The sequence below is a fragment of the Narcine bancroftii genome, chromosome 3, assembly GCF_036971445.1.
Source record: "Narcine bancroftii isolate sNarBan1 chromosome 3, sNarBan1.hap1, whole genome shotgun sequence".
In the NCBI taxonomy this organism is placed as follows: domain Eukaryota; kingdom Metazoa; phylum Chordata; class Chondrichthyes; order Torpediniformes; family Narcinidae; genus Narcine; species Narcine bancroftii.
Window position 1 is genome coordinate 114,849,540 of NC_091471.1, and position 1,153,433 is coordinate 116,002,972.

A 1,153,433-nucleotide genomic window follows, 5' to 3' on the forward strand; every position below is an offset into this window, starting at 1 on the left:
TAAAGATTTGTATAAACTGAAGTGCTCTCGGCGTGCGTCTCTTTTCTTTCGGTTGCTCAAACACTGTGAGCAATCTTAAACAAACAAAGTGAGAGGTACAAGTTTACCCAGGACAATGTCCTCACCAGTATGGAGCACATTCTGAGGTAATATATACCATGTGTGCTTCAAATGCCACCTTAAAACTAATCTGCATCTGTGGCACTCAGGCATTGTGCAAATATAGCCAATTCTCCTGTTTGGAGTAATCATGGCACAATGCAAAATCTTCCATCATAAAAAAAAACTTCATGCAACTTTACAGGAATTGCTGAATACTAAATTATGGTAATGAAGAAAATTTGATTCAAAAGACCACAGGGGGTACAGAAGGCAGAACCACTGTTGGAGGTTCAGTGTTGTCACATCCTGCAGAGCTGGCAATTTATTTTTCACGCTGGTTCTGTTGAGCTCAGGTCATTCAAGGTTGATGAAATTAAGTTTATCAAACACAACTGCATGGAGTGGAAGCTGTGCGACGTGCTTTGGTTCATATGCTCATATATTTGCCAGTTGATTTTACCAGTTAGCCTCTCAGTATAACTCATTATACTGGAGCTGAAATGATGGGCTGAAGATGATAGAAAAGTTCTAAGCATGCAATCACTTGGTGCAATATTTAATCATCATCCTGCCCCACTTCACTAACTCTTTTTCTCTCCACTACTGAAATTATCATCTCACCTTTCTACCACTTCATACTTGTTCCTGCTCACTTCACTGGCTTAGCATACCAGAAACACATCTTGCTCTCATCCCCAACTCCATTGCCTGTCTGTTGCCACACACTTCCCTCACCTCTCCAGCACTTCCCATAACTGCCTATTCCTTTGGCCATTGACACCGCACTGTTCCTGATTCTTCAACTCATTGTTGAAACTAAGGATAAATTGTATTCAATGTCAGTTTCTCGGATTAATATAATTGACTTTGGCCGTAGCGATCTTACTCAGCCTTTTAGGGCTATGGGATAGGATTATTTTAATTAGGATGATAATGCAATTCAGTTTTATTTGTTCAACAGTATGATCAGTGTTTTCAACAATAAAATTCAGAGTAAATTCATTCCCATCATCAATTCATATAGATGCAATTTGACATCCTTTTAGAACTATAGAATTAAAAAACAGTACTGCACAGAAACAAGTCCTTTGGACCATCTAGTCAGAACCAAACTATGTTTTCTACAAAATCACATCCACCAGCACCCCAGACAATTGCCCTCCGTACCCCTCCCATCCATGCACCTATCCAATCTTCTCTTCAATGTCAAAATTGAACCCGTATTCACCACCTCTGCTACCAGCTCATTCCACTTTCTCTGAGTGAATAAGTTCACCCTAATGTTCCCCTTAAACATTTCATCTTTCACTTTTCACCCATGTCCATAGGAAAAAGCATGTCTGCATTTACCCTATTTATAAATATATACCCTCATAAATATTGTATACCTCTAACAAATCTCTGCTTATTCTCTGACATTCAAGGGAATAAAGTCATAACCTATTAAACCTTTCCCTCTAACTCGGATCCTCAAGTTTCGGGAACATCCTTGTAAGGTTTCTCTACAATCTTTCAATCTTGTTTCTTTTTTGTGTGTTAGTGGCCAAAACTACATAAAACTCCACATTTGGTCTCACGAATGTCTTGTACAACTTCAACATAACACCCAATTCCCACATGCAATATTTTCATTTATGAAGGCTTATATGCCAAAAGATTTCTTTATGACTCTTTACGTGATGCCACTTTCAAAGAAGTATGTATCTATATTCACAAATCCGACTGTCCTACTGCATTCCACCATGCCCTACTGCTAACCATATATGTCCGACCTTGGTTTTTCCTTCTAAGGTGCAATGCCTCACAGTGTCCATATTAAATTTCATCTACCATTTTACACCCCAATCTTGGGGTTATCTGTAAATTTGTTGATCCAATTTACTACATCATCATCCAGATCATTGATATAGATGGCAGACAGAAATGGACCCAGCACCAATCCCTGAGGCACACCATGCATCACAGGCCTCCAGTCAGAGAGGAAATAATCTATTACCAATCTCTGTCTTTTTCCAAAAGATCAATTTTTAATCCAATTTAATACCTCATCCTGGATAGAGAGCAACTGAACCTTCTTGACCAATACCCAGCAGGACCTTGGCAAAGGCCTTGCTAAAGACCACGAAGACAATACCCACTGCTTTTCCTTCATCAGCTTCCTGGTAACCTCTTTGAAAATCTCTGCAAAGTTGGTTAGTCATGACCTACCATCCATAAAGGCATGTTGACTATTCCTAATCAGTCCCTGTCTATCCAAATATTTGTACATCTGTCTCTTAGGATACTTTCCAATCACTTGCTCATTACTGATGCCAGGCTCACTGGCCTATAATTTTCTGGATTATTCTTAGGACATAAAACAATACAGCACAGTACAGGCCCTTCGGCCATGATGTTGTGCCAACCCATATATTCCTTCCTAAAAAAAAAATACTAAACCTCCCCTACCCTCTATTTTTCTTTCATCCATGTTTCAGCCTCCACCACCATCCCTGGTAACAATGGAACAACATTATCAATCCTCTGGCACTTCATCTCTTTAAAATACCTCTGCTAGGCCCCCAATTTCTGCATGAGCCTCCTTCAAGGTTTGAGGAAATAACTTGTTCGGCCCTGGTGAATTATCCATTCTTATTTGCCTCGACAGCAAGCCCCAGTTCCTCTGTCATTTATAAAAGCTTCATAACATCACTACTGTTTGGTCTCACTTCTATTCTCTGTGTCTGCCTCCCAATTAACTATAGATGCAAAAAAAAAACTATTGAAGATATCTTTTGGTTCCATACACAGATCATTAAGAGGACAGATTTTGTCCCTTGCTATCCTTTTACTCTTAATATATCTGAAGAAATTCTTTGAATGTTCATTCACCTCATGTTTTTTTTATTTGCCCTTCTGATTTCCTTGAATATTTTCTTGGACTCCTCAATGCCTTGTTTGTTCCTTGCTGCTTTTACCTGCTGTGCACCTCCTTCTTCATCTTAACCAGTGCCTCAATATCTTCAAAAATCAAAGTTCCCTGTACCTGTTAGTCTTACCTTTAATTTTGACAGGAACATACAAATTCTGTTCTCACAAAATTTCATATTTGGAGGTCTCCAACTTACCAAGCACATCTTTGCCAGAAAACAATCTGTCCCAATACACATTGATTTCATCAAAGTTGGCCTTTCCCCAATTTAGAATTTCAACCAGAGGACCAGAACTCACCTTTTTCCATAATTACGTAGAAACTAATGGTATTATGATCACTGGATCCAAAGTGTCTCCTTACTCACACTTAAAACCTTCCTTAAACAATGGAACAACATTAACAATCCACACTCCTTCCACCTCCCCTTTCTTGTTCCCTAATAGGAGATCCAGTATTGATCTCACATCAGTTGGGACCTCTATATATCGATTATAGAAACTTTCCTGAACATATTTGACAAATTCTAACCCATCTAGCCCTTTTACGTTATGGGAGTCTCAGTCATTATGTGGAAAGCTGAAATCATCTACGATCACAACCATGTGTTTCTTGCAGTTACTTGCTATCTCAACAAATTTGCTTTTTTAATTCCTGCTGACTATTGTGTGGTCTTTAATATCCCATTAATGTGGTCACTTCACTCTCAATCCTCAGGTCCACCCACACATCCCTCAGCAGATGAGCCCTCCAGTCTGTCCAGCAGGGTATGGACAGGCGAGCCATCCAGCAAGGTATGAGCCCTGCTATGATATTGTCCCTGACTTGCAGCATCACCACTCTTCCCTCATCCCTCCCTCTCTAGCATGTCCAAAGCACTGGTACTCCGAACATTGATCAGGATTGTTCTTCTAAAAGCACACCAGACATCATAAATTATTGTTTTAATACATTTTAATCCAGGCGCCTTCATGGTTCTTGCTGTTTTAAAGAATCAGTAATATTGGGGGGGGAAAGAATGATAAGGCCAAGCAACATTGCCTGGTGTCATTTAATAAATGAAAGGACTCAGAAAGCATCCTCATCTGAACATCTGCCAGAGTCTGGAATGAGTTATTATCACTTTCACTGTTACAAGACATAATCAATTAACTGGAGGAAGACAGCTTCAAAGCTAATAAGCAAAATCAGTCAACCAAATATGGATGAAGACAATTAATTTTAAGGACTTAAAACTGACAATAACAAACTCCTATTAGCTAATCTGCAAACTCTAATGTGTGCATGTCAAAAAGATGTATGACACTCTTCTTAATCAAAAGGATATTTGTAAGAACTTGAAATGACTGCCCTGATCCATGTCTGCCATTTCAACATTACAAATAACATGCATGCTGTCATCTCAATGGAAAACACATCCAATGCTTTGGAAAATAGATTTGTAGTCGAGTAAAAATGATAAAGTAATATAATTAAGATTATAAGACAACATTTAGATTAATTTAATACTTTGAGTATGAGTAAAATAAAACTCTTACGTTCAGTGCACAGTTAAAGTGAACTGACAGTTTGTGTGACACTGGCTTAATAGTTCCACCATTGGTGAAATGTTTTCAAGTACCCCCCATTATCCTCCTTCAAGGTCATCCTTTAAACTCAACTTCTCCAGTTTTATATTCAAACCTCTTAATTCTGTTTTTCTTTCAGCTTGATTCAATTTTCCTTATACACAAAGCAGTAGCATGAACCCTTTTTTGGTTCAGTAACATGCTCAAATGTTACAAAACACTCAGAAAGTATATCAAATTAAATCTAAAAATGCTCTAAAGTAGTCGATTTGTGAAAAACAGGAATTATTTTATTCAAATCAATACCTTCCCTCTTTAAGACAACAATTTGTTAGCGAAAATCATGTCCAGCCTGCTGCACACCAGCATTAATCGATAATGAGAAATGTACATGCGAATGACTGACTAACAGATAATGGAATGATTTGTGATCATTTAAGTCTTGAGAGATGAATTCAAGATCCATACTGCATTAATCACTAAGGTTATTTCTTTTGATGCTTAGCTTTCTTCTTGTTAAAAAATTTTCCTATGCATTTGTCACCATCAAATACAGAATTTTGGTTTCTGTTCAGATTTCAGATTTATTGTCAGAGTACATACATGACAACACATACAACCCTAAGATTCTTTTTCCTGTGGGTGAGGCAGAAATACCACTTAATGTTAGTGCAAAAAATCTGAACACAAAGTATATAAGTAAATAAATAAGGAACTGTAAACAGATAACGAATGTAAATAAACTGTGCAGTAGAGAATTTTAAAAAAATCAATAAAGTTCTTAAATGAGTCCCTGATTGAATTTTTTGTTGAGGATTTTGATGGTGGAGGGGCAACAGCTGTTTCTGAACCTGGTGGTGTGAGTCTTGTGCCACCTATACCTCTTTCCTGATGGCAGAAGTGAGAACAGAGCATGTGCTGGCGGTGTGGACCCTTGATTATTTGCTATGGCTCTCCAACAGTAGCGTTCCCTGCAGATGTTCTCAATAGTAGGAAAGGTTTTGTCTGTGATGCCCTGGGCTGTGCCCACTACTCTTTTGGAGAGCTTTAGTACACTCAAGGGTATTGGTGTCCCCATATCAGTCCGTGATGCAGCCGGTCAGCTCACTGTCCACCACACATTTGAATAAATTTGTCAGGGTTTCTGGTGTCATACTAAACCTCTGCTAACTCCTGAGGAAGTAAAGGCGCTGACGTGCTTCCTTCATGATACCATTGGTGTGTTCGGTTCAGGAAAGATCCTCTGAGATAGTGACTCCTAAGAACTTAAATTTGCTCCACCTCTGATTCCTCAATGATCACTGGATCCTATACCTCGGGCTTTGAAGTCAACAAGCAGCACCTTAGATTTGGTGAGTATGTGTGCAAGGTTACTGATGGTGCACCATTCAGCCAGGTTTTTAATCTCCCTCCTGTACGCTGACTCATCACCTTTCTTTATACAAACCACTACTACGATATCGTCGGCAAATTTCTCGCAAATCCTCGTACCTGTTTTCCAAAATGCAGTTTCCTGCGAGAATTCTCAAATAGATTTCACTTGCACATTAGCATTTGTCTTACTCAGATCTTGATTCTTCATACAAAATATAAAATCAATATCATAATTTTCAGGTCCTTCTCATTGAGGATGTTACTGAGATCAAATGCTTAACCATCAAGACTAACCAGATGCCATGGTTGGATGCAGAGATCCAGGCCCTTAAAACTCATGATGCTGCCTTCAGGACAGGGTTTAGGATGGCACAAATATCACCCAGGGCTGAACTCTCTCGCGCAATCCAGAAGGCAAAGCAGGGGTACACACGGAAGATCCACAGTCAGGTGACACCGGAGACACGAGGCGCAAGCAGCAAGGGATCACAAGTCAACCTTATGAGTTAAGAACAATGACACCTTCCTTCCGGACAGATCAAACATCTTTTTTGCATGGTTTGATGAGAAGAACAGGATGATGCTAAATAAAGCTCTGTGTCCTCCTGATGAATGGGAGCCCAGGATAGCCGCAGCTGAGATGAGGATAACCGTATCCAAGGTGATCAGACAACATACCTGATTGGATATTGAAGGACTGTGCAGGCCAATTGATGTAGGTCTTCAAGGACATCTTCAACACCTCACTGCAGCAGTCCATTGTTCCCATAGGTTTCAAGACTGCCACCATCATCCCAGTACCCAAGAGGGTGACAAAAACAGGCCTCAATGACTGCTGCCCTTTCACACTGAGCTCTATAATTATGAAATGGTTTGAGTGTATGGTGATGGAACATATCAAATCACACCTCCATGAGATGCTGGAACCATTTTAATTCACCTATTGAAGAAACCATTCTATCACCAATATTATAGTCTTTCCGCTTCACTCCAACCTGGCTGGAGAACGATGTCTCATATGTCAGGTTGCTGTTTATTAACTTCAGCTCAGCACTTAATGAGATAATTCCCTAGAGGCTGGTAGAGAAGCTGGGACTCAGCATCCATCTCTGTAACTGGATTCTGGACTTCTTAATGGAAAGACCACTGTCTGTCCAGGTTGGTAGCAGAACTTTGAGCATTGGTGCACCTCAGGGCTGTATGTGCAGCCTGGTCCTGTTCATGCCACTGATCCATGAATGCAACACTGGATTCAGCTCCAACAGTATCAAGTTTGCAGATGCACAACAGAAGTTGGCCTCATCAGCAACATCGATGAGTCACACTACACAGAAAAGATGGAAAACTCGAGGAAACTTCGTGTAATGGTACAAGAGTAACAATTTTGAAATCTACAATTTCAATGTGGACAAGATGAAGGTGATGAACATAGGCTTCAGGAGGTCAAGGAATGACCATGAACTACACATTAGCAACTTAGTAGGGAGAGTGGAGAGCACCAAGTTCCTTGGAGTTCATTTAACTAGTGACCTATCATGGACACCCAAAAACTCCTCACTTGTCAGGATGGGGCAACAGTGATTGCACTTCCTGAGAGACTGAAAGTGGCAAGACAACCAGCCAACATTATGTGAACCTCTGCAGGAACTTTATCGAGAGCATCCTGGCCAGCTGCATAACAATGTACTATGGTTACTGCAGAGAAATGGATTGGAGGTCAATCCACAGGACCATAAGAATGACAGAGTGTGTCTCTAAAGTCTTCCTCTCCCCCCCCACCCCCCCATCAATGCAGTGGCAGATTAACCATAGGCCGAGTAGGCTAAAGCCAAGGGAGGTCCAACAGTAAAAAGGTTTAATTGAGTGTACACGCGAGTACATGTTTTACCACTCCTTACAAATGGCAAGAAAATCAAAAGTTGTCTGTGCTATTCTGCAAGCACAGGTAAGGGATTCTGTTTTAACTGTAAACTGTTTTCAAGCGAAGACCATGATGGATTACTCGACAATACCAGTCAGAACATGATTTCATGAATGCACTTCTAGAAAGGGTTGTTGCTACAATTAAATTTCTTGCTTATACATGTAGTCATTGGATAGAGTATAATGATACAAGTTATTTAACATAACTTAATATTATTTTATTCAATGAAGGGTGGAGCAGGAGAACAAAGTCAGGCAGAGCTTTACTAAAACTCAGCCTAGGGTCCCAGGTGGTAGTTAATCAACCACTCCATTGACATGATCTACCAGGATCGTTGTCTGAAGAGGACCCTCTTCCACCCTGAACACAGCATCTTTCAGCTGCTCCCATAAGGGAAGAGACACAGGAGTATCAGAGCCAACACCTCCAGGCTGAGGAACAGCTTCTTTCCACAGGCAGTGAGGATGCTGAACAATCAAAGGAACTCCTCATACTAACCATCTGAAACTCTCATTTGTACAAAGCAATATTTATTTATATAGATAAAATACTTGATGTCCTGCATATGTATTATAGGTCTGTATGTGGGTTATGTCTGGATATGTATCTGTAGGTTTTGCACCAAAGACTGGAGAAAGCTATCTTGTCCAGTCGTAATTGAAAAATAAGATGGCAATAAACTTGACTCGAGTTGCCTTGACTTTAGAACATTCTCCATTTTTTTCCCTGGAAACTAATTTACTTTGCCTTCCAGATTCTTTACTTAACTGAGGGTTTCAATACATCCATTCTATTCCTTACTGAAGTTATATCCCGAATTGGACTGTATATTTGATGTGACTGCATTGTGTTGCCATTCCTTTCCTTTTTTCTGATAACCAGCAAGCCTCTTGTTAAATGATCATGTGGCCCTTTCTCCTATCATGAACCTCCATTATCAGCAATAGTCTCAGAATCATTCCCCTGTGACTGGTTGCAGCAATTTATAAAGTCCTTCTGTCTGGAATGTGTATAGCACATATGATTTCCCTGTATGCTCCCAGTTCCATCCCCTTCCCTCAAAGGACTCAGTACACGAAGGCATCAAACCCAATATCATACCCAATTTCATACCTAAAACAGAGGGAGCAACTTCTGGGCTAGAGTGTCTTATCTCATTTCTCCTTAACTCATTTTGTATTTAAGCAATTATACTTCCCAATTTTCACCTATGTTTTCCAAAATGAGTTTGACAACTTGTCAAAGAGAGATTCATCCAATTTATGGAGTACCTTGTGTGTATACTGGTTCTAGGAAGATTTCCAACTCATTAAATACAGGTTAGCCTAAGATCAAGTACAGTTTACATCTGATGTGTGATTTATGTGCCATTTGAAGCACAAATGTGAACATTAATAATTCCTACTGTACAAGATCAAAGCAACAACCACAAAGGCAGCATATCACACAGGGGTAAAGATGAACAATTACTTTATTAACAAAAATTCACCTTCAGACCTCCCCCACTTTTTGTAACAATGGAGAGAGAGAGAGAGAGAGAGAGAGAGAGAGAAAAAAAAACAAAATTTGAAGTTTTCTTCTTATGCTGCTTGCAGAGAGAGGAACAATGGCTTGGTCCGGATTCTTCTGGCTGCCTTCTTAATGTTCATCCTTTTTGAAATCCCAACATTCTAAACTGTCCTCCAGACCATGACTCATGCTCTGGGCCTTCTTCCACGCCACAGCACCCCCAGTGGTGGTTTATCATCCAAGTCCAGAAATCTTTAGATGATTTTCTGCATATGCCCAGTCTGCCTCCCACTCTCTCAGCAGTCCATCTTCACCTTGGCTCTCTAAGGCAAACTGTCACTTTTTAAACATAAAACCACACAACACATAGGCCAATACACAACACAGAACTCTGTAACACTACTAAAAATGGTAAATCAGTTGATGAATAGTTATGTCTGCCTTAAAATTATGGCAGATCTCTTTTCTTGAAAGAAAATCAGTCAGTGAAAGATCAATTAAGGTGGACAAGAATGCCAGTTATTAACAATATGGAATATTTGACAACATTTGATCTCATTAAGATGATGAGGCAAGAGAGAGAGAACATGGTTCGAGAAAGAGGGGGAATGGAAATGGAACATTTTGTTGGAGCGCATGGAAGGATCTTTCTAGCATTGTTAAGGGGAGAACTGGAATTAGTTATGGTGAAAACTTTCAGACTGGTTTTTTAGGCTGCCACATTCTAATGCACACTCTAATGCAGCATTGAACTAGAATTCTGGCATTTATTGTAAGAATTTCAGCATGGAATTTGATTGGATATAAGGTTTATTTTGTAACTAATACTCCAATCATAAGCCCTCTTGCATGTGCTATTTCCCAGAACCATCATTATGCCCCTTCCCTCATCTTAGAACGAGTTCACAACCATGCTCTAAATCTCCACATACTCAATGCAACATTGTGGGAGATCGATTAGTAAATCAATAAACTGATAACAAGTAGAGATCAATAATAATAGATATTAATAATAACAAGCCACTCCAAGTCAAATTTAAGTTTTAAAAAGTTGATTTTTGCTCAACTTTTACTTTAATTATTCATTCATCCATAGTCATTGATGAAGATCTCGACACCATCAGTCACTTTAAAATTGCATGCAGCATATTCGATGATGACTGATCGAGCTAATGCAGGCACAGACTGTCCTGGCACATGTTGGGCAGACATGTGTAGCCACTGCAGTTGTTATGCTGTTGGCTCTGGACTTGCACAGCTTGTGCTTATGTTGTGCTTATCAGTGCACCTTGCTTTGCAAGCTTGACAGCCCATTTTGAGAAGGCCACACCAGGTAGGGCGATTTTCATCCAATGTTTCCCAGATGATCGTGACTATGTCAAGCGACTTCAGGAAGACCTTTTGTGTGGTTTTGTAACATTCTTCTGCCTTCCATACGAATGTCTGCCAGCAGAGGGTTCCCAAAAAAGTAGCTGCTGGGGCATGTGATCATCTGGCATATGGATGCCATGACTTGCCCACCAGGCAGGTGCTCTCATCAGCAGTGTGTGGACTGATGGTAGACTTTCTCCAGAGAGAACTTCAGTGTCTGGTACTTTGTCTTGCCATCTGATACCTAATATTTTGTGAAGGCAAGTCACATGAGATGGCATACTACATTGAATATTGGTTGTGGAATTAAACATTGTGACTAATATAATACACAGGTTGGTAATATTCCGTATTCCAACAGTCAGTAGCAAAATAAACTTGGAGGAAACTGCTCACAATTTGTCAATCATATCAGCCAATTTAAGAGAAGGATGAGTATTTGCATAGTACCTCATCAGATCTCAGGATATCTCAAAACCCTTGAAGGCAACAAACAAATGTAGCCACTGATGGGAAAAGATAATGGTAACCACTTTATGGACAGTAAGCTCATGCAAACTTTATAATGATATTAATAATTTTTTTTAGTTATTAATTGAGGGTTACGAATTGAAAAAGCCTCAGATTATTCTGGTGCCATGGATGTTTATATTTATCTAAGAGCATATTTAACTTCATAGAAAAGTACAACATTGGAATAGACCCTTGTGTTTGCTTTGAACATGATGCCAAATTAAACTCTGCTTGCACATAATACATATCCTTCTACTATCTGTATACTTATGAGTCCATCTAGAAGCCTCTAAGATGATACTATTGCATCTGCTTCCACCACGACACCTATCAGCTTGTTCCAAGCATTGACCACTCTCTGTGTGGAAAAAAAATCCTTCCCAGTATATTTCTTTTAAACTTTACACAGCCCCCCTCCCCCTTGAAATACATGTCCTCCAGTACTTGATCATTTTACCTTGGGGGAAGAGCCTACCTGTCAATGCCTCATAAACTTCTATTCATTTGAATATTATAATTTGAAAGATAGCATTCCCTCAATACTCTAACAAAGTACCAATCTAAAATTGTGTACAGAAGCCTCTGGAGTGAGACTTAAACCCACAACCTTTTGATTAAAAGGCAAGGATGCCACAAAGGAAATCTTTGATACATCAATGCGAATGTTATTAACAAGAAACTGGTCGTGCCCAGGTCTGAGTGCTCCAGGAGCTCCTGGTAAAGAATAAAAAGAGATGTCATAGATAGTCATGATCCTATAAATCTGCAAGTAACAAGCTAAACATACCAATTTCCCATTACTTCTACTCTCACGGTCCTGTATTAGTTCCCAATTAAGCAAGTCTCAATTTTAGAATTCTCATCCTTGTTTTTAATTTTCCTCTGCATATCACACTGATGCTCTCCAGTACCACACCTCTATTATAACTATGCTCCTCCATTTTAATTTTAATTGCTTCACCTTTGACTTCTGTGGCTTCCATGGCCATTATCCTAAGAATTGGAATAAGTTCCTTAAATCTCTTCTCCTTTTCCAAACCCTGCTTCTTTAACTAGGCCTTCTTAATTCTTCTTAGCATGTGGGTTTATATACTTTTTTTCTAATGATCTTCTGGTGCTTTTCTTTATTGAAGCTGCTATAAATTACATTTAAAATTAGATTACTATCGTCACGTGAACTGAAATCCAGTTAAAAAGCATTTTTTGTGCTATTCCGAGGCAAGCAAACACTTTATAAGCTGCAATTACTAAGGAGGGGAGGCAGCCATGAGCTAAGGATGGAGTTGGGCATATAATATAGAGCTCAGGCTTGGATGCAGGAATTCCTACCCAGTCTTCTATACCTGCAAATTTTCCTCAGCTGCTTGGAAGGATAATGCTTTAGGAGGCCATCATGGCATGGTAAATGTTTGCTGGCCTTTGCCATTCTCTCTGTCATCAGGACCTCATGAAATCTGCTGTAATGAGAGCAATTAAATGAACTACACCCATGGATTTTCTCACCTGTTCAAGCATTGCCTCAATGCTTCAGGCATATGATTGTTCGACTGTTTCCCAAGCACCATTTTATTTGCACAATGAAAAAAGTCAGAGAGGGTGAACATTTCAATTTGCATCCTGGACAGTTGTACACTGGATTGCATAAACTATAAAGACATGGCAAATAGTCACTCCCAACTGGCCAGGAGCATTTGTGTTCAGCACATAACCATCCATTCCATCCATTAAAGCATGGCCCATTCGGGTATACATAGGATTTCTTTGGAATTACCACGATGACTTAATATTCAAGTTGACATAGATCCTGTACTACCTGGAAGTAAACTAATTGGATGGAAATTTGGGGACTGGGGATAACTTCAATCATGGCTCACTGGTGGTCTGTGAATGCTTTCATTCTACCTGAGAAGAGTTTCTTGACCAATGCCATTATAATGAAATGCATTATGAAAAAAGACAGACAGATGTTTAAGCCCTGTTATTTTATCTATAATATTGACTATAGACAGTGATTGTTCCATGCTGAATACTACATAACATGATGCAGTTGAAAAATCTGAAGGGTTAGCATCATTTCTCATGAAATGATGAAAACAATGGAGATGACAGGGACACTTAGATGACTAATGCATTTCAAACCATGATAGGAAAAAATGTCTCAATGCCTCAAGGTCTTACCACAATCATTACCCCTTCACACCAATGGTCATGCAATTTTTAAACCACTTTCCCCACATTGATACATTTCTGAGATTCAAATCATCCCCATTAAAATCTGATTAGTCTGCAGTCAAATAAATTATGAGAGGGTGGAAGTGAAAAAAACATTTAACAGTGATGGAAGTAATTACAATATAAAATCTAAATGTGACATGCTCTGTGGTCATTTCCCTGCACCTGGAGGGTGCTATCCACTGGCACCAACATAGCAGTTTTTAAAAAAATATTTTATTTTGAGAATTTTCAATCAACATGCAGTCAAAATGAAGAATAATCCATAAGTAAAACATTAATAGCCATAATATTAACAAAAAAATACAAATATCGGGCCACAGGTCGATATTAATGAAAGTGAGATAAAAGAGTCAACATGTGATTCAATTATTATAAAGAAAAAAAATTTACAAAAATGCAAATTCAATTTCCATGTTGAACCAAAGGGAGAAGAGAGAAGAAAGAATACAGAGAGAAGGAAGAACAAAAGAGGACCACCCCAAAAAACAGTAAGAAAAGAAAAAGAATAAGAAAAAGAAAAGATCATCTTCACTGAGGATAAACCCCACTCCCATCAAGGAACAAATAACCTGACTTATCTAGGGTCCTCAGTGCTGTGAGCACCAGGGGGGAAGAGGCAGGAGGGGGGAATCGTTAAAGATTTACCCCAATGTACCTTACGTATGAATTCCATATTCTTAAAAATATATCATACCTGTTTTTAAGGTTATAGGTGATCACCAGGGGAATTCAATTATGTATCGCTATCTCCCAATGGACTAAACCTAATAGGGAATCAGATTTCTAAGTAATTGCTATGTATTTCCTGCCCACTGTTAAAGTGAGCTTAAAGAATTTTAATTGATATTTCGACAGCCCTATTTTAGGTCTTGCGTCTTCCAAATTCCTCAAGTAATTCGGGTGCCTGAAAGTATCAAATTCCAGTAATTTTTTTTCAAGGAGATTGCATAAATGTTCCCAGAAAGGCCTTGCTTTAGGACACGACCAGGTTGAATGCAAGAAAGTACCTATTTCTTGACCAAATCAAAAACATTGGTTTGATATTTGCGATTTGAATTTATGCAACTTTTGTTGAGTAAAATACAGCTGATTCGAAAAGTTATATTGCCCCAGCCAATAATTTACATTAATCATGTTAATTATGCTGTACTGACACAAGTCAGACCAGCAAAATGTATCAATTTCTCTACCCAAATCTGACTGCCACCTTCATCTATTTATTTATTAAGCCCTTGATTAGGGGTTCCTACCTGAAGTAAGGAACACATTTTTGAACTAAATACATTTTGAAAGGGGGACACCAACATAACAGGAGAGGGCTGTGATGGAACTTGTTCAAGCTCCTTAATTTCCCTCAACTGATTACCTCTGCCCCTTTAAACCTGTGTAATCCTGTCTTAGATTGTAGATTGCACGTTTGGGTGGGAACTGCAAGACTATTGTTGGGAACATTAATCAACTAGGTATCAATCTGATCAACATTCATTGTAAAGGTTAAAACCTGTTGTTTTTTTTAAATCTTAGTTAATTTTGTGCCTATTGAGCCTATTAGTGACTATAATGTAATATGCCATAATGTCCACCCAGACTAACGGCTTGCTCATTATTCTTCAGGATGTGGGGAAGCGTGAGCTCAAGAATGTTTTCTTTGAATTTTATCTTTTAAAATACTTATTGCATCTCTTTAATATCATTATACATCTCCTTAAAGTTTGAATTTCTTTATATACATTTTATATCTATCATTATACTGTAAATGCTTTGTTTTTAATTATTAAAATCTTCATATCAAAGTTATGCAAAATGTTTATCCATTTTATCAATGAATTAAAGCTACATAAATCAGCAATCACCGAATTAGATTTATTGGATTAAAGAGATCAAAATTTGGAATATCATAGCTCATGATTTTGGAAGATGATAGTTTGAAATGAGGATATTTTGGAAGAAGGAAAATGTCATTTATATTTTGATTCAAAGAAAAATTTAATTGTAAACTTTGTTTGGAAGAAAGGCTCGTAAAATTTGTCTAAAAGAATTTACAGCCAGATTCAAGGAGCATCTACACTGAAATAATAGAATATTCCAGAAGACCATGAGAACCTGTCTGTGAATTGCAGAGTTTGAAATTGAGCCAATGTCTGGCCAGATACCTGCAACCTTGAAAAGCCAGAGCTGACAGCAGAATTGGCAGGTAGCCTAGAAGAATGTTATTATAAACATAAGATAACAAAGCTTGTGTGCATATCCACAGAGAAATTCAGCCAAGCACCAATTCTCTTAAAGGGACCACGCAAGATACAAAATTGTTTATATTTCCTAAGAACCAAGAGAAGGCAGGTTGCAGTGTGAAGATCCCAAGATGGATAAGAAGTCTCATTGGGCTAAAGACCTCGAGCAAACAGCTTCTATCAAATAACTGTTTCGTTTTGAGTTGAGCCAGCAAGGCAGACTGACAATGCTTGGCAGGACGTTGAAGCTAGTAGTCAAAGAAGAAACAGCTTCAACTACCAAGCAAGAAGAGGACACTGCAGGACTCATTAGCTAGCTTAAAGTTTAGTGGAAATGAAACGGATGACTGTATGTTGCACAGTCTCACTAGTGGTGCACCAAGCAAAATGCAGAAGATAGAGATACAATCAGTGGTATTTGAAAGTTTAGATGTGAATCCTGAAGATAGTATTTCCAAGGTTATGAATGCAGGAAGATCATCAAAGTCTTCAAAGGCATCTAGGGCAAGTGCAGCTTTGCGTGCTTCAAGCATATCAGCTATGCATGTTAAGGTACAAGCAGACTTGGCTACTCTTCGTGCACAACAGTGGTTGGAGAATAGATATGCTTTAGAGGACAGGGAAGTTCAAATGAAGAATCAGCAACTGAAGTTGTAAATGGCTAGTGAAGAACAAAATAGATTAATGAATAGACAAAAAAAATAGAGCTTAAGGAACAAAGTGCTATGAATATGGCCCAAGTCAAAGCATTAGCTCCAGCCTCTGCAAAATTTGTCACTCAGAGTGACGTACCCAAAGGGTACCTAACATTCCAGCAGGTCAATGGGTACTGCAGACACAAACAAATGTATTTGAGCAAGGATCTACAGGTGTCACTGCTAGTGCTCAAATGACAATGACCAATCCTATGGAAAGAACTAGTAACATTCAATCTCTCCAGTGTGCACAATATAAGGATCTCCCCGAAAGGAGAGTTTTTCAAAAAAGTTAAACCTTGTGAGTTGATCATACTCAACCATTGATGTCTCTTCATGTTGCTGGAGAACCAACTACAAGTCAAGGATCTCCAGCAATGCCATCACATACAAGGTCCTACACCTATGGTATCAGTTCGATTAATTTTCTCCATTCACCTCAAGACAACCAGTCGCAAACCATGGCAGACAAGACAATATATCACTCATAGCAAAACAAAATGAAATTTCTGCTATGTTCACACAGCAACAAGGTTCACCCAAGGAGGAAATTCCAGTTTTAATAAAGATCCATTACAATATCTGATATTCATGAAATCTTTTGAACATCACATTGAAAATAATACTAAGAATGCTAAAGATCATCTTTATTACTTGGAACAGTATACTGAAAGACAGGTGAAGGAGTTAGTCAAAAGTTGCCAATATATGAATCCAGATCAAGGTTTTAAAAAGGCAAAAGATATAGTACATTGTCAAAAGATATAGTACATCGTCATTATAGCAATGAACTTAAGGGCCCACAGATGATTTTTTTCTTGGTCAGCAATAAGATCAGAGGCTTTACAAGCATATACTCTCTTTCTGAGAGGATGTGCAATGCAATGGGAAGTAATGTTTATTTGCAAGAGCTGAATTTTCTTGCTAATTTGTCAATTATTATAAACAAATTATTTTATAAGCTGAAGCATTTATGGAGTAGCAAAGTTGCAGAGCTTAAGATTCTTCCTGGAAGGGACTCCATTTTTGAGGATGTTGTACAATTTTTGGAATTGTGTTTTCATGTTAACACTGTACTAGTATTTGGAAATATTAAGGATACTTCAATAGTTCCTAAAGGTATAAAAAGTCCAAGTTATTGTCTCAACAGAAACTAAAGGGGAATAGCTTTGTTACTGCTGTATCAGATTCAAGCACAAGAAAGAACAAGGAAACAAAGGAAAAGGAAGATCAGACAGTTCTGGAAAGCTGTTTGTATTGCAAAGATAAGCAAGCTTTAGAAAGATGCTCTCGATTGGAGAAAAAGTCACATGATGAGAAATTAACCTTTTTAAAGAAGAATGGAATATATTTTGGCTGCTCGTATAAAGGACACATCAGCAAACTTGTAATAAGTGACTCAGTTGTGATATATGCAATTTAAAGCATCCCAAGTTACTGCAAACTCAATGAAGTAAAGTTGAGAAGAAAGTCAAACAATCTGAAACCAAGACTAAAGACACAGTCAGAGAGGTCTCTTCAGCTTCGGTTCAAACAAACAGTCTTATTGGGGCCAGTGACAAAGCCCTCTCAGTAGTGCAAGGTAAGGTTAAAAATAGAAGCTTCATCCTGAAGACCTACACATTTCTTGATTCAGGGAGCACCACATCATTTTGTACTGTTGAATTAATGAATAAACATAATCTTTGAAAAAGGTCACAGATCTTAGTGAAGACAATGATGGATGAAAAAACATTGAAACTAATATAGTTTCAGTTTTAGAGATTGCTGGATTGAATAGCAATGAATTTTGCAATCTTCCAAGTGTATATACTCAGAAGACTATCCCTATAAATAAGGAAAATATTCCATATCAGAATGATGTCAGCTAGTAGATGTTTACTTACTTAAGATTGATACCAAGATTGAGATGTTAATTCGATTAGATGTACCAAAAGCTCTAGAACCTCTAGAAGTAATAAGGAGTCAAAATGACGGACCTTATGCTGTGAGAATATTGCTTGGATAGATGATTAATGGACTATTAGGACGAAAAATGAATAATGATCAGGAGACGTCAAACATAAGTCTCAACAGAATTTCAGTTATGAAACTGAATGATCTGTGGGAACACCAGTTTAAAATTGATTTTCATGAATGTCTCCTAGATATTCAAGTGCCTTCAAAGGAGGACAAACAGTTTCTGGATTTAGTTTCAAATTCTGTTAAACATATTGATGGTCATTACTGATTAGCATTACCTTTGAAGAAGAGGTTTGCAGGCCAGATAATAAAATAATTGCAGAACAGCATATGCTGAATTTGAAGAGAAAATTTGAGAAATTCTTCCTTTCATCTGGAATGTACAACAGTCATGTTGGATATGATAGCCAAGGGTTACATAGAAAAGGTATCAGAAGATAGCTTGAAATGTAAAGATGGTAAAAACTGGCATTTACATCATCATGGAGTTATACATCCACAAAATAAGAAATTTTGCTGTAGTATTTGTTTGCAGAGCATCATTTCAAGGCATTTCATTGAATTCTCAACTTCTACAAGGTCCAGACTTAACCAATACTTTAATAGATAATATTTTGTCAAGAGCCTATTGTAATTGCTGCAGATATTGAAGCGATGTTTCATCAAGTAAAAATACCATCAGAAGATTGTGATTTTTTTTTTTTTTTTTTTACAATTATTATGGTGGCCTCATGGAGTTTACCGTAAAGATATGATTGAATACAGAATGACAGCTCATCTATTTGGAGCAAGTTCATCACCAAGTTGTGCAAATTCTGCTCTCAGGAAATGTGCTGAAAATAGTGAAGACTCATTTAGTTCTCAAGCTATAAGCATCATCAGAAATAAATACTATGTTGATTATTGTCTTTATTGATTTTAGAAAAAGAAGCAATAGATCTTCATCATGAGTTAAAGGATCTGTTTCTTCCTTACAAAATGGATTAGCAACAGTCGAGATGTGTTGGCTGCTATTTCTGAAATTTCAATGGAGGATCCTGAAATCCAAAACATTAACATAAATAATATTCAAATATCTAATGAAAATGATCCCATCACTCAAATAATTTGCTATCACTCTTCATGATTTCATTTGAAAAAAGGCAGTGGCGTGGTTTATTAGATTAAATCATATCAAGAAAGAGAATCTGAAGACTCAAAAAAAGCTGATACCTAATAGTTGATGAGTTGGCAAATGCTGAATTGGAAATAATTCATTTTTGTCAGAAAAAGTCATTTAATAATGAGATATGAAAATTGAAGAATAAACTGAATGTCACAAAAAACAAGTCGTGTTTACAAGCTAAATCCTATTCTGGTAAATGATGTATTGAGAGTAGGAAGAAGATTGGAAAAAGTAATAATTCTAGAAGAATTGAAACATCCAATTATATTAGCTAAGGAATTTCATATTTCTGATTTGATTGTTTGACATATACATGAGAAAACAGGTCATGGTGGTTGTAATCACATTATCAGTACTGCGCCAGAAATATTGGACACTTGGCGCTTCAACATTGATTGAAGTTTCTGGATTTAGTTTCAAATTCTGTTACTGTATAGCATTACCTTTGAATAAAAGAGAAACTTCATTAGGCCACCATAATAATTGTAAAAAAAAAAACAAATGACAATCTTCTGATGGTATTTTTACTTGATGAAACATCGCTTCAATACCTGCAGCAATTACAATAGGCTCTTGACAAAATCTTATCTATTAAAGTATTGGTTAAGTCTGGACCTTGTAGAAGTTGAGAATTCAATGAAACGACTTGAAATGATGCTGTCCAATCAACAGTGGGAGTTGATTATTTTGGTCCTTTGCAAGTAAAATGAAGTAGTATTGAAAGACCATACAGAGCTATTTTTACTTGTTTGACTATGAGAGCAATTCATATTGAAGTAGTATCATTTCTTGATACAGACTTATCAAAGTTTTTTACGTTTTATAGCTGGATGTGGTCAAGTAAAACAACTACGTTCTGATAATGGATCTAACTTTATGGGAGCTCAACTAAAATTATGAAAAGCAATTCAAAATTGGAATCAACATCAAATTCATGATTCATTAGTTCATAAAGAAATTAATTAGATATTTAATCCACCCACAGGATCGCATCATGGATGTGTATGGGAAAGTATGATTAGATCAATCAGAAACATTCTTAATTCCATTTTGAATAGTCAAATACTTAATGATGACAATCTTCAGACAGTTTTGTGTGAAATCGAAGCTATTTTAAATAGTCATCCAATAAGAAAAATATGTCGATTCAAATGACGTTGAGGCCCTTACACCAAACAATCTCCTACTTCTTAAATCGAAACCTTTGATGCCTCCAGGTCAATTTCAGAAAGAAGATATTTCTACAAGATGCAGATGGAAACAAGTCCAATTTATTGCAGATTTACTTTGGAAAAGATGGATTAAAGAATATCTTTTGTTATTACAAGATTTACAAAAATGGTTTAATGTTAAATGCAATATTGTATGTGGGGATGCTGTAACTATCATGGACGATTCTTCACCAAGAAATTCTTGGTTGCTGAGGAAAATCGTGGATACAGTTCCAGACAGGAAAGGTTTCATTTGACAAATGTGGATTAAAACCAAGACTGGTTACTTAAATAGACCTATTACTAAAATCTGTCTTTTACAGGAAACTGAAGGTTTTGATTTCTAATCTCATACTTACTATATTTACTTTGTATATCTATAATGTTAATTATAGATCAGCCATTAACGTCTATTATAATAATTAGGGCCTGGAATGTAAAGGTTAAAACCTTTGCGTTTTTTTTTTAAACTCTTAATTAATTTTGTGCCCATCTCTTTAAAAGAGCTTTTGTTTGTAGTGACTATGATGTAATATGTTGCAATATCTGCACAGACTAATGGCTTGCTCATTACTCTTCAGGACGTGAGGAGGCGTGAGCATGAGAAATTTTTCTTGAATTATGCTTCTCTTTAAATACTTTTTTGTATCTATTTAAATATTGTAATGTATCTCTAAAGTTTGAACTTCTTTATACATGTTTTATATCTCTATCATTATACAGTAAATGCTTTGTTATTCATCATTATGAAAGTCTTAATGCGATATTATACAAAGCTACATAAAGCAGCAGTCACAGATTTGAATTTATTGGATTAAAAAGATTGAAATTCAGAATATTGTAGCATTTAGAAGATGATACTTTGAAATTAGGAAATAAGGAAAGTATCATCTATATTCAGGTTTCCTTCACTCATTCTGCCACCCCCACCCCCCCACCCACCCTTCCCCACCACTGGGCCATTGTACAGTGGCAGATACTGGAAATCTGAAATTAAAAAAAAACAAAGACATTTGGAAGTGCTCCCTAGGTTAGAGAGAGAAATATTGGGATTTTACCTCTCTCCATTGAACGTTAGACCAGCCAGTCAATGGAAGAATTGGGAGGCAGTTGATAATGTTGAAATCCAGCTCTGGTGTCTGTACAACTTTGTTTAAACCATTTGAGGTGCTTATTGCTAGTCTGTACATCTGTTGTCTGAGACTACATTTTGGCATGGTCAGCTGGTAATCTTGACTCATTTGGTCTATTTTACTTGTGAATTTAAAATGCGTTGTGTTAACATCTCATGTATATTCAGTTTGATCTCTTGCATCTTTCCTTCTGTACCTGGTATATTTGGGAATATCTGAGCTAGTTGCTGCTCTGCAACCATTCATTTACCTTCTATTGATGGTCACAGGGATATGAATCTCAGTGCTAATCATCAGTCCTTGGAGTCAGCACAAAACCTGGCATATAAAATCATTACATTTCTCTTACACAATTTTCTAATTTTACTCACCAGTCCATTTGTCTTCTGCAGGGATCAGACAAGGTGCTACTATTGCCCCTAGTGCCCAGCAACACTTCTGTCATGTGATGATACATCTTTAGTTCATCTTGGCTCCTCTGAGGAGATTGGATCTCTCCTATTAGTTATCCTATGTCTTTCATTTGATTTTAAACAAAGGAAGGGATAATATGAAGAAACACTACTACGGGAACGTTGACTACAGGAACATTGACTTGCAAATAGGGCATTTCAAACCCCTAACGTCGAGGTACTCGAGATGGCAGAGGTCGACAGCATCGAGTCCACGCTGCTGAAGATCCAGCTGCGCTGGATGGGTCACGTCTCCAGAATGGAGGACCATCGCCTTCCCAAGATCGTATTATATGGCGAGCTCTCCACTGGCCACCGTGACAGAGGTGCACCAAAGAAAAGGTACAAGGACTGCCTAAAGAAATCTCTTGGTGCCTGCCACATTGACCACCGCCAGTGGGCTGATAACGCCTCAAACCGTGCATCTTGGCGCCTCACAGTTTGGCGGGCAGCAGCCTCCTTTGAAGAAGACCGCAGAGCCCACCTCACTGACAAAAGGCAAAGGAGGAAAAACCCAACACCCAACCCCAACCAACCAATTTTCCCTTGCAACCGCTGCAATCGTGTCTGCCTGTCCCGCATCGGACTGGTCAGCCACAAACGAGCCTGCAGCTGACGTGGACTTTTTACCCCCTCCATAAATCTTCGTCCGCGAAGCCAAGCCAAAGAAAGAAAAATAGCCTGATGTCCACTGAAAGCCAACCTTATTGAGAGATGCAGATATGAAGCAAACTTTATCCCTGATGGGCAATTAACATTAACATTATTAAAGAAATATGATACTCCATTCAAACCTTGAGCTTCTATTGCAAGAATCTTGGCAATTTCTTGGGATTTCCAAATCGTCCTCATCTTCTCCTGAGGGCTTAATCCCTAAATTGGGCTCATAAATTGTCAAGGGTTTCAGTAATGGATTTTGAAGACATACCACCTGAAAATAAATTGATCATTAAGCATCAAATTAAAGTTAATCACAGCTGTGCATTCTCATTTTTCTTGAAATCTGATTTACTTTTTTCAAATTTGAATGAAAATATATGTAATGCTTTAGATAGGTTTTATTTTTAAGAAACTCTGAATGGTTGAGAATAAATAGTGCAGCCAGAAACTTAATTACTTCTGCTACCCTTTAGGTCACTGTGTGGCATTTCTACAGGGGGCAGTTATTTCTGTCAATTTACTGCAGACAGCTTGCGTCATTCTCCTGTGGGGATCGTGATTGGGAAGGAAGTATGATGATTAGCAGACTCTGGGGTGGGGAGGGAAAGTATGTAACAGTTTGAAGCAAAATTTGTCATTTACGAGTTTCATTTTATTAACTGCATCCATCTAGAATTATGCATGACAGTGAAGTTTAAATGAAATTGCATTTTGTAGTAAATTATTCTGGCTTTGTATAAGAATGTATGCTAATTTTAATGGTAGTAACAACCCATGTTTTGAGTTACCCATGTTATAGCCTAACAGTTATCCTTGAGTTTGGGATTTACTTAAAATCATTGCTAATGTCAACACAGGAAATGCAGGTCAGGCAGCATCTGTGGAGGGAGGAAAGCAGTGTTAAAATTACAGGCTGACCATTAATCTGAGCTACCCAGGTAGGGAAGGCTGCCACTTTGAAATTGTTGAATTTGATGGTGATCCTGGAGGGCTGTTTTTGGAAGATCATATGTATGGGAAAGAGGTCAGAGAAGCAATGGAATAAAGAATTTGCATACTGCCAATAAGGGGGTTACCCTTTCAGATTGAAAGCTAATGTATAGGTGCACCAAATGGTTGGGAAAACAAATGGTATAGTATGTTTTTTTAAATATATATAGATATATATATATATATATATATATATATATCTATATATATTTATATATATATCTATATAGATATATATAGATATATATATTGATATATATATATATATATAGATATATATATATAGATATATATATATATAGATATATATATATTGATATATATATATTGATATATATATATAGATATATATATATTGATATATATATTGATATATATATATTGATATATATATATATCTATATATATCTATATAGATATATATATATCTATCTATAGATATATATATCTATCTATCTATATATATATATATATATATATATATATATATATATATATATATAAATGAATATAGGTGTGAAGATTTATTGCAATGACATATTGCCTTGATGAGATTACACATAGGTTATTAGGAACAGTTTTAATGTCTTTACCTGGAAGAGGATGAAGCTGCTGGAGATGGAGTGCAGGGTGGATGGTTTTTCTATAGGAGGAGAGATTGACTGGAGTGGGACTGTATTCTGTATTGTTCAGAAGAATAAGAAGAGTTCTTAAAACTTTATTGAATTGTTTATTGAACATAATTGAATTTTTTGGTCACATGCACCAAGATGCAGTGAATAGTTTTAAGTGTTTTCTAGGCAAGTCGGTCCATTCTTAAGTAAAGCAGCGTAATAAAGCAAAAGTGCAGTTTGTTGTGTTACAATAAGTCAAAGTGTGCTCGGAATAATGTTGCAAAGACAAAGTGCAGGGCACAGAGAGAAGTAAAGTTAAAACCGTGCAAGGGCATTATATTTTACCAATGAGGTTCATATAAGAGTTTGATAACAGCAGTAAATAAACTGGGCTTGAATCTGGAGATAAGTATTTTCAAACCTGTGTGTCTTCTGCCCAACAGAAGAGAAGGTTTTGTAACAGGAATGGATTGATCTTCTTGGATGTCGGCAGCTTTTCTTGAATAATGGGAGATCTAGATGGAGTCAATGGAAGGTTAGACAGCTTGATGGCCTAAGCTGGGATTCATAACTCTCTGCAGTTTCTATTTGTATTCAGCAAAGTAGTTCCTGTGCCATGCAGTGATCCATCTGGACTGGATACTATGGTGTGTCTATAAAATTTAGTAAGGAACCTCAGGGATATACCAAATTTCCTTAGGCTTTTGAAGAACTAGAGTCATTGGTTCACTTTCTAGGTCCTAGCATTTTTAAAAAAATTAAAATTTTTCACACTATGAACCATATTAATCAAAATACACACAAACATTTACCTCTTGAGTATACACAGTGTCATTTTCTCCACTTTATTCCCCCCTCCCTTCCCTCCCTCCCTCCCACCCCCCTCCAAACCCATTAAATGTTCAACAAATACAATACAATAAACCCATTAAACAATGTCATCACACAATGAAAATAAACAAGAAAATTGTGTCATCTACTTTTACACACTAGGTCAGTTCATTTCGTCTTCTTCTCATTCTATCATTTTAGGGGGTGGAGGTCCATGGTAGGCTCTCTCTGTTGTGTTCCATGTACGGTTCCCAAATTTGTTCAAATAATGTGACTTTATTTTTTCCAATGGAATACATTTATTCATTTCCATGTGCCATTGGTGTACTCTCAGGCTGTCTTCCTTTTTCCAAGTTGACATTATACATTTTTTTGCTACAGCTAAGGCTATCAAAATAAATCTTTTTTGTGCTTCCTCCAGTTTGAGGCCTAATTCTTCTTATATTACTTAGAAGAAAGAACTCTGGATTTTTAGTAAGGAAAAAAACAAATTACCAACTACCAAAATTATTATTGACGCAAAATCAACTAATCCCTTTTACAATAGATAACCTTTCCTTTAGAGAATGGGAGAGAAAAGGAATTAAAAGAATAGAGAATTGTTTTTTGGGAAATAATTTATTATTATTTGAACAAATGAAGTACAAATATGGAATAACTCATGGTACAATGTTTACATACCACCAACTGAAAACCTACTTGAAGGACAAATTGGGAAGCAGACTGAGATTACCAGAAGGAAGCAGCTTTGAATATGTGATTACAGACACAATGATAATTAAAAGATTTATAACAAACATGTACATCAAGCTGCAAGAGAAAGAGAATGATGAAATAAGCTGTAAACCCAAACAAAAGTGGGAACAAGATCTAAGCATAAAGATAAAAAAATGAAATATGGGAAAAGCTATGCTCCAGAACTATGAGAAATATAATAAATATGAGGATATGCTTGATACAATTTAATTGGTTACACAGGCTATATATCACACCCCAAAAGTTAAATAAATGGGATCCAACAGTATCGGATAGATGTTTTTGCTGTAAGAAGGAAACGGGAACAACAGTACATGCAATTTGGGCATGTGAGAAAGTGAAAAAATTTTGGGAAGATTTAAATCAGATATTAAATGAAATCACAAAAAGGTCCTAACATTCTTGGACATTTAAGTCAGGTGGAGCTGAAGTGTGGGAAGTTCTCAATGCCAGTGACTGGGAATCAAGGATCTAGCATTCATGATCCAGATGAAGGTCTGAGGAGATGCCAGAATCTTTTACCAGAAGAAAGGTGCAAAGAGGACAAGGTAAATTCTGTAGATTCTGTGGATCATTTTTCCTTTGTTAAATTTTGTTTTGTGAAAATTAATGCAAAGTATTACCATACATCCCCATAATGATTATTTTACTTGCATTCATTAATAACATTGTAAAATCAGATGCATGCTAATAAGTGTGAACCTTTCACCAATATAGTATATTGGTTCTTCATTTACTGGCTTTTAAGAGGTCACATCTACCTGTGCTTGATGACAGTGTGGAGGTGAAAATTGCATGCAAATAAAAGATGTAATTTTACCTGTTGCTTTTAGGCAAAGCCACTGCAGATCTAGGATTAACAAATTTTGTAAAAATCTGCCCTAGCTGTTTCTTGAATCATCTTGATATTCTTGATTTTAAAATAATATGTCTATATTATCAAGAAATGTCATCTTTTTTTTGCAATAGAAATAGCAACACAGTCTCAGAAGTGAATGGTGTGGGAGCAGGAATTCTGAACTAAAAAATGCAAAAATGGGTCAATAGCAAAGGAGAACCATGGGTGTTAACCCTATCCTGTGGCCTTAGTGCATGAGTTGTAGAGGAATAGATGTGTCCAGTTTTTCTCTCAGAGACTGAGATTGAAGTGGATTTCATTCTGGAGTGAATCAATAGACTCTTTCAAACTGCCATGTAAAATGAGGTTAACCAGACAATTTGCCCAGTTAGTGCACTGTAGTGAACTGGGAGTTCACTACTGGTGTGATGTTCTAAGGACTGGCTCCTCCCCCACACATTCTGATATAAACCCTGGATCCCCACCAAAATCCCAGTTCAGTCCAAAGACCATGTGTGCTATTCTTACTGAATAAAAGCGAGTGGTACTCTCTCTGGTCTTGAGTGCTCTCAGTCGCACTACAATTTTATTCAGTACGATAAAGGATGGAAGCCCTGTTGAAGCCTGCGATGCTCCTAATTGACCCCCTGTCCCCAGAGACCCCAGAAGAGTTTGCGTACTGACTGGAGTGCTTCCAAATGTACCTGACGGTCACACAAACAGCCTACTCAACGGATGAGCTCAAGAGGTCAACACTCCTCTCCCACACTGGACCTAAATGATTCCCAATCATCAGGGACTGTACAACTTACACTGAGCATTTGAAAAGCTGAAGGCTCACTACATGAAGCCCCAGAATGTCATCCTACTGAGGCATCAGCTCTCGCAATGGAAGCAGCGGCCTGGTGAGTCCACTGAAGATTTTTTCCTCATCCTACGAGCACTTGCAAGGGACTGCGTGTACGAGGGCAGCTTGGCCTGAGAACGGAAGATGAGCAGACCTGGGATGGTCTTGTTGCTGGCGTGCAATCCAAGTGCATGAGGCAGTGGTTGCTGAAGCAAGGCAATGTGGTGCTGTCTGACAATGTAATGCTGGCAAAGTCACTGGAGATGGTCCAACTGGGAGCTGATAACTTGGAAGGCGATGGTAGCAGCACTTTCCAGGAGGATTTGGTTCCTGGAGTGGCTCCACATGCTGAATTAGCCCTGATGGCGGCAGCCTCCGGTGCTAAGGGCTGCTTCTTATGCAGTCAGCAGTAGCACCCAAGAACTCTGTCCTGCTAAAGACTCCATCTCCTCCAGTTGTGGTAAGAAGGGGCTCTGGGTGAAGGTCTGCAGGGTGAGGGAGAGCACTGAGAGGTCCAACGCATGCACAACCCCTGACAGGTCAACTGAGGTGACACTTAAACCCAAACCTATGGCCTCTCTGTGCCAATGTTGTATGCTATGACATTCCTGTGGGGCCACGTGGCGAGAGCAGCGACGTGGGAAACCCCAGCGGCTATCCTGCCATGTTTTGAAACTGGCACCATCTTCATCAGATGAGGAGGGAGAGTGGCCATCTTGCTGCACCTTGTGGTCTCTACCATCTTACCTGCACAAGAATCTGAAAGGGGGAGCGACACCAGCGAAGGGAATGATGGAGTCTCCAGAGTCCTGGCTGCGATGGTGTTGGACCAGGAGATCTCACACCAACTGAACAATTCCATGACAAAGGTATGGGTTAATGGGTAAGAACTGAAGTGTCTAATTGACTTTGGCTTGACTGAATGGTTTATAGATGCAGAGATAGTCCAAAAACTCAATCTTATAGTGTATCCCTCTAATTATCGTATTTTTTTTTAGCATGCCACACGCAGTCTGTAAATATTCAAAAACATTTTATGGTTCATTTATATTTGCAAGTGGTGGAATTCTGTAAGTTCAGAATGAATGTACTTGAGAATTTGTGTGTGCCGGTTCTGTTGGGTCTTGACTTCTTGTGTCAGTTTAAAAGCGTGACCCTTGAGTATTCTGGTCCTCTCCCTTCCATTATGGTTCAGTATAGAAAGTCCCAAAACTCTGATGCCATTTGCTGTCTCTCCACACTGAGTATAGATTCACACCCTTTGATCCTGAATCCGAGTGCTGATTGCAGACCAATTACTACAAAAAGCAGGCACTAAAGTGCAGAGGACCAGGCATTCATCAAGGTTGAGACACAATGACTGCTCAATGAGAACATTATCAAGCAGAGTACCAGCCCATGGAGAGCACAAGTGATTGTTGTAAAGGGGAAAGAAAAGTCCAGGCTAGTAATTGACTATAGCCAAACTATTAATTGTTTTACACTCCTGGATGGAAACCCCCTCCCTTGTATTTCGGACATGGTGAATGAAATTGTGCAGTATAAGGTTTATTTGACCATCGACCTTAAAGCTACTTACCTCCAGTTGCCAATCCGTTCTGAAGACTGTCCCTACACTGCTTTTGAGGCTAACGGAAGACTATCAGTTCTAGAGGGTTCTCTTTGATATCATAAATGTGGTCTTAGTCTTCCAGAGACAGATGGACTAAATGGTGGATGAATTTAAGTTGAAGGCCACCTTCCCCCTACCTTGACAACATTACCATTTGTGGCCACTCTCTGGAGGAACATGACACCAACCTCCAGAATTTTCTCCATGTAGCTAAGGTCTGGAATCTCACATACAACACGAGTAAGCGTGCATTCAGGTCTAAACACTTAGCCATCTTGGGCTACATGTTGGCATCATCAGCCCTGAGCCCGACAGGATGTACTCCCTGTTAGAACTCCCAAACCCGAGAATCATTCAAGCTTTGAGGAGGTGCATGTGCTTCTTCTCATATTACGCCTAATGGGTCCCTCAATATGCAGACAAGGTTCGTCCCCTCTTAAAAAACCACTTCCTTCGCACTGACAGCTGAAGCTCAAATGGCTTTCAATTATGTCCAAAGCCACATTGTGAAAGCCACCATGCATGCGGTGGATGAGAATGTATCTTTCCAGGTGGAAAGTGACGCTTCAGATGTAACTTTGGCTGCAACCCTTAATCAGAGGGAAGAGGTCAGTTGCATTTTTTTCCAGGATCATACAAGGCCATGAGCTTTGGAATCCATCAGTGGAGAAAGAGGCCCAAGCCATTGTGGAGGCCATCAGGCACTGGAGGCACTACCTGGTGGGCACACTCCTCACAGACCAGCAATCGGTGGCATTTATGTTCAACAATACAAAATGTAGTAAAATTAAAAATGATAAAATTGCTTGGTGGAGGATCGAACTCTCCACCTACAACTACAATATAGTCTACTGACCTGGTTTCCTCAACGAGCCTCCAGATGCTCTGTCCAGAGGAAGCTGTGCCTCTGCCAGTTGCAGTTACTGCACAATGAACTCTGCCACCCAGGCATTATACGAATGGCCCATTTTGTCAAGGCACACAATTTACCCTTTTCAATTGAGAATGTCAGTGAAATCACCAGGTCCTGCCAGGTCTGCACGGAGTGCAAGCTGCACTTCTACTACCCCAGTGAAGCACACCTGATAAAGGCATCCTGGCCCTTTGTTGATTTCAAGGGACCCATCCCCTCCATGAGCAGGAACGTATACCTTCTCACGAGTACTCTCGCTTCCCGTTCGCAATTCTCTGCTCAGACACATCCACACTGTCTGTCTGTCATTAAGGCCCTAAACTCTATTTTCATCCCGTTTGGATATCCTGGCTATATCCATAGCAATGTGAGCTCGACATTTATCAGCGAGGAGCTACGTCAGTTCCTGCTGGTAAGAGGCATTTACATCCAGAAGGACGACCAGCTAAAACTCCGGGGGAGCAGACTGTAAGAGGAAATTTAGGGAATTTCTGCAGATGGCAAATCTGTCTTACAGCAGGCAAAAGCAATTTCATGTAATAAAACAGTATCATATTACAATGACAATAAATTGAATCTTGAATCATAATAGCTCATGCATAAAAAATCGGCAAATGCAGTGGGAAACTAGAAGATTGGGGAAAACTTTAAAAAGCAACAAAGAACTGTGGATCAATAAAGAGCAGGAAGGTAGATTATGAAAAAAGAGGAGCACAAAATATTAAAAAGTTTTTATATAAAGTAGAAAAAGAAGGATAAAGTGAAGGTTGATCCCTTAGAGCACACATGTCAAACTCTGGCCCGCGGATATAATTATATTTGGCCCGCAAGATCATTTCAAAAATGTATTAGAGGTGGCCCGCCCTGCAGCGAGAGCCAATGCTGTTTTTTGGTAATATCACCCCCACCATCTTCCCCCTTCATTGGACATCCTTCCCCACCCCCTAACTATCCCCTCCCCACTAAAACCACCCCCCTTAAAAGATGGCCAGAATATTCTCAAAAAGGAATCCAGAATGGTAAAGTTCCACAAACCTTCTGCTGGGAATCCTAACAACATCCGGGCATCAGATCCACGGGACGTGGAGGGAGCAAGAGTGTTGCAGGTTGACCGTGCAAACTTTGAGAACGGGGAAAACAAAATTGTAACACGAGAAGTCTGTCGATGTCATCAGCCGGCAAGCCAGTTGGAAGGCTCCCCGCACAACCAGTCACTTCTCCCACCTGTCGAGCGGTGCAGCGGATTGGCGAGCGCCTGTGATTTCCTGTCGGCGTGACAGATATGGCAGGCTGAACACGGGCCCCGCTGTTCCGCAAAGGCTGATCGGCAGTGCGCTGGGCCTGAGTGGGTGGGTAAGCAGGGGTGGGCAGAGGGTGTAGGTGAGGAGTAATGGGCAGGGGAAGTTATGGTGGTGCTAGGGGCAGTTAGAGGGAGGGATGAGTAGAAGGAGGGGTGGATAGGGAAGAGGTAAAAGGGGAGGGGCAGGGCGAGTAGGGGAGGGGTGATTAGAGGGTGAGAGATGGGTAGAGGGAGGAACAGGTTGAGGGGAGAGGCAGTAGAGGGGCGTGTATAGGATGGGGTGGGTAGAGGCAGAGCGAGTGGAGTGAGGGGTGAGTAGAGGTTGGGTAAAGGACTGGTCAGGTAGAGGGATGGTGGGTCGAGGGTGAATAGAGGCCTAGAGCCTGAGGAGTGAGCAGGAAATGCTGAGTCCTGATGCAGGCCAAAATGGACATAGCCTGTGAATGCTGACAACATCTCCACAGGGACCAAATATGTTTCCCTCAGGTCAAGCAAAGGGTGAACTTGAGCTACCTACTCCTGACCTGTAACATTATCCTCCTAAAGTTATATCCTAAAGTTTAACATTACATATGTTGAAGGAAGAGAAAACATGCAGATGTTGTTGAAAATTTTCAATAAATATTTAGTTCGGCCCTCGACTAAGTCCAAGTTTTTAATTTTGGCCCTCCGTGAATTTGAGTTTGACACCCCTGCCTTAGAGGATGAGAAGAGAGAATTGATATTGGGTAATGAGGATTTGGCTGAGGCTTTGAATGACTATTTTATGTCAGTCTTTATGGTGGAGGACATGCCTAGCATGCCAAAGACAGATGTTATGGATGTGAGGGGAGGTGAGGACCTAGATGTAATAGCTATCACTAAACTTGTGGGTCTAAAGTTAGAAAAGTCCCCTGGCCTTGATGAAATGTATCCCAGGGTACTGAAAGAAATGGCAGATGTAATAGTAGAGGCTTTGGTGATTATTTACCAAAATTCTCTGGACTCTGGGCAGGCTCTGGCAGATTCAAAGACGGCAAATGTTGTGCCACTATTTAAAAAAACAGATCTAGGCAAAAAGCTGGGAACAATAGGACCATTAGTTTAACATCAGTGGTTGGGAAGATACTTGAAACTATCATTAAAGAAGAAATAGGGAGGCATCTGCAGCATGGTCCTGTTTAACAAACTTTGGAATTCTTTGAGAATATAATGAGCACAGTATAGAGGCATTCAATAAGATGTCGCATAAAAGACTTACATAAGATTAGGATACATAGAGATGGGGGGCGATGTATTAACATGGATAGCAGATTAGTTAAACAATAGAAAGCAGAGAGTTGGGATATAGGGATGTTTCTCTGGTTGGCAATCAGTGGTGATCAAGGTGCCGCAGGGGTCAGTGCTGGGCCCGCAATTGTTCACCATATTTATCAATAATTTGGAAGAGATAAAGAGTGTAGTATATCTAAGCTTCCTAATGGCACTAAATTGAGTGGAAAAACCAATTGTGCAGAGTGTACGGAGAGTCGGCAGAGAGATATAGATAGGCTAAGTAAGTGAGTCAGTTTTCGCAGATGGAATACCATGTTGGTAAATGTGAGGTGATCCACTTTGGAAGGAAAGATGGAAGATCAGATTATAGTGGGGAAAGAAAAGAAACTGTAAAGACAGATATTCTCTGTTTTTAAATCATTTCACTTACCTCCATAAAAGGTCTGAAGGTGTATTGACTGGTTGAACTCATTCCATCTTCCATCCACCTGGGGGGTGGACTCAGAGGTGGAATGAAGTTGCTCCACCTCCTCTAAAAGGAATGCTGCTGAATGCAGCTATAAAGGTGTGGGGGGGGGGGGGCTGATGACGTCACTATGACACCATCTGCCCATGACCCAGGAGTGCAAATTTTACAAAAAACCTCATGGTTAATAGAGACTATTACATTGCACACAAGATCTGCCTGAGTCCTAAGATTGCTTGCACAGATCTCCACTAACGATCTTACCTGCTCTTCAGCTGCAATTTTTGAGTATAATCTGCTATCCCTTCTTGACATGTATGTTGAGGTCACGGTGGTGGGCAACGCTACTGCACAACTCGCCCTACCTCCTTCAGATCTGGAAGCTGGCTCCTGACTCAGCTCTGTATAAAGGCACTGTGGGATCTGCCTTATAGATCATTACCATCAAAGGAAACTTGGCCTTTTTTAAAACTTGAGCCGGCTATAATGCAGGGTTTCAGCATAAAAAGGGCTTAAATGGCAAGCTATTGCAGCCGAAGATCTTGGGAGAGGTTGTGCATGAATTGCAAAAGGTTGCATTGCAGCAGGGCATCAAGAAGGCAAATGGAATGTTGGACTTCATTGATATAGGGATTGAAGGAGCAGGGAGGTTATTCTGCAACTGTACAAGGTAATGGTAAGGCTGCAGTCTGGTGTACTGCGTGTAGTTCTGGTCTCCTTACTTGAGGAAGGATGTACTGGCTTTGGAGGCAGTGCAGAGGAATTTAACCAAGAGATGAGGGGGTAAGCCTATAAGGACAGATTGAGTCATCGAGGTCTGTACTCTCGCATGAATTTAGAAGAATGAGAGGGGATTGTATAGAAGCATATAGATTATGAAAGGCATGGATAGGATAGAGGTAGGTAAGTTGTTCCGATTGGAAAGGGAGACCAGAACTAGGGGACATAGCCTCAAGATCCAGGGTAGTAGATTTAGGACAGATATAAGGAGGAATTGCTTTTCCCAGAGGGTGGGAAATCTATGGAATTCACTACCCATTCAGCAATGGAGGCTACATCAGTAAATATATTTAAGAAAAGGTTGGATAATTTTTTACAATGTAGGGGAATTAAGGGAAAAGGCAGTTAGCTGGAGATGAGCCTTTCATCAGATCAGCCATGATCTCAGTGAATGGTGGGCAGGATAGCCTATTCCTGCTGCTATTTCTTATGATGCTCTGTGGTTTAATGGAACTTGAGGCTTTATCATTCCATTCACATATATTCTTCCCTTATTTGAGTATCCTAAGTTTATCACTTTAGATTTATTCAGATTGTTTTGTCTGCCATTGCGCTGCCCAGTTTACTGGGCAATCATTATCATTCTATAGTCTGAGATGATCCTCTTTGTTATGCACATCACTACCAAACTGCTGTTTTATCTTGTTGTATATGTACAGTTAGATGATGATAAACTTGAACTTGTTTGGGCAGCAGGGTTAGCCTAGCAGTTAGCGCCACACCGTTAATACTTTGGATATGCCTTTGCCCTTCTCAATTCTTTCTTTAGCATTCTACTTCAATCTGCTCTCCTGAAGGACTTCCCCATTTTCAGTACTCTGTACCTACCATTTTATTTTTGATTTTATTCTTAATCAAATCTTTGAAGTCCATTGATATCCAGGGTTCTTTTGACTTTTTGTTTTTGTCTTTCACTATCAGATTTTAAAACCACTCCTGCTTGTCAGATGTAGATTTATCTGAAAGCAGCTGCTCCCAGTCTAGTTTGTCAGGTCCTTACTCTTGATGTTGAAATTGGCCTTTCTTCAATCCTGAGCCCAATTTTCTGAACCATCCCTCTTCCTTTCCATAATTACCTTGAAACGGAGTTCTCAGCATGTCCAAAATGCTCACTGTCTGCCACTTTAATGACCTGCCCAGCTTTAGTTCCTACGATTGGGACCAGAATTGCTCCATCCTTAGTTTGTTCATCTATTAATGGCACACAATTCTCTCCTGAAGATATTTTAAAAATTCCACCCCATCTAATTTTTCACATCAAGGCAATCCCAGTTAATATGGAGGAGTAACTTGATTTCTGTGGTATCTCTCTGTGATTTACATACATCTGCTCCTATATCTCCTGCTGAGTGTTGGGAAGCTTGTAATATAATTGAAACAAAATAATTGCCAACACCCTGCTCCACACTCATTTTTACCTCTAATAAGGTAATAATTGAGACTCTTTGAGGAGATCCTCCTCATGATTGCAGTGATGGACTCCTTAATCATCATTGCAATTCCACTTCTTTTGTGCAATCTAGTGTTATATCTGATGATTCTACAACCTGGAATATTAACATGCCAGTCCTGCCCTTCCTTTAACCATGTCTCCATGACATCCACAATATTGTAATCCACTGTGTCCAGTGATCAGCATGCACCAGTAAAACTTGGAAGTGTGACAGATAATGTTGTGCTTTATGTTGTATATAGATATGATTTTGGGAGATAGTGTAGGTCACATACAAACACTTCAAACCAGTTCTCATTTAAAATACTGGCGCTCTTCTCAAGCTAGACAGGCCTGCTCCGAGTACCTTTGCAAAAGCTTTGGGGAGTGCCCAAAAGCAACAGATGAAAGAATTCAGAGGATTCCGCAGGCTGTCGGAAGGCAGGTTGCTATTCTAAGAGGGTCATGTGGTTTTGCAAGCAGAGAGAGTAAAACAGGCTTTTCTGTGAGATAGAGAGAGAATTCAGTTCAGCAGCAGCAGTGGGGACTGGAATCTGACAAGTTGGCAAGCTGTGGAAAAACCCCATTTGGAAGACGGGTTGTGAGTGATTAGTTCAGCCTGGTCAAAGCCCTTGTGATCCATACAAGAGGAGCGGACTGGCTATATAATGTTTCACTTGAAATAAAGGAAACAAAAAGGAATTCTATGGTGACCTGAAAGAAAATGGTTATCATCTGGAAAAACCATTATGGGGTAAGTTTCTTCGGCAAGACACTGACATGGCTGATTAAAAGGCATCAGCTGGTGTCCAAGAATAACAAATCTCTTGCTGAAAACTGATAAGAACTTTCCTGAGCAGTAACCATTTACCTTTTATGCACCAAAGCCTAGTGAAATTCATAAAAGTTAAATTCTGTGCACAGTATAAGAATTGCCTGCAACCAGTGAACTTGAAGGAATGAGAAGTGAGATTGGAATGTGAATTAAAGAACTTTTCTGAACTTACGCACACATTACATACACGTGTGCTTAGAATTAGAAGGGGGTTAAGTTAATAATAGATAAGTTAAAGTTTGATCCTATTTTCTTGTTTAAAGATAATTAAAAGCCACTTTTGTTTAAGTAACCATTTGTCTTGGTGAATATCTCTTGCTGCCGGGTTCATGGGTCCTATGGCTTCGTAACACTATCAAAACCTTCATTTGGTATTTGATTATACATAGTTGAACATGCTGATCTGTGCTTGGCATGCTGGCCGTCTTCTCTCCCTTTCAGCTTGCTAGAGGACTAGCATAAATCAAGCAGCTACTGGGCAAAGATGGTGCACTGCTGACAACATGGCTGATGTCTTCGTGGTCAGCAAGCTTAAAATAAAATATTTACAGCCAAGCAATACATGATACAGAAGACAGCTGGCATATTGAAATGTTGCTTAGCTACCAGGAGACCACCAGTTCCTTGGTAGAGCACATGCCATTATTCCTAGTGGTCTACTGCACATTATACAACCTTGCATTATGCTGCCTTGGCTACGAGGTGAAAGGCACGAATGAAAGGATGTAGATGGGGTAAGTAGAGGGAGAAGAAATGTTGAATTTGAGAAGAAAGTCTCCCAAAAGTCTCCCAAAATAAAAGCAATTTATCTTACCCTTCCTCCTCCATTTTACTTTCATATTTGAATATGCCTCACTCCTAGTTGTTCATCTACTGTGACCCACATTCTTTCAAATTATTTTAAAACCACCCCAACAACACAAGTGAACATCCCTGCAAAGTTATTGGATCTGCTCTGATTTTTCTTTATCACAATCCATTTAAATAAACCAGACACAAAACGTTCCCATATTTTAAATATTTTTATGGTAGGACCCTTTGTCTATGTAACTAAATGGGCTGGATTTTTACCACAGAGAAAGGGTGAGATGAACAGCACTTGGGGTTATTATGGCACAAATCAGATAGAAATGTCCTGAAGTCATAACGCTGCTCTGTGAGACTCATGAGACACTACAGGTGCTGGAATCTGGAGCAACAAGTAATCAGCTGGAGGAACCTGGTGGTTTGAACAGCATCAGTGAGAGAAAAAGAATTGTCAATGTTTTTGGCTGGAATGTATACCTTTTATTTTCCCACTAATGCTTCTCAACTCGCTGAACTCCTCCTGCAGATTGTTTGAAGCTACTCTGTAAATTCTTGTGCACCTTCAGAACCTGCTCTGCAACCCTATTAAGTGCAATTATTAAAATGCATGCAAATGTGAAGTTTCCCACTTCAAGGTTATCCCCTTTCCAACTATTAGTGAACGCCTAATGTCAAAAAAGCTTGGGTATGAGCTTTTAATAATATATATTAATAATAAACATTTATATCTGAAATAATGCAAATCCATGTATAGAAATTTACGTTCAGTGGCACGAAACAGTTACTGGTGCTGAACATTAACTTCTGTTACATTCCTTTAAATCTGAATTCTGCCCCTTTAACTCTCTAAAATGCAATACTTTTCCTCTTTGTTTCCTTCACATAATTTAGTTTGGAATTAGTTAAAAATGTAGCAATAGTAACTAGACATTGGTGAGTTAACAAATTTGTAATATTGATTTCAAATCGTACATTTGGAATTACCATTTCATGTGCATCTGGTGAGACTGTGAGAATGTCCTCTGGAAAATATTGAGAAGCTTTTGGGATATTTGCAAAAGCTTCACTAACATTGTAATAATTATTACAGATATTCTGAGGATTTCAACTAACAGGGAGCAAAATTTATCTTTGTGCTTTATCATTATTGGTCCTCAGCTGCAATAATTTCAATGTAATTAGTTCCATTGATCCAGGTGGTTTCAAATGGTCAGGAGATGGCTGCTCACTTATTGTTGATGCCTTGCACAGAAGCCCCTGATTTGGACAGGTAAAATAGATGGGGGAGAGCCAATGGATGTGGTGTACCTGGACTTCCAAAAGGCTTTCGATAAGGTCCCACATAAACGACTGGCTTATAAAATCAAGGCTCATGGGATTGGGGGCAGAGTATTGATGTGGATTGAGAACTGGCTGGCAGGTAGAAGACAGAGAGTTGGGATAAACGGCTCATTTTCTGAGTGGAAGGCAGTGACCAGTGGGGTGCCACAGGGATCTGTACTGGGACCCCAGCTGTTCACAATTTACATTAATGATCTGGATGAAGGAATTGGATGTATATCTCCAAATTTGCAGATGACACTAAGCTAGGAGGGGTTGTTTGCACGGAAGAGGGGGTCAGGAAGCTCCAGTGTGATTTGGATAAATTGAAGGACTGGGCAGATACATGGCATATGCACTACAATGTGGATAAATGTGAGGTTATCCACTTTGGTAATACAAACCAGAGGGCAGATTACTATTTGAATGGCAATAGATTAAGAGATGGGGAAGTGCAAAGAGACCTAGGGGTACTTGTACACCAGTCTCTGAAGGCAAGCATGCAGGTACAGCAGGTGGTTAAAAAGGCAAATGGTATGTTGGCCTTCATATCAAGAGGGTTTGAGTAGAGGAACAAGGATACCTTACTGCAGCTGTACAGGGCCTTGGTGAGACCCCACCTGGAGTATTGTGTGCAGTTTTGGTCACCTTATCGAAGGAAGCATGTTCTTGCAATGGAGGGAGTGCAGAGGCGATTCACCAGGCTGATACCTGGAATGGCAGGAATGACTTATGAGGAAAGATTGCGCAAATTGGCATTGTACTCGCTGGAGTTTAGAAGATTGAGAGGGGATCTCATAGAGACATATAAAATTCTGGCAGGACTGGACAGGATGGATGCAGATGGGATGTTTCCAATGATGGGAAAATCCAGAACCCGGGGCCATGGTTTGAGGATAATAGGCAAACCATTTAGGACCGAGATGAGGAGGAATTTCTTGACCCAGAGGGTGGTGAATCTGTGGAATTCATTGCCACAGAGGGAAGTAGAGGCAGGTTGATTAAATCTATTTAAGAGGGAATTAGATCTATTTCTTCAGTATAAGGGTATTAAAGGTTACGGAGAGAAGGCGGGGACGGGGTACTGAACTTTAAGATCAGCCATGATCTCGTTGAATGGCGGAGCAGGCTCGAAGGGCCGAATGACCTACTCCTGCTCCTATCTTCTATGTTTCTCTGACTTCATCATTTCAATATCAGAGGCAGTAGTTCAGACTGACAAACAGGAAAGAAAAAAGGCAATGATAGACAGGCTCACAATTGCTGCCTCCTGAGAGAGGACAACTCTCTGCTTGAGGAGAGTTGCTCTTTGTTCATGATTCAGCATCTGCAGTCTTTGCGTCTTAACTAGACACCAGATATGTTCCCTAAAAAGCTGCTGCCACAGTTCTGAAGTGGCAGCACACCATTTTTTGGAGACTAAATGGAGCAAAGGTAGCTGGCTTGCTTTATACGCTGCATGGCCCTTTCAACACAGTCATTCACAGTAATAATGGCAGTAATCTGAATAACTCTGGATACACTCAGATTCTGGATTGTCCCAGTTGGGAAAATAGCTGCCAAGTGGCTTCTGAGTAAACAGGACTGACGTGTTGAGAAGCCAAGATTCCCAGTCAATTTTTGTTCTCTTTGTTTATTTCTATAAATTGAATTTTTCTGCAGGTATGGAAACAGGGATCCAGAGGTTTAGAGTCTTTTTTTTCAACATGGAGACGGGGCCTTTAGGCAAATCTTTCCATGTTGACCATCTTGTCAACCTAAGCTACTTCCATTTGCCTGCACTTGGTTCCTAAGACTGAATCTTTCCTATATACCGACCTGTCTAGATGTCTGTTAATTGTATCGGTTTCTACTACTTCTCCTGCTGCTCAGTCCATAAACCTCTCACCATTTATCTAGGGAGGAACGATTACTTGAGTATTATGGCATCTGATCTCTGTTCCTCATTGATACCAATATACTGTATGAGCAAAGCAGCAATTCCACTTTTTTTGCAAATGCATTCCAGGTCGGGTAAGCAAAAATAAAATTGTGCTCATTGATCTTAACATTTAATGATATACAAAATAGACAGCCATAATTAATTATTTAGTTTATGGACCACTATTTATCACAGAATGCAAGTGGCAGAAAGGAAACAATAAACTGAAACCTTTCTCACAAAATCAACAATGGGGGCCTGCAATCACCAAAATATCACTCAGTGAATTATCCAAAGCACTTCTTAATTATTTCTTCATTCAAATTTATTGTTAGAGTACATACATGACATCACATACAACCCTGAGATTATATTTCCTGCAGGTGAGGCAGAATCACCATTAATTGATAGTGATTGTATCAATAATTTACCCATTTATCATGTAAATGATTAATATTTAAACATTTCTATTTTCACCTTCTTGTGCCAAAAGTTTGTATTCTGTTAAAGTTTCAAATGTTGAAAATTTAAATCAGCCCTTGGGAAAATGTACGCCCTTTAGGAATTTTGTCCCCTTGTGCACACAGTCCCTTATTCCCATAATCATTGTGGCCTCAGATTGCCCAATGTACAAAACACTCAAATTATTGAAATAAGATGGGGAAATATGGCAGGTAAATTGCACACAGTAATATAGTTCACAAAACAATGATTTATACAGAGTCTTAATGAATGGTCTGAACCTGAACTGTCAACTCCCCATTTTTCTCCACAGATGTTGCCTGACCGGATGAATTCCTCCTGCAGTCTTTTCTCCGATTTATAATTCCACTTTGAATTCTCTCTTTAAGATATGACTGTTATGAGCCCAGAGGACCCAAAATCCCAGCAGCAATAGATATTCACAAAGACAAATGGTTGCTTAAACAAAAGTTGCTTTTAAGTATCTTTAAACATGAAATAAAATCACACTTTAACTTATCACTATTGACTTAGCTAACCTAACTTAATCCCCTTCTAATTCTAAGTGCACGTGTGTGTAATGTGTGTGTAAGTTCAGAAAAGTTTTTTAGTTCACAGTCCAATCTCACTTCTCATTCCTCCAAGTTCACTGGTTGCAGGCAATTCATATACTGTCCACAGAATTTAACATTTATAAAGTTCACCAGGCTTTGTGCTTAAAAGGTAAATGGTTACCACTCAGGAAGGTTATTGTTGGTCTTCAGAGAGAGATTTGTTGTTCCAGGACATCCACAACTGATTCCCTTTTAATCAGCCATGTCAGTGTCTTGCCGAAGAAACCTGCCCCATCAGGCTTCTCCAGATGATAACCTCTTTCTTTCAGGTCACCACAGAGTTCGATTTTGTTTTTTTATTCCAAGTGAAACATCAGACAGCCAGTCCTCTCCTCTTGCATGAACCACAAGGGCTTTGACCAGGCCATCTTAACAAATGGGCTTTCCATAAGCTTGCCAGCTTGTCCTGTTCCAGTCCCAGCTGCTTCTGCTGGCTGTAACAATGTACAAGTGACCCCTCTCTCTCTCTCTCTCTCTCTCTCTCTCTCTCTCTCTCTCTCTTTCTCTCTCTCTCTCTCTCTCTCTCTCTCTCTCACACACACACGCACACAGACACAGAAAAGCCTGTTTGACTTTCTCTGCTTGCAAAACCTCATGACCCTCCTAGAACAACAAATTCTGTTCCAGAAAATCTGCGGCTCCTGCAAGATCTTTCATCTGTTGACTTTTGTAAACAACAATCCATTCATTAAGTCTCTTAAGCACTCTTAAAAGCTCTGAGGCCCCAATATGTCTAGCATGGGGCAGAGCTCCAGTATTTCAAATAAGATCTGTTTTAAAATGTTTGTATGTAACCTACTTTAACAAACCTTTCCCAATTTATCTCCAAAAAACATATCTATATACTCTGTCACATGACCACTTTGACTATTTCCTCCTCAACTCTTGACTCAAAACGCTCTATATTACTCTTCACAGATGCAGCCTGACCTCCTGAGTTTCCTCCAGCAGCTCCTATTTTTAATCTAGATTTCAACACTTGCAGTCACTTGTGTCTCTAATGAAATACAGAAATTAACATATCGTTCAGGGGATAAATACTGGCAACAAAATTGGGAACTCCCATTCTCTTCCTCAAATACCATTGTGATGTAGTCACACTGTGTCGCAGCGAGAGAGAGGAGTCTGACTCGTGTGGTGTCCAGCTAAAAAACTGTCTACTTGTTCATGCACATGCACGTTTTAAACATACCTCCTAGGAACCCCCATGCGCCACAAGGCAGAAATAATGTCATCTCTGGTCCGCGGTTCACCCTGCAGTCAGAGCCCTCCCAGTTGATGACATCAACGGTTCATCCATACTTTCTCAGCTGGTTTGAACTACGCTGAGGTGAGCTGCCACAGTGAAATCTTTAACCTGCCTTTCAGAAAACAAATAGGCCTTTGATTACTCTCTTGTCTAAATGTCAGCAGCTTTAACAGTGCAGTAACTCCTCAGTAGTGCATTCAATGGTCAAAATATGGATTCATATTACTCGAGATGGACTTGAACCTACAGTGACCCATCTCAGAGGGTGATGTGGGTCCTTTGAACCGAGGCTGACCTTTATGACAATAAAGAAGAATATTTTGAATTAAACATAAGAATATGCACCTCAGCATCAAAATAAAATAGTTTGTATTGGCATTTTGCACAGTTTTAGACAATTGACTATTTGGGTTAACAGTGTATTTTTTTCAGAAATGCTAATGCTAGTCTGCGGCCAGAGGAAGGGATGTAGCTGAAGGAATCTGGTGCTAAGCTCTGTGAAGGTATCAGTCAAATGCACTCATATTGACAGAACTGCTCTATTCAGTACAGAGGGAGTTAACAGACTGGATAGCCTGGGACTTTTTACCTGAAATGTAGGAGACTGAGAAATTACCTTTATTTAGTTGCCAGGTCAAGGATAAAGTGAAAGCTTACAGTTTTTCTCCTCAGGTGGGGGAATCCAAAACTAAGGTTGTAAGATTAAGGTGAAGGGGAGGTGGACAAAATTTAAAAGGAGCTTGAGGGGTATATAAACAGTATAGAGTGTTGCTAGTGGAGGCTGCAGAGGTGGGTACATTGTAATCTTGAAAAACCATTTTGTATGATAATAAGACAATAAGACATAGGAGCAGAAATAGACTATTCAGCCCATTGAGTCGCCCTGCCATTCAATTATGAACTGATCCATTTTCCCATTCATCCCCACTCCCTGGGCTTCTGCCTATAACTTTTGAAACCCTGGCTAATCAAGAACTCTGCCCTAAATACATCCAATAATTTGGCCTCCACACTGGCCTGTGGCAACCCATTCTACAGATCCATCATCTTCTGGTTAAAGAAATTCCAATGAGTACAGGCCAAGTGCCATTAAATGTTCCTCATATGATAACCCTTTCATTCCTTGAATCACCCTTTTGTACCTTGTTTGAACCTCTCTTGCCTTAAATGAAGAGCAAAACTGCTCACAATACTCTGAATGAGGTCTTACCAGCACCTTATAAAACCTCAATGTTCCTTTCCTGTCTTTGCATTCTATTCCTCTTGAAATGAATGCCAGCATTAAATTGGTAAGGTTTGGAGAAATTGGGGCCTAAAGAGGGAAAAGGGACTTGTGCAGATAGACAAAATGATTAGCATGGGAGGGTTGAATTGAAGGGCCTGTTTCTGACTGTGTAGATTGATGACTCCATAACTCTAACACAGAGTGAAACCCTATTAATAAAGTGGTACACCAGTGGTAACTTACAAAAATGAACTGGAAAATACAAACCGGTGTCAACTCATCCTAAAGTACATCATATGAATTTCCTGCACAGCCTTATATTTTTCTCAAATTTACTGAAAACTATAGAACTATCACCTCCCATTTATTGTGTTGTTGCCTTGTTATTTAGAATTTTACCTCATCTACATTATCCTCCTCTCTATCTATTTTCCTACATTATTTTATTGCATACTGTGAATGGCCTATTACAATACATTGGGCTACTTTCCAACAGCCTTTAGTCAAGCTGTGCAAATGTCTGCCACCAGACGCTTCTCATGAATAGTTAATGAAGGTAATCTCAGTAAACCCCACATCAACCACACTTCATTTCATGTACTATTTAATATTAAATGTTTCATAGACCAATCTGTTCCTTCTCCGGAGACGGATTTAATCTCCTCCACAATACTTTTGGAAAACTTCACCACTCATACCATTGAGATTGGTGATTAAATAGTGTGTCATGGCAATCAAAGCCCATTGTTCTCTTTGAAGTGGCATTGAACATATATTCACCAACAGATCAGATCCATTTGCACAAGTTTGGAAGTGAAAGTTATGTAAGAATGTGGTTTGAACTGAAGTAAATCTTGCTGGATATCTCTTCCAGATGATATCATGCCTATCAGGAAATGAATCAGTTAGTTCTGTGCTCAGATCTTCATAGTATGGCAGCAGTTGCTCATCTAATAACATTTCCCAACACATATTTCCTCTTCTGCCAGCCAAAAGTGGAATTTTTTGTGGACAACCTACAATCTTTGCTGTTCACTCACCAACAACTAGGATAATGTCCTGCGGGGATCAGAAATGAGGTAGAAGTTAAGGGGTCAATACTGTCACATCAATCTCCTGAACTCAGCAACAAACAGCTGTTTGATTGCCAGCATGGGGTTCCCTAATCAAAGCTTCTTTATGCAGAGCTAAACAAAGAAGCTGCAATCACTGGTTTGGCAAATGTAAGTCTCACATGCATCTTCTAACTGGTGCTAATCAGATTCATGCTTCTAACAAATTATTGCCCTATTCATAAACTTCTTCAGGTAAGTCTGAATGGCCATTATTGCTATACACATATTTAATACACCAAATGAGAGTTGGGTACAGTTTCTGAGCAAGCATTGTAACAAACCATCCAACTGAGGATAAAAACCATTAATCAGCTTGTTTTAAGAAATAAAGTTTTGCAAAAGAAAAACGTTGAAGCCGCAGTTAAAATGATGCCACAAATGATTAATTTTTGGTATCATTGATACATTCACTGCAGGAAGTTAGGCTGAGCAATAGAGACCCCAAGTACCCATTTAACTGCATGATAATTATTATTGTAATGGTATCAATATCTCTGGTCCGGAAAGAAAACAGATTTTGGCAAATGCTAAATTTCTCATTGAAATTGAAATTTTAAAATGTTTGCTTTTTGAAAATATATTTCATTTCTGTCTTTTGTCATATTCTCACAATTTAATTTTTATTTATTTTTCTTGGCATATTTCTGTTCACATAGTTTCCTCAAGACAAACCACTGACCATAATAAGTAAATCTTCAATGAACTTTTTCCAATGAAAGAGTATCTTTCCTTGAATAAGATCAACACTGCACATAGAACTCCAGATGTACAAATGTAACCTCCCCGTGTTGGTATTCAATTCCCTTAACAATGAAAATTCTAGAGCAAAACAAAAACAAATTCATGGAAAAGTCAGTGGATCAAGCAGCATCTGTGGAAACAGATAAATGTTGATGTTTCGGACCAAGATCCTGTATCAGGCTTTCACCATTTGACTCACTCCACAAATGCTCCTGACCCAATGAGCTCCTGCAGCAGTTTGTTTTTTTGTACAAGATTTCAGAATCTGAAGTGCCTTGTGACTCAGTAATAACTTTCTACTTACTTACATAATTACTTGTTTTACCTACCTACTAGCATTTTGCGACATCTGGTTCAGTCCACATCAGAGTTCTGCAAACTCTCACCATTCCTTTCTCAATCATTGAATCTCTTTGAGTGAGGAGAGAGAATGTTGGTCTCATATTTTACCACGTTTTCACATACACTTGGCCTTCCTTTAAACAACTCATTATTTGCAAGTTAAAAAAAAGAGGTCTAGGATGCAGGAGAAATACCAAAGTAGGATCAAATAAACCAGGCTTACTAAAAATATAAAAATATAATTTGAACTAATTCCTTGCAAATGTGGCCATTTCTAAGCAGCCAATAGAATTGTGAAACAAGAAAGATTACAGATGCTCTGATTGTAGAAAGTGCAGGAGAAACTCAGCAGGTCCCACAGTGTCAAGTAGAGATAAGTGTCTATTTAGTTTCTGAAAAACTAGGAATTCCAAATGCAATGAAGTAAGTATAAGAAAACCTACATGTTCCTTAAGCTTTAAATGAAAGCCTGATTTCACATTTAATTAAATGCCATTAGGTTCTTCTTTCATCATAAACTAAAAAATCTAGCAACACAATATTTTGATTGCACATTTTCTTTGGCTTGGCTTCGCGGACGAAGATTTATGGAGGGGGTAAAAAGTCCACGTCAGCTGCAGGCTCGTTTGTGGCTGACAAGTCCGATGCGGGACAGGCAGACACGGTTGCAGCGGTTGCAGGGGAAAATTGGTTGGTTGGGGTTGGGTGTTGGGTTTTTCCTCCTTTGCCTTTTGTCAGTGAGGTGGGCTCTGCGGTCTTCTTCAAAGGAGGTTGCTGCCCACCAAACTGTGAGGCGCCAAGATGCACGGTTTGAGGCGTTATCAGCCCACTGGCGGTGGTCAATGTGGCAGGCACCAAGAGATTTCTTTAGGCAGTCCTTGTACCTTTTCTTTGGTGCACCTCTGTCACGGTGGCCAGTGGAGAGCTCGCCATATAACACGATCTTGGGAAGGCGATGGTCCTCCGTTCTGGAGACGTGACCCATTCAGCGCAGCTGGATCTTCAGCAGCGTGGACTCGATGCTGTCGACCTCTACCATCTCGAGTACTTCGACGTTAGGGATGAAAGCGCTCCAATGGATGTTGAGGATGGAGCGGAGACAACGCTGGTGGAAGCGTTCTAGGAGCCGTAGGTGGTGCCGGTAGAGGACCCATGATTCGGAGCCGAACAGGAGTGTGGGTATGACAACGGCTCTGCATACGTTTATCTTTGTGAGGTTTTTCAGTTGGTTGTTTTTCCAGACTCTTTTGTGTAGTCTTCCAAAGGCGCTATTTGCCTTGGCGAGTCTGTTGTCTATCTCATTGTCGATCCTTGCATCTGATGAAATGGTGCAGCCGAGATAGGTAAACTGGTTGACCGTTTTGAGTTTTGTGTGCCCGATGGAGATGTGGGGGGGCTGGTAGTCATGGTGGGGAGCTGGCTGATGGAGGACCTCAGTTTTCTTCAGGCTGACTTCCAGGCCAAACATTTTGGCAGTTTCCGCAAAGCAGGACGTCAAGCGCTGAAGAGCTGGCTCTGAATGGGCAACTAAAGCGGCATCGTCTGCAAAGAGTAGTTGCACATTTAACACAGAGACAAATCACAAGAGGACAAAATATCTCATCACATGGCAGCCTCTCTGACATTTGCTCAGGCAAGAAAGCCTCGAGTGTGCTGCAATCACAAGTTGGCCTAACATTGTGATACTTTCACATGGAGTATTTGGTCATGTGCAAAAAAATAAAGATCTTGAAGTTGCCTATTTTAAATAAAGGAAGGGTGTATCAAAGGAAACACAGCAGAAATATACCAGAATGGAATTGAGACTCTAAAGATTAGGTGACAAGGTGAGATTATGAACAATTTAGTTAAAGTTCCTTTTAAATTTTGTTTACATTAGTGAGATGAGATTGAAGTTTTTAAGATATTGGGGAAGCCTATTAGACCAGTTAGAGAGAAGAATCATTTTGACTGGATGACCAGTCAAGAAGTAATTAATTAAAACCAGAGCTTGCAGGAATGAACTCTGAAAATGTGACTACCTGCAGATGCTCATTGAAAATTGGAGTACATAGAAATTTTGCAAAAACATTTGAATAGATGTTAAACACGATTCAGATTTCAAGATTCCTTTATGTCATGTAATAGTACAGAAGATGTAATATTACACAAAATAGCCTTCTGCCTGCTGTAAGTTAGACAAAGAGTTGCCATTTGTGTTACCTGGCACCCCTTGAAGTATGAGAAAAAGAGAAGCAAAACAGAGTCACTGAGGACCCATGGATTTTCCATCAGTGCTCCCGTAGCCTGTACAACTGCTCAGACTCCTATCCATCAGCAATCTGAGTTCCATATCCAAACCTCCAACGTGATCAGGAATCCTTCTGCACCTGAGGCCTTTCAGGAGTCCTTCTTCCCTTCCCTTCAGACTTCTGGGTCTGATACCTAATTCCCGTGAGCATGATTCCAGCAGCCTGTGTGGGTCTCTCAGCCACTTAGCCCTTCACAGGTCCACTGCCATGGTCACTGAAATATAAGGTTTTCTCCTGTGCTTCTCCTTCTCAAGAGGGGGGAGGGATGTTCTTCCTGTTTCTGGTAACTGCACCTGGCAGCTGCTCTCTGGAATCTGCAACCCCTCGTGGTTGCTGCCGAACACAAGTTCTGCAACCTTGGACGCAGACACGTGGCTGCAGGATTTTAGTTTAAAAACACCATTGTCTCCTCTAACCATTTAATGCCTGTATGGAGCCGTTGGCATTAGATCCGGGCACTTGAACCCTTCGGAGCAGCACTGTGCCCTTGCTCTCCCAAGTCCACACCAGTGGCAATGGTGCCATTACAACAGGTTTGGCAGTGCCAAAGAAGAAATGTATAGTTCTCCACCATTTTCAATCCAAAAGATGATTGTGTTGAATTATTTTGTTGCATGTTGCACTTCAGAGAACACGACTTATTAATGGCATTATATTTATCTTATCAAAGGAGAGCAATCACTGACAGTGCAAATGCTTGAGAAAATTGAGTATATCATGGAGAAATACAGTGCCTTCACCTCTAATCACATTCATAATTGTCTTGCAAAGAGCAAAGCTTAAGGGAAATGGAAATCTATGTGTAATTTAATGCACACTTTATGCTTCCCTGTGAATGATAAAGTACGATCAAGCTATCTGGAGACATCTGCCTACTTTGGAAACTGAGACTTGTCATAGTAAAGGCAAATTTTCATTCATTAATTACAGTTAATGTAAAAAAGTACTGACTTTTGAAAAACATTATCTTGCTTTGCTTCACATTGGAAAATTAAAATTTAAAAAACACATCACAAACTTCTACATTGTAATTAGTAATTACATTTATTGTTTTTTCTGCACTTGGTGACAATAAATTCAAAGATTATATTTTCAGATGCAGCTTAAAAAAGGCACTAACAGTTTACATGTTAAAAAGTTATCACGCCAAATACATTTTGAAGGTTTTTGGGGTTGATTGCGTCTGAGATACTGGGGAAACATGAAGAGTGAGAGGTGCCTCAGAATTTTGATTGTATTGTGACAGAATATAGATATGTTTTTGGGAGATAAATTTGGGCATGTTTGTTAGTGTAGGTCACATACAAATACTTTAAAACAGATCTTAATTAAAATACCGGAGCTCTGCTCATGCTAGTCATGTCAGGGCCAACATTATTTCCAAAAGTTTTGGAGAGTGCCAAAGAGACTTCATGAATGGATTGTTGTTTACAAAAAGGCAACAGATGAAAGAACTTGTCAGAGCTACCTTCTGTCCGGAGGGGAACTTGTTGTTCTAAAAGGGTCATGTGGTTTTGCAAGCAGAGAGAGTCAAACAGGCTTTCTCTCACAGAGAGAGAGAGAGATATCACATCTACAGTGTTACAGTCAGCAGCAGCAGCTGGGACAGGAACAGGACAAGCTGGCAAGCTTGTGGAAAACCCTATATGGAAGACAGGGTGTGAGTGCTTGGTTCAGCCTGGTCAAAGCCCTTGTGGTTCATGCAAGAGGAGAGGACTGGCTGTCTAATGTTTCACTTGGAATAAGGGAAACAAAAATGGACTCTGTGGTGACCTGAAAGAAAAAAAGTTATCATCTGGAGAACCATGAGGGGGAAAGTTTCATCAGCAAGACATTGAAGTGGCTGATGGAAGTAAATCAGTTGTGGCTGTCCTGGAACAACAAATCTCTCTCTGAAAACCGACAAGAACCTTCCTGAGCAGTAACCATTTACCTTTCAAGCACCAAAGCCTGGTGAACTTTATAAATGTTAAATTCTATGCACAGTATAAGAATTGCCTGAAACCAGTGAACTTGGAGAAATGAGAAGTAAGATTGGACTGTGAATCAAAGAACTTTTTTTGAACTTACACATGCATTATATACATGTACACTTAGAATTAGAAAGGGGGTTAAGTTAGGTTAGTTCAGTCAATCGTGATAAGTTAAAGTGTGATTCTGTTTTCATGTTTAAAGATAATTAAAAGCAACTTTTGTTTAAGTAACCATTTGTCTTGGTGAATATCTATTGCTGCTGGGTTTTGTGGTCCTCTGTGCTCGTAACATGGTACTGTGCGATTTGATTGATCATGTCGAAAATTCACAGAAGCGGGTATGCATTCAATTGATATATCTATTGATGGCCTGACTGTAGTCGATGACCATTCTATTCTTTTCCTCATTCTGCACTACCACGAACTGCACTATCCAAGGGCTATTGCTGGCTTCAATAACCCCTTCCTTAAGTAAGTGATGTACCTCTGCCCAGATGAAAGGCCTGTCCCTGATGCTATACCATCTGCTTTTAGTGGTGACGGTTTTTCAGTCGAGGGTGAGAATAGTGACAGAGGGGGGATTTTAATGGTAGAGAGCCCACAAGTTTTGCCTGATGAGTGGTTTGGTTGTTAGATGTGTATGGTGGGGGGGGTTGGCTATCGAATTACCGGTTATGAATGGTGAGGGATGGATGGGGCCCATCAAGCTCCATTGTCATGGTTTTAAGGTGTCATTGAAAATCAAGCCCCAACAGTACAGCAGTGCAGAGCTGCGACATTATCAACAGTCTAAAGTTGTCATATACAGTACTCCACAATGCTAAAGTCACAATACAGAGGCCCAAACGTCAATTGTGTATGACTTGGATGCCAAGGAGAAATTCTGGTTCACTGGCATTACTGTAAAGGAGAGGTGCCGTACTGTGTCCAGATCTACAAAACTCTCCGTATTCCCACTATCGAACAAGCAACTCGTCATGTGGCTGTTTACTTTGATGTCCATCATCTACGTGGTGAGTTGGTGTGGACTGTTTTGGTTGAAGGTGATGGAGGCAAGAGTTGGGTTGCTGCACATCGCTGCTGTAGAAGATAGCGGTGTCTAAGATGGTGGCCCCCAGGGCCCATACACAGTGTTAGTGGATCCAGAAGATGGTGCCCAAGATGGTGGCCTCCGTGGCCTGCACATGGCGCAGCAGGGTCTTGAAGACGGCATCCAAGATGGAAGGCGTCACAGATCCCACATGGCTTTGCTGGCTCCAGATGATGGCGGTATTGCCATCTGCTTGTGGCACAGCTACGAAGGGGTTTGGATTTGCACACATTGGTGAAGTGGCCCTTCTTCCCACAGCTGGAGCAAGTTGAATCCTTTGATGCGAAGCGTTTCCTTTGATGCTTGCCCAGGCTGCAGAAATAGCACTTTAGATGCTCCCGTAGCACCATGGCTGTGGTTGGGTCATCACTGGAGTTAGGTGAAAGTGATGGGAAGTGGTCGCAGAGCATTGCTGCCAGGGTTGAATCATTAATGGAGTGAAGGGGTGGTGGCATGTCCCAAGATGGCAGCACCTGCGGTAACCATGACGCAGCTATGTTGTCAGTTGTGTAGACCTTTATGTCCTGGAGAGCCACCTCCAGCTTACCTGCCAGCTCAACTGCTCTCTGTGGATTTAACTTCCCTTGCTTCAAGAGTCTATGTCAGATGCAATTCAATCTGATTCCTGCAGTGTAGGCATCCTTGATCAGGTCCTCTGTGTACTCAGTGGTGGACAAGACCTTGCATTCACAGGCTCTGCGAGTGCTTGTAGGGCCCAAAGATATTCAGTGGGTTGTTGTTTGTGGGTCACTAGAAGGTATCTGGCATAGATGATATTGATCTTATGCAGGTACTGTCCTTTGAATATATCCATGGCTTCCTGTTATGATGTAGCATCCCTGATCATGGAATACACCAGAGTGCTGACCCGGGAGATCAACTCTTGTAGTTTGTGGGTCTCCGATCGCACAATGATGGAGGAAGCCTGCAGGAATGCTTCAAAATGGCATAGTCAGAACTCAAAGTTGGTGGATGCCTGAGGCGATTGAGGGTTGATCTCCAGCTTTTCTGGCTTCAGGATTTGCTCCATTGTAAACAAATTTTAAGTGGTGCACCATAAATTACTTGTGGTCTCTGGTTAGCCCTGATTGGGAAGCATTTGATCTCGGTGACATTCTCAACCCCAGTCATGGAGCCTGTGTACTCCTTTATGTTTACATGGCCAATTTAGGTGGCCTCCTTCATGAAACAGCTCCAGTCTGTGGTCCCATAAGAGCCTTGCAGCGCTGCTATGCCCCCCCCCCCCTCGCCGGTCATGTCCTGATCTCCCTGTCAATTGACCTGGTTTGCTTTGCCACCGGTCTGTACGCCAGGGTTAGCAGGACAGATATGTGATAGGAATAAGTTGGGGGGAAGGTGCAGCCTTGTACGCAACAGGGACATCAGTGTACACACAATCCAAGGTGTTCTCTCCTCTGGTGGCGAAATTCACATGCAATATAGTTCATTAGCTGATCAGCCAGACAAGTTTGAAGCAAGGTACATCAAAACAATATCAAGCTGGATATCGTCAGAATACTTCAGGAAGATGACATCACCTTTACCTGATAATTAATGTCAGTGAATCTCAGTTTATGATTGAAAGCAAACTATTTCAATTTTGTTTTCATGTTGTATGCTGTGTTTTAAGAGCAAGCAGACATCAAACACATGAATTGCTTCAGATGTTCTGCATGCCAACATTTCCTAATCTTTTAAAAACTTAACTCAAATTAAATTGAGAATATGTAGTTAATAGGTAAGGCAAAGAAGAAATAATTGCAATGTTTTGATGAGCACAACATTTTTGAACGGAAATCTCATCATTCCTACTTCTTTGGCAGTCATCAAGATCATGGATCATTTCATTCCTCTCTGGTTTTGTGGTGTTCTGATGTGACTGAATGAGAGAACAAATGGGAAGAAAAAGGCTGATAAGGAGTTTGTGAGGATGAAATGCACCTTCCAAGTTCAAGTTTATTACAATCTGATACCCAAGCAAAACAGTGTTTCTTCATACCATGGGTGCACACACAATACATAGTACATTATAAAGATAGTCTTTAAAATAAATATCTATATTTTGGAATGATTTACCCAGTTACAGGATAGAATGCATCAATCTCACAGCATGCGGGAAGTTCCCAGTCTGGCAGTCCTGATTTTGATACTCCTGAACTTCTTTGCAGATAGTGATTGGTCAAAGATACCGTGTATTGTCTGCAGACTTTGGGGAGCAGTGGACCAGCATATAATTCAAGAAACGGGGAGAACACCCCCTCCCTTGAGAAGCAGGAGATGACCCTACAGAACAGTGGCCACGACAGAGGACTCGTGAAGGCCTCAGCAGCTGAAGGACCCACACAGGGAAGGTGACCATGGCAGCAGGCCAACAAGGATCTCAGTGACTGAGGGACCCACACAGGCTGCAGGTGACTTGCGGTCAGTGGACCCACACCGGCTGTAGGTTTCTGGACACTGGCTTATGGGAACAAGGTATCCGAGCTGGGATTTGAGAGGGTACTGAAGTCAAGAAGGGCTCCCGAAGTTCCTGATCATGTTGTGAGGAGTGCTGGACAAAGTGGCGACTCTCTGTCTTCCTTACAATAGACAAAGTTAAAGAATTTCATGTATGTTGCATTCTAAATGTAGTATTACTTGACAACAATGGAACCTTTACTTTTATATTGTCATCTTATTGCACAAGTACAAACTGATGAAACAACGTTCTCTAGTCCTCGATGCAAAACATATAAACACAACCAGACATAAAGCACATACAGACAAACAACACACATGCAGGACAAGGCTTCAGATTAACAAATCAATCAATAAATATAGTTTTGTGAATATGGGAGACTCATATGGTTAATGTGAGCAGTTTAATGCATTATTACATGACAATAAAAGGAATCTTGACTTGAATCTTGGATGGAAAGGATCCTCAATAATTTTTTGAGCCCTATTTAAGCAATGTTTGTGGTGAATATTATCAAAAGAGGAAAGTGAGACCTTGTAGCGAGCGATATAACAGAGAATGGAAGAACACTACACGTACAATGTGACTGCTGTCAAGACTGGTTTTATTGCCCTCCCTGCCCTTGCCTATATAGGCCCAGCTTCCCATCACTTGGCCTGTTTTCCCACCATTGTTGGCAGAAATGACATCACTGGCATAACTGCTGCTGATTGGTTGGCGTTTCCATCAATGTTCGCTGGTTCCCGCTGTGCAGGCTGTTGGCCAGGAAGAAAGGCCATTAGCCCATGCGGGCTTTGTGAGATTGCCATGTTCGTCCATTATTTTGTGTATTGGGTCACAATTGTAGCTGGTTGCTACAATCTCAGTGATATTCTTGGCTGTTTTGATGATCCTCTGTATTGACTTCCATGGATTACACAGGACTTCTGTGTGCTTTCAGTTCATAGCCTAAAAGTTTTCAATGTCATCCTTATTTGTCCTCTTTCACTTTGAACAGTCATAGGTCACATATTCCCAAAAATCTGTGGGAATTTCACATTTTCTCAAGGAGGCATTGAGTACTTCCTTTAAACATTTGCTCATCTGCCTCTCCATGACAGAGCTTGTGGCGAGGTACATATTTGATGGGCAGGTGAACGGATCCTTGTGTTACGCACGCATCATTGGAGCAGCCACATCAAAGATGGCATCACGCAGCCTTCTCTTCCGGTAGAAGCTCTGGGCTTGCATGCGCGTAGGTAGTGCACTTACGTCACAATGATGCGGTTTCCAGTGCATTAGGGAAGGAGCTTCGAATGCCTTAAAAGCAGCCGCAAGCAATTCAAAATAAAGTTCGTGTGTTCTGATGAGCCCACCGACTGCTGGTCTCATTAATTCGCATGGTTAGCTCACTTGCTACATTGGGGAACCTGACGAGTTCAAACGTTTTTTTGGACTGCTCAACATGGACGCCACAGCAGTAAGCACCATTGCACTAAAATTGCCCACCTCTAGACAGTGCAACTCCACACATAGTTTAGACAAGCAGAGGCATAGTTCCAAATTAAACAAATCTCTTCCGCCTCTACCAAGTATTACCATGTGGTCAGCTCTTTGTACCAGGAGACCACAGCCAATGTAGACAATCTCATTCAGACCCCACCGGAGGAAAGTAAATAAAATGCACTGAAAGCATTACTCATCAGCACGTACAGGCTCTCCAGATGTGAGAGGGCAGCCAGGCTCATGCACCTGCTTGGCCAGTGGGACAAAGTGCCACCCAGTCTCATGGATGAGATGCTTACGCTGGCAGAGGTTACAAACTATGCATCATGTTCGAGTGGGCATTCCTAGAGCAGCTGCCTGACGAAATTCAGTGGATGCAGACTTCAGTGAGCCCAGAAAGGTAGTTGGCAAAGCAAACATCCTCTGATGTACCAAACGAGAAAATGGGTCCACTGTCAGTCAGCTTACCCGATCTCAGGCAGAGCTGCAGACAAACCCTACTCATCCTGAGACCAACAACACCCCCACAAAATGACCGAGGGAGCAGACAGCAAATGGTGTTTCTACCACCAAAGGTGGGGAGCAGATGGCCATAAATGCAGACAACCATGAACGTTTCTGGGAAATCCCATGGCCAGCCGTCGCTGATGGCTTTGATGGCTGGCCACCAAGACAGCCTACATCATGTTTGTGAAAAGATCTTGGGCTGCAGGTTTCTCATTGACACAGGTGCAAAATTCAGCATTATCCTGTCAACGGCACTTGAAACCCATACAAGACACTGAGGCCCCACCCTGCGAGCTGCTAACAACAGCTCGATAAAGATGTTCAGAAAATTATGGGTGGCGGTGCGGTTAGGAAATGAGACTTTCAACTGGGTTTTCACACTTGCCTCAGTGGAAAAGCCACTCCTAGGGGTGAATTTCTTGAGGACGCACAGCCAGCTGGTCAACCTAAATGCAAAAAGCCAAACTTTTCAAACTTTCCCTCTCGGAGAGGCCAGAATGCCAGCCCCTCAACTTGCCTTGGTTGAGTCTTTCACCGACAAATATGGCTGCATCCTGGCTGAGTTCCCATCCATCCTCAGGCTGCAATTCACCTCTATCATGAAAAAGCACAGAGTTCAACACCATATAACCACCCAGGGCCACCCTCCTGATGGCTTCCACCAGATAAATTGCACTTGGTGAAGGTGCATGGAAGGACTGGGCATCGTGCGCAGATCCAACTGCCCATGGCTCACCATTATGCATAGTCCCGAAGGCCACTACATGGAGCTCATATTTTCTCCAGGTCGACCTGATGCGCAGTTACCACCAGATCCCCGTACAGCTGATGACATTCAGAAGACAGCCATAATCACCCCTTTTGATCTATTTGAGTTCCTGCGGATGGCCTTTGGTCTCTAGAACGCAGCACAAATGTTCCAGTGCCTCATGGATGTGATCGGTAGGGTCTTGGACTTCCTGTTCATCTACTGGGATGACGTCTTCATTTCAAGCAGAGATTTCCCATTTATGCCAGCTGTACACCTGCCTCAGCAAGTTCAGCCTCACCGTCAACCCTGCCAAGTGCCAGATTGAATTGGAGGTCATTGACTTCCTGGGCCATAGGATCACCAAGGATGATGCAACACCCCTACTGAGCAAAGTACAAGCCATTTGCCAATTCACCATGGTAAAAAGCCTGCAGGACTTCGAGGGGATGGTTAACTTTTATAACCATTTCATCCCAGCAGGCGCCAGCATTATGCACCTGCTCTTCATCATGATGGCCACAGTGAAGAAAGATTTGGCATGGGACAAAAAAAACTGCAGCAGCTTTCTAACAAACTAAGGAGGCCCTAGCCAATGCCACATTGCTTGTACACCCAAGAACAGATGTCCCTACTGCACTAACTCTTGATGGACCAATCACCGTAATTGGAGGAGTACTCGAGCAGCAGATGGACGGCAACTGGAGACTCCAGGCATTTTTCAGCAGACACTTATGACCATCAGAAATGAAATACAGTGCTTTCAACAGGAAGATGCCAGCACTCTACCTCACCATACAACATTTTGGATACTTCCTGGAGGGCAGGTCATTTACAGTTTTTACAGACCATAAACATTTAACTTTTGCTTTTTCAAATGTTTCAGAACCCTGGTCAGCTCACCAACAGTGCAACCTCTCCTACATCTCCGAGTTCACAACAACCATCCGACACCTCTCGGGGAGTGACAACGTATTGGCATTCGCCCTGTCTAGGCCCACACTTCTGACGTTGTCACAGGGTGTTGATTACTGGAGCTGGCATAGACCCAACAGGTAGATGTGGAGGCTCACAGTTTCCACACTGCAGTCATCAGCTTACAGCTGCAGGACATACCACTAGGCCAAAACGAAAAGACGCTGCTCTGTGACATGTCCAAGGGCCACCACTGCCCTGTTGTTCCAGCACATTGGAGAAAGATGGCATTCAACTCAGTTCATGGCCTTTCGCATCCCTCCATCAGAACCACGGTCTACATAGTTTCCTTTCATTTCGTATGACACAACTTGTGAAAACAGGTCAGTGAATGGGCATGGACATGCACGCATTGTCAGACTGCCAAGGTCTACAGGCACCCTAAAGCTCCCCTCCAGCAGTTTAAAACACCAACCTACAGGTTCGTCCATATACACATCAACATCATGGGGCCCCTGCCAGTCTCGCATTGCCACCAGTATCTCCTTTCCATCATAGACTGGTTCACTAGATGACCTGAGGCTATCCTGATCACTGAAACCATGGCTGACTCCTGCGCCAGAGCATGCTGTCTACATGGGTATCCTGTTTCAAGATCCCGGCACATTTAACCACAGACCAGGGAGTCCAGTTCACTTCTGTCCTTTGGACTGAATTAGCCAGCCTCCTTGGCAAGCACCTACACCACACCACAATCTACCACCCCCAATCCAATGACCTGGTTGAGCATTTCCACAGGCACTTCAAGTCAGCGCTCATGGCCAGGCTGATGAGCCCCAACTGGGTGGATGAGCACCCCGGGTTCTTCTCGGAATCCACTCAGCCCCAAAGAAAGACCTATAGGTGTCATCAGCTGAGATGATCTACGATGTACCTCTGACCGTGCCTGGCAAATTCCTGCTGGTGACACATGACCAGGATCCAGAAAACATCACAGTGCTATAGCAACTCCACAAAAAACTAAACAACCTCATACCCAGACCACCGAGCCTCACGAACAAACCCCCTCCTCCATCCTTAAAGATGTAAAATATTGCAAGACTTTGTTCGTCTTCTGGGGTACGCATCATTTGACCCTCCAACAACCGTACGAAGGCCCTTACAAAGTGATATGGAACAATGGTTCAACTTTCACTCTGGACATTGGGGGAAAGGAGGAGTTTTTCACTGCTTGACTGCTTAAAACCAGCTCATCTGGACTGAAGTGCCTGTCCCACTACAGCCAGCTAGACCTCCTAATCAAAAAACTTTGGACAATGCAGGCACTAGTGCCAGTTTTTAGGGGGGGTGGGGGTTATGTGGTGACACAGATATTTGATGACTAGGCAAAATGGCTCTATGTGTTACGCACGCATCATCGGAGCAGCCTCATCAACGATGGCATTGTGTGGCCTTCTCTTCTCGCAGAAGCTTGGGGCCCACATGCACGCAGGTAGCACGCTTATGTCATGATGATGTGTTTTCCGGTGTGCAAGGGTGGGAGCTTCGAATCAAAGCAGCAGTGCGCCAGTCAAAATAAAGTTCATGAGCTCTGACAAGCCCATCGACAGCTGGTCTCGTTCATTCACTTGGTTAGTTCTCTCACTACAAACTCACAATAGAGTGACTGTTTTAAGGGTCTGGGATCAGGTATCTGGACAATGTGCCTACTCAATGTAGCTGAGTGCAATTAGTGCTTCAATCTTATGGAAGGTCAGGAGAAGACTTTGAGCTAAACAGATGCTGTGAATTGTCACACAATACACAAAAGTGCTGGAGAAACAGCAGGTTATGCAGTACTCTATTATGAGCTCTTCTTCCCCACTGCCATCAGCTTCCTGAATAATCAATGCACCTTTATGTGCGCTATTATTTTACATTTTTATAGTAATGTTGTATGCTTATAATATGAATGTTTACATTAGGACACACTGCTGCAAAACACCGAACTTCATGACTTGGTCATGACAATAATTTCTGATTCTGATCTATAAGATGTAAAGAGTAATCAATGCTTCGGACCTGAGCCCTCCATCAAAGCAGGAGCAAAAAGCAGAAATGCACCTAAATAAAAAAAAGTTGGGGGTGGGGAGATTTGGAGAGGAGAGAGAAAGCAGCATGGGGAGGAGAACAGGCTATCTGGTGGACACAGGTGATTTATTATTATTCTCTGAATGGAGAGAGAAGGGAAGGGGGTGGGGATTGTAAGGTAAAAACATCATGAGTTGGGACTGGAGAAGGAGTCACCCAGTACTAAGGAGTAACAGGATGCCGGTGTGACCTTGTATGCTCAAGATAAGTGTGGCAATAACAAGATGATGTGCAGCAGACTAACAGAGAAGGGTAGTAACAGCTTATTCATTGGACAATGTAATGGTATGATAATTTACTAAGTGCGTGTCCTGAGGTATTAAAAAAATACCACTTGCTGATATCGGGAGAATGCGCCTTCTCCAACTAACACTGTTAGTTGCAAGTGTTACAATCCGGTAATAAAGAACCTTGATTTCGACTCAGTCTGGTGTCTAACTCACTCATTCTCGAACAACGCAGACCTAACAGGAGTCATAGGAAATGAGAGAGGATAGGGTAAGAGAGAGACTCAGAGGAGGATCTTGATTAGCATGACTTCCCAGTGAATTTGCAGAAACAAAATTGCTGGGGTTTTTCCATGTCTTTGAGATACCTGCTGAAGGTAGCCCATGTTTCTGAAGTATAAAGGAGGACAGAGGTCATTGCTGACTGGTAGACCTTGGTTTTTTTTCCAGACCCCAGGTGATTACCTTTAAGTCCCCATTTTGTCAATCAACAAAGGTACAGACAACACAATTTGTGGACATATGGTTTGCTTTGAGGAAACCACGTATTGCTCCCTGAGTATGAATGACACAATAGAAATATTATCAAATGGTCAATGGATTTGCAACAATAGGACTGGCATTTTTTCCCCAAAAAATATAATTTCCAGTAATATTTCTATCTTTTCATCCACTTTCTTCAATGGCAATTTTTAAAAAATCCTTGAGACATGATGCTGTTAATCTTCATTACAATGCATTTCACAGTTAATTGCCTTTCGTCAATTGTAATTATTTCAACTTGGTTAAGGTTCCAATTACATATACAGTTCTGTAGACAGTAGCCAATGGTATATTTCTAAAGCTTACTGAAAGTTATATGGGCAGTTATAACCTCTCACAATCTTTAGCTCTAGAGTGATAATTGTCAATTCCAGCTTTATTTAATGAACAGAATTGCCTGGTCAAATATGAATGTTTTGGATCATTGCTTCAGATCTATATAAGTCCAGTGACACCACTCCCATGCTGTCATATTTACGATGTATCTTGTAGGTTTCTGCTTGTAATTACCTAGTACTGACCTGTACTATTCATTTGTTTCTTCATTGAACTTCCAGTCCAGAGTCTGTGGCTATTGATATGATGCATTCCCAAAACTTGGCAAGGCAGGGTAATAAATTGCAGGCAAAGGAGACTGCAGATGCTGGCATTGAAAACAAAAACGATGCTGGAAGGATTCAATGGGTCAGGCTGCAGGAGTAAAAGGAAGTTAATTGTCATTTCTGGCTGAGACCCTCACTCAGGAATGAGGGGGAATAGGAAAGATTGCCAAAAGTGAGGTTCTTTTAATTGCGGGCCTCAAAGCATAGAGGTGGGAAGCTGATGGGTTGAAATGGTTGGGAATGGCAGGATGGGCAGGAAGTGGCCTAATGGGAAGGGGATGATGGATAGATGACCAGAGCACAAAAAGTGCAGGAGAAACATGATCTACTATCCTGTTTAGCTAGGACATGGTCACCATTGCTTTGTCTCTTTTCCACATATTTCTTTGCCTCACAAGAGCTTCTAGTATATAGGTCTGCAGACTTAGAAACAATAAAGAAAATAAAAATGGTTACACATCATCATTAACAAATTAGTCCAGTTGGTACATGGATATTGTATGCAATGTTTCTCAAGATAAATCTCATTTGTTTGTGATTATTATATGGTCATAAGAATTCTCTATAAAATATGACTACTGGTTTGATAAGAAACTGTATTCTGATTAAAATTATTATTCGATTGCAGTCAGTAACTTGAGAATAATTGTAATGACTACCCACAGTAATAAGGGCCTAAGTCCAGTTACTGCACTCATGACAGAGTAAAACCTGGCTACCAGTTAAAGCAGAGACAAGGTGGTATTCTGCTTTTGTTACTTAATTGATTTCAAATCCCAGGCAATATCCTACTCCAATTAAATTGGTGAACATGCCACTTTGTGACTGAGTGTGTCATTATTCTGTGGTGGAAGTCTGGCAGCATGATGAATAGCTGCAAAATCATTTGATATTTGATAACATAAACATCATCAACAAGTCAGAAGGGTTGGTTTCAATCCTGAACACACATAGATCTCAATTGAAAAGTTTTCACCTTCTGGGAGTTTAAAGAAATTACAAAACTGATCATTCTTTTGGCTAATGATTTTATAATTTACATACATTTGCATGTTGAAGAAACTCCACTATCTTCCATTTACAGGATAGCAGATGATTGAATTGAATAATTAATTTAAGACACAATGCACAGAAGAGTTTATATTTTTAATATTAATGAACATATCTACACTAAAATGACAAGGAACTGTGATTTCTTAGAACCTAAGACCATAATCATTTATGTTTCAAATTTGGCTTCCCCATCCCTCTAAGAAATTACACTATCCATTGTAGATTTCTGTAGAAATTCAAAGTTCAAATTTATTGTCAGAGTACATACATCACATCACATACAGAGATTCTTTTAATTGCGGGCCAGGCAGAATATTCATTTCTTGTAAACTGCACTTGAGAAGAAAGGTATGCATACAAAAGAGAGAAATGTAAACAAACTGACTGAAAATAGAGAAAAATAAATATTCAGTCATAAATAATAAGTAAAGTTAAGAGTCCTTAAAAGAGTCTGCAATGACTTTTACACAGCAGTTGAGAAGTGTGAAATTGGAGCAAATTTCCTTCAATGCAGGCTGTGTAAAAAGGTTGGGACGAAAATTAGTAGCTGACTTCCATCCTGATATTTTTCCTGTAGGAGCCCTAGACATTTTTTATATGCTGTCTAAATTGAACTGCAGGCAGACCACAAAAATGGGCTAATGACTATGTTCTGGATGACACGTGATGACAGGTTCAGTTCATGATGGCCAATGCGGGAGTTTGAAATCTGCAGCAAGCCAAGGAGACTTCTGTTTCACATAACCCTAAACATACACACTGCCACCTTTAACGTGATCTCCGGATCAAGAACCATTTTCCTCTTCTTTCTGGAGGCTTTTTTGTACACAGGTTAATGACGTCAACGTAGTGACGCTGTAGGTCGGATCAACGTTGTACGTCCGAGTTGACATCAACCCCTGTCCACCCCCTGATAATTATCACAACAGAGTAAGTCAGTGTAAACGTGCATCCTGTATGAACAGCCGCTCCAGTATGCAAATTTATTATGGTGAATTATCAGAACTTGTGTATTAAAACCATATCTGATTGAGTTTGTTGTTTAGCTGTTTGATGGCAGAGAGGTAGCAACTGTTTTTGAACCTGGTTGTACAAGAACTATGGCACCTATTCCTCTATCCTGATGGCAGCAGTAAGAACTGAGCATGTCCTAGGTGATGTTGATCCTTGATGATTGGTGCTACTCTCCGATGGTAACGTTCCATGGAGATATTCTTGATGGTGAGGAGAGTTTTGCCTGTGATGTACTGAGCTATGTCCACTATCTTTTGCAAGTCTATCTGCTTAGAGGCATAGGTTCCCCCATAACACGTCATGATGCAGTCGGTCAGCACACGTTCCACTATATATCTGTAGAAATTTGCCAAGATTTTCAATTTCATGCCAAACTTCTCTCTATATCTTTCAGCATTTGAAATGTTTCAATGAGATACCCCCCACATTTTCCTGAATTCCTACGAGGACAGACCAAGAAGTGTCAAATGCTTCTAATATGATAATCCTTTCATTCCCAGAATCATCCTTGTCAACATCTTCTAAACCTCTCCAATGGCAGCATATCCTTTCTTAAATGAGCAGCCCAAAACTCCATGAGGTATCACCAGGGCCTGATAAAACCTCAACATCACATCCCATCTCTCATATTTTATTCCTCTTGAAACGAATACCAGCATTGTATTTTCCTTCTTCACCATTGACTCAACCTACAAGTTTACCTTCAGGCTATCCTGCATGAGGATTCCCAGGTCCCTTTGCATCTGGGTATTTTCAATTTTCTCTCTATTTAAAAAATATTCTGAAGGAATGTTTACAGATTTGGACAGCTTTGGAAATCCATGGGACTGTATATTTTCTGTACCATCCTCTGCTGAAGAGTCGGCTTCAGAATCTTGGTACAGATTCCTTCAGAACTCCACTGATCCCTTGTCAAGAGCTAGTTTATATTAATAGTGGAAGTGTTGCCTTCCTTTTTCAGTTGTCTTTGCTGAAGGTGTTCTTCAAGCGTCTGACGAAGAGCAGTGTTGGTCTAAATGATTCTCTCCAGCTGAATTCAAAGGCAATGGATCTCAGCCATGAGTTCATTCATATCGATGGATCCCTGAAAATATTTCATCACTCCGTGGCTCACATGCTTTGCAGGCCCTTTTGTGTTTTCCTTCAACTGCTCATATACTCGAAGTTCAACCCACAACGATTCTCAGTGAAGAGCTGATGCTGCAGTTTAACCTCTCGTTGCAGCCTGTTTATTTCTTCATGCATGCAGGGTAACTCATCTTTTAGCTTCCTTCTTTCTTCAAGGCCATGATTATCCGTGACCCGAAGTTGTGCACTTTCCCTCTTTACACACTCACATTCACTACGCATGCAGTCAATGCCGGCAGTCTTCTTCAACAGGAATTCCCTTAATCTTTCAGCTTCATTCTGTTTGTCTTGGAAGCTTCTCACCATTTTTTGATTTTGGATTTCCAACACTGTCCAATCTGCAAATATCCCTGCAGCAACTGACAGATCATTGTTCAGAATCCCAGGAATCAAGGCACTGCCATTGGAGGAGTGTGATATCTCCTCATATCACAGGGAGAGTTTAGACCTGTTGCACAAACCATTCAAGCTGGTGCCAGCACGTCGGATGTGGGCAGACCAGGAGGGACAGTATGTACTTGGTTTGCTGGAAGATTACAATGCACTCTGCAGACAAATCTCTGAGGACCGCTCTCTGCTCCAGGCAATGGACTCGAGACTTGGAGGTGCAGTATATCAGAGTACTGCTGCAATGGAACTTGATGAACCTTTGCTAAAGGACTTGTCTTCAAGTGTAAGTAGCATGCAGCAAGTTCTTGAGGAAGTGGGATGCTTGCTAACTTTCTTCTAGAGGGTGTCTTTGCCTATCCCCACTGCCAGCTCCAGTAGTCAGCATCAGCAGGGAAAAAATGTGAAGGATGAGATCTCTCGGCTGCACAAGAAGAAGAGAAGCTCCTATATGACACAGTTAAACATCTTTGTATAACTAACCAGCTAAAGGAGGGCAAGGAGAAAGTTATCATTGGGCCAAATGTCACTAACACATGATGTATTGAAGAAAGCTAAAGGAAATCTGGAGACTCAGCCCACTGAGGTTCTGTCACTCGATGGGAACTAATCAAATTGTTTTGATAACAACAATAAGAAGTTCTTGTGAAGATGCTTAATTCTGGAGTTTCAGAAAATCTTAAAGAACCCTCAGTTTACAGGTTAAATTTTTACGTTAAAAAAAGCCTGAAACTAGCTTTATAGCACAAAGTTCTCCCCTCCCTTCACCCTCTATTCACTCAGCCATTCCTCCTCCCCTGATCACTGCTGTCCCCTCCCTCCTTTCTCCACCGATCATCTCCAGCCTTTACCCTTTACCCCCCCCCCCCCATCCTTTTGTTCGAATGTCCACCAACACTCTTTCATACCTTGATGAAAGGTTCAAGCCCGAGATGTTGGTTATGTATTTTTAACTTTGCTACATAAAGGACACTCTTTAACTAGGATCTCCAGCATTTTGTGTTTTTACATGCTCTGTTCTCACTGCTACCATCAGGAAGGAGGTACAGGTGCCACAGGACTTGCACCATGAGATTCAGGAATGGTTACTATCCTTCCACTCTCTCAGACTCTTGAACAATAGGGGATAATGATACTCATTTAGATACTCATTAATGACCCATATGCTCATTATTAATGACTGTATATTTATATTGACATTCACATTTGCACGGTTTGTTCACAGTTAACAGTTACTGGGATAGAAATTGTTAAGATCAGCAGAAGAAAATGAATCTCAGGGTTGTATGTATGTACACTATTAATAAATCTGAACTTTGTACTTTGAAGCCAGTCAGTTCAAGAATAATTGGGATGGGCAACAAATACTGACTTTGCTAATAAGGCTTGTAAGGTGAAGTACGAATTAAAAAAAACTCTGCATCCTCTCTGTTCTTTCTTGTCTGGTTTCCATCCATCCTTCACAGACACCATGTTTACTCATTTATAATCCTCAATAGTAAGAAAAGAAATCTCTGTAACACAGTGGAAAGAGAATAAACGAATGAAGTCATGATGATAGAATTTTATTATTAACAATTGATCTGTCTGGAGAAAACCTAAAAAAAGGGAGATGGGTAGAAACAGATGAGAGATAAATATGCTGGAACTGACTGAAATTAAAAAAAACGGCAAGTGCTGGAAATCTGAAATACAGAAAGAAATACTCAACAGGTCTGACAGCATCTGTGAAGAGAGAAAAACTCCACAGCGTACAGGAGGGAGATAGATCAGCTCATTGCATAGTGTAACAACATCAACCTTGCACTCAATGTCAGCAAAACCAAAGAGATGAGTGTGGACTTCAAGAGGAAGTCAGGGGAACATGATCCAGTCGTCATCGAGGTTAGTAGTGGAGAGGGTCAAGAACTTAAAATTCCTGCTTGTCAACATCTCTGAGGATCTGTCCTGGAACTTCCATGTTGATGCAATCACAAAGAAGACTCACCAGAGTCTATACTTTCTGAGGTGTCTGAGGAGATTCGGTATATTATCGAAGACTCTGGTAAATTTCGACAGGTGTACCGTGGAGAGCATTCTGGCTGGTAGCATCACTGCCTGGTATGGAAGCACCAACTCTCAGGACAAGAATAAACTCTAGAGGGTTGTTAACTCAGCCTGTGACATCACAGGCACCAGTCTTCACTCCATCGAGGACATGAGGCGGTGTCATAAAAAAGCAGCCTCTTTTCTCAAGACCCCCACCACCCAGACCATGTCTCTTCACTCCGCTACCATTGGGGGAAAGGTACAAGAACCTAAAGATAAGGACTCAATGGCACAAGGACAGCTTCTTTACCACTGTCATTAAATTCATGAATACCTGTAATCAATGAACCAAAGACACTGCCTTACTTTTCGTGCAGTTATTTTTTTTATAGCAATGTTGTTAGATGGTTTATAATATGAATGTTTGCTCTATGATGCTGCAGCAAAACACGGAATTTCATGACTTGTCCATGACAATAAATTCTGATTCTGATTCTGAATGAGTGTTACAGATCAACGACCTTTCAGAGGAACTGGAAAAATTATCAACCCAAAATTGTTGATTTGAACTGTGTCCTGTGAGTTGTAACATGTCCAATCAGAAGTTTCCTGAATTGTATTGCCCTTTATTTTTTAAAAAAAAACTTTATTTATTTGAAAAATTGTTAGTAATAATGTAAAATTCAAACAATAACAACATATATTTATATATATATATATATATATATATATATATATAAAATAAAAAGAAAGAAAAAAAATATCAAAATTAAATCCCCACCCACCCTCCCACCCCTTCAGCCAGCTCTCTTAAGGAGAGTCAAAAATATATGAAGAAAAACTAAAAATAAGATAAATCAAAATACATCTAAATGCATATACTCTAAATATGGTAAGCACTTATTAACAAAAAAGAATAATTATCATGCAAAACATATGTAAATTTTTCCATAATAATACAAGCTTTAAATTCATTATGCCATCGCATTATGTTAATCACTATATTATCTTTCCATGTACTTGCTACACATTTTCGAGCTATGGACAATACCAAATATACAAATGTAATTTGGAATTTATCTAACCCAAATCCCTTTAAAGGAATCACATAACCCAATAAAAAAATGGATGGATCTAATGGTAATTTAAACGTACAATTTTTCTAAAGTTAGCTTAATTTCTTCCCAAAATGGTTGTACATACATACAGGACCAACAGATGTAAAAATGTTCCAACACATATACCACATCTAAAACAAGAATCTGAATTACTAAAATCATATTTTTTCAATTTCTCAGAAGTTAAATATAACTGATGTAAAAAAATTATAATTAACCATTCCATACCGTGCGTTCGTCACGCTAGTAACACATGCCATCTCAACTTTAGCCCAACTTGGAGGCCAATCCAGATCCATCAAACCACTAATAAATTTAAATTGGGCTGCTTCATAATAGTTCTGAAAATGAGGTAATTGTAATCCACCTAATGTATACTTCTAAGTAAGTTTACTTAATGCTACTCTTGGTAATTTACCTTTCCATAAAAATTCCCTAGTGACTTTATTTAAGTCCTGAAAAAAAGTTCTTTGTAAGAAAACATGGTATTGATTGAAACAAATATTGAATATGTGGAAAAATATTCATTTTAATGCAATTAACCCAACCAATTAGAGTTAACGGAAGGTCCTTCCACTTAATTAAGTCTGCTTTAATATTTTTCAATAATGGAACATATTTTAATTTATATAAAGATTGATACTCAGTATTTACAATTATTCCTAAATACTTAATTTTATACGACCATTTCAAATTAATAATATTTATATATACTGTATAATCTCCTTCACCAACTGGTAGAATTTCACTTTTATCCCAATTAACTTTATATCCAGATAATAATCTGTACTGTAATAAACATTCCCATAAATATGTCAAAGATTGTTCTGGATTTGTTAAATATATCAAAACATCATCAGCAAATAAATTAATCTTATACTCTTCATCCATAACTCTCATCCCTTGTATCTGTTCATTTTTTTTTGCCTAATGAATAACGGTTCAATAGCCAATGCAAATAGGGCTGGTGACAATGGACAACCTTGTCTGGTAGAACATGTCAATTTAAACGACGATGAAACTTGTCCATTTGTCACCACCCTAGCAGTCGAGTTTGTATATAAAACTTTAACCCAACCAATAAAAGAAGGGCCAAATTTAAACTGAAACCTTAAATTAAAAAATCCCATTCGGCCCTATCAAAAGCTTTTTCTGCATCATGCAACCACCATTGGATGGCTGAGTTGCTGCCGATATGCATTGACCAAACTAATTAATTGAAGAATATTATCTGAAGCATGTCTATGTTTAATAAAACCTGCTTGGTCTACATATATCAATTTAGGCAAATATTTAGCAAGTCGATTTGCTAACATTTTAGCTATTATTTTATAATCCACATTCAATAAAGAAATAGTTCTATACGAAGACACCTTTAACGGATCTCTATCTTTCTTTGGAATTACAGTAATTAGAGCACTAGAACAAGATTCTGGTAACTCATAATGTTCAGTCACTTGTTGTAATACCTCCCCAAATGCTGAAGATAAATCTTCATAAAAAACTTTATAAAATTCCCCCACCAAAAACCCGTCATCGCCTGGTGACTTGCCATTAGGCATTTCCAACATAGCTGTCTTAATTTCTAAATCGGTAAACGAAGCTTCCAAATCTATAATATCCTCTTCTTCTAATGCTGATAACATTATTGTAGATAAAAAAGAATCAAAAGATCCATTGTCCCATCTCCCCTCAGAAGTATATAATTTTTTATAAAATGAATAAAACTGGTCATTAATTTCCTGAGGTTTATAGGTAACTGTTGAATTCCGTGAGGTCTGTTCCTTCTTTAACTGCCATGCAAGTACTTTATGTGCCTATCCACCCAACTCATAGTATGTTTGCTTAGAATGATTAAGTAAACATTCAAATTGATAAGTCTGTAATGTATTATATCTCAGTTTCAATTTAATTAAAGCTATTTTCTGATCTTCTGTCACTCTCTTCTGAAATTCCTTCTCCAGTTCATTAATTTCCTTCTCTAATTTAAGACTTTCAGCCATATACCTAATTATTTGCCCTCTTAAGTAAGCTTTTAATGCATCCCATAACACAAAATGACTTTTAACTGAATTAGCATTTTCAGTTAAGAAAAAAACCAATCTGTTTCTTAACAAAAGTAACAAACTCAGGTTTTTTGCATTAAATCTCCATCTATAGGATAAACATACTACCTCTGAACTTTCATAGGAAAAAAATAATAAAGAATGATCTGATATAACACTACTCATATTCTGCCTGCAATATCTTTCCTTGTAAATGTGCTGATATTAAAAAAATCTATTCTTAATAGATTTACCGAGGAAAAGAAATCATTTAAAATTTCCCCCATCTCCTCTGACTTCTCACTCAGCCTACCCTCCCTATCTATAAGGGGTCCAATTTTATTTCTCACTAATCTTTTACTTTTAATGTACCTATAGAAACCCTTTGGATTTATTCTTACTCTGCCTGCCTGCCAAAGCCTCTTTGTGCCTCTTTTTGGCCTTTCTACTTTCTTTCTTAAGATTTTTTCTACACTTCTTGTAGTCCTGAATGAATCATGTCGAGAAGAATGAAAAGAAAAATCTTTCTCTGTAGGATTAACCCTTCTCCAAATATCTACCAAATTTAAATCTTTCATTAAAGCCCCAATTTGTATCATCATCTTTGATTTCCTAATACATTTTGGGGATTTATCCATCAAAGGATCCAAAACACAATTGAAATTCCCCCCCAACTAAAATATTTTCATTAGCTTGACTTAATGACAAAAAAGCATCTGAAATAAAACATTAGGTGCATAGGTATTAAGTAAAGTCCAAAGTTCGTTAAGATTTTACAATCCACTTTTAAAACCCTCCCAGCATTCCCATCCATAATATGCAACTCAAAAGATAAATTCTTATAAACTAAAATCACTACACCTTTTGCCTTGGAGTTAAATGAAGAAACAAACACATGACCAACTCAATCTCTTTTCAATTTCAAATGCTCTTTTTCGGTCAATATCAATTTTCATTTTCTTAATATAAGCTAAAACTCACTTTCACTTAATTGGATTATTTAATTCCTGAATATTAAAAGTTGTAAATTTCAAACTAGACATCTTAACAAACTAACAATGTAATCACTTAATACAAAAAAATCTCTCACCTGCTAATAAACAAAATTCACTCTCCCTCCCCTAATATTATAAAAATAGTTTATATAAAAAGGAATATAATTAATTCCCCAAAAAAACCACCCAAAGGTAGTAACGCCCTAAAAAACTGGGTGTGGTAAACCCCAATAGTGGCAGATGACTATCAAAGATTTCAGTGCCATCCACCTCTCCCCAGCCAGAAATACAATACATATAATAATACAATTCAATGTCATAAAAATATTCAGCCCAACGACTCCAGTCCCAATGACTAGTTTGGATCTGCAACGTCAATAAGATTATGTGTCAAAACCTCTTTCTTTCCATCTTTCCCATTTTTCCCATTCTTTCCATTCGGTCCATTTCCATTTCCATTGGCCCTTCTTTGAGGTGATGACGGTGAAATTCTTCCCTGACCATGTAGATCCGGTAACGAATTAGCAAAAACCAATGCATCATGATCATTCTCAAAAAATTGAGACTGATAATTGCCATAAAAAACCTTCAACATAGCAGGGTATCGAAAAGCAAATTTATATAATTTCCACCACAACACATCTTTAGCCGAATTAAATTCTCGTTGACGTCTAATAATTTCTTAACTCAAATCAAGAAATTGATCTGCATAAAAGAAAACTCTATTGTTCTGACTCATCATCGGAGCTTGACTTTGTTTTCCCTTCTGTACCGCCAACCGTAAAATCATTTCTCTATCTTGATAATTCAGGCACCGAATTAAAACTGCTCGTGATGGCTGTCCCGGTAATGGTTTTTTCCTTAGCACTCTATGTGCCCTCTCCAATACTAAACCACCCGGAAAGAACCCTTTACCCAACATCTCGGGGATCCAGTACTTAAAAAAATTATTGGATCTGCTCCTTCAATATCTTCTGGAAGGCCCACAATTTTTACATTATTTCTCCGACTTTGATTTTCCAGTGAGTCGATCTTTTTCAATAAATCTCTCTTCTGGATTCTCCAATCCACAAACGAATCTTCCACTTTCTCTATTTTATCCTTATTACTCAGAACTTGCACTTTACATTCAGAAAAAGCTGTCTCAATTTAAAAAAATATATATTTTAAGTTTGTTTTCACGTAAGAAGACACAGAAAACCTGCAGAGAGGCCCAAGTCAAGGTTGGACCTGTTAACAAACATTTCTACGACTGATTCCACCTGCATTGAATTCGTCCATCGTTATTGAATGAAGATCTACCGGGACCTGAAGAGGGCGCACAAAATCAGTGAACCGGTGCGGACTTGAAAGGCCAACATGGCCTGTTTCTGCTCCGTAAATGGTTATATGGTTACATCCACTGAAGTAAGGCATTTATTAACATCTCTGTTAAGTGTAGATATATCTTCAGACATTATTATTAAACATTGTAGTTGTCACTTGAGTCATTTGTTGAGACATATTATCCATATGAAAGGCAATCACTTCCAGAACAGTAAAAATAGATTTCAATCTAGATTCCAGTGCCACATCCTGAGGTCTACCTTCTACAAACTCCTCCTCCAATTGTTCCTGTGAACTGGCCATTATAGGTAAGTCTTCTTCTTGTTTCACTGTTGTCAGGCCTTTTCCTGTGCGGCTGTGGGTCTGCACACCTGACGACGGCACCCCGACCACTTTGGGGCACCACTGTTCTGGCCCACCCACAGACCACACACGTTCCAGCAAATTGCGGACCCTGGAGGCACCGCGCATGCCCGGCAAGACCAGGGGCTCCACAGGTGCGGTCTCCAATGGCATCCTGCGCGCCCTGACTCCCACAACAGCAGCGCGGGCTCAAGGACTCTCTTCTCAGTTGGGTCGCCTGTGCGCCTGACATCGCGAATGCACGGGTCAACGTCGGCCAATCTCATCATCAAGCCGGCGCCATCTTACGGAGACAAGACCGGCACCGGCATAATACTCAACCTAGCTGGAGTTCTCTGTGGCTTGGAGGTTTCAGACGGAAACTCCGTGGTTCCAACTCAACAGATAGGCCTCAGTTCTTCAACACTTTTAAAAAGTAGTTTTTTCTGTAATTGAGTCTTAAGTTTTTTAATATTAGCTGCCATTATAGACCAATAATGTTCTTAGAAGTAAAAATAAAACATTTATATACATAAATTAAAGTTTAAAAATGGGTGTTTAAAAAAACTGGCTGGGGAGGATTAGGACCGCACATCTGCCCTCTACACCATCTTGCCACGCCCCCCCCCCCCTTATTCCCCTTTATTGTTACAGATTAAAAGGCCAAAGATAGGTCAGAGAGGCAGTAGAGTGGATCATTGAAGTGAAATGTGACTGGAAGCTTAGGATTACTCCTGCATGCTGAACAGAGGAGTTCCTCAAAGAGGACACTAAGTTGTGTTTGTTACCTCAAAAGCAGAAGAGACCACATTGGCCTGGACTGAATTCCAGTGTTTGAATTGAATTTTTTCTACACAATAATCACATAATCGCTTCACCATTTGCAAATGTATTCATTTTTTTTAACATTTAAGTTTAAACCAATAATACATGCCACAATGCCAAAAATGTGGTCTCACCCTTTGTGGAACTCTAGTGTTTACCAAAAGATACCTATCAACCAGAATCAGAATCAGAATTTATTGTCAGGAACATGTGTCACGAAATTTGTTGCTTTGCTTACATTACTGATACAAAATTGCTATCAATTACATTTTCATAGATGCACTATTTAAAAAAAAATAAATTAATGCAAAAAAAGAGAAAAAGTGAGGTTGTGTCTGTGCTCATTGTCCATTCAGAAATCTGATGGAAGGTGGGGGGAAGAAGCTGTTTATGTGCTGGTGAGTGTTTGTCTTCAGGCTCCTGGACGTCCTTCCTGATGGTACGAGTGAGAAGAGGGCATGGCCTGTGTGGGGAGGGTTGTTGAGGTTAGAGGCTGCTTTCTTGAAACACCACCTCTTGTTGATGTGGTTAATGGAGTGAAGATTATTGCCCACGATTGCACTGGGTGAGTTCACATCTCTCTGTAGCCTTTTTCTGTCCTATGCACTGGCACTTCCATACCATACAGTGATGCAATCATTCACATTGTTCTCTATGTACACCTGTAGAATTTTGCAAGAGGTTTCAGAATCAAAATTTATTGTCACGAACATGTCACAAAATTCGTTGTTTTGCGGCAATTTCACAGTGCAAACATTTATATAAACCACCTTACAAAATAAATAAAAATAGTGCAAGCAAACATCAAAGTCAGGCAGTGTCTGTGGTTCATTGTTCATTCAGGAATCTGATGGCAGTGGGGAAGAAGCTGACCTTGTGCCGCTGAGGGATTGTCTTCAGGCTCCTGTACCTTTTTCCTGATGGGAGCAGAATGAAGAGGGAATGGCCTGGGTGGTGGTAGTCCTTGAGGTTGAGGTTGCTTTCTTAAAATATTTCCTCTTGTAAATGTCCTCGATGGAGTAAAGACTAGTGCATGTGATGTCGCAAGCTGAGTTAACAAGCCTCTGGATTTTTTTCTTGTCTTGATCGTTAGCCCTTCTGTACCAGACAGTGATGCAAGAGGCCAAAATGCTCTCCCCATGATTCACCTTTGAAGTTTTTGAGAGTCTTCAGTAACATCTTGAATCTCCTCAAACTTCCCACTAAACATAGCTACTGGCAAGCCTTCATCATATTGCATTGACATGGTGGCTCCAGGACAGATCCTCAGAGATATTGACATGTGGGAATTTGATGTTCTTGACCCTTTCCATGACTGTCCCCTCTATGAGGACTGGTTCATGTTCTCCTGATTTCCTCCTGAAGTCCACAATCATCTTCTTGCTTTTTCTAAATGTTGAGAGCAAGGTGGTTGGTGTGACACCACTCAACTAGCTGATCTATCTCCCTCCTGTACACTTCCTCATTATCATCTGTAAATCTGCCAACAACTGTGCTGTTAACGGCAAATTTGAGGATAGTATGGGAATTGTGTCTGGCCACACAGTCATGGGTGTATAATGAGCAGAGCAGTGGGCTAAGCACGCATCCTTGGGGTGCCCCTGTGTTGATGATCAGTGAGGAGGAAACGTTGTTTTCAATTTGTACGGACAGTGGTCTTCTGATGGAGAAGTGAAAGATCCATTTGTAGAGGTAGGTGCAAAGACCCAGGGATTGGAGCTTGTTGAACCAGCACTGAGGGGAAAATGGTGTTGATGGCTGAGCTGAAGTCAATGAAGTGCAGCCCCATGTAAGTGTTGCTATTTTTGAAGAGATCCAGAGCTGAATGAATTAGCCTATGATATTGTGTCTGCTGTGGAGTGATTGTGATAATAGGTGAATTGCAATGAGTCCATTCCTTTGCTTTGGTAAATGTTAATTCTGGCCATGACCAACCTCTCAAAGCATTTCAACCCAGAAGATATCAGTGCAAATGGGCGAAAGCCATTGAGACAGCTCACTCTGCTCTTCTTGGGCACCGGGATGATTGATGTTCTTTTGAAGCTGGTGAGAACCTCCAACTCTATCACTGAGAGATTAAAATTGTGTGTGAACTCCGGCTTGTTGGTTGGCACAGATTTTCAGTACCTTCAGTCTTTGTTGATGTAACAACTTTTCTCAAACTTCTAATGAAATACAGCCACTGGAGAATCTTCTTCATGATTGTCTTGATCCAAAGGCCTCAGGATAGATCTTCAGGGATGTTGACAGCCAGGAATTTGAAATTCTTTACACTTTCCACTGCTGACCTCCTTGATGTGGACTGGTTTATGTTCTCCTTCTTGGTCCACAATCAGTTCCTTGGTTTTGCTAACTTTGAATGCAAGGTTGTTGTTGTGACACCACTCAACTAGCTGATATATCTCATTCCTGTTACAATTTTTTGACTCTGAGCCAATTCCAGATCCAGTTAGCTACTCTCCATCGGATCTGGTGAGGTTTCATTTTGACCAGAGGAAGGAAGCAACATGTCTTGCAGTCTAGATAAGGAGGAAGTACAGGAAGGATCAGATCATTGGAAAGAAGTAAGACTGTGAAGAGAATTTTCATTGAGATACATGTTAAAGTTAGTGTGCCAAACATCGGGAAGTAATAAAAGCCAACAGCTACAGAAAGAGAGTTGAATGCAATTGATGTATGTTAGTTTGAGACTTGAGGACCACTGGACGAGTTGACATTTTTGGAGATGCTCTTTAAGAGTTTAAAAAAATCAGGAGGATGTAAATAAAGAGGGACAGATTTGGATTAAAAAAATTACCATCAAGGAAGTGAGAAATAAAGTCATTATTTTTGGTGGCAGAAGTAAACCCTTGTGCAGCCAGTTGAATTTAGACTTTGATGCCCAGTTTGGACAAAGAGGTTCTAGTCATTGTATGATGCTGAACACATGGCCTGACAGCTCAGTGACAGAAATGAGTATCGGATAATGAGGAAGAGGTATTATTGTAATAAAAAGGAAGGATGTTTGTGTGCTTGAGGATAATGACAGAGAGGGACAAAATTATAGATGAGAAAAATGAAGAAGTCAAAGCAGCATCTTAAAGGGTAATAGAGGTGAATATGAGGCCATAGGAAGAAATATCTTTTCAGGAGATGAATTGACTGGGCTAGGGAGAAATGGAGCCACATAAGGAGTTGGATATTAAGGTTAAAGCACAGCAGGAGTTTGCTATGCTTAATCGCATCTAATAACATGTTTGAGACAGATAAACACCATGATCATATTCACACAGAATGTCATTGGTGAATCACAAGGGCAGTTTCAGTTCAATCGGAAGATAATCCAGACTGGAATAATTAAATAAGAGATACTGAGAGGTAGCCTTCAAGTAAAGCACTATTTCGAAAACCAAGGGAAGAAGAAGTTGGTGAGTTGTGATAGCAGAGAATACAAATTTCAAGAGTATGCTTTTGCAGGATTGAACAGTTGTAACTGTTTTGAAGAAATTGGGCAGTTGATGACGGAGAGAAGCTTTGTTGCTAAAGGACAAATGAGTCAGGGAGGGAAGAGCAAACTGAATCAAATTAAGATGTCCAATTGACCCTCATGTTTTTGAGTGATATTGGGATGATAGAATAATCAAAATCAAAATCGAAACCACATTCTTACTGTTCCCTTGAACTTTAACATTGAGGCCCATGTCTCAGTTCCTGAATTGACATCTAAATTTCCAAGTTAGTATTTAAAGGCCTGTGCTGCAAATTTAGCTGTTGTTATTTGGAGTTCCTGGAATGGAAACAAAGACTGCAAAAATGCAGAATTCAACTTTCTAGTTGCTACTGTTGTTCTCAGTTTTTACGAAAAAATAAAAGTGAATGAGAAAGTAGAACCTCACAGATTTATGTATAGATAAAGTATAGATATCACAGATATATAGATATCACAGATACACACAAGCTATGGCAGGGAGTGCATACCATTACAGCCTACAAAGCAAAGGTTAACACTGTAGATGGCTGTGATGCTTCCCTGCCCGATGAGCTGAACACCTTCTATGCCCATTTTGAGAAGAAGTACCAAACAGTGCCTACTAGAATCCCTGAAAAGGTTGAGAACCCTGTGATATCTGTCTCTGATGTCAGAACATCATTCAAGAGGGTGAACCCTCGCAAGGCGTCAGGCCCTGACAGCGTACCTGGCAAAGTACTGAAAATCTGCGCCAAACAATTAGCTGGAATGTTCACGGACATTTTCAACCTTTCATTGAATCAGTCAGAGGTTCCCACTTGCTTCAAAAGAGCATCAATTATCCCAGTACCTAAGAAGAGTATTATGAGCCACCTCAATGACTATCACCCAGTAGCATTATGAAATGCTTTGAGAGGCTGTTTGTTCATGGCCAGAATTAACATATACCTAAGCATAGATCTGGACCCAATGCAATTCACCTATTGCCACAATCACTGCACAGCCAATGCAATATTGCTGGCTGGATCAGCTCTGGATCACCTTGAAAACAGCAATTCATACGTACAGCAGCACTTCATCAACTACAGCTTGGCCTTCAATACCATTATTCCCTCAGTGCTGGTCAAGAAGCTTCAAACTCTAGGCCTCTGTACCCCTCTCTGCAACTAGATCCTTGGCTTCCTCATCAGAAGACCACTGACAGTGTGAATTGGAACAATTCCTCCTCACTGATTGTCCACACAGGTGTACCCCATGGATACGTGCTTAGCCCACTATACACCCAGGCACATATGTGACCAGGCACAATTCCAATGCCATCTACAAGTTTGCTTTTAAATTCATCCAAAATGTTTTATTTGATTTTTTGTAATTTATTTGATCCAAAAATCAGCATGAATTGTTGCCTTTTATATTGTTGCAATGGCCATGAAGGTTTGGGGCACAAACATGTGCCTGTGCTGTCCATCGGTCCCAACCAGGAGTAAGTTTGAAAAATTGACACTGGAGCGTTTGAATGTACCCAGATTATGAAGGCCTTGGAATTTCTTCTCCCTGTATTTACTATTTTCAGTGCTATCAAACAGAAATTGGTCCATTGAGACAAAGTGATTGAGGAATCTTGAGAGCAAATAAATCCAGGGGAAAAATAGGTCAGCAATCTCTTGAGCTGATTCAAAGCATTCTGGTAGAATCTGGATCCTCCCACAAAATACCTGTCATCCCTCAACCAAATTGATCACCATGATGTCATCGAAATATTGTGTTCAAATGAGGAGTCTCAATTCAGTACGTCGACTGTTCATTTTCCTCCACACATGCTGCTGGACACTCTGAGATCGTCCAATAGTTTGCTTTAAGTTACAAAGATGATGGGGAGGGGTGGATGGAACAAAAGGAACATCTTTAAGGGGGGGTCAGACCAGGTATGTACAGATGATCCTGTTGACTGTGGAGCTGTGTAGTTAATAATTTAATGGGACAAAGTCTGTTAGAGATGAAGAAAATAAGGCAGAGGCATCTTTCTTCTCTTTGGCTTTGCTTCGCAGACGAAGATTTATGGAGGGGTAAATGTCTACGTCAGCTGCAGGCTCGTTGGTGGCTGACAAGTCTGACACGGGACAGGCAGACACGGTTGCAGCGGTTGCAAGGGAAAATTGGTTGGTTGGAGTTGGGTGTTGGGTTTTTCCTCCTTTGTCTTTTGTCAGTGAGATGGGCTCTGCGGTCTTCTTCAAAGGAAGAACTGTGAGGTGCCAAGATGCCCGGTTTGAGGCGATATCAGCCCACTGGCGGTGGTCAATGTGGCAGGCACCAAGAGATTTCTTTAGGCAGTCCTTCTTTGGTGCACCTCTGTCTCGGTGGCCAGTGGAGAGCTCGCCGTATAACACGACCTTGGGGAGGCGATGGTCCTCCATTCTGGAGACGTGACCTACCCAGTGCAGTTGGATCTTCAGCAGTGTGGATTCGATGCTGTCGGCCTCTGCCATCTCGAGTACTTCGATGTTAGGGATGAAGTCATTCCAATGAATGTTGAGGATGGAGCGGAGACAACGCTGGTGGAAGTGTTCTAGGAGCCGTAGGTGATGCCGGTAGAGGACCCATGATTCGGAGCCGAACAGGAGTGTGGGTATGACAACGGCTCTGTATATGCTAATCTTTGTGAGGTTTTTCAGTTGGTTGTTTTTCCAGACTCTTTTGTGTAGTCTTCCAAAGGCGCTATTTGCCTTGGCGAGTCTGTTGTCTATCTCATTGTCGATCCTTGCATCCAATGAAATATAAAAGCAGTGAAATGGAGGTCAGAGCTGTTGCTGGTAGATCAGAATCATCCTGTGGTCTCTAAACTCATGATTACTTTATGGAGCACATCCATTCAGTTTGCAGAGATAAATATTTGAACTTTCAGTTGCTTATCCCGCTCCAAATCTGACCTCATGTCTGTGGCCCTGTGGTGGAATGTGGTACTACAGGCATGACCTTGCTAGACTGCCTTCTGTACCTGTAGCTCCTCCCCGTAACATCCTAATAAAGACAGATAGCCCTAGTCTCTTCCCTCCATACCTGTCTTAGACATGAACCAGCAGCATGTAGAGACATGCTGAGGTTCCCTGGTTAATAAAGCCTTTGACTTCTTGCAGGTGGTCATTGATTGTGCCACAAGCCCAATGAGTCAATGAGACGCACTGCACACATATCCCGGGCAAGTTGACGAGAGAGTCCACAAAAAAGCCCATAAAGAAGCCAAATGTAAGTTTGGGGAACAGACTTACATCTTCCAAGTGGGCACACCGCAGTATTTTGAAATTAGTCTCAAATTCAACTTTTTTTTCCCTCTGCTTGTATCAGAAATGGCTAGTTTTACAAAGAGAGTATCCATCCACAATATGAACTGTTTTTTTATCTTTCTGCTGAGCATTTCCCTTTGGTCAAATGTCAACAAAAGCCCTGACTCACATTCTACAGCTGTTTTATGCCCCTTTGTTTTTTATTCTCTGATTACCTTCAATGAGGCAGCTCTGTAAACATCAGGATCACCTCAGCAAGCTTAGTCTCCCCATGCCAGAGATATTCCCTTTCACCCTTGAACCAATCAATCTCTCCCTTATGTTCTCACATTCCCAGTTCCGACAAAGGATTTCCTGCATTTGGAATGGTTTTTATTTATTTTTAATTCTTTATAATTGCATGCTGCTTTCTCCAATTTGTGAAGGTTTATATTTCACTTACATGGATGCTCAATCGCAAATTAATCATGGAAGTGGAAGAACATTCAACTCATTAATTCAGCAAGAATTCCAATTTTTTTGTAGATATTCCTTTAACTGCTGTGAATCCAAAGGCTTACGACATTTGCAAAGTGCTATGTTCTACAAATAGCAATAAGCTATGTGCCCAGCTATTTTGGCCTAAACTGTGCTTTATCAGGTGCTAATAAAACAAAAGGCCATTTACCTCACTGCTGTTGTGCATCTCGTCTCCATGAAATTGATTGACACATTTGCCTGTCTATCAAGTGCAACTACTATGTCCTCCATAATATTTGGGACAAAGCTCTTTTTTTCTTTTATTTGCCTGTGCTTCACAGTTTTACATTTGTAATTAAACAATTCATGTGATTAAAGTGCCCATTCCAAATTTTATTAAAGGGTATTTATCTACATTTTGATTTGACCAAGTAGAAATTACAGCACTTTTTATATATAGTTCCTTCATTTCAGGGCACTATAATATTTGGGGCATAGCAATGGAATCTATATTAGTCATGTTTAGTACTTCATTGATTGTAATGACTTGATTGTAATGACTGCTTGAAGTCTGATATTCATAAATATCACCAGGTGCTGAGTAGCTTCTCTGTAGATACTCTGCCAGGCCTCAACTCCAGCCATCTTTAGCTCCTGTTTGTTTTGGTGACTTGTCCCCTTAAGATTTCTCTTCAGCACATGCAAAGCCTGCTCAATTGGATTTATATTGTAGGACTGAAGACCATTCAAGAAATTTCCAGTGTGATTGGGTTGTACTGTGCTTGTATGAGTGTAAGCAGTTACTATTATTGGCAGTGTTAACTAGTGTTGTGTGACTGAGGTACAAGTGTATGTTATCCCTGTTGATATTCCCTTATGTGTGTTTTAATTAAAAATCCTTCCTGTGTTCAGCCTGTGTCTAGACTCTATGCTATCTGAACTCACCAAACTTATTTCCCTTTCCACATAACAGCAGCGTAGCCTGTGTATTTCTGTTCATTAAGTCTTCTGTGGACAGTAGTAATGAACCATTCATACCTGCCATCTGAAAAGTGTTTCTGATTTGTTGGAATGGTGTTTGGGGATATATTCCTTGCTTACCAGTCTCTTTGTGATTACACTATTTCTTCTTAAAAATGTTCTAAACTATTGATTTTTGTAATCCTAAGGTTTAGACAATGTGTTTTACTGTTTTTTCTTGTTGTTCAGCCTCATAATGGGTTCTTTGACTTATATTGGCACAACTCTGGTCCTCATGTTGAAAATTGACAACTACAGACTCCAAAGGTGATTAAATGCTTAGAAGCAAGCCTAGCTCACTTATACCTGCACCAATGATAAATTAAACATACCTAAGTAATTACAATGTGATAGATCTATCACCAATGTATATAGTGTATATAGTTACAGTATCTAGACTGTGCTTACAGCGATTGGCTGAGAGCTAAGCCACACCTACTGTCTGGGCCTTAAAGGGTTGTGTCCCTAGCCAGGTCAGATCATTCTGGACTGGTCGGCCACCTGTGAAGAGCTCCTGTCTTTTGCTAATAAAAGCCTTGGTTTGGATCAACAAGTCCTTGGTTCTTTCGATGAGCTCTACACACAAATACCTGTGAAGCCAAATGTCCCAAACAATATGATGCCCTGAAATGAGGGAACTATGTATAGAAAGTGCTGTAATTTCTACATGGTCAAACTAAAATGTATAAAGTATGGAATGTGCACTTTAATCACATGTGAACTGTTTGATTACAAATGTAAAATTGTGGAGCACAGGGGCAAATAAAGGAAAAAAGTGAATTTGTCCCAAACATTATGGAGGGCACTGTGCATCTCAAAAGCAATATCTCAACTATGAAGTATCTTAGAATATTCTGAGAATAGGAAGATTGGCACCCAAGAAACAATGCTTTCTTCCAGATTTATTTTCCCTTTCCATTTACTTTGACGTGGACATGGCCAGGATGGCCTCTTGGCATGCACTAAATTTCGGCATTTCATAATTTGCTCAAAAATTTTGTTTTTAAAATGTTTTTTTCCATTCATAGATTAATCCTCCAAATTTGAGATCAGTTCCTCTTTTATCTTTTCCAAATCTCTTAAACATTTTAGTGATATCTCAATTGCTAAAGCCAAGCATTCCACTCAAACTTTATTCTGAAGGAAACAAATAAAGTTTAACTTGAGACTTGTATTGTAGTTTTTTTTAAAGTATGAGGTACAACATGGTTGCAGGCCCCCCCCCCCCCAATCCTTGACCCTGCACTGCCCACATACACCCATGTAACCAATTAACCTACAAACCTTACATGTCTTTTGAAAGTGGGAGGATACCAGAGCACCCGGAGGAAAGGTGCAGAGCGAACATAAAAAGATTTTACTGATAGCAGCAGATTCAAACCGGGGTTTCTGGAACTGTAATAATCACTCTGCTATGCTGTCCTATTGTTGTATATATATATAGTTCAGAATTCTTTTTTACTGTTACAATGCTGAGATCATGTATCATTTCTGCTGATACTTTTGATACTCAGACAATTCAATGTCATTGAAAAACCAGAAACAAAAGGTGAAGATACTGAAGTGAAAGGCAATTTTCATTTGCATATTTGTTAAGTTCTGTTTGGGCACATTGGCTCAGGTTCACTCCATGGGCTGCACTAGAATTAAAAGTATGCCTTGGCTGCTATCCTGTTGCCGACTCATCTCTCTGGAGACACACTGTTCTAACGAAGAAACACATTTTCTCCTTTTGCCACACAGGAAGTTTATTTACATACCAGTATACTTAAATCATTTTATTTATTGGTGATGAATTAGATGCCAAATTATTTAACTATTCACTTTCCGGCTCGTTTCCTTGTAGAATTGCTAAAAATAACCTCAAGCTCATACACCCACACACCCACATACATTCACACAGACACACACATTCACATACATGCGCGCACACATGCACACAGAGACACACACACACACACACACACACACACACACACACACACACACACACACACACACACACACACACACACACACACACACGCACATGCACACACACACCCCTGTTATCCAGAATTATAAAAGCTACTGGCAACCATAAGCAACTGCCAATACGAAAATTTAAAATTGGCGAACCTTGTCATTATTTCCCCACTCACACAATACCCAATTTCAAGCAACCATAAAACTTGCTTGTCCAGCATCTACTGATCTCCGCAAGTGCTGGATACAGGGTGTTTTACTGCATTTTCTGAAATGGAATTGTACTAACCCCCTGTATTTTAAATACACTCTTTATAGCTGTTCAGCATTAAATACCATTTATATTTTCACACTTCTACAATTTATCAGAGTTATGTAAATATATTGAAAATGAGTATTCAAGCCAGTTATTCATAACATTTATATTAATTTTAATTTAATTTCCTGCTTACTAATGGAGTTAGCACCTTGTTGGCTTTCATGCACTGTTGCCCTGCAAGAGGCCTAATACCCCGGCATAATTCTGTTAGTTTTAGGGAAGAGCAAGGAGAGGCCTAAAGTTGAGGTTCTGGATTGGAAAAAAGCAAATTTCGAAGGAATAAGAAGGGATTTGGGGAGTATTGAGTGGGACAGGATATTTTCAGGTAAGGATGTTAATGAAAAATGAGGGATATTCAAAAAAGAAATTTTGAGGGTACAGAGTAGTTATGTCCCAGTGTGGATAAAAGGAACGGCTGGAAGTCATAGGGAGGCTTGGTTTTCGAGGAATATTGGAAATTTGGTTAGAAGAAAAAGGGAGGTGTACAAGAGGTATAAAGAGCAGGGAGCTGAGAAGTTGAAGGAGGACTACAAGGAGTGTAGAAGGAATCTTAAGAAAGAAATTAGAAAGGCCAAAAAAAGGCATGAAGAGGCTTTGGCAGACAGAGTAAAAATAAATCCAAAGGGTTTCTATAAGTACATTAAAAGTGAAAGATTAGTGATAGATAAAATTGGGCCCCTTGTAGATAGCGAGGGTAGGCTGAGTGAGAAGTCTGAGGAAATGGGGGAAATTTTGAATGATTTCTTTGCCTCGGTATTCACTAGGGAAAAAAAATGTTGAACCAGTTGAAGTAAAGAAAAATAGTGGGGAGGTCATGAAGCATATAAGAATAACCGAGGAGGTAGTGATGGCTGTGTTAAAAAAGATAAAGGTGGATAAATTTCCTGGACCGGACAAAATATTCCCTAGCACACTCAGGGAGGCTAGTGGACAGTTAGTGGGGCCATTAACAGAGATATTTAGGATGTCACTGGCCACGGGGGTGGTGCCAAAGGATTGGAGGGTGGCACATGTGGTTCCTCTGTTTAAGAAAGGGTTCAAATGCAAACCTGGGAATTATAGGCCTGTAAGTCTGACGTCTGTGGTGGGCAAGTTGATGGAAAGTGTTCTAAGAAATGCTATTTACAAATTTTTGGAGGTACAGGGATTGATAGGGAATAATCAGCATGGTTTTGTCAGGGGTAGATCATGCTTGACAAACCTGATTGAGTTCTTCGAGGGGGTTACAAAAAAGGTTGATGAAGGGAAAGCTGTGGATGTTGTCTATTTGGACTTTAGTAAAGCTTTTGACAAAGTTCCCCACAGGAGGTTAGGAAAAAAGGTGGAGGCATTAGGTATAAATAAAGAGGTAGTGAAATGATTCAGCAGTGGTTGGATGGGAGGTGTCAGAGAGTAGTGGTAGAAAATTGTTTGTCCAATTGGAGGCCGGTGACTAGTGGAGTTCCTCAGGGTTCGGTACTGGGTCCACTATTAATTGTTATATATATTAACGATCTGGATATAGGGGTGGAGAATTGGATAAGCAAGTTTGCAGATGACACAAAGATTGGTGGTGTTGTGGACAGTGAGGTAGATTACCGTAGATTAAAAGGTGATTTAGGAAGGCTGGAGGTGTGGGCTGAGAAATGGCTGATGGAATTTAATACAGATAAATGTGAGGTGCTACATTTTGGAAAGGCAAATTTAAATAGGTCATATACATTGAATGGTAGACAATTGAGGAGTGCAGAGCAACAAAGGGATTTAGGAGTTGTGGTAAATAGTACCCTCAAGGCTGATACTCAGGTAGATGGTGTGGTGAAGAAGGCATTTGGAATGTTGGCCTTCATAAATCGGAGTATTGAATTCAAGAGTAGGGAGGTTATGATGAAATTGTACAAGGCATTGGTGAGGCCAAATTTAGAGTACTGTGTACAGTTTTGGTCACCAAATTATAGGAAAGATATAAACAAAATAGAGAGAGTGCAGAGAAGGTTCACGAGAATGTTGACAGGATTTCAGGGTCTGAGTTACAGGGAAAGGTTGTGCAGACTGGGGCTTTTTTCTCTGGAGCGTAGAAGATTGAGATGGGACTTGATAGAGGTGTTTAAGATTTTAAAAGGGACAGACAGGGTAAATGTGGATAGGCTTTTTCAATTAAGAAAGGGGAAGATTCAAACTAGAGGGCATGGTTTAAGATTGAAGGGGGAAAATTATAAGGGGAGCAGGAGGGGAAATTTCTTTACGCAGAGGGTGGTGGGGATGTGGAATGAGCTTCCGGCAGACATGGTCGAGGCGGGATCATTGGTTACTTTTAAGGAAAGACTGGATCGTTACATGGATAGAAGGGAACTAGAGGGGTATGGACCAGGTGCTGGTCAGTGGGACTAGGAGGGTGGGTATTTGCTACGGCCGAACTGGCCTGTTCTGTGCTGTAAGTGGTTATATGGTTATATGGTTATATGGTGCCTGTGTTGATTGCTACAGTCAACTGCAGCAGTGCTCTTGATAGCTCTGCTTCATAGTCATGTGTAGATGCAGGTTGTGCTTTTTTTTAAACCAGCTATGCTATCCAAAAAATGAGAAAACTCTTAGTCCTCAAAGATAGCGCTGCTCACACAACTTCTGATAGCATATCCCTCCCCAAAGTTAGAAGCTCTAAAGTATTAACAGACATTAGTCATGTGTAGCTTGAATACATCCTCATCTGTTTGACATTTCCTTTTCTTCCCTTTTTCCTCCAAAAACTTAAAAGTTAAAATTCAAAAAAATTAGATCAAAGCATGAATTGAAGTGGTTGAACTGGATGTACCAATTCTAAAACATTTGCTTCAGCTATGGAAAGAAATCCATATGGACAGAGGAATAAAGAATTATCAAATAGCCAAAATGATATTAAAGCAGAACCCACTTATTCCTTTTACATTAAATAATCCTTTTTTTGGTATCTGACATAATCATGGGGTAAAGAGGATAAAAGATTGTTTTTTAGGTACTTTTTTTGACCTTTGAGTAAATGAAAGAGAAATATAATATACCAAATAACACAATTTTTTTCATACTTTCAGCTCGAATCATATTTATAAAAGAAGCTCGGTAAAAATTTTAGACTTCTGAAACATAGCCAATTTGAATATTTAATTGATACATTTATAAAGAAACATTACTAATATGTATATAAAATTACAAGACAATGCCAAAAAAGGATTTATATGAGTCAAAACAAAAGTGGGAAAAGGATCTAAACATACAAATTCAAGATGAGATATGGTCAAGAATGTGTCAAGAGAGTGTAACTATACAATTAATGTTACATATCAAATGGTACAATATAATTTTCTGCACCAGTTATTCTATACTCCATATAAATTACATAGACTTAATTCAAATTGCTCTGACAAGTGTTTCAGATTTAATAAGGTAATAGGTACTTTACTGCATGCAGTTTGGATGTTTGAAAAAGTTGGAAAGTTTTGGGAAGATTTGTGTGTATTATTGGGATGAATTATGAAGATATGAATACCAAAAGATCCTGGGATATTTGGTGAATGATTTGAAACAGATACTAAGTTGAAGCTGGACCAGTATCAATGAAAGTTTCTGAGTGTAGCAATAGCGGTGGCTAAGAAGAGTATGGCGGTAACGTGGAAGTCAGACAATATTGTAGGGTTGGATAAATGGCAGGTGGAAATAGAAAATTGTATCCCATTAGAAAAAATTACTTATAATTTATGGAACCAACCAGAAAAAAATTAAAGGATTTGGAAATCATATATGGATTTTGATGATAAAAGTCCATCCCTATTGTCTGCAACACCTGCTCCTCCCAAATTAATATGTTCATGATAGAATTAATATGTTAGAAAATATAAATATTGATTGATGTAAAATTATTTAGGTGTTTTTCTCCTCTTTTCTTTCTTCTTTCTTTTGAGGGGAGGGGGAGGGATGGGGGGATAAAAATTAAACTATGTATCATTTTGCATCATTTTTATTATAATGCATTATTCAAGCTGAAGAAACATTATGTTTGTATTTGATGTAAATGGAAAAATAGAATTTTCAAAAAACAGTAATGGTTGTACAAAACTCTTTATACATTTAATAGAAAAAGAAAGTGCAGCCAATAAGGTATTCTGCACCAAGCCTCCCAAAGCCTCCTAAATACCTGCAGTACTCTCCAACCAAAGCATTTATGTTTTAGAATTCATAATCAGTATTACAAAACTGAATAGCCATTGAACAATGGAATAAACATTGGTTAGATGAATTCATGTCACATTTCCAGACTGATGTGGAAAACTGCATAAACTTTTCCCTTTTCCAATACAAGTGATTCTGCAGCAGATTCTACCTGATAGCTAAATATGAGCAAGTTCTCCATTCACACTTATGTCCCTACAAAGCGAGTGATGGGGAATCCTTCACAGTGTAAAACCTCCACAGGTCACGTAGCATCCATGGAATGCAAAAGGCTTTGGGCTTGAACCCTTCTTCAGGTGTGCCAAATTCAGGAGAATCTATCACTCTGGCCATTTTAGCACTGCTGTCAAGATTTTATTGCATGGTGCTATCAGAAGTAACATCTAGAATTGTTATTTATTTTTATTGGCTGAATATTACTCAAAACTTAGCCATGTCTTTTCAGTGGAAGAAAAGAGGAAATAACACTCTCATTCTTGAATAATAATGACCTCAGCTGCTTCAGTCATTATTTAATAAGCCCTAATACAAACATTGTAGCACAGTTTTATAATTGATTATGAATGCCACAAATATATTTCTGAAAGATTTATTAGATCTTCCAAACACTCATGCCATAGGTTAAATTCTAAGCAATGTATAATACTCTGTCTAGCTCACCATAATGCAGTAAGGATGTCCACACAATTCATGGAGCTGATTTTCTACACCTGAATTATACAGGAGCGATTTGCACAGAGCTTAGCAAAAATGCTCTCTCCTAAGCCAAGGCAAATCTTATTATCAATTCTATTTACAATGAAGCACTCGCAGCCAGCACACAACACACGCTTACAAAAATGCATGAGGACTACTTATGCCTTTAAGATCGGCTGAGCCTTAAGAGACAATAATTTGAGAGAAAATCAGAAATACTTTCAATATAATAATTGAGAGAAATTAGCCTTTGATTGTGGCATGTTCTGGGGAAGAATAGTAATATTTATTTTAAATCTTTGTCCCCCTTGTCCCTCAACAAGGTTTACAAGAGCACTATCAAAAGCATACTTGCTTTAAGTATCACAGTCCGATATGGGAGTTGCTCTACTCAAGATCAAAACAGGCTACAGAAGGCATCCCCTGCTGCCTAGAAATAGCAGCCAACACACTGAAAGACTCATTATGTTAAGGACTCACTATCTTCTCCCTCTTTCTATTGGGAGAATGCTTAAGAGTATGAAAGCATCAACAGGTTTAAACACAGTTTCTCCCCTGCAGCCATCAGGCTCCTGAATGACCCCCAAAACTGTACACACATACAGCCCTTGCTTGGTCTTAAATGGTCTTCCATTTCATTGTCATCCATATCCAATAAATTGTTCTCTATACACTTGTATGGATGGGAGAGATAATGTGTCAAATAAACTTAATTCATGCTTTTCCAAATGAATTTTGGGGATCTTTAGCCTCACTTAAGAGTTCTTTCCCTCTTTGAAGATGTGGATTGGCAGCAGAACCCCAAAGATCTGTAGCAATGCTCTATTCTACGTCAAACAGAGATAAAAGAAAGAGACATCATGGTGCTCAGCATTTGGATGGGGAAACAAAGGTGGGCATGAAGAATGATTGGGCAGGGAAGCGAAGGGAACTTTGGTGCTACTTTGATGGTGAGTCTTCTCTATTTACTCAGAGCTGGTGAGTGGTAAAGGGGAAAACAATTCCTACTGACTGTGTGGTTCACAGTTCAGGAGAGGGTGGGTCTAGACCACCATTCTTTTTAAAGGACCTTTTGATGTTGCTCCATGTTCCAGCTGAGACATCTCATAAAATGGGGTGGTGGCGAGTGGTTGGTGAGTTGGGATTATGCACTGAGCTCTGAAATCCTTTAAGTGAGGGAAAACAGCAGCTAACTGGTAAAAAAAAGTACTGAAGCATTAAAACCAATTTTATTTGAGATGCGACAACAATGGAATCAGCCCAGGTCCATGAGACAGACTGTGTGTCTCAGCTTGTCTGGCAGGCTGTGACGGGGAGCTGCAGCTGCAGAGGAATTCTGAGTGTAAAGCTCACATTTATTCCCTCGCAGTTTTTCTTTTTACACATTCCTCACACATAGTTAGGTGCAGACACTGAAAAATTTAAAGATAGTGTTTGCATGCAGAGCTATTTGGAAGGAGGATGAAGAAAATAATTAGAGAGCATTTTTCTTCTTCATTGCACCCATGGACCCATTTTTGAGAATGACATATGGTAATAAAATAAATCCATGGGATGCATTATTATTTTTTAGGCTTGATTTTAAACCAGGCAAGGGGAGCCACATTCGGTTAGAACTATCTTTTGTTTTAATCAGTAATCAGCTGTTTTCACTACTGCCTTCTATCCACATCAATGGATCTGGTAAACTTGCTAATAACTCTGAGGGAGGTTTGGGGATACTTGGGAAAATGTTTTCTTTGTATTCCTTGTGGGGTGGAAAATGGAGCAATATTAGGTGAAAAAACTCAGTAGAAGAACTGACAGTAAGCATCGGAACAAATTCAATCGATAATATTACCTTTGGATACTGAATGTTGACAGCAGGTGAGATTTAAACCTACATGACACATTCACAGTTGGATTAATTTCATATTTCTGATTTATTATCAGGGTACATACACAACATCCCATACAACCCTAAGATTCTTTTTTACTTGCAGGCATGGCAGAAATACCATTAATTGGTAGTACAACAATAAACTGTACATAGTGTGAACATGTAAATAAATAAAAGAACTGTAAACTGACTACAGAAAGAACAAAAGAAAATCAATAAAGTGCACAAGAGTCCTTAAATGAGTCTCTGATTGAGTTTGTCATTGAGGAGTCTGATGGAGGAGGGGTAGCAGCTGTTCCTGATCCTGGTGGTGTGAGACTTATGGCACCTATACCTCTTTCCTGATGACAGCAGTGAGAACAGACCCCATGTGCTAGATGGTGAGGGTCTTTGATGATTGCTGCTGCCCTCCAATAGCAGTGTTCTCTGTAAATGTACTTAATGGTGGAGAGGGTTTTGCCTGTGACATCCTGGGCTATGTCCACTACCTTTTGGAGGACTTTAAGCTCAGGGCTATTGGTGTTCCCAATCCAGACTGTGATGCAACCGTTCAGCACACTTTCCACCACACCTGTGTAGAAATTTGCCAGGGTTTCTGGTGTCCTACCAAATCTCTGCAAACTCCTGAAGAAGAAGAGGTGCTGATGTGCTTTCTTCACCAAACCATTTGTGTGATGAGTCGAGGAAAAATCCAGGAAAGACTGACACTTTAGTACTCCTTTCTTATTTTTCGTTTGTTGATTTTCTTGGATATTTGGTATCTTCGAATATTGAAAGCTTGGTCTAGAACAATCACATTATTTGTTGCATTTTGTTTCTGTAAATTAACTGATGCATCAGTGGATGTTGAGGTATTTAATACATATTTCATCACTTTTGCCATTGTTCTTTGTCGTTCACCAATATAGTAAAAACAAACAGAAATGCTGGAGGAACTCAGCTGGTCTCGCAGCATCCATAAGAGTTAAAGATATGTTACTGATGTTTTGGCTCTAAGCCCTTCTTCAAGGTAACTATAACTTAGCATCTGCAAACTATTGTACTTTTCTCACCAATACAGACCTTTCTTTTGACATCAGCTATCTTAGATCACTGCTGCAATAAAAGAGTGTAAATTAGTGATTTAATATTAAGGTATCACTCTGTGTAAAGAGATCACAACTTTTAAATATAATAGGGAATAAATTCAATCAGAAACATAAATTTCAAATTTAACTGAATTCAATTACATTAGGTTTAATGGATACATTTTCTAAGGCAGATGGCCAAATCTGGTTGAAAGATTTGGCAGTGGATATGAAAGGTAAGTACCATATATTTCAGCATATAAGACAACCTTCAGATAAGACGGGTCCCCATTTTCAGCCTGAATTTCATGGCTTTATTATTTATTGACATATAAGATGACCTGCCAATTTTCTGCTTGACACCTCCAAGCGGCTGGCTGCAAGGAACATGCCGGAGACTAGTGTCCGGGCCTTTCATCAACAACTTAAATTTGGTTACAACACCTCAATCGCCAAGCAATAAATCTGTAAATTAACCAAGCAAATGATTACAATAAGAGTAAAACATACCTTTGCTTCTGGCCGGGAAGATGTCAAAAGGTGCTGGGTCCAATTCTTCAGCATGGGCTGCAGCCCGAGTTGGTGAAGGCGACTCCATTCTCAACATCGGGTGCAGTACCGTTCGCATTGAAGAAGTTGCCTCGCTGCCCAAATGTGCTTGGTGCAGGAACCAATGCTGCATGTTGACTTGGGGGGCTCCATTTCTCGGGCCAGGATCCCAGGCAAGGGCAGGGACCTTGGGCTTCTGGGTAGGATCATGGACCTCAGGCTCCCTGGCAGGGACTGGGACCTTGGGCTCTACAATTGTAAAATATCTGGCTGGGTTATGGCGACGGAGTTGGTGGGGAGGTGTCAGGACTGGCAGCAGCAGTGGTGGGGAGGTGTTGGGACCAGTGGCGGTGGTGGTGGGGTGGTGGGGGTTCCAGCAGGGGTGGCGGTGGGAGGTGATCGGGACCAGTCTGCTTTTCAGGCCAGAAATTTAAGGTCATGTTTTTTGTGTCTGGCCTATAAGACGACTCCTGGGATTTTTTTGGGTGCTTCAATGGTTGTCTTATATTTAAAGAAATGTTTCATAATAATCAATGTACATTTTGGAACTTTCTGTGCATGCTCAATACAAAAACTCTGTCGAAAGGTTATCAGTCTTAAGCCCCTTTTCCATTGGCACCTTGTTCCAAGAATTCACTTTGGATAGGGATCAGTGGAAAAAGAAATCTGTCAGCACATCAATGTCAAAGACATCATTTCACATTGGGGATTAACCACCTCGACCACTATTCATATTCCTGGTGTTAGCTGATGCCAATAAAACCAGTGGAAAAGGGACAGCAGAAAGTTACCCATTTCCAGGCAGAATACTCCGATCCTCAGGGATGAGTTGTGTCCCAGTTAAGGATGGCCCAGTGCAAATGGCACAAAGGGCTTCCTATCTCAGGACTCTGCACAGCCGATTAACTGGAATGCCAGTGAAAAAGGGGATTCAAGCTATCTGAACAGGTATTGGATGTTTCATCTTGTATTCGTATGTGTGAGTTCTTAAGACAACACATGTATGAAGGAAAAGGTTCTTTAATTTAAAGTTGATATAAACGGCACTAGGCATGCCATGAGGCTGCAAGCCTCCATACAGATAACATATGGTGTGTCAGCCCCCTGCTGGCAGCCAAGTCTAATTAAACAGTAAGGCATGGCTAGTTGCCTTGCAACCATGATCACTATCATCACAACTCCCTTTCTTAAAATAAAAGTAGCTTACTTTTAACTAACATGTTTTCTTTGTATATCACTGTAATCTTTACTTTAACACCAAGAACTTTCAGTTTCATTATTATCAACATTGTTAACATATTTTAAACTCGTTTTGTATGTTCACATTTATATACATTAAAACTTGAAGAGTGAATAATATAGTGCGACAGAATATCTAGAGGTGGTTTGGGGGGAATTGTTAGAGCAGTTTGCACACACACATTTTAAAACAGAATATTTGCAGGACTTTTGCAGAATGCTTTTTGCAGGAGGAAACAAAGTATCGACAGCAGCTTGCCTGGGGGAGCATGTGATCTTTGCAGGCAGAGGAGAAGAGCTTTGGTCTCAGAGGGGGAGGGTGTTAAACATAGAAGAGAGAGACAGAAATCCATTCCAGAGGGACAAGCTGGCAAACTTTGGAAGGCTGCCTGGTCAAAGGAGAAGACTTGCGGTGTGAAAGGTGACCTGAAAGAAAGAAGATCATCTGGAGAACCTTGAAGGGGGCAAGTTTTGTCAGCAAAACTGATTGAGAAAGAATCAGTTGTGGATGTCCTGGAAAAGGAATCTCTCTCTCTGAAAACCAGCAAGAACCCTCCTGAGTGGTAACCATTTGCCTGTTAAGCACCAAAGACTGATGAACTTTGTTAACGCTAACTTCTATGCACAGTACAAGAATTGCCTGCAACCAGTGAGATTGGACTGTGATCCAAAGAACTTTTCTAATCTTAAATATATATAACATTCACCTGCACTTACTATTAGATGGGGGATTAAGTAGTTAGGTAAGTTAAGTAATGTTAAATTTCAATTCTGTTTTCTTGTTCCAATATAATTAAAAACTCCTTTTGTTTAAGTAACCCTGTGTTGTGGTGCATATTTATTGCTGCTGGTTTTTGGTGTCCTCTGGACTTCATAACAATAGAACTACTTCATTCTATAACAGGAGTCTTTAAATTTGCTCAATGAATCTCTTAGGAGGATACACATGTCTTGACGATCTCCTGGTTGTTTGTCCTTGAATCTGAGTTGCCTCAGATGATGTCTTCTCAGCCGTGCACTCAGGTTGTTGAACAGCATCCGTCTTTTGTGGTTTGTCCCATTTGAAGGCCTTGACAATTTCTTCGCAGAACAGCACCTTCATCTGACTGAATGGTGTATGATCTTGGTTGGACTTCACGAAGGACAGTTCCCTCCTGAGTTCATAAGTTAATTTTGTCTTTTAGCCTTACTTGGTCACCAGTGTAGAGTTCTGGTAGGTTTTTTTGTTCCTCTGTCAAAGTAAGTATTTCTGCTTTTCTTTCTGTTATTCTTTGAATTTCCTCACTTTCTCCCCCTCTATGCTTTTAGGAGGTTCTCCTGAATGGGTAGGTTTGATATTAGCCTAAGTCCCATAAGGAGTTTGTGCTGGTGACATACCACACTCGAGCTGTGTTGTGTGATATACTAGCATTCTCTGTTAGAAGTCTGTTCCACTGTATTTTGCCTTGTTCATCAGTCGTTTCACTGTCTGTACTGGTTTTTCCACTCGACCATTGGACTTTGGAAAATGAGGACTTGACATGGTGTGCACAAAGACCCACTCTTTGGCAAACTGTCGGAACTTTAAATTGCAAAACTGGGGTCCATTGTCTGTGAAGAACTCGCTTGCCACGCCATGTCTGGAGAATGGCTTTCATACCTGTTATTACAGCATCTGCAGTGGTGATGTTCAGTTTACATACAACTGGATACAGGGAGTAATAGTCTGTGACTACAAGATAGTCCTTCGCTTGACAGTCGAATAGGTTAGCGCCTACCTTCTGGTAAAATCTGTATGGTGCTGGGTGTGGCTTTAGTGGTTCTGCAGGATTTCTTGCTTGATATTTCCGGTATATTGTACAGTTTAACATTTCATTTGTTATATCATTGTTGATTCTTGGCCAGTACATCGCCTCTCGTGCTCTTTTCTTACACTTTATAATTCTGAGATGTCCTCCATGGATCCTTTTTAGTATCTCTTTTCTCAGACTCTTTGGGATAAGGATTTTACTTCCATCGTAGATGATGTCTTCAACCATTGATAGTTCCGCCCTGCAGTTCCAGTACTCTGCAATGTCAAGTGAGCAGTCCTCCTTCATGTTGGGCCATCCATCCAAGATATTTTTTAAATCTTTGTTTGTCTCTGACTTTATGAGCTCCATTTTTGCATTTGATATGGACAGTGCACGTGTGATCATGTCCACAAAAGCATTCATGTCTTCATCCATTTTGGTGTTTGTGGGCTCTCTCGTGTCAATAGCTCTAGACAACGTGTCTGCTGTGTACATTAGCTTACCCGGAGTGTACGCTACATTCAGTGTATAACATTGTAGCCTAATCATCATTCTTTGTATTCTAAGTGGACATTCCTTTAATGGATTTTTGATCAATGCCATCAAGGGCTTATGGACAGTCTCTACACTGATTGCTTGTCCTGACACAAACTGATGAAATCTTTCACAGGCGTATGTGATGCTGAGCAGCTCCTTTTCAGTTTGAGAGTATCGTGTCTCTGCGTCTGTTATTGAGCGTGATGTATATGCAATGGGTTTCCACTCATCATATTTTTGCAGAAGAACTGCACCAAGCCCACTATGTGATGCATCTGATGATATCTTGATGGGTCTCGCTGGGTCGTAAAACCTCAGAACTAGTTCCTCTGTGAGCAGTTTCTTTAGATCCCTCCATGACTTTTCATGCTCATGAATCCACTCCCATTCAATGTACTTTTCTGTTCATCTTCTCAATGGAGCCATCTTTCCTGAGAGGTTGGATATGAATTTGCCCGTATAGTTGACCATTCCATTAAACCTCTGAACGTCCTTTTTGCATTGTGGACTTGGCATGTTCCTAGTGGTGGACGCTTCTCTGGGATCTGGTCTGATGCCCTCACTGCCAATAATATCTTCAATAAATGTTAGTTTCTGTCACCCTCAGCTGGAATTTATCCCTATTCAGCTTCAGGTTTGCTTTCCTTGTTGCTTCCATAATTTTCCTTAGTCTCTCATCATGCTCCATTCTCATGGTTCCTCATACTATGATATCATCCATTGAGGTATCAACTCTGTCCTGGTGCTCATAGACCATATGGATAGTTTTGTGATACACTTCAGGAGCTGAGGCAATGGTAACCTTAGGAATCTGCATCTGCCAAATGGACTATTGAACATGCACAGTCTGGAACTTGCTTCATCAAATTTTAACTGCCAAAATCCTGATAATGCATCGAACTTGCTGAAAAAAATTGGATTTGCAAACTGTGACATGATTTCTTCATGCATTGGAAGCTTAAAAGTGTTCTTTCTTTATTGCTTTGTTTAGATCTCTTGGATCCAAACAAATTCTAAGCTTTCCATACTTTTTGTGCACAACAGCGAGAGAATTCATCCACTCCATTGGCTCATCTATCTTTTGAATCATGTTCAGACTTTCCATCCTGTCGAACTCTTCCTTTAGTTGCTTGTCAAGCATAAATGGAACTTTTTTGCATGGATGTATTAGTGGTGGCACATGTTTATCCACTCTGATCATGTGTTCTCCTGGAAGGCAGCCTAGACCTTGAAATAGGTCATTGTACTCTTTCATGAGTTCATCATAGACTGTCTCACCTTCGCTTTCTACAACGAGGAATCTTTTTACCAGGTTCAGCTTCTCACAGGCTGTTAAACCTAGTATGACCTGAACATCCTTTGGTACCACGATGAATGCTAGCATGTGCTCTTTGCCCCTGTGCTTCACTTTGACTATGCATTCTCCTTGCACTGGTATATTGGTTCCTGAATATCCTGTCACCTTCACTTTTGTTCCATGCATCTTTTGTCTGGGTTTAATTTTCTTAAAATCAGTCTTTGATATTACATTAATTTGTGCTCCAGTATCCAATTTAACTGAAATGTATATCTCATTCACTTTTAATCTCAATATCCATTCTCTGTTTTCTTTCTTGTTTTCAGTCACAATGTCTACATAGAATTCCTCTATCTCCTTTTCATCTATTGCAGGGGTGAGCAACCTTAATTTTAAAAACTCACATTCTACCTTAACTAATCCCTAAGCCATGTGTTCTGTAATTAGTAAGGAATTGCTTAAGGTGGTATGTGAGTGGGAGGGAAGGTTGAGATTCTCTGCTCTAGACCCAATTGCTACTGAAATGTTTTGCTTGAGAAAAATTGTCATTGGTCCATTTCACTTGAAGTTATGAAACTGTGCATATAACAAGTCAATTAGGTACAATTAAAACAGAATTTTCAAACTTTTTCTTTCCACTCACAAACCACCATAAGCACATGGCTTAGGGATTAGTTAAGGTGAAATGAGAGTTTTTAAAAATAAGGTTGCCCACCCCTGATCTACTGCATGAATCTTGCTTTGTTGCACTTGGTTCCTACAGGAATAGGCATAATGGTTACTTTTGTTGCACATATAGCATGTTTTACCATATGCCGGACACTTTTGTGGTAGGTTTTGTGCACCGCATTGACAACATGGCTTTCAATTGTCTCTTTTATTTTTGATTGCTGACGTCACCTCTCTTTCCACTTTGGCACGCATTTTGTTAAACCATTCACGCCTGTTCTTGCTCTCTGCATCCACGTTGCAGCTAGTTTTACTGAACAGCTCTTTTGCCTGCAATTTTAAGGTTTATGAGGCTCTGCAGAGTGCTATGGCTTTTTCCAGGTCTAGATTTTTTTCTCTTCAGTATTTCCCTTAGACTATTATCTGGAATACCACATACAAGTTTGTCTTTTATCAGCGAGTCGGTCAGTCCACCAAATTCACCCGTTTTGCTTCTGTTTCTCAATTCAGTCACATACTGATCAATACTTTCTTCCTTTTTCTGAATACATGTGAAAAATCTGTGCCTTTCAAATGTCACATTATGCCTCAAACTGTTCCATTATTTTTTTCCAGTTTCATTTTGTCTCCTTCAGCAGAAAATGTGAAGTTATTATACACCTCCTGGGCTTCATCACCTACAACATGACAGAAAACCAATGCTTTCACTTCACCACTTTTTTTGTCAGCTCCAACTGCCACTAAATACAATCCAAAATGCTGTTTAAATCTATTCCAATTTTCAGCCACATTACCTGTCAGCTGAAGTTCTGCTGGTGGATGTAATCCTTCCATTTTTCTCTTTGTTAGCTTCCGTTCACTGATCAATTGCTGACTTTAAAGTATTTCCTTTTAATTTCCTTCATCCCACTTCTGACACCATGTATCATCTTGTATTCGTATGTATGAGTTCTTAGACAACACATGGATGAAGGAAAAGGTTCTTTACTTTAAAGTTGTTATAAATAGCACATGTGGCAGGCCACAAGGCTGCATACTGTGTGTCAGCTCCCTGCTGGCAGCCAAGTCTAATCAAACAGTAAGGCATTGCTAGTTGCATTGTAAGCATGATCACTATCATTACATTGAAGACTGCTATCTTGAAATGTTGCCTGGATGAGTAACAAACATGAAAAATGGCCAATCATTAGCAGCCAATGAACAAAAGAAAGAATAAAGGAAAAGTAAGACTATGAGAATGTTTTGTGCTATTTATCATGTCCTCTTGATATTGATGGAGCTAATTTAATGCATGGGGTCAACACTGGTTAAGAAACATTTCATCAATCCTATCGATATACTTGAAATCTCAAATACCCATAAACAGCAACCCACCCACCCCTGAAATTCTGACCATCCACCTATACTAGCCAATTAGCACTCAGGAAACCCCATGTAGTGACAAGAAGAATACAGAAACTGCACAAACAACTTGGCTTACTTGAACAATGAGACAAAATGTGTGAGAAAAATTATATTTATAGAATATTTACAAAGCTAAAATGAAGATAGCAATATAAGTGTAAGTGGACTGCTTCAAGATTGAGGCTGAAGGAATTTTAATGAGCTGTAATGAAATAGTTGAGGCATAAGAACATGGAAAAGTTTCAGGATATAAAATAAATTGGGACAAAAGTGAGGTAATGGAATTGGTACGGGTTGGGGGGGGTGGTTACTCACAATGTCAAAAAGATATTAAATTTAAATGGATAGATAAGATTAAATATTTAGGTATATGTATTAATAGTAATTTTAAAAATTTATACAAATTAAATTATATTCCATTATTTAAGAATATAGATGAAGATTTAAAGAAATGGGTAAATTTACCTATCACTTTAATTGGAAGAGTCAATTGTATTAAAATGAATATTTATTTCAAACTTTACCTATTTCCATACCTCAACATTCTTTTCAGGATTTGAATAAACAAATCAGGATATTTCTTTGGAAAGGGAAAATTGCAAGAAAATCTTTAGAAAAATTAACATGGAAATATGAAATAGGAGGATTACACTTCTTAATTTTAGGAATTATTTTAAAAAGCAGCACAATTAAAATTTATTGTTTCTTTATTAGGGATAACTAAACCATCATGGGTCAAAATTGAATTAAATAAGATCAGAGAAACTATACTTGAAAAAATGGGGAACGACGTTGATGACAACTGATAGAGACACTCCAATATTGAAACATTTGCTTAATATTTGGAATAAAATTAAATTAGATATTGATGAGAATCTTTTATCATTAAAAATGCCATTGATTAATCCCCTTTTAAGTTTTTCAAAAGATAATCCTTTTTTGAATATTTGGAATAATAAAGGAATTTCTAAATTAGGAGATTGTTATGATAATGGTAGGCTGACGTCAATTGATCGATTAAAAGTTAAATATGATATCCCTTGCAATACACTTTTTTGTTATTTTAAATTAAGAGCCTATTTAAGAGAGAAATTAGGATCTGATATGATTTTAAAAGATCTTACAGATTTAGAACAATTCATTGTTGATGGAATGGTTAAAAAATTTATTTCAATAGCATACATGATGCTACAATAAAAATACCTCAATTAAGTTTGTTTAAGCCAAAGGAAAGATGGGAACAAGATCTAAATATATTTTTAGATCGGGAAGTTTGGTGAGATTTATGTAAGGAAGCTATGTCTAATACTATTAACGTAAGATATAGATTACTTCATTATAAGATTTTAAACCGATAGTATATTACGCCTCAGAAATTGAATAGATGTAAATCGGACACATCGGATCAATGTTTTAGGTGTGGAAAGGATGTTGGAACTTCTGTTCATTCTAATGGTCTTGGTCAAAGGTTAAACCTTTTTGTATTTCCATTAGTACATTCTTGCAATGAATTACAAGTGTTGTTTTTCCATTAAATCCTGAATTATTGTTGATGGGATATTTTGACAATATAATTCCTAAACTATCAGATGTTCAATTGAAATTTGTCAAATTAGTTTTGGTAATAGCAAGGAAGTGCATTGCTGTTACTTGTAAATCAGACATTTCATTAGCACTAGGAAGATGGCATACAGAGTTTCAAAGTTGTATCCCTTTAGAAAAAGTTATATAATTTGAGAGGTAAATTTTCTGTATTTTTACCAGTTTGGAGCCCATATGCTTGAATAATAGGACTAAAATTATAAATAGTTTCTTTGAATCCTCCAAACGGGTAGAATCTTCCATGAAAATGGGTAAGGGTCTTATTAGAAAAATGTTTTCTTTTTGATCCTAGAACATCTACTGAAGCAATCCAAATCAATACATGGCAATGTTATCATGTATTTTAGATTTAAGTTTTAGTTTAGTAGGAGTTAGTAAGGGTTAGGGAGGGGGGAGGGGGAGGGATTAGTTGTTTTTTTTAGGGTTTTTTTCTTATATATTAATCAACATATATTTGTAAACTCTATTATTGTGATTTGTGATTTATTAATTGCTGTTATATATGTGTTGATTTAAAATAAAATATTCAATGAAAAGAAATTGTTGAGGCATTAAAAACATTTCTTTACTCTTCTAACTGCAGTAAATGCAATAATGTAACAGAGATGGAGAAGAATAAAATGTCCAATAAACAGTCAAGAATATAATGTAAGTAATATCATTATAGAAATGAAACTGTAGAAGCTAAGCAGAGAATAAGCCAAGATATCCTCTGGATCTAATGTCCTGTATCCCAGGTTCCAAAAGGTGGCTTAAGAGATAGTAAATTTAATAGTGAAGAACTTCCAATTGCAATCAATTTTAAAATGGTTCCAGCAGATAGGAAGGGAGAAAAAGTGACAATGTTTGTCTGTAGTGGGTAAATTATTGGAAGGGGTTCTGAGAGACAGGATATATAGGTCGTTGGACAGTCATGGGCTGATTAAGGACAGTCAGCATGGTTTTATGTGTGGTAGATTGTGTTTAACAAATCTTAGATTTTTTCGAGAAGGTAAATGAAGATAGATGAAATAAATGTTGTGGATGTTGTCTACATGGACCTTAGTAAAGCCTTTGATAAGGTTGCACGGGAGGTTAGATCAAAATGGAGGGGTTGTAAACTGGATTTGTAATTGGCTATGTGGGTGAAAACAGAGAGTGGCAGTGGATGGTTGCTTCTCAGACTGGAGGCCTGTGACTAGGGATCCATATTGGGATCATTGTTGTTTTTTGTCTATCAATGATCTGGATGACAACATGGTATATTGGATCAGCAAGTTTTCTGATGACATAAAGATAGGAGGCATTGTGAACAGCAAGGAAGATTTTTAAAGCTTGCAGAGAGATGTGGACCAACTGGAAAAATAGGGAAAAAATGGCAAAGTTTAATGCAGACAAGTGTGAAGTGATGCATTTTGGAAGGGCAAACCAAGAGAGGACATACACAGTAAAAGGTAGTACCCTGAGGAGTGAGGAGGAGCAGAAAGATCTTGGAATACAAATACATTGTTTCTGAAGGTGGCATCACAGGTAGACAGGGTTGTAAAGAAAGCTTTTGGCATCTTCACCTTTACAAATCAAAGTATTGATTCTAGGATTTGGGATGTAATGTTGAAGTTGTTTAAGACAACAGTGAGGCTCAATTTGGAATATTGTGTGCAATTCTGATCACCTAACTACAGGAAAGATGTCAATAAGATTGAAAGAGTGCAGAGAAGATCTACTAAGATGTTGCCAGCTCTTCAGGAATTGAGTTATAGGGAAAGATTAAATAGGTTAGAACTTTTATTCCTTGGAGCAAAGAAGAATGAGGTTTGATAGAGGTTTACAAGATTATGAGAGGTATAGACAGAGTGGATGCAAAATGGCTTTTTACATTTAGATTGGGGGAGATAAATATGAGAGGTCATAGATTTAAGCTGAAAGGGGAAATATTTAGGGGAACATTAGGGGTAAATTCTTCACTCAGAGAGTGGTGGGAAGTTGAATGAGCTGCCATCTGATGTGGTGAATGCAGGCTCAATCTTGTTTTACAAATAAATTGAATAGATACATACATGGGTGAGGTTTTGAGGGTTATGGAATGAGGCCAGGTGAGTGGATTGGTGAAATGATGGTCACCACAGACAAGAAAGGCTGAATGGCCTGTTTTCTGTGCTGTAGTGTTCTATGTGTGTTATGTCTGCATGTTTTGCACCAAGGACCAGAGAAATATATAGAGAATGACATAACAATTATTCTGACTCCAATTGTTGGGAAAAAGCTGGGATCAATTATTAAGGATAAAAAAAAGAGTTATTAGCATTGTAATATTATTATGAACATTATAATATGGTTTATGGGAAATAATGTTGGACAAATTTAATAACTATTTGAGATATAACTAACTGAAAGGTTAAGGAGGAAATAATGCATGAATTTTATCTGGATTTTCAAAATTCATCTGCTAGAACATTCTAAAAGGATAGTTAAGACCATAAGACCATGAGACATAGGAGCAGAAATAAGTTATTCAGCCCATTGACCTGCTATTTAATCATGAGCTGATGAATTTTCTCCCGGTCTTCTCCCCATAACCTCTGATGCCATGGCTAATCAAGAACCTATTAATCCAATTAATGAATGTTGACCAAAATTGAAACTTTTGTAAAACTTTAAACAAATAGTTCCATTCTAATCTATCAAAAGCCTTTTCTGCATCTAAAGACAAAACTAATGCCAGCTCTGTTTGGTTTTGAGGACTATATATTAAACTAATCAGTTTTCCTATATTATCAGCTGAATATCTATTCTTAATAAATCCAGATTGATCTGAATGAACCAATTTAGGTAAATATTAATTAATTCTATTTGACAGAACTTTATCCACAATTTTGTAATCAACATTTAGTAATGATATAGGTCTATAAGATTTTGGCTTTAGTACGCCTTTATCTTTCTTAGTTTTCACTGTTATCACTGCATTTGAAAAAGATTCATGTAAAGAGCATGTTACAGTAGCTTGTTTCATACTTCTATTAATAAAGGCATTAATACATTTTTAATTTTTTTATAAAATGTGAATCCATCTTCTCCAGGGGATTTCCCATTTTGCATAGAATTCAAAGGTTTGATAACTTCTTTCAACATAAATGAAGAATCTAAATCTTTTCATGCTTGACATTTCAAAGATGGCAATTGAAGCTTATGTAAAAAATCCTCAATTTTATCTTCGTTATTTATTGATTCAGACAAATAGTATATTATTTAAAAGAATCATTTATATCTTGTGATTTATAAGTAATTCTAGTTTTTTTAACAGCAGTAAAAAAATCCTCAATGTTTGTTCTGCTTTCAACTGCCAACCTTGTGAGCTCTTTCTCCCAATTCATAATATTTTTGTTTAGTCTTGTCAATTAATCTTTCTGTCCTAGAATTATGAATTAAGTTATAATGCATTTTCTTATTTTCTGATTCTAACCTCTCTTTCTCTGATGAGGTTTCTGAAAGTTACAATTTCTTTCTCTAATTTATCTGCTCCTGTAAGTACTTCTTCTTAACCTGAGCTGAAAAACTTATTATCTGTCCCCTAAAATAAGCTTTTGATGCATTTCATATAACAAATTTATTATCAACTGAATTAAGTTTAGTTCCTAAATATATCTGTATTTGATTCCGTATAAAATCACAAAATTCGACATTTCTTAACAACGATGAATTAAATCTCCATCTATAAATAGATTCAATTTTTTCCAAATGTAAACATGACATCAGCAATGATGAATGATCAGATATAATTCTAGATTTATATTGTATATTTTCAATCCTTCCTTGCAAATGAGGCAAGATTAAGCAAATATCAATTCTAGAATATGGATCAAATGGATAAGAATAAAATGAATAATCTCTTTCTCTAGGATTCAATAATCTCCAGATATCAACCAAATTCAGTTATTCCATCAATATCAATAATGTTTTTGCAATTTTAGTTTTAACCAGAGATTTCGTAGATCTATCTAAGATCGGGCCTAAACAACAAATAAAATTTCCACCTACTAACACATTTCCATCTGTTTGTGCTATATTAAGAAACACATCTGAAATAAATGTTTCAACATTAACATTATGAGCATAAATATTCATAAAGATCGAAGATTCTGAATAAATTTGACAATTCACTAATACAAATCTGCCAAAAGGATCAGTGACTACCGATTGTAATTTAAACGGTAAATTTCTATTAATTAAAATAGCTATGCCTCGAGCTTTAGAATTAAACGATAAAGCTAGAACCTGACCTAGCCATTCCCTTTTCAGATTTTGATGTTCTTTCTCTGTTAAATGAGTTTCTTGTAAAAAAAAGCAATATTCGCCTTCAACTTTTTAATATGAGCCAAACTCTCTTCCTTTTAATTTGATTATTGAGCCAATTCACATTAAAAGTTACATAATTTAGACTTTCTTTTGACATATTATAATTACTTTAAAAGATATGGAGCTCTTGTCTCTACTCCAGGATGCCCCAATTCCATAGCCAAACTTTAGAACTTAACATCTCCAAGGAAGAAAGCAAGAAAACCCAAATAATAAAAAAAAGAGAAAAAGAAAAAAATAACCCCTCAAAAGCACCAATTAGGTCAGCACTATCTCCCTTGTTTAACAAGAAGTGGCCCTTAACATTAGTGGCACAAAGCCTCAGAAGAGTAAAGCAGAAACAAAAAGAAATCACCCGCACCAAACAGAATATCATAATCCAATGGCTAAAGTGATTACTAACAGACAACTTTCTTTGCCTTTCCCTTTAACAAGGTCAGCAAGGCAAAGTTGTCCCTTATCTCCTGCATTGTTTGTTTTAGCAATTGAGCCAATAGTGCAATTGATAAGATAAGAAGATGAAATTAAGGGAATTATAGTAAATAAAGAGGAATCAGTCTTTTCACACATGATGAACTAATTTATATATCAGATCCACAGAATTCTTTAGCCATATTGCATAAAAAAGTTGCAAGATTATGGCAATATCATGTTATAAAATTAATTGGGATAAATTGGGATCAAAACTTGCCATTGGTAGAAGGGAATTATAATTAATATAAAGAGGTTGCACAATTTAGGTGGACAAATAATCCAATTAAATATCTAGGTATTATAATTGATTAAAAATTAGAAATTTTATAAGCTAAATTATTAGTTGAAAAATTTTTAAAAAAAGATTTAAATAAATGGAATGGCTTACCTATTACTTTGATGGGGAGAGTGAATTGTATCAAAATGAATATTCTTCCAAGGGTACAATATCTTTTTCAGTCTATTCCTTATTGTTATGTCATCTTCAAACTTGATGATACTGTTGGACCTGGATTTGGCAATATAGTGCTGTGGATAAATGCCATGTTGACCTAGTTTGTTTTCCCAGCGGGATTTGCAGGATGGATATGTGATCCGGGTAACCAAGGTGCTTGTATGCACTGGTGTACTTGATCAGGGTATTCTCTCCTCTGGTGGTGGAGTTGACATGCTGTTGAAAGACTGTTTTCAGGTTGGCATGATTGAAGTCACCAGCAACAATCATGGCAATGTCAGGGTGGGATGTCTGGGCTTGGTAGCTGGCACCATAATACTCCTTCAAGTCTTCACTCTCATTAGTCATAGGCAAATGTAGACTGTGGCAATCAGCATGGCTGAGAATTCCCTGGGCAGGTAAAGGGGCTACATTTCACCAGCAGATACTCTATGTCTGCTGAGCAGAAGGTCTTCACAACAGAGACATTGGTGCACCAGTTCTCATTGATATAAATGTGCAGAGACCCTCTCCTCGAGTCTTGCCAGAGGCAGCAGTGTCTCTGTCTGCCCTGAAGGAGATAAGGCCATCCAGCTGGATCACTGAGTCTGGAATGGAGTCCCGGAGCTGCGTTTCTCTAATCAACAAGAGCACAGTAGCCTTGCAGTTCGCTCAGTTCTCTCTAAAGACTCTTGTAATTGGGTTTAATATAGTGCTGTGGATAAATGCCATGTTGAAGATCAGAAAACAGAAAGCAGGAAAAAGCAGGGCAGTTAATGGTGGAAACTCAGCTGTTAACAAATTGGCATTAATAATGTATCCAGAATAATAGAGGCTAGTGTGTCAGAATTTGCTGATATAGGATTTATAAAGGTTAAGTATATTGTCAAGGAGTTGGGAGATAGATCATAATATGGGGGAAAATATTCACTTTGAAATAATTAATAGAAAGTACAGGATATTTTAAAAAATTATGATGCACTAAAGATAATGGTGGGCAGAAGAATGTAGACATAGATGTCCATGAAAAGTGGAAACTTTAGATAGAATTAGAGCGGATAACTATGAAGGTCATTTTTGTTTTGGTTTTATTCCACAGGCTTGATGTATAAGAGTAATAAAGTCTTTCTGCATCTGTTTAGGGGTTTGCTGAGATAAGACCTGAAGTCCTTAGTGGGGTTTTTGTCTGAAAGGTCAAAGGAGGACATGCTTGCCTTGAAAGCTGAACAATATAGATTCCCCATGTAAATGCCTGTGATGCAGGTATTAGGAGAGGAGAGATTGGACATGATGGATTTATATTTGGAAGTTAAAAGAATGAAAAATTACATTCTGAAAAGGATTGAGAGATTTGATGCTGAAAGGACATTTCACCTGGTTAAATGTAGAGCCAGATAATACAATTTGAGAATAAGATGGGAGAAAAATATAGAGACCCCAATGGCTGTAAGTTAGGAATATTTGTCAGAAATCAATGGTATTTGGAAGACCAATGGAATTTGGTGATATGCAAAGCCCATTGGGTTGAGGTAGAGGATTAGCCACGACCAGAATGAAATGTGCTTGGAGGTGCTGCAGATAAATGCAGCTGTTACAGTGTCAGCAAATTGAGTTCAAATCAGACCTCCAGTGCTGTTTGCAGGCAGTCTGCACGTCCTCTTTGCGATGGCATGGATTTCTCACATGTGCTCTAGTTTCTTTCCACATCGCAAAGGTGTTCTGGCTGGTAGGTTAAGTGTCCATTGTAAGTTGTTCCTGGTGTAGGTGAGTGGTATAAGAATCAAAGGGCATGTGTGAGACAGAGTCACAGGGACATAAGTGGCTGAATGGGATTGTGCTGAGTGTTGGCATGGACTACATAGGCTGAGTAGCCTCCTGCACTGTTGTGAAGCACAGAGGAAGCAGGACAAGCACGTGGTGCCTTCTGGGCAATTGTCGTTTTTGTTTTTAGTGCCCTGTGTTCTAAATTGATGCAATCTGATCAGCTGTCTGATTTTATTTTGAATACTTATCAAATAGAATGAGAGATGAAATACTGGAAGATGCTACAGATTAGATAGCAAGAATTGGCTTTATATGTGTATTGTTGTTGGGAGTGAGATAGTGAAAGAAATTGAATTAATCAGAATTCAGTATGAGCATGTTTGCCAGCATAACTGAACTTACAGATCCAGCAAGCCAGAATTAACTTAATTAAAGGAACCCAGCTGTCTCCAGGGAAAAAAAAATACTGGTTAGTCTAGGACAATGACTCATAATTAGAAATCTTGCTTGAGGGGAGCTTCAAAAATTGACTCCTGGTTTGGTGTCTGAAACATGGTTCAAATAAATGGAAGAACAAAGGAGCAGGAATTAGCCATTCAGTATTTTGAGTCAGTTGTGGCAGTCAAATAAATCATAGCTGATCTATATCTTTATTTAATTTGTATATCTATGTTCCATATCCTTAAATGCCACTATTAAACTAACATCTATTAATCTCAGTCCTGATAATTTGAACAGTGAAACTGAATGAGAGATAGTAAGAGAAAGAAAGAGAGACAGAAATATAAATTAACTCTACACTTAATTCATCAATATGTGGAAAAGGGATTTCTTCAGTTCCCTCCTAATAGGGGTAATTTCAATTTTAAGTATTTGCTTATGCATTTTTTCTTATTTATTAAAGTTTTAACCATTCATTTCTTATTTTGTGTTCTGATCAGACTTCTGACCTGCCACTTATTTTTGCAAGATTACATTTTTTAAGCTTCTTTCTTTGGCTTGGCTTCGCGGACGAAGATTTATGGAGGGGGTAAAAAGTCCACGTCAGCTGCAGGCTCGTTTGTGGCTGACCAGTCCGATGCGGGACAGGCAGACATGATTGCAGCGGTTGCAAGGGAAAATTGGTTGGTTGGGGTTGGGTGTTGGGTTTTTCCTCCTTTGCCTTTTGTCAGTGAGGTGGGCTCTGCGGTCTTCTTCAAAGGAGGCTGCTGCCCGCCAAACTGTGAGGCGCCAAGATGCACGGTTTGAGGCGTTATCAGCCCACTGGCGGTGGTCAATGTGGCAGGCACCAAGAGATTTCTTTAGGCAGTCCTTGTACCTTTTAATGTTTTACCTTTTGAGTTAACCGTGGGTGCTGGGTCCTCCCATTGGAATATTTATTTCTCATCAGAATATCCTGTATATTCCAAAGGATCAAAAAAACCTAATGGTTATCTTAACCTAATTTGCCAGGATCAAGAGGTCATACTATCTCCAATGCTTTTCAAGCTGAGGCCATCAGCAGCCCCATACTTTTGCTCTCATGGAAAACTGCCACTCCAGTTTCATCGAGCCTCGTTTTTATATGCCAAGACATTTATGTCAAGGTTGTGACTTTTCATTCGTTCTATAAAGAGAGGGTATTGTCTTCACCGTGGGCAGCATTTTAACAGTATATATATTTTGTCTTTTTTTCCATTAGAATTAGCAGTCAACTTTTACAGACACACTGTGGGACATTTAATGACTGGGTGCATCACAGTCTGGTTTGGTAGTGCAAGAGCCCAAGAACCCAGAAGGCACAGGAGGTAGAAAACATAGCTAGGTCCACGGCAGGGTCTGATCTCCCCTCCATTGCAGACATCTATGTGAGGCACTTCCTCAAGAAGGCAGTTGACATCACAAAGGACCTCCGTCATCGTGGACACAACCTCTTCTCACTGCTACCTTCGGGTCGAACATACGGTAGCCTGAAAACCAGCACCTCTAGGTTCAAGAGCAGTTCCTTTCCAGACCCTTGAATTTTCCCTTGGTATATTAATGTTTGTACACTAATGTTTGTAGTACATCGTCACTTTTATTATCCATCTTATGAATTTATATCTCTATTAATTTAATTCAATCAATATTCCTTATAAGTATCTGTTAGGCTGTAGCATGTAAGCATTTTGGACATATTTACATTGTACAAAGTGTATGGCAATAAGCTCATTATCAACTCGCAAACAATGAGTCCTTAGCAAGTTTTTTAAAATTTTCATTCTCATGACTTTAGACCTCAGACATTATCTCGAACAGCAGTTCTAGTTTTAATTGGTTACTGTTCTTTGTGTCTGCAGTAGCATTTGACTGCAATTTCTCATTGAAAACTGTCACTATTGAATGTCAGCTTCTTGTGTTTGATTATCATTTTTAAAATTTTTAGTGGATCCATTCCATTTAAAATATGCATTTAAATAATGTTAACCCACTCTGAGCTTAATGCGAAACAGCTTGGTGCAAACTTTTAGAAGGATGGAATGCATCCAATAACACTAAGAGAGAATAATTTATCATGAAGTTAATGTCAGTGAAGACAAATCAAGTAATGATGAGATAATGCGAGTGAATGAGCTCATTATAGTAATGCACGATCACAAAGCAGACACAAATGCTTAATTTAAAAAAATACATTTTTAACAAATACAAAATGCTTTTGTCAATTCTAAGGTAAGAAATAGGGTGTAAAGTGGAGAGGAAATCTATTAGAAAAAAGACTGCAGGCAGTAAATACTGTTATATTGCAATATTGACAAATTAATGAAATAATTCACAAATTTGTAAAAAAATGCATAGATCCATGATTATTATTGCATAACACACTGAGCATCTAATGATCAGCTCCAGTACTGTGAATGAGTTGATTTTAACTGAATGGTCAAAGTTGCTGAAATCCTATGAACATCCTGTAACCTGCAATTGTAAAAGATAAGTGAGTTTCATAAAAGGTGCTGTTATAGTTTTCAAGCACAATTCTAAAACAAATGCTTTCTAATTTTGTCGCACATTTAAGTACGAGTGGTTAACTTTTAAATAGAAAAAAACATTTTGAAACAAAAGCAGCTCACACAGACAAATTAGAAATGTGTTCCTTCACTAAAGCTCCCATGTATTAAAGTGCTTACATTAGCTTCACTCGGAATTTTACATTATCAATGAATTTTAAAGAACAACTGGGTGAGGGTGCAGGATCTCTTCTGCATTGCAACAATAATGTTGAATGTAACTCGGTTTGGTCCTGCTTGCAAAAATCAGCCGCTCGTCCAGGTTCTCCTGCCAACAGTTGTCAAATGCAGAACATCTACCAGAAAGAATGACAAGCAAGCAGTTGAAAATCCTGATGCACTTTTTACAATAAACTTGAAGGTCATCATGTGCTGTGACCCAGGCTTTCTGGGGAGGGGTTATGGTGTTGGAGCCTTTACATAGGGTCAAAAGGGAGGAGCCGCGGGTACAGTCACATGACGGGGCTGAGCCAGATTAATGAGTGTACAGCAGTTCACCACATTCACCCCTCGTTTTTTTTAATTAAATTTTGGGGTAACGGAGCAAATGTCTTACAGGTTAAGTCTGTCTAGTGGCCTGGTCTTCCATTGTGACCAGAGGAGAATCAGTTGCTGTGTAGTAGCTGGGATTGTTGGTGAGTCCTGGGCCTCCAGTGCTGTGTTGACCTGCAGGGAGCGTGGCGGCTTGACTGGAGTGACTGGGGAAGGGATGGGATTGGGGTACAATGGTATGCAGTGTGTGTCCGTTAAAGGTGGTGCTATTTGGTGGGTATGCTCCTTGGGTCCCCTGCATGGATGAGATCCTGGATGGAGATAGTTTCCTTGTGCCCATCCAGGTAGGCCACGTATGCATATTGGGGGGTTCGCATAGAGGAGATGGATCCTTTCGACCAGTGGGTTGGTTTTATGGACCCTCACATGCTTCCATAGCAGAATTGGTCCTGGGCATGTCAACCAGGATGGTAGGGTGGTCCCCGATGTGGACTTCCTGGAGAATGAGAAAATTCATTCGTGAAGGGTGGCAATACATAATAGCAACCTGATTGCATGGAGCACCTTGGAAAGGACTTCCTGCCAGTGAGATACTGGCAGCCCCCTGGACTTAAAGGCAAGGAGGATGGCCTTCCACATGGTGGCATTCTCCCTCGCCACCTGGCCGTTCCCTCAGGGATTATAAATAGTGGTTCTGCTGGAGGCGATACCTCTGGCCAGCAGGAATTGGTGCAGCTTGTCGCTCATGAATGAGGACCCCTGGTTGCTGTAGCTGTATGATGGGTACCCAAATAGGATGAACAAATTGTGCAGTGCCCTGACGACCATGCTGGTGGTCATGTCAGGCCAGGGGATGGCAAAGTGAAATATAAATATTCATCAATGACCGTGAGGAAATACACATAGGAGTTAGGGGAGGGAAGGGGGTCCTTGAAATCCATACTCAAGCATTCGAAAGACCAAGTAGCTTTTACCAGGTGTGTGCTATCTAGTTGGTAAGCGCAGATTGCACTCTGCGCAGACCTGGTGGTCTCTGACCACCCTGACGGAGTATGGCAGGTTATGAAATTTGATGAAATGGAAAACTCTCGTGACACCAGGGTGGTAGAGGTCATTGAGGAGGGTTTTGAGGTGGTCTATCTGGGCATTGGCACATGTCCCTTGGTACTGGGCATCTGGGGGCTTGTTGAGCTCTCCCAACCGATACAGGATATCGTAGTCATAAGTGGAGAGTTCGATCCTCCACCTCAAAATTTGATCATCCTTTATCTTACTCTGCTGTTTGTTGCTAAACATGAATGCCACGGCCCGTTGATCCATTAGCAGGGTAAAACGTCTGCCAGCCGGGTAATGCCTCCAATGCCACATCATCTCAACTATCTCAATGGAGGAATGTCAGACTTCAGGGCCTTGGGGGGAATGGGGGAAGAAGGCCACGGACCGACCTGCCTAATTAAGGGTAGCGGCCATGGTGAAATCTGATGCGTCGCTCTCCACCTGAAATGGGGAAGATTCCTCCACCAAATATGTTGTGGCTTTAGCGATGTCTGTCTTCTTTTATGGGTCAGAATGCTTCCCGGGCCTCTCTTGTCAGGGGGAAGGATGTGGACTTGTTAAGGGGGTAGGCTTTGTAAGCATAATTAGAGATTCACTGGGAATAGTAGGAAAAGAACCCCAAGCACTTTTTCAGGGCATTGAGGCTGTGGGGGAGGGGGAGCTCTAACAGTGGGAGCATGCAGTCGAGGTCAGGGCCATTGACTCAATACTCCACAACACAGCCAAGGATTGCCAGGTGGGTGATGCATAAAGCACATTTATTTTTGTTGAAGGTAAGGTTTAGGCGTTTGGCTGTTGTGAGGAACTTCAGGGGGTTGGCGTCATGATCTTGCAGGTCATGGCTGTAGATCATGATGTTATCCAGGTAGGAGAAGTTGGCGTGCAGGTCATTTTGTTTGACCATCCGGTCCATATCCCGTTGGAAGATAGAGACACCATTGGTAACACCGAAGGAGGCCCTGAGGAAGTGGTAGAGGTGGCCATCTGACTCGAAGGATAGATGGGACCTGGTGGTAGGCAGCTTTCAGGTCAATCATGGAGAACACAATATATTGGGCAATTTGATTGAGCAGGTCTGCAATACAAGGGAGGGTGTATGCATCCATCTGTGTATAGCTGTTAATCGTCTGGGTATAATCAATTACCATTCTGTGCCTATCCCCACTCTTGACTACCAGCACTTGGGCTCTCCACGGACTGGTATTGGGGTCCATGATCTCCTCATTCAGGAGTTGCCGAACCTCTGCTTTATTAAACACCCTGACCCCTTCATTGAATCGCCTGCTTTTTGTAGCGACTGATTTACATTTGGGGGTGAGGTTCGCGAACAGTGGTGGTGGATCAATATATTGAGTAGAGAAGACCTCATGTTGGTTTGGCTGGCTAAGTATGCAATGGTGGCGGGGGCGGGTAGCAGGGCGGCCAACTGATGATCTGTGGGTTGCTGACTGTGACAGGGGTGGGGGCGTGGGGGAGAGGACCATCATATTGCTTCGTAGCACTCTTGAGCTGGCACTGAAATTCCAACACCAGAAGCAATGACGAGCAGAGCTGCAATTTGGTGAAGAGTTTAAAGTTCCTGTAATTCGTGCCTCTCACGGTCAGCGTCATGGTGGTGTAGATGCAGATGTCGGTCAAATGTGACTTGGAGGCCAGGGAGACTTTATAGCTTACTGGCCTTGCTTTAAGGGTGTAACACAACACCGTATTGGGGTGGATAAAGCTCTCAGTGCTCCCACCATTGAAATGGTATCTTGTCACCTGATTGTCGATCAAGATGTCCACCAGGAGAATTGATGCGGGCTGCTTTGAATCAATACCACCGTGTCAGTTCATGGTCTGGCCCTTGCTGATTTGTAGTCTAGGAGCATAATGGTGGTGCCCATGCGGTGGCGTGATTATCTCCAGAAGTTGGCTGCATCCAAGATGGCAGCCCCCATGTTGCGGTGTGGTCATCTCTGGAAGATGACAGCGGCCAAGATGGCAGCTCCCATGCGCTGGAACTGAAAGGTGGTTGTGATAAGTATACCTTTGCGCAGTGTCCCTTCCTTCTGCACTTCGAGCATGTTGCATCTTTTGCCGGGCAGTGTTTCCGGAGTTGCTTTGGTTGGCTGCAAAAGTAGCACTTCAGATGCTCCTGGAAGACCACAGCTGTGGTGGGCTTGCTCATTGGACGTGGTAGTGGACTACTGGCCTGTAAATCTGTGGCCAATGATGGCGGCCCCTGTGTGGAGCCCGCACCATTCGCCGAGTAAGATTCTATGTTATTGAGGGTGGTCTCCAGTGATTTCACAGTGTTGATTTCCCCTTTTAACTCCAACTTATTTTGTTTGAGTAGCCTCTGGTGCATGTAGTCCAACCTGATGCCTACGACATAGATGTCCCAGATCATGTCCTCTGTGTTTTGGGTGGCCAATATTTGCTGAAGGTTGCATGCAGGGCATGAAAGAACTCGTCATTCGATTCACCCAGTCACTGTCTGCAGGTAGCCAGCATGTGCCTGGCAAATACTTTGTTGACTTTCTCCCTGTACTGGTCCTTGATTATGTCATTGCCTCCCCATATATTGAGGCGTCCCTGATCATCGGGAACAAGCAATATCAGAAGCAGGAGAAGAGTAGATGCAGCTTGTTTGCCTCCATGGCCGTGATTCTGGAGGAACTTTGCAGAAAGACCTCAGAACAGCGTAGCTAGAGTTCAAAGCAGTTTGAGGCTTCTGGCAATTGTAGGTTGATCTCCAGCTTATCAGGCTTCAAGAGATGTGGCATCATTGGAAAAAAAATTATCGTAAATAAAATTGATGTGCTGTCAATAACTCAAAAAACAGAACAATGGGCTTTTATTTACAATAAACTTGAAGGACATCTGTGCTGTGACCCAAGCATTCTCAAGAGGGTATGGTGTTGGAGCCTTTAGAAGGAGGAGCCACAGGTACAGTAACAGGATGGGGCGGAGCCAGATAAATGAGTGTACAGCAGTTCACCATAAGTCCTTTATTTCATAGAGAATCTTATGCACCGACCACTGCAGTAGATCACAAAGTGGATCATCACCACCTTCTCAAAGGAATTTAGAAATGAACAATAAATGTGAGCTGCAATGATCCTGAAAAAGTGATAATTGCAAAAACTGATCAGAAGAAACCAATGATTTAGAGAGAGAAGTAAATGATAAATCCAGATCTAAGTTAATTTAATAATGCTGATATTGACTAGATGCAAGTTGGAATAGACCCAAATAGTGGCTGAATAAATCTTTTGTTTCTCCCAACTATTTCATGATGATTGATTAAAGCAAGATGTTGGAGTGGTTTCGAGCCCAGCCATCCAGTGAAGATAGATGGGTGAAGAAGTATTGTTTGTTAAATAATGATTCCAGCGATGTGAGGAACATGGAGATTTTAAGTGTTGAACACATTTGTAAATGAGAACAATATTCTTCATTCCAGCAGATGACAGAAAGAAAACAGCCACCATTTGGATTTCTCTTGTACTTTAATGCAGAATTCAATTGAGGGAGAACAGTGAATAATTGAGGATGAACTATAAAGATGATCAAAATATCAATAAAGTTATAGAGGCCAAGTGGAAATGTTAGGGTGTGCTGAGGTAATAGAAGGACTCACCTCTAATAGTAGGAGGGCAGTATCCAAAGGTGATACAATGATGTATCTGGTTGATCACCAGTACTATCTGCATGGGATTCTCCCAAGCTTCCTCAGGTCAGTTGGTTAATTAGCTTTTGTAAATTGCCCTGAGTTTATAGGTGACAAGTGAAGGTAGTTGATGGGAATAAAATAAAGGATAAATGTAGGATTATTATAAATGTATTGCTGATGGTCAGTATAGCTCAGTGAGCCATGGATCCTGTTTCCATGCTGTATCTCCAAATAACTCTTTGTCTCTTTTGGGCCAGAGTCAGAAAATTATAGTGTGGTAAAGGTTATGCAAGGCAAGATGTGGAAATAGTATGGATCAACAGCATGGAGTGGTTGGGAAACATGAGCATGGATTTTAGATTCGTAACAATGGTCCACATTTAAATACAGAGGGGCATAACAGATAGGGTGGATAATCAAAATCTTTTTCCAATAGTGGGGATATCAAACACAAGAGTTTTTTGGGAAAAGTTGATGAAGGGAAGGCTGTGAATGTTATATACATGGGTTTCTGACAAAGTCCCCACATGGGAGGTGAGGCAAGAAATTTCACAGTAAGATAGTAAACTGGATTCAACATTCCCTATATGGGAGAAGCCAAAGAGTGGTGGTGGATGATTGCTTCTCAGACTGAAGGCCAATGACTAGGGGGGGTGTCTCACGGATTGGTGCTGGGACCATTGTTTGTGATCTATATCAATAATCTGGATGATAATGTGGTAAACTGGATCAGCAAGATTGCAGATGACATAAAGATTGGATGTGCTATGGACAGTGAGAAAAGCTTTCAAATTTAAAGGGATCTGGACCAACTGGACTGAAAAATGGTAGATGGAATTTAATGCAGACAAGTGTGAGGTGTTGCATTTTGGAAGGACAGCCAAGAAAGGATATATATGGTAAATGGTAGGGCACTGAAGAGTGTGGAAGAACAGAGGCATCTGTGAATTCATATACATAATTCCATGAAAGTGGTGCCACAGGTAGATACAATGGTAAAGAGAGCTTTTGACATATTGGCCTTCATAAATCAAGGTTTTAAATATAGAAGTTGGGATGTTATGGTAAAGTTGTATAAGATACTGGTGAGGCCAAATTTAGAGTATTGTGTGCAGGGAAGATATTAATAAGATTGAAAGAGTGCATAGAAAATTTACTAGGATGTTGCTTCAACTTCAGGAACTGAGTTAAAGAGCTTTATCTCTGGAGTGCAGAAGAACAAGTGGAGATATGATAGAGTTATTTAAAATTATGAGGGTTTTTGACAAAATAAATGAAGGTAGGCCTTTTCCACTGAGGGTAGGTGAGATACAAACCAGAGGACATGGGTTAATGGTGAAAGGGGAAAAGTTTAGCGAAAACATTATAGGGGACTCTTAACACAGAGAGTGTGGAATAAGCTGCCAGGTGAAGTAGTAAATACCGGCACAATTTTAACAGTTAAGAATAATTTGGACAGGTATATTGGAGGCCTATGGACTGGGTGCAGGCCAGTGGGACTAGGCAGAATAATCATTTAGCACAGACAAGAAGGGCCAAAAGGCCTGTTTTTCTGCTGTAATGTTGTATGATGTATGTTTAAGGTGAGAAGAAGGAGCTTTAGAAGAGATTTGAAGACAAAGATTTTTGCTTTTACACAGAGGGTGGTTGATATCTGGAAGAGGTAGTGGTCAAATTCTATGTTTAAGGGATTTTGAGGCAGGGATTTAAATTGGCAAAACAGAGAAGGATACACACTTACTGCAGCACCTGGGATTAATGTAGATGGGCAAAATGGTTAGGTTTATGATGGCTTGAATGGTCTGTTCTGGTCTGTATAACTCTAGGACTTGATGATACATAGAGCGCTGCGGTTTAATGAGGAAAGGTGTGTCAGGCCATCAAAGAAACATAGAAACATAGAAGATAGGAGCAGGAGTAGGTCATTCGACCCTTCGAGCCTGCTCCGCCATTCAACGAGATCATGGCTGATCTTAAAGTTCAGTACCCCATCCCCGCCTTCTCTCCGTAACCTTTAATACCCTTATACTGAAGAAATATATCTAATTCCCTCTTAAATATATTTAATGAACCTGCCTCTACTGCCCTCTGTGGCAATGAATTCCACAGATTCACCACCCTCTGGGTCAAGAAATTCCTCCTCATCTCGGTCCTAAATGGTTTGCCTATTATCCTCAAACCATGGCCCCGGGTTCTGGATTTTCCTATCATTGGAAACATCCCATCTGCATCCATTCTGTACAGTCCTTCCAGAATTTTATATGTCTCTATGAGATCCCCTCTCAATCTTCTAAACTCTAGCGAGTACAATCGCAATTTGTGCAATCTTTCCTCATAAGTCATTCCTGCCATTCCAGGTATCAGCCTGGTGAATCGCCTCTGCACTCCCTCCATTGCAAGAACATCCTTCCTTAGATAAGGTGACCAAAACTGCACACAATACTCCAGGTGTGGTCTCACCAAGGCCCTGTACAGCTGCAGTAAGGTATCCTTGTTCCTATACTCAAACCCTCTGGATATGAAGGCCAACATACCATTTGCCTTTTTAACCGCCTGCTCTACCTGCATGCTCGCCTTCAGAGACTGGTGTACAAGTACCCCTAGGACTCTCTGCACTTCCCCATCTCTTAATCTATTGCCAATCAAATAGTAATCTGCCCTCCGGTTTGTATTACCAAAGTGGATTTATCCACATTGTAGTGCATTTGCCATGTATCTGCCCAGTCCCTCAATTTATCCAAATCACACTGGAGCTTCCTGACCCCCTCTTCCGTGCACACAACCCCTCCTAGCTTAGTGTCATCTGAAAATTTGGAGATATTACATCCAATCCCCTCATCCAGATCATTAATGTAAATTGTGAACAGTTGGGGTCCCAGTACAGATCCCTGTGGCACCCCACTGGTCACCGCCTGCCACTCAGAAATTGAGCCATTTATCCCAACTCTCTGTCTTCTACCTGCCAGCTAGTTCTCAATCCACATCAATACTTTGCCCCCAATCCCATGAGCCTTGATTTTGGAAGCCAGTCGTTTATGCGGAACCTTATCGAAGGCCTTTTGGAAGTCCAGGTACACCACATCCACTGGCTCTCCCCCATCTATTTTACCTGTCACCATCTCAAAGAATTCCAATAGATTTGTCAAGCATGATTTACCTTTTGTAAATCCATGTTGACTCCGTCCGATCCCTTCTCTGCTAGTCATATGCTCCACTATTACATCCTTAATAATGGATTCCATCATTTTGCCCACTACTGATGTAAGGCTCAGCGGCCTATAATTCCCCGCTTTTTCTTTACCCCCCCTTTTTAAAGTGGGGTAACATTAGCTACCCTCCAATCCATGGGTACTGATCCTGAGTCTATCGAGTTCTGGAAAATAATTCTTAAAGCATCTGCTATCTGAATGGCCACTTCCTTAAGTACCCTAGGATGTAGATCTGTCTTCAATCCCATCAATTTCACAGATTTCTTTCAGTTCCTCCCTTGCATTGGTCTCTTTGTTTCCCAACATTCTTGGGAGGTTATTTATATCCTCTCTTGTAAAAACAGAACTAAAGTAAGAATTTAATTGGTCTGCCATTTCATTATTCCCCATTATATATTCCCCTGATTCCGACTGCAAGGGACCTACTCTGGATTTCACCAATCTTTTCCTCTTGACATATTTATAAAAGCTTTTGCAGTCGGTTTTTATATTTGCCGCAAGCTTACTTTCGTAATTTATTTTTGCTCTCTTGATTAATCCCTTTGTCCTCCTTTGGTGCATCTTGAACTGCTCCCAGTCTTCGGTTGTGGTACTTTTTTTGGCCAATTGATATGCTCTCTCTTTGGACCTAATGCTGTCTCTAATTTCCCTTGTTATCCACGGTTGAGTCACCTTTTTTGGTTTATTTTTATGCCAAACCGGTATAAACGATTTTTGCAATTTCTCCATTAGATCTGTGAATGCTTTCCATTGTCTATCCACAGTCAACTCCCCCATAAACACCACGCAATCAATCTTACTCAACTCCCGTCTCATACCATCATAATTCCTTTTATTTAAATTCAGGACCTTAGTCTCGGTTTTAATTTCATCACTCTCCATGTCGAGTGAGAATTTGATCATATTGTGATCGCTCCTACCCAAAGGGCCTCGTACAACAAGATTGTTGATTATCCCCTTATCATTGCATAATACCCAATCTAAAATGGCCTGCTCCCGAGATGGTTCCTCGACATATTGGTCTAGATAACCGTCCTGTAAACATTCAAGGAATTCCTCCTCCTCAGAATTTTTACTAATTTGGCTAGTCCAATCTATATGCAAATTAAAGTCTCCCATGATGACAGCTGTTCCGTTATTGCACGCTTTTATAATTTCTCTTTTAATGCCTTCCCTCACCTCTACACTACTATTTGGAGGCCTATATATCACCCCCACTAATGTTTTCCGCCCCTTTCTATTCCTCAGTTCTACCCATATAGATTCTGCATCTTCCGAGTTGATATCCTTTCTGTCAATCGTGTCGGTCCCTTCTCTCACCATCAATACTACCCCACCCCCTTTGCTTTCTTGCCGATCCCTCCTAAATATCATATACCCCGGGATGTTAAGTTCCCAGGCTTGCCCACCCTGCAGCCATGTTTCTGTAATCCCAAACAAATCATATTTGTTTATCTCAATTTCCACAGCTAATTCATCTACCTTGTTCCGAATGCTTCTTGCATTAAGATATAAAGCCTTCAGATTTGCTTTTTTCACCCTCCTTGCTCTTTCTGATTTTTTGCTTTCGCTGCCTTACCTAACTTTTCCTGTTTTATCTTTTCTGTCCTTTGCCCTATCATACAGGTTCCCACCCCCCTGTCAAATTAGTTTAAACTGCACCCGATGGGTGTCCCAAACCTAGCTGCCATTATATTGACCCCTTTAGGGTTTAGGTGTAACCCATCCTTTTTGTAGAGGTCATGCCTTCCCCAAAAGAGATCCCAATGATCCAAGAAGCCAAAACCCTGTCCTTTACACCAGCCCCTCAGCCACACATTCATTTTTCTTAACCTTCCATTTTTGTCCTTCATTGCACTTGGCACAGGTAGCAAACCAGAGATCACCACCCTAGCTGTCCTATTTTTTAGTTTCTGTCCTAGCTCTCTGTAATCCTTTTTCAGTACTTCCTCCTTTTTATCTATGTCATTGGTACCCACATGTACCAAGACATCAGGCTGTTCGCCTTCCCCTTTTAGAATACCCTGGACCCGATTTGAGATATCCCGCACCCTTGCACCAGGGAGGCAGCACACCATGCGGGCATACCTATCTGGCTCACAGAATCTCCTGTCTGTATTTCTGACAATGGAGTCCCCAATGACCACTGCATTCCTCTTTACCTTTTGGTCCACCATGCCAGGCTCAGTGCCAGCGACCTGGTCACTGCTGCCAGCTTCTGTCAGGTCATCTCCCTCAACAGCATCCAACAAAATATACCTGTTACTGAGAGGGATATTCACAGGTGTGCTCTCCATTTTCCTGGTATTTTTCTTCCCTCCCCTGACAGTTACCCACTTACCTGACACATCTGGTCTTGGGGTAACTATGTCCCTGAAAGTTGAATCTATCAACTCCTCACTCTCCCTTACCAGCCGTAGGTCCTCAAGTTGCAGCTCCAGTTCCCCACCTCGGTCCTTAAGGGACTGCATCTCGGTGCACCTGACGCAGATGTGGCTATTTGGGAGGGTGGGACTCACCCATGGTTCCCACATCTGACATCCAGTACAAAGCACTAACCCCATAGGCATGACTGAGCTAAAATAATGCCACTTACCTTTCTCCTCGCCTGCTTTTGCCTAAGCCTGTTGAGCCAAAGGCTGGAAGTCCCACTCCTTCAGTGCCCCACTCACTCAGTGCGCCGCTCCTCGCTGGCCGCTCCCTCCCCTTTTACTCCTTTTACTGGCCCCTTGACCAATTAACCTTGACCAATTAACCCAGTCACTCTCTCCAAGTTCCTGCTCCTCTGACTCACAACTCAAACTCCAACTGCTGCCTCCTCAGACTCCCAGCCCGATTTGAGTAGGCCCAAGCCCCAGTAAGCCCTTGTATTTAACTGCTTACCTCCACGTCACTCTCTCCGAGTTTCTCCTCCTTCGACTCCCAGCTCGAATTTACATACAGATTGGACTAGCCAAATTAGCAAGTCCAGCTATTTATTCTACTCACCCTCTGATGCTGTCTCTTGGCTCCTTCTCCTCTCACCCGACACCAGGCACTGACTCACTGTCTCCTCCGACCCCGTGTCTGACCTTTCAGGTAGATGGGACAGAGTTTTGGAAAGAAATATCAGACACAATGTCAGGTTGCTGCTCCAAGAGAGAGGACCTGGAGGCAAGCTATTGAGGAGGACTCATCCATTTTGATTGTTCATTGAACCATTATGCTTATTTATGGACAGTAGCCTAGACGAATGTGTGAGCAATGCACACACACAAGAACACACATGCACATACACATGCATGCAAATGTGTGTGTGCACACACATACACAAGCACAGCACACACATGCACAAACACATACACACAAATATACAAATACACAGACACACCTACATACATATATACACACACACATATATATATATATATATATATATATTAACATATATATACATATTTACATATATATATATTTACATATATATATTTACACACATATATATATATGTATACTTACATATATATATATTTACATATATATACATATATATTTACACACACACACACACACACACACACACACACACATATATATATATATTTTTATATTTACATATCGATATATAATTTTCTTAAATACAATTATTTTATTTGCTCTACCACTATTCCTTGCAGTTCATTTCAGGCACCCATCACTCTGTGTGAAACATTTGCACCACATATCTCCTATAAGCTCTCTCTCACCCTTGATATTAAATGCATATCATCAAGTATGGGACATTTTTACCTTGAGAATAAAGATTCTGGCCATCTTCCCTATTCTCCTTGCTTTCTGTCTTTCTGAACATTCCCATTTTTTTCTGTTTTATTTCAGACTTCTTGCATCTCCAGTTTTTTTTTAAATTTATTTTCATCATCTGATAGGAAATTACAAAAAGATGACAAAATCATGGTAATATTGCCAGGTCCTGATGGGCTTAAATTTTAAGGAGAGGGCTGGATAGACCCTGAGACTTTTCTCCCTGGAGCTCAGGAAGCAGATGCAGGATCTTTGAAAAGTTTATAAAATCATGAGAGGGAAAAGTTAAAGGGGACCTCAGGAGGAACCTTTTCACATAGAGGGTGATGGATATATGGAAGAAGCTGCTAGTAGAGTGGTAGAAGTAGGTGGAATTGGGGTGAGAACCAGAATGAGAAGGCAGTGAATAGGGCAGATGATAAACAAGTAGATGCACTGTCTGGTGAGATTGTGAAGAAGGACAGGTTGTCTATAGGGCAAAATTGTAGATGTAAGATTAAGGATGAAACTTGCGGTTACTTTGAAAACAAAAAATGAAAAATGTGATGATAAGCACAGAAGGTCTTTTATTAAATTTGCATGGTGTAGGAAATAAAGTTGATAATCTTGTAGTGCATCTGGAAATCAGCAGGTATGACACTGTGGGCATCACAGAGTCATGGCTGAAAGAAGATCTTAGCTAGGACCTAAATATGCAAGGATAATCAGTGTATTGGAAGGACAGGCAGGTAAGGCAGGGAGTGTGGGGTGGTCTGTTGGTTAAAAAAAAAAATTGAATCAAATATTTGGGAAAGAGGAGACATTGGATCAAAAGATATTGAATCCCTGTGGGTAGAATTAAGAATGTAAGGGTAACAAGACCCTGGTGGGAGTTGCATGCAGGCCTCCAAACAATAGCCAGGAGGTGATGTGCAAATGGCAGTGGGAGAAAGCAAAGGCATGCCAAAGGACAATGTTACAATAGTCATAAGGGATTTCAATCTGCAGGTTGATTAGGAAAACTAATCTTGTACTGGATCTCAAGAGAAATAATTTATGGAATTCCTTTGGGATGTTTTTTTTCTTCAATGGCTGGTGGCTGAGCTGACCAAGGAAATGGCAATTCTGTATTGGGCGTTGTGTAATGAACCAAAGTTGATAAGGGTGCTGAAGGTAAAGGAACCCCAAGGAGGAAGTACTGTATATCCTGAAACTTAAAAATCTCACCTTAAAATCACGGTCATATCATGCAAAAAGTATGAAATTCTTACCTTGACGATGAAGTTGCAACACCACCGCTGTCTTACTGTCGGCTCTGACGCAATCTCCTTCATTCCCCGTTAGTTATTTAGGAAGTCTCTGCACTATGTGATCCATCTGCCCGGTCCGCTGTTAGCTCTGTACAGGCTTTAAATGGACTATTAGAGGAGCTGACAGTGGTTTATTTTAAAATATCCAAATAAAATTAAAACCTTTAAATAATAATTTGTTATTAAAATATTGTGATTTGGCTTTTAACAGCATCCAAGTATCAGTGGTAAGTGCCAAATTTGTGTGTTGTCTTATACAAAGGGTATTGCTCGAAACCAACATTTTTTAGGTGGAGGTTCTGGGGCTGTCCTATACACGATTTATCCTATACAACAGCATATATGGTTAATCACGATATAATTCACCCTGCAGTTCCAAAGGGCAAAACTAAAATCAGATGTGTCAAAAAAGGGGACGACAGAGGTATGAGAGAGGAGCTGGCCAAAGTTGACTGGGAGCAGACACCAGCAGGGAGGACTAGAACAGCAGTGGCTGTAGTTTCTGAGAATAATTCAGAAGGCACAGGACAACTTCATCCCAAGGATGAATAAGTGTTCTGAAGGTGGATGAGGCAACTATGGCTGACAAGGGAAATCAAAGACAGCATTAAAGCAAAAGAGAAGGTATATACTATGGCAAACATTAGTGGGAAGTATTAAAAAACAATAAGGAGAACAAAGATGGCTTAAATGGTAGGGTAACCAGCAACATAAGAGCGGATGTGGAACATTTATTCATGTACATAGAGAGGTGAGGGGGGCATAGGACCGCTGGAAAAATTTACTGGAGAGATCGTGATGGTGGACAAAGAAATGGCAAAGAAACTAAATTATTTTGCATCTGGCTTCACTGTGGAAGACACCAGCAGTGTGCCAGAAGATCAAATATGTCAAGGGGCAGAAGTGCATTGTTGGTATTACCAAGGAGAAGGTGCTGGGAAAGGTGAAAGGTCTGAAGGTGGAAATATCACCTGGAGCAGATGATCTGCACCCTAGGGTTTTGAAATAGGTAGCTGAAGAAATTGTGAAGGCATTAGTCCTGATCTTTCTGGGAATTGCTAGATTCTGGAATGGTTCCAGATGATTGGAAAATTGCATATGTCACTCCAATCTGTAAGGGAGGCAAAAGACAGGAAATTATATGCCAGTTAGCTTGACTTCAGTGGTTATTAAGATGTTAGAATCTATATTCTCCTCATGTCTACGTGGGTTTCTTCTGGGCACTCAGTTTTCCTCCCACTGTTCAAAACATACCAGATTTGTAGGTTAATTGGGAGTAATTGGGTGGCATGAGCTTGTGGCTCGAAAGGGCCTGTCACCATGCTAGATGTCTAAATTTAAATTTCAAATTAAAATTAAAATTAAAAAAATTACATTCAGCATGGCTTGCTGAAGGGGAAAATATTCCCTAATAAATCTGTTGGAGGAATAACGGGGAGGACAGATAAAGGAAACTCAGTGGACATGCTTGACCTGGATTTTGACAGGGTCCCACATACAAGGATGCTTAGCAAGATGAGAGCTCATGATATTATGGGAAAGATACTAAAATGGATAGAGGATTGGCTGACCAGCAGGATACAGAGAAGGGGATAAAAGGGATATTTACTGGTTTGCTGCCGGTGACCATTGGTGTTCCGCAGGGCTCAGAATTGGGGCCACTTCTTTTCACTTGATATGTCAATGATTTAGATGATGGATTAGATAATGATGTGATAGTCTGTGGATGATACAAAGATCGGAGAAGGGGAAAGTCGTTTTTAAGGAAGCACTGAGACTGCAAAAGAACTTAGAGAAACACCATAGGCTAAAATTGAGGTAAAAATACTGAAATGCCAGAGCAACTCAACTGGTCTATTCAGCATCTATAGGAGACAAAGATATATTAGAGAGGAATCCAGACCAAAAAAAAGATTTTAATTGGATGCAATAAGAGTCTAGGTAGAATTTATCATGACTGTGCAAAAGAAGGCAGGGAATGGAGAGACGACAGGGGAATTGGGCAAAGAAATAGCAGAGGAAAACAGGCTAGAGAAGTGTATAATCATGAATTTTGGTGGAAGGAATGAAGGTGTAGATGATTTTCTAATTAGGCAATGAGTTCAGAAACAGAGGCATGCAGGATCTTGGGAGTCATCATGTAAAATTCCCTGAAGGTAAACTTGCATATCGAGTCAGTGGTAAAAAAGGACAAATGGAATGCAAGCATTTATTTTAAGAGGGGATATATAAAAAAAATCAGGGATGTGGAAATTGTAAATTAGAAAGTGATAGACCAAATTGCTTTTGTGCTGCATGTCAGTTATGAAAGAGTAAAACAAGCCTCTCAGTGTCATAATATAGCTTCACATTAGCAGAACAGGCCGTAGAATAGAAAAACTGAAGAATTTTTAAAAATGACTTAAATTTTACATCTACAAATGGAGCTGTTGGCAACAACACAGATATCTTCTTAAATAAATGTGACAATGAACAACAATTGTATTTCTGACTGTTCCAGGCCCTTACAAGCAAATAGACAATGATCGCCTTCCCAAGATCGTGTTATATGGCGAGCTCTCCACTGGCCACCGTGACAGAGGTGCACCAAAGAAAAGGTACAAGGACTGCCTAAAGAAATCTCTTGGTGCCTGCCACATTGACCACCGCCAGTGGGCTGATATCGCCTCAAACCGGGCATCTTGGCGCCTCACAGTTTGGCAGGCAGCAACCTCCTTTGAAGAAGACCGCAGAGCCCACCTCACTGACAAAAGACAAAGGAAGAAAAACCCAACCCCCAACCCCAACCAACCAATTTTCCCCTGCAACCGCTGCAACCGTGTCTGCCTGTCCCGCATCGGACTTGTCAGCCACAAACGAGCCTGCAGCTGACGTGGACATTTACCCCCTCCATAAATCTTCATCCGCGAAGCCAAGCCAAAGACATAAATAAATAAATATTGTTAAATAAATAGTAGAGAGTCAGAAGGATTGTGTGAGCAGTTCATTCAGTCATTCAGCAATCTAATTTTTTTTAAGGAATATGTGGGTTGGCACAACATTGAGGGCTGAAGGGCCAGTACTCTGCTATAGAGTCCTATGTTCTACATTCTAACTGACTGTGGGAAGAAGCTGTTTCCCATTCTGGTGGTTCTGCCTCTGTTCTTCTGTATCAGTTTTCCAGCCGGAGTAGCTGGAAGATGCTATGTGAGGGATGGTTGGGGTCCATAATGGTTTTCTGATCCCACTTCAGACCATGATCCAAGTAGATCACATTGAGGAGAGGACAACTCCAGTGATCCTCTCTGCCACTCTTATGGTCCTCCAGATTGACCCTGATCCACTACTCTACAGCAACCATACCACACTGTGATGCAGCCAGCCAGGAAGCTGGAGTATGTCTGGGAATGGGTGGTGGATCATTTTTCAGTTAGAACCAGAGATTCTGTGACCAGATACAATAATATTTTGACTGCCTCCATTCCACTTAGCACAGAGGTTAAAACCAGTGCAACTAAGTAACACAGCAGAAGCTATGCTACACTGAGATCACTCAGCAATCTTGCAAGCTGCCTAATTATAGACACAGAATCACTTCAATTTTAATTCCTTACCTGCATTAATGAGCATTGATTTTTGTATTACTGGCAATTCTTTGCTTATTGATTGATGTAATGGAGTTGATGCAATGGAAATAGATTTTAGAATTGCATGCTCAGATTTAATCTTTCACCTCCTTCCCATTATTTTTTGAGTGATCTGGTGTTTACACCATCTGAGATCACCTGAAGTAGTTTTCAAAACAAGCTGTTCTTTGTCCCCTTTCTTTGTTGAGCAACAATTCAATTTCATGCATAAATAATCCTGGGTTGACATCTTCGTGGCAATTTTCTAATTGTCTCCTCTCTGGATGTTCAAACAGACATGGTTACAGACACAACACCCATCCTCTCACACTACTGATCATCCATGGCTCATCATTCAGATAATGGCTGAAAATATGAAGGTTCTTCTCCTGATTTTCTTTAGAAATTACAAAAAAATATCGTGGATTTATGACCTTGAGGGAGTCGGAAATGGAATGGGTCGGGGCACCTTGCCTCTGTCCACTCAATAGTGAGGATTTCCCAGTGGCCAACCATTTCAATTCCCTGCCCCATTCCCTTGCCGACATGTCTGCTCATGGTCTCATGCACTACTAGACAGAGACCACCTGCAAATTGGAGGAATGACACCTCATCTCCCATCTGGGCACTCTCCAGCCGGACAGCATTAACATTGATCTCCCTGGTTTCTGTTAGCACCTCCCATCCCATCTATCTCTGTCTCCTTTCCTCTAGCTCTATCTCTCTCTTTTCCCTCTTTCCTTTGTCTCCTTTCTCCTGGCTCTTCATTCACAGAGCCAAACGCCCTCCCCCAATCAATTCTCATCTTTCCTCCTTCCTGCTCTTTTATCCATGTCCAATTTACATCTTTTGTCTGCTGCTTTGTACTCCTTCTCTTGCCCTTTCTTCCCTTCTCCCCAACCTTTTAATTTAGATGACTGCCTGCTTTTAACTTGTACCTTGAAGAAGGGTTCAGGCCAGAAATGTTGGTAATATATCTTTACCCCCTATATACACTTCAAGACCTGGTGAGTTGCTCCAGCATTTCTGTGTTTTAATGCTTTCATGGGGACAGTGGGAGTGAAAAAAAAACACAAATGAATGGAATAAGATGGTAATTAGAGGGTTACAATATAATGCAGACAAAGGAAGTTGAAAAAGTGTGAAAAGCAGGGCTGGAAGATATGCCAGCAGACAATGGAGGAGGAAAAACTGAGCCAACAGCCCCTTTTTCTAGTTAAAACAAAGCAAATGTAAAGATAGCTATTTTCTCCATCTTTACGTCACTTCACTTCACATACCTTCATAAAAGTTTCAAGGATGATTCAACAGGTGGAATCCAATCCGTCCAGGAGGGTACACTCAGAGGTGGAGCGACGTACTCCACCTCCTCCATATAGTCAATGCTGCTGAAAGCGGCTGCAATGACGTCGTGATGACATCATCAGCCCGCGACCCAGGAGCGCAAATTGTGCTCATTGTGTTCAGGTACTTATTACACATCAATCACATCATTACCCTGTTCATGTTAGTGATGGCTGAAGTTTTTTGTTCCATTGGGTGGGAGGGAATGTCTATATTAATTTTTTACTTGCCGGCGCATATAGATGACATCACAGCAATGGATGGCACTACTGCACTACTTACCCCAGTCCTTCAGCTCCTGACGCTGGTCCATTGAAGGCATTGCTGGATCATAGGTCTTTTCCATAAAAAAGTAAATTTACCTTTTATTTCATTGAGCCAGCTTTAATGCAGGGTTGCACCACAAAAAGGCCCATTACACCAGAGATGGGCAGCTCTCCTGCAGACAGTCAAATGGGATTACCTACAATTGTGGAGATTGATGTTGAGTCTGGAATGCAGAAGGTGAGGTACTGTTCATCAAATTACACTTGACATTGTCATAAGTGTGCAGGAGGCAGAGACAGATGGGTTCAGGATGGGAGTGGGATGGAGAATTAAAGCGACTGACAACAGAGTACTCAGGGATGGTCTGCTGACTCAATGCAGGGACTTTGCTAAATGGTCCCCCATTGTGTGCTTGTTTTCTCCAATGAAGAGGAGACTGCACAGTGAGCATTGAAAACAGTACACTGGAATGGGAGCAGTGCATGTGAATTGTTTCATCTGCTGGGAAGGGAAGAGGGAAAATGTATCACTTACTGCTCAAATCTACAGTAGTCTAGCAACATTTGGGTAGGTCTGATGTTTGGGTTGATGCAATTAGGAGGTTAGGAGTCTTTCTGATTAAATTAAGATCCCTGGACCCTTTGTATCACAAGAAACATTATGGGAAATAAGTTATTTCTTCAACAGATGAGGCATTATTAATTTAGAAGTGGCAATCCCCTGCACACCAATTCCATTTCCTGTGTCATTGAGACTCAATTTGTACCTGTAAAGGACCTAATATCAGTTTTATCTGGACAACATTATTCCTGTTTTACTGGTGCATGTGTCCCATCATGCTGTTGATTAGGTATCTGTTTTGCTTCTGATTAACAGGTACAGCCAACAACTAGCTTCAGAGCCTTTGTACAAAGAACTCTCTGATCTGTGGCATAGAAACAACAGCTCGAAACATGCCCCTCTGTATTTTGAACCCTGAAATAGCCAATATTGGTACCATCTTATTTGCAGCATTTGCCAGTGTCATTGAACAGGTGACATGAGAATTATGGATGATATAAACATTCTTCATATTCATTTGCCACATCCTGAAATATCCAGACCCAACTGCAAACAGGCACATGAATTATGAGCAGGAGTAGCTCTCGTGACCCCAGAAGCCTTCTCCATTATTTAATAAGAACATCGCTGATCGGATTATAACCTGAACCCCACCAACCCTTGGTAAGTTTTCAACTTTTGCTATCAAAACTCAATCTCTGTTTTAAAATTATATAAATGACACCACCCTTTGTGCAGAAGATTCTAAAGCAGTAGTTTTCAAACTGCTCCCCTAAACTCACATTCCACCTTAAGCAATCCCTATGCCATTGGTGCTCTGTGATTAGTATGGGATTGCCTAAGGTGATATGTGGGTGGAAAGAAAGTCTGAAAACCACTGTTTTAATCGTATCTAATTGACTTGTTATGTGCTCGATTTCATAACTCCAAAGGAAATGGACCAATGACAATTTTTCTCAAGCCAAATATTTCTGTAACATTTGGACTCAATCTCCCCTTCCCACTCAAATACCACTTTAAGCAATCTCTTATTAATCACAGAGCACCGATGGCATAGGGATTCCCTAAGATGGTATATGAGTTTAGGGGGCAGTTTGAAAACCACTGTTCTAAAGAAACACAACATTCAGAGAAAAAAAAAATATTGCTTCATTTCTGGGTGACTGTTAATTATAAGTAACAAATTTGCCAACGACATGACCGTTGGCTGCCTAATCGCAGATAGCAATGAGGAATCGTACAGTAGTGACATAGATCAGCTCATTGAGTAGTGTCACAGCAACAACCTTGCACTCAAACTTAGCAAAACTAAGGTACTGATTGTAGACATCAGGCGGAGGAAGTCAGGAGAAAAACAAAGCAGTCCTCATCAAAGAGTCATCAGTGGAAAGAGTAAGGAACTTCAAATTCCTAGATGTCAACATCTCTGAAGATTTATCCTGGGGCCTTCATGTTGATGCAATCACAAAGGATGCTCACCAGCAACTATACTTCATAGATGTTTGAGGTGATTGGCTCTATCATCAAATACTCTTACAAATTTTTACAGGTGTACCATGAAGAATATTCTGACCAGTTGCATTACTGTCTGGTATAGAGGTGTCAATGCACAGGACAGGAAAAAGCTGCAGAGAGTTATAAAATTAGCCAGTCCATTGTGGGCCTTTGTCTTCACTCCATTAAGGACATCTATGTGTGGTGGTATCTCAAGAAAGCAGCCTCTATCATCAAGGACCCTCACTGCCCATGCCATTCTCATTGAATGAAGAAGGGCTGAGGCCCAAAATGTCAGTAATATATTTTTATCTCCTATGGACGCTGCGAGACTTGCTGAGCTCCTCCAGCACTTTTGTGTTTTTACCTCTTCTACCATCAGGAAAGAGGCACAGAAGCCTGAAGACAAACACCCAATGGTAGAAAAACAGTTTTTTCCCCACTGCCATCAGACTTCTAAATGGACAGACACCACTTCACTTTTCTTTTGCAATTTATTTTATTTTTTTAATTGCTAATTTATTTTTAAATATGTCAATGTATTTATGTCAATGTTAACAAAGCATGGTATTCTGCAGTCACCTTGAGCCTAATAATGAACAAACAGGTTAATATTTTAATGATGTTGTTCTTTATCAGAACAGAGAATGAGTAAGAACATATATTTTAACACCATTTGAACGCTGGAGTCAAGAAGAAACAGAAAGCACTGATGGACTGATTTGAAGACTATTTGATGGAAGCAGAGCAATAGATAAATGACTGACATCTTTACATTCAACTAAAGAATGATGTATGGAAGAGATTTGTGGAATTATATTCTTGGGGATGATATAAAAGAGAAATATGAAATAGGTCAAGCAGAAATTAAACCAACGGAAGATTGGATGCAGCGTATTGGTCCACAAAGCAGGCCAACAGCAGATTAATTGGAATCATCTCCTTGGGGTTCAAGCCCATGATAGAAACCATGGCACTTTAGTGTGGGCAGCTAATTTACCCACAGTAATCATAATCCAATTGGCTGTGAAAAACATACTCCAACTGTGGTATTCAAAGACCCTGCTGCTGTCCCCACCCCCTCTTCCAAGGTTGAAGAGAAACCTTGCCCTCATTGGGTTTTCTGAGAATGTTAAACACTCACTATTAATATGTCCAAACCTGATTCTTCCTGTACTGACACATTTTTGATGAAATTTCAAAATGAGGACACAAACAACAAGATTAAGGTATTTTCAGACATCGACTTTCATGCTGTTTTACCACTGTAAATTGGTACAATTTCTGATTTAAAAAAAAAGCTATTGTTCACAGTCATCTCCAGTCAGTTTGCCATGAGGACAATCTACATTTCTTCATCCAAACAATAGAATCCATTACTCACGCAGTGGCGTTTTGAAAGGAGCTATGATATAGATTGAGGATATAATTTTGTAAAAATATGCTAGCAAGAATTTAGGGATCCTGTATTGACCTTCATTGTTGTCTATCAATGTGCGTTAAATCAGCAATGAGCTTACCTTCTGCCATTACCAGTGGCATGTATAATCTTAGGAACCTCAAGTACCACTATTCATCTTTCAATTGAAAACACATTGCAAAAAAAAAAATTAGTAAGATTTAGCTTTGCTTACACTTATCGACTGATGAAATGCTCTACTGCATTGGCATATAATTAAGCATTTTCAGTGTGGTTTCTGATTGGATGGTCTTCAAATGTAGCTTTATCTCACCAGAAGATGCAGAAAACTGCAAACAGCACATCCACCTTTTTGACTATTTGGCATAATTTTGATTGCTTCAATTGCTAAATCATAGATTAGATAACTCCATCCCAAAGAATTATGCGAAGTGAGCAAGCTTTTCACTTTATCTATGTAAAAATTTCTTGGAGTCTTTCAGAAATGAGATTTTCATTGACAAACCTGCAAACTTGCTGATAGTAGCTTCTCACTGAATGTTTATTCAGCAAAACACAAAATGTGCAGGAAATCTTTCAGAATATTAGTTTTTTTCTCATATCTGCTATATCATCAAGACCATGTAATTAAAACCATAATTAACTGGGACAAACCATTTAACTGAAGTGCTATCAGACATTTATCAAAATGAGAAAAAGAAAGTAAATTGATTTAAGAAAGGATAATTAAGGGCTTATTGGAATATTTCCACATGATTCTTGAAATCAATGTGAAAGACTTGTTAAAAAATTAATGTGGCATATTTTAATTCCCTATATATTAATGATCTAGAAGAGTGTAGTGTATCTAAGTTTGCCGATGACATTAAATGGAGTGGAAAAGCAAATTATGCAGAGGATAGAGATTCTGCATTGAGGTAAAGATAGGTTAAGTGAATGGGCAAGGGTCTGACAGATGGAGCACAATGTTGGCATGTGTGAGGTGATCTACTTTGGAAGGGAAAATGGAAGACTAGATTATTATTTAAATGGAAAGTGATTGCAGCATGCTGCCTTGCAGAAGTTCTTAGGAAGGCTTGTGCATGAATCACAATAGGTTGGGTTGCAGGTACAACGGGCTATCAAGAAAGCAAATGTTGGTCTTCTTTGCTGGAGGGATTGAATTTAGCAGCAGGAAAGTTATACTGCAGTTGTACAAGGTACTGGTGAGACCTCATCTGGTGTACTGTGTGTAGTTCTGGTCTCCTTACTTCAGCAGGATGTACTGGCTTTGGAGGCAGTGCAGAAGAGGTTCATCAGGTTGATTCCAGAGAGGAAGGGTTACCTTATGAGGAGATATTGAGTCATTTGGGACTGTACATGCTGGAATTTAGAAGAATGAGAGGGGATCATATAGAAATGTATAAAATTATGAAAGGCATTATGGTATTCTCTGCCCTTGTAGACAGTGGAGGGCACCCCAGTAAATATATTTAAAACAAGGTCAGATATGTTTTCATAGTAGGAGAATGAAGAGATATGGTGAAAAGGCAGGTAGGTGGAGATGAGTCTACCATCAGATCAGCTATAATCTCTCTGAATTATGGAAAAGGCCTATGGCCTACTCCTGCTCCAATTTCTAATGTGGTCATGTCTTATATTTTTCAATCTTTTGCATGTCATTATCCCCATAAGAAATTAAGAAAGTAACATCTGATGCCTCACAGGTTTTGTGCTTATCACAACCAGTGAATGTGTCTAATACATTTCTGCAGATTAATAAAGCCACTACAGGTAGGAAATATCTTGATTGTAATTGCTTATTATTGCGATTTAGATCTCTTCCTGAAGCGTAATTAAGCATAGAATATCTTGATTCAAAGCAAGTATTTTGAAATATTAATTTTCTCAAGGGGGGTACAACTTTGCATTTCCATATTTCAACAATCAATATGTAAGAGGGAATTGGATTTCCATATTGACACGATACATTTCCTCGGTATTGCCAAAGCAATTTTAATCAATCTGGATTTACTTTTGAGGAAGTTAGCATTCATGACAGCCAAATTCCCTCAAAGGAAAAAATTGCAGATCAAGAGGGAAGTCCACCTCATAATTTTCATTCATATTTCCCCCAAATTTATCCCAAAATGTCTTAATTTCATGCATAACTAAGTAAAATGTAGAAAAGCACCTAAAACACATATTTGAGATTTCCGATTTACTGTTGTGTAACATTTGAGGTTAATGGAAAAAAATTGAATTGTATCATTCTATATTTTGAATTAAGAAGAGCTGTCACACTATCTAAGGATAAATTTGTCCATTATTGTTGATCAATTACATTTCCCAAATCTGATTTCCCAGCCTTCCCGAGATCTATGTAACCCAAATTCTGGGCTTAGACCTTAGATCAGGAAATACATAATAGAAATAAATTTAGTTGCATTCCCCTTTCGAATTTGAACCTCCATGTCTGTGCACGTTGGTGGGGTCAATGATGGTCCCAATTTATCCCTTAAAAAAGATGGTAATTGGAGATGGCAGAAAAATATTCTATTAGTCAAATTATGTTTACTTTTTAGTTTCTCTGTGCAGATAAATAATAACTTTTTTGAAGAAAAAAGTTTATTATCCACAAGAATATACAGATAAAGTGTAGAATTTATTTTAAAAAGGATTACAAGATTTGATAATCAGAGACTAATTTGAAGTTAATTATTCTAATACATATTTAATATACTGTATTTTCCATTAATATCACTATTACAAGGCACTTCAATAAAATGGAGTCTTATCTTGGAATAAAACAATAACATTTAACACAAGGTTATTCAAGAGAAATTTAATATATTTCAATGTATACGTTTTCAAAACATTAAAGAAACATTTATACTTTGAATTTGATATTAAGTCCTGTACAATTCTGATTCATACATATATACTTCTCTATTTTAAGTAGATATCTTTAGCTTTTTTGAATATTTTTTATAAATTTTAAACCACAATATCAAACATTATATTAAATTTAAAAATGATTCAAAAAATTATACGTGTGGTAAATATAAAAGAACCACTCCCCCGCTCCCCTCCCACCTCCGTCCCCTCCCCTAAAACCCCTTTAAAATAAAAGAAGAAAGCTAAGAAAAAAAGATAGAAGAAAGATAGAAGGACCGGAAAATGCCAAGGGAATAAAACATTTATAACATAATTTCTAATATTGGAGGTTACCAAGAAGAGAGGTTATCAGAGAGTTTATCAAACATTCAAACCCACATTGTGCAAATATGGGCACCATATTTTTCAAAACAAGTGATATTTATTTTGAAAACTATAATTAATCTTTGCTAACAGTGTACAACTACGAAGTTCTGCATGCCATCTTTCCATACCTAAATCTATATCAGACTTCCATGATATTGGTATGCATTACCTAGAAACTGCTAAAGCAATTTGCATAAATTCAATTTGATACATAGTTCATTTTAATTTAGGTCTCATATCCTAATATTACTCAATAAAAATAAAATCAGGCCCTATAGAAACTTAAACACCGTAATCCATTCCAAAAAAAAATTACCTAGTTCCAACCAAAAATATCTGACTTTAGGACATTGCCAAGTAGAATGCAAAAAAGTTCCAATTCCATGTCCACACCTAAGACATAAATCTGATAAAGCAGGATGTAATATAATTGATGCAAAAAAGTTGTGTTGAACTAATGTGTATCTTACATTTATAATTCTTGTCATGTCATTTTTACATAATTCCAATCTTTTTCATTTATATGTCTATTTAAATCTACTTCCCATCTTAATCTCAATTTATGCACCCCTATTTTAAAGGATTTCCTTTGAAGTAAATTATACACTACAGAAATAAATTTATTTACATTACTATTACAAATCAATAATTCCAAATCACTTTAACTAGGTAATATCTAGGATAACTTTTACGAGACAAAAAAGCTTTAACTTGATAATAACAAAATAAAGTGTTATTAGATACATTAAATTGATTCTTCATTCAAATTTTATAAGTTTCCCATTCTCAAAACATCCTCAATTTTCTTAATACCCATTTGTATTCATCTTCAAAAATTGATTATCCATTGAAAAAGGAATGTCTATTTTGACAGAAGGGCATTTTTTGAGATATTAAACCTTTCATATCTATTTCATTATCAATCAAATGTTTCAAAATAGGCATTTATCTATTTTCCACTAAATATTTAGAATTCTGTTTATACATAAAATCCTGTAAATTTATCTTTCCTATCCTACTAAATTCTATATTAACTCAAGCAGGAATTTTATCTTCACTAAGCATTAATAAATCTCAATTGAGAAGTTTCATAATAATTCTGAAAGTGGGGAAGTTGTAAGCCAATTCAAACTTCCAAGTCAGTTTTTCCAAAGAAATCCTTGCCATTTTTCCTTTCCATAAAAACTTCCTAACCATCGTGTTTAGAACCTTATTTTTTTTTCTCAGAAAATGGGATAGAGATCAATTGAAAAAGATATTTAATTCTAGGAAACATATTCATTTTAACACAATTTACCATACCTACTAAAGTAATAGGTAGGGTATTCCATCTTTTAAAATCTTCAACAATTTTATTAAATAAAGGCAAATAATTTAATTTATATAAATTTCTTAGATCATTATCAACCCAAATACCTAAATATTTAATACCAGCATCTGGCCATTAGTATAATCATCCCTAACTAAATGCATAATTTCACTTTTCTCCCAATTAATTTTATATCCAGAAATTTCCCCTATTCATCCAACCTTGCATATAATTGGGACACATAATTTATAGGATCAGTTAAATAAACTAAAACATTATTAGCAAATAAATTAATTTTATATTCCTCCTGATTAACCTTTATATCTTAGGATTTTGTCTAATGAGCTCTGCTAGAGTACAATTGCTAAAGAAAACAAAGCTGATGATAAAGGTCAACCTTAATGACTTGATCTAGTTAATTAAAAAGAAAATATTTGTCCATTACTAACCACCTTTGCACAAGGATTTTTATAAAGAGATTTTGTTGTGTCTGAGCTCACACAATTAAGACTCGGAGACGTGATGCTTTCTCATCCTTTACTTCTATTAGATTAACCTGGCAACTGACACACAGGGTTATATATATGGAAGGGTGACATCATGATGTCCAGCAGAGGGTGGGCTTATACTCCACACTCTTTCCACCCCCCCACCCACCATGTGATAAATGCTAACTGGGCCCCTTTGAACTTATAAGATTACATTGGGCCCAGGACTACAAGTGAGAATTGGAATATATCTCATGAGCAATTATAATTATAAAAGGGAAAGTATTTAATAATAATCAGGGCACGTAGTCCTTAAAGCATTCGGGTGGTGTTCTTTCTCTTTTTGGACCATTTGGCGTGGTTTGCTATGCCAGTCTTTGCTTGGGATGGGTCGGCAGATGAGTTGGTGGTGACTGCTTACCTTTGCTGACCTTTGGCGGCGACTGCCCATCTTTGCTGCCCTCCTAGCTGTGTGTCTCAGTTACTGGACTCCTCAATGGACTGCTCGGCTCTGTGACAGTCCCTGTCCCCCACCTCACTAGGTCTGAGGGGTGGGATGGTCGGGGCAGGCCAAGGCAAGTCTGGTTCCACCTCCTCCAGTTCATGAGGCAGTTCATGAACCTTAGTGTCAGTCAATGCTCTTAATTGGTCAATGTGTCACTTCCACAATCTGTCTCCCACTCAAATAGAGTATGAGCAGGGGCTCAATTTTTGTAAGATTACTCCTACCACCCATGGGTCTTTACATTGTCTATAATCTTGTACCAGAACACTCTCTCCCACTTCCAATGTTCAAGGTGAGGTCTGTGGTGATGCTGTTTTTTGAAATCGGAGACCCAGATCTGGATGAATTGTGGACAGTCTGGTCTGCAGTTTGCGGCCCAACATTAGTTCTGCTGGGGTGCGTTTTGTGGTAGAATGTAGCGTGTTTCTATACCCCAATAGGAAATCTGTGATTTTGTGTGTCCAGGAGGCATTCAGAAGTTTCATGGTTTTCATTGCTTTTTTGAATGTTTGTACAAAACATTCTGCCTCCCTATTAGTACTTGGGTGATAAGGTGTGGACAAAATATGTCTGATATTGTTGCCACACATAAATTTAAGAAAATGTTCTGATGTAAATTGAAGCCCATTGTCCACAATTAATTCATGAGGCAATCTGTAAGTGGCAAAGATAGCTCATAGACAGTCAATCATGGGATCTGCTTTGGTGTTTTTCAGCTGTGAAACTACTGGCCATTTGGAGTGTGCGTCCACAGCTATTAGGAAAGTCTCACCCATGAATGGTCCATAATAGACATATTAGGGATATGTTTTCGGTAGTGATTAACAAGTCCTAGGAAGGACTGTAATTCCAATTTGTTGGTTGGGTATGGGACCTTGTGAATGACTTCTGTTCATGCTTGATTCATTCGCACCCCTTGTTGTTACTGAGGGACACATGAAGACACGTTGGTCCTTTTGTAATTGTATATTAGCCTGTTGTAGTCTGATCAAAACATTTTCAAGGTTTTGTAAGTGTTCACTGTCATTTCAGCCCTTGATGATGTCATCTAGGTAACACCTAACTGAGAGTCCATGTAGTAATTTGTCCATTGATGCTTGAAAAGTCGCAGGTGCCGCTGAAATTCTGTAAGGCATGTGTGTATAGGTGAATAGTCCCAGATGGGTATTGATTGTCACATATTGCCTTGAGTTTTTTTTTGTCCAATTCTATCTGCTGATGTGCTTGTGACAAATCTAATTTTGTGAATTTTTGCCCTCCGTTTAGTGTTTGGAACGATTCTTCTGCCTTGGGCATTGGGTGTTCGGGTATTTTGAGTGATGGATTGATGGTGACTTTGTAATTGCCGCAAATACGAATTTCACCGTTTGCTTCTTGTACGGGTATGATGGGCACAGCCCAATCGCTGTATTGTATTGGTTCTAATATGCCTTCATGCTTTAGTCTGTTTAATTCAGCCTCAATTTTCCCTTTCATAGCAAATGGAACTGTTCTGGTTTTGAAGAATTTTGACTCTGCATTATCTTTTAATTGCAGTTTGGTTTGAACACTTTTGATTTTCCCCAATTCTTGTGGAAAACCACTGCGTGTTTGTTGAGGATTTGGTACAGTTCTGGCTGGGAGGTGTCCATGTGGTGTACATTTAGTATGAACCAATTTTCAGTCAGTCTTGGGGAATGTGTTGTAGCCAGTTTCTTCCAAAGAGTGCTGGTCTCTGGGTATCTATGATGTTGAGAGAGAGTGTTTTTGATTGCTGTTGTTTGTATTGTACTAGGACCGTATCTTTTCTAAACACTTGTAACAGATCTTAGTTATTTCAGTTGTTTTTACCAGAAGGCATGGTAGCAAGCGTTCCTTTACATGTCACGGCATTATGGATACCTCTGCCCCTGTGTCCAACTCCAGCTTCAGGGGGTGTCCATTTAGTTTTAGCTGTATAAAGATTGTTGTGTTTCCTCCGTTTATTCCTCAGATGTGTAATATCTCAGGATTCAAAATTTCAGAAGCTTGAAGGTCAGCCGTTGGACTGTTATTATCATAATTGCTAGGTTGCCTCTCTCTCTCTCTCTCTCTCTCTCTCTCTCTCTCTCTGTCTCTCTCTGTCTCTCTGTCTCTCTCTGTCTCTCTCTCTCTCTCTGTCTCTCTCTCTCTCTGTCTCTCTCTCTGTCTCTCTCTCTGTCTCTCTCTCTGTCTCTCTCCTGTCTCTCTCTGTCTCTCTCTGTCTCTGTCTCTCTCTGTCTCTGTCTCTCTCTGTCTCTCTCTCTGTCTCTCTGTCTCTCTGTCTCTCTGTCTCTCTGTCTCTCTGTCTCTCTGACCTGTTTATTTGCAGGCCACCTGTGCTTTAGAAGCAGTCACTTAACTTTGATATGTTCTTCTTTTTTGAAATGGTTGCATTTAGAATTTTTGAGGAAACAATTTTCTGATCAGTGGTTGTATTTCCCACAACGGAAGCATTGTTGGCGGGAAGTCCTCCCGACCAGTAGCTTTTATCTGCCATTCAGAGCTGTAGGCAGATCTGTATGCAATCTGTAATGTAACATCTTGATCTATTCCTAATAATTTTTGCTTTTATCTGCCATTCAGAGCTGTAGGCAGATCTGTATCCAATCTGTAATGTAACGTCTTGATCTATTCCTAATAATTTTTGCCTTGCTTGGCGATTTGCCAGCCCCATCACTAATCTGTCTCGCAATGCTTGATTTAGACACTGCTCAAAATGACAGTGCTCGGCCAGTTTGCGCAACGATGCCAGGTATTCACTTATTGTTTCTCCTTGTACTTCTCTCCTTTCTGCCATAATTGGTCGCCACTGTTTTGTATGCACTCACACAATTAAGACTCGGAGACGTGATGCTTTCACATCCTTTACTTCTATTGGACTAACCTGGCTACTGACACTCAGGGTTTTATATATATATATGGAAGGGTGACATCATGACACCCGCGTCATGATGTCCAGCAGAGGGTGAGTTCATAACCAACAGATTTAATCCAATTTATAAATGTCAACTCAAAAACAAACTTCTCTTACACTTTAAACAGAAAGTCCAATTCTAATTTATTAAAAGATTTTTCTGCATCCAAAGTTACTGCCACACTTAAATCACCTCTTTTTTGATTCAAAAGGATTAAACTAATTAACCTTGCAACATTGTTAACAGATTGTTGCTTTTTAACAAATACTATTTTGTCCATTTGGATGAAATTAGGTAAACACTTAGCTAATCTATTTGCTAAAATTTTATAATCTACATTTAATAATGATATTGGATGATAAGACATTGGTTTTAATGAAACCTTATCCTTCTTTGGTATAACTCTAATTATGGCAGTTGAAATAGATTTCAGTAAGGAATGAAATTATGCTGCTTGCTTTAACACCTCCATAAAAGGAGGTATTAAAATATCCTTAAACTTTTTATAAAACTCAGGCAGAAAACCATCCTCTCCCAGAGACTTACCATTTTGCAATGAACTAAGTACTTCACTAACTTCTCTTGCTGTAAAGGAGCATCTAAATTTCTTTGATCTTGATGCTTTAAACAAGGTAAATTTATCTGTGATTTTAAAAAAAATATTAATTTTAACTTCCTCTCAAGTAGACTCAGACTTGTATAAATTGGAATGAAATGTTTTAAATGTATCATTTTTTTGGGGTTTATAAGTAATCTCCTTTGAGCTTTTCCTAACAGTATTAATTATTCTATAAGTTTGCTCTGTTTTAACTGCCAAGCTAAAACCTTATGGGCCCTCTCTCCTAATTCATAATTGTTTAGTTTTCTCAATTAATTTTTCCATTCTACATGTCCAGATTGTACTGTAATACAGTTTTTTCTTTATTAATATCAAATTCAAATCTTACATTCAAAGTTACCTTTGCTGCTTTAGCTCGAATAACTGATTTTGCTGATTTGTCTAAAACTGGAACAAGCCAACAAATAAAATACGTAATATTTCTTAAAATTATGTATGTTTACTTTCCCACTTTATAATCCCAGTTCAAATTTTCCATGGAGATTCTAAATATCTTGCCTGACCATTAAAATAAACGAATATATCCATTTAATTTTTTTAAAATTTAGTAGGTAATGGGATAGGTAACAATTGAAAAAGTTAATAAATCTCAGCATTATTTTCATTTTAATACAATTTACTCTGCCTAACAGTGTGATAGACAGATTCATCCATTTATGTAGATCCTCCTCAATTTTCCACAGCAAGGGGAGATAATTAGATTTGTACAAAGCCTTATAATTACTATTGAATTTGATCCACAATATTTCATTTCTGTTTTAATCCAATTAAAGTGACTGCAATGTTGATATTGAGAATAGTCTATGTTAGCTGAAGATAAAATTTCATTCTTGTCTCTATTTATTTTATTGCTAGAGACTATACTATAATTATCCAAGTCAGTCTTGACACTAACCAACGAACTGGCTGTATCATCCAAATATATTAGAATATCATCTGCAGATAAATTAATTTTATATTCTTCTTTGTCCACTTTAAATCCATTTATGTCTGGATCCAATTTAATAAGCTCAGCTAATGGCTCTATTGACAAAACAAATAGAGCTGGAGACAGTGTGCAAACTTGTCTAGTGGATCTATACAATGTCCATTTTCAGGATATAATTATTTTTGGATATCTAAATATTTTTGTGCATACATCATTCACTGAGTTATACTTTGCGCGTGCGCGTGTGTGTGTTATATTCTTAAAAATGTATTTTGAAATATTGTATCTATATTAGAAATCAAAATTTTATCTTAATATAGAAGTAACATATTTTGAAAACCAAAAATCAGGTGTAAGCATAGTGTAATGTGCAGCATAACAAACATTTTTCCTCTTGAAGTGGGATCATATCAGAGATCACCTTAAACTTCATGAAATGAAAACTTATTCTGCTGAAATACAAATGTACGTAAAGGGGGGAAAAAACCCCAGCAGATTGATTCATATTGGAATTCGTATCATCATCTTGGCCTCAGCTGTGTTTGAGGTTAGTGTAATTGATCATGCATTTTTCTAATTCCACTGTGTAATTTTTGCAGGGAGTATTTTTTGTTTATCAAACCATTTATTCTAGTCTGCAATGAATCGTGCTTTGTCAAACTTAAAGTGTTGAATTTATTTGAATTAATTGTATATTGCTTCCACTTCCTTGATCAAGTCCAACTTGTTTTCAAATTCCTAAATACAATACAAGGGAAAGAGACTTAAAATTGTATTCAACAGTTCTGATGATAAAGTCAATGACCTGTAATTTAATTTCTCTTTCCACAAATGCTGCCTGACACTAAGTATTTTCAGCAGTTTGTTGTTTTTTATGCATTTACTGCTCTGCACAGTAGTGAGATCCCAAGAAGCACTGAAAAAATATGCCATTCTCTGAGATTCTTGGCAACATTAAATATATATTACAATACCATCAAGAAATTACAGATAATCAAACAAATAATTGGACTGGCCAATGGCTGACATGTATTAAAGCTATATTAGAGAAACAAAAGGTATTAGAAACTAAACAATATTTTAAAAATGTATTTACATTAAGTAGTGCAAGTTGTAAGGCATCTACCATTGCAAGGACAATGGATAAGATTCTGTGCTTCTGTCCTTGCATGCATTTTTGTTTTATAATAGTAATATCCCCAAAATGATGTAAGTTACTGAAGAATTGTGTTACTGTCAGTGCCTCAAGATATTCATTAGGAGCTTGTATTACATTTGTGGCATATTTTGAAATTAATCAGAAAGGTGGAAATTTCAAATAGCTAGATTTGATACACTCATAAAAAGCAGAGGGAAGACTGTGGCTTTAGGTGTCGCATTATCTTCAACTGAAACTCAAAGTGCTTCCAGCAGGTCTTTTAACTCAAAGCTTCCTGCAGGCCCAGTAAAGAAACTAGAAGCATTGAAAGAACATAGCAAGGATTTTCTCTGGCATGTGCATTTGAGCTGCAAGAGTTAGGTAAGGCCAGATGGAAAATGTTACTGGGCCTAGTTCTCTTTTGGTCGAATAATCTTATCTATTATTATTCATCCTATTTGATCTCTTCATCAATGACATGTTGAACATTGTAAAGACAGGCTTCAAATGTATTTTAAATAGTATGAGTTGTGATGTGGTGCACCTTTTCACAAATTATAATTGTGCAATTGATGAACTCACCTCAGAATTGCTTGGCATTGTTTACAGCAGTTGATGAGAAGAGTTTCTCTTCCCCATTTACACTAATCCTGCACAAATCTTATTTTTCATTCTCTTCACATTCTCATAAACTCTCCTCAGATTCTGTCACTTACCCACACCCTGGGCAATTCACAGTGATCAATTAACCTATCAACCTACATGTCTTTGAGCTATAGATGGAAAACTGGAATACCCAGAGGAAACTCAAAAGGTCACAGGGAGAATGTGAGAACTGAATACAGACAATTCTTGAGGTCTGGTTCGAGCAATGTTACTGTGCCTCCTGTAATAGGTCCTTTGACACTTAGGCTCCATACCATTGATCAAGAACCCATCCACATCAATCCCAGAACATCCCATTTTATTCCCCCCACAGAAACTACCACTCACTAGGAGAAATGTACTGTGGCCAATTAACCTTCTAACTTGTATGACTTTAAGATGTCAGAGGAAACTGGAGCACGCTGTTGATATTTGGCATTCGGAATTAAGATAGTGACAATTGCTTTTGCACTGACAATTAACCAGTAATGATGATGGCATTCCATAATTCACCCAATGCAAAATTAGCTATTTAAGTACTGTATAGATTAAATATTCCCAGAATATTCAGCAGAAAAGAACAAGTTCTACACCGACCTGCTCAACCTCATCCAGCGTACCCCTACAGCCGACAAGGTTGTCATCCTGGGCGACTTCAACGCTCGTGTCGGCAAAGACTCAGAAACCTGGCCAGGAATCCTGGGCAAGCATGGCGTCGGCAAGTGCAACGACAATGGGCGCCTCCTGTTGGAGCTCTGCGCAGAACAGCGACTTGTCATTACAAACACCCTTTTTCAGCAGAGGGACAGCCTTAAGACCACCTGGATGCATCCCCGATCCAAACACTGGCACCTCCTGGACTACATCCTGGTGCGAGAAAGTGACAAACAAGATGTGCTCCACACCAGGGTCATGCCTAGCGCGGAATGCCACACTGACCACCGGCTGGTTCGCTGCAAGCTCAACCTTCACTTCAAGCCAAAGCCCAGGAACAATAAAGCCCCCAGAAAGAGGTTCAATGTTGGAAACCTGCAGTCAGACGAAGCGAGAGGAAACTTCCAGGCAAACCTCAAAGCAAAGCTCGACGTTGCAACCCGCCTCACGGACCCGTCCCCTGAAACCCTCTGGGATCAGTTGAAGACTACCATACTGCAATCCACTGAAGAGGTACTGGGCTTCTCCTCCAGGAAAAACAAGGACTGGTTTGACGAAAACAGCCAGGAAATCCAGAAGCTGCTGGCAAAGAAGCGAGCTGCCCACCAGGCTCACCTTACAAAGCTGTCCTGTCCAGAGAAGAAACAAGCCTTCCGTCGCGCATGCAGCCATCTTCAGCGCAAACTCCGGGAGATCCAAAATGAGTGGTGGACTAGCTTCGCCAAACGAACCCAGCTCAGCGCGGACATTGGCGACTTCAGGGGTTTCTACGAGGCTCTAAAGGCTGTGTACGGCCCCTCACCCCAAGTCCAAAGCCCGCTGCGCAGCTCAGACGGCAAAGACCTCCTCAGCGACAAGGTCTCCATCCTCAACCGATGGTCAGAACACTTCCAATCTCTTTTCAGTGCCAACCGCTCAGTCCAAGATTCCGCCCTGCTCCAGCTCCCTCAACAGCCCCTAAGGCTAGAGCTGGATGAGGTTCCCACCCTGGATGAGACATATAAGGCAATCGAACAACTGAAAAGTGGCAAAGCAGCAGGTATGGATGGAATCCCCCCAGAAGTCTGGAAGGCTGGCGGCAAAACTTTGCATGCCAAACTGCATGAGTTTTTCAAGCTTTGTTGGGACCAAGGTAAACTGCCTCAGGATCTTCGTGATGCCACCATCATCACCCTGTACAAAAACAAAGGCGAGAAATCAGACTGCTCAAACTACAGGGGAATCACGTTGCTCTCCATTGCAGGCAAAATCTTCGCTAGGATTCTACTAAATAGAATAATACCTAGTGTCGCCGAGAATATTCTCCCAGAATCACAGTGCGGCTTTCGCACAAACAGAGGAACCACTGACATGGTCTTTGCCCTCAGACAGCTCCAAGAAAAGTGCAGAGAACAAAACAAAGGACTCTACATCACCTTTGTTGACCTCACCAAAGCCTTCGACACCGTGAGCAGGAAAGGGCTTTGGCAAATACTAGAGCGCATCGGATGTCCCCCAAAGTTCCTCAACATGATTATCCAACTGCACGAAAACCAACAAGGTCGGGTCAGATACAGCAATGAGCTCTCTGAACCCTTCTCCATTAACAATGGCGTGAAGCAAGGCTGTGTTCTCGCACCAACCCTCTTTTCAATCTTCTTCAGCATGATGCTGAACCAAGCCATGAAAGACCCCAACAATGAAGACGCTGTTTACATCCGGTACCGCACGGATGGCAGTCTCTTCAATCTGAGGCGCCTGCAAGCTCACACCAAGACACAAGAGAAACTTGCCCGTGAACTACTCTTTGCAGATGATGCCGCTTTAGTTGCCCATTCAGAGCCAGCTCTTCAGCGCTTGACGTCCTGCTTTGCGGAAACTGCCAAAATGTTTGGCCTGGAAGTCAGCCTGAAGAAAACTGAGGTCCTCCATCAGCCAGCTCCCCACCATGACTACCAGCCCCCCCACATCTCCATCGGGCACACAAAACTCAAAATGGTCAACCAGTTTACCTATCTCGGCTGCACCATTTCATCAGATGCAAGGATCGACAAAGAGATAGACAACAGACTCGCCAAGGCAAATAGCGCCTTTGGAAGACTACACAAAAGAGTCTGGAAAAACAACCAACTGAAAAACCTCACAAAGATAAGCGTATACAGAGCCGTTGTCATACCCACACTCCTGTTCGGCTCCGAATCATGGGTCCTCTACCGGCACCACCTACGGCTCCTAGAACGCTTCCACCAGCGTTGTCTCCGCTCCATCCTCAACATCCATTGGAGCGCTTACACCCCTAACGTCGAAGTACTCGAGATGGCAGAGGTCGACAGCATCGAGTCCACGCTGCTGAAGATCCAGCTGCGCTGGATGGGTCACGTCTCCAGAATGGAGGACCATCGCCTTCCCAAGATCGTGTTATATGGCGAGCTCTCCACTGGCCACCGTGACAGAGGTGCACCAAAGAAAAGGTACAAGGACTGCCTAAAGAAATCTCTTGTTGCCTGCCACATTGACCACCGCCAGTGGGCTGATAACGCCTCAAACCGTGCATCTTGGCACCTCACAGTTTGGCGGGCAGCAACCTCCTTTGAAGAAGACCGCAGAGCCCACCTCACTGACAAAAGGCAAAGGAGGAAAAACCCAACACCCAACCCCAACCAACCAATTTTCCCTTGCAACCACTGCAATCGTGTCTGCCTGTCCCGCATCGGACTTGTCAGCCACAAACGAGCCTGCAGCTGACGTGGACTTTTTTACCCCCTCCATAAATCTTCGTCCGCGAAGCCAAGCCAAAGAAGAGATTAAATATTGAAAAATGAATCTACAAATTCAATAAAAATAACTGAATAGTGTAAAGTGGTGCAGTTCAATTCAAAACTGGGATCCTAAGTCAAGCAAAAGAAATAACGAAAGACCATAACATCATAATGCATAACAGCAGAAATTGGCTATTCAGCCCATCGAATCTTGCCCGCTATTTAATCAAGAGCTGATCCATTTTCCCACTCAGCTCCACTGCCCGGCCTTCCCATGGCTAATCAAGAACCTCGGAATCTCTGTCTTTTAAAGACACTCAATGAGTGCCCATGGCAAAAAATTCCACAGATTTACCATCTTCTAGCTAAGGAAATTCCTCTGCATCTGTTCTAAGCGGACACCCTTCAATCCTGAAGGTTTGAAGTATGAGTTGGTATGGTTGATTAGTCATAGAGCTAGAGAGCTATATAGAACAAAGACAAACCTTTTGACCAAAGTTGTCTACCTGAACTTGTGTTTGGCACTTTACATATCCATACCCCTGTCTAAATGTCTTTTAAACATCAAATTATACCTTCCTTTACACCTTCATCTGCATTCAAGAACTTAGTTGAAAGGCATAACTGTAGATACGCAGTAGCTAATATTTAAAGGAACAAATGCAAGAATTACCAGCTATAAATTCCCATCCACACAAAAATGAAAAGATGAAATAACCCAACAATAACTAACATTAGAAGTTTAGGACAGCATTACAATAAAGAGTCATACAGGGTTGCCAGAGAAAGTAACTATTCTAAGGATTGTGATCAATTTAGAATTCACCAAGAGATTGATTACAAAACCAAAAATTAAAATATGACATAAAGCAGGCTATAACATTTCCCATAGGAAGGTAAATTAAAATGTGGATGAAGACACGTGTGGATAATTTATTAAACAAGTACTTTGATTTTGTCTTTATAGAGGAGGATACAAAAACATACACAGAATTGCAAAGGAACCAACAGCCTAATGAAAAGGACACATTGAAGGGAACTACCAAAAGTAAAGATGTAGTGGGGGGAACAAAAATATTGGGATTGAAAGCCAATAAATTTCCAGGAGCTGGTAATATACACTCCGGAGTATTGAAAGAGTTGGCAATTTTCCAAAACTCTCTCAATTATTAAAATGTTTTTGCAGGTTGGAAGCCTGGTAACATAGCACCATTTTTTTTAAAAAACGGAAGGTGGTAGGAAGCAAGGAGCAAAGACTGATTGGGGAAATTGCTGGATGTTTTTATAAATGTGGTAACAAGACACCTAAAACATATCAACAGGATTAGACAAAATTAACATGGAATTGAGAGGGAAATTGTATTTGAAGATGAAAATAGTAAAGTAGGGAAGGGAGAACCAGTGGGTGAAGGGCATTTGGATTTTCAGAATAATTTTGATAAAGTCACAGAAGAGAGGGCAAAATTAAAGCACATGGGATCGGGTACCAATATGGAGGCACAGAATGAAACTTAGATGACAGAAGGGAAATAGAGAACATGAATAAATGGGCCTTTTCATGATAGCAGGTGCTGACTACTGGTGTATTTGGGGTACAGTCCTTGCAATATTCTGCAGTCAGTCAACAAATGGAATTATGAGTTGTGGGAAGGAAACAAAATGATTTCAGAACTATCGAGGCAAATTGACTGTGGGAACAATTACATGACAGATGCAATATTACAGAGATAAATGTGAAGCTAAAAGAGAATGCAGATAGTGGAATCTAGTACAAAAAACAGAATGTTGGAAGAACCCAATGAGTAAAGAAACATCTGTGGTGGCAAAGGTTATTAGTGATCTATTCTGGTCGAGACCCCATGTCAGACCTGGGAAAATTTGTAGGAGTTTGGCAGGTGATATGTGGAACCAGCTGGGGAGGGGATGATGGGCAGATGAAGAAGGTTGGGGAGTGTAGAGCTCATCGAAAGAACCAAAGACTTGTTGATCCAAACCAAGGCTTTTATTAGCAAAAGACAAGAGCTGGCCGACCAGTCTGGAATGATCCGACCTGGTTAGGGATACAACCCTTTAAGGCCCAGACAATAGGTGTGGCTTAGCTCTCAGCCAATCGCTGTAAGTACAGTCTAGATACAGTAACTATATACACTATGTACATTGGTGACAGATCTGTACTATCACAGGGAGGGGCTCGGTTGGGACAGGACTGGGAGGTGAAAGATCGAACCAGATAGGGAGGGGATGATGGGCAGATGGACTAGATGGGGGCAATCATTGAGAGAGATGAACCAAAGAAGAAGGCTAAGAGGAGAGATGAGTGTGTGTGGGAGGAGAGCACAGGGGTGGAAGTTCTGTGAAATTGGAAAATTCAATGTTCCTATCATTGCCATAAGCTAGCTATATGGCATTGAATATGATAGGAAGAAGATGGTTTCTTAGCACAGGAGGCATCAAAATGGGGGAGAGGAAAATTATGATTTTCTGATAATACCAAAAGGCATTACAGGATTGAAGGATCAAATGATCAACTCTTGCTCTGCATTTTCCATGTTTCTAAATTGAAAAGCGACTGATCACCCTATTGGATCAGTATTGGATGCAAGGTAAACTTTGTCTCCTTGAGGAGTTAGATGATCCTGCACAATTTTGTGCTAAGGCTTTTCAACATCCTTGGGTTAGACATGTTTTCAGTGATCTTGAGATTTATCCAACCCCAATTCTTGAAAGTGTTGAGGTTGAACATCCATGGAGGTAAATGACTCACTTAGTTATATTGAGAGCACAATGCTAATAAAAGCCTGACACATATCTCTGGCCAATAGATGATGAGATGATTGTGATGATTCTTGTATTGTCATAAAGAAACTTGGGTTCTTTTAAAACAACTATATTTTATCACATGAAGTCCACACATTACTGTGTGGAGACATCTGTCTTGAATCCAACCGATCTGCCACAAACTAGTCTCCGACTCCATCTAGTTGTCAGGAGGATCACTCGCACTCTATAATTACATCCCTTTTCCTTGCAATGTTTAACACAGCATCAGCAGCACAACATTTTTAATTGCACAGATCTTTTTCATTTAAAGATTCAGTCTGTCAGGTGCTTTGATAACAAGTGTGGATCTTCTTAATACAGGTGCTTGTGTTGGCTCTGCTGGTCCACTACTGTCCAGCACTGGTGGTGTTTTCTCTGTTGCTGTACAGGCTGGATCTTCTGCATTTATCTGTACTTGCGTTTTCAGCAGGCTCTTTTGATTCCTTCTCAGTATTTTACCATACTCTGTTCTGACAGTATAGGATATTGGATTTACTTCATCCTGAACAGTAGCTTTTTTGTCCCAAGTGTGGATCTCTGAGTCTCACTGTGTCATGTAGGGCCAGTGGCCCAAAGCTTCTTCCTGACTTGTCATAGTTTTCTTTTTGTCTCCATTGCAGATTCTTTTGTTTCTGTTTGATATCTTTAGCACTTTAGTTTGGGCCTGTAGAGTAGGGAAGTGTGGTGTGTAGTCTACATCCCATCAGAAGCTCAGCAGTGACATGCCATGCTCAAGAGGTGAAGCTCTGTAACTCAAATTAGAGCTAGATATGGATCTGAGCCACTGCTTTGTGTTTTCAAGAGGAACTGTTTAATTAAATGAACTCCTTTCTCTGCTTTACCATTAGATGTGGATGCAGAGGACTTAAAGTCACATGTCAAAAATCATACTCTTCTGCAAAGTTCTGGAATTCTCTACAGTTGTAGCAGACCATTGTCACTGTAGACAATTTGCACTTGAATGTCTCTCCATCTTTTTGTTGTTTCCAATATCTCATTTTTGTTTGTTTGTGTCCAGACAGTATGGCTATGACTATGCCATCATTTTCACTGGCTTTTGCACTATCAGTGAGCTTTTTTTGTCTGCTGCAAAGATTCACTGGTGTGGCATATCTTCACAGCTCCAGCTGAGATAAGTCTGTCTCTTTCTTATCAATAATCCTGAACACAATTTATTCACGGATAATTGAATCTTGCAATGATCCAAATTGCATGTTCTTGCTTTTAATTTTAAATCTGTTAAGAAAGTATCGAAGCTCTCTCCCTGCAGCTGTATGCATGAGCAAAACGCATACCTCTCAAATGTTTCATTTTTCTTTGGTGAACAGTGTTAATCAAATATACCGATAACCTTGTTGAACTTGCGCTGGTTATCTGCCTCAGAAAAAACAAATACATTGAAAACCCTCTAGTGTTTGAGGCCCTGCCATGGTAAGTAGCAGGTGCATCAGGTCTGCTAATGAGTCCAATAGCTTGCAGGTAAAGCATGAATTCTTGAACAATCTCTACTCATTGTTGACATTTCCAGTCCAATTTATAGCATCAGGAGTCTTTACACATTCTATTTTTCAGGTCCTATCAACTGATACACACTCTGCATAATTCTGGTGTTTATTCCACTCCTGGTATCATGTGATATTTCTTTTATTGTAATGAAGAAACGGGTTCTTTTAAAACAATTATACGTTATCAGCTAAAGTACACACACGATCGTGTGGAGGCATCCATCTTGAATCCAATTGAGCTGCCATATACTAGTCTGACATTTCTCCAACATTTTTATATATATTGCACTACAATCACAGCATCTACCGACTTTCCTGTTTAACAGCAACAAAAGACCAACCAAAACAGAGAGGGCTACCACTGATTCATAACTAATCCTGTGATGGGTAAAAAGCATAGAAACGTGGCTCCAGGACTCAATTCCAGACTCAGTGATTCAGCTGGATGGCCCTGTATCCTTCAGGGCAGTCAAAGACACTGCTGTTTCAAGCAAGGCTCGAGGACGGGTCTGTGCATTTGCATCAATGAGAACTGGTGCACCAATGTCTATTGTGAAGACCTTATGCTCAGAAGAGCTGGAGTACCTCCTGATAAAATCCAGACCCTTCTACATCCTCAGGGAAATCTTGATCACATTTATTGTAACAGTCTATGATCCACCTTTGGCTAATAAGGGGGAAGCTGTGCAGGATCGTTACGGTACCATCTGCGAAGCCCAAACTTCCCACTTTGACAGTGCCATGATCATTACTGGTGACTTTAATCTTGCCAACCTGAAAATGGCCTTACCACAGTTTCTTTCAACAGCATGTGAACTTTACCACCAGAGGAGAGAACAAACTGGATTGGGTGTACTGCAATGTCTCTGGTGATTACAAGGCTGCATCTGGCCCCCACCTTGGTTACTCAGATCACATATCTGTCCTGCTAACCCTGGTGTGCAGACCACTGGCAAAACAAATTATGTCAGTTCATAGGGAGATCAGGATTAGGCTGGGGGGAGGAGGAACTGGAGTGCAGCAAGGCTGCTTTAAGACCACGGACTTGAGATGTTTCAGGGAGGTGGCCACCTACAATGGTCATGTAAACATAGAGTACACGATCTCATTAACTGGCTACATCAGCAAGTGCAGTGAGCATGTCACCGAGATCCAATTCTTAACAACCAGGGCTAACCAGAGACAATGGTTGGATGCAGAGGTCCGGGCCCTTCTCAGAGCTCATGATGCTGCCTTCAGGTCATGGTGTAGGATGGCACTAAGATCAGCCAGGGTTGAAATCTCCCACGCAAACTGGAAGCCAAAGCAGGGGTACACATGGAAGATCCACAGACAGCTGTGCAACACTGACAACAAGAGGTGCATGTGGCAAGGGATCAATACTATAACAAATGACAAGTCAGCCTTGTGAATTAAGGACAATGAATCCTCCCTTCTGAACAGACTTAACACCAGCTATGCATGGTTTGATGAGAAGAATAAGGTGACAATAACAGGCCTGAATGACTACTGGCCTGTGGCACTGATCTCCACCATTAAGAAATACTTCAAGCGTCTGCAGATGGAACACATCAAAGCACATCTCCCAGAAATGATGGATCCATTTCAATTCACCTATAGAAGAAACTGTTCCACAGAAGATGGTACAGCCTTGTCACTTCACTCTATCCTGCCCCACCTGGAGAATGACACCTCATACACCAGGCAACAGTTTATTGACTTCAGCTTGGCACTTAATACGATCATTCCCCAGAAGCTGGTGGAGAAGCTGTCCTTGCTGGGACTCAAACACCCTCTATGTCATTAGATCCTGGACTTCCTGATGGACAGACCACAGCCTGTCCGGCTCAGTAGCAGAATTTTGAGCACCATTACTCTGAGCAGTGGTGCACTTCAGGGCTCAATGCTCAGCCCACTCCTGTTCACGCCGTTGATCCACGACTGATCACCAGATCCAATTCCAACAATGTCTTCAAGTTTGCAGCTGACACAACAGTAAATGGCCTCATCAGCAACAACAATGAGTCTTGTGAAAAGGTGAGAGAGGAACAACTTGAGTCACAATGTGGACAAGACGAAGTAGAAAATCATGAACTTCAGGACCAGTAATGACCACCCTCCACTACATATCAATAATTCTGTAGTAGAGAGAATGCAGAGCACCATGTTCTTGGAGTTCACCTAACTAGTGACCTATTGTGGACATTCAACATCTCCTTACTTGTCAGGAAGGCACAATATTGACTGCTCTTCCTGAGAAGAATGAAGCAGGCAAGGCCACCAGCCATCATTATGTCAATCTTCTATAGGAGCTCTGTCTAAAGCATCCTGGCTGGTTGTATTTCATGGTGGTATGGTGGCTGCAGACAAATGGATTGGAGTTCAATCCACAGGACTATAAGAATGATCACAGGATTCTCCCTTCCTCTCATTGATTTGATCTATTGGGATCCTTGTCTGAAGAGGGATGGATAATCATTGAGGACCCCTTCCATCCTGTACACAGCATCTTTCAGCTGTTCTCATTGGGGAAGGAATCCAGGAGTACCTCAGCCACTAGGCTGAGGACCATTATCTTCCCACAGGCAGTGACAATACTGAACAACCAAGGGAACTGCTCACATTAACCGTCCAAGACTCATTTGTACAAAACAAAAATTATTTATTTAATTTTATAGATAAAACACTTGTCCTGCATATGTATTATTTTTATGTGTGTTATATCTGGTTGCGTGTCTGTATATTTTGCTCTGAGGACCAGAGAACACTGTTTTGTCAAGTTGTACTTGTAGAATCAGATCACAATAAACTTGACTTGGCTTGACAACCTCCACCTTCATGGAGATAGAATAGGATGTGTCTGTGCTTGTGAGGTGGGGATATGTTGATACAATCACTCTCACAAAGTGGGTCTTTTAATTATGTGTTTTTTAACAAGATTCAGTCTCCATTTTTACTGCCTTATTGTTTTAACAAAAGACATTAAAACTTGCATTTTCAGAGATTAAAAATATGTGGAGACAATAAATACATATTCTGTATGGAGTTTGTAGTAGTCAGCCAATCATGTTCCTTTATTTGAGCTTCCTGTAAAAGAAATCTCAGAAACTGACCTTTACAATCGCACCAAGGTTTTCAAGAGGAGAAAAACTCCTATTTTTTTTCAGCTGAGAAGCCTGGTCATTTATTTCAACATTTCTAAATAATAACGATTTATAAATATGTCCTGAAATGTTCTGATAAGGTTGTTAGTGTTTCCTAGACTTCAAACTCTGAGTTACTGGTTTTAATTTCACACATTCTAAGTTGATTCTTTGTCCTCGATCATATTATGCCTAGACATGAGAACGATCTAAGAACCCTGCAGATTCTGTGCTTGAAACCAACAATTGTTTCAAAGCTTAGAGGAAACTCTTGGGAAAAGCCACAGTCTGCTCATTCGGTTCTTTGTGAACAAGAGTTCAATTCTGCTTTGTTTCTGTTGGAATTGAAAACTCTATGCTCTGGATCATTAAGTACAGTCTTTTCCTCCATTGGACCTACTTTTCAAAGTTTGAATTTTGATATTTGAATTACTTTTGATAAAGATGATGGAGATGTAAACTGCAGACACCTAAAAATCTTATATGAAAATTTTTAAAAATGCTGGAAATACTCACAGACAGGGCTGAATTTGTGGAGAAAGAAACAGAGAACCACTGTTGTTCAGGACTGATTTCCAGACGTCCATGATTCATTCATCTTGCACCAACCATCTTGCAGCCTTTTATCTTTTTTTAAATTTTATTTAATTGTTTGCATCATTATAGGAAAAAATATGAATAAAACATTAATCAAATATCCATATCCAATGATGCAAAAAAAAACTTCTATATTTTTCTCCCCATCCCTTCTCCCACTCAAAAGTAAGAAAAGGAAACACCTACCACTTAATATACAATAATATTAGCATATACAATCATTAATTGTTATTAAAAATTACTAATTAAGAGGAGTGGATAAGATGAAAGAGGTGGACGAAAATTATCCATAAAATCCATATATGGTTTCCAAATACTATTAAAAAAATTTCAACTTGATTCCTTAAACTATATGTAATTTTTTCCAAAGGTATACAATTTTGCATCTCATTATTCCATCTACTTAATAACACTTTTCTATAATCTTTCCATGATACCGTTATACATTTCATTGCAGTTTCTATTGCAATACTTAAACATTATTTCTTGGTATTTTTCCAATTCCAATTTTATATCCTTTTCCTAAATATCTCCAAGTAAAAATATTCTTGGGTCCTTTGGTATCTTAATCTTCATAATTTGCCCTAATAATAAACTCAGTTCATTCCAAATCCTTTCCACTTTTTCACAAGACCACACTGAAAGCAAAAAAAAAACTCCCTATTTCGTTCGCACATTTGAATAATTAGGATAAAGTCCATTTCACTTATGTGAAGTAATAATACAATTGATGAAGAAAGTTATATTAAATTTATGTCTAACATTTACTGTATTCGTAACACTTACATAACATAATTTTGACCAAATCTCCTCCTGAATTTGTATATTTAAATCTTTCTCCCATTGGATTTTTGATTTATATAAATGTTTTTTCTTTAGTCTCTTGTAATTTTATATACATATTAGTAATAAATTTCTTAACAACAAATGTATCTGTTATTATATCTTCAAATTGACTTTGTTTAGGAAGACTCAAATCTGCTCCGTCTCTTTTACAAATATAAATAATATGCAGGCTTTCGGATTCTAGCTGGCTTTTGATTGTCAACCCATTTGAATGCTGTTTTGGACATTTTTTTTTAAATATCTTTTTTGAGTTTAATTTTTAAAAAATACACACATATAGATCTACCTATAATATGTAAGCTGGAATATAAGAATGGACAAATTATTTGTCCATTTCAAATAAAACCTTGATCATACATAACATAAATTGTGTGCACCCTTTCCTATCAAATCCATTATATCAAAATATTTAAAAAGAAAAATAAATGCTAATAATCAAACCTCTCCCTCTAAACAAGGCAAACTTGCATATCTATATATATATATCTATATATATATAGATATATATAGATATATCTATATATATAGATATATAGATATCTATATATATAGATATATATAGATATATATATCTATATATATATCTATATATATATCTATCTATATATCTATATATATCTATATCTATATCTATATATCTATATCTATAGATCTATATCTATAGATCTATATCTATATATATCTAGATCTAGATCTAGATATATATAGATCTAGATCTAGATATAGATCTAGATATATATATATAGGAAACAAAGGAAGACACTCGGAGACCAGGCATCGCTGTTCAGAAGCATTCCAAACACCCTAATTTGTTAAATTTGTTTACTCCATGAATGGGCCTCACATCTTGTAAAAATTCACCTTTACATCTTTGATATTACATCTATTTTTTTTAAACTTAGGAAGGACATAACCTCCTGTAACCATTGAGTATGGGTAGGTGGAGTGCTGATTTTCCAGTTCATCAGAATTGCCCATCTCGCTATCAATGAGGTAAAAGCTAAAATTCGCTTCTGAGAAGAAGTCAGTTATATTTCCTTTTCTTGAGAAAAAAACAAATAGAGCAAATAAGAGACAAGGTTCTAATCTGACCTTAAAAATGGATGATTAAGTTTGAAATTAATTTTTCTAAACTGGGGCAAAACCTGAACGTGTATCAATGGAGCCTCAAAAAGTTTACATTTATCATATAATGGATCAATATCAAAATAGAAGTGAGATAACAACTTTTGAACTATGTGCTCAGTGTACAACCTTAAATTGCAACAATGTCATGCACAAAATGATGATTCATTAATCAAATTTTGAGCAATATTCCAGTCTTCATCTGGAAGTGACAAATCTAAATAATTTTAAAGATCTTTTTATTCAAGACAATTTTACTTCTCTTGAACAATTGAGGGCAAAATTTAAATTACCCAATAGTAATTTTTCCCAATATTTACAAGTTAGACATTTTGTTCAGTCCAAACTTCATGATTTTCCATGGATTTCTGAAACAAACATTCTCGATTCACTTTTTGACTTTCAATTTTCTCATAGAGGCTCAATATCAATTATTTATAGTGATTTGATGGATTTGAGAACAGTCTCGCTAGTTAAGATCAAGAGTTATTGGGAGTTATTTGGGACTTTTGTTGGGCATTCAGGCACAGCTATCAAGATGGCTGACAACTAAAGCCTGTTATCAATCAAATTGTCCTCCAGACATCTGCTTGGACCCATGGTTGGTCTGCATCTATAACCAACTTGAAATCACCTTGGGGTCCAGAGTCAACTGCAGCAAGAATGAGGCCATGCCCATTGACAATTGGTATTACTGATCCTTAAGGTGCTGAGAATTGGGTTATAAACCAGGTATGTGGCAATGATTGGTGGAAGTGCATATCCAGGGTAAAATATTCAGTAGCAGTCAAGAAGCTGCTCATTTGGTGCAGGATGCTCTAAGCTTGGCTATATGCAATAATCTGTCTCTTTCTCTGCACCTGCACTTGGGCAGCCTTTTCCATTTCATCTTAAGATGCAGATGGATTGCTTACAGAGAATGTGATCTTCAGGTCTCCAGGCAAAGTGAAAGCATATCAATGAACCCATGTGCCAATGGTCACCTTTGTGTGTAGATGTATCAGGCTGTTTGTGGAGCAAGAGCTTTCAAACACTAAGTGTCACTGGGTGCTAAGGTTCTATTTGTACCCTGTATTCAAAAGAATGAGCCTGGATTTGTTGCCATGCAATGCTCCATTCAGATGGACTTCAACACACTAACTGTCCAAATGCTTTTGACCAGAAATGCACTTTTTGCCTTACTGTTGCACGATATCCTGCACTTTTGCTTTAATATTGCACCATCTGTAATATTTAAGTCTGAGTTGATTTGACTGGATAGAGAGCAAATCAAAATTTTTCACTGTATCTTTGTACATGTGACAATCAACAATTCAATTGAATTAAATTCTCAAAATTCTATTGCAAATAAGGCAGCACGGTTAGTGTCAGAGTTAATGAAATGCTGTTACAGTATTAGCAACTGAGGTTTGAATTCAGCGCTGGCTGTAAGGAGCTTGTACGTTCTCCTTGTGTCTGCATGTGTATTCTCCAGGTGCTCCAGTTTCCTCCCATCACTCAAAATGTACCTGTGTTGTAGGTTAATTGGGTGCAATTGGGCACTATGGGCTCATGGGCTGATAGGGCCTTTTTACCATGCTGTATGTCTATTTTTAAAAATTGTAATGTAAAATTTAAATTTAAATAATTTCTAAACATAACTTGGTCTCTTTAAATCCACGTCTGATGTCAACATCTGACTATATACTTCTATTAAGCAATATCGTTCCATTGGAAAGGATACAAAAATGAAACATGCCATCATGGTAGGAATCATTTTAATCCCAGGAAGTAAGTTAGGAATATAAGCAGTACTAAAAATTAACAAATGCAAACTTGATTATATTGGAGGTTATTATCTGGAGCTTGGAACGCCAATGGTTTGAACTGGAGCTTGTGCGGCTGCAGATGTTGCAAGAGTGCTGGAGGTGAAAGCACGGATACTTGGTGCCTCCAAAGTTATTCTCTTTTGCTTCTCTTTTTCATATTGTTAGGGACAATGGTATGGATGTGGTGATATGTAATTACACCACTAGGTCACCAGGGGTCATCCCGGTGACCTTGTACATAAAGCAGTCCAGAGCTACAGTCTAGCCTTCCAGGTTTGTCTTGCAGAGAGTCAAGACCTCTTAGTGTACATATTAGTTTATTAAAGCTATCTTATACTCACACTGCTGTTGTGGTTATTGTCAGTACAATGGATATTCTCAATGTATAATTACTTGACAATAAAAGGAGGCTTTGAACATTTGAATCTTTTATCTCAATTCTGCTTCACAGTTCCAACATTTAAATATTACAGACAGTAGAGGATCCTTGCCTTTGAAATGCTTTTAATCCTGGCTGCAGACCTGGGTTCCCAAACTTTAGGAAACTTCGCAACTAAAAGTATGTAAAGTGCCTTGTGGCAAAGCCACACGGTACCCTGACATCACAGTTGGTGGACCAGTAAAAAGGAATGATGCTCTTTAAGAAAATGGTTCATGCTAAAAGATTTAAACATTGTTGAGACATGGATTCATAAATGTCAAGTAATGTTTATGATACAAAATACCCCCTGGTGATAGACCAGGGGGTAAAAAAGGAGGAGGAGTTGCTCTGCTTGTTAAGGAGAACATTACTGCCGTGAGGTGGCAGGATGGTATGGAGGGATCGACCAGTGAGGCTGTTTGGGTGGAATTGAGGGGTGGAGGAGGCAAGAGGGTGAAAATAGGGGTGTATTATGGACCACAAAATGGGCCAAGAAAATTAGAGGAACAAATTTGTAGGGAGATAACGTATATGTGTGAAAATCATAAGGTAGTGACCATGGGAGATTTTAACTTCCCACACATTGATTGGGATACCCATACGGTTAGAGGGCTGGATGGGCTGGAGTTCGTTAAATGTGCTCAGGATTGTTTTCTAAATCAGTTAGTAGAAGAACCGACTCGGGACGGTGTAATACTGGATCTCCTGTTAGGGAACGAGCTAGGTCAGGTAGCGGACATTAATGTTGGAGAACCAATTGGGTCGAGTGATCATAATTCTGTTAGTTTTAGGGTAGTTTTAGGGAAGAGCAAGGAGAGGCCTAAAGTTGAGGTTCTGGATTGGAAAAGAGCACATTTCGAAGGAATAAGAAGGGATTTGGGGAGTATTGAGTGGGACAGGATATTTTCAGGTAAGGATATTAATGAAAAATGGAGGATATTCAAAAAAGAAATTTTGAGGGTACAGAGTAGTTATGTCCCAGTCTGGATCAAAGGAAAGGCTGGAAGTCAGAGGGAGGCTTGGTTTTCGAGGAATATTGGAAATTTGGTTAGGAGAAAAAGGGAGGTGTACAAGAGGTATAAAGAGCAGGGAGCTGAGAAGTTGAAGGGGGACTACAAGGAGTGTAGAAGGAATCTTAAGAAAGAAATTAGAAAGGCCAAAAAAAGACATGAAGAGGCTTTGGCTGACAGAGTAAAAATAAATCCAAAGGGTTTCTATAAGTACATTAAAAGTAAAAGATTAGTGAGAGATAAAATTGGACCCCTTGTAGATAGCGAGGGTAGGCTGAGTGAGAAGTCTGAGGAAATTTTGAATGATTTCTTTGCCTCGGTATTCACTAGGGAAAAAAAATGTTGAACCAGTTGAAGTAAAGAAAAATAGTGGGGAGGTCATGAAGCATATAAGAATAACCGAGGAGGTAGTGATGGCTGTGTTAAAAAAGATAAAGGTGGATAAATCTCCTGGACCGGACAAAATATTCCTTAGGACACTCAGGGAGGCTAGTGGACAGTTAGTGGGGCCATTAACAGAGATATTTAGGATATCACTGGCCACGGAGGTGGTGCCAAAGGATTGGAGGGTGGCGCATGTGGTTCCTCTGTTTAAGAAAGGGTCCAAATGCAAACCTGGGAATTATAGGCCTGTAAGTCTGATGTCTGTGGTGGGCAAATTGATGGAAAGTGTTCTGAGGGGTGCTATTTACAAATTTTTGGAGGTACAGTGATTGATAGGGAGTAATCAGCATGGTTTTGTCAGGGGTAGATCATGCTTGACAAACCTGATTGAGTTCTTCGAGGGAGTTAAAAAAAAGGTTGATGAAGGGAAAGCTGTGGATGTTGTCTATTTGGACTTTGGTAAAGCTTTTGACAAAGTTCCCCACAGGATGTTAGGAAAAAAGGTGGAGGCATTAGGTATAAATAAAGAGGTAGTGAAATGATTCAGCAGTGGTTGGATGGGAGGTGTCAGAGAGTAGTGGTAGATAATTGTTTGTCCAATTAGAGGCCGGTGACTAGTGGAGTTCCTCAAGGCTCGGTCCTGGGTCCACTATTATTTGTTATATATATTAACGATCTGGATGTAGGGGTGGAGAATTGGATAAGCAAGTTTGCGGATGACACAAAGATTGGTGGTGTTGTGGACAGTGAGGTAGATTACCGTAGATTAAAAGGTGATTTAGGAAGGCTGGAGGTGTGGGCTGAGAAATGGCTGATGGAATTTAATACAGATAAATATGAGGTGCTACATTTTGGAAAGGCAAATTTAAATAGGTCATATACATTGAATGGTAGACAATTGAGAGCAACAAAGGGATTTAGGAGTTATGGTAAATAGTACCCTCAAGGCTGATACTCAGGTAGATGGTGTGGTGAAGAAGGCATTTGGAATGTTGACCTTCATAAATCGGAGTATTGAATTCAAGAGTAGGAAGGTTATGATGAAATTGTACAAGGCATTTGTGAGGCCAAATTTGGAGTACTGTGTACAGTTTTGGTCACCAAATTATAGGAAAGATATAAACAAAATAGAGAGAGTGCAGAGAAGGTTCACGAGAATGTTGACAGGATTTCAGGGTCTGAGTTACAGGGAAAGGTTGTGCAGACTGGGGCTTTTTTCTCTGGAGCGTAGAAGATTGAGAGGGGACTTGATAGAGGTGTTTAAGATTTTAAAAGGGACAGAGAGAGTAAATGTGGATAGGCTTTTTCAATTAAGAAAGGGGGAGATTCAAACTAGAGGGCATGTTTTAAGATTGAAGGGGAAAATTATAAGGGGAACATGAGGGGAAATTTCTTTACGCAGAAGGTGGTGGGGATGTGGAATGAGCTTCCGGCAGATGTGGTCGAGGCGGGATCATTGGTTACATTTAAGGAAAGACTGGATCGTTACATGGATAGGAGGGGACTAGAGGGGTATGGACCGGGTGCTGGTCAGTAGGACTAGGAGAGTGGCTATTTGCTACGGCATGGACTAGTAGGGCCGAACTGGCCTGTTCTGTGCTGTAAGTGGTTATATGGTTATATGGTTATCACTGCACATTCGGTATTGTGGTTAGTGTGGCATTCTTTCAGCACCAACAATCGGAACTGGGGTTTGAATCCCACGCCATGTGCAAAGAGTTTATATTTTCTCCCCGTGTCTGCATGAGTTTTCCCCAGGGGCTCTTGTTTCCTCCTACCATTCAAAATGTAACAGGGGTTGCAGGTCAATTTGGTGTAATTGGGTGGCTTCAGCTCTTGGAATCAAAGGGCCTGTTTCTGTGCTGTATATATAAATTTAAAGTGAAAAATTTTAAACATTACCAGGGTCTCACCACCTCCCTGTGCTATTCAAAGGCGCTGCGTCACTGAATCTCACATTATTAACATCCTCGGCATCACCACTCGCCAGAATCTCAACTGCATCAACCATATAAATTCCAGGTAATGCAGTGACTATTATTCAAGAAGCTTGATAAAATTTATAATGAAGCAACCCACTTTATTGGCCTGTTCACCATTCCAAACATTCAGTTCCTTCACAACCTGAAATGAAGGAACTTGTACATTTGTCAACATAAATTTGAACTTATAAACTTGCATATTTGAAATGTGTACTATTTAAAAAAAAAAATGCACTGGCTACTCTGGTTGTACCTTCTAAAGCTGAAGAAGAATTCTAAGTGTGTAGGAAGACCACCATCACATATACCCGGAAATGTGTTGCTGTTCAGTCTAAATCCTGCCAACCATTGGACCAGCTTCATCAGAGTGACTTCAGTCATTTAAGAATGGTGTCTAACCACCATCTTCACAAAAGCAATTAGCTATAGGAAATAAGCGTTTTGCTTGCATCAACTGATCTCCAAAGAAATTAATACATTAATAAAAATTTCAGAACTAAAATAAAAACACAATTTGACTGATGCATCTGGAAGTAACATCAATATGCAATGTTCGATGGTAAAGGTAGTAAAATAGCTCTTAATTCTATTACTCTTTACATGGAAAATGTGTAATAGGCCAAAGTATCGGTGTATTTTTGCAAGAGAAAATAATTGGATTTAGAGAGAACAAAATGAAGAAATTTCAAGGAAAATTTAAATAATAGTCGACATTTGACATTTTTAAATGATAATTTTCAGTGTCAGAGAGGTTGATTTGTCCAAAAGGTTAATGCTAATTGAGAGACTAACAAGATTTTGAGATGTATAACTGAACATCTTCTACCCACCTGAAGATCATGTAAGAGCAAGTGTGATTAGCCTTCCAGTTACTGTGATAAAATAATCTGCAAAAGTAATATTTAAATGTGACAAATACTTGAATGTTCATTAATAGCAAAAGAAATAATGAGCAAATTTACAATTTGTCATTACTTTCATCTTAAGTTTTTGGTGCATTACATTTGAATTGTTAGTTTTGATTGATGGTACCTGAATGATATCTGTGCCTATGGAAAGGTTTCACATGAGATTTAAATTTAGGTAATTTCCTCTCTCTCCTCTCTTGCTTTTATGCTGTATTGACTCAAGTTAGAAATTGGAGGAGGTCACTCAAGGCTGCTCCAATTTTTTATAAAATCACACACAGCTAATCTGATTGTCATCTCAGCTCGCAATGATTACATATTCTACTTTCAAAGACTCACAACCCTCTGCTTGAAAAAAATATCATCTCATTTTTATATAGATGAACCCCAATTTTAAAGACTAACCTTTAATTCTAAGTTCTGTTACATTAGTGGACATCCATTCTTAAATCCATGTCAAGGCTTCTCAGGATCTATATGTTATAAACAAGACACCTATTGCTTTTCTAAGTTCCAGAAGATACATCCCTAACCTGTCCAGCCTTTCCTTAAAAGACAACTCATCCAGTTGTTAGTCTATATTCATTGTTTTCCAGTTCAGCAGTAGGTGGGATTGGAACATGACAATCTGGCAAGCTTGTGGTAAAACCTTATTTTGCAGATGGGTTGAGAGTTCTTAGTTTAGCCTGGTCAAAGCCCTTGTGGTCCGTACAGGAGGAGAAGACTGGCTGCCTAATGTTTCACTTGAATTAAGGGAAACAAAAAGGAACTCTGTGGTGACCTGAAAGAAAGAGGTTAACATCTGGAAAACCCTGACGAGGCATGCTGATGTGCTGATTAAAAGGATACAGTTTGTTTCCAGGAGCAACAAATCTCTCTTTGAAAACTGACAAGAACATTCCTGAGTGGTAACCATTTACCTTTTAAGCACTAAAGCCTGGTGAAATTCAGAAATGTTAAATACTGTGCACAGTATAAGAATTGCCTGCAACCAGTGAACTTGGTGGAATGAGAAGTGAGATTGGACTGTGAATCAAAGAACTTTTCTGAACTTACATACACATGCGCTTAGAATTAGAAGGGGGGTTAAGTTAGATTAGTTAAGTCAATAGTGATAAGTTAAAGTTTGATCCTGTTTTCATATTTAAAGATAATTAAAAGCAATCTCTGTTTAAGTAACCATTTGCCTTGGTGACTATCTATTGCTGCTGGGTTTTGTGGTCCTCTGGGCTCGTAACAATATAGTATCCAATGACATGCCAAAATTCTCTCAGACTCCTTAGAAAGTAGAGACATTGGTGTGCCTTCTTCATGTTTACCAGATGTGCTGGCTCCAGGAAAGTTTTTCTGAAATATGAACCCAAGGAACTTGAAGGTTCTGATTCTTTGCATCTCTTTCCCATCAATAGATTGATGTGTAATCCCTCAGCCACTCCTTCCAGAACTAAACAATAAGCTCCTTGGTCTTCATGTTATTAGAACATGATTATTATTGTGGCACTGCTAAACAATTCTGTATTTTTACCTTCCAAGATGGAGACAAGGGAATGACCATCTGAGATGGAAGAGGCATTCTAGTCAAAACTTCATGCGCATAGACATAGAATAAATAAAAGATAAATAAATAAATAAACAAATAAACAAACCTAATGGAGAATCAAAAATACCTTATGTACTTGTGCAAAAAAATCTGGAATTTCCATATGCAGGTGGTCCCAACTTAAAACCATAATGGGGACTGAAGGATTGTTTGTAACTTGGGCTGGTCATAAGTCAGATTCGCTACACACGCATACCCGAGGTCATGCAACATTCAGCAAATGAACCTTTAATGGGGACCTCAGGCAGCCACGGGGAACGGGGACCACTGTATACAGTATTTTTAGTACAAAATATGTACTTGAGCATTTGTTTTAATAAAAATTTTTAAAAATATTTTTGGTTGTTTGTGCAAGTGTATGTAACTCACATAGGATGGAAGTCGAGGACTACCTGTATCTCATGTAAAATCTACACTAGCCTTTCACCTTCATCCCGGATACTTGCAGGCCAGAGCTCCTGATCCCTCAATTACAAGATTAGGTCTCAGCTACTCACAGATACTTACAGCGGTCCCGACCTCCCCCTTAGTAGGACAAGTGTTTTGATGCACAGACTCTGCATTGTTATCTTAATTTGTTGTGTTTTTGTTCTTGTTTAGAGATCATTTGGACTTCTGCTACTGATATGGTATTTTAGATTCCAGTGTGAATTTCAGCCCTTCTAAAGTAGTATCCATGAAATAGTCAACCCCATACATTTAACATTAAAAATGGTCCAGAAAATTTGACTTTTACATGAATATATATGGTAAATCTAGTTTAGACCAGTACTTTTAAGACACCTTTTTTTTGCTTTCTTCTAGGCAAAAAGACAGAACATTGCACTGCCCATTCCTAATGATGGTGGCTCTGAACAGGCTTTAATCAGCCTGTTAAAGGAGACAACAGTGTTTTTAATTAAAATCCTGCAATTGTAGGGGCTGTTCCTAAGATGTCAGGGCCTATGCTCAGCGGCAGCCGCAAGGGGTAGCTAGAGGAGCAGCGGAGTGGGGCATGGCAGCAGAAACAGGGAGAACAATCGCCCATTGAAAAGGAGAAGCTGAGGTGACAACCCGTCAGGGCAGTGACCATGACAGCAGACCAGCGAGGGGCTCACAGGCTGAAGGATCCTACAGAATGATACCATGGCAGGAGACCAGTGACAGGTTCAGCGAATGAAGGCTGCAGGTGGTCAGTGACCCTCTTGCAGAGAGTCATGAGAATGTATAAAGTGTTTCCAGATGATTTAATGAATGCATGCTTAATTTAGACATTTAAGAAATAATTGATTAGCATATCCTTCATGTAGTGATCAACAAATACAGTATTGTACTCCATAAATCCATCCTCACCAATATCTCTGTTAAATTTGTGTGTCCAGTTGTTATGTTGATTCATACCCCTCATGATTGTTGTCACATGTACCTTTAATATCTAAACTTCATTTTCCATTACAGTGTCCCTATGCAACAACTTCCAATGTTTTCTACTCCCTTTTTGTCTTAGTTTGACAAAAAAATTATGGAATCATGGGAATCTCTGGTCTCTGATCACATAAAATGATGAAAGAACATTTAGAAAGGCAATGAGCACCTCAACTCATTACCAGAAGTATGTGGAAGCTTTGGAGAGGAAGCACAGGAGATTTACTAGGACATTGCCTGGAATGGAAAACAGTTCTTATGAGGTAAGGTTAACAGAACTTGAGCTTTTCTCTTGGGAGCAAAGAAGGATGAGGTGTGACTTCATCAATTAAGATTATGAAAGGCATAGATAGGGTGGACAGAACCTTTTCTCCCTGGGGCAACAATACTAAATACCAGAGGACATCTGTGTAAGATGAGGGGAGAAAAGTTTAGGGGAGACATCAGGAGCAGGTTTTTTTTTAACAGTGCATACCTAGAATGCATTGCCTGGTTAGTGGTGGAGGCTCACTCATAATATTTAAAATACTCTTTGACAGGCTCATGGATGCATGAAAAATAGGTTTTGGGTGTAGGGTAAGGAAGGTTTAGATTATTGTTTGGGTCTGTTTAGGTCAGCACATCATGGGCTGAAGGACGATACTGTGATGTTTATGTTCTCTAAGTCCCCTCAATAAGATCATGCAAAGGTAAAAGAAAATGACAGAAAGAGTACAGAACCTTCAACATCACAGCACAATCTCAGAGGCTGGAGATGTCATTTAGTTTCATCAGATATCCCAGAAGCTAGTACAACATGAACATTACAGTACAATTCAAGCCTTTCAGCCCATGATGTTGTGGTGACCTATGTAAAACTGATCCACAACAATTTAATTTTTTCCTTCCTAACTCCCATCATATTCATGTGCCAATCTAAGAGCTTTGGAATGTTCCTATTGTACAAGCTGGCTGCCCCCTCCCCTCCCCCCGCCACACTGTAAAAATCTTACCTTTGACATCTTTCCTAAACTTTCCTCCTTTCACCTTAAGCAGATGTTGTGCCCTAGGCAAAAGGTGCTGGCTGTCCACACTATCTATGCTCCTCATAATCTTATATACCTCTATTAAGTCACTTCTCATCCTTAGGTGCTCCAAAGAGAAAACCCCTAGCTCTTTCAACATTGCTTCATAAGACATGTTTTCTAATCCAGGCAACATTCTGTAATATCTCCTTTGCACATTCTCTAAATGTTAACATCCTTCCTATAAAAAGGTGACCAGAACTGAATACAATACTCCAAGTGTGGTCGAACTGGAGTTTTATAGAGCTGCAACATTACTTTATGGCTGTTAAACTCAAATCATACTTGACCAAAGAAGAAGAACATGTCAACTATGCCCTGTACCTGAATCAAGTAAAATTAATCTTGCTCGGTGTACGGTTAATGTTTGGCTAAAGTCAATGGCTCATCAAGAACAATAATTTATCTGCAAGGTAGTTTGAAACTGATCAACTGGACAGATTATTCACACATTGCTCTGCAATCATCAATTCAATTTCAACCCATCATCTGTGAGTAACTCAATTTGCAATTACAATATTCTAGTTTAATTGGATTAGAAAGGGAACATCTATAGTGAGTGAAAGCATAAAATTCATGGAAAATCTGTCACAACATTTTTGTTACTGTCCTTGAGCTTTCCTGTTGCATTACTGAATACCCCCAGTGGTCCAATTCACCCTGGACCATAATCAAATTTGTGGACAGGTTTCACTGAGCTGCATTTTCAAAACTGAATCTGCAGTATTGACCATAACTATGGACTAGCTCCATCTGGTTAATTTGAGTGTAATTGGGCGACACAGGTTTAAATGGCGAGAATCCTCTTCTACCAGTCATGAGATAGTTCTACCTGCTGCTTCCTAGTGTGATACACTGAAATGCTCTCAGCAATTTGAGCATCGGTTAATCTCTAGATTCCTGTTAAGGATCATGAAACATGAAATGTTAATGCCTTGATTACTTTAATAGTAGTAAAACATGAAAGAAAGCTCGCAGACACTGTGGTTGAAGTAAAACACAATGAGAGCTTAAGCCCGAAATGTTGCGATATGAAGTGTACTGTTTGATCTGCTAATTTTCTCCAGCATTGTGACCTGAATAGTCACTGACAAAGTGCATGTTACTGTGCTTCAAGATGTGGCTGCAACAATTTGCATATTTTATTAAAAGTATAGCATATTTCAGGATTGCAAAATCCAACAAAATATGATGTATTTTATAGCTTTTGATGAACGCCAAGGCACCAGGTCATAAGTCTTTCAATATCAATGCAGTTGGTTTTCTTGAAATACTCCATAATCTCCATGAGGCTACTATGTGTTCCACACATCATGCATGAGAAATGAAATGGGCCAGTAATATTTTGATTTGTCCTTTGGATCTTGCAATATACTGGAACAGAGAATTCTCTGATACATCCTAGGTCTCATCATTCATCCTCAAGAACTACTTCTCAAGTTACTTTGAGGCCCAATAGAGGCAAATAGAACAAGGGAGGTAACCATTCCAGAGGTGAAATATTGATGTCCTTCACCTGAAATGTTAAGAAGAGACATACCAATATTTTTATGGCACAAGACCCTCTTCCTCATAGATAGGTGGAGGTAGGTCAATCTTTGCCTTGCTCTATCCTGCAGATTTCCAATATGCTATGGTTGCAGTGGCACCATCTCCCTAATTACCACTATCCAACCATCTGAATGTCCCAAGGAAAGAGAAGCAGCTACCAATTGACATTGAGGAATCTGAAGTGTTACCCAAATCCTCATAGGATTTGTTTTCTTACCCTATATTGCCACTTAAATAACTTGGAAAAAAGTACAATATTTTTTTCAGGGACAGGAAGAAATAAACCTGGATATTATTAAATTACTTCCCCTTTTCACCTTACCTAGATAAATAAACACCCCTTCCAGCATGAAGAAATCTTTGTGTGGAATTTGGCCCATTTCAAACTTACAATGCAAAATAATTAAGATGAATGCTATAATTATCTCTCTGCATGCATCTGCAGACTCTTTCTCTGAAGTAAAAAATAGGATTAGTGTTTACCCATCTGACCAACTAAAAAAAAAAGTCATGATCTGGATTATTTTATTTTAAATGTTTACAAAAACAAATGTATAAGTATTGCTATAGTCAGAAGAAAGTCAACACTGAGATAATTATACAATCAATTCAAAGTTGCAAGTGACGAAAATAGAATATCAAGCACAAACAGATTCTAACATGTGTCAACATTGAACTTCTGCTCTTAATACAAAAATTATGAATTTTTAAAATTTAAAGTTGTGGGTTTAAAATCTATGTTTAATAAATATGGAAGTGTAGTGTGGATTGTGGAGGGTCATGTGACCTCTCTTGTGACTCAAAAATCAGAAGTGATCTCGTCTGTCAATCAAAGGTTAGATCTGCCTACCTGTGAGTCTGATGTGAGATTGGCTCTTGCAAGTGATGTGTGATTGGTCCTTTGGATTTCAATCAATTGTTAGATCTTCCCACAGGTGAGGCTGATGAGCAATTGGTCTGAGCAGGTCACATGAAAGGGCCCTCCATTGAAAAGCCATGCATGGAGCTTGTTTGGTCCTTTTATTGCTGCTGCCTCAATACCAGCACTGAAGTTCAGGCATCAGAGGGCCAATGGCAATGGGCCCATCCTGTGGTAAATGCTGGAAACCAGGTTCATTTGACATATTTATTAGTTGTAATTAATGCTGTTCATTAGTGTGCTCTGCCTGTGAGTGGATGGGCATTGTGTGCTTAGCCCTTGCATTCTCAATTGAGAGTTCAGAATGTTTAGCAGCAATTTATATGTACCCGACATGTAGTTATTTGTGTATTATTCCAAGTTTGTCTGTGGCAGTGTGTGAATGCTTGTGAATTCCCCTGTGTAAATAAAACCCACTGTTTGTTGATAACACATGTCCAGCCTTGATTCTCTTTGAACCTATTCTGAACACAACAGGAGGTTAATAAATCAGCTGAAACTTGAAAGAGATACGGATTTGGGCATTATACAATCACAGATGTCTAGATATAATGTTATTTCAATTATTGATGAATCAATTAAAATAATCAAGGCTAGTAATTTTTAACTGAAATTTGACTTTTGTTTTGGAAGGCATTCTAAAGAATCTGTTGTATGGATAGAATATTCAAGGATGCACTAGAATCCATCTCTTACATCATCTTCAAAAAACATGTTGTTTGAATGCAGACCCAAGAGTAATGTAAATGTGCCCCATCCACCTTAAAGAAATTATTTGCTCTGGAGAAACCTTAATACTGCCACTTCTGACCTCGTCCTGATTGCCAACCCAGTCACCCTCTGATCTCAACTAAACACATATCCCAAATCCATGAACACCACCAGCATGCCCCATCCCAATCTGGATGCATGCTTGATCCATGATTGCAATCTATTTCCCATTTAACAGTTGTTGATGTCATGTTGGTCCTTGTTTGAGGATGGGATCCTGCCAAAACCAAAGATCTCTGTACAATACACAAACATGCTGGAGAAACTTAGTGAAGCACCTAGTATCCATAGGAAGTAAAGGCTTGGGCCTTTCATCAGGTCCCATACCTTCATCAGAAATCATACCTGATGAAGGACTCAATCCCGAAAAGTTGGTTAGCTTTTACTTCCTGCTGAGTTTCTCCAGCATGTTTGTGTATTATACTCAACCCTTACATCTGTAGTCTTTCTTGCTTAACACCCAAGATCTCTGACCTGAGCCCCTCAGATCATTTACCTGTGGCTGTTTAGGGGGGGGGGGGGGTGATGGTTGGAGGTGTCAATGTGCTGCACATTTCCACCTGGCTTTATTTCCATTATGGTGTGGTCTGAGGTTCTATACTAGGAGAGTCCAGAGCAACTCTGTTATATCATATCCATGATATGAAAGAAAATGCCTGCCTGCCTTAATATCCATACTCTCGTTTGCTACACAGAAACCAAATATAAATTGAAAGAACAGCACCTTGTATTCTGCTTGGGTAACCTATAACCCAATGGTATGAGCAATGAATGTTCCAATTTCACATCCAACCCACACTCCTAGTGTAAATGCATGGGAGCTTGCCTCAGTCCTGGAGAACAGAAATGTAGTTAATTGAGGAGTATAAAGCCTGGTAGAGGTATTTTTGGATGTGACATTGAACCCAATATGTTCCACCTGGTTAACATGAAATACTCAATAGCATTATTTGGAAGAAGTGCTGGTGAGATTTTCTCAGGATTCTGGTCAATATTTACCGGTATTCTTCAATTACAACTATAAAAAAATTGATACAATAATTCTCTGATTTGTACTTTGGTGAACTTGTGTACATATTGTCTACACCATTTCTTATATTCCAGCAGTATTTTGTTACTTCCGGAGGTCCACTGCTGTTCACTCTGCTGAACCACGACTGTGCAGCTAAACACAGCTCGAACCACCACGACTTGCATTTATTAGTAAGAATTATGTGTTAGCATATATTGATGAGGTACATTTGGTAACTGGTACAGAGCCAACAACATGTACCTGAACGTTAATAAAACAAAAGAGATGGTTGTCGATATCAGGAGGGCCTGGGGGTGGGGGGAGGACCATTGATGGCTCGACTGTTAAGCTTAGCATGAGTATCAAGTTCTTTGGAGTGCACTTGGCAGAGAAATTCATCTGGTCCCTTTACACCAGCTCCATAGCCAAGAAAGGCCAGAAGCGCCTATACTTCCTGTGAAGGCTGAGGAAAGTTCATCTCCCACACTCCATCCTCACAGCATTGTACAGAGGATGTGTACTGTGTCACCACCTGGTGTGGAAGCTGTATCACCTCGGACTGCAAGACCCTGCAGAGGATAGTGAAGTCAACAGAAAAGATCATTGAGGGCGCTCTTCCTTCCACAAAGGACATCTACAACACTTGATTCAGGTGAAAGGCAATAAACATTGTGAAGAACTCCACACACCCCTCATGAAAACTGTTCTCCCTGCTGTCATCTGGTATGAGGTACTTAGCACTCAGGCCCTTGCATCTAGATTGGCAAATGCTTTTTCCCCCAAGCCATCAGGCTCCTGAATTCCCAGAACATATGGACTTCTGCTGTATATGTCAGTGGCTTTCCACCTTTTTCTTTCCACTCACATATCACTTTAAGTATTCCCTATGCAATTGGTGCTCTGTGATTAGTAAGGGATTGCTTAAAGTGGTATGTGGTGGAAATAAAAATTTTGAAAACTACTGTATTAATCGTACCTAATTGACTCATTATGTGGAAGGTTTCATAACTCCAAATGAAATAGGCCAATGACAAATTTTTCTCAAGCAAAATATTTTGGTAACCATTGGGTTTAGAGCAGTGATTCTCAACCTTCCCTTCCCACTCACATCTCACCTTAAACAATCCCTTCCTAATCACAGAGCACTGATGGCATAGGGATTGCTTAAAGTGGTATGTGAGTGGAAAGAAAATGGTTGAGGACGATTGGTATATGTCTTAATATTTTAACGTGTTTAACTTCAATTCTAACTTGTATTTATGTAAATATGCTCCAAGGTCCTGGAGAAATGCTATCATAGTCTTTATTACCCAAGCATTGTATGAATGATAAATAAAGGTGATTTGACTTGAGGTGAAGAAAAAGATTAGCATTGACATTGTCTACTTATCACTCAGTGTTTAAGGACAGGGGGCAGGATAAAATCTAATCATTCTTTGGCCAAAATTTTTTCAGACAAGTAAGGTTACTAAGTAATTTAATTTGGGCAGTTTTCACTTGGAAGGCCTGCCCAAAGTTATGCCTGAGGACTCATTAGAATTGATTTGATTCAGCTGCTTGTCCACCAGCCTCCAGAGGCAGCACATCTGTCACCAGTGCAACAATATAGGAAATGGACTCAGCTATAACAGCATGCGAGTAAGTCCAATGTGGTTGAAGTGGAAGATAAAGGAGTGAAAAGTAGGGTTGGTTGTGATTTGTCTGTACAATTCTACGAAGTCAGAAGGAATAATCCAACAAATCAAGCAGTATATAAATGTTTATAACATTTGATTGAAATCTTCTTGTTACAATTTGTTTACAAAGCAAAAATTTAACTGGTTATGACTTTTATGTTCTATGAATTTAAAAGATTGGATTAATATTGGTCCTGGCGTAAATGGGTAGTCGATAGTTGGTGTGGTCTCACTGAACTAAAAGGTCTGTTCCCGAGCTGCTTTTCTCCATGAATTTACATTTGTTTTTGTAGCTTCCAAGATATCTGAAAACTGTCAGAGAAAATGAATGATACGCTATCAATAACACCAAAGGACTGGAGTTACTGGATGACAGGCTTTTATTACCATAAGACTGGACATGTGCTCCTGTTGCTGGCCTGATTCCAAGATTTGTACTGAGGGCGGGTCTCGGCGTAATTGCTTTTATTGGGGAATTCCAGGGGGAGGAGTTGCAGGGGGAGAAGGTGGGCCAGCCAAACACAGAGATACAGTACCAATGACATAATAGCATCACAATGAGAGTATAAGACATAGGAGCAGAAGCAGGCTATTCACCCCATTGAGTCTGATGAGGTCATACCTACTCTGAATGTTGCTGCACATTGGCATTGTTGACTCTTAAGCTTTATTACGTTGATTCTAAATTTTGCAGAGGTGGAGTTAAAATGGAATCACTTCACTCCTGATCTTCCATGGCTTAGTGCAAACATAATAATGCTCTTGTGCTACTTAATTTGGACCAGCCACAGCATCTGGAGTAGCTGACAGTCTCTATCTATTGTATTAATTCAAACAAAGCCACTAGGAGTGGCAGCTTACTGGTGCAGTTGTACACATAACTTTCCCACCAAGTTTGGAGTAGGGCAGGATTTTGCACTGTCCTATTTTGCTTGTGTGCTTCTTAGGACCCTTTGCTAAATCAATCAGAAAGAATATGGGCATGAGCAGTGATGGTGCTAGTCATTCAGGACACCCAGATCAAAATGACATCATTGTCTTCCGATCATTTCTAGAGGTAATCCCTAGTCTGACCAGCATCTGCAAGTAGTTTGATCTGGCATCAAGGGCCAGAGACAAATACAGAAATTCTTCTTCATCAACTAGTGCGTCTGGACCAAAGTCCCTCTCACTGTCAAGTCTGATTACCTGCAGATGCTGGGGATTGTTAGGTCTGCTTTGTTCATGAATGAGTGAGACAAACACCAGGCTGAGTCGAAATCAGGGTTCTTTGTTCTTTATTACCGGATTGTAACACTTGCGACTAACAAAGTTAGTCGGAGAATGCATTCTGCCGTTATCAGCAAAATGGTGATTTTTTATACCCTTGGATATGTGCTTAGAACATCATCATATCATTACTTGTCCAATGACTAAAACTGTTGCTATCCTTTCCCTGCTAGCTTCCTGCCTCTCAATCCATCAATGTCTCTCTTATCTTGTAAGTACAAGGATGCATTTACATCTTGTTACAGCCCTGTACATTCCCATCTCATGATGTTTTACCTAACAGGAGTACAAGGACACCTCCCCTTCTTGTTACTGCCCTGTACAGGGTAACTCCCTACACATTCCCATCTCATGATGTTTTACCTTACAGGATTTGGTCAGAAGGTGAATGACAAGAATTGTCTGCAGCAGGCAGACAATATGAAATAAAAACTCTGTCTCTGGGAGTGGCACTCCCTCTCAATAACAGGTAAAAACCTGATCATCAGATGGGAGGTGCTCTCGATGATGCTGTATTTGGTATAGACATGGCCCTTCCTTATTTTTTTGCCCTGACAGTTACCCGAGCAGTTTTTCAGTGCACCTGAAGGCCTATGATGGAATGGGTTTCATGGATCATAAAGCACAATTCGCTGGACAATGGAGACAAACATGAACTCAACGTTGTCCTTAATGCAACAGCTGCAGACCTGAGCCCTGACGGAGCTTCCAACTCCATGGCTGCCCACTCCAACCCACACCCCACCTCTGACTCAACGTGATCCTGATGCCACGGTTGCCCATTCCAGCCTGGGGCTCAAACTCCTACTCACTGATGCTCCTGACTTCTCGACTGCCAACTCCCAACATAGACAGCTACCTGCAAGAGAAGGCACTGGAGTCTCCCTCGCTGATTCACACCACGTGGCTCCTGACACAGACTGCCACTGGAGTCCTGATCTTGCTTCTGGATTCCACTTAATTATCCTCCTCACTACTCCTTCCCTATCTTCCTACACCTCTCCCTACTCCACCCCATCTCCCCCTCTCTGCCCCCCTCTTCTCCCCAACCTTCAGGCTTCATCTCACATCCCTTCTCTCTAGCTAATCCCCTCTACCCTCCTCTCTTCCCCTTTGTCTTCCCCACCCTCCCTTTCATCCCACCCAAAACCTCCTCCCCCACTCCCCACCTCCCCATTCTGACCTCCCCCACTCCCCACCTCCCCATTCTGACCTCCCCCACTCCCACCTCCCCATGACCTCCCATCACCAACCCTCCTAACCAATCTCCCTCCAACTTTCCTCACCTTCCATCTCCACCCTTGAATCTGCCCAATCCTCCACTTCCCCTCCACAACACCATCTACAACACTGATCCCCAACCTTGCTTTACTATTCCCTCTGACCTTCCCAGAGACTGTCAGAGAGATGGTACTCACGGTCTTCAATAGATGCTTCATCATCTCCCTCTGCCCCCACCTCAAACATTTCCATGCATGCTGTTATGTTGAACTCATCTTCCGTCATTCCGCCTCCAGGCCCACTTCCTTGATTGTGACTCTCCATGACAGTTGTAGCGAGTAGTGGCCAGTGGGTCTCTGTAGCAGCGTGGGATGCGACAAGTGCACAGTTTTGTATGCACGCGTGTTGACTACGTTGTCAGGTCGGCAAGTTGGGGTGGATGGGGGTCAGCTGGTGCATGATGGCGGTGCCCATGGATTCGGCATGGTCTGGCAACCCCGGCCGGAAGAGACGTTATCAATGCGGGTGGAAGTGACATCATCAGTGCAGGCAGAAATTGGACAATGAAAGATGGCAGAGCCCTTGGTGAGCACATGGCAGCAGCATGGTTGGACGGCCAGGCCAGAAGAGACATTGTTGGTGCAGGCGGAAGTGACGGGCAGAGTAATGGTGCCGATTGTCTCTTCCACGTGGGGCCCCTCAGCGACTGCTGTCATCAGCATCAGCCAGGCCGGAGGATGGGGGAGGTGAGCATCGAAGACCTCTACATGGTGAGCTGCAGCTTCTAGATAGCTGACCACCTCCATGATCCTGGTAAGGGAGGCATTATTCTCCTCCAACAGTCTCTGTCAAGTCGCCCTCGGCTGTAGCCATCACATGCAGGCGTCTCAGACGAGTCACTCCATCTCCCCACCAGTCACCCCAGCTTTGATCGTGCATGGGTATGCTAGCTCTCCCAATGCCCCCAAGTAAGCGTCTGCCACCTCACGTGGCTGCTATACCCTAATACTGAGTGGGTACTGGGCATGGAGTATGTTTGTCGGGGGCTGGTACATGCTTTCCAGATGGCCATTGCTGGTTCGAAATCCGGGTGTTGAAGTCGATGTCCAGTCTTTTGATGGTGAGGAACTTACTCATAGTCCTTTAATTTTAAGCTAATTAAAGTGTAAGTGCTGCTGCGCCAATAATTCTAATACAAAGTCCATAGACTGTACAACAGGCTTTAATTAGCTTAAACTTGTACACACCGGGTCTCAGTACACTGCTGGTTCCATGTGTCTGATTGTCCCAAAGGGGCTGGCTCAAGTCTTTATACGGGCAGGTGATTGACAGCAGGCAGGTGGGGCCAGCCTCCCAGATACAGTAACCTGGTAGGAGTGCGGGCAGTGTTGTGGTTGTATCACTACATGCGGAAGCGGGAGACCCCAGTGAACCTCTCTGGCACTCCCAGTGATCCTCTCTGGTGAATACAATAACATGATGCTGAGACAAAATAAGTCAGCCATGATCTAATTGAATGGCATAATAAAAGTTTAGATTGAATGCTTATGTCCTTTTTGTTCTTACACAAAAGCCATTGGACTCAATATGCACAGTTCCTCAATCCTTGGGTTACTCTAAGCAGCTCATTGTTTTTACTTTGATGTCCCTCTGTTTACCCACTCTTCACTCCCCTCCAACTAGTACCTGCTAGACCATTATATCTGTCCCTGATCTGTGTAGAACAAGTCACTGAAAATTCAGCAAATCTTCAGCCCCTCCAAGATATCCCCCCAAACCACATGACTTTTTTTTAATGACTGACTTCAAATTCTGGAATTCTTTGCCCTGTATCACGAGTTCATTGGTCACTTAAGTAAAGAACCTGTCACTAGTTTCAGGCCTGGTGAGGGATCGATGAAAAATGTGATCCTCCCAGTGACATATTAGGCATGATTTTAATAAAAAGATCATCCAACCACTATTCTTTCTTTCAGACTGCTGTTCCAATTTAAGAAATAAAGAACACACTAATTATCTGCCAACATGAAATATTTAAACCTCTTTTTCTCATGTCAGGGAATAGTTAGTGGGTGGGGGACAGTTCAGAAAATTATTTCTGCTGAAGGCAATGTTCAGGGAATAAAATAATAAATCATTTACATTTATTGGTGCATAATCTCAGGAGAAGACAAATGCCAAGGGAAATGAAATGAATTGAAAATTATTTTTAAAAATGAGCTAAAGATGCATTGGTTTGCCCTTTATAAGGCCTTCTCAATGATTATCCCCATGTAGCATCCTTCAGCAAAATTGCTGGTGTTAATGTCCAGAAATACAGTGCTCAAATGCTGGCCTGACATACACTCAGAAACAAAGGGAAATGAAGGGGACTCCATTTGAGGTAGTAAAAATACAAAAAATGCTGGAGGAACTCAGCAAATCTGGCAGAGTCCTTGGGAGGTAGAGATGTGTAACCGACTTTTCGGGTCCGAGCGCTTCTGCAACGTGTGAGGAAACAGCAGGCAGATGCCTGAAAAAAGTGCTGGGTAGAAGGGAATAAAGGGCAAGGGGAGATAGACCAAAGGTGAAAACTGGACATGGATAGGAGGACTGGAGAGGAAAGGTGAGAATTAATCATGGGGAAGGGTGTGGAGCTGGAGGAAAGGAGACAGAGGAACTGAGAGGAGAGAGAGAGAGGAAGAGGAAAGAAGAAATAGGGATGGAAGGAGGGAGGGGGGAAACTAACAGAAACAGGAGAAGTCAATGTTAATGCCACTCAGTTGGAGCATGCCCAGAATGAGGTTTTGTTCCTCCATTTTGCAGGTGGTCTCTGTCTAGCAAAGCATGAGACCATGGATAGGCATGTCAGCATGGGAATGGGGCAGGAAGATGAAATGGGTTGCCTCTGGAAGATCCCTGCTATTGCAGTGCTCAGAGCTAAGTTGGTGAACAAAGAGATTCCCCAGTCTGCGTCCAGTCTCTTCACAATGGAAGCACCAGATGCAGTAGGTGACCCATCCAGATTCACAAGTGAGGTGTTACTTCTCTTGGAAGGATTGTTTGGGCCCCTGAATAGTGGTGAGGGAAGAGGTGTGGGTTCAAATGTAGCACACCTGTGATCACAGGGGTAAGTACCAAGGGGGCGGTTGGTGGGAAGGGAGAAATGAACAAATGAGTCACAGAGGGACAAATCCCTGCAAAGAGGAAGATGTGTCGGGAGGTAGGATCATGTAGTAGGCGGAAAAAAACTGGTGGAAGATGATGTGTTGGATGCGGAGGCTGGTGGGGTGGTAGGTGAGGACAAGAGGAATCCTATCCATGTGGGAATGAAGGAGGTCAGGGCAGATATGCAGGAAATGAAGGATGTGCAGGCAAGGGCTGAGTTGATGATAGTAGAGGGGAAGCCACGATTATTTGAAGAAGGACCTCTTGGATGTTCTGGAATGCAAGTCCTCATCCTGGGAGCAGCTACAATGGATGTGGAGGAATTGAGAGAAAGGAATAGAATCCTTGCAAGGGATAGGGTAGAAGTGGAATTAACTGTGGAAATTAGTCGATTTGCCTTTGCTTGGATAACACAAAAGGTTCACCAGAAGGCAAATTTGGCAGGCAGATTTAATCGAGTTCAAGAAGCAATTAAAGTCCTTTAAAAAGTAAGTTTATTGATATCAAGCTTCACCATTTATATTATCTGATGAATGAACTTAAGACCAGCTGTAGCAAAGTGGAATTAACCAGCTGCATCACTGGAGTGATCTGCACAGCCAAGAAGAGTTGTGACATTAAGTATTGAAATAATTAAGTCGCATCAAATCACCACAGTCTGAGATTTCCTGGGAACACAAGCCATCTGTATTCATTCATCACCCACCTGCCAAACATAATCTTGCCTTGAGTAAATCCAACACCAAGCTCTTCCTGAAGATGAAAAGACAAACATACTGGAAGAACTCAACAGATCATAGAGCATCTATAGGAGGTAAAGACATAAAACCATCGTTTCAAGCCTGAGTCCTTCCTCAAGTTGTGAGCAAAATGCTCTGAAGTGCTTGAAGAAAAAGGGTGTGTGGAGGGAAGAAAGGGCAGGGGGAGGAGCACAGGCTCACAGGCAAAAGGCCATAATTGGACATGGATAGGACAGGAGAGAGAAGGTGAGAATCGATTGTAGGAGGGGTGCAACTGTGTGAATGCAGATCTGGAGAAAAGGAGGCAGAGGGAAAGAGAGAGACAAACTAGAAGAAAGGAAAAATAGAGATAGGAGAAGGGGAGAGATGGGGACAGGGATGGGGTGGGGGTGCTATCTGTAACCGATGAATTTGAATCTGAATGGAGCAATCCCCGACACAATATGAAGCATTGTTCTTTAAATTTGCAGGTGGTCTCAGTCTGGCAGTGCATGAGAGCATGCACAGACATGTCAGGGCAGGAAATTGAAATGAGTTGCCACTGGGAGATCCCTGCTACTGTAGTGGATGTTGGCTCCAGTTCAATCAGCAAGACAAACCATGTAGAGCTCTTCAATCCCTCTAAAACGGTTTGACAACTGGTAAGTGACTCAAGCAGGCTGAATATTTGTGACTATCTCGACATGCAGTAAAAATCATTATACATTTTTAAATGATAAAGATTAAAAGACAAAAGAAATGGGTCTAAAATATTATATCTTATTGGATCCATACCAAGATGGTAAATTTTATCCAAATTGGTTTGGTTATAAGAGGTAGAGGAAGATGATGGATGGCTGATTATGCAGTTGAAGATTATGATGAATGATGGAAAGATCAGTGCAAGAACCATCACTGTCTGTTCCCAATAATCTCAATCTGAATATGGATATATGATGTCAGATTAGTAAACATCGATGAAATGAAAATGAGTGAGGTTGTTAATAATAAGAGAGTAGTCTTAGGCTGCAGGATGATATTGATTAGTCAGTAAGATGAACTAGGCAATGAGAGATGGAACTTAATCTGATAAAGGTGACGTGTTGCAATTTGGGTGAACTAATGAGTCTAGAGCATATACAATGAATCCTAGGGATCCACGAAGCAACCTGGTTAATAAAGCATACAGTTAAAGCATCCTTCATTAGCTGGGCCTAGAATAGAGGAATAGGGATGTTCTGGTGCAACCAAATGAAACACTAGTTTGGCCACAGATGAAGAATTGTTTATTTGTGGTTACCAAGCTACAAGAAGGATATGATTGCATAGGTGAGAGTGTAAAGGAGATTCATAAGTATTCCCTGAGATGGAATACTTCAATTATGAGAAGGGACTGATTAGGCATTAATTTACCTTGGAGCAGAAGACGCTGAGGGGAGTCCTGATCAATGTACCATGCTTTACGAAGGTCGAGTATTCTGAAATGGTGTAAAACGAAGACCCATTCACTACTGCTGAAGGCTATTTTCATAAAAATGAAAACCCATTCAAAACCTTTCATGAAAGAAAACACAGGTTTCTTTGTAAAAGCAAATTTCGGTAAAACGAGTATTCGTAAAATGGGGTATACCTGTATATCAAATTATGATGTGTGTAGACAATACAAAACCTTTCCCCTCAGCATGGATTATGAAACTAGTGGTCATCAGTTTAAGATAAGGGATTAGGAGGCTAAGGGGATCTGTGGAAGAATCTTTTCATCCAGAGTTTGGTTGGAATATATAGCACACTGTCTGAGTGAGTGTTTGAAGCAGAGACTATCAGAATATTGAAGACAAGCATTTGAATTGTAAAGCATAGAAGAGTCCAGTACTGGGGAACAGGATTACTGTAGATAGTTAATAATTGGATTGGACATGGAAGCCTAAAGGACCTCTCTACTTTAAATAATGACATTTAATAAAACTTAATTTTGAAGAACATTAATTACTTGAAATAAATATTTCTCACTGACAAGATTTCACTAACCTATACCCAGGAAATGCTGGGAAATTCCTGGAAATTAGTACACCTTAGGTAGGTTCCAGAAGACGTATAAGAGAGTCAGGAATGGGTAACAAATGTTTGTTTTACATTTGTAAGGGAGGTCCAAATTTACTTATAATTATGGTTTAAAATTGGATGTCCACAACATTTGCGATAAGGTTTCAGTGGTGTACAGTGAGTAACTATGAAGATTTCCAAGTCATCATGGACTTGATTTAACTTTCTCTCACTGTGCCACTGTAACAGGGTCAGAATTCCAGTTTACACTCTCAAAATGTAGTGGTTCCACCATGGGAAAGTTACAATAGTAGCATAGTCTAAGATTTCATGAATGAAAACATTTTTCTTAAATGTTGGATTCACTTTCTGCAAAAGGAGAGTAATAAATTCAAAACTGGTATTATTCATTTAGAATTATCTCCTTGTCAACAGGAATGATGAAATATATCTTCTATCTAATGCTTTTAAAAAAAGTAGTCCTTTCCAAGGATTTAATTTTTCAATAAATTGATCTGCAATTCATCTTTACATATTGATAATCTGATGAAGATAGCTGTCCCTCTTTTGAATTATCCACAAGTATAATAATGCTAGTAACAAGTCAAAATGAAATATGGAAAAGAGGAGGATCCATAAATATTGTATTTTTAATGCAGATGCTCCTTTTTCTGGAGAGGGAAAAGCTGAAAGGTTGTGCAATGTTGACAAAGAGATAATTCCACCTTTGGGGAGATGAAGCAGTGGCCCCAAATTACATCATTGCCTTTAATAGATCATGTAATTTTGAAAATAACTACTTTACCAAAGAAGAATAGGAAATGTTGAGCGAGCTGGGCTTTTTACTTTGGAGCAACAGAGGATAAGAACCAATTTAATAGAGATGAATAATATTGTAAGAGGCATAGATAGATACAGTGGACAGCCATCACCTTTTTTCCAAGGATGGCAATGGTCAATATAAGAGGACATCCATTTAAAATTATTGGAGGAAATTTTAGGTGACACATACTTTTACACAGAGGTGTAAGAAAATTGAAAGGTTATGAATGTGAGAGAGCAAAGGGTTAGATTGATATGATATACGTTTACATCATTCAGCACAACATCGTGAGCCTATACTGTGCAGCACTGTTTTATATAAGTACACCAACACTAGAAATAACATCACTGATGCTTTCTCTTCACCAGGGTAAAAAGATTAGAGGGTGAAGAAGTATGAGAGGAAATCTGCATACATTGCATATGACCTTTCTTCTTTGGCTTGGCTTCGCGGACGAAGATTTATGGAGGGGGTAAAAGTCCACGTCAGCTGCAGGCTCGTTTGTGGCTGACAAGTCCGATGCGGGACAGGCAGACACGGTTGCAGCGGAAAATTGGTTGGTTGGGGTTGGGTGTTGGGTTTTTCCTCCTTTGTCTTTTGTCAGTGAGGTGGGCTCTGCGGTCTTCAAAGGAGGTTGCTGCCCGCCGAACTGTGAGGCGCCAAGATGTACGGTTTGAGGCGATATCAGCCCACTGGCGGTGGTCAATGTGGCAGGCACCAAGAGATTTCTTTAGGCAGTCCTTGTACCACTTCTTTGGTGCACCTCTGTCACGGTGGCCAGTGGAGAGCTCGCCATATAACACGATCTTGGGAAGGCGATGGTCCTCCATTCTGGAGACGTGACCCACCCAGCGCAGCTGGATCTTCAGCAGCGTGGACTCAATGCTGTTGGCCTCTGCCATCTCGAGTACTTCGATGATAGGGATGAAGGCGCTCCAATGAATGTTGAGGATGGAGCGGAGACAACGCTGGTGGAAGCGTTCTAGGAGCCGTAGATGATGCCGGTAGAGGACCCATGATTCGGAGCCGAACAGGAGTGTGGGTATGACAACAGCTCTGTATACGCTTATCTTTGTAAGGTTTTTCAGTTGGTTGTTTTTCCAGACTCTTTTGTGTAGTCTTCCAAAGGCGCTATTTGCCTTGGTGAGTCTGTTGTCTATCTCGTTGTTGATCCTTGCATCTGATGAAATGGTACAGCCGAGATAGGTAAACTGGTTGACCGTTTTGAGTTTTGTGTGCCCGATGGAGATGTGGGGTGGGCTGGTAGTCATGGTGGGGAGCTGGCTGATGGAGGACCTCAGTTTTCTTCAGGCTGACTTCCAGGCCAAACATTTTGGCAGTTTCCGCAAAACAGGACGTCAAGCGCTGAAGAGTTGGCTCTGAATGGGCAACTAAAGCGGCATCATCTGCAAAGAGTAGTTCACGGACAAGTTTCTCTTGTGTCTTGGTGTGAGCTTGCAGGCGCCTCAGATTGAAGAGACTGCCATCCTAAAAGCTCCTTTGCGTATGACCTATTAGCCAGTAAACCAACCACAACAGACAAGGAATCTTCAGAGGTGCAGCGTATGAGATACAGCTGGGTAGTAATGGCCTGCAGCAACAACAAGGAATGACAGCAGATGATAAAGAATCAGGCATCAGGTAAAGAGAAAAGGAACAACATATCCTGTTGTGGTCAAATGAGACACACTGAAAATTTGGTGAACAATGGTTCTTAATTTGAGCATATTGCTCTATTGAGAAACACTGGATTGCTTTTTCTGTGTAAGAATTCATTACTCTCCACCTTCTTCCAAGTTAATCGCAGAGGAAATAGAACATTGAAAAATAAATTATTCAGTCGAATGTCAAGAACAAGTCTTTTTTTCTCTGTTATAGGAACATAGGAACATAGGAAGTAGGAACAGGAGTAGGCCAAAAATGGCCCATCGAGCCTGCTCCGCCATTCAATACGATCATGGCTGATCTAATTTATGACCTAACTCCACCTACCTGCCTTCTCCCCATATCCCCTAATTCCTCTATCATGTAAAAATTTATCTAACTGAATTTTAAATATGCTTAATGAGGCAGCCTCAACCACTTCCCTGGTTAGAGAATTCCAAACATTCACTACTCTCTGGGAAAAACTATTTTTCCTCATCTCTGTCCTAAATCTACTCCCCCGAATCTTGAGACTGTGTCCTCTCGTTATAGATTCCCCAGCCAGCTCAAAAAACCTTCCTACATCTATCCTATCCATACCCTTCATAATCCTATGTTTCTATAAGATCTCCTCTCATTCTTCTGAACTCGAGCGAATACAATCCTAGATGATTTAATCTTTCATCATAAGTCAACCCCTTCATCCCAGGGATCAACCTAGTAAACCTCCTCTGGACCGTCTCCAAAGCCAGTATATCCTTCCTCAAATATGGAGACCAGAACTGGACATAGTACTCCAGGTGCGGTCTCACCAGTACCTTATACAGTTGCAACATTACCTCCCTACTCCTGAATTCAATTCCTCTAGTGATGAAGGCCAACATTCCATTTGCCTTCTTAATAACCTGCTGCACCTGCAACCTAACTTTTTGCGATTCATGCACAAGCACTCCCAAGTCCCTCTGCACAACAGCATGCTGTAGTTTTTCACCCTTTAAATAATATTCAGCTCTTTTATTTTTCTTCCCAAAGTGGATAACCTCACACTTACTAACATTGTACTCCATCTGCCAATCCTTTGCCCGCTCATCCAGCTTAACTATATCCCTCTGCAGACTCTCCACATCCTCATTACAATTTGCTCTTCCACTCAATTTAGTGTCATCCGCAAACTTGGCTACACCACATTTTGTCCCCTCCTCCAAGTCATCAATGTAAATGATGAACAGTTGTGGGCCTAACACTGACCCCTGCGGCACCCCACTTACCACTCTCTGCCAACCTGAAAAACTCCCATTTATCCCGACTCTCCTGTCAGACAACCAATTTTCAATCCAGGCCAATATATTTCCCTGGACTCCACTTTCCTGTAACTTACTGGTAAGTCTCTTGTGCGGCACCTTATCAAACGCTTTCTGGAAATCATTTACATTTGTAAATGTATGTCTGCATTTTAATTTTAATCTATCTTTGGTTATCTTCATGCAATAACATTAAAACTCTGCCTGGGTTGAAAAATTCTCAAGATACAAATTGAAGTTATTTGATTGAGTTGGGATATTTTGTTTATATCTTGTGCGTCAGGCAAGCCATGACTTGTGCAGCAAAATTGGTGGAAATAATTAGCATCTAAAACCTGAGAGTGAAATTAGGAGTACCAAGGAGAATGTGAAAAATAATTCAAACCCCTGATAGATTAAATTGTCAAGGAGGATTTGCTAAAATTATGATTAAATTTATAGAATAATTATTGTTATATAGAGCAAAATATCCAATATTATCTTAAATTAGCATCTACCTGAAAGTAGAACAGATTATAGTCCTTTTTTATTTTCATTTTCAATGTTGAATACTAATGAGATAAAAAAATACTTGAATGAAAAATATATAGCAAATTGGACGTTTATATCCTCATAAATGGGTATGTGCTTTGAAAAGATGTGAGGTACTTTTGTCCATTTTCTTCAAGCCAACTGAATATAAGACTGAAGACTTTACCCTTTAGCTGGATACAACCATTTTTTAAAAAAACTTTATTTATTTGTTCAAAAAACAAATAATATATGATATATACAGCAATTAAACAGGAACATGAATGTTTTATATATATATATATATATATATATATATATATATATAAAAAAAGAAGAAAAAAAGAAAAGAACCCCCCCTTCAGCCAACTCTCCTAAGGAGAGCCATTAAAAAAAGAAAAAAGAAAGAATATTTAAAAAAAAGTTAAATACATATATTAAAATCTAATCAATATAAATTGAAATGTAAATATTCTGAGTATAACAGCCACTTATTAATAAAAAATATAATTATTATGCAAAACATATGTAATTTTTTCCATTATTAAACAATATTTCATCTCATTATGCCATCTAATAATATCAATCATATTTGTATCTTTCCACGTACTAGCAATACATTTTTTGGCTACGGATAAAGCTAAATGTACAAAAGCAAGCTGGAATTTATCTAATCCCAAACCTTTCAGATGTTGCAAATACCCAATAAAAATACTGTTGGATCTAAAACTATTTTAATCTTATACAGGTATTCTAAAAATCTTTGAATTTTCTTCCAAAAAGATTGTATATGTATACATAACCAAACAGCATGAAAATATGTTCCAACCGTGTCACCACATCTAAAACACAAATCTGATTCATTAAAACCATATTTTTTAAAAATTTTTCAAGTGTCAAATATAATTGATATAAAAAATTGTAATTAATCATTGCATAATGTGCATTTATCAATCTAGTTACACCATCATAACAAATATCTAACCAATCATCTTCAGAAAAAATAAAACCAATATCCACTTCCCATTTAATTTTAGATCTATCTCAACCCTTTTTATCCATACCATCCTGTAATATTTGATACATAAATGAAATATAACCCTTCTCTGGTACCTTCATAAGAAAAGTCTCAAACTTAGTCATTTTAGATTAAATCATATATCTACCAAACATACATTTTACCAAAGATCAAATTTGATAATAAAGAAATAAAGAATTCTTATCAATACCAAAATCTTCCCTCATCTGATTAAAAGATAAAAACTTACCCTCTTTAAAACAATCTCCCAAATTTTTCACACCTTTAAATCTCCAATGCAATAAACTTTGATTATGTATTGGAAAATAAATAAGTTGATTATTTTACAACGGAGTCAAAGCCAATAATTTACCCCTAGAGCCTATCATTTTATTTTTCTTTATCCATAACTTCATTAAATGTTTTAGTATAGGCACATTATATTGTTGTAACAAATTTATATTCCACCTAAACAAAAATTGATGTATTTCAAATTCAGAAATACTTGCCATCTCAATTTTAGCCCAACTAGGAGACCGTACCAAATCCCATCAATGAACTAATAAATTTGAGTTGGGCTGCCTCATAATAATTTTGAAAATGTGGTAAACATAGTCCCCCTAACTCATATTTCCAAGTTAATTTATTCAAAGCTACTCTCGAAAATTTATCCCTCCATTAAAACTCCCTAACCATTTTATTTAAATCTCGAAAAAAATTTTATCAAGTAAATACGGAATAGATTGAAACAAATATTGTATACACGGAAAGATATTTATCTTAATTGTATTTATCCTTCCCATTAAATTAATAGGTAAATCTTTCCATTTAATCAAATCAGTTTTAATTTTTTTCATTAATGGAGCATAATTTAATTTATATAAAGATTGATAATTAACATTCAAAATTATACCCAGATATTTAATTCGATCAGTCCACTTCAAATTAATAATATTCTTATAAACTGAATAATCTCCTTCACTTACTGGTAATATGTCACTTTTTTCCCAATTAACTTTATATCCAGAAAGACATCCATATTGTATTAAACACTCCTTCAAATGCAAAAGTGACTGATCTGGGTTTATTAAATACACCAATACATAATCAGCAAAAAATTAATTTTATACCTCATCTAAAACTTTCTTACCTTGTATCTATGTATTTTGTCTTATCAACTGTGCTAAAGGTTCAATCACTAATGTAAACAAAGCTGGTGATAAAGGACAACCTTGACGAGTTGATTGAGTTAACTTAAAAGATTCCAAAATCAAACCATTCGTCAATACTCTAGCTATCGGTTTACTATATAGAGCCCTAATCCAACCAATAAATGAAGGACCAAACTTAATTTTCTCCAAAACTTTAAACAAACAATTCCATTCAACTCGATCAAATGCTTTTTCTGCATCTAAGGATATCACCATCGGGTGATCTAAAGATTGTCGAAATCTATTAAACAAACTAATCACACGCAAAATGTTATCTGAAGCATATATATTCTTTATAAAACCCGTTTCATCAATATGAATCAACTTTGGTAAAAATTTAGCCAATCTATTCACTAATATTTTAGCTATTATTTTATAATCTACATTTAACAACAAAATTTGTCTATATGAAGATACTTTCAAAGGAACTCTATCTTTTTTAAGGATTACTGCAATTAAAGCACTTGAACAAGACTCAGGTAATTCATAATGTTCTCCAACTTGACGTAATACATCCCAAACACTGTAGATAAATCATCATAAAAAAAATTTATAAAATTCAACTGAAAATCCATCATCACCAGGCAATTTACTGTTTGGCATTTCCAGCATAGCCATTTTAATTTCCAAATCAGTAAATGGTTCTTCTAACTCCTGTATATCTCCATCCTCTAATATCAGTAAATTCAACTGTGATAAAAAAAAGATCAATCGATCCAGTTTCCTGTTTTCCTTGAGATGTATATAACTTTTAATAAAATGAATAAAATTCATCATTAATCTCACAAGGTTTATGTAATAAGAGAATTCCGTCTAACAGCATTAATAATCCTCGATATCTGTTCTTTCTTTAATTGCCACACCAATACCTTATGTGCTTTCTCTCCCCTTTCGTAATACCATTGTTTAGTCCTATTAATCACACAGTCAAATTGATAAGATTGCAAAGTATTATATTTCAATTTCATCCTAGATAATTCTATTTTCTAATCTTCTGTAGCATCTTTCTGAAATTCCTTTTCTAACTCATCGATCTGTTTCTCTAATTCAAGAATCTGATTTAATCGATTTTTTTTTGAAGTATAACTAATTATTTGTCCTCTCAAATAGGCTTTCATAGCATCCCATAATACAAACTTACTTTGAACAGAATTAGATTTTTTCAAAAAAATTTTGTTTTTTCAAAACATCAATAAATTCCATATTTTTAACAACATTGCATTAAATCTCCAATGATAAGCTATTTGAATTTTCTCATAAGTTTCATATGTAAAATATAACAAAGAATGATCTGAAATCACCCTACTTTTATATTCTGCTTATTGTATTTTCCCTTGTAACTATGCCGATACTAAAAAGAAGTCAATCCTTGAAAACGATTCATGTCTAGATGAATAAAATGAAAAATCTTTCTCGTCGGATTAAGACGTCTCCAAATATCTACTAAATTAAAATCTTTCATCAACGCTTGGACCTGAATTGCTATCTTGGATTTTTTAACTTTCATCGGAGATTTATCTAATAAAGGTTCCAAAACACAATTAAAATCACCACCAACTAAAATATTATCATTAGCCTGACCCAAACATAAAAATGCATCCAAAATAAATATTTTGTCATCTGCATTTGAGGCATAAATATTAAGTAAAGTCCAAAGTTCACTAAAAATCTTACAATTCAATTTAAGAATACATCCTGCCTTTTCCTCCATTGATTGTAATTCAAAAGATAAATTTTTATGTATCAAAATTACTACACCTTTAGCTCTAGAATTAAATGAAGAAGAATGTACATGCCCAACCCAGTCCCTTTTTAATTTCACGTTTTCCTTCACATTCAAATGTTTTTCTTGTAAAAAGGCAATATCAATTTTCATTTTCTTAATATACGCCAAGACTTGCTTATGTTTAATCGGACTATTTAATCATCGAACATTAGAAGTAGCAAACCTCAACTTTGACATATCTACTATTATTACTAAATACCAATAATATCTATATATTAAAACTCAAATCAACATGTATAGGCCCTCCAATAGAAAAAAAATCACAAATTAAAAACTAAAAAAAAATTAAAAAATAATAAAGAAAATCTCCCCCCCCCAAAAAAAACTACCAAAAGGTAGTAATCCCCTAAACAAAAATTGGGTGTGGGTCACCCACCAGTGGCTGATGACTAGTAAAGAACTTAGTGCAAATCTCTCCCTCCCCAGCCAAACAGTCAATAACATCAAAATATCATAATAACAAAAGAAAAAAATAGATTAAAAAATTATTCTTTTCATCCAGAAGATTCCAGACTTGAAGATCCCATTTCAGAAGGAGGTAGACTCTTTCTATTCATGTTTTTCCCATTTCTTCCATTTCCAGAGCAACCAGATTTTTCTTTAGGAGATAATGGTGGACTATGTCTTTGTCCTCTTATATCTGGCAATGAATCAGCAAAAATCATTGCTTCATGATCAGTTTCAAAAAACCGAAATTGATAGTCTCCATAAAACATCTTAAACACTGCAGGGTAACTAAAAGTAGACTTATAACCTTTATGCTACAAAACTTATTTAACTGGATTGAATCGACGTCGACGTTGTTTGACCTCTTGACTCAGATCAAATAAAAAAAGACTCTGCTATTCAGAATCAATAATGGGGTTTGTCGTTGTCTCTTATTTTGTACTGCAAGTCGAAGTATTACTTCTCTATCCAAATAACTCAAACATCGAATTATTACTGGTCTCGGTGGTTGACCAGCTGAGGGTGTTCTTATTAAACCTCTATGGGCTCTTTCCAGTGCCAATCCCCCAGAGAAAAATTCTTGCCCTAATATTTGCAGAATCTAGTCTTTAAAGAAACGAAGAAGATCTTGTCCTTCCATACCTTCTGGCAAACCAACAATTTTCATATTATTCCTTCTGCTTTGATTCTCCAAATAATCTATTTTTCTTTCTAGCTCCTTCTCACGTTCTCCTAATTCTATGATTGATTTTTCCACCTTCAACACTTTTTATGTGTTAGAATTCACTTGTTGCTTACAGTCCAAAAAAGCAGTCTGAATTTTAAAAATTCTTCATAAGATGCATCCACACGTGTCTTAACCATAATTAATTCTGAATTTGTACCAGCATTCATTTGAGCCATTTCATTCATTTTAGATGTCAACAAAGGTTTTATAACAGCTTGAATAACTTCATTTAATTGCATACACTGTGATGCAGTAAAGCTCAGCTCTGCTCTCTCTGACATAGTGGCAGAACAAGGTAACTCCAGCTCCTGCTGCAACTCAACAGAAAGCATTTTAAAAGTTTTACTGCAGGTCTGGACTCCCAGTGACGGCACCCTGACTTCCTCAGGGGGTCGCCGCTGGTCTCCCCCCGTATCTCGTTGTTTTTTCATCAATTCACAAAGAAAAACTATTTCTTCAGATTGAAATGCTACCTGATGCATTTCCAACAATGGAGTTGTCTTCCTGTGTGCTCCCTCCATTGAAATCGAAAGGCTTTACAAATCGAGGTCCACTTCTTGGGAACACGCACCTTCTTCCGGAGAATGGGTAATTCCAGCGCCATCCTTCATTTGGTGAGTAATAGGTTTTTTTTCAGCCCCCAGAGGCAATCTTTGGGGTTTAGACAATGAACAAATTAAGCCTGGGGCTGTATCAAGTTGCCTAGGCCCCAAATCTTCAGCACTTCTAAAATGTAACTTATTATGAACTTGAGGTTTAGTCTTTTTACCATTAGTGGTCATAATAATTCCTTAATACTTTAAACTAAAATTTAAAAAGTTTAAACTTGAAAACAAAGGGTTAAAAACAGGTATATAAAAGTCTGGCCAGAGAGCTTGAGATTGCATGTCTAGACTCTATGCCATCTTGCCACACCCCCCTTGGATTATGATTAGTGGTTCATATGACAAATTTGGTTTTGATATTTCATTGTTGCAATAAAATTACCTTTGAGTTGGGACACCATGCATTAAGTATGGATAAGGACATGGTGCATAAACAATTCTGAGCTGCTATTTCATTTTGGCAGAAGAACTGGGCTGGAAAATTTGAAAGTGTTGCACCATTTTGTATGCATAAATTAGCATCACTAATCTAAAATGGTGAATAGAGCGTACTGAAACTGGATGTGTTTTGCTCAGCATAACCATATTGGCTGTATTGTGAGGCACAACAGACATTTTTAATACCATGTTGGGTCTGGAGGTAAACATCATTTTTAAACTATAATTTATATTGCATCATATTTATACTGCTCATTGCTTTATAATAATTTGTCAGTAAAAATTGAATGTAGACATTTATAGATGATGTGCCTAACAGTTCTGAGCTATTTCATGACATAATAAAAAAGCAAAGACAAGGTGTCATTAATTCAGATTCAGCATGATCAATTTTCAGGGGATAGAGAACGTGGGTGTTAATTGGACCCCTGAACAATGAACTGCTCATTGGCCTTCTGATTGGAGCCAATTCTTTCATCATGTTGCAGTTATCCTCCAGTCTCCTATGTCATAGCTTGCCAAGCAACGATATTAAGGAATAAGCAAAGCACTGTGAGGATCAAAGAATCAGCATTTTTGTTGTACTCCCAACATCTATCCCAGGAAGCTGGTTCTAATTGGCATTGCAAGACATAATACTTTGAATTAAGTTCCTATTGGCACAGATGATGCTCTCTGTTCATCTCTGGTGTAAGGGAGCAGGTATAGTTCTGCTGGGGTATAGTCCACATCAGACAAATTAGGAAATGGAAATGAGAATTTAAATGGCACCTATCGCCTATCCAAATATGATGATAAGTGAAATAAAGGCCTCTTTACTATGTGAGTAGACAATTCTTTTTTCTTTGGCTTGGCTTTGTGGATGAAGATTTATGGAGGGGTATGTCCACATCTGCTGCAGGCTCGCTGGTGACTGACAAGTCCGATGCGGGACAGACAGGCACGGTTGCAGCGGTTGCAAGGGAAAATTGGTTGGTTGGGGTTGGGTGTTGGGTTTTTCCTCCTTTGTCTTTAGTCAGTGAGATGGGCTCTGCGGTCTTCTTCAAAGGAGGTTGCTGCCCGCCGAACTGTGAGGCGCCAAGATGCACGGTTGGAGGCGAGATCAGCCCACTGGCGGTGGTCAATACAACATTGCTGGGCTTGGTTCCAGAAAATGAGCAGTGAGAAACATTGACAAATAATGCTCATAATATCGCAAGATTTAGAATGATCATGGGAAAGGACTAAAGTGAAAATGGTTGGGGAAGAGACCATTTCAACAGTATGAGGATATCCATGTGGCACTGGTGATTATCAGCAACCTCAGAAATGTAAACCTCCACCAAAAGGTGTACTCTTATGGCCCAGCATATCCATTGCTGTACTATTATTACTAGCGAGAGAATTAAGCATGATTCAATGAATCCACAAGGTCATGTTGGGAGCAGCCCATGTTGAAAAATAATGCAATGTCAGCCTAGTGAAGCTGCAACAAAGTTTAGCCCCAATTTCTTGCCTGTTAATGAATGGTATTGACAATTAAGCAATGTATAGGGAGAGGAATTTCCAACAACATCCTTAGAATAAAGTGCTGAACAAAAGGATGAAAAATTTGGAAACCTGTTGTAATGGATAAATATTGGGAGGAATTTGGTAACATTACAGTGGGTTACATAGATACACACATTTTAAAACAGATCTTATTTGAAAGAGTGAAGAATTCATATTCAGTGAATTTTACAGAAAGAATGGAGAATTCTAAGCACATTTCACAAGTAGGTGCTAATTGAAATGACGGCATGAAATGAATAGACCATTGTCTTGGAGGAGACAAACCTACAGAGTGCTCACAGAAAGGTCACTGCTGGGTTTTGTTTATCTAAGACAACAGATGAGAGCAGAAGGATAACTCCTGTTATTTGCTGAAGGTTGGGGTTTTTGCAAGTGAGAGAGTCACATGGGGTTTCTATCAGTGGCAGATGGAGGGGGGGGTGGGGAGAGAGAGAGAGAGAGAGAGAGAGAGAGAGAGAGAGAGAGAGAGAGAGAGAGAGAGGATAAGCTCAACAAGCTCACTAAGCCAGTGTGTGGGATACTGAAAGGGACTGAACAGTCACAGCTGAACAGTGCAAGCCAGGAAAAAATGGTGGGAAACAGAAAGCTCCAGAGTGGTGGATGGTTGGAAGTGCTATCTGTCTGATGTTTATCTTGGAATAAGGGGAACAGAAAAGAATTCTGTGCTAACCTGAAAGAAAGAGGTTATAATTGGGAGAATCCTGATGGGGCAACTTTCATCAGCGAGACATTGAGGTGACTAATGGTGGTACCTCAGTTGTGGAAATCCTGGAACAACAAATATCTCTCTCTGCAAACCCGACAAGAACCTTTATGAGCAGTAAACATTTACCTTTCGAGCACCAAAGCCTGGTGAACTTTATACATGTTAAATTCTGTGCACAGTATTAGAATTGCCTGCAACCAGAGAACTTGGAAGAAGGAGAAGTGAAATTGAACTTTGAACCAAAAAACTTTTCTTAAATTTACACACATAATACACATGCGCTTAGAGTTAGAAGGGGGTTAATTTGGGTTAGTTAAGTATAGAGATAAGTTAAAATTTGATTCTGTTTTCATGTTTAAAGATAATTAAAAACAACTTTTGTTCAAGTAACTACTTGTCTTGCTGAATGTCTATTGCTGCTGGGTTTTGGAGACCTTTGGGTTCATAACAATGTTCATCCAGAAGTTTGAGGTCTGTGATTTCTGCCACTAATAGTGCGATCAAGCAGTACTCACCAATAATCTATTCAAATTCAGGTTTACATTTATTGTTTAATTGTAATTTCATGACCATAACTGGAAGAGGAGGAGCATCAGATTCAGGAGACCTGAGAATGTCGGGAACCAGATTTGGTAAGTGCCTTTAAAAAGGAAGTGGAGGGTGGTTTAAGGGCTATATAGAATGGTAATTGGTGGGAGTGAGTACTATTGATTAAGGGATGGTGACAAAATAAAAAAGAGGAGGAGCTCAAAGGAAGTGGAGAGTGTAGAGTGGCAAGAATGTAAGTGGCTCAGAGTAGGAGTGGGACTTTTGAGTCTTTGTCTCATGAGACTTCGGCAAGCTGAGGATGAGCATGCTTAAAATAAGGTAAGACATTTGTATTTAAACTAGGAATAGATAAAGGAGCCATCAGCTAGACCAGTGGAATGTTTTGAATGCAGAATGTTGGAAATCTGGGATAACATATTTATCTCTGATGACTACACCTACAAGAGGTGCATCCAGCTATAGCTCCTGGGAGACTGAGTTGGGGAAACTGGAGTTGGACAGAAGCAGTGATAGAGAGGTGACAGTCACTCCCAAAAGTCAGGAGGTAGGTAACTGGGTGAATGTTAGGAGAGGAAAGGCAAATAGGTAGACAGATCAGAGCACTCCTGTGACTGTTATCCTTCAATAAGTATACCATTTTGAATATTCTTGGGGGGAGGGGAACAATCTATGAGGGACAAGTTGCAGTGGTCATGTCTCTGGCACAGATACTGGCCTCTCAGTTCAAAAGGGAAGGGGGGGGGGAGAAGAGAGCTATGGTGAATGGGGACTCATTGATTAGGTGAATAGATAGGAGATTTAGTGAACAAGATCGAAGCTCCCGGATGGTATGTTGCATCTCAAGTGCCAGGGTCAGGGGATCTCTGATTGAGATCACAGCATTCTAGGAGGGGGAGAGGGAGGGGGAGCAGCCAGATATTGTGATCCATGTTGGTCCAATGACATAGACAGGAGTATTAATGAGGTCCTGAAGAGGGAATAAAGGGAGATAGTTCAGCTTGTTGAATGGTATTACGATGACAACCTTGTGCTTAACATTAGCATAACCAAGGAGATAATTGTGAACTTCAGAAGGAAGTCAGGGGAACATGATCCAGTCTTTATCAAGGGCTCAGTAGTGGAGAGGGTCAAGAACTTCAAACTCCTGAGTGTCAACATCTCTGAGGATCTATCCTAGAGACTCCATATTGATGCAATGACGAAGAATACTTGCCAGCGGCTATACTTTGTGGGGTGTCTGAGATGATTCAGTATGTCACTGAAAACTCTCTAAATATTCCTTGGAGAGCATTCTGGCTGGTTGCATCACTGCTTGGTATGCAGGCGCCAACTCTCAGGAAAAGAATAAACTCCAGAGGGTTGTTAACTCGGCCTATGACTTCACTCCATCGAGGACATCTACATGAAGCGATCTTAAAAAAGCAGCCTCTTTCCTCAAAGATCCCCACCACCCAGACCATGCCCTCTTCACTCTGCTACCATCGGGGAAAAGGTACAGGAGCCTAAAGACGAGCACTCAGCGGCAAAAGGGCAGCTTCTTCCCCGCTGCCATCAGATTCCTGAATAATCAATGAATCAAAGACACTGCCTTACTTTTCATGCACTGTTATTTTTTTTATTTATAGTATCATTGTAAGATGGTTATAATATGACTGTTTACTCTATGACGCCGCTGAGAAACACTGAATTTCATGACTTGTTCATGACAATTAATTCTGATTCTGAAATAGGATACAAGTTAAAAAGCAAGACTTCAAGGGTGATAATCTGGAGATTGTTGCCTGTGCCATGCACCAGAGAGGGTAGGAATAGAAAGTTGTAGCAGACAAATGCCTGGTGAAGAGTTGGTGCAGGGGGAAGGGATTCAGATTTGTGGATCATTGGGATCTCTTCTGGGGAAGGTCTGACCTGTACAAAAAGGATGGGGTGCACCTGAACTGGAGAGGGACCAATATCCTGGCAAGAAGGTTTGCTAGAGTTGTTGGGGAGGATTTAAACGAGTTTGGCAGGGGCGTGGGAACCAGAACGAGAGTGCAGAGAATAGGGCAGAAGGTCAAAGCATGATGCTATGTATTCTGAGTTTGTGAGGAAGAGAAGGCAGGGGGAAAAACATAAATGTAGTCACTTAGAGTGTTTTAAAATGTGTCTATTTCAACGCTAGGAGTATTAGCAATAAAGAGAATGAACTTGGAGCATGGATCAGTGTGTGGATGTATGATGTTTTGGCCATTACAGAGACTTGGCTGGGGCAAGGGCAAAATTGGTTGATGCAGGTACCAGGGTTTATGTGTTTTAAAAATAATAAGATGGCAGATAAGAGAGGGAGGAATAGCAGTACTGGTCAAGGATAATATCATTATAGAAAGGGTGGACGCTGCTGAGGGAGTGACCACTGAGGCGATATGGGTGGAAGTCCGAAATAAAAAGGGAGCAATCGCTTTACTAGGTGTAGTCTATAGGCCCCAAATAGCCTTCAAGACACCAAAGAGCAGGAATGGTGCAGGAAATATGTGGTTGTTGTAATGGGAGACATCAAATTACCTAATATTGATTGGCACTTCCTGACTGCGAGGGATAGATGAGACTGAATTTGTCAGGTGTGTTTAAAAATGATCCCTGACACAATATGTGGACCAGCTGATGAGAGGAGAGGCCATACTGGATCTAATTCTTGGTAAAGATTCTGGTCAGATGGCGGACCTCTCAATGGGTGAGCATTTTGGTGAAGGTGACCATAACTCCCTGAGCTTTAGTATAACTATGGGTAAGGATAAAAGCAGACAAAATGGCAAAATATTTGATGTGTGAAGAGTGAATTATGATGGGATGAGGTAGGAACTAGTGAGAGTACACTGGAAACAGATGTTCAAAGGTGAAAGTACAGAACTAATGTAGATGGATGTAAACAGCAAGTGCTGCTGGAAGATCAACTCAAGGAAATCTCAGTACATGAGATTTCCTTCAATGTATGAAGATAACTGGTATATTCAGGGCTGCTAATGGATTCACAGAAGCACAGTGCAAGCAACACAAAACCCTCTGGGGAAGGATGGTAGTTTAAGGTCCTCCTACAACGCAACACTGAGAGTTTGACCCGTAAAGACTGGAAGGGTGTATTATTAGAGAAGCTACATAATTATCAATGGTACTTTGAGCATAGAATGAATTAAGTGGTGACACTATGAATGTACAGTCTGGATGGCAAATTGAATGCAAGGAAATTTATGTTCTTTTTTAAAATTTTCTTTTTTAAGAATGAAGTTTATTTTTGAAATACAGAACCAAGTTAAAGCTGATCGGAGACAAGAAAGGTTAATCATTGAAGCAGGGGGCATGAATGTACTATTAAAGGAATAATTTATGTCTGCCTCTGCATCGGAAGAAAGTACTGCAGGAATATCAAGGAAGGCAGCTATAACTGAGATTCTGAATGGGCTGAGAAAGGATAAAGAGGCCAGTCGTACTTAAACCAGATATGTCAATCGATGCAAATCCAAGGATGGACAGGGAACAAAGAAAGGAAACTGCAGAGAGCCTGTCCATAATCTTTAAAATGTGTGTCAATTCAGCGGTGGGATATGAGGAGTGGGAAATTCTAAATGCTCCATCATTAAAAAACAGACAATATGAGAAAAAAGTCAACAGGTGAGGCAGCTTCTGTGGGAAGAGAAACCGTTAATGTTTCAGATCCATGAACTTTCATGAGAAAGGGGTAAATAGTGAATGCTTCTTTGAGAAAGACAATAAACCCATCAACTGAAGACCATTGAGCTTTGCAGTGATGGTGGGAAAAGTTCCAGAAGCAAGAATCAGAACCAGAATCAGCCGTTATTTCAACATGTGGCTTCATTAAGACAGCCTTCATGGACTTGAAATTCAATCCTGTTTCTTCCTCCACAAGCGTTTGCTTGATTTGCTGAGTATTTCATGTTCTCTGTTTTAATTTGGCATATTTTTGTGATTTCATTTATAATATCCATAATTTACCATATTTAATGCATAAGTTGTAGTTGATAAAAGTTATTAGTTGAGTTGTTTTATATAGATAATTGTTGCTTAGAATAACAATAAAATGTATTTGTTTCCAACTCTCGACTTACTCCTATCCTTATTTTTTCATACTCCTTAATTTTTCTTTCCTCCTCCCACTTCCTCACGATCTATCTCTCCATCTCTCACTCCTTCTGTCCTATCACCTCTGAGCTCCTCCTCTAGCATCTTTCTCCCTTTATATATGTAATATTTTCCCCCACCCTTCCTACTAATTCTGAGGAAGGGTCCCAACCCAAAATATTGACTGACCAATTCTACCCATGGATGCAGTCTAACACATGGAGTTCTTCTAGCAATTCTCTATCTGCTCAGGATTCCAGCATCTGCAGCTTTTGTGTTTCTCTAACCTCTCTGAGCTGGTCATAGACTTCCACAATAAGGGCGGATCTCCTTCCCAGTCCACTCTAACAGTATTAAGGTGGAGAGAGTGGACAGCTTTAAATTGCTGGGAGTAAGTACCTCCAGTGACCTCTCCTGATCCACCCACAGTGACAAAATTGCAAAGAAACCATACCAACCCCAGTAGTTCCTCGGAAATATGAGGAAATTTGAGATGTCACTTATATCTGTCCCTCTACAATTTTTACTGACACACCATTGAAACAGAGGACATCACTGCATGGACTGGAAACTGTTCACCCAGGACCACAAGAAACTGCAGAGTTGTTCATGCGGTTCTGCCCATCACACAGCAAACCACCCCCCCTCCCCATCTATACATCCCACTGCCATGGGAAAGCAGGCAACATATAAACAGACTCTTCCCATTCCAGCCATACTCTCTTCAGCCCCTCTCCCATCAAGAATAAGATTTACAGGTGGGAGATCACACACCAACAAATTCAGAGTTCATTTCCTGCCATAATCAGACCCCTTAATAAACCTCTCAAGAGTACAATTATGTTGCCTTTGCTCTGCACAACTGATCTCTCATTGTAACTCTGCATTTGTATATTGTGCCTTACGTTCTCCACTATGTATGTGCTGTCCAGCTGGACTCCTAAATGAACTTGAACTATTTTCATGGAGAGAGACTGCAAAGAGCTTTTGGTGTTCTGTGCATGAATCACGAAACAATTAGCAGGCAGATGCAGCAAGTAGTTAAAAAGCCATATTATGTTTTATTTTAAGGAAGTTGCAGTTCATGTCAAGTTGTATTGGTTTGTAAATATGAGAGTCTCGGTTGGTTAGTGTGAGCAGTTCATTTGGTCATTCAGCATTCTCACTGCCCATGGAAAGAAGCTGTTCCTCAGCCTGTTGGTACTGGCTCTGATTCTTCTTTATCTTTTCCCTGATGGGAGCAGCTGAAAGATGCTATATGCAGGTTGGAAGGGGTCCTCAATGATTTTGCATGCCCTCTGCAGACAACGATCTCAGTAGATCAAATTTATGGGAGGTGGGAGACTCCAGTGTTACTCAATGACATTCTTATGGCCCTGTGGATTGACTTCTGCTCTATTTCTCTGCAGCAACCACAATGCAGCCGGCAAGGATGCTCTTGATAGAGGTCCTGTAGAAAGTTGACTTAATAGTGACTTCTCAGGGTGCACAGTCGCTATTGTGCCTTGCTGACAATTGAGAAGTGAGATGTTTAGAAATAGAGAAGGATTGTTACAATTGAGCAAGATTTTGCCATTAAATTTTCTTTTGCTCACTTCGCCATCATTATTTTCCATTATTTACTTGAGTGAGCAAGAGATTGGTACATAGAGTACAATGCTGGTAAATGGGAGGCCATCCACTTTGGAAATAAAAATAGTATCTCCAAAGATCATTTAAATGGTGAGAATTTTCAGCAAAGACACCTGGGAGTCATGGGTCACAAAAGTTTACAGACACAATAGGTAATCAAGAAGGCAAATGAGATATTGGTCTTCATTACTAGAGGGATTGAATTTAAGAGCAAGGAGGTCCTATGCAATCATCCAGGGCCCTGGTGAGGCTGCACCTGGAATACTTTGTGCGGTAGAGGATAATGACTTCTTACCTGAGAAAGCATTATACACTAGCCTTGGAGATGGTGCAGAGAAGGTTCACTTGGTTGATTCTGGAAATGATGGGGTTAGCTTCTGAGGAGAGATTGAGCAGCTTGGAACTATGAGAGAGGATAAATTATGAAAGGACAGATAAGATGGAAACAACGAGGTTGCCCCACTGTTAGTTGAGATTACAACTGGGGAACATAGTCTCAAGATTCAGAGGGGGAGGGGGTTAAATTTGACAGAGGTGAAGTTGAACAGCTTCTCCCAGAGAGCAATAAATCTGGAATTCTCTGCTCAAGGAAGCAGTCGCAACTGCCTCATTAAATGTATTTTAGCACAGATGTGACTTTGAATATTATGAAAGTTAAGAGCTATGGAGATTAGGCAAGGAAGTGGAGCCAGATCAGCCACAATCATATCAAATGGCAGAGCAGGCTCGACTGGCCAGATAGCTAACGCCTGCCCCTATTTTTTGTTCTTTATTTGCAGTAGTAACTAAAAAATACTAAAAATATTTCAGTACTATGCAGTGGTAACAGGCTCACTGCTTGGGTGAACAGATGATTCAACCATCATGCCTCAACAAGCACCAAATGCTGTGCTGAAAAGTCACGCCGGTGAGACTGCTTTTTCTCTTTCAAGATCCAGCAGAGACAGGCTGCTGATAATCAATGTACCAGTGGTAGCAACAAAGGAGGAAAAACCCAACACCCAACCCCAACCCCTTGCAACCGCTGCAACTGTGTCTGCCTGTCCCGCATCGGACTTGTCAGCCACAAACGAGCCTGCATCTGACGTGGACATACCCCTCCATAAATCTTCGTCCGCGAAGCCAAGCCAAAGAAGTGGTAGCAACCACATCAATAGAACCCTAAAGCACCTTGGTGTACTTAATAAATGAGTCAAATACTAAAAGCCATTATGCCAAAGAATTGCCAGTTATTTAATTAACAAAATGTTCTGAAAAAAATCAGTTTTTTGTGGTAATTGAAGACCTTGTGATTCTTTATGCTGTATATGTTTCCCTTAGGCCTTATTAAGTGAATCACATGAATATAATTGCTTCGACTGTGCATACAATATTCATGTGTTAGGTTTGCAGAATGTCTATGGAAAACCTTCAAAATACAAGTTTCTGGAATGCAAAGTGGATAGTGATGAGTGCTTTTTTTCCAGGCAAGTTATGCAGGCATTCCTTTGTAGTGCCTGGAGGTGTCTGACAGATAACTTTAATTATCTGAGTGAAAGGGAAGAGAATTAATCAAAGCTTGAAGAAAAAAACATATTTCACCCAGCATATGGTTGGAATCTGGAGTGCACTACATGCTGATGTTGTGAGGTGAGTTCCAATGTGGCCTTCAAGTGGTGAATAAAATACTAAAATTTAAGTGGTGAGTTTAAATTAGATGCTCTGGTAGAAAGTGTGATGGTCTCCTTCTAGGCTACTATGATTGTATGATCTCATAAAGGTGCTCCTTACTGCTCAAATTAACAAATGAAATAAAATATCACACAAATTATTCAAGGCAAGGTGTTAAGATGCATCAGTCCTCTGGTTTCTTGGTTTGAATCATATTTATGTGCCAACAGATCAAAATGGCCTCTGTTTTTCTCTGTTGTTTTAGATAAATGTGGATGTCAATAAGAATGTCTCAGAGGATAATGATCCTGAAACACATTGAGGTATAACAGAACATGTCAGTTTGCATAGGCTAGTGTAAAACAAATATTTACTGTAAGAATCCTCATTATCAAGCAACTAGAAAATAAAGTTGTGGAAAATAAATAGGCAAACAAATACAAAAGTTGAAAATTTGTGCCCCCTAGCAGTTAGTTTACCAATCAACACAACGCACAATCTCAAGCAAATGGAAAAATCATTTATCCAGCATCTACCAATCCACATAGGTGCCGGATAATGGAGTTTTTTTTAGTGTATATTCTTTGTCAGAGACACAAAAACACTGCAAATGGTGGGATCTGGAGCAGAAAATAAACTGCTGGTAGAAATTAGTGGGTCAAGCAGCACTGTGGAGACAAAGAGTTAGTTGACTTTTCAGGAGGAGACCTTGCATATTAGGCATATCATGTCTATGGTTGATCTTTTTTATTTAACTCTTTCTTGAAAGGGTTTAATAACAATCATATATGATATTATTAAAATTGCAATCAGTCTTGACTGAAAAATTTAAAAGGAGCTCCAAAAGTCTTAACCTGCAGAGATGTGGGAAAAGGTTTCTCAAGCAAGTTAATACTTCATCATTGTTGCTAAACACTCCCTTATTCAATTTAAAGTAGTACATGGGATGCATATGTCCAAGGACAAGCTCACCCATATTTTTCCTAATTTTAATCCACTCTGTCATCGGTGTAATTCACAAGTGGCTTCATTGACCCATATGTTTTGGTCCTGTCCAGTTCTGGAAAGATGTTAGAGAGATGTCTCTAGGACTCTTTCAGCAATCTTTGCAATTGATTTACAACCAAATCCCTTAACTGCACTGGTCCTACAGCCACAGAGCCTCCTCAATGGCTTCTGCTTCTCCTTCTCAGATGATGGGTGATCTTCGCGACCTGTGATGCCCTGCTCCAGTCTACTATAGCTCAATGGTTTTCTCAGACGATGGCCTGTTTGAATTTAGAGAATATTAGAAGTGCTGCATTTGATCCCTCTGTTAAATTTGAAGAACTTGGTGCCCATTCATAGAATATTTTTGTATGATATAATTTCTAACATTTTCTTTGATTTAATGTCCCTTCCTGATATCATTAAGTTTCTCTTTTGGATGAGGACCAGGCTTCTTATATTTGATGAAAGCTGATCCAAGGTTTTCCATTTTTTTTTGTTTTATCTTCTTCATTAATGAGTACAATGGGTTTTACTGTAATGTTATTTATATTTCTTTGCTTTTTTCTCTTTAATTGAGTATGGGGAGATGAAGATACTATTATTAGGTTATTGTATATTGTAATCTTTTTAATTATGTATCCTTATTTTCTTCATCCACTTTTATTGTACATTCAAATCAATAGAAAGATTGAAAAAGAAAGAAAAAGCATGTCAAAGGAAGATGACAAGTAGATAGAAGTGAGAGGGAGGTGTAGGACAGAGGTTGGTAGATAAGAATAAGATCAAAGAACCATCATGGGCAAATAGAGACAGGTGAGAGAGGGAAATGGAGGAGTGTTGAGTCCAAAGCTAACTCCATTTACATGTCACTTCAATTCCTCTTCCCATTTCCACAATGGCCAGTTTGTTCTTATCCTTCCCCCTTACCACACATAGGCCAAATACAAGATAGAAGAACAAACACCTCGTTTTCCATTGGGGTGACCTCCACCCCATTTGATTGAGCATTAATTTTTACATTTTCAGGAAACCCTCATCTTTTTCATTTCTATAAATTCATGTTCTTTCCTCCTTTGTTCACCTTCCCTCACCTCATTGCTGAGATTCATTTTCGTCCTCCACCTGGTTCCAGCTGCCCATCATTCTGTCCTATATGTTTCCATCTATCATCATCAGCCTCCATCTCAACTCTTGCCTGCCCCCCATCTGGCTCCAACTACCCATCATGCCCCATTCAACTGGTTCCACGTAACCTATTAGCCTCTGTCTCAACCTTCCCTCTCAGTTCTTTGCACTCACTCTCAGTGCAGATGTAGGGTTTCAACCCAAAATGTCTATTGATCCTCAGAAGATATTGCTTGGCCTGCAGAGTAATATTTTCTCAAAACTAGAGCAAGAGCTCTGTAGAAACCAGTATCGCAAAGAAACAGGCAATGCCTTCAACAAAATAAGATCATTATGCATGCAAAAATTTCATTGAAAAAATTAACTATTAAAAGAGCATGGGCAGAGTTGCTGCTTTACAGTGCTAGAGACCTGGGTTCAAACCTAACCTCGGGTGGTTTTTGTGTGGAGTGTGGATGCTCTCCTTGTGATTGCATGGGTCTCCCCCAAGTGCTCCAGTTTCCACAGACATGCACATTAATGAGTTATTTGGCTTCTGTAAGTTGTCCCTAGTGTGTTGATTTGTGGTAGAATGAAGATGGCATTGGTGAGAATATGGAGACTAAAAAAAGGATGCATTGAAGATTAGTGCAATGCGTGTGATGTGGAGAACAAGTTTGGAAGGTCTAAGAAGTGACAAGTCAGAATACAGTGCAATAACAAACAAGAATCTTTATTTACATGCAGGGAAGCCACAACAGGATCACACTCACACACACAGACAAAGAAATTGCACACAATCACTGATAATTGCAACACCTGATTGTGTAAAGCGGTTAAACAGACAGAACCCACCACCCACAGGCATGATAACCCACTTAACTGCAGAATATAATCACACTGATATAAAGAATAAGACACAACAGTCCTTTCTAGGTATGCACCACAATAGCCTCCCCACCCTTCAATGGCACACACCTTATAATTGACTCTTCAGCATCGCCTGAAGCATTGCTCGCAACCTGGAGAGGAGCTTGGGTTTCTTCACAGTTTAAAAAGAGAGAGCTGCTCCACATGGTGGGCTTGAGGCTGCAGCTGGCTCAAGGGGCCAGTTTAGGTATACCCAAATGAGGCAAGATGTTCAAGAGAGCCAATCATAAGGTGTGCTCTTAACTTAAGGTTCACCTTAACTGGTATAAATTTTAAATTTAAATTTAGACATACAGCACAGTAACAAGTCATTTTGACCCATGAGTCTGTTCCGCCTAATTTACTCCGAATTAACCTACATCACTGCAACGTTTTGAATGGTGGGAGGAAACTGGAGTCCCCAGGGAAAACCCATGCAGACACTGGGAGAACATACACAGCATGGGATTGGAACCCCAGTCCAAATCACTATTGCTGTAAAGGAATTGCACTAACCACTTCGCCAACTGTGCCACCCCAAATGAGGAAATGACGTTCCACCTCCTGATCAGATAACTTTTCAGGACCAAGCACATTGGAAATTCCTTTGTGTGGTGCAGTTTCCTATCTGACCAGTTGGATAATCTCTTAATAACAATGGGTAGTTGAAGGTCAGTCTGGACTCGATGAGTTGAAGGGGCTGCAATATTATCTTTGGCAACGTAAGCATTTAGAACCAGAAGTGTCATAGTGGGATTTGAACTCTTGAGTGCAAATCAAGAATCTTATTCTTTAACGATATAAATCAGTATAAATAATTGAAATTGTATGCAAATTAAAGGGAGTTTTGGACAATAGAGAAAAGATGACTGACCTAAAGTGTTAGAAAATATTGCCAATAAAGCAAAGCATTGGATGCATTGTGCAAAACTAAGCCATTGTGCTAAACGAAACCAAATTCAGCCATTAGGACATGTCTTCACTTAGCTGGGTTTATTGCTGGGGGCTTATATCATTCTCTGCACCCTAGAGGCTAGTATTGTAGTCTGGATTATGGCTGAACCTCCACCAACAAAGTGCAGAGATCTCAGCTTGAAATACATCTGACAATCACTTTCTTGAAACCACTGCAAAAGTTGTTTCTGTTTGTCACTGTTTCTGTATCTGTATCTGTGACATTGAAAAGGAATTAAATTTAAAGAAAGCACTTAAAAAAATTTTAAATTATTATTTTTAAAAATAAATAACATTAACTAAAATAAACATACAATAAGTTTGTATTGAGTTTCTCCAGCACTTTTGTGTATTGCATTCTGTTAAGTGTGAGAATTATCATTGAATGGTCTACATATGCTGCCCAGGGCATTCAGAAGCAATCGGAAAAAGCGCTATCCAAGGTATGATGCCAGGATGTGATAACAAATCTTTACTGGAGGCATAAAACAGGCTTGGAGAAAAGTGGGAGCTTTATGAAAGTGAATTTAACTATGGAATTTAAAGCTTTCAAATCTATGTCAAACTAATATCTAGTATTATGATATTTCTAGAATTAATGGAGAAGAAAAGATTGAGATATTAAAAATGCACTCCATCACTGCACGACAATCACAGAACTAAACACAATCTATGAATAGTTTTGAATGAAATAAACACAAGCTTTTGTATATCTTCTCAAGCAATAGAGTTGATAAAAATATCATTGTCCTTGTCGTTTCCAAGCTGATCTCCCATTACTACTCCGCTCTCTGCACTGTTTTATCCTACTGCATTTACATATGGATAACTTTCAAAACAAATCTTTATACTTGTGCTTGATAGGCTTGACAATAAACATCATCATAAACTTGGGAGAGAAGGAAAACTTGCAGATACTTTTGAAAGATGTGAAAATTGAAGAAGAATCAAAGCTTTTGAGGATAAAACAAGAAGTAGATAAGCCTACTAATGGAAGGAGCTGATGGGTGTGGATGAACAGAGACATCTGGAGTTCAAATACATAACTCCAAATATGTGTGAGTGCAGGCTGAGAAAACACAAAAAGACCAACAGGATCTTCAGTTTTACAAAGATAATGACTGTCCAAGATCGAGAAACTATAAGACTAAAGAAGAAATGATATAATTGTTAGATCACATTTACAGTCTTGAGGAGTCTTTTATAGAAGGAATATGGAAGTTCAACAGAGCATATATTTGATGCATCATCAATTACTTTAAAGTACTAGAAATTACATAGAAACTGACAGGCTTTTATTAACAACAGAATGGAGACACGTCCATGCTGGTCGACTATCCTGGACTGAGGAGGGGGCTGTGGCGCAGTCGCCTTTATTCAGGGGTCTGTGGGAGGAGTCACAGGCACAGTCAGCAAGGGGCATGTCCAGACAAACTATAACAAGTACTAACACAGCCAAAACATTGCGGTTTACCACAATATTCTTTAAAATGCTGCTATTTGATGAAACTGCAGTTATGAGCAGAGATTTCAGAAGCTGAAACTATTAACACCAGAGCAGAGATAGCTAGATTTAATTGCAATTCTAAAACTAAGATGGTTTTTGTTCAGAAGGTAATGCGAGCTTTATGAAAGGGCCTGTACTGTGGTGTAATGTTCTGTATTCTATAGCTTATTCCTATTGTCATCAACTTTAAAATATCAATAAAAGAAAGGAAACATTGCTAGATGGAAAAAATATTTCCATAAAAAGCAGTCTAATAAGAATCAATGATTTGAAAACCATTAGATATCTTAAAGAAAATTGAAAAATATTTGTCGCATTATCTAAAAAAAATTACTAAATATCTAATACATGTAAAGGTCCCAATGTTTCTCACTGTAATGATGTGTCCTGGAACTGAAATGCTAAATTTTCTTCTTTCCATAGATGTGGCTTGGCCTGCTGGGTATTCCCAGCATTATCTGCTTTTATTTCAGAGTTCCAATATTTTTATTTTCATTAATGCTAATGCAGAATTGGAAAGTAACAGACTACCTCTCTTTAGCATACTAAACCAACTGCATAATTTCACTGCTAAATGAAAATGGTTCTCATGAAACACCAATGTTGAACAAAAGGCTTCTGCACTATTGCTCCTTTCACAGACTTAGCATATTGCAAGATACTTTGAAGCATTGCCAATAACTGAAGTACCAAGGACAATGAGATAAAGACAGGTAATTGCCTCAAATTTGGCTGATGTCTATAATTTTACATTCCAATCCAAATAAGATGAGATGTTGAACCACACAATCCTCTTTCTGTCATATTGAATGAGAATAGCGACTGGCCAGGATAATGCATTTGTTCTTCTTTTTATTTGTACTGTGAAATCGCTTAAGAAATCAGAAAATATCATAGCTTAACCTTCCTTCTGAAAGACCAAATGTACATCACTCTTCCATTCCTGCCGAGCAGGCAAGCCCAATGGACAAGCCGTATACTATTAGAGTGGGGTTTTGAATTTATGCAGTCTCCTCACTCTGAGATGGAACTACAATTGCCTGAACCACCAAATGATAGCAATTATCTTTGCCTCCTTCTCCCAGCTTTTGTTGCCATCAGCATGAGGTTCATCAGTAATCCTGACAGTGAAATAGAGTTGTCCCTCAGGTTTATGTATTAAGAACAATGAATGAGGCTGCATTGAAAGAAACAAAGCAAAATTATTAGAATTACCCTTAAATTGTCCTCCTTTGCTTATCACCCATTCACCTCTCTCACACAATTAAACTTATTTATAGCAGTTAGTGCAATGTCTTTACAGCGCCAGCAATCGGGACCAGGGTTTGAATCCTGTCAAGTTGGTAAGGAGTCTGTACTTTCTCCCTAAGTCTGCGTGGGTTTCCGTTGGGTGCTCTGGTTTCCTCCCTCCCAGAGGATGAGTCTTACATGGACACAGACTTCCATGGGTGTACCATGGGAAGTGTACTGACTGGTTACATCACAGCCTAGTATGAGAATTTTACTGCCCAGCAATGCTTAAGACACTTGAATACAGCAGCCATAATCAGGTCCATCACAGGTTTCAACCTCCCATCCATTTAATATCCTCAAGAAGGCAGCCAACATAATTAAGAACCCATAAGATGTATTCTGACTTGGCAGTGTCCAACCATATTGTAGCGGGAGCCCCACGCATACAACAGAATCGCACGCAGCCACAAGAGTTAAGCAAGTGCATTACCAGAGTGCATAGTCTCCAACGATGTCCCAGTCCTCAAACTACAAGCCAGGCACCAGCAATTAGGAAAAGCACATGAATGAGAGCCTATGCTTTTTATGGGACCCAACACCCAAGACTGGAAAGTGACGTCACTACCGCATCCCAGAAGGATCAACGTGAAACGCGCAGAGGGAAGTATAAAAGCTGTGGTTAAGCACAATAAAGGGACTGATTCCTGACACTACTGTCTCCAGTGTCATTTATTGCCACTTGCATAAGGTAATGTTGTCAGATAGACCACTACATATTTTGGTGACCCCAATGGGGCTCAGCTACCCTGTGACTGACATGGACGAGCAATCGATGACTTCGAAGGTGGAGGTCGACGCAGCCTTGCTGGTGGCAGCACCAGTGGTCATTAATGCAATAGCAGTTTGCCTGCCTCCATTCTGGTTGGATCAGCCATGTAGCTGGCTGCAGTTGGCCGAAGTGCAATTTGTGCTTCAGAACGTTACATCCGAGGACACGGGATATTGGCATATTGTGAGTGCATTAGATACTACAACCGCAGCAAGGGTGAGTTCATTCATCAATAACCCGCCAGTGGACCAGAAGTACACTAAATTCTGGGAATTTTTGCTGAAACCATTTGAACTTTCATGAACGGGCTATAAGGATTTTGAATACGCAAGAACTGGTGGACCGTAGTCCATCAGCAAGAGCTGGTATCATTAGCCACAGGCCATACAGATTGTTTTCTTTTTGAGGCACTGTTTTTATTGAAATTACCAGTGCATGTGGCGGTGGGAGTGGTGTACATGAATTTTGCAGAACCGCATTTGGTAGCAAGAGAAGCCAACTGACTTTATGGCCTTCCACAGGCTAACAGAATGCAGGTGCAGCCCATCTGTGTGGCTGATTTGTCCGAGCCCCCCGAAACTCCAAGACCACCAGCATGTGTGGCAGTAGAGGGACCATAACCTGATCAAGGAAACAAAAGTTCTGGATACTGTTTTTATCATCGCTGATGGGGTCACTCTGCCTATAGATGTAAGAGTCCTTGCACTTACCCAGGTCCACCACCACGTCAGGGAAATAGACCTCCCAACTGCTGTTAGTGGCCTCGGCAGTTGGCACAAAACAAGGTCTACTTTATTTACATGACGTGATTTCGGGGGTGGATTATTTGATAGATACGGGGGCTGAGTTTAGTATTGTTCCCCCGACACAGTTTGAGTTGGTACAAGGTGCACATACTCCGCCGCTTTCAGCAGTTAATTGTACCACGATTCCTACTTTTGGAATGAGGAAGGTCACAATACATATGAGTTTAGCTGTATTCTTCTCGAAATGCATGGTGACCTCAGTAGGTTTTCCCCTGTTAGGTGTAGATTTTTTGAGAGAGCATAGTCTCCTAGTGGATATACATAAATGCTGTCTGATAAACACAGCTAACTTCCAAAGTTTTCCCCTTAAGAGAATGCGCCATTCTTTCCAACCGGTAAATGTTCAGGCGATTCAGCAGAATGCATATGCCTCAATACTTAAAGAGTTCCCGGGACTGTTGACGACTAATTTTCAGGATAATATGCTGCGGCATGGTGTATATCATTATACTAATACAACTGGTCCATCTGTTTATGCTAGGGCTCGTAGGCTTCCAAAAGACAAGCTTACAATTGCAAGAGCAGAATTCGCACTAATGGAGGAATTAGGGGTGGTATGCAGGTCCAAATGTCCATGGACTTCACCCCTTCACATGGTGCCTAAAAGCTGCAGTGGTTGGCAGCCATGTGGGGACTACAGGCGGTTGAACGATATAACCGTCCCCGACTGCTATCCAATCCCTCATATTCAGGATTTCTCAACATGGTTGGCTTACGCTACTATATTTTCCAAAGTAGATTTAGTGAAGGGATACTATCAGATACCAGTTCACCCTGTAGATGTTCCAAAGACGGCTATTATAACCCCCTTTGGTCTCTTTGAATTTATCAGAATGCCGTTTGGTCTGAAGGACGCAGCCCAGACGTTCCAAAGATTGATGGACCTTGTCACTAGGGACTTAGAAGGAACCTTTGTATATTTGGATGACATCCTCATAGCAAGCCCCAATGAAGAATCGGATAAATTACACCTCCGTCTCCTGTTTGCTAGATTACAGGAATTTGGCCTTTCAGTCAACCCCTCAAAATGCCAATTCGATACAGCTGCAATTGATTTTCTCAGCCACTGGATTTCTCATATTGGAGGACAAAGTGATTGCCATATGCAAGTTTCCTTGGCCTTTTACTTGGAAGGATTTGCAACGATTCATAGGAACGGTTACCTTTTCCCATCGTTTTATTAGAGGAGCGGCAGCCATGATGCGCCCACTGTTTGACCTATTTAATAGAAAAAGATCAAATAATATTGCATTGGGATGAGGAAGCAGACATGGCATTCGAAGGAACCAAGGATTCTTTGGCATCTGTGGCAAGTCTTGATCACCTAGATCACAAAACGCCCCTCTGGCTAACTACAGATGCATCCGCCCATGCAATTGGTGCAGTGTTGCAACAACACGTAAAAGGATAATGGGTGCCACTTGCATTTTATAGCAGATATCTTAACCTACAGAGATGAGATATAGCACATTTGACTGAGAATTACTGTCATTGCATTTGTCAGTGTGTCATTTCAGATACATGCTGGAGGGTCGAGTGTCTACGTCCTTTACTGATCATAAACCCCTCATGCAGGCCATGAGTATGATATCTGGCCCATGGTCCGCGAGGCAGCAATACCAATTGTCATTCATCTCTGAGTTCACGACTGACATTCGGTAAGTTGCTGGTTTTTCCAATCCGGTGGCAGCTGCCCTATCGAGACCAACTGTCTTTGCAGTCCAGGGTGGAATCGACACAGATGGTGGAAGACCAGCAGCAAGATGAGGAGGTACAAGCCCTCAAAACCGCCATTACATGTCTCCAGGTTGAGGAAATCACTTCTGAGGCAAGCAGTCCCACACTCCTTTGCAACATTTCCACAGGACACCCTAGACCCATTCTACTGGTTAGCTGGTGCAGCAAGATCTTCGATGATATACATAATCTTTCACATCCTTCCATTAGATCTTCCGTTAAACTAGTGTCAAATCATTGTGTGGCATGGTCTAAAGAGAGATATCACCCTGTGGGCCAAAACTTGCCTTCAGTGCCAAAAAGCTAAATTTCACAGACACATGCATGTACCGCCTGAAAAATTCTCCACAGTGGATGCAAAATTTCAGCACGTCCACGTGGATGTAGTTGGACCTTTGCTGGTCTGTCAGGGGATGAGGTTTTTTATTTACTGTTATTGACTGCTTTAGTCATTGGCTGGAGACAGTCCCTACGCAGGCAGCAGACACGGAGACGTGTGCACGGACCTTTATTTTTAATTGGGTTGCAAGATCTGGTGTACCTAGTCACATCACTTCAGAGAGAGGTACACAGTTTACTTCCCACCTGTGGAAGTAAATTACACCACACAACCGCCTATCATCCTCAATCAAATAGACTTGTGGAACGGTTCCATAGGCATTTAAAGTCGGCACTTAAGGCGAGACTGGAAGCGCAAGTTAAGCAAGTGCATTACCAGAGTGCATCACCTCCAGTGATGTCCCAGTCCTCCAGCTACATGCAAGGCACCAGCAATTAGGAAAAGCATGCGAATAAGAGCCCGGGCTTTTTATGGCACCCAACACCCGAGGCTGGGAAGTAACATCACTACCGCATCCCAGAAGGCTCAGCATGAAACATGCAGAGGGAACTTTAAAAGCTGTGGTTAAGCACAATAAAGGGACTGATTCCTGACTCTACTGTCTCCAGTGTCATTTATTGCCACTTGCATAAGGTAGTGTCATCAGATAGGCCACTGCAATATGGTATTAACATACTGGAAGATTTCTCCAATTTCCATTAATCCTTTCCCTCTGTTTCTTTCTCTCTCTCGCTCTATCCTTCTTTCCTTCAGTTCCACACCCCTTTCCTTCCTTCTCCAAACAGTGCTAACCTTCTTAGCCTTCTGGTTTCTTCCCCCATTACTTCTCAGCCTTTTCTCTTCTGCGCTCCTACCTGTATCCATCTATTACCTCTTACCCATGAGCCTGTACTCCTACCCTGCCCCATCCTTCCTCCGCTCCTTGCCTCCTCCCCATTCCCCCAACCCCCACCATTTTTATTCATGCATCTGTCTGGGTTTTCTATATTCCCAACGAGGACTCAGACCCAAAACATTGGTTACTCTTTACTTATTATGAATGGATCATGACTTGCTGAGTTTTTCCAATATATTTGTATACTATTGTAGTTATATTTTAGTTGCTTTTGTAGATTTTATTTGACAAAATATCTGTTTAGCTGGAGCAAATAAGAATGTTGGTGTATATGTTCATTATATAACATACTTGAAAATTAACTCATTATCATATAATTATTACTGAAATGGGTTAACAATAAATTGGGCCCATGAGGCCATATTTTGTATATTTTGTTACAAATTAAATGAAGATTTACTAATCACCAAACATTTAACTTACCTTGTTTATGTATTTGGATGCCATATTTTTATTTTAGAACAGATTGTCTGAGAAGCATTTCACTGACTTTATTTCCTTGAAGAAAGATGTGTGTTTGACAGGCAACTGGTCACGTCTCCAGAATGGAGGACCATCGCCTTCCCAAGATCGTATTATATGGCGAGCTCTCCACTGGCCACCGTGACAGAGGTGCACCAAAGAAAAGGTACAAGGACTGCCTAAAGAAATCTCTTGGTGCCTGCCACATTGACCACCGCCAGTGGGCTGATAACGCCTCAAACCGTGCATCTTGGCGCCTCACAGTTTGGCGGGCAGCAGCCTCCTTTGAAGAAGACCGCAGAGCCCACCTCACTGACAAAAGGCAAAGGAGGAAAAACCCAACACCCAACCCCAACCAACCAATTTTCCCTTGCAACCGCTGCAATCGTGTCTGCCTGTCCCGCATCGGACTGGTCAGCCACAAACGAGCCTGCAGCTGACGTGGACTTTTTTACCCCCTCCATAAATCTTTTACCCCTCCATTTTTTAAAATCAATTTACTGTCAATCTTTGAAATGATAAATTGAATGTTCGGGATCCAATCTTATTGACTATGACGTCGTGACCTAAGCAGGATGTTAACCAGCTAACCACAGGACAAATCCAATTTATCCAGATTACATTGTTCAGATTTGCTGTCTACCCAACTAATAAAATATTGAAGGCAAAAATGCATTACGGGATTAGGTTTATTACAATATGACTGTCAGCATTTACCGTGATGTGGGGCACATTAATCAGATTAAATGTACATCATTTTGCATCATTCCATCATTGGAGTTGATATCAATTTATAAAACTATTTTAAATGCTATTGTCACCATGGAAAGTGCTTTATGAGGGTGAAATAAATAATAGAACATATCCTGATAATAGTCCATTGAGCAGGTTCCAACTTTCAAAAGAATTTTTAACACCTTCTTGTTCATTGCTGGGATAAAGATATGTCTAGCAGGCTAACATTTATTGTTCAACTACAGTATAATGGAATTGAGCTGCCTTCTTGATCTGTAGTCTTATTTTATTCATTCAAGGGATGTGGGCTTCACAGGATTTGCCCATCTTTAACTGCCTTTGAGAAGGTGGTGGTGAGCTGTGTTCTTACAGCTCCAATATCCATGAAGTGCCGGTAAGCTCACAATACTCTTGGTGAGTAAGTATCAGGATTTTGACCCAATAACAGTGAAAATATGCCAGATTTAAGCCCACCCAAATTGTGCTTCCATATCCACCCACATCCCCTTCCAGTCGCCCTGCCGTCTCCTCCCAACCCTCCTCGCCCACCCGACTTGTGCTGCCGGTCCCTTGCTCGCCCCACTCGCGCTGCCAGTCTCTCCCCCTCGCCCACCCTACTCACACTCCTGGTCTCTCACCCACCCGACTCGCGCTGTCGGTCTCCCTCCCCTCGCCTGCCCATCTTGCGCTGCCAGTCACTCTGCTGCCTGACTCGTGCTGCCGGTCTCCCCCTCTCGCCCGCCCAACTCGCGTTGTCGGTCTCCCGACTCGCTCTGCCAGTCTCTCGGCCTCCTGACTCGCTCTACCGGTCTCTCAGCCGCCCGACTCACATTGCCGATCTCCCCCCTCCCCCAACCCGCCCGACTCGTGCTGCCGCCTCTTTCCCCACTTGCTGGATTTTGGAGCTTTCCAGATTTTAGATATCCAGATAAAGGATCGTTTACCTGTATATGATACCCAGTGGGTTCAGAGGTGGAATTAGTGAATGCTTAATAAGTGACATGTATGGTGTGGAGTTTCTTGAGTTGTTGAAGCTGCAGTCATCCAAGCAGGTGGTGAGAATTCCATCACACTACTGACTTGAGCCTTGGAGATATTAGACAGCATTTGGGGAGTCAGGAGGTGATTTACTTGTCATAGCAATTCTGACCTCTAACCTGCTCTTGTAAACATTTTCTGTATCTGGCTACTTCAGTTCAGTTTCTTGTCAATTAATATTGATAGTGGAATATTCGTGATGGTAATGCCATTGAATGTCAGAGAGTTGGGAAGACGTGACTGTATTTTGTCTTGTGGAATATTGTCATTGCCTGGCACTTGTGTGGCATGAATGTTTCTTCTTTCCTATCAGCTCAGGTTTGGATGTTGTCCAGCTCTTGTTGCATTTGGTTGTGGACTGTTGTGCTCTCTGAGGAGTTGTGAGAAATGCATGTACTCTCACAGAGAGTTCCAGGATTTAATGGTGATTTAATGGTGATCTACTGCCTTCCTCAGACAGGATGGCATGTTATTGAATGAGAACTTGCGTGTGCTCCTGACACGAGATATCAGAGGATTTGTTTGGAAAGTACTCTTAAAGAAGTCTTGGCAAGATGCATCTTGCTGTGGTGTACTTTGTGAATGATACCCATTGCAGCCATGGTCTATGAGTGATGAAACCATCATAGATGTAAAATCAGGTAGACTGAATGCTGTTGGCCATACAGTGTGCTTATAGAGCTGCATTCACTGTGTCATCCAATCTACAACTTTGTAGAGTTAACACATTCTCTACGTCAGCACGACCACTCATGTGGCTTCTTTGGAAAATAAACATTTCACGTGTTTAAGAGGCTTTTTGCACCATTTAGCTTGGTGTGGAGATGTGGCCAGCCCTTAGACTGCAGTCTTTCTTTGCGTCGGCTGCATCAAACATCAGAGCATCTTTTAGTCCATACTCCTGCATCTTAAGAATGTGTCAGATGGCAACAGTCCATTTCAAACATCTTGTTATACTTTAAAGGCAATGTTTCAGATCGGCCAAAGGGCATCTTTCTCATTGATGAACTCACATCACTTAATTTTTGTCTCAGTTTGCATGCCATGGGAAAAATCCAAAGAATAGAGTGCTCTATGTTATGCAACTGCTTGGCATGAACATTGGCAAGAATTCTTGTATCCTTTTCAAACCTTTGTGTGTAAATCCACAGTCCACAAAGAGATGGACATACATCTCATCCTCATCTCCAGGACAGCATACATTGTGAGTGAGATGCTGACAGTGTGCACTTGAGAATATAGTACAATTAACGTAAAGCACAACATAAATTTTCTCCCGCAGATAACATATAAGCAGTTAAGTTAACAAAGGTAGGTGGCTAGGATGGGAAACTAATGAATAAACAGATCAACACAGTCAGGCTATATCAGACTAGGATTGAAGATCTAAATTTAAGTTTTTAGACCTACAGCATGGTAACGGATCCTTTTGGCCCAAAATACACCCAATTGACCTATACCCCGGTATTTTTTGGAACAGTGGGAGGAAACAAGAGCACCTGGAGGAAACCCACACAGACAGAGGGAGGGTGTACAAATAAACAGTATGGGATTTGAACCCTGGTCCCAATTGCTGGTGCTGTAACAGCAAATAGCAACGCTAGCTGTGCTGTCACTGGCTCAAACCTGGACTCTCACTGGCTCATCTCAATAGCTGTGCCTTAATGCCCAACAGAAGTCCCAAACATCATCCAAAGGGGCTTACAATCAAAAACCAGCTAGAATCTGAAAGCCTGTTTGAAAAAGGGCAGCAAGGTGGTTGGTGTAAGATGAATGAATCATGGCTGTCTGGAAATCAGTCCTGGACAACTGTGATTCTGTTTCTATCTCCACAAATTCAGCCTTGTCTGTGAGTATTTCCAGCATTTTTTTTCAAAAAATTCATATGATTTTCAAGTATCTGCAGTTTACATCTACATTATCTTTATCAAAAGTAATTCAAATGACAAAATTCAAGCTTTGAAAATTAGATGAAGGGAAAGACTGCACTGAAAGAGCCAGAGCAGAGAGTTTTGAATTCCAAGGGATACAAAGCAGAATTGAACTCTTGGTTACAAAGATCAGAATGAACCAACCGTGGCTTTTCCCAAGAGTTCCCTCCAAGCACAGAATCTTCCTCACTGATCCTGAAACCCTTTATGTCTGGATTCCACTAACGGTTCAATAGCCAGGAAGAAAAGAGCTGAAGATAATGGATGACCTTATCTACTAGATCTGGACAATGGGAGTGCTGATGAAATGTGACCATTAGTTATTACTTTAGCTTTAGGCTCAGAATATAGAGCTTTAACCCAATTAATAAATGTTTGTCCTTGTCCAAATTTTTCAGCACTTTAAATAAAAAGTCCCACTTCAGTCTCTCAAAGGCTTTCTCTGCATCCATAGTGACACTCAAATCACCTCTTGTTTGTGCCAGATGTATAATACTGACCAATCTACATACATTGACAACCGATTGCCTCTCCTTCACAAAGCCAGTTTGATCACTGTTTATTAATTTAGGCAAAAAAGTTGCCAAGACTTTGGCAATAATCTTATAATCCGTATTCAAAAGTGATATTGGGCTATAAGATGATGGTTTCAATGGATCCCTACCTTTTTTGGAAATAACCTTAATGACTGCTGTCAAAATGGACTCCAGGAGAGTGTGGATCAACACCGTCTGATATAATACTTCCATAAACATCGGTATTAATAAATCTTTAAATTCTTTATAAAAATTTGGTGGAAATCCATCGTCTCCCAGGAATTTATCAATTTGAGTAAAGGGAGTGTTTCCCTTTCTTCCTCTCCCTTTCTTCTAAATTCAAAATTTGGAGACCCACTCAAGACAAGAAACTCTATTTTTTACAAATCTCCCATCAATTGAGATTTATATAAATTTACAAAATTCCTTGAAACCTTTTATTTATATCCTCTAGTTTGTAAGAGATCTTGTCTAAGTCTAGCTTAATTGCATTTATTGTTCTGGAGGCTTGTTCTGCTTTCAGCTGCCTGGAGCAGACCTTATGGGCTCTTTCCCCTAGCCCATAGTATTTCTGTTTAGATCTTGTTATCTTTTATCCATTTTATATGTATAATATTGCATTATATTTGAGCTTTATATTAATTAACCATCTATGTTTATCCTCATGATTTCACTTCCTGCCTCCACCTTCAGCACTCCACACCCAATGCCCAACAAAACTATTCTTTTAAGAATAGGAATACCCCCAGTGAATCCAACAATAGAAAATAAAATAGTTATAAAGAAGATTAAAGAAAAATAAAATGGCCCATAGAAAGAAATAAGAACCTTGCTAAGAATTGATAGGGATAAAACCCTATTAACCGGGTGAGTTAGAAAACCCAAGTCTCATAATGTACAAAAGAGTGCACCCATCACCGTCAACCAATGAGCATCAAGAAAAAGAAATTCTTAATTAATTCTTATGAATTATTTACACAAAAGTCAGTAAATGATAAGGAAAAAGATAATCACACAAAGGAATAAACCTTATACAAATAATAATTCAAAATATTTACAAAATACAGATTATTTATACATTAAATTCCTCATTTAATTGAGGGGTTATCAGTACTGGCAGATTGTTTACAAAGTCCATAGCCTTGACTGGATCAGTAAAAATATTATTTTGTCCTTCCTGCAAAAAGACTTTCAAAGTTGCAGGATGATGCAGTACAAATCCATTATCTTTCTTTTTCAAAGCAGCCTTAACAGGGTTGAACCCTGTCTTTTTTCAAAAAGGACTGCACTAATGTCTGGATAGAAGAGGATTTTATGTCTGCTTCAAGTGGACCTTCTCTTTCTTTGGCTCCTTGGCCTGCCAACCTTAATTTTTTTTCTCTATCCTGGTACCGTAAAGTGTGATAGATGTAAGATTGAAGAAGCTACATTATTTCATATGTTTTGGTCATGTTCCTCATTTTCCAGTTATTTGGAAAATATCTTTCATACCTTGTCTTTAGTTATTAATGTGAATTTGGCTCCTAATCCTTTTCCTGCCCTATATGGGGTAAATAAGTCAGTTGATTTAAATGTGTCTGGGCGACAATCCCATACAGTTGCGTTTGCTCTCATTGCAAAAAGAGCTATAACTAAGGGAAGGATGCTGTCCCTCCAACACCTACTCGATGGTTATCATGCTTGACTCTGGAAAAAAATTAGATTGCTCTACTGTTGTAATGAACCCTAATTTTCTAAATTTATGGGGTTCTTTCCTTATTTATTTTCAGAATTTATAAGATTAATGGATCTCGTTGTACTGTTTGGTTGTCCTTCCTTTAATACATTAATGGAACATATATGTTTAATCATAACTTCATAAGGAAATGGTTAGATTATTAGAATAGTTTTTGTTTCATATACATTTTGTTGCTTTTGTCTCTTTCATAGGTTGCTTACAGCTCTTTGATTTTTTAAACTTTATTTATAATATTTTAAGAATATAAAACAATTAAAAAACCGTTACAAAAATACATTAGTAAAATACAAAATCTTAAATTAGTAGATTAATAAACAACCCCAACCCCCACCCAGCTCTTTATTGATATACATTTACTTTGTTGGATATATACTCTTGTTATTACCTATGTATAAGCATATATATAAATAAAACTCAATAAAAATATTAGAGAAACCTGGACAATGAAGGAAAACAATCCAAGATGGAAAATATCCTGTGAAAAATGAATACCTAAGATTCAAATGGAGGACAAATTTGTCCTGAAGGATGAATAGTATGTGGTGCAGACTTAAGATCACAGCCAAATAATACCTATGTCACACCAAGGGATCAAGGGATCGAAACAACCATGAGACAAATTAACGTATATTTTCATGTAATTATTGAATTTTTGAACCACTTTTTCAGGCCAATAAAAATGGGAGGTGGGGGTCAACATTTAAACTGGTCAAACTTTTAACCTTGTAGGTATCCACATTGTTCAAGGCACCGGGAGCTTGGATGGCTGGTACTGAGTGGCAAGGGGCACTGGACAAAGTAGCGACTCTCTGCCTTACTGTAGACAAAAGTTAAAGAATTTCATGTATGTTACATTCTAAATGTAGAAATATGTGACAATAATAGAAGCTTTAGCTTTACCTTTTAAGTCTTAGGGTGGAACATCGAGAGCTCAGATGGCCAGCCAGTCTGCATGAGGATCTGTGGTCAGCAATTCAGATGGGTGGGAGCCCAAGGCGTAAGAGCTCCACTAGGTAGCAGCCAGGGTGATGGTCCACAGCTTGGGCATCGGGAGCTCCCATGAATGGGTGCCCTGTACTTCGGGAGCTCAGATGTGTAGGCGGCTGGAATGTGGATCTGCAGTCAGGAGTTTGGATGGGCAGGTGGCCAAGGCCTAGGGTAATCTGGTGGACAGACAGTCGGGGCAAGGGATGGCTATTGGGTGTCAGGAGCTCTGCTGGGTGGGCAGCCAAGGTGAGGGTCTGCTGTTGGGGCATGGGGAACTTGGATGGGTGGGCGGTCAGGGCCAAATATTGGGGGGTCATATATAAACACCCAATTTTGGGCCAAATAAAAGGGAGGGGGGACGTTGACAATAACATGGTATCGATGATAGCGCACCTATATTCAGTGAAGCATCTGTTGGTGTTTTACTGATAAAGGGCTTCAGTTCAAACCATTGACTATTCCCTTTCTCCCACTGATGCTGCTTCGCTCACTGAGTTGCTCCAGCAGAATGTGTTCATTTTCAGATTCCATCATCTGTATGTCTCTTAAGTCTTGATTGAGGTGTTAATACAGTAGGTGGTCACTTAGCGCCTTCCCTGATCTCATTATGATGGTTTCATTTAGGGCTGCTTAGCATAAATATGCATGTTTTATTTTCCCCTGAGCAGGTACAAGGGTACAGAATAATGGAGCAGTGTGGACATCACGACCTTGCTTCAAACACGGGTCATTCACACACCAATTAAATGGGATCACTGTGTAAAAGGGGTAGATGGTACAGAATAAGAATGTTCCACACCCTTCAATTGGTTTCCATGGCCTTAAACTATCAGTGGAACTTAAACTAAACAATTATATTTGAAGACTGGTTCTCATCTGAATTAATGCCTGCTATCCACGTAATTCCAATATCCTGAGCAATTCCTAACATGTGCCAGCAATATGACATCCCAGAATTATTCAGCAAATTTCCTTTCCCTACCAGCTCTTCTTGGTAGAGGTGGAAGACGAGAGGCATCTTTTTTGTGTGCCTTTATGGACAAACAAAAATAAACATTGATGCCACATCAAGGGATCAAAACATGCATTACATCCATGACAATAAAGAAATTGACCTTGATTCTTTTCTCATGCTGTGCACTGATAAATTTTGCCCAAAAGAACTGTACTTCAGTATTGCATAGAGATTAATTTGTATCTCCCAGATTGTATCTGTATTTTATTGACTAACCAATGATCATTATAACAACATTGTTGGCTCGATTGATCTAATTCGATGACAAAATTGTCCCCAGTTCCTACTTAGCATGGTAACTGGGTCTTTGGTTCCCATGTTGCTGGTTCCTGGTGCCTGGCCTAATATATATTCTGGTTCTTGTCACTCCCTTTTCCCTGGTACCAAGGCCAGTTTGTTTCCTTGACAAGACCCTACCTTGATCTTAGTATCAGGTGTATTCTGGCCCCTGATGCCAGGCCTTTCTCTAGTGCAACTTGTACAGGTCACGTCTGCTTCCTGGACCAGGTTCAATCTGCTCCTTGAGACAAAGCCAATCTACTCCCTGGTACTGGGTTCATTCTGTGTCCTGGTCCTTATCTGGAACCTGAATAGTTCATAAGTTGCAAGACAGTGGTTAATTCATAAGAGGTGAGGTGATCAATGGAGACTGAAGAATAAGTTGGGAATGAAGAGAATGCCACATTTCACCTGTGCATGGGGTTGTAGCCAGACTGTAGGGTGGCATGGAGGTGCTGATGTTAGAGGCATTCCCTCACAGCTCAGCGAGTTTTGTATGCTGTTTGTTCATACTTAATGTGATTGCATAGGTTTTTCTGAGTTCCTCCTACATCCTAAAAATATATTAGTTTGGAGGTAAACAAGCCAAAAATGTGTGGGTAAATGGCAGAAACTAGAAATGAGTTGATGAGGAAAGAAAGGTCCTGGAGCCAGGAATCACCAGCTTAGAAAACATTCAGGGCAGATTATTGCAAATAGCTGTCCACAAATTCAAGTGATTGCCATGTACCTCCTTGCTGCATTGTCTCCACTTTAAAGTGGCTGAACTGTCTTTGTTGTGGGGGTAAGGTCCCTTTTAGCTCATATATTCCTCCCAGTGATCATATATCAAATGCACAGCTGATTTGACCTGATTCTGGGCATAATTCTGAATATAAACTACCCAAGTATTGATTTAATAGCTTCTCAGCCAATTTCCATATTTTTATCTTGTAAAGAATATCAATTTTTTGTTAGACAATGCTATACACAGGTCACGTTCTGCACACGAAAAGGATGAAATCCATTGTCCAGGTAAATAGATTTCTAAGCCAACACAAGCTTGAATTATGACTGAAGAAACAAGCCCTCTCTTGTGAAGACAGACAACAGTAACTCTCGTTGAGGGGAGATATCAGAGACAACTGAATGACCAATCTTTAAGAATTTCAGAGAAGAAATAATGAGCTATTGCCAACATTTTGGTTTAAATGTGAACTGCCCTCACAAAGAAATGTTTGGCAAATTTTGTAGATTTCAAGAATGAAGACACAGGAAGAGTCAGATGTAATTTTGGCGCAGTTAGAGCAGAACATTGATGATGTCCTTCAATGCAATCTGTGGTGTTGGGGTAGATTTTGGCAGTGAGGCTGCCAAAAGATATTGCTTGACCTCTCAGGCTGGCCATGCAGTGAGCTGTCAGGCATTCTTGGACCCTCAAACGTAATTTGGAAATCTTAAAGTGGCCGTTAAGATGATTTTGCCAATGGTCATAGTATTTTTTAAGGTGTAATCACATATATTGCAGCATTTCCAAAACTTGCAAAAGCATTAATTGGGTTAAACAACTACAAGCTTAAATTTAATTGAATAACATGGAAGAGGTTCTCATCTTTTGCATTTTCTGTTACTCTGGTCACAGAGGCTCTTATTAATACTATTGTGTTCTTATTTATGTCATTGGACCCTAATGTAATCATAGTGTTATTGTCGGACCAAGCCACATAGTCATAGGTGTAAAGCAAGTAGAGCAGGGGGAGAAGTAGACAGATGGAGATTGGTACTGATGGAGATTGTGGAGGAGATGTTTTTGTGGCATCACAGGCAGCAGACCACTCCATCGAGGACATCTACTTGAGGGAGTCTTCTATCCTCAAAGACCCCCACCACCCAGGCCATCCTCTCTTCAGTCTGCCACCATTGGGGAAAAGGTACAGGAGCAAGCATAAAGATGAGCACTCAATGACACAAGGACAGCTTCTTCCCCACTGCCATCAGATTCCTGAATGATCATTCAACCAAAGACACTGCCTTACTTTTTGTGCATTAGTATAGTTATTATTTCATTTTATTTTTTATAGTAATGTCATAAGATGGTTATAATATGTATGTTTGCACGGTGATGATGTCACAAAACACCAAATTCATGATTACTTCATTACAATAAATCCTGATTCTGATTCTGGATGTTTGCTGATTAGTTTTCAGGGGATGATGGCATTTAATGCTGAAGTAATCAACAAAGAGCATGCCGAAGTAGGCATCTTTGTTGTCCAGGTGTTCCAGAGTTTTGTGCGGAGCCAGTAGATGGCATCTGCTGTTGACCTGTTGCTATGGTAGGCTCATTGTAATGGATTCATGTCGCTGGTAAAATAGGAGGAGATATACTTCACCACCAACCTCTCAAAAGATTTAATCACTATGGATGTGAGTGCCACTGGTCAGTTGTTATTTAGGCAGGTTACCACACCCTTCTTTCACACTGGTACGATTAGGACCTGTTTGAAACAGATGAATACCACACCCTGCTGGAGTGAGAGGTAGAAGATATCCATGAATATATTAGCCAGTTGGTCGGCACAGATTTTCAGTATTCAGCTGGGTACTCCATTTGGAACAGATGCTTTCCTTGGGTTCACTCTCCTTAAGCAGCCTACGCATCATCCTCAGATACTGACAGTAGAGGATCATTAAGGATATGCGGGTGTGCAGTGGCTCTTCCTTGTTCAAGTGGTCAAATTGGGTGTTGAAGGCATTAAGTTTATTTGGGGGGGTGGAAGCGTTGAAGACACCTACTACACTTGATTTGGTTTTGTAGCAGGTTATGTCATTTCGGCCCTGCCACAGCAGCCGGGTATCCTTTGTTGTTTCTATTCTCAAACGGAATCTCCACCATCCAGAAGATAGCTTTCTCTAGGTCATTACTATGCCTTGTGTAGTGTTCTTGATCTCTGGACTTAAATTGCCTGCTTTTTATTCATAACATGAAGAAGGGCTCAGGCCTGAAATGTCAGTTATATATTTTTAACCCCAATAGATGCAGTGAGACCAACCGACTTCCTCCAGCATTTCTATGTTTTTACTCAGGACTGAAATGCCTATGTGCTGGCTTTCAGAAGGATTCAGACTTCATTGTTTATCCAGGGCTTTCGTTTGGGGAAAACCTTGAATGATTTGGTGGGGACACACCATTTTGATAAAGACTGTAATGGCTCTGGTGTAATCATCCAGATCCTCAGCCCAATCCACTGACTTGAGGCAATCCTGTAAACAGTCTTCTGTCTCCTGCAACCACTTTCTGTCTGTCCTGATCTATGGAGCCTCTCCATTTAGGCTTTGTCTGTAGGCAGGCAGAAGGTGCACCACCAGGCAATCTGACTTGCTAAAATTCTGTCTTGGAAAAGAATGATAGGCTTTCTTTATCTTTGTGATCAAGTGTGCTTGGACCTCTGGTACAGCTGGTTATATGTTGTTGTTATTTGGGCAGGATTTTTTTGAGATAAGGCATCGAGGTGGTTCATCTCTTGTTAATTGAACAATCATGCAGTTCTGCAAGTAGCTTTTTTATAATCGGCATCGGCGGGGGTGGGGGGGTGTGATTATACACTGGTGAGAATCACTGATGAAAATGTTTGGGGTAGATAGAAAGATCTGCATTAAGTTTCTTAGCAGCATTCTCAGCTGTTTCTGTCCTAGAAATGCTAGGAAAAGACACTAAAATGAAAATAGTTGGATCTAACTGTCAACAGAAAATTGTTAGGAGATGCAAGAGACTATAGATGCTACAATCTGAAGGTGGAGGAGTCTTTTAGATAATTAGGAACGGTGAACATTTTAGGTCAAGACCCTGCATTAAGACTGAGAGTGGAGAGGAAAGATAGGCAGTGGAAAGAGGAGAGGAAGAGGACAGTACTTTGGTCCTCGATGTTGTGCCAATCTATATATTCCTTGTTAAAAATAAGGACTAAACCCTCTCTACCCCATAACCCTCTATTTTTCTTTCATCTATGTCTGTTTAAGAGTCTCTTAAATCCTCCCAATGTTTTAGCCTCCACCGCTGTTCCTGGCAAGGCATTCCAGGCACCAATAACTTTCTGTGTGAAAAAAAAACTTACTCCGGATGTCTCCCTCCCTTTGCTTTGTATATATGTCCTCTGGTGTTTGCTATTCCTGCCTGAAAAACAGGTGCTGGCTATCCACATATATGTGGTCTACAAGATTATGCCTCTCATAATCTTGTAGACCACTATTAAGTCTCTTCTCATCCTTCTACGCTCCAAAGAGAAAAGTCCCAGTTCTGCTAACCTTGCCTCATAAGACTTGTTTTCCACCCCATGCAATGTTGTGGTAAATCTCCTCTGCACCCTCTCCATAGCTTCCACATCCTTCCGATAATGAGGTGACCAGAACTGAACTCAATGCTCTAAATGTGGTCCTATCAAAGATTTGTAGATTTGCAACATGACCTCTCTATTCTTGAATTCAAACTGAACTCAATGCTCTAAATGTGGTCCTTTCAAAGATTTGTAGATTTGCAACATGACCTCTCTATTCTTGAATTCAATCCCCCTATTAAATGAAGCCCAGCATCCCATAGACCTTCTTAACTATCCTATCAACCTGAATCAACCTGTCGGGAGAGGAGAGGAGAGGAGAGGAGAGAGGAGAAGGACAGAGAAGAAAAGAGTCAGGGGCAGGTAAGAAAGTTTTTTTAAAAATCTCTTACCGGGGCCTGCGGAGAGGAGTCGGCATCGGAGGCGGCCATTGGTCGGGCGGGCGTACAGGAGAGCATGTTGGGAAGGTAAGGTCTTTTTAAGGGCTCTTACTGGGGACAGGGCCTAGCAGTCGGGAGAGGAGAGGAGAGAGGAGAAGGACAGAGAAGAAAAGAGTCGGGGGCAGGTAAGAAAGCTTTTTTAAAAGTCTCTTACCGGGGCCTGCGGAGAGGAGTCGGCGTCGGAGGCGGCCATTGGTCGGGCGGGCGTACAGGAGAGCGTGTAGGGGTTAATTGGTAAAAGGCCAATAAATAAGAGGGACAGCGAGCGAGTGGCCCAGCGAGCGAGTGGCCCAGTGAAGGAGTGGCCCAGCGAAGGAGTGGCCCAGCGAAGGAGTGGCCCAGCGAAGGAGTGGGACTTCCAGGCTTTGGCTCATCAGGCTTCGGCGAAAGCAGGCGGAGAGAAAGGTTGGCTGTTTTTATTAGCCCTTCCTAGGTGAGTGCACTGTACATTCCATTACATTAAAAGGCTGAGCCATGCCTATGGGGTTAGTGCTCTGCTCAAGTTGCCAGATGTGGGAGCCATGGGTGACCTCCACCCTCCCAAATGACCATATCTGTGGCAGGTGCGAAGAGGTGGGGTTCCTTAGGGGCCGAGTTGATGAACTGGAGCTCCAGCTTGATGACCTTAGGCTTGCAAGAGAGAGTGAGGAGGTAAGTGACAGGACCTTAAATCTTCCCACAGGACATACCTGCAGGGGATGTAACGAGACACAAGTATTAAAGAATAAAATTAAAGAAATGGAGTTGCAGCTTGATGATCTGAGGCTTATCAGAGAGAGTGAAGAATTTATAGATACAACGCTCAGGGAAGTGCTTAGCCCTGGATTGGGGGGTGTCAGGTAAGTGGACTACTGTCAGAGGAGGGGGGAAAGTTGCTAGCTCTGTGGTGAGCACCCCGGTGGCTACTGCTCTTAGCAACAAATATAGTGTATTGAATGTAGTTGGGGAAGATAACCTGCCAGAGGTTGCACCAAGGGAACCAGTGGTGCGGAAAGGAAGGAAGGGGAACAAGGTGGTCATTGGAGACTCCATTGTCAGGGGAACAGACAAAGATTCTGTGAACCTGACAAGTGTTCCCGTATGGTGTGTTGCCTCCCAGGAGCCAGGGTGCGAGATGTCTCGGATAGGGTTCAGAGTATCCTGGGGGGGGGGAAGTGAACGGCCAGAAGTCCTGATACACTTGGGTACAAATGACGTGGATAAGATGAAGGAGGAGATCCTGAAGAGGGACTACCATGAGTTCGGAAGGAGGTTAAGAAGCAGGACCTCCAGGATTGTAATCTCGGGGCTGCTACCTGTGCTGTGCGTGGGTGGGGGAAAAAATAATAAAATCAGGACGTTAAATGTGTGGCTGGAGGAATGGTGCAGAGTGCAGGGATTCAGGTTCATTGACCATTGGGATCTCTTCTGGGGAAGACAAGCCCTCTACAGGAGGGATGATTTACACCTGAATGCAATGGGGGCCAATATACTGGAAGTTAGGTTTAATAATTCTGTCAGATTTGATTTAAACTAATTTGGCAGGGGGAAGGGAACAGGACTGATAGGGAAGCAGATAGGAGAGTGAATATAGGGGTAGTTCCGTTAGATGGTGAAACAATAAGGAAAAAGGGAACTAAAAGTGATAGGAGAGTAGGGGCAAGTGCATCGAGAACAAAGGTGGAGGGAGAAAGGAGATATGGTATCAAGGTATTGTGTATGAATGCACAGAGTGTAAGGAATAAAATGGATGAGCTTGAGGCGCAAATGGCAATGGGAGGTTATGACATTGTCGGAGTAACGGAGACATGGCTGCGGGAAGGGCAGGATTGGGAAATAAATGTTCCCGGGTACACGTCCTATAGAAAAGACAGAAAGTTAGGAAGAGGAGGTGGGGTAGCTCTGTTGGTAAGAAATGAAATTCAGGTGTTTGAAAGGAAAGACATTGAAACAGGTGGGGTAGAGTCTGTTTGGATAGAATTAAGAAATTGTAAAGGCATGAGGACCATAATGGGGGTCATTTACAGGCCTCCGAAAAGTAGCTCAGATATCGGTAGAAGTATAAATCAGGAATTAAGAGTGGCATGTCAAAGTGGTAGCAATACGGTAGTTATGGGGGACTTCAACATGAAGGTGGACTGGGATAATCAGACGAGGGGCAGGAATGCAAGAGAGTGAGTTTATTGAATGTCTACGAGATACTTTCTTGGAGCAGCTAGTGGAGGAACCTACCAGGGGGAAGTCGATTCTGGACTTGGTGCTGTGCAGCGACGCAGAGTTAATAAGTGACCTCGATGTAGGGGAGCCATTAGGGAATAGTGACCATGGTATGGTTACTTTTGAGCTGCATTTAGAAAGGGAAAAAGAAAGGAAGTCGGAAGCATCTGTACTGCAGTTAAATAAAGGGGATTATGCAGCTATGAGGGAGGAGCTAGCCAAAATAAAATGGAAAGATACACTAGCTGGGAGGACAACTGGGGAAAAATGGCAGGTATTTTTGGACATTTTTCACAGGATTCAGGACAAATTTATTCCAAAGTGGAGGAAAGGCTCTAGGAGATGCAAATGGCAGCTGTGGCTAACTAATGAAATCAAGTGCAATATCAAATCCAAAGGGAGTAAGTATAAGATAGTGAAGCGGAGTGGGCAGTTAGAGGATTGGGAAACCTTCAAAGAGCATCAGAGGGTAACTAAGAAAGTCATAAGAGAGGGGAAAATGAAGTACGAGAGGAAATTAGCAAATAATATAATGGAGGATACCAAAAGCTTTTTTAAATATGTGAAGAGGAAGAAATTGGTTCGGTCTAAAATTGGTCCATTAAGAATGGAAAAGGGTGGAATTATTACCGGAAACAAGGAGATGGCTGAGGAATTTAACAAATACTTTGCAACTGTCTTCACCAAGGAGGATATAGGTTATGGTCAGTTAGGGGGTAGTGGTCATGCGGTATCAAGAGACTTGGGGAACTTTCCTGGGGAAGTAGGGGATCTAATGGATATCCGGATCCAGAAGCAGGAGGTTGTGAGTAAATTGTTGGGACTGAGGGCTGATAAATCCCCAGGGCCTGATGGGCTGCATCCCAGGGTGCTTAAAGAAGTTGCTATGGAAATTGTGAAGGCACTGGTCGACATTTTCCAAAGTTCCATAGATTCGAGGGAGGTCCCTGAGGATTGGAGAGTGGCTGATGTGGTGCCGATTTTTAAGAAGGGAGGGAGGGAGAAAACGGGCAATTATAGACCGGTCAGCCTGACGTTAGTGGTGGGGAAGATATTGGAATCTATCATAAAAGGAGTAATAGCAGAACACTTAGGCAGAAATAATAGTATAAGGGCAAGTCAGCATGGATTCCTTAAGGGTAAGTCATACTTGACTAACCTTCTGGAATTTTTCAAGGATGTGACAAAGAGGGTGGACTTGGGAGAGCCAGTGGATGTGGTGTATTTGGACATCCAGAAGGCCTTTGATAAGGTACCGCACGGGAGACTAGTGGGCAAGATCAGGGAGTATGGTATTGGAGGTAAGGTGCTGACATGGATAGGAAATTGGTTAAGAAATAGGAAACAAAGGGTTGGAGTAAGCGGGTCTTTTTCAGGATGGCAGGATGTGACGAGTGGAGTGCCGCAGGGATCGGTATTGGGTCCTCAGTTGTTTGTAATTTATGTAAATGATTTGGATGAGGGGATTATTAATAACATGAGCAAATTTGCAGATGACACTAAACTGGGTGGCGGTGTGGGGTGTGAGGAAAATGTCAGGAAAATGCAGAGGGACTTGGACAGGTTGGGGGTGTGGGCTGCTGAATGGAAGATGACGTTCAATGTGAGCAAATGTGAGGTTATCCATTTTGGGGGCAATAATAGGAAAGCTGAGTATTATTTAAATGGAGACAAGCTAGGGAGTGGGGAGGTGCAAATGGATCTGGGTGTACTTGTTCACCGGTCACTGAAGGCTAACATGCAGGTTCAGAAAGCTGTGAAGAAGGCAAATGGCATGTTGGCTTTCATAAAGAGGGGATTGGAGTATAGGAACAGAGACGCCCTTCTGCAGTTGTACAGGGCCCTGGTGAGACCCCACCTGGAGTATTGCGTCCAGTTCTGGTCTCCAATTTTGAGGAAGGACATACTAGCTATAGAGGGTGTGCAGCGCAGATTTACAAGGCTAGTTCCAGGGATGGCGGGGTTGACATATGCTGAAAGGCTAGAAAAACTGGACTTGTATCCGATGGAGTTTAGAAGGATGAGGGGGGGGACATGATTGAGGTATACAAAATTATCAGGGGGATAGACAGGGTGAAGTCGGATTACTTGTTCCCAATGATGGGGGAGACAAGGACTAGAGGGCATAGTTTAAGAATACAGGGTAGGCCCTTTAGGACGGAGATGAGAAAGCATTTTTTTACCCAGAGAAGTGTGAATCTGTGGAATGCTCTGCCACAGAGGGTGGTAGAGGCGGATTCGCTGATTGTGTTCAAAAGAGAGTTAGATAAGACTCTAGTGGGCAAAGGAGTTAAGGGTTATGGGGATAAGGCTGGAAAGGGGTACTGATAGTAGTGATCAGCCATGATCTGTAAAATGGCGGTGCTGGCTCGATGGGCCGAAGGGCCTACTCCAGCTCCTATTGTCTATTGTCTATTGGGGGATGTATGGATTTGCACCCCTCTGTTTCTCCACACTCTTAAGTATCTGACCATTAACCTTGTACTTAGCCTTTGGGTTGTCTTTCCAAAATGCATATTTTCACGCTTATCTAGATTGAAATTCATCTGCCACTTTTCTGCCCAAATCTGCATCATGTCTATATCCTCTTGTAACTTTTGACAACTTTCGGCTCTATCCACAATTCCTCCAACCTTCGTATCATCTACGAACTTACTGACCCATCCTTCCACATCTTCAACCAGGTCATTTATAAAAAAATCACCAAGAGCAGAGGTCCCAGAACAAATCTCTGTGACACTCCACTAGTCACTGACCTCCAGGCAGAATACTTACCTTCCACTACTACTCTCTACTTTCTTCCTGCAACCCAATTTTTTTTTATCCACACAGCTCAGGTTCCACTGATCCCATGCCTCATGAATTTCTGAATGAGTCTCTCATGGGGAACCTTATCAAAAGCCTTGGTAAAATCCATGTAGACCACATCTAACCTCAGACAGAGGCCAGTAGGTAATCAGTTGACCACGGAAGGATGAGTGATCATAGACAGGTGTAGCCAAGTGTGGGAGGTGCAATCTGTCCATCACCCTTTACCCCTCCATGTCGTTACTATCATCGACTGGCTCCTGTCTCACCCTTCCTTTTCATTCTTTGTACTGGCAATCTTTCATTTCCATTCTCAGGCTTAATGCAGGGACTCAACCTGAAATGTTGACAATTCCTCCCCATCCCAACGGATGCTCCTCAACCTGCAGAGTTCCTCCAGCAGTGTGTTTATCGCCAAAAATTCTAAGGTATGTTTATCATGAAATAAGGGCTGCATTAATATCCAATTCAGTTAAAATTGGAAGTAGAGGTTAAAATGATTATGAAGCACAATTATCATCTCTTTAGATATAATCACACTCGTATTGCTGCTTTTCAAAATATTTCCATAACTTTAATTGGGGTTGTGCAGTAGTGAAGTTAAACTGAACTGAATAATAATTGTTAGAGCCCAATGTCTAGCCATGCGACAATTTCTAGAAGTGGAGACAAATAACCTTAACCTTGAAAATGATAACTCACCCAAGTTTTTAGATGCCAATGTCAACTCACAACCCTTCAAGGATTGCATTACCACACTGTCAAGGCATCTGCCAGATTGCCAGCAAATAGGATTTCATACTCAAATTAGATCTCTATATTCAGTGAGCATTAACTGCAAATTGAGCACATTCATTCTGTCTCAGTTACAATGATGCCATGTCTAGAAATTTCAAAATGTCAGCAGAATGATTCTGAAGGTAAGGCAGAGTATATCAAGTTAAAAATCTCAGACCACAAAGTCTTTGCTTAACTTTTGCCATCCGTAAAGATGAGTGCTAATTAACATTGCAAATTTTCCATCATTAAGGTAAACTCATGAACTTCTGATCAATCATGGATGCATACGAATTTATGCCAATGAAAGAGGAGATTTTTTTTTAATTTAAAAAATTTAGACATACAACACGGTCACAGGCTATTTCAGCCCATGAGACCATGCCGCCCAATTACACCCAATTAACTTACACCATTGGTACATTTTGGTTTGCTGTTTCTCTAAAGGGCGAGAAATAATATTGAGATATTTGTGGAGATGGAACAAATGAGGCTTGTTTAATACAAGATTCATATTCTGCAATTCAGACTTAATTGGACTGTGAGCAGCTTTCAGCAAATGATAAGACATTTTTTGAGGGGGCTGTAATTTTCCCACCATGATTTATTGACAAATGAAAGGGCACATATGAAAGTGCAGCAAAGTTTGTAAATCAAGGGAAAAATTATTTGGATAGCACTCACTTTGACCAGTAAAAGCATGAGGTAGAGGTAGGAAAAGCAAGAAAACTTGGCAGTTTTTCGATCCTGATGGTGAATCTGAGGTCCAATATGCTTCAGGATGCAAGAGTCTAAAATTAGAGCTATATAGTCTGGTTCTTTAAGGATTATGTAATCCAAAATCAGCAACCTGGAATAAATTGCATTAATGAGCATTTTGCAGTAAAATTGCACCACATGTCAAATTAGATCAGGTACTTGTGATGAGAAACCATGCAAAACAACAAATGGAAGCACAAGAGATTGAGGATGATGATTTCTGGAATAAATACATAACTGATGGAGAAACTCAATAGGTCAGACAGCAAATGCGGTGGGAAATAGATAGTCAAGACCCTTTATAATTTTTTTTTAATTTTTAAATTTAGACATACAGCATGGTAACAGGTCATTTTGGCCCATAAGTCCATGCTGCCCAATTTACACCCAATTGACCTACATCCTCCTTACGTTTGAAACAGTGGGTGGGCACCCATCCAGACACAAGAAGAATGTACAAACTCCTGACAGACAGCATGGGATTCAAACCCCAGTCCTGATCTCTGGCGCTGTAAAGGTGTTGAGCTAACCGCAATGCCAAGCATACTGCCCACCACTATGGCAACCGTGGACTGCTGGAGTGAAAGGTACAGAACATAGGAACTCTACCCCTGTTTCGATTGGGTAGGGGGAGGGAGGAAGTGAGCTGAAAGTGGTTGTGCGGGAAATGGATGCAGGTCAGGATTCCAAGGGGGATTTTAAGGGGAGCCACATAACCTGAAAAAGGAAGATATTTTTGAGATCCTGGAGTAGAAAGACTCGTCTCTAAAACACGGGTGGCAGTGATGGAGAGAAAGGGATTCCATCCTCATAAGTGACGATGTAGGGTAGATCACTATGGGAGTCAGTTGTTCTGTAAATCTGCGATCCACAGACGTGCTGGAGAAACTCAACAGCATCTATAGGAAGTAAAAGTTAATCACTGTTTCAGGCCTGAGACCCTCATTGGGAATCAGCGAAAACAGATTGGCACCCAAATAAAAAGATGAGAGGAGGAGGAGGAGGAAAGAAGTGGAAGGGGAGGAGCACAGGCTAACAGGTAGGAGGACACAGGTCGATAAAGGTGGGGGAGTGGAGGGAAAGAGGCCTAGAAATGATGGGGAGAAGACAGAGGAGTATGAAGAGTAGCATTTTGTTTGAAAAAGGAAGGGAAGGGAGGGGGGGGGGCTGGAGAAAAAAGAGACACAGGGAAAGGGAAAGAGAAAGACCGGTGTAAAGGGTGAATGGAAACTGGAGAAGTTGATATTGATGCCATCTGATTGAAGACTACTGAGATGGAATATAAGATAATTTGTGGGTGGCCTCATTAGGGCAGTACAGGAGGCCACGGACAGATATGTCAGTGTGGCAGCGGTGAGCGGAATTAAAGTAGAAAATTAAAGTGGTCTGTGAAAATATCAATGGAATGTTTGTGTTCTAAGATCGAGACAGATGGCACAGTTGGCATAGTGGTTAACGCAACACCTTAACAGCACCAGTATCAGGACCGGGATTCAAATCCCGCACTGTCTGTAAGGAGTTTGTTCGATCTCCCAGTGTCTGTGTGGGTTTTCCCCAGGGGCTTCAGTTTCCTCCCACCCTTCGAGTTTTAGGTTAATTGAGTGTGTTTGGGAGGCATAGGGCTTTTGGGCCAAAATGGCCTGTTACCATGCTGTGTACCTAAATTTAAAATTTAAAGATCCAGAAATGGGAGAGAAGTGTTGGAAATGTACCCATGCTGTCCATAAGGTGGAAAACAATGACGAAGACATAACTTCCATATCCTCGGCCTGTTATGGCATAGATTCTGGGGCTACTTCAATCTTAATTGCAACAAACAAAACACCATGAGATCTCAGGCCAACTTGAGATACAAGAATTCTATGACCATAGCACCCTTGACCTTTTCCCTGAGGTCAATTCCCATCATATTCGCAATAAGCAATATTCACTTGCTGTGTTGACCTCCCTGTGTGGCAGGGTTAGCTGCCTTTCAATGAAGAGTGCACCTTGAATCTGCTTCTCACACAAGGCAGACTACTTCACTGTATTGATACGACAACTGGGACCTAGTTTTTGGTTGTTTCAAATCTTCGACTTGCCCCTGTAACAGGTCATGTAATTGGAAATAAAATGTCACCTCTTTATGATTCAGCTGTGCCTGCACTGTTCAAAGCTCAGTATTATCTCATTAAATGTGTTGGCTCCATATGTTGACTGACACAGTTTGCTCATCACAAAATATGCCAAAAATATTATTTTGTCATCTATCCTTGCTGTATTTATTGAGTTCTAACTTAAATTCTGAGACTCGGATTTGCAAATTGTCAATCATTTCATCAGATAGTGAATTCTATAATTTAGAGCTTTGTGGCGGCTCTTGCCACATAGTTCTTGAACCGTCATTCAGAGGTTTGGGCTTTCGAGAGAGGGGGAGCCAGGCACGTGATGGGGTCGAAGCAGCTGGTTGGCAGTGTGAGGCTGGGTGAGCATCTGAACTGAACTCTTCAATTATTAAATTTAATGTTTGAATTGAATTGTTGAACAATTAAACTCAGTATTTGTACAACCCACAAACGACTAGCCCCGATGATCCAAAATGGCCTTTGTGGATTGCAAAATGCTGGAAGGAGAAAATTTAGGTCCTCAGAACACAGTTTCACTCAAACTGCCCACCTACTAGACATCACAACTGCAAGTATGGGTTGAACAAGCTGAAGCCCAATTTCACATACAGCAGATAACTAGTGACGCTACGAAGTAACTGGTCAGTGTGCTGGACCAGGAAACCACTGGGTGCGTCATCGATTACCTTCACCAACCACAAGCCAACAACATGTGCGAAGGGATCAAAATGCTCCTCAGTCTTTCCCGCCATGACAGGGTGGCAAAACTGCTGCATATGGATGTCCTAGTCAACTGCAAACCAACCACGTTCATGAACAAAATGCTCACCCTGATGGATGGACACAGGATCTGCCTCCTCTTTAAACAGGTTTTCCTTGAGAAAATACCTGAGAACATCTGCCTGTTCCTTTCAGATGATGATTTCACCAACCCCTAATGGCTGGCAGCCGCTGTGGACACACTTTTTTTCTTTGGCTTGGCTTCGCGGATGAAGATTTATGGAGGGGGTAAAAGTCCACGTCAGCTGCAGGCTCGTTTGTGGCTGACAAGTCCGATGCGGGACAGGCAGACACGGTTGCAGCGGCTGCAGGGGAAAATTGGTTGGTTGGGGTTGGGTGTTGGGTTTTTCCTCCTTTGCCTTTCGTCAGTGAGGTGGGCTCTGCGGTCTTCTTCAAAGGAGGTTGCTGCCCGCCAAACTGTGAGGCGCCAAGATGCACGGTTTGAGGCGATATCAGCCCACTGGCGGTGGTCAATGTGGCAGGCACCAAGAGATTTCTTTAGGCAGTCCTTGTACCTTTTCTTTGGTGCACCTCTGTCACGGTGGCCAGTGGAGAGCTCGCCATATAACACGATCTTGGGAAGGCGATGGTCCTCCATTCTGGAGACGTGACCCATCCAGCGCAGCTGGATCTTCAGCAGCGTGGACACACTATTGCAAGCTAAACAGCAGGGAGAAGCAACCTTCAACCGGACGGCAGCTGTGGCTCGCCAGGTGATATGGACAGCCCCAGCCTCCACGGAAAGGGTGGCAGCGACATCAGCCTCGAACGGCACCAGCATGGACAAGTGGTGCTACTACCACCAAAGATGAGGCTTTGAGGCCCACATAAGCTGATCACCCTCTACACATCGGGAAATACTTCGTCCAGCCGTCAGTAGTGGCAATGATGGCTGGTCAAAAAGGTTGACTCCTCTACATCTGGGATCATCATTCATGGTGGCATTTTTTCATTGATATGGGAGCGAAGGTAATTGTGTTGCCTCCCTCTTAAGCATCAACACTCATTCCCCGAAAGAAGGGGCCTCCCCTGACTGCTGCCAATAGCAACAGCATCAGGACATATGGAGTCTGCACAATCCTGCTGAACTTCAATTCCTGCCATTTCAAGTGGATCTTCACCATGGCCAATGTCTCACAACCGCTGCTGGGCACCGACTTCCTCTGGGCTCACTCCCTGCTAGGTGATTAGAAAGGACAACATCTTGTCATTTCCAAGACATTCAACATGATCACCTTGTGCCATGCTGAGTTGACTGCACCCCACCTCAGCTCGGTGACCTTCTCCGACAACAAGTATACAGGATCCTAGCCCATTTCCAAGACATCATAATTCCCTAGTTCATAATGGCCAGCCCCAAGCATGGTATGCAGCACCATATCCCCACCACCGGACCACCACTCCATGCCCCCTGACAAGCTCCAACTAGCCAAAGATGAAGTCTACAGGATGGAGGAAATGGGCATAGTTCACTGCTCAATCAGCCTATGGGCATCCCTGCTTCACATGGTCCCAAAAACATCTTGGGGCTGGAGACCCTGTGGGGACTACTGCCATCTTAACGAGGTCACAACAGCTGATCAATAACCTTTTGCTCACATCCAGAACTTCACAGCAAACCTGGACGGTGCCAAGGAATTTTCCAAGATCAACCTGATCTGCAGCTACCATCAGATTCTGGTCCACCCAGATGACATCCCCAAGACAGCTCTCAATTACATTTGGGCTCTTTGAGTTCATGCGCATGCCTTTTGGCCTCAAGAATGCTATCCAAACTTTCCAAAGTCATATGGACACTATAAGCCACGGGTTTGGCTTCATGTTCATCTAACTCAACAACATCCTCATTGACAGCCACTCACGCCTGGAGCACTGCACACACCTCCGACAGCTCTGCCAAAGGCTCGACGAGAGTGGCCTGGCTATCAACCTTGCCAAGTGTCAGTTTGGCGTCACTTCCATCAACTTCCTTGACCACCACATCAATCAGCATGGAGCAGACCTGCTCTCATCCACAGTTGAGGCATTTACAAGTTCCCCAAACCCTCTACTGTGAAGAAATTCCAAGAGTTTGTTGCCATGGTCAACTTCTATCACAGTTCCATGCCAGCAGCAGGCAGAATAATGCAACTGCTTTTCAAGGTCCTGGCCAACAAGCCAAAAGAGCTAATTTGTGATGACATGGCCTCATCTGCGTTCGACACCATGAGGGAAGTGCTGGCAAAGGCAACAATGCTGGTACATCCACGGGCCAATGCACCAACTGCTCTCACGGTCAACGCATCTGGCACAGCCATGGGCTGAGTGCTGGAGCATCTGATCAAAGGTAGCTGGCAGTCATCACCTGAAACTCCCCGGGCAGAAATGCAGCACTTTCAGCCAGGAGTTCCTTGCTATCTAGCATTTCCACTACTTTCTCGAGGGCCCAGGATTTCATGAGTTTCACAGATCACAAACCACTCATGTTTGCCTTTGCCAAAGTGTCTGATCCTTGGTCAGCCCAAAAGCCGCGCCACCTGACCTTCATCTCGGAATACACAACATCCGTCCAGCACATCACAGGCAAGAGAAACTAGGTCGCAGATGCATTATCCCATACGGCCTTCACTGCCAACCACGCACTGACCCCAAGTGTCGACTACACAGCCATGACAGCTGCCCAGCGAGAGGATGAGGAGATGATTGACTACCACAATGCTTTCTCAAACCTAAAGTTAGAGGATGTGAGGTTTGGGCCCACTGACACCACATTCCTCTGCGAAGTGTCTACGGGACAGCCAAGATCCATCATCCCTGCTGCCTGGTGATGCCAGATTTTCAATACAGTTCACGGCTTAGTTCACAGCTTAGTTCACTCTTCCATTCAGGCAGCCAAGTTCACATGGCATGGGTTTCTCAAACAGGTTGGGAACTGGGCCAGAGTGTGTATCCCCTGTCAAACCTCCAAGATTCAGCAACATATCAAGGCACCACTGCAGAACTTCACCCTGAAGCACTGATGTTTCGACCATCCATGTTGACATTGTGGGATGGAAGCCCCCATCCAGAGGAGTCACCCACCTTTTCATCATTGTGGATAGATTCACAAAATGGCCAGAGGCCATCCCACTCTCAGACATCTCCACTGTGACCTGTGCACATGCCCTCACCACCTACTGGATAACCTGTTTTGGCTTGCTGGTGGCTATCTCCTTAACAGACGTGCATAATTCACCTCTGGACTGTGGTCAGCAATGGCCTGCCTGCTTGGCACTAAGCTGCACCACACAACAGCCTAACACCCACAAGCAAGTGGGTGTTTTCACTGGCACATGAAGGCATCCCTGAAGTCACAGCTCGTGGCCAAAGACTGGATGGAAAAATTGCCGAGCCCCAAAGGAGGACCTTGGCTGAGCTGGTGTATAGCACCCCACTTAGGGTCCCAGGGGACTTCGTTCCAGCAGCGTGTTTGGCATCAAGAACTGCCCATGAGCATGCTGACATGCCTCCATGAGAAGGTGGGCACACTTTCTCCAGTCCCAACGTCCCGACATGGTATCACAACCACATACTTCCCACCTGACCTCCACAGCTCCCAGTGTGTTTTCCTTTGCCAAGATTCCCATCATACACTTTTACAGGAGCCATTGGAGGAACCGTTCAGAGCACTGCAAGATGATGCCATAGTTTTCATCATTGACATGGAGAGTGGACCTGAGACTGTCTCTGTGGATAATCTCACGCCGGCGCACTTGGACATTGGCCAAGTAGCGCAGGTGGCACAATCCCACTGCACAGGGCATCCAGCGAAATGATCAAACTCACCCTCAACTTGTCATGTGGCGGATCACTCCATTTAGTTCTTGAACCATCCTTTGGGGGTTTGGGCTTTCGTGAGAGGGGTCGAAGCAGCAGACTGGCAGTGCAAAGCTGGGCGGTTTCTTTTCCTTTCTCTGAGTCGGTAGGTTGGCTTGCTTTGTCAACTGTGGATAACAACATCTGAACTGAACTGTTGAATTATTAAAGGTAATGTTTGAACTGAATTTTTAAACATTTAAATTTGATGTTTGTACAGCTTCTGCACCTTCTGCCTTAAGGTAACACTGAGAAGAGGTTATGACCAGGGTGATGAGAGTCCTTTATGTGGTTGGCTGTCTTCTTGAAGAAGAACCTCATATCAATGTATTCAATTAATGCGAGGTCAGAGTCTATGTTGACCTTGGGCTCATATGTTCCCTCCACATCCTTGTGATTTAAAGTCTATCTGAATTATTTTTTAAAATTTAGACATACAGCACGGAAACAGGCTATTTTCAGTCCATAAGTCCGTGCTGCCCAATTTACACCCAATTAACCTAAACCCCTGGTATGTTTCGAACGGTGGGAGGAAACTGGAACATCCACGAAAACCCATGCAGACATGGGGAGAATGTACAAACTCCTGACAGAAAGGATGGGATTCAAACCCAAGTCCTGATCACTGGCATTGTAAAGGCACAGCGTTAACCACTATGTGTGGTGGTACACCACCAGCCTGCAGGGGGCAACACCTGTACCGGCAGGAGTGTACTGCTAGCCTACTGCAGGGGTAAACCTCTGTACCTGCAGGAGTGTAAAGGGACAGGACAACACCTGGCTGGCTGTCAATCAGTCGGCATGAAGCGATCAAACCCCACCCAGTTGTGTGTCAATTACCCTCCGGGATAAAAGCCTGCACCGGCCTCCCGAAACTCACTCAGAGTTACTGCAGCTACGCCAGCCTGGCTCTGTGGAAGTCTTTGTGGATTAAAGCCTGATGTACAGTCTTTACCTTGTGTGTGTCTGATTCTGGCTAACAGCGCACCACAATTTAATCCACAAAATTTTCCCACGGCTGCCATGGAAAACTCCTGAATGCAAGGAACCTCGAAGTTGACCCACACCACCCAGAAACCCAGACACGCTTCGAGATCTGGCAGCATGCGGTCGAGGCAATCATCGAGGCACACGAAGGTGGCGTCCTGGACTCAGATTGGAAGAGGTTGGTCCTACTCCTGTTAAAGCTGGGTCCCCACGCCTTCCAGGCAACCAAAGGCACCTCCACATACAAGAGTACAATGGACAATCTCGTGAACTTGTACAAGCCCCCCATGAATGCGGTCTGTGCAAGGTACCTCCTCAACACCCGAGCCCAGCAACCCGGGGAGATGGCTGAGTCTTACATGGAACACCTGCGAGAGTTGGCCCGACTGTGTCTGGCTGAACCCGGGGTAGATGCAGAGGAGGTCGAGAGGTTGATCCAGGACTCCTTCGTCCGAGGGGTATGCTCAAGTGCCATCCAGCAGAAGCTGCTGGAAGACAATATCTATGCCCTAACCAAGAGAGTGGAGGTGGTCCAAACCCTGGAAGTGGCAGCCTTGCACATCGAAGCCTTCGATTCCAGGTTCCCCTAGGCTCCCTCATGGCCCTCTCACACTGCAGTTGCAGCCCCAGACCGAACTGGAGAGGAAAATGTTGCTGCGGTAGGTGCCCACCACCCCTGTAAGTACTGTGGGTCCCAGTGTGGGTCAGACCGACGATCATGCCAAAACTGCCCAGCAAGGAACCAGTATTGTTCCCGATGCGGCAAGAAAGGCTACTTTGCTAAAGTGTGCCTCTCAAAACCAGCCAGTAGCTCAGCGGCCCTCTATGACCTCCCCACCTCCCCTGCGGACCCCTCCACGTGCACGTGCCAGGCAGCGCCATTGTCCCTGTTATGACTTCTGCCTTCCCCGACTTCGATGGTGCAACATCCGGCCCTGCCAGTGTCAGTCGCAGGATGTGCCCCAAGCACCTGGACCAGCCCCCGCTCTCACCAGCGCCACTTGCTGAGAACTACAGCGACGTCACTTCCGGCTTATGGTGCGACGTCACTTCTGGTTGATGTAATGACGTTAATGCAGCTGGTCGTGATGATGTCACATGTCCCGGTGCAACAAACATGGCTGGGGAAGGCGGCCAACCATGCAGCGGGCCCCCATGAGCCACTGCTATCTTGGGCCAGGCAGCGGCCGAAACGGAGGGCCCCCAATGACATTGAGAATGATAAGGTCAACATGGGCAATGACCAGGTCACCCTACCGATGCTCCCCATGCCTCCAGGTGCCAACGGCTGCCGCATGCTGCACCCCACGACCGACGTCAATGTGGTCAACAAGGGCGATGACCAGGCTGCCCTACCAACATTCCCTATACCTCCAGATGCCATAAATCGCTGTGCACAACCGGAGAGCGATGACATAGACTCCAAGACGGTCCTGGCCGCCACCACGCTGACCAGGGACATCCCTCATGTCCTCGGGTGCTCTATGATGGATGTGCAAGTGCCTGTTCGACAGTGGCAGCGCCGAGAGCTTCATTCACCCGAGCGTGGCCCACTCCCTGAGATTAAAAGTCCACCCCATCACCTGCTCAATCACCTTCGCCATGAAGGATAAGACTGTTGGTACCCTCAAGCACTGCTCGGCTGATATAACTGTGGGAGGGGAGACTTACACAGGGTTCAGGCTCCTGGTCATGCCCAAACTCTGTACCTCAGTCATCCTGGGCCTCGATTTCCAGTGACACCTGCAGAGTGTCACCCTTGCCTTCAGGGGTCCCCAACCTCCACTCACATTACACAGCACGCCAACCTACCAGCTCCGGCCAACCTGTGGCCTCTCCACACTGCGCATCACCTCACCGGTGCTCTTCCCACATCTTGCGCTAGGCTGCAAGCCGATTGCCACCAGAAGTAGGCGCTAATGCACCGCAGACAGAGACTTCATGATGACTCATGGTGGAAGGTGTCATAGAGTCTTTGTGGATTAAACCCTTGTTGTACAGTCTTTACCTTGTGTGTGTCTGATTCTGGTTAACTACGCACCACTCTATGACAACCGTGAGAGGCAGTGTTTTTGTTTTACAGAGATTGCTTCATATCTAGAAGATGCTACTAGAGGAGGTGATGGAATCTGATACAATTACAATGATTAAAAAGCATTTAGACAGATATTTAAATAGAATGACAGTCCTAATATGGGTACATGAGAACAGTACAGATGACTCCTTGTGGGATATCAATGTTGATCCATTCATTAATTCCAATTTGACTTATTGCAGTGGATCGGGTGGTATAGCTCTTGCCTCAAAGCTCCAATGACCCAACTTCTATCCTAACCTCTGAATGTGTCTGTGTGGAGATTGTATATTCCTCCTTTGATCAAGCGGGTTTCCATGGCATTCTATTGTTTCCTCCCACATAGTAAAAAATGTGATTGGTTGCTTAATAGGCCATTGTACATTGTCCCTTGTTTGCTTGTGAATGGTAGAAACAAGAGGGAATTGATAGGGATGTGGGAAGAATAAAATGGGATTGGTGCAGGACCAGTGTAGATGGGTGCATGATCCCAAAGGGCCTGTTTCCATGCTCTACGACTGTGGCTCAATGAAAAGATTGAGTTGTGGCGGGTCACCATTTTAATGGGTGGTGAAGCAACAAAGAAAACAAGTTGATGACCTTATTGGTTTAATGGCATTCTGACAGTCGTTTAAATATTCGAGATTTGCATGGTCCCCGCCTCACATCTCCTGGAAATGAGGCTGCTCCCAGAAGCTTTAGCATCATTAGACCCGGGAAACTCCCGCGGAGATCCACGACTCCGATGCTCTGGTGAACTAAGTAGTGGCGTGGTCTGACACCCCCACCCCCAGAACCGAAGTGAGGAATTGATACCCCAATCCTGTTATCATGAGTATTATTGGCCAATGGGCGCTCCCTGCACCGGGAGCATGCCACCTGTACCGCTTGTGCTGGCTTAAGGTGATCTACTGAAACCATTTCTTGCCTGCTGCCAATACATATAACAAACATGGAGCCATCATTCCATACCACCTTGAAGGGGCCTTCAAATGGCCATTGCAATGGCGTCCTGTGTACATCCCCTTGAAGGAAGACATAAAGGCAGTCCTTGAGTTCAGGCAGAGTGTATAAAGTCGTAGACGTGATCGGGATAGGTGCCAGTGTACTCACCTTCTCCCTCAAGCATGTGAGTACCAAAAGTGGGAGATTCCAGCTGCCCACCTGCTGCTGGAATGAAATCTCCTAGAACCATAAGTGGGGCTCCATACATCAATTCTGTAGAAGATGTAGCCAGATCCTCTTCTGCATGGTATGGATACCTAAAAGTACCCAAGGCAGTTCATCTAGTCAATCTTGTCCCTTAAGATGTGAAAATGACTGTGAAAATGTTCCACTAAGCCATTGGACTAAGGATGATAAGCTGTCAACTGATGCAGTTGAATGCCCAGCATAGACCAGACGTAAACTGAGCTCCTCTGTCAGAGGAGATATGCATAGGTAGTCTGAAATGCGGTATCAAATTGGCAATGAGGACTCTTGCACAAGCTGAGGCAGGACAATCTCTGGCCATCTCGTGAACCTACCATGAAGAGGTGAGTAGCGGCCTTGTGGGTAACTGGCTGACAATATCTACGTAGATGTGATCAAGTGTGCACTGTGTGGGTGCAAATACTTGTAGTAGGACTTTGGTGAGGCGCTGAACTTTCGAGGTCTGGCACTGGATGCACGTCCTTGCCCAAGCGCTGACTTGATTGCACAGGCCATGCCACATGAATCTGTCTGCCATGAGCCTTGTTGTCATTCTAATCAGAGGATGAACCAAACTGTGTATGGTGTCAAACACCTGATGTCACCACACAGCAAGTACAATGGGCCTTAGTTGGCCGGTGGATACATCACAAAGTAAGGAGGCATTTGCTGGACCAAAGTGTATGTCCTTCACTTTCAGTCCTAAGGTGGCAGTGCGATACACGACCATCTCTTCATCTTCCAGGAGCAGGTGAATGGACAGAAGTGATGGCAGTGCGGGATAGCATGTTGGTGACTAGATTGCTCCTATCCACGGTGTCTTGGTCCAGCGATGCAATAATATAGTAGTATTCTGTTACGTAAGCAGTAATCTGGTGCAGATGGAACTGGACCTCAGCCTACTCGAACCAGACCTGGGGCTGCGAGGTCCAAAATACTGGAAGTTTGAGCGCAACGGCATTCTGCGTATCCATAGTGTGATCCAAAATGTTGTTTGGACTGTCAGGGTCACCAGTGTGTTGGGACACCACTATAGTGAGTGGTGAAGCAATAAAGAACCCATGAGCTCATGAGCTTATTGGTTTAACGGCTTTCTTACAGTTGTTTAAATATCCAAGATTCGTGCACTCCCTTTGTCACATGACTCCCAGAAATGACACGGCTCCTAAAAGCCTTATTGTCATAAGTTCCAAGGAAAAACCCAGACTGACAGAGACCCGCAACTCCAAAGCTCCAGTGAAGTAATTAGTGGATGGTCTGCCACAGAGTGTAATATTTCCATATATGCTGCAAATATAATGAGTTAAAAATGGGTTTTAATAATTTCTATTCTCAATTTTATATTTGTGAATGTTATCTCATTGAGGTACTTCTATTTACTTTCATTTTAATAATGTGTCCAATACAAATGAGTTCGGCAGTGCACAACTCTTCAGTACCTCTGAAGTCCCTCCCTTCCTTCTCTCACACTGCTGTTTCCTTGCTAAGGGTAAGTGGAGGAGAAGGTTTTTCTTGGACTATTTTAAGTTTTACTTGGAAAATGAATTGGCTATTTCATCAATCTTAATGTATATTGTTCATTGCAAATATTATTATATTCTACGGTTGGTTTTATATCATTTTAGCCATTAATATAAGTTTTATGGATTTTTTATCTTACTGGTCATTACCGTGTGCTGGTCAATTGATCCATATAGATTTGCTGACATTTCACAGTGTATATTCTGTTATTTTGCATGCTTAAGAGAAAAAGGGGCAGAAAAGGAAAAAAACTCCGAAGACAGTGGTTGTATTTATTTTGTCTTGTTAAATGTACGATTGTTACCAGTTTGTGTCTCTATGCAATTTTTAACTTGCCCACTGGGTGCCACTTTTTTTGCTTTGTGAATAGTATATAGTTTGGAAGGATTTTAAAATGCAAAATGCTTTCCTGGGCAACTCTTAAAAGCTCTCGGCTAATACTGTTTACACTGAGTTGAGTACATATTGAACTGTTAAAACAAAAGATCTGTATGTCGTTGAGGAAAAGAATGTGCACACTGCTGTTTCCTTGCTAAGAGAGAAAAAGGCGAAGGAAGCTCAGAAGACAATGGTTGTATTATTTTGTCTTCAAAAAGGGAGTGAATAATTGCTAGAAAATAGTTCTGTGAGTCATCTCTTCTTCCTTGCCCTATGAGAACTGGTTACATGAATACAGTAAAGTGAGAAGGGAGCTGTGTGATGGATATAAAGAGACTACAAAATGGTATAGTCAGGATAAGCGAATGGCCTAGAAAGTACTGGATGGGATATAATGTAGTTCACTGGAGGTGCAATTTAGTTCTTGGAGAAGTAAAAAGTAGAATATTTCAATGTACCTGTAGTTATGAGAACTTAGTACATACTAGTGCATAAAAACATTTCAGATGTGCTCAGTGGCTTGCTAAATACAGAAAGCCATCATGTGGGCATAGCAAGTAATTAAGAAGGAAATAATTTATATCCATCATCTATTAATGCTATAGAACCAAAGCTATCAGATTTTTGTTTTCCACTGAAGCCTTTTTACTTCCAGTGCAGACTTCTGACATTCTTCTCATTCAGGAAGCACCTCACGGAAGTTGGCAGCTGGTTTGTACCCTTCATTTGGAGAGCAAGACCAGTTGTCTGTCACTTTACTTTACTGCCCAACCCCCACTCAGTTTTGACACCTTTCATTTTTCCAGTGAATCCCAACACGTGTTTCAGCCACAGCACTTTATCTTCAACCCGGGTGTGTTGAAGCATTGGGGACTTAATTTTACATTGAGCATTTTCAGGCATCCAGACATTTATTTCTCTCTCTTTGCATAGATGTGGCTGAAGCTCTCTATTTCAATGTTTCTTTTTCAGTTCTCTCTCCAACTGCTGTTGTTAGATTAGTGATTACATGGGGGGAAAAATATTTTTAAAAATAGTTGTTACTTTGACAACTTTGGTCTGAATCCTTTCTTACACACTTCATCTATTCTCTCCACCCTTCCCTCTCTCATCAAATAAACATGCTTATTTTCTCACTTTTCCCATTCTGATGAAGGGCCATTGATCTGAAATGTTGGCTTTGTTTCTCTCCCACAGATGTTGCCTGTTGGTTGAGCTTTTCAACCATTTCCTCTTTTTGTTTTGGACTTCCAGTATCTTCATTATTTTTTGATCCAATTTATATTTCCTTATTTAATAAAATAAAATTTGAGTTTCTGACTACTATAAAATCTGGTAATGAACATTCAGAAGTATTTAGATGATGTAATCCAATTCCTCAATGTTCAATTGAATATTATAATTAAAATGTACTACAATGTCAGAAATAATCTCATTGCTCTGTCCATTTATCCAAAGAGAGATTTTATCAGCTTCAAAAAATATTTTTATTTTCTTTATCATACATATGGCTCAAATGCAAAACTATAAGTAGCTGTGGTTTTTTTTTAATTAAAAGGGAGTATTTCTGTTGACTGAAATATTTTTTGTACTTTTTACTGAGCAGTTTTCCCAAAACATCATTTTTATTCTTGTGATATCAAAAAAGATTTGTAGAAATGCATTTTTACCATTCAAGCATCCAATTTAGGTATTGGCATGACCTAAAGATGAATTCATGCTGTAGCTGGCTTGACATTCGCTGGGATGCAACAGTCACCAAGTAAATTTTTCAGTGTTCCACAAACTCAATGATCATCCTGGAACTGACGCAAATGAGGCTGGAATAGGTTGGCATTGAGCTATGTTCAGTTAAACGTCACAATAGAGAAACACAAAATCTGCAGATGCTGGAATCTTGAGCGGACAAAGAATTACTGGAGGTGCGTCCATAGGTAGAAATGATCAGTCAACATTTCAGATCTGGACACTTTATCAAGACAATGATCGAAAGGTTAAATTGCATAGATAAAGGGAGAAAGATGCTGGAGGGAATGTCCAGATGCGGTAACTACATATGTGCGTGCGTGTGTGTGTGTGTGTGTGTGTGTGTGTGTGTGTGTGTGTGTGTGTGTGTGTGTGTGTGTGTGTGTGTGTGTGTGTGTGTGTGTGTGTTTGTGTGTGTGTGTGTGTATGTGGGGGGGGGTTGATGGAGATTCAGGTAGAGGGAGAAACCCCTCATAAATCATAAACAAAAAAATATCTAATTTTCATGAGATACAGAGCTTGATTTAAGTATTGTCTGAAAGATCCTGGACACTCACAAGCATGTTTGAAACTGGGCTCAGCATCATTTTGGAAATGTCATCCATGAGCTCTCAAATAGGTACAATATGAGATAGCTTTTACTGATTATTACATGATTATTTTACTAATGGCATCATGAAGAAAGCACATTAACGGCTCTACTTCCTCAGGAGTTTTCGTATGATGCCAGAAACTGTGGAAAATTTCTACAGACTTGTGGAGGAAAGCATGGTGACCAGCTGCATCATGTTCTGCTATTGGAACACCAGTACCTCTGAGTGTAAAGCCCTCCAAAAGGTAGTGGACACAGAGCAGGACATTACAGACAAAACCCTCCCCACTATCAAGAACATCTATAGGGAACACTGTTGTCGGAGAGCAGCATCAATCATCAAGGATCCACACCAACCAGCATAAGCTTGGTTCTCACTGATGCCATAAGTAAAGAGGTATAGTTACCACAAGACTGGCACCACCAAGTTCAGGAACAGCAACAATCTCTCCACCGTCAGACTCCTTAACAACAAATTCAATCAAGGACTCATTTAAGGACTCTTACTTTTGCACTTCATTGATTTTTTTAAATTCTCCCTTCATTGCACAGTTTGTTTACATACATTATCTGATTAGAGTTCTTTATTTGTTTACATGTGTACATTGTGTACAGTTTTATTTTTCCCTTCCAATAAGTGGTCATTCCTCCATGCCCACAAGAAAAAGAATCTCAGGTTTGTATGTGATGTCATGTATGTACTCTGACAATAAGTCTGAAATCTGCATCTAAACAAAACATTCCTTGCTAGAATGCCTGGTACTTCTTTGTGGAAAATCAAAGGGATCTAGTACACAATTCTGCATGAATGTTCTTTTGGCAAAAGGCTCAAAGTTGAAGAAACAAATTCTTAAAATTGCATCATTGGTTACAGAAGGACTGGTAAAAAGGTGCTTCACATGGGATTCAGCTTGATGGAGGAAACCAAGTTCACAATCAAGAACTTATTCCACCCTTTTTTTTCCTGAGCCTTCATTATGAAGTGATTCATCAATTTACTTAATGTAACTTTACTGGAAGGGAGTTGGAATTTGCTGCATTATTTTACCAGAAGGGTGTTTAAACCTAACAACTGTGTGAAATTCACAATTTCATTCGATTGTAGAATTGGGATGGTTGCAGAGCTAAAGGAATAAAGTTGATTGCATCAGCCAGCCTTTAATTCTCAACATTTTGTGTGTCTGTGTTCAACTGTCAGCAATGATTGAATCAGCTTGCTTTCCAAATGAGAAGAAAATTACTTTATATGAGGCTGTGTTATCAAGATTAGGTTGTGTTGTTTGCAATGAGTACAACCCTGTTGAAATCAAGGAAGGCAGACACAGATGGTTCAGCACAGTCCCCTGAGGGTCTATTATTGCAATATCTCAGTGTTTCGGCTTCTTGTTTGCATTCTCAGAATTAGGTGGGTCTTTCTGAAAGGAGAAGGCCTGTAAAACTGTTTATGTTTAACTTAAGGGAATATATTTTACAAATTGGCAAAGCTCCCAACACTTTGAGATAATTATTCACTGCTTTACCAAATTGCCAGAAATGTGTTGTGGCCCTGCATCTGAACATCCACATGATAAGCAGGACATTGTGTAGATTGTATTACCCTACTGTTATCATCCAATGACATACAGGCATTAGTAAACATTATGAGTACAAAATAAGTTTAATTGATATAATAAGGCACTGTAGCGGCGGCTACATTGCTAACTGAAGGATCACACAACCAGATGGGTTGAGTTCAGTGAGCAAAAACTGATTAATTTCTGGCTGCCTGGCTGGTCTTATAGTCCCAGCCTGGACCTGGCTGAGAACCGTGCTGGGGGTCCCTGACATCACCAGGGCATTACGTGGGTCCCCAAGCGTGGGCTTCTGACTCGGCGCTATTTTGACCGGCTGCCCCACCGCGTGCGTGACAAGTGGGGCCAGTTCGCCTGCCTAATGGCGTACCGTCACACAGCAACCCCCAGAACCGGTACCAATGTCCTTTTTTGCTGGGTGGCCTCACTTCTTGGGTTGGGCCAGAACTACTGGCTTGGTAGGGTCAAGGTGGGCTGGCTTTAACCTGTCCACCGTAAACAGTTCCCTCTTACCACCGATGTCCAGTGTGAAAGTGGATCCTGAATGCTGGACAACTTTGTAATGCCCTTTGTACGGTCTTTGTAGAGGTGCTGTGGACGGGCCCCACCTGATAAAAATGTACTCTGTGGAGTACAGCTTGTTGGGGATGTAAGAGGCCCGTGTGCCATGTCTGGGCGGCTGTGGGTATGTGAAGGAGTCTAACTGGGCCCAGAGGCGGGGAAGTGGACCGTGCAGTGACTGTTGGGGGTTGTGAGGTGTGGTGACTAACTCACCGGGTAGAGCTAGCTGTGCACTGTAGACCAGCTTGGCAGATGATGCCTGTAGGTCTTCTTTGGGTTTCAAGCAAATGTCCAGGAGCACCCAAGACAGCTTGTCCACCCAGTCGGGGCCGGTGAGGTGAGCCATAAGTGCCAACTTAAGGTGGAGGTCCAATTGCTCGACTAGCCCATTGGCCTGTGGGTGATAGGCCGTGGTGTGATGTAGCTCGATCCCCAGCCTGTTGGCAAGCTGTGCCCAGAATGTAGATGTGAACTGGGTGCCCCGATCACTGGTGAGGTGGTTCAGGATGCCGAACTGGGCAACACAACCATTCAAAAGCGCTCGGGAGCAGGAGTCCATGAAGGCATCTGGCATCGGGATTGCCTCAGGCCAACGAGTGGTGCGGTCTACCAACGTGAACAAGTAATGGTTACCTCAGGAAATGGGTAAGGGTCCGACGATGTCCACATGTATGTGGCTGAACCATTTCTGGACATGTTTGAAATCTTGTACGGGTTCTCTGGTGTGCCTGTGTACCTTGGATGCAGATGGGTACAGATTCTGGCCCAGTCCACAATCTGCTTCCAAAGCCCATGCCAGATGAAACATTCTGCCACCAAATGGACCATGGGCCTGATGGAAGGGTGGGAAAGGTCATGGATATGGTGGAAGACTTGCCTGCGCCGCTGCTGGGGAACCACTAGTCGCAGGGTGTTCATGGAGACATCGCACAGGACGGTGCCCTCACCGTGAGGAGTCGGGAAGTCCTGGAACCACAGGACCGTGATGGCAGTCCTGAAGGCCTGCGTCTCCTCATCGGACTTCTGGTCCCGGGCGAGCTGATCGAAATCAAGGCCGGGTGTCAGCGCGCAAATGGCCGGTCATGAGAGTGCGTCGGTGACCACATTGTCTTTCCCCGCCTTGTGATGAACTCCAACACGAAGGAGAGGTGACGCTGTTGGCGGGCTGACCATGGATCTCTTGCCATAGTGAATGCCTGAGTGAGCATTTTGTGGCTGGTAAAAATGGTGAAAGGCCTTCCCTCCAAGAAATAGCAGAAATGACACACAGCCAGGTACATGCCCAGCAACTCACGATCGAAAGCGCTATACTTGTGCTCTGTCAGGTGAAGAAGTCAGCTAAAGAATGCCAGTGGTTTCCACTGTCCGTTCACCTGCTGCTCCAGGACGGCACTGACGGCTGTGCCAGAGGCATCGACGGAGAGAGCCATATGCAGGTCGGTGCATGGGTGGACGAGCTGGGTAGCCTTCGCGAAGTCATCTTTTGTGGCTTCGAATGCCCTGCTGGCCTCTGGAGTTCAGGGGAGTGTCTTGTCTTGTCTTGTCTTTGGCCGCAATGAGGGCGAAGAGCGGCTGCATGATACGCGCAGCACCTGGAATGAAGCAGTTATAGAAATTGACCATACCAACGAACTCCTGTAGCCCCTTGAGGTTGTCCTGGCATGGGAAATCCCTGATGGCAGCGACCTTTGTAGCAGCAGGTGTGGCTCCTTCGGCCGTGATGGTATGGCCCAGGAACTGCATGGACTCTTTCCCAAACTGGCACTTGACCGGATTGATCGTTACGCCAAAGTCGGCCAGTCGGGAGAAGAGGATACACAGGTGAGACTTGTGTTTTGTCCAGTCTCTGCTAGCGACAAGGATGTCGTCCAGGTAATTGAATATGAAATTCAAATCCCTGCCCACTGTGTCCATAAGGCGCTGGAAGGTCTGGGGAGTGTTCTTGAGCCCGAACAGCATGCGTAGGACTCGAACAAGCCAAAGGGGGTGATGATGGCTGTTTTGGGTATGTCTTCGGCGTGCACTGGGATTTGGTGATACCCGCACACCAGGTCGACCTTGGAGAATATCTTCATGCCATGCAGGTTGGTCATAAAGTCCTGGATGTGAGGGATCGGGTAACGGACAGGTACTGTCATGTCATTAAGCCGTCGATAATCTCCACAGGGGCGCCAGCTGCTGGAAGCTTTCAGGACCAGGTGGAGTGGTGAGGCCCAATGACTGTCAGAGGGTCGAATGATCCCCAGCTTCTGCAGATGCGAGAAATCTTCCTTCGCTATCTGGAGCTTATCTGCCGGGAGCTGGCGTGCCTTGGCGTGGACCAGAAGGCCTTGGGTGGGGATGTAATGAAACACCCCGTGGCATGGTGAGGCGGCAGAGAACTGCGGCTTGAGGAGGAATGGGAACTCATCCAGGATACAATGAAACTCGTCTTTGGGCGTGCTGACCGTGGCCATCTGCAGCTGCTCTGTGTGGGAGGCATTGAGGAGAACGGATTGGAAGGTACAGGCATCTACCAGTCGCCTATCTCGAATGTTGATCAGGAGTCTGTGGGCGAGGAGGAAGTCAACACCCAGGATGGCGGTTGGAAGGGACGAACGGTGAACCTCCTCGAGAACTTCCGCTAGCGATCTGGAAGTGGACGGTCTTGTCTCCATATGTTTGGATCTCCGTTGAATTGGCTACACGGAGGGGAGGTCCTTGAGGCCGGTTTCAGGACTCGATGGCTGTGGCCGGGATGACGCTGATCTGGGCCCCGGTGTTGACGAGGATGCGTTGGCCGCTGACTGAATCCCACAGGTAGAGAAGGCTGTGTTCTTGGCCAGCCGCCGCAGCCATTGACAGTGGCCAGCCTACTCGTTTCCCTGGAACGAGCAGGGCTGATGACACTTCCAAGCCTTGGCTCCCCAGCGCTGGTGGAAGAAGCAGAGGCCTGAAGCGGATGACTTGCTTCTGGCTATGCTCTTTGAGGCCCCTGCAGGGACTGGATGTTCCTCTGCAGCGCTAGAGAAAGGCTTGGCGTGGTTATGCCCATGACTCATAACCTGCTGGACTGCTGAGGCCTCTGGGAATTGTTCGAGCCATAGCTCCTGAGCCTTTTGAGCGACCTTCCTAGGGTCAACAAAGCTCTCCTAGGACAGTAACGGCCGGATGTCTTCAGGCAGATGGTCGAGGAAAATACGCTCGAAGAGAGGGCAGTTGGTGTGATCGCCCATGAGCATGAGCATCTCGTCCATCAACTTAGAGTACTGTCTCCTGTTGGAATCTAGGGGTTAAAACAGTATGAAATAAATGATTAATTAATAAGTGTATATTTACTGCATGGTTCAGGGAAAAAGGAATGTGATTAAGTGGCAATCACAGCATGGAGCAAAGTTGGCTGAGCAAAATTGTCTGCTCCAAAATACAGGGAGAGGAAATGCATAAAACGATTTAGGAGGAATGCTCAAACTAAAGGAGGTGGTGAGTAGCACAGGAGACACAGGCCAGATCAGAACAAAGAATGGCCTGCAAGAAACAAAGGAAATGGAAAACCAGTCTAGGAAGAAGATTAAGGCAGGAGGAGGTGTTAAAGAGAACAGCAGAAATTGGCCAGACAAGAACAGAATGGTGATTAGAAATATCTGGGGATGAATTAATTTCTGATCAACACAACAGGATAGTCTGGCCTGGAGGATTAAGATGGGAGTGCTACATCCCAGATATCTGCAAAACAGGAGATGACTTGTGATAACCCTTATGCAAAAAGATCTAGCAAAGGAAGCCAACTTTTGTTCTGTATGATAAGGTTGATCTATATAAACTGAGCCAACTGGACAATAGGGGTCAGTCTTGGGGAGTAGCTCACTGTGCAGGTGACCTATGAACTAATGAGTGACCCAGAGCTCTGTTAAGTTTTATTCTTGTGCTGTGTAATAAATTGACTGTTGAACCGAATACCTTCTCCTATCACTTCATTCAAAGAACACGCTGGACTCAGACTACACATAGACTAAATTAAGAGTAAGGTAAAGCCAGAGTCCGACACTCCCAAGGCGTCAAGGCACAGCAGCTGAGCAGCACGCTGGCGCCTGGAGAGGCCGAGGAAGCTGGTGACCACCCATTTGATGATCCCGTACCTATCTTCTGTGGGTGGGTGCTGAACGAGGTGCAGCACTTGTTTGGCAGTGCCCTGGTCCACGGCGGTGACTACATGGTAAAACTTGGTCAAATCCGATGAAATCTGGCAGAGATGAAACTGAGCCTCTGCGTGGCTGAACCAGGTCTCCAGCTCCTGAACCCAGAAGTCAGGGAGCTTGATGGCTACAGCGTTGATTGAAGGGTCATTCAGGTTGGGTTCAAAGACATTTGAACCTGTCAGGGTCACCAACTGTAGCGGCGTCTACACTGCTAACTGAAGGATGGCAAAACCAGACAGGTTGAGTTCAGTGAGCAAAAGCTGATTTATTGCAGGCTGCCTGGCTGGTCTTATACTCCCAGCCCAGACCTGGCTGAGAACTGCGCTGGGGGCCCCGACATCAACGGGGCATCTCGTGGGTCCCCAAGTGCAGGCTTCTGAGCCCAGTGCCGAGGTCGGGAGGAAACCCACAACAGCGCCATTTTGGCTGGCTGCCCCGCCGCGTGTGTGACAAGCGGGGCTGGTTCGCCTGCTTAATGGCGTACTGCCACAGCACATCAGAAAGAAGCTTTAGTAAATATGATTGGCTTATCACTGGCCACAACATTAGTAGGGCTGAAACTACAGAACAATAAAGATCTTTTCTCTAATCCGTGAACCTAAAATTATTTTAATATTTAATTAAACAGAGGGACAAATGCAGATTCATAATTCCTTGAAAGTGGCAACATTGGTAGCTAGGGTTGTAAAGAGAGCTTTTGGCACATTGGCCTTCCTAAATCAAAGTATTGAGTATAGAACTTCCATCCCTCCTCCATTGATACTGTCAGAAACACCAGTCTTTTGTGTAAAACATCAGATTCAAATTAAAACCTGGAAGTGATAATGGATATTAATAGATGGATCCCTCTGGTTATTTTAACTCTCCGTACTATTAAAATTGCCACTGATTCTTCAATGGAACAATACATGAGATAGGCCAAATGACCTACATATCTGTAATAAGTAGGTTCACAAAATTGTGATGGACATACATACAAAGCTATTGGTGAATGCTCAGTCTTTTGCCAGGGTGGGCAATTCAAAAAATAGGGTTAAGATGAATGGGAACAGATTTAAGAGAGACCTGAGGGGCAACTTTTTAACTGATGGTTGACTGTATCTGAAACAAGCTTCCAGAGGAAACTATAGTAATGGGTACAATTTCAATGTTCATCTGACATCTGGTCAGTTCTATGGATACAAAAGGCTTAAAATGATAATTTAGCAATTTAGACCAGCCCTGAAAATGGCAACTTGGTCAGTAAGCACAAATTTGTCTGAAGGTACTGTTCTATTTTGTATGACCCAATAGCTTTAATAACACCCTTTCCCACAAACATTCCTGCCACCAGGGAAAAGTATTTTCCAATCTATTACTTTTCTCAGACAACTACAAGTCCTCTACAGCTATATCAGCTTTGTATGCTCATACTGAAAATGCCTCATGAATACGTATGGACCAAAAATACCATGAATTTCAAAATTGTGTAATTGTCTACGCCATGTAATAGTCACCCGCCCCCCACCCCACCTTTCTGGCCTTTGGCCCAAAAATCGGATGTTTTTATATGATCCGTGTAAAAGTTGATGCACCCCTATTTTTTTGCCCCCCGCCCATCTGAGCTCCCGACATCCTGTTAGCTGACCCTCTGGCCGCCCACCTACCAGAGCTCCTGATGCCTCAGCTGCCCATCCTTTGAAGCTCCTGACACCCTGACCGCGGACTTACCACCCAATCCCAGTCATCTGAGCTCCCATCGCCTTGAAAGATGCAGGTAAATGAGTATATACAGTAGATACTATATCTTAACTGATGATTGTTTAAGCATCTGCACCTTTTATAAAGTTGAACCTTTAGGAAGTCTATGTTAAGAATTTAAACCTACTAATACATCCACAGTCAGAGACACTAAATCAATGGTTCTCAACCTTTTTCTTTCCACTCACATATCACTTTAACTATTCCCTATGCCAAAGGTGCTCTGTGATTAGTAAGAGATTACTAAAGATGGTATGTGAGTGGAAAGAAATAGATTTGAAAACCACTGTTTTAATCGTACCTAATTGACTTGTTACATGCACAGTTTCATAACTCCAAAGGAAATGGGCCAATGACAATTTTTCTCAAGCAAAATATTTCATTATCATTTGGGTCTAGAGCAATGGTTCTCAACCTCCCCTTCCCGCTCACAGACCACCTTAAGCAAACCCTTACTAATCACAGAGCATCTATGGCATAGGGAATACTTAAAGTGGTATGTGAGTGGAAAGAAAAAGGTTTGAGAACCACTGCACTAAATCTATGATGTGGCAGTATTAACACAATGTCTCTGAAATTCATTCTACTGCTATCAATCACTGAATGTCAGAAGCAGGATACAACATCCTGCCACCTATATCATTGGGAAATTGTTTAATTTTGCCACTTGAAAGTGTGCATGTCTCATTGAGAACAATAATTACCATTAGAACATGCTGTTCTAGTGGTAAATGTCTTGAGGTTTCTTTGCAGAGAATTTGACAGCTTCACAATGCAAGGTTGTAAAGCACAGATTTTAAAATAATATGGAGATTGAAGCAACATTTCAAGATCTTTGGGTATGTTATATAGGACTAGATGTTAATATCCCTTATTGCACTCCTGGACTTGCAGCCTAGATTCTGTGGGGTGGCCAAGTGAGTGGTGGCATCTTCTGGGTTATCAAGTGGGTGCCCTCCTTCCTCAGTATTTTGCTGATGGACCCACAACACGTCTGGAGGGTTCAACAGTGAATCCCAACATCCCGGGCTTACCCCCCAGATGCCATTCACTCACTTGGAGGCCCAAATGGAATCCTTTCTCCTCATCCAGAGCCACTGACTACCCTTTTCAGCAACTCTGGAGAGATCTTTGACCGCTTGTTGGTGTATCTTTCCTCACACTCCCAGCTCCCAGAGTAGCCTTGATGTCGATGTGGCTACAAATACTCTGCAGCCTACTTCAAATGGTCTGTCCCTTACCTTCCAGCCAAGTTGCTGAACATCAGTTGCAAGCTCAGCATACCTCAGTTTCTTGCCTTCATAGGCCTCCTCTACTGGAGTGAGCCTGACCACAGCACAAGATCTGGTCTGAGGTTGGCTTCCACAATTTCATTTGGGAAACAGAACCTCTGGCCTAAATCTACCACCATCTTCCATTAATGTGCCTTGCCTAACCGTTCAAAATCTGATCTTAATGTGGCAATTCCACCTTGAATCTACCTTCCCAAATAAATGCTGTTAACAGGGGCGAGGTAGAGCGTTCACACTCATCTGTTGATTTTCTACCACTACTGCAAGGCACTGTACCACCTGGTTGTAACACCTTGAATGAAGCTTGACTTGCAGCTCAATGAAAATGTGTTTTGGTGTTGCTGAAGTTGGGGAGAGGGAGCATGTGGGGTCTGTAATGGATAAATATTGGGAGAATTTGGTAAGATTAGAGTAGGTTACATACAAACACACATTTTAAAACAGATCTTATTTGAAAGATTGAAGAATTCATATTTAATGAACTTTACAGAAACAATGGAGAATGCTCTGCCCATTTCACAAGTAGGTGCTAATTGAAACAATGACAAGAAATGAATAGAACATTGTTTGGATTGGAGACAGGCTATTTGGTTGAATAACTACAAGTTTTCTGACCATGCTATAGAGTGCTCACAGAAAGATCACTCCTTGACCAAGAAGGAGAACTCCTGTTGTTTGCTGAAGAAGGTGGGGGTTTTTTGCAAGTGAGAGAGTCACATGGGCTTTCTAGCAGTTGGGAGTTGAAGAAAGAGAGAGAGAGAGAGGTGAGACAAGCTCAACAAGCTCTATCAGCCAGTGTGTGCGGGTGTGACACTGAAAGACTGAGCACTCATGGCTGAAACAAGCCAGGAAAAGTTGGTGGGAAACAGAAAGCTCCAGAGTGGCAGGTGGTTGGAAGTGCGATCTGTCTGATCTTTCTCTTGGAATGAAGGGAACAGAAAGGAACTCTGTTGTAGCCTGAAAGAAAGAGGTTATCAGCGGGAGAACCCTGATGGGGCAAGTTTCACCAGCAAGATATTGAGGTGACTAATGGTGGTACCTCAGTTGTGGAAATCCTGGAACAACAAATATCTCTCTCTGCAAACCCTACAAGAACCTTCCTGAGCGGTAAACATTTACCTTACGAGCACCAAAGCCAGGTGAACTTTATACATGTTAAATCCTGTGCACAGTATAAGAATTGGCTGCAACCAGAGAACTTGGAAGAAGGAGAAGTGAGATTGAACTGTGAACCAAAGAACTTTTCTTAAATTTACTCACACATCATACATGTGCACTTAGAGTTAGAAGGGGGTTAATTTAAGTTAGTTAAGTAACTAGAGATAAGTTAAAGTTTGGTTCTATTTTCATGTTTGAAGTTAATTAAAAACAACTTTTGTTTAAATAACCATTTATCGTGGCGAATATTTATTGCTGCTGGGTTTTGGGGTCCTTTCTGCTTGTAACAAGTCCTCTCCATACCATTGACTGAGGTTCATGGCAGACAGCAAGATATTGCATGCAGCCTTATAGTGAAGCTCAGTCTGAATGTCTTCATCTCCAACAGCTACCTCTTCAGCTTGAAGAACTAAAAGGCTTTGCTCTCGACCAGTGTTTCTTAACCTTTTTCTTTCCACTCACATATCACTTTAAGTTTTCCCTATGTCATACGTGCTATGTGATTAGTAAGGGATTGCTTAAGGTGGTATGTAGATGGAAATAAAAAGTTTGAAAAGCTCTGTTTTAATTGTACCTAATTGACTCGTTATGTGCACGGTTTCACAACTCCAAAGGAAATGGGCCAATGACAATTTTTCTCAAGCAAAATATTTCAGTAACAATTGGATCTAGAGCAGTGATTCTGAACCTTCCCTTTCCACTCACATGCCACTTTAAACAATCTCTTACTAATCAGAGAGCACCGATGGCATAGGGATTACTTAAAGTGGTACGTGAGTGGAAAGAAAAAGGTTGAGAACCACTGCTCTAGTGGCATTGTTTTTCATGATGGAATGATGAAAATCTGGATGTGAAACATATCAGAATTAGAGAATACAGAGGTTTCAGACATGAGCATCCTTGAAAACAAAATAATTCTTGACCTAATCATTCATTTGACTGAAGAATTGTGCAATTGATTTTGAATTTTTTTGAGGTATGTGGAAATGAATAGGTCTATTTCCTGAAATTGCTTGACAACTTGGTTGTCAAGCAGCTTGCTTGACAAGAACTAATCACTTGGACAATTAAATCTGATTTGCTGCACTCAGCCACCATGACAGCAGAAATAGTGGTGCATGTGTTATATGTTCAATGCAGCTATTAAAAAGTCACTGTTAAGGAAGGTAAATTAAAAATGGACAGATGACCAAGCAGGATGTTTGTGCAATTTTATTTCACTTATCAATCAAAAGAGCTGATAAATTATTAGCTTTATTTGGAACCCGATAGTGCACAGAGGCCCATATAGTAATACAACAGTAATCAAAGACAAATACACTCATGGAAATCAAGAGGTGATGAAGTATTGTAAAACTGTGTCCCAATGTTGCTAATTTTTCGCAGTGATGAAATAATTATACTGAAACATGTTTTGGAACAACCTCCTTGACATTGGGGACATCTATATAATAAATGACCGCACTGATGTGGTGGGGGGTGGGGGGGCGGGGAAACACAGCGCTCCTTCATGTATGACCCAGGTGGCTCCCTATAGGCTTTAAATGGCCTGTTAAAGTAGCTGTAGGTGTTTTATTTTAAAATCTTGCGACCACTATATCTGGTCCGAAGATGGTGGTGCCTGTGCTGGGAGTGGTCTTGAGGGATTGTAGACTCAAGGGAAGCAGAGGACTGGTGCAGGACATCAGGAAATGGGCAGAACACCCACATTTGAGAAAGAGAAGCAGAGGAGATGACCCTATGGTGACCTTGGCAGTGGCCCAGTGAGGGGGCTCTGCAGCTGGACACACAGGCAGTAAGCTGTTGGCGACATGAGCTGAGGAATTCATGCAGGCTGTGAACTGATGGCAACTTGTGGCCAAAGGACTCATGCCGAGGTGTGGACTGCTGGAGACTAGCTCGAGACTGGCTGAAAGAGTGCTAGGAATTGGAACGGGTTATTAGATGGTGTCGAGGGCAGGAGGAGCTCCCAAGGGGCCTGGGGCACTGAAGGTTTCTTGATCATGTCTGAAGTTTGGATCTGCAGCTTGGTTTGGCAATGATTTGGACTAAAGGCTGCGGAAGCACTCGAGGTGAATCCACTAGAGGTGAATCCACAGGCATTCTGTGACCCTGAAGGTATCCTTTTTTGCTTTTCTTTCTCTGACTGTAAGTGGAACTGGGCAATTTCTGCTGATGGCAAATCTTTGTCTGCCCTAAATGCAATTTTGTGTTAATTTTAACATCTGTTTTATTACTTGACAAAATAATCTTGAATCTCATGTAGTCAACTTGATCAATACTTGCAAAGCTGAAGGCCAAGAAGGTTGACAAACTGCAATACTTTTTTCAAAATTTACATTATAGATGTGGGAGCATTCGCAATCATAATTCTTCGTCTTTCTCAGGTAATTGAGGTGATCTGGTAAGCCTATATATTTCATACTGGAAGGAAGCTGATAGTGACAGCCATATTCAGCCCTGGCTTGACCTTCACAGTCATCTGCATTGACTGTTGTATTAAGTTCAGTATCTACATTTGTCTAATACCTGTGGTTTACAGCCTTCCTTTGGGAAACCTAAGCAAACTTATTATAGTTGTGATTGAAGTTATGGTTTCACATTGGGTCTAGTAAAACTTTGGACAGAAAAATAATCGGAACATATTAAAAAGAAATAATTCATCTTACTTATCATTCCTGGGTCAAATATTTAAAGGAACTAGTTAATTACTCCCTCAATAGCCTTATGATATCTCTCTTCTCTCTCTTTGGCTTGGCTTCGCGGACGAAGATTTATGGAGGGGGTAAAAAGTCCACGTCAGCTGCAGGCTCGTTTGTGGCTGACAAGTCCGATGCGGGACAGGCAGACACGATTGCAGCGGTTGCAAGGGAAAATTGGTTGGTTGGGGTTGGGTGTTGGGTTTTTCCTCCTTTGCCTTTTGTCAGTGAGGTGGGCTCTGCGGTCTTCTTCAAAGGAGGTTGCTGCCCGCCAAAGATGCACGGTTTGAGGCGTTATCAGCCCACTGGCGGTGGTCAATGTGGCAGGCACCAAGAGATTTCTTTAGGCAGTCCTTGTACCTTTTCTTTGGTGCACCTCTGTCACGGTGGCCAGTGGAGAGCTCGCCATATAACACGATCTTGGGAAGGCGATGGTCCTCCATTCTGGAGACGTGACCCATCCAGCGCAGCTGGATCTTCAGCAGCGTGGACTCGATGCTGTCGACCTCTGCCATCTCGAGTACTTCGACGTTAGGGGTGTAAGCGCTCCAATGGATGTTGAGGATGGAGCGGAGACAACGCTGGTGGAAGCGTTCTAGGAGCCGTAGGTGGTGCCGGTAGAGGACCCATGATTCGGAGCCGAACAGGAGTGTGGGTATGACAACGGCTCTGTATACGCTTATCTTTGTGAGGTTTTTCAGTTGGTTGTTTTTCCAGACTCTTTTGTGTAGACTTCCAAAGGCGCTATTTGCCTTGGCGAGTCTGTTGTCTATCTCTTTGTCGATCCTTGCATCTGATGAAATGGTGCAGCCGAGATAGGTAAACTGGTTGACTGTTTTGAGTTTTGTGTGCCCGATGGAGATGTGGGGGGGCTGGTAGTCATGGTGGGGAGCTGGCTGATGGAGGACCTCAGTTTTCTTCAGGCTGACTTCCAGGCCAAACATTTTGGCAGTTTCCGCAAAGCAGGACGTCAAGCGCTGAAGAGCTGGCTCTGAATGGGCAACTAAAGCGGCATCATCTGCAAAGAGTAGTTCACGGACAAGTTTCTCTTGTGTCTTGGTGTGAGCTTGCAGGCGCCTCAGGTCGGTGGCTGCCATCCGTGCGGTACCGGATGTAAACAGCGTCTTCATTGTTGGGGTCTTTCATGGCTTGGTTCAGCATCATGCTGAAGAAGATTGAAAAGAGGGTTGGTGCGAGAACACAGCCTTGCTTCACGCCATTGTTAATGGAGAAGGGTTCAGAGAGCTCATTGCTGTATCTGACCCGACCTTGTTGGTTTTCGTGCAGTTGGATAATCATGTTGAGGAACTTTGGGGGACATCCGATGCGCTCTAGTATTTGCCAAAGCCCTTTCCTGCTCACGGTGTCGAAGGCTTTGGTGAGGTCAACAAAGGTGATGTAGAGTCCTTTGTTTTGTTCTCTGCACTTTTCTTGGAGCTGTCTAAGGGCAAAGACCATGTCAGTGGTTCCTCTGTTTGCGCGGAAGCCGCACTGTGATTCTGGGAGAATATTCTCGGCGACACTAGGTATTATTCTATTTAGTAGAATCCTAGCAAAGATTTTGCCTGCAATGGAGAGCAACGTGATTCCCCTGTAGTTTGAGCAGTCTGATTTCTCGCCTTTGTTTTTGTACAGGGTGATGATGGTGGCATCACGAAGATCCTGAGGCAGTTTACCTTGGTCCCAACAAAGCTTGAAAAACTCATGCAGTTTGGCATGCAGAGTTTTGCCGCCAGCCTTCCAGACTTCTGGGGGGATTCCATCCATACCTGCTGCTTTGCCACTTTTCAGTTGTTCGATTGCCTTATATGTCTCATCCAGGGTGGGAACCTCATCCAGCTCTAGCCTTAGGGGCTGTTGAGGGAGCTGGAGCAGGGCGGAATCTTGGACTGAGCGGTTGGCACTGAAAAGAGATTGGAAGTGTTCTGACCATCGGTTGAGGATGGAGACCTTGTCGCTGAGGAGGACTTTGCCGTCTGAGCTGCGCAGCGGGCTTTGGACTTGGGGTGAGGGGCCGTACACAGCCTTTAGAGCCTCGTAGAAACCCCTGAAGTCGCCAATGTCCGCGCTGAGCTTGGTTCGTTTGGCGAGGCTAGTCCACCACTCATTTTGGATCTCCCGGAGTTTGCGCTGAAGATGGCTGCATGCGCGACGGAAGGCTTGTTTCTTCTCTGGACAGGACGGCTTTGTAAGGTGAGCCTGGTGGGCAGCTCGCTTCTTTGCCAGCAGCTCCTGGATTTCCTGGCTGTTTTCGTCAAACCAGTCCTTGTTTTTCCTGGAGGAGAAGCCCAGTACCTCTTCAGTGGATTGCAGTATGGTAGTCTTCAACTGATCCCAGAGGGTTTCAGGGGACGGGTCCGTGAGGCGGGTTGCAACATCGAGCTTTGCTTTGAGGTTTGCCTGGAAGTTTCCTCTCGCTTCGTCTGACTGCAGGTTTCCAACATTGAACCTCTTTCTGGGGGCTTTATTGTTCCTGGGCTTTGGCTTGAAGTGAAGGTTGAGCTTGCAGCGAACCAGCCGGTGGTCAGTGTGGCATTCCGCGCTAGGCATGACCCTGGTGTGGAGCACATCTTGTTTGTCACTTTCTCGCACCAGGATGTAGTCCAGGAGGTGCCAGTGTTTGGATCGGGGATGCATCCAGGTGGTCTTAAGGCTGTCCCTCTGCTGAAAAAGGGTGTTTGTAATGACAAGTCGCTGTTCTGCACAGAGCTACAACAGGAGGCGCCCATTGTCGTTGCACTTGCCGACGCCATGCTTGCCCAGGATTCCTGGCCAGGTTTCTGAGTCTTTGCCGACACGAGCGTTGAAGTCGCCCAGGATGACAACCTTGTCGGCTGTAGGGGTACGCTGGATGAGGTTGCGCAGGTCAGTGTAGAACTTGTTCTTTTCTGCTGGTTCCGCCTGGAGGGTTGGAGCATAGACACTGATGAGGGTGATGTGACGCTTGTTTTGAAGTGGGAGTCGCATGGACATGATTCGGTCCGAGAGGCCTGTCGGAAGGTTTTCGAGTTTGGAGGCAATGAAGCTCTTGACCATGAAGCCTACACCAGATAGGTGTCGTTCATCCGAAGGCTTGCCAGACCAGTAGAGTGTGTAGCCCGCGCCGCGTTCTTGGAGGCTGCCTACATCTGCCAGGCGGACTTCACTGAGAGCGGCTATGTCGATGTCAAGTCCGAGGAGTTCATGTGCAATGAGGGCAGACCGACGTTCAGGTCGGTGGCTGTCAGCCTTGTCTAGCATGGTTCTGATGTTCCAGCATGCTAGTTTGAGTTTGTGAGCATCTTTTGAGGGGGAGGACGTGGAGGGGAGGACGTGGAGGGGGAGGACATGGAGGGGGAGGACGTGGAGGGGGAGGACGTGGAGGGGGAGGACGTGGACCTGTCCTCGGGCCTGCGCAAAGGAGCTTTTAGGTGGAGTGCAGTGCGCGCAGTACTGGCCCCACCCTTTACACCCATGGTTCGTGTGCCGTGGCCAAGCAAGCTGGGACGTGGCAGCGAGATCCTTGGGTCGTAGGTTTTATATCGGAGTGGCCTTCTCCTATGCAGGTTTCTTACCCGGGCTGGAGGGGCCTGCCTCCCCTCCTAGGTCGGTCCATACTGCCCGGACCGGGGCCGAGGCCGCCGCAGCTCACCCTGTGCCTGGATTGGGGCCGCCGCCTCCCACTCTCTGCCCGGATCGGGGCCTTCGCCTGCCTCACACGACCGAGGCCGGGGCCGCCGTCTCCCCCTTATGATATACTGCAGCTTTAATGCTAAGTCAACTAAGACCATTTATTCTCAAACTACTTTCCCCCTCATCAGCAATAGAAAGATTGATGTGACTCTTGTTCCTGCTAGGAACAGGCTTTATCAAAGATGCAAGAGGATGTTAATCCCAAAATATTATAGACAATACACATGCTAATGCCATAAGATGTAAATTACATAAACAGCATTCAGAAAATCATCCAAAACCATGAGTTCAGATCCAACTATGGCAGCTGGGGAATTTAAACTTAATTAAGTAATTAAATTGTAATTAATCGTGATGAATACAGCATTGGATGTTGGTGTTGAAGAACCACCTGATTCACTGTTGTTCTAAATGGAAGGAAATCTGCTGAATGGCATGTGATTCCAGACCCACCAATGTACTTGATTCTTAACTCCTATCTGCAATGGTCTGGCAAGCAAATTCATTCCAAAGGCAGTTAGAAATGAAAATTAAAAGTCAGTCACACAAATAAAATGGTGCAGCTGTACAAGGAGTGTAAATGGCATTGACAGATAATTTAATACTGGTTGAGTAAGACGAACTTGACAGTGAAACAAAATTTTAAGGCTTTTGGATTAAAATATGTTGACTTCTTTTTGGCAGAATCTGAAGTATTGGTAGAGCTGTCAGTACTGTTGTATGTCAAAGCCATTTCAAAGGTTGAAAGGGAGAACTTTTATAAAGCCCTGCAGAAACAGTTTATCTCATCCAGTACATATGAAAGGAAGTTTACAAAAACCTTTATATTAATCATACCATCAAATTTGGAGGGAGAGAAGCACGATAAATAAACTTCAAAGTAGTCTGAGTTGGTGAAACATGAGAGACTTAATTACATCCCGAAGCTCAAGGAAAACTCGGCAGTTAGCATTTCAGAAGACGCAGGATAAAGTTGCCACATTATGTTTACTAAAGACCGTTATTGTATTCTTAACTGTTGTCTTCAAAACAATGAATCCATATCTGCCAAAACTCTAATAATGCAAACATTATAATAAAGACAATTAGATGGTGTGCTGTTAAGTGAATTGGAGCAAATGTAAACACTATGTAATATAGGATTTATTTTTAATACATATGTTCACTCCTCTAATAAAAATAGTATTTATAGATGTGGTGGACACATGGTAGTTGCTCCATATATTAACCATATTCTCGTGGTAAAGAAAATATTATGCAGTCACGAGCAATCAATTAAAGTAACAAAGGAGAATATTATTACAGTGTTTCAGATTAGAAATTGTTTCTTTGTGGCTATTTTAATCTTGTGAAATCCATTTGGCTCTGAAATAATCTCCAGTCTCTTCACAATTTATTAAGGTGCTGTCCAAACTAGAGGCTAGAAGAAGAGAAAGGATAAATAAGCAAAAATATAATGGGCTACATTTAGAGTGGTATTCAATGACCAACTTGGAACAAAGTTTTAAATTGCTAAATACTTACATAAATTGGACAGTATTAGGTTGTGTCAAGCCATTTGAAAATTGAGTGGAACGAAATGTGGTTCAGAATTAGAGAGATAGATGAAATCTAAGCTTTCAAAGTTGTTAAAACTGTAGGAAAAGGACAATTAACTTTCTAATCTTTAAATAAAATGCCATTAGAGCATAATAACTACCTCTGATGGTTCCACAAGGGAAAAATGGTAAAGCATTGCAGAAGATTTTTTAAAAATCTCCAATACTTCATACATGATGCACAAAAATAAAAAAAGATGTATTAAATATAAGAGATTAAATGTCAAGCATAAATGCAGTGGTGAGATGATGAATGGCAAGACCCGATTTGAAAACAGAGCAGTGATGCTTAACAGCAAGTTACATAGGATGGCACAGTTCATGAAGAAGTTAAGACAATGCTATTTCTGAACCAGTAAGCTGGGCTTGAATTTGGACCTTTTCACCATGATTGTAGGTTTGCTCCAATTTCTTCCTATGTTCCAAAGTTGTTTGTGGTTAGTAGGTTAATTGGTCATGAGTGCATTTGGGTGGTGTGATCTTGTGGGCCAGATGCAAATTACTGTCTCCTATACAGAAGGTATTTTATATCTAAATGTGGGAAGCAGCTCCTTATGATTGCACCATTATTATTGGAGATTATCTACAAAATGTTTCAGGATGAAAATGATTGCAAATGCTTCAGTCTTGTCTTTGGGACTCAATTTGGTATTTGTTTTGAGGATGGTAATGTTCAGGAAGACTCCTTATCCTGGAAGCTCTTTGCGTATCCATCACATTTCATGAACAAGGCAGACGATATGTATGCTTAGCTCTTGCCTCACTATTTATTGAATGAAGTGTGGTATAGTCCTGTTTATAGCTTCACCAGGTTGGCATTTTTTTAAAAAATTGCACCTTGTGTTGCTCCTTCCACATTAGGTTAGGATTGATTCTTTAGCTTGGTGACAGTGGTAAACTCTAGAATATGCCGAGTTGTGAGATTGCAGGTTCTGGTGGAATTTAATACTGCTGCAACACAAGGTCCAAAACCACAACAATTACCATGAAGGAGCAACGGGGCAAATTAAACCATTACCAGTTGTAGGTTTCCATCAAGTTGCATAGTATCCTTTTTGGAAATGTACCTTTTTCATTGGTGATCTACAAAATTCAAAATTCTGGAACTCCCCTCTCACAGTATTGCCGGAATATCTTCAGTAGAGGAATGGCAGGGTTCAAGAAAATTACTCATCACACTTTCTCAAGTCAATTAGAGATGGACAATGAATGAATGTGCATGGAATGAAGGGACATGTTACATGGTCAAACACAAGAAATTTGGATTAATTTGGCATCATGTATGGTGCAAAGATTTTGGGCCAAAGGACCTTTTCTTGAGCTGTACTTCAAGTTTATTTTCATCTGATTGTACAAGTACAACCCGACGAAGCAGCATTCTTTGGTCCTCGGTGCAAAACATGCAGACACACAACTAGACATAACACACATTCAGACAAATAATATATATGCAGGGCAATTATTTTATCTATAAAAATAAATAAATAAATAGATGTTGTTTCATAAATATGAGAGTCTCAGACAGTTAGTGTGAGCAGTTCCTTTGGTCGTTCACCATTCTCACTGCCCATGGGAAGAAGCTTTTCCTCAACCTGGTGGTGCTGGCTCTGAAACTCCTGTATCTCTTCCCCAGTGGGAGCAGCTGAAAGATTCTGTGTGCAGGATGGAAGAGGTCCTCAAGGATTTTGCGACCCCTCGACAGACAATGATCCAGGTGGATCAAGCTGATGAGGTGGGTGGGAGTGGTGGGGAGACTCCAATGATCCTCTCTGCCCCTCTTATGGTCCTGAGGATTGATCTCCAATCTATTTCTCTGCAGCAACCGTACCACAGTGTGATGCAGCCAGCCAGGACCCTCTCGATAGAGTTCCTGTAGAAAGTTGACATAATGATGGCCGGTAGCCCTGCCCCCTTCAGTCTTCTCATAGCAATCGCTATGACAACTTCCTGACAAGTGAGGACATCTATTCTGTTATTCTTGTTGATGAATGTTGAGTTTGCCAGTGATGTCTAGATTCCAGAAGAAAAAAATGTTGTGGGTGAAATCAATTGAAGTAAACTCTTTTTTTTTTCTTCTCCCTGTTTCAAATAGTTTATTTTTATCATTTCTGTTTCCAATTGAAAGTCTTTTAATTAAGTGTTACCTAGATAAATTTGATCTGCACCTTGTCATAATGTTCCTTCCACCCCTCCCCATGCCCACAGTGTTACAGATTTGTTTTCTCACATCTTTGGTTCTGGTGGAAGGTTTCTTGATCAGAAACATTGACTCCAATTCTCTCCCTACTGAAATGTTGAGTGCATCCAGCATTTTCCTGTGGAGAAAGAAATCAGACTGACTTCCCCTGACTTTGGTACCCTTGCTTCCTGCTATAGTGTGGCAGCTCTTGTACAGGACTTGCCACTTGGGTTTGCAGCAATGATAACAAACTATTCTTTGTGTTGGACATTACAGTTTCTACACCTTTCCCCACTGCCACTCCCACCTACCCCATCCATTCAGATTACATAACATGCCCCTGTTGTTTTTAACATGGCTCATACAGTGGAAGCTGTGGGTGGTCATCAAGAGGAGGCCTGCTTGCTTATGTTTAACCTGATGCCATGGAGTTTGAATAAACCTCAAGAATTCCCTATGGCACATTATCACTCTCATGCCAGCTCCTCTGTTGGATTTTGCCTGCTTGAGATCTGTGTCATTCTCTCAACACCCCCCTCGTTTAACCATCACTGCTATTCCAAGGAATTCATTTAACTCCACTAGGGCTTGTCAGCAGCAGATCAATGTCTACTAAAACAAGGGCAGACTCAATAAATCTACAAAACAACAAGGAGCATATTACTGGTAGAGCTCAACAAACAGATGATCAGCTGATCAGATCAAAGCTCTGCAGTCTTGCCACATCCTATCACAATCAGTGGTGGACAATGCAATAATTAATAGGAGATGTGGTCAAATTGGTGCTGGACCAGAATGGACCAGACTGCAGGGACTGTTCTCATAGGAACATAGGAAGTAGGAACAGGAGTAGGCCAAAAATGGCCCATCGAGCCTGCTCCGCCATTCAATACGATCATGGCTGATCTAATTTATGACCTAACTCCACCTACCTCCTTTCTCCCCATATCCCCTAATTCCTCTATCATGTAAAAATTTATCTAACCAAATTTTAAATATGTTTAATGAGGCAGCCTCAACCACTTCCCTGGTTAGAGAATTCTAAACATTCACTACTCTCTGGGAAAAACTATTTTTCCTCATCTCTGTCCTAAATCTACTCCCCCAAATCTTGAGACTGTGTCGTCTCATTTTAGTTTCCCCGGCCAGCTCAAAAAACCTTCCTACATCTATCCTATCCATACCCTTCATAATCCTATATATTTCTATAAGATCTCCTCTCATTCTTCTGAACTCGAGCGAATACAATCCTAGATGATTTAATCTTTCATCATAAGTCAACCCCTTCATCCCAGGGATCAACCTAGTAAACCTCCTCTGGACCGTCTCCAAAGCCAGTATATCCTTCCTCAAATATGGAGACCAGAACTGGACACAGTTCTCCAGGTGCGGTCTCACCAGTACTTTATACAGTTGCAACATTACCTCCCTACTCCTGAATTCAATTCCTCTAGCGATGAAGGCCAACATTCCATTTGCCTTCTTAATAACCTGCTGTACCTGCAACCTAACTTTTTGTGATTCATGCACAAGCACTCCCAAGTCCCTCTGCACAACAGCATGCTGTAGTTTTTCACCCTTTAAATAATATTCAGCTCTTTTATTTTTCTTGCCAAAGTGGATAACCTCACACTTACTAACATTGTACTCCATCTGCCAGTCCTTTGCCCACACATCCAGCTTAACTATATCCCTCTGCAGACTCTCCACATCCTCATTACAATTTGCTCTCCACTCAATTTGGTGTCATCTGCAAACTTGGCTACACCACATTTTGTCCCCTCCTCCAAGTCATCAATCTCTCAATACAGCGTTCAAATCAAGAGGTACTTTGCAGGATCAGCTGGACAATATGCACAGTTGGCATTTCTGCACCTGATGCCAAGGCAATGGCTGCTAAATTGAACTCTTTTATGGTTAATTTTTGGGTTTCAAATCAAAACCACTTATAAACACTGAAAATTTACCCCAGACCACTGGTGTAAATTTAATATTGGTAGTGAGTGAAACTGTAACTTTATGGCCTGAACACACCATGGATGACGCATAACTGCAGCAGGATTCCACATCAGTTATGAGTCTACTGCCTTTGGAGAGTCAGAGTCCTGCAGCAAGGAAGCCAGCTCTTCAGTCCTCTGAACCTGCACCAATTATCAAGGACCCATTTATACTAATCCTACATTAATCACAGTTTTTACATTCCGCACACATTCCCATCAACTCTCCTCAAAATCTACTACCTTTGCACTAGGGGAAATTCAGTCACCATTTCACCTACTAAGCCTAACTTTGGTGTATAGGAGGGAAAGTGAAATAACCAGAGAAATCCCACACATCATTGGGTGAATGGGCAAACCCCACACGGGTCAGGATTGAACCCAAGTCACTGCAGCTCTGAGGTAGCAGCTGCTTTCAACATACTGTAAATGACCTAAAATCCAGACTGAGTCAGTTGGATTTTCGGATTTTAAGGCAGCACTTTTAGAATTCAAATTTAAGCTGGAATAAAAAAGATATGAACCGTTAAATTTTGATAGTTTATTCAATAACAAATACAGTGGGCTTCATTTATCAAAACGAGCAGTTTTAAAGAAAAATAAAAGTAATTGCTTGACCAAAATGTAAACATAGTACTTTCCCATTACAAATAAAGAATGTATAATGCTTGAGATTACATTTAAAATGAATATTGTGAAAGAAAAATACAGCATACAAATGAATTTCTTTGTGATTAAAATTACCTATATTAAGTGTGGTTGCTTGTTGCCACTGTGCATCTGCAGCAATTACATATGCACACACAAGCCCGCAAAAAGTCTGAGAATCTAGATCAGTAGTTTTCAAACTTTTTCTTTCCACTCACATACCACCCTTACAGAGCACCTATGGCATAGATGATATGTGAGTGGAAAGGAAAAGTTTGAAAACCACTGGTCTAGATTCTCAGATGGTCTGGATTTCTGACATTTTTGGACTTTTACTGTATCTCTGTAATTCACCTTGCTAAGTGAAAATGTGCTAAATGATTGGAGAATTGAATCACTAAGGTGTATTTAATAAGTTCTTTATATTTTATTCAAATACAATTAGAGCAAAATAAAGACAAAAACTTCCCAATATGTTTATTTTTTCCTTTTGATGTTGTAAAGTGTCTTGCCCCTTTTATCTGGGCACTACCCTGCTGAGAATAATTCTACTGCTGTTTTGTACCATATGGGTATAAAGATTCCAGAAACCAGTGCCAATGCCGTGACACTCTTTCTGGGTGCCCCGGTTAGTGTGAGGGAAAAGTACAATTCCTGCAATTTTTTAAAAATCCCATCACAAATCCATCTGAGGAAGCTTTTAATGTTTGGGTAATAATATACAAGTCACGGTGATGTATTTGACAGTGAATGTGGCAATCCAAGTCAAGGTAGCAAACTACTTGACTGATAAGAATTGCGTAACACATATTGCCAACTAGAAAATGTTTTAAAATTTTGTTTTCAAGTTTTTTTTTGTGTGTTTACTACTGAAGCTCAAATGGCATGTTAAAGCAGGAATATGTGTCCAGTGTCAACTCTATTAATCAGATGAATGGTTACTCACCTTGACTTGGACTAGTGAAATTGTAGAACATAGTGCAGGAAAGGAACAGGCCCTCTGTGCCGAACATGATGACAAGATTAAACTAAAACTGTGTTGCTTGCACATAATCCATATCTCTCTGTTCCTCTATTCGCTGCATATGCAGCTGTCAATCTAGAAGCCTCTTAAAATGCTACCATCTTATCTGTTTGCCCCACTACTGCTCGCAGCATGTTCCAGTTCCAACCACTCGTTTTTATAATAAGAACATTTTCCTCATACATCTTTTTTTAAACTTCCCCCACCTTAAATTTAAAATTTAGACATACAGCATAACAGTCCCTTTTGACCTATGAGTCCATGCCACTCAATTACACCCAATTGAACTACAATCCCCAGTACTATATGGAATGCTGCCTTCAGAGAGCAGAAACAATCGTCAAGGATTTGCACCATGCTCTGTTCTCGCTACTCCTATCAGGAAGGAGGTATTAATGTCACAAGACTTGTACCACCAGGTTCAAGAACAATTGCTACCCCTCCACTATGAGTCTCCTAAATGATAGACTTAGAGATTCATTTAAGGACCCTTATTTTGCATACTATTTATTACTGAACAATTTTTTTCTGTATTGCAGTTTGTTTACATTTCTCTCTTTATATATGTATTTTTTTCTTCTTGAGTACAGTTTACAGTTATCAATAAGAAGTTAAATTTTTTATTTAAATTTAGACATACAGCACCGTAACAGGCCATTTTGGCACCGAGTCCATGCCACCCAACATACACCCAGTTAACTTACACCCCCAGTACTTCTCGAATGGTGGGAAGAAACTGGATAGGGAGACTGTATGGGATTTGAACCCCGGTACTGATTGTTGGTGCTGTAACAGCAGTGAACTAACCACTACTCTAATCTTGCCGCCCTTTATGTTACCGTGCTCCCCTCATTTCCTTTATTATTTGACATTTTTAGCCTGGGCATAACTTTATAAATTTTATAAACTCTCACATCCTCTCTCACATTCTGACACTTCAAGGAAACCAACCCCAGTTTGTCCAGCCTCTCTACATAATTCATACCAGATAATAAAGGCAGCATCTTGGTAAATCTCATCCGTACCCTTTCCAAAATCTTTACATCCTTACTGTAATGGGGAAACCAGATGTCAATATGCATTGATGTGTCTTAATATTATCCATTGCAATAGAGGGTGGCATAATTGGCAAGGTGATATTGAATGCTCTTCTCTCAATTGGACTGGAAAAAGAGGAACAGAATCTTCCGGAAACATTGTAGTCTGTGAAGTAAAAGAGTTAAAAAGAAAAGTTTTCAGAACCTGGCATTGTAATGGAATACACAAAAATGCGAGAGAAACTCGGCAGGTCATATAGCAGTGACAGGAAGTCACGGGGAATCAAGGTTTCAGGCCTGAGTCCTTGGTCAAGCTATAAGCCTGAATAAAAAGGTGGAGGGAGGAGGAGAAGAATGGAGGAGGGAGGTATGGGCAGGGGAAGGGGAACTCGCTAACAGGTAAGACATCATAAGTGATATACATATAGGTTGGAGGGTAGAAGAGATAAAAGCTGAGAAGATATAGAGGAAGGACGTAGCTCTCTGACTGGAGAGGAAAGGGAAGGGTGTGGGGATCTAGAGGAAAGGAGAAACAGGGAAGGAGAAAAAAGAGACTTGGAGAGGGATATTTTAACTGAAGCTGGAGAAGTCTTTGTTAATACCATCTGATTGGAGAGTGTCCAGATGGAATATTGGGCGTTGTCCGTCCAATTTACAGGAAGCTTCAGCATGAGACCATGGCTAGACATGTCCATGTGGAATTAAAATGGTTGGCCACAGAGAAGTCCCCGTTATTGCAACAAACAGAGAGAAGATACTCAACAAAATAGTTTTCTGTCTTCTGGCCTGCGACCAGTCTCTCTGATGTAAAGGAGGCCACAACTGGAGCATTGGAAGCAGTAAACCACAAATTCACAAGCGAAGCAATGCTTCACTTGAAGGACTCTTTGGGACCCTAAATGTTGGTGAGGGAGGAAGTGTGGCTGCAAGTGTACCATGTTTTGCTGTCATAAGGGTAGGCATTAAGGGGGTGATTAGTGGGATGGGATGAGAGAGTCTTGAAGAGATAAGTACCCGTAGAAAGCAGGGAGGGGAGGGGAAAATGTATTTGGTGGTGGGATTGCATTGTATATGATGGAAATTGCCAAAGATAATATTGGATGCGAAGTCTGGTTGGGTGATAGATGAGGATAAGGGAAATCCTGTCCTTGTTGCATCTCAGGGCAGCGGGAGCCAGGATGGATGTTTGTGAATTACAAGAGATGTGGGTAAGGAGCAAGTTGATGGTCGTGGAGGAGAAGCTATGTCCTTTGAAGAAGGAGGATATCTCAGATGATCTGGAATGGAAGACCTCATCCTGGGAGCAGATGTGACAGAGGAGGAGGAATTGAGAGAAAGGAATGGAATTCTTACAGGGACCGGGTGTGATGAGGGGTACTCAAGGTAGATGTGGGAGTAGATAGGTTTGTAGAAGATATCTGTCAAGAGTTTGTCTCCCAAGATGGAGACGGAGAGATTGAGGAAAATGCAAATTTTGCCAGAGATGGACCAAATGAATTTGAAGTCGATGTGAAAGTTAGCAGCAAAGTCGATAAAGTTGATGGGTGTAGGAGGCAGCACCAATGTAATCACCATTGTAGTGGAGGAATGATTGAGGAGTCTTGCAGTGCTGGTTTGTAACTTGGATTGCTCCACATAGTGAACAAAATGGCAGGGACCCATATGGAGAAAATAAGATTAGCCAAAGAAGAAGTTATTGATGGTGAGAACAAGTTCTTTCAGCTGGATGAAGATGGTATGGAGGGTGTTGCTTAAGACTATTATTGAGAAAGAAATGTTAAATGTAGGGTCTTGAGTCCTTCAGTATGTAGGTGTGTGGAAATTAGAGGTCCATGGTTAGAATGAGGCAGTTGTGTTCATGTGGTTATAGAAGTGATAGAGGGCATGTGCAGTATTGTGGATGTAGGTAGGAAGGGATTGGACTAGTGGGGGACAAAATGGAGTCGAGATAAGATGACACCAGTTCGATAAGGCAGGAGCATGTGGAAGCAATGGGTCTACAGGTACAACTGGGCTTGTGGATGTTGAGTAAGAGAGAGAACCAGCAGTGTGGGGTCGGGAAACAATGAAGTTTGAGACTAGTGGGGGACAAAATGGAGTCGAGATAAGATGACACCAGTTCGATAAGGCAGGAGCATGTGGAAGCAATGGGTCTACAGGTACAACTGGGCTTGTGGATGTTGAGTAAGAGAGAGAACCAGCAGTGTGGGGTCGGGAAACAATGAAGTTTGAGGCTGTGGGCAAGAGATGACCAGAAATAGTGAGGTCAGAGATGGTGTATGAGATGGAGGTTTGATGTTTCTTGGTGGATCCTGCTCATGGGGTAAGTAAGAGGAGGTGTCTGACAACTGTAATCTGGCTTCCTCAGTGCATCAGACCATAACAGACCACCACCCCCTCCCCCACCTGTGGGTTTGATAGTGACATTGGGATTGGTGTGGATGGATTTGAATAAGTGAGGGGAGTGGTGAGGTCTCGGCGTATTGTGTTTGGAAAAGTATCAGGTTAGGTGGGTTCACAGAGAGATGAGCCTGGACACAAGTTTTACAATCACAGGTAACTTTAAAGAAACCACAGGAGACAAATGGGAGAACATCAAATGATACTCAATTACTATATTACTAAACAACTATATAGACATTCACATAGGTTGGATTCGGATATCAGAGGGTGCTTATACTCTACACGCTCACACATGTACACATTCTACAGACAGAAACTTTCACACACTCAGTTCTGTTGGACTCTGGCTTTAATTTATTTACTCTTAATTTAGTCTATGTGTGAACTGAGTCCAGCGCGTTCGTTGAATGAAGTGATAGGAGAAGGTATTCGGTTCAACAGTCAGTTTATTACACCACACAGCACAGCACAGCACAAGAATAAAACTTAACAGAGCTCTGGGTCAGTCTGTTAGTTCATAGGTCACCTGCCAGTGAGCTACTCCCCGAGACTGACCCCTATTGTCCAGTTGGCACAGTTTATATAGGTCAATCTTATCACACAGAACAAAAGTTGTTTTCCCTGCTAGATCTTTTTGCATAAGGGTTATCACAAGTCATCTCCTGTTTTGCAGATTTCTGGGGTGTAGCATTCCCATGTTAATCCTCCAGGCCAGACTATCCTGTTGTTTAGATCTGAAATTAATTCATCCCCAGATATTTCTAATCACCATTCGGTCCCTGTCTGGCCAATTTCTGCTGTTCTCTTTAACACCTCCTCGTGCCTTAATCTTCCTCCTAGACTGGTTTTCCATTCCCTTTGATTCTTGCGGGCCATTCTTTGTTCTGATCTGGCCTGTGTCTCCTGTGCTACTTCCCACCTCCTTCAGTTGAGCATTCCTCCTAAATCGTTTTATGCATATCCTCTCCCTGTATCTTGGGAGCAGCCAATTTTGTTCAGCCAACTTTGCTCCATGCTGTGACAGCCACTTAGCCACATTCCTCTTTCCCTGACTCATGCAGTCCAAATAAACTTATTGATTAATCATTTATTTCATACTGTTTTAACCCCTAGATTCCAACAGTTCCCTGTACCATTCTGGCTCCAGTTCTCTGCAAGCACTGATCAATTGCATTACGATGGCTCAACTTAAATGTAGTGCACACCTTACCTGTGACACTTCCAGCGATGTCCACGGTAGTGACCTGGTGTGGAGTGATGTCCAGGGCATGGAGCACAAGGCAGAGAGCAAGGATGTGCTATGCATTGATATTCAATCCATTTGTGATCTGGGCGCCCAGCCAAAAATGACCATAGGTAATGTAAATGAGCCATCAGCGAGGTGTGCATGAATGAGTGGCCGGACTCCAACCTTGATTGACAGGTGATACGATTTTGAATAAGTTTCAGACAGGGTGGACATGTGACCACCCACAATCCACAATATTCCAGACAAGCAGGGAGACTACACGTTTCCCCACAATCCACATATAACATGACACCACTTGGAAATAAAAAGACCAGGGTGGGCAAAAGGCCAGAATAAGGTATAAGGTGGAAGAAGGGGTCTTCATTGGGGGGTGGAGAGTCCTGGTTGCACAGAGATGGAGACAATGATAGAAGAGTTTGGCATTGTGGTGTGTGAGCAACTCATTGAGATGTAGCTGAAGAGGGATGAAATAAAGACCTCTACTGAGGACAGAACATTCAGTCTCACTGAAGAACATCAATGGGGATAGTGAAGATGAGGCAGGGAATAGAGTGGGGGTCAGTAGGGTAGAGGTTGTCATGATGAGGAACCTGGGGAATGGTTGGGTTGAGAATTGAGGAGGTCATGAGGAAGAGGTGGAGGGTTATGGTCAGTGGGGAAAGTAGAGGGTTCAGGGAGTTAGCAGGCATGGGGAGGATGGAAGAAAGGAGGAATTCAAAGTAGATGGGGGTGATGAGAAGTAGGAAAATATGTTGGAGTACAAGGAGAGGTAAGGTGGTGATGTAGGGCAGAGAATCCAAAGTATCAGCCTGGAGTTGGCCAAGTTGGAGTGGGTCCTAATGAAGGAGACAGCAGAGTCAATACTTGCAATGGAAAAGGTTGTCTGGAGGAGGTGTCGGGCAGCTCAGGCTCATGAACGGCTTGGGCTCGAGTGAGTGGAGGAAGTATCAGAGCCTCAGGCCTGGAGGCAGCCAATGTCGAGATAAAAAGCTGGGTCAGAGGTCATAATGGTGGCCATCTCTCTGGAGGTGAGCTTAAAATGCTTGATGGATACTAGGTGAGTGTAGAACCAGCAGTTGAACCCATGGATCCGGTGGAGGATGAAGTGAAGGGAGCTATGGTAGTGAGAGAGTAAGGTTCTGCTTGAATCTGCACATGGAGGCAATGGTGGTCTGTAGAATTTGCCAAGAGTAGTGAAGGGAGCAACTGTCAATGCATGTGGGTACCTGATATCCTTGTGTGTGCCAAACTGGCAGGCCTGGAAACAGAGCTGGAAACCACGTGGTGCTAGATGGCAGCAGAGGCAAAAAGATGTCTGAAAGTGTAGGGTCATGCACTTTGGTAGAAGAAATAAACAGGAAGACTCTTTTCTAAATGGGGAGAAAATTGAAAACTTTCAGTCACAGAAGGATCTGGGAGTTCAGGCCTTGAAGGTACATTTGCAGGTTGAGTTGGCAGTGAAGAAGGGAACTGTAATGCTGGCTTTATTTTCAAGAAGAATGGAGCACAAGAGCAGGGATGTGATGTTCAGGCTTTCATTCCTGGGATCATCCTTGTGAACCTCCCCTAAACCCTCTCTAACCATCAGCACATCCTTTCTTAAATAAGGAGTGATTCTTATTTAAATAAGGTTTCGCCACTATGTCAAACTCTTCTTCCATCATCTGTGTCTCTGTGTGTACCGCTTCAACCAAGACTCCCCCCACCCCTGCTACCATAAGGCAATTGTTGGACCTCATTTGGAGTATTGTGAGCAGTTTGGAGCTTCTTATTGAGCTCGAGAGGAGGTTCACAAGGATGATTCCAGGAATGAAAGGGTTATCGTATAAGGAACATTTGACAGTTCTTAGCCTGTACTTGTTGGAATTTAAGGAAATGGAGAGGGATATCGTGGGAGTGGCATGATGGCATAGGGAGAAGACGTGGAAAAACACCTCCTCCTAGCAGAACTATTCAAAACCCATTTTACAACCTTTAAAAAAAATGTTTGAAATTGTTAAAAATACTGTTGAAAAATCCTAGCTTGCAGCTATAAGGAAAATTAAGGCTCAAATAGTGAACAAAAAAATGGCAATTAAACAGCTTGGAACTGTAGAAGAAACTCAGCCTCCCGGACAAATGGAGTCTCCAGCATCGATTTCAGTTCAGCCCCGGCCACAGCGATCGCCTATGAGTAGGGTTTGTACTACGCTGGCGTCGACCTTGTGTACCGCTACGCAAGATGGTGTCGGCAACCGACAAAAATCCTCTCCAGAGCAAGAAGATCAACTCTGGGCTGGTGGCGGGGTGTGGGGGGGGGGAGTTCGCACCCGCAGTCGGGCAGCCCCGACCTTCGTGGCGATGGACGAAGAAGAAGAAGACATCGCTGGATTAGAAGAAGAGGAGGAACAATTTTTGAAGAAGCAGAAGGTTTGGCTGAGGGTAGGCCTGAACTGAGAAAAACTTTTAAGTTTAAATCAGTCCTAGTGTATTCTAATCCTGCTTTATCTGATATATCTAAACAAATGGAGAATCTGGCTGTACAAATGAGCCAGGGATTTTGAGTGGTCGAGGAGCAATTTAATGAGATGAAGCGTGCAATGTCAGATATGAGAGGTGAAATATCTACTATTAAAATGGATGTTAAGAAGTGTTTCAGAGCTGTGGACAAGGGAAAATAATTTTAAAAAGAATGAAGAAGCATTTCCTGATTGTAAAGATGATGTGGAGCAATGTAAAGAAAAAATGGAGTAGATGGAAGATTTGTTTACAGGTTGGGAGATTCAGAATAGTGATTTGTTGAAGAAGATTGATGTCAGAGTTGGAGAAATAATGTTAAGATTATAACCATATAACTATATAACAGTTTATGGCATGGAAACAGGCCATCACGGCCCTTCAAGTCCACGCCAGTTCACTCAAAAAACTCTGCTTGATCCCCCCACATATTCTCCACCCATAACCATCCAACCCCCTCCTATCCATGTGTATATCCAGCCTCCTCTTAAATGAAATAATTGACTCTGCCTCAACTATTTCCTCCTATTTTTGTATCATCTGTGTATTTACTTACCCAGTTAACCACCCCATCATCCAAATCATTAAGATAAATTATGAACAACAGGGGACGTAGCATTGCTCCTTGAGGCATGTTGCTTGTCACAGGGTTCCATCCTGATAGACAGTTGTCCACCATGTCCCCCTGCTGTCTCTCCTCCAGCCATCTCTGAACCCATCTTACTATTTCTGTATTAATCCCTAGTGACTGAACCTTCCTTACTAACCTTTCATGTGGAATCTTATCAAAAGCTTTGCTAAAATCCAAATAGACTACATCAACTGCCCTACCTTTATCCACCTTAGGGAAGATTTTGAAGGTTCAGATCCAGTTCAATTTTTTCGAAAGTGGATTCACAAGGTCCTGGGAACAATTTATTTTCCATATGGCTTGAAACTGGACAGAGCTCATAGAGAGATCAAAAGGAAACCACTTCTGCGTCAAGCACCACGATCCATTCTGATTCAGTGTTTGCGTTATTAGGATTGAAAGATTATTTTGTGACTTTCAGTCCAGAATAACAGGTGTAATCAGGGTCCTTTGATTGTTAAGAATAATGGAGTAGTTTTTATGCTGATTTGAGCCAAGCTGTTATTAAACGTCGTTAAGAATTTAATTCGGCTAAAGTTGTTTTGTGGAAGAAGGGTTATAAGTTTTCTTTTTGTAATCCTGCTGTGTTAAAAGGTTTTTATGGGGATTATCAGGCTCAATTTTTTTGATAATGATAATGAAGCTCTTACTTTTGCTAATTCTTTGCCTGTTAATAAGCAAGGTCGAGATGAGTTTTCTCAATCACTTGTGTCAGCCTCGAAAGGAAAGAAAGGAAAGTGAAAAATGGAGAATCCACAGTTGATTAACATTGGTATTGATGATGATCAAGTTAACCATGATTTGGAGGCAGCTTATCATACTTGATTTGATTATAGCATTTTTTGCTGTTCTGTTCGGGAGAGGTGGTTAAATTGCCAATTCTTCCGAAGTCGTCAGCCACTTTGTGGCATTTGTCACTCCCGTGTAATTGAGGGGGCTACTACACTTATATTGTTGTAGTTTCTTTTTTGGGGGGGCGAGGTTGTAAAAAAAAAACTTTTTAAAAAGGAAGAAGGATCTCAGTGGAACATTTCAAATATTGAAAGGCATAGATTGAGTAGATGTAGAACATTGTTTCTCATTGTAGGAAAGCCTAGGCAAGAGAACACAACTTCAAGATTGAAGGGTGTCCATTTAGAACAGAGATGTGGAGGAATTTCTTTAGCCAGATGTTGCGGAATTTCTTTAGCCAGATGTTGCTGAATATATGGAATTTGTTGCCTCAGGTGGTTGTGGAGGCCAAGTTGTTGGGTGTATTTAAGGGAGAGATTTAAACTGTAGCTTCTTGATTAGCCAGGGAAACATAAGGCTGGGCAGTGGGGCTGAGTGGGAAAATAGATCAGTTCATGATAGAATGCCGGGACAGTCTCGGTGGACTGCATAGCCTATTTCTGTACCTATATCTTATGGCTATGTAAGCAAGTTTGGATGGTCACATGATCATAGAGCTTGAGAGCAGAATGGAAGCAGTAGTGAACTAAACTCATTTCAAAGTGTGAAAAATGGTTGAAAGTAATTAAACTCGCACAATTCTGTGAAAAGTGATGGAATGCGAAGTATGTTGATTAGAGCTTGAGAGTAGACAGTTCTAGCTAGTGGGCCTCTTCTTATCAGGAGCCCCAGGAATGCAAAGATCTGGTTCAGGCTGGTACAGTGACCTAAGGTAGTCTATAGCTAGTACTGCGCTTGCTTAATAGAGACATGATTATGCCCCTAAGGAGGGAATTAACAAATTAACATAACATGCAATGTATGAAGAGGGAGGAACTGAGTGATACCTGGATTGGTGGAAGGGAGAAGGAGAATGTTATAATGTATTGGGATTCTGATTGGAAGAAGGTGAATGAAGGTGGGGTGATGTTGAGCGTGGGACTGTACAAAAGAGTGATGATTCTGAACTTCCGGTGTGTCTCCAGACCAGGGTCACCTGACGCTGCAGACTCGAAATAAAGCTGAACCTGTTCTCCAAGACTTTGTCTCCAGAGTAGTGATTGTGAACACTTTATATTTCACAAAAGAGAGGAGATGAACTTGTATAACCACATAACAGTTACAGCACAGAAACAGGCCAGTTCGGCTCTTCTAGTCTATGCCAAACACCTTCTCCCACCTAGTCCCACTGACCTGCATCCAGCCCATAACCCTCTACACTCTCTCATCCATATACCAATCCAACTTTTCTTTAAATATTAAAATCAAGCCTACATCTACCACTTTGGGCAGAAGCTCATTCCACACTCCCACCACCCTCTGAGTGAAGAAATCTCCCCTTATGTTTCTCCTAAACTTTTCCCCTTTCAATCTTAATCCATGTCCTCTTGTTTGAATCTCCCCCTCTCTCAATGGAATAAAGCCTGTCCACATTGACTCTATCTGACCCCCTCATAGTTTTAAATGCCTCTATCAGTCCAAGTAGATGAACACAGACTCCCTCAACCTTTTATGCTCCAGGGAATAAAATCCCAAGCAGCTCAAACCCTGAAACCCATGCAACATTCTTTTAAATCTCCTCTACACTCTCTATTCTGGTGATATCCAATGTGACATCCCAACTCTTCTATTCAATACTCTGATTTATGAAGGCCAGCATACCAAAAGCTTTCTTCACCACCCTATCTACATGTAACACAACTTTCAGGAAATTATTTACCAGAATTCCTAAATCCCTTTGTTCTACTGCACTCCTCAATTGTCCACCATTTAACGTGTATGACCTTTGCTAATTAGTCCTACTAAAATGTCGCCCCTCATATTTATCAGTATTAAACTCCATCTGCCATCTTTCAGCCCACTCTTCTAACTGTCATATAACCCACTGCAAGCATTGATATCTTGCTTCCCATCTGGTAATTATTTATTAAGTTTGAGGATGTGGCAGCGCACTCGCTCAGGATGAACTGGCCCTGCTTGTAATGCCATGTGGCAGGGCAGCCCTGGAAAGATGGCAGCATTGGGGGTTTCTTCCTCAGGTAAAAATCCCTCGTGGCGCATGCTCCAGGCAATGTGGTGACATCATCACACACGTGGTGACCGAACCAACGCTTCCCTTAAATGGGAATACACCAGATTCAAACAGTCATTAATGACCGTCAGGGTGGTGGCTGTGATTCTTACACTGCTCACACCACCACAGTGGTGACCCCAACGAGCCCAGATGTTTTTCTGGACTCAAGTAACATGGATTTGGCAGAGGTTAATGCAGTCTCCATCAAGCTTCCCCCCTTTTGGACCCACCACCCGAGAACGTGGTTTAGGCAAGCGGAAGTGCAATTCCAGCTTCACAATATCTCCGCAGATGCCACGATGTTTTACCATGTCGTAAGCGTGCTGGACCGAGACATGGCAGTGAGGGTGGACGACCTCATCCATCACCCCCCAGCTGTGGGCAAGTACACTGCCCTCAAGGATCTGCTGCTGGGAACTTTCGGGCTCACTCCCCAGCAACGGGCTTCCAGGCTGCTACACCTGGGCAGGCTTGGGGACTGTAGTCCCTCGGCACTGATGGACAAGATGCTGGCCTTGGCAAAAGACCACAAGCCGTGTTTTCTCTTTCACCAGATATTCCGGAGGACATCTGACTGCACCTTACAGATGAGGACTTCTCAGACCCGCCAAAAGCAGTGGCCCTCGTGGATGCCTTCTGGCGAACCAAGTGAGAGAACAAAGCATCATTCAACCAGGTAACATAACCAGGACCCAGCCGCCCGCAGACCGTCCCCAAGACCAAGCAGGATGAGAGCCAGTTGGCCTGGAATTTCTACCACCACCATTGGGGAGCGCAAGCCTGTAAGTGTCGGCAACCCTGCGGGTTTCAGGGAAACGACCAGGCCAGCCACCGTTGATGGTTGCGATGGCTAGCCATGTGAACAGTCTCCCTCATGTTATGGACAGTTCCACTGGCCGCCGCTTCCTGGTGGACACAGGGGCTGAGTTGTGTGTCCTACCCCCCAAGGCCTTAGAGACTCATACCCAATCTCACGGTCCAACCCTGTGGGCGGCCAATGGCTCCACCATCAGGACCTAAGGCACCCGCAGGGCACAGATCCAGATTGAGAGGGAAAATTTCCACTGGAGGTTTGTCCTGGCCTTGGTGGGCACTGCGCTGTTGGGGGCCGATTTCCTGAGGGCTCATGGTCTCCTGGTCGACATGAAAGGCAAGAGGCTGGTCAATGCCCACACATTCCACTGCATACAGTTGGACACAGCAGATGCCTGCAGGCTTGAAATCACCACTAGGGACGAGTTCTCCGGCATCCTCCACAAGTTCCCCTCCATCTTGGAGCCGCGCTTCAATGCCACCCTGTCCCAGGATGGGGTCTTCCACTACATCACGACGCAAGGCCCCCCGCTGCATGCTAGGCCCAGACGGCTGTCGCCCGAAAAACTCCAGCAGGCAAAAGAGGAGTTCTCCAGGCTTCAGGAGCTGGGAATAGTCCGGCGCTCAGACAGCACCTGGGCATCGCCGCTCTACATAGTCCTGAAGTCATCTGGGGGCTGGATACCCTGCAGGGACTACTGCCAGTTGAATGATGCAACCACTCCCGACAGGTATCGGTGCCCCACCAACAGGACTTCTCCAACCTCCACGATACATGGGTTTTCTCCAAAGTGGACCTCGTACAAGGATACCATCAGATTCCGGTGCATCCAGACGACAGCCATCATCACCCCCTTCAGCCTCTTCGAGTTCCTCCGCATGCCCTTCAGTCTAAAGAATGCGGCCCAAACTTTCCAGTGCCTCATGGATGCGGTGGGAAAGGACTTGGAGTTTGTGTTCATCTACTTGGACAATATACTGATTGCCAGTTGCAACCGTGAAGACCACAAAACCCACCTTTGCATCCTGTTTGTCCGGCTGGCAAATTTCAGCCTTACGGTCAACACGGTCAAATACCAGTTCAGCAGAGAGTCCCTCCAGTTTTTGGGGCACACCATTTCGGCGGCTGTGTCCGCCCTGGCAACAGAGAAGGTAGTGGCCGTCCAACACTTCCCCAAACCTTCCACCTGAAAGGCCTGCAGGAGTTTGTGGGGGTGGTGAACTTTTACCATTGGTTCATCTTCGGGGCCGCTCGCACCTTGCACCCATTGTTCGCGCTCATGGCCACCAAAGAATAAACCCTGGCCTGGCCAGAAGAGGTGGAAAAGGTGTTCGTGGCAACAAATGAGGCTCTGGCCAGTACAACAGTGCTGGTACAAACACGACCAGAGGTGCACAAGGCACTGTCCGTGGATGCCTCAGCTATAGCTGTGGGGGGGGGGGGGGGGGGGGGGCGGGGGTGGGGTTCCTGGAACAGTGGCTCAATGGACAATTTCAGCAAACAGCTGCACCCACCAGAGCTCAAATACAGCGCCTTCGACCGGGAGCCCTTGGCGCTGTGCTTCGCTACTTTCTGGAGGACAGGCCGTTCACAGTTTTCATGGATCACAAGCCCCTCACCCAGGCACTGGTGATGGGCAAGGACCCGTGGTCTGCCAGACAACAGAGCCACCTCTCATACGTGTCAGAGTTCACTACCGACATTTGGCACAGGGCCGGCAAGGACAATGTGGTGGCAGACGCACTCTCACACCCAGCCATCAACACATTCGCCCCCCCCACCCCCAGCCTGGACTATGCACAACTGACTCAGTCCCAGAGAAACAATGCGGAGACACAGCCCTGCGCACTGCCATCTCAGGCCTTGAACCCAAAGACGTCCAAGTGCCCAACAGCCCAGACATGCTGCTCTGCGATGTTTCGACAGGTATGCCACATCCTGTAATCCCGCCACACTGGAGAGCGAGAGTCTTCAGCATGATCCACGACCTCACTCACCCGGCAGTGAAGTTGACCGTGTGGATGGTCATGGAGCGATTCGTATGGCACGGGTTAAAGAAAGAGGTGGCGGTGCTGGCCTGGAACTGCACCAGGTGCCAGACTTCCAAAGTCCACCAACACACGCAGGGCCCCATCCTACACTTCGACTCGATAGCTCGCAGATTCCAGCACATTCACGTCGATGTTGTTGGACCCTTTACCGGTATCCAGGGAGGCACGTTACCTTCTCACGGTAGTGGACTGCTCCACGAGATGGCCTGAGGCTATACCGATCAAGGATGTCTCTGCAGAGATGTGCACCAGAGCTCTGGTCCGCCAGTGCATCACCCAATTCAGAGCCCCACCACACATCACCAGCGACAGAGGCGCACATTTCACGTCCACCCTGTGGACGCAGATGGCGAAACTCCTGGGGGTCAAGCTCTAACAAACCACGGCATACCACCCGCAATCAACAGGCTGGTGGAGAGGTTCCACAGGCACCTGAAGGCATTGCTCATGGCCAGACTCTCCGGCCCCAACTAGGTGGACGAACTACCCTGGGTCCTCCTTGGGATCAGGATGGCACCCAAGGAGGACCTGCAAGCCTCGTCGGAAGAGATGGTATATGGCGCACTGCTCTCCTTGTCTGTTGAGTTCTTTGGCCCTGAACCCAACACCGCGACCACGGATGCAAACTTGCTGGCGGACCTCTGCAGGAGACTAGCCTCCCTGGCACCCCCACCTCCATCCCTCCACAGCACCCGGCCAGTCCACCTCCCCAAGGAGCTCGACTCTGCCCAATTCATTTTCATGCGAAGGGGACCACATGGGACACCGCTGCAGTGCCCATACGAGGGGGCATGCGGAACCTTCACCCTGGACATTGGGGGAGGGAGGAACTGTTTACGGTGGACCGCCTGAAGGCAGCCCATTTGGACTTATCACAGATGGCCAGGCCCATGCGAATAGGCCGCCTGACCAAGCGGTGGGATGTGTAGCTGGTTCTGGGGGGGGGGGGGGGGGTTGTGTGGCGGCGCACTCGCTCAGGGTGAACCAGCCCCACTTGTAACGCCACGTGGCAGGGCAGCCCTGGGAAGTTACTGAGAAGATGGCACCTTCGGGGGTTTCTTCCTGTTAGGTCTGCTTTGTTCATGAATGAGTGAGTCAAACACCAGACTGAGTCAAAATCAAGGTTCTTTGTTCTTTATTGCCGGATTGTAACACTTGCAACTAACAGTGTTAGTTGGAGAAGGCGCATTCTGCCGTTATCAGCAAGTGGTGTTTTTTTATACCTCAGGATACGTACTTAGTAAATTATCATACCATGACATTGTCCAATGAATAAACTGTTGCTATCCTTCTCTGTTAGTCTGCTGCACATCATTCTTGTTAGTGCAAAGCTTATCTTGAGTGTACAAGGTCACATCTGCATTCTGTTACTCCTTAGTACTGGGTGACTCCTTCTCCGGTCCCATCTCATGATGTTTTTACCTTACATTCCTCAGATAAAACATGACCCAGGCAATGTGGTGATGTCATCACGTATGTTGTGACCGAACCAATGCTGCCCTTAAAGGGGAACAAGCCAGATTCAAATAAAACAGTCGTTAATGACCCTCAGTGTGGTGGCTGTGCTTCTTACACTGTTCTCAACGCCACAAGGAATGAAATAATTTAGAATCTAAAATCTAAAACATGGTTTTGCATTAAATTAGTGTTTTTTCTAGAAATATAATAGCATCACATTAAAGAAGTAGGGAAAGTTTTCTGTGGGGTCAGGTTTACCCCATTTGGCTGCTCCACTGCAAAGCCTCTTCCAAGGCAACCTCTGTACCTGCAGGAGTGTACCGCTGGCCTACTGCAGGGGAGAACCTCTGTACCTGCTGGAGTGTAAGGGGACAGGACAACACCTGGCCGGCTGTTAATCAGTCGACCTGAATGGATCAAGCCCCACTCAACCGGGTGTCAATCACCCTCCGTGATATAAGCCTCTGCTGGCCTCTGAAGTCTCACTCAGATGGTGCCATCTTCTACTCTGAAGAAGTTTTCCTCCTGTGTTCAAGGTGGTTTGTGAGAATCTCCCCCTTCAGTTATCTCTGCTGTTGAGAATCCTAATGAAAATTCAGGCATAAAATACTAATTGTCTTTTACTTTCCAGGGTTGCTACCTGATCTGCTGAGTTTCTCCAGCACTTTTATATATTGCACGTAGGTTCTCGTTTCAAAAATAAAACATGGTATGTTTCTTTGCACCAGACATTATATTTTTTTGCACATTATTGTTGAAATGCAGCATTTCTGCATAATCTGTTACGAGGTAGCTACATCCCTTCCAGACATGCATCAGTGATATTGATGAGATCCAACAGTTAAGACTGACATAGAGACCAATATTCAAGCACAGCCATCCGAGGACAGAAACTCGCTGCAGGCTGGCTATAGGTTGTCTGACGTTAGGCCCCTCTGATACAATTTTAAGTGTAGCCTCCAATCACAATCAATAAAGCTGTTCCACAATGCAAATGAGCCGACTTTGAAAGTGCATCATGAATGTTTCGGGAAAAAAAATCAGAAAACGAGATTCCACAAAATTTTATGTATCCATAAAATCAAAGTTACTGTGCAATTCTTTCATAGAGGATTCCAGAAAGTTCAGCTCCCTTCATCCTTTTGTTATCACCTCTTAAAGGCTATGACAGTGAAAAGTTAACCCCGGGTTTGATTTATTTTCTGTTTTCATGTGCTGAAAATATTGATCATTTATTAGTAATTCATCAAGTGCTTCAGATTGTACAACAAAATCCTATGGCACTCTCTGCATTTAGATTTGACCACTTTCTAGTCAAGTGACTGGATGTCCAGAATGAAGAGTAACCTCCTTCCACTATATGTGCACCAAGCTGAAACATGCATTACCTGTCACAACAATGTACACAGAACACATTCCACACCTGAGTGCCTGGTTGACTGAAATGTCAATCACTTTTGAACTGTGGACAATTTTGTGCAGGAGATATAATTCCAGTCCAAAGCCAAGATTAAATATTTTTAATTTATTTCACAGAAACCCCTTCTAATCATTAGAAAGGACATCACCTAACTGCAGCCTGTCTTCTAATCAGCTACAGGTTCGGAGGTGAGATGCCCACACATTTTGGTGCAGCAAGATTTCACTCACTGCCAAACATTAATTTTGTTGTAGTATGAAGTATCGTTTGCCTTGAAACAGTCCAAGGTTAAATGGGGAATCAGTCCCAGATTAGTGGAACTTGCATCCTATAAATAAATTCCTATGCCATAATAATGCATTCTAGCTGCTCTAGACCACCAAGATTTCTTTTCATTCAAATGTGTCAGAACATCTTGTTATTCTTCTTTTTCCCTCAAGTGCTTATTCAGCTTCCACCAAGGTGCATCCATGTTACTTGCTTCCACTTTTTATTGAAGTGATGGCTTCCACTCTTGGCAAATGGCTCTTTCTGCACTTTAATGTTACATTTATTGGTAGCTGCCTTCTATTAGCAGCCCATGAACTGCTTCTCCACTTCCACCCAATCAAATAACTTAAGAATTGTGACGCTCTCTGATTGATCTGGAACAAGAGCTCCGACGTGTTTAACCTTGTTAAATAAATGTACATTCCCAGTTCTGATAGCATTTTTGAAGACCATTTAGTCTCTAAACACATTTTATAATGTGGATTCAAGCTCTGCACACTAAATCTCATGATATATACAGTTAGATATCTTTAATTTCCTGGATTTTCAATCCTGTTCCACTGGAAATGAACTATAAAATATTAATTCAGAGATACATGGTTAAAGGCCCTTCTGGCCCATGGGCTTTTGCTGCCCAAATTTTATTTGCTTTGAGTAGGATTATTTCATCTGAGTGAATGTGATTTTTAGTGTTTCATATAAATTAAGTCCTGGTTGCCATTGAAATCAATACCATTGCAATAAATGCCCTCTGCAATCGTACTAAAAATAATTGCACCACAAATATCTACATTGAAAATGACTTGCAAATTACATAGCCATTCTGCAAAGTTATTCATAATGTCTTGCATTTTGTTGCAGCATTCAGTATTTACTATATTCTCAAAGTCTTATCACTATGAAATTTCTAAATTGCACTTCTGGTTCCTGAATCTAAAACATTTGAGTGAATTCTGAACAATAATAACAATAATGTACATTGGAAAAAATATTGCCCCCTAATACTCATGAACATCCTATTTATTCTGTTGTTCCTTTAGCCTGTACATAATATGTGGTGCGCTGTTAAACAGAACCAGACACACACAAGGTAAAGACTGTAAAACAAGCTTTAATCAACAAAGACTTCCACAGAACCAGGCTGGCTGTTGCTGCAGTAACTCTGAGTGAGACTTCAGAGGCCAGCGGAGGCTTATATCACGGAAGGTGATTGACACCCGATTGAGTGGGGCTTGATCTATTCAGGTCAACTGATTAACAGCCGGCCAGGTGTTGTCCTGTCCCCTTACACTCCTGCAGGTACAGAGGTTGCCCCCTGCAGTAGGCCAGTGATGTACCACCATATTCACCCCCTTCTTTAAAATTGTCCCGGGGGAGGGGAAGCAGTAACCAAAGAATCGTACCCACTATAGAAAATTACAATATTTACAGATTGAGATGATCTGGTGGCCACCAGAGTCTCTGTGACCATTGTAGGACTTGCTCCTGGTCACTGGTCGGAGGGGAAGTGAGGAGGCTGGTGGCAGGGGTCTGAGTGTCTGGTGTGGTTCCGAGCGGAGGGGTGGCCGAGGGGGCCAGGGTCAACGTGTGAAAGTCGTATTGGATGGGTGGGGGGGCCAGGTTTGTCCCCCATGACTGAAGTGGGCCCCTGGTGGTCAAGGAGCCTCTGTGCGCCCCATAACTGCCTGGGGACGAGGATATATGCCCGGTCGGCATCGTCCTGGGTTAAAGGATGCTGTGGAATGATGGGTGCTCCTGCTGGTGCCAGGTCCCTTGTTGAGACTATGTCTTCCCTGCCACTGCCAAACTTAACGTAGGCGTAGTTATTGTTCACGTGTAGGAGGAAAACCTGCTTGACCAGGGATTTGGCCTTGTGTGTCCGTATGTGCCGGTCCTGGGGATACGAGCCATGCTGGGAGAGACATTCCAGTCGCTGACTTCCTGGGGAATGAGAACAGGCATTCATGAGGGGTCTCATTGGTAGCTGTACACAGAAGTGACCTAATGATATGGAGCGCCAGTATTAAAAAGCCTACCCATTTGTCTTGAAGGCCAGAAGGACTGCCTTCCAGACCACCCCATTTTCACATTCCACTTGCCCATTGCCTCTCAGGTTATAACTAGTCGTGCGACTAGTCGCGATGCTGTCAGGTACTAGCGCAACTTGTCACTCATAAAACTAGACACCCGGTCGCTGTGGATGAAAGCAGGGTAGCCAAACATGGTGAAGATCTGCTCCAGGGCCCTGATTACGGTGGCCGTGGAGGTGCCGGGAAAGCGAGGGTGAAAGGGAGGCAGGAGTACTCATCCACTACCGTGAGGAAGTAGACGTTTCGGTTCGTGGAAGGCAGGGGCCCTTTAAAATCTATGTCGAGCTGCTCGAAGGGCCAAGTGGCCTTTAGGACATGGGCCTGGGGTGAGCGGAAGAAGCGGGGTTTACACTCCGCGCAGACCCGGCAGGCCTCGGTCATGTCCCTGACGTCCCTGATGGTGTACGACAGGTTCCGGGACTTAATGAAATGATACAATCTGGTGATGCCCGGATGACAGAGGGACTCATGCAGTGCCTGAAGCTTGTTGTCATGAATAGATGCACAGGTCCAAGAGAGGGCATCAGTGGAGTCATTAAAATTTCCCGGGCGGTACTGGATGTCGTAACAGTAGGTTGTCAGCTCAACTCTCAAGTGGAAGATATTGTCATTCTTGATCTTGCTCTTGTGGGTGGTATTAAGCATGAGCATCATAGCCCACTGGTCGGTGAAGAGGGTGAATCTCCTGCTGGCCAGGTAGTGGCGCCAGTGGCGGACCACTTCCACAATCACCTGGGCCTCCTTTTCAATGGCGGAATGCCCTAGCTCGGAGCCGTGGAGGGTCCTAGAGAAGAATGTGATAGGGCACCCCCCCCCACTTGGTTGAGAGTAGCGGTGAGGGCTACATCGGAGGCATCACTCTCCACCTGGAAGGTGGAGTCCTCATCCCCGGCCTGCATCGTAGCATCTGCGATGTCCTGCCTGATGCGCATGAAGGCTGTTTGCACCTCGGGTGGGAAGGGAAAAGTTGTAGCTTGGGCCAGTGGGCAGACCTTGTCCGAGAAGTGGGGAACCCACTGCAAGTAATAGGAGAATAAGCCAAGGCACCTGCGGAGGCCCTTTAGCATGGTGGAAAGAGATAGCTCCATTAATGGGCGCATCCGTTCTGGATCTGGACCAATGATCCCATGTCCCACGATATACCCCAGGCGGGGCAAGGCGGGTGCTGCTTGTTGTAAGTGAGGTTCAGCTCCCCAGCCATCTGGAGAAATTTCTTCAAGTTGGCACCATGGTCTTGCTGGTCACAGCCGCAAATAGTGACATTATCTAGATACGGGAACATTGCTTTCAGCTTGCTGGTCTACCAAACGATCCATCTCCCACTGGAAGACGGAGACGGAGACCTCATTCGTGACCCCAAAGGGAACTCAGTGGAACTGGTACAGGCACCCGTCCGCCTCGAAGGCGGTGTAGGGCTTGTCCCTCGGGTGGATGGGGATTTGGTGATAAGCCAACTTCAGGTCAATCGTGGAGAAAACCCAGTTGCGGGCTATCTCATTGACCATGTTGGCTATCATCAGGAGGGGGTAGGCATCCAGTTGAGTGTACCGGTTAATGGTCTGGCTGTAATCCTTTGACCATCAGGACTTGGGCTCTCCATGGCGAAGGCAATCAAGAAGGTGGTGGGGTGGACTTTTAGTTTCAGAGAGTGGGCCACGCTCAGGTGAATGAAACTCTCAGTACTGCCATTGTCGAATAGGCACTTTTCTACCTGCCCGTTCACTTGCACGTCCATCATAGAGCACCTGATGTCATGGGGGATGTTCCTGGTCAGTGTGGTGGCAGCCAGGATCATCTCGGGGTCAGAGTCATCACTCTCCAGTTGTCTGCAGCAATGTATGGTGTCCGGAGGCATGGGGAGCATTGGTGGGGCGGCCTGATCATTGCCCTTTGTTGACCACATCGTCCCCGTCATTGTCGGAGGGCCTCCGTGTTGGCCTCTGCCCGGCCCAAGATGTGGGGCCCACGGCATAGTTGGCCTCCTTCCCCAGCCATGTTCGCCGTGCCGGGTGAAGTGACATAATTGCGACGATGCAAGTGACATCACTCTATCAACCAGAAGTGACATCACGCCGTGAACCGTAAGTGACATCATTGTAGTTTTTGGCAAGTGGCACTGGCGAGAGCAGGGGCTGGTCTGGGTGCATGGGGCACATGCGGCGATCATCGCTGGCGGGGCCAGATGCTGCACCATTTGGGTGAGGGAAGGTGGAAGTAGTAGCAGAACAATGGCGTTGCCCAGCACGCACACATGGAGGAGTCTGTGGGGGAGGAGGGGAGGTCGTAGAGGGCTGCTGAGCTGCTGGCTGGCTTTGAGAGGCACACTTTAGCAAAGTGGCCTTTCTTGCCACATCGGGAACAGTACCAATTCCTAGCTGGGCAGTTTTGGCTCGATCATCGGTCTGACCCACACCAGGATCCACAGTACTTACAGGGGCGCTGGGTGCCTGCCGGAGCGATGTTCTCTTCTCCAGCTTGGTCTAGGCCTGCAGCTGCAGTGAGAGGCGACCATGAGGGAGCCTGGAATCGGAGGCTTCAATGTACAGGGCTGCAGCTTCCAGGGTTCGGACCACTTCCACAGTCTTGGCCAGGAGGTAGATGCTATCTTCCAGCAATTTCTGTCAGATGGCCCTCGAGCATAGCCCTCTGAAGAAGGCATCCCAGATCAGCCTCTCAACCTCCCCTGCAGCTACTCTGGGTTCAGCCAGATATGGTTGGGCCAACTCTCACAAGTGCCCCAGGTAAGACTCAGCCATCTCCCCGGGTTGCTGGGCTCTGGTATTGAGGAAGTACCTTGCAAAGACCGCATTCATGGGGGACTTGTACAAGGTCTCGAGAATGTCTATTGCTTTTTGTACTTGGAGCAGCCTTTGGTTGCCTGGAAAGTGTGGGAACCCAGCTTTGAATCTTCTGATCTGAGTCCAGGATGCCATTTGCGTGCACCTCGATGATTCCTTCGACTGCATGCTTCCAGATCTTGAAGCGTGTCTGGGCTTCAGGGTGGCATGGGTCGACTTCAAGGCTCCCTGCGCTCAGGAGTTTTTCCATAGCAACCACTGAAAAAAGTTATTGTTGATTAAATTGTGGTGTGCTGTTAGACAGAACCAGACACAAGCAAGGTAAAGACTGTAAAAAAAATACTTCCACAGAGCTAGGCTGGCTGTAGCTGCAGTAACTCTGAGTGAGACTTCGCAGGCCAGCGCAGGCTTATATCCTGGAGGGTGACTGACACCTGACCAAGTGGGGCTTGATCCATTCAGGTCAACTGATTGACAGCAGACCAGGTGTCCTGTCTCCCTTACACTACTGCAGGTACAGAGGTTGCCCCCTGCAGTAGGCCGGTGGTGTACCACCACAATAATTGTGTACTTTATTTTTTTAGCTCCTGATTTCACAATTTCTCATTTTGGTTATGAACTTTCCATAAGTAAAAGTGGAAAGTTTTGAAGTTAAAAACATAATGCTGTCTAATCTCAACAGGTCATACAGTATACATTTCTTTTTTCTTTGGCTTGGCTTCGCAGACGAAGATTTATGGAGGGGGTCAAAAGTCCACGTCAGCTGCAGGCTCGTTTGTGGCTGACAAGTCCGATGCGGGACAGGCAGACACGGTTGCAGCGGTTGCAGGGGAAAATTGGTTGGTTGGGGTTGGGTGTTGGGTTTTTCCTCCTTTGCCTTTTGTCAGTGAGGTGGGCTCTGCGGTCTTCTTCAAAGGAGGTTGCTGCCCGCCAAACTGTGAGGCGCCAAGATGCACGGTTTGAGGCGTTATCAGCCCACTGGCGGTGGTCAATGTGGCAGGCACCAAGAGATTTCTTTAGGCAGTCCTTGTACCTTTACAGTATACATTATATCAAAGATAAAGATACATAACCAACGTTTCAGGCTTGACATCATCAAGGTATGGAAAAATGTCAGCAGGTGCCTGAATGGAATGGCAGGGGGCAGGGATTGTGGATGTTTACGATGTTGCGGCCATTACAGAGACTTGGCTGGAGGAAGGGTAGGTTTGGCTGATGCACGTACTAGGGTGGGAGGCAAGGAGGGGAGAGAAGCAATATGAATGAAGATAGTATCACTCTATAGAAAAGGAGGACTCTGCAGAGAGACATCTACTGAGTCAGTGTGGGTGGAAATCAGAAATGGGATAGGAGCTATCACTGTTCTGGGCATAGTCTATAGCCTTCTGGACACCAAGGAGTGCAGTGGCCATTCCAAAAGTGGACATGGTCATATACAAATAAATATATATCACATACACATACAGTTTGTTTGCAAAAAATGTGTATATATTCATGTTCTCCTTTGGAATGACCACACTGCTGAGGAGCAGAAAAGCAGGTCAATTTTGGAATGGAGCCGGAAATACGGGGTTGTAGTTATGGGTGATTTCAACTTCCCTAATATTGATTGGCACATCCTGGCTGCAAGGGGGATAGATGGGGCTGAACTTCTCAGGTGTGTTCATAAAGGATTCCTGCCAATGAGAAGAGAGGTCATACTGGATCTAATTCTGGCTAATGAACTTGGTCAGGTGGCAGACCTCTCAGTGGGGAAACATTTGGCATAGCTATGGATTAGAATAGAAGCAGTCAAAATGGGAAAGTGTTAAACCGCGGAAGGATAATTATGATGGGATGAGTCAGGAACTAGCGAGAGTAAATTGGAAACTGATGTTCAAGGCTGAAGCACTGAACTAACATGGAAGAAGTTTAGAGACCACTTATACTGGGTTCAGGATAGGTTTGTCCCATTGGAACAGGGAAAATATGGTATAAAAAAAGGGAACCGTAGTTGAAGAATTAGGTGAGGCAACAAGTCAAGAGGAAGAAGAGGAAATGTACATTATAAATAGAAAGCAAAAAGAAACCCCAACTAAAAAAGCGTTCTCAATCATAAACTCCAATAGTGTAGTAACTCCCCAAAATTTTGGATGTGGTAAAACCCACTAGGCCCAGGGTGAAATCACAATAGAATAGCCTCTGTGCTGGAAAATGTGGAGATTAAGGAAGAGGAAGTGATGGATCTTCTTAAAAATATCAATTAATAAGCCCTGGAGCCAGACACAGGTTGATGTGGGAAGAGATAGCTGGAGCAGTAGCTATAGTCTTTGAGTCCTCTTTGGCCACAGGGGAGTTTCTGGTGGATTTGAGAATGGAAAATGTAGTCCTCTTGTTTCAAAAAGGTAATAGGGAGAATCTTTGGAATTATAGACTGGTGAATCTTACATCAGCAGTGTGAAAACTATTGAAATGATTCTTAAGGATAGGATCTATAAGCACTTAGAGAAGTACAAGTCTACTCAAGGATAGTCAGCACAGCCTTGTGAAGGGAAGGTCTTGCATAATTACCCTAATTCAGTTTTGTTTGATAAGATAGGGTTGTAGGGTCCATATGGATTTTAGTAAGGCCTTTGACAAGACCCCTCATGAGATACTCGTTCAGAAAGTCATGAGGCATGAGATCCATGGAAACTTGGTTGTGTGGATTTTAAAAAATCTGGTTGCAGGTAGAAAGCAGAGAGTAGTAGTGGAAGGAAAGAATGCTGCCTGGAGGTTGATGACTTGTGGAGTACCACAAGGATTTGTTTTAGGACCCCTGATGTTTGCTATTTTTATAAATGGCCTAGATGAAAAGGCAGATGAATGGGTCAGTAGGTTTGCAGATGATACAAAGTTTGAAGGACTTCTGGATGGAGCTGAAGGTCATAGTAGATTACAAAAGGATATAGACAGGATGCAGAGTTGGGTAGAGAAGTGGCAGGAGTTCAATCTGGATAAGTGTGAGGTGATGCATTTTGGAAGGACAAACCAGAAGGATGAGTCCAGGGTTTATGATCAATTATTTAAGATGAAGAGGGACTTTGGGGTCCAAATCCATACATCCCTCAAGGTCACCACACAGGTTGATAGGAGAGTTAAGAAGGCCCATGCTATATTGAGCTTTATTAATAGGGGGATTGGATTGAGGAGTACAGAGGTCATGTTGCAAATCTACAAATCTTTGATAAGTCCACACTTAGAGCATTGTGTTCAGTTCTGGTCACTTCATTATTGGAAGGATGTGAAAGCTATGGAGAGTGCAGAGGAGATTTACCAGGATGTTGCCGGTATTGGGAACCAAGTCTTATAAGGCAAGGTTAGCAGAGATGGAAATTTTCCCTTTGGAGTGTAGAAGGTTAAGAGGAGACATATTAGAGGTCTACAAGATTATGAGAGGCATAGACAGAGTAGACAGCCAGTGCCTGTTTCCCAGGGCAGGAATAGCAAACACCAGAGGACATATGTACAAAGTGAAGGGAGGGAAGTTCAGGGGAGACATCAGGAAAAGGTTTTTTACACAGAGAATTGTGGGTGCTTGGAATACCTTGCCGGAGATGGTGGTCTAGACTGAAACATTAGGATAATTTAATAGACTCTTAGGTAGGCACGTGGATGGAAGAAAAATGGATGGGTATGGGGTAGGGAGGGTTTATTACTTCTATTTTTAAACAATACATGGGTCAGCACAACATTGAGGGCTGAAGGGCCTGTATTGCGCTTTAGTGTTTTATGTTCTATGTAATGGGTGGATAGTAGTTCCTGGAAGTCAGCCTGAAGAAAACTGAGGTCCTCCATCAGCCAGCTCCCCACCATGACTACCAGCCCCCCCACATCTCCATCGGGCACACAAAACTCAAAACGGTCAACCAGTTTACCTATCTCGGCTGCACCATTTCATAAGATGCAAGGATCGACAATGAGATAGACAACAGACTCGCCAAGGCAAATAGCACCTTTGGAAGACTACACAAAAGAGTCTGGAAAAACAACCAACTGAAAAACCTCACAAAGATAAGTGTATACAGAGCCGTTTTCATACCCACACTCCTGTTCGGCTCCGAATCATAGGTCCTCTACCGGCATCACCTACGGCTCCTAGAACGCTTCCACCAGCGTTGTCTCCGCTCCATCCTGAACATCCATTGGAGCGCTTTCATCCCTAACGTCGAAGTACTCGAGATGGCAGAGGTCGACAGCATCGAGTCCACGCTGCTGAAGATCCAGCTGCGCTGGATGGGTCACGTCTTCAGAATGGAGGACCATCGCCTTCCCAAGATCGTGTTATATGGCGAGCTCTCCACTGGCCACCGTGACAGAGGTGCACCAAAGAAAAGGTACAAGGACTGCCTAAAGAAATCTCTTGGTGCCTGCCACATTGACCACCGCCAGTGGGCTGATATCGCCTCAAACCGTGCATCTTGGCGCCTCACAGTTTGGCGGGCAGCAACCTCCTTTGAAGAAGACCGCAGAGCCCACCTCACTGACAAAAGGCAAAGGAGGAAAAACCCAACACCCAACCCCAACCAACCAATTTTCCCCTGCAGCCGCTGCAACCGTGTCTGCCTGTCCCGCATCGGACTTGTCAGCCACAAACGAGCCTGCAGCTGACGTGGACTTTTACCCCCTCCATAAATCTTTGTCCGCGAAGCCAAGCCAAAGAAGAAGAATGGGTGGATAAGGAAGGGAGGGCGCACCAGCAAGCAGGGGGAGGAGGATGGCTCCTGTGAATAGAAAGTGAAGAGTGTGAAGAGCAGGAGAAAAATAGAATAAGGGAGGAAGAATTGAGAGTAGGCTTGTACAAACTGGAGAAGTTGATGTTAATGCCAACTGGTTAGAGAATTCCCAGTTGGAAAATCAAGTGTTGTTCCTCCAATTTAAGGGATAGTCTTGGTGGGATCGGACAGGCCATATGAACTTGGGAGTGGGGCACAGAATTGAAATAGTTGGCCACTGGGCAATCCCTGTCACTGATGTGGACAGAGCTGAGGTGCTCAGCGAAGCGATCTCTCAGTCTGCGCGCAGTCTCTCCGATGCAGAGAAGCCACAAAGGGAGCACTACATGTGGTAGATCTCTCCCACGGATACACAAGTGAAGCTTTGCTTCATTTGAAATGACTGTTTGGGGCCCCAAATGATGATGATGGAGTTGGTATGGGCGCAAATGCCTGATAAATGAGGTGTGAGTATTGGCCAGGAGGTCCGAGGTGCCCCTTGCTCTTCTCCTATTGACTTTAATATCTCAGAATACATTAATGTTACATTTTGGATGATGCAGTACCTGGAGTGAGTTTCCTCACTTTCTTAACTCTCACTTTCTTAATTCTGAGTTATGCTGTGCTAACTGTAACTGGCAAAAGTGGAATAACTAAAAATTCCAGCATTATTAAGGATGGAAATAGGCCCTTCAGCCCTTAAGTCAATACCAACCACCAACACCAATTCTACATTCATCCTGTTATTATTCCTCACTCCTTCTCCATATTCCTATCAAGTTCCATGGACATCACCCAACCCTCTACATACAAGGGGCAATTTATAGTGTCCAATTAACCAATCAACCAACAGGACTTTGGGATGTAGGGAGAAATCTGAGCATTTAGAAATAATCTATACAATGACATGGTCAGGATTGAACCCAGGGTCACTAGCACTGTGAGACAGTGATTCCATAAGCTGCCAGCTATCACTGAAGAAGTTCAGTATCATAACAGAAAGAGTATCTTTGGCAACTGCAAGGTGTGTGGAAACAACATTAACTCAAAGTTCTTTGTCACCTATAGCGGGCTAGGTAATGGTTTATTTAGGATCCACCATAGTAAGATTTAGGTGTTCATTGGTCCCAAGGTATCGCATGAAAAAGAATTGGCCTTGTATCCTAATATGCACAAATATCTTCACTGAATGGCAGTCATGGATTCTGGGTTCTAATGCCTGTCATGCTGTGGGTGAGGTTGGAGGTTATGAATTGGGAGAAAAGGTCTGAATGTCTGTCAAGGCAATGGATGATTCAGGTGTGAGTGAGAGGCTGAAGTGCAGGTTGCTTGGGATTGGGGATGCTGGATGCAAAACTCTAGTGGGGATACATCTCCCCAAGGAAGTATGTTTATAACTTGTGTGGCAAATTAAAAAAAAACTGATTTACATGAAGTTGATCCCAGTACTGGACTCAGGCAGGTGGTCTTTAAATGATGATGTCGCAACCTCAAATCCCTAGTGAAGTCTTACATCTCCTTGATTGGGCTATTGAAGAAAGGGTGTCCAAAAGTGCATCTTGTGGCATTTCTAGGCACCTCTGTGGATTAGCACATAGAGGGAAAATGGGAGTCCAAAATGTTTGTTACCCTTTATTTTCTAATGATACTCTGTGGCCCATTGATTTTCTCCAGCATATTTGTGTATTACATCTTTGCTATCCATACAGTAATTTCACAATTTCTGCTGCCAACCTCTTATTCTTGGAATTGAATCCTGAACAAATAGGATCACAATCAAATTTCTCAGCCACTGATCCAAAACTTAAATGGATCGCAATCCTAGCATTTGTGCAGAATCCTAACTGTAGTCAAATGAGGCAGTGACTGTACTGGTTGTCCAAGAAAATTCATTCATTTGTACGGCACTAACAAATAACTACTGGAGTTTGAGCACTGGTCTCTGTTCTTTTCTGCTGTTAGTAAACCACAACCAGATCTAGAGTGAAGATGATTACTGGGGATTCTTTTGTAGATAAATAATTATCATCCCTCACCTCATCCCATACAAAGTTCTTTTTATTATATAAAAATCCATCTCAGTGGAGTCTTAACAGCCTTGACTACAGACCCATCATGTGAATATTATTACATAAAAACTAGAAAAGCTCTTTTCAGAATTTCAGTGGCTTTCTATAATCTAAATAAAGCCTCAGGGAATGTATCTATTGTTATATCTTCAATTGTTGGCCTTGGACTGATATCCTTTCCCATAGCACAGAAAGGAGAGGGAATTCTTGATGATCCTTGTTCACATATATCCATCTCAATAACATCAAAATATTTATTCCGTTTCTCAAACTTTATGGTTAAAAATCCTTTTCACACTGTAAATAATGTGCATTTTTACAAACATTCACCACTTTCATAGATTACTGCAGTTTGGCACACAATAATCAGGAGGGTTATTTCTGCTGGTGTGTAGTTTACACCCAGCCCTGCTGGGACCTCTCAATGACATATCAGCTCAATAATTACTATCTATCAAAGTGATTTTTGCAAACTGGTCAGTAATTTTACTTGACACCACACCTCCGTCCTTATAACTAAATTTTTGGCAGACTTATTCCACTGTTTCTCTTCATTGTATTTCCAGCTTGCTCGCAAAATAGTGCTGACGCCCACGAGGAATCTGAATTAGCCTTGACTTGTGATCAAATCTGGCAAACTTTTACTTAGAAACATGTCTCCATAAAACACTAGAGAACAGAAACAGGCCCTTTAACCCATCTAGTCTGTGCTCAACTACTATAGATTCTCCCTCATCATGGATATTCCTCAATGCCGTCAATCACACTCAAAATTTTATATATTTTAAAAAGATCATTCATTGCCCTTCAAATTTTCTTACGAGTTTAGACCCAAGCTGCTCAGTCTTTCTTCATATATCAATTCTTTTATGACAGAAATTAACCTGGTGAACTTCTGCACGGCCTCCAAGAGAAGAATGTCCTTCTTTAAGTCTGAGACCAAAACTGCATGCAGTACTCAAGTAATGTCCTACCAGTATCCTATATAGTTGCATCAAAAAATCCATTCTTCGTTCTCCATATTCCTTGCAATTAAGATCAAAATTCGATTTATCTTCCAAGTTATTTGTTGTCTGAGCTGAGTAATCTCTCAGCACTGCTTGTGGGCCATAGGAATCAGTTATGTATTCCCCAAATGATCAAAAATATACTCCCTAACCTATGCTGCATTAGGGTGGCTATTCCAAAGGAGGACATGGTCATGGGTCATTATATAATTACTCTGTATATACATAGTGTGTTTGCATTTGTTGTTGCAGTACCTGTTAAATTAAATGGTATTGCAAAAACAATAAATGTAAACACTGTGTGTTTTATATATATATCTTCAAGTATGATCATGTACTCCTTTGGAATGACCAGTGATCAGACACAACTCCTCCACCCCAGCAGAACTATCAATAATTGTCTCCACAATCAATTACCTAACATCACAGACATCTCAACACATCACTAACTTTTTCCCACCTCGCCTCCATCTCTTCCACTGGTCTCTCTCCAGATTTCTCAGCCAAAATATACGCTGAATCCTCACAATTATTTTCTGCATCTCCATCTGGTATAATTACACGCTCTCACCCATTATTGTCTTTCCTGTAGTCAATGCCATCTGTGCTTATCTCACAATGTGGCTCTGCCTCAGGAAGGTCCATTTGAGGGGAAAATCAATCTCAGCAATTGAGATCTTCCTTGGGAGAGAACCTGAGAGAAAATAAATCTGACAGCCTTTTACCACTCATGTATTTAAATACCACAACCACATCAGCATTACATGTATGTATCAGCAAAACTGATAAACTAGTATTTGAAAATTTTCCCAAAACAAAATTAATTTGAAAGTATGTTTTAATAATGAACTTCTGAAACCAAATGCTTAATTAAAAAACAATTGGTTGAAAGGGAATTATATGTTTAAATGATTTATACACTGCAAAATTATTTATTATTATAAATTTCTTGCTGGAGAACTCCCAGTGAAGTGGATTTAAAGTGGGGTACACTGTGACCAGCAGGAGATTTGATATTGACATTGAAAGTTGAGATTGGACACATGGGAAATATAAAACATAGATGGAGAAGGAAGGGGGATGTGGAAAAGAAAGTGAAGAGAATGAACAAATACATTTTTAAAAATTAAGAACAAAAAAGATTGACAATCAAAATTCTATAGGTAGAAAAATTTTAAAAATTAGCTTGTATCTAAAGCAAGTGTAAGATAATATAGATCAGTGGTTCCCAACCTTTTACTTTCCACTCACATACCACTTTAAGTATTCCCTATGCCATAAGTGTTCTGTGATTAATAAGGGATTGCTTAAGGTGGTATGTGGGTGGAAAGAAAAAGTTTGAAAACCACTGTTTTTAATCATTCCAAATTGATTTGTTCTGTGCACAGTTTCATAACTCCTAATGAAATGGGCCAATGACAAATTTTCTCAAGCAAAATATTTCAGTAATAATTGGGTCTAGAGCAGTGATTCTCAACCTTCCCTTCCTACTCACATACCACCTTAAGCAATTCCTTACTAATCCAGAACACTTATGGCATAGGGAATACTTAAAGTGGTATGTGAGTGAAAAGTAAAAGGTTGGGAACCACTGATATAGATAAATATCCAAGGTGTCCAATCTTATTGTTTCCCAACCCTATAACTCCTAATCAAGATCCACGAACTCTTTTGTCCTGGGATACCCATCGTGTCTGCATGTTCCTGCTCCACTGAAATGGTCTTTGTTTCCCTTGTCTCCATTTTGTCATCTCTGGTCCAGTTCCTCCCCACCTTCATCCTGGAAACTTCATATGCCCTACATCACTTCAACTTCCAGTTCTCTGAACTTAATTGCCTCATGTTTGTCATGGACATCCAATCCCTCTACACCTCCATTCTCCTGACTGAAGGCCTCAAACCCCTACATTTCTTTTTTTTTAATACAAGCTTGTACAGCCATATACAGTGTCATGCCAACAATCGCAGTTCTCATTCAAATATAAATACATTCATTTTCTTTATGACTATAGATACAAGCCCATGTCTTGACCAACTCCCCTCCCCCACACATAAAACAAGACCACTCACTCAAACCTCAATTAACAAGAATAAAACTTTAACACCAGGAAGATAAATAATAAATAAAGGGCAGGGATTGTCACAGCTCAGTGGGCAGCCTCTGGGCCGATGTTCATTCCTGACTTTCCTTGATCAGGATCAGTGTGAGGGAGAGGAAATCGCAGCAAGTAACGGGGAAACCAATCACCTCCTTGCGCCTACATAGTGCCTATATGTCTGCCAGATCTTATGAAAGGAACTGTATTTGTTTCTCAGGTTATGTTATTTTCTCCAGGGGAACACAGCTCTGTTCCATCATTTGATACTAGCGCTAGAGTTGGACTTCCAAGTTGCCACAATGCACTTCCTATCGACTGCCAATGTGATTAACACAAATTAGGTTTGAAATTTGGGCAGCTTCATTGGTAAGCTTAATGTCCATTATGTTTCCCAACAGGAACTACTCTGGGTCCTGTGGCAATTGCTTGTCTCTAATTTTCTCCAGGACTTGGCCAAGATCTACCCAAAAGGGTCATACCTTGGTACATGACCAGGTTGCATGCACGAACGTCCCGGTTGCAATGTCACATCTGAAGCACTGGTCCGAGAGTTCTGGTTTTGACCTTTTTATTTTCTGCAGTGTTTCTTTCAGGACAATAGATTCAACCAGTCCAGTCTCTCCTCCCCCCCCCCCACCCCACCCCCCCACCAGCCTCCTCTGATTGGCAGAACTTGTCCTCACACTCAATAATTTCTCCTTTGACACATCCCACTTTCTACAGGTTAAAGGGATAGCCATGGATACCTGCATCAGCCAAAGCTATACCTGCCTTTTTGTTGCCTTTGTTTCATCATTAACTACTTTGGTGCTGTCTCATGCACCCATGATGAGCTTGTTGTCTTCATTTATTTTACTGCCGACTTCTACCTTGACCTCAAATCCACTTGGTCCATCTCGAGCAACAGTCTCCCTTTCCTCAATCTCTCTGACTCCATCTTGGAGACAAACTCTCAACAGACACCTATAAACACACCAACTCCCACAGCTACCTTGACTACATCTCTTCTCACCCTGTCCCCTGCAAGGATTCCATTCCATTCTCTCAAAACCTTCATCTATATCTCATCTTCACCCAGGATGAGGACTTCCATGCCAGATCATCAGAGATGTCCTCCTTTTTCAAACAATGTGACTTTCCCTCTACCACCATCAACTCGACACTCACCCACATATCCTCCATTACCCGCTCATCTACCCTGGCCCCATCCACCCCCACATGCTACAGGACAGGATTCTTCTTGGCCGCACCTACTAGCCTATTCCCACCACCTACTATGTGATCCCACCACTAGACTCTTATTCCCCTCTCCACCTTCCATAGGGACCGCTCCCTCTGTGACTCCTTTGTCTACTCCTCTGTCCACCAATCGTCCCTTTGGTACTTACTTACACTTGTGAGCACTGGAGATGCTCCACTGTGCCTACACCTCCTCCCTCAGCACTGGGCCCCAAATAGTCCTTCCAAGTGAAGCAACATTTCATTTGTGAATCTGCAGGGGTACTCTACTGCACCCAGTGTTTCAATTGTGGTCTCTTCTACATTGAGTAGACTGGGCACAGACTTGGAGATCACCTTGTTGTGTACCTCAGCTCTGTCTGCTGCAATAGTGTGGAACACCCAGTGGTCACCCATTTCAATGCCCCATTCCATTCCCTTGATGTCATGTCTGTCCATGGTTTCATGTACTGCTAGAGTGAGTCCACCCAAATTGGGGGTAAAACATCTCATCTTCTGACTGGGCACCCTCCCACTGGATGGGATTATTATTGATTTCTCTGGCTTTTGTTAAATCCCCCCTCATTTCTTCCCCCCACCTTTGCCTTCCCTCAGCTCTGTGTTTCTGTTTTCCTTCTCTCCTACTGCATAGATATAATTAGTTCTCGCCTCTCCTCTTACCTTATCCAATTACCTTTTACTGGTCTGGGTTCCTCCGCAGCTAGCATTGTCTTATTTCTGAGGTTTTCTGAGGTTCATTGCTTATTCCTTGAAGAAGGGCTCAGGCCCTCAACGTCCAGTATATATTTGTCAAATCCTATGGATGCTGAAAGACCGGCTGAGTTCCTCGAGCATTTTCGTGTGTCTTTACTACAATCACAGTGTCTGAAGACATTCGTGTTTCACCTATTTTAATAACCTGATGCAAATATTTACCTTGTGTTAGTCATGGTATTTTGCTGCAATACATTTATTCATTATGTAATTTTGCAAACTACTTGAATATTTAGGCTCCCAAGGTATGCCAGTTAGCAATAGCTGGAACTGTGCAAGATTCACAACTCCTCCTCAAAGATCTGAATATAGTAAGTCCTTTGGTATCCGGAACCTATGGGAATTGGTGGATGCCAGATAAGTGAATTTTCCAGTTGCTTGAGACTGCATGTTGCTTGATTGGTGAACTAGTAATGAGGTGCATCAATTTTAAATTTCTATATTTTTCTACCTCTGTTTTCTTCCATTTTTTTTGCCAATTGCTTGAATTCTGGATAACAGGGGATTTATTGTATATTAAAAAGTTAGATGCTACGGGCCAAATCCAGTGGTTCATGGGCCAAATGACTCACTCAATCAATCAATTTTCTTACAGTTGAATTCATCTACCTGCAAGTGGCAAGTGATGATTCCTGCAGACAAGGACTTGCCTGCTATGCTGGCAGTATTAAGGCCCAATTTAAGCTGAATTTTCTCCTACAATTGATTAAAGATGATTGAGGGCTTTGCTCAATAATCTTCCAGCTGGCCCCCACTTATCATCCCATGTTAAATTGGACCTTGTTAAGAACATTGCAAGTAGCATGTGTGGATTTACCTACTACTTTTTGAAGATTTCTGGCAGAACCTTGTGAACATTTTATAGATCTGCCCTAAACCATCAGCCTCCAAGATTTGAGGTTAAACACTAAAGCATCTGAAGATAATGCCCAGCAATCAGCAGCAGTGTCTGGAGGTCATTAATTGGGTGGGGTTAGACAGCAACTGAAAACAAGCGAGAACTAGAACTCACACAGTGGGAAAGGGCTGAAGGGAGATCGTCAAATTATTTTAACCCATAAAGAGACCATGCCTTAAGAAGTGACGGGACCTACCCCTGTGAGTGCAGGAGATGCTCCACTCATGCCTACACCTCCTCCTTCATTTCACTGGGCCCCAAACAGACTTTCCAAGTGAAGCAACATTTCAGAAGAATTTGCAGGGGTCATTAATTGCAACCGGTGCTCCTGTTATGGTGTCCTTTACATTGGAGAGACTGGGCACAGACTAAGAGATCACTCTTTTGAACACCTCGGCTCTGACTGCTGCAATAGAGTGGATCTCCCAGTGGCCACCCATTTCAATTCTCCTGTTGCATTCCCTTGCTGACATGTCTGCCCATGGTCTCATGCATTGCCAGACTGAGACCACCTGCAAATTGGAGGAATAATGCCTCATCTTCTATCTGGGCACCCTCCAATCAGATGGCACTAACATCAACTTCTCTGATTTCCATTAAAACCCCTCCCCTTATCTTCTTCCCTCTAACTCCTTTCTTCTAGTTCTGTTTCTCTCTTCCCTTTTCTTCCTGTCTTCTTTCACTGAGCCAAAATCAATTCTCACCTTTCCCCTTGTATCCAATTAACATTTGTCTGTTGGTATGCATTCTTCCCCCTCCCATGCTTTCCCCTTTTGTCTCCCCAGCCTTTAATTCAGGCCTCTGCCTGCTCTTTGCTTATAATGAAGAAGGGCTCAGGCTCAAATCAGTCTTTCAATTACAGTATGACATTCTTCTTTAAATATTGGTGTCCATCTAGACCCCTTATCTGCCTCTCAAACATAAACAACAACTGGTACTAGGAAGATAGAGCCTGCATGCTGCATGCTAAATATCAGTAGTTCCCCAACACTTTGGAGCCCTCCACCTAAATCAATCCCAACACCCTCATGGCCCTTGTATCTACCTCTAATCATTCAGCTGTGATCTCTGACAATTTCTGTCAATTAAGAAGATGTCTCTAACCACATTCAAACATTTCAAATGAGTCATAAAATAATATTTTGCAATTACCTATGGTGCAAATTTTGCAAGAGAAACTGCACTGATTTACTAACCTGGCAACAGGAATTATAAACTCAAAATTAAAACAGATGTTCTTTCTTTGTTGTTTTAGCTTGCTTTTTAACATGACTGTTTGATATTATTGAATGTGAACAAAGTGTTTTGGGGATCATCAATAATGCAAAACTGGCAGCATGATTTTGGAAACCTTAGTGTTTTTTGAAGAAGTCACCACAGCCGAGTGACATTTACGCCTGAGTCAATTGCAAGTGATATTCTGATGAAATCTGGCATACTTATTTTATTTTTAATTATTCATTTATGGGATATGAATATTGAAGGCAAGGCCGGCTTTTATTGCCTGACCCCATTTAACTTTGAGGCAAGTGGCCCATAAGGCGATTCAGAAGACACTTCAGTGGCAAGTTCAAAACTCTAACCCTGGAACCATTTTGAGGTGAGAACAGTTAAAATGTCAGTTTTCTTTCCATAAACCAGGTGGCACAGTTGGCATAGTAGTTAGCGCAACACCATTACAGTGCCAGCGATTGGGACTAGACCAGGGTTCGAGTCCCGTACCATCTATAAGGAGTTTGTACATTCTCCCTGTGTCTATATGAGTTTTCTCCGAGGGCTCTGGTTTCCTCCCACCATTCGAAACATACCAGGCGTGTAGGTTAATGGGGTGTAAATCAGGTGGTATGTGCTTGTGGGCCGAAATGGCCTGTTACTGTGCTCTAAAGCTAATAATTTTGACTTTATTTATTGTCTATTGGCTTCACCAGGCATTTTTCCAATGCCTCAAATCTTAATTGGCATTTACTTTTATTTTAATAAATTTCAGTGAGGTGAGCCCACCTCACTGACAAAAGACAAAGGAGGAAAAACCCAACACCCAACCCCAACCAACCAATTTTCCCTTGCAACCGCTGCAACCGTGCCTGCCTGTCCCCCATCGGACTTGTCAGTCACCAACAAGCCTGCAGCAGACATGAACATACCCCTCCATAAATCTTCGTCCGCGAAGCCAAGCCAAAGAAAGAAAGAAAGAAATAATAAATTTCAGCAAATGTCCTTTTAATTAGATCTGTATATCCAGATAATTTCCTTTTTTTGCTGGATTATAAAAATAATAGGCTATATTCTCACATAATTGATCGACTCCTGTTCTTAATATTTCATTTCATTCCTGTTTTATTTTATCTCTATACTCCATTACAAAGATAACAAATTCTTAAACTGTGATATTACATTTTATTTATCATAAGGAGAACCCGTTGGCTTGAACTTCATTTTCTTCAGGGCTACATTTGAACTCAGAAGTATTTGCACTTGATCATTTCCTTTTACAATATTTGTCTTTGCTTTGGTTACTGTGTCAACTGTAAATGATTAAACAGATTTTTTAAAAATTGGAAAACTATTGTATTCTGTTAACGTTTTAAAACAAGTCTTCTATTTGAATGGCTTTTCATGACCTTCAGATGTGGTTAAGTCCATTGAAGTCTTATCTTGAAATGCAATTACTGCCATAGCTTAGAAATACAACAGCACAAAAAGTTCCTTGAAACAACAATGTAACAGAATCCAATTCCTTAAGTGCTGGTTGAGAGATTTACACCAATGAAGAATCCAAGGAAAACACATCTCCTCCTCTTTGAAATTGTGCCATGGTATTTTTACATCCATCCAAGGGAGCCATCCCAGTTATTGTAAAAAAGCACCGCCCCTTTGGTACAGTATTTCATTGAAGTTTCTTAAATGTCATTTTTTTCTGACTCACAATGTAGGCTACAACAATATGAACTGCAGCCTTATGATTCAAAATACAGTATACTTATTCTGGCTTGATGTGATATTGCATTCGTTATAAATAAAGGTTTCCCTAACAAACCTTTATCCTATCCACAAGCATGGGAAGGGCAGACAAATGGTGCAGGGGGGAATGTTTCTGGTTTTGGAACATTGGAACCTTTTCTGGGGAAGGGGTGACCTCTACAAGTGAGACAGATTGCACCTGAACTGGAGGAGTGTGGGGGGTGGGGAGGTGGTGGGGAGGTGGTGGGGGGGAGGTTTAAACTAATTTCGCAGAGGGGGAGACAGTTGGCGCACAAGTAGAGATGACAGGTAGGGATTTTCTGTGGAAGGACAGGCAGATAGGGCTAAATTGAGTTGCAAATAGGTGTCTGCCCAAGAAGAGTGTAGAAACCTGCCTTATTGACTATCGACCAGTAGCACTTGTATGAACAATGATGAAGTGTTTTGAAAGGCTGGTGTTGAAGCAAATCAGCACCAGTCTGAGCTGTGACATGAATACATTCCAGTTCACCTTTCATAGCAATAGGTCTACAGTGAATGCAATCTCAATGGCTTTACACAAAGTCCTGGAGCACATGGACAGTAAAAAATCATTCATCAGGATATTCTTTATCAACGACAGTTCAGCATTTAACACCATCATTCCCTCACAACTGATCAGCAAACTCCAAAACCTAGGACTCAACACCTCACTGCATTATTGGATCATGGATTTACTCACCCCCAGACAACAATCGGTGAGGACTGGCAAGAACATCTCTTCCACAATCTCCATTAGTACTGGAGCACCACAGACCTGCATTCCTAGCCCCCTGCTCTACTCATTTTACACCTACAACTGTGTGGCTCAGTAGGACAATAACACCATCTACAAATTCGCCAATGATACCATGGTAGTGGGTTGTATAAAGAAAGGTGATGAGTCAGCATACAGGAGGGAGATTGAAAACTTGGCTGAATGGTACACCAACAACAACCTTCCACTCAATGTCACCAAAACTAAGGAGTTGATTGTTGACTTCAGGAAGGGAAAGCCAGAGGTTTACAATCCAGTGATCATTGGGGGATCAGAGGTGAAGCAGGTGAGAAAATTTAAGTTCTTGGGAGTCACTATCTAGGAGGATCTTTCCTGAACCCAGCACACAAATAGCATTGTGAAGAAAGCACATCAGAGTGTCTACTTCCTCAGGAGTTTGTGGAAGTTTGCTATGACACCAGAAACCGTGGCAAATTTCCACAGATGTGTGGTTGAAAATGTACTGCCCAGCTGCATATTAATCTGGTGTGGGGACCCCAATACCCTTGAGTTTAAAGGCCTGCAAAAGGTAATGGACACAGCCAAGGACATCATAAGCAAAACACTTCCCACTATCAAAAACATCTATAGGGAATGCTACCATTGGAGAGCAGCAGCAATCATCAAGGATCCACACCACCCAGCACATGCTCTGTTATCACTGCTGCCATCAGGAAAGAGGTATCAGTGCCACAAGACTTGCACCACCAGGTTCAGGAACCGCTGTTACCCCTCCACCATCAGACTAGTCAACAACAAACTCAATCGGGGACTCATTTAAGGACTCTTACTTGTGCATTCATTGTTTTTTTTAAATTCTCTCTGTATCGCTCAGCCAATTTGTTTACATTCATTATATGTTTACAGTTCTTTGTTTACATGTATACATTGTGAACAGTTTTTTTGCACTACCAATAAGTGGTAATTCTGCCTCGCCCACAGAAAAAAAAAATCTCAGGGTTGTATGTGATATCATATAACCATATAACCATATAACCACTTACAGCACAGAACGGGCCAGTTCGGCCCTACTAGTCCATGCCATAGCAAATCCCCACCCTCCTAGTCCCACTGACCAGCACCCGGTCCATACCCCTCTAGTCCTCTCCTATCCATGTAACTATCCAGTCTTTCCTTAAATGTAACCAATGATCCTGCCTCGACCACGTCTGCCGGAAGCTCATTCCACATCCCCACCACCCTGTGCGTAAAGAAATTTCCCCTCATGTTCCCCTTATAATTTTCCCCCTTCAATCTTAAACCATGTCCTCTAGTTTGAATCTCCCCCTTTCTTAATTGAAAAAGCCTATCCACATTTACTCTGTCTGTCCCTTTTAAAATCTTAAACACCTCTATCAAGTTTCTCTCAATCTTCTACGCTCCAGAGAAAAAAGCCCCAGTCTGCACAACCTTTCCCTGTAACTCAGACCCTGAAATCCTGTCAACATTCTCATGAACCTTCTCTGCACTCTCTCATGTATTCTGACAATAAATCTGAAATCTGTAATACAACAGGGACACAGATTCAAAAATAGTAAAAAATACAGGGAAAAATATTTTGTATTTAAATGCAAGTTGGATAAGAAATAAAGTGGATGACCTTGCAGTTCAGCAACAGATTGGTAGGTATGATATTGTGGCGATCATGGAGTTGTGGAGGATGGATGTCCTTGGGAGCTGAATGTCCAAGTATATGCACTGCATCAAAAGGATAGACAGGTAAGCAGAGGGAGTGCCATGGCTCCATTGATAAGGGATATAACATTAAATCATAGTAAAGAGGTGAAATAGGATCAGAAGATATAGAATCATTGCGAATTGGGTTAAGAAATGGCAAGGGTAAAATGACACTGTTACCAGTTATATTTACATCTCCAAACAGTAGCTGGGATGTGGACAACAAATTACAGCAACATAATGTGGAGAGGGTGCAGAGAAGGTTTACAAGGAAGTTGCCTGGCTTACAGTATCTGGATACCAGGGAGAGATTAAGGTGATTGGGACTTTATTCATTGGAATGTAGATGACTGAGAGGGGACTTAATAGAGGTATTTAAAATTATGAAAGGAATAGATAGACTAGACATAAACAGACTCTTTCCCCTGAGGGCAGGGGAGGTTGGAACAAGAGGGCAACACTTTAGGAAAAATATTAGATGTGGCTTTTTCACTCAGCAAGTGGTGGCAGAATGGAATGAACTTCCAAATGAGATAGTTGCATCAGGGTCCCTTCTGTCATTTAAGAGAAGGTTGGATGTGTACATGGAGGTGAGGGGGGTTGGAGGGTTATCAGCAGTGAGCAGGAGGTTTGAGCTAGTGGAGTTGTTCTCGTGAACCGGTGCGGACTCGAAAGGCCGACATGGCCTGTTTCCGCTCTGTAAATGGTTATACGGTTATATACAAAAGGTGTGCTCAAAGAACAAGCCATAGAGGATTTTAATATGCAAGTAAATTGGGAAAACCAGGTTGGAACTAGATCTCAAAAGAGAGAATTTGTAGAATGCCTACAAGATGGCTTTTTAGAGCACCTTATTGATGAGCACCCCAAGGGAAGTGTAATGCATCAGAGGCAATTCGAGAGCTTAGAGTAAAGGAACCAGTGGGGTTCAGTGATCACAATATGACTGTTAAATCTGAGATTTAACAAAGTGAAACTAAAGTCAGATGACTCGGTGTTTCAGTGAAGTAAAGCAAATTACAGTGCCACAAGGGAAGAACTGACTAAAGTAGATTTGGAAAGGGGACACTAGTAGGGAAGACAGCAGATGAGCAGTGGATGGCCTTTCTGCAAGAAATGAAGAAAGTGTGGGATAAATACATGGCAAAAAGGATGAAAACTTTGAATGGAAAAATATCACAACTGTAGCTGACCAGGCAAGTTAAAGCCAATGTAAAAGCAAAAAAAGATGACGCACAAGGAAGCAAAAATCAGTGGGAATATAGAGGATTGGGAAATTTTTTAAAACTTGCAAAAGGCAACTAAAAATTCATAAGGAGAGAAAAGATATACTGTGGTATGAATATAGGCTAGCAAATAATATCAAAGAGGGTACAAAAAGCTTCTTCAAGTATATAAAGAATAGAATAGATATAGAACCATTAGAAAGTGATGCTGGAGAAATAATGGGAGACAAGGAGGTGGCAGATGAAGTAAATAAGTATTTTGCATCGGTCTTCACTGTGGAAGACACTCGCAGTATGCTGGATGTCCAAGGGTATCACGGAAGGGTAGTGAGTGCAGTTACTCTTTCAAGGGAGAAGGTGCTGAAAAAAGCAGAATGGTCTCAGGGTGGATAAATCTCCCAGATCAGATGGATTGCACCCTTGGGTTCTGAAAGAAGTAGTGGTAGAGATTGTGGAGGCATTGGTAATGATCTTTCAGGAATCAATAGTATGGTCCGAGAGGAATGGAAAATCACAAATTTCACTCAACAATTCAAAAAGGGAGGGAGACAGTGGAAAGGAAATTATAGACCAGTTAGCCTGATATTGGAGTCAATTTTCAAGGATGAGGTTAGAGAATACTTGGAGGCTCATGACAAGATAGGCCAAAGCCAACATGGTTTTGTTAAGGGAAAATCATGTTTGACAGATCTATTGGAATTCTTTGAGTAAGTGACAAGATGGCTCGATAAAGAAGATGCAGTTGTGTATTTGAATTTTCAGAAGGCCTTTGACAAGATAAGAGCCCATGGGGAATAACAGGATACACACTAACTTGGATAGAGCATTAGCTGATTGGCAGGAAGCAGAGAGTTCGAACACAGGGATCATAATCTGGTTGGCTGACAGATGCTGGTTGTGTTCCACAGGGGTAAGTGTTGGGGCTAGCTCATTTCATGTTGTATATCAATTATTCTTATTATGGAGTAAATAGCTGGCCAAGTTTGCAGATGATATAAAGGTACATGGAGGAACAGTGTTGAGGGAGGCTGCAGAAGGATTTGGAGAATAGGCAGAGAAGAAGCCAAATAAATACAATGTCAGAAAGTGTACAGTCTTGCACTTTGGTAGAAGAAGTAAACAGGCAGACTATATTCTAAATGGGGAGTAAATTGTAAATTCTCAGATGCAAAGAGACCTAGGAGTCCTTGGACAGCCTGAAGATAAATTTGTAGCTTGAGTCAGAAGTGAAGAAGGCAAATGCAATACTGGCATTCATTTCAAGAGGAATAGAAAGTAAGAGCATGGATATGATATTAAGGCTTTACAAGTAGGGTTGAGGAGTATTGTAGATAGTTTTGGGATCCTCATTTAAGAAAGGATGTCTGACTTTAGAGGGGGTTTAGAGGAGGTTCACAAGGTTGATTCCAGGGTTATCAAATGAGGAGTTTGATGGTTCTTCACCTGTACTCTTTGGATTTTAGGTGAATGAAAGGAGATCTCACTGAAACTTCTCAAATGTTGAAAGGCATGGACTGAGAAGATGTTGAAAGGTTGTTACCCATGGTGGGAGAGCATTGATCAAGAGGGCACAATTTAAGTATTGAAGGATGTCCACTGAGAAGGAGGAATTTCTTAGGCAGAGGGTGGTAAATCTGTGAAATTCATTGCCACAGGCAATTGTGAAGGCCATGTTGTTGGGTGCATTGATAGGTTCTTGATTAGTGATGTTGCCAAAGGTTTTGGGGAGAAGACTGGGCAGTGGGGCTGAGTGGGAAAATGGATCAGCTCATGATTGAATAGGAGTGAGACTCGATGGGCTGATTAGCCTATTTCTGATGCAATGCTTACGGTGTTATTTTTACACTTTTACATGGTTCAGTCTGCTTAATGTGGCTTGGAAAGCTGTTTTTTTTCCCACATATGTGTCAGGAAAGTGACAAGAATGCAAGAAAGTGGGACAATTAGGTGGATTCAGGGCATCTGTCCAAGCTCCCTCCCACACCCACCATGGAGGCTTCTTGAGGCTTTTACCATATTCCAGATGTAAATATTGGAGTAGGGGTGGAACCAAGTGAGATTGGGGGCTCCCACTTCATTTCCTAATCATCTGATCTTTGTATCAATTCTCTGAGTCCTTCTGATGGAATGTTAAAGTATTTCTGGGTTAGTGGAAAGAAAGAATCAAGATAGGGAAAATTAAAAATGAATAGTTCGTGCCTTGAAGCATTTATTAGATGAACTCTCTTGAAGTTCAAGAATGTGAATGGAAGATAAAGAAAGGTGTTCATGGTTTAAAAGCATGTTATCCCACAGAGTCCAAGAATACACAACACCTTTTTGTGAGTTCAGAAATGATAGGAATAATAAATCAGTGTTGCATCTGTTGAAATATGATTCCTCATCTATGACATTTGGGTGGAAGAGTATGAGGGGGAATTCATTTAATCAATATGTTTCTGCAGAACTAAACAACTTTTCTCATAATATACTTCAGAGTATTGATCATGCAGTGCCAGGAGATTGAATCATACAATTTACACGTCAGAAGGGACTGAGCCTTTGACTCAGTCATGGCAATCTCACTTTTATTTGAGTTCTTGGATCAACCTGGAGTAAAACAAAATATCAGTCTCTTTTCTCTAAAGCCAACCATTTTCCTCAACCCCACTTCCTTTTCCGATCTCTCCTCGCACCCAACAGTGAGTAGGGAAATCTCACAACCTTTGTCATTTGCAATTAAACCTTCTGTACTACTAAATTAAAATATTTTAAATGTTGATTTAAATTTTCATTTTTAAATTTAAAATTTAAATTTAGGCATACAGCACAGTAAGAGAACCTTCCAGCCCTCGAGTCCGTGCTGCCCATCTACACCCAATTAAGCTACAAACCACCCGTACGTTTTGAAGAGTGCAAGAAAACTGGAGCACTGGTGAAAACCCATGCAGACACGGAGAAAATATACAAACTCCTTACAGACAGCACCAGATTCGAACCCAGATGTCGGTGGCACTGCAATAGTGTTGCACTATGCTGACCCAGATGTTGAAAATCTGAAATCAAATTTTAAAAAAAACTGGAAATACCCAGGTTTCATCTAAAGTGAAACTCTCACTTTCCACAGATGAATGTAAGACCGTGAGAAAATGGGAGCAAGAGTTGGCTATGCCCCACCAACCTGCACTACCATTTGATATGATCATGAGTGATTGATCTGTCACCAGCCTCTCTTGTTCCAGCTCCCATTAAGCCTTAATTCCCTGATCTTTCAAAAATATATACCCCTTCCTCTTATGAGAACATGTGGGCTGCATGATCTGCCATGTGCTTCCAACATTGTATTTCCACCTCCGTTCAGGTCAGTTGTGCATTTGGAACATGTAGCGGAATGAGAGAGTAGAAGAGTGTTAGGGCTCAATGGGCTTAGGCAGTATTGTGGAGAGTAGAATTACAGGTGTTCATTTGGGGACTGAAAGTTATGAGTGTGGGAGGCCCTGGAATCTCCCAGCCTCCTGAATGGCCATATCTGCAGCCAGTGTGTCGAGCTGCAACTCCTTAGGAACTGGATTAGGGAACTGGAGTTGCAGCTCAATGATCTTCACCTGGACAGGGAGAGTGAGGAGGTGATTGAGAGGAGTTATAGGCAGGTAGTCTCACCGAGACCATGGGAAACAGACAGGTGGGTAACAGTCAGGAGGGGGAAGAGGAAGAGACAGGGACTGGAGAGTACCTCTGTGGCTGAAGCTCTTGAGTAGTTTTGGGGTGAACTGTCTACCTGGGGGAGCAACAGTGGCCGTGCCTCTGGCACAGAGTCCGGCACTGTGGCTCAGAAGGGAAGGGAAAGGAAGAAGAGACCAGTAGTGATAGGGGACTCTTATAGTTAGGAGGCCATACAAGCAATTCTCAAGTCAAGTCAACTTTATTTATCATTCATACCATGCTTACATTTCTCCAGGACCACGGAGCATTTGTATATCATAGATATAAGATACAAGTTGTGTGGATGCAGGAAGGAAACTCAGATGGTGGTTTGCTTCCCTAGTGCCAGGTTCTGGGATGTTTCAGATCATGTCCAAGATATCCTGCAATTGGTGGGATAACAGCCAGAGGTCGTGGTACATATTTGTAGCACATACAGAAGGAAAAGGGAAGAGGTTTTGAAAAAAGATTGTAGAGAGTTAGGAAGGGAGTTGAGAAGCAGGACCATAAAATTAGTAATCTCAGGATTACTGTCTGTGCCAGGACAGTGAGTATAAGTGGAGGATAAATGCGAGGCTGAGAGATTGGAGCAGGGGCCAGGGGTTCAGATTTCTGGACCATTGGGACCTCTTTTGGGATAGGTGGGACCTGTACAAAAAGGATGAATTGCACTTGAATCCCAGTGGAACCAATATCCTGGCAGGGAGGTTTAGTAAAGCTTCTTGGGAGAGTTTAAACTAGAATTGTTGGCAGATGGAAACCCAACTGAAGAGACTGGGGAAGAGGTCCTTGGCTCACAAATAGAGAAAGCTTGAAGACAATGTGTGAGGGAGGATAGGCCAGTGAAAGAGAGGGGACATGCTCAGACAGATGGTTTGAGATGTGTCTATTTTAAAGCAAGGAGCCTTGTGTACAAAGTGGATGAGCTTAGAGCATGGATTAGAACTTCGAGCTGTGATGTGGTGGTCATTACAGAAACTTGGATGGATCAGGGACAACAATGGATTACTTCAAGTTCCCTGTTTTAAATATTTCAGAAAGGACAGGGAGGGAGGAAAAGGTGTGGGAGGATGGCACTATTGATCAGAGAGAGTGTCATGATGTCATTGGAGAGATTGTCTACGGAGTCTCTGTGGGAGGAGGTTAGGAACAGGAAGGAGTCAATAAGTTTGCTGGGGCGGGGGGCGGGGGGGGAATGGAGGAGGCCGGAAGAAAAGAAAAAAAGTCAAGAAAAGACAAAGTTCAACAAAATAAGATAAAGTTGCAGAGAAGAGAAAGAAGATGGCATCCAAGAAGGAAAAAGTAAAAACAACACGAAAAAAAAGAAGAAAAGACACTGGAAAAGAAAGGAAAGGCCTTACCTGCATGAAGGAACAGGGAGCCGTGGTGGTGAAGAGTGCTTGATCTCCGAGGTTGGTGTTGGCCTTGCAGAGGCACAACCCCCCAACTGGTGGACTGCAAAAATGGCTCTATGAGCCAAATAAAAGTGCGCAATTTGCCATGCACGAGGAGTCGCGCATGAGCAGTGCGCAATCTAAGGTAAAGGAAAACACCGACGGGAGGAGGGCTCAGCCGAGGAGCGGGCAACCACGGCATGACCAGCTGAGGGACACCCGACACCAGGGCTCTCAGCTGGAAAATGAGGAAGGCAGGAGGAGAGGGAGTGAAGTACCAGGTGAGAAAGAAAATTGACGGGGTGAATGGCAAGAGGAGTAGCAGCAGGAGGCCCAACAGATGAATAGCTCAGAAGGAGAGGACCACCAGCAGGAGGCCCAGCAAGAAGAGGCCTGACAAAGTGAGACAAGCAACTCATCAGGAAAATCAGAAGAGACACAGATACAAAGAAGATACACAAACACAGGTACAGACACAAAGGAAGAAGAAGACCAAGATCTTCACAGAGAAATAGAAGGTAAAACAGATGGACAGAATATAGATAAAGCTTTTTTTGAAGAACAAATGAGAGCACTAAAAGAATGGTTGTCATTAGAATTTAGTGCAATTAAAAGAGAAATGAAAAGAACAGAAGATAAAATGCAAAGATTAGAACTATTCATGACAGAAATAGGGAAAAGAGTTGAAAATGTGGAAGAATGAGAAACGGCTGTAGAAATGGAAGTAAACGACTTAAGCGGAAAATTGGAAGAAAGTGACAAAAAAAATTAAAGAGACGCAAGAGATGTTGTGTCAGAAAATTGATGTGTTGGAAAATTATAATAGGTGAAACAACATTAAAATAATGGGCCTGAAAGAAGATGAAGGCACAGATATGAAGAAATTTATAAAAGAATGGACCCCAAAGGTCCTAGGAATGACAGAAATGCAGGAAAATATGGAAATATGGAAATAGAAAGGGCACACAGGACACTAGCTCTGAAACCACAGATACATCAAAAACCAAGATCCATCTTAGTAAAATTTTTGAGACATATGACAAGAGAAAATATACTGGATCAGGCAAGGAATAAAATTAGAGAAGATAATAAACCATTGAAATACAAGGGTCAAAAAATATTTTTTTACCCAGACATAAGTTTTGAACTCTAAAGAAGAGGAAGGAGTTTAATACAGCAAAATTGATCCTATGCAAAAAAGGTTATAAATTAATATTAAGACATCCAGCTGTGCTTAAAATATTTATTCCCAGGGAACAAAACAGACTGTTCTCGGATCCAGAGGAAGTACAAGAATTCACAGAGCATTTGCAGGACAGAAGGAGAGATGAAGAGATGTAATAAGAATGGCGATAAAGTATATATAAAGATGTAAAAACAATGTATATGTAAAGAACTAAAGAAGGAAAAGAGAAGGGAAGGAAGAAAGTAAGTGGAAAAAATGGGAGAGCTTTGTTATATGTTTTTTTAAAAAGTGTTTTCTGGGGGAGTTGGGGGGGGGGAAGAGAATAACCGTCACTGTGAAATCAGTTGACGCTTGCGAACAGGACCCAATCCAAATGGAAAGGGGAATTGTCGTTACCAGGCAAGGGATAAGGGCAACTCAGAGAGGCTGCGGGGCATTTGGGGGTGAAGATAATATTGGATGTGGAGTTGTTGGAGTATTTAATGTTTTAAATGTGTTGTCATACATTGAGTTTAAAAAGGGAAAACTGAGAGATGAAAATGGGGAAAAGGGGGATGGTGGTGGTGACGAAGCGAAAATGAGGTGTAAACAAGATATGAGATGGCCACGTTGAACTATATGACTATAAACATTAATGGAATACATAACCAAATTGAACGAAAGAGGCTATTAAATTTACTGAAATAAAGAAAAAAAAAAGATATAACATTTGTGCAGGAAATGCATCTAACTGAAGTGGAACATAACAAATTAAAGAGAGACTGGGTAGGACACGTAGCAGCAACATCATAAAATTCAAAAGCTAGAGGTGTAGCTATATTAATTAATAAAAATGTACCAATCAAAATACAGGAAGAAATAATAGATCCAGCAGGGAGGTATGAAATGATAAAATGTGAGATATATTCAGAATTTTGGAATTTGCTCAGTATATATGCACCTAATGAGGAGGATCAAGAGTTTATGCAGGATTTTTTTTTGAAGATTGTAGATACACAAGGGGGGGGGGGGGATTTTAACCTTAATTTGGATCCAATGTCAGATAAAACTGGACAAAAAACAAGCAAAGCGTATAAAGTGACCAAATTTATGGTTAAATCAATGCAGGAAATGAAACTTCCTGGAGGGGGAAGCACCCAAGAGAGAAGGAATATTCATATTATTCAGGTAGGCTTAAAACATACTCAAGGATTTATATGTTTTTGTTGATGGCCCATATTCAAGGGGGGGTGGGTTTGGAAAACTGAGTATAAAGCTAGATTACTATCTGATCATTCACCCCTGTTATTAGCAATAGAACTGGAGGACATCCCATCAAGAACATATAGATGGAGGTTCAACTCCATACTACTTAAAAGGCAGGAATTTAGAGAGTTTATTGAATGCCAAATTAAAACATATTTTGAAATAAACACAGAATCAGTGAAAGACAAATTTATATTATGGGATGCAATGAAAGCTTTCATCAGAGGGCATATAGTAAGTTATGTAACTAAGATGAAAAAGGACTACATTCGGGAAATAGAGCAGTTGGAAAGGGAGAGAGTAAGTACAGAAAAGGAAATAGTAAAAAGGGATGATATAACAAAAAGGAGAGAATTGGGGGACAAAAAATAAAATAAGAAACATTACAAACGTACAAAGTGGAGAAGAACATAATGAAAATAAAGCAAAAGTATTACGAACTGGGAGAAAAAAACACATAAAATATTAGCCTGGCAACTTAAAACAGAACAAGCTAAAAGAACTGTATTGGCATCAAGGAAAAAGGATAAACAAATTAGATATAACCCAATAGAGATTAATGAGAACTTTAAGGAATTTTATGAAAAATTATTCCAAACTGAGAATGAGGGGAAAGATGATAAAATAGAAGAGTTTTTAGCTAAAATTGAACTGCCAAAATTGCAAGAAGAGGAACAAAACAAACTGATAAAGCCATTTGAAATAGAGGAAGTACAGGATATATTAAAAAATCTGCTGAACAATAAAACGCCAGGAGAGGATGGATTCCCAATAGAACTCTATAAAACATTTAAAGAGTTATTAATTCCTCCTCTCCTGGAAGTAATGAACAAGATAGAAGAAACACAAAACTTGCCAGATTACAGCAGTAATTACTGTAATACCAAAGATGGGGAAGGATCCATTAACACCAGCATCATATAGACCAATATCTCTACTTAACTCAGATTATAAGATAATAACAAAATTATTAGCATACAGATTGGCCGATTGTGTTCCAAAATTAGTAAAACAAGATCAAACTGGATTTATTAAGAAAAGATGAACAGTGGATAATGTCTGTAATCTAATTATTAATCTAATTCATGCAGTTTAAGGAAATAAGGAGCCAACAGTGGCTGTTGCTTTAGATGCAGAAAAAGCCTTTGACAGAGTAGAATGGAACTATTTATTTAAAGTATTACAGAGGTTCAATCTACCAGAAAAGTATATTAATTGGAAGAGCCGTTGTCATACCCACACTCCTGTTCGGCTCCGAATCATGGGTCCTCTACCGGCACCACCTACGGCTCCTAGAACACTTCCACCAGCGTTGTCTCCGCTCCATCCTCAACATCCATTGGAGCGCTTACATCCCTAACGTCGAAGTACTCGAGATGGCAGAGGTCGACAGCATCGAGTCCACGCTGCTGAAGATCCAGCTGCGCTGGATGGGTCACGTCTCCAGAATGGAGGACCATCGCCTTCCCAAGATCGTGTTATATGGCGAGCTCTCCACTGGCCACCGTGACAGAGGTGCACCAAAGAAAAGGTACAAGGACTGCCTAAAGAAATCTCTTGGTGCCTGCCACATTGACCACCGCCAGTGGGCTGATAACGCCTCAAACCGTGCATCTTGGCGCCTCACAGTTTGGCGGGCAGCAACCTCCTTTGAAGAAGACCGCAGAGCCCACCTCACTGACAAAAGGCAAAGGAGGAAAAACCCAACACCCAACCCCAACCAACCAATTTTCCCTTGCAACCGCTGCAATCGTGTCTGCCTGTCCCGCATCGGACTTGTCAGCCACAAACGAGCCTGCAGCTGACGTGGACTTTTTACCCCCTCCATAAATCTTCGTCTTCGAAGCCAAGCCAAAGAAAAAAAATAATGGACCATTGACAAAGGTAACAGTAAATTGAAATGTATCGAACCAATTTAAATTAGGTCGGTCAACTGACAGGGATGTCCATTATCCCCCTCATTGTTCACCTTAGCAATTGAACCATTGGCAGAACTGATAAGAACAGAAAATAAAATAAAAGGGATAATAATAAAGGAGTATAAAATCAGCTTATTTGCAGATGACATCATAGTATACTTAACAGAACCAGAAATATCAATAAAAGAATTATATAGGAAATTGAAGGAGTATGGAGAAATATTGGGGTACAAGATCAATGCAAATAAAAGTGAAGTGATGCTAATAAGTAATGTGGATTATACAGAATTTTAAAAAGAATCACCATTTAAATGGCAAACACAAGCAAACCGATACCTAGGTATCAGGTTAGATAATAACTTAAGCTACCCGGACAAACTAAATTTTATCCCCTAATAAAGAAATTGAAGAAAGACTTAGAACATTGAAAAGAACTACCGCTAATGTTGATAAGGAGGGTAAATTGCATTAAAATGAATGTCTTCCCAAGGATACAATACTTATTTCAATCATTGCCAATTCCCTTAACAGAGAAATTCTTCAATGAACTAAAGAGAATAATAAGGAAATTCTTGTGGAAAGGGGGTAAACTGAGGGTAGTGTTAGATAAATTAACAGAGAGGTATAACCAAGGTGGTTATAGAGCCACGCAATTAAGGTATTTATCAAATTTTTACCAGACAAAGGAAAAACCAAACTGGACTAAGATAGAACTAGATAAGATAGGGGAGAAGGTACCAGAACATATACTTTATAAGTGGGATGAAAAGCTGGTGCAATATAAAAGCTCACCAGTATTGCATCATTTACTTAATATATGGAAGAAGATCCACTTAGAAAGGAAAAAAAATGAATTACCAAATACCAAAATTGTTATTGACTCAAAATCCACTAATCCCTCTTATAATAGATAACCTTTCCTTTAGAGAATGGGAGAGAAAATGAATCAAAAATTGTTTTTTGGAAAATAATTTTTAACATTTGAACAGTTGAAGTACAAATATGGAATAACTCATGGTACAATGTTTGCATATCATCAACTGAAAGCTTATTTTAAGGATAAAATGGGAAACAGACTGAGATTACCAGAAAGAAGCAGCTTTGAATATGTGATTACAGACACAATGATAATTAAAAGATTTATAACGAACATGTACTTAAGCTGCAAGATAAGGAAAATGATGAAATAAGCTATAAAGCTAAACAAAAGTGGGAAAAGGATTTAAACATAAAGATAAAAAATGAAGCATGGGAAAAGTTATGTTCTGGAACTATGAAGAATATAATAAACACAAGGTTACGCATGATACAGTATAATTGGTTACACAGGCTATATATCACACCTCAAAATTTAAAAGAATGGGATTCAATGTTATCAGATAGATGTTTTCGCTGTAAGAAGGAAATGGGAACAACAGTACATCCAATTTGGGCATGTAAGAAAGTGAAAATGTTTTGGGAAGATCTAAATCAGATAATAAATAAAAAGTCACAAAAAAATAACATACCAAAAAATCCTGAGATCTTTCTTCTAAGTAATATAAGAAGTAAGTAATTAGGCCTCAAATTGGATAAAGCGCAAAAAAAGATTTATTATGATAGCCTTAGCAGTAGCAAAAAACTGTATAATGTCAACTTGGAAAATAGAAGAGAGCCTGAGAATGCAGCAATGGTACATGAGAATTAATAAATGTATTCCATTGGAAAAAAATAACATATAATTTAAAAAATAAAGTCACATTATTTGAATCATACATGGAACATAACAGAGTGAGCTTGCCTCGGACCTCCATGCCCTAAAATGATAAGAAGACAAAACGACTTGATCCAGTGTATAAAAGTAGATGACACATTTTTCTTATTTATTTTTCATTGTATGAAGACATTGTTTAATGGTTTTATTGTATTGTATATGTTGAATATTTATTGGTAGGGGGGAAAAGGGAGAAAATGCCACTGTGAATATTTAATGAGAAACATTTGTATATATTTTGGTTGATATGGTTAACAGTGTGAAAAATAAAACATTATATTAAAATAAATAAGTTTACTGAGTGTTATTATAGGTTACCCAATAGGAACAGAGATACCAAGGAGCAGATAGGGAAACAGATCCTGGAAAGGTGTAATAATAGAGTTATCGTGATGAGAGTTTAAATTTCCCAAATTTTGATTTGCATCTCCCTAGAGAAGAGGTTTACAGAGGGTGGAGTTTGTTAGGTGTATTCAGGAATGTTTCTGGGTACAATATGTAGATAACCTAACAAGAGTAACAAGTCTGTACTTGATTTGTTATTGGAAAATGAACCTGGTCAGCATTTTGGAGATAGTGATTAGAATTCTATCTCCTTCACAATAGCATTGGAGAGAGAGAGGAACAGACAAGTTAGAAGAACATGCAATTGGAGTACAGGGAATTATGAGGCTATCAGCAAGAAATTGGAAGTTTAAAATGAGAACAGATACTCTCAGGGAAAAGTACCAGGGTCAGTGCCAAGGGAAGCATCAACAGGCATTGCCCCCACCCCCCCCCAAACAAGGTGCTGTACCACCTCCATACAGTCACAGCTATCCCTGGCCGCCAGGCCTGCCCCTACTCCCTCCCATACCACATGTCTAGGTTGGCGCATGCTAGCGAATCATCACCCACCTATCACTAGTGTGCATCAAGTGTCAGTGGTGCCTAGTGACAATTGACACAATAAAAGGATCAGCTTCGTCTCCTACATCGAAGGGGCGGATGACAGATAGGTCCGGCTAGCACCCCACCCCCCCCAACCCCGGCTGAATGACCCCCCCTCTAACACACTAATGCTCCCCTCTAACACATATTCTGGGTATAACCCTGAAAAGTACAGAACCAATGTGGCAAATTTTCAGGGGATATATGTGTGAAGTTCTTTATAGGTACATTCCAATGAGACAGGGAACTTATGGTAGGTACAGGAAACGTGGTGGACAAAAGTAGAAAGAATCTAGTCAAGAAGAGAAGAGAAACTGACAAAAGGTTCTGAGAGCTACATAATGTTAGAGATGTAGAAGATTATAAGGCCAACAGGAAGGATCTTAAGAAGGAAATTAAGAGAGCCAGAAGGGGACATAAGAAAGCCTTGGTGGGAAGAATTAAAGAAAACCCCAAAGCATTCTACAAGTATGTGAAGAGCAAGAGGTTAAAATGTGATAGAATAGGACCTATTAAGTGTGACAGTGGGAAAGTGAGTATGGCCTCAGAGGAAATACCATAGGTATTTAATAGCCCTCTTTATGGAGTGATGTCACATTGAAGCTAGCTCAACGAGAAAAAAAAGGTGGACTTACCTTTTATGCAGAAGGCCTATAAGGCTGATTCTCCATAAAAGAATGGCATCGGGAGCAGTCCTCTGGAGCTGAGAATGGTGGAGCTAATGATGCAGTAGCGCTGCCCGTTGCTGTGAGGTCAAACTTGCACACCAAGCAATGGGTGTCTTCATTACCCATAATCCCTCACGCAGCTGGAACCATTCAGGGAAAAAACAAAAAGAGACTTCACCCCGCCAGGATCCACCGCATCCTTGTCTGCCTCCTTCCAGCCCATCTCAGTAAAGGAGCAAGGAGTGGAGGGGGAAACAGGAAGAAGACATTTCTGGGTGGTAGGAGGGAGCCCTAACTCCAGCACCAATCATGGTGGGAGCCCTGGTGGTGGCTCCTGGATCACAGGCTGATGGCATCATCACGACATCATTAGTCTGTCCCTTTACAGCCACTTGCAGTGGGATTGCCTTTATGGATGAGACTGTGCTTCACCTCGGACTGTACCCTCATGATGGATCAGAGTCCACAAACTAGATTTGCCCTTGGAGGTTTTATGGAGGTAAATTGAGCTATGCAGAGAATATCCACATTTACACTCGCTTATTTCTTCACTATAAAAAGGCTCAATGAATACTCAACTACAATATTCACTATGGAAAAGGGACTTGGTGATTGTAGTGGTGACTTGCAACAGACTGAAAGCCTTGAGCTTGTAAATATTAAGAGAAAGGATGTGCTGGAGCTTTTGGAAAGCATCAAGTTTAAAAAATCACCAGGACCAGATGAGATGTACCCAAGGCTACTGTGGGTTGTGAGGGAGGAGATTGCTGAACCTCTGGGAATGATTTTGAGGATTGGGGTTGTTATTCAAGAAAGGGATTAAATCTTTGTTATTTTGTCATTATTATTCTTGGGTTTTTCTTATTATTAGGTTTCTATAGGAGTTGTTGGCCCCACTGGTATTTGTAATCGTATAAATTCATTGACTGCATTTTCAGCTGTATGTGGGGATGGGGTGGGGGGTGTGTGGAGGAGATAAATAGAGACTCTGCATGTACATATGAATGTTAGAAAGATTGAATTTTTTATGAAGTTTGTGAGTCTATGAAATCAAAATAAAATATTCCCCAAAAAAATGGAGTAGAGATAGTTCAAGAAATTATAGACCAATGAGTCTTAAGTTGGTAGAGAAGATCTTGAGATGGAGGATTTATTTGGAGAAGTATAATATGATTAAGAATAGTCAGCTTGGGTTTGTCAAGGGCAGGTCGTGCCTTATGAACTGGATTGAATTTTTTCTGAGACTGTAACTAAACACATTGATGAAAGAAGAAAAGTAGATGTAGTGTATATGGATTTCAGCAAGGCATTTGATAAGGTTCCCCATGCAAGGCTTATTGAGAAGGTAAGGAGGCATGTAGCATGTGGCTTGCCCATAGTGGTTGTAGACAGGGTATATTCAGCATGGAGGTCGGTGACCAGTGGTGTGCCTCAGCGATCTGTTCTGGGACCCTTACTCTTTGTGACTTCTATAAATGACCTGGATGGGGAAGTAGAAGGATGGGTTAGTAAGTTTGCTGATGACACAAAGGTGGGGGGGGGGGGTGCTGTGGATAATGTGGAGGGCTGTCAGAAGTAGCAGCAGGACATTGATAGGATGCAAAACTGAGTTGAGAAATGGCAGATGGAGTTCAACCCAGATAAGTGAGGCAGTTCATTTTGGTAGGTCAAATATGATGGCAGAATATAGTATTAATGGTAAGACTCTTGGCAGTGTGGAGGATCAGAGGGATCTTGGGGTCGAAGTCTATAGGACGCTCAAAGCAGCTGCACAGGTTAACTCTGTGGTGTATTAATTAATCGTGAGTGGAATTGAATTTAGGAGCTGAGAGGTAGTGTTGCTGCTATATAAAGCCCACTTGGAGTACTGTATGCAGTCCTGATCACCTTACTACTGGAGGGATGTGGAACCTATAGAAAGGGTGCAGAGGAGATTTACCAGGATGTTGCCTGGTTTAGGGATAATGTCTTATGAAAACAGGTTGAGTGAACTCAGCCTTTTCTCCTTGGACCGGCAAAGGATGAGAGGTGACATGATAGAGGTGTTTTAGATGATGAGAGGTTTTCTCCCCAGGACTGAAATGATTGGCACAAGAGGACACAAGTTTAAGGAGCTGGAGAGTAGGTACAGAGGAGATGTCAGGGGTAATTTTTTTTTACACAGAGTGGTGGAAGCATGGAATGGGCTGCCAGCAATGGTAGTGGAGGTGGATACATTAAGGTCTTTTAACAGATTTTGGATTGGTACATGGAGCTTAGAAAAATAGAGGGTAATGGGAAATCCTAGTAATTTCTAAGATAGGATCATTTTTGGAACAACTTTGTGGGCCAAAGGGCCTGAAGGTTTTCTATATTTCTAATTACCTCTGCTACACTCTCCCCCTCTCTAAGTCTTCCTGAAGGCACCCCCTATCCCAGCTTTTATTCTGTGTGTCCCCTGAGTGGGGGGTGGTTTCATTGAAACTTTTTGAATTCTGAAAGGCATGAACAAAGTTGATGAAGAGAGGTTCTTTCCCATGGTGGGAGAGGCTAGGACAAGACGGCACTGCTTCATGAATGAAGGGTGTCCACTTGGAGCAAAAATGCGGAGAAATTTCTTCATCCAAAGCGTGGTAGATCTGTAGAATTAGTTGACACAGGCTGTTATGGAGTCCAGGTCATTGGGTGTATTTAAAATTGATAAGTTGTTGATTAGCCAGGTCATCAGAAATTATACGAAGAAGGCCAGGCTGAGTGGGAAATGGATCATTTCACTATTAAATGGCAGGGCAGACTCAATGGGCTGAATAGCCTATTTCTGCTCCTATATCTTATGATCTTGTGGTCATATGGTCTCAACTGCCTTCCCTTACTTTAACACTAAATCTACCATGCAACACTTCTGGTAATCAATTCCCATCGTGTTTGTGGCTATCCACCAAACTTTCCTGATCCCTTTGGTTTCTGACATGATAAGCAAGCCTTCCTCAGGAACTACCACCCTCCCTTTCAGAAATAAGCTCATCACCATAATCTCAAAACAATAATTTTTTGCCACCTCGTTCATGCAAGTGCTTTGTGGAGCTTTTAATTCCTCCAAGTCTGACTCCACCACAGTAAAGCATATCTTCCATAATCTCAGCTGCTAGCTTGGGAATTATCTCTTTTTCACAAGCTTCTGTTTCCTTCTAGGCCCCCACAGTAAACACACTATGGCATCCACTCCTTCTGAAAGACTCACTTTGCATTCTCATCTGTTGGTGTTTAACCTTTCTTCTAAAAACTATGTCCACTGTGATGCCTATCAGTATATTCTAGATTACAACTATTCATTTTGTGAAACAAAATCCTCATTTGACTTTTGGTTCTTCTGATAGCTTTCATTTTGTATGTCCTATATCTGGAACCTTCTGTTAATGGGAACAGATTTTCTCTGTTCTGTTTAAGATCTTCATAACTTCATTAAAGCCTTCTCATGTCTTCTTCTATTCCAAAGAGATGAACCCCACCCAGCACCTTCAGTGGATCCACACAATTAAAGTTTTTAATCACTTTGGTGAACATCTTCCACACACTCTCTGCAGCCTTGACATGGTACGCAGAGTGAAGGCAATAGTCATGGCCAACCCATTGTTTTCTAAAGGAAAACAAGAAATACGCAAAATCTATGATCCACTGCAGCACGCAAAGGTGCTGGAGAACATTAGTAAATCACATACAATCCATAGGAAGCAAGAGGAAGTTGATGTTTTGGGGCTGAGTCTTTCTTCAGGAGTGACAAAAATCTGAATAAGAAGAGGAGGATGGGAAGCAGGGGCTAGTAGGTGATAGTTGGGTACAGGCAGAAGAGGGAAGAAGAAAAAGGCAATGGGGATGGACCGTAAGGCTAAGATAGATGCTTTTTGATAGGAGAAAGAAGGGAAGAAGATATGGAGCTGGAGAAAAGAGATGGGAGAAAAAGGGAGATTAGTGGAGGAGGTGAATGGAAATTAGAGACGTTGATATTAATTCCATCTGGTTGAAGATTGCCAAAAAGTAATATTCTTCAATCTATGAGTAGCCTCACATAACAGTATATGAAGCCATGGAAAAACATGTCAGTGTGGCAAAGGGATCTGGAATTGAAGTGATTGGCCATTGGGTGGTCCTTGCTCTTGCAGTGTTCAGACCGAAAGTACTCAACAAAGTGAATTCCCCAATCTGTGTCCAATCTCCCTGCCGTAGAGAAGGCTGTATCTCAAGAACTGAATAAATGAAATTACCTTGACAGATGCGCAGGTGAAATATTGCTTCTCTTAGAAAGGCTGTTTGGTGGTCTGCATTATGGAGAGGAAGGAGGTGTTGGTGCAAGTGCAGATCTGCTTGTGGACACAGGAGTAGGTACCAAGGGAGTGATTACTAGGAAGAGATGAGTGGATGGGGGAGTTATGGAGGGAATGATCCCTCTGGAAAATGGAGAGGAGAAGATGTGTCTTAAATAGAAAATGCAACACATGAATGTACAGGATGGACCAGAAGATAACTCAGGCAGTGGAAATGCTTCTCTGACAGGTGGAACCTGCATGAATTGAATGAGTTGCATCTCAGTAGGACTGGAACCAATATCCTTGCAAGGGAGTTTATGAGTACAGTATCTGTCAGTGATATTATTCATGCTTAGCAGCAGATTAGAACCATGAAAGGAATTCAGAAAGGAGAGAAATACAGCAGAAAGAGGGAATTAAAAAAAAAATCTTGTGGAAAATAAAAAGAGAGCAAAGGTAAAGTGAAGTAGCGATGAGGATCAGAGTCCAGAAAATGTTACAATGCTAAAAGTAAAGACAGGGCATCAGAATTTTCATTGCATTTGTAAGAAAGTAAATTAATTCCCACAGATCTGCTGAGTATATCTAGCATTTTCACCTTTATATTTTAAATATGCAACATCTATGTTTTCCCCAAGCTAAGTGAATTAATAACAGAAATATAAGGAAACAGGTATGATCTAATTGCTATTAATGAAAACATGGCTGTAATGTGAGAAAAGTTGGAAATCAAACTTCATGCAGGAAAGGCAATCAAAAAAATCTGGCACTGTTACTGAAGGGAGAGATAGGATTACAACATTGATCTGAGCTGAGGTGGGAAATGAATTTGACATGACTGATCAAGATTCAGCATTTCAATCAATTTTGGTCGAGCTCAGGAATAACAAGGGGCAGTAAACATTTGTAGGCCACCAGTGTGAGATATGATGCTGGTCATGAAGTAAATCAAGATAGGGTTAAAGCGGTAACCATGGAAGACTTTAACCTGCATAAGTCAAACTTAAGGTAGAGATGAATTTATGCAATTTATCTGAGTTGCTTTTCTAGATTAATATGTTGAACCAACAAGGTCTTTTTGGTCCTTTTGTTTTGCCATCAGAACAGGATAATTAATGATTTTGTTGTCAAAATTTGGAAGAAAAATGAACATGATATACTTTTACATTTAACTTTAAGGTGATACAGTTAATTGAAAAACTAGAATCTAACTTGTAAAACTAAATGAAGAATATTGTGAAGATATGAGAGGAGAGTAGGCTGTGAAAAATATAACCATGACTAGGCAATAGGAACAAAGGCAATAGGAACAAAAGAAATAGGAGCAGAAGTAGGTCATCCAGCCCATTAAGCCTCCTCCACCATTCAGTAAGATCATAACTGATCCAAAGATTGGCTCATCTCCTTCGACCTCCCTTTTTCTCATTTCCCTTAATTCCCCTTCTATGTAAAAAAATCTATTCAACCTTGACTTAAATATATTTACCGAGGTAGCCTCCTCTGCTTCAATGGGCAGCAAGTTCCATAGATCCACCACCCTCTGAGAAAAGCAGTTCCTCCTCATCTCTGTCCTAAATCTACTACCAGGGCTATGTCCCCTAATTCTGGTCTCCCATACCAATGGAAACAACTTGCCTAACTCTATCTTACCTACACCTTTCAGAATTTTAGGCTTTAATATGATCCCATCTCATTCTTCTAAATTCCAGTGATTACAGTCCATGATGACTCAATCTCACCTCATAGGCTAACCCCTTCATCTCTGGTGAACCTCCTCTACACCGTCTCCAAAGCCAGTACATCCTTACTCAAGTAAGGAGACTAGAACTACATGCAATACTTTAGATATGGCCTCACCCCCAGAAGTTGTAGAGTTGTAGCATCACTTGCCTGTTCTTAAATTCCATCCCTCTAGCAATGAAGGCCAACATTCCATTTGCCTTCTTTTTAGCCTGCTGCACCTGCAAACCAACATTTTGCTATTCATGAACAAGCACTCCCAGGTTCTTCTGCATTGCAGCACACTACAATCATTTGCCATCCAAGTAATGATATGATATTGCATTTGTCCTTCCAAAGTAGATAACCTCATGCCAACATTGCACTCCAACTGCCAGACAATTGCCCTCTCTCTTAACCTACGTATATCTCTCTGCAAACTCTCCATATATCTGCATAATTTGTGTTTCCATTTAATTTAGTGTCATCAGAAAACTTAGATATGTTACATTTCTGTCCCCTCTTCCAGATTGTTAATATATATATATCATGATCAGTTGTGGGCCCAGCATCAATTTCAAGGCACACCACTCACCATTGATTGCCAGCCAGAAAAAAAAATTATCCTCTACCCCAAATCTCTTCTTTCAATTGGTTGACAATCTTCTATCTATGCTAATACATCATTCTTAAATCTATGTTTTCTTATCTTCTGTATGTCTTTATGCAGCACCTTATCGAACACCATCTGGAAATCCAGGTAAACATTGTCCATCTGCTCCTCTCTCTCTACTCCACTCATTATATCCTCAAAGAACTTCTGTAAGGTTGCCAAACATGACCTGCCTTTGTTTAATCCATAGTGCATCTGCCTGATGGATCCATTTCACTCCAGATGCCTTGCTATTTCTTCTTTAATGTTAGCTTTAATCATTTTCCAAACTACTGATGTTAAACTAATTTTGATAAATTTTACCAAAGCCTCAACAGTAACTTCTACCATTTCTTTCAGTGCTCTGGGATGCATTGCATCAGGACCAGGGCATTTATCTTTCTCTATACCTCAAGTTTTCTGAGTACGTCCTCTTTAGTGATAGCTATTACATCCAGGTTCTTACCTCCCATCACATCCATGAAATCTGTCTTTGGCATGTTTGACATGTCCTCTATCAATGACACAAAATAGTCATTCAAAGCCTCAGCCATTTCCTAATTACCCAACTTCAATTTCCCCTTCTTATCTTCCAAGGGCCCACCCTACACATTTAGCCATCCTTTTGTGCTTTATATAATTATAAAAACTTCCACTATTCGTTTTTATATTTTTTGCTAATCCTTTCTCATAGTTGATCTTCCCTGTCTTTATTGCTTACTTTTTGGTTCTTTGTTGCTTTTTAAATTTTTATAAATCTTCTAGTTTCCCAAAGCTCTTGTCAATTCTGTATGCATTAATTTTTTAATTCGTGCAGTTGGATAATCATGTTGAGGAACTTTGGGGGACATCCGATGCGCTCTAGTATTTGCCAAAGCCCTTTCCTGCTCACGGTGTCGAAGGCTTTGGTGAGGTCAACAAAGGTGATGTAGAGTCCTTTGTTTTGTTCTCTGCACTTTTCTTGGAGCTGTCTGAGCGTTGTATCCGCTCCATCCTCAACATCCATTGGAGCGCTTACATCCCTAACGTCGAAGTACTCGAGATGGCAGAGGTCGACAGCATCGAGTCCACGCTGCTGAAGATCCAGCTGCGCTGGATGGGTCACGTCTCCAGAATGGAGGACCATCGCCTTCCCAAGATCGTGTTATATGGCGAGCTCTCCACTGGCCACCGTGACAGAGGTGCACCAAAGAAAAGGTACAAGGACTGCCTAAAGAAATCTCTTGGTGCCTGCCACATTGACCACCGCCAGTGGGCTGATAACGCCTCAAACCGTGCATCTTGGCGCCTCACAGTTTGGCGGGCAGCAACCTCCTTTGAGGAAGACCGCAGAGCCCACCTCACTGACAAAAGGCAAAGGAGGAAAAACCCAACACCCAACCCCAACCAACCAATTTTCCCTTGCAACCGCTGCAATCGTGTCTGCCTGTCCCGCATCGGATTTGTCAGCCACAAACGAGCCTGCAGCTGACGTGGACTTTTTACCCCCTCCATAAATCTTCGTCCGCGAAGCCAAGCCAAAGAGAAGAGATTTACAGTTCCAGCAATCGGGACCGGGGTTCGAATCCCACTCTGCCTGTAAGGAGTTTGTATGTTTTTCCCATATCTGCGTCAGTTTTCCTGGGGGATTCAGATTCTTCCCGCCCTTCAAAATGTACCAGGGGTGTAGGTCAATCGGGTGTAGTTGGGCGCCATGCCTCATCGGCCAAAAGGGCTTGTAACCGTGCTGTAAGTCTAAATTTAAATTTAAATATTTAAATTTAAATTTTAAATTCATTGTTATCTTGAATACTTATGTTAAGCACTTGAATGAAGAAATCAGGACATTGTAACTAGCAAAAATTAATTGAGGTAGAAATTGGTATATGATGCAACTATTTTCAAGGTGCATGCTATTAATTAAATTGTTGATTGTAAATATTTAAATATGTAGTTGGTATTTGCCTCATGATTCCCCTAACATTGTATTAATGAAGACCACTATTTGCAATCATATCATATGATCTTTTATTCCATGCTTTTACATCTGGAGTGAAGTAGCATTAATGTTTATGGGACAAGATGCAATTTTGAATATTGCAGTTTTACAACACATTGGAGAATCAGTTATACATGTTCCTAAATGTCTTAGCTGTCAAGGTGGATGTGCCAGCCTTTGTAGAAAATGAGATGCTTCAATCTCTCAGGATGTCAGGTATCATCCATGAAAAGAGTTAAGGCTTCAGCCTCTCATTATAAAAGCAGCTGTCTTGCTCCTAGTCATCTCTCCCCTACCGTTTCTACAACATAAAAGCAGCTTTGATCTTAAATGTTACTTCTGATTCTTTTATTCCCAATTTCAGCATCTGCGGTTCTTTGATTTTTTTTCAACACCTGCAAAAAAATACTTTCATATTCAATTAGTCTCAGTACTTGAAAAGCACTCCCTGGAATTATTTATATATGCTAATAACTTTTGTACATTTTCTCCATGGTTATATTTCCAAAAACTGTTAAATATTTTATAGACCCAGATGTCATTTTAATGAAGATAGATTTTAAATTATCACAATTACCACAATTGCTCTGTTAATGTAATTTAGTTTCCAATGGCACTTTATATACTTCCAAAGCAAACATCCAAACACATTGAACTCAAAATTTGCTTGGAAAGGTCATTGAATTTATACATTGTTACTCTTCCAACAATTGCCATCTGCTAAGTATTTCCAGCATTATCTGGCTTTGTTTCACCTTGCCAGCATTTCTATTTATATTCCCTTCCTTACCAGAGCTGCATTTCCTTCTATGTGGAAAGATGGAGAAATTCAACCAATGGACGTCCACCAGCACTGAATGAGCCTTTCCATTCACATCATTCTGCTCAACAATGCCGTCATATTCACTTTTGATGCCTCAGGCACATTAAAGACATAAGTGTTTTTGCTTCTTCTGTCTCATTCTGGTTCCCTTAAATCTGGAGATTAGTGACAGAGAACTCGAGTTACTCAAGAATTTAAAGATAACAGTAATCATATTCTTCCTCTTGGGGTATGGAAATCTAAAACTAGAGGGCACATATTTAAGATGAGAGGGGGGAGATTTAAAAGGAACACCAGGAGCATATTTTTCAGAGAGGTTGCTTGATATATGAAAAGAGCAGCCAGAGGAAGTGGTGGAAATGGAGGTAATTGTATTGTTTACAATAGCTTTATCCCAGTAGTTCTCAACCTTTTTCTTTTCACTCACATACCACATTAAGCCTCCTATGCTCAAGGTGATAGGTTGGTGGAAAGAAAAAGTTTGAAAACCACTGTTTTAATCGTACATAATTTGCTCATTATGTGCATGGTTTCATAACTCCAAAGAAAATTGGCCGATTACATTTTTTCTCAAGCAAAATATTTCAGTAACAATTGGGTTTGGAGCAATGATTCTCAACCTTCCCTTCCTACTCACATACTACCTTTAGCAATCACAGAACATAGGAATTACTTAAAGTGGTATGTGTGTGGAAAGAAAAAAAGCTGAGAACCACTGCTTTAGACAAATACATGGAATGGAAATGTTTAGAAGGATATGGACCGAACGCCAGTCAATGGAATTAGCTTGGTTGGCCTGGACAAGTTGAACTGAAGGGCTCTATAACTTGTTTTTCTTTGCCTCTATTGGAAATCACCCTCTTAAACTACTCACCCTTTGAACTCTATTCTTTAGCTGCAGTAATCCTTGGAGTTGTGACTCTGTTTTATAGAAGGAGATTAATCAAATTCTTTGCTCGCTGGAATGTGGAAGACTGAGAGATTTTACTAAAATGTACAACATCATTAAGGTGCTTTACAAGGTAGATGTGGAAGCTGTGAAGAACCAGTTTCCAAAAGATGGGGTTGGTCATTCAGGAAGAAAGTGAGAAGAATTTTTTTTACTCATTAAGTATTAATTCCTTGGAGTTTTCTTCTGAAGAGGGCTATGGATTCTCAGTTGCTGAGTCTATTCAAAACAGAGATTAGTAGATCTTTGGATATTAAAAACAAGGGATATAGTGTTTATCCAGGAAAATGAGACTGAGGTAAAATAAATCAGCCATGTTTTTAATGAATGGAGAAGCAGAAAAAAGGCACTAAGTTCAAGATGCTATTAAGAATGGTGACCACCCATTCATTGATTCTGATCCCTCCTGCCCTTCCTCTAGTCTCATGGGCCATACATATTTAATCATTCTCCCACAGATTACCATAACCTTGCTTTGTTTCTCTATTCCTCCTGCCTTCTATTAAAATGATCTCTGGATGCACTGTTCTAATTCCTACTAAAATGCCCCTCTGGACTCCTGCTTTGGGAGGTGTTATTGATGATTCTGCCTCCTCTGGTATTAAGCATTTCTCATTTCTCTTGTGCTCTGCTACAATAATGCAATTAGAATATTTATTCAATAAGCATGCCTTTCTCATCTTTTCCTCAAACCTTGACTTCCTTTCTAAAGCCTTTGAATGTGGTTTATCTCTGAAATTGGTGCCCATACAAATACATTTCTAGTCTTGCCAAAGTATTCAAATGGCAAATGTAGTCACTAATGGTATTTCATGTGATGACAAGAAGTGTAGCCAGTCCCTTTTAATCCTTCATAAGAGAGGCTGTGCCATGAGAAATGGTAAACTATAATTTTCCTTACTAACTTTGTACAATCCTACTTATCTAGTTGTAGCCAAAGTATTGACAACAATGTCTTTTCATCTTCCTCCCATTCTGTTATCCCTGGCGCTCCCCAAGACATAGCCTGAACCCCCATTCTTCTACACATCATCCTCCAGTCCTCTGGAACTGCGCCTGGAAAGGCAACTTCCACAAGCATCATGGCTCATCTTAAACTCACCAACATCCCCTTCCCCCCTACTATCCCCCACCTGACCCCCCCCCCCCCCACAATCTCCTCACTAAATCCTCCACACTCTTTAAATGTCCAGACTAAACTGTTCACTACTGATACTGAATGAACAGAACTTTTCTGCATCTAAATAATGGGAAGACAGAGCCATTTGACTCAAATAATTTTCTTCCTCAGCCTTGCAACTTCTGAAGTTGAACTGGGTTGCTTGTTGCTATATTTGAATCATGGATGAGCTGTTATGCTTTACAAAGGCTATCTATTTCCAGCTCTATATTATAACATAATTTCTTTATCAAGATTTCTCTTACTTAATGTTATGCATGATCACAGTAATACCTTTCCAGCTGACCTCTGTTATTTCATCATTTGGTTAAGGTTGTTCAAAACCTTACTGTCTTTCCTCTATTCAGGCTAGGTTTCTTTTGGCAATCATGACTGTATATCTTCTTGGCTAAGCATTGATTTGATTTAAAACAGTGGTTCTCAACATTTTTCTTTTATAGTATTCCCTATGCTATAGGTGCTCTGTAATTAGTAAGGGATTGTGTAATGTGGTAAGGGATGGCTTAAGATGGAAAGAAAAAAGTTTGAAAACCTCTGTTTTAATCGTACCTAATTGACTCATTATGTGCACAGATTCATAACTCCAAAGGAAATGGACCAATGACCATTTTTATCAAGCAAAATATTTCAGTAACAATTAGGTCTAGAGCAGTGGTTCTCAATCTTTTTTTACAAACTCACATACCACCTTAAGCCATCCTTTACTAATCACAGAGCACTTACGGCATAGGGGCTGCTTGAGGTGCTAAAGAGGAATGTTTTCTTGAGGAGACAATACCCCACTTTTTCCTATTTTCTTACACTATTTATTTATTGTTGAAATATAATTTATAGCAATATTTGCACTGTAATGCTGTGCAAAACAGCAAATACAATGACATGCTCATGACAATAAACCCTTAATCTGATGGAAATGAAAAGTAAATTGGGCAGGTTTGTTAGTGTAGGTCACATACAAACACTTTAAAACAGATATTACTTAAAATACTGGAGCTCTGCTCATGCTAGACAAGTTGGTGCCAAGAGCCTTTGCAAAAGCTTTGGAGAGTGCCCAAGAGACTTCACTAATGGATTGTTGATTACAAAAAGTCAACAGATGAAAGAATTTGTCAGAGCCATTGGCTGTCTGGAGTAGAACTTGCTGTTCTAAGAAGACCATGTGGTTTTGCAAGCAGAGAGAGTAAAACATCTCTGAGAGAGAAAGAGCAAGAGAGGGAGAGAGAAATCAGTTCTGTAGTTTTACAGTCAGCAGCAGCAGCTGGGACTGGAACAGGACAAGCTGGCAAGCTTGTGGAAAACCACATTTGGAAGACGGGATGTGAGTGCTTAGTTCAGCCTGGTCAAAGCCCTTGTGGTTCATGCAAGAGGAGAGGACTGGCTGCCTAATGTTTCACTTGGAATAAGAGAAACAAAAAGGAACTCTGTGGTGACCTGAAAGAAAGAGGTTATCATCTAGAGAACACTGAGGGGGCAAGTTTCTTCAGCAAGACACTGACGTGGCTGATCGGAAGGTATCAGTTCATGTCCAATAAGCAACAACTCTCTCTCTGAAAACTGACAAGAACCTTCCTGAGAGGTAACCATTTACCTTTCAAGCACCAAACCCTGGTGAATTTCATAAATGTTAAAATTCTGTGTACAGTATAAGAATTGCCTGCAACCAGTAAACTTGGAGGAATGAGAAGTGAGATTTGGCGGTGAATCAAAGAATTTTTTCTAAACCTAAACATACATTACTTAGAATTAGAAGGAGATTAAGTTAGGTTAGTTAATAGTGACAAGGAAAAGTTTGATCCTATTTTCATGTTTTAAGATCATTAAAAGCAACTTTTGTTTAAGTAACCATTTGTCTTGGTGAATATCTATTGCTGCTGGGTTTTGGTGCCCTCTGGGCTCATAGCAATGGCAAACTGAATCAATCAACGATGTAGTCATAAATGTAGAATGTTGGATAACAAAGATCACAAATGATACAAAATTAATTCAGGAGTCAGCAGGAAACTTCAGATTGCAGAAATATATAATTGGTCTGGTCAACTGGGCAGTATTGCAATTTAATCCAGAAAAGCGTGAGATTTTGGACAAGACAAGGGTATATAAGAAATAAGAGAATATATCCACATATCCAGGTAGGCAGTAAAAACAGCATGGAGTATAACTTTAATCATTCATGAGGCAGGAAATATAAAAACAGAGAGATATGCAGGAACTGTTTATAACATTAGTTTGAAGAGAACTTGAGTACCCATACAAGTTCAGGTCAATAAGATGAGAATCACGGTACAGAAGGTGTATAGGAGATACTGCCACTTCTGGTAAACAGTGCTAAAGAAGAATGTTTTCTTGAGGAGACAATACAATAGTGAGGAAACTAGATGCAGTGAACAGAAAGAAGACAGTTCTTTCGGTTAGATAAATTTTTACATGATAGAAGAATTAGGGGATATGGGGAGAAGGCAGGTAGGTGGAGTTAGGTCATAAATCAGATCAGCCATGATTGTATTGAATGGCGGAGCAGGCTCGATGGGCCATTTTTGGCCTACTCCTGTTCCTACTTCCTATATTCCTATGTTCCAACTCCCTCCCATCAGGAAAAAGAGCCGTGAGTGCGAGACCACACACAACCAGATTAAAGGACAGTTTATCTCCTGCTGTTATCAGAAACTTGAATGTACACTAAAATATTACAATTATGTTGCTTTACTGCAAACCAACTGATCTCTCTATGTAACTCTGCACTTTTGTACATTTATACTATGTCTTACTTGTTGCACTAGGTGTTTACCAGTCTGCTCGCAAAGTTCTCTTACTGCATCTAGGTACATATGACAATAAAATTGAATTTTCCTAGTATTCCCTCAGTACTTGAAATAAGCTTCACTTTTATTAGTCCTTTCTTCCCCTTTATGGATTTTGTCAATCAGAGAATGTAAATTTGGTGGCCCCACCCTTTATTTGTGGGAATATATTTATCCAGAACCTCTTGAATTTCTTCCTTAAACACGTGCCAATTTTTCCAAACTGGTTTTCTTCCAAACTTCTGCTTCCAGTCCAGGTAATGCTGGTAAAGCTATCATTACTCCAGTTTAGAACCCTGACTCCTATTTGATCTAGTTCCTTTTCAACAGCAATACTACTACATCTCATTGAATTATATCATCATCTCAAAAATACTCTTCCACTGACATTCCTTGCACTTACTCAGTTTTAATCTTTAAAATAAATTCAGAATTGATTTTATCTTGCTCTTTTGGCTTATCTTGCTAACAATTGTTTATCAAATTATCAAAGAAATTTAGAAAATATTCCCTTTTCATCTTGATTAATGAAGTTTAATTAAGTTTTAGCCTTTCAAATTACAATTAAGGACATCCAGAAACCAAATAAACCCAACCCTTCATCTTCAATGTTCCAACAAAGTAGAACAATATTAAATAATTTGTATTAAATGGTTAATTTCTCCAGAAACGTACAGACCACTTGCCAGAGAATATACTGGTATTGCATAATTAACTTCTCATTGACAGCGCTTTTTTCACTGTTGGAAACTGACTTGACATTTTATTCTAAAAGAAAATCTCCATCTCTCCCCACTTTCTCGGCCTCTCAATGCTCTCCCACTGTTTGCAATTCTAAACAGATGAGGGGTCACACAGAGCTGTTATTCAGAGTTAATCCCTTTTCAAATTTTACATCCTCCACAGTCAGTGTTCCACCAGCTCATAAATTTTCCATAAAACATTTAATATTCCTTTAGATCTATTATTTAACATTTATTGGAAATATATTTTGAGCTCTGGATAAACTGAGATGACCAGTGATTTTGCATTCTGGATGGATAATATTATTGATTCATTATTTCTATTGGTACTAATCATATTAATCATTTCTATTGTGCCTTCTTGGTTCCATTTAAGACTTAGTTTCAGAAGGCTGTCTTCTTTTGTTGCAGTTTTAGTTTTCCAGTGATCCCTGTCATAAATGTGTGCTTTGTGCTTTTCCTGGGTAATTAAGGATGATTTGCTTCCACTCTAGTGGGTTCTGAGGTGACTGAGGCTCATGCACAAGTCATTGACTCTTCCACAGCTGGGTCTAGTGGTGGGTGATGGAATGAATGCATGGGTATTTGGTGAGGAAGTGTGCTTTCCAGGACGTAAGCAGTGCTTCTGTGTGCTCCCAACATTTGGCCTAGAGATTCTCAATGCCATACTTCTCAACGTTGAGTGGTTGTAACCCAGAGTCACAGTCAGTAAGGCTATTGGATTTCTTTAAGGAGGCTTTCAGCACTTCCATGAGTCTTTTTCTCTGTTTGCCTGGTAATATCTTCCCATGTTAAAACCCAGAATAGACAGCAACCTGCTATTAGGGATATGAAAGGCATGTCCTTCCCTAGGTAGCTGATTTAATATAAATACAGGATCAGTAGAGGGGATGTTGGCCAAGGAGAAAACTTAAGCATTGGTTTTCATATCCTCAAAATGAATCTAGAGGATTTAATGGAGAATTTGCTTTTCCTCAGAGTTTGGAAATGTCTTCCGTCAGAAGTCCATCTATGAAGCATACAAGATGCTCTGAGTAACAACAATGAAACAAATGAATTATGTTCAAACATTTTTTTAAGTCAACTACCTTGAGTGGTTAATATTTATTAATGTTTTTATCAATTTGCTTTCTGTTTCAACACGTCAATTTGGATCCAATTTTGAATTGAGGACATGTTGGCAAATTGAATTGAAACAGAGCTTTATGGTAGGAAGCAGAGTGTGATGGTCTTTGGGTGCCTGTGACCAATGATGTGCCACAAGGATTGATACTGGGACGCTACTGTTTGTCATCTGCATTAATGACTTGGATGTGAATGTCGGTGGAATGATTAGTAAGGTTGCAGATAACAAGATAATGGGTAATGTGTTTAATAGTGAGAATAGTCTTGGATCACAGGAAAGTTTTGATCAGTTGATAAAATGAACAACAAACTGGTAGATGGATTCTTATCCTGATTGGTGTGAAATGATGCACTTGGGGTGGACAACTTAAGGTAGGGTATTTACAATGAATGATATTTCCTGAAGATGTATTGAGGAACTGAGGGATCGCTCAAGGATGAATCACAGATAAGGTGATAAAGAAGGATTTTAGGTATCATTAGCCAGGGCTTATAATTTCCCCAGCCATGATAAAGGGCTCAGAATGTCAACCATTCATTTTGTTCTACTGCTGCTGCTCAACCCGTTTTGCTGCTGCTCAACCCCTCCTGCAGATTCCAGCACCTTATTGTCTCCTGGGTTGTCTTAACTTTACTAACTCGGCTGAAAATTCTCCTCAAGGCATCAATGTCCTCAAGTACTAGGACGTTTTCCTCCTCTCTTCAGAAGTTCTATGAGTACCTCTCTCACTGCTTTCCCCTCTCTGCTCTCTGCCTCTTTTACCATGTCCTGACCAAGTCTCACTACCACGGCTACAAGTCCTTCTTCAGCACTTGTCTTCATTGCCATCTTTTCCCATGAGGTTTCCAGACCCCTTCTTTCCCAATTTGTCTCCAGCCATGATATCCGTTGCACAGATTCTTTTCATCCCCACTCTCAGTAGTTTTCGCTTTGTGTCTCTTGCTGCACCATATACTCTTTCTCACCCAGCTGTGGGCTTCACTTTCTCCAATGTGCCATGGGTCACAATTCTCTGCTGGACCCACTCCTTCAATTAATGCTTCTTTGTGTCTCTGACCTCCACATACAATTAGAAACTCAACCAGCTCCAGATTCCCAATGCTCCATGGCAATCCACTTGAACTCTGGCCCTGGCTCTCCATGCCCCACTGGCCTCCCCTTGTTCCCCACCACTTCTCTTACCACTGCCCTCTCTACCCTTCCCTGGCTCACACCACTGGTCACAGGATCATTATTCTCCCGCTCTACCTCCCTTCTCCCCCACTTTCCTGAGCCTCCTCCTCTTTCACCTTATCTCCACTCTTATAATCCAACATCCATCCTTGCCAGCTCTTTACCATCTCTCCAGACCTCCTCTTCTCCGACACTGAATGGTCTGTCCTCAGCAGAGACTTCACATATGTGCCACTGCACGCACATCTCAATGAGTTCCTGGCCTGTCATGTCTTGGAAATCTTCTCTGCTGCCTCCAACCCTGTTTCTTTGGTAAGGAATCCTCACTATTCCTCTGCAACCAATGAATCCTTCTTGCATCACCAATAATATTCTTCCTTTAGAACTCTTCCTTCAGGTATTTTACTCTCACTTGACCCTTTTTGTTTCTAATTGCCAATGTGATGTCCACCATCTTGGCATCTCCACTCCTCTGACTCATTCTAACCTATCTGAAGGCACTGCACTCCAACCCTAACTTTGTTGTCAAAGCCATAGATAAAGTGGGGTTATGGGTTCGTAAAGGACTAAACAACTGATTTCAACCTTGCAGAAGCGGAAACCAGCTCTCAAATTTCTCCTTGTACCTAGCCCTGGACTGCAATTGCATCAAGGAATGTCAGGCCACTGTTTCCCATGTTGTCATAGATCTCCTTGAATAAGGAGATCTCCTATCCATACCTTCAACCTGATTGTTCCCAACTGTACAATTCCTTTTTCCATCTCTTACGTAAGATCCACATAAAGGACTCTCCTGGTAAGCCAGTTGTCTGCACCTGCTCTTGCCTCAATTAACTGATCTCTCTCCCCATGTCCAGTTTCTTCACACCTACATCCATGATATCTCCATGCCCTTATCCTCTTTGACAACTTCTGATTCCCTGGTCGCTGAACTCCTCCATCCCCCATCAGGATGGTCTCAAAACCCTTCTTTTCTTCCTAGACCAATATTCTGACCATTGTTCCTCTATTAACACACTCATCCATCTGCCAAACATTGTTCTCACCCTGAATAACTCCTCCTTTGACATATTTCATTTCCTTCAAATCAAAGGTGCAGTTACAGGCACTCACGTGGGTCGTAGCCATGCCTGCCTTTTTGTTGGCTATGTGGGACAGACTTGTTCTGAACCAACCCAGGCAGCTCTTCCTCTGTTATATTGATGATTGATTTGGGGTTGTTTCCTGCAACTGTGCAGGACTGTGAGTTTTATCAATTTTGACAGTCGTCCCTATCCTGCTCTGAAATTCACTTGGATCTCTTCAGACACTTTTCTAGATCTCTCTGTCTCCATCTCAGGAAACCAGCTACATAGTGATATGTCAAGTTCAAGTTATTACCATTTGATTTTAAGAAATGACCAGATGAAACAAAATTTCTCCAGACCATGGCATACACAGCCCACAGCACATAATAATCATATATATATATATATATATATATATATATATATGTTCATCACAGCCTGTGAAAAGAAGCTATTTCCCAATTGGGAGTCCTGATTTTGATACTCCTGTACCTCTTGGTGGGAGTGGGTCAAAGATACTGTGTGCTGGATGGAAAAGCTCCTTTATAATTCTGTGAGCCCTATTTAAGCAACACTCCTGTAATGATGTCAGTACAGGAAAGGGAGACTACATTGATCTTCTTGACCATTGACTGGTCGGTACTGATGCTTTGTAGTTACTATACCACACAATGTAGTAGCCAGACAGGATCAATGATCAACCAGAGACAGATTGTGATGGCCTCATCTCTGGCACTGAGGCTGGCCCCTCAGCTCAGAAGGGAAATGGAGAGAAGAAGAGGCTATGGCGATTGGGGATTTGTTGGTTAGGCAAGCAGATAAGAGGTTCTGTGAGTTAGATTGAGGGTGGTATGTTGCATCCCAGGTACCAGGATCAGAAATGTCTCTGATCAAGTTCATCTCTCAATTGTTCTCCTGCAAGACTGGGTCAACATGGGGGCTGGTAACGTTGCCTTCCTCAACCTTCTTAGGAAATGTAGGCACTGCTGTGCCTTCCTGACCAATGAGGTGTTGTTGGTCCAGAATAGATTGTCCTTTATATGCATGGAAATGAACTTTGTGCTCTCCACTCTCTCCATGATGGAACTATTGATGTGAAATGGAGAATGGTTGACCTTTGTCCTCTTGAAATCACAATCATCTCTTTTTCCATGTTCATATTTGACTCAGGTTGCTGTTCTCTCACCATTTTACGAGTCTTTCAACCTGCTCTCTGTAATGTGACTCATCATTTTTCCCGAAGAGGCCAACTACTGTTGTATCAACTGCAATGTTGATGATTCTGTTTGAAATTAATCTGGCAGTCATGGGTTAGCAGGGTCAACAGTAGTGGGTGAAGCACTCAGCTTTATGGCGCACCAATGCTTAGTGTGATGGGACTTGAGATTTTGCTGCTAACCCAGACAAACTGTAGTTTTTCGGTCAAGAAGTCCTGGATTCAGTTGCAGAGAGGGGTGTTGAGTCCCAGTGAGGAGAGCCTCTGGGGAATGATCGTATTACATGTTGAGCTGAACTCAATAAACAACAATTTAGTGAACAAGGTATTGTTCTCTAGATGGGACAGGTTGTATTGGGAAGTCGAGGCTATTGCATCATTTGTGACCAGTTTGGATGGCAAGCAAACTGCAACGGGTCCAATGTCACTGATATGTTTTCTTTAATGTGTTCCATCACAAGCCGCTCAAGGCACTTCATGATCGTAGAGGTCAGTGCCACTCGGCAATAGTCATTTATTCTGGTTACCATCACTCCCTTGGGCACCAGGATGATGGTGACTGATTTGAAACCTGCAGGGTTTGCTGCAATGAGTTTTTGGATGGGCCACACAGTCCTTCAGCACCAGACCAGGTATAATGTCTGGTCCTGCAGCTTTGCAAGGGGTTCACCATGGATACAATCCTCCTCACCTCAGCTGCGGATGTGCTAGTTACCTGTTTTTCAGGGAGAGATGAAGATTTATTTGGGTCACATAACTTTCGTAATCAAACTGTGCATAGAAGGTATTCAACCTGTCAGGAAGGAGGGTATCATTGTTGCTGACCTGCCAGGTTGACATTGTGGTGATATGTAATTACACCACTAGGTCAACAGGGGTCATCCCGATGACCTTGTATATAAAGCAGTCCAGAGCTACGGTCTAGCCTTCCAGGTTCGTCGTGCAGAGAGACAAGACCTCTTAGTGTACATATTAGTTTATCAAAGCTTTCTTATACTCACACTGCTGATGTGGTTATTGTCAGTACAGACATATCATCAGTTAATGTTTGAATACACTGTAACATGTGCCTCGAGTTCCTGATGTCACATATGTGTCTGTGGATTCTCTGTACACTTTGTCTTCATGATTGCTTGAGAAATTTCAGCTCTTGCTGATCTTCTTGTCATTTTGATAGCTGACTTTAAGGCAGCATCATGAGCTCTGAGCAATGCATGAATCTCTGCATCTCGTAATAGTTTCTGAGTTTCCCTGCTTGTGTAGCATTTGGTTGTCATAACATCCTCATCCTCAATGTGCCTGTATACTGATCAATATTGATGTGGTCATTGTAGATGATCATTTCTCTGAATCCACACTAGTCTGCAGCTTTGCTGTCACTTCATCGGGCCCAGTCCATTCCTCTCTATGAAATGGTTGGACTCATTCTACCAGTGTTCTGTATGTAAGAATTAGCTGAATGATCAGAGTATCCAAGATGGGGTGGGAACAGCCTATATGGTCCAGGGACATCGACGTAAACTAGATCCAAAGTACTCTCTCCTCTGGTTGCAAAGTTGACATGTTGTTAGAACATTAACAGGATTGTTTTTAAGTTGGCAAGATTAAAGTCACTGGCAACAATCATACAGCCATCAGGGTGAGTTGCCTGGGCTTCAGAGATGGCCCTATAGATCTCATTCAATGCTTCACCAGGTCACAGAAAAAGGAACATAAACTCCTGTGCTGTGAATTCCCTGGGTAAGTAGAAGGGCCAGCACTTCATCACTAAGGTCTATCTCTGGAGAGCAGTGAACCTTTACTACTGAGGCATACGTACACCAGTTCCTGTTGATGTCGATACAGAAACTTCCTTTCTGGGTATTAATAGAGGTAGCAGCATTTCTGTCTGCCCAAAAGGAGATAAGGCATTCTAGCTGGATGGCCAAATCGCGAATGGAATCCTGGAGCCATGTTTTTGTAATTATTAGAATGCAGCAGGTCCTTCATTTCTCTCTGGTTTCGATACAGCAGTATGTAATCCAGTTTATTTTCCAGTAATCATACATTTGTGTATAAAATTGTTGGGGCCTGGATGGATTTGCTTTGAGTCTCAAACGAATGCTGGCATGCTTAGCACACTTCTGCTTCCCTGCAGACCAGCTTGATGTTAGGGTTTGCTGCCTTCACTAAGTCATATTTCCACAGTGCCTTCATATCTGGTCCTGTAGTTTAGTAGACCTGCAGATTTTGTGTTCTGTACATTTAGCTATGTTTTTTGATCATAGACAAGATGAACAGAAAGAGAGATGGTACCTTTGTTTGGAGCTGGAGTGGCCGCAGCAGCCATATGAGACCTTGGTTTCATCAACCCCATCGTGTCTCCTGTCATGACACAACCGCTTTATCCCAGCTTCTCCGCCTTTTCCGCATCTCCTCTCAAAATGGGTCTTCTATTCCAAGACATTGGAAATGTCCTACTTTGTCATGCAAGGCTTCCACTCTACTGTGGTCAATAGAGCTATCTCCCACATTTCCAATGTCTTTCAGAGTTTTGGTCTAATCGCTTCCCCAAATAGAACAGGCATAGGATTTCTCTTGTCCTCAACTTTCACTGCACCAGCCTCTGCATTCTGCACATCATCCTTCCTGAACTGTAATTGGACTCTAGCACCTGACACATCTATCCCTTCCTACCTCTTTGCACCTTCCACAGGGATCACAGTCTCCATGATTCCCTTATCCCTTCCTAGCCACCTACACCTTGTACTTTGCCTGCAATCATAGGAAGTGTAATATTTGCTCTTACACCTCCTCCCTCTCCACCATCCAGGGACCTAAAGAACCCTTCCACGCGAGGCAAATTCACATCCACCTCCTCTAACCTTATCTACTGCATTTGATGCTCATAGTGTGGATTCTGCAACATTCATGAGACCAAACACAAACTTGGGGATTGTTTCACAAAGCATCTAATCTCGGTCCACAATGGCCTTCTTGAACTCCCAGCTGCATGTTATTTCATCTACATTCCCACACTGCTCTGTCTGTCCTGGGCCTTTACTACCAGAGGGAGGCTCAAAGTAAACTGGAGTTACAACTTCTACTCCACCTTGATAGACCCAGGTATGAACATTGAATTTTATCATTATTGGGCACTACCAGTTGCCCCAATAATCACAAGGACAAAGAGTGAGGGGGAACGATAGGCTTTATTGTACAGAAGACTTGAGCTGGCCCAGATCCAAGCTAGGGAAGTGCAGTGAAGGGAGAGGTGGCCCAACCTTTATTGCCAGCTAAAAGGCACCCACAGGAAGTGAAAAAGTCTGCTGTCGGCCTCAAATCCCGTGTAGAGCCGGCTGCTTGGGCGAAGGGGGAGTTGATTATAGGCCGACTTGAGATCAATGGTCGAGAAGATCCTGTATTGTGTGACCTTATTGACCAAGTCAGCTATCTGGGATAGAGGGTATGCATTCAACTGGGTGAAGTGGTTGATGGTTTGATTATAATCAATCACCATCCAGGGCTTGCCCACCCCTCGGAACACGAGGACCTGCCCCCTCCAAGGGCTGGAGCTAGGGGCTATAATTTCCTCTGCCAAGAGTCGCTGAACCGCGGCCTGGATGAACGCCATATCCTTGGTGCTATAACACCTACTCTTGGTGGTGATCAGTTAACAATCCGGAGTGAGGTTTGCGAATAGAGATGGAGGGTGGTGAGGCTGCAGGTCGGTATTGGAGACTGGGTGCTCAATTGGGGGGGTTCCTTAAGCTGCGGGTTGTAAACGGTGAGCGGAATTTGCGCCCCCCCCACCCCCAAACGGTATCGTCACACTCCTGAACTGACTCTAGAAGTTGAGGCCCAAGAGGATTAGCGCACAGAGCTGGGGCATGACCAACAACAAGAAATCATTATAACACTTCCCCCACCCTCACCCCCACCCTCTCCCCTCCGCCATCAGAGATGGTACACAGTACCCCCAGATATAAGTCTGCTGATCTTACAGACATGGACCCGGTCATCGGCCAAATGGTATTGAGAATCTATGGGCCACCCTGGGACGATAAAACTTTCGGTACTGCCACTATCGAAGAAGCAGTTCGATTTTCACCCATTCACCTTGATCTGCATCATGGAGTTCATGATCGGGTGAGGGCTGGCTTGGTCCAAGGCGATCAATGCCAGGAAGGGTGCGTCATCTTAGTGGTCGGAGGGGATGCCTGATGCCCAAGATGGTGGCCTCCATGTTGATCATGCTGCCAACACCAGTGAAGTAGGTGGAAGTGATGTCGTCGGGGGCGGAAGTGATGTCGCTGGTCAGAGTTGCCACTGCGCAGAGGATGGCGGCGGGAGCAGGTAAAATGGCGCTCACCTTATTGAGCACACGGCTGGCAACAGAAACACCTCAGTCATATATGCCGCATTGCTCTGAGATGGGCCTCTAGGCCTGCAGACACGTTTGTAGTGGCCCTTCCTCCCGCATCCTGAGCAAGTAGCTCCTTTCGCAAGGCAGAGACGTCACGGGTGTCTTGACTGCCCACAGAAGTTGCACCTCGATGATCCTGACACTACTGCAGCTGCAGTTGGGTCGGCCATCCCTGACGCCAACTCCCAGGATGGCGGCCCTCATGATGGCGCATACTGGGTAGGCCCGCTTCTCCCCACGATCGACTCCTCGTGGTGCTGGCTGAGTCTAAGGTCCTGGCCAGGTGCATTGTCCATTTCAGTGGGAGTTGATCCTCCTCAAAGAGACGTTGTCGGATATAGTCTGACCTCAATATCGACACCAAGCATCCCGAACCAGGTCTTCCACACATTGGGCCCCCGGCACAAGGACCGTGGGGTTCTCCAAACAATCTTTTCCCAGTGTGATTAGGGCTCGGACGAACTCTTCTACCGACTCACCAGACTGTTGTTTTCTGGACGCCAGGAGGTAACGGGAGTAGACCTCGTTGATCTTGGGCTTGTATAGTGCCCATACCTCAGCCATCGCCTCTGTGTATGTCATGCAGTTTCTAATGGCCTGGAAAGCCCTATGGCCAACTCTTGCCTGTAGGACTTCCAGCCTCTTCTCATCCGAATCAACCACTCCAACAGCAGCCTCCAGGAAGTTGTTGAAGCAATTGACCCACTGCTCAAAGAGTTCTGATGCACCTGGGACTTAGGGATTCACCTCTAGCTAATCGGGGAGAAGTAATTTCTCCATTACCAGAGACATTAAAATTTCTGTACAATAAATTGTTGGGCATTACCAGCTGCCCCAATAATCACAATGACAAAGACTGGGGAACAATAGGCTTTATTGTTCAGAAGACTTGAGCTGGCATGGATCCAAGCTAGGGAAATGCAGGGAAGGGAGAGGTGGCCCGACCTTTATGGCCTGGATCCCAGGAGAGGAGTCCAGGTGAGAGTGTCATCAGGGGGCGGGCCAGCCCGAGCCAATTAGCACACACAATCCATACCATTACAGTCATTTCTGGCAATGTGTCCTCTCTCTTCTTCTGTACTCTTTCTGCTTTTCCCAATCCCCCCCTCACCTTTTTCTTTTGTCCCTTTTGCCACTCATCCACCCATCCAGCAACCCCACTCATTCTCATTCCCCCTTTACTTTGGTTCCATCCCCTTGCACCTTCATCTCCTCCTCTGGACTCTTCCACTCTCTCCCCTTCCTTTTCCCATCTGGTCTCCCTGTACCTCCTTTGCTCATCTTCCCGCCATATCAGATTCAAGCACTGGAAGTCTTCGTCTTCCAATCATCCACTCCACCCTATGTGACTAGTCTTCCTCCAAATGACCATTTTGATTTTCTTTTTCCTTTTTTCTGGCATCTGGCCCTCTACTGCTATCATTTCAGTACTACCTGGATTACCAATCCCATATGGGACCCCTGTCCTATTCCTCACTTTTTTTTTGCACTGGAGATGATACAGTCAGGCTATGAAGAGAGTTTGGAAAGCTTGGGTTCATTTTTCCTTGGAGCAGAGGAAGTTGTGTAAGAGCTTAACTAGGATAGTAAGGAACTATTTCCCATAATGGGTATTTTTAGCTGGAGGACACAAGTTTAGGGCAAAGGAGAAGAACTTTAGTGGGATGTGAGGAATAGATTTCTCACTCAGCAGATGTTGGAATCTGGCACGCAATGTCTGTAGAATTAATGTGGAGGGCAGTGTGGATATCAAGAACTGTTTCTGGGTTGCGTGATTCTATGACTCTCTAACTTGTACAGCTATACGCACTTTGCAAAGGTAGAGCGTACCTGAGAAACCATTCACAAAATGGAAATTTGTAAAGTGACTACTATTGGAGGCAATTTTTGTAAAAGCAAAAACCCATTATAATTTCTTTGTAAAAGTGAACACAGGTTTCTTCATATAAGCACTTTTTCATAAAGCAAGTATTTGTAAAACAGTGTTTACCTGTGTTCCCAGTTATGAGTCTGGATTAACGTTGACTCAAGATTATTTTTTGATGCGCAATTGCACAATAGCGTCAAGCAAGGACCTGCACCAATATTAGCAATGCTACAAGCCCATCGAAACAGAGAATGCGGGGTAAACTAAGCAAGACAGGAAGCTTCTTTGTAAAAAGAGTTTTCTATTTGGTGACCTGTTGAGTACTTCCAGCCATTTATGTTTTAAATTTTAAATTTAGACACAGTAAATTAAATTAAATTATATTAAATACAGCATGGTAACAGTTCCTGTCATGCAATGAGCCCATTATACATAATCGACCTTCAACCCCACTATGTTTTGAAGGGTGGCAGAATACTGAAGAACCCGAAGGAAACCCATGTAGACACTGGGGGAACGTACAAACTCCTTACAAACCGCGTCAGATTCGAACCTCAGTTGGTGGCGCTGTAACAGCATTGCACTAATCACCATTTTTCTCCTACATCACTGGCATCCAGAGTATATTGGGCATCAATTTAGTTCTAATAAAGACAAACTGCTGTCCTTGGTCAATAAAGTAACACTTTAGATATTTGATGTAGATATTCTGCATAAAAAGAGAGAAAAAATGTAATTTTGCGTTATCCAGTTGTTCTGTAAACAATAAGCTAACCTCAAGCCCTGGTGTGAAACTTCACCAACTGAGAATCGTATTGATCTGCGAACCATTTGTTTCTTGTGGATTCTTTAACGTGAGTTGGGTTTTTTTATGCTCTCAGTTACATTTACCATTCTGTTTTAAGGATTTTTTTCTTTATTAACCCATAATTCATAAAATATATTCATCACTTTTGAAGGAAATGCATATTAGATATTAATGATTGTAGGTATTTTTTTCTACAATAACTTCAGGATTCATTTTTTACGAGGAATTGGGGAAAATATTCAAACTTTCATTTGGATGTTCTGCCACCCTGTGTCAACAGTGAGGTATTACATATGACAAAATCTTCATATTAACTTTCTCAAATATTTCAACAACTCATCCAACTCCTGCCCAACAAATTATTGCTGGAGTTGTTTACATTTTATATCAAATACCTGATGCAATAATTAAAAACATTCACCCTGCAGAGACATTGTTTGCCTGATCCTGCTTACCTGGAACAGCAGTCTGGTCCTGTTACCCTTCTATTTCCAAGTAACTGCAATGGTAACCTGGATTTATGATATTTTAAGAATTGAAACCCTAGGACAATGTTCAGAAAAACAGGGATCAAAAAGAAGAGATAGTTAGCATGGCTTTGTAAAGGGCAGATCTTGCCTGACCAATCTGATTTAATTTTTTGAAGCGGTAACAATGTACTTTGATGGCAGTGGTTTACGTGGACTTCACTAAGGCTTTAGACATAGGAGACTGGTCCAAAAGGTTTGGGCCCATTGGATCCAGGGTAAATTGGCAAATTGGATCCAAAATTGGATTGATAATTGGGGACCAAGGGTGATGATAGAGAGGTGCCTTTGTGATTGCGTGCCTGTGACTAGTGGTGTTCCACTTGGATCCTTGCTATTTATAATGTATGTGAATGACTTGAACGAGAAAGTGGAAGGCTCACAATGACGTGAAGATTAGTGCAATTATTAATTGTGTGGAGAGTAATCCTGCACTAAAGGCCGATATTGATTTGTTGGTTAAGTGGGCTCTGAAACGGCAGATGGAGTTTAGGCCTGATCCATGTGAAGTTATGCATTTTTGGAGCACTAATAAAGCTAGGACATATACTGTGAATGATAGAGTCCTGGGTGGATTGCAAAACAACAAAACCTCAGTGTGCAAGTCCAAATATTCTCATAATTATCAGCACGCGTAGATTTTAGGAGGCCAAAAATCTACACATGAATTTAAGAGGCCAAATGGCCTATTTCCACGCTGTATGACTCAGACTCAAATGTTGATGCATTGTTACACAACTTTAACAAAGCAAAATTTCCAAGATATGCAAGGAAGTAAGTACTGTTAACCATGCTGTAATTTAAATAAACTTAGGCAAACAGCTTTATTCTAAACACTGGGTCCTACAGTATAAATTTCCGTGGTCATACAGTAACTGGCCCACAAGTCCTTGCAGTTACTGACCACTCTATCATTTCCTCATTTGTAACTTCTACTTCACCCATTCTTCCCAATAATTTGATAATAGGAAAAGATTTTCCTTTGAAGGGCCAATTTGACAAAGAACAATTTAATTACTTAATTCTGTGATGTTTTCCAAATTTTATTTTACAAATTCTGCTACACGCAAAGATACTCAAATACAATGGCTGATTTGTTAATTTGGCATAGTACAAGCACAAGCAATGAAACATAATAATACAAAAAGCTGAATCCAAGCAAAAGGCAGAACATAATTATCTTTGATTACAAATAGTTTCCATTTATTTAAACCCTGATCACTTTTATTTTGTTAATGTTATTGGCTTACAATAACTTACCTTTTATAGCAATTTAAAAAATTATGAGAAAAACAAAATTGATTTGTTTTAGGAAAGTGTTTAACTTTTATTCTGGCAAAACACTATTGTGTATAAAAGAATAGTACTGGGAAGTTGAATTGGAATTAAATAAAAATACTATTGTTGGGTGCTATCAGTAGCCCCAATAATGACTCGAACGATAGGCTTTATTGTACTAAAGACTGCTGGACCAGGTTCAAGGCTAGGAATGAGCGGGAAGGAGAGGGGACTCGACCTTTATGGCCTGGGGTCACATGGGTAGGACTAAGGGAGGAGCCAAGAGGGAGGGCCAGCCAGCACATACAATCATATCACTACAACTATAAAGGACAATGAGTCTTAAAGAGTGAATTATCACATTACTTTTGTGATTCTAATTTATATTTTGTGTGAATTGCTTATAGGGAGCTGATCCAGCTTAAGATATTTGTGAATAGCTACAATACCTTCATCTCTCAGTAAAATCCATGGGTATAAATCACAAACTGTGCCAAATTAGCAGTGGGACAACCTTTGCCCAATCTGAACAATCATAAATCCCATTATTAAATTCATGCAAGTGTTTTATTAAGCATTGTGTAAATGTATCTAAAACAGGCCTTTAAAGAATAAAAGTTATTGTTCGGTATTGCCGGTGATCAGCATGGTAAGAATTAAAGATTCAGTTGCTCATTATGCCAACATTGCATCCGTCTCTTGAACGCCCATAACACACAATTAAATGATACGGTATAGAGTACTGTCTCATTAGTCATCCCCATGGAGAAACCTAAGGAGATGACATGCTGTCTTTTGCTTCTGGTTGTAATATTGGTTTCCCTTGTCTTTGACCTCATGGGTGGGATTTCCACAGGAAAGCCTATGGCTTTACCAAGGTAACATTGTACAATGTAGTGGATGATTAGGAGTTAGACTTAAATTCAAACCATGAAATGATTCAAGTTAAAAAAGAATTAGACAAAAAATGTAAAGTAAAAAAATCATGAAAATTAGAGCAATGATCACATTCAAATGTGTTTCCATTAGTGAGAGCACCCATGGAAGTAAGGTGTTTTCTTTAGTTAAGAAGGTGTGGTCCTAGTTTCAATGGTCCAAGAAATCATAATGGAGCAAAGTTTGTTTCAATTCCGTAGATTTAATACCAAAATACAATTTATTTTGTGGCATATGAACATCTTCCTGTGCTCACCTAAGCTCCAGAGAGAACTTTGGAGTCAATTGTATCCAGATGCTGACCAACACTTTCTGGCAGGTTGAAGGTGGCTGAGGTATGCTTTAAATAATTAAGAGTACAATGACTCCAGTTCAATTCCCATTCTCCCCCCACCCCCCCCACCAAGCCTGTACAAAAAACTTGTGGTCGCTCTCCCAATATCCAAACTCATTGGGAAATAGGTCTGGATCCGGAATGTCCTTTTATCTCTACATGTTCTTCTTTTCTTTTTCTTTGGCTTGGCTTTGCGGACGAAGATTTATGGTGGGGTATTCCTATTGTCCCAAACAAACTTATCCCAAGCTCAGAGACATAGATATTGACAACTACTCTACAACTGGATTTTCGACTACCTGACCTATGGCATGCAAGCAGTGAAAATCTATGGCCATGATAATCCTGAACACAATTACCCAAGAAAGCTGTGTGCTCAACCCCTTAGTATATTCCCCATACACTTATAACTGGTAAACCAAACTCTGCTCTAAGTCTATCTACGTTTGGAGAAGGCACTGCTATCATAGACTGGATGTTCGTGATGCAAGACAGGTATATAAAGAGAGAGGTTGGTGATATAGTATAAATGTCAGCAAAACAAAGGAACTGAAGTCATTGGCTTCAGGAAAGATAGAGCGTACACATATTAATGGTTCTGAGGAGGAGATGGAGGAGATGTTTAAGTTCTTGGGAGTGAATATCACCAAAAATCTGCCCTAGTCCAACCATGCTGATGTTGCATTCAAAAATGCACACCGAAAACTCAACTTTCTCAGACGCCTGAGGAAATTCAATCTTTAATAACGTTTACACCTGAGGAAGTATCCTGTCTGGATACATCACAGTTTGGTATGGGAAAGGCACTGCCTAAGATGGTAAGAAACTGAAGAGTTGTTAATGAAGCTCAAGCTATCTTAGAAACTAGCCTCTTCTCCAATGACTCGGACTATATTTTGCTTCCCACTGTCTCAGGAATGCTGCTAATGTACTGAAGGGCCCATCACATCCTAGTCATATTCACTTATTACTTATTCCATTTTACCTTCCATGAAATTATTAATTGGATCTTTTGCTGGCAAAAGATGATGCTCTTTAATTGTTTTAGATGGTTCATTTCTTTAATCTTAACCCTGAACTATGTTTTCATACTTGTCTCTATGACCTGCACCATTTGACTTGGAACATTACTCCCTACACTATTGTTTATTTATTTGTACTATTGCACTACCTGTCATATGAGTTGACTTGGCTGGATAGCAAGCAAAGCAAATCTTTTTACTGCACCTTGGTATACATGGTGTGACAGAGTATATAGTTGGTTTTTTGGGAGATAAATTGGGAAAGGTTTATAAGAGTAGGTCACATACAAACACTTTAAAACAGATCTTATTTGAAATACTGTAGCTCTGCTAATGCTAGACATATTGGCCCCACAGCCATTGCAAGAGCTTTGGAGAGTGCCCAAGAGACTTCATTAATGGATTGTTGGTCAGCATCTGGATACAATTGAGCCGCAATCTGAAGAGGAACTAAGAGGGTCATATGGTTTTTTTCAAGCAGAGAGAGTAAAACAGGCGTTCTCTCTGTATGTGTGAGAGCGAGACACACACATACAGAGATCATGTCTACAGTGTTACAGTCAGCAACAGCAGCTGGGACTGGAATAGGACAGGCTGACAAGCTTGTGGAAAGCCCCATTTTGAAGAAGGGTTGTGAGTTCTTATTTCAGCCTGCTCAACGCCCTTGTGGTTTATGCAAGAGGAGAGGACTGGCTGTCTAATATTTCACTTTGAATAAGAAAAACAAAAAGGGGGGCGTGGCAAGATGGCGTAGGGAGCGGACGTGCCTTCCCGGTCTCCCCCAGGCAGTTATATAAATACCCGTTTTAAGAATATTTCTTTTCTGTTAAAAGTCTTTGTTTTGTTTATCAATTGTTTTTAGTTTAAAATGGCAACAAAGATTAAGGAAAATAGAGTTCAAATACAGAACAAAACTACACTCTTCGACTTTGGAAGAAACTCGGCCTACTTGCCCAGACAGAACCACGGAGTCAAGGCTGGAATCTTCTTAAGAACGGAGCTCATTAATTGGACTGTCGGATAAGCTGGCCTTGGACACCCCTCTGAAAGATGGTGATGAATATTGATTTGAAATGTTTTATGAAGATAAATTGCAGTAATTGGCATTGGTTGCCCGTGAGTTTTAAAAATCCAGATAACATTAAAGTTTATTAGTGATTTTTTTTGGATGGAATATCGGAAGGATGAACTTATTATCTATAAATACAGAACAAAATTACATTCTTTGACTTTGGAAGAAATTTGACCTATTTGCCCAGACAGAGCCGGAGTTGGTGCTGGAATTTTCTCAAGAACAGAACTTATTAAAGTTGATTTCAGACTCCTTTTTGAAAGATGGCGACGAATGTTGATTTGAAATATTTGAAATATTTTCTGAAGATAAACATATATATGGAACTCCTTGACCTGCAATAAGGTTTATCAGTGATTTTTTTTGGATGGAATATTAGAAGAGTGAATTTATTATCTGTGAGTATGCATACATTGCAAACAGATTTTAATAGTTTTGAAAAGGTTTTTTTTAAACTAAACAACAAGATCAGTTTAATATTGAGAAAATTGGAAAAAACGGAAACTTTATTAAATTTGGAAACTCAGTAGAAAGAAACTATGAACAAGATTGATGATTTATAAAATTAAAGACGAAGGAGCAATGTCCAAGAAGAGTTAAAATTTTTGAATAAGTTTTTCTTGAAAATAAACAATAATTTCAACTTAACATTGAGAAGATTAACAAAGTGGAAAATTTGATATTAAATTGGGAAACATAGAAGAAAGAATTTATGAATAACATTGATGCTTTAGAAGATCAAGACCGAAGGAATTATGTTAAAGAAAATTTTAAAAGATTTGAAAAAACTTTTTTTGAAAGTAAGCTATAAATTCAACTTGAGTCTGAGAAGAATGGAAGATTCGGTGTTGAACTGGGATGTTCAGAGGTGTTTTAATTCAGTGGATGAAATTCAGGAAGACTTGAAAAAAAAATTTTTTTAAAAAGCTTTTATTGATTGTAAACAATGTTTAACTCAGTATTGGGAGGGTGGAAAGGGTGCAAAATTTAATATCAAGTTTAGATTTTCAAAAAAAAGAGTTTATGAATAAGATTGGTTAAATTGATGGACCGGGGTTTTATGGATATAAGAAATGATGATTTTTCGGTTTATACGTGTATTTTGTCTGCCTGGGGGGGGGGTGAGGGAGTGGTACTTCTGCTCCCGAAAGTCATATGCCACTTGTGGTTTATAGCACACCCATTTGGGTTTTTGGGAATTAACCACCACAAGGTGGTTTCCTAAGGGGTTAGGGGAGGTGGGGGGGGGGGTGAAAATTTGAAAATTATTTAGTATCTATTATGTAATAATAGTCAATTTGAAATGAATGTATGGAGATACTATAAATAAATTTCAAAAAAAAACTCTGTAGTGACCTGAAAGAAAGAGTTGATCATCTGGAGAACCCTAAGGGGGGCAACTTTCGTCAGCAAAACACTGGAGTGCTGGGTGTCCATCGTACAACAAATCTCTCTCTGAAAATTGACAAGAACCTTCCTGAGCGGTAACCATTTACCTTGCAAGCACCAAAGCCTGTTGAACTTCATAAATATTAAATTCTGTGCACTGTATGGGTATTGCCTGCAACCAGTGAACTTGAAGGAATGAAAAGTGAGAATAGACTGTGGACCAAAGAACTTTTCTGAACTTACACACACACTACATACACGTGCGCTTAGAATTAGAAGGGGGTTAAGTTAGGTTAGTTAAGTCAATAGTGATAAGTTAAAGTGTGATTCTGTTTTCATGTTTAAAGATAATTAAAAGGTACTTTTGTTTAAGTAACCATTTGTCTTGGTGAATATCTATTGCTGCTGGGTTTTGGGGTCCTCTAGGTTCGTAACAATGGCAATGAAACTATTCAATTCAGAAGTGGTGGGACTGATCTTGCTGGACTCCTAAGGAAACCAGGCAGGAATGAGTCCAGCAGCACTTCAATGAATTCTAGCTATGACATCATCCAATCTAGCTGCATCACACATCTGTTTATGGTTATACATTCACCTAGCTGTGCCCTGACCTCCATGCAGAACTCTCAGTCTGAAACAAAATTAATTTCAGTTTGCTTCCTCTACATTTTCACTCCTACATTCATCACTTTGAACATTACCACCGGATTTCAGGTCACTTACTTTTGAATTCAATGAAAAATGACATTCAGTGATAATTATCCTTTAGGCTCAATTGAATATTTCTTAGTTTCCTTGATCTCTATGTAACACTAGAAATGAAATGTTAAATCAGTAATGCATGGAAAAGTGAGCAAAGCATGCCTTGTGCATTAACTCTCCACTGCATTTCTGCACAAGACAAAATCTCTGCCTAATGTAATCTTGTGCATGAATTTCTGATGCTAGCTTTACCATCATAGGCGGAGGTTGCATCAGAAGCAGCAGGCAGAGAAGAGAAGGGTTGTGTTCGGTCATTGGATCAAGGTTTGGAGGATTGCTATTAAGGCAAGAGGACATTTGACTTTGTGAACAGCTCCTGTGAATGCACTGAGAGCTGCAAATGGATCTTGTTTGTGCTAAGGAGGTGCTCAATAGACACATCGGGAGAGGAATGGCCAAGGATAAGTGGAAAGTAAATAACTTGAGGGGATCTACCTGAAAGCAGATGCACTGGATTCTTATGACCTGGACCTGTTCAGCCTTTGAGTTTCAGTGAAGTAGGATTTGAATTAGATATTACTGACCATGTCTGGGAATTGACTCATCTACAATATCCACAGAAGACCCAGAAACAATTTGATGAAGCTTGTGAACTGTGCAGTGAGCAAAGTTAATCTTACCTTTGATGAAATTGCAGTACACAGGAGACAAAAACATTGTCCCTAATGATAAAATTTCTGGACCTTTAACCATACTTAAAAAAAAAGATTCACTCATGATTATCCAGAATGCTTTCCTATATTCCCACTAGTCACTGATGCAGAGACTTCAAATGCTTACATTTTTCAGTTTTCCCTTCTTTCTATGCCTGTCTGTAATTCATGATTGCAATCAGTACTTACACTGCCTTTCGTGACTGAGGATCAGTTGCTTCCATGTTACTTCTGTGGAATCTGCAATGGTTGCTTAAGTGCCACAGGTGGGGAAGAATGTACTTGACTGGAAGGAATGTGGGAATTATGCTAGTCTTTCTGTGTGTTTCCTGTGGACAGTAAGTACCTACTTAACTCCTGATTGATCAATGTAGACTAATTTTTTTTTAAACTTTATTTAAGATTTTATAACAGGAATAACATATAGGATTACATTTAAAAAAATTAAGAATAAAATAATAAAATTACAATACAGTATCAGTAATCTAAATAAACTATACCCTCCCCAATAATTATTACACATTAATAACCCAACTAAAATTAGTCCAACCCCCCCCTTTCTCCCAAAAATAGAGTGAAGAATTAATAAAGTTAATAATATATGTGAGAAAAAAAAACCCACTTACAAAAAAACCAGAAACATAACCGATTAAAATACTAACAAAAAGAAAAGTAATTAATACTAAGATATCAGACTTAAAAAACATATTTAAATCAAACTTAAATGCATATATTTAACAAACGGAGTTAAGATGAAACATATATTTAACTCAAACTTAATATAAAAAATTAGTAAAGTTAGTAACATTATCTATCAAAAATTCTTAAACAATAAATCAATTCTTAAAAAAAATTGTAGCATGAAAAAAAAGATGAAAAAAAACTTTCTCTATAGAGATAAACCTTCACCAAATATCAACTAACTTCACATCTATCATCATATTAGTCACATAAACCGCCATCTTAAAACAAAATTAAAACCTCATTAAGCATTGTACAATTCAATTTTAGTACTCTTCCACCATTTTTCCCTTTTACTCTTGAATAGTTATCCAATAAAAGCTCAAATACCACATTTAAATATCCCCAATCATTATGTTAAAATTCAGATATCCAAATAATAAAAACACATCTACAACGAAATCTATATCTTCAACAAATGGAGCATAAACCACAAACAAAATTCAAGCCTCATTAAGAATTGTACAATTCAATTTATAACTTTCACCATTATTCCCTTCGTTCTATAACTAAAATAGCAAAATAATATACACCAGAATTACCACTCCTTTCACCTTAAAGTTAAAGAAAAAATATTTTAAAAAAACTTATCCATCCCATTCACATTCAAATTTCAGATATTCCTTATCTACTGAATAAACTTTACAAAAAAAACCACATCAATTTTTAGTTTTTTAAACAATCAAATACTTTCTTATGCTTTTTTTTGGATATTTAAACAAAAAAAAAACCCCTTCACTCTTTAATCTAATAATACAAAAAAAAAGGAAAAAAACGGGTAGGAGGTTAAAAATACCCCCTCCCATCTAAACCGCGCAATGCGGTAACTCCCAAAAATAATGGGTGTGAGATAACTCACGTAGCAGATGACTTTCAGGAAATAGTGCCTATCCAGTTCTCTCCCCCAACTCTCACTTCATCTTAAACTAACATCATCATTATTTAATATTCCTTTTTTTAAAAAAACAAACATTAAAAAAAAGGACAACTCTTCTTTTAATCAGCTCCAACTGCCGAGTCACCATTACAATCATTCCTTCTTGGAGCATGGCTCTTTTCTTCCATCTCTTGTCTCCTTAGAGATGGCGGCGGACTATGTCTCTGTTGAAACTGAGTAATTGGCAGCTCTTGAGCAAATGCTATAGCTTCCTTTGGAGAATCAAAGAACTTTGGTTGGCAACCATCTTGGAAAACCTTCAAAACAGCTTGATATCTAAAGGTTGCCTTGTAACCTTTCTTCCACAACAACTCTTTAGCAGGATTGAATTCCCGTTGTTGGAACATAACTTCTTGACTCAAATCTGCATAGAAGAAAACTCGATTATTTTGAATCATCAAGGGTGATTTTCTCTGTTGTGCATTTCTAATAGCCACTCGTAAAATTATTTCTCTGTCGTAATAATTCAAGCAACGAACCAAAACAGGTCTTGGACTTTGGCCTGAAATAGGTTTTCTACGCAAGGCTCTGTGAGCACGTTCCAGTATTATACCTTCCAGAAAATGTTCTTGACCCAGCATCTGCGGAATCCATTCAGTAAAAAATTTTCTTGGGTCTGGTCCCTCCATACCTTCCGGCAAACCAATAATCTTTATATTGTTCCGTCTGGATTGGTTTTCCAAATAATCAATCTTTTTCACCAAATTTTTATTTTGAGTTTGTAAGTCTTCGACCATTTTGGTCACATCAAAAACTTGATCCCGTATTTCGTCTATATCTTCTTCACACGAATTAAATTTATCTCTCACTTCAAGCTTAAAAGCTCCAAACTCAGCCATCTGTTGAGAATGTATTTTCACCAGAGTATTAAACCTAGCACCAAGTTCAGTCATAATCTTGGATAATCCCTGCATTGTATAAGATAATTTAGATTAAAGATTCACAAAAATCTTTTCAATTGGAAGAGATTTTGGCTCAACAGATTCCTGCTTCTTCTGCATAACCAAAGGATCTTCTGTTCCTTCCTTCATTCTGGTTGCCTTCCTTGTAGTATGACTGCGTGTGGAAACCCCAGCCACAGCCTCTCCAGCAATGACTGGAGGACGCTGGCCGGGATTTTCCCCAGTCCATAATGTATTAAGTTCTCCCAGTACATCAAGTTGTATAGGTTCTTCTATCTCAAAAGATGCAGTTTGCAGCACCACCTCTACAGTTGACAAATGCCTGTGAGTAACTCTTCGTTCTAAAGGCTGTGTGGCGCCCTCTTTAGGGGGCTCTACCGATGTAACATAGAGCTCTACATCTGAACACTGTACCTCTCTCCTGGGATCCATTTCATGCTGAGTCCCGGTGTCTTTCCTGTAGGTAGGCTCCAAAACTTGAACTTTTGGAAAATGTAGTTTTTTGATGATCTGTTGTTTTTTTTTGCTCTTTTCCACCAGTTGTACCATCATAAGTTAAATTAACAGCACTGAAATTATCTAAACTTTTAAAGAATTTTAACGGGCATTTCTAGACAAAACAATAAGATAGAGTCAGGAGAGGACTGGAAGGCATGTCTGATCCTTACGCCATCTTGCCACACCCACCAATGTAGACTAAAATTGACCAATTCCTACCCTGTATGTTGTTGGAGACCACAAGAGACCAACTTTAACAGAAATTGGCTGTGATTTCAACAAAAGCTGTGAGGAAAGTCATTTTCTTGCTCAAATAAGATTAACCCAAGGGGTCCATTCACATTCTCTTTTTTCTTTACACTCTGACTGCAGAGCAGGAACTTCTTCTACTGTTGATAATTTCAAAGCTCTTACCCATCAAAAGACATTTTGTGAAAATTGATTAATTAATGCCCAGCATTTGAAGGAATTAACTGACCACAGAAGGGTCAAACATGAAAGTGGAAGTAACATCTATCAATTGTTACAAACATGATTTGTTTGTGTTATAAATAGAGAGAATCTGGGGCTAAAATTGGCAACTGGCTAGGAAACTGCAGGCTGAGAAATGCTGGGCATTGAGGTGGGTTGGTGAGTGCCACTCCTTTATTTAGTCAGCAGGATTAAATATAACAGAATAACTCAACGATCAAAGTTCAAATTTATCATCAGTACAGACATGACAGCACAGACAATCCTGAGATCCTTTTTCCTGTGGGTAAGGCAGAACTAGGGTGGCACGGCTGGTATAACAGTAAGCACAACATCTTCACAGCTTTGAATCCTGCTCTATCTTTAAGTAGTTTGTATGTTCTCCCCATGTCTGCGTGGGTTCTCCCTGGTGACTCTGGATTCCTCCCACCGTTCAAAACACACCAGGGATGTAGCTTAATTGGGACTCGAGGGCTGAAATGGTTATGTCTAAATGGTTGTATGTCTAAAATTAAAATTTAGCTTCTACTTATTGGTCATTGTAAACTGCACTCAAAAAAGAGAGAAATATAAACAAAAAGAAATGTAAACCAACAGCAATACAGAAAAAAAAATGCTCAGTAAAATAAATAATGTGCAAAGTAAGGGTCCTTAAATGAATCTCTGACTCTATCATTTAGGAGACTCAAAGTGGAGGGTAGCAATTGTTCTTGAACCTGATGGTACAAGGTTTGTGACACTTATACCTCCTTCCTGATAGGAGTAGTGAGAACAGACCATAGTGTGAATCCTTGAATATTGTTTTTGCTCTCTGACCACAGATGCTGCCTGACCTGCCAAGTGTTTTGAGCATTTTATGGTTTTGTTACATAGAAGTAAGTTACCATTGTGGTGCGCTGTTAGTCATAATCAGACACACACAAGGTAAAGACTGTACCACAGGCTTTAGTCCACAAAGACTTTCACAGAGCCAGGCCGGCTGAAGCTGCAGTAACTCTGAGAGAGGCTTCGGGAAGGTGATTGATACCCGACCGGGTGGGGCTTGTTCCATTCAGGCCGACTGATTGACAGCCGGACAGGTGTTGTCCTGTCCCCTTACACTCCTGCAGGTACAGAGGTTTCCCCCTGCAGTAGGCCGGTGGTGTACCACCACATTCACCCACTTCTTTAAAATTGTCCCGGTGGGGGGGGGGTGGGGGGGGGTGGGGGGTGTGCAGTAACAAGGAATCGTGCCCACTATACAACATACAATATTTACAGACTGAGATGATCCTGGCAGCTGCCAGGGTCTCTGTGACCATCGTAGGACTAGCTCTTGGTCACTGGTCGGAGGGCAAGTTGGGGGGCTGGTGGCAGGGGTCTATGTTACTGGTGTGGTGTCGTGCGGAGAAGTGGCTGAGGGGGCCAGGTTCGACGTATGAGAGTCGTATTGAATGGGTGGGGGGGGCAGGTTCATCCCCCAGGGCTGAAGTGGGTCCCTGGTGGTCAAGGAGGTCCTGCGCGCCCCATAGATGCCTGGGGATGGGGATGTATGCCCAGTCGGTGTCGTCCTGGGCTGAAGGATGCCGTGGGGTGGTGGGTGCCAGGTCCCTGGTTAAGACGGTGTCCTCCCTGCCACTGCCGAACCTAACGTTGGCGTAGTTGTGGTTCGCATGTAGGAGGAAGACCTGTTCGATCAGGGCTTTGGCCTTGTGTGTCCATACGTGCTTATGCAGGAGCACTGGTCCCGAGGACATGAGCCATGCTGGGAGGGACATTCCAGTCGTCGACTTCCTGGGGAATGAGAACAGACATTCATGAGGGGTCTTGTTTGTAGCTGTACACAGCAACAACCGAATGGCATGGAGCGCCTCGGGCTGGGCGTCCTGCCAGTACTCAATGGCCCACACTTTCAACTTGAGAGCCAGGAGGACTGCCTTCCAGACCACCCCGTTTTCTCATTCCATTTGCCCATTGCCTCTCAGGCTATAACTCGTCGTGTGGCTAGTCGTGATGCCCCTCGCTGTCAGGTACTGGCACAGCTCATCACTCATGAAGCAAGACCCCTGGTCGCTGTGGATGAAAGCGGGGTAGCCAAACATGGTGAAGATCTGCCCCAGGGCCCTGATTACGGAGGCTGTGGAGGTGTCCGGGCAAGGGATAGTAAAAGGGACGCGTGAGTACTCGTCCACTACGTTAAGGAAGTAGACGTTTCGGATCGTGGAAGGCAGCGGCCTTTTGAAGTCCATGCCAAGATACTCGAAGGGCCGAGTGGCCTTTACAACATGGGCCTGGGGTGGGCAGAAGAAATGGGGTTTACACTCTGTGCAGACCCGGCAGGTCTCGGTCATGTCTCTGATATCCCTGATGGTATACGGTATATACCGGGACTTAATGAAATGGTACAACCTGGTGACGCCCAGATGGCAGAGGGACTCATACAATGCCTGCAGCCTATCATCGTGCATAGATGCGCAGGTTGGAAAGAGGGCATTGGGAAAGTCGTTAAACTTCCCGGGGCATTACTGGATGTCGTAGCTGTAGGTTGTCAGCACGACTCTCCAGCACAGGATCTTGTCGTTCTTGATCTTGCTCTTATGAATAATATTAAACATGAATGCCTCGGTACACTGGTCCTTGAGGAGGGTGAATCTTCTCCTGGCTAGGTAGTGGCGCCAATGGTGGACTGCTTCCCCAATCACCTGGGCTTCCTTTTCAATGGCGGAATGCCCTAGCTCAGAGTCGTGGAGGGTCCTAAAGAAAGCGATGGGGTGCCCCCCTTGGTTGAGAGTAGTAGCGAGGGCTACCTCGGAGGCATCACTCTCCACCTGGAAGGGGGAGTCCTCATCCATGGCCTGCTTCGTGGCTTCCTCGATGTCCTGCCTGATGCGGATGAAGGCTGCCTGAACCTCAGGTGGGAGAGAGAAAGTTGTAGCTTGGGCCAGTGGGCGGACCTTGTTCAAGAGGTGAGGGACCCACTGCGAGTAATAGGAGAATAGGCCAAGGCACCTGTGGAGGGCCTTTAGCATGGGGGTGAGAGGTAGCTCCATTAATGGCCGCATCCTTTCTGGATCTGAGCCAACGACCCCATGGGCCACGCTTTACCCCAGGATGGCGAGGCGGGTGGTGCTAAACACACATTTCTCCTTGTTGTAAGTGAGGTTCAGCTCCCCAGCCATCTGGAGGAATTTTTCCAGGTTAGCATCGTGGTCCTGCTGGTCTTGGCCGTAGATAGTGACATTATCCATATACGGAAATGTTGCCTTTAGTTTGTGCACCATGCGATTCATTTACCGCTGGAAGACGGAGACCCTGTTTGTAACCCCTAAGAGAACTCAATGGAACTGGTACAGGCGCCCGTCTGCCTCGAAGGCAGTGTAGGGCTTGTCCTTCGGGTGGATGGGGATTTTCTAATATGCCGACTTCAGGTCAATCTTGGAGAAAACCCGATAGCTGGATATCTCGTTGACTAGGTCAGCGATCCTCGGCAGGGAGTAGGCGTCCTGTTGGGTGTACCAGTTAATGGTCTGGCCGTAATCCATGACCATCCTTGGCTTACTTCCCCCTTTGACCACCAGGACTTGGGCTCTCCAAGGGCTGTGACACCTTCCACCAGGAGTCGCCACACTTCCACCTTGATGAAGTTTCTGTCTGAGGCGCAATAGCACCTACTTCTGGTGGCGATCGGCTTGCAGCCTAGCATAAGATGTGGGAAGAGCGCTAGTGGGGTGATGCATAGTGTAGAGAGGCCACAGGTTGGCCGGGGCTGGTATGTTGGTGTGCTGTGTAACGTGAATGGAGGTTGGGGTCCCCCCAAAGGCAAGGGTGACACTCTGCAGGTGGCACTGGAAATCTAGGCCCAGGAGGACTGGGGCACAGAGTTTGGGCATGACCAGGAGTCTGAACCCTGTGTAAGTCTCCCCTCCCACAGTTATATCGGCCGAGCAGTGCCCGAGGGTACCAACAGTCTTATCCTTGGCAGCGAAGGCAACCGAGCAGGTGGTGGGGTGGACTTTTAATCTCAGGGAGTGGGCCACGCTCGGGTGAATGAAGCTTTCGGGGCTGCCACTGTCAAAAGGGCATATTGTTATCTGCCCATTGACTTGCACGTCCATCATAGAGCGCCCGAGGTTGTGAGGGATGTCTCTGGTCAGCGTGGTGGCAGTCAGGACAGTCTCAGGGTCGGAGTCATCACTCTCTGGTTGTGCGCGGTGATTTATGGTGTCCAAAGGCGTGGGGAGCGTCGGTAGGGCGGCCTGGTCTTTGACCATGTTGACCACATCAACGTCGGTCGTGGGGTGCGGCGTGCAGCAGCCGATGGCATCCGGAGGCGTGAGGAGCATCGGTAGGACAGCCTAGTCATCACCCATATTGACCACATTGATGTTGGTCGTGGGGTTGGGTGTGCAGCAGCCGATAGCGTCCGGAGGTGTGGGGAGCGTCGGTATGGCAGCCTGGTCATTGCCCATATTGACCACATTGATGTCGGTCGTGGGGTTGGGCGTGCGGCAGCCAATGGCGTCCGGAGGTGTGGGGACCGTCGGTAGGGCAGCTTGGTCATTGCCCATGTTGACCACATTGTTCTCATCGTCGTTGGGGACCATCCATGTCGGATGGCAGCGGCACATCGGGGCCTGCTGAGTGGCTGGCCTCCTTCCCCAACCGTGTCCATTGCACCAGGGGGAGTGACGTTGTCGCCTCCAAAAGCAGTGGCATCATTACGTCAGCTGGAAATGACATCACACCGTGAGCTGAAAGTGATGTCGCTATAGTTCTCGGTGAGGGGCACTGGCGAGGCTGGGGGATGGTCCAGGTACTCGGGGCACACTCTGCGATAGTCGCTGGCAAAGCCGGATGTTACACCATCGGATTTGGGGAAGGCAGACATTCTAGTGGGGACAATGGTGCCGCCCGGCACGCGCACGTGGAGGATAGGTGGGGAGGTCATAGAGGGTCACTGAGCTGCTGGCTAGTTTTGAGAGGCAAACTTTAGCAAAGTGGCCTTTCTTGCCGCATCGGGAACAGTACTGGTTCCAAGCTGGGCAGTTTCAGCGCAATTGTCGGTCTGACCCACACCAGGACCCACTGTACTTAAAGTGGCATCGGGCGCCTGCTGCAGCGACGTTCTCCTCCCCAGCTCAGTCTGAGGCTGCAGCTGCAGTGAGAGAGGACCACGAGGGAGCCTGGGGGAACCTAGAATCGAAGGTTTCAATGTGCAGGTCTGCAACTTCCAGAGTTCGGACCACTTCCACTGTCTTGGTCAGGGCATAGATATTATCTTCCAGCAGCTTCTGCCGGATGGCCCTTGAGTGTAGCTCTTGGATGAAGGCATCCCGGATCAGCCTCTTGACCTCCTCTGTGCCTACCCCGGGTTCAGCCAGACATGGTCGGGCCAACTCTCGCAGGTGTCCCAGGTAAGACTCAGCCCTCTCCCTGTGTTGCTGGGCTTGGATGTTGAGGAGGTACCTTGCACAAACCGCATTCATGGGTGGCTTGTACAAGTTCTCGAGAATGTCCATTGCACTCTTGTACGTGGAGCAGCCTTTGGTTGCCTGGAAGGCGTGAGGACCCAGCTTTGACCATAGTAGGACCAGCCTCTCCTGATCATTGTGTGGATTCTACCTGCGTGCACCTCGATGATTGCCTCAACTGCGTGCCGTCAGGTCTCGAAGCACGTCTGGGCTTCCGGGTGGCGTGGGTCAACTTTGAGACTCCCTGCGCTCAGGAGTTTTTCTATGGCAGCCGTGGGAAAATTTTGTGGATTAAATTGTGGTGCGCTGTTAGCCAGAATCAGACACACACAAGGTAAAGACTGTACAACTGGCTTTAATCCACAAAGACTTCCACAGAGCAAAGCTGGCTATAGCTGCAATAACTCTGAGAGAGGCTTTGGGAGGCCGGCGCAAGCTCATGTCCCAGAGGGTGATTGACACCTGATCGGGTGGGGCTTGATCCCTTCAGGCCGATTGATTGACAACCGGCCAGGTGTTGTCCTGTCCCCTTACACTTCTGCAGGTACAGATGTTGCCCCCTGCAGTAGGCTGGTGGTGTACCACCACAACCATTAATTACAAGTATCAAGTTGTGTCGGGTAGTTAGATAAATAGCAGAGCAAGATAGTAGGCCTTTCAGCCCCCTGTGTGTGTGCATACTGACTGCCATGCACCCATTTACAGCAATAAAGGTTCCATTATTGTCATTTAATACTACATTTAGAATGTTACATAAAGAAAATTCTAACTTTTGTCTACCTTACGGCAGACAAGAGAGTCGCCACTTTGTTCATAGGTGGTCTCCCTCCATGTAATGACCTGGCCTGAGCCTGCTTAGCTTCCATTTTATCCTTCCCAAATGCCATTCAGCTCCCCCCAGATTCTACATCTAACTTGAACAGTGAAGGCGATTCAGAGCAACTACACTAAGCCACGCATCTTTGGGATGTGAAAGAAAGGTAGCACATCACAGTAAATCCACACAGTCACAGGAAGAACATACAGACTCCACAAAGACCACACCAGAGATTCAGGGAGGATCATAGGAGCTGTGAGATAGCAGCTCTGCTATTTGTAGCAGTGTGCTACCAAAGTGGATTATATTTACAAATAAAATATGAATGACATCCACTAATAAGTTAAGCTTCTATTAGCTTATGAGGATTGGAAATGAGTCCTCTTGTGTGGAAAACCAATACAATTTATTAATGGTTCTATCACAGATCAATAATGCATTCATACCAATAAATAAATAGTTTGTCTTTTACACATTGCCTCTTTTAATCAGTTAATTACATAAACTTTACAGTCCAGACAATAACACATCACAGCACACAACATGGAGTTATAATGCACAACTATGTTGAGTATTACATTTGACACACTGAGAAGAACCACAAGTGAAGATTTTTAAGACAACAAATAAGTGAATTTAATTCAATTGCTTTCTTTAATAAATTTCCCTCTCTGGAGTTTGCCAAAACCTTTTTTTGCATTCTTTATATACCAGTGCACCAAGCATATAATTCATCTCAATGCTTGTATCTGCTTTCTGAGGAATTGATATACATTCAACATGAGGTTTTACCCATCAGGACATATCCCTTATGCAGTTCAGATTTAATGTTAATGGATGAAAAATCAAGGGTCACATCCACACGATGCATTGATATATAATGCTGGTAGTTGAGGCTGCATACTTGAATGCACAGGCAGAATATATACTTTATTAAGGCTTCACTAAATATTTTTGATCATAATTTCAACATAGCTCTTCCACTAAGTCTTCTCTTCCACATTTCTTCAAATGTCGGGAAAGGATTTGTATTTCATCGACAGATGTTGGCAGATTTGTTTCCCACATGTTGAGAAGTTTGTGAAGCTGCTCTGTTAGGTCATCAGGGTAGCTCACCCTGACCAGCTGGACAAACTGACAGTGATGTCATGAAAGTTCGGAAGCCACCCAATAAAATAGATTCGCAGTCCATGTTTCTATGGTCATAAAATTGAGAGCCCATTAATTTTTTTTTAAATTTAGACATAGAGGCATGGTAACAGTATTTTCGGCCCACAAGCCCATGCCGCCTTATTACACCCAATACATTTAGAACTGTAGGAGGAAACCGGAGCCCCTGGGGAAAACCCACACAAACAAGGGGAGAACGTATTAACTCCTTACAGACAATGCAGGATTCAAACTCTGTACCCGATCTCTGGCCCTGAAACAGCATTGCACAAACTGCTATGACAACCATGCTGCCTTCTGCATGAACACTAACTTATGACATTATTTTATGTACCTTCAAGCATGCTGGTAGAAATTCCCATTGTTATTCCAATAATAGAAGAATGGAATAAATCAAATAAATTGTTTCAATAATGCAAATATTAAATGTTGAAAGCAATGTGGCCTGAATCCTGAGTGATCACATGGTTTTCTTTCTTGCTCTTTGACATTTTGGTTGGTCGGTAAACTGGCTTCTGTAAATTTCCCTAAGTACAGGTTAATTACATGTGCGACTGAGTATGAAAAACCTGTGCTAACAACTTGCCATGGATATCTTCAACTGCATAGTCTGGCAGGGCATGGTACCCATCTGTTTCAGACAGGCATCAATTGTACCAGTGACGAAAAAGAATGTGGAAACCTGCCTAAATGAGAATTGATCAGTGGCAATCATGTCAGCAGTGAGGAAATGCTTTGAAAGACAGGTGTCTGAGCAGCAACATGGATCTATTCCATTTTACCTACAGTAGCAACAGTCAATGGCAGATGCCAGCTCACTGGCTCTCCATTAAGCCCTGGAACACCCTAGATGCATACATCAGGATGTTCTTTATCGATTACAGTTCAACATTTAACACCATCATCCCCTCAAAATTGATCAGCGAATTTCAAGACCTGAGATTCAACACCGTACTGTTTAATTGGATCATGGATTTCCTCACCTCCAGAATGCAATCAGTGAGGATTGGGTTGAAATTTTCCTCCACAATCTCCATCAGTACTGGAACACCACAGGGCTGCATTTTTAGCCTCCTTATGATGGTGTAACATGATACAATGGCAACACTATCTACAAATTTGCTGATGATGCCACAGTAGTGGGTTGTGTAAAAAGGGGCGATGAGTTAGTCTACAGGAGGGAGATTTTAAACTTGGCTGAATGGTGCACCAATAACAATCTTGCACTCAATATCACCAAAACCAAATAGCTGATTGTCAACTTCAAGGAGGGAGAACAAAGAGGTATATAATCCAGTGATCAGTGGGGATCAGAAGTGGAGACGGTGAGCAAACATAAGTTATTGTGAGTCACTATCTCGGAGGATCTTTCCTGGGCCCCACACACTAAAGGCATTGTGAAGGAAGTATATCAGTGCCTTTACTTCCTCAGGAGTTTTCAGAGGTTTGGTATCACACCAGAAATTTTTACAGATATGTTCTGGAAAGCATCACAGGCTGGCATAGGTACACCAATACCTTTGAGCGGGAAGCCCTGCAAAGTATAGTGGACCCAGCCCAGGACATTACAGGCAAAACCCTCCCAACTATTGAGAACATCTACAGGGAAGACTGACATGGGAGAGCAGCAGCAAACATCAAGGATCCACATCACCCATTACACTCTCGATTCTCACCGCTAACATCAGGAACAAGACTCACACCATCAGGTTCAGGAACAGCTGCTACCCCTCCACAATCTGACTCCTCAACCACAAACTCATTTCAGGACTTTGCACTTCATTTACTTTTTGTATTCTCCCTGTACTGCAGTTTGCATACATTTCTTTCTTTGTTTACATACGTAAGTTGAGTACAGTTTTTTTTTCACTGCCAATAAGTGGTAATTCTGCAGGAAAAAAGAATCTCAGTTACTCTGACAATAAATTGAAAAATATGAACAGCAAGAGGACAGTGAGAAAGAAAGAAAAGAAACGTAAACAAGGGAGTGCCACTGACAGGAATTCTCCGAGTGCCAGCATTAACATGATGGGCCAAATTGTCTTCTTACTCATGGCGAATAAAATATGAAAATAGAAACAACAGAACATTGTTACTTGGAAGTCAAAGGAAACTTTAAGATTAACTGTGCCATTTAACTTCGAGTGTATTGTAGAACATTTACTTCTGTACTGTGTCTAATACACTGTATATCATTGAAGTGGAAATTGACTTACAAATCTGTTTCAGTTGTGAATGACAACACTTAAGTTTCTCCATTTGAAGTAAAGTTTATGTAATAATTTTTTTAAAAATTAAAATCTTTCAGTACTCTGAAAATGAGGAACTTGATAGATATCCCAGTCTTTAATAAATAACAAATTCCTTCATTTTTTTCTATTACATTTTTTCCTCTCATTAATTTATTCTTTGGTCCCAAATTTGTAAAGTGTGGGGATTGTTGCTGTCTGTTTGGTTGGAGCTTTTTTGTGTGTGTGGGTTTGAGGAAGAATATTAAGTTGGAGCACTGAAATGCTGAAGGAACTATACTTGAAAGGAAAAAGTATGTATCATGGTTAATGTGGTTTATGGTGTGAAAAAAAATTAAAAAAAAAAAGAAAATTAGAAGAAATAGAAATACTATTACTGGATTAAGGAAATACGATAGATTTTGCCTTGGGGGAACAAAGACATTCGGTTTAGAAAAATGCATTGGAGTTTAATTTTCTGGAATAAAAATTGACTGAACATTTTATTTTCCTTTATAATAGTTCTCGCATGACACTACTATAATTACAATGTGATCATCAAACATGCTAGCAAACAATGGGGATAAATTCCTCAGAAGTATTCCTACTGCTGGGGAAAGTTAGAGAAAATATAAACAGCCAATTATTTAATTCTTTACCAGGTGAAGAAATTTTGCCCAGACATGTTGAATGACGAATAACATTTTTTTCTCTATAAACAAGAATCCAAGGCAATGAAAAGAAAATAAATAAAGCAAATTTGAAGCTGTGTTATTACAGGAACAATCTTGTAAAATTAATTCCAGCAAACTTTCTCTTGTGAAACCAATTTCCTACCCATATTCAATCTCTCAACTCAATATTTAATCCTGTACCGAGTCAGACACATTGAACATGCTGAGAGTGGCTTTGAGGGGCTACAGTCTCCCGGAATCATCAAGCTAATGGAGACTGCTCATGGGAACCGGATATCAGAATCAAGATTCAAGAGGATGCTGAGGGATCCCAAAGGGCTTCACATGCTTAAGGCTTCCTATCATTTCAGAATTGAAACAATTTGTGGCCTCCGAAGTACTGAAAGATGCAAATTAAATGCAAGGTTTTCCTTTTTGTTTGTATGTAAAAAATTCATCCTGTTGAGCCTGATTAATGACCTGATTAATGAGATCAATGCTCATATTATGGACACCATTGTATCTTTTCAGTCCTAGTTGTGTTCACATGGTTCAGTTTAGCAGAAAACAGACGTAGAGTTGTGCCATAGAAATTACACATTTTTCATTTGTACAGTCATCCTCAACCTCATTCTGACCTTCACTTTGTTGAAGGTTGACTACAATAGAAAGTAATAGACCTGATATACAGTGGATGATATTCTTCTTAATATCTCTCAGCAGTACCAATTTAACAACACCAGCACTCAAATACAGTGTCCAATGCAGAGCTGCTCTATTTCTTACTGCAAGATGATGGTGGCACTTCCAGATACTTTCTCTGCTTTTTTTTTGCCTTTTATTTCCACATTGTCTTAGACATGTCAACAAGCTTTGAAAGGCTCAGAATTTTCATCACTCTTTAATGATATTTTGACTGTCTTCTTCTGTTAACATTTCAGTTACAATCATTTATATTGCATAATAAAAAAATGATAAACATAATGTGAGGTACAAGGAGCTATCATAAAATAAAATGTTCCTATATTTGCGAGGCTTAATAAAACTCAATTACAGAAAGTTGAAAAAGGATGGGGGCTCGGCATTACCCAATCTTAGATTCTACTCTTGGACAATTAATATTCAATATATTCTGGATTTATTATTCTGATAAACTTGAGCATACATCCTTCATGGGTAAATCTGGAATGAAATCAGTTGAGAAATTTTTGATAGGTTCCATTTTGGGAGCTTCCCTTCCTCTTGCTATTAACTGATAACTAATTCTATACCCCAAACACACATTATGGATATGGTTTCAGTTCCAAAGGTTTTTGATTTTAAAAAATACTTTATCTGGCATTATTTTATCTAATTTTTTTTTCAGCCATCTGTGAATTTTATAGAGCTGCAACAGTAACTTGTGGCTCTTGAACACCATGTCTCCACTAATTAAGGCCAGCATAGCATATGTAATTTGCATAGCAATCTTGAGGGTTTTTATGGACCCAGACCCCAAGATCCATCTGTTTCCATTGCAGAGAGTTCTACCATTAACTAAATAGTCAGTTTTCAACTTCAAATTTCCAGATTTTGGGGCAAATGAAAAATGAACCTGTCAATCTCCTTACAAATTTTACAATCAGAGTCACTTCATCACAACTGGATGTAGCTGTGATCTTACAATTTTAACAATCTGCTACTATTCTAATGTCAGCTAAAGCATAACAGCACAAATTTCCTACATTTTTGGTGTATTGGAATATCCAAATCTTTATTTATTTATTTATTTATTTGGCTTGGCTTCGCGGACGAAGATTTATGGAGGGGTATGTCCACGTCTGCTGCAGGCTCGTTGGTGACTAACAAGTCCGATGCGGGACAGGCTGGCACGGTTGCAGCGGTTGCAAGAGAAAATTGGTTGGTTTGGGTTGGGTGTTGGGTTTATCCTCCTTTGTCTTTTGTCAGTGAGGTGGGCTCTGCGGTCTTCTTCAAAGGAGGTTGCTGCCCGCCGAACTGTGAGGCGCCAAGATGCACGGTTGGAGGCGAGATCAGCCCACTGACGGTGGTCAATGTGGCAGGCACCACGAGATTTCTTTAGGCAGTCCTTGTACCTCTTCTTTGGTGCACCTCTGTCTCGGTGGCCAGTGGAGAGCTCACCATAGAACACGATCTTGGGAAGGCGATGGTCCTCCATTCTGGAGATGTGACCCACCCAGCGCAGTTGGGTCTTCAGCAGCATGGATTCGATGCTTGCGGACTCTGCCAGCTTGAGTACTTCGATGTTGATGATGAAGTCATTCCAATGAATGTTGAGGATGGAGTGGAGACAGCGCTGATGGAAGCGTTCTAGGAGACATAGGTGATGCCGGTAGAGGACCCATGATTCGGAGCCGAACAGGAGCGTGGGTATGACAACGGCTCTGTACACGCTGATATTTGTGTGTTTCTTCAGGTGGTTGTTTTTCCAGACTCTTTTGTGTAGTCTTCCAAAGGCGCTATTTGCCTTGGCGAGTCTGTTGTCTATCTCTTTGTCGATCCTTGCATCAGATGAAATGGTGCAGCTGAGGTAGGTAAACTGGTTGACCGTTTTGAGTTCAGTGTGCCCGATAGAGATGTGGGGGGGCTGGTAGTCATGGTGGGGAGCTGGCTGATGGAGGACCTCAGTTTTCTTCAGGCTGACTTCCAGGCCAACCATTTTGGCAGTTTCCGCAAAACAGGACATCATGCGCTGGAGAGCTGGCTCTGAATGGACAACTAAAGCGGCATCATCTGCAAAGAGTAGTTCATGGACAAGTTGCTCTTGTGTCTTGGTGTGAGCTTGCAGGTGCCTCAGATTGAAGAGACTGCCATCCGTGCGCTACCGGATGTAAACACTGTCTTCATTGTTGAGGTCTTTATTGGCTTGTTTCAGCATCATGCTGAAGAAGATAGTAAAGAGGGTTGGTGCAAGGACGCAGCCTTGCTTCACGCCGTTGTCAATGGAGAAGGGTTCGGAGAGCTCATTGCTGTATCTGACCTGACCTTGTTGGTTTTCGTGCAGTTGGATAACCATGTTGATGAACTTGGGGGGGCATCCAAGGCGCTCTAGTATTTGCCAAAGCCCTTTCCTGCTCACGGTGTCAAAGGCTTTGCTGAGGTCAACAAATTTTTATACTCCTATTTAAATGTACATGTAAGAGGTCTTGAACAGTGCTTGAAAAGAAAATGCACTTATCTTTCACCAAGTATTGAAGGCTCTATATGTGGAGTATCCTTCATATGAGATAACGAACTAAAACAGATACGGTATCTAAAAATGGATTTGGAAAAAAAAATCAAATATACTATTAAAATATGAAGTCTAATTTCCATGACATGGGGGAAAATTCATGAAATATCATAATATAAAGAACTAAGTTGCTTGGATACTCCTGCCTATGTGCTGTCTGTTTTCAGGTTGTCATCACTTCGATTCTCATGTACATTTTAAAAAAATTTAGTTCACCTTGTTTAAACGTCAGGGTTTGATTAAAAGTTTTTTTTCTCTCTCTTTAGATACTCTTTTATATAAATGTTTGTTTAAATGAGAATTGTAAACATTCATTATATTATAGAATGTGAAGTTAATGCCTGAGAATTGTAAATTCCCTTTTTTTCCAAATAAGAGGATTTTTTATATAACTTATCAGAATAGAAATTAAATTTTCTTCTTCTGTTTCAATTTATTTCCTTCTTTTTTTTCATTGGGTTGGTTTTTTTTTCTCTTTTCATTATAAATTTTTGATATGATATGAAGATTGTGGTTTGGAGTTAGGAATTCAGATCACATTTTGATAAAATTTCTTAAATATAATTGAAATATTTTTTATATAACTTATCAGAATAGAAATTAAATTTTCTTCTCCTGTTTCAATTTATTTCCTTCTTTTTTTTCATTGGGTTGGTTTTTTTTTTCTCTTTTCATTATAAATTTTTGATATGATATGAAGATTGTGGTTTGGAGTTAGGAATTCAGATCACATTTTGATAAAATTTCTTAAATATAATTGAAATATTTTTTATATAACTTATCAGAATAGAAATTAAATTTTCTTCTTCTGTTTCAATTTATTTCTTTCTTTTTTTTCATTGGGTTGTTTTTTTTCTCTCTTTTCATTATAAATTTTTGATATGATATGAAGATTGTGGTTTGGAGTTAGGAATTCAGATCACATTTTGATAAAATTTCTTAAATATAATTGAAATATTTTTTATATAACTTATCAGAATAGAAATTAAATTTTCTTCTCCTGTTTCAATTTATTTCCTTCTTTTTTTTCATTGGGTTGGTTTTTTTTTTCTCTTTTCATTATAAATTTTTGATATGATATGAAGATTGTGGTTTGGAGTTAAGAATTCAGATCACATTTTGATAAAATTTCTTAAATATAATTGAAATATTTTTTATATAACTTATCAGAATAGAAATTAAAATTTCTTCTTCTGTTTCAATTTATTTCTTTCTTTTTTTTCATTGGGTTGTTTTTTTTCTCTCTTTTCATTATAAATTTTTGATATGATATGAAGATTGTGGTTTGGAGTTAGGAATTCAGATCACATTTTGATAAAATATAATTGAAATATTCTATAAGTGGTTAACCGTAATCCTCAACTTAATGCTTTAGATAAGATTTAAAATATTTTTAAAAGAAAAGAATTATAGTTTTGATTTACAATTTATTTTTTCTGTGTAAAGATACAGACGTATAATTTTACTGGTTTATACCTTTCTGTGTATGTTATTTATTAAATTCAATTAAAAATGTTTTAAGTAAAAGTGGAAAGATTGATAAAAGATGAACAATGCATGCACCTGCAACATTTGGAATATGAACATTATTTATAATATTGTTATTATGTATAATTTAGTTCTAGTTCACATGCTCCGAGGTAATAGTGAGAACATTTGTTTTAAGAGAAATCAGCTCATTAGCCAATATATTGTATGGCAATTAAATCAGAGTCCAGAGTGCAGAGTTACAAAGGGAGATCAGTTAGAAAAGTATATCATTTTATGAATGTGAGGTTCAAGCAGGACTCTGATGACCAGAAAGAAACTGTCCTTGAACCTGGAGATGTTTGGACTGCATGAACTCCTACTTAAAACAATCAATACATCAAATGATAGAAGATGACTGATGTCATATATTTGCAAATGTATCTTACCTTGGCCAAGGCTAATGTTAGTTTGCAAACAGCGTTATGGTTCAAGTTGTTCACCATGTCATTCCCTTGTAAATGAACTGAGCAGTAACTGCCAAACTCATTTGTTTCAGTCAGCTCCAGCTCCAGTCTGGTTTTCTGCTGTGAATTGGAAAGCCATTCGGTATCCTCGAGCCACAGCTTAGTCACTGTCTAAATGAAGTTGTAAAAAGAAATCATAAATTTCATAATTGCTCATTTGAAAGTTTATGTGATTGATTGAAGAGCTTGATCTTTGGCTATCTTGGACCATATTTTATTTGACTATTTATTATCTTTGCACCAATCAGAAAATTGTTCTGATTTTTAAAAAAAAATATTGTTTCAAATGTGTGGTTTAGAATTTCCAAAAGCAATTTTTCTATTATAATGAATAAAGGCCAGAGAGGTGAATATTGGCAGATTCATTTCAGAGACCTTCTGCTCACAGTAGCACAACTGCAATGTTTATATTTCCATTGGGAAGGATTTGTCAAATGTCACATGTATTGGTAGTTTGAAATTGCAGCCTGCACTTAGATTGGAAGATTTTTTTTAAAACTCACATACTGGCAATGAATTTATTTTCATACACATTGTACATATGCACTGAAATTTTTACTTGCCGCAGCTGAACAGATAATTGTCAAAAAAAACAACCACAGTAGTATACATTAAATTAAAAAGCGATAATAAATACAAAGGATAGATAAAAAATAAATATTCACAGCTACTATACCATGCCATTACAATCCTTTTCATGGTGTCAGAGCAGTCGATGATTAGTTTAGCAAGGCAAGAAGACCTTAAAAACATATTAGACTTATTAAATAGTTTTCAGATAATTTGATAAACCTTCAAGCCAAAAACTTCTAATTAGCCTGCCCAGCAACTGGAGAGAGGCAGGCCAGGTAGTTAGAGCACCCAGGTGAAAAGACCAAGACTTTGATCTAAAGGAGACACCCGAGACGCTTCACGTGCTGCAATCTGGAGCCAAACAACAATCTGCAGATGGAACTCTGAGGGCCAAGCAGCATCAGTGAGAAGAAATGAATGGTCAATGCTGCGACCTGCTGAGTTCACCTACTGATGCTGCTTGACCTACTGAGTTCCTCCAGCAAGTTGCTGTTTGTTCTCAATGATGCATATGGCTAAGTTCTTTGCATAATCAACTCTTACATAATGTTGAGAGCTAACACAGTACTTTCAATTCAATGCAACCATGACATTCAATTTGCATCTGATCAGCCTTACACAGAAGTTGAAGATGAAAAGATAAGGCTGCTAAGAGAGAAGAAGAGGAGGTGGAGAAAATAATATAAATACAAGATAAAAGCTCAATAAAGCCAACTCGAGTAAGAAAATGATTACAATAGATCCCATTAAAATGGTGAGTGATATTAAAGCAGTTAGCCGCACTTTGGGTCACATTCCTAGCTTCTGGCTGCCCTATGCAAATAGTGCAAGGACCACATTTCCTCACAAACAACCCATCTGCCTGCCCAATCTGCTACCATCATTGGAAGAGCCTCTAGTTCCTAACTGGGCATCATCAGTCACCACAGAGCCAACAAAATCAGAGGGGAATAGTATTCCTCAATTCCCACCAACTGCTTCAGATGAAGATAAGTATTTGGCAGAACTTTGGGACAGAATGGTTTTATTCTCAATAAACAGAGAAAATCAGACAATGTTGTTCAAAGTTGTGTTATTCCTGGTAAATTGTGATACATTCTTTGTTGAAATGTTCCAGAAACTCATTCAAAGTGTGAATGCATAAATTAGCATTTTCAATTACTTTACTATTTTAGAAAGTATCTACACTTGAATTCACTTCTACCTCCCAAAGTAAACTCAAAAGTGTGAAGGAACATTGATTACCTTCATAAAAACTTCATTGTATATAAATATCTCACTGGATACTTATTAAAAGGGCAATGTGGTAATTTTACACAAAGAAAATGCTCTATATTAAAAAAAAAGTTGCTCATTATTTGATCCTTTTTGATCTTGACAGACCTTGTCATATCAAGATAGAGGGATCATTATCATAAAATAAACTTACAAAATATTTATTGCTGGCTTGTTTATAGAGAGAATGGAAATTCCTCTAAAAGGCAGCTGGTCTCGGTGTAACTGCTTTCAAGATGTCTAGGTGTGCTCAGGAATTTTGAGGAGTAAATACGCAAAAGTACAAAGTTCACCGTAATATTCAGTGTCTGAAAAATCTGGCATTCAAAGTGGTATGATTACAAATTCACCCATTGGTTCCAATGTAGCCATGAAGCTTGAGAACAAGCTGCTCACACTGCCTCATTGGAAACTCTTCAGAAAGCCTAAGAATCACAATCAGAATTTATTGTCATGAACATGTAACATAATTTGTTGTTTTGTGGCAGCATTACATGTGCAAATATTGCTATAAATAATATTTATAAATAAATAATTAGTGCAAAAAGAAGAGCAAGTAAGTTACTGTCTGTGGTTCATTGTCATTTCAGAAATCTGATGGCCCAGAGGAAGAAGCTGTTTTTGTGCCACTGACTGTTCATTTTCAGGCACCTGTACCTCCTTCCTGATGGTAGCAAGAGAAGGGGGCATGGCCTGGGTGGTGTGCGTCCTTGAGGATAGAGGATGCTTTCTTGAGACACCACCTTTTGTAGATGTCCTTCATGGAGTGCAAACTGATGCCCTTGAATGCATTGGCTGAATTCACAACTCTCTGTGGTCTTTTCCTGTCCTGTGCATTGGCACCTCCATACCAGACAGTGATGCAGCAAGTCAGAATGCTCTCCATGGTACACATGTAGAAATTGGCAAGAGTCTTTGGTGACATACTAAAATCTCCTCAAACTCCTCACTTCGAAGTACAGCTGGTGGTAATCTTTCTTCTTGATTGCATTGACTTGTAGGCCCCAGGACAGATCTTCAGCGATGTTGACACCCAGGAATTTGAGGTTCTTAACTCTTTCCACTGCTGCCCCCTCGATAAGGACTGGTTCATGTTCTCCTGATTCCGGCCTTCTGAAGTCCTTAGTTTTCCTTACATTGAGTGCAAGGTTGTTGTTGTGACACCACTGAGCTAGCTGATCGATCTCCCTCCTGTATGCTTCATAATTACTGTCTGTAATTCTGCTGACAACTGTGGTGTCATCAGCAAATTTCTAAATGGCATTTGAATTGTGCCTGGCCACACAGAGCGAGTAGAACATTGGGCTAAGCACGCATCCTTGAGCTGCACCTGCGTTGATTGTTACTGAGGAGGAGATGTTATTTCTGATTCCTACTAACTGTGCTCTTCTGATGAGGAAATCAAGGATCCAGTTGCAAAGGAGGGTGCACAGCCCCTGGTCTTGGAGATTGTTGACCAGTACTGAGGATATGATGGTGTAGTGTGGGAAGGGAAACAAGTTCAATGGATTCAAAGAATAACTAGACTGGACACAGGCTGAATGCAGAAATAATCTTTATTGAAATACATGTAAGGAGACCACAACAGAGATAACATGTGCAAGTACTCTCAATCACACAACACAGTACAATCAGCCACATCAGACTTAACACTAATGATAGTAACAACTGTTTATACAGACTTATCATTACCAAGGACTACACCATCCATCATTCCTTGTCTAATGTGGGCATGGCTCAGATGCTATCTACAACTACAACAGTATATTGCAGCCTCAATCACTTGGTAGTACACAACCTATCAACAACTCCTCCAGCATTGTCCAAAGGAGGGTTTGTCTCTCAGGGCCGAAGAGAAAAAAAAGGAAGAGCCTCTGCACGTGGTGGACTTTATAGTACAGTAAGCTGAAGGGTCAGGCCCAGGTAATCACTAGGTGATTAATGGGGCCAATGGTCAGGTGTGCCATAATGGATGGGTAGAGTCCAAGTTTGATTGGCAGATGATGAGACCTGCAACTGTTTTCCAGATGAAGAAGTCATATGACCCTCCTGATAGTGTTGAAATCTGGGCTGTAGTTGATAAAGAGTAGCCAATTGTATGTGTTGTCTAGATAATCCGGAGCTGAATGGAGAACCAGTGAGATTGCATCTGCTGTGGAACAATTGCAATGGGTCCAGATCTTTACTTAGGTCCAAGTTAATTCTAGCCATGACTAATATCTTAAAGCATTTAATCTCAATAGATGCGCGTACATTTTGATGATAGTCATTGAGGCAGCTCACTCTACTCTACTTGGGCACCGGGATGATTGATGCTCTTTTGAAGCAGGTGGGTACCTCAGATAGCAGCAATGAGAGATTAGTAATGTCCATGGAAACTCTGGTTAGTTATTTGTCACAGATTTTCAGTACCGTGCCAGTTATGTCATCAGGATTGACACCTTGCAATCCTTTTGAAGGATGTTTTGATATTGGCCTCAGAGACAGATACAACAGGGTTGCCAGGGATTCTCATTAGTACCTTTTGAGCTCTCCTGTTCAAAATTAGCATAAATGGTGCAGTGTTCAGCTCATCAGGTAGCAAAGCATCACAGCCATTTATGATGTTCAGCCTTGCCTTGTAGAATGTAATGACCTAAAATCTCTGCCAAGGCTTGCAAGTATCTGATTGTTTCTAGCTTCCCTTGGAATTGTTTCTGCACTGCTGAGATGGTTTGTCATACCTAGACTTCCTGTAAAGATCTGGATCACCTCTTTTAAGTGCTGTTGACCCTACCCTCAGCAGGTTGCAAATCTTTTGATTCATCTACAGATCCTGGTTGGGGTTCTTGTGGGTCTTTGAATCCCTCTTCATGTAACTTAACCAATTCCCATTGAGAGATTTGGAAGGAACCATCAGTATAAAAATCTGGTGGAAGTGGTCTCTTTGTGGTAGATAATAATGCTAACTATAGTGAATGAATCGCTTCTCCAAGTTTGCTTACAAAATAAATTATTTTGCCCCATGAAACCTGTTCCTTTTTGTAAATTCCATGCTGCGCAAAGCCTGAGGTACAGTAAAACCAGGACAAATTCAGTTGCTGCCAGTTCTCTGCCCAATCTTCCTATCCAGTTATTTTCTGCTGATATTCAAGGCAAATCAGCTGACTCCTTACCCTCACTATATCTGAGAGCCATCCAAAGAAATAGAGCTAGCTCTAAGGAGGTAAACTGATGTTGGGTCACCGCCAGAGGCCTTTCAACTACTTCCAAATGTTTCTGATAGAGGCATTCAAAACTATTCAATTAACTTTAAGTAATAAAAATAAATAAATTTGATTAAAAGCACTAAAAATTTGAACAAATTATTATAAACGTTTTTAAAAACTTACCAGTAAGTGCACTTTCTCTTCTTTTATTGTGTTTGTGGGCCCATACTTCTCCCTATCTAGCTCAAGTATAAAGCTGACCAGTACCTTTGGCCCCTCCCCTCAGCTAGTAACTCTTCGTCATTAGACTCAATGGAGATGCCAGTGGTGGAGTAGGAAGTCTGTTGCACCAGTATCAGCCCTCCATTTCACCATGGACTTCTGTGATTGGCCAAGCATGTGACAAAATGTCAGAATCAGAACTTATTATCATGAAACTTGTTATTTTGTGGCAGCATCTCAGTGCAGACATTTATATAAACTACCTTACAAAAATAAATCAAAATAGTGCACGAAAAGTCAAAGTAAGGCAGTGTCTTTGGTTCATTGATCATTCAGGAATCTAACGGCAGCGGGGAAGAAGCTGTCCTTGTGCCGCTGAATGCTCATTTTTAGGCTCCTGTACCTTTATCCCAATGGTAGCAGAGTGAAGAGGTCATGGCTTGGGTGGTGGGGGTCTTTGAGGATAGAGGCTGCTTTTTTAAGACACCTCCTCATATAGATGTGATTGATGTAGTCTGGTACCCATGATATTACAGGCTGAGTTAACAACCCTCTGGAGTTTTTTCTTGTCCTGAGATTTGGCACCTCTGTACCAGACAGGGATGCAATTTGCCAAAGTGCTCTCCATTGTACACCTGCAGAAGTTTTTGAGAGTCTTCGGTAACATACCCATTCTCCTCAAACACCTCACAAAATATAGTCTATGGTGAGCTTTCTTCATGATTGCATCAACATGGATTTTCCAGGACAGATCCTCGGAGATGTTGACTTTTTGACTCACCACTACTGAACTCTCGTTGAAGACTGGATTGTGTTCCCTTGACTTCCTCCTGAAGTCCACAATCATCTCCTTGATTTTGCTTATATTGAGTGCAAGGCTGTTGATGTGTCACCACTCAACAAGCTGATCTATCGCCCTCCTATATGCTTTCTCATTGTCGTTTGTGATCCTGCCGACAACCGTGATGCCATTGGCAAATTTGTAAATAGCATTGGAATTGTGCCTGTCCACACAGTCATAGGTGTATTGTGAGTAGAGCAGCTGACTAAGCACGCATCCTTGAGGTGCATCTGGGTTGATAGTCAGTGAGGTGGAGACATTGTTTTCAATTCGTACTGACTGTGGTCTTCTGGCGAGCAAGTGAAGGATCCAGTTGCAGAGGGGGTTCAGAAGCCCAAGGTTTGGAGCTTCTTGACCAGCACTGAGAGAATAATGCTGTTGAAGGCTGAACTGTATTTAATGAAGTCCAGCTGTACATATGAGTTGCTGTTTTCGAGGTGATCCAGAGCTGAGCGCAGAGCCACTGATCTTGCATCTGCTGTGGAGCGATTGTGACGATAGATGAATTGCAGTGGGTCAAGACATTTGGTTAGATATATGTTAATTCCAGGAGGTGCTGAAGACTGTGGCTGATAGCCAGTTGATCCCTGTGGAAACGACAGCTATTAGCCAAGCTGATTTTTTCTAGTTAAAAAAAATAGCAGCTGTAGCAACAGACTAACTTACATCCGAATGAAAGAAAAGTTAATGAATGTTGTTTCTTCCACTGTATATTTTGATCTTGAGGCATATCTAAATTCTCAATTATAGTGCTACGTATTTTCATAATTACATTTTTAATGCAACATTGTTGAAAGATACTGTACATGTTTAAATGTTTCATACCTCTCCATTTGTTTAATTGCAACAGGCCTAATTTACATATCTTACACAGTTACATTGTCCATTGACCTAACATTTTTAAAGATTCATTGGTTGCCTCTCCATGTTTTTTTTTACATGCCCACATACTGACCTAAAAATTGGAAGGGAGAATGTAAATTAAAAGAAAATTGCAGGAGATATCAAATATATTTTGTTGCAAAAAATAAAACAAAATTTTGCTGAAATGACATTGAACTAAAATGTTATCTTCTTTTCTCCCTCTACACATACTTTGAGTACTTCCAACATTTTTATTTTTAACTTATTCCTCATTTCATATCTCTTAACATCAGTAAACAGATTTAATCAAGGCTTTGCTTCTCAGGAGACCTTCACCAATGCACATTTTAGAACTTCCAGCGCCAATTAATGCTGCAGCATTACAGAAAAACCCATAATTTACTGAAAGCAATGACTGCTGCTTCTCTAAACTGCTCAAGGATAGTTGATTTCATCTCCTAATCGCTTCTTTTCCAAGTTTGGTGGACAGGGCAGAATGACGGTAATTGATTTCTGAAACTGCTGAGTGGATGGATGTTTGACACAAACAAGAAGGCTGGTGGAGATTATGGAATGAAACTTATCTTGTCTTGGTTTCCTTGCATTCAACAATGTTGAATCGATTCCCTGAACCTATGAGAATAAACAGTGAGTGGAAAAGTAAATAACCCATTACATTTTCAACACTCATATTTCTGAAGCGGGTAAAGACAGGCTTAGTTCAATTTTGAAATGAAGTAGGCAAATTCATCTGCAAAATATGAATGATGATCCATTAGGCAGATTGAGAAAGGAGAATTAAATGTATGCAGAAAATTGTAGTTCAAGCCCCAGTCAATTTATCTGCCAACAATTTATTGAATAAATTCTTCTAACTGCTCACTCCACACTGCTAGTGAATCACAAAAAAAAAACTGGAGAAGACAAATAAAAAATGATGGCAGATTATGGAAATTTCCTAAGCAAAACTATCCTATTGTGGCGACGTGCAACTACGTCGTGACAAACTGGCCCTGCTTGTTATGCGCAGTCAGTGGGACAGTCGCGACAAAGATGGCAGCGTACATCCATCTCTTCTGTTCCAGAAAGGAAGTTGGCATGCACGCTTCGCCAATGTTCCTCTTTTTGATTTGATTTAATTTGGACGTACAGCTCAGTAACAGCCGTTCCAGTCCACCAGCCCACAATGCCCAAATACACCCAAGGTGACCAATTAATCTACCAAGCTCATGCATCTTCAGAGAGAAGGAGGAAACCGAAGCCCCTGAAGGAAACCCACACAGATCATGGGGAGAAAGTGTAAACTTTATACAGATGGTGCCAAATTTGAACCTGTGTCACTGGAACTGTAATAGGATTGTGCTAACCGCTACACTAAAGCTGCTTTCACACTGAGATTCCTGTAAATTTAAAGCTGGGTCAGGTCAAATCGGAGTGTTCACGCTGAAACAAGAAAAAAGTGGTTCAATACAACATTTACACTGGAGTTGATGCGAAACACATTGGCTCTGATACTACCCTACCTCGGTGGGTAATTACCGGGATGAGAATGAACACCTCCCCCCCCATACCATATTGTTTCGTGTTCACACAGGTAAAAATGCGATTTCAGGGGCAATGAGAAAGCATCTTTATAACAGTGCTATCCTATCCTTTTCCTTTCCACTCTAACTCCCCCTCCTAGTTTAATTCACCAACTGTCACTCTTCATTCTTCAACCCTCTTTGTTCCACCTGCCCTTCATCGCTCCCTTAATGGTTCCCATCATCATCTTCCTTACTTGTCAGATTTCAGCATGATTCCTTCTGTGTCCCCACTTATCAGCTCCGACCACCTACACCTCCACCTGCTATTTCCAACTTCACTGCCCCCTTCCCCGACTGGCTCCATATGCCTTCTTTTCCTTGTCTGCATCACTCACTGACCTTTCTCTTCCAACCCCACCCCTACCTGTCCCCAAATGGCTCCTTCTGCCCATCATCCCTCACTCCACCTCAGTCCACCTATCACCTACCAAACCCTGAGAGTGAAACAAGAATATGATTGTAGTTAATACTATACACAAAAGTGCTGGAGAAACTCCATAGGAAGGGTCCAGGCCTGAAACTTTGGTTATATATCTCTACCTTCTACAGCACAGGTGCTGCTAGCCACTGAGTTTCTTCAGTAATTTACTTCTTTTCTATGCCTTGAGATTTTGTAGTGAGAGGAAGTCACAACATTCTTGCAACACTTTTTAATTTCTTATCTTAGGTAGTGCAGGGCTGCGATCCAAGGGTATGTGTTCAGCTGGAATGTCAGAACTCTCTGTGGTCAGGGAGGGAGAAACTCCTGGTAAATGGTAAACTGAATCTGGAGGAGAATTTGGATGAACACACACATTCCCCTCTTAAATCCTGGACTGTCTGTCCTATCTAGGTTTCATCTCTGTCTGCATCCTGCCCTAGTAGTCATCGCCAACACCACAGTCTTGGCCCTGGTTATTTTAAAATGACACCTACAAAATACATGGCTGTCTTTCAAGATTTTGTAAAAGTAAAGAGAAAGGTAAATACATCTAATTGGTCATCTTAAGAGAAAACTTTAAGATACCAGTTATGACCAAAATTATGTTTTAATGCTAAATAAAGTTCAAGAATGGGCTAAAATCCATTCTAAGTGCCAGACAGAAAAACGAAGATTTTGGACAATTACTCCCTGCCTTTATATGTATACCTAACGATAGACCCAGGCCAGAAAAGTGTAGCTTTTCCTGTGACTGCTGAGGAATGTGCCCAGGGGATGATCCGTGGGGAGGAATGAGTGGACAAGAGAGTCACAGAGGGAGTAGTATCCACAGAAGGAGGAGAGGGGAAGATGTGTCTGGTAGTGGGATCAGGGAACACTGCCATTGGAGAGCAAGGATCATCAAGGATCCACACAACCCAGCTCTGCCATCAGGAAAGAGGTGTAGGTGCCACAAGACTCGCACCACCAGGTTTAGGAACAGCTGCTACCCCTCCACCATTAGACTTCTCAACAACAAACTCAATCAGAGACTCATTTAAGGACTCTTGCCCTTCATCGATTTTTAAAATTCCCTCTGTATTGCACAGTCAGTTTGTTATCAGTTTACAGTTCTTTATTTCTTTACATGTGTATGATATGTACAGGTTTTTTTGCACTATATATAAGAGGTACAGGTACACGATCCTTTATCCAGACTTCTAAAATCCGGAAAGCTCCAAAATCCGGTAAGTGGGGAGAGAGGTGCCCAGCGCTTGGGGGAGGCGACCGAGGGACCGCCGCTTGTGGGAGGCAACCTGGCGGCCGGCGCTTGGGGGTGGTGGCCTGGCAGCCGAGGGACTGGCACTTGGGGGTGGTGGCCGAGGGACCGGCAGTTGGGGGAGACGGCCGGGCAACTGGAAGGGGGTGGGGATGGATATGGCAGCACAATTTGGATGGGCTTTCTGAAATCCAGAAAAATCCGAAATTCAGAACACACTGTCCCCCAAGGGTTCTGGATAAAGGATCATGTACCTGTAATTCTTCGTCACTCACAGGAAAAAGAATCTCTATATGATGTCATGTCTGAATTCTGACAATAAATCTGAAATCTGAGTTACTGGCTATGCTATATAAGTTCTTGTTTTAACAGTTTTTGATTTTGTTTTGCTTTTCTATCAAAGTTCCAAGTGATGAGGTTGATGCAGAAAACGTGTCAGATAATATTAATTTTTTTTAAAATTCTTTGTCCACAAAAATCATGGAGGGTTAGATCAATAAATAGATTAGAACAGGAAATTCTGGTTTGGAGAGGCTGAGGTGTATAATGAGAATTGGTCAGAGCAGATAGAGAAGGCCCACCAGTAATTAAAACTGGATGCAGCTCTCCCTCTCAATAACAGGGAGGCAGCTGGTCATCAGGTGAAAGGTGCTCTCGGCACTGCTGTATGTGGCGCAGGTGGGGCCCATCGCCTGCACCCCACCCAAGATGTCTTCCAGTTCATCTGGAGACCCAACCTGCAACTGATTTGAAAGATGACCATGCACAAATCACTGGGAAATGCGGTCATGATCCGCAATGTGACCCTCATACTGACAACCACTTTCACATGTGGTTGCATCAGGCTGTGCAAGGGCACCAAGTGCCACTATGTGCTGAAGTTCTAACTGTCCCAGGTGTTGCAAAGGATGGGTCTGACCCGTAATGTCCCAGCCAGTTGGACATCTCTAGTGTAATTTTATTTTCAGACAAACTCCTTAGACAACAAGTTCATCAGGCAGTAATCAGCACGGAACATCCTACAGACACTAAGAGATAAGGACCCAATGGATACTGTGAGATGGTACCCCAAGAAGACTGACAACATCCCCTGGCAGAATGCCTCATCACCAGAACTCACTAAAAAGTACCAGGATCTGGCCTGGCTGGCAGTGAGAGAAGGTCTCCCAGTCAGATCCTTCTGTATGACAGGAATATCATGACCAATCCATGTTGAATTCGAGATGACTGCGACGGGGAGGAGATCGTTGCCCACCTTTTTAAAGGATGCAAGTGTACTTGTCATGGTTCATTTCCGCCAACTACATAACAGAGGATGTTCTAATGTTTGGGCTGTTCTCAGGGATGCAAACGGATACGAAGACCCAGTGTTGCTGGAAGATCATCAATTCAGTGGAAGATGCTCTTTGGTCTGCCAAAAGACTTATTTGTTTTCCAGCACAGTGAGATGTCAGTGAGAGAATCCTGCCACCTGGCACATTCCAGGCTGCAGGAGTACGTGTCAGGTGGTACGTTAATAAATTGAGGCTTAGTGTCGTCAATGCAAGGGATATGTAGGGAAGGGCCACAGTCTTTACTGTTACCAGGCATTGAGGGGCTGAAACTGGTGACGGAAGTAAGAAATGCCTCATTAGAGGCAAGGGTACTATGTCGAAAAATAAATGACTCACACTACAATGTACAGTAACAAAATGTCTACTTGTATATAATTGAGACTAAGAATGGAAAAAGATTTGCAATGTTTTCCTTTATATATTTTTATATGTAATTAAAGTTCATTTCAGAAATTAAAAAAATAGCAGTATTTAACCACGAGTTAAATGAGTTTTTGGAAGATCAACTACTGATGGAGAGGAGGAATGGGCACCAGAGAGGAGACGAGCTCCAGGATATATCAGCTATCTTTGTATTGAATGGAAGGGTCAAGTAGCTTAAATGGAATTCTTTTTGAAGCACAATAAGGCTGCAGACACCATGACTGTAGTAAATACACTGAAGTGCTGGAGGAACTCAGCTGGTCTTTTCAGCATCTATAGGAGACAAAGATATATTGCCAACATTTCAGGCCTGATCCCTTCCTCAAGGAGAATTCAGAAGCAGGATATATTAGAAATTCTCAGAATTCAAACAATAGGGGAGGAATCCTGAGCAACAAATGGTGTTAATTAGATGTGATAAGGGACTAGATGTGGCGGCGCACTCTCTCATGGTGAACTGGCCTCACATGTAACGCCACTTGGCGGTGCAGCCATGGGAAGATGGCGCTGTCAGGGTTTCTCCCTGCCTCAAGTCTCCTGCTCAGCATGCACCAGGGGCAGCAATTATGACGTCACCATGCATGCGGTGACTGAGCTCACGCTGCCCTTAAAGGGGCACAAGCTGAATCTGAATAAAACAGTCATTAACAACATTTAATGTGGTGGCTGTGTCTTTCTTGGCTGTGGCCAGCCCCACATTGGTGACCCCCAATGAGCCCAGATGCCTCTCTGGTCTCAAGAACATGGATCCAGCCGAGATCAATGCCGTTGCCATCAAACTTCCCCCCTTCTGGACCCATAGCCCGCATACGTGGTTCGGGCAGGCGGAGGCGCAGTTTCGACTGAGGAACATTTTAGCAGACGCCACGATGTTCTACCATGTTGTGAGCATGCTGGACGATGAAATGGCAGCCAGGGTGGATGAACTAATACACAACCCACGGGCTGACGGTAAATATCCTGTCTTCAAGAACCTGATCCTAGGCACTTTCGGGCTTCCTCCTCAGCAACGTGCCTCCAGACTCCTGCACCTGGACGGGCTTGGGGACTGCACACCATTGGTCTTCATCGATGAGACGCTGGCGCTGGCGGAGGATCACAAACCTTGTTTTCTATTTTGTCGGATCTTCCTTGAGCAGATGCCCAAGGACAGCCAACTACTCCTGGCGGATGAGGACTTCACGGATCCAAGTCGCAGCCCGAGCGGACACCCTGTGGTACACCAAGAGAATGAAGCAGCCCTCAGTCAGATTACATGACCAGGAGCCAGCCGGCCACAACACTCCCCCAAGCACAAGCCAGAGGAGCACCATTCCACCTAGTGCTTTTACCATCAGCGCTGGGGAGTGCAAGCTCATAAGTGCTGACAACCGTGTAACTACCAGGGAAATGACCCGGCCAGCCGCCGTTGATAGCTGCGATGGCTGGCCACATGAACAGCATCCTTCATGTTACTGACAAGACCAGCAGCTGGTGTTTCCTGGTGGACACAGGAGCAGAGCTGAGCATCCTGCCCCCACCACCCTCGAGACACGCACCCAATCTCGTGGTCCCACCCTGTGGGCAGCCAACAGTTCTGCCATCAAGACCTTTGGTACTCGCAGGGTGCAGATCCAGATTGGGAAAGAGAAATTGCGCTGGAAGTTCATGTTAGCCTCAGTAGGTACTGCATTGTTGAGCGCTGACTTCCTGAGGGCACATGGCCTGTTGGATGATGTGAAGGACAAGAGGCTGGTCAATGCTCACACTTTCCATTCGGTGCACCTGGATGCCACAGACACTTGCAAGCCTGAGATTGCCACCATTGCCACTTCCATGGACGAGTATTCAAACATACTCTATGAGTTCCCCACCATCCTACAACCACGATTCAATGCCACCTTACCCCAGCACAGGGTATACCACCATATCTCCACACAGGGTCCCCCGCTGCATGTCAAGCCGAGACAACTTCCACCCGAGAAGCTGCAGCTGGCAAAGGAGTAGTTTTCACGACTGCAGGAGTTAGGGGTCGTCTGTTGTTCCAGGGGCTGGAGACCCTGTGGGGATTACCAGCATTTGAATGATGCGACCACACCAGACAGGTACCCAATTCCCCACATTCAAGACCTCTCGGGCCAATCTCCACAGCGCGCAAGTCTTCTCCAAGGTCGTCCTGGTGCGGGGCTATCATCAGATCCTGGTCCACCCCGAGGACATCGGCAAGACGACGATCATCACCCCCTTTGGCCTCTTTGAATTCCTGTGTATGCCCTTCGGGCTCAAGAACGCAGCCCAGACTTTTCAGGCCTCATGACACAGTGGGTAGGGACTTGGACTTTGTGTTTATTTATCTGGACGATATCCTTATCGCCAGCCGCAACTGCGAAGAGCACAAGGCCCATCTCTGTATCCTGTTTGCCCGACTGGTGGAGTTTGGCCTCACGGTCAATATGGCCAAGTGCGAGTTCACCAAGCAGATGCTGCGGTTCCTGGGGCACACTATCTCGGCAGCAAGTGCTGCCCCAGTGCCAGAGAAGGTCATGGCCGGCCAGCGGTTCCCCAAGCCAGCAGGAGTTCGTGGGGATGGTGAATTTTTATCATTGGTTCATCCCCGGCGCCGCCCGCACCATGCGACCGTAGTTTGCGTTGATCTCCGCTAAGGAGAAAGTCCTGGCCTGGTCGGAGGAGGCAGAGACTGCTTTTGCTGCAACAAAGGAGACCCTCGCCAACACAACTCTATTGGTGCACTCAAACCCAAAGGCACACACGACGTTCTCGGTGGACACCTCAGCCACGGAGGTAGGGGCCGTACTCAAGCAGTGGCTCAATGGATAGTGGTGCCCGCTGGCCTTCTTAGCAAACAGCTGCGCCCACCGGAGCTCAAGTACAGAGCTTTTGACCGGGAGCTCCTGGCGCTGTACCTGACCATCTGGCACTTTCGATACTTTCTGGAGGGCAGGGCCTTCACGGTGTTCATGGACCACAAGCCCCTCATGCAGACACTCGCGATGGCCAAAGATCCGTAGTCGGCTTGTCAGCAACGTCCCCTCTCCTATATGTCGGAGTTCACCACAGACATCCAGCACAGGGCAGGTAAAGACAATGTCGTGGTGGATGCGCTCCATTGTCCGGCGATCAACACTCTCGCTCCTGGCCTTGACTACACATAATTGGCACAGTCCCAGAAGCAGGACACAGAGATGCAGGCTCTTTGGACCGCCATCTCTGGCCTCTATCTCCAGGACATTCGGTTGCCCAGCAGCCCGGATGTGCTGTTCTGTGACGTTTCCAACAGCTCGCCGCACCTGGTAGTCCCACCGCAGTGGAGGTTGAGGGTTTTCAACTTAGTCCACAACCTAACCCACTCCTCGGTGAAGACATCAGTGCGAATGGTGGCAGAGCGGTTTGTGTGGCATGGGCTCAAAAAGGAGGTGGCTGAGATGGCAAGGAACTGCATCAGGTGCCAGGCCTCCAAGATCCACAGGCATATGAAGACCACTATCCAGCAATTCAACCCGGCGGTGTGGAGATTTCAGCAGATCCACATTGATGTTGTAGGCCCCTTGCTGGTGTCCAGAGAGGCGCGCTACCCTCTCACAATAGTCGAATGAATGACAAGATGGCTGGAGGCCATTCCCATCAAAGGGACTTCGGCAGAGACGTGCGCCAGGAACTTAGTTAGCCATTGGATCGCCAGGTTCAGGTTTCCGCCGCACATCACCAGTGACAGAGACCCCCTGTTCACGTCTGTGCTCTGGGCTTAGCTGGCGAAACTCCGGGGGGGGGGGGTTAAACTCCACCACACCACAGCCTATGACCCGCAAGCAAATGGATTGGTGGAGAGGTCATCTGAAATCCGCCCTCATGGCTCGCCTCACTGGCCCAGTCTGGGCAGACAAACTGCCCTGGGTCCTCCTCGGCATCAGACAGCACCCAAGGAGGACCCACAGGCGTCTTCTGTGGAACTGATATACGGCACGCTGCTCTCACTGCCCATTGAGTTCTTTGGCCCAGAGCCCAACAGCATGTCCGAGCACGCGAACAAGTTCTCCCCCCACCTCCCTCGCATCATGGTGCCTGGCCGACACATTGTCCCAAAGAGCTGGACTCGGCGGAATTCGTGTTTATTTGGCACGGCCCCCATACAGCACCTTTGTAGCGCGCAAACGAGGGTCCGTACAAAGTCCTCCAGTGGTCTGGCAGGACTTTCACTTTGGACATTGGGGAAAAAAATGAACTTTTCACCATGGACCATTTGAAGGCAGCGCACTTGGACCTATCACAGCCAGTGCAAACGGTCATGCCCAAATGCCGGGGCTGGGGCAGGATGTGTAGCTGGTTCTGGGGTGGGGGGGTTGTGTGGCGGCACATTCTCTCATGGCGAACCGGCCCTGTGTGAAACACCACGCGGTGCGGCAGCCATGGGAAGATGGTGCTGACAGGGTTTCTCCCTGCCTCAAGTCTCCTGTCCAGTGCATGCCTGGGATAGCGATTATGATGTCACCATGCACGCAGTGACTGAGCTCATGCTGCCCTTAAAGGAGTGCGCGTTGAATTTGAATAAAACAGTCATTAATGACATTCAACGTGGTGGCTGTGTCTTTCTTGGCTGTGGCCAGCCCCACATAGGTAGAATTTATTATGTCTGTGGGAAAGGAGGCAGGGAGAGACAACAAGGAAAGTAAAGGGTGGGGTGGAGGGTGTTTAATGAAAGCCAGAGAAGTCGATATTAAAATGACATCCAGTTGGAGGTTGCCCAGTCGGAAAAAGAGGTGTTGTTCCTCCAATTTACGGGTGGTCTCAGTCTGGTAGTACATGAGACAATGAATAATCATGTCACCAAGGGAATGGATGGAGAATTGAAATGGGTGGCCAGTGGAAGATCCACGCTATTGAGGGGGTCACAATCAGAGTCAGAATTTATTGTCATGAATACATCATAGTATAAACATTCATATAAGCACTTTTACAACAATAAATGAAAAAAATATATATAATAGTGAATTAAAAGTAAGGCAGTGTCTTTGGTTCATTGATTATTCAAGATTCTGTTGGCAGCGGGGAAGAAGTTGTCCTTGTGCTGCTGAGTGCTTGTCTCTAGGTTCATGGAAGCAGAGTGAAGAGGGTCTGGTTTGGGTTGGGGAGTCTTTGATGGTAGAGGCTGCTTTTTTAAGACACTGCGTCTTGTAGATGACCTCGATGCAGTGAAGTCTGATCCCGGTGATATCACAGGGTGAGTTAACTGCCGTCTGGAGTTTTTTTCTTGTCCTGAGAGTTGGCGCGTCCATACCAGGCTGTAATGCAACCAACCAGAATGCTCTTCACTGCACACCTGTAGAAGTTTTTGTGAGTCTTCAGTGCCATACCAAATCAACTCAAGCACCTCACTGCTGGCGAGCCTTCTTTATGATTGTATAAGTGTGGAGGCTCCAGGACAGATCATCAGAGATATTGACACCAATGAGTTTGAAGTTCTTAACCCTTTCCACTACTGAGCCCTCAATGAGGACTGGGTCATGTTCTCCTGACTTCCTGAAGCTCACAATCATCTCCTCGGTTTTGCTAACATTGAGCGCAAGATTTTTGGCATGACACTTCTATCTCCCTCCTGTCTGTTTCCTCATTGCTGTACATGATTCGGCTGACAACTGTGGTGTTATCAGCAAACTTGTAGGATAGCATTGGAATTGTGCCTGGCCATACAGTCATGGGTGTATAATGAGTAGAGCAGTGGGCTAAGCACATATCCTTGAGGTGCGCCAGTGTTGATAATTAGTGAGGAAGAGACATTGTTTCCAATTCCTGCTGACTGTGGTCTTCTGATGAGAATGTCAAGGATCCAGTTGAAGGTTGGGGGGGTGCTGGGGGTGGGGGTGGTTGCAGAGGCCCAGGGTTTGTAGCTTCTTGATCAGCATTGAAGGAATAATGGTGTTGAAGGCAATCAATGAAGAGTAGCCGTATGTATAAGTTTCTGTTTTCGAGGTGATCCAGAGCTGAGTGGAGAGCCAGCCATATTGCATCCACTGTGGAGCGATTGTGAGGAAAGGTGAATTGCAGAGGGTCCAGTCCTTTGCTTAGGTACATGTTAGGTATAGAGCTGAGGTGCTCAACAAAGTGATCTCTCAGTCTGCGCAAAATCTCTCCAATGTAGAGGTGACCACAACAGGGGAACCGGTTGCAGTAGATCACACATGTCAAACTCAGGCCCGCAGGCCAAATTTGGCCCGTGATATAATTATATTTGGCCCGCAAGATCATATCAAATATGTATTAGAGCTGGCCCGCTGGCCACCGCGCCAGTATAGCACATGCACAGCTAATATTGCAAATCTCAGAATGATTTGCAAATGCGTTGGCGCCGGCCCGTCAGCCCGCTAATCGCCCCCACCTCCTCTCTTTACTTTCATTAGCATCTGCGACCTGTCGCCGAACTCACACGTAATAAACCCCTTACGAAAAATGGCCAAACGAAAGACAGAAAACAGGACCTTTCAAGACAGGTGGGAGGCAGAGTATATGTTCATCATTTTAAAAGACAAACCTGTTTGTCATTGAAGCAAGTTGTTATTTTTTTGACTTGTTGGCTTGTGAAAAAAAAACACATTTAAAAGGAGCTTAAAGGCTATAGGGAAATATTATTTATTGAATATTTTATTTCTCATTTGTTAATGCTTCTTCTGGAAAGAGTTTAACCGAAACTATTATTAAACATTTATTTTAATAAGAAAAAGTTTAACATTACATATGTTGAAAGAAGAGAAAACATGCAGATGTTGTTGAAAATTTTCAATAAATATTTAGTTTGGCCCACGACTTAGTCCAAGTTTTTAATTTTGGCCCTCTGTGAATTTGAGTTTGACACCCCTGCAGTAGATGATCCCTGCAGATTCACAAGGAAAATATTGCTTCACTTGGAAGGACTGTTTAGGGCCCTGAATAGTGCTGAGGGAAGAGGTGTGGGTGCATGTGGAACATCTCCTGCAGTCACAGGGGTAGGTCCCAAGGGGACAATTGGTGGGGAGAGAGGAGTGCACTAGGGAGTCACAGAAGGAGCAGACCCTAAGGAAGGTGGAAGGGGAGAAATGGAGAATATGTTTCTAGTCATGGGATCACATAGTAGGTGGCAAAAATGGTGGAGGAAGATGTGGTGGAGTGGTAAGTGAGGACAAGAGGAATCCTGTCATTGCACATTGGGGCAGAGGGGACCAGGGCAGATGTGGATATGGTGGTGAGTTGATGGTGGAAGAGGGAAAGCCATGTTGTTTGAAGAAGGAGGACATCTCTGATGATCTGGCATGAAAATCCTCATCTTTGCTGCAAATGCGATGGAGACACAGAAATTGAGAGAATGGAATGGAATCCTCACAGGGGATAGGATGGGAAGAGGTGTAGTCAAGATAGCTGTGGGAATTGGTGGGTTTATAGGAGATGTCTGTTGAGAGTTTGTCTTCTGAAATGGAGAGTGAGAGATCGAGGAAAGGGAGAGTGTTGCTTGAGATGGACCAAGTGAATTTGAGATTGGGGAGGAAGTTGGCAGTAAAGTGGATGAAGTCAATGAGCTCATCATGAGTTCATGAAGCAGCACCAAAGTAGTCATTGATATAGCGGAGGAAGAGTTGAGGGGCCTTGCCTATGTAGGCAACAAAAAGGTAGGCATAGCTGGGGCCCATGTGGGTACCCATGGCTACTCCTTTAACCTGGAGAAACTGCAAAAAGTCAAAGGAGAAATTATTGAGGGTGAAGACAAGTTTTGCCAGTCGGAGGAAGGTGGTAGTGTAGGGGAACTGTGTGGTTCTTTTGTCCAGAAAGAAACGAAGGGTTTTGAGGCCTTCAGTGTATAGGAATTGGATATCCATGGCAAATAATAGGGAACTCAAATTGTTGGTGTGATGGAGGGCGTGTGAAGTGTTCTGGATGTAGGTAAGGAGGGACTAGTCTGGGGGGGGGTGGGCGATATAATGGAGTCAAGATAAGTGGAGACCAGTTTGGTAAGGCAGGAGCACGCAGACACGATAGGTCTTCCAGGATAACTGGGTCGGTGAATCTTGGCTAGGAGGTAGAAACAGAAGGTACAGGGTTGGGAAACAATAAGGTTGGAGGCCATGCCAGTTCTTCCCAATTCCAAAGTGCTTTCATAAAGACAGTATTTATTTTGGCATTTGGTCCTGATTTACGCTGCAAGTAGAAACATACAGAGGGAAAAACTGAAGTTAATGGTGGGGTGTGGAGATGGTGGGAGGAGGCATACAAACAGCATCTTATACTCTTGCAATAAATTAGCCTCAGCAACCAACAGTGAATTCCTACTCTGTCTCTGTGTTTATCTCAAAGAACACTTTCATGATCTCAAAAACCATTTGAAAGTTCTCTCTTCTCTCCTGTGGAGAAAGGAACACAATGCTACAATCCCTTTTGTTCTTTTTTAATATTTTTATTAACATTGAAATTTCAATTCCAAAAATTCAGAGTGCATATGGATACATGTTAAAATTCAAAAGGATACATTACACTGAAATCATATCATTGCATCTACAATTGTGACTGAAAATGATACTCCCTCAATCGTCATATCACTTCAATAAGTCTGCTAAGATGAGACCAGCTCCTTGTCCTAAACGTTTAAGCTAATCAATGTTCTCTAACTGGTTCAAGATAACTGTTCTACTTTATTGACCTCTTCAACAAGGTTAAAAAACCTTGGCAATATCCAGTTTGGTTACGCAAGAGTGAAATATAAGGGATGCTTAATATGTTATTTTAATATGCTCTATTTTATAGTCTCGTTCTTATCTTCATAGCTAGTACAAGGTAAAGTTCACACAGAACAGCCACTATTCCTACTGTTATTTGTAGCATTTCTTGAACAGTTTTGAACTTTTCCAAGAGTTCAGCACTGATATGCTTGCTCACAGGATAAACTCCATTTCATTCCTCTCTAATTGAATGGTATCGCAACAGCAAGGATTAAAGATAAGAAGATATAGGAGAGAGGGTAGAAGACAAAAAAAAAAAATCTGGGATATATTGGGGAAGGGGTTTCCGTCTGATTGGGAAGGGATGGAAAGGAGAAAGAGGGATAGGATAGAGAGAGAGAGGCTGGGGAGTGGGGCAGATTTAATGAAAACTGGAGAGGTCAATGTTAATCCACCAAAAGTGCTGGAAAAACTCAGCATATCCTGCAGCATCCAGAGGAGACAAAGATCTATAACCAAAGTGTTAGGCCTGAACCTTTCGTTGATGTAAGAGCAAAAAGCAGGCAGGTGGCTGAATAAAAAGGTTGGTAGTGGGGACTTTTTTATTCTGGCACCTCCTTGCATTTTGCTCATACCTTGATGAAAGGCTCAGGCCCAAAACATTGGCTAGATAATGTTTGCCATCTATGGACACTCCAACAGCTGCTGAGAATCTCTAGCATTTATATGCATTTACTAAAATCACAACATCTGTAGATTTTCGTGTTTCACTCAAATTGATGTTAATGCTATCTGGTTATAGAGTGTTGTTTTAATTTGAGGGTAGCCTTGGTTGGCAGTGCTTGAGGCCTTGGATAGACATCTCACGATGGGACTGGTGTGTGGAATTAAAATGGTTGGCCTCTTGGAGGTCCCTGTTATTGAAGTGGACAGAGAAAAGGTGTTTAATGAATTGATCTTCCAGTCTGCATCTCTGATGCTGAGGTGGCCATAATGGGAATACTGGATGCAGTAGATGACCCCTGCAGGTTCACGAGTGAAGTGTGGCTTCACAAGAAAGGGATGTGTGGGGTAGTGAGGGAGGAGGTGTGGGCACAAGTGTAGCATTTCCAGTGGCCACAGGGGTAGATTTCAAGGAAGTGATTAGTGGGCAGGAATCAGTGGATGAGGGAGAACTGGAGAGAATGGTCAGTGCTGAAAGTGGAGAGTGGAGGGGAGGGGAAGATGGAGATGGAGAGAAACCTCCATGATGATTTTGTCAACTTTATCCAGTTAACTGCTAACTTTCACCCCAACCTCAAATTCACTTGTTTAATCTCTGGCAACAATCTTATCTTCCTCGATCTGTCTCTCTCCATCTCAGGACAAACTCTCTACAGATATTTTCAACAAACCCACCAATTCTCAATTACCTCAACTATACCACTCCCCACCCTGTCGCCTGTAAATTCCATTCCTTTCTCTCAATTCCTCCACCTCTCTTTCATCTGCTCCTAGGATGAGGTCTTACATTTCAGTATATCGGAGATGTCCTCCTTTATCAAAATCGTGGCTTCCCCTCTACTTTCATCAACTCAGCCATTAATCACATCTCTATTACCCACACATCTGCTCTGGTCCCTCTGCCTCCTGATGCTACAAGGACAGGATTCCATGTCCTCGCCTACCACCCCACTACCTTCCACATCCAACACATTATCCTTTGCAATTTCCACCACCTACAACATGATTCCACCACCAGATATTTTCCCCTCCCCTCCCTTCCCCTCTTTGCTTTCTGTAGTGTCCATTCCCTTCAGGACCTCTTCATTCACTCATCCCTTGCCACTAATCCCCCTCAGTACCTACCCATATGCAACACTAGCACCCGCACCTCCTTACTCTCCACTATTCAGAGCTCTAAACAGTCCTTCCAAGTGAAGCAACAGTTCTTCCAATCTTCAGGGCACATCATGTGCATCTGGTGCTCCCGTTGTGGTCTCCTCTACATCAGAGAAACTGGATGAGATTGAGAGATCATTTCATTGAGGAACTTCGCTTTGTCTGCAGTCTCAGTCACCAACCATTTTAATTTCACACACCATTCCCATACCGATATATCTGTCCGTGGCCTCATGCACCACCAAACCGAAGCTATCCACAAATTAGAGGAGCACCAAATATTCTGTATGGGCACTCTCCAACAAGATAGCATTAACTGACCTCTAGTATTCATTAACCCCCCCCCCCACACACAGTTTCTCTCTTTTCCTATCTCTTTGTCTCCTTTCCTCTAGCTTTCCACCTTTTCCTTTCCATCTCCATTTAGAGAGCGACCCATCCCCCTGTCACTTCTCAGCTTTTTTTCTCTTCTACACTTTCACTCATATCTATGTTGGCCTGTGCTCCTCCCCTGCCCCTTTCTCCTTCCTCTCCTCTCCTATCAACACCACGCTGCCCACCTTTTTATTCAGGTGCTTCCTCCATTTTGCTCATACTTTGTTGAAGGGCTCAAGTCCAAAATATTGGTTACCCTTTACTTCCCAGAAGTGCTGCGTAACCTGCTGAGTTTCTCCAGGGTTTTTGTGTATTGCGCTACATTCCCAGCATCTGTAGACTTTCCTATTTAAGTTAGGTAATACTTGATTCTAGACTGTGTCATTATGGAATACAAGGTCCAAATCTCTGTTGAAAGATTATTTTGGCTATTATTGTCTTCAGACCCGAAGATAAAACCCTGCCTCAAATGATCCACCTATTGATTTGGTAAGAAATCAATGGTTTTATGAATAGTTGGCCATGAATTTCACTCGATCAAATCAGCAAACTGGTCTCCTACAATTCTAATGTAGCATACATAAAAAATAGGATAAGAAAAATATTTAAAAATGAAATTGCCACTGTGCACAAATGCTGAGAATTGTTAAGAGGTGATTTACTTGGATCATTGAAATGATTTTATTATCCATTTTATCTACTGCAGGAATTCACCATGGTCCTCATAGTTGCAGAGAACACCCACCACCCCCCCTCCACCCCTGGCACTAATGCCAAAGAGGTGATCTGGAAACTGTACAGGGCTATAAACAACCTGTGAACCACACACCCTGACAAACTGATTATTGTCGCTGGAGATTTCGACCAGGTGAACCTCAAGTCAGGGCTATCTAATTTCCATCAGTATGTGGACGTTTCTACAAGAGGGGCAAACACATTGGGCCTTGTATATACAAACATTTCAGATGCGTATTGGGTGACGCCCCATCCCCACCTCAGATACTCAGACCACATCTCTGTATTGCTAATCCCAGCATACAGTCTGCTAGTTAGACATTCCAAATCAGTTTGGAAGCAGGTTAAAACCTGGCCAGTAGGGGCCATTCATGTACTCCAAGACTGCTTTGAGCGAAATGACTGGTACATATTCAAGGAAGCAGCAACTAGTGGCGATTGCATCAATGTGGAGGAGTATACAGCATCAGTGACCAGCTACATTAGCAAGTGTTCTGTCTATGTCACTGTGCCCAAGACCATCAGTTTTGGCTCCAATCAGAAGCCATGGATGACGGAGGAGGTGCATGTGTTGCTCAGGAATGGAGACTCTGCCTTCAGAGTGGATGACAAGGTAGCCCTAGCTACTGCAAGAGCCAAACTGCCTAAGGCATCAGGGAAGCAAAGCTCATTCACAGTCACTTCCTAGACAGCAAGGACATATGATGCATGTGGAAGAGCATCCAAAACATCACCAACCCTGAGACTGTGCTGGTGATGCCTCCCATCTGGATGCACTGAACAACTTCTATACATGTTTTGAGGTGAAAGACAGTGTAGCAATGAAGAAGACCACCTCTCCTTCAAATGGTCAGGTGCTGTATCTTGCAGTGGCTGAAGTGAAGGGAGAGCTAGGCAAGGTCAACCTGTGAAAAGCTGCTGGACCGGATAATATTCCCGGCAGAGTGCTCAGGGGATATGTGGCTCAGCTAGTTGATGTTCTCACCAACATCTTTCACATCTCCTTTAGAAGCACCGAGGTCCCAACTGTTGTCCTAGTGCCGAAGAAGTCTTCTATGTCCTGCCTCAATGACTATCACCTTGTCACACTTATGTCCATTGACATGAAGTGCTTCGAGAGGCTCATGACATCAAGCTCCTGCTGCCCCCATCACTTGACTCTCTGCAATTCACATACAGATCCAACTGATCTACAGACAATGCCATCACCACGACCCTCCATCTAGCCCTCACCTACCTAGAAAACAAGGATTTGTATGTCGAATGCTGTTTTATGACTTCAGTTCGGCATTGAACACAATCATACCTCAGTAGCTGATAAGAAGCTTGAGTCTGCTGTATCTAAACACCCCCCTCTGTAATTGGGTTCTCGATTTCCTGTCAGGGAGTCCTCAGGCAGTCCGGATTAGTAACAGCACCTCCAAGACTATCACACTGAGCATGAGGGTTCTCCCCAGAGCCGCGTACTGCTGTTCACTCTGCTGACACACGACTGTGCAATTAATCACAGCTCGAATCACATCATCAAATTTGCTGACAACACGACCGTGGTGGGTCTTATTAGTAAGAATGATGAGTCAGTGTACAGAGATGAGGTGCAGTTGCTAACAGGCTGGTGCAGAACCAACAAACTGCATCTGAACGTTAATAAAACAAAAGGGATGGTTGTTGACTTCAGGAGGGCTTGGGGGAGCCATGCTCCACTGACCATTGATGGCTCCACTGTTGAAATCGAAAAGAGTATCAAGATCCTTGGAGTGCGCTTGGCAGAGAATCTCACCTGGTCCCTTAACACCAGCTCCATAGCCAAGAAAGCCCAGCAGTGCCTCTATTTCCTGTGAAGGCTGAGGAAAGTTTATCTCCCACCCTCCATCTTCACTACATGTTCCAAATGATGTATCAAAAGCATCCTGTGCAACTGTATCACTGCCTGGTTTGGAATCTGTACCTCCTCGGACAGCAGAACCCTGCAGAGGATAGTGAAGTCAGCGTAAGAGATCATTGGGGTTCTCTTCCTACCTCAAAGGACATTCACACACTCGATGCAGGCAAATGGCAATAAACATTGTGAAGGACTCCACACACCCCTCATGTAACCTGTTCTCCCTTCTGTCATCTGGTAGGAGCTACCACAACATTCGAACCCTAATATCCAGATTGGGCAACAGTTTTTTCCCCCCAAGCCATAAGGCTCCTGAATTCCCAGAACATATGTCTTAATATTTCAACGTGTTTAATTTCTATTCTAACTTATATTTATGTTAATATGCTCCATGGTCCTGGAGAAATGCTATCTCGACTTTACTGTGCCAGCATGATATTAACGATAAATAAAAGTGATTTGACTTGACTGAGAAAACTTTACATCAATATTGACCTTTACATCAATATTATTTATTTTGTCAGAACCCACACACCTAAGAATCTGTGATAACCTAGTCATGCCCTAAGGAGAGATCCTTCTGGGAAGATTTGGGGAATCTCCTGGAAAAAAAAATTACTGGAATTCGATACTCTCAGGTGCCAGAATTGCTTTTATTGGGGCAATTACAGATATAAGACCTAAAATGAGACTGCTGAAATATAAATTGAAATTTGTTAAACTCGCTTTAGCGGTGGCCAAGAAATGCATTGCCATTACTTGGAAATCTGATTCCCAACTGAGTCTGACCTGCTGGAAGTCAGAAATGCATGGTTATGTTCCCCTGGAGAAGATTACTTACAACCTCAGAAATTGTTACATGTTTTTAAGAATATGGAACCCATATTTAAGATGTACCTTTAATTTCCTGCCCCCCCCCCCCCCGTCTCCAATACCACTATCTCCAATATCCCTACCAATGTCTATGTCAAGGCATTAATCCTTTAAAGCAGGGACAAATTACATAATGTTTTATCTATATGTAATTAATGCTTTGGAAAACAAATTATTTTGTCATATCATTATGGAGAATTACCTCTTTCTTTATTTTTCTTTTCCTTTGGGGGAGGGGGATCTTACTCTTCTTTTTTCTCTTTTTATTTTCCTACTTTTCTTTGAAGGATTGACACGGTGTATAATTTTGTATTTATAAACAGTAGTGCAGAATTTGATGATTGTGATAATGTGTTGATCCTCTTTCTTTGTACATCAACATGTAGCTAGGTTTTGGTATTTTATTATACATATCTGTGATATTTCTTTGATTTTGTTTGTTTTGTTACTCCATGTTGATTGAAAATCCTTAATAAAAATAATTTTTAAAATAATCTGTGATAAGAATTTTAAAGAATTGTTCCCAATATTCTTATAGTTCTGGCCATTCCCAGAACGTATGAATCAGAGTGGATCAACAACAGGATAAAAATGAGATAATCCAACTTTGGACATAAGTACAACTTTAAGTTCCAAGTTAAAATTTCTGCTCAGTACCGTTCAAGTTTAATTCAAGTAATTATTCACAGAGTGTGTGTCTACAAATTGTCTCTTTGAATTCTTGTATAAAAAGCATGAAATTAAAATGTTTCAATTTAAAATGCATGAAAATGTAATTTGGAATAATTATGTAAAAGAGCCCAAATATGAAAAGATAAGCATATTGAAACAAACATTTTTATTAAAAATCCTATTGAGAGTAAAGTGACAAGGTGATTCTTTGCACAAGTAGTTATAAATTAGTTCCCTCCTCAGAGCATCATAAATGGCATAGGAGATCCCAATGAGATTTAAAAAAAAGTACATCTGGATAAAATAAAATTCTGGTGAGATGTGTGACAGAGTATATAGATATGTTTTTGGGAGATAAATTGGGGCAGGCTTTTTAGTGTAGGTCATATGCAAACACTTTAAAACAGATCATTTAAAATACTGCAGCTCTGCTCATGCTAGACATGTTGGCTCCAGAGCCTTTGCAAAAGCTTTAGAGTGCCAAAGAGACTTCACTAATGGATTGTTGTTTACAAAAAGGCAACAGATAAAATAACTTGCCGGAGCCGCAGACTGTCTGGAGTGGAACTTGCTGTTATAAGAGGGTCATGTGGTTTTGCAAGCAGAGAGAGTAAAACAGGGTTTTTCTCTGAGAGAGGGAGAGAGAGAGGGAGAGAGAATTCAGTTCTGCAGTCTTACAGTCAGCAGCAGCAGCTGGGACTGAAACAGGACAAGCTGGCAAGCTTGTGAAAAACCCCATTTGGAAGATGGGTTGTGAGTGCTTACTTCAGCCTGGTCAAAGCCCTTGTGGTTCATGCAAGAGGAGAGGACTGGCTGCCTCATGTTTCACTTGAAATGAGAGAAACAAAAAGGAATTCTGTGGTGACCTGAAAGAAAGAGGTGATCATCCGGAGAACCCTGAGGGGGGGGGGGCAACTTTCATCAGCAAGACACTGGAGTGGCTGGGTGTCCATCGTACAACAAATCTCTCTCTGAAAATTGACAAGAACCTTCCTGAGCGGTAACCATTTACCTTGCAAGCACCAAAGCCTGGTGAACTTCATAAATGTTAAATTCTGTGCACTGTATGGGTATTGCCTGCAACCAGTGAACTTGAAGGAATGAAAAGTGAGATTGGACTGTGAACCAAAGAACTTTTCTGAGCTTACACACACATTGCATACACATGCGCTTAGAATTAGAAGTGGGGGTTAAGTTGGGTTAGTTAAGTCAATAGTGATAAGTTAAAGTGTGATTCTGTTTTCATGTTTAAAGAGAATTAAAAGGAACTTTTGTTTAAGTAACCATTTGTCTTGGTGAATATCTATTGCTGCTGGGTTTTAGGGTTATCTGGGCTCGTAATAGATGCCTGCATCAGCAATTTGGAGATGTCCTCCTCACACTGAGGCTATTGTACAGCTGGCACTCTCTTTCCTGGAGTGAATGACAAATGTAACATTTATTTATTGTTTTGGAGAACTGAGAAATGAATTTTTGTTAAGCTTTGAAATCCATCCCAGATAAAGCAAAGCAAAAGAATTCAAAAAAGAACATTATTTATGGTCTGGTGGTGAGACAGTAACACATTTGAAATGATGTTATGTGACTGTAGAATATAAAATATATTGATAAATCCATTCCCAGCATATAAAATAAAAGCAGTGCAGACAGAGCAGTGGAATGACAGAGGAAAATATTCAGCCTTCAGACCTATTGACAAAATGTCAAAATGATGAAAGTGTTTTGAAACAAATGGTGATTTACTGAAGCATGAATTGAATAGAACTTACAGTCCCAGAAGCTGACAATTTGTTTGCAATGTTGCACAGTTGCTATAGAGATGCGCTTGCTTTCTCTCACACATTTTTCCCTTTTTAGAATTAATATGTTTATTGATCCCATTTTCGAGGAATTCTTCTTGATGCTCTGGTTTCCTCCCACCACCCAAAAATATATGGACTTGGTAGATTAATTGGTGTATTCAGGAGGAATGGGTTTATGGGCTGTTACAATGCCGCATGTCTATATTTTAAAAAAAAATCAAATAATTAAATTTTTTAAAAATTAAAAACTACCTTTTAAAGAGACTTTTGTTGAAGACAGAAAATTACTTGGATGAATTAGTCTCCTAATGACAGGTCTTCACTACATTCTGGGAAAGGGCATTTATTTTCTTTAGGATAATGGTAAGTTCAAGGTCCTTGCATGCCTTAAAGAAGTGGTCCATGAAAGTTTGCAGTTGCCGCTTGGTGTGTGAGGATAGGTAATTACCATCAACAACAATGATTTAGAAGTGGTCCATGAGTTCACATATTTTGGGTTGACCATTGGTGACACTCTCTCCCTTGATGATTAAATCAATTGGCATATCAGCAGAGCAGCATCGATCATTGCTCGACTTTCCTCACTGGTCTGGGAGAATCAGAAAATCGCTACAGAGACCAAGAATGCTGTGTACAATGCATGCATTATCAGCATCCTCCTGTATGGTAGTGAGGCTTGGACCACATACTCCAAGACAAAAAGGAAATTCAACAGTTTTTACCTGTACTGTGTTTGTCACATCCTCGGCATCATCTGGTGAGACAAAATACCAAATACTGAGGTCCTCTCCTGCGTTAGACTTCCCACAATGTTCATGCTTTGAAGGCATCGCAGTTTGCACTGGTTGGGCCACGTCCGTGGCATGAAGGATGGTATTTTGCCAAAGGACATCCTCTATGGAAAACTAGCAATAGGCAAGGAGAACATTAGTAGACCCCAGCTTCACTTCAAGGACCTCTGCAAGCGTGACAAGAATATCTTAAGTGCTGGGAGGATACAGCAGATGACTACAACAAGTGGCAAGGTATTCTTCATCAACACCTAGAACAAGGAAAAGGAGTGATCCTGAGTCAGTTTGAGGAGTGGAGAGTTAATCAAAGAGCATAGCGGACAACAATTCAACAATGCCCTATATTTGCAGCAACTGTGGCTGAGTCTGCCATTACAGGATAGGCCTCCATAGCCAAAGTCAACTCTGCTAAACAAACTAGTGACTATCAGAGGCTCAATATCCATGGTCGACCATGACTGACAGAGCCCAAGAAGAAGAAGTCTCCTTTATCTCTGTGAGATTTCTTCAGGAATGGCTCAATGGTTGAATAGCAGCTAGATAGCTCTGGAGTATGCAATTAGAAGTATGACCATTGTCCTGCTTCTGGCTCCACACCTGATGCCAGAACAATGGTGCATCAGGAGATTGCATTGGGTGGGATCTGAGTCAGGAAAATTCAATGGACTTCACGGAGCTCAAGATGTAAGCTAGCATTCAATACATAAGAGAGCACAAGTCTGAAATATGGGAAGTGGTGAACCATCTTAATTTATTTTTGGATCAAAATTTTGCATTGATGAAGTAAGCTTTGAAAAGTCAATCCATTCCAAAGCATTTTGCACTAAATTGAGTATATTTGAATTAATGTTATGTTTATAACGTAAAAAGTACAGCAGCCAATTTCTCCTCTGGAAGCAAAAAGTTAGATGACAATGATCAGATAAACTTATCTTTTACAATGTTGTGAAAGGATGAATACTATATATAATCTCTTATATTTCCTTCCTGCAGAGCCATGGGTTCTTTTACATCCACTTGAGTGAGCAATAAAGCTCTGCTTTCCAACTCATTCAGCTCTTCCAGTAGTATAGGATTCCATTGGAGTGTCAACAAAGATTATTATGTACAATCTCTGATGTGGGTATTGAACACATATTTGTCTCTCTAGTCATTATTCTTTTAAAACAATATATTGATAAAAATAAAAAAAAGTTTCTCAAAAATGTAATTTTTCTATAGTACTTTTAAATAACCGTTTTAGTCACTCATTTTAAAATTGTGTCTTCCATCAGAGTTCCACCAAAAATATTGATATATGACATGGAAACTGCTCTGTCCAAGGCCGCAAGACATCGCAGAAATTGGTGAGTATGGTTTTCTTGCACCATAAAAAAACCAACCTCCCTTCCATTGATTCTGTCTCCAGTTCCCACCTTAGGAAAGCAGCTAACATATTAAAGAATGAATCCCACTCCAGTTGTGGCCTTTAATCCCTTCTCCTGTCAGGCAAAAGGTATTTGAGTTTGAAAATATGTACTATCAGATTTAAGGACACATTTTACTATTTCCCTCTGTAATCAGGATCTTGATTGGACTTCTTTTACATAAAAGATGATCACTTGATCTCGCAAATCTACCTCATCATGGCCTTTCACTGTTTTAGCAGGACTTTTCTCCGTAACACTCTACTCCCTATATTTTGCACTTTGGTTTCATTTTGTACTTCAGTTGATTTGCCAGTTTAGCATGGAAAACCGAGTTTTATCACACTATGTCAGTACATGTGACAATAATAACCAATTCAATTCATCATTTTATAAATGAATCATCTCAGCATTACAAACAGTGGTTGTAACTTTAGCTCAAAAATTAGGAAGAGAAGAAAAGCAACAGCAGTAGGTTGGGAAATTAACACAATATACACCAAAGTGCTGAAGAAACTCAACATGTCATGGAGCATTCTTTGAAGCAAAGATAATATACCCAATGTTTAGGGCCTGAGCTCTTTGTCAAGGCATGAGCAAAAAAGTAGGCAGGTACCTGAATAAAAAGGTGTGGGTGGAGGAAAGAAGGGGCAGGGGGTGGAACGTAGGCCAACAGGCAAGAGATCATAGGTGGATGACAGTATTTAATACTGTAATACTACTTTAGTAATTAATGATTTCAAAACAATATTACTCCTCCATCAAGAAGGGTGAATCAATAGTAAAATATGAAAAAAAGTCAAATAGGTGGAAATAAATAGATTAATGAAAGAAAAATTGAGCTGCAAACAATGCAATTTGACTACTGAAATAAGAATCTGATTACCTCGGTGTTTCTCCTGGTGTTTTATTATGTGTGCAAGAAAATAAGCCAGCAAGCTTCCAATCTACTTGTGGTTTTATTAAACAGCCACAATATTAGACAGCCAAATTTTGCATTTAGCTGTCTCATACAATATCAAGTCCCTAAACAGATTTCATGCACTTTCTGCCAAAACCCCACCCTCTCCCTGCCAACAATTTGTGCATCTGGATATCGATTACGAGCAATTTCATTATAGATAACTTTATGCTTGAAGTCAGAATTCCATGAACACACATTAGATCGTGATCTGTTAGATTTTTGCTGATTTGTGACATCCTTATCTCTCAGCACACCCTGAGAATGAATCTGGATGATCTGGTTTCTTTTGTTAAGTAATAGGCTCATGCAGCATGGAAACAGGCCCTTTAGCTCTCTGTGCTGATCATTCACTACCAATTTTGCACTAATCCTCTATTAATCCCATTCTTTTGTTCACCCCACATTCTTAACTCTTCACAGATTCAATCACCCACCTACACAGTAGGGGCAATCGAGCCAACTGACTTGCACATCTATGTTTGCATTACAGTGCAAACATTCATATAAACCACCTTACAACAACAGATCAAAAATACTTTTGTGATGTGGGAGGAAATGGGAGCAGTCAGACAAAACCCACATGGTCACAAGGAGAACAGAGGGTCTAAACTCCTCAGAGACGGCACTTAAGTCCAAAATGGAGCCCAAGACTCTGGTGCTGTGAGGCAGTGGCTTTAGTCACTGCCTCACTGTTACAAGCTCACAACATTCAGGATACAGGATGCCTAAATTACAAACTCTGCTGTGATGGTGAAAGATCATCACTGTTTCGTTCTGGAGAATATGGCAAATAATTGATTTAGTTAACTTGTGAAATTCTCACACTTTTGTTGCTTATAGGAACTTTGCCATGTGATTTATTTTTAAAAATGTATGTGTTCTACCACACGTTTAAATAACATCTCAGAAGCCATTTTATTTTTGGCCATCTGCAGGCAAGTGATGGCATGTTCGTGCTTTGGCTGTCATTCACGATGAGAAAAAATCTGCTGCAAAAACTTTATGCATTACATTTAGGTACAGATTAAATGACCAACAATCATATAAATGAACTATGTAAATTAAGAAGTATTTTAGGCAGAAATCCATTTACAGATGTAACATTAAATAATGATTGAAATGCAGCTTTATGATAGTACTGTGTACATTGAAATGTTTACTTGCATATTTCTTTCAGTTATGTTCTCCATCTCAGTCAATATGTGGTGGCAATTTTCATAGAGCACATTTTATTTCAAATGAAATGACTGAATAAATCACTAGCAACATTTATCACCCCACTATCTAAATGGAAAGGGACCAGGGCAATACACTATAGGATTGACCATGAAAGCTTGTGTTCATACCCAGTTTATCTTGAGCGTGACATATTTAATACCACTTGCCAATTTACAATATGAAATTCCCGTGCTGAGCAAACAAAAAGAAATCTAATAAAGTCAGTCTGTCAAAACTGAGCAAACATTCAAAATGGTTCAGGCTGAAAGCCTTTGACTTTAAAAAATAAAATTTGAATAGATGATACCAAGTAATGTAGAGTCATAAGGTGATCATTTTTTATATCTAGTAATCTCCATTAATTTTAGAATAGAAAACATTCATCTAAATGAGTTATAAGTTTCAATCAGACTAAATGAATATGGTTCAAAAGAGCAGGGTTGTAGATTGGGAATAAGTAAATAATTTCAAAGCACGACCTTATTTTATTGCTGGCGACTAGCATCAAATCCCACAAAGCCGAGTGCAGATAAAATGCTAGTTTTAATAGACTAATATATACAGCTAGGTCTGAGGTCCTGCCTCTGTGCAAGCCTAGGCCAGAATAAGGGGGGGATGGGTCTCCACGGGTTTATACATGCAAGGTCACCAGGTGAACCACCTGGTGAACCTAGTGGTGTAATAACATACCACCACACTTTTATTTAAAAAAAACACCAAGGGAAACATTTGTTGATGTTAAAAATGGGGTAAAAGTTGATGTTAAAAATGGGGTAAAACTCGATGTTAAAAATGGTAAAATTATAGAAACCTCAAGACTCTGTGGTCTGGTCTGAAATCTAGTTTGTGAGCATAGAAAGAAAATAAAATATGCTGGATAAATTCACTGAGGCAGGCAGCATCAGGAAGGGGAAAACTGAGGTAGGGTTTCAGGTTAATAGTGTTTCAGGAGAATTTGAAATAGAGATACAACCTGGGCTATGCACACTGAGAGGCAGAAGTGGAACACGTTGGAAAGAACCAAAGTTTTGTGTTTTAAAGTGGGAAGAATGGTGATACTGGCTGGAGCTGTTGTAACTACAGCCTTGCTGCTGGTGCAGACCTGCAGAGAACTGGGAGAGGAAGCATAGTGGTACCTTGCACGGTCCAACTGCCCAGTCCAACTGTACAAACTTTAAATGGCCTATTAAAGGAGCAGATGGTGGTTTATTTTAAAATCCTGCAACTGCGGGGTCAAAGCCCAAGAAGGCAGCAGACACAAAGGCTTGCAGGTCTGAGAAAGCAGAGGACTGGTGCAGGGCACTAGAAAATGGGAAGACCACTCCCAGTTTGAGAAGGAGAAGCAAAGGAGATGACACTATGTGATAGTAACCACACCCGCTGACCAGCAAGGGGCTGTGAGGCTGAAGATGACACAAGCGGCGAGCTGTTGATGACTCGAGGTGAGGAACCCACGCAGGCTGTGTGCTGCTTGCAACTGTGGTCAAGGGGCTCACACCAGGCTGTGGACTGCTGGAGACCCACTCAAGACTGGCTGAAGGGGATCCAGGTATCGGAACTAGAGTGTGAGAGGGAGATGAGGGGTTTTTGATCAGGTCAGAGCTTTGGATCTGGAGTTCGGAATGGCAACGGTTTGGACGGAAGTATGTGTGGCTGTGGAGGCTGCGGGAGTACTGGAGGTGAACCCATGAACTTTCAGTGACTGTGGACTCTCTTTTGCTTCTCTTTCTTTGACTGTAAGGGGTGCTGGGCAATTTCTACTGATAGCGAATCTTTGTAGACGAAAGGAAATTTTGCTCAATATCACATTTTCTGTTTTATTACATGACAATAAAAAAATCTTGCATCTTGCAAGAAGGAAAGGTTAAATAAGAAAATTGCAAACCAATAAGGAAAGACCCAAGAAAAAAAGAAAAATTTAGAGTAATTACATGGCAGAGAATAATTACAAACACTATTGCAGGTGAGGGTATGATCGTAATTATGCTGGATGAGAGCCTGGAAGCTCCTTTTATGAAACAGGTTACTGGAATCAGAGTCAAACAACAGTGAAACAGACTCTTCAGCCCAATACCTCAGTGCTAGCCATGGTCTTTACAGACATTAATCCTATTTTCCAGCACTGAGCCCATAGCTTTTCTTGCAATAACTTTCTAGGTGTTCATTAAAAATATTTTAAAATTTGTTAAAACACCTTCCACTACCTGCATTTTAAATTTCAACCAATCTTGACTGGATGGTCTTGTATGTTTAACTTTTGACCTAAATTGATGTGTCTCAGAAGCCCAATGTTTCAAAGAAATGCGCAACAATATTTTTAAAAATGTATGCTTTCTTCCTATAGTCCCACTGATGAAGCTTCAGAGATTGTAGACCCTTTCAGGTGGATCCTCCACCTGGTGGGCGGCAGAAGGAGCGGATCGTAACTTGCAGACTCACCTTTCAGGTGGCAACCCTAAAAGACTGTTTGCAGCGTTGCCTGGTCCACCTGAAAGGGCCTATTCATATCCAGAGGCGCTTTGTAGCGCCTCCGGATCTGAAGGAGGCGGGGCGACTGGTGCTGCAGCGCCAACCTGTCATAAAGATGTGGCATAGCAATGGCTGTCTCCCCTACCCGTAATCCCCCATGCACGTGAAACTGCTCTGTGTTTCCCACAACACTTCCAGCTGCATGGAGGATTACGGGTGGGGAAGACTGCTAATGCCGCAGGGAGCGGCCCCGGTGCAGGACCGGCCAGCCGGGATGTGACAGCCCGCACGGCCACCCCCCGATGTTCCCCGCTGGCCGCCCCTGCCCCGACAGCCCCTGCTGACCTCCCCTCCCCAGTGGAGTGGGGCTGTCAGGTAACGGGATGGGGGGGGGGGGGTGGCTGTCAGGTAACGGGGCGTGGGGTGCTGTCAGGCAGTGGGGAGTTGGGTCGCCAGCTGAAGGAGTCATCAGACCCCCCCACCCGCCTCTTAGAGCGGCTGCACATTCAGGTGTGTCGGCGGAGTGCAACGCTCCGCCGATGATCCCTCCCGGAGGAGGGTTGGTGTCAGTGCCACGGAGGCGCTTCAGGTGGGTATGTCTTCACCTACAAGGGGGGGGGGGGGAGATTATGCGGCTTTACACTGGGGTGTTCAGGGCCTTGTTGTGATTCATACAAGTCCAGGTGGGGACAGCAGTTTTTAGAGCATTAATTTCGGTTGCAGTGCTCCAGCCAGCGTTACAACCCTCTGGGAACCCAGTGAGCATTGTGTTCCACACACCAGCGGGGCTTATTCATGAGTTCGCAGTGTGAACGAGTTGAATGTGTTGCCCTATTCTGTTCGCACAAGTTCTGTACTGTGAGTTGAGTCGTTCACACAATTTAATATCCTTGGTGGGGGGGGGGGGGGGGAGACACACGAAACCCCTCCTTTCTGCAAAACGATCTCATCTCACAGTTAAGATCTCAGCCCATTTCAATCTATGCTCCATCCAATGCAGTGGCCCTTGTCACACAGCGGGAGTTGCCGACGAGGCGAAGGCGGCACCCTGAGGCTGCGGCGGCCGCTCCTCCAAATCTCCGAGACTTCCTGTACTTGCCGCGGGTGGGCGGTGTGATTGTGAAAGTTGAAAGCTGCCTTGTTTGCATTTCAGTGCTCGCTGGTGCGGCTGGCGGTCCCCTCGAAACCCCTTCCCTGACGGGGAAGTGGAGTGAGTGGCCCGGGGGGTGGGGGGTCCAGCGGAGTGGAGGGAGAGGGGGCCGCACAGACACTGACTTCCAGAAAGTGGCTTCTCGGGACGAGGTTGCCTCAGGTGGGTTGTCTCTGCAGGGGAGTGTGAAAGAAATGTTTACAAAGTGCAGACGAGGCCGGTCACTCGGGGATTTTCAAACTCAAGTGCAGAACTTTTCCAAATGACTTGTGCCAGGTTATAATTTGGTTAGAAGTTTTCGCTCAATTAATCTGCCTCGTCGTTTTCTTGGTTAAGTTTTGCCAGGTAATGAAATCGATTAAAAAAAAAATCAGGTATTGAAATCCGTGGGCCTGGATTGGAAGCTTCTGCTTTGTTTTGTATCCCTTCCAGAAAAGTGATCAACTTTTTAATGTCATTTTTTGGGGCAACTTTTAAACAGTGTAGAAGTTCAGGAAATGTCCAGGAACAGATTTTTGCGAGGAATCCTGAGGAAGAAGGGCATACGTTTTGGTTTTTCAATAGGAACCAGTCAGCAACACCAAATAAGCATTTTGCAAGGGTGCAGAGTGGTTCATCCTCCCAGTGTGAAAACAGGCCATTTGGCCTACGACGTTGCTGCAGACCAGTGGGAATCCATCTATTTAAATTCAGTCTTTCAGCCTTTAGCCATCACTGTTTCTTACTGATGATAATTGATGTCTTCCTCAGCAAAAATTGGGGGATTGTTTCATGCTGGGAGTAGATGGAGGCCACAGTTTAAAAAACCACAAAAGAGATTGCAGTTCTGAGAGTGCCGTTCCCCTCTGTTTAAAGGCTATAGGCTCTTTCAGGTGGAAGGCTATAGGCTCTTTCAGGTGGCCAGGATACCCCAATATAAAGCCACATATTCTACCCCGATGCGGCTCTTGGGGAACCCACCTGAAAGAGCAGGATAATCAGCGGAGCACTGAAGTCCCCCTAGCCGCCTGAAAGCTGCAGTGGACAGGAGCTGGAGTGCATCCGAGGCACCTCCCGTGCAGCTGTCCCTTTCAGGTGGACAGTCAGCGCTTTCAGGGCTGCCACGTGAAGGATGATTCCAAATCTCTGCATCTGCTTTTGCAGGCACATTCTTGGCGCAGAATGCACCTGAAAGTGGCTTATGTGAAGGTTATTTTCCTTGTGGCGTTGAGTGGCACCTTTTGAGTTGTGTGCCCCCCCCCAACCGGATCACAGTTGACACTTGTGCTTTCTAACTTGATGTTAAATATATCAACATCAGGAATTTTAAAAAGCCACTATGGACCTTTCACTTTTGTCACAGGATGACTTTGCAGTACAAATTAAGAACCGTTTTATAATTGCTAATTATGTTGTGCAATTTATTGACAAGACAAAACCCTCCCAAAAGTTATACAAGGAAGAAAAATTATGTACCACATGCTGGAAATCTTGAACACAATGAGAACTAGTGGAGATCTGGTGGAATTCTGGGGCCCCTACTCTTTGTGATTTTTGAAAATGACCTAAACAAAGAAGTAGAAGATGGGTCAGTAAGTTTGCTAATAATGCCAAGGATGGAGGTGTTGTGGATAGTGTTGACTCTCGTAGGTTATAACAGAATATAGACAGGATGCAGAGTTGGTTGGAAAAGTAGTAGATGGAGTTCAATCTGGGTAAGTGTGAGGTGATGCATTTTGGTTGGTCAAACTTGAAGGCAGAGTACAAGGTAGGATATTTAACAGTGTGGAAGAACAGAGGGACCTTGGTGTACAAATCTAAAAATTTCTTAAGGCCTCTGTGCAGGTCAGTAGAACAGTTAAGAAAGGCATATGGTATGTTGGCCTTCATTTATCGGGAGATTAATTTCAGGAGTCATGAGGTAATGTTATAGGCCTATAAATTTCTGGTGAGACCACGCTTGGAATATTGTGTTTAGTTTTGGTCACCTCATTACAGGAAAACTGTGGAAGCTATGGAGACAGTGCAGTGGAGATTTACCAGGATGTTGCCTGGATTGGAAAATATGTCCTGTGAGCCAAAGTTAATAGAAATATGGCTTTTCACTTTGGAGCGAAGAAGGATGAGAGGTAACTTAATAGAGGACTACAAGAATGTGAGAGGCATAAATAAGGAAGACAGTTAACACTGTTTCTCAGAGCAGGAGTAGCAATCATCTGAGGCCTGAATGGAGTACCTGGCCGAACATTAAAAATCTGTGCTGACCAACCGACCAATGTATTCATGGATATCTTCAATATCTCACTCCAGTTGGATGTGGTACTCGCCTGTTTCAAACAGGCATCAGTTATACAGGTGCCGAAGAAGAGTGTAGCAACTTGCCTTAATGACTATTGACCGGTAGCATTTACATCAGCAGTGATGAAGTGTTTTGAGAGGCTGGTGTTGAAGCATATCAGCTCCTGTCTGAGTGGTGACATTACATGATCCAGTTCGCCTCTTGTAACAATAGGTCTACAGCAGATGCCATCTCACTGGCACTACACAAAGCCCTGGACAGTAAAGATGCATTTATCAAGATGCTCTTTTTGGCCTCAGTTTGGCATTTAACAACATCATCCCCTCAAACTAATCAAACTCCAAGACCTGGGACTCAATACCCCACTGTGTAATTGAATCATGGATTTCCTCACCTCCAGCCACAATGTAAGGATCGGTAAGAATTTCTCCTCCACAATCTCCATCAGTACTGGAGCACCATAGAGCTGAGTTCTTATCGCCCCTGCTCTACTCATTTTACACCTATGACTGTGTGGCTCAATGTGACAACATCATCTACAAATTTGCCAACAATACCACTGTAGCGGGTTGTATAAAGAAAGGTGATGGGTTAGCATACAGGATGGAGATTGAAAACTTGGCTGAATGGTGCACCAACAACAACCTTCCACTCAATACCACCAAAATAAGGAGCTGATTGTTGTCTTCAGGAAAGGATAACCAGAGGTGTACACTCCATTGATCATTGGGCGATCAGAGGTGGAGAGGGTGAGCAAATTTAGGTTCTTGGGAGTCACTATCTCAGAGGATCTTTCCTGGACTGAAAAGACTAAAGGTATCATGAAGAAAGCATGTCAGGGCCTCTACTTCCTCAAAAGTTTGCGGAGGCTTGGTATCACACCAGAAATCCTGGCACATTTCTATGAAGATATGGTGGAAAGTGTGCTGACCGACTGCATCACGGTCTGGTATGGGGACACCAATACCTTTGAGTGTAAAGCCATCCAAAAGGTAGTGGACACAGTCCAGGACCTCACAGGCAAAACCTTTCCCTCTATTGAGAACATCTATAGGGGACACTGCCACCGGAAAGCAGTAGCAGTCATCAAGGATCCACAGCACCCAGCACACGCTCTGTTCTCGCTGCTACCATTATGAAACAGTCTCACACCGCCAGGTTCAGGAACAGCTGTTATCCTCCATTATCAGACATCTCAACAACAAACTCAATCAGGCATTTATTTAAGGACTCTTACTTGTGCACTTGTTGATTTTTAAAAACTCTCTATTGCACAGTTGGTTTGTTACATTTCTTATCCGTTTACAGTTCTTTATTTGTTTACATGTGTATTCTGTGTACAGTTGTTTTACTAAGTGGTAATTCTGCCTTAACTGCAGAAAAATAATTTGAGTTGTATATGATGTCATGTATGTTCTCTGACAATAAATATGAAAATTTAAAAAGCAGGAAAGAAGGTTTAAGGGAGATATCAGGGATAAGTTTTTTTTACCCAGTAAATTGCAGATGTTGGAATGTATTGTCAAGGGTGGTAGGGGAGACTGGAACAATAGGAGCATTTAAAAGACACTTAGGCACATGGATGAAAGCAAAATAGAGGGTTGTTAGGAAGGGAAGATTTAGTTTTATTTTTGGTAGGTATATGTGGGTTGGCACGAAGAAGTTGATGCTTTGGGTGACTGCTCTCCAAGTACTTCCTCAGTTTGGTGGGTGTGGTGGGCTACTATTGCAATGAGAAGGTCATGAGAAGATGTGATCATGTTATTTTCTTGACCAACTTTTGAACTGTTTATGGCTGATCTGACCCAATGGTATTGGCCCCAAACTTTTGGCAAGCTCATTTAGTGTGTAGAGTGCTGAATTGTATCTTTATGAATATTTTTATTCATTCACCTGTTGCGCCTGTGCCATTGGTGATGGCAATTTTGACACTTGAAGAGGAAATTGATGTTTGTATATTTTTAACTTGGCTGAACCTTAACGATTTATTTTTTGATGTGAAAATTGAAATGATACTCGCCAACCAATATTGCAGTTCCAACTGTAAAGTAAAAAGCTGTACTCTTGCATTTATCTCAGACCGTCTACTGCCTAAAACCCCTGGTGTCACATCAGAGACATCAATCTCCTAATGGAGTGGCATTGTGGCATGGCAGCTAAAGCTGTTTCAGCACAGCTCCAGTGCCTTGACTGAGATCCGGATCTTGGCTGTTGTTTGTGCAGAGTTTGCATGATTTTTCTTTGCCTGTCTGAGAATCTGCCAGGCATTTTGGTTTCTTCCCACTGGCCCAGTGACTAGGTGGGTGACTTGAGAATTGAAGAGGGGAGTTGATTGGCATGTGAGAAAGAGAAAATAACAGGTAAAATAAGTGGAGGATGGGAATGCTCTCAGAGCTGGTATAAATGATTGGCTGAATGACCTATTTGTATGATAAATAATAGAGGATTAAGAGACACAGGAATCGTTGGAAGAGTCTGAGGCATTGGCTACTGTGAATGTAACTGTCAGCCTTTTGCCTGATTAATTTGTGGGATAGCTATTTTATGCACCAGTCCTCAAATGTTCTTGAGAGGACTGACTCTAACTGTCGATTGTGTCTTTACCATGTTTAAATCTGTTGGGTAATCCGTCTGCTTTCTTTATTGTTTTTCAGTAGCAGTTTGATCTAATAGTATGAGTGGCAAAGTTATTTCATAGAGCTGTTGAGAGTTACGCACACTGCATGGGCATGTAGCAAGCATGTAGGACAGCAGGTTAAGGAAGAAAATCTTCTCTTTAAAAGATGATATCAGTTTCTATGAGAAGATTGCATCACGTTGTCAAGTTAATAAACTATGCAAGATTATTGGCTTTATATTTTTTAATTTACATTATTTTGCTTTGGCTTTTATTTAATATCTGAGGAAGGGGGAAAATACTGGACTCTATATTGTGTTGTAAATAAGACATCTTGCATTGTTTGTACACATTTGCTTGAGTCATTTAAAATAAAATATTTAAAAAAAATATTAGTTTTAATAGTATAAAAGAAGATATGTTAAATGTTTTTAAGAACAAAATTTAAGGCTTCAACTCTGAAGACTAATGAAAAATTATAGGCAATTCATTTTAATCAAATGTTGCAGGAAAAATTTACCTCAATAGTAGCAGGGATTTGAGTTCAGTTCTGTCCAAAGTTGATTTAAGCTGTCCTTGAATCAACAAAGGTTTTAAGAGAGGTGTAGAACGTGATGTCATACCCACACTCCTGTTCGGCTCCGAATCATGGGTCCTCTACCGGCACCACCTACGGCTCCTAGAACGCTTCCACCAGCGTTGTCTCCGCTCCATCCTCAACATCCATTGGAGCGCTCACACCCCTAACGTCGAGGTACTCGAGATGGCAGAGGTCGACAGCATCGAGTCCACGCTGCTGAAGATCCAGCTGCGCTGGATGGGTCACGTCTCCAGAATGGAGGACCATCGCCTTCCCAAGATCGTATTATATGGCGAGCTCTCCACTGGCCACCGTGACAGAGGTGCACCAAAGAAAAGGTACAAGGACTGCCTAAAGAAATCTCTTGGTGCCTGCCACATTGACCACCGCCAGTGGGCTGATAACGCCTCAAACCGTGCATCTTGGCGCCTCACAGTTTGGCGGGCAGCAGCCTCCTTTGAAGAAGACCGCAGAGCCCACCTCACTGACAAAAGGCAAAGGAGGAAAAACCCAACACCCAACCCCAACCAACCAATTTTCCCTTGCAACCGCTGCAATCGTGTCTGCCTGTCCCGCATCGGACTGGTCAGCCACAAACGAGCCTGCAGCTGACGTGGACTTTTTACCCCCTCCATAAATCTTCGTCCGCGAAGCCAAGCCAAAGAAGAGAACGCGATGAATTTTGAGATATAACTAACAGAAGGTTTGGTAATCAAAGGATAGAGATTTTAGGGTTTTGCCAAAAAAAACCATGTGCTTACATGGAGAATTATGAAGACGCTGTTTACATCCGGTACCGCACGGATGGCAGTCTCTTCAATCTGAGGCGCCTGCAAGCTCACACCAAGACACAAGAGAAACTTGTCCGTGAACTACTCTTTGCAGACGATGCCGCTTTAGTTGCCCATTCAGAGCCAGCTCTTCAGCGCTTGACGTCCTGCTTTGCGGAAACTGCCAAATTGTTTGGCCTGGAAGTCAGCCTGAAGAAAACTGAGGTCCTCCATCAGCCAGCTCCCCACCATGACTACCAGCCCCCCCACATCTCCATCGGGCACACAAAACTCAAAACGGTCAACCAGTTTACCTATCTCGGCTGCACCATTTCATCAGATGCAAGGATCGACAGTGAGATAGACAACAGACTCGCCAAGGCAAATAGCGCCTTTGGAAGACTACACAAAAGAGTCTGGAAAAACAACCAACTGAAAAACCTCACAAAGATAAGCGTATACAGAGCCGTTGTCATACCCACACTCCTGTTCGGCTCCGAATCATGGGTCCTCTACCGGCATCACCTACGGCTCCTAGAACGCTTCCACCAGCGTTGTCTCCGCTCCATCCTCAACATCCATTGGAGCGCTTTTATCCCTAATGTCGAAGTACTTGAGATGGCAGAGGTCGACAGCATCGAGTCCACGCTGCTGAAGATCCAGCTGCGCTGGATGGGTCACGTCTCCAGAATGGAGGACCATCGCCTTCCCAAGATTGTGTTATATGGCGAGCTCTCCACTGGCCACCGTGACAGAGGTGCACCAAAATAAAGGTACAAGGACTGCCTAAAGAAATCTCTTGGTGCCTGCCACATTGACCACCGCCAGTGGGCTGATAACGCCTCAAACTGTGCATCTTGGCGCCTCACAGTTTGGCGGGCAGCAACCTCCTTTGAAGAAGACCGCAGAGCCCACCTCACTGACAAAAGGCAAAGGAGGAAAAACCCAACACCCAACCCCAACCAACCAATTTTCCCCTGCAGCCGCTGCAACCGTGTCTGCCTGTCCCGCATTGGACTTATCAGCCACAAACGAGCCTGCAGCTGACGTGGACATTTTACCCCCTCCATAAATCTTCGTCCGCGAAGCCAAGCCAAAGAGAAAAAAGGAAAGAGAATGATCATGAATACATTACCCGAAAGGGTGGCGGAAGATAATGCAATAGATGGAAAAAAAAATTAAAGGGTATGCATTCTTCTAAAATCTATGGATTCTGAAGAGTTAGAACATCACCAACATGATCCCCTTGTATAAAAAGGGTAAGGTACAAAAAAAACATAATTGTAGGACTGTTTTATTAATTTATATTACCGGTATAGAAAAGTGTTAGAGGGAGAAATGTTAGTAATAATAGCAGAATGCTTTGGAATGTCGGAATCTGATTGAGCAGAGTCGGAGAAATGATCTTTTATGAATGAATCAGAATTTATTGTCATAAACATGTCATGAAATTCGTTGTTTTGCAGCAGCATCTCTGGTGTAAATTGCTATAAATGACATTTAAAAAACATTTTTTTAAATTTAAACATACTGCACGGTAACAGGCCATTTTGGCTCACAAGTCCGTTCTGCCAAATTTATACCCAATTTACTTACACCACCCCGCCTCCCTTCCCCTGGTATGTTTTGAATGTTTAGAGCAAAACAAGAGAAATGTGGAGCAATGTCTGTGGTTCATTGTCCATTGGGAAATCTGATGGCAGAGAAGAAGCTTCTTTTGTAATGTTGGGTGTTTGTCTTCAGACTCCTGTACTTCCTTCCAGATGGTAGCAATAAGAAAAGGGCATGGCCTGGGTGGTGATGATCCTGAAGTATTGAGGGTGCTTTCTTGTAGATATCCTTAATGGAGTGAAGACTGATATCCATGACAGCGGTGGCTAAGTTCACAACTCTCTGTAGTCTTTGCCTGTCCTATGCATTGGCACCTCTGTATCAGAAAGTGATGCAGCCAATCAGAATGCTTTCCATGGTACACTTGTAGAAACTTTCAAGAGTTTTTGGTGACATATGACACCTCAGACTTCTCATGAAGTATCTTTGCTGGCAAGCCTTCTTCATGATTGCATTTACTTGGAGGCCCCAGGAGAGAGCTTCAGAGATGTTGACACCCAGGAATTTGAAATTCTTAACCTTTTCCATTGCTGACCACTTAATGAGACCTGGTTTGTGTCTTCCTGTTTTCCTTGACCTGAAGCTAACTCCAGTACACTTTCTCATTGCTCTCTGTGATTCAGCCAACAACTGTGGTGTCATCAGAAAATTTGTAGATAGCATTTGAATTGTGCCCAGTCACACAGTCATGGGTGTAGAGCACTGGGTTAAGCACACATCCTTGAGCAGCACACTGTGTTAATTATCATTGAGGAGGAGACGTTGCTTCTGATTTGTACTGGCTGTGGTGTTCTGATAAGGAAGTTAAGGATCCAGTCGCAGAAAAGGATGTAGAGGCCCAGGTTTTGAAGCTTGCTTACCAGTTCTGAGGGTATGATGGTGTTCAAGGCTGAGCTGTAGTTGATGAAAAGCAGTCTGATTTTTGTTGTTGTTGTTATTGTCCAGGTGATCCAGGGTTGAATGGAGAGCTAGTGAGATTGCATCTGCTGTGGAGCAATTGTGACAGAAGGCTAATTGCATTGGGTCCAGATCTTTACATGGATATGAATTGAATTGGCCATGACCAACCTCTCAAAGCATTTAATCACAGTAAATGTGTGTGCCACTGTTATTGAGGCAGCTTACTCTGCTCTTCTTGGTTATCCGTTTTGATTGATCCCCTTTTTGAAGCCATTGAAGACCTCCGTCTGCATGGATGGTGAAGAACCTGGAGATGCAATACAGTAGGATTTTCAAAATACATTTGGCAAAGTGTCATACAAAGGTTATTTTACAAGATAACCAGCCTGTGGTCCTAGACTCTCCTATGAGGGGAAATGACCTGGAGGTAATATATGAACATAAACAAGGGGTTGGCTAGTTAGTAGGAAGCAGAGAGTTGGGAAAGAGTAAAGAAAAAGGAGATGGACAGACTCAACAAGTCAGGTGGAAAACCACACATTGTTGGAGGAATTCAGCCTGTCAAGCAGCTTCAGTGGTAGAGAAAGGACAGTTGATATTTGGAGCTGAAACACTTTATCGAGACAGATTTCATGGAGAGAAATGGTCTATCAAAGTTTTGAATTGGGACCTTTGACCCTAGGATGGGCCTAAGACAACCATCATTAGATTAGCAGGCTGCTTCCAGCGAGATGTTCAAGGATCTGTTCTGGGACTTTCGCTGATTACAAAAATTAATAGTGATTGAGTGTATCCATTCTCAACATTTATTCATTTAGTAAAGTTTAAGCAGTCCGGTTTTGGTTTCTTATGCATTTCTACTAATAGAAAAAACAAGAAATAGTTATGTTACATGAGATGAAAAAGAGGCCTGAACATAGTAGATGTTGCAAGGATGTTTCCCATGGTAAGGCAGACTAGGACAAGAGGACATATGTTACTTTGGGTCTATATTTGGTTCTTTTGAGTCTGTGACTCTATAGATTTAAAAAATAACATTTGTTTAATTGAAATAATCTTTTCCTTTTGATATTAGGGTATGGGAGGGAAGGGAGAGGGGTGGGGGGGGGAGCGGTGGAAAGGACTCTGAATATTAATATGTCATTGTTAAGAAAGGATGTATTCTGGATTGTGCGAGGCTTGGAAAATCAAAAATAAAAAATTCTGTTATATATGCACTTACACAATTATGTCTTGGAGACATGGTGCTTGCCTCATTCTGTCATTCGGAGATGTATATATTGGAGGGGTGACATCATGACATGGGTGTCATGATGGACAGCAGGGTGGGCTTATATATAACACTCTTCCCTCCCTCACCCCCATGCAATAAATGTTGAATGGACCCCCGTCTAACTACCATTACTACATCGAGGCCATGACTACTAGTGCGAATTAGAGTACATATACTGAGTGATTTATAATATGGGAAGGAACTTGATAATAATTAAAGCATTGGGGGGGGGTCTTCTTTTCTCTCTTAGACTGCCTTGGCTTTGCATGCTGGACTGGTATTTGCTCGGGGCTGTTCTGGGTGGGACCCACCGATATTTGGATTGATGGCGACTTACGGCTTTTGCTGGCCTCCGGGGTTCTACGAGCTGGGCTGCTTGTTGCAGTTACTGGGCTATCTGTCTCTGCTCCTCTTTCACCTGGCCAAGGGGTTTGATTGCCATGCCAGGCCACGGCAGGTCTGGTTCTACCTCCTCCAGGTCGTGCGGTAGTTCATGGACCTTGGTGTCAGACAATGGCCGGAATTGGTCAATGTGTCGTTTCCACAGTCTTATCTCCTACTAGAACAGAGTATGAGCAGGGGCTCAACTTTTCTAGGATCATCCCTACCACCTCTATAGTTTGTACTCTCTCATCCTCCTCCAGTGTTCTAGGTAAAGTTTGTGGCAATGTGGATTTTTGTAAACAGAGGCCCAGATCAGGGTAAACTGTGGATAGCCTTGTCTGCAGGTTGCAACCAAACATCAATTTTGCTAGGGTGTGTTTTGTGGTAGAATGTGCTGTGTTTCTGTACCCCAATTGGAAATCTGCAATTCTGAGAGTCCAGGAGATGTTTAGGAGTTTTTTGGTTTTCATCACCTTTTGAATGTTTGTACAAGTGTTCTGCCTCCCCATTAGTACTTGGGTGAGAGCAGACATATTTTTTCAGCACCTTATTATTGTCGCACATAAATTTCTTGAAAGGTTCTGATGTAAACTGGGGTCCATTGTCCATTACCAATTCATGAGGTAATCCGTATGTGGCAAACGTGGCCCACAGCTGTTCAATTGTAGAATCAGTTTTGGTGCTTTTCATAGGCGCAACTACTGGTCATTGGAATGTGCGTCCACCGTTATAAGGAAAGTCTTTTCCATGAATGGTCCTGTGAAGTCTACGTGAATCCAATGCCAGGATCTGGAAGGCCATTTCCATGGGTTAGCCTTGGCCTGTGGCATTTTTGACTGCATTGACTGACATATTTTGCATTCTCTCACTGTTGTTTCAATGTCTCCGTTTATTGATGGCCACCAAAATGCATCCGGGCCAGTGCTTTCATTCGTACCATTCCTGGATGGTTGTGGTGCAGCTCTGATAATATGGTGTTTCGCCATTTGTCCAGGATAATTGTACCAAAGTAAGCATCCTTCTTCAACTGCTAGTTCATGGTGATGTGTGAAGTAGGTTTTCAGGTCTTCTGGTATGACCTCAGATTCTGGCCATCCATTAAGGGTGAAGTATAAGACTTTGCTTAATGTTGCCTCCTTTTGGGTTTCTTTGTTGATCATCTGGGCTGTAATGGGTGGTTGTTTTAGTTGTTCTTGGTTGGTAGCTGCTGCTTCTGATGTCCATTTTATCATTTTTTTTTGTTAGTTTCGGGTAGTGGTAAATGTGATAAGGCACCTGTATGTCTGTTGAGTGTTTCCAGTTTATGTTTTGCCTCATAGTTGTATATGGCTAGTAGCATGGCCCTATCTTTGAATTCTGGCTGCAGAATATTGGTATCCCCTTGTGGGGGCCTAGAATCAAACTTAGAGTTTTGTTGTCAGTGATTAGGATGAAAGATACTGGTGGAATCTTCTAACACCAAAAATTATTCCTAATCCTTCCTTTTCCAGTTGGTGCATGGAGCACGCATATGTATCGTTTTGTTTCTTGTCATCACTGTTGAGTATGCACTTACAGAATTAGGACTCGGAGACATGGTGCTTTTCTCATTCTTTAATACCATCAGACTAACTTGGCCACTGACATACAGAGATATATATATGGAGGAGTGACATCATGACATGGGTGTTAGGGTGGGCTTATACACAGCAAATTTAAAAAAAAAGAGGATACAGTCCTCTTCCTCGAGAGTTGGCATAAGTAGCAACATCTGTCTGTCCTGAAAGAGGTAAGACCATCCAGCTGGATTACTGAGTCTGTACTGATGAGTTGGAGCCACGTTTCTGTAATTTAAAGCAGAAATGCAGAAAATGCCCACCCCATAGTTTTGGATAGGTTATCTTCTGAACCCTCAATATGTTTATAGCAGAGCAGTGTGTTTAAAGGATATGAAAGAACAAATGTTCCCTTATCAATAGCATATTTGAGGTTATTATATTTGCAGAATGGTCCCATTAAATTAAGGGTGGAAATATTGCCATGCTTGGGCTGGGATTTTAAATAGCAGTGATCTGGCTGAGTTTTAAATTTGTATCTGAGTAGATTGTTAAAGGGGGACATGTGCATAAAGACATGATGGCTGTGAAATGTAACTGAGACCACAGAAGTGAGTACTGAAAGATCATGCCATTGAAGGCATGTTTTTATGTAGAGGTGCTGATTAAAGTTCTGATCTTTGTTATTTGTGGTGATAAATGTATTTGTTCTCTGTACATAGTTTAGCTCTTATAGCCATATTTTGAAAAAAATTATATGAGCATAATTTTTATGAATAAAAAAGGCTTTTGATAAGCTAAATGTGCTTGAGTAGAAGTTTTAAACATGAAGATTGGTGAAACTAAGACAAGTGGCTGGAATTTCCTGAAAACTGGACTTTTGAAAGTGCAGAGCAGAGTTATTCACAGTAGAAGAAGGAAGAAATTGATATTTTACAGGGAACAATGATGGGATCACAGAGTTTGTTACATATAATAAGAAGTTAGACTTGGGAACAAGTACAACAACATAGTGCAGGATGCCAGCTAAGCAACATGGCTAACACTAAGGATGAACCTGATGGCAACTTGAGTCAAATTTCTCTATTTCTGGATAAGTCATAAGGTGATATCATTCATGCCTTGAAGACTTAAGTTAATAATTTGTTGATTGAAGTCTCCAAGGCATGAATGATAACATCTAAAGGTCGGAGAACAGTGGGATAAAGAGTCTATCGGCTCCTAAAATCACTGTATGTTTTTGAAGGGTGGGAGGAAGCTGAAGAACCCAGAGGTAACCAAGATGGGGGCAAGGGGAAGCCTTGAACAGACCAGGTTGGATGGTGTAGACCCAATCCAGTATGTTCTCCTCTGGTGACAAAGTTGACATGCTGTTGAATCTGTGGTAAGACTGTTTTCAGGTTGGTGTGATTGAAGTTGCCAGCTACAATCATAGCACCATCAGGGTGGGACATTTGGGTTTCTCAGAGGACACAATAAATCTCCTTCATGGCTTCACCCTCATTAATGGATGGCGAACAGCATGGTTGAAAATTCCCTGGGCAGGTACCACGGTATCCATTTCACCAGCAGGTACTCTATCTCTGCTGAGCAGAAGGTCTTCACCACAGAGACATTTGTGCCCCAGTTCTCACTGGTGTAAATTCTAGTCCACTTCCTTGAGTGTTACAGAAGTAACAACATCTCTGTCTGTCCTGAAAGAGATAAGGCCATCCAGCTGGATTACTGAGTCTGTACTGGTGTCCTGGAGCCACTTTTCAGTAATCACCAGAACATAGCAGCCCTGCAGTTCCCGCTGGCTCAGGCGCAGCCCTGCAGTTCCCGCTGGCTCAGGCGCAGCCCTGCAGTTCCCGCTGGCTCCGGCGCAGCCCTGCAGTTCCCGCTGGCTCCGGCGCAGCCCTGCAGTTCCCGCTGGCTCCGGCGCAGCCCCCGCTGGCTCCGGCGCAGCCCCCGCTGGCTCCGGCGCAGCCCCCGCTGGCTCCGGCGCAGCCCCCGCTGGCTCCGGCGCAGCCCCCGCTGGCTCCGGCGCAGCCCCCGCTGGCTCCGGCGCAGCCCCCGCTGGCTCCGGCGCAGCCCCCGCTGGCTCCGGCGCAGCCCCCGCTGGCTCCGGCGCAGCCCCCGCTGGCTCCGGCGCAGCCCCCGCTGGCTCCGGCGCAGCCCCCGCTGGCTCCGGCGCAGCCCCCGCTGGCTCCGGCGCAGCCCCCGCTGGCTCCGGCGCAGCCCCCGCTGGCTCCGGCGCAGCCCCCGCTGGCTCCGGCGCAGCCCCCGCTGGCTCCGGCGCAGCCCCCGCTGGCTCCGGCGCAGCCCCCGCTGGCTCCGGCGCAGCCCCCGCTGGCTCCGGCGCAGCCCCCGCTGGCTCCGGCGCAGCCCCCGCTGGCTCCGGCGCAGCCCCCGCTGGCTCCGGCGCAGCCCCCGCTGGCTCCGGCGCAGCCCCCGCTGGCTCCGGCGCAGCCCCCGCTGGCTCCGGCGCAGCCCCCGCTGGCTCCGGCGCAGCCCCCGCTGGCTCCGGCGCAGCCCCCGCTGGCTCCGGCGCAGCCCCCGCTGGCTCCGGCGCAGCCCCCGCTGGCTCCGGCGCAGCCCCCGCTGGCTCCGGCGCAGCCCCCGCTGGCTCCGGCGCAGCCCCCGCTGGCTCCGGCGCAGCCCCCGCTGGCTCCGGCGCAGCCCCCGCTGGCTCCGGCGCAGCCCCCGCTGGCTCCGGCGCAGCCCCCGCTGGCTCCGGCGCAGCCCCCGCTGGCTCCGGCGCAGCCCCCGCTGGCTCCGGCGCAGCCCCCGCTGGCTCCGGCGCAGCCCCCGCTGGCTCAGGTGAGAATGATTTGAAGTGGTCTGAAGTGGTTAATTCTCAGTCTGACGCCAATCCTGGCCCATTTTCCATGCTTCTGCCTTCACCAGCAGCACTTTTAATGGCCTTCTATGTGCCTCTGGTGTTCTGCTCTGAGGTTTGCTTCAATCTGCAGATAATTGGTGACATAGCTGGGCAAGATGATGAATAAGATGTTTGAAACGCTTGCCTTCATCAGTTGAAGCATTGAGTAGAGGATCAGGGATATCATGTTACAAATGTACAAGATATGGTGAGACAGATCGAGTCACCCAGCTGAAGGAAAGTTATCATTTTGCTGAAGGAGTGCAGAAAAGATTTGCAAGAATGGGCAACACAGTTAGCCTAGTGTGATGCAACGCTGTTACAGCGTCAGTGAGTAGGATTCGAAGCTGGCACTGTCTGTAAGGAGTTTATAGATTCTCCCTGTGTCTGTGTGGGTTTCTTCCAGGTGTTCCGGTTTCCTCCCAGCCTTTAAAAGATGTACTGGATTGTAGATGAATTGGGTGGCATGGACTCGAGGACTGAAAGAGCCTGTTATTGCGCTTTATGTCTAAACTAAAAAAAAAAAATTTTTGCAATCACAGGTAGGCCTGAATTATGAGTAGGTTGGATAGGGTGGGATTTTTCATCCAAGAATGTAGGAGGCCAAGGGGAACCCTGAGGAGGTGTATAAAATCATGAAGGACATAAATAATTATTGCTTTTCTTCATGGGTGGTGGACTCTAAAACTAGAAGGTGTAGATTTATGGTGAGAGGGGAAATGTTTAAAAGGGACCTGTCGAGTTTATTGACATCTGATTATACAAGTAAACCCTGATGAAACAGCATTCTCCAGTCCTCAGTGCAAAACCTGCAGACACACAACCAGACACAACACACATACAAACAAGCATTACATGATTCAACCTTACTTGATCCCTGTGTACACTGGAATTGGTTCCTGAAGTGGTGGTAGCCAAAAGAGGACTCCCATATCAGATTCCCTTGCACGTTGCTTCTACATCATGGGCATGACGGTTAGCTTAAAGGTTAGCGCAATGTTGTCACAGCACCAGTGACCGAGATTCAAATCAGGCTGTCTGCAAGGAGTTTGTCCCTTCTCCATGTCTGCGTGGGGTTTTTCTGGGTGCCCTAGTTTTCTCCCACTGTTCAAAATGTACTAGGGTGTAGGTCAGTTGGGTGGCTTAGACTCGTGGGCTGTTACAGTGTTGTATATCTAAATGTAAAAAATTAAAAAATTTAAAATTTAAAATAATGAGCAAGCAAAGAAAATTAGTTTTGCTTTTCTCCTTTAGTCCAAATTGACAGAAGCTTGTAATGCTGCAGCTTTTTCGGGAATCTCAAGAGCAGCAATAGTTGGGGGATGAAACTTAGATTGGGCAGAAGAACTGGGGTTGGTCATGATGTACATAGGCAGAAGCAAGATCAGATTTGAACATTCAGTAGAAGTAAAGGTCTGTTTGAGAAAAGGTCTTGGAGGCTTGCCATGCTGCCCGTTAACTTTTTATTCTGTTTACATTTTGTGCTCTGAGGCAATGTTTTCATTAATTCATTTGTTTTCCAGGATCTGTGTAAAGCTGTCAAGACCATTACCCTTGCCGTGGTGGTATTAGACCGGCTTGTTGAATCATTGCAGACATAGTAATGAAGGTATTTTGTTAGTCCTGTTGAAAAGGGATTTCCATGGTGTAGGTCCATCAATGAAGGTGCATAGGCATTACAATTCCAAGTCAGAATGGTGTGCAACTTGAAAAGTGTTTGTCATTGTCCTACAAGCTGAGAGAGGTTTCCCTGCTCAATGTGCATAGTACTCAGGGCTCATCTAGTGCATCCTTTTTTTTTGTTTCATTTAGATGCTTGGGATGCCAGCTGCCCAGTTTTATGCTTGCTTACAACCCCGAAGAATTCTTGGAATAGCTTGAGAGGGTCCTGCCACAAAAATGAGTGTGGGCAGTGTTTGCAGTGCAGAAGTTGTGTCTGACAATGTATTGCACCACTGACAAAGCTCCCATACATACCTTGTCTAAACATCTAGATCTGCATCAGTTCCCAGTTCGAGATTCAGATGTTGTCTGCTGGTGAACATAGCCAATTACTGTTTAATATCCCCAGTGCTGGTACAAAGTCTTGTCTTTTCTGAGTACCTAGAGCACTGTAAATGGACTTTAAAATTGGTATCCATGTTAATGCATCATAGCTCAGAAGGTAGTTTTGGGGTGAATGAGCAATATAATAATGGGTATTGTCATTTCAACGTTGTGAAAGCAGAGAGGACAAGTATATGTCCACGTCAGGTGCAGGCTCGTTTGTGGCTGACAAGTCCGATGTGGGACAGGCAGACACGGTTGCAGCGGTTGCAAGGGAAAATTGGTTGGTTGGGGTTGGGTGTTGGGTTTTTCCTCCTTTGCCTTTTGTCAGTGAGGTGGGCTCTGCGGTCTTCTTCAAAGGAGGTTGCTGCCCGCCAAACTGTGAGGCGCCAAGATGCACGGTTTGAGGCGTTATCAGCCCACTGGCGGTGGTCAATGTGGCAGGCACCAAGAGATTTCTTTAGGAAGTCCTTGTACCTTTTCTTTGGTGCACCTCTGTCACGGTGGCCAGTGGAGAGTTCGCCATATAACACGATCTTGGGAAGGCGATGGTCCTCCATTCTGGAGACGTGACCCATCCAGCGCAGCTGGATCTTCAGCAGCGTGGACTTGATGCTGTTGACCTCTGCCATCTCGAGTACTTCGACGTTAGGGATGAAAGCGCTCCAATGGATGTTGAGGATGGAGCGGAGACAACGCTGGTGGAAGCGTTCTAGGAGCCGTAGGTGGTGCCGGTAGAGGACCCATGATTCGGAGCCGAACAGGAGTGTGGGTATGACAACGGCTCTGTATACGCTTATCTTTGTGAGGTTTTTCAGTTGGTTGTTTTTCCAGACTCTTTTGTGTAGTCTTCCAAAGGCGCTATTTGCCTTGGCGAGTCTGTTGTCTATCTCATTGTCGATCCTTGCATCTGATGAAATGGTGCAGCCGAGATAGGTAAACTGGTTGACCGTTTTGAGTTTTGTGTGCCCGATGGAGATGTGGGGGGGCTGGTAGTCATGGTGGGGAGCTGGCTGATGGAGGACCTCAGTTTTCTTCAGGCTGACTTCCAGGCCAAACATTTTGGCAGTTTCCGCAAAGCAGGACGTCAAGCGCTGAAGAGCTGGCTCTGAATGGGCAACTAAAGCGGCATCGTCTGCAAAGAGTAATTCACGGACAAGTTTCTCCATCCTCAACCGATGGTCAGAACACTTCCAATCTCTTTTCAGTGCCAACCGCTCAGTCCAAGATTCCGCCCTGCTCCAGCTCCCTCAACAGCCCCTAAGGCTAGAGCTGGATGAGGTTCTCACCCTGGATGAGACATATAAGGCAATCGAACAACTGAAAAGTGGCAAAGCAGCAGGTATGGATGGAATCCCCCCAGAGGTCTGGAAGGCTGGCGGCAAAACTCTGCATGCCAAACTGCATGAGTTTTTCAAGCTTTGTTGGGACCAAGGAAAACTGTCTCAGGATCTTCGTGATGCCACCATCATCACCCTGTACAAAAACAAAGGCGAGAAATCAGACTGCTCAAACTACAGGGGAATCACGTTGCTCTCCATTGCAGGCAAAATCTTCGCTAGGATTCTACTAAATAGAATAATACCTAGTGTCGCCGAGAATATTCTCCCAGAATCACAGTGCGGCTTTCGCGCAAACAGAGGAACTACTGACATGGTCTTTGACCTCAGACAGCTCCAAGAAAAGTGCAGAGAACAAAACAAAGGACTCTACATCACCTTTGTTGACCTCACCAAAGCCTTCGACACCGTGAGCAGGAAAGGGCTTTGGCAAATACTAGAGCGCATCGGATGTCCCCCAAAGTTCCTCAACATGATTATCCAACTGCACGAAAACCAACAAGGTCGGGTCAGATACAGCAATGAGCTCTCTGAACCCTTCTCCATTAACAATGGCGTGAAGCAAGGCTGTGTTCTCGCACCAACCCTCTTTTCAATCTTCTTCAGCATGATGCTGAACCAAGCCATGAAAGACCCCAACAATGAAGACGCTGTTTACATCCGGTACCGCACGGATGGCAGTCTCTTCAATCTGAGGCGCCTGCAAGCTCACACTATGTAATTAAATGTAATTGCTATTTCGCTCTTCATTTTAAAGGTGTTGCTTAGTGTTGATGGAGAAGATTTATATATGCATCTAAAGATTGGTTAATGAACTAAATTAAATATGTTTGATTTGTCTGAACCTCCACCTGGACTCCTGGTATTTCCCATTGATGCTAGTTAGTTTTGGACTGCCCATCTCAATGCAGAAGTTTCAAACTTAGAGGCTGATTTTGAGATCTTTCAGCGGGTCAGACGACCCATTGTTTATATAGGGCATTGTAATATTTCCAGGTAGAGTATGTTGCTTTTTTAATTAAATTCTTTTTCTTATTTTTTTATTTTCTTTGGCAAATCCAGTGTTTGCTCCCTTTCACTGATTGGTCTTGAAGATCGTGGTGAGTCACTGAAATGCTGCAGGGAAGGTTCTCCCACAGCTTGATGGGGAGTTTTAGGATTTCCACCCAGTTACAGTGATGGAACCAAATTTTCCAAGTCAGGATGGTGTGCAGGCTGGCAGTCAGCAGCATATTTGTGCCCCGGTTTCTGGTGCTGTAATAGCATTGTCCTAACCGTGTGGACGATCAGCTTGGTTCTTGGTGACATTGGTCATGTACTTGGCAGTCAGTGTTGAAGAAAGCTGGACAAATGCAATTTGTAGATGGTACACTCCTCAACCACTGTACAACAGTGATTGAAGGAATGAATGTTTGCCATTGCTGACGAGATGCCAAACAAGGAGTTCTGGATGGTGTTGAACTTCTTGAAATCTATTGGTGCAGCACAACCAAGCAAGTGTCGAGTATTCCATCATGGTTCTGACTTGTTTTTGGTGAAAAGACCTTGAAAAGCAGACCAATCGAATAGCAAGGAGAGAGAGTTGCGCACAGGTCAGGGGGATGTAGCGAAAAAAAAGCAGCATTCGCAGGGCTATGCACTTCAGCAGATCTATTGAATTGTGCTTCATTACCAGGAACAAATAAAATTAAAGGAGACGGTCAATGTGAGAGTGCCCAGTGCAGGAGTGGAGAGTTAGAGGCATTTGGCTTGAGATGCTTCAGCACCTAACTCCCTGAACTCTTCTTGCAGGACCTCATCACCTTTCCTCCCCACGTCATTGGTCTCTGTATGGATGACGACATCTGGCTGCTCACTCTTCTTCCTGAGAATGCCGTGGACTCAATCTGAGATCTCTCAGACCCTGGCACCAGGGAGCCAACATACCATCCTGGATACTTGATTTCTTCCTTCTTCTCCTCCCTTCCCTCCTTAGCCACACCATGCCAGAGACCCGATCACCATGGCTTGTGCATAGTAGGTCCCCCCCCTCCCCCAACCCCTCAACAGTATCGAAAAAGATATACTTATTATTGAGGGGAACAGGCCCAGGGTTCCCTGCACTACCAGCCTGTTTCCTTTTTCACTCCAGTCTATCACCCATCTACCTTCCTCCTGTATCTTAGATGTGATAGTGTCCCTATAACTCCTGTCTCTCACTCCAGTCTTTCAACTCCAATTCCAACTCTTTAATTCAACTTATCAGGAGCTGCAGCTGCATGCACGTCTCGCAGATGAAGTCATCAGGGATACTTCTGGTGTACAACCCACATTCTGCAAGAAGAGCTTTCCCCTGCATTGGCTGCCATTCTCACTTTTTATCACTAGAGCAACAAAATATATGAGACTATATAAAACCTGTGCTTACCTTCTGAATCCTTTTTGTTCCTTGGAAAGGGTGGCCTTTTCTTACTTCAACTCCAACTATTCCTTGCTTCTTACCTCTTCTCGCCGAAGACTGTTGAACCAAAGCCTTACCACTCTGGCTCAGCCTGCTCCAGCGATAACCACTCCACTGCACAGTCCTTCAGCTTCCTCCCATCAGCATCTAGCTGCTGTCTCGGCCCTTTTAAAAATTCTAACTTCTGATGCTGCTCCTCAGGCCACCTGACCACTCTTGCTCCAATCAGCTTCTTTCTCCAATCTCCCAGCAACAAGTCAAAGTGGTCAGGTCTCTGGCACAGAGTCTGGCCCTTGAGCTCTGAACAGAAGTGAAGAGGAGAACTGTAGAGATTGGGAATTTGAAAGATTCTGTGAACAAGATTGAGACTCCCGGATGGTAAGCTGCCTCCCGAATGCCAGCATCAGGGATGTCGCTGATAGAGTCCTTTGCAAATTCAAGCAGGAGGGTGTGCAACTAGATTTTGTGGTCCATGTTGGTATCAATGATATAGATAGGATAAAGGAAGATGTCCTGAAGAGGGAAATGGGGAGTTAGGAAGGAAGCTTAAAAGCAGGACCTTAATTGTGCTCATCTCTGGATTGCTGCCAATGCCATGTTCCAGTGTGGGTCGTAGTGGTAGATGACTGTCTGACTGAAGAAATAGTGCAGGGGCAGTGGTTCAGATTCGAAGATCATTTGGATCTCTTCTGGGGAAGGTGTGACCTGTACAGAAAGGGCAGGTTACACCTGAACAGGAGGGGGACTAATATCCTGGTAGGTAGGATTGGTGGAATTGTTGGGCAATTTGGCAGGGGGATGGGAACCAGAATGTGGGTACAGAGGGTGCACAGGTAGATTATGAAGAAGGTCAGACAGTCAAGGGCAAAATTACAAGCACAAGTTTAAGGATTTAACTTGGGGTACTTTGGAAACAAAATGGAAAAGGATGGTGAATCCAGCACTGAAGGTCTTGTAGTTACATAAATGGAATATAAGGAAGAAGGTTGATGATTTAGTAGTGTAGCTGGAAGTTGGCAGATGTGCACTCATTGTGGCCATCCCTGAATGAGTCGTGGCTGAAAGAAGGCCACAGCTGGGAACTAAATATCTGTGGATACACAGCATAGGAATGTAGGAAGGTAGGCAGAGGGAGTGCTGTTGGTTAAAAATAAAATTAAATCTTTGGACAAAAGAGACAAGAATCCCTGCAGATAGAATTAGGAAACTGTAAGGATTAAGAAGACCCTGATGGGAGTTGCACACATGCCTCCAAACAGTAGCCAGGATGTGGCATGCAAGCTACAGAGGGAGATAGAGAAAGCATGCAGATAGGGGAATGTTACAATATGCAGGTTAATTGGGAAAGTTAGGTTGGTGCTGGATCCCAAGAGAAGGAATTTATCGACAGGCTTCAAGGTGGCTTTTTAAGAGCAGCTTGTGGCTGAGCTGACCAGGGAAATAGCAAATTTGGATTGGGTATTGTGAAATGAACCAGAGTTAATGAGAGAACTTAAGAACTTGGAAGGCAGTGATTATTATAGGCTAGAATTCGCTGTGCAGTTTGAGAGGGAGAAACTAAAATCAGAATGCCAGTAAGGCAACTGCAAAGGTATCAGAGAGGAACTACAAAAGTTGATTGGAAAGGCACACGAGCAGGGTGGAAGGCAGATAAGTAATGGCTGGGGTTTCTGTGAGAAATAAGCAAGGTGCAGGACATGCATATTCCAAACAGGAAAACTGGCACAACTGTGGCTGAGAAGTCAAAGCCCAAGTAAAAGAAAGGGTAGAAAAGGAAGTAAAAATTAGTGGGAAGATGGAGGACTGGGAAGCTTTTAAATGCATACGGAAGGCAATCAAGAAAGTCAGTGCAAAGGAAAAGATTAAATTTGAAAGAATGCTAGCAAATAATATCAAAAAAGGATATCAAAAGTTTTTTTTCTGTATACTTAGACATACAGCAGGATAACAGGCCATTTCGGTCCATGAGCCTATGTAGCCCAATTAAACCCAGTTGATCTACATCCCCCAGTATGTTTTGAATGGTGGGAGGAAACTGGAACCCCTGGGGAAAACCCATGCAGACACAGGGAGAATGTATAATCTCGTTTTAGACAGCATGGGATTTGAATTATGGTCCCAATTGCTGGTGCTGTAACAGCGTTGCGCTAACTGCTACGCTAACCTTTGAGAGTAAAAAGAGGCAAGAATAGATATAGGACTGATAGAAAATGATGGTGAAGAAATTGAAATTGGAGACAAGATGATAGCAGAAGAACTATATTAATATTTTGTATCAATCTTCACTGTGGAAGAGTAGTAGTGTTAGGGAAGAGGTGAATGCAGGTGCATGTGAAGGTAAGTCTTCTGGGCCAGATGGAATGGACCCTCAGGTTCTGTGAGAAATAGGAGTAGAAATTGTAGAGGCATAATAATGATCTTCCAGTAATCAATAGCTTCTGACCTGGTTCCAGAGGACTGAAAATTTGCAAAGGTCACTCCACTATTTAAAAAGGGAACAAGGCAGCAGAAATTAAATTCTAGACCTGTTAGCCTAACAGTGATTGGGAAGTAGTTGGAGCCAATTGTCAAGGATGTGGCGTACGGGGAGGTGTGTGACAAGATAGGCCAAAGTCTGCATGGTTTTCTGAAGGGAAAATCTTGCCTGACAAACCTATTGCAATTTTTTTGAGGAAGCGGCAAGCAGGCGAGACAAAGGAGATGCAGTGAATGTTGTATATTTGCATTTGCAAAAGATCTTTGACAAGGTGCCACACATGAGGCTGCTTAACAAGATGAGAGCCCTCCTTGGAATTACAGGAGAGATTCTAGCATGGTTTGAGCATTTGCTGATTGGCAGAAAACCAGGAGTGGGAATAAAGGGATCTTACTCCAGTTACTCATGGTGTTCTGCAGGAGTTTGGTATTGGGGCCGCATCTTTTTACATTGTATGATGTTGTTTTCAGGATAGCTTTGATGAGTTCAAAGAGAATCAAGGCTGGACAATGTTATTAACAAACAGTGGTCTTTATTTATGCACAGGAATTCACAAGAGGGCACACACTCTCCCAAACTAATCCAGAGTAATGCAAAATAACTACAGATTGGCTGCAAATAAATCACTGCTAAACATTCTGTACTCCCGATTGGGAATGCAAGGATTAAACACACAGCAATCATCCACCCACAGGCACAGCACACCAGAGTTAATTGCAACTAACAAATATATCAAATGAACCTGGTTTCCAACATCAACTAGGGCATGGGATCCAGGACGAGCGCATTGCAGACAGCCCTCGGATGCCTGCTTGCCCGTGGCTGGCAATTTGGACTTCAGCATTGGTCTCGAGGCGGCAGCAGCAAAAAAGGGACCAAACAGGCTCCATGCATGGCTTTTCAATGCAGGGCATGTTTACGTGACTTGCTTGGACCAATTTTGGGACAGGCTCACCTGTGGGCTGATCTAACAATTGATTGACACCAGGAGGACCATTCACACGTCATCTGCAAGAACCAATCACACATCAGCCTTACAGGTGGGCAGATCTAACCCTTGAGTGGCAGGTGAGGTCACCTCCAATATCAGGCCTGCTGGAGAGGTCACATGACTTTCCAAAATCCACACTGCATATGTTAATAATTTATGTTGCAGAATAAATGGCATTGTGGCGAATTTTGCAGATGAAACAACAATAGCTGGAGGGGCAGAGGCCCCCAAACTTTTTAGACCATCTACCCCTTCATGGAATCCTTGTACAAATAAATAAATAATTAAGTGGGTGGGCAGTTTCCATATGTATTAGTGAGGGAAACTGCACACCTAAACCCTGCGAGACTGTTGTTCTTTATCTCCCCCCCCCCCCCCCACCCCATGAATATCTCATGAAATACAAGTGCACAAAAAAGAAAAACTATTCACTGTCATTTTGGAAATCATGAGAAATGTACAAAATATTGAATATAATGTTGGAATTCAAACTTCAAAATAAGTGGGAATACAGCATTTACACAAATACACAACTATTTGTTAACTGACTTCACTCTGATAGCTATGGGTGTTGAGTATGCACTGACCGTCTCTGGAACAGTTGGCATCACTGGACAGGAAATTACTTGGCCGGGTTCTCAGTCCAGCATTGCCACAACCCAGATTTTTGTTACTTGAAAATAAAGCTAAGGCTAAGCTAAAATGTTTATAAATGTTACAAGACTACAATTCTAATGATGAGTAAATATAGTTAATATGCTTATTGAGTTTAAAAAAAAGAGCATATGAGTGAAGAAAATCCAAGTTAATTCATCCACGTCTTGTGATTCCAAGTAATAACAATATTATTATCAATAGGTTTCAATAACCAGAATACAAAATAGACAATAAAAATTAATAGTACAACTTCAATTATCTGAAATCCTCATTTATCTGAACATTTTTTGGACCTGGAAGTATCAACTATTCACCTCCGAAAAATTTCGGATAAATGAGGATATCCGAAGCAGAAATCCTCAGTTTTCTGATTTCCCCCCCCCCCCCCCTCCAGAGCGGAACTGACCTCACAGGATGGAAAAACAATTCACCTGACATGAATTTAGAATGATGACTGTTCTTGTTTCAGGTAATCCCTCCCCTCTCTTTTTTTTTCCATTTCTTCTTTACCTATCTCTATTGACTTTGCTCTCCAACTTTCCCTCTCAAACTGCTTGCCACTAGTCCCTTTTAAAGTGCAGCACCTGGGTAGACCTCCTGGGATCCAGGTGCGATTACTGGGGCAAAGGTGCTGGAAACACCTTTTAAATTTCAGGGGGATGGACCCATTAAATCGCCAACCCAGTGAGTTTAACTAGGTTCTCTGACTACCTCTGAGGTAGGTCACAGACCCAGTTGGGTTCATTTGGGGTTGACGGGGTCAGACCCTTTCTAACTGCCATGTAACGGGGGCGCTAACTGGGCCAATTTCCTGGTTAACCCCATTTTACACGGCAGTTTCAAAAGGCCTACTGCCTTCCAGGTCGGAAGAATCCCTTGTCCTGGCGTCATCAAGGAGAGGGGGCTACTGGGCAGGAGCGGAGACCTCCGTGGGGAGGTGTTGGTGATTATCAGTGCCGGTTGGGAGTGGGAGTGGGAGTGAGTGCAGATGTAGACTGGGTCTGTGTTGGGCTCCAACATCAAGAACTAGGACGTGAAGCCGGAACATCCCCTGCCAGAACGAACTCAATGAGGGACTCCTGTCCCACAGACTTGCCAGTGAGAGTTCCACTGACCCGAGAAACCTCCCTGGGGATCAATAGCAGCAGTGGGATCGTGTCAGGGATCGGCAGTGGTGGTTTGGAGGTCTTAGCGGTGGCATTAGGGACGTATCGGGGATTAGCAAAGGACTGTAATTTTTTGATGAGAATTAAATATTATTTTAAAGCTTAAAAAGCCTTGTTGTTTGTTATTTAAACATTGATGCAAGTGATTTACTATTGCTACTGGGCTGTTAATAAAAATGACAAGTTATTTGAAAAATTCAGTCATCCGAAATAGGTCTGGTCCCTACCATTTTGGATAATCAGAATTGTATATATAAATCAGCAATGTGTATGGTCAAGTTGTGTTTTATGTATTTTTATTTCTTATACGAATGTCATCTTTCAACCCCAAAAGTTCAATCGACCTTCTGGCGTTAATTAACCCCCTTTTGACCCCAAGGCCCCCAGGGGTCGACGTTAACCACTTTGGAGACTCCTGCTGTAGAGTGACTGGGATAGATCTGTAGAATTGGCATGGAATTGGCAAATGGAAAAACGATGCTAAGAAGTGTATGGTCATGCACTTGGTAAGAAGAAATAAAATTGCAAACTATTATTTGGATGGGGAGAAAATTAACAATTCTGAAGTGCGAAGGGACAGGAGTCCTCATTCAGGATACACTAAAGCTTAGCCTTCAACTTGAGCCAGTGGTGAATAGGCAAATGCAATGCTGACAATTCATATCTAGAGAATAGAATATATGAGCAGGGATGTGGTGTTGAAGCTTTATAAGTTACTGGTGAGGCCTCACTTGGAGTATGATATACAGTTTTGAGTTTATTTAAGAAAAGATTTGCTGGCATTGGAGAGAGTTTGGAGAGGATTCACAGGAATGATTTTTGGAATGAAGGGATTAGCGTATAAGGAACATTTGATGACTCTTGGATTGCTCTCCTTGGATTTCAGAAGAAAGAAGGAAGACCTCAGAAGAATTTGAAACATTGAAAGGCCTGGATGGTTAGGGGGTCTAGGACAAGAGAATACGACTTCAGGATTGAAGGATATCCAATTAAAACAGAGTTGTGGAGTGAAGTGCCAGTTGATGAAGTAGACAAAGACGATGTGGTCAAACAATAATCATGGCTTTTATTTGCAGAAACTCATGGTACAATAATGAAAGACAATAGATGCATACATAGTTATATCCAAGCAGAGTGTCCTTAACAGTAGAGATAATGCACAGTCAATGTTAGTACAGCAAGGCTCACCAGAGGGGAGATAGGCAGCTTGGCAGACATTCACCACATGGAGGAATTTCTTTAGCCTGAGATTGGTGAACCTCTGGTATTTGCCACCATGGGTGGCTGTGGAGGTCAAGTCACTGGATGAATTTATGGTCAAGATTGATAGCTATCTGAATAGGGTGTCAAAGGTTATGGGGAGAAGGTGGCAGGAGAATAGGGCTGAGTGGAATAATGTTCTTGCTCATGATGGAATGGTGGAGTGGACTCAATGGGCCAAATGCCTACTTCTGCATCTATATCTTTTGCCCATCTGGTATCGTGATATTAATCATGGACCAGAGGATGCCGGTTTAGCACTGCCACTGATGTGGACACATGAGGAGGGATGGAGCAGAGATGCAGTGCTCCCACCGTATCCACCTACCATCTGAGAAGGAGAAGCAATACACGGAATGGTGACCACAGCAGTGGACCAATGAGAGGCTCTGAGGCAGAGGGACCAGCGATTGCAGTGGGCTGCTGGAGACTCTAGGCAAAGAATCCACAGAAGCTGTGGGCTGCTGGAGACTGTTGTTTGGAGACTCATGCTGGGTTGCAGACTGCTGGAGACTGGTTCAAACTGACTGGAGGGGTACCAGGTATCAGAACCTGGATGTGAGGGGGTGCTGAGTGCGCAGAAGGGTTCCTGACCCTATCGCAGGTTCTGATCTGGCGCTCGAGTTGCCAACGCTTTGGATTGGACTCTGTGTGGCTGCGGAAGCGCTGGAGGTGAATATGTGGACACTCAGCGACTCTGGGGAGAACTCTCTTTTGCTTCTCTTTCTCTGGCTGTAAGTCTGACTGTAAGAGGCGCTTAGGCAATATCTGCTGGTGGTGAATCTGTATGCCTTGCAACAGGCAAAAATAAATTTCATGCAAGATGACACTGTTTTATTACTATGATAATGAATCGAGTCTTGAATCTTGGTTTCCACATTAAATATATAGCTGGTCCAGTTGTAGAGATCACAGAGTTGTGTAGGCAACGTGGACCAATGCATAACTCCTGTTCTCCACTGGTGTCATCCATACTTCTGCTGCCTCCGAAAAGCAGCCCTTGTATTAGAAGACATGCATCACCCTGGTCATAATCACCTCCTTCCTTCCATCAGGAAGACGATTGTGCATCATTAGATTCAAGGATAGTCTATTTCCTCCTGCTATCAGACAGCTGAATAAGCCTAGGACTTGAAAAATAATGTTCCTTTATCTCTCTCTGTGTAACTCTGCTCTTTGAACTGAGTTTTTTGGCTATACTTGTACTTTTTGGCTGGAGAGCATGCAAAACAAACTTTTCATTGTCATTTGGTTCACATGACATTAAACTTGAACTGGTCATTTGTGAGGGATTGAGTAATGGTCATACCATTGAGTGTCAATTGGATATGATAAAGGGAGATTGAGAATTGATTTTAGCTCTTTCAAGGGAGATAGAGCTGCGAGAAAGGCAACAGGGAGAAGGGGGAGGTGATTAAACAGAAAGTGGAGAAGATGGAAATGGGATGCTGTTCCTCCAATAAGTGGGTGGTCTCAGTCTGGCCTTGCATGAGGCCTTGGCCAGGCTTGTTAGCGAGGGAATGGGATGGGGAAGATTGTAGATTATTAAAGTGCAGAGGGAACTGGTTGTTCATGTACGTGAATCACAAAATAATTAGCAGGCGGAGCTAGTAGAACAGGTGTGCTAATGGGATGTTGGTTTTTATTGCGTGAGTACTGGAGTTGAGAAATATTTGTTACAATTATACAAGCTGTGGGTGGGGCGACATAATTAAACATGTGCATAGTTAAATAAGTTGCCAGACCAGACGGAGTGGACCCTTGGGTTCTGTGGGAGCACTGGTAAAGATCTTCCAAGAATCAAAGGTTACTCAGCTACTTAAAAAGGGAGGGAGGCAGCAGAAAGTGAATTATAGAGCTGTTAGCGTAACATCGGTGGTTGGGAAGTTGTTGGAGTCAATTGGCAAAGTTGACAAGATAGGCCAATGTCAGCATGGTTTCCTTGAGGGAAAATATAGGCTGACAAAAATGCTGTATTTTTTTTGAGGAAACCTCATGCAGGCTAGACAAAGGAGATGCAGTGGATGTTGGCTATTTGGATTTTCAAAAGGCCTTTGACAAAGGTCTCGCTCATGAGCCTGCTGGATGAGATAGGAGCCCATGGAGTTACAGTAAAGGAACTAGCGTGGGTAGAGCATTGGCTAATCAGCAGAAAACAGTGTGAATAAGTGAATAAAGGGATCCTGTTCTTGTTGGCCACCAATTTCTAATGGTGTTTTGCAGGGGTTGGCATTGGGGGCCATTTCTTTTTTACGTTGTATGTTAATGATTTGGATTGTTGAATAAATTATTTGTAGCTAAGTTTGCAGATGATACAAAGATAGGTGTGGGGGGGGGGGGTGGAATGGAGAGGCTGCAGAAAGATTTGGATAGATTAGGAGAATGGTGAAATAAATGGCAAATTAAATCATACCATTTTGGAAAGTGTATGGTCATGGACTTTGGTAGAAAAAAATAAAAAGTCAAACTATTGTTTGGATGGGAATAAAGTTCAAAATTTGGAGGTGCAAAGGTACTTAAAAGTCTTGGTGCAAGATACCCTGAAGGTAAACCTGCAACTTGAGTCGGTGGTGAAGAAGGCAAATGCATTGTTGGCATCATATCTTTAGGAATAGGATGCAAGAGTGAGGATGTGATGTTGAGTCTTTTATAAGTCACTTGTGAAGCCTCACTTGGAGTATGGGGTACAGTATTGGACTTCTTATTAAAGAAAGGATGTGCTGGCATTAAATTGGGTTCATAGAAGATTCACAATACTGATTCCTGGAATGAAGGGATTAGCATATGAGGAATATTTGATGGATCTTCGACTGTACTCTTTGGAGTTCAGAAGAATGAGGAGCATCATAGAAGCATTTTGAATGTGGAAAGGCCTTGTTCAGAGTAGAGGCGGCAAAGTAGTTTCCCATGGAAAGGGAGTCTAAGACAGGAGGGCTCAACTTTAGGATTGAAGGGTATCCATTTAAAACAGAGATGCAGTGGAATTTTAGCTAGAGAATAGTGAACTGCTGGAATTTGCTACATTAGGCAGTTGTGCAGGCCAAATCATTGGATGTATTTAAGGCAGAGATTGATAGGTAGGAAGTCAGGAGAACAAGATCCAGTCCTCATTGAGGGCTCAGTCATTGTCATGTTGGGAAAAGTATCAGGTTCAGTCTATGAGGTTAGGTTCGCATAGAGAAGAGTCTAGACACAAGTGTTACAATCGCACATATTTTAAATAGCACACGGGAGACAATCAGGGGAGACAACGGTACTCGATTACTATTTCACTTAAGCAATGATATAGACATTCACTTCAGACCTAAGTTGGATTCCTCCAATAGTGAACCTATACTCAACATGCTCACACACTTGAGTACACACGCTATAGACAGGGACTCATAAACATGCCTGGTTCCCTATACCAATGAAGGTGCAGCTTTCTGCAAGTATTGATTTATTTCAGTACTGCAGCTCAGCTTCAATGCAGTGCGTACCTTAACTGTGACACTTCCAATGATGTCCACAGTTGCAACCTGCTGTGGAGCGATATCAGGGGCTTGGATCACGAGGCAGAGAGAAAGAATGTGCTGTACATTGGTGTTATACACAATGCTAATCTGGGCATCCAGGCAATAATGACCCTAAGTGATTTAAATTAGCCAATGACAAGGTGTGCACTAATGGGTTGCTGGAATCCAACCTTGATTGACAGGTGATATGACTCCAAATAAATTTCAGACAGGGAGGACACAGGGGTGGTGTGAGTGAAGGATGTGGGAATACACCTCCCTGAGAAAATTAATTAATAATTGGACAAAAATGTTTTCTCAAAAAAAATTCTGATAGTCAAATAGGGTGGGAAGCACAGTATTGAGAATTGTTTCAAGAAAGGAAAATCCTGAAACAACAAAAAAGTCACATTAAAAGAAGTTGCAAGGTTTGAAATCATTGGGGCCCCCCCCTTGACGTCGGAGCTGGATTATCTCTCCCTCTGCGTGTGATGAGAGCGATGGCTGCGTGAGTGCAAATCACCCCAGCATTGCTTCTCTGGGGAACTGAAGAAGATGGCACCGGTGTCCAGATGAAGACTATTGAATTAGAGAAACTACAAGAACAAGCGTGCATGCATGAATTTTCACAGAACAGATCGGCCAGAACTTCAATGGGAAACTAGTAAATCAAGTCTTAGCAGTTTTGAAGTGCAGGACCTGCCTCCCCTAGAGTCAGAGACAGAGTTGGAAGCAATCTTTTTAATGAGTGACATTGGGGGGGAAAAAAAGAGGACCAAGGGAAGCAAGTGGAAGTGGAGAGAGAAGAGGAATATCAACAGGCTCATTTAATGCAGGAGATGGAAACTGTCCAGGTAAAGGCACCCGAAACTCAGGGGCATGGTATAGGTAGGCAAATTGCAAGCTATGAGAGAGAAAATTGATTCACAGTATGGATCTATTAGGTGGTATGTTAATGTTCATTTTGAACATGTTAAAGGAGAAAAGATGATAATTAAGGAGGAAAGTACAAGTTCAAAAAATATTGAAGAAAATTTACATGAATATCATGAAGTGGATCAATGTAAAGATGTGGTTCACAAGATGGAAGACTCAGTTATGGCATAGAGCATTGAGAAGAATTAGCTTCTACAAAAATATTGACGTATTAGAGAATCATAGTCGAAGAAATAATGTGAAGATTATTGGATTGCCGGAAGGTTTTGGAAGTCCCAATTCAGTGCAATTTTTTTTTCAAAAATAGATTCCGGAGATTTTGGGGCAGAAAATTTTCTGAATGGTATTGAATTGGATAGAGTGCATGGGGTGGGGTGGGGGGGGGGGGCGGGATAGAAAGAAAATGTTGCCTGGTCAGACTCTATGCTCAGTTTTGATTAGATGTCTGCATTATCAAGATAAGAAGATTTTGAGAGTTGTGGTTCAGAAGGCTCATCAATTAAAAAACCCTTTGATCGTAGCTGATAAGAAAGTATTTCTTTTAGTGTCGATTGGAGTATGGAGGTACTGAAAAGAAGAAAGGAATTTAATCATGCAAATGTCACTTCTACTGACATTTGTTGTCAGAAAAGGTACACATGGTTTATAGATGATTTAATTCGACATTGTTAAAATGAACAGATTTTTGTTATGTAATAAGGAAGAAAATTCAAGAAATTTTATAAATTAATTCTGTTATTAATAAATTTGTGGTTTGAGAGGGCTGATAATGTTTAACATTGAAAATTAAGAAGATGTAAGAGATGGATCAATTAGAAAGGGAAATAGAAGAGTTGGAAAAGGAATTACAGAACAAGGTTTCAGATCAGAAAAGAAAGCAATTAATAAAGAAAAAAAACTATTATAATACAATTCATACCTACAGAACAAAAATTCATTGAGAGAACTAAGCAAAGATATTATGAATTAGGAGAGAGAGCTCAAAGTCTTAGCTTGGCAGTTTTAAAAACCGTGCAAGCATAATCAATGCTGTTTGGAAAAGATCAAAGATGATTACATAATCCTCAAGAAATTTGATTTATTTAAGGAATTTTATTCTGATTTTATAAATTGGAGTCTACTAGAGATGAAGAGAAGATTGATAATTTTTTTCTATCACAGATAAATTTCTCTAGTTTAACATATCAGGATCAAATAAATTTAGATGTTCCTTTTACTGCAAGATAAGTTTGTGAAGAGCTTAGTTCATTACCAAATGGTAAGTCTCTGGGAGAAGATGGTTTTCCGTCAGAGTTTTATAAGAAGTTTGAAGATCTGTTAATTCCTTTTATTGGAGGCAAGTGACAGAATTCCATTCTTTTACAGAATCATTTTCAACTGTGGTAATTATGGTTATACCAAAGAAAGATAAAGATTTATTGAACCCGGCATCTTATTGTCTGATATCTTTGTTAAAAGTGGATTATAAGATGGTTGCAAAAATTTTAGCAAATAGATTAAGTATTTACTTAATTAAATTGATATGGATAAAACAAGATTTGTTAAAAATGATGTTCTGCTGATAATATTGCAAGGTTAATTAGCTTAATTAATTTAATTCAGAAAAGAGGTGAGTTGAGTGTAGTGGTTTCTTTGGATACATAAAAAGCTTTTGATAAATTAGAATGGAAATTTCTGTTCAAAATGTTGGACAAATTTAGTATTGGTCTTACATTTATAAATTGAGTTAAAACTTCATAGAAATCCTATAACGGAAGTGATTACTGATCAACAAATATCTGCTTCTTTTCCATTATCTAGATTGAGACATCAAGGATGTCCCTTATCACCAGCTTTGTTTATTTTAGCTATTGAATCTTTAGTTGAGCTTATAGGAATAAAGGTTAATCAGGAAGAACATAAAATTAGTTTATTTGCTGATGATGTTTTGGTTTATTTGACTGATTCTATAAATTCTTTGTCCCAATTACACGGTAGCTTGGAAGAATACAGGGAAATTTCTGGATATAAAATCAATTGGGAGAAAAATCAGATTATGCCTTTAGTTAAGGGTGATTTTACTAATTGTAAAATTATCACTAATTTTAGGTGGCCTTAAATTGGTATTATGACAAAGTATATAGATATGTTTCTGGCAGATAAATTGGGGAATGTTTGTTTGAGGAGGTCACATACAAAAACTTTAAAACAGATCTTATTTGAAATACTGGAGCTCTGCCCCATGTTAGACATATCGGCGACACAGTTTTTGCAAGAGCTTTGAAGAGTGCTCGAGACTTCACTAATGGATTGTTTACAAAAGGCAACAGATGAAAGAACATATTGGAGCTGCATATTGTCTGGAGGAGAGCTTGCAGTTGTAAGAGGGTCATGTGGTTTTGAAAGCTGAGAGAGAGTCAAACAGGCTTTCTCTTTGTGTGTGTGTGTATGAGAGAGAGAAAGACACACACACATAGATCACTTGTACAGTGTTACAGCCAGCAGAAGTAGCTGGAACTGGAACAGGACAAGCTCATAAATTTGTAGAATGACCCATTTTGGAAAGTGGCCTGGTCAAAGCCCTTGTGGTTCATGCAAGAGGAGAGGACTGGCTGTCTAATGCTTCACTTGGAATAAAAGAAACAAAAAGGAACTCTGTGGTGACTTGAAAGAAAGAGGTTATCATCTGGAGAACCCTGAAGGGGCAAGTTTCATCAGCAAGACACTGAAGTGGCTGATGGAAGTACATCAGTTGTGGATGTCCTGGAACAACAAACAGCTCTCTGAAAACCGACAAGAACCTTCCTGAGTGGTAACTATTTACCTTTCAAGCACCAAAGCCTTGTGAATTTTATAAATGTTAAATCCTATGTACAGTATAAAAATTGCCTGCAACCAGTGAACTTGGAAGAATGAGAAGTGAGATTGGACTGTGAATCAAAGAACTTTTCTGAACTTGCACATTACATATGTGCTTAGAATTAGGAGGTTAAGTTAGGTTAAGTAAGTTACTAGTGATAAGTTAAAATTTGATTCTATTTTCATGTTTAAAGATAATTAAAGACAACTTTTGTTTAAGTAACTATTTGTCTTGGTGAGTATCTACTGCTGCTGGATTTTTGGGTCCTCTGGGCTCATAACAGTATTAAATATCCAGGCATTCAAATTGATAATGATTTAAAGAACTTGTATAAATTAAATTATTTGCCTTTGTTCAATAAAATTGTTAATGATTTAAAGAAGTGGAATACCCTACCTATTACTTTAGTTGATAGGGTAAATTTTGTTAAAATTAATATTTTTCATAGAATTCAATATCTTTTAAATTCTATTCCAATTCCTCAAAAAATAATTTTAAGGATTTAAATGTGGCTGTTAGAAAGTTTCTATGGAAAGATAAAATGCCAAGTGTTTGTATGGAAAAATTGACTTGGAAGTTTGAATTAGGGGGTTTTACAGCTCCCACATTTTAAGAATTATAAAACAGTTGAATTAAATATTATACATGTATTGTTTAGATAAAATTGCTACTTGTGTGGTTAAAGAGTTGAATAGGATAGCAGAAAAGGAATCACAGGATTTTATCTCTTAGTGGAATTCTAAATTGTGAGTTGGAAATGGGGAATCAGCTATTTTGAAATATTTGGTTGAATTGTGGAATAGTATTGATAATGAAATTGGTCTGAAAGGCTTAATATCTTGAAAAATACCCCTTTGTCAAAATAAACTCCATTCAATAGGTAATTATTTTTTGAAGATTTGGAGACAGAAGTATAAAGAAGGTTTTGAGAATGGGAAATTTAATGTGCCTGATAATACTTTGTTATTATCATGTTAAAGCTTTTTTGTTCGTAATATAGGTCAGAAATGGACATAACCTAGTCAAAATGAATTGGAAGTATTGATTTGTAATAGAAATGTAAATAAATGTTTTTATGTAACGTATAATTTACTTCAAACTGGTCTTGTGTCTTGGTGTGAGCTTGCAGGCGCCTCAGATTGAAGAGACTGCCACCCGTGCGGAACCGGATGTAAACAGCGTCTTCATTGATGAGGTCTTCCATGGCTTGGTTCAGCATCAGGCTGAAGAAGATTGAAAAGAGGGTTGGTGCGAGAACACAGCCTTGCTTCATGCCATTGTTAATGGAGAAGGGTTCAGAGAGCTCATTGCTGTATCTGACCCGACCTTGTTGGTTTTCGTGCAGATTGATAACCATGTTGAGCAACTTTGGGGGGCATCCGAGGCGCTCTAGTATTTGCCAAAGCCCTTTCCTACTCACGGTGTCGAAGGCTTTGGTGAGGTCAACAAAGGTGATGTAGAGTCCTTTGTTTTGTTGTCTGCACTTTTCTTGGAGCTGTCTGAGGGCAAAGACCATATCAGTAGTTCCTTTGTTTGCGCGAAAGCAGCACTGTGATTCTGGGAGAATATTTTCAGCGACACTAGGTATTATTCTATTTAGGAGAATCCTAGCGAAGATTTTGCTTGCAATGGAGAGCAGTGTGATTCCCCTGTAGTTTGAGCAGTCTGATTTCTCGCCTTTGTTTTTGTACAGGGTGATGATGATGGCATCACGAAGGTCCTGAGGTAGCTTTCCTTGGTCCCAGCAGAGCTTGAAAAACTCATGCAGTTTGGCATGCAGAGTTTTGCCACCAGACTTCCAGACCTCTGGGGGGGATTCCATCCATACCTGCTGCTTTGCCACTTTTCAGTTGTTCAATTGCCTTGTATGTCTTTTCCTGGGTGAGGACCTCATCCAGCTCTTCAGCGCTTGACGTCCTGTTTTGCGGAAACTGCCAAAATGTTTGGCCTGGAAGTCAACCTGAAGAAAGCTGAGGTCCTCCATCAGCCAGCTCCCCACCATGACTACCAGCCCCCCCACATCTCCATTGGGCACACAAAACTCAAAACGGTCAACTAGTTTGCCTATCTCGGCTGCACCATTTCATCGGATGCAAGGATCGACAACGAGATAGACAACAGACTCGCCAAGGCAAATAGCGCCTTTGGAAGACTACACAAAAGAGTCTGGAAAAACAATCAACTGAAAAACCTCACAATGATTAGCGTATATAGAGCCGTTGACATACCCACACTCCTGTTCGACTCCGAATCATGGGTCCACTACCGGCATCACCTATGTCTCCTAGAACGCTTCCATCAGCGTCGTCTCCACTCCATCCTCAACATTCATTGGAGCGACTTCATCTCCAACATCGAAGTACTCAAGATGGCAGAGGCTGACAGCATCGAATCCACGCTGCTGAAGATCAAACTGCGCTGGGTAGGTCACGTCTCCAGAATGGAGGACCATCGCCTTCCCAAGATTGTGTTATATGGCGAGCTCTCCACTGGCCACCGAGACAGAGGTGCACCAATGAAGAGGTACAAGGACTGCCTAAAGAAAGCCCTTGGTGCCTGCCACATTGACCACCGCCAGTGGGCTGATATCGCCTCAAACCGTGCATCTTGGCGCCTCACAGTTCAGCGGGCAGCAACCTCCTTTGAAGAAGACCGCAGAGCCCACCTCACTGACAAAAGACAAAGGAGGAAAAACCCAACCCCAACCAACCAATTTTCCCTTGCAACCGCTGCAACCGTGTCTGCCTGTCCCGCATCGGACTTGTTAGCTACAAACGAGCTTGCAGCTGACGTGGACATTACCCCTCCATAAATCTTCATCCACGAAGCCAAGCCAAAGAAATTTACTTCAAAGTAAAGCCCCAAAAACTAGGTGCATAAATAGAGGTTAAGATGGGAGGTAGATTAAGTACACAAATAAATGAGAAAGATTGAATGGAATTATGTAGGAATAATGCTACTGAAATTGTAAATGTAGAATATAGGTTAGTCCATATAATTTTATACATCAATTATATTTGACTCCACAAAAATTCAAAATATTAAATTCAACTATTTCAGATTTGTTTTATGTTGATGTGAGATTGAAACTTTTTAGCATTCTACTTGGCAATGAGCTAAAGTTAGAAATTTTTGGTTGGAGGTGGGTAACCCTTTGGAAAATATTATGGGGGTTAAATTCCCACAGGATCTGATATTATTTTTATTGGGTAATATTAAAGTTACAAGACCTAAATTAAATATGTATCAAATTGAATTTGTGTGCATTGCTTTATTAGTTTTAGGAATTGTCAGATATAGATTTGGGTGTGGAAAGATGGCACGCAGAACTTTGTAGCCTTATACTGTTAGAGAAGATTATATATAGTCTGAGAAATAAACATAATCTGTTTTGGAAAATATGGAGCCCTTATTTACAAAATGTGGGTATGTATGTTTAAGGCTATCTAAATGTCCCTCTTCTTGATAACCTCCAATCAGAATTGATGTTATAAATGTTTTATCCTCTTGGTTTTCTTGCTTGCTTTTTCTTTCTTTCTTCCTTCTTTTCACAAGGATTTGGTGGGGTGGGGCAGGGAGGGTGGTACTTTTTTTCTTTATATATTCCACATGGAATATTTGAATTTTTTGTAATGCAATTCATATTGTGGTTTAAAATTAACAAATAAAACTTTTTTAAAAGAGACATGGATGACACACGACCACCCGCAATACATACATCCCAGAGAGGCAGGGAGCCACATTTCCTCCACACACAAAAATAGTGGAGAAAGTCAAGAACTTCAAATCTAAGGATCTGTTCTGGACCCTCTATGTTAATGCAATTGTGAAAAAGTCTCACCAGCGACTGGACTTTGTGGTGCTTGGGATTCTACTGTGGAGAGCATTCTGGCTAGTTGCATCATTGTCTGGTATGGAAGTGTCCGCACTCAAGATGAGAAAAAACTCCAGAAGATTGTTAATTTGGCCTGTGACATGAGGGCATCTACAAGAAGTGGTGTCTAAATAAAGCAGCCTCTATCCACAAGGACTCCCAGGACATGTCAAGATTCAGACTTCTGATTTATTGTTAGAGTATATTCAATCGTGGAGTTCTTTTTCTTGCGGGCGAGGCAGAATTACCATTTATTGGTTATGCAAAATGAAATGCTTTACACAGCATATACATGTAAACAAATAAAGAACTGTTAACAGATAATGAATGTAAACAGACTGGGCAATATAGAGAGAATAAAAGAAAATCAATAAAGTGCACAAGTAAGAGATCTTAAGAGTTCCAGATTGAGTTGGTTGTTGAGGAGTCTATTGGTGGTGCGAGATGTGACACCTATACATCATTCCTGATGGCAACAATGAGAACAGAGCGCATGCTAGGTGGTAATTATTGCTGTTGCTCTCCAATGGCAGCATTCCTTGGAGATGCTCTCGATAATGGGGAGAGTATTGCCTGTGATATCCTGGGTTATGTCTACTACATTTTAGAGAGCTTTACGCTCAGGGGTTATTGTGTACCCATACCAGCCAGTTAGCAGACTTTCCACCACACATCTATAGAAATTTGCCAGGATCACTTGAAAACTTCTACAGATGTACCGTGGAGAGCATTCTAGTTGGTTGCAATACTCTGAACAAGAAAATACTCCAGCAGGTTGTTAACTTGGCCTATGACATCACGGGCACCAGATTTTGCTCCATCGAGGACATCTACAAGAGGCGGTGTCTTGAGAAATCAGCCTCTCTCCTCAAGGACTCCCACCACCCAGTCCATGCCCTCTTCAGTCTGGTATCATTGGAGGTGAAAGGTAGAGGAGCCTAAAGACCAGCACTCAACTGCACAAGGACAGTTTCCCTGCTGATTCCTGAAAGACACTGCCTTACAATGACTTATTGTGCATTATTTTTATAATTTTTTTTTGATAAGGTGGTTTATATGAAGGTTTGCACTGTGATGCTGCCACAAAGCAACAAGGTTCATCACTTGTACATGACCAAAAATTCTAATTGTGATTTTGTATACTGTCTCATAACCATGTTCCCTCTAAGCTGTGCACACACTCACACAAAGCGGACTGAGTGCACATGCACAAATATGTGTACATGGATTTCCATTTGTGTGTGTGCACAACTTATTGGGAACACTACTCATCACATCTTTTTATATAACGCACTACCATGGTATGGTCAGTGAACTTTGGACAAAATCGGGAAGCCTTCAGCGCTCTATAGTCTGTATACTTTAGAGTTTAGAACAATTGAGAGCTAATTTTAATGGAATGCAGCAGTGGTTCTCATCCTTTTTCTTTCCACTCACATGCCACTTTAAGTAATTCCCATGCCATCTTTGCTTAAGGTGGTATGTGAGTGAGAACTACTGCACTAGACCCAATTGTTACTGAACTATTTTGTTTGCGAAAAATTGCCATTGGCCCATTTCCTTGGAAGTTATGAAACCATGGAGATAACAATTCAATTAGGTACAATTAACACAGTGGTTCTCAATTTTTTTCTTTCTGCCCAGATACCACCTTAAGCAATCCCTTACTAATCACAGAGCGCCTATGGCATAGGGAATAAAATGGTGTGTAATTGACTTATAAAGAAAAAGGTTGAGAACCACTAGAATACAGGTTCAGAAAGGAGTGAGATAAGATACATAGGACAGTGCCACACAGGAACAATTTTTGCTGTGTGTATGTGATGTGTATGTCTCCCTTTCCTACATATTCATCTGGCTTTCTGGAAGTGCCTTAAGTGCTACTATCCCTGGCAGCTCTTTCTAGGCACCTACCAATCTCTGTGTAAAATAAAACCTTGCCCTACACATCTCCTTTAAACTTGAAAACCATTGATCATAGCCCTCCAGCCCACCTAGCACCCTTCTAACGGTATCACACAATATGAAAAAAAGATTTGATTTGCGCACTGACCAGCAAGTCAACCCACACAGACACAGTAAGTAAAGTAGACATCCAATCACTTCGATTGTCCACCTGCTTTTGAAGCCTTTTTGCATCCTCATTTTTATCACATTCTCAATTTGTTTTGTTAGCAACGAACTTGGAAATTACACATTTGCTTTTCTCAGCCAAATGATTTATGTAAATTATGAATAAATGAGGTCTTTTTGCCAATGTTGATGTATTGTTGAAATGAAAGTCTTATTTACTGCTGCTTTTCAGTAACATAAAACACACTCGCAACTCTAAGTATAATTAACTCAAAGGAATAGAGAGAAAATATAAATGTTCGCTGGTGGTTCTGAAGTCATGCCATGGTTAAGTTAGGATGGGGACTTCAACAGCCTCAAAGCTGTTAAGGAAAAAAATAACTCCTTAAACTAGAGATGGCAGACTCTATTGTATTTTCTTGTCAAAGCTAGCAACAAGAAGAAAACATGAGGGTCTTTTCTGAGGTTGACTTCTGAAGAAAATGTTCATGTAGATGTCTTTGTCTGTGCTGCTGTGCATTCATGTTTTGAAACCAGGGCATGAGGTAACCAGATTTAATTTAGCATTCAAACCTCTTCATACTTCTTTGAACAGAGAGGCATTGGGGTACTTTGTTTACAGTTGCCTCAATATGCTGGGTCCAGGGGAGGTCCAGCAATCTATGGGCTCCCAGGAACTTCACCATGGTCTCATCAATGAAGACAGGTGCATGATCCTCAGGCTTCCCCTTCTTGAAGACCAGAATCAACTCCTTGGTCTGCTGATATTAAGAGCAAAACTGAAGACAAAGGAGTCTGAAGATGTTGGAAGGTAGAACAAACAATCTCCTGGTGGAACTAAGGAGGTTGAGCAGTGTCAGTTGGAGAAAAAAAAATTGTCAATGTTTCAGGCTGGGACCATTCGTCATCATTGCTTCTGGCATTTTCTTAACTACTGCAGTCAAGGTAGTTGGTCAGTAGTCCTATGGTTTCTCTCTCCTTGCCTTTCATAAATGGTAACCTAGTTGTAATTAAAACAATACTTTAGATATTTATTGGATTGAAATTGTCAAGAGACTGAGAGAGAGAGAAGTTGTGCTCTTTCCCTTTTGCTCACCTTTTTGAATTGCAATCCTCTTTGGTATCTCTGCTGCTGCTTTTTGGTATAACTTTTTCATCATTTTGTTCCTTGCTAGAGATCAGTTTTAACAAGTACAGCAAGTCCCCTATGACAAAGTGTTTTGTATCCCAAAGCTTGCTTGTAAGTTGATTTGTTCATTGTGTAACAGATTTGTGTTGATATTTATCTTTAAAGTTTAGTTATAAAATATATATTTCTTAGTAAAGTTAGTTTTTGTGGGTTTTGACACAGGGACACACAGATACACACATAATTCTTTGAGATGGCAAGCCATTTTCAGAGACAAACCTGCTAATGCTGCAGCTGAATCACAAAGATGAAAATCTTTATGATGGTTCTTGAGATACTGAGAACAGTGGAGTGTTTCATTAAAAGCTGAAGTATTTGCGTACTCAAAAAGAACTGCTGATCAAGCAATAGGCCGTCTCCCGATGACTCATGTTCAGAATTTAAATTTCTAATGGAGCAGCCACTTTGATTCTGGGTCTGAGTAGAGAAGATGAGGTCATGTTCATATAGATGTGAATTAACTTTGAAAGATCTGTGCAGACAGCTTGGAGTCCAGTGGGACATGATTCATATTTTTGAAGAACGCATTATGAACTTCAGAGACAGAAATGATGTCACATGTAATGTGATGAGACATTTTGGAGAAACATATTACAGAAAACAGGGACATTTTGTTAGAAGATGCCTGGCCATCCTGTAGGTAACACCAGGATGAAGCAGCTGCTTGGCCATCCTGTGAGTAACACAGGATTGAAATACAGTAACCATAAAAGGCACTGTTACACATTACTCTTAGTCAAAGAAGAACACCGAATAAGTGACATTTGAAGGAGGAAGATCACTTCTGACTGTCTCTTTAAAATAAAGAGGGCAGTTCAACCATGTCGTTTTCCATATGGGCACTTCGTTTAACCCTTTTCTGGCTTTGTGAAATCATTTTGGAAGAAAATAGCCACTTCACTGTCTCTCTGGAAAGAGGGCAGATTTATCATGTGGAACAGATTCCAAAATCTCCATGTAAGAGAGAGAAAATCATTTGTATGAAGAAACATTGCTCTGAAAGAAAAACAACTCTACAAAAGAAATTTGTGAGTTTTAAAGAGGTCTGCTATTTCAAAATACTTCATTATTGCTTTAAAGAAATCTGACACCTCATATTTACTCCATAATTGCTTTTGAACAGCAGTAAAAACTTTTGAGTTTCAACACAAAAGCTTTCTGAGACTGAACTTTAAAATAATCTCTTCAGAATCAAGCTTAAACTGTAATGGCTTGGGTGTGCATGCACGCACATGCATTTGCTCATTGTGGATTTTTTTGGAGTTAGATTTTATGTTACTAATAATTAATAATAAAAATATTGTTTTTGAAAATATCATTGTCTTGATTATTACCATTACTGCTGGTTTAGTTCAAAATAGTAGGTTGGAGCATGTTCGTAATGTCAATGTTATATTTACTCACAACAGTGGTATTGAAGAGGTAAGAAGAAATATTTTGGTGTAAAGACTTGCAAAAATTCACAATATTTAGATCATAGTATGAAACGCTCTCATTATTAAGTAAATACTGTAACATTATAATTTTAATATAACTTTTATTTCTGCTCATATGGTTAACTTGATGAATTAGGCTCTGGTCATGTTCGATCTTCCTGAAACATATTTTCATTCTAAGAATACAGAAAGACCATCTTATCAACTGTCCACACCTTGCCACAAGGTCTTTGGTTTCACTTCCTTCATCTGCTTTAATATTTGCATAGGCTTATGGCCTTTTGAGAATTAAGGTAATTGATGTACCCAACGTGCTCCAGCATTCATGCTTCCATCAATGATCGACCCTGCCCTTTGATGGGTTGAGTACACCTTTAACTGATTCTATTTGGTATTTATCATGTTAGTTTGAATAATGTCTGTTGCCATTTTAATTGTCCAACATTTCTTAGAAGTACTTTGGATACTTATATTCACTCTTGTATTTGTTTGATTGTGTGAAGGTGTGCAGCAAAACAAAATCTTTGTGACAGAAGAAAGAAATGGCTACCCAATGAGTTGCTGGCTTTGCGAACAGTCTGGGTGTCATGCAATGAATTGTATGTCATTCGGTTGTGAACTAGATTTTAATTTTCAGTTTAGTGTGGCTGATGGTTTGTATGTTAGTGATTTGTATTGGACACCTGTTTGTGGAACATAGGACATTATAGCACATGTACCTCTGCTAAACTTTGTTTAAATTAAACTGAATCTGCTTGCATCTGATAGATATCTCTCCATATTCATGGGTCTCTTTGGAAGCTTTTTAACTGCCACTGTTATATCTGGTTCACCACTATTCCTGGCAGCCTGTTCCAGACACCTACCATTCTGTGTAGTATTTGCCCTGCTCTTCTCCCTGAACCTCCCTAAGATGATATATTTCAAAGTCTGTATGGTGTGTGGCTTGAAAGGCAATATCCAGATGATGGATGGAGGGATTCCCATGGTGCTCTTGAAGTGATAAGAGGTCATGGGTTTGGAAAGTGCTGTTTTGGAATGGTACAAGCAGCTGGAACTATTTATCAGTTGTGGAGTGAGCAATGGATTGCGGGCCTTTAAAGCGGGTTGATGTGCCCTGTATAATTTTGAACTGTAGAATTCAACGAGGCTGAGTAAAATTGTGGAATTGGCTTGGTATCTGTTCCAGGAAGACATGGTGGATTCTTGAGTTTGTCCCTGTTATAATTTAAGCTCTGGAGGGTGTGAGTATATTGGTGAAGATAAATCTGTTGTGACAGGAAATGGGTAAACTCTGGGCATGAAGATGGGAGGGAATTTGACACAGGGAGAAAAAAAACAGTTGAGCTGATGAAATAAAATTCCTTAAAACAAAGATAGGATAAAATAGATCAACATGTGATGCCTTCTGGAAGTGATTCATTGTTGGGCAATTGGATGAGGGGTAATGGAGGGAAGACTTAGAGAGGTGTTGATGTCAGTGTTAGTTTGAGGAACATATGATTATTGACTAATGGCAGGACCCTGGCTTGGACCAGGCTGAGATGAGATATGGGGGAGTTGACTTCTGCTCAACCTTGTAAAATTTGAGGGCAATTTGCTCTTCAGCGAGCAATGGATTTAGTAACCGAGAGTTATGAATCTGAAAGAGCAGAGTTGTGCAGTGTGAAGTGAGGTCCAGCTGAGGAATGAGAATTTTTAAACTGGGAGCAAAGCCCACTGAGTGGAGGCTTAGCAGTGGCCAAGGGCTCAACATTGTCTTGAATTTCAAATGCATTGCATGGGTATATCTACCCACCTCAGCCCCTAAATAAGGAGGATTGATTGCTTGTGCATAGTGAGGAAAGGTCAATGGAAAAGATTGAGGAGGGTAGGATCAGAGGAAAGCAAAGTGGAAGAAAGATCTCCAGGGATTGTTGAAAGAAGTAATCTTTGGTATTTGGGGGTGTAAGGAGAAGAAGGAGACACATGTTTAAAATGGAACTATGATCAAGCCAATTCTGATGAGAGAATGAACTTAGGAACAAATGTTATCATGTGTAGACTTTGTAAGGTGATGAGATAAGGAGAGAACTTTAAGGTGGAGATTCGTGGAAGAGAAGTGATGGTGCAACAATGTATTGCATTGTGATCTAACTGCATCATTTCTATTGGGGAGTACTTGTGCTTATCTCTTTGGCTTGGCTTCGCGGATGAAGATTTATGGAGGGGTAAAATGTCCACGTCAGCTGCAGGCTTGTTTGTGGCTGACAAGTCCGATGCGGGACAGGCAGACACGGTTGCAGGGGAAAATTGGTTGGTTGGGGTTGGGTGTTGGGTTTTTCCTCCTTTGCCTTTTGTCAGTGAGGTGTGCTCTGCGGTCCTCTTCAAAGGAGGTTGCTGCCTGCCGAACTGTGAGGCACCAAGATGCACGGTTTGAGGCGATATCAGCCCACTGGCAGTGGTCAATGTGGCAGGCACCAAGAGATTTCTTTAGGCAGTCCTTGTAACTTTTCTTTGGTGCACCTCTGTCACGGTGGCCAGTGGAGAGCTCGCCATATAACACGATCTTGGGAAAGCGATGGTCCTCCATTCTGGAGACGTGACCCACCCAGCGCAGCTGGATCTTCAGAAGCGTGGACTCGATGCTGTCGACTTCTGCCATCTCGAGTACTTCGACGTTAGGGATGAAAGCGCTCCAATGAATGTTGAGGATGGAGCGGAGACAACGCTGGTGGAAGCGTTCTAGGAGCCGTAGGTGATGCCGGTAGAGGACCCATGATTTGGAGCCGAACAGGAGTGTGAGTATGACAACGACTCTGTATACGCTTATCTTTGTGAGGTTTTTCAGTTGGTTGTTTTTCCAGACTCTTTTGTGTAGTCTTCCAAAGGCGCTATTTGCCTTGGCGAGTCTGTTGTCTATCTCGTTGTCGATCCTTGCATCTGATGAAATGGTGCAGCCGAGATAGGTAAACTGGTTGACCGTTTTGAGTTTTGTGTGCTCAATGGAGATGTGGGGGGGCTGGTAGTCATGGTGGGGAGCTGGCTGATGGAGGACCTCAGTTTTCTTCAGGCTGACTTCCAGGCCAAACAATTTGGCAGTTTCCGCAAAACAGGACGTCAAGCGCTGAAGAGCTGGCTCTGAATGGGCAACTAAAGCGGCATCGTCTGCAAAGAGTAGTTCACGGACAAGTTTCTCTTGTGTCTGGTGTGAGCTTGCAAGCGCCTCAGATTGAAGAGACTGCCATCCGTGCGGTACCGGATGTAAACAGCGTCTTCATTGTTGAGGTCTTTCATGGCTTGGTTCAGCATCATGCTGAAGAAGATTGAAAAGAGGGTTGGTGCGAGAACACAGCCTTGCTTCACGCCATTGTTAATGGAGAAGGGTTCAGAGAGCTCATTGCTGTATCTTACCTGACCTTGTTGGTTTTTGTGCAGTTGGATAACTATGTTGAGAAACTTTGGGGGGCATCCGAGGCGCTCTAGTATTTGCCAAAGCCCTTTCCTGCTCATGGTGTCGAAGGCTTTGGTGAGGTCAACAAAGGTGATGTAGAGTCCTTTGTTTTGTTCTCTGCACTTTTCTTGGAGCTGTCTGAGGGCAAAGACCATGTCAGTAGTTCCTCTGTTTGCGCGAAAGCCGCACTGTGATTCTGGGAGAATATTCTCGGCGACACTACGTATTATTCTGTTTAGGAGAATCCTAGCGAAGATTTTGCCTGCAATGGAGAGCAGCGTGATTCCCCTGTAGTTTGAGCAGACTGATTTCTCGCCTTTGTTTTTGTACAGGGTGATGATGGTGGCATCACGAAGGTCCTGAGGCAGTTTTCCTTGGTCCCAACAAAGCTTGAAAAGCTCATGCAGTTTGGCATGCAGAGTTTTGCCGCCAGCCTTCCAGACCTCTGGGGGGGATTCCATCCATACCTGCTGCTTTGCCACTTTTCAGTTGTTCGATTCCCTTATATGTCTCATCCTGGGTGAGGACCTCATCCAGCTCTAGCCTTAGGGGCTGTTGAGGGAGCTGGAGCAGGGTGGAATCTTGGTCTGAGCGGTTGGCTCTGAAAAGAGATTGGAAGTGTTCTGACCATCGGTTGAGGATGGAGATCTTGTCGATGAGGAGGACTTTGCCGTCTGAGCTGCGCAGCGGGCTTTGGACTTGGGGTGAGGGGCCGTACACAGCCTTTAGAGCCTCGCAGAAACCCCTGAAGTCGCCAATGTCCGCGCTGAGCTGGGTTCGCTTGGCGAGGCTAGTCCACCACTCATTTTGGATCTCCCGGAGTTTGCGCTGAAGATGGCTGCATGCGTGACGGAAGGCTTGTTTCTTCTCTGGACAGGATGGCTTTGTAAGGTGAGCCTGGTGGGCAGCTCGCTTCTTTGCCAGCAGCTCCTGGATTTCCTGGCTGTTTTCGTCGATCCAGTCCTTGTTTTTCCTGGAGGAGAAGCCCAGTACCTCTTCAGTGGATTGCAGTATGGTAGTCTTCAGCTGATCCCAGGGGGTTTCAGGGGACGGGTCCGTGAGGCGGATTGCATCGTCGAGCTTTGCTTTGAGGTATGCCTGGAAGTTTGCTCTCACTTCGTCTGACTGCAGGTTTCCAACATTGAACCTCTTTCTGGGGGCTTTACTGTTCCTGGACTTTGGCTTGAAGTGAAGGTTGAGCTTGCAGCGAACCATTCAGTGGTCAGTGTGGCATTCCGCGCTGGGCATGACCCTGGTGTGGAGCACATCTCGTTTGTCACTTTCTCGCACCAGAATGTTGTCCAGTAGGTGCCAGTGTTTGGATCGGGAATGCATCCAGGTAGTCTTCAGGCTGTCCCTCTGCTGAAAAAGGGTGTTTGTAATGACAAGCCACTGTTCTGCACAGAGCTCCAACAGGAGGCGCCCATTGTCGTTGCACTTGCCGACGCCATGCTTGCCCAGGATTCCTGGCCAGGTTTCTGAGTCTTTGCCGACGCGAGCGTTGAAGTCGCCAAGGATGACAACCTTGTCGGTTGTAGGGGTGCGTTGGATGAGGTTGCGCATGTCAATGTAGAACTTCTCCTTTTCTGCTGGTTCTGCCTGGAGGGTTGGAGCATAGACACTGATGGGGGTGATGCGATGCTTGTTTTGAAGGGGGAGTCGCATGGACATGATTCGGTCCGAGTTGCCTGTCGGAAGGTTTTCGAGTTTGGAGGCAATGGAGTTCTTGACCATGAAGCCTACACCAGATAGGCGTTGTTCATCCAAAGGCTTGCCAGACCAGTAGAGTGTGTAGCCCGCGCCGCGTTCTTGGAGGCTGCCTACATCTGCCAGGCGGACTTCACTGAGAGCGGCTATGTCGATGTCAAGTCTGAGGAGTTCATGTGCAATGAGGGCAGACCGATGTTCAGGTCGGTGGCTGTCAGCCTTGTCTAGCATGGTTCTGATGTTCCAGCATGCTAGCTTGAGTTTGTGAGCATCTTTTGAGGGGGAGGACGTGGAGGGGGCGGACGTGGAGGGGGCGGACGTGGAGGGGGCGGACGTGGAGGGGGCGGACGTGGAGGGGGCGGACGTGGAGGGGGCGGACGTGGAGGGGGCGGACGTGGAGGGGGCGGACGTGGAGGGGGCGGACGTGGAGGGGGCGGACGTGGACCTGTCCTCGGGCCTGCGCAAAGGAGCTTTTAGGTGGAGTGCAGTGTGCGCAGTACTGGCCCCACCCTTTATACCCATGGTTCATGTGCCGTGGCCAAACAAGGTGGGACGTGGCAGCGAGGTCCTTGGGTCGTAGGTTTTATATCGGAGTGGCCTTCTCCTATGCAGGTTTCTTACCTGGGCTGGAGGGGTCTGCCTCCCCTCCAATATCGGTCCATACTGCCCGTCCGGGGCTGAGGCCGCCGCTGCTCTCCCTGTGCCCTGACTGGGGCCGCCGCCTCCTCCAACTCTCTGCCCGGGCCGGGTCCTCCGCCTGCCTCACTCGACCGAGGCCAGGGCCGCCGCCTCCCCCTTGCTCCTGCCCGGATCGGAGCCGCCGCCGCCTCCCCCTTGCTCCTGCCCGGATCGGAGCCGCCGCCGCCGCCTACCCCTTGCTCCTGCCCGGATCGGAGCCGCCGCCGCCTACCCTCAGCCGGGACCGGGGCCGGGGCCGCCACTGCTCTCCCTGTGCCCGGCCTGGGGCTGCCGCCTCCACCTCTCTGCTCACCTCTTGTGCTTATAAATTGTAAGTAAATCAAAATGTACTAGTTACTTGATGTGACAAAGTGTGACTACAGCGGAGAATTACAGTTTCCCATGGATCTAGAAATATCAGTAAGCCCTCTAGCCTGCATACAATTTGCCATAATGCCTTGCACCAAATAACATTTTAAATCTGAAATTAAAATCAATTTTCATTTAAAGACATAGCTTAAACCATATTCCACACTTTGTGGTGATGAATGGGTTCTTAATCCTAGTTTGTTTTCCACTTTTCTCAAACATTACACTGCTCAAACATTGCAAATAACCGTTCTTCTTTTCGCTCTGTTAGGCCCTGCTTCATAATTAAAAAAAAAATAAATGAAATTGCCCCTTACCCTTTCAGATCCTAGGAATCATAAAAACAATGGAAAAAGCTGCAAACACTCAAAAAGTCAAGCAGCTACAGTGTGTAAGCCTGTGACTAGTGGATCGGTGCTTGGGCCATTGTTGTTTGTCATCTATATCAATGATCTGGATGATAATGTGGTAAATTGGGTTATTAAATTTGCAGATGATACTAAGATTGGAGGTGTGGTGGACAGGAAGAATGTTTTCGAAGCTTGCAGAGGGATCTGGACCAGCTGGAAAAATGGCAGATGGCATTTAATGCAGACAATTGTGAGGTGTTGCATTGAGGAGTGCGGTAGAACAGAGGGATCCGGGGATACAGATACATAATTCCCTGAAAGTGGTGTCACATGTGGGTTGGGTTGTAATGAAAGCTTTTGGCATATTGGCCTTCATAAATCAAAGTGTTGAGTACAGGAGTTGGATGTTGTGCTAAAGTTGTATAAGACATTAGTGAGGCCAACTTTTTGAGTAATGTGTGCAGTTTTGGTTCTACAGGAAGGATATCAATAAGATAAAATGAGTGCAGAGAAGATTACTAGGATGTTCAGGGACTGAGTTTCAGGGAAAGGTTAAAAAGGTTAGGACTTTATTCCCTGGAGCACAGAAGAATAAGGGGTGATTTGATAGAGGTATTTAAAATTATGAGAGGGATAGATAGTTTAAATATAGGTGGGCTTTTTCCAAAGAAGGTAGGTGAGATTCAAACAAGAGGATGTGGGTTTAGGATGACATAGGCAAGATTTAGGGGGGACATGAGGAGGAACTTTTCACTTGGAGAGTGGTGAGAGTGTGGAACGAGCTGCCAGCTAAAATGGTAGATTGGAGCTCGATTTTAACATTTAAGGGAAATTTGGACAGGTATATGGATGGGAGAGGTATGGAAGGCTATGGACTGAGTACATGTCAGTAGGACTAGACAGGTAAAAGTGGTTTGGCACAGACTAGAGGGGCTGTGGTGGCCTGTTTCTGTGCTGTAATTGTTCTATGGTTCTAAGTAAAAATGGGCTTAAGCTTCAGGCCAAAGACCTTTATCGATGTGAAGGTTAGTGTCGCTGATTTAAAAATATGAATTCTGTTTCCTGTTCCACAGATGCAATCTGACCTGTTGAGTGTTCCCAGCATTTTATAACTTTATTTCAGAGTGTGGCATTTGTATTTTTTTCATCCACTCAATATAACTCCAGTTTGTTTATTTTCCGCCTGTAATTTAAGCCTTGGCACCATTCTTGTGAATCTGTGTTGCTGTCCTATTTTGCATATGCTTTTGTTTTTCAATTCCTCGTGGTTTTACTGTTACTTTAAAGGCATCAGGAACTTTGTTTTACTTGTTAAATTAAGCTGCAAAAATGCATTGACTTGACATTGCAAGACCTATTCAGAGATGAGTCATCAAATTTCCTAACACCCCCTCATTGTCCATCCCCACTCCTCCTTGTCCACTCACAGCCCTCTGCATTGATCACATCTTTGACACTTCAGCTTCTGAAGTTCAATTTTAGAGTGGCTTTCGTGGCTTCAGTTGGGGTTGGTGGAAAGATGATTAACCTTTTAACCTTTTCTTGCTCACTATGGTGCTAGTAGCACATTAAATTCAAGTGACTGATGGATGAGGTTGGCATCTGCTTTCTTTAGCATGGAGCCTAAAGAGATGCAGATGTCTTGCACCGAGGCTTGTAGCTGCAAGCAGTGGAGGATGTGGTTTGTAAATTGAATCTGCACTGTGAAATATTGGCAAACAGCTAAAAGAGTTACTGACGTATGCAAAGAAAACTTTAATGGGTGTAAAGTATCATAGATCAAAAACAGTATTTTGTGATACTTTTCATTAAGGCTGTTCCAGGGCTCAATTCTCTGTTTGGGCTGTGTGAGGTTAAGGGTGAGCTGGAGCAATTCACTGTTGTGTTCTGATTCTCAGAATCATCTTGCTGCTGTACAGCACCTGTCAGATCTGCATGGATAAGCACTGATTTTAAAGATGTTGTCCCACGCATTCTCCACACAAGTGCGCACAAACATTTTTACTACATTTTGGGATCTAAGCTCTTCTACATTCAGAAGGGTGGCTATGGACCAACCATTAGCTCTTTATTATGCTTACATCATGGCATGTCAGTAGCTGGATGAATTACACATTTGCATGCATGGAATAATACACTGCTAAATTGATTAACAGTACTGCAAGGAGTAAATGCAATTAAAGAGATTGACTCAACAGGCCTTTTAAAGGAGCAAATGGGAGGGGGAGGTAAAGAAACACAGTGTTCTGTGTTCTCAAACTTTAAAAGGGGTGGTGGTTTTCCGTTCTGGGGATTATAAGCTCAGGTCAATGACTCGCCCATGCTTAACTTGAATTCAGCAAATGCATTCAGTGACATGGGTATTCTTTCACCATTAAAACAGTTAGCAAAGCAAGGTTTCACTGAACAGCTTCATCTCCTTTATGGGTTTAATCAATATTTTCAAGATAACATTTTGGGAAATAAATATTTTGAGAAATATACAGAACAATTCACCAAACCATTTAGTTTATCACTAATTTATCTAAAAAGAATCCATTTGTTGGTTAAGAACGTGACATTCACTGATGGCATACATATTTGATTTTGTTTTGAATAGAGGTGAAATTAATGTGATAAGTTATGATACTTTTAAATCCTCAAAGTACATAATAGGGAAATGTGTTAAAAGTCCCATTCCTCACAATGTCTAGATATTATTCAGATTAAGGTGGTTGCAATGTTCACTGTTATTGCAAAATCTGAGAAATTTTTAGAGCACACAGAACATTACAGCACAGTACAGGTCCTTTGGTCTGTGATGTGGTGCTAACCTTTACAAACCTACTCGGTAATATAAACCTTCTTACCTCATGCGCTTGTCAAAGAATCTTTTAAATGGGTCTATTGTACCAGCTGTCACCACCCTGACCATACTTTAGAGACACGCACTGCTCTCTGTGTGGTTTAAAAAAAACCAAAACCAAAAAAAAAATCATCTTGCCCACGGCATCTCCCCTAAACTTTTTTCGCCTCACCTTGTATAGATGTCTTTTGGTATTTGCTAGTCTCACTCTAGAACTAAGGTGCTTGCTGTCCACCTTATCTATGCTTCTCATAATTTTGTAGACCTCTATTTGGGTGACACAATTAGTGTAGCGATTAGTGCCATGCTATTACAATGCCAGCAAACCAGGGTTTGAATCTGGTGCTGTCTGTAAGGAGGTTATATATTTCCCATGTCTGTGTGGATTTTCCTGGGTTGCTCTGGTTTTCTCCCACCCTTAAAAGCATACTAAGTCATTGGTTAATTTGGGTGTAATCATGTGGCATGGATGTCAATGGCTGGAATTAGCTTGTGAATAAAATTAAAAAAAAACACCTCATCTTTCTTTGCTCCAAAGAGAAAAGCCCTAACTCTGTTAATATTGCCTCATAAGACATGCTCTCTATTCTAGACAATATTCCTGGTAAATCTCCTCTGCATCCTCTAAAAGTTACCACATCCTTCCTATAATGAGGTGACCAGAACTGAAAAAAATACCAAATGTGACCTAACCAGAGTTTTATAAAGCTGCAACATTACATCATCTTGCATGTAAAAATCAGAAAGGAAAACTCCAAATGGATTGAAGAAATAAATCTATTAGTGTGTGAGAAAAAATTTGGAATAAAATGAAACCAACTTGCAAATTTTGATTAGCTGTATTGATTGGCAAATAGGTTGTGTATTGAGTAACTTCCTTTGTGGTTTTAGAGGAGGCTTTGTTGCATTTTAAAACCAATTGGTTAAGATTTATTAAAAATAGATTTATTTTCTGTTCTTACCCATTGACTTCAGCTTGGCATTTAATATGATCTTTTCCCAGAGGGTCATGCCCTCTCTGGAACTCAACACCTCTCTCTGTAATTGGATCCTGGACTTTCTAATGGAATGGCCACCATCCGTTCGGGTTGGTAGTAGAATATCGAGCACCATCATGCTGAGAACTGGAGCACCACAGGGCTGTGTGTTCAGCCCACTCCTGGTAACACTACTGACCCATGACTGCAACACCAGATCCAGCTCCAACTGTATCAAGTTTGCAGATGGCAACAGTAGTTGACCTCATCAGCAACAATGATGAGTTGAACTATAGAGAAGAGGTGGAAAATATGTGAAATGGTGTGAGAATAACAACCTGAATCTCAATATGGATAAGACAAAGGAGATGATCTTGGACTTCAGGAGGACTGGAAATGACCACTCTCGACTATACATCAACAATTCGAGAAGGGAGTGGAAGAACCAAGTTCCTTGGAGTTTACATAACTAGTGACCTATTGTGGACACACATCTTCTTGCATGTCTGGTTGGTGCAAAGGCAACTGTATTTTCTGAGAAGATTTAAGTGGGCAAGCTACTGGTCAGCATTATGTCAACCTTATACAGGAGCTCTAGTGAGAGCATCGTGGCGACTACATCATAGTGTAGTCCGGTTGCTGCAGGGAAATGGATCAGAGGTCAATCCAAAAGATCATAAGAATGGTAGAGAGGATCATTGGAGTCTTCTTCCTCCCCGCCCCATCAATGCAGTTTATCAGGCTCATTATCTGAAGAGGGCGTGCAAAATCATTGAAGACCCCTTCCACCCAGCACACAGCATTTTTCAGCTGCTCCCATCAGGAGTATCAGAGCCAGCGCCACCAGGCTGAGGAACAGCTTCTTCCCACAGCCGTGAAAATACTGAACGACCAAAGGAACTGCTCGTGCTAACCATCCGAGACTCTCATTTGTACCAAACAATATTTATTTATTTTTGTTTATCGATTAAAATACTTATCCTGCATATATATTTTTTGTCTGTATGTGTGCTATGTCCTGTTGTGGGTCTGCATTGTTTTGCACCGAGTACAGAGAATGCTGTTTTGTCGAGTTGTACTTGTACAGATAACAATAAATTTGACTGTAGTTGCTAAACTATTTGATAAAGCCAGTTGATATCTATGATAATGAGATGCTCAAGGAAAATATTTGCTGTATTGCTATTTTGAATCCATTTATGAAATGTACATATTGCTGGCAAGTTGTTTATTTGTTGTCCATTCTATGGGAAGTAGTGGAGCAATATTTTTGTAATTCAATGCTAGAAATGGAAGCTATTTGTGCCTTGCAGCGAGGGAGACAGTTCCTGGATTCCTATCTAGTGTCAACTAGGTATTTTTGTTGAGTCTCAACTCCAGGGTCTCAGGAGCTCTAGGATTGACCCAATGTGAGTAGGTTTAGAGTTTGTAACAAATATAATTACTGTCTTTGGGGAATGCAGTAGTGTTTGGATGTGAAGTATTTTGGAGCAACTTGAAGTGATGTAATCAGAAATGTGGAAACAAATAGGTTTGTCTTGTGATGCAGTTAAGTCATACTGCAATTACTAATCTCAAGAGATTGAACAACTTGTTCATGTTAAGTACATAATTTACTTTTCACTGAATTTAATAAAGGAAGTTTGTTTTTTTCCTTCAAATAGCAAATATTTTATCTACTGTATTTGATGGCATATAAGATGCACTTTTTATCCCAAAGATTGGTTCAAAAGTATCCCCCGGGCCTTGCCTGTGAAGTTGAAATTTCTCCGGCTGCCCACACCGGGAGATGGTGAGCTATTGCACGGACAACTGGTCTCCTGTTCGCCAGCTACAGTTTTCTAGTGGACCCTGTGCATGGATCCTGTTTGCGAGCTGCATTTCCCAGCAGACCCTGTGCACAGTGGGTGCTGAACATTGCTGGGGGGAGAGGAAACCTGACCTGGTGGCTGATGAGCTGGTTGCTAAACTGGGTGGTGTCCACAGTGGACAGCACTTCTGCTTCGGCAGAGGTAAGGAGCTGTGGGTGAGGAGGGAGAGCGATGTTTGTTGCTGGGAGAGGCTCCATGTGATATAAAAATGGTATTAAAAGTGAAAAAAATGATTCTGATCTGTTGTGTGAAATTAAACTGCTTTATTTGAAATGTTTTACAGAGGCTTGTGCAGGTATGTCAAGGAATTGAGAGACACTTACCTGTAAATGTACTCAAAACATGTCTTTATTCCTTGCTGAAATAGTGGTGGGGGGGGGGGGTGGCAGTTCTTATATGCCCATGGGTCTTGTATGCCATCAAATATGGTATATAATTTTGTTAATATATGTTTGGCAATTCAGCAACTTGTGTTTTGCAGAAATTAATCATGTGGCCTGTTTGTAGGCTTATGTCAAAATGTAGTCAGTCGTGGTCTCAAGGCTTTCTTTTACATAATAGAAAACATATTTTGTGATTTATGGCCTTTCTATGCTCTGAGATGAACATTCATTTATTACAAATTAGAATGGCTTCTTTTAAAATCTTCTGAAAGGGATAATCTAGAAAAAGATACTATAGTCAGTACCCAAGGATCCCAAGAGCTCAAAGAAAGTTAAATACAAGGACCAACTGATGCAGAGAAACACTGGAACTATTAATTTTTTTAGGCACGGTAACAGACCATTTTGGCTCATGAGTTCATTCCACCCAATTAACCTACACCCCCCAGTACATTTTGATCAGTGGGAAGAAACTAGCTTCCCCAGAGAAAACCCATGCAGACACGGGGAGAACTTACAAACTGCTTACAGGCAGCATGGGGTTCGAACCCTAATCCCGATCGCTGGTGCTGTAAAGGCATTGTGCTAACTATGCCGCCCATTTTTCCTTCATTTTTGGCAACCTGCACTGTTGATGATTCATTGCCTCGTTCTGTTTTCATGGCTATTTGGCAACTATTGCCACATGCATTTATTGGTGGACATCAGCCAAGTTCTGCAAAAGGATTTTCCTATTGCTGCATTTTCCACAGTGCTTGTGGACACTTGGACCAGAAATAGTCCTATTGAAGTAGAACAGGGGAACATTTTATTTTCCTGTGCATTTTGCTAGATTGGTCATTGAACACCGAAGAAGGGATTCTGTTAAATATTTGAAATTGAATATCTAGATTTTATTGAGTCAACAGTCCAAGACCATTTGTTTTGCGTTTTTTTTGTTTTTTTTTGCTTGCATGCAGAAAATCATAAGCTTCCAATAGTTTTGAAAAAATTGTTTGCTCATTGTTTATTTATTATCTTTTTAATTTGTTTTGACCTTTCTCACTTGTGCTTTTGCTGAAAATCCTATTTAATTCCTGCTATTCTCCTTGATGTTCTTTTGATCCAGCAGACCAGAAATATTCCTAATATTGACTCATTGGGTTAGCATCAATTAAATTAACATAATTTCACACTTGAATCAATGTGATTGAATTAGCTCATTGTTTGAAAACTGCCTTTGTGATCTCGAGCAAAGCCTGAGAATACGCTACTAAACTGAACAAAATTTGTTGAAAAAAAAATGAACAATGCAGCATGGTAAAAGGTCCTTCCAGCCCATGTAACCTCTGCCGCCCAATTAACTAACAAGCCCTATGCGTTTTGGAGGAGATTTTTAATAATTTAGGGCAAGGCAACAAAACGGTGACTTTTTTAACTTTACTGTGACATTTCTCAGATTCCCTTCAGAGTCTTGTGGTTGCTCTGTTTGAACCTCCCTTCAGCTTAAACTGAAGCCGGAACATTTGCCTCTTGAGCAGTGGTCGTCATGGAGGTCTTCTGACAGAACAGGCCACACAAATTCCAGAAGCAGTCGTTGCCAACCTGGGTTGCATAACCTTGATTGGAGTGTGCATTGGGTACAAAGGATCACATGGGTGGGGTCTGTGAGTCTTGAATAACATTGAGTTAATTATTTAGAATATTCACGGAGAGATTAAAAGTATGATAGCTGCCATTGTGGGACTTTGAAGTCATGGTCCATGACTCTCCATACTGGTCTATCCTAAAGCTCGCCTTTAAACGAAGAAGATTTTTTGGAATATTCTTTTGACTCTGATCTAGAGAGAGAATTGGATTGATATTGTGTAAAAGAAATAGAGCAATTAAATTGATGATCTGAAAAACTATTGACTGTTGATACATGTCTACTTGATCCAAATGGGTACTGATTCGACAAAAATGAAAGATATTACTTGGAAATTACTTGAGTGATTTGCTTTGTTTCTTTTATCTGTTGAGGGAGTTTCTGTAGTTTCAAGCAACAGCCTTTGCTAAAACTTTAGGGGGTTTTTAAATATGAAAGAGAGTGACAATACTCAGGAGGCATTACCTGTTCAAAATTTGATTTGAAGTGGGAAATAGCAATTCTGTTCAAGCCCACATAAAAACTGAAAGTAACACTGAATTTAGCAATGATTTTGCAGAGTTTTCAGTGATTGGATTGCAAATAGTGCATGTCTTTTAATTCAAGGATGCTAATCTATTTTTAGTGCACTTTGAATATAATGGTAAACATAATTGCGGTGAACAAGAATTGAATTATGAATAGTCCACAGAGGTGTGATTTATATGAATTAAACTTCCTTCTCAATCCGAGGTTAGAGACTGCATTTGGTTATGAACACTGTACAATAAGGGAAAAAAGCTAATTAGTTGTGGTGGGAATGGGAGATTTTTTCTGTGAACCACAGCCATTTTATTATCCTCTGCAACCATCTTTATTATACCCTTGTGGCGGTGCACATCTTGACGCAGGTGAACTGGCTCAGTGTTTGTTGCGGCAGCGGAGCAGCTGTTTCAAGATATGCCGCTAGGTTTGGGCTCCCTCTTGGGTAGCGGGACCGTGCATGCGCTCTCGGCTGTGTCGTCATGTCACGGTGGCGGGACTTGATGGCCGCCTTATTTTGAAATAAGACAGTTGGAAACGAAACTGACTCCAGTGTATAGTCTCTGTTCTAATTTCCCTTCCATAGCTACCGCTACAATTGGTGACCTCGATGAGCCCAGACGATTTTGGACTCAATACTATGGACGCTGCAGCAGTTAATGCAGTGGCAATGAAACTGTCACCTTTCTGTACGCTTCACCCACACACTTGGTTTGGGCAAACGGAAGAACAATTCCACCTCCAGCAGATCACCTCCAACTCGACAATGTTCTACCACGTCATCAGCACCCTCGACCAAGAGACGGCTGCCAGAGTGGACAACTTGATTCATGATCCCCTGGAGGAAGGTAAATACCTGGCTTTTAAGAAGCTCCTCTTAAGTACTTTCGGCTAGTTGAGGCGCCAGCGCACTGCCAGACTCATGCACCTAGACGGCCTGGGAGCAGAGCACTATCCGCTCTCATGGATGAAATGCTCACGCTGGCAGAGGACCACAAGCCATGCTTCATATTTGAGTAGGCTTTCCTGGAGCAGATGCTGGATGATATTCAGTTGCTATTAGCAGATGAGGATTTCTTGGACCCACGCAAGGTTGCAGCCAGAGTGGATGTCCTGTGGTGCACGAAACGTGAAAACGAGTCAGCCATGAACCAGGTATCATGCCCCAACTTCAATGGGACACAACCGCACCCCAGCAAGCCAGCAGAGGCACCAAACACTACCTGGTGCTTTTATCACCAATGTTGGGGGGCACAGGCACGTAAATGCAGGCAACCCTGCTCCTTTCAGGAAAACGGCCAGGCCAGCTGCCGTTAATGGCCGCAATGGCTGACCACATCAATAGCCACGACACAGAGCAAGTGGCTTATGGTTCCTGGTCAATACAAGTGCCGAACTCAGTGTCATCCCACCAACTGCACTTTAGACACGAACGCGACCATGAGGCTCCACGCTCCGGGTGCAAACAACACCACCATCAAAACCTTTGGCATGTGCAACTTGCAGATTCAGCTCGGCAATGAGAAGTTCTGGTGGAACTTCTCTCTAGCTAGTGTGGGCACATCACTCCTCGGTGCTGATTTCCTTCGGGTGCATAGTCTGCTGGTAGACATGAAAGCCAAGCGTCTAGTGCACGCCTGGACTTTCCAAACGGTCCGACTCGCTACCGTCACCCGTGGCCCAGGGGTGGCAAGGTGAGCGCCTGCAAGGATGAGTATAGCAACATCCTGGAAGAATTCCAGGCTATCTTTAGACCGCAGTTAACTTCCACCATTGCCACAGCACGGGGTGCTACTTCACATATCGACCCAGGGCTCCCTGCTCCACGCCAAAGCCAGGAGGCTTCACCCAGACAAACTGCAGTTCGCCAAAGAGGAATTCTCCCAGATGCAGGAGTTGGGCATAGTCCCCTCTAAACAAGGCCCATCTCCGCAGACTTTTTGCTTGCCTGTCAGAGTTCGGGCTCATGGTCAACATGGCAAAATGCCAATTCGGGAAAGACTCCATGCAGTTCTTGGGCTGCACTGGTTTATTTGCAGATGACATTGTTCATTCTTCAGGATGGGTTAAATATACCATAAAGAAGTTACATACCAAATTGAATGACTATGGGGCGATTTCAGGTTACAAAGTTAACACTGATAAAAGTGAAGTAATGCCAATGAATACAGCAAACTATACACAATGTAAAAAAAGAATCTCCTTTTAAATAGCAGGTACAGACAATATGTTATTTGGGCATCAGAATACACAATAAATCATTTGTTTAAACTAAATTATCATCCATTAATGAAAAAAATACTAGAGGACTTGGAGAAATGGAAAGATTTGCTGATAACTAATAGGGAGAGTAAACTGTATCAAAATATATTTCCACGGTTACAAAATTATTCCCGTAGCAAGGGAATTTTTTTCAAAAATTGAATAAATTGATAAGAAAATTTCTATGGAAAGGTAAGAAATGAAAAATAGCCTTTGAAAATCTGTTAGGGACATATAAACAAAGGGGAATGCAGTTGCCAAATTAAAAAAAATCTACTATGGGGCTGACCAATTAAGATTCTTGTTGGATTTTTATAAAGTAGGAGAAAAGCTAACCTGGCTTAGGATGGAACTATATGAACTAGGGGAAAGTGTTTCAGAACATGTACTTTACAAGTGGAATGAGAAGTTAGTGCAAATCACAGTCTGCCAATACTACACAATATATTAAAAATATGTGTTAGGATACATTTCGAGCGAAAGTTAATAAACTATCAAATACCAAATATGTTGCTACAACAGAACCAATTAATACCTTTCACAATGAATAATATATATTTTAAAGAATGGTCCAGAAAAGGAATAACAAGAATTTAAAAAAAAACTGTTTTCTGGGCAACAACCTACTGACATTTGAACAGCTAAGAGATAAATATGGAATATCACATGGTTCAATATTTTCATACTATCAATTAAAAATTTACTTAAAAGAAAAGCTGGGAAATGATCTAAGGTTGCCAGGGTAGTAGCTTTGAATATATAATGACAAACATTATGATAATTAAAAAGTTTATTACAAATATGTATATTAAATTACAAGACAAAGGAAAAGATGAGGCAATATATAGACCCAAACACCACTGATTTAAACATACAAATAAATAATGAAACCTGGAAGGAATTTTTTGCTGGCACCATGACAAATACAATAAATGTCAGGTATCAAATGATACAATATAATGGGCTTCACAGACTATACGTTACACCTCAAAGAATGGAATCAGGCATTATCTGATAAATGCTTTCACTGTAAACTAGAAATTGGTACAATGGTACATTCAGTTTGGACATGTACAAAAGTGAAACCCTTTTGGGAGGATTTAAATTCAATACGAGATCAAATTACAAGAAACAAGATTCCAAAAGACCCAGAAATTTTTCTGTTAAGCAATATAAAAGACAGAGTTAAAATTAAACAGATTCCAAAAAACCATTTACCAAGGTTGCATTAGCAACAGCTAAAAAAATGCAGAATGATAACTTGGAAAATGGAGACACCCCTGAAAATATAGCTCACAGAAATGAACAAATGTATTCCATTAGAGAAAATTACTTATAACTTAAGAGAAAATTATGCACAATATGAACAAATTTGGGACCCATATAAAAACTTTGTTGGTAACCACAACCTCTGGCCTCCATTTCTTAACTCTTAATGAGAAATACGTAAGGAAAAAATGAATCACACTTAATATTTAAATGACACGCTCCCTCTTGTTTTTTATTTTCTCTTTCGGTTCTGTGGTCTCCTCTCTATAGTTATGGGGGGGGCGGTGGAAGGGAGGGGGGTTGGGGAGAAAATGAAAACTTACTGTATATATATATATATATATATATATATATATATATATACGTACAAAGTTTTTGTAAATATTGTTAGAGATTGGTTATATTGTGTATTAAATTTAAAAAAAACACATCAAACAAATTCTCCATGCTCCTTTGGTCAACATTCTCTCTCTCACTCTCAGCAATGATTCTCTGGAGCCATTCATTTGTTGTCATTGGTCTCAACCCCCAGAACTCTGTGTACTAAAACAGGACTCTGATTCTTCTGGGTTCCTTTTGAACCACAGAATCGGTCAAGTCAACAAAATTTCACAAAAAGATTGAGTAACTTTATTTAACACAACCAAAACAACAAAAACACAAAGGAAACGACAGCTTTCACTACAAGTTTAATCTAACCCAAATTTAAAGACAGATGACCAAAAACCCACTTTGGAATGGGCTGCCAGAACTTTTGAAGTGAGTACAATTATAAAGTTTAAAAAGCATATCAACCTGAACGGATAGGAAGGACTCAGAAGGGTATGGACTTAAAGCAAGCAATTGGCACTAACTCAGACTGCCAACTTGGCCAGCATGGGTGTATGGGTGTGTTCTGGCTGGATGACTCTGGTTAACTTGTCAGTCATTACAGAACCATGACTCACATGACTCCCGCCGTGGTGATGTTACCAAACCTCTTGGTCATGGACTTTAAAGCTCTTAACCTGAGCACATCCTATAGCTTTGCTCTTGCTGATGCTTCTTCCAGAGTTGTACAACATGAGCCCTAATTAATGAACCCAAATCTCGCCAGGTTTACCTTTGCATGGTAACCTCTGATGAGGGACTTTGATTAAAGAAGTTCTGAAATTTTGAATATACCACTTCTACTGGTTTGCCATTTTCTATTGTATTATAGGAACATAGGAACATAGGAAGTAGGAACAGGAGTAGGCCAAAAATGGCCCATCGAGCCTGCTCCGCCATTCAATACGATCATGGCTGATCTAATTTACGATCTTCCTGCCTTCTCCCCATATCCCCTAATTCCTCTATCATGTAAAAATTTATCTAACCGAATTTTAAATATGTTTAATGAGGCAGCCTCAACCACTTCCCTCGTTAGAGAATTCAAAACATTCACTACTCTCTGGGAAAAACTATTTTTCCTCATCTCTGTCCTAAATCTACTCCCCCGAATCTTGAGACTATGTCCTCTCGTTTTAGTTTCCCTGGCCAGCTCAAAAAAACCTTCCTACATCTATCCTATCCATACCCTTCATAATCCTATATGTTTCAATAAGATCTCCTCTCATTCTTCTGAACTCGAGCGAATACAATCCTAGATGATTTAATCTTTCATCATAAGTCAACCCCTTCATCCCAGGGATCAACCTAGTAAACCTCCTCAGGAGACCAGAACTGGACACAGTACTCCAGGTGCGGTCTCACCAGTACCTTATACAGTTGCAACATTATCTCCCTACTCCTGAATTCAATTCCTCTAGCGATGAAGGCCAACATTCCATTAGCCTTCTTAATAACCTGCTGCACCTGCAACCTAACTTTTTGCGATTCATGGACAAGCACTCCCAAGTCCCTCTGCACAACAGCATGCTGTATTTTTTCACCCTTTAAATAATATTCAGCTCTTTTATTTTTCTTGCCAAAGTGGATAACCTCACACTCACTAACATTGTACTCCATCTGCCAGACCTTTGCCCACACATCCAGCTTAACTATATTCCTCTGCAGACTCTCCACATCCTCATTACAATTTGCTCTCCACTCAATTTGGTGTCATCTGCAAACTTGGCTACACGACATTTTGTCCCCTCCTCCAAGTCATCAATGTAAATGATGAACAGTTGTGGGTCTTACACTGACCCCTGCGGCACCCCACTTACCACTCTCTGCCAACCTGAAAAACTCCCATTTATCCCGACTCTCTGCCTCCTGTCAGACAACCAATTTTCAATCCAGGCCAATATACTTCCCTAGATCCATTTTCCTGTAACTTACTGAGAAGTCTCTTGTGCGGCACCTTATCAAACGCTTTCTGGAAATCCAAATATACAACATCAACCTGTTCCCCTCTATCCACCGCACCCATTATATCCTCAAAGAATCCTAACAAGTTTGTCAAACAAGATCTTCCCTTTCTAAAACCATGCTGCGTCTGCCTGATTGAACCCTTACGTTCCAAAAGTTTCACTATTTCATCTTTAATGACGGCTTCAAGCATTTTTCCAACTACAGATGTCAAGCTAATTGGCCGATAATTTCCAGTCTTCTGCCTACATCCCTTCTTAAAAAGTGGCGTGACATTTGCTGTCTTCCAGTCTGCCGGGACCTGCCCAGAATCCAAGGAATTATGACCACCAATGCATCAACTATAACTTCTGCCATTTCCTTCAGAACCCTTGGATGCATATCATCAGGACCAGGTGATTTGTCTGGCTTTAGTCCCATTAGTTTCTCCATCACTACTTCCTTTGTAACAACTATTTTATTAAGGCCCTCCCCAACATTCGCATCCTTAACTCCGCACTTGGGCATGCTGGACATGTCTTCCACCGTGAAGACTGACACAAAATATTTGTTTAATGCCTCGGCCATTTCCTCATTTTTTGCTACCAGTTTTCCTTTCTCATCCTCCAAGGGTCCTATGTTAACTCTGGCCACCCTCTTCCGTTTTATATATTTATAATTTTTTTTGCTTTCTGTTTTTATATTTTGTGCCAATTAACTTTCATAATCCTTTTTCCCATTTCTTATTACCCGCTTTGTAACCCCTTGTTGTCTCTTAAAGTTTTCCCAATCTTCCAGTTTCCCACTGCTCTTTGCAGCTTTGTACACCTGCGCCTTCAATTTTATACTCTCCTTTATTTCCTTTGTTAACCAGGTTGATTTTTCCCTCCCTTGCTGCCCTTTTTCCTGACCGGAATATATTTTTGTTGAGCATTACAAAATATTTCTTTGAAAATCTTCCACTGTTCCTCAACTGTTTCATCAATTAGCCTGTGCTCCCAGTCTACTCTGCCCAATTCCTCCCTCATCCTCTGGTAGTCACCCCTGTTTAAGCATAATATATTAGTTTTAGATCTAACTATTTCCCCTTCCATCTGAATGAGAAATTCAATCATACTATGATCGCTATTTCCCAGATGGTCTCTGACTATTACATAATTTACTCTACCTATCTCATTGCACAACACTAGATCCAGGAGAGCATTTTCTCTTGTGGGTTCCTTAACATGCTGCTCAAGAAAGCTATCACAGATGCATTCTATGAAGTCCTCTTCTAGACTCCCACGACCAACTTGATTTTCCCAATCTATGTGGAAGTTAAAGTCCCCCATGACTACTGCCGTATCATTATTACATCACTTATCTCTATTTATTTCCTGTGTCACTAAACTATTGTTATTTGGTGGGCGATAGATAACATCCACCAATAATTTTTTCCCTTTGTTATTCTTTATCTCTACCCAAATGGACTCAACATTATGCTCTTTAGATCTTATATCATTCCTCACTACTGCCTGGAGCTCATCTTTGATTAAGAGTGCAACTCCACCTCCCTCACCATTCTGTCTATCTCTTTGCACCACCTGATACCCTTGAAAGTTTAATTCCCATTTAGGGTCACCTTGTAGCCATGTTTCCGTGATGGCTACCAAATCATAGGCATGGGTACCGATTTGCGCCTCAAGTTCACTAACCTTATTTCTAATACTGCGAGCATTCAGATAAAGTGCCCTTATTAGTTACATCCTCAAGAAAAATTTTAGTAGATTTAATGAAATGTGGTTTTCTTTTTGTAAATTTATATTGACTTTGGCTAATGACTTGTTATTACATGCCTGGTAATAGCCTCTAGCACTTTCCCTCCACTGATGCTACCGGGTCTGTATTTCTGATCTCTCTCTCCCCCTCTCCTCCTCTCTCCCCCCTCTCTCCCCCCTCTCTCCCCCCTCTCTCCCCCCTCTCTCCCCCCTCTCTTCCCCCCCTCTCTTCCCCCCTCTCTTCCCCCCTCTCTTCCCCCCTCTCTTCCCCCCCTCTCTTCCCCCCCTCTCTTCCCCCCTCTCTTCCCCCCTCTCTTCCCCCCTCTCCCCCCCCTCTCTCCCCCCCCTCTCTTCCCCCCCTCTCTTCCCCCCCTCTCTTCCCCCCCTCTCTTCCCCCCCTCTCTTCCCCCCCCTCTCTTCCCCCCCCTCTCTTCCCCCCCCTCTCTTCCCCCCCCTCTCTTCCCCCCCTCTCTCTCTCCCCCTCTCTCTCCTTCCTCTCTCTCCCACCCCCCTCCCTCCCTCTATGGTCTGGTGCATTCACCAACCTCCAGGGACTATTTCATAATCTGTAGTTTTTATGGTTGATACCCATGCACATTGTTTCCATAATGACCTTTATTCAAGTTTGCAGATTATCAGGCCCTTTTTACAACTGTATTTACAACTTACAACTTTTACTGTTTTTAACCTTGAAACAAAATTCTTCTGATTCCTCTTCACAATTAAATTCCCTTGAATCCTTGGCTTGCGTGGGAAGTTATTTGAGCCCTCTTGTTATATTAGAACCTGATATGCCATAGACGTGGACCAGTCAAGTATTATACCAATACAGGGCTTTTATTAACAGACTAGAACCACCTCTAAACTGGCCAGTGGGAAAGCATCTGTTATACCAGTAGGGTGGAGTATCTCTACAGACATAGCCAATGGCAAGCGATCAGTATAATACACCTCCCCCCCCCCCCCCCCCCCCATTACATCATCACAGAACCAAAACATTTAAGTTAACGTGGTTCACCCAATACTTTAGTGCAGCAACTCAGGTTTGAATCTGCCACTGTTTTGAATGAGTTTTTACATTCTCCCTGTGTCCATGTGGATTTCCTCCCACTTTCCAAAGATATATTGTGTCAGTAGGCTAATTGGTCATAGTGATGTATTTGGGCAGCATGGCCTCGTGGGCTGGGAGGACCTGTTACCAAGCAGTATCTCGAAATTAAAAACTATTTCCTTTAATTCTGCTATTTCTTTGTCCCCTATTTTCCAGTTGTGTTCATTACTCTCTTTCCACATTGTGTATGTTTTTTACAGTGTTGTTCACCTCGCAGGTTTAGTCTGATCTCTATATTTGCCCTCCTATTCAATGTTGATTCCAAGGTGATAAATTCTGAACTGCTTCCAATTCTCAAACTTCAAAAATTTTGGATAGTTCTACAGTATATAATGACTCTTTGATCCAAATACTTTCTAACACTTGTTAGCCACATATGGAGTACTTCCTATGGTTGGAAGGAAAGTAAGTGGTAATCAGGAGGAGGTTACCTTGTCCGTGATGCCATAAGGCTGATGGAACTTGGTGCCCACATTGCTTGCACGTAGGTCTGTGCAGCCACAGGGATATATCAATGAATCTCTGTTGGCTGGTGTCCTGCTAATGGGACCGGACATGCCCTGCAGATGTGATCAATTTGTATAAAATCCCCTGTATCCAGAATTCAACCAACCGGCAGTAAATAAATAATAATAAAGAAATAAATTTAAAAATTAAGTAAAAGTTTAAAATTGTAAAAGTAAATGTTCTCCGAAGCAATCACTTGGTGAAGATGGATGCAAGCATTCAGCCAGTGGTGCGCCCCAGTTGTGCCCTGCCTGCAGCAGCTGTTTGGTCATAAACTTGTGATTGAACAAAATGGTGATATCCAGGATGAAGAGCTGGCTAGTGCTGTTCGCCGCTGGGGCAACTCTCCCAGGTGTCTCCGCATCCCTGCTTAGTAAGAGTCTTTATCTTTATTAGTATTAAGTATGTTAGTAAGGCTTTATGTGTAAACATGGGGGAGAGGGTGTTAATTACGATGGTGGCAAGGTTAAGTAGCAGTTATCGCAATACAGTTACATCACCAGTGACCGGGGTTCTAATTTAAATTTTGTAAGTTGTGGGAATTACCTGATTAAAGTAAACTTTGTATGATTAAGGACTATAATACTGATTTTTTAAAATTACTTTACATTTTTCACTGTCATTTTGTCTTTTAAAGGTGTATTCTTAATGCAGGTATATAGTTAGGCATTGTAAAAGAGAGTTTCAGTCAGCCAGAACATTGCATATCTGGCATCTACAATCCCCTTAGGTGCCAGATACTGGGGATTTTACTGCACCTTATCTATAAGATTGGAGAAACATTGGAGTAATGGGACAAATTTGCTAGTATTCCTTCCCATTTACTGCTGATAGTGGTCAGTTGTAACCTGATGAATAAGTTTATCTGCAACAAAAGACTCTACAGAGAAGTTCAAGCAAACAATGGTCCTGCCTTGCTGACATCCGATGTTTGTGCTACAAATAGCAATATTGAATGTTGTTATCTGATACTGTAGTGTATGGGGGCAATGGTGATGGTTGATATCCTGTGTGGTTTTGTTTCAACATAGGAAAGGAATTAAAGCATGAGCTTTGCTACTAGTGTAGACTTATTTTTGCACTTGGCCCAACTTGTTCTGGTTTGTTTTGAACTTCAAATATGACTGCTTCTCTGGTTTTCTGGGACTCCTAAAATCTTTGGATCGATACCCTAGTACTAGTGAATTGGTGTGAAAGAAAAAATATTAGAAATTTAGGCAGGCGTTAAATAATTACAACTTAAAGTGTGGCGATATTTAAGTTTTTGACATTTTTTCTAACTATGGGAAAAATAAATAAGCTAACAGGAAATAATTGAAGTAGTATTTCATCAAAACCTTAATGTAGAGCTGACACTAATTTATTTTGGCATCATGAGTATTGTAAATATGTCTTGTTCCACAGCTAGAGCTAACAGGTAAAGTGAGTGGTCTACTGGGCATTCTAGTCACATATAGAACACATAAATTCTGAAGTAATATTCTGCTGTTAGCCATTAAATACCACCATGGTGAAATATTCTCACCACCAAGAACTACTTGCTTTGTTTGATATGTCTTCAATGTTGCAAAACAAAAACATGCCAGGCTGCTTCAGTATGTAATGCACAGATCTACTGGAGAAACTCAGCAGGTCATACAATATCCATAGGAATTAAAGTTAACCAATGTTTCGGGTCTGGGCCCCTCATCAGATAGAAGCAAAAACAGGCAGGTTCCCGATTTAAAAGGTGGGGGGAAGGGACAGGGGGAGGAGCACAGGCTCATAGCTAAGAATAACTTCTTGGATAAAGGTGGGAGGGTAGAAGAGCAGAAAGCTGAGAAATGATCATGTAAGAGGGTCAAGTATTTCTCTGATTGGAGAAGGAAGAGAAAGATGTGGGGAACTGGTGGAAAGAAGATGGGGAAAGAGAGAGATTCGGAAGAGGGGGTTGATGGAGATTAGAGAAGATCATGATAATGCCATCTGACTGGAGACTACCAAGCCAGAATATAATTTGCGGTGGCCTTGGTTTGACAGTACATGTCTGTATGGCAATGGTGCATGGAATTGAAACACCAAATCTTTCTGAAGCCATGTCGGGGCATGGATGTAGTAGAATACCCCAATATAAGTGAAGTGTTTCTTGGCTTGGAAGCACTGTTTAGGATAAGGGAAGAGGTGAAGGTGCAAGTTTAGCATCTTTTGTGACCACAGGGTTTGGTGCTGATTCATAGGAAAAGAAGAGTGGACAAGAGGGTCCTTAGGGAGCAGTCCCTACGTCTGTGACCCAAGAAATGCTGCAGCTGTGTCCACACCTGCCCCCTCACCATCATTTGGGGCCCCTTAAAACTGGGGCAAGGATCAGGATGCCACTATTAGAATAAAGCCAGGGTGACCTGGCTCTTTGCAAAGCTATCTGATCCAAGAGTGAATGGGAGCAGTTGGAGGGCGAGGAGGTAGAGAAGAATATGGGAGTTGTAAAATACAGAGTCTGAAACGAGCCTGGGATATCAGGCTAGTCGTGTCCTTCACTCCCAGAGAGAGAAAAAAGGAAAAGCAAAATTCACTAATATCCCAGATGGATAACTGATACAGATGAAGAAGAGAAGCTGCCTGAGATTGTGGAATTAAATATTAAATCCAGAAAACTGCTTGGTGACCCAATGGAAAATGAGTTCCTGTTCCTCAAGCATGTATTAGACTTCACAGTGATAGCTGCAGGAGAGCACATGGTGGTGGATGTGGAATTGAAGAGGCGAACAACAAGAATCTTGGGGTCAGTTCTGCAAAGATTATATAATTGGTAGTTTCTGCACAATAGAGGAAAGAACATTGTGAACACTGATATATGGTACACGAAGTATAAAGAGGTGCAAATTGGCAAAATCACAAACAGCAGATTCACAAACGAAAATGAGGAAGGGTACAGGAGAGAGATAGATCAGCTCTTTGAGTGGTGTCACATCAGCAACCTTATGCTGAACATTAGCGAAACCAAGGAGATGGTTGAGGACTTCAGGAGGAAGTCGGGAACATGATCCAGACTCAGTAGTAGAGAGTGTCAAGAACTTCAAATACCTGGGTGTCAATATCTCCGAGGATCTGTCCTGGAGCCTCCATGTTGATGCGATCACAAAGAATGCTTGTCAGCGGCTATACTTGGTGAAGTGTTTGAGGATATTTGGTATGTTTCTTGAAATCTTCTAAAGGTGTACCATGGAGAGCATTTTGGCTGGTTACATCACTGCTTGGTATAGAGGCGCCAACTCTCAGGTCAAGGAAAAACCCCAGAAGATTGTTAACTCGGCCTGCTACATCACAGGCACCTGACCACTCCATCTAGGACATCTACATGAGGCAGTGTCTTAAAAAAGCAGGCTCTATCCTCAAAGACCCTCACCACCCAGACCATGCCCTCTTCACTCTGCTGCCATCGGTAAAAAGGCACAGGAGCCTAAAGACGAGGACTCAGTGGTAAAAGGACAGCTTCTTCCCTGCTGCCATCAGATTCTTGAATAATCATTGAACCCAGGAAACTTCGTATACTACTATTTTTAATTTTTTAAATATTATTGTTGTAAGATGGTTCATAATATGAATGTTTGCTCTATGTTGTTGCTGCATAACACCAAATTTTGTGACTTGTTCATGACAGTAAATTCTGATTCTGAAATGAACTGCTGTTTTGCCTGGAAAGATTGTCTATGTCCCTGGTTGATAGGAAAGGAAGAGGTAAAAGGACGCCACAGCGAAAGTGTCATAAGAAGGTCAATGGTTGCTGGGAATAGAGGAATGGACCAAGGAGTTGTGAAGGGAACAATCCCAGAAAAATGGAAAAAGGGAACGAGAGGAGAATGTGTGCCTGGTCCTCGAATATTTTATTATTGGAATGTGTGGAGAATGATTTGTTGAATTGTGCAGAGGATGTAAGGAGTCTGCAGCTCGATTATAGATGGATTAAGTGAGTGGGCAAGATGCTGCCGATGGAGTACAGTGCAAGAAAATGTGAGGACATTCACTTGGAACAATAAATAGAAGATTAGATTACTATTTAAATACTGAAAGATTACTATTGTTCAGAGCAACTCATGGATGCTTGTACATGAATCTCAAAGGTTAGTTTGCAGGCCAAGCAGGTAATTAAGAAGGCAAATGGAATGTTGGCCTTCATTGCTCGAAGGATTGAATTGAATAGCAGGGAGGTTCTGCTGCAACTCTCCAGGATACTGGTGAGGTTGCACCTAAAGTACTGTGTGCACTTCCAGTCTCAAAAGTTCAAAGTTCAGATTTACTGTCAGAGTACATACATGGCATTGCATAAACCCTGAGATACTTTTCCTTGCGGACCAGGCAGAATTTCTACTACTGGTAGTGCAAAAAAGACTGTATTCAAGTAAAGATGTGTATACAAAATAGAGAAATGAAAACAAAGAAAGAAATGTAAACAAGCAGACTGTGCAATACAGAAAAAAATCAATAGTAAATAATGTGCAAAGTCAGAGACCATAATTGAGTTTGTTGTTGAGGAGTTTGATGGTGGACGGACAGCAAATGTTCCTGAACCTAGTGGTACAAATCTCATGGCACCTAGACCTTTTTCTCCTCACTGAGGAGAACTCAGTGTGAACCCACACAATTATTCTGAGCTATGGACTCTTTTGAATATTTATGCACTCAATACAGATAATGAGAAGTTTATACAGTAAACTTTCCTAAATTTAGTGAATGCCATGAGAATATAGTGGTAGGAGATTTTAATTTTTGTTTAGTTCTGTTATTAGACAGATCTTTGAGAGGAACTAATAGAAGTAGAGCAGCAAAAACAACATTGACTTTAATGAAAGATTTGAACTTAATAGAGATATGGTGAAGGTTACATCCAACTGATAGGGATTATTCCTTTTACTCAAATAGATATGATTCATATTCCAGAATAGATTTTTTCTTACTTTCAGCACAACTTCAAGGTAGAGTATTTCAGGAAGATTATAAAATGTGACTTTTGTCTGATCATTCTCCATTATTGTAACAGAATGAAATCCCTGATAAAGAGAAACCAGTCTAAAGATAGAGATTAAATAGCTTGCTTTTAAAAGATTAGATTTTTAGTGCTTTTGTATGAGAGCAAATTTGATTGTTTGTGATCTGAATTTACATTCAGTAACTGATAAATTTGTGATTTAGGATCCATTGAAAGTGAATTTGAGTGGTCAAATTATAAATTTTACCTCTAGGATAAAGAAAGATTACATGAAGGAACTGGATAAATTAGAAAGGGAGATAACTGATGTGGAAAAAGATTTGCATGTTCAAAGGTAAGAAGACAGATGGAGGTTATTAGTTAATTTAAAAAAAACTTCAATATAATACTATGCAGACTTACAGAACAGAAAAAGCAATAATGAGAACTAATCAAATATATTATGAATCAAGTGAACAATCACATAAAATGGAACAAATCTCCAGAACTATTAATGCTATCTAGAAAGATTCTAATCATATTAGCTATGAACCTCAAGAGATAAATGATTCTTTTTGGGATTTTTATTCATAACTATACATTCAGAATCTTTAAAAAAATGACTATAAAATTAATAATTATTTATCTCAAATACATTTGCCTGTGTAGTCTTTGGAAGAACAGTCAGAGCTGAATTCTCCCATTAATTAGTTAGAAATTAAAGAAACAATGAGTGCATGACAGGGCAATAAGACACCAGGAGAAGACAGTTTTCTGACTAGGAGTTTAAGGATTTATTCCTTCCTCTATTTATGGATATGATTCATCAGGTTTCAGTGAATATTTTTCCACTGTGATAATTACTGTAATACCAAAAAAAGATAGATGTCCCTTAAAGCCTGCTTCATATAGACCAATATCTTTACTAATGTGGATTATAAAATTGTTGAAAAAGTTTTGCCTAAGAGGAAAAATAGATTGTGACTAAAGTTAATTAATGCCAATCAGACAGGTTTTGTTAAAAAGATAATGTAGCAAGATTATTAAGTATTGCTCATTTAGCATAATCAAGAGGAGATTTAAGTGTTGCTGAACCTTTGGATGCAGAAAAGGCCTTTGATAGATTAGAATGGGACTTTCTTTTTAAGGAATTGAACAAATTTGGTTCGGGACAATCTTTTATTAATTGGATTAAAGGATTGTATATTAATCCAAAGGTAAAAGTGGTAACTAATAGACAAACCTCAGCACTTTTTATTTACGTAAATCTAGTAGACATGGATGTCCCTTATCGCCAGCACTATTTGTACTGGCTATTGAACCTTTTGCAGAGATGATTAAATGGGATGTGTTTATACAGGGTCAGTCATGAGGAACATAAAATTAGTCTATTTGCAGATGATGTATTGAGATATTTGACAGAATCTGAATCTTCCTTAACCATATAACCTTTTACAGCGTGGAAACAGGCCATGTCGGCCCTTCGAGTTCGCGTTGGTTCACTTGAACAACTCCACTAACTCTCCCCTCCCGCTCTCCGCCTATAACCCTCCAGCTCCCTCACATCTATGTACACATCCAACCTTCTCTTAAATGACAGAAGGGTCCATGCCACAACTATCTCTGCTGGAAGATTATTCCATTCTGCCATCACTCTCTGAGTGAAAAAGCATCCTCTAACATTTCTCCTAAAGTTTTTCCCCCTTATGCCCTCTTGTTCCAACTTCCCCTTCCCTCAGGGTAAAGAGTCTATTTACGTCTAGTCTATGTATTCCCTTCATAATTTTAAATACCTCTATCAAATCCCCTCTCAGCCATCTACGTTCCAATGAATAAAGTCCCAGTCTCCTTAATCTTTCTCTGTACTCTAGATGTTATAAGCCAGGCAACATCCTTGTAGATCTTCTCTGCACCCTCTCCACCTTATCTAAATCCTTTCTATAATTTGGAGACAAGAACTGAACACAATACTCCAAATCTGGCCTCACTAATGCCTTAAACAGCTGCAGCATCACTTCCCAGCTCCTATACTCTATACTATGATTTATGAAGGCCAGCATAACATATGCCTTCTTAACCACCCTATCTACATGGGAATCCACCTTCAATGAACTTTGTCCTATAACCCCCAGGTCCCTCTGTTCCTCTGAATACCTCAATGCCCTCCCCTTAACTGCATATGTACTATTTTGGTTATTTTTTTCCGAAATGCAGCACCTCGTACTTGTCCCGATTAAATTCCATCTGTCATCTTTCAGCTCACTCTTCCAAACAAACCAAATCCTTCTGTAATCCAAGAAAATCTTCCTCACTATCCATCACTCCCCCTATTTTCGTATCATCTGCATATTTGCTTACCCAGTTAACCACACCCTCCTCCAAATCATTAATATAAATGATAAACAACAAGGGACCAGCATTGATTCCTGAGGCACCCTGCTTGTCACAGGCTTCCAACCTGACAGACAGCTGTCCACCAGATAAACTAGGATAAAAATAAAGTTATACCATTTATAAAAGATATGATGTGTCAGCAAAATACCCAATTTAGATAGCCCAAAAAATGGGATTAAATACTTAGGGATTAGGACTGATAAGAATTTATATAAATTGAATTATTTATCTTTATTTCATAAAATTGAAGAGGATTTAAAGAAATGGATGATGCTACCTATAACATTAATAGGAAGAGTTAATTGTATAAAGATGATTATTTTTTTTTCCCCCAAGAATTCAATATCTGTTTCAAACGTTACCTATTTTAGCACCTCAACAGTTTTAAAAAAAAATAACTAAATAGATGGATTCAGAAACTTTTACATTAGGCTAAAATGTCCAGGGTATCTCTGCAGAAATTAACATGGAAATGTGAAATGGGGGGGATTGCAACTACCAAATTTCTATTATTATTATGGAGCAGCTCAGATGTGTTTTATTGTATCCTTTTTGAAGATGAAACCAGCCTGACATGGATTAATATAGAATTGGAGAAAAGTTAGAGAAAGCTTTTCTTTATAAATGGAATTCAAGATTGATGTCAGGAACTAAAGATAAAACTTTACTGAAACATTTAATAGATATCTGGGGTAAGATAGATGGGGAAATTGTGACAAAGTAGGGTATATCAAAGTATTCCCCTCTGTTGCAGAACACCTAGATACAGCTGTAGTGACAGGGAATTCCATAGTTAGAGGACAAATAAGAAGTTCTGTGGAAGAGATCGAGTATCCAGAAGACCGAGGAACTGGATGTGTGGAATGGAGTCCTTGTAGGGTGCTGGATGGGATGGAGTGTAATTGATATAAATATGAGATAACAGTAAGGTTAATTTTGTTTTCAGCTTATCTTGTCTGTCATTCCTGTTTTAACCTATCTAACACCCCTATATTCTCCCTTGTTTTATTAGTGACCCCCTCCCCCCACCCCAACAACTTCTCTGCACCTTTGCAAGCTTGTTTTGTCTCCTTTTCAGTTCTGATGAAGAGTTTCCAACCTGAGACATTGACTCTTCTTAATTTTTCACCAAAATGGCTTGCCCTGATGAGTGTTTACAGCTTTTTCTGCTTTTGATTTGGATTTCCAGCATCTCTTGACTTTCAGGGTTGGATAAGTACCATGTCCTTTTGTATTGAAAGGCAGTAAGAAAAGGAAGGAAGTGTCCAGAACAAGAACCTGATTGTACGAAGTTGGAATAAGACAGTTGGTACTGGAAGTACTGATAGGACACAGAGGACAAAAGAAGTGGGTTGGGATATGAATTACTTGAAACTAATGGAGAAAGTGGGAAATTGAGGGAGATAATTTATTGTGAACGGCCCTGAAATGCAGATGTGTTACTTTGTAAAACAGCATATTTATTCTCTACTATGCTGGTAATGATCTTTTTAGTAGTTCATCACTCTCTTGAGCAAGACCATGACATTTAACCTTTAGGTATTGCAATATGTAGAGGGTGGTTGATTGGATCATTCTGGGATTGAGCGTTGCTTTTGTACAAGCGTAGGGATGCTTAGAATCAGTGGTTCTTGATGTTCAAGATTCATTTTTCCTCTTTGCTTCATGCATTTCAGCTTTCTCATGTGGACAGTCACTAGAGGAGGCCATGCCAGCCAGCTTTGTGGATTTACCAATTCAGCCCCATTTCTTCTCCATGACTGACTGAAAATTATTTTCCCTCAAAAGTTCCCCTTTGAAATCCCTGATTTGCTGCTTTTATCAACCATGTCAGCAGTGAGTTCCTGATGAAAACGATTCCTTATGCAAAAAGCATCAATATTTTTTTTCTCGCCTCCTTTCTGATGGGCGCCACCTCTTGGTTGAAATTTGTGAAACATCTGTGAATGGGAGCTTCACTGATTGACTCGACATGGATGTAAAAGGACTTAATATCATGCAATTATCTTTTAATTCTGAAATTAAAGCTTTGTCTTTGGGAAGGAAGAACCGCTGAACTGTTCAATTTATTGATATTTCCTTTATGTTATCACTTAAATTTGTATTAGATACTCATTTATTCATTCATGTTCTCCAGCATTTAATCACAAATGAAAGCAATACTTACTAATGCAATGCTGTAGAAAATCATACAGTGTGCTTTATGTAAGAAAGGAAAGGTTACATAACTAGTATTTCGGTCTTGATACCTTCATCAAGGTATGAGCAAGATGTGGGCAGGCATCTGAACCAAGTTGCATTGGTGATGTATTTTTAGCTACATAAAGTACACTGTTTAACCTGCTAAGTTTCTCCAGCTTTGTGTTTTTACTTCAATCATGGTATGTGCAGACTTTAGTGTTTTACTAGTCGCAATATTAAATTGAGATGAAGCAGCATCACGAAATTCAACATTTTCTGCAAAATTTCTATGAGCAATATTTGTTAAATTTCCCTGAAAAGTTATTCAAAAGTTTACTTTAAAAAAAAAATTGCTTTATTCTGTGGTTCTTTAATACTCTGAAATGTGAAAGAAGAATGGGTTGCTATTCTGAACCATTGTACATCTCCGGAGATTGAAAGAAATGAAGAATTGGGTGAAAAAAATGCATTTTCTTTTTCTTTCATCTGAGCATAAAAGTTTTTAAAATGAAGAAGTAGTTGTAAGCAGTTTCTAAAAAGCACCAAGTTCCAGGAAAAAAAGTATGTAAATAAACATGTGTGAGCTGTAGGCAGTTTGGGTAAAATGAGAAGCACCAAGAAGATGATGGACTTTCGTAGTTATTTGTCATTGAACTGGTGGATGAATCCTTCGTGCATCTATTGTGCCAACGATAATTTGGTGGTGATGGCAATCCAGCTCAGTGAAGTCGTTTGGTGTGGACAAATTATTTAGTCATAAAATATCTCAAGCTATATTGAGACAGATTAGGTAACATTTTATATTGTATATAGATATGTTTTAAAGGAGATAAGTTGTGGGTTTTTAAGCGTAGGTCACAAACACTTCCCAGCACAGATTTCATTTAAAATGCTGGAGCTCTGCTCAAGCCAGACAGTTCAGACTCCAAGTGCCTTTGCAAAAACTTTGAATAATGCTTATAGAGACTTCACAAGAAGGTGTTAGTTGGACATGTTGTGGAGTAATGGATTATTGTTTTGGAAAGCAACAAATGAACGGACTCAGAAGATAAGATCTGATGCCACAGTCAGTCTGAATGCAGTTTTCTGTTCTAAGAGGGTCATGAGGTTGTGTGTGTGTGTGTGTGTGTGTGTGTGTGTGTGTGTGTGTGTGTGAGAGAGAGAGAGAGAGAATTTAGTTCTACAGTTCAGCAGCATTAGCTGGGACTGGAACATGGCAAGCTTGTGGAAAAACCCCCTTGTGTTCCTTACAAGAGGAGATGGCTGGCTGTATAATGTTTCTTCTGAGATAATGGAAACACAAAAGGGACTCTGGTTATCTGAAAGTAAGAGGTTATCATCTGGAAAACCCTGATGGGGCAAGTTTCTTTGGCAAGACAGAAGGAAACAAATCTCTCTGAAAACCAACAAGAACCTTCCTGAGTGATAACCATTTGCCTTTCAAGCACCAAAGCCTGGTGAAGATTCATAAATGTTAAATCTTGTGCACAATATAAGAATTGCCTCATACCGGTGAACTTGAAGGAGTGGGAAGTGAGATTGGACTGTGAATCAAAGAATTTTTCTGAACTTATATACACATTACGTACATGTGTGCTTAGAATTAGAAGGGGGTTAAGTTGATAGTAATAAGTTAAAGTTTGATCCTGTTTTTATGTTAGAAGAAAATTTAAAGTAACTTATGTTTAAGTAACCATTTGTCTTGGTGAATTTCTATTGCTGCTAGGTTTTGGTGTCCACTGGGCCTGTCACAATATAACTGGTGAGTTTGTGCAAAAAAAAAACTTTTGAAAATTCAGTTTTGTCTGGACCCTGAGAATGGCCAGGAGAAATCTTCCTTTTATAACACTTTTCTGTATTGGCAAGAGTGACTGCCCAATGTTAAATTCTGTTGATTTGATTCAGCACTAATTTTGTATTAGATTTTTCTCATTTATCCCTGTGTTTGAAATAGTGAAATGAATCAACTGGACAGACATAGCATGGTCTTCCTGTGTGTGGTAGTAGAATTTGACAAATGCAGCATTGTCCATGAATTTGTACTTTAAAACTGTTTTATACAAAGCCTGGAAATGGAGAGACCCTGGTGAGGGAAAAGGAAAAATTCCTTCGGAAGTGATAAGCTGCAGCAACTCAAAAGGATGAAGGCACTGGGTCGAGAGAATTGTTTAAATTGGAAGTCTATGTGGAAGGCACTAAAACATAAAAGGGAGGAGTGACTGTGATTAACATTTATTGCAATGGATTACTTAGGCAGAGTGACATCTTTTTAATGTTTGATGCTGATCAAACTGACCCAATTATATTTCTATCCTTTCAGCTCTGTTTTGTAAAATGAGGCGTTTTCTTTGACATCTCAAGGGAGAAGAATGATTACTTCTGATCGCAATGAATATGTGCACATCTGATAAGTTCCAGACTGAACACATTTCAATGGCAGGCTGCATCAGGTTGCTGGGCATACATTAATCCTAGGAGGTAATTGTGAATTGAGGAGTTGAAATGAGACAGAAATTGACATGATGCTGTCATCCAACGAGGTCAATAGAAGTATCGTGGACTGGTTGATTGACATCCATCTGGAACAGTATACTGGCAACTTCAAGAAGTGCGGCTACTGCACTCTGGGGGACTGTAAGCATTTGAATAATGAGATTCTTCTTCAAATTGGGATTGCTCCAACAGGACATCGGAAAAGAATACTCAAACATTTGCGCCGTCTGTTTCGAGAAATTGATGAGCTGGAAGTGTATAAGTGCCCTGACAACTTGTTGCCCAGAGGCACAGAATCAGAAAACAATCACCAGTGCTCTTCTGCACAGACTTCAGCCAAGGAAGAAACTGTAAACAGTGTCCCTGTCTCCAAACTGAGAACGATCTTCAATAAAGGTGATTTAATTGCAAGCCCTACAAACTCAGTGAATGTTGGAAGTATTAACTTAAAAGACAAAAATTCATCTCTTCAACTGCAGCTGGTTGAAATACAGGAGATATTTTCAGTTGGTAAACATCCAAAAATGGTTGCATTGGAGGATGGTACCTCTGGTAATCTATGTGAACCACAGGATAATGCAGATAGCAGACCACCACTTCCACCACGGGTTCATCAGGGAACCCCGCCACTCAAATTCACTGGAGACAGGATGTCAGTGCCTTCTGCATCTGTTGATTCCTTCAGTTTTCCCTTTGCAACTGAACAGTCCACATCCGTGGAAACAAAATGTGCATCGAATAGTCCACCAGACTCGCCTGCATTTGAATTTCAAGGCGAAATGATCCTGAACGATTTCTATGATGGAATGCTGAGCACTTCAGAGCAATGTCCTGAGAAAGCACCTGATCCTCGAAACAGACCAGTGCCACAGGTCCCAAGTCCATGTACAGCACAACGAGTTATGTTAAACTCCACGGACAACAGGTATGATATTTTCTGCAGTAAGCAATCTTTCATTTACTTTTCTGAAAGTGACAATACAGAAGATCATGTTGCTACTGTGAGGTTAATCTGGTGCACATGATGCTGTTAAGTAACAGAATAATCGTGCATTTGCTGGCTTCTACGCCTATTGCATTCAGCAACATTTATCTCCTGACTGTTCTAATCATGCCAAAACAATGTACTTTTTGTATTGTTATCCTTTCATTTTGTTTCCCTGTTTTAAAATATTGAATCAGTCTTTACACTGATGGTTTATTGGTGGACTGCAGTCCATGGTCCTTGTCATCTGTAGAACTGGATATTGCAAGTTGCAGGAAGATGCATTGAGGACTGCAGAGGTTGTGAAAGTCATGTGCAAATCTGTATTCAGATTCCTATATGATATAATTTCTCTATAATAGACTCAATAACAAAGCAGGTTACTGATTTTCACTGCGTGCATGTACCTTTTCTCTTGCTTTGTCTGCTCCATGCTCACAGCCACCAAGTTCTCCCTTCCCACTGACACCGTAACATTAATATTATTGCTGCTGCTACTTCGACTGGACCGTGCCAGAACCTCTACCCTTTGGTGGCATGTCTTCCATCACCATACTTATAATTTTGTCTGGCGTGCAGAGATATCATGGAATTGTTGTGAGTGAGTGCAGCACAGAGTGAAATGGCAGGCTGTGTGCTCTGGTATCACAACTAACTGAATCTCGGACGCAATCTTTAAGCACAACACTGTTCCGCCCCTTACGCACTGGTGCTTGCGTCACGATGACGTGAGTATGTACGCGCCCTTCCGGTCTGCCGGTCTGCACCAGAAGTGATGGCCCCGTGACACCATCCTTGTCGCGGCTGCCCAACCGCCCACGCGTAACAAGCGGGGCCGGTTCGCCGCTGCAGTTATGTGCATCGCCACACAACCCCCGCGAACAGGCACTGATAGTCCTGCGATGCATCGTGGGTGAGGTGTGCTGCATCGGCAGCCGACCTCTTCAGACTGGTGGTGGGACCTGTACCGGCTGGGACAAGTCCGAGTGGGCCAGTTTCAGTTGGTCCATTGTGAACAACTCCTTTTTGCCCCGCAATGTCAAGAGAAAACGTGGACAAGCTCCTGTGCAGGACTTTGTATGGAACCTCATAAGGCCACTGAAGGAGTCTTATTCCTGTGAGGGTTTTTGCACAGGAATATATAGTCACAAGAGGCCAAGTCTGGGGGAGGGATAGCTGCAGGGTGGCTGACCATGCTGTGATGTCGGTGGTGTTGGTGGCTCAAAGGGCAGGGCCCTGGGGCTTTGTAGATGCTTATCTCTGCCACCATGTCCATGAGGAATCTATGGCCTGAAATGCTGTCCCAAATGTGGAGAAGGCTATTTTGTCGGCAAGCCACTAATGGTGACTTGTTTCCTGGGAACGAACATGGCTGGAGGCATCTGCGGGTGGGTGACCCCCAGTGTTGGTGATAGAAACACCATTTGGGATCGGACCTCTCCTCCTTCTGGTGGGGCGCGGCCTGCTCACTTGGAGGACTGGATTTGAGCATTGTCCCGGTGGTAGCCACGAGACATGGTTGATGGAGTCTGCTCCCTTGTGTTTCGAGCGGTAAAGGACATCCACACTCGCTGCAACCTTGCTTGGGTCGCTGAAATCAATGTCGGCCAACAGGAGCCTGATGTCTTCGGGCATCAGCTTGAGGAAAGCTTGCTCGAACATAAGACAGGGCTTGTGCCCTTTGGGCAGTGTGAGCATTTCTTCCATGAGGGGCGGGGGTAGGGGGTCCTGTCACCCAGGCCATCCAAGTGCACGAGCCTGGCTGATCGCTTGCATCGTGAGAGGTCGTACGTGCTAACAAGGAGGTTTTTCAGAGCCATGCATTTACCTTCCGCTGGCAGTGTCTGAATGAGGTCGTCTACTCATGAGGTGGTTTCCTGTTCAAACGAACTGACGACGACAAAATATCTCGTTTGTATCAGAGGTTATTTGTTTGACCTGGAACTGAGCTTCCGCAGGGCCTGTTCATCCATAAAGTTGGAAACTTTAACGCAATGGTACTACAGTTGCTTGTTCCATTGTGTCGAATCTGCAGGATGTAGAGACTCGTCAGGGTCACCATTGTAGCGTGTTGAGTGAGCAAAGCTCAGAGTCTGAACTGACAGGCTGTGTGCTCAAGTATCACAATTAACTGATTTTAATTTGAATATCACACGCAGCCTTTAAGCATTACACCATTCCTCCCCTTATGCTCTGGTGCTTGAGTCACGATGACGTGAGTGTGTACGCACCCTTCCGGTCTGTACCGGAAGAGACGGTCCCGCAATGCCATCCTCGCTCCGGCTGTCCAGCCACCCATGCTTAACAAGTGGGGCTGGTTCGTTGCTGCAATTATGTACGTCACCACAATGGCATGGATAAGGCCATTCTGTCTGTTGAAGATCTACTGGCTTCTAATAGAATGGTTCCATTCCTCTGCACATTCCCTGCTGTCTGACAGATTACTTTTTATTGTGTTACCTGTTGAAGGCATTGTTTTACTTCTCATAACCTTTTAGCCAGTAAATTTTACAATCTAGCCACACCCTGAGTAAATTTAAAATACAGTTCCTTTGTATCCCATTTTGTTCCACAAATATAAGATGCGTTCTCAGACCCATTGCTAATGGAACACACTTTCTTCTGTTTAGCTTTTCAAACACAGGCATGGTCTTTTAAACCTCTGTCAAATCTTCTCTGCCTTTTTTGCTTCTGGAGAATGACCACAGCTTCTCCAGTCTGAAACATTTGACAAAGTTGTCACAAGCATTGGATTTCCGAACTTCCCCTCATTCCAGCATCTGCAGATAACCTTTCGCATGTTGACTTTCATCCAGCTGTTTTTGGTGACAGGTATACATCTCCCCATTCTTAAAATCTACCAACATTAAAGATAATTTGCTCGTCAGTAATGTGAGAGCATTTTTTGGATTTAAAAAAAAATCTGATTTCAAAACTTTTACTGCTCAATGCACGGGAAGTCAGACATATAAAGGTCACCTTGAGCATTGAGTCTATCCCATTGAGCTGTACTATGTCTGAATAGTTTGCCCCAGTGATCCTCATCCAGCTGTGGCTAATTATCTTTGTGGGAGAGGTGAGAAATGGTTAAATATGGATAGGAATGGCTGAACAAAATTCCTGTCATCATTATGGAAGCTAGGAAACACAAGTTGCAACTGGTACTAACATTTCTGAATCCATGACTCAATGTAATATTTCTTTACAGACTACTGTCAGCCTTGTCCATTTCATTTTTGATTATTTTCTGGGCATCTGCACCCACCTAATGATTGAGCCAAAGAGAAAGGAAACTAGTCCCAATAAAGCTAGTTTGGTCTGTACTTTGAAACTGTATAATTACCATAGTTCAGTTAATTTACATTGGAGATAAACAGTCAATTTAATATTGTTAAACAGTTGAATTATCACACCACGTCAGTTAATTCAGCATTTGCTCATAACTTTCTGTCCGGGCCACACTCTATCTTGTCTTCTTTGGGAAAGGAGAATACGGACATCAGAAATATTTCCAAAGTGCTTTTTGTCTGACTATGATGTGCCATTAGACAAGTTAAGGGATGGGACATATTTCCCTAGCCTTATAATTTTGAGGAGAAACTCAGCAGTCCATGAAGCATCTATTGAAAGTAAAAGACAGTTGAAATGTTGGGCCTGTCAAAAATCAAGCAGATGGTGGGGGTAGCGGGGTGGGGGGGAAGGAGGAGGAGCACAGGCTAACTGATAAGAGCTAATGGGTGGATACAGGTAAGAGGGTAGAAGAGGAAGAAGCTGAGGTGATAGGGGCTGAAGGAAAGGGCAAAGAAGGTTAGCTCTCAATAAAAGGAAGGAGTGGGTGGGAAGATAGTGGAGTGGAGACAAGGGTAGGGAAAGGGAAAATTCAGATGCTGGAGGAACTCGGCTGGTCTCTATGTCCATAAGAGATAAAGGTATATTACCAACATTTCAGGCCTGAGTCCTTCTTCAGGATGTGAGCTAAAAGCAGGCCAGGAGCTTAAATTAAAAAGCTGGTGAAATGAGAAGAATGGGAGGGGGAGGAGTATAGACCTGCCTGCCTTTTTTTGGCTATTTGGAGCAGTCCACAAACAAGTCTACATAGACCCATCAACTCTTCCTCCACCACATGAAAAACTACTTTGGTGCTTCCTCATGCATCCATAGACATCATCCACTTTGCTGCCAACTTCCATCGTGACCTTAAATTCACTTGGTCCTTCTTTAGCAACACTCTCATTTTCCTCGATCTCTCTGTCTCTATCTCAGGAGACAAATTCTTCAGACATCTTCTACAAATGCACCAACTCCCACAGCTACCTTGACTACACCTCTTCTCACCCTGTCCCCTGTAAGGATTCCATTCCTTTCTCTCAATTCAATCGTCTATGTCACATCTGCTCCCATGATGCCAGATCATCAGTGATGTTCTCCTCCTTCAAACAACGTAGCTTCCCCATTACGACCATCAACTCAGCCCTCACCCTCATATCCTCCATTACCTGCACTTCTACCCTTGCCTTCTTTGCCCCCACATGCAACAAGGACTGGATTCCCCTTCTCTTCACCTAACACCCCACCAGTCACTGCATGCCACGTATAATCCTCCGCCATTTCCAGTACCAGACCCTTCTCCTCACTCCACTTTCTGCAGGAACTGCTCCCTCGGTGATTCTCTCATCCACTCCTCTCTTCTCACCAATTTCCCCCATCCTTCTGTGACCACAGGAGATGGTCCACTTGCGCCTACACCTCCTCCCTCATTTGGGGCTTCAAAATGTCCTTCCAAGTGAAGCAACGTGAATCTGCAAGGTTTATCTACTATATTTGGAGGTCCCATTGTTCTCACCTCTACATCGGAGAGACTGGACACAGAGACTGGGAGATCACTTTGTTCAGCACCTTGGCTTTGTCTACCACAATAGTGTGAATCTCCCAGTGGCAACTCATTTCATTTCTCTGCCCCATTCCCTTGCTGACTTGTGTCCATGGTCTCATGCAGTGCCAAACTAAGTCCACTTGCAAATTAGAGGAATAACACCATGTATTCCATATGGGCATCCTTCAATCTCTCTCCCTCTTCCCCCTTTCCCTGCCTCCCTTCACGGAGCCAAAAACGACCCCCTCCCTCATCAGTCCTCATCTTTTCTGTCTTGTCCTCTTATCATCTCCAATTAACACCTTTTGTTCCTTGGTCTATACTCCTCCTCCCATTCATCCCTTTTCACTAGCTTTTCAATAAAGGGCCCTTGCCTTCTTTTTGCTCACATCATGAGGAAGGGGTCAGGCCTGAAATGTCATTCTTTACCTCTGATGGATGCAGCGAGACCAGCTGAATTCCTTCAGCATCTTTATATTTTCACTGCAATCACATTTGCAGACTTCTGTGTTTTACTCTCGGGAAAGAGAGACCAGGGGAGGGGATTAACAGAAATTGGAAAAGTCAGTATTGATGCCATCTGGTTGGAGACTGAAAAGATGGAAATTTAAAATAAAATGAAATAGTCAAGATGTTGTTCCTCCAATTTGTGGGTGGCATCGATTTGGTAGAACTTGTCAGTGTGGCAGTGATGTGTAGAATTGAAGTGGTTGGGCATTGAGAGGTCTTTGCTGTTGCAGCAGATTGAAGGTGCTCAACAGACTACAGTCTCCCCGATGGCTGCATGGGAGCAAAGGATGCATGAAATGGCTCATAAAGATTCACAGGTTAAGTGTTGCTTCACTTGGAAGGACTGTTTGGGGTCTCAAATTAACAGGAATGATGCCAGGGGATTGGAAGGTAGCTCATGTAGTTCCATTTTTTTAAACAAAGATGCTAGGAGTAAATCTAGTAATTATAGGCCTGTAGGTTTGATGTCAGTGGTGGGTAAGTTAATGAGAAGTATTCTTTGAGATGGTGTATATATAGATATTTGAATAGGCAGCATTTGATTAGGAACAGTCAACATGTGAGGGGAAGATCATGTTTGACAAACCTTATGAATTTTTTTGAGATTTCTGGGAAAGTTGATGAGGGTAAGGCAGTGTATGTTGTATATATAGATTTTACTAAGGCCTCATGGAAGATTATTTAGGAAGGTTCAATCATTAGGTATTAACATTGAAGTAGTAAAATGGATTCAACAATGGTTGAATGGGAGTTGCCAGAGAGTAGTGGTAGATAACTGTCAGATTGGAAGCCGGTGACTAATGGTGTGCCTCAGGGTTCACTATTGGGTCCATTAATATTTATCATATGCATTAATGATCTGGATGATGGGGTAGTAAATTGGTAAGTGTCCAGATGATACCAAGATAGGTGGAGATGTGGATAGTGAAAAAGGGTTTAAAAACTTGCAGAGGGATTTAGGCCAATTAGAAGAGTGGGCTCAAAGATGGCAGATGGAGTTTAGTGCTGATAAGGGTGAGGTGTTACATTTTGGTAGGGCTAATCAAAATAGGACATACCTGGTGAATGGTAGGGCATTGAAGAGTGCAGTAGAACAGAGGGATGGAGGAATAATGGCACATAGTTCCCTGAAGGTGAAGTCACATATGGATAAGGTGGTGAAGAAAGCTTATGGTATGTTGACCTTTATAAATCAAAGCATTAAGTATAGGATCTGAGATGTTATGATAAATTTGTACAAGGCATTGGTGAGGTCAAACTAGTAGTATTGTGTACAGTTTTGGCACCAAAGTATAGAAAAGATATCAACAAATTGGAGAGAATGCAGAGAAGATTTATTATAATATTGCTGGGGTTACATGATCTCAAAGTTATTAGGAAAGTTCTATGATGAGAGAGAAGGCATAAGTGCAGGTCTTTATTCTTTGGAGCATAGAAGGTTGAGATGGGATTTGATAGAAGTATTTAAAATGATTAAGGGTATTGATAGAGTTGACATGGAGAGGCTTATTCCTTTAATAAAGGGGAGATACAAACAAGTGTATATGAGCTGAGAATGAGGGGGCAAAAATTTAGAAGAAAAAGGAGGAAAGACTTCTTTACTCAAAGAGTGGTGAGTGTGTGGAATGAGCTTCCAGATGAAGTGGTGGGAGTAGGTTCAATATTAGCATGTAAGGAGAAGTTGGATGTGTATATGGATGGGATAGGAATGGAGGGATATGGATTAAGTGTAGGTCAGTGGGGTTAGGTGGGAGAAAGCGTTCAGCATGGACTAGAAGGACCAAGTTGGCCTGTTTATATGTTGTAATTGTTAAATGTTGAGGGAGAAGGCCTAAGTTCAGGTGTAGCACTTTTTGTGGTCACAAAGGGACAATTGGTGGGAAGGGATGAGTGGACGAGAGAGTTGTGGAGGGATCAATTTGAACGGAAAGCAGAGAGGGAAGGGGAGGGGAATTTTGAAAACTCTTTTCAGTGTTACTATCTACCCACTCATTTGCATTTGCATCTTAATATATCTGATTTGGTTTCATCCCTTCTTTGAAGACCAAAATATATAATCAATAGACAATAAAGATTTTCCTGAGATTCAGTGACTTTCCAGTCATTTGTTGATATCTTTTCTATACATTGGTGCCAAAACAGTACACAATACTACTAGTTTGACCTCACCAATGCTCCAGTGATTCACAATGGAAATTGTTTCAAAGACGACCTTCAACCTTCAAAGATAACTCTTAACAAATAAATTCTGCAGAAATGTGCAAAGTGAGTCTAGCTAAAATGTTGTGCATATTTTAGCACAGTGATCAGGTGCAGCAGAATACCAGACATGCGTTAAAATCCCAGCACAACTTCTGGGGCAATTCAATTTAAATAATGAATTAATTTTAATTTAGAAGTACAGCTCGGTTACAGGCCTTTCCAGCCATGTGCATTTTTGGAACGGGGAAGGAGTGTTTACAGATAGTGCCAGATTCTATTCCAGGTCACTGGCTCTGCAATAGCATTGTGCTAACTACTGCGTTAAAAGTGCTGTCTCAATTCACTTCATGTTGTCTGTATAAACACAAAAGCCATGCAGTAGTGGCTATGAAATGACCAGACTATTAAAAAAAAACTGATTTGGCTTGATAATGTTCTTCGGGAAAGGTAATCTGTTATCCTTACTCAATCTGGCCACTTTGTGACTCCAGACTCATTGAGTTATGGATTCTGAATTTGCCTAGCAAACCAGTCCATTCATGGACAATGCAAGCTAGCAAGCCAGTGACATGTGCATCTTGTGAATAAATAATAAAACATAAATATTTCTCTGGGCTTCTTTTTTGATGTGACTTTCTGTGTTTAACTCTCATTATTTGAAAGTACACATCACCAGAGCCAAAAGAACAGTGGGCATGCACCATTGATTCCCAAAGCTAGCTCATGTGATTTAATTAGCGACTCCAAGCTCCCTGTTATTGGAGTGACTGTTAGAACTATTGTTGGAATTACAATGTACAATTGAGTGGAATTACAGTAGTGTGATTGTACTCATGGGGAATAGAGTGATTGGCCAGAGAGGCAAAACACTCCTTGTTTTCATTTCAAATAAATTTGGGGAAGTTATAAAAGCTTAAAATGTGGTAAATATCGAAAATGATTTCAACAGGACTGAAGAAAATATCTGAAAAATGTATTATGAAAAGTTTATTTATTTAAATCATTGACAATTTGTGTCTGTATATTTAAAAAAACTTTTAACTTGTGGCAAACTATTTGCATATATTCACAGAGTGCAATGATTAATTAAACAGAATAAAAATGAGAAATGTGTACATTTAAAAAAACATTGCTTGTACTTGGGTCAAAATCTAATGAGTTCTGAGATAGGTCTGTCTTGTTGCAGCCGAGAACACATTGTTTACAAAAAACCCATGATAGTATATATCCCAATGAAAAGGAACTGTTTAAGGAATAGAAGGAGTGTAAAAAAAAAACAAATCTTAGGAAGGAAATTAGAACAGGTGAAAGGAGATATGAAGCTGCTTTGGCAGGCAAAGTAAAAATAAATTAAAAGGGTTTCTTTAGGTACATTAAAAGTAAAAGAATAGTGAGGGATAAAATTGAACCCTTTGAAGATGGAGGGGGGGGGGTGGGGGGGTTATAGGCTCCATGAGAAGCCAGAGGAGATGGGTGACAGTGCAGACAAGCCTTTGTGTTGTTGGACTAGTTTACTATTAGTGTAGCCAGGGAAGGTTCAAGATGCTGATAGCCATTAGATAAAAACATCTCGAATCTAAAGCCATTTTTACATAGAGAAGCCACCTTATAGCCCAACTCACGATCTATGTAAAAGGGAAATCTGAAAGGTAGATTTAGCATTTACGCTGCTGAGTCCTTTGGTATAGGGATCCGGCTTTCCAGAGCAAAAGGATGTGATTCACAGCAGCGCCGCCCTCTGCTGTGATGTAGAACATGCATGCCAGGCTGTTTGTGACAGAAAGCAGTCTTCAGGGCTGTTATGTCTCTCAATGAACACCATCCTCTCCCCCTGAGCACCACTCTCCCTGGACACCACCTGGTTTGGAAGCAATACCACCTTGGACTCTGCAGAGGATTGTGAAGTCCGCGGAAAAGACCATTGGGAGAACCTCTTCCTAGCATGGAGGACATCTACTACACGATGCAGGAGCAAAGCAATAAACATTGTGAACGACTCCACACATCCCGCATGTAAACTGTTCTCCCTTCTGTCACCTGGCAGGAGGTACTGTAGCACATGGGCCTTGTGTCCAGAGTGGGAAACAGCTTTTTTCCCCCAGCCATCAGGCTCTTGAACTCCCTGTACAAATGTGGATAGTGTACCTGGACTTTCAGTATATAGGTCTTAATACCTTAATATTTTAATGTGTTAACTGTTTTCTGAGCTTATATATATGTAAATATGGAGAAATGCTACTTTGTCCTACCGTGCGAGCATGGTATGAACAATAAATAAAATTGACTTGATATTGCCAGCAATTACACCCTTAGGAGTTAGGCCTCCTAACTCCCATATGATGTTGGAATATTGGAGAAAATAGAGGAAACTTACCCGGACATGGAGAACATGGATAGGCTTGTTATAGACCGAGGTGGATTTGAACTCTGGTCGGTGGGGCTGTAATAGCATATTAACAATGCTGACTAAATGCTATGACAGTCTCTGCCTTCTCAACCTTCTGGACATTCATTTCAGGTGTTACCCATACTCCAATAAAAAGGTTCTCTGTCAAATGCGCTCTGTTCTGTGAACTGTACATGAATATGTGAATAAACTCTCATTGCACTTGCCATCCACCATATTCCTGTGCTCCCTACCTTAAGATACCTCTATAGGGAAGGTTTCTTATCACCCATCTCTGCCTCATGTGTTTACCTCATTCAGGAACCTTAGCTCCCTTGGCCTGCTCCACTCCAAGAGAAACAAACCAGCCTATCCTATTTCTCTTTGTAGATGCAATGCCCCGTACCAGTAATATCTCCAATTAATCTTCTCTACACCAGTTGGCATGGTGGTTAATGCAATGCCTTTTCGTCGTCAGTGATAGGGACTGGAGTTTGAATCCTGTACTGTCTGTAAGGACATTGTACGTTTTCCTCGTATTTACGTGTGTTTTCCGTGGGGGTTCTGGTCTCTTGCACCATTCAAAATGTACCAGGTGTGTAGATTAATTGGGTATAAGTTGGGCGGCATGGATTCATGGGCCGAAATAGCCTGTTACCATGGTGTATGTCTAAATTTAAAATAACATAGTTTCCAGTACAATCACATCATTCGCATCGATCATTGACCAGGGTGGCATGTTTAGTGTAGTGGTTAATTACCAGTCTTATAGTGCCAGTGATCAGAGTTTGAACCCAGTGTTGTCTTTAAGGAGTTCGTACGTTCTCCCAGTGTCTCTCTGGGTTTCCTCCAAGTGCTCCAATTCCAAAGACGTATCGAGCTCGTTAATCACATTGATTTATTTGGGCAGTGCAGGCTTGTGGGCCAGAAAGGCCTGTTACCATGCTCTAAGTCTAAATTTACAACTGAATAGAGTGGTCTAGCTGTGGCTGAAATAATATGTTGTATAGTTTTACTGTATCTCACTTGAATATTCTATGACCAAACGATTGAAAACTTATGCCCCATATGCCATTTTAACTGCCTTGTTTAAACATGTTGGGGATTGTTTGACTTGTTTATCAATGTCCATTTGTTTCTTAGATTGTTCAAGGGTCCTACCATTCATTGTGTATGTCAGAGACTCTTAAAATGATTCACTTCACATTTTTTGGGATTAAATTTCATCTACCTCTGCACTGATAATTGTACTAATTATTTCATTCTGTAGCATGTGCTGACTTTCCTCTCAACCATCATCACTGATAATTTTTCAGTCACTTACTCATACATTCCACATTCACATCTGGATTGTCAACAGACCCAACAAGCACTAAAGGTCCTGGCCCCATTCTCTGTTGCCCCTTTAACAATGCCGTTGAAAGTCGGGAATTGCTTTGGATTGCTGGGTATCCTGCTTTTTCTGCCATTCTCTTAGTTGGGAATTTGTGAAAGACTGTGTCCATGGCTCTGCTAATTTTTTTTGAATACATCAGTTATAGTCTCCTTGTTAACACAATTTATTTACCTTCATGAAAGATTCAAGTCAAATTAGTTCAATAGGATCTCCCCTTGATAAGGATGTGATGTAACCTTCATTTTTTTTCATAAATTTTATTTATAAATTCAAAACCACAAAAGATTCACGCAATGTATCCTTCATTAACCCTGCCTCATAAGTGCAGTTTCATCCCATTTCTCAGACTTTTTCAGTGACTTCCTCATACTGATTTTAGATGCAGGGGCCTGAAATTGTCAGTTTAGCCCTGTTGTGCTTATCGAATAAAAGCAGCACATTTTCTACCCTCATTTTTCAAACTGCCCCCCCCCCCTAAACTCACAATCTACCTTAGGCAATCCCAATGCCATAGGGATTACTTAAGGTGGTATGTGATGTCATGATAATGAATATGTATGAGATGTACCGGAAGTCACGTGGTATGAGAGAGAGATAAGAGCACAAGCAGGAGAACAAAGGAAACTGGAAAATAAAGACTCTGAGAAGTTTTCCTGATAAAACTTGTGTTTGATGTTTTATTAACTTCACATTTCGGGCCACAAATGTGACATTGGCGACGAGGATGAAAGAAGCTTGAAGAAAATTAAAGACTAAACAAGATTACAGAGGATTACAGAGAACTTCAAGGTGATAAGAATTTTCTCTTTGTCTCAGTACTTTTGGGGCTGGAATATTTCCTCATGGCTGGTGCAGACGGTGACTTTCTAACGCATAGTGGAATTGCTCATTTTGACCCAACGGGTGATGCAAGCACTGTAAGTGTGAAGTGGAAGGCATGGCTGGAAGAATTTGAATCCTATGCCGACAGTCGTGGCCTATTTCTAGATACCGGTACAGTTGAACAAAAAGCGCAGAGAAGGGCGTTACTTCTTTTCACTGCTGGACCCGCAGTTCGGGAAACATTTAAGACACTTTTGAATACTGGAAGAAAGGATGAGTACCGGAAAGCGGTAGATGCATTAAATGCACACTATGTAGTGACACCGAATGCTACATTTCAACGCCATTTGTTTCGGAGAACGAGACAAGAAGATGGCCAGACAATTGCTCAGTACGTGACGAGACTACGCCAGCTAGCTGTTGGATGCAATTACATGCCAGCTGATTTGGACAATCAATTACTGGATCAAGTCGTACAGGACTGCAGATCAGATAAACTCAGAAGACGTCTACTGGAAAGAGGGAGTGAGTTGGAACTCACCGATGCTTTAACCATTGCTGCTGCATTAGAGGCTGTTGAAGGGCAATTTCATACCATGACCCTGAAAGACAACTCAAGCCAGCAAATTAAGAGGCTCTCACATCGCCATAATCAGCCAAGATATAGGTCGACACAGGACGTGGAGTGTTATCGATGTGGAAATCGAGGTCACTTTCGAAAAGACCCATATTGCCCGGCCAAAGGCAAAGTTTGCAGAAAGTGTGGAGTTAAGGACCACTTTGTAAAGAAGTGCAAAAGCAAGTCCAATGCAGACCAGAAGAGGAAGAGTACAATTTCCAAAGGCAAAGCCTGGGTGAAAGGAAAGTATCCTGGAAAGAAAGATACCATTCGCCAGATAGATGGTGACGATGATGATACCCAGGAGGAACAGAGTTGTTACCAATTTACGTTGAATGAAGTACATCATGAGAAGGTCCCAGTGATCATTGGTGGAGTGACAGTGCAGGTCATTGTAGACTCAGGCAGTGACAGTAATGTGATTGATTGACATTTGTGGGAGAAGTTGAAAAGGAAAAAGATCATCTGTACCTCAAAGAAGTGTTCCAAGAAACTGTATCCATACACAGCAACCAAGCCATTGCAGACCATTGGATGTTTTACTGTAACTGTTGAAGCTGGAGATAAGTACACCAAAGCAGAGTTTATGGTCATAGAAGAGAGGGGAGAACCATTGCTGAGTAGAAGCACAGTGCAAGACCTGGCAATACTTCATATTGGAGCTTGTGTCAATTCAATTCAGTCATACGAGGATATGAAGCAAGAATTCCCCGCAGTCTTCCAAGGAGTAGGAAAGCTGAAAGGTTGACAATTGAAGCTAGCGGTAGATGAAACGGTCAAACCCAAGGCATAACCAATGCGCCGAACTCTGTTTGGACTTCGTGGGAAAGTCGAAGCCAAAATTAAAGAATTGATCGAACAAGACATTGAACCGTTGGAACATTCGACACAATGGGTCAGTCCTGTAGTGATTGTGCCCAAACCAAAGGGTGACATAAGACTATGTGTTGACATGAGAATGGCCAATGAAGCTATAATTAGAGAACGACACCCTATACCAACAGTGGAGGAAATACTTCAAGAACTAACTACCAGCAAGGTATTCTCAAAAATTGATCTGAAATGGGGCTATCATCAATTAGAGCTGGATCCAGGTTCCCGAGATGTAACAACATTTGTGACTCACTGTGGATTGTATCGTTACAAGAGACTATCATTTGGAATTAATGCAGCTTCGGAGATCTACCAGTATGAAATCCATCGAGTGATTCAAGGCATTCCTGGAGTTGCCAACATTTCTGACGACATCATAGTCCATGCACCAATGAAGGAAGAGCATGACAAGCGGTTGAGGCGTGTACTATCTAGACTACAGGAGGCAGGCCTTACCGTGAATGGAAACAAGTGCCAGTTTGGTGTGTCAGAAATGGACTTCATGGGACACAGACTTACACGGGAAGGACTAAACCCTGCAGAGGCCAAGGTGAAAGCTATTGCAGAGGCACGTGCACCTCAGAACGCAACAGAGGTGAGGAGTTTCCTGGGATTGGTCAATTTTTGTGCAAAGTTCATTCCTAATTTCGCTACAGTGGCAGAACCACTAAAGAAACTAACCAGGAAAGGTGTACCATTTCATTTTGGATCTGAGCAGAAGAAAGCATTCACAGCGCTGAAGCAAAGCCTGACAGATGCAAAAACTCTTGGATATTACGATCCGGCGGCATCAACCAAAGTCATAACGGATGCCAGCCCAGTTGGTTTAGGAGCCGTGTTGGTCCAGATGCATGATGGAGGAACAAGAATCATTGCCTATGCCAGCAGATCGTTATCAGATGTGGAAAGAAGATACTCTCAGACAGAGAAAGAAGCACTCGGACTTGTATGGGCCTGTGAGAGGTTCCATGCATATTTATACGGCATTGAATTTGAACTCATCACAGATCATAAGCCAATAGAGGTGATCTATGCACCTAGATCCAAACCATGTGCCAGAATAGAGAGATGGGTACTCAGACTACAACCCTACAAAAATATAAAGTAATCCACATTGTAGGTAAAGCAAACATTGCAGATCCGCTGTCCAGATTGGTGAAGGATGGTGGTCCACAATCCAAGTCAGAATTGGGAACAGAAACAGAGAGCTTTGTACGCTTCGTAGCTATTCAGTCGACACCGAAAGCTGTGACTACGAAGGAAGTCGAGAGAGAATCCGAATGTCATCCAGAACTCATGGAAGTAAGAGAATGCATACAGAGTGGACAATGGGACAAGTGTACTCACAAGGCTTACATTCCCATTAGAGACGAACTTTGTTGCATCGGACAGTGTGTATTAAGAGGATGCAGATTGGTGATACCGCAAAGATTGAGACCGAAGATCGTATCCTTAGCACATGAAGGACACCTAGGCATTGTTGGTACCAAGCAAAACCTCAGGACCAAGGTATGGTGGCCAGGTTGTGATAAGGACGCAGAGAAATTTGTTAAAACTTGTCACGGATGTCAAATCACAAGTAGGAGTAATCCGCCAGAACCGATCCGGAGTACGCAACTCCCGACAGGACTATGGATCGACGTAGCTGTTGATTTTCTTGGACCTTTACCGACGGGTGAATCAATTATGGTAGTGATAGATTACTACAGCAGATACTATGAGTACGTGGTGTTGAAGTCCACAACCACTGAAAAAACAATACAAGCGTTAGCAGAGATATTCGCAAGATATGGATTACCTGTTACATTATACTCTGACAATGGTCCACAATTCATTTCAGAGACATTTGCAGAATACATGAGGACCACAGGTATCCACCATCATAAAGTAACACCGAAATGGCCGCAAGCCAACGGAGAAGTAGAGAGACAAAATCAATCCATTGAAAAACAATTGAGGATTGCACACGCTTAAGGACAAAATTGGTGAGAAGCATTGCTATCTTATGTGGCTGTCTATCGAGCAACGCCTCATGCAACCACTGGAAAAAGTCCTGCAGAAGCATTTTTTGGGAGAAAAATCCGCACAAAAATGCCAGAAATAAAGGAAATCCGATAGGACCAGGAGATGAGGGACCACGATTCTGAAAAGAAAGGTGCAGCAAAGCTGTACACAGATTCGAAACGTGGAGCCAAGTACTCAGACATCATGCCAGGAGATAATGTTCTAGTGAGGCATGAAACTGGTGGTAAGCTAGACACACCTTATTACCATCAACCCTATACTGTCGTATCCAGAAGTGGCAGTATGGTGACAGTCAAGTCTCCGACTGGAGTCCTGTATAAGAGAAATGTATCAGGTGTAAAAAGGTACCAGTCCAGAGATACATCGAGCGAAGAGGTTGAAAGGCCAATACGAGATGCTGAAACTGAGAGACCTGATGATGTTCCAGAGGCAGTTACCAGCACTCCTGATGAAGTGACTAGAGCGCCAGAAACACCCGAAGCCGTGGCGAGCAGTATTTCCGACGCCGAGAGTGAACAACTGGGAAGCGACGACAATATCGCAGGCAGGCCGAAATGAAACCGGAAAACGCCCAAACGATACGAAGACTTTGTGCCATAGTTTTAATAAGAACTTTGGGACAGTATTTTAATCTTATATCATAAAGTGCATGTATGAGTGCTGTAGGAAGTAAATTTTATGTAGTTGAGTTATAGTATTACCATTAGTTACGATGTTTGTATGTTTCCGAGGGATATTGGTAAGTGAAGGTAAAGTTTATTTCTGATTAAAGGAGGGATGTCATGATAATGAATATGTATGAGATGTACCGGATGTCACGTGGTATGAGAGAGAGATAAGAGCACAAGCAGGAGAACAAAGGAAACTGGAAAATAAAGACTCTGAGAAGTTTACCTGATAAAACTTGTGTTTGATGTTTTATTAACTTCACATTTTGGGCCACAAATGTGACATGTGAGTGAACAGAAAAAGTTTGAAAACCACTGTTTTAATTGTACCTAATTGACTTGTTATGTACATGGTTTCATAACTCCAAAGGAAATGGGCCAATGACAATTTTTTTCAAGCAAAATATTTCAGTAACAATTGGGTCTGGAGCAGTGATTCTCAACCTTCCCTTCCCACGCACATATCACTGTGATAGTACAGATCTATCACCAATGTATATAGTTACAGTATCTAGAGTATGTAATGACTGTGCTTACAGCGATTGGCTGAGAGCTTAGCCACACCTATTGTCTGGGCCTTAAAGGGTTGTGTCCCTAGCCAGGTCGGATCATTCCGGACTGGTCAGCCACCTGTGAAGAGCTCCTGTCTTTTGCTAATAAAAACCTTGGTTTGGATCAACAAGTCTTTGGTTCTTTCGACGAGCTTTACAACCACCTTAAGCAATCCCTTACTAATCCTTCTCCTATTATCTCTCAGCTCCCTCCCCTTCTTTCCCCTCCCTCCCTCCTTTGTCAACAAGCCGATGCTCTTTCCCCTTCTCCTCCTCCTCCTTGTTTGGGTGAATACTAGATTTCTGACATTCCTGATGGTGGGCTGAGGTGCAAAACTTTGACTGCCCATGGGTTTCCGTGCATGCTGCTTGAATTGCTGAGTTCTTCCAGCACTTTTTTGCATTATTCTGCAGATTCCTTATTTACTTCCCTTGGGATTTAACCACCTTTAAGGTCACTTGTTCTGGAATTTCAGCATTCTAATTTCCACATTATCCATTTGTAATCATCTTCTGTTTGGTGAATTTAAGTGAGAACTCATTTAAGTTCTTGTGAAATCCAATGGCTGTTTATGATCTCTACTCTTTTCCTGTTTAATCTCTTGGCCTTAATATGTTTTTAAAATCCTTTTCCTTGATCTTGCCATTATAGTGCCACTATCTGCCACTAATTGTAAGGTGTGTGTACATTTTCCTGTTTCCTTCCATGTTCCAAAGATGTATGGAGGTAATAAATTAATTGGTTGCACGGGTTGAAGAATGTCCAGAAGTAGGTAGCGAAGGAGTAGGAAAGTGAGCATGGAAACCTCTTATAAACATAAGGAATAGAACCTGGAATAAATCATTTAGTCCATTCATTGAATAAGATTTTGGCTAATCTTTTACCACTGCACATAATCAGTTTCCCAAAACTAACCTCATCTAACTTGATTCTTATAGTATTCAACAAGTTGATCTATTTCTAACTTGCATTAGTTCATGATCCTTTGTGAGTGGAGAATTCCAGAGGTTCACTAATTCCCGTCGGGCTTAATTTCTTTTCCTCCAACTTCTTTTCTTGAGGCCATCATGCCCCAACCAGGGAAACATCATCTTGTGAAGATATCAAAAAACGTAGCGTTTCCCTGAGATCACACCGTCATGATTTTACTTAAATGCTGCAGCAGATATTCTAACACCAAGTGTTTCCGTATGCTTTTATGCTGTGATTCATTACTGTTCACCATGATAACTTTGCTGAGGCGGCACGGTTTTACAGTGTGAGTGACGCTGTCTGTAAGGAGTTTGTAATTCCTCTCTGTTTCTGTGTAGGTTTTTCCTCTAGGTGCTCCAGTTTTCTCCCACCTTTCAAAAACAAAATTACTGCACATGCTCATCGGCTGTAAGGGCCTGCTACTGTGCTATGTCTAAATTAAATAAAATAACTGGTCTTTGTAACATAATCTCCAATTTCAGAATTTGCATGAGACAAGATACTTTAATTGATGGCAATAAAAAAATTCTCTTTCCCTACCCTCCCAGAGCCTTTTGTTAGCAGCATTACATGCAGATGTTAAACCTCCACACCAAATGGATAATTTCTATCACACTGGGCTTGACTGAGGGGAGGGAGAGCTGATGGAAACAGTAAGAAAAGGCCGATGGTGTATCTGGATGAACTGGAGAGGAAGCTGTAGAAGAGAGTACAATAACAGCAATCAAAAGGCGTTTTGGGAGGCAAATGAATAGGAAGGCTTTGGTCCAAATGCAGACAAATGGGACCAGCCCAGAATACCAGTTTGGTTGGCGTGGATGAGTTGGGCCGAAAGGTCCATTCCGTGCTGTGTGACCCTTGCTGAAACTCTGAAGGAATAAAAAGAAATGCTGGAAATGCAGAGCATGTTGGGGATCACCAGCAGAAAGGAAAACGTGTCTGATTGAGGACTCTGCATCAGGACCCAAAGAATATGAGTCCCTTTTCATGGATATTTCCTGTTCTGTATGCTTCCAGCATTTTCTATTTTTTTTTAAGAAGGAGTTCATGCCATGCTTATTAAAGAATTGTCATCTTTGAAGAGAGATTGCCTTAAATTTCCAAACAAGTAGGGAAATTGAAGAACTGCATTTCTGATGATCTATCTATTTGCTGAACATGCCTCCTCTTTCTGTGTTGAGAAGTTTGGTTTCACACTTACTCAGTGCTCGGTTTCATGTCCCAAGATCAAAGAAATGAAACAGGCCTTCAGGCTGTCAAATTATTCTGTCACAGTTGTGCATTCTGTACACATGGCAAATATGTGGCATATTCTTTTATTTGGATAAGGCTAGAATGTAAAGTTTGAAAATAATCTATGAAGGTTGTGCATTTTTTGTAATATGCAAAAGGTAAGTTTCTCATGAAACTGTCTCAGCAAACTTATTTCAAGGCAGTAGAGGAGGAATATGAATTTAATGTTGCCTGTAACATGCTTGACATTGAGAGTTAGACAGTCATAGGAATGTACAGCACTAAGCATGCCCTTCTATGCCAGCCATTTTGGGCTTGTCCTTCCTATCCATGTATCTGATCACATGTGTCATGAACTAACAACCCTCTTAATTTTGTTAGTGACTAGAGAGACTTTGTTAGCACTGACAAAGGAACAGCAGTGGAAAATTCAGTGGAAAATTCACCAGACAGTGGCAAATTATAATAACATAACATTTCTTATTTATGTCTAACTTAAACTCTAAATTTAAAACCCCACTTTGCGTGTGTGTGTGTGTGTGTGTGTGTGTGTGTGTGTGTGTGTGTGTGTGTGTGTGTGTGTGTGTGTGTGTGTGTGTGTGTGTGTGTGTGTGTTAAGGTCCCACAGTCTGAAAAGTAAAGTTTTAAAACATCAGTACTAAATCACAAAAATCTGTAGACACCATGGTTGAAGTAAAAACTCAAAATGCTGGATAAGCTCAACAGGTGCCCTTTACGTGGCAAAGGCAGTCTTACATCAAAGTATGAAAAAATGCCAGCATCATTTTGGTCTTGCTTGAAGGTCTTAAATTTTCAGTTCAGAGATAATTATAAAGTGTGTTTAAACATCATATCTTCAGGTCTTTTTAAATTCACAATACTTTCAATGAATAATTGAGAAGTGGTCTTACTTACCAGCTATTTAAAAGCCACTCATGTTGTATCTCCTGTGAATAGGATAATACAAGTCTTGTTCCCTTTTGAAATCCAAATGTTTTCTGTATTCCCTTTTATTAGGAGTAACACATAACATCATTTATTCTTATTACTATAATTCAACCCAGTCTTCCACAAGGTTCCAACTCCTGTGTGTGTCACACAGAGTCTTGACTTCTGAACTGATCCAAATATGTTTGAATTTAATAATATATTTATCCAAATCTCTCATGACATCATTTCTGTCTTTGAAGTTCATAATGTCTCTAGACACTTGTGTGCCAAAAAATCTTGGTCCACTTACTTACAGAATCAAAGTAATTAAATTTGTTTGATGGTTCCCTCCTGGGTTCCAGGCTGTCTGGAATTTACTGACAAAATGACTTCTTGTTATACTTAAGCAAACAATCCATTGTTCCACTTATCTCAAGAACCAGCACAAAAAAATCTTTCAATTCTTCTTCTTCAACTGCAATCGGATAATTCCAACTTTCAAACTGGCTTTGATTGTCAATGATGTTTAAAATGGAAATGCATTTGATGATGCTGAAGCCAAGTACCAGCTGCAAAGAAACGTGTGTTTGTCGAATGTAAATGAGTCCTGTCCACCCAAAACTAACTTATTCAATCATATCTAGATGAAATATAGTTTTAACATTAAACTAAGCATTAATATTAACACAGATCCGTTACAGGTGTCTTTTGAAGATTGTAATTATACACATTTCCATTGCTTCCTCTGGCAGGTCATTCCATATTTGGACAGTACTCTGGATGAAATGGTTGCCTTTCACCTTAAACCTCTGCCTTCTAGTTCTAGAATTGTCCACACAGTTAAGCATTCCCTTTATCCATGCTCCTTGTGATCTTGTAAAAGGTCACCTCTCTCCATTCTGCACCATGGTATTCACCTCTCTCCTCTAGTTTAAGCCTGCCAGCCGTGACATCACTGTGGTGATTCTGCACCCTTTCAAACTGAATGATTTCAGACATATAGTCTTCTAGTTGGGCACACAGTTCTCCAAGTGTGGTGTCGTCAACCACTTGTGCAGCTGCATCATGAGTTCTCTCCCTTTCTCTCTCATTTTTCACTCGTGCGCTCTCTCTTTCTCCCTCTCTATCTTTCTCTCTCTCTCTCTCTCTCTCTCTCACTTTCTCTCTTTCATTCTCTCTAATTTCTCCAAAATTGGCCCTGTTTAGGCTTTAACTTATGAACCAATCTCATCTTCCTTCAAAACTATTTTAAACTAATAGAATTAGATCACTGGTCCTAAAGTGTTTCCCCACTGACACTTCAGCCACCCCATCTCATTCCCTGAGAAGAGGCCCAGTGTTGCTCACTCTTTCAAAAGCTTTCTTGGATACACTTTGCATCTAAACCCTTTGCAGTCTGGGGGACCCAATCAATGCTAGGGAAGTTAGGGCAGTAATACTACCTTTTTATTCTTGGAGCCTTCTGCAATCTCCCTACATGTCAGCTCCAACATTTCCAGTTGACTACTGGGGACCCTATATTACAGTGCCATCAAAGAGATAATTTCCTTCTTGTTTCAGAGTTCTACCCATGTAACCTGATTGGTTCATCTGCCAACATAACATTTGTTATGGCCTCCCACATCAAAGAAGAAATCCCCCCTTCCCTCCCCCACCCCTCTTCTTCATTTACTTGCCTATCATATCTGTAGCCTGGAACAGTGAGCTGTCTGCCTTGTCTCATAGATATATTTCCGATATGGATAGAATATCCCAGTTTCTCCAAGTCAATCTCTGCCTGTTAATCTTCTTCCATTGGAATAAATGGTGTTTAAACTACCTTTCTCTCTTTTGTCTTGCCCCCGCTTGTCTACTAAACTTCCTCTCTTTGACAACAGTATTTGCCCTTAACCTCTCATCTGCCTCACTACTGCTCTGGGCCCTAGCCCCTTACCACTTTGGTTTAAACCCTCCTGAACCATACTAGCAAATTTCTCTGCTTGTACAGTTGCTTATCGCTTTTTTTCTTTCCATATCCTTCTTGAATTCTTTGTATCTGGTAATAATTTAATGTGTAGTCCTACCCTTCTTTTGAGTTAGGTTTCTGTTTCCCCCCCCCCACCCCCCACCCACACATCTTTATCTAATATAGCCCTCTGTCCTCGTAGTTCCCTTTCGTAGAGTATGGAAACAAGCCCTTCAGCTCAACTTGTTCATGTCGACCAAGTTCTCGACCTGAGCTAGTCCTATTTTCCTGTATTTGACTTGTATCCCTGAAACCTTGCCTATCCATGTACCTGTTCAATGTCTTTTAAACATTGCAATTCTCCCCACCTTTACCATTTCCTCTCCAGGACCCTGCTACTAAAATGCAGTTATATCTATCAGACCATCTTTGTTCCCTGTCTTCCCCCTACCTGTTCTGAGCACTGAATTTGCACTTTATATTTGCTTCAGCTTTCCCATCTCCTGCACTACTTCTTTGGGCCCACCCACCATCTCATAAGAGGTGCTCAGAAATGTCCTTGCACGTTATATTGGTCTGCTCCTGCCCAGAAGTAACTTCTCCCTCATTCTCTGGAAGAAAGTATCTACTCAGCCACATATTTAACTGTCTAGTCTGCATAAAGGCCACACATCCTTAATATACCATATCGAGTTGAATCATTTCCATTTTCACTAACTACAGTACAACCCTGATGCTCGACTTTATCGAGTGTGAAAGATCTGCTTTTTTAAAATAATTTTTCTCAACTGACTTTTTTTCTGGGGCACTCTTTTGCTTGTATGTTCTGCCCTTTCCAGAAATATTCTGGCTGCTATTGTCCTGTATGATTGCCTTTTCCTTCTTGAATTCCCCCTTACCTTGACCCTATCTTCCATTTTCACCTTGATTACTTTTTTTTCCTTCTGATTCCACCTTTTGGTTCCCAATCACCTACCATTCTCCTCTGGTGTCTTGAAAAAGAGCCCTGACACAAGCTATTGATTGTCTATTTCTCTCCATGGACCCTGCCTGACCTGATGAGTTCCCCCAACCCCTCATTGCTTGCTCAAAAATTGGTGATGCTGGAATCCTGTGGTTCTCTCTGCTGGGGGAGGTGTGTACAACGGTGCCATTTTACAGATGTTTCAGCTGGTACATGGATAGGAAAGGTTTGGAAGGATATGGGATAAATGGTAATGGGGTTGGAGATTAACAAGTTTGGCCAGCAAACAAACTTCTAACTGATAATTTTCACACAATGGATAATAGATATGTGGATGGACTGCCAAAGGAAGTGGTAAAGTGGGTACAATATAATTTTCACACAATGGGTAATAGATATGTGGATGGACTGCCAAAGGAAGTGGTAAAGTGGCTACAATTGCAATGTTTAAAATACATTTAGACAGGTGATATATAGACTTTGGAGAGATATGGGCCATGGGACTTGCTGAGGTTGATAACGATGATGTGGGAAAGTTGGGCTGAGAGCCTGTTTCCATGCTGTAAAATCTCTGACTTTTTGCAATCTGTTGGTCTTTTGTGGCACTTGATTTGCAATTTGATTGCAAATCTGTCACCTTCCTGCCACAATCAGTTTGGGAATTTAGATTTAAATGTAAATTTAGACATACAGAACGGTAGCGGGCCATTTTGGCCCACTAGCCTGTGCCGCCCAATCACACCCAATTAAACTACAACCCCCAGTACATCTCGAAAGGTGAGAGGAAACTGGAGCCCCCAGGGAAAACCTACACAGACCCGGGGAGAGAGCACAAACTCCTTACAGACAGTGCAGGATTCGAAGCCCGGTCCCAATCGCTGGTGCTGTAATGATGTTGCGCGAGCCACTACGTCAATGATGCCGCTCCCCCTAATTTAATTTTCTAAGTGATCACAGATTTCATATCTGAAGATTTCTTCCACAGCATTCTATTTTTAAGATGACTTAGAATTGGGAGCAGGATTATTCAGCTCTTGGACCTGTCTGGCATGTCGTTTGATCTTGGTAGATTGGCACTCCACCTCCATTTACCCACTACTTTTCCTGCATTTGATACTCTTATTGACAATCTTTAATCTCTATCTCCAAACTTCAATTATTCCAGCATCCCAGTTTTGTTTGAAGGAGTGACAGAAAAAAACTGTTGTCAAAGAGAGGAAGTTTAGTAGACAAGTGGGGGCAAGACAAAAGAGAGAAAGGTAGTTTAAACACCATTCATTCCAATGGAAGAAGATTAACAGACAGAGATTGACTTGGAGAAACTGGGATATTCTACCCATATCGGAACGATTTTTCTACTTTCCTCTGTGTGAGCAAGGTGATTTCTGACTTCATGCTTATTAAATATCTAATTTAAAGCTCTTGTTTTTTTTCAAGGATTATTTTTGTATCAATTCTGTTGAATTTTTTTTCAAAGGTTTTGATTAGATTATCTCCCAGTCTTTTCTGGTACAAACTATTTAGTTGCCCTCTGACAAGCAAATAATCAAATTGTTGGTATTATTCTGGTGAACTTGGTCTGTACTCTGTCCTTCCCAAGATAGGGAGACCAAAACTGAATCAAATCCTGTGGGTGTGATTTGATCAAAACACAGAACAGGTGAAGAATAATGGGCATTCTGAAAGACGAGAAAGACACTATAATAATGCGTTTTTTTTTACTGCTCTAGAAACTTCTAGCTTTCTGCTTGGTAATCTTCTACAAAATCTATGCTCTCTTCCTGAACCTTCTATTAGCCTTGGTGCAGAAATTTGTCTGCAAGGGCTTTAATCTATTTCTACATATTTTTATCCAGCCAACTTTTGCCATTTTCCTTGAAGTTTGTTGATTTCCTGTTGGGATTCCAAAGCACTTGTCACCTTGTGTAATCCTCAGCAATCCTCACTTGTAAATGATTCCTGATGAATGCTTTTTAACCAAGAAGAGAATTCTATTCAGCATTAGTTCTGACTTAGCCCATTACCCAGATGGTTCTTTTGAATATTTGTTCATGCTATGCAGGCACTGTAGGCAGTAATTTGCTGGTCATCGAATGAACCTGAAGTCTGGGCAGTTCAGCGTTCAGCTGCATTGGTGGGTCTGCAATCTGAATGGTCAATGAAACTGGATTCATTTTTCAAATGATGAAAGTGAATTAAAATGTTTTTACATCAATCTGATAGCTTTATGGTAAGCATAACTGATGTTGGCTTTTTATTGCTCATTTAATATCTGGTCGGATTTAAATGTTTGCCTCTGGATCAATTGTCCAATTTCTGGACATTAGCCCATAAAAATAAATATAAAAGCAACACATTTGTATCCCAGGTCCTCTGTGTGAAAAATCTAAATTTCTCTTTTTTTTTCTAATGACAAAGAAGGAAGCATTCTGCCTCCTGATCCCATGCTAGGCGATGGAACCATGGGTCTCATACCTCCATTTATTTTATTGTGACTTCTTCCCTCACACATGCCTATCAACTCTCCATCATTTTCCTGTTATCCACCTGTACTAGGAGTGAAACACAGAAGTCAGCAGACGTTGTGATTGTAGCAAAAACACACAAATGCTGGAGGAACTTAGCTGGTCTCGCAATGTCCATAGGGGGTAAAGGTATATTACTAACATTTCAGGCCTCAACCCTTCTTCAAGGTACCAGCAAACACCTGGCAAGCATCTGAATAAAGACTGGGGAAGAATGGTAGGGGGAGGAGACCAGACCACAGACAAAATTGGATATGATGAGAGGAAAGGTGAGAATTGATTTTGGCTCTGAAGGGAGACAGATAGAAAAGGGAAGAGAGAGAGAGAATTAGAGGAAAAAAAAACTGGGACGAAGATGGGGGTGGGGAGTGGGGTGGGATTCTGGTTTGAAGGTACCCTGTTGGAATATGAGGTGTTATTTCTCCAGTTTGCGGGTGAGCTCAGTCTGATAGGGCACGAAACCATGGACAGTCCTGTCAGCAAGGAATTGGGACGGGGGAAGTGAAATGGTGGCCACCTATTCCACGGACAAATTGCAGCGGACAAATGACCAACCACAATGTGTTTTGGATGTGAGAGGGAGCTCGAGCATCTGGAGGAAACCCGTGGAGTTCCTGGGAGGATCTGCAACCTCCACATGGACTTCCCAAGGGGAGAGAGACTGGAAAAGTGAGATAGCAGCACTAACTGCTGCATTGCGCACAAATGTAGCGCTTCCCTTGACGAGAAGTGTCAAGTACATAAACATAGCAGGTACTTCAGGTAAAAAAAACTCCATTGTGTATTTTATGCCCCTTCTCTTCTCTTTGGAAATAGTTCACAAAATATACTTGTTCAAAATGCTTGTTTATATAAATTTAATTGATATGAGACCTGAACCAGAGATCAAGTCCAAAATATGATTTGATATTTTCTTCATAAAAATTTAATGCCAAATAATTTAGGAAAATTGGATTGAAAACAAGTGTGAATTTCTGTGACTTTTCTGCCCTTTCTGAACTATCATATTTGCCTGATTCTTGAAGGGGTCAAGCCCAAAAAGTTGGTTACATTTTGCTTCCTAGGGATCTGTGTTTCTCCAGTGGTTTAATGGATTTCAGTCAACCCTAACATCTACAGGTTTTCTTGTTGAACTAACACATTTACTTTGTCAATAAGCTTTAGAGAATAGGTGTCATAGCATTAACTAAAATGCACCAAAATGCTGTAGGAAACCTGCCTGTCTTGCAGCATCCATAGGAGATGAAGATGTTTTGCTGACGTTTTGGGCCTGAACCCTTGCTTATTCTTATGGGCGCTGCAAGACCGACTGAGTTTGTTCAGCAATTCGGTGTGTTTTACGACAATCACAGTGTCTTCTGACTTTTGTCTTAGCATTAACAAGCTGGCTCATTGTCAAAGCACAGATCTTTAACTTAAAATGTTATTGGTCTGGGACATAAAATTAAAATGATTGCTGCATTACTGAGCTGGGTCTGTTCGAAGAAACATTGATGTCAAAATGCTGCCTTGATATGTGCAGTATTGTTCCTTGTGGTGTTATTGCTACCTGTAATATGAGACTTGCAGCATTCCCTATTAGGCATTTACAGCTTATTTCCATTGATAAACAAGAGACTTGGAGTTGATTCATTTCAGCAAGGTCGTTTTAGCCTGTGGTAAAACCTGGTTGGGATAATTAGTCTATTCGATATTTAAAATCTCTAAATTTAGCTCTGAGAAGCATTCCACATTCTGTTACCCAAGTGATAGGTTAATCAAGGTATTTGGGTGAGAACTGTAGGCCCTTTCAAACTGCTGTATAAAATGGGGTTAACCAGGCAATTTGCCCAGTTAGGGGCCCCAGTTATGCAGCAGTTAGAAAGGGTCTGACCTGGTCAACCCCGCCAGAATCTAACTGGGTCCCTGACCTACTTCAGAGGTGGTCATGGAACCCAGTTAATCTGAACTAAGTCCTGTCCACAGGTAATTTGAAAATGAAAATGTCCAACCCGCTTATTCCGGTGACGTCAGTGAGTGCGTGCGTCACCGGGCAGCCAGCATCCGAACATCCGACAGTACTTCTGGTGAGTACCTGATGCATCATTGCCAGAGCGGGATTCCCCTTAAATCGCCGGGTTGGCAATTTAATGTGTAGATCCCCCTGCAATTTAAAAGGTGCTTATGAATCACATCATCACATTTGTGGAACTGCAAGAGATAAATCATGCAAAATATTCCTGCTAATCCAGAAATAAAAACTATTTATCTATTCCCTTTTCACTGTTCGGTACTTCAGATTGGAACATATGAAGCATTCATTAAAATAATGTAATAATTTCATAGAGGTTTTTGCCTCTGCCAATCTTTCAGAAAATGAGTTCAACAACTTCAATATTGTGGGTGTGTGGTGGGGGGGGGGGCGGGGGTAGTGGAAAGGGGTGAGGGGATGTTTTCTTCAACTTCCCTTCCAACAATAAGAGGAATTTGGACAGGTACATGAATGGGAGAGGTATGGAGGGCTCTGGACTGGGTGTAGTTTAGTGGTTCTAGGCAAAAAAAAATGGTTCAGCACAGATTACAAGGACCGAAGAGGCCTGTTTCTGCACTGTAATGTTCTATGTTTCTAATTATCTTTAATTTTTACTCCTGGTTGTTGTCCATTCAACAGTTCCTTTTTGCATAATCAATCCATGTTTTGGCAAGATTTAATCCTATATGTGGCTGAGGTTTCTGTGAAGAATGAAAGTGGTGGTTCCTTAAATTTGCATTCTTGCAGCTGAGACGTTAAATCCTGCAGTTTGTTTTAAGGATCTTTCTCAATCCACATGAACTGCATTATTTGTTAACAGCAACTACCATAGAACCAGGCCATTTGGTCCTTTTAGTCCATGCCAAAATATCATTCCACTAGTCTCATTGACCTGCACCCATTCCATAACCCTCCAGTCCGCTCCCATCTATGTATCTATCCAACTTATTCTTAAAACGTGAGTCCGCATTTACCACGTCAGATGGCATCTCGTTCGACACACCCCACACTCTTTGAATGGAGAAGTCTCCCCTAAACCTATCACCTTTCATCCTAAAGCCATGTCCTCTCATATTTATCTCTCCTAATTTGGCTGGAAAGAGCCTACTCGCATTTACTCTGTCTACACCCTTCATAATTTTGAAAACCTCTATCAAATCTCCCCTCATTCTTCTACGCTCCAAGGAATAAAATCCAAACCTGTTTAATATTCCCCTTAACTCAACTCCTGAAGTCCCAGCAACATCCTAGTACATTTCAAAAATAACTGTGGATTGTGAAGGATACAAAAACTCTTTTATAATTTATACAAATAAATATTGGATTAGCTGAATTTAATAAATCAGCATAACTTGTGAATTACAGGATTCTAACAATATTCTGCCTGAGTTCTAGGTTTAGAATCCCATTGCTCTCTGCTTTTTTTTAAATGGTCAGAGCTTGTGTACGAGAATTAGATGCATTTCTGTGCAGTTGCTCATTAAAAATCTCACACTATCACAACTATTGCTTTGTCTCAAACTGCAGTTCCTTATTGAAAAGGAGAAATCTCCACCTTTCGCACATCCCCAATTGTGCCACTCCTCAAAATCCATTGTTGGCTGGTGTGTTCAGTAAGTAAATATTTTTGATTTAACTCTCCGGTTGATGCATGCATTCACCACAGTGCTTTTCACTCTCTTTGTAAATGCTATTTTAAGAACATGGATATTTGCACCCTTTGATTTTTTTTTGTTTTGCAACCTTTTGATGTTCTTTGGCCCACTGGAAAGCTGGCAGTCTAAAGGTTGTGATGAGTGATGTTATTGTTTGGAATCTGGTAAGTGGAGGTATCCTGTTCCTCTGTTGTAATTTTTCAAGCCCTGCCCCACAAATGAATTACTTAATGATAGCAGCTCAAGAAATAGTGGTGGCTCTGATACTATCCCACTTGCACTTTTTATATCTTTGACTGACATAAGATTAATGAACTGGTGTTCTATCTTTTGTAATATACATGTTTAAATTTAGTCCATATTTATAGGGATCTAATCTCTTACCAGTTTGGTTAAGGACTAGCTTCTTAATGTAGAGTTCACTACCTATTAGTGTTAAATAGGCTGGAGAAAATTAAAATTAGGTTAAGTTTGGCTGTTTTCTGGTTAAACATTGAGATAGAGTTGTGCTCTTTGTTTCATTTAAAATTAAGATCTTGTTGACTATTTTATGGCCATATGTGGAGAAAAGATTACAGACTCCAGAAATGGCAACGTTTACTTCAGTTTCATAAATTTACCAACATTTCACAGTGTTATAAGAATGTGCCTGGTCCTGTACTTGATTGATAGGTGCAGTTACAGGAATTTGTGGCTTTTTGTTTAGATTTAATTCTATATATAGCACATTTATAATCTCCAGTTAATGCTTAATTTGTATATGCAAATTTGTGAAGAAATCTGAAATGCTTTGACATTAGACAGAAGGGAAATTGAATTTTCAAATTACAGGATCAAAAAATAAAATTAATTCAAGTGTTGTATAGGGAAAAGCAATATTCAACATTGGTTCCAACTTGTATTATTTTTCAGGCTTGTCATCTTTTTCAGGCTTGTCTTCTCTTGTCTATTTACTCAGCTTGTGGGCTGAGCTTCTATTTTAAATGTTGAAAATATTTTTTAACCTTTTGATTAACTGGGCCATTTTCCAAACCTAAAAAAAAAATTCAACCATTGAGGCTGGCCATATTAATTTCACAGCTGCAATGACAGGGGTTTGATCCTGACCCCTGGTGTTTGTGTTGCGTTGAGTATTCTCCCTGCACTGGTTGTCTCTTGTATCCCAAATACATGTTGCTGGAAGGAAAATGAAGACCATGTAAATGGATACCTGGAAGGGAGGAGGTTGCAGGAAAATTAAGGAGAGAATGGGATTGAATTATATTTGTCACATGAATCGAGGTATAGTGGAAAACTTTTGTTTTGCGTGCAATCCAGAAAGTAAATCTATACATTATACAACAGGTAGTGCAAGAATAAAAATAAAGGTGTTGGGGGAAAGGTAACACAAATGCACATTAGTTGGCATAGATTTGATGGGCTGAATTGTCAGCTTCTATGTTGCAAGAAAATGCAGCATATCATAAGATCAATGGATAAAACTAGAAGATGAAAACTTTATCTTGGGTTTGATTGAAGTATTTAAACTTGGAGAATGAGGAGGCACAATGAAAATAATGTAAATATTAAGTAATGCATTAATCTATTTATTGCTTTATCAGTTATCTGTATGATCTTCAGATTTTGTTTCATTACTGGCTGTTGATTTGTTATTATAGAAATTAGTACATGAAAAATTGGTTTTATTCCTTTTCCTTTCCTAAGGAGCTGATGGAGACCAGCCTTCTCCCATCAACCCATATGGTGAAACATTCCTATGCCACAAAACCGAAGGTTACCAGGTAAGTCTGTTTAATGGCTGATAAAAATATGTAAAATGGGTTGCATTTAAAGGAAGGCTAATTGAATGTTTGACCAGTCTGCAGACCTGCTAAATTCTCTGTGCAGTGTAGATACTTAAGAGAAATTAAGACAAAATTAGATCATGATGTTTATTTGTTGACAATTACTATTAATGTACTTCTATCTGTAATGCAGCAGAGCAAGCTGGTTTGCCTGCTATATTGTTGTTGCAAAAAATAGAATCTCCTGAGGTTCCTTAAATTGATAGAAGTGGTTTTGATAGGTATTTTATGCATTTTATTTGATTGCCATGCACTCTTTTTAACAATCAAGGAGAATTGCATGTAATTAACTTGGTTTTAATCTAGATGGATCTTTAATTCATTAGAATTGAATGAGAAAATCCTGCGTTAGACTTTTACCATCTTAATATTGCAGCTTTGACAAGAATCTTTGTTAGTTAGCATCTTCGTCAGTTGGTAATAGTTCACAATATACATTAACGATCTGGAAGAGGGGACAAGTGTAGTGCATCTAAATTTGATGATGGCACTAAATTGAGTGTAAAAGTAAATTGTGTGATGGATACAGCCTGCAGAGAGATATAGATATGTTAAGTGACTGGGCAAAGGTCTGGCAGATGGAGCACAATGTTTGTAAATGTGAGGTTATCCATTCTAATGGAGAACATGATCGTAGGTTACCATATATTATTAGAATGTGTGTGTGTGTGTGTGTGTGTGTGTGTGTGTTTATTACATACTCACACACACACACACTCTCACTCACACAGTGTGTTTGCATTTGTTGTTTTTGCAATACCTTTTAAATCTTATAAAATACTTTTATTAGATGCACACGGTAATATATGGTAACCTGTGACCATGTCTTCCTTTGGAATAGCCACCCTAATTTTGGAAGGGAAAATAGAAGATGAGAATATTATTTATTTAAATGGCAAGTGGGAGTACTTGTGGATGAATTACAAAAGGTTGGTTTGCAGGGGCAGCAGGCTATCAAGAAGGCAAATTGAATATTGGCCTTCATTGTGAGAGGGATTGAATTGAGGAACAGGGAGGTTTATGCTGCATTTGTAGTACCGTGTACACATCTTCCTACTTGAGTAAGGATATACTGGCTTTGGAGGTGTGCAGAGAAGGTTCACTAGGTTGGTTCCAGGGATGAGGAGCGATTGAGTCGACTGGGACTGTACTAGCTGGAATGTAGAGGAATCAGAGAGGACTTTCTAGAAACATATAAAATTATGAAAGACATTTTAGCGGCACTGATTTACCCAGTTTACACATAATTAAAGAATACACTGATGTGGTTCTTTCAGCATAAAATGGAGACAACTTTCTTCACTTCAGGCACAACACTACATTCTATCGCTCCCCGAACACCATCCAGCCAAACCCCTCTGACTTTTTTATTGGCTCTCCTCCTCATGGGTGGTCCTGATGCTCTCACTGTCCTCCTCCTGCGTCTAATATCCATCCACATTTGCATACTGCTTAACGAACCAGCATATGTGTGTTATTACTCCTGTGCGTTGCCTCAGGTACGTCTTCAGTGGCAAGCGGCGATGACAGATCCTCCTCACCCTCCCACCCCCCCCCCCCCCCCCCCACCCCAGCCTCAGAGGCGAATGAATGGATCTGCCCTGCTATGTAATGGTCTGGAGGGCTGAAAGTCCAACCAGACCTTAAGGCAGGTGAGGTACACTCCAACTGGCATGGGTGCAACTGTTCCTCCGACACTGGCCATAACACATAACATAGACTGTTGATATACGCCGGTTTCAATCTGTCACTGGAGACTGTGTCACCTTTCCCATTTTTGTCAATCACGAAAGTCTTCAGGTGATGTTGTAAATCCTCAAAAGGACCATCATATAGGGGTTGAAGTGGTTTGCAAACAGCATCATCCAGAAGGAGCACACAGTACAGCGTCGTAAATCATTCTGTGCATACACTGCAGATGACAATGCCGTGTAGGAGTAGGTCTGAGTAATCTCATTTTCCCGAAGATGGGTTGACATAACTCACCCAATCATAGTGCTATCCCTGGACTTCGATTCACAAACTCGCCGGGCAAGGTCAGTGTGGTGCTATATTCTAGCTCTGCCACTGAACACCCAAGATCCACCTTGATAGCAGTACGTACACCAAGGCGAATCATGGGAAAATGCTTTCTCCACCTAGATGCATCGCCACTTGCCGTCAAAGCGGTTTTTAATTGGCGATTGAAATGCTCAGTGAGGCCATTGGCCTACGGATGGTAAGCCATAGTGCAAATACGGATAATTCCTAAAAGATTGGTGAGAGCTCGGAACAACACAGACTGAGATCCTTGGTCTGTCGTAATAGTGCCTGAAACACTGAAAGATGTTCCACAATGATCCACAAAAGCCTGGATGATCATTTCTGTCAGTCACAGGAATGGCCTCTGGACCTGGTAATCCAGTCCTCACATGTGAGCAGATAGGTATTCCCTGGGATGACAGAAAGCTGGCATACCAAGTCTAGGTGCACGATTTGGAAATGAAAATCCAGAACAACAAAATCCCATAGCTTGGATTTCATATGTCTGGAGACGTTAGAGCATGGACAGGGCAAGCAAGTCCTTGCCTATAAGCCAACAACCTGTTTTATGTGAGGCTTGGTAAAATGTTCCTGAACTAGTTTGATTGATGCTCTTCTACCAAGTTGAGACTCAAAAATCTCCCACCTCATTGCTGCTGGTACAAAAGGCCGAGGCCCTTCTCTGGAAGATCACAGACCAACTTTCTGCCCAATGCATCCAGGCTCATATCTTGTAGATGGAGACCAGAATTGATCCGGCGATACCAGATGGAATTGGGATCAATGTGCTGTGCACGTGCCATGGTGGTGAAATCATTGGCAGTAGTTATACGTAAGGCATCGATGTCACGACTGGACAGGCCGTCAGCCACAGCATTCACTTTCCCTTGGGTGTGCCATATTTTTAATGAAAATTATAGGATGATGTCCAAGTGCCGAATCTCTCTGCACAAGTAGAGATGTGTGCTTGTACTCGCAGTATGCATAAGAGGCTGGTGATCTGTATAAATGATGAAAATGTGACCTTCCAACAAAAAGTGGAAATATTTCATTGTGAGAGAGGTAGCTAAGAGTTCTCAGCCAAATGTACGATACTTTGCCTGAGTCCCTGACGGCTTGGCTGAAAAAAAGCCAGAGGTTCCAGTTGCCCATGGACACATTCTAACACTTCTCCCACAGCACTGACAGATGCACCTGTGTTAAGAGAGAGCAAGGCATTGGGCTTTTGATGTACAAGCATTGTGGCATTTGCAAAAGCAGTCTGCATTATTGAAAGTACGCACAGCATCATCTTCCAAAGTTTATGGCCTTTTGGACACGGACCAGTTGGATAATACTTAAAGGTATGAAACGGCGATTAAAAATTCATCATGCCTAAAAAAAAGTAATAACTAGGCAAACGAAATGGGTGTAGAAAATTCTCAAATTTTTTACACTTTCAAATCATTGGGCAAAATACCACATTAATCTATGGCCCAAAAATTTAAGATCAGCAGTACCAAAAACGCATTTACTGAGATTAATAATAATGGTAAACTCATCAAACCTCTGAAACAATGAGATAAGGTGGTGCTAGTGCTCCTCTTCATCTACACCTGCGACCAGAATATTGTCCATGTAAACACACAAAATCGAACTCAATATTTGAACTGCATTCCGCAGACTGAATGGCATTTGCAGAAACTAAAACTTGCTAAAAGGGGTCATTTCTGCCATCTTGGTGACGTCGCAAAGCTCAACTGAATCTGACAGTAAGCACGTACTTGATCTATTTTTGCAAATACACGTTTGCTGGGGAGTTTCACTGAGAAATCTTGTAAATGGGGAATGTTGTATCGGTGAGGCACAGTGGAATTGTTCAGGGCACAATAATCTCCGCAAAGCCGCCAATCCCCAGGAGATATTTTTTGGAACCTTATGCAAAGGTAACACCCAGCAGCTGTCAGATCTGTGGATAATACCCAGCTTTTGCTTGTGGTTGAAATCCACCTTTGCCAATTTAAGATGGTCTGGGAGTAATCTAGGAGCTTGTGCTGCAACTGGAGGACCCCGGGTCTCTGTGGTGGATTACTGCATGTTTAATGTCTGTATGGTGATACAATGGGGTCATTAAGTGAAGGAAACACTTGAGCAAGGCTCAGAAAGGCCAGGAGCCAGGTTGTAGACTTGTCAGGTGGTTGACGATACTGGAGGGATGACAAATGCAGCTCACTTGCATACAAGTGAGCAATTCTTCAAAACCACCTGCAATTAAAAATGACAAAAAATGTGCTCCCAAAATGGAATTTGCCATGTTTGCAAGCATGAAAACCCATTGAATAGGTTTGTTGAGACTGAAATCCAGCATGTGTGACCTCTGGCCATATGTTTGAATATGGGAATCTTTTGTGGCTGAAAAAAAACATGATGTATTAGGTGTGAGCATTCCTCAAGCGTTGGAGGGACCACAGAAATCTCTTGCACCAGAATCGACAAGAAATTGAACACCTGAGAGACGGTCTTTGAGGAAGAGATGGTGGCTGATATGCCCATGGGCAACAGTTGCCTCTACTGCCTAGTCATTTCCCGGCTGCCATTTGTATAAGTCACAAGACAGCTGATGGAACCAGACAGCAGCACCAAATCTCCGATGCTTCCAACAAATACACCGTCGATACACATCTACCACATCATCAACCACCAAGTTCCAAGCAGGTTGACGAAAGGAATACCATTTGTGCCCAAAGCCTGGATCCTACGTTGTCAGTGCTGCCATTTGCTGTTCCAACTCCATTACCTTTGATTGAGAAAGAGCTGGCACTTCGCAGGGTGCAGTAAGCAGTTGTTCCATGTCTGTTTACTCCTGCTGACAAGGGTGAGTAGCCAGTGCTTCTAACTTCATTGTGGAGGTCGTGGACATAACGATGTTGAGATGATCTGCCAACTGATTGAAAGTGGATGCTCGAACGACACTCACCAAATGTCGTTGAACTCAATGAGATAAACATTGGATGAACCGTTGCTTCCAAAAATCCCCTTCAACAGAGTCTGTCGAGATGGCTGAGTATTCCACAGAATAACTGTCTTAAGGGTGTCGTATGGGAGATTATTGTCCGTATCAACTGAAACATTCTCCACTTTAGAGGCAATCTGCTCTGGAAGGCGAGCCTCAAGTAAACTGAATTTTGCTTTCTTGTCACTGAGGATGGAGAAACATGCCATGAGGAACATGAACCATGCTGGTGGATTATTAATGAAAAGGGGGAAAACTCCAGCTTAATTCTCATCATTTTCCATTTTAAACTAGGTGCTGTGAACTCACAGGGTCACCACTTCTATTAGCACTGATTTACCCAGTTTACACACAGTTAAAGAATACGCTCGCTTGTTTCTTTCAGCATAAAATGGAGTCAACTTTCTTTATTCACTTTAGACACAACATTGAATTCTTCTCTCCCCAAACACCACCCGCCGAACCCCTCTGACCTTTTTCATTGGTTCTCTGCCACATGGATGATCCTGGCGCTCTTGCTCTCCTTCTCCTGCATCTGAGATCCATCCCACGTAAGCAGCCTGCTTAACTAACCCACTCGTGTGCTATTTCTCCCGTGAGTCAGCTCGGATATGTCATCATTGGTGACGGGTACTGCTCCCAACACAGGAAATTACATGGCTGCTGCAGCATAGATAAGATAGAGGTAGGTACATTGTTTCCATTGGTGAGGGAGGCATAGCCTCAAAATTCACAATAGTGGATTTAGGATGGAGATGAGGAGGAACTGCTTTTCCCAGAGGGTTGTGAAGCTGTGGAATTCTCTGCTCCTTGAAGCAGTGGCGGTTACCTCAGTAAATATAAGGTTTACTTATATTTATACTTGTAGCTTGTCTTCCAGAGCAGATTGCCTTTGAAGTGGAGTGAGGTTAAATATAACCAGTAAGACAAGGTTCAATAGATTTTTACATCCTAGGGGATTTAAGGGATATAGGGAACAGAGATCTTTGTATCCTCTTTAGTCACAATTGTGGTTCCAGAGGATTGGAGAATAGCCATTGTTGTTTCTCTGCTTTTAAAAAAAAAGCAATAGAGATAAACCAGTAATTGATAGGTCAGTGAGTCTTGCATCAGTGGTAGGAAATTATTGGAGAAGATTTCTAGAATAGTTAGACTTACTAAAGATAGCGAACATGGCATTGTGTTGTGGAATTGTCTCAAAAACTCGTCTGAAGACGATTGAGGGTATTACAGTGTATTTTGTACACATGAACTTTGACAAAACATTTGACAAGGCCGATCATGGTAGTCTGATCCAAAAGATTTAAGACAAATGGGGGGTTCATGGTTAATTGATTGTTTTTTTGGCCAAGCAAATTTTGGATCCAGAAGTTATGACTGAGGTGATATTCTGTCTGGATGTCTGTGACTAGTGATGCTTCTGATGGAATCAGTGCTCTCCAGATAAAATGTGTGTGTGATAAATGTATAAATGATTTGGGAAAATTGATTAGCATGGCTGTACTCAACACAAAATTTGGCAGTGTTGTGGATAGTAATGGAAGTTATCAAAGGGTACAATGTCTCAAAATGTTGGACATTGGAAATGTGGGTTAAGAAATGGCAGATGGAGTTTGATGACATTTGAAATGTGAGGTATTGCATTTTAGGAGATCTATTATGAAAGTATTCAGTAAAAGGCAGTACTTTAGATGCATTGATGTGCAGAGAGATATTGAGGAGCAAGTCCATAATTCCCCGAAAGTGTCAACACAAGTTGATAGGGTGGAGAGGACATCTAGCATGTTCATCTCTGGTCAGAGCACCGAGTTTAAAAGTTGGGCAGTCATGTTGAAGTTGTGTAAAACTTTGAAGAGGCCACATTCAGGTTGTTGCTCAGTTCTGGTTACTAAATGAAATGAGAGGTATGAAGGTTTGGAGAGGATGCATAAGGGGTTTGCCTATTTTAGAGAGTATTTGGGATAAGGAGAGAGTGGACACATGTTGTTAATTTTATCTGGAGAGTCAGAAGCTAAGAGATGTCCTGAGATAAGTATATTAAATTAAGAGGCAGTGAGCGGTTAATGATTAACTGATAGTCAATCTTTTCACGAGGGTGGAAATACCAAATACTTGAGGGCAAATCTTTAACAGAGTGGTAAGTGATGCCAGGGAAGGTGGTGGAAGCAGAAGTAATAGCATTGTTCAGCAGGCAGTGAGATGGCAAATGCACAGGGAGGGGATGAAGTGATGTAGACTATGTGTAGGTGGGTGTGCAGTTTCAATTGGCATCATGGTCTGGCACATTGCGGGTAGTCGTGCCTGTTCTTCTTGAAGTATGATTCCATAACTTAAAAACACTGAAGTAAAATAAAATGTGGTACTTAATTCTTCCCCCTCACAGGATTGGTGGGTGACTCCACTCACCTAAATGGTTAATGCTTCCACGCCATCCCTCATTACTTCTCCTTTGGCATTTATTTTCAGCACCTCTTGAACTGCCATGTCTGGCTGTGTTCACAGAAGTCCAAGATGTCTTTGTGCTGGAAACTGTGCACTAGTTATATGTCAATTAGCTGATAGATAAAGGAATAATAATGGTCACCATCAGAAGGAGCTGAATTCTTGGGTATCAGCTAAAATAAGAAAACAGTAAAATCTCCAGTGTCAGGCGCTTATTGGGATTGTGGATGTCGGATACATGAAATTTTTGGTTGCGTGAGACACACTCTTACAACGTCTATCAGTGGTTCTCAACCTTTTTCTTTCTACTCACATACCACTTTAAGTAATCCCTATGCTATCGGTGCTCTCTGATTAATAGGGGATTGCTTATGTAAGTGGGAAGAGAAGGTTGTGAATCACTGCTCTGGACCCAATTGTTACTGAAATATTTTACTTGAGAAAAATTGTCATTGGCTCATTTCCTTTGGAGTTATGAAACCGTCCACATAATGAGACAACTAGGCATGATTAAAACAGTGGTTTTCAAACATTTCTTTCTATCCACATACCACCTTAAGCAATCCCTTTCTAATTATAGAGCTCTGATGGCATAGGGAATACTTAAAGTGGTATGTGAGTGAAAAGAAAAAGGTTGAGAACTACTGGCCTATTTAATACACCTGCATTAAAAATAAACAGTTTAAAAGACAAAAAAAAGTGCAAAATGTAAAGGAATTTGAAAAAGAGGATTAGTATTGTAGTCTTTTATTATGTAAAGTTCACTTTAATCATGTTACTCCCATAAATTACAAAATTGAAATTTGAACCCTGATTGCTGGTGCTATAACAGCGGTTGGTGAGTGGCATCAGCCAGTTCTTCATCCTTGGCAACATAATTTTATTCAAACACAACTTTATTGAAACTTTATTTGAACAGCTGCCGTGTCTGGGGTATGACCAGGGGGCGCTCCACTGGCTAAATGTTTGCTCCCAAGTGTTTGTGTACTGCTTCGGAGAACATTCACTTTAACAATTTTCTTTTTCAATATTTTTATTAACATTGAAATTTCACATCCAAAAGTACATATGTTAAAAGTCAAAAAGATAGATTACACTTAAATCATATCATTTCATCCAAGGTACCTCACATTTTAATAAAACAGATTATATTGTATTGATATTTTATTAAAAAAGGAAAATCTAAAAAAAGGAAGCCAGAAATCTTATCAATGATAAATTACACCACTAGTCAACAGTTCTACCTTCATAACAAATCAAAGATCATAAAAGTAACTCAAAAAGGGTCCCCACAGTGTTTAATAATCTTAAAAACTGGTTGTTTCTGTCTTTTCACTCAAACACTCAAATTTGCCTCGGCAATTTCTAGGAGGTTAGACCTCATAGCAAGATAAGGCTGGATCCATACCATTTAATTGTGACCTCTTGGTTTGGTCTCATAATTTCAGTACACTTTATTGGTTCATGTTGTTTAACAATTATCCACACATCAGCAAGGTGCAGCAGTTCTTTTGATTGGCAAACTTTACTGTAATTATAAACAAACAACTGGAACTGCCAATCTACATGATGAATGTGGATTAAACTAATTAAGATAGAAGCCATAAGAATTTACAGCTTTATATTTTTATAATTCGATTCATTCTTAAATATTATTTGTGGGACAACAAGCTCATTGGTTAAAATACTTAATATTTCTGTGGTTATTTATACGAATCTGCTCTCTCTTAGATTTTGAAAAAGCAGCTACCTGGTTTGGAGACATCAGTAAATCAAGGTAACGACCCCATGATGAAAAATCATGCAAGGTAGAGAGATTTCATCATTTGCTCATATCATAACAAATTTGTAAAAACATATCCAAGATGGCTATGTGTAATATTGTAGTTCTTTCTCTCTATACTGCTCATAAGTGCTTGTGTTTCACCTTGGGGAAATATTCAGAGTATGATTTTCAGTCAGGAGTTCTAATACAGTTACGTAGTTGATGCCATTGATCTCTTTGTAACACGTTTGAGTGAGTGGAAATGCAATAAAAAGGATTTGTGGTGAGGCAGCGTGTTGATGTGGGAAGTACAAATCTAGTAGACGGTAGGATTCTGAGATGTATATAGGAATGGAGGAAACTAGGGGTTTGTATTCACAGATGTAACACACCAGGAGGATGAAATACTTAAGAAGACATGTGGAATGTTTATGTAGAAAAGCAATTGTGGAGTTCTTTTTAATTATAAATGACCAAATAAGTCTCCATTGAAATATTCCATTTGGATTTTCTAGCCACATTGTTGAATGGATGTAATGGCTGCCAAAAGCGTATGCTGACATGTTACAGTATGTTCCTGGAATTGCAAAGTTCAAGGTTCCTTTTGTTGTCATTTAAAAATACATTAAAAATGTAACAAATGTGAAATACTTAAACTTTTGTCTGCCATAAGGGAAACAAGGTATTGCCTTGAGCGATGTCCAGTGTCAGTAAGAATAGGGTAAAGAGAAGCAAAAAAGAGTCCCTTCAGATATGCTGTGTGTTCGTGGATTTGCCTCCAGTGCTCCTACAGCCTCTACAGCTGCACAAAGTCCAGTTCAAACTATCGGCAACCCGAGCTCCTGATCCAAACGTCCAACATGATCAGGAAGACTTCAGCACCTTCTTGCCTCAGCACCCTCTTGAATTTTGGTTCTTATACCTGGTTCCCATGAGCCAGTTCCAGCAACCTGCAGCCAGTGTGGGTCCTTCGACTGCAAGTCGCCAGCAGCCGTGGGGCACAAAACTGCTGAAGAAACTCATCAGGTCTTGTAGGATCTACAGAAAGTAAAAGACAATCGAAATTTCAGGCCTGAGGATAGGTTGGGATGATGGACTTGTTTCCCTTGAAATAGCAGAGGCTGTTGGGTGACAGGCAGGGGGAGGAGGAAAGGGAAAAGGGGAGTGCACTTGATGGAATAGATTTATTTACTAACCCGACAAAGTGAATGGGATAGACCTGGCACCCATGGTGTCAATAATAAGGAAACCATAGATTTGAGTTGATAGGTGCAAGACTTGGAGGGGAGTTGAATGTCTTTCCTTCTCATGTTGGTGGAGGCCTGGAGCTCACTGTGTGATGCAACATTGGAGGCAGAAGCCCTTGACATTTCAAATGTACTTGGATGAAGACACAAAAAGCTAGGGACCCGAAGGAGGATGCCTACTTGGTCATAGTGAACACATGGTCCAAGAATCTATGTCATTGTATCATATAGCTTCTGCATAGCAAAGTACAGTAGAACTCTGATTATCCGAAATGGTCAGGACCAGGCTTATGGATAAATGTTTTTTTCAGAGAACTGGTCATTTTTTAAAAAAGCAGCCCAGTATCAACAGCAAATCCCTTGTATCGATGTTCAAACAACAGCAAACAACAAGGGAAGGCTTTTTAAGCATTAAAATGTTTAATTCTTACTGCCGCTGATCACCGAGACTTCACAACAGCTACTGCCGATCCCCAACATGTTCCCACTTTTGCTGCCGATCACCTTGGCCGGTGGAGCACTCACTGGCGAGTTGGTGGGCTCATGTCTCCCTGGTTACCGGAGCTCCCGAGGCCCGAATCCGAATCTTTCCCTGGGCCTACTACACATGCACACCGGGGAGTCAAATCTGCAGTAGTAGGCCGAGGAGGGAGTAAAGGGGATAGAAGGGGAGGGGAGGGGAGGGAAGGGAACGCCACTGAGTCCAAGGTTCCAGTCCTGCCCAGGAAACTACTCTCCTTGATGATGCCAGGACAAGTGATTTTTCGCCCACTTGTGGCTGGAGACAGTGACGCGCAGTTTGAGAGGGAGAGTTGGAGGGAAAAGGTGTGCGAATCAATCCATCAAGCAATGTAGGAAACAATTTTCTTCTTTCTTTTCTATACTTCATATAACTATATATTTTGCATCATTTTTGTGCAGGAGGGAAGGAAGGGTAAAGGTGGAGTAAAAACCATCATGTAACTATTGTAATTTTTTAAACTTTTATTTAAAAGTTTATTAATTACATTTATGTAAAAATTTAAATAAAATATTCAAAACAAGGGGAAGGTAAAGAAGAAATAGAAAAAGAAAAGGGAGGGAGTTACGTGAAATGAGGACAACTGTCATTCTAATTTCATGTTGAATGAATTTATTTCAACCTGTGAGGTCAGTTCGACTCCAAAAAAAATTTTGGATTAATGAAGATTTCAGATTTGTTCAGATCTGAAAATTATTATTTTTTTGGATAAATGAGTATTTTGGAGAATCTGATTTTGGATAATTGGAGTAATATGTACAATTTGAAGTCAGCCAGCATATACTTATTAAAAAGAGACATGGAAATACATGGCATTGGGTGTGGTAGGTGAAGGGTGGGGTGGGGGTTGGGGGTTGGTGTGGAAAGCAGCTTCTCTTTACATTTCTGTGTCCTTTAGTTACTGTTGCATTGCAAGATCTGCTATAAAGTGTGTACTTGCTGTCTGATCTGCTGTGTGTGTTTTTTCCATGTTTTAATTTAGATTTCCTGACCTTGCAGATATCACTGGGTTTTATTTTGAAACAGTTTGGGTGAACTCTCAGGATACTTTCTCGGAACTTTTGGCACAACGTGTAAAAATTTTCACTGACAAAGGAGGTGGTTTGGGAAATGTTTATATTTGACTGGATAACTCAAATTCTGGGAATCTTGTTGGAAATGATGGCAGAATGTAGGGTACATTTTTTTGCACAGGGAATGGCTGTGATTTGGATCTCACTACCAGCAAGATTGATTGAAATCAAACCAATTAGAACGTTCCAACAGGAATTGGACACAGAATTGAACAAAAAAACCCTGCAAATTTTGAGTAAATTGAATTGAATTGATGTTGAACAGTCAGCATGGATTTGATAGATACAGTGGCCTTCTGTGGTTGGATTCTTTGTGTTACTAGAATTGTCCAATTAAATTGTAGACCAGGAAGCTTAACCACAGGCACAGTTCATCTGAAATTGTTTGAAATGTCCTGACTGCAACCAAATAGGTTCCTACAATTTCTGTTCCCCCTTCTGTGTTCCTCTATGTAAATTTATTTTAATCTTGCTCTTCATAAAATGTTCTCACTGGAAATGTCGACAGATCATTTCTACCCTTGGATGCTGTTTATTTAGTTTCTCCAGCAATTCTTTGCTCGATTCCTGCCTCTGCAGCGTTTGTTCCTACAATTAGGTGGGATTAAATAGTTGCTGCCTGCTGTTTATTTGAATTGTTCTGTTTGAGAAGACAAATTAATCTGCATGCCCGTAGAATTGTATACCTACTGATATTGCTTAGTGATTTGCTGCTTTATAGTTAATGGTCTCTTTCTCCCTCCTATTTCTCTCTCAGGTAGTTGTACATAGTTTTTCATTCCAACATGGAAGGAAAGAGAAGCTTGTATGAAATGTAGCTGTGGGTATAATTCTTTACCTTTCATTCAAAATTGCTTTCCAATATTTCTCCGATGTCTTGGAATTTTGTCATATATACACAATGTCAACATTGTACTGGTTCAGCAGAGTGACCAATAAAGGTTGGAATTGTTGGTTCTGTGCCCTCGAGCTGCGCAGAGAAAACAACAGCACTGGCTCTCGATACTTGCTCCTCCTCCACCACAACTAGTTAGTTGTCTCCCTGCAGGAGATTTGGTATATAATTAATTGTTCAGTTTGTGATCAATGCACAAAAATGATGGAGAAACTCAGCAAGTCCCGCAGGATCCACAGGAGGCAAGTATACATAACCAACATTTTCGATGTACAGGAGTCTGGACGTAGACTGGGAGATTGCTTCATTGAGCATCTTCACTCTGTGCACTGTAATATTGAGGATCTCCCAATGGCAACCCATTTCAATTCCCTGCCCCAATCCCATGATATGCACTGCAGGACTGAGACCATCCGCAAATTGGAGGAACAATGCCTTGTGTTCCGTCTGGGCACTCTCCAACCAGGTGGCATAATCATCAGCTTTTATGGTTTTCATTAGGACCCCCCACCTCCTACTAAATCTTTCCTTACCCCTCTGCCTCCATTCTTCCAGTTCTCCATTCACAGCTATCCCCCTTCCCCAATCAATTCTTAGCTTTTCTCTCCAGCCTTCCTATCCATGTCCACCTATTGCCTCTTGGCTGTTGGCCTGTGCTCCTCCCCGTGCCAATTCTTTGCTCCTTCCGCCACCTTTTTTATTTGGATGCCTGCTTGCCTTTGCTCATACCTTGACGAATGGCTCAGCATTTCTCCAGTATTTTTGTGCATTGACCTCAGTTTGGAGACTTCCTTGTTGTACTCCAATTTATTATTGTAGTTCTTTATCAGTTTGTTGCTGTAGGAATTGAGAACGAGCCCTTTATGCAGAGGAGAGTTGAGGTAACTTCAGTAGTTGGAAGATATCCAGTGGACTTTCTGCAGGGAATGTGGGATTCATCAATATGAATTTTGGATTAAAAGTCCAATACTATTATCTCAATCCACCATGATTAAACTTGGCTCAGATCCTTCTGTTCCCTCACACATCTCTAGGAAACACCATATTGCTTGATGCATTTTATCAGTTTTAGGACTCTCCATGTTAGTAGAAGCCTGATGTGGCCCTTTGTTTAATTGACAATGATTATTATATTTAAAATAAAATGACTGCATATTTTGGAGAATACATTGATTGTGTTAATACAGAATTTGCAGAGACTTTTTAAATGAAACAAGAGCATGGTAACGTTTTAAAAATAAAATTGAAAACTGGATTTGGGTTACTGCTGATCATTTGTTGAAATAGCTTTGTTCACTGTATACTGAGAAACCTGTACTTTTGTGAATATTCATTGTGTACTTTTTAAAATTAGGTTTCTAAAGCTTTCTTCTCCATTGCTACCTTCTCTTTATTATACTCAACCTTTCTTTCGCTGCCTTTTATAATGCTTTATAATGATTTTCGTATAACTACTGAATGGGCCATAAACAAACTATATCGTCATGGAAATGAAGCCTGCTTGTAAAGTAACAATTGCTTCCTCTTCTAAATAAAATAGTCACAATCTTTATGACACCCTTGCTGTTCCTATGCATTTCCTATTCCAGATGTCTTATAGGAACATAAGAAGTAGGAACAGGAGTAGGCCAAAAATGGCCCATCGAGCCTGCTCTGCCATTCAATAAGATCATGGCTGATCTAATTTATGACCTAACTCCACCTACCTGCCTTCTCTCCATATCCCCTAATTCCTCTATCATGTAAAAATTTATCTAACTGAATTTTAAATACGTTTAATGAAGCAGCCTCAACCCCTTCCCTGCATAGAGAATTCCAAACATTCACTACTCTCTGGGAAAAACTATTTTTCCTCATCTCTGTCCTAAATCTACTCCCCCGAATCTTGAGACTGTGTCCTCTCGTTTTAGTTACCCCAGCAAGCTCAAAAAACCTTCCTACATCTATCCTATCCATACCCTTCATAATCCTATATGTTTCTATAAGATCTCCTCTCATTCTTCTGAACTCGAGCGAATACAATCCTAGACGATTTAATCTTTCATGATAAGTCAACCCCTTCATCCCAGGGATCAACCTAGTAAACCTCCTCTGGACCATCTCCAAAGCCAGTATATCCTTCCTCAAATATGGAGACCAGCACTTGCATTGCCAAAATTAATTTATCTATATTTCAGACATTTCCTACCATCATGGTTTCCTTAATCTAGCTCATAGTTAAGTCATTTAGACATTTTGGGCCCCAAATCTAAGGAAGGATGTTGGAGAGGATTCAGAAGAGGATAACGAGAATGATCCCAGGATGAGAGGGTTAGCATATGAGGAGAATTTGATGGCTTTGGACCTATACTTGGTGGACTTTAGAAGGATAAGTGGGGGATCTCTTTGAAACCTTCCAAATATTGAAAGGCCTGGATAGAATGGAGGTGGAGATGTTTCTGGTAGTGACAGTCTTAGACTTGAGGACACAGCCTCAGAATTAAAGGATACCTCTAAAATAGAGATGAGCAAAAAATTTCTTCAGCCAGAAGGTGATGGATCTGTGGAGTTCATTGCCACACATGACTGTGGTGGCCAAGCCATTGGGTAGGTTAAAAGTGGTTGATAGATTCTTAATTAGTAAAGATGTTAAATGTTATGGGGAGAAGGCTGGAGAATAGGATCGAGAGTAAAAACATGACTAACATTTCTGCAATGTCTTAAGGACTTATTTATGGAGTTTATTTTTCACCAAATTATTTCAGTGGCTTGTTTTTATTTTTACTGTTCCTTGTGTCTGCAGCATTGATTCTCCTTGCAGATAAACATAGCATTCAACATTTATTATCTTGTTTTCAAATTGCTGTATTGTCTGATTCCACCCTGACAGTTGGCTTTGTCTAATGTGTAGCCTGAGTAAATTCATTAGTCTTCAAGGGCTTGCCTCCATTCTACCATTATTAGAAAGGCTACTTATCCTGCACTTTCCTGCTGTCTGGAATTCTGTACCACAAAGTACTAATTGTTGCCCCTCCTTGACATTAAAAAAAAGTTCCTTGAAAGTAACGTGAATAAAAAAAATCATCCCCAAAATATTCTGGCACTGATCTAATTGACCTATTTGCATGTCACTAATCCCTATTTTCTCATGCAAAATTTCCTCCCTGCACACTCTGTCAATGCTTTTACCCTTGAATGTGCACGATCTTGGCACGTGGACTTAACTGAAATGGGTCTTGAAGTTTGCGAAAAGATTTGAAATGGTGACTTCCTTCCAAAAAACATTTCAAAGCTGGGAATTGTCACAGTTGATTTCTACTTTTAGGTATTTTAACTTCACCCTTTGCTAAATTGATAATCCTGTTTTATAACCCTTGTAATTATTGCTTATTCCCTTCCAGTGTTTATCTCGATTAGCCTTTTAACATATTACAAAATGTTTACGAAAAAAATATTTTCTCCATGTCTCTATCATCGTCCTCACTTCTCATTTCCTTTGTTCACTTCATTGAATTGTACATTTTCCTTCAACCTTTGGAAGGAGAGCTTCCATTTTCTTTATTTTATTATTACTGGAGCTTAAATGTAGCCTTAAGAATTCTAGCTTATCTGGCCACAAAGGCCTTTTAATATATCCATTCCTTTATATTTACAAGAAGATTTAAATAGATTACAATTAAAAGTGGCCAAGGATTGTTTTGAAATGTTGAATGAGGATCAAATAGCACCTCTACTTCCTCGGGAGGTTTGGTATAACACTAGAAACCCTGGCAAATTTCTGCAGATGTGTGGTGGAATGTATGCTGACCGTCTGCATCACATTCTGATATGGAGACCCCAATGCCCCTGAGAGTTAAGCCCAGGACATTACAGACAAAACACTCCCCACAACTGAGGACATCTACAGGGAACATTGCCGTTCGAGAGCAGCAGCAATCATCAAGGATCCACAACACCTATCACATGCTCTGTCTCCCTGCTGGCATCAGGAAAGAGATATAGGTGCCACAAGATTGTACCGCCAGGTTCAGGAACAGCTGGTACCCTCCACCGTCAGACTCAGCAACAACAAACTCAATCGGGGACTCTTGTGCACTTTATTAATTATTTTTGAAATTCTCTCTGTTTTGCACACTTGGTTTGTTTACTTTAGTTATCTACAGTTCTTTATTTGTTTGCATCGTGTACAGTTATTTATGCACTATCAATAAGTGGTAATTCTGCCTTGCCCGCAGAAAAAAAGGATCTCAGGGTTGTCTGTCATGTATGTATTCTGAGAATAAATCTGAAATATGAAAATCCGAATAAAGAAACAGTAAAATGCTTAAGAGAAAAGTAGATCTACATCAGTGTAGCAGCAAAGATTTAAAAAAAGAGGGGATACTGAGTAAGTTTATGATCAATGATCCAATGTTATTGAAGATAATTGTACTTTGTGACATTCATTTACTGGGTAAACAAGATTTCAGAAGAGTGAGTTCCAGTGGGAAAGGGGCCCTGCCCTGAAATCAACATAATACCTTTATCATACTTGTGGGGGAATAAAAACAATAGTCTGGGTAATTATAGACACATAAATTGATTTCTCCAATGGGGAACACATTAGAATCCATGACGAATGAAATCAGTTTCAGTCTTGTACCAGGTGGCATCAATATTGACTTTTCCGATCTTCAATAGCCTCCCCCCATCTCTCTTCTCCCATTCTCCTCCCTTTTCTTTTCTCTCCCCCACACTCCCTATGAGATTGTGATCTCCATCTTCCAATCTGCCCTTTCTCCCTTGAGACTCTGTGGCCCACCTCTTCTCTCCTCGCCCCCCCTCCAACCTTGTTATTGAGGTGCCTTCCTGTTTTATCTTTCACCTGATGTAGGGCCCTGGCCCAAAATATTGGTGGCCCTTCACATCATAAGGGTATTGCGTGACCTGCTAAGCTTCTCCAGCACTTTTCTGTATTCCACTTGACCCAGCATGTGCAGACTTTCTTAAATCCAAGGATCCTATTGTAAGTTGTTTTTGTTGTTGTTGTTGTTTTTGCATTGTTCCTGTTCAACTGCAGCAAGTTAAAAACAATAATTGCATATCCATATTGTACAATGGATATGACAATAACCGATCAAAAGATATTGACAAAATTTCATGGAGAATGGAGTTAGGAAATATACAGTATGATTTTGTTTTACTACTGTTTACACAAAATGGATAGTTCCAGCATTAATGAAGAATTCTGGTCCATAACTTTGCAGTTCATCAGTATTTTAAAAATAATATTTATTAGTAAAATAATGACACTATTTAATTATTTGCAGGAACTGCCAAGGCACAAATCTGGATGTCAATTATGTTGAGCAGCCAATATCACACTCTGACCAGAGCACTGTGGATGAAGAATCAGAAGTGGAATATTCCATGGTAGAAGACATGATTTGTTACAAGGGAACATCTGTTCCTGCTTTACCTAAAGACTATAATGGTTGCAGGGATGGTCATTCACTACCCTCGAGTTGCACAGGAGAATCTGCCCATGGCAAAGCGAATGTGGATGAGGAATCAATATCACCCTATGCTTGCTTCTATGGTGTAACCAGGAAAACAAAAGAAGGTTGGCTGGATAAACTCTCACCACAAGGGTAAGTGCTTTGTGATTTTTTTTGTACAGGACCCTTTCTTTTTTATTACCAGCATTTTCAACAAACTTCAAGCTTGAATACTTGTTTCCAATTTGAAACACTTCCATCTGTATCTTATTCACGTGGTACTAATATGTGCCGCAATCCAACATGAGTTATTTGTGTGGTTCACATTATCAGCATCCTCCAGTTGCCTTTTTTCTGAGAAACCTCCATCACTTTGCTCAGCAATTTGACTGAAATGCGGTCACAGATATTTGTAATTAAACCAATAAGCCAACTGCTGTTGAGTGAGGGAGAAACAAACAATGCAATGCACTCTGTCAGCTGGTGGTGTAGAGTGAATCCAGGCTGAGTGCATGACAAACTGGTGATTTTGAGTGGGGGATTACTTCTGTGTATTTTCCATGTTTTCGCTGAGAGAAATACTGCACTGAACACTTCTGAATTTACTGTTCTCTCTTTTTTGCTCCAACCAATCTGCGTCATTTTGCTTTCTCATTGTTGCAACTGCCAGGAATCTGGCATTTTAGCTGCAAAATGTGACTGTTGCATTCGTTGTTGGGATGCAAGGAACTGTGGCTTGGTGATTAGTTTTACATTTATATAACAAACTTGTACACCCCACTGCTGCAAGACACAAATGTGCATCATACTGACCAAGTAATTTGGAAACATGCAAGCACACAATCTACTCATCCTGTGGAAATATGCAGAGCAGGCAGATTGAGGCCTAAATTAGTCTGCAATGTTGTTTTATTGCCAGCACTATAAAATGGATCTTAATGACACAATTGATCCCAAATGCTTGACCCTTTTAAAGTGAATCAAACATTTAGTGGAAGGAATGTCACCCAGCCTGCAGTTGTCTCAGAGATAATGTGGACGTCCATTACTAATTTTTTTTTCCTCTTTGATGTACTGGCTCATGGAAAATTATGTTTTATGTTTTCAGGCAGTTTGTAAAGTTTACAGGGAAAAGTGCATCAGGAGGTCAGAGGTCACACAGAGAAAGGTATTCTGCTTGGAAGGGGAATGTAAGTCTCTCAACAGGAGGCTTCATTCATTAAGGTTGGAAGAAGCATTTCTATTAATATCCATCCAAGTGAGGCAACATACACAAGGGACAAGTGATTTAATGATAAGTAATAATGTCCATGTCAGTACAACAAAGGGTATTTGGATTTCTTGGCCAGTGTCTGTAAAATAGGAGATGCCATGAATTTCTAGATGTTGTTTTCCTTCCAGGCTGAAGCTGGAGATAACATGTTTGTGATGCATCATTGTATCAGGGAGGTCACAGATGCTGTTGAGTCCAAGAGAGCTGAATATAGCTTACCGAGTTAAAAGAAATTGCAGATTGCTGGAATTTTAAGCAAAATCAAATTCCTGGAGGAATTCAGTAGGTGGGCAGCATCCATGGAGGGGAATAGACTGACCAATTTCCCTACTAGATGCTGCCAGACCTGCTGATTATCTCTAATAGTTTGTCTTTTTGAGTTATAACCATATAACCATATACAGCACAGAACAGGCCAGTTCGGCCCTACTAGTCCATGCCAGAACAAATCCCCACCCTCCTAGTCCCACTGACCAGCACCTGGTCCATACCCCTCCAATCCTCTCCCCTCCATGTAATTATCCAGTCTTTCTTAAATGTAAATAGCGTCCTTGCTTCAACCACCTCTGCCGGAGAAATAAATCTCATTCTCTTGTGCAGCGGAGATAACGTGGACATTGTGAGAAATGATGATTTCCCTGTGGTGCAGATTATTACACCACTCTTGTTACTTTCAATACTCTGTACATTAATTTGGGGACCTGTTGCAACACAGAAAGTTTACACTCATTTACCTTTTGGTGTATGTCTGTCTGAAAAATGATCAAAAATATTTGACTTGAGGGTGAGGTGGGGGAGGGGAGGGCAGTAACGCACTGCAAATGGGCTGTGTGCTTATAACAAAACCATGAAATATGGTAACAATTTGTAATTGTTTCCAAAGAGAGAATTCTTCCGAGACAGCTTTGGAGGAAGTTTACATTAATCACCAGGAAGGGTCTGAAATCAGTTGTATGGTACCAATCCTTGGTCCTGTGAGGGGCCTTAACCCGACCTGGATGATCTGAGGTTCTCTAGAGAAGGTGTGTACTTTCTGAGTAGGATTATTTTGACCCTGCAGGAGAAATGTTTGACGTTTAAAAGATATTTGAACAGACGTGGATCAGAAAAGTTGAGAAGGATTTAGACAAAATACAAATAAATGAGACTTTTCCAGAATGCCAACCTGGGTGGTATGGAGGAGTTGAGCTGAAGGGCCTGTTCCATGCTGCATGACTCTGGTATTCATTCAGTTTTATTGAACAATGGAGAGAAGACCATCTCCCATTGCTGCAATGCATTCCTTTTGCTACTGGCTTTTGTGATGTTCACCAGGCTTGAATGGAAACTTTAAAAGCCACTGTAATAAGCATTCTAAATTGCAGCATTTATTTATCAAACCACATGAAATAACTTAAAAACACCAAGTAATGGCTGTTTTCCATGCCATTCCTCATGCCCACTCAAGAACGTCATTTGGCTGATTAAAATCACAGCTGAGGATTGTCCCACTTTGGTCTGAAGGCCTGAAAGGTGCCATCTTTGCATCATTCTGAGGCATTGGGAAAAGTAGGGACTGGTCGTCTCAATGCCACCATCCTGAGAGGATGTCAGGTTTCTGTTGGACTGAGTCCTTTTTGCACCCCTGACAAAGCGTCCCAAGTAACATGTTGGTTGATGGATTGCTGGAGTGTGATGATATTCAATAAGCCCCTCCTGAGTGCAGCAGTCTGAGCTTGCATTGTAGAGTGCAATATCATAGCTTCTATTTGGTTGCACTGGAAGATTAAACATTATTTATCTAATGCCTCATTGTAATTGGCTCCATTGGCAGAATTGCTTACCAGTTACATATTGAAGAGGATGGGCTGTAATGAACATACAAGTTGCATGCAACTTGTACTGGGTCAAGGGAGCATGGGTTAACAATACAAAACATTCAAAGTTCCTTTAATTTATAAATTAACTTTAGTTATTGTTTTATTTGCTGTAAATTTGAAATAAAAACAAAAAAAAAATGCTGGAAATGCAGCAGGCAACATATTTGGAATGCTTCAGGATTGGAACTTAATTGGAGCTTGGAATGAGAGACAATGCCTCCATCTGGAGGCTGGCTAAAAGCGCGGAGGGAAAACTTAAAACTCACCTTTCATAGATCAGCCCTAAAAGGCTGCTCCAGCGTCGCTTTCATGTCGAGCGGCACCTCGTAGTGCCCGCCGGATCCGATGGGGGCGGGGTGACTGGTGCCATAATGCCACCTGTCATAAATATGCCACAGAGCAATGGTCACCTTCCCTACCCATCATCTTCCATGCAGCTGTGTTTCCTATACAGTTCCAGCTGTGTGGGGGATGATGGGTAGGGAAGACAGCCATGCTCTGCCTTGTTTTGAGCCGGAGAGTGGCCCCAAAGGCTGAAGCGGCCCAGTGAGGCTGTCACAGCCTGTAACAGTTGCCCCCTGATGGCTCCCGCCGGCCCCTACTGCCCTGACAGCTCCCGCCCGCCACCCTTGCTTTAAGGGGTCATGGAGGAAGAGGGGTGAGTAGAAAAATGGGTCGCGGGCTGATGACGTCGTCAGCCTGTCTCGAACCAGTCGTTTGCAGCGACTGTACTTTCAAGCTAGGCGTTGGAACGCAGCGCTCCATCGATTATCCTTCTCCGAGAAGGGTTGGATTCAGTGCCTCAGAGCTGGCCACAGCGCATTCAGAGAGGTACGTCTCTAGGCATAAGGGCGGAGAATCTCCACCTTTACAGTCAGGCATTTTCCTTGCTTGAATGGGCCTTATGCCTTGAGGTAGCAGAGTAATTTGATATGTTTTGCATGTGCTATTATTGTTATAAAGGCAGAAATAATAATTTCTCATAGAACTAAATGTAAACTGACATCAAAAAATGGAGCATGTACTCCATACCCATTTCATTTGAAGTCTGTTGTTCATTCCAGGAGGCCAAATATTATATTGTGTAAATATATATTTTTAAAATTAATAAAATATTTACATCTCCTGCATGATTGTTAACATCAGCTTTAAAGGAAAAAGCAAACCAGAATGTAGTTGAGCAGGACATGTTTGAATTCTATTGCTGTGGCAGTGTAACTGAGGGTGGACTTTGTGGTGGTCATCAGTAAACCTACAAGATTGTGTGCAAGGCTGGGCATTGAGGAAATAAGATGGATATGTCCAATTTTGTCACTGGCTATGTTCCTGTAAGTTCCCTTACCACCTGGAATGTTGTGCATTCTTGAATGATTGTAATAGCAGATGAGGGCTTTATGCTGGAGAATAAGAATTGGCTGTTGATTCATGGACCAGTTTCTGTTTTAATCTGATATGGTGCATTCGGAAATCATGTTTGAAAGCATAGAGCTTCTGATGTTTTGTGAAATCTTTGGTGAGCAGAACTGAATGTGCTGCATTTAAGTGCTGCCATGAGGTCTTTTCTCTCTCCTCTATTTCCACATTCCCCCAAGCCCTGAACCCCTTCAGCCTGACTTCGATACCCGATGGGAAACATTGGGGTGGTGAGGGGGGGTGGGTTGTGGTAGATATTTGGTTAGAGTTTTTGCTGCATTTGAATTTTCCCTATTTGTCTGGTGTGGGAGGATCCAGCCAGGTTCCTGCATTGCTCAAAGACATCGATCCTGTCAGATATCATATCTATTCCATTTGGGTTCTGCTTTGTGTTGTATTTGTATAAAAGTACAACAAGGCATTAGTCACAGAGAACTGAAGATCTGATGAGAGGTCTTTTGGTTCTGGTTCACACTCCTTTGCCCCTGAGAGTATTTCCAGCCTTCTCTATTTTTTGCTTCTGGTTTTCAGGATCTGCAATTTTTCTTTAGTAAGAAAAAATACACCGATAGTTTGAAATAATAAAAAAAAATTGAATATCAGTTGCAACTAGGACAGAAATATTTTAGATGTAATGTTAGAAAGGATTAAAGTGGAAAGCTCTAACTAAAAGGCAGGTGATTTTCAGGTTTCAGATTTATTGTCACATCACATACAACCCTGAGATTCTTTTCCTTTCAGCACAGCAGAAATACCACTAATTGGTAGTGCAAAATAAAATGTACATAGCGTATACATGTAAATGAATAAAGAACTGTAAACAGATAACCGAAAGTAAACAAACTGTGCTATACAGAAATAATAACAAAGAAAATCAATAAAGTGCACAAGTAAGAGTCCTGAAATGAATGCCTGATTGAGTTTGTTGCTGAGGAGCCTGATGGTGAAGGGGTAGCAGCTGTTCCTGAACCTGGTGGTGCGAGATTTGTGGCACCTATACCTACTTCCTGATGGCAGCAGTGAGAACAGAGCATTTGCTGGGTGGTGTTTCCCCCAATGGATGAGTGGCCAGCAGTGTTGATCACAATGCAGGTGCTGCTTGGCAGTTTATTAACTTGGCTGCTGATTGGCTGGGATAATCAGCAGTATCCTGATGTCATGATGAGTGGTTAACAACAGTTGAAGCCCATCGTTCACTCATAAGGAATATGCATTGTGCTGTGAGCAGACTGGCAGTTGTGTAGGAAGTGGGTTTGATGTGGAAAATGTTGAGGAATCATACTTAACACATATATTTGATGTACAACAAATTAATCTTCAAATATATTCACTTAGTTTGAAGAAAATGTAGCAACAGTTTTATGTACAGACAAATCAATGGCTTATTAATTTGGGTTGGCATTGAATTTTGTTTCGTACATCTGATTCTATATTTCAATTACCCTGATAAACTTTAATTTTAATCATCCTTTAAGATATTTGACATCGCACATGAATGCTAATCGAACAATTTGACCAGATGTTATTTTGCTGAATCAAAATTCCCTTTGTATATTGACTAACATCAATTTGTGTACAGATACGAGTTGAAGAGTGTGTTTTCAGGATTTTATTTTAGATGTTATGAAATTGCTTAATTTCATTACACTTGGGCTAGTATTTGAATAATTAGCATTAATGGAGCTGTTCAGCAAACATGCTGAATGTTCTCTTTCACCTTGACAGGAGAAGATCAACATCTAGGGGACCTGATGAGGGAAGTCCATGGAACAATGAAGTCATTACTTAAATCATTATGAAAGGAAAATTTGTACCTCAGCTTCAGTGCCATTGAGGTGATTCCCAGCCATAGGCATGAAGTTGCAGTTACTCACAGGGCAGGCTGTGAATACCAGGCATCTTGTTCTGTCATTCCATATGTGCTGTGTCTTTCAGCTGCCTTCACCAAGGAACTTATGTAATTTGCAAGTGAATTAATCTAGGCTATCTGCTCAGGGAGCTCATTTTGTAGATTTAGCTTCTGAATTCACATGATTAGATTTGACGGTATTCTCCTCCAAGTCCAGGCTCTGCTGTCTGGTTCAATTGTTTTGGACACTGAAGCAGCTAGTTATGACCTACGTTACCTCATCCTTTTAGAATCCTACATGCTGAAGCTCTGTCATATCTCAACTTCTTTTCTGGCAGATTCAGTTCATGTAATCGTGCAGACACAAATCATATTAAGTTTTAAATTTTAAAAAAATTAGACATACAGCACGGGTAACAGGTCCTTCTGGCCCTTGAGTCTGTGCCGCCCAATTACATTGAATGAACCCACAATGTTTAGAAGTGTGGGAGGAAACTGGAGCACCCAGTGGAAACCTAAGCAGAAATGGGCAGCATGTACAAACTCCAGAAAGTGCCGGATTTGAACCGGGTCAGTGAAGCTGCCACCCAACATATACTGTAACAATCATATATGTACATAAAGATATAAATCTAATAAATTATTTTTGGATTATTTACTTGGTTACAGGGTACTGTTCATCAATTTCACAGCCTATGTAAAGTAGTTATTTTCCAGCCTGTCTGTCCTGATTTTGATGCTCCTCTACCACCCCCTTGATGATAGTGGGTCAAAGGTACTGGGTGCTGGATGGAAAGGGTCTTCAGAATTTTTTTTAATCCTCATTTAAGGAGGACTCTTGTAAATGCTGTCAACAGAGGAAAGAGAGACTTCATTGATCTTCTTGACTGTTTTGACTTCCTCTCTGATGCTTTGCAGCAACTACCATACCACAGAGTGATGCAGACAGGACTATCTCTATTGTGCAGCTGTAAAAAGTGGACATGAATGGGGCCGTTAGCATTGCCCTCACCAACCTCCTTAGGAAATATTAGCATTAAAACAGAACACTACAGGCCCTTCAGTCCTCGATGTTGTGCTGACCTATATATTCCTTTTAAAAAAAATGTACTAAACCCTCCCTACCTCTTTTTTTCATCCATGTGCCTGTCTAAAGCCATTTTCTCACTGCTGACCTGCCGCGAGAATATGAAAAATTTCAGGGCAGGCTGAACCCGGCAGCATTTCATACTGCACCCATTATTTGTAGGGAATTCTGCAACTTGGGATTTTAAGGGGGGTGGGGTCTGGCCTCTAGCGGTGACATCACAATTGAATCATTATGTACAGTGCTCTGACAGCCAGCTGGCTGCACAGTGAAGTTTCACAGCTGTCAGAGCTTTAAACATTATGATCTTCTTCAACACAAAACCACAATCAGATTAATTTGTCAAATGTTTATTGTTGAAATGAATCCACCACCCCATTCCCTCTCTCGTTACTTGCTCCCCCTGGTTTATTCCCACATGCCGCCAGCTCCCCCTCCCCCGTTCCCTCATGCCACTTGCTCCGTCACATTGCCCGCTCCCACATGCCACATGCCAACATGCTCTCTCACGCTGTCCGTTCCCTCATGTTGCTCCCACTGGTAATGCGACAGCGGAGTGGGGGGCTATTAGAGTGTGGCCGGCCCTGCTATGAAATTTATCTGTCAGTCTGAAACAAGCACACAGGCACTAATATCACTAATCGTTCCTGGTAGGACTAGTTGTTGTTTCACACTTCCAGAAGATGGTTGGTGAGTTCACTCAGCCGAGCTTTAAATTCTGCTTCAAACAGAGTTGAGAGCCCAGTTGAAATTGACTCGCCCTGCCCAGTTATTTATTTTCACACTGTGCGATTTCCACGATTTAACCCTCCAATTTGGAGGGTTAACTCACATGTTCTCAGCGGTATGAAAATGCCTTAAGAGTCTCTTAAATGCCCTAATTGTTTCAGCCTCCACCATCCCTGGCAAGGCATTCCAGGCACCCACAACTCTTAAAAAAAAACTTGTCCTCTGGTGTTTGCTGTTCAGGTGCTGGCTGTTCACCCTATCTATGCCTCTCAATCTTATAGACCTCTATTAAGTCTCCTCTCATTGTTCTATGTTCCAAAGTGAAAAGTTCCAGCTCTGGTAACCTTGCCTCATAAGACTTGTTTCCCAATCCAGGCAACATGCTGGTAGATCTTGTCTGCACCCTCTCCATAGCTTCTACTTCTTTCCAATAAAGAGGTGACCAGAACTGAACACAATACTCTTTAAGAGTGGCCTTACTAAAGATTCATAGAATTGTAACATGACCTCTCTACTACTGAATCCTCCTATTTATAAATCCCAGCAATCCATAGACCTTCTTAACTATCTTAACCTGTGTGACAAAGTTGAGGGATACATGGATTTGCACCCCAAGATTCTTACATTCATCTGCACTATTTAGTAACCAACCATTAACCCTGTATTCTTCCTTTTGGTTTGTCCTTTCCTCACACTTATCTGGATTGAACTCCATCTGCCACTTTTATGCCCAACTCTGCAGCTTGTTTATATTCTCTTGTAACCTTTGATGACAACCTTCAACTACTCTAATTTTCATATCAACCGCAAACTTACTGGCCCATCCTTCCATCTCTTCAGGTCATTTATAAAATCACAAAGAGCAGGGGTCCCAGAACAGATCCTTGCAGCACTCCACTAGTCACCGACCTCCAGGCAGAATACTTTCCTTCTACTACTACTCTCTGCTTTCTTCCTTTAATCTACCCTTGAACGTTCCACTGATCCCAAGGCTCATGACATTCTGGATGAGTCTGCCATGGGGGACCTTGTCAAATGCCTTGCTAAAATCCATGAAGACCACATCTACCACCCTACCCTCATCAATTTCTTGTGTTACCTCCTCAAAAAATTCAATTAGCCTCATGAAGCATGACCTTCCCTTTACAAAGCAATGCTGATTATCCTTGAGTAGACTGGACTTCTCTAAATGCTCATAGATCCTATCCTTAAGAATCCTTTCCAATAGTTTGCACACCACTGATGTAAGACTCACTGGCCTATAATTCACAGGATTCTGCCAATTACCAAGTGGATTCAAAGATCATAACTACTACCCCACCTATCTCTTCTCTCACTTCTCACAGCAACCTGGGGTATATTGTGTCCAGCCCCAGGGTCTTATCAATCTTGATTTTTTTTTAAAGAAGATCCAACACTTCCCCTTTCTTGATCTTCAAATTGCCCAGCATACAGACCTGTTGAATTTCAACCTAACCGTATCAAGGTCATTTTCCTTTGTGAATACTGATGCAAAGTACTCATTTAGGACCTCCTCTGCCTCCAGGCACATGTTGCCTCCTTTATCCTTTAGTGGCCCCGCCTTCATCCTTGTCATCCTTCTGTTCTTCACATATGCATAGAACACCTTAGGGTTCTCCTTAATCCTACATGCCAAGGCTTTCTCATGCCCCCTTCAAGCTCTTCTAAATCCTTTTTAAGCTTCTTCCTGGCTACCATATATTTGTCATGAGCCCTTCCTGTTTCCTGCATCCTATATCTAACATATGCTTCCTTCTTCCTCTTTGATTTTTACTAATTTTGTGACTATACCTTTAAGAAAAATTGTTGTTTGTAGTGTTTCCATAGTTGGTATGATGTCATATGTCGCAATATCCTTGCAGACTCAGAGCTTGATCGTTCATTCCTCGAAGAATAATGACAGGGATACAAGGTCGAGATACTTTTCTTTGAATTCATCTTGATTCATTTTAATCATCTTAATATTGGCATAACTGTTTAAAGAAGAATATTATTATCATTACACAGTATGCTTTATTTACTCAAATTATGAAAATCTCAATGCGAAGTTATGCAAAATGTTTTATCAACTAATTAAAGGCTACATACAGCTGCAAATATCAGCTTATTGAAGTGATAAGATAGTAATTCGGAATTTCGATGCTTACGTTTCTGTGAAGGTGACATGTTTTGAAATTGGGAAATATGACAACATGGAAAGTGTCATCTATATTATTATTCAAAGAAAAGTAATAAAATTGTGAAGTTTGGAAGAAAGGCTGAAAGAACTCAATTTGTTAAAAGCATTTAAGCTTTAAAGAAAGTCTGTGAGAAAATGTCTGTCTGAATTGCCCAGTTTGAAACCAGCTGATGTCTTGCAAGGCACCTGTTAATCTTGAGAGATAACAGAGAGAACTACCAGCCAGAGACTGCCAGGAAGGCCAGAAAATGTTTTGAGAAGTTATTGAAAACAACTGATATGAAAGCCAGTTTGTGAAATACCACAGAACACAGAGATTCAGCCAGAGAAATCCTCTTAAAGGTGCTATGCAAGATGCAAATTTGTTTACAGTGCCCAGGTACCAGAAGAAGAAAGGAGAAGACAGGCTACAGTGTAATAATCCAAGATGGAGAATTTAAAAAGTCTCGTCGGCTATCATAGAAGAAGCGGCTTCAACTACCAAGCAAGAAAAGGACCACAATAAGGCACTGTAGACCTCATTAGCTGATTTAAAGGTTAGTGGAACTGAAAAAGATGAATGTATGTTACAAATCCCTACTTGTGCTGTATCAAGTGAAATGCTGAAGATAGAGACTCAATCAGCGGTATCTGAATGTTCAGATGTGAATCCTGAGAATAATATTTCCAAGGTTATGAGCGTTGGAAGATCTTCAAAGGCATCTAGAGGAAGTACAGCTCGGGTGCTTAAAGCATATCAACTAAGCATATTAAGGCGCAAGCAAACTTGGCTACTATCTGTGCACAATGTGAATGGTTTGAGAAAAGACATGCTTTAGAAGATATGGAAGCCGAAATGAAGAATCAGCAACTTATGCAAGAGAGTGAAATGAAGAAACAACAATTCCATCAAGAAGAACAAATAAAAGATTATTGAATAGACAAAAGAAAAACATGAGATCTTGAGGAACAACGTGCGATAAGTATGGCCAGAGTAAAAACATGAGCAAGACCTATCACTCAAAGTGAAATACCCAAAGGGCTGGCACCTAACATTCCAGTAGGTCAATTGGTACCACAGCCACAAGAATCAAATATAATTGAGCAAGGAGCCATAGGTGGAATTACTAATGTTCGAATGTCAATGAGCAACCCTATAGAAAGAGCTTGCGACATTCAATTCCTTCCGAGCAGACAATTTAAGAATCTTGCCAAAAGAAGGGCATTTCAACCAGGTTGAGCCATGCGAGTTGATCATACTTAACAATTGATGTCACTTTGTGTTGCTGAAGAACCAGTGACAAGTCAAGGATCTCCACTAATGCCATCACTTACATACCAAGGAACCCCGTCAATGCCATCACTTACATACCAAGGTCCTACACGTATGGCACCATCTCCATTCACAAGAAGACAACCAGTTATAAGTCATGGAGGAATAAAACAATATATTATCATTCATAGTGAAACAAAATTAAATTTCTGCTATGTTAGCGTAGCAACAAGGATCATGTGGTTTACCTAAGAAGGAAATTCCAGTTTTTAATGGAGATCCATTATAATATCTGACATTCATGAAATCCTTTGAACATCACATTAAAAGTAATACTAAAAATGCAAAAGATTGTCTTCATTACCAGCAACAGTATACTGGAGGACAGGAGAAGGAACTAGCCGAAAGTGGCCAATATATGGATGCAGACCAAGGTTTTTAAAGTGCAAACGGATTATTGCATCATCATTATGGAGATGAACATAAAATCGCATGGGCCCACAGGGACAAGGTTCCTTCTTGGTCAGCAATAAAATCAGAGGATGAAAAGGCTTTACAAGCATATGCACTCTTTCTGAGAGGATGTTGTAACACAATGGGAAGTAGTGTATATTTGCAGAAGTTGAAATTGCTTGCTAATTTATCAATTATTATAAACAAATTACCTTACAAGCTGAAGGAATTATGGAGAACCAAAGTTGCAGAACTTGAAATGATTTCTGGAAGGGACACCACTTTTGAGGATGTACAATTTTTGGAATGGCATGTGCATGTTAACACTGTACCAGTATTTGGAAATATTAAGGATACTTCAATAGTTCCTAAAGATGTAGAGAAGTCTAAATCATCGTCACCACAGAAATCAAAGGGAAGTATCTTTGTTACTGCTGTCAGATAGAAGCACAAGAAAGAAGGAGGAAACAATGGAAAAAGATCAGATTGTTCAGGAAAGCTTTTTTTTATTGCAAAGATAAGCAAGCTTTAGAAAGATGCTCATGATTGGAGAAAAGAGTCGTATGATGAGAAATTAACCTTTTTAAAGAAGAATGGAATATGTTTTGGCTGCTTGTGTAAAGGATACATCAGCAAAATTTGTATTAAGCAACTCAGTTGTGATATATCCAGTTAAAAGCATCCCAAGTAACTGCAAACTCAATGAAGTAAAGTTGTGAAGGAAGTCAAACAATCTGAATCCAAGACTAAAGATACAGTCAAAGAATGTGCTTCAACTTCGGTTCAGGTAAACTGTCTTACTGGGGCTGATGACAAAGCTTTCTCAAAGCTTTCTGCAGGTTAAAGCTAAAAGAAAAAGGAAGCTCCATACTGAAGAATTATGCATTTCTTGATCCAGGAAGTACCACATCATTTTGTACTGTTAATCTTCATGGTAAAAGATCACAGATCTTGTTGAAGATGATGAAAAGAAAATCAAGTTTACAGATTTCTGGATTGAATAGCAATGAATTTTATGATCTCCCAAGTGGATATACTCAGAAGACTATCCCTGTGAATAAAGAGAATATTCCTTATCAGGATGATATCAAACAATGGGGTCATTTAAAAAAGACGTTTGTTTACCTAAGATTGATGCCAAAATCGAGATGCTAATTGCATTAGATTTACCAAAAGCTCTTGAACCTCTAGAAGTAATAAAGAGTCAAAATGACGGACCTTATGCCGTGAGACCATTGCTTGGATGGGCAATTAACGGACCATTAGGAGGAAGAATGAATAATGATCAGGAATCATCGAATGTAAATGTCAACAGAATTTAAGTTGTCAAACTTAATGATCTGTGGGAACCACAGTTTAAAATTGATTTCTCTGAATGTCGCAAAGATATTCAAGAACCTTCAAAAAAGGATAAGCAGTTTCTGGATTTAGTTTCAAATTCTGTTAAGTATGTTGAAGCCTTACCTTAGAAGAAAAGCAAAATTTTTATGTCAGATAATAAAATATTTGCAGAACAACAGAAAGAAAATTCAAGAGAATATTTTCCTTTCATTTGGACATGATAACCAAGGGTTATGTAGAAAAGGTATCAGAAGATATCTTGGAATGTAAAGATGGTAGAAAATGATATTTGCCTCATCATGCTGTTAATACATCCACAAAAAGAGAGACTACGTATAGTATTTGATTGTGGAGCATCATTTCAAGGAGTTTCATTTAATTCTCCACCTTTAGAAGGTCCAGACTTAACCAGTACTTTAACAGATGTTCTGATAAGATTTTGTAAAGAGCCTATTGTAATTGCTGCAGATATTGAAGCGATGTTTTATCAAGTAAAAATACCATCAGAAGATTGTGATTTTCTACGATTGCCATGGTGACCTAATGGCAATTACAGTAAAGATATAATTGAATACAGAATGACAGTTCATTTATTTGGAGCAACTTCATCACCAAGTTGTGCAAATTTTGCTCTCAGGAAATGTGCTGAAGATAATGAAGAGCAATTTAGTTCTCAAGCTATAAACATCATCAGAAAAAAATGTATGTTGATGATTGTCTTTCTTCAGTGGTTTCAGAAAATGAAGCAATAGATCCTTATCATGAGTTAAAAGTGATCAGGAATAGAGGTTTCTTCCTTACAAAATGGATTAGCAACAGTCAGGATGTATTGGCCATTATTCCTGAGATAGAAAAACATAGGTAAAACATCTTGGCTTAGATTGTGACATTCTACCTATTGAAAGAACTGTAGGAGTGCAATGGTGTGTTCAAGCTGATGTTTTCAAATTCAAAGTTGTTTTTAAAGAACAGCCTTTAACATAAAGTAGTATTCTTTCGATCGTAAGCTCAGTATATGATCCTTTGGGAATGAGTAGTATTAATAGCCAAGAAAATTCTGCAAAAATTTTGCAGAAGAAAATTTTGATGGGATGAAGCTATACAACCTTCCATTGCACAAGATTGGATGAATTGGATTGAGAATCTTAAAATGATAGAACGTTTTGAAGTCGACAGATGTTTTAACCAATCATTTTGCTGACGCAAGCGAAGGTGGTTTTGGTATTGTCAGTTATTTAGTACTGCAAAATAACCAAGAATGAGTGCATTGTGGATTTTAATGGGAAAACCCAGAGTGGCTCCATTAAAGCTAGTCACCATATCACGAATGGAATTGACTGCCGCTACTATGGTGAGCAAAATGGATACTGTGTTGAAAAAAGAATTACAGATGGAGTTAGCAGATTCTATGTTTTGGACTGATAATACATCAGTGCTTAAATACATTAATAACAATACCATGCGGTTTCGTCCCTTTGTGACTAATGAAATTAATGAGATCGAGAGGGTTTCGCATGCTAATCAATGAAGATATGTTGAAACAGTGGATCATCCAACTGACATGGCTTTACGAGGATCAAATGTTCAATCATTTCTGAAAAGAGCCAACACTTGGGTCTCAATTCCTTTTGCAATCTCAAGAAGGGTGACCTGAAAATCCTGAAGAGTGAAAAGAATTTTCAATGGAGGATCTGGAAATCCAAAACACTAATGTGAATATTATTCAAATATTTACTGAGAAAAATCTATTATTCGCTTAATCTGCTATCATTCTTCATGGTTCAGTTTGAAAAAGGCAGTAGCATGGATTCTTAGGTTAAAAACCATGTTTTTACATCATATCAAGAAAGAGAATCTGAAGTCATGAAAGAACTGTTACTAAATAGTTGATGAATTTGCGAATGCGTTGGAGAAAATTTGTTTTTTTTTGTTAAAGAAAGGTGCTTGATAACAAAATATGAAAATTGAAGAAGAATCTGAATGTTATGAAAACAAGTTGTGTTTACAAGCTGAATCCTATTCTGGTAAATGATGTATTGACAATAGAAGGAACATTGGTAAAAGCAATAATACCAGAAGAAGTGAAACATCCAATTACATTAGCTTAGGAATTTCATATTTCTGAATTGATTGTTTGACATGTACATGAGAAATCAGGTGTCACGGTGGTTGTAATTGTGTGTTATCAGGCACTGTGCCAGAAATATTAGAATCTTGATGCTTTGACATTGATCAAAAGAATTATATCAAAATGTGTTCATTGTTGATGTGCAAATGTTAAACCTGGACAACAACAAATTGTGTATTTGCCACAAGATAGTTTCGCCTGATAAACCCCCATTTGGTCTTTTGCAAGTAAAACATGGAACAAATGTTGAAAAACGATATGGAGCTATTTTTACTTGTTTGACTATGAGAGCAATTCATATTGAAGTAGCGTCATCTCTTGATACAGACTCTTTTATCAATGTTCTTCATCGTTTTATCGCCAGATGTGGTCAAGTAAGAGAATTACATTCTGATAATGGATCTAACTTTATAGGAGCTCAACTAGAGTTATGGAAAGCAATTCAAAATTGGAATCAACATCAAATTCATGATGCATTACTTCAAAATGAAATTAGTTGGATATTTAACCCACCCACAGGATCACATCATGGTGGTGTATGGGAATGAATGATTAGATTAATCAAGAAAATTCTTAATTCCATTTTGAATAGTCAAATACTGAATGATGACAATCTTCAGACAGTATTGTGTGAGATTGAAGCTATTTTAAAAGGTTGTCAAATAACGAAAGGTTCTGTTCATTCAAATTACATCGGGGCACCTGCATCGAATCATCTCTTACTTCTTCAATCTAAACCTTTAATACCTCCAGGTCAATTTCAGAATTAACATATCTATGCAAAACACAGATGAAGACAAGCATAATTCATTGCGGATTTATTTGGAAAAGATTGATTAAAGAATATCTTTCATTATTACAAGAAAGACAAAAATGCAATTTTGTATGCGGAGACATTATTATGATCATGTGTAATGATAGTGATCATGGTTGCAATGCAACTAGCAATGCCTTACTGTTTGATTATATTTGGCTGCTATCAGGGGCTGATACAGTATGCAGATCTGTAATGGAGACTTGCAGCCTCATGGCATGCCTCATGTGCTGTTTAAAACAACTTTAAAGTAAAGAACCTTTTCCTTTATCCACTTCTTGTCTAAAAACTCACACATATGAATACAAGATGAAACATCATGGATGATTCTGCACCAAGAAATTTTTGGTTGCTGGGGATAATCATGGATATAATTCTGGACCAGAAAGGATTACTTGAGCAAGTGCGGATTATTACCAAGACTGGTTACTTAAATTGACCTATTACTAAAATCTGTCTTTTACAAGAAGCAGAAAGTTTTGATTTCTAATCTTACACTAACCATATTTACTTTTTTATACCTAATAATAATCATTATATATTAATCATTAATGTCTGTTATAATAATTAGTGGCTGGAATATAAAGGTTAAAACCTTGTGTGTTTTGATTTTTTGTAATATTTTGACTATCCCTTTAAGGAATATTGTTGTTTGTAGTGTTATCATTAATTGCTATGACGTCGTATGTCGTAATATCTGTGCAGACTCGGAGCTTGCTCGTTCATTCCTCGAAGAATCGTGGCAGAGGTGCAAGGTCGAGATACTTTTATTTGAATTCATCTTGTTTCATTTTCATCATCTTAGTTTTGGTTTAACTGTTTAAAGAGGAATATCATTATCATTATACAGTATGCTTTATTTACCCAAGTTCTGAAAATCTCAATGCAGAGTTGTGCAAAATATTTTATCAATCAATTAAAGGCTACTTAAAGCTTCAAATATGAAGTTTGGTTTATTGGAGTGATAAGATAGTAATTCCAAATATCGATGCTTGCGTTTCTGGAAGATGACATGTTTTGAAATTGGGAAATACGAGAACTTGGTAAGTGTCATCTGTAGTTGTCTCACCTGCTTCGTAGCCAAGGTTTCTTTTCCTGGCCATAATTTCCTTGTCCCAATGGGACAAACCTATCCTGAACCCTGCACAAGTGGTCCCTAAACTTCCTCCATATTATTTCTATGCTTTCCCCTTTAAACATCCATTTCCAATTTATTCTGAATAGTTCCTGCCTCATCTCTTCATAATTAGCTCTTCCCCAGTTGACAACTTTCCCATTTTATCTGTTATTATCCTTTTCCATAGCTGTGCTGAAGCTAAGGGAGTTGTGGTTGCTCTCACCGAGATGTCCGCCACCTGTCCAGGTTGATTACCCCGAACCAGATCCTCGCCTTTCGTCGGTTGGTCCACTTACTATCAGGAATCCTTCTTGAACACACCTGACAAATTCAGCCCTATTTATCTGTCTTGCAGTCAGGAGATGCCAACAATATTAGGGAAGTTGAAATCACCCATAACCCTGTACTTCTGCACCATTCCAAAATCTCCTTACTTACCTGCTCCTCGGTGACCTGAGGGCTTTTTGGCGACCTATAGACTATTCCCAGTGCAGTGATAACTTCATTCTTATTTATGACTTTGATCCACACCGACTCAGTGGACACTCCCTCTGCAGCATCTTTCCTGACAGCCAAGTTTCAGTAATGGCCACCACATCATGGTTGCACTTTCCTGACTAATAAGGAAGTGTTGTGGGTCCAGGTTAGTTCGTCTTTGATAAGCTCATCAAGGAGATTTCTATCTTTAATTTCTTCTCAATATGCGGAGGTTATTCTCAATATTTGTGTCCCTAAAAGAAATGCTTTGTTAAGCAAGATTTCAAACATTTTAACCGGCTTTTGCAATTTATTATAGGTATTTTGATGCTCTGTTTTCTGAAGAGCAAGAGAGTGGTGCAATATTAATTTTATCAAAGCAAAACATTCAAATTGAAGGCACATTTCCCTAAAGTTGGGGTGTGGGTGCAGATATAAAATTTGTAAATATTATAGGAAAGCTACAGATGGATTACACCCAGTCCTTGAGATTCATTTAAGCGGCTGGATGCTGTGTTTGTGATTGTAGCCAGGGAGATGGGAATTTGCAGTTGATCTGTATCCTTAAGTTGTCTCTTCAGTTACTAATTAATATCTGGTGACCTTGTCGGGAATGCATTGTGTAGAAGTTGAGGGAGGATAATGCTTGATGAATAATTTTACAAGTAGCCTCCCATACCCACAATTTAAAAAAAAATGACTACACAATTCATTGTTGAGGCTGGTTGAGAAGAGTTTGGTCTACACTGCTTCGGCTGAGGGAGTGCAGCAAAGTGGTGAAAAAGACAAACTCCTTTTTTAGTATTTTGCACATTTCTGTTTTATAAATTGCTAACTAGCAAAGAGTAGGTCTGTAAAATGGGCAGAAATCTAAAAACACTGGTTGCACTGTACATTGTACTGCACTTCAGATAATACAGTTTTAATGATACTTGGAATTTATTTTGACTTGGACCTATAAAATTGTGTAAACAATAGACTTGAAACATGTTGTAGCTGATAATTAAAACTTTGCAGGATCTTGACAGCTGTAAGCATTAACAATCAGTTATTTATTGTGGTACTGAACTATATTCCAGTTCATTAATTGAGTAAATGGAAGATCAGAATTTTAATACATGAGGACAAAGATTAAACTTGCATGAGAACTGCTACATTTTGAGTATAACCTGTCACTTCAGGCATGTTTCAGAAGCATCAATCATTTTTAATCATGTTCACCACAGAGAAACAATAGGCTTTTACACACAACAGTGTAAAATGAAGATTCTTGGGAAATTTTTACGGGAACCCTCCCATGAACCTGTGGTGTGAAAAGGTTGGCCGGACCACCCTCTCACAGTTGTGTGAAAAGGCAAATGGCCAAGCAGGGGAAGTCCTATGATGTCAGCGCTTGCGTGCTGCATCACGAGGATGAATAAAATTAAAAGATACATACCTCCTGATACAGCGGGCGACCTTGGCACCTTGTGATGGCAGCACAATGTGGGATGAATGGTCGTCCACGTTAACCATAATCCCTCATGAAGCTGGATTTCCCAGTGCCGTTTTGCTGCGAGGGATTATGGGAAACAAAGTCAGCCATTCATCCAGCATTTTTCCGCCGTTGTGATGTGCCGAAGCGTGGGGGGTTGGTGCGGGGGGGGCGGAGGTGTGGAGGGAGCTAGATGACGGACAGGATGTGAATTTACTGTTATGTATGCATAACACATCATCGGTTAGGGACAGGACTCCCCTAAATTGCCAAGGAGGGCAAATTCTCAGGAATTTGGACCGCTGTGTGAAAGGCCTGGGAGGACCTGAATTCTTGGGAACTTCACCGGGACAAAGGGTTACTGCTTGTCTGTGGTGTGAAAATGGCTAATGTAAACCATATTAGCACCTCACTGGGTTTGTGCTACCAAATAGTCAGTTGTCACTGCTTCCTGCTTCTTCACGTACTACTTCAAGTAGACTAACATCCTTGTTATTTCTTACAGAATTCCTGTGCAGAGTGCCATAGAATTATGGAATTTTAAACATATTTGTTAATTTTAATATTTTTGAGTTGGGGAGGGTATTTTCATAAATTGGTAATTATTGAATCAAGTGTTTGAGGTTTATTTCTGTCCAAAATGAAAGGTGATTGTGCTGGGAAATGCAGTGGATCCTGAGGTGTCATTACAAAATGGGCAATATGCATGTTTGATGCAACTTTAAGTGCACTGTTTTCCCTTTGTCGACTACCAAAATCCTAACTCCGGAGGCAACATTTCAAACTATGCATGTGTAGCTTCCACTTCAAATACTATGCATTCCATTGTTTCCAGGTGAATTGAAAATTTATGCAGAAAGTGTTTGTGGGGGGGGGGGGGGTAATGATCAAATGATCAACAAGGTGGTCAGGTTTCTGGCATAGAGTCTGGCCCTTCAGCTCAGAAGGGAATTGGGGAGAGGAGGACAGCTATAGTAATTTGTGGAATAGATAGGAGGTTTGGCGGACAAGATCAAGACTCCCAGATGGTATGTTGCATCGCAGGTGCCAGGTATTTCAGATCGAGTTCACAGCATTCTTAAGTAGGAGGTGAGCAGCCAGATGCCGTGATCCATGTTGGTACCAATGAAAAGGGATGAAGTCCTTAAGACAGAATAAGAAGGAAGGAAGCTAAAAAGCTAGACTTCAAGAGTGGTAATCTCTGGATTGCTACCTGTGCCACGCATCAGTGAGGTAAGGAAAAGGAAGTACAGCAGATGAATGTGTGGCTGAAGAGTTGGAACATGGTGCAGGGATACAGATTCATGGATCAATGGAATCTCTTTTGGGGAAAGTATGACCTGTATGAAAAGGATGGGTTCCAGATGGACAGCAGAGGGATGAATCTCAAGGCAGACAGGTTTGGTAGCGCTGTTGAGGAGAGATTAAACTAGTTTGACAGGGGAATGAGAGGGCAGTGAACAGTGCAGAAGGTACACAAGTAGATACACTGTGTAGCGAGATTGGGAAGAATGACAGGCAGTCAATAGGGCAAAAATGTAATACAGTATTAAGGATTTAAGTTGGAGTACTTGGGGTATTTAAATGCGGGTTAAAAATGGAATTAAATCTACGGGTAGAGGAGTCATTGGATTAGAAGATATGGAATCCCTGTGGGTCAAATCGTCAGATTCCCGAATGATCAATGAACCAAAGACATTGCCTTACTTTGACTTGTTGTGCACCATTTTTTATTTATTTTTGTAAGGTGGTTTATATGAATATTTGCCCTGTGATACTGCTGTAAAACAACATATTTTGTGACTTGTTCATGACCTCTTTACAGAGGCCATGCCAGACATACTTGTTGGCCACCATCCTAACTATAGTCCTGATAGCGAGGTAAGCCAAATTGTGGACCGAATTGTAAACTCGACCTCTCCATGCGACTGGAATGACGGGGCGCGGTTTACTAGTTGAGGTGTCGCAGAGCAGCGTGCGGTTGGTGCAATCTGGATGTCCTCCAGCTGCAGGCCGATAAGAACTGTCCAGTAAGCTGGTCCTTTTTTTAAATATTTATATTGAGTTTAATAAAATCTGTGTACACAAGGTATACATGATAACATAAATAAAATCATATTTCATTCAGGACATCAAATTATAAAGTTATAATGAACAATTAAAATGATGACTCATTTTGTCCAAAATTAATATTGAATACCAAATTTATACAAGTAATACACATCAAATTTCCTGACCTATTTTATCCTTCTCTGATGTGATCACGTCGTTCTGTGATATGACCCGTAATCTGTCGTTAACCCCGCTCCCCCCCCCACTTACTTATGAGTCTTAATAATTAAAAATTTAAAAAAAAAATTGTTTTCTGGCTTACTTCTATGTTCCTGCCTGGTTTCCACACCCACTGGTTTCAAAGTCTGTTGCAGTGGTTCCCAACCTTTTTCTTCCCACTCACATACCACTTTAGGTAATCCCTATGCCACAAGTGCTCTGTGATTAGTGAGGGATTGTTTAAGGTGGTATGTGAGTGGGAAGGGAAGGTTGAGAATCACTACTCGAGACCCAATTGTTACTGACATATTTTGCTTGAGAAAAATTGTCATTGGCCCATTTGAAGTGATGAAACCGTGCACATTACGAGTCAATTAGGGACGATTAAAACAGTGGTTTTCAACCTTTTTCTTCCCACTCACATTCTTTGGCTTGGCTTCGCGGACGAAGATTTATGGAGGGGGTTAAAAGTCCACGTCAGCTGCAGGCTCGTTTGTGGCTGACAAGTCCGATGCGGGACAGGCAGACACGATTGCAGCGGTTGCAAGGGAAAATTGGTTGGGTTGGGTGTTGGGTTTTTCCTCCTTTGCCTTTTGTCAGTGAGGTGGGCTCTGCGGTCTTCTTCAAAGGAGGTTGCTGCCCGCCAAACTGTGAGGCGCCAAGATGCACGGTTTGAGGCGTTATCAGCCCACTGGCGGTGGTCAATGTGGCAGGCACCAAGAGATTTCTTTAGGCAGTCCTTGTACCTTTTCTTTGGTGCACCTCTGTCACGGTGGCCAGTGGAGAGCTCGCCATATAACACGATCTTGGGAAGGCGATGGTCCTCCATTCTGGAGACGTGACCCATCCAGCGCAGCTGGATCTTCAGCAGCGTGGACTCGATGCTGTCGACCTCTGCCATCTCGAGTACTTCGACGTTAGGGGTGTAAGCGCTCCAATGGATGTTGAGGATGGAGCGGAGACAACGCTGGTGGAAGCGTTCTAGGAGCCGTAGGTGATGCCGGTAGAGGACCCATGATTCGGAGCCGAACAGGAGTGTGGGTATGACAACAGCTCTGTATACGCTTATCTTTGTGAGGTTTTTCAGTTGGTTGTTTTTCCAGACTCTTTTGTGTAGTCTTCCAAAGGCACTATTTGCCTTGGCGAGTCTGTTGTCTATCTCATTGTCGATCCTTGCATCTGATGAAATGGTGCAGCCGAGATAGGTAAACTGGTTGACCGTTTTGAGTTTTGTGTGCCCGATGGAGATGTGGGGGGGCTGGTAGTCATGGTGGGGAGCTGGCTGATGGAGGACCTCAGTTTTCTTCAGGCTGACTTCCAGGCCAAACATTTTGGCAGTTTCCGCAAAGCAGGACGTCAAGCGCTGAAGAGCTGGCTCTGAATGGGCAACTAAAGCGGCATCATCTGCAAAGAGTAGTTCACGGACAAGTTTCTCTTGTGTCTTGGTGTGAGCTTGCAGGCGCCTCAGATTGAAGAGACTGCCATCCGTGCGGTACCGGATGTAAACGGCGTCTTCATTGTTGGGGTCTTTCATGGCTTGGTTCAGCATCATGCTGAAGAAGATTGAAAAGAGGGTTGGTGCGAGAACACAGCCTTGCTTCACGCCATTGTTAATGGAGAAGGGTTCAGAGAGCTCATTGCTGTATCTGACCCGACCTTGTTGGTTTTCGTGCAGTTGGATAATCATGTTGAGGAACTTTGGGGGACATCTGATGCGCTCTAGTATTTGCCAAAGCCCTTTCCTGCTCACAGTGTCGAAGGCTTTGGTGAGGTCAACAAAGGTGATGTAGAGTCCTTTGTTTTGTTCTCTGCACTTTTCTTGGAGCTGTCTGAGGGCAAAGACCATGTCAGTGGTTCCTCTGTTTGCGCGAAAGCCGCACTGTGATTCTGGGAGAATATTCTCGGCGACACTAGGTATTATTCTATTTAGTAGAATCCTAGCGAAGATTTTGCCTGCAATGGAGAGCAACGTTATTCCCCTGTAGTTTGAGCAGTCTGATTTCTCGCCTTTGTTTTTGTACAGGGTGATGATGGTGGCATCACGAAGATCCTGAGGCAGTTTACCTTGGTCCCAACAATGCTTGAAAAACTCATGCAGTTTGGCATGCAGAGTTTTGCCACCAGCCTTCCAGACTTCTGGGGGGATTCCATCCATACCTGCTGCTTTGCCACTTTTCAGTTGTTCGATTGCCTTATATGTCTCATCCAGGGTGGGAACCTCATCCAGCTCTAGCCTTAGGGGCTGTTGAGGGAGCTGGAGCAGGGCGGAATCTTGGACTGAGCGGTTGGCACTGAAAAGAGATTGGATAGTGTTCTGACCATCGGTTGAGGATGGAGATCTTGTCGCTGAGGAGGACTTTGCCGTCTGAGCTGCGCAGCGGGCTTTGGACTTGGGGTGAGGGGCCGTACACAGCCTTTAGAGCCTCGTAGAAACCCCTGAAGTCGCCAATGTCCGCGCTGAGCTGTGTTCGTTTGGCGAGGCTAATCCACCACTCATTTTGGATCTCCCGGAGTTTGCGCTGAAGATGGCTGCATGCGCGACGGAAGGCTTGTTTCTTCTCTGGACAGGACGGCTTTGTAAGGTGAGCCTGGTGGGCAGCTCGCTTCTTTGCCAGCAGCTCCTGGATTTCCTGGCTGTTTTCGTCAAACCAGTCCTTGTTTTTCCTGGAGGAGAAGCCCAGTACCTCTTCAGTGGATTGCAGTATGGTAGTCTTCAACTGATCCCAGAGGGTTTCAGGGGACGGGTCCGTGAGGCGGGTTGCAACGTCGAGCTTTGCTTTGAGGTTTGCCTGGAAGTTTCCTCTCGCTTCGTCTGACTGCAGGTTTCCAACATTGAACCTCTTTCTGGGGGCTTTATTGTTCCTGGGCTTTGGCTTGAAGTGAAGGTTGAGCTTGCAGCGAACCAGCCGGTGGTCAGTGTGGCATTCCGCGCTAGGCATGACCCTGGTGTGGAGCACATCTTGTTTGTCACTTTCTCGCACCAGGATGTAGTCCAGGAGGTGCCAGTGTTTGGATCGGGGATGCATCCAGGTGGTCTTAAGGCTGTCCCTCTGCTGAAAAAGGGTGTTTGTAATGACAAGTCGCTGTTCTGCGCAGAGCTCCAACAGGAGGCGCCCATTGTCGTTGCACTTGCCGACGCCATGCTTGCCCAGGAGTCCTGGCCAGGTTTCTGAGTCTTTGCCGACACGAGCGTTGAAGTCGCCCAGGATGACAACCTTGTCGGCTGTAGGGGTACGTTGGATGAGGTTGTGCAGGTCGGTGTAGAACTTGTTCTTTTCTGCTGGTTCCGCCTGGAGGGTTGGAGCATAGACACTGATGAGGGTGATGTGACGCTTGTTTTGAAGTGGGAGTCGCATGGACGTGATTCGGTCCGAGAGGCCTGTCGGAAGGTTTTCGAGTTTGGAGGCAATGAAGCTCTTGACCATGAAGCCTACACCAGATAGGCGTCGTTCATCCGAAGGCTTGCCAGACCAGTAGAGTGTGTAGCCCGCGCCGCGTTCTTGGAGGCTGCCTACATCTGCCAGGCGGACTTCACTGAGAGCGGCTATGTCGATGTCAAGTCTGAGGAGTTCATGTGCAATGAGGGCAGACCGACGTTCAGGTCAGTGGCTGTCAGCCTTGTCTAGCATGGTTCTGATGTTCCAGCATGCTAGCTTGAGTTTGTGAGCATCTTTTGAGGGGGAGGACGTGGAGGGGGAGGACGTGGAGGGGGAGGACGTGGAGGGGGAGGACGTGGAGGGGGAGGACGTGGAGGGGGAGGACGTGGAGGGGGAGGACGTGGAGGGGGAGGACGTGGAGGGGGAGGACGTGGAGGGGGAGGACGTGGAGGGGGAGGACGTGGAGGGGGAGGACGTGGAGGGGGAGGACGTGGACCTGTCCTCGGGCCTGCGCAAAGGAGCTTTTAGGTGGAGTGCAGTGCGCGCAGTACTGGCCCCACCCTTTACACCCATGGTTCGTGTGCCGTGGCCAAACAAGCTGGGACGTGGCAGCGAGGACCGTGGGTCGAAGGTTTTATATCGGAGTGGCCTACCACCTTAAACAATCCCTCGCTAATCACAGAGCACTTGTGGCATTGGGATTACCTAAAGTGGTATGTGAGTGGGAAGGGAAGGTTGAGAATCACTACTCGAGACCCAATTGTTACTGACATATTTTGCTTGAGAAAAATTGTCATTGGCCCATTTGAAGTGATGAAACCGTGCACATTTCGAGTCAATTAGGGACGATTAAAACAGTGGTTTTCAACCTTTTTCTTCCCACTCACATACCACTTTAAGTAATCCCTTTCTAATTACAGAGCACCTATGGCATAGGGATTACTTAAAGTGGTATGTGAGTGGAAAGAACAAGGTTGAGAACCACTGGTCTTAATGATTACAAACTCAAATATGCATTATGAATGAGAATTTAGTAGGGCAGAGAGTTCCAATGATTTATGAACCACAAAATATGAACATTTTCCCTCTCTTAAGATTTTTGTTTGGCCGCATTTGGAGTTTTGTGTGGTGCCGATTTGGTCACCTCATCACAGGATGGGTGGGAAAGTTTTTGAGAGTATGGAGAAGAGTTCACTAGGATGTTGTCTGAATTAGAGTCTTAACTATGAGGAAAAGATTTCGATTGTTTTCTCTGGAGCATTGAATGCTGTAGGATAACCTGATAGAAGTATGCAAAATGGGATAGATTGTTAGTGGTGGAAATGCTGGAGCTGTGGCTTTAAGATGAGCGAGGAGATTTACAAGACAATTTTTTTTAAACCCGAATGGTTGTTTCCTGGAATTCTCTGCCAGGAGAAGTGGTGGAAGCAGATGCATTAATAACTTCCCTTTTCAATACAAAATGGCATAATTAGTTATAGTTACTATTTAAACGAACTGTATAAAAAAATAATTTTTATCGACATGGAACTTCATTTCATCAGAATTTGATTTTGATGGTGAATGTTTATTTCATGTGCATAAACACAATGTACAGATAGAATAAAATTCTCACATGCTGCAGATGCAAAATGTACAGAAAAAACCCTATTATCGAGCTCTTATGGGTATTGGTAGATACCAGATAAATGAATTTTCCATTTGCTTGAGACTTACTCTTACAAGGCCTAACTACGGTAATACACCTGCATTAAGAATAGAGTTTAAAATGCAAAAATACTATACTGTACTTCCACTTATAAACATTGAAGCATTTTACTTTATTTTCAATCACATTCTTTGAAAACATTTAACCATCACTGCATCCGCAGGTTCCTCCGCCTCCACAGAACCACCCGAAAGACAGTTATAGAAAATTAACTGGACCTCCCCAAAGTTTACAAATAAAGCCTCTGACTTGGGTGTCTCTTACTAAGTAGGGATAAGGATACATTTTAAAAGAGTCATCCCAGCGGTGAATGGTATCTACCTGGGCGATTTGTTTCGCACAACTTTATTTAAACAGCTGCTACGAGCAAAGCCCAATGAAAGCACTCCGCTGGCTGAATATCTGCTCCCATCTTCACCAAATTTCGGAAATGCACTTAGGTGTGGGGTGCAGATTGGAACCTTTATTTATTCAGCCTGGCTGTGTACAACCATATAATCATATAACCACTTATAGCACAGAACAGGCCAGTTTGGCCCTACTAGTCCATGCCATAACAAATCCCCACCCTCCTAGTCCCACTGACCAGCACCCGGTCCATACCCCTCCAGTCCTCTCCTCTCCATGTAACTATCCAGTCTATCCTTAAATGTAACCAATGATCCCGCCTCGACTACGTCTGCCGGAAGCTCATTCCACATCCCTACCAGCCTTTGCGTAAAGAAATTTCCCCTCATGTTCCCCTTATAATTTTCCTCCTTCAATCTTAAACCATGCCCTCTAGTTTGAATCTCCCCCACTCTTAATTGAAAAGGCCTATCCACATTTACTCTGTCAGTCCCTTTTAAAATCTCTCCTCAATCTTCTACGCTCCAGAGAAAAAAGCCCTAGTCTGCACAACCTTTCCCTATAACTCAAACCTTGAAATCCTGTCAACGTTCTTGTGAACCCTCTCTGCACTCTCTCTATTTTGTTTATATCTTTCCTATAATTTGGTGACCAAAACTGTACACAGTACTCTAAATTTGGCCTCACCAATGCCTTGTACAATTTCATCATAACCTCCCTACTCTTGAATTCAATACTCCGATTTATGAAGGCCAAAATTCCAAATGCCTTCTTCACCACACCATCTACCTGAGTATCAGCCTTGAGGGTACTATTTACCATCACTCCTAAATCCCTTTGTTGCTCTGCACATCTCACTCTTTCTTCTTTGGCTTGGCTTTGCGGACAAAGATTTATGGAGGGGTATGTCCACGTCTGCTGCAGGCTCGTTGATGACTGACAAGTCCGATGCGGGACAGGCAGGCACGGTTGCAGTGGTTGCAAGGGAAAGTTGGTTGGTTTGGGTTGGGTGTTGGGTTTTTCCTCCTTTGCCTTTTGTCAGTGAGGTGGGCTCTGCGGTCTTCTTCAAAGGAGGTTGCTGCCCGCCAAACTGTGAGGCGCCAAGATGCACGGTTTGAGGCGTTATCAGCCCACTGGCGGTGGTCAATGTGGCAGGCACCAAGAGATTTCTTTAGGCAGTCCTTGTACCTTTTCTTTGGTGCACCTCTGTCACGGTGGCCAGTGGAGAGCTCGCCATATAACACGATCTTGGGAAGGCGATGGTCCTCCATTCTGGAGACGTGACCCACCCAGCGCAGTTGGGTCTTCAGCAGCATGGATTCGATGCTTGCGGACTCTGCCAGCTCGAGTACTTCGATGTTGGTGATGAAGTCATTCCAATGAATGTTGAGGATGGAGCGGAGACAGCGCTGATAGAAGCGTTCTAGGAGCCGTAGGTGATGCCGGTAGAGGACCCATGATTCGGAGCCGAACAGGAGCATGGGTATGACAACGGCTCTCTACACGCTGATCTTTGTGTGTTTCTTCAGGTGGTTGTTTTTCCAGACTCTTTTGTGTAGTCTTCCAAAGGCGCTATTTGCCTTGGCGAGTCTGTTGTCTATCTCTTTGTCGATCCTTGCATCAGATGAAATGGTGCAGCCGAGGTAGGTAAACTTGTTGACCGTTTTGAGTTCTGTGTGCCCGATGGAGATGTGGGGGGGCTGGTGGTCATGGTGGGGAGCTGGCTGATGGAGGACCTCAGTTTACTTCAGGCTGACTTCCAGGCCAACCATTTTGGCAGTTTCCGCAAAAAAAGGACGTCATGCACTGGAGAGATGGCTCTGAATGGGTAAATAAAGCGGCATCGTCTGCAAAGAGTAGTTCACGGACAAGTTGCTCTTGTGTCTTGGTGTGAGCTTGCAGGTGCCTCAGATTGAAGAGACTGCTCAATAGCCTACCATTTAATGCATATGACCTATTTAGATTTGCCTTTCCAAAATGAAACACCTCACACTCATCTGTATTAAATTCCATCAGCCATTTCTCAGCCCACACCTCCAGCCTTCCTAAATCACCTTTTAATCTACTGTAATCTTCCTCACTGTCCACAACACCACCAATCTTTGTATCATCCGCAAACTCCACCCTACTTCCAGATCGTTAATATTTCTAACAAACAATAGTGGACCCAGGACCGATCTCTGAGGAACTCCACTAGTCACCGGCCTCCAATTGGACAAACAATTTTCTACCACTACTCTCTGACACCTCCCTTCCAAACATTGCTGAATCCATTTCACTACCTCCTTATTTATACCTAATGCCTCCACCTTTTTTCCTAACCTCCTTTGAGAACTTTGTCAAAAGCTTTACTAAAGTCTAAATAGACAACATCCATAGCTTTCCCTTCAACAACCTTTTTTGTAACCCCCTCGAAAAACTCAATCAGGTTTGTCAAGCATGATCTACCCCTGACAAAACCATGCTGATTACACCCTATCAATCCCTGTACCTCCAAATATTTGTAAATACCATCCCTCAGAACATTTTCCATCAACTTGCCCACCACAGATGTCAGACTCTCGGGCCTATAATTCCCAGGTTTACATTTGGACCCTTTATTTAACAGCAGAACCACATGCGCCACCCTCCAATCCTTTGGCACTACCCCCGTGGCCAGTGACATCCTAAATATCTCTGTTAATGGCCCCACTATCTGTCCACAAGCCTCCCTGAGTGTCCTTGGGAATATTTTGTCCGGTCCCGGAGATTTATCCACCTTGATCTTTTTCAACACAGCCATCACTACCTCCTCGGTTATCCTTATATGCTTCATGACCTCCCCACTATTTTTCTTTACTTCAACTGGTTCAATATTTTTTTCCCTCGTGAATACTGAGGCAAAGAAATCATTCAAAATTTCCCCCATTTCCTCTGACTTCTCACTCAGCCTACCCTCGCTATCTACAAGGGATCCAATTTTATCCCTCACTAATCTTTTACTTTTAATGTACCTATAGAAACCCTTTGGATTTATTTTTACTCTGTCTGCCAAAGCCTCTTCGTGCCTTTTTCTGGCCTTTCTAATTTCTTTCTTACGATTCCTTCTACACTCCTTGTAGTCCTCCTTCAAATTCTCAGCTCCTTGCTCTTTATACCTCTTGTACACCTCCCTTTTTCTCCTAACCAAATTTCCAATATTCCTCGAAAACCAAGCCTCCCTATGACTTCCAGCCTTTCCTTTGATCCTCACTGGGACATATCGACTCTGTACCCTCAAAATTTCTTTTTTGAATATCTTCCATTTTTCATTTAATCCTTACCTGAAAATATCCTGTCCCACTCAATACTCCCCAAATCCCATCTTATTCCTTTGAAATTTGCTCTTCTCCAATTCAGAACCTCAACTTTAGGCCCCTCCTTGCTCTTCCCTAAAACTACCCTAAAACTAACAGAGTTATGATCACTAGACCCAATTTATTCTCCAACATTAATGTCCGATACCTGACCTAGCTCGTTCCCCTAACAGGAGATCTAGTATTACATTGTCCCGAGTCGGTTCTTCTACTAACTGATTTAGAAAACAATCTGTATGGGTATCCAAATCAATGTGATGGAAGTTAAAATCTCCCATGATCACTACCTTATGATTCTCACACATATACGTTATCTCCCTACAAATTTGTTCTTCTAATTTTCTTGGCCCATTTGGTGGTCTGTAATACACCCCTATTAGCACCCTCATGCCTCCTTCACCCCTCAATTCCACCCAAACAGCCTCACTGGATGATCCCTCCAGACCATCCTGCCACCTCATGGCACTAATGTCCTCCTTAACAAGCAGAGCAACTCCTCCCCCTTTTTTTTAACCCCCTGATCTATCACATCTAAAATAAATGTATCCTGGAATATTAAGTTGCCAGTCCTGACCCTCCTGTAGCCAGGTCTCACTAATTGCCACAATATCATGACCCCAAGTATCTGTCCATGCTATAAGCTGATCTATCTTGTTCACTATGCTTGCATTAAAATATATGCATTTCAGAGAATGACCCTCACCTATATTCTCTTTTCTACCTTTTACCCTAATCTCCATCCTACCATTGTTTTCGTTATTATTCTTATTTAGGTGGCCATGCTCCCTTGACACTACTCTCACACTCTGTTTTCCACCCCCCTGCTAAACTAGTTTAAACCTTCCCCTACAGCTCTAGCAAATCTGCTTGCCAGCACATTGGTCCCCCTCCAGTTCAAATGGAGTCTGTCTCTTTTGTACAGGTCCGACCTTCCCCAGAAGAGATCCCAATGATCCAGAAATCTTATCCCTTTCCCCCTGCACCATCTCTTTAGCCACGCATTCATCCTCCACATCCTCCTATTTCTACCCTCACTAGCGCATGGCACCGGCAGCAATCAGAGATTACTACCTTGGAGGTCCTGTTTTTTAACTTCCTACCTAATTCCACATAATCCTGTTTCAGGACCTCATCCTCACTTCTAACTAAGTCATTGGTCCCCACATGGACCACGACTTCTGGCTGTTCTCCTTCCCCTTGCAAAATGCTATGAACTCGATCAGAGATATCCCTGACCCTGGCACCAGGATGGTAACAGACCAACATGGATCCCTGATCTCGTCCCACAAACCTTCTATCTGTCCTTCTGACTAATGAGTCCCCAACTACAAGTATCCTGTTCTTATCCCTCCTTCCCTTCTGAACCATAGGGGCAGCCCCTGTGCCAGAGACCTTCCCCCCACGACTCATCCCTGTTAGGCTGTTTCCTCCCCAGCAGTATCCAATGCCGAATACATGTTGCTGAGTTGCACTTCCACAGGGGTACTCTGCACAGGCACTCTCCTTTCTTTCCTCACAGTCACCCAATTCCCTGACTCCTGCCTTCTAGGGGTGACTGTCTCCCTGTAACTCTTCTCTATACTGCCTCTGCTTCCCTTATGACCCTCAGTTCATCCAATTGCACCTCAAGCTCCCTAACACGGTCACTCTTTATATGCAATTGGATGAACCTTTTTCAGATGTAGTCATCAGAAACAGCTGTGCTGTCTCTGATTTCCCACATCCCACAACAGGAGCACTTGACTACCCCAACTGACTCCATTTCCTCCTTTCTTACTATAAATATGTTATTTCAAAGATACCTTTCCACACAAGGAGCTCCTTCTCGCCGAAGTCCCTTGAGCCAAAGTCCCAAGTTCCCACTCCTTCACTGGGCCACTCACTCACTGCGCCACTCCTCACTGGCCGCTCCCTCCCTTTCTACTCCTTTTATTAGCCCTTACCAATTAACCCCAATTAACTCCTGGCTCCTCCTCCTCTCACCCGACAAGGGTGAGATCCTTCTGGGAGGACCTGGGGACATTCTGAAGAAATTAGAAAAGTGGATTTTTCACAGGATCTGGAATTGTACCTTCTGGGAAACATTATGGAAATGAGTTTTAAACTGTCCAGATACCAAATTCTGTTTGTGAAGGTTGCCTTGTCGGTTGCCAAGAAGTGTATAGCGGTTACAGGGAAGTTCGAATCCCAAATAAACATACACGATAGTATATGGAAATACTGAGTTGCATCCCCCAGAAAAAATCCTGTACAAGTTGAGGAGGAAATATGACACATTTGTTAGGGTATGGCAACCCTACCTGCAACACATTGGTACGCAGATATAATTATATCCCTTCTGAGTAAAGGAAATGTAACAATCTGTGCTGTTGTAGAATGATATAGCTCATTGAAGTGGGTCGTGGCGTAGATGACGTGCTCTTTTTAAATTTTAGGTTTTTCTTAACGGCTTTGACCTAACTGATATTTTGTTCTTTGTACTTGCTTAATTTATATAATCTTTGTTGTATTAGGGTATGAGAAGGAGGAGAGAGGGGTAGGGTATATTTTGTACAACTGTTGAATGAGGTTATGTTCTTTGTTTGGATTTGTATGAGTCTTCGAAAATCAAAAACAAAATATTCAAGAAAAAGTATCTTACGACATCTGAATGTGTTGGCCTAGCAGATGATAATCAAGAACACAAAGTTGCTAACTTTTTCAACTGATGATCCCTGTGCCACCACTTCTTAAAGTTCAGGATAAGTACCTTAGACTTGCTGACATTGAGAGCAAGATCAATTCTAGATGTTCCTTCCATACTCTGACTCAACATTAACTACAGTTTGGGTAACGATGGTATAATCAGGAAATTTATAAATTGTGTAGGAGCTGAGCTTGGCAACTTTATTGTAGATATAGAGCCAATAGAGCAGTGGACTCAGTGCATAGCCTTGAGGTGCCCCTGTGTTGATGGCCAGCGACAATGAGGTGATGTTGCCGATCTGCACATTTAGGGGGTCTGCCAATGAGGAAGTTGGGGATCGATTTTCAAAGGGAGGTGTAGCAGATCCTGGAATTTCATTATTTGTGTGGCTGTTAACTTAAACATTAAGTTGTAGTCAGTGAACACCAGTTTTGGTGATTTAAAAATTAGTTTTTGAACTTCATGACCTTTGGACTCTCCTCTCTGTACTCCCACCTCTCTCACTCTCTGCACCTCCCTATCTTTCTGGACAATATTTAATTCTTGGTTTGGTCTCTGTCCACCTTACTGATGATCCTTCAGTTTGGTTGAGGTGCTCCTTTGTTGCTTTGCCTTCTGGATTTTTTCTTCCTGGATCAAACCCCTATCGGTCCCTGCGGAACAAGGGGAGAGTGCTGTTCCTTCTCCATTTACCACAAAATAGAGGCCTTCATGCTCTAGGTGAGAAGGCAGACAATTTAATGTATTCAGCTTCATTGTCTGTTGATGGAAGAGAGAGATTAATCAGGTTTCTCGCAAGTTAAATTCAGCTATAGTACAATCTGCTTCTCAAACAAGGGGGTCTACTAGAAGTTTATAAAGATGTTAAAAAGAATAGCAAGGGTAGATACCCACTCCTCTTCCTCAGGTGGAAATCTCAGTTACTGGAGGGCTTAGCTTTAAAGTGAGAAAAGGAAAGGGCCTAGGTGATGAGATCGGTAGGTGCTGGAATGTACTGCTGTGGCGGATAGTGGAAGCGGACACAATGGTGATGTTTAAGAGGCATTGAGACTGTACATGAACATGAAGGGAATGAAAAGAAGTGGATCATGTGCAGGCAGATGGGTAAGTTTAACTTGGCATCATGGTAAGCACAGAAATTGTGGTCTGAAGGGCTTGTTGCTGTTCTGTACCATTCTGTAATCACTCCAATTACCGAGTTCCCTTTGTCTCCTTGTGTTTTTTTTTAAATTAAAAGAAAATTAGACATACAGCATGGTAATAGGCCATTTTGGCCCACGCGTCAAAGCTGCCCAATTTATACCTAATTAGCCTACACTCCCAGTACGTTTTGAATGGTTGGAGAAAACTGGAGCCCCCATGGAAAACCTATGCAGACACAGGGAGTTATTACAAATTTCTTACAGATAGCACAGGATTCGAACCCCGGTGCCAATCATTGGAGCTGTAAAGGTGTTGGGTTAAGATTAAAACCTTGTGTTTTTCATTCTTAGTTAATTTTGTGCTTGTATCTTTATGAAGACTTGTTCTTTGTAGTGTTACCATAGTGACTATGACATAATATCCGCACAGACTTAGAGCTCGCTTATTCTTCAATAGACTATGAAGGGGTTGTGAGCTCGAGATCATTTTCTTTGAACTCGTCTTATTTCTTCTTGTATACTTTTTTAAAGTTGAATATCATTATATATTTAAATACTGTATATGCTTTGTTTATTCATCATTATGAAAATCTTCATGTAAAGTTTTGCAAAATGTTTATCTATTTTATCAATGAATTAAAGGTACCTAAAGCTGCATCTACAAAGTTTAGTTTATTGGATTAATAAGATAGTAATTCAGAATATTGTCCTCCATGTTTCCTTGAAGATGACACGTGTTAAAATTGGGGAATACTAGAACCTGGAAAGTGTTGTCTATATGTTGCGCTAACTGCTACGCCAAACCGCCCATTGCTGAAATGGTTCTTGAAATTAGGCTTATTTCAGGCTTTATTTTTTAAGTACTGGGTTCTCCTTGTGCAACTTTGGATCATTTAGATGCAGTGCACCCCTGTCAGCGAAATGGTCTTTTTCCATGTAATTCTCAGCTCATTACTCACATCTAATTTAATTTGTGTACTTCTTCAATTCTTTAATTCTATTAAAGAATTTTACAAGATATTTAAAAAAAATATACAAGATACAAATACAGATATATAAAAAGAAGGAAAAGTATTAAAAAAAAATACTGGTCATGATCAGAAACCCCCACCCCCCTCCCTCCCTCTACTAACTACATCATCTTGATTCCCTCCTTCACCCCTCGGGGCCTTAAAAAAATTATACATTTAAAATTAATTAAGCAACGTGCCAACTCTTTACATAACTTTTACTTAAGATCAATAGCTGTTACTTTGGGATTGGTTGATAAACCACAATTGGGATTTCTGCGGTTGGGTTAGCAGTTGAAAGAAAATGTGTAACGATAACTTGGAAAAATGATGTGGAATTGAATATACAAAGATGGCATAATGAACTGCAATCGTGTTTATATTGGGGAAAAAATAACTTGCAATTTGCAAAATAATTTCTTTTTTAATTAAAATGTGGAATTTATATTTGAATTGTGATTTTACTTTTAAAGTGAGAAATGTCATTTCTGTGAGTTGCACATTCATGTGTCAGGCTCATCGTACTCAGCAGGCAGTGCCAAATCTGCTACACAGTGAACACCTGCTCTGGCTTAACCAATTTTTAAGAATGAATGAAGTAGGAGCAGGTGCAAGATCAGCCATTATATTTTACCACAGTTCCACTTTTCCTGCTCGAAACCCATTATCATTGATTTCTAAAAAGATGCCTGAACTGCTGTATCACTGCTGCTGGTATGGACCCAAGTGAATGGGGGCTGATGACATAACACTGCTCCACAGGGTCCTACTGACTGGCCGAGATGCCGACAGCTCTGTACAGACTTGAAAAACAGCCTATTAGGGGACCCAAGAGTTTTTTAAAAACATCCTGTAACCACTGACTGGCCGAGATGCCGACAGCTCTGTACAGACTTGAAAAACAGCCTATTAGGGGACCCAAGAGTTTTTTAAAAACATCCTGTAACCACTGAGGTTTGCGCTCAAGATGGCAGTGGATCACGAGGGGTTGCAGATTCTAGGGGACCAGTGGACCACTGTAGGGCACCAGAAATGAGAGAACACTCCCTGTTGGGAAGGGGAAGGCTGGGAAGGGACCCTACATGGAAGGTGACTATGGCAGCGGACCACTGGGGAGGGGGGGGAGTGACTTAGTAGTTGCAAGACCCACATGGGGTGAGCGCTGTTGGCGACTTGAGTTTGAAGGGCTCACACAGGCTGTGGGCAGTAGGTTGAAAGTCACATCACTCTGCAGAATGCTGGAGACTGGCTTATGGGAACTAGATATCGGAACTGGGATTTGAGAGGCTGCTGATGGCAAGAAGGGCTCCTTAAGGGTCTCAGGTGCTGAAAACCCTGATCATATCAGACATTTGGATCTGGAGCTCTTGTTGCCATTGTATTAAAAAGGTGTCTGTGTGGCTGCAGAGGCCTGTGGGAGCGCTGGAGAAGAATCTGCAGACACACAGTGTCTGTGAATGGACTTTCTTTTGCTTCTCTTTCTCCTATTGATAGAGGTGGGGGGGGGGGGGCAGTGCTAATGCTACCTCTTTGTTTGCCTGTAAGGCAGGTAAAAGTTGAAGTATCCCATGTATATTACATTTTTTGTTTCATCAATGATGATAAAAGGAATATTGAATCTTTGATATCCACACTTATCTCATTGAAGTGCAGTAAAACCTTGGTATTTGGCACCTATGCAGATTGGTAGGTGCTAGAAAATTATATTTTTCAATTGCTTGTGACTTACTCTTACCATGCCTCAACACTAATCCTTTATTAATAATAAAGTTTATCATACTGTACTTACATTGAACAAACTACACTTAGCATTTTCAGATTTCAGACTTATTGTCAGAGTACATGCATTTTTTTTTCTTTGGCTTGGCTTCGCGGACGAAGATTTATGGAGGGGGTAAAAAGTCCACGTCAGCTGCAGGCTCCTTTGTGGCTGACAAGTCCGATGAGGGACAGGCAGACACGGTTGCAGCGGTTGCAGGGGAAAATTGGTGGGTTGTGGTTGGGTGTTGGGTTTTTCCTCCTTTGCCTTTTGTCAGTGAGGTGGGCTCTGCGGTCTTCTTCAAAGGAGGTTGCTGCCCGCCAAACTGTGAGGCGCCAAGATGCACGGTTTGAGGCGTTATCAGCCCACTGGCGGTGGTCAATGTGGCAGGCACCAAGAGATTTCTTTAGGCAGTCCTTGTACCTTTTCTTTGGTGCACCTCTGTCATGGTGGCCAGTGGAGAGCTCGCCATATAACACGATCTTGGGAAGGCGATGGTCCTCCATTCTGGAGACGTGACCCATCCAGCGCAGCTGGATCTTCAGCAGCGTGGACTCGATGCTGTCGACCTCTGCCATCTCGAGTACTTCGACGTTAGGGATGTAAGCGCTCCAATGGATGTTGAGGATGGAGCGGAGACAACGCTGGTGGAAGCGTTCTAGGAGCCGTAGGTGGTGCCGGTAGAGGACCCATGATTCGGAGCCGAACAGGAGTGTGGGTATGACAGCGGCTCTGTATACGCTTATCTTTGTGAGGTTTTTCAGTTGGTTGTTTTTCCAGACTCTTTTGTGTAGTCTTCCAAAGGCGCTATTTGCCTTGGCGAGTCTGTTGTCTATCTCATTGTCGATCCTTGCATCTGATGAAATGGTGCAGCCGAGATAGGTAAACTGGTTGACCGTTTTGAGTTTTGTGTGCCCGATGGAGATGTGGGGGGGCTGGTAGTCATGGTGGGGAGCTGGCTGATGGAGGACCTCAGTTTTCTTCAGGCTGACTTCCAGGCCAAACATTTTGGCAGTTTCCGCAAAGCAGGACGTCAAGCGCTGAAGAGCTGGCTCTGAATGGGCAACTAAAGCGGCATCATCTGCAAAGAGTAGTTCACGGACAAGCATTACATCACATACAACCCTGAGGTTCTTTTTTCTGCAGGAACTGCAAAAAAAGCTACACTGCTTATACATGTAAATAAACTAAAGAACTGTAAACAGATAACAAATGTAAACAAACTGACTGTGCAATACAGAATTTTTAAAAATCAATAAAGGGCACAAGTAAGAATCCATAAATGAGTCCCTGATTGAGTTTGTTGGAGTCTGATGGTGGAGGGGTAGCAGCTGTTCCTGAACCTGGTTGTGCGAGTCTTGTGGCACCTGATGGTAGCAACGAGAATAGAGCTTGTACTGGGTGGCGAGGGTCTTTGATGATTGCTGCTGCCCTCTGACGGTAGCATTCCATGTTGGCGTACTCAATCATGAGGAGGGTTTTGCCTGTGATGTCCTGGGCTATGTCCACTACCATTTGGAGGGCTTTATGCTCAGAGGTATTGGTGACCCCATACCAGACCATGAATCAGCCAGTCAGCACACTTTCCACCGCACTTTGCCAGAGTTTCTGGTGTCATTCCAAACCTCCGCAAACTCCTGAGGAAGTAGAGGTGCTGACGTGCTTTCTTCACGAAGCCTTTTGTGTGTTGGGTCTAGGAAAGATCCTCCGAGTTAGTGATTGTCAAGAATTTAAATTTGTTCACCCTCTCCACCTAAGATCCCCTAATTATCACTGGATTGTATACCTTTGGCTTTCCCTTCCTGAAATCAACAATGAGCGCCTTAGTTTTGGTGACATTGACTGCAAGGTTGTTGTTGGTGCATCATTCAGCCAAATATTCAATCTCCCTCCTCTATGCTGACTTATCGCCTTTCTTTATACAACCCACTACTGTGGTATTATTGGCAAATTTGCAGATGGTGATATTGTCATACCGAGCCATATAGACATAGGTGTAAAGTGAGTAGAACTGGGGGCTCAGAACACAGCCTTGTGGTGCTCCAGTGCTACTGGATATTGTGGAGCAGGTGTTCTTAACAATTCTCACTGATTGTGTCTGGAGGTGAGGAAATGCATGATCCAATTACACAGTGGGGTTTTGAGTCCCAGGTCTTGGAGCTTGCTGATCAATTTTGAGAAGATGATGGTGTTAAATGCCAAACTGTAGTCGATAAAGAGCACCCTGATGTATGCTTCTTTGCTCTCCAGGTGTTCCAGGGCTTTGTATAGAGCCAGTGTGGTGGCATCTACTGTAGACTTGTTAATAGGATAGGTGAACTTGAATGTAACCATGTCACCACTCAGACAGGAGCTGATATGCCTCATCACCAGCCTTTCAAAACACTTCATCACTTTTTAAATATTTTTTAACTTTTTCACACTGTGAACCATATCAACCAAAATATGTACAAACGTTTCTCATTAAATTTACACAGTGGCATTTTCTCCCTTTTTTCCCCTTTCCCTCCTTCCCCTTTTCCCACCCCCCTTCAAAATCCATAAATATTCAACATATACAATACAATAAAACCATAAAACAATATCTTCACACAAAGGAAAATAAACAAGAAAAATTAGTCATCTATTTGTTACACACTGAATCTAGGTGTTTTGTCTTATCATTTAGGGCACACGTGTCAAACTCTGGCCCGCGGGCCAGATTTGGCACGCGATATAATTATAATTGGCCCGCAAGATCATTTCAAAAATGTATTAGAGGTGGCCCGCTGGCCGCCGCGCCAGTATAGTGCATGCACAGTAATACAACAAATCCCAGAATGCATTGGCGTCAACCTGCTAATCGCCCCCACCTCCTCTGTTTACGTTGCAGGGTCTCACCGTGGACTCTGGTTTTGGGGCCTGGCTCGTGTCAGGGGAAGCCAAGGCCGCTTCCCAGCACCCGGAACCGGAGGCCTCGGGCCTGACCTCACCAGACCGTTGCCCACTCCCCCTCCCTGCCGCAGGCTGATCCGCGACTCACGGTGATGGGGCCGCTGATCCGCCGAGATGCCACCCTGCAGCGAGAGCCGAGGCCCCCGCACTGTCGTTGTCCAACCCGATCGCCTGCAAACCCTGCCCTCCCGCACTCAGGCCTGAGTAAGTATTATGAACTTTAATCTCAGGATAAAACGATCTTCCAATAGTTTCGTATCACAGTGATAAATATATTCCTGGTTAAAAATGGTCCTTCACCTGGATACAAGCTCATTAGGCATAAAACTTGAAAAGTGTGTAAATCAAAGGATATCTGTACCAATGGAAAAAGGGCATGGCAAATAACCCTGCTAGAGTTCATGCCCACAATTTGATTGTGGCAGGAATCATGTTATTCTCCCACATTCTCAATAGCCCTCAGATTTTACTATTCGACAGCACACTAGCAACATTTGACAAATCCTCTATAGAGAAATATTATTTATTGAATATTTTATTTCTCATTTGTTAATGCTTCTGGAAAGAGTTTATCCAAAACTATTATTAAACATTTATTTTAATAAGAAAAAGTTTAACATTACATATGTTGAAAGAAGAGAAAACATGCAGATGTTGTTGAAAATTTTCAATAAATATTTAGTTCGGCCCTCGACTTAGTCCAAGTTTTTAATTTTGGCCCTCCGTGAATTTGAGTTTGACACCCCTGATTTAGGGGATGGAGGTCCTAGGCAAGCTCTCTCTGCCATGTTCCATGTATGGTTCCCAAATTTGTTCAAACAATGTGACTTTATTTTTAAAATTGTATGTTATTTTTTCCAATGGAATACATTTATTCATTTCCATGTAACATTGCTGTATTCTCATGCTCTCTTCCATTTTCCAAGTTGACATTATACATTTTTTTGCTACTGCTAAGGCTATCATAATGAATCTTTTTTTGTACTTTATCCAATTTGAGGCCTAATTCTTTACTTCTTATGTTACTTAAAAGAAAGATCACTGGATTTTTTGGTATGTTATTTTTTGTGATTTTATTTAATATCTGATTTAGTTCTTCCCAAAATCTATTCACTTTCGTACATGCCCAAATTGCATGTACTGTTGTTCCCATTTCCTTCTTACAGCGAAAAAATCTATCTGATAACGTTGAATCCCATTCTTTTAATTTTTGAGGAGTGATATATACCCTGTGTAACCAATTATACTGTATCATGCGTAACCTTGTGTTTATTGTATTCTTCATAGTTCCAGAACATAACTTTTCCAATACTTAATTTTTTATCTTTATGTTTAAATCCTTTTCCCACTTTTGTTTAGGTTTAAAGTTTTTCATCATTTTCCTTATCTTGCAGCTTAATGTACATGCTCGTTATAAATCTTTTAATTATCTTTGTGTCTGCAATCACATATTCAAAGCTGCTTCCTTCAGTCAATCTGTTTCCCAATTTATCCTTTAAACAAGCTTTCAATTGATGATATGCAAACATTGTACCATGAGTTATTCCATATTGTTACTTCAACTGTTTAAATGTTAATAAATTATTTCCCAAAAAACAATTTTCTATTCTTTTGATTGCTTTTCTCTACCATTCTCTAAAGGAAAGGTTATCTATCGTAAAAGGGATTAGTGGATTTTGTGTCAATAATTTTGGTATTTGGTAATTCGTTTTTTTCCTTTCTAAGTGGATCTTCTTCCATGTATTAAGTAAATGATGCAATGCTGGTGAGCTTTATGTTGCACCAACTTTTCATCCCACTTATAAACTATATGTTCCGGTAGCTTCTCCCCTATTTTATCTCGTTCTATCTTAGTCCAGTCTGGTTTTTCCCTTGTCTGGTAAAAATCTGATAAATACCTTAATTGTGCAGCTCTATAATAATTTCCAAAGTTTGGTAACTGCAAGCCACCTTGGTTATACCTCTCTGTTAATTTATGTAAGGCTACCCTTGCTTTACTCCCTTTCCATAAGAATTTCCTTATTATTCTCTATAGTTCATAAAAAAAAATTCTGTTAAGGGAATTGGTAAAGTTTGAAATAAGTATTGTCTGCTTGGGAACATGTTCATTTTAATGCAGTTTACCCTCCCTATCAACATTAGCGGTAATTCTTTCCGATGTTCTATGTCTTCCTGCAATTCCTTTATTAGTGGCTGATAATTTAGTTTGTACAAGTGGCTTAAGTTATTATCTAACCTGATCCCTAGGTATCGGATTGCTTGTGCGTTCCATTTAAATGGTGATTCTTTTTAAAATTCTGTATTGACCGCATTACTCATTGACATCACTTCACTTTTATTTGCATTGATCTTGTACCCCAATATTTCTCCATATTCCTTCAATTTCTTATGTAATTCTTTTATTGATCTCTTTGGTTCTGTTAAGTATACTATGATGTCTTCTGCAAATAAGCTGATTTTATACTCCTTCTCCTTTATTTTTATCCCTTTTATTTTATTTTCTATTCTTATCAGTTCTGCCAAAGGTTCTATTGCTAAGGCAAACAATGAAGGGGATAATGTACACCCATGTCTAGTTGAGCTACTTAATTTAAATTGATTCGGTACATATCCATTTACTGCTACCTTCACCAACAGTCCATTATACAATACTTTAATCCAATTTATATATTTTTCTGGTAGATTGAACTTCTGTAATACTTTAAATAAGTAGTTCCACTCTACTCTGTCAAAGGCTTTTTCTGCATCTAAAGCAACAGCCACTGTTGGTTTCTTATTTACTTGAACTGAATGAATTAGATTATTAAGTTTACAGACATTATCTGCTGTTCCTCTTTTCTTAATAAATACAGTTTGATCTTGCTTTACTATTTTAGGTACACAATTGGCCAATCTGTTTGCTAATAATTTCACTATTATCTTATAATCTAAGTTAAGTAGAGATATTGGTCTATATGCTGCTGGTGTTAATGGATCCTTCCCCGTCTTTGATATTACTGTAATTATTGCTGTTCTACATGAATCTGGCAAGTTTTGTGTTTCTTCTACCTGGTTCATTACTTCCAGGAGAGGAGGAATTAACAACTCTTTAAATGTTTTATAAAATTCTATTGGAAATCCATCCTCTCTTGGTATTTTATTGTTCAGCAGCTTTTTTAATATATCCTGTACTTCCTCTATTTCAAATGGTTTTATTAGTTTGTTTTGTTCCTCTTCTTGCAATTTTGGAAGTTCAATTTTAGCTAAAAATTCCTCTATTATCATCTTTCCCCTCATTCTCAGTTTGGTAAAATTGTTCATAAAATTCCTTAAAGTTTTCATTAATCTCTATTGGATTATATGTAATTTGTTTGTCCTTTTTCCTTGATGCCAATACAGTTCTTGTAGCTTGTTCTGTTTTAAGTTGCCAGGCTAATATTTTGTGTTTTTTCTCCCAGTTCATAATACTTTTGCTTTTTTTTCATTATGTTCTTCTCCACCTTGTACGTTTGTAATGTTTCTTATTTTATTTTTTGTCCCCCAATTCTCTCCTTTTTGTTACATCATCCCTTTTTACTAGTTCTTTTTCTGTACTTATTATCTTCCTTTCCAACTGCTCTATTTCCCGATTGTATTCCTTTTTCATCTTTGTTACATAACTTATTATCTGTCCTCTAATGAAGGCTTTCATTGCATCCCATAATATAAATTTGTCTTTCACTGATTCCATGTTTATTTCAAAATATGTTTTAATTTGGCATTCGATAAACTCTCTAAATTACTGCCTTGTAAGTAGCATGGTTGGATGTCCTCCAGTTCTATTGTTAATAAGAGGGGTGAATGATTTGATAGTAGTCTAGCTTTATACTCAGTTTTCCTAATTGCCCCTTGAATATGGGCAAACGACAAAAACATATCAATCCTTGAGTATGTTTTATGCCTACTCGAATAATATGAATATTCGTTCTCTCATAGGCGTTGCCTCCTCCATAAGTTTCATTTCCTGCATTGATTTAACCATAAATTTGGCTACTTTATTCTTTTTGTTTGTCTTTTGTCCAGTTTTATCCAACACTGGATCCAAATTAAGGTTAAAATCCCCTCCTATCAATATATTTCATTGAGGCTCTGCAATCTTCAAAAAAATATCCTGCATAAACTTTTGATCCTCCTCGTTAGGCGCATATATATTGAGCAAATTCCAAAATTCTGAGTATATCTGACATTTTATTCTTACATACCTCCCTGCTGGATCTATTATTTCCTCCTCTATTTTGATTGGTACATTTTTGTTAACTAATATGGCTACTCCTCTAGCTTTTGAATTATAGGGTCCTACCCAGTCTCTTTTTACCTATGAGTCCTACCCAGTCTCTTTTTAATTTGTTATGTTCCACTTCAGTTAGATGCGTTTCCTGCACAAATGCTATATCTATTGTTTCCTTCTTCAATAAATTTAGTAACCTCTTCCTTTTAATTTGGATATGTATCCCATTAATGTTTATAGTCATATAGTTTAACATGGCCATCGTATATCTTGCTTACACCTCTTTTCCACCTCCTCGCCACCTCCATCCCCCTTTTTCCCATTTTCATCTCTTAGTTTTCCCTTATTAAATTCAATGTACGACAACACATTTAAAACATAAAATACCCCAACAGTTCTCACACCCAATAATTCCTTAACCCCAAATGTTCCCCCCTCTCTCTGAGTTGCCCCTTATCCCTTGCTGGGTCACCACAACTCCCCTTTCCATTTGGATTGAAATGTTGCTCACAAGCGTCAACTGATTTTGCAGTGACAGTTATTCCCTCTCCCCCCCCAGCCCCCCCAGAAAACACTTTTTTTTTACACATATAACAAAGCTCTCTTTTTTTCCCCCTTCCTTCCTTCCCTTCTCTTTTCCCTCTTTAGTTCTTTACATATACATTGTTTTTACATTTTTTTATATACATTATCGCCATTCTTCATTCTTGTTACATCTCTTCATCTCTTCTTCTGTCCTGCAAACGTTCTGATGAATTCTTGTGCTTCCTCCGGATTTGAGAACAGTCTGTTTTGCTCCCTGGGTATAAATATTTTAAGCATGGCTGGATGTCTTAACATGAATTTGTAACCTTTTTCCATAAAATCGTTTTCGCTGTATTAAACTCCTTCCTCCTCTTTAAGAATTCAAAACTTATGTCTGGGTAAAAAAATATTTTTTGGGCAACCTTGTATTCCAATGGTTTATTATCTTCTCTAACATTATTCCTTGCCCGCTCCAGTATATTTTCTCTTGTCGTATGTCTGAAAAATTTTACTAAGATGGATCTTGGTTTTTGATGTATCTTTGGTTTCGGAGCTAGTGCTCTGTGTGCCCTTTCTATTTCCATTTCTTCCTGCATTTCTGTCATTCCCAGGACCTTCGGGATCCATCCTTTTATAAATTCCTTCATGCCTGTGCCTTCTTCACCCTCCTTCAGGCCCACTATTTTTATGTTGTTTCGCCAACTGCAATTTTCCAACATATCAATTTACTGAGTTAACAACTCTTGAGTCTCTTTAACTTTTTTGTCACTTTCTTCCAATTTTTCTCTTAAGTCATTTACTTCCATTTCTCTTAAGTCATTTACTTCCATTTCTACAGACGTTTCTCGTTCTTCCAGATTTTCTATTCTTTTCCCTATTTCTGTCTTTACTAATTCTAATCTTTGCATTTTATCTTCTGCTCTTTTAATTTTCCTTTTAATTGCACTAAGTTCTAATGATAACCATTCTTTTGATGATCTAATTTGTTCTTCAAAACAAGTTTTATCTATATTCTGTCCATCAGTTTTACCTTCTATTTCTCTGTGAACATCTTTCTCTTCTTCTGTGTCTGAACCTGTATTTGTGTCATCTTCTTCTCTTCTTTGTGTCTGTGTCTCTTCTGTTTTTCCTGATGAGCTGCTACTATCTCTTTGTCGGGCCTCCTCTTGCTGGGCCTCTTGCTGTTGGTCCTCCCCTCCTGGGCTCCTCGTCTGTCAGGCCTCCTGTCATTGATCCTCTTGTCAGTCACCCCTCCATCTTTCTCCCTCATCTGTTTCCTCGCTCCCTTCTCAGTTGCCTTCCTCGTCCACCAGCTGAGCGCACTGGTGTCGGGCGTCCCTCAGCTGTATGCGCTGTGGCTGCCCACTCCTCTGTTGAGCCCCCCTCCCGTCGGTGTCCTCTTTTTCCTTTGATTGCACAGTTGCGCACTTTTGTTTGGCTCTGAGAGCCATTTTTGAAGTCCACCGGTCGGGAGGTCGCGACTCCGCAGGGCAGGCACTAACCTCGGGGATCGGGTGCTCCTCGCCACCACAGCTCCCTGTTTCTTCATGCAGGTAAGGTCTCCTTCTTTCTTCTCTGGCGACTTTTCTACTTTTTGTTTAGTTGTTTTTACTTTCTCCTTCTTGGGTGCCATCTTCTTTCTCTTCTCTGTAACTTTATCTTTTATTTCTTATATTTTATTTACGTTATGCTTTGTCTTTTCCTAACTATTTTCTTATTTTTCTGGAGAGGGCTGGTTTTCCCGACTGGCCACTACTCCATCACGTGACTCCCCCCACACTTCATCACTGTTGATGTACGTGCTACTGGTAGATAGATGTTAAGGCAGGTTAGTACACTCTTCTTAGGCATCGGTATGATTGACACCTGTTTGAAACAGTTGGGTACTAGGCCCTGCTGGAGTGAGATATCCGTGAATACTTTGGTAAGTTTGTCAGCACAGATTTTTAATACTCAGCCAGGTCCTCCATCTGGGCTGGAAGCATTCCTCAGATTCACTCTCCTAAAGATGGCATGCACATCATTCTCAGATACAGACAGGATGAGATTATCAAGGGAGTGAGGGAGCGGAGGGCTGGTGAGAGCAAATCTTGATTAAATGCAGACCTTTCTAACTACCCCGAGACTTCTCATCAGTGATTCTCACTGGAGTTTATACCCTCAGAATGCCGATTGCAAACAGGCACTTGAGGACCTGCACAATGTGGTCGGCCTAGCCCAATGCACGACAAAATTTAGTTGATTTTAATCAGGCCTGCATCAAGAAAACCCTGCCCAACTACCACCAGCTTGTAAGCTGCTGTACCAGAGGTCCCAGCACACTCGATCACTGCTACACCAGGATAATGAAGGCCTTCTGTTCTTTCCCAAGACAGCATTTTGGCAAGTCATATCACTTGGCTCTACTTCTTCTGCCTTCACCCAGACAGAGCCTAAAAATGAGAGGCGCCGGAGACAGCTAGAAGGTGGTCACAGCGGGCTGAAGAACTGTTACAGGACTTCCTCCTGTCTGCAGACTGGGTGGTGTTCAAGGACTCAGCTGAAGATCTGAATGATTACACCAGGGCTGTCACAGACTTTATCAAAATAGCCATGGATGAGTCCTCACCAAATCATTCAGGGTTTTCCAGGGTCATCCCCTGGATGAACAATGAAATCTGGGACCTGCTGAGAGCCAGATCACAGGCATTTAAATCTGGAGATCCAGATCAATACAGAAGGAGCTGGTATGACCTGCGAAAAGCTGTCTCCCAGGTGAAGAGGAGATTCTGGATAAAAATGGAAACAACAAGGGACACCAAACAGCTGTGGCAGGGCCTAAATGCCAGAACCTTCTACAAAACCAAATCCGGTAAAGTAGCAGATGACAGAGCTTTGCTCACAGAGGAACTCAATGCCTTCTGTGCCCAATTTAATGACCATAATAGTGAATATTTAAATCTTAAACCATTTTACTTTATTTTCAGTCACATTCGTTGAAAATGTTTAACTGTGATTACACCTGCAGCTAAAAGAGCCCAGACTAGTTGTGTTTCAAAAGAAGTGAGGGAACGGGTGTTCAGTGTATTTAATGGAGGCACAGGAACTGTTGTTCAATATATGTCCAACTGGGGTCCCTTGTTGTTCATGGGAATGTGGGAATCAGATTCCAGTATGTTTGTTTGGGGCACGGGAACTGGGAACCCTTGTTGTTAATAGGAGTGTGGGAATCAGGGTCCCGCCTTTTTAAGCTCAGGTCCCAATGAGAAACCAACACCTAGTGAGTCACGTGCTGAACAAAGTGTATTTTTTAACAATGAGACAACTGTTTCTTAGTGTACTGTGCTATTTAAAGGTAACAACAGAAATCTATTTGGAAATGCTATTGGACATTTCCCACATACTGGCCAATTGGATCTTTTGAGAGTTTACCTCTTACAGGCTGGAGTTTTCTGAGGAGAACCTTGTGGCTCATAAGTGAATGCAGTAATTTAATTGATGTAGCATCATTTACTCTCCCAGCTGAATCAGCTAAGTGGAATTGATCGACAGCCATGGTCCAAACTGGATTAGTTTGTCTATTGAGCACCTGATCATACCTTCAATACTTATGAAAAGCAATTTTTATTTAATTTACTTCCAGATGCCGCCTCTGTTTGGCAGGAACATGTAATTGGTCATCTTTTCATTTAAGATGCTGTTGTTTCATTTTTATTTCTGGATATCCTTCTGCAGTCCTTGGGAGAAGTGGTGCTTTCTATAATCGAGTCAGTGCCCCTACCTGTCCAATTTCCAGATAATCTGTTGAGAGCACCGATGGAACAGCATAATTTTGTGATTTTAATGTCAACTGCTGATTATATTTTGTGCTCTTGCCATTATCCTTGACTTTGGAAAATAATAACATGAGCCATTCAATAGAGCCTGACTTGGACCATTAACTGAAATGCATTTAATATCAATGGATAAGAGGGTAGAAGCAATGTTGCACTAAATGTACAACAGTGATATGCTTAACTGTCCAGAAGAATGAAAAATACTAGTTATGTTTCCTGTGTTTAAATTACTGCACAAAACCATCCAGACATACAGCCCCTGACTATTATTCTCTGTGTGTTTTATTTGCCACTTGTTAACAAATTTAGGATTATAATTTAATTGAATTGAGAGACACAACATGGTAACGGGTCCTTCTGGCCCATGAGCCTGCATCACCCAAATACACTGGGTATTTGTACGATTTTGGAATGTGGGAGGAAACCAGAGCGCAAGGGGAGAATGTATAAACTCCCTTACAGAGATTTTGGAATGTGGGAGGAAACCAGAGCGCAAGGGGAGAATGTATAAACTCCCTTACAGAGAGCAACAGCTTCGAACCTGGTCACTGGTGCTATAAGAACAATTACACTAACTGCTGCAGCAATCCTGCTTGAATAAGCCGAATTATAAAATATTTTCCAACAGACGCATGATTTAATACCTAAACTTCTGTTCAAATGTATGGAATTAAACACGCAGGATGCTTGTTTGACTGAATTCTTTAGTTCCCTTGTCTATGGGTGAGGAGTTTAATTTTTTTTTTGAGGCTTCTGCTGTGTCCACAGTGGAAGGGTGGCAAAGGCTACAAATCTTCTGAAGCTGTGATCGAGGATCAGTGCAAACCATGCACAATGTGGCAACTCGAGTTGTTCCATCTTGAAATCTCTTCCTTATCTCATGGAGCCTCCTTGTAAGGAAACAGTCAGTGTCTATTTGGCGCCATTGGTAGAGGGGGGAATGATGGGCAGGGCATAGTGTGACCTTTCTACAATGCAGTTGGTTTTGCATAATTTTTAGATAAAGGACAGATGATTGAACATCTTAATTGAAAGACAGCTCAACTAACAATGCAGCCATATTCGGCCTGAATTGAAGTGGTGGGACACAGTTTATTAAAAAATACTTAAATCCTGGAATAGAAATTGAACCTGTGACCTTTAGCAATTGTGGTCTATCCCAATAAAAAAAACCAGAAATGTATAAATGAATTGAGTTGCAGCAAAATGTAATTACAGCCATTGGAAAAATTGTGAACAACTGTGGAGTAATAATCTCCCTGTAAGAAGCCTACTTAAGCAGATCAGGCAGCAGGATTATGTAAAATGAGCTGAGAGCCAGCGTTGAGAGTCCCTGAAAACGTTTAGCATTCATGTACTCTTCATTTAAATAATTATTCTGCCGCGAGCCAGCTTAATTCCTGCCCAGTGGTATGACCTCTCCTATAACCTTCAGACTCTTCACCCTTAAGCTGTAGCACTAGTTTGCAATGATGCACTTATCTCATTTTCCCTTGATAGTTAAAATGCATACTGTGAGGGTCTGATTAATTATCACTCTCTGTTCATTGCCCTTGTGATCATATTGAATACATGTCAGGTTTGAGGAAGTAGGTGGTCTACTCCTGCTCCTTATCGTCCTGTGATCTGGTGTGAAGAGGCTGTAAAATGAGCGGAAACACATGATGAAACTGAGTTTGTGAATTGTATGTGCTGTTGTGACCTGCCAATGTCATCACCAGTCCATTGATCAACAATAAACAAAATGCGAAGCTAATTAACGTGATCGATTGGGAACAAAGGGTTGTGAGTCTTGAATGCCATAAAGGAGAGGTAGAGTGACGTAGAACTTCAGAAATGGTGTTCCTGAGGTTGTTGGACTTTGGCAGTTGAAGTCAACAGGTCCAAGGAGGGAGCGATTGAAACAATAATTGAAGCTGAGGTGTTTGATGGGTGTGAGTTGAAGGAGGTTAAAAAGAAAATTAGAATAGAGATGAGGATCCTTTTCTTCAGCCAGAGGACGGTGAATCTGTGAAATTCATAGATTTAAAGTAGAGGTCTATAAGCAGTGTTTCTCAACCTTTTTCTTTCCACTCATATACCACTTTAAGTAATACCTATGCCATCAGTGCTCAGTGATTACTAAGGGATTGCTTAAGGTGATATGTGAGTGGGAAGGGCTCTAGACCCAATTGTTACTGACATATTTTGCTGAGAAAAATTGTCATTGGCCCATTTCCTTTGGAGTTATGAAACCATGCACATCATGAGTCAATCAGGTACAATTAAAACAGTGGTTTTCATACTTTTCTTTCCACCCACATACCACTTTAAGCAATCTGACGCCCAGCCTCTGGGCATCCAGAAAAAAACAACCTGGAACAAAGTTGGGCAGAATTGCACCAGTATACAGTAGCTGGAGGTGGGCATGGACAGCCTTGATGATGCAAGGTCACAAAGCTCATCGTAGAGTTGCGAATGTTTTAGTAGGGGGAAGAATGAAGTTGGGGTGTCTGTAGCTGCAACTGAAGGTGAAGGTATTTCCAGGAAAATTGCTGCTTACCCAGTCCTCCATGTTGGATCAGCAATCTTCCTGTTCAGTGACAGTGGGGAGGTGTGATCGTGGCACAAGTGTCAAGTATGTCCATGTTTGAAACAGAAGTTACTAAAGTTGAAATGGTAGTGAGCCATTTGTTCCCCCAGGTGGGGGAAGTATTCAAACTTGCATGGCACTGTGGTCGAGCAGCTGCGGCTGAAGCTTATGTGGTGGTGGTTACACTGACCACAGGAGAGGTGGTGGTTATTGGGAGAATGACAGGAGCAATGATGATGGCAGAAGCTGAATATGATCAGGGAGAGTGCTACACCTACCTGGGTGGGTGTCAGAGCCTGGGCTATTATGGTGGTCACACCAGAACATTGACTGTTGGCATGGAGCGACTGATTGTGGCAGATTCCTATTCACCCACCAATGACAATAGGCTCCTGGAATGGCAGGAAGCTGCTGTGAATGAATCTGATTTGCCTGTATTGTTAAAATGCTGCAAACTCAGCTTGACCATTGCCAATAAACTAAATGCTAACTCTTTGCCATTCAATCAGATCAAAACTAATCATTTACTTCACTTTTCTGCACTAAAATGACATTATCCATTAATTAATGTCCAAATGTCATTGTTTTACAGAATATACTAAGAGATGTCCCTCTTGGGCAGTGAATTCCACTGTCTCGACCTGATCAATCTTCTTCACTCTCAAGCTGGAGTGGCTGACCCTTCATTTTGAAACTGTGTCCCTAGTTATGAATACCAAGTCAAGGAAAATATAATTGCTGAACCTACCCTGTAATGTTCAATGTTAAATTAGATTGCTTCCATTAGATCACTTTTCTTTCAGGAGTATTAGCCCAGATATCAGGTCTGCTAAATTTCCTCTTGATTCTCTTTCGATAAAATGCCATCCTAATTAATTGCATGTTAACTTTTGGTGTTTTCTGTTGAAGGTCACCCAGGTTCCTCTTGAACACCTTGACAAAGTGCTTAGGACTAAACTGTTGGTTACATTTTGCTTTCTATGGACTTTTGTGTATTGACCTTTGAATGTCCACACCTTTCAATCTTTCCGCTTTTAAAAAATGTTCTGCATCTTTTTCTCTCAAAATAAATCACCTTCCATATTTTTCCCTTGTTCCATATGCCATGATCTGACAGACTCTTGACCTTTTTTTTTTTAAAGCTTAATTGTCACATGTTACCAAGGAGCAGATGGAATTTCTTTTGGTAGCAACCCAGCTGGTCAACCCATGGAGGGTGCACAAGTAAAACACACTGCAGAGTTGTGTGGAGTTAGTATGGAGAAAATGCAATGTTATTTCATGATTATGAAGTTCATTTAGGAGTCCGGTTGCAGCTGGAAAGAAACTGTCCCTGAATCTGATGATTCATCCTGCTGGATGAAAAATATGTGGTTGGGGTGGGATGAGTCTTTTAATAGGTGATTCTTAAATATATAAATTTCTCTCCTCGAGTCCCCAATTTTTATGGTAATAATTTAAAGCCTTGGTTATTTTGTACTAGCTATTTGACTCTACCCCAATTCAGATGAAACCATTATCTATGAAACCACTCATTTTCCTCCCTCCCCCCACCCCCCAACCCACCCCCGTCCTGGTTCCGGTGCCCAGTTAATTGAAAGCCTTTTTCTCCCATGTCAGTGAGCCACTTTTTCTACTCTCTCATCTGATTTGTCCCTGTGTTAATTTGCAAGTGGTCCAGTTTATCGATAAAATTGCCAAGTTGAAGAAAAGTTTAATTGATTGATAATTATGTAAAGAGATGTTGTTCTGCTTGAGCAAGCTGGTAACAAAAGGTGTTGGTTTAAATTGGCTGCCGACAGTTAATGTAAGGACCTAGCTGCTGGTTGTCAGATAAATTATAACAAATTCTATACAATAGTGAAGTGCCTGGTAAGTTTAAAACATTGTAAAACTGTTAGTGCAATGCTATTACAGAATCCTGCACTGTCTCTAAGGAGTTGGTATCTTCTCCTTAGGACCTGTGAGGGTTTTCACCGGATGCTCTGGTTTCCTCCCTCTCTCCAAACCGTATGGGGTTAATTGGGTAGCATGGGTTTAATGGCCAGAATGGACTTCGACTGTACTGCATGATTACAATGATAATATATTCCACTCAAAGAAAAAACTTGAACTTTTCTCTAAGTTGCAGTTATGCCATTCATAGCTTTTGTTCCTCTCCCCAACTCTCCACTCCCAGTGAGTAAATATTTCAAACTTAATATTACCAGTGAGGATGTCACCCTTTCACCTGCCTCCTGTTGTAGAATGTCAATACTTGACTAATTTCAATGCAGAATTATTGAGGAGGAATTGTGGCAAATTTTTGAAATTTGTCTGTTCAACATGAATGATAATTTAAAGATAAAATGGTTTTCCATGTTGTTCTATTTAGCACAGTCTCTTTGTGTCTCTGTTTGAGCCACTAGATGTAGCTCATGAGCTACGCAAATCCACTAATGACTTTGCAGGTTAAAATTTATGCTAATGAGCGTCGGTTTTAGATTATATTTGTATGTGAAGTCAAAAGAAAGGTGAAATTTGAGCTGTCAAGGACTAGTTTTTGAGTCACAAAGCATCACTGGTTTTCAAGATTTTTTCCGTTTAATCGAGATTAAAACAAGAATACCTGTTCTATTTCCACAATTAACAACTGGAATTTGAATTTTCACACTGTACCTCTTTCAAAGCTGCAGGCATTTACTTTTGTTGGCAGGCTGTTCATGAGGGAGAAATTGATAATTGTGCAGTTTTGCTGGTGGCAGCGTGGGAGAGGGTGTGGACATGTGGTGTGGGACAAGAAGTTCTGAATATTTTGACAGTACCAGTGAGGAAGGCTCCAATTTTTATTATTAAAAAATGTCTTTGTTTAACACTAGCTGATCATTTATTCAGCATTTGCATTGAGGTGCTGCCAAAAGGTTGAAGGGATTGTTTGACAATTTCCACAGAGACATGCCCCAGTCCTATTAATCAGATTGAGTGTCATTACATGTGTTGCAAAATTTGCCGTTTTACAGCAGCATGATTGTGTATTAGAGATGCAAAAATTGCTATAAATTAAATTTCTGTAAATACACTATTTAAAAATAAATGGTTGGTGAAAAAAGAAATGAAAAAATTGAGGTAGTATCTGTGTTTCATTGTCCATTCAAAAATCTGATGGCAGAGGGGAAGAAGTTGTTTTATAACATTGGGTATTCGTCTTTAGGTTCCTGTTCCTCTAGCACTATACCAGTAGCACTAACTTGCTTTGAGAGGCTGGTCATGGCCAGAATTAACACGTACCGAAGCAAAGATTTGGACCCGCTGAAATTCACCTATCATCACAATCGTTCCACAGCAGATGCAAAATCGCTGGCTCTTCACTCAGCTCTGAATCATCTCAAAAACAGCAATTCATACATACAGTTTCATCCACTACATCCACACCATTATTCCCTCAGCGCTGGTCAAGAAGATAGAAACTCTGGGGCTCTGTACTCTACTCTGCAACTGGATCTTTGACTTTCTCATTGGAAGACCACAGTCAATATGAATTGGAAACAACGTCTCCTCCTCATTGATTATCAACACAGGCGCACCCAAGGATGCGTGCTTAGCCCACTGTTCTACCCATGACTGCGTGACCAGACACAATACCAATGCCATCTACAAGTTTACCAATGACATCACAATTGTTGGCAGAATCACAAACGGCAATGAGGAATCGTACAGGAGGGAGATGGAGCAGCTTGTTGAATGGTGTAACAATAACAACCTTGAGCTCAACATCAGCAAAACCAAGGAGATGATTGTGGACTTCAGGAGTAAGTCAGGGGAACACAGCCCAGTCCTCATCGAAGGAGAAGATCAAGAAGTTCAAATTCCTGGGTGTCAACATCTCCAAGGATCAGGCCTGGAGCCTCCATGTTGAGGCAATCATAAAGAAGGCTCGCCAGCGGCTATATTTTGTGAGGTGTCTGAGGGGTTTTGGTATGTCATCGAAGACTCTCATAAGATTCTACAGGTGTACTGTGGCAAGCATTCTAACTGGTTGCATCACTGTCTGGTATGGAGGTGCCAAATCTCAGGAGAAGAATAAACTCCAGAGGGTTGTTAACTCAGCCTGAGACATCACCTGCATCAGACTTCAATCCATTAAGGGCATCTACAAAAGCAGCCTCTGTCCTCAAAGATCCCCACCACCCAGGCCATGCCCTCTTCACTATTCTACTATTTACGAAAAAGGTACGGGAGCTTAAAGATGAGCAGTCAGCTGCACAAGGTCAACTTCCTCCCCACTGCCATCAGATACCTGAATAATCAATAAACCAGACACTGCCTTACTTTTCATGCACTACTATTTTTTTTTTCATTTATAGTCATGTTGTAAGATGGTTATAATATGTCTGTTTACTCTATGTTGCTGCCGCAAACACCAAATTTCATGTCTTGTTCATGACAATAAATTCTGATTCTTTCCTGATGATTGTGTGAAGAAGGCATGGCCTGGTGGTGAGGGTCCTTAATAGTAGAGGCTGCTTTCTTGAGGCACCGCTTGAGAGGCCTTCTTCATGATTGCATCAACATGATGGGCCAAGGATGGATCTTCAGAGCTGTTGACACCTAGGAATTTGTAGTTCTTTACCCCCTCCATTGCTGACCCCTCAGAGGTCTGGTTTATGTTCTCCTGGTTTTCCCTTCATGAAGTCCACAGTCAGTTCCATAATTTTGCAAATTTTGAGTGCAAGGTTGTTGATGTGACACCCCTCAACTAGCTGATCTATCTCACTCCTATACACTTGTGCATTGCCTTCTGGGATTCTGCCAACAACCATTGGCATCATCAACACATTTGCAGATGGCATTTGAATTGTGCTAGCCACACAGTAATGGGTGTAGAAGAGTAAAGCAGTGGGCTATGCATATTCTTGAACTGTGCCTGTAACCGATTTGCTCTGACTGTAGTATTCTGAGGACGAAGTCAAGAATCCAGGTGAAAGGCCCAGGTCTTGAAGCTTGTTGAGAAGAATTGAAGGGATGATATTAAAAAAAATAGATAAATAACATAGTAACAAGCCCTCCTGGCCCACAAGCCCATGCCACCCAATTAGACCCAATTTACCTACAACCCCCGTACGTTTTGAAGAGTGGGATGAATCTGGCGCACCTGGAGGAAAAACATGCAGACACAGGGAGAACACATAAACTCTTTGCCGGCAGCGCAGGTCACTGGTGCTGTAACAGCAGTTGCGCTAACCACTAAGATAACAGTGCTGCCCTGGTGTTGGTGTTGAAAGCTGAACTGTAGTCAATGAAAAGTAGCCTAATGTACGTGCTGTGGTTGTCTTGCTGACCTAGGGCTGAGTGGAGAGCCAGTGAGACTGCATCTGCTGTGGAATGATTATGGTGAGGTGAATTGCAGTGGGTTCAGGTCTTCACTTGGGTGTGAGTTCATTCTGGCCATGACCAACATCTCAAAGCATCTCATTTTCATAGATGTGGGGCCATAATCATGGAGGTATTGGCACTGGTATGACTGATGCCCTTTGAAAGCAGTTGGGAACTTCCAACTGCAGTAATAAGAGATTGAAAATGTCCGTAAACACCCTGGATAGATGGTTGGCTCAGATTTTCAGGACCCTGCCAGTGACACAGTTGCATTTTTTTGGGGGGGGGGGGTGTGGTGAATGTCTGCCAAGCTGCCTGTCTCCCCTCTGGCGAGCCTTGCTGTACTAACGTTGGCTGTACATTATCTCTACTGTTAAGGAAACTCCCCTTGGATATAACTGTATATGCACCTATTGTCTTTCATTATTATGCCATGAATTTCGGCTAATAAAAGCCATGATTATTGTTTGACCACATTGTCTTTGTCTTCTTCATCAACTGGCACTTCAGTGGGGTGATGAGGTTGCATTTCAGGTATTGTCAAATCTAATTTTATTACAGCTCAGTCTTTAGAAAAGAATGAGGAAATTTCAGAGGCTTTTATTGTGTTAACAATAAAATTAATTGATCACAAATTTGTGAAAACAATGTTGCTTAAGTTATAGTATACCAGCTTTTTATCTGCTAATTGTAGCATTTGTTGAAGGATTCAATGGGGAAAGAAGCTGGGGCCCAGAGGAGATAGGACAGAAGATATGAGTGGTGGAGAGAGAGGTGAGGGGGGGGGGGGGTGGAGAATAAAGTTAGAGAAGGAACTGTATATTGGAGTAGATAAAGAGGAGATGGAAACAGTGGAACCAGATGATGGTGGAGGTTACATAAAATTAGAAAAATCAACATCCATGTATTAGGTTTAAGGCTGTACAGGATAAATGTGTTATTCCTGAAGTTTATGTTTGGCCTTGCAATGTTGGGGGGGGGGGGGTGGTGAGTGGAATTTGTGGCCATGGCCCCCCACAACAAACCTTTGGCAAAAAACTGTGTTTTATTAATTAATTTATATTCATCTTATAAAAAGTAATCATGAAATGAAATAAAAACAAAAATAAGAAAATTATATACACATATGACGTCAGAAAGGAAGTTGTGTTGGTAATACACATGACGACATAATGGAAGTTGCATCAGGATTGCAAGCCGTGTTTGTGCCCTATTTAAGCCTGAATAAAGTGTGCTTACCATTCCTCTGTTGTGAATCAATTCTTAAAGACACATACACAACAGAACTGGATATAAGAAACACCTGCTTCTACAAGGCCTCCTCCTGCTCCACCAATAGAAAAGAGAACAAATGCGCTTGTGCCCATCACGGCCACCTCTGGAGCAAGAGCCTCCTTCTGCAAGCAGCTATGATGCACCTGCTAAAGTAAGTGCTAGCTGTGGGAGACAATCCATAGCCATAGATGGCCTTGGGACTGTCCAGCCCAACCAAATTGTCTTACAACAGTACCCTGCCAGTATTTCAAGTGGTAGGAAACCTTCATTTTTCTCTACTTGGTATCACAGCTGAGACTTGCTTGAATACAGCATCAAGGTCGATTAAACATTTTGTTTTTGCTGTCAGCTGTCTCGCACCACTCGGAGGTCTCGGACACTGGATGCCTTTGTGAATGTGGGCTTTCAAAACTGTAAAAATGCTGAGGAGAGAGATCGGTGATTTCATAAACATGAATCTTCAAAGGAGCACATCTCTTGCTATACACTGTGGAAGGAGCAGTAGAGGCGTGTCAATACTGGAAAGGCCATTTCAAAACTTGTCAACGCCAGATCGAGGGTACTGGCAAGGTCCTTCTTCCCCAATTCCAATAGTCGCTGCATCATGTACTTCTAACTCACTCCAGCCACGAGAGTATCCTGGACTTGTACCCAGGCTGAGTCCACCTCGCTGTGGCACTTTCTCATCAGCGTCCATAGTTCCAGAATGTAATCATCCAGCGATTCACCCGGTGGTTATTGACGTTGTGAGAGTCTGTGTCTCACCAGCTCGTCATTCTGGGGCCTCATGTAGTGGGCCTTCGATGACCATCTTGCGTCGCGCAGTCCCTGATGATTGTGTATCCCTTGGGGCTGACTCAAGAGAGGAGCCCTGATCTCCGGAGGCTATCGGAGTGGAAGACTTCTTGGGTGGCTGTTATACAGCACTGGAAGCACTCCAACTTGTAGGTGAATTCCTCTGGGGACAAAGGGTTGACCTGGAGCATGCCTGGCTTCAATAGGGCTTCCATCCTGTCTTCAAAATTAAGCTAATAAAATTGTAATGTGATCGATAGTACTTGGAGACTTGTGAGGAGTACAAACGCGCTTTTATTAGCTTACAACTAATGGCCAGTATTTACAGAGGTCTTCAGGTGAATCTGGCATAAGGCGGGAAAACAGGGTTTATATCGGGATCAGCGGGGGGGCGGAGCCAAGAGGACTAGTGCAACAGCTTGTGTATGGAAACTCTGTTGTGGCGAGGAGTGACCACAGCTGCCAGTGCATCTCTGAGACCAGCAATCCTCAAACAGAGATGCAAGTGAACAGGATTATGGATGATTATGTCATTATGGGAACTGCAGGACACGGGGATGGTGACAAAAAAAAAAGCAGAACTTCAGCAACTTATTTAAAACTATTGATTCTGTGCCTGGAGAGATAGATCACAGATTCAGCGAGTGCAGCTCAAAGTTGGCTAGTGGATTTGTTGCACTGAATCCAGAAAGTGATACATTTCTTAATGTAAAATATGCTGTGAAGCATATTATGGACCTGTTAAGATCACCTATAATTGAGACAGAGTACAAACTTGCTAAACAGTTTTTCAGCTCACAAAAACAATCACAGCCAATCAGGGAGAGGTGTGATTGGACTATACAGCACATCCTCCTAAAGTACCATGCACATCTGATTGGAATGCCCAGTGTACTGACTGCTTTCAAACATGCCTTAACATTTAGCACCTCCACAGCAATGTGCCAGAATTCATTTTCAACTCTGAGAAACATACATTCAGACCACAAGCGCATAATGTTCCACAAAAGGAAGGCCCAGTTGGTTCAGCTTGCATTTGAGAGGGACTTAACCCGAAAATGCACAACTGGGCAGAAGGACACTATTCTTAGGAGACTCAGCACCAACTTTTTTCCGCCTGCAACTCTTCTAAAGCTAAGCTATGCGTTTAATTCACTTTATGATGCCAACTTTGGCTTTCGTGATAATTACACAAAATGTTGAATGATTTTTGGATCTGTCTGCATTTATTCGGTAAGAGTGGAGTATATACTCTATTTCAAATGATGATCTAATGAAGCTCACAGTGCAATTCGTGTGAGAAGGAGAGACACTTTGCAGCATGTTTTTAAATTGGAACTGGGTTGGTGTGTTGGTTGTTGATGGCAGTCTTATTATCAGCAGTTTGTGTGTGGTTTGAAAGGGAGAGTTTCCGGCCAGTTGGGCCCACAGCTGAGAGCTGAGACCAAGGGAAGTCCCTCAAACAACAGAAGGGGGAGCAAGGACATAATGCCACAGTGGTGGTAATGGTGTAAATAGAAATGAATTTAGCATTGTACAGTGATGGAAATTTATGGAACTTTGAACAGTTTTCCTTTTGTATTATCGTGAATAAAGTTTATGTTTGCTTAAAATAATAATTGCTGGAGGAGCTCAGCGGGTCAGCTAACATCATATCGTATCAGTAACTGTCGTTTTTGTGTTTCAATGAGGTTTAATGTTCATCGTATTTATTGCATTGAGAAGATGATAAATATATCTGAAGCACAAAATGGTTGCTTTTGAAAATAGCTTTATTCCCACACACAATGGCTACAACACTCGAGTGCAGGAGTACAGTTTGAACCCAAAGTTGTATGCCTTTAAACTGCAGGACCAATTGCAGAAACTAGTGAAGACATCCAGCACTATAGCATCACTAGGGGGTTGAGCTCTGCACCAGGTGATGCAATCAGAGGGGGTGTCAACCAAATGAATCACATGGTTTTGTCTCCACGCGAGTTTGTCTGAAACACTGGAAGGAGGGGGAAGTGTGACGGCACGGTGGATGGAGGAGATTCACTGCTCCACCCCACCCCCTCCCCCCAGCTGTCACCCTGATGGCTCTGGCTCTCTCTCTTTTTTTCAGGTATCTTGTCAGGTCTATCCAGATGAGCAGGTAGAATGCAATTAACTTATTGATTTTTGGCTTGGCAGAGGACCTTTACACTGGCTTATTCTACTATTAGATATGGATGATTTTATGGAGAAAACATTGTGGCACCAATCCATTGTTTGAAATACCTACTGTAAGTAGGTTCAGGAAAGGAATCATCGCTGTTATCAGGTAACTTGTGCTTGATGCTGGGTTTGAGGTCTTGATCTTTGAACACTGAATGTCAGACAGCCAAAGGGCCAGTGAGTGCACTGGAGGTGTTGGTGTATTTTGTCATTGGTGTCTGCCTTCGATGAGTGATGGCGCCTGGAATAGGAAAAGTTGTTGATAGTTTCCAAAGTGTTTTTATTGTGCACTTTCATTGCAGGGACAATGTTGTCTGGTCATGGCACCTTTCTTTTGCAGTTATTGAGTGAGAGTCCCTTTTTCTTTACACTTTTCAAAAATGGACAAAGGTTTGGAGATCAGCATTGGAAAATATTTGTGTTGTCATTGCACAGCTCAATGGCGGAGTTTGGAAAAGTCTCGATAAAGTGACCTCACCTGAGACGTGGAATGACTATTTCTCTCCATGACCTGCTGAATCACTCCTGCTTTTTTGTTCACTCAAGCATCCAGCATCTGCAGTTCTTTTCATGTTTGTCGAGGTTGGAATGACCTTGGTTCTGTAGTGAAGGTGATGTAAATTCTACAGGGTCTAATTGCCAGAATTACTGCTGAACCTGTGATCTTAATTTGGAAAATACTTAACATTTGCAACAGAATATTCAGCAAGGACTTCAATAATAGCAAAGGATTGTCATTCATTTGTTAAAATTGCACAACAAAGAGCTGTGCTAAAAGTAACAGTGACTTCACTTGAACATTCACATCAATGACAAGCAGTCTGCTGCAACAGGAGCACATTGGGGCAACATAATACTGGATATAGATAGCTAGTGTGGTTTACTGAGCTAAAGTGAGAGCTATTAGTCTACCTTTGGGAGGTAGTTAAATACTACTTGTGCTTGATGACGGCTGCACCAATTCATTGGAATTCTCATTAATCTTCTAAATATATTTTCTAAAAAAAAATGCAAATGTAAAGAATCAGAACCAAAAAGATGCAAAATGAAAATATGATTTGTTGGAAACTGTAAACCTAGAGAAAGGTGAGAGTTAAGAATCTTTCTAATTTTCTTCATGAAATGTATGCTTTGAGCATGAAACACCTGATGCATCTTTACCTCAAATATGTCCGTGGTGTTTTCCTAACTTTGCAATGAGTTTGAGCAAACAATAATCAACTTGACTGTAGAGTTTAGAGTTTATTTTCTTGTCACTTGTACTGAGGTACAGAGAAAATCTTATTCAGGCATTTCAGAAAAAGTCACAATGCCCTAGTGCCATTTTAAATTTAAAAATTCACAGAAAACCAGGTAAAAGCAAAGTAACAGGGTTAATCATAATATTGTCACCACTGCTAACTAGTCAAAACTACACTTTAAAAGTTTGTGCACATGTCTGATGGGATAATTTCACAATGTGACATACACAGCAGCATCTCCTTGGTAATGAATGTTGCTCCATAAAGCATCTTGCTTTGTTTCCACTGGAGTTCTCTCAAATTCATCATCGTTTTTCCAAAAGAAAGCAATTTATGGCCAAATAGCAAAGTCAAATATTGCAAATAGCCAAGTCTGGTCTGGTAGAATTTAGTCACACTGCTAACTTTTAAAAATATTTTGTTACAGGAATTGTGTATTCCAGAAACGATGGGTTAAGTTTGATGGAGAGAATTTGTCATACTACAACAATGAGAAGGTATGTTTGAATACTTGCAAAATAACCTCAGCAATGTCAATAAATTATTTTTCAACTGTTTATGGTACTGTAAACTCTTAGATTTACGATAGTCTGTGCATATAAGAATATAGTTGTTTGGAAATTAAATACAATTCAGTCCGTTTTTTAAATGACCTCCATCATCCTAATTTTAGGCTATTTGGCTGATGATTCTCCAACTTTATTTTCCCCCTTGCAATGTTGCTGAGGTTGGGACCTTAGTGGAGTATATGGGGTTAGAGAGCATGCAATGGATTTAATTCCATTCTCTCACAAGCACAGATAAGTATTACTCAGATTTTTTAATGGGATTATGATCAAAAGATCAAAACACATCTTGATTATTAGAAGCATTGGATTCATTAACTGCCTGAAATTTCATTGCCATCTCTTTCATTTGTTGTAAATTGTGCCAAATATCTTGATGTTTACCTAGCTTATTTAAGTTGCAGTATCAGACAAATGTTTTCGCTGTAAAAAGGAAACGGGAGCAATACATGCAATTTGGACATGTGAGAAAGTGGAAAAATTTTGGGAAGATCTAAACCAGATATCAAATAAAATCACAAAAAGCAATATACCAAAAAACCCAGAGATCTTCCTTCTAAGTAATATAAGAAATAAAGAATTTGGACTCGATTTGGATGGAGCACAAAAAAGATTTATTATGATAGCCCTAGCTGTAACAAAACAATGTATTATGTCAACCTGGAAATTAGAAGACAACTTGAAAATACAACAATGGTACATAGAAATAAATAAATGTATTCCATTAGAAAAAAATAACATATAATTTAAGAAATAATATCACAATATTTGAACAAATATGGGAACCATACATGAAATACAATAGAGAAATCCTACCATGGACCTCCACCACCTAAACTGACAGAAGGAGAAGACAACGAAATGAACTGACTCAGTATATAAAAGTAAAAGACAAAAATTTCTTGTTTATTTTATTAAGTGACGACATTGTTTAATGGGTTTAATGTATCTTATAGATTGAACTTTGAATAAATGGGAATGGGGGAGAGGAAGGGAAGGGGAAAAAGGGGAGAAAATGACACTATATATTCAAGAGAAAAATGTTTGTATGTATTTTGGTCAGTATGGTTCATAGTGTGAAAAATTTTTAAAAAAATTTAAAAAAAAAGAAAAAAAAGTTGCCTTCCGTTGGTGGATGATTTTTAAGATGTCTTCACTGGAGAGTAATACACAGGGCTTCTTATGAAGCAGTGGCCAATTTTGAATTTGGATGAGTGTTTGTACACAAGAGTTTGAGTGCGAAATCGAGAAATGTTTAAAATAGAATTTAGAATATAATTGTTTTTTTTTTTAACTGTTTTGTTTCTGTTATTAAGGCTCAGTAACTCAAAATGTTAAAGGACAAGGAACAATTCAGCATGTAGATTTGTGTCTTTCAAGAAGGTGTTTGTCCTAATGGAGAAATTCAAGGCAATTGCAATTAAAATTGGATTGAATTCCTTCAAAATAATTTTCTTGTTCCAGCTAGTTGTAGGGCATCACAAAATGGTACCATTTTCTTGAGCAAGATAGTTTTACAACACTGTCCTTGGATCATCAAGGTTTTGGGGGGGGTGGGGGCAAGGTATATGAGAGATGGGCAAGGTGAACGGAGTGGAAACGAACGATTCTAAGCAAGAAATAGCTTTGTGTGCACCTTGAATATCTGATGGATAGAGTTAGGGTGATTAAAATAGTAAGAGGTAGAGAGCAACTGGACAGGCTCAAGGTCATCAGGTGAGAAAGAAAAACAATGGAACAAATGTGGCAAAATGGGCAAAGAACTGCAAGATAAAAACAATGGCAGGTGATGTAACAGCTGGAGGCTTGGCACAAATCAAAGAACGTCGTAACAAAAAATGACATCACTTTGTTCTGTCGTGCTGAGTAGCAGATGTTTACTGCTGGGTTCTAGCGTGGCGTCGTCTATGTGGTGAATCACTGCCTGGGTCAATGCTTTGAAGATGGGATCTCGTTTGCGAAACCCCTTGCTCTTTCCCTTTTTATCAAAACCACAGTCTGGCCTGCTGGTCATGCCCCACAACCTCACTGTTAACATTTTATCCTATTCACAGAGTCAATGTTATCGGAGTTTCTTCCCATCTGTCCCACACATTCTCTGCTACTGAAAACTAACTTTCTATCCAAATAAAGACAAGGAGTCTTGGACCTGAATTATAAACTGTTTCTCTCTCCATGGATGCTGCCTGCCCTGCGCTTTCCACTTTAATTTCAGATGTCATTCCTTTAGCTGATACTAGATCCTGATGTCTCAAAAATGTCATCTGCCACCAACTTCATCCATTTACCTTGGACCCCTTAATGCACTGTATCTGTGGCCATTCCTTCCTTGTCGTTAACCCTTTATCTCTGTGCTTCGTCAACTACACTGGCTTCTAGTCTCGTAGCATTTTAGTTATACAGGTGCATGATCTTTTATCCGGACATCCAAAATCCGGAAAGCTCCAAAATCCAGCAAGTGGGGAGAGAGGCGGCAGCGCGAGTCGGGCGGGCGAGAGACCGGCAAACGAGTCGGGCGGGCGAGAGATCGGCAGCGCGATTCGGGCGGGCGAGAGATAGGCAGCGCGAGTCGGGCGGGCGAAGAGGGGGTTGTCGGCAGCATGAGTCTGGTGCCAGGAGACCGGCAGCGCGAGTCGGGCGAGTGAGGAGGGGGAGACCGGCAGTGCAAGTCGGGCGGGAGACGGCAGGGTGACTGGAAGGGAGTTGGGGATGGATACGGCAGCACAATTTGGGTGGGCTTAAATTTGGCTTTCCGAAATCAGGAAAAATCCAAAATTCGGAACACAGTGTCCCCCAAGGGTTCCGGATAAAGGATTGTGTACCTGTATACATTAAAAAATGTTTTTCCCCTATGTCCTCTTTGTAATCTTGTAATCATGCTCCTTTCAGATATCTGCTCTCTTCTCTGGTCCCTTATGCAGTCCTGAGTTTAATGATCTGCTTTTAATGATTGGGGCATCAACTCCTTTACCCAAGTTCTGAATTGTCTTGCTTTGCTTGACGACCTCTCTTCCTTTCCTTAAGATTGAACTTGCCATTATAACCAGTCTTTTAATCATTAGTGCTGATAAGCCAGAGTGATGCAGCGCATTTGAACAGATCCCTTGCCCACCACGTGCACGTTGACCATCTTAGCATACATCCCTTGTGATTCCATTTGCCGGCACTTGGTCATGCCTTCCAAGATCTGGCAATTCAAGTGGTTGTCCAAATATTTATTAACTAGTGAAAGTCTCTGCTTCCACTTCTCCATTCATCTGCAGGCTGAAAAAGTACCTCCTCCAGTTCCCTGTTAATGTATCCCTTCATCTAAACAGAGAACATTACAGCATAGTGCACAACCCTGGTTGTGCTGACCTATATGTTATGACCACAAAGAAAGTACTAAACATTCCTACTTCTTGACCTTTTTTTTCTTCTTTCATTTATCTGCCTTCTAAGACTCTCTTAAATGCTCCGAAAGTTTCAGTTGCCACCATCACCCATGGCAAGACATTCTAAGCACCCACAACTCTTTGTGTATTTAAAAAAAAACCTTGTGTATGATGTCTCCTCTAGACTTTCCTCCCTTAGCGTTGTAGAGATGTCCCTTGGTGTTTGCTATTCTTGCCCTGGGTAAAAAGCACTGGCTGTCCACCTTATCTATGCCTCTCTATTCCTACTCCTTCTCTCCAAAGAGAAAAGTTCCAGCTCTGCTAATGTTGCTTCATTTGAATTATTTTCCAATCCAGGCAACATGCTGGTAAATCTCCTCTACACCATCTCCTAGCTTCCACTTACTTCCAATAATGAGGTGATCAGGACTGAACATGCTACTCTCCTTAAGTGTGGGCTTACCAAAGATTTGTAGAGTTGCAACATGACCACTTGACTCTTGAACTCAATCCCCCTCTTAATAAAATCTAACATCCCATTGGCCTTCTTAACTATCCTATCAACCTGAGCGGCAACCTTGAGAGATGTGTGGATTTGAATCCCAGGGTACGTCTGTTCTTCTAAACTTATGGCTTCCAGCTTTAGACAGTCTCCCTTATGTGTCCTTTATAACTTTGCACATCTTCAGCTGGCCCCTTAGCCTCCTGTGCTCCAAGGAACCAGCCTATCAATTCTGTCATTACTGAAATGCTCCACCTCTGGCAACATTCTGTTTAGATCTCATGTGCCCTCTCTCCTGTGTTCAGTATCAAAGTATTTGGCATTGGCAATGCTTGTTAGACATCAAGTGACAATGCACAGCAATAAAGATGCTTGGGATAAATGTAGTTTGTTGCTGTCCCTGATGCCAATGTATCCTGCATGGCATGTGGTTTTCTGTAATTCCTGATGAGCTCTTGTGGACTCCCCTATTCCCCTCTCCATTTAACCTGCTCATTGTGTGCAGATCCCAGACATTTGAAACAAAAACAGAAAAAAAAAAGCTGGAAAACCTCAGCACATCATGAAGCATATGTGAAAATAGAGACAGGTCATGTTTCAGGCCGATGCCCATCGCAATGAAAGGGCAAAGGCTCAAGCTGTTTCAGTTTAAAGGCACATGCCTGACTTGCTGATCTTTTCCAACATTCTCGCTTTCTCTCTCCTGATGACTGAGTGTTCTGCAGGGCAGGTTTTTCCTGCCTTTCTTTCACTTTCTTCCACTGCCACAGCCTTCTAAACATGAAGACATTTTCCTGTAAAGCCATGGCTGTTTTGGGTAAAGTTACTCATCCAAAATAACTTTGATTGAAGACATCATGTGCCCCTGGAAGCTTATTTGTTGATGATGAAACAACCATGAGACATCGGAGCAGAAATGGGTCATTTGACTCTTCGAGTACATTCTGCCATTCAAATCAGGACTGATGTTCTTTTCCTTTCAACCCCATTCTCTTGCCTTCTCCTCATTATCTTGGACACCATTGCTAATCAGGAACCTGTTTGTCTCTGCTTTAAAATTCCTAATGGTTTGGCTTTACAGCCATATGTGGCAATGAATTCCACAGAACCACAATTGTCTGACTAGAGAAACTTCCCCATGGACTTCTATCTTGTTTAGCATGTGTGGTACATTGTCAAAGGCCTTCTGAAAATCCAAGTGAACAACTTCTAATGACTCTCCTTTGTGTCTCGTGCTTGTTATCTCCTCAAAGATTTCTAACAAATGATCATATCCCCCCACATCTGTTTTCCCCATCCCCCCCCCCCCAAATCTCCTCAATTGTGCTGTTTGTGTCTTGATCCTCATTTGCAAATATTTTATCACCTGCTTATCATACAGTCTTGACCCCTTCAAAATAGCAAGGGATCTTATTCCTCGTGGGTTTTACTTCAAGGTCCTAGGGATCGATTGCTCTCTAAACCCTACAGGCCAATATCTTGGCTCAGTTCTCATTAAAATATGATATTTGATTTCCAGTCAACCGCTGAGATTCCACCTATGCTTAAATATTCGCCGATCGTGAACTGTGTAAAACATGGAAAGAATGCTTCTTTAAAAATTGGCACACTTCTGCCAAATAATATCATGAGAAGGAAATACAAGCAGTGAACTACACTCAGACTCTTGCCCTTGATTAATATATAATGGAGGGAATGAAGCTGTCCACAAACCTGGCCTGGGTGCCATATTTGGGTAATAATGTGCATCTTCTCAGCCTTTCCTTTGAATTGTTCTTGGACCTTAATGCACTCAGCTCTCTTCCTATTTTGCATCTCCATCCTGTGCTTATCATCTTTAAATTCCCAGAACCACACATTAATTCACTTCGGATAAAACGATTTCTGACAATTTCCTCCATGTCCCTTTGTCCACCTGCAGCGTTTTCCCTCGTCTTTACCTAATACATTTCTGAAGGCTTGGACCACAGCTCGAGATAAAAATGCCTTTTCATTTAATTTTTGAGTTTTGCTCTGAGTGATTAATGTCTTCACTCACTCTCAATTTGTTTCCCTCTGGTGTACCTCTTACCATTACACACCGTTAAGGCATTACCTCACTCTTTAAACTCTATTGGTTGATGTGTGCTTATTGATTAAATTGTTTTCTTAAATTAAGACATGGAGCATGATAACAGGTCCTTTTGGTCGAAAAGCCCATGCCACCCAAATTACACCCAATTAACCTACACCCCGGTACATTTTTTTGAGGGTGGGAGGAAACCTGGCGAAAGCACATGCAGTCACAGGGAGAACCTACAAGCTCCTTACAGACAGAGTGGAAAAATTCAAAACCCTGTCCCAATCGCTGGCATTGTAACAGTGTTGTGCTCTCTGTTTCAAACCCAAAGATGCCGTCTGCAAAACAGAGCTTCAAAGTCGACCCTCTGAAACTTGATCTTGAACTTCAGTGGTATTGTAAATGATGGCAGGGGAGAGGGGTGGAGTGTTGCCTGCCCCAAATGTTACTGTGTTTTTGGTGTTTCTCATGTAAAATGATGCAACTTGCTACGTGGCTGGAGATGCAATATAAATGTGCAGTGTTAGAGCAATGAAGTGTGGTTAAATTGTTCTCTGAAGCAGAATTTGAACTGAGCAATGAAATGAATGCCCATTTTACTGTATAGTTCTGAAGAGGAATCTATTGTCATGCCAAATCATAGCTTGGCAGTAGATATTTGTTGATCTTTAACAGGGTATTGAGCACATACTGTTGCCCTGTCAATAATGATTGTACTTTTCATTCAGAGATTCTTCTTTGAGAAACTACATTCTTCAGTTTAGTTCAGCACAAATATTGCACTGATAAATCGTCAGCCGGTTGGGAAAAACAAATTGTCATAGCTGTGGAAGAATAAAAAGACAAATTTGCAGTTTTCCTGCATGTTAATTATCACCCCCTCCTCTCAACCCCATCAGCTGTATCATCTGAAGCTGTGGCATAGCCCAAAGCAGCCCTCTCCATGGAAATGTCAGGGGAAAAAAATCTTCGGCCCCTGGAATGGTGCTGTGCAGTGTTGTGTGTTTTGGGGTCCCAATGTGAGTGAATGCAGGGTCCTGGTGCATGACTACCAGGCTGAAGAAGGTGGATTTATCTTCTGGAGGCACTGGTGAGAATGATATAACATGCAACCACTGTGCCTAATGCCTTTTACAGTGAATCTAATCAGATGATCCGGCAACAAACTACTCTGACTAGACAAGAAATCCTGAATATAAATAAATGATTTAAAATCCCTTCATGGCAGTTTTAGCGGCTCAGCCTTTGACTTTACCGTCTTTTCTTGGTCTCTCCACTGGCACTCCTGCTTTGATTATTTGAAAGTGGATATGTATTTTACATTTGTGTAAATTTAGCCAAGTATAACTTGGGGTGACTTGTGTTTCTAAGAGCTCAACTGATGTGGTTAAGTGCAGAGTTGTTCAGCTTTTAGACAAGTTGTGTTCAACTGTTTTCAAAATATTTTCCAACCTTATTTGGACAGTGTTTCTGGGGTACAGTAGTTCCTTGGAGTACTCTCACCATTCTTTCAGCCTCTCTTTTGATGCTGAGTGCTGCAGTGGGACACATTTGACATTGAAACCCACACCATAAACATTGTCCTTTTTTAGCCACCAGATGTTCCTAGGTGGCACATGTACAGATCATCCATGATTCACTAAAACTGGTTTGACTTTGGATGGGTTCATCCAGACCTCTGGTGGGGTTTGCTCATTTTCATGCAGATTTCCATCAGTTGCTCAAGTTGTCTCTCACGCCACTAAGATGTGCTCATTAATTGTTGACTGCAAAGTACCATTAGAGGTAAAAGAATCAGTGTGGAGGCAACTGACATGTGAGAGGAGTTGGTGACATGGAAGCAAATGGGGAACTGGGACTGATGGGATGGCTCGAAGAGCTGAATAGCTGACATCTACAATATAAGATGTGAAGTATTTGGGCCATTATGGAAACCAACCTTCCCTCCACTGACTATCTACAATTCTCACTGCCTCGGCGAGCAGATTACATATTACAAGACTGGTTTCACCCCGGACACACTCTTCTCCTTCCCCCCATCCCCTTCATTGGACAGAAGATGAGTTTGAAAATGTACATGACCAGATTAGAGAATAGTTTCTTCCCTGTTCTTATCAGACTATTAAATGATGCTGCCCTTGCACTATTTTAACTGAACACTTTCTCTGTAGGTCTGCACTCTGCACTTTTATTTGCCATGGCTGTTGTACTCAATGACAGGACAACTTGTCTGGTTTGTATGCAATACAGTTTTTCATTGTGAATAGGTACACATGACAGTAAACAATTCAATTCAAATTAATCAATATTTATTTGCCCACTAGCCATTTCCAGGATTGGATCGATCATCATGAATGTGGGTGTTTGCTGCTACTATTCAGTACAGCTGAAGGGGTTTGTTCTGCCTGTATTCGTAATTCCAATTCCAAATTATGTTTTGGGTTTTCCTATGTCCCTGGATTCAGGAACACTATGTCTGATGCAGCCCTAAGGAAACTGCTCCCAACGACTTTCCGAAGGCCTGACTTGATCAAAGCTTGGAGTGTAGTCCCTGAATCTATTGCCTATAATTAACAAGTTACAGATTGACTTAAACTGTGCTTATTTTTCCAAAAAAATTTCAATTACAAATTTTACGCCTGCATTTTAGAAATACTGCTGGCAAACAGTGCACAGTCCAAGAATCTTGAATTGAGGAATGAGCTTGAACTGCCAAGTCAGTAGGTGGCACGACCTGGTTGAAGCAATAGGCCTTGTCCTTTGTGTTCTAAATCATCTGGCAATTATCTTTTTGCAGGTTCAGATCCCAATTTTTAAGCATTGTTAATCTGTAGACAGTATGTGAGCATACTTATAAACGAAATTGCAACTTTTTTGTTTTCCAAAATTGTACTTTTGAAAAGTATTATGGACCCTTATTTCCTGTTGCATGTGAACACATTGGTTTCTTTTTGACTTTCCAGATCCTGATTGCAATGCATCGTTTTATTACCCACATTCTGTGGATGTTTCAGTAAAAAACAATGTGCTGAAAGCATCAATTAAATACAGCTTCCTTCAGGGGAAAAGAACAATTTTCTTGATGCAAAGAAACTGAAAATTCCAAGTTGCTATACGCTATTATCTCCCATGAGGGCAGTCTTCTTTTGTACTTCCAGATTTTGATGCTATGAAAGGCAGAAAATACATTGAGGAATTTGTATTTGAAGTCTTCTCCTTCTCTCAGAAGAGGTGCTTTTATCTTTCATTGATTTTTCTTGGATTTCACAGTTGAGATCAGGACCTTTTGTCTCAGCTGAACTATATTTAAATTTCTTTACCAAAAAGCATTTATCTTGGTCATTTTGAACAATGTGTTTCCTTACAATTCCACATGGGTGTTCATTCACATCAAGTTTTTTTTTAGTTCTTGAATATATTCTCTTGACCTTGTTTATCAAGGATTCCTCCACTTTTGTTAATTTGATATAAAAGAATCTGCATGAATTGAACAGAATAGGGATAATTTCCTGCACTCAAATTTTGGAGGTGTTAACCAGTTCATACATTTTGCTGACATAAAAAATACTTAACTCTTGGTCATTTTGTTTATAATACCACCTGGAGCTTACAAGGTTGAAGAGAACCCTGTTTTTTTCTATCCCAGTGAAATGTAGTGTGGATTCTACCTTTAGACATGATTATTGAAATGAAAATCCAATTCAAGTAAAAACCTTTCTGTGCGGAAGGAAAAAAATCTTTTATCTTACCTTGATTTGTCACTGATTAAAATATTGGCACTCACTGTTGGTCACTAGTCAGTATTACCATTTAATTTGCATGATTGACTATTTCCAAATGGAGTATCTAAAGCCATAATCCAAGTGCTTTCTGGACATTTGCCCCTATCCTGGCCATGAATGATGCCAAAGAAGTAAGACCCTCCAGCCTGAAATTGTATACTCCAACTTTTTTGTATTCTATGTGACAGCCAGTTTCCAATCCATACTTGCACTTCAAATGGTGATGCATTCGGAAATATTTATGAAAGTCAATGAAAGTGAGACACAGAAATTGTTTAAGAAAGCAAGTAGTATCTGCCATATTTGCAAGAGGTGCAAGGGCACCGTATAATTTTCTCGAGCCTTGGTGGGGCCATGCCTGGAATATTGTGTGCAGTTCTTGTTATTTTACCTCAGATTGTATGTGGTGTAGAGTTCAGTAAGTGTTCAGTAGGCTGATTGCAAGGTTGTTGTGTTGCATAGGAGGACTGATTAGGTCGACTTGGCCTATATTCCGATGTTTAGAATATCAAGTGACCTCACTGAAACATTGACATTTCTGATATTTCTAGTTATATGGGATGAGTATGTATCTCTTGGCTGAGAATGCTCAGTCTTGGGTTCCAGGGCAAGATATCTAAGGCTAAGATGAAGAAGAATTTCAACTCCAGGATGGTGGTGAACCTGTGAAAATCTCTACTCGGATTTCAGATTTATTGTCAGAGTACATACATAACATCACATACATCCCTGAGTTTCTTTTTTCCTGAGTGCGTGGCAGAATTACCACTAATTATTAGTCCAAAAGATGAACTGTACACTGCGTAAAACATGTAAACAAATAAAATAACTGTAAACAAAAGAAAATCAATAAAGTGCACAAGTAAGAATCCTTAAATGAGTCTCTGATTGAGTTTGTTGAGTCTGATGGTGGAGGGGTAGCAGCTGTTCATGTACCTGTTGGTGTGAATCTTGTGACACCTGTACCTCATTCCTGATGGCAGCAGCGAGAACCGAACGTGTGCTAGGTGGTGTGGATCTTTGATAATTACTGCACCCTTCCGACGGTATCAGTCCCTGTAGATGATTTCAACAGTTAGGAGGGTTTTGCCTGTGATGTCCTGGGCTGTGTCCACTTTCTTTTGGAGGGCTTTACAGTCAAGGATATTGGTGTTCCCTTACCAGACACGTGATGCAGCCTGATAGCACACTTTCCACCACACCTCTGTAGAGATTTGCCAGGGTTTCTGGTGACATACCAAACTTCAACAAACTCCTGAGGAAGTAGAGGCACTGACATGCTTTCTTCATGATGTCATTAGTGTGTTGAGTCCAGGAAAGATCCACCGAGATAGTGACTCCCAAGACCTTAAATTTGTTCACCCTCTCCACCTCTGATCCCCCATTGATCACTGGATTGTAAACTTCTGGCTTTCCTTTTGTGAAGTCAACAATCAGTTTCTTAGTTTTGGTGACAATGAATGCAAGATTGTTGTTGGTGCATCATTCAGCCAAGTTTTTAATCTCCATCCTATATGTTGCCTTATTTTCTTTTTCTTTTCTTTCTTTCTTTGGCTTGGCTTCGCGGACGAAGATTTATGGAGGGGGTAAAAGTCCACGTCAGCTGCAGGCTCGATTGTGGCTGACAAGTCCGATGCGGGACAGGCAGACACGGTTGCAGCAGTTGCAAGGGAAAATTGATTGGTTGGGGTTGGGTGTTGGGTTTTTCCTCCTTTGTCTTTTGTCAGTGAGGTGGGCTCTGCGGTCTTCTTCAAAGGAGGTTGCTGCCCGCCGAACTGTGAGGCGCCAAGATGCACGGTTTGAGGCGATATCAGCCCACTGGCGGTGGTCAATGTGGCAGGCACCAAGAGATTTCTTTAGGCAGTCCTTGTACCTCTTCTTTGGTGCACCTCTGTCACGGTGGCCAGTGGAGAGCTCGCCATATAACACAATCTTGGGAAGGCGATGGTCCTCCATTCTGGAGATGTGACCCACCCAGCGCAGCTGGATCTTCAGCAGCCTGGACTCGATACTGTCGGCCTCTGCCATCTCGAGTACTTCGATGTTAGGGATGAAGTCGCTCCAATGAATTTTGAGGATGGAGCGGAGACAACGCTGGTGGAAGCGTTCTAGGAGCCGTAGGTGTTGCCGGTAGAGCACCCATGATTTGGAGCCGAACAGGACTGTGGGTATGACAACGGCTCTGTATATGCTTATCTTTGTGAGGTTTTTCAGTTGGTTGTTTTTCCAGACTCTTTTGTGTAGTTTTCCAAAGGCGCTATTTGCCTTGGAGAGTCTGTTGTCTATCTCGTTGTCGATCCTTGCATCTGATGAAATGGTGCATCCGAGGTAGGTAAACTGGTTGACCGTTTTGAGTTTTGTGTGCCCGATGGAGATATGGGGGGGCTGGTAGTCATGGTGGGGAGTTGGCTGATGGAGGACCTCCGTTTTCTTCAGGCTGACTTCCAGGCCAAACATTTTGGCAGTTTCCGCAAAACAGGAAGTCAAGCGCTGAAGAGCTGGCTGTGAATGGGCAACTAAAGTGGCATTGTCTGCAAAGAGTAGTTCACGGACAAGTTTCTCTTGTGTCTTGGTGTGAGCTTGCAGGCGCCTCAGATTGAAGAGACTGCAATCCGTGCGGTACCGGATGTAAACAGCGTCTTCATTGTTGAGGTCTTTCATGGCTTGGTTCAGCATCATGCTGAAGAAGATTGAAAAGAGGGTTGGTGCGAGAACACAGCCTTGCTTCACGCCATTGTTAATGGAGAAGGGTTCAGAGAGCTCATTGCTGTATCTGACCCGACCTTGTTGCCTTATACCCTTCCTTTATACAACCTACTACCATGGTATCGTCGGCAAATTTGTAGATGGTGTTATTGTCGTACTGAGCCACACGGTAGTATGTGTAAAGTGAATAGAGCAGGGGGCTAAGATCACAGCCCTGTGGTGCTCCAGTACTGATGGAAATTGTGGAGGAAAAGTTCTTAATAATCTTCACTGATTCTGGACTGGAGGTGAGGAAATCCATGATCTAATTACACAGTGGGGTGTTAACTTCCAGGTCTTGGAGTTTGCTGATCAGTTTTGAGGGGATGATGATATTAAATGCTAAACTGTAGTCAATAAAGAGCATCCTGATGAATGCATCTTTGCTGTCCAGGTGTTCCAGGGTTTTGTGTAGAGCCAATGAGATGACATCCGCCGTAGATCTATTGCTACGATAGGCGAACTGGAATGTATTCATGTCACAGTTCAGACAGGAACTGATCTGCTTCATCATCAGCCTTTCAGAACACTTCATCGCTGTTGATACAAGCGCTACTGGTCAATAGTCATTGAGGCAGGTTACTACAGTTTTCTCGGGCTTTGGTATGATTGACGCCTGTTTGAAACAGGTGGGTACTACGCCCTGCTGGAGCGAGATATTGAGGATATCCGTGCATACCTTGGTAAGTTGGTCAGCACAGATCTTTAATATTTGGTCAGGTGCTCAATCTGGGCCGGATGCTTTCCTCAGATTCACTCTTCTGAAAGCAGCACACATGTCATCCTCTGATACGGACAGCATGGGATTATCAGGGGATGTGGGGGTGCTGAGGGGGTGCACCAGAAGGCAGTAGAAGCTAAGCCACTGACTCCATTTAAGAAGGGTGTGTATTTAGGTTCCTGGACAACAAATATTTTAGAAGATGAGTAGGAATGGGAATGTGGTTTTAGGATTAACTATGAGTTGATTGAATGGCAGAGCAAGGTTGAAAAACTAAATGGCCAACTGCAGTTCCTATTTTCTGTTCCTTTGTTTCTCATTTTGCATGTATTGAATGAGCTGGAATGGTGATGGTGACTGATCTGTTTCTGTTTGATGCAAACAGATCTTGGAACTTCTGCAATACATCACATGAAATTTGACTGATTATGTTAATTGATTCACCAAATATGAAATATTTACATATTTTTATATATTTAACTGTATTGCACTGATGACACCAGAGACATTTGGGTCAGATTTATGTTATTACTGCTAATTTTCTCTTGTACTGTCAATTTATTGGAGCTTTAATGAGAGGGAGATAAATACAAAACGTCTGATGGTAGAAATCCATTAAAACGATAAGCCTAATTTCCATATGAATAGCTACAAAGGCTTTTGGTGACTGAGATTCACCACGGTATAATAATCGAAACAGAATTGAAAAAAGCTGCTGGTGGAATTGACTTGTTTCTTAACATTAGTCTGGAATATAACTAGTCATAATTTTGTTATCCTTACTGAATGATGTTCTCCCCCTTTACAAATAATCCACTTCTTCACCAGACAATATCATTCTCTTGACATGTGAGAGAAAGTCACCCAGTGATGCTTAACGAACCATGCTGCCCTTTTCAAAGTACCTCAGGATTCCCAATACCTTTCTCTTTCATTTCTCCACCCCCTTCCTCCCACTCCTACCCCCCCACCCCCCACCTTTCCTCCCTGCCCCTGTACTGAACTGCTTGCTCACTTTCACTGAAAGATAACAGTTAAACCAACTCGATGTCAGGACTTCTCTGGCCTTGCTTGTCTGCAACTTTTACTGGATGGAAAGTGGTGGAAAGGCTGCACTACCCCTCTCCCTCCTTGAACCCAAGGGGTGTCAGCATTTTATTTAATCTGATTTTAAATGTTCCTCATAGCAAGTGACATTTGAAAGGTGTTCAAATTTGATTAATACTTTTAAAAATACATTGAGTGAATCTTAAAGCATTAACAAGCATTTATCTCTACAAAATTGGGCCCTTGAAAACAGAGAAAGGTGAAATTATCAATGGGGACATGGAGATGGCTGAGGAATTTAACAATTACTTTGCATCTGTTTTCACCAAGGAGGATATAGGTTATGATCAGAATAAGGGTAGAGGTCAAGCAGTATCTAGGGACTTGGTGAAATTACCGAAGGAAACAGAGAATCTGATGGATATTCAGATCCAGAAGCAGGTGATTGTGAGCAAGTTGTTAGAACTGAGGCCTGATAAGTCCCCTGGGTCTGATGGGCTGCATCTCAGGGAGCTTAGAGAGGTTGCTCTGGAAATTGTGGAAGCACTGGTCGACATTTTCCAAAGTTCTATAGATTCGGGGGAAGTGCTTACAGACTGGAGAGTAGCTGATGTTTACCACTTTTTAAGAAGGGAGGGAGAGAAAATACAGGAAATTATAGACCGGTCAGCCTGACGTCGGTGGTGGGGAAGATATTGGAATCCATCATGAAAGCAGAAATAGCAGAACACTTAGGAAGGAATAATAGTATCGGTGCTAGTCAGCATGGGTTCCTTAAAGGAACATCTTGCTTGACTAATCTCCTGGAATTTTTCGAGAATGTAACAAGGAGGGTGGACTCGGGAGAGCCAGTGGATATGGTGTACTTGGACTTCCAGAAAGCCTTTGATAAGGTCCCACACAGGAGGCTAGTTAGCAAAATCAAGGAGCATGGTATCGAGGGTAGGGTGCTTTCATGGATAGATAATTGGTTGAAAAGTAGGAAACAAAGGGTTGGGATAAACGGGTCATTTTCTGGATGGCAGGATGTGACGAGTGGGGTTCCAAAGGGGTCGGTGTTGGGCCCTCAGTTGTTTATCATTTATGTAAATGATTTGGATAAGGGGATAAATAACTACATATGCAAATTCGTAGATGACACTAAACTGGGTGGTAGTGTAAAGAGCGAGGCAGATGTTAGGAAATTGCAAGGGGACTTGGACAGTTTAGGGAAGTGGGCGGAAAGTTGGCAGATAAAGTTTAATGTGAGTAAATGTGAGGTTGTCCATTTTGGAGGCAGAAACAAGAGAGCAGAATATTATTTAAATGGTGTAAAGCTAGGAATTGGGGTAATGCAAAGGGATCTGGGCGTACTTGTTTACCAGTCATTGAGAACTAGCATGCAGGTTCAGCAAGTGGTGAAGAAGGGGAACGGTATGTTAGCCCTCCTGCAGTTGTACAGGGCCTTGGTGAGACCTTACCTGGAGTATTGCGTCCAGTTCTGGTCCCCATATTTAAGAAAGGACATACTTGCTATAGAGGGAGTGCAGCACAAGTTTACAAGATTAGTTCCTGGGATGGCAGGATTGTCATATGCGGATAGGTTAGAAAGACTTGGACTATATGCGATAGAGTTTAGAAGGATGAGAGGAGACATGATTGAGATATTTAGGATTATCAAAGGGCTTGTCAGGGTGAAATCAGAGCATAGGTTCCCAATGATGGGAGAGACTAGGACGAGAGGGCATAGTTTAAGAATACAGGGAAGGCCATTTAAGACAGAAATTAGGAGAATTTTTTTTACCCAGAGAGTTGTGGGTCTGTGGAATACATTACCACAGAGGATAGTGGGAGTGGATTCGTTAGATAGATTTAAGAGAGAGTTGGATAAGGCTCTTGTGGACAAGGGAGTTAGGGGGATAAGGCTGGGATTGGTTATTGAAAGGGAAAGATCAGCCATGATCTGATAAATGGCAGTGCAGGCTCAAAGGGCCAGTTGGCCTACTCCAGCACCTATTGTCTATTGTCTATTACTACATTCCCACTCTCCCTCCATACCCTTTCACTTGGCCTCCTCCACAGCCTCCTATGGGAGGGAATGCTGCAGGTTCAGTAAAGTGAAATAACATAAGGAAAGCACTTAGAAGAACACACTTTTCCACTGGATTGGCAATCTATTGGAAAAGAATTGGATACAGTACAGAATCCTGTCCTGGTGTGATGCTAAGTGATGGATGCAGAGTGTAGCAGCAGTGTCATGGAGTAATGGAATCAGGCCTTTCGGCCTACGGACTGGACTAGCCATCAATCATAAATTTTCAAACATCTGACATGAATCTTTGGTAATCATATTTAAAATTATCTTATTGTCGTGTAATTAAAAAAGAAAATGTGATGTATGAAATTTGCCTCAAGGCAAAAATTCGCTATTAGCAAAAATTGCCCAGCACCCCTAACAGCCAGAGAAGGAGAAGGGGCCATGACTTTGCCTTCATCACTCCCACAGTCTTCACAGCCACACAGTCTTCAGTCCAAGCCATCAGCAATTGAGCTTGAGAACACCTCTGACATGATTATGAAGTGTCCAGTGCCTCCTTACATCCCCAGTTCTGATACCTGGTACTTCTTTAACCAGTCTCCATCAGTCTGCAGCCTCAGGTGAGTCCTTTGACCCCAGTTGCCAGCAGCCCACATTGTGTGTGTGTGTACCTCGCCTCAAGGCACTGACAGGCCACCTCCCGTGTGATCTTCAGCCTCAGAACCCCTCGCTAATCCGTCACTATGGTCACCATCCTGTGGGCCATCTCTTCTTCTTCTCTTCCTCAAACGGAATGCGGTCTCCACATTTTCTGGTGCCCCGTGCCAATCCTCCACTTCTGCTGAGTTTGAAACTCCTTATGGCCACTGTCAATCAGAGGCACCGCTATCTTGCGCCAGACCCCGCAGTCACGGGATTTTAAAATAAACCATCACTGGCTCCTCTAACAGGCCGCTTAAAGCCTGCACAGAGCTGATGGCAGTTGGACCCTGTGGGAGATGGCTGATTCTTTGTTCCCCACTCTCTGTGGGTCTTCACCAGCGGAAGCACTGCCGTTAAAGCAGATCCGGCAGCACCGCCATATTTTTTTACAAAACAATTTGAAAGCATTTAAATAATTTAAGAATCACTTAAAAATAAATTTACTTAAAAAAAAAAGCATGATCCAAGATAATTAAAACCTAAGGTCAAGAAATATTAGAAAGAAAACGTTTATCAATCTAGACTGATGGTTCCCATCCAAATGAAAGGAATCATGTTCCAGACAGCAGGCATAACTGGTGTGGAGTATCCGGTCCCTTAGTGCAGCATTATTGAGTACTGTCATTGGATAATTATTGAGTCCACCATCGAAGGGGAGCGCAAACATGATATCTTGTGCCTGAATCTCCTGCTGCAATGCGCTATTAATCACAAAAAGCAACTTGAGGGCAGTTCTCCACTGAACCCCTGATTAAAGTCAGGCAGATTTTAGGCCAATAATTAAGCTCTGTCTCCTGAAATGGATTCTAAAACTGAAGGATTAAGCAAGAAATGTTGGTTTGGGTAGGGGTGGGTGGGGTGGGGGGGGGGGGGGGTGGAGGAATGCCACCGCATTTACAGGATCAAATCATTTGAAAAATGGGAGAATCATCAAGAGAATGTTTGCTGTAGATCGATGCCCCAAGACTTGATTAGTCATGTAGCATCAAAATGGGTTTTGTTTCTTTAAAGAAATAGCTGACTATTTGAAAAAGCATTATTTAGTTTGCTTAATCCATGTCAGATGTTGCTGGGGAATATTGTCAAGCCACTTGGGAAGAGGCCTTGTTAGTGTGCAATTGATCTTCTTCAGCACAGAATTGGTTCTGAACACTGACAATATTGTGGAGTAGGGAAGTATTCATTTTTGGCAGTCGTGTGTTGCCAATTTAAACTTTACTTTTTAAAGCAAACTCTTTTCTCTGGATAGCAATAATGTTTTTTTAGAATGTTTACAAGCAGTACATCAGAATCTAGGAATGTTTAAGACCAGAAAAATAAAATCCAACTTCCTGGAGTTGGAGTGCAGAACCAGAAATCGTGGTTCATTATGCTTTTCTTTGAGGGTGATGCAAGTATTTCGGCCATCTCCTCTTCTTCTCCTCAAACGGAATGCGGTCTCCACATTTTCTGGTGCCCCGTGCCATTCCTCCACTGCTGCTGAGTTTGAAACTCCTTATGGCCACTGTCAATCAGAGGCGCCAGACCCCGCAGTCACAGGATTTTAAAATAAACCATCACTGGCTCCTCTTACTTTTACTTACTTTGGCTTGGCTTCGCGGACGAAGATTTATGGAGGGGGTAAAAAGTCCACGTCAGCTGCAGGCTCGTTTGTGGCTGACCAGTCCGATGCGGGACAGGCAGACACGATTGCAGCGGTTGCAAGGGAAAATTGGTTGGTTGGGGTTGGGTGTTGGGTTTTTCCTCCTTTGCCTTTTGTCAGTGAGGTGGGCTCTGCGGTCTTCTTCAAAGGAGGCTGCTGCCCGCCAAACTGTGAGGCGCCAAGATGCACGGTTTGAGGCGTTATCAGCCCACTGGCGGTGGTCAATGTGGCAGGCACCAAGAGATTTCTTTAGGCAGTCCTTGTACCTTTTCTTTGGTGCACCTCTGTCACGGTGGCCAGTGGAGAGCTCGCCATATAATACGATCTTGGGAAGGCGATGGTCCTCCATTCTGGAGACGTGACCCATCCAGCGCAGCTGGATCTTCAGCAGCGTGGACTCGATGCTGTCGACCTCTGCCATCTCGAGTACCTCGACGTTAGGGGTGTGAGCGCTCCAATGGATGTTGAGGATGGAGCGGAGACAACGCTGGTGGAAGCGTTCTAGGAGCCGTAGGTGGTGCCGGTAGAGGACCCATGATTCGGAGCCGAACAGGAGTGTGGGTATGACAACGGCTCTGTATACGCTTATCTTTGTGAGGTTTTTCAGTTGGTTGTTTTTCCAGACTCTTTTGTGTAGTCTTCCAAAGGCGCTATTTGCCTTGGCGAGTCTGTTGTCTATCTCATTGTCGATCCTTGCATCTGATGAAATGGTGCAGCCGAGATAGGTAAACTGGTTGACCGTTTTGAGTTTTGTGTGCCCGATGGAGATGTGGGGGCGCTGGTAGTCATGGTGGGGAGCTGGCTGATGGAGGACCTCAGTTTTCTTCAGGCTGACTTCCAGGCCAAACATTTTGGCAGTTTCCGCAAAGCAGGACGTCAAGCGCTGAAGAGCTGGCTCCTCTAACGGGCTGCTTAAAGCCAAACCACTACCAAACCAATCAAACCACTACCAAACCAATATCAAACCACTACCAAACCACTATCAAACCACTACCAAACCAATCAAACCACTACCAAACCAATCAAACCACTACCAAACCAATCAAACCACTACCAAACCAATATCAAACCACTACCAAACCACTATCAAACCACTATCAAACCACTACCAAACCAACCAAACCACTACCAAACCAATCAAACCACTACCAAACCAATCAAACCACTACCAAACCAATCAAACCACTACCAAACCAATCAAACCACTACCAAACCAATCAAACCACTACCAAACCAATCAAACCACTACCAAACCACTACAAAACCAATCAAACCACTACCAAACCACTACAAAACCAATCAAACCACTACCAAACCACTACCAAACCAATCAAACCACTACCAAACCACTACCAAACCAATCAAACCACTACCAAACCAATCAAACCACTACCAAACCACTACCAAACCAATCAAACCACTACCAAACCGATCAAGCCACTACCCAACCACTTCCAAACCACTACCAAACCAATCAAACCACTACCAAACCAATCAAACCACTACCAAACCAATCAAACCACTACCAAACCAATCAAACCACTACCAAACCAATCAAACCACTACCAAACCAATCAAACCACTACCAAACCACTACCAAACTTCTACCAAACCACTACTAAACCAATCATTGGCAGAGCAGACTACGTGCTCTTGACCCAGTTCCACCATTTTACTCCATCATTTGCTGATCTGATTTTAACCTCAGCTCTGGTTACAGAGGGGTGGGCAAGAATGCAATCATCACCTTATTAATTATCTCTTTATGTCTGCTTAAAATATATATGTATACTTTAAAATTTAAATTTAGACATACAGCAAGGTAACAGGTCATTTCAGCCTACGAGTCCATGCCGCCCAAATTACACCCAATTAACCTACACCCTGGTACATTTTGAACAGTGGGAGGAAAGCGGAGCCCCTGAGGGAAAAACCATGCAGGCACATGGAGAATGTACAAACTCCTTACAGACAGCGCAGGATTTGAACCCCTGTCCTGATGGCTGGCACTTAAAGGTGTTGCACTAACTGCTACGCCAACTGCCGCGGCCCAATATATGATAACCCTGCTTACTCTGCTCTGTAATGAAGAGAGTTTCAAAGACTCTCGATCCTCAGAGAAAAACAATTTGACATCAGCATCTTTAATCAGCAATTCTTTATCTTTTTAAACAATGACCACAAGGGAATCTATCCTCCACATCCACACTGCTGACACTATTCAGTTTCCCATGCCACAAACGAGTCATCTTTCAGTTTTCTCAACTTCACTAACCTGACCAACCACTCCCCTGAGGATAAAAAATAAAATACAAAAGTCTGCAGACACCATGATTGGAGTAAAAACACAATGCTGGAGTAACTCAGCAGGTCAAGCAGTTGTACTTTATGTAGCAAAGATAAAGATACATATGCAATGTTTTGGGCTTGAACCCTTCATCAAGCTATCAGCCCCCAGAGAATAACCTACTCGTTCCACGTATTGTTCTTGTGAACCTTCCCTGGACTTCTTCCACTGGTAGACTAGTCCATAACGTTAGTTCAAGAAGCAGAGGATAGTGATGGAGGGTTATTTCCCAAATTGGAGACCTATGACCAGTGATCATTGCTGATGCCCAGTGTTGTTTGTCATTTATATTAATTTGGATGCGAAAGCGGGTAGCATGGTTAGTAAGTTTGCAGATGCCAGTAAAATTCACGGTACAGTAGATAGTGAAGAAGGTGACCTCGCACTGTAACTGGACCTTGGGTAAGTGGGCTGAGGTATCGCCAATGGAATTTAATTCAGATAAGTGTGACGTGTTGCATTTGCGAAGTCAAACCAAGGCAGGATATACACAGAAAATAGTAGCACCCGAGAAAATATTGTGGAACAGAGAGACCTTGGGGCACTAGTTAAAGTGGTGACACTGGTAGACAGGGTGGTGAAGAAGGCTTTTGGCATGTTTGCCTTGACAGTCATGGCATTGAGTACAGGAGCAGGGATGTCATGTTGGAACTTTGCTCAATAGTGATAAAGCCATATTTGGAGTATTAAATTCAGTTCTGTGTTCTCTGCTATCTGAAAGATATCATTAAGCTGGAAAGATTGCAAAAAAAGATTCACAAGGATATTACTTGGCTGGAGGGCTTAAGCTATACGGAGAGACAGCATAGGCTAAGAATTTTTTCTTTCCCTGGAGCGCAGGAGGCTGACAGATGACCATATTGAGTTTATTTAATCACAAGGAGTGTTTTTAAGGTGAATAGTTGGGCATTTTCACTCACTGAGGAATGTATAAAATTAATTTATTCAGGCATTCCCTTATGTTGCACCATTTGTTCAGCTAGCCTGATGTACCTTTGTTTATTTACTTATTTTCTACTCAATGCCTGAAATCTTCCTCATTGTTTTCACATAGTATCTGTGTTGCATAAAAGATAGGGTTTGAATTGGCCCTCTGTGCTCATTAATGTATGTTGTAGTGATCAGTGAGCTGGCTGGAGGAGCACTGCTGGCTGTACCAACTGTTCACCGTTGCATGCTGGCATTTGTATAATAGCAGATTTTGGATTTATTTCATCCCTATCTATTTAATCCTGTCATCTTAAATTGGACTGTTAAAACAACCATTTGATTCTCTGGGAATTCTTTTTGATTGGCTGGAAAAAATGACATCGATCTCATCAACCTGCCCTGTGATGTGTAATACATGGATATGAATAGCGCAGTCATAGCATCTGCTGATGTTCTAGGTTAACTCTCCCAATGACTTGATTGGAGAAGCCTCCAAAGTTTTTAATTGAAAAAAACCAAGTTAATTATAAAAAAAATTACAAACTCACATTGTTTTATTAAAAGCCATACTTTCCCATGTGTTTTAACATCTCAACCAGTTTTGAGCGACCAGTGTCAGAGTGACTGAGAGATCGGCTGGCTTTATCCCTTTCCCTTGAAGGGTGGTTGTAGCATGCTCTTGTCTTCTGAAGCCTCTTCTATATCCAAAGATAAGTAATTTTCATTGCTTCCTTCTGTAATCTATGATGCAACCCATCAAGATAAGGTGGCTTTTCCACGAAGAAAGTCTATCTTTGATATAGATGCCATTTAAAAAAAAAATCTACTTTGTGGCTTTCAATTTAGCTGCAAACTCCTGTACAAATGCATTGGCAACATCTTTCAAAGAACATACTAACTGCAAAAAATCCTCCTTTAGGACCAAAGTTAATGTCTCTGGCTTGGTTAGAATTTTATTTTTGTCTCTAATCGTCATAACTTTAAATATCATTCCATTTGTTTCCGAAGATTTTTTTTGGGTTCTTATGTTTTCTCTTGGTCTCTTATTTTACATCTTCTCTGAAATAGCTACTGTATTTAGGTTTCTCAACAGGATTAAGAACTTCACTATTTTCATGAGCTTTGCTTTTTTTAAAAGAAAATCTAATTTTAATCTCAGGATTTAATTATCCAAGTAACGAACTTTGGAATAGCTTCCTTTCCCTCCTGAGAATTCAGTCTTGTGAATGTTCATTTGCATGTTTCAATACTTCTTTATCATGAGGGGCTAGGCCTTCTCTGCTAACCTTGGCACCAGGTGTTACTTACAGGAGAGTAGGAGTGACGTCAACTGCTGGTGCCCTGTTTCCAAAGCTGGGAACAACACTTCCCATACGGACACTCCACGAGGTCAACCTACCTGTACTCTAGCTTTACTTTTGCCAATTGCTGGCACCCCATTCCCAAACCCATCACACATGCACCTCATTCACAATGTAAAGTTCACTGTTAGACAAAAAAAAAATTCTGCTGGCTGCAGGCTGCTAGAGACTGGCTCATAGGAACCCAGGTATCGAATCCAGGATTCGAGAGGACGATGAAGGAAAGAAGATCTCGCAAAGGGCCTCGGTGCTGAAGGTATCCTGGTCATGTCGGAGGTTTGGACCTGGAGCTCAGGTTGCCTTTGAATCAAACTGGGATCCGTGCTGCTGCAGAGGCTGCGTGAGTGCTAGAGATGAATCCATGGACACTCAGGGACCCTGAAGCAAGTTTCTTTGACTTGCCTTTCTCTCATTCTATAAAGGGCACCAAGCGACACTAATTGCAACTCTTTGTTTGCCTTACGGTCGGCAAGAAGGCAATTTTGTGTAATGTTCCATATTCTGTATTATAACATGACAATAAAGGAACCTTGAATCTTATTTTCCATCTGCATCTAATAATTAACAGGATCAATTCCCCACAGCCATTCTACCAGTCCTTAATTCCTGCCTTCTGGTCCAGTGCTCCTGTGGAGATGGTTTATCCAGTGATTATACTGAGGTGGATGAAAAGCTGATCATCTACTAAAAAAACTTTTGATGGCTTTATTTTTTTGGCTTGAGTTGTTTGATGTGATGCTAACTAGTGCTGCCAATTTGAGACCACCTGCATATTGGAGGAACACCTTGTATTCTGACTCGGCAGTTTTCCAATCCAACAGTATCAATATCAACTTCTCCAATTTCTGCTAACTCCCTCCTCGTCTTTCTCTTTCCCTACCCTTCAGTCTCTCTTCCTCCTGCATCCCACCTCCCTATCTCCCTTCTCCTATGAGAGAGCTATCCTTCTTGGCCCTCTGGCCTATTTCCCCCATCACTTCTCAGGTTCTACCCTCCCACCTGTATCCACCTACTATCTATTAGCCTATGCTCCTCCCCTTCCTATTTCCCCCCCTCTCCTCCCCCAGCCTTTTTTATTTAGGCATCCACATGATTTTCGACACTCCTAAGGAAGGGCTTAGGCCTGAGACACCAACTCTCTTTAACTTCTCGATATTGTGCTAAGAGTTTCTCCAGCACTTTTGAGCATTGCACTTTAATATGAGCATACATTAGTCTCTGAAACCATATTGCATGCTCCCTTTAAGAGGTACTGGTTGACATTCAGGGGAACCTCTGGTGGCACTCTAGAGAGAATTCTCTGCCCAGATTCATCAGGCATGGTTTCTGTCCTTGCCCTTCCTGCTTCTTTAGAGAAGAACATGGCAGTATTCCTGAATTTGATTGGTATGTCCTGTGATTCAGGGCAAATTTTTCCGCTGACAGATGCCATTAAGGTGAGACAACTGGGCAACAAATAGATTTGGTACCTCACAACTCCAATGACCTAAGTTTTAGTGCTAACTATGGGTGGAGTTTGCATGTTCTCTCTATGACCTTGTGGATTTATCCTGGGTTCTCCCAATGGTGTACAGATAAATTAGACTCTATAAAGCACTGGTGAGACCTCGCTTGGAGTACAATGTACAGTTTGGGCACCTTATTTGAGAAAAGGTGAGCTAGGGTTAGAGAAGGTACCAGGAATGAAAGGGTTAGCATATGAGGAATGATTATTGGCTCTTGGACTGTAGTCATTGAAGTACAGAAGGATGAGGGGAAAACCTCTACAAAGCATTTTGAATGCTGAAAGGCCTGGACAGATATGGAAAGTATGTTTCCCATGGCAGAGGATTCTAGGACAAGAGGCCACAACTTCAGGATAAAAGGACATTAGTGATACGGAAAAATTTCTTTAGTCAGAGGGTTGTGAGTCTGTGGAACTTATTGCCACAGGTGGCTGTGGAAGTGTATTTTAGGCTGAGATTGGCAGTGTTTGATTAGTCAGGGCTTCAAGATTCATGGGGAGAAAGCTGGGGACTGGGGATTAGCGATAAGATAGATTAGCTCATGATTAGAATGGCGGAGCAGACTCAGCCAATGGGCCTACCTCTGCTCCTATATCTTGTGATCTTGTGTGTTGAGTCTGAGGGGAGTTGATGTAAATATGAGGAGATAGATATACGGAAAACTAGTGGGAGCTTAGGATTGCTGGGTGAGCCAGTCTGGTCTCTTTCTACATCATAAAAAAAATAATAATAGCAGTTCTTAAATATATCTGACAGTAAAGTAAAATAATGTCATTAAAACTCCAAACTCTGCAAGAAACAGTATTGATAGGATCCTTGCTGTTTGTATACCTGTCCTCCTGTAAAACTGTTGCAGGTGAATTGCATATGGACCCTCTTTTTCAGCACGTCTCTGCTGTTGTGCCGGGCTCAATGATGGGCTTAGTGATGATACAGACAGTCTAAGCTGCTGGCACGTGACCTTCTGGAGATCCTGGTCTTCTCTATTAGACCGCACATATGGGGTGAAGTTGGTTCCATTCCATCATTGTGGGAGTGTAGGACCCTGCTGGTGTTATGGTACATAACATTCAGCCCTTTGTTGTCAGAGAATTCTAACTGCTGTACTGACTGGTGATGGCAGAATCAATGGAATCTCAGTAGCATTGCAGCCAAATTAACTCATGAAATGAGGCCATGTAAATAAGTGCATGCAGCAAGCTCCTGCCTCACTGTCATTTGGAATCAAGTTTCTAGATCATTGCATTTGATCGGTTAAGCAGATTTCCCTTTTTGAGCCCTAGTCATCTCATGCCTTGTCAATGTTGGCCCTGGGACCATATTGCCAACAGTGAGATTGGATTGTTCCTCTCCAATTAGCATGTGTGGTGAAACCCTAGATGATTGGTGTCTGATTTTTGTTTTCTTCTTCAGCCAAAGGGTACCATTTTCTTCTTTTACTGCAGCCACAGAACGAACTCTCTCAAAAAAGGCAGCTGTCATTGCACTATATTTCCAGTAGATGTCAGCAAATACCATGGAATAAAAATCTTGCACGCTTTACCCGGATACTGTTTCAATTACTGAAGTGTTTTCACATTTTTTTCTGTATAGATTTTTTTTGTTGCACCCTGATTAATGCAACCAGAATTTCAACAGTCTTCAAGCTCAATTAATAGAAATGGGTGAAATATAATCCAGCATCTTTTATATTTTACACCACATTGAAAAGAACGTGCAAAATTGTTGATGGGTCATTGATCCATATGTTTTGGTAGTGTCCCAATTTAGAAAGAATTGGGGAAAAAAAATTTCAATTTTTATCAATGATTTTAAAGATCAAAATTGAAACATGTCCTTTAATTGCCTTTTTGTTTTTTTTTCTCGTGAACTGGATATACTTGTGCCTGCATCTCAAGAGAAAGTTTTAACTTTTACCAAGTTGATAACCAGACAAGCCATTTTACTGAAATGGACATCTACTTGTACAGAGTGGTTACATGATGTAATGTAGGATTTAAGCTTGGAGAAAAAAAAAATACAATATTAAAGATAGAAAGTTTCAATTTGTAAAGACGTGGGGGCCATTCATAGAATGTTATCATAATTAGCAGTTAAATAATTTGGATACACCAGCGATTCTCTTATCTGCTTCGGAAAGTCACTATTTGATTCATACCGTAACATTTTTTCTATGTTAACCTTGATTAGAGGGAGGGGCAAGATTAGATTTAGTTTTAGTATTTTTTGTATTTTTTTTCTTTTTCATTTTTTTTAGATTAATTGATTATATACGGGTTTAATTATGGTTTCCTAGATCATAATATCATATTAGACAGATATTACTCAGTGTAATAGCCAAGGCTTGCTATTTTGTAACTCATTTGGTTTCCATCCAGAATTATTTTGAAGAAATAATGTTAAATCGACAAATATGGATGGATTTTAATTACATTTATATTAATTTGTGATATGTATATGATATGACATGCTTTTTTGCTATATTAGTACACTTTGAATTTAGACTATTGGTTTTTGAGGTGTGTATTAAACTCTGAAATACACTAAACAGTTCTCATTGACCGCTCCCGACCTGGGGCTCGGCGGCCAACGGTCGGGCTGTGCGGGCTGCCGGGGTTTGCCTGGTGACGGCGGCCTGTGTTCGGTGCTCAGGCAGCGGTGCGGGCAAGCCCGGTCTCGGCTGGCTGTCTCTCTCCAGTTCTCTCCAGTCTTAAAAAAATTTTCTACTAGAACTTTTCTTTCTGATCCTCAACCAATGCTGCATCCCCTTTACTCGACCGTGGCAGGAGTAAATGCACGCAGGCCAATTCCAGGGCGGACCACTCCATAACTGGGGACAGCGGTCGTAGATCTCCAGAAATGGTTTGACCTAAAAGGGGAGGAAGGCCTCTTCAGCCCGGTTAAGCAACCTGCATAGGAGAAGGTCACTCCGATATAAAACCTACGACCCAAGGACCTCGCTGCCACGTCCCAGCTTGCTTGGCCACGGCACACGAGCCATGGGTGTAAAGGGTGGGGCCAGTACTCCGCACACTGCACTCCACCTAAAGGCTCCTTTGCGCAGGCCCGAGGACAGGTCCACGTCCTCCCCCTCAAAAGATGAAGGACATCTACAACACTTGATGCAGACGATGCCGCTTTAGTTTCCCATTCAGAGCCAGCTCTCCAGCGTATGATGTCCTGTTTTGTGGAAACTGCCAAAATGTTTGGCCTGGAAGTCAGCCTGAAGAAAACTGAGGTCCTCCATCAGCCAGCTCCCCACCATGACTACCAGCCCCCCCACATCTCCATTGGGCACACAGAACTCAAAACGGTCAACCAGTTTACCTACCTCAGCTGCACCATTTCATCTGATGTAAGGATCAACAACGAGATAGACAACAGACTCGCCAAGGCAAATAGCACCTTTGGAAGACTACACAAAAGAGTCTGGAATAACAACCACCTGAAGAAACACACAAAAATTAGCCACGCTCCTGTTCGGCTCCGAATCATGGGTCCTCTACCGGCATCACCTATGGCTCCTAGAACGCTTCCATCAGCGCTGTCTCCGCTCCATCCTCAACATTCATTGGAGTGACTTCATCACCAACATCGAAGTACTCGAGCTGGCAGAGTCTGCAAGCATCGAATCCACGCTGCTGAAGACCCAACTGCGCTGGGTGGGTCACGGCTCCAGAATGGAGGACCATTGCCTTCCCAAGATCGTGTTATATGGCAAGCTCTCCACTGGCCACCGAGACAAAGGTGCACCAAAGAAGAGGTACAAGGACTGTTTAAAGAAATCTCTTGGTGCCTGCCACATCGACCACCGCCAGTGGGCTGATATCACCTCCAACCGTGCATCTTGGCGCCTCACAGTTTGGTGGGCAGCAACCTCCTTTGAAGAAGATCGCAGAGCCAACCTCACTGACAAAAGACAAAGGAGGAAAAACCCAACACCCAACCCCAACCAACCAATTTTCCATTGCAACCGCTGCAACCGTGCCTGCCTGTCCCACATCAGACCTATCAGTCACCAACGAGCCTGCAGCAGACGTGGACATACCCCTCCATAAATCTTCGTCCGCGAAGCCAAGCCAAAGAAAGAACACTTTGAATGTAGGATTATTATGTTAAATTCAATAAAAAATATTGTAAAGAGAGGGAAAAGGAACAAATGCTCTCATAAGCCATGTTATGCCCCTTTTTAATTGTGAAATTATGAATAAAAGTGATGGGAAATGGCATGGTGAATTTACAACTTAAACTAGCCAAATGTACTTTCCTGGTGATTACTTTATGGAGTCACTGATGTTTGTAGGTGATATCTTGATCTTTTAGCCTGATGCTATGATGATGTTCTCTCTACAGTGCTTAATGGAAGCAAGGGAATAATATAAAGCAAAGATAACGATTTTAAAAAAACCTCTGTATTTGAGTGGTCCAGAACTAAAAAGCTCAACCATGAAAAATTCTATCGCAAATCCAAGGACATCTATGTAACTTGATGGTTAATGAGGTGTACTGATGGTCTTACAGCTTGATATTTTATCATGACTTTAGATCTTTCAACAATGGGGAGCTTTTCACTTATTTACAGCCTGTAGTCTGGATGCCTCTCCAAATTTTTGCATTTAGTTGTAATATTTGTGATATTATCAGAACTGAATAAGGTGAAAATTGGGGTGGGGGGGGAAATCAAAAACTTCTTTTAATTAAAAAAAAGATTAGACATACAGCATGGTTACAGGCCATTTCGGCCCCGTGGAGCCCGATTACACCCAATTGACCTACGACTCTAGTATGTTTTGAACATTGGGAGGAAACCAGAGCCCCTGGGGAAAATGTACCCAATTCTGTACAGACAGCACGTGATTCGAACCTTAGTCCCAATCACTGGCACTAACAGCTATGCCAGCTGTGCCATTTTACTCTACTTTAAATGCATTAAACTAGCTGATGGTTAACTCATGTTTCGGTTTCACAGCCTTGGTAAAGAAATGTTTTCAATGTTGGTCAAGTTGAATATTTCGTTTCAGATTACTTCTTATTAAAAGGGCTTTACCTGCAACCACATTGTAATGCATAGCTGATGTTAACGCTAGCATCCTGAGATCTAAAGAGCCACTTTCTACTGGCATACATACGCTGATGCTGCTTTGAAATCTTCTTTTTAATGAATAATTGTGGCTGCATTGCAGGCTTTCTGATGCTATTAGAGAGCATAAATATGTTATGACGAAGTGAAGCTGAGTGTCTGTTTTTTAAGCCTGACGGTTCATTGGATCATTAACAGTTATGGCCCTTTGTTATGAGATAGTGTTACAAGATCAAACCAGCAACCACAAAGAAGGCATATCACACAGGGGTAAAGATGAACAATTACTTTATTAACAAAAATTCATCTTCAAACTTTAATTCAAAATTCCCCCTTTTGTAACAATGCCCACTAGTTACTATGCAAATCTCTAGAACAGTGTAAAACTAATAAATTCCCCAGCCTAAATATAGCATACATAATCAAAGTCTAAGCTACACTTCCAACCAGCACACAGAAAAATTAGACAGAAAACAAACACAAAACACAAAGACTCACAAAACGTGGATCTTAACCGAAGCAAAGATCATAAACAAAATTCAGTTTGTTTGGTAAACTGAAGCTAAAAGATCTTTTGAGAGAGAGAGTGAGAGAGAGAGAGAGCACAAAATTCGAAGTTGTCTTGTGTTGCTTGCAGAGAGAGGAACAACTGGCTTGGTCTGGATCCTTCTGGCTGCCTTCGGAATGTTCATCCTTTTTAAAATCCCAACATCCTAAACTGTCCTCCAGACCATGACTCATGCTCTGGGCCTTCTTCCACTCCACAGCACCCCCAGTGGTGGTATATCATCCAAGTCAAAAATCTTTAGATAATTTTCTGCACATGTCCAGTCTGTCTCCCACCCTCTCAGCAGTCCACACTCTAAGGCAAACTGTCACTTTTTAATATAAAACCACACAACACATAGGCCAATACACATCACAGAAATCTGTAGCATCTCCCCTGCTAAAAAAATAAATAAAATTGGTCCACAAGAACAAATGTAAAAAAATTAATGGAAGTATTACATACATAAAATAAAATATACACTCAATTTTTTACAATAAGTATGTGATTAGATTCATATCTACCCAGATTAACATCTTGACAAACAATCTGCTATTATATTATCCATCCCCTTAATGTGTGTAGTAATTAAATCATACTCTTGTAACATTAAGCTCCAGTTCACTAACCGTCTGGTCTTATTTTTCATTTTAGACTGAAAAACTAATGGATTATGATCAGTATATATTATTAATTGTTTTTTTTGAGCAGTACAAATATACACATCAAAATGTTGCAGTGCTAAAACAAGCGCTAAAAACTCCTTCTCAATGTTCGAGTAATTTTGTTGCTGGTCATTAAACGTTTTGGAGAAGTACGCAATAGGATGTTCTACTACATCAATTTCCTTCTTCTGTAACAGTACTGCACCAACCGTTTCGTCATTGGCATCCATGGCTTAAAAGAATGGCTTTTCAAAGTTGGGGATACAGGCTGATGGCATAAAATGGCCTTTAACTTCAGAAATGCTGGCATGCATCTGACCAGAAAATTTTTTCTTTCTTTCCAAATAATTTTGTTAATGGGAGTGCAATTTCTGTAAAGTTTTTACAAAATCTACGATAGTAGCCAATCATACCTAGACATCTCCAAAGAGCTTTCTTATTACCGGGAGAGGGAACACAGTGATAGCTAATACTTTGGCTCCAACCAGTGCCACCTGTCCCTGTCCTAACCCAGATAAATTACAGTGGCATGTCCAAACTCACTCTTGTGCAAATTCACTGTGAGGTGTGCTTCCCCTAGTCTCTGAAATAACTGCTCTAATTCAAACATGTGTTCTTCCCATGTATCTGTACTAATGACTAAATCAACGATTATAGGCTCCTGTGTGGTCTAAACCCTGAATTACTGCATTAATCATTCTCTGAAATGTGCCAGGTGCATTTTTCATTCCGAAAGGCATAACATTATACTCATGCAATCCTGAAGGTGTAACAAATGCAAAAATCTCCCTGCCTTTCTCTGTCAAAGGAACACACCATTATCCTTTTAAGAGATCAATCTTTGTAAGAAACTTAGCCTTTCCCACCTTATCTATACAATCATGTATTCTGGAAATAGAAAACGCATCAGTCTTTGTCACCATGTTTACCTTTCGATAATCTGTATAAAACCTATTGAGCCATCTGGCTAAGGCACCAGAACACAGGGTGAACTCCAATTTGAACTTGATTTTCGGATGATATCATTTTTGAGCATATAATCCACCTCTTGATCCAACAATTTGCTCTTTTCCTGAATAACTCGGTAAGGATGCTGCTTAACAGGCTTAGCATCACTGACCTCCACATCATGACAATCCAAAGTCGTTCTTCTTGGAACATCTGGGAATATATCCTTAAATTTCTTAAGTAATGTCTTCAATTCTTCCCTTTCTGATTTAGTCAAATGCATTAACGGTATCTAAGTTTTGCAAAACTATAGAATTTTCCAGCCTGGGGCTTATCACTTTCTGTGGTCCATGACCTTCCACGAAATTTATCTCCTCCTTACTTTCTTCTATAACTGGCACCTTGGTTGGAATCCTAGTCTCCTCCTCAGTCATTTTCTCAAAGTAAGGTTTAAGCATGTTCACGTGATAGACCTGTGTCTCTCTTTGACGATCAGGCATCTCAGTGACATAGATGATCTGGTTAATTTTTGATTTCACCTTATATGGGTCTGAAAACTGAGCTCTCAAAGGGTTTGACTGCATTAGAAACAAAACTAATACTTTGTCGCCAGGTTTAATGTCCCTAATTTTTGCTTTTTGATCATATCGAATTTTCATTTTTCCATGAGCAATTTTTACATTTTTCCTTCCCATCTCACAACCCTGATGTAATCTGTTTTTAAATTTGAAAACATAATCCAACAGATTTGATTGTATATCATTATGTATCCACTGTTCCTTCAACAATAGTAATGGACCACTGACTTCATGACCAAACACCAACGCAAATGGACTAAAGTCAAGAGACTCCTGAGTTGTCTCTCTAACAGCAAACAATAACAAATGGATTCCTTCATCCCAATCCTTATTATTTTCCACACAATAAGCCCTCATCATATTTTTCACAGTTAAATGGAACCCTTCCAATGCCCCTTGACTTTCAGGATGATAGGCAGACGACACAATTTGATGGGCTCCCAATTCATACACCACCTGTTGAAATATTCCAGACATAAAATTACTCCCTTGGTCTGATTGAATTTCCCTTGGTAGGCCAAACAGTGTGAAAATTTATAGCCTAGCCTTTCACAATTGTCTTTGCTTTAGTGTTTTTCGGGAATAGCCTCTGGAAACCTCGAAGCTGTGGACATGATTGTTAACAAATATTAATTTCCCGCTTTGGTTCTTGGCAATGGGCCTACATAATCCACTATCACTTTTGAGAATGGTTCCCCGAAAGCAGGGATGGGTTGTAAAGGTGCCATTGGTTGTCCTTGATTAGGCTTACTCACCAGTTGACAAGTGTGACAAGTTCTACAAAAGTTCACAACATCATTTCTTAATTTCGGCCAATAAAACTGTTTCCCTATCTTTTCTACCATCTTCATTCCAAGGTGACCTCCTAAAGGTATACTATGAGCCAACTTTAATATTTCATTCCTGTAAGTTTTGGGAATTACAATTTGCGTTACTACTGCCCAGTTTTCACTGGCAGGTATCACTTGTGGTCTCCACTTTCTCGTCAGTATTCCATCTTGAACAAAGTAACCTACTGGCACAGTTTCAATTTCCTGGTTAGATAGAATCTTATCTCTTATCCCAGCAATATCAGGATCATGCTTTTGTCTAGCTATTAATTCTTCTCTTGACAACAGCAAAGCTGGATCCTTAGGTCTGTCCTCAATACTTGCCTCCACTACAGGATCATCACAGACTTTCTCTACCTCTACCTTTTTTCTAGACCTGGCTCTAGTAATGGCACACACAGGGTAGATTTCCAAATCCTTTTCAGACTCATAAACCATTGGCTTACTTGTGAGTTTCACTGCAAGCATGACTTTACCCTCTGCTAAATAATTTCCTAACAAAAAAGAAACTCCATCCACTGGCAGACTTGATCTTATCCCTTTCGTAACCGGGCCATTAACTAAGTCTGATCTCATCACTATTCTATGGAAAGGTATAAGCTCTGCTTCACCACCAATGACTTTAATTAAATTCACATTTCCAGTATCATTCTCCTCACCAAAATTCAAAACGTTGCTTAATACAAGCGATTGGGCTGCTCCAGTATCCCGCAGGATTTTAACTGGCACTTGATTGGATCCTTCTTTAACCAAAATGAAACCTTCAGTCATGAATGGTTTAAAAAGATCCCTAACTTTCTCACTCTGAACACAGGCAGTTGGTACAACCCCTTTCTCTTCCTGCCTTTTCAGTACAGGACAATTTGCCCTGGCTTCTTACAATAGTGGCAAACAACACTCAAACATTTTTCCTTCACCCATTTCTTTTCCTCTCTTCCCTTAACCTCTCATAGATTTTCTTTCTACTCTACTTTGATTATCAACAGTATTCCTTTGAAAGGTTTTTCCTGGTGTCCTTAGACTCGTGGGTTAAAGCATATTCCTTTGCGAATTTAGCCAATTCTTGCCAAGTTTTTATATTTTTCTCTGCTAAGTACACTTGAATATCGTCAGGAACATAATTTTTAATCTCCTCAATCAGAATGATTTCTCTCAATAAATCAAAGTTATTTTCTACTTTAATTGCGGCACACCACCGACCAAAACACACAACCTCCCTATAAGCAAAATCCAGGTAAGATTGGGTTGCTGCTTTTTTTAAACTCCTAAACCTTTGTCTATAAGCCTCTGGGACTAGTTCATAAGATCAGAGTATAGCCTGGTTTACAAATTCATAATCAGCTGCTTGTTGTACAGAGACACGAATACACCTGTTGGGCTTTCCCTTTAAGAACACTTTGTTTCAGGAGTGACCACTAGTCTGGTGGCCATTTTAAATTTACAGCTACTTTCTCAAAATGTTGAAAATACTGGTCTATTTCATCTTACTCAAATGAAGGAACTAAACTCACTTCTCTACTGACCAGAAACCTCTCCTCCTGACCAGCACGTGGGTTTTGGGCTTTTCCCACTCCTTGGGTTAGGGTCTGCCTCAATTTAGCTAGTTCTAGCTCATGTTTCCATTCTTTCTCTCTGCTCCTTTGCGTCTATTCTTTCCCCCATTTCTGCCTGACTTACTGCTTCCCCTTCAGCTTTCCTTTCTGCCTCTCTTTTTTCCCTAACTCTAGTTTTCTCAAAGCCAACTTTACTTCCTCTGAAGTTTTCTCCTTTGGAAACTGTTCTAATGCAGCTTGTTCAAATACCCCCTTTCCTACATAGTGCAATTTCCTTTTTTTTCCTTCCCAGTTCTTACTGTAAGAAGTTTTAACTTGCCAACTATAACCTTCAGTTCTGACTTTTTAGCCATTTTTAAATGAACCACTGAAGGGTTCGCTATGAACTGGTCAATATTCATAGTTGCTGGTTTTTCTGCTGGTGATTTATACATTCACCGTTTATTTTTAATTTCAAGCTGGAGGTTGAGTCAAACTCAGACGACTGACAACTAAGCACAAGTCAATCGCCCCTAAAGCTTCCAAATTGGTTTGATCCTGGAAGATATCCCCAAATTATGTTACAAGATCAAGCCAGCAACCACAAAGAAGACATATCACACAGGGGTAAAATGAACAATTACTTTATTAACAAAAATTCACCTTCAAACTTTAATTCAAAATCCCCCCTTTTATAATAATGCCCACTGTTTACTATGCAAATCTCTAGAACAGTGTAAAACTAATAAATTCTCCAGCCTAAATATAACATATGTAATTATAATCTAAGCTACACTTCTGAGGTGGATTACCAGCCCACAGAAAAACTTGGGCACAAAACACACAAGACTCACAAAACTTGGATCTCAACTAAAGCAAAGATCATGAACAAAATTCAGTTTGTTTAGTAAACTGAAGCCAAAAGATCTTTGAGAGAGAGAGCACACAATTCGAAGTTGTCTTGTGTTGCTTGCAGAGAGAGGAACAACTGGCTTGGTCTGGATCCTTCTGGTTGCCTTCGGAATGTTCATCCTTTTTGAAATCCAGAGTAGGTCCTTTGCAGTTGGAATCAGGGGAATATATAATGGGGAATAAGGAAATGGCAGACCAATTAAATTCTTACTTTAGTTCTGTTTTTACAAGAGAGGATACAAATAACCTCCCAAGGATGTTGGAAACATAGAGACTAATGCAAGGGAGGAACTGAAAGAAATCAGTATCTCTAAGGACATGTTCTTGGGGAAATTGATGGGATTGATGGCAGATAAATCCCAAGGGCCTGATAATCTACATCCTAGAGTACTTAAGGAAGTGGCCATTCAGATAGCAGATGCTTTAAGAATTATTTTCCAGAACTCGATAGACTCAGGATCAGTACCCATGGATTGGAGGGTAGTTAATGTTACCCCACTATTTAAAAAGGGGGGTAGAGAAAAAGCGGGGAATCATAGGCCGGTGAGCCTTACATCAGTAGTGGGCAAAATGATGGAATCCATTATTAAGGATGTAATAGCGGAGCATATGACTAGCAGAGAAGGGATCGGATGGAGTCAACATGGATTTACAAAAGGTAAATCGTGCTTGACAAATCTATTGGAATTCTTTGAGATGGTGACAGGTAAAATAGATGGGGGAGAGCCAGTGGATGTGGTGTACCTGGACTTCCAAAAGGCCTTCGATAAGGTCCTGCATAAATGACTGGCTTCCAAAATCAAGGCTCATGGGATTGGGGGCAAAGTATTGATGTGGATTGAGAACTGGCTGGCAGGTAGAAGACAGAGAGATGGGATAAATGGTTGGTTTTCTGAGTGGCAGGCGGTGACCAGTGGGGTGCCACAGGGATCTGTACTGGGACCCCAGCTGTTCACAATTTACATTAATGATCTGGATGAGGGGATTGGATGTAATATCTCCAAATTTGCAGATGACACTAAGCTAGGAGGGGTTGTGTGCACGGAAGAGGGGGTCAGGAAGCTCCAGTGTGATTTGGATAAATTGAGGGACTGGGCAGATACATGGCAAATGTACTACAATGTGGATAAATGTGAGGTTATCCACTTTGGTAATACAAACTAGAGGGCAGATTACTATTTAAATGGCAATAGATTAAGAGATGGGGAAGTGCAGAGAGACCTAGGGGTACTTGTACACCAGTCTCTGAAGGCGAGCATGCAGGTACAGCAGGCGGTTAAAAAGGCAAATGGTATGTTGGCCTTCATGTCAAGAGGGTTTGAGTATAGGAACAAGGATACCTTACTGCAGCTGTACAGGGCCTTGGTGAGACCACACCTGGAGTATTGGGTGCAGTTTTGGTCACCTTATCTAAGGAAGGATGTTCTTGCAATGGAGGGAGTGCAGAGGTAATTCACCAGGCTGATACCTGGAATGGCAGGAATGACTTATGAGGAAAGATTGCACAAATTGGGATTGTACTCGCTGGAGTTTAGAAGATTGAGAGGGGATCTCATAGAGACATATAAAATTCTGGCAGGACTGGACAGGATGGATGCAGATGGGATGTTTCCAATGATGGGAAAATCCAGAACCCGGGGCCATGGTTTGAGGATAATAGGCAAACCATTTAGGACCGAGATGAGGAGGAATTTCTTAACCCAGAGGGTGGTGAATCTGTGGAATTCATTGCCGCAGAGGGCAGTAGAGGCAGGTTCATTAAATCTATTTAAGAGGGAATTAGATATATTTCTTCAGTATAAGGGTATTAAAGGTTATGGAGAGAAGGCGGGGACGTGGTACTGAACTTTAAGATCAGCCATGATCTCGTTGAATGGCGGAGCAGGTTCGAAGGGTCGAATGACCTACTCCTGCTCTTATCTTCTATGTTTCTATATTTCTATGAAATCCCAACATTCTAAACTGTCCTCCAGACTATGACTCATGCTCTGGGCCACCTTCCACTCCACAGCACCCCCAGTGATGATTTATCGACCAAGTCCAGAAATCTTTAGATAATTTTCTGCTCATGCTCACTCCGTCTCCCACTCTCTTAGCAGTCCACCCTCACCTTGGCTGTCTAAGGCAAACTCACTTTTTAACATAAAACCACACAACACATAGGCCAATACACAACATAGAACTCTAACATAGTTTAATATAAGATTATGCAATAGAAGAAAAGCACTATATATCAAAAATGCACAATTTAATCTTCAAAAAGAATATTGAAATTGGAAGAATTTAAACATAAATTTAACAATTTAATTGTTTATTTTTCCCCTGACAGTAGCTACCAAATTAGGAAAAAAAAATGTGCAATATGTTTCTTTAAAGGAAAATAATTATGATATATTGTACCTAATTTATTTTCAACAAGTTAAATAAAAAATGTTTATGCTGGTGCAGATTGAGGGAGTGGTGAATTGACATTAGCTTGTAAATGAAATATTGATTATGAAATAAAGAACATTTTAAAATCTGGGTTTTTCCTTTTAAATTAGTGGGCTATTATCATATCTCGATTGACCAGTGAGAAGCAAATGTTAACCTGTATTTTTGATGTTTGGATAAAATGTCGGCCTATTTTCTCCAGCAGTGATAAAGTTTTAGATGTTTAGCTTTTACATGTTACTCTGTATCTCCATTTTTGGTTTGTATTCAAATGAATATTTGGTTTCAATTAAGATTGGCATGTTTTCATTTGCAAACGGTTCAAAAAAATTTCCTTTAAATATATTTTGGATAGAATTTTTTTTAGGTGTGTTTTTGGAAAAAAAAACTTCTAAGTTGAATTGACCAGGTGGCGTTTCTGTTAATTTTGTTCCTGGATTCCAATGTAATTTACTGAATTATTGCAAGACCCAAGCCAGTTGTATTTGTGGTTTTCCCAGAGTTTTTCCTGATATGCCTGAATAAGTTCTTGTCAAATGAACTATCTCAACTGGCAAATATAGAATGGTTCAGATGTTTGTATCCATTTAGGAATATACCTCAAATTTCAAATGGCATTTTCTTGATGGAAACTGAAAATCAAGGATGAAAACTTAACCGAGATTTGACCAAATTTTTAATTAATCAGCCCACAAGAGCAAAATGATGCACATGGTATGAATCTGAAATAAAACACAATGTTATAAATACTTAGCATGCCAGGCAGAATTTGCTAAGCAAGAAAATTAAATTAGTTCACCAGGACATTTATGTTTGTTGTTCACATCTAAATTGCTAAGTGTTTCCAGCATTTTCCAATTTGTAATCGAGTCTCAAGATTTATTTTCTAAAGGGCAATTTGCTAACGTTTCCCCATTTTTTAAAAGTTATAACAGGAAGTGGTAACACAAGGAAGAGCATTAATTCGGATTTGTGGAAGTGAATGTAACCTTCAATTGACTAGTGAGAGAAAATGGAAAGCTGGATGATCATTGTAATCTTCTTTTAATATTTAATACATTTTACTGTTAAGATAGCTGTTAAATCAAGGCATTATGAAATGGTCCATCATCCTACTTTGTAATAATCTGAATAGATGAAAATAAGAATGTAATTATAAGTAGCAGTAGTGCACCATCCCATCCTTCCAGCCATTCAGAATTTATTATCATGAATGTGTTACAAAATTCATTGTTTTGTGGCAGCATTACAATTAAAATATTGCTATGAAATTGCATTTAAGATTAAATTAGTGCAAAACTAAGAGAAAGTGAGGTAGTGTTTGTGTTTCATTGCCTATGGAAATCTAATGGCAGAGGAGAAGCAGCTGTCCTTGTGCCACTGGATGTTTGTCTTCAGGGTCCTGCACCTCCTTCCCGATGATAGCAGTGTGAAGAGGACATGGCCTGGGTGGTGAGGGTCCTTGAGGATAGAGTCAGTTTTCTTAAGTCATCACCTCTTGTAGATGTCCTCGCTGGAGTGGAGACTGATGCCATGATGGCATTGGCTGAGTTCACAAATCCGTAGCTTTTCTTGTCCTGTGCATAGGCACCTCCTCACCAAATAATGATGCAACCAGACAGAATCCTCTCCATGGTACACCTGTAGAAATTTTCAAGAGTCTTTGGTGTCATACCAAGTCTTTTCAAACTTCTCTCGAAGTATAGCCGCAGGCGAGCCTTTTTTGTGATTGCATTGACGTGGATGGCCCAGGACAGATCCTCAAAGATGTTGACACCCAGCATGAAGCTCTCAACTCTTTCCACTCCTTGATGAGGATTGGTTCATGTTCTCCTGAATTGCCATCCTAAGTCCACAAACAGCTTCTTAGTTTTGCGATCGCTGAGTATAAGGTTTCTGTGTTACACCACTAAACTAACTGATCCATATCCCTCCTGGACGCTTCCTCATCGCTGCTTGTGATTGTGGTGCCATCAGCAAATATGAATTGTGCTTAGCCACACAGCCATGGGTGTAGAGTTAGTAGAGCAGTGGGTTAAGAACACATCCTTGAAGTGGCCTTATGTTGATTGTCAGTGAGGAGGCGATGTTGTTTCTGATTTGTACTGACTGGTCTTCCGATTAGGAAGTCAAGGATCCAGTTACAAAGTGGGGTTGCAGAGGCCCAGATTTTGGGGCTTGCTGACCTGCACTGAGGGAATGATGGTGTCATCAGGATCCTGGTTGATCTTCTCCTTCAATATTGTTTAGCTGTTCTTTCTCCAAATCCCTTGATTCCAGACATTTATCAATCTTTGATTTAATTAACATTGTGATTAAGCTTCCACAGCCCTTTAGCATAGAGAATTCCAAATATGCATCTCTTTACCTCCTTCTCTCCTTCTGCTTATCTCAGTCCAGAATGGTTTTCCCCAAATACACAGGTGTTTGGGATTTAGAGGAAACAATTCTTGTGTTGTTAAATTCATAAGGAGGGCAAGTCATTCTGTCAACATGAGAGGAAAAAACAATCTTTTGCCTATGAAAGATGGCTATTTTGATTTTCCATCATTTATTGATGCAGTTTCCTTTTATAATTTGAAGTAATGGAGCTTTATTTAAATCTACGCACTATCCTTGGTTATGGCAGTCAAGGTGTGGATGGCTGGACAAAATACAAAGTTTTGGAATATATATTAGGTTTTCCTGCAAGTTGAATTGTTGTGAGATTGCTGAGTCAGTGGTGATTTTTTAAGAATAAGGAAGGTATTTAAAATTGGACATATTCCAACATGTGTGAAATTAATCCAATGCTAATAATATATTTAACTTTAAATATTGCACTTATCATTTGTATTATATCTCTATTATTGTTCCAAAAATAAAGTGTTTAGGATTATCGACATGATTAATAGAAATTTTTTATAAAGCGATTTCTAATACTCATTGCAAAGGAAAAACATTATGTTGTCTGTGATTGATGATGGCAGCAGGTGGAGAGTGAATATATTTTTCCTCTAAAATCAGAGACTTTTCTAACCTTCATTGAAATAGCAATATAATTATATTATAGTTCAGCAAATGGGATGATGCAGGCCTAGTTTCATGAATTATAATTGGATACAATCAGCCATCTAATCAGTGGTATTTTACAGAGTGAACTTGAAATCAGATTTGAAAATAGTAGTCTTAAGTTTTCAAAGGGATTAAAAAAAAAGCTTTGTTTTAAAATTTAATTTAGAATAATTAAAATGAAGAAAGTGATCACAGTTTTACCCTCCTAACCTTTACTTTTATTAACTTATTTTGATTGTTTGATTTCTGTGAAAGCTGCGCAGGGTGTTGGAGTGAGGTGAGATTTAAACAGTTATCATGGTGCTGTTAATCGATGCTAGTCAGTAATTTCAAACTTGAAAAATAAATGTTTTCTGTGACTATATAAAATGGATTGACATTTCTTTTTCTCTTTTTCTACTATTAAAGGAAATGTACTCAAAGGGAATAATTCCACTCTCTTCAATAAAATTGGTGCATCGATTGGGAGACAACAAATTTGAGGTGGTGTCCTTCAATAGGATTTTTACTTTCAGGGTTGAAAAGGAAGGTAAGGCAATAACTTACCCAGAAGTGTTGTTTAGTTTGGCTTGCCCCTGGGAATGTACACATTATAATTTGCAGTCGATTATGTATGTAATGCACTTTTCCACTGATACTTGATGCCTACCGTTCTGACCCCACTCACCTGTTACCTTCCCACCAGCAAAAAATTTACTCAGTAAACAGATGTTCTGTTTTGAATTAGAAACAATTCACTGAAGAGTTGATTCAGTTTAATTTTGTTCTGTGTTCTAATCCCTGTGTATTCTTTCAGATGGTTGAGTTGAAGTTGGGAATTCTAGTCTTGATGTGGATCTCGACTCTTGATTTGTGAGGAGCTATAATGCGTAACTCACTGATTTATCATCCTCACATGGTTCCCCCCACTCCCCCCAGCAAATAGGCATGCATATTTTTCATATGGTTGCAATAACATTGTGCAACTACAGTGCCCTCCTTTGTTTTTGGGACAAAGACACTTTTTTTATCCCCCTTTATTTGCCCCTGTGTCCTACAGTTTTAAATTTGTAATCAAACAATTCACATGTAGTCAAAGTGCACATTCCAAATTTTATTCATGGTTTTTGTATACATTTTGGTTTGGTCATGTAGAAATTACAGCACTTTTTATACATAGTTCCCTCATTTCAGGGCACATAGTGTTTGGTACATTTGGCTTCACAGGTGCTTGTGGTGTGTTTAATTGCTTCATTGATGCAAGTATAAGAGAGCTAGGCTTGTTTCCAAGCTTTTGGTCACCTTTGGAGTCTGTAGTTCAACATGAGGACCAGAGTATAGATGGCACTTTCCAATCTCTCGTATTTCCCAATTTCAAAACATGTCATCTTCACAGAAACGTAAGCGACGATATGTAATTGCAGCTTATTTAGCTTTAGTTTGTTGATAAAATATTTTGCATAACTGCATTGTGATTTTTCAAACATGAACAAATAAAGCATACTGTATAATGATAGCACTATTCTTCTTTAAACAGTTAAACCAAAATTAAGATGATTAAAATGAAATGAGATAAATTCTTGAGAGCTTATATGTCTGTCATGATTCTTCAAAGAATGAGAGCAAGCTCCCGTACGCCTGGATTTTATGACACATGATGTCATAATAACTATGGTAACACTACAAACAATTCTTACTTAAAGGGATAGCCATAAAATTAACTAAAAATCATAAACACAAGGTTTTAACCTTCATATAGAGTGGTTCCAATGAAAGTCAAAGAAACCATTATGAGGTTGTAAAACAAGAATAAAAGAACAAGAGATGTTGCCCAAATGTTAGGATTACATAATCAACTGATTGGAACATCAAGAAGTAAGAGCATACTGGTGAACTCAGTAATCGCAAAAGGACTGGTATTCCAAGGAAGATCTCCACTGCTGATGACAGAAGAATGCTCATCATAACGAAGAAAAATCCTCAGATCAGAAACACTCTTCAGGAGGCAGGTGTGGACACGTCAATGACGACTGTCCTCAGAAGACTTCATGAACAGAAATACAGAGGCTACATGGCAAGATACAAACCACTAGTTAGCCACAGAAAGGATGGCCAGATTGCAGGCTGCTAAGAACTATTTAAAAGAGTCTGCAGAATTCTGGAAAATAGACTTGTGGACAGATGAGACCAAGATTAACCTGTATCAGAATGATGGCAAGAGCCAAGTGTGGAGGCATAAAGGAACTGCCCAAGATCCAAAGCATACCACCTTTACCATGGTTTGGTGATGAACTAAATAAAGTGGAGAGCAGGGGTTAGTTTGAATATTCATACTGGATACAAGCTAAAGATACAGACATGTGAGTATATATATATATATATATATATATATATATATATATATATATATATATATCAGTCACCTTTCTTGTTAGTAGTAGTTGTGTTTGCCACATTGCAATGTCATATTTTAGCACAGAATTAGTTCTTTCAGTAATACATGTCAAGGTCTTGACATTAATTTTATGCTGCCGAACAGCACTTTTAATTAATGTTAGGTTTAACATTGCATGTGGCATTTATGCCCTGGATTTTAAACAAAAGAATGTGAACTTGAACTAAAGTGTCATTTTATTTTTTGCAGTTTGAAACTACCCAAAGGACAAACAATGTGTTTTTTTTTTGTTTAGCATTAAAATATCACTGATAGTCAAACTTCTATGTTCTGTGCCTTGGACTGGAGAGCTGGAGTTTGTTGTATTGGCTACGCTTTATTTATGGGGCATTAATTTGGATTGTTTCGCTTCTTAATATGCATTCTATTAAAATCAATGATCAATTATCTTGGGAAAGTAATTCTGCTTCTCCTTTTGGATGAAGCAAGATTGTTAGTAAATGTGCATGCAGCAAGCAGAAGCTTAATTGAAATTAGAGTTGAAGGCCACGCTTCAAAGTGGATTCTTTATTTGCCAGCTTATTACAGCTATATTTTAGTTTGATTTGGTTTTAACATTCTGGCTGCTGTGGATTTACACCCATTTTTGTACTTGAATGTGTCATCTAGGCAGCTGAAGTGATGTGAAGTGCTAATGAAAATGCCAAAAAGATGAGGCTTTCAAATCCTCCTTCATCATATTCGTCAAATAGAACAATAGCTCAGACTTTGATCCAAGTTTTGTTAACAAAAAATAGTGTCTGTATTTCATTGGTTGTTGTGTAGTTTCCACTACCTTCCAAGATAAAAAAGTTATGAACAACCTCTAGGGTAATACATTTGGGTGAAATAGCTCAGAAGTAGCAGGCTCGCGCCACCAGTCCAGAAACTGGACTTCAAGCTTCAGTGCTGGGTCTGAGCTTATGATCTAAGATGGGTTTTCACTGCAACACAAAGGGAGTATGGTGCAACCAACCTTTTCTTGAGGTGTCTCTGATAAGTGGCTCTTAAGTTAGCTTGATTTCCATCTACAAACTTTTCTGGATTACCGCAGAAAGAATATGTAATGAAGGATCCAGACCTCCAGAAAAAAAATAATTTACACAGACAGAGGTCAGGCATGATGGACAGATAGGGTCGTGATATGTAAATAATCTTTGTTCGTTGGTTGCATTTCAGCCAACTTATGAAGTTTGTAATGCCTGGTTATTTAGCTTCAGTAACCCTTGAATGTAAAGCTGGTACCTGTCATCTCACATCGCAGGTTAATGTTGTGAGCAGCTGTTACCAGGTGAAGCGAGGCTGCACTCTTGTTGATGGGAAATGCACTTAGGCTGGAGAAGTACAAAGTGGGAAACAGGAATTGAATCTGACCTGGGAAATGAAGGAATGGAGCAAAATGGGAAGGAACAGACTCCCATGTTTTCTGAAGCTGTACTGGAGACCTTAGTAGAGAAAGTGTAGTTGGGCAAAAGACCTACCTGACAAGACCACAGAAGGAAATGGGAGCAGCTAGCTGTGCTAAGCCATGTCAGGAGTCGTATGCTGGCATGCTGTGATTTCAGAATTTTTAAGACTTTGCACAAGACAGATCCATCTTCAATGCAATTTGAAAATGTGAAGATCTGCAGATGCAGATCTGATGGACTACAAACAAAGGGATGGGAATATTCAGCAAATTATACAGGATTTGTGGAGAGAGAAAAATAATGTTAATGTTTAAGGTCACTGATCCTTCAATGTCATGCCCAATCCACTGCAGTTCCATGGCAAAAGAAAACCTGCTGAAGTAACTCACCAGCATCTGTGGAGACAAAGGGAAGATTGATGTTTCGGCGTGAGACCCTGCATCAGAGTGCAGGATCCCCTATTTCTGTGCCGGTCACCTGCTCCCCCAGAATCTGTAACCCCTTGTGTCCCACTGCCAGCACAGGTGCCACCATCTTGGGCTCAGATGGCTGCAGGACATTGGAAAAAAAAACACCATCAGCTCCTCTAACAGGCTGATTAAAAACCTGTACGGACCTGTTGGCATCACAACCTAGTAGTCAACTAGGTGTTGAGGGAACATGTGGATCAAAGGATGTTCCTCTGAAAGGAACAAGATGGTGTGTGCATTTTCTGAATTTTGGATACTATTGGGTTATAGACCAAGCAAGCAGAATGATGCCCAGCTAGGGCTGTGGGCCTATTTCCATGCAGTAAAACTGAGATGATATGAGGTACCATTTTTCAAATGTAGAGTCCCCTTGCAGTGGAGAAAGCCAAAGGCTGACAGGTGGGCATGAGTAAGGGAAGGGGAAACGCCATGCTGCTGAGACCTCACGATGGCAGTCGTGGACAGAGGTGGAGGAGGTGCCCGTGAATCTCTGCTTCACTTACTGGCTCTTGGTTCCAGGCTGGTGGTGAGGGAGGAGGTGTAGGGACAAGTGTTGCCCTTCTTACAATTACAGGGAAAGTGCCAGGGGACAGTGTATGATGGTGGATGGCGCTGAGTTTACCGGGGAATCATGGAGAGAGAGTCACTGATGAAAAAGCAGAAGACGCAACTGGTAGTGGGATTGTGTGGCAGCTGGCAGAATTGGCGAGGAATGAGGTACTTGACAGAGAGGCTGGTCAAGTGAAAGATGAGGGCCAGGAGAACTCTGTTCTGTCTAGGAGGATTGTGGAGAAAGTGGAAGGATACAGGCCACAGCTCCATCAGTCACAGAAGAGAATACACAAAAGAGGTGGAGAAACAGCAGGTCGTGCAGCATTTCTAGGAAGCAAAGAGATATATCCACAGTTTTGGGCCTGAGCCCTTTATCAATCTATGAGCAAAAAGCAAACAGGCATCAAAATAAAATGTGGGGGAAAGAGGGAAGATGGGTCAGGGAGAGGAGCGCGGGTCAACAGGCAAGGGAGCATGTGGATATGGGCGGGAGGACAGAGAGAAAAAAAACTGAGAAGTAGTAGGCCTGTGGTCCTTCCCCTGCCCCTTTTCCCCTCCTCTCTTATCCTCTCCCCCACCATTTTATGCTGGCTGCTTTTTGCTCATACCTTGAAGAGCTCAGGCCCGAAATGCTGGTTTTATCCCTTTGCTTACTGCATGATCCACTGAGTCTCTCCAGCACTTTTGTGCATTGCATTATGAAAATCGCTGTGTCAGCAGTCTCTCCTGTTTACCAGGAGAAGGTTACCAGTGTTTCCTCAAAAAGGAGACCTCGAACAGAAAGCCTCATCTCTCGAGAAGCAGAGATTGCTTACACCTGCTAGTGTTACCTCTTGGTGTGCCTTTACAACCAGCAAACTTTGGCAAGTTGTGTGTATTACTACACAACAATAAGGGAATCTTGAACTTAATGTTTTCCATTGATCCAGCTATTGACCTGCCTTATCTATACACAATACTCATCACGGCTGGTCCCTCTACGATGCCAGCAGCTGTGCCATGAGTTGTGGCACTCCTAATTTCACCTTCAATTACTTTGTCCAGCACCTTGCATTCACATTTTTTTAATAATCTGCCCTTGCCAATTGTTTCTTATGAAAGAAATATATGAAGAGAGAATGGAGGAAGATGGTATTTGTTCAGAAGAGGCCGTTAAGTGCTATTATGTTCATTCTATTAAAATAAAAGTGCAAATAGTGATCAATTTTCAGAGGTAAGACACAAGATGGATTCCACAGTAAATTGTAACTGGTAATTTGTGTTGAAATGCTGACCAATCTACACTTCAAAATTACTAACTTCAGGAGTTCAGCTGCTTCCATGTGTTATAATCACAGCAACATTTCTTCTTCCTTCATTCTGCTCCTCATTAACTGCTTTTACCTTTCATATGTTAAGGAAAGTGGGATTTCCATCTGAACTTTTGCTTCTTAATTTCTACTGGTAACTCCTTCCATTTCTTCAGAAACATTATGATTAATGATTTCACTCTGAAGGTCAGTGAGCATTTTGGATCAGACGGAGTAAGCCTTTGGTTTTCTTTGACAGGTGATAGACATGACTGGATTGACGCAATTTCAAATGCATTGAAATCCGATTCCAGAGTTCAGAACAGTCACTCCACCATTATGACTGACAAGTATGGATTTCTGGATCTAAGGGGCTACAAAGCCAAGATTTGTGTTGTATTGAGAGGCAGCAAAGTTTGGCTTCATAAAAATGAACAGGTAGGTTTGAGCAGTTCAAAATTTCCTACTATAATTTGCACCATTCAATTTAGAAAAAAAATGTTCTTTCTGATGTTGAGCAGGTTGTTGTCTGGATGTGTGGTTTTGCTGCATTGGATTATTTGGATGTGATCACCCTGCAACCACATGGTTGTGCTTAAATGTGCTTGTGTCCAACGGTTGAAGAGTTATCAAAGCATATCTCATTAATGTGGATCTGGGATTTGATGTGCAGAAAATCCATAATGATTATCATTTGTTTGGTCATTTTGTAGAGAATTTATATTAACAACTAATTGCTGCCGGTGCCACGCGCTAGTGAGGGTAGAAATAGGAGGGTGTGGAGGATGAATGCGTGGCTAAAGAGATGGTGCAGGGGGCAAGGGATAAGATTTCTGGATCATTGGGATCTCTTCTGGGGAAGGTCGGACCTGTACAAAAGGGACGGACTCCAATTGAACTGGAGGGGGACCAATGTCTGGCAAGCAGATTTGCTAGAGCTGTGGGGGAAGGTTTAAACTAGTTTGGCAGGGGGGTGGGGAACAGAGTGTGAGAGCAGTGTCAAGGGAGCATGGCCACCTAGATAAGAATAACAACGATAACAAAGGTAGGATGGAGATTAGGGTAGAAGGTAGAAAAGAGAATGTATGTGAGGGTCCTTCTCTGAAATGCATATATTTTAATGCAAGAAGCATAGTGAACAAGTTAGACGAGCTGAGAGCATGGACAGATACTTGGGGTCACGATATTGTGGCAATTAGTGAGACCTGGCTACAAGAGGGGCAGGACTGGCAACTTAACGTTCCAGGATACATTTGTTTTAGATGTGATAGATCAGGGGGTAAAAAAGGGGGAGGAGTTGCTCTGCTTGTTAAGGAGGACATTACTGCCGTGAGATGGCAATATGGTCTGGAGGGATCATCCAGTGAGGCTGTTTGGGTGGAATTGAAGGGTGAAGGAGACATGAGGGTGCTAATAGGGGTGTATTACAGACCACCAAATGGGTCAAGAAAACTAGAGGAACAAATGTGTAGAGAGATAACGTATATGTGTGAGAATCATAAGGTAGTGATCATGGGAGATTTTAACTTCCCTCACATTGATTGGGATACCCATACAGTTAGAGGGCTGGATGGGCTAGAGTTCGTTAAATATGTTCAAGATTGTTTTCTGAATCGATTAGTAGAAGAACCGACTCGGGACAGTGTAATACTGGATCTCCTGTTAGGGAACGAGCTAGGTCAGGTATCAGACATTAATGTTGGAGATCCAACTGGGTCTAGTGATCATAATTCTGTTAGTTTTAAGGTAGTTTTAGGGTAGAGCAAGGAGGGGCCTAAAGTTGAGGATCTGGATTGGAGAAGAGCAAATTTAGAAGGAATAAGAAGGGATTTGGGGGGTATTGAATGGGACAGGATAGTTTCAAGTGAGGGTGTAAATGAAAAATGGAGGATATTCAAAAAAGACATTTTGAGGGTACAGAGTAGTTATGTCCCAGTGAGGATCAAAGGAAAGGCTGGAAGTCATAGGGAGGCTTGGTTTTCAAGGAATATTGGAAATTTGGTTAGGAGAAAAAGGGAGGCGTACAAAAGGTATAAAGAACAGGGAGCTGACAATTTGAAGGAGGACTACAAGGAGTGTAGAAGGAATCTTAAGAAAGAAATTAGAAAGGCCAAAAAAGGGCACGAAGAGGCTTTGGCAGACAGAGTAAAAATAAATCCAAAGGGTTTCTATAAGTACATTAAAAGTAAAAGATTAGTGAGGGATAAAATTGGACCCTTTGTAGATAGTGAGGGTAGGCTGAATGAGAAGACAGAGGAAATGGGGGAAATTTTGAATGATTTCTTTGCCTCGGTATTCACTAGGGAAAAAAATATTGAACCAGTTGAGGTAAAGAAAAATAGTGGGGAGGTAATGAAGCATATAAGGATAACCGAGGAGGTAGTGATGGCCGTGTTAAAAAAAGATCAAGGTGGATAAATCTCCGGGACCGGACAAAATATTCCCAAGGACACTCAGGGAGGCTAGTGGACAGATAGTGGGGCCATTAACAGAGATATTTAGGATGTCACTGGCCACGGGGGTAGTGCCAAAGGATTGGAGGGTGGCGCATGTGGTTCCGCTCTTTAAGAAAAGTTCTAAATGTAAACCTGGGAATTATAGGCCCGTGAGTCTGACATCTGTGGTGGGCAAGTTGATGGAAAGTGTTCTGAGGGATGGTATTTACAAATATTTGGAGGTACAGGGATTGCTAGGGAGTAATCAGCATGGTTTTGTCAGGGGTAGATCATGCTTGACAAACCTGATTGAGTTTTTCGAGGGGGTTACAAAAAAGGTTGATGAAGGGAAAGCTGTGGATGTTGTCTATTTAGACTTTAGTAAAGCTTTTGACAAAGTTCTCAAAGGAGGTTAGGAAAAAAGGTGGAGGCATTAGGTATAAATAAGGAGGTAGTGAAATGGATTCAGCAATGGTTGGAAGGGAGGTGTCAGAGAGTAGTGGTAGAAAATTGTTTGTCCAATTGGAGGCCGGTGACTAGTGGAGTTCCTCAGGGATCGGTCCTGGGTCCACTATTGTTTGTTATATATATTAATGATCTGGAAGTAGGGGTGGAGAATTGGATAAGCAAGTTTGCGGATGATACAAAGATTGGTGGTGTTGTGGACAGTGAGGAAGATTACCGTAGATTAAAAGGTGATTTAGGAAGGCTGGAGGTGTGGGCTGAGAAATGACTGATGGAATTTAATACAGATAAGTGTGAGGTATTATATTTTGGAAAGGCAAATCTAAATATGTCATATGCATTAAATGGTAGGCTATTGAGATGTGCAGAGCAACAAAGGGATTCAGGAGTGATGGTAAATAGTACCCTCAAGGCTGATACTCAGATAGATGGTATGGTGAAGAAGGCATTTAGAATGTTGGCCTTCATAAATCGGAGTATTGAATTCAAGAGTAGGGAGGTTATGATGAAATTGTACAAGGCATTGGTGAGGCCAAATTTGGAGTACTGTGTACAGTTTTGGTCACCAAATTATAGGAAAGATATAAACAAAATAGAGAGAGTGCAGAAAAGGTTCACGAGAATGTTGACGGGATTTCAAGGTCTGAGTTACAGGGAAAGGTTGTGCAGAGAGGGACTTTTTTCTCTGGAGTGTAGAAGATTGAGAGGGGACTTGATAGAGGTGTTTAAGATTTTAAAAGGGACAGACAGAGTAAACGTGGATAGGCTTTTTCAATTAAGAGTGGGGAAGATTCAAACTAGAGGGCAAGGTTTAAGATTGAAGGGGGAAAATTATAAGGGGAACATGAGGGGAAATTTCTTTACGCAAAGGGTGGTAGGGATGTGGAATGAGCTTCCGACAGACGTGGTCGAGGCGGGATAATTGGTTACATTTAAGGGAAGACTGGATAGTTACATGGATAGGAGAGGACTGGAGGGGTATGGACCGGGTGCTGGTCAGTGGGACTAGGAGGGTGGGGATTTGTTATGGCATGGACTAGTAGGGCTGAACTGGCCTGTTCTGTGCTGTAAGTGGTTATATGGTTATAAGTAGTGATTTCTGCATTTTGTTATTGTGGCATTTCAAGATGCAAGCATTTTATTGTTATTTTTAGTCTTTAAAGTTAAATTTAGTTGTCCTTTTGTATTTCCTGTGTTCCACAACAGTCTACCGTTCAATGCTAACTTCCTTAACCAGCATTGATTCAGTGAAATAAAGAATTAGTGTCAATAGCCCATGTGTAGTTTACATACAATCTGATATTTGTACGGGACCACAAACATTTGGTTTTAAAATATTTTAATTTTAATTGTTTACCACTGCTTATTCATCCAATTTAATTTTCCAATCTACTTTCAAACACTTCAAGTTAAACAGTCTTTTAAAAGGTGGTATCATGTTCTGAGGTTGTAGTTTTTAAAACCATTATTTTGCCCTTTTAACTTAAATCATAGCTTTTACACATTTATATTTATCACCTCTTTTTCTGTAGGATCATGGCATTAATCCAGGTGAGTGCTGTTACTCAGAATTGTAGTAAACTTTATTTACTTTTATTTCCCCCTTATATGTGGAAGTACAAGTGCCATGCTCCTTTGAACAATACATAAATCCATTTTGTGGTGATTCACGTACACTCAAGTTGCAAAATGAATTCCCATATAAGGATCAATTATCTTTTGCAAACAGTGACTATAGGAGTGCTAATTAACATTTTCTGATTTGGTTCCTCAGTATATTATTCTAAATGCATCCTTTGAGCATGCCTTCCATTTCAGTTTGTCATTTTAAATGTCTCCATGATTATTATGCTACTTTTGCAATATGCACCTATAAATTCCAGATTTAGATTCTGTCCAACACTGTTAGTGTTGCCCATAACCTGAGGTCATTAATAGTTTCTGTTCTTTGTTTTTCGTTTGATCCAAATCAGTAACAAATCCAGATTAAGAAAGTCTTTATCACTTGTTAACATTATCTTGATCTCTTCCTTTATTAACAGAGCTACCTATTTCATTTTTAGAAATTGTTCACTCCGGAATAATTTGTTTCCAATCCTGCTGACTTGTCAATCAAGTTTATTGATGGTTCCAGATTAGACTGATGTTACACATTTTGCTTGCTTCTATGCAAGATGCTAAATAGCACCTCATTAAGAAGAAATATTTTAATCATACTTTGTTCATTATTGATTTACTTTAAAAAGAGATTTTAGAATGAATGGCCTGTTGCTGTTCAAAAAAATTTAGATTACATTTTAATTTAAATGTACAGCACAGTAGCAGTCCCTTCCAGTCCTTGAGCACATGTCCCTCAAATGCACCAATTAACCGACAACCCTCATACATTTTGAAAAGAGGGAGAAAACCAAAGCACACAGAGGAAACCCACAGGGAGAATGTACAAACTCTTTACAGAGTTGCTGGCGCTGTAATAGCATTGCACTAATTGCAAGCTAACCATGCTAGTTGACCACTGTGGAATTTCAAATGCCCTTAGCCATGGTTAAGGGAAATTTTCATATCTGTCTTTAATTTCTATAGTGTTGAGAAGGACCGGAGGTTTGGGTTACTGGCTATTGTTCAAAGCTGTCATGAAGTTGTGCCAAAACAATACTCTTGGTGAGTTGTACCAAGAAAATGGTCTTTGAAATTTCTCCTCATCAAATGGAACTTGTCTTGGAGGCACTTTTGTCAAATTCATTCAATTTGATAGTTTGAACATAGCTGGTAATCTTTTAACATCAATTGCAAACTCTACACTCTTTAAAATCATTGGTTGATCAGATATGAAGAATCATTAGGTCATTTTTGAAAATGTATTCTAACTTTGTATTTTTAATTTTGAAGGATTTTAAAGCTGGAGTTGGTATTACAGTGGTACACACAAATGTGGCAACCGTCAAAGATATTGATCGAAAATGTTTTGAATTATCTACTCCATTCCGAACTTTCAGGTAAATATTTGAAATTATGCTGCAGATAATTTGCTTTTACTCCCTCTTATATGTCCAGTGAAAATTGCTTCATGACGAGTAACGTGGTTTCTGACCCACAATCACTTTCATAATGGGTGGCACAGTTGGTGTAGCAGTTAGCACAATGCCTATACAGCGCCAGCGATCGGGACCAGGGTTCAAATCCTTCGTTGTCTGTAAGAAGTTTGTACTTTCTCTCAGTGTGTCTGTGGGTTTAACCTGGGGGCTCTGGTTTCCACCCACTGTTCGAAACGTACCGGGAGTGTAGGTTAATTGGATGCAAGTTTGGCGGTAATCATGCTGTAGGTCTTAGAAAATAAATAATTCAGGAGTGTTAACATGTCTGATACAAGGTCATGCAAACAGCAATGAAAGAAGTGATCATTTAATTTCTGTTAACATTATTATGTGAGGGGTTGATGTTGGTCAGGTCATTGATTCACTCTGGTGTCAATGCATCTGAACGCTGACATCTGTGATGGAGAAACAAGTCTCTTTTTAAAGAATATAGAACATGACAGCACTATACAGGCCCTTTAGCCTATGATGTTGTGCTGATCTATGGTAACCTAGTTCACAACAATCGCATCATACTCTATCTCACATCCATAACCCACTTAATTTCCTTATATCAAGGAGTCTTTTGAATGTCCCTATTGCACTGCCTCTACCACCAATCCCACCAACACTGAATAAAAAAACTTAGCTCTGACATTCTCAACTTTCCTCTGCATACCTTAAACTGATGCCCTCTGGTGTTAGATATTGTCGCCGAGGCGAAAAGTACACGTATTCGCCGATGAAGTCACCTCTTATCTTTTCTCACTCCAGCTCTGTCAACCTTGCTTCACCACGGCTTGAACAATCTGAGTCATCACTCTCCGAGAGCTTTCTGTCATGTTTTTTGCTGTGCTAAAGTAACAGTATAATATTATGCCCCAAAACTCTGTGCTAATACATCTATCTTTCTTGCATATTTTTCCAAACAGTGTAAAGTAAAAGGAGTCTTATCCACACAATATATAGTGGAGGCTTGGACCAAATGCCTTTACAGTACAATTTGCTGATAGCATAAATTATGTGAATTAAAAAGATTAACATAACTCAAAATGTGTCAGTCTATCAATTTACTTGATTTTTTGCTGAACTGTACATCAATACCATGGTGGAGGTGAACCTTGGAGAACAGGGACAATTAAAACTGATAAAGGTAGAGATGGGAAAAAACACACACACAAATGCAGGAGAAACTCAGCAGGTCAAACAGTGCCTTTATGTAGCAAAGGTGAAGATACATCACCAATATTTCAGGCTTAAGTCCTTTATCAAGGTGTGGGGGAACATGAGAGATGTCTGAACAAAAGTGGGGGTGAGGGTGGGAGATGGTAGGTGGGGTGGGGGCGAAAACACCTCAGGGGGGGAGGAGTCTAGGCTAGGTGGAGAGAGAAAGGAAGTAGGAACTGGAATAACTAGTTAAAGGGCAAAAAGGCAAGCTTATTAGTGGAATGCAGTGAACTCATTGTTCATGCCCTGGGGTTGGAGAGTGCCCAGACGGAAAAAATGAGGTGTTGTTCCTCCAATCTGCAGGTGGTCAGGGTGGGGTAGTGTGAAAGGCCACAAACAGATATAAGCTTGAGCGTGTGACTTAAAAATGAAATGGTTGGCTATGGGGAGGTTGCTTTTGTTGCGGATGGAGAGGAGGTGCTGGGCGAAGTGATCTCCTAATCTGCGACCGGTCTCTCCGATGTAGAGAAGGCCACAGAGGGTGCACCTGATGCAGCAAATGAGTTCTTTGGAGGTACAGGTGAAGTGTTGCTTCACCTGAAAGGTCTGTTTGAGACCTCGGACTGTGGTGAGGGAGGAGGTGTGGGAACAGGTATTACAGCTCCTATGACCACAATGGAATGTGCTGGGGAGGTGATGGGTGGGGAGGGAAGAGTGCACAAGTGAGTCACGGAGGGAGCGGTCCCTATAGAAGGCTGAGAGTGGAGAAGGAAAAATGGGTCTGGTGGTGGGGTCCTGTAGTAAGTGCCAGAAATTCCAGTGGATCATGTGTTGGATGTGGAGGCTGGTGGGGTGGTAGGTAAGGACGAGGGGGATTCTGTGTCTATTGTTTCTAGGGGTGAGTGAGGCTAGGGCATCTATGGCATTTGTAATGCAACTGCCGTTGTCCAGCTCTGAAAAGTTAATACTAATTGCCCATAATTTCCAGAGCTGTGTGGAGAGAATAATCTACCTATTTTTCTTTGCTTGGGTGATTCTTTCAAATCACCCAAGCAAAGTGTGATTTGAAAGCATCACAAAACAAGATGCTCTTGCAGCAGTAGCTGGTAATTTAAAAAAAAACATGTTTAAGCTTTATTGACATTCTCAAACCAGAGCAATTGATTGCTTAAAAAAATTGGCTGTAACATTGCTTAATCGAGATTTTAAAGAAGTGGTGAACTTGATAAATGAGAACAGTACAGGGCAGACCCTTCAATCCATGATATTGTGCCAACCCACACAAACCGACTGCATGATCAATCTAAGCCTTTCCTCCCTCACAGCCAGTAACTCTGCATTTTGCTTACATCCATGTGCCTACCAAATAAAAGTTTTTTTAAATGTTTCAATTGGATCAAGCTCTGCTCCACCCTCAACCACCCCAGGCAATACATTCAAGGCAACCAACCACTCTCCTTCAACTGATGTATTGGTCATTGTTGCCCTGGGAAAAAGGTTGTGTAAACTAAGCACCTCCGAATCTTATTTTCCTCAACAATAAAGCTTTTTTTTCTAACAGCTGGTTTCTTTCTGGTAAGCTACAAAATGTTCAGGATATTTCTTGGTTTTATAAAGAGGATCAGAAAGGCACATTAGCTACCGTAGCCCAATCTCAAACACAGGCCAGTAGATTAAAATGAATGAAACAGCATAGTGAACAGGGCTATTTAATTGATGCACTAAATATGCTCTCTGGCACTGATGACGATGGAAATGCACATCATTAACAGAAACTTCTCTGAAGACCTGTGCATTCAGGTTCTGCAATGGTATTTTGTGCCAAAATGCATGCATGAAGGATATATTTCCTGTAAGAGCCAAAAGTGTATTGTTTATGGTTGCTGGTTTGGCTCCGGGTGTCGGCGGTGTCCCGGGGTCCGGAGGCTGCACTCATTCTGTTTCTTCCAGTGGGCACGCGCTATTCAGTTCAGTTGGCGCAAACCCGGGGGTTTTGCGAGGTCAAGGAGTAGTTAGCCCGCATTGACTGGTATGGCAGGATAGAGACGAGGAGGGTGAGTAGGGCTCTGATATTTTCTGTTAGCATGTCAGCACAGTCGTTACCACGTCACGTTGCAAATCCTTTTGTGTTCATGAATAAACAGTTTAAAGCACATCTGAACTTCACTATGATTTTGTTCTAACGCGTCACAGTTAAGAGCCTACTTTAGCCTCCGAGTGGCCTTTTCAGGCAAGTAGTCGCTACATTTCCCTTTCCACAGACTTTAACCAGTACTTGTAGTATTCTGCATACCGATGAATATTAGTCCCAGGAATCAAAAGAACTCAAAATCTGATAAAGAGGAGCAATTAAAATAAATTTATGAAATTTTTTAAATGAGCTGGCGAAATCTTCAGTACCTAGTAATCAGTGCTTATCTTACTAAAAACGGTAGCCATGGAAATCGTCAATATTGGTTGTAATCCCCCAAAATGCTGGATTATGGAGGATTGCAGCAGTGGTTATAAAAGAAAGAGAGAATAGGAAATCACAGAAGGTGAACCTAACACCAACAGTGGGAAAGATGGACGTGACAACAGGGCAAAATAATAGGATTAGACAAAGTCAGTGTGGATTTATAAAAGAGACATCATTCGACACATCACGGAATTGACTTCACTGGTCCCCTCATTCTTTCTAATCTCATCCCCTCGGAATGCCGGACCCTCCACTCTCTCCATATCAATCCAAACCTCACCATCAAACCCGCAGACAAAGGTGGCGCTATTGTGGTATGGTGCCCTGACCTCTATCTAGTCGAAGCCAAACAACAATTCTGATACCTCATCTTACTTCCCCTTCCAAAAGGACCCCAACGAAACTCATCATACCACTGTATCACGCACCTCCCTGACACGGCCTCCAATCTTACTGTTTCCCAACCCTGTACTGCCTGTTCTATCCAAGATCCATAAACCCTATTGTCCTGGCAGATCCATTGTGTCTGTGTGCTCCTGTCCCACCAAATCGGTCTCCACTTACCTTGACTCTGTTTTGTCCCCAGTACAGTCCCTACCCACTGACATCTGGGACACTTCACACACCCGCCATCACTTCAACAACTTCCAGTTCCCTGAACTTGATTGCCTTATGTTTAACATGGACATCCAATCCCTATACACCTCTGTTCCCTGTACTGAAGGCCTCAAACCCCTTAGTTTATTTCTGGATGATAGAACCAACCAGTCCCCCTCCACCACCACCCTCCTCCGTCTGGCAAAACATGGCCTCACCCTCAATTAATTCTCCTTTGACTCTTTGCACTTTCTACAGGTGAAAGGGGTAGCCATGTACACACATGGTCCCCAGCAATGCCTGCCTTTTTGTTGGTTACATGGAGCAATCCAGGCTACAAGCCTACACAGGCAAGGCCCCTCAACTCTTCCTCTGCTATGTCAATGACTACTTTGGTGCTGCCTCATGTACCCACCTTGAGCATGTTGACTTCATCCACTTTGCTACCAACTTACACCCTGACCTCGAATTCACTCAGACTATCTCTAGCAACGCTCTCTGTTTCCTCAGTCTTTCTGACTCTATCTTGGGAGATAAACTCTTGACAGACATCTTCTATAAACCCACCAACTCCTGCAGCTACCTTGACCACACCTCTTCCCACCCTGTCCCCTGTAAGGATTCCATTCCTTTCTCTCAATTCCTCAATCTCCATCACCTGCACCCAGGATGAAGACTTCCATGCCTGATCATCAGAGATGTCCTCCTCCTTCATAGAACATGCCTTTCCCTCTGCCACCATCAACTTGGTGCTCACCCAAATATCCTTCATTACCCGCACATTTGTCCAGTCCTTTCCTCCACCACCACCACATGCAACAACAGGATTTCTCTTGTCCTTATCTATCACCCCACAAGCCTCTGCATCCAACACATCCTCCTCCACCATTTTCCCCACCTACTACGTGATTCCACCACTAGACACATATTTCCCTCTCCACCTTCTGCAGTGACTGCTCCCTCAGTGACTCCCTTATCCACTCATCCCTCCCCACCACTCTTCCCTTTAGGAGCTACCCCTGTGACCGTTGGAGATGCTCCACTTGTGCCCACACCTCCTTCCTCAACACCATTCGGGTCCCCAAACAGACCTTCAAAGTTAAGCAACATTTCACTTGTGAATTTGCAGGGGTCATCTGCATCTTGTGTTCCCGTTGAGGTTTCATCTACATTGGATATACTGGAAACAGGCTGGGAGATCGCTTTATTGAGCACCTTGGCTCTGTCCGACACAATAGCGTAGATCTCCAAATGGCCACCCATTTCAATTTTCCATCCTATTCCCTTACTGACATGTCTGTCCATGGTCTCATGCACTATCAGTCTGAGACCACCAGCGAATTGTAGAAACAACACCTCATTTTCCGACTGGCCAGCCTCCAACCGAATGACATTAATATCAATTTCTCTGGCTTTTGTTAAACTTCCACACTCACTTCTTCCCCATCACCTTCTCTTTGCTGTTTCTCCTTTCCACCTCCTTTCGCACAAACATGATAAATTCTTACCTCATCCCTTATCCTATCCAATTAACATCTGCTGTTGGTCTGGATTCCTCCCCCAGCCAGCATTGTCTGAATGTTAAGACTTTCTGAGATTTTTAGCTTCTGAGTTATTCTGCTTATTCCTTGAAGAAAGGCTCAGGCCTGAAATGTTGGCAATATATCTTTGTCTTCTATGGACACTGAAAAGACCGGCTGAGTTCCTCCAGCATTTTGGTGTGTTTTTACTGCAATCACAGTGCCTGCAGACCTCTATGTTTTCATCATTTGTGAAAAAAACTATTAGAATTTCTTTTAGCATGTAACTAGTTGAATGAATGAGAAGAAAAATGCCTTTAAGTGCAACATAAGAGGATGGTCTGCAAAATCAATGCATTTGGGATAGTGGCATGATGCTGGCATATGTCCAAAAATTAGTTGATAGAAAATGGTGTGAAAAATTCGATGCTCAAATTACAGAGTGATATCTGGGGTACCCAGGGATCAGTACTAGAACCCCATCCAATGAGCTTCAGATTGTGACTATAATATTTCCAAGTTTTCCTCTGATACAATACTTGATAGGATATGCTTCAAGACAATTTTGACAAATTGAGTGAGTGTGTGTTTACATGGTATAAAGTGGGCATATAATATATTGATTTCATTGCAAGGTTTGGTGTGCAAAAGTAGGGATGGCTTGCTGCAGTTCTAGAGGGTCTTGAAGGAGGATCTTGGAGTATTGCGTGCAGTTTTGATCTTTTGACTTGAGATAGACTTGTCAATGAGGAAGTGCAGTGAAGATTTAACACATCGTCTTTTGGGATGGCAAAATTAAGTTGAGTAATCTTCACTTTTTAATTTTTTTTAAATTTTCACACGATAAACCATACTGACCAAAATACATACAGGCATTTTTCTCTTGAATATAAACAGTGTCATTTTCTCCCCTTTTTCCCCCATCCCTTCCCTCCCTCCCTCACCCCCCTTCCCATTTATTCAAAGTTCATTCTATAAGATACATTAAACCCGTTAAACAATGTTGTCACTTAATAAAAATAAACAAGAAATTTTTGTCTTTTACTTTTATATACTGAGTTAGTTCATTTCGTTGTCTTCTCCTTCTGTTATATTAGGTGGTGGAGGTCCATGGTAGGATTTCTCTATTGTGTTTCATGTATGGTTCCCATATTTGTTCGAATATTGTGATGTTATTTCTTAAATTTTATGTTATTTTTTCTAATGGAATACATTTATTTATTTCTATGTACCATTGTTGTATTCTCAAGTTGTCTTCTAATTTCCAGGTTGACATAATACATTTTTTTGCTACAGTTAGGGCTATCATAATAAATCTTTTTTTGTGCTCCATCCAAATCGAGTCCAAATTCTTTATTTCTTATATTACTTAGAAGGAAGATCTCTGGGTTTTTTGGTATATTGCTTTTTGTGATTTTATTTGATATCTGGTTTAGATCTTCCCAAAATTTTTCCACTTTCTCACATGACCAAATTGCATGTATTGCTGTTCCCGTTTCCTTTTTACAGCGAAAACATCTGTCTGATACTGTTGGGTCCCATTTATTTAACTTTTGGGGTGTGATGTATAGCCTGTGTAACCAATTATATTGTATCATGCATAACCTCATGTTTATTGTATTTCTCATAGTTCCGGAGCATAGCTTTTCCCATGTTTCATTCTTTATCATTATGCTTAGATCTTGTTCCCATTTTTGTTTAGGTTTACAGTTTGTTTCCTCGTTCTCCTTTTCTTGCAGTTTGATGTACATGTTTGTTATAAATTTTTAAATTATCATTGTGTCTGTAATCAAAATTGCTTCTTTCTGGTAACCTCAGAATGTTTCCCAATTTGTCCTTCAAGTAGGTTTTCAGTTGGTGGTATGCAAACCTTGCATCGTGAGTTATATTATATTTGTCCTTCATTTGTTCAAAAGATATTCACCAGTATTGCACCATCTGCTCAACATTTGGAAGAAGATTCATGTAGAAAGGAATAAAATAAATGATCAACTACCAAAATTAATATTGACACAAAATCAACTAATCCCTTTCACAATAAATAACCTTTCCTTCAGAGAATGGGAGAGAAAAGGGATCAAAAGAATAGAAAATTGTTTTTCGGGGAGTAATATTCATTTGAATCAAAGATGCATCATCGGATATGAGTAGAATATTTCACCTGCCTTGGGTGTCCAGAATGAGGGGCACCATCTTGGGTCAAAGGCTGAGATAATGGCAATTTTCTTCACTCAGAGGGAGGTGACAAATTTAAACGTCCAGCACAGAGTCCTGAGGAGACCATTTTCAAACATTTTAAGGAAAGAGACAGAACAGGCATCTAAGATTGTGGGGAAAAGATAGAAATGTAGTTATGAGATAGGAATAGACATGATTGAACTGCACGGGGAAGCTGACCTAAAATGGCCAAATGATGATGCCATTGTCTAATGTTCTAAAATTCTATTTTGAATCTTGCCTACATGATGCCTTCTTGTTACTAGTTATGAGAAGTTGGTCTTGGCTCACATCAGCTTGAGCCTACCAGCCAGCTTTGACCAACTTCATTGTGCTGGATGGCCAAACAGACTATGACAGAAGCTATCTTTCTCACTCACCACTCAGCCCCAGAACAGCTGAATGCCAATGAATCCTGTGTTAGACTTCTATTGTGAGATTACACTCTGCCTTCAATATCGCAGTTCCCAGGAAACTCATTCCCAAACTTTGGGTTGAGGCCTAAATACCACACTCTGCAACTCGATACTTGACTTCTGTGTAACAGACCATAATTGGTGAAGCTGAGTAACAACATCTTCACACTCAACACTGGCACTCCTCAAGAATATCTGCTCAGTCTCCTATTATACTTCCTCTACACTCAACATGATTATCCAGCAATGAGCTCTCTGAACCCTTCTCCATTAACAATGGCGTGAAGCAAGGCTGTGTTCTCGCACCAACCCTCTTTTCAATCTTCTTCAGCATGATGCTGAACCAAGCCATGAAAGACCTCAACAATGAAGACGCTGTTTACATCCAGTACCGCATGGATGGCAGTCTCTTCAATCTGAGGCACCTGCAAGCTCACACCAAGACACAAGAGAAACTTGTCTGTGAACTACTCTTTGCAGACGATGCCGCTTTAGTTGCCCATTCAGAGCCAGCTCTTCAGCGCTTGACGTCCTGTTTTGCGGAAACTGTCAAAATGTTTGGCCTGGAAGTCAGCCTGAAGAAAACTGAGGTCCTCCATCAGCCAGCTCCCCACCATGACTACCAGCCCCCCCACATCTCCATCGGGTACACAAAACTCAAAACGGTCAACCAGTTTACCTATCTCGGCTGCACCATTTCATCAGATGCAAGGATCGACAACGAGATAGACAACAGACTCGCCAAGGCAAATAGCGCCTTTGGAAGACTACACAAAAGAGTCTGGAAAAACGACCAACTGAAAAACCTCACAAAGATTAGCGTATACAGAGCCGTTGTCATACCCACACTCCTGTTCGGCTCCGAATCATGGGTCCTCTACCGGCATCACCTACGGCTCCTAGAACGCTTCCACCAGCGTTGTCTCCGCTCCATCCTCAACATTCATTGGAGCGCTTTCATCCCTAACGTCGAAGTACTCGAGATGGCAGAGGTCGACAGCATCGAGTCCATGCTGCTGAAGATCCAGCTGCGCTGGGTGGGTCACGTCTCCAGAATGGAGGACCATCGCCTTCCCAAGATCGTGTTATATGGCGAGCTCTCCACTGGCCACCGTGACAGTGGTGCACCAAAGAAAAGGTACAAGGACTGCCTAAAGAAATCTCTTGATGCCTGCCACATTGACCACTGCCAGTGGGCTGATATCGCCTCAAACCGTGCATCTTGGCGCCTCACAGTTTGGCGGGCAGCAACCTCCTTTGAAGAAGACCGCAGAGCCCACCTCACTGACAAAAGGCAAAGGAGGAAAAACCCAACACCCAACCCCAACCAACCAATTTTCCCCTGCAACCGCTGCAACCGTGTCTGCCTGTCCCGCATCGGACTTGTCAGCCACCAACGAGCCTGCAGCTGACGTGGACATTTTACCCCCTCCATAAATCTTCATCCACGAAGCCAAGCCAAAGACACCCATGGCTATATGGCTAAATACAGTTCTGATTCTATCTTCAGATTTGCTGATGACACCACAGCAGTCAGCCAGGAATCGAGTAAAGATGAGATGAAATGCAGAAAAGGGATTGGAAGTCCATTGGCTTGGAGCCAAAGTAACAACCTCTCTCACAACTTCACTTAGATAAAGGCGGTGTTCATTGACCAGGAAAAGGGGCAGACTCCAGACCCTTGTCCACATTAATGGTACTGAAGCCGAGAGAGTAGTTAGCTTCAAATTCTCAGAAGACCTGACCTGTGACAAGCACACTGATGCAAAAGTCTAGAAAACACACCAACGCCTCTACTCTCTTAGAAAGCTGAGGAAGTTCAGCTCATCCCCCTTCTCCCTCACAGCATGGTATGAAAGCTGCCCTGCCCAAGATCGGAAGCTGCCAGATGTAGTGAGTGCAGCTTAGAACACAATACAAACTTCCCGTTCCTCGTTGAATGGACTCCCTCTACATCTCCTGCTGCTTAGGAAATGCAGCCATCATACTTAAAACCCCACCATATCCCTGGCATACTCACATCTCCCTCCTTCCATTGAGGAGAAGGCTTAAGATTGCAAAAGCATGTACCAACAGGCTTAAGGACAATTTCTTCCCAACAGCCATCAGGTTCTTGAATGAAATACATTGTCGTACTGCCTTTGCTTGGTGCTGATTGATCTTCCTTGTGCTCTTTTAATCTCGTGCTCTGTACATGGCTATATGAATATTGGAGATAATCGGTTGGTCTGTTTGTAGAAGAACCTGTCTCACTGTGCTAGGTAATTTGTGAACATCATACTTTTCCCCTTAAATCTCCATCACTCCGATTGTTTCTAATTTCTTGGTCTCAATTGATTCGTCTTTACCATAGATGTGACAATCCCTTTATTACCTGCGTCCCCTGTGAGGAAGGTCTGAGGACTCTCCATTTCTTCTTGAATTGACACATTGAAGAAAAGTCTAGGATCTGAAATATTAACTCGGTTTCTCTTTCACAGCACTTTGCTTTTTAGCTACTGCCATGTTATTGGGTAGGGATTTCAAGAATTGCAACATAGTTACTGCAGAAATTGATTATTTTTTGTGTTAAGTTCACAACATTCACAAGACAAAGGAACAAAGGCAGGCCACAAGGCCCATCGAGTCTGTTCTGTAAAGCTACATTAAGCTACTCTACACTAGTTCAGAATTTTAAAAAAATATATAAATTTAGGCATACACCACAGTAACAGGCCCTTCTGACTCACGATCCCATGCAGCCCAATTGCACCCAATTGACCTGTAGTCCCAATAGGCTTTTAAGGGTGGGAGGAAACCGGAGCACCCACGCAGATAATGGGATAAAGTACAAACACTTTACAGACAGTGCTGGATTCAAACCTTGGTTGCTGCCGCTGTAACAGTGTCGCGCTAACCACCACACTAAACCCTGCTGCCATATATTCATTCATTATACACTGTAAGATATAATATCTCGAATATTCATAACAAATTCATACATTTTACCTCTTGGTTGACTGTGTTGATATGGTCAAAAAATATTGAAATGTGTGCTGCACATTTTGGTTTCTTATTTATCTAATTCCATGTGGCTTTGTGTATTATGTGATTGGATAATTAAAATGAAATGAAAAAAAATCAATGTTTCAGCTTCACAACAGAATCTGAGCGAGAGAAACAAGAATGGATTGAAGCTATGCAAGGATCAATAGCAGAAAGCCTCTCAGATTATGAAGTGGTGGAAAAGATCTGGTTCAATGAATCCAACAGAAGCTGTGCAGATTGCCGAGCACCTGATCCTGAATGGGCATCCATCAATTTAGGAGTTGTCATCTGCAAAAAATGCGCAGGTAATAGCGTCATAAGAAGCAGGGCTACACCCAACTTGTTAGTTTAATTTGTTTCCATTTGACCCATAACTCTCTAAACCTTTCTTAGGGCTGCGTCTTTCTAAATTTCTTTTGAACTTTACTTTTGTCCCTACTTCTACCACTTTCTCTGGCAGCTTGTTGTATATATCCACTGACCTTTATGTGAAGAAGGTGCATCTCAAGCCCCTTTTAAATCTTTTTCCTCTCGCCTCAAATCGATGTCCTCTAGTTTTAGATTCTCTTGTGCTGGCCAAATAGACTATGGCTATTTAACTTTTTCATGCTTCTCGTGATTTTATACATTTCCATAAGGTCTTTGCTTAGTCTCCTATTCTCCAAGGAGAAAAAGTCTGAGCTAATGCAACCTCTATATAATTTAGGTCCACCTAAATTTGGTTGTTTCTGCACCAAGAACAACTTAATGACATCTTTCCTGTTGCTGGGTAACCAAAACTGTGAATAAAACTCCACTAGGCTCACCAATGCCTTGTACAATTGTAACATGACGTCCCAGCACCTGCACTCAGTACTCATATTGGCAAAGAACATAAATCATATTATCTTTTTAATTTGGTCTGTGGAAAATATTTTGAACTCATCTTTACTCTGCCAATGGAATAGATCAGTACACTATTTTTGGTTTGGCAAATGTATTTGGTGGGAGTTTCCTTGCTCATGGTTGTAATAGCTGCCGTCATTTTGGTGTGATACAAGTTAGGTCCCGTATTGACTAAGTTTCCAACAAAATAATGATTCATGACTAGAGGAGACTCCAAAAAGATCCCCAGTAATTGCCTTTAGGATACACTTTCTCGGGGTCAACTTTCCACTTGCTTTTGCTGGTAACCTCAGCAAATCTGTAAGAATGGGCTAAATTTGGGCAGAAGCATGGAGGTTGCAGGTCAATTGGCACAACATGTGCTCTTCTTTTCTGTGATCATCAGTATTCAATTAGGATTCATCACATGTCAAGGGAACTGCTTGAGCATGCAGGTTGAAATTGAGAGAGTGCTGATCCTCCCTTTAGAAACTTGCACACTTTCTGGACATGTCTCAAAACTATTTTGTACAATAATGACTTAATTTACTAAAAGTGATGAGTGTAAAGTGGATGACCATCAAGTGGAGTCCCTATTGTTTTTAAAAATTTTCTATGATTTGCATATTAAGTCACTCCCATTTGAAGCATTTAACACAATGTAAAATGCCTAGCTATTATAAGATGTTAAAAACATTGTCAGTCTGTTAATAAAACTGAGCCAGATTACTGGTCTTAAAGATTTATTAGTGGAATGAAAAGATAGATCTGATACATTTCATCATCTGCTTAAGGATTATACATTGGTGTTTTTGGAAGTGAATTTTTCTTGGATTTCTTAACTACAATCTGGCCCATTTTTTAGAACACCACTTCATAACTGGAGCCCAAATGGTAATTTATCTAATGGTGCCTACTTTGCTGTTCAATCTCCTGTCTGTATTATGGTCAAAGTGTTTGGTAAATTTTGTTCTGAATATATAAGCTCCAGAATCAGAACTCATTGTCATGAACATATCACATAAGTTGTTGCTTTGAGGTAGCATTACAGGTGCCGTAAATTACATTAAAAAATATAAATTAGTGCAAAAAGTAAAGTCAGGTCATGTTCTGTGGTTCATTTTCCTTTCAGAAATCTCATGGCAGAGGGGAAGAAGTTGGTTTTTGTGCAGTGGGGTGCTTGTCTTCTGTCTCCTGTACCTCCTTTCTGAGGGTAGCAGCATGAAGAGGGCATGGCCTGGGTGATGAGGCTGCTTTCTTGAGACATAAAATCTCGTAGATGCCCTCAATGGAATGAAAACTGATGCCCATGATGGTGCTGGCTGAGTTCGCAGCTCTCTGTAGTTTTATCCTGTCCTGTGCAGTGGCACCTCCATACCATACAGTGATGCAACCAGTTAGAATGCTCTCCATGGTACACCTGTAGAAGTTTTCAAGTGTCTTTGGTGACCTACCAAATCTCCTCAAACTCCTCACAAAGTATAGCTACTTGTGAGCCTTCTTCATGATTGCATCGACATGTTGGCCCCAGGATAGGTCATTAGATGTGTTGACACCCAGGAATTTGAGGTTCTTAACTCTTTCCATTGTTGACCCTTTGATGAGGATTGGTTTGTGTTCTCCTAATTTCCACCTCCTGAAAACCACTTTCAGTTTTTTTTGGTTTGCTAACATTGAGTGCAAGGTGGTTCTTGTGACAGAACTGAGATTTCAGATTTATTTTCAGAGTACATACAACCCTGAGATTTTTTTTTCCCTGCGGGCCAGGCAAAATCACCAGTCATTGGTAGTGCAAAAAAAAAACTGCACAGTGAATACATGTTAACAAATAAGAAACTGTAAACTAATAACGAATGTAAACAAACTGATGGTGTAATACAGAGAGAAATAAAAATCAATAAAGTGCACAAGTAAGAGTCCAGAAATAAGTCCCTGATTAAGTTTGTTGTTGAGGAGTCTGATGGTGGAGGGGCAGCAGCTGTTCTTAAATCTGATAGTGTGAGTCTTGTGGCATCTATACCTCTTTCCTGATGACAGCCGCGAGAACAGAGCGTGGGCTGGGTGGTGTGGATCTTTGATGACTGCTGCTGCTCTCCGATGACAGCGTTCCCTGTTGATGTTCTCATTAGTGGGGAGAGATTTTCTTGCCTGCAATGTCTTGGGCTGTGTCCACTACTTTTTGGAGGTCTTTACACTCGGGGGCCAGCACACTTTCCACCACACATTTTTTTTAGACCAACAGCACAATAACAGGCCATTTCAGCCCAAGAACCCATGCTGCCCAATTTAGACCCAATTAACCTACACCACTGATGCGTTTGAAATGGTGGGAGGAAACCCGAGCCCTCAGGGAAAACCCACACCGACATAAGGTGAACGTACAAATTACTTACAGATAGTGCACGTTTCGAATCCCAGTGCTGATTGCTGGTGCTGTAAAGGCATTGGACTAACTGCTACACCAATCATGTTGCTTGCAGGAATTTGCCATGGTTTCTGTTGTCATTCCCAACCTCCACAAACTTTTGAGGAGGAGAGTCATTGACATGCTTTCTTCATGATACCATTAGTATGTTGGGTCCAGGAAAGATCCTCTGAGATAGTGACTCCCAAGAACTTAAATTTGATCCCCCCCCTCTGATCCCCCAATGATCTCTGGCTTTTCTTTCCTGAAGTCAACACTCAACTCTTTAGTTTTGGCGACATTGAGCGCACGGTTGTTGTTGGTGCACCATTCAGCCAAGTTTTCAAACTCCCTCCTGTATGCTGACTCATCACCTTTCTTTATACAACCGACTACCATGGTATCATTGGCGAATTTGTTGATGGTGTTATTGTCCTACTGAGCCACACAGTTTAGAGGCAAAAATGAGTAGAGCAGGGGCTAAGAACACAGCCCAGTGGTGCTCTGGTACTGATGGAGATTTGAGAAAAAATGTTCTTACCAATCCTCACTAATTGTGGTCTGGAGGTAAGGAAATCCATGATCCAATTACACAGTGGTGTGTTGAGGGTCCTTGAGGATAAAGGTACTATTCTTGAGACACCACCTCATGTAGATGTTCAATCAACTGATCTATCTCACTCCTTTACACATCCTCATTACCATTTGTGATTCTGAAGATGACTATGGTGGGATTTGAATCGTGCTTGTATTTTTCCTGTCTGTGGAAAAGTTTAATCGAGTAGTTCTCAACCTTTTTCTTTCCACTCACATATCACTTTAAGTATTCCCTATGCCATAGATGCTTTGCGATTAGTAATGATTGCTTAAGGTGGTAATATGGTTAATTGTCCCTAATTGACTCATTATGTGCACTGTTTCAGAACTCCAAAGGAACTCCAATGACAATTTTTCTCAAGCAAAATATTTCAGTAACAATTGGGTCTAGAGCAGTGATTCTCAACCTTCCCACTCACATACCCCCTTAAACAATCCCTTACTAATCACAGAGCACCGGTGGCATAGGGATTAATTAAAGTGGTACGCGAGTGGAAAGAAAAAGATTGAGAACCACTGGTTTAATCTAATGACAGAAGCAGAAAGAAGTATCTTGGATCTATGGCAGTTTTATATTTTTGAAATGGTCAATTTTATTCTTTTAAATACTCAATAATAGAAGGCGGTTAAAGAGTCAAAAGTGCACTGGACAAGAATTTGAGTTACTTTAATTGGGATCTGGTGTAAATGTAGTAAGGATTTTTTCCTTAATTATAAATCCTTAAATTCAACAGCAAACGATTGAGTTAATGATTTTTTTTGGCTTTGAATCAGGTCAGCATCGATCATTGGGATCAAATATTTCCAAGGTTCGTAGTCTGAAGCTGGACACCAGTATTTGGAGTAATGAACTTGTTGAGGTAGGAAAATATCTTTTTTTTTGCAGGTGGATTAAAATTTAAAAAATACTTCCATAATTGAAAATAAGTAATTGAAGATCAAAAATAAAAGTATATTTGGGCCAATATATTCATCAAGGATGGTTTCCACCTTGTTGTTATCAGATTATCGATTAACCTCTCATTGGCTGCACTCCCACTGCATACTTTTCTCTGTAACTCTGTTCTCTACTCTTTTGCTTTACTTTGCCTGGATAGCATGCAAAACAAAACAAGAAAACAAATCACTGATTTTCAATACATGTGAGAATAAACAATTCATTTCAATTCTTTATCTGATAGTCCCCACCTTGTTATCATCTCCTTTTCAGGCAACCTTTCTGGAGAAACTGGGATTTTGATGACCATCATAAATCACTTTCATTTTGACCGACCATGTGAACATATGGTTGATTGCTGTTGCATCTATATAGTTGGAGAAATAGTAACTGAAAATGACTGAGGAAATAGTGGGTAGGTCGAGTGAAGTTTAGTGTTGTGATAATTTTGTTCTTGTCCATTACAACTGCACTAACCGTCATGATTATTTTGTAATTCATGAGTGGAAGTGCTTTTTAATTTATGATCTTATTCCAAGTAGATGTCACATTTTTGTTTTCAAGAATGTAAGGGTTCAATTAATTTTGCAGATGCAACTTATATTTAAGTCTTTTTCCCCATATAAATATGCCCAATTCCATTAATTTTGGCTCACAGCATAGAATTCAGTTTCAGTTCAATTTCATTCATTCTTAATAATACATCTGGTAAAGGCCCATGGTATCTCTCATAAAACTTCTTCATCATTACTTTTTGTAATTAAAGTAATGACTTAGTATTTTGCCTGTTTCTTTGAATGCAATCAATTTCGGTGCCTCTTATATTTAATGTTTGTCATAAACTCAGACCTGTTTGCTTGAATATGCAGGTGTCTGATAGTAAAGTGGTTTTCATTCACTTGCCCATCAGGAGGTTTGTCTTGGTTCACAAAATACAGAATTTATAAAATGTAGCCCTTAAAGATTTTCCAGGATTAGCATTAAATCTTCATAAAATATTTATGGCTAAATGCTGCGTTTCCCTCCTTACCCATCTTCAATTCTCTCGACACAGTTCTGTAATCTCTTCGACAAGATGCTTACATGTTCTGACTAATTGTTTCGCCAACAAAAGTTTGAACTGTAATGATCATCCAGTGAATTTGATTGCTGTTGCATCTATATAGTTAGAAAAATAGTAACTGAAAATGTCTGAGAAAATAGTGGGTAGGTCAAGTGAAGTTTAGTGTTGTGATAATTTTGTTCTTCTCCATTACAACTGCACTAACCGTCATGATTATTTTGTAATTCATGAGTGGAAGTGCTTTTTAATTTGCAGCATTCACAACATTCATTATGATCTCATTCCTAGTAGATGTTACAACACATTTTTGGCACCAATTCAGCCCTGTTTTTGTAAGGTATGTATGGTGAACAAAAGCAAATGATCCATATAATTGAAGGGAACGTAATGTTCACTTGTTGATTGAAGTGTCAAATGTTGATGATGTGTCACAGTGTCAGCTTTAACATGTGCACATCATACAACCTGTATATGAAGGGAAATAGGATTAAGTTCACTGGATATGTTGTTGCTGTAAAATAAAAGTGATTGATGTTCTTATGGTAAGTCATACCTATGTTGTTTGAACTGGCTTGATCTTGGTCAGAGGACCAACAGCATTAAAATGCCCCAATTTTCTTTACAGGTGTATTTTCTAACAAAATTTGAGAGAAATTCTCATAAGGCAATATTAAGGCAGGTGAGAACAAGGGCTTAAGGAGTGCCTGAGATAAGAATGGAGGGAAGGAGAGGGTGTTGGGAATGCACAGGAAGGTGTAGGGAAGTAACTTCAGAGTTTTGGCCTCTGTGTCTGAGGAGATGTTTGCAGAAAGAGGAGAATTTGCATTTGGAAATGGCCAAGAGGCCCAAATTGGAGGAAAATAGAAATTTGGAGAATTGTAGAGTTGTAAAAAAAAATAGGAAAAAAAATGATGGGTAATAAAGATATTAGAAAAGTGGTCTAGAATTGAAACAGTGCTTTATTAAGAGGTGGAGTTGATTTAAAAGCACAGTAGATGAATGAATGGAACAATGCAGGTTAGGATGGATGCAGCAGAGTTTTGGATGACCTCAAGTTTACAGAGTAGAAGTTGGAAAGCCAGGATAGCAGCAGTGTCGTTGAAACAAGCTTGGCAAAAAGTGACTTTTTTCAGCTTTGGGAAATAGATTATCTCATCAATGATAATGACATGAACCTTATCTTAAAAATGATGCCAAGATTGAAGTATAGTTACATCTCAGACCACTGTAGGAAGAGAAGTGGTGTATTATCTGACCATTGTTTGCAGTTAAGTCTAAGAATGATGTATGAGATATTTTCATTATATTTATAAACTTTCTGCTCATGTAATACTGGATGTGTTGAACTAACGGATAGGTCTGGGCCTTGGGTTGAGATTCTAAATTGGAGAAAGGCTAATTTTGAGGAAATGAGAAAGGATATAGAATGCATGGATTGGGATAAGTTCCTGTGTGGGGTGAGTGAAGGATCTTCAAAGCTAAATTTTGAGAGCACAGAGTTTGTACGTTCCTGTCAAGATTAAAACCAAGGTTACCAGGCATCGGGAACCTTGGTTTTTGAGGGATATTTGGGATTTGGTTCAGAAGAGAGAGGTATTTAGTAGGTATAGGCAACATAGAGCAAATGAGGTACTGAGGAGTATAAAAAATACAAGAAAAACCTCAAGAAATAAATCAGGAAGGCCAAAATGAGAAATTATATTGCTTTGGCAATTAAAAGGAAAATTGTTAGGGTTTCTACAGGTATATTAAGAGCAAAAGGATAGTAAGGGACAAAATTGGACCCCTTGAAGATCAGAGTGGTCGGCCATGTATGGAGCCAGAAGAGATGGGGAGATCATAATTTTTTTAAAAATCAGATTTCAATCAGGCACAGAGACATGGGAAGTAAGGAAAACAAGCAGTGAGGTCATGAAACCTATACGGATTAAAGAGGAGAAGACGCTTGCTGTATTAAAGCAATAAGGATGGATAAATCTTCAGGCCTGACAAGATATTTCTTTGGACCTTGACAGAGGCTAGTGTAGGAATTAAAGGGGCTCTGGCTGAAAAATTTAAAATATCCTTAGCCAAGAGTGAGGTGCCAGAGGATTGGAGGATAGCTCATTTTGTCCCTTTGTTTAAAAAGTCTCCAAATGTAACCCTGGAAATTATAGGCTGAAGAGCTTGATGTTAGTAGGTCAGATATACAATTATGTGGATAGCCAGAAACTAATTAGGTATAGTCAACATGGCTTTGTGCATGGTAGGTCATGTTTAACCAATCTTACAGAGTTTTTCAAGGAAGTTATCAGGAAAGTTGACGAAGGAAAGGATGTGGATGTTGTCTACATGGATTTTAGTAAGGCCTTTAACAAAATACTACAAGGTAGGTTAGTCAGGATGGTTCAGTCACTAGGTATTCATGGTGAAGTAGTGAACTATATTTGACAAAGGCTGGATGGAAGAAACCACAGGGTGGTGGTGGATGATCGCTTCTCAGACTGGAGGCCTGTGATTAGAGGTGTGCCTCAGGAATCGGTTTGCTGTGGGATTGTTGGTGGAGGATTGGAGATTAGCTTATATTGTTCTGTTATTTAAAAAAATGTCTCCAAAAGTAACCTTGGGAATTACAGGCCAGTGAACCTAACATTAGTAGTAGGGAAATTAATGGAAGATGTTCTGAATGATTGGATATTCAAGTATTTGGATAGCCAGGGACTGATTAGAAACATTCAGCATAGTTTTGTTCCAAGGTAGGTCATGTTTAGCCAATCTTTTTCTTCCTTTTTAAATCTTTTTATTGATTTAATAATAATAAAACATGTAAACACATTGTATTTATGGAATACATAATAAGTACAGAAAGTAACACAACACTTTTTGCAAAGCTATTATAATCAGTACCCATATCACTCATCACTTCTAAACTTTGATATAAAGAATGATTTGAAATATTTTATTATATATATCTATCCACACTACCTTGGCCAGAGTTGTATGGTGAGAAGATTAATACTGTGCTTCATAAAAAGAAAACGTGAAGAAAGAACATAAAATTATCATTAAAATTGTTATTGTTCCTAAAAATTCTGAAAATAGTTCACGAATGGTCCCCACATATTTTGAAAATTATTATCAGTTACAGAGCATTGTATTTTTCTAGATTAAGGCAAAACATAACTTCACATAATCATTGCACGTGAATGAGGAGAGGAGCATCCTTCCACCTAAGTAGTATTACACGTCTTGCCATAAGGGAATTAAAGGATATTATTTGATGTTTATTTGCCATTAAAGTCATGCCATTATCTTGCCGAAAAGAACAACTAAAGGATGAGGCTCTCATTTTCAGTCCAGAATTATTTGAATAGAAATTTTTGGCAAGTTCAATTTTTAAAAACATTGATTCATAGCAGTATTGTTACCTGGAAAGTCAAATTTTTATTTGATTGTCTTATTAAGTTTTTAGTTAAATAATATCCAGATGTTCTCTTTTTTTGCTTCCTTTGTTTTCTATCAGGCTGTTAAGGGGGATTCTTAAAAAAAAATCACTACATATTAATCTCTAATGGTTTGAACAAGACAATTTATAAGTTTTAAGGCATATGTGAAAGTCCAAAACATATGGATTAATGTAACATCCCCATTGTTACATCTGTCACAATGAAGACTCACATTTGGTTAGATATGAGGAAGTTTGTCTTTGGACTTGTGAGCTCTATGGACTACTTTAAATTGTAAGAGAGAATGACGAGCACATAATGATGATGTATTAACCAATTTAAAAATCAAATCCCAACTCTCTTCAGATATTGAAAAATGTAAGGCCTGTCCTCATGCTTTTTTAATTTTATCCAAAGGAGCTTGATGCAATTTCTCAACATATCATAAATAGTAGATGTTAAACATTTTTGTGAAGGTTGTAAATTAAAAATAGCATCAACAATATCCTGGTCATGAGCATTTGGAAACTCAGGTAATTGAGAATGGAGACAGTTTCTAATCTGCAATTTCCTAAAAAAAATGAATTTTAGGAAAAGCAAATTTACTTGCTAATTGTTCAAATGAAGTAAGACTATTGTCAATAAATAAATCTTTAAAACTTATAATACCTATTCTATACCAGTAATAAAAAGTTAAATCGTTTATTGAATGTTGAAAAGAAGTAATTGAATAAAATAGGACTGGAAAGAAATAAACCCCTGAAAGCAAATATTTTCTGAATTGCAACCAGATTCTCACTGTATGTTTAACTACTGGATTATCAATTAATTTAATTAACTTAATTAAAGAAAAAGTAGTGCAGTAATGGAGAATTTTCTTGCCGATTTTAACTTCAGTGTGACCCATGTTGGACAATCGAGCTGATTATTGTAACAAGTCCAAAATGTTATTTTAATATGTTCACTGCCCAGTAGTAAAAGCTATAAATAAATAGAGCCAAACCTCTATTTCTTATAGATTTTTGAAGGTAGGTTTTATTTAACAAGGAGGTTTATTGTTCCATATGTATGATGATAAATCAATCTTAGAGTTTTTTGAGGCGGTTACCAGGAAAGTTGATGAAGGAAAGGCTATGGATGTTGATTACATGGTATTTAGTAAAGGTCCCTCGATTATGATTTCAATTTCATAAATTTTTTGAATTGAACAAATTTAACTTCTCAAGTCTTATTCTATCTAATTTTTTCTTCCAACTATCTAGAATTGATCAAGCTTTTCTTTTATGGTACAAAGGGAATAATATGTTTTCATGATTTATTTATGGATAATTGTCTCATGTCTTTTGAGCAGTTTTCTAATAAAGATAATTTGCCTAGATCACATTTTTTCAGATATCTATAGATTAGGAACTTTTTAAATGTTATTTTACCTACTTTTCCGATACCACATCAGACTGAAGTTACCAATTAAAATTTTACGTTTAAATCCTTTTCAGTAGAATTTAATAGCAACAATTTATGATTTGATCCTGAAAATACACCCAGTGATTTCTGACAAAATTAAGAATGAATGGGAAAGATAACTTCAGATACCTTTACCTATGGAGACATGGTAGAAAATTCTCAAATTAGTTGACTCTTCTTCAATGTATGCTCCACAGTCTTTGATACAGTTTAAGGTGCTTCATAGGGCCCATATGTCCAAGGAAAAGCTCGCTCATTTTTTTATGCCCTTATAAACCCTATCTGTGACAGATGTAATTCTGAAATGGCTTCCCTGACACATATGTTTAGGTCCTGCTCTTCCCTGAAAAAAATATTGGAAAGATATCTTTGATATTATTTCAGCAGTTTTGCTCATATTCTTACAACCTCGTCCTATTTCAGCACTTTTTGGACTACCAGTTTTGGATTCTGGCCACTTACCTGCTTCAACTTGTTGTGTGATTACATTTGTTACTTTAATAGCCAGGAGATCCATTCTACTCAAATGGGAAGACCCTAAACCACCTACTATGTTTCAAAAGTTTGCCCAAACAATAGCATAATTAAATTTAGAAAAAATTAGAAGTGGTAATAGAAGGGTTAAATTCGAAGAAATATGGAGGCCATTTGTTCAACATGTTCATATGATGTAATTTGATGCTTTCTGAATCATTTTCATAATTATTTTGTGAGTTTAGAGGAGAGGAATTAACCACAAAATAATTGTTTAACCACTGAAACATGGTAGCCCAGCTTTTGTCTTTTTTGTTTTGATTCTTTGATAGGGGGATATTTTTGTAATAAAATTGATTATTTTTCTTGTTTGGCCTTTAAGAGATTGGGAGGCTCAGTTTACATATGTTGGTCGATGTCTGTGTTTGTATATTTTAACTGTTGTTAATGAAATCCAGATCTCTTTGTATCATTTTTATGTTTATAAATCTGAAACTTAAAAGATTGCAAAAGAAAAGACAAGGTCCCACATGAGATATAAGTCAAGAATGTTCAGATGCTAGGTATTCATGGTGAAGTAGTAAAATGGATTTGACAATGGCTGGATGGGAGAAACCAAAGTATGGGCGTAGATGATTACTTCTCAGACTGGAGGCCTGTAACTAGTGGTGTGCATCAGGGATTGGTGTTGGGACCATTGTTATTTGTCATCTATATTAATGATCTGGAGGATAATGTGGTAAATTGGATCAGCAAGTTTGCAGATCATACTAAGATTGGAGGCATTGTTGACAGCAAAGAAGGTTTTCAAAGCTTGCAGATGGATTTGGACCAGCTGGAAAAAATGTGCTGAAAAATGGCAGATGGAATTTAATGCAGAGGTGTCACATTTTTGAAGGACAAACCAAAAAAGGTAAATAGTAGGGCACTAAGGATTGTAGTAGGACAGAGAGATCTGGGAGTACAGATATATAATTCCCTGAAAGTAACATCACAGGTAGATAGGGTTGTAAAAAGTGCTTCTGTCATGTTGGCCTTCATAAATCCAAGTAATTAGTACAGGAGTCGGGATGTTATGTTAAAGTTGTTTAAGACATTGGTGAGGCCAAATTTGGAGTACTGTACGCAGTTTTGGTCATCTAATTACAGGAAAGATATCAATAAGGTAGAAAGAGTGCAGAGAAGATTTACTAGGATGTTGCCTGGACTTCAGGACTGATGTTACAAGGAAAGGTTAAACAGATTAGGACTTTATTCCCTGGAGCATAGAAGAATGAGGGGAGATTTGATAGAAGTATTTAAAATTATGTGGGGTCTAGACAGAGTAAATAGAGGTAGGCTTTTTCCACTTAGGGTAGGTGAAACACAAACCAGAGTACATGGGTTAAGGGTGAAAGGGGAAAAGTTAAGGGGGAACCATAAGGGGAAACTTCTTCGCACAGAGAATGGTGGGAGTGCGGAACAAGTTGTCAGCTGAAATGGCGAATGAGGGCTTAATTTTAACATTTAAGAAAAATTTGGACAGGTACATGAATGGGAGAGGTATGGAGGGCTATGGACTAGGCAGAAAAATTATTTGCCACAGACTAGAAGGGCCAAAAGGACCTGTTTCTATTCTGTAAAGTTTTATAGTTCGATATACTGTACAACTGGTCATCAGTACCCAGTGGCAATGTACATTGCTGCCATTGTAAATCTTATCACAAACCTGGAAGGTGGAAGATGAGATGGGTTACAAAAAAAATCAGGCAAGTGTTAAAAATAAAGAAAAAGTGATCCACTGTGCCAAAAGTAAAATTGTACATATTGATGCAAGTCAGCTTTAATGTTTTTCTATTGACTAATGTGTTTGATGTTTTTGATTGAGATTGCTGTAATTTAAAATTTGCTGGATAGAATATTCAATTTAGAATTGGGTATTAAACTGTAATGGTTGAACGCAACTTAAACATCCTATGCTGGAATTGAATCTAAATTGATCCACGTGTATAACTGCAAGTCAATTTAATATTGACCATTCACACCCCTTGCCGATTTGCACATAGACCTGATTAAATGTAATTGGCCTGGACCACCAATGTCAATTAAAAAGTACTTGATAAATGCAAATTTTGAAATTAGAAAGCAATGAAAATATTTGTTCCAAAAGTTCCAGACATTTAATGGCTGTGTCCCTTCCTTGTATTGCAGCTTTTCATTGTAGTGGGAAATAAAGCAGCTAACAGCTTTTGGGCAGCAAATCTCAAATCAAGTGAAGAGCTGGACATGGATGCTCCACCCAACCAACGACTTGAATTCATCACACAAAAATACAAGGAAGGAAAGTATCGAAGAAAGCTCTCGTCATTTCTAACACAGGAAGAACTGAACAAGGTAACACATGTTCCGGCCCAAACATGTTCTGCGTGACTTGATGTTTGCTGAAGTAGTTTCTTCTGAATTATGTTTTTATTTCTTAGTACATTTTGTGGTTAAAAAGTGTTTTGTTGATTTTAAAATATATATATATATTTTATAGTAATATTTCCAAATTGGTTACCGACAGTTTCTCCAAAAGGTCAAAAAGGAAAATCCACAGTTTCTTAAAATCTGGAACAGAAGCAGGAGAAGTAGAGTCAGTGTTACAGGTTGAGGACCTTTCATCAGAACAGTTCTGATAAAAGGTCATTCATTTAAATGATTGACAATGCTTTTATCTCTCTACAGATTATGTGTGCATCTTCTGCTGAGTATTTTCAGCATTTTATGTTCTTTTTTGGCTCCATTGATTTAATCTGCCCCTTGAATACATTGGCATGATGCACTCCCTCAAGAAGGCAGCCAACATCATATAGAAACATAAAGGAAGAGGGGAAAAAAAAATCAAATAGCATTGACAATAATCCATAGGTGCAAAAGAATTGTGCATTGGCAGTGCTGTAGACAGAGTTTTGGTGATTTTGGCATAGTGTGATGGGAAGGGTAGTATGGGGAGGTTCAGTATCCTGAAACTTGTTGGAAAAAAATGATTTGTTATTGAACCTCGAGATGCCATACTTCAGCTCTGTACCTTCTACCTGAAGGCAACAGTTATAAATGAAGTGAATGGTGTGGGGAGGGGTTGGTTTTGTGTGATGGCTGAGCCACATTCACATCTTTGCAGTTTCTGAGGGTCTTGGATGGAACTGTGACACATCCTCGTCAAATGTTTTCAGTGGTGTACCTTTAGAAGTTAAAAGTTGTTAAGAGATGCAGGGTACATGCCAAATTTCCTAGTGCTTCTGTGGAAGTAATGCCATTGATTCACTTTCTTAGCCATTAAGTTGACGTGAGTGGTTCAGGACAAATCCCTGAAGATGTTTATCCCTCGGAATTTAAAGCTGTCTACGATTTTCAACTCAATACCTATGTACTGTTTATGACAATGAACCTCATTTATTCACTGGATCTACTATGAGCAGCAACTCAAATATACTGCTCTCTTGCTCCAGAAATATGTGATAGCCTGTCATTACCTCCTGTGAATGATTTGCCAGCTTGTTCTTCTTGGTACTCGTTCATTTTCTCTGGCTCTCATTACATTTATAGTCCAGAGGCAATACTTTGAAAGCCATTTTTTTTCAGAACCATGAAATTTCTAGAAGTTTCATTAATATAACTTCTCTTTCTGGAGTGTAAAAGATTTATTCTTAGAGCTTTTTGAATATTTTGTTTGATCTCTTACCACCAGCTCAGAAACTAACATTGGATGTAAGATTTATTCTAAAGATCCACAAAGTTAAAGATGATATGAGGTGCCTGCAATGTGGCAGACATCACACAAAGCATCTGATAACTCATTTCATTTCAATGATGACAAGTTCAGGTTCAAATTTTTGGTCACATTACATTTGGTACAGTGAGGAGAGTTCCTCTGAGAGCAATCTAGCAAAACATCTCTAACATGTATATAGCTGAACAAAGTAGAGGGGCCAAAGCATACAGAGTAAAAGGTACAAGGACTGCCTAAAGAAATCTCTTGGTGCCTGCCACATTGACCACCGCCAGTGGGCTGATATCGCCTCAAACCGTGCATCTTGGCGCCTCACAGTTTGGCGGGCAGCAACCTCCTTTGAAGAAGACCGCAGAGCCTACCTCACTGACAAAAGGCAAAGGAGGAAAAACCCAACACCCATCCCCAACCAACCAATTTTCCCCTGCAACCGCTGCAATCGTGTCTGCCTGTCCCGCATCGGACTTGTCAGCCACAAACGAGTCTGCAGCTGACGTGGACTTTTTACCCCCTCCATAAATCTTCGTCCGCGAAGCCAAGCCAAAGAAAGAACAGTGCAAATATTTAGCTGGAACCGAATTCGCCCATCGTTATTGAATGAAGATCTACCGGGACCAATGCCTGAAGAGGGCGCACAAAAACATGGCCTGTTTCCGCTCCGTAAATGGTTATATGGTTATATGTAGTGCATCCTTGAGGATAGAGACTGCTTACTTAAGATACCACATCTTATAAATGTCCTTGATAGATTGAGGAATGGTGCCCGGAATCGAGTACCAACTCTCTCAAGCTTTTTTTCCTGTTCTGACGAACCTTCTTCATGATTGCATCAACATGGAGGCCGCAGGACAGATTCTCAGAGTTGACACTCAGGAAATTGACATTCTTGACCCTCTCCACTGCTCACCCCTCAATGTGGAGATATTTGAGTTCTCCTCATTTCCCCTTAAAGTCCACAATCAGCTCCTTGTTTTGCTAGCATTGAATGCAAGGTTGTTTTTGTGACACCACTGATCTTGCTGATCTCTCTCCCTCCTGTATGCTTCCTAATTGCTGTCTGTGATTCTGCCATCTGTGATTAAGCCTGTCAGTGTACAATTTTGCTTTCTTTAATCTTCTCCCTGATAGGAAGAGGAGGAAGAGAGTGTATCCAGGATGGACACATTCAGTATTTTGTCCATATGCTGTGTGTATGTTAACAAGGCACCTTCTTATCTTCTTTCCAAAAGAATTCCATTCCTGTCTCAAGCATATTTGATGACTGAGCCCCCATAGCTCTCATGTCAAACGAATTCCCGAGATTCACTAGCTGAACAAATGTCCTCTGATCTCCACTGCAATCCTTGGTCCATGGCACCCTAAGAGGGAAAATATCCATCCTCTTAAGTGTTCCAGAATTTTTTTTTTATGCTTCAATCCAATCACATCTTATACATTTAAGGGAGAAGATGCAGAATCTGCCAATCACCCCTGAATAAAATAACCACCTCCTGTCCTCCCCATCTTGCAAAATGTCAGAAATCAATCTGGAACATTCACATATACCTTTGGAGAAAATGTAGCCTTCCTCAGATAGGAATACCTCCTGCACACAATATTCCAGATCTTATCTCTCTAGGACTCTACCTAATTGAAGCAAGACACCCAAATTCTCTTGCAGTGTCGACCAATGCACCATTTGCTTCCTTCATGCTTGATGAACCTACATAATAATTTCCTTAGATTTGTGTACCAAGGATGCCTATGAACACCATTATCTGTCAATCTCTCCGAATTTAAAGAAAAAATCTCCGAAAGCAGGTTTCATGGTTTCCAAAGTTTCCATGGACACATCCTACCCCATCCACAGCCTGAATAGATCTGTCTATCTCACACTCCACACCTTGCTTCGCATCATCAGCAAGCTTCAATATGCAACACTTGGACCCCTCATCCAGATAATCAATATAGATTATAAGCCACTGTGGCAAAGGCACTGACCCTACAGCATTCCACTCAAGTCACCCTCTCAAGCTGAAAATGACCCATTTGTTTCAACTCCAGATTTTTTTTTTGTTTTGTAACCTGTTTTGGGGGCGCACCAAGATGGCGTAGAGGACAAACATGCGGTCCTACTCCTCCCCAGCCAGTTTTTTTTTAATACCCGTTTTTAAACTTTAAGTATATAAACGTTTTGTTTTTACTTCTAAGTACATTATTTCTCTATAATGGCGGCTCATATAAAAAAACCTAAGACTCGACTACAGAAAAAACTACTTTTTAAAAGTGCTGTCCAGCTGGAACCATGGAGATGCTGTCAGGAACTTCCAACCTAACTCCGGTTAGGTTGAGTATTATGCCCGTGCCGGTCTTGTCTCCGCAAGATGGTGCTGGCTTGTTGGTGAAATCGGCCGATGTTGACCCGCGCGTTTGTAATGTCGGGCGCGTGGGTGATCCGACTGAACAAAGGGCCCTTGAGACTGCGCTGTTGTCGGGGAGACGGGGGTACGCAGGAAGGCGTTGGACATTGCCCCTGCGTGGCCTGTGACCCTACCGGTCATGCGTGCTGCCCCACGGTCTGCGACTTAGTGGGCTGTGGGTGGGCATGAGCGGCGGCGCCCTGATGTGTTCGGGGTGCCATTGTCGGGTGTGCAGACCCGCAGCCGCACGGGAAAAGGTCTGACAATGGTGGAACAAGAAGAAGAAGAAGAAGACCTACCTTTAACAGCCAGTTCACAGGAACAACTGGAGGAGGATTTTATAGAAGGTGGTACTGGAATCTGGACTGAACTCTATTTTTACTGTTTTGGAAGGGATTGCCTGCCATATGGATAATATGTCTCACCAAATGAGCCAAATGCAAACTACAATGTTTAATGTGTCTGAAGATGTATCCACACTTAAGAAAGATGTTAATAAATGCCTTACTTCAGTGGTTGTAGTACAGGAAATTAAAAAAAAACTTGTGATAGCTTTCTCTGAATGTAAGGAGCAAGTTGTACGTAATAAGGATAAAATAGAGAAAGTGGAAGATTCGTTTGTGGATTGGGGAAAAAGATTGATTCATTGGAAAATCAAAGTCAGAGAAATAATTTAAAAATTGTGGGTCTTCCAGAAGATATTAAAGGAGCAGATCCAATAAACTTTTAAGGACTGGATCCCCAAGATGTTGGGTAAAGAGTTATTTCCAGGTGATTTAGTATTGGAGAGGGCACATGGAGCACTAAGGAAGAATCCATTACTGGGACAGCCATCACGAGCAGTTTTAATTCAGTGCCTGAACTATCAGGATAGAGAAATGATTCTACGATTGGTGGTACAGAAGGCACGACAAAGTCAAGCTCCAATGATGAGTCAGAATAATAAAGTTTTTTCTATGCAGATTTGAGTCAAGAAATTATTAGATGTCGACGGGAGTTCAATTTGGCCAAAGATGCGATGTGGTGGAAAGGATATAAATTTGCTTTTTAATACCCTGCTGTGTTGAAGGTTTTTTATGGCAATTATTAATCTCAATTTTTTGAGAATGATCATGATGCATTGGTTTTTGCTAATTCATTATGTGGTCAGGGAAGAGTCTCGCTGTCGTCGCCTAAAAGAAGGGCCAATGGAAATGGAAATGGACAGAATGGAAAGAATGGGAAAGATGGAAAGTAGGAGGTTTTGACACACAGTCTTATTGATGTTGAAGATTTGAACCAGTTATTGAGACTGGGGTCGCTGGGCTGAATATTTTTATGATGTTGAATTACATTATTATATATATTGTATCTCTGGCTGGGGGCAGGTGGATGGCACTCATTTCTTTGATAGTCATCTGCCACTGGTGGGGCTTACCACACCCAGTTTTTTAGGAAGTTACTACCTTTGGGTGTTTTTTTTTCCCCTTTTTTGGGGGAATTAATTATATTTCTTTTTATATAAACTTTTTCTATAATATTAGGGGAGGGAGAGTGGATTTCATTTATTAGTAGGAGAGTGATTTTTTTGTATTAAGTGATTATATTGTTAGTTTGTTAAAATGTCTAGTTTGAAATTTGCAACTTTTAATGTTCAGGGATTAAATAATCCAATTAAGTGAAACCGAGTTTTAGCTTATATCAAAAAAATGAAAATTGATATTGCTTTTTTACAAGAAACACATTTGTCCAAAAAAGAGCATTTGAAATTGAAAAGAGATTGGGTTGGTCATGTTTTTTTTCTTCATTTAATTCTAAGGCAAAAGGCGTAGTGAGTTTAGTTCATAAGAACTTATCTTTTGAGTTGCGTACTGTAGAGGGGAATGCTGGGAGGGTTTTAAAAGTGGACTGTAAAATCTTTACTTTAATATCTATGCACCTAATGTAGATTATGAGTGTTTTATTTCAGACGTTTTTTTGTTATTAAGTCAAGCTAATGAAAATATTTTAGTTGTGGGGGGGGAAATTTTATTGTGTTTGGGAACCTTTGATGGATAAATCCTCAAAATGTATTAGAAAATCAAAGATGGTGATACAAATTAGGGCTTTAATAAAAGATTTAAATTTGGTAGATATTTGGAGAAGGATTAATCCTACAGAGAAAGATTTTTCTTTTTATTCTTCTCGACATAATTCCTTTACTAGACTAGATATTTTTTAATATCAGCACATTTACAAGGAAAGGTATTACAGGCAGAATATAAGAGTAGAGTTATATCAGATCATTCTTTATTATTTTTTTCTTAAGAAAGTTCAGAGGTAGTATATTCATCCTATAGATGGAGATTTAATACAATGTTGTTGAAAAAACTTGAGTTTGTTACTTTTGTTAAAGAACAGATTGATTTTTTCTTAATTGAAAATGCTAATTCAGTAAAAGTCATTTTGTATTATGGGATGCGTTAAAAGCTTATTTAAGAGGGCAAATAATTAGTTATACTACTAAAGTTAAGAAAGGATATATGGCTGAAAGTCTTAAATTAGAAAAGCAAATTGATGAACTGGAGAAGGAATTTCAGAAGATCAGAAAATAGCTTTGACTAAATTGAAACTGCGATTTAATACATTACAGACTTATCAATTTGAATGTTTACTTAATCGGTTTAAGCAAGATATTATGAGTGGAGTGAGAAGGCGCACAAAGTACTTGCATAACCAGTTTCTGGTTTGTTCGCGGTACTATCATTTTGTTTAATAATCTTTTCAGTGGCATATTCCCAGGGGTCAGGAGAGATGTACAGACAGCGAAACAATTGATTTGTCCTTATCTAGCTTTCTGGTTACAACTTGAAATTCCAAAAATCAAACATAATATTTCCCCCCCCCCCCCCTTTCCTTAATTGATCTTGACTCTTTCCAGTTTTGTTGGTGTTCTCCAAGTTTCCTGTTACAGTTTTCTTAAAACTAGTTTTCAACATTTCTCTTATGCTGATCTTAATGGTCAACCATGATCTTTTGGTCCAGCAGAATACGTACAAATGGGCCAGAAAATTATTCAATAATTAGGTATTTTTGTTGTGATGCTCTGTTTTGTCACACAGTGGTATTTTGTCTGGACAATTGACTTTGACTTCCTCTTTCATTTTAAATACTTTATTTTAAGTTTTAATTCATGTAGTATATAATCATTTGTATACATACTGACTACAAATAAAGAAATTATACCCATTCCCTTAACTAACCCTCCGTAATCCCAACCCCAAAGCAAAATCAACAAACAGTGCTTACATATTTTCATATTATATAGCAACATATTAAAGAAAAGAAACAAATAGAATTACTGGATTATACTCAGATAGGCTATGGGGCACCAAGGACTTTATCAAACAAACATGTTTCTTAACTCATTACACAAGTGGCATCATAGCATCCAGCGGATCGGAAGAGATAAAATTAATCAACCGTTCCTATCTTTTGCATATATGGACTTCATATTTGTAAATATATATTATATTTATTCCTCAACTTACGTGCAGAAATTCAAAAAGTGTATTCCATTAGAAAAAAAAACACATAAATTGAGGAATAAGTACAATATATATTTACAAATATGAAGTCCATGTATGCGTAAAACAAAATAAACACAAATCCAATTTCATAGTAACTGCAATACCCTTTCTTGCCACTATTTTCACAAATGTCTTTTGATTTAATGTAAGTTTCAATTTAGGGTTCATCCCTTCCATGTTCCCTAATAAGAACAAATCAGGGTTTTGTGGGTATGAAATACCAGTAATTTATTCCAATAGTTCCCCTACTTTCACCCAAAAAGTTCTTACTTTCGGACACATCCTCGTAGAGTGCAGAAACGTACCTTCTTCTATACCGTACCTAAAACCCTTATTTGATAGATCCAATTTTATTTTATGCAACTTATATGGCATGATATTTAATTGATGCATAAAGTTATACTGTACTAATCTATATTGTACATTGATTGTATTAGCCATACAACCTCTACATAAATCTATCCACGTGTGTTCATCTATTATAATATTGAAATCCTGTCCCCATTTTTGTTTAGATTTTCAAGCCCGGGTTTAGAAGTTGCTCTTTGCAGAATTATATTTCCAGTCCCTCATCTAATAAGAGTTTCCACTTCACTACAAGTGGGCATAATCTCTCTGATCGTAGTTTATCTCTGAATTTTTAAAATTTGAAAATAGCAAAAAAGCACATTCCTAGATATTCGATATTTATCCTTCAATCAAGTAAAGGACATTAACTTGTCCTTGTTCACAATAATCTTCAATGACTCTAATTCCTTTATCAGACCATAATTTCCAAAACTGGTTGTCTCTGAGATAGGTATCTATCTTACCCCAAATATCTATAAAATGCTTTAATAAAAGTGTATCTTTAATTCCTGTCATTAGTCTTGGATTCCATTTGTAGATAAAAGCTGCATCTGATTTTTCATAATTCTGTGTTGACTCATGCTGGCCTGGTCTCTCCCTCGACAAAAGGACCCAATAAATCATGATTGAGCTGCCCTATAATTGTTGAAGTCTAGAAGTTGCAATCCCCCATATCATATTTCCATGTTAATTTCTACATCAATACTCAAGACATTTTTCCTTTCCATAAAATTTTTCGCACCCATTTTTAAACTCCTTAAAAAAAATTCTGAGGTATTGAAATAAGTAATGTCTGAAAAGGTTATTGAATTCTTGGAAAAATATTCACCTTTATACACTTTACTCTCCCTATTAAAGTAATAGATAACATCTTTTTTTAAATCTTTCTTGACTTTATGATGCAAAAGTAAATAATTCAATTTATATAAATTCTTCAAATTATCATCGGTCCTAATCCCATTTTTCAGCCATTTAAATTGAGTATTTCTTTGACATTGCATATAGTCTCCTTTAGTAAAGGGTATAACCTCACTTTTATCCCAGTTTATTTTATATCCTGAAACTTCTCCACAATCCTTCAACGTAAAATGTAAATGTCTTAAGGATAATTCAGGTTCAGGCAAATAAATCAATGCATCGTCTGCAAACAAATAATTTTATGCTCTTCATGACAAACTTTGAATCCCTGAATGGACACACCTCATCTAATTATTTCTGCAAGAGGTTCAGTTGCTAATACAAATAATGTTAGTGACAAAGGACATCCTTGTCTACTTGATCTTTATATATAAAATGGGGCAATTTAATCCAGTTATTGAAGGATTTTCCAAGACCAAATTTTTACAGAACTTTAAATAAAAAGTCCCATTCCAATTTTTCAAATGTCTTTACTGCATCCAATGCTATGGCAAGACTTAAATCTCCTTTTTTTGGCGCTAAATGGATAATACTCAACTATCTCGCCATATTATGAGCAGCTAATCTCTTTTTAACAAAACTTGTTGATCGGCATTTATTAACTTTGATAGTCAATTATTTATTCTATTAGCAAGACTTTTGCAACAATTTTATTATCTGTATTCAATAAAAAGATTGGTCAGTATGAAGCAGGCTTTAGAGGATATTTTTTGTCTTTTTTTGTATTATCGTAATTACTGCAATTGAAAAAGATTCAGGTAAAGTATGTTTTTCCAATGCTTGTTCGATTATATCCATAAATAAGGGAAGTAATAGGTCTTTTAATTCCTTATATAATTCAGCTGGAAAGCCATCTTCCCCCAGTGCCTTATTACTTTGCAATGTTCTCATCACTTCTTTAATTTCTGACTGGTCAATTGGAAAATTTAGCTCCATCTGTTCTTCCAAAGATAACATAGGCAAATATATTTGAGAAAAATATCTGTCAATTTTATTATCATCTTTTAAGGATTCTAAACTATATAACTTTGAATAAAAGCTTTATATGAATCATTTATATCCTGAGGGTTATAACTTATATAATTGTAATCTTTCCGAATAGCATTTATAGTTCTGGAGGTTTGTTGCCACGCTTATACCTTGTGTGACCTTTCACCTAATTCGTATTATCTTTCTTTAGTCTTTGTTACTTGCCTTTTCTATTCCATAAGCCTGCAAGGTCTTATATTGAAGCTGCCTTCTATCCTTCCTATTTGCAATTCTTACTTCCTCTTGTTATTATGCCATTCTGTGCTCTGCTCACCATCATGTCTTCTACCTTTTTGTACACCTCTAGGCTTTGTGTCAAGCAGTCATGAAACAAGATATCTTGGAGACTCTGTCACTTGTTTTCAGTGGGGCAGATGTCATGTGTGCAACAGGAGAAGCTACTCACAGTACCCCTTATCTGTTGGCACAGAAAGCTGGCCAACGATTACAAATGGAATTTCTGTTTCACAATAAACTTTCAGGTAAAACTGTTATGTTTGAAGGTTGTATCCACTACTCTTTGTATTGTGGGAATTGCTCTATAATGTTCAAATTTATCCTTTCAATTGAGTCTATGAAATTTGTGGGCCACACTATTATTGGTTATGAATAGATTAAATAAAAGAAATCTTGTTGTTTGAGGACTTTTCAAATGTGAAATGTGACTCAATCTTGTAAAAGATAAAGGTAATCATATTCCCATACTGACATGTCTATCCATGGCCTCGTGCACTGCCAAACCAAGGCTACCTGCAGATCGAGGGACAACATCTAATATTCCATCTGGGCCTGTCCAACCAGATCGCATTAATAGTGACTTTACTAATTTTAGTTAAACACCTCCCCCAATGTCTTTCTCATTCAATATCCCTCTTGTCTCCTTTCCTTCAGCTCCTCACTCCTTCCCTTCCCACTCCTTTCACAGAGCTGCCTCCTCCCCTTATTACTTCTCAGCTTTTATCCCCTTCTATCCTTCCACCTATATCCACCAATGGCCTCTTAATGGTCTGTCTGTGCTCGTCCCCTGCCTATTTCTCCCTCATCTCCTCCTTCCCTTTCCCACCACCTATTCGCTTGTGCGCCTGTCTGCTTTTTGCTAATAACTTGGCAAAGGGCTTAGGCCTGAAACACTGGTTACCTTTTTCTTCCAGTCGTTGCTGCATGGCCTGCTAAGTTTATCCAGCACTTATGTGTATTTCATATGCAGACCTGATGAGAATCCAAATCAGTAAAGGAGGCTGTATGATTGATTGCTTTTATTTAATAGGAATGCAGTGCCTGTTCTTTTTGACAGAGGCTGGGCTTCAAGAATCTGTCGGCTAGATATCAAAGGCTGTTCAAAACTGAAATAATGCCAAAAAGCTTTAAGCTCCCAAGCTTTTATGCGATAAAAAAACAACCTATGAAATATGGAAAAATGTGGGTTTTGTCAGCACTACATTTTCCATCTGCACCATTTACATTGCAGGCGATGCCACCTTAAAAGACCAGGCCACACAGATCTGACATAAGAGCACCATTGAGGAACTGGCCCTGTGCCAACTAATATTCCACGTGGAATCAGAGAATTTGATAAACAGCTGTGAACTCCTGAAACATTTGGACTAAAGCTTTCTCATACAGCCTGTTCAACTTCAGAAACAGATCAAAAATTTGAATGGTGCTGTTAACCCACTAATAGAAATGACTGTAAGATCATTATAAATTTGAACTGGTTTTGACAATTTGATTTCTGTTCTTAGTGCTTCCAAAGATTGATTCATTATCAGAAGCTGGCACACATTCTAATAATTCACAGTCCACCTTTCTCTGTGGCTTTCTGCACAAAGCTGTCAACACAACCAAAGCAGTAACTGAGAAAAGACTGAAGGAAGGTGAGTTATCTTTCAATGACAGCATTTCCATTTCAGCGTGTAACTCACTTGCTTAATGAGGGTGCATATTTTGAGTTTAACTGCAATCAAATATTGAGGAACTGAATTAGCCATATAACCTCCCTCCAGCGGAGAATGTAACACCAAGTTTCCCATTGTCTGAAACCCACTTTACGAAAATTACCAGATATTTGTGAAAATTTCTGGTGGCGATGATATGGCGTAACATCTTGAAAAAGAGTTGATTTTCTTTTTAACCCACCATGCTCAAGTGGGACTCTGACGTGCTGTTAGTGCCATTTTTAATTCAACAGAGCTCTCATGTACTCAAGGTAAGAATTAAACTTTATTTCATGCTTGAAAAACTTTCCCTTGTTCATTGTTGTTTTAACTGCTGATATTGTACAAGTTTTATGCTGATGCTACTGGGTCGGGATTTGAGTGGGGACCTTGGGCTCCCGGGCAGATTCCATAAATGGCGGTGGGGTGGTAGCGGGGGTCTGAGCGTGGACCTCAAATGCCTGGGCAAGATCATCAACGGTGGTGGGGTGGTGTTGTCATCAGATACAAGAATTCTGCTGCCGAAACTAGGCTGCAGATCAGATATCTGGAACATGCGGTTAACCGATACACATCTGATCCCCAGCGTTTTGGATAATCTGAAATGTACTGTATTATCACTTTTATCAGTGTGTACTGATTGCTCTTTCCCTCCAGTACGTTATGCTGGCCTGCTTTCTCCTCTGCTTCCATCTACAATGAAATTTCTCTAACCTACTTTTCATCAAATCCACTTTGTCGTATCAACATAAGAATTTGTTATCTGAACTAAATTTGCTTTCCACAGTTTAAGTCCAATATTATTGTCTGCAGATTCAAATTTAGTTTAATGAAGGATTGGGGTTGCGGAGTACAGCATAGGTGAATCTCCACTTTATTGCTCCTTATCTGAGCCAGAGGTGGTACAGTTGCTCCTTGTGTCCATTCCCCTTGTGCTGCACACTTTGTATGTTCACAGTAAACAAATGGTATTGTTTGATCATCCAAACATGATTGCAGGTAAAACATATAGTTTCAGCAGACCACAACTACCTTGCAACTGCTGAATGGAACAGATGACATTTACAAAGTGATGCACACAGTGTTAAGAGATGTTTTCTGCTGTGGCGTTGAAATCCAAAAATACCGAATGCAAATTTAAGCCAGAGAAATAAACCATCGCTCATATCTGATGCAGATCGTGGAACACAGTGAAATGTGAACCAATATTTTCCACCTTGCCAAGAACAAGAGAATACTCCAGAGGGTTGTTAACTCACCCTGCAACTTCACGGGCACCAGTCTTCACTCCATTGAGGACATCGACAAGAGGCAGCCTCTATCCTCAAGGACCTCCACCACCCAGGTCATGCCCACTCTGTTCTGCTCATAATGGGAAAAATATACAGGAGCCTGAAGACGAGCACATAGCTGCACAAGGACAGCTTCTTCCCACTGCCATCAGATTTCTGAATGAACAATGAGCCAAAGACACTGTCTTACTTTTGACTTTATCTTGTATTATTTTTATGTATTTTGTAGGTTAGTTTATATAAATGTTTGCACTGTGACGCTGCCACAAAACAATGAATTTCGTGACATGTTCATGTCAAAAAATTCTGATTCTAACTTCATGCGATGAGTGGATGTACGAGGGCGATCTGCTGGATTCCAGCATTAGTCCTGGCTTAGAACCATAGATATTTGAGAACTGAAACAGGCCTTTTGGCCTTTCTAGTCTGCGCCAAACTATTTTTCTGCCTAGTTGCACTGACCTGCACCCAATCCATAGCCCTCCCATCCATGTACCTGTCCAAATTCTTCTTAAATGTTGAAACTGAACCCGTATTCACTTCTTCAGCTGGAAGCTTGTTCCACACTCCCACCACTCTCTGTGTGAAGAAATTCCCCTTAAACTTTTCCCTTTTCATCCTTAATCCATGTCCTCTTGTTTGTATCTCATTTACCCTCAGTGTAAAAAAAAAGCCCATCTACATTTACTTTGTCTATACTTCTCATAATTTAAATACATCTATCAAATCTCCCCTCCTTCTAAGATCCAGGCAATAAAGTCCTAACCTATTTAAACTTTCCCTGTATCTTAGTTCCTGGAGTGTGGGCAACCCTTTCTACCTGTGATGTCTCTTTCAGGTAATTATGCATCTTTATTCCCAGATCCATCTGTTGTACCATACTCCTCAGTGCCCTACCGTGGGCCATGCATGAAGTAAAACATGAATGTCTGCAGACAACATGTGTCCTTTCATGATTGGTCCTTCCAAAATGCAACAACTTACACTTGTCGACATTAAATTCCATCTGCCATTTTTAAGCCCATTTTTCCAGCTAGTCCAGATCCCTCTGCAACTTTTCCTCACTGTCCACAATATTTCCAATCTTTGGGCCATTTGCTTTTGCTGACTCACTACCCGAGGTGAGACACAAAGCAATACAATTTTCATTAACACTTCAAGGTTGGTGAGATGATCAACGTGGGTTCATTCTCTGGTATGTAAACATGTCATGTTCAGTTGAGCATTGACAGACGTGGGTGCAAAAATTCCATTTGTGTGATATTTCTCTCTTTTAGTACAGTATACAAATAATGTTTAGCAAAAAGTCGATCACAAAATGTGGCTGGGACCTGTAGAATCCCAACGCATCTTTGATTGGTCATTTTCATGTTTGTATTACATTGACCCAGGAAGCACACCATGCAGTGTGCACAGTTGACATTGTTCCACATGCCCCCTCAGTGAAATTGATTTATCTCCACATGTGGTGGGAAACCACAAGGACAAGTCCTGAATTTATGAGAAGCAAAGGGAACCCCGTTTCTGTGAGAATTTAATTAGAGATCTTATTCTTTTCATCAAAAGATCAAATGTAGGTAGACTTTTTCCACTGAGAGCAGGTGAGGTACAAGACAGAGGACATGGGTCAAGGATGAAAGGGGAAAAGTTTAGGGGGAATATTAGGGGAACTTCTTCACACAGACCTCATCTCTATCCACAACCACAGTGACCTCTCAGTGGCCAACAACTCAATTCTGGGTCACAATCCAATGCTCACATGCCTGTCCATGGCCTTATGAACTGTCCCACCCTGACCACTTGCAGATTGGAGGATCAACCTTTATTTTCCATCTGGGAACCCTCCAGCTAGATGACATGAACATTGACTTCACTGCTTTCCATTAAACCTGCTTGCCTTTTCTTCCCCACTCCCATTTCCTGTCTTTCCAGTTCTTTCAACTACACAGCCATGCCTTTCTACCCTCCCTCCCCATCAATGCTGCTAAGCCTTCCATCCCTTCTCCACAATCGTCTCCTGCCCTGCCACCCCCCTTCCTCCCTCCCCCACTCTTTTATTCTGATGCTCACCGTCATTTTCTCAAACCTTGATGAAGGGCTCAATCCTGAAACGTCAGTTATGTATCTCTGCCTTTGCTAGAGAAAATACATTGTTTAACCTGCTGAGGCTCTCCAGCATTAGGTGTTTTTTTTCTGCACCCTCCCCATAGCTTCCACATTCTTCCTATAATACCGTGACCAAGATGCAACACAATACTCCAAGTGTGGTCTCACCAGAGATTTGGTGAGTTGCAACATGAACTCTCGACTCTTGAACTCAATCCCACTATTAATGCTGGTAAAAACCAGAACCAGGAGTCACAGTTTAAGGATAAAAGGGAAGTTTTTTAGGACTGAGATGAGGAAAAATTTCTTCTCTCAGAGAGTGGTGGATCTGTGGAATTCTTTGCCACAGGAAGTAGTTGAGGCCAGTTCCTTGTTAATATTTAAGAGTAGATTAGATTTGGCCCTTGTGGCTAAGGGAATCAAGGGGTATGGGGAGAAGGGAGGAACCGGGTACTGATCAGCCATGATCATACTGAATGGCAGTGTATGCTTGAAGGGCCAAATGGCCTACTCCTGGACCTATTTTTTTCTATCCCATTGGTCTTCTTAACTATCCTATCAACTGATGCGGCAACCTAGATTTGGGCTCCAAGTTTCCTCTGTTCATCCACACTCTGTACTCAGCCTTCAGGTTTGTCCTTACAAAATGCATCACCTCACACTTAACCAGATTGAGCTCCTCCAATTTTTCCACCCATCTCTATCTATACCCTCTTGTAACCTGTGACAACTATCATCTCCATCCACAACTCCTCCAATGTTCATATTATCAGCAGTTAAATATGACATCAAATCATGCAACCATTGATTATGAGTGCACAAGACATCTGATCAAAGAAACTCGTCCCTGCAACAAGAGAGACAAAGGCTAATATGACATTGAGATTAAGACAATTTAATTACCTTCTGAATATTTGTCAAGTGTCGAACGAGACCAAAACATATGAATTAGTGAACCATCCTCATTCCTGCATCTGTCACATGTAAGGATAAACACGAGCTAATTTAACCTTTGGCATATGAGCTTCATCACAACTTTAAATTGTAGTTATGAGTGACGAGCACATAGAGATAATGTGTTAACCAATTTAAAATAGATTTCCAAGAATCTTCAGGAATAGAAATATGGAGATCCTGCTTTCATGTCTTTTTTAATTTTTAAGCTTGCCTTGATTTTAGCAAAGCATCATATACAAAAGTTATCAACATTTTTTGAAATGGTTGCAGATTGTAAATTGTTTCTATCAAATTTATAACAGGTGCTTGATGAAGGTTTGATGGTTGAGAATGGAGAAAGTTTAAAGTCTTCAAGTAACAAAAAAAATGAGAATTTGGTAAATTAAATTTGGTAGAGAGTTACTCAAATGTAGCAAGATTATTATCAATAAATAAATTATAAAAACTTTTAATACTTAATCTGAATCATTCCTGAAAGGAAGAGTCCATCAAAGAAGGTTGAAAAAATGTAATTTGATAGAATAGGACTAAAAAGAAGAAACTTTTAGAGTCCCAAATATTTATTTTTTAAATGTAACCAAATCCTAAATCCTTTTTTAAATAAGGGGACTACATTTGCTATTCTCCAATCATCTGGCACCTCACCTGTGGCCAAAGAGGACTCAAAGATCATAGCTACTGTTCCAACTATCTCTTCCCTTACCTCCCACCGCAACCTTGGGTATATTGTGACGGACCCCAGGGACATCAATCTTGATGTTTTTGTGTTCTATTCCAACCTCATCCTGATCAAATCCCTTTTCTCTTGTGAATACTGATGCAAAGTATTCATTTAGGACCTCCCACCCCCCAACTGCCTCCTCAGCCTCCAGGCACATTTACCTCCTTTATCCTTTAGTGGCCCCACCTTCATTCTCGTCCTCCTTCTGTTCTTCACATATGCATAGAGCACCTCCGGGTTCCCCTTAATCCTACATGCCAAGGCCTTCTCATGCCTTTGAGCTCTCCTAACTCCTAACATAAGCTCATTCCATGTACTTATCATGAGCCCTTCCTGTTTCCTAAATCTAATGCATGCTTCCTCCTTCCTCTTGACTTGATGCCTCACCTGCTTCATCAACCACAGTTCCCGTTTCCTACCATCTTTTCCCTTTCTCATTAGAACAAACCTATCCTGAACCCAGCACAAGTGGCCCTTAAACTTCCTACTCATTAGTTCCGTGCTTTCACTCTTGAACATCTGTTTCCAATTTACACTCGCTAGTTCCTACCTCATCCCATCATAATAGCCCTTACTCAATTAAACACTTTACTATTTTGTCTGCTTTTATCTTTATCCATAGCTATGCTAAAGGTCAGGGAATTGTGGTCACTTTCACAAAAATGCTCCCCCTTAAGAGGTCCGCCAACTGACCAGGTTCATTATCCAGAATTATTCCAGTATGCCCTCTCCTTTCATTGGCTGGTTCACATACAGTGTCAGGAATCCTACCTGAACACACCTGAGAAATTCAGGCCCATTTATCCATCTTGCAGGCAGCAAGTGCCAGTCATTATTAGGGAAGTTGAAATCATCCATAACTATATCCCTGTATTTCCTGCACCATTCCAAAATGTGCCTGCTTATCTGCTCCTTTGTGTCCATTGGGCTATTTGGGGCCTATTGACTATTGCTAGTTCAGTGATTGTACCTTCCTATTTCTGACTTCCACCCACACTAAGTTGACACCCTGCAGCATCTTCCCTTTCTCTAGCTGTGATCCTATCCCTGACCAGTAATGCTACTCCCCCTACCCCCTCCCCTTTGACCTTCCAACCAATTCCTTTCAAAGTACATGAACCCTGGTACCTGCATCAGCCAATCCTGTCCTTCCTCCAGCCAAGTCTCTGTAACGGCCACAACATCGTAGTTTCACATAATAATCCATGCTCTTAAGTTCATCCCCTTTATTCCGAATAATCCTAGCGTTGAATTAGATACATTTCAACCTCTCTAACTGGTCTTCCTCACAAACTCAGAACATATAGAACATCTCTGGCTTTGGACCCTCTGCCCTATTCTCTGCGCTTGCAGTGTGGTTCCCACCTCCCTGTCAAACTAGTTTGTACCCTCCCCAACAGCTCCACCAAACCTTCTCACTAGAATATTGGTCCCTTTCTGGTACAGGTGCACCCTGTCATTTTTGTACAGGTCAGACCTTCCCCAGAAGAGATCCCAATGATCCACAAACCTGAACCCCTGCACCAGCTCTTCAGCCATGCATTCATTTGCCACAACTTCCTGATCCTATCGTCTCTGGTACATGCACAGAAAGCAGTCTCGAGATTACCACTCTTGAGGTCCTGCTTTTCAGTTTCCATCCGGACCAAATCACTCCTCCTATCCATGTCATTGATCCCCATATAGACCACACCATCTGGCTGCTCCCCCTCCCCCTCCAGAATGCTGTATCTCTGACCCTGGCACCTGGGAGGCAACATACAATCCAAGAACTTTGATTTTGCTCACAGGACCTCGTATCCACTCGCCTAACCAATGAGTCCCAAATTGCCATAGCTCTCCACTTCTCCCTCCTACGACTTGTCCCTTCTATTTCACCCCCTCAACAATGATGCAGCCACAGGATGCTCTGCACTGACCACAAATTTCTGTTCCCTCTCCTAACAGTCACCTGCCTCCTGAGATGTGATTTCCAATTAAGTCTGCAGCTCTGCACTTTGTGTAAAATCCAATGTCTTGTCAGATTGGTCTTAAAACTTACTGCTGTAAATTGCTTTCTGAAACAAAATTGAGGTCTATGATAGACAACTTCAAGCTAAACAAAGATAATTTCAGATTTGCTGAATTACATAGGAAGTTGGAGAAACATTAAATTAAATTTAGCATGTTTAATTGCATAATGATGCTGACACATTGCATCAGTTCAACTGCCATAAAAATGTTTTGCCACTGATTTTTGTTTGTACTCAGCATCTGATGCCTCTCAACCAGCATTAATGGATCCAGTTGCCCTGATACCACTTTTCCATGGTCACAGTGTCCTGCTGAAACCTTTCACCAAGATCAGCAGGGAAGAAGTCACAAAAATAGTGTATATCTAAAAAAACAGTATGTAATGGGAACACTTGAAGGTGATTTTTGTGATCAGCAGCCCAGCATCCACAAAATACACCCAGAAGTGTTCAGAGCGCAAAACCATCATTACCAGTGTTAGTAATGGGGGGGGGAAAGGAATGGTTTTAAAGTTCCTAAGAAACTTGAAATGCATAACATTGTAGCTGAACTTTCAAAAGCAGGGTCAGCTGCACTAGTTTCTGCTTGAATGGCATGGGGTGAACCACTTGGGAAAAGCAAGCATAGGAGCAGATACTCTTATTCTCTGAAGCAACATTGTCATTATGAAAGTACATGAGAGAGAGAGAAAAGATCAGTGCACTCAGCGGTTTCCCTTCCTGAAAAGTGACTGTAAATCTTTCCCAACTTTGAATCAATGTAAATAATGCATCCCTTCGTGATTTTTCCAAAAAGGCTGTTTCTTACCTGTGGTTTCTCTGTGGCACCATGTACAGCATAAATGGGTGTAGAGTTTTCCTATACTGAGCTTGGTGCTCTCCAGCTTACTGTATCTGCATAGAAATGCAAGCTGAAAATTTCACTGTGCTCCCTGCAATTTTAATGAATTCATTATGTTCTTGATGTCTTGATGAAGTGTTCCTGCCCAAAACCTTGACAATTCTTTTTCTCCCTCAGCTGATTTCCTCCAGTAGATTGTTTGCTGTTTAATAATGTATTTTGCGAGCTTTAAAATCCTTTTTTTTTTAAGTTAATAGGATTCTTATGCATTTGAAATTCTAAGTCATTCTCTGAATCTCAGTAGTAATCTAATTCACTTTATCTTCCTGTGACATCGATGTCAGAGTAGTTTTCTGGAATCAGTCTCTAAGAAGAAATCAGTCTGTTGTAAAATGATAATGAAACTTGGCACTGAATTCTTTAGAGAATATTGCTTCTATATTATTTCAGGGAAGCACTTACAATCTTTGCCCAAGATTACATCTATCTGACTGGTTTGTTGATTGCATCTTGAATTACTGTCTAAAATCTGTTCAGGTGAGGTTTAGTTTCCTCTCCATCCAATGGCAGGCCTCAGCATTCTCATGTCAAGAGGAGTATTTGCCTCCACACAATCTGCGAGTGTTTCAACCCCATGAGACGCCTGATATTTCACAATATCCTATTGCTTGATTCATTCCATGATTGGAATATACCACCAATTTCACTGTTCATTTCTTGTTTCCATCTCGCGTGGTTTTTGGACTGGGATGATACATACAATTTTATTGAGAGGAATGTCCTCTCTTCAGAATGGTTCTTCAGAATGGAAGTTGACAAGATCAAAATTAAAGATTTATTTATTGTCATCTAATAGTACAGAATATGTAATATTACCTGAAATTTCCTTCTGCCTGCTGTAAGGCTGACAAAGAGTTGCCAGTCATGTTGTCCTTGCAGTAAGAGAGAAAGAGAAGCTCAATGGAGTCCCTTTGGTGACCATGAGTGTCCGTGGATTTGCCTCCAGTGCTCCAACAGCCTCTGCAGTTGCACAGACTCCTGTTCGATCCATCAGCAACCTGAGCTTCAGATCCAAACTTCCGACCAGATCAGGAAGCCTTCAGCACCTAAGGCCCTACGGGAGCCCTTCTTGCTCTCAGAATCCCAGATCCGATGCCAGGTTCCAGTCTCCAGCAGACAGCCTGCATGGGTCTGTCAGCCCCTGAGCCCTCGCTGGTCCGCTGTCAAGGTCACCATCATGTAGGGTCATCTTCTCCTACGCAACAGGGAGTGTTATCCCTGTTTCTAGTGCCTCGTGCCGGTCCGCTGCTCCCCGGAGTCTGCAAACCTTCGTGGCTGCTGCCTTATACTGGTGCCGCCATCTTGAGCACAGTTGCAAGATTTTAAAATAAAACACTGATGGCTCCTTTAGTGATCAATTTAGAGCCTTTACGGAAGCGCCAATAATAGGTCTGGGTGGTTGAACCCTTTGAGCAGCGCTGTGACTCTGCTTTCCGCTCCTCCAGGTCTGCACCAGAGGCAGTGCTGTGGTTGCAGTAGCTCCGGCAGTGCCATCATAGTTTGCATTCTGTTATTGTGGTTTCTGAGTCAAATGATGAGACGAAAGTGGGACCCATGGATTTTGATATAAATGGGTGCCTGCTGGAGTAGTTAAGAGAGACGTTCAGGAGATGGTGTAATACTTCCGTCTTATGGGCATGAGATTCTCAGTGCCCTCCATTGCAACTTGTTAAATTTGATGAGCATGGGACAGAAGGTCCCTGAGTGTCATTGAATATTTTAATTTCCCACCCTTGGATCTTTTTTTCTGTCTACCTGATGTTCTCTTGGAATAGTCAAGGACTGAGCCAACTGCATATTATGGGCTTCAATTCTATAGATGTTGACTCATTGGAAAACATTGATTTTGATTTCCTTATCCTGCCAATTAATTTGTCGGATTTTACGAAGGCTGTCCAGATTTTAGAAGCAGATAGAAGAGCAGTGACCCACTGCCTGATGTTGCCATGAGTTTTGTGCCAGATTTGAGGTTATGATCATCAGTCAAATTCTGTGCAGGCATTTCAAAAGCGATGGTTTTTATGTTTTGTGTGGTAGGAGCAGTTTGATAGGAATTTTGTTTTGTCAATATTCATCTGAACAAGTAACCTTTGACTTGGAACTTGGCCTCCATCATCATCTGCCTACTTGACCACTGAAATTGGGGTAAACTTAGTTGAACAGTTTCCATTTGTTCTGTTGGTTTTGCAGATGAATTGCTCTGTGTTGCAATGAAAAGGTAGAGGGAGAAATATGTCAGGGCAATGAGGAAGCCTTACTTGACAATGGCTTACACAGGTCTGTAGTCTACTGATTTGATTAAAATCTTGGTTTGTACATCATCAGGAAATAAATAATATTCTTTCTCATCAATTAGGTATCTAATGAATTTCCTTTGAAGTTTATTATTTAAAGATGCATTGTACTATAATAAAGGCATTATGGCAGTTGTTGATGTACTGGTTGTTCAGTTCATTTCATTGCTTTCTATGGTACACCAGCATTCCCTGGCAAACCAGGGAAAATCACAAACAGAATTTTTTGTCATGAGCATGTAGTGAAATTCGTTGTTTTGCTGAAGCATCACACTGTAAACATTTCTATAAACTACATTTCAAAATAAATGAAAACAGTGCAAGATTTAAAAAAAGATAAGTGAGGTAATATCTGTGGTTCATTGTTCATTCAGGAATCTAATGGCAGCAAGGAAGAAGCTGACCTTGTGGCGCTGAGTACTCCCCTTCTGGTTTCTGTGCCTTTTCCTCAACAGTAGTAAAGTGAAGAGGTCATGGCCTGGGTGAGAGGGTCCTTGAGGAAGTAAGCTGCTTTCTTGAGAGACCACCTCTTGTGAATGTCATCGATGGAGTGGTGCTGTTGATTTTCCAGTTCTAAATCTGCCATTTGGGGAAAATAAATGAGGCACTCTCATAACTGCCAGTTTTCCAAGGGCATATTCTTGAGGGATTAGCCCTGATTATCAACTCATTCTGTCACTTGCTGATTGATCTGTTATAAATAGTCCCTGGAGAGGTTTGAATGATTCCGTGCAACAAGAGTTCGAGGCTGTGGTCAACTTCACAGTCAAAAACAGAAGAGTCTTGTCATAATTGTTAATCTTAAGGAAATAGCACTACTATTTGTTGCCTCCTTTCCAAGAGAAGTTGAAAAAGAAAATAATCTCTGACAACTCTTTATAGCTGTATTTTATCTGGTGCCATGAGAGTTACAAGTCACATTGCAAGTTACCAATACTTTTGCCTCTTCATTTCTTTGACCTCTTATTGCAAAGCAAGTTGAAGAGAAAGAAGGAGAAAGAACAACAAAACACACTTGCACTATTCCTACAGTAGGACGTTTCATGGCAGCAGTTAAAATTTAGAATTATGGGTACAAACTTCCAGATTCTGTGGCAAAGTACATCCAGAAAATCTTTGTGCAGAAAAAAAAAGAACTCGTGAAACAAATTTACAGAAAGAAACTTCATTGTGAAGTTCTCGACTCAAAAAGAGAAAGAATGCCTTTGTGAGCTTTCATTGTGAGCTTGATTCAGACAAATATCATCTTCAGCATGCTCTGAACAAACATTGAAACAAGTTTTCATCAAATAATTAGTGCAACACTGCTTAAAAGGCCAAAGATTCTACAATGCATTGGATGAGCATTTTTGTCTGTAAGCAGTTCCCTAAAATATCAGCTTATCCATAAGCAATAGGTCAGATCTAATAAATATGAGAAGATTTGTTTTTTTGTGTTTTTTTTTAGCATGTGTGCTAAAAACAACATCAAGGAAAGTTTCCTTACATAAGTAGCATGAATGATATCTGCATGCTTTCAGCCTGATCTAATCCTGATGATCTCAAATGTTTGATGAAGGGATCAGCCTTGGAATTTTGGTTACTTTATTTTACAGATGCTGCATGACCTGATGCATTTCAGCCGCATTTTTGTGCCCTGGACCAGAGTCACAGTGTCTGCAGACTTCTCTGGTTAATTCCAGTCTCATTTTTTACCCTTGTCCAACAGTGTCATTCAATGTGTGTTGAATTACTTGCCCTCAACAGTGAAGGAAAGCAAAATGAGAAATCTCAATGATAGATCCATGTTTAAATGTGTTATTTGTGAAAATATGAAAAGTTCCCAAGTTGGTGAGAGGGAGTGGTGCTTGGCTTGCTTTTGAAGGGGATGTAAGGGAGGGGATTAGTGTTGAATATGGGGGAGGGCTAGAGTTAGGTGCAATGATGATCTGGCATTGTCGGAATAGTTGGCTTAATCCAGCTGTTCTTCTTAAATGGGGTGTGAAATTAAAGAAAGCCTATGAGCAGAAGTGGTGAGGCAGGGGGAAGGGGTGGAGTGAAATAACAATAAAGATATTTCTACAGAGCTTCAGTAAGATGTTATGAGCCCAGGGGACCCCAAAACCCAGCAGCAATAGATATTCACCAAGACAAATGGTTACTTAAGCATAAATTGTTTTTAATTATCTTTAAACATGAAAACAGGATCAAACCTTAACTTAATACTATTAACTTCACTAACCTAACTTAACCCCCTTTTTTAATTCTAAGCGCACATGTATGTAATGTGTTTGTAAGTTCAGAAAAGTTCTTTAATTCGTAGACCAATCTCACTTCTCATTCTTCCAAGTTCCCTGGTTGCAGACAATTCTTTTGCTGTGCACAGAATTTAACATTTATGAATTTCACCAGGCTTTAGTGTTTGAAGGGGAAACCTTCCGCTCAGGAAGGTTCTTGTCAGTTTTCCGAGAGAGATTTGTTGTTCCTGGACACAAACTGATCCCTTTTAATCACGCACCTCAGTGTCTTGCCGAGGAAACTTGCCCCATCTGGGTTTTCTTTCTTTCAGGTCACCACAGAGTTCCTTTTTGTTTCCCTTATTTCAAGTGAAACATTATACAGCCAGTCCTCTCCTCTTGTATAGAACACGAGGGCTTTGACCAGGCTGAACTAAGCACTCACAACCCATCTTCAAAATGGGGTTTTTCTACAAGCTTGCCAGCTTGTCCTGTTCCAGTCCCAGCTGCTGCTGATAAAATTTGGAACTGCAGAACTGATCTCCCTCTCTCTCCCAGAGAAACGGCCTTTCTCTTTTTTCTCTCTCTGCTTGCAAAAACCACATGGCCCTCTTAGAATAGCAAGCTGCACTCCCAGACAGCCTGCAGTTCCAGACTTAATGCACCAAATTCTGTCATTTGTTGCTTTTCAAAACAACAATCCATTAACACTATTGAGCACGCTTCAAAGTTTTTGCAAAGGCACACGAGCCAACGTCTAGCTTGAGCAGAGCTCCAGCATTTGACATGAGATCCATTTTGAAGTGACTTACACTTTAAAAAAAACCTACCCCAATTTATCTCCTTTAAAACATATCTATAATCTGTCACAAAGAATGTAATATTTTCCAAATTTCTTCCAAATTTTTGATTGTGTCAGCTAATGACACATGAGCAAAGCAAATTCCACAAATAGTTATGTGATACATTGACTCTTTCAGAAAATTTAAAACATTTCAGTGTGATATCAACCTATGATGTTCTGCCAACCTTTGTAAAACTGCAACAACAAACTAATTTCTCCTTACCTCACATCCATAACATTTTACTTTTACATTTATGTGCCTAACTAAGAATCTTTTGACGTTTATATTGTACCTGCATTCACCACCATGCTAGGCAATGAATTTGAGACATCCACCACATTCTGTGTATAATTTAAAAAAACTGACTCTGACATCTCCCCTAAAATTTCCTCAACTCACCTTAATCATATGTACTTTAGTACTTACTCTTGTTTTTATCCGGGAAAAAGGTTCTGGCTGTCTACCCTATTCAAGCCCCTCATAATCTTATCTACCTCCAGTTCTGCTGCCTGGTCCTAATGACGGTGAACCATTAAAGGAGCCAACGGTGCTTGTAAATAAAATCCTGCTTCAAGGAGGTCTCTGCGCAAGAGAGCAGCCACGGTGTGTTGCAGACTCTGTCTGGGGTGCAATTGACCAGTGCAGGGCACCAGAAACTGGAGGAACACTTCGCAGAACTGAGAAGGACAAGCAGAGGAGATGATCTTGCAGGACAGTGACCAGCAAGGGGCTCAGCGACTGAGGGACCCATACAGGCTGCGGGTGACTTTCATTCAGTGGGCCTGCAAGGACTGCTGGCTTATGGAGACTTGCTCATGGGAACCAGGTATTAGATTCGAAAAGGTGCTGATGGCAAGAAGTGCTACCAAAGGGCCTCAGGAGCTGAGGACTTCCTGATCGTGTCAGAAGTTTGGATCTGGAACTCGGGTGGCCAGTGGATTAAGCGGGAGTCTGTGCGGCTGCAGAGGCTGTGGGAGCTTTGGAATAAAATTCATGGACACTCACTGATTCTGAAGTGTCTACTTTGCCTCTCCTCTCTTACTGTAAGGGGTGCTGGCTGTCACTAATGGCAACACTTTGTCTGCCTTAATGCAGACAGAAGGCAATTTTGTGTAATATTGCATGTTTGGTACTATTACATGACAATAAAGGAATCTTGAAGGTCACCTCAAATCCTTCATCACTCCAAAGGGAAAAGTTCTAGCTCTATCAACCTTGTTTCATAGATGTTCTCCATCCAGGCAACATCCTGGTCGATCTCCTTGATATGCCATAGACATGGACCAGTCAAGTATTATACCAATACAGGGCTTTTATTAGCACCTCTAAACTGGCCAGTGGGTAAGCATCTCCATCTGTTATACCAGTAGGGTGGAGTATCTCTACAGCATAGCCAATAGCAAGTGTTCAGAATAATATGGACCCCTCCATTACATCATCACATTCCTGTGCTCCATCTCCAAGCATCTACATCCTTCTTTTAATGATGCAACCAGAACTGAAGGCAATATTACAAATTTGTAAATTCCTGACTTTATAACATGGAATTTTCATTGCCAGTGTGTCCCAGCAGATCTAGCCTCAGTCTGCCATCCCATGAAATTAATGGATTGCCTTGCAGAGAATCATTCCATGAAAGTGCTGCTCCAGATTAATTGTTCAAGTCTTAGAGAATAAATTTTCAACAGAGTTGAAAAATTGTTACCATGTGAAGTTTCCAGACCCTGTTTTTTATTTCGTTAAACCCTTTTAAATACCCTTTGATATTGTGTTCCAGTCCTCCAATTGTTGAAGGTTTGTGCTCAACCTGTCCCCAATGTGTTCTACAGCTGACTGTTGGAGGTTTTAGTTTGCAGGAAGTATCACTGCCTCGAGTCCTTACAATAGAAATTAATCTCTCTTTGTTACAATTTACCAGACGATTGTCACAGGTGTTTTGTCGTATTCTTACAGTTTTCAGTAAAGCTGTTTTCCACAGTGATTATGTCCACAGGCCAAAGTCATCTTTCTGATGGTATGGAATGTAATTTCACAAGCTCATCTTTCACAGCTATCCCAATTGTTATAAACTGATTCGTCAGTTTTTCTTCTGTTCACTAGGACTGAACAGACATTTTAACGTTGCTAGTGGGGCTATAAAAAATTGATTTGTTCATCCTCACCTGATATTTTCATTCAATTTGAAAAAGAGCAGTAGCTTTTATGTCACAAATTTCGAACTAGCCAGATGATCCGAAATCAAGTTGCTAATTTTCCACTGACGCTTTGACGTTTTGAAGCCTGCGTGCAAATTTCACCTCTTTAGTGGATAGCTGAAATGTCGAGCTAGAATTTGCAGGGAGGAGTGATGTTGATAATTTCACCACTCACTATTAGGCAAGAGGAGATCTGACACAATGCACAAAAATGCTGGCGGAACTCAGCAGGTAATGTGGCAGCCATGGCAAGCAGCTGAGATTTTTGGCCCTGAGGTCTTCTTCGGGTATGCTGAAAATCAGACAGATGTCCGAAAAAGATGGCGGAAAGCAGAAGTAGGAGAAGCCTAAGCTAGCAGTTGGATAAATGGATAGATAGATAGATATGAGCAAAGAAGAGAAGGAGGAGGGGAGCTGGAAGAAGCAAGGTGTTGGTGATGGGCATGGGAACAAAAAGAAAGGAAAGGAGTCCGAGGCATGAGAGAAAGAGAAAATGAGAAGAGGAGCTTACCAGAAGATGAAATTGTTGTGAATGCCACCTGGTTGGAGACTGCTGAGACAGAATGACTGATGTTCCTCCAATTTACAAGTGTCCTCAACTTGGATAGACATGTCAGTGTGGCAGTGGTGTGTGAAATTGAAGTAGCTGGCGAATGGAAGGTCTTTGCTGTTGCAGCGGACAGAATTAAGATGCTCCAGTCATGGTCCAGGATGCAGGAAATGACACCATTTGCAGGTGAAGTGTTGCTTCATTGGAAGGACTATTTTTGGCCATGAATGGTGGTGAGGGAGCAGATGTAGCTGAGAGTGGAGCACTTCTTTTGGTCACAGGAGAAGGTACAAGAGGGCTGTTTGTGGGAAGGGATGAGTGGATGAGCGAGTCACGGAGGGATGGTGCCTATGTAAAGAGGAGAGGGGTGTGGAAGGTGGGTCTGGTAGTGGGATCCTGTTGTAGATGACAGAAATTATGGTGAATGATATTTTTTGATGCAGAGGCTAACAGGGTGGATGAGGGATATTCTATCCTTGCTGCATCTGTAGGGGGAAGAGGCCAGAGCAGATGTGTGGAAAATGGAGGCGATGGGTGATGGCTGAGTTAATGGGAGTAGAGTGGAAGCCACATTTTCTGAAGAGGCAGGATATTTCAGATGTCCTGAAATGGAAGGCCTCAACCTGGGAAGATATGCAGCAGAAATGGAGGAATTGAGAGAAAATAATAGAATCCTAATAGGAGACCGGGAAGTTGTGTAATTGTGGGAATCCATTGGTTTATAAATTATGACTGTAGATCATTTGTCTTCTGAAGATGGAGAGAACGAGAAAGAGGAGATGGTTACCAGAATTTGAAGTCTGAATGGAAGTTGGCAGAAAAGTGGATCAAGTTGACAAGTTCATGGGTGCAGAAGGCAGCACCAATATACTCGTCAATTTAACGAAGAAAGAATTGAGGTGCTTTGCCTGTGTAAATTTGCAGTATGGGTTGGAACACATATGCAACACAGATATAGCTGCATCTTTGATTTGGCGAAAGTGGGATGAGCTGAAGAAGAGGTTATTGAGGGAAAATATTGGTTCTGCCAGGCAGAGGAGGGGAGTTGGTTAGGTTTGTTATCAAGGAAGAAAGGAGCCTTGAGGCTTTCTATATGGGGATGGAAATGTACAGGGATTGGACACTCATGGTGAAAAAACTGGGAGACCAGGCCAAGATGGCAGTTTTTAAATGTTAATAAACAAATGTAGTGAAGCATGATAAGCCAGAAGTTGCTGTCAGTGAGTGTATGCACCACTAAGTACTGCACTACTGCACCACCTCCAGCGTTGTCTGTGGAAACTGGTGAACTGACGAGCAATCAAAATCTTACAAACTGCTCTTCATGTGAAAATCCTGAGCACGCTCCTCTTTGTTTCATGAAATAAAATTTAATGGTCTTCGAAGTCATAAAATCAAGCTGTTTTTTTTCCAAGAAATATATTTGCAGATTATAATCTCAATCTGAATTCCATTTAAATCCTTCAAAATAAACATTAAAATACTAATAAAAATTATATATTTTTTGACTTTTATCTTGATTTCATCCAATTTCAGTTTTGCATTTTCTACTTCTATAGCTCTGCAAAATCTTCAGTGTGATGCATTGCTTCACTGTTGTCCCTGATTCCTGGGTTCTGTTGAGTAGCTACTTACCAGCAACCAGGGAGAGATGGAATCCAAGCCAAAAGGGTTACTAGATCATACTAGACACTTCGCCTCAAGATTACTGGCAACAACTACCAGCACTTTGTCACTGCATACAAATTTTAGTAGCTTCTATATTTGTTTTTCGTCATCTTCCTTAATGGATATTATCAGCAAAATTTCTTAGCAATTGTGTTTTCCTACTATACCCATTATTTTTTTCAGGAAGTCTTCATTTGAATTTGGCTTTTTTCAAGATGAGAGATGAATCACTTATTTCCTCATCCCTGACAATCTGTGATGGAGGATGTCATTGTTTTCTCTGGCAGTCTGTTCTCCTTTTCCTGTTCCTGATTTGAATAAATGGACAGGTGCATATTCATACTATTTTTCCTTGGATTCTCCAAAAGTAACTTGGGCCACAAGTTCTTGTCATTTCCCTTCTCACATCATATTGGGTAGAATTTTGAAGTCCAAGCTCTCTGTTAAGCCATTTCACTGTCCCAGACATCCACTTTTGTCTCCAATGCTTGAGAAATTATTTTCTCTCAAGTATTTATCCAATAGCTGCTCTCCAGCCCTGATTGATTCTGTTTCATCCCCACTTAGCATATCCAGATGAGAATCACTTTCTAGATTTTAAAAAAATCTTTATGCTCCCATTTGTCCTTTGTCTTTCCTTTGAGATGAGTCTCTACTGGTCCCTGAACCAGTTGCAAATGAGATCAGCCAGACGGATGGTAGATTGACATTGATCATTGGTCATAATAGGATATAGCTAGAAAAAAAAATGTTTTAAACTGTCACAGAAGAGCAATTGTCCCCTTATTTATTTATTGTGGCCCAGATTTTCTTGCTCTTTGTCTTCATGCTCACCAGGTTTATTGAAGGAAAGCTGATGTTGATTGTGTAGAGTCAGTCATTGAAAGGGTTGCATGGTTAGCGTAGCAGTTCCAGCAACTGGGGTTTGAATCCCACACTGTCTGTAAGGAGTTTGTTCTTCCTGTGTCTGCATGGGACTCCGATATCCTCCCACTGTTCAAACGTGGGGTTGTCGGTTAATTGGGTGTAATTGGACAACTCAGGCTCGTGGGCCGGAAGGGTATGTTACCGTGCTGATGTCTAAATTTTATAAAAGCTAAAAAGTGGCCTAGGGTTGGGGATGGTAGACTGTTATGGCCAAGTAATGGAAGCTGAGAGGTCTGTTTCCCATAAGAAATGGGGCCAAGGATGGAAGTGCAGTTTTGTTATGTTGGATGGGTGGTTGGGTCTAGAGCAGTTGAGTGTGAGAATTAGAAGTATAGTGCTCTTCAGCCAGTCTACAAATGTTTATCCTTTTTTTCATTTATGAATTCTATTTTTCACAGTACCTTATGGAAAACAATTAACAATGTATAAAAGATACTTTATGACCTATTGTATCATTGCAAAATACATAGAGAAGGTCAAATGAGAGCTTTCTGACAGCCTCCCCGATAAAGTACTGAAAGCTGAGAGCAGAGGTCAAAGGGTGGATTTGGCTTTGTATATCCAGCTTCAATGTGCAAGAAAAATAAGTTGGCAATCTTGCTGAGACATGCATTTTCTAATTTCAGTAGAAGCATTGTTATAAACCAAATACTACAAGGACGGAAAGGTGATCCTATTAATAGCAAATCAAGTTCACCTTAGGCTGCAGTTACATTGCAACTTCGGTATTAATGCACAAAGCCACTTTGAATTGATGTGAAGCATGTCACTTGAGTTGGTCCCGATTTTATTCCAGAATGCATTACAGCCATTTGCTGTGGTTTGACCTCCAAGAAGGAGTCTTCCAACAATCCAGGTTTACTGTATAAAATGTAACAATTTTAGCCTGAAGATAATATACAAACTACTCAGAACTGATGTTGATGGCATTTCTTTTCTCAGTGTTGCATTTTGGTCAGTTAAACCAGGGAGTGACCTGCCCAAAAAATAGTAGGGCCCTAAGTTGTGTTCAACAATGATTCATGGGTGTGGTCAAACGGGGTGACTTCTGGGTGCAGGTGCACAGTTCTCTGAAGATGATGGCAAGGGTGGAGAAGACATTTGAGAGGATGTTATTGGGACTGAAGCCTTGAAATTATAGTGAGAAGCTGGAAGGGCAAGGACATTGTTTATCTCCTGGAATGTAGAAGGCTGAGAGGAGTAGCTCAGATATATTGAAGGAAATTTTTCAAAGATATAGAGGAAAAAGTTCATTAGTTGATTTGGTAAAGTGTGTTTCTTTTTCCCTGAACCTCTTCCATTGACAGTTTGTTGATCCCTATTTATAATTACAGTTTCAGCATAGAGCAATGAAATTCTCAACATAGACTACCTTATTTGTTTATGGCTGTTTTAATATAGTTCTTTAACAATAACTCATCATAGAGAGCTAAAATTTGATTGTAGACTGGGCAGAGACACATGGGAATGAAGGCAAATGCAGAGAAAAATTAGGGTTTTTTTTTAGGAAGATTGAAAAGGGACAAAATAAAATAAAGAATATTGTTCGAAAAAGGATGAAGGAGCAGAGGGAGCTGGGAGCAGAGTACAGTATATGTCATTGAAATAAGAAGAACAGATTGAGATAAAACCCTGGTCTGACTTCCACTGGAGTATTCAATTCTAATTATCTTGTTTATATGGAAGCTTGTGAAATCATTGGAAGATATCCAAAAAAGATGTATCTAAATGATTCCTAGGATGGTCTGCAGTTACAAAGATAGATTGGAGTGGTTGGGACTGCTTTCTTAAGACAAAAGGAAACTTAAGTGGAGATCTGATAGGAGTCATCTGGAATGTTCGGGAATCCTGCTGGTGGATGATTGAAGTCGAGAGGCCACCAGTTGAAGATTGAAAGGGGATTAATGAAAAGTGAGTTGAAGAAAACATTATTTTTGCAGCATATGATTGGAATCTGGAATACATTGCAGAAATCATGGAGACAGGCTTCCTTGTGGCAAACAGGGATGGGGGGGGGGGGGAAACAAAATGCAAATTGGAGGAGACTCCAGGAAGTTGGAACTCAAAGGATGCTCTGCTAGAGCTCTATCACAAGACTTGATTGGCTGAATGGCTCCCTGCATATTGCCAGTCTACCATCCTATATTTCTAAATAGTTTATAGAAAAATTATTACTGAAAGCATCAGGAAGAGATGATTTGAATAATGCACACATTACAGTCTCACCAACAACTCGACATAAAACGACTTGAAATTCATTATCTTCCAGCAAGCTTCTGAATTTCAGTGATTCATTTTTCATGAAAGAAAAATGCAGTGTAAAGTAGGGTCTCTGAAAGCCAATCACTACTAACTGGTTGCCACTGAACAATTGACCTTATTGCTTTTCAACAAACATAACAATTAAGCAATTCTTCTTACAAATAGTAATGACTTAAATTACTATCAAGATTGTCCATTCTTGATCGTGTTGAATGAGGAAAAACGTTAACCAGGAAGAAATACTGCAGCTCCTTTTTGAATATACATATGGACCCTTATACATCCATATAAGATGGCAGCTCTGGTAACATGGCATAACCTCAATATTGCACAGGACTTTGACCAAAATTCTGGCCTCAAATTTTTCTGTAGAATTTGAATGACACTCTTTTATTTTAGGGGTATAAATCCTGCCTATAAATTATGCTCATTTGATATAATCTCATTGGTTTTGCAGTCGATAACCATGTGATCCCAATTCATTGAATAGAATATCCAGAGTTTTTTTTTTAATTTCCTGTGGTTCACCTTGGTTTTCATTGGCTCAGTCAAAGTCTTTTCATATACTGATGATCAGTAAATTGTAGTTCCTTTTTTCCACTTTGTCTAATATGGTATTGGCATTTTACCTTTTCCTATGAACGCTTGCAGCAATGGACACTTCCCTGAAATATTAACTTCACTGAGAAGTCCATTATTAACATTTTAAACCAGACTTCACATATGACTGTTTGAGATCACATTCACAGGAAATGGAGGGCTTAGAGCAAATGACGTTTTTCATTTGCGAACCTTATACCTTTGGTTTAAACTACAAGGAGTGGCGAGCAGATTGTTTCAAGGAGCATGGTGTCACTGGTGCTGTTAGCCCCTGAGGGGTGCACCGGACAAATGCAACATGCTGCCTGTATTATGGCATCAGGGATGCTGGTGTTTTAGAGCAGTCAGTGTTATACACCACCGTGAAAAGTATATGATTGGATTTTAATGCCCTTTCATTTTCTTCTTTGCAGAATTCAGCAAGCGGTGGTGTACCCTGGAAGGGGGCTTTCTCAGTTACTATGAAAGTGACAAGTCTGCCACGCCAAATGGGAGAATTAATATCACTGAGGTGGTCTGTTTGGGAGTGACCAAGTCTGATCTTACTTGGGGTTCTGGGTGAGTAAGAAATTTGAGGCATATTTCCTTGGACAGCTCATGAGGATGAAAACCTCAGTAGAATTGATTGTTCCAAGTTGCTTTTCTTGCTGTTTTTTTTAAAATAACACTAGTTTTCCTTATACATAGTGAAAATATTTTTGGACTAATGTATTATCTATCATTCTGGCTGCTTTTCAGTCCCTCTGGCCTGCTAATTGAATTGAAGATTAAAGATAGCTTGTTCAACATCAAGTCCAATTGAGCGAAAGGCAAGCCACCTAGCCCAAACTTGGCCTTTATTGATCATGCTTATTGCATAGCAGATCATGATGAACACGTTCCTCTGGGCACATATCAATTTTGGAATTGCAATCAGCATGAAGAACACCGTTGTCAACGCAACTCACTTAATTTGATGAAAAATGCAATGCAAAGATCAGCAAAGCATCAGTCACATTTTGGAAAAATTGCTTGTGGAAGAAAACTAACTTGTGACCCTGAATGCAATAGTTTGGATCAAAGCTCTTCAACATTTAAAGTTTACTTGGTTTCTCTCTCCCCTGACTTGGTCCAAAATTTTGACTGTTGTGTTTTTATTTTGGATTTCCAGCATCTGCGCTTTCTTGCTGTTCTTAACCTTGTACATCTTACTTACAGTGTTGTGCTCTGCATCATATCCATGTGATGCCACATAAAAATGCTTGAAGTCACTTGGAATCGGTGTATCACCACAGCAAGATTCCTGGGCAAAACAACCAATGTTGTATGAAATTCCCACAGCACTTGAAACATCCACCTTAGGAACTATATGCATTGCTTTAAACAAAACTTTCCAAGCCCAAAAAAGGTTAGATGAAAGTCTCAAAAAAGAAATTCAGCATCCCGCCCCCCCACCCCCAGGAGTACTGTCACAGCTGCTTAGGGTGTTGCATTGTCCCCATTGCTGTAGTCACAGTGAAGGTTAACAGAGCACCCAGACCACTGATTCAGGAGTGGTTAATGCTCTAACCTCTATTGGACTCTTCCACAGTGATTGAACACACACAGTGGAAGAGTTCACAACAAGCTCTTCTTCCATGTCTTTTCTTCTTCTTTGGCTTGGCTTCGCGGACGAAGATTTATGGAGGGGTAATGTCTACGTCAGCTGCAGGCACGTTTGTGGCTGACAAGTCCGATGCGGGACAGGCAGACACGGTTGCAGCGGTTGCAAGGGAAAGTTGGTTGGTTGGGGTTGGGTGTTGGGTTTTTCCTCCTTTGTCTTTTGTCAGTGAGGTGGGCTCTGTGGTCTTTTGCTTTTGCTTTTGTCTGTGAATTTTTCAATTGATCATGATATAAACCTCTTTCACACTTGAAAGTGGTTCCCAGGAATTAATGGCCAATTGGTCTAAAAACAGTCTAGTGTGAAAGCAAAATCTTCTCAATGCTGGCATGAGATAGACTGCCTCAAATCCTTAGTACAATCCCCAGCCTCTTCAGATGCCAGCGTTGCAATCAGGCAAGTGTGGAATGGGCAGTATCATTCTGGGATAGAAATGAACCAAGTTTTTGTGTGAGTGCAAGAACATGAAGGAAAAGGTTAAAATGAAGGTATAAGCTTTGCTCTGGGAAAGTTGCAGCCAGGGAGGGGGAGAGGGTGGGGGGGTGAGAGAGAAAGAGAGGGAGGAATTAAATAGCAATAGCGGACAATTTTTAAACAGCCTGAGAAAGTTGGTAGCGCTAAAGCGCACAGGTCTACCATCACTTTTTCCCACGCTGTTTAAAAATTGTCTGCTATTACTATTTATTGCTCGCACTTTCCTACGGTCCCTAATATAGGTCAGCACAACAACAGGAGCTGAAGGGCTCATACTGTGCTGTACATAAAGCTTAATTATGTTATAATTAGGCATGATTTATTTTGTTCGAATATGATCATAATACATTGATCAGGATTTAGGGCAGGTCCACCATCTCTCTGTGTCATGATGTCACCAGTAAAAGGTAGAACAGTCCCAACCCTGAGGATGGCCCCTTGCAAGTCTGAATGTGTACAGTGCCCAATTTAAGAGTGGTCACGTGTGACTAGCAAAAACACTATTCCTATCCTGGGATACTGAACAGCCAATTTAGTGGGATGTAAATATGAAAGTGCCTAAATATTGCATAAGAAATTCAGAGCTAACATTTTTTTACAAGAACATTTTAAACACTGTTTTGTCAGTTAGCTAACAATCTAATTGTAGTGAAGGAGGTTGATGGTGGGGCGTGGATACATCGAAATCCAAACTCTCAGATTGTAGCACTGTGTCCCCACATTCGTAATGGCTTAGTATGAAGAAGACCGATTTACACTGAGCAATTGCAGTGGAGACAGGAGTTTTTGCAGGTGTTATTAGAAAAGGTTGAAAGTGTAAATACTGAAAACCCAGAATGTTCACAGGAATCAAAATTATTGGAAAGTATTTTGTTAGTCAGTGGCACAACCCATTGGGTATAAACGTTTCAGACTTCTAACTTATACTCTATGTAGACTTTTAGCATTCATGTTGGCAAAATTAATAATTGTTCAGAAAATTGACAGCCCATGGAATCCAAGGGAAGATGGCAAGTTGGTTCTCAACTGAGTTAATTATGTCACAAACTAACAAACTTCTTAAGGGTCTAAAGAGACTTTGTTAGCACTAATGAAAGAACAGCAATGGAAAATTCACCAGACACGGGTAAATTCAAAATAATAGTTTTTATTAAACTATTATAACATGACATTTCTTACTTATCTCTACTAAACTCTAAATTTAAACCCCCACTATGCACAACTGTAAATGTGTGTGTGTTTGTGTGTGTGTTAAAGTCCCAAACTCTGAAAAGTCTATTTTTAAAACCAGCATAATTTTAGTTTTGCTTGAAGGTCTTAAATTTTAATTTCAGAAATAATTATAAAGTGCTTTTAAACATCATATTTTCAGGCCTCTTTAAACATAATTCTTTTGATGATTTGTCCTTCAGAGAGATTTTACTTCATGAGTGATTTGACAAACTCTCTCTTAACTTGACTAAGAGTTCCAGGGTCTCCTTTCTTCTTTTGAATGGAGACTTTGAAATCTCTGTTCCAAACGTTCAATCTACCCTCTTTATCTTCAAGAGACAGTCGGAAGTCGGCTTTCTTATTTCAAAGCCACTTATTCCTTGTTCCCCTCTTTCAGAAATAACATAAGCAGCTTTTTCTCCCCTATTGTTGCTGGTCAGTTCTGCATCTTAACAAAATGACAGGTTTTCTTCCACTGATTTCTTTGTCTCTGATTTCAATAATATATTTCTGGCAAATCTCTCATGTCACATGGTATGTGGCATCATTTCTGTCTTTGAAGTTCATAATGTTGTTTCAAACGGATGTGCTAAAAGCATCTAAGTCCACTTATTCCTCCGTGATGTCTGTCCACATGGACACAAAATGGCTATGTGTTTACACAGGTGCTTTTGAGATAACACCTATTGTTTCCAGTTTCTCAAGAAATTAAATCCTTTAATATCTTAACTTCAACTTCAAACAACAGCCATTCTGTCTCGGCAAATGGCTCTCAATCTTCCATCTCAAAGAATCACGTGTGTTTAAAATGCTAATGTGTTGTCTTCGTACTGAAGCCAGCAAACAGCTGCAAAAAACCATGTGTCTGTAGAATGTAAATGAGCTCTGTCAACCTAAAACTAACTTATTAAATCATATCTAGATAAAATATAGTCTTAACGTCAAACTAAGGATTAATATTAACACAGATCCATAACAATCCTTGCAAACAAAAGGGTAACAACCGACTGGCGAGTCATTAATCAATAAGATTCCTCATCCTCGGTTCTTCCACATTGCAGTGCTTTTTGGTAAAATAGGTTAAAATCTAAGAGCCATAATTTTCTTAACAACGCAGTGATGCCAGCTTTTGAAGAGTGATTGAGGAAGAAAGTTACAACTGAAAGGAGAATTGGTTGGGTAGGTGGAACTCAAACCCTGCTGCATTGGAGGAGGTGAATAAATCAGGGCGAAGTGCAATCGATTGTGAGAAACAGAGAATTGTAGAGATGTTAAGTGTTGAGCTGACACATATCACTGAAGGTAAAATAGCAAAGTGATTTGGATTACAAAGAATATAAAAGCAGCAAGGTCAAGTTAGAACTGTATAAAGCATGTTGGGTTCATCTAAAACTCCATATTTATTTCTGGTAACTGTTTTATGGGAAAATTATGTGATGAGACATGAAGATATTGACGGAGCTGGAGAGCATTATCCATAAAGACAGATTAATTAGACTTTAGTTGTAATCTTTGGAGCATTGAAGACTGGGGAGATGTAACTGAACTGTCTAAAATTACAAGTAGCCAACAACGTGTATAGATTTTGAAAGAAAGATAGGATTTGTGGATAAAATTTCATGTGAAGTCTGGAACTCATTATCTCTAATGATAATGGAGTCAGAAATCATCTTGCACACACTTGGGTGCCATTTAAATATGAAGAGCCGTAACCTGCTGTAGTGCGAAGTGTGATTAGGGTCAGTAGTTGAGATTTTTAGCTGACATTGATATAATGGACTGAATGGCCTCTTTATACATTTTTGATTTTATGATCAGTCATAAAATTGAAATTAATTTGTCAACTGACTGCTATTATATAAAAAGCATTTGATTTGAATTCTGCTGGGCTCTGAAATCATTCAGCAGCAATAAGAAACCACAGGGAGTCAACATGGTTAATATACAAGGGAGTGAAGAGATTTTTATTAATTCAGATAGTACCCTTTTATCAGATCAGATATTTATAACAACGAGTAACACTCTCCAAAGACAATTATTGCCAGATGGTGGCTGCTATGGGCTGGTACAAGTTGCCTTCTGTGTTGTTAATTCATAAAGCATTTAAGTCCCAAGTTTCTTTAAGATTCTGAATATTATTGTTATCTCTTGCCTAAATACTATTGAGAATGATTCATGTCTATGCAGTGCCTAAGTTAGTTGACATAATCAATGAATGTAACATTTCTGTTGTTGAAATGTTCAGCATTGCTACCACTTCTGTCCATTCTTTTCATCTTTATTGATTCCCTGAGTTCTTCAAAAGGTTAAGCATGGATAGCTTTCACTGCGATTGTTCTTTCTTGAACAAGTCACTGCAGTGTGAAATGAACAGATGAATTTAAGACTTTAAATTGAGTTCAGTTTCATTCAACGTCATTATCGTTGCCACTTCATCCTTTCAATAGCCTCAATCCCAGAGGTGAAAGGATGTTTTTGGCAACTGTGCCATCTTTTCTCCCTTCACATTTTCCACAGCCCCGACTCAAGAGGCTTCAGTGAGCCAAGGCTGAGGACATGCGACAGGTATCATTAAAGTCGGGTCTTTTCATAGTAACCTAGAGAAAGTAGTGGAGAAGGCAGCTAGGGCAGTGCTGTGCTCGAATTGCAGGATGTGGAAAATCTGGGACAGCACAAGTGTTCCTGCTCACCCCACCTGCAAGAGGTGCATCCAGCTGCAGCTCCTTATAGATCATACTGGAGCTGAATGAACTCAGGATCATTTGCAAGGCAGCGGGGTTGATAGAAAGAAGCTATAAGAAGACCATCACACCTAAGAGGTAAGAGGTCGTTAATCTGGATCATTTTGGAGGCAGAGGGTGTGATAGATTGAAGATATAAGGAGACAGTCAACACCCAAGGCCAAGAATCAGGTAACTAGGTGATACGCAGTCTGTGCAGAGCATTCCCATGACTCAGCAAGAGTATACCCCTTTGAATACTGCTGGGGGAATTACCTATCTGGGCCAGGCAGCAGTAAGACCAATAGCCTTGCTGTCGCCTCAGAAGGGAAGGGTGAAATTATGCAGAGTTATAGAGGGGACTCAATAGTTAGGGGAACAGATAGGAGATTCTGAGGCTGCAAGAGATTTTTTCTGCATCTCTGTTTTAAATTGATGCCAAGTTGTGCCCTCTTGTCCTAGAGTTTCTTACTTTGGGAAACATCTTTGTCACCTCTACTCTGCCCAGGCCTTTCAGAATTCAAAATGCCTCCATGAGGACCCCTCATCCTTCTGTAGTCCAACATGCAGTCCATGAGCTGACAAGTGTTCCTCATATGCTAACCACTTTTCATTCCTGGGATCATTCCAGTAAATCATCTCTGAACCCGCTTTATTGCCAGCACATCTTTCCTCAAATAAGGTGCCCAATACTGTACACAGTACTCCAATTGAGGGCTCATCAGTGCTTTGTCGAGTCTCAACGTTACACCTCTTGTATTGTATGCTATTCCTCTAGAAATGTGTGCTAACATTTGGGTTTACCTTCTTCACCATTGACTCAATCTGGAAGTTAACCTTTAGGGCAGTGATTCTCAACCTTTTTCTTTCCATTCATATAAGTAATCCTTATGCCATTGGTGCTCTGTGATTAGCAAGGTATTGCTTAAGGTGATATATGGGTGGGAAGGGAAAGTTGAGAATTACTGCTCTAGATCCAATTGTTACTGAAATATTTTGCTTGAGAAAAATTGTCATTGGCCCATTTCCTTTGGAGTTATGAAACAGTGCACATAATGAGTCAATGAGGTACAATTAAAACAGTGGTTTTCAACCTTTTTATTTCCACCCACATACCAGCTTAAGCAATCCCTTACTAATCATAGAGCACCTATGGCTTAGCAAATAGTGGTATGTGAGTGGAAAAAGGTTGAAAAACACTGATTTAGGGCATCTTGCATGAGGACTCCCAAGTTCCTTTGCACTTGAGAATTTTGAATTTTCTCCCCATCTGAATAATAGTCTGCCCATTTATTTCTTCTTCCAAAGTGCACGAGTCTCTCTGCATTGCACAGTCAGTTTGTTTACATTTTACACTGTGTACAGTTTAATGTTTGCTCTACCAATTAGTGGTAATTTTCCGCCCCTGCAGAGAAAAGGAATCTCAGGGTTGTATGTGATATTGTGTATGTACTCTGACAATAAATCTAACGTTTGAAAAATCTGACTGTACACTTTCCATCACTTTGTCCATTCTCCTAATCTATCCAAGTCTCTGCATCTTTTTGGTAGCTTCAGCACCACCTCTAATACCATTTATTTTGGTATCATCTGCAAGTTTAGCCACAAAGCCATCTATTCCATAATCCAAATGATCTATCTATAACATAGAAAGAAGCGGCCCAACACTGGCCCCTGCAGAACACCACTGCTAACCAGAATAAGATCCAATTATTCCTACATCGGTTTGCTGCCGACCAGCCAATGCTCTAACCTTGCGAGTATCCTTCCTGTAATTCCATGGCTTTCTTGATTATCAGCCTTGAGTGTGGCATTTTATTGAAGGCCTTTTGAAAGTCGATATATACAAAATCCACTGCATCTTCCTTGTCTATTCTACCTGTGATTGCTTCAAAACAATTACAATAGGTTTTCCGGCATGATTTCATGGACCTCCAGGTATTCCATAACCTCATCCTTGATAATTGACTCCAACAGCTTCCCAACCACCATGTCAGGCTAATACTTCTATAATTTTCTTTCTGCTGCCTTGCTCCCTTCTTGAACAGAGGAACTTGTCGAATGTGTTCAGAAAAGTTTTATAAACCAATATATAGTGGTACCAATGAGAGAAGATACAATACTTGATCTCCTATTAGAGAACCAGATAGGTCAGGTGACAGATGTATGTGGAGGTGAACATTTTGGATCCAGTGACCATACTGTCATTAGTTTCACAGATGCCACCAGCCATGTTCGTTCCTGGGAAACGATGTGGCCAGCCGCCGTTAGTGGCTGTGGCAGTTGGCCGACCAAATAGCCTTCTCCATGTCTGAGACAACATCTCAGGTGACAAGTTCCGAGTAAACATGGGGGCGGAGATTAGCGTCATACTCCCTAAGGTGCTCGAGAGGTGCACAAGACCCCACGGTCCTTCCCCGCGAGCTGCCAATAACACCACCATCCGAACCCTTGGAAAAAGGTGGATTCCTGTACGTTTCTCAGACAGCACAAAGTCCTCTGACCAATGGTCTGCTCGACAATAGAGGCATTTGTCCTACGTCTCTGGGTTCACTACTGCTATCCAACACCTCTCCGGAAAGTCTAATGTCATTGCCGACACACTTTCCAGCCCTGCAGTTAACACTCTGTCACAGGGCATCGACTACCATGATCTAGCTTGGGCAAAACAAAATGACCCCGATTCAGCTTCAGGACTGCAGTCACGGGGTTGCAGGTCCAAGACCTCCACCTGCTTGATGCCGACAGTACCACACTCCTTTGTGATGTTTCCACTGGCCAGCCCCGCCCTCTCATCCCCGCCATCTCATCCCCGCACAGTGGAGGAGAACGGATTTTGACTTAATTCACAGTTTATTGCACCCCTCCATTCACACGACAGTGCAGTTAGTATCCACAAGATTTGTTTGGCATGGCCTGTGGGCCATGGCCAGCAGCACACTAAGCACCAACTCCAATGCTTCGACGGGCCAACCCAAAGATTCCATCATGTCCATCTAGAAATTGTCTCTCAGGGATCTAGCTACCAACTCACAGTGATGAACAGATTCACTCACTGGCCAGAAGCTATGCCCATCCTGTACGCCTCCACAGAAAGATCTGCCAGGGCTTTCCTCACCACCTGGGTCTCCCACTTCTTTGTCCCAGCAGAGGTTATGACCCACCAGAGAGCACAATTCATTGCCACCCTGTGGATACAACTCTCCAGATCTCTGGACACCCAGCTGCACCGTACCACAGCTTATCACCTTCAGGCCAATGGACTAGTCGAGTATTTCCACAGCCACCTCAAATTGGTGCTAATGGCATGCCTCAATAAGCCCATCTAGGTGGACGAACTGCCCTGGGTTCTCCTGGGACGCACAGCTCCCAAGGACAACCTCGGGACCTCCTTGGCCAAACAGTCCCGAGACAATTCCTCCCTCCAGCAACCAAGCATGATGCTGACACCGCCATTGTCCTTGAGCAGCTGTGTGACAAACTAGGCTCTATTGCACCATCCCTGTCATTGCAACACAGTCAACTGCCCTGCAACTATCCCCAGACTTGTCTTCCTGCAAGTACATGTTTGTGCGCAGGGGTGCACGTAGGGTTTCCCTTCAACAACATTATGAGGGCCCATACAGGGTGCTATACCACAATACGTCAATGTTCACCCTTGATATTGGAGGAAAAGAGGAAGTATTCATACTGGACTGTTTAAAACCAGCGCATGTGGACTTGTCCCAACCAGTACAGATTTCCCCACCAGTGCATGGAGGTCGAATGCCACAACAGCATGCCTCTCCCGCAACGCATTCCAAGGGCATCAGTGCCAGTTCTTGGGTGGGGGTAGGGGTTGTGTGGCACCGACGCACATTCTTGTAATGGCAAACTGGCCCTGCTTGTCACGTGCAATTAGTGGGGCAGCCGTGACAAAGATGGTGCCGCAGTACCGTCCTTTCCGGTCCAGGCTGGAAGGTTGCGTACATGCTTGCGTCGTCGGGAGACAAGCGTTGGGACATTTGGGACGGGACCAGGTTGGGGCTTAAAGGCTGCAGTGCGAGATTCAAATTAAAGCAGTTGTGATACTGGAGCTCACAGCCTGTTGTCTCAGTCTCTTCACAAAGCTTGCTCACAACACACTACAAGATAACCTTTATTGTCATTGCACAAGTACAACAAAATTGAGAGTACGACCCGATTGTGATTTAATGAACCTGAAATGTCTACTGGAGGGTAGCAGGTCAAACAGATGATGACCAGAGTGGTAGAGTCTTTCAGCATTTTGGCTGCTCTACTGCAGCAGTGAGATTTGTATAAATCCTCCAAAGAGGGCAGTGCACAGCTGATAATCTTCTGGGCCATATTGATGACCCTCTGAAGGTTCCTATTGTCTGTTGCCGAGCAGCTGGCAAAACATGTCTTGATGGAGCAGCGATAAAAGGACACCAGCAGTTTCTTCTGCAGTGTGATCTTTCTGAGAATCCTCAGGGCAAGGAGTCGTTGTTGTGTCTCTTGGTAGTCCAAAAGAGATCATCAGTAAAATGCGTACCCACAAACCAGAAAGCAGTGACCCTTTCCACACAGTCCCCGTTGATATATAATGGGTCTGGAACTGTACCTCCTGAAGTCTATTATAAGTTCTTTTGTTTTGAGGAGTTCAAGACAAGATTGTTCTCTGAACACTACGCTGTCAGTCTATGGACTTCATCCCTGTAAGCTGTGTCGTCTCCTCTTGAAACAAGTCCAACCACAGTTGTATTGTCCCCGAGCTTGATGATGGTGTTCGTAGAATACATGGGGGCACAATGATGGGTATAAAGAGAGTAGAGAATGCACTAATGCACACGCTTGTAGGGAGCTGGTACTGAGTAAAAGGGTAGAGGAGCGATGATTGCCAATTTCAACAGTCTGGGAACAGTCCGTTGTAAAGTCCTTAATCTAGAGACAAATACATTGGGAAAATCCTAATTTAGCAAGTTTTGTAACCAGTCTGCCTGGGATGATGGTGTTAAAGGCAGAGCTGAAGTCTATAAAAAACATCCTCACTTAGCTCCACTGGTGTTCATTGGATAAATACATGGATGGGAGAGGTCTTGAGGATTATGGAATGGGAGCAGGTCATTGGGACAAGCGGTATAATAGTTGGCACAGTCTAGAAGGGCTGAATGGCCTGTTTTGTGTGCTGTAGAATTCTATTGTTCTATGGAGTGGCATTTATGATTCTTCAGTTCACCAGAACCATGCCAGAATCCATTGATTCCTGGAAGATCATTTCCAACGACTCCGCAGTCTCTATAGCTACCTCCTTCAGAATCTGAGGGTTCATTCCATCTGATCCGGGAGACTTGTATACCCTTAAATCATTTTGCTTCCCAAATGCCTTCACTCTCGTGATCTTGACTGCACTCATTTCTCTTCCCAGAGAGGCATTAATATCTTTCACATTCAAAACATTCATTCAGTTCCTCTGCCATCTCTTTGTTTACCATGCGAATTTCTCCAGTGTCATTTTCTGTTGGTCCTATGTCTACTTTGGTCACTCTTTTACTATTTATATGCAGGTGTTCCACCACTTATGATGGGGTTACGTTCCAACTAACCCATCATAATGGAAAAAAATCATAGGTCGATAAAGAATAGGTACTCTACAGTACCTGGTTTTAGTGACACTGTATTCGATGGATAACAAGTGTTAAGTTGTACGGGTACTCAACATTAACATACACAGCTGAAGGCACACTGGGCCTGAAGAATGTTTGAAGCATTGAGAAAAAATTAATTGCTGGACGGTGGGGATGCTAAAGCGACAGGGTCATCAATTTCATTCACATGATCGCTATAGAGGCTGCTCGCATGGTTGAGTGGATGCTGTGGCTCACTGCCAACGGTCAACATCGCGAGAGAGTATCGTACTGCATATCGCATGCGCGGGAACACATCAAAATACAAAATTCCAAATACAAATTCTACCGAATGCGTATCGCTTTCGTACCATCGTAACTTTGAAAAATCATATGTTGAACAATTGAAAGTTGAGGAGCAGCTATACTTGAATAGGGCTTTTAGTAACCTTTTTGTTGATATTTTCTCACTTCTCTTCATAATTCATCTTTTCCTTCCGAATCATCATTTCATTTGTCTTCTCTAAGTTTTTAAAAGGTTCGCTGTCCTCTATCTTTACACTTATTTTTGCTTCCTTGTCTGCCCTCTCTTTTGCTTGTACTTTGTCGTCAACTTCCCTTATCAGCCACAATCATCTAATTTTTCCATTCACAAATTTTGTTCTTGTTAGATATGTGCCTGTCCTGGACTTTCTTCATTTCTCACAGAAACTCTAGCCTTCCTCTGCTGCCTTCCCCATTCGTGTGCCTTTTCCAATCGACTGGTGTTTCTCTCTCATGCAACTGTTATTTCTTTTACTCCACTAAAATACCAACACATCTTCCTTTCCAAATACCAAAGTGAACTCGATCATGTTGTGATCACTGCCTTGTAAGCTTTAATTTACCTTTAGCTGTCTAATCACTTCTAGTTCATTACACTGCACCCAATCCAGACCAGCCATTTCCCTGGTAGACCCATCAAGCTGCTCCAGAAAGTGGGAACTCTGTATAAAAAGTGCTGTAAATTTCTACATGGTCAAACCATAATGAATACAAATAACTTTGAATAAAATCTGGAATAGGCACTTTATTTGATTGGAGCACAGGGGTAAATAAAGAAAAAAATGTATCTTTGTCCCAAAATTATGGATGGCACTGTAAATGCAGGGATGTGATGTTGCGGCTTGAAGATGCCTCACTTGGAGTAAAGGGTTCCTGTAAAAAAGGATGTGGTGGCATTGGAGAGGGTACAGAGAGGATTTACAAGAATGATTCCTGGAATGAAAGGATTAATACATGAGGAAAGCTCAATGTCTATTGTACTGTACTCCTTGGAGTTCAAAAGAATGAGACGAAGTTGTGGGGGTGGTGCTCACAGAACCATTTCGAATGTTGAAAGGCCTGGACAGAGTAAATGTGGCAAAATTGGATTCCATGGTTGGGGAGTCTAGGAGCAGAAGGCACAACTTTAGGATCAAAGAGTGCTGATTTAAACACAGATGCAGATGAATTCCTTTAGTCAGAAGGTGGTGAACCTCTAGAATTTGATAGCATGGGTTGCTATTGAGGCTGTCATTGGGATTATTTAAGGTAGAGATTGATAGGTATGTGAAGAGTTAGGGTACCAAAGGTTATGGGGAAAAGCCAGGGCAGTGGGGCTGTTGTAGAATTGATTAGCTCATGATGGAATGGCAGAGCAGACTTAATGGGCCAAATAGCCACTTCTGCTCCTTGTTTTATGGACCACCAGCTGCAAACATTTTAAACATAATGGTGTCACTAAATCCTGTTTGAATTGGATATGAGAACAGTAACATGAAAGACTGCAAAGATCTTTGCTTTTCATTATCATGAACAGTGCACAATTAGCATTATTGCCAGTCCACATTGTTGGGGTTATAAGGATGTTTGGAGCAAAAATTATATAAAACCTGAGTATTAATTACTCAGATGACAGTGGGAAGATTTTTTTTTATTTCAATGCTGAATTGTTTTCATGAAATATGTCAAATGAACTTGAACTAAAAATTAAATCCTGCATACAATGGAATCTCAATACTCTTGGACAAGAGTGAATGAAATAGATAAAGCTCATATCACTTGCGATGAGAAAGGAATATAATTTGAGAAGAATTTAATTAAATTTAGCGTACCAAAGGAAATTAAAAGCAGTCTGGTTAGTCTATACCAGTGGTTCTCTTTCCATTCACGTACCACTTTAAGAGTTCCCTATGTCATCGGTGCTCTGTGATTAGTAAGGGATTACTTAATGTGGGATGTGGGTGGAAAGAAAGCTTGAAAACTACTGTTTTAATGGTACCTAATGGACTCTTCATAACTCCAAAGGAAATGAGCCCATGACAATTTTTCTCAAGCAAAATATTTCATTAACAATTGGGTCTAGAGCAGTGATTCTCAGCCTTCCCTTCCCACCCACAGGGAATATACACATACTATTTTGTATGCAGAACGTAGTAATGATCTGGAGCTTTGTGCCCATGATGGTGGTAGGATCAGTGCTTCCAAAAGGGAATTGGATATTGTTAGGTAAAAACATCATGAGCTGGGAATGTAGAGGGAGTCACCCAGTGCTGGGCCGTAACAAGATGCAGTTGTGACCTTGTACTCTCAAGATAAGAGTGGGGATGACAAATTGATGTGCAGGAGGCTAGCAGAGAGGGATAGCAACAGTTTATTCATTGGATAATGTCATGGTATGATAATTTACTAAGTACATATCCTAAGGTATATAAAAAACACCACTTGCTGATAACGGCAGAATGCGCCTTCTCCAACTAACACTGTTAGTTGCAAGTGTTACAATCCGGCAATAAAGAACAAAGAACCTTGATTTCGACTCAGTCTGGTGTTTGACTCACTCATTCATGAACAAAGCAGACCTAACAATATGCAGGCGGGGGAAAAAAAGTTGCTTGACTGTAGTGAATGTGAGGGAGATGGAAGTGCCTGCATCCACCATGGATTCAATGGGGTCAGTGGCTTCCTTCATTGAAATCAAGATTCAAAGTGATTTTGATTAAAAGATAAAATTTGTGAGTCTCTATAGAATCTGTCTGAATTTAAAAAATTTAAATTTAGAGATACAGCTTGGCAACGGTCATTTCCTGCTCATGCACCCACGTCTCCCACTTACATCCTTGTGACTAATCCACTTACTAACTTGAAACATTGGAGCATGGGAGGAATTGAGAGCACTCGAAGAAAACCCATGTGGTTCTGGGAAGAATGTACAAACTCCTCACAGAAGTGGCAGATTTAAATCCAGGCCCCTGGCACTGCAATTATTTTGCCCGAAGCATACTGCCCTTTCATGGTCGAAATGGTTGGCTATCAAATGACCACTTTGAGAATGTCCAGCTCAATAACACACAACTAAGTAATATCATGCCTTCAGATGCACAATAATTTTGGCACTGAGGTTGAGAAGATGCACAAAGAATGCAGTCCCTGGTCTGAACATGTAGTTTCTGCACAATAGCAAATAATGTGATATTAAGAATGAACAAATGTATGCAAACCTTGACGACATCACTATGTTATTATTCAACAAAAGTTAGAGGAAATGAAGCTGCATTTAAAAAGGTGCCGATGATATCTGAAAAGTTCCTCTCTTCCATACATGTGGAATAAGTCATCAATATATTATCTTGTGTGCATGGCAGATTGATACGGAATTACAAATTTGAGTTTCAGTATTACATTGGAGGCTGCCTTGGAACATTTCAAACTGCAGCAAATGAATCCATTCTACATTTTATCTCAAGCTATGGGTGCCTTTCCACAACTCGGATCATGGTCATCTATTCAATGCTGCTTCCCCTTCATTCTGCTGATTTTTGTCAGTTCCAAGTTACAAAAAATTTCTTATATGTTATCTTTGGCTTGGCTTCGCAGACGAAGATTTATGGAGGGGTAATGTCCACGTCAGCTGCAGGCTCGTTGGTGGCTGACAAGTCCGATGCGGGACAGGCAGACACGGTTGCAGCGGTTGCAAGGGAAAATTGGTGGGTTGGGGTTGGGTGTTGGGTTTTTCCTCCTTTGTCTTTTGTCAGTGAGGTGGGCTCTGCGGTCTTCTTCCAAGGAGGTTGCTGCCCGCCGAACTGTGAGGCGCCAAGATGCACGGTTGGAGGCGAGATCAGCCCATCGGCGGTGATCAATGGGGCAGGCACCAAGAGATTTCTTTAAACAGTCCTTGTACCTCTTCTTTGGTGCACCTCTGTCTCGGTGGCCAGTGGAGAGCTCGCCATAGAACACAATCTTTGGAAGGCGATGGTCCTCCATTCTGGAGATGTGACCTACCCAGCGCAGCTGGATCTTCAGCAGCGTGGATTCGATGCTGTTGGCCTCTGCCATCTCGAGTACTTCTATGTTGGTGATGAAGTCGCGCCAATGAATGTTGAGGATGGAGCGGAGACAACGCTGGTGGAAGCATTCTAGGAGCCGTAGGTGATGCCGGTAGAGGACCCTTGATTCGGAGCCGAACAGGAGTGTGGGTATAACAACGGCTCTGTATACGCTAACCTTTGTAAGGTTTTTCAGTTGGTTGTTTTTCAAGACTCTTTTGTGTAGTCTTCCAAAGGTGCTATTTGCCTTGGTGAGTCTGTTGTCTATCTCGCTGTCGATCCTTGCATCCGATGAAATGGTGCAGCCGAGATAGGTAAACTGGTTGATCGTTTTGAGTTTTGTGTGCCCGATGGAGATGTGGGGGGGCTGGTAGTCATGGTGGGGAGCTGGCTGATGGAGGTCCTCAGTTTTCTTCAGGCTGACTTACAGGCCAAACCTTTTGGCAGTTTCCGCAAAACAGGACGTCAAGCGCTGAAGAGCTGGCTCTGAATGGGCAACTAAAGCGGCATCGTCTGCAAAGAGTAGTTCACGGACAAGTTTCTCTTGTGTCTTGGTGTGAGCTTGCAGGTGCCTCAGATTGAAGAGACTGCCATCTGTGCCGTACCGGATGTAAACTGTCTTCATTGTTGAAGACACTTATTCAAGCCAGAACTATCCATAGACCACAATGATATTCATTAAGTAAAACTGAGAACTCGAGAAACTTGGGTATCTTTGTAATTGAACAGTGTATTAATTATTGAAAGCTTTGAAATATTCAGCTAAGAATAATCATTGTGTAAATTGCACCAGTTCTTGGCCAAATGTGCATTCAGCAATTTGTGATGCTGCAGTATGTTGGCATTAATCCCAGATCATTCCAAATCCACTTGTTTCAGCCATCCGTTATCATTGCACTGTTAATGACTCTTTGTGGAACTACAGTAGAACCCAATGGAACAGATTACAGAAGAGTTAGCTACCAGACTGATGCTTGACCTTATGTGGAGGCCTCCACACAACCCCCCCCCCGCCCTTACCCTTTTATTCGGATGCCTGCTGACATTTTCCCATTTCTTGATGAAGGGCTCAAGCCTGAAACATCAGTTGTGTACTTTCAACTGCTGTATAAAGGTCACTGTTTGACCTGCCGAGTTTCTTTAGCAGTGTGTTTTTACCCCTAATGCTGTGATAATCATTAAAAACACCCTGTGGCTTTTTTAATCAAATGAAGTAAATTCAAGCAGTGGGTTCATATGTTTTAAGTAAATATTCAACCTACTTCCACCCATCTCTCTCTCTCTGTACTTTTTCAAATCTAGCTACCCCTCTTGTGTCTATCTAGTTTAAGCTTTACTATAGATATTGGTCAAATGAAATATAATAGTGCATCAGGAAGATCAACAAACAAGGGAAATATTCTGCTGAAGAGATTAATAGATTTTATTTTCATTTAAAGTGAAAGGAAACTTTATCGAAGAAAATGAAAGTTCATGCTTACCAAGTTTTATAAATGAGTACAAAAACTATTCACATGGAAATTTGATGGTGCCAATGTTATGAATAAATATTCATTCATTCCATTTATCACTCAACATGTTGGTGAAGACTGAAAAAAGGATACCCAAGAGAAACCTGACCAGGACAGCTCCATAATACATGTCATCTGCTTTTTCATTTAAAAAGAAGGGAGAAAGGACTCTGGAGACCATTATGAAAATTATGTTTAAAATGGAAATACAGATCTGAATCCACTGGCTTCATTAACCCAAATATTGTAACACTAAATCTTGGTGTATTTCATGAAGATGTGATTAGCTTCCATTTGATTCCCTCCCAATCTCTACCTCAGTTGCCACTGCTCTGATCCTTGCCTCATTACTCTTCGACCCTGGTGGACTTCGCAATCTTTAAAAACTTTGAGCTACTCACCCAGTGTCTGCAGCCCTTATCGTGTGTAAGTGTGGGGTGAACATCAAGTTGAACTGTTCCAGAAAAGGGATAGTTCCCTGTTTCTGGTCTGCATGAATAAACCTCAACCTATATGGTGATGCTGGCAAATTTGAGATGCTAGGGTCATTCCTGTATTTGGCAAAGAATCACACGAGGAGCGGTTAAAGCATGTATCAGCCGGAGTTTTGAAGTGTGAGAGGGGAATTGATTGAAAGGTATAAGGTATAAAAAATGAGGGCACTGCCTGAACTGCTGCGTCTCGAGCGCTGCCACTGGTGCAGACCTGGGGAGAGCAGAAAGTGGAAACACATTGCTCCTCCGCAGGGTCCTACTACCCAATATAACTACCGACTGCTCCATAGAGGCTTTAAACGGCCAGTTAAAGGAGCCAGCAGTGCTTTATTCTAAAATCCTGCAACTCCAGGATCCATGCCCGAAATGGCAGCACCTGTACTGTAATGATAGAGTGCTTCCACCTAGAGGAGACGGAGTGTGTAGCATCTGGGCAATGTTGCACCTTGCAAAGCCTGTTGCATCTTGGGTAGATTCTAGATGGATGCCTTCCATTGAGGTCTGTATGTGTGAGTTCTGTTTTTAGTGCCAGTTGCTTAGTTAATAAATCTAGTTTTTAAAAGAACCCAAGTTTCTTTATAGTAATAAAAGAAACATCACATGTATTGGCAGCGACCTCGAAGGGTTGTAGACTCCAAGAAGCAGAGGACTGGCATGAGGATCGAGAAGATGGCATGAGTACTTAATTTGAGAAAGAGAAGCAAAGGAAACAACCGCATGGGACGACGACCATGGCGGTGGGTCAGTGAGGTGCTCTGCGGCTGAAGAACACACTGGCAACAGGCTGTTGGTGACTCAAGGACAGGAAACCATACAGGGTGTGAGCTGCTGGCATCTGGTGATCAAAGGACTTACACTAGGCTGAGGATTGCTGGAGACTAGCTCAAGACTAGCTGAAGGGGAGACCAGATATCGGAACCAGAATGCAAGAGGGTGCTGAGGTGGGAGGAGCTCCCGAGGGGCCTTAGGCTCTGAAGGTTTCCTGATCATATCAGAGTTTTGGATCTGGAGCTCAGGTTGCTGATGGTTGGGGTGGATACAGGAGCACTGGTAGCAAATCCATGGACACTCAGTGACTCTTAAGGAGCTGTCTTTTGCTTCTCTTTTTTCTGAGGAGCGCCGGGTAATTTCTGCTGATGGAAAATCTTTGTCTGCCTTTCGGCAGACTAAATACAATTTTGTGTAATATTACATCTGTTTTATTTATATGACAGCTAATCCTGAAGATCCTGAGGAATTTTGCTGAAGTTGATGTGCAGATGATTGGGGAGGGGGTCACTTTCTTTTCAATAAAAGTTTCCCCTCTTACATTTGAGATGGTTGTATTTTTTGCTCTCGAGAGATTTGAGACTTTAGAACTCTCCTTTTTTTTTCCACAACTTTATTTATTCGTTCAACAAGGTTATTACATACAATAAAAAAGTAAATATTGTGAACAATATTTTTTAAAATATATATAAAAAAAAAGAAACACCCTCCCTCCCCCATCTCAGCCAGCTCTCTTTAGGAGAGCCAAAAAGAAAAAAAACCCTAAAATATAAACTAAAATACATTTACTAAAATCAAATCAAAGTAAATTTAAATGTAAATATTCTGAATATAAAGACCACTTATTAAGAAAAAAAGAATAATTATCATGTAAAACATATGTGATTTTTTTCCATTATCAAACAAGTTTTCATCTCATTATGCCATCTATTAATATCAATCACATTAGCATTTTTAGAACCCTCCTCAGAATGGTGGAACCATTTTTAAATTATTTTCAAGCCTGAGGTACATAGATTTTTGAAATTGCAGTCAGATCGGCTGGAGGAGGTTGTTTCCTCCTGCTGCTTTTGGTTTGTACATGCAACAAAGTGTTTTACAAGGTGAATCACTAAAGGTGTTCAAAGAGTTGCAATGGGTATAATGGAGCACATTTATTTGCACAAAGTACTAAATAATAGAGGATGTAAATATAAGGTAATTCCAAAAAAAAGGAGGAATAGATTGTGAGAACATTTTAGGTTGTTACAGTAGAAGCAAAGAAATCTATAGAAGCTTTATAAAGGGAGAAGGATAACTATGAGAATTTAAAAAAATTAAATCTTCACAGGTAAAGAAGAATATCATTCTCTTTTGGAATTGCTGTCATGGATGGGAAAAATGCAATGGGTTTCCTTTAAAGCACTAAAAGTCAATGTGCTGGGTCTTGACATCTGGGGGTAAATGAAAAAGCAGGATACCTCAAAAGAATGAAAGGTGCTCCATCTCAGATGTTGTTTCATCAGCTATAAATTAAAGTGCAGGGGTATCTGCCTGATTATGAAAGGTGCAGTTTGATAGTGGCAGTTACCTGAGACTAGGACGGGCTGGAGTCGGTGGTGACAGAAACATGTAAAATTAAACCTCTCTGATGCACTGCTGCTTCGAAGTGTGGTACGGTTGCTGCAGGGAAATAGATCAGATGTCAATCTACAGGACCATAAGAGTGAGAGAGAGAATCATTGGATTCTCCCTCTCCCCAAATGAAGTGATCTTCCAGGATTGTTTTCTGAAGAGGGCTCACAAAGTCATTGAGGACACCTTCCACCTCATAGACAGCATCTTTAAGTTGCTCCTATCGGGAAAGAGATACAGGAGTATCTACAGGCTGAGGAACAGCTTCTTCCCGCGGGCAGTGAGGATGACCAAAAATACTGCTCACACTATCCGAGACACTCATATTTATGAAACAATCTTTATTAGTACATGAATATAAGTCTGCATTGCATATTGACTGTGTGTGTGTTATGTCTGGTTATGGGTCTGTGTATTTTGCACCGAAGATCAGAGAACGCTGTTTGGTCAGGTTGGACTTATGCAATTAGATGATAATAAACTTGATTTGATTTGACTTGACTTGACTTGGTTAAAGCAGTACATTAAAATGTTTAATTCAGCATTTATTTTACTTAATTTTCACCTCTGGCAATATCTGGGAGAGCTATGAAGTGACATTGTATGATGCTCGTGTCATGACTGCTTTTCTCACTAGCTTGTAAAAAAAAGATAATATAGTGAAAAAATCCATACATTTAATAATTTACACAAAGCTCTGATGAAAACTGTTTCTGCTCTTGGCATTTTTTTTCCCCAGACTTTGAAAGTATTACAGTTGTTTAAAAATATTGAATTATTTTAGATAGTCACATTTCATATTATAACTAAAGGGACAATATTTATTTAAAATTAGTGGCTCAGTAACAAAGGAGAGATTTATAACCATTTCCATGTCCTTGTTAACAGAATCAATGCAGTGCAGTTTAATCAAGGAAGAATTATTGATTTGTACAATAATCCTTTGCATTTGCCGTATCTTTCTAAAAATTAAGCATTAACAGAGGTGAAAGTGTCTGAACATACCGAGTATTGTTTCATTATGAAAGATTCAGAACAAGATATGGTTGTTAATTAATTGGAACAGGTTTTTTTGTGCTTTATAGCCGATGGCTAATCTGAAATTATTGGATTGGAAACTAGGCAAATGCTATATTTTGTGCATCATGTATAGCTCATCGGGTAGCATTCTTGCATCTGAGGCTGAAATTTTATGATTATAAGACTCATTCTAAACACTCGAGCATTTAAAATAAATCAGGCAGTGCTGAGAGAGATTTACTGTCTGAGATGATGCCTTTTGGGTAAAAGTTGCAGAACATATCCATGGATTGAAGAGAATTTTAATCATTCCTGCCACTATATCCACCTATGACCTCTTGTCTGTTTGTCTGTGCTGTTGCCTCTCCCCCCCCCACCACCCCCCCCCCCGCCTCCCAGAATTTTATTCAGGCTCGTACCTCCTAGTTGCCATTACTTTTACAAAGTCCTTTACTTCCCAAAGATGCTGTGTGACCTGCTGAGTTTGTCAACTACCTGAGTGTATTTCAAGGATTACATTTCTGGTAGCTTAATATCAGTGCTAAGAAAAAAAAAGCCTGAAAGTATGAAGAATAGCTTGCAAAAGCCTAAATAAAATGTTAAATCTTCATGAACTTCCAAATCTAACAAATCTTCCAAATCTAAGGATAACAAGAGTAGAGAGAGAAAAGGAAGACAAAAGTTCTGTTGCATTCTCTCTCTTCCCCCCCCCCCCATTCCTTCACCCACAGCCCCTCTCATACGCAAACACAACCCCTCCCCATCCACCCAAAACCACTGGCACACCCTGCCCCTCTACTCCCCCACTTCCTCACATTCACCTCTACAGTATCTCTCCCACTCTCTCTTTACATCCTCAACCCTCCCCCTCTGGCTCCACCCTCTCTGCCCCTTTCCACTCTGCCCCCTCCTTTTGTCCCCCTCCCTCCCTCACCCCTACCTCTCTGTCCCCTGCCCCCTCCCTTTCTGTCCCCCTCCCTGTCCCTCTCCCCCTCCCTGTCCCTCTCCCCCTCCCTGTCCCTCTCCCTCTCCCTGTCCCTCTCCCCCTCCCTGTCCCTCTTGCCCTCCCTCCCCTCTGTCCCCTCTCCTCTCTGCCCCCACTTCTCTGACCCCCACCACTCTCTCCCTCATCTCTCGCCTCTCGCCCCCCCCATCTCTCGCCCCCCCACCTCTTGACCCCCACCTCATTTCCCCATCTCCCTCGCCCCCTTCCCCCTCTCTCGCCCCCTCCCCCTCTCTCACTCCTCTCCCCCCTCTCTCTCACCCCTCTTCCCCTCTCTCACATCTCTCTACCAACTCTCTCTCGCATCTCTTCCCCCTCTCTCTCACATCTCTCTACCACCTCTCTCTCGCATCTCTCTACTACCCCCCTTTCTCTCTCTCTCTCTCTCACCTTATCTGCTTCTCTCCACCTTTTTCCTTTTCTTACCCCTTTTCTAGTTGTGTGCAGTGGTTGATCTGGGGACATAGTATGGATGGTCATTGATGAAATTGTTCTGAATCATAGGCAGGCTTGGCAGGGCAACATTCCTGTATACAGACTTCAGACAAAATAGAATGGGAACAAAAATAATATGAATTGTATCAAAATGGGTTACAGAAATAACTACAATTTTAAGAAAAGTACAAGTGTTGTTAAGATCAATAAATGAAAGTCATGTGGATTGAATTGAGAAACACGAAAAAGGTATCATTTTACCGAAAATGTAGCTTTGACCACAGGGCTGTCAGGGAAAGATTGAAGTGTAAATATCTTGCCAACCCATGGAAAGTGCAGAGGTCTGAAGACAGAATCAGTGGGGGCAGTACACAGTGTTGGGGACAATTAGCAGGTTGTGCAGGGCCCTAGAAAGTAAAAGGTTGTCAACACTTTTAAGCCAAAGTCCATATTCAGGACTGCCAAAATTCAGGCAGACATGCAACTAAGTAGATGGGATCAGAGGAAGGGGGAGAAGCATCGGCAAGCAGGTGGATGCAGTTGGGAGGGGCAGAAGAGAAAGGGGCATCCCTCAAAGAGGCTTCACTGTGGAGCAGCCAAATGAAGAAACCAGTGGGTGATTGCAGCTACCCAGATGTTAGTAGGATAATTCCAGCATAAAAGATACAGAAGGAGCATGAAATAAAATCAGAAGTTTTGCAATCAGTATAAAGTCATTGTGACACATCGTTCAACTCGCGAGATGGATGTGAGTGTAACAAATACAACTTAGTTGGGAAAAGTGTGAGGTGATGTATTTGAAAGGAGTAAACAAGACAAGGATAGGCACTAAATGGTTGGGTATTGAGGAACAGAGGGATTTTGGCCCACATATTCAATGGTTTCTGAAGGTGGCAGGTTTGATGTAAAAGATAGTTAAGAAGACAGATGAGAAATTTGCCTTTAACAAGCGAGGCAAGGAATATACAAGCAAGGACAGCATGCTTGAACTGTAAAAGCATTAGCCCTACTCATCAGACCACAGGAAGGTTACAATAATACTGGGAAGTTAAGCAGAAATTGATGTGGACATTGCCAGAGCTCAGAACTTTAACTTTGAGAAGACACTGGCTGAAGCAAAGAAGACTTGAAGGAAAATGTTATTAAGTGGATAAAATTATAAAGCCTGAGAATGGACAGGATTTATTTTCTCCAATAGAAAGGTAAAAATCCAGGGAACACAGATTTGATTGATAAGTCACAGATAAAAAAAATTAGAAAGGATTTAAGTATTTTTTTACACCCCAAGAGTGGAGACAATTTGAAGATTAGTGCCTGAAAAAGTTATAGAGGCAGAGTCTCTATAAAACTATGTTTTAAAAAGAATGCAGATGAGCACTTGAGAAATCATAACTTTGCAGTCAAGGAAGTGGGATTAACTGATGTAAGAATTTATTGGCCAGCGGAGACGCAAAGGGGTGAATGGCCTCATTTCTGTCACATGCACTCCTCTAATTCCATTACCACTGAGCATTCAATGAATAATTGTTGTTGCCAGTTATCAAATGAATATTGAGGCACAGAAAATGATGCAATAAAAAGGTTTCCAAGGAGATTCAAAAGTTAGGTTAGAAAGTGAGCTTGCTGGATGCAAAAAGGGAGAGAGTGAAAGGATACGTTGGCATTGAAATGCACTGTATTGAATGCTGGGTTATTTAGTTTGGTCAGAAGAATAGATAACTTTTATCAGAGAAATTATGTTTTTTTTAAACACAAAATGTATGAGCACTGTTTAGTCTTTTAAGCCAATTTTCTTCTGAGTTCTGGGCACATATGGTATCCAGCATTTTGACACCATTTATTCAGTTGGTTTGTATGTGTTATTTGTGAAAGGGTATAATTTGAATTAAAAAAAAACAAGAAGCTGCTTTTCCATTATCTTTGATAGTGTCTGCTAGGTGCAGCCCGAGGTCCAAGCCCCCTTTAAAATATGTGCATTTATAAATTTGTGCTACTAAAGGAATTTCCAAGAAAACTTGGTAAAATTTTCTGTCATCCAAAATAGTTCCAAAAGGCGCTTGATTATTGACTTTCTGTTTGCCTTGACTTCTGGTTATCTCATTATTGTTGGTTGAGTTAGAGCCATGCTGGAGAATGTTGGTGCAGTATCATGGATACAACCAAACAATACAATTTGATTGGAGGTGCTATATTTAAGGTGTTATGCATAACTAATCACCTGGTTATCAAAGATTCCATGGTACAATCAAATAAATTAACGGAATTCAACTATTTTCTTAGCCAACAATTTTCCCTCAGTCAACTCCACCAAAAACAAATTACATGGATCATTAATCTCTTCTGCTATTTTTGGAACTGTCTGCATGATCTGACTTCATATTTACCTTTGTGACAGTGCTACACTGGGACATCCTGAAGGAGATGATAAGCCACATTATAAATTGAAGTTTATTATTTTGTCCTTTGTTCTATTTCAACCATGTACTTATTCTTGAAGCGTTCAGTATTGTTTGTCAGTATTTATTCAGCTCCCTTGAACAAAGCTAATTGACCATCAATCAAATGTGTGTTTTTGTGCTTTTTTTGATTCCAATAATTTTGAGCCTTTTGTTTAACCTTCATTGTCTTTGCTCCAATGATAAAAAATATATTCCTTGAAGTCATTTCCAAATTTGGTATTCAGGATCCCAAATTGTTTTTGATGTTCTCATTTAGCTTTCTCAAAATCATCAATCAGATTGACCACTCTAGGATTCTTATTTTGAATCATTGTCCATGAGCACACATTAAACAGGGGTTAAAAAAAAATGTTGTTTCAAGGTTATAATGAAATGCTCTCTGAATACATGCAATGATTCAATGATGGTTTTGCATTGATTCAGAATTTTTTTAGTCAATAATGCACAAAATTATTTTAATATTCATGACTTCATTCATCGATGTTGCAAATAGTTAATTAGGTTTTTTACATTTTTAAAAAAAAGGATGAAGGGATATGGGGAAAAGGCTGATAGGTGGGGTTGAGTCAGTGATCAAATCAGCCATGATCTTATTGAATGGCAGAGCAGGCTCGATGGACTGGATGGCCGACTCCTGCTTCTATTTCTTGTGTTCTAAACCTTCTTACAGCACCTATAATTTGTGCTATTACTCTTGAGTGTGAGGGGTAGCCAAAATATTCATGACAAAAGGCCTTGAAGACAAAAGATGAGAAATAGATAAATCACAGTGAAATAATTAATGCATTCAGTGATTCCAAGATGGAGACAGGAAGATCCAGGAAGGGGAGAGTTTTGTCAGAGAGTGGTTGCCTTTCCTGGATCTCTCTGTCCATCTCGGGAGACAAGCTTTCCACCAACATGTACTGTATTACAAACCTCTAACTCCCACAACAACCTTGACTACACATCCTCACACCCTGTCCCCTGCAAGGATTCTCGCCCCTCTCTCAATTTCTCTGTTTCTGCTCTGCTGCATCTGTTCCCAAGATGAGGTCTTCAAGTCCAGATCTTCCAAAATGTCTGTCGTCTTTCATAAACGTGGCTTCCCCTTCACCACCATCAACTCAGCCCTCACCCACCTTTCCTCCATTTCTCGTTCATCTTCCCTGGCCCCTCTGCCCCCAGACGCTTTAAACATAGAATCACCTACCACCCCACCAGCCTCCACATCCAACACATTTTATCCTCCAGAATTTCTGACACCTATAACAGGATCTCACTACCAGACACATCTTCCCCTCTCTGTCTTTTTTAGGGACCACTCCCTCGTGCACTCATCCCTCCCCACCTATTGTCCCCTCCCAAGCACCTTCCCCTGTGGCCACAGAACCTATGGTCTAGGGTCCCAAACATGCCTTTCAAGTGAAGCAACATCTCCCTTCTGTATCCACAGGATGGATTTACTACTTGCTGTTCTCCCTTTGTGGCCTTCTCTATTATCAAAGAGACTCAGAACAGATTGGGAGATCGCTTCACTGAGCACCTTCGCTACATCTGCATCAGTAGCAGAGACCTCACAGTAGCCAAAAGTACTGTCCCACCAAGACCACCTGCAAATTGGAGGAACACCTGATTTTTCATCAGATTTTGAGCATTCTCCAGCCAGATGGCATTAATATCTAATTTACTGGTTTCTACTAACCTGCTCTGCCCCCTCCCTCCTTCCCTTACCCTTCCTGGTTCTCCTCCTTCCCTTCACTCAGCCATCCCTCCTCCCCCCTTCACTCAGCCATCCCTCCTCCCCCCTTCACTCAGCCATCCCTCCTCCCCTTGATCGTTGCTGTCCCCTCCCTCTCTTCTCTACCTATCACTCCCTGTGACCAGCCCTACCTCCCCCCATTCTTTTGCTTGGATACCTGCTGATATTTTTCCTATAGCTTGATGAAGAGCTCAAGCCTGAAATGTCTGGCAGGTAAAGGACATTGCTCGACCTGCTGAGTTTCTCCAGCATGGTGTTTCTACGATATGAAAGCAGGCTGCTGTGGCCAACAAATCAATGCTAATGTTTATCCTCCAAATGAGCATTGGAGCAGTACTCATTCTTGTGTGACCATCGTTCCAAATGTCCTTATTACTTAATAGCATGAAATATCTATTGAATTATCTGCTCCTCTTTCTGATAAAAATAACTTTTAGTCTTTTAAGCCTGGTTTTCAATGTATTTCTATCCTCTATTTAGTGTGTAAACCACATGATATACAGTAATACTTTTCATAACCTCTATCAATCTTATTCCTTTGATTTTCTTTATGTTTTATTTCAGGTTCAGCTTATTCAGCTATTCCATTCACTGTCCAATTTTCTTTTAATGAACGTGCACCACCTCAAATTTGGAAAACATTTAATGACAGAGGCCATCTTTTATTATTCCAATTCCATCACTGTGCTTTATCTCCTCTTTCTCACAAAGAAGTGCTTTGCCCTATTACTTTAGTGAAATCTCTAGTTTTGGACATCACTCTCTTAGATTTTGCATGCAATTTGTGTTATGTAAGATGAATGGACCAGAAGAGAAGATGCTGATATTCTTGCACCACATATGGCTAAACTATTGAATATTTTTTTTAAATAAATGTAAGCACTTGGCTTTTCTGAGACATCTGCAGTAAAATTATTTTTGCTCAGAGCTGTTGATAATGATGATGAGAATTTATTGTCAATGTGTAGCGGCCTCCAAATGGAGACGCAGACCAGCCCACAAAATGACTAGCGTCTGCGCGGACCTGGGGATGACTTCGGCCATCGTCCCAGATGACCTCCTGCACAGCGGGAAAACAGTAGACTGTGGTGGGAATGCTGGCCAATCCCATGCCGGTGCTCCGATGACACGGTGCCCTGACGTCTTCACCTAGGGCCAAGTGCAGTAAACCAGCCTCAATGTCATTCTTCTCCACGCTCGCGTAGCGCGAATGTACAGATGCACCAAAATTCTTAGTTACTGCAACCAAACAAATATACACCAACTACAAATGTTAAAAAAGTCACCTCATTATACCAAGATGGAAAAAGATGATAACTACGAATGGATAGTCACAGCTGCAGTTAGAGCACGGAAAATAGTGTAATGTAGACAGATTTTTTGGTGGTCTCAGAGTAGTTTAGGTAATACAAGATGGTGTAAGAATCTGAGAGATGTTGGTGGTGGGGGGGGTGGTGGTTTGTTCTTCTGTCCTTTTACCTGAAGGTTACAGCAAGAAGAGGTTGTGACCAGGGTGATGGTTTTCCTTTATGATGTTGGATGCCTTCTTGAGGCTGCGTCTCACGTAAATCTTTTCAGTGCCCTTAATAGACCAGGTTTGCCGCTCTCTGCAGCCTTCTGCATTCCTGGGCACTCAAGTTTCTAAACTAAGCTATGTCACAACTAGTCAGTACACTTTCTACAGTACACCTGTAGAAATTGGATAGAGTATTCGATGTCTTGCTGTGAGAAGAATGGATGTGACCCAAAGCTCTCAGTCCTACAGGCAATCAGAAACAAATTATATGACATATTTTCAGCTCCGTTAATCAGTTGAAGATATTCCTTCAATTTCTGACATCGACGGGAGTACCTTATTTATTTCATTGTAAGTAAACACTCAGGTATTGTGATTAAGACTTTGCTATGCCAACCTCACCAACCCTCTTTTTTTTAATGTGTTTTTGACCTCAGTGAAGGTTTGGGCATTTAGATTGTGGGATATTACCTAATTATTTAGAAGTAGCTATATTGGTTCTGGAGTACTAAATCAACTGTAATGGCTTCCATCTGAATTGGCTTAGATTTTGACTACTCTAACAAAAATGCCAATAACAGCAAGGGGTTTTGTAGTTTGTGAATGAATGTAACAATAGCATCACTGAGGCATCCATGTGATACTGTGCGTAAATTTTTACTATTAACAGAAAAGTTAAATCTCTTTTAGAATTTAAATATTGTTTCCTGCACTTATCTGTACTTTTCTTTCTCCCTCCCTCACTGTGGAAATGTATTTAAGTATCTATGATTACAGTACTGTTTGTGGTGAATGTGTATCGAACAATGACACCACCAAAGATATCAAATGAGATGTAATTTATGTTGTACACACTATGCTGAATGCAATGTTCGTTCATCGAATGCAAGGCTGATTCCTCACGTATATAAACATTCAACATTTTCCTGCAAGATATGTTGCAATTTGGGCTTAATTTTGGAGTCTTATGTTGGGAAGGGGAGAGATAATTAAAACTGCAGAAGTTATCTAAAGGTCATTTGGTATAAGGTTTAATAAGTAGTACATGTAGATGGTTATTTGATGAAGATTTTCTTCAGTCTATGTAAAATCCAGTGCATGACAATTGTCGAATGTTTCCTTTTGGCTAGAAATATTAAGGATTGTCAAGTTTCTTATGGTTTTTATTATTGGAGGAATTTAATGCTGTTCATTCTTCTTGTTTGCTTCAGGGTAAGCTACACCTTTGAGATGTATTTGCTGTCAGAACATATCTTCTCCTTTGGAACTGATAATGTCGAAATTTTAAAAGACTGGACTAGGGCAATAACAAAGGTAAAAAAAAACTAAAATATATTTTTAATATTGAAGATGTACTAAAGGATTTTTGATACCAGGGATATTAACATTGTTTCTTTAAACATCTTTTAGTTTCAAATAGTGTCTTTGTACTGCACACAAAGGCACATTTAGACACAGCCACGCACTTGCTCATTGGCATAATTCTTTATATTGAATATTATGTAAAATGAATTACATCAACCCTATATCAATCATGTTATAATCCATGTAATGAAATTTAGCAAGAATGTAGAGAAGCTGTATGGCATTCTGACTTTCCTAACTTGATTTTGTGGGATCTCACTAATACAGCAGTAAGTTCTCCGTTAAAATTCAGAAATCAAAAAAAATTTAAGCCCCTGGGCTGCCTGACATTTCAATGTGCGAAATGTGTTTTGACAAGGGTACATCATTCACCAAATGCATCGATACCTGGAGCACTGCAAGATGATGGAATTTGTCTCAAAGTTAGGATATAAAAGAAAAAAGGGAAGTAACGTGATTCTCCAACATTAAAAAAATGTTGTGATCTTAACTCAATAATTAAGCAGCATTCATTACCTTTAATTAATATTAGTCCTCTGTCAAAATAGTAAATGTATTATAATGCATTGAAGTTTGCAATAAAATGAGAAAACATAAGAAAATCACATGAAGTATGTGTCTGCTTATATTGTCAATAGTACTTTTAGACTACAATAGAAAATGTTATGCTAATACCACTTATACTGTTTGACACTATTTGACACCCATAATAGGACAACTGATAGCCAACTCTCAGAGGTTTTTCATTTGTTGTAATCAGAAAAGAAATATGCAAGATTTTCTGGTTGCACCAAAGGCATGAAATATCATGCAAACTCTATCAAAGTTCAAAGGGTGCACTGTGGAAAATATACTGTCTGGTTGCATCACCACCTGGTCTGGCCATTCAAGTGCCCGGGAATGCAGTCATAACCAGGTCCATCACAGGCTCTGACCTCCCATCCATTGCTGTGAATTGCTGCCTCAAGGAGGCAGTCAACATCATAAGTGACCCCCGCCACCCACCATCATGCCCACAAACCTCTTCTCATTGCTGCCTTCGGGCATCAGGCACAGAAGTCTGAAAACTAGCACCTCTAGGCTCCAAAACATTTTCTTTCCAACAGCTATCAGACTCTTGAATCTTCACTTGGTAAACTAATCATGGACTGCACCCAAAAGAACGGACTGAACTATTGAAAGCTCTTCTTTTCCACTAGCATTACTGAGAATGTTTAGGACCTTTATTTATTGTACCTTTTATTTAATTCAGTTAGTTTACTATAGAGATTTTCTTCACAAATACATGTTCAGCTGCAGCAAGTAAGAATTTCAGTGCATGTGGACATTGTACAATGAATATAACAATAAACTCATCATTATCAAGTACCTTTGAAAATCATGAACAATATTTGGGAGGCCTCAGTGAATCTGGCATCTAATGATTTGCAATGGCATGAGAAAGAAATGAAAGATCGAATCTTTTCTTTCAATGTTGCACTGTATGCCATGTAATTGAATGTAGAGCAACCATGAATATGTCTTCCATATCCAATATGTGAAATGTTTTTCTTGAAAATGTTTGAGGTAGTTTCCTTAATTAGAAATGTGGGATAATTAGCTGATCTTTTTTATTAATGTTTAAGTGATTTTTTTTATTTAATTTTTTAAGTACAAAAAAAATTCATGAGGTTTTACCATTGACTTATATATTCTAGTGTTTCATTCCTGAGATGGCTGAAATCCTGACCAAAAGAGATTATGAACTGATTGGTCGACTCTTTTACAAGGATGTGCATAATCTCGAAAACTGGAGAGCAGGCTGGTTTGCATTGGAGAAATCACAACTCTGTTTCTGTCCTGAACAAGATGTGGCTGAAGAGGACTCAGTTCACCTAAAGAAACTGCAAGAACTTAGTAAGACTTTGCTACATTGCGTTCACTAAAGACATAGTGTAATACATAACAAAAGAGGGGCACCATCCCATTGAATTTATATTCATATTTTGGTTGAAGCAGCCAATTAATTCCACTATCTTGATCATTCCCAGTGACCTTGATTGTCTTTTTGTTTCCAAATACATTGTCTTTAGAAAGTACCTATTGAATCCTGCATGAGGTTAATTCCAAAAAATGGGAAGATGCTGGATTTTAGAAAAGAAACTTAACCTTATCCTATTTGTTCTTTTCCCAATTATCTTAAATCTTTGTCTTCCAGTTACTGACCTACTTGCCTCAAGGAGGCAATAATGTCTCCCTGAATGTTTCATCAAGACCCCTCCATTCTTTCTCTTAACCAGCTCCATTTGAAGGGGAATAATCCAATTTTCTCTACTCTGAACACAAATAAAGCTGATCAGCATTTATTGAAAAAAAAAGAGAGCTCTAATTCAGAGCCTCTTTGATGTGGTCAGTGAGTAAAGTGATCCTAAAATATTATGTTCTTCCTAATAATATCTATTCATACTTCAGGGGCAGCAATTTTTAGAAATCTATTTTTATAATACTGCGGTAAATCATAATGTCATATCAGTGCACAGAGGAGGTCTGGAATGAACATCCACTTTATATGAACCAAAAGTACCAGTTAGGACTTTAAAAGTCTCTCCAGTGATATTTAATCATCTTACAAAACATTATAATGCATTATTCTTCAGATTTGGCTAAATCATTTTGATTCACAATGTTTAATCCTTTTTAAAATGTATGTAACATTAAAATTGAATATTTGAGTTAATTTTAAAAAAAGATTCTGCACTGAGAGTTCAAAGTATCCTACGTGCTAAATACAAGGTGAACTGAATTGTCGTTGCCATTTCAGAATTTGAGTTGCTCCATCACCTTCTTTACTGCTTATGGATTTTTAAATGTGAATAGACACGACTTTCTCACTGTTTGTCAGAATGCTGCTGTTCTTACAGAAGGTAAAACTTGCATTTTCTAGGCATTTATTTTTCCTCAGGATGCCTAAATTACTTTGTAGCCAATGCTGACCAGTCTGGGTTAAAAACGCCCGATTTATGAACACCTTGTCATTTTTCGTGCAGAGAAGTCGACCGGAAGTAAAATGCCACGAACTTCCGGTTTGAGAGTGGTTATGCTGTAGGAATTTCTCATGTGATGCTGCCATCACCCAGCGTCAAGAGAGAGTATGCTGTAGGATACTCATGCGCAATGCTGCCGTCACCCAACGGGGAGGGAGGGAGTGAGTGAGCGAGCGAGGGGGGGGAGGGAAAGAGTGAAAGGGTGCGAATGATGGAGCTGGGCGCAGATCAGAAGGAGCAGAGATACAGGAGAGCTGTGGGGTCGGGGGCACTGCCATTGCCCAGAATTGTGAGAGAGTGTACATTTTTCCATCATCGTTTCCTGTGAGTGTTAACTTTTAATCATGATCTGATGACCGTAAGTAGTTACTTTTATTATTATGTACTGTATTATAATGTTTAAGATGTTTTAGTGTATTGGGAAGTGTTTTACATGCATATAAAGGTAAAATATATACTAAGATAAACATTTGACTAACTGATGCTAAATAAGAACCGTATGTACCTGTTCCGACTTGCATACGAATCTGAATTAAAGACAGACTTGGGTAATTGGAACTCCTTTTTAACTCAGGGACTCCCTGTACATTAATTATAAAATCTAGTTAATGATTGGTTTTACAACAATTACAAGGTATTTTCCTGATGTTTGACAAATAAGTCTTTTCATGGAAGTGTCAGGTTGAATTTTATTTTTTTTTAATTAGATAGTAACAGGCTCTTATGGCCTACGCAAGTTACGTCCACCCACACATACAACTGAATTTTTAAAAATATCTCTATTAAAAGTACTGTACAAGTACATTTTGTATTGAAAGCACTGTAGTCAGTGGTCCCCGCTAAAATCCACACTCCCCATGTCAGCCCAACACCCGAGCCTAATGACTATTATATACCAGAAGTTCCTGTGGGGATTGGGGAGTATCTTTATTGAAGGTACTGCACTGTACATATGTTTACATTCTTCATTAAAGATTTGTTTGTTAAAGATCTTTTTTTAAATTATTTATGGTCTCGTTTAATCGTGAGTGGTGAGCGAACCTGACTTACTAACATTACGTGTTATAACTTATTTGTAGGTCCCAATTATGGTCTTAAGTCGGGGACCACGTGTAAAAATTTCAGTAATATATTCATTCTAATCGAATTAATGCATCCAATCATGGTAACAGACAAGGGTGACCATCCTGATGATAATACTTTAACTTGATTAAGTGTTGCAGAAAAAAAAACCTCCAATAGATTCTTATAAATCTTAGTCATAGTAATTCCAAGATATCTAAATTGATCATTCACTAATTTAAAAGGAAAATTGGAATATCTTACAGAAGTCCCCTTTAGGGGTAATATTTCACTCTTTATGCAGATTTAATTTATAGCCTGAAAACTAACCCAGATGAGCAAATACAGATAATATATTTTTGTTCTAGAAACCTCTGGATTTGAAATAAAAAGGAAAAGATCATCTGCATATAAGGAAAATTTGTGTTTCTCTCCTTTCCAAATAATCCTTGAAAAATCTCTACACTCCCTTAAAGCTATGGCAAGGGGTTCTGATAACAAAACAACGGGCTTCAAGGGAAATCTTGCCTTAAAAAATCTGACTGTTGTGAATTTGTATGAATTGTGGCCATGGGACATAAGTACAATAATTTAATCCATTTAATAAAATTAAACTTGAAAAGTAATTCTTATGTAAACAACTGAGCTCCATTTCCCAGGGTTTAATGTTACCAGCCTTGCATTCAATGTGTTGATCACATCAGATCAGAAACAAAAATGGTCTCTTTTCATAACAGGAGTCCAGGAACCTCAAGGTTTGCACCTCCATATTATTTTTTGGTTGTAAAAAGTTGGTTCTAAACATGAATGAAGAAGGTTTGCATGCAAACAATAATATTCACTGGGGAGCAGTTTCTGCCAATTTCCTGCTGTTATGTCAGCATTAGATAAGAAGAACATCGACTGGTAAAACACAAAAGTCTGCAGATGCTTATAGTTGAAGTAAAAAAACACTATGCTGGAGAAACTCAACAGTTCAAACTGTGTATTTTATAGAGCAAAAATAAAGATACATGACCATCGTTTCAGGCTTGAGTCCTTCAAGGCATGGACAAAATGGTGAGGGACAGGGGCACAGGGAGGAGGTAATACATGAATAAGGGAGGAAGGGGACACCAGCAAACAAGAGGAGGGGGAAGGAACTGTGAATGGAATGGGAAGAGGAGGGTAAAGAGAGAGGAATGAAGACAGGGATAGAGAAGAGAGATGAAGACCGGGCAATAGGCTGGTAAAAAGTGGAGATGTTGACGTTAATGCCATCCGGCTGGAGAGTGCCAAGACAGAAAATTAGGTCTGCACACAATCTTTTTTTTTAATTATTTTTCACACTATGAACCATACTGACCAAAATACATACAGATATTTTTCTCTTGAATATACACAGTGCCATTTTCTCCCCTTTTCCCCCCTCCCTTCCCTCCCTCCCTCACCCCCCTCCCCATTCAATCAACATTCAATCTATAAGATGCATTATACCCGTTAAACAATGTTATCACATAATAAAAATAAACAAGAAATTTGTGTCTTCTACTTTTACATACTGGGTCAGTTCATTTCATTGTCTTCTCCTTCTGTCATTTTAGGTGGTGGAGGGTGTGGTAGGATTTCTCTATTGTGTTCCATGTATTGTTCCCATATTTGTTCGAATACTGTGATGTTATTTCTTAAATTATATGTTATTTTTTCCAATGGAATACATTTATTTATTTCTATGTACCATTGCTGTATTTTCAGGTTATCTTCTAATTTCCAGGTTGACATAATACATTTTTTTGCTACAGCTAGGGCTATCATAATAAATCTTTTTTGTGCTCGATCCAAATCAAGTCCAAGTTCTTTATTTCTTATATTACTTAGAGGAAAGATCTCTGGGTTTTTTGGTGTATTGCTTTTTGTGATTTTATTTGATATCTGGTTTAGATCTTCCCAAAATTTTTCCACTTTCTCATATGCCCAAATTGAATGTATTGTTGTTCCTGTTTCCTTCTTACAGCAAAAACATCTGTCTGATACTGTTGGGTCCCATTTATTTAACTTTTGGGGCATGATGTATAGCCTTTGTAACCTTGTGTTTATTCTATTTCTCATAGTTTTGGAGCATAGCTTTTCCCATGTTTCATTCTTTATCTTTATGTTTAGATCTTGTTCCCATTTTTGTTTAGGTTTACAGCTTTTTCCCTCGTTCTCATTTTCTTGCAGTTTGATGTACATGTTTGTTATAAATTTTTTAATTATCATTGTGTCTGTAATCACATATTCAAAATGCTTCCTTCTGGTAACCTCAGACTGTTTCCCAATTTGTCCTTCAAGTAGGTTTTCAGTTGGTGGTATGCAAACATTGTATCGTGAGTTATACTATATTTGTCCTTCATTTGTTCAAACGATAATAATTTATTTCCCGAAAAACAATTTAGTTTGTTGAGATGGCCGAGATTATTATCTAGTTGTATACCTAGGTATCGAATTGCTTGTGTTTGCCATCTAAATGGTGATTCTTTCTTAAACTTTGTGAAATCCGCATTATTCATTGGCATTTCTTCACTTTTATTTGCATTGATCTTGTAGTCTGATACTTCTCCATATTCCTTCAATTTCTTATGTAATTCTTTTAGTGATATTTCTGGTTCTGTTAAGTATACTATGACGTCATCTGCAAATGGACTGATTTTATATTCCTTCTCTTTTATTTTTATCACTCTTATTTTATTTTCTGTTCTTATCAGTTCTGCCAGTGGTTCTATAGCTAATGCGAACAGTGAGGGAGATAGTGGACATCCCTGCCTTGTTGATCTGCTTAATTTAAATTGGTTTGATATATATCCATTTATTGTCACCTTCACCAATGGTCCCTTATATAATGCTTTAATCCAATTAATATATTTCTCTGGTAGGTTGAATTTCTGTAGTACTTTGAATAAATAATTCCATTCTACTCTGTCAAAGGCTTTTTCTGCGTCGAAAGCTACTGCCATTGTTGGCGTCTTGTTTCCTTGTTCTGCATGGATTAAGTTAATGAACTTACAGATATTGTCCGTTGTTCGTCTTTTTTTAATAAATCCAGTTTGATCTAGTTTTAATATTTTTGGTACACAGTCGGCCAATCTGTTTGCTCATAGTTTAGCTATTATTTTATAATCTGTGTTAAGTAGAGATATTGGTCTATACGAGTTAGTGGGTCTTTCCCCGTCTTTGGTATTACTATAATTATTGCTGTTTTGCATGAATCTGGCATTTTTTGTGTTTTTTCAATCTGGTTCATTACTTCCAGGAGAGGAGGAATTAATAAACTTTAAATGTTTTATAGAATTCTAATGGGAGTCCATCCTCTCCAGGCATTTTATTGTTTGGTAGTTTTTTTAATATCTCCTGTAATTCTTCTGTTTCAAATGGTTTTATTAATTTATTTTGCTCCTCTGTTTACAATTTCGGTAGTTCAATTTTAGTTAGAAATTCATCTATTTTGTCTTCTTTCCCTTCGTTTTCAGTTTGATATAGTTGCTCGTAGAATTCCCTGAAGTTTTCATTGATCTCCGTTGGATTATATGTAATTTGTTTGTCCTTTTTCCTTAATGCCAATACCATTCTTTTAGTTTGTTCTGTCTTAAGTTGAATTCTTGTGTCAGCCATTCTTTAAATGCTTCCATATATTCTTGAAAAATTTTTTTATCCATGTACTGTCCCTTCCCTTCATCTTCCATTTCTCTGTGTAGAGCTTGATTTTCTCCCTTCTCTTCCTCTGAGTCCACTTCAGGATCTGTGTCCTTTACCTCTGTCTCTTCCGACTTTCTTGTTGGGTTGTTTATCTCAGTTTGCTGGGTATTTTTGTTTTTGTTAATAGTGTCTTGGTGTTGGTCTTCCTCTGGGCTGGTCATTTGCTGTTTCTCTGATTACCTTCTTGTTTCCATTATTTTCTGTGTTTTGCTGTTGGGAGCCTTGCTGTCGGGTCATTCTTGTCTGTTCAAGCTGTGGAGATCCACAGCTGATCCCTGTCCCATCGGTGTTGTTTTTGTTGTGTGTATCGTATATGTGCGAGGATTCACGCATGCGCGGTTGCGCACTTCTGTTTGGCTCCGTGAGCCATCTTTGTAGTCCTGCGCTCGGGGTTTCCACTGACCTCAGGGAGTGGGTTTCTCTCTCCACGGCGGGCCTCTTCGTACAGGTAAGGCCTTCACCTTTCTCTTCCGACGTCTTTCCTTCTTCTCGTTGTTTTTGGTTTTTCTTTCTGTGGTGCCATTTTCTCCACACCTTTATTTTTTATTTGTTGTGGTTTGTGTCTCTGTGGCTTTGCTTTTTCTTTACTTTTTTTTTCTTTTCTGGAGAGGGCTGGTATTTTCTTACCGGTCACTACTCCATCATGTGACTCCCTCTCTCACCCAATCTCTGTGATGTAGAAAAAGCCACAACAAGAGCACTGGATATAGTAGATGACTTCCACACATACACATAAAGTGTTATTTCACTTGGAAGGACTTTTTTTAGGGACCCAAATGGTGGTGAGGAAGGTGGTGTGGGCATGTGTGGCACTTCCTACGACCACATAGAAAGTGCCAATGGGATGATTAATAGGAAGGGGTGAGTGCACAAGAGAATAATGGAGGGAATGGTCACTATGGAAGGTGGACAGGGGAAGATGTGTTCGGTGGTGGGGTCGGGTTATAGATGGTAGAGGCTGGAAGAATGATAGAGGAGGATAATGTAATCCTCTTTTTGTTGCATATGGATGTAGAGGGGGCTAAGACAAATGAGAGGGGAATGGAGGAGATGCAGTTAAGTGTTGAGGTGATAGTGGTGGAGGGGAAGCCAAATTTTTAGAAGAAGGAAGATGCAGACTGGAAGACTTCATCTTGGGTACAGATTTGACGAAGTCGGAGAAATTGCGAGAAAGGAATAGAATCCTTGCAGGCATCTGGGTGTGACGAAGTGTAGTTTGAGGTAATTATGGGAGTTAGTGGGTTTGTTTAAAAAAAATGTCTGTAGAAAGCTTGTCTCCTGAGATGGACGAATTGAATTTGAGGTTAGGGTAAAAGTTGGCAGCAAACTGAATGCATGAGGCAGCACTGATATACTCGTTAATATAGTTGAGGAACAGTTGAGTGGACTTACCTGTGTGGACTTGAAACATGGATTGCTCCACAAAGCCGACAAACAGGCAGGCATAGCTGGGACACATGCGGGTACCCGTAGCTACTCAACTTTATTCACTTTGTTGCTAACATTTACCCCAACCTCAAAAGCACTTGGTCCATCTCCAGCGACACTCTCTCCTTTAGAGAAAGTGGGATGACTCAAAGGAGAAGTTATTAAGGGTGAGAACAAGTTCTGCCAGGTGGAGGAGGGTGGTGGTGGTGGAGGGTGACTGGTTAGGTCTCTTGTTAAGAAAGAAACTAAGGGATTTGAGACCTTATTTAGGGGGGGATAGAGGTATTAAGAGATTGACATCCATGGTGAAAATAATGTGGACAAGTTCAGGGAATTGTAAGTCATTGAAGTTAAGGAAGGCATGTGAAATATTGTGGATGCCCAAATGGAGATAATTTTGTGGACATACATTTTGTCACCAAATGACTTGACAACAGTCTTGCTGTTTGAATGATTCCCCATCCAATTGATTTTGAAAATTAAGCCGTAGATTAATTCAATAATTTTAATATTGGAATCTTGCCAAGTTGAGTAACTTCTCAAAATTAGCTGATTTGGTCTTCAATCTGATTTCACAAGTGACCATAACGTTGATTGTTTATGTGATCAATGGATGAATTTAGTCAGTCTAATAGTGATCAATCTGATGTCTTTTTGATCATTTAAACAGTTGAAATAGATCAGTTAAACAAGCTAGGCACTATTCTGTCTGGGCACTCTCCAACCAGACGGCATTAACATAGACTTTTCCAGCTTCTGCTAAACCACTCCTCCTGTCTCTCTCTTTCCCTTTCCCTGTCTCCTTTCCTCCAGCTCCTCACCCCTTTCCTTCCCTCTCCATTGAGATCTACCTACCCCCCTCTCTCATCACCTCAGATTTTTTTTTATCTTCGACCTATATCCTCTGAGATGTTAGCTTGTGCTCCTCCCTCTGCCTTATTCTCCCTCTGCTCTTCTCATTCCCATTTGTCCCACCTTTTTATTTAGTCCTCCTTTTTGCTCATTCCTCTCCATACAAATCCCAGCCTCACTATCAAACCCTAGACAATTCTGATGCTGTTGTATCTGGCACATTGACCTCTACCTTTCCAAGGCCAGAAATAGCTCTTAAACACTTCCTCTTACTTATCCCTTGAACAGGACTCTACCACAGAACATCAAGCCACCATTTCATGCATCATCTCTAACCTCATCATTTCTGGTCATCTTCCTCCTACGGCCTCCAAGCTCTTTGATTCCCATTCCCGCACTTCCCACTGCTCAGATACACAAACCCAATTCTCCAGGTGGACCTATTGCTTTCCCTTGCTTCTGCCCCACTAAACTAGCATCGTCTTGATTCCCTGGTCCAGTCCCTCCCCAACTCAATATATGCGATACATCACATTCCCTCCATCTCTTCAATAACTTCTAATTCCCTGAGTTTTACCACCTCATTTTCACTCTGGACCCCAATTTATCTATATCTCTATCTCCCATTCAGAAAGACTCGCAGCCCTTTGTTTATTTCTCAACAACATACTGAATCAGTGCCCTTAAACTGCTACCCTTTCTGCCTGGCAGAACTTGTTCTCACCCTTCATATTTCCTCCCTTGACTAATCCCACTTTCTCCAAATCAAAGGTACCTGCAGGGGTCTCAGCTATGCCTGCTTTTTTGTTAGCAATGTAGAGCAATCCATGCTGCAAGACTAAACAAACAAGGCTCCTCAACTCTCCTTCTGTTACATTGGTGTTTCCTCATACACCCATCATGAGCTCGTCAACTTTGTTCAATGTACTGCCCACATTTACCCCAATCTGAAATTGACTTGGTCCATATCTGATTTCCGGCAACACTCATCCCTTTCTTGATCTCTCTATCTCCATCTCGAGAGAAAAACTATCTACAGACATTTTACCAACACTCACAACTATCTCGACTACATTTCTTTGTACCCAGTCCCCTGTAAGGATTCTATTCCTTTCTCTCAATTCCTCTGTCTCCATCACATCTGCTCCCAAGATGAGGTACTCTGGCCCTGATCATTTGAGAAGGCTTCTTTCATCAAAATACATGGTTTTCCCCTCTACCACTTTCAACTCAACCCTTACCCACATCTCTTCCATTTCCCACACATCTGCCCTAGCCCTCTCTGTCCCTAGATGCAACAAAAAAACACAGGGGTCCCTTTGTCCTCACCTACCACCCACCAGCCTCCGTATCCAAAATATTATTCTCCACAATTTCTGACACCTAGAACATGATCCCATCTACATCTCTGTCTTCGTAAGGACGGTTTCCTCCATGACTCCCTCATCCACTCATCTCTTCCCTCTAATCGCCTCCTTGGTACCTTCCCCTCTGACTGCAGGAAGAGCCAAATTCCTCCCTCATCACCTTTTAGGGTCACAAACAGTCCTTCCAAGTGAAGCAACACTTCACTTGTGAATATGCAGGAGTCATCTACTGCATTCAGTGGTCCATTATGGCCTTCTCTACATGGGAGAGCTTTGTTGGGACCAAGGTAAACTGCCTCAGGATCTTCGTGATGCCACCATCATCACCCTGTACAAAAACAAAGGCGAGAAATCAGACTGCTCAAACTACAGGGGAATCACGTTGCTCTCCATTGCAGGCAAAATCTTCGCTAGGATTCTACTAAATAGAATAATACCTAGTGTCGCTGAGAATATTCTCCCAGAATCACAGTGCGGCTTTCGCGCTAACAGAGGAACCACTGACATGGTCTTTGCCCTCAGACAGCTCCAAGAAAAGTGTAGAGAACAAAACAAAGGACTCTACATCACCTTTGTTGACCTCACCAAAGCCTTCGACACCGTGAGCAGGAAAGGGCTTTGGCAAATACTAGAGCGCATCGGATGTCCCCCAAAGTTCCTCAACATGATTATCCAACTGCACGAAAACCAACAAGGTCGGGTCAGATACAGCAATGAGCTCTCTGAACCCTTCTCCATTAACAATGGCGTGAAGCAAGGCTGTGTTCTCGCACCAACCCTCTTTTCAATCTTCTTCAGCATGATGCTGAACCAAGCCATGAAAGACCCCAACAATGAAGACGCTGTTTACATCCGGTACCGCACGGATGGCAGTCTCTTCAATCTGAGGCGCCTGCAAGCTCACACCAAGACACAAGAGAAACTTGTCCGTGAACTACTCTTTGCAGATGATGCCGCTTTAGTTGCCCATTCAGAGCCAGCTCTTCAGCGCTTGACGTCCTGCTTTGCGGAAACTGCCAAAATGTTTGGCCTGGAAGTCAGCCTGAAGAAAACTGAGGTCCTCCATCAGCCAGCTCCCCACCATGACTACCAGCCCCCCCACATCTCCATCGGGCACACAAAACTCAAAACGGTCAACCAGTTTACCTATCTCGGCTGCACCATTTCATCAGATGCAAGGATCGACAATGAGATAGACAACAGACTCGCCAAGGCAAATAGCGCCTTTGGAAGACTACACAAAAGAGTCTGGAAAAACAACCAACTGAAAAACCTCACAAAGATAAGCGTATACAGAGCCGTTGTCATACCCACACTCCTGTTCGGCTCCGAATCATGGGTCCTCTACCGGCACCACCTACGGCTCCTAGAACGCTTCCACCAGCGTTGTCTCCGCTCCATCCTCAACATCCATTGGAGCGCTCACACCCCTAACGTCGAGGTACTCGAGATGGCAGAGGTCGACAGCATCGAGTCCACGCTGCTGAAGATCCAGCTGCGCTGGATGGGTCACGTCTCCAGAATGGAGGACCATCGCCTTCCCAAGATCGTATTATATGGCGAGCTCTCCACTGGCCACCGTGACAGAGGTGCACCAAAGAAAAGGTACAAGGACTGCCTAAAGAAATCTCTTGGTGCCTGCCACATTGACCACCGCCAGTGGGCTGATAACGCCTCAAACCGTGCATCTTGGCGCCTCACAGTTTGGCGGGCAGCAGCCTCCTTTGAAGAAGACCGCAGAGCCCACCTCACTGACAAAAGGCAAAGGAGGAAAAACCCAACACCCAACCCCAACCAACCAATTTTCCCTTGCAACCGCTGCAATCGTGTCTGCCTGTCCCGCATCGGACTGGTCAGCCACAAACGAGCCTGCAGCTGACGTGGACTTTTTACCCCCTCCATAAATCTTCGTCCGCGAAGCCAAGCCAAAGAAAAAACATGGGAGAGACTTGGAACAGGCTGGGACATCACAACACTGAGTACCTTTGTCCTGTCTGCATCAATAACACGAATCTCCCAGTGGGCAACCATTTCAATTCTGCACCCCTCTCCCGTGCCGACATGTCTACCATGGTCTCATGATTACCAAATAAAGGCTACCTATAAATTGGAGGAGCGACACCTAGTAATCTGTCCAGACACACAAACGAGATGGCATAAATGTCGTCCTCCAGTTTCTGCTATACCAATCCCCATTCCCCCTCTCATCTTTATTCCTCTATCTCACTTCCTCCGGCTCTCCATCCCTTTTCCTCTCCATTCACAGACCTATCCCCCTCCCCCTGTTCTCCATTGTGCCCTCCCTCCCTTATCCACCTATTACCTCTTGCCTGTGGGCCTGTGCTCCTTCCCCTGTCCCTCCCCCCCTCACCATTTTATTCAAACACCTGCCTCTATTTTGCTTAAACCTTGATGAAGGGCTCAAGCCCCAACCGTTGATTATGTCTCCTTATCTTTCCAATATGAGGTACGCTGTTTGACCCACTGAATTTCTCCAGAATTGTGTTTTACTTTAATGACAGTGTCTTTTGTGTTTTATTCTTTTCAATTTATCTTTGTTAAATCAGTTGTTGTCGCTATGGTTCCTTAAAGAAATGCCAAAATGCTGCATTGCTCCATTTTTCTCTCTCCGTTCTGATGCCTTTTTTTTGTCTTTTAGCTATATCTTTCCAGTAGCAAGATAGTACAAATGTTCCATATCTTGTGCCAGCATGACAATTTTGATTTATTCATCCTGGGTAGCGCAGATTCTATTGGCTGTAACCTGTTATACCTTCCATTTGAATACAAAAGTGATTTGCAACTCTTGTTAAATAAAGAGTCCAGAACCAATAGCTGAGACCTTGTCAGACAATTTTATAACTTGTGTATGCATAAACTATGTAACTTGAACTGTCAGTGGGTCAACAAAAGCAGATTAGAAGTGGTGCTTAAATTTGCAGTTAAATCTATGTTTTTGCTGAATATTTCTAACATGAATCTCATTCTTTAAAAAAAGCAACTATATTTTATTTAAATTAATAATTTTTTTCCTTCTTTTATTGCCTTCTCTTTATTTCTCCTGAGAAAGCACTGACTTTCACAGTTGAGTGCAGTTCCTTATTTGTGAGCTGAGAGCAAGTATGTTGACAGCCGCAGTGGCCATGAAAGTAGCTATCATTGCCTTATGATGGATGTCTACTGGAATGTTAGCAATAGAAGAGCAACCACTTGGAGTGGACACCCTGGCGAGTCATTTATGGCAAAAGCTTTGAACTGGGTGGGGAGGGTGGTGGGGGGGAGTTGAACAGCACGTCTGACACGGTCACAAAAATTTAGGCTGATGTTGCAGGCAGAACTAAGGGTGTTTTCTTCTTGGAGATCCCATCTTACAGATTGAACATTAAATGAAGACCCATTTCGAGATCCCACAGCAGTTCTTCAAATTAACCCTATTGTAATGGGTAATCCTACTTTAATGCAGCAAAAGGAGAGTATCTGCTTGCAAAACCAAAAATTAGTCAAATTTAGCTGAAGGAATTCACAGGTTAGGTAAGGTCAAATTGGTCAGTTAAGGTTTTGGGTTGAGACCATTTTTCAAAACTGACTTGATAAAGGGTCTTTCTCGGAAACGTTGACTGGCCATTTCTATTCCTCCAGTTTCTCGCTGTTCGTTCAAAATTCTAGTTCCTTAAGCTTTTGGAAAAACTCCATGCATTAACCATTTTGTTGTTGCAGCCAATTTGCATACTGCAAATTATCTGGTATGTACTATATTGCAACAATGAGCTGAAGCTTCTACCAGGTGTATTATTCCTCACATCTCAATTTGTCAAAAAACTGCCAGCACTACAGGAACATTGGCATAAGATGCATTCGCACAAAATGTATTTTACACTAAAAAGCAGTCGTGAACATTAACTTTGCCTCACTTTCAAAATGGCTGAATTGTCTCTAAATGTGGCCTTTTTTCAGACTTTTAAAGAGGCTCTTCCCATTTTGCATTTATTTTTGTCACATAGACACATTTTAAAAGCCTTTCTTATTTTACAATTGAGCTGACTGCTGTTTAGTAAGTACTTCATTGGATTAAAAAGCCAGGTTAGCAAAGGAGCTACAGTACATAAAAGCAAGTTTTTCCTTGCCCTGGATATTCTCCCCCAGAGGAAGAGACCAATCCAATTTCCAACCCCTTTGCTTGGCACAACTGCAGTCAAGCAACTTGGCACAGGCCAAGATGGACCTGTTTCATATTGATATTGCTCAGAGATCCTCAATTAAAATACCCATATTTCAACTGCTGCTCATTCTGTTCACAGCTGTCAGTATCCAGACAGAGAAATACAATGAGAAGAAGGATGTCTTGCTTCTGGTAGAAAAGGGAAGGTAAAGAATGATTTTAAACTTTCTATTTCATGCTAAGTATCCAGAAGAAGGGAAATATGTTGTGTTACCTCTTGGAGCTTTGGCAGCACAATGTCAACTATTAACGTTGATGAGAGAAATAATTAAATGCTTTAGTTTATTTTAAATGCCCATTATTTAAAGGAATTTGAAATTATGATAGCTTAAATACATTTTATGAAATGTACTTTGCACAATTTGCATTTTTTTTGTGCTGATCAGAGCTAACCTACCTATTCAAGGTTCAATGTTGCGCAGATAGTCCTTGGATTCCAATGGTTTGATGTTAGTAGAGAAGGAAAACATTCTGTGTGAAATTGTTGGCTTGTATATCTAGATACAATGATAGTTTATACTGACAATTTTGCTTCATTGATAAGTCATTAATCATCACTTATTTGCAGATGGGTGCTAATTAATTTCAATTCTGTAAAATTAATTGAATGCATAATAAATTGAATTCATAATCAAATAATGCATTTTTAATCTGAATGTCTGATTCACATTTTAATCAAATTTAACTGATTGGGGTCTTATGAAAACTAAACTCAACTCATTGCATGGATATGCATATTCCTGCACATTTTTAAAAAGATATTTGGGCCAGAGAGGGGAAAAAAAGTAAGAGCTTTATTGAAGGCCAGATAATGAGAATAGTTAGTAAAAATCCACCTGTTAATAACTCATTTTGATAGCAGGACTAGTATTCAACATGGGACTGACTTTCAGAGCAAAACTTGATTTGGGCTGGATGAAATTTCATCAAATATGTGCTGAATTAGCCAATTACAGACAAATTGTATTGTAAGGAGCAAGGAAACTGGCATAAACTTCATAAATCACCAGTGAAACTCGCTCCAGTGGCCAATATCCATTAGGGCAGGTCAGGCAGATCAATTATAATTTCAGGTCTGAGGGCCTTCATTTCCTCCTGACCTCCTTGATTTCTCTTTGCTCTTCTATTTGGTTGACAGCATTCTCAAAATATGATTTTTTTTTTGCCCTCTGTAATTTAATTCTAGCGCACCATTAATTTTCAATGAAACACCAAGAATTTATTTGTCCGATCTACTAATGTCTAAAATTAAGAACTAGATAGCCTTGTCCAATTCCACAGCATCAAATTCATTTGCATTTTTGGTTGCTAACCTTTGTAAATTTAACAGTTAAGCCACTAAATCTTCAAGAGAGAAAGGAATCTGAATGGCTACAAATGAAGCATTGCATCAAAGACTAAAAGTTTGTTCTAACCTTGTAGAACTTTGTACATCCATGGTTACACGAAGCTGGATTTCACAGCTTGGCACGATGCCATAAGGAAAGCAGCAGGTACAGATGGAAATGCACTTCGAGACCAGCAGCTCAGCAAAAATGACATCCCCATCATTGTGGACAGCTGTATAGCGTTTGTTACACAGTATGGTAAGCAAGCTTGTTCCACAGGATGTCATTGCAAGTCGCGGAGATTTGCTTTCTTTGTGCCAAAAGCAATTGCATCCATATGTTTTACAGTTTTGAAGTATTTTGTTTGACAAATATGGCAAACAGATTTCATTTAGTTGCTCTGTCGGTGTTGGCTATGAATGGTTGATTGTAACACTTACTTTGGAAATACAAATGCTTATTCCACATATTGTATGACAAGGAAATCTCCTCCCCCTGCTCGTCTGCTCACTATTTCACAATTATCCTGGAATTTAAGCAAAAACGTAAGTTTACCTGTCTCGACGCAGATCATCTTCTTACGACCCTCTCCATGTTAACCTTCCAAAGCAAGTGTTTGATGTTTCTGGATTTTTGTCACTGACATTGGGAATATTTGGGCAGCTCTCTGCTGTTGCCCTCCCTTCCCGTACTCCATTTAGGTCATGCTTGCTGTAGGCTTCTCCCGTTACTTGCCCGTTATATCTTACTCAAATTCTATGCCTCCCCCAGAGTTTAGAGTCAACGATATCTCCCACATGTTCTTACCTGCCTCTTTTTTTTAAACTCACCTGGTAACTTCTTAATTTTTTCCCTTGTTCTGATAAAAGGTTATTGACCTGAAATATGAGGCACATTTCTCACTCCGTGGATGCACCCTGACTTGCTGAGCATCTCGATCATTTTCTGCTTCCCTCTTTCCTTTCCAACCTTTCAGAGTGCACTCGCACCAATCTTTCCACTGTACTGGTCAGAGGTGAGCCTCTCTCCATACCTTCTCAAATTCCAGGATTCCTGTGAAAAGTTGGTCACCCTCCAAAGCATACTCTGGTTGTAGGTGAATGGGGTGTAATTTGGACTGTACAGACTCATAGGGCTGAATTGGCCTGTTACTGTGCTATATGTCTAATTTTTCTAAAAACATTAAGTGATCATCAAGCTGGTTGTTTTAGTTTCCAAGGCCAAAGTAATTTAATCCCAATCACTACCAGTGCTGGTTCTCTTAGAATTATTGGAGATATGGCTTTGAAGCAGGCTATTCAGGCCACTGACCATGCTATCCACAAGTACAAATTTACAACACTCATAATCTAACCTATTTTATTCTCTCCACCTTCCCATGAACTACCACAATTTCTATCACTCTCCCCTGCAATAGGGCAATTTAGAGTGGCCCACTAACCTATCTGCATCCACATTATTGAGATGTCGCAGCTGGAGGGATTCGATGCAATGACAGAAAGCAGGTGCAAGTTCCACACTGGCAGCACTGAAGGTCAGGATTAAATCATGGTTGTTGGAGCAGAGAGGCAGCTGCCATACCTGCTCTATCACTGTGCCACATGCAAGCTATGCGAATACTTACATATTTGGCTTTCCCATCTCCTGTCCCCTCCTATTGAGAGCTAAAGCATTGAATGAGGGAGAAGAAGAGCATTTTTCAGACAGAGAACTACAGGAAAGCTTTACTACATTTATATCATCCACCAGCTCTGGTAATCAAATTTCTGTGATTTTCTTTTTTTATGAGCAGAATTGAGATTTCTCATCTCCTCACCTGTGATAATCATCTTAGCATCCTGTACCTAATCAAATGACCAAGTTGTCAACAACGTGAATTCATTCACCTAGAGTATTGGTCTGATCTATGCCACAAATAAATCTTGCATATTTTGCATGTGAGAAGAATGAGAAGATGCAGTTTTTTTGCCCTCTGGCAATCAATTGGTCATCATGTGGCAGGGATTAGTTGTAGATAGCTCACAAAGCAAACATCAGTGCTCTGTTGTATAATTTTATGGAGCACAGAGATGTGCTGCTCACTATAATAATCTCAGCATCCTGTAGTGCCAACCTTGCTTTCTCATTGATGAAGTCTAGTCTTGTAAGCACCTAACACCAGGTCAGAACGGCCAAGGCTGCCTGCAAGATCATGTATTCTCTCCACGAAAAATCCTCAGCCTATCACTAGCCAGTTCTAAGAGCATGAAAATAAGAAACATAAAAATAAAGCAAGCTGACATTATCTTTTACTTCCATAACACATTTAATGTAACAAAGTGCCCGTTGGGACAGATGTTAAATGAAACGTAATATTGTCACATAATTAAGGTTGATAAAGAATGGCAGAGCTACTGTAACAGCAGTGGTGCCGCTAGCATGGGCCCACAGAGAGCGAGGTGCAGAGACACAGCGCTCCCCCCTGGGGTTCAACCATACAGTCTGACTGCTGTCAGCTTCATGATCCAAGGATGGCTTATTTCAAAATCTTTCAACCGCGGGGTCTGAGGCCAAGATGGCGGCACCAATTGTTAGGTAGCGGCCACGAGGGGTTGCAGCTATCAGGGAAGCAGAGAACTGGTGCAGGGAACTAAAAAGTGGGCAGACCACTCTCCACCACCCCTCATTTGAGATGGAGAAGCAGCAGAGAAGACCCATGAGATGGTGACCATGGCAGCAGACTAGCGAGGGGCTCTGAGGCTGAAGAACACTCTGGCGGCCCGAGGCGCATAACCCACACTGGCTGCTGGCAGCTTGCACCTGTGTTCAAGGGACTCTCACCAGGCTACAGACTGCTTGAAATTGGCTCAAGATTGGCCTAAGAGGTGCCAGGTATTGGAAAAGCAAGACTGTGCTGAGGACTTCCTGATCATGTCAGAAGTTTGGATCTGGAGCTTGGGTTGCTATTGGTTTGGACTGAAGTCTGTGTGGCTGCAGAGGCTGTGGGAGTGTTGGAGGTGAATCCATGGACACTCATTGACTCTGGGAAAATTCTCTTTTCCTTTTTCTCTGTCTGTAAGGGGTTCCAGGCAATTTCTGCTGATGGAGAATCTTTGTCTCCCTTATGGTAGACTATAGGAAATATTGTATAATATCACTTTTTCTGCTTTATTACATGACAATAAAAGAATCTTGAATTCATCCAAGGAAGTTTGAAAAGAAAACTTGTAAGTGGAATGGAGAGATTTTGGGATGACATTCCACAGAAAAGGTCTGAAGCCATGACCTCCAGAATAACTAAGTTCAAAAATGGGTGATTGACCAGAATTGGAGGTGCACTTGTGTTCTGGAAGGTTATGAAAATGTCAGGGATTAGAGGGACAAAATCATGGAGCAGATTGGAAAGAATGATGCCAACTCTAAAATCTAGACAAGGAGCTAATCTTTGCAGCTGCGATAGGGATTTTGGACAACCTGATGCAATTTTGAGTTCAGGCACAGGCAGCAAAGCTCAAGTTTGTGCAGAAATCGAAGAGGGAGGCTTGCCGGGCATACATTAAACACACCGCAGGTCTAGAGATGACAATGGCATGATAATGAGGCGGTATAATGTGCTGCCACCTGCTCTACCGTGCTCCACTGGTGTAGTTCAGGCAGTGGAATTATTGTGTGAGTCAGTAAATGGTGCCTGCTCTAAAAACACTTTGATGTGACATTATGTGCATGTTGTCTTGTGTGCAGGAGATGTACGCTAGAGTTAAGAGCCACGTGTGGCTAATGGATAACCTTTATCTCTCAGTAGACAGCCTTTGGTTTATTTAGGACATTCAAGTACATCTGACACAACAGACAACAGCAGAACAAGGACAGCAGGACTGCTGCCAGGCATTGGCTTGCAACGCACACCAGCTGGAGAGAGTGAGCCCCGTATTGCTGAGGTTGAATTATGATTGCATTCCAGCACACTCACTCCACGATCTTTAACAAAGCTGTGAGCTCACTCTTATTTCTCTGAACAAACAAGAAAGATCTTTACCCTCACTTCCTGGAAGGGAATGTGGCCAAGAACCTGTTCGGCCAACATTGTACATAGAGTTGGAATATATTGTAGATATATTCCATCTACAGCCTAAAGGACTATATAATATCCCAATGAAGGAATAAAGTCAAAAAGGCTAAAGGAAACGAGATGTTGTTCTGCTGTGTATAAATTTTCTGTTTTATGGTCGGTAATTTGTTTGACCGTTTCAGTGTGGTGGTTAATTCATTACGAGGACATGGTCACCTACTTTGTTTGGAATTGCTCAAGAAAGTTGGCAATTTTAAGGGAGCTGTAAAAATATTTGTGCATCTTGTGGTAATTGTGCATTAATGCTGTGGAATCTGCTGTTCCTGGCACAGGAATAGTAAAGTAATTTGAATAAAAAGGGATAGCTGCAAGGAACATGGTAAGTGATCAGGTAAATTGCTATTGAATTTGTATTGATTATTTTCAGTTGTTTTCTTTTTTGCAATTAACAACTTTGACTGCCTTATGGCTTAGCCAAAGCTTTCTTTGCTGTTTTGTGAGCAAATGTTGTTGTCTCCTTCACAAACTTCTCCTCAACACCCCCACCTCTAAACTGAATGTTGTACAGGGCCCTGATGTAAAGCAAGGCTTTGCAAATTTTAATGAGGACAACCATTTCAGCAAATAAGGGGGTGGTCACTGTGATTGTGGAAGCCACTGGAAAATTATTGTCTCTTAAATGTTGTTTAGTGTGCGACATGAGAGCATGATTTGTCCAAGGGAGCTGAGATTCTGATTCATGAGATCCCTGTTACAAGTTGGCATATGTATCAGTGGCAGTACAAAGTTCTGGCCTGTTCCATTTGCTACTTTGGCTTATCAATGCTATGAATTCACACTATATACAAATATACTCTCCATTCTCCCCCAAGTGGGGTCTCTCTTCCCCTCCCCTTCTCTCTGTCACTCCATCTCTCCCACCTTCTGTCCTCTACCCTATCACCTCTTGGCCCCTCCCCAGTTTCTTTCTTCCATCTTATGCATTATATCATCATTTCTTCCTTTGGACTTGATAAAGGGTCCCAGCCCTAAATGCTGACTGACGATTTCTACCCATGGATGCTTCCTGACCCATGAGTTCTTCGTTGTTCCCTCCAGATTCCAGCATCTATAGTTCTTATGGTTTTATTTTTTGCATTTCTTTTTTGTTGGATGAAGGTCTTTCTGTCATGGTTTGGAAACTGAAATCTTTTGACTGTGTGTTCAGTATTTAAATTTATTCTTAGGTCTTGGTTCTGAAAGAATTTATCAGAAAAGTGGCACACCATCACGAGTTAATCAGCTACTGGATCAATTCAGAAAAGATGCCCGAAATGTGAAGTTGCGAATTGGGGAACATCATCTGGTTGATGTAGCAGATGTGATGAAGCGATTCCTCTTCGAAATAGATGATGCTCTCCTCACCAAGGAATTATATCCATATTGGTTGTCTGCATTAGGTAATCTTAAACATTTATTCACCCAATGGAATTCATTGAGTTTCAATGTCTTTTTCCACCTAGTTGTCAAAAAGATTTAATGAAGCAGTGGACAAGGTTTGTGTCTCTATAACCATACCATATTATCAGGCAGCTGTCCTAATTTCTTTCCATTGCTGCTTTCCTGCGTGGAGACTTTTAAACCTTTCTCCTTCAACTTTAACAGATGTACTTGACTCCAAAGTGCTGCAGCAATATTCTTCTTCCATACAAATCCTCAACTCTCTGGTACCCAGTCTCACCCTTCAAGCATGCATACTGATCCTGCCAATACACAGTGGTAATCAATGCAAAATATAGAACTTGTGAACGTTTCTGAGCTGAGGGAGTATCAGGATCAAGCAGAAATTCTTATCTCATTCCACAGTACCGCCAGCAGTTCACCGGAAACATTTGCAATACACAAATGTTTTGGAGAAACTCAGCATGCCATGAAGTATCCACAGGATGTAAAAGTTTGTTTATTGCACTTGACCCCTGCATCTGCTGACTTTCTTGCTTAACAGCGGAAATATTTTTTTTTTGTTTTATGTGGTGAGGTAATTCATGACTTGCAATGAAACTATTAGTCATCTGACACACTATCAATATTTTCCTGACCATCTTTCCATGTCATTATGTCATTTTGGGAACACAAGATCAAATATTTTACTTCACTCATTTATTTCCATCTGTGATAATCCTTTCTTAGGTATTCAGATGATATTTTATTTGCTGGTTTCCATGTGGTGCTGAACTCTTGTCTACCAATTGGTAAATTAAGTTGATATTAGCAGGAAAACAGGCAATTAAATTGATTTTGCAGAGAAGGATTTTTATAACAGAAGCAGAGTTGTGACATTGTGGAGAACTGTAATCTGGAGGAGCCTGTGGATTTGGATGTGAGCTGATTTTTTTGAAATAAAAGGCTAAATTGCAACTGTTAGGAAGCTGGCTGCAACCCATTGATTCCCATGTTTAAATTTGTCTGTTCAGAATAAGCACTTCACTTGAAGTGGATTGAAGGCTCTCATGGTAATTGTTCATTCAGACGAATATTTCAGTGTATTTTCAAAGTTTGCAAGTGTATCCATGGGTTTCTAAAAGCTGTTCATAAGATCAGAATGAGAGCACCTTGGCAATAGAGGAGCTGATAGAAGATGAGTATGTAACTTGCCTTTCCTGGACTGGTTATTCATGACATAATTTCTTGCATTAAATTCAAAAGATGCTCCTGACTTCTCCCGTCCTTGGCCACCTCCACAACCCGTTTAGTCTGCAGCCACTTTTTTTGTTCCCTTCTCCAATTTTCCACTGAACTCATCAGTGCGTGAAACAATGGATCTGAACATCTTGAATCCACTCTGCCATGAAGGCAACATGTGAAATGACCTTGAATTGATTTAGATTGCCCTTTATTCTTTTTTTTTCTGCTGTTCCTCACTATTGCAGTCTAATAATCCATCTAATAGCAAGAACCTTCCCCTGGGGAAGTTGATGATGAAGGTATAGGACAGTGGCTATCAACTTTTTTTCCAACTCACGTACCATCTTAAGTAATTCATTACTAACCACAGAGCACCTATGGCATAGGTGGTTAGTACTAACCACAGAGCACCTATGGCATAGGAGGTTAGTAAGCGATTACTTAAGGTGGTATATCAGTGGGGGATAAAAAAGGTTGAGAACCACTGGTATACTAGGACATGCATCCTAAAATGAAATTGGGAAATATTTTCTCATAGAGGGCATCACCAGAAGATTTTACTCCTTCTGGGCTCTCATAATAATTGATCTGTAACTTGATTTATCTGGGTCGTGTGCTCCAATAGTTGCAAATAGCAATAGACATAGCTCTAATGTAAAATACGTGCATGGATTTCTGTTGTGCCTCCTAGCTTTTGTGAAGTCAATGCCTAATTAATTTTAGATAGTAATTGAAGTGAGACATGCTGAATTAATTTGCTTGACAACAGAATGCTAACTTCATCCTTTGACCTTGCAACTTATTGAGCCAAATCTTGTTAGATTGGATATGTTTTACACAAATATCCTGTGCCATCACCATGTTAAATTAACTGGGGCAGATCCCAACTAGATCCCAGCTGCTGGGACTGAGGAGGAGCAGGGTTTTCAGAGGGCATTTAAGAAGCCCTGACCTCAAAAAGCTTTCTGGCAGACAATAGGCATTTTCATACCACCATGAACAAGTGGATAAACCGGACAATTTAACTGGTTACTAACCCAGGAATTGTGCAGTGTGAAAAGGTCAGACTGGGCAGGGCCAGTCAAAATCGACTGGGCTCTAGGAACCTGGTTGGGGGGTAGTCTCAGAGCCTGGTCGAGTTCACCCGACAATCCCCTTCTGGCAGTGTGAATCAACAAGTGGCTTACCAGAAAGGCTTCACGACATCAGATCCTCCTCTTCTTTGAGGATTTTGCAACTTTGGCTTTTCGTGCAGAAGGCACAATTAATGAATCAAACTATTACTTTTCATCATAATTCGTTTCCCTGGCATTTTAAGTTGACATTAAAACTTAATTTATGTATAAATAACTAATCTACAAAAAGCAGGAAGAAAAAATGCTAGTGACTGTTCTGGGAGTTGCGTATTATGCCCACTGAGCATCTGTAGACTGAAGTAAGTTTAACCTTATGTAAGGCAGAGCATTCAGCTGTCTGTTCTCTTTATTAATGCTATAACAAGGTCCCCATGCAGCACCGTCTACTACAGTTACCAGAACTACTTAAAAGGAAACTTGTCATGTTTTTTTTGTTAATGAGAAGCTGGCCAAGATTTTCCATCACTCTGTCATATCCCACCGACCAATAACTCCATCCTGTAACCTTCTTTAAATCCCCCTCAATATCTTAACTGTATAAGATGTCTACATGTTGGTTTTCACAAGTGACAGTTTATTTTGGCTTAAATGTGTTCAAATAAGTGACTTTAAGTAATTAACATTTAAAAGCCCCATAGCAGCAAAGCCTGACAATCACAGAATGACATGCAACACTGGAATTTTTATGGCACATGTGAATGCCCACATTTTAACATCTCCATTTTGTTCTTTCAAAGCTAATCAGTGAATCCCTGGTCAGTGACAAAAGTTAAACCAAGTTTCTGAGCTTTACTACAGCCTCAAAGTGTAAACTGTGACTCTGGAGACTTTATGAAATCATCCCTTTGCCTTCAACACGTTACTATATTATCTCGAGGCCATTATATAAAAGAGGTTTGCTCCACTAACCCCACCCCTAGCATGAAACCTTCACCATCACCCTTGTAATTGTTACATGAAGCTTATAGCTTTGGTTATATCAAGGATAGGGCAGGTGTTTGTCACGGCATTTGCCTGCTTTGTGGTAAGAAACATCGAACACAGTGCATATTCTCACTACAAATAACAGTACACGCAGGCATCTGACAAGGGAATAAATAATTGACTTTTTATATATAAGTTGAAACCTGCTGATTCGGTTGCACAATTTAACTTTATAGTGTGTTAAAATGCTCTTCAACGTTAGATTTATACAGGCAGGTTATGGTGGGATTTCCTGTGAGTGAGTACATATCACTCGCGACGTCATCGCTGGGAGCGGGTACCCCGCCCCCCCCCCCCCCCCCGCCACCTTTAAAATGCAAGGTTTGCCAATTTTCCAGGTAAGTAAAGTTGCGGAGTGAAAAGGCCGGGAGGTCCAGCCTTCCCGGGAACTTCACCCAAGTCCCAGGAGGGGCGCCTACATTCGTCGGTGGGAAAAGACCTAAAGAATCTGTGATTCTTTTCTATACCTTTGCCTGTTTCCAAAACTAATTCTTATTTGATATTATCACCTCATTGCTTTCATGTGATGCAGGTTTTGCTTACAACTCATCAGCCCAGACCTGAAAGCAATCCAAGTCTTATTGGATAGGACTCAACTGAATTTAAGGCCAGTAGATACTATGCAGGCACCCTGAACATCACAACTTCTTTTTGTTTCTGAATTTTTTTTTGTGTCAGTAACAAATACAATACTTATCCATAATCATAGAGAATAATAAAACAGTTCAAAAGGAATGCATAATTTTATATTTTCTCCCCCTTTCTCCTCAAAAAAAAGTAAGAAAAAAAGGAAAAAAAGCCTGCCTGAATTAATCATTTATCCTTCATCGATTAATTGAATTTCAAATTTACAAATGTAATCTTAAATCTTAAATTAACTAGGATGAGTTGGAGTGGGAGCAGTGGACGCTGTAGATGTACTCTTACTAATGAAATCCATATAAGATTTCCAAATCTTATACATTTTTTCTGGTTGATTCTGTAAATTATACATTATTTTCTCTAAAGGTTAACACTTTTGTAATTCCATTTGCCATCTATTCAACCCCATATTGTTGCCTAGTTTCCATGTCACCACCATTCTATTGCAACACTTTAAAAACTTCCTCTGATAAATGTCTAACATCACAACTTCTGATCTTGTAAATACTGAAGGTCAGTGGTGATGCAGTTGAAGATGATTGTCCCTTGGCCACTACACCAAAGACCTCATGTTGACATGGACAGGCTTGTTGGCATGGGAATGGGACGGGGATTTAAAATGGATTTCTACTGGGAGATCCCCACTCTCATGGCAGACAGAGTTAAGGTGCTGAACAAAACTATGTTCCCTTTGTAGAATGGGAGAGATTGGATGCAGACTGTGAGATCACTTTGTTCAGTACCTTAGCTCTGTTCAGTACCTTAGCTCTGTTCGCCACAAGAGCAGGGATCCCTTAATTGTAACCTGTTTCAATTTCTTCTCTTTTCCCCAGCCTTTTTATTCGGGTGCCTGCCTGCTTAATGTTCACACCTTGAAGAAGGGCTCAGGCCCGAAACATTGATTACATATATTTATCTCCTATGGACGCTGTGAGACCTGCTGAGTTCGTCCAACATTTTTACTACAATCATAGCATCTGCATACTCAAAATTTTAGGCAATCAATTTAGGACAGAGAATAGTAAGAACTTCCTTTCCAAGATAGTAGTGAATCTGGAATTCTATGCAGTAGTGGCTGCCTCATTACATAGATTTTTGCATCCTCGGGGAATGAAAGTTTATGGGGAAAAAGCCAAGTAGGTTCACAGCCAGATTAACCATTGAATGGCAGAACCTGTTCCTATTTCTTGTGCTCTAGGTTTGGATCTTGCTGGTAAACAAGAAACCTGAAGATGCTGGGGTCTTGTGTCGTACACAGAAGTGCTTGAGAAACTCAGCAGGTCACCCAAATGAACATTGTTATGCAACTTACTAATGAATAAGTTCAGGTTTATGAACACTGTCAAAGATGCCTTCCATCACTTTGGTGAGAAAACAGTGATTGGCGGCATGACTTATTTCTTGCTTTCAATCAGTGGATAGGAAAACCCTGGGCAATGTTCCATGTTGTCAGGTAGATGTCAGTGTTGTTACTGTACTGAAGCTTGGCTCGAGGCACAGCTACTTCTGGATGCACAAATACTGTTTCAATTATGTCAGCTGAGGTACACTAATTAAAGTTTTGCTGATGCAAAGTGGCATTTTTTTTCCTATAAATGTCACACAACTCTGCCAGCACCACAGCTTCTTCTGACAAGAAACATCAATGCACGTTCTAACCTTTACCAAAATTTGGATAAGTGAAGAAACAAAAATGCATTTCTCAACAAGTAATTTTACTGGTGTTAAAAATCAGGCAACATTGTTTAAACTTTTCACAAAATTGTACTTGGGTGATAAAGCATGCATCTTCCACCTTTGTTTATTTTTTATTCCTATTAGATTCTCCATCTATCTTCGCTGCTTCCACTGTAGCACATTTTTATGTAAATTTTCTGCTCAATTTCAGTATTTAAATAGCAGTGCACTTTCAAAATCATGACTTTATTTTTGCATGTTTCACGTAAGCCTTTCAAGTGTGTAACTTTATGGAAGGTTGTAATAATGTGCGATGCAAACCCCAAACCACTAATCACAATGCGGGCCATAAATCATAAAACCCTGGAGTGCAAAGGTATTTCCTGTGTGTGCAGGTGAACCACTGAGTGAATTCACTGAATTGCATAAAAGTTTTCTTTGTTTAGGGGAAAATGGGAATGAACTCCCTGTGCATTTCTGTAAGCAGAATCTTCCACGCCATAAAGTGCTTCTAATCTCATTAAAATGAGTCCAGTTGGAGCCCTGAAGAAAGAAAACACAATCTCATCACCCTGTTAACTTGTGTCAGTGGGACTCCACTCCATAATCAATTATACTCATGAAGGTGGTATGTGATATTACAACAGGTAGAGGTCACTGTAGTTATCAGCATTGTAATGCATAGTTGCCCAGTCCCGTCATTTTGAGTCTATGTGATGTATTGCCTTTTTGGGAGTTTCCTGTCTGTGCTTAACCCTTGCGATCTCATGTCACCAGATGTGCAAGACGAAACAGAGCGACTGGAAAAGTACAGGATGTTAATAAAAACGTTACCACGTGCCAACCGGAATACTCTTGCAGCACTGATTGGTCACCTCTACAGGTATGTGTAACTTCCAGCAGGAACAGTATCATCTGTTCTTATCCATAGTTATGCTTCACCATGTCTGAAATGATCATCTGAGAAACTGGTATGATTTTGGAAGTATTTTCCAGTAAAATTATTCAATGGTTGTCAAGTAATATCAGATGTGTAATTAATACAGTTTCTTCATGTACTGGGCACAGTTCTTTGAAGGATAATCTGCAGATCTGAGGATTTTTTTAAATTTAATTTTTATGGTTTTCCTTATTCCAAGTCGCTCTGAATCATGGCATAGTCCGCATGATCCATCAGATCTTCAGTGAATGCTTGTTTTGAGTATAGGGAATCATCATGTACAGATTAATGTCCAGAAATGATAAACAAACTCCATGGAGAAGCTTCCATTTCCAGTGTTCTTACTTTGTTCCAGTGTTCTTTCTTTGTTCCAGTGTGAAATGTCAAACCCTGTTAAAAGCATCCAGAGAATTTTGTGATGCACAAAAGGGCAAAAGAAAATCAGCAGGCCGCACATCAACCAAAGGAAATGCAGGTACTCCCCGACCACAATGGTTGATGGATCAGTAAAATCACGAAATGGACTCAAGTTGGAATTTTGCCCATGCGAGTGGAATAAATAAGTCTTAAAGCAATCTTTTTAATCAAAATTTTCATCATTTGAAATTCCCTTGTTAGTCGGTGTCATTTTCATCATCTGAACTTGTTAGTCAACTTTCTGCATCCTGGGGTGTGATCATCTTGATTCCTGTGTGCATGCATCAAGTGTTTGCGTATTGGAGTTCGGTTGGCACATGTGCGAGAGTTAAGCGCCCTAACGATATTGAATTTGTGCCCTTAACTCTCGCACATGGGCCAACTAATATGCCAACCCACCGCGCATACACCAACCGAAGACTTGTGCATACACACAAGAATCAAGATGGCCGTTCCCAGGCTATGGACCCCAGGATGCCAATTAACAAGGTAGGTATGCATATTTTGGCTCTTACATGCCCTGCATCCCTGTGTTATAGTGTCTTGGGTAAACTTATACCTCTCATTTTGTTCATTTTGGATCGGTCACAGTGTTTGAGCTACCAAAAGAAAATAGACACACACACTGAGAGCAGTTCAGTTTATACAAATGTTTATTACAAATTCAAAAGCTGATTTCAAACTACAATATGCAAGCCCTTCCCAACTATACTTATCAACGCCTGGACTGGTCCCAACTGCCGAAGTGCGGCAACGACTGCACACTTGTAGTAGGTTGTCAGGGCGCCGGTAGCAGCTTCTCCACCTCCCCCAACCGGGACGTTGGCTGGACTCTAGAAGTTCTTCTTCTTGCTGAGAAATGTTGCCACCTCTCGGAGAGTCTCAAATTTCAGGAGCGGGACCATGGCTTATATTACCCAAAAACTGCTTACCCAAGCACCTACTCCCAACACAGCAAGAAAGATAAGCGAGCATGCTAAGCTTCTATCGAATAACATAATTTTCAGCTTATCACTTTGAATACAATGGTTTATTTTGCATCAAGGCTAGGCCTCTGACAGTCTGTGACCAAAACAAGCAGGAAGATTAAATGTTCTTGGTACACAGATGTCCTTTCATCAGATAACTGCATCTCTGGCCCCTCGGTGGAATTTAGCTTATGTCTGCTGATTCTAAAAAACAAGCAGGTTTTCAGCCTTGCAGAAGCAAAGGTTGCAAAATTGAAAAAACACGGTTAGAATCTTCCATTACATATAGTTTGTGAAATACAACATAAAATGCGTGAATGTTATATATTTTTTAAAAATTCGGTCATATGTGCAGATGGAGTAAGTCACAAAGGGCACAAGTTGGGGAGTATCTGTACTGTGAAGGGCAGTCAACATTTCATGCCTGAGCCCTTCATCGGGAGTGGTGAGAATCAGCAGACCCCGACTAAACAGGTGGTGGGGCTGGGGGGCAATGGGAAAAGGAAAGAACACAGGCTAACAGGTGGAAGGGTAAAAAAGAAAGAAGCCAAGGGCAAAGGGCTCTGATAGAAGGAAGGGAAGGGGTGAGATCTGGAGGAATAGAGACAAAGCAATGAGGAAAGGGAGAGACTGGGGGAGGAGGTAATGGAAATTGATGCTGTCTGGTTGGAGACTGCCGAGACAGAATATAAGAGTGTGTGCCCACGCGCACCTACCAGGGTTCCCAACCAAAGGCCCTGGATGAGTCACCTGCTGAGGGTGAGAACAAGGGTTTTAAGGCCAGGGATCTAGTCTTGACAAGAAGACCAGATATGACCTGCAGACGGCCATCTCTGAGGCAAATTGTCATTTCTGGAGCAAGTTAGAGACAGACAGATGCACGCCAGCTACGGCAGGGAATACAGGACATTACAGTCTGCAAAGCGAGGGTGAACATCATAGATGGCTGTGATGCTTCATTACCTGATGAGCCGTACATCTTCTCTGCCCTCTTTGAGAAGAAGAACCAAACAGTGGCTACTAGAATCCCTGCAAAGGCTGATGACCCTGAGATATCTGTCTCTGAGGGCGATGTTAGAAGATCATTCAAGAGAATGAACAAGGTGTCAGGCCCTGACGGCGTACTTGGCAGGGTACTGAAAATCTGCGCCAACCAACTAGCCAGAGTGTTCATGGACTTTTTTAACCTCTCATTGCTACAGTCAGAGGTCATCCTGGTGCCCAAGAAGGGCAGTGTGAGCTGCCTCAATTAAATGCTTTAAGAGGCTGGTCATGGCCAGAATTAGCATGTACTTAAGTGAAGATCTGGACCTGCTGCTATTCACCTATCGTCACAATCGCTCCACAGCAGATGCAATAACACTGCCCCTCTACTCAGCTCTGGATCACCTCGAAAGCAGCAGTTCATACATTTGGCTGCTCTTCATTAACTACAGCTCAGTCTTCAACACCATTATTCCCTCAGTGTTGGTCAAGAAACTACAAAATCCGGACTTCTGTATCCCATTCTGCAACTGGATCCTTGACTTTCTCATCAAATCCCACAGTCAGTATAAATTGGAAACACCCCAAGGATGCGTGCTTAGCCCACTGCTCTACTCATTATAAACCCATGACTGTGCTGCCAGGCACAATTCCAATGCTATCTACAAGTTGGCGGATGGCACCACAGTTGTCGGCAGAATCACAAACAGCAATGAGGAAGCGTCCAGGAGGGAGATAGATCAGCTCGTAGAATAGGGTTAAGACAACAACTTTGCAATCAACATCAGCAAAACTAAAGAGATGATTGTGAACTTCAGAAGGAAGTCAGGGGAACACGACTCAGTCCCCATCGAAAGCTCAGTAGTGGAGAGGGTCAAGAAGTTCAATTCCCAAGGATCTGTCCTGGAGCCCAGGTCTTATTGAATTAGAGCTCAGCATACTATGACATTCCCAAGGATCTGTCCTGGAGCCCAGGTCTTATTGAATTAGAGCTCAGCATACTATGACATATACAAAATCCAGTGAGGTCTTGCAGGTTTTTTGAAGATCAGAAAACATTTCAATCATAAATATTAATCTAGGGGTAGTCTGTAACTGTATAAAAAATACAAATTCTCCATGATCACACCAATAACAACACAAATTATTCTGAAAGGAATAGATTTATTCCTCCAACTACTGTAATTTATTCTATTGCTCCATTGTTCAAGTTAATGTAAACAATGGGGTGCAATCAAAGACCTCTTGTGTAAGAGAGCCAGGACCAAACTGTAGGGTGAGTTAGTGGTGTGACAGATTATGTTATATTTTATATTATGTATAGATATGTTTTTGTAAGATAGATTGTGGGGATTTACTTAGGTCACAAACAGATACAAACACTTCAAAACAGATCTCAATTTAAAATGCAAGAGCTTGGCTCAAGCCAGACATTCCGGGTCTGAGTGTTTTTGTAAATACATTGTGCTGAAGATTTTCACAATGAGGTGCAAATGGAAAGACCTATCTCAGGAAGCTGATAAGATAACTCATGAATGTATTTTGGGAGACAGCAATTTGCTGTTCTAGGAAGGTCATGTGGTTTTGCAAGCCTAGAGAGTCAAACAGGTTGTTTTTTTCTCTAAGTGTGACAGAGAGAGAGAGAGAGAGAGAGAGAAGGCTTTTTCAGGTGCATTCTATGCTAAGAATGCACCTGAAGAAGCAGAAGTGGTCCTTTAAATTGCCGTTCAGGTGGCAGCGTTTAAAGCGCAACGCTGCCCACCTGAAGGACACAGCTCCGGTTCCTGCCCAGTGTCAGCTGTGATCGGCAGCCTGACCCTTTAACATTCACTTTCAGCCAGCTGCTGGGGGAGCCACTGAGCTGAGCTGATTATCCCTCTCGGAGGAGAGTTACGTAGCTCGCCTCAAGAGTGCCTCCTGCACATTCAGGTGGCCTAAAAACAGCCGCACAGTGCCTAAACATGTGGCTTTACATGCGAGGCAATTGCCCACCTGAAAGTGCCTAGAGAGAGAGACAGCTGGTTTTCTGCAGTGACTTTTGGAAGCTTGTTTGAAACCCCAGTTTGAGGACAGGTTGTGAGTTCTGAGTTCAGCCTGTTCAAAGCCCTTGTGCTCCATACAAACAGAGACCGCTGGCTATTTGGTGATTCACCTGAGATAAGGGAAACAGAAAAGGAAATCTGTGGTGACATGAAAGGAAGAGATTATCATCTGGAAAAGATGGGGCAAATTTCTTCAGCAAGACACTGAAGTGGCTGATCGGAAGGAATCAGTTTCTGTGTGTCCAATGAGCAACAAATCTTTCTGAAAACCTACAAAAACCATTTACCTTTCTGTGCACAGTATAAGAATTGCCTGATACCGGTGAACTGAGAGGAGTGATAAGTGAGATTGGACTGTGAATCAAAGAACTTTTCTGAACTTATACACACATTACATACACATGCACTTAGAGTTAGAAGGGGGGTTAAATTAAATTAAAAGTAATAAGTTAAAGTTTGATCCTGTTTTTATGTTTAAAGAAAATTAAAAGTAACTTTTGTTTTAGTAACCATTTGTCTTGGTGAATTTCTATTGCTGCGGGGTTTTTGGGTCCTCTGGCTCCATCACAATGGGTTTAAAAAAAGCCTTGAAATTGCAGCAAATGGGTTCTGCAGTGAACTAGTTGTCACTGAGAAGATCCAGAACTTTTCTTCATGCTGAAAGGAGAAAGATGATGGTGATTCATAAGAGCATTTTGTGATGACTTCCGAGGACCTTGTGTGGCTGGTGATAAATATATGTAAAAGAGTATCTGACCTTGATGCCCATGATCTGCAACCTTGCTATCAGTGTATCACTTGTAGAAACCTGGATGCACCAGCACAACATGTATGACCTAGAGAAGCAGAAGACTTCAATACAGAAAAAGTCTTCAGTTTGAGAACCGCATGAGACTTGCTACTTTGTTATTAAAAGCTAAGGCTGTTCTGGGCTGCAGAGCAGGCACTCAGAACCTTCTTTAAATAATCCTTCATGCGAAATGCTTGACTGGTGGCTCAAACTTTTGGATCCTCACCCCTTATTGTCATCACCTTCCCTGTTTCATCAGTAATCAGGCGAACCATCCCTCCAAATCTCGCCACTCTCATCTGAAAATCAACACTCACACTGACCAGCACCACAACCCCACTGCTCTCTGGGACAACCTCCACTTACCTTATTTTATCCTAACGTAAAACACAAGATTCTGTTGACACCGTGGTTAAGTGAAAAAACAAACAAATGCTGGAGAAACTCAGCAGGTCAAACAGTGCCTTTATGTAGCAAAGGTAAAGATACATCACCGACATTTCGGGCTCGAGCCTTTCATCCAAAAAAAACCTGAAATGTTGGTGATGTATCTTCACTTTTGCTACATAAAAGCACTGTTTGACCTGCTGAATTTCTTCAGTATTTGTGTGTTTTTTTTAATTTCATCCTAATACTAACTCCCCCTAGTACTAACTCCACCTAATACTAACTCCACCTCCCTATACTTTCACTAACCCACAATACTTTGCTGATTTCCAGTACCCCTCAAACATTTCCCCAAACTGACCCTCATTTCCCCCTCCAGCCAATTACAACTTTCTCTTCGCCCAGATGACTGATTGTAAGTTCTGTAGAGCAGCTCAGCTTGGGATACTCTGCAAAAATTAACAATGGAAGGACATTCATCTCACATGCCTTTCCGGGCAAATTCTAGTCCAGGGCAACTTGTGGCCCCCAAATTCAGATAATGGAAGAAGGGGTATGGTTATTGGATCCATGTGAGTGCTCCACCATTCAGTAAGATCATGGATAATTTTTTAACTCGGTACTATTTTCCTGCATCTACCATTATTCCCTTGGTATATAAAAATTGAATCCTTGAACATACACACCACTGACTCCTTCCACAAACCCATTGGATAAAAATATTTCTCCCTGCCTCTCTTCTGAATGGCTGATTCTCTATTTGGGACTGGGACCCAATTCAAAACATTGCAGCCAATGGAAAAATCAATTCCACATCCATCCTTTTAAGGCTCTTGTGAAATTTGTGTTTCAATGAGACCACCTTTTATTTTTTTAAGAATGTAAACCTAACCTGCTTTAATCTCTGCATATACAAGAAACCCACTATTCCAGGAATCAGCTGATGTATTTTCACTAAATGATCCTTCTGTAGGTAGGGGAGATCAGACCTGCATTTAATATTTCAGATGTGATCCTACCAGGTTTCTACATAATTGGACAAATAATGCTTGCCTGACAAAATTGCTTGTTGAACTGCATAGTCACGTTCAATGATTCATCTACAAATGACAGTTAGGTAATTTTTCAATTTCTGTGAAAACAGAAGTCTACAGACACTGTGATTGTAGTACAAACACAGAAATGCTCGAGGATCAGCAGACCTTGCATCATCCATAGGAGTTAAAGGTCTATAACCAACATTTCAGGCCTGAGCCCTTCAGCAAGGTATGAGTAAAAAGGAGACAGGCACCTGAATTAAAAGGCTGGGGAGAAGGAAAGAAAGACCAACAGACAAAAAGTGATCATTAGGCAGGAGAGGAAAGGAGAGAATTGATCGGAGGAAGAAATGGTTCTGTTAATGCAGATCTGGAGGGAAGGGGACAGAGGGAAAAGGAAAGAGAGAGACAGAACTAGAGGAAAGAAGAAATAGGTATAGATGGGGGGGGGGGGGGTGGAAACTAATGGAAACTGGAGACGTTGACATTAGTGCTGTCTGATTGGAGGAGGCCCAGAAGGAATATGGGATGTTGTTCCTCTAATTTGTGGGTGGTTTTAGTCTGGCTGTGCATGAGAACATGGACAGACATGTTGGCATGGGAATTGAAATGGGTTGCCACTTGTCAGCAAATAGCTCTTTCTCCTGAAAGTTGTTTTTTTTTCTCTTTGCTTCCTTTCTTTGGCAGAGGCCAGCATTCCTTGTGAATTTAGTAACAGAAGCTTGGTCAAAATTTCAGATTTTTGGAGCAAATTTTATTTAAAAATATTGCAACAAAACTAACAAGTGCATCATCATGCAGGTGTTCAAAAATGATCAGCCCATTCATGTCTATATTTGGTTCACAATTCCAGCATGGATATATTTGCACCTTCAATTGGGCAATGTAACATGTAAATAATTCACTGTTTGCAGCCTTTTCCCAATCATTTATGACCTGGATGTTGTGACCAGCAGCCATGTCAATCATCCAGCTGCAGTTCTGCAGTATTTTGCAGTATGAATATCCATTGGGCATGAAGGAGACTGGACATCCAAACAAATTGCAGAATGCCAAATCTCCCCTTGACATTTTCTCTCAAAATTTACCTCAAGTCAGAATCTGAGAATTTCCACGTTTGTTTACCAGTAATGGTTAATTTTAAATTAAACCACAGGGTTTAATATTTGAGATACAAGTGGTTGCAGATCCTCGAATCTGGGGCAAAAAAAAACATTGAGAGAGAATGTTTCGGGTCAAGACCCTTCATTAAGTCTTACTGAAGGGGCTAGCCCTAAAATATCAACTCCTCCAGAATCTCCATTTTTAAATGCTTGAGAATCTTGTCAAACTTAAGCTTTTTCTAATTATGTTACTTGGGCTACTGGCCTGTAATTCAGAAATATTAGTCAATTCTGCCTCTGTGGAAATGTATACCAAAGGCTTCCAATTAAATAAGTTGAAAATTTGAATTTCCCAATTTACCCTCACTCCTCACAGGATTGATTCCATGACATCTTTGCTGGTTTTCTCATTCTTCAGAACATTCTCAAAATAATTTGCGTTTTTTTTTTAAGAATGCTACCTTTTTTTTTAGTTTTGATGAAGAATGCTTTAATTTATCAAATGCATGATGCATCTGTTACAAAGTTTTTAGTTTTGATGAAGAATGCTTTAATTTATCAAATGCATGATGCATCTGTAACAAAGTAAATTACTTCGTTAATTGTACATAATTATGATTCTGATGGGGAAAGAAGGAAGTTGCAAGATGGGCTTTTAAGCGAGAGTGTAATTATCTTGGAAACATAAAAAAATTGGAAATTCACCAGGATGTTGCTGGGACTGGAAGGCATGAGTTATAAGGAGAGGGTGGAAAGACTGGGTCTTTATTCCCCACAGCAAAAGAAGCTGAGGGGTGATCTTAGATATTCATAAAATCATGAGGCATGGAAAAAGTGAATGCTTACAGGCTTTTTTTTCCACAGTAGTAAATGATTGAAGAATGAGAAGGCATGGGTTTGTGGTGAGAGGGGTAAGAAGAAGGACATAAGAGGCAAGTTTTTCACTTCATTATCTGGAACATACCACAAGAGGAAACTGTAGAAGCAGACGCAATAATGACATGTAAATGGATAGGAAGGACTTAGAAGGATATGGACTAAATCAGTGGTTCTCAACCTTTTTCTTCCCACTCACACTACTTTAAGTAATCCCTATGCCATAGGTGCTCTGTGATTAGTAAGGGATTGCTTAAGGTGGTATGTGGATGGAAAGAAAAAAGTTGAAAACCACTGTTTTGATTCCTTCTATGTACGCGGTTTCATAACTCCAAAGGAAATGAGCCAATGACAATTTTTCTCAAGCAAAATATTTCAGTAACAATTGGATCTAGAGCAATGATTCTCAACCTTTCCTTCTCACCCATATATCACCTTAAGCAATCCCTTACTAATCACAGAGCACCGATGGCATAGAGATTACTTAAAGTGGCATGTGAGTGGAAAGAAAAAGATTGAGAACTACTGGACTTAATGCAGGTAAATGGGACTAGACCAAAATTTCCAACTTGGTTGGCATAGACAGGTTGGGCCATAGGCCCTGTCCTATCCAATCAGAACCAATTTGCATTTCCAGAAGGTTTCATTGAATTATTTGTGATGAAAGCGACACGGTTGGTGGTCAGTTTACGCCTTGGTCTTTTTCAGCAGTATCTTTAGGGAAACATGCCGACATTTACTTTTTTCTCATCTCCTTTGGGCAATTGTTTTACTTTCAAGACAATTGAATGAGTCCCAATAAAGGAGTCAGGGTCGAAACTGCAGGTTGATGTGTTATCATTGCTCTCCAAATAGGACTCATTGATATACTTTCTCTTGGCTTTGTTACAAGAAGGAAAGAAAGTGGTGGTAATCATCAAGGTCTTTATTCAAGTTCAAGTAGCCTTTATTTGTCATTTTGAAACCAAGCTACAAATGCAGTACCCAGTTAAAAACAAGACAATGTTCCTCCAAAAGCCATGATGCTACATTGAACGACATGAGACTATACAAAAACAGCTTTAGACAACACAAGACTACATTATTACTATGCAAGACAAAGCTGCATAGAGTGAATAAAAACTGCAGCAATCCAGTAATTAACAAAAAAACTAGACAATAGGCTCAGTAGAGACAAACTACAATGTAATAGACTCTGGATGTTAAAAGTCTGATAGCTTGAGTAAATACACCACCACCAGGTCGGGTAAGGCTGCTGCCATGCCGCCATCTTAACATAACATATAACATAACAATTACAGCACGGAAACAGGCCATTAGGCCCTTCTAGTCCGCACCGAACCAAACACCCCTTTCTAGTCCCACCTCCCTGCACAATGCCCATAACCCTCCATCTTCTTCTCATCCATAGACCCGTCCAACCTTTTCTTAAATAATACAATTGACTCCTGTTAGGTCTGCTTTGTTCATGAATGAGTGAGACAAACACCAGACTGAGTCGAAATCAGGGTTCTTTGTTCTTTATTACCGGATTGTAACACTTGCAACTAACAATGTTAGTTGGAGAATGCATTCTGCCGTTATCAGCAAAATGGTGATTTTTTATACCCTTGGATACGTGCTTAGAACATCATCATATCATTACTTGTCCAATGACTAAAACTGTTGCTATCCTTTCCCTGCTAGCTTCCTGCCTCTCAATCCATCAATGTCTCTCTTATCTTGTAAGTACAAGGATGCATTCACATCTTGTTACAGCCCTGTACAGGGTAACTCCTTACACATTCCCATCTCATGATGTTTTACCTTACATTCCGCCGCCACTATTTCTCCCGGAAGCTCATTCCACACGGCTACCACTCTCTGAGTAAAGAAGTTCCCCCTCATGTTACCTCTAAACCTCTGCCCCTTAATTCTTAACTCATGTCCTCTTGTTTTAATCTTGAACCAGGGTTGCAGGAATCTAATAGACTCTGGATATTAAAAGTCTGATAGCTTGAGTAGAGTAACTGCCAGACAGTTTACAACTCATAGAAGCCTGAAAACCTTGACACCATCCGCCAAGAGGCTCCACAATCCAAGATGGCACAACCTCCAGGACCCTCTCTCCTGAACCAGTCATATAACACTGCTGCTTTGGACACCACAGCACACCTTCCACAGAACATGCTATGATGTGGATTTATTTTAAAATAAAATTTGTTGTTAAACTTTACTTCCCCAATGTTTGCTTTCTGATGTCATACTTCCATAAATGAAGAATAAAATTGAACCAAGGCCACCGTTTTTATCCTAACTTTCTCTAAAAGGTAAGTTGACGCAGGTTGATCTAACCAACTGAAAGTGCTTTTATCCTGATGATAAATGAAAGAGAAATTTAACATTAATAGTTTGCCCAGAGCTTTGTTTTGTTTCTCTTGTGTGCTTGAGATTTAATGTTTTTTTTTAATGCTCATAGCATATACTGTGCAGCAGATTTTTTTTTCTTTGCACAGTTTACAATTGATTATCTTCTAATAGAGTTATAGAGTTACCTCATCATGCTCAGGTTATTTTGCATTCTTTGTGTTGAAAAGAACACAAACAATGGGAGCAGGAGTAGGTAATGTAGCCGGCGAGCTGACGAGCCTACTTCGCTATTCAATAAGATTGTGGCTGATTTGGCCATGAACTCAGTTCCATCCTACATAATTCCCCTACTTCTCAAAAATCTGCCAACCTGCATTTTAAATATATTTATTCATTCAGCCTCCACTGCTTCCCTCACCTGATAATTCCATAGATGCACCATTGTCTTGGAAAAATAATTCCTCCTCATTTCAGACCGAAATCTCCTACCTGGAATCTTCAGGTTTTGTCCCCGAATTCTAGTCTCGCCTACCAGTTGATGTACTGATAGAGTGCTAATAATCCTTTTAATCACTAGAGGGAGTCACAGCCTAGTTCGGTTGCAGCTTCAGTTGGATTCAAGATGGATGCCTCTACACAGTCATGAGTCTATAGCTAATAAAGTATACATAAAGATAAAGACCACCACCTCAGGTTCGCAGTAGTGTCAGATGGACATGAATCACTGCTGGATGACAAATCATGTAAAAAATTAAGTCTAGTCAAGAGGGTATACATACCATGGAAACCTATTGTTTTAGAAGATGCACTGTCTAAGCATTGATGCAGAGTGAAGTACACAATGAGAGTTCCACAGAGACAGATGTGAATCTGATCACTGAACCTCTTGCCGTATCTGACATGAAATCCAAGCAGATCACAGCTGAAACAGAAAAGTACACTTCTACAGAAGGACATCAAGAATCTGAATGAAGAATGGCCTCAAGGTGAAGGTCAGTCATAATACAATATCAGAGTGAGTGTTGTCAGTGCGCTTCTACTCAGACAGAGCAGAATTATCATTCATCAATCACTGCAACAAGAGATGCTGAAAAGGGTGCATGAGGGACACCTTGGAATGGAAAGATGCAAGAGGAGGGCCAGAACTGCTGTTTATTAGCCAGGGAGAAACGCTGACATTGGCAGAATGGTTTCAAGCTCTGAGACCTGTTTCAAACATCATGCAAACCAATCAAAGTAACTCATGATAATAACTGACCTACCAGCAGAACCATGGCAGAAAGTTGGGACTGATCTGTTCCACATGGATGGAAAGAATCAATTGCTAATTACTGACTATCAAATTTTCTGGAGATTGTGCTGCTTCCTAATATTTCCACTATTTGTGTGATCAAATATATGAAATTAATCTTTGCAAGACATGGAATTCCTCAAATTGTCTACAGTGGCAATGGATCATGCAACAGCTGTAGAGAATTCCAGAACTTTGCAGAAGAGTATAATTTTTGACATGTGACTTCAAGTCCTCTGTATCCCCAGTCAAATGGTAAAGCAAAGAAAGGAGTTCACATAGTTAAACAGTTGCTCAAGAAAGCACTGGACAGTGACTCATCTATATCTAGCTCTATTGAGTTTCTGATGCCGCGTAGACTACACATCACAATTCTCTACTCTGCAGACCAAAACAAGAACAGAGTAGTCAAAGATGTTGAATGGAAACAAAAGAGTCTGCAATGGAGACAAAAAGCAAATGATGTCAAGTTAGAAAGAAACTTAAGGCCACTGGCACAACATGACACAGTGAAACTCAAATTCCGACACTTGGGGCAAAAACCCAACTTTTGTGAAGGAAGTAAATCCAAGATCCTACACTGTCAGAATAAAGAACAGTCAAATACTGAGAAGGAATTGAAAGAGCCTGCTGAAAATTCAAGAGACACTGCAGGAACAGACAAATGCAGAAGATCCAGCCTACTCAGCCACAAAGGAAACAACCAGTGCTAGGCAGTTGTGGATAAGTAGGTCCAGATGTGTTATCAAAGCACCTGACAGGCTGAATCTCTAAAAGAGAATGAACTGTATATTTAAAACATTTGTGCTGCTGATGTGTGTTTACATTTGTGTTGAACTTTAATTTGAAATAAATCCTGTATTAGGGTGTTATATTGTTAGATTAAACAGATCAAGAAAGGGGGATGTAATGATAGAGTGCTAGTGATCCTTCTGACTACTAGAGGGAGTGAGAGACTAGTTTGGTTGCAGTTGCTGTTAGATGCCTCCATCCATTCTTGAGTATGCAGCTAATGATGTATAGTTGTTTTAAAAGAACCCATTTCTTTATTACAATAAAATAAACATCTGCAACTCTCTGATCTAACCCTTTCAGAATTATATATGTTTCAATAAGATCCCCTCTTATTCTTATGGGTGTTATTATGGTATTAATTTATATTTCCTGAGGGACTTTATGTATCTGCATGCTTCTTGAGTAATTGATAAGCTAAGAAAACATAATCACCATCTGTATTTTGGTGGAACAGAACCTCTTTTTGCTCTTGTGTCTTGAGTACATGCACTGTAAGCCAAATAGAGAGGTTGTGGTGATTTTGTTACCACATGCCTGAGATTCTAAATGCTGAAACTGTAGAAGTACTTAATAATATACAGAAACCTGATTTTTAGAAAATAATTGCCCAATTTGTTTCATCAATACAAGAGACTTCATTCTTGGAAAGAAAAGCCTTGAAGTCACCAACTATCCTATTACTACAAGAGGACCACAGAAAATTCTCTATAAGAAGTAACAGAGCTAGCTAGCATAAATTCAAGTTGGTTGCCACATGTACCAAGATGCTGTGATGGAGGTTGTTTGCAACCAGACCAGCTAACAAAAGTGCAGTTACAGAGAGATCAGTCAGTACAGAGCAAATTAAGCATAATTTTATTATTTTGAGTTTCATTCAGGAATCTCATAATAGTGGGAAAGGGAGTTTCCTTGTATGCGTGATCTCATATACATGAATCTTCCTTTTTAGAGGGAGGATTTACTTCCATCAGCCACTCCAGTGTCTTGCTGACAAAACTTGCCCCTTCAGGGTTCTACAGATGATAACCTCTTTCTTTCAGGTCACCACAGAGTTCCTTTTTGTTTCACTTATTCCAAGTGAAACATTAGACAGCCAGTCCTCTTGCATGAACCAGAAGGGCTTTGACCAAGCTGTCTTCCAAACAGGCTTGCTAGCTTGTCCTTTTCCAGTCCCAGCTGCTTCTGCTGGCTGCAACACTGTCAAGTGATCTCTGTATCTCTCTCTCTCTCTCTCTCCCTCTCTCTCTGACTGAGATAAAGCCTGTTTGACTCTCTCTGCTTGCAAAACCACGTGTCGCTTTTACAACAGCAAGCTCTCCTCCAGGCAGCAGTGGCTCTGACATGCTCTTTCATCTGTGCCTTTTGCAAACAACAATCCATTAGTGAAGTCTCTTGAGCACTCTTCAAAGCTCTTGCAAAAGCTGTTGAGGCCTCAATATGTCTAGCATTAGCAGAGCTCCAGTATTTCAAATAAGTTCTCTTTAAAGTTTTTGTATGTTACCTACTCTAACAAACCTTCCCCAATTTATCTCCCGAAAACATATCTATATCCTCTATATAGTCTGTCTCAGGGATAATGTGTGATGGCCTGAGCCGCGCACACAGCCCTTTGCATTTTGTGCTGTCTAGGGGAGCAGGGGTTCCCACACCAGGCAATGATACACCTGACAGGATATTTTCAATAGCATGTCAGTGTTAAGGCAAAGTGGTGACATGTCAAATTTCCTCAGGGTTCTGGGATACACTTTCTAGGCCATTGCTTCAACATGTGTGGTCCAAAGATGGTTACCCCTGGGAACTTGAAGCTGCCTGCTGTCACCCCCTGAACACCATTGATGTGGACTGGGGATTGAACCCATCTCCTCTTCTGAGAGTTTATAACCAGTTCCTTGGACTTGCTGACATTGAGTGAGTTATTGTCCTATTACCAAGTCTCTTTCTAAGCTAGAACGGAACTTTATTTTTCATTATTGAAATCCTCAAAATTCATCTTCCTGTAATGAATGTGTGAAAGCTGTTTCTTCCTTTCCTTTTGTACTCCTTCGTGTGGTTTACAATGCTCCATGAAGTTCCATTAAATAGCATTTACGGGTTTATAAAGCTGTATGCAGATTACAAAATTGTAAATTGCTGCTAAATTCTTATAAAACTTGAGAATTGAAAACATGCATCTAACAGTATCAGAGCCCAGGCATGCCAAGGTATTTAGTTTTATAATCCTGCCCTCGATATTTTGGAGGGAGAGAGGAAAATACTTGTAACCACATGCCCACCTACCCTCTTCTTTCTCACTGAGCAATATCTTTCACCAAATCTATCAGAGGAGGATGCCATGGTGGAAGTGTCTTGCAATAAGAAAATTAACAAAGATAATAATGGAAATTGCAACAAAAATGTGTTTAAACTTCTGGTATTTTGCTCCAGAGTACTGGATGCAATCTGTGATGTTATCGACCTGCTTTCCAGAACTAGTTGTGGCTTTTTCCAAACTGTTCCATTTTACTTACAACCCTGGCATCAGCCTGACAATGTGAAAAATTGCCAAGGTATGTTCTGCTTTCAAAAAGCAGGACAAATTCAATTCAGCTGATTACTGTCCTGTCAATCAACAGTCAATCAACAAAGTGATGGGAGGGGTCATTGATAATGCTACCAGCCTCACCAGTAACTTGTTCGCTGTCGGACAGTTTTGCCAAGTCCACTTTCAGCTCTAGATCCCATGAAAGCCTTGAGTTCTTTTGAGCTTTGAGTTCTTTTAGCACCAAATATGGAGCAAAGAGCTGAATTCCAGAATTTATTTTGAATATTTTATTTAAAAATTTTCCATACATGTAATTAATAAACTTTTAAATAAACAAATATTGATTAAATTTAAAATTACAATGATTACAGACTGATTTTACCCCACCCTTGCCCTCCCCTCCCTCCCTTCTTATACCCTCCTCCAGCTCCAAAATTATACAAAACTGAATTGCAGAGTTGATGACATTAAGAACCCCTGATAAACTGAAGTCAATAGTCATCAAGGGTAGTCATCCCTTACACAGAGGAAGGTAGTTGCTATAATCTCAGCACCAGGACATACCTCAGGAAGCACTTCTGGGCAGTGTCCAAGCCCCAACCATCTTTGTTTCAATACCCATAAGCCAGTTGTGGGCATGGCTGATGATATCAAGCCAAGTTTATTGTTATCTGATTGCCCAAGTACAACCCAGCTAAACACCATTCTTTGGTCCTGACATAACACACATACAGACAAGCAATACACACACAGCACAATGTGTGCTCAATGTTCAATTCTATTTGCAGTAGTAGTCCATGTCAGAATACAGCTCAACGCAGAGAATCTGATAAATGACAAGTAACATTCGTACCACAAGTCTGCCATGCAACAAGAAAGTATGTAACCACCTGACCTTAACATTCAATGGCATTTAACATCACTCAGCATCAATGCTTTGGAGGTTTAAATTGAGCAGAAATTCAAATTGGTCAGCCACATAAATACCAAAACCATCTGGTAGCACTATTGTTCAATTTTATTTGTCACCCATTACACCAGTGCAACCTGACAAAACTGTTTTCTGGTCCACGGTACAGAACAGTGCATAACATGCTTACAGACATAAAACATAAAGACAAATGATGAATATGCACAGTACATATGTACATATATTAAAATAATTTTTATTAATAACTAGTAGAATCATTCAGCAGTCGCCCTGCCTGTGGGAAGAAGCTGTTCCTCAGCCTGGTGGTGCTGGCTCTGATACTTGTGCATCTTTTTCTCAACAGGAGATACTGTGTGCAGGGTGATAAGGGTTCTTCCTGATTTTGCAAGCCCTCTTTAAACAACAATCTCAGTAAATCCCATTGAAGAGAGGGTGTGGAGGAAGATCCCAATGATCCTCTGCTTTTATAGTCCTGTGGATTGACCTTCGATCCAGTGCTCTACCATAACCATGCCACACTGTAAAGACACTTACAATAGAGCTCCTTTTAAAAAGTTGACAGAATGGTGGTTGGTAGCCTTGCCAACCTCACCCTTCTAAATAAGTACAGTTGGTGTTGCACCTTCCTGACAAGTGAGGAGATGTGTGTCCAGGATAGGTCATTTCTTTAGTGGACTCTGAGGAACCTGGTGCTCTCTACTTTCTCCACAACCAAGTTATTAATGTGCAGTGGAGGGTGATCGTCCCTGGTCCTCCTGAAATCCACAATTATCTCCTTTGTCTTGTCCACATTAAGACTCAGGTTGTTATTCTTGCACTATTTCGCGAGATTTTCCACCTATTCTCCGAAGTGTGACTCAGCATTGTTGCTGATAAAGCCAACTATTGTTGTGTGATCTGCAAATGATGACTCTGTTGGAGCTTGTTCTGGCATTGCAGTCATTGGTCAGTCAGGGAGCAGACTGAGCACACAGCCCGAGGTGTACCAGTACTCATCACAATGGTGCTCAACATTCTGTTACCAACCCGGTTAGACCAACGTTTCTGTAAGGAAGTCCAGAATCCAGTTGCAGAGAAGGATGTTGCGTCCCAGTGGAGACAACATGTCCAACAGTCTCTGACGTATGATTGTATTAATCACTGAGCTAAAGTCAATGAGCAATAAGTAGCCTGGCGTATGGGGCATCATTCTCCAGATGAGTCAGGGCGGAGTGGAGCATCATCAGTGAAACGGTTCTGTCTGTAGGTGAATTGAAATTAATTCAGTGAATCTGGGAGGCCTGCTTTGATACCTTCCATCACCAGAGCTTGAGCTATTTCATAATGGTGGAACTCAGTGCCACTGGGCAGTAGCTGTTGAGGCCTTTTACTGTCACCCTCTTTGATACCGGGATGATGATGGCTACCTTGAAACCCATGGTGACAAAGAATTGCTGCAATGACGTGTTGAAGATCTCCGTAAGTTTGCATGGTCCTTCAGTAGCCAACTAGGTATGTTGTCTGGTCACGCTGCCTTATGTGGGTTCATTCTGGATAAGATTCAATTGATATTGAACAGGATACCTACTTTCTTACCCCTCAAAAGGTTTTTCACCATTCTCGTGGCACAAGTCAGGAGTATGAATGAATATTTTCAAGTTATCTGGTTGACTAAAAATCTGACAATTCACTTGAAGCTCGACACGATGGAGGACAAGACCACCCACTTGATTGCTACCTTCCATCAAGAGCACACAGTGGCTGCAGAGTGTACTATCTACAAAACGCATTGCAGTTATTGACCCAGACTACTTGCCAGCACCTCCCAAACCAGAGGCCTTTACTACCAATAAGGGAAGAGGGATCTGGTGTATGGGGTCACTGCAAACTGCAGGTTCCTAACCAAGCTTGGATGGAATTTAATTGTCATTTTCTTCATCATCATTGGCTTTAAATCTCTGCCCAACTCCTTTGTGGGTGTACCTTCACCAAAGGGACTGCAGCATTTCAAAAAAGTGACTCATCACCACTTCATGGGAAATTAGACGGGAAAAGCGTGAAAAATGTTATCGACGGAGGGAGTCACGTGATGGAGTAGTGGCCGGACGGTGAACTCCAGCCCTCTCCAGAAAAGTCGGGAAAAACAAAGGAAAACACAAAGGCACAGAAATAAAAGTTACAGAAAAGTGAGTATAAAGGTGGAAAGAAGATGGCGACAAAAAAAGAAAAATCGAAAGCAACGGTAAGAAGAGAGGAAGAGAAGACAAAGGAGGAAAAAGGTGAAGGCCTTACCTGTCCGAAGAGGCCTGCTGCGGAGAGAGAAACCCGCTCCCTCAGGTCGGTAAATAATGGACTACAAAAATGGCTCGCTGAGCCGAGTAAAAGTGCGCAACCGCGCATGAAAAAAAACACACCGACGGGAGGGGGGACCAGCTGGGGAGTCGATCTCCACAGCCGGCAACGACAGCTGCAGAACACCTGCAGCAAGAAGAGACCACAAAAGACAATAGAAACAAGAAAGAAGAGAAGGAAAGGGCAACAAAGAAACAACAGATGGCCAACCCAGAGGAAGAAGAAGAGGAAGAGGAAGAGTACAGTGAAATAGAAGAAGAAAAGAAAGGCAAGATAAAGAAGGTACTTTCTCTTATTAAAGGATACATGGAGTCATTTAAAGAATGGCAAACACAGGAATTTAATGATTTAATAAAAAGAATAAACAACACAGAAGAGAAAATGAATAAAATAGAGATGACCTTAACAGAAATGGGAAAGAAAATGGACAAGATGGAAGAGCAGGCAGTAGCCGCAGAAATGGAGGTAGAAGACTTAAAAAAGAAATTGGAGGAATCTAATAAAAAAAACTAAAGAGACACAAGAACTACTAGCTCAAAAAATAGATACAATGGAAAATTATAACAGAAGAAATAACATAAAGATAGTGGGCCTTAAGGAAGATGAAGAAGGCAAGAATATGAGGGAGTTTATAAAAGATTGGATCCCTAAGACCCTAGGATGTCCAGAACTACAGCAAGAAATGGAAATAGAAAGGGCACATAGAGTATTGGCCTCTAAACCACAACCACAACAAAAACCAAGATCTATTGTAGTAAAATTCCTAAGATATACTACAAGAGAAAAGGTACTGGAGAAGACAATGGAAAAAGTAAGAGAGGGCAACAAACCACTGGAGTATAAAGGGCAAAAAATCTTCATTTATCCAGATATAAGTTTTGAACTCCTAAAGAAGAGAAAAGAGTTCAATACAGCAAAGGCGATTTTATGGAAGAAAGAGTATAAATTTATACTAAAGCATCCAGCGGTATTGAAAATATTTATTCCAGGACAACAAAACAGACTATTCTCGGATCCAGAAGAAGCACGAAAATTTGCAGAACAATTACAAAAATAGACTGAGGGAGGAAGACGGGTAATGAGAGTAAAAATGATCACGATTGATATGTATGTGGGTAAAGACAAAAATAGACTGAGGGATGAAGACGGGTAATAAGAGTAAAAATGATCACAATTGATATGTATGCGGGTAAAGAGGTATAAGAGTGAATAGAGACAATGTGCATACGTGAATGTATCTGTACTTAGAGGAAAATATAGATAGTATAGACAAGAATTAATAAGGGAAGGTAATGGAATAGAGAGAATAAGGAGGGAATTAAAAGAGTGACCTTTGTGACATATGAAAAGTGAAATCTTTTCTGGGGGGGGCGGGGTGGGGGGAAATAGCGGTCACTGCAAAATCAGTTGACGCTTGCGAGTGGATTCGCAGATCCAAATGGAGAGGGGAGATGTGGTTGTCCGACAAGGGATAAAGGACAACTCAGGAGGGGAAGGGGAGATTGGGGATAAATAAGATAGAAATAGGAGAATAAGGAAAATGTTGGATGTTGTAGGAATGTTGTCTTATAAAGAGTTGAAAATAAGAAAACAGAAATGGAAAAGGAGGAAAGGTAATGATGGAAAAACAGAAAGAGAAGATAAACAAAATATAAAAGGGCTACGCTGAACTATATGACTTTAAATATTAATGGAATACATAACCAAATTAAAAGGAAGAAACTACTAAATTTAAATGAATAAATGGATTCCATTAGAAAAAATAACATATAGGTTAAGAAATAATATTGAAATATTCGAACAAGTATGGGAGCCTTACATTAAATACAATAGCGAAAACCTACCGGGGACAAACATTACCTAAGTTGATGGAAGGAGAAGGAAAGAAAAGAATGGACTCAGTAGAATTTCTGGTGTATTTTTGTTGAATGACAACATTGTCTGACTGGCTTAATGCAACCTAGATTGTATACCTAAAATGGATGAGAGGGGGGTTGGGGGGGTGGCTTGGGAGGAGTGGGGGGGGGGGGGAGAAAAAGTCACTGTATATGTGTGAAAAAGAAATAGTGTATATCATGGCTAATGTGATTTATGGTGTGAAAAATAAAAAATTTAAAAAAAAAATGTTATCGACTAAAAGTTATCTGAATAGACTTCCCAGTTAGGAAAAGGTGCTCTATGTAGTTACCATTTCAATCCAAAATGTGTATTGTTTGGAAAACCATAAAAGTTTAACATGGGAGAAAGAAAGCCAATAAATTTGACTTTTATTTTTCCAATCTAAATTTCATTCTAACTATGTTGTGCAGTAATTAAATCCTGGCATTGCTAGGACAAAAGGCAATTTGCTGCTGAACTGAAACTAACCAGGAAGTGCTGTCAACCACAGACATTGTTGCTCATTGTACTTTTCTGTTATTCCATTGATTTTATTCCATGTCACTGGTAATTAATTAAAGTGGGGAATGAACTTCAGTTCACCTTTTGCTCCATAAACTAGGCTAAAAGTGCAATAACGCTATCACAAATTGTGGCTGTTTTTTGTCTTGCTGCATTTTCCTGGCTAAACAATCTGAAGACGGGGAGTCTGAATGTTGAGATCTCCTATCCTGCCTGTAGGGGTGTAAATGAAGATAAGATGTGGAAGATCGAGTCGGGCAGCAGCAGAATAGGGTAACTCCCCCATCTTAATCTTAATTGTTCTCCTCACGAGTTAGTGCTATATGTGTAGGCATATGGGTGAAGTCCCAGGCCAAATTACTCATATTTCACTCCTTTCCACAACAATTACCCTATCCCCTCTGTGCTTCCTGACTCTGTCGTGTACTCTTTCTTGTGGACATCGATTCATACTACAAAAGACATGCAAGCCTGTATGTGTATTTTTAGTGTGCATGCCATGTCAACTAATTTCACTGATGCTAGCTGCACTCTACGCACCAGGGAGTATAAATAATGCATTGAATTTTTCTGGCTGCAAATGATTCATTCTAATAAACCCTTATAATTACTGTCAGTTTCTCCAGAATAGCAGGAGGTACAAATTCAATTCACTCGTTGGAGTGAATTGTTAATCAAGTTCCAAAGAATGTCACACAAGTAGTTTTTTTCTTTACTGATCTGATCTGTTCTGTTCACTGCAAACAAAAAAAAATTATAATGTGGCACCAAGGTATGGATGAAACATAATCTATGTTGCGAAACTGAAGTTGAATACACATTACTGTAGGGAAATGTCTTCTCTCAATTAATATGAAGGGCTGGAAATGATATTAATATTGATTTGCTTAACTGTTAACCAAATATTAATTGGAGTCTGTAATTAGCTTGGAAATTTTAAGGTCAGCTGATGGAGGTGATGCATTTACTTTGTGCTGGAATTCCATCTAAAACCATTGTGGAGTACATTATGGGGTCAGAATGTGGGAAACTTCACGATGTATTTGACTTGTGTATTTCTTGACCCATTAAATTGATGTTGAAGCTGAGTGCAAATGGGAAACAATTTCCATTCCCCAACACTAATATCATTCATTTGAACAATGAAAAAGTCAGTTAAGTCTTTGGAGAATGTGGAATGACAATGTGGGAACATTTTTGGTTTTGCTGAAGACAGAGAGCACTTATGCACAATTTTTAAAAAAAACCCAATCTAAATCTGAGAAAATAAGATGAAACAAAAGCTTTTTTTTTCCATTCCTTTGCAAATAATTATTTTAAAGTCGTTACCAGATGCTGTTACAACTCTTTTTGTTCAGAGCTGACTTAATGTGTTACAAGATTTTTTTCAGCATTTTACTTGGGTCCTATATATTGTGCAAGCAGATAAATTAAGGCATCAAGTTAAAAGTGCAAGGGAGTGAAAATTGTCCAGGTCTCCGTAAAAATTAAGTTACCAAAATGGATACATTAAAATATGGTTTTATTATTTTGCACAAACTACATTCATTTGCTGAAAAAAATTGTTAAAATCCACTTGTGTTAAAATCTGGAATAGGCAATTGTCTTAAAAGCTGCAACAAATCTAAATATTTTCACATGAGTGGAATCAAAAGTTTAATATAGTTTACTTTTTCTGAAGGTCCTCTCAATGGAACAAATGTCATAATCATTAATTAAAGCAAGTATTTATTTGTGAAATATTAGAGGGAAGTCTCATCCAAGTATTTTTTTACTTTAAACTCTGGAATCTGATGAATGGTGTCTTATTACGTAAAAGTTAGGATTTGCTGCAGTTGATCAAGTATTCAGTTGGTTGACAAATAAGAAACCCTTCATTTTTAGCAATTAAAAATCAAGTCAAATGGGGCTATACTCTTACAATGGGAACAGTTTCAATGCCAGAGCAAGTTGATCAGCCACTCTCATTAGTTATGACTTGCTTATGGTTACCAGTCATGAGGAGGCAGCAGGATTAGGCAGGAAATAGAGACAAAATGAACATAATTGCCAGTGGCTAACCCTTCAAGACCAGGATATCCTGGACATGCCAAGGCTAAAGTGTTCCTACTGTTTAGGGAGTGGAGCCTAAATTAGACCTCTTGACACTCTACACTCTTACTCCCTGCATTAATGCACCTTTTACAAAGCTCAGTATTGTTATGTGTTTAAACATTTCCAGCAGGTACACATTTTTTTTTAGCTGTTGGGTAATGTCTGTATTTCAGGTGAGGTCACATGCTGCTGTAAACATCAGAAAAAAAAAACTTTTCCAGCTTCCAGTCCTATTCCAGAGCTTCTCTTGGTTATTAAAGTCTTGCTACTTGTTTTCTCCCTCAGGCCCACAGGGACAAAAGACTGGAATATTCAGTTTCTCTGACAACCTGAGGATATTGCACTTAGTGCTGTAGAAGCAATTGTAATGATGTTCAATTCTTCCATACAGTTAGTTGGAAGTTATCTGAGGTCATCTTATCTTATTTAGTGAAGTCCACCATGTCCCACATTTTGCTAATTCTCTTTCTACATAAACCCAGCCTGTCAACGCAGCAGTGGTGATAAAATTCAAGGCTAACCAAATTATAAGACCCATGCAATGTGGATAATTTTTTTGCTGAAGTATTGGCCCTGATTTCTGTACTCTTTCCCAGAAGCCAGCTTGGGAAGTCGTCAATTACCAATTGTAATTCTACTGCCTTTCTGCAGAACATAGACTTCTTTGAGTAAGTCACATTAAAAGGCAGCGGTCTGTCTGAAAGATAAATTTCTTTCCAGTGATGTTGGAATCTGATTGTAATAATATTTCAAATACTGTTGTGAGCCAACACATTAAGGAGTGTTTGGCCACGTCTTGATATCCTTAGCTGTGACATCCATCATCTGGGTTCCATTTATTGATAAGGTAGTGGATCTAGCTGCACTGGGACCATGAGCAGATACCAGATGCCAGAATCACTCTTGTATTTTAGCTCACAGTGCACATCCTCCATTTAAAACTGGGCTGATATATGTAAGGTAAAAACATCATGAGATGGGACCGGAGAAGGAGTCACCCAGTACTAAGGAGTAACAGAATGCAGATGTGACCTTGTACACTCAAGATAAGCTTTGCACTAACAAGAATGATGTGCAGCAGACTAACAGAGAAGGATAGCAACAGTTTATTCATTGGACAATGTCATGGTATGATAATTTACTAAGTACGTATCCTGAGGTATAAAAAAACACCACTTGCTGATAACAGCAGAATGCGCCTTCTCCAACTAACACTGTTAGTTGCAAGTGTTACAATCCGGCAATAAAGAACAAAGAACCTTGATTTTGACTCAGTCTGGTGTTTGACTCACTCATTCATGAACAAAGCAGACCTAACATATAATATACTATGTCACAACAAAATGGTACCATGTTATATAATAATGAGAAAAGAATGATGCATGTCAACCTCATAAATGATATACCTCAGTTATGAGGACACTGTAGTTTAATGTAAAACCCAGTGTAATAATGAGTCATTTTGACCTTTGTGTTGTGTGTGTGTTCTAAATTACTCCTTCCCTCCTACAGAGTCCAGAAATGTTCCGAGATGAATCAGATGAACACACAGAGTTTGTCCCAGGTGTTCTCATCCTACTTGTTCCAAACAGAAGGTGAAACTAAACAAGAAGTGAATGTTATAGAGGATCTTATCAATTTGTATGTCCAACTCTTTGGCGTAAGTATGAACTTGCTATTCTATAATGAAAGTGGGGTCTTCATTAATGTAATTTAACATTGATCCAAATCAGTGGACTTGATCATCACTCTAATATTTCTTAAAGAAAAGCAGTCAATTATACAAGAAGCTCATGCTACACAAATTTCACAAATTAACTGGAGAATAATAAAAGCATAATATTTTACTTGGTTTTTTTCCTGATTAAGTAAAGTATTAAAGTTAATTTTAAATGTTTTTAATCAGAATTTGTAATCCCAAAGAAGTTATTCCATAGACCTATAATCTTGTAAAGCTGTGGAGTAAAAAAAAACAAGACATAGTATCCCTAATTGATGACTAAAATAATTTAATTTTCTTAAAAGACAATTCCCTGAATACTCTCCAGCCTACACAACCCATTTTTGTTTTTTAGTTACCAATATGTTCCTCCACCCACAGTGTTTCTTTGAAACTGGGGGTTTGAATGTTGAATAGATGATAGGCTAAATAAATTTCATTTTGTTTTGTCTAAACTGGACTAAGTTTTTCTGTGGAAAAAATGATGCTGGAGAAATACAAATGGGGAACAAAGAAATGGTGGATGAAATGAATAAGTATTGTGCATTAGTCTTCACAATGGAAGACATCAATTACATACCAGAATTGCAAGGGAATCAGGGGGCAGAAGTGAGTGTGGTCACTATTACTAAGAAGCTGCTTGGGAAGCTGAAGGTGAATAAATCATCTGGACCAGACAAACTACACCCCAATGTTCTGAAAGAGGTAGCTGAAATGATTGTTGAAGTGATTCAAGAATCAGTAGAGCAGTGGTTCTCAACATTTTCCTTCCACTCACATACCACTTTAAGTAATCCCTATACCATCAGTGGTCTGTGATTGCTTAAGGTGGTATGTGAGTGGGAACGGAAGGTTGAGAATCACTGCTCTAGATCCAATTGTTACTGAAATATTTTGCTTGGGAAAAATTGTCATTGGCTCATTTCCTTTGGAGTTATGAAACCGTGCACATAACGAGCCAATGAGGTACGATTAAAACAGTAGTTTTCAAGCATTTTGTTTCCATCCACATACCACCTGAAGCAATCCCTTACTAATCACAGAGCACCTATGGCATAGGGATTACTTAAAGTGGCATGTGACTGCTCTAGAGTCAAGAATAGTTCTGGAAAATTGCAAATGTTATTTCACTGTTTAAGAAGGGAAAGTACAAAAGATAGGACATTTTAGGCTTACCCTGATTTTGGTGGAAGGCAAAATTTTAGAGTTTAGGGTGAGGTTTCAGGATACTTAATAGCACATGATAAAATAGGCTGATCTGAATGATTTCCATAAGAACAAATGTATTCAAATTCTTTCTGAAAGTAACAGGCAAGAGAGATAAAGGAGGATGTAATTTAGTTAGATTTTTCAGAAGGTCTTTGATGAGAGGCTGCTAAACATGATATCAGCATTTACAGCAAAGATGCTAGTATAGATTTTTTTAAATTGGCTGACTGGCACAAGGCAAAGAGTGGGAATGAAGGGGCCTTTTGCTGGGTGGTTAATGTTGATTAGTGGTGTTAGACTCACCACTTTTAACATTATATGTTAATGATTTGGATGTTGAAATAGATGTCTTTGTGGCCAAGTATGCTGATAACATAACAGTAAATGGAGGGGCAGGTAGTGTTGAGAAGCAGGGAGTTTGCAGAGGACTTGGACAGGTTTGGAGAAGGGTAAAGAAGTGGCAGATGGAATTCAGCATAAGGAAGTGTATGATTCTGCTCTTTGGTTGAAGAAATAAGAAGCAGGCTGTTTAATAAATGGAGAAAGAATTCACAAAGTGGAGGTCCAAAAAAGGACTTGCGTGTCCTGGTGCAGGATTCTCTAAAGGTTAACTTGCAGGTTGAGTCGGTAATAAGCAAAGTAAATGCAATGTTAATCTTCATTTTGAGAGTACAAGCTTCATCTCTTGATTACAGGCAGTAATGCTGATAAGTGTGAGGTGCTTCATTTTGGTAAGAAGAATCAGAACAGGACATACGTGGTAAATGGGAGAGCATTGATGAATACAGAAGAGCAGAAAGATTTAGGAGTAACGGTACATCGTTCCCTGAAGGTAGAAACTCACATGAATAGGGTGGTGAAGAAGGCTTTTAGTATGCTGGCCTTTATCAATCATTGCATGGAATATAGGAGTTGGGAGATGATGTTGAGATTGTATAAGACGTTGGTGCGGCCTAATTTGGAGTTCTGTGTGCAGTTCTGGTCGCCTAATTATAGGAAGGATATAAAGAGAGTGGAGAGAGTGCAGAGAAGGTTTACCAGAATGTTACCTGGGTTTAAGCATCTAGAGTATAGGGAGAGATTGGACAGATTAGGTCTTTATTCTTTGGAGCGTAGAAGGTTGAGAGGGGATTTGATAGAAGTATTTAAGATTATGAAAGGGATAGACAGAGTGGATGTGGATAGACTACTTCCGTTAAGAGGAGGAAAGATTAAAACAAGAGGACATGAGTTCAGAATTAAGGGGCAGAGGTTTAGAGGTAACATGAGGGGAAACTTCTTTACTCAGAGAGTGGTAGACATGTGGAATGATCTTCCGGGAGAAATAGTGGTGGCGGAGTCAATTGTATTATTTAAAAAAAGGTTGGACAGGTATATGGATGAGAAGAAGATGGAGGGTTATGGGCATTGTGCAGGGAGGTGGGACTAGAGAGGGGTGTTTGGTTCGGTGCGGACTAGAAGGGCCAAATGGCCTGTTTCCGTGCTGTAATTGTTATGTTATGTTAACAATTTGAAACCAATACAGAAAACACCATTCCCATAATCCATAGGTTTGGGCAAACCACCATCAGGGTTGCTGCATTTAGTTTTAGACATTGATAGTGTAGAGCTAATTTAAATGTAATTTTAAAAATAATAATTTAGATATAAAGCACGGTTACAGGCCATTTCGGCCCACGAGTCCATGCTGCCCAAATTTTACACTCAATTAACTTACACCCCTCGTACGTTTTGAACAGTGGGAGGAAACTGGAGACGCCAGGGAAAATCCACGCAGACACAGGGAGAACGTACAAACTCCTTACAGACAGCGTGGGATTTGAAACAGGTCCTGATCGCTGGCGTGGTAAAGGCATTGTGCTAACAGCTACACCAATCATGATGGTGAATTGTTAATCTATATTAAGATCAGGAGAATTAACAATAAATGAAGAAGTGAAGAAAAGCCATGGTCTAGTTCTCATAGTTTAATATTTAATTTAAAGTGAGCCTTGTAGCCCATTGAGTCCATGTCAACTCTTAGGGAATCCTATTTCCCCCCCCCCCCCCCCCCCACTTACTTGTAAATTTATCTGTCTTGTATTCCCATCAAAATCTCTCTGATCTACATATCCAACAATAACAATTAATGTATCAACCAGTATGTAATTGGGATGTCAGAGGAAACCAGAGCACCCCGAGGCAAACCTTGTGATCATTGGTGGAATATGTAAACTCTCCAGCTATGAGGCATTGTGCTGCCCTAGAGGGCAATTTTTGAATGATGAATAGAGGGCAGCATGCCCTCTGTTGTTCCTATATCTCCATGAAAGTCAGGAGAATTGAGACGTAATGTTCAGTTGAAAGGAACCAGTAACCAAAAGGGAAAAAGGAATAAGAGTGGCAAGCCATAATTAATCAAATCTGCGAGCAGACACATTTAAAGAGATTCTTGAATGTGTTGGGTAGGAAGAATGGAGGAGATGATTTGTGATTAATGGAATTATTCCACTCTCCAAAATTATCTTTGAGTTTGATAATATTTGGGTTTTTTTGAGAAAGATGGAAGAGAAAACTTGAATGAGAATCTATTTCAAAGGAAATGAATAGTGAAAACAGCTTTCATGATCAAACTTTAGCATTGAGATAGGTTAAAAAAAATGCATACAGCAAAGGTCTTTAATTGACTGAAAAAGATCTGGGGAATGGACAATATATGTCAAAAGATTGTGAGTGTGTGTGTTTGTGTTGTTGTTCATATATATTTATAACAGTTTGACTCAAGTAATGAAGGACGTAAAACCTGGGAAAATTACACTGGGTAATTACACCAAATGCAGAATTTTGAAAGCAAAAATGTCAGATAAACAAGACAATTGAATAATTTATTGTTAATTCTCCTGATCTTAATATAGATGAACAATTCTCCATATTCATCCTGGAATAAATTCATTGATTATTTTATGCCATTTGACAACTTAAGATCCCTATAATTTTCTTCATCTTTTTAATTTTTTTTATGTGTATTTTTTTTGGAATAGGTTAATGAAGACCAAGTAAAACAGATGGAGATTGAAAATAGCTTCATCACAACTTGGAAAGATACACAGGTACGAGCTCACCTCTGCAGTATTTAGCTTTGCTAATTGTTTTGAAATGTTTAAGATCAAGTAAAGAAAAATGCTCAGATGGGGAATTTATTTGCATGTTTCTAATATTTAAAGCAATATATTTTATTTTACAGATTTCAGTGAGATTTCTTTAACTGAACATTACACACATACAGTGCCCTCCATAATGTTTGGGACAAAGACATTTTTTTTTCTTTATTTGCCCCTGTGCTCCACACTTTTAAATCTGTAATCAAACAAATTTGTGGTATGATTAGCGTAGCGGTTATAGCGCCAGTGATAGGGACCGGGGATCGAATCCCACGCTCTCTGTAAGGAGTTTGTACGTTCTCCCCACGTCTGCATGGTTTCCTCCAGAGCTCCATTTCTTCCCACCATTCAAAGTGTATTGGGGATTGTAGGTCAATTGTGTGTAGCTCGTGAGCTGAAAGGGCCTGTTACCATGTTATTGATCTAAATTTAAATTCACATGTCATTAAAGTGCACATTCCAGATTTTATTCAAGATTATTTGTCTACATTTTGGTTTGACCATGTGGAAATTACAGCATTTTTTATACATAGTCCCCTCATTTCAGGGCGTAATAATGTTTGGGACATTTGGCTTCACACGAGTTTGTGAGTACTCAGGCATGTTTAACTGCTTCATTAGAGAGCTAGACTTGCTTCTCAGCTTTTGATCACCTTTGGAGTCTGCAGTGGCTGTTTCTCTACATGAGGATTAGAGTTTTTCCAATAAAAGTCAAAGAAGCCACTATCAGGCTGACAAACGAGAATAAAAGAGTAAGAGACATCGCCCAAAGCTTAGGATTACCAAAATCAACAGTTTTGAACGTCATTAAGAAGAAGAGTGTACTGGTGAGCTCATTAATCGGAAAAGGACTCGTCTTCCAAGGAAGATCTCCAATGCTGATGACAGAAGAATGTCTGACAGATCAGAAACACTATTCAGGAGAAGGCTTTAGGAAATACATGGGCTACACTGAGTTCCTGCAGCACTTTCTTTGTGTATGTTACATGTATTTTCTGTTGTTTGTGCAGCATGAGGTGTTGACACAATGAGGTATTGCAATGATCAGAACTGGTGATTTTTATAGAAGATTAACATCCATTAAAGTCATGGTGCAGTGATATTTTTGCTGAGCTAATCTCTCAAACTTTCAATTGATGCATTAATTCAAAAATGTAAAGGAATCACATCATTGCATCTCAGTATATTTCAAGCATTATCACAAGGCAAGGTTTCAATCCGTTTTTCTTGCATCTATTGCTTCGAACTTCCTTCCATCTTTGTGTCTTGCATCTTCTCTATCAATTCTATTCTGTAGCCTCTTGTGAATATCACCAGATGTCAGACTTCTGAAAAATACATCAAAGAATATGCCCTATTCATATAGAGACAAAGAATTTTGCAACAAATGACCCACATCAAAGGCTCTGCATAACCTGTAAGGCAGTAATACTCTTCCTCACTGCCTCCTCATTCATTTCCTTGCCTTCTTCGATCATTCTTGCTCTCAGTCTTTACTGACCCTGAATCTTTTCTCTGGTGTCCCACTAACTACCTCCCACCCTCTTGGTGCCTCTTCTTATCTCCTATCCCTTGAGCTCTGGCACAGCCTGCTCATCCCTTCAGTGATTTTGGTCCACCACAACCTCTTCTTTTTTTCTTACCATTAACTCTCCCAACCTCTTTGTCTCTTATCATTGCCACACTCTAAGTCCTTTCCATGCTGTCCTTACCACTTGAGCCTTAAATAAAATTTCAGGAATCGGTTTATTGTCCATAGTGTATCAGTGCCTCAGGTACATTTTCACTTGGACAGCTGGTGGTGTCTGAGCTGTTGAGACCCTTAATAAAGGTTACAGTAAGTCTTCTGATAGTTCCTGTGACTGGCATCTCCCTAGGTCACACAGCTGCACAGTCTCAGGCCTTCATTCCATTAAGGAGTTCTCCCAGGCTGCCATAGAGGCTCTGGGGACCTTGCAGTTAGCCACTATTACTTCCTTGGTACTGTCAGAGCTGAGTATCCCAGAATGCTGTGGTTGGTTTGTTGAGTCCTAATGCATCGCTCCCAGGGATTCATCTTCCTCATCCCACAAGACTAGTCCAGATCTCCGCCAGCTCCCCTTTTCAGGGACAACCTCATACCTTCTCCATGAGGGGATTCCAGGACTGATTCCATGATAATGACTAGGAGATTGTCAATTATAACCATCAGCACAAAGTAATCTTGGATTGGAAAATCTATTACGTCTCATGAAGATATATCTGAAGAAGGATATATGCTGAACAAGGAACATATGCTGGGTGGAAAGAGTACACACAGAAGCTACAACAATCCACTCATAACCATGAGGTGCACAGTTTGTTCAGTCCCAACAAGGCCATCTGCAGCCCAAGCACTGAAGAAGCAACCTGCTGAAAATAATTAACAAAGTGCCCTGATTGAGGCAGAGAACCAGTCAATATCTACCATGGCTTTCTCCTCTTCAAGTGTGTCCATGGCTCCAGCTCAAAGCAAACTCTCTGGTCCACCTTCTACACTCTCCAGACTGATAAGAAGTCTCATAGGTATAATGTTTTCCTTCTTTAACTCAGCATCTATTTGATTATCATTTCAGAAGCAAATTCACAATCTCATTCTACTTATTTAGGAAGAGAAAGCCATGTGAAAAGATCTGTGCAACATCATAATTGTTGCTGTCTTCAAAGAAAAGAGACAAAATAGATTCTAGTGACTATAGAGCAATCTCCTGCTACCTGCCACATGGGAGATTATTGGAAGACTTCTCTTCATTCTCCAAGTGGCCGAAGGAATGGTTGTCATATTGCCCTAATGAGTTTCTAATTACAAGAAATCCAGCCCATAATTTCTGCTCTTTTCTGAGCTCTGTCAGAGTTGGAGATTACCAGTTGGAAAAGGAAACAATCTAAGGATAGTCGCAAAACCTTCGAAAAACTTGTGACTTCTTTCACACTAATAATCAAAATGGAGGGAAACGTTCAGTAGAGTATCGAGAGGTTTGCAGTTCTTCATCAGATGCAAAAGCCCAATGGAAAATAATGGAAGGAGCACATCGCCCCCTGAACTATCCATGTCCACACCCACTCCCATCACATCTGTCACAGAATCTGAGAGTCCCGTGTTAGTTTCAATGGTCATCTGAAACCCCATAGAACTGGAGTGGAATCAAATCTACTTCAATCCTGAAAGATGGACAAGAAGACTGAGTTGAGGTGTATGATGAAATGCCATCCAGAATAGTTCCAGATCATTGATTATGCCTGCTACTGTCACTGAGTATCTCACCCCATCCACTACCATTGTTTTATGTGTGTAGTTCATACCATATATAGGTTGCACACAGTGGTCCACCAATTGTACTCCCATGCTATCCCTTAGCCCATAACATTGGACAGAAAAGAACAAGGGAAACATGTCACAGTGGCATGTAACATACAGGTCACCTCCTAGTTTCAGATCGTCCCTGACTTGATTGTGCAAAATTGTAAATTTATCTTTTGTATCTTTGAATCATCTGCCAAGTGCCAAGAGGAAACCCATCTGCACAAGATATAATGTTTCTTAAAAAACAGCCAATCACCAGCCATTGTGACAACTGGAGATTGCCTGATAATAAATCAGTCACAAGTTCCAAGAACAAAGAATCTTTAAACAAAAGCATGGGTATATTTATTGCTTGTATTTGCAATTAGCTACCATAATTGCTTTGGGATAAAAGAATATCCATTTAATTCATCTGTGTTTGTTACAAATTTTTAATCAGCCCAAAAACTGCACATTTTAATAACTTTTAACAAAGGAATTAGAGCTTTAATTCAATTAGAATAAGAGTCATTTATAGTTTAATTATGCGATATTTTATAAAGAGGTAAAGCTAATTATATAACTATTCTTTGACCAAATAATTGACTGTTAGTCTGGAATTTATAATTACTTGGGGTTTTTTTGCACAATGGATGGTTTTGTTCTGGAAAGGAAATAGCGTTTGTTGTGGATGTAGGGTTGGCATAGGGGAGAAATCGTTTCAACTGATTTTTTTTTTCTTACCAGCGACATCACATTTACTTTCCACTGGACATAATGCATTTCATTAACAACAGTACTGTGATATTTGTTAATGATGTGTGCTATTTGAAAAAGAGATGCAACAACTCTTTGCAGTAGCTGCTAGTGGATCTCAGTGTAGTGAATTAAAATGCTGAGGTCAGCTTTTTTTATTGACCTTGCCTCAAAAGGAATGAGACCATGTTTCCTTATGAGGGAGACCACTATCAGCTCAAAGCATCCCATTTATTTCTACTCCCCCCCCCCCCCATTTATTTTATTTTATTCTATTCTCTCTCTTGTCCATAAACCTTCCATACCATCCCCATCCCTTACACCCGAACTCTATGGCCACACAACCTTTTCACAGAACAATTTATTTTGGACCTTTAACCTGATAACTCGTTTTCTGGGATGTGGGAACTAACCGAGGGGAAATCTGTGGGAAATAAAGAGAGTGTACAAGTTCTACAAGGGGCAGGGTTGTGTGGCAGCAGCTTTATCTGCTGTCCCAGTGTGTCATCCTTGTGGTCCTGGAAATTTTCTCTTGCCTGAGTTTCACCAACAACACATTTACCAATAGATGTGTGAGGACAGTGGAAGTTTCTAAACTATTTGGTAGTTTAAATTTGCCGGTAATGCTTGCTCAAAATCACAACTGCTGCTCCATTATTGTCTGCTCTAAAATATTATTGTATTCCAGAGTATTAAAAATAGATATCAAGATTGGATGTGTACTCCTGCCTTATTTCACTCTCAGTCAATATAGGATCATCCAACACACTGCACACAATACTGTGAATCAATGCCCTCTCACCTACACTGCCTCCCAGCTAAACAATTCTTCATTTTGAGAACTTTCATCTTCTGATTCTTTCCATGGCCTTGACATCTTCCTTTCTCTGCGACATCCTCCAATTCTACATCCATTCAAGATGCCAGTATTCCCTCCTATCACCCTCATTAATCACACAGCAGCAGTGTGAAGGCCCTAGGCTCTGGAATTCTCTCACAAACCATGTTCTTCTGTCAACATCTCTCTTCTGAGATGATTCTTAAATCCCACCTTTGGTCACTTGTGCTAACACCTTCTTATGTTGTCCAGGGTAAAGCTTTATTTGATCAGGCTCCTTTGATGTGACTTGGGATGTTTTGGCCAAGTTACATACAATATACACTGTATAAATTGAAGTTGTTTCGACAGATGGCTGAAAGCACAGCTTGGATTAGTATTTATTTTGCGGCGGTTTAAATCTCTCATTGGGTACTTTTTTGTTAACTGAGACAAAACTTTAAAAAAAAATGGAAAAGACAACTCTTAAAAATCTTTTTCCTCTTGCAGATTCCAAAAATAAAACTGTCAGCATTAGTATTTGATACAGCTAAGAGAATGTAAAGTGTTGTGGAAATTGTTTTCTTTAGATTGCACAAGCTGGGGATCTCATCCTTGAAGTATATCTGGAAAAGAAGGAGGCTGACTGTTGTATCATTATTAGGGTAGGTATTTGCTTCAATGTTCCGTGTAATCAGTCAAATGTGGCAACCTCACCACCAGTCTTTTCAAATGTGCCTTCCTTTAATAGAGTTAATTAACTTCAATTTTAAAGTAGCCATGTAAACAATTTTTACACATGCACAATTGTCCAAAACTGGTTTTGGTTTCCATAGATACATTTCATGAGCATATTAAAGTTAAGTGGATTGTGTGCTCACTGAACACCGGCTGATTATTCAAACTTCCTCCTTAATTAGGTAGGCAGAGGCAGAGCTTGGCAACTCAGCCTGCATCAAAACTCAGTCCGTGTGTCCATAATAATGATGCTAAGCTAATTATTCAGGTGTATAAGACAAGGGTTTCCGCCTATACAAAATAAATGGACGACAAAAGTTTCCTAATTGTCACCATATTTTGATAATGAAGAATTTTGATTTGAAAAGTAGTAAACGGATTTCCATCTGTGCTTTCATAATTCAGATTTTTAAAAATCTTTTTCATCCATAACGTTTTGCTTGAAAAATTATATTTTCAGTAAGCATCAAGGATTAGAGCTGAGGATAGGCTAGCATTTATTCAATGGTCCTGCTCCCCCACCAGTTCACAGAAGTAAAACATGAAAGTCCACAGACACTGTGGTTGACGTAAAAATACAAAACTGGAGAAACTCGGCTGATCAAACAGCATCCTTTATATAGCAAAGATAAAGATACATAACCAATGTTTCGTGCTTGAGTCCTTCATCAAGGAATTCTGGCTGTAGCTCAAGCCACTCAAGCAGTTTAATGGAAATTTGATTCCCTTTCATGGGCCCTGCAGTGGTTAGGTCAAACAACAACTGTCAGACACATCGCTTTAGAATTCTGTTGCAGTCAGACACAAAGGTGAGGCCTTCTTTCTTCAAAGCATTTGAATGTTTGCAATAATCCGGCACATTTATGATCACAGATTTTTAAAATATCCAGTGTGATTTTTAAACTTGTGTTTCAAAAATCAATGGATTATTTGAATCCAGCTGTTTTTTTTAGTCAAAGTGCCCACCGGGCAAATAGTCAGGCCTATTAAATTCAATTGGTGATTGACTGTTCTGTGATTTAAAGCTCAGTCTCCAGGTGGTTGGTTGCTATCCTGCCTCAATATTTGTTCAGGTTAATTCGTGTCTCAACAGTACATGACTTTTTTTCATGATGTAATGGAGAGAGTTGATGAGGGTAATGCAGTTGATGGACTTCCAGGCTACCATTAGGAAGGAGGTACAGGAGCATCAAAATCAGGACTGTCAGTCTGGGAAATGGCTTCTTCCTGCAGGTTTTGAGGCTAATGAATAGTATTCTGCAACCTTGCGTCTCTTATAAATGAAACTAGTAAATTATTCCAAATATTTATACATGTTTATTTTGTATTATATTTTTATGTGTGTCTATCTATCTATCTATCCATCGATAATAATTGTGTACCATGGCCTGGAGAAACGCTATTTCATCTTGTATGCATGTACAGTCAGATGATAATAAACTTGAACTATATTAGGTGCTATTTAATGGGCTTATCAACAAGCCTAAAGTACTCAGCACATCACGGCTAGAAGTGGCACAGATACAAAGTTGGCGAATTAACAGGCAGCAGAGGTTTGTGCAAATTATTTCTTTGAGTGGAGGAAAGTAAATAGCAACATTTTCTTGGGATTGGGTTCATTCCTTTGTTGTTTATGCTCTTTACAGCTGAATGAAACAAGCTGTGTGGCATCCTCATGTTGATGGTTCAACCCCTGCTTCAGCATTATGCAAATGATTTTATTGCAATCAACGTCAGTCCTTCATATTGAAATATATTATCCCGCAGATCAGCACAGATATGTGTTGAAGGTCTTATTCTGCACCTTTAGAATGAGACCTTTCTTAACCAGTGTCATAGAGTCATAGAATTCTTTGGCACGGAAACAGGCCCTTCAGCCCAATTTGTCCTTACTGACCAAGCTAGTCCTGTTTGCCTGTATGCATCTTATATTCTTCTATACCTTCCTATTAATCCACCTGTCTTTTGAACATGATAATTGTCCCTGCCTTTATCAGTCTCTTCGGCAGCTCGTTCCATATACCCAGCACTCTGTGCAAAGAGTCCTTTTTTAAAACTTTCCCTTCTCACCTTAAATCAATGCCCTCTAGTTTTCACTTCTACTCTGGGAGGAAAAGTGTGATAATTTGCCTTGTGTGCACCACTTGTAATTTTATAAATCTCTATTTGTTCCCCCCCCGACCCACCCCTACATGTCCCATTTCTCCCCCCCCCCCCATATCCCCCAACTTGCCACCTCAGCCTCCAATGCTCCAGGAAGAAGAGTCACAGCCTCTCCTCATAATTCAAGAATCCCAGACCTTGATTCTTGTGAATCATTTCTGTGCACTTTCCAACTTAATAACACCTTTCCTTCAGCTGAGTGTCCAGAACTGCACATAATATTCTGTGCAGTCTCATCAATGTGATAAAATGTAGGTCGTTTGGCTACTTTGCTACTTAGCTGCTGGCTCAGTAGGATATTGTATATTACTATGGAAAGAAATAGCTGACACTCTGCTTACATTACAACTTTGAACTGGGTCGTTACATATTATATGGTTCAGATGCTCCCAGAGACCCAAGGTATAAAATGATGTACCGCTCAATAACATTACTGTGTAGTAATTACATTGTATTGCAATCTGAAAGCATCTCTGCAATGTTTGGGTGCAGAGAGATCCCTTCATCACATACATAAATTTGCATAGTCTCTTGCTACATCTGCAAAGGAATGACTCACCATCTTAGAAGCGAAGATCATTAGTAGTTTGAATGAAATTTAAAAAAAAATGAAATATCAGATCAGGCCAACTTGGATTGTCTGGGAGAAAAAAATGCTTAATTTTTTTTTGAAAATGCCTACTCATTTAGCAGTTGCCTAATAGACATTCACAGATTTTTTTTGTTTCTACTGTTCTAGTGTGATAGACGGCATTGGGAGATTAAAGTTCCATTACTCCGATCATTAAAATTGTTCTGCATTCTTCCTTTTGAATTACTTGAAGATCTGGCAGTTTTATTCAACCCAGGACATGTTGTCACAAATATCACAAAATGAGCCACAGGCAGTAAGCTGCTTTGAAATAAGTCTTTTCACAGGAAAATCTAGCAGCCATATTATGAAAACCAGCTTCACAGAGGGACAGATCAGTTAATGTGCGTATGCTTAAATTGTGATGAATGATCGGAGAATGTTTGCTATGTTCACTTCAGAAAATGCCATGGGCTTTTTATTTCAGAATTTTGTGTCACCTTTCTGTTAATCTGTTTCAATAAATGGATTGTAATGAATAATATCAAATGATTTGAAAATAGTTTGAGATCAGAATTATTGTTTGAATTACAATATTTTTGGAATTTGAGACATAGCATTTATCAACAGCATATTTATCAAATCAATTGATTTGGTTTCAAGTAATTTTAACCAGTAATTTTGGCAGCTACTTTTACCATTTTCCCATTCTGACAGCTCTCTGTATTTGAATGTGAAATGAAAGCCTTTTTTAAACATTGTGCTTTACAGGTATCTCCGACAATGACTGCTGGAGAACTGACTCACGCTGTCTTGGAAACGAAGAGCATCATTATTGAGGAGAATGTTGTTTGGGCCACATTTGAAGTGATCGAGAATGGAGACCTTGGTAGGATATTAACACTTTAAAATTAAAATTTCAAACAAGATGATTGCATGTTGTTTCAAAACACAGTGATGTCTCCTCTTGTCAATGACTGTTTATTCGTTGCCTTTAAAATGGCTGGTCTATTGATGATGAGAGGCTAAAACCCACAGTCACCAAAAGCCTTAATTTCACAATCCAAATGCAAATGATATCTATCCTCTTAGCAGCCCAGAGTCCAGCAGAGAAAACAAATTACTTGTTGAAGAAAGGGAAACATGAAAGTCTGCAGCTGCTGTGATTGTTGTAAAAACACACTGAAATGCTGGAGGATCTCATCCAGCCTTTTCAACATCTACAGAAGACAAAGATATATCGCCGACGTTTTGGGCCTGAGCCCTTCTTCAAGAAATAAGCAGAATAAGCCAGTGGTCATTTCAGGATTATACTACTTATTTCTTGAAGAAGGATTCAGGTCCGAAACGTCGCCAACATCTTTGTCTCCTATAGACACTGAAAAGACCATCTGAGTTCCTCTAGCATTTCAGTGTGTTTTTTGAATTGTAGAAGGCCACTTTCTGAAAGTTTTGACAGCCAACTAAAACTTAGCTCCAGCTCTATCAGCTACCCAAGTTGAGCAGAAATATTTCACAGCTAATACAAATGAAGCAGGTAATTTTTATCATAGGACAGTACAACACAGGAACATTCACTTTGACCCGCGATGTCTGTACTGAACATGATGCCAAATTAAAATCTGCTGTTTGCACATGATCCATATTCCTCCATTTCCTGCATTTTTATATGTTATCTAGATGTCTCTTAAACATTACTACAATACCTGTTTCCACAATGACTTGTGGCAGCTCTTTTCCACTCTGTGTAAAAGCCAACTTCCCCTTTCCCATCACCTTAAACACATGACGTCAAGTATGTGACATTTTTACCCAGGGGTAAAAGACTCTGACTGTCTGCCCAATCTGTGCCACTCATAATTTTATAAACTCTTATCAAGTCTCCCATCAGCTTTCAATGCTCCACAGAAAACAACTCAAGTTTGTCCATCTCTCCTTGTCGCTCAGCCTGTAAATCTCTTCTGTGCCCTCTCCAAAGCCTCCATGTCCTTCCTGTAATGGTTCATACTTTAAAACTCATTTCTTAAAGCAAAATTTATGCTGGTGAAACTTCTTAAAAACACAAAAATTGCAAATCATGAACACAACTGAAAAATATTAACTGAAAGAAAGTTGAACTGAAAGGAACTTACTTTTCACTTTGCTTTGTTCCTTGCAGTGTTGCCATCCATATTATGATCAGTATGGTCATTAATCCTTGCAGTGTTGCCATCCATATTATGACCAGTATGGTCATTAACTGTTCAGGGCTAACCTTGAACAGTCATTGATTGGGAGCATGTAACAAGGCAGATGATCCCTCAGAGTAAATTCTAAACCTGCTCTACTGCTAGGCACCATAAATGCCAGTCTTCCAGCAAAATGAAGGACTTGTTTTCCACCCCTTTATCCTGGTGACCGACCACCAGCCACTGCCTATCTATTTAATCCCTCTGAAATAGGAATCGAGTAACATCTGCCCAACAAAGGCATCAGTCAGAGACCATCTCCAACCGGAGTGAGCCTATCTATCTATTCTCGACGAGTGGTGGTATTGCCATTGCTGACTTCCCCACCATCAGCATCCAATTTACTAGAAATACAGTAGGGCCAACTACGTGAATGCTATGGAGACATGAATCTGAAGCAAACCATGAGTCGCTGGAGAAAGTCGGCTGATCAGATGATTACATTGGCAATGTCCTCTATACAAAATGGCCATTTTGACCTTCTGGTGGGCAAGCTATTTTAACTCCTGTTCCTGTTTCCACACTAATCTGGCTATCCTCCACTCCCAAGGTGAAGCCAAACAAACAAAAAGAGCAACAGATCATATTCTGCCTGGGTAACCTATTAGCATTAATTTCTATAATTTCTCTCTCCGGTTAAAACTAGGTCCTCTGACATTCCAACCCAACCCTCTCACCTCCCCATCCACCAGCTCCCTGTTGCCCTTTTCTTTCAGAATAAAAGGTTGTCCCTTTAGACAGGACTGAGGAGAAGTTTCTTCAGCTTGAGGCTGGTGAATTTGCAGAATACATTGCCACAAACAGCTGTGGAGGCAAAGCCATTGGGTATTTGCAGAGTGAAGGTTGAGAGGTTATTGAGTCGTGAGGATGCCAAAGGTTATGGGGAGATGGCAGGAGAATGGAATTGAGAGAAAAAATACATCAACTATGATTTGAATGGCAGAGCAGGTTTGATGTGCTGTATGGCTTAATTCTGCTCCGACTTCTTGTGGTGTGCCCCTCCCCCAGTTAGCTCCATCTGCCTCTTACCCATATACTTAACCCAATGGATCCTCTTCCCCCGAATGTACCAATCTGACCATCATCCCTCCATACTCTGGTTCCACTCTAGCTTTCTGATCTATTTCCAGAATCTGCAGCCCTTTGTTGTCTCCACTTATCACCTCTCGGCTTCTGTTGCTACCCCACCCCTTCCGCACTTGGCTCCCTCGGCCCATCAATCCATTGCCCCCACCCCCATAAGGATCAGCCATGACCCTTTCCAGCTCATGCAGCCCTCCTCACCTCTTTCTATTAACTACTTCCCCTTTACACTCTCATTCCCATGCAAGGTCTTGACCTGAAACATCAACCATCGCTGCCTGATCCGCAGTGTTAATCTAGCTGCTTGGGTTTGTTTTTTGCTCCACGTAAATATTGTGGTTACAAGAGCAGGTTGGTGCCTGGTTAATCTCACAGGCCGTGATTCATCTCTTGATACCCTGTTGGCATTCTGTTGTCTTCAAGGCACGTGATGAAAATCTCCTCAGTTGCATGGATGAGTGCAGCAATGACAAGGCAGACAAATTGATTGGAGTCCAAAGCATTCATTCCAAATACCAATGTCATACAGTGGCTCCGGTATGTGCCGTCTACAAAATGCACTGTAACTGCTGAACCAGAGCTACTTCAACAGCACGTTCCTTGCCGACACAATTGCAGGGTGTCTCCACCATCATGACTGCATTGACACAAGAAGGTGGTTGACCACCATGTTTTCAAGGTTTTCTTGCCATGATCAATACATTCCATCACGCCCAATGACTGACCTACTGTGGAAAATGAACAAAACATACATTTGTGTATCGGAAATTGAAATGTAGTCTTGATTATCTTTGGTTGTGTCACAGTGTGAACCTTGCCTGGGATATTTGTAATTCAGAGTAATCGAATAATGGTCTGCTGTGTTTTCCTTTCCTTTCTTATCCATCACAGACCTATTATCACATCATAAACTATAAAGGACTCATAATATCAGAATATCCCCATGTTTTACAGCCAGCTATGTATTTTTAAGTGAAATCTTGATGCTGCATTATCTTGCTATGATGGGGGAGGCGGGTGTGGGGGCAGGGCGCAAGTGTTCCCACAGTTGAAAATGTCTTGGTGGAGTTCACTGGTTGATTTTGTGTTGTCAAAATCAGTGATATAATGATAACACAACATATAACATAACAATTTACAGCACGGAAACAGGCCATTAGGCCCTTCTAGTCCGAACCGAACCAAACACCCCTCTCTAGTCCCACCTCCCTGCACAATGCCCATAACCCTCCACCTTCTTCTCATCCATATACCTGTCCAACCTTTTCTTAAATAATACAATTGACTCCGCCGCCACTATTTCTCCCGGAAGCTCATTCCACACGGCTACCACTCTCTGAGTAAAGAAGTTCCCCCTCATGTTACCTCTAAACCTCTGCCCCTTAATTCTTAACTCATGTCCTCTTGTTTTAATCTTTCCTCCTCTTAACGGAAATAGTCTATCCACATCCACTCTGTCTATCCCTTTCATAATCTTAAATACTTCTATCAAATCCCCTCTAAACCTTCTACGCTCCAAAGAATAAAGACCTAATCTGTCCAATCTCTCCCTATACTCTAGATGCTTAAACCCAGGTAACATTCTGGTAAACCTTCTCTGCACTCTCTCCACTCTGTTTATATCCTTCCTATAATTAGGCGACCAGAACTGCACACAGAACTCCAAATTAGGCCGCACCAACATCTTATACAATCTCAACATCACCTCCCAACTCCTATATTCCATGCAATGATTGATAAAGGCCAGCATACTAAAAGCCTTCTTCACCACCCTATTCACGTGAGTTTCTACCTTCAAGGAACGATGTACCATTACTCCTAAATCTTTCTGCTCTTCTGTATTCATCAATGCTCTCCCATTTACCACGTATGTCCTGTTCTGATTCTTCTTACCAAAATGAAGCACCTCACACTTATCAGCATTAAATTCCATCTGCCATTTTTCAGCCCACTTTTCTAAGCAGCCCAAATCCCTCTGCAATCCTTGAAAACCTTCTTCATTATCCACCATTCCACCCATCTTAGTATCGTCTGCATATTTACTAATCCAATTCACCACCCCATCATCTAGATCATTAATGTATATAACGATCAACAATGGGCCCAATACAGATCCTTGAGGCACACCATTGGTCACCGGCCTCCAACCTGACAGATAATTATCCACTACCACTCTCTGGCCTCTCCCTTTCAGCCAATGTTCAATCCATTTGACTATCTCAAAATTTATACCTAAAGACTGCACCTTCCTAACTAACCTTCCATGTGGTACCTTATCGAAGGCCTTACTGAAGTCCATATAGACAACATCCACTGCGCTACCCTCATCCACATTCCTAGTCACCTCTTCAAAAAATTCAATCAGATTGGTCAAACATGACCTTCCTCCCACAAATCCATGTTGAGTGCTCCTGATCAGACCCTGTCTATCCAGATGTTTATAAGTACTATCTCTAAGAATTTTCTCCATTAATTTACCTACCACAGTCGTCAAACTTACAGGCAGATAGTTGCCAGGCTTCCTCCTTGAACCCTTTTTAAATAACGGAACCACATGCGCAATGCGCCAATCCTCCGGCACTATCCCCATATCTAATGACATTTGGAAAATTACCGCCAGAGCCTCTGCTATTTCCTCCTTCACTTCTCTCAATGTCCTGGGCAAGATCCCGTCTGGTCCCGGAGACTTATCCACCTTTATATTCTTAAAAAGCCCTAAAACTACATCTTTTGTAATCTCTATATTCCCCATATTTATCCAATTTGCTTTTTTTTACCTCACATCTCCCTTCTCCTTAGTAAATACCGAAGAAAAGAAACTGTTCAATATCTCCCCCATTTCTCTTGGCTCCACACACAGTTTTCCGCTCTGATTTTCTAAGGGACCAATTTTGTCTCTAGCTTTCCTTTTACCATTAACATATTTGTAGAACTCTTTTGGATTAGTTTTCACCCTGCTTGCCATAGTTTCCTCGTACCTTTTAGCTTTCCTAATTCCTCTCTTAAGATTCCTCTTACATTCAATGTATCTTTCAAACATCTCCTTAACTCCATGCTTCTAATATCTAATGTACGCCTTCCTTTTTCTTCGAACCAAGTTTCCAATATTCCTTGAAAACCACGGCTCTCTCAAACCTTTTGCCCCTCCTTTTAACCTAACAGGAACATAAAGCTTTTGCACTCTCAAAATCTGATCTTTAAAAGACTTCCATCTCTCTACTACATCCTGCCCATAAAACAAATTGTCCCAATGCACACCCTGCAAGTCCTTTCGCATCTCCTCAAATCTAGCTTTTCCCCAATCAAAAACCTCAACCCTTGGCCCTGACTTCTCTCTTTATACCAGGCATTTTGTTGGGATCTCCAGAAAAGTAGAGACTTCTGCTTATGAATGGTGACATTGGCCCCACAGGAGTCTTCTATCCAACTGTTATCAAAACAACACTTCTCTTTTATTGGCATATGTTGCTGAGGCCATACAACCTACAAAGAAATCTGCTGTTAAAACCTTGATACCTTGATGAAGGGCTCAAGCCCAAAACATTGGTTATGTATCTTTATCTTTGCTATCTAAAGTACACTGTTTGAACTGCTAAAGTTCTCTAGAATTGTGTCTTTGCTTCAACCACGGTGTCTGCAGACTTTCATATTTACTTAATATTTGTTCACTTATCAGAAAGCAGGTGGATAATTGGGCCCTAAAACTACCTCTTGTGTGGACACTGAAAGGAGAATATTGTTCTTCTCGGAGGCCCTGAGGATCACAAAGAATGGCCAGGCTTGATTTCAATTTTGGTGTTTCCCAGGTGTCTGGTGAGCTGTGGGTGTCAAAGCTGGGCCAATTACTATCTGAACAACATGGCCCACTTTTTAAACAAGATGCTGTGAAGAAGTGTGCTCTTGGTGTTTTCAATCCAACTACAGTACAACTCCAATTTTCCAAAATGGTCAGGACCGGGCCATTTCAGATAAACTTTTTTTTTCGGAGAGCCAGTCATTTTTTTTAAAACAGCCCAATAGCAACAGCAAATGATTGTAACAGTGTTTAAACAGCAATAAACAACAATTCTTTTTAAGCATTAAAATAATGTTTCTCACCCAAAAAAAATGCTAGCCACTGCCCATCACCAACACTTCCCCACTGAGACCTCGCTCATACCGGGAGGCCGAAGGTCCCACTCCTGCCCAGAGATTGAGGTCCCCGCTGCTGCCGGGAGCTCGAGGTCTGCTGTTGCCACGCCTGGGAGCCCGACGTCCCCGGTCAGTTTGGCTCTGAAAAAATTTGGGGTAAATGAGGATTTCATGTATCCAAAATTTTTCAATATTTTCAGATAACTAAGAATCCGATTTCAGATAATTGCAATTGTACTATATTTATTTTTTTATTATTTAATGCTGCCACACTTTTGATACCAAGAAACTGATAAGTACTTGGAAATTGACAACAAGGGAGTGAGAGGTTTGAATTGATTGTCAAATAACCTAATAAAATCTAGATTGATTTCTATGAAGCTAATTATTTTACATTTTCTTGAGTGGTGCTTGAAGAAATTGTTACGTTAAACTGATAACTGATATTGTAAAGAATGAGATAAATTGTTTATATTTATTTAAATGTCTCCTTAATTTGGCTCACTGTTCATTGTTATTTTATGTTAGAAGTTAAGAAAGGAATAAATAATATTTCTCATTTACTAATAAATATATTTGCTATATCTTCCCTTCTCCACAGAGAGAGCATTGCACTACCAAGAGAATGTTCTGGAACAGGTTCTTCAGTGGAGTATGCTGCCAGAACCTGAATCTGCCTACTTGATCACTAAACAATTTCAAGTTGCAAACACAATCAAAAGCTACCTGGGTAGGAATGTCAACTTTGACATGTTTTTAATGAAACCAGATTATTGCATATACATAGAAAACAAAACTATAAATGCATCTCAATTTTCCTTGTCTGCTAATAGTTAACCAAGTTGCATTTGACAGCTTCATTTTAGAATCCCACAATCTGCATCTCCCAATTAAGTTAGCATGTAATTTTACACCAAAAAAGGATATAATTTTTAATGTAGACCTGTTGAATATCCACGTGGCCTGTTCTAATGAAGGTTGCTCAATTCAGATTGATCTGAAGAAATGTTGCAGTCTTTGTATGTTGTAGTGGTGTTGAGTTCAGAGTTCTAGAAAGTTAATGCAGGAGCCCTTTTCACACTGGCTAACCAGTAGTTATGCTGTTCAATGAACCGGTTAAAGAAGCCGTTTTTGCCTTTCACACTGCACCACTGTTAACCAGTTCTCTGTGTCCTTTCACACTCATCACAAGGCACCCCCAGGGTTAGAGGATTCTATCCTCTCCCAGTGACATCTGAGTGACGTGTCGAGCGATGGTGGACTTGCCCTAAATGCTGATCAACATATTCTGATCTTATATTCGAACAAAATTAAACATGCTTAATGATAACATAATCAAGGTTTATGTACATCATAGTATGATATGAGTTTGTCAGCCACTGTTATTGTGACAACCTATATAAACCTTTATAAATGTATAAAAGACTGTGGTAAAGTCATATCGAAGCATGGCCTCTCAATTTATAAAGACCAATGGTGGACCTGCCCTCCTAGAATTCCGAGGGCAGAGAAAGCGCTGTATGCATGGAGCACTCGTGAAGGGGTTTCTCTGCTGCATGGAATTCTGGGAGGGAAGAACCGCCATCTCTCTCTCCCATGCATCTTTCCCACGGTCCTTTAGAAATTTATTAAGGTTTCTGTAGGTTGGAAAAGTTTATACCTTTTTGCTCTTTTATTTCCTTCATGTTCCTGCTTTTACACAAAAATATAATCAACATGTCACTGCTTTATCCTATGTATCCCTTTCACACTGGGCTAATCAGCACGCAGGCGTCATTAGACGCCGGGGACGATACTACCTACCAAGGTTGTACCATCCCCGGCGCGATTTGACACCTGCTTGCCGATTAAGGACCTTTCACACTGGAGCCTTAACCAATAGACTGGCCGTCAATTACTAGGACAAAGTGCCAGTGTGAAAGGGGCTAGAGTTGCCGGTTGGTGGTGTTGTGTCTGTGAGGCTTGGGTATGTGACTGGAAGATGGGAGATAATATCAGTTTGAGATGAGCTTATTGTGGTGATTGCAAATCACCCAGGCAGCAGGAAGGATATTGATTTCAGTGACAGGATTATTGGGGAATGAAGCATGTTTTACCTTCTAACTAAAACAAGTGATGGACAGTACTTGAAAACTTTGATTGGACTGTAAAATCCAATCGCAATTGGAGCACTGCACAATTTTCCTTTCCATTAATTTTAATGTTCACAATAAAACACCAAAATAACATTGACGAATGTGCTCTATTTTCAATGTGGTTCCAGATCTCACGACAATGCATATATATCCCTGATTGTATGATTACCGTCAATGAAAAATGTAGAACGTTATGTGGGGACCAGCACCAGGTGTACAGAGAAAAGTGTTGCAACACAGGACTGCATGCACAATAGCCACTGCTCTGCAGTCCAACCAGCTTAATGATGATGGACAATTAAACAGCCAGTGGAGGAATAAACTCTGGTCTGGTAACATGCCATCCTCAATGATAACAAGTGAAAACACAGTGCTGGAGAAACTCAGAAGGTCAATCACTGTACTTTAAATGGAAAAGATAAATATACATAACCAATGTTTCACCCTTGAGACCTTCATTAAAGAATGAAAAAATGTCAGCAGGCATCCAAACATAAAGGTATTGGGGGAGGAGCATGGTCCCAACATCAGGAGATAAAAGGTGGAGAAGGGAGGAAGGGCAGAGCAACAAGCAGTGGGAGAAGGGATGGTTGAGTGAATTGAGAGGGAAGGGGATGGGATGGAAAGAAGACAAGGGGAAGGGATGGCAGGGAAGATGGCGCGCAAGTTGGCAGAAAACAGAGAAGTCGATGTTAACGCCATCCAGCTGGTGAGTGCCCAGATGGAAAACAAGTGCTGTTCCTCCAATTTACAGGTGGATAGTATGAGCGCATGGACAAACATGAGTATGGTTGGCCACTGGGAGATCCCTTTCACTGATGCGGACAGACCGAAGGTGCTCAGTGAAGTGATCTCCCAGTCTGCGCCCAGTCTCTCCACTGAAGAGAAGTGCACAATTTGCATCCAAAGCAGATAGTTGCCACACAGGCAGATCTCAAAAATTTGCAAAATTATCCAAGTTATTGTTGACAGTGCTGTCTGGCACCATGTACTCTTCAATAGTTTGGTGTCTAATGCTCAGTTTGAGTTTTTCCTGGAATATTCATTTTCCAAACCATATCAAAGCCTTGGTGCACAAGATCAGAATTAACCATGATGGCCCGTGACTTGAAGGCAACGTTTCTCTAAGTGAGGCATCATCAAGGTGCCTTGGTAAAACTGAAATAAATGGGCATCAAGGTGACTATGTTCTAATTGATTTGGATCTCAAAACACAAGATGTTGTTGTGTGGTTGGCTATATAATCTGCATCCCAAAGCATCACTGCAGGATGACCTGAAGGCAGTGTTGAAGACAAAACTCTTCCAATGTACTTGCAACATTAGCAACTTCATCGATCATTTTCCCACAGTTGTAATGTCAAAGTTAGAAATGTTTGCACCATGCTCAATTCTATTAGCAACACCTCAACAAATGAAGGATTTCAGGCCTACCTGTATGGCATTCAGCCAAAGTAGTAAATGCAAATAATATTTATTGCACAAAAGTCCGAGATAATGATCACCTCTAATAGGAAAAAAAACAGACTACTCATCCTTTACGGTGTCCACCACCAACATCTTGGGGTCACTATTGACCAGAACCTTTACTGGATCTACCACATAAATATTGTGAATAATTCCCCTTCACTAAAATAAGATCTCAACAGTTTCTCTGTCAAAACTGTCATAGAAACATAGAAAATGTGAGTTGCTACAGAGTTGGGAAAAATGTAAATAAAATTCCTAGATGTCCAATACTGGTGTGAATTTAGCTCCAAACTTGAAATGTTCAGTAATGGATAAAAAAGCATGGTATTTGGTGTTAGGTGCATTTTTGAAATGGTTTAGAAATGTTTAATTTGGTTTGATTTACTGGCTGAAGATTAATTATTTTGGTTTTTTTAAATAAATTAATGATTAAGATTTACACTATTTTATACACTTATTAAAAATTTTCACAAATAGGTTACAGTAATGTCATCAGCATATGTTATTAAACAAAAAAATATTTAAAATCCTAACAAAGGTCAATTGAAAGAACAGAATTGATGAGGTAACAAAATAAATTGATGAGGGTAGGGCGGTAGATGTGGTCTACATGGATTTTAACAAGGCATTTGACAAAGGTCCCCCACAAGAGACTTATCTAGAAAGTCATGGGGCATGAGATCAGTGGAACCTTGGCTGTGTGAATAAAAAATTGGCTTGTAGGAAGAAAGCAGAGAGTTGTAGTGTAAAGAAAGTATTCCTTCTAGAGGTCGGTGACTGGTGGAGTGGCACAAGGATCTGCTCTGGGACCCTTGCTCTTTATGATTTTTATAAATGACCTGGTTGAAGAGGCAGAAGGATGAGTCACTAAGTTTGCAAATTACACAAAAGTTGGAGGAATTGTTGCTGGAGCTGAAGGATGTAGAAAGTTACAAGAGATGGAATGCAGATTTGGACAGAAAAGTGACAGATGGATTTCAATCCAGAAAAGTGTGAGGTAATGCATTTTGGAAGGACAAAGCAGAAGGCTGAGTACAGAGTTTCTGTTGATTGGTTACTTAACAGTGTGGATGAAAAGAGGGACCTGGGGGTTCAAATCCATACATCTCTCAAGGTCGCCGCATAGGATAGTTAAGAAGGCTAATTGGATGCTGGGCTCCATTAGTAGGAGGATTAAATTCAAGAGTAGAGAGGTCATGTTGCAAATCTAAAAATCTCTGGTGAGACCATACTTAGAATATTGTGTTCAGTTCTGGTCACCTCATTATCGGAAGGATGTGGAAATCATGGAGAGGGTGCAGGGGAGATTTACCAGGATGTTTCCTGGATTGGAAAACAAGTCTTATGAGGCAAGGTTAGCATAATTTTCTTGAAGAAGGGCTCAAGCCCAAAACATCGGCAATACATCTTTGTTTCCTATGGATGCTGAAAGACCAGCGTTTCGGTGTGCTTTTAGTGGGATGGTGCTTGAACAGTTGATTTCCTACTTGCATAGATACTTCCACTGCTTTGTTCTGATTCTTTGTGGAACCACTTGGTTTTGTCACTGGCATTGCTGCATCCAATACTCAGAATATAAGAAGAGTTTCACCGGGGTAATATTCAATTTCATTTGGATATTCTAGAGGCTGCTGATGGCTCCCTGTGATATATGGATACCCAATTTTGACAAGCTCAATCTATTGAGCTTGATAGTACTGCTGCGTAGAATAGGGGACGCTCTTTGTTGATACGCAGATGAGATGTTGTCTTCCCAAATTGCAATGGTTAATCCTTTGAGTCACAGATCAATGCATCTGCTTCAGGTAGAATGACAAGGACAAAATAATTTACCATAATACTCTCACCATCTGCTGCAGCCCCAGGCATTATGTTTGTTTGTATCTAAAAGAAAAAAAATCTAATTCTCCTCGCATAAAATTAACTTGCATTTGACTTCAATACACAGCGGTACTTTCTAGAATGTTTGTAAATGTTTTATTGTACCCAAAAAAAGTGATTTTCCCCAGAAAACATTTAGAAATATGGTTTTCTTCTTCAATATTTTTATTGATTTCATTTAGCAAATGTTACATAGGTAAATAAATATGAATTGAACAATAATCAAATGTATATGACAATAATATCAGTAATGACAAAATCTACGTTATATTTTTTTTTAAAGTACATGCAAAAGGAAAGAAACTGGCTAATCTACAAATTCAACCCTCTACCTACAGAGGCTGTTGGCAAAATACATCAACCACTATCTGATGATGAAAAGAAAAATGAACAATGAGGTCAAGATTCGAAAATTTGTTAAGCTTTCAAATGTGGGAAATAATTAAGGAAAGAACCCCATAGCGAAATAAAGTTTACATTTATTGCAGTAGTGGAGCATCCAATTTTTTTCTAAAGATAAACAACCCATCATATCAGACATTATATCAGTGAGTGGGAGGGACAGCATCTTTCCATTTCATTAGTATGGCCCTTCTGGCAGTCAGGGAAACAAAAGCTACCATGTGGGATTGTGAAGAATTCAATATCAGATCATTGGGCCCACATATTCCAAACAAGGCAATAAAAGGAGATGGGGCCAAATTAATATTCAGAACTCAAGCTAATGTACGAAATATGCCTTCCCAATAATTGAGAAGAACATGACCAAAATATATGATTCAATGAACCATCTTCTGTTTTACATTTATCATATTTAGAAGATAGGATAGAATTTAGCCAATTGGGTTTTAGAATAGTGGGCATCATGTTCTACTTTAAATTGCAATAGTGAGTGTTTAGCACAGAGAGAGAAGATGAATGAATATGTCTCATAATGGAATCCTATGTAGTCTCAGAAAATAATTCATTGGAAATCTTGTTCCCATAGCTTTTTAATTCCATCCAGGGAATTATCCTTAGATAGCAAAAGTAGTTCATACAGGGCAGGCAACAGCTGTTTATGGTCAAGTAGAAAATTATATATTTTCCTATAACATTAAACTCCAAGTCCTGAGGAAATCTCAAAGATGATGAGTTCAAAAAAACTCCTAACCTGTAAATAACAAAAAAAAAGGTGTCTGGGTACATTAAATTTAGCAGATAGTTATTCGAAAGGGGCAAGACTATGGTCAATAAAAAGGTTCAAAAAAGATCGGATGCCTAAGTTAAACCATTGATAAAAACCAACATCTTAAACCGAGGGAGGAAAAAAAGAATTACTTAAGATAGGACTAACTAATAAGAATCTATGGTATATGGTTTTAAATTAGAAAGTCTGCAGATGCTGTGACTACACTTTAAAACAAGTAACAAAGACACATACGTAGTCAATGTTTCAGGCCTCACCTCTTCATCGAGGTCTGGGGGAGGGGGTGGGTTGCAGGGTCCACAGGCACGAGGTCTTAGGTGGATATAGGTGGGAGGGTTTAACAAAAAAAAAGTTATGGGGGAAATATGGCTGGTCAGTTGTAACATTTTTAAGCAAAGGTGATTTTGTCTAATGTGTGCGTGAAGACCCTTTACATAAACTAAACAGTTGTTTCAGTTTCTCTTTCCCTTCAGTTCTATGGGTTGTTGTTAATTATCTGGTTACCATTTTGAAAGTTTCAACTAAATCTGCTGCCAATCTAGATATTTTTTTTTCTTTAAAATTTTGCAATTTGTGCTTTAAAAAATATTCATCCACCTCCCCTCTGGTTCTGAAAAGCTGATTTTTTTCTGTATTTCCTTACTACATAGTGCAGCTCTACTATTGTGCCCATTAAGTCTCTGCCAGCTCACAGATTGGCTCCATTTTACCTCCACCCCCCCCCATTTCCCCAATTAATTCAGCCACCTGCCTCCATGGAGGCCAATTTAGCATTAACCTTTCACCTACCGACAGCATCTCTTTAGGATGTGGAAGGAACTTGGAACACTTGGATGGAACCTCCTGCTGGAACTTGCAGACTCCATACAGCAGGAGGTCAAGATTGAACCTGACTTGCTGGAGCTGTGAAGATACAACACTATCAGCTGCACCATGTTGAGTCCTCTGCTGGCCAACCTTCCTACTGGTAGTAATTGTTATTTAGTAACTCTATCAGAATACAGTAGTCTACACCCTACTTCCCCCCCCCCCCCTCACCTTTATCCATGGGATATATGTTCCAAGACCCTCAGCAGATGCCTGACACTGTGGATGGTACCAAACCCTCTATATACTATGATTTTTTTCTTCTATACATGTATACCTATGATAAAGTTTAATTTATAAATTAGGCACAATAAGAGATTAACAACAATAACTAATAATAAATTAGAACAGTTATAATATTTTTTTTAAAGGGTTACTTGAACACAAGCACTGTGATATCCCGACAGATGACCTGATAACCGAGAAGTGACTAATGGGCGGGTAGCGTCTACAGCGTGGATATGCAGGATGAAGGGATGATTCAAGTCCCGGGTGGGATGGTGCAAGATTTCATCACACTACTCAGAACACCATGCAATTTAAAACTTATGAATTTTTTATTTCTGGAATTTTCCATTTAATATTTTCTGACAGTGGGTAACTGAAACCGCAGAACGTGAAACCGCGGATGGGGTTGGGGGGGGCACTGTACTTCATATTATTAGATGGTTCTGTTTAATTACTCCTTAACTCTCTCAGTTTTAAGGAGAACTAACTCAGCTTCTTTGATGCCATCACTGAAAACTCACACCCTTGGAATAATTCAACAAAATCTTTCCAGCTTCCTCTCCAAGACCTTGATTTCCTTCCCAAATGCTCTGCCAGCATCCAATGCACTGATTTAGAGAAAAAAAAAATGATGCACCTTCTTTGCTTTTGATCCCAGGAAAAACATAGGTCCCATGTGCATCTTTAACAGCCTTCTCCATCCCCTCTCAAAGAAACGTATACTACAGGCCTATCTGTTCCTGTATCCTTGGGGAACAGTACAGTTTTGTCTATAGCATTTTTAGACTGTTGGAACAACTTGAGCCCACAAGCTCACAGAATTTTCTGTAGATTGAAAAATAAAGTGCAAAAAAATGCTGATGTGTTGATGATATAGTTCATCTTGTGCTGAATAAAGTCTAAAAGCCAAGACTATCTGAACTTGACCAGCAGAGATAAATGAGCATACACTGAATTCTTAGCTGACAGATTTGGTCCCGGATCAGGGAATAGACATTTTCAACAAGATAATGTAATTCATCATACTTGTCAGCTGCACAAGTGGTAATATTTTCTGTGTCATCGGCTGTTTGGTTTGGTGGATCGCATCCTGTTCTGCTCAAACTTCCCCTGATTCATAACTCTGGCACTATCTTCATTGGAACATATGTCTGGCCATTGTCAAGGCTCTTGTTTCTGCTTGTCACTTTTCTGAAGTACATTATGAAAGAAGGAAATTTGATTGCAGCAAAAAATACTTAACATCTGACTTTCAACCTTATTAGATAATGTAGCCACCAAGAAGTTTCCAAGCAGTGTAGATAGGCCTGCACTCAAAGCATAATGGATTTGCATTTTAATTCTAATTTCATCAAAATATTCCTTTAGTTTCATTCATTAGGTTCATGAAGTGTATGTAATGGTTCACAATACTACATAAATTATCCCTGATGATTTTAACAAATAGATATGTATTTGCTTGATTATTTCCCAACTACATTTCAATGGATTTCATTTGGATGTTACTCCTCATCTATACCCAACAATGATCTGTTCTCCATCATAAAGTACTCCAGCAGACACGTGCCTTTCAAGAGGATATAATAGACCTTAACCTATACCTTTTCTGGTGTTATTATTGAACATAAAAAGAGAGGGATTTTGTTTGTGACAATTACATTTTTATCAGTAATTAGATCATCTCAGGAGACTATTTTAGAATTCATCTCCCCAAGGCAGATGATGTAAAATTAGAGGGGCCATATTAGCTCAATTGAGCTAAATTACAGCAAACAGTTCTGATGAGAACTACTGACCTTAAACCATTGGCAGTCCAGTTTGTCTTGCACTATTATTCATTTTTGATCAAACACTGAGGTGAGATGAAGGTCTAATGTTTGTGTTAACGGCCCCACCACACTGCTGCTAGACCATTGAGCTCAGCAGTGGAGCACTAACCAAGGACAGGAATGTTTCAGACCTAGGCCCTTGAGACTTGATGACTGGCCAGCTAGCTGTTTGGAGCCTGATCTGCCTTGCAGGGAACCTCTTGATTACAAAGTGCTACTTCTTTCCTCACAGTGTAAAATGTAAGTGGGGAAGCACCAAGGGTGATGTCCAGAGAGTGGGCTATAACCAGAATAACCCAGCAGAACTGCATGTCCATGGTAATGTGCTCAGAGTGGAGAGTTAGTCCACTGCTTATTTCATTGTTTAATCTTGCAGCAAAGAATATCAAAGATACTGGGAAAGCAGGAACTTTGAAATGGAGAGAAGAACCATCCAAACTGTTGTCTGGAAATAAGTTTCAGGACCGTTATTTTGTTTTGCGAGATGAGAAGTTGCTCCTTTACAAAGATGCAAAGGTGAGTTTTAATTGTGCATTCCATTTAGATTTCAGATTTATTGAGAGAATACATAAATAACACCACATACAACCTTAAGATTCCTTTTTCCTGCAGTCGTGGCAAGATTATCACTAATTGGTAGTGCAACAAAAGAAACTGTACAGAACGTAAAACATGTAAACAAATAAAAGAACTGTAAACAGATAATGAGTGCAAACAAACTGCAATTATTTTAAGAAGTTATTGCACTAGAACAGCACGGTTAGCTTAGCGGTTCGCACAAGCTATAACAGTGCCGGTGACCTGGGTTTGAATCTAGCGCTGTCTGTAAGCAGTTTTTATGTTCTCCCCATTTCTGCATGGGTTTCCACTGGGTGTTCCAGTTTCCTCCCACCCTCAAAAAATGGACAGAGATTGTAACCTAATTAGTGTATTTGAGGAGTACAGGCTCATCAGTCAGAAGAGCCTGTACTGTATGTCTAAATATTTGAATTAGATATATTTAAATCTATATATGTCTCAGTGCAGTAAACTTCACCATAGTTGTCTGAGAAACAAACAGCCTGAGTGGACATTGCAGATGGCTTTGAACTAACTGGTAATCAAAAATGCAAAATAAAATTACAGATCCTACAAATGTAAAATGACAACAGCAAACACCAAGTCAGCGGGTTAGATAGTGTTGACAGAGTGAGGAACATAATTAATGTTCCAGGTCAATGACCCCTTGTGAGAAGAGACTGGGTAGATATGGCTGCTTTTCTGATATAGAATATCAAACATTACAGCACAGTACAGGGCCCTTCAGCCCACAATATCCTGCCACCTATGTAAACCTACCCCATAACATATCTACATCACATCTATGTTTATCTAAGAGTCATCTCCCTTCAACTTGAGTAATTTATGTAAGTGGGGAGGTTTTGCCTTTCTGAAATCAAATTATACAAAATACTCTGTTCTTTATGATTGAGATTAAAAATTGAGATCATTTGTGAACATGATATTTGTCTTAGAGTGCCTAAAATTCAGTTCCATTTGTAAATATGTTTTAAGAGCAAATAGGATTTTCTCTGAATATTACTTTGCGCTGCTAATTATTTTTGAGTTGGTAAAGTTCCATCAAAAAAAGTGGAATTATGTGCTCAAGATGATTGAATTTAAAAGATGATGAAATTATCTTTGGTTTGCATAAAAACCTTTTAAATGCGGAGGAATTGCCATGTTTAATAATCCAGTTTGTCACCAATTTGGATGTGTTCAGATATTGCCCACTGGTCCATGAGTCACCCATTTGAAAAAAAGAAAATCGTTCTGTGCATCACATTTCAGAATCAGAATTTATTCTTTATGAACAAGTCACAAAGTTAGTTGTTTTGTGGCAGTACCACAGTGCAAATATTCATATAAACCACTTCCCAAAAATAAATAAAAATAGTGCACCAACTGTCAAAGTAAGGCAGTATCTTTGGTTTATTCATCATTCAGGAATCTGATGGCGGCGGAGAAGAAGCTTTCTTTATGCTGCTGACTGGTTGTCTTTAGGCTCCTGTACCTTTTTCCCAATGGTAGCAGAGTGAAGAAGGCATGACCTGGGTGGCGGGGGATCTTGAGGATCTTTCTTATGACACCGCCTCTTGTAGATGTCCTTGCTGGAGTGAAGTCTGGTGCCCGTGATGTTGGAGGCTGAGTTAACAACCCTCTGGAGTTTTTTCTCGTCCTGAGCGTTGAACACTACTCTTTACCAGACAGTGATGAAACCAGCCAAAAAGCTCTCCATGATACACCCTTAAAAGTTTTCGAGAGTCTTCAGTGACCTATCGAATCTCCTCAAACACCAAACAAAGTATAACTACTGGCAAGCCTTTTTTCATGATTGTGTCACACTGGAGACACCAGGTCAGATCCTTGGAGATGTTGACACCCAGGAATTTGATGTTTTTGACCCTCTCCACTACTGATCCCTTGAGGACTGGGTGGTTTTCCCCTGACTTCTTCCCGAAGTCCATCATCATCTCCTTGGCTTTGGTAACATTGAGTGCAGGTTGTGTATTACCACTTAATGAGCTGATCTATCTCCCTCCTGAATGCTTTCTCATTACCATTTGTGATTCTGCCGACAACTGTGGTCAGTGGGACTAGGGAAAAAAAAGGTTCAGCACAGACTAGAAGGGTCAAAGGGGCTTGTTTCAATGCTGTAGTGTTCTATGATCCAGTTGCAGAAGGGGATGCAGAGGCCCAGGGTGCAGATGTCTCTAGAATATTTCCAACACTTTTTGTTTTATTTGAAGTGTCTCAGGATCTGCAGTAATTTCCTACTTGAATAAAAATAAAACTTACAATCTGATCAGTTTCACATTTACCTTTGGTTCTATAACTCACAATCACACTAGATAGCAGATTATTACAGCTAATGCTATTCTCTCTTAAGCAAGTACTCAGAGAGGGCGCAAGCTTCTATGATATTTTTGAAATGCAACAAATAGCAGTTTTGAAAAGGGTTGACTCGGTTGTATCACCAATCAGACGTAGAAATGTTGAGTGAGGACAATATTGTCCATCCTTTGAGCATGCTAGTGTAATGGACCTGAAAACATTCATTGACCAAAGAAATTTCAATTCTTTCTCCAATCAAAATGTGTGAATTTTCCAGAGCAACAAACCGGAAAGAGAAGTTCTTGTGAAATCCTTGAAATTCTATTTTGGTCTGAAAAAGAAACTGAAACCTCCAAGCAGGTAAGGATGCACTTTGGTTGATGCTGAACGTGTTTGAATATGATAGATTGCAGATTAATTTGTCTGCACCAGTCAATGTGCATTAAAAGCACAATATAAAATACATAAAAATGCTCCCATATATACTGATAATGCAACCCAGCATCTTCTCCCATTCTTTTCACTGTTCACAACCAATTAACCTCAAGCTAAGGCATAAAGCATAGAAAATCCCAGAATGATTCGGAGGGAAAATAAGCAGAAAAATTAACAGTAGGTGAGAAGATGAGTTTAGGAAATCTTAAAGGCAATAAGATGCATAGTCAATGGCCTGCTTTCATTCACATTTCAAGCCGTAAAGTTCTACATCATAGAAATTAGTCTTTTTGACCCAACTTGTCCAGGCTGGCCAAGTTGTAAGTTTTTCAGACAAGTCCAGGATTTTTCCCAAATTTTTTTTTTAAAATTATTGGCAGAAAATTTACAACTAAAATGCAAGAGATCCCTCAGAGTAAAGGAAAGTCTCCTGACATCAAACATGATTACATTTTCATTTTCCTCATTCAGTCGTACCCAAGGAAACTTGACCAAAGAACATTGTGTGCCAAGGAGCTTTGCAGCCAAGGAAGCCATCTTGAAATGGTGCCATTATTGTGAGGTAGAAGATATGTCACCTGGAAATGCACAATATGATCCCTGTGGTAGCTTGATGATAATTAAGAAGTAATCAATATATTGTCCAGGGAGTTGAGGAAAATGTCCCTTTTAAATATTACTGTGGGAAATTTCTTGGCCATTGTAAGGCTAGTGTAATTTAAATAAACAACTTATCTTTCATACATTCAACACAATATTTTAATCAAAATCCTTGCTTTTCCAGATTATGCAATTTAATATGATCAGGGGCTGATAAATTTAGAATTAATCCAGTCAACCTTCATGGAATCCTTTCAGGACTTCTCTGTCCCCTATAACAGGAGGACATCAAATTGAACACAGCATTCCAAACAGAGCTTAACTAAGATAGCACAGGACATTAAGGTTGATTTGTTAATGACCAAATTATTCTTGTTTATTACTTAATACTTCAATGAGTTTACATCCAGATACATGGGCATTAAGGAAATGTCCCAGTTATCTTTACACACAACACTTAAGTGATGATCTTTGTCCTTATAAGGTTGATGCTAACCTAAATGGCAGCGCTTCCGAAGGTGCTGTAACAGCAGTGCTGCCGCTGGTGTGGACATAGGGAGAGCAGAGAATGGAGACACAGCACTCCAGTGGAGCGTTCTACCACCCAGTCCTACCACCAACGGCTCTGTAGAGAGTTTAAATCCCCTATTAAACAGCCGATGTTTTGGGCGAGCAGCGAATTTACACAGGGCCCCAAATAATGGTGAGGAACCGCCACCCCCCCACCCCCCCCCCCCAACCCACTGTTTGAGATAGAAATCAGAGGAGAGGACCTTACAGGGCAGTGATGACACTCATTGATCAGTGAGGAGCCCCGTGGCTGCAGAACACACAAGCAGCAGACTGCTGCCGATTCAAAGCGAGTAACCCACGTAGGCAGCAGACTGCTGACGACTTGCGATTAAAGGACTCACACCAGGCTGTGGATTGCTGGAGACTGGCTCAAGACTAGCTGAAGGGGTATCAGGTATCAGAATCGGGATGAGAGAGGGTGTTGAGAACGTGAGGGACTCCAGAGGTGTCTCAGGCACTGAAGGCTTCCTGATCATGTCAGAGGTTTGGATCTGAAGCTCGATTTGCTGATGGTTTGGACTGAAGTCTGTGTGGCTGCAGAAGTTATGGAGGTGAACCCACAGACATTCAGTAACTCTGAAGGGACTCTCTTTTGCTTCTCTTTCTCTGTAAGGGGCGCACCATCAATTTCTGCTGATTGATGGTGATTTTATGTCATATAACATCTGTTTTTTTTACATAACAATAAAGAGTGTTGAATCTTAATCCATGTAAGAAAAACTACACTTTTTGACATACAAGTGCCTTTTTCCTTCTTTATAATTCTGACAAAAATGCATGTTTTTATGCGATTAATTTTTGTGGAAAATCTAAATTAATAGGTTCATTCATGTGGGTAACTTTGATATTTAATTATTGCTTGTGCATTTTCATGTAAGGATATTGTGAAGAGAAATTGAATATTAAGTTAGTCAAATTATGTTAAAATCACTTAAAATGCTCCTGACAGAATTTAAAGCGTTATACCAAAGGCAAATAATTTAAACAAAACTGCTTCCTCCCCCCCCCCCCCCCCCCCTTGTGACCATAACATCTGGGATTAAGTGATTAGATCTAACACCAGATCCAACCACATTCATGATCCAAGAACAGTTTTGTGAGGGAGAGACCTGGGGAATTTCAGCAAGTTCGTATTCTCCCTGCCAGACTCCAGGTGGAATCCACAGTGGAATTTATTAAGTTCCAGCGTCCAAAAACATTACAATTGTCACCACCTTGACCACTTCCTCTGGCAGCCTGTTCCATATACCCACCACCGTCTGCATTTAAAAAAAATGCCCTTCGGATCTCTTTTAAATCTTGCTTCTTGCCTCTAGTTTTAGACTTCTGTATCCTGTTTTTGCACTACTGATTAACCACATTAGACTGAGAGTTGAGATTAATAGGCTTTAATCACCATAAAACATCAGCACATCTGACATGTTGCTGGCCCAGTTCCAAGGCAGGCACTGAGGGAGAGTTTTGGATGTAACAGTCTTTATGGAGATTCTGAGGTAAGGAGACACAGGTACAGGGGGAGACCAGCCCATACAGTACATTCATTTTTTTTTTTCTTTGGCTTGGCTTCGCAGACGAAGATTTATGGAGGGGTAAATGTCCACGTCAGCTGCAGGCTTGTTTGTGGCTGACAAGTCCGATCCGGCACAGGCAGACATGGTTGCAGCGGTTGCAGGGGAAAATTGGTTGGTTGGAGTTGGGTGTTGGGTTTTTCCTCCTTTGTCTTTTGTCAGTGAGGTGGGCTCTGCGGTCTTCTTCCAAGGAGGTTGCTGCCCGCCGAACTGTGAGGCGCCAAGATGCATTCATAAAGATAGTGCTAATATCTATACAGTGGTTCCACCACATTTACTTCTTTTTAAAAGAGAGTCCAGCAGGATGAAATGAATCAATGTCCATTATAGGTTCAGCCTGTCTGGTGGTCTCATCTGTCGTTTTGACCATCATAGTGCCTGATGTGGCTCAGGTGCTGGCTCCTGTTTTGCGTGACAGGCCATGTCTCCGGTGGCTGAGAAGGATTATTAGGACCATGGGGTTGCTCAGTCAATACTTGGGGCTGGGTGGCTGGTTACATCACCAGTGGTTATAGTGGGGGGGGGGGGGGTTAATGATTGGTCAGTCAAGGGATCCCGGATGGAAACCATGCCTTTCCGCCCATCCACATAAGCATACTGGGAGTTGCTGGAGGAGGTGGATCTTCTCAACTAGAGGACCAGTCTTATGGCTCCTGGTATTATCTGGAGCAAAACAGGCCCATGGGTCATCAGCCAGGACAATAGTGTGGTTCCCAACACCAATTTGGGGAAAGAAAACAGCCTTTCATGCAGGGTAGGATTAGTAGCAGTACAGAGGAGGGACCTGGTAGCGGGAAGTGCCTCAGAGAGGACATCTTGCCACTGGGCAACAGGCAGCCCTTTTAACCTGAGGGCTAGGAATACTGCCTTCCAAACTGTGGCATTCTCCCTTTCTACCTGGCTGTTCCTTTGGGGGTTATAGTTTGTGGTCCTTCTCATAGCTATGCACTTGACCAGCAGGTACTGGCGCAACTCCTCACTCATAAAGGAGGATCCCTCATTGCTATAGATATAGTAGGGATATCAAACAGAGTGGACAGGTTGCATAGTGACCTCATGACTGTGGCCGTAGTCATGTCTGGGCAGGGCATGGCGAATGGAAAATGTGAGTATTCATCGATAATATTGAGAAACTAAGCATTCTGGTTGGTGGAGTGGAGGGGCCCCTTGAAGTCCATACTCAGGCATTTGAAAGGGCAGGTGGCTTTAATCAGGTGAGTTTTCTCCAGCTGGTAGAATTGGGAATTGCATTCAGCACAGACCAGGCAAGTCCAGCTAAGTTCCCTGGTGACTCCAGGATGACAGAGGATGCCGTGGAGGGCTTGGAGGCTGCATGTTGGCACAGGGCATTCTTAATTTTTCCCCACTGTTTGTTGCCAAACATAAAAGTGGCTGTATGTTGGTTAGTCAGCAGGACGAATGGTTTGCCAGCTAGGTAGTGCCTCCAGTGGTGCACAGCTTCCACTATGGCCTGGGCCTCCTTCTTGATGGCTGAGTGTCGGAGTTCGGGGCCCTGGAGGATCCAGGGAAAATAATACTCTGACCTGCCCACTTGTTTGAGCATGGCAGCCAGGGCTAAGTTGAATACATCACTCTCCACCTGGAATGAAATGGATTGATCCACGGCTTGCATTGCCACCCTGGTGCTCTCACCCTTGGGCTTCTGTCGGTGGAGAGAAGGTGGTTGTTTTCACCAGGGGGTGGGCTTTGTCTGCATAAATAGGGACCCACTGGGCATAGTAGGAAAAGAACCCCAAGCACTTTTTCAGGACCTTGAGGCTGTGGGGCAGTGGGAGCTCCAGCAGTGGGTGCATACAGTCAGGGTCAGGCACAATGACGCCATTCTCCACCACACAACCGAAGACAGCCAGGAGTGCTCAACACGCACTTCTTCTGGTTATACATGAGGTTAAGACTTTTGGCTGTCTGGAGAAATTTTTGTAGGTTAGCCTTGTGATCCTGCTGGTCATGACTACAGATGATCAGGCTGTCCAGATAGGGAAATGTAGCCTTTTGCCCATAATCATCCATTATCTGGTCCATCTCCCTCTGGAAGACAGAGATCCCCCCCCCCCCTATTGGTGACCCCCGAAGGGGACCTGGAGGAAGTGGTAGAGGTGGCCGTCTGCCTCAAAAGCAGTGTATGGTCTGTCCTCCAGGCAGATCGGAAGTTGGTGGTAAGCTGACTTGAGATCGATGGCTGAGAAGACCCAGTACTTGATGATCTTGTTCAGCATGTTGGCGATGCGGGGGAGGGGGGAAGCATCCAGTTGGGTAAATCAGTTTATGATCTGATTGTAGTCTATGACCATACAGTGTTTCTCTTTGCTCTTAACCACTACTACCTGTGCCCTCCAGGGGCGAGTGCTGGTTTCCTTAAGCCAGGTCATTTAATTTCTGCTTTAATGAAGGCTCTATCCCCGGGGCTGTCTCACCTGCTCTTGTTGGTGACAGGCTTGGAGTCAGAGATGAGGTTCTCGAACAGGGGCGGCAGTGGAATATGGAGGGTGAACAGGCCGCATGTCATGTTCGGAGGGGAGGGTGCGTGGTTTAAAAATTGATAGTTGCAGACTATGAGGGGGATGTGGGCCCCGTCGTATTGCATTTGGATGCTATTGAGTTGGCACTGAAAGTCCAGTCTCAGTATGACTGCTGCGCAGAGCTGTGGCAGGATAAGGAGCTTAAAGTTCTGGTACTCCATGCCTCGCACAGTTAATGTCACGGTGCAGCTGCTGTGGAACTCAGATGAGTGGGATTTGGAGGCCTGGGCAACTTTACACTTTGATGGAGTCACTGAGAGGGAGTAGCGCCGTATTGTGAATGAAGCTTTCCATGCTCCCAGTATCAAATAGACAGTTTGTATTGTGACCATTTACCTCAATGTCCATCATGGCCATGTCTAGCTGATGTGGGCTGTTCTGGTCTAGAGTGATCGAGGCCAGCATCTGGTCACTGTCTAATTCACTCCTGTAATACTGGTTTGGAGGCACCCCCTAAGATGCTGCTCCTCGCCACTGGAAGTGGTGCCCACCCTGGTTTGCTATCCCCATGGTCCTGCCAAGCCATTCCCCATGACCCAAAGTGGCGCCTGAAGTGATGTGGTCCAAGATGGCAGCAACTACCAGTCGCACACAGCACTAATGGAGGAAGGTTGGGACCTTTATACCTTCTGGTAGTGTCCCTTCTTCCCGCAGGCAGAACATGTCGTGTTTCGGGCCATCCAGCTCTTACGAGGATACTTAGCATGGCTGCTGAAGTAGCACCTCGGGTGCCCGATGGTGGCAGCGTCAACTTGGGACCCCTTGTCTCAAGATAGCGGCCGCGTTTCCAGAAGAGAAGACCTCCACATTTAGCTGCGCTGTCTTGAGCGATTTGGCCAGGTCTGTGACTTCCTGCAGGCTTCCAGGCATCTCTGTTGGATGTGATCACACATGCGTCTCATATCAGTTCTTCTAAGTAGATGGCAGCAGAGACATCTCTGCAGCCACAGGCTTGCCCGAGCTCCTAGAGAACCCTCGTGTATTCGTCCATAGACTTATCAGGTGCTTGTCTACAACTGCCCGGAAGGTTCCTGGCATTAATGACATTCATCGGGGTCCGACACTGTCTCTGAAGGAGCTCCATAATGGCCAAGTAAGTATTGCAGTCTATGATAATTTTTCCAAGCTCTGCAGAGAATTTTGATAATTTTGCCAAGCTCTGCAGAGAATAGGTCCCGTTTATCTTCCTCACACAGCCCATTGTTGTGTCTCATGGAGGCCACCAGGTCTTTAGGGTCGGTGTCCAATTTATCCGCCCACATTGCCTTGTTCATGGCACAAAAATTATGGTGATTAAATTGTTGCACTACCATTTATGATTAATAGGCTTTAATCACCATAAAACATCAGCAAAACAGGTACTGAGCGAAGGGTTTGGGCGTAGCAGCCTTTGTGGGGATTTGAGGGGAGGGGTCACAGCTACAGGAGTGGGCCAGCACATACATACAATTGTATGTCAGCTGACCATGAGGTAAGGAAGAAATCATGTTTTTCTAGAGTAACTTAGGATTTTTTTAACAAATCACTTCAGAGTTAAATGTACAATCATTTTAATGTTAATTAGTTAAGGTACAAAACAGTGTAGTTTTCAGTTTCATGAAACTTTACCTCCAAGACATCGTGGTGGCCCGCAATTGCAGAGATCGGGCCAGCACATCACGCGGAAGCAGATGTGGACAGAGATCGCTAATGCGACTCCTAGGGCCAACGAACCCACGGGGATAGAAGCTGGGGCAGCATCAGACCAACAGCCCTAAAATGGTGTTGGTCAAGCTGCCCAGCTAACTCAGTAGAAACAGGCTGGGAAAGAAAGGCATTCATATGCATGGATGTTCCCGCCCGCTATTTTTATTCAGATGGCGACTTAGTCAATCAGCAAAAACGGCGGGAACTTAAACAGTATTAAAACAGCCTTTCCAGCCTTAATAGAGTAGTGAAATTAAACTGCCACACTGTGTGTGTGTGTGTGTGTGTGTGTGTGTGTGTGTGTGTGTGTGTGTATTTCTTTGTAGCGGTTGGCTACGTTATATTTAAAAAAAAAACTCGCAGCTTCCTTTGTTAACAAATTTAAATACTTTTGATTTTAATATTTAGTTGCAGGTATATTGCATTTTGAATTGTTGTGAAGAGATTTCAGGAACACGACTGTACAATGCAATCGCTGCCAAGTTGATGATGTGGATTCTGTATCAGAGGATGTTCGCAGCTGGAGAACAATCGTAATTGCTTCCATGCCAGGATTTTGAATCCTCTAGAATCATTTGAGTAATTTGTTGATTTAGCATGAACAGTTGCATCTGGTGATGACTAAGACATTATTACAGAAATGTCAGGTAGTTTTACTCAGGATCAAAACAGTGTAACATTGGCACACAAAATATTTTATTAAATTGATGATAGTCTACTATTCGTTAATTCAGGTGAAATGTTCTCCAGTTGTAATGTATTAACAATCCATCAGTTCTTTGTCATAAAAGGCTAAGATACTGTTTGTATGTGGTTAAATTCAGAGCCCATTCAATCCTCTAGTCTTGATTTAATAATTATTTTAGATTCAGAATGCCACTTAAATAAAGCTTATTAAAAATTTCTTTCCTTCTCTCAGTATTAAACTAGATTAGTTTGTCTAAAATTGATGATAATCTAAGTTTATATCTGTCTTTATTATCCTATTCATAATATTTGCTCCACTTAAGTATCGAGATAGACAGAGCTGGGCATTTGTCTTCTCTGCATCTTTCTTTAATGTACTTACCACTTAGAGAAACCTCAGATAATTAAGTTGATTTAGGGATAAAAGTATATGATCTTGATTTCAGGACATGGATTTAATACTTGGGTTGTAGGTAGAGACTTCCCAAATGTTAAATATGTGACTACCATTAAAAGTGCTATTGAGTGCCTCCTCCCACCAACCCAGCTTCAGTACTCCAGAATTAAGATACAGTTTGGCCAGTAAACAATGACAATTTATCTTACATATACTCAGACTTATAAAAAATGTATGACAGCACATTTCATGAAAATAATGACAAGTGCCTGTATTAGTTTTGAAATTGAGTCCTTTTCATGTATACTACTTTTCAGACAATTTGAACTCTACGGTAAGTTAAATAGGCACTGATCAGTTTTGTTTTATGTGGAGGACAAATATTGGCCAAGTCACCTATGAATAGCAGGATAAGTTCTTACATATCCACTTGAACAAGCAAACAAATCTTACCATGCTCCCTCTAAATGATAACAACTCTCACAATGGAGTTCACGAAGTGTCATCCCAGATAATGATGCTCAAGTTGCGAGAGAGACTAAAGTAGCAAATTTTGGCTTATCCTGATTGTGAGCAAGCTTGAGTATTGTCAATTTTAAGCAATGACAGGATCAGAAGAGAAAGTGATTGTAAAGCTTCTCTATATTCATATAGGGCGATATTTTTTGGAACCTTCCTTGATTTGTGGCATTCCATTTCAAACAAATATAAACTTGAGTATTTTAATAAGAATAAAATTTCCTTTAGATATAGTAAACATGGCCATACATCCCAAGAAATTCATTTTAAATCATCTTTTTTATTTATATAGCTCAAACGTCTTTTTGCAAGTTTTCCATCCTCCACTTGTCCATCTTCTATGTGCAAAGTTCTACTGCTTGCATTATTGTCCATAACGAAGATGCAGAAATGCAATGAATCACACTATTTCCAAAAAAATTCTTATCCCCTAGCTGTACCCTATCCCTATGTCTTCTTTCCTCCAGCTCCGCACCCCTTTCTCTCTCTTTTCTGACCCCTCAATCTATTTTCCTCCACCTCTGCATTGACAGAGCTACCACCCTCCCCCAATCAATGCTCAGCTTTTCTCTCCTGCCCTCTGATCCATGTCTACCGATGGCTTCTTGGCTGTTGGACTGTGCTCATTCCCCTTCCTTTTATTTCAGGCACCTGCCTACTTTCAGTGCATACCTTGATGAAGGGCTCAGGCTCAAACTTAGGTTGTGTATCTTTATCTTCTTTGAATGCTATGGGACCTGCTGAGTTCCTCCAGCACTTTTGTGTATACACTGCAATCACAGCATCTGCAGTCTTTCATGTTTCACTCCAATGTTTTATCCCCCCTCCCCCACTGTTTATGAATCCAGTAAGTAATTTTAATGTCCTCTGTTAAAGCAAATTTTGTTTTTTATCTGTTTTGTCTAAAAACACTAACTTTTTTATTCCACATTAACTGATTCATTTAAAAATGGTATTTTGTACCTGAACTATTATTTAATATTTTTTTAAGGACAGAAAATCATTTTGATTATTAATATCTTTTAGTGCCTGATTTGTAATGGACAAATTATTTGCTGATGAATGTTTCAGTTAATCATCAAACCTTGTATTTATCAAGTTGCTTAAACTTCCATATTGCATATAAAATTGGATATTATATTGATAATCTTCCTTGTAATAATAACTATTAACTTATGAGGTAAGTATTTAATAATGGCAGAACACACAACTTAAGTTAACCTGCTGAAGACATAATAGCCTCGTAGGGCATTGCATGCTCAACTGGAGTATGTAATATTTTGTCTGAAAATTACAAATTCTTATCCCTGTTCAAAACTTTCCATTAATTCTGTTTATTGGAAGACATTTTCTGCCTGTCCAATACACAACTATAGGGAGCACCCTTGTTCTTCCAGTGTTTCTTGTAGTTTTCACCTTCAGTGATACTGTCACTTGATCAGAGTTCTCCTGTTAACTGCTTTCTAAAGGATGAACATTTATGTATCTCATTCTCTGTTACACAGCTGGGGCTTTACACTTTGTTCTGAAAAGCAGCAATGGTAAGTTCTGAAAGCATTCTTTATCCATGCTAATTGAATTGTTTACAGCAGAAAGACGGTTTAAGTTACAAAATGAAATAAAAGAGGGAAAAAAAATAAGAGGGTAAAGAGTGTAACTTCATGAGAATGCAATTATCTCCTCCGTTGACCAGAAGGTAACTGATGTGAATGTGGAGGGGGTGAGGGGGGTGGGAGCGGGGGATGTGGGCGGTTGGGGGAGGGGGGGGAGAGGTACAAAATAAAGATGTAAATGAAAGAAAGTCCAATGCAATGATAGGTCACTGATATCATGTCATCAGAAATGTAATTTACACTTGTATGCCAATAATGGAGATTTTGTTTTCATTTTTGCATATTAAAAAATTCAAAAGCTCTGCTCTAACAGGAAATGACTGAGTTTCTAAAAAGCAAGTCATGTTTAAGTAATCCAGCAGAATTAGATAAGGCTGCACATACGAGAGATTTGGAAAATTGGAGGCATGTGAACTTGAAGACAATATTTTGATGTGGATAGAATATTGATTAAGAAGTGTGCAGTCGGTATGGAGATAATAAATTAGAGCTTCAATTGGCTGGGCTGATTATTAGTGCTAGTTGGGATTTCACCTGGGAACTTGGCTACTTACTTTGTTTTATATCTATCTTCATGGTTGAGAACACAGTTTAGAGACATCAAAGAGATGCCCTGGTGACCATTGTAAATTGAAAGAGAAAGTCACATGGAATAAACGATTGACCAAAAGAGTTGGCAAAACCAGTACTCATTAAGTTTAAAATAGAAATGGGCGAGATATTTGACCCCACACAGATTATTTGGAGTACTTTCAAAATGAGGAAAGGCTGAAAGCATCATGCATCCTTTTCTGAAGTGAAAACAAATAATACAAAATTGAGAATGTTAGAAAGTTAGAGTTCTTTTGATGTATAATGTTTAATTTTATCCTCCACTCTACAGGAAATATGTTTGGACAATGAATAGGTTAGGAACAGTTTCACCAGTGCAATACTGGAGATAAAAGAATGAAATTATGAAGTTGAATTATCTTGATTATATAGATTTTTAAAAAGGGAATAGGAGCATACGATGATATACAAATTGCTGAAATTGACTGATAGAGTAGATGAAGATAAACAAGTTCCTTTGTTAAAAGAGTCTAGAATAAGTGGTCATAACTTTCATTGGAGTTAGGCCATCCAAGTTGAAGGTGTTTCACTTATCATCACAAATCTTGAACCCAGCTGAAGAATTGTTGAAGTTAGACCAGTGGGAAACTCCAAAAAATGAGACGGATGAATTGGAAGAATTGAAACAGAATCGAGTAACTGCTTTTAAAGAGAGAGCATTTCTAATCAAATAATGTGTTTAAAAAGAATGGGGGATTGGTGTAGTTAGTTCTATTAGAAAAAGTAGTGGATGCAATGAAACATATGGGTTCCTTTTTCAAAATGATCATTAATGGTATCTTCTATATGTAAATGATAATTGATGACACAATACTGATTTGGAAAATATATATCCATCTACAGGTATTTATGCTGTGATAAGGAGGAGACTTATTTGGAATGGTTGGCTAGTTTGCTCAGTGCCCAGGTAGGCAACCTTTAATCTGAGTAGTTCTGCAGTCACCATATGTTTTTATTATTTCTTTATTCCAGTATGACTTAAACATATTCCCATGTGTACTTGAATATAAAGTGGATTTGCTTATAGTGTTTCTATAATATGGCAATAAAACACTGCATCACAATTCTACAAGTTTATTTTCATGTATCTTTTGGCAGCAATCCTTAAAGTTGTGAAGGAGAACCTTACATATGTTTGTTGCTTCTCTTCCCATGAATTCCTAAAAGTAGATAATATTTTCTTTACGATTCGCTCGATGTAAGTGTTGCTCTCGAGGCCAGCATCTGTTAACCTTGCCATTTGTTCTTACGAAGGTGGTGATTAGTTGCCTATTGAAATGCTGTATGTTCAAGTGCAGTTGAAATTATAGAATTTTAATTTGTCACAATTAAGTTGCATTTGATAGTGTGTAACTTGCCCATAAATCCATTAACTTAATCTTATTTTAAGTTTGTAGAAGGCAGGTTACTCATGAAGAAGCCTTGGTCAATTGCAACAAGTGCATTCTGAACATCATACTGACTGCAGCCACCTTGAGTTGTTAGGGAGATGGTTAATAGTGGAGGTGCTGATCAAATGTATTGAGAATGTCCTGGATAATGTCAGCTTTCTTGTTGGACCTGAACTCACCCAAGTAAGAGGGAGTTATTCTCAGACTTCTGACCTGAGTCTTGAGGATGGTAGAAGGGCTTGGCAGATTGGGAAAGTCCTTCATTTACTGCAGGTTCCCCATTCTCTGACCTGCAATTATATGCAAAGTATTTGTGTGGCTGAACTAAAATCTGAAAATATGGAAGGCACTCAGTAGGTCCCGCAACAAATGTGGAGAGAGACAAAGAGGCATCAGGTTAGTGAACATGCATCAGATCTAGAAAAGTCTGAAAGTAAACTTTTATAGGTTTCAGCAAGGAGGACGATACTGATCAAGAGCCAGTTGAAAACTTTAAATTTGTCTAGGTCCAATTGACTGATAAAGAAATAATTTGGATACTATTTTTGAGGCCAGGTCCAAACTTTCAACCCTACTCATGGGTACTGTATGTCCTATCACAGCAGTAAGATAGACATATCCATCAAAGAGAAGAGGCTGATCTGTCTGGAAAAGTAAAAAGAAAGGCGAATGAATGAGGGAATGAGGGAAATATTGAGATAACATGCCACAACATTGAGGTCAGAATATAAGGAGAAAGCTGGAAATACTCAGCAGAACACTGAAACACTAAGAATTGGAGCAACACTACAGGTGCTCCTCAACTTGATTCTGGCATTCAAATTTAAAAAAAAATGTTTAAAATTTTTATTTCTTGCACTATGAATCATATCAATAACAACATTCACAAATTATCATCACTAATATATACACAGTGACATTTCCTCTTTCTCCCTTTCATCCCTCTCCCCCTCCCCACCCCCCTTCAAAAACCAATAAATAATAAAACACATAAAACAAAGAAATAACAAAAAGCAAATAAGTTGTATCGTCCACTTGACATACTTAAATCTTATTGTGCTCATAATTAAGTCGTTTTAAGAGATGGAGGTCTGTGTTTTTTAATAATGTCGTCGTGTATTGAGATGTGCAAAAATAATTTAAAAAGAAATATTGGAAAAAAGAAATGGAAGAGTTGAAGAGATGAGAGAGAATTGAAAAAGAAGGTATAAGATGGGTACCTTAAGTTGCATGACCGTAAATATTAATGGAATACACAAAAAAATTAAAAGGAAGAGGTTACTGACATTACTAAAAAAGAAAGTTGACATTGCATTTGTGCAAGAAACACAATTAACTGAGATAGAACATAGTAAATTGAAGAGAGACTGGGTAGGCCACGTAGTGGCATTCAAAATCCAGGGGAGTAACTATATTAGTTAACAAAAATCCACCAATCATTATAAAGGAAATAATAACAAATCCAGCAGGCAGATATGTAATGACAAAGTGACAGATTTATTCAGAATTTTGGAATTCACTCAATATCTATGTGTAGAGCTCGTCGAAAGAACCAAAGACTTGTTGATCCAAACCAAGGCTTTTATTAGCAAAAGACCGGAGCTCTTCACAGGTGGCCGACCAGTCCGGAATGATCCGACCTGGCTAGGGACACAACCCTTTAAGGCCCAAACAATAGGTGTGGCTTAGCTCTCAGCCAATCGCTCTAAGCACAGTCTAGATACAGTAACTATATACACTATGTACATTGGTGATAGATCTGTACTATCACATTCACCCCTTCTTGGAGAATTGACCCGGGAAAAAAAAAAAACAAAAACGAGGGAGAGAATGAAAAGGGGTAGGTCAAGGACTGTAGCGGTCAGGGGGTCTGACCATCCGGCGTGACCGCCGTGGTGCCGGGATTGGGGTCGCTGGAGTGGTGTCACCCGCGGGCTCATCGGGTGCGACTGCTCCGTCGCTCAATTCCCCAGTCGTTTTGTCGGCAGGGTGGCCCGAGTCATTGGGGTGCTGTTGGTCCTTCTGTTGCGGCACGGGGCCTGGAGCATAAGGAGTTGGGGGGTTTGCTGGGTCTACCGCGTCCTGAGCTAGGTCCCGCACCGAAACAGTGTCCTCCCGCCCGTCTGGGAACTCCACGTATGCGTAATGTGGGTTCGCGTGGAGTAGAGTCACTCGGTCGACCAAGGGGTCATTCTTTGAGTGCCGGACGTGGCGTCGCAAAAGGACGGGGCCAGGGACGGTGAGCCATGCCGGTACAGTGGTTCCCGATTCGGATTTCCTCGGGAAAAGGAACATCCTTTCGTGGGGGGTGGCATTTGTTGCAGTACATAGGAGGGAGCGGATGGAGTGTAAGGCACTAGTGAGAACCTCCTGCCAGTGAGAGGTGGGGAGACCTTTAGACCGGAGAGCCAGTGTAACCGCTCTCCATATGGTGGCATTCTCCCTCTCGACCTGGCCATTACCGCGTGGGTTATAGCTCGTGGTCCTGCTTGAAGCAATGCCACACTCCAGAAGGTACTGTTGCAGCTCTGAACTCATGAATGAGGACCCCCTATCACTGTGGATGGAATTGGGGTACCCGAAGATGGTGAAAATACTGTGAAGGGCCTGTATCACTGAGGTGGCAGTGGTGTCTGGGCAGGCCACAGCGAATGGGAAGCGGGAGTATTCGTCGATGGCCGTAAGGATGTAGGTATTACGGTTGGTCGACGGTAGGGGTCCCTTAAAGTCTACGCTAAGACGCTCGAAGGGGCGGGTGGCTTTGATGACGTGGGAGTTATCCGGACGGAAGAAGTGGGGCTTGCATTCGGCGCACACCGAACAGGCTCGGGTCATGGAGCGGATCTCCTCAATTGTGTAGGGTAAGTTGCGCGCCTTGACAAAGTGAGCAAACCTAGTGACCCCTGGATGACAGAGCGCCTCATGGAGTTTCCGTAGTCTGTCCATCTGTATGCTGGCGCACGTCCCCCTGGAGAGCGCGTCAGGCGGGTCGTTGAGCTTACCAGGCCGGTACAGGATGTCATAGTTAAAGGTGGAGAGTTCGATTCTCCATCTGGCGATTTTGTCGTTTTTTATCTTACCACGCTGGGTGTTGCTGAACATGAAGGAGACCGCGCGTTGATCAGTCAACAGTGTAAAGCGCCTCCCAGCGAGGTAATGTCTCCAACGACGTACCGCTTCAACTATGGCCTGGGCCTCCTTCTCGATCGAGGAGTGTCTACTCTCCGGACCCTGGAGGGTTCTGGAGAAGAAGGCTACAGGCCGACCGGCCTGGTTCAAGGTGGCTGCCAGGGCGAAGTCGGATGCATCGCTCTCGACTTGAAACGGGACAGACTCATCGATCGCGTGCAGCGTCGCAGCAGCGATGTCAGATTTGATTCGATCGAAAGCCGCTGTGGCTTCGGTCGAGAGGGGAAAAGAGGTGGTCTTGATAAGAGGACGTGCCTTGTCGGCGTAGTTTGGAACCCATTGTGCGTAATAAGAGAAAAGGCCCAGGCAGCGTTTGAGAGCTTTCTGGGTATGTGGGGGGGGTAAGTCCATTAAGGGACGCATGCGGTCAGGATCTGGCATGACTATCCCGTTTTCCACCACACAACCTAGAATAGCGAGTCGTGTGGTCCGGAAAACACACTTGTCCAAATTGTAAGTCAGGTTTAGCTGACGGGCAGTTTGAAGAAATTTGTCTAGGTTGGCGTCATGGTCCTGCATGTCGTGGCCGCAGATGGTGATATTGTCCAGATACGGGAAGGTAGCGGTTAGCCCGTTCTGGTCCACCATCCTGTCCATTTCCCGCTGGAAGACCGCGACACCATTTGTGACCCCGAATGGTACCCTGAGAAATTGATATAGCCGCCCATTCGCTTCAAAGGCCGTGAATGGTCGGTCCTCGCAGCGGATCGGGAGCTGGTGGTAGGCCGAACGTAGGTCAATAGTGGAGAAAATGCGGTACTGGGCGATCTGGTTCACCACATCCGTGATGCGTGGCAGGGGGTACGCATCCAGGAGTGTGAAGCGGTTAATGGTCTGGCTGTAGTCGACCACCATCCGTAGTTTTTCCCCATTCTTGACAACCACCACCTGGGCTCTCCAGGGGCTTGAACTGGGTTCGATGATGCCCTCATCCAGCAATCTACGCACCTCACTCCTAATGAATTGCCTGTTTTCGTAACTATATTGCCGACTTTTGGTGGCCACAGGCTTCCAGCCAGGGGTGAGGTTTGCGAAGAGTGCTGGCGGGGCAATCCGGAGTGTGGAAAGGCCGCAGGATTGGCCCCGGGGCACGGGGGCGGGTTGCTCGGGTGCTTCGGGAGTGGGGCGATGGCGATGGCAGACCGAGAGGGGGGCGTGGGGTCCCCCAAAGTGTAGGGACACCGTTTGGAACTGACACTGGAAGTCTAATCCCAGCAACACTGGGGCGCACAATTGGGGAAGGACGAATAATTTAAAGTGGGTGACCGTCACGCCCTGTACTTCCAGCGTGGCGATGCAATACCCCTTTATCCCAGTCGAGTGCGACCTCGTCGCTAATGAGATCCTCTGGGTAGTGGGGATAATGTCAAGTCCCCAATGGAGGGCCAGATCTGGCTGGATAAAACTGTCAGTTGACCCAGAGTCAAATAAGCAATTGGTGTAGTGTCCATGCACTTTAATCAGTTCCATTGCTCTGGTGAGGGGATGAGAGCATTGCTGGTTTAATGTTATTGAAGCAGTTGACAGGCGAGTTTTGCGCGATGACGTCACGCAACGGGATGACGTCACGCAACGGGATGACGTCACGCAACGGGATGACGTAGTCAACGCTCGAGGAGCAGGTTGGAGAACCTCCCGGAAGTGCTGTTGTGGCGGGTGAATGGTAAGTAGTGGGGTTTGTAGTTGCTCGTGATCGGTGGTCGGGCCCTGGCGGTCGTCAGCGATGGACGCTAGGGTGAGCACCTGGTTGGCCGCGGGGGTGGCTGCGGCGGCGGTAGCGTCGGCCCCGGGGGTGTCTGTGGCGGCAGCAGCAGCGGCGGTAGCGTCGGCCCCGGGGGTGTCCGTGGCGGCGGCAGCAGCGGCTGTAGCGTCGGCCCCGGAGGTGTCCGTGGCGGCGGCAGCAGCGGCGGTAGCGTCGGCCCCGGGGGTGTCTGTGGCGGCGGCGGCAGCAGCGGTAGCGTCGGCCCCGGGGGTGTCCGTGGCGGCGGCAGCAGCGGCGGTAGCGTCGGCCCCGGGGGTGTCCGTGGCGGTGGCAGCAGCGGCGGTAGCGTCGGCCCCGGGGGTGACTGTGGCGGCGGCAGCAGCGGCGGGCGAGAGGCAGGCCATCACCATGGTTGCGACGGTGGGTTGCCCCTTCCGGGTTCGGCGTCTCCGTGACGTCAGGCGTTGCCGTGCAGGGGAGCCCTCGCTCTCATTGGACGAGAGCTCTGGGGAAGAAGAGTTTGAATGGGATAGTGGCGGTTGAGCTTCACACGAGGCACTGTGTTTGCTGGCGGCCATTTTAGACCTACAGACTGCAGCAAAGTGGCCGTTTTTAAGGCACTTCTGGCACCTGGCTTTTCTTGCTGGGCACTGGGACCTGCTGTGCTTGTTCCTCCCGCAGAAATAACATTTCGGGTTCGCACGGGGCAGGGTAGCAGCAGCCGACAGGCCGTCAGGGGTAGGGTAGGAGGGCACTTTACTCACATCAGAACGAGGGGTCCAGTCCCTAGAGAGCTCGGTGGACTTTAAGGCTGCATCCTCCATTGTGATTGCAATCCGGGCCACGTCCTCTAGTTTTTCTACCCCTTGTTCGAGCAAACGCAGCCTCACTTCGTTCGATCGGAGCCCAGCCACATAGGCATCCCGGACGAGGTCGCTAGTGATCTCGGCAGCAGTTTTGTCCACACAGTTACAGTCCTTGCCCAATGCCTTTAGTACTTGTAAATATGCCCTGCTGGACTCACCGGGCTGTTGTTTCCTCGACGCAAGCATGAGCCGGGCATGAACTCTGTTCACCGGTTGATCATACAGTTCCTTCAGTACCTTTATGGCTGCGGTGTAAGTGGTCTCATCCTGGATGTTCTCGTAGACTCTCAAGGACACCATAGACAGCAATGCTGTTAGACGCTGGTTATCCTCCTCTACCTGAATGAATCTCAGGAAGTTTTCAAAGTTCAGCAGCCAGAACTTAAAGGCTTTGAAGGCTGTAGCTGACTGTGGGTCGATATCAAGTTTTTCTGGCCGAGTTAAACGCTCCATCCCTTTCAAAAAAAATTCCTTTTGCTAATAAAATTGTAGAGCTCGTCGAAAGAACCAAAAACTTGTTGATCCAAACCAAGGCTTTTATTAGCAAAAGACCGGAGCTCTTCACAGGTGGCCGACCAGTCCGGAATGATCCGACCTGGCTAGGGACACAACCCTTTAAGGCCCAAACAATAGGTGTGGCTTAGCTCTCAGCCAATCGCTCTAAGCACAGTCTAGATACAGTAACTATATACACTATGTACATTGGTGATAGATCTGTACTATCACACTATGCACCTAACAAAGATCAGGAATTTATGCAAAACATCTTCCGAAAGATAGCAGATACACAGGGACATATCTTGCTAGGAGGGGATTTTAATTTCAACCTGGACCCAATGGCAGACAAAACTGGGAAGACAATTAACAATAAGAATAAAGTAACTAAATTTACACTAAAAGCAATGTGGAATATGATATATGGAGGAAGCAGCACCCAAAGGAGAGAGAATATTCGTATTACATAGACATAAGATCTACTCAAGAATAGACATGTTTTTGTTGTTGGCACAGACGGAATATAAAAAGACGGAATATAAAGCAAGATTATTATATGATCATGCTCCCTTGTTATTAAAAATCGAATTAGAGGATGTCCCACCAAAGACATATAGATGGAGACTAAACCCTACACTTAAAAAGACAAGATTTCAAAAAATATATTGAGCAGCAAATTGAAATATACTTTGAGATAAATATGGAATCAGTAAAAGATAAATTCATTTTATGGGACACAATGAAGGCCTTTATTAGAGGACAAATTATTAGCTATACAACTAAAATTAAAGAGAAGTATAATCAGGAAGTAGAACAGTTGGAAAAAGAGAACAATTATAGAAAAGGGATTAGCAAAAAGAGAAGATACAGAGAAAAAGAGAGAATTGGCAGAGAAAAAATTAAAATACGAAACACTACAAACGTATAAAGTATTAAAAATAGAATGAAAACAAATCAAAAATATTATGAACTGAGAGAGAAAACCCACAAAATATTGGCTTGGCAACTTAAAACAGAACAAGCTAAAAGTCAAAAAAATCTAAGTCAAAAAAGACTACTGCACCCACCATTTTTTTTTATAATTAAATTTTGAATACCTTTATTCCATGCTGAAAAAACCATTAACGTACACAGCTGAAAGCACACTATGCATGAAGAATGTTTAATGCATTGAACTAAAATTAATTGCTGGATGGTGGGGATCCTAAAGCGACTGGGTCATCAATTTCAGTCTCTTCTGATGATGCTTGAGAACAGGTCATAGAACGCACTGAGTCATCGACACTTGTTGCACTAGGGCATCGACATTTGTTGATGGATTAACAGGAATAATCTTCTTCAGGAAGCTATCAATTTTGACTCGACAGATTGTTTCTTCTTTTCATTGTAAATTTCTTTGTAGCAAACAAGAATGTGTTGCATCTGCCTGTCAGCTCTTGCAAATCTCTTATAATTGACGACAATTTTTTCTAACATCTGCATGCCACTATTGACAGTGGCTCAGCCAGTTTCTTTGGTGTGAACTTTATTGGTATCTCTATGAATTCTGCTTCCTCTGCCTCAGTTTCTTTATTTCTTGTTTCTTCCAGTTCAATCAGCTCCTCATTGGAAAGCTCTTCAGCCTCAAAGCCAACAATAATGTCCTCTTCATTTCCAATTCTAGCTGTTTCCCAAGCAGTAATATCTTGCTGTGTATCTCATAAACAGCAGAATCTTTGTCAAAACCTTTTAACATGCTCATAAGTGTCTTCAAAATTTTCTTACAAATGCCGTTCATGCATTTACCTTTTGACATCTTCTGATGCTACAGCGATGTTCCGGATAGCATTTAGAATGTTAAAACCTCTCCAAAACTCTCAGAGCGCACGGGCACAATTAGTCGATTCAGCAGCTGGCTTGTTTATAGTGCACTTGTTCACGTGATGGCTACAGAGCGCGATTGAGTCAGCATCACAAGAGAGTATGCTGTATGATACTCTTGCACAATGCTGCCATTGTCCAGCATCATGAGACAGTAGTGTACCGCATATCGCATGTGAGGGAATAGATCAGAATTCAAAATTGAAGGTACAGATTAGAACCGTCATAACTTCGAAGAATCGTAAGTCAGACCTCTTAAGTAGGGGAGCACCTGTATTACAGTGCCAGAGACCAGGATTAAAATGCAGTGCTGTCTGTAAGGAATTTGTATGTTCTCCCTGGGACCTCCGTGGATTTTCCTGGGTGCTGCAGTGTCCTAACACCCTCCAAAAATGTACAGTTAATTAGATGTAATTGGGCAGCACTGGTTTCATGGGCCAATATAGGCTTATACCATGCTGTATTAAAATTGAAACATTTAGATTAAATTATTTTCACTTATTTTATATAGCTGGCCCAATTGAGTTTCTTGTAAATAGTGGTCCCAGAAGAAAAGGGTGAGGGATACAATGACGGTAGTCATGTTAAATTGAAAGGAAAGTGATTATATGTTTTGCTGATGGGAATGGTCATTGCTTTGTAATTATGTGAGAGAATTATTACTGCCCACATACCAGCTGAAGTTCAGATGTTTTCCTGGCTTCATTGGTGTGTGACTGTAGCTTGACAGGATTACACTGCGGACACCTTCCATTACTTTGTTGAAAAGGAGGAAAGACTAATGGGGGCACTAGTTGGCCAACGTGGATTTTATTGCTTTTTGCAAGAACAGTCCTGGATATTTATTTTCCATATCAGCCATGTTCTGCTATGGCAGTTGTATTAATGGAGTTGGCTGAAGCATAAGTTGTTCTGGGGCACGTCTTCAAATTTGCCGCTGGCATTACATGTCCCATTGCCTTTGCAAAAACCAATGGGTTCAGTTATTTAATTAGCTGAGACTGCCTCAGAAACATGATGTGTGGTCCCTGCCTGCCGGCAGAAGGCTGATTTCATTCGTCATTTCCCACCGCTTGCAGGGAGATCAGGATGGCAACCAGGCCTTAGGCAGTTCAGAGGCTCCCACCTCAAAATACCAATGATAGTTAACTGAAATATATAGAAATTATTAAACACATTACACTCAAATAAAATTACTTTTAAAGAAAACTTGGTGTTCCACTTTGCTTCCTCACTTTCAGACATAGAATGCCAATAAAACTCAGTGAGGTCCCTTGGTCTGCGAAACAATTTCCATGCTTATTAACAGATGTGCCACATTAGGCTCAGTGAATCCTGGTCTCTGAGGATATATTTATAAGAATGAGCCTTGTAGCTATTGGAAGGACGTTCTTCGTCTCCCACTGATGTTGCTCAACCCATTGAGTTACTCCGGCTGTTTGTGTTTAGCTTTAGATTACAGCATCTGCAGTCCCCTGCCACTATTTTTTTAATTTTATTTTAGTTTTGGAGATACAGCACGATAACAGGCCCTTCCAGCCCACGAGCCCGCACCGCCCAAATACCGACCTTGCGCACCTTTGGAATGTGAGAGGAAATTGGAGTACCCGGAAGAAACCCATGCAAGTTATGGAGAGAACTTAGACCGTACTGAATTCAAATCCGGGTCGCTGGTGTTGCAGTAGTGTTGAGCTAACCATTATGTTAACTGTGCTGCCTGATTTCTAATTCATTATCTACCCATGTTAGATTCTATCCATTATGATGTGGAATGAAATGAACTGAAGAGCAGCAAGGTCTGGTAATAATGACAGTCTTAGTATTGACCCCTTTCTTTATCGTAACTGTGAAGGATACAAGGACACTAATTTTACAGATTGTGATGGAATATAACCCTGCTGTGGCCAGCAGTAAATGACAACTTGTGAATGATCATCTTTGAGTTTCCTAGATCTGTTCTGCATGTATCCTAATTGGATTAATAGGATTGCAAAACTATATGACTAGGAGAACTCAGCAGTGTTGCGGGCCCAGAGGACCCCAAAACCCAGCAGCAATAGAAATTCACCAAGTCAAATGGATACTTAAACAAAAGTTGCTTTTAATTTTCTTTAAACATAAAAACAGGATCAAACTTTAACTTATCACTATTAACAATCTAACTTAACCCCCTTCTAATTCTAAGTGCACGTGTCTGTAATGTGTGTATAAGTTCAAAAAAGTTCATTGATTCACAGTCCAATCTCACTTCTCATTCCTTCAAGTTCACTGGTTGCAGGCAATTCCTATATTGTGCAGAGAATTTAACATTTATGAATCTTCACCATGCTATGGTGCTTGAAAGGTAAATGGTTACTGCTCAGGAAGGTTCTTGTCAGTTTTCAGAGAGAGATTTGTGCTCATTGGACACACACAAACTGATTCCTTCCAATCAGACATTTCAGTGTCTTGCAGAAGAAACTTGCCCCATCAGGGTCTTCCAGATGATAAACTCTTTATTTCAGGTCACCACAGAGTTATTTTTCTGTTTCCCTTATCTCAGCAAAAACATTATACCGTCAGCCATCCCCTCTTGTATGGACAACAAGGGCTTTGAACAGACTGAACTCAGAACTCACAACCCATCTTCAAAATGGGGTTTCAAACAAGCTTCCAAAAGCTACTGCAGAAAATCAGCACTCTCTCTCTCTCTCTCTCTCTCTCTCTCTCTCTCTCTCTCTCTCTCTCTCTCTCTCTCTCTCACTTAGAGAAAAACCTGTTTGACTCTCTCTGCTTCCTAAAACAGTACACCCCACCAAAACAGCTTGCTGACTCCAAAAATCAACTTATGAGAGATCTTATCAGTTTCCTGCGATGGGTCCTTCCATTTGCACCTCGTTATGAAAATTTCCAGCACAGGAGTCTATTGTTTTTGCAGACGTAGGCACCATCTTATGCATAACTCTTGCATTTTAAAATGAGATGTTTTGAAGTGTTTGTATCTTTTTGTGACATAATCTATTCCCTCAGCCTATCTCCTTCAAAAACATATCTACACATAAACATAACATAATCTGTCACAGCAGTGATCACCCCAGGATTGCTGCTCTGATGGGATGCATCTGCAACAGGAAGATTGATGAGTACAAGGTCAACTCGTCCTTCTTTTTCACCCATTGTTCGCTTGCATCTTCTACCACCTCTGGCAACTGTCATAAAGGCTTGCCCAGCGTGGTTGGTAGTGAAACTACCAAGGCACTCCAGGCACTGAGGCTTCAGTGCTTTTCTTCAGAGGTACTCAACATAGAGGAGCACTGATTCAATAGCTGGAGGATAGAAGAAGTTTGAGTGAAACACGAAAGTCTGTGAATATAGTAAAAATGCACCAACATTCTGGAAGAACTCACCCGGTCATTTCAACGTCTATAGGATCCAAAAGATATATTACCGCCATTTGGGCCTGAGTCCTTCTCCAAGGAATAAGTCGGAAGAAGGAAATCTCAGAAAGTCTCAGAATTCAAACAATGGGGGAGGAATCCAGACAAACTAAAGGTATTAATTGGATAGGATGAGGGACAAGGTAAATATTTATCTTATTTGTGCGATAGGAAATGGAATGGAGAGGCAGAGATAGGGAAAGTTGACAGGGGAGCAAGATGGTTGTGGTCAGGGGAGTGGGGGGGAGGAGCAGAAGATGTTTATCAGCAATTGGCTTCCTGGCCAATGTTAGCATTAGTGCTGAGTTCTTGTGATGTACAGAGTCGATATTGAGGATTTCCATTCCAGAATTTCCTCTATTTCTATTGAAACAGTTCATAGAGAATATGTTGAAAAATTCTGAACATTATCATCCTGACATTATGATCACTTCTCCCATCTAAGTGCAAGTTCATCAAGGAACTCCTAATGCCACTTGGGAGGAAATTACAGGGAGGTTCAGCTGGGCTGGGTGAGCTTTATCCTGCCACATCATTCAATTGGTTTTATTCCTTTTTTTAAAGTTTTCCAAGGCATGTCTGATGTTGATAACCATCAGATATATAGATGCCACTCGGGAATTTCACATCATTTGCGTTGGTCATGGACGGGCAAGTCACTTCCCTAAAGCTCTCTGTCTTTTCACTGTCGAATAGGTAACTCGTCACTTGGCCGTTTACCTGAATATCCATCATTGACCTGGCAAGCTGATGCGGGCTGTTCTGGTTGAGTGTGATGGGGCTAGTGCTGGTCACTGCTTGTTGCTGCTACGGAGGACAGCAGTGTCCAAGATGGCGGCCCCCAGGGCCTGCATGTGGCACTGCTGGATTCTCAAGATGGCACCTAAGATGGTGGCCCACACGGCCTAGATGTGGCACTGCTGAATTCCAAAAATAGCACTCAAGATGGGAGCCCCTACAGTTTGCACATGGCGCTGCTGGCTCCCGCTGATGGTGGCATCCAGGATAGTGGCCCTCACCATCTGCACACAACGTTGCTAGAAAGGAGATTAGTGAACCAGACTCTTTTTCCAAATAATCCAATCACCTTTACTGATGATATTTCTGTGATAAACCACTATGGCCTGAATTTGTTTGGTCAGCCACACCTATTGGCCAGCTGACCCCTCCCTCAGTGCAGGGCAGTCAAGCAGTTTGGATGTGTCTTTGTTCCTTAGTGAGTAAAAGCCTATTGGTTTCTCAACAATAGTCTTTGACTAATTGTTGGTGCATCAATTTTACTCACTAAAGTTTTTGCAATGGAGCAGATCTTGAAGCCAGAAAAGCTGAAAATCATCCCCCAATTGCCTGAGGCATCCACCAACTTTGAACTCTGGCTATTCCAGTGGTTCTCAAACTTTTTCTTTTCCAATGTCACCTTAAAAGCGCAATGATGGAGTTCGATGGACCCCATCTATCTCTCACTGTCTCTAATTGTCAATTTTCAAACCAACTGCTCTGCTGCACCCGCTCCTCAGCTCACACCCCCTTCATACATGGCCAACAACCCAGTCACCAACACGCACAACCTGCGGGCTCTCCATACTTAAAATCACCACTCGACCATTGTTCACCAACCTTGCCCCTGACTGTGAATCCATCGCCACTAAAAGTATATGGTAGAGTGATGGGGCAGGGCCTTCATTCAGCCAGAGGTACAGTGTTTACTTAAGGAGGGATCATCAAAGCTAGCACCATCCCTTGGAGAGTGGAGGTAGGTGTCGTGGGGAATGGGGAAATGAACAGGATGGTCATTGACTACAATCAGACCATCAACAGGTACACACAATTAGATGCATACCTCCTCCCTGAATAGCCGGCATGGTAAACCAAATTGCACTATCGACCTGAAGTCGGCATATTACCAGCTCCCTATCTGCCTGGAGGACTGCCAATACACTTGGATCAAGCCATCCTTGGCCTTGTTGTTGAGAGTGAAATCATTGGGCCCAGACCCTGACCGTGTGTGGCTGCTCCTGGAACATTCCCACACCCCCAAATACTTCAGGGCCTGAAAAGATGTCTTGAGTTCTTCTCTTATTATGCCCAGTGGGTCCATAATTATGCAGACATTGCCTGTCCCTTCATCAAAGCCACATCCTTCTGTCTGATGGCGGAGGCTTGCGCATGCTTCAGCTGCAACAAGACAGACATTGCCAAGGCCGCAATGCACACTGTGGATGAATCTGTCCCATTCCAGGTGGAAAGCAATGCGTTAGAGACTTCGCCCTCGCTGCCACCCTTAACCAGGCAGTCAGACCAGTTTCCTTCTTTTCCCTTTCCCTACAGGGCCCCAAAATTCAGCACTCCTCAGCAAGAAAGAGGCCCAAGTCATTGTTGAGGCAGTGTGGCACTGGCACCATTACCTGGCTGTAAATGATTTATCCTGCTAGCTGATCAACATGCAGTTGCGGGTCAAAATTAAAAATGACAAGATACTGAGGTGGAGAACTGAACTGTGCAATTACAATATTTTGTACTGGCCGTGGAAACTTATTGAGCCACCAGATGCCCTGTCCCGCTGGTCCTATGCCAGTGTCCAGATTGATCACTAACAAACCCTCCATAATGATCTCTGCTATCCTGGAGTTACCAGGTTCTTTCACTTCATCAAAGCCCACAACTTCCATCGAAAAGATCAGATCCATGACCAAGAACTGCCAGGTCTGCACTGAGTGCAAATCACATTTCTACCAGCCAGACAGTGTACCGTCACAACCGGTACTATGACAGTCCCAACGTTTGACAACACCTCCTGAATGACTTAATTTGTGATTTTGCAAGCACCATTTCACCCTGCCGGATACTTTATAAAAATAAAGGGTGAATGTGGTAAACCGCTGTTGCACGTATTTGTCTGGTTAGCCATACCCATAGGCCAGCTGTATCTGTGGCCCAATCCACAGGTTCCTGTATAAAGGTAACTGTTCCACAGCCCCCTCCTCAGTGCAGGACAGTCGAGCAGTATGGATGTGTCTTTGTCCTTTAGTGAATAAAAGCCTATTGGTTTCTCAACCTCAGTCTTTGAGTAATTGATGCTGCATCAATGTCATTAGGATTTATTTAATTAATTGACTGTCAGCTGCCAATTTGCCATGATGGGATTTGACCTGATGTTCAGATTATGAGTCCAGCCCTTTGGTTCCTTGTCAAGTAAGATAACCACTTTGCCTTGATTACTTCAGGCTCTCATTGTGTAAAAGGCCCTGACAGCTAATATTAGAAGAGGAGTTTTTCTTTAAGCTGAATCATTCATAGTCGATGTTGTTTGCTTGAATAGATAGCGTAGATTTACCAGCACTGTTCTTAATCAGTGGAAAGCAGCACTGGAACCTAAGAAATTGGCAGACTTCCAGGCTGATTTTAATTAATGTTCAAATCTTGTTTCAGTAAACTAAAGTACACTGGGCTGAAAAATAGAAATGTGGCACTTGTTTTTCAAGTATTACGTGATTCAAAGTTAGCATTACCTGAAGTGAATCAGGCTGTGTATCATTTCAATGTGAAATTTGGCTGGGCACTTTATATATTTCAATGTCCATGGCACATAACGCCACTACTCCTACAATGCCCAGTTCCAATAATACTAATGTATATAAGAGCAAGCAATCTCACTGACATAAGAGCAGAGCACAACAAAAAATGTCACTCTTCGTGCCATTTAAAAGACACTCTGCTGATATAGAGGGCAGTTTCACAAAGGAATTTGCATTGATCAGGCACCTTCCAGTGACTCAATCAGCTGGGGAAAGCTTGGTTGTTTGGACAATACACCAACATCGTAGGCATGGTAATGGCAGAAGCATGGCTGAACAATTAGGATGTGTCACAAACATGGCAGGAGACAAATATTTACCTATTCTCAGAGACACCAACTCCTCCAAACACAACTATATGAGAAACATGAGGGAGAGAACGTGAGGCCAGCCAACACAGTTAGAGTAGTGGTTAGCTATAGAGTGAGCAATCCGGGTTCAAATCTATCGCTGTCTGTAAGGTTTTTGTGCATTCTTCTCATGACAAAGTGGGGTTCCTCCAGATGCTCCAGTTTATTCCCACCCTCAAAAACACACAGGGATTGTAGGTTAATTGGAGTAATTGCCACTAGTTTCATGGGCCAGAAGGGCCTTCTTCTGTGCTGTACCGTGAAAAAAAGAACAATTTCTCGGGGATTTGGTGAGATAATGATGCCAGTGCTTTGTAGCACCCAGACCATTTTTCCATTGTTTCATCCTCCAGAGCTGGAGCTCACTCCTGTGGTCTTCACGTGAGTGGAGAGTGTCATCTACAATTAGTCTAGTACTCACGGTATGGGTTATAATGGAATGTGAACTTGTTTAGTGAGATCAAATCATTAATTGTGCATTGATCTCACAGGCCAGTCATCCAGCACACTCCCTCATTTTCCCCACATCCAGTCATCTCAAACTAAGGCTCGCCAATCTCTGGTGGCCCTCTGACCTAATGGTTTCATCTTTTGTGCTAATCACCAAGATGGTGCTATGGAATATTGGACAATGACCTACTTTGGTCATTGCCATAATTATCCCTCTTTTTATTGTCATTCTGACTTCTACACTGGGGAGGGTAGAAACAGGAACTCTCATGATATCTTGCAGATAAAACAGAAGTAGCGTGTACTATAGACTATGCACAAATTATATTTATTGTAACGCATAAATGAGGCTGCTTCATTTGGTCCTGGGCAACGATCTCTAGCAGGGTTCTCAAAAGCAAAAGTGACCCATGTGTCATCAAAAACTGATGTATGGGCTCAAAGGGAATGGGAGTTAACTCTTTATTAATGATGTAAAGTGTGGGATTGAGAAATTAGGAAGGTACGGGAAATTATATAGGTATGTTCCTGGTATAATAGGAGAGAGGTAACTCTCATGCACCGTTCTGTAGAAGAGATATCTGCATGTGGACAGCATCTATTTGTGTAGGAGGGCAATCTGATAACATGCTACATCTCTACATTCATGGAGAACAGCTGGGTTCCAGCACTCCTGGGGAATTACAGGCTGTTCTGTATTCTAGGTGATATCGCACCTGATCAGATCTCTTGTGCATAGAAGATATCAAGCTACAGTCTGAGGCCACATGACTGTTGCTTTAGAACTTCAAGCAGCTGCTGCCTTGAGGTAGAGATCAAATCTTCAGCTCGATCAGGCATAGAACTGGAACAACTTTGTATGACCTTTGACTGTGCACCGATAGCAATTCTCAACTGTAGACATGGTTCTGTATGCTGGGGTTGAACTGAGCTGATGCAGAGAAATTGGCCTTGTTTCCTGGCCTGACAAAACTTAGGAAAATGTCAAAATTGTCCCCCTCCATGCTCTTGATGAATACAAGCCTAATATATATTTTTTAAATTTAGACATACAACACTGTAACAAGCCAATTTTGCCCTACAAATCCATGCTGCCCAATTTACACCCCATTAACCTACACTCTGGTACGTTTTTGAAGGGTGGGAGGAAACCAGAACCCCCAGAGAAAAAGCAGGCAGACACGGGGAGAATGAACAAACTCCTTACAGGACAGTGTGGGATTCAAATCCTTTCCTGTTCCATTCACTGGTGCTGTAAAGGCATGCACTAACTGCTACGCCAACTGTACCGCCCTCTCACTGTGCATCACCAATCATTGTGTTCAACTGATTATGCTAGGGTAGATGTGTGGGCTCACTCATTAATCACCCACACCAAATTACCTATTCTTGATATCAAACTGAGGGTCACCAATCTCTGGTGCCCCTCTGATATAATTGTTTCATCCCTTGTGCCAGTCACCAAGATGGTGCTATGAAATATCAGGCACAATGACCTACTTCGGTCATTGCCATCATTGTCCCACACTTCATCCAACCATTCTTCTGACTCGTGCACTGGGGAGGGCAGAAACAACCTCTCGTAATATTGTGGTGATATACCTCTGGACTACTGCAGGAGGCAACTTCTGTACATGCAGGGGTGCTCTACCGGCCTACTGGAGGGGGCGACCTCTGTACCTGCAGGAGTGTAAGGGGGACAGGACAACACCTGGCTGGCTGTCAATCAGTCGACCAAAATGGATCAAGCCCCACTCAGTCAGGTGTCAATCACCCTCTGGGATATAAGCCTGCGCTGGACTCCGAAGTCTCACTCAGAGTTACTGCAGCTACAGCCAGCCTGACTCTGTGAAAGTCTTTGTTGATTAAAGCCTGTTGTTCAGTCTTTACCTTGTGTGTGTCTGGTTCTGTCTAACAGCGCACCACAATTTAAACAACAAAGATTTTTTTTCCCACGGCTACTATGGAAAAACTCCTGAACAAAGGGAGCCTCGAAGTCGACCCACACCAGCAGGAGGCCCAGACACAGACTCATCCTGGACTCAGATCGGAAGAAGATCATTCTACTCCAATCAAAGCTGGGATCCACGCTTTCAAGGCAACCAAAGGCTGCTCCAAGTACAAAGAAACAATGGACACTCTCGAGACAAGTCCCCCATGAATGCAGTCTTTGCACAGTATCTCTTCAATACCCGAGCCCAGCAACCCGGGGAGACAGCTGAGTCTTACCTGGGACACCTGCGAGAGTTGGCCCGACTGTGTCTGGCTGAAACTGGGGTAGGTGCAGAGGAGGTTGAGAGGCTGATGCGGGATGCCTTTGTCTGAGGGCTATGCTCGAGGGCCATCTGGCAGAAGATGCTGGAAGATAGCATCTACACCCTGGCCAAGACTGGAAGTGGTCCGAACCCTGGAAGCTGCAGCCCTTTACATTGGAGCCTTCAATTCCAGGCTCCTTCATGGCCGCCTCAGACTGCAGCTGCAGCCGTAGACCAAGCTGGAGAAGAGAACATCACTGCGGCGGGAGCCCAGCACCCCTCTAAGTACTGTGGGTCCTGGTGTTTGTCAGACAAAACTGCCTGGCTAGGTAATGGTTCTATTCCCGATGTGGCAAGAAAGGCCACTTTGCCAGCTGGCAGCTCAACGGCCCTCTATGACCTCCCCATCTCCCCCGCAGACCCCTCCACATGCATGTGCCAGGCAACGCCATTGTCTCTGCATCTACTTCCGCCTTCCCTGACTCCGACAGTGCAGCATCCAGCCCCACCAGCGACGATCGTCACATGTACGCCGTGCACCCGGACCAGCCCCCGCTCTCACCAGTGCTGCTCGCTGGAAACTACAATGATGTCTGGCTGACAGAGTGATGACATTTCCGCCGGCACGACGAACACGGCTGCATGCCGCTCCCCACGACTGTCGACAATGTGGTCAACACAGGCGATGACCTGACCGCCCTACCGACACTCCTCATGCCTCTGAATGCCATAAATCACCACACACAACCAGAGAGTGATGATGGTCCTGGCTGCCACCACTCTGACGTGGAACATCCCCTATGACCTCGGGCGCTCTATGATGGACATGCAAGTCAATGGGACAATGGCAGCACTAAGAGTTTCATTCACCCGAGCGTGGCCCACTCTCTAAAACTAAAAGTCCACCCCACCACCTTCTCGATCGCCGTCGCCGCCAAGGATAAGATTGTTGGTACCCTTGGGAGCTGTTCGGCCGATATAACTATGGGAGGGGAGACATACATGGAGTTTAGGGTCCTGGTCATGCTCAAACTCTGCGCCCCAGTCCTCTTGGGCCTGGATTTCCAGTGCATCACCTTTGCCTTCAGGGGGGTGGGGGGGGGGCCTAACCTCCACTAACTCTACACAGCGCACCGACCTACAAGCCCTGGCCAATCTGCTGCCTCTGAACACTTCGCATCACCCCCCCCTCCACCGGTGCTCTTCACACACCTTACGCCAGACTGCAAGCCGATCGCCGCCAGAAGTTGGCGCTATGGCGCCACAGACAGAGACTTTTTCAAGGTGGAGGTGCAGCAGCTCCTGGCGGAAGGCGTCATAGATCCCAGTAACAGCCCTTGGAGAGCCCGTCCTGATGGTCAAAGGGATAAGTAAGCCGAGGATGGTCATGCATTGCAGCCAGACCATAAATCAGTCCACCCAACTGGACGGTTACCCCCTGCTGAGGATAGTCGACATGGTGAATGAGATAGCCCGCTACCGGGTTTTCTCCACGATTGACTTGAAGTCGGCTTATTACCAAATCCCCATCCACCCAAGGGACAAGCCCTACGTCGCCTTCGAGGTGGACGGGCACCTGTACCGGTTCTGCTGAGTTCCCTTTGCGGTCATGAACGGGGTCTCCGTCTACCAGCAGGAGATGGATCGTATGGTAGACCGGCACAAGCTGAATACGACATTCGCGTATCTGGATAACATCACTATCTGCAGCCATGACCAGCAGGACCACAATGCCAACCTGGTGAAATTCCTCCAGACGGCAAGGGAGCTGAACCTCAGTTACAACTAGAAGAAATGCGTGTTCAGCACCATTCGCCTCGCCATCCTGGGGTATATCATGGCTCATGGGGTCACTGGCCCAGATCCAGAACTGATGCACACATTAATGGAGTTACCTCTTGCCCCCACACTAAAAGGCCCTCCGTAGGTGCCTTGGCTTATTCTCCTATTACTCGCAGTGGGTTCCCCACTTCTTGGACATGGTCCACCCACTGGGCCAAGCAACAACTTTTCCCTTCCCACTCGAGGTGCAGGCAGTCTTCATGCGCATCAAGCAGGACATTGCAGATGCCACGATGCAGGCAGTGGATGAGAACTCCCCCTTCCAGGTGGAGAGCGATGCCTCTGATGTAGCCCTTGCCGCTACTCTCAACCAAGGGGTGCACCCCATCACATTCTTCTCTAGGACCTTTCTCGGCTCCGAGTTAGGGCATTCCGCCATTGAAAAGGAGGCCTAGGCGATTGTGGAAGCGGTCTGCCACTGGTGCCACTACCTGGCCGGCAAGAGATTCACCCTCCTCACCGACCAGCGGGCCGTGGCATTCATGTTTAACACCGCCCACAAGAGCAAGATCAAGAATGACAAGGTCTTGTGCTAGAGAGTCGAGCTGGCAACCTCCAGCTATGACATCCAGTACTGCCCGAGAAAGTTTAATGACTTCCCCGCTGCCCTCGCTCAGACCTGTGTATCTATGCACTGCATGAGTCCCTCTGCTATCCGGGTGTCACCAGATTGTATCATTTCATTAAGTCCCAGAACCTGCCGTCCACCATCAGGGACGTCAGGGACATGACCGAGGCCTGCCAGGTCTGCGCAGTGTGTAAACCCCGCTTCTTCCGCCCGCCCCAGACCCATGTCGTAAAGGCCTCTTGGCCTTTGAGCACCTCGGCATGGATTTTAAAGGGCCCCTGCTTTCCACGAACCGAAACATCTACTTCCTCACAGTAGTGGACAGCGAGGGGCATCGCGACTAGTTGCACGACTAGTTATAACCTGAGAGGCAATGGGCAAATGGAACATGAAAACAGGGTGGTCTGGAAGGCAGTCCTCCTGGCCCTCAAGTCAAAAGGGTGGGCTGTTAAATACTGGCATGACGCCCTGCCCGAGGCACTCCATGCCATTAGGTCACTTCTGTGTACGGCTACCAATGAGGCTCCTCTTGAATGCTTGTTCTCATTCCCTAGGAAGTCAGAGACTGGAATATCCCTCCCAGTATGGCTCGCGTCTCCGGGACCGGTGTTCCTACATAAGCACATACGGGCACACAAGCCCGAACTCCTGGTCAAGCATGCTTTCCTCCTACAAGTGAACCACAACTATGCCTACGTTATGTTTGGCAATGGCAGGGAGAACACTGTCTCAACTAGGGACCTGGTACCAGCAGGAGCACCCACCATGCCACAGCATCCTTCAGCCCAGGGAGACGCTGACCGGTGTAAGGTAAAAACATCATGAGATGGGACCGGAGAAGGAGTCACCCAGTACTAAGGAGTAACAGAATGCAGATGTGACCTTGTACACTCAAGATAAGCTTTGCACTAACAAGAATGATGTGCAGCAGACTAACAGAGAAGGATAGCAACAGTTTATTCATTGGACAATGTCATGGTATGATAATTTACTAAGTACGTATCCTGAGGTATAAAAAAAACACCACTTGCTGATAATGGCAGAATGTGCCTTCTCCAACTAACACTGTTAGTTGCAAGTGTTACAATCTGGTAATAAAGAACAAAGAACCTTGATTTCGACTCAGTCTGGTGTCTGACTCACTCATTCATGAACAAAGCAGACCTAACACCGGGCATACATCCCCGTCCCCAGGCAGCTATGGGGTGCACAGGACCTCCTTGACCACCAGGGACCTGCTTCAGCCATGGGGGATGAACCTGCCCCCCACCCATCCAATACGACTCTCACACCTTGCACCTGGCCCCCTCGACCACCCCTCCAAGTGGCACCACACCAGTCACTCAGACCCCTGCCGCCAGCCCCCCCACTTCCTCTCCAGCCAGTGACCGGGAGCCAGTCCTACGACGGTCACAGAGACTCCGGCGGCCGCCAGATCTATGATTCTTTGCTACTGCCCCGCCTCCACCACCCCAGGACAATTTTAAAGTGGGTGAATGTGGTGGTACACCACCGGCCTACTGCAGGGGGCAACCTCTGTACCTGCAGGAGTGTAAGGGGACAGGACAACACCTGGCCGGCTGTCAATCAGTCGACCTGAATGGATCAAGCCCAACGCGGTCGGGTGTCAATCATCCTCCAGGATATAAGCCTGCGCCGGCCTCCAAAGTCTCACTCAGAGTTACTGCAGCAACAGCCTGCCTGGTTCTGTGGAAGTCTTTGTTGATTAAAGCCTGTTCTACAGTCTTTACCTTGTGTGTGTCTGGTTCTGTTTAACAGCGCACCACAATTATATTGCAAATAAAACAGTAGACTGCACTATAGGCTGTGCACAAAATAAGTTTATTTAAAGCATAAATGAGGATGCCAACTGTCAATCAAATTAAGGGGTTGCAGTAATTACAGTGAACTGTTATTGGGAATGTTGCTGGAAAATGGCACTATGGTTAAAAAAACATTATCTTGATGAATCACAGAGCAAATTTAAAAGGCTATATAGCATACTCATGCTTCTCTTTCTGAGGTTCATTGTTACATTGCTTTTGCATCACCAGCCAGGCGAGATTATTGCTGCCAAAAGTGATATGATGTTCTTGCAGTTGGAACTTCTGGACACAAAGTTCTCAACACCACCCTTCTTGCGCTAACTTCTCACTATTGGAAAATCAGCAGACTGCTACTCAACATGTAACACCTGATTGGCACCTCAGGAATGTGCAGCGCGTCGACTGACTCAAAGACTTGTTAACTAGCAAAAGACTGGAGCGTATTACAGCCTGGTCGACCAGCCCAGACTGACCTGGGTCTGGTTAGAAGCAGCCCTTTATGACCTGCTAGTAGGTGTGGCTACGGCTCTCAGCCAATCACAACAGCTACAGGCAAATATATACATTGGTGATAGTATTCTGTACTATCACAGAATGGCAGCGTGGGCACAAAGAGAATGCTCAAGTATAATTATGTACTGTATTATGCATGTAATTTTGTACACTGTGGTCCAGAGAAACACTTTTGTCAGGTTGTATATTTGCTGTCAGATGATAATAAATGAACTAATTTCTTGTTTTATTGTATGGAGTATGGTATTATTTAGTTTATTGATTTGGAATATTTATTTTGAGAATTCTTTACCTGGTGTATCTTCAGTAAGTATTTGTGATATTATAAATGGAATGGACATTTTAAACATGGTGGATGAGAGGAAACCTTGATTGGAGACCTTTAAATGAAGAGTTCATCTCAATTTATTGAAATGTCCAATGTGACTTCTCATGGATAAAACTATTCTACACTTCCTATAACATAGTTCATCATGTCATCTGTCCACTAAATTTCTGTTCCTCTGTCCATGTTTTGTGGGTCCATCTTTACTTTTCCAGTCTTACATAGCAAGGCAGTCAGGTACATTGGCTTCTCTTTCGCTGATGTCCATCCTTAAACCCTTGGGTTCCTGACCAATATGGTCCCTTGTGTGTGATATCTTTCTAATTAAAATCATTGTCTTGGACCCAGCACGTTAAATGTTTTCTCTTGCACCATGGTAGAAGCTAAGCCAAACCATGATCTTGCTGTTATATTTGACCCTGAGGTGAGCATGGAATCGCACATTCACACCACTATAAAGTCAGTCTGTTCAGACTTCAGTGCATAATTCAACATACTTTCCCCCTCCACTTCAGCTCTTCTGTCAATAAGGCCTTGACCTCTTAATATGACAATTCCAAGATTTGCCTCCTACCTCCTGTGTTCTTTAAATGTGAGGTCAATCAAAACTCCACTCTGCAAAACTGCCCTAAATTCTGCATTCCTGTTCACTCTTCAACCATGTCTGGTGGTCAAAGATTGGTTCACCACAAAGCAACAGAGTGCTAAGTTTTTTTTTCAAATTCTCCCCTTCATCCATCTATCCTCACCCTTGCACTTTTGCAGACCATAACCTCCAACGCTGCAATCTTATACATTTCCTGAGTTTCTCTATTTTCTTATTAAATATATAAACACTATTATTGTAATCCTTGCTTTTACTGCTGAGGACAGAAAATCTGGAATTCTCCACCTAAATCTCTCTGCCTTCTCCTTCTAACCTCTGAGCAAATGTTTGGTCAATTCTGAGCTTGTGAATGCTCCTGTCTTAAACATTCTGACCCTATTCTAATGAAAGCATAAGTACAAATTATCATTCACATACTCTGATTTAGAGCTGGAAATGACTTTGTAATTCTACCTGATCTTGTTTGAGAAAGGGCTTAATGGAATTATCTTTGCAGAAACATGAACTCTTGTTTTACAGCACGAGGGAGACCTTTGGCAACCCAATGGCAAATTGTACGTTTCATCAGTGATGCTGACTTCAAAGTTGGGGACCATGGGTTTAACTCCAATACAAGAATCAACCAATAGAAGGAAAATGGAACAAATACAAGTAGGTTTTATTTTACTTTAATCAGTTTCTCTTGTCACATTTAACATTGTGCAGCCATACTGCCATGAATATTTCAATCCAAGTTCATCTCAGACTCACAGAGTTTGGAAAGTAATGGTATTAATAGCTGGCAGAATGCAGCTCCAGAGCTGACTGCGGGTGTGTGCGAAGCGACATTCAGGTGGCAGCGCTGAAGGCGCTGTTCTGACACCTGAAAGGTCCGCATCAGGGAGAGGTGCCGCAGAGCAAACGCCGGCTCCTGTCAACTGTGGCCATAGTGCCGCCTGATTTTAGGTGCCTGGGGGAGCACTTGGAAGCAGAGAATATGCCTTCCCGAGGAGGATTGTGTAAGTACTCCTCAGATCAGGGTTCTCCGCTTTCAGATGGCCTCCCAACAGCCGCATTTGAACATTTTACATGGCTTTACGTTGGGGTATTCTGGCCATCTGAAAGTGCCTAAAGATTGACAATTTGGTCTCAATCTCATGGGGATGGCTTTGGAAATCATCACAGCTTAAGCAAGTTTTACGTTGATCTTGTTTCATCAGTTGCGGTATTAAATTGTTCCTCAATGGCTCTTTGTACAATTTGCAAACCTTTTGTGGCTTTAGTTACAGACTAATGGTGTTTTAAATATTCACGAATATAGACCTGAAAATGTTATTGAATCATTGCTGCCAAATAAATTTTATATAAAAATGCTGCTCAAATATATGGGCTATCTTTGCAAACATAAACCAATGACTGCTGCACAGCAATAATAATGAAATGCATTATAACCATTATCTTTTGCACTCAAGAATGTGTTGTTTCATTGCAAGGTGGCAATTAGATCTTTACAGCACGGTACAGGTCCTTCACCCCATGATGTTTACTCAATTATCGTCTCAAATGTCATTAATTATAAACAATTAACACTGGGTATATTTTCTTTACTTTGTTTGCTGTTAAAAGATTGCCCATAGTCTGATCAATAAGATAGTTTGATCTCGAAATAAATCTGTGGAGGATTATGTTCTTGAGCACTGAACATTATTGTAAATATCAAAGGTAACAGGTGAGATATGTGCACTCATTTTGCTCTGATGGTGTTCACCGATCATGTTGATAAAGAACAAAGTATGTGTTCAGCTGATGTATGTTGGCCTGCGTTCATATAAGGGGATTAAAGCCTGGAGCAATGTTGAATCAGTTCCACAATCCTTAGTTTTTTTTAAAAAACAAAAATTATGTGGTTTGACCGGCAATTCCAATTAGGACAGCTGACAATCAGAAGTACAGGTTATTAAATGTGGAGCTAGAAAGTGCTAAGGAGCTTCCCTTTTACCAATATTTCTTTTAAGTTCACTCCCCCTCCCCCTCCTGCCTTTCTCCCTCACACGAGGACTTGTATTAGTATAATAATAGACACATAACCATAACCATATAACCATTTACGGAGCGGAAACAGGCCATGTTGGCCTTTTGAGTCCGCACCGGTTCACTGATTTTGTGCGCCCTCTTCAGGCATTGGTGACCTATTAGAAAAATAGCGAAAGCTTGTACAAATTTTGTGACATCTGGTTTTATTGACGACCATGAAAGAGCCTTCTGCATATATACTGTTGCAATTTTATGCTTGTTGCCAAAATGCTTCTTTAGTAAAGATTTAGAATCCTTCTTTCAGGGCCATATGATAGCAACTCCTTACAAATTCTTGTGATTGTCCGCTCATGAACTGTTCAAAATAATAGATAATCCTCTGAATGTTGGCTCTTACTTTCAATACTGCATTCAAAGTTTCTCATGCCTTTGTTCACCCAGATTCCTATCTTCAAGGGAAAGCTGCATTTTGCTTCTCTCAGCTTGCCATCTTGGTGATAGAGGCCCAAAACCCACGATGGGAAGAGTTATGGACTTCAAAGTTCAAATCCAAGATTTAAGCCATTCTCATTAATATATACTGTGGTCTGCATTTAGGCATGAGAAAAATCAAAGAATATTGGGCATACCTGAGTGAATTTTTCCCTGGTATAATATGGATAGAAAATCCCTGCAAATTATGTGAAAAATAACAAATAGTAGAATCATTGCAAATACTTGTCTTTGACATTTTTGTGCAAAAGAACAGACAGGTGTGTATAATAGTTTTTGAGGTAGGAAAATGGGCAACTGGCATTTTTTTAAAAACCATAAGAAAAATCCAGTCAAATAGTGTTGCTGGAAATGAGTATGAAGCTTGAATGGTTTGTGTTATGTCTGGGTTGTACCATCGGAAGTCTTAATAAATGCTTGAAAGTCTTCGAAGTTTAACAGTAGATTTCTTACTCACATCCAGCTACTCGGTCACATTTAGATGCAATGTCTCACCGTGCATGCACCACTCTCAAGTGTGATGTGGCACTTACAGTGTTAGTGATCATGTTCTAACATAAAATAGTCCAAGGTTTCCTCAGTATATAACATCCCTTGTTCTTAAAAAAAAGTATTAAAGTTTTAAAGATTTATTAAATTTTAAAATTTCTTAAAAAATAGATCATTACTGCTTCTTTCCCTGTAATTGCAATTAAGGATTAACTATTCTATTTACACATTTGCAGTTCTATATTCTTTTCAGCAGAATTGCACCGGTGGTAGGATGTTGCTTCTCCACCTCATAGACCTTGTAGCGATTGTTTGATTATGCAGTTCTCCTGCTGCTTGCTGTGTGGCCATTGTGGTGTTGTTGGTTGGGGTTTCACCTCACGTTCCCTCACAAGTTGTTGGAGTTACAGAAGTTGCTGATGGTTTTTGTGTCAGATCTGGTATTGAGCGAATGTGGGTCCTGTTTCGTCTCAGTTGCCTGCTAGATTCTGTCTCAATGTTGTATGACCTTGGGGTCTCAGCTTTTCTAATGATCTTTGCTGGACTCCATGCACATGCTGTCCGGTGAAGAGTTCTGGTAATGTTTATGCATTTTTGTTATAATGTTGACGACTTCCCTCTTGTATGTTATTCAACTTACTTTTCATTTCCTCTTGGTCGTCTGGTGGACAGATTTTGCTTGGGAGAATTGTCTTGTACTTTCTACCATTCGGAAGCTCTGCTGGGGACTTCATGTTGGCTCTCAAGGCTGTTGCTTGCAGTGACAGAGAGCAAGGTAAGGGTCTTCCTTTGTCTCTCAACACTTAGTGAGAGTGCATTTAATTGCCTCTCAATTAATCCATGGCCCCTGGGTTAATATGGTGACGATGTGATGGCGATCCCATATTCTGCATTTATTTCTCTGAATTCACAAGATGTGAATTGGGTCCCATTGTCACATATCACTTGTTCGGGTATCCCCTGTTCCGTGAAGAGCGCTCGTACTGCAGCAGTGTTAGTTGGTGCTCTCAGGTCTGTATTTCTGGCATGCTGGACATGTAGCCACCATTTCTTTGATGTCCTTATGCATGTCTGTCCAGTAAACCGCTGACTTTGCATTTCTCCATTCCCATGTGGCCTTGGAGTATTTTCTGTAGAATTTATTTTTTCATTGTCTCTGGTACTATCAGCCAAGACCCTGCCAGCAGTACACCATTCTCCAAGGATATGTCATCCCTGACAGAACCAATACTGACGTATTGTTGACTGCACCTGTTTTATCCTTTCTGGCCATCCCTGTATCACCTGTAGCGAGAGCAGCTGCAGCACCTCATCCTTTGTGGTTTCTTGTTTAATCTGGTTTAGTTTGTTACTGGTCACACTGATGAGATGATGTACCTTGATCTCCATGCCTGTACCTCAAGGTGAAGTCATAACATTCTCCTACAGAGGAGACAGCTCCCTTTCGATATTGGCATATTGGGTCTCTGCAGATGCCAGGGCTTTTGAGGCAAAAGCTATCGATTTTCCTTCCTGCACCAATGCTGCCCCGAGGCAGTGATAGAGCCGTCTACTTGAAATGTGACAACTTTTTTTCCGTCGTAGTAGCTCAGTTCTATTTCTCTGCAGACCACTTCCTTAAGCTTGTCAAAATTTTTTTGATGCGATGGTGACCACTGAAACTTCACATCCTCTTTCAGCAACTCTCTGAGGTTGGCTGTGTGGTCTGATGTGTGTGGGGTGAAGGAACTCATATATTGGACCAGGCCAAGGAAGATTCTTAGTTTCTTTTTGTCCTTTGGGTGTTCCATTTCAACAATGGTTATTATCATATCTGGGCTTGGCTGACCCCTTCAGGTGTGTCCACCATTCTGAAGAATTGGCACTCCTCCACCTTAATGGTGCATTTATCTGCATTGAATTTGATGCCGGCTCCTCTTGTTCTCTCCATGTGTTCGTGTAGGTGAGGGTCATGGGTTTTCCCATCTCTACCAAAGACCTGGATGTTGTCTACAATGCTGACAGCCCCCTTGCATCCCCTGTAGGTCTCATCTATCTTTTGCTGGAAGATGTCTTGGCTCACCTTTAGGCCAAAAGGTAGTCGCAGGAACTTGTACTGCCAAATGAAATGTTGAATGTTGTGAGCAGTGTCGATTCTTCATCCAGCTTCATATTCCAATATCCATTCTTTGCATCTAGTTTGCTAAAGATTTTGGATCCCGCTAGATCAGAAGTGATGCCTTCCAGTGTTGGAGTTGGACAGTGCCCTCTTTTTATTGGTTGGTTTAAGCCTTTGGGATCCAGACATGTCCTCAGGCGGCCATGCAGTTTTTCCTTTATTACAATGGAGTTCACACAGTCATTTGACTCGACCACTTTTGCTATCACTAGTTTTTCTTCCATTTCTTCGAGCTCCTGCTCCAGCCTTTGTTTCAGCTCTATTGGGACCTTCCATGGAGCATGGATTATTGGTCTGCATTCTGGGTCTGTGGCTACGTGGTATTCAAAATTTCCAAAGCACCCTACTGTGTCATCAAAGCATTCAGGGTACATGTCAATGAGCTCGGCCTTATTTGTGATCGGAAAGCGTGGCTCAAGCAGAATGTCGCTATTGATCCTCTTGGACATTTTCTTCACCCTGATCTCATTGTTTACAGAGATTAACTGTAATTCCTGACTACTATTCAGGCCTAGGATTGCTGGTCCGTTGGCATCAACCACAAAGAATGTTGCTCTTGATGCTCTTTCATTTATGTCTACCTTTTATTTGGACTTTTCCTAGTTGTTTAATCACGGGGCCACCATAGGCTGTGAACATGAGATTTACGGCTTCGAGTGTGCCTTCCTTCGGGTACCTGTTCACCATGTTCTCGGGGAACATCTGACGGTACAGTCTGAGCAGGAGGATGTAACTTTATGGTCCAGTGTCCAACTTTATTTTCAAGTTGAATATTATCGATCTGTTTCCAATCTTTCTTTTCACTTGGAATTCACTCTTTCCTCTCTTCCTTTTCTTGGATGTCTCATGGAGGAGTACTGTTTCGATGTCGAGCATCAGTGTGTTGGAATCACTGCTGTTGCTTCCCTCGACGTGGTGTACCTTTTTTCTGTATTCTTGTATTCTCTCTCTTTTTGTGCCAGACCTACACGTCTTTTTTCAGTGATTAACCTTCCCACAGGTCCTGCACTTCAAATCATATGCAGAGCATTTCTTGTGGTCCTCGAAGGGGTGTAGTCTGCCACATTTCCTACAGTTCTCAGATGTTTGCAGCTTTCTTTGTGTCTGCTTTATGGCATTGACCCTTCTATTTCTGTGCTGCTTGTTGGCCTGCATGGAGAGGGATTGCATTTGCCTCCTAGTGGCCTCAAAGACCCTTGCTGCGTCTACGGCATCTGCTAGTTTCAAGCTATCTTTTCCTATGAGGCCTTGCTGCCCTTTTGGATGAGCGCTTCCCCAAATTAGTTGGCCTACTATTCGCTCCTCTGAACTTGCATTTTGCAGCAATAATCTTTAGCCTTGTGAGGAAATTATTTACTGACTCGTCAGGCTTTTGTTTTAAGCCCTGGAACTCGGTTCCAGATGAGAGGAAATTTTTCAAATGTCCTTTCTGGGTTATTTTCTTCCTCTTCAGCCAGCTCCCAGCTATTAAAGAGGTCTATTGCTCACTTCCCCATCCAAAGAAGGATGTAACTAACTGTTTCCTCTGGTGTAGCTCCCTTGAGGAAGCTTTTGAATGCCAGGTTGCACTTCTGCTTGAACTTTTGAAAGCCTCTATGACGTTGTCTGCTTCCCCATCCATGACTGGGTGTAACGCTGCTGCTGCCATTTTCTTCTCCACCACTGGTCATCAGATAATGGTGTTCTTTTCTTTGTTTCCTTCTCTCCGTGTTTATTTTAATTTTTTTTCTATATGGCATGGGTTTCGATTGATCTCAATGCTGCCACCATGTTGTGCCACGATGGATGTACTATCGGAGGTCTTATTAAACATTAAGAAGGCTTGTAAGTTTAACAGCACATTTCTTTACTCTCATCCAGCTACTGGGTTCCGTATAGATACACACCACTCTCAAGTGTGATATGGCTCTTACGGTGTTGGTGTTCATGCTCTAGCATAAAATAGTCCCAGGTTTCCTCAGTATATAATTTGAATATAGGCAGACTTCCCACATAATTGCAATCATACATTTACAGGTTCCTTCCATTTAAAGTTGACTTCTTAAATTGCTAGCAGCAGGAGTTAAAAAATACTACTCATTTCTGGAAAGTGGGATGCAGTTTTACGAATACAAGCAAAATCAAAAAGAGATGTTCAGAAAGCAGCATTATCCAAATGCACTAGGGAAACACCCTTAGGATTCTAAATAAGTACTTGTTTGGGGAATAATCCATCAACAGTAAGTCACTGAGAGCAAAGCAATTTATATGATGTAAAAGTAAATGGACATCAGAGATCAACTATTATGTATTGAAATATTAAAGCAGTAGATGATTTCCAAAATCCCAAGTAACATTAATTTAGGGGAAAAAAAATGAAAAAAAAAAGAAGTTTTTGCTTTCCTGTGAAAACAACCAGTTCCTGAAGTTTTTTGTTACTGTTGGAGACAACACATCTCATTTAAGTAACATGGGGTATTAAATATTATTGCATTGGGTTAAGGTGCTCTATATTGGCTCCTGATCACTACCTGTTCAACTGGCTTACATTTCAGTTCTTGTATATTCTTACTGAATGTGTGCACTCCTTAAGTCAAGATTTTTATTTAGAGCCCATCAAGTAAAATTATATAGAAAGAATTGAGAAATGGGAGTAAAAGGTAAATATTTATTTAGGTCCATAAGAATGTGTATTTTAAGTCATACAGTCCCTCAAATAAGCGCTGTCTAAGTTGATCTTATCTTTCACCGTAACTTTATTTTCCTGGCTCATCTCTTAAAACCTTATTCTCTCTTAGTCCAAACATCTGCTTTTGACTCATTGGCTTAATGGATAGAACTTTCCCTTATAGAAAATTCCCAAAAGTTTACAAACATTATGAGAAGGAATTCTTCCTCATTTCATTTTTAAGTGATTGACTTTGTTATCCTGCATCTGTATACCCTTTCTACCCCATGCTCTAATCTCAAATTGCCCCTACAAGCAAAATATTTTCTCACCATCCATCTGCTTTCTATGTTATTGAAACATTATTGAGTGTGGAACTTGTCAGAGGCTGTTTCCATCCCTGTCACTGAAAGCTTTCATTTTGTTTTATTTAAAAAAAAATTTAGACATGCCACAAGGTAACAGGCCATTTCAGCCCACGAGTCTGTGCCACCCAATTTAACTTACAACCCCGATATGTATTGACAGTGGGAGGAAACTGAACTCCCAGCGAAAACCTATGCAAACACATGGAGAATGTACAAACTCCTTACAGACAGTGCGGGATTCGAACCCAGGTCCTTATTGCTGGCGTTGTAAAGATGTTGCACTAATACACCAACTGTGCTGCCCTTCAATAAGATATCCTTGTTATTTCAATTCAAATTTATTGTTAGAGTACATACCTGACATAACCCTGAGATTCTTGCGGGCAAGGCAGAATTACTACTTATTCGTAATGCAAAAAAACAAACCTTATGCTGTAGACATATAGACAAATGAAGAAATATAAATAGATAATTAAATGTAAGCAACTTGACTGTGCACATAGAAAATTTAAAAAATCAATAAGTTCAAAATTAAGTGTCCTTAAGTGAGTCCCCGATTGAGTTTGATGTTGAGGAGTCTGATGGTGGAGGGGTAGCAGCTGTTCCTAAATCTGGAGGTACAAGTCTTGTGGCACCTATACTTCTTTCCTGATGGTAACAGTGAGAATAGAGCATGTGTTGGGTGTTGTGGATCCTTAATGATAGCTGCTGCTCTCCAACGGCAGATGTTCTCAATGAGGGGAGGGTTTTGCCTATGATGTCCTGGGCTGTGTCCACTATATTTTGGAGGGCTTTACAATCAGGTTATTTATGTCCCCATACCAGAACATGATGCGGCCAGTCAGTGCACTTTCCACCACACGTCAGTAGAAATTTGCCCGGGTTTCTGAATTACCAAATATTTTCTGGTACTCTTGAAAGCAAGATGCAGAGGTAGAAATTCCGATCATAAAAATGAAATTTAGAGGCTATGTTTGAAATAGAATAACAAACCCTGAGCATGATCTACCCCAATCAAGATAACGTGGACAAACTCTAAGGTAGTAATCTGTGATTCTACAGAAAAAAATTAACAATGGGCCTTATGTAGATGTCCAAGTCACTGGTAGGTAACAAGAGTAAACATTCAAAGTTCAAATTTATTGTCAGAGAACATACATGGCATCACATATAACCCTGAGAATCTTTTCCCACTGGGCCAGGCAGAATTTCTACTTATTAGTAAGTGTATTCAAGAAAAATAAATAACAAAGAGAAATATCAAATGTAAACAAACTGCAAATATGGGAAAAAAATATTCCATTGAAAGGAAGATTTTAGATTTTATATTTTGCTGGCTCTGGCAGGTAAACCAAAGATGTTTTGATATCATTGTCCACAGGGGAAGGGAATTTTACTGCATTGTAAAGCTAAAACACATAAAAATGTTCAAGAGAACTCAGCTGGTCTTTTCAGCATCTATAGGAGACCCTGAAAGATGCATTAAATGAATAAGTACACCCTTTAAATGCCTTTGGAATGAAACAATTGTGTATTAGTGGTCCTTTATATCTAACTGTTCATGGGAGGCATCTCCATGGTACTTTCTTAATGGACTCTTGATTATTTTCAAATCAACACATTTTCACAGGATTCAAGGACTGACTTATCATACTATTTTGAATTGCTTGTGGAATCGAAGTCCAGCCTGAGAGAAAAATGACCAAATAAGAGTTAATTCTTGAAAGGGGTACTCAGATATCCAGGCTTGAGGAGGTGACCAACAGAAAGAAGAGCCTGTGGTAAAGTGTAAGACAAAAGGCAGATAAACTACCAAAGTCAAAGTGAGTGCTATGAATAGCAACATGAGGGGTGAAAAGCACTTCATATGGGAAAACGTGTGCTAAATGTGGATTGGAAATTTATTTCTATGAATTGTGCACACTGAAGATTATAATGAAAACCCATAGAATGGATAAGATGAGCAGTGCATGGTCAAACTCAGAATACTGGTTAATATATACTCAGTAGCAAAAGAAATCAATTTTATGGAAAGAACAGATGCATTTATACCAAAATGTTTGTCCAGAGCTACTTGTGACATTTAAAGCCAAACCAGAAGGGATGCACAATGTCCCTCAAAGCAATGCAATAAAAACCAGGTCATATGAAGTCAGTGCACAATATGATACAAGCTTTGCTGGGAGATGTGCTCTGATGTTGGTGAGCCAAAGAATCAAGAGATTTAGAATGTGGATTTCATGATAACAAGTGAGAAAGTTCACACATCATGCCCAAATATGAAAGTACAGTCCAGCAAATGGAAATGATGATACACCTTGCCAGGATTTTGAGGATTTATTCAGTTGGAGCAATCACTTCAGCCATGGAACTCATATTTTTCATGAAAGAGTGAAAAGCAAATAGTGTTAAATGTGAGGTGAAGGAACCTGGTAGCAATACACACACAAGGTATGTGTCTCTCAAACAGAAGCAAAAGAATGTTGGAGAGAGTAATGAGGGGATAGAGGTTGATCCCAGTAGACAGGGTCAGTGCCAGATTGAATATTAGTGGGGTGGGGGGGTGTGTTGGAGTACATTCTTCTGCTGTAAATCTTGCTCAGCTGCTGGCAGGGGAGGGAACAGGGGGTGGTGCTGGCTCAGCCTACCTGCCCAGGTAGATTCAGTCAGCAGTGGTGGGGGGGGGGGGGTTGCTAGTGGTGTGGAGAGCCACTAATGTGTGTTAAGCTGGGGGCTAGTGATGCGGGCAGGTCTGACAGCAAGAGATGGCACGAGCATGTGTGGGCACAGCACCTCACAACGAGGGGCCATGGCCATGAATTTCCACCCTCCGGCATCAACTGTGCAGGTAGACATAGCTCCCACTATGTGTCTGCTTTAATGTGTGTTGAAGGAAATGTGCAAAGAGTTCTAAAGAGGAGTTTCACCTACGCAGTGTAAATGATAAGAGATATGGGAATCTTGAAAGATAATCATGACCTAATTCAGATAGGATGCATCTTTAGTAACTGAGAAGTAAAAATTTTAATTTGGCATGGCTCTAGTCAGGACCCTCTTTCAGGGTGGTGTTTCAGCTGGAGGGCTTCCCATGTTACAAGTCCATTTAAAATAAAAGCGTGATAAGAAGGAAGAATTGATGAATGGACCTTCAGAAGGTATTTGGAAAATACCTCAGAATAGGATGCAGAGAATATTTTTGGACTGAAATCATGTCACTCCTGAAGATATATATGATGAGAATGCACTTGATGAGAATGCCGATGTATGCAATAAAACTTAAGAATGAAGTAATCAGCAAGGATGACTATGGAATTCAGGACTAATGGGTAGACAGGCTTTGTGATCAAATGGCTACACCACAGGACTGATGGAAGTGTGAAGCAATGCATTTGGTTAAGGACAGGCAGAGGCAATGTATGCTATTTGGTGATATTTTAGGAAGTGCATTTGTCAACATAACTTTGGAAAACTTTCAAAAACTGGAATGAAAAGTTTATTTAAAATGTTTATTTTTTTTAGACAACTGTTTACTTTTTGGATTTTTCTATTTATTTTACTTTTAATATTTTATCTTATCTCTTCTTTGGCTTGGCTTCGCGGACGAAGATTTATGGAGGGGGTAAAAAGTCCACGTCAGCTGCAGGCTCGTTTGTGGCTGACCAGTCCGATGCGGGACAGGCAGACACGATTGCAGCGGTTGCAAGGGAAAATTGGTTGGTTGGGGTTGGGTGTTGGGTTTTTCCTCCTTTGCCTTTTGTCAGTGAGGTGGGCTCTGCGGTCTTCTTCAAAGGAGGCTGCTGCCCGCCAAACTGTGAGGCGCCAAGATGCACGGTTTGAGGCGTTATCAGCCCACTGGCGGTGGTCAATGTGGCAGGCACCAAGAGATTTCTTTAGGCAGTCCTTGTACCTTTTCTTTGGTGCACCTCTGTCACGGTGGCCAGTGGAGAGCTCGCCATATAATACGATCTTGGGAAGGCGATGGTCCTCCATTCTGGAGACGTGACCCATCCAGCGCAGCTGGATCTTCAGCAGCGTGGACTCGATGCTGTCGACCTCTGCCATCTCGAGTACCTCGACGTTAGGGGTGTGAGCGCTCCAATGGATGTTGAGGATGGAACGGAGACAACGCTGGTGGAAGCGTTCTAGGAGCCGTAGGTGGTGCCGGTAGAGGACCCATGATTCGGAGCCGAACAGGAGTGTGGGTATGACAACGGCTCTGTATACGCTTATCTTTGTGAGGTTTTTCAGTTGGTTGTTTTTCCAGACTCTTTTGTGTAGTCTTCCAAAGGCGCTATTTGCCTTGGCGAGTCTGTTGTCTATCTCATTGTCGATCCTTGCATCTGATGAAATGGTGCAGCCGAGATAGGTAAACTGGTTGACCGTTTTGAGTTTTGTGTGCCCGATGGAGATGTGGGGGGGCTGGTAGTCATGGTGGGGAGCTGGCTGATGGAGGACCTCAGTTTTCTTCAGGCTGACTTCCAGGCCAAACATTTTGGCAGTTTCCGCAAAGCAGGACGTCAAGCGCTGAAGAGCTGGCTCTGAATGGGCAACTAAAGCGGCATCATCTGCAAAGAGTAGTTCACGGACAAGTTTCTCTTGTGTCTTGGTGTGAGCTTGCAGGCGCCTCAGATTGAAGAGACTGCCATCCGTGCGGTACCGGATGTAAACAGCGTCTTCATTGTTGGGGTCTTTCATGGCTTGGTTCAGCATCATGCTGAAGAAGATTGAAAAGAGGGTTGGTGCGAGAACACAGCCTTGCTTCACGCCATTGTTAATGGAGAAGGGTTCAGAGAGCTCATTGCTGTATCTGACCCGACCTTGTTGGTTTTCGTGCAGTTGGATAATCATGTTGAGGAACTTTGGGGGACATCCGATGCGCTCTAGTATTTGCCAAAGCCCTTTCCTGCTCACGGTGTCGAAGGCTTTGGTGAGGTCAACAAAGGTGATGTAGAGTCCTTTGTTTTGTTCTCTACACTTTTCTTGGAGCTGTCTGAGGGCAAAGACCATGTCAGTGGTTCCTCTGTTAGCGCGAAAGCCGCACTGTGATTCTGGGAGAATATTCTCAGCGACACTAGGTATTATTCTATTTAGTAGAATCCTAGCGAAGATTTTGCCTGCAATGGAGAGCAACGTGATTCCCCTGTAGTTTGAGCAGTCTGATTTCTCGCCTTTGTTTTTGTACAACTACAGGGGAATCACGTTGCTCTCCATTGCATTTATCTTATCTATTACTCTCTTAATCCCTTTGCAACAGCTTTATTAATGGTGGAATAGAATATAAAGTAAGAAAGTTATACTTAGCCTTTAGTAAATAACTGAAGTAATGGCTTCAGATCTGGTGAGGACTCTTCATGAATAATGTTAATTGTTCGGAGGATTGTCCAGGAAGTTTATTTGGGCTGAAGGACTTTGTGTACTCAAACATACTGAAAATTGGAATAGATTTTCCTGAAGAGATAATTAAGAGGTTCTTTGAAAGAGTTGTTGAAAATAAATAATTTTGATGGAATAATTTTAATTTGCAATTGTTTTTAATTTATATTGCATTGTTTAAAAGAGTAGTGAAAGCATATAATGGCTATGTTCTGGCATTGCAGGAGTTTGACCAGGGAACAGGTGAATGTGACTACATGAATAACTGTGGTAAAGAATCAGCACTAGTTCAGCTATTGATTGTTTTCTCGCACATGATTGTTATATAATACAGGTGCCTCACCTTTTATCCGGGATTCCAAAAACCAGCACTTTTTTTGGTAGATGACATCTGCTCATGAAAGATGGAGTTTGGTGCCAAGCATGACCCGACACAACCCTTGCTCAACTCCCATGTATCCTGTTGCATCCGCATTGCTAATTAGTGGTATCATTACTTTACAAGTACCCTACCCATTGAGAATGACCCTCACTGAACTCGTGTTGGAATACCCCGTGCCGTACACTTGTCCAGCATTTCAGAGCTTTAAGCCAGCCTGGCTGTAGCTCAGTGGCCCTCGTCGTTACCTGTAATTTCCCATGCAGCTGAAACCAGTGCCCATGCAGGGGAACCAAGAAGTGGGCAGTTCCCCTGCCGCTGGTACAGCAGTGGTGGCGGGGGGGTGGGAGAGAGAGATGGCAACATGACACGGGCGGGGTTGGTGGGGAGAGATGGCAGTGCAACTCAGGCAGGTGAGGAGGGGGAAGAGACAGTAGCACAACACAGGCGAGCAAGAAGGGAGACAGACAGCAGCGCCACTTGAGGGAGATTTTAGCACAACTCGGGAGGGGGGGGTGGGGAAGAGACGGCAACGTGACTTTGGCAGATGGGATTAAAGGGACCGAAATCAAAATGATTAGAAAATTCCAAACAACGGCAGGTGTCCAGTTGTAACGATCCTAGATAAAAGGTTAGACATCTCTTTATTTTGCCAGGATCCACTTCTCATTGCTGCATATAAATGACTTGTGAAAATTGTTTGATGTGCTGCACCATCTAATTTTTAACAAAATGTAACATTAGAATTTCTGTAGATCAGAGAAGTTGCATTCTACCAGAACCATGAATTCCCTCAATTAAATACCAGTAATTAATTTCTGTTACAGAAGGATACCAGGAAGTTGAATTCGAACGATTTGCTTCATCAGACTCTCCGTGAAGACATACACAGGAAATCACATCACTTAGCTACCTGCCTGCAACACTCAGGGGTTTTGTCTACCAGTGGTCAAGAGCCAAATAAGCGCACTTTCCGACTAGGTCAAGTTACTGCACCGCAAAGTGACACAAAGTTGAGACTTTACCAGGGATCTCATTGTCCAGGTCAAGCAGAAGCAACAGTTAATAAGATGTATTTTGGAGCTGACACAAAACTTCATTCAAAACTCATGCAGGAGCTGAACCAAGTTTTTCTAAAAAGCGATCCTCCGTTCAAGAAATAATAGTGTGTCATCTTTTTAAAAAGTCAATCCATCCGTATTTTAACATGAAGACTTCTTGTGGATATTAACTGGAGATTTTGTCAATTTAAGATATAACAAGGTGATTCTCTTCATTAGACTATTTACATTATTAAAAGAGCTTGGATCAACTCCAATTGCGTAATATTAAAAGCCACACTGAATCAGTAGAAATACCCAGAGTACAATTCTGTGAATGCACTTAAGATCTTTTACAGCAGTCTTAACAATTGTCTTAAATGCAGCAATCTAATTTCATACCCATAGTATTTACAAAGAGGGCACTTGTGACTCTTAAGTATTTCCTAAGTAAAAATTGAATACATAGAACCATATTAAATGATGTGAATATTGATTAATTTATTTGGTGTTATCCATGATGGTTATGGACTGTGATGCTTCTTGTCAATTAGCTTAGTAAGGGAGTTCACGAAGCCTGTACCCCGTCCGCCTTTGTCATTTAATATAGCTAAACTAAAGGGATTTTTCTGCTTTAGTATTATCACTGCATTTTTATTTGTAAGAGACTGTATGTACCTTAAATAAAGCAAACGACAATGGTACAAATTCATCTCTGGTGACTCTCTCCAAAAGACTTGGTATGCGGACGTCAAGATGTTACCCTGAATATTGAAGTACTTTAGCTATGGGAGATGTGCATTAAAAGAATGTAAAGCATCATTTATGACCAAGAAATTCATGAAAATGAAGATATTCATTGATAGATTTATTGATGTTTAATTGTTTGTATCTGCTGAAAGTGTTCAACATTGTATGGTGCATTAAAAGAGGATCAAAGTGGATATAGTTAGGAGATCTGAATTGCTGGGAATGTTAGGCTGAATTTCCAATTAACCATGTTCATAATGTTGATTGGAAATGACATCTGTTGTTCAAGCACTATTTTTTTCTTTCTTTGGCTTTCTTTCTTTGGCTTGGCTTCGCGGACGAAGATTTATGGAGGGGGTAAAAAGTCCACGTCAGCTGCAGGCTCGTTTGTGGCTGACAAGTCCGATGCGGGACAGGCAGACACGGTTGCAGCGGTTGCAGGGGAAAATTGGTTGGTTGGGGTTGGGTGTTGGGTTTTTCCTCCTTTATAGTGCAGCAACAGGATGCACTGATTCCTGGCCTCTTCTCCAGTGCTTGGCATGTTTCTGCACATTTTCTTTATCCTGCTGTCTCCTCCAGCACTAAAAAGGAAAACTGAAGCAATGTACGATCAGCCACTTGGATTATCGTGTAATTTTGTGAAAAGCATGGTTTTCTTTATTTTGGTAATTAGGTGTTATTTGATAAACTATGAAGTTGAATTCATGGTGCTTGTTTGCAGCAGCCTGCTTACCTGCAATCGAGAATTTCCTCATCTTGGTCAAGAAGCAAAAACAAATGTGAAATTCCTGTGTCTTGCTGCATAATCCAAGTCACATCTTTTAATTTAGAGATACAGCATGTTAACAGGCCCTTCTAGCTTATGAATTGGTGCCACCAAAATACATCCATGTGATCAATTAACCCACTAAACCTATAAGTCTTTGGAAAGTCAAAGTTAGCACTAGGAGAATATACCACCAGCAGATTTGAACCTGGACAGCTGCCACTGTAAAAAGCATTACACTATTTGTGCCATATATTTTAAGAATAGAAATATTATTTAAGGAAATGTAATCAAGTCCATTTCATGACAGGCATTCAAAAAAAACATCTTAAAGAGATTTAATCAATTAATTATCCAACTAATTTCAGCACCATTTTCTCCCCATCCTCAGTGTAACCTTGTAGATGATAAGCAGACAGTTAACAAGTATTTATTGTCCCAATAACTCCATGGGAGGTTGCTTCTTAGCTTGCCCAGAACTATACAGCAAGACCCATTAAAGGCACCAAGACAAAGAGCAGGATCGCTGATGGGAGAATTATTTGTGCTGTTCATGAAAGGTGAACAGCAAATAAGATTTAAAGATTGTAAAGTTCAGTTTGTGTTGTGTCTTCCTCACATGTTAAAGCATAATGGTGTTGGGTTGGAAACAATGAGAAGATGAATGATAAATATAAGGGTGAAAGGAGGCATTTCTCAAGACTGAGATCAACGGTGAAAGGCTTGGCCAAAGATGTTGTACACACTGAATATAATTGCATTTGATGTATAATTCCTGATTAAAGCAGAAAGACAGATTGCAAGAACCAGTATTCTTGAAGCTGAGGGTTTTGCCCAAAAAGGTAATCCAAGTCATCCTTTTAAAATTTTTAATGTTAATTTTGGTATACTAGTTCAGAGTTTCCCTCAACTCATGCCATTCTCTTAACTTCAAAACAGAGCCATTCATCTTTTTATGTCTTTTGCATTGCTTTTATTACTTTGCCATTAAGATAACTTTAGTAAGCTTCATTTAATAATATTTGTTGTCAATTAAATTTTGTTGAGTAGTACAATGGTAATCAATAGTGCAACCTGCCTGTTTTTCAACACCAAGAAGATATTGCAGAGGAAGGTTGTTGCATTTGTATCAATCTGTCTGTGCTACAGATACAGAATAGACTACACAAGAAGTTTCTGAGAATCAGCTCCCCATTATCAAAAGAAAGCTGATTAACGTTGTTACGTGCAAGTCTTTAGTGCACAAAAGCTTGCAGTTACCCAATGATAATATGACTTTGGTTCACTCCAAGGTCATTGCCAATGCAGGTATCAGCTATGTGGATTGTTTAATCAGCTTTTCTGTCATGTTCTTGTTGCAGAGAGGGAGAGAAAATACCTTGAAGTGAGAATAACATTTTGCATGATGAATGGAGAATTGTGCTTGGGTATGCCACCATTTAAAGAGTCAGTGTTAGTAGCAACTGGTCATTTTGGGACATGTAAGATAAAACAGCTAAATGTTATGTGGAGAGACTGTATGTTGAAGTGGACTTTAGCGGGTAAGCTGAGGTATTTGTTTTGCAGGATGTGCTCATCTTTCCTGGACTCATCTTGTTAAAAGATTTCAGCACCGAATCCAGGAGCTTGACACCACGTTGGATGCTTTGGTGCCAAGATTCTGGTTCACAGTGCCTGAGACTCCTGGAGCTGTCAATGAGGAGATTGGGTGTTCTTCCTGTGATGCTGTGCCTTTCCCTTCACATCCCCACTAATGTAGAGTTAGGAACAGGAGTAGGCCAAAAATGGCCCATCGAGCCGGCTCCGCCATTCAATACGATCATGGCTGATCTAATTTATGACCTAACTCCACCTACCTGCCTTCTCCCCATGTCCCCTAATTCCTCTATCATGTAAAAATCTATCTAACCGAATTTTAAATATGTTTAATGAGGCAGCCCCAACCACTTCCCTGGTTAGAGAATTCCAAACATTCACTACTCTCTGGGAAAAACTATTTTTCCTCATCTCTGTCCTAAATCTTCTCCCCCGAATCTTGAGACTGTGTCCTCTCGTTTTAGTTTCCCCGGCCAGCTCAAAAAACCTTCCTACATCTATCCTATCCATACCCTTCATAATCCTAAATGTTTCTATAAGATCTCCTCTCATTCTTCTGAACTCGAGCGAATACAATCCTAGATGATTTAATCTTTCATCATAAGTCAACCCCTTCATCCCAGGGATCAACCTAGTAAACCTCCTCTGGACCGTCTCCAAAGCCAGTATATCCTTCCTCAAATATGGAGACAAGAACTGGACACAGTACTCCAGGTGCGGTCTAACCAGTATCTTATACAGTTGCAACATTACCTCCCAACTCCTGAATTCAATTCCTCTAGCGATGAAGGCCAACATTCCATTTGCCTTAATAATAACCTGCTGCACCTGCAACCTAACTTTTTGCGATTCATGCACAAGCACTCCCAAGTCCCTCTGCATTACAGCATGCTGAGGTTTTTCACCCTTTAAATAATATTCAGCTCTTTTATTTTTCTTGCCAAAGTGGATAACCTCACACTTACTAACATTGTACTTCATCTGCCAGACCTTTGCCCACTCATCCAGCTTAACTATATCCCTCTGCAGACTCTCCACATCCTCATTACAATTTGCTCTTTCACTCAATTTGGTGTCATCTGCAAACTTGGCTACACCACATTTTGTCCCCTCCTCCAAGTCATCAATGTAAATGATGAACAGTTTGGGCCTAACACTGACCCCTGCGGCACCCCATTTACCACTCCCTGCCAACCTGAAAAACTCTCATTTATCCCAACTCTCTGCCTCCTGTCAGACAACCAATTTTCAATCCAGGCCAATATACTTCCCCAGACTCCACTTTCCTGTAACTTACTGAGAAGTCTTTTGTGCGGCACCTTATCAAATGCTTTCTGGAAATCCAAATATACAACATCAACCTGTTCCCCTCTATCCACCGCACCGATTATATCCTCAAAGAATCCTAACAAGTTTGTCAAACAAGATCTTCCCTTTCTAAAACCATGTTGCGTCTGCCTGATTGAACCCTTACGTTCCAAAAGTTTCACTATTCCATTTCTGCCACTAATGTAGAGTTGATAGGTTGTTGTCCCTAGTGTGTAGGTGAGTGGCAGAATTGAAGGGAGAATTGATAATACAACATGGAATGAATATGGGATTAGTGGAATTGGATGGTTGGAGAGTGTTACTTGGAGTAGATTCAATGGGCTGAAGAGCCTGTTATTCTGATGATTCTTGTTGAATCCACCTGTAGCCTTTCTCCAATACAGGGATAACAGCAAGTACCTTGCCAGTGTCACCTAGGTCCTGAATGAATGGAAATGATCATCATAAATCCTCCCAATTCCTCAAGATGCTTTTGCCAAGTAGCATTGGCAGTGTTGCCCTTTGCAGGAGAGAGTTAATCACATGTAAATCTTAAAGCCACTTGACCAACACCAACATCACACAGATAAAAGGCCACCAGCTACGAGCAGCTGGAAAGGTTTGTGGATAAGCAGATCAGCTGAGCCAATTACTGGAGCCAGAGGCAGAGGAGAAGCTTTGACTGCCCCTGGGATACAACTAGCAATAAAAGGAAGAGCGGTCATTGAACAGAAGCTGTTTTGGAGCAGCTTCAAATGCATTGATTGAGAGTAAATGCAGAGGCTTTGACTCAAGAATTTTCACCAAGAATGCTGTGCAGGTCAGGAAAGGGTTTTGTTTCTTTTAAACTTTATTCTTCAGATAGAGTAATCAGGATGTCAGTCAAAGCAGAGGTATGCTCCACCTCCTGGATATGGGCAATCAAGGAAATCACCAGTGTCCCTGGTGAATATGCAGCATTGAGCTGCACCTCCTTACTGGCCGCATTAGGAAGTTGGAGTTGGACAAACTCCATGTTATCCATGAGGCAAGGAGGATCATCGATAGCCATTGCAGATATTTAGTCACACCAAAAGTACAGGCTTCAGGTAGCTGAGTGACCACTAAGAGAGATAAAGGGGTAGGCAGTCAGACTTCCCCTGTGGCCATTCCCCTCATTACAAGCACACCACTTTGGATACTGTTAGAGCAACAATTCATAAACCTGTACCCTTTCCAACTTCATAATGTTCCTCCTGGAGCTGGGTGACCATAATTGTGCACAATATTCCAAGTGTGGCTTCACCAATGTCTTGTATAGCTTCAACATCATGTGCCAACATGTGTTATTCAAATCCCTGGCCAATGAAGGCAAACATCCAAAGCACTGTCTTCACTACTCATTCTAACTGTGCTGTTATCTTTAAAGAGCTGTGAACCTGCACCCCAGATCCCTCTGCTCCATAACACTTTTTAGAGCACTGCAATAACAGAGCAAGTCCTGTGCTGATTTGATTTACTCCCATGTGGCACCTTGCACCTCTCTTGAGTTGAACTGCATCTGCCATTCCTTAGCCCAGTTTGCCATCTGATCTAGATCCTGCTGTGAACTTGGGTAACCTTCTTCACTGTTCACAACAGCATTTTAATGCTATTAGAAAACATGCCTTGCCATTACCATGCTTGTCCAGATTATTTATATATATTTCAACAAGTAAGGTTCCTAGTACCAAACCCCAAGGCACTCCACTATTCACAGTCTTCCAGTCAGAAAAAAAACTGTCCTTTACCACCAGTCTCTGATTCCTATCATTGAGGTTTTTTTATTCAATTGATCACACAGGCTTCCTATCCTGTGTGATCTAACCATACCAACCTACAATGTTGGACCTTTCTTTCTAAATGCTTTACTAAAATCTTTATAAATTACATCAACAACCTTGCCCTCAACTACATTTTTAATTAGCTCTTCAAAAAATTCTGTCAAGTTCAGGAGATACAATTTCCCACATCCAAATCAATGTTGGCTCTCTTTAATTTTCTCCTGGCCATTCAAATGTTGATAGATTTTTACTCTCAGGATCCTGTGGGGACTGTTGTTAGGAGAGATTAATTTGTCTAAGTACGCCCACCAGTTCATCTACGCAGGACTCAGTCAGGTCAGACTCGGGGTCGGAGGAGACAGTGAGTCAGTGCCTGGTGTCGGGTGAGAGGAGGAGGAGCCAAGAGACAGCATCAGAGAGTGAGTAAAATAAAAGCTGCACTTACCGGGACTTGGGCTCAGTCAGGTCAGACTCGGGGTCGGAGGAGACAGTGAGTCAGTGCCTGGTGTCGGGTGAGAGGAGGAGGAGCCAAGAGACAGCATCAGAGAGTGAGTAAAATAAAAGCTGCGCTTACTGGGACTTGGGCTCAGTCAGGTCAGACTCGGGGTCGGAGGAGACAGTGAGTCAGTGCCTGGTGTCGGGTGAGAGGAGGAGGAGGAGCCGGGAGTTAATTGGGGTTCATTGGTAAGGGGAAAATAAAAGGAGTAGAAAAGGGGGAGCGGCCAGCGAGGAGCGGCACAGTGAGTGAGTTGGGACTTTGGTTCGAGGGACTTCAGTGAGCAGGGGCTAAGAAGGAGCTTATTAGTAAAGGGTATTATAGTAAGAAAGGAGGAAATGGAGTCAGTTGGGGTAGTCAAATGCTCCAATTGTGGGATGTGGGAAGTCAGAGACTGCACAGCTGTTCCTGATGACTACACCTGCAAAAGGTGCATCCAATTGCATATAATGAGTGACCGTGTTAGGGAACTTGAGCTGCAATTGGATGAACTGAGGATCATAAGGGAAGCAGAGGCAGTGATAGAGAGGAGTTACAGGGAGACAGTCACCCCTAGAAGGCAGGAGTCAGGGAATTGGGTGACTGTGAGGAAAGGAGGGAGAGTGCCAGTGCAGAGTACCCCTGTGGAAGTTCCCCTCAGCAACATGTATTCAGCTTTGGATACAGTTGGGGGGAACAGCCTATCAGGGACAAGTCGTGGGGGTCAGGTATCTGGCACAGGGGCTGCCCCTGAGGTTCAGAAGGGAAAGAAGGATATGAATAGGATTCTTGTAGTTGGGGACTCATTAGTCAGAGGGACAGATAGAAGGTTTGTGGGACGAAATTGGGGATCCAGGTTGGTCTGTTGCCTCCCTGGTGCCAGGGTCAGGGATATCTCTGATCGAGTTCATAGCATTCTGCAAGGGGAAGGAGAACAGCCAGAAGTCGTGGTCCATGTGGGGACCAATGACTTAGTTAGAAGTGGGGATGAGGTCCTGAAACAGGATTATGTAGAATTAGGTAGGAAGTTAAAAAACAGGACCTCCAAGGTAGTAATCTCTGGATTGCTGCCCGTGCCACGAGCTAGTGAGGGTAGAAATAGGAGGATGTGGAGGCTATGTGTGGCTAAAGAGATGGTGCAGGGGGCAAGGGATAAGATTTCTGGATCATTGGGATCTCCTCTGGGGAAGGTCGGACCTGTACAAGAGGGACGGACTCCACTTGAACTGGAGGGGGACCAATGTGCTGGCAAGTAGATTTGCTAGAGCTGTGGGGGTAGGTTTAAACTAGTTTGGCAGGGGGGTGGGGAACAGAGGGTTAGAGCAATGTCCAGGGAGTATGGCCACCTAGCTAGGAATAAAAAAGATAAGAAAGGTAGGATGGAGATTAGGGTAGAAGGTAAAAAAGAGAATGTATGTGAAGGTCATTCTCTGAGATGCATATATTTTAATGCAAGAAGCATAGTGAACAAGGTAGATGAGCTGAGAGCATGGATAGATACTTGGGGTCACGATATTGTGGCAATTAGTGAGACCTGGCTACAGGAGGGGCAGGACTGGCAACTTAATGTTCCGGGATACATTTGTTTTAGATGTGATAGATCAGGGGGTAAAAAAGGAGGAGGAGTTGCTCTGCTTGTTAGGGAGGACATTACTGCCGTGAGGTGGCAGGATGGTATGGAGGGATCGACCAGTGAGGCTGTTTGGGTGGAATTGAGGGGTGGAGGAGGCAAGAGGGTGCTAATAGGGGTGTATTACAGACCACCAAATGGGCCAAGGGAATTAGAGGAACAAATTTGTAGGGAGATAACGTATATGTGTGAGAATCATAGGGTAGTGATCATGGGAGATTTTAACTTCCCACACATTGATTGGGATACCCATACAGTTAGAGGTCTGGATGGGCTGGAGTTCGTTAAATGTGTTCAGGATTGTTTTCTAAATCAGTTAGTAGAAGAACCGACTCGGGATGGTGTAATACTGGATCTCCTGTTAGGGAACGAGCTGGATCAGGTAACGGACATTAAAGTTGGAGAACCAATTCGGTCTAGTGACCATAATTCTGTTAATTTTGGGGTAGTTTTAAGGAAGAGCAAGGAGAAGCCTAAAGTTGAGGCTCTGGATTGGAAAAGAGCAAATTTCGTAGGAATAAGAAGGGATTCGTGGAGTATTGAGTGGGACAGGATATTTTCAGGTAAGGATGTTAATGAAAAATGGAGGATATTCAAAAAAGAAATTTTGAGGGTCCAGAGTAGTTATGTCCCAGTGTGGATCAAAGGAAAGGCTGGAAGTCATAGGGAGGCTTGGTTTTCAAGGAATATTGGAAATTTGGTTAGGCGAAAAAGGGAGGTGTACAAGAGGTATAAAGAGCAGGGAGCTGAGAAGTTGAAGGAGGACTACAAGGAGTGTAGAAGGAATCTTAAGAAATTAGAAAGGCCAAAAAAAGGCATGAAGAGGCTTTGGCTGACAGAGTAGAAATAAATCCAAAGGGTTTCTATAAGTACATTAAAAGTAAAAGGTTGGTGAGATAAAATTGGACCCCTTGTAGATAGCGAGGGTAGGCTGAGTGAGAAGTCTGAGGAAATGGGGGAAATTTTGAATGATTTCTTTGCCTCGGTATTCACTGTTAAACCAGTTGAAGTAAAGAAAAATAGTGGGGAGGTCATGAAGCATATAAGGATAACCGAGGAGGTAGTGATGGCTGTGTTAAAAAAGATAAAGGTGGATAAATCTCCCGGACCGGACAAAATATTCCCTAGGACACTCAGGGAGGCTAGTGGACAGTTAGTGGGGCCATTAACAGAGATATTTAGGATGTCACTGGCCACGGGGGTGGTACCAAAGGATTGGAGGGTGGCGCATGTAGTTCCTCTGTTTAAGAAAGGGTCCAAATGCAAACCTGGGAATTATAGGCCTGTAAGTCTGACGTCTGTGGTGGACAAGTTGATGGAAAGTGTTCTGAGGGATGCTATTTACAAATTTTTGGAGGTACAAAGATTGATAGGGAGTAATCAGCATGGTTTTGTCAGGGGTAGATCATGCTTGACAAACCTGATTGAGTTCTTCGAGGGGGTACAAAAAAGGTTGATGAAGGGAAAGCTGTGGATGTTGTCTATTTGGACTTTAGTAAAGCTTTTGACAAAGTTCCCCACAGGAGGTTAGGAAAAAGGATGGAAGCATTAGGTATAAATTAGGAGGTAGTGAAATGGATTCAGCAGTGGTTGGATGGAAGGTGTCAGAGAGTAGTGGTAGAAAATTGTTTGTCCAATTGGAGGCCGGTGACTAGTGGAATTCCTCAGGGTTCGGTCCTGGGTCTACTATTATTTGTTATATATATTAACGATCTGGATGTAGGGGTAGAAAATTGGATAAGCAAGTTTGCTGATGACACAAAGATTGGTGGTGTTGTGGACAGTGAGGTAGATTACCGTAGATTAAAATGTGATTTAGGAAGGCTGGAGATGTGGGCTGAGAAATGGCTGATGGAATTTAATACAGATAAATGTGAGGTGCTGCATTTTGGAAAGGCAAATTTAAATAGGTCATATACATTGAACGGTAGACAATTGAGGAGTGCAGAGCAACAAAGGGATTTAGGACTTATGGTAAATAGTACCCTCATGGCTGATACTCAGGTAGATGGTGTGGTGAAGAAGGCATTTGGAATGTTGGCCTTCATAAATCGGAGTATTGAATTCAAGAGTAGGGAGGTTATGATGAAATTGTACAAGGCATTGGTGAGGCCAAATTTGGAGTACAGTGTACAGTTTTGGTCACCAAATTATAGGAAAGATATAAACAAAATAGAGAGAGTGCAGAGAAGGTTTTTGAGAATGTTGACAGGATTTCAGGGTCTGAGTTACAGGGAAAGGTTGTGCAGACTGGGGCTTTTTTCTCTGGAGCGTAGAAGATTGAGAGGGGACTTGATAGAGGTGTTTAAGATTTTAAAAGGGACAGAGTAAATGTGGATAGGCTTTTTCAATTAAGAAAGGGGGAGATTCAAACTAGAGGACATGGTTTAAGATTGAAGGGGGAAAATTATAAGGGGAACATGAGGGGAAATTTCTTTACACAGAGGGTGGTGAGGATGTGGAATGAGCTTCCGGCAGACGTGGTCGAGGCGGGATCATTGGTTACATTTAAGGAAAGACTGGATCGTTACATGGATATGAGGGGACTAGAGGTGTATGGACTGGGTGCTGGTCAGTGGGACTAGGAGGGTGGGGATTTGCTATGGCATGGACTAGTAGGGCCGAACTGGCCTATTCTGTGCTGTAAGTGGTTATATGGTTATAACTCTGGGCTTATTGTGGAATATCTTCCTATAATGGAATACCTTTGTCGTCTTGGTCATGTAGTCTTCTACACACTGACTGGTTGTGTATTCATCCAGGCTGTTTGCTGAATCCCTGAATAAAGATCAGTAAATGAGAATCTGCATTGATGAACTGGTGACAGTATTCACAGACATCTTTAATCTCTCCCACTTGCTTCAAGAAGGAACCATCACACCAATCTGCTTAAATGACAACTGACCACCATCATGAAGTGCTTTGAGAGGCTGGACATGGCTCACACAAACTCTAGCCTATCTGTCAGCCTTGACCCACTTCAATGTGCTGGCCAAACAGATTCATATGGATGCTGAGGACACCCATGTTGGGACGAGTACACATCGACCAAAGCTCTGCTTCTTATGTCAAAATATATGCAAGCTCATTCCAAACTTAAGGATCTAACCTTTACCAGCCCCCTCTGCAACTGGAAATTTGACTTCTTGTCTAACACAATCAGTGAAGATGGGTCACGACTTTTCCATGATTACATTCAACACCAGTATTCCTTAAGGATGTGAATTCAGTCCTTACTATACATCCTCTACACACAGAACTGTACAGTGAAATACAAGTCCATCTTCAAATTTGCAGATCATACCATAGTAATGAGCCAGGTGTGAAATAATTATGAGATTGAAAGTCCAGTGGCATAGTGCCAAGATAGAGGCTTTCTCCCAATGACAATGAAGGAAGCTATCATTTACTTCAGGAGAGGTGGCAAAGTCTGCACCCCTGTCCACATTAATGGCACTGATATCAAAAGTGTAGTTAGCTTTAAGAACTTAAGGAGGATAAGTAAATTTAATTTCCTGGTAGTCACTATGTCAGGGGATCTTTCATCGTGAAGAAAGCACATCAGTGCCTCTACTTTCACAAGTGTTTTCCATGCTTTGGTATGACATCAGAAACCTTGGCTAACTTCTACAGATGTGCAATGGAAAGTGTGCTGACTAGCTGCATCATGGCCTAGTATGGGGGCACCAATACCTCTGAGCAGAAAGCCCTGCAAAAGGTAATGTTACAAGATCAAACCAGCAACCACAAAGAAGGCATATCACACAGGGGAAAAGATGAACAATTACTTTATTGACAAAAATTCACCTTCAAACTTTCATTCAAAATACCACCTTTTAATAACAATGCCCACTGGTTACTATGCAAATTTCTATAACAGGGTAAAACTAATAAATTCCCCAGCTGCCAGAAAAATTTAGGCACAAAACACACAAGACTTCAATCTCAACAGAAGAAAAGATCATAAACAAAATTCAGATTGTTTGGTAAACTGAAGCCAAAAGATCTTTGAGATAGAGAGAGCACAAAGTTGACTTCTTGTGTTGCTTGGTCTGGATCCTTCTGGCTGCCTTCGGAATGTTCATCACTTTTTGAAATCCCAGCAATCTAAACTGTCTTCCAGACAATGACACATGTTTTGGGCCTTCTTCCATGCCACAGCTACCCCAGTGATGGTTTATCGTCCAAGTCCAGAAATTTTTAGATTATTTTCCGCACATGTCTCCCACTCTCTCAGTAGGCTCTCCAAGGCAAACTGTCACTTTTCAACACAAAACCCCATAACACCTCACCTGCTAAAAAAGTGGTCCACAAAAACAAGTTTTTAATAAATTAATGGAAGTATTACATTAAAAAAATAAACAGTCCACTTTTATTACAGTATGTGATTAGATTCATATGTACCCAGCTTAACATCTTGACAAACAATCTGCTGTTACATTACCTGTCCCCTTTATGTGTATAATAATTTAATCATACTCTTGAAATAGTAAGCACCAATTCAATAACCGCATGTTCTTATTTTTCATTTTAGACAGAAAAACTAATGGATTATGATCAGTATATATTATTAATGGTGTTTGAGCTGTACAAATATACACATCAAAATGTTGCAATGCTAAAAAAAAGCACTAATAACTCCTTCTCAATCGTTGAATACTTTTGTTGATGGTCATTAAACTTTTTCAAGTAGTACAAAAGTAGTAGGATGATCTACTCCATCACTTCTTCTGTAACAGTACAGCACCAATCACTTTAATCACTGGTGTCTATGGCTAAAGAGAATTGTTTTTCAAAGTTAGGGGACACAAGTACAGGCTGATGTCATAAAATGGCCTTTAACTTCAGAAATGCTTCCTGACATGCATCTGACCAAATAAAATTTTCTTTCTTTCCATGTTGTGCAATTTCTGCAAAGTTTTCACAAAATCTACGATAGTAGCTAATCATACCTAGAAATCTCTGAAAAAAACTCTCTTATTACCGGGGATAGGGAACACAGTGATAGCCAATACTTGTGCTTCGACTGGTGCCACCTGTCCCTGTCCTACCACATAACCCAGATAAATTAAAGTGCCATGTCCAAATTCACTGTGAGGTGTGCTTCCACCAGCCTCTGAAATAACTGCTCTAATTCAAGCATGTGTTCTTCCCATATATCCGTACTAATTACTAAATCATCAATATAGGCTCCTGTGTGCTCTAAACCCTGAATTACTGCATTAATCATTCTCTGAAATGTGCCAGGTGCATTTTTCATCCCGAAAGGCATAACATTATACTCATACAATTCTGAAGGTGTTACAAATGCAGAAATCTCCCTGCCACTCTCTGTCAAACGAACAAACCAGTATCCTTTTAAGAGATCAATCTTTGTAAGAAATTTAGCCTTCCCCACCTTATCTATACAATCATCTTTTCTGGGGATAGGGAACCCATCAGCCTTTGTCACCATGTTTACTTTTTAATAATCTGTACAAAACCTAATTGAGCCATCTGGCTTAGGCACCAGAACACAGGGTGAACTCCAATTTGAACTTGATTTTCAGATGATGTAATTTTTGAGCATATAATCCACCTCTTGATCCAACAATCTGCTCTTTTACTGATTAACTCGCTAAGGATGCTGTTTAGTAGGCTTAGCATCACTGACATCCACATCATGACAAGCCACAGTTGTTATTCTTGGAACATCTGGGAATATTAAATTTCATAAGTAATGTCTTCATTTCTTCCCTTTCTGATTTAGTCAAATGCATTAACTTGGTGTCTAAGTTTTGCAAAACTATAGAATTTTCCAGCCTGGGGCTTATCACTTTCTGTGCTCCATGACCTTCCACAAAATTTATCTCCTCCTTACTTTCCTCTAAAACTGGCACCTTGGTTGGAATCCTAGTCTCCTCCTCAGTCATTTTCTCAAAGTAAGGTTTAAGCATGTTCACATGACAGACCTGTGTCTCTCTTTGACAATCAGGCATCTCAATGGCATAGGTGATCTGGTTAATTTTTGATTTCACCTTATATGGGCCTCAAAACTGAGCTCTCGAAGGGTTTTACTGCATTGGAAACAAAACCAATACTTTGTCGGCAGGTTTAATGTTCCTAATTTTTTGCTCTTTGATCATACTGAATTTTCATTTTTCCCTGAGCAGTTTTTAAATTTTTCTTTGCCATCTTGCAAGCCTGATGTAATCTGTTTTTAAATTTGAAAACATAATCCAACAGATTTGATTATATATCATTATGTATCCACTATTCCTTCATCAATAGTAATGGACCACTGACTTCATGACCAAACAATAACAAATGGATTCCTTCATCCCAATCCTTATTATTTTCCACACAATAAGCCCTCATCATATTTTTCACAGTTAAATGGAATCTTACCAAGGCCCCTTGACTTTCAGGATAATAGGCAGACGACATAATTTGATGGGCTCCCAATTCATACACCACCTGTTGATATATTCCAGACATAAAATTGTGCCCTTGGTCTGAATGAATTTCCTTTGGTAGGCCAAGCAATATGAAAATTTTTAGCATAGCCTTCACAATTGTCTTTGCCTTAATGTTTCTCAGTGGAATAGCCTCTGGAAACCTTGAAGCTGTGCACATGAGTGTTAACAAATATTCATTTCCTGCTTTGGTTTTTGACAATGGGCCAACACAATCCACTATCACTTTTGAGAAGGGCTCCCTGAAAGCAGGGATGTGCTGTAAAGGTGCCACTGGTTGTCCTTGATTAGGCTTGCCCACCAGTTGACAAGTGTGATAGGTTCTACAAAAGTTCACAACATCCATTCTTAATTTTGGCCAATAAAACTGTTTCCTTATCTTTTCAACCGTCTTCTTCCCTCCAAGATGACCTCCTAAAGGTGTACTATGAGCCAACTTTAATATTTCATTCCTGCAAGTTTTGGGAATTACAACTTGCCTTATTACCACCCAGTTCTCACTGGCATGTATCACTTGTGGTATCCATTTTCTCATAAATATTCCTTATTGTTCCTACTGGCACAGTTTCCTGGTTAGACAGAATCTTATCTCTTATCCCACCAAGATCAGGATCATGCTTTTGTCTGGCTATTAATTCTTCTCTTGACAACAGCAAATCAGGATCCTTGGGTTTGTCCTCAACATTTGCCTCCACTACAGGATCATCACACACTTTCTCTACCTCTACCTTTTTTCTAGACATGGCTCTAGTAATGGCACACGCAGGGTAGATTTCCAAATCCTTTTCAGACTCGTAAACCAATGGCTTACTTGTGAGTTTCACCGCAGGTATGACTTTGCTCTCTGCTAAATCATTCTCTAACAAAAGAGAAACTCCATCCACTGGCAGACTTGATCTTATACCTATCATAACTGGGCCATTAACTATGTCTGATTTCATCACTATTCTATGCAAAGGTATAGGCACCACCAGTGCCTTTAATTAAATTCACTTCTCCAGCATCAGTCTCCTCACCAAAATTCAAAATGTTGCTTAATACAAGCAATTGGGCTGCTCCAATATCCTGCATTTGATTGGCAATTGATTGGAGCTTTCTTTAACTGAAATAAAACCTTCAGTCACAAATGGTTTAAAAATATCCCCAACTTTCTCACACTGAACACAGGCAGTTGGTACCACCCCTTTCTCTTTCTTCTTTTTCAGTACAGGACAATTTGCTATTATGTGCCCTGGCTTCTTACAATAGTGGCAAATAACACTCGAAAATTTTCCTTCTCCCATTTCTCTTCCTCTCTTCCTTTAACCTCACCTAGATTTACTTTCCACTCTATTTGGATTATCAGCAGAATTCCTTTGAAAAGTTTTCCCTGGTGTCCACTTAGGCTTCTGGGTTAAAGCATATTCCTCTGCGAATTTAGCCAATTCTTGCAAAGTTTTTTTTATATTTTTCTCTGCCAAGTACACTTGACTATCATCAGGAACACAATTTTTAATCTCAATCAGAATGATTTCCCTCAATAAATCAAAGTTATTTTCTACTTTCAATGCGGCACACCACCGATCAAAACACACAACTTCCTATAAGCAAAATTCAGGAAAGATTGTGTTACTGCTTTTTTTAAAACTCCTGAACTTTTGTCTACAAGCCTCTGGGACTAGTTCATAAGATTGGAGTATAGCCTGCTTTACAGATTCGTAATCAGCTGCTTGTTGTACCATGAGACACAAATACACCTGTTGGGCTTTCCCTTTAAGAACACTTTGTAGCTGGAGTGACCACTGGTCTGGTGGCCATTTTAAATTTACAGCTACTTTCTCAAAATGTTGAAAATACTGGTCTATTTCAGCTTACTTAAATGGAGGAACTTACCTTACTTCTCTACTGACCAGAAACCTCTCCTCCTGAGCAGCATGTCGGTTTTGGGCTTTTCCCTCTCCTTGGGTTATGATCAGCTTTAATTTAGCTAGTTCTAGCTCATGCTTCCATTCTTTCTCTCTCTCCTCCATTTCTGCCTGCCTTCTTTTTTCCTCTAGCTCTAGTTTTCTCAAAGCTGACTTACTTCCTCTGAAGTTTTCTCCTTTGGAAACTGTTCTAATGCAGCTTCTGCAAATTCCTCCTTTCCTACATAGTGCTTAACAATCTTTCGGGCAATTTCCTTTTTTTATCATCCCAGTTTTTACTGTAAGAAGTTTTAACTTGCCAACTATAATCTTCAGTTCTGACTTTTTAGCCATTTTTAAATTAACCACTGAAGGGTTGGCTATGAACTGGTCAATATTCATAGTTGCTGGTTTTTCTGCTGGTGATTTATACATTCACTGTTTATTTTTAATTTCAAGCTGGAGGTTAAGTCAAACTCAGATGACTGATAACTAAGCACGTCAATTGCCCCTAAAGCTTCCAAATTGGTTTGATCCCGGACAATGCCCTGCAAAAGGTAGTGTTACAGGATCAAAGCAGCAACCACAAAGAAGGCATATCACACAGGGGTAAAGATGAACAATTACTTTATTAACAAAAAATTCACCTTCAAACTTTAATTCAAAATCCCCCTTTTTATAACAATGCCCACTGATTACTATGCAAATCTCCAGAACAGTGTAAAACTAATAAATTCCCCAGCCAAAATATAACATATGTAATTAAAGTCTAAGCTACACTTCCAACCAGCCCACAGAAAAACTTGGACACAAAACACACAAGACTCACACAACTTGGATCTCAACCGAAGCAAAGATCATAAACAAAATTCAGTTTGTTTGGTAAACTGAAGCCAAAAGATCTTTGAGAGAGAGAGAGAGAGCACAAAATTTGAAGTTGTCTTGCGTTGCTTGCAGAGAGAGGAACAAGTGCTTTCGGAATGTTCATCCCTTTTTGAAATCCCAACATTCTAAATGGTCTTCCAGACAATGACTCATGTTTTGGGCCTTCTTCCATTCCACAGCACAGTGGTGGTTTATCATCCAAGTCCAGAAATTCTTAGATAATTTTCTGCACATGCTCAGTCCATCTCCCACTCTCTCAGCAGTCCACCCTCACCTTGGCTCTCTAAGGCAAACTGTCACTTTTTAAACACAAAACCACACAACACATAGGTCAATACACAAAACAGAACTCTGTAACAGTAATGACACAGCCCAGTACATCACAGGTAAAACTCTCCCCAAATTCAAAAAATCTACGTGGAATGCTGCTGTCAGAGAACAGCAGCAATCATCAAGGATCTACATGCTCGGTTCTTGCTGCTGCCATCAGAAAAGAGATGCAAGTGCCACAAAACTCATACCACCAGCTTCAGGAACAGCTGCTCCCCCTCCACCATCAGACTCCAAAACAACAAACTCAATCAGAGACTTGTTTAAGGACTCATTCTTTAATTAAATTTACATCTCCAGTATTGGTCTCCTCACCGAAATTCAAAACGTTGCTTAATACAAGCGATTGGGCTGCTCCAGTATCCTGCACTTGATTGGATCCTTCTTTAACTGAAATGAAACATTTGCACTTTAATTATTACTGAATATGTATTTTTCTGTATTGTATCAGCTTGTTTACATTTCTCTCTTTAAATATTTATCCTTAACAATAAATATAAATAATGTCTGGCCTATAAGAAAAAAATTCTTATGGTTGTATGTGATATCACGTTTGTAGTCTGACAATAAATCTGAATTTTGAATAAATATCTCTGATGACCTGAAATGAGCCAAGCACACTGTCATAACGGTCTAGAAAATGAAAAAAATGCCTCTACTTTCTTGGAAGATTAAGGAAGCCTTGCATGTCGAATTCCATGCTGTATGCAAGTTTGAATCCCATACTCTCTGTAAGGAGTTGGTATGTTCTTATTCTGTCTGCATGGGTTTTCCCTGGGGGCTCCAGTGTCCTTCCACCATTCAAAACATATCGGGGGTTGTAGGTTAATTAGGTGTAATTGGGTGGCATGGGTTTGTGAGCAAGTATGACCTGTTATCGTGCTGATACATGTCTAAATTTTAAAAATGTCTCCCATTTCTCTCAACAATTCTGCAGGTGCATCATTGAAAGAATTCTTGCTGGATGCATCAGTGTGGTGGGAGCTTCTCTGCTCATGACCTGAAGAAACTATAGCTAGCAATGAATGCAGCTCCTTCCCTGGACTCCATCTCCATTTCCCACTGTCTAGTAAAACAGCCAAAATATTGAAGGACACACTCTCCCCCTCTCCCTCCTATTGGCGAGAAGGCTTAAGATTGTGAAAGCGTGCCCCAAGGTTTAAAGATAGTTTTATTTCCCACAGCCATCAGGCTCCTGAATGAACTCCCCAATATTGCCCTTGCTTAAACCTAATTGGTCTTCCTTTTCATTCTAATCCTACAGTCTCTACATAGTTCCCTTTACACAGTTGTACTTAATCATAGAGGTGACCTGTTAGTCTGTTTGTTGAAGAACCCTTCTCGCTGTTCAGGGATACAAAGCTGGGGAAACTCAGCACGTCAAACGTTTTACTTTATATAGCAACGATAAACATAATCAACATTTTGGGCTTGAGCCCTTTATGAAGATTACAAGCACTATGGGAGGGCATGGCATGATGGCTCAGGGGAGAGATGTGTTGAAACATCTCTCCCACCAGATTTGAATAAAAACCCGCGTTGAAGTGACCTAAAACTTCATCAAAATAATGAAACTGTGATTTAATAAGCAATCAGTTACAACTGTGAAAAGAACTAGAGGTCAAACTATGAAAAACTGACCAAGACCATCAGCAAGTTTGGAAGAAGTTCGGCCTACTTTGGAAATGGAGCCTGCGACCTCAATTAGTCCTCCCTCCTGCGGACAGCAATGACTGCTGGTAGCATTGGCATCTGTGATGAGGAGCCCCGGGAAAGATGGCCTCCGGAGCTCCCATCCCGAAACTGATGAGATGATACGCATGCAAGTCTAGATTGACTAAGAATAGGCCACATACCCGAGGGGAGGGGGAGATAGGAGCTAAGAAGACTGAGAAGGAACTTAAAGTGGCAGCAGAAGGGAGAGAGGATCAACCACAAGGACACAGCTCTGGAGGAGAGCTGATCAGTGACCCAGAAGAAGAAGAGCCTGAAAAACTTAAGACTGGTCAGGGAAGGCCTTTTACTGAATACAAAGAATATTTTGATGGACAATTTCAAGTTATGCTACAACACGTCAGTGGATTTTAACTGTTAATCAACAATTGCCTAGAGTTAGAGATGATATTTCTAATGTTAAGGCAGAAATAGTGAAACATGCAAAAGTGGTGGATAAAGTCCAAAAAAAGGTGAAGAAACTGGATGATAAATTGGAGGACTGTGTTAAATCTATTGGTCAATATCAAGAAAAAATTGACATGTATGATGATTCTTTTATGGGATGGAGAGTTGAGAAGCAAGATTTATTGAAAAAAATTGATACCCTGGAGAATCAGAGCTGTAGTTAGACTACCAGAAGAACTTGAAGGATCAGATCTGGTGACATTTTTTCATCGATGGATACCAAAAGTGTTGGGTATTGAAATGTTTTCAGAGGGGTTGGAATTGGTCAGAGTACATTGAGCCTTAAGACGTAAACCAATGCCTGAGCAAACCAGATCGGTTTTGATTCGATGCCTGATATATCAAGATAGGGAATTAATTTTGCGACTGGCAGTACAGAATGCAAAACAACATGGAGGCCCTTTGATGGTTCAAAACAGAAGTATATTTTTCTATGCAGACTCAAGTCAGAATGTTATTAAATGGTGTAAAGAATTTAACCCAGCAAAAGTGGTTATTTGGCAGAAAGGTTTTAAATTTGCTTTTCGATTCCCTGTGGTGTTGAAAGTTTTCTATGGTGATTATGATTTTCGTTTTTTTGATAACGAGAGAGAAGCCTTGGAATTCACAAAGTCTTTACTGAATCTTAGGAAAGGTCAGTCTTCCCCATCTCAAATGAGAAAGAATGGAAGTGGAGAGGAGTCTTTTAAGGGGAAGAAAGATCAATTGGAGGAAATGCAATGAGAGAGTTTGAGCAATTCTGAAGAGGGTTCAATGGATGAATATCAAATTAACAAAGAATTGGAGGAAGCTTACCATACTTGAGATGTGTATTTTAAAGTTGTAATAAATCTGTTTAAGAGGTATGTGAACACATTGTAACTCGACTGAAACCGTCACTCGCTTAGTGGCGGAGCGATACCCGTGTTTTTGGGGTGTTAGTACTTGTTACATGGAGGGGGGTGTTAAGAAGGTGGGAGTAAGGGTTTTTTCTCTATATTTAAATATGTTTTTCTCTTTCTCTTTCTTTAAGGGGGTGATTTGTTTTGATTTTTTTGGGGTGGAGGTCCAGTTGCATAGACTATGGAGAGGATAAAGTGGATGGCTAATCTAAAATTTGCTACTTTTAATGTGAATGGGCTCAATAATAAAATTAAGCATAATTAAGTGTTAAATTATATCAAGAAACTTAAAGTAGATATTGCTTTTTTGCAATAAATGCATTTAATGGATAGTGAACACCAAAAATTAAAAAGGGATTACATTGGTCAAATTATTTATTCTTCTTTCAATTCAAAAGTGAGAGGGGTTTTGATTTTAATTCATAAGAATTTATCTTTTACTTTGGATTCTCTATATGAGGCTGTTGATAGTTAATTGTAAGATTTTTTTCAGAATCTTGGACATTGGCGAATATTTATGCACCGAATATTGATCATGAAAATATTTTTCAAGATGTCTTGCTTAATATGTCAGATCTAAAGAACGTATGATAATAGGGGGATTTTAATTGTTGCTTGGACCCAGTGATGGATAAATCAGGTAAAATTGTACATAAGGAAATTAAAAAAGGCTAAGAAGCTGTTGTTTTTGATGAGGAAATGAATTTAATTGATGTATGGAGGAAGATGAATGTAAAAGAGAAAGATTATTCAGGACAATACCTTTTCCGGAATTGACTTTTTAAAAAAATTTTGAATCAATTAATGGATAATGTAGTGGAGACTGAATATAAAGCTAGGCGTTTATCTGACCATTCATTAGTGTTTTTGACGTATGTTGGGACTGAAATGGTGCAACCTTCTTATTAACAGTTATAAATCTCCAATTTTATTTCATAAATATGTGGGAGGATGTTAGTAAAATAATTGGAATTTAAGAAGGATCGTCTTGACATGATCCTTTACTTCAGAATAAAAGTTTACCTTTTATGATTGATAATAACCTCCTTAAAATTTGGAACCAGAAAGGAGTTAGAACGATAAATGACTGTTTTGAGGTGAGTCATTTTTTAAACATTTGACAGGATGAAGGAAAAAAATATCAAATTCCTACTAGTATTTTTTTTGTTATTATCAACTTAAATCTATGTTGCATGATCATTTAGGGAGTCATTTGGATTTGCCTAAAGAAACGACATTCAAAGTATTGATCTGAGACGAAGGGGGGAAAAAAAGGGTTTATTTCAGAAATGTATAAATTGTTGCAACAAAAAAAATGCCTAAGATTGCATTGCATAAATCGAGACTTAAATGGGAGAAAGATTTGACATGGATTGTTGGAAGAAGATTAATAGAGATGTTACGACAAAATTAGTCAATGTTAGGTATAGATTGGTAATTTATAATTTTATGCACCAATTATATTTAACTCCAGAACGTTTGAAAAGATACAAGTTAAGTCCTTCTGATTTGTGTTTTTGATGTAATGCGCAAAAATGTACATTTTTGCATTCAGTTTGGTCTGGTGAGAAAGTCAGGGGTTTTTTGGGGGGCTAGATTAAGAGACTGTTTGCAAGAAATCCTGAAAATTAATTTTTTTTCTAGACCCAAATATCTTTTTAATTGGGGAAATCACTGAAATGGCTTTGCTTAATAAGTTGGATAAATTTCAAATGGTGTTCCTGCAATTAGCTTTAGCAGTAGCAAGGAGATGTATGGCTGTTTCTTGGAAAGATCAAATGGAACTTATTTTTACAAAGATGGCATTCAGAAATGAGGTCCTGTATACCAATGGAGAGGATAACATATAATTTACGGGATGAATACCCAACCCCAACCCACCAATTTTCTCCTGCAACCGCTGCAATCGTGTCTGCCTGTCCCGCATCGGACTTGTCAGCCACAAACGAGCCTGCAGCTGACGTGGACTTTTTACCCCCTCCATAAATCTTCGTCCGCGAAGGCAAGCCAAAGAAGATTATGTATTCAAAAAGATTTGGAGCCCATATTTGGACTACTCTAATTTGAAAATTTGAGACTTTTCGTGCAAGCAGCTGGATCTCCGTATCATATAATGAATGAATGAAGTTATTCTCCCTATCTCTTTCTTTCTTAGTTTTTTTAAAAGAGGGTAGGTGGGGTAGAATTTGGTTAAAAGGAGGGGTAGAGTTAGGGGGGATGGGGTGATTAGGGTTTTTCTTTTCTTTATCAGGATTATTTTCTATGTAATCATGAAGGCTTTTTGATACTTGGTTAACATTTTAAATATGTAATTGTGGTTATTGCTTTGTTTTCTAATAAATAAAATATTTTTTAAAAGATACAAACACCATGAGGAAGATTTTTGCTCATACATTGATGAAGGGTTCAAGTCTGAAATGTTGAATATATATCTTTGTTTTATAAAAAAATTCTGTTTGACCTGCTGAGTTTCCCCGGCTTTTATTTCCATCATAATATCTGCAGATGTTTTACTCCTCACTGTACAGGGTATTTTATAACAATCTTACATTTGTATTAATGCAAGCATTATTCTTGGCATTGTGAAGATTTAAATGTATCATATAAATTGTCTATAAATATATTTAACCATACACTTCCATATTTTTCTTTCTCAGAAGTTACATTCCATGAGCTGCATTATGCTGGAGCTCCTTCACATACATTTAAATGGGCTAGATCATGTCCATCCTTCTGGCCATCGGTATGGTTCAAATAACAATGAGGGTACAAGTGGTATAGTACTGAACTCAGAGCCTTAAATTGCTTCAGGCAGCTCTGGATAGAGGGCAAATTTGGATGCAGAGATCTGTCAGCTATCAAAGCTAACATTTATAGATATTTAAAAAGGATTATGAATTAAGTAAATCACTAATGATGATATTCAAAATATTACTTTAAATTGATAAAGTTTAATTCAAAACAAATATATGAAAACAAAAGTAAAATAATTTTAAAATAATTACTGTCCTCTTGGCACCCCAACTGACAGGCTCTACATTGAAACCATCATCAATCACTCAGTCTGACCTGGTGCAGAGTCTCTAGTAAGTAAATGTAGAGATAAGTGTGGCACCATGAAGTATTAGACCACTGCACTTGGAAATAACTGAGATCTGGCCCACCAAGTGAGGGAAGTTGTCTTATAGTAATTCATTCACATTTTGATGCATGAATGTGTGGTCTTAGTTTTTTTTTAAATTGTGAGTTCATTAGTATAGAAAATGATAGTTTCAACCACCAGGTGGTATATTGTAGCACCATCTAGTTAAATTACCACTATCATAATGAGATGCACATTAAGGCTCTCAACAAAAAAAAATTACATTTTCTGTAGTACAATTTTTTTTTTTGGAATGTGTACTCCGTAACTCCTGTGGCTCTAACCCTTTCTCACTGGAAGAGGAGCAAGTCTTTGCTAGCGTAGTTTCTACTCAGATTGAATATTGCAACTAGACGTTTGACCATGGATCTCAGATACAGCAATTTGACAGAGAAAGCAAAAAAAGAAAGACAGTTTGGCATTTCAAACTCATGTTCTACAAATAATACAACTCCCGAGTTTAGTGGTTTAACTGCTTTTTAAAATCATAAACCTATTTTGGAGTTCCTGAATTGCATGATAAAAATGTAGCTTTAGGCATGTGAGAACTTGAATTCAAACAATGGTTTTGTGTATTTCAAGAGGTTATGCTTCCTGTGAGTTGTTTTCAGTGAGTATGTTTAAGTGTGGTGGGAAATGATCGAGCCAGTTGAAGTGCCACAAGTGTCAAAATGTCATGAGCCTGATTTCACTCCTTATTGAAGTGCAAGTAGAAAGGAAGGAATGTTTCTTCTTGTGGTGGAACATGGTATTGTGGGCATATACCCCATTGAGCTAGGCAGGCTGCCCAATCTGCTGAACCAGTACCCCTCCACTTAAGACTCCTAATAAAGGCTAAGAGCTCTAGTCTCTTCCCTTATACCTGCCCTTGAACTTGAGCCAGCAGCATGCTCCATGTTTGCTCCATTGGTTACTGTATATACGGAACTGGCCCGCCCACTGATGACTCATACCCTATGACTCCTCCTACATGGTCTTGGGCCATAAAGGTCAAGCCACCTCACCTTTTCCTCCTTTCTTATACCTGGATCCGGGCCAGCAAGGTTCTTCTGTATAGTTAAGCTCATTGTTCCCTTAGCCTAGTCTTGATGGTTACTGATAGTGCCCTAAAATTTAATATCTCTCCGGTAATAGAGAAGCTGCTATGCCCCAATCAGTTAGAGGTGGACCCCCAAGCTTCAGGAGTGTCGACCCTGATGAAAATAAGCTCAAAGTTCTGGAAGCAAGTGTCAGCCAGAGGGCTTTCCAATTCATCAGGAACAGCATTACTTGCACTGATGCGATGGCTGAGCTTCGGGCCCTCTACAAACCAAGGGTCAATGATGTATACTCACGTTACCTCCTGGAGTCCCAAAAACAGCAGCCCGATGAGTCGACTGAAGAGATCATTCATGTCCTGCTTGTACTGGGAGAAACTGTAGGGGTAGTTCCACGACTCCTGTGCTGGTGGCTCAGTGCATCAAAGACCTGGTCCAGGATGCCTGTGTGTCGGGGTTGAGATCCTATTACATAAGGCAGCATCTTCTCGAGGAAGACCAGTTGCCACTGAAGCGAGCCATACTGCTGGTAAGGACTCAAGACTCAGCCTATCGCAGGAAAAAGCAGGCCCTCCATGTGCATGCCAAAAATGCCGCCATCCTGGGAGATGGCCTCAGTGATGGCCGACCCGACCACAGTGGCGATCGAACTCCAGAAATGCTACTTCTGCAGGCAGATAAAATACCCGCAATGACTCTGCCCCGCGAGGGGTGTTAGCTACTCCATCTGTGGAAAGAGGGAATATTATCTACAGGTACACAAGACCAGAGCCCCACCACAAAGCAGCATGGTGTGAGCAACTGATGAGTCCACACTTCCAGTGCTGACCACGTGTACAGTGAGAGGACCACCATCTTACCTGCAGCCACCCTCGTCCTCGACATGGACTGTACAGACGCAGCCCGCTTTGCTGTCAACACTTCCACCTCCTTCTTCAACTTCAGTAGCTATGACCATGTTCACAACATGGAGGCCGCCATCTTGTGCATCGGGCCACCCTGTCGACAATTATCCGATTGTGGCATCAATTACACTGAACCAGGCCAGCCCTCATCCGATCACCCATTCCATGATACAGGTCAAGGTGCATAGACATAGGATGAATTGTCTCTTTGATAGTGGCAGTTCGGAGAGCTTCATCCATCCAGATGTGGTCCGCAGACTCTCGCTCCCAATCTGGCCAAAGAGCGGCTTCATCTTGTTGGCATCAAAAGATCATAAAGTGGACATTAGTGTGATGTCTTTGATGGTGGGTGGGGGGGTATCATTACAATAAATTTTCCTTTCTATTCACGCCCCAGCTCTGCACGCCACTCCTCTTGGGCCTCGACTTCCAGAGTCAGTTTCGGAGTGTGATGATGGTGTTTGGAGGCCCTCACGGTAAACAACCCACAACTCATGGACCTCAGCCCTCCCGGAGGCAGAGTACTTCGCGCCGCCCAGTGGTGGTAGCAGACTTCAAGCCCCTCAGTGGCGGCAGTGGACTTTGATCCACCCCCCACTTCCCCGGTGGCAACGGCGGCAGTGTACGTCAGCCCCCCCGTACTCCGGTGGCAGCAGCAGTGGACCTCGGCTCCCTGGCAGGAGCAGAGCAGAGGTTATTGCTGGGAGGAAGGGGGAGAGCAGATCGATATGGCTGATCAACTGTCGAGCGCAGACGAAAACGGCTTCGCAGGCATGTCAGCTGTAACTGAGAGAGTTATGACTGGTGCTGCTGATACCATTTGTACGACATCTGTTTCAAATGCTTCTAAATCAGAGCAGGTATGGTTGGGAAGAGCAACACTGCGGAATGGAGGAGGTATCCCCACAGACAAAGCCACACTGACTATGGTCCCCACAGATGACAGGATGTTGGGAACAAGAGAATTGAAAATGCCCAGTGTACCTATAACTCAAGGCCCATGGGCACCAGCAACTCCTTGGACACCTGGCCCTGACAAGGACAGAACTGAGTACAGCTGGGATCCATGTATGGGGACGATCCGCCAGTCCTTTGCCAAAAATGGTTGAAACCTCAAAAAAGAATAATTGCCACCATCTAATGATTCCACTGAAATGATAGAAGGATTAAAGAACAGAGAATGTTGCTTTCTCACTCCTAATTTGTTGTACATTTTAGTCCGGTACTATCAAGAATTTGAATTTTTTGTCAGAACCTACAAGAGATATGATTAGGCATGCTCTAGGCTTTGCATTAGGTTTGGAGAAGTGATTGACAAAGATGAAGAAATGACATTGTGAGTCATATATTTAATACTTACTGGAAGCACCATGGTTTTTAATTTGATCCTTCCTAATGTTGATCGATCTCCAGTGTAATTAAATCCATTGGGAGAACAAGTACAGTCTTTAGGAAAGTAATGCAATACCATTTCCTGCGTAAGTACAGCTAAGGTCAGAGATCATTTAATATTTGTAGGTGTGAGATGGAAGCCAAACCTGTTCTAATTTGACTTTATTGCTTAAATATTCCCCACCTTTCTATCTAGACAGAAATTATTTATATAGACCATGTTTGCCATGAGTCAGTTAAGTCTGTGGCATTTTAGAATTAATCCAAGATTTAATTTTGCTATATTAGTGGCAAGTTTTTAGTTTTGTCAGTATGGCCATTGTATGTATTAAATATGCTAACTGCAAGAGTAATTAGATTTTTAATACAGCTGATTGGTTGTACAAACTGTTCACATTTGGCTCTTTAAAAATTGTGTTAGAAAATAAGAATTTAAATGTCTGCCAGTTAATGTTATTAACAATGTGGTTCATTTTGTAGTTTATTTATGAGACTGGAGGTTTGAATCTGATATTGTTCTCAATAGTTTACAACATTAAATTGTTAACAACTGGAATTACATTATAATTAACTACATTGCATTAACTTATGTGAACACTGAAATTGACTTCTCATTTGTCATAAAATCAGCATCCAGTTGTGTAACAATATGGGAAATACCAGTGAGTTTAGAATAAATGCAAATATTATAATCAACTGCAGAAAAGGGGTACAACACCTTCTCTGGATTTCTGAGTATCAGATTTCCCACACAAAGGTCAATTTTATTAGTTTAACAACAAATGGAGTGTTGATAAATGTGATAGTAAAACCCAGCTGTTGTTCATGTTTCTTTTCTTTGGCTTGGCTTCGCGGACGAAGATTTATGGAGGGGGTAAAAAGCCCACGTCAGCTGCAGACTCGTTTGTAGCTGACAAGTCCGATGCGGGACAGGCAGACACGATTGCAGCGGTTGCAGGGGAAAATTGGTTGGTTGGGGATGGGTGTTGGGTTTTTCCTCCTTTGCCTTTTGTCAGTGAGGTGGGCTCTGTAATTACATGTTGTTCATGTAATGGAATACAAACTCTCCATTCATGTAAGTAATGCTGCTAATGCCTTGTTTTAGAGAAACATGGGCAATGGCTAATTTATTTGAGACATTAAAATTTTCCAGAGACTTTTGTCCAAACCATACAAAATGTTTCTGTAAATTGTGTTGGGAATATTAATGGAAGTATTATTTCCTTTGTAATGGCTAATTTAGTAACATTTTGTCATGTTTAGTGATGAAAAAGTAGAAGATCCTCTTTTGCAAATGTTGTCGCATTATCAAGAATGGTCAATCGTTGCAAACTTTCCAAAACAGGTAATTTTGTAATATTTATTGACAATAGAAAATTAAACATTTGCAATATCAATAAAGGCACGATTGATTACTTTTAAATATTTTATGTTGCACTTTCATTTTAATTTACTTCCATACCCTGCTTGTGCTGAGCATCAAATTTTGCATTGATAATGTCTCAGTGAAATATTCAGAACTCTATTTGTCAGATTGACCTTTGCTATTACATTATCTGTCCAGATTCAAAGGTTTCTCTTTTTGAAGGTTAAATCTAAATTTTTAATTGTGTAATTGACCATGACCTTCCTGCAGACCACAATCAGTGAGAATTGGCAACAAAATCTCCTGCACAATAATCCTTAAGATCAGCTCCACCCCCCCACGATCCACCCGCACAGCATACTCAGCCCCTTACTATATTCACTGTATCTCATGACTGTGAGCAAATACTGTTCTTATTCCATTTCAAACTCCAGATTATGATCCAGATCCAGATCCATGGTAGATTGGATCTCAACAATGATTAGATAAACTGCAGTAAGGAGATAGAGAGCCCAATGTCACAGACTACAACCTTTTCTTCAATATCTGAAGCTGCTCATTTACCAGTAAATGAAGAGGATCTACCTGGTGGGAAGCTTCAAGTTCCTAGGATTGAGCTCTATAACATGACTGATTGAACTCAGAGACAAGTGAGGCATATAAACACCCTTTTAATAGCTTACAATCAATGGCTGGTAGACACAATAGTCCTCAGGTGAATCTGAGGTAAGGTGGGAAAACCAGGGTTTATATTGGGGTAGGTAAGGGTAGAGCCAGGGGAGGAGCCAGCTATCTGAATAGACAGTGAATTCCAGTTCACTGCATTCACCCCTTCCTCAGAATAGAACCTGTGAGTAAAAAACATAGATCATTCATTCCAAAAAAAAACTAATTGTTTACAAATATTTACAAGTTAAGTCTGTCAGGGGGTCTGATAATTCTGGTTGAGTGCCTCAGTACTGGAAGACTTTGGGCTTCCTGAACTTTCTGGACCCCGTGTGGTGCAGAGTTACTTGGTCTTGGGGCTCCAGCTCTGGTCATGGAGTGGATTGGCCCCTTTCCTGTGGAGAGTCGTCCAGAACCCTGGATGGGGTACTTGGTAGTTCCTGGCTTGTTTAAGGCATCGGATCCTTAGTTCCGACGGGTGCCGGTAACTAATTGAGATGGTGTCCTCTCTGCCGTCAGGGTATGCCATGTAGGCATTCGTTGGGTTGGCATGCAGCAGGTGCACCTTCTTGATCAGGGGGTCTGTCTGGTTCCTCCACATGTGCTTTCTCAGCAGGACTGGCCCCACTGTCATTAGCCAAGCCAGGAGAGTGGTCCTGGATGTGGATTTCCTCTGGAAAGTAAATATGTGCTCATCACGAGTTGCGTTGGTCACCATGCAGAGGAGTGACCTTATGGAGTGGAGTGTCATGGGTAAGATTTCTTGCCAGCATAAGTCTGGAAGGCCTTTGGACTGGAGAGCCAATTTTACAGCTTTCCTTACTGTCACATTCTCTTTTTCAACTTGTCCATTCCCCCGGGGATTGTAGCTAGTGTCCTGCTTGAGGCAATGCCTCTTATGAGCAGGTATTGGCATAGCTCTTCGCTCATGAATGATGAGCCCCATTCACTATGGATATAGCTGAACAGGGTGACAATAGAGTGCAAGGCCCTGATGACCATGGTAGTGGTCATGTCTGGGCAGGGGATGGTGAACGGAAAACATGAGTACTTGTCGATGACATTGAGAGAGTACACGTTTCTGTTGGTGGAAGGTAAGGAATTCTTGAAATTGGCATTGTCGCTCAAAGGGGCAGGATGCCTTATTAGGTGTGCTTTGTTAGGGCATTAGACATGCAGTTTGCACAGAGAATTGTGAATGCAGCTCAGACCATCAAGAAATCCAATCTCCCCTTCATCAACTCTGCCTTACCTCCTGCTGCCTCAAGAACCAAGAAAGCTGTTAATCAATGGAAGTATCCATCCCACCCTGTTCATACTTTCTCCCCTCCCTTCAGACAGAGGAAATTTGCTTGAAAGCAAAAAGCTCCAGATTCAAGGACAGTTTGGTTACTACTGTTATCACATTCTTAAATGGACCTGTCATTGGTAAAATATGCTTCCCTGGCCTGCTTAACTGTAGTGTTCTCAATTTCCTGTGCTTTCTCTGAGTAACACTGTACCCCACATCTTTTGGACTTAACTGTAACACTATACACTGCACATTTGTTATATCATTGCTCTACCTGCTGTAACTAAATATGGGTCAATTAGCTTTTCACTAAAACTTGTTAAACATGACAACAATTCAATTCACTTAAATTTAACATGATCTTAGCAGCCTTTCCATTCAAAATGGAGGTCATTTCAAACCATTGTACTGATGTGCAAAATCCAGTCTGACACACACTGCTTACTTGGGTTTTGTAATATTTGTAAAGATAGGTATGAGATGTTATTTCTATCTGACTGTTCAGATGAAAGATCCCAAGTTATCCCAAGAGCACTGGTCAGAGTTTTCCTCAACTTGTGCTGAATCAATTATTTATTTTTTCTTTTTTTTGGAAAATTTAATTTATCATGATAAATATACAATAAAAATACAAATAAAGAAAAATAAGACATACATTATGTTTTTGTAAATATACCCCCTATAAACCACCCCCCCAACCCTAACCAACCCACCCCAAAAAAAGAAAAGAAAGACGAGGAGATCAGGTAACATAAAACTCTCAATCAGTCGTTTGCCATGGTTTGGGGCAACACCATCAATGGGTTGGAAGAAAATTAATAATTCAACCCCATATATTCCAAATACAGGCTCCACGTTTTAACAAAAAAATAGTTATTAAGTAAATTATTCGTTATCTTATCCAATAGAATACAAGATTTAATTTCCAAATGCCATTGCTCAAATTCATCTCATTCTTCCAAGTAATTGCCAAACATTTTCTAGCCACAGCTAAAGCCAATTTCAAAAAAGCAATTTGAAATGTATTTAATTTTAACTCCAAACTCAATTCCTTAATATAACACAATAAAAATACTAAAGGATCAAGTGGAATTTTCAATTTAAAAATAGCTTCTAAAAGTTTCTTAAATCTACCCCAAAAAGGTTTCACCATCTCATATAACCAAGTAGAATGTAAAAAAAGAACCAACTTCCTTCTGACATCTAAAACATAAATCAGAAGAAATAAATTTACATTTCTTTAATTTCTTTTTCCCCCACTTTAATTTCGATTTATAAACATCCAACTTAAGCATTTTATTCTGCAATAAAGCATAAACATATAACAATTTACTGTACAGAAACAGACCATATCGGCCCTTCTAGTCCACCCTGATTTACATCAACTCCACTAGTTCCACCTCCCCATTCCCTTACCCATAATCCTCCAACACCTTCACATCCATGTACTTATCTAAACTCCTCTTAAATGACAGAATTGACTCTGCTGCAACTACCTCTTCCGGAGGATCATTCCTCTCAGACACCACTCTCTGAGTAAAGAAGCATACTCTTATATTACTCCTAAAGTTTTTCCCCCTAACCCTTAACTTATGACCCCTTGTTTCTATCTCCCCGACCCTCAGGGGAAAGAGCCTACTCACATCTACTCTATCTATTCCCTTCATAATTTTAAATACCTCTATCAAATCCCCTTTCAACCTTCTATGCTCCAATGAATAAAATCCCAGGCTACTCAATCTTTCTCCGTATTCTAGATACTGCAATCCAGGCAACATGTTCATAAACCTTTTTTGCACCCTCTCAACCTTATTTATATCCTTCCTATAATTTGGAGACCAGAACTACACACAGTACTCCAAACTTAGTCTCAGCAATGCCTTAAACAGTCTTAACATCAGCCCCCAGCAACTATATTCTATGCTATGATTTATATAGGCCAATATGCCAAAAGCCTTCTTCTCATCTGTTGTTTTAGGTAAACAAACCTCTCATTGACCTTTGAGTGAGCACTTTGCAGAGATGTCAGAAATGTCCATTGGAATCCATCTTCAAGGAACGCAGAACAATTATTCCAAGATCCCTCCGTTCCACTACATTCCTCAATGCCCTCCCCTTCACTGCATACGTCATATTTTGGTTATTCCTCCCAAAATGAAGCTCTTCACACTTATCTACATTAAACTCCATCTGCTACCTTTCAGCCCACCTTTCCAAACAGTCTAAATCCTTCTGTAGTCCATGAATACCATCCTCACTATCCACAACTCTCCCTATTTTTGAATCATCCACATATTTACTCACCCAATTTACCACCCCAAATCATTAATATAAATCATTAATATAAATGATGAGCAACAAATGACCCAACACCAATCTGTGAGGCACACCATTCGTCAGTGGCCTCCATCCTGATAACAGTTATTCACAAAGACTCTCTGGTGTCTATCATCCAGCTACCACTAAATCCATCTGACTATCTCTATATTAATCCCCAGAGACTGAACCTTCCTCACTAACCTTTCATGTGGAACCCTATCAAAAACGTTACTAAAATCCAAATAGACCACATCAACTGCTCTAACTTCAACTTTTCTGTGCACCTCTTCAAAAAATTCAACAAGATTCATCAAGCACAACTTTCCCCTCACAAACCCATGTTGGGTGTCCCTGATCAATCCCTGCCTTTCCAGATATTTCTATATATTATTGTGATGGAATATTTGGGAATGTTTTTGGGAGATAAATTGGTAAAATTAGAGTAGGTTACATACATACACACACTTTAAAACAATTCTTATTTGAAATACTGCAGAATTCATATTCAGTGACTTTACAGAAGCTATGCACATTCCACAGTAGGTGCTCATTGAAATGATTTCATTAAATTAATGGACTGGAGTCAGGTCATTAATGTTGGACATTTCTGACCTCTCCACAAAGTGCTCACTCAAAGGTCAATGAGAGGTTTGTTTACCTAAAACAACAGATTGGAGCAGAAGACTAACTCTTGTTGTTTGCTGGAGAAGGAGGGGGTTTTGCAAGTGAGAGAGAGAAGGACATGTGGCTAGCAGTTTGAATCTCAGATGAAGAGAGAGAGGCACAGCTGTAACAGTGTCAGCCAGGAGAAGCTTTTTGGAACTGAAACAGAAGCTCCAGAGTAGAGGATGGCTGGAAGCGCTATCTGTCTAATGTTTCTCTTGGAATAAGCAGAAAGAAACTTTGTAATAGTTTGAAAGAAAGAGGTTATCATCTGGAGAATCCTGATGGGGAAAGTTTCATCAGCAAGACATTGAGATGACTAATGGTGGTACCTCAGTTGTGGAAATCCTGGAACAATTCTCTGCAAACCTGTGAGAACCTTCCTGAGCAGTAAACATTTACCTTTCAAGTATCAACACCTGGTGAACTTTATACATGTTAAATTCTGTGCACTGTATAAGAATTGCCTGCAACCAGAGAATTTGGAAGAATGAGAAGTGAGATTGAACTGTGAACCAAAGAACTTTTCTTAAATTTATACACACATTACATACACATGCGCTTAGAATTAGAAGGGGGTTAAGTTGGGTTAGTTAAGTTAATACAGATAAGTTAAAGTTTGATTCTGTTTTCATGTTTAAAGATAATTAAAAACAACTTTTGTTTAAGTATCCATTTGTCATGGTGAATATCTATTGCTGCTGGGTTTTGGGGTCCTTTGGGCTCAAAACATTATCCCTAAGAATTCCTTCCATTAGTTTCCCCACCACCGATGTCAAACTTACTGGTCGATAATTGCTTGGCCTATACCTTGCACCCTTTTAAACAACAGAACCACATTTGTAACCTGCTAATCCCGCAGCACCACACCCTCCTCCAGTGACCATTGAAAAATTACCTTCAGAGCCTCGGCTATTTCCTCCCTGTCCTTAAGGTCCTGGGAAAAAATCCCATCAGGACCAGGAGATTTATCTATCTTTATATACCCAGCAGTTCTAAAATCCTTATCTTTACTAATCCTCATATTTTCCATAACTAACCATTTTGCCTCATCTATCCTACACAATTCAATATCTCTTTCCCTTGTGAACATGGATGAGAAGAATTTATTCAATATCTTCCCCATCTCATATGGTTCCTCTGCCCTGATTTTCCAATGGACCTATTCGATCCTTAACTTTCCTTTTGCTGTTCACATATCTGTAAAACCCTTTTGGATTTGCTTTCAACCTATTTGCTATAGTCCCCTCGTACCCTTTTTTTTTGCCTTTCTAATTTCCCTCTTTCTAACTTTCTAATCTCTCTAGAAAACCATGGCTCCCTTGAAGTTTTGTTCTGACAGGAACATAAAGATTCTGCATTCACAAAATCTCATCTTTAAATGCTCTCCAATTGTCCTCTACATACTTTCCAGAGAGGAAAAAATATCCTAAACTACTCCCTGCATATCTCTTCTCATTTCTTCATATCTGGTATTCCCCCACTCAAAGGCCTTCATCTTTGGACCAGACTTATCCTTTTCCATAATTAATCTGAAACTCATGGTATCATGTTCACTGGATCCAAAGTGCTCCCCAATGCATACCTCCATCATTTGCCCTATTCCATTCCCCATCAGTAGATCTAACACTCTAATGGGCACCTCAACATTTTGATGCAAAAAGTAATCCTGCACACATTTTACAAACTAAACCATCCAGCCCACTCACTGACTACATCTCCTAATCTACATTATTATTCAGATATAAATCCTTTCTTACCACCATTAGTAAGTAAAACTTTCAAATTTAGAGTGCCTGGGTAGCCGTAACATACGACCATAATTATCCAACAATAATGCTTTAATTTGATAATAAGAAAAAAGAATATTTAAAGATATTTCATTTTTCTTTCATTGTTTGGAATGAAATAAAATATCCTGCTTCATAACAATCTTCTACTAATTTAATACCTTTCTGATCCCACAACTTCAAAAGTTGGTTATTAAGTGTAAAAGGAAAAAGATAATTTTGATACAAAGGAGTTTTACCCAAAAAATTACCTTGAATTAATTTTTTTATTCCATAATTCCATTAGCTGTTTCAACACAGGCAAATTATAATTACTTAATAACTGAGAATTCCATCTATAAATAAACTGATCCATCTTCTTCTCACCACTCTGAGATAATTCATTATTAGCCCATATCAAAGGTTTATCCACTTCAAACATCCTATTTCTTTATTGAATGTAGATTATAAAATCTAGGTTTTAGCTAATAGTTTAGCATGTACCAGATTTAATTCATGTAGATCAAGCAGGTCTTATTAAAAACCGATATTCAGCAGAAAATGTTGTAAAGTTGATTTCTTTAATTAATGTTTCTTGGGAGCAATCTGACCCACCAATAGTTATTTCTCTTGATGCAAAGAAAGCTTTTGATCGAATGGAATGGAGTTTTTTTTATTTAAAAGTTTTGTAGAAATTTATTGGTTTGATTAAGGCTTTAAATAGAAGACCTACTGCTAGAGTTATGACAAAAGGACAGGTATCTTCACCTTTTATTTTATCCAAATCGACTAGTCAAGGCTGCCCTTTGTAATCAGCTCTATTTGCATTGGTTATTGAATCTTTGGCTCAGTTGATTCGACAAGATAGTAATATTAAAGTTATTAAGCTGATGAATATAAAATAAATTTGTTTGCAGATGATGTTTTAATATATTTAACACAACGTTTGATAACTTTGGAGAGTCTGCATGATAGATTGGAGCAGTATGGTGAAGTATCAGGTTATAAAATTATTTGGGAAAAGAGTGAAATTATGCCTTTAGCTGAAATGGATTATTCTCTGTGCAGGCATATTGTTAAGTTTAAGTGGTCGGATTGGATTAAGTATTTAGGTATTTATATCATAATTATAATCATTTATATGAACTGAATTACCTACCTTTACTGTATAAAATTAAATATGATTTGAATCGGTGGAAAGACATTAATAGGACATGTCAATTGTATTAAAATGAATATCTTTCCTCGAATTCAATATCTTTTTCAATCTATTCGTTGCAAGATTCCTCAAAGAATTTTAAAGATCTGAATGCTTTGGTGAGGAGGTTTTTATGGAAAGACAAAATGGTCAGGGTGTCATTACATAAGTTAACCTGGAAGTATGCATTAGGAGGGTTGCAACTCCCTAATTTTCAGAATTATTACAAATTACTTATTTTTTCAATTAAAATTTCCATTGCTCTTCACATTGTACAGGAACATCCAATCAGTTTGAAGTTATTGGCCCATTGAATGCATCATTTAGCTAAAATTAAATGCACTAAAGAACTATAGCATCCATTTTTAATATCTGATCCCATAAACAAAAATTAATACCCATGCTCACAAAACATCAACAACATACATAATATGCCCTTGCTCCATCCTTCACACTATTAAAAAGGAAACTCTAAACTATACTTACATAAATTTTCAAAACAGGATAGATTGTCATTATCTTAAGGATCCAATAGTGAAACATTTTTAAAACAAAATCAGGAATGAAAGTGAGCAGCTAAATATGTGTATCATTTGAAGGCTTATTTGCACAAAACATGTCAATTCTTCTTTATTTTAAAAGTTATTATGTTAATAAAATAGAGAGAATAGCATTGTAAAATGAACCAGGCTGCACTAACATTAACATTCTACAATGCCTAGTGAAATATTTGGAACATATCACCAGTGATAAATATATGACTTTTTACCTCCTTCCAGCACTATTAATTCCCATATTTGTGACAGCTAAGTGATATATTGACAAGACATGTTCAACTTTTGTGACATGTCTAACGCTATTGTAGGGCAGCCAATAGATTGGATCAAAATTTTGTGTTGATTTTAATTGTTTCATACAATGTGTGGAAATATGCTTATAATTTCTCTTGTAAATATTTGAAGCATCACTGCATTTACAAAATCTTATTTAAGACAGAAGAATAGATCACTGCAATGCTCTATTTATTTTGTAATCATATTTTAATATACTATTTTATTTATATATGGAATATAAATAAGTGAAATTTAAATGAATAATTTAAAAACAGCTGTGACAGGAATAGCAAATACATTAATTTCTGAAAATTACTGTTTTTATTCTTTTCTATTCTTTCTTAGCAATGTGCTAATAATATGATGAACCAGTTGCACAGAAAGTGTTTGCCACCTTATAATTATTTAATTATAATTTTTTTTAAAACACAATTGATAGTTTTTCAAAATTCTTTATGTGACCTTAGAGTGAGAATTTATAGATTATTCTAAATTCAGGATAATATAATTTAGATTAATTCTGCACTCACTTAATTTGACCAATGAAGGATATAAGCAATCTCCTGGCTTCAGGGAAATTCAAGTAAAAATTAATTCCAGTGAGATTCTAATGAACATACACTCTTTTCTCAGTATCATATTTGCATAAATAAATCTTCTGTTCCGAAGCAAGCTGTAGAATCAGGAGAAATCCCCACCCCTCAAATACATATAATATCATTTTAATTGTTATTTGCAGAATAAAAGGAAGAAATTGTATTTATGCAGTGGCTTAATTTGTCAAAAAAAATTGGCTTCATAGAATTTAGCTTTTAATTACATATAAAAAGTAATTCTCATGCTTTTTAATGTAATGCATTTGTTAATAATTATTGTGACACTTTTGTTATGGTTTTTGTGATTAAGCACATATGGAAGTAAATTTCCATAAATCCCCAGCTTCGCAGGTCTTGTCCTCTGTCAGAACCAAGAACGAAAACCACAGCTGGTGGATAAGTGACTGTCCCTTGTGATATGTGTGTGATCATTTATACACCTCCAATTCACTAATGGGGAAAGATAAGTTTTCTTCCTCTCCATGTTATACAGTTGTGCAGAAATTACTAATCAAATGGAAAAGCACACAAAGCAGCTACATGAAGGTGCAGCCAAATACATCAAATGGAAGGAACGTTCTTGAAAAGTTTATAAAATTAAATTGGCTTGGATAAATACAGTTCTATTTCAAATGATCTCAGGTGTTACTTAATGTTTCTTTTTATTCAAATTATCTCAAATTGGATTGTGAGTCAACCCTGCAAGATTATCCCAAGATAGCAGTGCCTAAGCTCAGCTACGAGGGGTTGCAGACTCCAGGGGAGCAGCATGCCGGCCGGCGCAGGGCACCAGAAACAGGGAGAACACTCCCTGTTGAGAAAGGGAGGCAGATACGACGACCCTACGTGATGGTGACCACGACAGCAGACCAATTAGCTCAGTGGCTGAAGGAATCTACAGGGAAGATCACCACAGCAGCAGACCAGCAAGGGGGTCAGCAACTGAGGTACCTACACAGGCTGCGGGTGACTTGCAGATGGGGGGACTTGCACAGGCTGTGGATTGCTGGACACTGGCTCATTGGATCCAGATATCAGAGCTGGGATTTGGGAGGGTACTGAGGGCATGAACTGAAGGGTCTTGGGCACAAAAGGTTTCCTGATTATGTCAGAGGTTTGGATCTGGAGCTCTGGTTGCCAATTAATCAAAGAGGAGTCTATGTGTCCGCAGATGCTGCGGGAGCGCTGGAGGCAAATCGACAGCCAGACAGCGTCTCTGATGGGACTCCCTTTTGCTTCCCTTTCTCCTATTGCTAGGGGTGCCAGCAACACTCATGGTGACTCTTTGTTTTATGGAAAATAAATGTTAAAGTATATTCATTTTGAATGTATTATTACATAATACAAGGAACCTTGAACGTTATCTCACTCAAACTCTTGGTTTATGTGGTAAACCACTATTATGTTACGATTGGCTGCTGCTGGCTGGACATGCATCCTGAGACTGATCCTACCCATAGTCCTTTACTTGCCCCACATTCCACTATGCCTTGATCAGTCAGACGTCGATGGCTGGTCCAGTCTATAGTTAATATCAGTTTCACAATATCAGTCTTTTGTGATTATTGATGGTGCATCAATTTATTAACTAAAATTTTAAAAATAAAACATGAACAGTACCTGAAACCTGAGAAGCTCAGCATCAACCCTCGATTGCCTGACACTTTGAACATGTTCAAACTCTGGCTATGCAGTTTTGAGGAGTTACTGGCAGAGGCTGAGGATGTTATCACCAGGGATGCTAACCAACTGAGATTACACTTCATGCGAGTCGGACTCCAAAGTATTCCCTATGATTAGCGAGGCCAGCACATACCAGATGGCTATAGAGACTGAAGGCCCAGTATCTCAAGAAAGTAAATGAGGTCTATGCTAGGCACCTCCTCGTCACTAGAAAGCAGCAATGTGGTGAGAAAACTGCCAAGTATTTGCCAGGGCCCTCTGGAACCTATGGATGCATACATGGTCAGTATCCACTCTGGGTACATAAAACACAATGAAAGAGGGTGGTTGAGATGATAGAGAAACTGGAGGTGGCCCTCCAAAACTCAGATGATTAGTTGGCTGCCTCTATATCACCACAGGTGCTGCTATCCTGGGACAGAAGATCATCCTGCGCCATGAGCGACTGATCACCCCCACCTTCCCACTCCTCTAGTGACCTGACCTAGGCAGCTATTGTGGGTGATCACCCCAATTTCTATTTCTGCAGGCAGGGTAAGCACCTGACGAAATGCTGCCCTACATGTGGTATGTGTTAAGGGCAGGATAAAGTGACATTATACCAAAGTTTGCCAATCCAAACCATCTGTGAAACTTAGAAGTGTTGCATGTGGACAGTCCCCACTCTGGACAGCACGATCAGCACCCTCTCCTCTATGAACCAGCAAGACTGCCATCTTGGACCATGCAGCAAACACCATCTCAGGCATACAACACCACAGGGGAAACAGCAAGGATGATCATCTTGGGATGATGAGTAGCCAACTTTGGATCGTTAGCTCCCATCGGACTCAGTGAGTCTGCACTGAACTTCACCCTGAACCAAGAGACACCACCAAACTTGGTAGGTTCATGATGGACGTCCAGGTAAACGTGCGGATTATGAACTATTTATTCAATAGTGGGAGTACAGAAAGTTATTTTCCCTGATACTGATAAGTGCCTATCCCTTAAGGTATGGCCAGCCAAACACATGATTTCACTCATGTCCAAATCAAACACGACAGCCATCTGTGGGTCCTGCATAGTGACCCTGACCGTTGGAGGCATAGCTTACAAACATTTCAGGCTCCTCATCATGCCACAACTCTGTGCTCCCTTCCCACTGGGGCTGAACTTCCAATGCCATCTTCAGAAAGTTACATTGAAATTTGATGGGCCCCACCCCCCCCCCCTTTTCATTTGCAACAGATAATTCATAGATGGCCCTCTGCATTTGATCCATGGGCTCTCGACTTTCAAGATCGACCCCCCCCCCACCACTGTTCGCCAACCTCACCCCCGACTGCAAGCTGGTGGTGTTCATTAAGTCTGAGGTTCAGCACTTGTTGGGCGAAGGCATCATCGAGGCCAGCAATAGCACTTGGACGGCCCAGGTGGTTGTGGTAAAGAACAGGGAAAAGAATAGGATGGCCATAGATTACAGCCAGGTCATCAACCAGTACATGCATTGCAATGCATACCCCCTTCCCGCATATTGATATGGTTAAAGAGATCACACAATATCGGGTATTCTCCATGATCGACATGTATCACCATCTCCTGATCTGCCTGGAGGACTGCCAGAATACAGCACTCGAGGTGGATGTCCACCTCTACCACTCTTTTTGGGTCCCTTTTGGTATCACCAATAGAGTTTCGGTCTTCCAGCAGGAGATGGACCATTATAAGCTGCATGCCACCTTCCTATACCTTGATAATGTGGCATCTGCAGCCATGACCTGCAAGATCATGTTGCAAATCTCCATAAATTCATCCAGGCAGCAAAATGCCTGAATCTTACTTATAACGAGGACAAATAAGTGTTCTGGAGAGCACGACTAGCCATTCTCGGCTGCATAATCAAGAATGGGATCATTGGCCTTGACCCTGTCTGCATCCATCTGTTGCTGGAGCTAACTCTCACACATACCCTCAAAGCACTGAAGGGAGGCCTCATATTCTTCTCATATTATGCTCAGTGGGTCCCCAAATTGGCAGACAAGATTTGCTTATTGGTCAAAGCCACCACGTTTCTCCTGCTGTCAGGAGCCAAGCTGTATTTGACCATACCAAGGATGACGTCGCCAAGGCAACCACACATGCCATAGACCACATATGTCAAACTCTGGCCCGCGGGCCAAAATTGGCCCGCAATATAATTATATTTGGCCCGCAAGATCATTTCAAAAATGTATTAGAGGTGGCCCGCCCTGCAGCGAGAGCCGATGCTGTTTTTTAGTAATGTCACCCCCATCATCCTCCCCATTCATTGCACATCCTTCCCCATTGTAACACGAGAAATTGTAACACGAGAAGTCTGTCGATGTCATCAGCCGGCAAGCCAGTTGGAAGGCTCCCCGCACAACCAGTCACTTCTCCCACCTGTCGAGCGGTGCGGCGGATGGGCGAGCGCCTGTGATTTCCTGTCGGCGCGACAGGCATGGCAGGCTGCGCATGGCCCCCGGGCTCACAGTGTGAGCGCACTTCTCCCGGTCGCCACGGCCTTCAACGCTTGCACCCACGCGGACCCCAGGGACTGCTGGTTCGGCTCTGCACGTGAAGAGAGAGATGGTGGCTGTCCGCAAAGGCTGATTGGCAGCGCGCTGGGCCTGAGTGGGTGGGTAAGCAGGGGTGGGCAGAGGGTGTAGGTGAGGATTAATGGGCAGGGGAAGTTATGGTGGTGCGAGGGGCAGTTAGAGGGAGGGTTGAGTAGAAGGAGGGGTGGATAGGGAAGAGGTAAAAGGGGAGGGGCAGGGCGAGTAGGGGAGGGATGATTAGAGGGTGAGAGACAGGTAGAGGGAGGAACAGGTTGAGGGGAGAGGCAGTAGAGGGGCGTGTATAGGATGGGGTGGATAGAGGCAGAGTGAGTGGAGTGAGGGGTGAGTAGAGGTTGAGTAAAGGACTGGTCGGGGAGAGGGATGGTGGGTCGAGGGTGAATAGAGGCCTAGAGCCTGAGGAGTGAGCAGGAAATGCTGAGTCCTGATGCAAGCCAAAATGGACACAGCCTGTGAATGCTGACTACATCTCCACAGGGACCAAATATGTTTCCCTCAGGTCAAGCAAAGGGTGAACTTGAGCTACCTCCTCCTGACCTCCTAAAGTTTTTAATATTATCCTCCTAAAGTTATATCCTAAAGTTTAACATTACATATGTTGAAAGAAGAGAAAACATGCAGATGTTGTTGAAAATTTTCAATAAATATTTAGTTCGGCCCTCGACTTAGTCCAAGTTTTTAATTTTGGCCCTCCGTGAATTTGAGTTTGACACCTGTGCCATAAACGAATCCACACCATTCCAAGTGGAGAGTGATGCATCCGTCTTTGCCCTGGCTGCCCCACTCAACCAAGCAGGCAGACCCATCACCTTTTTCCTCACGCACCCTCCATGGCCTGAAATCCGCCACTCCTCCATTGAGAAAGAGGCCAGGCCATCATAGAGGCAGAACACCACTGAATCATTCTCCGGTGAGATAGTGCCTAAATCTCCCCATAGATCAGCAAGCGGGTCACATTCATGTTTAAAAATAAACAGGAGGAAAAAAAATTAAGAACAGCAAGATCCCCAGGTGGAGAATCAAACTGCCCACCTACGACATTCTCTACCAGCCGGGCCACTTAACAAGCTCCTCCCCCCTCCGGGATGCTCTATCCCATGGGACTTGTGCCAGTGTCCAGATGGACAGATTGCAGACCTTCCATAATAATCTTTGTTACTCTGGAGTAACTAGATTTTTCCATTTTACTCAAAGCTCTTAACCTACCATAAGACCAGAAAATGACTAAAAACTGCCAGGTCTGCACTGAATGCAAACTGCAATTCTACTGACTGGACAAGGCACACCTGATCAAAGCTATCGGCCCCTTCAAGTGTCTAAACATTGATGTGAAGGGACCCCTCCAACTGTAATGTCTACTTCCTTACCATCATTGACAAATACCATTTCTGTTTCACCATCCCATGCCCAGACATATCCATGGCCACAGTTATCAAGGCCCTCATGCTCTTTGGGTACCCCGGCTTCATCCACAGCGACTGGGTGACCTCATTCATGAGTGATGAGTTGTGGCAGTACCTGCTGGCCAAGTGGAAAGGGAGAAAGCCACTGTCTGGAAAACCATCCTCCTGGCACTGTTGTCACGGGGCCTACACATCTCCCAATGACAACAAGTCCTCCCAGATGCCCTCCACTCTGTTCACTTTTATGTACAGCCACCAACAACATGCCTCATGAACAGATATTTGCTTTCCCTAAGTGGTCCTGGACTATGCTGCCCATTTGGCTTACCTGGCAGCCCTCTCAAACATAACCACATTTTTCACTGTGGCAAAGAAGACCCCCTCCTGACAGATGTTAGGTCTGCTTTGTTCATGAATGAGTGAGTCAAACACTAGACTGAGTCGAAATCAAGGTTCTTTGTTCCTTATTGCCGGATTGTAACACTTGCAACTAACAGTGTTAGTTGGAGAAGGCGCATTCTGCCGTTATCAGCAAGTGGTGTTTTTTTTATACCTCAGGATACGTACTTAGTAAATTATCATACCATGACATTGTCCAATGAATAAACTGTTGCTATCCTTCTCTGTTAGTCTGCTGCACATCATTCTTGTTAGTGCAAAGCTTATCTTGAGTGTACAAGGTCACATCTGCATTCTGTTACTCCTTAGTACTGGGTGACTCCTTCTCCGGTCCCATCTCATGATGTTTTTACCTTACACAGACTTAATCTGTAAAATGTATACATGTATAATTGTTTTTATCATTTTTTCCTCACCCTGCAGTACTCTTCTTAAAAAGGAGAGATGAATGTGGTAAATCACTGTAATGCTATGATTGGCTGCTGCTGGCTGGACATGCCCCCAAGACTAATCCTACCCATGGTCCTTTGCAGGCTCCCCATTCCACTCTGTCTTGAGCAATCAATGAGGTTGATGGCTGTTAATAAAAGCCTATCAGTTTCACAACTTCAGTCTTTTGTGCTGATTGATGGTGCATCAGTTTCATTCTTAACATTCAGTATATTAAATTTACAAATTATTTCAGTCTAGTGCTTGCTACTCATGATGGGTGATCACAAGGCATGCCAATCAAAGAAAAGCTACAGTATTTAAATGGAACTGCTTGCAGAAGAAGCTCAACTCAATTCTTATACCAAAGACACTTAGGCAAAGCTATCATACATTTTTCATCTGTAGATCAACTTTAAAAAAAATCTAAGTTCAAGTCAAGTTTGTTGTCATCTTGTCATACAAGTACAACTCAACAGCGTTCTCTGGTCCTCAATGTAAAACATGCAGACACACAACCAGAAATAACACACATACAGACAAATAATATTTATGTAGGACAAGTAATTTGTCTATAAAATAAATATTGTTTTGTACAAATTAGAGTCTCAGATAGTTAGTGCGAGCAGTTGCTTCAGCAATTCTTTGAACCCCCCCCAAAAGTTGCTCTGACAGTACTTCCTCCCTTGATGCTTTTTTAGACCCCCAGAGGAGGCACTACATTCATGCTGCATTCCCTCCGCACTTCCCTGGAGTATCAAAAAGAAGGCAATGCACTTCATAAGTGTATCTGAAAGAAGTTGCCTTGACTATGATGCATACCCCTCAGTTCTTCCCTGCAGAATCAACCGGGATTCTGATTAATTTGCTGGATTAGGAATTTAATTCATGGCACTCCAATCCAGTTATATATTTCGCATTAAATCAATTGCAAAAGCAATTGTCCTTTGTGACAATCATTCAAAGAATTACAGTCTGTAGCATATAATTCACTAAGTTTAATAAGCTCAGCATTCAACACAGTCCACAGTACCTGATAAGGAGGATGAGCCTGCTGGGTTTAAACACCTCCCCCTGCAATTGGATCCTCAACTTCCTGTCGAGAGACCTTAGGTATCTAGATTGGTAACAGCACCCCACGAAGACCATCACAATGAGCATGCACACCCCCCCCCCCCCACCAGACCTGAGTGCTTAGTACCCTACTGTTCCATCTGCTGGTCCACGACTGTGGAGCTAAACACAACATGAACCACATCATAAAGTTCACTGATGACATGACCATGGTGGGCCTGATCAGTAAGAATGAGGAGTGAGCATACAGGCTGGTGCAGAGCCAACAACCTATATCAGAACATTAATAAGATAAGAGATGGTTGGCCTGCGGGGGGGGGGGACAATGCTCCACTGACCATTGATGGCATCACCGTTAGGTTCTCAAGAGTATTAAGTTCCTTAGCATACACCAAGAATTTCACTTGGTCGCTTAACACCAGCTCCATAGCCAAGAAAGCCCAGCAGTGCCTCTACTTCCTGTGATGGCTGAGGAAAGTTGATCTCCCACCTTCCATCCTCATTACATTCTACAGAGGATATATTGGGAGCATCCAGTGCAACAGCATCATCACCTAGTTTGGAAGCTGTACCACCTCAGACCACAAGACCTTGCAGAAGATAGTGAACTCAGCGGAAAAGATCATTGGGGACTCTCTTCCTATCACACTCGATGCAGGTGAAAGGCATTAAAGAACTCCACACACTCCTCATGTAAACTGTTCTCCCTTCTGCCATTTGGTAGGAAGTACCATAGCACTCAGGTCATTGAGCAAATTTTTTTTTCCCCCCAAGCCATCAGGTTCCCGAATTCCCAGAACATATGTGAATATCTGTAGACTTTTACTCTACACATCTTAATATTTTAAGATGTTTAACTTCTATTCTAATTTATTTTTATGTAAATATGTTGTGTGGTCCTGGAGAAACATTATCTCATCTCTACCGTGCAAGCATGGTATGAATGATAAATAAAGGTGGCTTGACTTGTATTCACTGATACAGGTCATGCATTTTACTGCAGTTTTCTTTACAATCATTACCTGCAGGAGGAATGTGGAAAAAAAGGTCTTGTAAAATATGATTTAGACTTTGGTCATTGTTATTATTATTTATTATGATGATTAATTACATATGTATTTAATAACATTCTGCCATATAATTATAATATCAACTTTTAAATTATACATTTTATTCGATTCCAATAAGTTACAATAAATTGAATTTATGTACGATATTTAGCAGAACAATGAAGTAATTAATACATCATCACAGGACATGCTTGTATTTTTACTTTCTAACTCCCCACTATCCAATCAACCAGTTGACCTCTCAAATGTATCCCCACAGCACTCTGGTCACACCCTGTTACAGATATTCTCTTTGTCCATTTTGTATGTTCCCTACCATCTCTGCAAGTTAAAAACAGCAATTCCATTAAAAAAAAAGACTGTTTAGAAAACCAGATGCAAGACCACCAATTTTTTTTTTTGCATCTAACCAATCTTTTAAACATGAAATAAAAAATAAATAATAAAATCAGTTCAAATTTGCAAATTCTATCCATCATCTTCCTGTCTAAATTGCACTGAATATGGATTTTAAATTACTTATATTTAGCTTTCTGTGCATCTAATTGTTTATTTAAACAAAAGCATTGAGATTTTTGAATTCCATCAAGACCCTGAAATATGCAGCTGAGAAAAATATTGCTGGTTTGTCTTTATATAATGTATTCTTCTTGTATAAAACTCATAAAGATTGAAAGATAAAATATTGCTGGTTTGTTGCTTATCTGTTTGGAGTACTTAAAGCCTGCTACTATGCAGTTACTTTACATTAAAAAAATAGGTAGCTTGGGAACTTACTGAATCCTGTATGACTCAACAGCCATTTCCTAAAGCAATTCTGAATCTATTTGTGAAATAACATGGGCAAAATATAGGACGAATGTGTTTTGCTGCTCCATTATTCAATTAACTTCAGGAAAGCTGGATCCATTTTAAATTTCCAACACTGCTCTCAACGTCCACACCTAATTGAAAAATATTAGACCTTTTCTCCAAGAAATCCTTAGAGCCTAAATAAGGGGAAAAAAACTGTTCATTTTCCAACTTTGTTACCTATAAAATTGTTCATCCACAAACTTGGGAAACCATTCAACTGTATCGCTGGTTTAGCAGTTGTTGCTGGGATTATTGATATCAAACAGCACTAGGCATCAATTCACAAAGTAACAGTCAACAGAATGATACTGAGACAGTGATACCAATTCAAATATATTTTCAAGATAGAAATAATTGGAAGCATTTATGGAGCAATAGAACACCTGTAATTTAATGCAGTAATGACCTAACCTTGCACTTTCCCTGGGATGTCATTCACATCATGAAGCTTTGTGTGCGCGACATGGAAGATTTAGCTCAGTTTCCATTAAATTGTATCTCTCGTGCTATGGATATTAGCAGACCATGACTTACTGATTTAGGATTTCTTCAATGATGAGTCATAAATGTAATATGAACATCTCTTTCTGAACATCTAAACCGTGAAATTCAAATGAAATGAATTTATAGCCAATATCCGTGTTTGGATGTCTCCAGTTTAATGATTGTTACAGATTCAGCAAATAAATGCTAGCTGAAGGCTCAGATTGGGCTTTGATAAAGAACCAATCCATCTGTGAAATATTCAGTCTAATCTTAGTGGATGACAAATCTTCCCTTCTTCCCATTCACCATTTCTCCTCCTTAATATGAATCCGAAAAGAGAAGTTTCAACAACATCTGTATACATATTTGCCACATTTTATTGAAAATTTTCTCAGACATGATTGCAAGGATATACAGTGCCATCCATAATGTTTGGAACAAACACACTTTTTCCTTTATTTTCCTGTGCTCTACGGTTTTAAATTTGTAATCAAACCATTCACATGTAATTAAAGTGCTCATTCCAGATTATATTCTAGGTTAATTGTATACATTAAGTTTTTACATGACATCATAATGTTTGGGACATTTGCCTTCACAGGTATTTGTGAGTACTCAGGTATGTTTAATTGCTTCATTGGTCTAGATATAAGAGAACTGGGCTTGCTTCTAAGCTTTTGATCACCTTTGGGGTCTGTAGTTCCCATTTTTCTACATAAGGACCAGAGTTGTGCCAATGAGAGTCAAAGAAATCATTATGAAGCTGAAGAATAAAACTGTAAAAGATTACCCCAACCTTAGGATTACCCAAATCAACTGATTAGAACATCATTAAGAAGGAAAAGTGCACTGGTGAGGTCAGTAATAGCAAAGGGACTGGTAGACCAGGGAAGATTGCCACTACTCATGAGAGAAGAATTCTCTTCAAGAGGTAGGCATAGATGTTTCAATCGCTACTGTCCTCTGAAGAATTTTTGAGCAGAAATACAGAGGCTACATTGCAAGATGCAAAGGTGGTATTTGGATCTTGGGTAATTGTTTACTCCTCCACACTGCTCTTTCCATCACTCTGATACAGGTTAATCTTGTTCTCACCTGTCTGCAGGACTTTTTTTTCCAGAACTCTGCAGGTAGTTTTAAATACTTCAAGGCCATCTGTTATATGACTATCCTTTCTGTGGCTAACTAGTGGTTTTCATTTTGCAGTGTAGCCTCTGTATTTCTGCTCATGAAATCTTCTGAGGACAGTAGTCATTAACATATCCACACCTGTCTCCTGAAGAGCGTTTCTGATTTGTTGGATCTGTTCTTCATTATGATGAAAATTCATCTGTCATCAGCAGTGGAGGTCTTCCTTGGAAGACCAGTCCCGTTGTGATTACTGAGCTCACCATTACACTCTTTCTTCTTAATGATGCTGCAAACTGTTGATTTTGGGAATCCTAAGGTTTGGGAGATGTCTCCTACTCATTCATTCTTGTTTTTCAGCCTTATAATGGTTTCTTTGACTTTCATTGGCACAACTCTGTTCCTCATGTAGAAAATTGGCAACCACAGACTCCAAAGTTGATCAAAAGCTTAGAAGCAAGCCTGGCTCTCTTATACCTGCACCAATTAAGTAATTAAACGTACCAGAGTACTCACAAACATCTGTGAAGCCAAATGTCCTAAACATTATCGTGCCCTGAAATGAAGGGACTTTGTATAAAAGGTGTTGAAATGTATACATGGTCCATCCAAACTACCTTGAATAAATAACTTTGAATAAAATCTGAAATGTGCATTGTTGGATTACAAATTTAAAATTGGAGCATAGGGCAAATAAAGGATGATTCCACAGTAGCGGGCTTTCTATAAAGGATGATGAGTCAGCATAGAGGAACACAATTGAAAACTTGGCTGAATGGTGTATTTACAATAACCTCACACTCAATGTCACCAAAACCAAGGAGCTGATTGTAGAGTTTAGGGAAGGAAAACTAAACAATCTAGTAATAATAATGGGGATCAGAGTTGGAGAGGTTGAGAAATTTAAATTCCTGCGGGTCAGCATCTCAGAAGACCTTTTCTCGAGCCAACGTACTAATGTCATTGTCAAGAAAGCACATCAAAACCTCTACTTCCTCAACAATTTGCAGAGATTTAATGTCATCAGTAACATTGGAAAACCCTTACAGATGTGTAGTGGAAAGGATGTTGACTAGCCTTGTATTGGGGCACCAACGTTTTTGAGTAAAAAGCCCTGCAAAGGGTAATGGACAAAACTGACTCCACCATCAAGAACATCTACAGGGAATGCTGCCATCACAGAACAGCAGCAATAATCAAGGACTCATACCATTTCGGTGCATGCTATGTTCTCGCTGCTCCCATCAGGAAGGAGGTACACAGGTACCATAGGATTTGTATCTTCAAGTTCACTCTTCCACCATCAGACTCATGAACCACAGGCTCATTCAAAGCCTCATTCAAGGTTCAAGGATTTATACTTAGAGTGTTATTTATTACTGTATTTGCACAGTTTGTTTATGGTTCTTTCTTTGAGTCGAGTTTATGGTTACCAATAATTAGAAATTCTACCTACTTTGCAGATAAAGAATCTCAGAGTTGTATGTATTGTCATGTATGTAACTCTGACAATACATTCAAACTTGGCATTTTTTATATTCACCCAAGATAATTAACTAGCTTTTTACTTGAATTATCAGAAAATCATACATTCTATACATACCAGTTTTCTTGACATGTTTAATTCAAAGTCGACTGTTGATTTTAGCCTGAGTTCAACTATAGAATTAAATGAGCCATGTTCCACTTTACAATTCACATGGAATATTATGAAAGAATTTTTAGTCTGCAATTTGAAGAAAGGTCTTCAGTCTTAATCATTTATTTCTCTTCCCCGAGATGCCACCCAATCTGTTACGTTTCCAATTTTTTTCTGGTCTCATTTCAAATTCCTAGTATCTACAATCTTTTTTAAAATTATTGAGAAATCTTCACTACTGGTTACTTCATTGACATCTTACAAATTGCTTGTCATTGCTGTACAATTGGTCCATTGTTGGAAGTGCCATGGCATTGAATTGAAGGGAAGGAAAGCTTATCCTTTCCTAGGGTGAGCCTGTGCATGAGTCCAGACCCACAGCAAAGTGACTCATTCTAAATAACCCTACTGAAATACATAGCAAGCTTGCAATTGTATCAAACTGCTACCACATGGATTTCAGTGGACAACTTTGTTACCACCTTTTAACAAGGGCTGAACGATAGATATTGGCCTCGCTTTTGATGCCAACATCCCTTATATGAATGCAAAGTATTTTCTGTAATGAAAAAAAATGCTCTCTAAATGCAATTCAAAACTATTTTTTTATTGTTCCTCTTGATAAATGCAATTCAAAACTATTTTTATTGTTCCTCTTGTTTATTAAATCTGACTATTTCTTTGTTCAAAATAACATAGATATTGCAACCTCCAAGTAGGATTTTCAGATTCCCACCATGGATTAGAATTAATTAGGATACAAATTAAATTTCAGGATGCCTGAAGGATAGAAATCAAGATCAATTGTATTATTTTCCTGTGCCTCAAGTTACCTTTTTAATGATGGGGTAAATAATAGACCAGGAATAATTGGAGCTTTACTCTATGAATCACATTGCATAAATACTTAATTTTAACAATTGTTGCTCTTGTAAAAAAAGATAGCACCACTGCTTAAACCATGCCCATTAGTTATTATTTAAGGAAATGAAGTAAAACTCTAAAAGGCTGCCCTCCCAGTTTTATTTTCATTCTTGTCTCAGTTCTCAGCACCAGGACCATCTCTTGTTCATTTAAAAATAGAAGAATTATGGCCAATGAAAAAATCAAATTCTGACTGAAAACAGCAGAGGCTACAAACAGAGCTTTACCTCCATGACTCATGGGCTTACTCATTTCAGGCTGACACAGGCAGCACTTTCATCTGTAAAGGTTGTGAATGTTTGAATCTCTCTACCTCAGAGACCAACAGTTAGTAAAGCATTTTATATATGCAGCATTGAGGGAGATGCATTTTCAGATATATTTATTTGAAATCCTACGACCACGGGTCTGTGCCCAAGATGGCAAAGCCTATTAATCGACAGCAGCCACGAGGGGCTGCAGACTCCGGAGAAATGAAAGGTTGGAGTGGGGCGCCAGAGGATGGGAAGATTACCCCCCCCCCATCTGAGAAGGAGAAGATGACCCACAGGGACAGTGACCATGGCAACAGTCCAGTACAGGGGGCTCTGCAGCTGAGGGACCAGGGCATGCGGTGGGCTTCTGGAGACTCCAGGTGTGAAAGCTATGGGCTTCTGGAGACTGGCTGGAGGGGTACCTGGTATCAGAACAGAGAAGGTGCCGAGCGCACTGAAGGGCTCCTGACTGTGTCAGAGGTTTGGATCTGGAGCTCGGGTTGCCAGTGGTTTGGACTGGACTCTGTGTGGCTGAGGGGGCTGCAGAAACACCCAAGGCAAATCTACAAATTATCGATGACTCTGGGGGACTCTATTGCTGTTCTCTCTCTGACTGTAAGAGACACTTAGGCAATTCCTGCCAGTGGCAAATCTGCAGCAGGCAAAAATAAATGTTATGTAATATGACACTGTTTTATTACTATGATAAAAAATTGAATCTTAAATTGATTTTGGACCTTGAGGGAATCCAGGAATTGCACAGGAAACTGAAATTGCTGCAAAATTAGTAATGATCTTATTGGTGGAGTGAGTGTGAAGGTTTACATGAACAGCAGTAACTCCCCATTCCACCTCCCAGATCTAATAGATCTACATTCATTCTGTAATTGTGTGTGAAAATCACGAATACCCAAGGTGGTTTTGATAATGATATAATTATTTTAAAAGTTGCTGCGTGAAGGAGGGTGAGCTCCATCCCCTTTTGACTTAATTTTTTTAAAAACCTGATCAAATTCTTTCCTGCATCTTAATAGCCCCACACTAATATCTGAATAGAAGAGGATTTTCTTATCTCTATGTTCTGCCAGACACCCCCACCCCCAATCCTTTATTTCGCTCCCATTGCTGCTGCCCTTAAAATTTGCTCTCTGTCTTGGTAGTGAAGGAATTTCACCAGGACGGCACGGGGTAGTTGACATGGACCAAGGTGGGGGCATGAGACGGGTGGGCTCATTCAATTTCCAGTTCACCTAGAATTGTATCCCTCTGCATCACTTCCACTAGATCTCTTCCCTCCTTCACCCCCCACCCCCCCACTATCTTAATGTTATTTCTTTTACTGTAGCTCTCTCGGGAATCTATCATTTCCCACATCCTCACCCACAAATACATCCCTCTTTCTCAGTCTTTCCTCCACTCTCTCAATTCACCCTTTCAGTGAAATTATCCAATCTTTTCTTGGTTGGTCCACCCCAATGTTGTTTTTAAACTGGCCAATGGCCTCCATTACATCCCTGGTGGAGGGCATCAAGCCTTCTGCCTCCTTTCTTTTTAGTCTGTCATCTGTCCATCTTCTTTGTCCATATTCTATCATGTCTCCTGATTGGGTGTCCTTCCTTCCATTCCCGATGCCTCCCTGGCCATGCTGCTCCTGCTGCCTGCCAGGCCCAATGCCTCGTGCTCCTGATGCCGCTCCAATCATGGCTTCACCCCGACCCCTGGATGAAACAGTCTTTTCAGGTAGGTCATTCATCTTCCTGGTGGTCCAGAGCATCCCTTTTTCCTCTGCCATTGCCGGCTCCACCTCAGGTCACTCTGACCATCTGCAAACCCCCCCTCACCGCCCATGCCTGAAGGTGCTCCTGCTGCCTCGATCGCGGCTCACCCCCGGCCTCCTTGTGCATCAGCCCCACTAAGATTGCCTTTGCTCACCATTTTGGGTGAGCTCTCTTCCAGTTGCTCCATTCCTGCCACTGCCACTGCTTTTGGCCTCTGGATAGGCCCGAATTTGGCCTCTCTGTGCTGGCCATGAGGTGAGCCTTTTCCATTTCTTGATTTTTCTGGGTTTTTTTTGAGTTCGTTGTTTTCTGCTTCATGTACATTCTTTAACATTTTCTTTTTTTTGATAACCTCTTCCTTTCTTGGTGTTTTCTTTGAGGGGAGGGGAATTTTTTTTTTTCTTCTATTTTCTTTTATTCTTGGAGCTCTAAATTCCTCCTACTGTCTTCCCACCACCATCTTGGATCCTGCCTATATCATCATCATCTTGATGGTAGTGGGTTAAAAATACTGTGTGTTGGATGGAAAGGGTCTTCTATAATTCCTTGAGCTTTATTTAGGCAATGCTACCAGTAATGTTATCAATATTCAAAAGAGAGACCCCAGTGATCCTCTCAGCTGTTTTAATGATCCTCTGTTTAGACTTCTGGTCTGATGTTTTGCAGCTACTATAACCACACAATGATGCAGCCAGACAAGACACTCTTCCTGTAAAAGATTGTCAAGATGGGAGCTAGTAGCCTTGTCCTCCTCAGCCTATGTATGAAATGTATATGCTGCTGTACCTTCCTGAATAATAAGGAAGTGATAAGAGTCCAGGATATATGCATGCCAAGGAAGTTTGTGCTCTCTGCTCTTTCCACAACAGAACCATTGATGTACACTTGTGAACAGTTGATCTACATCCTCCTCAAATCGACAATCATCTCCTTGTCTTCACATTGAGACTCAGATTGTTATTCTTGCATCATTTTATGAGCCTTTCAACCTCCTCTCTGTAATGCAACACCTCACTGTTGCTGATGAGGCCAATAACTATTGTATCATCAGGAAAATTTGATGATTATGTTAGAACTGAATCTGGCAGTGTAGTCATGAGCATGAACAGTTGTGGGCTGAGCACACTTCCTGAGATGCACCAGTGTTCAGTGTGATGAGGCTTGAGGTTTTGCTGCCAACCTGGACAAGCGGTGATCTTTCCATCAAGAAATCCAGAATCCAGTTGCAGGGAGGTGTGTTGAGTCTCAGCTAGGACAGTTTAACTACGAGCCTCTGAGGTACGATCGCGTTGAACGTGGAGCAGAAGTCAATGAACTTGGCATACGAGGCATCGTTCTCTAGGACAAGGAGCACAGGGTCAGGATGGAGTGGAGGATCAAGGCTATTGCATCATCTGTGGATGGGTTTTGATGAGCTACATCACCAGCCGCTCAAAGAACTTCAAGATGGTAAAAGTTGGTGCCACTGGGCAGTTGTCATTCATGTCATGTCCTAAGCAGAAGGGTATTGGGAGATGTGAGATAAAAAAAAGCAAATTGGGTAAATATGGGGAATATAGAGATTACAAAAGGTGTAGTTTTAAGGCTTTTGAAGAATATAAAGGTGGATAAGTCTCCAGGACCAGACGGGATCTTCCCCAGGACATTGAGAGAAGTGAAGGAGGAAATAGCAGAGGCTCTGGCAGTAATTTTCCAAATGTCATTAGATATGGGGATAGTGCCGGAGGATTGGCGCATTGCGCATGTGGTTCCGTTATTTAAAAAGGGTTCAAGGAGGAAGCCTGTAAGTTTGACGTCTGTGGTAGGTAAATTAATGGAGAAAATTCTTAGAGATAGTACTTATAAACATCTGGATAGACAGGGTCTGATCAGGAGCACTCAACATGGATTTGTGGGAGGAAGGTCATGTTTGACCAATCTGATTGAATTTTTTGAAGAGGTGACTAGGAATGTGGATGAGTGTAGCACAGTGGATGTTGTCTATATGGACTTCAGTAAGGCCTTCGATAAGGTACCACATGGAAGGTTAGTTAGGAAGGTGCAGTCTTTAGGTATAAATTTTAAGATAGTCAAATGGATTGAACATTGGCTGAAAGGGAGAGGCCAAAGAGTGGTAGTGGATAATTGTCTGTCAGGTTGGAGGCCGGTGACCAGTGGTGTGCCTCAAGGATCTGTATTGGGCCCATTGTTGTTCGTTATATACATTAATGATCTAGATGATGGGGTGGTGTATTGGATTAGTAAATATGCAGACGATACTAAGATAGGTGGAATAGTGGATAATGAAGAAGGTTTTCAAGGATTGCAGAGGGATTTGGGCTGTTTAGAAAAGTGGGCTGAAAAATGGCAGATGGAATTTAATGCTGATAAGTGTGAGGTGCTTCATTTTGGTAAGAAGAATCAGAATAGGACATACGTGGTAAATGGGAGAGCATTGAGGAATACAGAAGAACAGAAAGATTTAGGAGTAACGGTACATCGTTCCCTGAAGGTAGAAACTCACATGAATAGGGTGGTGAAGAAGGCTTTTAGTATGCTGGCCTTTATCAATCATTGCATGGAATATAGGAGTTGGGAGGTGATTTTGAGATTGTATAAGACGTTGGTGCGGCCTAATTTGGAGTTCTGTGTGCAGTTCTGGTCGCCTAATTATAGAAAGGATATAAAGAGAGTGGAGAGAGTGCAGAGAAGGTTTACCAGAATGTTGCCTGGGTTTAAACATCTGGAGTATGGGGAGAGATTGGACAGATTGGGTCTTTATTCTTTGGAGCGTAGAAGGTTGAGAGGGGATTTGATAGAAGTATTTAAGATTATGAAAGGGATAGACAGAGTGGATGTGGATAGACTATTTCCGTTAAGAGGAGGAAAGATTAAAACAAGAGGACATGAGTTAAGAATTAAGGGGCAGAGGTTTAGAGGTAACATGAGGGGGAACTTCTTTACTCAGAGAGTGGTAGCCGTGTGGAATGATCTTCCGGGAGAAATAGTGGCGGCGGAGTCAATTGTATTATTTAAGAAAAGGTTGGACAGGTATATGGATGAGAAGAAGATGGAGGGTTATGGGCATTGTGCAGGGAGGTGGGACTAGAAAGGGGTGTTTGGTTCGGTGCAGACTAGAAGGGCCTAATGGCCTGTTTCCATGCTGTAATTGTTATGTTATGTTATGCTATTGTAGGATCAGAAATGTGAATTCCTTAATGAGTTGTTGCTAAAATCTATCGCATTTGTACAATTTGTGGCTTGCTGGCTTTACTCTTCTCCCCATTTGTAAACAGGCAGGGAACAACTCCTGGGCTCATGCGACGTCCCCTGATGTGAATGGGATAAGAAGCAGAGTTCTGCAGTACTGCGATTTTTGCCCTCACTTCCCTTATTTGCATTCGTCTGGTCAAGATGACTTACGTTTAGGAGTAATACTAGATTTTCTTTTTTATTATTACCTCATTATTGCTTCTATAGTCATACATGAACATCTGATGAATACCTGTCACACACTCCAAGCAGATCAAGGTGTAGGCAACATGGTAACCACAATGCTATTTCAGTACCAGCAATCTAGGCTCGAATCTGACACTGTAAGGAGTTTGTACATTCTCTTGAGCCCTCTGGTTCCCCATCTCCACCCCTCCATAATACATCGGGTTGTGGTTTAATTGGTAGAATGGGTTAAAATGACCAGAAATCAGCTTCTACAGTGTTGTAAATAAGAAAGGCAGAGTAGAGTGACAGTTTGAACAATTCTGATCTGACACAGAAAAATAAATGCTATCAATCAAATAGTTCACAATGCACACACATAGCACAGTGGGTTTCCTGGGCCTGTGTTAAATCTATCGACCCCTAACTCTACGGTTGGAGAGCAAGGATTTTCCATTCCACAGAGGATTTTAGTTTGTAATGGCTGAGAGACCTCTGCACCTGCATTATCAAGGCAAACAGAGATTGTCTGCAGACTGCATGCTGGGCTTATGTCAGATGGTTTAAGTATAGTACTGTCGGAAGTTCAGCTTGCAATCCAGCAAGCTATATCCTCAGTGACTCCCAGAACAAGAAATAAACAGAGCTGCAAGCAATCTGTTGGAGTTGACAGACAACTGGCTTGGAAACTTAATCATGTATTTTTTTTTCCAGTGCAAGGGAATCAAAATCATGAATTGACCTGGAGTGAATTACATGTGATTATTTCCAGTTCAAATTGAACAAATCATGATATTTGACTGGGGATTTTGACCTTAAGTTAACCACATGACTTCTGCATCTAGAACACATGATAATGCCCATTTCCTTAGAAATTAAACCTTATTGACTTAGATCATCCATTGGCAAGGCATTTCCAGGAAAACCTTGAAGACCTAAGGTATAAAGGTGACCTTAATCATGAACACCCCACAGCACCCCTACTACCAACATTTAACAGTACCAATAATTTACTGATGACAGGCTCACTGGCCTAAAATCAACTGGTTTATTTTTGGAGCCTTTTTAAAACAGGACAACCTGAGCTACCCTCCAATCCTCTGGCACCTCACTGGATAAGAACATTTTGAATATATCTGCCAGGGCCCCTGCAATTTCTACACTATTCTCCCTCAAGGTGCGAGGGAATATCATATCCGGCATTGGGGATTTATCCATCTTTATTTGCTGCAAGGCACTTCCTCTTCCTCCTTAATATTTCTGTTTATTTCCCTTTCTTCCTTAACTACTACGCCAGTTTCTAGAGTAAATACTGATGCAAAAAAAAAAACTGTTTAAGATCTCCTCCATTACATGAAGCTTCACACATAGTTGACTGCTCTGATCCTCTAGGGGACCAATTTTGTCTCTTACTATTCTTTTACTCTTAATATACTTGTAGAAACCTTTTGGGGTTACCTTCACATTATCTGCCAAAGCAGTCTCATGTCTTCTTTTTGCCTTCCTGATCTCCTTCTTGAGTATTTTCTTGCATTTTCTATACTCTTCAAGCTCCTTGTTGCCTATACTTGCTATGTACCTCTCTCTTCTTCTTAGCCAATATCCCTTGAAAAACCAGGGGTTACCTATGCCTGTTAACTTTGTCTTTAATCTTTAACAGGAACGTGCAAACTCTGCACTCTCATGGCAAATGAGAATTCCGAAAGATCAACAATGCAGTCCTGTGTGCAATGCTTCATATAGCATTGAACAATTTTAGAGTAGATCTCAACACTGTTCATACATGAACAGTATAATTTCTTTCCTTTGTTTGCTTTATGGTAATTGGCAGCAACTTCAAAGTACATGGATAGGACATCATCCAGAATGAATTTTCATTAATGCATTTCATACAAGTACACTCAGATTCAGCAAACAATTTTTCTTTTGTTGACCCTAGCAGGCAGAAACGCAGCAAAAGAATTTCTGGGCACAGGAATTTATTGCAAAGTTTTAACAGTTAATGGAGATCTTTTGAGCAATTTTTTCCTTTATATTATTGTAGGTACTTTTAATGATTTTATTGATTTTCAAATGCTTTCAATTATTATCAAGAGTGCAATGTAATTTAGGCATGAATTAAACTCTGCAGTCATCAAAGGATAGTGCAACATTTTAAATTTAATATGCTATTGCTCAGAATGTTAGAGAAGAAGCAGCAGCAGGTTATCACGAAATGGTTGAGAGCACAGGATCCAGCAAAAGCTTAGAGAATTAGCAAACATCCCAGATGTTGTTCTGCAGACCTGTCCAAAACATTTCAATCTATTTCAGAATGGTTATGATGATCTCATTGAGCACCTTTCAAAATTGGTCAGTTATGTCCTGTTCGCAAAAATCAGGACTAATTCAGTTCAGCAAATTGCTGACCAGTTTGTTTCAGTCATGCAAGATGTCATTGACAGTAGTGCCAAATGTTTTTGCATACCGATAATTTGCTCACGAATGTCCAGTTGGATTTAACAGGGTCACATCTCATAAGGGCCATTCACTAAACATAGATCAAAGATCTGAGTGATAGTGAGCTTGATATAAAAGTAATATTTGGCCAAGAGTGGCATCAAAGAACTCTGGTAAAACTGAACTGCATGGGCATCAAGGAGAAGCTCTTCCATATTTAGCATTCCTTGCAAAAAGGAAGATGGTTATTGTTGCTGTAGATCAATCATTCCAGCCTCAGGGTATCAGTGTACAAATTACTTAGGAAAATGGCTGAGGCCTAATCATAATCAGACATGTTATCAATGAATTTCCTTCTGCTGTCAGTTTGGAAGGGTTAAGGATTACTCAATGTTTAATTTCATTCACAAGTCCTTGGTCCATGAAGCAGCCAGTGCTTGTGCATATTAATCCTCAACAACATACAAGCACAAGTTAATAAGTGGCAAGTAACAATAACAAAGCAGGCAATGACTGAGGTGAAATAACATCACCGACCTCTGACAATCAATGCCATTACAATCACCAAATGTATCACTATTAACATGCTAGGGTTCAACATTGATCTGAAACCCATATAGAAAATCTACATGTATCCAACAACTCAACATCAACCTCAGAGCTTTACTGTCATCCGTCCACTATTCACCAATGGAGCTGCTTCCCTGCAATATTGAGTGTCGAACACATGAAGGGCAACTATAACCCAAGTTACTCTGGTATCACCTCCCAAGCCCAAGCCACGTATTTTCAGCTCAAAATGTTGACCATGTATTGCAGTGGTTTTCATACATTTTCTTTCCACTCACATACCACATCAAATAATCCATTGCCATAGATCCCCTGTGATTAGTAAGAGATTATTAAAGTGGTGTGGGTGGGAAGGGAAGGTTGAGAACCACTGCTCTAGACCCAATTGTTACTGAAATACTTTGCTTGAGAAAAAATGGCCCATTTCCTTTGGAGTTATGAAACTGTGCATGCAACGAGTCAATTCGGTACGATTAAAACAGTGGCTTTCAAATCTATTTCTTTCCACTCACATACCACCTTAAGCAATCCCTCACTAATCACTGAGCCCCTATGGCATAGGGATTACTTAAAGTGGTAAGTGGGTGGAAAGAAAAAGGTTGAAAACCACTGATCTATTGCCTTTGATGGCTGCTCGCTGACCTGCTGAGTTCCTCCAGCATTTTGCCAGTTTTTCCTTTAATTTTCAAGAAGAACATGAAGATAGGAGTGCCACTTCATCCAGCTCTCCCTTCAAGTCACACAATATCACACCAGTCCATCATCACTGGACCAAATCCTATCAAGCAGTATTGCTGCAGATCTTTCAGCAAGTGGGCTGCAGGATTAAAGACTGCAGTATGGGACATGAAACACAAGCTGACCTTGCAAGAAACTCACAGGTCCAAAAAGAACCCCCCAGCAAATATACATTAAAAAGAGGCTTCAAGTGTTGTACGTAACTCATCTCAATGCTCAACAATATTCATGATAAGCTCTAGTAAGGAAAAAAATGTCCGTTCAGGACATGCTCCCTCTTCTGCCTCACATCGGATCATTTTTTTTGTCCAATTGTCAATGACATCTATTGTTCGATTAGGAGGCGTGACCCTTTAGACAAAATGAGGACTACTTTAAACAGCAAAGATTCTCTTACTCTTCCTAGAGATTTTTTTTTTTAATTATCATGTTTGGATCTGACTTTAAAGTATTTGATGATTATGATTTGGGTTTCACCACAATTTACATCCTATCTTAATTCATTGGCCAGTTCCCCAGCCAAAATCATGTCATCCATATTGTTGCAGGGCCTACATTTGAAGGTAACCAGATTAAAATTTAGTTTTTAGAGATAAATATTTGTATTGTAATGTGAATGCATGCATCATTAAGTCTGAATGAAAGAGCATTTTTTAAATTGTGTTCGAAAATCCAAAACACTTCTGGTCCCAGGCATTTCGGATAATGGGGTACTTCAGCGGTATTATATAAAGAGGCAACAAAGATTCAAGTTTGGCACTGTCTGTAAGAAGTTTGTATGTTCTCCTTGTGACCTGCATGGGTTTTCTCTAGGTACTTCAGTTTCTCCCACCCTAAAAAACTACAGGGTTATTATCCTCACATTAGATGTAATTAGGTGTCATGGGTTTCAATGGCTGGAACTGGCTTCTACTGTGTTGTAAATTTAATAAATTATAAATGTCCATTGAAGTGGATCATTAAGCATGTTATTGCATTTATTTACCCTATATACTTTTCTATAATTTTGTAGCCAACTGCAGGTATATACTATGTTTCAACTTAAGATTTTTCGAAGTTACAGTGGTTTGAATCCATATTGTAATTCCAGTTTTTGGCTAGGCTACGGTATTCAGTGTCTCCCGATAGTGCTATACAAGTTGCCACACTGGTCCCACTGCCCCTCTCTCTCCCCACAGCCCTGTGTCAGTCCCCACACTGGTCCTACTGCTCTGCTGTCTCCCCACAGCTCTGTGTCAGTCCCCACATTGATCCCACTGCCCCGCTGTCTCCCCACAGCTCTGGGTCAGTCCCCAAATTGATCCCACTGCCCTGCTGTCTCCCAACAACCCTATGTCATGGCTAAACTGGTCCTACTGCCCTGCTCTCTTCCAACAGCCGCTTGTCAGTTGCCACACTGATTCCACTGCCCTGCTCTCTCCCCACAGCCCCGTGTTGCAAAGGCACCCGGAGCCTGACCTGTCTGGCTTGAGCAGAGCTCCACCATTTCAAATGAAGTGTTTGTATGTGAACTACACTAAAAAAACCTGCCACAATTTATCTCCTATAAAACAATATAAAATATAACATAAACTGTCACAATTTGAATGTTCTATCTCAATACCTTTGCAAAGCACTCCAACAAATTGTTCACAGATTGCTAATCACAACCTGCTGGAGGAACTCTGGACCAATCAGCATTAGTGGGAGAAAAACAACAGTCAATATTTCATGTCAAATTCCTTTGAGACTGAGGACGAGGAGAATAGAACCAGGTGTAAAGAGGACACAATGAGCTTTGTGGGACAGAGTCCCCATATGGTATCTGTGGAGTTCCTCCAGCAGATTGTGTTTAGTTTCAGATCTCAGCATTTGGATTCCCCCATGTGTCTCCTGTTGAGAGATTAATTTGATTGAACCTTCTTTATAAAATGTACTCTTCATCAAAGAGCATAATATCATTGAACATAGAACAATACCACACAGGAACAGGCCTTCCAGCTCAAGATGTTTGCCCAGATTAAACTAAAACTTTGCTGCTTGCGTGTGAACCATATCCCTCCATTCCCTGCATATTCATTTGTCTATCTAGAGCAGGGGTTTTCAACCTTTTTCTTTCCACTCACATACCATTTTAAGTAATCCTTATGAAATTGGTGCTCTGTGATTGGTAAGGAATTGCTTAAAGTGGTATGAGTGGGAATGGAAGGTTGAGAATCACTGCTCTAGACCCAATTGTTACTGAAATATTTTGCTTGAGAAAAATTGTCATTGGCCCATTTCCTTTGGAGTTATGAAATTGTGCACATAATGAGTCAATTAGGTACGATTAAAACAGTTGTTTTTAAACTTTTTCTTTCCACCCACATATCCTTATTGCTTAAGCAATCCCTTACTAATCACAGAGAACCTATGGCATAGGGATTACTTAAAGTGGCATGTGAGTGGAAAGAAAAAGGTTGAGAACTACTGATCTAGAGGCTTCTCAAATGCTTTTTTCATATCTGCTACCATTGCTATTCTTAGCAGCTTGGTTCAGGCAAAAACAAAATGGCTCACCTATCTCTTTCAACTTATCCTCGTCCCTTCACCTGAAGCATATCCTCTCGGATGTGCCATTTTTACCACGAGAAAAAATATTTCGACTATCCAATCTAATCAATTTCTCTTAAAATTTTATAAACTTTTATCAGGTCTCCCCTCAGCCTCTGACATTCCAGAGAATACAAATTCACGTTTTCCCAACCTCTCCCCATTATTCATAATGTTAAATCTAAGCAACATCCTGGTAAATCTCTCCTGTATCCAAATGTCATTGAATAATCGTCCACTGATACATATTCTTGATATCTGGCTGAGCATCATCCTGGTGCATGCAGCTGCATTCTTTTTCAGGTACCATGGGGTAATGGTGTTTTCCCTCAAATACAAAGGCATTGGCAGAAATAAAACACAAAAGTCTACAGACACCTCCTCCCCACATCGATGTCTTGAGGGAAACATCTTCTATGAAACAATTTATTTTGACCTGAAATAAAAATGCAGTATATCGAAAAAACCCATGAACCATGTGCAAAAATATCCAATGTTGGCATATTATGCTCTCCGTGCCACTGAGGGATTAATTTTATAGGCAAGCATCAGAAGCAAAATTGGTATAATTATCAAATAATTAATCTATTTCTCAAAATAATTAGGCAGACTTTCATGCAGATTTTCTTTTGGAAAATATGAGAGCTGGTTTTGGGTTCTTCTACATAAAGATCACCTTAGTTTGACACTGATGCGACCAAAATGGAGTTCAGAAGTCATGCAGTGGAATAAATTATGAAAACAACCTACAAATCAAAGCCAGAACTGTGCTGCATAATCCCACAACACCTCCTCTTGTAGAGGCCCCAATGTAGAATTGTGTACTTAAATAATAATGGGAATCCCAATAAAACTCTGAAATAGTTATTTGAATTGAGCGGAACAGCCGATTTTGAAAGTATACAATTCTCCATGCTGTCATATCATCGTAGATTGGTAATCGCAGAGATCAATAAAAGAACTCTGGATTTTTTTTCCTTCTCAACCTCTTCATATAGCTCACTCTCCTCATGAGAGGAATACTATATGCTTTCTCCCAGCTGCCACAGGGTCTACAGGGTCTACTAGATGACCTGTTTATACAGCAGTCAATGATACAACCCTGACCCTTTCTTTACTGAATGCTTTGCCTTACAGACATTGCTAGTTGGAATGAGCTGGATCATAAGCTGAGGTAGGACTATGTGAAAATGCTGTTTTAATCATAATTATGTTCCATGTACATTTCAACTGTCATGTTTTTGAGGATCTTTTACATAAATGAATTCTGAAACAATTGGAACATGAGAAAATTGCATAAATTTGAAAGTCATATATTTTTGCATAAGTTTGGGAAAGTGGACAAAACTGATAGGAGGGGGAATCATTAAAAAGATGAAGGAAGCGTCTTGAAGGCACAGAGGGAAGAAATGGCAAATAGCAGCAAGGCAATAAAAGCATGACAGTGAGTTATGAGCAAAGAGAAAGGGGAGGCTCTATACTCAGTGGAGGAGAGTGTGAGTGGTTTAAGAAAGCAATACAAAATTATGGAAGGAATGAAACTAACATCAGAATTTTGAAGCATTGGGAGATGAAGAGTGGATGCACATGCAAAGGGATATAGGCCCTTCATCCCAACCTGCCTCTGCCAGCCATCACTCAATACAAGTCATATTTCCCAGCTTTTGAGAGTAGGCTTCCATCCAGTACATTCTAAGTGTGCCTCTAAATAATTAAATAGTGTAAGAATACATGCCTCTGCAAGTCTGTATTCCAGATTTCAATTGCCCTGCAGGTGAAAAATTCTTCACATCCCCTCTCAATCTCCCAACCCTATCTTAACACTATGTTGTCTGGCTACAGGGATCTCTGCTGTGATGCAAAGTTGCTCACTAGCCACCCATCTATGGCCTTCATAATGATGTGTACATCTTTGAGGCTCCTGCTAGGCTTTGCTGCAAGGAAAACCAAACTAGCTTATCTTTTTTTTTTAATTTTTAAAAAGTTTTTCACTCCTTGAACCATATTGACCAAAATACACATAAACCTTTCCCTCTTGAATATACACAGGGTCATTTTTCTCCCCTTTTCCCCCTCCCTTCCCTCCCTCCTTCCCACCCCTCCCACCCACTCAACGTTCAAAGTAAATGATACATTAAACCCATTAAACAATGTAATCACACAATGAAAATAAACAAGAAAATTGTGTCATCCACTTTTACACACTGGGTCAGTTCATTTTGTCTTCTTCTCATTCTGTCATTTTCGGTGGTGGCGGTCCATGATAGAACTTCTCTGTTGTGTTCCATGTACGGTTCCCAATTTAGTTTGAATACTGTGATGTTATTTCTTAAATTATATGTTATTTTTTCCAATGGAATACATTTATTCATTTCTATGTACCATTGCTGTATTCTAAGGCTAGCTTCTGATTTCCAGGTTGACATAATACATTTTTTTGCTACAGCTAAGGCTATAATAATAAATCTTTTTTGTGCTGCGTCCAAATCAAGGCCAAGTTGATTACTTAGAACTAGCTTATGCCAGGCTGAATTTCTCCACATTTTGCAACATCCTGGAGTATCTTCCTTAGACTCTGTAGATAAGGATGGGGTGAGATTTGATAGATTGAGTAGGATTTGCAGAACAGAGTGGGTTGAGCTGAAAGAAATGTTGGAATAATTGATTCTGATGGTGCGAAGAGAACCAATGACAGATGGAGTGAATGAGAATTAAAAGGCAGTCCTTTCAATGGAAAGAAAAAAAACTGTTGGACTAAGCAGAATGAGATAGATACGTGAATCAGCTACAATATACTCATTTAGGACTGGGATAGAGTCAATGGTCAATATGCAGATTTGTTGACAAGGTGAACCAAAGAGACTAGCTTTGAATTTCCATGTTTGAAGAATATAAATGTGAACAGTCCCCTTGAGCCTGTTGATTTAGTCAATGGAATCCTTAACCAATCAAATTTATTTTGTCTTTCTAAAAATCTGGAAATATATACAGTGACCAAGCATCCACAGCTCTTTTGAAGAGAATTTCCAAAGATTGACATCTGTGGAAAGGAAATTCTTGTAATCTTAGCACTAATAGGGCTCCTCTATACTTGTGCCTGAAGGTTTAGGCCTGAGGAAGCAGCATCTCAGTATTTACCCTGTCAATTTTTTGGAAACTCTTGTATTTCCATGTGATTCCCCACTCAGTCTTGTGAATTACACTTTGGCATAGCCTCTGCAAAATTCTGTACAATTGCATCCAAATTATTTTACACCAACTTCCTGGCAGTAAGGTCAATGTAGTATTGACTTCTCAAATTGTTTGTTCCATCTACATGTGACCATCTTTGAACTAATGCATTTAGCTCCCTCTAAATGCCAACATTTACTCATTTTAACAATGATAATCTCATTCCCCACTTCTCCATTCTTGCTACCAGATTAAATGATCTCAATTCCCACATGAGGCTACATCTGCCATACTCTTGGCCTCTTGCCATGGAGGGTGCTGTGGTCAAGATTAGACATGATGTTATTGAACAGTTAAATCATCTAGTTATTTCATTTATTTCCTTTTTTCTATTTATTAATTTAGCTTTGTTGTCTCATTTTATCCTCATAATTCATATTATTAACACACTTGGACACCACATACCCTTTTTTTAATCTGTGCCATTAAAATAGGTTGCAAGTAGCTGTGAGACCAGAGGATGCCACAAGTGCAGCCCACAAACTGTTTATTCCAAAACTGTTTCTGTTCACTTATAAATTTTCACTCCATCCTAATACGTTTCAAGAGACATTCTTTTATGCAAAAACATTTTAGGTGGTGTCTTATCAAATGGCTTTTGAAGGACTAGGAAAACTTCAGTCACTTGTTCTGCTTAGCTGCGAGATATGCCCTACAAAAGCAATCTATCATATTTGCAAAAGTCTCACGGATCAGCTACCTATTATATAGTGTAATCTCTGAAAAAATACATTCTGCACTACAAATCAGATTATTTTAGGAGGTTCTTCTGTGGGCAAAATTAACTTTGTATTTTGAAGGCAGACTGCCCAGAAAAACAAAATATAGACCAAAATCAGACTTTTATTTTTGCCTTTCTTTCATTCCTTTCTCCCTTCAGTTTCAAGGGGCTAAGGAAACCATTCACTAATGAGGGATTTTGATTCTTTGAGACCAATTGGTGGCTTGTGTCAACCACAACTATTTCTTTGGATATGCTTTCTCCCAGCTGCCACAGGGTTTACAGTTATGGGTGACCTTGGACTAGATGACCTGTTTGGAAACTGTTTGACCAAGTAGAACTGCTGTCATTTCTCCAACAGGCTGGTTTCATCACTGTCATGTTTGTGTCTTTTCCTTATGACAGAACGGCTCTCCTTTAGGTGCTCTGGTTTCCTCCCATATCCCAAAAATGCAAGTCAGGAGATTAATTGGCCACTGTACATTGCCTCTAGTGTACAACAGAATGGTGGAATCTTGGGAGGGAGTAGGAGAGTAAGAAAAACTGCAGGACAGCGGGAGAGAACAAGGATGCAATTTCCCTTGTCCTCCTCTTTTCCCCCACCATTTTCCATATTAAACAGGTTATTCTCTGCAATTTTTGTCATCTTCAAAAGGATTAGAGCAGCAGCTGTATTTTCTCCTCAACTTCTCTTTCAATATTTCAGAAACCACTCTCTTCGTAACATGATCCATTCTTCAGTTCCAACAAACCACCTCCATTCTTAAAGCAATTTCCTCTGCAACTGCCAGCATTTCAACTCTTGTCCTTTCACCTCTTTCTTTCTCATCATCCATGGACTGAAACAGTCCTTCCAGATGAGGCAATGATTCAATTTCTCTCTCATGATCTGTATACAGTGTTTTCAATGTGGTTTTCTCTGTACTGGAGACACCAAATGCAGATTGGGTGATTGCTTTGCAGAACACCCTTGTTCATTTTACAGGGATGACCTGTTGATTGCCACCTTAATTTTCCATCCCACTCTCAAACTGGCCCATTGGTCTGTGGCCTCTTTTACTGACACAATGAAGATCAATGCAAACTTGAGGAAGAGTAACTCAGTTTCCATCTGGGCACATTGCAGTCTCCTAGACTTGATATTGAACTCTACAACTGCAGATAATTTCTCAGTCTGCATCATTCATCCATCTGTAATAGTCACTCAACTTGGTTTTTCTTTCCTTTCTGGGAGTGGAGAAGATTCCCACCCTGAGCTGCTGGGCTTGGTCTCTTGCCCTATAGTTGCAACTCTCACATTCTTTGTTTTATCTATACAGTCTCACCCTCTGGCAACTTGACCAAATGACCTTGTTTAGTTTTTCCCCTTGGTGTCCCTGGTTTCACCCTACATGCAGCTTTACTAGCTTTTGTCTCCTTTTCACTTCTGATGAAGGGTGCCTGATCTGATACATTGACTCTGATGCACCCACCAAAGTGAATAATGACATCTGAATTAAAAATTGAAAAGCATTACAGTAAAGGATGTAACGTCTTCATGTGATTAAATACCCAGTGGATTAATGAATCATATAGTGAAATGTTCGGGTAGTTAGAGGTTTGGCTGAATCTTTGCAATATGAAATGTGAAACAGAAAGTATTGGAGTTTCAGGAGGGAAAATAAAACAATGGATACAACTTCTGAATCTGATGGCAGATCAATGCTTAAATCCTGGAAAGTTTCTTAAATTTTTAATGCCAAAATTTGATGGAGCAGGATTTGATGCCCTTTATAGACATCTTGTGATTGAACTGAACAGCAGACAGGTTTTGCAATGGCAGGTGCCATGTCAGTGCCAAAGTGTCAAATTTATCATAGTTTATCTGGCTGCTTGAACAGGAATAACTTGAGGCTTAGTCATGGTGGCTGTAGGAGTGGTGTGACCTGCTGATCTCAAAGGAAATCCAGATATAGAATTACTTATATAGATGCCTTTCTATCTCACAAGTGTTCAACTCCAAGAGAAATTATATTAAAATGTGAAAATGGGTTCTTGTTGCATTGAACAAACCACAACCCAGGCAAAGGCAGCAGTGATAAATGACCCAATGAATTGTAACAGAACCTTAAAAGAATTGGCTCAAAATACAAATTATATGATAATAGCTATTGTGTTGTACTCAAGGGAAAAATAATACATCATGTCCAATATTTATTTAGCTCTATAGAGTACACGTTAGTTCTTCCAACATTTTCTATAATCAGTCAACAAGATAAAACATTAAAAAATAACTGCAATGAAGTTTGCCCTTAGAGTTTGTCTTCGATGTGCCAACAGTATAAGAAAAACAAATGAAGTGTAACACAATTCATTTTTTGTGTGACCTGATCTACTGGTGTCTTGCAAATGGCAACATTTCTGTCAAGGTAAATATACATCAACTGCACAGATTGAAGTTATTGTGGAGTCAAACAGCAACATTGATTACAAATGCATAATAAGCACAACGGCTGCTGCAACCACAGGTCTCAAGCTGAAATGAAAGTGTTCAGCTCAGCTTTCACGGAACAGTGAAGTCTTGCATTGTTCAACAATAGCAATTAAATCAGCTGAAGGAGATAAATAAAACCCAGCAGGTGTAGGAAATGGTAACAAAAAATGAAAATGCTCGGAATGTTCCGCAGGCCAAGGAACATTGTGGAAGGAGAAAAAGTTAAATGTTTCAGATCAAAGAGATGAGTGAAACACAAGTCTGCAGACCTTAAAGGTTAACTCTGCTTCTTTTTCCATGTGTTTCTGGCATTTTATGTCAGTATGCAACAGTAGGAACAATTTCTTTGGACAAAGAGGGGTAAGATTTTGGATGTTCCTGCTATGTGGAATGGCTGAAACAAATAGACTCAAACACATTTCAGTGAAGACTTAATAGGAAATAAAGGAACATGGATGCAGGGAGGAGTGAAATAAATAGTAATTTGTGAACATGTGAAGTTTAAATACCAGTTATTGGATTGCATTTCCTTTCTCTTGTAAGATAATGCTGGTGTTTGGTGTGGGCTATAGCAAATAGCCTACCTGTTCTTTATCCCCCAATGGAATCACAATCATTTTAAAAATTTGGACCTCTTAGTGAAAGTATCAATATCACAGCGCAGGAAATCAACAAAGTTATAAGAGGAGGAATGAATAGGAGATAAATGAAGCCTAAATCATTAGGATGTTATCATGGTTGTTTTTTTTAATTCTCAAAGATAAAAAGAAAGGTGGAAGAAGAGGAAGTGCTGAACTATGAGCCACTGGGAAAGGTGCATTTGGGAGAGAAATGCATATATTATTTGGGCTGCAAATACATCGATGATCCTCAGATATTTTTAGCTTTTCCATTTTATAAATTGAAGCTCTCTTATACAAATCAACTAGTTGTATCTCCTTAAAGGCTGTACCTCTTAAATAAAGAACATTACCAGTGGAAACTGACCCTATTCATGCTACTTCTTCCTTCAGTGGTCGACTTTATCAGTTACCCATATGTAGGAAGAATATTTTTGCAATAAACAGGAATTACCACAGCTTCTGACAGAAAAGATACTGTGGATCATAATTAAGTGGTAGGTGAGTGTATGCTTGGTGGCTCTGATGTTCTGATATCAAGGAAGATATGAAGAGTGTCACATCTGCTGATGCATATAATTATGCTGGAGACACGAAGTCACGTTGCTGAGGAAATAAGAATTTACATTTACACAGTAGCTGTTGCATTCTTGAGATATCTCAAAATACTTCAGAGTCGATGTGTTGCCTTTGAAGCATGGGTATTGTTGTTTTGTAGACAAATGCAGAAGTCCTATCCACAGCAGAAAGATAAATGGATTGCTGAACTGCTTTTGAAGTTGATGACCTGAGGCTAACAATGGAGGGAGGTCAGGAAAATGGAACTCTATAAAATAATGCTGGCTGATGATGGTAAACTTATGTTAAAAATGTCTTGAAACTTGAGGGGAGGCTGACTGAGATAACAAGATCCACAATTTATTGGACTGGATCACCCAGTTGGATGTTTGTCCATAAGTCATGAGACGGTGCATGAAAGGTTCTCTTCCTAAATTATAGACAATGGGTGATGGGCAGCCTACTATCCTGAACAGTTGTGAATGCTCTGATGTCCTTAGCATGCCCAGTATATACATTTGCAACAATTAAACCAACTCTAATTTTCTGGATAGAAAATTATGATATTTCTTAGAAATGATTTCCATTTTGTCATTAATTTCTCTGCTTTCATTTTATCCTCGAATTACATCATCAATACACCTCTTCATTCCAAACTCTCGAAAGGCAATTCAATTCTAACTTTTAACGTTCATCCTTATAAAGTCTAAGCATGACTTGAATATAATGGACCAACTCACGAGACATGTGGAAATTCTTGCTGTAATAACATGGTTGAAATGATTCTATTTATATTTATCTGGAATAAGATACTTTCTGCAGAAGTCTATGATTCAGACCCCTTCTTCAATTTTTAACATGATTTTATGAACTGAATTGGTTCATACAACTTTGCCCTAATTGACATACCGGACTTCAGTTAATTTCAACTTTGATTTTGAAATTCAGTAATTGGTGACATTTAATACTAATATATTTGCACTATTTTACAATTGATAAGGAACAGCAAATATGCATAAAGTCTAAAACTTTGCACCTGTCTTTTAAGATACTAGCTTTGAATCAATGGTTGTCAGGTCAGTGTATTTTACACATTTCTACATTTTTTTTGTTGTAGAAAAATGTGGTCAATCTTATTTCTCACAGTGCCTACTTTCTATGAGGAAAGGGGAGGGGGGGGTGGGGAGGGAAGAGCTCAAATGTTAATTTCAAGAGAGCTGCATTGTGTGCACCCCAGGAGTACATTGATACTGAATCAGCATTAAAAACAACCTGAACAGGTCAGATTTTTACTTATGCATGTGAAGGATTGTAGCCCATTGATGGATTCAGAGCAAAATCAATACAGTGAACTGTGTTTTTACGCTGTAAAACGAGGATCTGCATGTGGTGGTCAAATACAATATAAAAATGTGCTGGATAAAATCAACAGGCCATGCTGCAGGGCCCAGACCCAAATCATTGGTTATCCTTTAATTCCTATAGATCCTGTGTGACCTATACATTAGTTACTTCAGCACATTTGTGTATTGTGTCCTTATTCTGTTGGGGTTGATGCATCTTAAATAGCCAGTATCACTAAAGGGCAAGTTCTGCTTCTTGAACCTTCATTAGAGGTTAGAGGAGCAGAACTATGACTCAGATGGCTTTATTCATCATCTCATTATTTATCCCTTTGGCAGCTTTTATCCACTGCTTAGAACCAAGGACTTAACCTGAAGATCATTGTTAACAAAACAGCCAGCCCAAATTTCACATCTGATATCAAATGAATTGCAATGAAGAAACAGAAAGCCCACATTAGAACCATAGAACACTACAGCACAGAAACAGGCCCCTGTGGCCCTTCTAATCTGTGTCTAGAAGTTATGCCTAGTCCCACTGACCTGCATCCTATCTACAGCCCTTCATACCTTTCCCCTTCATATACCTGTGCAAATTCTTGTTTAATGTTAAAATCGTGCCCACATTCACAACCTTAGATGGCAGCTCATTCCACACTCCTACCACACTGTGTGAGGATATTCCCCCTAAAATTTTCCCTTTGCAATCTTAACCCATGTCCTCTGGTTTGTATCTCCCTACCCTCAGTAAAGAAGCATACCTACATTTACTCTATCTACCCCCTCATAATTTTAAATGATCAAATCTATCAAATCTCCCCTCATTCTTCTGTGCTCCAGGGAATAAATTCCTAACCTGTTTAACCTTTCCCTGTAACTCTGTTTCTGAAGTTCAGGCAACGTCCCAGTAGATCTTCTCTGCATTCTTTCCATCTTATTGATATCTTTTCTACAGTTAGGTGACCAAAACTGCACATAATACTCCAAATTTGGCCTCACCAATGTCTTATACAACTTTACCATAACATTCTAGCTCCTATACTCAGTACTTTGATTTATAGCCAATATGCTAAAAGCTCTCTTTACAACCCTATGCACTTGTGATGCCATTTCAGGGCATTATTTATCTGTAATCCCAGGTCCCTCTGTTCTACTCCACTCCTCAGTGCCCTACCATTTTCACATATATGTTCTTTCTTGGTTTGTCCTTCCAAAATGCAACACTTCACTTGTCTGCATTAACTTGCATCTGCCATTTTTAGCCCATTTTGCCTACTTGTTCAGATCCCTCTGCAAGCTTTGAAAGCCATAGTTGTCCATAATGTCTCTAATCTTAGTGTCAACTGCAAACTTGCTGATCAAATTTACTATATTATTATCCAGATCATTGAAAGAGATGACAAATAACAAAGGTCCCATAATCGATCCTTGAGGCACACCACTAGTCACAAGCCTTTGGTCTGAGAAGCAATCAACCACCACTATTCTCTGGCTTCTCCTATCCAGCCATTGTCTGTTCATTACTTCACCATGAATACCTAACATCTGGATCTTCCTGACTAACCTACTATTCGAGACCTTGGCAAAGGCCTTACTAAAATGTTCATGAAGGCAACACTCACAGCCTTTCCATCAAATTTCCTGGAAACCTTCTCAAAAAACTCTAAGATTGGATAAACATGATCTACCACACACAAAGCCATGTGGACTATCCCTAATCAGCCCATAGCTTTCCAAATAATTGTATATCAAATCTCTTAGAACACTTTCTAATAATTCACCTACTACTGACATCAGGCTCATTGGCCTATAATTTCCATCATTACTTTTAGAGCCTCTTTTAAACAACAGAACATTGTGAACTACCCTCCATTCCTCCAACACCATACCTATAGCTAAGGGCATTTTATGTATTTCTGCCAGAGCCCTTGCAATTTCTACACTAATCTCCCTTAAAGTCTAAGGGAATATCTTGTCAGTATCTGGGGATCTTATTTTCTTGAAGACAGCAAGCACTTCTCTTTAATCTGAATAGGTACCATGACCTCTGCTTGTTTTCCTTACTTCTCACAACTCTGTGCCCTTTTCTGGAGTGAATACTGATGAAAAAAAAACATTTAATATCTCCCCAATCTTATTTGGCTCCATTCTAAGCTAACCACTCTGATCTTCAAAAGGACGAATTTTGTCCCTTACTATCATTTTTCTCTTAATATACCTCCAGAAACCCTTAAGATTTTTCTTCACATTGTCTGCCAAAGCAACCTCATCTTTTTTTTTACCTTTCTGATTTCTTTGAGGTTTTTCTTGCAGTTTTTTTTTTATATTGTTCAATTTCCTCATTTGTTCCACATTGCCTATATCTGCTATACACCTCTCTCCTCTTCAACACCAGTTCCCAAATATCCCTCAAAAACCAAAGTTCCCTCTGCCTGCTAACCTTGCCTTTAAACCAGACATGTACATACAAACTCTGTACTCTCAAATTTTGTCCTTTGAACATCCTCCATCTACCTTGCACATCCTTGCCTGAAAACAACTTATCCCAATCCACATATTCTAGATCCTTTCTCATTTCCTTGAAATTGGCCTTTCTCCAATTTAGAATCTCAACCTGATGCCCAGACCTATGCTTCTCCATAACTAACTTGAAATTAATGGTATGATGATCACCGGACACACAATGTTCCCCTACACATTCTTCTGTCACCTGTCCTGTCTCGCTCCCTAAAAGGAGATGCAGTATTGCACTCTCTCGAGTTAGTACCCATATATATTAATTAAGTGGCAAAGCAGCAGGTATGGATGGAATCCACCCAGAAGTCTGGAAGGCTGGCGGCAAAACTCTGCATGCCAAACTGCATGAGTTTTTCAAGCTTTGTTGGGACCAAGGTAAACTGCCTCAGGATCTTCGTGATGCCACCATCATCACCCTGTACAAAAACAAAGGCGAGAAATCAGACTGCTCAAACTACAGGGGAATCACGTTGCTCTCCATTGCAGGCAAAATCTTCGCTAGGATTCTACTAGATAGAATAATACCTAGTGTCGCCGAGAATATTCTCCCAGAATCACAGTGCGGCTTTCGCGCAAACAGAGGAACCACTGACATGGTCTTTGCCCTCAGACAGCTCCAAGAAAAGTGCAGAGAACAAAACAAAGGACTCTACATCACCTTTGTTGACCTCACCAAAGCCTTCAACACCGTGAGCAGGAAAGGGCTTTGGCAAATACTAGAGCGCATCGGATGTCCCCCAAAGTTCCTCAACATGATTATCCAACTGCACGAAAACCAACAAGGTCGGGTCAGATACAGCAATGAGCTCTCTGAACCCTTCTCCATTAACAATGGCGTGAAGCAAGGCTGTGTTCTGGCACCAACCCTCTTTTCAATCTTCTTCAGCATGATGCTGAACCAAGCCATGAAAGACCCCAACAATGAAGACGCTGTTTACATCCGGTACCGCACGGATGGCAGTCTCTTCAATCTGAGGCGCCTGCAAGCTCACACCAAGACACAAGAGAAACTTGTCCGTGAACTACTCTTTGCAGATGATGCCGCTTTAGTTGCCCATTCAGAGCCAGCTATTCAGCGCTTGACGTCCTGCTTTGCGGAAACTGCCAAAATGTTTGGCCTGGAAGTCAGCCTGAAGAAAACTGAGGTCCTCCATCAGCCAGCTCCCCACCATGACTACCAGCCCCCCCACATCTCCATCGGGCACACAAAACTCAAAACGGTCAACCAGTTTACCTATCTCGGCTGCACCATTTCATCAGATGCAAGGATCGACAATGAGATAGACAACAGACTCGCCAAGGCAAATAGCGCCTTTGGAAGACTACACAAAAGAGTCTGGAAAAACAACCAACTGAAAAACCTCACAAAGATAAGCGTATACAGAGCCGTTGTCATACCCACACTCCTGTTCGGCTCCGAATCATGGGTCCTCTACCGGCACCACCTACGGCTCCTAGAACGCTTCCACCAGCGTTGTCTCCGCTCCATCCTCAACATCCATTGGAGCGCTCACACCCCTAACGTCGAGGTACTCGAGATGGCAGAGGTCGACAGCATCGAGTCCACGCTGCTGAAGATCCAGCTGCGCTGGATGGGTCACGTCTCCAGAATGGAGGACCATCGCCTTCCCAAGATCGTATTATATGGCGAGCTCTCCACTGGCCACCGTGACAGAGGTGCACCAAAGAAAAGGTACAAGGACTGCCTAAAGAAATCTCTTGGTGCCTGCCACATTGACCACCGCCAGTGGGCTGATAACGCCTCAAACCGTGCATCTTGGCGCCTCACAGTTTGGCGGGCAGCAGCCTCCTTTGAAGAAGACCGCACAGCCCACCTCACTGACAAAAGGCAAAGGAGGAAAAACCCAACACCCAACCCCAACCAACCAATTTTCCCTTGCAACCGCTGCAATCGTGTCTGCCTGTCCCGCATCGGACTGGTCAGCCACAAACGAGCCTGCAGCTGACGTGGACTTTTTACCTCCTCCATAAATCTTCGTCCGCGAAGCCAAGCCAAAGAAAAAAGAAAAAGATATTAATTTAGAAAAATTTCCTAAATACATTTGACAAACTCCAAGCCAACCAGCCCTTTTACAGTGTGGGAGTCCCAGTCATTATGTGGAATATTAAAATTCCCTACTATCACAACTTTATGTTTGCTGCAGCTGTCTGCTATCACTCTACAGATTTTCTCCTCCAATTCTTGTTGACTATTGGGCGGCCTATAATACAACCCCATGAGTATGTTAATACCTTTCCTGTTCCTCAGCTCCACCCAAATAGCATCAGTAGATGAGCCCTATAGCCTGTCCTGCTTGAGCACAGGTGTGATAATTTCCCTGATGAGCAATCCAACTCCTCCCTCTTTCATCACCTTCATTCTATCATATCCAAAGCAAAAGAAGCCTGGAACATTGAGCTGCCACATCTGCACCTCCTGTAATCAAGTTTCACTAATGGCCACAATGTTATAATTCCATGTGCCAATCTATGCCCTAAGCTCATTTGCTTTTCCTATGATACTCTTTGCATTGAAATTGATGTTCTTTAGAAAATTTCCATCATGTACAACCTATCGACTTCTAATGGTGCATGAAATTTTTAACATCATCTTTTCCCTCCTCCACTCCTCTATCTGCTCTGGCACTCTGATTCCCATCACCCTATAAATCTAGTTTAAACCCACTGGAGCAGCACTAGCAAAACTTCCCGCAAGGATTTAGACTCTCCCCAGTTCAGATGCAAACCATCGCATCAGAACAGGTCCCACCTTCCCTGGAAGAGCCCAATGATCCTGGAAAAGCCCAATGATCCAGAAACCTGAAGCCCTCCCTCCTGTACCACGTCTTTAGCCACCTCTTGAGCTGCATTATCCTCCTATTTCTAACCTCACTAGCATTTGACAGGGGCAGCAACCCTAAGATCACAACCTTGGAGATCTTGACCTTTAACTTAGCACCTAACTCCCTGAACTCTCCTTGCAGGACCTCCTCACCCTTCCTACCTACATCATTGATCCCAACATGGACCATGACATCTGGGTGTTGTTAGGTCTGCTTTGTTCATGAATGAGTGAGACAAACACCAGACTGAGTCGAAATCAGGGTTCTTTGTTCTTTATTACCGGATTGTAACACTTGCGACTAACCATGTTAGTCGGAGAATGCATTCTGCCGTTATCAGCAAAATGGTGATTTTTTATACCCTTGGATATGTGCTTAGAACATCATCATATCATTACTTGTCCAATGACTAAAACTGTTGCTATCCTTTCCCTGCTAGCTTCCTGCCTCTCAATCCATCAATGTCTCTCTTATCTTGTAAGTACAAGGATGCAATCACATCTTGTTACAGCCCTGCACATTCCCATCTCATGATGTTTTACCTAACAGGAGTACAAGGACACCTCCCCTTCTTGTTACAGCCCTGTACAGGGTAACTCCTTACACATTCCCATCTCATGATGTTTTACCTTACAGTGTTCACCCTCCCTCCTAAGATATCTCAGACCCTGACACCAGGGAGGCTACATACCATCCAGGATACTGATCTCCTCCACAGAACCTCTTATCTGTCTTCCCTAACTGTGAAATATCCTATCACTACAGCTTACCTCTTCACCTCCCTTCCTTTCTTCGCCACAGGACCAAACTCTCTGCCAGAAACCTGAATAGCTTGGTTTATACCTGGTAGATAGTTTTCATCCCCACCCTCAACAGGTATCCAAAGTGGTGTACAGATTATTGAAGGGATCAGCCATAGAAGTGCTCTGAACTGCTTGCCCGTTCCTTTTCTCTCTCCTGACTGTCACCATCTAGCTTTCTCCTAACTATGACAGTATCTCTGTAACTCTCATTTATCACCCCTTCCAAATGATCCACTTCTTTAATTGATCTTGTCAAGAGCTGCAGCTTGGATGCACTTCTCACAGATGAAGTCATCAGGTATATTCCTGGCTTCCCTGATGACCCACATTCTGCTCAAGGAACATTTCCAGCCTTGGCTGCCAATCCCACTGTTTATGACTGGAGGTACAAAATACATGATCTATATCCTTATCTATGCCTATCTGCTGAACCCTTTCTGTTTCTTGGAAAGGGTGGCCTTTTTTAAAAAAAAAACTTCAACTCCTACTATTCCTCGCCTCTTACCTGTTGAGCCAAAACCTTATCACTCTGACTCCCCCCACTCTGATGAGGAGTGCTCTCTCGATGTCCACTCTGCTATACAGTCCCTCACCTGATCTCTCGAGCTCCATTCAGCTTCTTCCTCCAGTCATTATTAAATTTTTGTAGTTAGTTTGTCTCTGGATCCCAGTACATGCCTAGACCATAATATCTTTTTTTTTGGCTCAACTGCAGGCTTTTTTTGGAGGAGAATTTCTGGCTCAATACATCTCTAACTACATTTTGGAATTTATTGTCTGCACAAATGAAATGATACACCTGACAGCAATTTCACACCTGCAGCAATAAAAATATATATTTTACTACCTGTGTCAAGTTCTTCCTTCTTACGTTCTTTGTGTTTATATTGCATGAATAGCTTCAAGTTTTTCTGTTTGACTCCACACATCCATTTTGTGTCCATTCGGATAAGGTTATCACAAGTTTATAGACTTCTACAAGGTCACCCATGATTATCAAGAAAATAGAAAAAAATAAAGTGTTTATTTTTTCTGAAAGATTTAAAATGACATTTTCAGTGTTGTCTATTTGGTACCCTCTCCATTGTTATTTTACACAGTTAGATAGAAGCAATCAGAATTGTGTGTAATTGTTCAGATGTGATATAGCCAACATTTCATACAAGTTCAACTTTAAAAAAATCTAGGAGTTGTAGCAAGGTATTTATTTCCCATCTATAACCTCTCTGATTTCCTGAATAGCCACAGTTTATCTGTTAAATTCTACCATGTTTCTTGATAAAGTGCTCCAGATTTTTAACAGTGATAGTGGTGTGTGAAAGGAAGATAAACTATGAGTAGTATTGCTCTCACTCATCTGCCACCCTTTCCCTTCTAAGTGGAAACCTTGGTGAATTTCCCAGAATGCTTTGTGAATTGGAACATCATGATTTCCCCACCACGTGATATTCTCTCTTAATTTGGAAACGCAAGTATTACTTCTTCACTTGTGTGCAAAATCTTGGAATGCTCCATCTATCAGCAAGATAGCAGTACCTTTCCTGCAAGAACTCTGATGCACAAGGTAACTTGCCAACCTCCTCTGAATGACAATTGGGATTGGAAATTCTGCCCAAGTAATTTTTTAAAAATCAACGCGCTTAAATGTCCTGACTGTAAATAGGAGACATTTGAAAAGTCATCCACTTAAACAAACCAATAAAAATCACTAGAATGAGATTTAGGATTTTTTAGAAAATTACATGTACTGTAGTTCCATATTTAAATCTTTGGATCCCTGAGGTTCCCTGAAGTAGCTTTCTCAGTACCAACATTAGGCTCACCAGCCTGTGGCTTCCTGGCTTGTCCCAATTGATATTCTTAAATTATGGTACAACTTTAGCCACACACCAGATTTCCGAAACCTACAACCCTTTATTCCGAGGAATTTTAAATCCATAACTGATGTGGTGGGATTTTTAACCTCAGGTACTCGGATCTTTAATCCAGGCCTCTGGATACCAGCTCAGCAACATTGCCATTATTTATTCAGTGACAACCAAAACAATTTACAGCTCAACTGTAAATGCCCAAGTTGCCCAGCTCCTCCAAACCTCCTGTTATGTGGGTGTCAAAAGACTTGACTTCAGAGCATAAAAATGTGAATTGATGTGCTTATCAAAACGGGCATGCAAATAATGACACCAGAAAGAGAAAAGGGTTCAAACTATAAAGCAAAATAAAACAGTAGATTTTGGAAATCAGAAGTGAAAATGAAAAATGCTAGAGCTATACAACATGCCAGACAACACAGGTGGAGAAAGAAACAGTAAATAGGAGAGACGTAGTTGGAGAAAATTCTGAGGGACTGGATTTATGTTCACTTGAGTCTAATAAGGATTCAGCATGGTTTTGAGGAGGAGAGATATGCTTCACAAATTACAGTTTCTGGCTGCAAGTCAGTCTCATGCAATATACTGCAGGAACTGATGCTGTGTTGTTTGAGATAATAATAGATGACAAATGAGAATATAGAGCACATGATCAGTAAGTTTACAGGTAACTCAAAAATTGATGCAGTCATAGAAAGGAAAGAAGGTTGTTTAAACCTTTAACTGGAAAATTCAGTGGGCTGGTGGCAGGTTGAATTTAATTCAGACAAATGCCAGGTAATGCACACTGGGATGCCAAATTCTGTTTAGACATGTAGATTAAATTATAGGGACCTCATGAGCATTTATATACAGAAAATCCATGATTTCCTGAAAATGGCGAGACAGGTGAAGAGGTTTGTGAAAAGGCATTTGGTATGTTGGTCATCTTACCTTATGAAAAGGCAGTGGAAGTTTGAAGGATTACTAATTCATAAGAAAACAATTATAAGTCTGAGGGAGCCTAAAACTGAACATAAATATTGAATGTTTCTATTTTAGTAACCCCCATCTTAATCCAGTTCCACTGTTTCCATTTGTCACTTACACGTTCCTGTTTTCATTTTTCTCGCAAAGCCCTCTTCCCAACTCACCCACCCCATCTTCCAAGAGGTTGCCTCCCTATTTATCTCTCCAGCCCTTCCATCTCAATTTGTCCACCACCCTGTCACCTCTTTCGCTCCCTTTATATGCTTGCTACCTATTCCCCTTCCCACTGTAGTCACGATAAAATTGACTCTCCGTTTCTCACCCAGATGCTTCTCGACTTGAGTCCCCCCAGTTTATCATTGTTTTGTCAGGGCTCCAACATTGGTACTTCTTGTATTAATCCTAATTCATAGATGGTGGATATTAGGAAAGATTATCCACTAAAGTGCAAGACCTTGCAATTGTGTCTTACACAACCCCATTACAATATATCGTATCTCCATCTCACCACATGCATTCCCTTTACTCTCTGAACCCCTTGCCTTACTCCAACTTAAAATCATGTTTGATTTTTTTTTAAAACTTTGCCTCATTCCAATAAAAGAATATCAACAAAAATCTCAAACTCTGCTATCTCTCCACACAATCTATCTGACTGACCTTTTGAGATTTCCAGTGTTTTAGAGAATGGAGATTTGCTCATTTTTGGGCAAGTGAATTTTCAAACAGTCCAAAACATCCACCACATATTGAAAATATACTTTTTAAAGTGTAGCATCTTGTCCCTTTAGACTTCAATTATTGTTGAAGAGTTGAACAATATATCCACTTTAAAATGGTTTAAATGGTGTTAATAATAAATCAGTTTCCCCTCTTTTGCTTTCTCTACATTTTTCAATATTGAAATATATAAACTTCCACCATCTAGTTTGCATTCTTGGGGCTAGATGTTAACTAGTAGTCACAAGGAAATGAATTCCAATGGCTTTAGGTGGGCTCTGCATACCCTGATAGATTTTATGTTTTTTCTCCATTTCTTCTATCCTCTCCCTTTACTTTTCAGAATTACCCACCATTCTTTCCTTATCCAATTCCACTCATCACCTTATAGTTTCATCTGCAGCCCTTGTTATCTCCACATCATCTCACACCTTTTTCATCCCTGTGTGGCTCCATCAACTCCTCTCACCTTCACCCACCAACCTCTTCCCAGCTCCTCTTTCACCCTTCACCCTCGTCTCTTCAAACTGGCCATAATCCATTTACACTCTCTGACCTTGTACTGGATCTCAACCAAAAATATTGACTCTTCCTTTGCCTTCACAGATACTGCTTGACCTAGTGATCTTATTTTTTTCTGACCATGGTGACAGGATATCTGTCAAACAAGCACGATTAGGTTACAATTAGACTGAGATGCAGATTTTGTTGTAAAAGCACAAAACGCATTTAGGAAAGATTATTGGGTCTGGGCTAATAATAATCTTACCTGGTCAATATAAAACAGTTCAATAAGCTGCTGGAAAACAGAAGTTTATTCCCATCTGAATCTAATCCAATCAATATATTTCCGAATTTTCTTTTATTAAGCAGTTAGTAGTAATGAGAAACAGTTTGCCTTATTAAAGTGCACAACTCTCACAGCCCTACTGAGTGGAATCCCCAGTGATAACAAACACAAGAGTCATCAGTCATCCAGGAGACCACTCATGACCATAATTCACAAGGGAAGCCCACTCAATTGATCCACAAAACAAACACTTCTCAAGCAAAACAATGATTTCATACTCCTGCTGTTCCAGATTTCTGGCAATAGCAAGTTTATAAATAAATCCTCATCTTATGGCACTTGATGGTACTTACAATCCCAGTCCAAAGCTAACGCCCCTTATGAGTGTAAAATCTCCTTGCTAGGTCCGCATGGGAACAACAATGTGCTATCATGTGACATGACTTTCCTGTTACATGCCTAATTACTACAGCATATAAGCTTGAATTAAACATGTTAACATATGAACCACTATCACATCAGTATTTTGGATATCACTTAGGATGAATAAACTAATTAGAATGTATAATATCATTCCAACCTGATGACAATGTCCTTGCTCTCTTCTGTATTAGATGGCAAATTTGTACATGAAAACTTTGTTATAAACTTGGCAGTAAACCAGATAAGTTCTTTGATAAAGAGTGAAGGTACAGGGTAGGTGTAATGGACAGGCAGCAGCCACCATCTGGTGGCGCTGCTACACTGTTTGGAGGACACCCTACCTGTCAATCAAAGACTCACCCCAACCCATCAAGGTGACCCTTGTGATTGGCCCACCTAAATCACCAGGTGCTGCAGTCCAGGCAGCTTGCCCATACTCAACCCTGACCTTCACTCAATTGGTCCAGGTAAATCACCTTGGCTGACCCCTGCATTTGGCTTTGAGCCACAGAAGCTAATGGGGCCCAACCTGCCCCGAGTGATTGGCCCCCTCGTACTGCCTGCAGAACTATAAATGACCATATGCCCCTTTGTTCTGCCTCTATGGACTCCTCGTGGCATACAAGTAGTAACTTTCACACTGGGTTGGGGCAAGTCTCGAAGTCAGGTAGTAACTGACCGTACTGGTCAAGGGGTTGGGGCATGTAGTATCACCTTGATCCTGATTTTTGAATGTGTATGTTCATGTAATTTCCCCCAGACTTCTGTCAGTTCCTCCCTCATTATCCGAAGTGTATATTTACTCCTTGCATATTGTGTGTGTATGTGTGTAGAGGTTTGCCTAGCATGTTGACCCTGTTGTCCTGTTTGCATCCCCAAAATAAACGTATGCTACGTACCTCAACTTTGGTCTGGTTCTTAACCTGTGGGACCCACACAAACCCAAACAACAGTGGGCTCTTCTTTTATTTATGCCATGGATAAAAAATTTTGACTCCTAACAGCATTTGCACTCAAATGAATGGATCCAAATAAACTCTTGTCTTTAAGATGTATTTTACAAAACACAAAAATAATCTTTAAGCTAGTAAAAGGATGTTCTGCAGAAATTTACCAGATTTCCTGCAAAAGGCTAACAAAATACCTTTCCATACTATCTTTCTTCCTCTTTGATTTCTACTGAAATTCTAGCAGGTGATTTGGAAAGCTCTCAGAAAGGTTGCATCCCCTTCAGATTTACAAGGTTCTCCTTACAAGTGCATTGACCATCTCTGGATCACCTTTAGGACTTGAAAAGCTTCATGTACCTCAGTGGCCTAAAGAAAATAAAGAACTTGAAGAGTGAAAACAGCACTATACAGCACAAGGATAGATACCTAAAACAGGAAATGTCTTTGATTTGTCAACACCACTCATTTAATTTGAAGTTCATTTGAAGTACTCAACAACTAGATCGAGAGAAACAGCTAATATTTCAGACTGATGATTATTGATGCCATTGGCAGTCCATCTTTTTAGGCTGAGTTTATCATATCCTCTCCAAATTAGAACACTGCAATGCCATTGGGGACATCAGTCAGATGAAAGAGAGTGAAAGGTACCCAGTGAGAAGAATTTCTTTCAACTGCTTAACAAGAATTTGGGGCTGTTAAATGAAAACACAAAAGACTGATTTTCTTCAACATATCAACTGCTAGTTCCCTAGAAACTAGTCACCTGTCAGGAAATCTAAACCTGTTAGATATTGGTGCCAGATCATTCTAATCTGCACATGTAAATCTAAATGCAAATACATTTTGAAGGAGTGGAGTGAACTTCTGCTATTTTATGTAATGTTTTGCACTACCAATGTAGGCTGAATTTCTATGCAAGAGTTTTCTTATAGAAAAATGATAAACTTATTTGAAGGAACATCATCAAAATAGAAGTTCTCAATTTGAATTAACAGTTAAAACAATGATAATTTTAGCAAATAAAACATTTACTATTTTAACAGTTATCAAATCAGTTCACACCATCTATTTGTACATGCTATTAATAAGTTGTCAATTCTAATCATATTGTTTCAAATTATTACTTCAATCTGTCTCTGAAATTTTATGTTTATTGGTTTAAATGGAACCTGTGTGGCAGCCCACCTCGGTATTGTCATGCAAGAAGGTACCTGCGTGCGGGACACCTGCTTTTGTTACGCAAGTCATTACTCAGCAATTGGGGAAACAGCAGGAATGTTGGGCTTGAGCCCCAATAAAACAGAGCTTAACCTGACTACACTCGTGAGTGTGTCTTTCTTTCGAGTAGTTCACAGCTACATCTGCATTCCAGAGAAAACCTGATGCTTTTGATTAGTAAACAATTTTTCATCAAAAATAACATAATTTCAGTTGATTTTTAAAAATTATTTACAGCCATTCATTAATTGATTTCTATAGTTAGTGTTGCAGCCAAATCAATACACCATCTGAATCAATTACTCTGTCTGAAGAATATCCAGTGAACCATAGAATATTAGAGCACAGAAAACAAGTCCTTTGGCTGTTCTAGTCTGTGCCAAACTACTATTCTGCCTATATAATCACTGATCTGCACCCAGTCCATATCCCTCCAAACCTCTTCCATCCATGTAACTCTCCAGTTATTTTTGAAATGTTAAATTTGAGCCTGCATTCACCACTTCAGCTTGTTCCATACTCCCACCACTTTCTGTATGAAGAATTTTCCTTCATGTTCCCCCTAAACTTCCTCCTTTTCACCCTTAACAAATATCCTCCAATTTGTTTCTCAGTGGGGAAAAAACCTATTGCAATTACTCTATCTACACCCATCATAATTTTGTATACCTCTATCATATCTCCCCTCATTCTTCAATGCTCCAAGGAATAATGTCCTAACCTGTTTAACCTTTGCATGCAACTCAATTCCTCAAGCCCTGGCAACATCCTAGAACTGTAGTTCTCAACTTTTTCTTTCCACTTACATACCATCTTTTCTGAGACGAACCCTCCTGTGGACAACACTGGAGGAGACATTGGTAAGGTATGTACTACATGGGATCAGGGCTATTAAACATAGAAAACATAGAAAATAGGTGTAGGATTAGGCCATTTGGCCCTTCAAACCTACACCACCATTCATTTTGATCATGGCTGATCATCCACTCAGTACCCTGTTCCAACTCTCTCTCCCCCTTAGTCACAAGTACCAAATCTAACTCTCTTAAATAGCTATGGAACCGGGCTCAATCACTTCCTGTGGCAGAGAAATCCATAAATTCACCACCCTCTGAGTGAAAAAAATTCTTCCTCATCTCAGTCCTAAAGGACTTCCCCCTTATCCTTAAACTGTGACCCCTTGTTCCAGACTTGCTCAACAATAGGAACAATCTTCCTGCATCTAGCCTGTCAATTCCCTTAAGAATTTTGAACGTTTCTATTAAATCTCCTCTTAATCGTCTAAACTCCAGCAAGTACAAGCCCAGTCATTCTAGCCTTTCTTCATATGCAAGTCCTGCCATCCCTGGTATCAATCTGGTAAACCTTTTCTGCACTCTCTCCATGGCAGTGATGTCCTTCCTCAGATAAGGAGACCAAAATTGAACACAATACTCCAGGCGAGGACTTACCAAGGCCCTAAACAACTGCATCAATACCTCTCTGCTCCTGAACTCGAATCCTCTTGATATGAACGCCAACATACCATTCGCCTTTTTAACTGCTTGCTGCACCTGCCTGCCCACTTTTAATGACTGATGCACAGTGACACCCAGGTCTCTTTGTATCTCCCCTTTTCCTAATTGGATACCATTAAGATAGTACTCAGCTCTCCCATTCTTTCCTCCAAAGTGGACAACCACACACTTATCTATATTATATTGCATCTGCCATGCATTTGCCCACTCACCCAACCTGTTCAAGTCACCCTGCACACTCTTAACAGCCTCTACACAGCTTACTATCCCACCCAGCTTCGTGTCGTCTGCAAACTTGGACATGCTGTTTTCTATTTCCTCATCTAAATCATTAATATATATCGTAAATAACGGGGGTCCCAGCACTAAGCCTTGTGGTACCCCACTAGTAACTGACTGCCATTCCAAAAAGTACCTGTTTATTCCCACTCTTTGTTTCCTATCTGTCAACCAATTCTCTATCCACCTCAATACCATATCCCCTATACCTTGTGCCTTAAGTTTGCATAGTAATCCCCTGTGTGGGACTTTATCAAAAGCCTTCTGAAAATCCAGGTAAACCACATCTACTGGTTCTCCCCTATCCACTCTACTAGTTACATCCTCAAAAGATTCAGTAAGATTAGTCAAACACGATTTTCCCTTCATAAAATCATGCTGGCTCTGACCAATGAATTCACCACTTTCCAGATGTGCGGCAATCACATCTTTAATAACTGCCTAACATTTTCCCCACTACCGATTCAAGCTAACCAGTCGATAATTCCCTGATTTTTCTTTCCCTCCCTTTTTAAAAAGCGGAATTACATTAGCCACCCTCCAGTCCTCAGGAACTACTCCAGAATCTAAAGAGTTTTTAAAAATTATCAACAATGCATCCACTATTTCATGGGCTATTTCCTTTAGCACTCTGGGATGCAGACCATCTGGCCCTGGGGACTTGTCTGCCTTTAATCCCTTCAATTTATCCAACACAACCTCATAACTTAAACTTATTTGCCCCAGTCCTTCCATCACATTAGCCCCATTGTCCCCTATTTTTTCCTGAAGATTATTCATATTTTCCCTAGTGAAGACCAAACTAAAGTAGTTATTTAATTGGTCTGCCATGTCCTTGTTCCCCATGACCAATTCACCTGTTTCTGACTACAAGGGACCCACATTTGTCTTTACTAGTCTCTTTCTCTTTACATATCTATAAAAATTTTGCAGTCATTTTTTATGTTCCTTGCCAATTTTTTCTCAATCTCTTTTGCCTTTCCTGACTAATCCCTTTGTCTTCCTGTAGAACACTGAATTACTCCCAATCCTCTGGTATTCTGTCTTTCCTGGCTAGTCTATACGCTTCCTCTTTACACTTGATACTCTCCCTGATTTCCCTTGTTACCCAAGGATGTACTACCCTCCTCGAGTTATTCTTTTTCCAAACCAGGATGAACAAACACTGTATTTCATCCAGGTGATCCTTAAATGCTTGCCATTGCCTTTCTACAGTTAATCCTTTAAGTAACATTTGCCAATCTAACTTAATCAATTCGCGTCTCATACCCTCAAAGTCACCCTTCTTTAAGTTCAGAACCTGAGTTACAGAATTAATTCTTTTGATAGCATCGGTGCCATGCCCACATCAGACAACTAGTGTATTGTAGTCCTTGGTTGTGATGTCTGTATAAACAGTTGTTAGTATCAATTGAATCAAGTTTGATGTGACTGGATTGCACTGTTGAGTGTTAGCAAATATTACATCTTTTATGGCTGTTGCGACCCCCTTACGTGTGTTTCAGCCTGTGTCCAGACCCAATATTCTTTGAACCCACACATTTTCCCCTTCCACACAACAAATGGCGCTACGAGCAGGATTTAAGGTGTCTCAGCTGGACACATATACAGTCATGATGTTTGAAGTGATAATAAATAGCACACTTGCGTGTGTTATGGCATACTTCCTCGTGAACAGGATCAGTGGGAAGGGCCCCACAGAAAGGGAGCCTCAGGGCATGAAAGAATTCCGCAGAGGACTGATAGTGCGGGATTTAGTAGGTTAGCCCATTTACTGATGAACTATGGGAGACTGGTATATACTGGGCTGACAGTTTAGATCCATGGGAAAGAAGATTGGGCAGCACATGGGACATCCCTCCTTGAGGTCAGGATTTCCCAAGACTGAGAGGAGTCATGGGCGAGCCCTTTGGTTTATGACATCTCTCCTGAGAGATCACTGGGGAATTATAGCAGAGTTAGGTCAACAGGACACCCAGTAAGATAGGAAAATAGAAGCTCTCCAGCATCATTGTCATGCCCTACAGGAGGCAGCACAGACTCTGTGCTCTGTGGTTAGGAAGGGATTACTTAAGGTGGTATGTGAGTGGGGGGGAAAAAAAAAGTTTGAGAACCACAGTTGTAAGGTAAAACATCATGAGATGGGAATGTGTAAGGAGTTACCCTGTACAGGGCTGTAACAAGATGTGAATGCATCCTTGTACTTACAAGATAAGAGAGACATTGATGGATTGAGAGGCAGGAAGCTAGCAGGGAAAGGATAGCAACAGTTTTAGTCATTGGACAAGTAATGATATGATGATGTTCTAAGCATGTATCCAAGGGTATAAAAAAATCACCATTTTGCTGATAACGGCAGAATGCATTCTCCGACTAACATGGTTAGTTGCAAGTGTTACAATCCGGTAATAAAGAACAAAGAACCCTGATTTCGACTCAGTCTGGTGTTTGTCTCACTCATTCATGAACAAAGCAGACCTAACACAGTCCAAGAAAATCTTCATGGTACTCTTTCAATATTATTGATACCTTTCCTAAAGTTCAATGACCACAAATACACACAATTCTCCAAATTTGGCCTTACCAATGTCATATACAATTCTATCATAACATCCTGACACTTGTACACAATACTTTGATTCATGAAGGCCAGAGAGCCAAAAGGCGTCTTTGCGACCCTATCCATCAGTGACACCACTTTCAGGGAATTATGTATGTGTATTCCCAGATAGAGCACCATACTCCTCAGTGACCTACTGTTTGCATGTATGTCCTACCTTGATTTGGACATACTTCATAGCCATTTTTCCAGCTGGTCCAGATCCCTCTGCAAACTTTGAAAGCTTTCCTCGGGGTTCATTACACATTCAAACTTGTGTCATCTGCATATTTGCTGATCCATTTTACCACATTATCATCGATATAGATGACAATGCTCAATGGTCTCAGCACACATCGGAGAGGAACACCCCTAGTCACAGGCTTCCAGTCAGATAAGTAATTATCAACTCCCATAAAGCCAATGTTGAATCCAATTTACCACATCATACTGAGTGAGAAGACCTTACTAACTAACCACCCATTTGGAACCAAGTCAAAGGTCTTACTAAAGTGCATGTAGACAACAATCACAGCCATTAATTTTGCTGGTTATTGTCTTAAAAATACTTTATTCAACTTGTTAAACACAGCCCTTCATGCACAACCCATGTTGACCACCCATAATGATTTAAATACTTGTATATCCGATCTCTTAGAACACCTTCCAATAACTTACCTATTACCTATGTTATTCTCACCACCTTATAAATTTCTGGGTTTTTTTTTGGAGGCATTTAAAAAAAAAGTACAATACGAGCTATCCTCCAATCCAGTGGCACCTCATCCATTTTAAATATATATACCAGGTCCCCTGCAATTTCTGCACTGGCCTCCCTCAAGGTCTGAGGGAACATCTTGTCAGGCCCAAGGGATTTTTCCACCTTTGATCACTTTACCACATCAAGCACAACCTCCTCTTTCATATGTATAGGTTCCATGACCTCACTGCTTGCTTGCATCACTACCCTTGATTCTATGCCAGTTTCCTGAGTAAATACTGATGCAAAAAAACCCATTTAAGATCTCCCCCATCTTTTCTTGCTCCAGACATAGCTGACCACTGGTGTTTAAGAGGACAAATTTTGTCCCTTTGTTACGAACTAAAAACCTTATCAGTACTAACAAAGGAACAGCAATGACAAATTCACCAGACAGTGGTAAATTCAAAATAATAGTTTTTATTAAACTATTAATAACAACATTTCTTACTTAACTCTAGATTTAATTCTAAATTTAACCCCACTATGCACAAATGTGTGTGTGTGTGTGTGTGTGTGTGTGTGTGTGTGTGTGTGTGTGTGTGTGTGTGTGTGTGTGTGTGTGTGTGTGTGTGTGTGTGTGTGTGTGTGTGTGTGTGTGTTTTAAAGTCCAAACTATTTCAGTTAAACTGAAGTCTGAAAAGTTAATTTCAAACTTATTATTGAACTTGAAGATTCTTTTAACTTGCAGTTCAGAAGTAATTATGAAGCACTTTTAAACATTATATTTTCAGATCTCTTTAAACTTAAGTCTCTTGAGTTGTCTTTCAGAGAGATATTCTTCAAACAGGAGTGACCATCTTCTGGGCACAAATGAGGCTGCCTCTCTTTTCTTAAAAGTGTAGTCAAGCGGACTTACTTGTTTAAAACCACTTATGTTTAAGTGGATGATACAATACAGAACTGCATCTCCCTCTCTTTCTGGAGGCTTCAGTCTCTAGTTCATGTGTTGTGACATCACCACAGTTTTAGTTTCATTTCTGCAAAACCTCCTCCCTTTCTTCAAAACCCCTCTATATCCATAACAACATCCAACCTCATCTTAATCCAAGAGGCTTAAGTGGTTTGGTTCCAGAAAGTCTACACAGGTGATTCCAAATGATACTTGAGGTTTGAAACAACTGCCAGCATAAAAATTGCTTTTAAAAACCAAATGTGGTACTTGAGTATCAATTAAGAATACTTCTTCAGATTTATAGGTTTGTTTCCCGCCCCCCCCCTCCTCCCGACGCATCGACTCCAACTGAACTCTCTCTTATTGCAATGGTGTTTCTGCAAATGTGCTGTGACCTGTGTGTGACCCTGTATCCAGCCCACAATTCCTCACTAGAAATATTTTTAACTTTATAACTTACTTTACTAAGACATATTTATATGAAATATAGCTTAACATTAACCTAAATATTTACACAATCCAATATACCTTACTCTCCTTTGCTCTTATTCTACCTGTAGAAGCTCTTAGGATTTTCCATCATCTTGTCTGCCAAAGCAACTTCAGGTCTTTTTTTTGCACCCTGATTTCCCTCTCAAGTTTTTTCCCCCATACACTTTTTTTTTTTTAAATTCAAGTATCTCATTTGCTTCTTGTTGCCTATTCCTGATGTATATACTCCTCCATTTTTCTGAACTGTATCACCAATATCCTTCAAACAACAAGTTTCTTTATGGCTGTTAACTTTGGCTTTAATTCTTACAGGAATATAAACTCTGTACTGCTAAAATTTTACCTTTGAAGACCTTCCTTATATTGATCACATCCTTGTCAGCAAACAACCTAGCACAATCCATGCTTTCTGGATCCTTTCTCATTTCCACAAAATTGGCCTTTCTCTAATTTAGAATCTCAATCTGAGGACCTGTCCTATCCTGATCCATAATTATCTTGAAACTAATGGCATTATGATTACTGGACCCAAAGTGTTCCCCTACACATAATTCTGCCACTTGTACTGTCTCCTTCTTTAATACAAGATCCAATATTTCATTCTCTCTAGTTGGTCCCTCAATATTTTGATTTAGAAAATTTTCCTGAACACATTTGACAAACACTAACCTATCCAGCCCTTTTACAGTAATGGGGTTCCAGTCAACATGTAGAAAGTTGAAATCACCTACTATCACAACTTTATGTCTCCTACAGCTGACTGCTATCTCCCTGCAATTTTTTTACCTCCAAATCTCACTATAATATAACCCCATTAATATAGTCATTGCTTTCTGATTACTCAGCCAAACTCAGTCATTGAGCCCTCTCGTCAGTTCTGTCTGACCACAGCTGTGATACGTTCCACAAGACATAGGAGCAGAAATAGACTATTCAGCCTATGGAGTTTGCTTCACCATTCAATCATGAGCTGATCCATTTTACCACTAAGCCCCACTATCTGGCCTTCTCACCATAATTTTTGATACCCTGGCTAATGAAGAACCTATCAATCTCTGCCTCAACTACCTGTCCTCCACAATCACCTGTCTGAAGAAATTCCTACACATTTCTGTTCTCAATGAACACCCTTCAATCTTGATATTGTGCACACTCCAACCATGGGAAACAAACTTTTTATATCTACTCTGTCCATACTTTTCAACATATGAAATGGTTCATTGAGATCCCCCTAAATTCCAATGAATACAAACCAGGAACTATCCAACACTCCTCATACGAGAACCCTTTCATTCCCAGCATGATCCCAGTGAACCTCCTTTAAACCCTATCCAATTCAGCACAACATTTCTTAAATGAAGAGCCCCAAACTGCTCACAATACTCCATGAGGTCTCACCAGTGCCTTATAACATCATTTCTCTGCTCTTGCATGCTATTTCTCTAGATGTCGCAATGCAATTCCTCCCCATTTCATCTCTCCAGCTCTATTGAGTCTGATGCAATGCAACCCTGGAACATTGAACTGCCAGTCCTGCCCCTCCTGCAACCAAGTTTTACCAATAGCCACATAATTTCATGTGCTAATCCACACTCTAAGCTTGTCTGCCTTTCCTACAACATTCCTTGCATCGAAATTGGTCAACCTGAGAACATTATTTCCATCAAGTACAACCCTTTGATTTCAGTCTTTATATGCTGTCTTAACATCAGCTTTATTCTTGTCCACTTGACTATCTGCCCCATCACTTTAGTTCCTACAAATCTAGTTTCAATCCCCTAGTGCAGTCCTAGAAAACCTTTATGCAAGGATCCCCTCTAGTTCAGATGCAAACTTCTCCACTGGTACATTCCCACTTTCCCTGGAAGAGAGCCCAATGATCCACAAATCTCCCTCCTGCACCATCTCTTTATCCACGTGTTAACATTAAGAAATTTATAGCTTCATCAGATGACAGAACATCTCTAACCAATAATTGCTGCAAAAAAAATTTCAGATACACTTCAAATCCCAATTGTGTTGTCATTCCCTCTTACAATTTTTTCAAGGAGATGTGATGTCAAAGGTAGCTGTTCCTGCAAGCTTCAGAATGTGAGTGCACTTTTTGAGAGTAATGAACACAATATCTTCAATGCCTACTAAAGGCAAAATTAAATGAATGAGGTTGAAGAAGGTGAGCAACTTAGTTACGATATTGTATACAAGGAAATAATGTGTTGTGGGGTAATGCCATACAAACTCTCCACTCAAACATGACACTGAATAGCTTCATTCACAAATTAACAACCTCGTCTCCAAGAAAGGGTGATTCAGGGAGGCACCAAGACGCTGATATTTTGACTATCAGGAAGAAGACATTTTTGACTATGGTAGTTGCAGGGGGTTGGAGTTATCCTGCTGTCTGCCTCAGGGAAATTCATCATCACTATCTCATGTGATTGCCTTCTCCCAATAACCAAAGAACTACTCCCCGAGTTAATGTGGATTCTGTCCATCTGGAGATGCAATGGATAATTCTGCCTCATGTGACACTCAAAAAATGCCTCTATGACCTTTTTATAACTCACAGTTGGGAGTTTTCCTTTAACTATCAGTTGGAAAGTTCTGTGGGACATCCTCATATCTTGACCTTACATTTACTCCATGTAAGCTGTCCTCACTGGGTCTCAACACCCCTCTCAGTAAGTGGATCCTGGACTTCCTAATGGAAAGTCCACCGTCTGTCCGGGTCAGTAGCAGAATATCAAGCACCATTATGTTGAGCACTGGAGCACCACAGGGCTGTGATCAACCAGCTCCTGGTAACAGTACTGACCCACAACTGCAACATTAATTCCAACTCCAACTGTATCATCAAGTTTGAAGATGATACAACAGTACTTGGCCTCATCAGCAACAAAGATGAGTTGTACCACAGGGAAGAGGTGGAAAATATGTGAAATAATGTGAGAGTTACAACTATAGTCTCAATATGGCCAAGACAAAGGAGATGATCGTGAACTTCAGGAAGACCAGGAATGACCACCCATCACTACACATAAACAACTCTGTAGTAGAGAGTGGAGAGCACCAAGTTCCTGGAAGTTCACTTATCTAGTGACCTATTGAGGGCTCTCAACATCTCTTCACTTGTCACGAAGGCACAACACTGACTGCATTTCCTGAGAAGACTGAGTCAGGCATGGCTAATGGCCAGCATGATGCTATTTCTTTTATAGGAGACCCATCGATAATATCCTGGCCAGCTGCATCAGTGTGGTATGTAACCATATAACAATTACTGAACAGAAACAGGCCAATTCAGCCCTTTCAGTTCATACCAAGCACTTTCTCCCACCTAATCCCATTGACCCACACATACTGCATAACCCTCTATACCTCTCGTGTCCATATACAGATCAACTTTTCCTTAAATATTAAAATTAAACCCACTTTGGGCAGAAGCTCATTCCACACTCCCACCACCCTCAGAGTGAAGAGATTCCCCCTCATGTTTCCCCTAAATTTTTCCCTCTTCAATCTCAATCCATGTCCTCTTGTTTGAATCTCCCCCACTCTCAAAAGAAAAAGCCTGTCAACATTGACTCTATCCCTCTCAAGTCATCTATCAAATCACCCCTCAATCTTTTACGGTCCAGGGAATAAATTCCTGATCTGTTCAAACTTTCCCTTATTCTTGTTAATCTTCTCTGCATTCTCTTTATTCTGTTTATATCCTTCCTATAACTTGGTGACCAAAACTGTGCACAATATTCCAAATATGGCCTCACTAAAGCATTATACAACTTCAACATGACATCCCAACTCCTATGTTCAATACTCTGATTTATCAAAACCAACATGCCAAATGCTTTCTTTACCATCCTATCTACATGCAACTCAACTTTCAAGGAATATGTATCAGAATTCCTAAATCCTTGTTCTATTGCACTCTTCAATTGTCTACCATTAATCTTATCAAAATATAGCACTTCATATTTATCAGTATTAAACTCCATCTGCCATCTTTCAGCCCACTCTTCTAACTTGGATAACCTTCTTCACTGTCCACAACACCACTAATCTTCAGATCATCTGCATACTTGCTAATCCAATTTACCACCCTGTCATCTAGATCAGTGATTCCCAACCTTTTACTTTCCACTCACATACCACTAAGTATTCCCTATGCCACAAGTGTTCTGTGATTAATAAGGGATTGCTTAAGGTGTTATGTGGGTGGAAAGAAAAAGTTTGAAAACCACTGTTTTAATCATTCCAAATTGATTCGTCATGTACACAGTTTCATAACTTCAAAGGAAATGGGCCAATTACAATTTTTCTCAAGCAAAATATTTCAGAAATTATTGGGTCGAGAGCAGTGATTCTCAACCTTACCTTCCTACTCACATACCACCTTAGACAATCACTTACTAATCAAAGAACACTTATGGCATAGGGAATACTTAAAGTGGTATGTGAGTGGAAAGTAAAAGGTTGGGAACCACTGATCTAGATCATTAATATATATGAAACTATTGAATGATTGCTGCAGAGAAAAGGATCGAAGGTCAATTCACAGGACCATAAGAATGGAAGAGAAAATCACTGGAGTCTCCCTCCCCCCCATCAACATGTTCTACCATGATCATTGTCCAAAAATACCATGCAAAATCATTGAGGACCCCATCCACCCTGCACATACATTTTTCAGCTGCTCCCTTTAGGGAAGAGATACAGGAGTATCAGAGCCAGCACCTCCAGTTGGAGGGATATGCCCTTCCCATGGGAAGTGAGAAGGCTGTATGACCAAAGGAACTGCTCACACTAATTATCCAAGACTCTCATTTGTACAAAGGAACATTTATTTATTTATATTTATAGATACAATACTTGTCCTGGATATGTATTATTTGTCTGTATGTTTTTTGTCTGCTTGTGTGTCTGCATGTTTTTGCACTGAGGACCAGTGTTTTGACAGGTTGTACTTGTACAATCAGATGGGTCACAACGGAATCCTTGTCTGCAAAGACTGGCATCAATCAATGCTAAGTTATTGTCCTAATAGTTTCTTCAGTCTTTCTTGCCACAATGTTGAACTTCACCTCCAAAATATGTCTGCAGGACTGGAGTTCATTTTCTGATCCAATGGGAAAGCTGCTCAACCCACAGCAATTGTGCTCCAGAATCAAGGTTAATTAAACCTCTGAAGTGAAGCTGCAGCTTACAGATGATATGGCTGGTGACAAAAACTTCAGAGGCTGAAGTTGTAGGTATCATCAATTATTTCATTGAAACATACATACCCTATATCAAGACACACTGAAGCCCAGGGTCATTGTTCCACAAACTGCCCAGTCTGATTAGCTCTTTCTGCAATACCTGTTGGAAGAATTTGAGCTTCTCAAATGAATCTCATTGACCAGCTCAGAACCCATGAAACTAGAGTGCAAGGTAGTTATCCTCAGTTCTGAAGGAATGTTCAAGAAGAAGTTCGTTTCTTATCATATGACTGTACGTTTACACCCTACAAAACAGCATTTCTCCAGACCACATTTCACAGACAATACACAGCACATAGTACCCACATATATACATAAAGATATAATTTAAAATAAATACAAATATTTTGGATTGATTTACTCGGTTACAAGATATTGTTCATCAATCTCCTAACCTGTAGGGAAAAAAAGCAATTTCCCAGGCTGGCCATCCTGATTTTGATGCTCTTGCACTTCCTTCATGATCATCGGGGGTAAAGACACAAAGAATCATTGATACTCTTGCATTTCCTTCTTGATGGTAGTGGATCAAAGACACAAAGAAGTGGAATTTAATAAAATATTGGCTAATATTCACTTTGCTATCTGAATTTAAAGCATGAAGAGACTTTCAATATCAAAAATCTGAAATAAAATGTCTTTTTCAGATTAGTACATATTTAATCATGTAATTTTGCTGATTATAAACCTGTCTGAGATATGAATTGTGCACAGAGCATTTCTGAATTTTATGCTGCCTTTCCTGCTCATTCTATTTTTCTACATGATTTTCCATATTCATGGACCTACACTTCAATATTCCCATTACCGCTCTCTAAACATTTAGCACATCTTCTCCCTTTACACCTTCTACCTACTATTTCCTTCTAAAGTCAGATCAATGTTCATTATTGAACGTGTTTCTCAGCAATGAAAAATACCATGAGGCTGCATGTGTATTATCCAATATCATCTAACTTCATCTTCTGTCCATTTTTCCTCAAATATTCAAGTAGTTTCCCATTAAATTCATTGATATAACTTGAATTAGCAACTCCTATTAGTCATGAGTCCATTTGCTAACCACTTTCTGAGTAAAAATTCCTGAATTCTCTATTAGATTTTAGCAAATTTTGGCTTGATGCGAATACATAAAGCTGTTCCCAGGTTGACTTTTTGTTCTGATATGCCCTATTTGAAACTTGCTCCAGTGCTTCTGACTTCTTCATATTGACAAACATGGATGATGTAAAGTTCAATATTTCTTATAGCTTATATTCTTTTCAATTCTGTCCTCCTTGAAATGAGCTTTTTTTTTTAATGAATTTTTGAAACCTCTGTTGTTCTTTATTAATCTGTATTTCCAAACTCTAAACTTCTCTGAAGTACTTGATGTTGCTTCTGAAAGTATTTTTTCTTTATAGTCTGCATATTGAACTATAATATGCAGACATCATTAAAATTGAATATCACACTTTGAACTGCAATAATCCTTTCACATAAATATATCACACTATTGAAAACACTCATTCTGGTATTCTTGGGGACAAAATTCAAAAATTCTAAAAATTCAAACTATTCAATGAAGGATTAAGTCAGAACGTTAGTGCTTGTATTCATTGTATATTACATATGACAATAAACTCATTAGCATTATCTTTCCTGAAAAAAAAGCAACAATTAATTTACTTATTTAGAGAATGTAATAGTATTGGATAAGGCTCAGAAGGAGGCCTCAAAATCTATCATGCAATTAACCCTGGATCATAATGTGATACAATGATTGTTGGTCAAATTTTGAGAGCTTGCACCCTTTTGGAATTATTGTGATGGAGAATCATATGCTGAGTACATGAAATGCAGATAGCCTAACCATTTGGTGGTGGATTGGATTTTCAATTTAGCTCATCTACTCAATGAAAATTCATGAACATTGTGTGGTGGGATGAGCGCTCTGACTGCAAGAAGAGACTGTGTCTATTGCCATTTTCCATACTTGCCTTCTGTAAAAACCCTTCCCCATTAAATCTGTACATCCAGAGTCATTGCCTGAGACCTAGCAAAGGTGTTTCCTCACTCACAAGAGTCATCCAAAGCTCTGTGCTAAGAAAACAAAACTGAATGATTCACATGTAAATAAAATCATGCAATTAGTGTAGGTTTCTTTTTCCTTTAAGGGCCAGATTTCCTGATTTGTAGCAGTGTTGTCTGCAGTGTAGGTTTATCAGTCTAAAATGATAGAACTAGATGCTAGCATTTTTTTAAAAATTAATGTCAGCCCCAGATATGTCTGGCTTTCTGCCACAGTGAAAAGAGTTTCTCCTGACAAGATTTGTCATGCAAGATCACTCCACTCATTTGTACTTTCAGGAAAACAGATGTCTACATAAAAGGATATGATATTCTATGACTAGTGTCAATTATTACATTTTTACAAAAGAATATTGTGCCCTTCTGGAATAGCAAGTAAATTGTTTTCAGTTTGCTGCAAGCATGGAGAACTGAGCAAATTTAGTCTTGATGTTATTTGATGTTGTCTTCAGTTGCTCAGCACAAAAGTCAGATTTTAGGTGGAAGAGAAATGAAGAGATTTAGTTTGAGGAAAAACTTTGGCTTCATTGTTTTGGTTTGAGATAAATTAGACTGGAGAGAAGAGATGCAACATATTATAAGGCCTTTATTCATTGCATTTTTAATGACCAATCTGCAAATAGTTATCACAGGCTTTTGTTCACTACTCAATAGATCTAAACCTGAAAATTGATCGCAATACAAAACTGGCTTGTGTGCAAAGTGAAATTCCAAGACAATCCTTCATGAGTGTGATATGACAACATATAGAAGCTGATGGGCTTGCAGCTGTATGTCAATGGGCAAGTAATGCACAAGTGAAGTCGTGACATGGAACTGTATATGTGCTTCGAAGAAGCTCAGGAGACTCAAATAGAAAAGCAAATTAAATGAAACATTAAAGTGGCATGTCTAACATGAGATGATTTTGGAAATTTTCTTTGATCATAGAATTTTCTTTAAAACCTTGTTATCTCTTGAAGTTCTGGGCAAGGTAATATTGGCAGGAGTGGGGTAGACATCCTGCAAAGTCAGTTTAGGGAATTAGGAAAGAGGCTAAAGTGTAGAGCTTCTAATGTTATAATCTCTAGATTACTTCCAGTGCCACAAATTAGGGAAGGTCAGAACAGGAAGATAACACAGACAAATGAGTGGCGGAGGAGATAGTGCAAGGAAAAGAGTTGCAAGTTCTTGGACCACTGGAAACTTTTCTGGGGAAGGGGTGACAAGTACAAGTGGGATAAGTTGCACCTGTGCTGGAGGGGAATCAATATCCAAGCAGGGAGGTTTGCTGATACTATTAGGGACATTTAAACTAGATTTGCAGGGGTATGGGAACCAATGTGAAGATGCTTAGGAAGAGGTGGTTGGCATACAATTAGGGACAGCTGGTAGGGAGTTTGTGTGGAAGGATAGGCAGATAGGGCAAAATTGCAACCATAGGGATGCAATGCAATTCAATATGGACACAGTTAAAAAAAGTAATAAGTAGAGTGTGAAAGGTTTTATATTTAAATGCATGCAGCATTAGAAATTAAGTGGATGACCTTGTAGTACAGGTACAGATTGGTAGGTATTATGTTGTGGCCAATGTGGAGTTGTGGCTAAAGGATGGTTGTCACTTGGAGCTGAATGACCAAGATACATAGTGATTTGAAAGGATAGGATGGTAAGCAGAAGGGGTGGTGTGGCTCTTTTGGGAAGGAATAACATTAACTTGCTAGAAAGAGGTGGCATAGGATCAGAAGATATAGAATTATTGTGGGTTGGGTAAATAAATATCAAGGGAAAAGGAGACTTTTGGCAGTTATATACATACCTTAAAACAGTAACCAAGATGCGGAAAAAAAATTACAACAGCAAATAGAAAAAAGTGTGTCAGAAAGGCAATGCTATAGTAGTCACAGGGGATTTTAACATTAAGTAACTAGGGAAAACCAAGTTGGAACTGGATCTACAGAAAGAGAATTTGTAGAATGACTAGGAGCTGGCTTCTTAGAGCAGCTTGTTGAAGAGGCCACTAGGGAAAATCAGCTGTACTGGATTGTCTGTTGTATAATGCATCAGAGGTGATTAGAGAGCTTATAGTAAAGGAACCATTAGGGGGCAGTGATCATGATATGTTTTAGTTCAATTTGAGATTTAACAAGGAGAAACTAAAGTCAGAAGTGTCGGTATTTCAATGGATTAAAGGGAATTACAGTGGCATGAGAGAGGAAGTGGCCAAAGTAGATTGGAAGGGGCCATGAGTAGGGAAGATGGCAGAGCAGCCATGGATGGAGGTTCTGCAAGAAATGAGGAAGGTGGAGGATACATACCAAAAACAAAATGAAATATACTAATAGAAAAATGTTGCAACCGTGGCTGACAAGCTAAGTCAAAGCCAAGGTAAAAGCAAGAGCCGACAAGGAAGCAAAAATTAGAAGATAGAGGATTAGGAAGTTTTTAAAAACTTACAAATGGAAGCTAAAAATTATAAGGAGGGGAAAAATGAATATCAAAGAGGATTAAAAAAAGCTTCTTAAAGTATTTAAGGAATAAAAGAGAGATGAGCCTAGATATAGCACCACTAGAAAATAAAGCTGAAAATATTATAATGGAAGACAAGGTATGTTGCATCACTCATCTCTATGGAAGACATTAGCACTGCCAGATTTTGAAGGGTATTAGAGATGGAAGTGAATGCAGTTATTATTTCAAGGTAGAAGGTGCTCAGAAAGCTGAAAGGTTGGACAAGTTTCCTAGACCAGATAGATCGAACCCTCAGGTTCTGAAAGAATTAGCCATAGACTTTGTGGAGACATTAGTAATTTCATGAACCAGTCTATTCTGGAATGGTCCTGGAGGACTGGAAAATCACAAATGTCACTCCACTATTCAAGAAGAGAGGGAGGCATTAGGAAGGAAATCATAGAATGGTTAGCCCAGCGACAGTTGTTTGGAAGATGTTGGAATTGGTTGTCCAAGATGAGGTTACAGAATACTTGGAGACACATGACAAGATAAGCCAAAGCCAACATGGATGAGGAGAATGTGTGCAGAGAAGTGGCAAATGAAATAGAAAAGGTATAGCCATGCAGTTTGGTAAAATATATAAACAGGCAGACTATATTTTTTTTTAAAAACATAACATAACAATTACAGCACGGAAACAGGCCATTAGGCCCTTGTAGTCCGCACCGAACCAAACACCCCTTTCTAGTCCCACCTCCCTGCACAATGCCCATAACCCTCCATCTTCTTCTCATCCATATACCTGTCCAACCTTTTCTTAAATAATACAATTGACTCCGCCGCCACTATTTCTCCCGGAAGCTCATTCCACACGGCTACCACTCTCTGAGTAAAGAAGTTCCCCCTCATGTTACCTCTAAACCTCTGCCCCTTAATTCTTAACTCATGTCCTCTTGTTTTAATCTTTCCTCCTCTTAACAGAAATAGTCTATCCACATCCACTCTGTCTATCCCTTTCATAATTTTAAATACTTCTATCAAATCCCCTCTCAACCTTCTACGCTCCAAAGAATAAAGACCTAATCTGTCCAATCTCTCCCTATACTCTAGATGCTTAAACCCAGGTAACATTCTGGTAAACCTTCTCTGCACTCTCTCCACTCTCTTTATATCCTTCCTATAATTAGGCGACCAGAACTGCACACAGAACTCCAAATTAGGCCGCACCAACATCTTATACAATCTCAACATCACCTCCCAACTCCTATATTCCATGCAATGATTGATAAAGGCCAGCATACTAAAAGCCTTCTTCACCACCCTATTCACGTGAGTTTCTACCTTCAGGGAACGATGTACCGTTACTCCTAAATCTTTCTGCTCTTCTGTATTCCTCAATGCTCTCCCATTCACCACGTATGTCCTATTCTGATTCTTCTTACCAAAATGAAGCACCTCACACTTATCAGCATTAAATTCCATCTGCCATTTTTCAGCCCACTTTTCTAAGCAGCCCAAATCCCTCTGCAATCCTTGAAAACCTTCTTCATTATCCACTATTCCACCTATCTTAGTATCATCTGCATATTTACTAATCCAATTCAAAATATCAATTGAAAATATCCAGATGCAAAGGGATATGAGAGTCATTATGCAGGATAGCCTGAAGTTGAACTTGCATATTGAATTGGTGGGGAAAAAAAAAATCAATGCTGGCATTCATTACAAGAGGAATAGTATGTGCAGGCTAAGAGCAGGGATGTGATGTTGAGGCTTTAGAAGGCACTGGTGAGATTTCACTTGGAGTATTGTGAGCAGTTTTGAGCTCCTCATTTAAAAAAAGCTGTGCTGACATTGGAGAGGGTTCAGAGGAGGTTCACAAGGAGGATTTCAGAAAGGAAAGGGTTATCATATGATGAGTGTTTGACAGCTCTAGGCTTGTATCTGTTGGAGATTAGGAAAATGAGGAAGTATTGAAATATTTTGAATGCTGAAAAGCATAGGGTGAGTACATGTAGAAAGGTTGGTTCCCGTGGTGGGCAAGTCCAGGATAATAGGGCACAACTTTAGGATACAGAGATTTTCTTCAGCAAATTTCTTCAGCCAGAGGGTGGTAAATCTGTGGAATTTATTGCCACAAGTAGTTGTGGAGCCCCAGCCATTGAGGGAGAGATTGAAGGGACTGAGTGGGGAAAATAAATCTGCACATGATTGAATGACAGGACAGACTAGATTTATGATCTTAAGATGATTCTCTGGGGCTTTCTCAAAATAATTTCAGCCATGGAATGCAAGGGTATTGTTTTGTCAGCTGGTGACCAACTATGCACCATGTGCTGGTATTCACAGAAGATTGGGGAGATGCCTATCTGATCATATGTTCAAGTTCAAATTTATCATCATCTAACTGCATATACAACCAAACTAAAGTGTTTCTCCATACAACACACACATACACACCAAATACATTTCTCACAAGGCACATATTAATCACATACACAGAGAAATATATAAAAATGCATAAATACAGGCAATATGATATTTCCTGAGGTATCAAGTTGTAGAAAAAAAATAATTAGTTGTAAATTTCCTACTCACTGCTGTATGTACTGTGTGAAACTGCAATCAATAGTACCAACTCCCTAGACTGTTGAGTTAAAGTGAATTAATATCACTCTGGATCAATCAGCTTCCTGCTGATCTGAGCTTTTCAATTTCAACTGAGACACCTGACTCCAATTGCCAGGTGCAGCCTTCAGATAACATCCCTGTTGACATTTGCTACAAAGTATTCACCTGCCTGATGTTATACTTGTGTTAATGAACAAGTTGTTCATTGAGAAAATAGCATTTGGGTTCTGAGTGGGGATTTTGATGCCTTGGCTGGTCAAGAGATGCCCTTCTGTACTCTGGCTGAAATTTTATGGCCTAGCCCATCGCAACCATGAGATCAGCCACAAGTGTGCCTTGAAACAAATTGTTGTGTCTGCACTCATACAATTAAGACTCGGAGACGTGATGCTTTCTCATCCTTTACTTCTATTAGACTAACATAGCTCCTGACGCACAGGATTATAGATATGGAAGAGTGACATCATGATGTCCAGCAGAGGGTGGGCTTATAGCCAACACTCCTTCCGCCCCCCACCACCCCCAATGCAGTAAATGCTGACTGGGCCCCTTTGAACTAATAGGATGACATCTGGCCCAGTACTACAAGTGAAAATTAGAATACATCTCAAGAGTAATTATAATTATAAAAGGGAAAGTATTTAATAATAATCAGGGCACATAGTCTTTAAAGGATTCAGATGGTCTTTTTTCTCTTTTGGACTGCCTCAACGTGATTTGCTGTGCCGGTCTTTGCTTGGGACCCGTAGATAGTTGGGTCAGTGGACGAGTCGGTGGCAACTGCCCACCATCGCTGACCTTTCTGCGGCCACTGCCCACTTTTTCTGCCCTCCTGGCTGTGTGTTTCATTTACTAGACTCCTTGGCTCTGCGACAGTCTCTGCCCCCCCACTCTACACTCAGCGTGAGGGGTGGGATGGTCGGGGCAGGTCTGGTTCCACCTCCTCCAGTTCATGAACATTTGTGTCAGTTAATGTTCATAACTGGTCAATATCTCGCTTCCACGATATCTGTCACCCACTAGAACAGAGTATGAGGAGGGCTTCAATTTTTGTAAGATTACTCCTACCACCCATGGGTCTTTATATTGTCTTTAATCTTGTACCAGAACTCTCTCACCCACTTCCAATGTTCTAGGTGAGGTTTGTGGCGTTGCTTTTTTTTTTGCAACTGGAGACCCAGATCTGGATGAACTGTGGATAGCCTGGTCTGCAGGTTGTGGTCAAACATTAGTTCTGCTGGGGTGCGATTTGTGATAGAATGCAGCATGTTTCTGTGCCCCAATAGAAAATCTGCAATTTTGTGTGTCCAGGAGACATTTTGAAGTTTCATTGTTTTCATTGCTTTTTTGAATGTTTGTACAAAATGTTCTGCCTCTCCTTGGGTGATAGGGTGCAGGAATAATATGTCTGATATTGTTGATGCACATAAATTTTAAAATATATTCTGATGTAAATTGAAGCTCATTGTCTGTAACCAATTCGTGAGGCAATCCATAGGTGGCAAAGATAGCTCATAGACAGTCAATAGTGGGATCTGCTTTGGTGTTTTTCAACTGTGAAACTACTGGCCATTTGGAGTGTGCATCCACAGCTATTAGGAAAGTTCTCACCCATGAATGGTCCAGCGAAGGCTACATGAATCCGATGCCAGGATTTGGATTGGCATTTCCAGGGGTTAGATTTTGTTTGTGGCATTTTTGGCTGCATTGTCTGACATACTTTGCAATCTCTTATTGTTGTTTCAATGTCTCTGTCCATGGAGGGCCACCAGACATGCATCCGAGCCAGTGCCTTCATTTGTACCATTCCCAGATAGTCATGGTGCAGTTCTGATAACCATTTGGCTGGAATAATTGTACAAATACCCCATAGAAAACATACTTTCTCAACTGATAGTTCATGGTGGCATGTGTCGTAAGGTTTTAGATCTTCTGGGATGACTTCAGATTCAGGCCATTAAGGATGAAATATAGGATCTTACTTAATGTTGCCTCTTTCGGGTTTCCTTTACAATCATTTGGGCTGTAATGGGCAGTTGTTGAAGTTGTTCTTGGTTGATGGCTACTGCCTCTGCTGTCCATTTAATAATTTCATCTTGTTGTTCTGTCTCGGGTAATGGGATGCGTGATAAGGCATCCTCATGGCTGTTGAGTGTTCCTGGTTTATGTTTTATATCATAGTTATATGCCGCTAGTAGCATGGCCCATCTTTGAATTCTGGCTGCAGCTAATACTGGCATACCTTTGTGTGGCCCCAGGATTAAACTAAGAGCTTGTTGTCTGTGATCAGGGTAAACTTTCAAAGATTTTGGTGGAATTTTTTCATACCAAAAATTATTGCCAATCCTTCTTTTTCTAGTAAGGCATAATTGCGTTCACTTGAGGTTAATGTTCGCGAAGCATACGCTACTGTTTGTTCACCTTTTTCTGTGATTTTGGATAGTACTGCTCCTAGTCCCACTGGTGAAGCATCCACGGCTAATGTAACTTCTTTACTAGGGTCGTTGTGGATCAGCACCTTATTTGTTGACGTTAGTATTTCCTTTAGTTGATCGACTGTGATTTTAGTTTCTGTGTTCCAATACCATGTTTGATCTTTCTTGAGTAATTTGTTCAGTGGGCTGCATCGAGAAGACATATTAGGGATATGTTTTCGATTGTGATTAACAAGTCCTAGGAAGGACTGTAATTCCGATTTGTTAGTTGGGTATAGGGCCTTGTGGATGGCTTCTGTTCCTGCTGGATTCATTCGCACTCCCTCGTTATCGATTGTAAACCCAAGATATGTTACTGAGGGGCGCATGAAGACACATTCATCCTTTTATAATCGTTGTAGTCTGGTTAAACCACTGTCGTTTCAGCCCATGAAGATGACAATAGACAATAGACAATAGACAATAGGAGCTGGAGTAGGCCATTTGGCCCGTGGGGCCAGCACCGCCATTTTAGATCATGGCTGATCATTACCATCAGTACCCCTTTCCAGCCTTATCCCCATAACCCTTAACTCCGTTACCCACAAGAGTCTTATCTAACTCTCTTTTGAACATAGTCAGCGAATCTGCCTCTACCACCCTCTGTGGCAGAGCATTCCACAGATTCACACTTCTATGGGTAAAAAAATGCTTTCTCATCTCCGTCCTAAAGGGCCTACCCTGTATTCTTAAACTATGCCCTCTAGTCCTCGTCTCCCCCATCATTGGGAACAAGTAATCAGACTTCACCTTGTCTATCCCCCTGATGATTTTGTATACCTCAATCATGTCCCCCCTCATCCTTCTAAACTCCAATGGATACAAGTCCAGTTTTTCTAGCCTTGCTGCATATGACAACCCTACCATCCTTGGAACTAACCTTGTAAATCTGCGCAGCACACCCTCTATATCTAGTATGTCCTTCCTCAAGTTTGGAGACCAGAACTGGACGCAATACTCCAGGTGGGGTCTCACCAGGGCCCTGTATAACTGTAGAAGGGCGTCTCTGTTCCTATACTCCAATCCCCTCTTTATGAAAGCCAACATTCCATTTGCCTTCTTCACAGCTTTCTGAACCTGCATGCTAGCCTTCAGTGACCGGTGAACAAGTACACCCAGATCCATTTGCACTTCCCCACTCCCTAGCTTGTCTCCATTTAAATAATACTCAGCTTTCCTATTACTTCCCCCAATATGAATAACCTCACATTTGTTCACATTGAAATTCATCTTCCATTTAGCCGCCCACTCCTCCAGCCTGTCCAAGTCCCTCTGCAGTTTCCTTACATCCTCCTCACACCCCACACCGTCACCCAGTTTAGTGTCATCTGCAAATTTGCTCATGTTATTTATAATCCCCTCATCCAAATCATTAACATAAATTACAAACAACTGAGGACCCAACACCGATCCCTGAGGCACTCCACTCGTCACATCCTGCCATTTTGAAAAAGACCCATTTACTCCAACCCTTTGTTTCCTATCTCTTAACCAATTTCCTATCCATGTCAGCACCTTACCTCCAATACCATGCTCCCTGATCTTGCCCACTAGACTCCCGTGCGGTACCTTATCAAAGGCCTTCTGGAAGTCCAAATACACCACATCCACTGGCTCTCCCAAGTCCACCCTCTTTGTCACATCCTCAAAAAATTCCAGAAGTTTAGTCAAGCATGACGTACCCTTAGGGAATCCATGCTGACTAGCCCTTATACTATTATTACTGACTAAGTGTTCTGCTATTTCTCCTTTTATGATGGACTCCAATATCTTCCCCACCACTGATGTCAGGCTAACTGGTCTATAATTTCCCGTTTTCTCCCTCCCTCCTTTCTTAAAAAGCGGCACCACATCAGCCACTCTCCAATCCTCAGGGACCTCCCCGGAATCTATGGAACTTTGGAAAATGTCGACCAGTGCCTCCACAATTTCCAGAGCCACCTCTTTAAGCACCCTAGGATGCAGCCCATCAGGCCCTGGGGATTTATCAGCCCTCAGTCCCAACAATTTACTCATAACCTCCTGCTTCTGGATCCGGATATCCATTAGATCCCCTACCTCCCCAGTAAAGTTCCCCAAGTCTCTTGGTACCGCATGACCACTACCCCCTAACTGACTATAACCTATATCCTCCTTGGTGAAGACAGTTGCAAAGTATTTATTAAATTCCTCTGCCATCTCCTTGTTTCCGGTAATAATTTCACCCTTGCCCATTTTCAAAGGGCCAATTTTAGACCGAACCAATTTCTTCCTCTTCACATACTTAAAAAAGCTTTTGCTATCCTCCGCAATATTATCTGCTAATTTCCTCTCGTACTTCATTTTCCCGTCTCTTATGGCTTTCTTAGTTACCCTCTGATGTTCTTTGAAGGTTTCCCAATCCTCTAATTTCCCACTCCGCTTCGCTATCTTATAATTACTCCCTTTGGACTTGATAATGCACTTGATTTCCTTAGTTAGCCAGGGCTGCCATTTGCATCTCCTAGAGCCTTTCCTCCACTTTGGAATAAATTTGTCCTGAATCCTGTGAAAAATGTCCATAAAAACCTGCCATTTTTCCCCAGTTGTCCTCCCAGCTAGTGTATCTTCCCATTTTATTTTGGATAGCTCCTCCCTCATAGCTGCAAAATTCCATTTATTTAACTGAAGTACAGATGCTTCCGACTTCCTTTCCATTTCCCTTTCTAATTGCAGCTTAAAAGTAACCATACCATGGTCACTATTCCCTAATGGCTCCCCTACATCAAGGTCACTTATTAAGTCTGCGTCGCTGCACAGCACCCAGTCCAGAATCGACTTCCCCCTGGTAGGTTCCTCCACTAGCTGTTCCAAGAAAGTATCTCGTAGACATTCTATAAACTCGCTGTCTTGTGTTCCTGCCCACATCTGATTATCCCAGTCCACCTTCATGTTGAAGTCCCCCATAACTACCGTATTGCTACCACTTTGACATGCCACTCTTAATTCCTGATTTATACTACTACCGATATCTGAGCTACTTTTCGGAGGCCTGTAAATGACCCCCATTATATTCCTCTTGCCCTTGCAATTTCTTAATTCAATCCAAACAGACTCTACCTCACCTGTTTCAATGTCCTTCCTTTCAAATGCCTGAATCTCATTTCTTACCAACAGAGCTACCCCACCTCCTCTTCTTAACTTTCTGTCCTTTCTAAAGGACGTGTACCCTGGAACATTTATTTCCCAATCCTGCCCTTCCCGCAGCCATGTCTCCGTTATTCTGACAATGTCATAACCTCCCATCGCCATTTGCGCCTCAAGCTCATCCATTTTATTCCTTACACTCCTTGCATTCATACACAATACCTTGATGCCATACCTCCTTTCTCCCTCCACCTTGGTTCTTGGTGCATTCGTTCTTATTCTCCTATCACTTTTAGCTCCCTTATTCCTTATTGTTTCACCATCTATCGGAACCACCCCTACATTCTCTCTCCTATCTACTTCCCTATCAGTCCTGTTCCCTTCCCTCTGCCAAATTAGTTTAAATCAGCTCCGACAGCTTTATTAAACCTAACTGCCAGTATATTGGCCCCCTTCGCATTCAGGTGTAAACCATCCCTCCTGTATAGGTCCCGTCTTCCCCAGAAGAGATCCCAATGGTCAATGAACCTGAATCCCTGCACTCTGCACCATTCCCTCAGCCACACGTTTAACCTCTTGATTTTATTATTCTTGCCCCCACCCTCGCACAGTACAGGAAGCAGCCCCGAGATTACAATCCTGGAGGTCCTGCTTCTCAACCTCCTTCCGAGCTCACGGTAGTCTCTCTTCAGGATCTCCTCCTTCAATCTATCTACGTCATTTGTGCCCACGTGTACCTCAACTCGGCCCCTAAGGAACCCCACCTCCTTGCACCTGGCACAGATATGGTCTTTTGGGAGGGTGGAGGTCACCCATGGCTCCCACATCTGGCAACATGAGCATAGTACCAACCCCATGGACATGGCTCAGCCTTTTAATGGTAGGGTACTCACAATGCACTTTATCTAGGAAGGTCTTTCTCTACGCCTGCTTTCGCCGAAGCCTGATGAGCCAAAGCCTAGATATCATCTAGGTAATACCCAACTGAGAGTCCACGTACTAATTTGTCCATTGATGCTTGAAAAATCACAGGTGCCGCTGAAATTCTGTAAGGCATGCGTGTATAGGTGAATAGTCCCATGTGGGTATTGATTGTCACATAGTCCCTTAAATTTTTTGTCTAATTCTATCTGTTGATATGCTTGTGACAAATCTAATTTAGTGAATTTTTACCCTCAATTTTGTGCTTGGAAAAATTCTTCGCCTTGGGCATGGAGTGTTCATGTATTTTGAGCAATGGATTGATGGTAATCGCTGCAAATGCAAATCTCTCCGTTTGCTTTTTATACAGGTACAATGGGCACTGCCCAATCACTGTATTATATTGGTTCTAATATGCCTTCATATTTTAGTCTGTTTAATTCAGCCTCAATTTTCCCTTTCATAGCCAATGGGACTGTTCTGGCTTTGAAGAATTTTGGTTCTGCATTATCTTTTAATTGCAGTTAGGCTTCAACACCTTTGATTTTCTCCAATTCTTGTGGAAAACCACTGCATGGTTGTTGAGGATTTGGTCAAGTTCTGGCTGAGAGGTGTCCGTGGGGTTTACATTTAGTATTGAACAGATTTCCAACCAGTCTAGGGGAATTTGTTGTAGCCAGTTTCTTCCAAAAAGTGATGTAGAGAGAGAGTGTTTTTGATTGCTGTTGTTTGTATTGTACTTGGACTGTACATTCTCCAATCACTTTGATTCTGTCTCCTGTAACAGATCTTAGAATTATTTCAGTTGTTTTTACTGGGAGACATGGTAGTGAGCGTTCTTTTACATGTAACAGCATTAGGGATACCTCTGCCCCTGTGTCTAACTCCATCTTCAGGGGGTGTCAGTTTATTTTTAGCTGTTTGAAGATTGCTGTGTTTCCTCCATTTTATTCCTTGGATGTGCAATATCTCAGGAGCTGAAATTTCAGGACCCTGAAGGTCAGCCGTTGGGCTGTTATCGTCATCGTTGCTAGGTTGCCTCTCTCTCTCTCTCTCTCTCTCTCTCTCTCTCTCTCTCTCTCTCTCTCTCTCTCTCTCTCTCTCTCTCTCTCTCTCTCTCTCTGCAATAGTTTTGACTTTAGCTGCCTGTTTATTATCAGGCCGCCTGCACTTTAGAAGCGGACATTTAGCTTTGATATGTCCTTTTGTTTTGCAATGGTTGCATTTAGAATTTTTGAAGAAACAATTTTCTGATCGGTGGTTGTATTTCCCACAACGGAAGCATTGTTGGTGGGAAGACCTCCCGACCAGTAGGTCTGGTTGATCCACATCCAAGTTTTTATCTGCCATTTCTGAGCTGTAGGCAGCCCTATATGCAATGTGAAGCATAACGTCTTCATCCATTGCTAATAATTTTTGCCTTGCTTGCCGATTTGCCAGCCCATTACTAACCTGTCTTGCAGTGCCTGATTTAGAAACTGATTGAAATGACAGTGCTCCACCAGTTTGTGCAACATCGTTGCCTTTCTGCCATAACTGGTGGTTTGAGGCTTAAATCGTTCCTTAGAGCTGTGCATAATTCATTGAATGTCTTCATCCCTGGATCCTCCGGGGCCAGCAGGGTCTTAAGGAGGTTGGATGTTTTTCTGCCCATTAAACTGAGGAAGAGGGCACATTTGCAATTTACTGGACCTTCCACAATATTGTGGGCTGCGCAGTAGTAGTTAAACCATTCTACATAGTTATCCCAACTTTCTTCAACTTTGTTGAATTCCCCAAAGTTTCCCTCTGCCATCTTGGTGTGCTTTTGCCTTGATCTTTTGGTGGGAATTTGTTGCAGTTGTTAGGTAGTCATTTTCTACCTTTATTCTGTTGTTTTCCTTCTCACGGTTGTTGCATGGAGTATGTGTAGGATTTGTTTTGTTCCTTGTCGCCACTGTTGTGTATGCACTCACACAATTAAGACTTGGAGACGTGATGCTTCCTCATCCTTTATATCTATTAGAGTAACATGGCTACTGACTCACAGAGTTATATATATATATGGAAGGATGACATCATGATGTGGACGTCATGATGACAGATAACATTGATTCCGTGTGGTACTACTATGTAGCAGCCTCTGAGGGAAGGGAAGTATATTATGCTCAAGATTCTGTTGGCTTATACCCAACACAAAGTTTACTGTTATTTTAACATATTATGAACATTTGCAAAATTATGTAGATTTAGATTAATTGGAATAGGAATGAAAATTTACAGCATCCTCAGTGGATGCTGTTAAACAACAGGATAACTCATTTACAGTAATGGTGGCATGGAGCCAGGATCAAAAAGCCCCAGTTGGAGCAACAGAGAAGAGAGAATCAATAATTATAAAGGGAGTGTGGCAACCCACTTACCAGCAAGCGAACTGGCTCCCAAACTGGCAGATGGGCTGTGGAAAATGCAAGTCATTGACCTGCATCTAACACAGGGCTGATTATGTCACTTCCGGTCCATGTGACAGAAACAGTAATGTATATAAGCCAAGCATGCAAGACTGAAGGTGTCAATCTTGCACTAGACTTCACACTGTGTTCATTGGTTTCTCAGTGTATACATCAACTTGACAATGTGTACAGTGATTCCACAGTGTATACCCCAATGTCTATAGAAGCTCTATATAGAATACTTTGCTACATTGGTGACCCTGATCGTCCAAATATAATTTGGACCCCAACATGGAAACTTTTTCTTCATTGCATGCTGTGAGTGTGAAACTGCCAGTGTTTTGGATTTCACAACCATGTGTATGGTTTCACCAAGCAGAAATTCAATTTCAGTTGAGACAGATAACATTGATTCCGTGTGGTACTACTATGTAGCAGCCTCTGAGGGAAGGGAAGTATATTATGCTCAAGATTCTGTTCATCCCTAACTTTAGTCTCTCACAATGTGAGTGTGTGGCCTGTTTACTTCACTTGGATGGCTTGGGAGACAGGACCCCTTCTGCACTCATGATGAAATGCTGCCACTAACGGAAGGGCATAGGCCCTGCCTCATGTTTGAGCAGGCTTTCTTGGAGCAGTTGCCAGAATATATCCACATGCTGCTGATCGATGAGGATTTTAGTGACCCACACAGAGTTGTGGCCCATGCTGGCATTCTATAAGGGGCTAAGCAAGAAAGTGTGACATCTGCAGGATCCCGGTCACAGCAGGAACTCCAACATTAGACCAGCAGCAGGGTCCATCAAATCTGTTGTCAGACTGCCAGTCCCCCTGGAGACAATGGGATGAAGAGAGCACACATTGATGTTTCTAACATCAATATTTCTTCAGTATTTGCTAAGGAGAAGGATATTGATCTATGTAAAGTAGGGAAATAAGCAGGAAAGTTATAGAAATGATGAGGATTAAAGAAGGGAAGTACTAGTGCTTTTAAGGAAAATAAAGGTGGATAAGTCTCCAAGTCATGACAAGGTATGCCGTGGGACCATGAGGGAGGTTAATATAGAAATAGTTAGGACTTTGACAGAGATATTTAAAATGTCATTAATAATGGAAATGGTACTGGAGGATTGGAGGGTAGCTCTTGTAGTTGCATTGTTTAAATAAGTTGCTAGGAGTGAATCTAGTAATTATAGGTCTTTAACTTTGACGTCAGTGGTGGGTAAGTTAATGGCAAGTATTCTTAGCGATGGTGTAAAAATAAATATTTGGATAGGCAGGGTTTGGTTAGGATTTGTGAGGGGAAGATCATGTTTGACAAGCCATACCGATTTTTTTTGAGGAGGTTACTAGGAAAGCTGATAAGGGTAAGGAAGTGGATGTTGTATATATGGACTTTAGTAAGGGCTTTGATAAGGTTCCTCAGGGAAAGTTGCTTAGGAAGGTTCAATCATTATGTATTAACATTGAAGTAGTAAAATGGATTCAACAAGGGTTGAATGGGAAATGCCAGAGTATAGTGTTTGTCAGAATTGTAGCTGGTGACTAGTGGTATATACCACAGGGTTCAGTATTTGGATCCATTACTGTTTGTCATATACATTAATGATCTGGATGATGGGCTGGTAAATTAGATTAGTAAGTATGCAGATGATACTAAGATAGGTGGAGTTATGGATAGTGAACAAGGGTTTCAAAGCTTGCAGAGGGATTTAGGCTAATTAGAAGAGTGGGCTGAAAGTGGCAGATGGAGTTTAGGGCAGATAAGTTTGAGGTGTTACAATTTTGTAGAGATAATCAAAATAAGACATACCTGGTGAATGGTAGGGCATTGAAGAGTGAAGTAGAACAGAGGGATCTAAGAATAATGGTACATAGTTCATTGAAGATGAAGTCACATGTGGATAGGGTGGAGAAGAAAACATGGTATGTTGGCCTTTATAAATCAAAGCATTGAGTATAGGAGCTGGGATGTTATGATAAAATTAAACAAGGCATGGATGAGGCCAAACTTGGAGTATTGTGTACAGTTTTGGTCACCAAAATATAGGAAAGATATCAACAAATTGGAGAGAGTGCAGAGAAGATTTACTAGAATAATGCTGGGGTTACAGGGTTTAAGTTATAGAGAAAGGTTAAATAAGTTGGGTCTTTATTCTTTGGCGCATAAAATGTTGAGAGGTGATTTGATAGAGGTGATGATCAGCCATGATCGTATTGAATTGCGGAGCAGGCTTGATGGGCCATTTTTGGCCTACTCCTGTTCCTACTTCCTATGTTCCTATGTTCCTATAGAGTTGACATAAAGAGGCTTTTTTCCTTACTAAAGGAGGAGATACAAATGAGAGGACATGAATTGAGAGTTAGGGGGCAAAAGTTTAGAGGAAACATGAGGGGGGATTTCTTTACTCAGAGAGTGGTGAGTGTGTGGAACGAGCTTCCAGATGAAGTGGTGGAGGCAGACTCGATATTATCATTTAGGTGAAGTTGGATATGTATATGCATGGGAAAGGAATGGAGGTTTATGGGTTAAGTGTAGGTCAGTGGGGTTAGGTGGGAGAAAGTGTACAGCATGGACTAGAAGGGCCAGGTTGGCCTGTTTCTATGCTGTAATTGTTATATGATTTCACAGTGGCAAGAAATCCAATGTACATTCGATCAAAAACATACAGTGAAAATTCATGTTGGATGGTACATATGCAAGCAAATTTTCAAACCAATAGCAGCATCAAATTCAGGACCTTCATTCTCATTGACAGTATAAACTTTTTCATTTTGACTTTTAAAGTTGTGATTGAAATTAGACCAAGCTTGATGTGAACCAAAGTTGTTTTCTTTATTCTCATGTCTGTGTGTTAAAACTATATGCAGTTGAAAGAATAAATACACACTATTTCTAAAAAGGAAATGTGTTCATATGGAATATTAATAACCAAACCACATTGAGTAAGATGATTGTGACAACTGAACTCTAAACAATCACACCATATGTTCCTCTTCATCCAGTTTTGTCTGTATTGTCTGATATAACCTTTTTCTAAGCTATTTTCTAAGTTGTTTGTGATGCCATATTCTGGACATGAGGCTGTAAAGTTAATGCTGGAAGGGAGAAGGTGCAGCGTTTGTTGCCAATACATCAGAGTAAATATATGAAGCCATGCTGAACTTGTGTCTGAATGCCACTTTGAGAAAGTCCAATTATGGCATGCTGGATGATGTAGTAAACTGAATTAGACATTGGGTTTATGGTAGGAGCCAAAGGGTGGTAGTAAAGGATGCTTCATTGATATAGAACTGTGATGAGTGGTGTGCCTCAGGGATTGGTTTTGGGTCTATTGTTTATTATCTATATCAATGATCAGGATCACAGTGTGGTAAGTTGGATCAGCAAGTTTGCAGATGACATGGGTTAGAAGTGCAGTGGACAATGAAGAAGGCTATCAAAGCTTACAGCAGGATCTGAATTAGCTGGAAAATATGACCTGAAAAATAGCACATGGAATTTAATACAGACAAGTGTGAGGGGTTCCACTTTGAGAGGATGAACCACTGAAATTCTTGCATGGTAAATGATAGGGAGCTGTGAAGAATGGCAGAACAAGGATTTGGGAATGCAGAGATATAATTCCTTCAAAATGGCATCACGGATAGATAGGGTCATCAAACAAAAAATACTGGCACATTGGCCTTCATAAATCAAAGTAATGACTACAAGAATTGGGATGTTTAAGAAATTTGTGAGACAACATTTGAAGTATTCTGTGCAATTTTGGTCACTTACCTCCAGGAAAGATATCAGTAAGATTGAAACTCAGAGAAAATTTACAAGGATGTTGCTGAGAAAGGTTGAATTGGTTAGGAATTCATTCCCTAGAATGTAGGAGAATGAGAGGAGATATAATAGAAGTGTACAAAATCATGAGTTGTTAAGATAGGGTAAATACAAACAGGCTTTTTCCACTGTGGTTAGGTGAGACTGGGTCTCCCACACTATGATAGGGCTGGATGAATTTTAGTTTGTGAAATGTATTTAGGAAGGTTTTCTAAATCAATATATAGAGGTACCAATGAGAGAGGATACAGTACTTGATCTCCTATTGGAGAACAAGGCAGGTCAGGTGACAGATGTATGGGCAGGCAAACATTTTGGGTCTAGTAATCATAATGTCTTTAGCTTCAAGTTAATTATGGAAAAGGATAGGTCTGGTCCTCATGTTGGAATTCTAACTTGGAGAAAGGCAAATTTTGTAGAAATGAGAAAGAATTGTGGAAGGGTGCTTGGGATATGTTCTTTTCTGTCAAGGGTCTGTTAAGTAAATGGATGGCCTTCAAAGGTGACATTTTGAGAATGCAGAGTTTCCATGTTTCTGTTAGGATTAAAGACAAAGTTAACAGGCATAGGGAACCTGTGGATATTGACAAACTGGTTAAGAAGAGAGAGGTGTGTAGCAATTATAGGCAACAAGGAGCTAATGAGGAACTTGAAAAGTACAGAAAATACAAGAAAATACTCAAGAAGGAAATCAGGAAGGCATAAAGAAGACAGGAGGTTGTTTTGGCAGACAATGTGAAGGTACATCCAAAGGGTTTCTACAAGTATGTTAAGAGTGAAAGTATAGTAAGGGACAAAATTGTTCCTTTAGCAGATCAGGGTGGTCAACTATGTGAGGAGCCTGACGTAATGGGGACTATCTTAAACCGTTATTTTTTGCATCAGTATTTACTCCGGAAACTGGCAGAGTGTATAAGGAAGGAAGGGAAACAAACAGAAATGTCATGGAACATATGGAGACTAAAAAGGAGAAAGTGCTTTCTGCCTTACAGTGAATAAAGGAAGATAAATACCCTGGGCCGGATATGGTATTGCCCCAGAACTTGAGGGAGGCTAGTGTAGAAATTGCAGGGGCCCTCGCAGATATATTCAAAATGCTGTTAGCCACTGGAGAGGTTATAAAGGATTGGATGGTAGCTCATGTTGCCCTGTTGTTTAAAAAAGGCTCCAAAAGTAAACCAGGCCATTGAGCCTGTTGTCAGTAGAAGGTAAATGATTGGAAGGAGTTCTGAGAGATAGGATATATAGTTATTGGGACAGCCATGGCCTGTCAGCATGGCTTTATGCGTGGTAGGTTGTTTATCAAATTTGTAGAGTTTTTTGAGGGGGTTACCAAGAATGGGAATGAAGGAAAGGTTGTGGATGTTATCTACAAGGACTTTAGTGAAGCTTTTGACAAGGTCCCACATGGAAGGTTAGTTCAAAAGGTTAAGTCATTAGGTTTCCATGGTGAGGTGGTAAACTGGATTCGTAATTGGTTGTGTGGAAGAAAACAGAGAGTGGTGGTGGACGGTTGCTTCTCCAACTGGTGGCCTGTGACTAGTGGTGTGCCTCAGGGATCTGTATTGGGATCATTGTTGTTTGTTGTCTCTATTAATGACCTGGATTATACTGTGGTAAATTGGATCAGCAGGTTTGCTGATGACACAATTATAGGAGGCATTGTGGAGAGTGAGGAAGATTTTCAAAGCTTGAAGACGGATCTGGATTAACTGTGAGAATGGGCCAAAAAGTGGCAGATGGAGTTTAATGCAGACAAATATGAGGTGTTGCATTTTGCAGGGAAAAACCAAGGTAGGACATGCACAGTAAATGGTAGTGGACTGAGGAGTGCTGAGGAGCAAAGAGATCTGGGAAATCATATACATTGTTTCCTGAAGGTGGTGTCGCATGTGGTCAAGGTTGCAACAAAAGCTTTTGGCATAATAGCCTTTATAAATCAAATTATTAAGAATAAGATTTGGGATGTTAAGTTGAAGTTCTTTTAGGCATTGACGATGCTAAATTTGGAATATTGTGTGCAGTTCTGGTCACCTAACTACAGGAAAGATATCAATAGGATTGAAAGAGCATAGAGAAGTTTTACTATGATGTTGCTGGGTTTTCAGGAATTGAGTTGCAGGGAGATTAGGAATTTATTCCTTGGAGAGAAGAAGAATGAGGGGAGATTTGATAGAGGTTTACAAAATTATGAGAGGTATAGACAGAATAGATCCGAGAAGGCTTTTTTTCATTCAGATTGGGGGAAATAAATAAGAGAGATCATCGTTTTAAACTAAAAGGTTTAGGGGGAACATTAGGGAAAAGTTCTTCACTCAAAAAGTGGTGAGAGAGTGAATGAGTTGCCAACTGATGTAGTGAATGCAGGCTTGATCCTAAAGTTTAAGAATAAATTGGATAGATACATGGATGGGAGAGGTCTGGAGGGTTATGGAATATGAGCAGGTCAATGAGACTAGTGGAATAATGGTCAGTACAAACTGGCAGGGATGAATGTTTTCTGTGCTGTAGTATTCTATGGTTCTATGAGACAAAACTGAGAGGATATGAGTTAAGGGTGAAAGATGAAATGTTTATGGGGAACATTAGGGGGATTTTTTTTCTCTCAGAGGGTGGTGAGAGTGTGGTATAAGCTGTCAGTGGAGGTAGTGAATGGTTAAATTTCAACATGAGGAAGATATGTATATGGGTGGGAGTGTTCTGTTGGGCTGTAGTCCAGGTGTAGGTCAGTGGGACAAGGCAGAAAAAAACAGTTTGGCTGATAGGCTGTTTCTGTGCTCTACGTTTCTATGGTTCGAAAGGAGATTATTGGTTGGGAATTTTTGTACACCTGCAATCATATTAAGGATAGCTTGTTCAATTGAGAGGTTTCTGATGTCCTCCTACTGGATACAGCTCCTAAATATTTTCTAGAAACTAATATACTGGACAATAAAATTTTTCAAAAGGTTTGCTTCCTGAAAATAAATTGGTGATTATGATAGACAATTTCAATCTGAACACAATGATAATTTCACATTTGCTGTATCATGTAGGAAGTTTTCAAAACATTAAATTATTTTTTATTGAATTTAGCATATTTAATCACAAAATGATGCTCACACATTGTGTTAGTTCAACAAGCCTAAAAATATTTTGCCACTGATTTCTGTTTGTACTCAGTATCTGATTCCTCTCATGTCAGTGTCCAACAATAGTCAACCAACATTGATGGATTCCCATTGCCCTGATACTGTTTTTCCATGGTCACAATGTCCTGGTGAAACCTTTCACCATGTTTGTCACTGACTGGACCAAGATCAGCAGGGAAGAAGTCCAAGTGTGAATGCAGAAAATGAATTTTCAATGACATGTTGCGCTTTATGGTTTTGTCTGCTTTAACCATGCTTGTATCTGAAAATGATAAGTGATTGGAAAATTTTAAGAATTTTGTGATAAGCACTCCAAAATCCATAAAATAGACCCAAAAGTGTACAGGAAGCAAAATCTTCATTGCAGGTTTAATTGATACGATGATCAACTGATGAGTGCACTCATGGATATTTTCGACATCTCATTCTAACAGGATGTGTTACCCACATGATTCAAACAGGCCTCAATCGTACTAATGCCCAAGAAGGGTGAGGCATCCTGCCAAAATGACAGTCAACCAGTGGCATTCACATCCAGAATGATGAAATGTTTTAAGAGTCTCATGTTGAAGCATATCCTGATATGGAGCTGCTCCAATTTGCCTACCGCAGCATCAGGTCTCTGGTAGATGCTATCTCACTGGCTCTACACAAAACCCTGGAACATCAATCAGCAATCTTCAAAGCTTCAATGCCCCACTGTGAAATTAGATCCTGGATCTCCTCACGACCTGACCTCAGTCAGTGCAGATTGACAATAACGTATCATCCACAATCTTCATCAGTACCAGAGCACCACAGGTCTCTGTTCTTAGCCCCCACTTTACTCACTTTTCATCCATGACTGTGCACTTCAGTACAACAATAACACCACTTACAAATTTGAGATGATATCTCCGAAGTGGACTGCATACAAATAGACAATGAAAACTTGGCTGGATTATGTACTAACATTAATTTCTCACTTAATGTAGACTTCAGGAAAGGAAAATCAGAGGTGTATGATCCAATGATCTTTGGTGAATCGTAGGTGGAGAGGATGAGTAAATTTTAATTCCTGGTGGTCACTATCTTGGATGACCTTTCCTGGACCCATCATGCTAATGCCTTTGTGAAGAAAGCAAGTCAGCACCTCTACTTTCTCAAGAACTTGCAGAGGATCAGTATGTTATTTAAAACTTTGGCAAACTTATATAGATGTATAATGGAAAATGTGCTAAAGGACAGAATCAGATCCTGGTGGGGGGGGGGGGTGGGGAGGGGAACCAATACCTTTGAGCAGAAGGCCTTATAAAATATAGTATACTCAGCACATCACAGGCAAAATTCTTCCCACATTGAGAACTCATACATGGAACGCTGCTGTCAAAGAGAACCGGCTGTCATTTTGGATCCACATCATCGAGGACATGCTCTATTCTAGCTGCTTCTATCAGGAAAGAGGCACATATGGCACAAGACTCATACTTTCAGGTTCAGGAATAGCTGCTACCATTTAACCATCTGATTCCTGAATAACAGACTCATTCATATGCGGATCTTTCTATGAGAGGGGTGAACGTGTTGGACCTTGTTTTTACGAATATTTCCAATGCATATCGGGTGAATGCCCGCACCCACCTCAGATACTCAGACCACATCTCTGTAATGCTCTCTAACAGACCACTCATCAGATGCTCCAGATCAGTTCAGAAGCAGGTTCAAACCTAACCAGCAGGAGCCATTCAAGCACTTCAAGACTACTTTGTACCCACTGACTGACACATGTTCAAGGAAGCAGCAACCAATAGCCATTGCATCAATCTGGAGGAATATATGGCAAGTAACCAGCTACATTAGTAAGTGTACTGATGACGTCTCTGTGCCCAAGACCATCAGTACTCACTCTAATCAGAAGCCATAGTTCACTGTGGAGGTGCATGTGCTGCTGAGGAACAGAGACACTGCCTTCAGAGTAGATGACAAGATAGCCCTAGCTATTGCAAGAGCCAAGCTGCCTAAGGCCAACAGGGAAGCAAAGTGTGCACACGCCATTGCATTCATAGTCACTTCCTGGATAACAAGGACATGTGACAGGTGGAAGGGCATCCAAGATATCACCAACCACAAGACTACACCAGCCTGTGCTGGTGATGCCTCCCTCCCAGATATACTGAACAACTTCTATGTGCATTTTGAGGCACAAAATGATGTGGCTGGGAAGAAGACCACTTCTTTTCCAAATGACCAGGTTCTTCAGTGGTCAGTGTGAGGAGAGTGTTAGGCAAGGTCAACCTATGGACAGCTGCTGAACCAGGCAGCATTGCCAGCAGAGTGCTCAGGGGATGTACGGTTTAGCTGGCAGATGTTTTCACCGACATCTTTAACATCTCTGTGCCATAATTCTCCCCATGTTGAAGAAGTTGTCTGTGTCCTGCCTCAATGACTTCTGCCCTGTAATACTCTCAACCAGCATCATGAAGTGCTTTGAGAGGCTCATCATACTTTGCTCATTATTTATTACTGAATGTTTATGTTTCTGTATTTGCATAGTCAGTTTATTTATATTTCTTTTGGTTTAAATTTCTTTCTTCTTGAACACAATTTACAATTAATGGTAATTAGAAATTTTCCCTGGCCCACAGGAGAAATAATATCAGGGTTGTAGGTGAAGTCCCGTATGTGCTCTGATTATAAATTTTGAAATTTGAACTTTGACTGTGTTGACAGGTGTGTTTTTAAATGTGCGATCGCTGGTGTAGGTGAACAGCTGTGCAATATGTCATATGACTATCTATTCCATCTTATTACCTTTCCAGCTAGACTTAGGAGAAGGGCTTCTTACCATTATTTCCTCTGTTATACCCTTCCACTGAAGTACATTGGTGGCTTCTGTTCTTCTCATCAAGGTGATATTGTTTCTTTTGAGCCATTGATAATGTGAATCAGACTCACATTATGACACTTATCACTTGGACTAAAACCTTTATGCTAACTTTGCATTTTTAAACAAGCTCCCAATCAAGAAAAGATCTATTCAGAGCTGCATTTCACTCTGTGGTCAACACGACCTTCAATGCATCTTCTTGACAATGTTATAGTTTTTTAGTAGAAAATATACAACAGGTTTGTTTGTGTTTTCTTTCTTTTTATGGATGGAAAGAGTTTAAAATTAATTCTTTGATTCATTAACATGGATAAAAAAGGGCATTGGAAACTTTTTCACACCTGGCTTCAAGAAATAGAAGGGCATCTAGACATGCTGTGGGTGGAACCTCTGCCTCACAGCTCCAGTAACCCAAGTGGAATCTTCACCTTGTGTAACAAAACTATTTGAAAAGGTGTTCTTTGTTCTTTTCTGATTCATCAACAAGAGGCAGTTTCAAACAAGGAGGCACTACACACGTTTTTAAGTTAAAAAAAAAATCCTTTTGTAAATTATATGAAGACTACATATAAAATAGTTAAATACTAAAATACTTCACTAAGATACATTCACTTTGAAAGCAATGGGACTCCCAAGCCTTCTCTCTACTTCTCCATCTCCATCTCCCTCGCTGTTTCTTCTTCTCCCTCTCCTTCTGTATCTCCCCTTCCACTGATCCTGAGCACTGGTTGTGAACCCAGTCCAAGGCAGGATTCCATTTGCACAAAGAATTTTCCCCTTTAATTACACTTCATAACTCCTAACAATACCATCTTCTTTATATTTAATTACCTCAATATTAATATATTCCATTTCCATGCTGGTTCCAGCCTGTCATTTCTAATCTCATAACCCTTGGCTAGGCATATAACAGAAATAGACACAGTATCTTTGCAGAAAACTATGTTTTACACTCTTGGCTGTCCTTGAGGTCCTCCATGTTCTCACAGCTCTGCACATTCCAATTTGTCATCAATTGTCTTACAGACATCAGGTTATCAAGTCAAGTCAAAACGTCAAGTTTATTGTAACCTGATTGCACAATTACAACCCAACAAAACAGTGTTCTTCAGTCCTCAGTGCAAAACATGTACAGAGGATACGCAACCAGGCATAGCACACATACATATGCAGAATAAGTATTCATATATTCAAATAAATAAAATTATTTCATAAATATGAGAGCCTTGGATGGTAGTGTGAGCAGTTCCTTTGGTTGTTCAGCATTCTCACTGACTGTGGGAAGAAGTTGTCCCTCAGCCTGGTGGTGCTGGCTCTAATACTCCTGTATCTCTTTCCTGATGGGAGCAGCTGAAAGAAGCTGTCTGCGGGGTGGAAGGGGTCCTCAATGATTTTGTGCACTCTCTTCAGAAAAAAAATCCCAGTAGATCATGATGATGTGGGGGGGGGGGGGGGGCATGAGGGGAGGGAGTCTCCTGTGGCTTCACTGCCACTCTTATGGTCCTGTGGATTGATCTCTGATCCATTTCTCTGCAACCACTATGATACAACTGGCCAGGATGCTCTTGATAGAGCTCCTGTAGAAGACTGACATAATGGTGGCTGGTAGCTTTGCCCACTTCAGTCTTCTCAGGAAGTGCAGTAGCTATTGTGCCTTCCTGACAAGTGAGGAGATGTTATGTGTCCACAGTAGGTCACTAGTTAAGTGAACTCCAAGGAATTTGTTGCTCTCCACTATAGAGATATTGTTATTCTAGCATTCCAAGGAGGAATAAAATATGCCTTTTGTAAATTTAAATTCTTTCCTTACACCTTGGACGTTATCTGTGTGGAGCTTGCACATTCTTTCTGTGAACCCATGATTTCTTCAAGGTGCACTGGTTTCCTTCCACCTACCAAAGCAATGCAGGTTGTTGGATCTGGTGAGTTGATGAGAAAGTGGAAAAATAAAAAGAAAATTGGATTAATATGGGATTAGTGTGAATGTGCATTTGATAGTCTGCATGGATTTGATGGGCTGAAGAGTTCCATCTCCCTTTGACTCAAAAATAAGCAAAAAAATAAGAATGTGGAAAATGCTTCCAGAAGGGAAATTTCAGGATACTGTACAAATGCCAACCAAGTATAATAGGGAATAAAATAAGTCAGAAAGTTATGGTGACTCTATTGCATGAAGAATGGACAAGTAAAGGCTTATGTTATGCCAGAGTGAATGAAAAATGAGGATTAAAAAAATAGAAAGAAATAGCAGAAGAGTTAGATGAATTGAGGTGAATGCAGGCCCATGTGGAACCATCCTTAGTTGAAATTTGCTGCTCACATGTTCAATCTGCTTTATTCATCAGCGACAACCATACAAAGCTATGTTGTTTTCTGCTTCCCATTCTTTTTCAGTGAATCACTTCACCTGCCTTTAATCATTTTCTCAGACATGCTATTAAAGAATCCACCTAGGCATTTAAGACCTAAATTTATAAAGAGCTCTCCATTAGCCTGAACAAAACAATCACATGATAAGAAGAGGGAATAAGATAAGAGAATAATTTTTCTTGTTTTACTTAGCTTCTTAAATCACCAATGGTTCCTCAAATTTGAAAACTGTTCTTCCTTCTTCAACCAATGACATTTCTCAGCTTTATGTCACTAGATATTGAGATTCATGAACAGTGTCTTGAGTCTTGTATCATTTCTTATCACTTTCAATATTTTTTCACTTGACACAAAACTAATATTCTCAGCAATGTTGGTCATGTTATCTGAGTACCTGTATCTTATATATTTGTCCTTGTCTTGTGAAGACTGCATTCTTACATCTCCAAGATAAGGAACTGTACATAATCTACATTCTTCTTTCCATCTTGTCATTGTTTGGTGTCCTGATCTATTGTCTTCTAATATCTTTAGATATAAGGCACACTTGTCAGGATCGCTGTCATTAATACTTCCAACCCCCACAAATAACTCTGCTAATATTAAAATCCAAATGGAAGCATTCAGTTGGTAAAATGATTTTCATAGTTGTTCTGTATTAACAGAATAAATTGATGGTTTGACAGTAAGTAAAATACACTTTATAGAATCTTAGAGTCTTACAGTACAGAAAAAAGATCAAAAGCACAGCTTTCCTTGTTGAACAATTTGCCCTGCTGCTTTAGTCCTACTGGCTGCATTAGGCCCATATCTCTCCAATCCCCTCCATCCATATAGTTATCCAAGTGTCTCTTCAAGGAAGTGAACATACCTGCTTCTACCACTTCCTCTGCCAGCTTGTTCCATATGCTAACTATCATTTGAGTGAAGAACTGTCCCTTTATGTCCCTAATAAACTCCACCCTATCACATTATTATTAGCCCCTCTCCTCCTAGGTTCTCTTTCTTGAGGAAATAGGCTGTCATTTTCACTTTACTTATACCTTTCATGATTTTAGATCCCCTTTCAACCTTCCACATGCTGAGGAAAACAGACCTAGTTTTTCCAGTCTCTTGCAAAAGCTCTGTGGTGATATGTAATTACACCACTAGGTCACCAGGATCATCCTGGTGACCTTGAATATAAAGCAGTCCAGAGGTACCGTCTAGCCTTCCAGGTTAATCTTGCAGAGAGACAAGACCTCTTAGTGTACATATTAGTTTATTAAAGCTGTCTTATACTCACACTGCTGGTGTGAGTATAAATTGTCAGTACAATTTAATAAACTAATATCATAGCTACTAGGGTGGAGGCTGCTTCTGCTCCAAAGTGCATTCCTGACCACCTGGAGATTCTTCCTGAGGAATGGAATCCAAGGATGGGCCAGAGATGGTGAGGGACACCTGTACTGGAATCGTGGTGGAATGCAGAGAAGACTACAGAAGTATGATAGAGCAGGTAAGAAATGGCCAAGAGCCCTGCCTGCCTGAGGGTTCCCTGGTACAGGTGCTGCCGACCTTAAACCCCTGTCCGATCAGAAAAGGACCACTACAGGCACGGGTGGAAGGATCTCTACAAGTCGTGCTCCTGATCGCCATGTATGTGCAGAACTCCCGACCACTCCAGAGCCAGGGAAACCAGACACCGACCGCTATCATCACTCCCCCAGCAGCAGTTTCCCCAGTACCATGGAGACCTGATGCTACCGCTGGGATCCCCCCTAAGCCCACTACAAATGTCCAAAAGCCAAAGACTCAGCCAACAGCCCCAAGCACCCAGGTTACTCCTCTAGCAGACACAAGCCCCACCGAGGTTCTACCAGCAGCTCGCAGTATCCCAGGGTCCACCCTTGCTACACCTAGACCCAGAGACCACGTGGAGAACGGGAACTGTGGTTTATCCATGCACTGTGACCAGACAGGCTGGAGCTCGACCCCAGAAATCCCAGAGCCAGTAAGCACTTCGGCCGCTGGCAGAGATGCTTTCTGAATTACGTGGAGGGTGCTAAGGCATTGGATGAAGAGCTATTAATGCTGCTGTTAGCCCAGCTGGGAGACCACCCTTACTCCCTTATACAGGATTCCAGGTCCCACCAAGAGGCAATGAGCACTTTACAGAGGCATTGCAGTAAGGGGCATAGTGAACTCCACTTGTGACCAGGTCACAAGTAGGGGAGTCTGCCAGAGACTTTATACTCACTCTGAAATACCTGGCGAGAGGCTGCAACTTTAAAGCAGTATCAGCTCAGGAGTATGCGGAGGACCTTATTAGGGACAGAATTGTTCTGGGCATATGGTCCACTGAGACGAGACATCGATTGCTGTAGAAAGGAATGGTGGGGTTAGATGAGGCAGAGATTTTTACAGAAGCTTTAGAAAGCACCAGGAAAGAATTGGAGGAGTACTCACAGGACCCTGGGGCTGGGACAAACGTCACACTGCTGAACTCTCTAGCCCCACAAAAAGAAAAGTATGCTGCCTCACAGGAATTCACAGCAGCAGCAGGACACCTTGAGGGTCCCAAGTGCTTTTTTTGTGGACAAAGAAAGCACCCCAGTGCCCTCTGCCCTGCCAGAGACAATGTCTGTTCCAACTGTGGAAAACATGGGCATTATGCAAAAGTCTGCAGAAGCCCCAAGGCCACAGCCAAGGCCCATTCTCATGCTAATGAGATGCAGGAAAGCTCTTTCTCTACAGACTAACAGAAGACGAAGAATGCCATGTGCAGCCGGCCATATTGGACAAATGCTACAGAGCCGAGGACACAGTCTTCAGGAGATGAATATGATGCCGAGTACTATCAGATGGAAGGACACGGAGGACACGCCAGACTTGCTTCTCTACACATGGATCAGGCGAGTCCACACAATTTATCTGATACCACTGTGTGCATCAAAATTAATGATGTGAGGGTAAATTGCTTAATAGATAGTGGAAGCACTAAAAGTTTTATTGACCAGGGGTTAGTCAACCACCTTGCCTTCCCCACACGGCCGAGTGAGCACCAGATCCTGTTAGCAGCCAGCGGCCTTGCAGCTGAGGTAAAACAGTTTTGCAGGGTTACTCTAGAAATCCAGGGCACAAAATACGAACGGTTCATATTACTAGTACTCCCTCACCTCTGTGCCCCGGTGCTATTGGGGTTAGATTTTCAGTGCCAGTTAGAAAGCATTACAATAGTGCACAACGGGCTTCACCCCCCACTACGCCTTACGAAGAAACAACACTGCAGCCTGTCTGTCCTGAACATAGAACCCCCTCCGCTGTTCACACACCTGACCCCAGAAGGCACACCAATAGCCACAAAGAACAGAAGGTACAGCCCGAGGGACAGAGCCTTCATTAGGACAGAGGTCCGCAGGCTACTACACGAGGGCATCATAAAGCAGAGCACCAGCCCCTGGAGAGCCCAGGTGGTTGTAGTAAAGTCAGGAGAAAAACAGCGCATGGTAGTGGATTACAGCCAGACAACCAACAAATTTACATAACTAGATGCCTACTCCCTGCCACGCATAGCAGACATGGTCAACAACATTGTGCAGTATAAGGTGTTCTCCACCATAGATCTGAAGGCAGCATACCACCAACTGCCCATTAGAAACAGCAATTGCATTAACATGGCATTTGAGGCAGACGGCAGGCTGTATCAATTTCTGTGACTCCCCTTCGGTGTCACCAATGGAGTGTCCCTGTTTCAGAGAGAAATGGTCTGAATAGTAGATGAGTTCCATATGAAAGCGGTGGTCCCCTACTTAGACAATGTGACAATCTGTGGCCACACTCAGGAGGATCATGAAACAAATTTAAAACGCTTCTTCCAGGCAGCCGAGGAAAGGAACCTAACATTCAACAGGGACAAATGCGTCCTTAGTGCCAGGAAGTTGCCAATCCTGGGCTACGTGGTGCAGAATGGGGAAATCACCCCAGACCCAGCCCGTATGTGCCCTCTCCTAGACCTCCCAGTGCCACATGCTGAAAGTACTAAAAATGTGTTTGGGACTGTTCGCTTACTACACCCAATGGGTCCCCAACTACACCGACAGGGCCTTCCCACTTATGAAAGCGTCAGTTTTCCCACTGTGCCCAGCAGCCACCAGAGCATTCAGGGACATTAGGGACCATATCGCATTTCAAGTAGAAACAGATACCTCCGATGTGGATCTGGCAGTCACCCTAATCCAAGATGGATGACTGGTGGCTTTTTTCTTGCGAACCCTACAGGTGTCAGAGGTAAGACACTCAGAAGTAGAGAAGGAAGCCCTAGCCATTGTGGAAGCAGTAAGGCACTGGTGACATTATCTGGCGTGCAAACACTTCACCTTAATCATGGACCAATGGTCTGTGGCTTTTATGTTCGATAACCAGAACAGGGGGAAAATTAAGAACGAAAAAATCCTGCTCTGGTGGATAGAATTGTCTACATTTAACTACGATATTCTATAACGCCCCGGGAGACTCAACAAGCCCTTGGACGCGATGTCCAGAGGCACTTGTGCCATCCTTAACCACACGTCCCAGTTGCAGAGCTTGCACAATGAGCTGGGTAACCCAGGGGTTGCTAGACTGTTTCATTCAATGAAAACCCAAAACCTCCCATTTTTGGTGAAGGAAATGAGGTCAGTGAACAAGAGCTTCCCCATCTGTGTGGAATGCAAACTGATATTTTACCAGCCAGACAAAGCCACCCTAATAAAAGCTACCAAACCTTTTGAGTGCCTCAGCCTTGATTTAAAAGGCCCGCTCCCGTCCAATAATAGAAACGTCTATTTCCTATATGTAATAGATGAATATTCCTGTTTCCCCTTCGCAATACCGTGTTCTGATGTATCAGCAACCACTGTTATAAAATGCCTCCAACCCATCTTCAGCATATTTGGGTACCCGAACTACATACACACAGACAGGGGTGCTGCATTCATGAGTGCAGAAGTACAGCAGTACCTGCACGAGAGAGGGATTGCTACCAGCCGCACTATGTTACAATCCCAGGGGGAATGGACAAGTCAAAAGGGAAAATGCCACTATCTGGAAAACGGTCCTCGTGACCTTAAAAGCAAAAGACTTGCCTATTACTAGATGCAAGAAATGTTGCCAGAAGCCCTACACTCAATACATTCTTTGAGTTCTGCCACTAACATGACCGTATCTTTTCTTTCACAAGGAAAGCCACGACGGGCACAGTGCTGCCTAAATGGATGATGACACCAGGACCTGTTCTCCTCCGGAAGCACTGCAGATCCCACATAGTGGACCCACTGGTGAATCAAGTGGAGTTGAGGCACGCAAACCTTCAGTACGCCTTCGTCACATTCCTAGATGGAAGAGAAGACTCGGTGGCCACCAGGGATCTCGCGTCGGCCGGATGTGTGAGCAACATGGAGGAAACACAGATGTCTACGGATCAACAAGGAGCGCAGCAGCAGTCACTAGAACAGCCGTCCATCGAGTCACCCCAGAGGACTCTACCACCCACCCCGGAAATCAGGACCCTGGGTATGCCCACCCCACAAAATATCACCACCCTAGACTTGATGGCAGGACCTAATCCCATACAAGAGGATCCCCAGCCCACATGGCCATCTAGTACTTCCCACTCCCACACCTCCACCAAGAAAGGCCGAAAGGCAGACCGCACTCCTCACCCGTTCCACTACCGAGGAGGTCCAGAAGGCAACGGAAACCACAAAAAATTTTGGACTTATGAACTTACAAACAAGGGAAGGAGGAGGGGGAGGGCAGGGGGAATAACAATTTTTTTAAGGGGGGGTGAATGTGGTGATATGTAATTACACCACTAGGTCACCAGGGATCCGTTCAGAACTACAGTCTAGCCTTCCAGGTTTGACTTGCAGAGAGACAAGACTTCTTAGTGTACATATTAGTTTATTAAAGCTGTTTATTATTAAAAGAACATTTTTAAATTATTATTATTAAAGGCAACCGTGTCTGCCTGTCCCGCATCGGACTTGTCAGCCACAAACGACCCTGCAGCTGACGTGGACTTTTACCCCCTCCATAAATCTTTGTCCGCGAAGCCAAGCCAAAGAAAGAAGAGAAGAAAGCTGTCTTATACTCACACTGCTAGTGTGGTTATTGTCAGTATAAGCCCAACTTCCCGAATCCTGCCAACACCTCCATAAAGCTTTTCCAACTTTATAATAACCTTCCTATAGGGAGATGACCAAATTTGCACACAGTATACTAAATGTGGCCTCACCAATGTCTTGTTTAATTTCAACATGACATTCCAATGCATAATATTCCTCCTGGACAACCTTAAACCTAACGGCAAGAATATCAAGGTAAGGAAGAAATCTGCATGGGGCGTGGAATTGAAGTTGTTGGTCACTGGGAGGCCCTTACTGTTGTAGTGGACAGAGAGAAGGTACTCAATGAAGTGATCACCCAATCATTTCCTCATGTTCTGCTAAGTTGAGGCCTCTTGTTAATTGGTGGAAAAATACCTTATATTCTGTCTTGGTACCCTGCAATTAGATAGAATCAATATAAATCTCCAATTTCCATTAATCCCCTTCCCAGGTCTCTCTCTATCCATCATCCCTTCCTTTCGCTCACCAGTCCCCTCCCTTTCTTCCCCTATCAGAGAATCAGATAGGGCCCCCTCTGGCCCCATCACTTCTCAGATTCTTTCTCTTCTTTCCCCTCTCACCTGTATTCATCTATTGCTTTCTGGCCTGTGCTCTCCCTCTTTCCTCCCCGCTCCCCACCCCCCTCCACCCCCCCCCACCACCACACCTTTTTTATTTGGGTGACTGCCTGATTTTTGGTACTCCTGAAGAAGGGCTTGGGCCTGGATTGTTGATGGCCTTGTGCTTCCTGTGCCACGTGCTTTCAATGGATGGTACATGACCTGCTAAGTTTGTCCAGCACTTATGTGTATGGCAAAAGCATCAATGTTTCTCATTTTAGATACCCCCCACCTCTCTGTAGTTCCACTGTGCCCATCTCTCCTTTACTCACCTCTGTTTTTACTTTACTCTTTAACTTTCTTCACCTCTCCTTCCCAGTGGGCTCTCCTGCAATCTGTCTCTCCACCTCTCCCCCCCTTCTGTCCAATACCCTTTCACTTTTTGGCCCCTTTCCAGCTTCTTTCCCCTTCATATACAAAATACCACCTCTCCTTCCCAGTGGCCTTTCCTGCAACCTGTCTCTCCACCTCTCCCCCCTTCTGACCAATACCCTTTCACTTTTTGGCCCCTTCCCAGCTTCTTTCCCCTTTATATACAAAATACCACCTCACACCCCTCGCTCCCCCCCCCCCCCCCACATTTACTTTAGCCTTGATAAAGAGTAAAGAGTCCTGAACCTAAATGTTGACTGACCATTTCTACCTATGGATGCTGCCTGACCATCTTCTGTTCCTGCAACTGCTCATTGTTTGCACAATCTGACACAGGTTCAGTGGGGAGAGGTCTGGCATGTGGAAGGTGACGCTGCACTTTGTTGTACTGCACGAGTCAAGGGATCAGGCTGCAGTTGGGAGCATCAAAGCAGAAGAAATCACTGCTGACCTAAACTGATAGCAGCAGAGCTAGATGCCAGGACCAGAGAAGTGAACGCAGGACAAGCCTGGTGTATTGACTGATATTGATTGGGGGGAATCTGCTCCATTGTTTAAGATTAGGATCTTAAAATTTCCCATTCATGAGTTTGCCTTTGATAACTGAATGCGGAAATTAACCTGCTTTTTTTTTCATATATCCTCAGTCTTTATATAATTATTGAGTTTAGGAGATGACTTGCTATTTTAAAAGTACAATAATCATTAAAAAAAGACATCACCATCACTCTAGAAATCAATCTCATTTAAACATCAGGCATTTATCATCAATCACATTTTTTTTTAAAATTGTAGACAAACTAAGATTTGTAGGTAATTGAAAATAATGTATAAAACCGAATGTATCTGACTGTTTCATCCCCTACCTGCCCTTCCTCACACGCAAATTTGCTTACCATCCTTAACCTGTACATTTAAGTAACTGTTCCATCTGATGACCATCTGACAACAACCAATGTGACTTAAGACTGGTAATGTAAGAAGGACAGCAATCAGAGTGCACAAGTTTAATCAAAATCCCACTTATTAATTGGAGAGAAACTTCAATTTGCAAATATTAAGCTATAATGATGATCTCAATGCCTAAATTTGATTTTCTAAAATTGAAAGGCTCATTCTGAGCTGAAGCTCAGGATTATTACTGCAGGAACAATACCTGGGGAACCTATTCAACCCAGCAGATCTTATCTCCTTTGCCACTAAAGAATTCATGCTGTTTGCTCATTTATTTCAGTTGCAATTAAGCACTCTCTCCAGCTTGACCCTGACGTGTCATTGGTTAACAGTGTTAATAATCTACTTTTATGTTTTAATTTCACTTTCAATAAACGCTTGAAAAATTTGATTCTTGCATGTCCCTTTGGTGGGAAATAAAAAATGATATACAGGAATCCCAAACAAAAACAAAATAAAACATTAAAAGCAGACGTTAAAGGAATATAGTCAGCTCGATCAACAGTAAGTGAGAAAGTTGAGCGATGAGGCGGGAGGTAATGCAAAGGGTTATTTGTTTTCAGTGATTTTATTGTTCGAGAATAACAAACAAGTCCTTATGTTTGTAAGACATTTTATTTTTATCTGCAGTGTACATTATTTTTAAAATGTGAATCATAACAAACATATATCTTTTAAGCAGGGGCGCAGCCGGGTTCTAATGTTAGGGGGAGTGAGCACGTAAAAAAGGCGCCATGACATATGACACATGACACATGACACATGAGTCAGTGGTTGAATGGCAGGCCACACTGATTTTTCAGTGGTGTTGGACCTGGATGGGGTGGGGTGCAGCAGCAGTATCGAACAGATGGCAGAAGTAGAGGCAGTGTCCGACAGTGGGGCAAACAACCCAAAATTTGCGGTTAGCCTATACTTTGATATTCTGTCCACTCTTCCAACATTATATTATTTTTATCACACTTGAACCTTTCATCACTAACATTATAATTTTGAAAGCCAAGAAGAAATAAATAGCTTTGGAGTTATTCCTCCTCAGATGCCAGTGGCCAGACCACTCCCCCCAAGCACATTCTTCAAAGGTGGAGCCTTTTTGAAGTGTGTGCTCACAGGAGTTCCATGATGCACAAATGACCCACCAGCACATCACAGAAGACTGAGCACACAGCTGAAGAATGTGCTCAGGGAGGGAGCAGTTACTCCCCCTCCCCCACCTAGCAAATTACTTGTTTTTACAAGGGATGGTATTCCAGATAAACTCGTGAATAGAAAAGGTCATAAGATCACAAGAAATAGGAGCAGAAGTAGGCCCACTGGCCCACCAAGCCTGGTCCGACATTCTAATCATGATCCATCCTCCCACTCAGCCCCACTCCCCAGTTTTCTCCCCATAAATCTCGATGCCCTGACTAATCAAGTACCTGTCAATCTCTGCCTTAAATACACTTAATGACCCGCTTCCACACCACTTGTGGCAACAAGTTCCACAGACTCACAACCCTCTGAATAAAGAATTTTAAAAAATAATTCTGTCTTTAAATTGATGCCCTTTTATCCTGAAGTTATGCCCTTTAGGCCTAGAATCCCTTACCATGGGAATCATCCTTGCCACATCTTCTCTGTCCACACCTTTCAGCATTCAAAATGCCTCCATGAGGTCCCCCCCCTCGTCCTTCTCTACTCCAACGAGTACAGTCCAAGAGCTGACAATTGTTCCTCACAGTGGTGTCACTAGGGTTGGTGTCACTCAGTGCAATAACTCATGGAGTCATGCACTAATGTTATTTGTAAATACTAATGTAATGCGCGTCGAAAGAACCGAAGACTTGTTGATCCAAACCAAGGCTTTTATAAACTAAAAGACCGGAGCGTATCACAAGTAAGTCGACCAGTCCAAAATGACCAGGTCTGGCTAGGAGCAATCCTTTAAGACCTGCCAGTAGGTGTGGCTACACTCTCAGCCAATCACAGTCATCCTACACTACCATCTGTACACATGTACATATACACATTGGTGATAGAATCTGTACTATCACAACTAATTATCACAATATTGTAGCAAAAACACTAGAAAATGTGACAAAAGCAGTGATTATAAAAACACTAGCAACAACAAAAAACAACAGCTCGTGCTTGTAGTGCGTGCAGATGAAACCACATGATTTGAAGCAGCATTATAATTGAGTAATAATGGCAGCTCTGTCTGGAGTGTTCAAAAAGTAAATTAGAATAGTTTTAGCTTTGTAGGTATATTGAATGGGTCTGTACCTGGTTTGCCCGACGTGACATCACATACAACCCTGAGATTCCTTTTCCTGGGGGGGTCAGGCAGAATTACTACTTACTGGTAATGCAAAAAATAAACTGTACACCATGTAAATAAATAAATACAGAGAGGGAGAAGATCAATTATATTAGGGTTAGGGTTATATTAGGGTTAAGATGGGGTTACGGAAAAAAAAATTATATCAAAAAAATAATACATTTCTACTGAAATGCTGCATAAAAATTTTATAAACAGTCATTTTGGTGTCACCCCCTCTGATGGAGTCACCCAGTGCGGACCATACACCCCACACCCACCTAGTGAGGCCAGTGGTTTCTCATATGCTAACCCTTTCATTCCTGGTAACATTATGATAAATCTTCTCTGAACTCTTTCCAATGCCAGCACTTCTTTTCTCAAATAAAGCACCTTTCCAGCTCCAAGAAGGTCTCATCAGCGTTTTATAGAATCTCAGCATTATACACCTGCTCTTGGTATGTTATTCCTCTAGAAATGAATGTCAACATTGTATTCGCTTTCTTCACCACTGACTCAACCTGGAGGTTATCATTTAGGGTATCCTTCATGAGGATTCCCAAGTTCCTTTGCACCTCAGAATTTTTATTTTTTACGCCCAAACTAAATAATAGTCTGCCTGTCTATATTTTCTGCCGAAGTGCATGACCGTACACTTTCCAACACTGTAACTCATCTGCCACCTCTTTCCCCATCATTCCAATCTATCCAAGTCTCTGCAGCCTTTTGGTATCCTCACCCATTACCTCCTCTACATCCTATTTTGATATCATCTGAAAATGTAGCCACAAAGCTATCTATTCCATAATCCAAAAAACTTGTAGACAATGTAAAAAAGAACACCACTGGTAACCGGTAGCCATCCAAAATAGGATCCCTTCATTCCTACACTCTGTTTTCTGCCGGTCAAGCAATGCTCTACCCATGCTAGTATCCTTCCTGTAATTCCATGGGCTCTCACCTTGTTTAGCAGCCATATGTGTGACACCTTGTCAAAGGCTTTTTGAAAGTCCGGGTACACAACATCCACTGCATCTCCCTTGTCTATCCTACTTGTGATCTCTTCAAAAAGTCTGGCTTAAATAAAATTACCATTTTATTGCCCGCAACAAAAATACTCTTTAAACATTAAGATAAATACCCCAATAAGTTATCACTATCAAGGAGTGGCCTAGAGCAGCACAGTGGTGCAACTAGCAGAGGTGTTATCTTACAGCTCTAGTGACAAAGGAGGAAAAACCCATCACCCAACCCCAACCAACCAATTTTCCCCTGCAACCGCTGCAACTGCTGCCTGTCCCACATCGGACTTGTCAGCCACAAACGAGGCTGCAGCTGGCGTGGTCATTACCCCTCCATAAATCTTCATCCGCGAAGCCAAGCCAAAGAAAAGAAAGTGACCCAGGTTCAATCCTGAGCTGCGTGGCTTGCAATTCTCCATCTGACTGCGTAGTTTTCCATCAGATATTCCAGTTTCCTCCACCAACCAAACAAATTGTTGGTAGACAAGTTAATTGGACTGTCTAATTGGACAGATGCTAATTATTTTCTGGCAAATTATATCTGATCTATGGGATGCTCTTTTGGTATATATTGTCCATCCAGATGAATAATCTTTGTTCCATGTATAGTATAATCTGATCATATATTTTTTTCACTTTTAGGGATGCTGTTGGAAACATAAACATAAATTTCCATCTGCTATTTGAAAGAAACATGGTTAATTTGTTCACATCATATTCCTTACCCACAAAGTGGTTGCATTCATATCACTTGTGAGTTTATCTAAGCATTCATTGTTTAGCATTTGAATCATCATTCTGACATCACCAGGTTTCATCATTACCACTTCATTGTCTTTTTAGAATTATGGTGTGCAAGGAATATTCAACAATGAGTGCATTTTGATGTGATAACAAAATAGAAGCTCACAGGGAGAGGGATGATGTACGAGTCAGAAGGAGTGATGCATGATGCTATCTGCCAGGCTATTTGAAGCTTTGGAAATTATATATATTAGTCCTGATGTTCCACGATGCAGGTCACAGATAGTTAACGCCACAAACAACAAATCTGTGGTGAAATAGGAATGTCTGCAAGATTGTGGTGTTGCTGTAGGCACTGTAAAGCCAGGTGCTGCCTGGTCTGGGCTTAGGAAGAGTGGAGAAGTGTGGTCGCATCTTTTAATGCTCCCTTGTGGGGTCCTACTCTCTGGTTAACATCCGTGATGGGCAGGATAAGCCTGGGACAGGACCCTGCACCAGAGTGAACCAGCAAGGTGCTTGATGGCTGTATTTCTCACACCAGGCTACAGTCCACTCATAAGAACTGTTATCGAGACTGGGAAGGCAGACAGTGGGCCTGGGTGTTGATAGTGAGGATTTGGAACCAGTGGCCAAGGAGCATCACTTGGATTCCTTGAGCTCGGTTCAGTGCTGGAATGGATGGGAGGTGGTACAACGTCAAAAGTTACCTGTAGTGTAGGAGTCATCAACATTGGAGGAAGTGGCAAGATCTGGGAATGCTCAGTGTCTCTGAAGAGACTTCCTTTCTTTTTCTCTTTCTTGTCTTGATAGTGGCCCTGGACTAGTGGCGCCTGCTTGTGTGCCTTTCCAGGCCAAACAAATTTTTATATTTAGTATGCATAACAATAAAAGAATATTGAACCTTTTCCTCTGGCCAAAATCAAGTGAAGACAGGACAAGATTTGGAATGAAAATTCGACTAAGAACTTTCAAGGTTTGGAGATTAAAGTTGTAAGATGGAACAGTTAAAAAGTGGAGAATAAATTTTAGGAAGATCTCGATGGTTTTTTGACAGTTTGATATTTCTCTTTGCTGCAGAATCCTTAAAGAATTATTTAAAACCTCATTACACAAGGTGTCTCATGAGCATATTGGACTACTAAATTTGCTTTGGAGTGTGTCACAAGACTTACCCATCCTTCACTGATATTAATGAACCCAGTAAGTGTGATTTTTTAATACTTTAAACCAGTCATGAGCTCCTGAACCAATTAGAAAGCCTTTGGTATCCATGTTTGGTCATTGTGAGGCTGAGCAGGAGGGTTATCTTGATTGAGTTATGTTATATAGTCAGGATAGTGTGACCTATTTTGTAACCGCGTAAATATACCCTTCTCAATTACCATTGTGTGCGTGTGTGTGTGTGTGTGTGTGTGTGTGTGTGTGTGTGTGTGTGTGTGTGTGTGTGTGTGTGTGTGTGTGTGTGTGTGTGTGTGTGTGTGTGCGTGTTAATGTGTGTGTGTGTGTGTGTGTGTGTGTTGATGTGAGCTGTTTCCTGAGATGGTGGAAGGCATCAGTAAGTAAAATCTCTTTTGTTATTTGAACCTCCTAAGTAACACAGAGACATAACATGTTGGCAGCGGTAGAAGAGGACAGGAATAAAGGAATACTATTGATTGTAAGTCACTGAAATATGAAGGGGAAGAAGAGAAAAAAAAATTACTGAAAAAAATGGCTGGAGCAACAGCAGTTCACCCAGTGATGGACTGGAAGGCTGAAGACATTGTTGAATCATTTAAAAAGTTGCACCAGTAGTGCAATTTAACATTCAAAAGCTATTTTAAAAATGCAACAGCAGAGGAGAAGGTAAATTATATAGTTCTCTGGACGGGGGAGCGAGGCCTTGACTTATTTTATAGCTGGGAGTTTACAAAGGTGGAGTAAAATGATCCAGAGCAGATATTTGCAAAATTTGCTTCTCAATTTGAACCTCGGTCTAATCATAGAATTAAATGCTATGAACTTCAAGGCTTAATGCAAGGGACTAATGAAGCTGTTGATAACTTCCTCACTAGACTAAAAATTGTTGCTGCAAAATGCAGATTTAAGGATATAGAAGAAAGATTAGTTGATCAACTAATATGGGGGAGTACCCATCCCGGTGCAAAAGGATAGCTTAAAGCTCGACACAGCCAGACCCTTCAAAGCCAGGAGGACACAAATGAAATCCCTATCTATTCAGACCCACCCACAGCAAACAGAAGGAAGGGTTGATGCTATAAAGAACACAATCAGAAAAGTGCAAACCCCCAAGACCTGCAGGAAGTTCGGCAGACAACACCCTTTTGATAACTGAAATAAATATCCCTTATATGCTTCTGAATGTAGAACCTGTGGTAAATCAAACCATTGGGTGAAAATGTGCAAGTCTGGTATGAAGAAAACAGTAATACCAGTGAAGAAAAAAGATAAGCAGAAGATCCACCACATAAAGGGAAACAACAATGAAGACTCTGACACCCAAATAATAAACAAAGAATCCACACACCTTCACAAGTCAGGTGAGATGAAAGAAGGAAGCGAGTTGCAAACAAGGATCTAAATACAGAGGACAATCCAGAACAAGCCTTCAATATTTAACCTAAAGTTGAAGATGGATACTGGATCACAAAGCAATGTCCTTCCACTCAGACTCTATGACCAGATGTTCCCAGAGAACATAATAAGAGGGTATCCAAAAGACAGTGCATTGGAAACAGTAAATGTTACATTAACAGCCTATTGTGGACCCATAATCAAGCAGCTAGGGAGAGCTAAAATCAATGGATGCCATAAGGGAAGAAACATCCCCTGTAAGTTCTACATGGTAGATGCAGACAGACTAGCAATTCTAGGTCTGGATAGGTGCCAAGAGTTGCAGTTGATTTCTGTCAATTACGAGATCCAGATGAAGAAGATATCAAAAGTACCAACAGAAGCACACAACAAAAAGAGGGAATTATTTCCACAGGAGACCATGGCACAATATGGGAGCAGACTTGTTCACTGAGAATCAAGAGTGGTATTTAAATGTAGCCTGTTACTACTCTAAGTTTCTATTCATCAAAAGAATGAAAGACCTGAGAATGCCAGCTATCACCTCAGAAATTAGAGCATTCCTTGCTGAACAAGGAATACCCGAGCAAGTAATATGTGATAATGGAACACAGTTCATGTCACAAGAATTCAAAAAGATGGCTATAGAGTATGGGTTTGTTATCACTACATCATCCCCATGCTGCCCTAATGGGCATAGGTTCAATGAAAGACAAGTGCAAACTATGAAACGCACACTGGTTAAGTGTCGTGAAACAAAAGAAGACCCAGACCTAGCTCTTCTATCATTGCGAGCAACAGCTTTAAGGGCTGACATGAAGTCCTCAGCAAAACCTCTAAATGGCAGGAGATATAAAACAACTCTGCCAAGCAAAATACACCCTCCAGAAGACCAGGAGGAAACCAGAAGAAGACTGGCTGACTCGCAAGAAGAAGGACGCCAGCATTATAACAAACATACACAAATATTGCCAGAATTCTTTAGAGGGTGGCACGTGCGTATTCAAGAGCCAATGTTGAAAACATGGACCCCAGCAAAGTTCATCAGAGAAGCTGAGACACCAAGATCGTACATTGTCGAGACAGACTCTGAAAATCAGCTGAGGAGGAACAGAATTCATATCCAGACAATACACGATGTGATGAAGCAGAAAGCTTTTATACCAGCAAAGCCTGCAACACCACTATCAAGTGAGGTATCAAGTGAAGAGACCACAACCACTAATACCGAAACATCAACGCAGCAGTTGTCAGGTGAAGCACAACAAGCTACATTACCTACTCGTGTACCAGCAACACAGAGCCCAACGGTCGCAGCCAAATCCACAAGATGATGAAGGAACATACTGTTGCCAGTGCGATAATTTAAAAGTAGTTGTATAAATTAACTAGTGTACAAATTCAGTTACTTAAGTTGCACTGGAAAGAAAGTGATACAGAACACTAAAATTTTCTTTATCTTGAGAAGGAGGGATGTAATATAGTCAGGATAATGTAAACTATTTTGTAACTAAGTAAGAATACTCTCACTGTAGTAACTGTAGTGCACCACTGTTTGTGTGTGTGTGTGTGTGTGTGTGTGTGTGTGTGTGTGTGTGTGTGTGTGTGTGTGTGTGTGTGTGTGTGTGTGTGTGTGTGTGTGTGTGTGCGCGCATGAATGTGTGTGTGTGCGCGTGCATGAATGTGTGTGTGTGTTGATGTGAGTTGTTTCCTGAGATGGTGGAAGGCATCAGTAAGTAAAGTCTCTTTTGTTATTTGAATCTTGCAGTTATTTAAGAAACCTCCCAAGTAACACAGAGACATAACAGGTTGTAGCACATCTAACATATGGTGATTGATTGACACAATTGTACAGGAGCAGAGGAAATGGAAATGAACAGAAAACATTTTGCACATAAACAAGGTGTGAGGTAGGAGATAAGAAATTCAGTTTGTTCTTTAATATTTATTATTTGTTATTGATGAAAATGTGCACTCCTGCACTTAATCCCCAGAGGGAACTACATCTTACTCTGTTCTCTGGGATAAAGCTGGAGGCAGGAAATGCTACATTGATTCCAGATGCTGCTCACCAATAATGTGAAGTGTCAGCTTGTTGGTTACATAATGCGAGGTAAATAACAGAAATATTGAACTTACAAAGTGGACAACCCAATCCTCAAATATTGGGGGGGGGGGGGGGGGGATCCAATTGTGTGAGAATAGTACTAAACATGAATGTTGCTCACTACTAGTGTACCTTGTTGGGGTATCACTAACATTTCTAAATATATTTTTCATATACTGAATTGATGAAAATACATGATTTCAAATATAAGAAGCACCAACATAAAGAGGCTGAACAAAATGATTAGAACCACATATGTTCCAAAGCATTGTCTTCAAATTAATTATTTTAAATATAGAACAGAGTCCATATGGATAACTATCTAGGTTCCTCTTTTTGAATTCCCTCTTCCTTCACAATTAAGCTATTCAATGATCATCCAACCAACAGTTAATATTAATGACCATTGACTCGCTAACAATTAGTAATAATATCTTTGGCAATAGATCAGGCTACCCATTTTGATTGGTTTCTGTATCTTTGTCATAGAAATGTCTGTACAGAGTTGTCAACTGAAATTTTGCTGATCTTTCATTAATCCACGTGACCCCAGATCAGTATTTGTTTTCAACAAAACTGCAGACTCCAGCCAATTACAATAATGCATAATCCTAGCAAGAAGACAATTGTCTGAAATGTAATAAAAGACAAAAAGATAGAATTGAGATGATTTATTGTGACATGTTGTGGCATTGTAGGAGGAGAGACAACATCTCATTGTAGGAGGAGAGACAACATCTCATTGTAGGAGGAGAGACAACATCTCATTGTAGGAGGAGAGACAACATCTCATTGTAGGAGGAGAGACCACATCTCATTGTAGGAGGAGAGACAACATCTCATTGTAGGAGGAGAGACAACATCTCATTCCATCTGATACTTGGACCTTGTACTTTGCCTTTAGTGAAAATGGTTAGAAGGTGGGATCGGAATCAGGTGAATAGTGTGGGACCATAATTCCCAACCATCATATATGTATCCAGATCTTGTGTTACAACAATCATGTTACTTGCATGCAGACATATGCTTGTGGTTGAACACTGGTCCTTCCTTCCCACAAGCCCATGTCCCCTAAATACATTAATTAACCTACAATCGCCTTAAGATTTCAAGGGTGGGAGGAAACAGGAGCGCCCAGAGGAAACCTATGCAGACACAAGGGGAATGTACAAACTCCTTACAAACAGTTGAAGATTTGACCCTGGGTCACTGGTGCAGTAATAGCATTCTGCTAATTGTGTTTCCCTTACTTTCACCGTTGTTGGATAAAGGATAAAACTTAATGAGAGAGCTGAGGAGAATTCCTCTGTTGACTTTCACAGAATTAACTCATTAACTTTTGCAAGAGTAGATAGGGCCATGACCAAACAATTACCAAAAAGATAACACTATGAACACTGCAAGACATCATCCCGATGAATTGCTCAACATTTTGGGAGCTTGGCATTGAGTTCAGATGATGGATGTACCCAAGTCACAAAACTTCTACATCCCTGTTGGCAATGAGTGATTGGCCCTGGTGCACAAGTCGAGGCAGCAAGCCAGGTACAGTAAAATCCCCATCATTCATCACTGAATCAAAGGAAACCTCAAACAATTGGCACAAAAAAAATTGAGGAAATAAATAAATAATAATGAATAAATAAGATTAAATAAAGTTTAAAATTGTAAAAGTAAAGGTTCTCCGAAGCAACATATATCCTCTTGGGAGAAAACATTCAGCCAGTGGAGCACCCCGGTTGTGCACTGCCCGCAGCAACTGTTTGAATAAAGTTTCATACAGTTGTGCTGGAATAAAATGGCAGTGCGCAGGATGAAGAACCACTCACCACTGGGTGACTCTCCCAAACTGTCTCTCCATCACTGCCTGGTAAGATGCTTTATCTTTATTTGTACATTATTAAGTATATTAATATGGCTTTATCTGTAGACTTGATGGAAGAGTTTTAATAATGATGGTGGCATGGTTAGCAGATAGGCTAGTACAAGGCTGTTACATCAGCAACCAGAGTTTTAATTTAAAGGAATGAGCACCAAGGGTCTGACTGGAACACTTGTGAGGAGGTATGTCGGGTTGCACCCAGGGCCTGGCTGAGACACTGGCATGCAGGTGAGTCGGGTTGCATCGAGGCATTGACTGGGACACCAAGATGAAGAGCCAGCCAAGGTCCCTCTCCAACATCAAAGCAGCCTTTCTTAGCTATGAGCCCCAAAACTGCCCCAAACTGAAATTCAGGGAAAAACAGGGATAGGTATTGAGTGCCAGTTTTGTCAGCAATGCCCCTATGAATAAATTAACAAAATGAAATGCAACAGTTCCTTTAGAACATGGCACGTGGAAAGGACCTTAATGAAAAATTATTATTTTTTTTGTACAGTATTATGAACCATCTCCCAATACTCTTCCAGAATTGGATAGTTACTTGAAAAAAAATGTAAAAGATTTTTGGGAAAAGGCAGGAAAATAGGATTGACCAAGATGGCTTCAGGGAAAGCAAATGTACAGACTCATTCAGTGATTGGCCTTTTGCTTTGCTGTAGATTTGATTATACTAATATTCAAGAAATTTGGTGCACCTGATGCAAATGCTGTTCAGAACAGCTTTAACTTTGCAGAATATTAGAACGTAAAATACAGTGCATTAGAGCACAGTACAAGTCCTTTGGCCCACAATGTTGTGCCAACCCATATAAATCAGCTCCACAACAATCTATTCCTTTCCTACCTCACACTCATAACCCTCTATTTTTCTTACAATGTTGCAGCATCACAGTAAATTGTCAGTATTCATGTGGCTGAAAATGCTTGTGAACAATTTATTAAACAGATTGTCACTCTGTCAAAACAATAATGCTCCAGTGCTTTGCATGATTGTCTGTAATATTTTTAGTAGAACAGCAACATTCTCGAGAACAACTGTCCTATCTCTACCCACAAGATCCAGCCGTTGCATTTTGACAGATCTTTCTTTTTCTGATATTCTCCTCTCTGATCCTGAATTATTAGTCCCCAGCTTTATGAATTCCCAATCTGTCACCTCTCCCATCCGTGCCTGCATGTCTGTAGTTTTCACCACTTTCTTCTGTTTCCAGAATCCCCTATCCACCTGGACCATCTGCCTCTTGTACTCTCTGCTCCTATTCGTTGCTCATTGCTATTGCAGAAGTGCCCTGAGTTTATTCATTCTAACCTACACCTTTCTGAACTTGTAGCATTCTGTTCAAAAAGAATCAATCTTAACATCATCACTAACAAGGTGCTATTGTGGTCTGACTTTATCTTGATGAAGCTAAATGTCAGCTCCCTGGCACCTCTTCATTGGTCCCTCTGGCCAACCAGCATAAGGCCATTCTTCATCATTATTTATTTTGATAGAAATTAATTTTGGAACTGGAGCACCATAATTATCGGCCAACAAAACAATTCTGATTAAGTGAGTTTTGGGGTGGGAGAAGGAGGGAATTGTTGAGGTCAGAACCAGAGAAACACTAAATCAGAGTGGACTCAGTGCTGACTCTTTTATATTACTGTACATCCAATCTTCATTCACTTGGATGAACACCAATTTATCTGAAGTGTCTCCATTGTGAGAGGCGTTAACCCAATGGCAATATATATGGAAAGGAAATACATGACTGCTCAACAGTATAATTATCACCACCATTAGCTAACTGATAGGCTGGTGTCAATGGATACCTGTACATTGGTAATTTGATGCACTGCCAATCCAATTCATCTCAGAAAACAGAATACTTTTCCTGTGGGGTCCAAAATGGGTTAGAGGGACAAATACTTAAAAAAAAGTGCTAAGATAATTTGATGTTACCTTTGTGATTGTCTCAATTATCTTTAAACAGTAACTGTGCAATAGCATTCTTGTGTAACCAAAATCCAATGCATTTGCACAGCTTCTGTCATCCCAAATTTGTTTTGCATTTCTCTTCAGCATGTTTTTATTCTTAAAATACGATCCTTTCAGCATGCTGGGAAATGTTAGAATTTGTGCAATTAGTTAATCATTTTTCTCAGCAGATTTTCATTTTGGCAGCTTAATTGCTGTTTATTATTGTACATGTTTTTGTGGTTAATATAGCATGTGTTGACCTTGAAAACAAACCTACTGCAGTTATGATGACAGGAAAACAGTATGCATGCATGGATATGATTATTTAACTACTAAAGATTCTGCAAGAAAATCAATTCTAATAAAAGTGGTCCATCAAGAGAATCACCTTTTATATGAGCACTGGATCTTGCTGCCAATTTTTATTGATGTAGCACAGATGATGACATAAACCTTTTGTCCATTTTGAGCATTGTGGCGCATAGTTTTTGTGGATGGATGGTTTGCTTTTCCGAACCTATAAATAGAATGTTGTTGATTTCCATAAGTGGATTGATATTATGACTGTCAAATAAAGCTGTGAATGATGTATGACCAGCCATAGGAGTTTACATCAAAATTGCTTTACTTGACCATATGTTAAATTTCAAGTTTGTGATATGAGTTCAAAATCAAGAATCTTTTCTCTAAATTGTCCAAGAAAAGGTTACAGGTTAGAAATGCCAATGCAATTGCTCTAGTTTGAAAATATTTATTTGCATGCCTTGCAAGGTATCAGGAATCAGGTTTATTGTCATGAATATGTGTCAAGTAATTTGTTGTTTTGTAGCAGCAGTATTGTACATTACAGGTGCAAACATTGCTATAAATTACATTTCAGTAAATACACTATTTAAAAATAGAGCAAAGGAAAAGAAAAAAGTGAGGTAGTGTTTATGGTTCATTGTCTATTCTGAAAACTGATGGCCGAGAGAAAGCAGCTCTTTTTGTAACATAGGGTGTTTGTCTTCAAGCTCCTGTACCTCCTTCCTACCTCAGTGAGGAGGGCTTAGCCTGGGTGGTGAAGGTCCTTGATGATAAAAGCTGGTTTCTTAAGACACCACCTCTTAAAGATGTCCTTAACCGAATGAAGACCAATGCCCATATTGGCCTTTTCCTATCCTGTTCAATGTCACCTTCATACCAGACCCCTCAGAATGCTCTTTGCAGTACATCTGTAGAAATTTGTAATAGTCTTTGGTGAATACCAAATCTCATTAAACTCTTCATGAAGTATAGCCACTGGTGAGTCTTCTTCGTGACTGGATCGATATGATGGCATCAGGATAGATTGTCAGCTCTGTTGACAGGAATTTGAAGTCCCTTACCCTTTCCACTGGTGACCCCGCAATGAGGACTACTTTGTGTTCTGATTTCCCCTCCTGAATTGTTGAAAAATAGCCTGATGTACATGTTGCTGTTGTCTGTAATCCAGGGCTGAGTGGAGAGCCAGTGAGATTGCCTATGCTGTGGAATGATTGTAGCAGTAGACAAATTGCAAGTAAGGAATGTTATGTATAATTAATGAAGATCTTTATGGTCTGAGGAACCCTTTCTTTGGCTTGGCTTCGCGGACGAAGATTTATGGAGGGGGTAAAAGTCCACGTCAGCTGCAGGCTCGTTTGTGGCTGACAAGTCCAATGCGGGACAGGCAGACACGGTTGCAGCGGTTGCAGGGGAAAATTGGTTGGTTGGGGTTGGGTGTTGGGTTTTTCCTCCTTTGCCTTTTGTCAGTGAGGTGGGCTGTGCGGTCTTCTTCAAAGGAGGTTGCTGCCCGCCAAACTGTGAGGCGTCAAGATGCACGGTTTGAGGCGATATCAGCCCACTGGCGGTGGTCAATGTGGCAGGCACCAAGAGATTTCTTTAGGCAGTCCTTGTACCTTTTCTTTGGTGCACCTCTGTCACGGTGGCCAGTGGAGAGCTTGCCATATAACACGATCTTGGGAAGGCGATGGTCCTCCATTCTGGAGACGTGACCCATCCAGCGCAGCTGGATCTTCAGCAGCGTGGACTCGATGCTGTCGACCTCTGCCATCTCGAGTACTTCGACGTTAGGGATGAAAGCGCTCCAATGGATGTTGAGGATGGAGCGGAGACAACGCTGGTGGAAGCGTTCTAGGAGCCGTAGGTGGTGCCGGTAGAGGACCCATGATTCGGAGCCGAACAGGAGTGTGGGTATGACAACGGCTCTGTATACGCTTATCTTTGTGAGGTTTTTCAGTTGGTTGTTTTTCCAGACTCTTTTATGTAGTCTTCCAAAGGCGCTATTTGCCTTGGCGAGTCTGTTGTCTATCTCATTGTCGATCCTTGCATCTGATGAAGTGGTGCAGCCGAGATAGGTAAACTGGTTGACCGTTTTGAGTTTTGTGTGCCAAGGAATGTTATGTATAATTAATGAAGATCTTTATGGTCTGAGGAACCCTTTACGTGCCAGGCAAATATATGTAAAGCGACTGACCCAGATGGAGTCCTAGGATGTGTCCTGAGGGCCTGTGTATATCAACTGGTGTGTGTATTCAGAGAAAACTTGAATCTCCCTTTGCAATAGACTGTAGTTCCTACCTGTTACAAGTGGCTCATTATCACACTAGAACCAAAATAAAGCACAGTAATGGGTCCAAATATTCTGACATCCACCATCATGAAGAGCTTTGAGAGCTGGTCATGATTCACACAAGGTCTTGCCTATCATTCCACCTTGACCCACTTCAATTTGCCTCTCATCCAAATAGGACCATGGCAGATGCCTTTCCCCAGCCCTTCACTCAGTCTTTGAATACCTGGACATCACCCATGTTAGACTACTTTTTATCGACCATAGCTCTGCTTTCGTAATCCCGAGCAAACTCATCCACAAATTTTGGGAACTAAACAACAATGCCTCCCTCTGCAACTGGATCACTGACTTTCTGTCTAACAAACCAAAATTAGTGAAGATCAGTGGCAACTTCTCCTCTACAATTACACTCAACACAAAGATGTTTACTCTGTCCTCTATTATGCTCCCTCTCCACCCATGACATTACATTCTAACTCCATCAAATTCATCAGGAAGGGTCTAGTGTCAGAAGGAAGAGTTCCAGGTCCAGTTCTTAGCCCCCTGCTCTACTCAACTGTGTGGCTCGGTAAAACAATAACACCATCTGCAAATTTACCGACAATACCATGGTAGTGGGTTGTATAAAGAATCAGCATAAAGGAGGAAGATTGAAAACTTGGCTGAATGGTGCACCAACAGTAACCATGCCCTCAATGTCACCAAAACTAAGGAGCAGTTTGCTGACTTCTGGAAGTGAAAACCAAAGATATACGATCCAGAGATCATTGGGAGATCAGAGGTGGAGACGATGGGTAAAATTAAGCTCTTAGGAGGATTTTTCCTCAACTCAACACACTAATGTTATCATGAAGAAAGCTCGTCAGTGCCTTGACTTCCTCAAGAGTTTGCAGTGATTTGGTAGGACATCAGAAACCCTGGCAAATTTCTACAGATCTGTGGTGGAAATTTTGCTGACTGACTGTATCACAGTCTGGTAAGGAGACACCAATACCCCTGAGTACAAAGCCCTGAAATAGGTAGTGAACACAGTTCAGGACATCACAGGCAAAACCCTTGCCATTATGGAGAACATCTACAGGGAATGCAATCGTCGGAGAGCAGCTGCAATCATCAAGGATCCACACCACCCAGCGCATTCTCTGTTCTTGCTGCTGCCATCAGGAAAGAGGTATAGGTGTCACAAGACTCAGACCACCAGGTTCAGGAACAGTTGCTACCCCTCCACAATCCGACTCCACAACAAACTCAATCAGGGGCCCATTTAAGGATTCTTAATTGTTCACTTTATTGATTTTTTAAAATTCTCTCTGCATTGCACAGTTTGTTTGTTATCTGTTTACAGTTCTTTATTTATTTACATGTATCCACTGTGTACAGTTTTTCTTTTGCACTATCAACTTACAGACTGTGCCAAGGTTCACACTAACATGCATAGCGGTTGGTGCAACACTGTTACAGCGCAAGCGACCGGGGTTTCAATCCTGTGCTGTCTGTAATGAGTTTGTACATTCTCTCCGTGCCTGTGTGAATTTCCTCTGGGTGCTCTAGTTCCCTCCCATCCTTTGAAATGTACAAGAGGTTTTAGGTCAATGGGTGTAATTGGGCAGCACCGGCTAATGGGCTGGAAGGGCCTGTTACCATGATGTATGTCTACATTTAAAATTTTAAAATAGCATTGCAATGATAATTAAATGAAATTAAGGGAAGACAGTCACGAGGAAAGAGATAATGGATGAAAGGCAGATCAAAACAATACAATTCTTAGGTTAAACATACACACAATTTGTCTTGGAATTAAAGGCAAAATAACTAAAGTTTGTTGAAATTATTAAATAGAACATTGAACATTGAACAATACAGCACAGTACAGGCCCTTTGGTCCTTGACATTGTGCCTACGCACATATTCTTTCCTAAAAAAATTGTACTAAACTCTCCCTACCCCATAACCTTGTATTTTTCTTTCATTCATTTGTCTGTCTTTTAAATGACCCCAATATTTCAGCCTCCACCACCATCCCTGGCAAGGCATTCTAGGCACCCACAACTCTCTGTGTAAAAAAAAAACTTACCCGAAATATCTCCCCTAAACCTCCCTCCCTTAACTATGTACATATGTCCTCTGGTGTTGCTGATCCTGCCCTAGGAAACAGGTGCTGGCTGTCCCACCCTATCTATGCCTCTCATAATCTTGTAGACCTCTAACAAGTCTCCTATTAACCTTCTACACTCCAAGGAGAAAAGACCCAGCTCTGCTAACCTTGCCTCATAAGACTTGTTTCCCAATCCAGGCAACATCTTGGTAAATCTCTTCTGCAACCTTTCTATAATGTGGTGACCAGAACTGAACATAATCCTCTAAGTGTGGCCTCACCAAAGATTTGTAGAGTTGTAACATGGCCTCTCTACTCCTGAAATTAATCCCCCTATTAATGAATCTCATCATCCCATAGGCCTTCTTAATTATCCTATCAAACTGTGTGGGGTCCTTGAGGGATGTATGGATTTGCACCCCAGGTTCCTTTGTTCATCCACACTCTTAAGTAACTGACCATTAACTCTGTACTCACCTCACACTCAGCTGGATTAAAATCCATCTGCTATTTTTCTGCCCAACTCTGAATCCTGTCAATATCCTCTTGTAACCTTCGACAACCTTCAGAGACCAATTCTAAATGCATGAGAGGAGCAAGAGATCTTTATGATCTGGGGACTATAAAATACAGTTCAGAATATAACTCTTTAGTATTGAGATCTAATAGGCAGCAACAAGAAAATGCTTAAATCTACAGGATCTTTGAGATCCAATTTTGGCCACAAAAAAAATGATTGGTTCAGCATTCTCATTTTCTCTAGAATTTTCCTACAAAAGTGCTGAGATGATAATACTTACATTGAAGCTTGTGTATTGGGATATATCAAAACATTTTGGGAAGGTAGAACGTTTCCCAATGTTGCATAGAGATGGAGTTTTCAGGGACAATCTTTTTGTGTTGAACATTGAATGTAGCACTATTTGGAGAAAGTATGAACAATCAGAGATTGCTACCAAATGTGAAATTGGAAACTGTAAAAATGGTGAAAGAATGTGTGGGTTTGTGACAGTTGTAATCACTGCACTATGTAAATATTTGTTTGTAAGTTTCCACAACAAGTCCTCAGTTTAACAATGACATTTTGAAAGAGAAGGTGATCCACAGATTTAAAAAAAATCATTTTTAACATAAAACATTATCATTAGTAACTTAAGTTATTTGAATAATATCCAAAGGACTAGGCAATTTATCCAGTGACATCAATTTCAAATTTAAATAATTAAAAATATTTAATTTTTTTTAAAAATAGCTTCAATAATGCCTACCAAGAAAGAGCAACAGAAATCCATTTAGTTCATTGGTACTCTTCAGGGAATTTGGATTCCCTCCTCAATCTAGATTAATAGTGACACCAGATTAACTAACTAAGGTGGTTGAGTTTAAAACACTTTCTGAAATTCCCTCCAGTTGAAGGACAAACAGGCATGGATAACAACACTAGCCTTCTTAATGACATCCACGTTCCAAGAGCAAATTGCATAAGAATGTTTAGTAGGTCCCTTCCTTGAAACTGTGTCTACTATTGCTGTAACAGCTGCAATAAAGCTGATAAAAAAAAGTACATGTAAGGGCTCACCCAGCCTCCAAGTCTTACCAGAATGGTTACATTTGAAATAGGTTATGATCAAGCCTGTTAGTCATAGTTAGTGTATCTAAATTGACTCCCAATGTGTATCAAGTCATAACATTTGATTTGAAAATTATATAATAAATGACCTTTATATAGCTTTTGGCCTCAGTAGATTGGACATTACATGCTCATCATCTTACCATAGAAATCAAACATATTTACTTCAGAAATACTTATTGGACCCGTACATTGTCAACTCCAAACACCAGAAGATTTGAGCAAAATCCATATGTGCAGCTTCAATTATGTGAACAGCGCACTCAACTTAGCAACCAGATAGATCCATGTCAGTATTGATTAATGTGTAAAGCAAAATAAAGTAGGAAAAAAAATGGGGAGGCTTTGATTTTCAGTCTTCTGCTTACCCTGGACAATTGGCTATAGATTTACAAAAAGCTGATTCAAGTTCATGAAGATTATTCACTTCCAAAATGATGCTAAATATCTGAGGTGTGATATTATTTCCATTGCCTGCTCCAAGTGGAAATGCTGATACTAAAAGAGGTTCATGAAGCCATGGTGCTATAAAAATACAGTACCTGATTTATTGGTGTTTTGCAAAATTTTACATCTCTGAATAAATACAGATTTAAATAGATTTGCAGTGGACGTCTGGGTAAATGTTATTGCTGTGCAGGAGCTTCCAAGAGAAAAAGTGAAACGTCATTTGCATAATGTGGGCATTCTTTCAGTTTTACAAGCTGATTGCAAAATAGTAATTGAAGCTAGCATTGTCATAGATATTAAATGTCATTTCAACTTAATTAGGCATAGAGATTAAATAGATTTGATTCAATATTTAAGACCAAAATGATATTAATTTCTGGTAGAGGAAAATGGGACAATGGTTCTGCACAACTGCCAAAAAAAAAGTTGCAATTGAATAGAATGGATCACATTGTATTCAATCATAAATATTCTTTGGTTGCTGCATGGATTCATGCAATGGCCATTAAACTGTTCCAGTAATGAATATCATTTTGAGCTTAAGTAGTGAATGACTGTTTCTGGGGTGAGTAAAATAGGTGGTATCATTTTCCAAAATGGTGGTAGTATTTCATATGGTGCTGGCATTATTATCAAGCTGTGACATAAGATGAATAGAACCTACTTGGATATTTCCTTGTGAAATATAGATGTGCTGCAGATAAAACTTCCTTCTGATTTGAAAAAAAAATCTAACTATTTCTGTTTTATGAAAGTTGGTCATACATCAGTGGGGATGCATAAAATATTAGCAATAAATGTAAAGGCTGAAAAATTACCACCCTTATGAGATCTTATTTGTTCATTTCTAGCATACTAATTCCAGCTCACATTTTCAACCTTCAGAGGTTTTAAATTTGTGGTTTAAGTCTAGATTGCATCACAATCTTCAGAAGGTATCCTCTGTGTTTTCTAAAAGGCATTGTGTTTATAGACCTATCTGATAGATACAAATCTGCATTGGAGCTCTGTCTCCGAAGCATAAATACTTCGACAAAAGTTTTTGTTCCCCATCAACTGCTTAGAATTATTTACCAACACTGACCATATTTTGCAAGAAATCCCATGCTTTAGCTTGCTGAATTAGAAATGCCTCATTTGTCCCCTCTCCTCCCAACAACTACCACCATATTCCGAATCTTTATTTGAATAAACAAAGTGATTTCTTTGCTCTATTTTCTAATTCAGTTTTGTAGAGATCTCATTAAGTGGGTGGAGAGGATTTCACTCTTATTTTAAGTACTGATTCTTTATAAAGTAGCATTTTGTTTACCTAATTTTTAATGGCCTTTTGTTTTTTTAATCCAATGATAAAAAAAATGCAAATAACATTTTATCTTGAAAAAGTCAATGCTAAAGATGGTTGGATCTGATTGAAGGCATGAGAAAGCAAACACTTTTTCTGGTATTAAAAATCAAACACTTATCTAAATAATATTAAAACTATTTCTTAGTGAGAGTAGTTTTCTTAGGTTTCAGTAAATATCCACATTAATTGCAATAAAATACTATCCTTCTATCAGCCTTACTGTCAAACCTCTTTCATCATGTCACCTTCCATAAACACAAAGGATTTTGGGCAGCAGTACAACATTAAATTAACTGAATGGGAAATGTAAGTAATGATTTGATGTCACTAACCAAGATTTCAATAAAGTTATGTTGCATTTAATCTGACATAATAGTGGAAAGGATATTAATAATAAACAAACTGGATATTTGCCCAGATTGTGATGCGTAATAAATGCAAAACCTATTTGCATTTACAATCGATATTCTGTGAAACTTGACAATAACTTTAGACCTCTGATAAATGAGTAAATGTGCAAGTGTCAAAGTTCCTGATAGTGATTCGTTGCATCATCAGAGCATGAAACAAGAAAGTCTGCAGATGCTGTGATTGTAGTTAAATCACAACTTGTCCAATTGTTCTAATAGACCTATTGTTTCCATGTTACCACACCAAACTGGTATCTGTTTATCTAGAGTGAAACAAGGAAGTCTGGAGATACATCATAGTGCTGGAGAAACTCAGCTGGTCCTGCAGTGTCCAAAGTAGGCTAAGATATATGACTAATGTTTCAAGCCTGAGCCATTTGTCATGGTCCTTGATGAGAGGCCTACTCTGGATGCTGCAGGACCTGCTAAGTTTCCCCAGCACTTTTGTGTATTTTCTGTTTACCTTGACTCCATTTTGTCTCGCCTGGTCCAGACCCTCCCTACGTACAAACATGACTACAATCTGTACGACATCATAATTTGTCCTCCATAAAACGTCCTGAAAATCATCAGCTTAATCATATGGAGCTGAGAAGATTTTTTTTATCAAAAGCCCAAATATTTCAGCAAAATATGCAATGGATTTGATAGATTCAAGCTACATTATATTCTGTGCTTCTAAAGCATAAAATCTTCCAAAGTTGACCATTACAATCAGCTGCTTTATGTCACTTATCAAAACTTTTGCCATATTTTCCAAGAGAGTCAATGTTTTAGATTGTTGAATTAGAAAGGCCCTCTTCTTTCCTTCTTTCTCTCTGTGAGAGATCAGTAACACTGAACTTTTTGAGAGATCAGTATCACTGATCTAAAAGAGAAGTGAGGATTGTGAGAGATGAGGAAACTTGACATAAAATATGAAAGATGGGGAAACTAGTGCAGACATGTGGAGTGATGGATTAAACCAGTATGAACAGGCTAAGCATGTAAATTAGAATGCAGGAAGCAGAGTCAGCCTCTGTAAGATAAGAATCTTCTAGTCTTTTCGACAGGATCAGTGAGCCCACCATATGAATAAGATAAGGAGAGGTAAGGAATAATAGAATGTAGGAAGTTGAGATAGTCTGGATGAGATAAGGGTCTCCTAGCCCTAGACAGAAGTACCAAGTTCTACATATATAATTAGTAAGCCATACACAGATTTATCAAGTTATGCATATTAAATTAGTAAACCCTAGACAGGATTAGCGAACTCTGCATATGAAGAGACTGTAGCTCTGAGAGTTGGAAAGGTGTGAATGGGGACAAGGGCAAAGTTGTGAATAAGGACAATGGGGATAATAACATGAGAAGACACAGAAAGGATACCCCCTGGTCTTCCAGGTCCACTGAAACTGCACGTAGGCAGGAAGGATTGCTTAATGCCAAACCCATCCAGGAGGCAGAAGAATGTAAGGGGGAGGGTATTCTGATACTGAAATTCACTGTATAAAGGTTGGGTGAGCCCCAGTGTATGTGTGTATTCCCAGGGTAAGGGGAAGCACCCAACTTTGCATTGTTGTTATAATAAATGTTCTTTGTTCTCAATTTTTGTCTCGAGCAATTTCTGTTAAGGTACTTCTATTTCTAACATCTCAAAAATATTTTTTGTTTGTAGAAGGATTGCAATGATCTCAAAAGAATCAAAGTCCGAATACATATGTGATGTCCGAATACATATATGAGGTCATATTCAGCCTTGAGATTCTTTTTTCCTGGAGGCCAGGCAAATTTTCTACATTTCGCTTAAGCAAAAAAAAACATACTGAAAAAAAGATACATATACAAAAGAAAGAAATTTAAACAAACTATGCAATACAGAAAAAAAATCAGTAGTTAATAATATGCAGAGTCCTTAAACGTGTCTCTGATTCAGTTTGTTGTTTAGGAGTCTGATGGAGGAGGGGTAGCAACCTGGTGGTGCGAGTCTTGTGGCACAGGTACCTCTTTCTTGATGGCAGCAGCAAGAACAGTGTATGTCCTGGGTGATGTGGATCATTGATGATTGCTGCTACTTTCTAATGGCAGGTTCTATGTATATTTTCTCAAAGGTCCTGGATGGTGACCACTACCTTTGGCAGGGCTTTCTGATCAGAGGTATTAATGCCCCCATACTAGGCTGTGATACAGCTGGTTAGCACACTTTACAATACACAGATGGAGAAGTTTTCCAAGGTTTTCTATGTCATATCAAACCTCCACAAACTCCTGAGGAAGTAGAGGTTATCGTGCTTTCTTCACGATAACATTAGTATGATGGGTCCAGATAAACTGCCAGGTATTTACATTTGCTCAACCTCTCCACCTCTGATCCCCAAAATGATCACTGGTTTGTACAGCTCTGGTTTTCCCATCCTAAAGTCCACAATCAGCTCCTTGGTTTTGTTGACACTGAGTGAAAGGTTTGGCCACTTCATTGTTCATCCTGCTTGTCTACTACTAGTCGCACTGTTGCTTTTTTTTCTCCGTGCAATAGTTGATCTTATTCTGCATCCATGCTCTCAATAACTATTCGAGTATCCAATCATTTGCATCTTCCTCCTCACACAGATCTGTAAGGGTACTGGCACTCATTATTTCTTCACTCCAGTTGTAGGAAAGGAGGGCTGGCTGGATGGCACATTGACAATTGATTTTGATAAGGTGCTGCTTGGTTATTGTGCAACTAAATTCTCCTTATTGAGAGCATTAGAATTATGAGGCAACTATTATTTACAATCTACTCCCACATTATGTAAAGGTTGTGCACCTATTAAAAAATGTCTGTATCATGATTTTCTGTAACAGAAACTTTTTTCTGTCCCATTAAATCCCATGTTCTAAATGGAAATGCATTCCCAAGGAAGTTTTTCTCTCAACAACATTGCATCCACTCGGGACTTGTGATTGTTTTGTGGGCAAAAGAAAAAAGTTCTATTGTTTTAATGAACTGCAAATGGATGTAACATTCCTGATAAACTATTGCTGTATAAGTATCAATGCAAGTTATTGTCTTATTAGTTTCTATAGCCAGCCCCTTCAACACCTTTTCACCTTCATACATGTAATATTGCCTTTTCACTTTGGTTGTAGTAGAGGGTCTCAAGTCAAGTCAAGTCAACATTATTTGTCGGTCATACCATGCTCACATGGTAAAGATGAGATAGCATTTCTCCAGGACCATAGCTATAAGTTAGGAAAGCAGTTAACACAATAAAATATTAAAGTTTTAAGACATATATCAGTGAAAGTCCATGGCACATTATCCACATCGGTACTGGGAGTTCAGGAGCCTGCTAGCTTGGAGAGAAAAGCTGTTTCCCCTCTGGACATAAGGGCCTGAATGCTGTGGTACCTCCTGCCAAATGGTAGAAGGGATGGGTCTTCAGCAGTGGAGGGAAAGTTGTTGAATGGTATCCTATTTGCCATATTGGTGTGCTCCATTTCAAGAGGAAGTCTGTGAGAGGGGAGGTATAGCATTATGGTGAGGAAGATTGAGGAGAGTGTTGAAGTGATGACTCAGTCTTGTTTGACATTAGTGTGCACTAAGATTGGATAATGAGTGGACCTATGGATCAGAATTATGACTTACAGAATTACATCATGCTGAAGATGTTACATGTGGATGAATGTATAAGGAAGCTTAATTTCAGAAAGATTATCCACAGTCCCTCTTTATTGATGGAAACAAAGGCTTTGGTGAAGTACAAGGCAATGTGGGTCTTTATTCTCTAGAGTGTAGGAGGCAAAGGAGTGATCTTGGAGAGGTTTATAAAATCATTAGGGGTTGGGATATGGTGAATCCCCATGGTAGATGATCCAAGAACTAGAAGGCATAGATTTAAGGTGAGGGTGGAGAGATCTGTGGGGGTAAGTTGGGCAACATTTTCATTCAGAAAATGGTCTATATTTGGAATGAGCTGCCGGTGGAAATTGTAGAAGTGGGTGCAATTTTGGAAAAGGGCCAAATGCAGGAAATTGTAGAAGTGGGTGCAATTTTGGAAAAGGGCCAAATGCAGGAAATTGTAGAAGTGGGTGCAATTTTGGAAAAGGGCCAAATGCAGGAAATTGTAGAAGTGGGTGCAATTTTGGAAAAGGGCCAAATGCAGGAAATTGTAGAAGTGGGTGCAATTTTGGAAAAGGGCCAAATGCAGGAAATTGTAGAAGTGGGTGCAATTTTGGAAAAGGGCCAAATGCAGGAAATTGTAGAAGTGGGTGAAATTTTGGAAAAGGGCCAAATGCAGGAAATTGTAGAAGTGGGTGCAATTTTGGAAAAGGGCCAAATGCAGGAAAATAGCACTAGCACGCTAAATTGGTCAGCATGAGTGGGGCCAAATGCTGCGTGACCGACCTTATCACTCCATGTGTAATAGTTAATGCTGTTCCCTGTATTTCTCTTGTATTAGTCACGAGGTCAATGTCATATTCATTGTTGCCCCAGATGGATAAATCCACATTTGGCACAGCTCTTCAATTATCGGGAAGTGGTGCTTAAGGAAGATACTAGCAATGGTTCTCCCTGTGGCAGACAGCTGGGAGACCCTTCTGTAGCTAAAGGCTGTTGGAATTAAATTGAATTGAATTAAGTATTTTCACATATACTGTGATACACTAAAAAAAACTTTGTTTTGCCTGCTAACCAGGCAAGTCAAACAAAACAAAAGTGGATGAGATAGTGGGACAACAAAGAAAAAGTGCAGAGTATAATGTTAAAGAGAAAAGGATACTTAAAACAGTGCAAAGACATCATCATTTGCCAGTGAGAGTCTGAGAGCATCAGGAAATAAGTGGTTCTTTCATCTAGTAGTGCGTGTTTTCAAGCTAATGTACCTTTGATCCAATGGGAAGGTGAATAAGAAAATGTTACTGGGGTGGGTTTATGTCTTTTAATAGATTGGGCTGCTTTCATATGCCACCAGGATTTGGAGTCAATGGAGGGGAGGTTGATTTGTGTGATGCCCTGAGCTGTGTTGTTTGGTGAAACAGTTCCTATACTAAGCTGCAGTCCTTCTGGCCAGGAAACCTTCTAAGGAACAACTATAAAAAATGATATAGGATACTGGGGCCATGCCAAATTTTCTTCAGCTTCTGAGGAAGTGGAGGGTGCTTTCTTGATTGCAGCATCAACATGGACAAGATTCGTTTATGTTCTTAACAATGGTTAGAGTTACAGTCATTCTTGGCACCCTCCCCCACCCCAGGGCCACAACACATTTAAGTAAAGACCTTATTTACTTTTTACCTCATGTAACATTAATATTTTGTTTTATTTAGTTGGTAGGAGAGAAGTATGGAAGAAACAAACATCTAACTGCTTTATATAAACATTGAGCAGAGTCTTGAGGGGGCAATAGCCAAAGAAATGTTGAGGAAGGATGCTCTAGTATATCGTCTTCTCCCTAGATGTGGAAGATGAGCCTATGAAGTTATGACCGAAATACCTTTCTGACAAGTTTTCAAACAGCAGCCAGAATATTATCTGCACTATCCTTGATAATCTATCTTCTGTTGGATATTTTGATTTGACATCATGTCATGGTTAATCAGTGAGTTGTTGGATCCCCTGTGCACTTTACACCCAACATGGTTTATAGGTCATAACTTCTTTTTGTTAGTCCTCAACCTTTTCTCCCCTTGAGCTTTGATGGAATTTCCAATCCAAAAAACATCTTCTATTTATGGGCAACTGGCTTCTGGTCCTCCTGATCATTCTTGTCAAGCTGGTCCTGACAGAGAAACCATGAGTCTATTATGGTAGACTTCAGGCAATCTAGGTAGTTCCTATTGCTTGGGGATTGTGGTAAACCACTGTTGCATATAATTGTCTGGTCAGGCACACCTATTAGCTGATTTTACCTATAGTCCCTCCCTCCCCACAGGTTCCTGTATAAATGTGATTGTTTCACAGCCCCCCCAACCCTCAATGCAAGGTAGTTGGACAGTCTGTATGTGCCACTGTTCTTAAGTGAATAAAAGCCTATTGGCTTCTCAGCAACAGGTTTTTGACATCACAGGTGGACAAGGCTGTAAAGAAAGCTTTTGGCATCTTGGCCTTTATAAATCAGAGTATTGAGTATAGGAGTTGGGATGTTATGTTGAAGTGCTTTTAGACATTGGTGAGGCCAAATTTGGAATATTGTGTGCATTTCTGGTCACCTAGCTACAGGATGGATATCAATAAGATTGAAAGCGGGCAGAGGAAATTTACTAGGATGTTGTTGGGTCTTCACGAGTTGAGTTACAGGGAAAGATTAAACAGGTTAGGACTTTATTCTTGGAACAAAGAAGAATAAGGGGAGATTTGATAGAGCTTTACCAAATTATGGGGGTATTGTCAGAGTAAATGCAAGTAGGCTCTTTCCACTGAGATTTGCAGAGATAAATAAGAGAGGACATGGCATTAGGGTGAAAGAGGGAAGGTTCAGGGGGAACATTAAAGGGAACTTCTTCTGGTGGAAGTGTGGAATGAGCTGCCATCTGTTGTGGTGGGTGTGCACTCAATATTGAGTTTTAAGAATAATTTGGATAGGTACATGGTTGGGAGAGATCTGGAGAGTTATGGAATGGGAGAAAGTTATTGGGATTAGTTGAACAATGGTCAGCACAGACTAGAAGGGCTGAATGGCCTGTTTTCTGTGATGTAGCATTCTATGGTTCTAATTCATGGTGCATTAATTTTATTCACTTAATGTTTTTTTTTACAATGGAGCAGATCCTGAAGCCAGAAAAGCTGGAGATTGACCCTCAATCACCTGAGGCATCTAGCAACTTTGAACTCTGGTTGCACTGTTTTGAAGCATTCCTGCAGGCTTCCTCCACCATGTGTCATCAGAGACCGACAAGCTACAAGTGCAGCACTCCTGAGTTGGCCCTCTGGTGTATTCCATGATCAGGGATGCTACATCGTACCAGGAAGCCATGGACATCCTCAAAGAACAGTACTTGCCTAAGATCACTGTTGTCTATGTCAGACACCTTCTAGTGACCCACAAACAGTGACCCAGTGAGTCCAACACCAAATATCTTTGCGCCCTGTGAGCACTCAGCAGGGCCTGTGAATGCAAAGCCATGTCTGCCATAGAGTACACAGAGGATCTGATCTGGGTCGCCTACGTCGTGGAGTTCAGGTCGAACTACATCTGACAGAGACTCTTGGAGCAAGGGGAGCTCAGTCTGTGGACAGCAGTCGAGCTGGCAAGTATGCTGGAGGTGGCTCTCCAGAGCATGGAGGACCACTTAACTAACAATGTGGCCACCTCATGGGTATCCCGGGTGCTGCCATCTTCGGACTAACTGCTACCCCTTTGCTCCGCTAATGACTCGACCACAGCAGCAGTGCTCTGTGACCACCACACGTCACTTTCGTCCGGCTCCGGTGGCGACCCGACCACAGCCGCGGTGCTACAGGAGCACCCAAAATGCTTCTTCTGCAGCCTGGGCAAGCATCAGAGGAAATGCTGCCCAGCAAAGGATTCAACTTATTCCAGCTGTGGGAAGAAGGGCTATTATGCTAGAGTATGCAAGTCCAAACCCCTTCCTAGCAGCTCTGTGAGCGGATCTTAGGGCCAGCCATCCTGGACACTGTCATCACCAGGGGCCTGCACCATTGAGTGCCATCCATGAGGGTTATCATCTTGGGTGCCATCTTTGGGATTCAGCAGCACTGTGTGCAGGCCCTGGGAGCTGCCATCTTGGATACCATCGTCTTTCACAACAGCGATATGCAGTGACCTGACACTAGCCTCCATCATACTCGACCAGGACAGCCCACATCAACTCGCCAGGTTGTTGATGGATATTCAGGTAAATGGCCACTTGTTGAGTTGTGTATTTAATAGTGGAGAGCTTCATACACCTGGACACAGTGTGTTGGCTTTCCCTTGCAGTATTGCCAGTGAACTAGAAGGTGTCCTTGGCATCCAAGTCACACACAGTGGATATCCAGGGCTTCTGTACAGTGACTTTAATGGTGCAGAGTACTGAATAAAAAGACTTTAGATTGATGATAAAGCCGAAGTGCTGCGCTGCTGTGCTATTGGGACTGGATTTTCAGTGTCACCTTAAAAGCATAATGATGGGGTTCAATGGGACCCATCCACTCCTCACTGTGGATAACTGGCAATTTTTGAAACAATCACTGTGTGGCACCAATCCCCTGCAATCCCATATCATACATGACCAACAACTCAACTGCTCACCATGCATGACCTGTGAACTCTGCACACTTAAAATGACCCCCCTATTGTTATTCACCAACCTCATTACTGACTGTAAACCTGTCACCACTAAAAGTAGGTGTTACAGTGCCGGAGACAGGGCCTTCAATTGGGAAGAGGTACAGCGCTTACTCAGGGAGGGGAATCATTGAAGCCAGCTCCAGCCCTTGGAGAGTGCAGGTAGTATGGAATGGAGAAAAGAATGGGATGGTCATCGATTATAGCCAGACCATCAATAGATACAGGTAATTGGATGCATAACCCCTCCCACACATCACCAACTTGGTCAACCAAATTGCCCAGAAACTGAGCTTTTCAGCCATCGACCATATGACCAGATCCCTTTCTGCCCAGGGAGCTGCCACTATATGGTGTTCATGGCAGATAGCCACCTCTACCTCTTTCTGAGGGTCCCCTTCGAATGGTGTCTTGATCTTCCAGCAGGAGATGGACAGCATGGTGGATCAGTATGAGTTGCAGGCCACTTTCCTGTACCTTGATAACTTCATCAACTGTGGCCACGAACTATAGGATCATGCTGCTAATCTCCAGCAATTTCTTGAAACAGCCAAGTTCTTTAACCTAACATATAACCTAATGAGGGAGCTGGAGCAGGGCAGATTCTTGGATTGAGCAGTTGGCACTGAAATGAGATTGGAAGTGTTCTGACCATCGGTTGAGGTTGGAGATCTTGTCGCTGAGGAGGACTTTGCTGTCTGAGCTGCGCAGCGGGCTTTGGACTTGGGATGAGGGGCCGTACACAGCCTTTAGAGCCTCGTAAAAACCCCTGAAGTCGCCAATGTCCGTGCTGAGCTGGGTTCTTTTGGCGAGGCTAGTCCACCACTCATTTTGGATCTCCTGGAGTTTGCGCTGAAGATGGCTGTATGCGCGACGGAAGGCTCGTTTCTTCTCTGGCCAGGACGGCTTTGCAAGGTGATCCTGGTGGGCAGCTCGCTTCTTTGCCAGCAGCTCCTGGATTTCCTGGTTGTTTTCATCGAACAAGTCCTTGTTTTTCCTGGAGGAGAAGCCCAGTACCTCTTCAGTGGGTTGCAATATGGCAGTCTTCAGCTGATCCCAGAGGGTTTCAAGGGATGAGTCTGTGAGGCGGATTGCATCCTCGAGCTTTGCTTTGAAGTTTCCTCTCACTTCGTCTGACTGCAAGTTTCCAACATTGAACCTCTTTCTGGGGGCTTTACTGTTCCTGGACTTTGGCTTGAAGTGAAGGTTGAGCTTGCAGCGAACCAGCCGGTGGTCAGTGTGGCATTCCGCGCTGGGCATGACCCTGGTGTGGAGCACATCTCATTTGTCTCTTTCTCGCACCAGGATGTAGTCCAGGAGGTGCCAGTGTTTGGATCGGGGATGCATCCAGGTAGTCTTCAGGCTGTCCCTCTGCTGAAAAAGGGTGTTTGTAATGACAACCGCTGTTCTGCGCAGAGCTCCAACAGGAGGCGCCCATTGTCGTTGCACTTTCCGACACCATGCTTGCACAGGATTCCTGGCCAGGTTTCTGTGTCTTTGCCGACGCGAGCGTTGAAGTCGCCAAGGATGACAACGTTGTCTGCTGTAGGGGTGCGTTGAATGAGGTTGCGCAGATCAGTGGAGAACTTGTCCTTTTCTGATGGTTCCGCCTGGAGGGTTGGAGCATAGACACTGATGAGGGTGATGCGACGCTCAACAGCTCCCTCAATAGCCCTTAAGGCTAAAGCTGGATGAGGTCCTCACCCGGTAAGAGACATATAAGATAGTTGAACAACTGAAAAGTGGCAAAGCAGCAGGTATGGATGGAATCCCCCCCAGAGGTCTGGAAGGCTGGCGGCAAAACTCTGCATGCCAAACTGCATGAGTTTTTCAAGCTCTGCTGGGACCAAGGAAAGCTGCCTCAGGACCTTCGTGATGCCATCATCATCACTCTGTACAAAAACAAAGGCGAGAAATCAGACTGCTCAAACTACAGGGGAATCATGCTGCTCTCCATTGCAAGCAAAATCTTCGCTAGGATTCTCCTAAATAGAATAATACCTAGTGTCGCCGAAAATGTTCTCCCAGAATCACTGTGCGACTTTCGCTTAAACAGAGGAACTACTGATGTGGTCTTTACCCTCAGACAGCTCCAAGAAAAGTGCAGAGAACAAAACAAAGGACTCTACATCACCTTTGTTGACCTCACCAAATCCTTCGACACTGTGAGCAGGAAAGGGCTTTGGCAAATACTAGAGCGCCTCGGATGCCCCCCAAAGTTCCTCAACATGGTTATCCAACTGCACGAAAACCAACAAGGTCGGGTCAGATACAGCAATGAGCTCTCTGAACCCTTCTCCATTAACAATGGCGCGAAGCAAGGCTGCATTCTCGCACCAACCCTCTTTTCAATCTTCTTCAGCATGATGCTGAAACAAGCCATGAAAGACCTCAACAATGAAGACGCTGTTTACATCTGGTACCGCATGGATAGCAGTCTCTTCAATCTGAGGCGCCTGCAAACTCACACCAAGACACAAGAGCAACTTGTCCATGAACTACTCTTTGCAGACGATGCTGCTTTAGTTGCCAATTCAGAGCCAGCTCTTCAGCGCTTGACGTCCTGTTTTGTGGAAACTGCCAAAATGTTTGGCCTGGAAGTCAGCCTGAAGAAAACTGAACTCCTCCATCAGCCAGCTCCCCACCATGACTTCCAGCCCCCCCACATCTCCATCGGGCACACAAAACTCAAAACAGTCAACCAGTTTACCTATCTCGGCTGCACCATTTCATCGGATGCAGGGATCGACAACGAGATAGACAACAGACTCGCCAAGGCAAATAGCGCCTTTGGAAGACTACACAAAAGAGTCTGGAAAAACAACCAACTGAAAAACCTCACAAAGATTAGCGTATACAGAGCCGTTGTCATCCCCACACATGATTCGGCTCCAAATCATGGGTCCTCTACCGGCATTACCTACGGCTCCTAGAATGCTTCCACCAGCGTTGTCTCCACTCCATCCTCAACATTCATTGGAGTGACTTCATCTCCAACATCGAAGTACTCGAGATGGCAGAGGCTGACAGCATCAAATCCACGCTGCTGAAGATTCAACTGCGCTGGGTAGGTCACGTTTCCAGAATGGAGGACCATCGTCTTCCCAAGATCGTGTTATATGGCGAGCTCTCCACTGGCCACTGAGACAGAGGTGCACCAAAGAAGAGGTACAAGGACTGCCTAAAGAAATCTCTTGGTGCCTGCCACATTGACCACTGCCAGTGGGCTGATATCACCTCAAACCGTGCATCTTGGCGCCTCACAATTCGGCGGGCAGCAACCTCCTTTGAAGAAGACCGCAGAGCCCACCTCACTGACAAAAGGCAAAGGAGGAAAAACCCAACACCCAACCCCAACCAACCAATTTTCCCTTGCAACCGCTGCAACCCTGCCTGCCTGTCCCGCATCGGACTTGTCAGCCACAAACGAGCCTGCAGCTGACGTGGACATTACCCCTCCATAAATCTTTGTCCGCGAAGCCAAGCCAAAGAAAAGAAGAAACCTAATAAGGCCAAGTGTGTGTTCACACAACTCATCTGGCCATCCTTGGCTGTGTCGTGGAGAATGGAATCATCAGCCTGGACCCTGAGCAAATGTGGCCACTCTTGGAGCTTTCTCTGAAGAGGTGCCTTGGATTATTTTCCTATTATGCTCAATAGGTCCCCAATTATGCGGACAAGGCCCAGCCCCTCATCAAATCCACATTCTTCCCCCAGCAGTGGAGGATTTAAGACAGATATTACCAAGGCCACAATGCATACTATGGACAAATCCAGCCTGTTTCAAGTGGAAAGCAATGCGTCAGACTGCACTCTGGTATCCACCCTTAACCAGTCAGGCAGGTCATTCACATTTTTTTCACATACCCTACAGGGCCCCGAGATTCAACAATTCTCAGTAGAGAAAGAGGCCCTGGCCATTGTTGAGATAGTGCTGCACTGGCACCATTACCTGGTCGGTAAGAGATTCGCCCTACTGACTGATCAACACGCAGTAGTGTTCATGTTCAACAGTCATCATTTTTGATTTTTCCCCACTGTTAAAATACTGCACTGGAGGATTGAACTGTCCACCTACAATTTTGATATTTTATACCAGCCGGGGAAACTTAATGAGCCTCCAGACATCCTGTCCCATGGGACCTGTGCCAGCGTACAGATCGACCAGCCACAAAACTTCCACAATGATCTCTGTCACCCTGGATTTTCCAGGTTTTTTTTCATTTTGTCAAAGCTCGCAACTTGCCGTACTCCATCGACGAGATCAGGTCCATGATGAGGAACTGCCTGATCTGCACTGGATGCAAGCCCAACTTCTACTAAACAGACAAGACACAATTAATTCAAGCCATCCACCCCTTTGAGCAACTCAGTGTCAATTTTAAAGGACTCCTGCCCTCCACTGACCACAATGTGTATTTCCTTAACATCATTGATGAATACTCCCTAGCTCAGATGTGACCGCTGCTACAGTCATCAAGACTCTGTGTAGCCTCTTCACTCTGTTTGGCTTCCCCAGTTATATCCACAGTGACCAGGGGACTTCCTTTACAAGTGATGAGCTATGCCAGTACCTGTTCGCCAGGGGCATTGACACGAGCAGGGCCACTAGTTAAAACACCCAGGGTAATGGGCAAGTGGAGAGATAGAATGCTATGGTTTGGAAGGCAGTTCTCCTAGCCTTGTGGTCCAAGGGTCACCCAGTGTCCCGCTGGCAGGAGGTCCTCCCGGAGGCACTCTATCAGGTCCCTTCTATATACTGCCACAAATGTCACACCGCATGTTTTCCTTTCCCTGGAAATCTGTGACAGTGACCACACCAACAGCATGGCTGACATCCCCAGGGTCCATCATACTCCGGAAGCATGTGAAGAGCCATAAGTCTCACCCCCTGGTTGAAAGGGTTCACCTCCTCCATGCCAACCCCCAATATGCCTACATGGCATACCTGACAGACACGAAGACACCATCTCTGTCAGGAACCTTGCTCCCTCAGGGGACCTGGAGACCACTGCTGATCAGTCCACATCCCCCTCTCCGTTGAACACACACGATGCAGCTGACGCCTGGTACCCTGCCTCTTCCCTGAGGGTCGATACACTGGGATCATTGGCGCCTACCCACCAGCACAACACTGATGTACAGGTGCCCGAAACCATCCAGGACCCTGCCACTGCACCACAGCCACAACCAGTTCTACGGTGGTCCCAACGAACAGCCAGACCACCTGAAAGACTGAATTTGTGACTTTTGAATTTGTAACTTAGGTCCACCTCACCCCGCTGTACTCTTTTTAAAAACAACAAGGGGTGAATATGGTAAACCATTGTTGCATATAATTGTCTGGTCAGGCTCACTTATTGTCCAATTGTATCTGTGGTCCCTCAGGCTCCTGTATAAAGGTGACTGCTCCTCCCCTCACTGCAGGAGAGTTGAACTGTATGGATGTGGTGTGGTTCTTAAGTGAATAAAGCCTATTGGTTTCTCAGCCACAGTCTTTCAAGTGATTGATGGTGCAATAGGGATTATCAGTTTGTCTATGAGGTGTTGTCTGAGCAGAGCAACCTTTGCACATCCTTGAGATCTTTAACATTGATTTTCTTCCAGCAGGTGTCCTGTTCCATCTCTCCTTCACGCTGGTGGAGGAAGCTAGGCAATTAGACAATGGTCAATTCAACAATTACTGGGACCTGTCAGTCAGCAGAATATTCAATACTGAGTCGGACTGGAAGAAATTAGAAGAGAACATTGAAAAACTTCCAAAACTGATAAACAGATGCCTGATGAATTTCAGCACAGCTCCAACCGAGATGGAGTTTCTTAGGAGGAAGAGAAAAATGTCCAAATTCGTGCAGGCACCAAAGTATGTTGTTCATTGAAAGTTGCACCACAGGTTAGCAAGAATATAAATAAAAGTTCATAAACACTAGGGGTTATTTCTGGAGGGATATAATTGAAAACTGGGAACGTTACGCTACACCACACTCATTGTATACTGATTACTGAATACTATGCACAGTTTTGCTCACTAGATTGAACATGACAGAGAAGATTTATTAGGATGGTAGCAAAAAATCAAGGGTATGTATTAGCTGGAAAGAATGAAGAGACAATATGTAATTTATCTTGAGAAAAGAAGGTCAGAATGACATAATAAAGGTATTTTGAATTAACAAATGTTTGAAAGGAATGCATTCAGAGGGAATGTTTCCTCTTCTATAACAAGAGGCCATAAATGTAAGCTGGTTACCAAGAATCCAGAAGAAACTTTTTATACAAAGAATAGTGATAATTTGGAACTCAATCCCACAAGGAATGGATGAAATAGAAAAAAAAGCATAGATGCATTCAAGTCTAAATGGAAGAAGGAAAGGGTAGTTACAGTGATAGATTTGAATGAAAAGTGACAGGAGGAGGCTTAAAAACAATGTAAACAACAGCAAGGTCTGATTGTTTATGTAATCCAAGAGATAAATGTACAGCAGATAAATTACCAAACTCAAGCCTCAATAATTGGTGCAGTGTTATTGACTCTAAATTAGAAATGTCATGTTTATTTTGAGAGGAATTTTGTACAGCAAGGCATAAATAAAATAAAACAAAAACCTTGTCTCTTGTGATGTGCGAGAAATATATCTTAACCTATCATTCAGCGTCAAACAGAAAATGAAATGCATTGCAACCGATTGTTCTTTAATAATGGATAATAATAGCATTTAATTATTGAAACTGAACTAAATGAGATAAGGTGCAGCCCTTGGCAGTGGTTTGATGCAGAACAAGTATCGAAGTGATATTACTGTCCCAAAATATTCTGCAAACATGAAGTGAGCTGAAACTTAGTTGCCAAAGTTCTAGTTTGCATTAATTTTCCCATTACTCCTCTGTTCATTGACCCATATACTCTTCTGCTCCAGCAAGTTTTCAATTACAAAACTCGCATCCTTTTTTAAAATTGCTCCAGCTCGTCACCTTTTCCCTTTCCTGTAAACTCCTCCACCTTTACCAGCCTCTGAGATTTCTGGCCTTTCAATAATCCATAGTCTTAGTCATTCTACATCATGCAGCTTTAAAAATATAAGAAAATCAATGGAGAGAAGAGTTGGCTACTCAGCCAAGCAATAAGACCATAGTTGATCTTCCACCTCAGAGGCACTTTCCCACACCAATATCCCTTGATTCCCTCTCTTTCCAAAATTCTATTGATCTTTGCTCAACTCCCCGACTGACCCTTCAATGCTCTCCGATTCACTAACCTTGAGCCAAAGACATCTCTTTTCATGTCAGTCCTGAATGGCTAATTCCTTGCTTTGACACAATGAGCCTTGGTTCCAACCATCCCAGACAGGAAAATCCTGTCAAGCCCCACAAGAATTTTGGATGTTTCAGTGAATTTGCTGGTCATGTTAATACACGCTAGAGAGAATAGACCTAGACTGATTATTCTGTCCTGTTCCAAATATCCCCACAGTTATAAAATCTTTCTAGCAAACTTTTGTGGCTTTCCTACATTTGCAAGTATAGCCTTCCTTAAGTAGGGAGTCTGGATCTTCCCAACATGTAATATATAAAACCACAACAGGGCCCTTTTCTGTTTCATTATACAGTTTCTAATCACATTTTCTTGTGATGAAACTCAACATACCATCTGGCTTCATTATTACTTCATCCACCAATATACTAATATTTTGTAATTATGTTCAAGCACACTCAGGTCTCTTTGAACATCAACACCTTTCAATTTCTCACCATTTAAAAAAAAGTACATTTTCTACTAAAGTGGATGGTCTCTCTATTTTCTCACGTTATATTCTATCTGCTATGTCCTGGACCACTCATTTAACATGCTCACAACCTCAAAATGTTTATCTGTGACCTTGTATCTCATAGTGCCAGTGCACTCTCATCATGTCATGGATAGGTTTCCTTGCTCTGTTCTGCACTGGCTCCTTTCAAAAATGTGGTGCCTTCTATCGCAGATATCCCAATACTCCAAATAGTTTTTGTTGTCACATCTGGTAACTAGTAAGGATGGATGTTAATTAGGCTGCAGAAGGCCTAGCACATAGGAGAGTCATTATGTTTAGAGTACATCTGTAAAGGTAATGGTAGCAAGACAATCTGTAGTTTGTATATTTACATAATAAAAATAAGTCACTGGATCCCAGTTTAGATGCCATTGCACTTCCATGAGATATCACCAGACAAAATTCAATCTCTTTATCCTGATTTTGATATTAAAAATCAACTATTATATTATTATTTTTCTCACAAGAAAGAACTGGAGAGCATTCATTTATAGACGATTGTAATGGAAAGAAAGATTGAGCGAACCAAGTGCAATCTGCAAGCAAATGACAAGTTGGGTGAATGTGAAGACACCCGAATCTACTTTTAGTTTGCTGGAGTTTAGAAGAGTCAGAGAGAGCTCAATTGAAATATAAGGGTATTGACAAACTGGAAGTGGAAAGCCTGTTTCCTTTCGTGTGAAAATTAAGAGGTGGAGAAGACTGTTTAAAAATAAAGCATCAGAAATGAGACAAAAGCTCTTCATCAAAGAGCAATGGAAGCAGAATCTTTGAATATTTCTAGAGCAGAGGTGGATAGATGTTTGAAAAAAGAAAGGGAGTGATAAATTACTCTGCAAAGACAAAAGAGCTGATGCTACAATTAAATAAGCCATCATCTTTGAATGCAAAATGAGGCTTGAGGTCCTGAGAGCTCTATTCCTGCTCCTAATTCACAGGTTTGTATAACAGATATTGCAGCTTGATATTGGTAGATAAATGTTAGAATATTAAATAATATTCATGTTTTAAGAAAAGACATTAATTTTGATTAGAATTTTAATAAAGATAGAATATAAAATAATTTCTAAGTGAAACATGGATGTCCGCAGATGTTGTGATTGCTGTACAGAAATGCTGGAGGAACTCAAGCGATCTCGCTGTGTCCATAGGAGGTAAAAAAAAATACTGTATATTACGATCGTTTCAGGCCTGAGCTCTTTTTCAACAAATAAACAAAGAACAGACTCAAGAATAAAGACTGAAGACTCGCTGCGGGAGGAGTTCAAACCAAAACAAAAGGTGTTAATTGGATATGATAAGAAGAGAGGTGCGAATTGTTTTTGGCAGTGTGAAAGGAAGCAGATGTTAAATGGAAGAGAGAGCACACTGGGGGAAAGGCGACAGGGCGAGGAAGAGGTGGTGGGGGGAGTGGTTTAATGGAAACCAGAGAAGTCAAGGTTAAAGCCATCTGGTTGGAGTGTGACCAGACAGGAGATGAGGTGTTGTTCCTTCAACATGTGATGGTCTCAGTCTGGCAGTGGATGAGTCCATGGACAGATGTGTCAGTAAGGGAATGGGATGGGGAAGTGCAATGCATGGCCATTGAGAGATCCAAGCTATTGCAGCGGATAGACCCAAAGTGATCTCCAATCTGTATCCAGTCTCTCCTAAGGAGACCACAATGAGAGCATCGGATGCTGTAGATAACCCCTGCAGATTCACAAGTGAAATGTAACTTCACTTGGAAGAACTGTTTGAGGCCCTGAATGGTGGTGAGGGAGAATGTATGGGTGTGAAGAGCATCTCCGGTGAGGGAGGAGAGGACCAGGGAGTTATGGAGGGAGCAGTCCTTGTGGAAGGCAGAGAGAGGAGGAGAGGAGAAATATGTGTCTAGTTGTAGGATCACATAGTAGGTGGTGGAAATAGCAGAGGAGGATATGTTGGACATGGGGGCTGGTAGGGTGGTAGTTAAGGACAAGGGGAATCCTGCTCTTGTTGCACATAGGGATGGAGAGATCTAGGGCAGATGTGAAGGCAATGGAGGATAAGCGGGTGAGTGTTGAGTTGATCATGGTAGAGAGAAGTCATGTTGTTTGAAGAAGGAGGGCATCTCTAATGATCTGGCTTGAATGGCCTTGTCCTGGGAGCAGATACGATGGAGATGGCAGAATAGTGTGGATCTCCCAGTGGCCACCTATTTCAATTTGCCATCCCATTCGATTACTGACATGTCTGTAATGGTCTCATTCACTGCCAGTCTGAAACCACCCACAAATAGGAGGAACAACATTTCATCTTCCATCTGTGAATCCTCCAACCAGAAGACATAAACACTGACTTCTCTGGTTTCCATTAAACCCTCCCCCTTCTTCTTCTCCCTTTTGTCTTTCTCCAAGCTCTCTCTCTCCCTCTGATTTTCCATCTGCCACTTTTCACAGAGCCAAAATCAATTTTCAATTCTCATCTCTTCTCTTATCACATCCAATTAATATATTTAATTGGTCTGAACTCCTCGCCCCCAGTTAATCTTCAATCTTATACCTTCCTGTTCTTTGCTTATTCCTTAGAACTATAAAAGACTACACCATAGAAAACAGGCTATTTGGCCCTTTCTGTCCTTTCCAAAATATCATTTCACTAGTCCCATAAACCTGCACCCAGTCCATAACCCTCCAGACCTCTTCCATCCATGTATCTATCCAATTTATTCTTAAAACTCAAAAGTGAGCTCGCATTTACCATATCAGATGGCAGCTCATTCCACACTCCCACCACTCCCTGAGTGAAGAAGTTCCCCCTAAACTTTTTCCCTTTCACCCTAAAGCCATGTCCTCTTGTATTCATCTCTCATAATCTCAGTAGAAAGAGCCTATTCGTATTTACTCTGTCTATACCTTTTATAATTTGTTAAACCTCTATCAAATCTCCTCTCATTCTTCTACACTTCAATGAATAAATCTTTCTTGTAACTCAACTCCTGAAGACGCGACAACATTGTAGTAAATCTTGCCTGCACTCCTTCAATCTGACTGATATCCTTCCTGTAATTAAGTGACCAGAATAGCACACAATACTCCAAATTGGGCCTCACCAATGTCTTATACAACCTCATCATAACATCCCAACTTCTGTACTCAATATTTTGATTTATGAAGGCCAAGATGCCAAAAGCTTTCTTTACAATCCTGTCTACCTGTGATATCACTTTCAGGGAATTATGTATCTTTATTCCCAGATCCCTTTGCTCTTCTGCACTCCTCAGTGCTCTTCCACTTACTGTGTATGTTCTACCTGGTTTGTCCTTCCAAAATGCAACACCTTACACTTGCTTGCATTAAATTCCATCTGCCATATCCTGTCCCATTTTTCCAGTTGGTCCAGATCCCTCTGCAAGTTTCAAAAGCCTTCTTCACTGTTCACAATGCCTCCAAACTTAGTGTCATCAGCAAACGTACTGATCCACATTATCATCCAGATCATTGATAGATACAACAAAGGTCCCAGCACCAATCCCTGAGGCACACCACTAGTCATAGGCCTCCAGTCTGAGAAGCAATCATCTACTACCACTCTCTGACTTCTCCCATACAACCAATTTTGAATCTAATTTACAACATCTCCATGGATACCTAGTGACTGAACCTTATGAACTAACCTCCCACGTGGGACCTTGTCAAAGGTCTTTCTAAAGTCCATTTAGACAACATCCATGCATTTCCTTCATCTACTTTCTTGGTTAGCTCCTTGAAAAATTCTATAGGTTTATTAAACATGACCTACCATGCACAAAGCCATACTGATTATTCTTATTTAGCCCTTGATTGTCCAAATGTATATCCAATCTCTCAGAACACCTTCCAATAATTTACCTGCTACTGACATCAGGCTCACTTGCCTATAATTTCCTGGTTTACTTTTGGAGCCTTTTTTAAGTAATGGAACAAACGAGCTACCCTCCAATCCTCCAGCACCTCCCCCGTGGATAAGGACATTTTAAATATTTCTGTCAGGTCCCATGGTATTTATACACTAGTCTCCTTCAAGACCCAAGGGAATGTCATATCAGACCCGGGGGAATATCATGTCAGGCCCGGTGGATTTATCTACTTTAATTGGCTGTAAGGCAGCAAGCACTTTCTCCTCTTTAATCTCTATATGCTCCATGCCACTGCTGCCTGTTTCCCTTCCTTCCTTATACACTATGCCAGTTTCCTGAGTAAATGCTTATGCAAAAAAAAAACTGTTTAAGATCTCCCCATCTTGTGAGGCTCCATGCATAGACGACCATTCTGATATTCTAAGGGAACAATTTTATTCCTTACTATCTTTTTATTCTGAATGTATTTGTAGAAACCCTTTGGGTTTACCTTCACATTATCTGCCAAAGCAACCTCATGTCTTCTTTTAGCCTTCCTGATTTTTTTTCTTGAGATTTTTCTTACATTTTTATACTCTTCAACTACCTCATTTGGTCCATGCTGACTTTACCTGTTATAAACCTCTTTCTTCTTTCAATATCCCTTGAAAACCAAGGTTCCCTATGCCTGCTATCTTTGCCTTTGATCCTAACAAAAACATACAAGCTGTACTCTCAAAATTTCTCCTGTGAAGGTCCTCTATTTACCTCACACATTTTTGCCAGAAAACAACTTATCCCAATCAATGCATTTTGTATCCTTTCTCCAACTTAGAATCTCAACCTGAGGCCCAGAACAATCCTTTATCACAATTAACTTGAAACTAATGGCATTATGATTACTGGATCCAAAATGTTCCCTTACACATACTTCTGTCTCCTGTCCTGTCTCGTTCCACAATATAAGATCCAGTATTGCATGCTCTCTAGTTGATATCTCAATATATTGATTTAGAAAACTTTCCTGAACTCATATGACAAACTCCAAGCCATCCAGCTCTTTTACAGTTTGGGAGTCCCAGTCAATAAATGGAAAATTAAAATTTCCTACTATCCCAACTCTATGCTTCCAGCAGGTGTCTGCTATCTCTCTACAGATTTGCTCCTCCAATTCTCACTGACTATTTAACAGTCTATAATACAACCCCATGAGTGTGGTTATACCTTTTCCGTTTCTCAGCTCCACCCATATAGTCTCAGTAGATGAGCCCTCTGGTCTGTCCTGCCTGAACACATCTGTGATATTTTCCCTGATGAGCAATGCCACTCCTCCCCCTTTCAACACCCACCCCACCCAACCCTGTTCCATTGTGTCTAAAACAACAGAAGGCCAGAATATTACCTCTCCAGCAGCCAAGTTTAATTGATTATCATAATTCCATGCTCTAAGCTCGTCTGCCTTTCTTACAATACTCCTTGCATTGAAAGTAATGCACCTGAGAATATTTCCACCATGTTCAACCTTTTGACTTCTCACATTTTAATGTCATCTTTTCCCTCCTCCACTTCTCTATCTGCTCTGGCACTCTGTTTCCCATCCACCTGCAAATCTAGTTTAAACTCACCAGAGCAGAGTATATTATCTTTCAATGAAAATTTGAATTTGATCTGTTCTATCTCCGGTAATCTTTTGTTACTGATATTGCATGTTTTTTTTAAAGCTTCCCAGATGGAAAACATTTAAATTTTACAATGTATTTCCCTAGAAACTGATAGTTATAAGCAGGCTTCTCATTGTTTGAAGATCCTTTCAATATCTGTAACAGAGGTCTGTAATAATATTTTCATTTCCTGCAAATATCAAAATGTTATTTTGTTTTCAGGATACATTCTCCCTTGTTTCTTTTTTCTGAAAGAGAAATTCCTTCACTTTTCATTTCTGAAATGCAGTCTTTCATTTTTTTTTCCCCAGCAAGAATTTTTGTAAGACTTTATAAAATTTAAAAATCTTCCCTCGAGGACCTACAGGATCAATAGTGATTCACTTTAGAAGAGTTATTTTTCATACTCCAAAAATTGTGAAAAGTTAGTTATTTTCCATTGAAAGTACTGAAAGCTGCAAGATCTATAATTCCTTCTTCAATATTAAACAAAATTTATTGTTGTGCTTTTTCAGCTAAATTAATGGAGTTATTTCATGTCAGAGAGAAAATTCTAAAATGGTGGAAAATCAATCAGCAACTGAATGTAAAAGATTGACTAACTTTTCAGGAAGTTCCCTCTTCCCAGCCCCACCCCATTCTCCCTCTTTATGCTCACTATCTCTCCTTCCTATTTTCATCTCAGTAAAGGGCCACAATCCAAAATGTTGACTGACAATTTCTCTCTATGGCTTCTGCCTGACTTGCTGAGTTCCTTTCGCTCTCCTGTTTGGTCAAGGTCTCTTCATCAATTGTATGGCACTGAGCAACCTATTATATGACACTGAGATTCTGAATGGTCTGGCAAGAGTGTTGGTCAATCCTTTCAGATAAAATGTATTTATTGTGGATTTCCTGTGATTCATGTTTTTTTTTTATTTCAAGCTTCAGCATGTTTTTTTATTTCTCTTATTTTTAATCTCCAATGCAATGTCCTTGAGACAATGCAGAGCAGAACAACAAATATGATTTGAATGCTGAGATATTTCCGTGCGATAGTTGAAGCATGAAGAAGCATTCTGTTAGGCCTGAAATAGAAAGGGTACAATGTCAAATTTTGAAAAATACTGTTGATCCAACTGTGAGTCCCTGCATAGCTCCTTGGTAAGATAAATGCAAGCATCTGATTACTATGGCAACTTTAGTCCTCTCTCAGTTTTCAATTGGGAGAGAAAGCTTGCAGCATTTTAGGCTTGGGAGCAGGTGTTTAGGATACGATCCATTGTTCGCCTGCAGTATTGGTGAGAAGTTGAAAGAACTCTTCAGTTCCTGCTAATTTCAGGTTGTAATTATTTCAACAAAAACCATTTATTTTCTTTGTTAGCTTTCTGCAAAATCTAGTTGAAGATTGTACACTATTGTTCATTGCTCAGAAGATATTGCTCAAAGCAGGTGAGGCCACTATAAATCAGACATGTTCAGGGAAGGCTTGAGGGGCCCATGGGAAGATCCTTGCTTCTATTTTCTTGCATAAGGAACTACTACTTCACAAAGATAAGTGAGAAATAAGACGACAGAGCTGGAGAGTTTATTTGCATTCAGGATAATAATAAGCTTTCAGGGAGAATATATGGATCAGGTGACAAGTGGACGCTTGTTGGAAGGACAAACAAAAGTGATGTGGGTTATTCTATGTTTTCATCTCCCCAGTAATGAGGTGCCCTCCTGCAAATAACAATGTGGCAAGTCTGATGTCAATTAATTTTACTAATTGTGAAATTGGTGGCTGTGAACCAACAATTTCCTTTGATACACTTTGCAAGATAGTGGACAGCCAGCACCTTTTTTCCAGAGCAACAGAGGACATCTGTATTAGGTGAGGGGAGAAAAGTTTAGTGGAGATGTCAGGGGTACATTTTTTCTAACAGAGTGGGTGCAATGCCAGGGGTGGTGTTTGGTACAATTGTGACATTTAAAAGACTCAGACATACATGTGGATGCAAGAAAAATAAAGGGTTATGGGTGTGAGTTAGGGAAGGTTTAAATTGTTAAGTAGGATTATATATGTTGTGACAGAGTATATAGAAATATTTTTGGGAGATAAATTGGGAAAAGTTTGTTAGAGTAGGTCACATGCAAATACTTAAAACAGATCTTATTTGCTAGACATAGTAGCTTCTCACACCTTTGAAGAGTGCTCAAGAGATGTCACTAATGGATTATTGTTTATCAAAGGCAACAGATGAAAGAGCAGGCTGGAGCCGCTGCTTTCTGAAAGGAGAGTATGCTATTGTAAGAAGGTCATGTGGTTTTGTAAGCAGAGAGAGTCAAACAGGTTTTCTCTCAATGTGTGTGTGTGAGAGAGAGACACACACACATAGAGAGATGACTCTGACTGTGTTTCAGCCAGCAAGAGCAGCTGGAACTGAAAGAGGAAAAACTGGTAAGAAGCCCCAGTGTGGAAGATGGTCTAGTCGCTGCCCTTGTGATTCATGCTAGAGGAGAGGACTGGCTGTCTAATGTTTCACTTGGAATAAGGGAAACAGAAAGCAACTCTGTGGTGACCTGAAAGAAAGAGCATATCATCTGGAGAACCCTGACGGGGAAAGTTTCATCAGCCAGGCACTGAGGTGATTGATGGAAGTAAATCAGTTGTGGATGTCCTGGAACAACTCATCTCTCTCTGAAAACCAACAAGAACCTTTCTGAGCGGTAACCATTTACCTTTCGAGCACCAAACCCTATTGAACTTTATAAATGTTAAATTCTGTGCACAGTATAAGAATTGCCTGCAACCAGTGAACTTGGAGGAATGAAAAGTGAAATTGGACTGTGAACCAAATAACTTTTCTGAACTTACACACACATTACATACACATGCTTAGATTTAGAAGGGGGTTAAGTTAAGTTAATAATAGATAAGTTAAAGTTTGATTCTGTTTTCATGTTTAAAGATAATTAAAAGCAACTTTTGCTTGGTGAATATCTACTGCTGCTGGGTTTATGGGTCCTCTGGGCTCGTAACAATGTTGCCTCGTAACAATGTTGGCACAATATCATGGGCCAAAGGGACCATACTGTTCTATGTTCCAAAACCTTTACCCTGAGCATGAAATTGCCACAGGGTGAGGACATTGCCCTTCAGTGATATTCCTGCTGCAGGTTTTAGCCAAAACAAATGTCATCCTGAAGTTCCGATTACTAGTTCTAAAGGCTGAGAAGAGAGGCAACTGTTTCACTGCACTGAAATCTAATCTTTGCTATAGAGTTATGAGAAAGTATTTAGGGTAAGAGACCATGCATTGTATTTCTTCCATTGGATTGATCCTCCAGAGGGTGGAGCCAGTGATCTAGATGCAGCTGGGGCAGCAAATCTGAATAAATTGGTATTGTATATTGTTGTTTAAATTTATTTGTCACAAATGCCTCGTAAGTGAGAAAGGTTTTCCTACAATTAGGTTAAAAGGCTAACTCTAACATTCAACTAGTCATATAAAAAGCACAATTTACAGATTACAATGAAAAGGAAGATCAGTCAGCACCAAGCAAGGGCAGCAATGATAGCACTGTTATGGAATTCTTTCAGGGCACTGATGACTGATGGCTACAGGGTAGAACCAGTCTTTAAGCCTGTGGATGTGTGCTTTTTCATGGTTAAGTCTTTTCCTGATGGGAGGAGAGAGAGAAGGTGTGTTTTTCATTATGCTGTCTGCATTTCATGGGCAGCAGGAGATGTAGTTAAAATTTGTGGAAGGGACGGAAGTTAGTGTTATATTCTGAGATACATTCACTATTTTCTAGAGCTTCTTGTAAATCAAATATCTGCAATAGTTCATTATTAATCTATATAATTCTTATGAAACCTTGCTGGTTCTCTAAGCCACCTTAGGGAATTATGTGCAGTTTTACTGTTGCTGGACTTCATTACAGATTATTATGATGTTCTTAACAGCCCCTTAATATGAGAATATCAATCTACTCAGATCTATCAGAAATGTGTCACACTGCAAAAAGCTTCAGAGAACTTGCAGTGGTTCAAGGAGTTAGCTCATCGATATCTTCTAAAGAGTAATTACGATGGAGTTTTACAGAACACATCTTGCAAATGAATTTAAAAAAAGCAAAAGTGAATCATCTTTGCTGAGTGCAGTAAAATAGAATGAAACTTCATTCCATATTCTCATAGATATCTCTGAAATTGCCCATGAGATTGATGGATATTTGGGAGTAGGTCCATTGCATCTCTAAATAAATGGATTCATACCTTGAAAAGAAAACTACTTGACTATTATCGCATGGTTCCTATATGTGCGAGAAAGCTTGAGGAAGGCACAGCAGGAGAATTGTGTTCCTTTTACAAATTTTCTAAGCCTATAATAAGGTTTGTTTTCTGAATATTTACCTCATGTTGCAAGTGTGAGAATTGGCTGGATGTTTCTGTGTTCAATATAAAATGGTTTATGCAGCATGGAAGAAAGCCATTTGCCCTGTACCATCCATACCTGTTTATTTGGAAGGTCAATCGAAGCACAAAATGAAGGCTACGTTCTATAGGGCAAACAGCATCTGTGCAACGAGAAACACTTGATGTTTCAAGTTTGGGAACTTTTAACAGAATAATTTGAGAGCAGTGATTTTTTGCCAGTCATGGTCACATTTTGAAAAAAATGTATAAATCACACAAAAAAGTTGGTGGTTTCTAGCAATGTGCCATTAGAATACCAAAAGCAGCAAGGCAGCATTTAAGGAGTGGAATAAGTGAAGCTTTCTGTCAAGGTTTAAAACCTTTGTCACGTTAACAAAAAAATCATCCCTCCATTTGCCTTTGTACTCCATTTTCTCAGCAAAGCTTAGCTTACCAGAGAATGAAAATAGATGGCAGGAAGTGGCAGTGGACAGCTAGGTTTGCAAGCTCTCTTTCTGAACATTAGCATTGATGGGCAGATCAGAAACCATTTGTAACAGTCCTGATTGAGATAGGAAAATGCAGAAAAGTCAGTTTTCCCTAAAAGCCCAACTTGACCTATGAGTACAAAGGTGAATCTGAAGTTGCAGAGAGGATCAACTGTTCAACAAAGAACATCTTCAATGCATGTCCTTGACTATTAAATAGCTGATAAATTACAAATGACAACTAGGTTAAGATGGCTCAGATTGTGGAATAGCTAGAATATAGGAGCATTGAACATAATTGTCTCTTGATCAACCATTAAGCATGTTAGTTTTACAAAATAATGTTTAGCAGAACAAACCCAGACTCTAGCACATGTAAATAGAGGAAAAGATATTCTAAAATAAATGTTAAATAAAACCCTTTTAATTAATTTTCAGAAAAAAATAATTAACAGATATTTAACTTCAATTATTGTTTTGTTAACACAATGCTAACCGATGTGATGTGGAAAGCTATTAAAATCATTGAAGAATTAAACAAAGTTCTTCCTTATCAAAGTGTAATGGATCATCTCCTCTACAACGGTGCCTCTTCAACGGTGCAATGATAAGAACACAGGAAAGAGAAGCAAGATTAGGCCGCTTGACCCCTTGTGTTTAACTTCCATAAGTTTATGTTTGATGTTTTACCTCAGAGTCATTTTCATTCTATATATCCTATATCCCTTGATTCCTGTAATATTCAAACATCTATCAATTTCTGGTGACTTAAGTCTAGCTATTAAGCAATTGACCCTATGTCAAAACGATTTCAAATCATTCCTGCATGTTGAACTTGCAAAGTTTCATGGACAAGTCAAATGGACAAAAATAATCAATTTAAAGAAGGTAGAATTTCTCAGGATTGATAGCACACAATAGGTGGTTTAAATTGATCATCTGTTGCAGACTTTTCAATATTGAGGCCAATTAATGGAGATTAGAACTGAATATTGTTAGGCCTATAAATAAATTGGCAATAAATGCTACCTGTTTTTTTTCCTGATTATTCAGAATGAACTTATATCTGGGCAAGTTTTTCCTATGCATTAAAAAGTAGAAGTGGAAATCATAAACTATCTTTCTCTTCCCTAGCTGGCATTTGATCTGCTGAGTATTTCCACTATTTTCTATTTTACTCTCAGGTTTCCAGTGTCTGCAGTTATTGGCTTTCCTTTGCATTCAATTACTAACCATTAACTTCTTGACAGATTCCAGAATCCATTCCCATGATCCCTATTTGTCTTGGTTGAGATATTCCCTCTGGATATGTCTTCCTTCCTGACAACTTAACCGTGTTTTCCCTGGTGATATCCGAATGATCAAAAGCCACCAGCTACAATGATGAAATAGCAATTATTTTTGGCATGTGTACGTAGAAGAGTGAAGCAACCAAATCTATCACCCAATGTTTTTCAGTCTGAAGTCACGGATAATTCTGGATCTTTCTCTGAACTCTATCTTATTTGAGGTTCCATTACATATAGATAACAGTTGATAACAGCTCAGGCATAGAATCACATAAAATTGCCACCTTAATTTTATGCAGATCAGAATTTCCATTGAATTAAAAATCTAAAGTAGATTCTGGTGTTTTTTTTTTAATTTGTGAAAAATTAATTGTTTTTAGCCTACCTTTGAAAATACAGTTTTTAACAGTTCACATTTTTCCAATACATTAATTGGAACATCCCCATAATACTTCGTAAGCTAAGGAAGTGTGTCTCATGCAATGTTCTGGAGAAAGTGAGAGTAATATGTAAGCAATTGAGTCTCTGATGCCTAATCATGCAACAGATAACATGAGAAGAATAGGGCAGGAAATAATTTCAAGTATTTATTCATAAGATGTATTGCAAATCATAAATTAGGTATCCTTTTAGAAATTCAGTTTGCTTATTGACAGGTGCAATCTAAAAATATGCAGATTATTTCCTCAATTTATCTGTTATATTTATATTTACCTTTTTTGTCTTTTAATTAGTGGGACAGACACTTTCAAACTACAAACATGTATCATTTCTCCGTAGGGATAATATCCCAATCTGTACTGGCTCCAGGTAAATGTCAACAAGTGAAATGAAATTTATGAATATGATTCTGAGACAATATTGATTCTGAGGTAAGAAAGAAGTAAAAATACAAATCCAAGCATGAAGAATTCTCAATTTTCAAGAATGTGAGCTCAGGACAGTAACTTAATTGAATTTACCCACAGAGAATGTAATACAGTGGGAAGGAAACTCAACTGGATTTGAATGTCACCTAGACTGTAAAATGAACTTCAGCTGATACTAAGCTATTTAATGATGTAATATATAAATAATGGCAGAGGATAGTGGAGCAGGTTATATCACATTTTCCACATCCAGTAGTTGATAGCAATATCAAGCATAAGTTTGGCAAGCTATCGCACTCTTAATTCAGAATGAAACTCCACCCATGTGTAAGCTGTTAGATCTCTGAGTTTCTTTAATGCAGCTGAAATTATTATGCAGTTCGGCTAAAGTAGAGCTTAAGAAACATATCATAAACAGGTCTTTAGCTGTCCACACACAATGTGTTTGATAACACAGTGTATGAGAGTTATACTTTGAGATACACTTCTTACAGGTGCCTCATCATATTGTTTTTCTCAAAAAGAAGGAAAGGCATCATTGACATTTGCATTTAGAGGAAAGAAGTGATGCTGTCAATTTGGCAACTATACATTGAGTCGAATATATCCATTCATAACCCAGTAATCATTTTAATCTGTACTCACAGTGATTCTACATACTATAAATTGAACACCCATTACACCTCGAAGAAGAGTCCAATAACTTTTTCCATGAAGCTGACGATTACACCTCGAAGAAGAGTCCAATAACTTTTTCCATGAACAGTAGTAGCTGACGATTGCACCTTTTATGCAACATCTTCTCATAACCTCTGCAAAATGCTCTGCTGATCTTCAATGATTTCAACATTCTATTGTTTCAGATTTGGTACATGAGTATATCATTTTTATTTCAAATTTCTAGCATCTGCATTTTTGCTTTGCTGTTCAACAAGCTTCACTTCAATTGCTTCTTTGAACTTCTGATTTTCTTGCCTCTGTTTTCATACTGTCTTATGCATCAAAGTTGACTCAGACTCACTTAATACTAGGATACTGAGGTTTCCTCTACCAGCCTTTCAACTTTTGGTCAAAGCTACTCATGTCTAACCTTTAGATAGTCATCAGTTTCTTAAATCTCAATGACACTGAACTCAACATATCCTGATTTCCTCTTACTATACTATATGAAGCTGACATTAAAAATCCTTGCTACTTGATTATCTTTCAAAGGATCTGGCTAATGCTCAGAGATCTGGAACTACTGCTACAATAGAGTTCAGAAAATTCTAACTTCAGTCATTTCTATCGTTGGATGAGCACCAAACACTTTCATACATTGGCCCTTTGTTTAGGATAAGGCCAGTGTGATAGTACAGATTCTATCACCAATGTGTATATGTATAGATTGTAGTGTAGGATGATTGTGATTGGTTGAGAGCGTAGCCACACCTACTGGCAGGTCTTAAAGGATTGCTTCTAGCCAGACCAGGTCATTCTGCATGTGATACGCTCCAGTCTTCTAGTTAATAAAAGCCTTGGTTTGGATCAACAAGCCTTTGATTCTTTCGACGCGCTCTACAGCCACCATGCCCCCAATTTCTTGCTTTATTCATGTTGAGCTGAATGACAGCAGAAAAGTTGAGCATCATTGTAGTCTTGTTCATCAACACCAGAAGGTAATGGGCCATACACTCAGCACCTGCAAAGCAAAAGACACCCCGAGTATATAACATCCATCATCTAACAATAAAGATCAATGATGAATCCTTGGAAAACATGGATGACTTCTTCTATCACTGAAGCTATCTCTCAGCCTAGGCCAATATTGATAATTATCTTCAAAGTGGTAGCAGGGTCTTTCCCTCAGGCACTGAGGGAATGTCTGTTTGAAGATCAAGGCATTAAACTAAGTACAACACTCATGAGAAGTAATGATCTCCGCTCTAAGGCTTGGGCTAATGAACATCAAAGCTCTGGAGGAATTCTGATTCTGTAAAATTCTTTTCATCTGCTGGCAAAATAAATGGACCAATTTTTTTTTTTTTTTCTGGGATAGCATCTTCAACATTGATTACACAGGTTATATTGTTCACTTGCCCAACATTAGACTCCTGGAACATAGAACATATTCTAAGCTTCATCATAAGAAGAAATGATCAGATGGACAGATAAAGATTCAAGGAAGTATTCTTTGTCTCCTTAAAGAAATGTAACAGTCCCACGAATTCCTGGGAAGTTGCTGGCCAATGACAGCTTAAAGTGAAGAACGAGCATTTGATATGGCATTGAGAATCTACAGGCTGTGTGTCAGGAGCTCACAGTAATCTAGTGATAAAAGTGGAAGGAGCTCATGACCTCCCAAGTAACCTATTCACCTTCCCTATCAAGCACCATCTGCGACAAAACCTGCAAGTTTCCTATTGGCCTTATCAGCCTGCCCAAAATGTACAGAAGTAGAGTGGAATAAATCATCCTTGTTCCTGAAAGACTGTCCAAGAAGAAGATATTTCTATGTCTATTTCAGCTTTTAAGCCTCAACACTGTAGTTAAAAAAAAACTTCCATCAAGTTTTCCATGACTACAGCTAAGTTTCTCTTTAAACAACAGCAGTGACCTATTTATAATATATTACTCATGAAACTGCGTAAGATGTGCTGAGTTTGTGGCGAATAGCAGGGATGAAAACAACATTAAGAGAACATTGGACCAAAAGAGCAAGAGTAATCTTTTTGGCTTCTAAGTCCTGTTCCATCATTCATTCACCTCTTGTCTTGGGTAAACTTATACCTCTCATTTTGTTTGTTTTAGATTGGTCACAGTGTTTGAGCTACCAAAAGAAAATAGACACACACACCGAGAGCAGTTCAGATTATACAAATGTTTATTACAAATTCAAAAGCTGATTTCACACTACAATATGCAAGCCCTTCCCAACTATGCTTATCAACGCTTGGACTGGTCCCAACTGCCGAAGAGAGGCAACAACTGCACACTTCTAGTAGGTTGTCAGGGCGCCGGTAGCAGCTTCTCCACCTCCCCTGACCGGGACGTTGGCTGGACTCCAGAAGTTCTTCTTCTTGCTGAGAGATGTTGCCACCTCTCGGAGAGTCTCAAACTTCAGCAGCGGAACCGTGGCTTATATTACCCAAAAACTGCTTACCAAAGCACCTATTCCCAGCACAGCAAGAAAGATAAGGAAGCAAGCTAGCATGCTAGGCTTCTAACGAATAACATAATTTTCAGCTTATCACTTTGAATACAATGGTTTATTTTGCATCAAGGCTAGGCCTCTGACAGTCTGTGACCAAAACAAGCAGGAAGATTAAATGTTCTTGGTACACAGATGTCCTTTCGTCAGATAACAGCATCTCTGGCCCCTTGGTGGAATTTAGCTTATGTCTGCTGATTCTAAAACACAAGCAGGTTCTCAGCCTTGCAGAACCCAGAGCTGCAAGTTTAAAAAAAACAGGTTAGAATCTTCCATTACACCTCTTGATCACTTACCTGCCAACGGTCAATGTCTCTTGAAGGCTTCATCTACGGTAATCAAAATATATTAATAATGTCAAGGACCACAAAATCCGTCTTCTTCCTTGTTTCATGTCGGAGTCTTCACTATGTTAACACACTTCAATATTCATCTGTCCCCCTTCATGGTGAGAACTGCATACACTCACAATTGTTACAGCACCTTACTTCTGTTGAACACACCTTCATATGCTTCATAATTTTGATCATACTATGTTTTCTTGCCAATCTTTTTTCACATTCTTCCCCATATAAAATCATTAGTAAATCTGTGCTGACCAACTTACCAATGCATTCACAGTATCTCAGTCCAGCAGGACATTGTACCCATCTATTTCAAACATGTGTCAATCATACAGATGCCTTAATGCCTTAATGACTATCAGCAATAGTGAAGATGTTTTGAAGCATATCAGCTCCTTTCTGAGCAGTGATATGGATACATTCCAGTTCTCCTTCGTAGCAACAGGTCTACAGTGGATGTAATCTCACTGGCTTTTAAGCCCTGGAACACTTGGACAGCAAAGAAGCATTCATCAGGAAGTCTTTATTGACTACAGTTCAGCATTTAACACCATCATCCCCTCAAAACTGATCAGCACACTCCAAGACCTGGGACTCAACTCCTCAATATATAATTGGGTCATTGATTTACTCACCTCCAGACAACAATCAATGAGGATTGGCAAGAACATCTCCTCCAAAATCTCCATCAGTACTGGATCATCACAGGGCTGTGTTCTTAGCCCCTTGCTCTACTCACTTCACACCTACGACTGCGTGCCTCAGTATGACAATAACACCATCAACAACTTTGCTGACGATTCCATGGTAATGAGTCAGCATGCAGGAGGGAGACTGTAAACTTGGCTGAATGGTGCACCAACAACAACCTTCCACTCAATGTCACTAAAACTAAGGAACAGTTTGCTGACTTCAGGAAGGGAAAACCAGAGGTTTACAATCTAGTGATCATTGGGGGATCAGAGGTGGAGAGGGTGAGAATACTTAAGTTCTTGGGAGTCACTATCTCATAGGATATTTTCTGGACCTAACACACGAAAGGCATCATGAAGAAAGCACATCAATGCCTCTACATCCTCAGGATTTTGCAGAGGTTTGGTATGTGACCAGAAACCTTGGCAAATTTCTACAGATTTATGGTAGAAAGTGTGCTGTCCTGCTGCATCACGGTCTGTTTACAGCCCTTTATTTGTTTACTTGTGTACACTGTGTACAGTTTTTTTTTGTGCTACCAATAATTGGTAATTCTGCCTCGCCCATAGTAAAGGAATCACAGGGTGGTGTGTGATGTCACCCATGTACTCTGACAATAAATCTGAGATAAATCTGAAATATAGTAACTGATCTGAAACTTCATTGCACCTACCCTGTCCTTCACGGGGCCCCATTCAACTTGCTGGACTACTTTACAATGGCTCAGCTTTAATTTTTTTAATTTATAAATTTAGACATAACAGCACGGTAACAGGCCCTTTCAGCCCATGAGCCTGTGCTGCGCAAATACACCCAGTTAACCTATATCCTTTGGTACATTTTTAAGAGTGGGAGGATACCGGGGCACCCGGAGGAAACTCACGCAGACATGAGGAGAACGTACACACTCCTTAGGGACAGCATGGGATTTGAACCCCAGTCCTAGTTGCGGGTGTTGTAACAATGTGATTCTAACCATGACCCATTTCTTGAGTAGGCATTTTTTCGTAACCTCATTCCTTCTTATCACCATTGCTTAGCTGCCCTTCAAATTTGGTTAAAATCTTCATTCCTCTGACTCCTGCCGCCAGTATTTTAGCATGTGCAGATTTGTCGTCTTTCTATCAGACACTAGGTATTTTTTCTCTCTCAGAGGCTCCTACCACTTTTGTTAATTTCTCGTCTCTTTCAAAAATCTTCCCACAATCACCATTTCCAAATCGGTTTCGATTTAGCATGACCAGTGTTAATGTAAAATGACTCTGGTGATGTTTTAAAAATCTCTCTGCTACAAATCTTACACAGGAAAAAGCTGATGGTACCTTCCATTCATTTTTACTGCTTTTCAGTGTGCCAGAATTTACTCATTAGCATACTTGTTTTTACGTGTCTCCCCAAGGCTTCCCCTATTAGAATCAGATTCATTAGGATGTGAATTTTGATTTCCCTTGTTGCATGATATGCATTCTGCATTATTGAATTGTTACAGAATCAGAACCAGAGAAGACAATAATATAGTAGGAAAACTTAGGGTAACTGCTAAAATATTCAAATTAATTAAGTAAAAAATGAGAAATTAATTTCAAATGCAACTTATTTATGAATCTACCTGCCTCCATATTTTAACAGTTTGACTTTACAATTATCTAACATATTAATGAGCTGGTAGTTCACATTTGGAAATAACGCTATGTCTTTTATGTGGAAAAATTTTGCTATTAAAATTTTCTCATTTTGAGAAGAGCGTTAAATCTTTGGTGATAGTTTCTGAATGGGGCAGAATTCTGGTTGAATCTAGGTTAGTGAAATCCTAGCCATGCAAGAGTATTCGTATTTTTTTAGGCACAGAATTCCTGCAAAATATTAAAAGATAACTTTATAGAATGGGGATCCCTCAGAGTTCTCACGGGGATGCAAACATTTACTGCCAGTGACCAGGAATGCCACCTGCAACTCCAAGCAAAGTTGGATTCACTAAATACTCAGTCCAAAACTGTGGGAAATAACCTCAAATAATTTTTTGCAAGCCTTGCTGTTTTGGGTGGGTGGTATATTCTTGAAGTGAGTATAAATTGGGTAAAAGAGTGAAGTCAGAAGTTGGAGAGGCCAAATGTTTCTCCGTGGGACTGGCTTCTGCAAAAAAATAAATGTCAAATCTTTCTGAGTCTCTGCCGACTGGTGTCTTTCAAGATTTTGAAGGTTAGTGCAGTGGAGATGAGAAAAATGTGGAAAAGTTTCCTTCACAGGGAGACTCCCTACAAATTAAGATTAAATGGGACTGGCAGATCTTCATTTTTCTGCTCCATTATGCTTTCCTGCGACCATTCTTGGGACAAAAAGAGATCAAGAGTCAACCCACTCACACAAAAGGAAAACAAATTGATTGATTTGCATACCAAAATAGAGTCAGTATGCAGGAGGGAGATTGAAAACTTGGCTGAATGGTGCATCAGCAACAACCTTGCACTCAATGTCACCAAAACTGAGGAGCTGATTGATGACTTCAGGAAGGGAAAACCAGAAGTATATGATCCAGTGATTATTGGGGGATCAAAAGTGGAGAGGATGAGCAAATTAAATTCTTAGGAGTCACTATCATGGAGGATTTTTCCTGGACTTAACACACCAATGGCATCATGAAGAAGGCACATCAGAGCATTGGCTTACTTAGGAGTTTGCAGAGGTTTGGTATGACATCAGAACCCCTGGAAAATTTCTACAGATGTGTGGTGGAAAGTGTGCTAACTGGCTAAATCATGGTCTGGAATGAGTCACCAATGCACTTGAATGTAAAACTCTCCAAAAGTTAGTGGACACAGCCCAGGGCATCACATGCAAAATCCTCCCCACTATCAACAACGCCTTCGGGGAATGCAGCAATCATCAAGGATCCACACCACCCAGCTCATGCTGCTGCCATCAGGAAAGAGGATTCAGTGCCATAAGACTCACAGCAGCAGGTTCCTCCACCATCAGACTCCTCAATAACCAACTCAATCAGGGACTTATTTAAGGACTCTTACTGTTTCACTTTATTGAATTTTTTTTCTCCGTATTCCACAGTCAGTTTGTTTACATATGCACATTGAGTCAGTTTTATTTGCACAGTCAATAGGTGATATTTCTACCTTGCCTGCAGAAAAAAAAAAAGAATATCAGGGTTGTATGTGAAGTCATGCATATACTCTGACAATAAATCTGAAATCTGAAGCTAAACCAGGTATTTCAACAGCAACCTCTTCTGACTGCCAGGTAAAATTCTTCAGGAAATGTTATACAGTAAAACCCCCGTTATCTGGAATTCAAGCAACCTGCAACTTCAAGTAACCAGCAAAAAAAAAAGAGGAACATAAATAAATGTAAAAAAATTAAATTAAATAAGCATAAATTTTAAATAAAAGTTAAAAATTGTAAAAGTAAATGCTTTCCGAAGTAACACAAACTTTTGGTGAAGATGAGAGCAAATATTCAGCCAGAGGTGTGCTTTGCTCGTAGTAGCAGAATAAAGTTGTGTTTGAATAAAATAACAGTGCTCAGGACGTAGAGCTGGTTGATGCCACTCACCATTGAGGTGACCATCTTAAAATGTTTCTTTATCCCTACATAGAAAGTGTTTTTATTAGTATATTATAGGTTGAGTACCCCTTATCAGAAAACCCAAAATCTGAAACTTTTTGAGCGCCGACACGATGACACAAGTGGAAAGTTCCACACCTGACTTCACTTGCCCATGTGGGCTCTGATATTTGTAATAAACTGCAATGACTCTGGAGGAAACATTTAAAAATAAAAGCCATCCAGCAGAATTTCTAGTATTTGGTGCTGCATTTATCTTCTTTTGTAATTGAAGATCAAGTTTTTTTTTGGTAAGTAGAAAACATTATTTTCATGTGAAATCTGAAATTCATCTCCACCTAAAATGCCAGGTTTAAATGTAACATGACCAGCAATATTATTGCATTGAAAAGAATAAAATGGAGTGTACTGTAACCTTTTGATCAAAACACAGCATCGTAGGTGGAGACTGAAAGCCTGCCGTTGTTTGTTATTGTTGTTTTCTACTGATGCTACTGTGGTACTTAGTTACCTTAAACACATTCTTCCAAAATACGTAAAATCCAAAATTTGAAACACTTCTGGACCCATGCATTTCAGATAAGGGGTACCCAACCTGTATTGAGTATATTATTAAGGCTTTATCTGTAAATTTGGGGGAATGGGATTTAATTATTGATAATGTTATTGTTCATCTTTTGCGTGGCTCCGTGGAGATGCAATGATGGTTAAATGTTTTCAAATAATGTGACTAAAAATAAAGTAAAATTCTTTAAGGTTTATATATTTTTGCAAATGAAATTTGTTCAGAGTAAGTACAGTATAGTATTTTTGTCTTTTAAACTGTTTATTCTTAAAGCAGGTGCCTTATTTCCACATTGTTTAGAATGAGTCTTAAGCAAAGGAAAACTTGCTTATCTAGCATCTAACAACCCCTGTAGGTGCCAGATGCCACAGGTTTTTTTTTAACTGTATTTGACTCTTCTTTAGCGTAAGAGAGTTTCCAATGTACTTTGTGATTTCAGGAATTAGAATGTCTGTCTGGACCAGCATAATGAACTAATTTAAAGTTTACTGTCAATGTGCAGAACTGAGGGGGAAAGATTACAAATTAACTCTTATTTCGTTAAATCAAGCAGATTAAGTTTGCTGAATTTGCAATAATGGCTTGAAATCCTCCTTTATATAAGAAAAATCTTAAATTATTTTTTTTTAAATATTTTTATTGAGTTTAACATAATAATCCTGTATGAATGTTCTATCAATATAACTAAGGAACATTGTAACATATACATATCATAAATAAAAATAAATGCACTTACAACAAATTTCATTCATAATTGTTAATTTGGTATTATTTGTTAAAATAATTATGAATATAAGCTACTTGAGTTACATTATGCCAACACACATCATTCCTTGGTATCTTTGGCTTGGCTTCACGGACGAAGATTTATGGAGGAGTATGTCCATATCTGCTGCAGGCTCGATGGTGACTGACAAGTCCAATGCGGGACAGGCAGGCACGGTTACAGCAGTTGCAAGGGAAAATCCTTGGTATAATACCTAAGTAATTGTTATGATCTAGGATGATCATAATTAAACCATATATTATCAATGTCTAAAAAAAGAGAGAAAAAATAGAAAAAAAACCCAAATCTAATACTAATCTAACCCCTCATTCTAATCATGGTTACTTAATAGGACCAAAATAAATATAAAAATGGATCAAGTAGCGCCCCTCAGAGGACAGACGGAGCATTCAAATTACCTAAAACTGCCAGTTGTGATAGTATTCTCTGAATGGGCCTCATATCTTTTCAAACTGAAACTTTCTATCGTTAATATTGTATCTAATTTTATCTAAACTCAGATATGTCATTACATCATGTAACCACATCAGTGAGAGTTCATCTTTCAATTTTATTAAAACTGCTCATCTGGCTATCAATGTGCTAAAAGCTAAAACTTTCTCTTGAGATGCCGATAAAAGAATATCCAGGCATAGTTTGATCAATGATTCTTCATTTTGTTCAAGGCACTGTTTATTACATTTTAAGGTGGTACATGGAACACATATGACCAAACTTAAGTAACCTCGCTTTTATGCAGATGTTGACCTACTATGTGAAAAATGCAATGTTTTTGAAGCCTTATTGATTCATATGTTTTGGGAATGTATCAAATTAGGAAGATCTTGGTAGAATATCTTTCAATCTTTATCAACACTTTAATTGCCTTGTTTGGTTTATCTTGAATGACTACTTTGACCAGATTTTTCTGAAATTTGAATTCAGTTGACCTCTGAATAAATACTTCCTGCTTTTCGGCTTTTATTACAATTTTAAAAGACTTCGTCAGACTTAAATCAGGCTTAAAAATTGTACGTTATAACAATGATAGGGTGACTGTCAGCACTGCAAGAAGAGATTTGACTTATTAGAAGCTTATGGACATGGATAACTGTGTGCTTTATTCAACCCTGGGGGTGAAGAATGATGACTAACTCTCAGATCAACATAAAATATTCAAGGTAAAAAAAAATGCAGCTTAAGTTTGTTTTCATAAAACCATGAGATTTAATAAATGGAATTGTATTTACAAATCCAGTGCTTCCTTTATTTGGCATCAATATTTGACTATAAAATCCCTATACCTAAAAGCTTCAAGGGATTTTGCAGAAATCTTTAAAAATTGTTGCATTGAGCTTCCAAACGTTGTTCGTGTTGCACAGTATTTTCAACATCTTTAAGATATGCCATTTTGAAGGTTTAATTGTTTGCAAGGTATTATTGGCCATTATTTATAATTCTTTTTTAAAAGCTTACACACTTTAGCATTTCAGTGAATTAGGGAGGCACGGATGGTGTAGCAGTTAGCGCAACACTTTTACAGCACCTGCGGTTGGTGCCGGGGCTTCAATCCCATGCTGTCTGTTAGGTTCATTGATTCCTAATTCTTTGTAACTGATATCAATTTTTCTAACAATTTTTTCTCTTGCTGAAGTTATGTGATAATTGCATGATTTTATGAATTATGACATTATTTAAATCAACCATGATGGAGTGGAGGGGTGGTCTTTAAAGACTGAATGACCTAATTCTGCTCCAATGTCGTTTTCTGGTCTTATGCTTAGTTAGCTGTTTCTTTTCGGGTTATACCACATAAATCGATTTCAGTAAGAATTTATTACACATTGTTTAAAATAAATGTAAAAGTTAAACATTACAAAGTCTCAGTAAAACAGGGATTTCCTCAAATTAGGTGAGATGGCAAGTTTTTCTGATTTGAGTTGTCCAAGCATTTGCTGAGAAAATAATAATAATAAGACTTGTGTTTATTTAGAAATATAAGTTGTCCAAATTGTTGAGAGTGTCAGGCTTAATATGATAATTGTGTTAAAATTGGAGTTTTGAAATGGCTAGTTTGACCTTCTAATTACACACAACTGTATTTGTTTGCATTGATGAATGTAGTTGTAATTTACATTGTCATTATGAGTTACATTGCAAACACCATATGGCCAGGTTGAACCCAGTTTTGTTGAAGAGCTCTTTCTTTGATATCACTTGCAAGTTTGATTGGTATTTTCTATTGTGAAATGGCAGAATTCCATCAAAGCCAAATTTATAGATTTAAGTTTTGCAGTTATGCTTTGCCGAGAGTGGCTTCCTTATTGACATTGATATCAGTTCAAGGCCCATCTAAAAGTGAAAATCTATTTGGAATTCAAGTCGACAACCAACTTCCCTCCAGTACTAAGCTTATAATGGGTGGATTATAATTGACAGGAAATTCAGCCTTTTAAGATGACATGAACTGGCATGAAAGAAGTTTATGGTCTTCACATTTATACCAGAGAGAGAACTGTTGGAACTGCAGGAAAGAAGAGGGTGATTGTTGTGGATGGTGCAGTCAAAGAGGGTAGACATATTTGTTTCCCAGAAGGCTTCACAGATTTAGCAGCAGGATATCTTTAAGGATTTTCACTTTGTTTCATTGTCAGCATTTGGTAGGAAATGGAAAGATTGTGGGTGTGAAGAGTTGAGAAGAGGATACTGGCATAGTGGTGGAGCAGAACCAAACTTGTGGACTGTGATAATTGTTTGCATTTTCATTCTGATTTTGGTGTTCTGCTAGAAATCAGAGAAGCAGAGTCATTTTGGGTGCTGGGATGAGGCATGCACTCCTGTTAAGTCAACCGTTCTTGCCTCCCTTCAGAAGGCTAAGATCTTCCAAGCAGTCAATTTAAATGATGGACTAACTTTTCATGATCAGGTTAATTGGCTGACCTCCAATCTGTTCTGTTTAAACCAGGGGCTTTTGTGTTAAGTTGTTTTAAAATTCCTCTTTCCCCTCCCCTGCTTAATCTGACAAAGTTCTTAATGGATTGAAGTAGAAAGTAAGGTCTTCCTGATAGAAATTGATAATTATCCATAAATGATAATTGAGCCCAGAATACTGTCGCTTTGGAAGATGTTAAGATTTTATATACCATGTTCAAACCATATCGGATAAATTTGAACATGGTGGAAAATACACATTAGTATTCCATTGGCAAGCTCTACCAGTGCTCAAATATCTTGGCCCCTACTGCGGAATCTTTCATTGCATTAATATGAGAAGGAAGAGTTCCATCAAGCATAAAAGCTCAATATGTCATCATAGCTACCTGATTATAAAAATTATACAGATAAGACAGAGGGAATATAAAGGCCTGGTTCCTGCGAACTATGAAGTTGAAATGGGATTAGTGAAGCATACCCCATGTCCCCATAAAAACAAATGTAGTTTACAAAATATTTATACTGCATCATCAATGAATTAAATACATCAAAAATTTAAATGCAAGATGAAATAGAAATAGAAACCCTGCAGTGTCTGGAAACCTATAATATAAAAACAAGATACTAGAAAAACTCACGAGGAATGGCATTGTATCTGGAAGAAAACAACAAAATCAATATTTCAGGCTAATGACCTATTTTCAGAATTGGGCATGAAGAGAAATAGTAAAAAATGGAGAGATGGATGGAGGATAGAGTGAATGAAAGGAATTACTATGGTAGGGTAGAGACCAGGAATAGACAGATGGAAGAGTTTGATGCTGACTTGGAGAGGACAAGTATAATGTTGGAACTGTGAGATACAGAGATTGAGCTTTCCAATGTTATAATTAAAGAAAAAAAATTAAAAAGTATGCTGCTATATAAAAGTGCACATTATGCTCCTAATACTTCATGGTAACTGGGGTGAGAGACGAGAAGCTCTTTAAACAGAATAGGCTGAGTAACTTTATTTTTCATTCCTTTAGAGTGGTACCTGTCTAAAGTTTTCTCAGTATCCACCAGAGACAGACATTAACGTACTGCCGGAACATCATCAGCCCAGTGGAAAGTACGCATTAGCCAGCCCAAAACTAGTTAGTCTTCCATTGTAATGAGATGTCTGTGAATGAGTGGGGACACATCAGCTTCAGGATTTAATTGCAAGTGTTGACATGGGCAGTATCTTAGCCAGAGCAGTTTTAACTGCTTCATCGATAAGTTGCTAAATGATATTCAGTTCTGTGGGCAACTTCTTCAGAAACCCTGTGCTCCTCCTTCCACAGTGGCGGCATTTTCATTTCTCTGTGGCTAATGATATTCGCTTACCCCACTGCCGTGCATTGATCTTCTGCCTGAATTGATCTGGCTCTCCCAACACACACACCCTCAACCATCAACCTTCAATCATAATTTTGACTTCCAGACCACCGTTGACTGGCAACAGGCCTGATCTTCTGACCAGACTATTGCCATCTCCTACTGGCCATCAAACCTCAAATCCCACACTCCCACTCTCCAGCTGCCAACCCATATCCTGATAATATTCCCTCGGTATCAAAGATTGTCTCTTCTCCGCAACTGATTATTCCAGTCCCCAATTATCTATTAATTCATAGTTTCTCATAAACGACATAGAATGATGCTGGCCTCCCTGAGCAATGTCAAGAATCTCATTCTCCCACATATTTTTCTTTAACCTATTCTCCTTCATATTTTGATCAATTCAACCTTGATTCTCTTGACAGGCCTCTCATGTAACGAACCTTCTAATCAGTAAGCCTTTGGGATGTGGAAGAAAATCACCACACGGAGATTATACAAACTCCACACAGACAGATCTAGAGGTCAGTATCAAGCCCTGACTGCTGAAGCCTTGAAGTGGTAGCACTCTCAGCTGCTTTAATGGCCAGTCCTGGGATCCTTGAGTCAAGTTTATTGTCATCCTATTGTACAAGTATAACCAGTATCACCAGTTCTGAGCACGAAACACACAGACACACAAGCAGACATAAGATACATACAGACAAACAATACATATGCAGGACAAGTACTCATATATACAAATAAAGAAATATTGTTTCATGAATATGAGAGTCTTTGCTGCAGACTCAGTCATGATTTCCTTGGCACGCTCCATCACTTGCCATTTAAATCAAAGGCCTTGTGTCATTAACTTCCCTAGTGGTAAGCTCAGAAACAAAATGTTTTCTGACCTGATGTACACTGTGACTGTTTTATACTTCTTCGTAGGTGTCAGTCAGATTCATTCCTGCTGTTCTTTCAGATTTAAGATTCAACTTTTGTCCACATAAGAAACAAATCTTACTTCTGCAGTGCCTAACGTAAAGTATTCCAGAGCATACCCTCCCAATTTTTGTAGGAATTACAAAAAGAATGGGTGATTTTTTTTTTTCAGTTAACTAGTTTGATCAAGTCTAGGTTGAGGGAAACAACAGGTAGCTTATGAAAAGAATTCTTAGTGCTGAAAATTTCAATTCTTCATTTCATCTGCTTATCCTATGGTCTAAATTGGGAAATCTCATTAGTGAGAGTAATTTTCTTGATACAGAACTTTAAAATAACTACAAAACCTTGCATCACTGCTTTCCTTTTCTGATCTGATATTTCTGTAGGCTTGGTGTTGTGTATGCGTATCAAGTCATCTTTTTAAAGTTGCTAATCAATATACTGTAGCCCTGATACTTAAAATTGATCTTTAGTTTGGACACATATTTATTGAGGAATAATCCTTCTATTCTTCCAGTTTGATCAAAAAGCCTGCAGGTGTTGGCTTCACAGACCAAAGGTGGCATGGTTGACAAAGTGTTTATTGTACTGCCTTTACAACACCAGCAATCAGGACAAGGGTTCGAAACCCACGCGGTCTGTAAGGAGTTTGTACATTCTCCCCATGTTTGTGTAGGTTTTCCCTGCAGGCTCCGGTTTCCTCCCACCAACAGAGATGTACTGCGTTGTAGATTAATTGGGTGGCACAGCTTTGTGGGCCGAAATGGCCTGTTATTGTGCTTTATGTCTAAACTATATATATCTATTTTTTTAAATGTTCTTCTACATAAATAAAAATAATTACAAACCACCTATTATTTTATTTGCCATAGTTTGTGAGCAAATGGTTAACAAAATCAAAACTGCATCTCCTTTAGGAACACTTAAAACTAAATTGCCTGAAGAAATCTGACCCAGTTACTTTATCAAATCACATGCAACGCCTGCACATTTGACTTCTCGAATTTACACCTTATCAAGAAGTTCAGAGCTGCATGTACCTTAACGATTTCATTTGCTGGCATTCTGTTGAGTTCCTTTTCCATTGTTGGGCCTAATTTTCTTGAAATTCTTGGCTGATTGTTTGAAAACACATAAAACAGTTTTTGTTCAGTTGGTCAGCACCTGTGAGGATGCAGTGCGGTGTTAATTGAATGGGATAGTGTTAATGCAGCTTAATGAGGAATGAAACAAGGAGACAAATTGCTTTTTTGTAGCCTGTGTCAGGTGCCAGGAGGTTTGTAAAAATTGATTCCATGCATTACTGAGGTGCAAAATCAGTACCAAGCCAAATTAATGCTACCTGCTATTGGGAGATTGGAAAATTTAATGCAGGAGGAGGAGGACAGTCAAAATTAAATGATGAATACATGACTACTTGGTCCCCTTTCAGTAAGTATGAGTGGTAGTTGAAATAATATCTCAATTTCTAAGCCATTGGTTAATAACTTTGAAAAGATGTGTAGATGAATAATTTCTTTTAGTAAAGGATTCGGTTTCAAAGGCAAACAGACAAGATGCTGAATACCAGACAGGTATGCTGTTCTACTAATGAGATTGGCTCTGAAGATGCAACAGATGTGGTTCAGACATCCATTGTCGAGATGAGGGATACTTTGAATTTTGTGTCTCCCATACCTATTTTTTGACCCTGAAAGATCATTGTAGATTACTGGATATCATTAAATTCTTCGAGTTGGCCGGTAAATTACCACAAATCAGATGAGTTGAAGCCATTGCTATGGGCCTGATGAAATGAATAGCCTCCTTCAGTAAAGGGTCATTCATCAGTTATACATGAAGTTTTAAAAAAGTATAGGAAGTAAATAAGCCACTGTGTCATACAACTTCAATACAAAGTGTATGTCACCACATACATGTTCCCTTCTTTACTTATAGCCAGGAGCTTTTGTATTTGGAGGGATAAATTGTTCAACATTGGAGAAGGGAAGTAACACACAGATTACACAACTCCAAATGGACAGTGTTGAAGATTCATACTAATTGCTCATTGTGGTGATACCACTGTATTAATATTAGTTATCATCTCTGTATTTATGGCTGACTACCAGTGACTCCTCCCTTTGGAATCCCCTAATAAAGGTGATCATACCTAGACCCCTCCACCATTACAAACTCTGGACTTGAGCTAAGCAACATGAATGTACATATATTTTTAAGCAATTAAAAGCATATCATTCTGGCAACTTCTAATCTTTGAAGTTAATTGATTGTGTTCTGGCCAATTAACAATATCACTAAGTGAATCAAGAGATCACCAAAGGGGGTGCAGATACTGACTGAGTGTAGGCAGCTGCAACTGAACCTAGCCAGTAATATTTAAAAGTTTAAATGAGTTTTCTCTTCCAGAACAGTGGGAGTGTTTGCAGGTTTGATTGGGGCTTATTTAAATAGGCTGGTGCCGTATGACAGAGTGCAGGCTACAAGATTATGTCATGTTGTGCTGGAAGGAATAGAAAGCATGATAGGCTCTATCAATAACTGCAGAGCCGTAGAGTGAGGAACAATAGGCTTTATTATACTTTAGACACGTAGCTGGCCCAATTCCAAGTGCTCGACTGAGGACAGGGTCAACCTCTGTACCTGCAGGAGTGTTAGGGGACAGGACAACACCTGGATGGATCAATCACCCTCTGGGATATAAGCCTGCGCCGGCCTCCCGAGGCCTCACACAGAGCTGCTGCAGCCACAGCCACCCTGGCTCTGTGGAAGTCTTTGTGGATTAAAGTCTGTTGTACAGTCTTTACCTTGTGTGTGTCTGATTCTGGCTAACAGCACACCAAACTATCCATTGGCAGTTGCATATTCATATCACCACATTCACCCCCTCTTTTAAAACAAAAACCCTGCCAGGTTAAAAGTCCTAGAGGCTTAGCCGGTCTCCTTTGCCTCTGTGACCGGCGCGATTCCGCCGGGGGTATAATGGTCAGCTCCATTGCCGGTTGTGTGTCCTGAGGCTGGGGAAGGAGGGCTGGCTTTGTTGGAGGTGGGGCTTGGTTGTATGAGGAGCAGCTGTGGTGGTCGAAGCAGCTGGAGTAGGGTCTGGGGTGTGTGGTGGGTGAGGGTGGATCTATAACCTGCACCAAGTCCCTGATGAGGGGCAGTATGGGTGTAGGTAGGATCTGGGATGAAGGGGGTGGGGAGTGAGCAGGGATCTCCGGCCCACATCATGACCTGGATGGGGACTGTGTCCTCATGGCTGTCCGGGTACACCACATACTGAGGGTTGACATGCAGGAGTTGCACTTCTTCGACCAATGGGTCGGATTTGTGCTCCTCGCATGTTTCCGCAGCAGGAAGGGTCCCTGGGATAAGAGCCGGTGTGGCAGAATGGTTCTGGTCACCGACTTCCTGGGGAAGGAAAACATGCATTCATATGGGATTGCATTGTTAGCGGTGCATAGCAGAGATCAGATGGCATGGAGTGCTTCTAGTATGACATCCTGCCAATGGGACAATTCCAAACCTTTTCATTTAAGAGCCAGGATGACAGGCATTTTCTCCCTCTTCCTGGCTGTTCCCATGTGGGATGTATCTGGTCGTCCTACTTGTGGCAATGTCTCTAGCCAACAGGTACTGCAACAGTTTGTCACTCATAAAAGAGGACACCCGATCACTGTGGATGTGATTCAGGTACCCGAAGAACGTAAATATGCTGCAGAGCACCTTTTTGATGGTGGCTGAGTTCATGTCGGAAGAACCTGGAGTACTCGTCAGTGATGGTTTATCATGAAGGTAATGGCATGTTGGTCCAATAGCAGGGTAAATCTTCCCAGCCAGGTCATGATGCCAGTGGCGTACCGCCTCCTTCTCTGCAGAGGCATGCCATGACTCAGGACCGTGAAGGGTATGGGTAAAAAAGGCCACTGGCTTGCATGCCTGGTTGAGAGTGGCAGCCAGCACAAAGTTGGAGACATCATTTTCCACCTGAAATGGGATGGATTCGTCCATGGCTTGCATCATGGCTTTGGTAATGTCTCCCCCCCCGATCTGGGTGAAGTCTGCCTGGGTTTCTGCCGATAAAGGAAAGGTTGTGGATCTTACCGGGGTAGGCTTTATTGGCATAGCTGGGGACCCATTGGGCATAATAGGAAAAGAATGCCTTGAGGTTGTGCGGGATCAGGAGTTCTATAAGGGGATGCATGTGGTCAGGGTCGGGGGCAATGATACCATGTGCCATGAAGCATTTGAGGAAGGTCAGCCAAGTTGTGCTAAACACACACTTGTCCTCTTCGTAGGTCATATTGAGGGACATAGCAGTGTGGAAGAATTTGGCAAGGTTCACATCGTGGTCCTGCTGGTCGTGGTCGCAGATGGCGACATTATCTAGATAGGGGAACATGGTCATCAGTTTGTGCTTGTCCACCATCTGATCCATTTCTCTCTGAAAAATAGAGACACAATTGGTGACTCCGAAGGGTACGCGGATGAAGTGATAGAGTCTGCCATCTGTTTCGATAGCAGTCTCCTGGGCAGGGGTGGAGTTGGTGGTATGCTGACTTTAGGTCAATCGTGGAGAACACCCTATACTGGGTGATCTTGTTCACTGTGTCAGCGATCCAGGGAAGGGGTATGTGGCCAGCTGCATGAAGTGGTTGATCGTTTGGTTTTAGTCGATCACCATATGGGGTTTACTTCTGTTCCTGACCACTACGACTTGGGCTGGAGCTGGGTGCTGTGACTCCCTCTGTCCAGAGTTGCTGCACCTTGGTCTTTATAAATGCAGCATCTGCTATTAATCACTGTGTGCTTACAGTCTGGTTCAGGTTGTCAAACAGCGATGGTGGGGGTAGGTGGAGGGTGGAGAGACCATAGGCAGGGGCTGGCTGCGGGGATGTCCATGAGCTGGGGGTTGTATACAGTGATGGATGGTTGGGGCCGTCAAATGCCATTGTGACATTCCTGAACTGGCTTTGGAAGTCCAGCCCCAGAAGGATCAGTGTGCAGAGCTGAGGAATTAACAGTGAATGGAGATTGTCATTACGTTCGACCCACTCCGATACATTACCCGCATATCTGGGCAGATTGGTCTTTTGTGGCCATTGATATCGTGCTGCTCGCTGGTCTGACAGGGAGGGAGAGTTTGTGAGCAGCGTTTGGGTGGATGAAGCTTTCAGTGCTTCCACTGTCAAACAGTTTCCCATTTACCTCAATCTCTATAATTGAGTGGGTGATCAGGTGAGGGCTGCCCTGACCTAAAATGATAGATGCCAGTACCAGGTCATTGTCGCTATCAGAGGGGGACCCAGTTCGGTAAGATGGCGGCCCCCATGTTGACCACATGGTCTCACCGGGAGAGGTGGATGAAGAAGGCAGAAGTGACACCATCCATGATGGCAGAAGTGGAGTCAGGTAAGATGGAGACCCCTGGGCCACACATGCGGGTGAGCTGTTTGAAACCGGAAGTGATATTGTTGCTGCAGAAGGAAGTGAAGTTGGGTTCGATGGCCGACTCCTGGGGTGCACACGACGTTGCTCGGGAGGGAAGACTTCAACTTACTCTCTCATAGTTTCCTTTCTTCCCACATCCCAAACAGGTGGCTTCTCTAGCTGGGCAGCGTCGCTGGGGGTGCTTCTTCTGGCTGCAGAAGTAGCACTTCGGGTGCTTGGTTGTGGCGGCAGCAGCTGCGGTGGGGTCGGGTCCTCCCTGTACAGAGGCAGTCTGTGATGCCATGTCCAGAAATGGCTATGTCCTTGGCCAACATGAGGAGGGCCTATTGCCAGTGGTTGGCTGAATCTAAAGTCTTAGCAAGCTGGAGAACTCTTTGCAATGGCAGCCTGTCATCCTCTAGCAGTCACTGGCAGATGTAATCAGATCTCACCCCAGCTACGCAGGTGTCCCGGATCAGCTCTTCCACATTCTGGTTTACTGATACTGGGGCAGAGATATTGCCCCTGCTTTCTCTCAGATCATACAGAACACAAAAGAAATCGCCCAGAGTCTCACCATGTTGTTGTTTTCTCAAGGCCAGGAGGTACTGTGAGTAGACTTCGTTTACCTGCAGTCTGTAGAAGTTGTGGAGCTTGGTCATGGCTGCAGAGTAAGTCGAGCAGCCCTTGATTCACAAATATGCATGGCAGCCAACCCTCACTCGCAGTAACTTGAATTTCTTCTCGTCAGGGTCCACGAGGTCCTCAGAAGCTTCCAGAAAGTCTGTGAAGCACTCGTACAGCTCTGGGGCTCCGGGCATCTGTGGGTCAAGGTCTAGTCTGTCAGGTCACAGTAGTTTGTCCATCCTGTGTGGGAAATCTAAAGTATAATAAATATATAAAATCTCTATCATTAACTCCAAAGCCTTAGAGTGAGGAACAATAGGCTTTATTACACTTTAAACTTGTAGCTGGCCCGATTCCAAGTGCTCAATTGAGGATGGGGAGAGGGAGGTCGATCTTTATTTCCAGGGTGACAAGTGGAGGAGTTTCCAGGGGGCGAGTGGGGGACGGGCCAGCTACCCATTGGCAGTTACATATGCATATCACCACAATGTACAAAGGATGCCATCTAACTGTGAAAACCAAGTGATCTTCCGGGCATACATGGACATGAGTGTTGTTTGGTTACTCGGAAGGAGAAAGCCCAAGGACCATGGAGCTAGGTTCAGTTATTGAGCAGATTGTCCATGACCTCACCAGCTTAAACAGGGCCAGTTACTGCATCATCAAAGGACATCACCCATCTACACCACAGACTGTTCCATGAAGGATATCCCCATCATTTACTCCCCATCATGTACTTGCATGTCCAACACCAATGCAAGCCCCCACCCATATTTTACTGCAGTACACATGGTCAAAAGATGTGGGCATGATAGTTGTGTGTGTGTGTGTGTGAGAGAGAGGCAGTGTGTATTGCTTGGAGATGAAGGTGGCTCCTTATTTTTGTTATGTGGCAGAGTAGAATCATTTGCATCATGGGGGAAATGATGCTGTCTTCATTGCAATAAATAAGCAGTGAAACAGGCTTATATGAAGGCATATAACCATCAAATCTTGTTCTTCTCCTCACTCTCCTTCCCTAAAAACTTAATTTCTTCTGATTATTCTCTGCTGACCAAAGTCTCAGCTGCTTTGCAAACACAAGTAGAAGGCCACCCAGATTCTGGTGTAATATTTGTAATGCAAAATACCACCACTGTGGTACAGTGCACTGGTATTTTTTTGGTGCTTCGATGATGTTACAGCAGTATATCATTCTGAGGGTCCCACTAAGGGCATGACAGTCACTCTGCAGAGCACAGCCATGCTGTGTTCTCATAGAACAACTGGACTTAAGGTCCCACCACAGCAACTACTCTCACACTGTTTACTGTCATGCAGCCAAGCCCACACTGTTGCAGGTCATTTTAAATCAAGATATGGATCTGGATATCTGTTTGAAATGGACCTCCCAAGCTAGCTATAATATACTAAAACAATCTGTCGCCTATTATCTGTCTTATGCAGCCACTAGGATTCAACTGTGAGAAGACTACAAATGAAGGCACATTGAAAAGGAATGCACAAATCTGTTAATGTTTTCTATGTTGCCTATTGTTTTCATTTAAAAATTTAGTTTGGATTTTTTAATTTATCTATTTAGTTTAGGTGTCGTGGCCATTCTGGTGGATGCACTGGTACCACCAGAGCCTTTTTTGTAGCCAATTTACATGTGACCTTGTGCTGACCTCACAAGTGCAGCATTGATTAAGGATTGCAAGATATTGCTACTGCGTTCATGTAAAACTTCCCATAGCTAAGCTGGCCCTGGGAATGAAATGTTTGCCCTGTTTCAGACTTGCAGGTATGTTTAGAGATTTCAGTGAGACTTGCATACTATTACTTGCTGAGATTTACACAGGAGAATTAACCTTTTTTAAATTTTTTTAAAACTTGAGCCCTTCAGCAAGGGCTGTTCTTCCCCTTTCTGACTATCGCTCAGTTTGTCACCCCCTTCCTCGCTGCTTTTTGAGAATTAACCTTTAACACTTGTGCAGATGCAATCCCCAGCTCAGAATCTCTTCTCCTTGTAGATTCTTGACCTCCTTTGCAAAACCTCACTAGTCGTCTGAGTCATTCCACGAACGATGCACTCTGGCTCCTCCATGGATGGGAGAGATTTTATCCTGAATTTTGAAGTCAATTGGCATGCCCACACCATACATGTGTGTAATTGCTTTGAATGGCACAGTGAAATGCTTCACCATCCAACTGAACATCATGGCCTTAATCCTAATTACCATACCACTCCGGCATTTTGCAATGAAATTGTGAACATATTTAAATATGTGCTAATAATTTCACCGCCAACAGAAATATGTAATAAATATCTTCTCCTTGAGTCTTCGGAGAGAGAGCACCATCTGGTACGTTTATGGTGGAGAGAAAATAAGGCACAGAGAGCAAGTACAACTTTGAAGGATTATCCTTGCACTTGATTGATGGTGGTTCAGCAGAGACGACTCAGCTCTTCAAGCATATCAGTGGGAGCCAGCATGGGGACCAAGGCTCAAAGAATGGAAAGACTGCTAAGGTACAATAACAACTTGCCACTGAGCTGCAGCTTTAATTATTGTTCCCTGCTGAAACATTAAAATCCAGATTAAATTATTGACAGAGGACAGGGCATAACTGTCAATGTGTGATGCTTGTCACATCTCTCTCCTATTTGATGGGAATAACTACTGTGCTAAAGTGACAAAACCAGTTTAATAATTGGAAGCTCGGGTGTATTTTTACTGAAGCATACCAGCTTTGTTTTACAACTTTGGTTTGATCCAAGCTGACATAAATTTATCATATTCAAGTTCAAAAATGCTGAATTGTAATTCTCAAAATAAAATCAATGGAATGGGCATAAGTTTGTCAAGTAACACAGCCACAACAAATCTTTGCTTCCAAAGAAAGTACCGCTTTCTGAAGTGCAATGGTGCCCCTCGGGTACCAATTGCAAATGATGTTGGATTTGCTACCATAGTGATGGCAACCTCTTCCTCATTAATTATATTGCACATTGACTATGTCTTTGTCCTTGCGGCCTCAAAGGACTTTGGTAAATAACTTTTAAATCCTTTAATTTTAATCTTTAGGAAAAATGTGTTTTAAGGAAAGAAGCAACCTAATTTGAAGATGCCTTTTCCCTCCAGCTAGTCTGCATTTATTGATGTGTCCCAATTTTCTATTTTTTGCTTCTGGAAGAAAGTCTTAGCATTGCGAAATTCCTCAATGCACGCAGTACCATTTGACTTTATATTCTTTATGGTAATTCCTGCAGGAAATGGACATTCTCAGGGGTGAATGGCTGGCCATAGGACAAACCATAGTATCTTATCATGCCCTAAAAATTGAGAGGTGTGTGTGTGTGTGTGTGTGTGTGTGTGTGTGTGTGTGTGTGTGTGTGTGTGTGTGTGTGTGTGTGTGTGTGTGTGTGTGTGTGTGTGTGTGTGTGTGTGTGTGTGTGTGTGTGTGTGTGTGTTGTCATTTTAACCATATATATTTACTTCTTTGACTCTCTATGGTTTGTGTGTCTCCATAGAGTCGCAGAGACACAAAACTATGCAGCATGAAAACAGGCCATTCAGCCCAGTTTGTTGCTGTTTACCAAGTTACCCATCTGAGCTAGTCCCATTTGTCTGCACTTGGCCTATATCCCTGTAAACCTTTCTCATCCATGTACCTGTGCCAATGCCATTGAAATGTTGTAATTTCACTTGGCTTTACCACATCCCTCAGCACTTCCTTCCATGCACCCATCACTCTTGGTGCGAAAAGGTTGCTCCTCTGGTTCCATATGCCTTTCTTCTTCACCTCAAATGAATGCCCCATAGTTTTGGACTTTCCTACCACAGACATCAGACTGTTACTTTATCAATGGCCCTCAAAAGTTTGTATACCTCTGAAAAGTCACCCCTTATACTCCTATGCTACAAGGAATAAAATCCCATCCTATCCAACCTCTCTTTAGAACTCAAGCCCTCCAGTACCAGTAATATTCTTGTAAATCTTTCTTCTGGTTCAACAATATCCTCCCTGCAGTGAGGTGATGAGAACTGCTGAGGATTCTAATTGTTGTTTAACCTTTTCTTCGACTGCTATTTGGAACATGGTGTTCCAAATCTTGCACTCAATGCCCTAACTGATGAAGGCAAGTGTGCCAAGGAATGATTTTCACCATCCTGCCTACCTCTCTCTACTTCCAGGAAACAATGCAACTGCACCCCTCCATTTACCATTCTCAATACTCCCGAGGGTCCTCCCATTTACTGTATTAGTTGGCTCTGGTTTGACTTGGCAAAAGCAAAATCTCTCATTTATCTAAAGTAAACTCCATTTTCCTCCAAATTTCTCTCACTCCGACCTTCTTACACCCTACTCCATTCCCAAGCAGCTCAGGTGAGCTACTGCAGGATGCCTGGCTGTACCACACACTAAGCGCACACAAAAGGGAGCCCGGGTCTTCACGAAGGTGGCCCACAAACTGTGGAACAGCATTCCCCGACTATTAATCTAGTCCTCTCCCTCAACTGATTTAAATCCACGTTAAAAACATACCTTTTCTCATTAGCGTTCAACATCTGAAACCCTTTGTATGTTCCTTACCTCTGACAGTGTTTCACTATTCACTGCAACTATGGTTGATTTATAATATGTTATGGAATATATTATTATGATTATGGATAAATAGGTCTTTAAAAGAGATGGATTGTGGGGGGGTTTAGTGTAGGTAACTTCACAAATAGAGTAACAGTTCACAAAAGACATCTCATTTAAAATGCAAGAGCTTTGCTGAAGTGAGACATTAAGGCTCCAGTTGGCTTTGTAGATGCAATGAAGAATGCCGATGTGTTGTGTATGGGCAATAAAGTCCAGGCTCAGAGTACTGATAAAATATTTCAAAGATTGGGTTTGGAGCCTTGGGAGAGTTTTTTGGTTTTTACAAGTAGAGAGAGGAAAAAACAAACAGGATTCTTTTCTGAGAGAGAGAGAGAGAAAGAGAGAGAGAGAGAGTCAGTTCTACAGTAACACTTGAGGCTGCAAAATGACAAGCTGGCAGGCTTGTCGAAAGACCCCATTTTGAAAAAGGGTTGTGAGTTGTGAGTTCAGCCTGTTCAAAACCCTTGTAGTCCTTACAAGAGGAAATGGCTGGTTAGAGTATTTCTCCTGAAATAAGGGAAACAAGAGGATCTCTGTGGTGACCTTCAGAGGAAGAGGTTATCATTTGGGTGATGGGGCAAGTTTCTTCGGCAAGACACTGAAGAGAATGATAGGAGTAAATTAGCTTGTATGTGTCCAATGAGCAACAAGTATCTCTCTGAAACTAACAAGAAGCTTCCTGAGCAGTAACCATTTAACTTTAAGCACCAGAATCTGGTGAAAATTCATAAAAGTTAAATTCTGTGCACAGTATAAGAATTGCCTGATACCGTTGAACTTGGGGAAGTGAGAAGTGAATAATGGGACTATGAAACGGAGAACATTCCTGAACATATATGCATTACATACACGAGCGCTTAGAATTAGAAGGGGGTTAAGTTAGGTTAAGTTAATAGTAATAAGTTAAAGTTTGATCTTTTTATTATGTTTAAAGAAAATAAAAAGAAACCTTTGTTTAAGTCATTATTGTCTTGGTGAATTACTATTGCTGCTGGTTTTTGGAGTCCTCTGGTCTCGTGACAAACATCGTAATCATCGTAATCCTTTGTTCTGTAAATAGTTGTACGTTTTGATCAATTGCCTTGGTTTGTATAACAGTTTGGTCAATGCATTTGAAAAAAGTACTATATAAATAAAGAACTTGAACTTGAACTCTTATCCATGATGCTCTGGTTCCTGTGATGGCCATATCAGAGTCACTTATGTCAGCTTGATCAACTGCAGCAATGTCACCTATCTTCTCTGATGAAGAACACATGGTGAGACAAGGACTCCAATACCAAGGTCCTTTCTCGAACTGGAATGCCAGCAATTTCAACCTTGGTGATGTCAGCCCAACTACGCTGGGCAGGTTATGTTGTTAGAATGCCTGATGGAAGACTGCCCAAGGATATTTTGTATGGCTAACTGTTCAGTGGTACCTGACAATGAGGAGGCCAGTGACTACAGTATAAGGGTGTTCCGCACAGGAGCCTCAAGAAACCTGACAATGCCCTATCAACATGGGAGGATCTGGCTCAAGATCACTCACAGTGGAGGGACACCATGGGAAAAGGTATGGATTCTGCTGAGGAAAGGCTCAAAGAGGCAACAGAGGAAAGGCACAGCAAGTGCCTTCCCCATTTGCCCCTCCAGGACTCACCATAAAAAGTTTGTGGCAAGCAGTTCCTGTCAAGGATCGGCAAACACAGCCACTCCAGGATGCACATATCAAACCCCACAAACTGACTGAAAGGAACCAGCATCATCCTACAAGATGGATAGCCAGAAGTGAAGAGAAGTTCCCAAGTAATTGTTAAATGTACATTGCTATAAAAATCCTGCTGCTGTCCACAGAGCCATAATATTTGTACTGTTGTAATCGGGGAAATGCTGAAGGAACTTCGCAGGTCAGACAGCATCCATGGGTAGAAATGGTCAATCAATGTTTTGGGCCATGGCCCTTTATTGACACTAAGATAAAGATGCAGAAAAAAATGTGAAATATGTATTTCAAAGTAGAAAAAAAGCAGTGAGAAGGGCCCAGTGGTGACAGGATACATTTAATATAATTTAGACATACAGAACTGTAACAGGGCTTTTTAGCCCATGAGTCCATGCCACCCAATTTACACTCAATTAACCTACAGCTCTGGTATGTTTTCGAATGGTGGGAGGAAACCAGGGAAATCCCACATGAGGAGAACATACAAACTTCTTACAGACAGAATAGATTTCGAACCCCGGTCCTGATCTCTGGCACTGTAAAGATGTTGTGCTAGGGGGCGGTTATGAAAAAGGGGGCAGTCTGAATGTTTCAGGTAAACTCAGCCCACAATGTTCATCCTGTGTTATGTGAGGAGGGGGTGGGGGTGAGTGCCACAGATGGTGACTGACCAGGACAGTGACTGCCTGGGAAGGTAACTGGCCAGCATGGTGATGGCTGGGTATGTAACCACTTGGGACGGGCTTTTCAGGATGGTGACCACTTGGGTTGGCAACTGACTGCCTGCGACAATAAATACCTGAGATAGTGATGGCAAGAGATGGTGACTGTAAATTGGTTTACTATAAATTTTATTTGTGAAATACCTATGCTTGTTTATAGTGTTAGATTAGATGTTGTTTTAAATTTTCAGTAGATCTAGTACCAAGAAAGAGGTGTGTGTTTGTTGTATGTGTGTGTATGGGGGCAGGGGGGATGGAGAGGTGGTGGTGTTAAGGATGTGGCCCAGGAACCAAGAGGGTGGCAGCCTGAAAAAAGTTTGGGAACCACTGTGCTAACCATTAAACCAAATGTGAAGATGTGAAAGATCGGTAAACAGGTAGATGGAGAAGAATAAAGGGGATTGGGATGGGACAGAAAAGTTAGAGGGGAAAAAAGTACAGGAGTCAGTGAAGAAGAGATGAACTCAGTGAAATGATGTGGGGGTGGGAGTTAGAATCAGGATTTATTGTCATGAACAAGTCATGAAATTCGCTATTTTGCAACAGGATCTTAGTGTAAACATTCATATTATGGACCATCTTACTATAAAAATAAAAATAGTTATAACAATAAAAATGCATGAAAAGTAAGACAGTGTCTTTGGTTGATTGATTATTTAGGAATCTGATGGCAGTGGGGAAGATGCTGACCTTGTGTTGCTAAGTGCTTGCCTTTATGCTCCTGTACTTTTTCCCTGATGGTAGCAGAGTGAAGAGGGCATGGCCTGCGTGGTGGGCGTCTTTGAGGATAGTGGCTGTTTTTTAAAACATTGCCTCATGTAGATATCCTCGATGGAATGAAGTCTGGTGACTGTGATGTCACAGGCCAAGTTACCAACCCTCTGGAATTTATTCTTGCCCTGAGAGTTGGAACCTCCATACCAGGCATTGATTCAACCAGCCTGAATACTCTCCACTGTACACCTGAGGATGTTTACAAGAGTCTTCGGTGACATATTGAACCTCCTCAGACATCTCACAAAGTCTAGCCACTGGTGAGTTAATTGAAGTTGGAAAAATTGATGTTCGTGCCATGTAATTTCAGCATCTGTAGTTTTTGTCTCTCTTGCTTACTTTATTTTTTTTCTTCAGAAAGCAAAACATAAAATAATTTGAGAGAATTAAAAGCTGAATGATTAATTTCAGATTTTCACATTTCAGAAATTACAGTACGAGCCCATTCAGTCTGTCACAAATCTCCAAGGAGTCAATTCCGACTCATACTCCTTTACAAAAATTCTTTTGGCTATTCCCATCACCACTCCCCTCCTGATTCTCCTGCTACCCACTGGCACTAGACATAATTTACTGGGTCCAGTTAACCTGTCAGTGTGTTTTTGCAATTGCAGAGGAAACATGGAAGAAACCCACAAGCTGACTTCAAGAATGTGCAAACCTTTGAGGACTGATATAGAGCCTGTGTAACCAATTATATTGTATCATGCGTAACCTCGTGTTTATTATATTTTTCATAGTTCCAGAGCATAACTTTTCCCATAATTCATTTTTTATCTTTATGTTTAAATCTTTTTCCCACTTTTGTTTGGGTTTATAGCTTATTTCATCATTTTCCTTCTCTTGCAGCTTGATGTATATGTTTGTTATAAATCTTTTAATTATCATTGTTTCTGCAATCACATATTCAAAGCTGCTTCTTTCTGGTAATCTCAGTCTGCTTCCCAATTTGTCCTTTAAGTAGGTTCTCAGTTGGTGGTATGCAAACATTGTACCATGAGTTATTCCATATTTGTACTTCATTTGTTCAAATGTTAATAAATTATTTCCCAAAAAACAATTTTCTATTCTTTTAATTCCTTTTCTCTCCCATTCTCTAAAGGAAAGATTATCTATTGTGAAAGGGATTAGTTGATTTTGCGTCAATAATAATTTTGGTGGTTGGTAATTTGTTTTTTTTTCCTTTCTATATGAATCTTCTTCCATATGTTGAGTAAATGGTGAACTTTTATATTGCACCAGTTTTTCATCCCACTTATAAAGTATATATTCTGGTACCTTCTCCCCTATTTTATTTAATTCTATCTTGGTCCAATCTGGTTTTTCCCTTGTTTGATAAAAATCTGATAGATACCTTAATTGTGCTGCTCTATAATAATTTTTAAAGTTTGGTAGCTGCAAACCACCTTCTTTGTACAATTCTGTTAATTTATCTAGCGCTATCCTTGGTTTCCCCCATTTCCATAAGAATTTCCTTATTATTCTCTTTAGTTCATTGAAGAATTTCTCTGTTAAGGGAATCGGTAACGATTGAAATATGTATTGTATCCTTGGGAAGACATTCATTTTAATGCAATTTACCCTTCCTATCAATGTTAGTGGCAATTCCTTCCAATGTTCTAAGTCATCCTGTAATTTCTTCATTAATGGCTGATAATTTAATTTGTATAGGTGGCTTAAATTATTATCTAATCTAATACCTAGGTATCGGATTGCTTGTGTTTGCCATTTAAATGGTGATTCTTTTTTTTTTTAATTAAATAAATGGGATCCAACATTATCAGATAGATGTTTTTGCTGTAAGAAGGAAATGAGAACAACAGTACATGCAATTTGGGCATGTGAGAAAGTGAAAAAGTTTTGGGAAGATCTAAATCAGGTATTAAATCAAATCACAAAAAGCAACATACCAAAAAATCCAGAGATCTTTCTCCTAAGTAATATAAGAAGTAAAGAATTAGGCCTCAAACTGAATGAAGCACAAAAAAAAGATTTATTATGATAGCCTTAGCTGTAGCAAAAAAATTGTATAAATCAGAAGAGAGCCTGAGAGTACAGCAATGAAACATAGAAATGAATAAATGTATTCCATTGGAAAAAAAATAACATATAATTTAAAATATAAAGTCACATTATTTGAACAAATTTGGTAACTGTACATGGAACTCAACAGAGAGGGCCTACCACAGACCTCCACCCCCTAAAATGATAGAATGAGAAGAAGACGAAATGAACTGACCTAGTGTGTAAAAGTAGATGACACAATTTTTTTGTTTCTTTTCATTGTGTGATGACATTGTTTAATGGGTTTATTGTATTGTATATGTTGAACGTTTAATGGGTATGGAGGGAAGGAAGGTAAGGGGGGAAAAAGGGGAGAAAATGCCACTGTGTATATTTATGAGGGAAATGTTTGTATGTATTTTAATTGATATGGTTCATAGTGTGAAAAAAAAAGAATGTGCAAACCACTCACTGAGAGCTTCTGAGGACTCACTTTCAATGTAATGTTAGATTGATCTTGAGAACTGAATATTAATGTCAAATGGATTTATTCAAGTATGAACCGTGTGCTGGTGCCGATGGGAACAATTTGTTGTCATTTGCATGTCTATTATCTTTATTTTGAACATCTCTGACATTTTTCTCAAACTTTCAGAGGGAATCTGTTTAATTCTATGAAGCTGGCTGATGATCTCTCATCAGAACTGAATTGCCAAATAGTTCCAGCTTTTTATGTTTTTGTTTCAGATTTCTGGGACCTTCAACTCTTCAAATTTTGTTTTCCCTCAATCTTTTCTGCTATGGAGAGAAAATAACAAAGTAAACACCTTTCCTTGTAACCTCAGTTCTTCAACTGCAGAACACTTCTATTAAATGGTGGCACAGTTGGCGTCATGGTTAGCGCAACACCTTTACAGCACCAGCAATTGGGACCAGGGTTCGAATCCTGCACTGTCTGTAAGGAGTTGGTACATTCTCCCCATTTCCGCACAGGTTTTCCCTGGGGACTCTGGTATAATTCCCACTTTTTGAAACATACCAATTGTGTGTAATTGGGCGGCATGGGCACGTAGGGCGAAATGGCCTGTTACTGAGCTGTATGTATAAACTAAAAAATAAAAAAAATGTTTTTGGCCTTTTTCCAAATCCTTTACATCATTAACTGAATTGTATGCAATACACCAGTAGTGGGCAACCAGTTCTATTATATCCTCCTCTCCCTTGTTATCTGTATATTTTTTTTTGAAATATTTTAATATAAGAAATAAGAAATTGGAGCAGGAGTCAGCCATCCGGCCCATCGAATCTGCTCCACCATTCAAGAAGATCATGGCTGATATGATCATTGACTCAACTCCACCTATCTGCCTTTTCCCCATATCCCTTAATTCCTTTTTCATGTAAAAATCTACCTAACTGAACCTTAAATACGTTTAATGAAGTAGCCTCGACCACTTCCCTGGGCAGAGAATTCACTTCTCCCTTCATGAAGTTTCCCTTCATTGGTCATTGTGATAGTCCAGATTCTATCACCAATGTGTATATGTATATATGTACAGATGGTAGTGTAGGATAACTGTGATTGGCTGAGAATGTAGCCACACCTACTGGCAGGTCTTAAAGGATTGCTCCTAGCCAGACCAGGTCATTCTGGACTGGTTGACCTACTTGTGATATGCTCCAGTCTTTTAGTTAATAAAAGCCTTGGTTTGGATCAACAAGCCTTTGGTTCTTTCGACGTGCATTACAGTCATTGTGCTGAGTAGAAGAGCTGGGACATCATGTGACAACTGTGCAAGACATTGAGAACAGATTTAGAGTATTGTGTGCAGGTCTGGTCATCTAACTAAGGGAAAGAATGTCATTAAGCTGGTAAAGGTACAGAAAAGATTCATAAGGATACTACTGGGACTGGAGAACTCAAGTTATAAGGTGAGACTAGATAGGCTGGGGATTTTTACCCTTGAGCTGAATAAATAAAATCCTGATGGACATTTATAGGGTGAATAGTCAGTTTTTTCTCCAGGGTAGATTTAAAGCAAGAAGGGAGAAATTTAAAAGTGATCTGAGGGGCAACATTTTAACACAGATGGTCTGTTCTGTGCTTTAAACTATATGCAATTCTATGTCAGTATCCTGTAACTACTAATGGGACTCAATTTACCTACAACATTGCTAATCAGGTCCCAGTGGGAAACATTCATATGCTTTTGGACATGGATGAATAAGAGCTCATTTGAGGGTTATTGTACATTTACATCTGTGACCTTCAGAACAACCTTGTGGCTCAGATTTATTTTGGACTATTCGCCTAAGTACATTGGCTCAGCTCCTGTCAGAAGGAAAACTTCGGATCACCCATGCGTATAATTGTTGTACTGTGTATTAACAGTGGAGTGACCCTTTTGGAAAATGTCAATTAACAGGAAGGACATTGCAAGCTTGCAGTAAACATATCTAGAGGCTAAGATTAAACAAGCTCACATCTCAAATCATCGTGGCAAACTTGCCAAGAGAAAATAAAGGGTCATGATTCATGCTAGGTTTGAGCCTTTTTCTTTGCAGTCTGGGGAAGAAAAGCTTCAGGCCAAAGACCAATTCAAATCTTTATTAAACATTTGATTTGAGTTTGGCATTGCATCTAAAATCTCAAATGATTCAAATCCAAATATAATAGAAGAAAGTTTCATTGTGACAATAGATAATGTAGATTATAACAATGATTGAATATGCTTGGTATCTTATCAGAAGAACTGAATTTTTAAAAATCTGATGCATATTTAGGGAATGTTGGTACACGTTTACCCAATAACACTATTAAACAGATGGAGGATGTGATTCACTCCATCAAGTAAACAAAATAGATTGATGCAATTTGGATCAAAACATAGTCATGATAGGAAGAAGTGATGCTGTTAAAACTGGGTATTTTTGGAAAGAGCTAAAAGGGGATTGCTTGACTGAGTTTATTACAATATTGCTTGATGGGCTTTAATGTTTATCTTTCAAAATACTTGATACCTGTTATTCACGTTTGTCAAAGTTTAATTAAAGTTTACATGAAGCAATAAAATTGTAAAAAACATCAAAGAATGTTATTAATGGATTAAATAGGTTATCAAAACTTGAACACTTTTATCAACCAAAAGCCTATAGGGGAAAGTTAAATCTATTTTCAGTGTCAGGGCTGCACAATTGCTTGCAAAAGGAAGTGTAATGTTCTCCTTCTTTCCAATAGCCTACAGATCACCCTTGGGCAAGGTGGAGTACCAGTTTAGCCTCCCAATCAGGGTTATGTTAAGCCATGGATTGCAGATGGTGGATGGTTTTTACAAGAAGATTCTACAAATTGGAAATTTATGGTTGTAAAACTAAAAATACTGGGCAGATGAATCTGCTGATCAATGGCCAGGGTTACCTGTCCTGGTATGGACACTGCAACTGAAGAAGGCAATGGGAAACCACTTCAGTGTTTTTCCCTTTGTAATCATGAACTCAACATTGACTACAGTCTCAGCTTGAAGAAGGTTGAGGAGGTAATTTATGACCACCTTCTGCCATTATGTGCAGTTTTTGTGTGCTCTCTGTGCTTGGCCTGAATGTTCCTGATTCCATCCAGAATGTTTTTTTCCATTTTGTGTGGTTATGGACCAGAGATTCCCATGAGCATGTGGGGATGATTCATTTATTTAAGAGGGTTTCAAATAAATTCTTGAGCCATGGCAATTCCCAAACAAAGCAGAAAAACCGACTACTGTTTTGAAGTGTCTGGTGTTGACTTGCTGACTAAGGCTGGGCATACTCTTGCGAAGCTGTTCTGGAGCTGTTAACCTTGGTGAGGAATTTAGATGGTTGCTTGCCCTTTCAATGTAGATGAGTGCTTCTGTGGAGACATGGTTAGTGGCATTATTTTCCAAGGGCCATTATATGCAGTCCATATTTCATTAACATTTAGGAAGGCAGGGATCATTGCTAACTGGTAGACCAGGAAGATTAAGTAAATTATGAGGCCTTGATCTTTCAGCATTCTTTTCTTCAATTGAGCCAAATCTATGCTCTTTTATTCAAGGTGATGGTGAATTTCATCATTGATTTCTACTTTCACCTTCATTTTCAGAGGGCAGCACTTTGCAGGAGGATGGATTCCTGGAAGACCTTGTCTTGTGGATTTTGAATGTAAGACCTGTCTTCTCAAATGCCTGATTGAAAGCATTTACGCTGCCTTAGAGCTTGGCCTCCTAAGTGTGTGGACACATCCTGCATGCTGCAGTTTCACTGTAGAGGTTTGGTGAATGTTGGTTCTGGAAAATTACCACTGTGGGGTGAATAGCTTTGCCATTGGATTATAAAATCAGCTCCAGTCCTGAACATGCATGTATTATCTACACCATGCAGCTGACATCTACTGAGGTTTGGTAACCATACCATGGATTGAATTGCTTCCCATTAGACTTGAAGATTAAAGACACACAGCTGACAGCAGATGCTCAAATCTGAACCCATATACACACTTTCCTGGAGAAACGAAGCAGGTTGAACAGCATTGAAGGGAGAAAAATTAATCCTGATGTTTTGAGACAAAATCATTTATCGAGACTCATCAAATGTAATGGAGAAGCCATTGTAACGAGATAGGGTGAAAGTGGTGGAGCAGAAGCTCATGTGGGATTGATGAACCAGGGAGTGCTAGAGCGTGATGTTCAGGAAGCAGAGGATTGGCAGATGTCAGTTAAAGGGAGAGAGGCAAGAAAAAGAAATGAGTCAGTGGAGGAAGATGAGTCATACAGGGTGGAGTGGGTGATTGAAAGACACAAAGGCTGTTAGTGCTTAAAGCAGATAATAAAAGACGAGAATGGTGGTAGAAAGAGAGACCAGATGGAACCAGTGGACTAGGGTTGGGTGGGGTGGGGAGCAGGAAGGAGACCGTGGATGAATCTGGTGGGAAGAGGAGGATGGAACTAAAAAGAAGGGGGTGGGGAATTTGTTGACTTGGGTTCTGTTTTGCAGAGCATTTTCCCTCTGTCTGAAATGGTCTTCCTGATCTGGGTGTGTACTATTTCAACTCCCCTTCTCATAACCCTGTCCTGTCCTGGGCCTTCTCTACTGCCAGAGTGAGGCCCTGTGTAAAGCAGAGGAATAACACCTCATATTCTGCTGAGCAGGCTAGAGCCTAATGGAATGAATATAAGAGTTTTCTATTTTCAGGTAATGAGTCTCTCTTCTTCAGTGCTACCTCTCCTTCTCACCTTTTAGTGTTCCCGTTCCCACCCACCTTCACCTTCCTCCACCTGACCCCTGCATTTTTCTTGCATCTCTTTCCCTTTAGCCAGCATTTACCAATCCTCTGTCTCTCTCTGTCATAATCTACATCTACCTGGTCCACCAATAGTGTGTGGAATTTTCTGCCCCTCCACTCCCATGTTGTCCTCTTTATACTGGATTCTAATTTACATATAATCAATTTCTTGCTTTTCATAGCTTACCACTGCTTTTTATTGCTATTTGATACAGAAGAGTGCAGGCTGGGGTATCTCAGAGAGCAGGTAGGAGGCAACCATTTTGCTTGGAGTCACTTGTATGTTAGGCCAATTAAGGCAACTGATCACTTTCTCTGAGGAAAGTTAGTACAGCAGTTGGCTTCTACCATACCATGAAAACTCAAAATGTTAGGATTTTATTTAAGATATATTTAGTTAACTGAATTTGATGGTATTGCAGTGAACTGGAATTCACTGCCTGTGTATCATTCAGATGGATGGCTCCTCCCCTGGCTCCACTCTCACCTACCCCAATATAAACCTGGTTTCCCCGCCTTACCTCAGATTCACCTGAGGACTATTGTGTCTACCGGTCATTGAATTTTAGCTACTCCTCACTTGTCTCTGAGTCCAGTCAGTCACGTTACAATTTCAATAGCTGAAATTTGAAGCCAGGCATGCTCCAGGTCGACCCTCTGTCCCCCGAGGCCTCAGAGGAATTTTTTCTACTTGTTGGAGTGTTTCCAGTCCAACCTGATGGCCACACAAGATGTCTTCAACTCTGATAGTCTCCGGAGGATCTGCCCTTCTCTCTTGCATCAGACCAAGGGGTTCACTGTCATCCGAGACTAGTTGGCCATAGAAGGCTTGAAGGCCTGCTACACAAGGCCTCAGAACGATGTGCTGGTGAGGTACCAACTCTCTCAATGTCGTCAGAGTCTGGGAGAGTCGCTGAATGATTATATTCTTGAACTGTTGGCCCTGACCAGAAAATGCCACTACAAAGTGGTCATGGCCAGGTTGAGAGAGGAGGAACAAATCTGGGACACCCTTGTGGCAGGGGTGAGGTTGAGGTACATGAGGCAGTGACTGCTAGAGTAGGGGAAGAAAGTAAGGGCCAGCTCCATGGAACTGGCAAAGGTACATGAACAAGACCAGCTGGGAGCTGACAACCTCACAGGCAAAAGCGGCACCTTTTCAGAGGACCAGGTTATTGGGGTGCCGGTGACCCCCAAAGCCCCTGTGCCAGCTGCTGAGACCATGTGCGACCTTGGATATGACTTCTGTGTACAGGGACAGCACCCCTTGCACCTAATTCCCCAGGAAGGACTCTGTGTGATCAGGATGTAGTATGCGAGGGCACTGGGTGAAGGTCTGCCAGGCTAAAGGGAACCCAAAGAGGGCAACCATGTGTGCAACCCCTGAATTATCATTCAACCTGTGCCCAAGCCCCAAAGTGCCAACCTTAACCTCTCCGTGCTGCTCACCACCAGCATCTTGCTGTGTGCCTCATATCGAGACCCGCCGCCAGAAGTAAAGCATCGTGGGAAGCCACGGCAGCCATATTTCTGTGCCTCAAGGTTGATGCCACCTAATCCTTCTTTGGATCAAGATGGAGGGTGGCCATCTTGCAGCATCTCGAGGTCAACGCCATCTTGTCTGGCCATGGGCCAAAAGGAGAGAGTTGACATCACCATGGGGAGCGACGGGGTTTCTGGAGCACTGGCATCGGTCGTCCTAGATCAGGCAATACTTCACCAATTGAATAACTTGATGATGGAGGTGAGGGTAAATGGACATTTGATTGATTGCCTGGACACTGGTTCCACTGAGAGTTTCATAAACTCTGTGATGACTGTACAGTACAACTTTAGAGGGTACCCGACGGATCATCATACTTTCCTAGCTTCACACTCACACTCTGTGCTGATCCAGGGATATTGTATAGTTCATCAAACTGTAAAAGGTGGGGGTGGGGGGTATGGGGGGAATTTTTTACATTCCAATTGTATGTACTGAACGATTTTTGTGCTTCTGTTGCTGGTCCTGGACTTCCAGTGTCACCTTAAAAGCTTGACCATGGAGTACTCTGGCCCACTTCCTCCAATCAAGGTCCCAAAATCCAGACACTACATGTGGAATGGAGGGTCCAAAAAGCCAAAAAGACAGTTGTTGGAGATGATGTTTGGAGTAAAATGGTATTTTATTTTACTTTTTTCTAATCCCAACAAACTGTACTTATGCTGCCTTTCATTGTGAATAATCTCCCATTAATATTTTCTGATTGTCAGCTACAGGAATTCAACCAATTAGGACTTAATCATTATAATACGTATTCTGCATCTCTGAAGTGAGTAAAGAATACTAAGAAAATTAACAATGGAGAGTGAGAAGCTGTAGGGGATAGAGCATAGCAATAAATTTACAAAGCCAGTTTTTCATTTAAACAACTGTTGACTTAACTTGTACATCTTATTTGAATAATTAAGAGCCATTGGGAAATCTGCAACTTCTTTCATCTCATCTCAATCCATAGGTGAATTAAAACTGCAGATATTTGAAGCCTTCATTTAAAGCCGAAAATGCTGCAATACTCAACAGGTCAGGCAGCATCTGTGGAGAGAGAAAAACAGAGTCAATGTTTCATGTTGATGACATTCCTGATATCTTTATTCCATCTGAAATAGTCCTTTTTTATTGCCTAACCCTTTGGACTCCAGCCATTTTTAACCTTTCATAACATTGACTACAGACAGGGTCTATGGGTAAAATACAGTATGAACACCAATATGAATTAGCTGGACGTTGGATATAAAATCAGTTCAGGAAAACTGGAACATGGAGTATATTGGTAATCCCTGAAAACAGGAACAGAGAGTCCAAAGGGTTAATCTCAATGTACCATTTGAAGGAAATTAACCTTTTGTTAATCTTAACAAGTGAGATTTGTGTTCCATCAAATTATCAGTGTCCACTGAATTTCTGCCTTCTGTTGGAGAGAGAAAACATAGTGACATGGCAATAAAATTCTGAAATTAAGAGAAGTGGGAAATAGAGAAAATGTTAGATTTTTTGTATGGGCTTCATCAAATGGTGCAAGGAAAATAGACAAAGATGCGATCACTTTTTTCTCCTACTTGACAAGTTAGCATAAGGATAAAGGAACATTTTAATTCAACATGTCTAGATTGATAGTTTTACGGAAATCTATAAAATTGTAAACACAGCTGTTCAGAACTTCTCAAGATTATTTTTTTCCCCATTATCCACATGGTAAATGTCAGAAATACTGTCACTCTGCTTACTGACTGAAATGGAAGAGTTCATTTTTTTTCTCTCTAATTTGACATGGGAGTATTGAAGTGTTCATCATTACAATATTGGCCTTCAAAGTAATGTGTTACCAAGTTACAATTAACAAGTGCAACAGATTGAGAAAGCAGATTTTGAGAGAGGAAATTAACTATTTTCTGGCAAAATATTATGCTCAATGAAAAGGCAGATCTAATACCTTGCTCTTTTGTGTTTAATCTTGCAGTATATTCAGTGTTCCAAAATAAAGTAGGTCACTCAGAATGTAGCTGAGCTGTATTTTATGATTATATTGTTGGTGAAACAATTGGTATTCACCATTATTGATCCATGAAATTGACAACAAATATTAGGGATTTCACACAAGTTTCATTTAATATAGAAATTTTACCCTCTTTGAGAATCTTGTTTGGGATTAGCCTTGATAGCAAAAGCTATTGGAAAAGGGGAAGTTCGGATCATGTGGATTCCCAAATGTTTGTTTTTAACTTTCTGTGGGGTCATGTTAAAAGTGTCACTTCGTTTCTGACCAAACATCCTATGTCATTCAGACTGTAATTAGGCCATTACATGCCCTTGAGCTAACTGAGTTAGTACTTCAGTGTGAAATATTGCACAGTTATAGATAGGGTCAAGTACTAATTAAAAATCATCAAATAAGCAAAATGTCAAATTATATAAGAATCATAGGAATGAAACATTTTAAGATGTTTTAAATTCCTTAAAATTGTAAGAAGGAAAGTTTCTGCTTATGTTTGAAAGAACCAATTTTGATAAAAGGTTAGTCAGTAAAATAAAGGACAGTCTTCTGTGGAGAGTGAAAAGTTGGTAGGTGGAACAGGATAATTGCCTACCAGATGGTGGAGTTTTCTTCTACCTTATCCAGGAATGTGATCCTGTTGCAAGATAAAGTTCAAGGGGCATCTCTCAAAACATTTCAGGCTGTTGAGAGAAAATGTGCTGGCATTGCAATTAAATCCTTTATAACAATGGTTTGGTTGGCATTTTTCCATCCACCTGAGATGATGGAGATGCAGTTTCCAAACTGTTTGGTTGAGTAGATTCTGGGAAGAGAATCTGCGGCATATGCCACAACTGGATGCATCATTAGGTTAATAGATATGTACAGCACAGAAATAGGCTCTCGTGCCCACCATGTCCATACCGAATTTTTGACTATCTACACCATTAGTTTTCAAACTGCCCCCCAAACTCACATTCCACCTTAAGCAATCCCAATGCCATAAGTGCTCTGTGATTAGTAAGGGTTTGCTTAAGGAGGTATGTGAGTGGAAATAAAAAGGTTTGAAAACAACTGCTTTGATCATACCTAATTGATTCGCAATGTGCATGGTTTCTGCAGTGAAGTGAGATTCACTGTCTATATATAGATTAGACAGCTGACCCCTCCACTTGGCTCCACCCCCATTGCTCCCAATATAAACCCTGTTTTCCGGCCTTACCTCAGATTTACCTGAAGACTATTGTAAATACCGGCCGTTAGTTTTTAGCTAATAAAAGTGCGTTTGTACTCCTCACAAGGCTCCGAGTTCTATCGATCATGTTACTATTTTATTAGCTTAATTTTGAAGATGGGATGGAAGCCCTCTTGAAGCCAGGCATGCTCCAGGTTGATCCTATGTCCCCAGAGGCTCTGGAGGAATTCGCCTACTGGTTTGGAGTGCTTCCAGTCCTACATAGCAGCCAGCCAAGAAGTCTTCCACTCTGAAGGCCTCCGGAGATCGGCCCTCCTCTCTCTCGAATCGGCTCCAAGGGATACGTGGTCATCAGGGACTGCACGACATACAAGATGGCCATTGAAGACCTGAAGGCCCACTACATGAGGTCCCAGAACAACGTCCTGGCAAGACACTGACTCTCACAATGTCAGGAACAACTGGGTGAATCGCTGGACGACTACGTCCTGGAACTATGGACACTGATGGGAAAGGGCCACTATGCGGAGGTCTCAGCCCAGGTGAGTGAAGAAGAACAAGTCAAAGATACTCTCGTGGCTGGAGTGAGTTCGAGATACGTGAGGCAGTTACCATTGGAATTGGGGAAGAAGGACCTTGCCAGTACCCTCGATCTAGCAAAATCCCTTGAACAGGCCTAACTGGTAGTGGACTGCCTCACTAATGAAAGCAGCACCTTCTCCGAAAGCCAGGTCTGCGGAATACACCTGTCCCAGGTACTGACTACAGTGGCTACATGCGACTGGGAGTGCTACTTCTGTGGACAGGCCAAATACCCCTGTGCCAGATGCCCTGTGAGAGATTGCGTGTATTCAGGATGTGGTAAGAGGGGACACCAGGCTAAAGTCTGTTGGGCAAAGGGGAACCCCAAGAAGGCTACTGCATGTGCACCCCCGAACAGCAGTACACCGATGCCCATGCCCAGAAGAGCGGGCCCCCACCTCTCGATGATGCTCACTGCCGCAATCTTGCTGCTCCTCATGGTGGGAACCACTACTGGAAGAGAAGCAATGCCAGGAATGATGGCTGTCACCACAACCAGAAGAGAAGCAACAGCAGGAATGGAGGCCATATTGCCGTTCCTCATTGTCAATGCCACCTCTCTGGCCTTCAGATCAAGACAACAGTGGCAGGGGGAGCAATGCAGTCTCCGGAGTGCTGGCATCAGTTGTCCTTGACCAAGCAAATCCCCACCAGCTGAGTAACTTAACGATGGACGTGAGGATAACCAGACATCTGTCGGACTGCTTAATAGACACTGGCTTGTCAGAGAGCTTTATAAACAAATTAAAGATTTACCCATGGACTACTGGATCTATCTAGCGTTGCAGTCATATTCGGCAAATATTCAGGGGTATTGTATGGTGCATTTAATTGTAAAGGGGGGAAGGAATTTTGCAAGTTTCGACTTTATATTGAAAGGTTTGTGTGCGTCTGTGTTGCTGGGCCTAGACTTCCTGTGTCACCTTATAAGCGTGACCATGGAGTACTCAGGCCCACTTCCCCCAATCATGGAGTGGAATGGAAGGTCCCAAAATCCAGACTCTGCATGCGATCTCCCAACACTGAATATCGACCCCCCGCCCCCCCCACCACCATTTAAGAACCTAATCCCTGACTGTAAGCTGATAGCCACAAAGAGCAGGGGATACAGTGCAGGGGACAGAGAATTTATTAGAGCTGAAACACAACGGCTGCTTAAGGAAAAAAATCAGTGAAACAAGCAACAGGCCATGGAGAGCCCAGGTAGTAGTCGTGAAAGGGGGAGAAAAGCCCAGGCTAGTGAGGCAGATAGACAGCTTTATAATTTCCTGTGGGTCACTTTTGGTATTACGAATGAGGTCTCGGTCGGTCTTCCAGAGGCAGATGGACGAAATAGTAGACAAGTACGGTCTAAGGGCATTCCCCTATCTCGACAACGTCACCATTTGCGGAGACAACCAACATGGAGGACCACAACTCCAATCTCCAGATGTTTCTCCGCACAGTCACATCCCTGAATTTCATGTACGATGCCAGTAAGAGCGTATTCAGGACCAAATGCCTATTTATCATGGGTTATGTGGTGGAGAACGGCATCATTGGCCCAGACCCTGAGACTATGTGCCCCCCCTTAGACATCCCTATCCCGCGGACCATGAAGGCGCAAAGGAGGTGTCTGAGCTTCTTCTCAAACTACGCCCAGTGGGTACTTCATTATGCTGACAAGGTCTGCCCCCTCTTAAAATCCATCTCCTTCCCATTGTCAGCTGAAGCCCAACCGGCTTTTAACTACGTCAGGATCTATATTGCTAAGGCCACCATGCATGTGGTTGAAAACACACCATTCCAGGTGGAGAGCAATGCCTCTGATGTAGGTCTGCTGTGACCTTTAACCAGGTGGACAGGTCAGTAGCTTTCTTTTCCCGCACCCTGCAAGGCCATGAGCTCCAGAACCCATCATTGGAGAAGGATGCTCAAACCATTGTGGAGGCCATGAGGCACTGGAGGAACTACCTGGTGGGCAGGAAATTCGATCTGCTCACTGATCAGTGATCTGTAGCATTCATGTTCAATAATATGAATAGGGGTAAAATAAAGAATGACAAGATTGCGAGGTGGAGGATCGAACTCTCCACCTATAACTATGAGATAGTGTATAGGCCGGGTACACTCAATGAAACTCCAGATGCTCTCTCCTGAGGAAGCTGCGCTGTTGCACACACCAGCCAGTTGCAGTCACTTCACGATGAGCTCTGCCAACCGGACATCACCCGCATGGCCCACTTCGTCAAGGCACACAACCTGCCCTTCTCGAGTGAAGACATCAGGGAGATGACTGGGTCATACCAGGTCTGCGCTGAGTGCAAACTGCACTTCTACTGCCCTGACAAAGTGCACCTGATCAAAACTTCCTGCCCCTTTGATTGACTCAAGCATCGATTTCAAGGGCCCCTTCCCTTCCATCAACGGAAATGTGTACTTTTTTTTTAAATGTTTTATTTTTCACACCATAAATCACATTAGCCATGATACACACTTTTTCCTTTTCACACATATACAGTGACATTTTCTCCCCCCACCCTCCCTCCTCCCAACCCACCCCCCCACTCCCATCCATTTAAGGTATACAATCTAGGTTACATTAAACCAGTCAGACAATGTTGTCACTCAACAAAAATACAACAGAAATTCTACTGAGTCCATTCTTTTCTTTCCTTCTCCTTCCATCAACTTAGGTAATGATTGTCCCCGGTAGGTTTTCGCTATTGTATTTAATGTAAGGCTCCCATATTTGTTCGAATATTTCAATATTATTTCTTAAACTATATGTAATTTTTTCTAATGGAATACATTTATTCATTTCTATATACCATTGTTGTATTTTCAGATTATCTTCCAATTTCCAGGTTGACATAATACATTTTTTTGCTACGGCTAGAGCTATCTTAACAAATCTTTTTTGTGCATCCTCCAAATCAATTCCAAATTCTTTGTTTTTTATGTTACTTAGGAGAAAGATCTCTGGATTCTTTGGTATATTGTTTTCTGTTATTTTATTTAATATCTGATTGAGATCTTCCCAAAATTTTTCTACTTTCTCACATGTCCAGATTGCATGAATTGTTGTTCCCATTTCTTTTTTACATCGAAAACATCTATCAGATACTGTTGGGTCCGATTTATTTAACTTTTGAGGTGTAATGTATAGTCTGTGTATCCAGTTATATTGTATCATACGTAGCCTCGTATTTATTGTATTTCTCATCGTTCCAGAACATAATTTCTCCCATGTTTCCTTTTTTATCTTTATATTTAAATCTTGTTCCCATTTTTGTTTAGTTTTACGATTTATTTCCTCATTCTCCTTATCTTGCAGTTTAATATACATATTTGTTATAAATCTTTTGATTAACATTGTATCTGTAATCACATATTCAAGGTTACTTCCCTCTGGCAAACTCAAACTGCTTCCTAATTTATCCTTCAAGTAGGATCTCAATTGGTAATATGCCAGCGCTGTATCTCCAGTTATATTGTACTTATCTCTCATTTGTTCAAAGGATAAGAATCTACTTCCTGAAAAACAATTTTCTATTCTTTTAATCCCTTTTTTTTCCCATTCTCTAAAGGAAAGGTTATCTATTGTAAAAGGGAGTAACTTATTTTGCGTCAATATTAGTTTTGGTAATTGATAATTTGTTTTATTTCTTTCTACATGAATCTTCTTCCAAATATTGAGGAGATGATGTAATACTGGAGAAGTTCTATGTTGTACCAATTTTTTATCCCATTTATATAATATGTGTTCAGGTATCTTTTCCCCGATTTTATCTAATTCTAATCTCGTCCAGTCTGGTTTTTCCCTTGTTTGATAAAAATCTGATAGGTATCTTAATTGTGCGGCTCTATAATAATTTTTAAAGTTTGGCAGTTGTAAGCCTCCTTGTTTATACCATTCTGTTAATTTATCTAGTGCTATCCTCGGTTTCCCCCCTCTCCATAAAAATTTCCTTATTATTTTCTTTAACTCTTTGAAGAATTTTTCTGTCAGTTGTATTGGCAATGCCTGAAATAGGTATAATATCCTTGGAAAAATGTTCATTTTAATACAGTTTATCCTTCCTATTAGTGTTAGTGGTAAATCTTTCCAATGCTCTAAATCGTCCTGTAATTTTTTCATTAGTGGATAATAATTGAGTTTATATAGTTGGCCGAGATTTTTGTTTATTTGTACACCTAGGTATCTTATTGCCTGCATTTGCCATCTAAATGGAGATTCCTTCTTAAATTATGAGAAATCCGCATTATTCATAGGCATTGCTTCACTTTTATTTACGTTTATCTTGTAACCCGACACTTCTCCATATTCCTTCAATTTCTTATATAATTCTTTTATTGATAGTTCTCGTTCTGTTAAGTACACTATAACATCATCCGCAAATAGAGTGATTTTATATTCCTTGTCTTTTATTTTTATTCCTTTTATATTATTATCTATTCTTATCAATTCTGCTAGTGGTTCTATAGCTAATGCAAACAAGAAAGGTGATAGTGGGCATCCCTGCCGCGTTGACCTGCTTAAGTTAAATTGCTTTGATACATGTCCATTTACTGTCACTTTCGCTAACGGTCCCTTATATAATGCTTTAATCCAATTAATATACTTCTCCTGTAAACTGAATTTTTGCAATACTTTGAACAAATAATTCCATTCTACTCTGTCAAAGGCCTTCTCTGCGTCTAAAGCAACTGCTACTGTAGCTGCTTTATTTCCTTCTACTGCATGAATTAAGTTAATAAATTTACAAATATTGTCTGTTGTGCGTCTTTTTTTGATAAATCCAGTTTGGTCTAAATTTACCATTTTCGGTACATGCTCTGCTAATCTGTTTGCTAATAGTTTAGCTATTATCTTATAATCTGTGTTTAGTAAAGATATTGGTCTATATGACGCTGGTGAGAGTGGATCTTACCCTTGCTTTTGTATTACTGTAATTATTGCTGTTTTACATGAATCTGGTAAGCTTTGTGTTTCATCAATCTGGTTGATTACATCCAGGAGGGGCGGAATTAATAAGTCTTTAAATGTTTTGTAGAATTCTATTGGAAATCCATCCTCTCCTGGTGTCTTATTATTTAGTAATTTTTTTATTATCTCTTGTATTTCTACTATTCCAAATGGTTCTGTTAATTTATTTTGTTCCTCTATTTGTAGTTTTGGTAGTTCAATTTTAGTCAGAAATTCATCTATTTTCCCTTCTTTCCCTTCGTTTTCAGTTCGGTATAATTGTTCATAGAATTCTCTAAAGTTTTCCTTAATTTCTTTTGGATTATATGTAATTTGTTTGTCTTTTTTCCTTGATGCCAATACCATTTTCTTAGCTTGTTCTGTCTTAAGCTGCCATGCTAGGATTTTGTTTTGTCTTCATTATATTCTTCTCCACCTTATATATTTGTAGTGTTTCATATTTTATTTTTTTATCCGCCAATTCTCTTCTTTTAGTTGTATCTTCCTTCATTGCTAATTTTTTTTCTATATTTACTATTTCCCTTTCCAACTGCTCTGTTTCCTGATTATAGTCCTTCTTCATCTTGGTTACATAACTTATTATTTGCCCTCTAATGAATGCTTTCATTGCATCCCATAGTATAAACTTATCTTCCACTGATTCCGTATTTATTTCAAAATACATTTTTATGTGTTTTTCAATAAATTCTCTAAAATCCTGCCTTTTAAGTAACATGGGGTTTAATCTCCATCTATACATTCTTGGAGGGATGTCCTCTAGCTTTACTGTCAATATTAAGGGTGAATGGTCCGATAGTATTCTAGCTTTATATTCTGTTTTTCTTACTCTATCTTGTATACTAGCTGATAACAAAAATAGGTCTATTCTTGAGTATGTTTTATGTCTAGCCGAGTAATATGAATATTCCTTTTCTTTTGGGTGTTGTTTCCTCCATATATCCAAAAGTTGCATTTCTTCCATTGATTTAATTATAAATTTGGTTACTTTGTTCTTTCTGTTAATTTTTTTCCCAGTTTTATCCATATTTGAATCCAAATTCAGGTTGAAATCCCCTCCTATTAATATGTTCCCTTGCGTATTAGCTACCTTCAAAAAGATATCTTGCATAAACTTTTGATCTTCTTCGTTAGGTGAATATACATTGAGTAGATTCCAAAACTCCGAATATATCTGACATTTTATCATTACAATCTCCCTGCTGGATCTATTATTTCCTCTTCTATTTTAAATGGCACATTTTTACTAATTAATATAGCCACTCCTCTTGCTTTTGAATTATACGATGCTGCTGTTACATGTCCTACCCAATCTCTCTTTAATTTCTTGTGCTCCAATTCAGTTAAGTGTGTTTCTTGCACAAATGCTATATCAATTTTTTCTTTTTTCAGTAAATTTAGCAGTTTCTTCCTTTTAATTTGGTTATGTATTCCATTAATATTTAAAGTCATATAGTTCAACGTAGCCATTTTATACTTTGTTTATCTTCCCTTTCCGTTTTTCCATCATTACCTTTCCTCCTTTTCCATTTCTGTTTTCTTATTTTAAACCCTTTATAAGACAACATTCCTAAAACATCAAACATTTTCCTTATTCTCCTATTTAAAACTTCTTTAGCCCCAATCTCCCCTTCCCCTCCTGAGTTGTCCTTTATCCCTTGTCGGACAACCACATCTCCCCTCTCCATTTGGGTTTGCGAATTCACTCGCAAGCGTCAACTGATTTTTCAGTGACCGCAACTCCTCCCCACCCAGCCCCCCCCAGAAAAGATTTCACTTTTCATATGTAACAAAGGTCACTCTTTTAGTACCCTCCTTATTCCCTCTATTCCATTTCCTTCCCTTATTAATTCTTGTCTATACTATCTATATTTTCCTCTAAATACAGATACATTCACGTATGCACATTATATATATATATACACTCTTATACCTCTTTACCCACATAGATATCAATTGTGATCATTTTTACTCTCATTACACGTCTTCATCCCTCAGTCTATTTTGTAATTGTTCTGCAAATATTCGTGCTTCTTCTGGATCCGAGAATAGTCTGTTTTGTTGTCCTGGAATAAATATTTTCAATACCGCTGGATGCTTTAGTATAAATTTATACCCTTTCTTCCATAAAATCGCCTTTGCTGTATTGAACTCCTTTCTCTTCTTTAGGAGTTCAAAACTTATATCTGGATAAATGAAGATTTTTTGCCCTTTGTACTCCAGTGGCTTGTTGCCCTCTCTTACTTTTTCCATTGTCTTCTCCAGTACCTTTTCTCTTGTAGTATATCTTAGGAATTTTACTAAAATAGATCTTGGTTTTTGTTGTGGTTGTGGTTTAAAGGCCAATGCTCTATGTGCCCTTTCTATTTCCATTTCTTGCTGTAGTTCTGGACATCCTAGGATCCTAGGGATCCAATCTTTTATAAACTCTCTCATATTCTTGCCTTCTTCATCTTCCTTAAGGCCCAATATCTTTATGTTATTTCTTCTGTTATAGTTTTCCATTATATCTATTTTCTGAGCTAACAGTTCTTGTGTCTCTATAACTTTTTTATTAGATTCCTCTAATTTCTTTTTTAAGTCCTCTACCTCCATTTCTACTGCTACTGCCCGCTCTTCCATCTTGTCCATTTTCTTTCCCATTTCTGTTAAGGTCATATCTATTTTATTCATTTTCTCTTCTGTGTTGTTTATTCTTCTTCTTAAATCATTAAATTCCTGTGTTTGCCATTCTTTAAATGACTCCATGTATTCTTTAATAAGAGAAAGTATATCCTTTATCTTGCCTTTCCCTTCTTCTTCTATTTCACTGTACTCTTCCTCTTCCTCTTCTTCTTCCTCTGGGTTGACCATCTGTTGTTTCTTTGTTGCCCTTTTCTTCTCTTCTTTCTTGTTTGCATTGTCTTCTGTGTTCTCTTCTTGCTGCAGGTGTTCTGCAGCTGTCGTTGCAGGCTGTGGAGATCGACTCCCCAGCTGGTCACCCCTCCCGTCGGTGTGTTTTTTTTCATGCGCACCGCGCATGTGCGAGGAGTCGCGCATGCGCGGTTGCGCACTTTTACTCAGCTCAGCGAGCCATTTTTGTAGTCCAATTTCTACCGACCTGAGGGAGCGGGTTTCTCTCTCCACCGCGGGCCTCTTCGAACAGGTAAGGCCTTCTCCTTCTTCCTCCGTTGTCTTCTCTTCCTCTCTTCTTACCGTTGATTTCGATTTTTCTTTTTTTGTCGCCATCTTCTTTCCACCTTTATACTCACTTTTCTTTAACTTTTATTTCTGTGCCTTTGTGTTTCCTTTGTTTTTTCTGACTTTTTTGGAGAGGGCTGGAGTTCACCGTCCGGCCACTACTCCATCACGTAACTCCTGAAATGTGTACTTTCTTAACGTTATGGATGAGTACTCACGTTTTCCGTTCCCTATGCCCTGTCCAGACACCTCCACTGCCACAGTCAACAGAGCTCTGCACTCCATTTTCACCATGCTCTGGTATCTCAGCTATATTGATAGCGACTGCGGCTCATCGTTTATGAGCGAAGAGCTACAGGAGTACCTGCTCGCAAGAGGCATCGCCTCAAGCAGGATGACTAACTACAACCCCTGGGGGAATGGACAAGTTGAAGAGGAGAATGCATTGGTATGGAAGGCTGTAAAACTGGCCCTCCAGTCTCAGTCTCACACTGGCAAGCAGTTCTGCCCACCGTGCTAAACTCCATAAGGTCGCTTCTCTGTACTGCGCCCTCACAAACTAATGCTTGCATTCCTCAGGAAATCCATTCAGGAATCGCTATTCCAGCATGGCTAACAACACCAGGACTGGTTCTGCTGAAAAAGCACGTGAGGAGAAGCAAAATGGACCCACTGGTCAAGAAAGTGCACCTACCCCACGCAAATCTGATGTATGCCTATGTGGCATACCCGGATGGCAGGGAGGACATGGTCTTGATTAGAGTTCTGGCACTTTCAGGAACTGAGGTTCCGATGCTCACAATAGACCTTGAACCTCCAAATACCGCGTGCAGGGTTCCAGATGACATGGTTCCAATGGAGCTACCATCAGATCCAGGACCCCTGGGTCCCCTTTCGAGTCACACTATCCAAAAACCACAGGAAGCACAGGAAGTTCTGGAAGAGTAAAGCAAAGTGCATCAGTACTAAAGCGTTTAACTAGAATAACCAGGCCTCCTGTGAAGTGAACTGGGATTCACTGGTAGTGGGTTGTGCTGATGGCTGGCTCTGCCTCCCAGCTCCACCCCCATCTGCTCACATATAACCCTGGTTTCCTGCCTAAACCTTTTATTCATGCTACAATTTTATTAGCTTATTCCCTAGTGATGGAAGCACTGTTCAAGCCTGGTCTGCTGCTGACGGACCCTCTGTCCCCTGACACGGTTGAGGAATTCATATACTGGCTAGATTGCTTCCAGGCCTACCTGAACCTGACTAGAGACGTCTTTCACATGAATGAACTCAGGAGCTCAGCACTCGTTTCAAGGGTATGAACGAAAGTGTATGCAGCCATCAAGGGCTGCACTACATATGATGCTGCCATCGAGGTGTTGAATGCTAGATAACTGAAATTGCAAAATGAGGTCCTAGTGAGGCACTGACTTGCTCTACGTCACCAATGGCCCGGAGAGACCATCGATGACTACCTGCTGGATCTGTGGACACTTGGCAAAAAGTGCAGGTACGAGGCGGCTACGGGCCATGTTTGTGAATAAGAACAGATCTGGGTCACTCTAATCATGGGGATCTGCTCAAGATACATGTGGCAGTGAATACTTGAGTTGGGTAAGAAGGACCTGGCTAGACACATTGAACTGGCCAAATCGCTGGAACAGGCCAAGCTCGAGAAAGATGACCTCAAAGCCAGCGAGCTTGCTCACCTAGGTGATCCCTTCCAAGGATCAGCTGCTCTTGCTACCCCAGCCCTAATGGCTGCCACTTATTGAGCTAGGGAGTGCTTTTTCTGTGGCAAGAGACAACATCCCCGATCTCATTTCCCGGCTAAAGACTCAGTGTGTTCCAGCTATGGCAAGAAGGGGCCTTGAGCGAGAGGAAGCCCAGGGAAGTCCGCAGCCTGCTCCACTCCTGGATCTGATTCTAGCCCCAAGCCATCTGCCCCGAATTCACCCGAGCCCACTTGCTGCGTTACATGCCAACGGAGGATGGCAGTGAGGAAACAGACGAAAAGGTTCGGCGGCCATATTTCCACGACTCAAATTCAAATTCGGCACCATCAATGTCAGAGGACAAAGGAGGGCGGCCATTTTTCTGCGCTATGAGGTTGATGCCATCTTACCCACGTAGGAAACACAGGCCACTCAAGTGAGGTCTCTGGGGACCTAGACCAGAACAGACCTCATCAGATCAGCAACTCTACTGAAAGCTTCATAGACTCACAGACTGTCCAAGAGTACAACCTAAAGACGAATCCTTCCAATTACCGCATATTCCTTGGGCTCCTTCGCATTCTACACATTTTCAACAACATTGTATAGTATATCTGTCATTTGAAGGGGGGGGGGAGGAAATTCTGTATATTTTCCCTATATATATTTGATGAAATGTGTGCTCCGGTGTTGTTGAGTCTGGCTTCCTGTGTCACCTCCCCCCTGTAACGGTTCAGAATGGAGGGCCCCTAAAATCAGAACCCACATGGAGCCTCTCCACATTGAATATCATCCTCCACTTCTCTTCCTGAATCTTTCCTCAGACTGCAAATCTATTGGTACCAAGAGCAGGAGATACAGCATAGCAGACCGAGATTTCATAAGTATGAGACACAACATCTGCTCGATGAAGGTATCATCGAACCTAGCAAAACCGATGGAGAGCACAAGTGGTAGTGGTAAAAGGGGAAAATAAGTCCAGGCTAGTAATTGACTATAGACAAACTATTAATCAGTACACACTCCTGGATGCATAACACCCCCTTCGAATCTTGGACATGATGAATAATATTGTGCGGTATCGGGCCTATTCGACCATCAACCTGAAAGCTGCTTATCACCAGATGCCAATCCATTCTGAGGACTGAATATATATGGCATTTGAGGCAAATAGTCATCTCTATCAACTCCGGAGGGTCTCTTTCGGTATCACTAATAGGGCTTCTATCTTCCAAAGGCAGATGGACAGAATAGTGGATGAGTACGGGTTGAAGACTACCTTCCCCTACCTCGATAATATCACCGTGGCCACAACTTGGAAGAACATGATGCCAACCTTCAGAGTTTCTCCATGCAGCGAAAGCCCTGAATCTCACTTATAACTGACAAGTGCGTGTTCAGGATTAAATGTTTGGCTCTCCTTGACTACAAGGTGGAGAATGGCATCATTGGCCCCAATCCCAATAGGATGAGCCCACGTTAGACCTCCCCATTCCCAGGACCACAAAGGCTTTGAGGAGGTGCCTGGGGTTTTTCTCCTATTATGCCCAGTGGATCCATCAATTCACTGATAAGGTTCACCCTCTCTTAAAAGCCACTAATTCCCCTTCTCGGCTGAAGCCCATATGGCTTTTAACTACCTCCAGAATCACATTGCAAAAGCAGGCAAGTGGAAAGTGATGCTTCGGACATAGCCTTGGCCGCTATCCTCAACCAGGTGGGCAGGCTGGTTGCATTTTTTTTGTCAGATATTACATCTGATGGAAAAGGAGACTCAAGCTATTATAGAAGCTGTTAAGTACTGGAGACACTACCTGGTTGGTAGGAAATTTACGCTCCTCACTGACCAGCACTCAGTCGCATTAATTTTCAATAATGTCAAGAGGGGGAAAAATCAAAAATGACAAGATTGCTAGGTGGAGGACCGAGCTCTCCACCTACAATTATGGCATCGCCTATTGGCCAGGAACTCTTAAATGACCCTCCAGATGCCTTATCAAGAGGAACCTGTGCCTCTGCACAAACCGGCCAACTAGGGTTTCTGCATAATGAGGTCTGCCACCCAGGGTTCACCCACATGTCTCATTTTGTCAAAGCACGCAATCTTCCCTACTCCATGGAAGATGTCAGAGATATTACCAGGTCTTTCCAGGTCTGCGCAGAGTGCAACCCGCATTTTTATCACCCCGCAAAGGTGCACTTGATCAAGTCGTCCAGGCCCCTCGAACAGCTCAGTGTTTGTTTTAAGGGACCTCTCCCCTCCACGAATGGGAACACTTTCTTCCTCTCTGTCATTGATGAATACTCCCACTTCCCATTCACCATTCCATGTCCAGACACGTCCACTTCATCAGTCAAAGTCCCTAGATTCCATTTTCACCCTGTTCGTATATCCCAGCTACATTCATAGCAACAGGGGGTTAATCCTTTATGAGTGATGAGCTATGTCTGTATCTGCTGGTGAGGGGAATCGCATCCAGGAGGACTACTAGCTACAACCCCTGGGGAAACGGGCAGGTTAAAAAAGAGAACACCATGGTCTGGAAGGCTGTCAAACTGGCCCTGAAGTCAAAAGGCTTTCCAGATTCATGCCGGCAGGAAGTCCTCCCTATGGCACTCCATTCCATCCGGTCGCTACTATGTACCATGACCAATGCTACTCCTCATGAGCTCCTATTCACTTTCGAAAGAAGATCAGCATCGGGAACTACACTCCCATCCTGGCTCACCACTCCTGGTCCACTCCTACTCAGGAAGCATGTGATGAGAAGCAAGACTGACCCCCTAGTGGAAAGGGTGATACACCAAACCCACGCACACATATGGAGTATCTGTATGGCAGGCAGGACACCATCTCCATCAGACCCCTGGCACTCACTGGAACAGAGGGTCCGTGGCCTCAAATGCCCTTTGAGCCACGGAACTCATTCTCGCAACCCCCAGTCAGGGCCTAAGGTGATCTGGTTGAGGAAGACAATGCATCCCCCTCCATTGTAGAGCTAGAGAATCAGCTCGCCTTTCCTCTCTCACAAGGATACCCAAGGAGTCAAGGCCCCCAGTGCTAAAGCACTCCACCAGGAGCTCCAGACCTCCAAGCTGCTTAAATCAGTAAATTTGTAAATGACTTTTTTTCTGAACCCATGTTCTCTGTCTTCACTCATAGACCCTAAATTCTGCAGGAAGGGGTGAATGCAGTGAACTGGGATTCACTGGTAGTGTGTTGTGCTGATGGCTGGCCCCACCTCCCGGCTCCACCCCCCACCTCTAACAATTGAGAGCAGTGGTTCTCAACCATCCCTTCCCACTTACATACCACCTAAATCAATCCCTTACCAATCATAGAGCACTTATGGCATAGGGAATACATAAGGTGGAATATAAGTTAAAAAAAAATGTTGTCCCCCCCCTCACCCCCGATTTACACAAATCGAACAATGCCTCGCTGGATAAATGCCTCTAAAAGATAATGATATATTAGAATGCAACACTTCTCCTGGTAGGTAGTCCTAGATATTAATCACTCTCTTTGTAAAACACACACACACACACACACACACACACACACACACACACACACACACACACACACACAAATCCCCTTTCAGGGGAGACATCAGGGGTAATTTTACACTGAGAGTTGTGGGTGCCTGGAATGCTTTTCCAGGGTTGGTAATGGAGACTGAAATATTAGGGGCATTTAAGAGACTTAGACAGGCACATGGATGAAAAAAAATAGAGGGTTATGAAGTAAGAAGAGTTTACCTCTATTTTTTGTTGCAGGAATATAATGGTTGGCACAACATCAAGAGTGCTCTGCTGTAGTGGCCTATCTTTTATGTTCTAAACCAGAGGTTTACAAACTTTCCACTCACATACCACTTTAAGTATTCCCTATGCCATTGGTGCTCTGTGATTAGTAAGGGATTTCTTAAGGTGGTATGTGGGTGGGAAGGAAAGGTTGAGAATCACTGCTCTAGACGCAATTGTTACTGAAATATTTTGCTTTAGAAAAATTGTCATCGGCCTATTTCCTTTGAAGTTATGAAATTGTGCACATTTCAAACTTTTTGTTTCCACCCACATACAACCTTAAGCAATCCACTGATCTAGCCTTTGTAGTGGCTTTTGATTCTCTAGCTATATGTTTCTGCACGTGGCTTATGACGTTCCCCATGGTACTTTAATTACTGCTGTTATTGATGTGATCCAAGCAGTTTGGTGAGCAGTATACCTTTCAATTACCCAGCCACCTTTCAAGTAAACTTAATGTTCTGTCTCAATCATGTGCTTTAACATTAATACCTCCCATTTGTAGCTCCCAGTAAGGTGCTTCCAGAAATTAGTTCCAAACTTTTCCATCTTAACTCCTGGGCCTACCAAATTGATCTTAAATGATTCTCTTTGTGGAGGATGGCTAGATGGTCAAGTCATTCATATTAGTTATTCCATGTGGTGCCGTGGATTAACGTCGCTGCTCCCTTCTGCATTATTTGTTGGGGCTGGATGGATTTTTAGATTTTGTGATATAAGGGACATGGGATTAGTGTAAGAGTGAAACATGAAGTGGAATATCAGTCATTGTCTTACTGAATGCCACAGCAGCCACAAGAGGTCCAAAAGCCACTCATGCTTCTATATTTTATGATCTCACAGCATTCAATGAGATTGAAGTCTTGTTGAATCTTATTGAATCTGTACCAGGCAGCTTTAGGATGGAATTGAAATCAGCTTTTTCCATTTGCTGGTGAAATACTTGTGCAGAATGGATGAATTTTGGATTATAATACCAAGGACCGCTCTAATGCAGAAGATAATTGCCTACCAATTTGAATGTTTTGAACTTCCAGGAGTGAAGGATGTCCATGTGAAACATGTGAAAAATGAGATTAATTCCGACTGAATAGGTAAGTGAGTAAAAATTACTGGCAAAGTGATGCATCTTTAAAATAAAAGTCCATCCTCAAAAGGTAAGCGAGCTTTTATATATTTCAGTTGTTCAGAAGAGAAAGAGAGCTCCACAAAGATGCACTAAACCGCAGCAGCAGAGATTTCCTGAGGTTTGCCTTCTCAGAACTGAACAGCAGATTACCTCTTTGTGAGAGCTGGATGGAATTCTTAATGCTTCAACTTGATCAAGAAGTTTACTAGTCATTGACTTCATGTACATGTAACTTGGCAGACAATTTTATAGAAGACTCATACTTTTGCTTTCAGGAAACCATGAACTTGCAGTTATGTGTCAGAAGTAGGAGCAAATTGAATATTCAACAACTGTTTTTCATTAACCTTTTAATACAATCATTCCCCAGAGGCTGGAGAAGCTGACATCACTGGAACTCAAATCCACTCTGTTACTGGATTCTGGATTTCCTAATGGAAAGATCACAATCTGTCCTAGTTGGTAGCTGCATGTTGAACATAGTCACGCTGAGCATTAGTGCACCTCAGAGCTATATGCTCAGGCCGTTCCAGTTCATGCTTCTGATCTATGACTGAAAACTCAGATCCAGCTCCAACAGAGTCATCAAGTTTGCAGACGCCACAACAGTCGTCAGCCTTCTCAGCAACAACGATGAGTCACACGCCAGAAAAGAGGTGGAAAATCTCGTGATATAAAGCAAAAATAACAACCTGGGTCTCAATGTGAATAATAAGAAGGAGATGATCGTGGACTTCAAAGGGATTAGGAATTACCACCCTCCATTATACATTAATAACTCAGTACTGGAGAGAGTAGAGCATCAGGTTCTTTGGAAGTAAAACACAAAAGTCTGCTGACACCATGGTTGAAGTAAAAATTCCATGCTGGAGAAACTCAGAAGATCAAACAGAGTACTTTATATTAGTTACATACATAACCAACATTTCAGGCTTGATCATTTCACCAACTTCATCAGAGTCCACTTTACAAGTGTCCCATCCTGGAACCACAACACTTTCTCACTTGTCAGGAAGGCGCAACAGCGACTGCACTTCCTGAGAAGAATGAAGCTGCCAAAGCTACTGCCCACCATTATGTCAACCATCTACAGGAGTTCTATCAAAAATATCTTGGCTGACTGAATCATAGTGTAGTGAAGTGGATTGGATGTCAATCCACAGGAATGTAAGTGTGGCAGAGAGATTCACTTGGGTCTCCCTCTTCCCCCATCGAGATGACATTGAGGACCCCTACCATACCACACACAGCATCGTTCAGCTGCATCCATTTGGAATGGGATACAGGAACATCAGAGCCAGCACCATCAAGCAGATAAACAGCTTCTTCACGTAGGCAATGAGAATGCGGAATGACAAACTGAGCTGCTCACACGAATGATCTGAGACTCTCCTATTTATTATACACATTTTAAAAATATTTAACTAAATAAATAAATAGATAAATTGATAAATAGATAGATAAATAGATGAATTAATAAATATATTTATATATATATACACACATTTGTCCTGCATATACATTTCTTGTCTGTATGTGTTTGCCTGGTTGTATGTATGTTTGGCACCAACAACCGAGGACGCTGTTTCATCACGTTGTACTTGTTCAATCGAATGATGAATGAACTTGAATGTTTCTACTTTGAATTCATTATTTTTTGTTTAAAGCCAAGATAGAGTCAAACAAGAAAATCGGCAGATGCTGAGGCCAAGTGCATGCACAAACGTGCTGGAGAAACTCAGCAGGCCATGCATCATCCATACGAAGGAAGATTGCCTTTTACTTCCCCTATTGAAGCTGCATGACTAGCTGAGTTTCTCTAGCACTTTTGTGTATTGCACCTAACAGGTACACCTATAGATGCTGAAGTGACCAGTCAACCGTCCTCAGATGGTATAAACAACCAGCTGAAAGACACATCAAGATTAGTTCCATCGGTTTATTTACCGACACCTGTTCATACAAAAAGTCAACTGCTGTCTGCTTTTTTCTTATTTCTTTTTAATGATTATACTTATTTGCTAATCATCCAAGAGGTAAATTCTTTTATATAAAATCTTAGATATTACATTGCTGTTGGGCTAATGGAAAGAAAATACATTCTTGTTACATTGAATTAAACATTTACAATTATATTATTCATAGGCTTCTCTGTAAATCATATCCCTATATTGTTACATTGATCATTCTGCATTGAAAAAGGGACAGACAGAGTAAATGTGAATAGGCTTTTTCAATTAAGAAAGGGGAAATTCAAACTAGAGGGCATAGTTTAAGATTGAAGGGGGAAAATTATAAGGGGAACATGAGGGGAAATTTCTTTATGCAGAGGGTGGGGATGTGGAATGAGCTTCCGGCAGACGTGGTCGAGGTGGGATCATTGATTACATTTAAGGAAAGACTGGATCATTACATGGATAGGAGGGGACTAGAGGGGTATGGACCGGGTGATGGCCAGTGGGACTAGGAGGGTGGGGATTTGCTATGGCATGGACTAGTAGGGCCATACTGGCCTGTTCTGTGCTGTAAGTGGTTATATGGTTATATGGTTATATGGTTAATATCATTACAAATCATTCCCTACGACATAACAGATTTGCCAGCACAAAATAAATAACGTTTTGTAAGTACACATGAAAGTTATGTATAATATCTGATCAATATCCTTCCACAGATGCTAATGTAGAAAGGAAAGATGTCAATTTCCAATCATAACAAATGGATGAAGATGCAAGAGTGAGAGAAAAAGGTAGATAAAGAAATCACTTTGTCCATTATTAGATTTAAGGAAAAAAATGGAAGTAATTTAAAAAAAAATGCTTTAAAGTATTAATGTGGATTGAAGTATCTTTTTCCATTGAGCAAAAAAGGTTGCAATAAATTAATTGAAAATAGGATAAGCAGCCTGGTATTTTGTGTGGTTGAAGGTAGCAAAATACTAATAAGGGCTCTAAAATCCTGCAATGAGAATTCAATGAGATAAAGCTAAGATGTGAGCTGTGTATTAATTACAATAACAAACTAAGTTTGACAAATATTCATGATGCTCCAGAAAAATCTTTACTCATTAGCTCTAAATTAAGTTCATTCTTAGAAAATATTTTGACTTTCAAAATTATGACAATGAAGGGTTGGCAGCGAACGATGTTTATCTTTGTAATTATAATCATATTTTTCCTATGGAGGAGAATATTTTAGCATGAAGGATAGCGGTGTTGAAAATACTGAATATTTAACAGATCAAGAATCATTTACCACTTTACCAGGAGATATTCTTAATGATACCTTGCATGTATTTTTGTAAGAGTTTGCTTGTTTTATTCTCATGGATGCATTTAGTTGGTGATTCAAATCAAAGTGTGGATATTAAGATCAAAATCAGATCTTACTCTGAATTATAGAAACATAGAAACATAGAAGATAGGAGCAGGAGTAGGTCATTCGACCCTTCGAGCCTGCTCCGCCATTCAACGAGATCATGGTTGATCTTAAAGTTCAGTAACCCGTCCCCGCCTTCTCTCCATAACCTTTAATACCCTTATACTGAAGAAATACATCTAATTCCCTCTTAAATATATTTAATGAACCTGCCTCTACTGCCCTCTGTGGCAATGAATTCCACAGATTCACCACCCTCTGGGTCAAGAAATTCCTCCTCATCTCGGTCCTAAATGGTTTGCCTATTATCCTCAAACCATGGCCCCGGGTTCTGGATTTTCCCATCATTGGAAACATCCCATCTGCATCCATTTTGTCCATTCCTGCCAGAATTTTATATGTCTCTAAGAGATCCCCTCTCAATCTTCTAAACTCCAACGAGTACAATCCCAATTTGCGCAATTTTTCCTCATAATTATACGCAGGCTTGAATGAGGAAATATTCTGCTATTCCGATGCAGTGTTCTCCCAATATTTTCAATGCACACAGATTAGAGGTTAAATTGAAGATCTTTCAGTTTAATTATTCATTCAATATTTACTATGCAAGCAGAGAGGAAAATTCATTTCTAGCCTTCAACTTAAATGTGTTTGCCAAGCAGAAAGCTCAATTTTAACATGGAGTGAAAGAAGCCATTCCTTTCCTAAATTTTCTTAAATTAAAATGTGAATCATTTCACACTCAGGCATTGTCCTTTTTTTTAAATTCTGGCAGAGGTGTCAGGTCAAAATTATCAGGTATTCATCTGACGTCATTGGGGAAGAGTGTGTGTGCGCGCGTGTGTGTGTGTGTGTGTGTGTGTGTGTGTGTGTGCATGCATGTGTGTGTGCACATGTGTGCGGGCCCGTGTGTGTGCATGTGTGTGTGTGTGTTTGTGTGTGCATGTGTGTGTGTGTGTTTGTGTGTGCATGTGTGTGTGTGTGTGTGTGTGTGTGTGTGTGTGTTTATGTGTGTACACGTGCATGCGTGCGTGTGACTCAGCAGAAAACCTGGATTTAGAGGCCACTGAGGTGAGAGGTGCTGTGGAAGCGCCCTTGGTGGTTTACAAAGTTCCAGTAGTTAGTGCAGTGATGTAGATAGTTTGGAGATGTAGAGATGTGCAATAAATGCAGTGATAGAGAAAGTGATCTTGTTTTCCGTTGTGTTTAAAATATTTTTTAGCCTTGTTATAGCAACTTCAGGTATCCAAGTATGTGATCATTATGTCATGAAGTCAAAGGTAAAACACAGGATTCTGTTGACACCGTGGTTAAGTGAAAAAACACACAAATGCTGGAGAAACTCAGCAGGTCAACCAGTGCCTTTATGTAGCAAAGGTGAAGATACATCCCCAATGTTTCAGGCTTGGTGAAGGCTGAAGCCCGAAACATTGGGGATGTATCTTCACCTTTGCTACATAAAGGCACTGGTTGATCTGCTGAGTTTCTCCAGCATTTGTGAGTTTTTTTTCTCAAGTCACAAAGTCAAGTTTATTGTCTTCTGATTGCACAAATACAACCTGGCAAAACAGCGTTATCACTCCTGACTTGGCCTTTTCAATGATTAAAATGCTTCATTAAATTCTTCTGATCATAATTAGTATTTTATTCCCTCTTTCACTCTAGCAGCTACAGAAAAGTTTATTAAGACTCACAAAAAGAAAAAAAGACCATGACTAAACAGAGTGCATTAGCAGGTTACTCTTTCATGGTATCGATATAATATGAATGGAGAAATTAGAGCAGAGTTTCATACATTGTGCCTGTAACCAACAACATCCAAAAATGACAAAATCACAGTCACATCTCAAAATGTTCTCTTAAGCAGTAGATAACATCTCTGTTCGAAATGAGCGCAGAGAGAAATAAGAACATAAGGTCAGAAAATGAGAAACAGGAGTGTGACAAAGCTGTGTATCTCCTTTAATGTGATCTGCCATTGAATGGGTTCATATTGATCTTCAAACCTTGCCTCCTTTCCTCAAGATTCTTACACATCTGATTTCCTCAGTGTTCAGACAGGGAACAAACTCGTGAAGATAGATGGGTAAATTTAGATTGGCATCACCCCAAATGTATTGATTACGAAACTTTGATGTATTCAATAAGTGAGCATCCACAACCCACAGGTTTGAGAAAAACAAATATTCACAATCCTCTGCGTGCATGAATTTCCAGTGACTCACACTTTGAAAGCTGATCTCTTATGATGAGATTGTTCTTTAATTCTAGGCTCTCCAATCATGGTTGATGTGTCAAACACGGCCGTCGGAGGTGTCCTGGAGCAGCTGGTCGATGGGAGTTGGAAGCCACTTGCCTTTTTCAGTTAGCAATTGAGGACACTGGAGCAGAAATACAGTGCGTTTGACCGAGAACTCTTGGCCCTTTATCTTGCCATCCGCCATTTCCAATACTTCCTGGAAGGAAGTATTGTGGTCCACTATTTTCATGGACCACAAGCCCCTGACATTTGGCTTTGCTAAGAGGTCGGATCCATGGTCAACAAAACAATAGAGGCATCTTTCCTAAATCTCATAATACACCACTATCATCAGGGGCATTACGGGCAAGGGCAATCTCATGGAAGACACACTCTTCTGTATGTCCATTCAATTGATCATCTCTTTGGCTCCTGGGATCAACTACACCACGCTGGCAGCAGCGCAGCCACAGGACCCCAAGATACCGTCCTCCCGTACCGCATTTCAGGGCTAAAACTGGAGCACATGACGTATGGACCTTCCAGGGCTACGATTCTCTATGACGTATCCACCAGATGGCCAAGATCCATCATACTGGTAGTTTGGAGGCATTGTGTGTTCGATGCCTTTCATGGCTTAGGATACATGCTACGATGCAGCTGATCGCCAGCAAGTTTATGTGGCATGGCCTGCATAAACAGGTCGGCCACAGGGCCAGAACTTGCGTACACTGCCAGACCTCCAAGATTCAGAGGCATTTCAAAGCGATACCACTCTCGGATGCATCCACGACATTCTGCACCAGGGCCCTCCTCATCACTAATTCGATAGTCTGTTTCAGGCTGCCAACAGACATAACTTAGGACAGGGGGACACAGTTCACCTTGATGCTATGTTCAGCCACTATCCCAGCTCCTTGGCACCCAACTACGTCGCACCATGGTCTACCACCCGCAGTCCAATGGCCATGTCGAAAGGTTTATCTGCCTCCTGACACTGGTTCTGGGGGGGCTCATGTAGCGTGTTGCGTTGATCTGCAAGTGACCTGGGTCACAGAGATGTAGGCTAACATGGGGCTGAGAGCCCTGAGACTCTGGAAGCATTGCCAGCCCTCCAGGCTGACATCACAATGGTCCCAGTGAAGTGTGCTCACCTCGACTACTGTGTCTTTGTACACTACAAAACACACATTAAAGAGGCAGATAAAGATAGACTAATGTTTAAATGGGCAGGGCAATGTTACCATTCATCTTCAGAAGCTAACATCTGGGTGTCTCCATTTTTATACCAGAATATGTCCCATTTCTACTCCATAATAGCATCATAGATAAAATGGGGTACTATATTATCCTCACTGGGACATTACATAATAAATTGATTGTTTTAATTAATATTTATGCTCTGAATGTAGATGAACCAGCATTTTTCTATATTACTGGACATCTAAATATTCACTAATTTTAGAAGGGGATTTTAATTGTTGTCGAAACGCTGTGTTAGACCATTCTTCAAATAGAAAGGTCAATCCCTCCAAATCAGCTTTAATACAGTCTTTTTTATCCAATATTGGGACTGTCTGATATATGGAGAATTTTAAATCCCACTAATAAAGATTATTCTTTTCTCTCCAGTGTGCACCATGCTAACACAAAGATAGATTTTTAAAATTGATTACCAATTGATTAACATGATTAAATCATGCAAATATCAAGACATATTTATATCAGAGCATGCTCCAGTCATTTTAAATTTGGAGTTCCCAAGTATTCCAATTACTAAAATACAGTGGCGATTTAATGCCATATTACTTAAGAGCAAAGAGTTTTTGACTTTTTTAGAAAATCAGATTCAATTTTTTCTTGATGTTAATTCAACATCAGAGAATTCTAATTCAATAATCTGGGATCCAATGAAAGACTACTTATGTGGTCAAATTATTTCATATACAGCCAGTATAAACAAAAAAAGACCAGGATAGAAAGAATGGATTTGATCTATCAGATTAAACAGATTGATCTACAATTTGCCAAAAATAGAGATCCAGAGTTATTTAAGAAGAGAACTGAACTCAAAACCAAATTTGATATATTTTCCACTAGACTATTTTGAACAACAGATACAGGTACATAATCCTTTATCCAGAACCCTTGGGGGACAGTATGTTCCGAAATTTGGATTTTTCTGGATTTCAGAAAGCCAGATTTAAGCCCACCTAAATTGTGCTGCCATATCCACCTCCATCCCCTTCCAGTCACACTGCTGGTCTCTCCCCTCGCCCACATGAATCGTGCTGCTGGTCTCTCCCCCTCACCCGCCCGACTCACACTGCCGGTCTCTCCCCTTCGCCCACCCAACTCGTGCTGCCATTCTCTCACCGGCTCGATTCGTGCTGCTAGTCTCTCACCTGCCTGACTCATGCTGTCAATCTCTCCCTTTCACCCACCCGACTCATGCTGCCATCTCTCTCCCCACTTGTCGGATTTTGGAGTTTTCTGGATATTAGATGTCTGGATAAAGGATTGTGTACCTCTATTGAGAACAAAAAGTCAAGTTTATATCCATGGTGAGAAATCTGAAAAATTACTAGCCAATCAATTAAAAGATATTTTGATTTAAAAAAAAAACAAATTAATAGGATTTCTCTCTCTGATGATACAATAACCACTGACAATTCTAAAGTAAATGATGTCCTTAGAGATTTCTATTTTAAACATTACTCTTTTGAATTTAACAATGAAAATGATCTGATGAATGATTTTTTAGATCATTTAGATATACCAATGATATCCCTGGAAAACCAACAAGGTTTGGAAGCTTAAATTTCACAAGAAGAACTTCAAAATCAATATCCTCCCTACAATCAGTCCAGTCTCTGGGTCCAGATGAATTTCCAGTGGAGTTTTACAAATTATTCTCTAAACAACTTATTCTGCAACTAAACCTAGCATTGAATAATTCATTTTGAGAAGAGAAATTACTTCTTTTTAGCAAGGCTGCCATTTCTGTGATTTTAAAAGTATAAAATCTGCAGACCACTTTCTTTACTCAATGTGGACATGAAGATTTTATCAAAAAAATTAGCACATAGATTAGAAAATATTTTACCAGGAGTAATACATTTAGACTAAATGGGTTTTATTAAAAATTTATATTCTTATTATGTTATTCATAGATTAATGAGTATTATATATTTTCCTTCTACTCACCCCAATGAATGTATTCTTTCCTTAGATGGTGAAAAAGTGTTTGATAGTGTAGAATGGGAATATCTATTTGCCACTTTGAATGAAATCTGGCTTAAAATTAAATTTTACTAATGAATAAAAATTATATGCATCTCCAAAAGCATCAATTTATACTTAACAATCAAAGTTTTTAAAATTACAATGAGGCACGCGGCAAGATTAACCCCTAAGCCCTCCACTTTCTAAAATCATGGTTGAGCTGCTAGCCATTTCTATAGGAGAAAACAAAGATTTTAAAGGTTTTTTTAGAAGACATATTGAACATAGGTCACCTCTATATACAGATGACCTTTGGAAGACTACACAAAAGAGTCTGGAAAAACAACCAACTGAAAAACCTAAAGATAAGCGTATACAGAGCCGTTGTCATACCCACACTCCTGTTCGGCTCCAAATCATGGGTCCTCTACCGGCATCACCTACGGTTCCTAGAACGCTTCCACCAGCGTTGTCTCCGCTCCATCCTCAACATTCATTGGAGCGACTTCATCCCTAACATCGAAGTACTCGAGATGGCAGAGGCCGACAGCATGAATCCACGCTGCTGAAGATCCAACTGTGCTGGGTAGGTCACGTCTCCAGAATGGAGGACCATCGCCTTCTCAAGATTGTGTTATCTGACCACCGTGACAGAGGTGCACCAAAGAAGAGAACAAAGACTGCCTAAAGAAATCTCTTGGTGCCTGCCACATTGACCACCGCCAGTGGGCTGATATCGCCTCAAACCGTGCATCTTGGCACCTCACAGTTCGGCGGGCAGCAACCTCCTTTGAAGAAGACCGCAGAACCCACAAAGTAGGAAAAACCCAACAACCAATTTTCCCCTGCAACCGCTGCAACTGTGTCTGCCTGTCCCGCATCGGACTTGTCAGCCACAAACGAGCCTGCAGCTGACGTGGACATTTTACCCCCTCCATAAATCTTCGTCCGTGAAGCCAAGCCAAAGATAGACATATCAAAGATATTGTCGCTACTTACATGCTTTAGTAACTTTGCAGGATATAAACTTAATCTGCATAAGAGCGAACTATTACCACTAAAAAACCCATTTACTCTGAATTATAATTATCTTTTTAAATTAGTGAAAGATCAATTTAAACATCCAGGTATTATGATAACTAAGAATTTTAAGATTCTCTTTCTCTTTGTAACTTTATTTAATCAGACTAAAACAATACTATCTGATAGTCACTACTTTCTCTAACTATAATAGGTTGAGTTAATTTGATTAAAATGAATATTTTACCAACATTTTTATATTTATTTCAATCATTATCAGTTTTTATTTCTGTCTTTCTTTGACACATTGGAATCATCTATTATGTCATATATATGGCAAAGACAGAAACCAAGAAAAAAAAAGTTATCTTCAAGACTCAAGAAACGATACTGCCCTTACCTAATTTTAGATTTTATTATTGGACAATGAACCTAAGGAATATCTTATTGTTCTTACAGTTCGATAATAGAGATGATTGTCCAAAATGGATGAAAACAGAATTGAAATCACTTAAGAATACTTCCATATGGGTGTATTGGGCTCACCTTTACCTCTTTCTACTCCAAAGCTAACAAAGAATTTAATAATGAGACATAGATTTGGAGTAATTTATAAACTTTATGTAAATATGGGATTTATATTTAATAGTCCTATTCCACTTAATCATTTATTCCAACCAGCTATTTTAGATACAAACAATGAAGAATGGAATTGTCTAGGAATTAAAACTTTTCACAATCTTTATATCCAACAAAATTTGGAATCTTTATAACAATTGACAATGAAATTTAATCTGAAAAACAGACAGGTTAGAAGTTTTATACATTCTAAACTTTGAGTATTTACATATCTTCCAGATCCAAATTTCATAGATGAATGTTTTGAATTACAATTTGAACATAAGTGTACAATATTGTGGCGACCTGTACTTTGCTGTAAAGAACCTGCTCCTTTGATACGCACCATCAGCAGGGCAGTCACAGCGAAGATGGCTGCACGCACCCTTCTCTTTTGCCTCAAAGTGGAAGTTGGCGTGCGTGCTTGCTTCGGCATGAAGCAAACAGCGGGGCAGCCATGCGGTCTGACTGCCAAGCTTTTAAGCGAGCGTGCAAAGTTTAAATAAACACTTTGTTGCAAAACGAGCCAACAGTATGTGTCTCCAATCTGTTCACCCGCTCTCGCTCAGCACACTACAATATCCATCTTATATAATAAAATATTGAATTTAAAACCAGTCTCTCTAATTAGGATTAAAACTGAATGGGAGAATGATCTTAGGAACATAGGAACAGGAGTAGGCCAAAAATGGCCCATTGAGCCTGCTCTGCCATTCAATACGATCATGGCTGATCTAATTTATGACCTATCTCCACCTAACTGCCTTCTCACCATATCCCCTAATTCCTCTATCATGTAAAAATTTATCTAACCAAATTTTAAATATGTTTAATGAGTCAGCCTCAACCACTTCCCTGGTTAGAGAATTCCAATCATTCACTACTCTCTGGGGAAAACGATTTTTCCTCATCTCTGTCCTAAATCTATTCCCCTGAAACTTGAGACGGTGTCCTCTGGTTTTAGTTTCCCCAGCCAGCTCAAAAAACCTTCCTACATCTATCCTATCCATACCCTTCATCATCCTATATGTTTCTATATGGGCCTAACACTGACCCCTGCGGCACCCCACTTACCACTCTCTGCCATCCTGAAAAACTCCCATTTATCCCCACTCTCTGCCTCCTGTCAGACAACCAATTTTCAATCCAGGCCAATATACTTTCCCGAACTCCACTTTCCTGTAACTTACTGAGAAGTCTCTTGTGCGGCACCTTATCAAACGCTTTCTGGAAATCCAAATATACAACATCAACCTGTTCCCCTCTATCCACCGCATCCATTATATCCTCAAAGAATCCTAACAAGTTTGTCAAACAAGATCTTCCCTTTCTAAAACCATGCTGCGTCTGCCTGATTGAACCCTTACGTTCCAAAAGTTTCACTATTTCATCTTTAATGATGGCTTCAAACATTTTTCCAACTACAGACGTCAAGCTAATTGGCCAATAATTTCTAGTCTTCTGCCTACATTCCTTCTTAAAAAGTGGCATGACATTTGCTGTCTTCCAGTCTGCCAGGTCCTGCCCAGAATCCAAGGAATGTGGGTATATGACCACCAATGCATCAACTAACTTCTGCCATTTCCTTCAGAACCCTTGGATACATATAATCAGGACCAGGTGATTTGTCTGGCTTTAGTCCCATTAGTTTCTCCATCACTACTTCCTGCTGGATGTGTCTTCCACCGTGAAGACGGACACAAAATATTTGTTTAATGCCTCGGCCATTTCCTCTTTTTTTGCTACCAGTTTTCCTTTCTCATCCTCCAAGGGTCCTATGTTAACTCTGGCCACCCTCTTCCGTTTTATATATTTATAAAATTTTTTGCTTTCTGTTTTTATATTTTGTGCCAATTTACTTTCATAATCCTTTTTCCCATTTCTTATTACCCACTTTGTAACCCCTTGTTGTCTCTTGAAGTTTTCCCAATCTTCCCACTGCTCTTTGCAGCTTTGTACACCTGCGCCTTCAATTTTATACTCTCCTTTATTTCCTTTCTTAACCACGGTTGATTTTTCCCTCCCTTGCTGCCCTTTTTCCTGACTGGAATATATTTTTGTTGAGCATTACAAAATATTTCTTTGAAAATCTTCCACTGTTCCTCAACTGTTTCATCAATTAGCCTGTGCTCCCAGTCCATTCTGCCCAATTCCTCCCTCATCCTCTGGTAGTCACCCCTGTTTAAGCATAATATATTAGTTTTAGATCTAACTATTTCCCCTTCCATCTGAATGAGAAATTCAATCATACTATGATCGCTATTTCCCAGATGGTCTCTGACTATTACATCATTTACTCTACCTATCTCATTGCACAACACTAGATCCAGGAGAGCATTTTCTCTTGTGGAATGTCAATTTCAGAAGCAGATTGGATTTCAATTTTGGTTGTCGCCATGACTCATCTCTATGTGCTAGGCACTGTTTGATTCAATTTAAAGTCGTGTATAGAGTACACATTTCTAAATTTAAACTTGTTTGAGTCTATCCAGGTATAAATTCATTATGTGACAAATATAATAGATTTGAAGCTTATTTGATGCATATGTTTTGGTTTTGTCCCAATTTAGCAGAATATCAGACAGCTCTTTTCAAAACATTTTTGACCATTTTTGGGATCGGTTTAGAACCAACTCCGTTGATTGCAATGTTTGACTTCTCTATTGATGTAAACAAATATTTAACATCTAACTAAAAACAGATCTTAACCTTTTCTACATTACTGGCTAGAAGAGGGATATTGCTTAAATGGAAAGAGGACTTTCCTCCCACCCATAGACAATGGTTACTGGATATTATGTCCTTACTAAGTTTGAAAAAAAATGGACAGAATGTTAGGAAGATTAATATCTCTTTCAATAAGACTTGGGGTCTACTTCCCTGAACTTTCATAATTGGAATGATCAAGGTGCCGGAATGCAGTAAATGGGCATGTTTCATCGGATCTCTGGAGGCCATTGATCGATTTCAAGTCTGCTTGAATACAATTTCAACCTTGGTTGGTGGATGGGGTTAGATCTTTATAATCAACCATTTTATTCTCCATTTTGTTCTCTTTTTCCTTTCCTTTTTTAACTATTCAATATATATTTAGATTGGAATATGAGTCCATGTATTATTATTTCTATGTGATATAATACCACTCAAAATGTATATTTTATTTAATCTATATGGACTTATAAGGTATAGTTGTATGATAAAACTCAATAAAAATAACTTTAAAAGAAATAATGCAGGGTTCTGTGGATGAACTATTGTGATCTGAGTGGAGCACAGCAAATTCTGTACTATATTTTGACTTTAATATGTATTCTTAAGTACTCTGTATTTTTTTATGTGGAAAAAAAAAAGAAATAAATTCCTCCACTAGTAATGAGCAAATATGCATTAAAGTTTCTGCTGGTGCATTTTTAGCCACAGAAAAGAGATAAGTGTAATATTGGAATATTTTGCAGAAATGCATGATCTTTGCCAACTTAGGTTATTGCATTTGAGCTCTAACTCCAACAGTGGAATGTAAGCAGAAGCATTGGTAAACACGGGTGTCAAGTCACTGGCAGTCTGTTTTGAAGTCCAATAAGAAAAGATTTGCAGGCGGACCTGATCACTTATGCCTTCAGCACTTGAAGACAAATACGTTTCCATGGATCGCAAGGATCCTTGGTGATTCCTTCTGCCAATTCCGTCTCCCTTGAGAGTAGCATATCAAAAAGAAGTTGGATTACTGTCTGAAGAACCAAAGAGTTCATCCAACACAAGAAGTTATCAATAGTTCAGCAGATGAGTGGCCTTCTTTGACATGTAATTCTCTGCTTATCAAAAATGGCTCAAGGCTAAAGGATACTTGTAGTTGGTTCAAAGTCAATCCCAACAGTATCATTATATCTATGTAAAATCTAACAGATACAGTAAATAATCATTAGAATTTATTTTTAAAAAAAGAGATTTCACATTTTAAAATTGCCAGAAAATCTATAACCCAAATCATTTTCATTCAAAATGAACAGCTTTTAAAATGTGTGAGTGGTAGAGATGCTCCACTGAATCAAATGAAAAACAGAGCGATGATTAAAAACTATTACCTCATCGCCAACCTTCTTGGATAGAAAACAACAGGGCGATGACAGCTATGGCAAGAGAGAAGGGACAGTTTTAATCCATGGGAAATATCATTCTGAAGTAAAAATAACAGTTTTTTTTAATTCTAAGAAATATTCTCAAACACCATTATCACGGAGCACAGTTAAACACTGGGCCATGCTCTTTGTCCGGAAATCCTGATGGTTTGTCATCTGAATTATCAAGTGATGTTTGCTGCCTTCCATTCTCACTCACCAAAGCCACAGTTTCTCTGCTCCATGAAAGTGAATACACAAGCAGACAGCGTGGTTAAAAAAAAAGAGCATGAAGAGCATTATCAGATTTGTCCTCTAATGTAGCATTTCCTCTAGATGATCTTGAATTCATCAGTGATAATCAGCATATAGTAATTATACATTTATGGTACAGAAGGGTATTATTGACCCTATTCTACCATGGTGGCTGAAACAAGACTAATCCCATTTACCATCTGTTGGCCTATGGTCTTGAGGTTTACAGGACAAAAAAAAAAAAATCCAGATGTTTCTTGAGAGATGAGGGTCTTCAGCTCAATTATTCTGCTAAGAAATCATCTCAAACCTCCAAAACATCATAGGTCAAAATAAAATTGTCAGCTCCTTGGTAATCTTTCTATTACTGTATATCCAATCAAACACCCACCATCCTCCATCACCCAGCCCCAGTTTTTCTCTGCTCTGAACTTAAGATCTCATTTGTGCTTGAACGTTCAGTCTTCCATCCACTGTACTGCCACCAAACCTTTGTGGCCTGTTTTCCACGTTGTGCCTTTAAACCATTTGTTCTCTGTCTCCTTCCAACCATAAACCCGGGATTTCATTCCCTTACACTACTTATGTACATATCCTCTTGTCTTCTGCACTGCCTTTAAATACACGAAAGTTCTGTCCATCCTTCATTTTAGGCCATAGACTTGGAAGGCGTAGGTGATGGAGCCATCTTTTATTTAGTGTTTTAGAATAGACTGAGTGATAATGGAAGATGAGTCACACAGTATGAATCTAACTCCAATGCCAGGAAAGAACATGCTGGGGCTTTCCCACCCTTAAATAAGGGTTTTTGGCCTTAATGATTGACTATGCTTCTTTCTCTGTGGACACTGATTGACATGTTGTCTACTTGTGTTTTTCATTGATTGTAATCTCTCCTGAGTGGCATAAATATAACTTTTTAAATTATTTTTAGTCTATGCCTGAGGTTATCTAGGTATTTCTGTGATGAGAAATGTACTGGTTCATTAACTAAGGAACTGAAAATGAAACTAATTATCAGCTAAAATTATGCACTTCTGACCTTCTGATAAGAAGTTATTGATGCAGCAACTGAAGGTGAATGCGAAACAGGTCATTTGAGTTGTCATGAATGGCCTTCATTATGGCCAACCACTTTCCCAGTAGGATTTCAACAGGCCTCACAACATCCATAGAAGGTAAGGATGTATAACTGATGCTTCAAGCCTAAGCGCTTCTTAAATGTATGAGAGGAAAGCAGACACTAAAAGGCTGAAAAGAAAGAAAAGGCAGGGGGAGGACATAGACAAATAGACAAAAGGTGATCATTGATATTGTGGGCATTTTATTAAAATGGTTAAATTAGATTTCTCTGACGGTGTTGACCACAGAAAGACAACATGTTGTATCATTCATGGTGCTTCTAGTGAGCAGTTGTTACTTATTGTGATCATGTGTTGGGCTATGTCATTACTGTGGATGGAAAGCTTCTACTCTCTCTAATTGTTTATTTATCCACTCCTAATCGTGACTGTGTGGCAAATCTTTAATCTCATTCATCCATTCTGGGTTTCAAAATTGTCCACTATAAGCTGCTTCGACTGCTTAATATTCATGAAGCCTCATATTTTAGGTTCATTATGGTATGTTTAGTCACATTTACTGTCTCATATGCCATGACCATTTGCTTTCACCATCCAAGTAATTAATTTCTTAGCTTGATAATAATGGCAGAGTGAGGGATAAGTGGTCAAGGTTACAGATTTTGACATAAGTCAAACCATTGGTTCATCCTACCCCAAAAGGTCTAATATTGAGTGGCAGATTGGTTCTAATCCTTTTTTAGCATTGTCCTGCTGTCAGGGACACTGACCCTTAGAGTGAACATGAGTCTGCGTCTGCACAAGAACTCTGTTGATGTATTCCTACAAGGGTAATTTACTGACATTTTTGGAATCACCATTAAAGCCCTAACCAGAGGATATTTTGTCCTTTGTAACTGCCATGATTTTTCCAAGTGGTGTTCATTACTGATTCACCTGGAAAGGGAGAGAGGGTGAGAGGGAAAATAGGAGGGGGAGAGAGAGTGTCATTTAGGGAGAGACAGAGAGAGAGAGAGAGTAATTCAGACAGAGTGTCAGAGAGAAAGAGCGAGAGAGTCAGAGAGACAGGGAGAATGAGTCAAAGCAGGTCTGAGAGAGTCAGTCAGAGAGAGAGAGAGAGTTAGAGAGAAGGAGAGAGAGAAGGATCAGTCAGAGAGAGAGTCAGTTAGAGAGAGTGAAAGTCAGAGAGGTTGGTGATAATGATTGAAAAATACCTTGTCATTGATTGACATGGGTGCTAAGAGTTTTCACATATTCAAAGCCAATATTGAAGACAATCATTATTACTCCTTCTTAAATGTATATTCCACTCACAACATGCATGCTGGTCTATTCTTTTGGTGAAATTGACTATCAATAGGGTTATAGAATCATGCAGCATTGAAGCATGCCCTTCAGACCAATTTGTTAATGAAATCCCAATTTCATTGTCTTATTCTTGTGTTTATTAATCTGAAACTTAATAAAAAGATTGAAAAGAAAGGAAACTCTTCCACCTCACCTTAAACCTTATGTCCTCAGGTTACCAATTCCACTACTCTAAGTGAAACACTGTGGATTCTCCCAATCTATTCCTCTCATGTTTCTGATAGAGAATTCTGTATGGCTCGAGGTATATGACTGAATCAGTTGTTGCTTGTCTTAATCGTAAATAATTATTCTCATTAGGAGACAAATGACAGATGTTAGTGAAGAAGACAGGGCTGAATATGCCATTGGAAAGTTTGATTTCTTGGTTGATTTCAATTACCGTAAATATTCGAGTATAATTCAAAAAAATTTCCTCTTTTACCCCTCAAAAATAGGGGGAGGTCATATTATACACGAGAGTAAAATTTAATTTTTTTTTCTGCAACTCGCGACTCGGGCTAGAGAGACCGCAGCGTGACTCGGGCAGTTGGGTGGGCGGGCGGGCGAGTGGTAGATGCCAGCGTGACTCAGGCGGCTGAGGGGGGGGAGGGGTCATGAGAGACGGCAGCGTGACTTGGGTGGGTGGGCAAGTGGCCGGAGAGACAGCAGTGCGACTCAGGCAGGTGAGGGGAGGGGGGTCGTATTATACACGGGTGTAAAAATTTTCCCCCTTTTCCCCCTCAAAAATGGGGGGGTCGCATTATTTGAGAAACGCATTATTCACGAATATTTATGGTAGTCCTTCACTTATTTTTTACACAAAAATACTTAATTGTCAGTGATCAACTTTGTTGTGCCTCTCTAGTAGTTAAAATTCAATTTTTTTTTAAAAGAGGACAATTTTAAATTGTATTAAGCTGTCCATAGCAAAATTCAGTGCAAAATACTATTGGTTCAGAAACATCCTAGAACTGTAACATTAATTAATATAACATGTCAATGTTTTGCAACTGGATCCTTTTATAATAGAACATTTTACTTGTAAAAAATAATATTCACTCATATACAATAAATACATGGACCTTCTTGAGATACAACAATTAATCTAATAGGAAACAATGGTCTTTCTCTGAACCACAAATGTAATTTTTCGCTCAGAAGGTAGTCCGTATATAGAACGAGCTGCCAGAAGAAAGACTAGAAGTGAGTATGATTTTAACATTCACAAGATGTTTGGATAGATATGTGGATAGGAAGAGTTTAGAAAAGCATTGACACGTAGTAAATAACTCTCGAGGCTGAAACTGAATCACTGATTTACAGGTTTTTATTCACAGAGGACAGGAACCTTATCCTGGGCTTTCTCAGGAAGGGTCAAGGTGTTAGAGGCTTTATACAAGGACCAAAAAAGGAGGGGCCACAGTTACAGTCACTGAATTGGGCAGAGCCAGGTAACCACATTCACCTCTTGTTTGTTTTTATTGTTGGGCGGGATGACGTAGGCACAAAGCCTCACAGATTAAGCTGGTCCGGTGGCTTGATCTTCTGTACTGACCAAAGGATTGCTGGTTGTAGGGTTTCAGCCAGGGCTACTGACTCGACCTGGACCTCCAGCGCTGTGTCAGCCTGCTGGGGGCATGACGGCTTGGCTGGAGTAACTGGGGTGGGCAGAAGGTGCAACGATACATATTGCATGTCCAGGGAAGGTGGGGTGCTGCTTGGTGGGTATACTCCTCTGGGGCCCCCGCATGTGCTGATCTCAGATAGAGTCCTTTTCCTTGTGCCCATTTGTGTAGGCTACACACGTGCATTGTGGGGGGTCGGTTTTATGGTCTCTCAAATGTTTTCATAACAGGACCTGCCATGGAGACAGCAGCCAAGAGGGTAGGGTGGTTCCTGATGTGGACCTCCTGGGGAAGGAGAAAATTCTTTTGTGAAGGTTAGCATTAGTGACAGTACATAGCAGAGATCAAATGGCATGGAGCACCTCTGGAAGGACCTCCTGCAAATGAGAGACAGACAGTCCTCTGGACTTTAGGGCAAGGAGGATGGCCTTCCACATGGAGCTGTTCTCTATCTCTACCTGACTTTCCCTGGGGGTTATTTCTCATGGTCCTGCTAATGGTGATAACCCTGCCCACCAGGAATTGGCGCAGTTTATCACTCATAAATGAGGACTCCTGGTCACTGTGGATTTATGATGGGTACCCAAACAGGGTGATCAGGTAGCGCAGGGCTCCAATGACCATGATGGTGGTCATATCAGGGCAGGGGATGGCAAAGGGGAACTGTGAATACTTGTTAATAACTATGAGGAAGTAAATATTGCTGTTGGTAGAGGGAAGGGGGCCCTTGAAGTCTATGCTCAGGCGCTCAAAGGGGTGTGTGGCTTTTATCAGGTGCACCCTGTCCAGTTGGTAGAAGTATGGCTTGCACTCCACACAGACCTTGCAGTCCCTGGTCATGTCTCTGACATCCCCAATGGACTATGCCAGATTCCAAGATTAGATAAAGTGAAAAAAATTTCATGACACCGGGGTGGCACGAGTCATTGTGGAGGGCTTTGAGGCAATCAACCTGTGCACTGGAACATGTCCCTCGTGACAGGGCATCTGAGGCTCGTTGAGCTTCCCAGGCTAGTACAGGATGCCGTAATTGTAGGTGGAGAACTCAATCTTCCACCTCAAAACTTTCTAATTCTTTATCTTACCCCACTGTTTATTGTTGAACATGAATGTGACCAGGGTAAAACTTCTGCTGGCCAGGTAGTGCCTCCAGGGCCGAACTGCTTCAACTATCGCTTGAGCACTCTTCTCTATAGAAGAGTGTTGGATTTCAGGGCCCTGGAGGATACAGGAGAAAAAGCTAACTGGGTGGCCTGCCTGATTAAGGGTGGCAGCCATGGCAAAATTGGATTCATTGCTCTTCATGTGAAAAGGGACAGATTCATCCACTACATATGTTGCAGCTTTCGTGATGTCCTCCTTTATGTGGCAGAATGCTGCCTGTGCTTCATTTGTCAGAGGGAAGGAAGTGGATCCAATAAGGGGGCAGGCTTTATCTGTATCATTTGGAGCCCACTGGGCATAATAAGGAAAGAACCCCAGATGACTTTTCAGGGCTTGAAGCTGTAGGGAAGGGGGAGGTCCAGCAGAGGTCACATGCATTTGGGGTCAGGGCCAATGAACTCATTCTCCGTAACGCAGCCAAGTATCACGAGTCAGGTAGTGCGGAAAACATACTTATTCTTATTGTAGATCAGGTTCAGGTGTTTGGTGGTGGTGATGAGTTTCTGGAATTTTGCATCATGGTCTTGCAGGTGATGGCTGCAGATTGTGACATTATCCAGATATGGGAAGATGGCAGGCAGGTCATTTTGGCCTACCATCCAGTCCATCCCCCACTGGAAGATGGAAATGTCATTGGTGACACCGAAGGCGACCTTGAGGAAGTGGTAGAGGCGGCCGTCTGCCTCGAAAGCTGTGTACTAACGATCCTCAGGACACATGGGGAGTTGGTGGTAGGTAGATATCAGGTATATTGTGGAGAATACACAATACTGGGTGATTTGGTACCCATATCCACAATGTGAGGGAAGGGTAATGCTTCCAGCTGCGTGTAGCTGTCGATCACCATACTACATTTCTCTTTGGCTTGGCTTCGCGGACGAAGATTTATGGAGGGGATAAAAAGTCCATGTCAGCTGCAGGCTCGTTTGTGGCTGACAAGTCCGATGCGGGACAGGCAGACACGATTGCAGCGGTTGCAGGGGAAAATTGGTTGGTTGGGGTTTGGTGTTGAGTTTTTCCTCCTTTGCCTTTTGTCAGTTAGGTGGGCTATGCGGTCTTCTTCAAAGGAGGTTGCTGCCCGCCAAACTGTGAGGTGCCAAGATGCATGGTTTGAGGTGATATCAGCCCACTGGCGGTGGTCAATGTGGCAGGCACCAAGAGATTTCTTTAGGCAGTCCTTGTACCTTTTCTTTGGTGCACCTCTGTCACGGTGGCCAGTGGAGAGCTCGCCATATAACACGATCTTGGGAAGGCGATGGTCCTCCATTCTGGAGACGTGACCCATCCAGCGCAGCTGGATCTTCAGCAGCGTGGACTCGATGCTGTCAACCTCTGCCATCTCGAGTACTTCGACGTTAGGGATGTAAGCGCTCCAATGGATGTTGAGGATGGAGCGGAGACAACGCTGGTGGAAGCGTTCTAGGAGCCGTAGGTGGTGCCGGTAGAGGACCCATGATTCGGAGCCGAACAGGAGTGTGGGTATGACAATGGCTCTGTATACGCTTAGCTTTGTGAGGTTTTTCAGTTGGTTGTTTTTCCAGACTCTTTTGTGTAGTCTTCCAAAGGCGCTATTTGCCTTGGCGAGTCTGTTGTCTATCTCATTGTCGATCCTTGCATCTGATGAAATGGTGCAGCCGAGGTAGGTAAACTGGTTGACCGTTTTGAGTTTTGTGTGCCCGATGGAGATGTGGGGGGGCTGATAGTCATGGTGGGGAGCTGGCTGATGGAGGACCTCAGTTTTCTTCAGGCTGACTTCCAGGCCAAACATTTTGGCAGTTTCCGCAAAGCAGGACGTCAAGCGCTGAAGAGCTGGCTCTGAATGGGCAACTAAAGCGGCATCGTCTGCAAAGAGTAGTTCACGGACAAGTTTCTCTTGTGTCTTGGTGTGAGCTTGCAGGCGCCTCAGATTGAAGAGACTGCCATCCGTGCGGTACCGGATGTAAACAGCGTCTTCATTGTTGGGGTCTTTCATGGCTTGGTTCAGCATCATGCTGAAGAAGATTGAAAAGAGGGTTGGTGCGAGAACACTGCCTTGCTTCACGCCATTGTTAATGGAGAAGGGTTCAGAGAGCTCATTGCTGTATCTGACCCGACCTTGTTGGTTTTCATGCAGTTGGATAATCATGTTGAGGAACTTTGGGGGACATCCGAAGCGCTCTAGTATTTGCCAAAGCGCTTTCCTGCTCACGGTGTCGAAGGCTTTGGTGAGGTCAACAAAGGTGATGTAGAGTCCTTTGTTTTGTTCTCTGCATTTTTCTTGGAGCTGTCTGAGGGCAAAGACCATGTCAGTAGTTCCTCTGTTTGCGCGAAAGCCGCACTGTGATTCTGGGAGAATATTCTCGGCGACACTAGGTATTATTCTATTTAGTAGAATCCTAGCGAAGATTTTGCCTGCAATGGAGAGCAACGTGATTCCCCTGTAGTTTGAGCAGTCTGATTTCTCGCCTTTGTTTTTGTACAGGGTGATGATGGTGGCATCACGAAGATCCTGAGGCAGTTTACCTTGGTCCCAACAAAGCTTGAAAAACTCATGCAGTTTGGCATGCAGAGTTTTGCCGCCAGCCTTCCAGACTTCTGGGGGGATTCCATCCATACCTGCTGCTTTGCCACTTTTCAGTTGTTCGATTGCCTTATATGTCTCATCCAGGGTGGGAACCTCATCCAGCTCTAGCCTTAGGGGCTGTTGAGGGAGCTGGAGCAGGGCGGAATCTTGGACTGAGCGGTTGGCACTGAAAAGAGATTGGAAGTGTTCTGACCATCGTTTGAGGATGGAGATCTTGTCGCTGAGGAGGACTTTGCCGTCTGAGCTGCGCAGCGGGCTTTGGACTTGGGGTGAGGGGCCGTACACAGCCTTTAGAGCCTCATAGAAACCCCTGAAGTCGCCAATGTCCGCGCTGAGCTGGGTTACTCCACCCTTAACCACCACTACCTGAGATCTCCAGGGGCTGGTGCTGGCCTAATTAATTCCCTCATCTAGGAGTCATCGTACCTCTGCCTTTATAAACACCCTGTCCTCCATGCTATATCGCCTGCTTTTTGTGGTGACTGCCTTACAGATGAGGGTGAGATTGGCGAACAGTGGCGGGGGTGTCAATGCAAAGGTTAGAGAGATTGGGGTCGGTTGGGCCAGCAGGAGG

General features: G+C 41.1%; 1 protein-coding gene and 3 long non-coding RNA genes across 16 annotated transcripts; 1 reads left to right on the top strand and 3 right to left on the bottom strand.

Annotated features, from left to right (window-relative positions):
* Positions 1 to 364,970: 364,970 nt before the first annotated feature.
* LOC138756198 (uncharacterized) lies at positions 364,971 to 387,948 on the bottom strand. Of its 2 annotated transcripts, none has more exons than XR_011352848.1 (3): positions 387,844 to 387,948; positions 382,547 to 382,735; positions 364,971 to 365,534 (listed from the first exon to the last, which is right to left on the bottom strand). It is a non-coding gene; the product is annotated as an uncharacterized lncRNA (long non-coding RNA). The 2 variants fall into 2 exon arrangements; XR_011352847.1 differs by lacking the exon at positions 364,971 to 365,534 and adding an exon at positions 373,827 to 374,504 and having other exon boundaries at positions 387,844 to 387,947.
* A 30,834-nt stretch (positions 387,949 to 418,782) lies between these two features.
* On the top strand, positions 418,783 to 892,079 carry arap2 (ArfGAP with RhoGAP domain, ankyrin repeat and PH domain 2). Of its 12 annotated transcripts, XM_069924987.1 has the most exons (34): positions 419,539 to 419,664; positions 498,349 to 499,446; positions 528,540 to 528,625; positions 530,372 to 530,448; positions 539,699 to 539,775; positions 548,756 to 549,076; positions 611,407 to 611,476; positions 653,267 to 653,387; positions 659,251 to 659,429; positions 664,781 to 664,887; positions 676,473 to 676,672; positions 681,007 to 681,092; positions 689,786 to 689,968; positions 699,896 to 700,070; positions 701,331 to 701,462; positions 723,482 to 723,626; positions 752,838 to 752,940; positions 754,689 to 754,887; positions 768,733 to 768,799; positions 770,076 to 770,239; positions 775,256 to 775,468; positions 781,910 to 782,015; positions 806,901 to 807,048; positions 811,338 to 811,406; positions 816,922 to 816,996; positions 820,575 to 820,692; positions 827,847 to 827,975; positions 837,220 to 837,359; positions 839,995 to 840,077; positions 850,228 to 850,263; positions 851,791 to 851,854; positions 876,697 to 876,828; positions 879,844 to 879,946; positions 890,924 to 891,075. In XM_069924987.1, exons 2-34 carry the CDS (start codon positions 498,548 to 498,550, stop codon positions 890,974 to 890,976), a joined length of 4,860 nt encoding a protein of 1,619 aa, XP_069781088.1. In that variant the 5' UTR covers positions 419,539 to 419,664; positions 498,349 to 498,547; the 3' UTR covers positions 890,977 to 891,075. The 12 variants fall into 12 exon arrangements, with proteins under 12 accessions (XP_069781085.1, XP_069781090.1, XP_069781091.1 ...); XM_069924984.1 differs by lacking the exons at positions 419,539 to 419,664; positions 879,844 to 879,946 and adding an exon at positions 418,783 to 418,941 and having other exon boundaries at positions 890,924 to 892,078; XM_069924982.1 differs by lacking the exon at positions 879,844 to 879,946 and having other exon boundaries at positions 419,543 to 419,664; positions 890,924 to 892,078.
* On the bottom strand, positions 555,958 to 556,610 carry LOC138757510 (uncharacterized). Its single transcript, XR_011353635.1, has 2 exons — positions 556,443 to 556,610; positions 555,958 to 556,285 (listed from the first exon to the last, which is right to left on the bottom strand). It is a non-coding gene; the product is annotated as an uncharacterized lncRNA (long non-coding RNA).
* LOC138757511 (uncharacterized) lies at positions 812,626 to 828,549 on the bottom strand. Its single transcript, XR_011353636.1, has 3 exons — positions 828,189 to 828,549; positions 827,213 to 827,386; positions 812,626 to 812,785 (listed from the first exon to the last, which is right to left on the bottom strand). It is a non-coding gene; the product is annotated as an uncharacterized lncRNA (long non-coding RNA).
* Positions 892,080 to 1,153,433: the final 261,354 nt, after the last annotated feature.

What these genes read in the sequence shown, in the direction of transcription:
- arap2 (XM_069924984.1), top strand. Translation starts at nt 498,548, where the DNA reads ATGATGCTGTCATCCAACGAGGTCAATAGAAGTATCGTGGACTGGTTG. An exon ending in GGCTTCATAAAAATGAACAG is followed by an intron (nt 659,430 to 664,780) that starts GTAGGTTTGAGC and finishes TTAATTTTGAAG; the next exon opens with GATTTTAAAGCTGGAGTTGG. An exon ending in CACAATCAAAAGCTACCTGG is followed by an intron (nt 827,976 to 837,219) that starts GTAGGAATGTCA and finishes TTAATCTTGCAG; the next exon opens with CAAAGAATATCAAAGATACT.